Raw genomic sequence first — 1,040,680 nt, 5'->3', positions numbered from 1 at the left:
CTGGCATGTGCTGGGCCCAGGGCAGCAGAAGCGGGGACTCTTTCTCCAGTTTGTGTCAGAGATCAGCCTAGGCTGCATTTTAGACTTAAATCTGCTTTTGAAACCCATGGTAATTTATAGATTACAATAGCTACATTACTCTCACCACTGGAAGTCAAGAGTGTTTGGATGTCTGTGCTGAAAGCCACTTTACAATAATTCCTCCATGAAGAGGAAGAAGCTATAGTTTATTTAAGAAGCCTTCCATCACCAAGATAGATATTTATGTTGCTGTGCCACACTCAGACCTGAATCTGAAGTTGTTTGATTGTGATTGCCAGCAACTGTGGAGCCTAAAAGGACTGAGATTAAAGATGGAAAAAATCATGGGACCATATGTTATAAATATTTAACTAATTCCTTGAGTTTTCAGTTTAACTCCTGTTAACTCACTATCGAGTTTAAAGAGAAATTATATGTTGAGTCTCCATTTGTTAGTTCATTGTGCATAATTGGGAGTAACCTTTATGTTGTTCCCTGTGGGAGGTGGGGAGGGATAGGGAGGAAGGAAGGACTATAACAGATTGAAAGTAGTGTTGAACTAGCTAGTATATACTACTATATCAATGTCTCAGGGAGGCACTAGAGACATTTGCATCTGTCTTGTTGCTAACACATTTTCTAACTGTTACTAACAGAATACAATTAAAGAAAATCAGTATGCAGTATGCCCTAAACTATTATGTTTACCAATGTGGAATATGATTTATCCGAAAAGAATGCTCATGCATTCAAACAAATTAAGTTTTGTAAAACTACCTTTTACAAAACACTTATAGAAATAGCATTTTTAAATGTCAATGAAAAATTTTATTACATTTAAATATGCCACTATTGTGTTTAAAAACTCAAACACAATAGTGTAGTGCTAGTTCATGAGAACCAAGATGTCATACTCACTCTCCAGTTTACTTTCACTGCCTAAAATGAGTGAAATGCAAAAGAAGTGTATAAAAATTGTGATTTGTTATACTTAAGGTTCACACACAAAAACATACACAATCCTAGTAAACCAGCCAAAGGAGAGGGGGGAGAAAAATACAGAGCTATAGGCATATGTGGGTTAAAAAAATAAATTCAGAATGAAGTTAGAAAGAGTGGAAAGGAAAAAAAAGGAGTGGGGAAAAACTATCACTGTCTGGAGTTCCTCTCTTTTAATTCCATTTTAGATCCTCTAGTCTAGCTTCTGTCCCTTGCATTCCACTGAAAAACACTCTTGCCAAAAGCTCTCATGACTTCTAACTAAAGCTAAGAACCTGTACTCCATCCTTGTTTCTCCTGACCTGTCAGTTGCCTTTCACACAATCAATCTTCTTGAAATCTTGTCCTCCCTTGGCTTCTCTGAGTCTGTCTCACCAGTAATTGCTCCTTCAGTGTGTCCTTAAGACTACCTTTCTCATCTGCCCTCCAATTTTCTGTGGGGGTTCCACAGGACTCTTGTCTTGGCCCCCTTCTCGTCTCCCTTTATACCTTATCTCCAGGTGATCTCATCCACAAACACAAATTCAGCTACCATTTCTCTGTATGTAGACTGTTCACAGATCTACTGCTCTGCTCCAACTCTGTCTTTGAATCCCTCCGCGGACTCCTCTATGTTGCATCAAACACAAGCCACATGTCTTCACTTTCAAGGCCCTTCACAGTCAATCCCCACCCTACCTATCATCTCTTTAACTACTGTGCTGCTAGTGTTTGCCTCCAGTTGGACCATGATGCCACTTCCATTGCCCACTTGTTAAATTTTCAAACACTTTTGTGATTTCTCCCAGGCTGCCCATATCCTTGGGAGCTGCTCCCCATGAACACTGCAAAGCTATCTCATCATCCACCTTCAAATCCCTCTTCAAAATTCTCCTTTGCCATGATGCCTGCAAAAAGCTTGACAATAGCTGCTGGTGTGCCTAGACCAGGGGTAGGCAACCTATGGCACGTGTGCCGTCTTCGGCACGTGAGCTGATTTTCACTGGCACTCACGCTGCCCGGGTCCTGGCCGGGTCTGGTCTGGGGGGCTCTGCATTTTAATTTAATTTTAAATGAAGCTTCTTAAACGTTTTTAAAAACCTTATTTACTTTACATACAACAATAGTTTAGTTATATATTATAGACATTATAGAAAGAGACCTTCTAAAAATCTTAAAATGTATTACTGGCACGCGAAACCTTAAATTAGGGTGAATAAACGAAGATTCGGCACGGCACTTCTGAAAGGTTGCTGACCCCTGGCTTAGACCATGGCCTGCAATGCTGACCAATATATTGCCTCATTATTTCTTTCCAGCATACTGCCTCGTTGTACTCCCTCCATCTGTTATCTCTTGTCTTAGGGCTTGTTTACACTTAAAATGGTGCAACGGTGCAGCTGTGCCGCTGTAGTGCTTCAGTGAAGACGTTTCCTATGCCAATGGGAGGGGTTCTCTAGTCAGTGTAGGTACTCCACCTCCCTGAGAGGTGGTAGCTATGTCGACGGGAGAATTCTCCCATCGACATAGCGCTGTCTATGCTGGGGGCTCGGTCGGTTTAACTGCATTGCTCAGGGGTTCGGAAAAATCCACACCCCTGAGTGACATAGTTATAACAACCTAAAATTCCTAGTATAGACATAGGTGCTGACTCCGTAGGTGCTCCAGGGCTGGAGCACCCATGGGGAAAAATTGGGTGCGCTGCACCCACCAGCAGCCAAGCTCCTCTCCCTGCCCCTGCCTCACCTCCACCTCCTCCCCAAGCATGCCGCGTCCCTGCTTCTCCCCCTAGCTCCCAGTATTTGCCACCGTGAAAGGGCTGTTTCGTGGAGGAAAGCTGTAGGAGGGAGGGGGAGGAGCAGCAATGTGCCTTGCTCAGGGGAAGAGGCGGGGCCGGGGGGGATCTGGGGAAGGAGTCCTATAGGGGCAGGGAGGGGGCGGAGTTGTGGCAGGGACTTTGGGGAAGGGGTTGGAATGGGGGCGGGGCAGGGCCAGGAGGGGGTGGGGCAGGGGTGGATTTGGGGAGGGGGCAGAGGCAGGTCGAGCACCCACCAGCGCCAGCAGAAGTTGGTGCCTATGAGTATAGACCAGGCCTTATACTTAGATTGTAAGCCCCTTAAGGCAAGGACTGTCTTTTTCTATCTGTACAGCACCTAGCACAATGGGTTCCTGGTCCATTACTAGGGTTCCTAGGCACTGCAGTAATACAAGTAATAAATAAAAGGAGCCAGTAGTGGGCAGCATAGAGCTGATTACAAGTCACCCAGGGATTCTCCTATAGGACTGCATTCTGGTTACTTACAAAAAATAGCATTTTTTATTTTTTTTTAATGTTTTCTACATTTGCAAATATATTGATTTCAATTATAACAGAATACAAAGTGCACAGTGCTCACTTTATTTTTTGATTACAAGTATTAGCACTGTAAATAAACAACAGAAATAGTATTTTTGAATTTACCCAATACAAGTACTGTAGCGCAATCTCTTTTTCATGAGAGTTGAACTTACAATTGTAGAATTATGTACAAAAAAACTACATTGAAAAATAAAACAATGTAAAATTTTAGAGCCTGCAAGTCCAGTCAGTCCTACTTCTTGTTAAGCCAATCGCTCAGACAAACAAGTTTGTTTACATTTGCAGGAGATAATACTGCCTGGTTCTTGTTTACAATGTCACCTGGCAGTAAGAACAGGCGTTCTCATCTTAGGGATTTGTAGTTGGAATCGCAAGATTTTTATGTGCCAGATGCACTAAAGATTCAACTATCCCTTCCTTCTTCAACCACCATTCGAGGGGACATGCGTCCATGCTGATGACAGGTTCTGCTCGATAAGAATCCAAAGCAGTGTGGACCAACGCATGTTCCTTTTCATTATCTGAGTCAGATATCACCAGCACAGGGTTGATTTTCTTTTTTGGTGGTTCGGGTTCTGTAGTTTCTGCATTGGAGTGTTGCTCTTTTAAGACTTCTGAACGCATGCTCCACTCCTTGTCCATCTCAGATTTTGAAAGGCACTTCAGATTCTTAAACCTTGGGTCAAGTGCCGTAGCTATCTTTAGAAATCTCACATTGGTACCTTCTTTGTGTTTTGTCAAATCTGCAGTGAAAATGTTCTTAAAACAAACAACATGCTGGGTCATCATCCGAGACTGCTATAACATGAAATATATGGCAGAATGCAGGTAAAACACAGAGCAGGAGACATACAATTCTCCCCCAAGGAGTTCAGTCACAAATTTCATTAACGCATAATATTTTTAATGAGCGTCATCAGCATGGAAGCATGTCCTCTGGAATGGTGGCTAAAGCATGAACGGGAATATGAATGTTTAGCATATCTGGCACGTAAATACCTTGCAGTGATGACTACAAAAGTGCCATGCAAACATCTGTTCTCACTTTCAGGTGACACTGTAAATAAGAAGTGGGCAGCATTATCTCCCATTAATGTAAACAAACTTGTTTGTCTTAGAGATTGGTTGCACAAGAAGTAGGACTGAGTGGACTTGTAAGCTCTAAAGTTTTACATTGTTTTGTTTTTGAGTTCAGTTATGTAACAAAAAAATCTACATTTGTAAGTTGCGCTTTCATGATAAAGAGATTGCACTACAGTACTTGTATGAGGTGAATTGAAAAATACTATTTCTTTTATCATTTTTACAGTGCAAATATTTGTAATAAAAATAATATAAAGTGAGCACTGTACACTTTGTATTCTGTGTTGTAATTGAAATCAATATATTTGAAAATGTAGAAAAACATCCAAAATATTTAATAAATTTCAATTGGTATTCTATTGTTTAACAGTGCAGTTAAAACTGCGATTAATTAATTGCGCGAGTTAACTGTGATTAATCGACAGCCCTAGTCACTATGAATTACCTGAAAGAGAAAGATTGGATCTTTAGCAATTGTTCACAAGAGAACTTAGTTTTAATTTGAATGTTGAATGAGCTAATTTCAGTCTTTGCACTTACACTGTCCCATCCTCCAGGCAGGGCGAATCTTTATTTCTTCATGTCTTTGTTTATGATGGAATAGCCCCTAAAAGGGGCTTGATTGGACTGACAGGATGGACAACACCAACACTAGCTATATTCTTTCATCAGAAAAATGTGGATTTAGAGGAAAAGTATTGAGCAAATGTTAGTCAACCTTAGCTGAGATGACTTTTCCTCTTCTCCATCTGCAGGTAAGCTATTGTTTGGCTCCATGGATTTCTCTCACCCATATCTGCACCAAAATTGCTGATCGAAATGAAATATCTAGAATTCAAGAACATTTTATGAATTTTGGAGGATTTGAGTCATAAACCAGTGACTAGATTACAAATGAGACAAAGATAGCATTTTCATCTGTAAAGGATCTTGCTCTACCATTGCTTCTGTTTCATTTTGTCTTGTATCAGAATTTCAAGAGACAGAGTACCTCTAAGCATGAATAAGACACAAACTAGATGAACATTTAATTTGGCATCATCATTTGAAAAATCTTCCTTTTGTAATTGCTTTACCAAACCACCATGTGTGAGTCTCGAACTCCACATTCTACAGACCATTATCCTCTGATCCCACTGAGGATTACCAAAAGAAACTACACCATCTGCTCAAGAAACTCTCTGAAAAAGCACAGGAACAGATCTGTACAGACACATGCCTAGAAGCCCGACCAGGGGTATTCTATTTGCTACCCAAGATCCATAAACCTGGAAATCCTGGATGCCCCATCGTCTCAGGCATTGGCACGCTAATAGCAGGATTGTCTGGCTATGTGGACTCTCTCCTCAGGCCCTATGCTACCAGCACTCTCAGCTATCTTGGAGACACCACTGACTTCCTGAGGAAACTATAATCCATCGGTGATCTTCCAGGAAACACCATCCTGGCCACTATGGATATAGAAGCCCTCTACACCAACATTCCACACAAAGATGGACTACAAGCTATCAGAAACAGAATCCCCGATAATGTCACAGCAAACCTGGTGAATGAACTTTGTGACTTTGTCCTCACCCACAACTATTTCACATTTGGGGACAATATATACCTTCAAGTCAGCGGCACTGCTATGGGTACCCGCATAGCCCCACAGTATGCCAACATCTTTATGGCTGACTTAGAACAACGCTTCCTTAGCTCTCGTCCCCTAACACCGCTACTCTACTTGCGCTACATTGATGACATCTTCATCATCTGGACCCATGGAAAAGAAGCCCTTGAGGAATTCCACCATGATTTCAACAATTTCCATCCCACCATCAACCTCAGCCTGGACCAATCCACACAAGCGATCCATTTTCTGGACACTACTGTGCTAATAAGTAATGGTCACATAAACACCACCCTATACCAGAAACCTACTGACCGCTATACTTACCTACGTGCCTCTAGCTTCCATCCAGGACACACCACACGATCCATTGTCTTCAGCCAAGCTCTAAGATACAGCCGCATTTGCTCCAATCCCTCAGACAGAGACAAACACCTACAAGGTCTCTATCAAGTATTCTTAAAGCTGAAGTGAAAAAACAGATTGACAGAGCCAGAAGAGTACCCAAAAGTCACCTACTACAGGACAGGCCCAACAAAGAAAATAACAACGCCACTAGCCTTCACCTTCAGCCCCCAACTAAAACCGCTCCAGTGCATCATCAAAGATCTACAACCTATCCTGAAAGACGATCCCTCACTCTCACAAATCTTGGGAGACAGACCAGTCCTCACTTACAGACAGCCCCCCAACCTGAAGGAAATACTCTCCAGCAACCACACAACAAAAACACTAACCCAGAAACCTATCATTGCAACAAAGCCTGATGCCAGCTCTGTCCACATATCTATTCAAGTGACACCATCATAGGACCTAATCACATCAGCCATGCCATTGGGCTCGTTCACCTGTACATCTACCAGTGTGATATATGCCATTGTGTGCCAGCAATGCCCCTCTGCCATGTACATTGGCCAAACTGGACAGTCTCTACACAAAAGAATAAATGGACACAAATCTGACATCAGGAATCATTACATTAGAAAACCAATAGGAGAACACATCAGCCTTTCTAATCACTCAGTGACAGACGTTAAGGCGGCAATTTTGCAACAAAGCTTCAAAAACAGACTCCAATGAGAAACTGCTAAACTACATTTAATTTGCAAACTAGATACCATTAACTTGGGCTTGAACAGAGACTGGGAGTGGCTGGGTCATTACACAAATTGAATCTATTTCCCCATGTTAAGTATCCTCACACCTCCTTGTCAACTGTCTGGAATGGGCCATCTTGATTATCACTACAAAAGTTTTTTTCTCCTGCTGATAACAGCTCATCTTAATGAATTAGCCTCTTAAAGTTGGTATGGCAACTTCCACCTTTTAATGTTCTCTGTATATATATATATCTTCTTACTATATGTTCTGTTGTATGCATCTGATGAAGTGGGCTGTAGCCCACGAAAGCTTATGCTCAAATAAATTTGTTAGTCTCTAAGGTGCCACAAGTACTCCTGTTCTTTTTACTGAAAGGAAATCACTTATCCAAAACCTGGCTTACAGTATCTGATGGCATGCATGTCAGTGAAATAGGAGGCATATCACACACATGCTTTAGCTGTAGTGTGTAGTGTAGTGTGTAGCTGTGCTATACCACAGGCTTGCAATGTTTTCGTGGCACAGTTTAGGTGACTATAGCCAAAAAGCATGATTGGTGAATGCTGTTCATGTCACTGACAGAAATTCCTCAGTCTCTACTGCAGAATGCTGCAATGCATAACAAATTGAATTGCTGGGTTACAGGTACAGCCTGTATAATTCAGTGTTTGGCAGCCTCCTAAGTATCTGATGTTGGAAATATTGAAAGGGCAATAGACTACACTGAGGACAAAATATGTGCAATCTTCTTTTAGCCCTAGAGAACAGAGAACAACGGGCTTCCCCTAGTGGCAGACTGGTATAAGCAACCTACCTCCACTTGTCAGATATTTGTGATAACATTTCTGCCTAGGATAACCCAGATTATCAGAGGGGACACTGGTGTTTCTTCGTAAACAGGTGCCTTTCAAAAATGTTGTTCTCAGTTAGAAAGCAATCAGTGTGTTCTTAGTTTAAGCTATTACTTAGGAAGCTTATTATATAGAACAAGGCACCTTGAATTAACAGAAACAAAAAAAACCCAAAACACCAAATGTAGGCCCAGACTGGGAGTTAGTTATTGACTGACCTTGGACCATGTGAATATTTGAAATGCTGATCTGCAGCCACTTGTCATAGGTAACTTGTAGCCAGAAGCATAGAGCTTGGTTCTCAGTTACTTTGATCCTGTGCTTGAGTCAGGAAGTGGGGAACAGGGGCAAAGGTAGCTTTCAGCTACCATTGTGTTCCCTATATTCAGGGGCTGTGCAGGGGCCTGCATAGTCCTTAGCATAAATTAGAGCAGCCTTATGACTACTCTAATTTATGTACTACTTTCCATGGTTCCAGAGAATGTCCTGCCATGTCCAGCCATATCCCGAGCTGCCCCATCCCAGATGTTGACAGCAGGGCTGGCATATACCACCCTTATACCAATTGTACACTAGAAAAGAAGGTTGTCTGCCCAGGAGATATTCCCCAGAGGCCATCTCTGCCCGCTTTAAGGTCCCTTTACATAGCCAGAACAGCGTAAAATGGCCTTAGTGTATTATAATAAGGCCTACAGAGTGGGATCAGCATTTGTGAAGTGCATAATCCAGTGGAAAAATTCTCCTGCCTTTATATTATGCACAGAACTGCTGAAACATTCATCTTAAGCAAATTTTCTTTCATGTGGCAGCATCTGACCTGAGGATTTGGGCTAAAACCCCTTGTGATTCCGTTGCTGTTACATAGTCTCAGTAATCCTGTGTTTAACATCATTCCTATTTTTGTGAGTTTCCAAAAGAATATAAAAGACAAGTCCCAATGCGTTTTTGTCAATATACAGTTGACAAAGTTTTTAATCAGTAAGTAGAAAAGCAGCAAAGCATCTAAACTGCAATATGAAGCAAAACACAAGTCATCACATTTGAGGAGAAACCCTTACTATCAGTTAGACTTCTCAATCTATAAAAAAGCAGATAAATTTTCCCTTGGGTTGATAAACTGCTTACTGAGACTAATAGGAAATCCTATCTGCTACTCAGCTTGATCTGTTCCCTCAGCCTATTTTCTACAGACATGCAACTGTCTCGGTTTTATACCTATATCTCCCTAAAATAATCTTGCATTTAAGGGGAGTGGGTGCGGACAGAGAAAGATTCCATGTTAATGTGTTTTTTTTCTATCTTGATTTTTGATAACACTAAGCAAAGAATTAACCTCCTGTTTGAGGTATAACTGAAGTAATTTATTGGCAAAACCAGAGCAATTTACCAATGAGACTAATATTAATGCAATAACCTCACATTTCTAATTTACTATAGCAATAAAAAGAGTCTATAGGGTAAATGAAAATCAAATAGGGAACTGTAGGATAAATTTAGGTAGCAGGCAGCTCACTGCATTAATTGTTAATGTTACCTAGATGGAGCTACTATAAGGTGGGTGCATAACTGGTTGGAAAACCATTCCCAGAGAGTAGTTATCAGCTTAGTTCCCTGTAAGCTGCGCAGCCGCAAAGCAGCCTATTAAGTGCCACACAGGGGAGCCCATCCCCCGGCCCCAACCCATCCCTGGATCTGCCACGGCCGGGGGGAGGGGCACCTCTCACCCCTCCCCCAGACCAGGTGCTGCAGCAGGGAGAAAGAGCTGGGGGGAGTCCCCACCTTAACTCTGGGACAGCCTGCACCCCAAACCCCTCATCCCCGGCCCCACCCCAGAGCCCGCAACCCCAGCCAGAGCCCTCATCTCCCCCACCTTCTGCCCCTCCTCCCCAGCCCCACCCAACAGCCCGCACCCCCATCCGGAGCCATCACACCCCTGTACTCCAACCCTCTGCCACAGCCCCGAGTCCTCTCCCACACGCCAAACCCCCTCAACCCCACCCCCACCATATGAATTTTGTTATGCGCACCAATATGAAGGTGATGTGTCACAGTTATGAGAAAAGTTCTGTATGTGTTTAACTGTTTGCAGGTGTAGGGCCCAAAAGGGAAGTTATAAGGGGAAATATTTGGGGCTTTTGTTTTTAATTGTTAGCACACACAAACGAATGAACAACCTTTTCCCCTTACAACCTGCCTAGGAGGGAGGGATAGCTCAGTGGTTTGAGCATTAGCCTGCTAAACCCCAGGGTTGAGAGTTCAATCCTTGAGGAGACCACTTAGGGATCTGGGGCAAAAATTGGTCCCACTAGTGAAGGCAGGGGGCTGGACTCAATGATCTTTCAAGGTCCCTTCCAATTCTAGGAGATTGGTATATCTCCAATTTTTATTACATCTGGCTCCAGACAAAAAAGTATGTGTGCGCACACGCACACATGTGTGCATATGATATACAGTTATTAGACAACACCATTTGCTTAAAATATTGGACTGAGGGAGATTGAAAATATGTCACATCAGCTTTCTCTGAAACGACTGCAAGCAAGCAGTATTGAAGCTAATAGATGTGGAAAAGATTATGTAATATCACTTTGAATAGAACAAGTGTCTTTGAAAGAGAAATGATTCAAATACCTTGATTTCAGAAAGATACAATGAGGCAGGTGCTTTTTAAATGAAAAGTATATACTAGAAAGGAAAGAAAAACAATCCAGAAATCTCAGTAAGTGACTGTTCTAGTAAAACAGAAAAATTTAATTCAATCAATGCAAGATTGAAAAACAGTTTGGTAAACTTTTACACAGCAGCAATGACCCAAGATTTATTTTCACCTTGCTGCCTTGAGTTGGTGCTTTTATAAAGTTTTCAAATTGTAGTTCTGGAGGAAAATCAAATGCATGTATTTTCAAATATATTTTAAGGCAGGGGTCAGCAACCTTTTGGAAGTGGTGTGCTGAGTCTTCATTTATTCACTCTAATTTAAGGTTTTGCGTGCCAGTAATACATTTTAACATTTTTAGAAGGTCTCTTTCTATAAGTCTATAATATATAACTAAATTAGTGCTGTATGTAAAGTAAATAAGATTTTTAAAATGTTTAAGAAGATTCATTTAAAACTAAATTAAAATGCAGAGCCCCCCGGACCAGTGGCCAGGACCCGGGCAGTGTGAGTGCCACTGAAAATCAGCTCGCGTGCTGCCTTCGGCACCCGTGCCATAGGTTCCCTACCCCTGTTTTAAGGCATTACAGACTTTGCAGCAACAATGAAAAAGCCAGACCTTTTGCCTCCTGTGAAAGGGACTAGATTTCTTTTGCACTCTGAAGAATTTCACTCCTGATTTGAGCCCAGAAGATCCTGCTGTTACATCAGTGGTAAACTCCATTTTGTTCTGAAATATGCCCAGACTTCTAGGGTTGCCAGGTGTCAGGTTTTTGACCAGAACACCAGTCAAAAAGGGACCCTGGCGGCTCCAGTCAGCACTGCTTACTGGGCCCTTAAAAATCCAGTTGCGGTGCAGCAGGGCTGGCAGCCTCCCCTGCCTGGGTCTGCACAGCTCCTGGAAACAGCGACATGTCAAGCTCCTAGGGGGAAGGGAGGCCACGGGGGGTTCCACGCACTTCCCCTGAGCACAAGCTCTGCAGCTCCCATTGGCTAGGAACTGTGGCCAATGGGAGCTGCAGGGGTGGCACCTGTGGGTGGGGGCAGCATGCAGAGCCTCCCTGGGCTGTGCCCTCCGCCTAGAAGCCAGACATGTTGCCACTTCCAGGAGCTGCCTGAGGTAAGCGCTGCCCAGAGCCTGCACCCCTCACCCCCTCCCACACCCAAATTCCCTCCTGGAGCCTGCACCCCAACCCCCTACCCCAGCCCAGAGTCCCTTCCTGCACCCTGAACCCCTCATTCTCAACCCCACCCCAGAGCCCGCACCCCCAGTCGGAGCCCTCACCCCTTCCTGCACCCTGACCCCCCCCCCAGGCCTCGCCTAGTGAAAATGAGTGAGTGAGGGAGGATGGGGGAGAGTGAGTGATGGAGGGAGGGGGGATGGAGTTAGCAGGGGGCAGGACCTCGGAGAAGGACTGGGGCGGGACCTCGGGGAAGAGGCGGGGCAAGAGTGTTCGGTTTTCTGCAGTTAGAAAGTTGGCAACCCTAGAGCCTGCATGAACACACTGGACATGAAGTTCATGTGAAACCCTTGATGCTCAAATCTATATCTACCTCCAGTTAATCTAGAGACTCCCTAAAATGGGAACGTTTTCTAGAGGAACTCAGTTAGATGCTGTCCGACAAGGTGATGAAGTTCAAGACTTTTACTGCTGCAAGAGATTTTAGCATCTGTGTTGGCAACATCTCTCATATAATGGCTCAAAACAATCTAACCACACTTTCCATTCTCAGTTTCTCACCACAGGTACCTGGGTCAGGAATTACAGAGCTGTCTAGCCCACACAAGAGCACTTTGTACTAAAAGTGGTTATTGGCAAATTGGATTCTGAGTGACTTTCTGTTTGATTGCTTTGAAATATGAAATCTAAGATGTTGAAATCTAAGAGCTTGAGGATACTGAAGGAGGAAGGGAAATACTGTGCTCTGTTTCTGTGGAGCATTTTGAACCAGAAATTTTATAAAGACCTGCTTTTTTCTATAGGAGTAAAAAATGGAGGCAGAGAGTTCTGTCGTGTTAAGCGACAGAAACAACAAGGAAGGCTTCTACACAACCCTTTGCAAGACTTTGGGACTTGTTCTATTGTTCCCAACAGCCACAGGAAGAAAACATCTTCCCTCAACAAATTCTCTAAAACATCGGTGGTGGGTATAATAGGCCTGGGGAGGCTAAGCCTTCCCTGTCGCGCAGCCACCTACCCACCATCTTTCAGAGAGCAGACCGCATGGGTTGTGGTGACCCACCTGCACCTATTCCCATCCCTGCTCTACCCCTCCCCCGCAGGCTCCTACTACCTGCCTCTGGCTGAATCCCTCCTCTCCTCCCACCCCTCCCCTGGGAGGCCCCCACCACTTCCCTCCTCTCCTCCCCTCCACCCCTCTGCTCCTGCAAGGCCCCCCGCTGCTTCCTTCCTCTCCACCCCCTCCTCCACAAGGCCCCACCACTCACCATGTCCCTCCTCCTGGTAAGCAGCAGGCGGGAATCAGGGGTACCTGGAGGCAGCAAATGCTCCCCCACAAGTTTTTATACTTGTTCAAGTTGGGCGGGGAGAGCGTTCAGCTCAGTGGAGGGGCAGAGAGTGCAAACGGCAAGGGTCTTGGGGGAAGGGGTGTGTGGAGGAGAGGTGCGACTCGACCAGCGGCAGGGGTCTCGCAGGGGAGGAGCCGGAGGAGAGGAGGGACTCAACCAGCGGTGGGCCTAGGGGAGGGAGTGGAGCAGGGTTGGAGCATGGGAGGGGCCTCGGGCGAGGAGGCCGGGGGGGGGCCTCAGGGCGGAGCCACGGTCCAGGTGATGGGGGAGCTTCCAGTGCTTGGGCCAGCCTCCTCAAATATGAGAGGCATACACTGCCCATACTCACAGAGCTTTACTGGGAAGGAATAGGGCGCTGCCACAGGAAGGAAGTGAAGAGCGTAGCCTTTTAAAATGATTTCTAGAACTCAGTGGTACAAAGTAATGACACATTCTGCTGGACTGAAAAATATTCATTGATTTTTAAGACTGGAAGGGACCGTTCTGATCATCCAGTCTGACCTCCTGTATAACATAAGCCACAGAACCTCACCCAGGAATTTCTGCATCAAGCCCATAACATCTGTTTAAGCTGCAGCATACCATTTGAAAAGCTCTCCAGTCTTGATTTAAAGATTACAAATGTTGGCAAGCCCACCACATTCCTAGGACGCTTGCACCAATGTTTAATTACCATCACTGTTAAATTTGCACTTTATTTCTGAATATGTCTAGCTGTAATTTCCAGCCACTGGATCTCATCATGTCTTCTTCTTCGAGTCTAAAATGTCATCTATTACAAAAAAACTCTTTCCCATTGTGGTGGGTTGCAGTCGCCACTTAAGCACCCCCTTGCCATTCAGGCATGGTGTTGCCATTGTCTTCAGCTCCCAATGCCCACTACAGGCTGTCAGTCTATCTCTGCAGGTCCTCTGTGGCTCAGTCCTCCAGTCTGGTCACAAAGTTGAATTTGGGTCAATTAGCTGCAAGTTGCTTAACCCTTTCTGGCCATGTGTCACACTTTGTATAAGTTTCGTTGCAATTATATAACTGTGGTAGTAACAATGATTTGTATGGTCATATTTTAATCAGATAACATCACAAGGGTGCAGGTGCAGCAAAGCCGTGGCCCCCTGCTGGAGGCCCCACAAAGACCTGGTACACCCCATCACACCCATCTTGGCACTTTAGACCATGATCAAGTCACCTAAAACCTTCTCTTGGATAAACTAAATAGACTGAGTTTCTTAAGTCCCTCAATATAAGGTATTTTTCCAACACCTTGAATCATTTTTGTAGCTCTTTGCTAAACTCTTACCAGTTTGTCAACATCCTTGTTGAAGTGTGGACACCAGTACTGGACACAGTATTCCAATAATGGCCTCATAATGCCATATACATAGGTAATACCATCTCCCCTGTCCTATTTGATGTTCCTCTACTTATACAGCCTTGGATTGCATCTGCACTCTTACCTACAGCATGACACTACAAGCTCATGTTCAGTCGGGTATTTACCATGATCCACAAGTCCTTTTTACTGTCACTTCATTCAGGATACAGTCTCCCATCTTATGTGACCTACATATTTTATTCTTAGATAGATGTATGTATGCCCTTGCATTTGGCTGTATTAAAATGCAGTTTTCGAATGCGCCTACCTTACCCATTCCCATCATCATTTACCAGTTCACCAATTTTTGTGTCATCTGAAAATTGTACATATTTTTTTCCAGATCATTGATAAAAATATTGAATAGCATTGGACTAAGAACAAATCTCTATAGGACCCCACCGGAAACAGTCCCATTGGATGATGATTCCCATTTACAATTACTTTTTGCAATGTATCAAAAGATGGTTTCCAGGATTCTACTGTTTCTGGGACTACATCAGAACTGCTGTTTAACTTCAGAGGTTGATTACTAAGCTAATAGGATTCAAAGATACTAGCTTTTGTAATAGTGAGCTCTGACTGAATTGCTTTCTGCTGAGAATGAACCCCAGACTGATAGTATTGTTGATAACTGCGATTGTTGATAACTGTCTAGGTGCTTATGTGGTCCCTTCCCATCACCAGAGTCTTTGAGGATTATCAGTTTGATTCCCCATGAATCACCATATTATTATATGAGGGAAGAATTATCACAATTTTACAGATGGCGAATGGAGGCACAAAGTAGTCCTCGGCTGTCAAGAGACAAACAAAAAAAGAAGTCTTCCATTAAAACTGGGGATTATAGTGGGCTATCTCTTGCCCCCTTAACTAACACAGTTAGACTTGCTCCAGCCCTAAGGGACTCAGCAGAAACCATTCAAATTATGTCTTTCACCACACAAGTCACCACACGTCATTTTCTTCTGACATTTTGTTGCTACTTGGGGGTTTAAAGAAATGTGCTTATTGCTATTTATCAAGAAGGATTCACTCAGCTGTAAATACAAAAAAATCAGTTTTCAATATAGGGCATTTGTTCAGGGATGATTTTCTACTTTAGAATACTGTACTTGATTTTTCTGTGAAACTATTAACTCTACCAAAATCTGAGTACATGTCAGTATGCATTCTCCTTATATCTCTGTTTTATTTATTTATTTGGATCAAGGCAGACCGCATGCTTTGAATCACTCTGAAAAGATCAAAGACAAAATTGTGTAACATCCATGTAACTTATTTATTAATCAAGTCATGATATTGAATAAAGCTTGATCAAAATATTATCATTCAAAAGGAAACTGCTGACTGGAAAGCTGCTGTACACCAGTATAATTCAGATGCCAATATGCCAAAGCTGTTCATATTTTTTAAACTGTCAGCTTTCACCAAGACTTTTATAACAAGCAAACCCACAGCTTCAGTGAGCTGGGATTTTTGAGATTCAAACAAGGAATAAATGCCAAACATTACAGACTCCATGTGTGTGCACGATCCTATGTATGTCACATGATCATGTAGGACTACAAAAGACCCATTGTGACAGTCAGGGTTCAGACACTTGAAGAGGAGAACTGGGAAGGAAAACGTCCTTTTAACAATCAAGTTTGAAACTGAGGTCACCATCCAGAATTTGAGGGCATGTCTACACTACAAACGTAAGTCGACCTATGTTAGGTCAACTTACAGCCACCCCGGTAATTACTGCAGGTTTTCATGTCCACACTACCCTCCTTCTGTCGGTGGTGTATCCCTGTGTCATAGGTCTCACCCCCACTTGGAGCTGTTGGGTTCCAATGTGGGGACCTGACTTGGTTTCCCTCTAAACTAAAATCCTAGTTTAGATCTAGTAAGCTGCCACCACTCAATCAGGAAATGTGGATTGAGACACAGTCCTTCCCCAAAATCCTAGGGGATTCCAAGAGCCCCAAATCCATGGAGTTCTTACACCCAGGAGAAATAAACCATTCCCCCTGCTTCCTCCCCCCTCCCTTTTCCTAGGAGGGGTACCGGGATCTAACTACAGAGGGATACCTCCCCCTTCTCTTTCCCTGAGAGTCCACCCAAGGAAAGACCAAACAAGTCCTTAATAGAAAAGAATTTATTAAAGAATAAAAAGAAAGTAACTTGTCTCTGTAATTCAAGATAGAACAATACAGGGTCTAAGCTTATCAATCTCTGGAGAGAATCCCCCCTCCTTTCTTTCTCAGTAAAAGCAAAGTAACAGCAAACAGGAATAAAGAATTTCCTTTAGCAAACACACAATTGCAAATATAGAAAGCAACTCAAAAGACTAATTCGCCTTTCTAATTAATACTCACTTTTAAATAGTAGAAACTACTCCAGGAGAACTTGGAGACATGACTGTCCTCTCTTAGATCCAAAGAGAGCTCTCTAACAAAGAACACAGACAAAGGCTTCCCTCCACAGAGATTTGAAATTATCTCGTCTCTGGTTGGTCCTCTGGTCAGGTGGTCATCAGGTACTGCATGTTAACCCTTTACAGGTAAAAGAGACCTTAACCCTTAACTATCTGTTTATGACACCCTCTCTGTCTGTACCCCTCTCACCAGGAGTGCTTCCACTGACTTAAGAGGGGCAGTGTGGGGGACTGAGAGAGCATCTGTGCACAGGAGAAATTCATTGAAAACATTCATCTGGAGACCTCCAAGGGTTGAGGAAGCAATTCAGGTGGGAGGACTGCAGTAGCACCATCAAGGGAACAGGAAACTTCTCCTTTAAAGGAAGGAACCTGGATGCTGGTTACTTCTGGCAGCAGGCAGTGTTCCATTCTTGTTCACAACCCACCATCCATAGACATAAAAAACATGTATGCTGCATGGGCAATGAGGGATGAGGAATCTCTCTCAAAGGTGAAGGAGGAGAAGCCATGTATCCCCAAGCCTAGGTGGATAGTAGCCACCACTCCAAAAAGGAAATGAAGGGTGACACTAGTTAATGACTCCCTTCTAAGGGGGATGGAAGCATCAATCAGCAAGCCTGATCTGGCATCATAGGAAGTGTGCTGACTGCCAGGGGCCTGTATCTGAGATATTTTGGAAGGACTGCTGATGATCATCCTGCCCTCTAACTACTACCTCATGCTGGTCATCCATGTGGACACTAATGATTATGTAAGGTATGACCCTGAATAGCTCAGAAGTGATTACAGGGCTCTGGGAGTGAGGATGAAGGAGTTTGGGGCACAGATGATGTTCTCATTGATCCTTCTAATCAAGGGTAGGGGTCTGGGCAGAGATAGACATAACCTGGAGGTAAATACATGGCTGTGCAGATGGTGTTGCCAGGAGAACTTTGGCTTCCTCAACCATGGGATCCTTTTCCAAGAAGGACTGTTGAGCAAAGATGTGGTCTCCTTATCAAGGAAGGGGAAGAATATCTTCATATACAGACTGGTTAGCCTAGTGAGGCAGGCTTTAAACTAGGTTCAATGGGGGCAGGAGACAAAAGCCCACAGGTAAATCCAAAACATGGAAACCTGGGGGAAGGGTCGGAATCCGGAGAAAACATGGGAAATTGCAGCATGGGCAAAGGAGAGACGAGAGGGAATGTAAAGGGGAAATCTATTGACCATCTTAGATATCTGTATACTAGTGAATGATCACAAATAAGATATAACTGGTGTCACAGAAACTTGGGATAATTCACGTGACTAGAATATTGGTTATAAAATGGTGCAGTTTGTTCAGGAAGGTCAGTCAGGGAAAAAAGAGAGGAGGTGTTGCCTTGTATTGTATATCAACAATGTATACACTTGCACGAAGGATGAGATAGAAGTGGAAGGCAGAGCTGTTGAAAGTCTCTGGGTAAGGATAAAAGGGATAAAAACAAGGGTGATGTCATGTAGGGGTCTACTAAGCACCACGTAACCAGGAAGAAGAGCTGAATGAGACCTTTTTTAAACAACTAACAAAATAAACCAAAACACAGGATTTGGCAGCGATGGGGACTTCAACTACTCAGACATCTGTTGGGAAAATAATACAGCAGCGCACAGATTATCCAGCAAGTTCTTGGAATGCACTGCAGACAACTTTTATTACAGAAGGTGGAGAAAGTGACTAGGGGAGAGATTATTCTGGATTTGATTCTGACAAATAGTGAGGAATTAGTTGAGAATCTGAAGGTGGAAGTGATCATGAAATGATCAAGTTCATGATTCCAAGGAATAGTAGGAGGATAAACAATAGAATAAAAGCAATGGACTTGAAGAAGGCAGACTTCAGCAAACTCAGAGAATTGGTAGGTAAGATCCCATGGGCAGCAAGTCTAAGGGAAAGAAGAGTTTAGGAGAATTGGCAGTTTTTTAATGAGACCTTATTAAGAGCACAAGAGCAAACTATACCAATGTGTAGGAGAGATAGAAAGTATGATAAGAGGCTACTCTGGCTTAACCAAGAGATCTTCAATTATCTGAAACTCAAAGAAAGAGTTGTATGAAAAGTGGAAACTAGGCCAAATTACAAAGGATTAATATTGAAAAAAAACAAAGCTACAACACAACCATGTAGGGACAAATTTAGAAAGGCCAAGGCACAGATTGAGATCAAACTTGCTAAGGATATAAAGAGTTAAAACAAAGCATTTTACAAATACATGGGAAGCAAGAGTAAGATCAGGGACAGGATAGGTCCATTACTCAATGAGAAGGGAAAGACAATAACAGAAAATGCAGGAATGCGAGAAGTGTTAAATGCCTTTTTTGTTTCAGTTTTAACCAAAAAATTAACAGTGATCAGACAACTAACATAGAGAACATCAGTGTAAATGGAGTAGGATCTGAGGGTAAAATAGGAAAAAAACAAGTTAAATGTCTTTTAGTCAGCAGAGCCTCATGAAATACACCCTAGCCTAGAATACTTAAGGAACTGGCTTGAGAGACCTGAACCATTAGTTTTTATCTTTGAGAACTAGTGGAGGATGGAAGAGACCCCCAGGGGGCTGGAAAAGTGCAAATATAGTACCTATTTATAAAAAGAGGGATCAGGACAACCTCAGGAATTATAGACCAGTCAGCTTTACTTCAGTACCCAGAAAGATAATGGAGCAAATAATCAATCCATCAATTTGTAAGCACCTAGAAGAAAATAAAGTACACCTCTACTCCGATATAACGAGGTCCTTGGGAGCCGAAAAATCTCACCGTGTTATAGGTGAGACCGTGTTACATCAGGGTAGGGAGAGGAACCGCTCCCCGCCCCAGTTTACCTCCTCTCTGCCTCCTCCCAGAGCGCACTGCTGCTGCTCTGCTTCTCCCTCCCTTCCAGGCTTGCCATGCCAATCAGCTGTTTGGCCGGCAAGCCTGGAAGGGGGAGAGGGGAGAAGCAGAGCGGTGGCGGCACACTCAGGGGAGGAGGCGGAGATGAGCTGGAAGCAGTTCCTCTGTGCCCCTTCATTACTTGCTGCGGCCCTTCCTGCCCACCCCCGCCCCAGCTCACCTCCGTTTCCGCCTCCTCCCAAGAGTGCTCCGCAGCTCTGCTTCTCCCCCCTCCCTCCCAGGCTTGCCGCACCAATCAGCTGTTTGGCACGGCAAGCCTGGGAGGGAGGAGAAGCGGAGCTGAGCGGCGTGCTCATGGGAGGAGGCGGAGCGGAGGTGAGCTGGGGGCCTTGGGGAGGGCCGCAGCAAGTAACAGGGGAACAGAGGAACTGCTTGTGGTAACACGAATTTGGATATAACGAGGTAAAGCAGCCCCGTCCCCCAGAGCACTGCTTTACTGCGTTATATCCAAATTTGTGTTATATAGGACCACATCATATTGGGGTAGAGGTATAATAAGTAACAGTCAACATACATTTGTCAAGAACAAGTCATGTCAAACCAACCTAATATCCTTCTTTGATAGGATAACAAGCCTTGTGGATAGAGGGGAAGCAGTAGATGTCATATATCTCAACTTTAGTAAGGCTTTCAAGACTGTCTCACACGACCTAATAAAAAACTAGAGAAATATAGCCTAGACGAACATACTGTAAGGTGGGTGCACAACTGCCTGGAAAAATTGTGAGAGTAGCTCACAATTGAACTGTAAGGTTTTATCAAGTGGAGTCCCACAGGGATCTGTCCTATGTCCAGTTCTATTCAATATCTTCGTAAATTATTTGGATAATGGCACAGAAAGTACACTTATAAAGTTTGTGGATGATACCAAGCACTTTGGAGGGCAGGATTAAAATGAAAAATGATGTTGACAAACTGGAGAAATGGTCTGAATTAAATAGGATGAAATGCAAAGTGCTACACATAGGAAGGAATAATCAATTGCACAAATACAAAACAGGAAATAACTACCTAGGAAGGAGTACTGCAGAAAAGGATCTGGGGTTATAGTGGATCACAAACTAAATATGGGTCCACAATGTAATACTATTGCAAAAATAGCAAACATTCTGGGATATATTAGTGGGAATGTTGTAAGCAAGACTCAAGTAGTAATTCTTCTTCTCTACTCACCAATGATAAGGCCTCAACTGGAGTATTGTGTCCTGTTCTAGGCACCACACTTCTGGAAAAATATGGAGAAATTGGAGAAAGTCCAAAGAAGAGCAACAAAAATGGTTAAAGGTCTAGAAAACATGACTCTTGAGGAAGGATTGAAAAAAATGGGTTTGTTTAGTCTGGAGAAGAAAACACTGAGGGAGGACACGGTAACAGTCTTCAAGTACATAAAAGGTTGTTATAAAGAAGACGGTGATAGATTGTTTTCCTTGGCCACTGAGGACAGGGCAAGAAGTAATGGGTTTAAATTGCAGCAAGGCGGGGTTAGGTTGGACATTAGGAAAAATTTCCTAACTGATGGTAGTTAAGCACTGGAACAAATTATGGTTGTAGAATCGTCACCATTGGAGGTTTTTAAGAACATTGAGTCAGAGACAGTTCCCTTGGGTGCTCCAGTCTATCTTGCCACTTAGTCAAGCTTGCCTTTGTGATAGATGATCACTTACACCAAAAATCACAACCATATTCAGGTTACTCACAGTTCCAAAGGACTGGTCACTAACCCCAGGTCAATTGTACCTTAGATCTCTCAAAGACAATGCTTGTAGCCAATCCAGTAATAAACAAAAGATTTATTAACTAGGAAAAAGAAATGAGAGCTATTTACAAGGTTAAAGCCGGTAAACAAATGAGACAGCCTTAAGTTTTAAAAAATAATAGAAGCTGCTGTAATGTGCAAGCTCTATATGTCCTTTAGGCCAAACCAAGCTAAGCAGCTTGGGGATCCCTTGCTTATGCTTAGAAATATTGCCCTCTACAAATTCCAACCAGCACCGTGATCCAATTCCTTCTGGTCAGGCATTTTTATTTCCTTCCCCCAGAGTTCAAGCTGATGGAACAAGTGTTGGTGCCTGTCTCCTCTTCACAGGTGTGGGGTGGAGGGCATTCAACAAAGCCTTTGTCGTTTGATATTTCACTATGACTTATTTGGTTTCAGTGTGCCTTCTGGTGTGCAGGACCAGCACTTTACATTAACTACTGCTTCTTTCCTGTTTGGTGAATTATATAATTATTGGTGTTTACAATGCAAACATTCAATAAAACTTTATACCATGGGTTACAGATGGTATGAAATAAAAACATACAGCATCCTACAAGCATTCCATTAATCTTAAACAGTAAACACATTCTTATTAACTTAACATCTATTTTAACGAGGCTAACAGATAGGTGAGCCAGACTGTTTTCCAGCTATGCATTTATCAGTGGTCAATCAGGTTAGGGGCCTATGCATGAGCTGGCACCTGGTCTGCCAGCATCACAGCCAAGACATTGAAGAAGAGAAGGAAGAAATATGTGAAAGTGCTGCTTGCAGAGGAACAGGCCAGGATGAAGTACAATGGATCAGTTATTTGTGATAAGACAGATATCAGAGAAGTAAATAGAACATAACCAAACCTGTTACAACAACTGTATAGATTTCAGACAGGCTTTTGATAGCTTGTGGCACAAAAAGTTAAGGAAAATTATCAGAATGTATGGCATCCCTGAAAAATTGATCAAGCTGATAGAAAACATCTACAGCAAGTTGATGAGTATGGCGAGAATGGACAAGAAGCTGATGGAGTGGTTCAGGAGGACCATAGGAGTAAGATAAAGACTCATGCTATCACTAGACTTGTTCAGGTTGGTACTGGAAGCAGTGATGGTGACAGCATGAGAGATGAAATGAGAGGAGTCATGGTATGTGGTAGGACAGTGAATAACCTTAGATTTCCAGATGATACTGACCTCACAGCATTGAACAAGGAGGATTTAAAGAGAATAAATGACAAAGTGGACTGGGAAAGCAGAAACTCAGGTTGAAGATCAGTATGGAGAACACAAAAATTATGGCACTTAGAAGACAAGAGAAAGACATAAAGATCAAACTTGAAGACAAAGAATAAGACAACTAGAACAAGTGGAAAAATGTGTGTACCTTGGAAGCCTACCATTGGAGAATTGGAATTTTGAAGAGGACATAAAAAGAAGAATCAGACCAGCTCCTACTGCATTTGGAAAACTCTGCAAGCGCTGGAAGGCTAAAGAAATTTCAATGAAACTAAAAATTGTCGTATATAAGACAACTGACATGCCAATACTACTATACAGGTTGAAATGTTGGTGTACGAAGAAAGTCTTTGAACAAAAGATGTTGACTGCAGAAATTAACTGGCTAACAGGAGTACTGAGAGTTTCAAGACCGCAGGGAAAAAAATTAAGAAATAAGAAAATGGCTAGGGCAAGAAAGATGACTGTGATCGTTAGGATATGTGTCACAAATGGACCCAAAAAGGACACCACACATGGCAATACATACCAGAGTGCAAGGAACTAGGAATAGAGGATGACCGAGGATGTGTTGGATAGACATGGTGAAGGATGCCATAGAACAATAAGGTTTAAAGATGAACAAAGCCATGAAGCTGGTACAAGACAGAAAGTGGTAGAAACATTTCATTTGGCCCACCACTGCTGTTGAGTTCCTAGTCCTGTAGGCTAGGAGTTTCAACTCTCTGTAGTGAAACATAAGATACAGTCTGAGCAGGGCCGCCCAGAGGATTCCAGGGGCCCAGGGTCTTCGGTGGCAGGGGGCCCCTTCCGTTCCGGGACCCGCCGCCAAAGTGCCCCGAAGATCCGCGGCGGGGTGGTCCCGCCGCGGGCCTTCGGGGCACTTAGGCTGCAGGTCCCGGAACAGAAGGGCCCCCGCCCCCGAAGACCGGGCTGCGCTTCGGCGGCGGCGGCGGCGGCGGCGGCGGCGGCGGCGGCGGGTCCCGCTCCCCGGCCCCCGAAGACCCCGGCGGGTCCTGCTCCCGCCTCCCGCCTCCCGCCCCCGCCCCGGCCCGGCCCGGCTCGGCCCCGCCCGGCGGGCCCGGCCCGACCTCTTACCCGAGCGCGTCTCCAGCGGGGCCTGAGCGTCGTCCTGCTCAGAGCCGCGTGGTGAGGGGGCGGGGCTATGAGCTCCACGCCGAGCGGAGGCAGCTGCCCCGCCCCCTCCCCACGGGGCTGGGATCGGGGCGGGGCTCAGGGGCTCGGCAGGAGACTCGGCGCTTGATGCGCCGAGGCTCCAGGAGAGGGGCGGAGGCGGGAGCCTCCGCTCTTCTCTTGGGGGCCCCTGCCGAGCTCGGGGCCCGGGGCAAATTGCCCCCTTTGCCCCCCCCCTCTGGGCGGCCCTGAGTCTGAGCTGAAGGGTGGTATGAAATGCAAATATGTGTTCTGTCATCTTTTGGCACCATATAATGTGTTTGCTTGTGTGAGTACGGTAACTTTAGGCTGCTGCTACAGCTAAGAAAATGTTTTTCAGACAGAGAGACTCTTAGGCAGAACAGACTTTACTGGCAATGTGCTCAGCATGTAAGATAAGTGCATCACAGCTGCCTATAAGTATTTACTTCCAGAGCTTATTGCTTCTACTTCCAGAACTTGTATCATTCTTTGTAATAATATCATCTGGTAACGCCCAGTAATGTTGGGACCCTTCAACTGGGCTTGGTACTGGTGAGTCATCCAGCAAAGAATCAGCCATCTCATATGAAGCCTGAGTTATGAAGGATAGATTTTTAGGGGCAAATTAAGCATATGTTAGGGTAGATTAAATCTTGACACTGTCTCAATGATTTCTGGGTGTATGACCAAAAGGTGAGATATTCAACATGATTCTGTAACTGAAAAATAAAAGAAAATATCTCATCTGCATGACAGCTCAAATGCTAACACTGCAGCAGCCATCACCTGGAAAAGGTTAATAAAGTCAGAACTGTCAAATAAAAGTACTGAAGCTGTAGCATTTATTCCAGTACACTTGAGGAAACCAGTCTCTGTCAGCCTCACAGAAGCAAACTTTGGTATGCTTCAGTCTGGAAGATGATATAGGTGATACAGTACTAGTCAGTACTGAGAGATGCTGAGTACCTGTAACTCCTGCTGAAGTCCATGAAAGTTGTAAGGGCTCAGCGCATCAAAAGATCAACCCCTCAGTGGGAAGTATTAGCATGCAAAAATGAGCTGAGTCTTTGCACATCAGATAGTTATGCAAAACTAATGTCTATTTCAGTTTGCTAAAACAGATACTTGGCTTTATCAAGCCTTGAGGCCAAAAGGGCATGGAACATATTAGGACCATTTTTGCAGAATCTTTAGTTTTTCAGATTTGGATTAGAGTGAAAATCCATTTTCTGCTTATGAATAAAGCTAGTTTTCTACCTAAGCAACAAGTTAAGAATCTGTAGCTTAATAACCACACAGTCACAATGTTTTATTACCTCACAATTTGTAAAAATCAAAAGTCATCCTCCTATAAAATGTTACTTTAAATCATATTTTCCTCATGAATTATTTTATATTTGAGAAGACACATTCTTGAGACACTTGGTAAACTAAGTTGACAGTTTGATATGACTACATATTGCACTGATAAGCTTAATACTAACAAAGTCATAGACAAATATCCTTTCTTGTCCATAAAGAAACTTGACCACATTGTCAATCATTGGATTTTTTTTAACCTTAACAATTTCCTTTTCATGCATCTCATTACATTTTATTTATAGAGCACCTTTTATCTCCAGCATTCTCTCATATTCCCACAACAGCAACAAATGAAAAATGAAAAAATCCCATGCAGTAGAATGTTTATCCACTTGCTTTGGGTGTCAAGATCATTAGTAACAAACAACAATGAATATATGTTTTTTTATTTTATGATTATTATGATTTTATGATTATTATTAACAACATGCTCCAATAACTAGGATAAAAAATGTCTTTGGTATATAACCGATGTGAAATTTTACTTTCCCCCACTCTATTCCAGGGCCCTCAATGCAAGATCTCAGTCCCTTGATTTTACAGCCATTATGAAACGCTACTGGAGAATGTGGCCCACCATTACATGGTCAGCTAAGTCTTAGTTTTGTACTATAGGGTGTGGTTTTGCTATGTATTTTCATAATAAATTTATGTAACACAATAAAATGAAATGTTGCTCTAGTTTGCTAAGTAGTCTGGCTGCATGCTCCAGCAGTATTACATAGTTTGAGTGAGAAAAGAAACAAATTAAATTATACTGAATCACTGTCTTATCCTGTGCAGTTTGAGATTGTTGGAGGACAAGTACTACAGCCAAGATTTTTCCACAAAAATGATTGATTTGCGGTGCCCAATTGGAGATACCTTATAGGAGCCTGATTTTCAGAAGATGCTGAGCATCAAAGTTGATAGGTATCCACAAAATGAATCACCCCAAATCAATCACTTTTTAAAATCTTGTCCTACAAAGGCAAACTATTAATTATTATTTATTATTTTGTGGACTTTCAGACCATAACCCAATAACTCTTTAATATTTGAAAGGTACCTTTAAAATATTTTACATATCAATAGAGCCACATCTGTGCTTCTTCATTTTTAAAGATGGCTGCCTTGTGTGTTCTTCAGAGGTGAAAACTGCTATGCTGAGTTATTCCAGCCTTCTAATAATGCTTGAGATGATGCTGTTGAGAAGGAAGGAGAGGCAGATGCTTGTTTATTAATATATTGCCAGTCATTGGTTTTTCTATTGATCCTGTTTCACTTGTTTTTATCTAATCTTCAAATAAAGTACAAGCAAAAAAAAAAGACTTACATTTTGTTAAGAAATCAGTACATTAAATATCATGTTTGCAGATTTGATGTAGCCATGTGGGTCCCAGGATATGAGAGAGACGAGGTGGGTGAGGAAATATCTTTTACTGGAGCAACTTCTGTTGATGAAAGAGACAAGCTTTCAAGCTCCACTGAGCTCTTCTTCAGATACTACCTCACCCATCTTGTCTCTATTATTAAACACCATGATCATATAGGCATTTTATTTTAATGTCAACATGTTTGAAACCTCAGCATAAAGAGTTAGACTGATTGTGGCTACACAGCAGTGGATGGGTAAATCCTCTTCTTCCTCCTACCCCCAGCCTCAGTTACGTGGCACAAGGGTGACACACAGGGGCAGCTCTAGGCATTTTGCCGCCCCAAGCACAGCTGCCTTCATGTCACCGTACATGGAAGTGGGCTAGTAAATCAATGTGGGCTTGTGCAGAGGGCACCACACACATGCCATGCTCAAGGAACAGTACTGGAGAGAGTGTGTCTCCTGAGGTAGTGCTTTTCACCACCACTGCATGCAAGGCAGGGGCTTGAAAGCCACAATCTAGCCCATGGCACAGACAAGACAACCAGTCTAATCAAAATAAAGCTAGGATGTTTTCCCTTAGTACAGACTGCAGGACTGATCCCACATTCTGTATTCAAACTTACTGATTACAAGTAAACACATGGTGCAACAAAGCCTCATAAGGATTAAAAAAATAGCTGCAACATGCTCACAGTGCAGAAGAGAGTAGAAAAAGCCTGTATTCCACATGCTGTGACCACTCAGGGTATGTCTACAATTAGACAATTGCAATTAGACATCTGCGTCTGGCCCAAGCCAGCTGACTTGGGCTCACAGGGTTCAGGCTAAGGGGCTGTTTAATTGTGGTGTAGACGTTCAGGCTTGGGCTGAAGCTGGGCTCTGTGAGGTGGAGGGGGCGGGTGTCCCAGAGCTCAGGCTACAACCTGAGCCAGAATGTTTACACTGCAGTTAAACAGACCCTTAGCCCAAACCATGCAAGCCCGAGTCAGCTGGCATGGGCCAGCCACCAGTCTAATTGCAATGTAGACATACCCTCAGAGTACACAATGGTATAGCTCAAGCACTGGCAGTAAGAAGTATAAGCCAGAGGCTGACCCAAAAGAAGTCAGTTTCTGAGATACTTTAAATTCAAAAGTGAATACATTTCAAAAACACCTGGACTGAGAAAATAGTTGAGACTGATCAAAATAACTAGTGATTCTGGCTGTTCAACTGGTGTAAGGGAAAAATTCTGTACGAGTGACCAATCACCCCCTACATAGAGCTATGATCCATATATTCTGGGGTTTGGAACATGTGTTAATAACATCATACGGAGAATCCTATAACTTCTCATACAATGTTGCCACACATATTTTATCAAGACAATACTGACCAGCACATAGTGAGTTTTCAGATGATAACCTTACAAGGCATACCTTGTACACAGATGATTACAATAGTAATCACCATAATAAAATCATATTGTACTAGTAAATATATTTGCAAATCCATTTTTAATAAAATCATATTATCCTTGAGTTATATACATGTAGGGAGAACATCAAATAATCTCTCCATTTATGTGTGGTATTTTCTCATTATACCATTTTCACCCAGATTGTTGAGAGCCCAGTTTGCAAGACTTGGAGTACCAAAAAATTGCCATGTAGCTCCTGTTAACACAGGTGGGCAAACTACAGCCCGCAAGCCGAATCCAGCTCCTCAGGGTTTTGGATCCAGCCTATGGGATTGCCACCCTCGTGGCACTGCAGGCCCCACGCTGCTCCCAGAAGCAGCCGGCACCACGCCCCTGTGGCTCCTGGGGGAGGGGAGGCAGAGGGCTCCGCATGCTGCCCTTGCCTGTGGGTACCTCCCCCAAAGTTCCCATTGGCCGGGACCAGGGAACTGCGGCCAATGGGAGCTTCGGGTGTGGAACCCACAGGCAAGTGCAGTGCACGGAGCTCTCTGCCCTCCCTCCTCCAAGAGTCGCAGGGATATGGTGCTGGCTACTTCCTGGAGTGGTGCGGGGCTGGGGCTGGGGCTGGAGCTGGGGCTGGGGCTGGCAAGGAGCCTGCCCTGGCCCCGGTGCATGCCGCTGCCACCCCAGAGCCGCTCCAGGTAAGCAGCACTGGGTTGGAGCCCAAACCCCTCCTGCACCCCAACCCCTTCCCCCGAGCCCCGTGCCTGCACCTCAGCCCCCTGCCACACTCTGGATGCCTCCCGCACCTCCTGCACCCCGGCCCTGAGTCCCCTTTCCACACTCCATACCCCTCCCTGCACCACTGCCCTAAGCCTCCTCATGTACTGTGCACCCCCTCCTGCACCCTAACCCCTTTCCCTGAACCCCCTCGGACACCCTGAACCCCTCCTCTGCCCCAAACCCTTGCCCTGAGCCCCTTCCTGCACACTGCACCCCCTCCCACATCCTGCACTCCCTCCCACACCCCAACCCTCTGCCCCAGCCCTACATTCATGGCCCTGCAAGCAATTTCCCCACCCAGATGTGGCCCTCGGGCCAAAAAGTTTGCCCATCCCTGTGTTAACATATCTAGGTGTGACAGCAGATAACATGACACAGAATTTAGTGGTGACTAAAGCATTAACCATACTCAGGTCTAGATCAACGGTCTTGTTGAAAAATAGTTCACAACAACTGAGCTAAATACAATACAAGGAATATATGATTCAGCCAGAATTCCTCCAGAGACTCTGAGGCAGTTCATAGGAGTTTTCCTTCCCTTCCACAGAATGCAACATGCGTTCCCCCTTGCACTGGGCCAGCTCTGCTGGTTGTTTCACAAGGTAGTGTCCTCACCACCACCTTTGGGAAGTCTAGTGCTTGCAGTAGTGCTAGACTGATATGGATATGGATACCCACCCCAAACGGGGCTACTGCTTATTTCTGCCCAAGGGAAGAGAAAGCACCCACTCCCCAGGATCCTACACTCTGGCCCTGATCCAGCAAAGCACTTAAAGCAAAGCCACATTGAAATGAGTGGGAATACTCACATTCTTTATATTAAGCACATGATTAAGTGGATCAGGAATTGAATGCTCTGCACTTTGCAGGACTGAACGTCTACACAGAAACAGCCACAACCTGACTCATTATCATCCTTCTTGGAATATTTATCATCCTGTGCTGGATCCACAGCATCTTACAGAGCATTGCCAAACAACAGTGTAATTCCAAATGTGTGATGGGGAGGATCGGCCCTGCACTGGTTCAGAGGGGGTTAATCCTTCCCTCCTAGCAGAGGAAGCCCAACCTCTGAGGCTCTACTGGGCATACTCCACCTGGAAGTCAAGTATAAAAGCCTGCAGAGCTGCTCAGTCAGGGCAGACTGCTGAGGAGGAAGGACACTGGGCAGAGGTGCCAGCCCAGGAGCTGTTACAGCCCTTACAAAAGCCAGAGGCCTGCTGCTGCTATTGGAACCCCAGGGAGTGTCTGGTGCTGAAGAGCCTGGAGACCCCCATACCATATGGACCACAGCTGCAGGAGAACCGATAGGAAGTGACCCAGGGAGGGTGAAGGAGTGGTACCTCCCACCCTTATGAGGTCAGTGTGTTTTGGTTGGATTCCCCGCTGACCCTGTGGCAGACCATTCTGCTCCTGGCAGGGCCCTGGGTTGGGGCCCGGTGGAGTTGGGTGGGCCTGGGCCTCCCTACTGGGGGCTATGACCCCCAGGCACCAGCCACTAGGCCACCTGTTTTGACTCTAAAGGTAGCTGTATTGACTCTGGCTGCTAGGCTGTGCTATCTTACTAGAGGAGGAGAATTAGGTGGACTCTGGCCATTGGGCTGCACTGCCTGGGGACACATTGAATGGATTCTGGCCACTAGGCCGCTTTACCCCACTCAGGAAGAGGCAGTAGATGGACCCTGGCCATTGGGCCACACTGTGCTGACTACTGGGGGGTGGGGTAGAAAATGGACATAGGTGTAGAGAGGCGGGGTGTATAGGCGGCGAGTTATATAGGCCCATGGTGCCCGTGTTCCACCAATATTCAGGAACGTGGGCCCGGCTCCACCAACATTTGGGCATATATTTTCAGAGCCGTTCATAGGGACGGAACAGATCTGCTTGGACCCATTTTGGGCACCACCAAAAATTATACAAACCTGGCACCCATGGCGGGGTTACCTCCCGCCCCCCGATTTAAGGGTCTGACAAGGCATAAAGCCTGCCACACGATGCCTTTATATGTGTTTGATCTAATTAAACTAAAAGTGAAATCCTTAGAAAACCTTTTTTTTATGGAATGTACTCTATTAGCTGCTAAATCCCATGTAAAGTAAACAAGCCTAAAGCACATGTGGCATGAGAAACCATCCATGCCGTCTGTCACATCAATTAGACTGCAGCTGGTGTCAAACACTTTTAGAGTGTAACGATTCCTTCTGACAGAAGTTGATGAAACCTTCAATATTCTCTTGCCGATGGGTGAGTTAACACCAAAGGTAGCCTTAAATCTGGGAAATGGCCAGCTTTCCTTACGTATGTGGGTTTGTACTAGAATGTAAATATTATTTTATTGTAGGATTTGTACTTTCCTTTTGATACATAGAGGCAATGATTTACTTGGGACACTTAGCAGAATGCTGTTCTACTCCACAAGATTCAATACTTGTATTAGCCTTTAATGCTCAATGAAGGGAATGCATTTTTTAAAAATACATTTTCTGGTATGTTTTACAGGGAAAATACATTATAGCAAATAAATTAGAACATTTAAGAATGTCATTAGCAGTTCCTCTTCCTCCATTTACTCAGTACCTTGTAATGCATTCCCCATCTGCTTGTTTGTTTAGGCTGTAAGCTCCTCAGGGCAGAAGTCTTGGGCCTGATTCTGCTTTCATGTATAATGCTATAAAATAGAAATAACTGCACTGACAAAGGTGGTGTTCACTAGTGCAAAATCAGAGTAAATAAAATCAGAATCAAAGTCCTTAGGTTTTCTTTTGTCTGTAAAAATACTTGCACATTCTGGGTGTTGTACAAATCATTAAGAAAAGTAATGTATACCCAAATATGTATCTGTATTTAGCCATATCCACATTAAGCATGCACTGTCTAAGGCACATGTCCAAGAAACTAGAGTGATTAATAATGCAAAGCATCATTGTTTGTTCACTAGCGCTATGACAAAACTCTTGTAATTTCTCCAGCACCTTCGGAATTTCTCTACAACATACACATTCCATCACACTTTCCATGACCACACAATTTGTGCAAATACATTTTACATTTTCATTGTGTATTTTCTTTGTTAGTTCTACAGTTCATTAAAGTGTGCCCATTCCTATCTCTTGGTGAATATACAGTTGCAAACAAAACTAAAATGAACTGAATAGAATCATGCAACCATTAGCTAACACTGGTCATTCCCACTTACAGACTAATGTTTATTACATTCCGAGTCTCTCTCAGCAGCATGTAGGTTTGTTTGCCACATGCATAGTGAAACTGATCTGTATCTCCTTTTTATCCTGTCCTTTAAGATGACTCAATAAAATAGGTAAATTTAAAACCAATAAAAGGATATACGTCTTCAAACAGCACCCAGTCAGCTGGTAAAAATTCACTGGCGTAGACGATCATAGGATTAAATACATTCTTCTGCATCACCTTATGACACTTAGCAGCACTTATAGTTCCACTATGCCTGATAATATGCCTTGTAATCAAATCTCATTCTTCAGGGTGGATTATTTTAGAGATCAGGAATCAACTTGCTGCCCATACAGCATTTGGCTGGGTGCATCATGGGACATAAGGGAGAGTCACTTTCTTCTGGAGTGTCTGGTATAGATTACTGCAAGAGGCAGGATACACGATTTGATGAACCACTGGTCAGATCTAGTATAGGAAATTGTGTTATTTCTAGGTGATCATTTTACAGCATTAGGAAGTATAGTGGGGCAGCTGCCCCACTCCGAGAATTTAGGCTGCAGCAGGCCAGGGCACCTGCGCAGATGGGCAGCCAATCAGAAAAGGGCTTATTGAGAGCCAATCGGGGGCCCAGATTGGAGGGAGCCAATCAGGGCCAGGCTCAGTCCTACATAAAGGCTGCTCAGGGAGAGGAAAGTCTGTCTGTTCCAGTCCTTTGAGAGGGGAAGGGCTGTCCCCAGAGCTGGGAGACTAGCACCAGGGACAGCGCAGTGCTGGGCAGACCCGGGGGAACAGAAGGGAACTCCAGCCCGGTGTCTGCCAGGATGCAGGCCCTGAGGGAAAGGGCCTAGCCGGTGTGAGGGGCTGAAGGGGAAGCGGCCCAGGGACGTGGACAGACGGAGGGAGAGAAGGAGGGCAGAACGGCTGCCACTAGAGGGTCCCTGGGTTGGGACCCAGAGTAGTGGGCAGGCCTGGGTCCCTCCTTCCCCCCCGTGTAGTACACCTAGCCATTGGCCGTAGGGAGCGGCCATTATAGACTACATCAGATCCCTGACAAGGGGGATTAGACTTTGGGGTGTGTGGTTGTACGTGGTGGATGGGGCGCAGAGAGACTGCTGATCACCCCCCCCCCTCCGCCCCCGAAGGGGGTGTGGATGGACTAAGGACCACTGCTGGAGGGCAGTGGTCCAAAAGCGGATGCCACGAGCTGGAGAGTGATGCAGGCTCAGACGCCAACTGAGGGCGAGACAACGGGCAGGACACCACCAGGAGGGGGTGCTCCACTGGACTGAGCTAATTCCTGGAGCGACCAGCGGGAGGCACTGCGGTGGTGAGTCCCAACCTTGTCACAGGAAGTAAACAGTCATAGCAATCAATAGCCAAGTCATGGTCTTTCATAAAACTATGCTGAATTTTCAGGATACCTAAATGAACAGCCTAGGACAACAACACAGACACATCTGACGGATACAAAAATGGTAATATTTTACCTGTCGATAGCATCTTCTTTCCAAGGAACTCAAAGTACAGTGAATTAATCCTCCTCACACTCCTGTGGCATAGTGATCTTTATTTTACAGATCTAGATATTGAGGCACAAAGATGTTATCTGACTTGCACAAGTCACAAAGTTGGTCTCCAATAGGGTCAGGAATAGAGCCCAGATTTCCTAGCTGTCAGCCTCTGCCTTACCCACAAATCCATCTTTTCCTTCTTTATCAATCAAGGGGTTAACTGTGAAATATTCAAAATGCACACTGGGCTGAAAGATCAAAACTAAAATAATCGCAAGACACAACCTGCTCTCACCCCACCCCAGCTGTAGAATCCCTACGGCAACCCACCCAAAGTGAAACCATCCGCACCCACACATCCCACTGTAACTCAGCGGGTGCCCAGAAAACCAATTGAACATGCCAGCAGGTGTTCTTTTGCCTGTCACCACTCGGATCAGGTACATCTCTGTAGTCATTTTTCACAGAGATCATATTTTCTGGATCATCACTATAATAAACACTGACTACTTTCATGTTCATTCTCACATGAAGAATCTTTGCAAAAAATAATGATCAGCAGTATCTAATTCACCAGCCTCTGCAACAGTCATCAAACAGCAATAAATGGATGCACTTAATAGGTCTTCTGCATTGCAGGGGGGAGCAAAAAGCATAAGCATAGGGCAGAACAAGAACAAAACAAAAAATAATGACGATATTTCATTGCTCATTTTGCTAGATCTTTAGTTACCCTAATACTCAGCTCTCTGTTTTAGTTTGGAAATGGCCTCCTGCTGTAAGTTTTCCTCTCTATAACATCATGTTAAGACGAGTCTCTTCCCTTTAGCCTGCAGACTCAGCATCAAATACATTCCCTGCATCAAACCCATTTGAATAGCTGGAGATCTCTGAATACCGTTTTTTAAAGCCTTTGCAAAAAGTGGAAAGAAAGCTGCAGAAATGTCAAATGCTGCTCAAATAATTCAAATACCCCTCTAATAGTACAGAGTGTCTTGAAATCTATGAGAGGATTTATTAACCTTAACTTACCACCCTTAATCACATTTGTGGATGTTCTAACTTTCTGTTTAGTTGTAAAACGTCTGTAAATGAAGTTTCAGTTTGAACCTAGAGAATTACAGGCAGATTCCGAGACTATCCTTTTCTAACTCCTGATACTATTTCTTTCTGTAACAGACTGTGAACAACATCTCACGTTTGCTCCATTCTGTTGAGAAATAAACATAGCAACTCTAATAAGGAGTCTCTAGATTTAATTTTAGAATCGAGAATCTCCAAATTTTCCCTTATCAGCATTAACTCCAGCCACACATCTTTCAGCTTTCCTCCAGCACTGCAAGTAATTATCAACCAGAATTGAGGGAGGGACAACTACTTTTCATGTGCTTCTGCCAAGAGCCCTATGGGTGTCAATACTTTCCTCAGCAGGGATTTTCAGATAGTTAATAATCCTGACTGAGTCATAAGACTCTAAAAGAAAATGTTCATGTTGCCTTTCTGCATCAGAGTGTCAGTCAGGAATGCAGCACGATCTGGTGGATGGGGTATTGGCTAAGCAGTCAGGAGACCTGAGTTCTCCTCTTAGCTCTGCTGTGTTTCTTTAGAAAAGACTGTGCCTTAGTTTTCCCCATCATTATAATGGGAATAATGATGCCTACTTCATGAGGTGCTGTGAGGCTTAGTGTTGGGAAAGGGCTACGGAGGTTATATAAGCACTAAGTAGTAGTATTGTTTCATGGTATTTTGTCCATTCCCCACGTTTTGGAACATGTGTATTGTTAAGATATGTTTTGTGTGCATCTGTTATGATACCATTATTCCAACTACAACACATCTGCAATTCTCTGTTAATGCCTTTGCCAGAAAGGGAGACAATGGATGAAATTATCAATTTTGCACACTAGAACTTCAAACCATATAGTTGGTTGGAAAAATTCTCCAGCTGATTACTTCCACAACTGTCAAACTCATTCTTTGGGGCAGGAACAGTCTTTTTGTTCTGTGTTCATACAACATCTAGCACAATGGGGCCTTGATCCATGACTGGGGTTTCTGAAAACTGCTCCTATGCATACAATAGATAAATAATATTAATACTAAACTGAATGATAAATACATAAAAACAGTAGGTTTTTTATTCAATACAGTTTAAGAACTATAAATATATGTATGTCCCTCAATTCTCCCAGTGGGATATTGTCATCAGTAAAAATACACATAGGCTGGGATATTAGCCCACATAAGAACAGCTTTGTCCATAAGTGAAATATTTTTGAAAATGAGCAAGAAACTCATTTTCAACACATTGAGGATGAAGATCATTTTCTGCCAAAAGGTGTTCACAGAAGCGTGTGGTATGAACATGTGTGAAGTATGAACATGTGTCTTATATTCTGGAATGTTGTGAGGTTGAGATGCCCATTGGTTGAGCGTTAGCCAATCCTTTCTCAAGTTAGAGACTGTGATGTAGAACATTCAAAATAAAAAGAGGTTTCTTTGTCTAGTTGGGAAAGAACATCCTTCCCTGCCTGTTTAGGTATGCCATTACTATGGTGTTGCAAATATGTGTTTTCTCCCAAGAATCTCTTCCCACTGTTTCAGGGCCAGTCTGATAGCTCTTATTCCTAGCTAAGATATCCTCTGAACCAATAGGAGACTATAGTAGGCCTCCCGAGTGTGGAGGCTTGTATTATGTACTATAGCTCTCTAAGATGCTGAGATCTGATGTCCAAGAGACAATTGTACTTTACCTTCCAACACCTCAACAAGAAGAGTATTTTGGTGTAGCTGAATTGGGTTGTTCAGAGTGGAAAGAATAAAAAGCTAGTTTGAGAGGCAGTGTGTCTTAATAGATAAGGGTCTGGTCTAAACAGTAGGACCCCTGGGTTCTATTCCTGGCACCACTACTGAGTTGGTCTTTTTCCTTTCTTGCCTTTTGTCAGTCTTGTCAATTTCAAATGTAAACTTTTCAGTACAAGAATTGCCTCTGATTGTATGTTTCCACAGCACATAAGAACATAAGAAGATAAGAACGGCTGTACCGGGTCAGACCAAAGGTCCACCTAGCCCAGTATCTGTCTACCGACAGTGGCCAATGTCAGGTTCCCCAGAGGGAGTGAACCTAACAGGCAATGATCAAGTGATCTCTCTCCTGCCATCCATCTCCATCCTCTGACGAACAGAGGCTAGGGACACCATTCTTACCCATCCTGGCTAATAGCCATTTATGGACTTAGCCACCATGAATTTATCCAGTTCCCTTTTAAACATTGTTATAGTCCTAGCCTTCACAACATCCTCAGGTAAGGAGTTCCACAAGTTGACTATGCACTGCGTGAAGAAGAACTTCCTTTTATTTGTTTTAAACCTGCTGCCTATTAATTTCATTTGGTGACCCCTAGTTCTTGTATTATGGGAATAAGTAAATAACTTTTCCTTATCCACTTTCTCAACATCACTCATGATTTTATATACCTCTATCATATTCCCCCTTAGTCTTCTCTTTTCCAAGCTGAAGAGTCCTAGCCTCTTTAATCTTTCCTCATATGGGACCCTCTCCAAACCCCTAATCATTTTAGTTGCCCTTTTCTGAACCTTTTCTAGTGCTAGAATATCTTTTTTGAGGTGAGGAGACCACATCTGTACACAGTATTCGAGATGTGGGCATACCATGGATTTATATAAGGGCAATAATATATTCTCAGTCTTATTCTCTATCCCCTTTTTAATGATTCCTAACATCCTGTTTGCTTTTTTGACCGCCTCTGCACACTGCGTGGACATCTTCAGAGAACTATCCACGATGACTCCAAGATCTTTTTCCTGACTCGTTGTAGCTAAATTAGCCCCCATCATATTGAATGTATAGTTGGGGTTATTTTTTCCAATGTGCATTACTTTACATTTATCCACATTAAATTTCATTTGCCATTTTATTGCCCAATCACTTAGTTTTGTGAGATCTTTTTGAAGTTCTTCACAATCTGCTTTGGTCTTAACTATCTTGAGTAACTAACATCCCACAATGGGACCCCGATCTTGTGCCACTGTAGCACAAATTATTAATAACTTAACAAGAACAGTTGTATTAGTCTCTTTTGTAGTCAAACCTGTGTTAAGATCTTGCAGCAGGAAATGAGCATGTCCAGGATGTTCACCAGCATCCTCTGCCAGATAAATTTGGATACATCATACCTTGCTGAATGGTGAAGAGATTTTCAGGTACCTTGCTATGATTATTCCGAGATTCTGCATAATCTGGGATGGTGATGGTCTCTTCTCCTGAATGATTAGAAATCTTTGCTGTCAGAAAATATTTACAGGGGAGTCAGCTCTCTCTTTTCAAAGCACTCATCTCAGTAAGTCATTAAGAAACAGGTACATATGAGGAATTTCTATCTCTCAGCACTGCAATCAACACTAAAATATGAAAGATTTGGTACAGAACCTTGTGAACACAGTTAGACTAGAGGAAGTAATTTATATTGAAAGTGATTATTAGCATACACAGATTTGAGGAATCTGCTGTGGCATTTTCTGACGAGAGTATCTAAATATGCCTTTTTGAAGGCACTGTCACCTATGTCATCAGAGGTGACAGTTTATCATTCCATCTGGAACCATGACACATTTGTTCAGATGTTTGAGATCTAGGCTGGCACAGACCCACTATCACTCCAACAATTCCTCAACTATGCAGCATATTGAATATACACACAGAATTTCTCTTAGGGACTGACTCTTTAGCTTCCCACCCCCATTAGGGTGCAACTGTAAAAGATATATGTCATTGGTGATGACACATTAAATGGTTTCTGGGGCTACTCTGATTTCTGAGATTTGACCAAGGGAAGTGTTACAAGTCTATGGAGTAACCATGTTTTTAAAATAGTCAGAGAAAAGTACCCAGAGTTCAGAGATATTAGCTATTCTTCCCACATAATGTATACCAGAGTTACAGAAGTTTAAGTTTGCCACACACATTCCAGGAAAGAAGAAGGACCAATCTTTCTCCCCACCCCCCTTCCTGCAGATGATCGTTCTTGCTGCTACTAATAGTAGTGTCATGGTTTCTTACACAGGTGACACTCATGTAAACCTAATAATAATGCCTATTTCTCATGGAGTGCTTTTCATCCGTAGATCTCAGAGCACTTCATAAACTTCAAGCTGCTTATCCTTACAACACCCCTGGGAAGTAAGGAAGAATTCTCCCGTGGAGTGAGGCAGAATTGCCTCCTTCTAAGCCTGAGGGGGAGGAACCACTCTCAAACCCTGAGGGATGGAGCCAGGCTGGGCCTGCCCCTCCTGCTGGAAGCAGAGAGGCAGAACAGGAAATATAGGAGGCAGGCCTCCAGATCAGTTGTGGGAGAGCCAGGGAAGGAGTTGGATGCCTCTGGCCCCTGGACCCAGGGCCGGATTAATGCAGGGGCTTTAGGGGCTGCAGCCCAGGGCCTTGCATTCTCCACCAAAAATATGACAGATTTTTGTTACCAATCTGCCTGAGGCGTCAGGTGATCAGGCTGAGGCCACAGGATCATTAGGGGAGGAGATGGAGGAGCACACCAAGTGACTAAATTTTAAAGAAACAGCAAAGAATCCTGTGGCACCTTATAGACTAACAGATGTTTTGCAGCATGAGCTTTCGTGGGTGAATACCCACTTCTTCGGATGCAAGCAGTGGAAATTTCCAGGGGCAGGTGTGTATATATAAGCAAGCAAGAAGCCTGCTTCTTGCTTGCTTATATATACACACCTGCCCCTGGAAATTTCCACTGCTTGCATCCGAAGAAGTGGGTATTCACCCACGAAAGCTCATGCTGCAAAACATCTGTTAGTCTATAAGGTGCCACAGGATTCTTTGCTGCTTCTACAGAACCAGACTAACACGGCTACCCCTCTGATACTTAAATTTTAAAGCTTTATTAATAAAATAACAGCGGTGAGTGCTGGGTGCTCCCCACGTCGCTCAGGGGAAGAAAGAAAGTGTTAGTGCCCGTGCTCTAACCTACTTTCATACTCTCACACCGCACAACCCGAGGCTGACCAAGCCTGGATGTAACATCAGAAGAGAGGAAGGGTGGATGTGAGTTCTGTCCTGTGCACAGGCCATCCAGGGTCCACTGTTGATCTCCGACTGGCTTTAACTCTCGGGAGGCTTTAAGCCCTGGGTTCTTCTGGGGCGTTTCATCCAGGGACCTCTGTCCCCCATGCTCTTTGTACCAGTCCAAACCGGCTTTCTGCAGCTTCCTTAGCTTTTCCAAAACACACCGGTTTCAGGGACGCAAAACTGTTTTTTTCCCCGCCTCACTGGCCTTCACCGTCTCATGAGTTTTTGCAATCCCTTGCAGTCTTGTTCAACTTACTTCTCTTTTCTCATGGTTGGCTGGGGGTTGGGTAAGATACAAATATGGCTGCAGGCTTCTTGGCTGCATAGAGTCTGTTCGAGCGCCATGACCTTGAACTGGAGGCTGCGTCTTATTTTTGGACTGAGCTGAGGCATTGAGTTAACCTGTTCTCTTCTCCCTTCCTCCCCCTTCGGCCTCTCGCAACCTGCAAAGGAATTTTTCATTCCACACTCACACCTTCAGCCCTCCCGAAATCCTTTCCAATGCCTCTTAAAGCATTAGCAATATACAATGCTGGTTCTTACCCAGGGGACCCCCATGGGGGGAGCAATTTTATTGTTACAGGGGGGCCCCGCAGGCCAGATACAACCCACTGCTTCTTTTCATCCAGCCTGCAGCAAGTCTCTGCGCCACGGGCTGGACACAGGTTCCCGAGCCAATGGGAGCTGCAGGGGTGTCGCCTGTGGGCACGGACAGCGTGCACCGTGCAGAGCGGCCTGGCTCTTCTGCTAGGGGATGGACATACCGGCCTCCTTGGGAATCAGAGCAGCGTGGAGCCAGGCCAGGCAGGGATCCTGCCTTAGCCCTGCTGCACCACTGGCCAGGAGCTGCCCTAGGTAAGTGCCTCCCACCCAAAGCCTGCACCCCAAACCTCCTTCTGCACCCCCAACCCCCTGGCCCCACCCCAGAGCCCACCCTCCAAGCTGGAGCTGCACCTCCTCCCACACTCCAATCCTCTGCTCCAGCCCTGAGCCCACTCCAAACCTCCAGGAGCCCCATAAAATCTAATAGCCCTGGATCCACAGGAGAGTTTATCCAGCCATGCCTGGACCAGGAGCTGAACTGCACCAACTCCTGCCCCTGGAGGAGGACCCTGAGGAGCTGCCATCTGACAAGTACCTCAAGGAGCTGCTGGGGCTGCTGTCTGAGTACCCTGAGGAGAGGGAAGGCTCCTGCACTATGGAGCCCGATCCCCAGACTGTGGTAGGAAGTAGCTCAGGGAAACCAGACTTTAGTCTGGTTTTGCTGCCATAGTGCAAATCAGCGTGGTTTGGTGGGATTCCCTCTGTCAGTGAGGGACACTTCCTCTGCTGTTAGGGCCCTGGGCTGGGACCTGGTGGAGTAGGGTGGGCTTGAGTCCCCCTACCCTCTGCTGCCTACCCCCTCCCCACTTTAGTATGAATGACCTGTGTTTGTCTGTGACTGCCCAGCCAGGGAGGTGGGCTATAGACTGTTGCTGCTCTGCCCCACCCAAAGGACTGAGCCTGACTGCAATTGTCTTCTGCCCCAGCAAGAGAGCTGGGCTAAAGATAGCCTATTGCTCTGGCCCACCCAGAGGGCTGAGCCTGACTGTGTTTGCTGTCTGCCCTAGCCACAAGGCTGGGTTAAAAGCTGCTCCTTGCTCTGTCCTGCTCAGAGCACCAGACTGTGTGGGCTGTCCATCCTGGCCAGGAGGCTAAGCTAAAGAAAGATTTGTTGCTAAGCTTCCCCTAAGGGGCTACAGAGAAGTGACTTGCTAATTGACTTTTAAGCCATAGCAGCCTCTCTCTGAGCCTGAGGGATGACTGCTAACCCACTACATTTCCATTTTACAGATGTGAAACTGACACACAGACAGGCTAAGTAGCTTGTCTAAGGTCACACAGGAAGTCCATGGCAGAACAGAGAATTGAACCAGGCTCTGCTAGCTCCCAAACAAGTACCCTAACCACTGGACTATCCTTCCCCTACAATAGGTTACTAGAGAAATCTAGAATGTTTCCACTGTAGCTAGAACATGGCGTTGCATGACCTTTTCAATATAATAAATAGTCAATAGCCAGTAGTGAATCAGCTTGGGCAACTTCAGAGAATTGGAATCAGTGAATAACTGCACAAGAGCAGATTTTTGCTAATTTCATAGTAGTTGGGAAGCACCATGTAACAATTTTGAGAAATTCAAAAATACAGAACAGATAAGCTAATACATGATATTCAGCTATTTATCTCTCCCACATAAATTACTGAGATATTTTTCCTCAATTAGGTACAAAGTCTTTTATTCTGTGAAAATTTGTTAGAGCTCCCCGTATAATCAGCCTGAGAAGGAACCAAATTCCCATTGAGTCAAAGAGAATATCTTCAAAGGGAAGTGACTTTCTAATAAATATTTCTAATAGCTGGCTGGGCAGCAAAACTATGTACCTGTATTTGTAGATACAAGCTCTGTGTATGCTGAACTTTCCTTAACATTTCCTTTTGTTGCACCACTACTGGGGCAACTCCAGGTAATCAGTTCCTGACACTTTTTGAGTGAGGATGATTAGCTGCAAACAAAGTTACTTTCTAATATTTTGTTTTCTTTAAAAATGGAAAAAATATTTAATAGAAATGGCTCAGTTTCTGCTCGGTCGCTGAGTTATGTTATATTGAAGGTGGGAGAACAATTTCTCTGACACTTGTATGCAATTTTCTATTAGCTTTAGCATATTTAATATTTTCTGGGTTTGGGGAAGAGAGAGGGAAGGAATTATCTGTTTTGTTGCCATGCACAAAAATCTTTTTTAAGATGGAGCAAAACTCTGCCTTGGCACTAAACAAGTTATTTGGTGCCTTTAGTAGCATTTTGGCCTTTCCCTTTTGTAAAAGTTCTTTTGAAATGCCTTTTGGTTATTCTCGGTAGCAAATCTTGGACACATGAGAATCTATTCCAGAATTTGTATAATGACAAAGTGACTGAGGAAAAGCAAAGGGAGAATGGGGAAAGGTGTAGCAGCTGGAGCTGTGAGGAAAAACCCAACAGCAATGGATAAACCAAATGTAATGGTCATGGGCTCCCCTGACAGAGTGAACTCACATTAGAATTACAGAAAATAAATTAACACTTTACTCAAAATGGCCACCTGGGCATTAAAGGCTGTACGCCGTAACATAAAACAATAGCCCTTCACTGATCCAAGGAAAATATTGTCAGTCAGGGCCCTGGCCTGGCCAAGTTTCTTGACAGAACAGCTGCCTGTCTCCCTTCCCTCTCTCAACTTCACCCAGAACTGGCCAATGAAAAAAGCAGCCAGCTTTTTTTTATCTTGCCTGATGGGCCCTGATTGGCCTCTGTATGCTCCTGGCCCTTCTCGCCACTGGAGTATCTCAACTTTATAACAGGGACAAACTAAATTTCCTGCCATTGCAACCTTGTTGAGCAACAAGGGAGAAACTGTAAGATGGCAAAACCGTCAAATATACCAGTAAGTGTTTTTTAAGTGAGTAGCAGGACTTTAAAGTTGACATGGAATTTTACAGGAAGCCGGCATAGAGATTTTAAAATGGGAATGTTATGTTGAAATAACCAACTGCCTGAAAGAATATGAGCTGCTGCATTCTGTATAAGCTGCATTCTGCAGATAACCCAGTCGTTAACTCCCGTCCTGCAAACAAAGAATTGCAATAATCCAGCCTTTAAAAGGCAAAGCATTTATCATCCATTCTAAATCCCTCTCCACCAGCAAGCGTCTCAGCCTGGTGATATTTCAGAGATGGTACAAAGATAGCTTGGTGACAGACTTAAGACACTATCTATTGATCAGTCCCATGACAATATAACAGCCAAGCTCTTAAGCTTCAAAGGTGGATGTCAGAGCTCAATATCAGGTGTGATCACCAGGATGGAAGCCTCACTCAGCAAATGCTTCCTAACCTTTCTCTGCTAGAGCCCTTCTCCCCTACTTGTGATTGATATTTTGGAGGATAGGCGCTCTCTGTCCATGTCTCTTTCCACTATGTTCCAGCACAGCTGGTACAGTCTCTCTCTCCCTGCCTTCTCTTTCCTATTCTTTTCTGCCTCTGTTCTTGTTTCCTTTTCTGTTGGTTTGGGGTGGGGGGTTGCTTGTTATTTGGCTCCTCCCTCATCAGCAGGGTGCATGCTGCTTTGGGCTGATGGCATCCATTGATGGCTTCATGAATGTTGCTAAGGCAGAGAAGTTAAATAGATATGAGCAATATCAGCATAGCAATGAAAATCAATTACAATTCCCAGTGATGGCCCCTAATTGCAGCTTATAAATGCAAAGGAGTGGTCCAAGCAAAGAACTCTTATAGACGCCACATTGAAAAAACCCTGGCTATGACGACAATTGCGCCACAGCAACCATCCCCAGCCTTGGTGATGAATATAATTCGAAACAGATAATTCAGCTACTGACTGCAATCATGCTAAAAAGACAAGCCTAAACAGTAGCATCAAATGCTGCCACCAGGCTCAAAGACCTTAAGAATCTGAGTCACCACTGCCTTACTCCAGTTTGACATCAGTGAAATTACAACAGTGCACAATGGGAATAAGGCAGCAGGGACTCGGGCCCAGGAACTCGAGGAAAGCTTGTATCAGCTGCAATCTTAGAAAAGGTTCAGAAAAGGGCAACATGTGAGGAGAGCTTAATAAGAGTGTGGCTTTTCAGCTTGGAAAAGAGACAACTAAGGGGGATGTGATAGAAGTCTATAAAATCATGACTAGGAGGGAGAAAGTAAATAAGGAAGTGTTATTTACTCCTTCTCATAAAAGAATTAGGGGTCACCAAAGGAAATTAATAGGAAACAAGTTTAAAACAAACAAAAGGAAGTATTTCTTCACACAATGCACAGTCAACCTGTGGAACTCTTTGCCAGAGGATGTTGTGAAGGCCAAGACTATAACAGGTTTAAAAAAATAACTAGATAAATTCATGGAGGATAGGTCTATCAATGGCTATTAGCCAGGGTGGGCAGGGATGGTGTCCCTCGCCTCTGTTTGCCAGAAGTTGAGAATGGGTGACAGGGGCTGGATCACTTGGTGATTATCTGTTTTGTTCATTCCCTCTGAAGCACCTGGCTTTGGCCACTGTCAGAAGACAGGATACTGGGCTAGATGGACCTTTGGTCTGACCCAGTATGGCCATTCTTATGTTCTAACTGGCAAGCCATCATACATTTTAAGAAAGGAGCTGTCTGTGCCACCTTGTGCTCTGATCAACATTTTCAAATACATCACATGACCAAGCAGGCCTCAGATGTTTTTGGGGGCCCAGAGCAAAATCTGAAACCAAGCACTCCCCCCTCCCCTCAGCCTCCAAAAAACCCAGGGTGAAAAAACACTGAAGGGAAGCCCTGGGGGAATGAGGGAGGTGGTGTTCGGAGAGTGAACCTGCCCAGCACGCACCCCACAGCAGTGGCTCCTGTCCTACAGAGCTGCTCCTGTCTCCCCACTCTCCACTCTGAGCATTGTGACCTGGCACACAGGATCACAGCAGCAAACCTGAGTTGTGCTATGATCCCATGCACCAGGTGTCAATGCTAATCAATCAAATTTGGCCTGGCTTCCCCTCCATCATGTTGGAGGAGTGGCCAGGCCAAACCTCACCGGCACTGCAACCCTGTGCACCACCTTGTAATGGCACTCTGTTTCGGGGCCCTCTCAAATGGGGTCTTACCCCTGCTCCTGGGAGACCCTTTGACCAAGATGAGTTTGCAACTGAATATAACTATCTTTTTCAAGCACTTTTCATACAAAACATAAATGGAAATTAGACACATCTTTGGCTGATGAGAAAATTCGACCCAAAGAGTTATTAATGCCTGTTTAAAATTTGATGTAATAAATTAATTTCACTAAACTCTTAATTGTTGTTGTCAAAACGGATAAATATTTCCTCCACAATTGTCAAGTCCTGCAGGGATCACAATCATATGTTGTGAATCCTAAATACTGTCACATCAGCAAAATCAGACTCCGACACCTGAGAAAAGATGCTCAATATCCCTAAGCCATTGATGAAGGAGAGCAGTCATAGAATCATGGTAATTTGAAATCAGCCTTCAAGACTGAGTTTATGCACAAACAGCTAAGCACTAAGAAATGATGAATGCCTACAATTCTCAGTGAAGTAAAGTGCTCAGTTCAGGTGCTTGGTGTTCCAACCTGGCCCAGTAACCCTAGGACACACTCCCAGGCTCAGATCTCTTGGCTGATGCCCCACCTTGGCACATGGGGTGTTGCGCTAATCCCCCAAATCAGTGTCTGAAACCTCTTAAGTCCCCCCAGTCACTGACATGCACTTCCTCAGAACTCCAGCTAGGCTTTGGGCTCTCTCTTAGCCTGGGGGGGAAATATGGCAGAAAGCAAGGAACCCAGCCTTAGCAAAGGAATTTCTTAACCATAGTCAGTTTTCTCTTCAGAGCACTAAAGAGTTACAGATCTTTGAAAAACAACAATAGTCCTGAGATGCCCCTTTCACGCCTGAGATGCCCCCATGATGTCTAATGGGGATGGGTCAATAGTTGAGACAGTCAATATCCCTTGATTGCCTTCTTGATGGTTTCTCAGTGATAGTCCTTCAACGATGTGTTAAGCACCTTTCCTGGGCAGGACCACTGTCTGGAATGCAATGCAATGAGCTGCCTTGGGCAACTGTAGACATGTGGTTAGCACATAATACAAAATGGAGTTCACCATTTGCAGACATATCCCAATCTGCCACCCTCAACACCTCATAGGTTGTATTCTGAAGTAATTGCAAAACTGGTACAGACATTGTCAAGAGGCCAATAAATTATTGAGGGATTGGGGGAGGTGGGGTAGGAGCCTGCCTATGAAATTATAAAGGGTTGTTGGTAGTTCCTTCCCCTAGGTATAGTATTCTGAAAAGAGATTGCCTTAGCACTAACATGAGTATACTAGTGCTCAATCATATGCAATTTCCATGCAAAAAAAGACATGCACTCTCATTAAGCCCCATTAACTTTGAGGTATCTTCCTTTCACATTCAATATTCTTAATATCAGACTGTACGAATGGGGAGAGCAAGGAATATAGTCCACTATAGGCAACAGTGGAGCTGTTTCCTCTAAAACCATACAGCTATATCTGAGGGGTAGCCGTGTTAGTCTGGTTCTGTAGAAGCAGCAAAGAATCCTGTGGCACCTTATAGACTAACAGATGTTTTGCAGCATGAGCTTTCGTGGGTGAATACCCACTTCACCCCTCCATCAACCTCAGCCTGGACCTATCTACACGGGAGGTCCACTTCCTAGACACCACGGTGCAAATAAGTGGTGGTCACATTAACACCACCCTATACCGAAAACCTACAGACCGCTATGCCTACCTTCATGCCTCCAGCTTCCATCCCGGGCACACCACAAGATCCATTGTCTACAGCCAAGCACTGAGGTACAACCGTATCTGCTCTAACCCCGCAGACAGAGACCAACACTTAGAAAATCTCCACCAAGCATTCTCAAGACTACAGTACCCACATGAGGAAATAAGGAAACAGATCAACAGAGCCAGATGTGTACCCAGAAGCCTCCTACTGCAAGACAAGCCCAAGAAAGAAACCAACAGGACTCCACTGGCCATCACATACAGTCCCCAGCTCAAACCCCTCCACCGCATCATCAGGGATCTACAACCCATCCTGGACAATGATCCCACACTTTCACAGGCCTTGGGTGGCAGGCCAGTCCTCGCCCACAGACAACCTGCCAACCTGAAGCATATTCTCACCAGCAACTGCACACCGCACCATAGTAACTCTAGCTCAGGAACCAACCCATGCAACAAACCTCGATGCCAACTCTGCCCACATATCTACACCAGCAACACCATCACAGGACCTAACCAGATCAGCCACACCATCACCGGTTCATTCACCTGCACGTCCACCAATGTAATATATGCCATCATATGCCAGCAATGCCCCTCTGCTATGTACATCGGCCAAACTGGACAGTCTCTAAGGAAAAGGATAAATGGACACAAATCAGACATTAGGAATGGCAATATACAAAAACCTGTAGGAGAACACTTCAACCTCCCTGGCCACACAATAGCAGATTTTAAGGTGGCCATCCTCCAGCAAAAAAACTTTAGGACCAGACTCCAGAGAGAAACTGCTGAGCTCCAATTCATTTGCAAATTTAACACCATCAGTTTAGGACTAAACAAAGACTGTGAATGGCTTGCCAATTACAGAACCAGTTTCTCCTCCCTTGGTTTTCACACCTCAGCCCCATCCTCCCTGATTGATCTAACCTCGTTATCTCTAGCCTGCTTCTTGCTGGCTTATATATACACACCTGCCCCTGGAAATTTCCACTGCTTGCATCCGAAGAAGTGGGTATTCACCCACGAAAGCTCATGCTGCAAAACATCTGTTAGTCTATAAGGTGCCACAGGATTCTTTGCTGCTTCTACAGCTATATCTGTCAGGAATTCTTGAAACAACTTCAACAGATCTTGAATGTTTGATAAGATTCCTGAGTTCAGAGACAGAAATCAATGTGCTCAAACAGTTGGTATCCCAATATATCCAGGATGTCAGGTTACAGAGACTGCTGTAAAATGAAACAAAAAAGACAACTACATTTAAAAAAAGAGTGATAAAAAAAATGGTCCGAAAACAAAGAATGGCTGCTGAAAAGTAGAAAAAGGCAGGTCAGCAGATAGTAATCAGTGCTAGAGCCTGCTTCTTCATTCCACCCCATGCTCTGGCAGCATAAAGGGGACAGAAATGCCCACAGAGAATACCCCTGCTGTAAAGTAGCTTCCCAGCTGGAGCTAATGAATGTCACTACAACAACCCTCTTGGCCCCAGCACAGAGGGCATACCTGCAGCAGTGGGGAACATAGCTGAGTGCACAGCACTTTGGCTCTTCTCAACTGCTGCTGAACCTGAGTGGCTCTTGGAGCTGACTAAAAGTTACAGCGTACAGCTTCAAAACCAGTCAGCTGATGAGTTACATGCAGGAAAACATGGACCTAGCCCACGTTAAAGAAAACACGTGCTATATAGATTCTGCACTATATGCTACACACATAGAGACTTGTCAAGAGGAGGCCATCTACACTATGTGTAAATATACTGACAATCCAGGACTTCCTGCACATCTCACTTGTCCGCACACAAATCAATCCTCACACTTTTCCTACAAACAGTTCACATCCACCACAGTAATGACACAGGACCTGTGGCATCAGCAGCACATAGGAAACAGAGGCACCTGGAGTACCCCAGTCAGCTGGACAAAGTAAAAATGAGGGGACGTGGTATATGGAATCCATTAGCAGTACTAAGACATATGACAGTTGCAATTTTGTTTTCTTTTTGGAGGTAGCTGTTTATCCAAATAACAGTAATATACAAAACATGTAATACTAAGCAAATGGTACATTGATCCCACATGCCCACAAAAATCAAGGGATTCTATTAAAACAACAAGTTCTCAATAGTGAGCAGGGGATTCTAAACTTAGGGCTGGCATTGTTTAGGCTGATAGCCACCTGTGACTACTCTGACCATTGAGGCTACTAAATTGCAAACAGCTTTACCTTGGCCACCACTAAATCCTTGTGTATCTGTTGCATCTTGTCCTAATGCTAAGTTGTGAGCTACTGGAGCAGAGACTGTCTTTGTTGTATTAGTTTCTACAGTGCCTGCCACAGTGGTGTGCTGTTCCCTGACTGGAGCCTCTTGGCAATACTGCAACAAATAAGCATAGGTGCTATTGATATGACTTGTAATGGCAACAGCCCACTAAGCACGAACATACCCTGCACATATCTCCCAAACCAGCATATTATTTTGCCTTCATTTATGTCAGCTTAAGGTGAAGCATGTATAGTAACCCTGGCCTCAGCACTAGCACCTGCTGTAGTTTTGAGTTATTGAAATGCTGGTAGTGCCTGCAGTTTTGATGGAGCAGCATGGAATGCTGTCCTGGGAAGGGAATAGGCAGTGGGAAGTTGCTCGAGCCAAGGGAGTGGGGGTCGAGTGACATTGGAAGGAGAAGCAATTCGAAAAAAAAAACTGTTGGAGAAGACAGAGGGAAACAGGAGGATCTCGAGATGATGAGTCGTGGCTCAACTGGAACTGGGGTAAGAGGTGTGGTGATAAAATGAAAGAAGAACGGGGGAATGCAAGTAGGGGACTGGGAAGTGAGAGGGAGGAAAAAGAAGGAAAATAGGAGATGTTTCCAGTCAGAAGCAGAATAACATAAAACTGGGAATGCGAGAAGACACTATCAGAGAAGGGAAGAAGAGGGAAATAAAATGTACACATGTACTAGAGAGAGAGTATCAAGGGGAAATATAATTGGTGAAAGGAAATATAATTGGTGAAAAGGGAATTGATTGAAAAGCTACTTTGGAGGAAAACAGATCCTGAAACAATAAATGAGAAGCCCAACCACAAAGGACCTAAAGTATATGAACAGAGAGAATGACTGTTAGAGTATCTTTTGAAGGAGTACAGTTCAAAGGCGTCTAATGGACAAGTGAGGGCCACTAAGTGAAGAAACCCTGCTTGAAAAGAGATACAACCATCAAATCTAAGGAGCACGACATGCCAAAAAGAAGCAAAGGATGTCAGCAAGAGTGGAACTGGACTTACAACCAAGGAGGGGAAATGTTGATTCTTCTCTGAAGCAGCACAGTATACCGTTGAGGAATTTCTTTTTTTGTTGTTAATAATGATGCATTTGATATTAATGGCACAAAGTAAGAAAGAGCAGAGTGTACAGGCTTGCAAAAGTCAATGTGCTGGTAACATACAGTTTATTATAAGGAATAAATACTTGGTAATAGTCTATATTATTGTCATAAACAGTTAGTTAAGGGTTAAGGTTTTTGTCTACCTGTAAAGGGTTAACAAGCAGTACCTGTGGACACCTGACCAGAGGACCAATGAGGGACAAGATATTTTCAAATCCCTGTGGAGGGAAGTTTTTTTTCCTGTTCTTTTTTTTTTTTTTTTTTTTTAGAGAGTCTCTCTTGGGAGTTGAGGGAGTCCAGACATCTTAATCAAGTCCTCCCTGGTTTCTGCAATAAATTCTTCTATTCAAGCTAGTGAGTATTAGCAAGGAACTAGTATTCTTATACTTTTATTTCTGTATTTGCAATTCTGTGTTTTGCTATAGAATTTCTTTAATTCTGTACTGTTACTGCTTTTACTGAGAAAGAAAGGAGGGGGAATTCTCTCCAGAGATTGATAAGTTTAGACCCTGTGTATTGTTCCATCTTGGTTACAGAGACAGTTACTTTCTTTTTATTCTTTAATAAATCTTTTCTGTAAAGGACTTGGTTGATCTTTCCTTGGGTGGATTCTCAGGGAAAGGGGAGGAGGGAGGTATCCCTCTGTAGTTGGATTCCGGTATCTCTCCTAGGAAAAGGGAGGGGGGAGAAAGCAGGGGGGAATGGTTTATTTCTCCTAGGTGTAAGAACTCCATGGATTTGGGGCTCTTGGGATCCCCAAGGATTTTGGGGAAGGACTGTGTCCCAATACACGTACATTATTGGGTGGTGGCAGCTTTTACCAGATCTAAACTAGGATTTTAGTTTAGGGGAACCACTGCAGGTCCCCATTTTGGAACCCAACAGCTCTAAGTGGGGGTGAGACCTATAACAATTATTTTTATGCTTCTGCTACAACTTTGGGTTTTCCCTTATTAAGCGGTAAAAAATCAAAATTATGCCTTTTGTCTTGGTTTGCTGCTGCCTCGCCTCACAGTTAGCCTAGCTTAGCCTAGCCTGGGTCAGCATACATGCATATAATGATAACCTTCAAATCCACTCATTTGCAAGTCATGTAGCAAGCCCATGGGTCATCATGATCCACCACACTCTGTTAATGCCACAAGCTTTTGAGCACCATGAAGTATTTGCAATATCTTGCCAACAATTACACAGCACCTGTTTTTAGACTAAAGCACTAAAAGTGAAAGAATTATAAAAATCCAGAGTAATAGATGAATATGTTTTGTGCATTGGAAACTGTCTGCACCCTTCTAGCTATGAAAATGCTTTCAGTTCATAAACATCTACTGACATCCACTGGGGGCTAGAGGCCACATGAGTATAATCTATAATGGTCTCTGTTTAGAAATTGTGCTATTCTGTAAAAATCCCTCTTCACTTTCTGTTCTTGACATGCAGTGATTGGGAATTTAGTCAGTTTTCCCCTGTACAGGAGCAGTTCTTTCATAATATTAGCTAGACCTGGGAAGATAATTAAAGATTGTGCAATTAATGAGCTAAGCAGGCAACTACCACTCCCAGCAACCTCCTCCTCACTGATCTGTGACCCTTGGAGTTGGCCATGTATGCACATCCTCTTCCCCTGGCCAGTAGCAAGCCAGGAGCAGCAGGGAAGGTGGGTGCAGTGGAAACGGCCAGTGAACTGTGTGCAAAGCATGCTTCAGCAGGAACTGGGGAAATGCATATGGAACAGGACATGACTGTGAGACATTGCAGCCAGGTTCAGGTCTGTGTGGAACTTGTGTGGAAGCTGCAGAGGGACCTACCATAAGAGACACCACTAGCTGATCCTAGCCTGGAAACCTGCAAGTTCCTATTTGCTTTTAATAGTCTGGAGTTGGCACCCCAGTCAAAGAGGCTAACCCTTGGTTGGACTGCCCCCAAGGGCCTAAACAAGAACTCCTACTGTTTCACTTTGAAGTTGCAGTTCATCCTGACCAGGCTGGAGCCTCAGAGGATCGAGTCATTTTCTGACTTGACCCCAACCCTTTCCCCCCAAATCTGAGTCAATATCACTGCCACCACCTCCTGCACATGGGGTTGGCTCTCCTCCTCCTGCTCGTGGGGTTGGTGTGGTGGAAGCTGCATGCGGCAGCAGCTGTGTGCCCTGCTCCTGCCCTCTGCTGCCCTGTGTGTGTGTGCTGCAGAGCGAGAGGCACTGTGACTCAGTGGCACACACACTCCACACCACACACAGTGCAGCAAGGTGGCAGTGTGCAGCAGGAGTAGGGCGCGCAGCTGCCACCATGCTGACCCCACGGGCAGGAGGAGCAGAGCCAACCTGACCCTGCCTGGACCCAAAAGGGTCTGGTTGTTTCCTCACCCAGACCCAACACTTGTAGTTGGGTCCCATCAAGTTTGAGTCAGGTTGCAGGACTCTAAGCCATACTTACTTTCACCCACTAAAGTGATGTTGTGGCAATATTTGATAAAGCAGCTACTACTTTTTGATTGCACAATGACCCCAAGGGCCTGATCATCCTGCCAGAACTTCTATGCTTGAAAATAAATGTTGCTTGGTACTGATTTGTTGAGTCCCAACAGTGTGCTCTGCACTGAACAAATGAAAGCTGCACAAGAGTTTTCATTTGCTTATTGTCCTTCATTCATTTGACAAAGAGTGACTGTACTCTTTTTCTGATGGAACAGAAATTAATTCAGATACCTTTGGTCTGAATGGCTGTCCATTGTCATCAGCAGGAACATGCACATCGCTGGAAACACTGTTACCATGATAGTCTTTGGTTTTTTTGGTAGGCCTCATAAAAACTATGCTGCCTTTAAGAATTTCCTGGCAGGGTAGATTTTCCTTTTTAAATATGTACAGGTTTTATATCTACAACTATTCCTAATTAGAAATCTTTCAGGTAAAATATTAGGCCTTTGTAGACCTATCTCAACAGTGACCTGGTAAAGGGTGCCCAAAAACTAGAATTGTCATTACTGACAACAACAAACAACCAAATTGGAAAACTGACTTATTTTTCCTTTTAAGACCATTTGTATCAGGCAGCTAAACTGACTTGTTTTTCTCTCAGTGAAAACACTAAGCATTTCTCCTACAGATATGAAAGGAAGAAAGAAAAAGGATTGTTATATTTTTTTCTATTTTTTTATACTTGGGGGGTGGGTGCTCAGATACTATGGTGATATGGGTCACCCAACAGTTCCGAAAGAACTCAAATGTGAAGTTGCAGAACTATTAACTATGGTTTGTAACCTGTCCTTTAAATCGGCTTCTGTACCCAATGACTGGAAGATAGCTAATGTAATGCCAATAATTAAAAAGGGCTCTACAGGCGATTCCAGCAATTACAGACTGGTAAGTCTAACGTCAGTACTGGGCAAATTAGTTGAAACAATAGTAAAGAATAAAATTGTCAGACACATAAAAGAACAAATTGTTGGGCAAAAGTCAACATGATTTCTGTAAAGGGAAATCGTGTCTTACTAATCCATTAGAGTTCTTTGAAGGGGTCAAAAAACATGTGGACAAGGGGGATCCACCAGACATAGTGTACTTAGATTTCCAGAAAGCCTTTGAACAGGCCCCTCACCAAAGGCTCTTATGTAAATTAAGTTGTCATGGTATAAAAGGGAAGGTCCTTTCATGGATTGAGAACTGGTTAAAAGACAGGGAACAAATGGTAAATTTTCAGAATGGAGAGGGGTAACTAGTGGTGTTCCCCAAGGGTCAGTCCTACGACCAATCCTATTCAACTTATTCATATATGATCTAGAAAAAGGGGTAAAAAGTGAGGTGGCAAAGTTTGCAGATGATAGTAAACTGCTCAAGATAGTTAAGACCAACGCAGACTGTGAAGAACTTCAAAAAGATCTCACAAAACTAAGTGATTGGGAACAAAATGGCAAATTAAATTTAATGTGGATTAATGTAAAGTAATGCACATTGGAAAAAATAACCCCAACTATACATACAATATGTTGGGGGCTAATTTAGCTACAACAAATGAGGAAAAAGATCTTGGAGTCATTGTGAATAGTTCTCTGAAGATGTTCACGTAGTGTGCAGAGGCGGTCAAAAAAGCAAACAGGATGCTAGGAATCATTAAAAAGGGGATAGCGAATAAGATGGAGAATATATTATTGCCCTTATATAAATCCCTGGTACACCCACATCTCGAATACTGCATCCAGATGTGGTCTCCTCATCTCAAAAAAGATATACTAGCATTAGAAAAGGTTCCTAGAAGAGCAACTAAAATGATTAGGGGTTTGGAACGGGTCCCATATGAGGAGAGATTAAAGAGGCTAGGACTTTTCAGCTTGGAAAAGAGGAGACTAAGGGGGGATATGATAGAGGTATATAAAATCATGAGTGATGTGGAGAAAGTAGATAAGGAAAAGTTATTTACTTATTCCCATAATACAAGAACTAGGGGCCACCAAATGAAATTAATAGGCAGCAGGTTTAAAACAAATAAAAGGAAGTTCTTCACACAGTGCACAGTCAACTTGTGGAACTTCTTGCCTGAAGAGGGTGTGAAGGCTAGGACTATAACAGTGTTTAAAAGAGAACTGGATAAATTCATGGTGGTGAAGTCCATTAATGACTATTAGCCAGGATGGGTAAGGAATGGTGTCCCTAGCCTTTGTTTGTCAGAGGCTGGAGATGGATGGCAGGAGAGAGATCACGTGATCATTACTTGTTAGGTTCACTCTCTCTGGGGCACCTGGCATTGACCACTGACCACTTTATGTGAATGCCTTTTCACTATCTTAATAGCTTATTTTACTATCATATCACTCCTGGTACAATAGTTATTATTGTAAGCAGTACTAAGGCTTGCATTAGTATATAGGTACTATTTCATACATTTCAAAAGGACAGCTGCCTTCTTCTCCATACTTTGAAGCCACTATATGAGTAGTTGGAGGCTGGCGGAATGGAAGGAAGAGGGGAAACTATTAAGAGAAATAGATGGGAGAAGAAAAACTATGGAGAAAAAGACATGAAAGGTCAAGTTGCCAGTTTTGGAGAGGAATAAATACAGGAGAAAGGAAGCGTTAAGGAAAAAACAGAGGTCCTTGAAGAGAAAAGACAGCGAGGTTGGTCGGAGGCGCTTGGGCAGACATGGGTGCTCCTGGCCGGCCTCGGTAAGGTCGGTTGGGGGTGCCTGGAAAAAAAAGGGAATAACTTCAGGTCATTCTCTCTTTAAGTTCTGTGTAATGGAGATTCAGTCCTGCCTGGAATATCAGGTGAGCTGGAGGCTTCTGCCTCAGGCTGCTCTCCCAGTCGGCAGCACCGCACAGTCGCGCCTACCCCTTGCTCCATGGCTCATGAACAGGGCCGGCTCCAGGCACCAGCCCAGCAAGCAGGTGCTTGGGGCGGCCAAGGGGAAGGGGTGGCAAGTTGGGCTCTTCGGCGGCAATTCAGTGGCGAGTCCCTCGGTCCCTCTCGGAGGGAAGGAACTGCCGCCGGATTGCTGCTGAAGAAGAAAGCGGCGCGGTGGAGCTTGGGGCGGCAAACACCCTGGAGCCGGCCCTGCTCTTGAAGCCTGAACAGTAGTAAGGAGCAGTCCAAGTATAGGCTGAGCGAGTGCAGAATGGTGGTTCACTCAATGGTGCTGCAAGCACTGGTGGATCAAAAGGAACGTTTCACCAACATCAACGTGGGATGGCCGGGAAAGGTTCATGACGCTCGCATCTTCAGGAACTCTGGTCTGTTTAAATAGCTGCAGGAAAGAATTTACTTCCCAGACCAGAAAATAACTGTTGGGGATGTTGAAATGCCTATCCTTGGGGACCCAGCCTAGCCCTTAATGCCCTGGCTCATGAAGCCATACACAGGCACCCTGGACAGTAGTAAGGAGCTTGTCAACTATAGGCTGAGCAAGTGCAGAATGGTGGTAGAGTGTGCATTTGGATGTTTGAAGGGTCACTGGCACAGTTTACTGACTCACTCAGACCTCAGCAAAACCAATATCCCCATTGTTATTGCTGCTTGCTGTGTGCTCCACAATCTTTGTGAGAGTAAAGGGGAGACATTTATGGTGGGGTGGGAAGTTGAGGCAAATCGCCCGGTGACCAATTATACGCAGCCAGACACCAGGGTGATTAGAAGAGCACATCAGGAAGCGCTGCGCATCAGAGAAGCTTTGAAAGCCAGTTTCATGACTGGCCAGGGTACCGTGGCTAGCAAACACCGGGACCATACACTGAAGTTCTATTTGTTTCTCCTTGATGAAAACCCACCCCATTGGTTGACTCTAAAATTCCCTGTAAGCAAACCGCCCTCCCTCCTTCTATCACAGATTGGAAATAAAGTCACTATCATTTAAAAACCATGTATTTTTTATTAATTGATTATAAAAATAGGGAGATGACTGACAAGGTCGACCAGGTGGGATGGGAGAGGAGGGGAAGAAGAGGCCACTTCAATACTTGTTGAATGACAGCCTTCTATCCACTGGGGTGGAGCGGTTGGGTGCCTGGAGCCTATCCCCCCAACCCGCGTTCTTGGGCGTCTGAGTGAGGAGCCGGCTATGGAACATGGGGAGGAGGGAGGGTGGTTACACAGGGGCTGCAGTGGCAGTCTCTCCAGCTGACGTTCCTGAACCTCCACCAGATGCCAGATCATGTCCATTTGTTCACACAGTAGCCCCAACGTTGCTTCATGCCTCCTCTGATCTTCCTGCCACCACCTCTTCTCACATTCACTGACCACTTTCCTGTCCTGTGCTATTGTGTCCCTCCACCCTTTCTGCTGAGCTCTTTCAGTGCGGGTGGCCTGCATGAGCTCAGAGAACATTTCATCGCGCATGCGTTTTTTTCGCTACCTTATCTGAGATAGCCTCCCTTCTCCGTCCCAAAGGCTTGAAACATTTGCAGCTGCAGGAGGAAAAAAAAGGAGAGAAGTATTTTAAAAGATACAGTTTACAGAACAATGGGTATACTCTTTCACGGTGAACAACACACATACATTACATAGCACATGTGATTTTGGTACAAACTAACTCCCCCCGCCTCCTTTTCTCTGGGATGACCGGTTTAACCCTACCCCCACCGCACCGCGTGGCTGGTATCAGGGAAGATCCCTGCTAGCCAAACTCGAACAGCTCAGCGTGAAGCACCCCCCCATTCTTTTCTCTGCGATAATTGGTTTAACCCTTCCCCAACTGCGTGGCTGGTATCAGGGAAGATCCCTGACAGCCAAACACGAGCAGCTCAGTGCCAATGCCCGCCCCTCGCCGCCCACCGCTTGGCTAACTGCAGGGAGGATTTCTTTTCAGCCACAGGCAAACAGCCCAGTAGGAACAGCCACCTATGAATGTCCCCATAATTAAATTCACCTATTTCAACCAGGTTACCAGGAATGATATCACTCTCCTGAGGATAACACAGAGAGATAAAGAACAGATGTTGCTTGAATGCTAGCAAACACCGGGACCATACGCTGCCAGGCTTTATCATGCAATGATACCAGAGCACTTGCTACTAGCATGGCATAGTAAAGTGTCCTACCATGGAGGACGGAATAAGGCTGCCCTCCCCAGAAACCTTCTGTAAAGGCTTTTGGAGTACCTCCAGGAGAGCTTCATGAAGGATTTCCGCTTCATCCCCAGACATGTTAACACAATTTTCCAGTAGCTGTACTGGCCACGAAAGCATCCCAAGTCCTCAGGGCAAATTAATAATTAAAAAATGCTTGCTTTTAAACCATGTTTTATATTTACAAAGGTACACTCACCAGAGGTCCCTTCTCCAGCTTCATGGTCCGGGATACCACCTTGGGAGGGTTGGGAGGGTATTTCAGGCTGAGAAAAAGATCCTGGCTGTTGGGGACAACCGTGTGCTGTGTGGTCTCCTCAACCTCGTCCTCCTCCTCCTCATTTTCCCCGTCCGCAAAATCCTCAGGCATGGTGACTGAGAGTACCCCATCATCGGAGTCCACAGACAGGGGTGGGGTAGTGGTGGCAGCCCCCCCTAGAATTGCCTGCAGCTCAGCGTAGAAGCAGCATGTAGGCAGCTCTGTCCTGGAGCGTCCATTTGATTCTTTGGCTTTCTGGTAGGCTTGTCTCAGCTCCTTAAGTTTCACACAGCACTGTGTTGAGTCCCTGTTGTGGCCTCTGTCCATTATGGCCTTGGAGATTTTTTCAAATGTTTTGGCATTCCGTTTTTTGGAACGGAGTTCTGATAGCACGATTCGTCTCCCCATACAGCGATCAGATCCAGTACTTCCTGTACGGTCCATGCTGGAGCTCTTTTTTGATTCTGGGACTGCATGGTCACCTATGCTGATGAGCCCTGCATGGTCAACTGTGCTGATCAGCTCTTCACGCTGGGCAAACAGGAAATGAAATTCAAAAGTTCACAGGGCTTTTCTTGTCTACCTGGCCAATACATCCAAGTTCAGATTGCTGTCCAGAGCGGTCACAATGGTGCACTGTGGGATAGCTCCCAGAGGCCAATACCGTCGAATTGCGTCCACACTAACCCTATTTCAAACCGGCAATGTCGATTTCAGCGCTACTCCCCTCGTCGGGGAGGAATACAGAAATCGATTTTAAGAGCCCTTTATGTAGACAAAAATGGCTTCGTTGTGTGGACGGGTGCAGGGTTAATTCAATTTAATGCTGCTAAATTCAACCTAAACTCACAGTGTAGACCAGGCCTGAGACTCACATGGACAATCTATTATAGAAATGAGACGAGAATGATGAAATGATGGAAAAATCAAGAGCAATTTAGAAGTTTTTAGAAACGGTACAGAGAAAAAAGCCTTCAGTCCCATCTGGTTCTTGATGCTCCATATCTCCTCTGTGACCCTCTATAGTTCCCACTCACCCACAGTAGTCTGGCAGATTGACATTATCTCACTGCTTAGATCTGGATGTCTATAGAAAGGTAAATTGGCAGCCTGGTATGAAGGTGAGAGAAGCATTTTAGGACATGTATCTGGGTCAGCTAATAGCATGTGCTGGTTATTGAAATAAGCAAGTTCATCTAATCCAATTGTATTACTGACATCAACAATGTAATCCAGCTGGAGTTTGGAGTCACACTCATCTGAATATCAACTGTAGCAGTCTGGATGACAGTGAATCCTCAGGGAGGAATAACGGTGCCTTTTAAATTCTATACTAGCATCACTCAAATGGGTTAGAGCTTTTGTGCCTCCTAATTCAAAATAAACACATGAATTTTAAATGATCGTGTCTCACTAAATTAATAATCCAAGCCCCTTAACAAAAATACACTCATTGTGTACAGACAGGAATGCACACTCAAAATAAAAATCAAGGTCAGCAGCAGTGCAAGTTGTTTCCTAAACTGAGTTAAAATGACCAACCAACACTACAGCATTGCCGCTGGTTAACAAAAATATTGGTGACTCAGAGTTAGGAAAAGTGAGTCTCCACACCACAACCAGAGCTGCAGCCTGTGGTTAGTGAGCCTGACAGGCTCTTCAGTGAGGCCTGTGGATCCAGCAAAGACATGGTTTGTGGTCATTTGCCTGAGACACGTGGAGAGGTTTTCCGGTTTGTTGGTCACGGCATTCTCCTAAGTGCTGAGCTGCACCTCTGCTTCCCTGATGTGAATGATGGGATGAAATCGCCAAAGACACGTGCCAAGACATTTAGGATAACTGGGGATATAAATGCCAGCGCTCACCTGAACAGCTCAGCCAGATGAATAAGTTACTACAATTTTTTTGGCTCCATGGGGTCCTCTGCCAGAGGAGCAGCTGCTATCTGCTGATGGGAGAATCACAAACCAGAGCAAGCACTTCGTTTGCATAAACACACCCACATTTATTCAAATGCGCTCCTTATTTACACACCTGCATTTTCTCCACTTTCTCCAGAGCAGCAAGGGAATAATGGCTAATGTGCCCATTTCTATGTGGTCACAGTCAGCTGCATCACAGAAATGGAGAGGAACATGCTTTACTACTGACTTGTGAGCAAAACACTCCGGCAAGACAAGCAAACGGGCACATTATCTAACTCTTAGCAACTGTTTTGTCAAACCTAACTTACCCTTGCACAGCAAAGTAACGGAGAAAGTCCTCCTCTCGCATCCCTCGTGAGACTTACCACAATTCCTAAGCCACTCCAGTCTGGGTACTAGCTCCTCCACAGCACTCACACTGCTTTCCTGAAGGCCAGTGGTCTCCTCCACTCTATTACCAGGCCTTCCTCATACTGTGTATTTTTCTTGGCCTAAGACAGAGGTGGGCAAACTACAGCCCGCGGGCCACATCCGGCCCACAGGACCCTCCCGCCCGGTCCCTGAGCTCCTGGCCCGGGAGGCTACCCCTGGCCCCTCCCCGCAGCCTCAGCTTGCTCCACTGCCGGCACAATGCTCTGGGCGGCAGGGCTGCAAGCTCCTGGGGCAGCGCAGCAGCAGAGCTGCGGCCTGACCAGTGCTCTGTGCTGCATGGTGGGGTGGCTGGCTCCAGCCGGGTGGCACAGCTGTAGCACCGCCAGCCACTGGTGCTCCAGGCAGCGCGGTAAGGGGGTAGGGAGGGTTGGATAGAGGGCAGGGGAGTTCGGGGTGGTGGTCAGGGGGCGGGGGTGTGGATGGGGGCGGGAACCATGGGGACAGGGGTTCTGGGGGCAGTCAGGAAGGGGGTTGGATGGGGCAGCAGGGGGCAGTCAGGGGCAGGTGTTCCGGGAAGGGTGACCAGATGTCCTGATTTTATAGGGACAGTCCCAATTTTTGAGTCTTTTTCTTATATAGGCTCCTGTTATCCCCTACCTCCGGTCCTGATTTTTCACATTTGTTGTCTGGTCATCCTAGGGGGCGGTGAGGGAGAAGAGGTGGTTGGATGGGGCAGAGGTCCTGGGGGGAAGTCATGAATGAGAGGAGAGGTTGGATGGGGTGGCAGGGGGCAGTCAGGGGACAGGGAGCAGGGGCGGGGTGGATGGGGCAGGATACCCAGAGGACCGTCAGGGGACAGGGAGGGTTGGATGGGGCAGGAGTCCAGGGGGGCCTTTCAGGGGGCAAGAAGCGGGGAGGGGGGGTCATATAGGGGCATTGGCCGGGCCACGCCTGGCTATTTGGGGAGGCACAGCCTCCCCTAACGGGCCCTCCATACAATTTTGGAAACCTGATGTGGCCCTCTGGCCAAAAAGTTTGCCCGCCCCTGGCCTAAGAGAAGTATTATACATTGTTTACCACAGCACACAGCTATTACTCTGAACTCTACCTTCCTGTCTCTAGTTCCCTCCTCACCTGCTTTTGCTTCTATCTCCCTAACCATATTTTCTTAATCTCTAAGGGTGATTGTTTTCCATATATTATAGGCTTGATTCCTCTACTCCACTGAGCTCACAAAGCACAAAGTGCCTAGCAGACCAAAGAATCCAGCCATAAACCTATGGGGTGACTCAAATGCTCTGTTTCCAGACCCCCTTTTTTCTCTCTACCTCCTCCCACTTGAGCAAATCATATAACAACTCCACTACTACTTCCATGCTCATACTAACCGGCTCTAGCTTTCTGTATCTAAGCAACACCAAGGGCTTGTCTACACTTCCAGCACTGCAGTGGCACAGCATCATTGGAGAAGCTTTTTGGCTTCTGCACTTAATAAAGACGCTACCTAAGCTCACGGGAGACATTCTCCCATCGGCAAAGATACTCCTCTTCTCTGGGAGGCGGTACTTATGTTGATGGGAGAAGCCCTCCCATTGGCATAGTGCTGTCTACACCAGGGTTTAGGTCGGAATAACTGAGTCGCTCAGAGGTGTGGATTTTCCATGCTTCTGAGCAAAAGTAGTTATACTGATGTAAGTTGTTAGTGTAGGCCAAGCCCAAGAAGAACACCCTTATACTTAGCAGGAGAAATCCTCTCAATCACACCATTAGCTCATCCCTCTCATTTCTAACCTATGACTTCCCATTTCCTCTATCAGGTCTGTAATTTTGGAGCCACTCTCATCCTGAGGCTCACCTTTGCACTGTTAAGTACTACATTCTGCAAGGCTCCCTAACTAAAACTTCCCTTAATATAAACAACCTCTACCACTTCCTACCAACTCTACTGAACTGATCATTCATGCATGATTTCGCTTCATACTCTGATTATTGAACTCCCTCTTGAACGGTCTCATACCTACATTTCTCAATTGCCTCTCCCTAGACAGACCTGTTCTGGCTTTCCATCAGCTGCAAAAATCACTCTACTCATCCTGAAGTCCCTTAATGGATATGGCTCTTATCTCTTCATATAACTACATTTACTCACTCTGCCCTAGAGATTCTGGCCTCCTCTTAGTCCCCCACTACTTCCATTCCCATTTGAGGGGTCAATGCTGCAATCACATCAGCTGTGAGGAATATTCTATATTCTCATTGACTCACCATCCATTTAGAAAATGCAACTCAAATTGCACCTCTTCTATACTGGCTACAACCAAGTGGGCCGTGCTCCACATTATTGCTTATTGTTACCAAATCTTCACACTGCTTCCTAGTTTACAGTCCTTCATCTCATCTAATTCCTTAAGGTAACTGTAGGAGGAAGAGGGCCTGAAACATAAGCCCTTGTATCAGAGGCCTTGTCATAGGTCTTCTCCCCCACTTGGAGCTGGTTTTCTCCCCCACTTGGAGCTGTTGGGTTCCAAGATGGGGACCTGCATGGACTCCTCTAAACTAAAATCCTAGTTTAGATCTGGTTTTCGCTGCCACCAGTTACGTTTAAAGTGGATAACACACTGCCTGTCCCCCAAGCTTCCCCTGGGGAACCCAGATTCAAACCCCTTGAATCTCACCAGAGAGAGAGAAACAGCCAGTTCCCCTCCCCCCACTTCCCTCTCTCCAGCCTGCTCCAGAGAGATTACACACCGAGTCAAATCCTTGACTCAACACAAAGAGGGACTCACCTCCCCCTCCCCTTCCCTAGTCCTGGAGAGAGATACCTTGATTCAAACTCCTTGAATCAAACAAAGAGGGACTCACTTTTTCCCCCTCCCCTTCCCCTGAAAATCCAAACAAGGGAAGAAATCAATCAAGTTCTAAAAAAGAAAAGATTTTATTAAAGAAAGAAAAAAAAGTACACTCTCTCTGTATTACCAGGATGCAAAAATACAGGGTCTAACTTATAAAAACTGGAGAGACTTTCCCCTCCCTCCTCCTCAGAATAATCAGTAACAGCAAACAGAAATAAAGAATTTCCTTCAGCAAACACACAATTGCAAATGTAGAAATCAAATTATAAGACTAATTTGCCTTTCTAATACTCACTATACTGGATAGTAGGAAATACTCCAGGAGAACTTGGAGACATGTCTGGCCTCTCTTAGATCCAAAGAGAGCACACAGAGCAAACAAGGAACACAGACAAAGCCTTCCCTCCACAGAGATTTGAAATTATCCTGTCCCTTGATTGGTCCTCTGGTCAGGTGTTCCTCAGGTTACTGAGCTTGTTAACCCTTTACAGGTAAAAGAGACTTTAACCCTTAACTATCTGTTTATTACAGGCCTGATATGAGGCCTGAAGCCTGGGCTAAAGTAGCAGTCAAAACTTTGCTGATACAAAGCAAAATCAGGCTGTAAGCTAGAGGCAGGTGCTGCTCACAGAATCTGGCAAGAACAGGGCTGATATTGCAAAACCACACATTCTTAAGTAGTGTTAGGTACAAGAATATACAAGCAAACACATTCTAAAAAGATGGTACCAGAACAACCCGATACCAACACATTCCCCTGTAACGGTGTGGGACTCACCCCTGAGGCACCTTCTCATGGTGTCTTGGGAATTAGCTCGTTTCCAGCCTTGGAGTGCCCCCTGCAGGCCAGTGTCCTAGGCCACTAGGCCCCCGCGTCCCTCCCTGGACTCCGGTGCCCTGTTATCTGGGGTGCTGCTCCCTTGCAGTAACCCCTCACTCTCGGGGGTCTCACCTCCCCAGGGAACCCCCTTCTCCCATCCCCACCTTGCCTCAGTCGTAGGCTACTGCCAGTCACCAACTAGCCCCTGCTCCCTGGGGCAGACTGCAGTATAAGCCACTCATCACAGGCAAGGTTGGGTTTGAACCTGCGGCGTCTGACTAGCCTTGGGCTGTCCCCGGCAACCCCAGTACCTGTTTGGCCTTCTAGTAGGCCGCAGCCTGGGGGGTTTCCAGGCCGAAGCTCCCCAGCTCCTTTGGCCTTCCCTCAGCCCTGCTCCACTCCAGGTACCTTCTCTAGCTCCCTGCAGCCAGGCCTGTCTCCCTCTACAGCTAAAGGAGACTGTGTCAGCTCCTGGCTCATTGTCCTTTTTATACAGGCCAGCTGTGGCCTTACTGGGATGCGGCCGCAGCTGTGGCTGTTTCCACAATCAGCTTTCCTAGCAGCAGCCCTCTCGCAGTCTCAGCCCTCTCCCAGGGCTGATTTCAAGCTCTTCAGGGCAGGAGAGGGTGACCACCCCACTACATCCCCAAAGATAATGGGAACATACTGACCCATTTTAAAGATAAGATCAGGATGACAGCATGATGGATAGAGATGTTTTGATCAAACCAATTAGTACAAGGAAATAGGTCATGGTTAGCTACGTCAGAGGGGGCAGTAACTAACCACATCAGAGGGTGGCACCTAACTTTGTCAGAGGGGTAGTATGTAACTTGTTTGTATTGGGGCATAAAGATGTGTCTCAGAGGAAATATCTTTGGCCAGCCTATGGGGCAGAGGAACATCCCACCACCTACTGAGCTGTGTACATTGTCACAGACATACATGTGCTAGTGTAACTGTATACATTGATCCAGGAAGCTAGGACCAAGCTTTGTCGGCAATAAACCTGGCTGGGTGCCTTCGTACCTTAACTCATCTTGTGGTCATTGGGCAGTTCGCTCAAGATCTGCTGTGCCAGCTGTCTGCACAAAGCTGGAACAGAACATAGGAAAAACACACACACTCAGCCAAACATCAATCAACACTGGTGACCCTGACTACTGATATGGTAAATAAGCGAGCTGTCCTTTGTATGAATCATGATCTAACATGACAGAAAACCACAAGCCATCCCCTGTTATAAATATTTGTGGTCAAGAATGGGGACACAAATAAAAAAAAGTGGCCTTAGCAAAATTAAAAGATGAAACTGGATCCACTGCATTGCAACCCCCACCATATAATAAAAGCCAGGTTCAGGTTACACCTAAACCGGGACCTAGACTGGTGACTGTCAGAATGGGACAAGTGCACAGAAGGAAAAAGTAGCAAACGATACTTTCACTACATTGGTACATCAGATGAAGGAAAAAATGGAACAGTTCACAAAGCACATTAGAAGAGAGGAGCTGCAACTCAATAGCAGGAAAGTAAATAAATAAAACTTCAAAGTAAAAAGCTAAAATTAAGCATGTTAACATTTAAAATTCATGCATTAACATATGGAGTAGCCCCAAAGCAGTTAGCTGCATAAGTAAGAGCACTCCTGCAATCCATTTGGTATGCACAGAAAAGCAACATACATTGGGAAAACAAATTCAGGTTTTACAAAAGCAGGTAACTACCCCCACTCTCCTCTCAGAGCCAGGATAAAAAAACTGGGGTGTGGGTTCCCAACTGCTTTAACTCACAGATCCACACTCTGTGGTCAAAGCTAAAAATATAACCTTTTTTCTCAAATATTTTTACATGCCAGTTAAGTTTTCTTTTATATCCTTTCTCAGTTTGCTAAACTTGCTGCTGGTGCCTGTACTTTAAAATACCTTGATAAAGTTAATCTGTCTTGACTCAGATCTCCCTACCTTCCTAGGTTGTTCTTCTCCCACCTACCTCCTACCCCCGCCCCCACTTCTGCTCTCTCTCTGTTTTAAAAGTTAAAAGTTATAGTTTTTACAAAAACTTCCAAAAGATAGAGCAATTAAAAACAGAACAAAAACAAACAAAAAACAGGGTAAAAACTTTACTGTAAATAAATCCAGTAAATTAATTATTTTAAACACACGCATGCAGCCAAACATCTATCAACAGTAACATTTGACATTATCCATTGCTGCAATTGTTGGACATTGTGAGGTTTTATATGATTGATGCTTTATAAAAATAAATTGAACCTGTATTGTATTTACTGCTTTCTAACCACAGGGAAGAATCATAATTCATTTGTTCAAGGAACTGGGTGTGGAGAAGAGCGCCAACATCAGGCCAGGACAATTCAAGCACAAAACAAATTGTACCTTGCCAGAAGCAGGGGTGGCTCTAGCGATTTCGCCGCCCCAAGCATGGCGGCACGCCACGGGGGGCGCTCTGCCTGTCGCCGGTCCCGCGGCTCTGGTGGACCTCCCGGAGACGTGCCTGCGGAGGGTCCGCTGGTCCCGCGGCTCCGGTGGACCTCCCGCAGGCACGCCTGCGGATGCTCCACCGAAGCCACAGAACCAGCGGACCCTCCGCAGGCATGCCTGCGGGAGGTCCACCAGAGCCGCCTGCCACCCTCCCGGCGACTGACAGAGCACCCCCCGTGGCATGCCGCCCCAAGCACGCACTTGGCGTGCTGGGGCCTGGAGCCGCCCCTGGCCAGAAGGCAGACAGATCAAAATGAATTAGCTTTTCCAAACACTGTTTTAGCCATATAAAGATTTACATTAGAAAGAAAATTATTTTTATATATTTTTTCCTTTAACCAGTCATGTTATCAAAAGCAGTCACCTCACAAAAATGTCATTGCCTAATAAATAAAAAATAAAAATTTGGAAAGAGCCAACGAATCTGCACTTATTTTTCCAGAGATAGTCTTACTTAATAATGTGGCATGGATATACATGAACTTTTTTGATATGCTATTTATTATTGTTTCAGCTGCCTTGAAATGGGAATTACAGGTGCTTTGATAAATTGACTGAAATGTCAGCAACTTTCACTACAACTCCACTAATAAGTGATTTTTCAGTCTCCACTCAAAAGTTAGTTTTGAAACTTCCCAGAGCAATTACTCCTGAGTGAATCACCACAAAGAGCTTGGGGTTCTTACAGAAAAAGTGCTCTAAGGGCACTATTTTCCCTCTGTCTCTTGAAGCAGATCACCTGAAGCACACAAGTCTGTGCTGTGTCAGAACTCTAGTACCCTGCATTGTGCATAGTGGTATGAAGAAACACTGCATTTAAAGTGCAGACCTCAAAACCTGACAAAGAAACATTTCTAGGGACAGATTTCAGAGTAGCAGCCGTGTTAGTCTGTATCTGCAAAAAGAACAGGAGTACTTGTGGCACCTTAGAAACTAACACATTTATTTGAGCATAAGATTTCGTGGGCTACAGCCCACTTCTAGGGACATTTCTGTGCAAGTGTAAAAATTGTTAACAATAAAAACTTCATAAAATTTTAGTCTGAATTTTAAAGCGTTATATTCCGTGCAGAATACATTATTTAAAGTGGATTTTTTCCACTCCTTTTCCTCATAATCTAATCTACTGCTTCTGGTAGGCATGGTTTTATTATTGATCTCCATCCTTAAATTGGGAACAAGAGCATTGCTTGCAGTTTATATCTAATACAGCAGATGGCAGCAGTAAAAGTAATTATAAAATATGGATTACCTGCCATTTACTTCCAATCTAATCAAGGTCTTGTGTACTCTGTGGCACACTGAAGCTAAATCATGCACCAAGGCCTTCACGTTTCTATGGCAGAGAGATACTAACTTCCATGGCATATTGAGGTTTCTATGGCAGCTTCAGATGAATTCCAAAAATAGAGGTTTTGACTTAATTAACCATGGAAAGGAAGAATCTTGTCATCACATAATTTCTCATATTATTTATGTGGCTATTAAATTCAATAGAAATTTCAGTTCTCGAATATTTTCAGTTTACTACAGTCCCAAATTTTCAGCATGCTGCAGGATTTTGTATTTACTATACATCATTTTGGAAGCTGTCAGGAGAAAGTTGTATTAGGGAGCAGCTTGGGCTCTTGACAACCTGAAAGGGGTGCAGGGCAGTCAAGGTTTCTGGATCCACTTTCATTTGAGGATTTTCATCCTGGAGAGGTAATACACCTCCTCTTTCCCTCACTTTTCTGGGCAGGGGTAGAGAGGACATGAAATTTGGAAGCAGGGTTGGATGCCTTCTACCCAGCACCAGCATCCTTGCTACCCAGCACCAGCACCAATAACTATCTGCCTCACTGTGCCTCCAATATCTGCCTCCATATCCAACAATGATGGACAGGCAGTTCAACTGTAAAATGGTTATGTATCAACATTTAAATGGTCATCATTATGATTCAAAGTAAGCATTCCACATGGGAGGAATGGGATTCATCACTAGTTCATGCCCTTCTTACAGTGATTATTTCAGCTGCTGTCTGCAGACTTAGGAAGAGAACACTATATCCATTTATGTTTAGTTCACACACTGGCGATTTTTCTTCATAACCATGAGAGCTAGAATTTTTATAAAAATGATTGTCTCTATTTTGGAGCGAAATTCTGCTCCAGGGAGGGAATCCTGCAGCCACATCTGTGAGTGGAAAAAATAAGACTTTGAATATAGTAGATGCCACTAAATAAAATTATTCATAGTTTTGCTCTTGTAATTAATAGTTTTCCTAATACTAAATTCAGGTAAATAGTAAGAGAACCTTCATTACAGGAAGAGATTTTGGTTAATATATTCTCTGAATAAAAAAGTAACCCTTGAGATTTTTAATTAATTTAAAATTTATTTGTGGGCAACTGCATCATAATCTCAAAAAGTCAAGTTGCTATACATATTTTATTTCAAACTTTTAAAGCACAGAATTCTTATTAAAATTAATATGAATTGTGCAAAACTATGGAGAGAATAGAACCATCATAATCAGTGGTTAGAACTTAACTATTTAAATTATCCATTATTAAATGACCAGGCAGTAGAACAAAGAAGAATTGCAACTGTGTGCATTATTTCATCATTATTTTTCATCTGTTGCGTGGAGATCACATTCTGAGAGAGAAAGGGAAAAAATTATTCCTATAAAAATGCAGACATAAGTGGGTACTATTCCCACTAACTTCTAAAGGAACTGGGTTTGCTTTCATTTAGTCTATATAATATAAAATGAAATATGCTTAGGCAAAACAAAATATATAAGAGTCTCAAAGGATTAAATCACACAGTTATGAAATCTACAAAGGAGGGAAAACCTGAACATGAAGTCTGAGAAATTCAGAACTCTGCCATCACAAGATTTCACTGATTATTTTAAGTGTGTTGAAAACGATTTGTTCCTGTATGCAAGTTGTTTCTGTACCTAAGCATTCCTAGTCTCCAGAGATAAGACTGCTGCAAATAGCACAAGTGAGGATGTGACGATAATGTTAAAAGATGCTGCATAAATGGAAAGGATTTGCCTTTTAACAGCCTCCAAGTTTTCCATTTTCTATTTACATTTGGGGGTAATATTCTATTTATTAAATATATCTTCAGTTAAAACCAAAAAGAAAATGAAGAGAGCAAACAATAACTTTAAAAAATAATTAAATGAGAAAACATACTTTGCATTACAGTGTGAATTGGAAGAGGCAAATGATAAAAAGAAGAAATCTTGGAACCTCATTTACATATACATATTACACATATGCTGATCTTTAGGAAAATTAGTATTTATGTATCCATTTACCTTTGACTCTATTTAGAAAGTACCAGAGTCCAAAAATGAATATTATAAGAAACATGTCAGGGGTGGGCACCAGCAGTTTTTCCCAATGGTTAGATCCAGTCAGAAGGGGCCAGGAACCAGAGCTGGGGGTTAGGGGTTGGAGCTGAAGTTGGAAACAAGAGCCAAGGGTTGAAGCCAGAGTCAGGAGCCAGGAACAAGAGCCAGGAAAGGAACACAGGGCCGGAGCAGAACAAAAACAAAGCAGAGGCAGGACATGAGAAGGCAGAGGAACCTTGGCTCATGGCTGGAGGTTGATGAGGGAATCATAGTGATGGTAGGATATTGGTCTTCTTATCAGACATATGTTCCAAATCCCTGTACTCTGCCGGTACAGCCAGGGCTACTGCAGGAGTTGCAGGTACTGGGCTATTCCCTCTATACCAGAATCCTGGGTTTCCTCAGGTTTAAACGATTGATGGCCTCTGGCACAGAACTGAGTTTGGGGAGACAAGACTATTGGCAAAACATTGAGCAAAAACTGACCATGCTCACTTCCCCAGTGAATATACAGATTGTGTGCTGTGAGCTAGGAGACGACAAGAATGACTGGGAAATGTGGGGAGTGAACCAGATGAACTTATCCTGAGCCCCACCAGTCTGAGTCAGCTGGTATGGGCGAACCATGGGTGTCTAATTGCAGTGTAGACATACCCTCTCTATATATTGTGGACAACCTGGGCATTTTGCTTTGTCTTGCCCATGGAAGACCAATCCTTGAGGAACTCCACTAACAACCTTCCTCTAGTCTGGCAGTTCACCTTTCAGCAAGATGTATTGTAATCTCCCCTTTAACCAGTTCCTTACCCACCTTTCAATTCTCATATTAATCCCTCATATTAATTCTCCAATTTAACTAATTATTTTCCATTTGGAACTGAATCAAATATTCTACTGAAATCGATGTAGATTAAATTTATTGCATTTCCTTTGTCTAGAAAATTGATTATCTTCTCAAAGAAAGAGATCAGGTTAGTCTGGCAGAATTTACCTTGTATTTTGTCCCAATTACCATTTACCTCTATGTCCTTAACTACTCTCTCTTTCAAGATCTGTCCTAAAACCTTGCATACAATTGAGGTCAACCTAACAGGCCTGTAGTTTCCCAGATCACATTTTTCCCTTTCTTCAATATAGGTATTATTTTTGCAATGCTGCAGTCCTAGGGTATGACCCCCAAGTTTATGGATTCATTAAAAATTCTTACTATTGGTCTTGTAATTTCATGGTCCAGTTCCCTTAACATTCTTGGGTAGAGATTATCTGGGCCCCCAAATTTGGTCCCATTGAGCTTGGAGTTTGGCTTTCACGTCACATGTGGGAATTTCTACTTCCATATCCTTGTTCCCATTAGCCATCCTGCCACTTCCCCCAAGCTCCTCATTACCCTTATAAAACTGAGTCAAAGTATTCATTTAAGAGTTGGGCCATACCCAGATTATCTTTAATGTCCGTCTATCCTCAGTGCTTAGAAATTCCATTTATTTTTTCCTTGTTTTCTTTTTATTTATATAATTAAAGAATCTTATAAGTTTTGGTTTCTTTTGCAAGGTCCAATTTTCCTTGGCTTTTGGCAGTTGTCACTTTTTCCCTACTCTTTCTGACCTCTAAGAGGTAGCTTTCCTTGCTGATCCATTCCTTCTTCCATTCCTTGTAGGCTTTCCGCTTTCTCTTAATAACCTGTTTTGAGATGCTTGTTCATCTAATTTGGTCTCCAACCCTACCCTATGAATTTTCCCCCTTTTCTTGGGATGCAAACTTCAGCTAGTTTATGGAACTTTGACTTAAAGTAATTCCAAGCCTCCTCCACATTCAGATCCTTGAGTTCTTCAGTCCAATCACTTCCCTAATTCCCTTCATTTTTTCAAGTTTGCCCTTTTGAAATCAAAGACCCTATTTGCAGACCTATTTTTGTTTATCCTTCCATTTAATTTATACTGAATTAATTCATGATCACTTGAACCAAGGTTGTCCTCTACAACCAGTTCTTCTATGATGTCCTCACTACTGACCAATACTAAATCTAAAATGGTATCACCTCTTGTTGGTTCAATTACTATTTGTTGACGAAATCTGTCAGCTGTCACATCCAGGAATATCATCTATTTATCTATTTCCAAAGGCGGGTAAAGAAATGGCGAAGTTGAGCTGCTGAGAATTTAATTTCCTAAGGTCATTCATTTAGTAAATGGCAAATCAGAAATAGGCCGTCAGGTCTTCTGATTCCCAGTCCTCTGCTCTAAATCTATGATTTAGATCCTTTAGGATTAATGGTGCCACATCAGTTAGTAGTAGGTGTAGTTATTAGAGGGGCTTTTGGGCGTGTGGACATTCAGTGGTATTTGGGGCAGAAAAAGAGATCAGTGCTATATTATTAATAAACAACTCAGTATTCATCAAAAAGGTCAAGATGTGTTGGGAACAGAAAACAGAGATACAGTATGATGAACACCATCTAGTTTGGCTTATCTGCTGCTTGGGTGTAGGGAGCCAGGCACAATGATTATCTATTTGGGATAGATTTCTCTAACAGCCCAGACTGCTAATTACACATTAATTAGATTTGGTGGTGTTATAATTCATGTCCAAAACCTGGATAATCTGGTCACATATTTTGTGTGACCCTTTTGGAGGAGACCATACATAAAATTAACACAGCTGTCAAGTTTATGCTTTTTGCCCAGTTGATTAGTGGATATCATAGTCATGCCAGTGTAAATGTGATTGTGTATCTGGGCACTGAAATATGAGGCCAGATGTTTCTGACTTACATACAGACACATGAAATTTGAAATTTAACTTCACCTGACATGCCAGTCATTTAAAAATGAATCTTAATTCTAGCTACTTACATTTTAACACGATCCCTCAATATTCCTTCCTTTGAAATAAGTTTAAGAATATCCTTTGAACCCATTTGTACTCCTTGTTTCAATCACCATCTCTAGTAATTAATTCCATATATTACCTTTGTGACAATGACTTTCCTATTTCACTCCTAATTTTTTTCATTTTTAGACTATTTTAATGCCTTACTAGTGTAGAAAGATTATCTATATTGACTGCACTGCTCTATTTCAGAACTTTGAAAATTTCTATTATGTCTCCTTGAAATCTCCTCTTTCCCAATAAGAATAAACCAAACTCCCTTGCCTTTACTTTATAACTTGTATCTAGCAAACTTGGTGTAATTGTTGTTGACCTAGACTGTTACCCTCTTCAAGGTAATAACATTTCTGTGAATGGTGATTAATATTGCACACATTATTTTAAATAGTGTGTGACACATGCCTTACAGAGGAACAGCATCATTTTTTTGTAGTCTATCCTTCTGCTAATACAGTCTTGTATCTCATTTACTTTTTTTGCTGCAGCTGTAAGGCGGGTTGATAGTTTCAATTATTTATTTCACAAGAGCTCCCATATCCTTTACCTGATTCTAGTGCTGTCTGATTGTTCCATTTAGCATCTATTTTTTGGGCTGGTTCCTTGATCCTGGACTAATTATTTTACATAATTCTACACTGAATTGCCTTTGCCATCTGCTGGTCTAATCAGCTTAATGATCCATATCCTTTGGAATAGGATTGTATTATTCCTCATTATTGACTCTGCCTCCAACTTTAGCATCCTTTGCTAACATGGAGAATCTGGCCCCAATTCTTTGCTGCAGTCAAGGAGCGTACAGCACAACTCAGGCAGAAGGTGTTAAGAAAGCCACCTTCACCTACTTCCATCTGAGGCCAGTGTGTACCAATCTGATCCCCTGGCATAAGTCAAAGCAGCCTTTAGGCTGCTCTAAAGTACACCAGCTGTCATTGGTCTCAAGAGGCCATTATAGCAGCCAGAATCACTGTGGCTCAGTGAAGTCCTGAGAATCTCGCCTTTTCCTTGTTATGCCTCCTGTGCAAACTGATAGGAGGGAATAAGACAGGAGCCTCTATGCTGGCTATACACTACTGAAGGATCCCCTACATTGGATGATCATCCTGTGGCTGACTTTAGGAACACTTTGCACCATCAGCAAAGTAAGGCAGTTGCAAGGCAGCCAGATTGGAGCCATTGTTTTAAAATAATTGGTATAATAATTTTGATATTCTATTCTCTTACATTCTGTGAATCAGAGGCCCTAAAACGGACCCCTGGGCTACTCCAGTTGTAATGACTGTAAAGCACTATAAGTGCTAAGTAATATCTTATCAATATTTTCTCCAGTTTTAAAAATATACATCTCTACAATAAACTGAAACAGTAATAGATGGCAACAGAGTTGTTATTTAAGATTTCTTGTAGAGTCATAACTGTTGATGCTGTTTGAAGAATCTTTATTACTTTTTCTGATGAGTCAGTCTGAGAGCACAGATTGACTTTCAGATCCCTGGTTGTGTTTGCAAATCTAACAAATAGAAAAAGTATCATTGTCTTTGCAAACTGAACATTACTCAGGTATGGGAATCACAGACAGACAATAAATATACAACCCCACAGCAGTATTTTTAAAGAGTAAAATTCCATATTAATCAAATTGTGCTTTTTTGTTGTGTTATCTTGCTACAACTCTTAAGATAGGTTTTTCAGAAATGAAAGGGAGTTCCTGCAGATCGGAAACGATGGATACAGATGCTGAGTTCTGCTGCAGTGCTGAATATTAAATATGTATTTGACGCATGGGAGAATGCATATGCTGAAGACTTCTTTTAATCTCCTGTAGGGGTAGTTTGGTGAGGACACCTCAGCTGGTCAAGTCTGGGGGCAGTCTGCTGGCTCGTAGAACCCTGGCCAGCCATACCTTGTCAGGAAAATGTGTCACCTTGCTGTTCCACCTCTGTGACATTTTCTTCTTTTAGCAAATCTGCTTTATTTGGTTCTTAGCCTTTTTCTGAGCCCTTACTAGGATGGCTCATTGGAACTAGATATAAAATTTTACATGTGGCATTATATTATTTTAATATATAGATTAGCTATTGATCTATGAGGCTACAATTACACTACGTACCACTAGCAGCATGTTGTGTACATATTTCAGTGAAAAGCACACCACGTCCATGCTGCAATGCGTAGCTACACTTGTCAGTGAAAGGCTCTGGCAGAGAGGAGGCAGCGGGGAAGGCTTCAGCAGCTCCCTGCTGCTGGTGCCTTTCATTGCGGTGAGAAAAAGCCCTGGGCAGGGGAGAGGAGCAGGGAAGGGATCAGCCCTTCAGATCCATAGGAACACCCACTTGGATTTCTGGGAAATCTATCTGAAGAATTGTAGCGAGATAACATCACACAACGCTGAGCCTTTCCCTGCTGCCTCCCTCCTGCTAGAGTCTTTCCCAATTGCTGGAGTCTTTCCCTATGGCAGAGAAGGGATCCAGCAAGGGGAGCTGTTGGAGCATTTCCCCTCTGCCAGAGTCTTTCCCAACTGTTGGAATCTTTCACTGCAGTGGGGAAAGGATCCAGCTATGGGGAACTGCTGGAGCCTTTCCCCGCTGCATCCCCCTGCCAGAGCCTTTCCCCACTGCTGGAGTCTTTTCCTGGAGTGAGGCCTGGTCTACACTAGGCGTTTAAATCGGTTTTAGGAGCGTAAAACCGATTTAACGCCAAAACCGTCCACACTAGGAGGCACCTTATATCGATTTTAATGGCTCTTTAAACCGGTTTCTGTACTCCTCCCTAACGAGAGGAGTAACGCTAGTATCGGTATTAACATATCGGATTAGGGTTAGTGTGGACGCTGATCGACGGTATTGGCCTCCGGGAGCTATCCCACAGTGCACCAGTGACCGCTCTGGACCGCAATCTGAACTCGGATGCAGTGGTCAGGTAAACAGGAAAAGCCCCGCGAACTTTTGAATATTTCCTGTTTGCCCAGCAAACATCCTTGCTCCCCCCCCCCGCCATGGGCGGCTGATGGTACAATATGATGGAAATCCATCCTCATCATCAGCCTCAGCTGATGGTACAATAAGCTGGAAATCCATCCTCATCATCAGCACGGGTGGAGATGCAGTCTGAAATCAAAATAAAAAAAGAGCTCCCGCATGGACCATGCGGATGTGATCGCTGTAAGGGCAGGCAAATCCGTTCTATCAGCGCTCCGTTACAGAAGATGAAATTCAGAATCCTTTTTTAAAAATCTCCAGACAGACGCCATAGCAGGGACTCAGCGCACTGCAGCGTGACAAGCGTAACGGAAAGCCAAAGAATCAAATGGATGCTCATGGACTGGAGGACTGAAGCTATCCCACAGTTCCTGCAGCCTCCGAAAAGTATTTGCATTCTTGGCTGAGCTCCAAATGCTTCTAGGGTCAAACACAGTGTCCGCGGGTCAGGGCATAGCTTGGCAATCTACTCACCCACCCCCCACCCACCCCCAGAAGCGAAAGGTAAAACAATCCTCTGACTCTTTTACATGTCACCCTATCTTTACTGAATGCTGCAGATAGACGCGATAGTGCAGCACTCAACACCAACATCCTTGCTCCCCGCCATGGGCGGCTGATGGTACAATATGATGGAAATCCATCCTCATCATCAGCCTCAGCTGATGGTACAATAAGCTGGAAATCCATCCTCATCATCAGCCTATTGGCCCTAATTTTTTCTGGTGGATGGATGGTGCAATATGGCTGGTAACCATCCTCATCATAGCAACAGGGGGCTGAGCTCCATCAGCCCCCACCCTTCATGTGTAAAGAAAAGATTCAGTTGCCCCTGGACTAGCAGTGGGATGCTGGGCTTCTCTCCTACACACTGCTTAATGTCCTGTCTGGACTATCATAGCAGCTGGAGGCTGCCTTCCACTCATTTCTCACTAACAAGTCAGTGTGTCTTATTCCTGCATTCTTTATTAATTCATCACACAAGTGGGGACAATGCTACGGTAGCCAAGAAAGGCTGGGGGAAGAACGGAATCAACAGGTGGGGTTGTTACAGGAGCACCCCCTGTGAATAGCATACAGATCATAATTTCTGCAGGCTCTGACACAGAGCAGCTGTGCTCTCTGGTTCTATGATACGGTGGTTCTCTAGTACACTTGCCTATATTAGGCAGCACTGATTCTATTTTTAGATACCAAAAGGAGGGATTGACTCAGGAGTCATTCCCAATTTTGCTTTTGCACCCTGGCTGATCGGCCAGGGGCACTTATGACAGCAGCTAATGGTACAAAACGATGGAAGGTGCAATATGGCTAGTAACCAATCTTGGCTTTTGCGCGCCGGCTGATCGGCCAGGGGCACTAGCAGCAAATGGTACAAAAGGACTGGTAGCCATGATCATCCTCAGTTCCAATTTATGGAAGGGTTTGGATGGTGCAATATGGCTAGTAACCATCTCTGCTGTCATGCAAAAGCAAAAGCATGCTTCTGTGTAGCGCTGCTGAATCGCCTCTGTGAGCGGCATCTAGTACACATACGGTGAGAGTCACAAACGGCAAAACAAGCTCCATGATTGCCATGCTATGGCATCTGCCAGGGCAATCCAGGGGAAAAAGGCACAAAATGCTTGTCTGCCGTTGCTTTCCCAGACGAAGGAGTGACTGACGACATTTACCCAGAACCACCCGCGACAATGATTTTTGCCCCATCAGGCACTGGGATCTCAACCCGGAATTTCCAAGGGGCGGGGGAGGCTGCGGGAACTATGGGATAGCTAGGGAATAGCTACCCACAGTGCAACACTCCAGAAATCGACGCTAGCCACGGACCATGGACGCACACCACCGATTTAATGTGCTTAGTATGGCCGCGCTCCACCCGATTTTATAAATTCTGTTTTACAAAACCGGTTTATGCAAATTCGGAATAATCCCGTAGTGTAGACGTACCCTGAGAAAAGTTTTTGGTGGGGGGAGGTAGTGGGGAAAGGCTGATCCCCACAAAGGGGAAATGTTCCAGCAGTGGGGACCGGGCAGAGCCTTTTCTTGCCCCTCCCCGCCAGAGCATTTCCTCAGTGGGGGACTCTTTTCCTGCAGGGGAAAGGTTCCAACCACAGGGAGGCAGGGGGACACTACACTGCTAAAAACAGCAGTGTGGATGGGGAGGCACCACTTGGACATGTATGATTTGTACTTACATACATACCCACCCCCTTCAGGTGTGTCTTTCCTCTACTTCCCTAAGCCGTGCTGCACTGTCTATGTTGCTCCTTATAGCCATGCTAGAGGGGCTATGTGGTTATGTACACTGCATCACTGGTTCGCAATCAGGGCTCCGGGGCCCCCTGTGGGGCCGTGAGCACATTTCACGGGGTCCGCCAAAATAAACCAGAGAGCAGGGCCGGCGTTAGATTTGCTGGGGCCCAGGGCAGAAAGCTGAGGCCAAAGCCCCACAACCCGGGGCTGAAGCTGAAGTCCGAGCAACGTAGCTTCGTGGGGCCCCCTGTGACACGGGGCCCCAGGCAATTGCCCTGCTTGCTACCACGTAACACCAGCCCTGGTTTTTAGTCTACTGGATACGCAGAAAAACAGTTTTGTTGTGGCACAGGTGGACAGTGGAGCTTTTTTATAGCATGTTGGGGGAGGGGGAGGCTCAAAAAGAAAAAGGTTGAGAAGCCCTGCGCTACACGCTGCTGAAAGGAGAGTGTAGTGCAGACATACCCAGAATGGATTTCTTTTTTATTTTGGCCACTCCCCCTTACCCACCCCATGTCATCCATTGCTGTAGCATTGTTCTGTAAGACAGCAATAACTGTGATTTAAACAGTTTCTTATATTATACTTTAAGAAGCTATTTAGGCCCCTATTCATCCCCGCATTGATGCAGAGTCCAGTGCAAAGAGTAACAGGGGCTTGTGTCCCCCTCCCCCATCCTGGATCTATTGGGGGCCATTTCAGACCCCAGCACTGGTTATGCACAACTAACAACACACACACACACCCCCAGCCCCCCCCCATGGCCCACAAAGCCAGTGTGAAAAGCTGGGGCTGTTATGCTGTTTTTGTCTCTGTGTGTGTTGTCTGCAAGTAAAAAAAAAAGGTAAGGTGGCAAAGCTAAAAATAAAAAAAAATAAAATAAACCAAATTTGGAAGCAATCAAAATGGTAGAAACTGGACAATGTTTAAACAAAACAAAAAACTATGATTAAGGGTTTCACAGTTTCTGGGGATGTCATAAAACAATTGTAGCAACAGGCAAACATGTTAGGGTAACAAGAATGGAATTACTGGGTGTTTCTTTTAACTGGTTAATTTCAATTCAACGAGTTTGCCCCTCCTTGGTGAATACTGATTTTCTGTGGGTCAGTAGACAACTTCCTTAAGCTTACAAGAAGGAAAGAATAGGAAAGAAGAAAAAAGATGTGTCTCCATTCTGGGTACCACCACATATTGTTCCCCCAAAATTGCCATCGAATCCTTGGGCTTCCATCTTCCTGATCTTGGATGATGTTGTAAGCAAACACAGAGAGGGAACCTGATGACATCGCCTCAACTGGTGAGGTACCTTGATTGGGGCAGGGGGTTGGGGTGTGGGGGGGGTGCGGGGGTTGGGCTCTGGGAGGGAGTTTGGGTGCTGGGTGCAGGCTCTCGGCTGGGGCAGGGGGTTGGGGTGTGGGAGGGGGTGATTGTTCTGTAATGGTGTCCTGTCCTCTTCAGTATTTAACACTCCTCCAATCTTTATGTAACCTGCAAAATTTATCAGTAATGATTTTGTTTTCTTCTAGTCATTGATAAAAGTGTTAAATAGCATAGGGAACCCCCAGTAGAAACACACCCATTCAATGATGGTTCACCATTTACAACTACATTTTGAGACCTATCAGTTAGTCAGTTATTAATCTATTTAATGTGGGCCATGTTGATTATATATTATTATAGTTTCTTAATCAAAAAGTTGTGCAGTACCATGTCAAATGCCTTACAGAAATCTAAGTATATTACATCAACACTATTATGTTTATCAACCAAACTTGTAATTTCATTAAGAAAAATAAATATCAAGTTAATGTGACAAGATCTATTTTCCATAAACTCACGTTGATTGGGATTAATTATATTACCCTCCTTCAACTCTTTATTAATTGAGTCCTATATCAGCAATTCCATCATATTGTCTGGGATTAGAGTCAGACTGACAGGCCTGGAACTTTACCTAAACCATCCAGTTTACCCTTTTTACATATTGGCATGACATTAGCTTTCTTCCAGTCATCTGGAACTTCACCAGCATTCCAAGAATTATTAAAAATCAACATTAATGGTCCAGAGATCTCCCACGTCCATTCTTTTAAGACTCTTGGATGCAAATTATCCAAACCTTCTGATTTAAAATGTCTAAGTTTAGTAGCTGCTGTTTAACATCTCCCTTATTTACTATTGGAATGGAAAAAATATATCATCATCATCATCATGATATGAGTACATCATGTGGCTCTTTCCCATAGAACAGAAATATTTGCTAAACACTTCTGCCTTTTCTGCATAATTATTGACACTTAACTGTTTAATGTTATAACAAGGATTTTAGAATTCCTTAGCCCTTTTCGGGCTGAGGCCTATCCTACCTCCATTTATCAGTAGAACAGGTGATTGGAGAGAGAACAGCTGTGGCGGTCCTAACATCTAGCAGGCCCTCTGCTCTCAGCTTTCCCCCTGTGACAGCTTATTCCCTGGCAGAAGGGATTAGGGTGACCAGATGTCCCGATTTTATACGGACAGTCCTGATTTTGGGGGCTTTTTCTTATATAGGCACCTATTATCCCCCATCCCCTGTCCCAATTTTTCACACTTGCCCTCTGGTCACCCTAGAAGGGATGCAGGGCAACTGTATACACTGGGCCCATAGTGTTCAGTGAGAGTGTTACATACAGTTTTATTGTTGTTTCTCCTTACTTCTGAGTTTTACTGTTAAAGTGTCATTACTGTAATCCCATTTTCTTTACAGAAGGGAATTATATTTACTGCTTTTCAGACCTCTTCAGTGTCACAAATCTAGTGAGCTTTTTCAAATGGCCATTAAAAGCTAACTCATTTCCCTGGACCTGGTGCTTTGTCTACTTTAAGTGCATCTAACCATTTTCTAACCATTCCTGTTGTTAGATGTATAATACCTAGAGAAGCTTTGTCTGTTGTCCCTGCAAAATTGATCCCTTGAAGCGATTCCTGAAACACTGATTTGCAGTACTATTTCGTTTACTGCAGAAATGCAATTGGTATTATTAGCCCTACAAATCATCACATACTTACTAATGTAGTGATGTTTCATTCCACCATTTTCCACCTCTACCAATGAACGCTGCACATTTTTTTAAATGAAGGGCTTTTATTTAATTTTATCCCAATATACAGGATTAAACTTTGTGTTAGTAATAAATTGGACTCCAGTAGGTGGTACTATTTTCCACCTTCCAAGACATTCTTGGTATTTTTGTTGGCTTTGTGGGAGGGAGACATCTGCTAGTATTTAATTTGTTTGTCTTTTATATTACTGTGTTGTGACTACAATAGATACAGAGCCAGATCCTCAGCTGGTATGGAAACCATGTTGACACCAGCTGAGAATCTGGCCAATACTGTCTGATTTTCACATTTCTTTGTCACATTCACAATGCAAAATAAAAAAACACTTAGGTGTTTGTAGGGATAGAGAGACCACCTCTTGAGAGCAAAGGTGAGACACTGCACCCCGTATTCTTCATAATGATATTATTCTGATATATTATGACATAGTTGTGATGTATCCTATGCAAGATAAGACATGTGAGATGTCATTGGAAAGGTTATGATTTGCTTAATATGATTATCCTATTTGTATGCATGTATCACTTTTGTATCTGAAGTTATGAATATTGACTGTGTAGCTGTATTTCACATGTACTTATGCCTGGGTAACACCCACTAGACAAGATGTTTTCATTCTAGACAGCTGGGTGAGGAAGGGCCTATTCAGGGCAATGAGCCATTAGGAGAACAATAGGCCTTAGGAGAAGCTTATCTCCCACCTGGGGAGCCTTCCTGTGAACGCTCCAAACAGCCAGTGAGTGATGCTGCTATGACTCTACAAGGATATGTGATAGGACCACATGTCTCTAGACTCCATATTGGGATGTCAGTAATTTTCCAGATCGGTCTGCGAACTAAGCTTTGAAACAAAGGGTTCCCACCATATGCAAAAGCTATATAAGGCAGGGAGTGACATCATTTGGGGTTCTTCACTGACTCCCCACCCAAGAAGACTCCTGGAAACACCTGAGGAACAAAGACTGAACTGGGGGAAATGATGGACCCAGGCTAAAGGGATTTTTAGCCTGTGAATGGAATACCTGGGGATACCAAGTGCAGCCTGCCCTTATGAATCTGCAGCCTGCTTGTATCATCACTTAGGGTGAGAATCTGCTATTCATATCTAATCTATTTGGTATATTAGGCTTAGTTTGTATTTTTTGTTTATTTGCTAGGTAATGTGCTTTGATATGTTTACTATCCCTTATAATCACTTAAAATCTATCTTTTGTAGTTAATAAATTTGTTTTTGCTTTATCTAAACCAGTGTGCAGGTGATCATAACTTGGGGCAAAAGATTATTGTATATTCCTCTCCACACAGAAGGAGGGGGAGAATTTTATGAGCTTGCGCTGTTCAGTTTTCTGTGCAGAGCAAGATGGTATAATTTTGGGTTTACACTCCAGAGGGGGTGCATGCCTGAGGAGCTGGGAGGTGCCCTAGCTGAAGGCTTCCCAGGCAGAGACTGGTCAGAGAGCCTACCTGCATGTAACTGCAGCTGGGTGTGTCCCTACCTGTATGTATGCTGATGAAAATGCAGGCTAGAGAGAGGGTTTTGCAGCTTGTCACAGCAGTATAGTGTAAAAGGGAGCCCAGGCTGGTGGGTCAGGAAGTCTCAGTGGTACCCCAGTTCTAGCTAGCACCCCAGAGGGAATCCGTCACAAAAGGATAGTTTATTCTCCATGGCAATTCAATCCTTGTCCTCTCTGCTGATGCTGGCCAGATGATACCAATTAGTGCCTCCTTTCAAGTTTTTTTTCTTTTTCCCTTTACACATTTGGAACAGAGCTCTGACCAGTGAAAAGATATCAAATGATAACTTTTGGAATCTAGAGACATGGGGTAGATATTAAACAGAAACCTAGGAGTTAAAAATAATTATATCCCATTACTAATCATCAGAACAACCCATTCCTGGTTAATCTTTAGACATTTTAAAACCACACTAAAGCACTCCAGAGCAAACATTATCCTTATGATCCTGAAAATACCCAACTTTAAATCTGATCTAGCAAATGAATTAAATGTATAACATTATCACACTACGACTCTTCCTTACATGTCTTAGTAATTAAGATCTTTCAAGTTCTTTTGCTAGAATGGTTACACTAAAGTAAATATTTATTCAGTACATAAAATGCTATTAGGTTACACAGACAGACAGCAAAAAAAAATCATGACATAGTCTTCAAAAGATGCTGAAAGTTGGAAAATAACTATATCTAGATTGTGATGACATTTCTCAGGACATGCTCAGCATTACTCAAGGCCATTGATATAACATATAGTTCATTTGACTGGCAGAAGTCCAAATAGCAAAACCAGAATTTGCAGACGTCTTGGTTCTCAACATAATGTGGAACCTGCACCACATTTTAAAGTTCATTTTGTATGCGAATGTGGCTGAACTAACGACTGGCGTTATTCCTCTGAATTTAGGAGAAATGATTCATCAATGAATTTGGTACACTTAGTAGAAAAATATAAATCAGATTATAATTACCAACTTGGAAAAAATTTCTTTCCTTTTGTTTTAGGAAGTGGGAATTTATGAAATAAATGAATGCATGTGAATTCCTTTTAGCCCCAAATACACAGAGCCAACAAGCCTTCTATTTATACCCAAAAAAAGCAATTCCTTATTTCTGATAAAAATAGTAAATATCTTGGTTTCTAAAATCTGTGTTTTCACTAATGTTGAAATGTGCAGGCAAGCACAAGCCTGAATTCTACAACCTTCTCTGCATTAGCTGCAGGAATTGTATCCTGATCTCTTTCCCAATACAAAATATTAACCTTTGCCAAGCACATTATACAGTAATTAAAAAGAGGTCTAGATCCTTTATCAGTCAAGATTTCAAAGACATTATAACGGAGAGATGCTACTTCAAGCTCAGATGAAAGCTTCACATTATCATGATCTCAATTTATGCACTATATGGTTCTATAACCACAGCTAAACTCAGGGAAGATTTAAAAATTGTGGCTTTGTTTGAAAAAGGAGAACTAGTTCCCTGTTTGCAATTACTAGGTGAAAAGCAAGCAAAAGAATTTTACTGATACATGTCTCTTTGAAAAGGAATCTTACATGTGTACTTGATAGGCTGAAAGTGAACCAAGGAGTCTCCAGAGAAAATTAATGAATAGTGGTCGTAGCTGAAAAATGATAATTATATCTCTAGCGAATGAATCATTCCAAAATACAATTTCAGAGTAGCATGACCAATAGGTTACAGCAGCCAGGACTACAGATTTTTTAAAACTTGGGCTCTCTGACCTTTTAATTTAAACCACAAATAAGGAAAAGATGGAGAGTGCTCTTCAACTCCGGAAAGCAACATAAACAAACTATAGTGAATGCAGCTCAGTAGGTTTATATTAAGTCATTTTAAGTGAATAAATTTCTGATGATTGTGATTATAAATAATGCATCTAAATGCTAGCATTACAGCCAAAGCTAATTCACTCATGATACATTCATTTAATTATCAGATCTTCTTATGATTTGACTTACTGGTGAGAACCCTCAGCTTTCTGCCCCTCAGAGTCTCAACGCTGATTGGCTGAGCCAGGGGCTAAAGCTGGCCCCTTTCTACTCCATCATTTTACCTGACAACTTAGAGAGTTTAACAGGCTGTAGCTCTCCTTCTCCTACAGCAACAGAGAGCTCCTGCCCCCAAGAGCATCTCCTTGTAACTGAGTCCTGATGGCCTTTGATCAGGGCCAGATGCTTGATAGATAATCAACTGCCCACATGGTCTCTTTCCTTTTAAATTAGCTTCCCATATGTAACCCTTCTGCCATTTGGAGTGGGCAGCAAGAAGGGCCGGGTTCAATATCTAGGGGTTCCTTTTAAACAATATAACACAGAACCAGCTCAAGCCTCCACCCAGTAACCTGGTAAAATTATACACAACCCTATGGGCACCGCTAAGAGGTAATACCCCCCTCTCACAAGCACAGAGGCTGAGTGTAGTAAGTTACCTTTTAAATAAAATTAACTTAGCAATAATTTGGGAAAACAGCATAATCAGGATTCATAAACACAAAAGCAAAACATGAGCAAAGCACCCACCCCAGAGTACGGTGGGCAGTGTCCTTTGGTTCAGGTTCTTGACTCCAACACCAAAGTTCCTGTAGTATGCCCCCACCTTAACACCCCACTCACAGTTGTTGTACCTGGTCAGTCCGCCTGCTTGCCTCTTCGCTGGCTGCTCCCACCAGTCAGCTTCTGCTGCCACCTGCCTCTCTGCTGTGACCTCTCCAGGTCAGTCTCTTGAGGTTCCACGCAACTCTTGGTGATTGTCAACTCTTAGCAGGTTGGGCAGAAATGCTGTTCCCACCACAAGTGATTTCAGCTCTTTAGTGAACATTTAACAAAACAAAAGACTCATAATGGGGCCTATTTAGCTCTATTTTTGAACAGTGGGGAGTAACAGGTTAAACCAGAGTGGAGACCCTTAGGTAGAATCCACACTTCCTGGCAGGGACACCTGTCCGTAACTCCTCTTATTTTCACAGAGGTCTGGCATTTGAGCCCCTGGCTTAGTGAGTTCCTTTCACCGCAAGGGGACCTCCTCAACTGAGACAGGTTAATCACAGTTCTGCTCCCTTTTACTCATACAATAAAGAGAACAATATTGATAACATTTCATTACCCTTGCATTCAGTACTAAAGTGATTTGTAACCCAACACCAGGCAAAGTTGATCACTTTGAGCAACACAGCTTCTGTCTGCTGGATACCAACGCAGAGTCAGCGTGTTCATGTAGATACAGTTTGCTCCTGAAGTCTCTCCCTGTCCAAAAATAGCTGTCAGGAGAAAGCTCATTCAGACCCTGCTTACACATATGTAGCCTGGGCCCAGACCACCTTAAAGGGACCAGCAACCACACAACACTTCTGCACTGACATTCATTAGTCTGCATGGAATATGGGAGCTATTTATCTAGGTTTTTCAGTTGGTGCCTATCACCGTAGTATCTGAGGGCCAAGTATCAGAGTGTCATTTTCCTGTGGGGAGGCAATCTCCCTTCCCTCTTAACAAGAGCCTGACTTTTTTGTTTTAATTCAGTATAAAGGAGCATGAGTACTGAGGAGTGTAGGGCTTGTTTACACTAGAAGGTTGTACTGGTTGAGCTCTACCAGTATAGTTAAACCAGTACAATCCCTCTAGTATGGACACAGTCATGTCAGTATAAAGCTATTTTATATCAGTATAACTATTCCAGTACAGGGAGGGGAATAAGCCATATCGGTGTAGGGCACTTTTATAAAGTTATAACTGTGTCCACACTAGAAGATGTTGCAGGACAACTATTTAGGTGAAAATAAATAAATAAATGCATCCCTAACCAAAATTGTTATATCGGTACAAAACACTTTGTTTGGACCAGGCCTGTAAACACTAGCAAACACCAGAATGAAGGTTGCTTGCACTACATTAGTGCATTCTATTGTGCATATGCATTATGATACTGACTCACAAGTGTGGCCTGGGGGTCAATTCCCCTCCCCTCTTTGCGTCAATTTCCTCCAAACTACCAAGGAAAGTGGTGGTTTCTCCATCTCTTGATGTCTTCTAATGAAGACTAGATGCCTTTCTGGAGTGTGCTTTGGTCCAAAACTAGCTACTGTGCTATACAGGAGGCCTGGGGGGGAGGCAGATTAGATGATCTAATGGTCTCTTCTGGCCCTAGAGTCAAGAAATCTGTGCAAAAACTGAGTGTGACACATTAAGCAGCCTCTGATGTTTTCATATATAACCTGCTTGATGCCCAAAACTAATGAGTGAGTGGCGTGATACAGGAGGAGCAGCTCAAACATCAAAAGGGGCTGGCCAGGGGCAGGACATTAGCCCTGCAGGGCAGGGGTGGGTGTAGCAGTGACATCACTGCCTGTTGCAGGACCTCAGCTTATTGCTCAAAGGAGGTTGGGAAGCGGTGACCTCACAGAAGGACCCTGACAATGGCCAGGCAGGAAAAGGCTGCAGAGCAGGGGCACTCTCAGAGACCCCCAGGGCTTTGCTGCAGCGAGTCTCTTCTCAAGGTCTCTTCTTTAGGACTGAAAGAGAACTCAGGTTCCCGTATGTGAGGGTGAGGAGGAGCCTCTTTGGATTTTTCCCATTTCCCAGTACTAATTTTGCTGGAAAACCAATATCCCTGTTGGGAAGGCAAGAGTCTCAGAGAGGTTTGGTACTTATTCAGCCTGATCCATCTGGTGACGTAAGACAAGTCCCTTCACCTTTCTCAGCCTTAGTTTCTCCTTCTGCCAATTAGGGATAACAATCCTCTCATACCTAACTCATGGTGGATGGAGATTGGGGAGCCATGAAGATCCGTTTGAGAATGTCACTAGTAGCTTTGTATAATATGAGGTGTCCTATCATGTTGAATCATGGCAGACTATGATGTAATGCAGTAGAACTCTGTTTATCCAACCCTCTATTGTCTGGCTCTCAACGTTAACTGAACAATCAGCGCACACAGGTCCAGAGGCAGGTGATTTCTCCTGTGGCCCCTAGGTGGTGCTGCAGCCTCGCATCTTCCTATTCTCCGGATTATCCAAATTTTTGATTATCCGATTTGGCCCCAGTCCCTATTAAATTTGATAAATGGGGTTCTGTTGTATAATAGTTGAAATATTCTATTTTATTTGTATTTTATTAATTTTAAATCATTAAGAGGAGCAACTACTTTGCCCAGACTGAAGCAACTTATCTAGTTTTCCAGATCAAAGTATATCCTCTTTGTGTGTAATGAGATAATTTAACAGTATATTTCGGACCCTACCAAATTCATGGTCAATTTTGGTCAATTTCACGGTCATAGGATTTTAAAAATTGTAAATTTTATGATTTCAGCTATTTAAATCTGAAATTTCACGGGGTTGTAATTGTAGGGGTCCTGACCCAAAAAGGAGTTGTGGGTGGGGGGCAAGGTTATTTTGAGTGGGTTTGTGATACTGCTACCCTTACTTCTGTGCTGCTGCTGGCGGGTGCTGCCTTCAGAGCTGGGTGCCTGGCCAACAGCAGCCGCTCGCCAGTTGCCCAGCTCTAAAGGCAGCACAGAAATAAGGGTGGCAATACTGTGACCCCACCTTAAATAACCTTGCAACCCCCCTGAAACTCCCTTTTGGGTCAGGACCCCCAATTTGAGAAACAGTGGTATCTCCTGTGAAATCTGTATAGTAGAGGGTAAAAGACTAGAATTCATGGGGGAAGACCAGATTTCATGGTCCGTGATGCATTTTTGATGGCTGCGAATTTGGTAGAGCCCAAGTATATGACAAACAAGAGGAGATGCTTTTATTTTGCAAAAACATATTTTTGCAAAGAATTTTCATCCAAATCGATTTATGATTTAGAAAAAAACAAAAAAAAACCCTTGTTTAATCTTAATGGGATTTTCCAACAGAAAATTGTTTCAATGAAATTTTTCCCACCATCTCAATTCCTGGGCTCTATCCCTGCCTCTTGGGGGGGGGTTGTTGTCTGTTGGTTAGAGCAAGAGTGAGACCTGTTAGCTTTTCTCTCTAGCTTTACCATCGCATTGCTGTGTCACCTGGGGTAGGTCATTTCCCTTCTCTGTATCTCAGGGTCCCAATCTGTTCAATGGGAAGAGGGACACTTCTCTAACTCCTGGTACTAGTGAGTCTAGGTGAGATAATGGGCATTAAAACACTTAGTGGAGGAGAAAGGGTTGTTTCAAGGTGTTGATCACTAAGGCATTCTAAAATTTGCTAAAATGTCTAGTCTAGAGAAACAAGAAATGGTCGGAGACAAATTTTAACCATTGGTTCCTGACTCAGCTTTCTGGCCTTAACAAACCAGGTGCTGTACATCAGTTCTCTTCTGAGATCCTAGAGAAAGAATATCTTCGCATCCATTAACAAGATAGTACCAATGTTTAAAAAGGGGAACAAAGAGGCCCTGGGGACTTACAGACTAGTCAGTCTCACTTTGATACCTGGAAAGATACTGGAACAAATTATTAAACAATCAACTTGTAAGCACCTAGGGTTACAAGGACAAGTGTGCATGGATTTGTCAAGAACAAATCATTCCAACACCATTTCCTTCCTTGTCAGGGTTACTGGCCTGGTGGATGCGGGAAGCAATAGACATGCTATATCTTGGTGTTAATAAGGCTTTTGACCCAGTCCCGCATGACAGTCTCATAAGCAAACTGGGGAAATGTGGCCAGGACAAAATTACTATAATGTGGGTGCAGAACTGGTTGAAAGACCATACTCCAAGAGTAGTTACCAACGTTTGACTGTCAACGTGAGAGAGTGTATCTAGCTCATAGACTTCCTCGTTCAGCCCAATGGGAGAGGATGGCATTAAAGGAGCCTGGCAAATGATCATGGTTTTGTGTATTCCATGGATCCTTTGCTATGCAGGGCCGGTGTAACCACTAGGTGAACTAGGCAGCCGCCTAGGGTGCCAAAAAGTGGCAGCCACTCACCTCTCACCCCCGCCCGCTGCCTCTTCTGCTCCGCTCGGCGCTTAGCATACGGGGCAGGGGGAGGAGACAGCGAGTTCCTCCCCCCACGGCCAGGCGAGCCAGGCTGGCTGGACTCGGGAGACTAGAGGCGACTTGTCCTGCTGGGGGATTCTCGGTCCACGCCCAGGCCAAGTCAGGGTGGGGCGCTCGCTCGTGTGTCAGGAGTCAAAGCGTGGAGCGCTGGGGGCCGGGGCTGGGTCTCGGCAGGGAGCCAGAGGGAATGGGGGCTGGGGCTTTGGCATGGGGAGATGGAAAGACGCTGCGGGGTGTGGGGTCCCTGCCCCACGGAGCCAGAGGGGGCTGGCTGAGCTCCAACAGCTCGGGTCGGACTTCACACGTGTGGGGGGGGGGGCACTGGTGGCATGTCTGGCTCCCCAGCCTGGCCCTTCTTACAGAAAAGATTCTGTAGGGCTCCCTCGGGAGCTCTGCACCTCCATCGCCCTGGCACTGGCTGTCCCCTGGGGTGCTCCTGTTCTGCTGTTTAATTCTCAATATACGGACGAGCCACTAAAACCCTGATCCTGCAAAAGCTTGAGCGCCTGCTTTACTTTAGACAGGAGAGTAAATTTCCTGTCCTTGCCATCCATCATGGCACTGTTTGGGCTTTAAGTTAAGCATTAACATGTTTGCAGCATCAGGGACCAGGTGAGGTGTGGAGAAATCACATTGTTCTAAGGTGTTAAAGGAGGGTGGACTTCTTCAGAGGAACCAAATTAACTGATTGTGTAACCTCATAGTCTCGTAGTGTTGTACAATACAGTTTCTCACCTCAAAATCTTTTCTCCTTCTCCCCCTGTTTTGTTTTATTTTATTTCTGTTCTTTTTTGATTATTTCCTTGGATGCTGCTCCCCCACTCCTCGGGAAAAAAGTACATTAATGAAATTGCTAACTGAAATAAAAGTCCAGAAAAATTACTAGTAAATTTCCCATTGTGAGATGGTCACTTACTCATATGTGGTATTTTGGATCACTCTTTGGGCAATTAATTATTTAACTTCTTGTTTATAAGATTGGTACAATCTGGAACTATCATTTGCTGTTCAGGTTGGTTTTTTTTTCCCAGGAAAAAACAAAACTGATTTTTTTCCTTCTCACTAAAAAGTAATTTAAAATGAGATGAATTATTTTTTTCTGAAACCGTATGTTATTAATTTCATGGTCTTTGTATATTTTAAGCTTGCAACATTAATATTGCATTAAATATGATTTTGCATGTTAATTTATGCTCCGGGGAGAAGGGAAAGGGGAAGTGGGGGGCTCAAGTTGGAAGTTTTGCCTAGGGGGCAAAATATCCCTGCACCGACCCTGGCTACGTGGCATGAAAATCATCCCTGGGTGTGTGAGTTACTGCAGGATTGTGTCTCTGGGGATCCAGTTCCTGTCTCTGTCTCCCTGGTTGACAAATGAGTGTCAGAGAGGAGAGCCACTGGGTTGGTGAGTGGGCAGGACACTCCCAGCTATTGCCTGACCAGATCCTTGTTGGATGCCCAGAAAGGGAGTGGGGTTTGCCCAGTGCCATCACAAGCCAGGAACCAGAACACCTCTCCCTCCCCAGGGAATTACTGTCTGTGTGGTAAGGTCACATTGTCCTTGTCATACTGCAGTTTGGATTTGCCTTGGAACAAACCCATGTGCTACAGCCGCCAGACCTAGTTACTAGAGAAATCACTAAGGGGTGGGGAACAGACCTTTGGTCTGTCAGCTCCAAAAGCCCCAGGCCCCAAGCAACTAGTTCCAGGAAGTATCTCACTAAGTATTGTCACTAAGAGCTGCATTCCAGGGCATGCCTGCTCACCCACACAGATACATTCCCAGCACGTCTTGGCCCCTGCTGTGAATCCCTCTCCAGAAAGAGCCACTAGGCTTTTAAACCCTCAGCGTCTGCAACTGAGCCACTAGACAGCAATACCATTCCAGCCCCAGGATTTGGAGCCTGGTTCTGGGCAGTCATCTAAAGATCCACCTTCTGCTGGTTTCAGGTCTTCGGAAATATCTTCTTGGAGGGGCAGAGAAGGTCATTCCTCCAAACAGCAACACTGGCTATCTACGACTCCTGCTCCAGATCAGTCAGGCTTGGCTGGTCCTAGCATACTCCATTCTGGGGGAAGCCAACCAGCTAATAGGCGATGAGGTAAGTAGCTGGATTATGCTCAGGAATTTGGGGGTGGGACCCGTGGCCTTTCCCCTCTCAGCCATGGAAAGTCATGCCCACTGGATTGCCATTTGGTGGTTGGGCAGCAACAAGCCTGGCGGGGAATGAGTGTCAGAGCTGGTGCTATTGGGATGGGAGATGAATTCACCTCCACAAGCAGGATAGAGCCAGCTTGTCCCTGAGCAGTTCAGAACCAGCTCTTTAGCTAGGCTATTTAATTACAAGTGTTACATCACCAGAATAAGCTGCCATTGCTCATGGCAAAGGCAGGAGAATCCCCTAGTGATGTTGTTAGCCTTTCCTGCCCCGCAGGGCCTCAGACCAGTTCCCAGTGTTCTAGTGTCCATGTCACCAGAGGCACCATTTAGAGTTGCCCCTATCACTGGCAGCTTGGAGGGGCGAGGCACATGGGCTGGGGGAAGATTGCTTTGCTGCTGCCCAGGCTGGACCTGCTCTGGGGAGAACTGGATGATTCGATCAGCCTCATTCACTAGGGCTGCCATCCTGCAGCTTCACCATTAGTCACTGGGAGTCAGTTAGGGAAAGGGCTCAACCTCCCCCATCCCCCATTATTGCTGCTAGAAATCCTCTGACCCCCTCTGCTAGAGCCCCCTCCCTGTCCTAACTGGGTGGAGTGGGTGGTGGAGGAGAGATTCTGAGAACTTGAGCTGTGTCCCCAGGGGGGTGTGGAGGTGGAACACCTATCAGAGGGAGGCTGAGGGAATGGAGGCCAGAGCTCACCCTACAATGGGGGCGGGTATTTAACACTGGAGGTCACTAGAGAGGAAGACAAGAGTCCATCCCAGGGGTCAGGACAGTAAATCTGTCCCTGAGACATGGGCAGGTGCAGGGGGGAAATGCTGCTGGTTTCTGTTGCTATTAATCACCCCTGATCCCTAGCGGCATCCAAGTCTCTGACAGGTTCTTGTTCACTTGCAGCAGGAGGACATCTTGGCCAAGGTAATGCACCAGTTCCACACCATCAGTTCCTTTTGCTAGCTGCCTGAGGTAGTGCAGGGGCTGTGCTTCTTGGTACGCCTGTGATGGGGTGTATGAGAAATTAGATCGCAGTCCTGGGCCACTGTGATCCCACCCCACTGAAACTGTAGAACCTGCTCCAGATGGAGGAGAAGTGTGGTGAAGCAGAGAAACCACCCACCAGCACAGAAGGGGTTAAGGAGAGCCTTTGGACCCAACCAGCCCTGCATCATTATACTTGCAGCTAATGCCAGGCGAGTAGGGGAGAGAAAAGGAGAGAACCTGACTCAGTTTGGGGCTGACTGGTGAAGAGACAGGAGCTAGCTGCCTCCCGAACTGAGGGAAGGATCACTAGCCTGCCAACCAAGGCAGCCACCAGGAACCCAGCACTGTCTTCTGGATCAAAGGAGATGGAGAAAGAGTCCTAGGAGCACCCAGCCTTAGAGGAACCTGGGTGACAGAAGTACAGAGTCCTTGTGGGGGTTCTGACCCCGCCAAACTTATAGCTACCCCACCTGGAGGAACCTGGGACCTCAGCAGGATCGCCACCACAGGCACTTGGATTATAGGGCCATGCCCCAAACTGAAGGGGCAACAGTAGGAAGTAGCTCAGGACACCAAATGTAGACTTCCCCTAGGGAGATCTCCTACTCCGGGGTTAATTTACACAGGGCTCTAGGCCGGGACCTGGTGGAGTGGGAGGTCCTGGGTTCCCCTACTGCCCTGTGCCTTAAAGACTGAGGCACCTCAACCACAGAAGCAGGAGGCAGGAAGCCAAGTACTGCAACCACTAGACCAACTGACCCTCCAAATCCCCTGTTTACAAGGCGTTTAGAGGACAGCTCAGAAGTGAGAGAGATAGCAGAGAACAAGAGACTTATCTCGGGAGCGCCTGAACAAGGGTGCTGCAGGAGTCTTGGCTGCAGGAACGGTTTTGCTAGCAGCAGCTACCCCAGGCCTGAGAGAAGGAGCTAGCCCTTCGCTAAGACTAGGCTCTAACTTCTGGAGGATCACTGGTATGGCATTTAACTATATGCCAAGAGGGAGGGCCCGGGCTCCCATATGAACCACCCTTTTCGTGGACTGGGAATAAACCCCCTTTCCCTCCCTTGGAGAAGAAGAGAGGATGGAGATATTTTAACTCTCAGTCAATAGTGTGCCACTCACAGGCAACATGTGGGTTCAAGACCCTTTCTTTTGTGAGGATGTTGGACTGTATGCATTGTATTGGACTCTGGTGAATTGGCCTTGTGGGTCAAGTCGCTAGCTACCAAAAGGTGGACTGCCACAGCATTGGAGTGATTGCTGGAGTGAGACCAGAGACAGGGGAGAGTTGACACCCAGGGACATGACCATTAGGTGGCAACCACACATAGGCCTATCCCCCATCACAATTTGGCAGAGAAAGCAGGCAGCAGGTCTGGGATGTTGCCATGAGGCCCCCAAAAGAGGAAAAGGATAGAACTGAATGAATGAAGTGGCTATTAGACAGCGAACAACAACAGGCAGCCCCCACTGTAGCAACAACAATAGCATGTGGTACAACAAATGGCTACCCAGGAGCAACAACAGGTGACACAACAGCAGCAGCTCATTCAGGAGTTGGCAGTGCAGCAATAAGAACAGCAGCAATGCATTGTCCAACAAATAGTTACCCTCTGTGATGGCGTGTACTTGCCCCACACTGAACAGGGAAGGGTTAACTCCACACTGTGGGCTGAGGAAGCCATGCCCCCTCAACTCTGCTGGGCATGCTCCAGCTGGAGCACCAGTATAAAAAGGAGCAGCTCAGCTCAGTCAGGGCTGACCGCTGAGGATTGAGGACACACATGGCCAGCTCCAGCCCAGGAGCTGGAAGCCCCAGATACTAGAAGCCAGGCCTACTGAGGCCTGGGCAGATACCTGCTACCTGAAGACACCCAAGGGAGGACAGAGATGCTGAGAGCTGCACAGACTGAGAAACCGTAGACTCTGGAAACACCCACTCCAATTCTTTAGGATCTGAGGGAATTAAGGACAGTCTCACATACACCTCCACCTCGATATAACACTGTCCTCGGGAGCCAAAAAATCTTAACGCGTTATAGGTGAAACCGCGTTATATCATACTTGCTTTGATCCGCGGGAGCATGACACTCCACCCCCCTGGAGTGCTGCTTTCTCGCGTTATATCCAAATTCATGTTATATTGGGTTGCGTTATATCAGGGTAGAGGTGTATTTTTAAAATGCAGTGCTTTTTTCCTGTTTACCCAGCTACGGCAGATACTTTTCCCTCTTATGCAATCTTGCAAGTAAGCTTTTATTTGGGGTGGATAAGGGTGTTAAGAAAAGACATAGCAATTTAATAGATGGAGGTTCAATAACCTACAAGATGAAAAATTTAAGTATCATGTCATTCAGGAAACAAAGACATGCATTGAACTCCACAAAGGAGAAGATATATCCCCTTCATTCCTCTGGAAGGCATTTAAACCTGTGCTAGAGAGCCAAATAATATCACACTCTGCCCATAAAACAACAAGGAACAGTCAGTTAACAAAAGATTTAGAGTTAAAGGTAATATCGCTCTAGAGGCGATGCACTGAATCGCCTACTACAAACCAGCTCAGCAGAGCTACACACTCTTAAAGCACAAATTCGGTGTGGGTGCCAATAAGCCTAGTAAACAACTTATCCTTTGTCTGACCCTTCCTTTTTCTGTCGTGTCTATTGAAGCCCCAGTCCTGCAACTGACAGTACTCAGGGCAGACTGCTGCTCCATAGAAGTCAATATTATTGGGCTTTGCCTGAGTGCAGCAGTCTGTCTGCATGCTATTAATGGCAGAACAGGGCCTAGAATGTAAGTTCTTCCGGGTAGTCACACTCTCTTACTATGTGTATGTGCAGCACACAGAACTGTGGAGCCCTGATCTTGGCCAGGGCCTCTAGGTGTTACTGCAATACAAACAGTAGATAAATAATAAACAAATGACTAGAGCTGTCAAGTGATTAAAAAAATTAATCGTGATTAATAGCTCAATTAAAAATATTAATTGTGATTAATTGCACTGTTAAGCCATAATAGAATACCATTTATTTAAATAATTTTGGATATTTTCTACATTTTCAAATATATCAATTTTAATTACAATGGAGAATACAAAGTGCACAGTGCTCACTTTATATTTATTTTTATTACAAATATTTGCACTATAAAAAACAAAATAATATTTTTCTATTCACCTAATACAAGTACTGTAGTGCAATTGCTATCATAAAAGTTGAACTTACAAACGCAGAATTATGTCCAAAAAATAACTGCATTCAAAAATAAAATAATGTAAAACTTTAGAGCCTACAAGTCTACTCAGTCCTACTTCTTTTTCAGCCAATCGCTCAGACAAACAAGTTTGTTTACATTTACAGGAGATAATGCTGTCAGCTTCTTGTTTACAATATCACTTGAAAGTGAGAATAGGCGTATGCATGACATTTTTGTAGTTGGCATTGCAAGATATTTATGTGCCAGATGCACTAAAGATTCATATGTCCGTCCCTTCATGCTTCAACCATCATTCCAGAGGACATGTGTCCATGCTGACAACAGGTTCTGCTCAATAACCATCCAAAGCAGTGTGGACCGATGCATGTTCATTTTCATCATCTGAGTCAGATGCCACCAGCAGATGGTTGATTTTCTCTTTTGGTGGTTTGGGTTCTGTAGTTTCCGCATTGGAATGTTGCTCTTTTAAAACTTCTGAAAGCATGCTCTACACCTCATCCCTCTCAGATTTTGGAAGGCACTTCAGATTCTTAAACCTTGGGTTGAGTGCTGTAGCTATCTTTAGAAATCTCACATTGGTACCTTCTTTGCGTTTTGTCAAATCTGCAGTGCAAGTGTTCTTAAAATGACACTTGGTCATCATCCAAGACTGCTATAACATGAAATATATGGCAGAATGTGGGTAAAACAGAGTAGGAGACATACAATTCTCCCCCAAGGAGTTCTGTCACAAATTTAATTAATGCATTTTTTTTACAAGCATTAGCAGCATGGAAGCATGTCCTGTGGAATGGTGGCTGAAGTATGAAGGGACATACTAATGTTTAGCATATCTGGCATGTAAATACCTTGCAATACCTGCTACAAAAATGCCATGTGAATGCCTGTTCTCACTTTCAGGTGACATTGTAAATAAGAAGCGGGTAGCATTATCTCCTGTAAACGTAAACAAACTTGTTTGTCTTAGCGATTGGCTGAACAAGAAGTAGGACTGAGTGAACTTGTAGGCTCTAAAGTTTTACATTGTTTTGTTTTAGAGTGCAGTTCTGTAACAAAAAAAAATCCACATTTGTAAGTTGCACTTTCACCATAAAGAGATTGCACTACAGTACTTGTATGAGGTGAATTGAAAAATGCTATTTCTTTTGGTTGCCATTTTTACAGTGCAAATATTTGTAATACAAAATAATACTATAAAGTGAGCACTCTCTACTTTGTATACTATGTTGTAATTAAAATTAATATATTTGAAAATGTAGAAAAACATCCAAAATATTTAATAAATTTCAGTTGGTATCCTGTTGTTTAACAGTGTGATTAAAACTGCAATTAAGCAAGATTAATTTTTTATTGCGATTATTTTTTTTAGTTAATTGCATGAGTTAACTGTGATTAATCGACAGCCCTACAGATAACTAATTATTATGAGGCTAGAGGCCACCAACACAAATCCCTGAGGTAAAACAATTTGCAGAGAAACAAATGACAGAGCAAGTGAAACCCTTGAGGAAGTAGAATCACTAGCTGTCCGTGTCCTTACAAGAATGGATGCACATGGTTAGATAAAGCTAATAGAGTGTGGTAACTTCTGGAAGATAAAAGATGCCTGGTTCTGATCTCACACTAGTTTTGCATTAGCACTGTTTAACCTGAGTTACCACTATTTCCCACCTATATAAGTGAGATCCGAATCAGACCTAAGAAGCAAGCTATTTCTTTTTTATGGTACCTAGTCCCAACTTAATCACGACCACTTTCCTAGTCTAGACAAGTCCTTTGAGGCCCTGTATGTGGTTCCAGTTTTATTAAAGTGCCCCTCACTCTGCCTGTTCTCCTGCAGAACTAGTGGAATGATCCTCCCAAAAGCACTCCCCACACTAACTGACATACGATATAGCACAGGTAGCAATAAGTAAATGAGTAGGTTCCTATGGGATAGTTCAAGCTGCTTCTTAACACTAGATCCCACAACAGTCTGGTCTCCCCACCTTTTCTGGATGCTGTTTCACAGGATGGCACCTTCCTTTAGTTATTGGTTACCATAGAGACAGAACAGCATGCACTACAGGGAGTTTTGTGCAGCGGAGCTAGGGAGATGGGAGCAGGGACGTCATCAAGGGTAGAGCTGGGCACCTGGTGAGAGGCAGTCTGGGCAGTGGTGAGGAGACTGTCTATTTGGGGAAATCATTTTGGTGAGCAGGGAGAGGAGTAGGAGGGTGCTTGGAAACAGGAAAAGATTTGGGGCAGGAAGGGGAGAGTATGGAGGTTTCAGAGACAGGAAGGACTGGAAAAGATTACAAGATACTACTAGAGAAGAGGAAGAGTACACTGGCCGTAATGAAAGCACACATTCCCTAGCTTACCTTTATTACTTTCCTTCTGTACACCAGGACTGACTCGGGCTAAACCTATGATGAGCAATACACAAATAGGGAAGAGAGGACATAAGTGCAGGATAAAGTGAAAGGTGTCCGCCAGGTCAACGTTGCCAAACAGACAGAACCAGCCGTTGCCTAGAGCAATAAGTCATTCAGTAACTGTTTATGGATGACTGCACATTGCTAGGTGCAGACATTTGACAGTTTTCTTAAGGCAGTGGCCAATTCAGGTTATCAATTCTGGAGGGCAATCTGCTATTGCCAGTGAAACTCATCAGTCCGATATATAAGGAAAGGCCTAGAGCATTGCAGAGACATTGTAAGAGAATCAGCATTTCTACCACTCAAGACAATCCAGAGGCACCAGTGCATATTACAGAAACATCTTTAATACAATCAAACAAAACAATTTCTCTACAAACATCTCATAAGGGAAGAAGGTGCATAACCTGTTTATCCATTAGAATATATCTCTGATAGCTACATGCAGTACAACTTGCATAGGATTTGTATGTGTTTGTGATGAGACTCTAAAACAACTAAACAATCTTTCATAGCCATACAGAAGAGCAGCAAAATGATTTAGATCTAGACCAGTGATACTCAGACTGAGGCTCTCGAGCCACAAGTGTCTCTTTAATGTGTCTCCTGCAGCTCTTTACAACACATGATATTAAAAATCTGTGTGACTGAATACATGGTACTATAGAAAATGAAATAATTGGGGAATGCTGCTCACTCATTTGGCTCCTTAACCACTGAGGTCTGAGTATCACTTGTCTAGACCCTGGAAAGAAGATAGAGATAGGTATACTGCCATGGCTATTTATTTGCTGTTAACGGTAACATAACATTTATAATGATACAGAATTTATTGCAGAAGGGTCAACAACATTTTCAGTGAAACAGTTTTCCATCAGCAAATGCAGTTGCACTTAAATCAAAATGTTCTGTGGGAGTGAGTTGATCTCAAAAAAAAATCAGAGAAAACTTTCAAAACTGAAATGGAGTATTTAGTTCTGAGTTTCACATTTTATTTCAATTTTATTATCAATATAATTTATATTTATTTGTATGACATCTAATATTTTATAATATTTCAACTTTATCAAAGCTGTTTCCTAAGGTCATTTAGAGGTTTCCAAATCAAAATATTTTGGAATTTCCATTCCACAAATATTTCAAGACTTCGACTTTTCATTCCAGTTCAGGAGAAAAACAAATTTTGAAGAGTAAGAATTTCCCAAGGGACAGAAATTCTGTTTTTTCAGCCAGCTCCTAGGTATAAGCCAAATCCTACATTCCAAAGAATGGTTGCAGAAACGGTGCACTTTCACTATACAGGTGATCCAGTCACACAAGGGCCATACAGTAGGATTTCACAACCCTGCTGGTTGTGCAGCTATACTTTGCAATGGCTCCATGCCAAAAATCCTTGGAATTTTGGGTGCTACGCTGATGGGGAGCACAATGCTATTGCAGCAGCTCTGCAAGTGATCAATAGGCTGGGAGTGAGGGAAGAATTCTCTCCCTTAACTCCAGGTTTACACAGGCTATGCAGAAGGACCTGGATTTGATTATAATTTTTTCCCAAACTTGTACAAACACTATTCAGAATACTGAGACATATTCAAAGTACTGAGTTCTTCAAATCTCTAATTTCAATTTTTAGTAAATCTTGGAAAATTGGAGATCTTCCATAAAACTGGAAAGAAACCTGTCACTACTTGAAGAGAGTAAATGGGTAATTATAGCCAGATAGCCTAACATTGATCCCAGATAAAATAATAGAATGGCTAATACAGGACTTAGTCAATAAAAGAGTAAAGTATGTAAACATAATTAATGGCAATCAGCATAGTTTTATGGACACAGGTCTCAAACAAATTCAGTATTGTTCTCTGAGATCACAAGTTTGGTTGACAAAGGGAATTGTGATATAATACTTAGATTTCCGTGAAGCATTTGACTTACTGCATGATATTCTGATTAAAAAGTTAGCGCTATGAAAATCAATATTGAAATAGTATATGAATTAAAATCTTTCTATACTTCATATGTAGTTCTTAAAGAGACCGATCAATGAGTAGGGGTGTTTCTAGTCAGATCTCGCAACCATCAGTTCATGGCCCAATTCTATTCAATATTTTTAACAATGATCTAAAAGAAAATACAATATTGTTGCTGATAAAGTTTGCAGATAATCTAAAGATTGCCGGAGTGGTAAATAACAAGGAAAGTTTATTTATACAGAGTAATCGGGACCTGTTAGTAATCTGAGCACAAACTCCATAGGTGAAATCTTAGCTCCATTTAAGTCAACGGCAAAACTCCCATAGACTTCAATGGAGCCAGGATTTCACTTGATTTGTTTTAAAATAGGCAGACACAACACAACATACGGGGGGCAGAGGGAAGCATGTATGTGTTACTCATAGGCTGAAGCACTGCATCAGGAAGAGCCTTCCCTGGTCTAACTGCAGGGCCCAGCCCTTATACTTCCTGCCCCAACCCCACACTTCTTGTGAGAGGGAAGGGGTGGGGCTAACTGCATCCAACAGGGTGAATTAATCCCTCTACACCGGAATGAGGCCACTCTGCTTCATTACACCCCCTTAGTTGTCTCTTTTCCAAGATGAACAGTCCCAGTCTTTGTAATCTCTCCTCCTATGGAAGCTGTTCCATACCCTTTATCATTTTTGTTGCCCCTCTCTGTACCTTTTCCATTTCTCATCTCTCTCTTTTGAGATGGGGCAGCCAGAACTGCATGTAGTATTTAAGGTGTGGGTGTACCATGGATTTATACCGTGGTATTATAATATTTTCTGTCATATTATCTATCCCTTTCCTAATGGTTCCTAACATTCTGTTCGCTTTTTTGACTACTGTTGCACATTGAGCAGATGTTTTCAGGGAACTATCCACAATGGCTCCAAGATCTCTTTCTTGAGTGGTAACAGCTAATTTAGACCCCATTATTTTGCACATATAGTTGGGATTATGTTTTCCAATATGCATTACTTTGCATTTATCAACACTGAATTTCATCTGCCATTTTTTTTAAATGTCACCCAGTCACCCAGTTTTGTGAGCTCTCTTTGTAACAGTCTGTTATGGACTTAACTATCTTGAGTAATTTTGTATCATCTGCAGACTGTCAGTTCACTGTTTACCTCTTTTTGCAGATCATTTTTTACTGATTTGAGGTCTGCAAGACAAACCATATAATGAGAGACTTAGGGAGTGCAATCTATTTAGCTTATTGAAGAGAATGTGAAGAGGTGACTTGATCACAGTCTATAAATACCTATGTGGGAAGATATTTGATACTTCACAGTTCTTTAACTGAGCAGAAAACAGCATGACAAGATCCAATATCTGGAAGCTGAAACTACAAAAATTCAAACTGGGCATGAGGCAAAAAATTAACAGTGAGGGTAATTAATCATTTGAATTATCTTCATCAACAGAAGTCTTTAAATCAAGATTACATGATGTCACAACCTTTGCCCTGACCCTTCTTCTGGACAGGCACCAGGTTGCTGTAAATAGATCCATTTCCTGGGTCCATGTGCTTCTAAGTACGTCTGGGCCTGGGCAGGGATTGGCCACTGTTCTGAACTCCGGGTTTCTCATGCACTCTCCCAGGTACAGACTCCTATCTGATTCCCTTTTTCTGCACTGGGACACACGGTTTGGCCACCTTGAGCCCAGAACCAGAACCACAATCCTGCCGAGCCCCCAGTGCTTAGAGGTATTTCCCTCCAAAGTCCAGCTGGCTGTGGGAGCTCTGGTTTCCTTATTGTGTCCTTCATGGAAAACATGGCAGCAAAGCAAAGAAGATAAACTTAGCCCTAGTCTACACTTAAAGTTTAGGTTGACATAGTTTGACACTCAGGGGTGTCAAAAGTCACATCTTTGAGTTTCACAGCTATGCCAACATAACTGCCAGTGTAGATGAAGCTAGGCCAATAGAAGAATGCTTTCATTGATTTAGCTACCATTCGTCAGGGAAGTGGTATTTCTACAGTGATGGAAAACCACTTCTGTTGATGTAGGCTGTCTATACTATTGGGTTATGCTGGTTTAGGGCGACTATACGCCTCATAGTGTAGACATGGCCTTAACACAGGATTTTCTTCACAACAAATACTTTTATTCTTTACCAGGACTAGGGTTACAGACGGGGGTGAAAGTAGTTTAAAGGACTTACCGGTATGCCGGAGACGTGTGCGGGGTGTGGCCTCAACCAGAAGAGGTGTGGCTTCAACCAGAAGAGGTGGGGCCTTTCAAGACTGAAAGTCCCTGGGGTTCCGGCTGTGGCTGGGAGCCCCAGGGCCTTTAAATCACCCCAAAGCTGCCAGCTGCTGAGGCGGCTGGGAGCCCCGGGTCAAATTAAAGGGCCCAGGGCTCTGGCCGCTGCGGAGCTCTGGGCTCTTTAAATCACCGCGAGAGCCCCGCTGCCACTACCTGAGCAATCTGAGCTCCCCCCCGCCCCAATTAATTAATTTATTTAAAGTGTGGCTAATGTTGCCAATTTCCCACAATGACATTTTTGTTACTTTTTTGCTCAGAGCTATTAGAATGTTGGTTCTACTCAGACCTCAGCAGCATCATTAAATTAAAACTATAGTTTAGACTCACCCCTGAGTTAAGGATTATTTGAGCAGCACACTAAAGGTATACATTTATTCTAGTGGCATCTTAAAGCTAAAAACTGATCTTAGTGGCAGCTTTAAACTACAAGTATAGCAGAGTTCTTAAGATAAAAGCTTAGGCCCCAGTTCAGCAGTTACTTAAGGACATCCCTAACTTTAAGCACATGAGAAGCTTCATTGACTTCAATAGGACTATGGGCCTGCTTAAAGTTAGGCATATGCCTATGTTGAGTCAGGGCCTGACTTTGGCAGCACCATTAAAATTGAAGCTATTTTAGTAGTTCAGGAACAATCTTAACTTTTAAAATGTTCTGACTTCAGACTAATTCCTTTTATCATCCTTAATCTTTCATTACCACTAGTTTTTAATGTTATATATTATATATATTACACACAAATAACTACATTAAAAGAACATTAAGATTGCAAAGTCAAGCACTCAAGAGTTAGGACATTCTTGTGTGTATACTTTTACGATAAAGTCTTCAATTACACCATCACTTACAATTTTTTTTCCACATGGCCACTACCTCATTCAGTGCATAGGATGGAAGGTGCTGAGTTAATGAGCAACTGTTCAATATTCTGTTTTCACATCATTGATAAAGTGGTCCTATACTTATGTACTACATATCATTCAAACTCTGCTCTGCATGCAGAGTTATTAATTTCCTCATGAGCTTTTCTATGGGCTCATCATTATAATTAGGCTTGGAAAGATTAGATTTTTATTGGCAAATGTTGGTAAACGTCAATTTCACCATTCATACACAAAATGATGAAAAAATATTTCCATTGATAACAATCAAAATGTACAGAGAGGCAGAATAAGAAAAGTGCTATTTGAGAACTTATTAAAGTTAGATTCAGGGATATTTACTTCGTATATTTTGACATACGACATTGGCAATTTGTGTTTTAATGGTTATAAAGCTTTAACTTTTTGAATCACAAATCTACTGTCATTAAATAATTATTGTCCAACCCCCTGACTGTCTAAGTCCCCCAGATAATTTCCCATAACTGTGAAAATTTAAATGGATAAAATTTAGAAAATGCTTAAAAACAAACATTGATTGATATTATCTGTCAAATTATAAAAAAATAAAAATCGAATTCTTCCAAGCTCAGTTATAGCACCTGAGTGCTTCACAAACATTAATCAATTTATTTGCACAACGCTCCCCTGAGGTGTGTGGGTGATGGTATTATCCCCATTTTACAGATGGAGAACTAAAGCCTGGAAAGATTAGGGTCAAAAGTGCCTACTAATCTTGGGTGCCTGTTATGAGACACCTAGCACTTGATTTTTCAGAGTACTTAGCATTATAGCACTGTATATATTCAAGCAAAGCTCCTGTTGGCTTTCAGTTGCAGTGGTGAGAGCTCAGCACTTCTGCAAATCAGAGCACAGGGTCTGAGGTTGGGCAGTCAGAAAATGAGAAAATGCTTTATATGACAGCCGCCAATTTGTCTGACACCAAGGATAGAACCAGGGACCACCAGAGTTAAACATATGGGGCTTGCTACAACTTGAGCCAAGCTCTCAAGATAAAAGCTGTAATAGACTCATATTCTCTATGGCTCAAGCACAGAGAGAGAGAGACAACCTACATTGACCAACAGATTACAGTTGCACAGACAGAAACTGAGTCCTTATATTTAACCACTGCAAGAGAAGTTTCTCCTCGACTCAAGAACTATAGGTCTGTGTTTTGGGGGCTAATGGAGCAGGGTTTTTGCTGTACCTTTGCAGGTCTGAGTGACTTATCTAGTAATTGTAGTATTTGTTTGTAGCAACAGGGTCCTTAAAGAATTCCAGCCAACTCGTTTATTTCTGCAAAGCACGAAGAAAATTTGTCAAGCTGTTTTTGAGTCACAGGTCATTAAATATCATCCTGAATACAGAACCAATCAATTTCAGCTACAGTTAAAGTTAATGGCCACACATCAGGCCAGATCTGCACACCAAGAGAACCCTCCACATGTGTCAGAGTAGTGGCTGTGTTAGTCTGTATCCGCAAAAAGAACAGGAGTACTTGTGGCACCTTAGAAACTAACAAATTTATTTGAGCATAAGCTTTCGTGGGCTACAGCCCACTTCATTGGACGCATAGAATGGAACATATCATGAGGAGATATATTCCACATGTGGTTTCTCCTCCTTTTGCATGGAAAGAGGGATCAGTCACGACTGAGACACAGTTCCCCTTCTCCCCCAGGATCCTGAAGAGGACTCTCTATAAGGTTGGAGGGAGAGGGCAAGGAATTTTATAAGCATACTCTCCACTCCATTATCCAACTCATTATTGAAACTATTGAATAGTACCAGACCCAGGACAGACTCCTGTGGGACCGCACAAGATACACCCCCCTACTCTGATGGCAAATCATTGATGACTACACTTTGAGTATGATCTTCCAACCAGTTTTGCATCCACCTTATAGTAGTTTCATCTAGACCACATTTCCCTACTTTGCTTATGAGAATGTCATGTTGGACTTTGTCAAAAGCCCTACTAAATCAAGATATATCACGTTTACTGCTTCCCCGTCCCCCATCCTCTCCACTAGGCTAGTAACCATATAAAGAAGGAAATTAGGTTGATCGGGCATGATTTGTTCTAGACAAATCCATGCTGGCTATACTTCACAATCGTATTATCTTCTAGGTGCTTAGCCCAAACACCTAGCCTACCCACCCAACCCTCTAGGCTTAAGAGCCCAAGTTGCAGCCCAAGCCACAACATCCACACTGCTATTTTAGCATGCCAGCCTGAGCCCGACTAGAGTGAGTCTATGTACCCATGCTGGGAGGCTCATTCTCAGCTGCAGTGTAGATATACACTAAGTGTCAAAGTTCTCGATAGAAAAAAATATCTCTCTATAATCTGAAATTCAACAATTAGGAAACTAATTAGAGAAACAAATACCAACATCCGCTTTAGCAATTTAAGGCTATACAATGGGAAGAAATAACAACATGCAAATAAAAAAATCTGATTTAATTTTCAAAAATAAATTTCCATGAGTTAAATAAAAGATTTTTTTTAAAACTAAAAACAAAAACCACTTGTGATTAGTATCCACCCTAGCAGCAACTGAGGGAGGGCACAGGGCTTTTTCATGAATGCCCTGGTCTCCTGACAGGTTTCAGAGTAGCAGCCGTGTTAGTCTGTATCCGCAAAAAAAACAGGAGTACTTGTGGCACCTTAAAGACTAACAAATTTATTTAAGCATGAGCTTTCGTGAGCTAAAGCTCACTTCTTCGGATGCATAGAATGGAACACACAGACAGGAGATAGATGAGCTATCGTTAGCAGGAGGAAAAGAGTATTTTAGTTCAAATCGATCTCTCTCTCTTCTTACTGTTTTTTCCGTGTTTTTGAATCTTATAGCTCTGCATATCTGTCGTGTTATTATTATTGTTGTCATGTCAGTTGGAACTGGTTTTATGTCTTCTTCTAGCTGAATTGTGTGCACAACATTTGTCATTCTTCATTGTTAGATGCATTTGTCACGCCATTGTGATGGTTTCTGATGTGGCCTTGTCCAGTGATGGCATATATCACGTTGGTAATGGTGCAGGCTGGCATCGGGCTTGATTGTGTGTCTGATGTGATTAGGTCAATTGATGCCAGCTCTGTCCACATATCCATTCAAGTGACACCATCACAGGACCTAATCACATCAGACACACCATCAGGGCTCTACACCTGCACATCTACCAACGTGATATATGCCATCATGTGCCAGCAATGCCCTCTGCCATGTACATTGGCCAAACAGTCTCTACGCAAAAGAATAAATGGACACAAATCTGACATCAGGAATCATAACATTCAAAACCAGGGAGAACACTTCAACCTTTCTAACCACTCAGTGACAGACTTGAAGGTGGCAATTTTGCAACAAAAAAACTTCAAAAACAGACTCCAAAGAGAGACTGCTGAACTTGAATTAATATGCAAACTAGATACAATTAACTGTGGTTTAAACAAAGACTGGGAATGGTTGGGTCATTACACCAATTGAATCTATTTCATGTTAAGTTCTCTCACACCTTCTATGGGCCATCTTAATTATCACTTCTAAAAGTTTTTTCCTCCTGCTAACGATAGCTCATCTCAATTGATTAGACTCTGCCTGTTGGTATGCATACTTCCACCTTTCATGTTCTCTGTATAAATATCTCCTGTCTGTGTGTTCCATTCTATGCATCCGAAGAAGTGAGCTTTAGCTCACGAAAGCTCATGCTTAAATAAATTTGTTAGTCTTTAAGGTGCCACAAGTACTCCTGTTTTTTTTGCTGGTCTCCTGAGAATCCCCCAGGGTCCATTCAGAACCCAGGGTTTCATAGGGATGGGGATAGGCCCCACAACTCATTTGTAGGAGTGGAGTCAAGCCCTGACCCTAATGGATCAATCAGAGAGAAAACCCAGAAGCACACCCTCTCTGAACTTTCCTTTCCTTTAGCCTCCTCCCATGAGCTTGCCCATGGTCAGGAAGTTGATTTACAGGCAAAATTTTCAAAAGTGCCAAAGTGTGTTAGGCTTATAATTCACTCAGGCACTTAAATTCTTTTTTACCCTGTATCTTATTTGAGTCACAGTATCCTCAGCAGCATAATGCTATCTAATACAAATAATTAATAATAATGATGCCTACAAATTATTATTATTAATAATAATGTCATGCTAAGCATTGGTGCCATGCTGGAACAACGAATGAATGCTCACTTAGAGGCAACACAGACACTTTCTGAATCATTAAAACCACTTCTGCAGCACCTGGGTTTTCTTTACAAATTCCTCTATCTGCGTATTGACCAGGCCTGAATGTTAGTGAGGTTTGTAATGTGCCTAATATCTGTATTAGAACAGTTGTAATTTTTTTTCTATCTTTGTAAAAGATATTAAGTTGCATGAGTACTGAGATCCTAGCAAATCAACCACAGCCTCACTACTGATCAATTCATTTCACTTACTTTTGCCTCACTCTTACACAGTTCTAAAATTAGAAACAAGCAGAAGCCTACTGGAAACACTATGCAGCATCTTAATTGGGCTGTCACTAGGGTAAAGTTCTACTCCTGTCAGCAACTAGCCACCTTGTTAGCATCATGCAACCTACTGGTTTTTAAAAGATGGAAATAAAAATGTCCTTCTGTTGCTACATACCAGGTAGTCTCTTCTTTTATAACTGGGAAGAGTGAACATTTGGAATATACATAGGATAATCTTGAAATAGACTAAAATATTGTAAAAAAAGGCATTTGGTTCCACTTTTGATTAAAGTCTGTATTTAGTCACTTCCACGATCTAAAACACAACCACCAGAAACCAAAAATAATCATGTATTAAATCCTGACTTCAGGAAGAGCATTGCTTCACTAAGAACTGAGTAAGTACTTTAGAATTGAGCCATATAATTTATCAATGCCTCTGTAACAACTCTCTGAGCTCTTCAGCCTCACACATCCTGTAGACCAGTGGTAGGCAACCTGCGGCCCATGGGCTGCACGTGGCCCATCAGGGTAATCCGCTGGCGAGCTATGAGACAGTTTGTTTATATTGACTGTCTTCAGCCATGGCCACCTGCAGCCATGGCCACCCACAGCTCCCAGTGGCTGCGATTCGCTGTTGCCTGAGGACAGTCAATGTAAACAAACTGTCTCCCATGGGCCACAGGTTGCCCACCACTGCTGTAGACATATGGTTGAAAGTAGTATGATTGTAGACTAACGCATAACTCTCAGGCTCTGGAAAGATGAGAATGCACCTTCATATGCAGAAGAGTTAAAATGAGTGTCAGCCTCTGAAAGAATTCACATACCAACCTTAAACTCAACACAGTCAGAGAAACCTAAGCCCCTTTCCACATGTTAAAATCCAGCCTAGGAGACAACCTGACCTAAACCACACTTTCACTGCACCAAATACATATCTAGGCACCAACCTATGTATGCACATATACCTGAAGAGGTAGTACAAATACACAAGAACAACATAGGGAATATTTCCCATATTCACCTTGGTACTGAAGCCACTGGACCAGATCCTAATATCCTGGCTCCATTCCTTTTGCACCACTGGAGCAATGCAAAGGGGACAGATTCCCGTGGTGTAGGAAGAATCTCTGAATGGTTTAAAGCCAGTATAACTGGCCCTATGGTACTCACTGATGTAGGCATGGGGGCATTCCTGGACTGGCCAGGGTCTGGAGGGGATGGTCTCAGACTGCAAAGTGGTCCTTAAAGAAGTAGTCTATCTGGTGTAATTTAAAGCAGCTCTTAGGCTGCTTTATGTTATATTTGGGGCTAGATTGTCTATCTGGTGGGCCATTGGATCAAGGGAGCATAAATGTGTTTTAGAGCCACCTTTTCTTTTCTGCCTACCCACCCTTGGTCCCAGGCTGAGTGCAGCATGAATGGTACTGGGTACCTGGTCTATTTCATCCACTGTCTCATGTACACTTGTGTAATTGCTACTACCATTTCTTTGGGAAAAGCCTTCACTCCTCAGCTTTCGGGCCACTAACCACCCCACACCGGTTTAGTGGGCATTCCCTGCCTTCCTCTTCATCCTTTTCCACAGACTTCATATTTGTAATTACAAATAAAGTATAAATTATTAGCTTTTTATGGTACCTATTTTGTAGCAAATTTTCAAGAGATTGCTATTGAAAACTGGGTTTGTTCTTTGTTTTTCTTTGTAACATTTTCCTTCCCTTCACTCCACTTTTAATTTTTTCCCTGTTTTCACTCCACTCTGAAAATCTCATGGTATATCTGTTGTGTATTTGGTTGTCATGGGTTTTGTTACTATGGCAACTGAGTTAGACTATTAAGGGATAGCTCAGCCGGTTTCAACCGGCTGAGTGAGCTCTCTGTCTCTGTAAATAAAATGGAGGTTTTGGTTAGCTGTCTGCTCTCTGGCCTCAAGTGATTGCTTCCTACACCGGCTGCCCCAAGGATACAACAATATCTTTTCCAGTTCCTGTTTTCCCTCAATCTAAATGTTTTTAAATGATTTATATCCTTCACATATTTTCCCATCTCAAAGACCATTTACCTTTCATCTCTCAGCTCCCATCAAAATCTCCCCCAGGGTATTCTTCAGCATGCTCCCTATTCATCCCTCTCCCCCGCACCACCACCACCCCAGGAAACTGGTAGAGTCTGCAGGAAGTGAGGAAAACTTGGCTCTGGGCAGGGAGGGCTGGAAAAGAACCTGTCCAAGCTGAGGAGAGACTGCAAATGCCCTGTGATGGGGTGCCTGCCCCACACTGGACTCTAAGGGATTAATAGAGCCCTAGAGGCTGTGCAGGAGGCAGCCAATCAGAGAAGGGCTGAAGGGAACAGCCAATCAGGGCCAGGCAGGCCTACACAAAAAAGAAGCCGCAGGACAGAGGAGTGCAGTTCTCTTCTGGGAGCCCAGGGAGGAAGGATGGATTGTGTCTCTGGAGGGCTGTGAGACCTGATAACACCCTGGACAGAGCAGTGTGTTAGCAGGGACTGGGGGAATGAAAGACAGCTCCTGGCTGGCTGCTGGGATTTGCAGGCTGAGACTCTGAGGCAAGGGCAAAGAGATTGCTGAGGCCACAAGAAAGTGGCCAGACAATTTGCTGTAGTAGCCACTAAGGGAAATAGCTGAACAGTGGATTACAGGTCCCCTGGAAGAGGGGAGTACCGTGTGTGGCAGGGACGGAGGGCTGTGTTGCTGAAGTGGATGCTTTGGTCTTTGGAAAGATGTGGGTCCTAAAGCAGGAGTGATGGTGGTGAGGCTCCAGCTGAAAAGGGTGCACTAACATGCTGAGCTAATTCCCAAGACAGCCAGCAGGAGGTGCCAGTGGTGAGTGAACCCTGTTACAGGCCCCAGGCAGGAAAGCCCGGGAGGAGGAAGAGAAACCTTGGGTTGTGTGGACTTCTGGGGGATTCTGAGTTCTAATTACTGTTTGTTTTGTATTAATAAACCCACTTTACAAGGAGGGGTATTTTTTCCATCAAGAAAAAGCTTAGTGATGTTTATTTGAACTGTTCAAGGAGAGAAACTGAGGCAAGCTGCCTGCAGTGTGGCCCTAGGCCATAAGGGAGCACACCAGAGGCAGTTGGCCTGGTTACAGACCCATATTGGGATATTACTGATACTAAACAGTAATGCCAACAGCACTTTACACAGGCATTGAAGATACTGATTCTAGTCATCTCTTAGGTGTTCTTCATGTTCATGTTACAGAAACAGAGCAAGATGCTGTTTCCCATTCCCCAAAATGGAAATCTCACCAGTACAGCCCTGCCACGGGGGCAAGTTGGCTAAAAATTCTGCAGAAATTATAATAAAAAAGCAGAAGGTAAAAGTTAATGCTTTTTGATGGACAGCAATAACTCATCAGTGAAGAGCCCCTGGGTTGCCATGGCAACAGTAATACTGAACACTGGGGCTGCTGTCTTTCTCACTGTTATTTTTCTCTGCAATAGTTTGTTGGTTCTGGGGTTTAAAGGGAAACACGGCTCATTTTGTGTAAACAGCCTATTATAATATTTACACCTTAGCTCTAATAACACAAATTACAATTTAGGGTTAGAAAAAAATTCTAATTTGGACTTGTAAGAGTTTTAAAATTCCAGCAATGTTGTTGCCCCACTGAGCTGTTGCCAAGCCCAAAATGGGCTCGGAGAAATAGGGATAGAGTCAAGGAGCTCAATCTATAAGGTGTTTTCTAATCCTTTAATTATTCTCGTGGCTTTTCTCTGAACCCGCCCCAGTTTATCAACATCTTTCTTGAATTGTTGGCACTGGAAATGGACACAGCATTCCAGCAGTGGTCACACCAGTGCCAACTATAAATGTAAAATAACATCTCTACTCCTACTTGAGATTCCCCTGTTTATTTATCCCAGGACGGCATTAGCCTTACGCCATAGAGGCTATGTCTACACAGGGATAACAAACCCTGGCACAAGTCAGCTAACTCAGGGTCATGGAGGTTGGGTTCCAGGGCTGAAAAATCACTGTCTTGACCTCTGGGACCCTCAGAGGGTGAAGCCAACTGACCTGGGCCAGCCACGGCTGTGCTGCAGGTCTTTTATCCCTGTGTAGACGTGCCCAGAGTCAGCCGGGGAACTCATGTTCAGCTGATTAACCACCAGGACCCCCTGATCTTTTTCAGAGTCACTGCTTCCCAGGATAGAAATGTTGGGAATCAAATGTTGCAAACAGAATGTTGGGAATAATCAAGAAAGGGATAGATAATAAGACTGAAAATATCATATTGCCTCTATATAAATCCATGGTGCACCCACATCTTGAATGCTGCATGCAGATGTGGTCACTCCATCTCAAAAAAGATATTTTGGAATTGGAAAAGTTTCAGAAAAGGGCAACAAAAATGATTAGGTTATTGAACGGCCTCCGTATGAGGAGAGATTAATCAGACTGGGACTTTTCAGCTTGGAAAAAGGCGACTAAGGGGGGATATGATAGAGGTCTATAAAATCATGAGTGACATAGAGAAAGTAAATAAAGCAGTGTTATTTACTCCTTCTCATAATACAAGAACAAGGGGCCACCAAATGAAATTAATAGATAGCAGGTTTAAAACAAACACAAGAAAGTATTTTTTCAAGCAACGTACTGTCAACCTCTGGAACTCCTTGCCAGAGGGTGTTGTGAAGGCCAATACTATAATGGGGTTCAAAAGGGAGCTAGATAGCCATTGATGGACCTATCTTCCATGAATCTATTAGCCAGGATTGGTAGGAATGGTGTCCTTAGCCTCTGTTTACCAGAAGCTGGGATTGGGTGACAGGGCATGGATCACTTGATAACCTGTGTTCATTCCCTTTGGGGCACCTGCCATTGGCCACGGTCAGAGGACAGGATACTTGGCTTGATGGACCTTTGGTCTGACCCAGTATGGCCATTCTTATGTTCTTGTGATTTCCCCATCCTGTAAGTAGGACCTACATTCTTTGTTCCTAGGTATAAACATTTACATTTAGCCATGTTAAAACATATATTATTTGCTTGGTCCCAGCTAACTAAGTGATCCAAATTGCTCTGTATCAATGACCTGTCCCCTTAATTATTTACCACCCCTAATTTTTGTGTCGCCTGCAAACTTTATCAGTTATTTTATTTTCTACTAGGTCACAAATAAAAATTAATTAAATAGCATAAAGCCAAAAGCCAATCCCTGCAGGATTCCATTTGAATCACACCCATTTGATGATTACCTGTTTAAAATTACATTTTGAGACCTACCAGTTAGCCATTTTTTAATCCATTTAATGTGTGCCATGTTAATTTTATATCTTTCCAGTTTTTTTAATCAAAATGTCATGCAATGCCTAGTCAAATACCTCACTGAAGTCAAAGTCTATTGCACAACACTACTACCTTTATCAACTAAACTTGTAATCTCATCAAAAAAGATATCAAGCTAGTTTGACAGGTTCTATTTTTCATAAACCCATGTTGATTGGCTTTAAATAAATTACCCTTCTTTAAAACTTAATTAATCAAGTACCATATCAGCCACTCCATTATTTAGCCCAAGATTGGTGTCATCTCATTTACACTTTTAAAATATTGGCACAATATTAGCTTTCTTCCCATCTTCTGGAACTTCCCCAGTGTTCCAAGATTTATTGAAAATCAACATTAACAGTCCAGCAAATTTTCAGCCAGCTGTTTCAAAACTTTTCCCAGATGACTTAAAAATTTCTGACTTTAGTAGCTTTTGTTTAACATCCTCCTGAGATACTCGTAGAATGAAAAGAGTGTTATCATATTATATGACTACATCATCTGTTTTTTCACAAATATGGAACAGAAATATTTATTGAACACTTCTTTCTTCTTTGTATTGATAATTCCACCATTTCCATTCCTTATAGATTTTCTACAGTTCCTAGTTTCTGATTTATATCCATTACTATTACCTTCCCCTTTCTTCCATTTGTTTAATATATTTATATATTTTTGTAGCTGCCTTCACTTCCCCTCTAAACCAGGTTGCCTTCCTCCTCGATTATTGGATGACCCAAAAACCATAAAATATTCTTAAACAATTCCCAATTGTCATTTACATTTTTCTGATTACATTCTTCCGCCCACCCCACCAATCAACCACAAAGGACTTTGAAGTTGTGTTTTAATAATACTTTAATAACATCCATTTTTTTAACAAGAGAACTTTTCTCTCTTCCCTCTCCCCACCCCCAAGAATGCTTTAAAAAAACCAAGAGCACCAAATTTATGGTTAGCAAGCACAGGGGCCTTACCTCTCTCACACCATGTACTCACTTTCCTGATGATTGCCACCAATGTCTACCTCCAATACTCCTGATTCCTGAAAGTAACCAACAGAATTAGTTAATGGATATACATACACACACATCCCTGCATATATCTCCATGATGCTCCAGCTCCCACTCATCACCCTCACCGCAAGGTTAGGTAACATGGTGGTAAAAGTACTTGTGTGTGGCCTGCACACCATTGCTGAAAACCATGTAGGATGTACCTCAGGTGACACTCCCATGACCTTCATGATGATTCCCTGAATGGAGTTCCTTCATGACGTCAGGTACCTCACATATCATTGGCAGAGCAACCCTTCAACCAGGAGATGGGAATCTGACCTTTAAATTAATCTCTTCAGAGTTTAGAAACAACCACTAACTAGGCTACTAAGTATAAGACCTACTAAGTTGCTGAGAGCTTGAGTGAAACAGATATGCTACACTTTGAAAACTAAACTTACTGATAATAGAGATGTGACATTAAAAGCTTTCAGCTAAGTAGTTCCAGACCTTAAGCATATTTCCAAACCGTTGTCTTTGGTTTTGAGGTACAGTGTTTCTCCAGTTACAATGGACAGAATGTACTGAATATTAAGGCTATTGGCTATTGTTTAATAACTTAGTCCCTAACTCTGTTTCTACATTCTTTCTGACATCAGGATGCTGACATGAATGCTGGAAGTTTGGCAGTGGAGCTTTTTATTTACTTTGTCTTACCCCATCACTAACAGACCTTAAAACAATAAGTCTTCTTTTCCTAAAATCCTCTGGTTGCTCAGCTGTACCTCAGGTTTCTTTCCCTCCTCCAGCAACATAACAGGTAGTTGTGCAAGTTCCCGCTTCATATATAACTGTCAGAGTGTAACTTTAAGCATCTAGGACATTGTGAACTATGTTAGTCTTTCAACATAATTGACATAAGATAACCTCTTTAATACATCTCAGTAAGATCAGACTAACATCCAGTATTCAGGGGGCTGGGAGAGGGATTTAGAAAATAAACAACAGGAATTAGAAGTAAAAGACCTAAGTTTAAAAGTACAAGAAATTGGAGAAATTCTGGAAATTCAGGAAAAAAGATTTGTTCTCTTATTGTCGATTATACTCTCTTTTGTTCTCCATCCCCATTAAGAAGTAAAGCTCCACTAAGAAATCTTAGTACCACAAAGTACCACTCCTGCTTGTCAGCCTGAAATATGCCTACGGGAGGCAAGAAACACTATTAAACTTTAACATTAAACAGCCATGTTTTTTAACTCTCATCTGGTCCAAAGTGAAGTTTGTATTCCTCAAAAGAACCAGAAGCTCAGCTCTATTGATATGTGTAATAGATCTCCACACTGATCCCTTTTCATATTGTCCTGCCTGCCAGCACTAGAGTTACATTTGGACATTCTCCAATTTATGATCATTTAGTACTTTGTTTGAAAAATAAAAACAAAACAGAAGTTAATAAAAATAACATTTTATATGACCCATTTGATACATCTGACGCTTAGAGAAAGCCATGAGATGTCTGAAGCTAGCAAGCAGGGCTTAATAGCCTAGCCTTGATTTTTTTTCAAATATCTAGGACTCTCTGGCTTACAAGTTCAAATTCTCCCATGACAATGCTTCTATGATAGATAAAATGTGTAGTTCACTGTGTGTGTGGGTCTTTCATTTGAAACCTTGAAAACCAGGGTCTTATTTGCTCTGTGTAGACATTAAATGCCTCTAGATATGTGCCTTCTTTTCGCCGCCCCCTCAAATGATGCCTATTTTCAAAAGCCTCCTGGATTAAGAAAGCTGAAAATTAGACCTGACAAGAGTATGTTCTGGGAGTTTGGAGGATCTTGAAAAAGAACTGAGTGCCAAGCAGCTTTGTTACTGCTGCCTCTGCACATGTAGGCACCCTCTCTGCCCTCCCTTTACCTGGCCCATGCAGCCAAAGGCATCACTCATCTATTCTCTATCAAATTCCTGCTGGACCTTTCTGCCTTCCCAGTCCCTGCAGACATGAAATGTCACTGACCTGGTGTCATATCAGTTGCTCCGGTAGTATCATCAATGTCAATAAATTCTAGAAAATGCTCTCTGACAGTCACCATTGCAGGGACATTTTCACTAGGTTCTGTCGTTGTTACAAAACACATCATTAAAGTCATTTGTTCCATATGGCTGATGTCAGGTGTGCAGTCCAGAATAACAGAGTAATATCTTGCTGATTTCAGATCTGCCACAATCTTCTATTTGACTTTTGTTGCCAGTAACTGTCTGATCTCATTTTGAATTGTTTTTCCAAGGTAGTGGTGTGTGTACATTTCTTGGGTGGTGACTCTTCTTAGTTGCTCCTGGAGTACAGCATCAAACTCAGTCATCAGCTCCACAGTTTTAAGGAGGTTTCAATTGTTTGGCACATACAGCTGATCTGAAGTGCCACGCAGTGCTAGGTTTTGGGTAACAAGCATTCTCACAATGGCAATGAGCCTTTTCAGAACATTTTGCCAGTAAAGAGACTCTGATGCAATCTTCTCTTGATGCTGATCATTTATGGTGGCCTGTAACCTTAGTCTCATCTCAAGCTCTTTCCACCTATGAAATGCTCTCTGGTGATTTGCTGCCTTCTCATGGCATGCCAGATTTCTAGCCAGATTTTTTCAGTCCTTTGTTCCTGTAGAACCCAATGTGCCTGGAGCATTAGACTGGAAGAGTTTGCAACAAAAATAGTACAGGTCTGTCGCATCTTACGCTGGGGTTACATTCCGCAGTCAGCGCGTAAAGTGAAAATCATATATAGTCAAAATTACATTGAGTGTAATGGCGGGCGGAATCGCCCGCATTACAGGTACAGTATTAAAATTGTTATTTTTCTCTTTTTTTGTTTTTGCCGACCACGTAAAGCTGAAATTGCGCATGTTACATGCGCGTAAGATATGACAGACCTGTATGCAGCATTCTGGGTTTTTGAGTACATAAGCCAGGGCCTCTCCACTTTGTCACCATTGGGGATTTCACACCAGTAATGTGTTGGATGGAAACTTCTATTTTCATTATCTTTGGGGAATATGAAGTTTTTCACTTGCTGTGGCCCATGCAGTACAAGGAAGTCCCTCAGGCTACTGCTCAAGTGGGTCCACAGTCCTGGATCATCTAGACTTAAGGAACTAAACTCAGCAGCAGCTGTTTCTTGTGCCTCCACCACACTCTTCTCTGATCTACACTTTTCTCCAGGAATGTGCATGGTTACATCCATTTGAGATGGAGATATGGATGCTGCAGTAGCTGCCAGGTCATCTGCACCGTGACTAACTAGAAGATCAGGCATCTCCTCACCACTCACATCCTCACTGGGGCCGGAAGGCTCACCGTGAACATTTGTGTCTATTTATCTCAAGAGAGATCCTTCCTGCTTAGATAGAAAAGCTTCCTTTGCTTTCTTTCTTTTTCTGAATGCTGCCCCAGAGGGGCGTTTTCTTCTTTCACTCATGACTGCTGTTCTATGCCAGCTATAGTGGCTCTCAACACTCAGTTGAAGGGGACAAATAAGCAGGCTGGTAGCAGGGCCTGAGTGAGGGAAGGTATCAGCATCTTAAGGGCCTAACTGGCTCCTACTACTTCAGTTGACTTTCTGTTCTCCTCAAGTGGGTTCAGGGAAGCTTCAGGAAACAGGAAGCTTCCTGAGAAGCTGGTGTTAATCAGTCCAGGCTCCTGGGGGTGCTAGAGAGTTAAATAAAAGGCTCCTCCTCCTCTCTTTCCCTGCAGCTCCTGCTGCTTTCTGTTATTCCCTCTCACCTTTTCTCCTGCCTGCCTGTTATGTCTCTTGTGCCCACCTTCCTCCAGCACAGTACTCCACCATCTCTGTGCATCTAGAGCAGAGAGAATGCATATGCACCAGCAGCAGACACAATTTTCCCCACTCTGGGTCCTAGTGGTGCCCCCACAGTCTGGCACCTGAGGAGGCCACCTCAGTTCGCCTCATGCTAAGGCCAGCCCTGTGCTGCCTCTTTTGCACAAGAATAGGAGGCTCAGCAGCCAATGTAGGACTAATGAGGACCACCTTGAACTTTACATTTTGGCATGCACCTGCGTGTACCATGACTAACTTACTCAGCTATGTGGGCCTGTCCAATTCTGAATATAGACTGCACTGTGACAGACTGACAATATCCTGTATGAACTTTATTGAATTAAACAGGGCCGCCCAGAGGATTCCGGGGGCCTGGGGTCTTCGGCAGCGGGGGGCCCTTCCGTTCCGAGACCCGCCGCCGAAGTGCCCCGAAGACCCGCGGCGGGGCCCCCCCCCCACCGCCAAATTACTGCCGAAGCGGGACCCGCCGCCGACGTGCAGCCCGGGTCTTCGGCGGTAATTCGGCGGCAGGTCCCGGAACTGAAGGGACCCCTGCCGCCAAAGACCCAGCTGAACTTCGGCGGCGGGTCCCGCTTCAGTGGTAATTCGCCAGTGGGGGGTCCTTCCGCTCCAGAGCGCAAAGACCCCCCGCCGGTGAAGACCAGGAGCGGAAGAAGCTCCTGGACCCGGCCCCGCAAGAGCTTTCCGGCCCCCCCGGAGCGAGTGAAGGACCCCGCTCCAGGAGCCCCGAAAAACTCTCGTGGGGGCCCCTGTGGGGCCCGGGGCAAATTGTCCCTCTTGCCCCCCCCCGGGTGGCCCTGGAATTAAATTAAACCTTATTGAATTGGTTTTAATACCTTTAGGATCTATTCTATTAAAAATGCAGTTGTGTATGTGGTATTGTCGGCATGTCCCTTTTCTAAGAGAGTGACTAATGCATTCTCTTGCAAGGTATTAGGAACTTTAAAGGGGCTTTTGGAACAATACTCCCAGTACTTCCTAGGAAATCCACTTCACAGGTAAGGGGAATGCAAATGGCCCATTTGAAATTCACCCTTTTGAAGCTACACCCTGGACAGGAAAACACATTGTTTACCAGGGCTGCCCAGATGATTCAGGGGGCCAGGGTGGAAGGACCCCCCACCGCGGGTCTTCGGGGCACTTCAGTGGGTCCTGGAGCGGAAGGACCCCCCCGCCACTAAATTGCCGCCGAAGACCCGGCACTTTGGCGGCGGGTCCCGGAGCGGAAGGACCCCCCGCCGCGGGTCTTCAGGGCACTTCAGCGGCGGGTCCCGGAGCAGAAGGACTCCCCACCACGGGTCTTTGGGCACTTTGGCGGCAGATCTCGGAGCAGAAGGACCCCCCGCCACCGAAGACCTGGAGTGGAAGAAGCTCTGGGGGCCCGGGCCCCGCGAGAGTTTTCTGGGGCCCTTGGAGCGAGTGAAGGACCCCGCTCCAGGGGCCCTGAAAAACTCTTGTGGGGGCTTCTGCGGGGCCTGGGGCAAATGCCCCACTCCCCCCCCCCCCCGGCAGCCCTGTTGTTTACTAATTATTTGCTCCTGGAACCTTCAGCTCTAAGGCCCCAGAACTGTATAAAGGGTGGACTAAACGTGGTATGAATGTGCTTGTTCTGAGCTGAAGCTGTGATGAACTTGTGACCACAAAGGAAATCCCTGGGTGGGCTGATGGACTGCTCCTGCCAGAGCCCACATTAGGCTTATCAGATATCTCCCAAAGTCTATGAGCATGCATGTATATTCTTCTGTTGTTTTGTAATGTTTTCTCTGCAGTGCTTTTACCTTAAGAATAAAATAGAACTGTCTGGTAATTTATAACTGTTGACAATCACTCTGTTACCAGTCTGTGAAGAAAAAGCAAGCAGTTTTGCTTGGGCAACCTATCTCTGCTGGGAATAATACAATGTAGATAGGGAACTGTGCAGCCTGGAGATATGCCAGTCAGAAGAGACTGAGACACAGGTTTCCACCCCAAGACAGGCAATGGTAGGGAGCTGGACCATTAAGGGAAGATACAGGTGCAGTTGCCCTAAACTGTTGCACACATCTATTCCTGAGACCACTTCCATAACCAAGCCCTTTTGTGTGAACCCATCCTCAAGCATCCACTTGCTGTATGTGTGCATAACCACCACACAATGAAAACCCTGTTTGTGCCTATCTCATGCTTGACTCCAGAATTTGTGAGTTCAGGTGGTTTGATGCACATGGAAGCTGTTATCATTTTAACCCTAAATATTCCATAGCAATGGAGAATCCCACCTAAAGTCAGATCCTCTTGGAACCTGGCCACCACTGCTGCAAGTGGCAGGTAGCTCAACTTTATGCAGACAGCTACTGACCAGGGCCGGCTCCAGACCCCAGCGCGCCAAGCGTGCGCTTGGGGCGGCGTGCTGCGGGAGGGCAGCAGGCGGCTCCGGTGGACCTCCCACAGACGTGCCTGCGGATGCTCCACTGGAGCCGCGGGACCAGCGGACCCTCCGCAGGCACGTCTGCGGGAGGTCCACTGGAGCTGCAGGACTGGCGACTGCCAGAGCGCCCCCCGCGGCATGCTGCCCTGCTTGGGGCGGCGCAATTCCTAGAGCCGCCCCTGCTACTGACCCTGCCTAGGGACTGGTGTCCAACCTTCTGATCACCTCCCCTGATGTGGGTGAGAGAGTCCATGTGCCAGCAAGAGTGAGGGAAGTTAGGCAGTTGCCGCAGGCTGTTCCAGTGGCTATTCCAGTCCTCAGAGATGGCTGCCAGAGGCCTGTGGTCTTTACTTTACAACACTCAGTGATTAGCCTCTAAGCCTGGTGCTCTGTTGGGAGCCCTTGTGTTTCCAAGGCCAGGTGCTCAAGGAGAAGGAGTAGAAACCCAATTGGAAAACCCAGGAAGCCCACATTGTGGCTGAGTTAGGGGAGACTGGAGGTTTCGCAACCCCTCAAAGGCAAGTCCCCTTTAGATCTCCCCCGTGCCGGGTGCCCCTGCCTGCAGATACTCCCGCTCCCAACTTCTGCGAGCCCTGCCCTGGCGCGCACGTTCAGGGCCTCACCGCAGCCTGTCCGGAGGCTGCTCCCCGGCCTCCCGCTCCCGGCCCCTCCCCTTTGCGTGGGGGCAGAGCGCAGCTGCCCCCTGCCCCCACGCCCAGGGCAGCTGCCCACCTGAGCGCGCGCCTCCCCTCCGGCCCAGCGGCGCCGGGACGCAGTTGCGCAGCAGCAGCCGGCGGGGCAGCAGCGCGCCTCGCCGCGCGGGGGGCTTTGCACTCGCCGCCGCAGCGCCGGCGACGGCAGCAGGGCGGGCTCTCGCCCGGGCCAGCGCCTGCCGGCTGGGGATGCTCGCCCCCTAGGCGGCGGCGGGGGATGCCGCGAAGCGTGTGACGCTGGGCGGAGGGTCTGGCTGTCGCAGCGCCGGGGCGGGCAGTGCACCGCGCGGGGCTCTCTCGGGGAGGATGCCCGGAGCGGCGGCGGGGGCGGCGGCGGCGGCAGCAGCCTCGGCAGCGGCGGGGATGCTGCCGGCTCAGGAGGCGGCCAAGCTCTACCACACCAACTACGTGCGGAACTCGCGGGCCATCGGGGTGCTCTGGGCCATCTTCACCATCTGCTTTGCCATCGTCAACGTGGTGTGCTTCATCCAGCCCTACTGGATCGGCGACGGCGTGGACACCCCGCAGGCGGGCTACTTCGGGCTCTTCCACTACTGCATCGGCAACGGCTTCTCCCGGGAGCTCACCTGCCGGGGCAGCTTCACGGACTTCTCCAGCCTGCCCGCGGGAGCCTTCAAAGCCGCCTCCTTCTTCATCGGGCTCTCCATGACGCTCATCATCGCCTGCATCGTCTGCTTCACCCTCTTCTTCTTCTGCAACACGGCCACCGTCTACAAGATCTGCGCCTGGATGCAGCTGACCTCGGGTGAGTCAGGGGTGCAGGCAGCACTGCGGGCGCGGGGAATAAACTTGCGCCTGCTGCGGGCACCCGACTCTCACGGGTTAATAGCAGTGTTTGTGTGTGTGTGTGGGGGGGGGGGGGTTGTCGTGCAACTCCCATTCACCAGCACCTGCCGCCAAGGGTTAATCAACAGTCTCCTTGCAGGGAGCGGGGGGCTGGAGAAACTTACATGCACTGGTAATCGTTTAGACCGGGTTAATATCTCGCATGCAGTGAAGGGGCTAGGGGGCTCATAGAGAAACGCAGACTAACACTGACTGTCAAGGGGTAATATCCTCCTGCAGAGATGGGGCTGGGGTGTTTGTATGTGTATGTGTAGGGGTGTCAAATCAAAACTTCCATGCAGTAACTGTGCCCGGAGTTAAAGTCACCCCGTGGAAGGAGAGAAGTTGGGAGATCATGCTAATATATGAAAAAGCTTAACTACATTAACAACTTAGATTACCTGTCTATATCAGACCTTGTCTACACTGTGACTGCCTATAATGTACTGAAGCATATGCTAGAGTAACATATGACTGCTGTCCCTTACCCTTGCATCCTCATAAAGACAGATGTGTGTCTTAGAAAGCAGCCTCAGTGAGCAGAAATTGTTAAATAAAACAGAGAGGAATCTAGAAACTAAACCATACAGGGCTGGCATATTAAGAAATATAGTGAAACCACCAGCAAAAATCTGTCCTCTAGTAGATCAAAGGTCATAACAAAATGGTAGGGGAAACCTGGGGATGCTTTAAAGTGGTCACACAGAACATGAAAGATTGACTGCTGGAGGTTATTTGCAGTCGTATTGTAACCTGTTGAAGGTTAGTCCTTAGTGCGAATTTCCATATAGTTACCAGGAAACCTTCCTCCTTTCAGTAACATCACAGGATGAAGTCTTGTTATTTTTGCCAGGCTGGAGGGCAGCTGAGGTCGTTGGATTCTTTGTGTGTGTTTTTAACAAGATTTATTTTCTCCCCCCCACCCATGGCAGAAAGATGGAAATCCCATTGTAGTTATTATTTTCAATGTAGAGGTATGCAGACTTCATCTGAAATTTCCCATCACAGGCATATAGTGCCTTCCTCAGGAAAGTGCCTGGGGGAAGAAAGAGGTACACAGAGAGAGAAATCCTGGGCTCTCCTAGTATTCCCTCCCTAGGTTTCCAAACAAGCTATAGTTTGGGTTAGGAGAGAGGAGCAGGATGGGGAAGGGTATCAACTAAGCTTTGAAGAGCCTGTGGAAAATGTTAGGTTTTTGGCAGCAGGAAGTAGAGGAGAGAGGAATGAGATCCAGAGTTAAGATGGTAATAAAAGCAATTTTAACAAGAAAAAAAATAATTCTGTAACAATCTGGGGAGAACCTGAGTATGACGTCTATGCACAAATCTCACCTGCCCTCCTGCAGAAACCATTGAAGTGGAGGTTTTTGCTTTGCAGAAATAAGCTGTTTGGAAGCACAGGGAAATGTCTCCAGAATGGATATTAAAGTTACTTATCCAGTCTTCTTAATACAGCTAAATTCATTTAATTTTCACAGCTCTGATTCTTCCAAGTTGTTTGTTCACTATTATTTAATTTGCCGTTTACAGTTACTGGGTTGCTGTAGGAATTTCTTGTCTGTTCAGAATGGGTTTTCAAGTTCTTCACATTTCTTATGTATTGTTTGTTTATGTATTCTAGGTATACTTGCTGGTTGTTTTGTTTAGAGTGTTTAAGTTTCTGCACAGAACAATGGCTTCCTTTATCACTTTGGGCCTGATCCTGAAGTCAGTTGAAGTCAATGATAGCTTTGCCACTGACTTCAGTGGGAATAGGAATTGACCCATTATATTTGCACTGGGAATCCTGTGTGATATTAGCCACTTCTTTTTCTCGTCTATAAAATATCTTCAAATATGCTGTTAATTTTATGGATCCTCACTGTTGAAGGGAGGTGCAAGCTGCATCTATTTGCATCAGTAAGGTCCCGGGGCTCTACTGGGGATTTGCTGTCTACCAAAGACAGGTGGAGCTTTGACCTGTGGCCAGGCCTCCACAGAAACCTAGCTGGTAGATAGTGCTGTGACTATGCACTAAACCGGTGCATCCCCAACCTGCTTTGGTCATGAACCTTACACGGTCAGTGCAGTTAACTTTCTAGATCACTGGTATACTCTCCAAGACCAGAGATTCGGGGCCCCGCTTTACACAAACAGAAGCCAGTGTAAGCCAGGAATGAATTTTGGCTTTGTGACTTTATTCCTGTGCAGTTGAGAAAAAAATGTTTAGAAATCACAGCACGAATTTGGCAGTTTGAAAAAAGAGTTTGTTGGATTCGTACCAAGCTGCACACACACAAGGGTGGCACTGATGACTCGTGTTCCCATTTTTCAAGCAAATCTGAAGTGTGAGATTTTCAAAAGCTCCAAAGTTGGTCTAACCGCTCCCATTGAAGTCAACAATGGGAGTTTAACCATCATCTTCAATGGGAGCATAATTTAGCCAGTATAGAGTTCTATTGAAAATCATATCTGATTTTTTTTCATTCCAAAATGAAAATCTCATGGAAATGAACTTATAATTATAACACTGGTTGGTTGTCTTTCATTGTCAGCTGTTTGTGAAAGCCTTGGGAGAACAAGGACTAGAAAGATACAGGATACTGAGAGGGTCGGACACTGCTGCTTGCTTAAATATTATATCTTAATTTAGCTATTATCTGATCATTCCATTTAAAATCAGATTTCAAAAATCTGCCTCAAAGATAAAGAAATCTGACTGAAAAGCCGCAATTGTAGATCCTTGCAGGTTGCATGCTTTTAAGATTTTATAACAGAAGAAGGCATGTAATTGCTGTGGAATAGAGGTATAACTAGAAAAGAAAATCAGCATTACTCGGTTTCGACAAGCACTGGCAATTTTCCTACAAGTTCTATCACTTTGTTTTTGTTGTCATTTCATTGTTTTAAGAGTGTAGGTCATTCAGCATAATAAGCATGCAATGTTGTTCTCATAAGTAGATGTTATAATAATAAATAAAGTTAGCTAAATATACATATAGTCTATTTAGTGCAAGAACCAACCATCTTTGAAGTAGTAAAATATGCATATTTCTACTAAAGTGTGGGTGCATATTTTAATTTGGTCTTTATTTTGATCCATCCTATAATGGAAGAACACAATGTAGTACTTTTATTAAATCTGGCAATAGTAGAGGGGCTGCGTTTACATGTGAAGGATCAAACACAGAGGTTGACATCTTTTGATAATACCACATTCAGTTCTCATTCAGCCTGGGGGATTTCACTTGAGGTAGGGCGGCAGGAATGGGTTAGGATTTTGGTTTTAAAAAACCTTCAGGACATAGTCTGTCCTACATGAGTTATTATAAACTAACAGGATGATATGGCCCTTATTTGGAAAAAGAATTTTTATTTGAATAAAAGGTAAGTGATATCTGAAACACATATACTTTAATCTCTCTTTCAGGGTATGTAATGCTTGATTAGCCAGAAGAATATGAGAAAAATTACACTTCAGTCTCTCAGTTGTGTAGCTATAGAAAGCGTATATTAAATTCCGTAATGATTTTTTTTTCAGTGTTCACACTTTTTTTGTTGTCACATGTGTAATGATATAAATAAGCAATTTCATATACTGAGAGCCAACTATAAGGGCCCAAATTTCAGTCAATGACCTCCACTCTTGCACCTGCAAAACTGTACATTCAAATATTTATACATGCACTTCAAAAAATTTAAACACCTGCATGCACACAAATGTTGGACTCTACACCAATTTTCTATGTTAGAATCTGTATAGACCAAGACCAGGAGCAGGCACGGGTATGTGCATGTGCAACTTTTCCCCATCACATGTAAAAACTGGGTATTTTGCTCTTTGTTATTTATCAAGCATCCAAAGTGTTCTAGGTACCTTACAGATGAAGTCATGTCTCAATCTTCTTTTTCATAAACTAAAGAAACTGAGCTCATTAAGTCTCTCACTGTAAGGCATTTTTCCACTGTAAGGCATTTGTGGTTGCTTTTGGTGTTTGTTTTTGGTTTTCTTGGGTCACTGTAAGATTGTAAGTTCCAGATAAGGAAAAAGTAGACGAAACGCAAGGAAAGTGCAGAAACATCTATTAAACCATGCTGGTGTGGAATGCATTGCAATATACAAGCTTTTAAATAGAATCTTAGTTTTGTGCAGTGATTAAGATGGCAAGTGGGGTTGCGTCAAAATTAAGGGGCCTGATTATCCACTATCTTGCATCTCTTGTTGTCATTTACACTTGGGTTAAGTCTGCAGGACCAGATAAAATTCTTGCATGAAAACTAAAAGAGCTGGCTATGGAAGTCTCTAAGTTATTGACAGGGATATTTAACAAATCTTATAATACTAGGTAAATGCCAGAAGACTGGAAAGAAGCCAAAGTTCTGCCAATATTTTAAAAGGATAGACTGGATAACCCAGGTAATTATAGGCGAGTTATCTTGACATTGATTCTTGGCAAGATTACAGAACGGTTGATCTAGGATGCAATCAGTAAAGATTTAATTATGGAAATATAACTAATGCCAATCAACATGGTTTTATGGAAAACAAGTCTTGTGAAACAAGGGTGATATAGTTGATGAGATCACAGATTTGGTTAATAAATATGGCTGCATTGACATACTATAAAATGCATGGACTTCTTTAAGGCATGTGACCAAGTCTCCCATGATATTCAGATTTAAAAAAATAGCACTATACAAAATAAATACAACCCATATTAAATGGATTAAAAACTGCCTTGCTGATAGATCTCAAAAATTAATTGTAAATGGGGAATAATCATTCAGTGGAGATGTTTCTAGTGGTGTCCCATAGGGATCTATTCTCATCCCACTGCTATTCAATATCTTTATCAGTGATCTGGGAAAAAATATAAAATCATTGCTGGTAACGTTTGCAGATAACACAAAAAAATGGTGAATAGTAAATATAGTAAGGAAAGCTCAGTTTTACAGAGTGATCTAAATCATATGGTAAGCTGGACATACTTGAACAACATGTGTTTTGATACAGTCAAATGCAAGTTCCTACCTCTAGGAACCAAGAATGAAAGATGGGATTTATAGATGGGAGATTATACTATGGAAAGCAGTAATTCAGAAGGGGAATCAGAGTCATGGTGGATAACAAACTGAACATGCCCGCAGTGTGATGCTGTAGCTAAGAGAGTTGATGTGATCCTTTGGATGTGTGAGCCAGTGAGTATCAAGTAAAAGTAAGGAGGTGGTATTACCACTCTGTATGGCATAAGTGAGACCATTGCTGACATAATGTGTCCAGTTCTAGTATCTATGCTTTGAAAAGGATATTGACAAATTAGAAATGGTTCATAAAAGGGCTACAAGAATGATCTGAGGTCTGGAATAGACTTTCAATGAGAGCCTCAGAAGCTGAATCTATTTAGTGCTTCCAAGAGAAGGTTAAGAGGTGACTTGATTGCAGTCTACAAGTATTGACATGGGGAAGAGATTTCTGGTAGTAGAGGGAGTTTTAATCTAGCGAAGACATAACAAGAACCTGTGGATAGAAGCTGAAGCTAGAAAAATGTGGACTAGAAATAGAGTGCACATTTTTCACAATGCGGGTAATAAACCATTAGAGCACCTTACCTAGGGGGTTGGTGGATTCTCTGTGGTTTGGAGTCGTTTTAAAACAAGATTGGATGTCGCTTTCTAAAACATATGCTGTAGCTTATCCAGAGATTATGGGGTTGATGCAGGAAACACTTGGTGAAACTCTATGGCCTTTGCTATGCAGGAGGCCAGACTAGGTGATCATAATGATTCTTTTTGGTCTTAAAATCTATAACTGAATGGTTGTATAATGGTACAAAGGAGAATTCTTCACTCAAACCTTTGGTAGCATTTTGCACTCACTTTGCACTCCTTCTGTATAAATGCAGTGAGACCTAAGACAGTAAAAAGTCAGGCCCAGAACAACCATAGGGATTTATATAGTTTCAACAGTGATACCAACTCTAGTTAAATTAAATATTTCCTCACCAGATTGAGCTAACTGAGCTTTTTAGTTCCTGTTGGGAAAGTGGGCTGTGGATCTATTAGGAAACAATTCTGACAAAAGGCACAGAGGCCCCTAACGGCAGCCAAAGCATTGCAGACTCAGGCCTGGTCTACACTACGCATTTAAACCGAATTTAGCAGCGTTAAACCGATTTAACCCTGCACCCGTCCACACAATGAGGCCCTTTATATCGATATACAGGGCTCTTTAAACCGGTTTCTGTACTCCTCCCCGACGAGAGGAGTAGCGCTGAAATCGGTATTGCCATGTCGGATTAGGGTTAGTGTGGCCGCAAATCAACAGTATTGGCCTCCAGGCGGTATCCCACAGTGTACCATTGTGACCGCTCTGGAAAGCAATCTGAACTCGGATGCGCTGGCCAGGTAGACAGGAAAAGCCCCGTGAACTTTTGACTTTTATTTCCTGTTTGCCCAGCGTGGAGCTCTGATCAGCACGGGTGACGATGCAGTCCCAAATCCAAAAAGAGCTCCAGCATGGACCGTACGGGAGATACTGGATCTGATTGCTGTATGGGGAGACAAATCTGTTGTATCAGAGCTCCGTTACAGAAGATGAAATGACAAAGCATTTGAAAAAAATCTCCAGGCTATGATAGACAGAGGCCACAGCAGGGACTCAGCACAGTGCTGCGTGAGAAGCGTAATGGAAAGCCAAAGAATCAAATGGACGCTCATGGAGGGAGGGAGGGGGTACTGAGGACTCCAGCTATCCCACAGTCCCCGCAGTCTCCGAAAAGCATTTGCATTCTTGGCTGGGCTCCAAATGCCTGAAGGGTCAAAAACATTTTCCCGGGTGTTTCAGGGTGTATGTCGTCAATTTACACCCTTCCTCCCCCGAAAGAAAAGGGAAAAAATCGTTTCTCGCCTTTTTTCAATGTCACCCTATGACTACTGCATGCTGCTGGTAGACGGGGTGCTGCAGCACTAAACAGCAGCATCCTCTCCCCTCCCCTCCCCGGTGGCAGACGGTACGGTACAAAAGGACTGGTATCCGTCCTCATCATCATCCTGTGAGTGCCCCTGGCTGGCCTTGGTGAGGTCTGCCGGGGGGGCCTGGGTAAAAATAGGAATGACTCCTGGTCATTCCCAGCAGATGGTGCAGAACGGCTGGTAACCATCTTCATCATAGCAACTGGGGGCTGAGCTCCATCCGCGCCCCCCCCCCCCCGGTCATGTCTAAAGAAAAGATTCTGTACTGCCTGGACTATCATAGCAGCGGAAGGCTGGTCTCCTCTCCTCCCCACCCTTTAATGTCCTGCCTGGACTATCATAGCAGCTGGAGGCTTCCTCCCCCTCATTTTATCTCACTAAAAAGTCTGTGTTTCTTATTCCTGCATTCTTTATTACTTCATCACACAAATGGGGGGACACTGCCACGGTAGCCCAGGAGGGTTGGGGGAGGAGGGAAGCAACGGGTGGGGTTGTTGCAGGGGCACCCCCTAGAATGGCATGCAGCTCATCATTTCTGCGGGATCTCTGGGGCTCTGACACGGAGCGGCTGTGCTCTCTGGTTCTCTAGTAGACTTGCCCCATATTCTAGGCTGGACTGACTCTCTATTTTTAGACAAAACATAGTAAGGGAATGACCCGGGGAGTCATTCTCATTTTTGCCTATGCGCTCTCGGCCGACCTCAGCGAGGCCAGCCAGGAGCACCCATGATAGCAGCAGACGGTACAGAACGACTGATAACCGTCATCTCATCGCCAATTTACAACGGCAGATGGTGCAATATGACTGGTAACCGTCTCTGCTATCTTGCAAAGGCAAATGATTGCTGCTGTGTAGCAGTGCAGTACCGCGTCTGTCAGCAGCATCCAGTACACATACGGTGACAGTGACAAAAGGCAAAATGGGCTCCATGATTGCCATGCTATGGTGTCTGCCAGGGCAATCCAGGGAAAAAGGGCGCGAAATGATTGTCTGCCGTTGCTTTCCCGGAGGAAAAGTGACGACATTTACCCAGAATCACCCGTGACACTGTTTTTGCATTGGGATCTCAACCCAGAATTCCAATGGGCAGGGGAGACTGCGGGAACTATGGGATAGCTACGGGATAGCTATCCACAGTGCAACACTCCGGAAATCGACGCTAGCCTCGGTACATGGACACACACCGCCGAATTAATGTGCTTAGTGTGGCCGTGTGCACTCGACTTTATACAATCTGTTTTACAAAACCGGTTTATGTAAAATCGGAATAATCCTGTAGTGTAGACATACCCTCAGTGTCTTGTGGGGGCAGGATACCAAATCCCTGCACAAAGAAGAGCAAGCTGTGCATTGTGTGGGCTCCCTGCATAGAGGGAAATTAGGAGCTGGCCCATAAGAGAAGTGAGGGTGGGGCTGCTACACCACCGATTATCTTCAGTGGGGGGACAGTGCAAGAACTGAAGGGGCTGCTGGAAACTTGAGGCTGCTTTAATGGCCATCATATGTCCTCACTATTACTTTGTTGTCATCAGTACACAGTCCATGTCTACTGGTTGTGGACTGGGGTAAGGCTCCAACACACTTAGTGTCATTTTATTGACATTGCATTAATTCAGATGGTTATTGGTGTATTTGTTTGTAAATTATTAATAGTACATGACCTAGAGGGATGTGATAGATGCAACATATAGATTAAAAAGATACATCGCTATAGGTTATTATTTAGGAAGGTCAAGGTGAAGTTAGTGTTGAGAGCATGTGGTGTTTCTTGTCTTTACAAGTTGGCAACTCCTTATTTGAAGTCAACCCCTATAATTTACTATAAAAGTAAGACTAAAAGAATTGCATCAATGCTAACAGTGATAAACCTATATAATTTATTTGTGTGTGTTTCAAGAGGTTGACAGAGGATACTTGACCCTGAAGGGTAAGAGTATACAGGGAGTGGTGGAGCAAGATTTTCTTTGCTTTAGATTGTAATAAAATTTTCCATATCCTGGAACCCCCTCCTCCGCCGTGCCCCTGATTGCCTTTCATGAACCCAGTGGGGGTTGTGACCCCTCAGTTGGGAATCATTGAGATAGTGGATCAGTGGGGGAAAAATATGCATGAAGTGTCCAATCAATGTGAGGAAGAATTCCATTTATCTGAGAAAAAAAAATGATTATATGAGAGGCAAAAAGAAACCCGAGAGAGGGCATGAAAAAAGGAAAGTATCAAGCATGGAACATTGGCCGACCAGGTACTTGTTCATGAGTGGTAGGGTTTCAAATGCACTCAGCATTGGCCTATCTCCCAGATCTGGGGGAGGTGTACTATTGACTTCATTGGGAGCAGAGTTAGGCCATTGCTGAGTATTTTTGAAAATCCCCCACAGAAGATTTAATGAAGAAAGTTTCTGTATAAGAAAATGAAACAAGGATGTGGAGCAGCATGGCACGACTAGATATAGTAGAATATATTTTATGAAACAAGGTCAGGTGAGTTTCAAACATGGAGATATCTATACCTTTTTAGAAGTGTAATGTACTGTGGTATAGACCTCCTAACTTTGATCCTACAAAGATTAAAAACACCAGACATATCAGGACCAAAAATCTGTAGCATGATCAGACAGACAGTCTGGACTCAGTATTTGAAAACCAACAAGATCTGGCTTTGAAGAATGACAAGGTCACAGTAATGAAACGTCACAAAGAAATAAAATTAAAAACATATGTTCACTCAGAAATGGTGAAATGGAAAAAGAAAGACATGAAATCTAAAGATGAAAAAGTCTGCAGAATTTGATAACATCAGTTACAAGCGGCATTGTTTAAAAAAATGGAGTGGCAGCATGACAGAGTGGATAGCTAGAATATGCATCATTGTGTGGAACAGTGTGAAAATCCCAATTACTAGGAAGGAGAAAATTACAGCCAGAATCCTTAAGAAGGAGAATATAATATACTCTAAGATCTATCTATTCTAAGAAAGATATTATCCATCTTCATTGCTGGCAGATTGAGAGATGCGGAAGACTTGAAGCAAGTTGCCCTTAGAATGAGAAGGTCATATATAACATGGGGAAAGGGCTGCTTTATTTTCTCTCTGAGAAGCCAGATGCAAATTTCTGAATTTCATTTATTATAAAAAGTAGCCGATAGCCTCCATCGAGAGTCTCTTTGACACAAGCATATCATGTGCTATTTCAGAAAAGATAATTCAGTCCAATAACTGAGACTATATCAGAAAGAAAGGGCTGAAGAATATATGGTTTATGATAAATAGTTGATGAGATGTCATATTTCATCCTCCTCCTTTTTCTGGTTATAGTTTAGATGCTATAAATACGTGGGAGAGTAAGATAGACACAGACCTTACAAGGTCAAATTAAAATTAACTGAGTTATGATGTTTAGAAAATACCACTTGTGAAACCTTGTTTTTTGTTGCCATATTTGCCTTATTTGCAGGAATAACCTATTGAATGAGACAAGTAGCCTCATGTAAGTAACGTGAGCAGAATTTGACTCATAAGTGTGTGCCCTCAATCTGCATGTGGAAGTGATCTTAATTTCAGTTCAATAATACTTTCTTGACATGAGGAGATATTAATGTTTCAAAAAATATAACCAAAATAGGAACAGATCCCTCAGGGTCAGGGATATGAGGTGGGGAGGGATGCATATTATTATTATTCCTCCCAACAACAACATCCCTGTAGGGAATATGCAAAAAGTTATTGCATCCTACTATCCCTCTGCATCATGGAACATCTCCTGATTCTCTACCTCCTGAGAGTGAGTGGGCAAGAGAAGCCCTGGCAGCAGTTACATTGGAAGGGCTTGAATAACAGTGTGATGGCACAAGGTCTCTGCATGCGTGACCATGATTCCTGGAGATCAGCTGTGCACGTATTGAGAGAGAGGAATATTTCTCAGCCTGCCAAGGACCAGAGCTGGGACACAGTGTGTGGCAAAGACCCAAAATGAGAGGCACAAAAAAATTAACTGTGCAGGAAACTTAAAATGATGTGGTATTCATTGCTTTAGTTTAAATGACTCTATAATCTCAATTTAATGAGTCACTTTGTGATGTGATTTTCAGTTATATATGTAAGGGGAGGCCAAATGTGTTTGGAATGTGGGTAGTTTTGGGACTACAATGAGCAATGTCCCTAAAAATGAGGCACACTTGAGACCTGTGCTAGGAGGTTTGGGTCTGTGTGCAAAATGTATCCACCAATTTTGTACAAAGTTGTTACGCTTTTTGGCATACAGAGATAAGAAAATATGGCCCATGGTTATCAAAAACAGAGATGAATCTACTAACTGATTAGGACAGTGTGTTTCAGGATAAGATTTCCCCCAGGAATTCATCTACTCTAAGATTTAGTAGCTGAGTTTATTATGTCCCCAAACATGGCAATGGATCTTCACTAGGCAAGCTTAAAGTGTAGTGTCCCAAAGAGTTAATTCAAGGTTCTTAGATTAATTCCCTGAGAGAGAAATTATGGTCTCTGTCTTTCAGCAAAATAAGAATTTCTCATTCTTATTGCTTTTTCTCCTCTAAAGAAAGTTAATTACTACTTGGCTGCTGCTGCGTAATATTTCTCTTCCAGATTACTCTGTAAAATTATATCGCCAAATTAGTAAAAGAATGACACTTAACTGCAAGTATAAGCATTATACCACAATAATATCATTTCTTAAATTAGATATCTAAGGTTTGCTGCAGGTATTTCTTTCCCTGTGCAGGGGTGGAGGGTTCAAATTGGAAGAGATACCTAAACAAGTCTCTTCATTGATAATCTGTTGATTAATGTTGGATGAGCTTGCTTGGCAATTCCTTGCTCGTTTTGAATAAACTGTGTAACTTGGGCAAATTTAAAGAAGGATTGGATGCCTGTAGTCTTGTGAACAACCTGATTTATCAGCAGATTGCATCTTTGGTAAACCGAGTTCTTTCTGGCTAAAGCTCTCTTTTATTACTTTTCTAGGAAGTGGCATCCATCAGCACAGCAGTGCTATGGTAGAGAGCATCCTTCACATAGGACCAGATTTTCATAAGTGCTCAGCTCCCAATTTAGGTGTCTAAATGGGAACTGAACTCTTTACAAAATAGCCATTAGTGACTATCTTTGCTTCAAAATGTCATGTTTTGCCTTCTTGAATTCTTCTTCCTCTTATCAAATTCAAAGCACTATTGGCTTGCCAGCCATGCATATTTTAATTTAAGATGAGTGAGATGGTTTGAATCTTTTTGAAGAAAATGGCGCTCCTTTTTGACCTGAGCAGCCAGTCAGAATTTGGGACTCTGGGGATGTTCCAGTTGGAAGTAGAAATTGATGGAGTCTGGCATTTTCTTTGATGCAGTTTTGTTTATTTACAAGGAACACGGGAGGAACCAGGAACAAAAGGAGCATTTTTTAGTTTACACCCCCAAGCCTCTTTAGCCAACACACCCAAAAGCTCTTTCTCCATAGCTTTCTCCAGAATCACACTGTGCTTACAGGTTGCTGCTTGGTGCATACACATGTGCTTCCCACTTGTCCCCCATCCACTACTGAAACCCTCTTAGGGCTGGTCTACACTGAGGGGGTGGGGGGTTGATGTAAGATACGCAACTTCAGCTATGAGAATAGCGTAGCTGAAGTCGATGTATCTTATTTCGACTTACCTCCCGTCCTCATGGTGTGGGATCGACGGCTGCATCTCCCCTGTTGACTCCGCTTCCGCCTCTCACTCTGGTGGAGTTCTGGAGTCGACAGGGAGCGCGGCGTGGAACTATTTATCGTGTCTAGACGAGACATGATAAATCGATCCCTGATAGATCGATCACTACCCGCCGATCCGGTGGGTAGTGTGGATGTACCCATAGTGCAATCTCTTGGGCAGGATCACAACCGTTGTTTGTCTTGGTGGGTGGGAGGGCTTTTTGTTAACTCAACCTGACAGCTATGCTAATTGAAGGGTGCAATCACATCCAATCTCAAAGAAGTTTGTGGTCCAAATAGTCGCCTTGCAGCAGAACACAAATATACAGCAGCTGGCACATCACCTGTTGTCAGGCAGATGGCCTGCTGGTTGCATCAGCTTTAATTTCAGAATCCATTTATGAGGAATTGCAAGTCTAGATGAATGCTCTTCTCTATTCTATTTCATTTATGTGCTCATCGCCACACTATGCTTACTTTCTGCAGTTAAAAATAAACAAAGTGACCAACATCTGTCAGTCAAGCAAGTGAGCTTTCTTTCTGCCCCCCTCCCCACCCTTAGTTTCCATTTCTGTCTTGCATTCTGACCAAAAAACAGCCATTATTCTTCTTCCCCAGAGAGACAATCTAATGGGATCACAGGAGACAACTGCTGAATTAAGATCCATTATAGCAGCTTTTTGCACTCACAATATGCATGTAAACTGGGATGTTTATAAGAGAGATTAGTCTTTATGAGAGAGAAATCTACTGTTTGATTGTATAGGACTAAAGGGAATTATAACATTAATCTCAAAACCTGTTTTAAAAAAATCAGGGCTTCAAAAAAGATTCTGTTTACAAACTGCAAATTCTACAAAATATTTGGTATAGTATTGCTAAGCATGTTACTTTGGGAAGGTGCTCCTTGTCATTGACATAGCGTAATTATTTTGTGATGTCAGGCTGCTATGGAAACTATTTTACGAAAGATCAGAGTAAAGATGCAACTAAAATCCTTCTTGCTTGTTGACATTCAATTTACCACTGGGCTCTATTTTGTGTGTAAGTAGGTTTGTATTGCACATATCTAATGCAGAAGGTGTGCGCTTGATCCTGCACTCCTCACTCAGGCAAAATAGAAGGCTTGCATGAGGAAGGACTGCAGCATCAAGTTCTATGTCTATATTTTTTTATTGTTTCTTTCCCCCCTCCTTATCTCTGAGATATCTTATTCCCTGGGTGTTTATGAGAGAGAAGAGGGATCTTTTGTCAGCAAGGGCAGAAAGGGAATTTAATGGATCAAAGAACCATGTATAATATGTGTTAGCATGAAAAAAAGCACTTACTGAATCACAAAATTAAGTACATTCTAGACTCCTAAAAAGTCTTTACAATCTAGTGCATACGATGAACATATGTGAACCTGGACAATGAATATTTAAAACCCTGAGAGGTAGCTCTGGTGATCTAGGTATCTGGGGGAATTCCTGGCCCCATTGAAGTAAATACCAATACTCCCATTGATTTCTTTGGGTCTAGGATGTGACCCCTGGTATATAAAATAGTCAGATTCAACCATATAACAAGGAATTGGCTGATGTTATTGCAGAGTCATTGGCCATTATCTCTGAAAACTCGTGGCGATCAGGGGAGGTCCCGGATGACTGGAAAAAGGCAAATATAGTGCCCATCTTTAAAAAAGGGAAGAAGGAGAACCCGGGAAACTACATACAGGTCAGCCTCACCTCAGTCCCTGGAAAAATCATGGAGCAGGTCCTCAGGTAAAGCATTTTGAAGCACTTGGAGGAGAGGAAGGTGATCAGGAACAATCAACATGGATTCCACCAAGGGCAAGTCATGCCTGACCAACCTGATTGCCTTCTATGATGAGATAATTGGCTCTGTGGATATGGAGAAAGCAGTGGACCTGATATAGCTTGACGTTAGCAAAGCTTTTGATATGGTCTCCCACAGTATTCTTGCCAGCAAGTTTAAAAAAAAAGTATGGATTGGATGAATGGACTATAAAGTGGATAGAAAGCTGGCTAGATTGTTGGGCTCAATGGGTAGTGATCAATAGCTTGATGTCTAGTTGACAGCTGGTATCAAGTGGAGTGCCCCAGGGATCGGTCCTGGAGCCAGTTTTGTTCAACATCTTTATTAATGATCCTGATGATGGGATGGATTGCACCCTCAGCAGGTTTGCAGATTACACTAAGATGGGGGAGAGGTAGATATGCTGGAGGGTAGGGATAGAGTCCAGAATAACCTAGACAAATTGGAGGATTGGACCAAAAGAAATCTGATGAGGTTCAACAAGGACAAGTGCAGAGTCCTGCATTTAGGATGGAAGAATCCCATGCACCGCTACAGGCTGGGGACTGACTGGCTAAGCAGCAGTTCTGCAGAAAAGGACCTGGGGATTACAGTGGATGAGAATCTGGATATGAGTCAGCAGTGTGCCCTTGTTGCCAAGAAGGCTAACCGCATATTGGGCTGCATTAGTAGTAGAAGTGCCAGCAGATCAAAGGAAGTGATTATTCCCCTCTATTCAGCACTGGTGAGGCCACAGTGGGAGTATTGCATCCAGTTTTGGGTCCCCCACTACAGAAAGGATGTGGAGAAATTGGAGAGTCCAGCGGAGGGCAACGAAAATGATCAGGGGGCTGGGGCACATGATTTATGAGGAGAGGCTGAGAGACCTGGGCTTGTCTAGTCTGCAGAAGAGATAGCAGCCTTCAACTACCTGAACGGGGGGTTCCAAAGACGACAGAGCTCGGCTGTTCCCAGTGGTAGCAGATGACAGAACAAGGAGCAATGGTCTCAAGTTGCAGTGGGGGAAGTCTAGGTTGGCTATTAGGAAACACTATTTCACTAGGAGGGTGGTGAGGCACGGGAATGGGTTACCTAGGGAGGTGGTGGAATCTCCTTCCTTAGAGGTTTTTAAGGCCCAGTTTGACAAAGCCCTGTTTGGGATGACTTAGTTGGGGATTGGTCCTGCTTTGAACAGGGGATTGGACTATATGACCTCCTGAGGTCTCTTCCAACCCAAATCTTCTATGATTTCAGTGAGTTTTAAGTATATGGGAAGTTTGAAGAGTCTATGACAGGGCAGAGTTAAGGATTGTGCCCTAATTTAAATTTAAACTTCTCAATTTCCTGGATTTAAAATGCTTAATTTGGGGGTAATTACACCATCCCTGTAATGTATTTTATTCTTAATTACTAATATGTAGTTCCAAGTTTAACTCCCTCTTAACATAGTTTTTGTCTGGGATTAAAATAAAGACACAGTCTTATAAATTTTCGGAGACATGACTTTATAAACAAGCATTGGTGTCTGTACCATACAACATTGTAGCCACTATTAATTCCCATATTTCATGTCATTCTATCCACATCTCACTACACAATTCAAATGTACTAACCTACTGTATAACCAAAGGAATTAAAGCACTACTCTATGGTTAATACAGTATGATGAGAGAAAATTCATCTTTATGATGCAAACATAAAGCTATCATTGCACAGTCAATTTTATACACAGTGCACTCTCTTTAAAGAAGGATGTCAGTTAATTTGGTATATAAGACGTTGCCAGTGTGTAGCCAAATTAGGATATAATGACATACAATATGGTGGGAGTTAATAGATACTGTAGCACTGTAGATTACAATAAAAGTATAGTGTCAGTAAAATGATTTGATTAGTCTGTAGCCAGTACGCCAGATTGTTACATGCTATAAAATGCATAGCCAGGTATTGTATAACAAGATCTATGGCAGGAACTGCACTCTGCAGCAAATTACAGAGGGAGCCCAGACTGTAAAATTGAGTACAATATCACTCTTTAGACAGTACAGTGTAATACAAGTCTGTAACTAGAATAGTACAGTGTGAGTCAGTTCCCAGAAAAATATACATCAGTGCCCAGTTGTCCCATGTCTGTAGCCATAGGCGCCGACTCCGTGGGTGCTCTGGGACTGGAGCGCCCACGGGGAAAAATTGGTGGATGCTCAGCACCCACTGGCAGCTCCCTGCCCCCCCCCCCCGTCCAGCTCACCTCTGCCTTCTCCCCTGAGCGCACTGCGTGTCCGCTTCCCCCTCCTAGCTCCCAGTGCTTGCACCATGAAACAGCTGTTTCGTGCAGCTGGGAGGATATGGGGGAGGAGGGAGAATGTGACGTGCTTGGGAAAGAGGCGGAACCGGGACGGGGATTTGGGGAAGGGGTCCAATAGGGGCAGGGAGGGGGCGGAGTTGGGGCAGGGACTTTGGGGAAGGGGTTGGAATGGGGGCGGGGCAGGAGTGGGGAAAGGGTGGAGTCAGGGCCAGGGGCGGGGGGGGGGGGCGTGAGCACCCACCGACACTGGGGAAAGTTGGTGCCTATGTCTGTGACTCTGTCTACACTACAAAGTAGGGTGTGATTCCCCTACTTATGTAGACGTACTCTCATTGAGCTAGTGTGAGTGTAAATAGCAATGTTGCTGTGGTAGCATGGATAGCAGCAGCAGATGCATGGCTGACCCGTGCCTTGTACAGTAACTCCTCACTTAACGTTGTAGTTATGTTCCTGAAAAATGCTGCTTTAAGCGAAATGATGATAAGCGAATCCAATTTCCCCATAAGAATTAATGTAAATGGGGGGGTTAGGTTCCGGGGAAATTTTTTTCGCCAGACAAAAGACATTACATACATACACAGTATAAGTTTTAAATAATTTTAAACAAACTATTTAATACTGTATTCACCAATGATGATTGTGAAGCTTGGTTGAGGCGGGGCATAGTGGGGTCAGGGCGTGGGGGCTTGCCCCACTCTGCCCATCCTGTGCTCCTGCTGGGGAGTGGGGTCGGGGGCTTGCATGCTCCCCAGCTGAAATGCCAGGCAGGCGGAGTTGGATAAGCCCCCGCACCCTGACCCTGTTCCCCAGCTGGAATGCCAGGTGGGCGGAACAGGGCAAGCTCCCACTCCCTGACCCTGCTCCTCGGCTAGAACGCCAGGTGGGCGGAGCGGGGCAAGCCCCTGCGCCCCAACCCCGCTCCCTGGCAGGAGCACCTGGTGGGTAGAATGGGGCAAGCCCATGTACCCTGACCCCGCTCCCCAGCAGGAGCGCCGGGCGGGTGGAATGGGGCAAGCCCCCGTTCCCCGACCCCGTTCCCTGGCAGGAGCACCGGGTGTGTGGAATGGGGCAAGCCCATGCACCCTGACCCCGCTCCCCAGCAGGAGCGCCGGGCGGGTGGAATGGGGCAAGCCCATGCACCCCCACCCCACTCCCCAGCAGGAGCGCTGGGCGGGTGGAGTGGGGCGAGCCAAACAACTTTATAAGGAACATGGCGTGACTTTAAACCAGTATATTGTCTTATAGATCAGCAACTTAATATCTAAACAATGTTAACCGGGATGACTTTAAGTGAGGAGTTACTGTACACACCCACACTGTTTTCAGCCAGGTTTGTACTTGGTGTGGCTCAGCCAGGCCTCCGCTGCTGCTACAAATGCTACACTTCTAGTTTTACTTGCGGTAGCTCGATGAGAGGTAACGTGAGCCTGCGTATGTGAGCAGGAGACTCAGTAGCGTAGACAGTCTGAGTGATTGAAGTCCAGATAAAGGAAAGTGTGGTATGTGCAAATCTACTGTGAAGCCCTGATAAACTGCTTAATTATAGTGACTAAGCAAATGCCCTATTAGTGCTTTACTAATCCCTTGCCCACTTACCTTATTAAAAATCCCCAACCTGCTGAAGCCTCCAAACTGTGCACTTGTGTGAGACTACGTGAATCCTAGCATTCCCATTATTGTCACCCTCTTCTGCCTTTCCATCCCCGTCTCCCCCACCCCCTGGTTGAATGCTCTCTCTATCTAGACTCTAAGCTCTTTGGGGCAGGAACTATCATTTATTGTATGTTTGTACAGAGCCCAGCACAGTGGCTCCTTGATCCTGATTGTGACCTCCAGTCTCTATTGCAGTACAAATTATAGTAATAACAGTAAGCTATTTTTATGTTAGTGGTGTCTCAATGGTCCTTTGCATACACAGTAACTGATGAACAATGGCAATAACTGTGTGTGCAATAGTAGGCCTACTGTATGACTTGTGGGCATGCGTGACTGGATGAATAAACCCCACACCAGTAATGAAAGGGTTAAAGAGCTGCCGTGGGCAAAGCTGGTCCTGCCCCTCTGGTGCTGTCAGTCATGTCAGAGATGAAATAAAAGCTTAAAAGCAGGAAGTTCTGAACACTTGAGAAGTTCTGGGAGAGAGCAGACAGTGGCTTTGCAGCCCCCAGGAGAGACTCCTGGAAACATTCAGGGGAACTACATTCAGGAAGGCCATTCATCAATTCCCCTGTGTCTACAAGGAGAAAATTGATTCTGGTGTCCAGCCAGGTAGGATAGAGTCATAGACTTTAAGGTCAGATGGGACCATTATGATCATCTAGTCTGACCTCCTACACATTGAAGGCCACAGAATCTCACCCACCCACTCCTGTAATAAACCCCTAACCTATGTCTGTGCTATTGAAATCCTCAAATCATGGTTTAAAAACTACAAGGTGCAGAGAATCCTCCAGCAAGAGACCCGTGCCCCACGCTGCAGGGGAAGGTGAAAACCCCCCAGGGCCCCTTCCAATCTGCCCTGGAGGAAAATTCCTTCCCAACTCCAAATATGGCGATTAGCTAAACCCTGAGCATGTGGGCAAGACTCACCAGCCAGCACCCAGGAAAGAATTCTCTGTAGTAACTCAGATCCCACCCCATCTAACATCCCATCACAGGCCATTGGGCATATTTACGGCTAATAGTCAAAGATCAATTAATTGCCAAAATTAGGCTATCCCATCATACCATCCCCTCCATGAATTTATCAAGCTTAGTCTTGAAGCCAGATATGTCTTTTGCCCCCACTACTCCCCTTGGAAGGCTGTTTCAGAACTTCGCTCCTCTGAAGGTTAGAAACCTTCATCTAATTTCAAGTCTGAACTTCCTGATGGCCAGTTTATATCCATTTGTTCTTGTGTCCACATTGGTACTGAGCTTAAATAGTTCCTCTCCCTCCCTGGTATTTATCCCTCTGATATATTTATAAAGAGCAATCATATCTCCCCTCAGCCTTCTTTTGGTTAGGCTAAACAAACCAAACTCTTGAGTCTCCTTTCATAAGACAGGTTTTCCATTCCTCGGATCATCCTAGTACCCCTTCTCTGTACCTGTTCCAGTTTGAATTCATCCTTCTTAAACATGGGAGACCAGAACTGCACACAATATTCCAGATGAGGTCTCACCAGTGCCTTGTATAACAGTACTAACACCTCCTTGTCTCTACTGGAAATACCTCGCCTGATAAATCCCAAGACCGCATTAGCTTTTTGCATGGCCATATCACATTGGCGGCTCATAGCCATCCTGTGATCAACCAATACTCCGAGGTCCTTCTCCTCCTCTGTTACTTCCAACTGATGCATCCCCAGCTTATAACAAAAATTATTGTTATTAATCCCTTAATGCATGACCTTGCACTTTTCACTATTACATTTCATCCTATTACTATTACTCCAGTTTACAAGGTCATCCAGATCTTCCTGTATGATATCCTGGTCCTTCTCTGTATTGGCAATACCTCCCAGCTTTGTGTCATCAACAAACTTTATTAGCACACTCCCACTTCTTGTGCCAAGGTCAGTAATAAAAAGATTAAATAAGATTGGTCCCAAAACTGATCCCCGAGGAACTCCACTAGTAACCTCCTTCCAGCCTGACAGTTCACCTTTCAGTATGACTCGTTGTAGTCTCCCCTTTAACCAGTTCCTTATCCGCCTTTCAATTTTCATATTGATCCCCATCTTTTCCAGTTTAACTAATAATTCCCTATGTGGAACCTTATCAAATGCCTTACTCAAATCGAGATAAATTAGATCCACTGCGTTTCCTTTGTCTAAAAAATCTGTTACCTTATCAGGTTAGTTTGGCACGAGCTACCTTTTGTAAAACCATGTTGTAGTTTGTCCCAATTACCATTGACCTCAATGTCCTTAACTACTTTTGTCTTCAAATTTTTTTCCAAGACCTTGCATACAACAGATGTAAAGCTAACAGACCTGTAGTTACCCGGATCACTTTTTTCCCCTTTCTTAAAAATAGGAACTATGTTAGCAATTCTCCAATGATACGGTACAACCCCTGAGTTTACAGATTCATTAAAAATGGGCTTGCAGTTCCTTTAATATTCTTGGATGAAGATTATCTGGGCCCCCGATTTAGTCCCATCAAGCTGTTCGAGTTTGGCTTCTACCTCAGACGTGGTACTATCTACCTCCATATCCTCATTCCATTTGTCATCCTGCCATTATCCCTAAGCTCCTCATTAAAGACTGAGGCAAAATATTTGTTTAGATATTGGGCCATGCCTAGATTATCCTTAACCTCCACTCCATCCTCAGTGTTTAGTGGTCTCACTTCTTCTTTTTGTTTTCTTCTTATTTATATGGCTATAAAACCTTTTACTATTGCTTTTAATTCCCTTTGCAAGGTCCAACTCTACATGGCTTTTGGCCTTTCTCACTTTATCCCTACATGTTCTGACCTCAATAAGGTAGCTTTCTTTGCTGATCCCTCCCATCTTCCACTCCTTGTAGGCTTTCTGCTTTTTCTTAATCACCTCTCTGAGATGCTTTCTCATCCAGCTTGGTCTACAACTCCTGCCTATGATTTTTTTCCCCCTTTCTTGGGATGCAGGCTTATGATAGTTTGTGCAACTTGGACTTGAAGTAATTCCAGGCCTCCTCTGCCTTTAGATCCACAAGTTCTTCAGTCCAATCCACTTCCCTAACTAATTTCCTTAATTTTTTTAAAGTTAGCCCTTTTGAAATCAAAAACCCTAGTCACAAATCTATTTTTGTTTATCCTTCCATTTAGTTTGAACTGAATAAGCTCATGGTCGCTCAAACCAAGGTTGTCCCCTACAACCATTTCTTCTATGAGGTCTTCACTACTCACCAAAACCAAATCTAAAATGGCACCCCCTCTTGTTGGTTCAGCAACTTATTGGTGAAGGAATCCATCAACTATCGCATCCAGGAAAATCTGAGCCCTATTATTATTATTAGCACTTGTCCTCCAGTCTGTATCTGGGAAGTTAGTCTCCCATGATCACACAATTCCCATTAGTATTTACTTCATTAAAAACATTAAATAGGTCTCTATCCATATCCGAATCAGATCCCGGAGGTCTGTAGCACACCCCAAGCACTCTCCCAGGGGAGGCTCTAGTAGCTTTCTTCCCCAATGTGATTTTTGCCCAGACAGACTCTGTCTTATCCATTCCATCCCTTCTTATTTCTTTACAGTCTACCTCATCATTGATATACAATGCTGCTCCGCCACCTTTGCCTTTATTTCTCTCTTTCCTAAACAGCACATACCCTTCAATACCTGTACTCCGGTCATGACTACTATTCCACCATGTTTCTGTTATCTCTATAATATTGGGTTTCACTTCCTGCACCGGTAACTCTAGTTCCTCCATTTTGTTACCTAGGCGCCTCACACTGGTGTACAAACATCTTAATTTTTGCTGTTTGGCTTCACTGACATTTTTTACCTGATTAGGCCCAGACATTCTACCGCCAGTATCACTTATTAGACTGGTATCTACGCTACCCTTCCTCCTTATGTCCATTCTCCTACCCACGGCTGTATCCTTTCTTACTTCGTTTTCTTCCCTCTCAATGTTAAAATCTGGCGTGGAGATTACCTGGACATCTCTCAACCATCTCCCTCAAATTCCTAGTTTAAAGCTCTCTTAATCAGTTGTGCCAGCCTCCAGCCTAAAAGTCTATTTCCCTCCCTACTCAGGTGAAGTCCATCCCGAGAGGACAGTCCTCTGTCCATGAATGCCTCCCAGTGGTCATATATCTCAAAGCCCTCCTTATAGCACCACTGCCTGAGCCATCTGTTGATCATCATAATCTTGTCACACCTTTGTTGCCCTTCTCTGGGAACAGGCAGAATCCCATTGAAGATCACCTGAGCCTCGATTTCCTTAAGCATCTTCCCCAGACTTGCATAGTCTCCCTTGATATGTTCCAGTGAGAATCTAGCTGTCTCATTTGTTCCCACATGAAGTATACTCAGTGGATTCTTTCCCACTCCCATTAGGATCCTCTTCAGCCTCAGGTCCACATCCTGTATCTTAGCACCCGGCAGACAGCACACCCTTCTGTTCTCCGGATCAACTCTGGCTACATGCCTGTCTATCCTTCTCAGTAAGGAGTCTCCAGTCATGTAGACCTGTCTTTTCCTGGTGATGGTGTGATTCTCCCATCTATCCCCTGTTCCCTCTGGCTGCAAGTCCTCTTGATTCTTATTCTCCCTTGCAATCCTCCGCAACCCATCCCGTATCCTCCTGGGGCTCATATTTGGTGTTATCTCCATTGACTCTTCCCTTCTTCCTATAGAACTAGCTGCTCTTCTCTTCTTCCTTGCCCTCCCACCTTCAGTGACCACCTGCTGTGCCCCTTCTTCATTTTCCAACTCTGTAAACCTGTTCCTGAGCTCTGTTTCTCTTTCCCTAGCTTGTCTTTTTTCCTCTACCTGGTTCTCTTATTCACATGCTTCCACTGTCCACTTTCCTCACCCAGCAGTTTCCCTTCAGAGTTCTTTGGTCCTGATTCCATCTGCAAGTCTGAGATTTTCCCTTCAGCCTCTTCATGTCTTTGCTCCATCATCTGCTCAACCCCCCTTCTGAACTCAACCAGAGTTTCCACCTGCATCTCCAATCCTCGGATCTTTTCTTCCATCAGCTCCATCAGGCGACATCATGCAGATGAAACTCTTTTCAGGTACCACCTCCAGGATCATGTACATACTGCAGCTTCCACATCCAGTCATCTTCATTGTGCCTTCCACTGCTTGAGTCACTACCACTGCTGCCTCTGTATCTGTCATAGCCTTCCCACCTAAGTCCTGTTAGTCTGGGAAACAAAAACCAAACCAAAACACCCCCCCCGAGCAAAACAAACCCCCAACGAGTACCACAAGACTGCCAGAACACCACACATTCCCTTCACTAGTCTGCCTAGGTTTGGCAAGTCCCAAGGCGAGCCATTAGGCTGTTGGTACCATTACACTCTACCCTGTAATAGAGACCTTGGTGGGTCAGGTGGCCTACTGGTTAGCATCCTTAGCACCAGCTCCCTGGGTTTGCAGTCCAGTTTCTCTCTTAATTAGGGGTGCAATGAGGTGGGCAGGAGGCTTATGGCCCTCCTGTAGTAGGGGCACTTGGTAGGGGAGCCTGGCCTCCCCCACTCCACTAGGTTCTGACCTAGGGCCCCAGGAGGGTCAACAGTGTCTGGCTCCCAAAGGTGCCTTCCGAGTTCCCCTCCCTGGGTCACTTCCTACAATCTGCCTTTCTCCACCTGCCTCCAGTCCAATATAAGGCAAAAAGAAAAAGCAACCAAATTGTCCGCCCGGACTCAACATGCAGTCTTCCTCCCTTGGGCACACTTCTCCAGTACCCTTGTCTGGAGCCTTCAGGGAAGGTTTGTCCTGCTCCCCAGCCTTCCCTCTCCTGAGCTGGGTTGCTCCCTTTTCAACCCTTTCCCCAGTTGGCGCATGCTCTGAGGGTTGGGGCTGTCTGAGCCCAGTACTCTCCTTTAACCCCTTCAAGCCCAGCGTGGGGTCTGTACATCCCATTGCATACCCCTTTCGGGGTTACTAAATTAAAGGGACTATCCTAAAGGGACAAGGAGAGTGGGAGCCAGGCCCAGAAGCCCTATCCCTTCAAACACAGTCAGGCTATTTGACTCAATTTTGTGTTTTAGAGACTCCTGCTTAGTTAGACAGGGAAACTCTTAGGATTTTTAAGTGTCCAGAAAGTAGTAGGTGCCCGTCACCAGCCCAAGAACTGTGACAAGTCATGTCGCCTTTCTCTGCCTCAGTTTTCTTGTCTGTAAAATGAGAATAATGATATTACCTCTTATGAAAAGTGTCATAGAAGAGTCATGATATTATTTATTTATTTATTTATTATTTTATTTTATTTTATTACTTGAATGCAAAGTTTTGCGTGCAAACTTCGGGCCTCCTTTGTAGAATGTGGTCTCTTAAGCTTATAAAAACTCAGAGATCCCTAGGCAACATTTGACAAGTTAACACAGCATGAGAATAGTAAATGCATGAAATATGTCAAATATCATTGTGTGGTATGTGTGGGAAAACACTGAATTTTCCATGGCAGGCAGTGTTGCTTAAAAATAAGGAGCCACTGAATGTTTTGTGCATTCTTCAAGAATATAGTTGATTGTTTATCAGACGTTATGTTGACTTCTAAATAGAAGAATGCAGAAACACTGATTCAATATTTTTGTTACATCTTAAATGCTCTAAAATTGTTTGCTATGCTGCAAGATATACGATGGTGTAGAAGTGTAGCAAAATTGGCCCATTCTGTAAAAAGGCTGTTCCTGTTGTTCTATCCATAGTAATCAATGTAACAAATGAAAAAACTCTATAATTTCCATTAATGGAAAGTATAAGCGGGGTCTGAATGAGCTCTCCCCTGACATCCAGACTACGTCTTCACTACCCGCCGTATCGGCGGGTAGCGATCGATTTTTCAGGGATCGATATATCGCGTCTCATCTAGACGCGATATATCGATCCCCGAACGCGCTCCTATCGATTCCGGAACTCCACCACCACGAACGGCGGTGGCGGAGTCGACATGGAGAGCCCCGGACATCGATCCCGCGCCGTGAGGACGGGTAAGTGATCGATATAAGATACTTCGACTTCAGCTACGTATCTTATATCGATTTTCCCCCTTAGTGTAGACCAGCCCCCAGAGTTGAGCCAGGGGAACACACTTCAGGAGCAGACTGTGTTTGCATAGACACACCTACTCTGCCTAGGTGCGAAGCAGATGGAGCTGCTTTGCTCAAATGATCAATTTTGGCTGGTTTGGGGTTGCAAATTACCCTAGTATTTGAATGAAGGGAGTAATTAAACATTGTTACCCTTAGTATATGAGTAAAGGGCAGGAGAACTGTCCTTAGCATGCCCTGATTGAGAGTGGCACCCTAAACTGAACCTCACTTGCTAAGCAAGGGTAAGGATGCCAAATCCCAACAAAAATCAGAGGGTGGGAATAGGTGTTATTAATTGGTGTTGTGGACTGTGCTGAAAATAGTCCTGGACACCATGTACTCTGCTCCTCTGCAGTGTTTAATGATAGAGCTGATTAGACTCAATTGAGAGTCCTTGTGTGTAGTTTGGGTTGCTTAGAGAGCTGATATCACTGCTGAACAGGTCTAGGGGCTAAGCCTTAGACCTTGTGTGGGGATAGCTAAAGACAACTCAGAGACTTCACTGGCGGTGAGGTTCTGCACTAGCTGCTGAAATCAGCGAGAGCTGAAATCTGTAAGAGTTGGGTTAGGTAGCAGAATGTGATGACGCAGGAACAGCAAGCAATGGTGGCCAGTGGTGGCAGAAAGTGGCAGCAGTCAGCAATGGCAGAGAGACATTGTCAGCTGTGAGCCAATTGCAGAGGCAGAAGCAACAGAAGCATTGCTCAGTACCTGCTGGGTCCCCCCTTGTTGGGGAGGTGAACCTCTGTGAATGTACCGCTGAACTCCAGGTCTTAGCTAACCAAGGACTGCCAGCTGTGAATGGAGTGCAGCAGAAGGAGAAGGGAGTGGTGTGTTAAGAGATGTATGTTTGTCGGACTTTCATACTGCAAGGTGAGAAACTGAGGTGAAGCACGCTGGCTGTGGGTGGGTCTTTGCCTATGGTCACATGGTTTAGAATTGTGGTTGTGGTGTTTTTCCAAATTAATGTTGGGTCCCTTTTTTATCTTTTATTAAGTTTTATTTTGTTGTACACACAAAGAAGTATTGCCTCTTTGAGGTGCCCAAGGATGGTGGTTAGTTTTTCCAGATTACTGAATGGAGACTCGAGTTGGTTCTATTTTGTGGTGTTAAGAGAAACCCCTAGACATTGAATCTTGCCTGTGTTGCTGCCAGCTCTATCTGGTAGAAGGGTTACAGAAGACAAACAAAATCAAACATATTTATGATGGTACAGCATTATGTGCAACCAGCTGTAGCATGACAAGCAATGGCATACGTATACCAACATACTGGATTGCTATTCAAGACAATATATTCTGTATGTTTATCTCTGCATTAATGAGGGACTCAGTTCTGTTTTGACATCATTCACATTGCAGTCATGCCATTGCAGTTACAAATTTGAGAACAAAATTCATGGACATTATTTCAACCTCTTGCTCTGTACACAGAGTATGATGTGTGTGTGATACTACAAATTCAGTCCAGCCAGCCTTTTCCCACTGATGATAGGACTTGAATGACCTGGTAACATTTTAAGGTTTAATGATCACAAAACAGATCACATAACTTGAAACGCATCAGTTCAGAGGCCCTGGTTGTCAGTGGGGCTGGCTCCAGGGGAGAGCCTCGACACATTGAAGAGTGATTGACAGACACTTGAGGTTGGTCTCCATTTTCTTGGTCACTAGGGCACTATGAGGAGTGTTGTACTTTCTTTTTTGACTGTCTTTCTTACAAAAAAGCTACCACAATGGCAGCTTATTCAGGTATATAACACGTGCCTTATTTACTCACAGTAGCAGTGAACATCAGCACAGTAACCCTCCTCTGAGTCCACATGGAGAGGGATTATTCAAACATTGTTTTTCATCATCCCCTTCGTATCATCGCATTGTAGATTTTCTGTCAGTGAAAGTTGCTGCAGAAGGCAGAGGTTCAGTTGAGACCTGGGGAGAAGATGAGGCTATTCAAGCACATTTTGGGGCCATTCAGTTGCAGACATCAGCTTGAAGGCCCAAGAAGATTCAGCTTGTGACTTTCTTCTATTTTCCCCTACTGCCAAAATGGCTCTGCCGTGCCAGCTGAGGGGGTGAGTGGTAACATTGGGGACAGTGGTTGGCCTCCAGGGAAAGTGATGATGATAATGTCATAACTGGGCCAGGGCAGTAGGAGTGTTTACAGACCGAGTTAGAGGAATAGCAAAGGGTGCTTTCCTGCAAATAGATGGAGAGAGGGAACCTGCAGTGTGCCGTCTATGATCAGTTATGGAGCTTCTCCTTGGCTGGGCAGGCCAGATCTTTGAGATTTTCAGTACACTCCGGTATGCCTTGAACTAAGCCAGAGTGAAGAGCTTTTCGCTTTGTTCACTACTGGCCCTAGTTAATCAAATATCATCTTCACTTTTTGATGTGTATCTGCTCTTTCTGAGAACAATCTGGTACAGATGAGCTAATTCTCCACTTAAGGGAGAACACAGATGCCCATGAGGAAGTGCAGGTAGTTTAGCACTAAGGGAATTTGAAAGTAAACATCCTTTTAAAGTCTACTACAGTTGTGGCTGTTGGCTGCCAGAGGGGACCTCAAGGGATTCCACCTTACACCTTTGACAGCAACTGTGCACTCACTTGAGATGCAGTGCTATATATCAGGACCTGGGTATTCTGGGATCAGAGGGCAGCCTGGAATGAGTTCCTGTGAATTCTCAAGGGCTTTATATTTACAGATAGCACCTTGTCCTAACCAGGGCTATGCTTAGGGTTTTGTTTTGTTTGTATTTTTGCTAGAAAGGTTGATATGAGACTGTGACTAAAGAGATCAGAAGGAAACTCCTGTGAAATAGCCCTCCTTTACAGTACTGAAAGTACCCAAATATCTTGCTCTTACAGTGACACACATCTGATGGAAATTTCCTACCCTTCTCTCTGAGAAAAGGAGAGACAGGAAGTGATGAAGCAATGGAGTTTTTGCCCTTATTAGACTTGTTGAAATCATGACCTGAGGGTGCTGATCTGGGAAAGGACTGGCTATTACTCTTGAGCTTTGATTGCCAGTGCTTCATAGGGGGATTGTGAGTGGAGACTTCAACCACAAGTATCTTGAGGAATCCACTCTGATGCTCTTGTGCCAGCAGGCTGATCCAGGAAGAACAGTTTTATAGTCTGATGAATCGCTGAGAGGAGCCATCCAGACTGCTCTTTATGAGCTGAGAGCCTTTGAAGGGGACTTTCTTGACCTTCATTTTGTCAACACAGCTTCTACTCCATGGCCAGAGCTAGAGAGCCCTTCTGGCAAGAAGCAAAGTATACAGAGTGTTGGCAGCCAAATTTATGGCATATTGAGTGATGTCATTAAGGGAACTGATAGCAATCTGTTATGTAAAGAGCAGCTTCTGCTGTTCTAACATATGGGAAGAGATTTAAATCCTTACCTTCTCAGATGTCTGCTATCTGTTCAGTGGCAGTCTGGGAGTGTTAGGAGGCACGGAGTGATCCTTCCTGATTATTTTGCTGCCAGCTAAATTTTTCTCCAGAGAGCATGCCTCCAATTTATGGCCCAGAATGTCTGATAGAGAAGCATTTATATGCAGGGGAATAGTTGAGAGCTTGGTGCAGGGTGCAGTTACTATATTTAATTTAGACCTGGAGATCCAGGCTTCCAGGCAGAGGGTGTACCCTTCAGTGTGAGTTACTGGAGTAACTTCGGTGTCTGGGATGGATCAGGCAATGTATTCTAATGTACTGAAAAATGACAGGAAAGGAAGGGCGCTTTCTTTCTGGAATTCCCCACATAACTAGCATAAGTACAAGTACTCTTCCTGATTAAATTTAGTCTGGATTTCCAGCCTTTTAGCAACATGCTAATCAGGTAATTTCAGTCTTCAGAAGATATTTGCTCTGATGACTTGCAGTCTCTTGTCAGCCTTTGTTTCATCTGAAGGTGAATTAATTTCACCCTCTGTAGTCTCCCTGTGAGTGTTAGAGAAAGGGGATAGATCTATGGCTAGGGGCCTCAAAGAGAACAGCTCACTAGAAGCAGAGAGAGGAGAGGCAGCTGTTTTGCTTGCTGGAAAACAGCTCAGCTTTTTTGGTGAAGTTCAAGGTTGGTTGGCCTCTGCACTCCAGGTCACAGAAAATAATTACTGGGTAGGATATCCCCTAAAAGTGTGGCGTGGAGCTGCTGTGTCTCTTTGCAGTACTTCCAGTATTGGCTTCGTTTTACTATAAGAAGCAGAAATCTGTCTCAAAGTTGCTGCAAGCAAGGCCCAGAGCATGGGGGCTAGAGAAGAGCTCTGCCCTTCCTCTCTCCTGCAGATGGGACAGTGATGTGAGGTGGTCGTAGACCGATGATGTAAGATGATAGCTCCAATTATTCCTAGAAGGGGAGGCTGACATAGGCTCTTCCTTCCTCCTGTGGGAACAGTGGCCAGGCCCTGCAGAATTCCAGTGTGATATGCTGGCCCGTATCAGAATAGCTTATAGTGGCTCAGTTTGAGCCCTGACAATGTTCAGAGATGTTTCTCCCACTATCAATTAATTCATAGAGTTTAAGGCCAGGAAGGACCATTAGATCATATTCTAGTCTGACCTCCTGTATAATAGGGGTCATAGAACTTCATCCAGTTACTCCTGTTTTGAGTCTAAATATGGTGGTAATTGTTCAATTATTTTCCAAGGCATTGCAGTTAGATGTAGTGGCTGCTGTTTGCCAGAATCAGAATCACTCTTTCCCTTTCCCTAGGAATTTTACTAAGTTTGGTTCCCTCCAGACTTTCCCTAGTTCTCTGATTTGAAAAATAATTGTGTGTTGTTCCATAAGTGCTGTGGGTATAATTTTTATAGGTGAGAGGATTATTTACCCTGTAAATGATGGTTTAATAATGCTTAGCATTCAGACAGTTTTTCACCCATAGATCTCAAAAATGCGTTACAGAGGGGGATAGGCATTGTTATAATTATTTCAGTGGTTTTACAGTCTGGAAACTGAGAAACAAAATGGTTTGGTAACTGACCACTGTCACATTGTGTGCTGATACCAGAGCCAGCAATAGAACCAAGGTACCCTGTCTCTCACTCTGCTGTCCTATCCAATGGGCATAACCAACCTGGTGTAGCCTCAAAGATCAGTCCTGCAAAGTGATGAGCATCTCCACAAGGTGCTGAGCAAAGGCAGTTGAGAAATAGCTGTTCAGTTTGTAATGACTCATGCTGCCATATGGAAATGCTCATTTCTGGGTAGCTCTATGAGCTTCCTGTGATGGACTCCTAGGAAAATGCTTGGGGTGTTACTCTCAATATAAGTGGCCAGAGGAAAGAGTAGAGCCTGCTGTATGCAAGTACACTAAACAGATATACCGGTAATATGAAAAGAGGAGGAATTGATAGCAATATAAACTAAAATGCAACGTGCATCTGCCGAAGTGGGTATTCACCCACGAAAGCTTATGCTCCAAGACTTCTGTTAGTCTGTAAGGTGCCACAGGACTCTTTGTTGCTAAAATGCAACAGTTGATGAAAATTTGAATTCTAAAACCAACCCAGTATTGATAACCGCAAGCATTCAAACATAATGAGAAGGATCCCCCAAAACAGAAGATTGGCTTACAAATAAGAATATTTTAAAAATACTAATACATTTAATAGAATCATAGAATATTAGGGTTGGAAGAAACCTCAGGAGGTCATCTAGTCCAATCCCCTGCTCAAAGCAGGACCAACACCAACTAAATCATCCTAGCCAGAGTTTTGTCAAGCCAGGCCTTGAAAACCTCTAAGGATGAAGATTCCACCACCTCCCTAGGTAACCCATTCCATTTGTTTTTTAATTTTCCTTTTTGGTGTTTGAGCCTTTAAAATTCACACTGTCAAACTTTCCTCCACAACCATGAAGGTTAGAAAGGTACTTAAAAAACAAACAAACAACCAAACAGACAAAAAAAACCAAAAACCCAAAAAACCCAGCTGAAATTATCACATAATCATGGAACTCCAGGAGCTGGAACTCCTGGAAGTCGCATGCTGGGCTCCCACTTCCCCCTGTGATTCCGCTATCCAATTTCTTCTCCATCCCCCTCTCCTCACTTCCACGTTCCCCTCCTCCTGCCCTATTCCACCCCCATCCTTTCCCACTGCCTCTTCCCCCACTCTCTCACCCCCCCCCCTCATTTTTCCCACCCCGCCTTACCCAGCCCCACCACGGGCACTCACTGTTGCACAGAACAGAAAACAGGAAGGCTCCCAGCTCACAGAAGGGTAGACTGACTGGCACTAGGACCTAAGAGATGGCATTCAACTGCAGAGACAGCTGAGCTGAGAGACAGCTCCTTCAGCTGGGCAGCTCTGCACTTGCAGAATGGGGGGGGGGGGGCAGTGGCATGTAACCCTGTGTGCCCCCACCGTTGCCTCTGTTTGGAGGGGGGCAATCCCCCTAAAAAAACTGCACTCATGGTCACCCCCTGCCCTCTCTTCCTCCCCTCCCCCCGGCATGGCTTCCCTTTGCTTCCTTGCCCTGTTTTCTGCAGGGAATAGGGTGACCAGATGTCCCGATTTTATAGGGACAGTCCCGATATTTGGGGCTTTTTCTTATATAGGCTCCTATTACCCCCACCCCCATCCCGATTTTTGACATTTGCTGTCTGGTCACCCTAGCAGGGAAACACAGGAAATATGCGAGGGGTGGTAGAATAAGAGGGAAGGTCCTTTCATGGATCAGTAACTGGTTAAAAGACAGGAAACAAAGGGTGGAAATAAATAGTTTTCACAGAGGAGGGAGGCAAATAGCAGCAGAGCTTTAGAGCAGAGCCCGGAGATGGCTAATGGGGGATATGATAGAGGCCTATAAAATCTAGACTGGTGTGGAGAGAGTGAATAAGGAAATGCTGTTTACTCCTTCTCATAATACAGGAACTAGGGGTCACCCAATGAAATTTAAAACAAACCTGTTACCTGTTAACAAAAGGAAGTACTTTTTCACACAGCGTACAGTCAATCTGTGGAACTCTTTGCCAGGGGATGTTGTGAATGTTAGAACTATAACAGGGTTCAAAAAAGAACTAGGTAAATTCCTGGAGGATAGGTCCATCAATGGCTATTAGCCAGGATGGGCAGGGATGCAACACCATCCTCTGAAGTGTCCCTAGCCTCTGTTTGCCAGAAGCTGGGAGTGGACAACAGGGGATGGATCACTTAATGATTGCCTGCTCTGTTCATTCCCTCTGAAGCACCTGGCATTTGCCACTGTTGGAAGACAGGATAGATAGACTATTAGTCTGACCCAGTATGGCTGTTCTTATGATGGTAGGTCCTATAAAAATGCAAAGTGTCATTATTACTACTATTATAACTACTTTTAAAACTTGTCACGCTGGCTTTAAATCTGTATCTCTGCTACTCCCACTGAAAATCAATCTACGATCTGTACTGGTCAGGTTGAGTTCAGAAATCCTGTGCAATAGCATTCACATCTCCAGCATGTAGGGTTTCCAATGCGCAAAGAATTTCTTGAGATTTTAAAGAACAGAAAAACCAATGTAAAAATGACATGAAGACTGTAGCACAAAGCAAAAACCTAAGGAAATTCTGATTTTAGCTTGGTTTTTTTTTCACTGCTCCCTTGATTTATATCATTGTACCCTTGACAGGTATAAGTTTTATGATTATGCCTTTCTCAGACACCTCAGACCTACTGTCTAAATCTTAGGCATATGTTAAGGATGGAGTGAAAGCCTGATTTAGAATTGTGTTAGTCTGTGTCTCTGCTGCACCTTGGTACAGTTCAGCTCTTGGACCAGTTAATCCGTGGATCATGGGCATGACACCATGTGCATACTAAATAATGCTGAAGCTCACTAAAAACTCTTATGACAAATACTGTGCATGTATAGCAGCAGCGCTTCTAATGTTAACTCCATGCTTTTTCATTGTTTTACTATAAAAATAACAGGTCCTAGTGCCATTATGGACTAATGGCTATGAAATAAATGCCTTTTGTGAAAAGGAGCATTTTAAGAATTTAGCTTACAATCATGTTCTTAAACGCATTTATTCTATTCATCTGACATAAGTATAGATAAAATAATTCAAGTGGGAAGGAAAAAATTCTTGCTTGTGGGGTTTTGGCTCTAACTGGAAGGCAGTGTGATCTCAGTGTAGGAGACAGGATTTCCTAGATTCTAATCACAGTTTTGACACTGACTTTGTGTGACCTTGGGCAAGTCACCCAACATCTCTGCCTCATTTTCCCCCATCTGTAAAACATGGCTGTGAATTACCTCTTCCTGGGAATGTGGAGATCCCTTAGTTAATATTTTCAGAGTGCTTTGTAAATCAAGACCTAATACTGTGTGTATCTGTAGAGCCTTTGATCTGAGAATCTCAAAATGTTTCGCAAACATTCATGAGCTAAGCCTCCAAACATGCCCAGGAAGAAGGTCAGTAGTGTTCCTATTTAATAGATGAGGAGACTGAGGCACAGAGAAATTAAGATCAACATTTTAAATTCCCAGGACTAAATTAAGAATCTTAATAAGTAACCTGATTTTCAGAGGTGCTGAGTACCTGCAGTCCACACTGAAATCTATAGGTTCCCAGAAAATCAGGCCAGTTATTTAGGGTGGCTAAATATGTAGTTAGGTGTATAATTTTAGTCACCTAAGTTTAAAAATTTTGAGCACGGTTCCACTGAAAAGATGTGGGACGCCCAGGAATAGAACCCAAGTCCTCTGACTCTCACATTTGTATCTTAACAACGAGATCTCTCTTCTAGGAATGCTCAGTTGTTGTTAACTCTCTTTCACTACAGAGTTATAAATCTCTCAAAAGAAAGGCTTATGCTGGAAATCTAGACATCAGTCTAACTAGAGCAGTACAAATGGCTCCAGTATAAAAAAAAAAATAACACAGGTTAACCTAGTATCCAGTGAACTGCTTTTGATGAGGTGTTATTTAGCACTGAATGACCTTTTTCATCACTTTCTTTCTATGAATTATAAATAGAAATGAATCCAAGATTATCTAAAGTCACAATATTCTGGTGCCACTGACATTGACCTTGCAGTAAAAATATATAACGCAATGCGTGTCATTCAGAAATCTTTAAATTACAAATCCTGCCTCCTTCCCTGTGCAGAGGACAGGGGACCTAAAAGTAGTAGAGCCAGAGAGGCTCTGCTTCATGAGGGTAGAGGCAGGGCTTTGGGAGCTGTGTAAATCCCTTGCATGCTGTGAAGGACAGCTCTGCAGATGCTCCTCACCCTCAAGCATTATAGGTATGAGGTAAGGCAGAAGAGGATTAGGAGTGGTGCCAGTGGATTTGTGACTACCTAAATCCATGACCACATTCTTCCCATGGAGGAAGAGTGCAGAGGCCATGGGGCCATTGCAGCTGCAAAGCTGTAGTAGTAGCCAGGAAGTGGCTCTACTACAGCACCACAGCCTGGGTGAGCGGCTTCCTGTCCCCAGCCCAGTTAGTTGACTTGTGTGAATTTGGCCTTATTAAAGGTCAGCTTTTCTTTTCCCCTCAAACTCCTTATTCTTAGATTTTAATCTGTATCCCATTGTCGTAGCAGCTATTTCTAATGCACTGGAATGTCAAAACTTCTCTTACTGTACCAATGGGATCTTAGGTTTTATTTTTCTCTCAATCTCTAGATTGCGAAGGTGCATTCATGTAAAATACCTTCTGTAGGCCAGTGGAGAGGACTGTGGGGACATTGGAAGATAAAAGGTGGGGGGGGAGGACTAGAGCTGATGCCCCAGTGCCACCAAGCAGTAATGATGCCTCAGTGGCATCAAGCAGCAATAAAAAGCCGATAGGACAAAGAGGGACAGAGTCCCAGAGCCATCCTGTAAGGAAGGAGCTGAGAGACGGGAACAATGTGGTGATCTGGAATTCCTGTAAGTGAGCTGGAACTGAAAGAGAGAAAAGCTGTGTAAGCAGTAGTGTTACAAGTGTAAGCTGCCTCTGTAGCTTGCCAGTCTATATTTATTAAGGTTAGCTGTCATAAACATTAGACATGAAGCCAAACTCTGCCCTCACTCTCGAGTAACACCACCGAATGCACCAGTGGGTGGTAGGAGTGTGAAGACAGAATGAGGCTGCTAGGTGTGAGATGCCAGCCCATTAACTGTGTGACATTACTACTACTTGAGCTCCTTTTTCCACACTAGAGTAGAAAACGTGATGCTTTCTGGGGTTCCCTAAGGTGTCTGGGGAGAATCACTATCACCTGCACGAGCCCCACTCTTTCCTGCTGTAGGTTAGAAATCTACATACCCCACTTCATTGCATTTGACTGCATAGTCCCTTGTTTTCTGGACGCCCACAGTGTACTCTGATCGGTTGCTTCTGTGGAAACAGTGTGCACCCCAGTTCACTGGTTTCACCTCGGCTCAACACTCTCCTTAGCACAAGGCACTTAGACATGTCTATAGTAAAACCAAATTAAAGTTCATTTAACAGCGCTTGAGATAGAGATTCAAATAAAAGCAAGTACAAGGATGGGAAACATATGCTGACAAGAGAAGAAAAACAAAGTGCAATGAATAGCCTATACTTATTACCTTATTAGAAAGCAAAGTAATTTATTTCTCACCCAATGGTCGGTCTTTGCAGCGCTTGTCCAGTTCAGAAAGCTGGGATCCACCTTTCAAGAGAGAGCCCTGCTGGCAGAGTTTCTTCTCTGTAATGGATAACAACTTGTCATTTTTTTCTGCTCTAATACATTTACAGGGAATTGTCTCTTAGCCCAGGGGGGCCCTCTTCAGAAAGTTCTCCTGGGGTTCGTTTGTTGTAAATGCTAAAGTCTCCACCTGATCCAGAAAATGTGTGTGTTTTTTAAAAAAAAAAAAAAAGGCTGTCTCCACAGATGTCCATTGTTCTTAATGCTGATTGAGTTAGCTCTGAGACCTTGCCTTGCCTCTGTTGGCAAGTCTAACTTCAACTTTTTTGCAACCTAATAGTCCACATTTTGCATATCTCTTAAACTATTTCCCTCTACAAACATCTTGCAATAACCGTGATGATCAGCTAGTTCTTAGCTTTCAGCAGAAGCCACACATGACCCCCTTTGGTGAAATATTGAGAAGTTGGTTGGGCACAGGGGTGATATACTTGTCTAGGTATGTTTGTGTCACAACATGGCAAGTGGGAGAGCAAATGAACTGGCTGGAGTGGAGACCAGGCATCGTGTCCTGCTTGCCTGGCTGCCGATTGAAAGTCTACAACAGCTTAAAAAACTTGATATCCCAACATGAGGCCAAATGCTCCCCTCCACTGTGTGACACCATGGAACTGGGTGACTGCAAGGGGGGTAAGAGACCTTCCAGCTCCTGGAAGGAGTGAGAGCTGTGCAGTGTGCTCCCTCTCCCCAGGTGATCATGGGAGGCCTTCTGCGTTGGACACTGCATAGTTGGGGCTACACATGGGGCAGGAGAGGAGCAGAGCCAGGGAGCTATCTCTGTGTGCAGCTATCTCTATGTGCAGGAAAACCATGGGAGATAACCGTGGTCTAGCCCAGCATTAACTCTGCTTCTGGGGCTTCTGCCCTGTCCTTTTGCAGGGATGAAAGGGGGAGTGAGCCAATGGCAGCCTGGCTGTGTGAGGTTTATGGGTTCTGTGCAGCTTTTCAAACCCCTTGCTGCCGAGGGGAGCATGAGTCAGCAGCTCCCCATGATTTAGCTCACTGAGTAGCTTTTCCCCTCCCACGGGTTTCTCAGCCGGAAGAGATAATGGGTCCAAAGGGATTTTTTTTCTTGGTCTATAGAGCACCATGAACACCAGTGATGCGGTGGAAGAATCTTCTGATTTATACATCTCCGAATTCACCAGGCCACTACAAACCCTGATTCCATGCCAGTCCAAGCTGTCATCTCCCTTGTTTCCATTCCTTCTTAGTGATGTTCTCTTCCCCTAGCTGTCCAAACCCTCCTGCATCCCGCTGACATTTTACAGTGCTGCCAGCTTGACCTGCCTGGCTATCTGATTCTCCCCACTTCCAATGCGCAATGCGGTGTCAGATGCCCCTACTCCTTAGGTCCTCCTTGTCACAGGGCCACACGAAAGCTAGGGCCAGCCTGACTAATGACTGAAGAATGTGTACAAGTGCGAGTGGTTTCAAAGTGCCTTAATGTCTAGCAACTAAGATTTGTATTTGGCTCCTAAATTGGCACCAGTACAGGACAGTCATGGGAGAGGATCTTCAGTAGATCCGCTAAATTGATCCCCGCTGCATTGATCACAGCAACGTCAATTCCTGGTAAGTGTAGACATGGCCTTAGAAGTGGCTCTTGCATCTCATTAATGGAGGTACAGCATGTGCTCCATCAGTGCTGTGCAGCCAGTGCACTGAGGTGAAGGGCAGAGTTCTGACCACATTTCCCTATGTCCTGTTCACATACTTTGTCTGGAATATCATGCCTCTGGCTGGTCTATCGCTCCCCCTGCATTGCATTTAAGGAGCACGTGCACCGCAATCCTTTCTGCCAAGCCTCAGATGAGCAATAAGGAGACAGAAGGACTTCCTTCACATTCTCTACTCCTTGTGCAGTCTGAAAGAGATAGAATCTGGATTTTAGGATACTGCCTTACTTTACAACTCACATATATTGACAAAATGTTAGGCCACAGATTTCCTGCCAGTTGTTATCCTCGATAATAAGTACCCCCTCTAACCACACACCTCTAGTTGTTGCCAGCCACCTCACACTGAAACCCATATGGGATATCATCAAACAATTACAACCACATCCTGAAAGTTTTTCTGAACCCCCTCTTCTGACCTTCAAACAACCCCCCAGCCTCTCCAAGCCCATCATCAGAAGCAAGCTCCCCACAGACCAGGACACACCAACTCAGTGGCCCCAGACCCTGCTAGAACAATAGATGCAAAACCTGCAGACATATCTCCACTGCTGCAGTGATCAACACTCTCCACAACGCACCTTTCAAAATCCAAGGGTCCTACACATGCCTATCACATGTGGTGTACCTCATCCCCAATAATAGTGTAAAACCCGACAATCACTGTGCTCTCAAGTGAACTCTCACAGAAAGATAATAAAAGACAAAAACACCACATCACCTCTGGGTGAACATTTTTCACAAAACAACCACTCTGTAGCTTACCTCTCAGCCCTCATCCACCTGCACAACACCTTCAAAAATTGAGCCTGGGGAACTAAAATTCATAATTTAGCTAGATAATAAAAAACAGGGACTGAATGGAGATACTGGATTTATGGCTTGTTAAAACAATCAATAACCCACTTAACCACCCCCCTCTAGCTTTCTCCCCTCTCCACCTCATGACTAGAGAGATGTTAAGGGGCTACTTCATCTTGAATGTCCCCTTGAAATATGTGTTAACCCCTTATGCTACATAGTCTGTTCCACCTTGTATTTAGCTGTGACACTGAGTCCCTTTCCCAGAACTGAAGAGCTGTGTGTAAGCTCAAAAGTCTCTTTCTTACCAACAGAAGCTGATCCAATAAAAGATATTACCTCACCCACTTTATCCTCGATAATAATATTCAGATTGTTTTCCCACCTTCACTGTAATTTGCAGGAAGCAACCTAGTGCTGACCTTCATTAATAAACTATTGTGCGTATATTTGAGTGTGTATGTTCCCAATCACTTTTTCCAGTTAGGATTTTATTCTCTCTTGTCTGTAGGAGTTTAGAATGTCCTTGGAAATAATACTGTACTGTACAGTATTGCCTATTGCTATGTGATATAGATGAGGGCCTGTTGTCCATGTTTCCCTGACCTGAAATCACATCGCTGTCTCATTGTAGAAAAAAATTCTTATGATTCTTGTATTCTGATTAGTTTCTGTCATAAAAATTCATGTGCCTGAGCACTGTGTAATACAAACCTGGGTGGTCCCTGTGATGGTTCTTGGGGTACCCAGGACTGTGAGTCACCTTGTTATCCTCTGCTTCTACCATGAGAGTCTTGCTTGTGCTAAACTAAGTGTCAGCTCCCTGACCACTCTAGTTTATTAGCCACCCAAGCTCTCTGCTCTGGGCTATGCCAGTCCTTCCTTTGTGTTGCATGTTAACAATAGGTGTTCCCTAGTCACAGAGCTCCTTTGAAGCATTCCCCTATAATGTTCAGCCCCTTAGCCACTAAAAACCTGGTCTGCTGTCTCGAAAGGAGTAGCATACACACCAGCTTGTATGAGTCAACTTGGAATCAGAACCGTGCTTAATATCACATCACTTAGATATATTTCTAGTGAAAACAAGAGTAAATGTATTATCAAAGATTCAAGTGATATGAATAAGGATATTGGAACCAACGGTTACATATAAAACAACATAACATGCTTTCTAGAGACTAAATTTAACTAACAGGTTTACCTTCTGTCTAAAGAAGTTTTATCTCACTCAAAGTCATCTGCAGATTTTCAATCAAGATTGGCTGAGAATATCCCATTTTCATGAATGTAAACATTCATCCTGCACCCAGGAAGTAGGGGATGTTTTCTTTGCCTTCTACTTACACCTCCCAAACTTCAGGGCCTGTATTCAGACCAGGATAACCATCTGGGGCTTATTTTTCCTATTATGCTGTTTCCTTGCTGATGTCACATCTCTTCATTAACTTGATACCCATTTACATATGAACTATGTTAGCTTACAACACTTAATTTACATCCCGACAGAGCGATGGGTAAATACATCTCTCTTGTCTGACAAAACCTGTATTTTCAACTCTTCTGGTGACTCATAACTTGATACAGACTCTAAGAACATATTTTCAGTGTATATATACATAACTCTTCACATAGAATCTGTATATACATTTCACAACATTATTAATGACCAATGTGACCCTGGCTTTCATTTAAACCTCACATGACATTCTTTGGTGAACCAGAATGTATATACTAGTGTGACACGCCCAACGGTGATGCAAGAGCGTGAGTAGCAACGTCAGGGCAGACTGTTAAAAACCCGGGTACAAATCCCAAATTGATTGAGCGTTCTAAACTTAGATTTCACCAACCAACTGCACCAAATGCAAGGTCCTCAGGCACTTTTACAGCCTTAACACGGAGTCACAGACAGTCCCCTTGGGTACTCTGGTCTGTCTTGCCACCTAGATGAGCATATTTCTGTGATGGCCCCTCACATCAAGAAACACAGCAATTGTCAGGTTACTCCTAATCCCAAAGGACCAGTTGTGTTTTAGGTCTCACACCAAAGATAACCCTTGTAGTGAATCCTATTGTGAACTATATGAAAACTAATTAAACAGGAAAAGGAAATTAGGAAGTTATTTATAAGGTTAAAATAAGCAACCATAGACACATGAATGAGTTAGTCTTAGGTTTCAAGAAGGCAATACGGGCTTCTATAATCAGCAAGCTCAATTTGTCCTTTAGGGATCATAGAATCATAGAATATCAGGGTTGGAAGGGACCTCAGGAGGTCATCTAGTCCAACCCCCTGCTCAAAGCAGGACCAATCCCCAACTAAATCATCCCAGCCAGGGCTTTGTCAAGCCTAACCTTAAAAACCTCTAAGGAAGGAGATTCCACCACCTCCCTAGGTAACCCGTTCCAGTGCTTTACCACCCTCCTAGTGAAAAAGATTTTCCTAATATCCAACGTAAACCTCCCCCACTGAAATTTGAGACCATTACTCCTTGTTCTGTCATCTGGTACCACTGAAAACAGTCTAGATCCATCCTCTTTGGAACCACCTTTCAGGTAGTTGAAAGCAGCTATCAAATCTCCCCTCATTCTTCTGTTCTGCAGACTAAACAATCCCAGTTCTCTCAGCCTCTCCTCATAAGTCATGGGCTCCAGCCCCCTAATCATTTTTGTGACTGTGTAGCATAAGGGGTTAATGTCCCTCTCCTGTATGGCAATTCATACAGTTACAAAGGTTCTCAATAGAATCGCTCAAATACTGCTTTACAGTATGGAACACAGATATTACCAGTAAGATTAGTGCATTCAGCAACTCCGAAGTATTCAATAGAGTCTAAACACTAAACACTTTCTTATCATTCTAATATTTATTTTATCAATATTAATCCACAAGTGAGCCAGGCAGATTCCTGCTGTCTATCTCTCAATGTCCAGTTGAGACATGGGGACCTTGGCATGAGCTGGCACCTGGCCTGCCAGCATCCCATTAGCTTTCAAGAGACGTAGTTGGGACTTCATTTTCCCCTTTCTTGACTGTTGAGTCTGTATACCAGCTTACACTCTGTTAATTAGTATGTTTGGTTCCGTGATTTGGAGTATGATGATCCAGTCCTTAGAGAGATGCATTGTTTGGACAATATTTCTGGGCTGAGGAACTGCTTTTTCAAATGTGGTATGTGTTATTAATACCTCTGTTTTGTTCCACATAGCCTATACATGTTTCAGTTCAGAACTGACACTCCTCCTTTTGGGGTAATGCTGTGCTGCATAAGTAGAACCAAATTTTTATTCTTGGAACTTTTCTGTCCCATATTAACATATTTAGTAGTGCATGTGCATTGGTAAATAAATCAATTGGGAGGCTTTAGAAGATGTATAGGCATCTATGAAGCATTATTATTTTAGACCCTCCTATTCTGCTGAGTGTGGATATTGGAAATTTTGTTAGAGTACCTTCCCTTCCTTCCCCCCACCCTGTGCCTATGTTCATATAGATGCTTGGCTGATCTATAAATAATAATGTGCACATGTTTAATCTATTCTTGCACCCATTTAAAAGGTAAGTATGATACTTCATCATCTGTTTTATGAATGGAGGTGGTACTCTGACTGAGTGTAAGTCATAGATATGCCTTATTGACCAAACAGTTGGGTTGTACTCAGTCAGCCTGGCATGGTTTGACCTGGATTTGTGATGTAAAACAATGGTGTGACTGATTATTATCTGTATTGTGGCGGTGCCTACAATGTGCTATGTGTTGTACAAACATATAGGGAGACGCAGTCCCTGCCCTGAAGATTTTACAAGGTAAGATGACAAGCAACAGAATGAAGGATGAGGGAGTGTGATAAAATGTAGACTCAAAGGTGGCCTTTTTTCTTTTTCATACCTACTATTGCCAACTGCCCCTTTACTCAGCCATTATTAGTGTACAATTTCTTATTGGGATCACAGTGGAAGCGAGTCTTAGAGGAATTTGAAGGAGGAAATAGTAACCTCACAGACTAGTTCAGGGACGGTATCCCATGTGCCAGGGATGGTGGCATCAGGTGGCTGAACTATTTTAACCTGTTTTAATAACTTATGACATTGGCTCTCTCAAGAATTTTTACTTGCCTTGGAAAAGGCTAGAAGTAGCATTCATAATTCTATTGTGAAAATGAATCATGGGATAGCATTTTCCTTTTGTCCACTTCCTTACCCTTTGTGGTCTAGATCTAATAATCCACCATCTAATTGAATCAAAGTGCTGCACTAAGTGTATGAAATGACTTTTGTAAAGCTCTTCCTCTTCCCCAAGGGTCTTCATCCCTGGCAGCCTATAGAGACCAATTCTCTTGCTTCTCTTATTCAGTATCTGTTGGCGGCTAATGGTAAAGACCATGAGATGCTATGGGATCTGATACCATTGGTATGCAGATAGTATCCAACTCCATGTATCCTCCACAAATGCAAGAAATGTGATTCTTGGATGAAGCAAAGGACTGACTGACTGATAACTCATCATCCCAGCACTCTGAATGCTAGTCATATTCTGGGTCCATTTCAAGGTCATTGTCCTTATGCTTAAGTCTCTGACTGGGTTTGGGCCTGGCTGTCACAGTGACTGCCTCTCCTTCCAATACCCACTACATCTGCTATGATCATCAAGGACGTGCAGGCTCATGAAGCCCAGGCTTACATTTGTGACAGTTGGAGCCAGGCATGGTATCAGCGGAAGGCCCATGGTTATGATACTCTCTTTTGCAGATCAGTCGCTGAGTAAATGTCACCATCATCTTTAGGGTGTGCTGCACAATGCACCTGTTTAAGCTGGCATTCCACAAATGCCCATGTAGACTGACACTCAAGGTAGCTGAAAACAAACACCAATAGGTGATCACTACTGTAAGGCAGCGTGATCCAGCAGAGAGGACACTGGTGTGGGACCCTATTCCTGGCTCTGCCATTGACCTACTGTTGACCAGAGGCAAGTAACATCACCTCTGCATGCCTCTGTTTTCCCTCTAAATCTTTGTCTGTCTTGTCTGTTTGGACGGCAGGCTCTCTTGGGCAGGGATTGCCTCGTTCTGTGTGTTTGTACAACATCTAACACAGTGGGACCCTGATTTGAGTTGGGGCTTTTAAGCTCTTGTATAAAACAAATCAGAAGAGTAAAGACAGTAAGTAATCATTTTAAGGGGATAGGGAAAGAGAGTGGCTCCTTGCAGAGATAACTGATGCATATTATGTAGAGGTGCTGCTAATATGGTGATGAGGAACTGTTAACCGTGCCTCAGTGGATCACAACTGAGGATGCCAAATTCAGGATGAACTGCTGAGAAATAGGGCAAACCCCACCTCAAAATGGTGGTTATTCTTTCATAAGATATACCAGACCAGCAACAAAAGTAAACTCCTGTTTCACCACACTGGCTAACAAGAAGTCATAAAAACAGTTTCCTTGGGCATTCCAATTCTTATATCACCACCAAAAACACTGGATTCAGAGATGAGTGGTTGTTTAAAACTAGTCTCATCAAATAAAAGGTTCTTCTGATCCCAGAGGACCAGCCACACACCCAGATCAATTTATAATTTAGATCTTACCGAAAAATCACGCTGATGCCAATCCTTTAGTATCTAAAAACTAAAGGTTTGTTCATAAAAAGAAAGAAAGGTGAGAGTTAAAATTGGTTAAAGGACTCAGTTACATACAGTAATTGCAAAATTTTTAGTTCAGGCTTGTAGCAGTCATGGAATAAACTGCTGGCTTAATAAGTCTCTGGTTGCTTCCAAGTCATTGGAAGGACCTCAGTCCCTTGGTTAGAATGCTCCCGTTAGTATAAGTCCACAGCCCAGAGATTTGAGCAGGACAGAGGCAAAACGGAGAGGTTTCCAGGGCCATTTGTATCCTCTGCAGTATGGAGAGAAACCCATTGTTTCAAACAAAAACCTCAGCACAGGAAGTGGAGAATCACAGGTGACCACATAGTGTTTGGAGTCACATGGGCAAGTCACATGTTCATGCCCAATTTCGCTCAGTCATTGCAGGAAGCCATTACCTATATTCCAGACAGCACATTTATAGGACAGTCCATTCAGTGTAGATAGGCGTCTCCCATGGTCCATTGTGAGTTAAGTGTCCTTTTGATGGGCCACTCAATTTGAATAGTCCCTCCAAGATGTGCTGGCTAACTACTTCGTGGTCATTACCCCAGGAGCAAACATTTGAAATCCAGGTATAAAGCCAATATTCATTACTTCCAATACAAAAATGATACATGCATACAGATAGAATAATTATAACCAGCAAATCATAACCTTTTCATAGATACCTTACATGCCACATTTTGTGCAAGATTTGTTGCAAATATATAATAATGGTTGCAACTATGATCTATATAGTCATATTTTAATCGGAGAATGTCACAAGGATATAGAAAAAAAATGATAAAATAATAGAAATGCATAATAATTTTATTATAATGCTAAAGCTCTGCACTGTACCATGTCTGTTATTGTCTGTCTTCTTTCTTCCACTTATTTTTCTTCTGTTTATTTGTATAAATGATTTGAAGCAGCAAAATTTAACAAGCTACAAAGAGTGAAGTTAGGCACGTACTAGTTCTTTGCTGTACAGCTGACGTGAGCTGCAGAAGGCATGTATCAACAGCCTAGTCGCTTTGTTCTTCTCTGAGAAGATCATGCTACTTCCAGACTAGCATCAGCATCAAGGTTAAATAACTGACTTCCAAATGGGACAATGAAGCTTCCAGTACTCACTGTCAATCCCTGAAGCTTATTTTTCTCCTAACCTGTGCCCAGAGACTATATCTGAAGTAGGTAAGATTACCAGAACCAGGGTGAGATGTGAGAGAGACTACAGAGAAGTTAGATGGCTGAAATAACATCGATTGCGTTTACCTGGCTTTCTCTCTGTTGCTTACAGGGGGAAGGGAGAAAACGACTAGTGCCAAAGGACTGCTGACTGCATGAGTACTTCTCCTATGCTGGGATTTAGGGAGAACGGTGTAATTGTGGTAGGCAGCTGAGGCTGTGCTTAGTTAGGGAGCTAGAAGCCAAAGAGAACTACAGGATTTATTTACAGTAAGATGAATATAAACCCCAACACTTCTTTGTGTTCATTACAGCTGATTTCTGTCTCTTCTCTACCATAAGAGACATTTTATGCATTTTACAATTTAATGTTGACTAAGAAGGTTCCTCTTGTATTCAAGTTTCTTTGTGTGCAGGACCCGCATGTAATCAGTTAATTTTATTAGCAATTCAGATGTGACCAGTGGGTTTGTTCTATATTATGCTGGCTGATATGCTGCCAGTCTTGTGGCAAATAAACATTTTTACAAACAGCAAGGAGTCTGGAAAGTGCATGTGGTGGATGTTTATTACTCCTCTAGATTCATCTTTCCCACCTGTAAATGGTTCTGAGTGGGAGACCTGGAAATGAAAGCAGAACCGTTCAGCAAAATAAATAAGTGAGAGGTGACAGTGAAATTAATGGTTTTAAAAGTAAAGTGCAGTATCAGAAAACCCAGCAAACAGTACTTAGAACAGAATGTCTGGGAATGAGGCAAGTGAAAGGGAAGCAGCTATGGTGACAAATACATTGAAAGATGTAAAGAAGCAGCAACAGAAGTTGAGATGTACAGGTGAGGGGGGAAAAAAAGATTGAGGATTCGGGAAGGTATGGGGAGCAAAATAGGGGAAAACCCCTATTGCCTAGAAACCCAGGGCATGAAGCAGTGCTGTTTGGGCAAGTAAGTGTGTCAGAGTTCATGCTTGCAGTGAAAGAACAAGAAGGGGTTCTGGGAATGGACCAAGTAACATCAGGCCCTGAGCTGCCATTCAGAGGAGCTGAGCGACAGGGAAGCAAAGAGAATTGAGCTGCTACTCAGAGGGGAAGGGAATGAGCCTAGCTGCTGTCAGCCAAATAAACAAACTTCGGAGGAGTGTGGGTGCGGGGTCGAGGGGTGGGGTGGGGAGGTGGTAATAGGGGAAAAATGCATTCCTTAACATGCCTGAGGGTGAATTTCAGTTGGAGCGCGTAGTATGTTAGGGCTCTGAGCAGAGATCCGGGGGGACTGGGAAGGGCAGAGACTGGGTCTGGGTTTTCAACTACAGTCAGGTAGTTCAAACATAGTTACCTCTGCCAAAAGGGTAAGCAACAGTTTAAATTTTCCAGCCAAGCTCAGAATAGGCCGTGTGACAACTTCTAGAGCCTTGCAAACTTAGTAGCATCTCCTAATGCATGACAGTTTGATTTGATTTTCAGAAGGAGAATAAAGCTTACAAGCTATAGGGCCACACTGAGCGGGCCAAAAGACACTTATTTTTGCCAGGGATAGTGAAGGGAAGTGATAGTTTAATTTGCTGACCATGTCAGAATAGGCTTTCTAGAAAAAGAACAAGAAGCTACAATTGAATTACTTGCTGCTACTGCAATACACAATTGGATTTGATCTGATTTTAGGAGGGAGATGCCCCTCTCTTTTATACTTTGTTAAAGCCTTTTACAATTATAAACATAACTTGCTGCCAAGGCTGCACTAACTTAGTTTGCAAATCGATCCTTGACTTAAACACATTTGTATAAAAACCATATACACAGACTTCTTTGAATTTTTTAAAAACTGAAAAATATCTGTAACACAACAAACTAGATTCTTCAGCATCTTAGGTAATAAAGTTTCCCATATTAGTTTGAACCAACAGAGGATAATGCTAAAGGGCCTGGACCAAGTAAGCTTTAAAAATATGTGTCACAGAATAATGTGCTTAGGCATATGAGAAACTTAGACATCAGTGCCCTTTCCCAGAGTTCATGGAAAACTAAATATCCTTGGGTTTCATGTCTGTAAAATTAGATGTTTTGTATAATTTGTATATCTGATGACAGTTTTCTTGTAACTAAATGAAAGGCCTTAAGAATTGATGCCCTACGTGTACATGATCACTCTGCTGCTCATGTGAAATGCGTGGAAGCAGAAATGGTGTCTCTGTCCTAAGAAGTTCATATTGTTGTTTTGCTCGATAAAACACACCATGAAGACATCATAAATTTGTCACCTGTAAACTCCATTTACAGTCAAATATAATTTCAATTTTAGAGTTTTTGAAATACTCTACAATTTTCAGGCCAAAAGGCCCCTTAATTTTGAATTAAACTGTATTAATAATCCTGGAATGAAACACTTTATAGAGGAAATTGCAGTGTCTCTTACAACAGTGTCCCAAAAATACCTAGAGAAGGCTAGGTCTATTGCTGGGCTTACTGGTTGATATACTAACAGTTGTGGAGGATGGGAAAGCAGTCTGTTTGCTATCTCTGCTGACATAGTAGACTTAGAGTCTGGAGCACCTGGTCATATTAAACAAGAAGTTAAAATATTTTCAGGGGTTGTGGGTATTAAGACAGGAGAGTTCAAATCAAAATTGTTTGAGCAGTGACACAGACAGCTCAAATAGTATGCAGGCCAAGTTTAGATGGGATACTCTCCATGTTGTGAACTGTATCAAACACTACCTTCAGTGTGCTACTCTGGATCCCCAAATAATTATCTGTGTCGTAAAAAGTTGAAATTGATATTTTCAAATTATATTTGGATTCCAAAAGACTATTGCAACTTCAAGTTCTTGCTGATGCCTTTGGAGACAGCTGTAGATGTTTCAGAGGTGGCCACCCTGTATACTGCGTTGCTAGTCAAGCCAAATCATTGATCAAAAATGATCATTTGGTTGTCACCCATTTGGAACATAGGGCTGAAACTGACTGGGTGCTGATATAGCTTGAGTTAGGGAACATTCTTTAGGAGATCACAACAGTCAAATTTGTGTACATGCATTTCGTGGTGGACTTAATCACCAATGTGAATTATGTCTCTCTTTTCAAGAAGAGTATCTCTTCTTGTTTGAGGCTTTGCAAAAACTGGACAGTGCTATGCTTGAACTCACAGCATCGAAAGACAATCCTGGCCCTTATGTCTGAAAACTTATCCGTAGGGATGGCAAATTCAGAAGAATAAAGATTTCTGGGCAGAAATGGGAGTAGTACTGTCCTCATTGTCCTACAGCATTGGAACGGCAGAACGTGGGTTTTCCCCCAAAAAAGCCCACGCAGGTACATGCAGCAAAGCACATCCCAAGTTTTAATAAAGATCCATGTGAATTGCAAGGTATAGATGTTTTCAACAGCTAGAGGGCTATTCTCTACTTTCTTAAAGGGAAGCCAGGAACAACACCCATTCATGGATATAGTGAACACATGGCAGCAACACCAGAGCGCATGAGTGGAGGACTAGATTAGTGCAATTCTGTATAACCACGCCTAGGTTTCCAACCAGATGGATGTAAACCATACTGTTTAGGAATTTGAATTTTTACTTAAATTTGAACTAAATTATTGCGTACTCTCAGTTCTGATGCTCACACTCACATTGGTGATGGGAATTTAGCTTTGTCCTTATTTTAATGTAAAATCAAACATGTAAGAGACTAAGTGAAAGATGGACATACTAAAAGAGAATAAAAATTATATTCTGTGGTTGTCCAAAACAAAACAAGCAAGATTCAGAGAAATTCCTTTACAGTCAAATCAGCAACAATATCTTCTCTGAATTTTCGTAAGAGAATCATAGCACAGCCTGAAGATTTAGTACAATCACATTTTCTTGTTTGACAACCAGATATGAAGCTTTAGCTGCCTGTTGACAGGTGATCAAAACATTCTTTCCCAGAGCCTGATAGGGGGGAGTGTTCTACATTAAAACATACAGTGAAAAGAAAAGAGTACCTAAAAGGTGGATGAAGGAGAGAGGTAAAGGTGTCTGGAGACAGTGTGGTAGACTTTATAGCAAAAACAAGGTAATGACTTGTCTGATACGTCAAAGATGATGAACATAAAGAAATGGGTGGATAGATTTGTTTTAAATGCAGAGGAAAAGTCAGTTGTACATTAGGAAATAAATGAAAAGGTTTGAATATAAAGGAGGTTGCACTGTAAATGATGAAGTGAGAAGAGAAAGCTTTTTGCAGATGAATTTAATGTATTTTGTTCTTCCAGTCTGGAAACTTCGGAGACTGAAAGAACAAACATATAAACGAGTGCTTTGGGGTTAGTCACTGGTACAAGCTCTGGGCTTGCTTCTCCTCTCACTGATGCTGGTGTAATACTGGAGTAACTCCTCAGAAGTGAAAGGAGCTACACTAATGTAAAATGTCTGGTGAAAGTCTGTCTACACTAGCGACTGTATATGTGTTCATGCATGTGGTGTGCCGTAACCCTCTTGTCCACACCTAAACCCCAGAAGCATGGGTCTGAAGGTGAGTACAGGTTGAGTAAGCTAGCATGCCTCAGGGGTATATGTACATGCCTCGTCTGTAGCATGGCCCTGTTCTGTGCAGTGTGGACAGGGGTAGAGTGTGTGTACGGGCTTCGAGTTTCAATAGTACTCTGCCCCCCTTCCCACAATACACTGAACCCTTTTTTCCCGACTCTTTAAAGTCCATGTCCCCCTGTTTTCACCGTAGTAGCATGCTGCACTGACCACATCAGAACAGCTTTCCACTGCACTATTTACAGATCAATATAGGTGGCAATGGATCCAACTCCGAGAGGAGCCACCTGGCCTGCTGACCATACCTGGGAGCTGATCAATGTGTAGCTGGAGCAGGCGGGCATCCCGTGGACTCTGGCCCAGTTCCAGAAATTCATCAAGCACTTGAAGCTCCTGTACAGGAAAGTCAAAAACTCAAACAGTTGCTCCAGGAGGGCTTCTCATACATGCCCCTTCCACAAAGAGCTCGACTGGGTGCTGTCAAGGGCTCCCAATACAGAGCCTGAAGAGGCTCACAATCCCCTCCTCAACCCCACTGACCTCATTGTCTGATGAGATGCTGATGAGGGCCAGGGCAAGGAGGCAGCGAGGACCATGGAAGATGCCCCCGAAGACCCAGGGGACAAGGATCATGTGATTCTGCACCTCTTCCCAGCAGAGCCAGCCCATCCCCCAACGAACCCCAGGGGGATTCCGAGCCATGGCAGAAACCAGAACCTGAGGCCGGTAAGTTACAATTACCCCCCCAACCCTCCCCACTAATATCCTCTCTTGCTCTGGTGCTAAATTCTTAGTTTTAATATCCAGGGCATTTGAAGTACTGTGCACTGATGTTTCCTCCCTAGATAATAGGCTGTGCATTGTTATGTCTCTGGGCGTTTGAACTGCGGTGCTGAAGCCACAGCATTGTCATACCTCATCCCCTTACTGCACTCATCCAACTCTTCCCCTTCCTTCCAGCCCCCACTCCACACCACCCCAAAATGATCCCCAGTCAAGACAGTTATAAATCAATGATTTAATTGATTTCTGATTAATCACTATTGTGCATTTGGCTAAAGCTATTTCTTAAAAACAGATTATTAAGGAAAAATCATTGTGCCCCTGTGTCTGTACATTTATTAGCCAGTTGTCTGGCAGTGATGGTCCTGGGGCCATGCGGACCGGGGGAAGGGAGAGGACAGATTGGAAAAATCTTTTGGGTCTGGGAAAGTTGTAGGAAACTTTTTAGTTGGTTGACTAAAGTTAGTAACAGCTGTCTCTGTTCCTTGGAAGGTTACACAGTTTCAGTGCTTTTTCCACCCCCTGGATCTTACCATCTGTTTACAAATGAGTTACACGGAACAGGGGTAGGTGTGTGGTGGTAAGGTCTGGGAAGAGGAAGGGAACAGAGCACTGTTATAGAATCCGTTGTTTGTCTAAGGAAATATTAGTCACAGCAGTCCTTTCTCTCTTCAAGAATAAAAAATTTAACATCCCTGTCCCTGGTGTCTCACCTCTCCCTGCACTGAGCCATGCCGCACAAGCTGCGGGATATGGGGGTAGGAGAAGGATCTGGTCTGGTGGTTGGATAAACATAGTGTGATGTCCCTTTGCAGTGGAGAGGCAGGGAGCTTGTGATGCTGATCTAAAACCTTAGGGAACAAAAGTTGCAGTGTTATCTCTCTTTCCCTGTCCATTTCACTGTTGTTAGGCAGGCACAGGGGCAGGATTTTCTGGTGATGCAGGGGGTGGAGTGAGTGGTATTCATAGTTCACATCTCTCATTGCATGGAAACACTGTATGTTAGCTAAGAATACAGATAATATCCAGTTGAATTGCCTCCCAGTCTTGTAAGCGTATTTCAGCAAATTTCTGGAGCAGCAGAAACCCTAGCTGGATCTTGAGGTTCAGCATTGGTAGAAATCTTCCTGTCCACCTTCACAGTGGACCAAACCCCTCCATTAAGCAATATATAGAGGGTTGACCATTAGCAGAAACATCTCTCTGGCATAAATTGTCAGATTTCCTCCACAAGACTGGAAAGCCACGTCTCTTCTACAGTCTGGTACCCTGAAAACAGCTATGTTCTTCAAATGTGAGCCAATCTTTAAAGAAGAAATTGTAAACTGGTAACATAGCCCCTGGAAGGAACTACCCACTCCCATCCTTGAAACACTATGAACATTTTAAGTTTTTTTAAAACATTAGTACAACTTCTTACCATTAGTATCCCCAGCTGCTTACTCAGGGGCTGCAGAAATTGTCTAACAGTCGCATTCCTGGAATACTGAATAGTATCAAAATTGTGGCCTTCCACAGCAAAGTTATTTTCTGGGGGGAGGGGGTTCCTCAGCTTCTTCCAAAGGGAAAAAAAGTATAATGCTATCCTTGCCTTTGAATTGGCAGAACGTTTGGTTCCTGAAGGCAAAGCTGTGCCACCAGGAGAGCAGGAGCAGCCTCCTAGAAACAGGAGGGGCAGACTGAGAAGGACCCTGGAAAAGCTGCTCGTGGGGACGAACAGGAGAAATAAAAGACGTCTGAATTCCTCAGAGGCAGGGAGGAGTGGGCTCTTCAGCAGCAAGAGACACTGATGAACCAGTTCATGGAGTAGGAGGCATGCCATAGAGAACAGGAGCATTCCCTAATGGAGAGGCTCATAGATCTGATGGCCATACAAGTTCAGGGTCTGCCTGTTGTTGAAGCCACAGAACGAAGTCTGTCATCAGCAACCACCATCTCTTCCTCATCTGGCTGCTGTCCAGGGTGCTGCTGAGCCGGAGGATCCTGTTTCAAGGACATCTCTCCCCCCACCCATCCCCCATGCAGAGACATTGACATTTGGATGGTGTTCCAGGTTGTGTTTACTTAACTTTTTTGAAATTTTTTGTTGAACTTTTAAAAAAAATTTAGAATAATTTTTAGAATAATAGAATCACAGAGTATTTGTTGTATCTAAATGTTCAAAGTCTGGGGGGAGCAGCCCCAAACCAGTTCCCAGAGACAAAAGGCTAGTCAATGCCTCAGCCAGGTGTCAGCAAAATCAAATGAATCATCCCCTGCTTAAGTGGCCATTCTTTGGCAGGAAAGAGGATGTGGGCAAAAATGTACATCTTGACAAAGAAACAGCTGGGGGTCTCGATCCACACAGACTTTGTCTCCTGAACCTCAGCTGGCAATGACTCTCAAAGAAAAGAAAGGATTATAAAAGGAGAGAGGAGATTTGCCAAATTATTCCTCCGTTCTCTCTATCCATGGCATCCACAACACCTGAATAACAAAGAAAACAGCTGTGGACTGAGGGAGGTATCCTTACTGAAAGATTCAGCCAATAAAACTGCTAAAACGTGGTGCTTTGAATTCCTTCTAGCTTGTTAAGTTAAGCATTAATTGTGATTTACTTTTATTTTCTTGTAACCAACTGTGACTTTTATGCTTCATTACTTGTAATAACTGTAGTTAATAAACATGTTTTATTGTTTTATCTAGATCAGTGTGTTTGGACTGAAGTGTTTGGAAAGCTTCATTTGAGATAACAGGGTTTTTGCATTTCATTTTCTATTAATAAAAGGCTGGACTTTATATGAGCTTGTATTGTTCAGGAGACAGCTGGGCAGTACAAGGTGCACATTCCTGGAGGAAAGTCTGGGACTGGGAATGTGTTGCTGTTTCCCTGCAATGTAATTCAAGGATGGCTGGCTGTAGCACTCTTGCAGTGTAACCGGGAGTAATTTATATGCTGGAGGCTGTGTGAGAGCAGACCAGGACTGGTTGCTGTCATAGCAAAACAGTGTAAAAGGCACCCCAGGTTGGAAAACTGAGGAGACAGCTGTTCATTGGTCCAGATTGTATTCTGCGTAACATCACAGTGTCCTCTCCCTACAATAGTGAGAGGTAGGTAGCAATGATCATTTTTGCATTCTCCCAAGGATGCCTATGGGAGCATATAGGTCCTGCTGCTTTTTTAGAAGTTTCCACTCCAGAGGTGAGAGCAAAATGATCCTTATAAAATCTCGTCTACCCTGTTTTAATTCTTTGTCCTTCTGTCACTCCCAGAGTCGCCCCTTGAATACTAAGGGGAGGAAGTATAATCTTGCATTTAAGACACAGGGTTTGGAATCAGGAGATCAGACCCATTTTCAGCTCGATCACAAATGGGGACAAGTCTATGATCTTGGGCAAGTCATTCTGTGCCTCAATGGCCTCATCTTTAAATGGGGATGTTAATACTCCCACACCTTGCAGGGCTGCTCTGAGGCTTTGCTCATTGTTTGAAGTATTTAGAGATTCTCCGATAGAAAGTGCAAAGTATTTATAACTGATTAGCACCCATCCACATTGTTACCATAACATGTACTGTAATAGGGCCAAGGAGAAAGGAGCACCAGCAGTAAGAGCACAAAGGGTGATGTGGGCCTCCTTCATTTTTTCCCCCTGTTCACCAAGATTATCCTGCATTAGCCTGCCGTGCCTGAACTTCCCTGGTCTGTGATAGCATAATCTGCAAGCCTAGAAATTTGCTTCTAGTCCAGGTTTCGAGTCTACTGGAGTGTGGATTGGTGAGGTTTTATTGTATGCACAGATAATTGACTTCATATTTCAGAGAACATCAAGATTTATTGCACCTCAAGTTAAATATTGACCTTAAGTACACCTCAGTAAATATTTACCTCGGGGTCAATATATCTTGATATTCATCCCAGCAGAAGTCAATATCTTTATTTTTTTGTAAATGGAAGATCATTGAAAGGAATACAAAAAAGCCAAGTAAGAGTCAGCTGATAACAGCATGAAGTTGTTAACTCTGAAAGAAATGATTGTGAGGTGTGGAGAGGCAAAGTATGAAAACCAAAGGAAAATTTTAGTACTTTAAAAGTATAAATAAAAATATGTGGTAGGCACATTCTTTGTAGAGAAAGCACACAGAACATAGCTGCAGACCCTGGATCATGTGTGTTCAAAAACACAGGGAATAACTCAGATACAATATGTAATCAAGTTAGAAAATTTATATAGATTCTATTTGGAAATAGATTTGAAAAAATAATACATTGAGTAGCTCAAGAGGGAAGTGTAGCTGGGGGAAAGCCTTCATAGGACATATAGAGAATGATTTGCAGGGAGCACAAAAATTCATTTGACAATGGAATTTGTGGACAAGTTCCATCCTATAATTCATTGGAAATGTACATCCACGTCTTCTGTGGTACTCATATATGCTGCCTGTTCTCTACTTCTAATAATGGAACCGTCACTTCTACAGTGGATAGAGTCACAAGGAGCCACAAAAGCATTAAACACATTTAGATTGCAATACAACACCTATTTTATGAACTAATTGGGGACTGAGAAGTTAATAAAATAAAAAATTGCACATCTCATAATTATGGTTCATACATTAATTCAGTTATAATGTACATAATGAATACTAATCAATGTATATGTGTACCTGATTTTTCTTTAAGAAAATGGCATCTCTTCTTTGCCACCTAATCTGTCTCTTTTTCAAACCTGTACACACCTTTGAATGTTAGCCGAAGGATTGAAGTCATGTTCAACTGTGGAAAGATGGTTCATATAACCAATCATTCATAAGATTGACATTCATAAAATTGGTGTCCTACTGTATAAATCAGGGGTAGGCAACCTATGACACGGGTGTCGAAGGCAGCACGCGAGCTGATTTTCAGTGGCGCTCACACTGGCCAGGTCCTGGCCACCAGTCCAGGGGGCTCTGCATTTTAATTTAATTTTAAATGAAGCTTCTTAAACATTTTAAAAGCCTTATTTACTTTACATACAACAATAGTTTAGTTATATATTATAGACTTCTAGAAAGAGACCTTCTAAAATCGTTAAAATGTATTACTGGCACGCGAAACCTTAAATTAGAATGAATAAATGAAGACTCGGTACATCACGTCTGAAAGGTTGCCGACCCCTGGTATAAATACATGCTGTTTTCCTCCTTCATGTGGCAGCTGCTGCATCATCAGGACATTGCACAATGTCTGTCTTGGATCCAAAAGAGAGAGCCACTTACCAGACTGTAAAAGAGATGTGCAACTCAAGAATTACTGAGTAATGAAAAGTGATGTATGCAGTTTGACTACCACCACAGATGTCAAATGGCAGTTGATATTAAATAGTTCCAGTCCTTTTACATAGGCTTTGTGTAGACATGTGAGGTTAATTAATAGATCTCTGAAGGGGGGGATATAGCAAATTAAAACAAGCAAACAAAAACAAAGAGAGAGGCTAGTCATATAACCCTACAGTCTATATCCCTGAAAAAAAAGAAATTAGGCAGATTTTACCCACTTTACTGAGGTTGTCTAAGACATATCCAAAGGGTGCTTTTCATATTTACTGCACTTTACTCCCATATTTGACTTTTTTTCCTCTCTCCATTGATAAAACACTTGGTTTGATGAAGTTACAAACTCCATCTTCCTCTCTCATATCTGAAAATTGCAGGAAATAAGGCATTGTTTTATTTGAAGAGCTCTCTCTTTTTCCTAATTCTAGGACAGAATGGAGACTAACACTACTTACAAAAGTTGTATGCAGTGGTGGTGTAGCCTTGTTGGTCCCAGGATATTAGAGAGACAAGGTGGGTGGATATTAGAGATACTGAAGTATGAACATCAGCTATTGTCTATCTGTTACAGTTGTAGATCTGCATAAGGGTATAAAGTTGACATTGACAATATTACTTGATCAGGTCATATCCCTGTGTGGGCTATTGTGCAAGCCATAGAGGAGGAAAAATAAGGGAAGCATTGGATTTCAAGCAGTATTATGGTATTCCAAAACCTCAAGGTGATTATATAAAACTGAATGATACAGAGGATATTGGTGATATTACCTTATGGGAAGGAGCCAGAGAAGTAATTGAAGGAAACTGCTTGATATAATTAGTAATTTTAAAAAATGGAAATAATTACTTTAAAAAAAGACATGCAAAGATTGAAAATTCTTCATAAGAGTACAGGAAATCAAAAGCAAATACAGAGCACTTAAAAACGCAAGAGGAGAACTTAATGTGCTACTAAGCAAAAAGGCAAGGTCACAAATAAAATTAGCTAAAAGAACCATATATGAAGCGGGCAACAAAGCTGACAGAATTCTGGTTTATCTCCTTTGAAGGAAAGCTCTCAAGAAAGCAATTTGCCAAATAAAAACTGAAAGGGGTATGATAAGAGATCCTAGATCTATTAAAATCTGCCTTTCAGGATTTCTGTTCCAATTTTTATACATCACAATGTGCCTATTCTATAGTTCAGATAAAACAATATTATTTTAAAAAATAAAGATGGCAGTTCTGTCAGAAAATGATGTAATTGGATTAGAGGAGCCAGTATCTAAATGGAGATTGAAAAGGCTGTAGACAGTTTAAAATTTGGGAAAAGCCAGGACCAGATTTCTATACAGCCAAAATCTGTGAAGTTTTAGGCAAGAATTTATTATATAAAATGTCTTTGCTGAAATTCTAAAAAAGAAATTAATGCAGAAAAGATGCAGCAAGCTACTATTGGATTGATTCACAGGGAAGATAAACTCAAAAATGACTATGGTTCTTAACAATCAAGCTGTTTTAAATGTATGCTAATAAGAATGACAGTAATATGAGACTATAATCAAACAATTGATACTTTAAAGACCAAATGGGCTTTATTATAGGGAGGTACTCGTCAGATAATCTATAACATACATTGAACTGCATTCATTCATCCTGGTTGAAGAAACAAGAACTTCCTTTATCTCTTGATGCAGAGGGGGCTTTTGATTGAGTTGAGTGGCCATTGTTAACAGACTGTCTTTCAACTCCTATTGATTTGGGATCAAATTTAGAAAACAATGAATGTCTTATGTTTCACCCAAGAGCTAGTATTCTGGTAATTGGCTCTTGTAGTAAAGATTTTACCATTGAAGAGAGATGAACTAAGGATGATCTTTATCAACACTTACTTGTTCTAGCAGTAAAGCTGTTAGCTGGAAAAATTAGAGCTCATGTGACAACTAAAGGACTCAAAACTAAAACATAACACACAGCCTTTTATTCAGATGATATATTAATGTATTTTATGTAAGTCATACCTTCAGTATTTTCAGTTCTTCAGGAGAATGTTAGCGTTAGCCAACCGACAGGCTTTACAGTAAAATATTTTGTAAAGGTGTTACTGCCTATAGTGATGTCATATCATTTTACATGGGACTTTACAAAAATAAATTATTTAGATGGTGTGTTTTATCAGTTACATATCTGTCTGTTAAGCAGGCTGCCCTTCTCTTCAGCAATAATTCCAGGAGGAGAAGCTAGAGTCGAATTTTACACACGCTAGGTAAGATGATGTCCTATATAGAAAATCTGGATGCCTCATATTTTTTACCTTTTCTGTATGCTCCCAATAAAAATATCCAAGATTTCTTTGGAGAATTAGAAAACAGCTACTAGATCCTTGTGAAATACCCTTGAGTTAAAAAATAAAATTCTAGTTACCCTCATAACTAGGAGGCACTGGGCTCCCAACTTCAAGTAACATTATTGGGCAGCTAACTTGAGAATGATGGCAGCTGTGAATAATGGAAAATAGAATTCTTACTGGATTCAGGTAGAAAAAGAATTAATTTTATTTAAGGCCCTGATTCAGCAAGGTACTTAAGCACATGTCTAACTTTAAGTACATTGAACTTGTTGAATCATGGTCTAAATCTTATGTCACTTGGAACACTACCATGAAAAACTGAGAGAATTGAATGTTCAAAGATTCACTCTGCTTTTCCCCAGACCTTCTTCAATTGTTATGATTCACAGAGTTTTCCTAGCATGCTTAGAAATGCTAAGAAGCTGACTGCTGGCTCTGAGTTCTTCACTGCTGTACTCTTTGTTCAGTCTCCATCAGGGTTTTTCACTGCATTTTATTTTATCCCCTGGTCAGTCTGTCATGTCTCTTAAAGAGGTAATTGCAGTTTTGTTCCCAGTGCCTCCTTTGCTCTTTATAGCCACTAGAACTGGTTGAAGACTGCATAAACATGTCAGTTTATCCGATGAAAAATGGCAAACTTTGGGGAGTAACACCCATTGTTTCATGTTTCATATTCTGTGTGTGTGTGTGTGTGTGTGTGTCTTCCTACTGTATTTTCCACTGCATGCATCTGATTAAGTGGGCTGTAGCCCATGAAAGCTTATGCTCAAATAAATTTGTTAGTCTCTAAGGTGCCACAAGTACTCCTGTTCTTTTTGCGGATACAGACTAGCATGGCTGCTACTCTGAAATTTGGGGAGTAATGTGTGCCATATTATTTGGCTAGCGCTGTCTCCACTCCAGATCAGCCACAGCCTAAAACTGAAAGATCTTCTTAAATCTGATTCTTTCTGCAATTCTGTACTTTGTTCTAGTATTGTAATTATCATCCCACGTGGAGACATTTTTTCTATATAATTTAGCAACACTTGTGCACATCCATGGTTGACACGATTGTGATTATATCCAGTTCTGGAAGAGTATGTGTACTCTTTTTCCATTCTGTCTTTAAGGGCCCCGTGTTGTAAGATACTGAGTAATATCAACTCCTATTGACTTCAATGGGAGTTGAGGGTGATGAGCACCTTGCAGGTTTAGATCCTATAGGAACACAGTTTGATAACAACCACTCACATCCAGGTGTGCAGACACATGAATGTAAGTGACTATATGATGCTATTGATTGATGTTTATTATTGCTTTACTGTTGTTTATTATTTGTATAAAAGTTGTACATAGAGACTCCAAACAAAGGTTGGCCGGGCAACCTTAATTCTGGCATTTCCTAAATTTTGAGTTCTTGACTTTGCAACCTTAATAAATGTCTTTTAATTTAGTTTTTATATGTAATATCTATATTAAAGGATAAATAACATTAAAATATCTGAAAAGACTGCACCAGAAACAAGGATTTAACAAACATCAAAATCTTTATTTAAAATAAATAAGAACTTGAGGCCTAAAACAACTTGACAACAACCCTTTAACTAACCCAACTCTTCCCACAGCTGTGCTGGCATTGATGATGCTGGTGCACAAAAATATTTTAGCATCATAGTCTTATACATGTTAAAGTTGTTGTTAAACAAAAATAGCCAAGTCAATTTCAGCTCTTTACTAACTGCACTATAATAATTAGTGTTTGATTAAAGGGAAAAGGACAAAAATCAATAGAGAAGAAAAATATTTTTACTCTTTCAGGAGGAATGGAAATTTTAAATAACTATCCTAGAAAAGTGTAGTTAAAAGTTTCCTTTCAAGAAAATGAAGTAGAAACAAAGTAAACAGGCATCAGTTGTTCAGAAACTCAGTGTGGCAAAGTGAAAATCTTTAGGAACAAATAGGCTGGATAACCTCTCTACATTCATTGTAAGAGGTAAAACAAATCTTTACTAACAGCAGCAGTCAAGTTTGATAAGCAAATCAGTAATAATATCACAAATAAAACTACCATAGGCATGTGACCCTGCTGTTATGGCACAGGCATAACTCCCATAATTTTCACTGGGAATTTTGTCTGCACAGGGACTGCTGGATTCTAATGAACATTTAAAGCTCCCCAGGATAGGTAATATAGGGCCATATTGTACAAACACAAAAATAAAATAAAAATCAGTGACAAGGTATTCCTTATAATTTTATTCCTTTCCCAGGGAATTGTTTTTTCCACTGCACTGGTCAGTTTTGCACAAATCCTGGTTCTGTTTAAATCAGTGGGAGTTTTTTGCTAAACTTTATGAATAGCTAAAAATTATAAAAGGGGAAAAAAAAAGAGGGCATATTGGGTAACAATTGTTCCATCCCAAATGTAATGCACATGGTACAGGGATTAAGTTTCAAAGAAAATCCATTCAAGCAAGGAGCATCAAAGAATTCAAGTGAGACCTTGAATGAGTTATTAAACAGTAAATGGTCTGGGGATGAAAGTAGAAAAACAGATATGAAAGGGATCAGATGTGATAAGCCTTATTCTGTAGCTGTTTTGCCTTGCCTATAATTTGGGTTGGAATTCATTTTTCACAGCACATACTATTCATAGGTTTTCTCACCACCATTTTTTCTGATGATTTCTGGCTCCTATTGACTTAAACAGGAGCAAGAAACAAGGGTATTGTAAAATAAGGGCCTGATCCTCGGAGGCATAGCTTCGCCTGAAGTGAACCATAGTTCTAGGGTTCTAGGGGCTGAGCACTTCTTAGGATCACGCCCTAAGAGTCATTTGTATGCTGTTAAAATATCAATACTTTAAATGAAGATAGTGACATTTTTCTCCAGTTAAGCATTTCGTTTTTAACCATTAATTGAGGAGGCAGAACTGTAAGTCATCTGTTTTGCTGATCAGTTTCTCCAGATTATGTAGTAGAGTGATTTTTCCCCCCCAGTTCACTGATTTCTTTAGTGATTTAATATTTGGAAGGAATTAATCAGCTTCTAAGAGGTAATTTAAAGTATGGCTTCATTGTAAATATAAACACTCACAAATAAGGTTTGCTCAATTAGCCAGGGTGCTGGTTATTATAAGTTGTTGTAGCCTGAAGTTGTTAACATATGATGGAAGACATTGTAAAATTATTTTGGATTATATGAAAAAATATCCTGTTCCTAATTAATAAGTGTCCCCATTGCAAAACCTAGCACCATATTTGAGATTAATCCACCTCACTGACAAAAGAAGACAGTGAGTAAATGGTCATGGGTATTGAACTACCCTCTCACCCCAGAAAGTGGTCCCTGTAATTATATTTTTATATAATTATATCATCCTCCTTTAAATTATATATTAATCAAGCCCCTTATCAGCCATACCATTATTTTGCCTAGGCTGGCAGGCCTGTAATTACTCAAATCATCCAGTTTACCCTTTTAAAATATTGGCATAACATTTGCTTTCTTCCGAGTGTTCCAAGAGTTACTGAAAGTCAACATTAATGGTCCAGAGAGCTCCTCGACCTGCCCTTTTAAACTCTTGGATGCAAATTTATCCAGGCCTGGTGATTTAAAAATGTATAACTTCAGTAGCTGCTGTTCAACATCTTCCCTGAATTTCCCAGGTGTCTGGAATGGATTAGGGGCTCTGAATTTAGGAATCTGAATCACCAGATAAGAATTTTCATTCAGGCAGTTGGTGTCCTCATGCTTTGGTAACTATTTCAGCAAGGAATTATGACAGGAACAACAAGAATAAAAATTGTATCAGAAACAACATGCAGTGTAAAAAAAGATCAGTCTTTGCTAAGTTTCTTTTTACTACTTTTTACTGCCACAGTGTTGGTTATACCAGTGTATATCAACATAATATAAACAGTAATAATAGCAATACTAGAAAACTGCCCTGTTACTAAAACTTACGTAGTGCAAATATTAGGGGAAAATATTTAATTAGCCATATATGTGTGGAAGAGAATTATTACATAGTTTGCTCTGGGAAATAATCCAGCCAAAGGGACAAGAAAACTTTGTTCTACTTCTTTATCTTTTGTCATTCACAAAGTTTTGTCATTTAGAGGGAGAAACTTAAAGGAACATGGAAAGAAATATAGTAGAGTTCTCTTTTGATGTACAAGTAAGAATAATTAGAATATCAGGGTTGGAAGGGACCTCAGGAGGTCATCTAGTCCAACCCCCTATTCAAAGCAGGACCAATCCCCAGACAGATTTTTGCCCCTGATTCCTAAATGGCTCCCTCAAGGATTGAACTCACAACCCTGGGTTTAGATGCTCAAACCACTGAGCTATCCCTCTCCCCCCTCTCTTTAGGAGACATAAGCTAGTATTAGGAGCACGTTACAGATGTGCAGAAGGATACAATATGTAAGTAAAACAATTTTCTGATTGTGGATGATTTAAACAGCAGTTTATTTGGGAAATTTATGAACTTTTGTAGGTGAGAAAATAAATAGCATTTATAAATTGTTACTTTCTGAAGGTTTCTCCATTTATCTGTGGGCCTGTCAGTCAATATTTTTTCTTATTCAGTGATCAAAAGTATGAGCAAATTAGAAATATTACAGAAGATTTCTGTTGGAGAAATTCTCCCAAAATAGACACGACTGTTTATTAGATGTCACCACTATATCAAAGTCTTACTCCAGATTAGAAGCTTTTTTTGCTTCAGAATCTCAGACTGAAATCAAAACATGCAGTTTTAGTTGTGTTTTCTCATAATTAATATATATATAGTTTCACAAACAATGTCATCAAAGAGATATCTAATCTCTCTTCCTTTCCCATGCCGCTAAATACTGGATGTCCTCATTAGCAATTCAATGTTAGCTGGAGATGCAAAATGTCTCGCAAGTGTATCAGTCAGAAAATGTCAAAGATTTGTAAAATTCCACATAATGTTCCTAGGGTTAAAATCATCATTCTCAAGACTGACCTATTTTGATAGTGGTTTCCTCTGACAGTTACCCTGTTTAGTAGTCAGTCTTTAGTCCAGTAAAGCATTTAAGTGTGTGCATAACTTTGATTAGTCCCAATGGGACTAATTGTTTGCTTAAAGCTAAGCTTTTGCCCAAATGCATTACTGGATCGGGGTCTTAGACCCCACTATTCAGGAGGCTGATCACCCCCCCTTTCTCCCCTGCCCCACAGATCTGCATGCAGAGGCAATCCTCTATGTGAGGATTTCCCCTTTTTACTGCAAAAGTCACCTCTATGGGACCATTCCTCTCCATACAGTTTGTAGCCTGCTGGGGTCAGTGGTGCTTGAGGGAAACTAGATATGCAGGGAGCAGGGCCAGAGGGATAGACATTGTTCCTACTCCAGCCTCACAGAAATTAGGTGGAAAACATAATACAATGCCAGGCCCCATATAGCCCTGTTTGCCATCTCTGGGTACTGGTGGCAGCCCTGATAGCGTGAGTTCAATGTCTGAGGGGGTGCACTGTGGGGCCAGAGTTAGTATGGGATCACTGGACTTACATACAGGTTGGCCATGGTCTCCTGTGAATCCGGGGTGGGGGCTGTCAGTGTGGGGCTGGAAGCTATTATGTGAGAGAAAACCCTGCTTCCCTGATGGGATGAAGTGAGGGTAGACCTCTACAAGGCGATTCTTATGGAGGTTTTGTGCCGCCTCACATTAGTTTTTCCAAACAGAGGGGTGACCTTGACCTTGGTTTTCTTCAAAGAATGTTGAACATTGATGCCATATTCTTATTCATTTTTAAAAATTTCAATAAAAGAGCTTTTTCAGAGGGTCAATGCTGGCACCCCAGACACTACTGCATCGTGCCCGTGCAGCAGAAGGGTGAAACTGGTCAGCCCTAGGGTCACTGTACTGACAGTGAAGAGCAAAAAGCAAACTGAACAAATGGTGTCAAAGAAATTTCTGAAACACTTTTTCATCTTTAATGGTCCAAATGGTTCTGAGTGATACAGGTTTCAGATGATACTTTAATGGTCGCCTTATACGGTTTTAGTTTCTGAAGTTCATCTTTGGGGTTTTATTTGTTTCTCTTTTTTAAACTGCTTGTTCTGTTTACTAACAATGGGACAAATCCTGCTCATTTCACTCTTGTGAGAAGTCCTACTGAAGCCAATGGGGGCACTAGTGCATGAGCAAGGCAAGAGGTATTGGCAAAGTGTATAGCTGTCAGAAGTTATGACAGAGATACAGTGATGGGGCTCAGATTAGCCCTTCCTATAATAAAACCTTCCATGGGGAGGAAGAGCTTTGGGAAGGTCTCCTGTTGGAATTCCAACCCTGTTACTCCATTGGCTGAGGCAGGATTTGTCCCCCCCACATGGAAGGTGTCACAGGGACAGCTCAAAAGCTGGTGGATCCCCAAGGACCTGCATGAATCCCAGGGATCTGTGAAAGGCCAGGGCCAGCTGTGCAGAAGCCCTATGCCTCACTGCACTAGCTGTGCCCTCCCTGGAATCTCCACCCTGGCTTCTGGCAGCACAGCTTCATTGAAGCCACACTATGGAGCTAGCCAGGTGGGTGGGTTTCCATGAAAAGGTAACACAGACCCAGTGTCCTTTTCTGCCTAAGATCCATGAGGCAAGAGACTCAAAGATGTGCCTCTCCCTGGGCTTGTGTCAGCTTGCACGCATCACCGTAGCCTGCACGGTCTCTTCCAGCCTCTCCCTGCACAGGCTCCCAGAGCTACAGATCACCCTCTGCTGGGTCTAGAGTAGGGGAAGGCGGTGTTATGGAGCAACACTGGGAGTGGGTTGATCATGTGGAAGGATCCCCTCTGTACGCAGATCAAGAGGAGTGGTCTGGACCAGAAGAGTATAGCGTTGTTGAGGACATGGTAGCCCCATTTTAAACTCCTACTTTCAGTGGCTTGCAGTTTACACAATTGCCCGTTGTGTTTCTCAACTCTGGGTGATTTTCGTTTTAAAGCCTGAAGGCAATTTGTTGAACTACTTTACACTTAGGGGTTGATTTTTGCCACCTTTATTTATGCTGATAGATATCTTTTTGTCTCAAGAAGTCATATTGATTCAATGGGTCTGCCTGAGGATTAAGGTATTTCTCAGCCTAAGTCTGGGTGGGCAGATTCTGGCCATTAATTAAGGAATGTATTTTGATTTCTATGAGAAAGGACCTATGCAGTGCTCGGGGCACATCTACAAAAATTGTGCAAGCATTAAAACCAATGTTTCACATTTTTTTAAACGTGCCCATTTTTATATTCTCTTTGTTTGAAAATATCAGACTTGCACCCTGATCCTGAAGTTGATCTCATGCAAGCAGACTGCTGTGCTTAGCCTGAAACAAACAGTGCCATGTCTTGTGTTAGCTATTGTGTGAATAAAATAATCATCTGAAACCAGAGAAGAAAACTCTTGATGACATATTTTTAAAAAATCCTGTAATCTTTGCTCTAAGGCAGTCGGTAACTCTTGTGGTAGATGATCTTTTTGCCATCTCCTGGCTTTATCTGTGTGAGTCATTTAAATTTCTAAAGCAACTATTACTTACCCGTGCCATTTGAGGAATTCCCTTTTCTCCGGAGAAGGACTTGCCTAGGTGATGCTAATTTACAATACAAGATTGTCATGCTTTCCCTTACACTAAACACTGAAAAGCATATGTCTTTAGACATACTTTAATTGGAATTTTTTCACTCCTATAAAGTAAATAAGCTTTAATTGTTGATGATTTGTTGGGCTTTCTTAAACTTTTTACATAATATTAATTATTTTATTTGATAACTAAAATATGACTCATGGACAGACTTGTACACAGATGGTGTATCCTAGCAGCTTTCACGCCAGCATTATATTCCTGTTCCCCACACTGGCTAAATTGTGGTACTGAAAAGCATAAGACGAAGTAAAATTTTACAACTATCTGTCTGATAATGGAATACTATAATGTTTGCTGCCCGTTTTTAATGAGACATATTGATCCTGTTATACCGTATTTTTTGTTGTTTGTGTTTCAACTTTATTTGCATATAACATCTGATTTATTTATGATTAATCTATTTATATTACAATAGAGCCCAATATGTGCTAACCTGTGGATGGACAGATGTGAAGACACAGCTCTTTTTTCTTAAGTGAATTTAGTATTTAGGCAATTTACTAAACTGAGGATGAGACTCAACATCTATGGAACTCTTTGTGTACCCCTGTTTTACCTCTCCCTCTTTCTTTCCCCTTGTTGTTTTTCTCCATTCATCCTCTGAATAAATATTTCCCTTTCCTATATTCATTGTACTCTTCCAGAGTGTGTGTGTGTGTGTGTGTGTGTGTGTTCACTCTGGGAGGGTTGGAACAGGCGCCCCTAGAGTAGAAGAGATTTTCCCTGATGCGTTCCTGCGCGCGCCTTTTCTTGGCCAGAGCCGCCTGTAGAGCAGACTCCATCTTGGCCATGAGGGCACTAACATTACAGATAAATAATGAGTGTAGGGCCTGGAGTTAAATAAGTATTTGCAGGATTGATCCATTAGGGCCAGATTCTGACATCCTTGCTTTGTGTGATACCTTACTCAGTGAATTGTTCCTCTGAAAGCAATTACATATAACTCAGCAGCTTAGTAATTACGTATCACTGTGTTGCGCTGTTGCTTATGCTGTAGAAGCAGTCAGGATTGCAGCCCCATTGTGTTAAGTACTGTACACACATACAAACTGATGAACAGTTACCCACATTGATTTCAGTGAGACTACTCGTGTGAGTAATTGCTTACCCATGTGAATAAGGGCTTCACAGTGTGGCTGATTGAAGATGCCGTCCCTGCCCTGAGGAGCCAGACTGTGTCACCCTTACTCCTGTTGAGTGGGACTTTACTCAGTGAGTAATTCCATTGCACTGTAAAAAAGATAAACAAAAGAAATAGTATTTTTCAATTCACCTCATACAAGTACTGTAGTACAATCTCTTTATTGTGAAAGTACAACTTACAAATGTAGAATTATTATTTTTTACATAACTGCACTCAAAAACAAAATAATGTAAAACTTTAGATCCTACAAGTCCACTCAGTCCTACTTCTTGTTCAGCCAATCACAATTTATGGGGGATAATGCTGCCCGCTGCTTATTTACAATGTCACCTGAAAGTGAGAACAGATGTTTGCATGGCACTGTTGTTGCAAGGTATTTACATGCCAGATATGCTAAACACTCATATACCCTTCATGCTTCGACTTGTAGATTGCACTCTCTTTTGTTTATCTTTTACAGAGCAAATAGTTGTAATGAAAAAAAAATATAAAGTGCACAGTTTACACTTTGTATTCAGCGTTGTAATTGAAAGCAGTATATTTGAAAATGTAGAAAAACATCCAAAAATATTTATAATTAATTTAAATTGGTATTCTATTATTGTTTGTGTGTGATTAAATGGTGATTAATCACAATTATTTTTTAATCATTTGACAGCCCTAATATAAAGTGACACACACCACTGATTTCTCATAGTAAAAAAAAATATTCTCAAAACTCCAAAATAAAACAAGGTTACAATTCAGCAGCTCTTCAATCTGATTCAAAGATGACTGTTCCCAGGTCACTCACTCAAGAGTCATTAACCACCATGTCCTATTTCCTTTAACCCCTGTTCCAGGACCCCACTTTCCAGGCCTCCTTTCTGAGAGTTTCAAACCCGCTTCTCTCCCATGAGTGAATTTCTTCTGTAGTCCCAAGTCAGGTCTCCTGCAAGAGGGCTCCCTGCATTGTATCAATCCCCCTGGCTTCCTTGCCTGTCAGTCCTATCCCTGTTCAGTGGAACTTCCCTTCAGGACCAAACCCTTGTCCCTGGGATTTTCCCACAGCAGCCCTCTGCTCAGGTCTTTTGCCAGAGGGCTCCCTGCAGTGTTACACTCCCCAGATCTCCTTGCCTACCAGTCCTACTCCTGCTCCTCCGGACCTCCCTCCAGAGTCAACCTCTTGCTTATGAACCCAGCTTACACTGACCATGCTGGTTCTTCCCCTCTTCCTAGGGGCCACCCTGCAACTTGGTAAGGTTCCCCAGCTCTAGCCAGACCTCCCAACAGTTTTCCTCGGAACTTGTTACTTGCAGCTCACAAGCTCTCCTTGTGGTTTCCTGCAGCTCCTTCTCTGAGGTCAGGTCTACACTTAAAAGTTAGGTTGACATAGCTGTGGTGCTTAGGGGTGTGGAAAATCCTGCAGCCTGGCACAATCCCTTGTGTAAATGTGGATAGGTCAATGGAAGAATGTTTCTGTTGACCTAGCTATTGTCGCTTGGGGAGGTGGAGTTTCTACAGCGACAGAAAAAACCCTCCTTTCACTGTAGGAAATATCTACACTATGGTGCTTAGCTGCAGCTCCGTAGCTGTGCCACTGTAGCACCTGTAGTGTGGACATGGATTTAGGTAATTCTCTGTTGTCCCTTCTGTGTCGTCTTTTGTCTCAATCTGCTCTCACCTGTCCTTCCCTACCCTTTCAGCCAGCTCTCACTTCCTGTTTTCTGTCTTCCTTCCCAGACCTCCTCCACATGCCCTCTTTTAAACTAATTGGGGTCAGATAACAAGTCACAGCTGCACTGGCGTCTTCCCTCTTAAAGGGCCAGTGTCACACTGTGACAGTGTCATTGTTGATCTGGCTGGATTGAAACCCCCAACCTTTCACTGACAGGATATGACAATGTGTTTGAACATGAGGCTTGGAATGAGTTAGGCCATTTACAATCCTGTCTAATAAACTTGATCTCCATTGTATCTCTTTATTGAAATTAATTTTGTAGTCCTAGAATACTGTGAAAGGAAACTGCTTCTAATCAGAGGCCTGGTTGTAATAAAGGTGTGACACGCAGGAATTTCAGTAAGAGCCTGATTTCTTTTACGGTGGTTTTTGGGGGGAGGGGGAGGTGTCTTTGCCCAGTATGTGACATAACTCAGGGTTTACAAAAAGGTTGTACCCATTTTAGGGATCAATACCCACTGTCTCTAGTAACCACTATTGCCTGATGCTTAATTTCATGACATAAGAAGTATGGTTGCATAGACAAGTTCTGCATTGGGCAGCTTGATCCTGTGTCTGATCAGGCCTGCAATGTCATGAAGAAAGGGTTCCACATCTTCTCCATAGTCGGGTGATGCTGAGTGGCTGGGATGGAAACAGGGAACTCATGCAGGGATGATATTTTGTTTCAAGTCCTAATCCCTGGTTGGATGGATCTTGGCAAAGAGTGGATTTTCATGCCTTGTATCCCATTCACATTAAAAAGCAGGAGGATGTGGCTCCTTATCTTTGAAATTATTAGTCTAGTTATAAAAATTTACATATCTTATAGAGTCCTCTTTTATCAGAAATTTCCTCTGCTTAATTCCCTATCTAGTTTCTATCATCAAATCTTCTCACCAGCTACATCATAATGGCCATGAAATCCTATATGGGGTCTGCTATAACCATAGTTGTAGAGAAATATAGGAGATGTATTATGTTTGATATCAGGATTGATCACTTTATTTCAATTAAATGAAATCAAACAATTTTATGTTTTCTTTTAATTGCATGTGAAGTTGATTTGTCTAATTCTATAATATACTCTATAGAACCAAATCCTGCTCCTCTTACCCAAGTGAGTCTTGCCAATGAGATTACTCATATGATTCAGGTGGCACAATTTGGCCCTAAATATTGCCAAGAACTGCTGTTTTGGGCATTCTGGAAGAACTTGTACCTGTGGGCTCACTTTTATTTATCTTATTTCAGTCTTAACACCTCCAAACATATCACCTGTGTTGATCAGCATAAAATATATCAGTCTCTCCCTTCCTACCTATGTGTTACAGCATTAGTTTTCCTTGGGAATAAATGATTTAATACTGGGGAATTTCCAGTTGATGTCAGACTGGAAACAGAATCTGTCCAACAAGGCATATCCTCCAGACTCTGACACCTGTCCCTCCCCCACAGCAGCTGCTTGCACAAATAGCCTCATTGAAGTCACTGGGACTACTCATGTGAGTCACTGCTCGCCAGTGTTATTCTGAGGTTGACAATCTAGCCTAACTATCCATTTTAAGAAAAACCACAATTCTATTGATGAGATATATAAAAATAAATCATTTGCAAATGTAGCAGCTGTTAACTTGCTCCCACAGAACTCCCATTGACTTTACTGGGGACAGGATTGGTCTCCTTGCTCCCAGAGCTGGATGTATTTCTGTTGACGTTCTGCATGATGTTGGTGCACAGGAAAGGAAAAAAGGGATCTATGCTGGCATTGGCTTTATTAGAAGTATGGATCAATATTTCTCAAATGGAGAGGAACAACAGTGGTAGGGAAAATACATTTGATTTTCAAGCTTCTTCAAAGAACAGAAAAATTGAATTAGAGACTAGAAAAGAAATTGGCAGCAGCCTGTTACAATAATCCCATGTAGAACAACAGTGACTATTGACACGTGTTAATTCTGCTGGGAAAGCAGGATTTCATGGATAGGGAGCATTATGGCTGGCCCTCTGCAGGCACACAATAAACCTGTCCCCCACCCCTTGTGTCCTTGCATGGTAGCTACCCATTTGGTGGCTGGAAAGTATAGCCACTGTTCCTTGCTAGCGGAGCTCCTCTCACCAAAGGTAGCAGGAAGGATCATAGCTGAAGATGGGGCCATGGGCCTGACCCCAATCCCCTGTGCACAGGCCAGTGGAACTGACAGGGCAGAAAGGGAAGTGGAACTGTACACATTTAAAGGATGGCAAAGCTGCTACTGCTGTGTGTTATCCCTGGAGTCACAGGTGGAATCCTGGGAGAATCTGTAGTCTGCTCCTCCCACTCCCAAGACTTCCCAATGCCTTTAAGGCAAAATCCAGAGCCTGGCCTGAGTTCAGGGCTAGACACTAGGCAGGTGAGTGGGTGGCTGGGATGAAGGAATTCTGCCCTAGGTCATGAAGCTCCTCCTTGCAGCATGCTTGGGTATAGGGGTCATTTCTTCAACCATGCCCCTTCCCACCCCCTATGCAATGCCAGGTAGAGAGCTTACATACAATGGAGCTTACACCCCTGCACAGCTCCTCCTCCAGAGCCCTGCCTTGTGCAGTGGAATCACATTGGCCCTGACTTCCACAGCCAAGGATGAGAGGGTTGGATTTAGCTTCAAGGCACAATCTAGCCCATAACAATTGTGTGCTATGCTTTTTCACTTGCATTGGATATTTGAAGCTGTACGTGTCATCAGGTTTCATTGTTCTTTGTTCTAATTAGATTCTCTTCTCTCTTTTCCCTTTATTTTCTCTCTCATTGGCCACACCTTATGGGATGTCAACTAAAATACTTCCCGGATTTGTCTGCTCCATTAAGTGTTCATTTACTCAGTGATCCCCTTGGCTTGAAGAGAGATTTTATTTTTTGTCCTGCTGATGAGGTTCTGCCAAGAGGTTTCTTTCAGTTTTTCGATGAATTTCTGTCTGATCTTGTATTTCCACCTGATTTTGAGTTAGGGTTTTTTGTTTTTGTATATTTAAACTTTGTTCTTTGGCTGATCCTGAATTTCTGCATGGGGGTGAAATCTTGTTAGCCTTCCTCAGATGTGTAATTCACTGAAGTTCATTTGGATTGATTGCATGAGTAAAGTGAGCAGGTTTTAGCTCTCAGCTTGTCCCATCAATGTATGTTGTAATTACTAAAAATAACATGGAGTTAACAGAGAAATGGGTCTTAACTTCAAAGCTGAATGTTAAAATGCTATGTTTGTTCAGAAAAATAATTATTTAAATGACTTTACTGTGGAGCCGTTAAGTAAATTGAAAGAGTTTCTTTCAAGTTTACAGAAATTGGGAAAAAAGGTCAGACTCACTCTTCCTAGTGTAAAATCCCAGAGAGGTTCTGGGCCAAAATCTGCTTCCTCCCAGGCAGAGAAGTGAATTTTAGTTACACCCACGGGCCCATTCTTCCCTGATCTAATGCCATTGACTTTAGGGCCTTCATGGTAGGTTGAAAAGACTGACATTTTCACAGGGATTATAACATTTTTCCCAGTTCTTGTAACACTGCAGTCTCAAAAGTCACAACTCACAATTTCACCAAAGGCATCAGACTATAGAAAAGCCCAGCCTGGGAAGGAAACATACAACTCATTTATTTTTTCACCCCAGAGGCCAATGGAGCACTGAATCTTTGCAGAGAACTGCCTTACTGACGCTGCTGCTCAGCCCAGCTCTCAAACAGCACCCAGGTCCCATCCCATAAACTGTTCTGGTGTAGTCTGCACAACCTTCCTGCTAGTTATTTTGAGAAGCAGATGGGGTTTGGGAAGCAGGAGGGAGAGAAGAATAAAATCCAGCTTTTGGCAGATTGGCCATATGGGGCAGAGTTCATGATAATACCCTGAGTCCCATCACGGGTGGGAGGGATAGCTCAGTGGTTTGAGCATTGGCTTGCTAAACCCCGGATTGTGAGTTCAACCCTTGAGGGGGCCATTTGGGGATTTAGTTGGGGATTGGTCCTGTGTTGAGCTGGGGGTTGGACTAGATGACGTCCTGAGGTCCCTTCCAACCATGACAGTCTATGATGGTTGCTACTGTTAACTTCCTGTCCAGCCCCCATTACTTTGTCTCACCATGAGCCATTGATTCTTCAGGAGGCACAAAATCAGGAAAGTGATGGGGCCTCTGCTGGCTCTAGACCTGGAGAGACTGGAACTGCCAAGTCACTTGGGCCATGAGCTCTGCCTGTTACTCAGCAAGTGCATTTGTGGTTTTGCTGTTGAAAGCAGCCAGCTGAGGGGTAAAGGAGGAGGTGTTTATAAGGTCTTTTATGTTGTATAAAGAAGGCCTGCGAGGGGGGCTTTGTTATTGGTATTACGATAGCACCTAGAGGCCCCACCTGAGATCAGGATGACATTGTGCTGGGTGTGGTACCGACACATAATGAGAGACAGCCGTGGCTTCAGTGAGCTTCCAGTCTCAATAGATAAGGCAGGCAACACGTGGGTGGGGAAATGGCGACACACAGCAAAGAAGTGACTTGGCCAAGGTTGCACAACAGGTCAGTGGCAGAGCCAGGAACAGAAGCCAGGGCCCTCGCTGGTGCCCTGGGCATGAGACTCTGCTGCTTCTTGCTGCTTGTTTCTTCACTTAAACCTCAAATGCCAAGTCTTGAGTTTTTCTGAGTGGCATCTTGTTTTTCAGAGGCCTTTGTGGGTGACTTGGGGATGAGCACTGGAACTCTCTCCCGCCTTCGTTGCAGCGGCTGTGTTGATGCTTTACTTTGGGGTGACAGTGGAACTGGCGAAAACAAGCAAACAGACCCCAAGCATTTTAAGCAGTTTGATTCAAAATCTCCTCCCCGTCACTGAATGGGGTTTCACCTCCATGGCATGTGTGGTGTCCTCATTCCACCGGTTCTTGCCTGAGATCCTTCCAGGGATGGGCCAATCTGAACTTATAGAGTATGTCTGCACTGTAAACCTGGGCTCAGACTCAGGTTTGAGCCCCAAACCCCCCTCTGTCCACACAGAAACCAGTGACTCAGGCCAGGAACTCCTATGGACTTGGGCCCACAGACCCTACTGGGAGGGTGGGTCAGAGCCCAAGTCTTGCTTAGATCTGGTCCAAGCCCTGTCGTTTTGCAGTGTGGACGCAGGTCATGCTGCAGACCTGTGTCAGAAGGTCTGCTTACTGCTGTATGGACTTTAGCATAGTTGTGAGTGCTGGGTTCAGCAATTGTAAACCCAGGTTTACAATGCAGTGTGGCCAACAGACCATGGGTTGGAAACATCTGAGACCACAAACTGGGTCCCCCAGACCTGTGTTTACAATGCAGTGGCGACATACCCCTAATGTCAAGAAAACAAGCAGAAAAAATACTTTCTTTTGCACATGTCGTGGGAAATGTACAGATGCCGAGCAGCATACTGTACTCCTTGGGATGCAGGCCCCACAGAGCCTCATATAGAGAACCCAGGCCCAAACGACAATCCCATATTGCCTGGTCTGTTACTGAGAATAGTACCCAACTATTGCGAAGCAGAGCTTCAAAAATCAAACCTCTGGTAGAAACCAGGACCAGGAATGTTCTGCTCAGGTAACCTCTGACCCTTGGCATATGCCAGGCCTTTTAAGGTGAGCGTGGGCAGGCTCCTTGAGTACAGGGCCCTATCCAGTCTGCAGCATGCCCTGGAGGCAGCACTGAAGGAGTGAAGAGGTTTCTATATACCCCTGGAATGCCCATCCACCAGCTGAAATGTGAAACCCTTTAGGTAACACTTTTCTCAGTGCCCCTTCCCTACCGCCACCCACCGCCAGAGCTTTTGGCAAACTTGTTAATCAAACGGGAACTTGAGTGAGCCTTTCACAGGGGATTTTTGCAGCAGCCAGGTAAGCGAAAGCCTCACACTGCTGGGAAGGTTCCCCTGCTTGGTGCTTGGCAGAACCCTGCATCTGCATCCCAAGGAGTACAGTGATTTGTCGGTAAACAGGAGGGACTACTTGGAGACTCTCCTCCCCCCTCAACCAGCTCTGTTGAAAGCTGTTTCTCCTCCATGGACATGAGAAAGGGGCATGAACAATTATTGTTGCTGCCCCGCTGCTTCCCTGCCTCTTCTGCTGAGATCCGACTTCCAAGAATCCATGGGAACAGCTGAGCATGGTAAACAAGAGGAGAATTAATTCTCTGGTACCTTGATGGTTTGCTGAGCACTAGAGGGAGAAAATATATTTTTCAAGCTTCCCAGCTTCAACAGTGACTTTCCTCTAAACTGCCACTGTACTTCGAGTGTTGCACAGTACCTCCGAAATGGCATTCTCAGGGTTTGGGAATAGCCCCCATTCAGCAGTGTGAGGGTTTGCACCAGCTGAGATCATCAGGAGTTTACCAATGCATGAAGCAGGAGTAAGTCCTGATTAGTTCAGTTGGTGCCAACTCTGGCTTACCCTTTTCTGTGCTGAGAGGAAGGCTTACCCAGCGGTTAGAGTGCTAGCTTGGGACTTGGGAGACCTGAGTTCAGTTCCCTTCTCCATCATAGACTTTCTGTTTGGCCTTGGGCAAGTCACTTACACTCTCTGGGCCCTAGCTCCCCATCTGTACAATGGGGATAACAGCCCTCCCTTGCCTTCCAGGGGTGTTGTGAGGACAAATTTATTAACGATGGTGAAACAGTCAGATACCCGGGGCTATATAAGTATCTAAAATAAGCAGTCAGCATAGGGATAGCTGCACCAAGGGCTGACCATTACTTGCTGAATTGAAGCTATTGCTTAGCACAGACAAAGCCTCAGAGAATAAATAGTACATCATTCCCATCAGCCTTGATGTTTTTCCTGCTGAGGCTGCTCTGGCTGCCTAACTTCCTATATCTGGTATAAGCAAAAGTTGTAACTAATCTTTTAAATCTCTTGGTTGCCAGTTTGAATCCGCCCTGGTGTTGGTAGTGGCAGAAAGTCATTCTGTATGACAGAGGCCTAAGTGAAATGAGTTGCCTGTCAGTCCAGTTCCTCAGATGAAGCATGACACTAGTTGGCAGCCTTGTCAAAAGAGTCAAGGACTGCTTTGGGCCACGGAGGCTGGATTATCCTGTCCCCTCTGGAGGGGTTCTCACTGGGGCAGAGGTCAGAGATTCATCAGGAGGGCACAGCATGGGGAAAGCTGGCTCTCGAGCTGCAGGGCTGGTTTAATTCTGGAGATGAGTTGAGGATGTCAGGTCAGCACTTTGCACCATCACAAAATTCACTTTAGAAAAGACTAAAATGCCATTGGGGGCAAAGTGTTCAGTCTTGGGTTTGATGTTAGCGAAAATCTTCCACGATCTTGGCAGTGCTTTAGAGGATGCAGTAGAGAGATTTTTGATTCGTACAACGACTACTGTTTACTCAGTGCTCCTTAACAAAAGCTTTTGATATATTGGAATGGAAACCTGCTTGGCACATGACTCCCTGAATCCCAGGCACACGCCAATTTGTTGTTGCAGGGTCCTCATGAGGGCTGGATGGCCAATGCCGATTCTTCTTTAGAAGAGAGCATTGAAGCAGGCATGTGTGTACATGTATGTAACTTGTATATGTGTTAAGTTATCGGTCAGATGAACATTGGACTTTGCAAACAGACTTGTGTATAAGATAAAAAAGGTAAAATGTTTAGGCCTGCTCAATGTGCCCATGCCAACTTGGAATTGTTCTGCACCAGGCTATAGCAATAATGGCATGCTGTTGGAGGAGACAATGCATCCTGTGTTCATGTTATGGTTCAAACTGGCATTGGGTCTGACGCATGCTTACTGTCTCAAAGTGGATGCTTCTCTTCAAAGTCTTCAAAACCACTATATGAAATAAGGTGTAACAAAATGGTGCTGAATTTGCAGTGTGATTGACATCTCTGCTTGCAAGATGATAACTCAGCAAAGGGGGATGCACTTCTGCTTTCCTCATTGTGGGCCCAGTCATGCACTGTCGAATGCAGTGAGAGTTTTGTCGTTGTAAGATCAGCCCCTGTAAGGTCTTTGTGTGATGGCTGCCATCTTGGCTGACACACTGCGGATTGAACTGGGGATCTCCAGAGCTAAAAGCATGGGCTGCAGCAGCTTGAGCTAGAAAGTCAAGGCGCTCAGCCTGGAGTATAACGCACTCACCAGTGGGTTACGCAGCATATTTAGGGACACTGTAAAAGTAATTGTTACCCATCACACTAATTCTCTGACAATCCAGGAGGTTGTAACTGGGAGCAATGGGATGAGCCTGAACAAAGGAAAACATAGGTTGAATATGAATATGACCTTCCTGATGGTAAGACCTATTGATCTGTGGAACAGTCTCTGAAGGGAAGGGGTTGGATTCTCCACTTCAGATCTGTGAATGCTGGTTGGAATGACATACAAGTGGGAAGTCAGGAGTCAGTGGGTGCCTGCGATTCTTGTATGGATTAAAGTGCTGCTGACTGCTACATTTTTTGCATGGAGAATTTGATCAGTCTGGTTTAATTATGCAGAAAATAATCCAAGTAAAATAAATCCATTCAGTAAATAGGAAACCAATTTAATGAATAAACTCAGGGGAGGGAATGGGCATCTAAATGTTTATCCAAAGTGGCAGGAACATGTACAATTTCTTCTTGCAGGAAGTTTGGGTTGAAGGAGATCTTTTTAATATCTGCTCATTCTGATGGCCATGGAACCTCAATGCTGAATTCCAGACAGTGTGCGGTAGCCCTACAGTGGCCTGTAGCTCTGTTCTTTAGCATAGTTGTGAGTGCTATTAAGGCAACCATATCGCTAAGGCTTTGTGTTGTTTGCAACTGTGCAACTAATTAGGTGTAGCTACCCTTGTGGCTAACAGCCCCAGTGCAGACAATGCTTAAGGTAGTATGGGTGCATGATGAATATGAATGGCAAAGATGAATCGACCCACATGTCTGAGATGAGTAACCATGTGCAAATGCAAAGCAGACAAGCTGTTGATAATGTTAGGAGAACTCAACAGAGATGATACTGGCCAGAGAACAGAATTCACGTGTGATTCAGAGATTTGTGGTCTGGGAAGCAGCTGCATTAAATGAAATAGAAGGCTGGAGGCAGTAGAGATGAGAGTTCTTTGAAAGACATCATGTGTCAGAATGATTTTAAGACAAATGAAGACGTTGGGATGACAGTAGGATGCGAAATCCAGGGTACGGGATTGGCTACAATTGAGAAGATTACAGCATGGGATGCTGTAGAAGGCAAACAGGTGATAGGATGCCAAAGAAAATAATGCAGACACGACCAAGGTCAGTCCAACGTAGAAACCAACCACTGACTGGATGGTTGGACATTGTATGGAGGGTGTGACCAGGTTGGGCTTAATGGAGAAACAAGTGTGCAACCTATCTCCTTGGCTTACTAGTTCTCCAGTACTGTCTGCATCCTATTTTGCCCATCTGCAACACTTGCAGCCTATCTTCCTAACTTCCTCTATGCCTCTCATCCATGCCCTGACCCTCAGATGTTTTAAGGTTTATATAAGCTATGGCAGCAGGAGTCCGAATCCAAACAGACCTAGTGAGGTTAATGTGACTGGGTCTCCCTTTTGAAAACCTCCCATCTGAGGTTTACTGAATGGTGACTAACCCTCCATAGCAGAGAACCAAGCTTCACTTCTTAGCCAAGTTTATAGGAAAACTTCTCCCTCCAGTGCCCCCTGCTGCCATGTTGCAACCCTTAACAATAGTGGGCATGGAAATGGTGGGGAGAGGGAGAGGCTTGCAGGCAAAGTCATTCTGTCCTCCACTTTTTTTAGGTAGAAATAACACACTATACAATTTTACAGTAACTGTGTAAGAGACCTTCATTTTACTCAGTCTGGCATTACAGCTGTGAGACTGAATGAGTTTTCCAGGAATTGGATGAGTGCATTGTGGGTAGTTGTACATAGAAATGAACAAGAGTTAGTTTTAGAGGTTTGTGGCCTGATTCCTTGCCACCTTGCAAGTCAGAATGGTGGTGTTTGACATCTGCTTGGCATAAGTGGAAATAACCACAGAGGAGCAAGACAGTAGGGAACCAGACCTAAGGGAGTAAGTTTGGGTGTTATGTTGTTTGCAGATAGCTGGTAGGCAAGTGACTTGGGGTTGGCGTGGATGTTAATATTGCCTTAGCTGGTGATTACTTTTATTTTCGTTAACTGTGTTGGAAGGAATTACACTTGAGCCATCTTGATTTAAATTAATGAAGGACAAAAGTCTGTGAGAGGGAAGTGCTAACCAAAAACTTCAATTTATAAGGTCCAGGTATAGATACTGCAGTGCTGGAAAATACTGCATTCACAATTAGTATTATTTTTAACCTCTGTTTCACTTCCTCCATCATAGTCCATAAGTCTTGCTGCCAATAGAGCTAACTGAATAGAAATCTGGGTTAGAAATTAAACATTCAAAACACATGCTTGCCACCACAAAAGAACCATTATCCTTAATGGGAATTATATGTGCATATTGAGTGAAGAATTCATCCTTTTGCTTTTAATTCCATATCATTTAGAAGTACCAAATCAAGTCGTAGGAGTGTGTGTTTTGTTTTCATCATCCTAAAGCAGAAAACAATCAAATCATAATTAAGAATAAATAATTATCAGTCTATCCTTCTTGCTTTTCTTCTCCTTTTGGTATTCCAGTAAATGGTTATGCACACAGAGTCACAGAGCCAGAGTCAGTGATAAGCAGTATATTGTGGCCAAACTCCAGTATTTAATCTTGCAGCAGTTCCATCTAGATCTCTGGCAAGCTCACAAAATAGTTGATATGATGACTCTATAATTACCTCATTTTGTAAACATGCACTATTTAGCCGATAGCGCAAAATGCTCCTTCAGAGCTGTTACAGTTCATCAAGTAAATACTTATTTGGGCACATCATCTGAAAAATGTGTATTATTTACCTAATAGACTGAGATCTCATGTCAGTCCTCAGTATGGAGCTAATTCATTGTTATTACGGGGCTAGATTGTGGCTTCAAGCCAATGCCTGAATTGACTGGAGAAATCCGATGCATCATGCCAATGGGACCTTTGAGAAGAGCATATGCAATAGCAACATCTGTGATAATCTTTAATAGGGTACAGCATATGGTCTTTACACCAGCCCTGTTCCACTTTCTGATGGAGAGGGCCATGGTCCTACTCATCACTGAACCTGTGGTATTTCTAATGCCACAGTTGGCACTAGAATTCTCTTGGATCTTGTGTGCAGAGAATCCGGTTCTTCTTCGAGTGCTGTACCTGTGGGTGCTCCACTTCAGGTGTCGGTGTGTCCCTGCGCCGCTGATCGGAGAGTTTCGGTAGCAGCAACTGGTCAAGACATGCATGCGCAGTAGCTGTCTTGCAGTACCATTGGTGCTTCATCTAGCGCTCACGCGGCCTGACCCCCTCAGTTCCTTTTCAACTGTCCTCAGCTGCAGGCAGAACTCCAACGGCAGTGTCAGAAAATAACACAGAATAGATTTTAAAATAGTTAAGTTTTAGTTCTACTAGTTAGATAGGTCATCGCTAGTCTTAAATTTCCATTTAACCAATTAGACTTTCCCTGTTAAAAAACCCAAAACTCGGAGAATCCCCTCCGTTTCTCTGTTTAGTTGTACAAAAGTTGACAATGAAAATGCCAGGCTCCCCTGGATTTAAAAGATGCGCTTTGTGCAAGGATTCTATGCCTGTCTCTGTTGGACACTCGCAGTGCTTCCGTTGCTTAGGGGAGGCACACATTCTTCAAAAATGTGCCCATTGCAGCAACCTCAAAACCAAAGCGAGGAGGGATAGGGATCTCAGACTTAAAATGATCCTTATGGAAAAATCCCTAATGCCATTGTTTGACTCTGGAAAAACCCCAATGTGGGACTCTCTGGGTGCCTCCTCCCTGGACAGAGCGAGTATCCTTTTCTCCAGAAAAATCAAGGAAGAGGGAAATATCTCCTGCACATGGGGAACTGGTAAAGAGAAAATGGTCTCTGGTGAGATCGCTACTCTTGGTGCTGACGGCCAGCAGGGTGAGCACATTCGATAATCTGGGCACCTCCATCACTGTCCATACTGGGACCGTGGCTGGCTTGGACAAGGAGTTGAGTAGCAGGCACAAATCAGCCTCCTCCTCCGTGGCACCGAATACTCCCAGGAAGGACATGGTGCTGACAGCATCACTGACCGCGATGCCACCTCTATCGGTGCTGACTTCTATGGAGTAGTTGCCCGAACAAGCTAAAACAGCGACACTGGCACCAACCAAGGCTATTCACAAAAGAGTAACACCGACCGGACTGAGCACCCAGGCATCTGCACGTAAAAGCATGGCACCGACGTCCGCAGTATTGCGCTCCTTCACTCAACCATCAGACATGGCAGTATATTCCACAGCGTGGTCTCCTGTAGTCGGCACTGATGGTTCCCTAGTGCCAACAGCACCGAGACAGCAGGACTCACCATCTGCTCCTCAGTTTTTCCCTGATAAGGAAGATGACCTGGAGGAGGGAGTCTTCTACTCCAGACACTCATCCCCCTCAGGCACCAAACCACCGATGTTGCATGCAAATGCCAGGATTTTTCTTCGTAGAGACATGCTCCCATGGCTAGCTAACCCATGGATGTGCTTCTGCCATGCCATTCCCGATGCAGTGGGAACATTGGGACCCAAAGGTGGCCTACAGATCTCAATTCCAAAGGCCTCACACCCTGCAAAGAAGACAGATATGTCCCCCTGAGGAGATGACCACAGAACCCTCAGATGCATCTGAGGATACAGCAGAGGAACTGGATGATTCCAATACCCAGGACTTCTCACCAGCCCACAATTCAGTATCTCCAGATGAGGTGGTAATGCCCCCTTCACCCACAATCACAGATGATTCAAAACAATTTCAAGACTTATTCAAGCAGGTGTCACAGAGCCAGAACATCCCTCTTGAAGAGGTGGCTGAAAACCAACACCAGCTCTGGTTGGGGAAAGGGTTCTACTCCCACTACTTCTTGACTCAACCCTCCCCCACAAAAAATCCCCAAACAAACCAACAACGGAGGATGAAGCCCTATTTTAGATCTCAGGAGACTCAACAAATGTGTATGTACCCACAAATTCAGAATGGTCATGCTGATGTCAATAATTCTGGGACTGGAAGAAGGGGACTGATTTCCAGCCCTTGACCTACAGATGCATTTTCATAACACTATACACCCCAAACATAGCCAATTCCTGTGGCTCACAGTAGAGAGAGACCACTTCCAATACAGGGTGTTACCATTCGGATTCTTGATGGCTCCAAGAGTCTTCATCAAAACCCTGGCCTTAGTAGCAGCACACCTATGCAGACAGGGAATTATGATATTCCCATACTTGGACAATTGTCTACTGAAGGGTTGCACTCAAGCAGAAGCAATAAACATCACACAGAAGACTATGACACTTCCATACCCTAGGGTTGCAAATAAATGAGAAGAAATCTGTTCTAGTTCTGGTTCAACAACTAGAATTCATTGGAGCTTATCTAGACTTGATAGAAGCCAAAGTTTCATTACCAATGGCCAGATTCTCCACAATGACCATTCTCATATCAGTAGACACAAACAGCCCCATGGTCTCTGCACACACTTGCCTACAACTATTAGGAAACATGGCAGCCTCTACCTTTGTGGTCAAACACACACAACTATTCATGCGCAGTCTCCAGGGTTCGCTGAGCACAGTCTACATACCACGCAAGCACAATCTAAACAGATTCCTGTCACTGCAACCAAAAGTTGTACAATCACTACAATGGTGGATAAGCCCACGCTATGTGTGTGAAGGGGTCCCGTTTCACCAAGATCCAGCATCCATTCTGATCACTACAGATGCCTCACTGATCAGATGGGGTGCACACTTGAACCAACACACAATCCAAGGGAAATGGTCTCCTGTGGAGTCTTTTATTACATATCAATCTACTTGAACTACGAGCAGTTCGAAATGCGTGCCAACATTTCCTACCGATGATAAGAAACAAATTGGTAAGAATAATGACAGACTATGTAGCCTATATGTTCTACATAAACAGGCAGGGAGGAGATTGATATCATTCCCTATGCACAGAAGCTGTAAAATTATGGAACTGGTGCATTATCCACATTTTTACCATTACTGTGTCATATCGGGCCAAGAGAACACGATGACAGACATGTTGAGCAGACACTTTTCCCAAGAACATAAATGGGAACTGAACAACAACATAGCACAGCTCATATTCTGCATGTGGGGGGTCACCGCACATCGATCTGTTCGCAGCATCACAAAACCGCAAATGTCCAAGGTTTTGCTCATGAGTAGGACTAGGACCGCAATCCCTAGGAAATGCCTTTGTCATCCGATGGAACGCGCCCCTCCTGTACGGGTTCCCACCGATACTGTTAATATCCAGAGTGATACACAAGATACAGAACAACAGAGCCAGGATCATACTGATAGCTCCAACGTGGCCCAGACAGACGTGGTTTCCATACCTGAACCACCTGGCGCTTTGCACCCTGTACACCCTTCCTCTCCGTCGGGATTTTCTCACTCAGGACGAGGGTCAAGTTCATCACCTGAATCTGGGAAAACTCCACCTGAAGGCATGGCTCCTGTACGGCTCCATCATGACGAACTAACCTGTTTGGAAGAGATTAAAAAGGTGTTGCTAACAAGCAGGAAACTTACCACACGTACCACTTACCTCCATAAATGGAAGAGGTTCTCCTTGTGGTGTCACGACAGCCATATACCAGCACTTACAGCACTGATACATTCGATTTTGGAGTACATACTACATTTGAAACACTTGGGTTTATCTATTAGTTCACTTAGAGTATACCTCACAGCCATAGCTACTTTCTGCCACAAGGTAGATGGTTTTTCAGCCTTCGTGCACCTGATTATGAAATGCTTCCTTGCAGGCATTCAGAACATGTACCCTGAAGTCCGCAACCCTACACAAGCACAGGACCTAAACCTAGTCCCCAGAGGCCTTACCAGAGCCCCTTTCGAACACTTGCTACCTGTTCTCTACTACATTTATCAATTAAGGTAGCATTCCTGGTCGCTATCACCTCAGCATGTAGAGTGGGTGAAATTGGGGCCCTCATGGCCCATCCTCCATACACCATATTCTTTAAAAACAAAGTGACTATGCGACCGCACCCGAAATTAGTACCGAAGGTACCTTCATCATTCCATCTCAATCAACCTATCCATCTACCTGCATTTTACCCTACATCACACGGGTCTACACAGGAATCTATCCTGCACACTCTAGATGTTAGAAGAGCACCAGCATTCTAACTAGATTGAACAAAACCTTTCCGTAAGTCACCAAGACTCTTCATTTCCACCACTGAATGATCAAAGGGGGCAGCCATTTTGAAACAAAGACTATCAAAATAGATTTCAAATTGCATCTATTTATGTTACCAGCATCAAAATATAGGACCCTCGACAGGGATCAGAGCCCATTCAATGAGATCAGTTTCTCCCTCGACTGCATTCTTATACAACGTTCCAATCAGAGAAATATGCCAAGCTGCCACTTAGGCTTCCGTTCACATGTTCACAAACCACTATGCAATAAATCAGAGATCAGAGGCTGATACGATACTTGGCCTTATGGTACTAGCCTCAATTGTACAGCCAACTCTGAAACCCACCCTTCCATAATGGGGTACTGCTCTACAGTCACCTGAAGTGGAGCACCCACAGGGACAGCACTCGAAGAGGAAGAGAAGGTTACTCACCTTGTGCAGTAGCTGAAGTTCTTTAAGATGTGTGTCCCTGTGGGTGCTCTACTACCTGTCCTCCTCCCCTCTACTTTGGAGTTCGCAGAAAGGACTCTACGGTAGAGAAGGAACCAAGAGGGTTGGGACGCACGGGCATTAGATGAAGCGCCAGTGGTACCATGAGACCCCTACTGTGCATGTGTGTCCCAACCAGGCATTGCTACCGAAAATCTCCCATCGGTGGCACAGGGATTCACCAATACCTGAAGTGGAGCACCCACAGGGACACACATCTCAAAGAACCTCAGTTACTCCACAAGGTGAGTAACCTTCTCTTCAGCCGTGAAGAGAGGAAGTCTCCTTGGGTGCTTCCTTTCCCTGGCTCTATGTGACCCACAAGACTAAGCACAGTCTAGCCCATGATGTATATATTAAACCATTAGGAAAACCATCCCTGCACCTGATTCTGCCCTTCCTTACACCTGTCCAGCTGCATTGACCTCAGAGGGGGTTGCATGGGTCTCACTGAGGGTGTGTGTGTGTGTGTGTGTGAGAGAGAGAGAGAGAAACGTGCTTGAAGTAGTGATGATTTACAGCAGCTGTTTTATTTTTCACAGCTCTGAGAGGATTTGTTTATTATTAGGGATTATAGCACCCTTCAGGATTTCATTTGAGCAAACACTGATTTTGAGTAATAGTGCAAAAAATGTCTGAACCTATTAGCTTCTATTGTCTTGCAGTCATGGTACTGAAAAATGTCCAAATTATTTTGAAAACTAGTAACAAATTAGACCTGCAATGAGAGTGTTTATGGACATTTTAAACCTGGACACATTTCTATGACTGAGTTGTAAAGGATTTGTAAGGAGATGTGTATAATAAAAACACTGAAAGGCTTTTAATGCAGCTGCACTAGTTTGGGTGCTATTTAATACAGCAGGGATGCAAGTATGACTCCTTTCCAGTCTGGAATAAAAGTGACTACAGGAGCACAAATAACTGATTTGTTTCGTTTGGTCACCAAACCAAAAAAAAAAAAAAATTGTGTTGGGTCAACCAGAAATGACAATTTTGGTTTTTTCCTTGACAAAATGAACCCCCGCCCCCCCCCAAATAATTTTGGATTGAATGAAAAAAATTGTTTGACCTAGGATGAAATGTTTAATTTGGGGGTATTTTTAATCTTTGTTCTAGTTAAATCTTTCTAAGTTTCATAACAAAGCATATTTCAAAACAAAAAGTCAAAATACTAAATTTAGAAAATGTTGAACCAAAACATTTTGAATATTTAGAATTCCCCCTTTTGTTTTTCCAGCCAAAATTATTTACCAATTTCAACCCGAATTCACAGTTTCAGTCGACTCCAAACTGCATTTTTTGGCGCACAAACTATTTGCTAAAGATATTTCACCCAGTTCTAACAGTTCTAAGAGGGGGATTTTTAAATTTTTTTAAAAGAAATGCTTATCTGGAGTTCTATGATCATAGAATCATTAGACTGGAAGGCACCTTGAGACCAGGGGCGGCTCTAGGCACCAGCAAAGCAAGCATGTGCTTGGGGCAGCCCATTTGCAGGGGCGGCAGGGATCTAGCATGGGAGCTGAGAACCAACAGGGGGCTCTGGGAGCTGTAGTTCCTTGGTTAGCTCCCTGCCTATAGAGCCAGCCCTGGAGCAGGAAAAGCACTACATTTCCCAGCATTCCCTTGGCCACTATCAACTGGAAAGGAAGGAGGGGGACCTCATGTGGCAGTGTGCTGTGAGTGCTTTGAATGGTAGGGATACCATATTTTAACATTCAAAAAACAGGACACTCCACGGAGAGGGAAGCCCCACCCTGCCAACATCCACTCCCTCTGACTGCCCCCCACAGAAACCCCAACCCATCCAACTCCCCCCCGCTCCCTGTCCCCTGATTGCCCCCTCCCGGGATCTCTGCCTCTCACTGCCCCCCAGGACCTCACCCCCTGTCTAAGCGCCTCTGGTCCTTGTCCCCTGATCGCCCCCTCCAGGACCCCTGCCACTAACTGCCCCTTGGGACCCCAGCCCCTATCTAAACCTCCCTTCTCCTTGTCCTCAACTGCCCCCTCCTGAGACCCCCCCAACTTCCCCCTTAGGACTCCACCCCCTACCTGTCCCCTGACAAACCCCTGGGACTCCCATGCCTATCCAACCGCTGCCTGTCCCCTGACTGCCCTCCCAAACCTCCGCCCCATCCAACCCCCCCTGCTCCCTGTCCCTTGACTGCCCCCCCCCCGGAACTCCCTACCCCTTCTCCAACCCCCCAGCCCCCTTACCGTGCCACTCAGACCAGCACGTCTGGCTCCGTGCAGCGCCAGACACTCTGCTGCATACATGCTGCCATGCTCCCCCGCGGAGCCCACAGCCCCTCCCCCTCCCACAGCCAGCACCTGCCTTCCAGATTTGAACGCCTCAAAATTCAGGAGTGCTCAAGCTCAGTTTGGGCAGCTGTTACTTCATTTCTCCCAAATCAAATATACTGATCCACTGTAACTTGCTGTAGAAAAAGTAGGATAAAATTGAGCAAGAAATGCTTCCCAGTGGTTAAGACTGGAATTGCTATTTTCAACAGCCATTGCCTTTGTTTGTTTGTTTAAAAGGAAGACAGTGATATTGCATTGGCAAATTCCCCAAAGAAAGAAAGAAAGAGTGGAACAAAAGAATAATAAAGGCACCTCAACTTTTCCTCATTTATGGAGGACAGTCTTATAATATGCATCCAGATATCCTCCAATCACACAACCTGAAAATTGTTCCACTTTATTGCAGCTCTGTAACCATATGGGAACCAATCCTGTCTGTGTTTTGTGCACATCCAAAATTCCTGCTGAATGACCTGCCCTGGGAGCAAGTTACCAGTGATCCAGGGCTGTGGTGGAAGGAGGGTGCAGGCGGGGGGGGGGGGAAGGCAGCAGGAGGTGTGTGTGGGGAGCACTGGTGGGGGGAAAAGGGGGAGCCCAGGGCTGGGATGGGGGGGAAGCCCAGGGCTGGGGCAGAAGGAGGGTGCGATGGGGAGCCCAGGGCTGGGACGGGGGGCAGCCAAAAATTTTTTTGCTTGGGGCGGCAAAAAACCTAGAGCCGGCCCTGCTTGAGATGTCCTCTAGTCCAGTCCCCTGAACTGAAGGCGTGACTAAGTATTATCTTGGCCATCCCTGACAGGTGTTTGTCTAACCTGCTCTTAAAAATCTCCAATGATGGAGATTCCACTGCCTCTCATGGCAATTTATTCCAGTGCTTAACCACCCTGACAGGAAGTTTTTCCTAATGTCCAACATAAACTGCACTTGCTGCAGTTTAAGCCCATTGCTTCTTGTCCTAAGAAGAACATTTTTTCTTCCTCCTCCTTGGAACAACTTTTTATATACTTGAAAACTATTATCCTGTCCCCCCTCAGTCTTCTCTTCTCCAGACTAAACAAACCAATTTTTTAATCTTCCCTTATAGGTCATGTTTTCTTGATCATTTTTGTTTCTCTTCTCTTGACTTTCTCCAGTTTGTCCACATCTTTCCTGAAATGTGGCACCCAGAACTGGACACAATACTCCAGTTGAGGTGTAATCAGCATGGAGTAGTGTGGAAGAATTACTTCATGTGTCTTGCTTAAAACACTTCTGCTAATACATCCCAGAATGTGTTTGCTTTTTTTGCAACAGCGTTACACTGTTGACTTATATTTAGCTTGTGATCCATCATGACCCCCAGATCCCTTTCTGCAGAACTCCTTCCTAGGCAGTCATTTCCCATTTTGTATGTGTGAAACTGATTGTTCCTTCCTAAATGGAGTACTTTGCATTTGTCCTTATTGAATCCCATTTTATTTACTTCAGACCATTTCTCCAGTTTGTCCAGATCATTTTGAATTTTAATCCTATTCTCTAGAGCACTTGCAACCCCTCCCAGCTTGGTATCCTTCACAAACTTTCTAAGTGTACTCTCTATGCTATTATCTAAATAATTGATGAAGATATTGAACAGAATTGGCCCAGAACTGACCCCTGCAGGACTCCACTTGATATGCCCTGCCAGCTTGACTTCACTGATAACTAATGTCTGGAATGAAGAATGAATGGCAAGAGGTAGAATTCAGAACATATACGGGAATGTTATCTCATTGAGGCATGGTAACAAATTGTTGTTTTTTTCCAGACATGCATCATATAAGGATATCAAATACACTCAAAATACATTGTAAGAGTCCACAATGACCCTGAGGATGGCTATTCCATGAGAAGTGGAGGGAATAAGGGATTCATACTGCTGCTTAAAGGGTTCAGGGTGGTGATGCATGAGAGGGAAAAAATCCAGATTAACTTTCAGGTGCCAGTTTGTTTGCCTGTCTGGTTGTCATAAAAAGCTATTTCATTAGTTGGAAAATGAGCATGTTTGATATGGAAATTATTGAATGACAGTAAACCTGAAACCCCACAATAGGGAATGTGAAGGGTACTACACAGCAAGACAACTTCTTGCTATAGCATTCCCCAGAGGAGAAAACTCAGCACTATGTTCAAAGATAGAAGCCAGTTTTGGGCCCCCCACTACAGAAAGGATGTGGACAAATTGGAGAGAGTCCAGCAGAGCGCAACAAAAATGATTAGGGGGCTGGAGAACATGACTTATGAGGAGAGGCTGAGAGAACTGGGCTTGTCTAGTCTGCAGAAGAGGAGGCAGGGGATTTGATTAGCAGACTTCAACTACCTGAAGGGGGGGTTCCAAAGTGGATGGAGCTTGGCTGTTCTCAGTGGTGGCAGATGACAGAACAAGGAGCAATGGTCTCAATGTTGCAGTGGGGGAGGTCTAGATTGGCTATTAGGAAAAACTGTTTCACTAGGAGGGTGGTGGAACACTGGAATAGGTTACCTATGGAGGTGGTGGAATCTCCATCCTTAGAGGTTTTTAAGGCCCAGCTTGACAAAGCCCTGGCTGGGATGATTTAATATCAGGGTTGGAAGGGATCTCAGGAGGTCATCTAGTCCTCCAACCCCCTGCTCAAAGCAGGACCAATCCCCAACTTTTTTTTTTGTTTGTTTTGCTTGCCCTAGATCCTTAAATGGCCCCTTCAAGGATTGAACTCACAATCTTGGGTTTAGCAGGCCAATACTCAAACCACTGAGCTAATTGGGGTTGGTCCTACTTTGAGCAAGGGGTGGACTAGATGACCTCCTGAGGTCTCTTCCAACCCTAATCTTCTATGATTCTATGATAGAAGCCCATGACTTAAACTAAAGAGATATAACTGTCCCTCCTGGATAGTTCTCATTGTTTTTGAAAGTCTAACTGTTACAGTGATAATCACTTAAGAAATTCTATCTAATACTCCTTTTACAGTAGTATGCGAGCACCTCTCAATTTTTATTTGCACTACACCTCTATAAAATAGGGCAGTGCTATTCTCATTTGACAGATGGGGAACTGAGGCACAGAAAAACTAAGTGACTTGCCCAGGGTCACACAGGGAATCTATAGTATAGGAACAAATTGAACCCCCCCCCCCCCCCCCCCCGAGTCCTAGGGTAGCACTTTAACCACTGGACAATCCTGCCTCTGTAGTTTGGGTAGATTAGTGAGGCAAGAATAAACAGACATTTCTCTGAAAACTATAGAAGGTTCAGATGATGAGTTGTAAAGAAATAGGGTTTAGTTCAGAGGCCTCGATGCCAAAATGTTGGGCTCAGTGTGATTATATTTCTGCTTCTAACTCACATGATGGTGACCGAAAAGTGGAGTATCAGAGATGCAGATGGTGAGGAAAGATTCTTATTTTCAAGCCTTGCATAATTTCATCTAAATGAAGGCAAGGACTGAAGGAGTTATCAGAATTCCTATCCTATGTCACTTATAACTGAGAATAGAATGAATGATGTGCATTTGACAAACAGCCCTAGTATCTTCTTGTAAATTACATTGTGTAGCAACTCTCATAGCAATACAAGATGTTGTTGATACATTTTAATAGGATGATTTAATGCTCATTAGGTTGTTTCATTTCTTAATCTGGTGGTACGGTAGTATGGAAAGGAAGATGTACATGTGATATAATACTGAACTTAAAGTTGGGAGGTTGATTTTATACAAATCATATGAAAAGTCATTTGGAATATTTGTTTATAATAATAATAATAATATATTTATTAGCTACTCTCTTCCCATGCCAGGATTGCCCAACCTCAGACTGGCATCTGGTGCTGTCACCATTTGTATTGTCTACTTCCATACACTGAGGACCTTGCAGGCAGGAAATACTTGTTCTGAGTATTAAACTCTGACCTTGGAAATCTAGGGTCTGAGCCATAGTTTTGTCCCCTTGAAGGTCTCCATAAACTCTCCAATCTCTGATTCCCTTGCTTCAAGTCATCTCCAGCAGGGACGGCTAAATACCCTCTATTCATAGTTCATAATGATACTCCTGATTGACCAGCTGGGATCACTGTAGCATGAGTTGGGACTAACCCAAATCGTTCTAGTTGGTATAAGGAGCAAAAGATGAAGTCCAGGGGAAAAAAACTCAGAGATTTCCTTTAAATTATTTCATCGGGGAGGCGGGGGTGTCAGGATTTGCCCTCCCATAGGAGAGGCTGAGGGTTCCACCCACTAAAATCATTGTGCAGTGTCGATATCGTTGTGGTGTAAAAATTTGGAATGTGGCTGCAGAGGTTAAAGGGGTCACACTGCATATTAGAAACCTGAATTGCAGGGTCCATGTTTGCTGCAGGTTGCAGTGATCAGCTGTGTAGCGAGGCGACAACTCACCCATGCGGTGCCTCCTGCTGGTTGTCCAGGGAATTAGCTCGCCAGCCTCCAGAGGGCCCTCTGCAGGCCAGTGTCTCGCCTTGCTGCTGGCCCCTCGTGTCCCTTGCGGACCCCAGTGCCCCTTCTCTCAGGGTTCTGCCCCCTGCAGTACCCCACAGTCTTGCTGGATCTCCCCTCCCCGGGGAACCCCCAAACCCCTATCTCCACCTCGCCTCAGTCTTTGGCTACTGCCAGTCACCATCTAGCCCCTGCTCACTGGGGCAGACTGCAGTATAATTGCCACTCATCATCGGCAAGGAGGGTTTGGACCTGCTGCCTTTGCCTGCCCTAGGCTGCACCACTGCAACCCCAATACCTTTTCCGGCCTTTACCAAGACCTGCAGCCTGGGGGTTTTCCAGGCTGGAGCTCCCCCAGCTCCTCTAGCCTTCCCCTAGCCCTGCTCCACTTTAGGTACCTTGCTCCGCTCCCAAGCAGCAAGGCCCATCCCTCTCAACATCTAGAGAGAGACTCCCTGAGCTCCTGGCTCCCAACCTTTTATAGGGCCAGCTATGGCCTGATTGGGGTGTGGCCTCAACTGTGGCTGCCTTCCCCAATCAGCCTAGGCTTTTCCTTCAGCCCCAGCCCTCTCCCAGGGCTGGCCTTAACCCTATCAGGGCCAGAGCGGGTGACCACCCTGTTACAAGCTGGCTCTGGTTTCTGTTGTATTAGTTATGTAATTTTAAAATAAGAATAATGTAGTTACTTTATACAATCAATTGTTGCTTTCATGTGAAGAATGCCACACCCATAGATCTCTGCAGAACTGGAGGGAAGGGGATTCCACATGAAGGCCCTCTCCCTTAGCAACTCTGCCCACCTTCTCCACCCTCAGCTTTCTGTAGCCCTACCAGGGGCTTCTCTGATTTCAGCTGGGCCCATAGTGTTTCCCCTACCCCCAATGGGCAGGAGGTATTTCCGTACCTCCAAAGGGAAACTGCACACGTTACTGGAGCCTCTGTCTGTCACAACTGAACCTTATGACTTTGCCGTTCCAGTTTATAGGAGAATGCCTGATGGAGACCCCAGGTGCCCCTGCCTTATCTCCCCTGTCCCACCTTCTTATAGTCCAAAGAGTCATGGAGATCCAGGTGAGGCAGCATTCTCCAGCCATATCTGTGCATCCCCATTACAGGATTTGCAAGTACCGGCTTCCCTCACATATTTTCTCCTTTAGTCAGTGTGCCCATAATTCATTATTCATTTGGATCAATATATTTGGGTTGTTTTTTTTTTAAATTTTAATGCACTGGAAATATCAAGATTGACTTCAAGGCAGCACATAAATCGAATGTATTTTGAAACAAGTGTGCAATTTAATTTTTTTCTAGTTATTGGCTGTTGCCCAAATTTACTTTAGTCCCAATATGCATTATTATTTAGGATGGTACCCAGTAAATTAGTGATGTGACAATTAATTGAAAATGTTAAAATGTCAAAATTTTGGCAATGTACAACTATCTTCTTAGAGAAGGGATTGAGTTGTACTGCTGTCAATTAAAAAAGTTGTTTATTTAGGACAGCTTTTTGTATGATCGCAGTCTCTAATCTAGATTTGGTCTCATCCTCAGTAGTAAGAATCTTCCACTTTGGTGCTTCTGTCCATTCGAAATGGGGAGCAAACCATGCATCTATTGGATGAGCTGCTTTCAGACATGGATACATTAGATGACCTGCTCCTACTTGGGAGTGAATTGCTTATGCCGTGGAGTAGGTGTTTGGCAAGAGGCTGGATGGCATTTCAGAGCATTTTCTGAAGCATGGGCAGCAACACTACTCTGAGAACAAGGACAGTTCATTCATGGCAGACTGGACAGACATGAATGCTGCTATTGCCTTGCTTGTGCACTGTTCCAACTTTACCCAGGACACAGTGCAATGAACTATCCCTCTCCCCTTCCCAGTAATGCATTTAGTGAAAGTCACAAGTTTTAGTTCATGAGCTTTCTTCCCCATGCAATCTGGTTTGCTCACAGTGGCTTGAATGTGCCCATTAAACTCTGTGAATGAAGGAGGAGCCTGAAGCAAGAGGCTGAATTTGATGAACGTCTAAGCCAGCAGGAAATGTAAAGTTTTGTGACAGCATGATCCAGCTGTGGTGCAGCATGAGTTCATTCCAAATGTGATTCGTTTTGGGAGAAGAAGGGCCGTAGCAAGCCAGAAGCTCTATTGAGAGTTAGACTAGAGAGAGGAGGAGAAAGGAGAGCGGAGGGATAGGAATGAATCAGGACAGCTGCAACACAGTGCTTTTGAGAGGTTTTCAGGGAGGTCAGAAAGTGTCTGAAAGAGCAGGGGAAAGGAGAACCCAGAAACAAAGCATAACATTTGAGATGTTTTTCCTTCCTGTCCACACAAAATGATTCTGAGATGGAGAGAGATGGGAGAGCGTGGCCACTAGTTTATTGTGACAAATGATGCATTGCTGTTTGTTTTTCCCAGAGAACTAATCGGATATAGATTTCTGCCCAGAATTCTGTAGACTTCCTTTCTAGGTGGGTTTACCATCCCATCACATGTTGTTCAGATAGGATCATATGACCTTGTGGAAAAACAGCCTCACTCTGTGGCTGTAGTCACAGACATGTTCTGTTTCACACACGAGGACTGTCTGCACCTGTATAAAGCACCCGCTGGGCCAAGTGAAATAGGCAAACTTTCCAACTTTCAGTGTTGTGCTTGGATCTTTCTGTGAGGAAAAGATTTTAATGTTCGGAATTCTCCCACATGCCTTCTCCCAGAAGCCACTGCCTTTCAGATTTCACCTTCATCTCTGAGCATATAAAAAAAAGAAGTGATGATAATTAAACGCATGCTAGCTTGAGTTATAAATATTGCTGGGGCAGAAAGTATGATATGTATTTTGAGCTCTGAGCTTGCTGATTTGGAGGGGAGTATCCAAGTGTAACTTTAGCACCTTTGTGGCCAAGATGGAGTCTGCTCTGGTCAAGAAAAGGCGCATGCAGGAACGCAACAGGGAAAGTCCCTTCCGCCCCAGGGTCACCTGTTCCAAACCTCCCAGAGGGAACACACACAGACCGGAAAAGTACAATGAATATAGGAAAGGGAAATGTTTATTTACAGAGGGGTGAAAGGAGAAAAACAACAGAGGGAAATATAGGGGGATTGGTAAAACAGGGTTGTATTCAACTTAATGCCCCACAGGCCTAGTGGTACCCGAGTCTGAAAGGACAGACACCGAGCAATGTGTCTGCACATTGAGTTCAGGAGTCCTGGGCAGAGTTCTAGTCCAGTGGTGAATTTTGGGTGCTCCTGATCATCTTCAGCACCAGTAAACTTTCCCCAACAAACCTCTCTGGTGCCCTCGTCTGCCGCTCTCTGCAAAGCCACACAGAGCAACAACCTCCCCACTTAACTAGCTAACAGCCTCCCTCCTGATTCCCAATGCAAAGTCACCAGCCCCAGTACTCACAGCCCCATGTAGATCTGGGCAGCAGTGATACTGGGTCTAGCTCCGGCCTGTCCTTCTCGGGCGATTCCTCCCTGGCACAGTGCTCCTCCTGGCTCCTGTCCTGGGCTGTCCCCAGTCAGCTGCTCTGTCCCTCCCAGGCTTCAGGCAGGTCTTGACTGCTTCACTCTGAGGGCCTGCTTGCTGCAGCCCTTCTGTCTGGAGCTCCAGACACACACACCCTGTCGCTCTCCCCTCTCTCTCTGCTCCCCCTCCCACCAATAGCACTTCCTTCTTCTGTAACAATCAGCACTTCCCCCCCCCTCAGGAAAAAGAGTTAAAAGGGCCATGTTCTCTAAACCCCAAAGGGGTTACACAAGGAATGTTATACATGGGCACATTCCCCCTATTTTCCTTCATTCTCCACCTCTCCTGCATGGGTAGTGTCATACAGCTGGCTACCAGACATATTTCCTCCTCTTTCTGCCTGCAGATCATAATCCGCTGGCCTCCAGCAGCCTCTGGAGTTTGAGGGCCTTCAACAGGTTTAGGATTCTGACGTCTGTGCTGCCCCCTCAGATGCAGAAAGAGAAATGTTCCCTTACTCCATATAGGAAGTCAGATATTACCTGTCTGTTCTCTGGGCATGCTTTGATATCTTGTCCTGGACAACATGACCAGAGAAGAGCTCACCCAGCCCTTACCCTGACAACGAACTGGAGGAAGGGGTTGGCAATTACAAATATACTACTTATAAAGGTCCTTAAAATGCCGAACACATTTAATTGGTATTTTATTGTAAGTGCTACTTAAATCAGAGCAATGCAGTTGTGGGAATATGTCATTCTGAGACCTGTGGTATATTGCACCATATAGTGTGTATGTGGATTAGAAATCCTTTGAAAACAGTGGGCCAAACGGAATGTGGATGGATATTGCACATGCACTGTAGCTGCATTTCAGAATTCTATACTTCAGGGTGTTGCATTATTTTATAAATCTGTTACCAATTACATTCTTTTAAATCACAGCTGACTTGAAAGTAGAAAATGATGTCCCAAAGGCCCAGACTCTCTCAGTTATTCCTCTGTAAATTCAGAGTAACTTCGCTGAAGTCCACAGTTAGCACTAGTTTCATGCAGTCTCTATGCGCTATAGGCCTGACTCCACTGATGCCAGTTTTACCCTGGAATAAATCCACTGACTTTACTAAAGTTACTCCTGATGTGTATATGTGGTGCAAGTAAAAACAGAATCCAAATTTCTGAGCACAGTGATGAAAATTGTGAGTGGGCCCTATGCTGAGAGTGTACCATCACATAACCAGGCCTAATGTGGCCCAGGGGAGAGGAATCTTATTATTAAGACACTGGACTGGGACTCAGGAGCTCTGGCTTCAATTCTCAGCTTTGCTACAAGCTTCTTGTGTCACCATGGTCCAGTCACTTAATCTCTCAGTTTCTTACTTGTTTAATATGGATACTAATACTTCCTTTTTCCTGCCTTTTGTCTATCTATTTAAATTTAGAATATACATTCTTTCAGACAAGGACTGTCTCTTATTATGCATATGTACAGCACCTAGCACAATGGGGCTCTTATCTTATTTGGAGCCTATATACTCTAATAACAAAACAAAAAACCCACCACATCCACAATAGTTTTCTCTATTTCATTTAACTCCCTTCTTTGTAGAGCTTGATGTTATGGTAATACGTTCAGTATGGGCTGATGATATATTGTACATTTGGATTACCTCAATGAGTACATAGTAGTCTTTATGAATGAAGAAGTTAGTACTTTAATGTTTAGCAAATGTTTTAGCCTAATGTACTGTCATAGTCCCTTTTAAATTAGCTAACATGTTATACATTAAATATTGAAATGATCTAGTCTGAGCAAGACAATATGTCAATGTTACACAACAGCTGAATGCTAGATGCATTTTAGAGGCCCAATGAAGGAGGAGAGATGCTACATCTTTGGGAACTCAGCCTGACTTTCAATCAAATAGCTGATCTGAAATGCCGAACACAAACTGCATTTCATTTAACAATGCTGCTAGCTAGTCCTTGATTGAACACTTTGAACCTGATCAGAATATAATTTGTTTTGGTATTAAAAGAATCACTTATATTAGCATTTCCAGGAGATCAATAATAGATTTTAATGCATACTAATAAAAGAGCTCCTAAGTCCAAATACAGCCTTAATTTTCACAAGAGAAGCACGGTTCTTGCTAATAAAATATCTTTGTTGAACAGGAAGGAGTGAAATGGAGTAGTGTTTTCACACCAATGGCTCAGAATTATGCTAACAACACAGGCACTCATTAGCCCTGTAATTTGTGTGGCCGGAAGCTGTAGAGGTAGGGTATGCTTCAGGAGGATAGGTGCTCTCTGCTTCCATCTGTTGGTGAGCAAGGGGAAGCTACTGAATGGGCCAGGCCTCATTTGCATTTCAGTTTGTGGCAGCTGTTGACATTTTAGTGAAAGGACAGTTACATTTTAAATTTGGGATGAATAAAACACTGTTATCCCTGTCAGGAAATGAAAGGACAAGAGAATAGCACCAAATATATCCGTGGTAAGTGGTCACTCTGATCAAACTGTAGTCTGGCACAGTGGGTAGTAGAGAGTGGTCAAAGCCCCAGATCTAGAGAGAAAGAGACTCCTGGTTTTTGGTGGGAGTGCCTCAGGGGTACGTGCTCTGTTCTGGGGCCTAGATGCCATAGATCTCTCTCTGAAGAGGCAGCACTGGATGCCATGGAAGATACAGCATTGGCTTTGAGGAAGCTTTTATTGAAGCTGCAAAGGGCAGCAACGTAGTTGAGGAGCTCTGGTGAGGGCCCTCTGCCCAGCAGTTGAAGTTGTAATCACTTCAGCTGGGCCAGGTGGTAGAGCCCCTGGAGCAGACCAGGCAGCACTTCCCTTAGGGGCTGGAGATGGACCTGCCCAAACTGTGGACTCTGGCAACTCCAGACTGCAAGCAGTGAGTGGGGATACAGTGGAGGAGGGCGGGAGGAAAATGGCTATTGCAGGAACCCATTCCCTTGTTGGACATTCACGCTGTGTGAGGAGGATTGAGTATGAGCCTATTCCAGAAAATCCAGGGGCAGTGTGAAGGAGGAGGGACATGTCAGTTTAGAGAAAGATAAAGCTATTGTTTGTTTATTATTGCTGTCTCTCCCAGGTTTATTCTGTGTCCTCTTTTTCCCCTAAGAATGTTCTCATTATTTTATACCTGTTGTTACTCAGAGATTGCAAGGGGCCAAATATTGCCTTTAAGGTTTCCTCAGGGAGGGTTTTTAGTTTCCTAGGTTTCTGAGTGGGGGGGCTCAAGCCAGTAAAGCTCAAGCTTTCAGAAGAAACCCCAAAATTTTTGAACCTGGTCCTTTTCCCTGCCGGTAACACTGGCAGAAGGGTTACAATTCCCACTGTATTATAGGGAAAATGAGGCACAAAGTGATTAAGTGGTTTTTTTCCAAGGTCCCACAGCAAGTCAAGAGTAGAGATAGAACTGGATCTGGATCTAAATCCTATGCCCTCACAACTGGACATTACCACCTTCCCTATTTGCATAACACTAATAGAAACAGTGTTAGTATTGTTTTCAGACGGACTCGGTCTGTTTTTCAGTCATTTGTTCAGTTTTACATGCAAGGCTTGACTGGGATCTGAAATTCTCTTTGCAGATGAAGGCACTAAAACAAATAAAGGAACACTGTGTATTCCAGGGATAGGCAACCTATGGCATGCGAGCTGATTTTCAGTGGCACTCACACTGCCCGGGTCCTGGCCACTGGTCTGGGGGGCTCTGCATTTTAATTTAATTTTAAATGAAGCTTCTTAAACATTTAAAAAACCTTATTTACTTTACATACAACAATAGTTTAGTTATATATTATAGACTTATAGAAAGAGACCTTCTAAAAACATTTAAAATGTATTACTGGCACACTAAACCTTAAATCAGAGTGAATAAATGAAGACTCGGCACAGCACTTCTGAAAGGTTGCCGACCCCTGGTGTAGTCATTCTGCACAGAGGGCAATATTAGTGTAAGCTCCTTATCACTAAAAAAAGAAAAGGTGGCTGGAAATAGTCCCTGCAGAGTTAGTTTCTCAGTGCTGTCTGCCACTTTCAGCCTCTCACCTGCACCTGTCCTGAGTCGACACGCTGGCTGTAATCCACTCAGTGGTGGGGAGGGATTTTCTTCTCTAATTCTAATGTCCCCATTAGAATTTCACGACACTGCAACTGAAAAATATATACACACACACATTTTATCTTCATAGGGATAAGGACAGCATCATTGACATGCCATTACAGTTACTGAGACTGACAGTACAATTCACAATACATATTCCAACTAGTCCCTTTGAGGGCAGGAGCAGCACAGAGCTGGTGCTGTGTCAGCTCTTCTCCTGAGCAGCCTCTGCTGGCAAAGCTCCTTGGAAGAATCCTGAACCTCTGCCTTCCATGGGGATTAATCTGTGTTCCGAGTACAGCTGCCCCTATGAATGCAGGGGCTTTCAAGCTGTAACTGTTACGTTATACACAAGTTGAATGCATGACTTTAACTCAGGGGTGTGCAAACTTTTTGGCCTGAGGGCCACATTTGGGTATGGAAATTGTATGGCGGGCCATGAATGCTCATGAAATTGGGGGTTGGGGTGGGGGAGGGCTCCAGCTGGAGGTGTGGGCTCTGAGGTGGGGCCAGAAATGAGGAGCTCAGGGGACTCCAGGCTGGGTTAGGGGTGGGGTGAGGGCTCCGGCTGGGGGTGTGGGCTCGGGGGTGGGGCTGGGGAGGAGGGGGTGGGGTTGCAGGAGGGTGCTCCAGGTTGGGACCAAGGGATTCAGAGGGTGGGAGGGGGATCAGGGGTGGGGCAGGGGGTTGGGGCATGGGACGGGGTCAGGGGTGCAGGGTCTGGGGGGTGCTTACCTCAAGCAGCTCCTAGAAGCAGCAGTATGTCCCCCCTCCAGCTCCTACGTGGAGGTGCAGCCAGGCGGCTCTGCGCACCACCACTTCCACAGGCGCCACCCCTGCAGCTGGGAACTACAGCCAATGGGAGCTGCGGGGGCAGCGCTTGGGGTGAGGGCAGCATCTGGAGCCCCCTGGCTGCCCATATTTGATGGAGCCGGATAGGGAACATGCTGCTGTTTCTGGGAGCCCCGCAGAACAGGGCAAGCCCCTGACCCCACTCCCCAGCTGGAGCGGGGCAAACCCTGGACCCCACTCCCTGGTGGGAGCCCGAGGGCCGGACTAAAATGTCTGGAGGGCCAGATGCGGCCCCTGGGCCGTAGTTTTCCCACCCCTGCTTTAACTCTTCCCCATCACACACAGCAACAGGAAATACCAGTAAGTATTTGTTGCCTGGCTGACTCATAGACATATGCACATTTCACTGTTGTAAATCAGTAGTTCTTAAGCAGAGGTATGTGTACCCCTGGGGGTATGCAGAGGTCTTCCAGGGAGTACATTCACTCATCTAGATATTTGCGTCATTTTACAACAGGCTACATAAAAAGCGCTAGTGAAGTCAGTACAAACTACGATTTCATACAGACAATGACTTTTTGATACTGCTCTATATACTATACACTAAATGTAAGTGCAATATTTATATTCCAGTTGATTTATTTTATAATTTATATGGTAAAATTGATAAAGTCAGCAATTCTTCAGTAATAGTGTGCTGTGACCCTTTTCTATTTTTATGTCTGATTTTGTAAGCAAGTAGTTTTTAAGTGAGGTGAAACTTGGGGATACACAAGACAAATCAGACTCCTGAAAGGGTTTAGGCTTTGGCTACACTTACACTTCAAAGCGCTGCTGCGGCAGCGCTGCCACGGCAGCACTTTGAAGCGCTAAGTGTAGTCAAAGCGCCAGCACTGGGAGAGAGCTCTCCCAGCGCTGTCCGTACTCCACCTCCCTGTGGGGAATAACGTACAGCGCTGGGAGACGCGCTCCCAGCGCTGGGGCTTTGACCACACTGGCATTTTGCAGCGCTGCAATTTGCAGCGCTGGAGAGGGTGTGTTTTCACACCCTGCTGCAGCACTGCAAATTTGCAAGTGTAGCCAAGGCCACAGTCTGGAAAAGTTGAGAGCCACTGTTCTAAAGCATTATTTATCTCAGGTCTGGCATAGCTGAAATGTGGTCTGCTTTTTGTAACTAACTACATAAGATAAGCAGATGTAGGAACAGGTTTCCCTTGAACTCTGGCGTTTGTTATTAGTGTTTGATCCAACTGCCGCTGAAGTCAATGGGAGTCTTTACCCCAGTGGTTCTCAATCTGCGGCCCACTTGCCGCTTGTGGCCCAATGAGCACACATTTGTAGCCCATGTGACATCCGCTGGGCCATACAGGTAGTGTATAGATTGTGTGGATGTGGTGCACATAAAGAGCTGCATATGCGGCCAATGGTAAATAGGTTGAAAACCACTGCTTTACCCTAAAGAAGAGCTCTGTGTAGTTTGAAAGTTTGTCTCTTTCACCAACAGAAGTTGGTCCAATAAAAGGTATTACCTCACCCACCTCAATGTCAGTTTACTTGATGAGTCTTAAACAGCACATGGTATTAGGCAGTAGAGCCCTGTGTGGGACTATTTTTTTTAAATCCTGCTCCCGTCCTGCCCCCCCCTCCCAGTCCCACATTTTCTTGCATTTTTATCCCACTCCCACTCATAAAAACCTTAGATCCTGTAAATCCCGCATGAGAGACAGATTCCCCCAGGCTACTACAGAACAAAAAACAAACAAACAAATGGTCGGTTAATATATACACCTCTACCTCGATATAATGCTGTCCTTGGGAGCCAAACAATCTTACTGTGTTATAGGTGAAACCACGTTATATCGAACTTGCTTTGATCCACCTGAGTGCGCAGCGCTCCCCCCCCCCAGCACTACTTTACCGCGTTATATCCGAATTCGTGTTATATGAGGTCGCGTTATATCGGGATAGAGGTGTATTATATATAAACAGAATTCAGACACAATTTTTACCACTAAAAGAATAAAACAAAACTTGCTTAAACCATGTAAAAAAATACTTAAACTCCTTTTTAATACAAATCAAATCTCTTTCCATCTCTCGCTTAAATGTAAGTATTAAAACCTTTATTTAAAAAAAAGAAAAACTTGTTTTACATTGCAGAAATTCTATTTCTGACCAACTGTTGAGAGATTTAGTGTTTTCTCACAAATTACCACAGTCTGATTTTTTTTACCCACCCAATCCCGCCCACAATAAAGTACCCTCTCCCAGCATTATGGCTGCGGGTCCTCTGGGATCCCAGTCCGCACCAGAGCTTTAGTAGGCAGTATATCACAGGTTCTTTACACAGGCTCCTTCAACTCTTTGTCCGTATACCTCTATAATTTCTTTTAAAACCAGTGAAATTCAATTCAATAAACTACATTAATGCAATATAATAGCTAAAATTTTGCACACACGGAAAGCTGTAAAATAAAAGTTGACAGTTGTCACAGCAAGTCATCACCAGGTATTGAAGGGTGTGTGCCATTCAGAAAAGACAGAAATATAAGTTAAGGTGGTGGGCTAGCTTGTATGTTAATGAGGAGGTAGACTGTAAAGAAATTAGAAGTGATGCAATGGATAAAACAGAGTCTATTTGCATCAACATCACTTTGGAGAAGAAAGGTACAAGAGGCTCCCCTGGGATAGTGCTTGGGGTGTTACGGACCCCCAGAATCTGATTTGGATATTGTCATAAACAGATAGTTAAGGGTTATGGTCTCTTTTACCTGTAAAGGGTTAACATGCAGGACCTGATGACCACCTGACCAGAGGACCAATCAGAGACAAGATAATTTCAAATCTCTGTGGAGGGAAGCCTTTCTCTGTATTCTTTGTTAGAGTGTTCTCTTTTTGGATCTAAGAGAGGCCAGTCATGTCTCCAAGTTCTCCTGGAGTAGTTTCTACTATTCAATAGTGAGTATTAATTAGAAAGGCGGATTAGTCTTATAATTTGAGTTCTACATTTGCAATTGTGTGTTTGCTGAAGGAAATTCTTTATTTCTGTTTGCTGTTACTTTGCTTTTTCTGAGAAAGAAAGGAGGAGGGATTCTCTCCAAAAATTAATAAGTTTAGACCCTGTGTATTGTTCCATCTTAGTATCACAGAGACAAGTTACTTTCTTTTTATTCTTTAATAAATCTTTTCTGTTAAGAACTTGGTTAATCTTTCTTTGGGTGAATTCTCAGGGAAAGGGGAGGGGGAGGCATCCCTCTGTAATTAAATCCCGGTATCTCTCCTAGGAAAAGGGAGGGGGGAGGAAGCAGGGGGGGAATGGGTTATTTCTCCTGGGTGTAAGAACTCCATAGATTTGGGGCTCTTGGGATCCCCAAGGATTTTGGGGAAGGACTGTGTCCCAATCCACGTACCTGATTGGGTGGTGGCAGCTTTTACCAGATCTAAACTAGGATTTTTAGTTTAGAGGGAAACCAGCGCAGGTCCCCATTTTGGAACCCAACAGCTCCAAGTGGGGGTGAGACCTATGACAGATATGGATAGAGGCCTCTTTTAATATTTTTTAATGAAATAAATGCTACTGGGAATTGTGTGATTATGGGAGACTTTAACTTCCCAGATATAGATTGGAGGACAAGCCCTACTAATAATAGTAGGGCCCAGATTTTCCTCAGTGTGATAGCTGACAGATTTCTTCACCAAATAGTCACTGAACCTACAAGAGGTAATGTCCTTTTAGATATGGTATTCGTGAGAAGTGAGGACCTCATAGAAGAACTGGTTGTAGGGGACAACCTTGGTTCAAGTGATCATGAGCTAATTCAGTTTAGACTAAATGGAAGGATAAACCAAAATAGATCTGTAAGTAGGGCCCTTGATTTCAAAAGGGCAAACCTGAAAAAAATTAAGGGAATGAGTTAGGGAGTAGCTTGTACTGAAGAATTCAACAATCTGAATGTGGATGAAGCTAGCAATTAATTTAAGTCAAAGTTGCAGAAACTGTGCCTGCATCCCAAGCAAGCAGAAAAATGTGTAGGTAAGGGTTGCAGACCAGGCTGGATGAGCAAGCATCTCAAATAGGTTATTAAGAGAGAGCAGAAAGCCTCCAAGGAATGGAAGATGGGATGGATCAGCAAGGAAAGCTATCTCTTAGAGGTCAGAAAGTGTATGGATAAAGTGCGAACTGTCAAAAGCCAGGCAGAGTTGGAGCTTGAAAAGGAAATTAAAACCAGTAGTAAAAGGTTCTATAACCATATAAATGAAAAGAAAACAAGGAAGGAAAAAGTGGGACCGCTAAGGACTGTGGGATTGAGGATGGGGTGGAGATTAAAGGTAATCTAGGCATGGCTCAACACCTAAATCAATACTTATCCTCAATACCCTTATTAAAAACTGAGGCAATTTGAGGTTGTGGCAGGGTGGCTAATGGAAATGAGGATATGGAAGTAGAAATTACCATGTCTGAGGTGGAAATCAAACTCAAACAGCTTAATGGGACTAAATTGAGGGGCCTGGATAATCTCCATCCAGGACTATTAAAGGAACTGGCACATGAAATTGCAAGACCAATAGCAAGGATTTTTAATGAACCTGTAAACTCAGGGGTTGTACCCTATGACCGGAGAATTGCTAATATAGTACCTATTTTTAAGAAAGAGAAGAAAAGTGATCCAGAAAACTACAGGCCTGTTAGTTTGACTTCAATTGTATGCAAGATTTTAGAAGAAATTTTGAAAAGAGAAAGTAGTTAAGGACATAGAGGTAAACGATAGTTGGGATAAAATACATGGTTTTACAAAAGGTAAACCGTGCTAGAAACTAACCTGATCTCTTTCTTTGAGAAGATAACTGATTTTTTCAGACAAAGGAAATACAGTAGATCTAATCTATGTGTATTTCAGTAAGGCATTTGATACAGTTCCAAATGGGAAGTTATTAATTAAATTGGAGAAGATGAGGATTAATATGAGAATTGAAAGTTGGATAAGGAACTGGTTAAAGAGGAGACTACAATGGGTCATGCTGAAAGATGAACCCTTAGGCTGGAGGGAGGTTATTAATGGAGTTCCTCAGGGATCAGTCTTAGGGCTAATCTTATTTAACATTTTTATTAATGACCTTGCCACAAAAAGTGATCACAGGGATGACTATGAGTTGTAAATGTAATGTGCCCCTGAAAAAGGCTAATGCAGTCCTATGATGCATCAGGCAAGGTGTTTCCACTAGAGATAGGAAGTGTTATTGCCATTATACAAGGCATCTGGAATACTGTGTACAATTCTGGTCTCCCACATTTAAGAAAGATGAATTCAAACTGGAACAGGTGCAGAGAAGGGCTACTAGGATGATCCGAGGAATGGAAACCCTACCTTATGAGATGAGACTCAAAGAGCATGGCTTGTTTAGCCTAACCAAACAAAGGCTGAGAGGAGGTTCGATTGTTCTCTATAGAGGGTTAATTGCTCTCATCAGAGGGTTAAGTACCAGAGAGGGAGGGCTGTTATTTAAGTTAAGCACCAATGTTGACACAAAAACAAATGGATGTAAACTGGCCATCAATAAATTTAGGCTTGAAATTAAACTATCAGAAGAGTGAAGTTCTGGAACAGTCTTCCCAGGGGAGAAATGGGGGCAAAAAACCTAACTGGCTTTAAGACTGAGCTTGATAAGTTTACGGAGGGGATGGTATGAGGAAACTGCCTACATTGACATGTAGCCTGTCTGTGACTGCTGTTAGCAAATATCCCCAATGGACTGTGATGGGACACTATACAGGGAGGGCTCTAAATTACCATAGAGAATTCTTTCCCAGGTGTCTGGCTGGTGGATCTTGCCAAAATGCTCAGGGTCCAACTGACCACCATATTTGGGATTGGGGAGGAATTTTCCCCCAGGGCAGATTGGCAGAGACCCCGAGGTTTTTTTGCCTTCCGCTGCAGCATGGGATATTGGTCACTTTCAGGTTTAAACTAGTGTAAATGGTGGATTCTCTGTAACTTGAAGTCTTTAAATCATGATTTGAGGATAGGTTATGGGTCGATTACAGGAGTGGCTGGATGAGGTTCTGTGGCCTGCAATGTGCAGGAGGTCAGACTAGATGATCATGATGGTCCCTTCTAGCCTTAAAGCCTGTGAATCTGAGTCCATACACAGTAAATGAAATATTACCAGGGCTGTCAAGCGATTAAAAAAATTAATCACGCTGTTAAACAATAATAGAATACCATTTATTTAAATATTGTTGGTGTTTTATACATTTTCAAATATATTGATTTCAGCTACAACACAGAATACAAAGTGTACAGTGCTCACTTCATATTTATTTTTTATTACAAAGATTTGCACTGTAAAAAAGAAACTTCAGTTTACCTCATTGAGGTACTGTAGTGCAATCTCTTTATCATGAAAGTTGATTTACACATGTAGAATTGTGTAAAAAAAGAATAACTGCACTTAATAAAACAATGTAAAACTTTAGAGCCTACAAGTCCACTCAGTCCTACTTCTTGTTCAATCACTCAGACAAACAAGCATTCAGTGTTAGGAGAGGACAGGGAAGGGGGGAAGTAAGCAATGACTTGTGCAGGAAGCAGGTCTGGGAGGACGAGGGGTGACAATGGGTAGGAGCAAGCAATAACTTGTGCAGGAGGAGGGTGAGGAAGGTGTCTTGCTGCTGCTTCTGGAAGGGTGGTTTCTGTACTGGGCTCGCCAGGCTTGCCTCCTTTTACTGAGCTAGGTGGGCTTCCTTCAGCTGAGTGAGCCTTTGTTTGCAAGGGAGGGTGGATTTTACCTCAGGGATTCATCATACTGCAGGGGAGGAGAGGCTGGTGCAGGGAGGATGAGCTTGCCAGGCCCATCTTCTTTATGGACTGCCCCAGAGCAAGTGGCCAGCTAGGGGCAATGGGGCACGACGCAGGGGGGTTGGTCCCAGGAGCGAGGAGCTGGCTGGGAACAATAGGGCACGGGCTGGCTAGGGTGATGATACGTCCCATTTTGGCTAGGACAGTCCTCTTTTTCAGCTCTGTCTTGGCCATCCCTACTACTTCGCCAAAACTGGGCATTTGTCCCAGCTGCAAGGCAGAGCAGAGAGCGGCGGCTGCTGCCCGGGGCTCAGCTGAAGGCAGTACTGCCTGCCAGCAGGAAAGTAGAGAAATTTGCTGCTGGCAGGCAGTGCTGGCTTCAGAGCTGACTCCTGGGCGGCACAGAGTTGGGGGTGGGAGGAAGGCGTGGAGCTCGCGGGGGAGGATCAGCCTCAGCTGGGGGAGGTGCAGAGCTTGGAGGGGGGGGGATCAGTCTCTGCTGGGGGAGATGTGGAGATCAGGGGTGGGAGGGAGATCAGCCTCAGCTGGGGAAAGCGCAGGGGGGTCAGCCCCAGCCATGGGCAGCACAGAACTGGGGTGGGGGAAGCTGCGGGTGGCACAGAGCTTGTGGGGGGAGGCATAGGAAGGGTGAGTCTTGCAAAGTGGGCACAGCTCAGGTGAGCCCCTGGCCATCCTGGTTTTACTTGAAGAAACATGTTCACCTGGGTGGGGTTGGGGCTGGTGTCAAGATCTCTTCTCTGCTGGAGCCAGGATGAGAACCATGTCTTTCTCTAGCCTCGTCTCTTCCCGCCCTCTGGTGGCAGCTTGCGTTACTGCGCCTGACCAGACATAGGTTCTCTGCAGCAGCTGATGCTGCCCTCCTGCCCAGAGAGTCTGCAATTAACACACGTTAAAAAAAGAATGCATTAATTGTGCTGTGCATTAATCGCATGCATTAACAGCGATTAATTGACAGCCCTAAATATTACCACTGTTCAGGAGGACCAAATACAATTGGTAGGGAAACCATAACTTTGAATGTCTTGACGTTCATATATGTAAAATCTTTCTCATGTCTAATGTGAAGTTTTTCCTTATGTTCTGGTCAAGAGTTCAGTTTCTTTCTTTGCTTATGTATTTCTTATTAATTGGAGCTTCTCGTTGCCCTATTGTTTCCCTCACTGTCATTTGGCCATGTTGGAATCTAGAATTATAAAGTTTTTCCCTCTTGTTCTTTATCTGCAAGAACAAACTTACTAATGCAAAAAGCAATTTAGATGCCATCCAAAAGTTTGCCAAGAAATTGTTCTATTTGCTGATGACTTCAAATCTAGAAAGGTTATATCAAGTTGAAACTACATTAGCATGTGTATGGAGCACCAACCATTCGCTAATGCTTTAAGAATTACAGTTTACTGTCCCTGAATGCTTCATCTTCTTTAATAGCTTTTAAAATGCTACTAATAAGAAAAAAAATCATTAAAATTGCATACAGTATTGGCTTATTACATGGTGGAGATTTTGCAAAAATATACTTAAACCTAACAGTGTTATTTGGAGTTGATTTAGGATTCAAAGGATACACTTGGTTTACATATAGTACTATCTCGGGAGTATAAATAATTCTAAATAAAATGTAGCTAAATACAAACCATATTAGCTCAGAGGGATTAAGTTATATCTCATTGTTTTTCCGACATACCAGACATGTAAAATAGGTTTCAAATTCAGCATTATTATTAATAACAATACTGGCATATATATGGTCCCCAGGACCAGGGAATCTAGGTAGCCTACACGACACCGTTTTGAGATTTTCAAGATATGATTTAGAAAGACAGTTCATGGTGAGCCATTTTTTATCCTCCGCTACAGGGAAAGCCATGCTACCGGGGAAGATGGGGATCCAATGCCCCAGTGGACGGAATGGCTCTTTGTGGATCCTGCTGAGTTTTACTAGATTCTCCCTTTCATCTCAGATCAGGCTTGCCACAAGAGGAAGAGATGCCTTTCGCTATGAGAGAATAAGTCATGGACCTTGGGGTACATTTTCCACTTCCTGCAGATTTGTCCTCAGAAAAGCAGCATGTAGCAACATTTTAGTTTATCTGTAATTCATGCGTTTATATTAAATTTTAAAAGTTGTTTACATCTTTATTTGCCTTCCTAGGGGCTTCTGAAGTGCTTTTCATTATAACGAACCAAAGTCTTAGGATCTCTTGAGCTTAGGATCTCTTGATTTTAGGATCTCAGAAATTGAACAATTTAAAAACTTTTCTTTTATTACCAACCCCTTCACCAAAAAACCCTACTTGCAATGTTTGTCAGCTGATTAGAAATTATACACATTATATAATGTTAAACACCTATCTAATTTTATCACTATTTATTATGCAAAATCTTTTCTAAGATAGGACTTGTAATCCTCTGAGGATATAGCAGAGAAAGTGTGAGGAATCAAACTGCTGCTTCACACAATTATTATATGCTATTCCCCTACATCTTCCCCCACCCCTTCCTCCATCATTTGCTAACCAAGCAGCTAGACAAGTGATCTGAAGCTTCTAGAACTTTCCTTATCACAATTTACTCTTGATGTTCCACTTTACATCTCGGCTGAGTACCGTAGGGTCAAATCACCCTTCAGATATTATTTAAACTTTCCAGCTACTTTTGAAAAATCACATACAAAGGTGTTGCTGAAATGTTATTTCCTGGCATTGTGATTTTAAACTGCCAAATGTAAAAAGAAAAACAATCTTGTTCCTTTTTCATATTACTAGACAATAGTCGTATTGTATTGTATTTGATTTGCATTTTTGCTGTGGAAACACTGAAAATTAATTATACAGTAATACTGGTGCACAAAGAAGAAAGCATAAGGTTAATGATAACCTTTCATTATATTCAAGAGATGCTTTTTAGATTTGGGATGAACTTGGTTGTTCATGGAAGGTTCCTGGATTGATAGTCATTCAGATTGGATTTTTGGTACAGCAGAAATGCAGTCTCTCTCACACTTCCTTGCCAGTATTCCTCAACAACAATGTGGCACAGGTTCTGAAACCCGCAGTGAAGTTCACTAGTTCAGTGAGAACTAACTTGGACTGTGACATTCTGACACCATGCACTACGCAGCACTGGTGTACTTTCTGTTGTCCTGACACTTCTAACCGCCAGGGGATAAATCAGTGCTACGTGCATTTTAGCTTGTTCTGAAATTTGTGGAGTTCAGGCACCGTTTAATAATTTCCCCCCAAATTCAAAGTTCTCTGCCAAATGTTTCTATAAAATTATATTATCATGGGTTATTTTATTCCGCTGTCCTTCTGTAATCTTGCTGGCATTGCAATGGAGGCTGTTTTCTGGCTACTTATTTTTCAGGGCTGGATGGTTACATCCATCTGGTCTCAGTATTATCTTTTGATCAATAATTTATAGAAGATGCACAGAGTGAGGTGTTAGGGGGATAGAGGTGGTGGTTAAGGTGGTTCAGGACTTGTGACTTTCCCTGATTTTGAATTTTTAAGGTTAGCTTAGATTTTCCTGGCTGTCTAATAATTGAGTATTTAAAATGATGGTGTTCCATTACATGTTCTCCCTTTAACTTCCTGATGCTTTCTCTGTCTTAATTTTAAATTACTGGTGTCTTTGTCTAGGAATGTTCTATAAATTTTGCTGCTACATGTTACGATACCCCCCCCCCACGCCCAAATGTATGACTGTTTGTTATAGACATTTTGTGGCATTGTAAATGTCCATTCATGCTCTTGCCAACTAAGGTAGATGCTGTTTTTAAATTTTTTATTTCTGTGTAACCAGGGAACGCCTTAACTCTCAGCACCTCCTAAGATTTAAAACACACTAAGAAAGTTTAACATTTTCAGTGCATGTTGGTTTATCAGTTTGCCAGTTACAAATATTCCAGCTAAAACATTCTACCCAGCTATGTCAGAATATCGCACCCAAACCATGCTTCTGTCTCCAGCCCTTCTCTAATATACCCCAACCTCCCTAAATGCTTGTAAGGAAAAAATGGCCTTTGCAGCATCCCCAGAAGAATAGCAAATCTGAACTCTAGCAGAACAAGAGGGAGAGCCTATTCCAGAGAATGCTTCTGCCAGCCGTTCCCTCTTTTATATCAAGAAAGCTCCCACACCACAGCTACTTGTATCTGGGGGAATGGTGATTAGGATGCTCACTTGGGAAACCTGGGTTCAATTCCCTGCTCTGTCACACATTTCCTGTATGACCTGAACAAGTCACTTAGTCTTTTGCTACCTCTCAGTTCCCCATTTGTAAATGGGGATAATAGAACTTCCCTACTCAGAGTTATTGTGAGGCTAAATACATTAAACATTGTGAGGTGCTACAGTAATAGCAAACAAAAGGGGTAACAAAGACCATCAACAGGAATTCATCATTTGACTTAAAACATTTTGGGAATACTTTTTTGTAGTATTCTCCTAGCTCTAGTAGGGACATATATATGGGTTAAGGTATAAAGCAACAATCAACAGGTTAATTAAAAATACCATGGCCAAGTTCTTTGCTCATTTGCCATTGTAGAGTAAGATGTAACTCCCAGATATTCCCCCATTTGTACTTCATCTTCACGGTAGGTCAGTATTCTTATTTTGGTTTAACATGCACATTTATTTTTGTGCTGTTTCTTTTAGTGGCGCATACCGGGATTCTGTAGGATGGTAACCATAGTAACAGCAGAACAAGGGAGATCAGCTTTCACCCCCAAAATGCATATCACAGGGTTTATGTTTGCTGGTTCTTGGGTCTGCTGGTTCTTGACTATTAGGAAGGGGTAAAGTGAATTTGTTTATTTCACAATGATTAAAAGAGAAATGCATAGATTGGAATCACAGTACAAGAGAAACGTTTGTAATAGGGAATATTCGAACATGTCTAGGAGAAGCCAGGTCTAGACAGGTATAAAGCAAATAGAAAATTATATTATGATTTCCTATTAAAGAAGAGTAACAATAGGATAATTTTCTAGCCTGAGGTTTTCTCATCGGCATTAGACATTTTATCAGGTTAATGAATGCCATCAAATGATTTCAAGGGTCTATTGAAAGAAATACAGACAATGGAATCCTAAACCAAATAAGCACATAACAAATAAGACTGCACACTTGTACCATAATAAATGCCATAGTGACAGGCACTAATGTACTGTGCAGGGAGCGTGGCATTTTCAAACAGGGCATCTAATTTTGGGTGCCCAACTTGAGACATCTAAATAGCAAGCAGCCACAGTTCTTTTTGGTTTCATTGGGAAGTTTGTGTGCTCAGCACCTCAGAAAATCAGGACTAAAATTGTGTCCCCAAAATAGAGGCAGCCTGATTTTTTTTCACGTTTAAAATGGAATTGTTGTTGTTGTTATTTATTTACTACTTACCAGATATAAAATAATCTGGCTAGCTAAACATGATTCCAATTTGTACTGGGACATGCATGAGATAATATAGCAAAAAAGACTTTTGGACCTTTGGAAAAGTCTGGATGCTGATTTGGCTTTAACAATTCTTCCAGCAAATTGACCTGTTCTGTGGTTGTAATGATACCAACATTCCTCTTGTGATCCTTGTCAGTGCAGTTACACTTGCTACAGGTCATAATTTGACACATAATATATTGTAAAAAGAACAGGAGTACTTGTGGCACCTTAGAGACTAACACATTTATTTGAGCATAATTTGTTAGTCTCTAAGGTGCCACAAGTACTCCTGTTCTTTTTGCGGATACAGACTAACACGGCTGCTACTCTGAAACCTGCAATATATTGTATTCCTGCAGAATTTATAACAACTAGGCTTGGTGCTTTTTTTCCCTCTTTCCCTCTACATAAGGAGATCTGTTCCTTTCTGTGGACTAGTTGTAACGATGCTGCCTCTGGCGGGACACAACTGAGAGTATCAATTCAGGACAACTGCTTGAAAACCACAGATATAAAATTAGACTCACGGTCAGACAATATTTCCTTGGGAAAACCCACCCTGCTAAAAATAGAGAACAAGATCGTTGCCACTGTGTCTGTCTCAATATTAGACACTGCTACAGCCTCAGGCTATCTGGTAGTAAAATCTACCAACACAAGGATGTATTTTTCCCATTCCTTGAAGTTTTGGGAGTGGTACCACAATATCCACAGACACTCTGGCAAAAACCTCCCCATTAATGGGAAGAGGCTGGAAGGGCACCCTGCTAGGCCCCCTTAATCCCTTTCACTTCTGGCACAGTTCACAGCTCCTGCAATACTCTCTCACGGACCTAAAGAGGTGAGGCCCATAGAAATTTTGCTCTAGCCTGTCACACGTTTTGCCTATACCCAGATGTCCTGCAAATGGACCATCATGAGCCAACTTCAATAAATCATTGTGATAACTCTCAGGTACCATAAGCTGCTGCTTGGGAAGGCTTCCTTCCCCTAGGAGGCTCCCTATATAACAGCCCATCATGCATGAAAAACCTGCCTCTCTCCTCATTAGTTGGGAGCTGACTCTGAACATCATTCCTGGCTCTCTTTAGTGACACATCACTCTGCTGGGCCATAATGAATTCCTTCTGGGTTTCATTCGAATTCAAAACCATCTCTGATACCTCAGACAAATCCTTGCCTGACCCAGCCTGAGAGACACTCTGCGTTTATAGTTCCCTTCACTGCCATCAGTTAGGGTAGCTGCCACAGACCCAAACTCTCTCTGTGACCTGGTTACCACTTTAACGTGGCCAGGCACCCCCAGTATGTTATTTCCTACCAAAACATCAGCCGGAATTAAATCCTGTACAGCAGCCTTCACATCCCCTTTAAAGCCATCCCACTCAAGGTTGATTTTAGCCATTGGCAGATTCACAGAGTACTCAGATAGTGCCACTACTGTCACATACTCCCTTGTGTCAGGGACTCAAACCCAGACGGCGAGGTTTTGAGTCCTTCCCTCCTCTTGAACTGGGGAGAATGGTGATTAATTTTCCCCTGGGGTTTACACCTTTCTCAAGCTCTATTTTGGGTGTGCGCATCTGCAATTTTGCAGCCTGTAGGACTGACTCAGGGTCCCTATCTCACACAGCTGCTCTCACATGGTCAGGAACAATATCTGAGAACTGTTCCAAAGTTATTAAATCCAGCAATTTTTCAAAACTCCCATGCGCCTTTGCTCCCACAACCCACTTTTTAACAAAACCCATCAGTTTATCAGCACATTCTACAAAAGTACAGTCATTAGACATTTTAAACTTTCTAAACTTAACCCTGTAAGACTCAGGAGTGACCTTGAATCATCTTAACACAGAATTTTAACAGCACATAATCTAAGGCTTCTTGTTCCCTTAATTCATTAAATACTTCCCTGGCTTTTCCAGTCAATCTGGTCAACAGGACAGGCATTCGCTGCTCATCTGGGATCCCATGCAGAGTGCATAGACGTTCGAAGGTAGACAAAAACTCCTCTATATCTTCAGTATCTTTATAATTGGGACTTTCTCTGCTCTTCCAATACTTGGAGCTGAAGTTGGTCAGCAGCTATATGCTCCATGTGCCTTTTATGAGCCCTTTCCTCTCTTTCATCAGCTTACTTCTTTCTTTCAGCAGCTTCTCTTTCTAATTCAGCATTCCTTTCCTTAGCTTCTCTGTCTTGGCTATCTTTTACTTGTCCAGCAATCGAATGTCTGCTGTTCATGCTCAAGTTGCAGTTGCTCAAGTTGCAGATTACTTGCTGTCTTTTGCATTCTAATTGCTTCTGCAGCTTCTGTAGTATCTAGGTTGACCAGACAGCAAGTGTGAAAAATTGGGACAAGGGGTGGGGCGTAATAGGCGCCTATAGAAGAAAAAGCCCCAAATAGCCCAGACAATATCTGGATTGTCCCTATAAAATAGGGACATCTGGTCATCCTAGTTGTATCAGGTAAGGGCTGTGCTCCTGCCTTCTGATCACTGGCCATTAACAGATCTTTCAGTTCTTCATTTGTAGTTTTCTTTTTAAAGCTTATCCCCTTTTCTGAACACAAATCTTCCAGGGCTGTTTTGTCAAGGCCTCATCTGCTCTTTGCTCACCCATTGCAACTGCTCTTTAACCAACCAAAATCTCAATACCAAAATTCAAATTTGGATAACATGGGGTTCTGATCCAAAGCTTAATTGACCTGGTTCTATGGATCCTAGCACGACTATGCCACTGTAACAATGCAGCCTCTAGTGGGACACAACTGAGAGTATCAATTCAGGACAAATTGCTTAGAGCAGGGCAGTCACAACCCAAAGCTGGGTGTCCTTTATTACTAATACCAAACCACCCAAACAGAGAAGACTTTGGTTTTACCCCACTGGCTAGCCAGAAGTAATACAGGCAATTCCCTCAGATACTCCAGATCCCTTGTATTGCCATCAGCACTGCTCCTTATGGGGCGACTGGTTATGAAAACCAATACCCCAGTAAAACAAGAAAAGTTCTCCCGATCCCAAAGAATCAAGCTCCAGACCCAGGTCAATATACCCGTCAGATCTTACCCACAAATCACGCTGTTGCCAATCCTTTAGAATCTAAAATCTAAAGGTTTATTCATAAAGAGAAAGAAATATAGATGAGTGTTAAAACTGGTTAAATGGAATCAATTAGATATAGTAATGGCCAAGTTCTTGGTTCAGGCTTGTAGCAGTGATGGAATAAGCTGCAGGTTCAAATCAAGTCTCTGAAGTACATCCACAGCTTGGATGGGTCATTCAGTCCTTTGTTTAGAGCTTCAGTGTAGCAAAGTGGCCTGCATTGTGCAGGAGGTCAGACTAGATGATCATAATGGTCCCTTCTGACCTTAAAGTCTATGAGTCTATTAAAGTTCCGCCAGAGGTAAGAAGCAGGATTGAAGACAAAATGGAGGGGTTTCCAGGGCCTTCTTTCTTTTGTGGGCAGAAACCCCTTTGTTCTCCTGTGCAAAATCACAGCAACAAGATGGAGTTTGTAGCCACCTGGGCAAGTCACATGTTCATGCATGACTTAGTTTGCAGGCAGCAGCCATTGCTCACATGCTACCTTGAATGTCCCAGGAAGACTTCTCATATGTGGATTGGAGTCTCACAAGGCCCATTGTCAGTTAAGTGTTTCTTGATTGGGCACTTAGTCTGCAAATTCCTTTCTCAAGAAGCTGACCAAATGCTTCACTAATGCTAGTTAGAATTAAACACATTGACATACAAGTACATAGCCAATATTCATAACTTGGACTACAAAATGATACACATATACACATAGAATAATCATAACCAGCAAATCATAACCTTTCTATAGTCACCTCACATGACAACCTTTGTACAATATTTGCTGCAAATATATAACAGTGGTTGCAACCATGATCTATACGGTCACAGTTTATGTCAATAACATCACACTAGTCTCCCAAAGGAAACAGTGGAAACTTCAGTGCTAGATTCATTTAAAATTAGACTGGGGAAAATAGTTGAGCAAGGACTGATCCTGAATTAGCCAGATGGATGGAAGGAATGACAGGAGCCTTTTCCATTTCTAATTTCCATGCCTGTGCCATCTTGATGACATTCAGATGAATCACTGCATTTACAGTTGAATAAAAACTGAAGCCTTCAATGTACAGTATGTGGAACCATCCTATAGTACACTAGGGGCATATATAAGAAAAGAAAATATTCTGATGTTGTTTGAATGAGGTAACATTGCAAAACATAATCCCAATTATACCTATAAAATGAGGGGGTCTAAATTAGCTGTTACCGCTCAAGAAAGAGATCCTCGAGTCATTGTGGATAGTTCTCTGAAAACATCCACTCAATGTGCAGCGGCAGTCAAAAAAGCTAACAATGTTGAAAAGGATAGATAATAAGACAGAAAATATAATTTTTCCTCTTTATAAATACATTGTACATCCACATCTTGAATACTTCATACAGATGTGGTTGCCCCATCTCATATGGGTCTGCGGGGGGCTTTAGCGGGGGGAGGGTGCTAGGCATACGGGTCTGTGTGTGGGGGTGTCTCTGGGCAGGGGACCGTTGGGTATAGGGAGTTGGGGGGGCCACTGGGCAGGGGTCGGTGTGGCGTGTGGTGCGGGTCTGCTCCCGAGGGGAAGGGGCAGGCTGGCAGCTTAGGGCTGGGTGGGCCAGTGTGTGTGTGGCGCAATGATTCTCAACCTGCGGCCCACAGTGGCAAATAGGTTGAGAACCACTGCTCTGTATAAATCCAAGGTAGACTCACATCTTGAATACTGCGTGCAGATCTGGTCACCCCATCTCAAAAAAGATATACTGGAATTGGAAAAGGTACAGACAAGGGCAACAAAAATGATTAGGGGTATGGAACAGCTTCCATATGAGGCAAGATTAGTAAGACTGTGACGTTTCAGCTTGGAAAAGAAATGACTAAATGGGGATATGATAGAGGTCTATAAAATCATGATTGGTGTGATTAAAGTAAATAAGGAAGTGTTATTTACTCCTTCTCGTAACACAAGAACTAGGGATCACCAAATGAAATGAATAGTCAGCAAGTTTAAAACAAACAAAAGTATTTCTTCACACAACACACAGTCAACCTGTGGAACTCTTTGCCAGAGGATGTTGTAAAGGCCAAGACTATAATAGGGTTAAGAAAAGAACTAGATAAGTTCATGGAGGATAGGTCCATCAATGGCTATTAGCCAGGATGGGCAGGGATGGTGTTCCTAGCCTGTTTGCCAGAAGCTGGGAATGGCCAACAGGGAATGGATGGATCATTTAATGATTATCTGTTCTGTTTATTATCAATGCCCTCTGGAGCACCTGGCATTGGCCACTGTTGGAAGACAGGATACTGGGCTAGATGGACCTTTGGTCTGACCAGTATGGCCATTCTTATGTAACAACAACATGGTGGTATGTAAAATACAGGAACAGGCCCTTTCTCTCAGAGTACTTTGTAATATAGGATTGCCAGCCTCAAGGATTCAGAAATTATGAGTCAGGCCCCAACAGTCATGAGACTGGCTTTAGAATAATGAGACTTTCTTTAAAATAGTAAATTTTAAATAGTTAAATTAAAAATAATAAAATTACCTTCTGGTTTTTGAGCCTTTGTATGGCTTTTTGCCATAATTTTAAGAGCCAGAAACTTAATTTTTAAAAAATGATAGCTATGTTTCTCATTTAATCATATGACTCCAGGAGATAGGGCTTTAAGAAAAACACCAATTATGGTGACGCTTGTGGTAAAATAAAAAATGGGTAATATTGCTTTTATAATAGCTTGATCTTTAATAGTCTTCTTGACTATACATTTGCATTTTTATAGGAACGTTCTCCCAGCATACCTTTCAGGAGACTGGCCTTTTAGATCTGGCACCATCACACCACTGGAGGCCTCAGGTGGCTATACTATAACTGGCTGCTGTTTGCTGACTCTCTTTCTATCTCTTCCCACTGGCGAGTTTTCATTCTTAACACCTGTTATGCTTTTACTTATTTGTCCCTGAGGAGACAGTACTGTGATGGGTTCCCCCAGGGTGTCACCTGGAACTGGGGTACCACTGAGCCCCCCATATCCACCAGCCTGGGCTCCCTTTACACTGTACTGCTGTGACCCCTGCCAAGCCCTCTCCCGGGCTCCAGCACACATACAGGTAGGGACACGCCCAGCTGCAGTACATACAGAGCTGTGATCAGCTCTGTATGGGGAGGCTACGCTTAAGGAACTGCCCGGCTGCTCAAGGGCACACCTCCCTCTGGAGTATAAACCCCAAATTATACCGTTTTGTGCCACACAGAGATCTGTACAGAATAAGCTCATTAAATTCACCCCCTCCCTCAATGGGAAGAAGGATATGCAACAGCCCTTTGCCCCAAGTTTTGACTCCCACACACTGGTTTTAAACAAAGCAAAAATAAGTTTATTAACTACAAAAGATAGATTTTAAGTGATTATAAGGGACAGCAAACAGATCAAAGCAGATTACCTAGCAAACAAACAAAAAACGTGCAAACTAATCCACTAATTAAGTGGGTGGCCCTTCATTCTGTTGTGTGCAGCTGCCCAGGCGCGCACTTTAGAGGGAAATATCCACAGACCACCTGAATGGAGCTCATGGACCACGGTTTGAGAACCTCTGTTGTAGACAGAAATATTTGTTTCCACTGGTTCAAAATATTTTTTAAAGCAGTCACAGATGGGTATGTGTTTACAACAGTGGGGTTAAAGAGCACATTCAGAGCAAATAACGTATAAAGACAGTCAAAAGTCAAGCTGTATCTTTCTTTGCCACCCCCTCCATCGCCTGCCTTATGGACAAGACAGGCCTATACAAACAGTGGCTCACAAACTCCCATGGGCAACAGAGTACCACTTTGGGCTGGCTCTTCCTGCACCAGCTAGAAAGAATGTTGGGAAGGGACAGAAGAAAGGTAAGAGGAGAGGCTCCACTGGCCAAAACTCCCAGATAGAGGACATTCAATGAGCAACATCCCAGTGGCTGTGGGACAGCTCTATATGCTGGATCCTATCTTTGTCTTGAGCTCCTGCATAGCTTCCCCAAGCAAAACCCTGTGTTTGCTCAAGCTTTGCTTGCTGGCACAAGAATTTGACCTAAAGACATTGAGAGAGTGCTCTCTTATCCAGAGTTAGGACCACAGGAGAGGGAGGATGTCATAGCTTACGCCAAAATTGTAAAACAATAATAATTAATAATGGAATGCTTGTTTATTATTTAATGAAAAGATTTCAATGACAGCAGAAGCCTGAGCTATGTGGTTTGGGAGAAAAATTAAGCCTCTTTAGGGAACATGCAATGTACAGTGCAAGGTGGAATTGCTAAATGTATATTTAAGGGAGAAAAGCAAGAGGGGATGAATGAATGATTTAATAGAAGAAAGAAATCATGCTTTAAAAGATTCATGAATAAATGCAGTTAACGGAATCAGTCACTGTCACAATTAGTAAACTATGTCAATGTGAAAAAAGTTCTTATTGCCCATTAAATGTATTGAAAGTGAAATCTGTAAAAGGAACTGTCTTTTGTACAAAATGCAAAGATGATTAATTGATATTTTTAACAGAATGAAAGGATTTACTTTTTTCACTGGAAGAGTTTGCTTCCCAGCCTCCTAGTTTTACTGTTATAATGCTCTTAAAGAGCGTGGAAATATCCTTTCATCAAGAAAAGGTATATTTCCCTCCCTTTGCATAGCTCAAAAATATCAGAAATGTTTTAAGTTCAGACTTTACAGAAATATTCACCTTAAGGCTGAGACCAAACATAGAAAGTTTAGCTTGAAAAGATGTTTTCCCCATGAATGTTAAAAACAATGAAAAGGGTTGTATGAAGATTAATGGGTAGATGCCATACACTGTTATGCTGACTGCCAGCTAGTTTCCAAGGAAACTCACAGAATGCAGATTCTGTGAGTTACCTTTTTAGGGGAAGAGGAACATCAGTTAAACCAGTCTTGGAATTGAGTGCTGTAAATATTGGAGAGGAAGTAAAGCCCACAGCTCTTTTGGTGAGAGGACTTCATTTATAGGTTCAGATGCCCTTCCTAATGGGAAATTAAGAGGTTGGGCTACAGATTTGACTGGTGGGTCACCAACTGGTAGATTCTCCAATTTTAAAAGCGAGATCTGGGGTTTGAGGACCCTAGTTAAAGAATGTAGGTTATTGTTTATGATACCACAGAACTTTGGTTAACTGATCCTATACATATCCCTGTAAGTACCCATTGGGTTCCAGTGGATTTGTACTTAGGGTGGCTAGCCCATGCTGCCACAGCTACTGCAGCTATATTACTATTTTTAGCATGCTCGCTTGGATGAGAGCTAGTGCATACACAAGCTGGGAATCATATCCCTAGGTCCTAGCGTGTACATAGCCTGGGCAGTGGGGCACTCAATTTATTTTTTGTTCTAACTCTGTTCAGTTCCCTCTTACTATCCATCTATATTTGGACATAGTCCATTATCAGTATTAGCCTTTGTAAAAAAATAATGTTATCTCTTCTGTTTTCTCCTCGTAGAAACTTCTATTGAAAGCAGAAATAATAAGAAACCACAAAGGGTTGGAAAGTCTGAGTTCACATTCAGAGCACTCTTCTAAATACTATTATCCATATCCCCAACTGTTGTAAATCAGCATAGCTCCACTGAAGTCAATGGAGCTCAACCAATTTATATCAGCTGAGGATCTGGCCCCTTATCTGTAGAGGAGTCTGCAGAGATGATCTTTATCCCCTGGTAAACTGCAACACATAAACTAACCAGGGTTAAATTCCTAGCGGTAAAACCTAAACTGTGTTTTGCCTCAGTTGAGGTGTCCCCCATATTGCATTTAGCTGCATTCTGTTCACATAGAGATTGAAGGTAGCCATGGAAAGTTGGGATGGAACCTCCTGATCAATCCTAACAGCAATGCTATATGTGCAAAACACAATGGCCCAAATTCTGCAATTTACACCCTGCGGGGCCCCATTGACTTCAGTGGCACAGTGTGAAAGTCAGGGAAGAAGTTGGCCCAGCACTTGCAGCGTAGTGAAGACACGGGGGTAAGTCAGCCTAAGCGATGTCTACTCCATATGTGAACAACGTAGGTGGAGTAGTGTAATTTAGGTCGGCTTACCCCAGTAGTGAAGACAAGCCCTCAGTGTAACTCACAAACAGCAGGACCAGTCCTGGATTTCAGATTTTTGAGGGGACAACAGAACAATGGGGTGACCAGTCAAGTCAGTTGGTTCATTGAGACCATGTGCCCCAAATCAATGGTGTTTACCTCTTAGTATGGGGGTTGCTATTGGCCAGGTGCAGCTGGAAGGCTGCAGCTAGTTTGCACTTGTATTGGTTACATTTAGTTCTTACCATACATACACATTAGGGATGAGACAAAACACATAATGAGTCACTATATCATTAGCTACGTAATACTTTATTATAGAAACATTAACACGGAAACTCCTTGCTTTTGTAGGCTTTTAAATCTCACACTTCATGTTATTTTTATAGACTTGGTGTTTGCGTTAGGGTTTTTTTGTTTCGGTTTGTTTTGGTTTTTGGGATTTTCTCGCAGTGGTATAATTTGTGCTGACATTGTTTCACTTGGTTTTGACATTGTATTATTGTCTCCACAGATTTGCAACAACAGCTGCATGAGATTGTGAGATCACACTAAGTGGCATTCAAGTAAATAGGGAGTTATAGTTGGTACAAACACATGAAATATAACCAATGTGCACAGTATGTAGCTAATTTCCATGCCTAAATACATCAGCTATTTTCCAAACCTCCATTTCTAAACCTAAATATATGTTGTTTCCTCAAAATACCTAACAAGGTTAGTCCACATAACTCCATGGAAAATTTTACTTTAATGTCTTGCTTTGTGGCCAGTGCTTGGCACACACAAATCAGTAGAACCCTGCAAATCCGCAGACACCCGCTTTATATCCACGGACCATTTTCGCAGATGGCGGATTGGATGCAGATACAAATTCTGTATGTGCACAGGGCTCTAAATATAGCCTCTGGAAGGCGGAGAGGCAGCTGGCTGCAGCTCATAACCTATTAGGCTGCTTCCTCACCTTCCGGAGCCTGTTTTCTCTTCCCCCCATATACAGAGAAAGGGGAGGTGATAGATCAAGACAGGCAGCAAAATCCCCCATGCTTCTATTGCTGAAGTTTAAGCAGCCAAGCAATTCAGGAAACCTCTCCTGACTTCCTTGCTGTATCAAATCAGTTGAAGAGGGCTTACTTTTCAGAAGCAGCTGCCTCCCTCTCCAACTGATCTGATATGGCACAAATGAATCACTGGCTGAGCAACTGGAGAGCACCTTCACGCCCTCCTGCACCCCTAACCCCTGCACCCCTCTCTGTGGCCCCCCCCTACTCCTACACCCCCCTACTGCGCCCATGTGGGGAAACTGACTTGGAGACATGGAGCTCCTGTCTTTGCTCTTCGCTCCCCCACAGATTCCCACTAGGAAGATGACCTGCCAAGCTGAGAGGTGCCCTGGTAAAAATTAAACACTGTGGCCCTGCAATAGTATTCCCCTTGCGTGCTGCCACAGGGAGAACAGTGGCTGGTGCAAAGAAACTGGGATAGCTGAGCTCTAAGTGTGATGACTTATAAATCACAAGCTAAATAGGCTGCAGACTTTCTTATTTTATAGTTCAATTTGTGACTTTGAGCTTTATTGACTTGAGACATTTATTTTATTATTTTTAATGTAAAAGGCCATTTTTTCTGATGCCTATTGTATAATAAGATTGATGTTTAAAATAACAATAATAATAATAGCGTGCGCATGTATTAAACCATATAGCTTTGTTATACAATGCACAGCATGCACACAGACACTCCTCTTGAGAGGCACTGCGAGATAGCATGCTGCTGGGGGTGTGGTGTGGATGCGGATACAGATAAAAGGCAGAGTGTGGATTGGGGGGTTGGATACAAGCTGATTCTTGTGGATGCAGATTGGATGTGGATCCACATTTTTGTATCCAGTCAGGGTTCTAAAGATGAGGAGCAGTATTTACTTAAGCTGGCTATTTGTCTGGTATTTGCATCAGGTTGCCAGAGGACCATGCTGTGTAGAGTGTCTGCTCCCTAACACCACCTCTCCAGCCACCACCAAACTTGAAGATTCCCAACTGCAGGGTGAGGGAGAACACATTGTGGTGGCGGCTGCTGTTTTCCTTCCTTTCACTGAATTCTTGGTCTTTCCACCCAACTTTCTTCTCTTCTGCCCCTTTCCACACCAAGCAGTGGAGAGGAGAATTTGGCTGTTATCCTGGAGAGTGCAGATTGTTCAGACTACTCTGCCAGGAATGTGTATAGTTTGGTGGCAAGTTGGTAGGCAAGTTTCACGTAGTCTCCAAGATACTAACTAGAACTATATACCACAGTATGTCTTCACACACTAGCTGTATTCTTGGAATTGATGGAGTTCGGCCAAATGTACTAATAAAACATAACAGATCAAGTTGTATTTGACATTAAAAAGATGCACCTGTTAAGAGAACTAGAGACAGATTTAGAACAGAGCAACCTCAACTGTTAAATCAACTGTCAACTTGCAGAAGGCTAAAGCGTCATCTTTTTTGTAATGTGCAAAACCACCACTAAAAATCCTGATAAAGCTGCCATGCTGTAATCACCGAATCCCTCTTCTTCCTTTTTCCTCCTCTTTCCTATTAAGCTCACATCTCTGGTCATTTTCCTCTCTACCATTCATCCTAAACTGTCTGCCTGAAATATCGCAGGCTGTGCAGAAACAGACTGACACATCGATTTGAGGCAAACAAGACAGTTGATTGAGACAAATAACATTGATTAACTATCAATTGCTTATCACTCAGTGAGCCATTTTAGATGAAGAATGTATGGTGAAGGGATAAGAAGACTCAACATAAAGAACAATTTCATGTTGATAAAAGACAAACTGGAGAATGGTTAGAGAGAAAACAGACGGATCAGAGATCAGGCAGATGGGAAACAAAAATTAAAAAGGACAAAAGAACAAGGGAATAAGGCCAGAAATGAAGAAATAATTAAAGGTAATGAAAAGAAAAAAGGCAAAATTATTATAAAGCTAGCCTGAAAAACACAAAGAAAAGGACAAGTTCTAACCAAATACTGAGGGGAAGAGAGAAACTACAGGTAGTACCATGAACCCAGATGTAACAGCAGTAAACTCAGGCTTTAGTCAAAGTACCACCCTTTGGACACCCTTAAGTTGATCCAACCCAATCAGTTGCCTCCATGCAGAGATTTGCATCAGTTTAACTAAATACCGGTAATTTAAAAAAACACACCATTAGTAAAACTGTTTAAATATAGGCAAGGCGCATGAGATAGTAAAGCAATGGAAGTTGTCTTTAAACCAACACTTGTGTTTTACGACATGATACTGAACCAGTTCATGCTACTCAGAAGTGCAATGGGTCTGGGAGTTCATAGCATTAAGGCAGCTCCCCCAACAAATGTGAATTTTAATATTTTAATTTGAAATATCTTAAAATCTTCACTTTGTTTATATGTGGTTCAATTCCTACTTGGTGCAATAAATAATATAGAATAAGAGAGCTTCTTAGGAAAACCCTAGAAGAGCTGAGTTCAGAGACAGAATTTTTTCCCTCAAATTATCCAGTCCCTCATGGGAAATTATAGTAGTAATAACTTTGGATATGTTAAGCATTATCTATATCAAAGAAATTTAGTTTAATACTAAAATAGACATTTGGTAAAATGGTTACCTTGAATAATAAAATCTAAAACACAATGGAAATAATGCTAATCTTTGTTTTGCAAATATTCCTTAGGGGCCTTTTCAGTAATGAAGCTAAATGCTCTTCAGCAAATATCAGGCCTCCTTTTATTTTTTCCTTGTTTTTTTTTCTTGGCTTTTGTAACTACAATCTACTTTTCCTTTCTAGCAAGATGCTTATACCAGCAGTATTAGTTTATATTCTATTTTTTTCATAGATTCATAGATTCTAAGGCTGGAAGGGACCTCAAGAGGTCATCAAGTCCAGTCCCCTGCCCTCATGGCAGGACCAAATATTGTCTAGACCGTCCCTGATAGACATTTATCTAACCTACTCTTAAATATCTCCAGAGATGGAGATTCCACAACAAATTTATTCCAGTGTTTAACCACCCCGACAGTTAGGAACTTTTTCCTAATGTCCAACCTAAACCTCCCTTGCTGCAGTTTAAGTCCATTGCTTCTTGTTCTATCCTTAGAGGCTAAGATGAACAAGTTTTCTCCCTCCTCCTTATGACACCCTTTTAGATACCTGAAAACTGCTATCATGTCCCCTCTCAGTCTTCTCTTTTCCAAACTAAACAAACCCAATTATTTCAGCCTTCCTTCATAGGTCGTGTTCTCTAGACCTTTAATCATTCTTGTTGCTCTTCTCTGTACCCTCTCTAATTTCTCCACATCTTTCTTGAAATGCGGTGCCCAGAACTGGACACAATACTCCAGCGGAGGCCTAACCAGCGCAGACTAGAGCGGAAGAATGACTTCTCGGTCTTGCTCACAACACACCTGTTAATGCATCCCAGAATCACGTTTGCTTTTTTTGCAACAGCATCACACTGTTGACTCATGTTTAGCTTGTGGTCCACTATAACCCCTAGATCCCTTTCTGCCGTACTCCTTCCTAGGCAGTCTCTTCCCATTCTATATGCGTGAAACGGATTGTTCCTTCCTAAGTGGAGCACTTTGCATTTGTCTTCATCCTGCTTACCTCAGACCATTTCTCCAATTTGTTCAGATCATTTTGAATTAATGACCCTATCCTCCAAAGCTGTTGCAATCCCTCCCAGTTTGGTATTATCTGCAAACTTAATAAGCATACTTTCTATGCCAATATCTAAGTCGTTGATGAAGATATTGAACAGAGCCGGTCCCAAAACAGACCCCGTGGAACCCTACTTGTTATACCTTTCCAGCAGGATTGAGAACCATTAATAACTACTCTCTGAGTACGTTATCCAGCCAGTTATGCACCCACCTTATAGTAGCCCCATCTAAGTTGTTTCCTAGTTTATTGATAAGAATATCATGCAAGACTTTTATCCTCGTAGACTCAGGCTCATAGACTTTAAGGCCAGAAGGGACCATCATGACTATCTAGTCTGACTTCCTGGATTTACTGGGTTAAATTCAGCCCAGCCCACTGAAGTCAGTTAAGTTGCAGGGGTGTAAGCTGAAAACAGTTTTGTTGCCAATTTTGTCTGAAGAATCCAGTAGAATTTTTTAGGAAGGAAAAGCATTGCCTGTCTACCCAGCAACTCACTGATTAATTGAAAAATACTAAAGGTCACAGTCTGGCTCTTATGTGGGTGCAACCTAGCTTCATCCCTACTCCCTGGGGGCATATAAAGTGCCCCACAGAGGTCAGGGAAGAGCTAGGACCATGTGCCCACCTCCTTTCTGAACCAATGCAGAACAACACTGGAGTAATGGAACTAAGCTGCACCCAATAAAGGGGTGCTAGTGTGTATACTTTCCTGTGTGCTGAGAAATAAAGCAGGGCAGTGTGCCTCCCTGGGATTGTGTGACTTTGTCCATACCAGACATGATCCAGCCCCAAGAGACTTTTCAGCAGGCCAGTAACCAGAAGCAGTACATTAGAACATTGTGTGAGAATATATCTACTGCTAAAAAATAAGTATTGAATATTATAATCCGGAGAAGGAGGCATCATATTTTTGGTATTGCAATTAGTATTTGGATGGGATAGAACTTCTTACTTTCTCATAAAGTCATAAATCAAAGTTTATGCATGGTTGCCTTTTGGGATATCGATCTGCATCCATACAGACAGCCTAGCAAAGCCTTTTTTAAATTAATACAGCTCTCAAGAGTGACTGAGCAAAGGATTAGTGTAGAAGACTGTTAATCAAATTAAGTGTTTCCTAAAATTCTGTAATACATTTTCTCCACAAAGGAAGCATTGGTAAGAACTGGTTATTATAATACAAATTATTTATTCTATTATATTCATAATTCCAAATTGAAATATGTTCTCGTCAATGAAATGTGGTATTTGAATATTATAGCATGAAACTTGAAGGCAAGCTTGACTGAGGGGACTCTCAGAGAGAAAAGGGGATAAAGAGTAGGACAGGAAGGTCTGATAAAAACTCAGATCCTGCTCACTTCAGTCAATTAAAAGTCCCATGGAGAAACTCATGGTCATCTCTCTATTTAGTATCTTATAAAGATGCCCATCACCATAATATCTCAGCACCTGGATTAACTTCAGTGGGAGTTTTGTATGAGTAAGGCAAGTAGGATTTGGTCCAAATCACAGAATCAGGAATGTTAACGTGAAGGGATATAGGTCCTGATCCTGCAGCCCTTATTCACTTGAATAAGGACTTCCTGTATGAGTAAGGACTGCAAGCCTGAGCCCTTTGTCTTTTCTGTGATTGCAAATTCCCTGCCCTTTGCCTGGCCTCAGTAGCTTGGACGAGCAGCTGTGCAGAGATACATAATGTGGGATCCTCCTGCCAGGCTGTGGAGAAGCTGCAAAACCACTCCAGAAAGCCTCCATCAGCCTTACCTGCCTCAGGGGTGAGTGGGAAATGGTAGATCCTTGCAGTGGCAAATCGTCTAGCTCCAGCCAAATCATGCCCCACCCAACCCCCCATGCTACTATGTGGGAAATTGTGCAGAATGGGCTTAAGCACAGTAAGGGAGGGTGCACACCTAATAGATTCCCTACCCCCTTTTGTAGAGGGGAACCCTATCAAAAGGCAAAGGGGTTTTTCCATAGCCACAGAGGCCAGGATCCTTGATACATGTGATCAGGGGAGGAAATGTATGCACCTAGAACACTGTTGTTGCTTTCTTATTTCTTATTGTATTTATTATCAGTGGTAATGGGTGAGGTGTATAAGTCCTTACATGTTGCAAGCAAAGACTAGGCCCCTTCCCCCCACAAACAAGATAAATAATCTCTTAAATGAAGAAGTACATGTATTTACAAATATTTTTAAACCAGCATTGAGAATTAAAAAGGGCAAATGGCTATTTCCCAAGTAGATTGTATTATATAAGCACATATTACTGTGCAATTAGAAATCCTTTTTTTACTACAGACAATTACAGGTCATCCTGTAAAGGTAGGAATAAATGGTAAATTCTCAGAATGGAGAGGGATAACAATTGGTGTCCCCCAAGGGTCAGTCCTAGGACCAATCCTATTCAACTTATTCATAAATGATCTGGAGAAAGGGGTAAAAAGTGAGGTGGCAAAGTTTGCAGATGATACTAAATTGCTCAGGATAGTTAAGACCAAAGCAGACTGTGAAGACTTCAAAAAGATCTCACAAAACTGATTGGGAACAAAATGGCAAATTAAGTTTAATGTGGATAAATGTAAAGTAATGCACATTGGAAGAAATAACCCCAACCATACATACAATATGATGGGGGGCTAATTTAGCTACAGCAAATCAGGAAAAAGATCTTGGAGTCATAGTGGATAGTTCTCTGAAGACGTCCACGCAGTGTGCGGCAGCATTAAAAAGGGGATAGAGAATAAGACTGAGAATATCTTATTGCCCTTATATAAATCCATGGTACGCGCACATCTCGAATACTGCATACAGATGTGGTCTCCTCATCTCGAAAAAGATATATTGGCATTAGAAAAGGTTCCGAGAAGGGCAACTAAAATGATTAGGGGTTTGGAACCCATATGAGGAGAGATTAAAGAGGCTAGGACTTTTCAGCTTGGAAAAGAGGAGACTAAGGGGGGATATGATAGAGGTATATAAAATTCATTAGTGATGTAGAGAAAGTGAATAAGGAAAAGTTATTTACTTGTTCCCAGAATACAAGAACTAGGGGCCACCAAATGAAATTAATGGGCAGCAGGTTTAAAACAAACAACAGGAAGTTCTTCACACAGCGCACAGTCAACTTGTGGAACTCCTTGCCTGAGGAGGTTGTGAAGGCTAGGACTATAACAGGGTTTAAAAGAACTGGATAAATTCATGAAGGTTAAGTCCGTTAATGGCTATTAGCCAGGATGGGTAAGGAATGGTGTCCCTAGCCTCTGTTTGTCGGAGGATGGAGATGGACGGCAGGAGAGAGATCACTTGATCATTGCCTGTTGGGTTCACCCCCTCTGGGGCACTTGGCATTGGCCACTGTCAGTAAACAGGATACTGGGCTAGATGGATCTTTGGTCTGACCCAGTATAGCTGTTCTTACATTCTTATCCTAATAGTGCTTTGTAATGCACAGAGGTGATCCATATGGAGAACATAACAGTTCTTAAAAAAAGAAGAAAAGAAACAGTTTACACATGGCAAGGGCCATAAAGGCGATAAGAACATGTTATTTAAATACATTAGGAGCAAGAAAAAGATGAGACAGTGTAGATCCACTACTTAGTAGGTTAGTAGACTTAATAACTGATGACATCAAGAAGACTGCTTAATGCCTATTTTGCTTCAGTCTTCATTAAAAAGGTTAATTCTGGCCAGATACGCAACACAATTAATGTTAACAACAATGGGAAAACAGCGTAATCCAAAATAGGGGGGAAAACAGGTTAAAGAATATTTAGATAAGTTAGATGTATTCTAGTCAGAAGGACCTGATGAAATTCACCATAGGGTACTTAAGGAACTAGTTGGAGCAATCTCGGAACCATTAGCAGTTATCTTTCAGAATTCCTGGAGGGCAGGTGAGGTCCAAGAAGACTGGAGAAGGAAAATTTATTACCTATCTGTTAAAAGGAAAATCAAGAGGACCTGGGGAAATTATAAGTCATCAATACCTGGAAAGATACCTGGGACAAATTATTGAACAGTTTGTAAGTACCTGGAGGATAACTGGTTTATAAGGAATAGCTAGCATGGGTCTGTCAAGAACAAATTTTGCCAAATCAATTTAATTTCTTTCTTTGGCAGGGTTAGTGGTTTAGTGGATGGGGGAAAGCAGTAGATGTGAAATATCTTGATTTAAGTAAGTCTTTAGTTACTGTCTTACATTACATTCTCATAAACAAACTAAGGAAATGTGGTCTAGATAAAATTACTATAATGTGGATGCAAAATTGGTTGAAAGACCATACTCAAAGAATAGTTATCAGTAGTTTGCTGTCAAACTGGGAGGCCATATCTAGTGGGGTCCTGCAGGGGTCAGTTCTGGTCCATCACTATTCAATATTTGATTAATTACTTGAATAATGGAGTGGAGAGTATGTTATTAAATTTGCTGATGACACCAGGCTGGGATGGATTTTAAGCACTTTGGAGGATTGGATTATAATTCAAAATGACCTGGACAAATTATGGAATTGGTCTCAAACCAACACAATGAAATTCAATAGAGGCAAATGCAAAGTACTTCTCCTTGGAAGGAAAAATCAAATGCACAACTGTGAAATGGGGAATAAATGGCTAGGTGTAGTACAGATTAAAAGGATCTGGGGGTTAGAGTGAATCAAAAATTGAATATGAGTCGTCAACATTGATTCTGATAACTGAAAAGAGTCTTCAAATATTTTAAGGGCTGTTATAAAGAAGACTGTGATCAATTGTTCTCCATGTCCACTGAAGGTAGGACAAGAATTAATGGGCTTAATCTGCAGCAAGGAAAATTTAGGTTAGCTATTAGGAGAAACTTTCTAGCTATAAGAATAGTTAAGCTCTGGAATAGTCTTCCAAGGGAGATTGTGGAATCCCCATCATTGGCGGTTTTTAAGACCAGGGTGGACAAACACCTGTTAGAGATGGTGTAGGTTTACTCGGTCCTTCCTCAGAGCAGGGGGCTGGACTTGATGGCCTCCCTAAGTCCCTTCAAGCCCAACATTTCTATAATTCTAGGAATGGGGAACTAATTCAGATTAGAGAAACTATTAGAAAACTGTGTAGAACTTTTATATTAGGCTTTTGAATGGACTTTTATATATTTCAAAGACTGATAATGCATATGTTGAGATATATATTAAAGATTGTGTATATGTAAAATATACTAGACACGTATGTGGAGCTATGTGATAGATTGCAGTGCCAGGCTGTAAATTCCTTTTATCATGTACCTTTCCCCACCTCGTCTGCATTTTGCCCATCTATCTATTTTCCCCAAGACTTAAATTAACATTCATAATCTTCATCTTCAAATTGCTGCATTTTTATAAAATCAACCACCAGAAAAATGTTCCTTATTTTCTTCCAAATCTATGCTGACCTGAGATCTCAGATGAACAATATAGTTTCTTGGAACAATGACAAGTGTAAGATCAATATAATGAGTTCCTGCAAATCCTAGGAGCTTTCTATAAATTGGAAGGGGAGATTACTTTCTAATCTTGAGATACAAGACTTTAAAACCATGACATTTTCGAAGTACAGAAAAGCTGTTTTAGATAATTTTTAGAGATGCTTCAAATTAGTTAAATAAGAATTTAAGAATGGCCATATTGGATCAGACCCATGGTCCATATAGTCCAATATCCTGTCTTCTGATAGTTGCCAGTATTGGATGCTTCAGAGGAAATGAACAGAATGGGGCAATTATTGAGTTATCCATCCGCTGTCATTCAGTCCCATCCTCTGACAGTCAGAGGTTTAAGGATACTGGAAGCACAGGGTTGTGTCCCTGACCATCTTGGCTAATAGCCATTGGATGGACCTATCCTCCATGAACTTATCTAATTCTTTTTTTAACCCAATTATATGTTTGGCCTTCACAACATCCACTGGCAATGAGCTCCGCAGGTTGTGCGTTGTGTGAAGAAGTACTTCCTTATGTTTCTTTTAAACCTGCTGCCTATTAATGTCATTGGGTGTCCCCTGGTTCCTGTGTTATATGAAGGGGGAAATAACACTTCCTTATTCACTTTCTCCACACAATTCATGTTCTTACAGACAGCAATAGTCTCTTTTCTAAGATGAACAGTCCCAGTCTTTTTAATCTCTCTGCATATAGAAGCTGTTCCATAACCCTAATCATTTTTGTTTCCCCTTCTCTGTACCTTTTCCAATTCTAGTGCATCTTTTTTGAGGTGGGGCGACCAAAACTGCACAGTATTCAAGGTGAGGGCATACCATGGATTTATATAGTGGCATTATGATTTTTTCTGTTTTAGTATCTATAATTTTCCTAATGGTTCCTGACATTCTGTTAAATTCTTTTGACTGTTGCTGCACATTGAGCAGAGGTTTTCAGATGTATTTATTTCCCCTAATGCTTGTATATTTGAATTCAGGATAACTAAGGCACCTTGTCTTACAAACAGAGGGATAAAAACCCTGTCCCTATATACACCTCTACCCTGATATAATGTGAGCCAATATAACACAAATTCGGATATAATGCAGTAAAGCAGTGCTCCGGGGGGGGGCTGCACACTCCAGTGGATCAAAGCAAGTTCAATATAACGCGGTTTCACCTATAATGCAGTAAGATTTTTTGGCTCCCGAGGACAGCGTTCTATCGAGGTAAAGGTGTATACATATCTGTCAAAAACATTTCTAAAGTACCTTTGCACTTAGGTGAAATATGCAAAATAAGGCCCTGATCCTGCAAGTTATTTGACATGGGCAGATATGTGAAGCTCCATTGACTTCATAATGCTAAAATGTTTCATGCTATACATTGATAGCTCATATGGTGCACAGGATGATTTTAATTTATGAAGTTGACACTGTCAACCTCATTGATCTTCAGGGCAGCTTTCTATAGGTTCAAGGGTCTGCCCAAACAAAAACAACTTGCAGGATCTAAATGATGGCGTGATATAAAGTACTGATTGACACTTATTTGGGATAACTTTCATAACTCATTCATAGCTTCACTGCTGATGAATAATCCAGTCATTCCTATCTGTGTACCATGCCGTCATGTATCCTATGTGTAAACTTTTAAATGATTCTGTTGCATTATATTTTAATATTCTTTTTCCTAAAGGCCTCACCACTGATTTAGGTGTTATAAGCATTATGAATCATTCATATAATCATATTTTTTCATACCATATCTGGAGAGCCAGTGTGGTTCCCATGCACTGTTCCAGAGTTCTCAGATCTGGAAGAATCATCTTTTTTCCATGTTTTTGAGAAAGTTTTGCTTTTTCATATAAAGTACATGTTGATGGGGGACAGGTGCTCTCTAGTGGGTCAAGCAAATGATTAGAGGCCAGTGTCTGATAATCTTAGTCACAGAATAGTCTCTTTCTTCTCTGGCAGTCTCATTGATTTCAGTGGGGCTAGCCAAGGGATGCAGTATTATTCAACATGGGGTGTTAGAATAGTGCCTGGGTGGTTATAAAGTCCCATTTGTTATTCCAGGTACCTATTTGCATAATCTCCTAGTACTTTGTTATCTTGACCTTTTGCCTACATTTTTTCAAATGTTTTTGGGAGGCAGTGTTAAGTCTGAGTGAGTGGCATCAGATGAGTTGGGTGACAGTGACTGAGGGATTATATGGCAGCATGGAACTTGCTGGACCCTATAACCGTTTGTAACCAAGGCTAATGCAGCATGTTTTTTTCCTCCCTCAGTGGCTAGACCACATATAGAGATTTATGAGTCTGTTATTGTGTCTGAGCTAAGGAACCCTTGGCTTTAATGGTCACTTAGCTCAAGCTATAGCGGCTCATGTGTTCAGAACCAGAGGACCCGAGTTCAATTTTCATATGGGGCCCAATAATAATACCTAGTGCTTTACAAAGGAAAGTCTCATAATCCTAAGGTCATCCACCATACCAGTGGCAGAGCCAGGAGTAGAACCCAGGTCTCCTGAGTCCAATGCACCAATGCAATATTCCCTAGGCAATGGTAGCGTCCTCCCCCGCTCCTTAAAATGATATCCCTGGTTGAGTGACCTATGAGGACTGGCCACAGGCCCGTTAGATCTAAAAGCATTTGTTTTGAAGCTGGACTCCATTGAAATACACTTTCAGCCTTGTCTCTTGTTTAACAACATGGGGTTTTTTTTTGGTTTACAGTTTATAATTAATGCATATAATTATTCCCTATGGTTGATGGGGCTAATAATGCTCATCAAGTCTGGTGTGTTGATTAATTAGATAAGGTCTATAAAGAGCTTTGAACATGAAAGTACTGTTTCAGTACTAAACAGTATTATTAATGGTATCTTCTTTTTGAGATTCTTATAGGAGTACTGGATTGCATTCGACTTGTGTGCATGCAAGGAGATTGTGTGCATTGGCCAAAGAGGGCTGGTGATTCAACCCAATGATTTCACTGGAAGTTGTGGATGTGCAATGAATGTGTGACTAGGCTCTTAATAAGTGTGGCTTGACATGTCACAAAAAGTTACATCCATTCTCTTATTCTTTCCTCTCCTAATTTACAAATGCCAGGCCCAATTTGCTCACCCCTACTCCCAGATATTGAAAGAATACTTAATACAGCACATTACATTACAAGAGAAAATTCAGAAACACAAAATAAATCCATACATTAAGGAAAATGCTTGCTCATTTTCAAGTAATCTCTTCAGTTTACATAGCGTTCACAATACACATGCAGTTTACATAATTTAACAATTACATACCTCTGAATCTATAACTGACAAGCCTAACTTAGTCGGACTGATAAATTACAGGCTGCATTAAGTAATGGGAATGATTTAAGAGTGTTCTGTATGAATGCAGCTGAATAACTACAATGTGTCTCTTTACTTTTTAAAGGATTTATTTTAAGACCTTGGATTGCTATCATAAACACTCTGTTAAAGTTTAACAATGCAAGCAAGTCCATTTTAAAAGACAGTCATTTATTTGTCTAGCAATAAACAATAATTTATGATACCCAATATTGGTTTACCCTTACTCTCCAACTCTTTGGCAGTGACATAATGGTGTTTAGTTGCTTTTGCTGACAAGACTATGTAATTATCATCTGTATTATTATGTGAGACAAAAATACTCCCTGTGTTTAAGAAAATAATGGTTTGAAAGTTGGAGTGGGGCCTGGAATTTATTTTGATTTGAAAGTCTGTATCAGTGTTAGATCAGAGACATCTGTTCTCCCTTCTCATGAAAAAAAAACTTCCGGAAGAAAACTTGTCAGACTTTTTTCCTGGGAAGAGTCTAGTGCAGGGGTGGCTGCCAGAAGCGGTGGCATGGCCCCCCTCTGGCTCCTATGCGCTGCAGTGGCCCCGCTCAATCAATAATTATTTCAAGGACAAGAGACACCTTCTGATATGATTAAGAATCCTGGCTTCAAGTTTCAGTACAAGTTACATTGTTTGCCAGGATCTGCCAAGAATACCACTAAATATATGATTACATTAAGCAAGTCCTAAAGTGTCCAAACCATTAATTATCATTAAGGCTGCGAGTTTGTCACAGAGGTCACAAAAGTCACGGATTCCATGACTTTCTGTGACCTCCGTGACTTCTGCAGCAGCCAGTGTGCCTGGCTCACGGGTAGCTCAGGCAGCCCCTGTGCCAGGAGCATCGGGCCCCCAGGCCCTCCCCCAGCAGCAGAGTTTGGGTGTTGGAGGGGGCAGGGGGTTGGGGCACTGGACAGGGTCAGGAGGGCTCTGTTCGGCATGTATCTGGGGGACTCCCCGGAAGCAGCTACATCCCCTCACTCAGCTGCTAGGTGAAGGTGTGGCCAGGCAGCTCCTATTGGCTGGGAACCTGCCAAGGAGCACCAGCACCGTGTGCCATCACGCCCCCCCCCCAGCACCAGCAGGGGCCCTGGGCCATACACCGCTGCCCGCGCCACCCCAGCACCTGCGGGGGTCCCAGGTCATGCGTCACCGGCCACCCCGCCAAGCAGCTGGGCTGCCCTCCCCCAGCACCCGCGGGGCCCCCGAGCAGCCCTCCCAAGTTTTATTCACTGGTATTTTTAGTAAAAGTCATGGACAGGTCACGGGCCGTGAACTTTTGTTTACTGCCTGTGGCCTGTCCATGACTTGCATGTTAAATCTGTCCTCCAGAAATCAATGCATAATCTGTTGTTTGCTAAAACTACTTTTTTAGGTGCTTGGGTGGATTTTCAAAGGAGCTTTGATGTGGGGAAGGTTGGGTTAGCTACAAGACTTCTGATAATTCTGGAAGAAAAACCTCATTCAACATTTGTAAAAGGTTCCTTCCATATTTTTGTGTGACAATGTTAGGCCTCACAAATTAAAGCAGACCAGTTTTCTTAACTTGTGAAGAAAGTTAACACAGTGAAGTCATGCAGGGAATAACTCTGTAAATCCTATAAACATTGAGGATAAAAAAAGATGCAAAGTTAATTATGCATTAGTGCATATATATTATTCTGAATGGTGTGTAGATTACTTTGGAAAGTAGGTGAAAAATATTGAATTAATCCATTATTTTGTTTATAAAGCATTCAGAGGTGCACTAGGAAGGGACATGTCAGAAGACAGGTCACTGCCCAAATAACTTGTATTCTCAGTGTTGCAAACTCTCATGATTTGAATGTAAGTCTTGTCATATTTAGTGTTTATCTTGAAGCCCCAGCTCCTGGAGTCATGTTATTATGTGGAGAATCTCAGCTTTCACTTTTAAGAAAGTAAGGTTTTGTCACTTATGATTGCAGAGTAAAACTTGAAAATGTAAACCTTAAAGGCATGATAACTAAGGGGCAAATAAAAAGATAAAAAAATTTTTTTTAATCACATGATTTTTAAGCTAACCTCATGTTTTGGGGAGTTTGTGAGATGGGGGGTGGGGTGAGGGAAGGGCAGTCTGATTAATTTTGAACTTTTGGATTTGGAAATACTGCAATCTAGATAGGAGCTTGATGCTACATAGTCACATGAATAGCCCTTACTAAATTGACTAACCCCACTGAATTTAATAGGCTCAATCCAGTACTAGCAAAATCAGTGGCAGCTGCCCCTGACTTCAGAGGGAATCAAGCCACACTGATTAAAGACCACTTGTGTGACTAAAACTTTGCATGATCAAGCCCATGCTTTGCAAATACATAATAACCTTTTTCCAAGGATCCCAAAGTACTTTACAAACAATGTTAAGTGAAAATCCACTTGACATTGGCCTTTGCTGACTTTAAATGGCTTTGGTGATGTGATGTTTCACGTAGAATTTTCCACAGTGGTGAACAACATTGGTGTTGGGAAGGAAAGTGTTTGCAGTATCTGGATTGCCATGGAAATTTCAAGGCAGATTTTCATGACGGATTTAGAATTAGTTTCAAACTGGAATTGGTGATCATATGCTGGGAATTGCATAGACAAAGCCATGCATTTCCTTTTGTTTCCCAACTAACTGAAGCTGTCCTATGTGTCAGCAATGCCATTTTGTATGCTCTTCCAGAAAAAAAAACAATGTAGTGACTGTTGTTTTCCCTTGGGTAGGAACCCTGGAGTTTCCCTAATAACTGCTCACCGGGATTTATACAGCACGTCTCTCCTCAACATATCTGGCAGTTAGTGGCACAACACAGAGTAGTTTTGTGCATTTCCCTTTTGCACTATTGGTGGGGGATGAATTCTTACCTCCCCAAGACCCTCCTGGATTGGCACACCCTGCCCTGCAATCTTCCCCAATCCCTGTCACAGGACACCAGAGGAGGGAACAGGCCTGTCATCCCCTAGAGCTGGTGAAATAATTCAATGAAATGTATGTAACCCACTCAGTGTGATGCTCCATCCCTCTCTAGAGGTAGATGAGCCACAGATAGAGGTTGCTGAACATGCTATATCTACCTTGGGTAATTTACTTTAATGTTTTAGCTCAGGTAGTAGAGGCTCATGTGTTTAGATCCACAGGTTTCAAGTATGATCCCCATTGCCAACACCACCCAGGGGCATAGTGTTACAAGTTGGTAACAGAGGATAGTTTCAACCCATCAGCCTCTGGAGTCATGGACCCAGCACAATTCCATGTGGTTTATGTTCATAATCCAACTTATTGAATGAATTATTTGCCCAGCTCTGCCATCCACCATAGATGCTGACTGCCTCTGGTCCTCCATACAATTAGACAGCACCAGATAGAGGTAATGGGAATTTGTCAGGAAAGGGTCAGTCACAGGCACGGAAACTGGAACAGGACAGAAGGTCACAGGCACTTCTGGTTCCCCCTTTAGATTCAAACTTTGAGGTGCTTTTTCTGAATTGAACTCCAAACCTTGTAAGGTTTCTCCATCACTAGCTTTGTGTAATTTAAATGTTCAGCTGGCTTGTTCCATGCTGTCACAGTTCAGCTCAACTGCACCTGTCTTCCCCATCTGTGGTCCACCAGGGGTACCCTCTTCTAGGCTTCTGGCTCTCAGACATCAACTCTCTTGGGCAGAGAGACACATCTCTCTCCCTCCTGAGTGAGGTTTTTCCAGGCTGCACTGTTGCCTGCCTACACTGTGATATTCCCAGCAAGACAAATTGCCTAAAAGGTCAACATCTGCACTTTGCTTTCTCTCCAGAGGCTATGTCCAGTGTAATGTCCACAATTACAAGTTACCATACAGCTCTTTCTAAGCAAGCACATTTATTCTTAAGGTGAGAGAATTACAGAGAAAACATTTAAAACAATAGAAGAACCTACATCCATGCTAAAATGCTTACCAGAGAAACTGCAACTCCAACCTCGGGCTCTGGTAGGCGTCAGTCCTTCAAAACTTGCTATTGGGTTTTTCCTGTGGTTATGAGTTCATAATTGTCTGAGATTTAGGAACAGAACAACCATGAATAGTTCAGTCTCTCCTTTATACAGCTTGGGCCCTTGAACCCATGTAACAGGTGATCAGCAGATGACCCACTCCTCAGGGCACAGCTTCAAAAGGCTGGGTTTTTGCATAACTGGAGGTGGGGAATTTGCATTCACCTCCTCCTAGATATTCCCCAGGAAAACCACTTAACACTTTTTGTTCCAAAATCCATTCTTAGTGTCTGGCACATTGTTCACTAGAGTTCTTTGAATCACCAGGTCTCACATCTTATCACATCTCCTCTCTCAAGAGGTTATATACAGTCCTGGTCCGCTATAATAAATAAACCATTCACTAAATACAATGGACCCCAGAGTTTCTTAAACTTTAATCAGTAAGGTCTCTCAAGGATATTGCCATAGTATAGAATATTAGTGCTGGAAGGGACTAGTCCAACCTCAGGAGGTCATCTAGTCCAACCCCTTGCTCAAAGCAGGACCAATCCCCAGACAGATTTGTACCCCAGTTCCCTAAATAGCCCCCTCAACGATTGAACACACAACCATGGGTTTAGCAGGCCAATGCTCAAACCACTGAGCTATATATCTGTCACATATGCTTTTATATAAAATGGTTTACTGTGTGCTTTTGCAGTGGAGAGGCTGAGGTTTGTGTGTTTTGTTTTTTATTCTGTTTCTCTCATGGTCTTAGCAGCAGGGCAAGAATTATTTAAAGGGGCAAAGGTTATTTCTGTTTGGTGTTCACAACTAAGTGGGGTTCACTAGCACAAAATTGTAAAGTATGTAAGCTGAGTGTGTCACAGGCATTTACTTGGAATGTAGGATCAGTGCAGTGCATACAGTTGTGATGTAAACCAAGTATAATTGAGATCCAAATCATCCCCAGAAAGAACAGCACTTTAGTCATTAAGTGGATTAAATGCTACCAAAAAAAGAAACAGGAAGAACTGGGGCACTTGAAAGTAGAAGTGGAAGAGAAAAGAGTGTTCTTCTAAGATATACTAGCATCATTTGGAATATGATTATGTGAAAAAAAATGCACATAATGTGATTCTGTGAAGCAGAAACAGGAAGCCTGAGTGAAGAAGCAGAAAGAGGCTCCTACAAGACTTCAAGGTGAAGACTGAAAAGAAGGTATTTGAAAAAACTCAGGAAGACACAGGCAAAACATGAAGCGTTTACAAAAGAGAAGAGTGCAAATGTGTTAAAACATGCATAGACAAACAAAGGTGCCACAGAAAACTGGATGTGCTCTGGTAGTGAAAAGACCGAACCAGGAGGGCAAATACACCTTGCCTTCAATTCAGGCTTATTCAAAATAGCTGATAATAAAATAAGTAAGTTCTTTAAGGAATAAAATATTGCACTAAACTACTCCCAAAATCCTGGAAAATTTCAGCAGACCCAGGATTTGAACACCTGGTCCTCTCACCCACTGGGTGGCTCCAAAATGGAATTGTCAACTGGGAGATCCATTTAAGGATTCATAGATTTCAAAACCCAAAGGAACCACTGTGATCATTTAGTCTGACCTCCTGTGTAGAACAGACCATAGAATTTCCCCAAAATAATTACTAGAGCATATCTTCTAGAACAGTGGTTCTGAACCTATTTAACATTGTGGGCCACATATACTGCTCTCTATGTGTTGTGTGGGCCGATACACACAATATATATACTACCTGTATGGACCGAAGGATGTCACATGGGCTGCAGGTGTGTGCTGATTGGGCCATGGATTGAGAACCACTGCTCTAGAAAAACATCCAATCTTGATTTAAAAATTGTCAGTGATGGAGAATCCACCACGACCCTTGTTTCAGTGGTTAATTATTCTCACTGTTAAAAATTTACACACTTCTTAGATGCCATTCTAGAACCTCACAGGCATTTTAAGGATTCTTCTGGCTGACAGTCAAGTATGTTTAGTTCCTTTCCTGACATTGTGTATTGCATTCAGGTTGAGTGGAGTTTGTGACTCCTGGAATGCTGGAGAAATTGGAAGGTCCTGAATGAACTCTGGCTATCTCAAAGGGGTGGATCCAACTTGATGATGTGAAGAAACCACTGCAAGCTGCAGATCCTATTCATATCAAAGTGTGGCAAACACTTGTAGGCCCAGGATTTAGTCCATAAAAAGCTTGAGTTTATCTTAAACCAATTCATTTTCTTAAAATATATTGCTGCTTCACTGATTTTAACTGCTTTATTTCTGCAAACACTCCCTCAGTTCAGTTAAATATTAAAAACATGTCATGCAATAGTAAGATTAGTGATCCTTTCAAATGCTCAGGAGTTTTACATCTTAACTAAGATGTTGACTCAAAAAGGAGAATGCAAAGAAAGAAAAATACAAAAATGAATTTGTAAAGTTGAAAAGTAACTATGAGATTTACCGAAAACAGAAGGAATTGTGCAAGGCTAGGAAAAAAACCATGTTTGAGTAGCATTCCAACTAATACATTAGAATGTTTTTCAGCAGTGTTGGCTTCACCAACATAACAGGCCAAACTATGTACAGAAACAGTTTAAGGGAAGCCATAGCTGAAATCGTGTTTCAATCTGGTTTTCAAACACAGCTCAGAATTATAGTACAGACCAAGCAAATGTTTCTTAGGAAATCTCCTTTGATCTTTTTTGCAACATCTACAGTAAATGTTGAAGTGGAATGTTTGATACTGATTCCTGTGAAAGACTTATTTCTCCCCAGTCACTACAATATGCATATTTCAGCTAATTTTATGAATTAGAATGCTCTTAATTTGTAAATTGATTAAGTTTAGGGCCAGTTATCTGGGGCTCTGTTAATACAAACTATGTCCCATGGAGAGGACCATGACATTTGCTTTAACATCTCATTTATTTTAGACATTTAATTATATATATTTTAGCACAGTGGAAATACACTAGTCAGGGATAGCAGAAAATTGAATCTAGCACCTTTTGCACATAAGAATAATTAATCTCTGAAATTTTGTAGCTTGCTTGCCAAAACTCTTTGCCCGCCACTTATTATTTACATTAATTTCATAAAAGAAGAACACATGGCATTAGGGTTATAAACATTTTGACTCTATGAAGGCTAATTTTTTTTACAAGACATAAATTTTAATATTGGAAGAAACTCTTACAAAAACAACAAAACAGAATTTATCCTTAATTGCATTATCAGATTCCTTAACAAGTTACTGCGAGTTTTTAGTTGTGGTTTACTTTGGAAATGGTACAGAATGCATACAGAAAGTCCAGTTTATGCATAAATGCTGTTTTATTCAAGGCAAGGATGTTGCTATGGCTAAAGTGGAGAAGTGGGAGGTGGAGATCTGGATTATCTTACTGGTTCTGACACAATATTGTTGGGCGACCTTGGCCAAGTTACGTCAAGTTTTTTAGAAGTGCCTCCATTGTTGGGTATTCAATTTGAGACACCTTGGACCTAAATTTTTTCAAAAGTACCAAGTATCAGTTTCTCCCATTAACTTCAACTGTGGTTATGGAAGGGTAACACCTAGAGCCAAAATCAAGGCACAGGTCATCCAAATCAGTGGCCACTTTTGAAAGTGTGGGCCATAAGTAATATTTTGGAAGATTTGAGTAATGGAATGCTGTGGCCAAGCAGATTCTCCATTCAGCTCAGGAGAGGACTGTGGATAATGGGTTGGGACCATCTGATAAAAGTCCAACTCCAAAAGTCTGCCTTATATGGTGAACGTGGGCAGGATTCAAGGACCAGGCTAGAAAAGAGTTACAGGTCTGGAGATCAAGGCATTTGGAGTGACTCCTGCAACTGGTCCCAAACTGCTCTATTTTCCTATTTAAGAAGAAGAAGCCAATGGCCAGACTGAAGAAAATGAGGTTATAAATTAGAAACTCAGAATGAGAAAGTCTTTCTCTATTTTGAGATTGTGTTTGTACCCTACAAGGAAGAACTCATACTGGGACTGTTAGTTCCTGAAAGAAGAAGCCGGGAGGATGGAATGTGCAATTGGAAGAACTCGCCCTGTGGCAGTCTCAGATCAGGAAAATAAGAAATTACTTACTGTAACAGCACTGATTCACCTTACGTGAGTGCCCCTTCTGGTAGGGTGTGTCTGTGATCTTTAAACAGTGCCAGCCCTGATATTGGGCTGTACCCTCAGGGCTTCCTCCCTGGATGCAATGGTTTTGCCCTGTCTGGTCTGTTTTGCCCCAGCAGGGGGCCTCTTGGCCTAGTCCACCCCATCACACTTCACCTTCAATTTTATTTTTTCTTTCATCTTGTTAACAACTATGTTATTTAGGGAGCTGGTTGAAACCTGGGGTTTCTGTTTCACAGGAAATGTTGACATTTTGAAAGTTGTTTTCATTCCGGCTGGGAAGGAAATCACATTTTTAAAATTTCCCACAAACAGGAAATTCTGAAAAAAAAATCCATTTTGAAAACTTATTTTCAGAAAAAAAAATTGTTCCAAAATGAAATGTTTTTAATTTTTTCCATTTTTATATTTTTACACTATTTTGTCATATACAATATAATAATATAATAGACAAAATATTCTGCTTTAATTTTTATATTTTTTAAAAAGTCAGTAAGGGCAGTTGCTACTTAGTACTAATTAAAACATTTTATTTTCTAGATCAAAGTGTATTTCCTGTTTGTGTTGTAAAGAAACAGTTTGATACTTTGATGTAGAGTATAAGCACTCAGTGTACTAAGCATAAGAGCAGCTGTTTTCAATATCCTAGAAAAAATTATTCCAGGATAACACAAAGTTAATGAAAACAGCTACTCTACTTCTTTTTGCGCAGTGCTTATCTAGATTTTCTATCTCAAAACGTCAGACTGTTTCATTACAACCATAAAAGGAGACACTTTGATCTAGAAAATGTTTCAATCAATGCTGAGTAGCGGCTGCCCTTAATGATTTTAAATAAAATCAATTAATAGAACATTTTACTATTATATTATGTAATAATGACCTGTTATTATGTACTACTACCACTGACATGACATGAAATGTAAAACTAAAATTACAACAAATTTCAAAACAAAAATTGTTTCAAAACAAAATTTCTAAACTTTTCTGAAATGAAAATGTGATGGGAAATTAATCAAAAATGATATGATATACAATGAAAAATGTGTTTAATCAAAACAGACTTTTCCCATGGAAAACTGTATTGATGAAAATTTTCTGAGCAACTGTAATTGTTGACATGTGCTATGGTAGTGCCTCAGGACCCAATCATAGATCAGGGCCCCACTGTGCTAGATGCTGTACAAACACAGAACAAAACTATAGTCCCAGGCCCACGGAGTTTACAATCTAAAATATAAGACAAACACAACAGGTGGATACAGGAAGCAGGTGGGTAGCACAAGACAATGAGACAAAATTGATGGAAATAATGCAGTGCTGCTATATCATCACAAACTGAGTTAGTGCTTGAAATTAGTGCTTCATTAATTACCAGAATATTCAGAGTGGGGTCAGAGTGGGTTGAAGGTGAGCAGGTGGTGTGTCTGTTTAAATTTACAATAAGGATGAGGGTTAAAAAAAGGTTTTGATGTGAACAGGGCCGGCCTTACGGGTGGGCAACATGGGCGACTGTCCAGGTCACTGTGATTAGGGGGGTGCCGTGGTCAACCCACCCACCCACACAGCTAGTCCAACACCCATTTGCCCCCTATGTGCTGGGTCTGGAGCTGGGACTCCTACCATGTGCCGGGCTCCAGCTGCTAATCCCAGCCGGGCTAGAGATGATGGGACTTTCCACTTGCACAGTATGGGCCATTTCTGAGACTGGGTCAGACCCTCCTCTGGGAATCTCCCCTGGCTGCAGGAAACTCTGCACCCCACTGCCCCCCCTCCAACACACTTCCTGCGCCCATCACTCCCCAGCCGCAGGGGAGAGGTCCCTGTACAGGGAGCTGCCCCCGCCTCCCCATTTGCCCAGGGCACCATTTTCTCTGTACTGCATTCAATCTCCTCATTCTCAACTCTTATTTTTTGCAAGGATAACGTGGTGTTTATGTAGTTATTATGAACAATTCTGTTTTAAGAAATGAATTGTACAGAATTTTATATGTGTGTGTTCATTCCTCACTGAAAGTACATGATAAAAATATATTGGCAAAAAAATTGGGTTTGAGAGGTTTTGAGCCAAATCTTTAACACCCCATGCAACTCAGTTGCAATCGGCTAAATTTAAGAGGGTAGAAGCGAGAACAGAATTTGATCTTTTAGCGTTTTTCTATATATATTTATTACTCATTCCTAGTGATCTGTGTTCATATCGTGTTGTGTGAAAGTTTTGAGGCACCTACCCCTTCCCTGAATCCAATCTCACTCTTCTTTAAGTTGGGTTTTGGTGGGTGGGTTTTGGGTGATTCCTAAATCTATGACTAATTATGCACCAGAAGTTTACTTTTCAGAAAAACTTATCTGTTATTGGTTTTAATTTCTCAGTTGTAATTCATAATATGCATTTTTTAAAGTAAAACCAGGCAATGAATTACAGATGTTGGCCATGTCTAAGCAACTGTCCAAGAATCAGGATCCTTTAGAGCTGTTCTTAGTACACTTACAAGTAACATTCAGCACTCTAATATATACAGAATCAATGTGCTAAATACTACTAACCCTAACCCTAATGTAATGCCAATATTTAAAAAGGGCTCTAGAGGTGACCCCAGCAATTACAGACTGGTAAGTCTAACGTCAGTTCTGGGTAAATTACTTGAAACAACAGTAAAGAATAAAATTCTCATACACATAGAAGAACATAAATTGTTGGGCAAAAGTCAACATGGTTTTTATAGAGGGAAATCATGTCTTACTAATCCATTAGAGATCTTTGAAGCGGTCAGTGAACATGTGGACCTGGGGGATCCAGTGGACATGGTGTATTTAGATTTCCAGAAAGCCTTTGACAAGTTCCCTCACCAAAGGCTCTTACGTAAATTAAGTTGTCATGGGATAAGAGGGAAGATCCTTTCATGGATTGAGAACTGGTTAAAAGACCGGGAACAAAGGTTAGGAATAAATGGTAAATTTTCAGAATGGAGAGGGGAAACTTGTGGTGTTCCCCAAGGGTCAGTCCTCAGACTAATCTTATTCAACTTATTCATAACTGATCTGGAGAAAGGGGCAAACAGTGAGGTGGCCAAGTTTGCAGATGATACTAAACTGCTCAAGATAGTTAAGACCAAAGCAGACTGTGAAGAACTTCAAAAAGATCTCACAAAACTAAGTGATTGGGCAACAAAATGGCAAATGAAATTTAATGTGGATAAATGTAAAGTAATGCACATTGGAAAAAATAACCCCAACTATATATTCAATATGATGGGGGCTAATTTAGCTACAACAAATGAGGAAAGAGATCTTGGAGTCATCGTGGATAGTTCTCCGAAGACGTCCACGCAGTGTGCAGCGGCAGTCAAAAAAGCAAACAGGATGTTAGAAATCATTAAAAGGGATAGAGATTGAGACGGAGAATATTTTATTGCCCTTGTATAAATCGATGGTACGCCCACATCTTGAATACTGCGTCCAGATGTGGTCTCCTCATCTCAAAAAAGATATACTGGCATTAGAAAAGGTTCCGAGAAGGGCAACTAAAATGATTAGGGGTTTGGAATGGGTCCCATATGAGGAGAGATTAAAGAGGCTAGGACTTTTCAGCTTGGAAGAGCGGAGACTAAGGGTGGATATGTAGAGGTATATAAAATCATGAGCGTTGTGGAGAAAGTAAATAAGGAAAAGTTATTTACTTATTCCCATAATATAAGACCTAGGGGCCACCAAATGAAATTAATGGGCAGCAGGTTTAAAACAAATAAAAGGAAGTTCTTCACACAGCGCACAGTCAACCTGTGGAACTCTGTGCCTGTGGAGGTTGTGAAGGCTAAGACTTTAACAGGGTTTAAAAGAGAACTAGATAAATTCATGGAGGTTAAGTTCATTAATGGCTATTAGCCAGGATGGGTAAGGAATGGTGTCCCTAGGCAGGAGAGAGATCACTTGATCATTACCTGTTAGGTTCACTCCCTCTGGGACACTTGGCATTGGCCACTGTCAGTAGACAGGATACTGGGCTGGATGGACCTTTGATCTGACCCAGTATGGCCATTCTTATGTTCTTATGTCCTTATTGAGTTTTAAGGTCAGAAGGGACCATTGTGATCATCTCCTCTGACCTCCTGCAAATTGCAGGCCACAGAACCTCACCCACTCACACCTGTAATAGACCCCTAACTTCTGGCTGAGTTACTGAAATCCTCAAATCATGGTTTAAAGACTTTAAGTCACAGAGCATTCACCATGACTGAAAAAGTTAAATATTTATGAAGGGAGTCAAAAATTGAAATTGTCTAGAAAACTGAATAACATAGCTAAGACCTAATGATATATGCTGGACTAGTGAAAAGCAGACTTGAAAGCAATAATTTCTCATTAATGGAAAACAGTTTGATATAATACAATAATAAGTTTTTAGCTTCCAGTATATTTTAGAAATGTACAGATAAGTTTCATAGCTTCAGAGAAGTTGCATAAGCCAGGATGGTGAGAAGTATATTAAAATGTCTTAAATCATGTGAAAAGCTTTAGGCTGTCCAGAGACTCATAAATGTGTAGAAACAAATTAAATCTCTAAGGAGAATTATTAAAATATCACTCCTTCCTTGGAGGTTTTGTTTGGCTCTTGAGCGGTGTTCCACTGCTGTATGTACATTCAGAAAGGCTGAAAGTGAAACGGGTTGGCTGGAGAACAGTTCTTTTTGGGCAGCACACAATTCTGAGAGGTACTGAACTCTCCACTGCTGTTGAAGTCAGTAGGAGTTGAGGGAGCAAAACACTTTGAAGGAGGCGTTTAACTTCCAGAATAAGATTTTTAGGCTGTTGTGAGAGATATGGCAATTTCATGCAATATCCTGGACAAACCTTATTGAATTCAGTTGAACCTCATTGAATTAAGATTCTATATTTTAGGAGTTCATTGTATTAAAATGCAAATGTGTTTGTATTATTGTGGGAGTGTATGGAATGTCTCTAGGGAGGAGACATGGCTCATGTAAACACTGGGAAGTGTTATGAGCTTCAGAGATAGGGTTACCATATTTCAGGCTCCTAAAAAGAGGACACGGTAGGGAAGAGAGGGAGGAGCTGGACGGGGGGGTACAGTTGCGGGAGTTGGAGAGGGTACCTGCAGCAGGGGTACTCACTGGAGGGTGGGGAGTGTTGCTTCCTGGCATGGTGGCAGGCGCAAGCCTAGGACGCAGTGACAGCCCTCAGTCAGCACCCCACTTAGGGACTCCCTCCCCAGGTCTGGGAGCTAGGGCCTGGGTGGGTGGAATCTGGGAACTGTGGATGCAGGGGAATGGACCAATAAGCTGCCAATGCAGGGGAGGGACCAGTCGGGAAGCGGACCAATCGGGGCTGTTTCTGAGCTGCAATGTCTGCTCTGAAAAAATCTCTGATGTTTCCTGTTGTTTGAAAAATTTGCCCAGACAGAGGATGGAGGCTCAAAAAAGAGGCAATGTCTGGGAATATTTTGAAACAATGTGCTAGACAAAGTTATGATGGAAAGGCAACTTTTCACCTCTGGATCCAGCCTTTTGAAGCTGTGTCCTGAGGAGAAACCCATTGCCTACTGATCACCTGTTAAATGAGAACAAGATCAGAGGTCCCAAAATGGATTAAAGAGTGACTCCCGGATTCATAGGGATTCTTGTTCTGAGATAACAGCTATTATGAACTTGTGACCGCAGAAAAACCTAATTATGCTGTTTATAGCCTCTGAGGAGAAGACAAAGCAGGCCATGCTAATGCAGTCTGTCTTGCTGGGGAATTCACAGTATAGGCAACTGTGCAGCCTAGAAGTACCCTGGTTAAGAGAGAGAGATGCAAGTCTTTGCCCAAGAGAGGTGACAGCTGGGGAGCCAGAAGCCTGAAACCACAGAGGAGGAGTACAGATTCAATCACCCTGAACTGTTACAGCTGTGTCTTCATTAGTGAACTGAACTGTTTGGTAATTGAGCTGATGGGATAGCAGTGATATAAGAACTGTGTGTCCACACTATTCATGCTGTTTGGTTCTAAGGGCTGGTCTACACTGGGGTGGGGGAGGGAATCGATCTAAGATACGCAACTTCAGCTACGCTATTCGTGTAGCTGAAGTCGAAGTATCTTAGTTCGACTTACCTGGCCGTCCTCACGGCGGTGAATCGACTGCCGTGGCTCCCCCGTCTACACTGCTTACTCCTCCTGCCGAGGTGGAGTACGGGCGTCGATTTGTGGATTGATTTATTGCATCTAGATGAGACGCGATAAATCGATCCCCGATAGATCGATTACTACCCACCGATCCGGTGGATAGTATAGGTATACCCTAAGTTTTGCCCCGCTTCCACATGTGTTTTATTATACCATTGCCGTTTCAGTGTCCTCTGGGTTACCTATCCTGCAGTTCTTGGCACAGCTCCCTTAAATAGTGGCTTCTGTGAGATTTCAAAGAGCTGTCAGGGAGCACTGGGAGTTGTGGGGAAAGCAGTTAGACCCCCATAACCCCATTGGAAACTTCCATAAACTCTGAGAGCCAACAATTTTTCCTAAGCCTTCTCTCAAGCTGGTGACCAAAATGAACATTCAGCTCTTCTTGCTCAGCAAGAAAGTTTTCTCCTGGAGCTTTTGAAAAGCAGTTTTGAGGCATCTGTGGTGGCTGCAGTGAATGGTTAGGCAGTGCCCGTGAAGAGCCGGAGCCAGAAGTGGGTAGAGTTTATGCTACAGTGGTGGTGCACCCCCCCCCACTCCTGGAGAAGTCAGCTCCATGGGGTACTTGAGGATGTTTACTGGGAGAATTTGTTCCAAGCATGACAGGCAGTGTTTCCACCCTAGCCCTCCTTCAGAGGTTATGTTAGGGGAGGACAGCTCTCAGTTTTTGCAAGGGCGACTCCATTGGAGCATTGCCAGCTGTGGGAATAATGGGAATGCACTGATTCAGTGTATCCTCGGGCACAGGGGGATATTATCACTTAAGAAGTGGGTAGGGTGCCCTGCTCATGTCTTCTGCCTGGCTAACACCATCCACTTTTTGGTCCATGGTATCTTTTTATGAGCCCCCAAGAGAGCAGAGATTGCAGTCACTATGTCTCACTGCACCCTTTCCCTGGCCCTGGTTTATGCTAACAGAACCTAGTCCATTAAAAAAAGTGATTTTAGATAAACATTTGGAGTCTAAAATTTTAAAAGTTAGGTGTGCAATTAAACTACTAACAAACTACTAATTTATGGATGCATCTACCATGATTATCAGGTATTTGTACACACAGATGAACTGTTACAAAACAGGTTGGCCATGAATGTGTTCATAAAGCTTGTTTTCTTTTTTGTAATCACAAGTGTAGCTTAGACATGCAATTGCACAGGCAAAGAAGAGCAAAAAATATTTGAAAGTCAGTCTCCTAAATGGTTCCTTTCTGATGCAATCTGCCTGCTTTGACTTCCCACTCTCCCTCTCACAATGATCACCTTCTGCATCCCCCACACCATACAGTGCATCACCTTCATTCACTCTTGATACATTACCTGACCACACTAAGTAACTTTACTTGATAGTGCTACTCACAGACTTCCACCCGGTCACCTTCTGTATTCACTGGGCAATGCGGTACATCATTCCATGACAAATTTGATAGCTGACTCAGATGCAGAACTCTCAGAACAACTTAGATTCCTTTTACCACTTGACTATATAGCAAGTGTGCTGCAAGCCAGGATGTGAATCTTCAACACACTAGCCTGCTGCCTACTAATTTGCCTTCTGGACAAGGCTGCTGTGCTGGAAAAGTCCCTGTGTGCAGCTTAACATTAAGCTGCACTCAGGGACTTTTATTGCACCGTAACAGTGTTCACAGAGCAAGTCAGTAAGTGTAAGCTAGTACACTGTAGATTCACACTCTTGCTAGCTGTTCAGTAATTCACTATGTAGACAAGTACTTAAGGCTCTTTTTCAACATAAATATATCATATTTACTGTGGCCTAAATGACAAATATCCATCTTGAAAAACAATTGTGTAAGCGCCAAAGCAGTTCAGTTATTATGTGTCGTGTATTACTATGTGGCTATGTTACTGTGCGTTTATTGTAATATTATGGCAATAACCTCATATACTACATAGTAACTATTCCAGAATGTGCTGTAAGAATTATGATACACCACTACCCCGATATAACATGGTCATGGGGAGCCAAAAATCCCTACTACGTTATAAGTGAAGAAGCCCAAAGCCCTTTAAATCGCCGGTGGAGCCCCACTGCCGCAGCCCTAGGTTGGGGCGGCAGGGCTCCAGCAGTGATTTAAAGAGCTCCGGGCTCCGGCCACTGTGGGGAGCCCGGGCCCTTTAAATCTCCAGCCCAGCCCCACTGCTGCAGCCCCGGGGTAGCAGCAGCAGGGCTTCGGCGGTGATTTAAAGGGCCCTGGGCTCCCCACAACAGCCGGAGCCCTGGACTCTTTAAAGCGCCGCCGGAGCCCCACTGTTACCATGCTATATGCGAACCCGTGTTATATCGGGTCGCGTTATAGTGGGATAGTGGTGTATTATATTAGTGTAACCCTTCTGCCCATCTGAGTTGGCAGCAACAAGGGCCGGGTTCAGTATCTAGGGGTTCTGTTTCAATAACACAATGCAAAACCAGCTCAAGCCCCCACCCAGTGACCTGGGACAATTACATAGCACCCCCAGGCGCCTCTAAGAGACAATACTTCCCCCTCTGAGTGTAGCAAAATTCTTTTAATAAAGGAGGGAAACAATGCAGCATTATGTTGGGGAAACACCACAAACAGGATTCATAACACAAACCATGAGCAAAAGACCCACCCCCAAGTAAGTTTTTGGCAGTATCCTTTTCCCCTCATGGTCTTAAGTCCAACAACCCAAAAGATCACCCCAAAGCCCCAAAAGTCTCTTGCGTCCAGCAACCCAAAAATCACCCAAAAGTCCAAAAACCCCAAAGTCTCTGTCCCTGGTCAGTGCAGCCCCAGAGTTCAAAAGTTTATCTGCAGAGTTTTACCCCCCCCAGCCTGAGTGGAAAATGGGGGGGAAGGGGCATGCAGGGTGTTAAGGGGCACCTTACGTGGTCCGAGGCCGACTATCCCGCCTCTCCATGGGGTTCTGCTGCAGCCTTCATGAGGCGCTCCACTCCACCAGCCATCCCGTGAGCCGCTCCAGCCATCCCATGAACTGCTCCACTCTGCCCCGCTTCACTCCACTGGCCGTCCTGTGGGCTGCTCCAACCATCCCACAAACTGCTCTGCTCTGCCAGCCACTTAGCAATATATCTTCAGGCTCCCCCACTAGTTAACACAGCACTCAGTGATCTCAGCTCTTTCGTAACTTCAGCTTGTAGTAGGGGAGCCCCAGTGCTGGTGCACCATTGGCCCAAAGTGAATTCAGCACAGCAGCCTGTAACTAGACGCTTAATGGCATCAAAATTAGCGCTGCTGTTCAACAGTGGCGGGAGAAGGAGGTGCAATTGGTGTTTCAAGCCCTCAAAGGGAGTCCATACCATCAGGTACAACTACCTGTCCCCAGCCTCTCTCAATGTCCCTTGTCTAGTGAGTGCTACTTAGTTGATGGTGAGTCCCTCTGTCATAAAACAATTCCACTGCCCTTGATTCACATAATCAGGGTAACAACACTTTATTCTTCTTGCCCCAATAACAGAGAAACTGGGAATCCCACATCAGCCAAAGTGATCATTTGGGCAGCTGTGGGCTCATGCTACGTGGGGTAGGTGTGTCTATGCAAACAAGACCAGCCCCTGAAGTTCTTTTCCACAATTCGCCAGAATTCGCCGCCAGATGTCAGGGTAGAGCTCATCCTGACTCTGCTTACAGTAGAGTCCTGACATAATAGGTATTGGTACCATCATAAAAAGGAAAAAAATCTATATTTATCCTCTAGTAGCGTGCAATTCAAAGATTGCAATTTTGTCCTGTCTAGCCCATATTTTATACCTTTACCTTGCTTTTATCCTTCAATGATCACTCAAGAGAAATGCAAAGATCCCATGTTATCATTGTTGCTGCTTTATCTTGGCAAATGGTGCACAATATTTCCTGCAGACTTGCTAATGTTGCCATTTCTAATTACTCCCACTCTTACCACATTTACAGTACTAACTTGCTGTCTATTGATATGCATTATGCAATTTTCCTTTAATAGAAAGCTATTCTTGAGAGCCAAAAAAGTCTTGTGCATAGTACATAAGGTGGGAGTCTAGAATAGCCTGTTTCAAGAATGAAACAGCGGGAAAGCCCAGCCATTATTCCACAGTAAATCTAGAGCTGTGAGAATAACTGATTGTTTGGTTTGATGGCTGAATTGAAAAAAGGGGGAGGGCCAGATAGTTTTGGGTCAATCCAAAATGAAATAAAAAAAAAAATTGATGAAACAAAAAAGTCCAAAATTGTTTCAGGTTGAATGAAATATTTTGTTTGAAGGGTTTTGTTTCTTTATTTTTGTTTTGTTCTTTATATAAAATTGAAGCAATTTCAGATTCACTAAGGTGCCATCTCAGGAGTGTTTTATTTTCACCTTGTGTGTGTGTGCATGTGCGCATGTGCGTGACACTGTGAAGGAGGTCGCTATCTTGCTAGTGTGGGCTGAGTGGAATAAAGATGGAATGGTTGGTCAGGAATGAGTCTAAAAACAAAGAATGGGATAAAGGAAGTAAGTTCTTTGTGGCAGGGATTGTATTTCACCATGTGCTTGTACAGCATTTAGTACCACAGGGCTCCAGGCTTAATTGAGGGTCTTCAGAGGCCTCCACTATACAAATAAAAATGGTAGACAGAGGTGTCCTTTGTTCTGATCCCTTGGGGTAAGTTTTCAAAGCTGTGCTAAGTGACTTAGCAGGGTGGCTCTCACTGAGATGAAAGTGTGTATTTCATGCTATAACTGGGATTCAAACAATGGACTGCATGACTAAGCAGGATGCTTGTCTTAGAAAAGCAGTGTCACATCATATTAGAGCATGGTGTAGCAGTTTCATGCCAAGGTCCAGTCACACAGTCTTTTTGCATTCAAGACCAATCACATAATCTTTTTGCACTCCAGACTCCTATAGGCTTCAGTGACAGCTGTTCGTGCAAAAACAATTGTAGGGTTAAGCTCTAGACATCTGTTTGTAGTGCTTATAGTTTTCTGAAAATATTGTCATTTGGGCTTGAGAGCCAGCGGTTCTCTCACCAGCCCAGCAAGGTTCAGCAAATGATTGACCAAGTTCATCACAGCTGCCTGGCTCTGGGCACTCTATTGTTTAAACAACAGCCTTTTCCCTCCAGTGCCCTCAGCCTTCCTAGAGGATGATCTCTAGGTCAGGTCACTGGCTCTGGCTAAGCCCCAAGAATCCACCTCTTCTAGGGTAGTTAAAGTCCAATAGAGAGTCTTCTGTCCCATGTCAGGCACACAACAGTCCCTTCTTCTTCACCTTCATATGAGAGGTCACCTCACCAGGGGGCAATATAGGGAGAACACGCCCTCTTCTATGGGTTCCTAGTTTGTAGGGTGACCAGATGTCCCGTTTTTAAAGGGACAGTCCCGTTTTTTGGGAATTTTTCTTATATAGGCACCTATTACCCCCTACCCCCATCCTGTTTTTTCACAGTTGCTATCTGGTAACTCTACCTAGTTTGGGATCCCTAAAGAGTTGGACAGTCTGCCTCATAAGCAAGCCAAAAAACCTCACTCTTTTCCAGATAATCTTCTTATGCTTCCAGCCTACCTGGCTGGCCTCCTGCACTTTGAAGAGCACTGACTCATAGGGCTCTTCTACTCACTCTGATTGACTATTCCTCCTTAAGGACTCTCCGAGCATCCACCAGGATCTCCAGCAGCAGCACACCATTCCTGGTGTTGTCTTTTGTCCCTGCGACAGCACACCCTTCTTTGACCTCAACTCTTTTTAAGAATAGGAACAGTGTTTGCCTTTCTTTGGTCTTTTTTGACCTCACCTGTCCTCCAGGAATTCTCAAAGATAATTGTGAATGGTTCTAATATTGCTGCAGCTAGTGCATTAAGTACCCTACAATGAATTTCATGAGGCCTCGAATACAACTAACTTATCTAAATATTCTTTAACCTGTTCTTTCCTTATTTTTTGTTGTTGTTAATATTAATTGTGTTGAGTATCTGGTAACCACTAACCTTTTTAGTGAAAAGTGAAGAAAAATAGGCATTAAACACCTCAATTTTCTTGATGTCATCAGTTATCAGCTCTCTTTCCTCGCAAAGTCAAGGACCTATACTTCCCTTCATCTTTCTCTCGCTCCTAATGTATTTTAAGACCTCTTCTTATTGCCTTTTATGTCCCTTGCCAGGTATATCTCATTTTGTGACTTTGCCTTTCTGATTTCGTTCTTACATGCTTGTGCTATTTTTTGTACTCCTCCTTAATAATTTGTCCAGGCTTCCACTTTTTGTTGGATTCCTTTTTTTATTCTCTGGTCATTAAAGAGCTCCTGATGCAATCATATTCCCTCTTACTATTCTTCTTATCTTTGCTTTGCATCTGGATGGTTTGCAGTTATGCCTTTAATATTGTGTCCTTGAGAAACTGCCAGCTTTCCTGAACTTCTTTTTTCCCTTATATTTTCTTCCCATGGGACCTTATCTGCCAATTCTCTGAGTTTGTTAAAGTCTGCTTTTTTTGAAGTCCATTGTCCTTATTCTGCTGTTTTCAGTCCCTCCTTTCCTTAGAATCATGAAATGGATCATTGCCCTCAGATTTGTTACTAATTCTTGTCTGTTGATAAGAATTGGGGTGTGTGTGTGTGTGTGAGAAAACATGTCAGGTGGTCTTTGCAGTTTTCAACATATTATTGGGCATGGAGTCCATAATTAAGAAAATTATAAGATTTTTTTTGTTTTGTATTGTTTTTCTATTGGATAACTCTTAAATGACTTGGATATCAAGCTTGGCATACATGTAAACCTCCTATGGATCTATAAACAGGGGTGCTGGAACAATTTTTATACTGGGGGTGCTGAGAGCCATTGAACCAAACTGTAAACCCTGTCTATAATGGAAACCACTTCAAGCCAGGGGGTGCTGCAGCATCCTCTGCACCCCTACTTCCAGCACCTATGTCTATAAACTTACTTAACACATCCATTAGAGTTCTTTAAAGGGGTCGACAAACATGTGGATAAGGGGGATCCAGTGGACATAGTGTACTTAGATTTCCAGAAAGCCTTTGACAAGTTCCCTCACCAAAGGCTTTTACGTAAACTAAGTTGTCATGGGATAAGAGGGAAGATCCTTTCATGGATTTAGAACTGGTTAAAAGACAGGGAACAAAGGATAGGAATAAATGGTAAGTTTTCAGAATGGAGAGGGGTAACTAGTGGTGTTCCCCAAGGGTCAGTCCTCGGACCAATCCTATTCAACTTATTCATAACTGATCTGGAGAAAGGGGTAAACAGTGAGGTGGCAAAGTTTGCAGATGATACTAAACTGCTTAAGATAGTTAAGACCAAAGCAGACTGTGAAGAACTTCAAAAAGATCTCACAAAACTAAGTGATTGGGCAACAAAATGGCAAATGAAATTTAATGTGGATAAATGTAAAGTCATGCACATTGGAAGAAATAACCCCAACTATACGTACAATATGATGGGGGCTAATTTAGCTACAACTAATCAGGAGAAAGATCTTGGAGTCATTATGGATAGTTCTCTGAAGACATCCATGCAGTGTGCAGCGGCAGTCAAAAAAGCAAACAGGATGTTAGGTATCATTAAAAAGAGGAAAGAAAATAAGACAGAGAATATCTTATTGCCCTTATATAAATCCATGGTATGCCCACATCTTGAATACTGCATCCAGATGTGGTCTCCTCTTCTGAAAAAAGATATACGAGCATTAGAAAAGGTTCCGAGAAGGGCAACTAAAATGATATAGGGGTTTGGAACAGGTCCCATATGAGGAGAGATTAAAGAAGCCAGGACTTTTCAGCTTGGAAAAGTGGAGACTAAGTGGGGAATATGATAGAGGTACATACAATCATGAGTGATGTAGAGAAAGTGAATAAGGAAAAGTTATTTACTTGTTCCCATATTATAAGACCTAGGGGGCACCAAATGAAATTAATGGGCAGCAGGTTTAAAACAAATAAAAGGAAGTAGTTCTTCACACAGCGCACAGTCAACCTGTGGAACTCTTTGCCTAAGGAGGTTGTGAAGGCTAGGACTATAACAGGGTTTAAAAGAACTGGATAAATTCATGGAGGATAAGTCCATTAATGGCTATTAGCCAGGGTGGGTAAGGAATGGTGTCCCTAGCCTCTGTTTGTCAGAGGGTGGAGATGGATGGCAGGAGAGAGATCACTTGTTAGGTTTGCTCCGTCTGGGACACCTGGCATTGGCCACTGTCGGTAGACAGAATACTGGGCTGGATGGACCTTTGGTCTGACCCAGTAAGGCCATTCTTATGTACTTATGTTATGTTCATTGGCTATGGTACCTGAGTGCCAATCAGGAATAAATGTTTTGTCTTGTGCAAAGAAACAAAAATAAAAAAGTTCTGGATGTTTGAAAATGATGCATGAAGAATGTGCATTGTATTTTTTTCAATAACTTCAGAAAAGGTGAGGAAGGTACAATCCATCAAATGTTCAGAGGTGTGTGTTTGATAGGTAATACCTGTATATGTCTGAGTGCTATAGACATGGGGTAAGGAAACCTTTCTAAAGAATCATATATACACTGCCATCCATTTGCTCACAGACAACAGTGGTTTGTATATTCTCAGACTGAGAGCAGCACATGGCACTAAGCAGGGCCGGCTCTAGGTTTTTTTGCTGCCCCAAGCAAAAAAAAAATGTTGGCTGCACCCGCCCCCACTTTTTTTTTGTCTTTTACACATTTTCACTTTGCAATTTTTTTTGTTTTGTTTTGTTTTTTGACTGTTTAAAATAAAAAAAATGAAAACAGATAATTTGTAGTTAGTGAAATAAAACAATTGTCTCCTAGTATACTCATTTAATTTTAACAAAATCACAATTACAAATTATTTGGGTTCAGCTATACACTGTAATGAAAAACGTTAGTGTCTTCCGGTGCACTCAGTTTCTCATAAATTAAAAAAAATTGTATGAACTGAATTTTTCTGGGTTTTATACTTGCGTAGTCTTTTAATAATTCAGTTAAATCTAAATTTTTTGCAATGGTACTTTCAATTGAAATTAATGCGAGTCCTGACAAACGATTTTGAGACATGGTGGACCTCAAATAATTTTTTAGTTATTTCAGTTTTTGAGAAACTGCGCTCACCAGAAGCCACTGATACGGGTAACGTTAAAAGAATGCATAATGCTATAGCAGTGTTTGGAGTGAAAAAATCATTTCTTGCTATAAATTCTAATACTATTAGAGGAGAAGTTTTAGGACTTATTAGCTCAGATAAAGCTATTAATTCATCATACAGTTCTACTCCATCAATGTCAGCAGCGTTATCAGTACTGAGGGCTAAATGTGGGTCCTGGCAGTGCTTCATGAGGTCGTCTTTGGAAAACTGATTTTTAATATTTCCAAAATCGTATAAAAATACAAAAGTTTCACAATGACCATGCAACTGATAAAACCTTTCTTCAATGGACGTTATAGCTACATCCAAAATACAATAGAAACATTCAACTTTAAACCTTTTTTTTTGGATCAAGAATAGGATCATCATGAGCCTCAACAAAACTGTCTTGTTTTTTTCGAGGACAGATGAATTGTTGAGGTCCAAACGTCGGTTCAAAATCAAGATCCTCTGCTATTGTTGTTGCTTCTTTGACAGTTTCTTCAAATCCTTCATCAGAATGGTATTTTTTTAAATATTCCAGCATTTTATTCAAAATCATCTTTGCCTCGGATATGTCTATAGTTATGTTCTGCATAACTTTGCTGGTCAAAATAATTTGATTTAGAATATTATGCCAAATGACTGTGCAACATGAACATTGAAACTGCATCATTTTCTGAGCCAATGTTTCGGCTTCATGTCGTAATGAAGGATCATATGACAAGTCCTGGCTTATTTCGAATAGCAAATATGCATGATAAGGAATGAAAAAAGCTTTATTATTCTTTGCTGCACACCTGTGTGTTGTAGCTGTTATCACAGAATATCAGGGTTGGAAGGGACCTCAGGAGGTCATCTAGTCCAACCTGCTGTTCAAAGCAGGACCAATCCCCAGACAGATTTTTGCCCCAGATCTGTAAATGGCCCACTCAAGGATTGAACTTACAACTCTGGGTTTAGGAGGCCAATGCTCAAACCACTGAGCTATCCCTCCCCCCATTGTACCTTTGGCCATGCATATTTTCTAAAGGTATTCCATAGTGTTCCAATCTCTGTAGAATTACATCTGTGAGGGCTTTCCCAGTAGTTTCGTTCACTGGTATAAATTCTAGAAAGTGTTCATAAATTATTTGATTATGAGATAATTTTTCTAATTCTTTTTGCTGTTTCTCTCTTTGTTGCCGGTAGGCAGCACTGGAAAGTTGTTTTTGTTTTTGTCCCGGCATTTTAGCCCTATAACCACTGGCACCGATGCGACATGGAAATTGGCACGAATGGCGCCAATAAGGCAGCACAGTACACACAAGTAATCGTGATTCCTGATTTAATTAATCAATAACCATTAACGTTTACACATTGATGCATGTTCGCATTATGAGTGACCGTGTCACGACGGGACACGATATTTTTCACATCATGCTCCTATCGCACTACTGGAGATTTTTTTGATCTTCATGTATTTTTTTTTTCATAGATTGGTGGATTTTTCCGGGGGAAAAAAAGAAAAGGATGGCCAGAATGCCGCCCGTGGAAATGTGCCGCCCCAAGCATGTGCTTGCTTTGCTGGTGCCTAGAGCCAGTCCTGGCACTAAGTGGCTTGCAGCAAGTTTATATACCCTCTGAATCAGGGGTCTCAAACTCCCAGCCCGCGGGCCATCTGCGGCCTGAGAACCTCCCCACTGTGGCCTGCAGAGGAGAGATGGGAGGAGAGATGCAGGCAGATGCTGCCAGCAATGTCCACCGTAAGCATCACCCCCTGTAGCTCCCATTGGCTGGGATAGAGATATCATCATTAGTTGCCAGGCAGAATCAGCCATGGAGGCAGCATCATTAGTTGCCAGGCAGAGTCAGGCATGGAGGCAGCATCACTTTTTTCCACAATGACTATAAACAAGTCAAAATACCGAACACAACTATCTGATGCACACCTTGCTGCAATCCTGAAGGTTTCATCTGCTCAGTTACGGAGGCCAAACAGCAGCAAACTGACAGAACTGAAGCGTTGCCAGGTGTCTGGTAAACACTAAAAACTCTCTGGCAGGCAAAGAATTGTATAAAGTTGTATGACAGCTTTATTATTTCTAAGAAATTCGAAATAAAAAATACAATATAAACTTTTTGTTTTCTGAACACCACCTTCAGTGACATTATTGGCCCGCTGGGAGGATTTGAGGACTGGCACTGGCCCTAAGACAAATTGAGTTTGAGACTCCTGCTCTAAATTGTTCAGATCTTTTACTCAGCAAGTGTTATTTGACAAGCCCCTTTTGTTGCAAAGATAATCCTGCTTAACTTTCCAATTTGTCAATTTGTGAAATTCTTTTTAAAAAGGATGGCTGTATCAGCATTAATTAATCTAATTTAATTTGATTTTAAAAGTTAAACAGGTTTGTCCTTGTTACATCAGTGCATGGCTGTCTAGATTACCCAGTGTTGTTGAGTTGTTACTGTTCTTTGTCCTTCAACACCTCTTTTCTTCTGATTTTAATACCTCTTTTCTTTGTTTTATTTGTCACTATTGTTCTACTCAGCTGGAACCCTAAACTCTTAGCTTTTTTCCCCCTCTCAAGTTCGGGGCTAATGTTGTTTTTGAAAGTTTCAGCCTCTAGCCAAAACCTTGGCTTCAAAGGGATGGCTCCTAGCAGGAAGTGGAAATTGTCCTTCTACTTGCTAAATAGCCCTGCTAGTTCTGGATGGAAAAGATGATTAGTTTCTTGTTGGGAATAATTCCTCACAAGTAAAGATAATCCTTCATTTGATATTTACCTTCCTGCATTCTCCATTGTCCCCAGGAGCTTTGTATATATTCTTGCCAGACTGCATTTATGATGGAACAGAAAATATATTTATTTGTATTTAGTGCTTACACATTGAACTGTAATACAATTGGTAAGATGAACAGCTGGAGCTCTTTCTTGGTGATCAAGGATGGTGAAAACTGTACCCCAGCAAAAAATACTGGTATTAATCATTTAGGTAGTGTTGTCAGTTGACAGGGTGATTTCAGCAATATCCTAAACTCCATCAATTGTACAGATTTCTGTGGCAGTGTTGAAAGTGGATGATCCTTTATACCTCTTTCCCTCCATTCCTTTCTCCATTTTTAAAAGATTATTTACACCTGTATTTTTGTTCATTTTAAAAAGAACACAAATAATTTAGGGCAAAAAGTTACATTTTGTAATTCTGAGGTTAAGATTTTAACCCACTGTGAGGGGTTCGGTTACAAAGACCTCCTTGGGACTGTTACCTGATGTGCTGAAACTACCTCTGAGCCTGTTTTCCCTGCCAGCTTGGGACTCCAGAACCCTGCCTTGTTGAGCCAGATGTGCAAGCCTGCTGCAACACAGACCCAGGGTCGCAATCACACCCCCAAAGCTGCAGACTTAACTGAAAACAGCTTAGCAAGTGCTCCTGTCTCCAGCACCCAGACACCCAGCTCCCAATGGGATCCAAAACCCAAATAAATCTGTTTTACTCTCTATAAAGCTTATACAGGGTAAACTCATAAATTGTCCGCCCTCTATCACACTGATAGAAAGATATGCACAGCTGTTTGCTCCCCACATATTAATCACTCTGGGTTTATCAATAAACAAAAGTGATTTTATTAAGTATAAAAAGTAGGATTTAAGTGGTTCCAAGTAATAACAGACAGAACAAAGTAAGTAAAATAAAGCAAAAACACGCAAATCTAAGCCTAATACATTAAGAAACTGAATACAGGTAAATCTCACCATCAGATATGTTCCAATAAGCTTCTTTCACAGACTAGACTTCTTCTTAGTCTGGGCCCAATCCTTTCCCCGGTACAGTTCTTGTTAGTTCCAACTTAGGTGGTAACTAGGGGATTTCTCATGACTGCAGCCCCCTTTGTTCTGTTCCACCCCCTTTTATAGCTTTGGCGCAAGACAGGAATCCTTTGTCTCTCTGGGTTCCCACCCCTCCTTCTAAATGGAAAAGCACCAGGTTTAAGATGGTTTCCGGTATCAGGTGACATGGTCACATGTCACTGTAAGACCTCATTCTTCATTACCCATGGGTTGGCCCCCACGTCCACAAGAAGGCTTGCAGGTAAATAAACCATCTACAGCCAATTGTCCTAGTCAATGGGAGCCATCAAGATTCTAAACCACCATTAATGGCCCCACACTTCGCATAATTACATTAGGACCTCAGAGTTAACTTCATATTTCTAGTTTTAGATACAAGAATGATACATACTGTGACAAAGTTCCTCCTCTACCTTGGTGGGACCTGCGCTTATTTGGCAGATTTGCTCACCTCAGTGATCTTCCCCACAGTCTGGGTCAACTTCTCCTGTGTCTGATCAGGAGTTGGGAGGTTTGGGGGGAACCCAGGCCCACCCTCTACTCTGGGTTCCAGCCCAGGGCCCTGTGGATTGCAGCTGTCTATAGTGCCTCCTGTAACAGCTGCATGACAGCTATAACTCCCTGGGCTACTTCCCCATGGCCTCTTCCAAACACCTTCTTTATCCTCACCACTGGACCTTCCTCCTGGTGTCTGATAACGCTTGTACTCCTTAGTCCTCCAGCAGCACACCCTCTCACTCTGAGCTCCTTGCGCCTCTTGTTCCCAGCTCCTCACACGCACTTCCTCTCCTCTGGCTCCTCCCCACCTGACTGGAGTGAGCTCCTTTTTAAACCCAGGTGCCCTGATTAGCCTGCCTTGATTGGCTGCAGGTGATCTAATCAGCCTGTCTGCCTTAATTGGTTCTAGCAGGTTCCTGATTACTCTAGTGCAGCTCCTGCTCTGGTCACTCAGGGAACAGAAAACTACTCATCCAGTGACCAGTATATTTGCCCTCTACAGACTCCTGTACCCACTGGCCTGGGTCTGTCACAGTGCAGACAAATAGGATGAACACATTCAGTAGATTATAAGCTTTGTAATGATACCTTAAAAGAGACCTTTTGCATAAAGCATATTCCAGTTACATTATATTCACATTCCAAGCATATTGTCATAAAGCATATGGAGTGCAACGTCAGACCCACGTGTCATGAAATCCAACCACTTTGAGCTGCTCATATATATGCATTGCAATAGTGCTACCAGTGATGGGACAACATGCTATGCTGACCCTGCGGAATAAAAATCTTGCCATATCAGATCAGAATTTCATGCCCAACATGCTGTACAATGGATTGAGGTTCACCTCTATCTTTATGTATTGAGATTTTTAATATGCATCTCTAATGTCCTGTAGGAACATATGCAATTAGTGAAGAATTTTATTTGCATGTAATATTTTACTCAACCTCAGTTAAAGACGTCAACTGGCTCTGGATAATATCCTTTCCCCACCTCCCAAAAAAGAACCAAGAATCAGCCTAAATCATCACTTAAGCAGGATCCGGCTCTCTGAAGCCATTGAAGAAGGAGGGGATGTGCTGAAATAAGTGTGTTGAAGTGTAATTAAAATCTGTAAACTGCTTTTAAAAATGACCTTATGGGATTCTATGTTTGTTTGTGTCTTGATGATTCTGTATTAAATTTGATCATTGTGCAATTAAAAACATTTTTTCTTGATTGCCATTGCCACAAACTCATACTGGGTTGTGAATCACGCTGACTTTCTGACTCAGTCATCATCAGTTTTGAGTTGATTGATGTGCAAGCCACAATAGATCCAGCTCATTCTCCAATACAATAAGAACTGGGTCAGGCCAATGGTCAATTTAGCCCAGGATCCTAACTTCTGACACTGTCCAGTGCCAGATGCTTCAGAAGGAATGAACAAAACAGGGCAATCTCATGTGATCCATCCCCTGTCATCCTGTCCCAGCTTCTGGCATTGAGAGATTTAAGGACAACCAGAGCATGGGGTTGCATCCCTGACCATTTTTCCTAATAGCCATTGAGGATCAATCCTTTATGAACTTATTTCATTCATTTTTAACTCAGTTATACTTTTGGCCTTCACAACATCCCATGGCAACAAGTTCCACAGGTTGACTGCATTTTGTGAAGAAGTGCTTCCTTACGTTTATTTCAAACCAGCTGCCTATTAATGTCATTGGCTGATCCCTGATTTGTGTGTTATGTGAAGGGGTAAATAACACTTCTCTATTCACTTTCTCCTTACTATTCATGACCTCTATCATATGCTCCCCCTTAGCTGTCTCTTTTCTAAGCTGTACTGCCTGTGACGGAATGCACCACTGTATTCACACCATACATTCTGTTGTAATAACTGTTGTACAAAATATGCCTTGTCATATGAAAAATAATAATTTGGTTGTCAATAATATCAACATTATATATAAAGTTATGAACATAAGCTGAAATCATGACTGAAGTGTGTTTGCCAGACAAGTCTCGGGAATGGGTATACCTGTTTCTCCAAGACAAAGGACAAGTTGATGCCTCATCCAGGTTTCATCAAAGCTGACGGGCCCTCACCTATCAAGTGGTCGTTCTTTGTCAAGGAAGAGGGGCAGAAACAACCAGATTTGGTCTTAGCAAAGAGCAGCATGAAACTTTTCCCCCATCAGGCTCCATGTGTCCTTGCTCTCAGCTGGGAAGAACTTTATCTAGGAGGAAAATGTATTTCAAAGGGTGACTGAACTATAAAAGTAGGGGGGCAAAACACCCCAAGTTATCTCTCCCTATCCATCTCTTTTCACCTAAGAAGCCAAAAAGAAACAGCCATTGGACGTTTGGAGCAGATCCTGGCCTGAGAGTTCAGTCAGCAATGTACTGAAAACGTGTGGTAAGGGACTTCATTTTGAACCAAGTCTAGTTTATTAAGTTTAGAAAGTGTTTTATCTTTATTTTTCTTGTAACTGTTTCTGACTTTAATGCCTCATTACTTGTACTCACTTAATATCTATCTCTTTGTAATTAAATAAGCTTGTTTTATTCTTTAATTAAAACTAATCCAATGTTGTGAATTGTTGGAGTAACTCCATTTAAGGCAGCAGACTGTTGTATGTTGATCCCCTTAGAGGGGCAATGGACCTAATATATCTGGACTGTCGAGTAGGCGGCTGGACAGAGCAATACACATTTTTGGGGAAAATCTGGGATTGGGAATGTGTTGGGGTCATCCTGCAAGTAGTAACCAAGATTGCTGGAAGCCAGAGTGTGGCTGGCATTTGCTGACAGGTTGCTGAGGTCAGAGCTGCTGGACCAGGGTTGTGGCTATACACTGAGACTCAGGGTGGGACCTACATACTGTTTGGCTGTTTGTGAGGAGCCCAAGTTGGGAGCTACAGCAGCAAAGCATTGTGAGGGCAGGGCAAGTGGTGACACAGCCCCTCACTGGTCTGGATTGCCCCTTGGAATGTCACACAGTCTAGTCTTTTTAAGCTCTCCTCGCATGGAAGCTGTTCATTTTCACTGCCCTTCTCTGCACCTTTTCTAATTCTAATATATCTTTTGTAACTTAGGGCAACCAGAACTGCATGAACTATTCAAGGTATGGGCATACCATGGATTCATAGAGTGGCATTATGATATTTTCTGTTTTATTATCTATCCCTTTCCTAATGGTTCCTAATATTCTGTTACATTTTTTGAGTGCTGCTGCACACTGAGCAGAGGTTTTCAGAGAACTATCCACACTGACTCCAAGATCTCTTTCTTGAGTGGTAACAGCTAATTTAGATCCCATCATTTTGCATGTGTAGTTGGGATTATATTTTCCAATGTGCATTACTTTGTATTTATCAGCTTTGAATTTCATCTGCCATTTTGTTGCCCAGTCACCTAGTTTCAGGAGATCCCTCTGTATCTTCTCAATCAGCTTTGGACATAACTATCTGGAGTAATTTTGCATCATCTGCAGATTTTTCCACTTCACTGTTTACCCCCTTTTCCAGATAATTTATAAATATGTGGAACAGCACAGGTCCCAGTACAAATCTTTGGCTGACCTGTTCTGATAGTTGGGCCTACAAATTTACCCAAACTGTGATCTCAACTGTAAAAACTATGAATCCTGAACAACATCTGGGAAGTCTGTTAATACCACCATTGATACTATCCAAGAGGCTATCAAACAAGGGGCTTTTCCTTCTAAGACTGGACTCTAATAACAACAACAGCAGTGACATCTCCAGCCCATCTGAACTAACTTCTTTTCTTTTCCCCAAAAGGACAGTTATTACTATCTTTGATACCATCTAATAGACTGTCAGATAACAGGGGCTGTTTTCCTTTCTTCTCTCCAGCGAAAAGGAAGGGGACAGAACAAGAGATGTTAAAATGAAATCCTTATTTAATAATTTACATTTAAAATACTTTAACTGTTTGTTTTTCCTTCTTTTCTGTACCTAATAAAAGGTTAAAAGGATTTTTAATGGTGTGTTTGCCAGGGTGCTAAGCAAGCAGATGTCTCTGTATACCAAGTCCTGGACCATGTTTAATGTTAGACATTGATTGAGTTATGTTAACACCGTTAGCCCATTTATTTAATCAAAATTAATACAACAGACTCTGCTGTTTACCTCTCTCCATTGTGAAAACTGACCATTTATTCCTACCTTTTGTTTCCTATCTTTTAACCAGTTACTGATCAATGAGAGGACATTCCCTCTTATCCTTTGCCTGCTTACTTTCTTTAAGAGCCTTTGTTGAGGGAACTTATCAAAGGCTTTCTGAAAGTCCAAGTGCACTATATGAACTGGATCACTCTTGTCCACATGTCTGTTGACACCCTCAAAGAATTCTAATAGGTTGGTGAGGCATGATTGCCCTTTACAAAAACCCTGTTGATTCTTCCTCAACATATTGTGTCCACCTTTGTGTCTGATAATTCTGTTCTTTACTGTAGTTTCAACCAATTTGCCTGGTACTGAAGTTAGGCTTACCAACCAGTAATTACTAGGATTGCTTCTGGAGCCTTTTTTTTGTTTTAAATTGGTGTTACATTAGCTATCCTTCAGTCATCTGGTACAGAAGCTTATTTAAGCAATAGGTTACTTACTACAGTTAATAGTTGTTCAGTTTTATATTTGAGTTTCTTCAGATCTCTCGGGTGAAAACCATCTGGTCCTGAAGACCTACTACAGTTTAATTTATCAATTTTTTCCTAACCCTTCTCTACTGAATCTTCACTCTGGGACAGTTCTTCAGATTTGTCACCTACAAAAGAATGGCTCAGGTCTGGGGATTTCCTCCACATTATCTACAGTGAAGACTCATGCAAAGAATTCATTTCACGTCTCTGCAATGGCTTTGTCTTCCTTGAGTGCTCCTTTAGCACCTTGATCATTCAGTTGCCCCATGGATTGTTTGGCAGACTTCCTGCTTCTGATGTACTTAAAAAAAATTGCTGTTAGCTTTTGTGTCTTTAGATAGTTGTGCTGTGACTCTGTCTACGGAGGCAATTGGAGTAGAAAGCAGTAAAACTTAATTTAATCTGCTAAAGTCAGCAGAGATTAATCTGCATGTGCAAAGAGCAGATATGAGTAAGAAGATGCTATTTTTAATTGGACAGCCTACTTGTATATGTACATTTCCCACCCAGTTATATTATTTCAGCCTAAATTGTTAAATTTCATTAAGATAAAATAGATGTTACTCTAATGCGTCTCTACTACCTTTCACTTCCTGGGTGCCATAGTGAAAATCTGCCCAATTGAGTGTCAGTGGCATCTCATTTTGGCATTGCAAGTGTGCAGAGCTTATTTTGTAGGTGGAGCTAGAAGAATACCACTACCATTTTTTTTCCAATTCAACCCCTGATGTCACTGTCTTTGTTTCATGGGAATAATTAAGGTAGTGGCCTCTCTCTTGGATGGCTGTAGTCACACCGCCGATGGTGCTGAGTACCATGAGAAGAAGCTTTTCAAAATGCAAAGAGATGAGCCAAATTCTGAAACTTTAGTCATTTTTTTACTCACTAATTACCCAGGAAAAGTCCCTTTAACTCGAGTGAGCACGTATCTAAGTAAGAGCCTCGGGATTTGGCTCAAGGGAGTTGAAAGGACTCTGCACCCTGCAAGTAGCTCTGAGCACTTTGTGGGATCAGTTCCACATTCAGGAGGTGCTATTGTAGAGTTCTTACTAAACTTAGCCCTTATGGGCCAGATTTTTATAGGCATTTAGGTGTGTAAATCTCTTTGAAATCGATGAGAGAGAGGTGCCTAATACTTCCTAAGATACCTGGAGCTGTCGCCTGCTGAATGTAGTATTCCCTCTTCTACAGAGCTTGATCTTGCTCCTCTGAAGTCCATGGGAGTTAGGGTTACTACAAGCAACAGTTCCAGATATCTTTTTGCTATTCAGAGCTAGGTTTAATAAGAACACTGTTTCCCTGATGTCAAAGACCATGTATTGTGCTGGAGCTTACCATGGTGGAGCTTACCATTTCCTGGTGCAGAAGGCAGACAACATCTCTTCAAACTGATCTTAAAACTAGGTATGTTTAAACTTGTGCTTGCCTTTTGCAAAAAGCAGGATAACTAAGACTAAATTATTTTAAAGCCATTATTCTCAGTGTCTCTAGCTCTATTACACTTTGCCAGTGAAGAAAGCATTTTTGACTAACATAAATCATCATTGGCCTGAGGAAATGGCTGTTCCCTGCATTGTTTTCCTATACACAAGTTCATTGAACAATTCCCACGTGCAAGATGGGTTGAAAACAAAAATGACAGAGGTAAATACAAAGGTCTATACATTAATCAGAAAGCTTTTAAAAAGTATTAAAAGTTTCTGCGCTCCCAGTTAACTTACAAAAATTGTTTTAGAGGTACAGAACATACAGATTAGGTATGTATTTAAATTAGAGCATAATTTTGTTATTTATTGTATTCATTTACAAGTTCCTTGATATTGAAATGTATTTTTTATTCTAAAATCTTGAATTGCTTTTTCTTTGCTGTAAATATTTTATTATGTTCGTAATTATGTGCATTCAGGGCTCTCAAATGTGTATATAGATGATGTAATAAAGATGTAACCAATAAAAATATGAGTTTGCTGTTTTCATTTATTGTCTGGAGACAATATAAAATGTGACAGTCTCCTGTGTTTTTCCTAATACTGAATGCTGATTTCTGTTGCGGCAAAAACTTCATTAGTGAAAATAGATCAGTGTCATTGTACTGGGAAATCTGGCAAAACATTGACATGGTGAAATACACTTCTCTTTGCTCAGGCCTTTAACCCAACAACGAAGTTACGGAATAGCCATTTGCAGGCCTCTTGAAATCAACCCTCAAAAGGATCACAATCAGGACCATTGCTTAATTAAAGGAGTAGAAGAGAGTCTAGGTCCTATTTTAGTATACAGTGTCTAAGTCCTAACATTGAACAGAATGCAATTAATTAGATTTATGCATATGGCACCTAAATACCACCAAGATTGGTGCATTAGAAATACATGGATAGAATGTATAAGTAATTTAAATAATATTACCATCCTCTGAGGCCCATGGATTTGGAATCAGAGAAACGTATCTTTGCTGGAAGTTGTTAAAACAAGTGTCACGTCATTAGGAATGGGCAACTGTTAATGAAAACAGACTAGCATCATGTCTCAGTGCATCTTTCTATACAGCAGCAAAGATACAGGCTATAAAATGATTTGTTTGGTGCTGTACCTAGAAAGGGTAATGTCCTCATTGGTAACCACAACAGAAAAAGAAGATGGCAAGGCAGAGAACAAAAATAAAGGTGACTTCTCACAAGAAACTCCCTCAGCAGGTTCCCACTGTGGTGGTCAGTTGCCCTGTTCTGTGAACCATAGACTCATTCACAGTAGCAAAAACATTAGGGGATGCATGTGAACCCACATGTGAAGGATGGGTTCAAATGTTCTCAACTTGATTATAAAAGGCCCCATCCATCATCTTCATCTCCTCTCTTTCCATCCGCTGAATCTCTCTGGGAACCAACTCTCCCCTTGGTCATCCTCTTTTTCAGATTTTTACATGATTGTGTGTGTGTTAAGTGAAGATAGATTTGGTGTAATTCTAATAGTATCGTTTAAGGGTTTCCTGTAGATTAACTGTTAGTCATTAAACGTGATCATTGGAAGAGCTTCAAAATATCAGACTCCAGAGTCCTCTGGGTTCAAGAAGTGTTTGCCATGTCACAGTGAGATGTTGTCAATAGGCCAATGTATGCTGCACTTGAAGTGCACTTTCCTTGGGGTTGGTTGGCCTGTGCATTTTTTTACCTCAATTTTTGGCTGAATGTGTGCACAGGTTGAAAGTAATCCTGCCAAAGTAGGTCCTGTTCACTAGTATTCCATTTCCTCCAACACCCAGCTCTCCTTTACCAAAGTTGAATAGGGATCCAAACCCCAAAGAACTGAAGTCCTTGAACCCAGCTTCACAATGGCAGGATCATTCTCCTTATCATGGATCTGGTTGCCAGGTGTCCTCGGTACCTCTGTGCTTACTGTGAAAAAGCTCACCAAATCTATTCAAGTGCTGAGGTGAAGAAGTACTCATCCAGGCCAAGACAAATGGAATCAGTTTTGGTTTTGTATAGTATGATGTCTAAATCCAGACATGTCCCACTGCTGTCCAGCTCTTCATATATGAGGGAAGAGTCAGTAAAAATTTTCAAGAGATTTCAGATATGAAGTTAGGTCAAGGTTCAGCAATGTCATTGGGTCTAATCAGTCCCAGCTATTACCTTGATAAGATCTCTCTCCCCAGAGCTGATTTGAGCATCTTCCTTTGTCTATGTCTAATGCTTAATTTATTTGCATCCATACATTGTTTCTACTTGCACTTGCAATAGAGTCTGACAAATGAAATCCCTGCTGCTCGCAGTGCTAGGATTTGGAGAATCAAACTCCTACAATGCCAATGTGTAGAGGCAATATATTCTGAAAATTCCAGTTACTGGTAAGTAATCTTCCTAATTTTAAACATGGATGAAGATAATTTGTCAACTAATACTTGCTCTTCTCGGGGAAAATAGTGCATACACTGTACATTACAAATGCTGCTCTCATTTTCCTGCATTCTGCTCTCTCAGAAGCTACATGTATCTCCTTTACATTCAACCCCACTTAAAACTCCTTAGATACTTGAGATGAGATTGCTTCCACTTTATGGGAGATTAGGGAGATTATTTTGTTTTGGAAACCTGGTTTGTTTTCCTTTCCCAGCTGGTCATGAATTTCTAAATAGATTTTTATCGTTGGTTTTGCATCTCTTAAGTATGTGTTAGTTTTGGTTTTGTTGTTGCTGTGAAGTAATCACAAAACACATTAAGAACATTATGGCTCTATTGTATTAAAGTTGTCCAAGCCTTACCATATATGTAATTGACACAAGTTATTAAAATCAGATCATGCTATCTTCTTTTACAAAGCGCCATCTGTTGCGCATTTCTCCAAGTCCAAATTTTGTTAAAGTACCATGAATGCAGCATGATAACACCAATAACTCATAAGACAATAATATAGTAACTAATCTCCAAAATGATTTTTAAGGGAAGGATTTACTTATGGCAGGTGCCAATGAATGTGGATGGAATTCCAAGCTGTTCTTTGTAACTAACGTTGGGTGGTGACTGCCATGAGTCTGATAAATCTAATTTATGAAATGCGCACTCAGATACTCCAATGAGTGCTTTAGAAATGTGTATAATAATAACAGCTCAATGGAAAATGCCTCAGATTCATAGCATTTAAAGCCAGAAGGGACCATTAGCTCATCTAGTCTGATTTCCTCTATATCACTGGCCAACATTAATTTTCACCAAATACCAATGTATTAAACCCAAAGATTTTAGTTAGACCAAAGCATTTCAGTCCTAAAAGACTAAACTGTTGTTCGCCACACGGAGAGAATTGAGGTATCCCAATGTGTGAGGCCCCTGTAATGGCAGGGAATTGATCAGGTGAGATATGTGCAGATGATCCTAGCAGGCAAACCATGCCCCCTGCTGCAGAGGAAGGCAAAAAAAACCCTCAAGGTCCTAGACAAACTAGGGGAAAATTCCTTCCCAACCCCAAATCTAGTGAGCAGTTTGACCCTGAGCATGAGAGCAAGAAACACCAGCTGGTTCTGACTTAATACAAAGATGAAGGGTGATTATGCATGTATGGCGATTTCATACGATTAGCCTCAGACTTGGGCAATGAAATCCCTTGATACACATGAAGGCCTTACTGCATTCGTTGAATCTTATCTCCCCTTTGTCATTAGCAAGTTACTTCCTTGTATTTTCTACAGATCTCACAATCTTGACTATCCATAAAATAAACTTTAATGTAAGGTATGTTGCACCCTACATTTTGCTGTTTCATTTTCAAAGGAAATCATTGTTTCGCTATAATTTTGATGTCATTGTAGTTGAAACCCATTGAAAAAGGGATACATATGCATTTGAACTGGTAGATCATGGAATGATTGGCACTGGAAATAAGAGCTTATTATGTCATATCTTGAATATATTTACTGATAAATCTGATCTCACAAATTCCACCCAAAACTATACAAGAGAACTTAAGAGCTTCATATCTCAGTTTGAGCTATTTATTAACAGGGAGTTCCACTAAATCCCTCAACATATACATTTTTTAAGAATTAAAAATGCTAAACAATATGGATGCTTAATCCTGGGTAGAGTTGTTTGGGGCTTGTCTGCACTGTGACAGACCCAGGCCAGTGGGGTACAGGAGTCTGGTAGAGGGCAAATATACTGGTCACTGGATGAGTAGTTTTCTGTTCCCTGAGTGACCAGAGCAGGGGCTGCACTAGAGTAATCAGGAACCTGCTAGAACCAATTAAGGCAGACAGGCTAATTAGAACACCTGCAGCCAATCAAGGCAGGCAAATCAGGGCACCTGGGTTTAAAAAGGAGCTCACTTCAGTTTGTGGTGGGCGTGTGAGAAGCTGGGAGCAAGAGGTGCAAGGAGCTGAGACTGAGTGCGTGTGCGTGCTGCTGGAGGACTAAGGAGTACAAGCGTTATCAGACACCAGGAGGAAGGTCCTGTGGTGAGGATAAAGAAGGTGTTTGGAGGAGGCCATGGGGAAGTAGCCCAGGGAGTTGTAGCTGTCATGCAGCTGTTACAGGAGGCACTATAGACAGCTGCAATCCATAGGGCCCTGGGCTGGAACCTGGAGTAGAGGGCAGGCCCGGGTTCCCCCCAAACCTCCCAACTCCTGATCAGACACAGGAGGAGTTGAGTTAAGACTGTGGGTTCCACCAGAGGGGAAGATCACTGAGGTGTGCAAATCTGCCAATAAGTGCAGAACCCACCAAGGTAGAGGAGGAACTTTGTCACAGCACTTAAAACACTGCACTGGCACACCTGTAGTGCTTCAATGAATACACCACCTATGCCAATGGAGAGAGGTTCTCCCATCAGCATAGGAAGCCACTTCCCCAAGATGCAGTAGCTAGGTCGATGAGAGAATTCTCCCACTGACCTAGCACTGTCTACACCATATGTTAAGTTGGTTTAACTGCATAGCTCAAGGGTGTGGATTTTTCATACCCCTGAGCAACGTAGTTATACCGACCTAGTTTCCTAGTGTAGACCAAGTCTGAGTTAGTGAAAACCTGATTTACATATTTTTGTGGATCCAAGCCTCAGTTTGATATGCTACTGTTCATGGGCCTACAGCCAACTATTCATGAGTATTTGGACAACTTCGGTATTCAGGAACGTGTTCCTGAACCCTGATGTTTTCACAAAATTCGCAAAAATGATCTTCACCAAAAAATTCATACCTGAAGTTAGTTATTTGTTTTTCAGTATTCTCCATCTCTCATATCCCATCCATCCAATCATGGAACAGAAACAATGCCATGTGATTTAGATGACCAACCCCACAATATGAATAACAGAGAACAAATATCCATTGCAAACAGTTTAAAAGTTGTTTGTGAATAACCCACAGTCTGAAAACTATCTAGCCAAACTATTCATGATGTGACAATTTAGGATATGTTAGGATATGTCAGTGTTAATTTGCATTAAACTACAAACTCCATTTTGTTGGGGAGCACCATTGTGATTGTAAGATTGGACTGTGTCTTCTCTGTTGTCTTTTTGTCTCCATCTTGGACTTAAAGTACAAGAGTATTGACAGCAAACAATTCTGAGCAATTAAAGGTCATTAATATTCAATGACTTTGCCTTAGCAATATACTGAGTATGCTAAAGAGTGGGGTCAAAGCTTCAAAAAAACCCGTTTTCCAGTCTGGTCTTGCAGTGGTCTTAACCAAGCAACAGATCACTTGACAAATCTCTAAAACCTTGATTATCTGATGGGAGCTTTGAGTCTGGCAAGGAAGGTCACATAACAGAGTGGCTTGGAAGTGATAAAAGGACACACTATGCTCTTAGTAGCTTGCTCTCCAAGCAAAGCAAGACTGAGCAGAAAGGAGGAGTGGGGACTAAGAGAGGGGACCTGGGACCCCTGAAAGCACAGATCAAAACCAGAATAATGTTCAAGAGTGGTGAGGACTCCAAAGGAGGGAATTGCCTACAGGTGTTTATTATTTTGCCTAGGTTTTATGATTTTCCTATGAATAAAGTGTGGGGTTGTTTTTTTTTAGAAATTAATCTGCAAAGTCCATGCCTTTTTTGCTTCAACAATCACGTGTCCCTCATGGTTAAACTATAAACTGGAGTGCCCTTGAAGGTGGAGCTCTGGTCAGGGTGTGTTTAAGATACTGGGGAGATTTGGGGGCTCATCCTGGGGCCCAGGGCAACTGGCCCATGGGAGTCCCATTCCCTAGCAGTGGTACAAGACAGATGGTCTGTGCCTGGGAAGGGTGCCTGAGAGGCCAGACCTGGAGACTGTGACTGGAGCCTGCATGAACCCACGGGAGCTAAGAAGCATATGGATTCAGTGTGTAGATGCAAACACAGCTGCCTGGTGAGGATCCATAACTGGGATCTTAGCTGGGACTATGACAATTCACAAATAATAATTAAGGCGATGTTTTAGTCACGGGTATTTTTAGTAAAAGTCATGGACAGGTCAGGGGCAGTAAACAAAAATTCATGGCCCATGACCTGTCCATGACTTTTACTATATACCTCTGACTAAAACTTGGGGGGGTGCTGCAGGTGCTGGGGTGGCTCAGGGGGTGCTGCAGGTACTTGGGGGGCACAGCCCAGTGGGGGGGCTGTGGGTGCTTGCAGGGGGGTGGTGGTGTGGCCTGGGGTGGCACCACAGGTGCTTGGGGGGAGGTTGTAGCCCTGGGGGGGGGTGCTGCAGGTGCTGGGGGGTGGGAGGGTTGGTGGGCTGAGGCAGGTTCCCTACCTGGCTCTTGGGAAGCGGTGACCAGCTCCTAGCTCCACATGCTGCCTACACTCCGCATCCATGGGGCAGAGGGCAAGTCAGCACCTATAGAAGGGACTACATACCAATATTAAACCCAGTTATAGGCACAAGGGAGAATTCTCTGACAACATCCCCCAGTCATGGAAGTTAGAAAACTAGGATCTTATCAAAAAATAATCTCTGCCCTGACTGTTATATTAAATGAATATGGAAAAGTTAATGGGAGGTCAAAACTAACAGAAGAAGCACATGGGCTGGAGGAAACATGTGCAGAGAAATAAGGATGGGTTACAGAAGAAAAGGTGACAGGTTAAACTGCTGTATCCCTGTCCCCGTTCCATAGTGAAAACCACCTTTTCAGCAGAGATTGGCATACCCTAATCACTTTTAATTCACTTTCTGTTATAAAAATATAATTATTAGTTTTTACAACAGGTGAGAGTAAGTTGAAAGTGGTTTTTGGACCATAAACTATTGCTAAAAATACAGTTGGGCTTTCGGGAGATAGGAGAAGAGGTTCAAATAAAACTTCCATTAATCATTTTGAGTTGAAATTAGTAAGAATGTGTTTATTTTACTCTATTAGAGTAAGGGTTTCTCTTCCCTGGCCGATGACATGGTGCCTTGGCATATGTAGTCCAAACTTGCATTTATTTTTTTTCCCGAGCTGTATTTCTAATTAGCTCCCCACTACTGCACCTGGGTCTGTTTTGGGATTATTGTTTCCTGAGTATTTTTCACCCACTAAATATTTGTGTTTTGGATTATTTTTCCTCTGGATGGATTAGCTGCTTCTTCCCCAGAGATTCTTGCTGTGCGCACATCTTTAATTTTTATTTTTATTTTGGCATGGGGATGTACCGGTATTTGTCTTCAAGTGACTTGTTATTGTTTGCTTGTTTTGGTGTGTTTTAAATGCTTTTTAAACAATTACAGTATGCTAAAGCTGTTAAAATGTAAAGTTAAATTTTTCTTATAGATTAGAGATGGCACAGTTGTCATCCAACCATTCCAGACATGAGGGGAGGGCTAGGAAGGATGGTCTGTCCTTGTCAGGGAAGGAACTATCTGAGTAATTTTTGGCAAATCACTTACTCCTAAATTTCTTAATCTTTAAATTGAGTTTAATATGTACTACCAAATTGGGATGTTGAGGCTAAAATAATTAATGTTTGTAAAGTAGTCTGAACATCTCAGATAGGTTTCTTAGAATGCATCACTTCATTATGTTAGGCCCATAGCCTGCTTCTGCTAAATAACTCTTTTGGGAACATCTTGGAGAATGTAGATTCTTCTTTGGAATGCGGAAGAACAAATAATATTCTATCGCCTCTCGATTTAAAACCAAAGGCAAACTGACCCACTTAAAAAAATTATGGCATACTTCAGTAGATTAGTTTCTCTAGATAAAACTAAAAATAGGCCTTATTAATGGACAGTTAATTGGTTCTATGAATTGAAGAGATAGTAACTTAAAAGGCAGCTTCAGCATGCACAGAAGAGTAACTAATAGAATTGAAACTGTTTAGTGGCAGGAAAGGGAGTTCACAGAAAGCTCTCTGAATATTATTAAAATTTCATCTTCAAAGCAGTTTGTGCAGGTCCCATTTTTACTTGAGTGGAAATTACACAGCTCATCCCCCACATACCACTTAGAAAAGGGCAAACATCCAAGCCATTAACGAGACCTTTTGTGTAGCAACTCCAGTAGGTGCTCAGTAGTAACTCCTACCGGCACTTAAGCCTGGACAAAACCACTGCAACAGGCAATGCAATTTCTGAGAGAGCATAATTTGGGGAGACAAATTATTCTCTGCATCAAAAGGCTTGGAGCCAATTACTGCCCTTTGGTAATCATGCCTGACTCCTGTTGACTTCAAAAACAGTCTTGCACGCATGTGAGGACCAGATTTTGTCCTAAATTTTGTTCCCTACTCAGTAGTTGAGGGAAAAGAGTGCCTATATTTGAGCAGATTCCTTTTTCTGAGCATTACATAAGCAATTTATCCCAACTGCTATTGTATACACCCTTGATGGCAGTCTCAGTAAAGAGGGCAAGAACTGACTAATAGGCTTGGAGAATGAACTGCCTTAGAACATAAAAACGGCCATACTGGGTTAGATCAAAGGTCCATCCAGCCCAGTATCCTGTCTTCCAACAGTGGCCAATGCCAGGTGCCCCAGAGGGAGTGAACCTAACAGGTAATGATAAAGTGATCTCTCTCCTGCCATCCATCTCCACCCTCTGACAAACAGAGGCTAGGGACACCATTCTTACCCATCCTGGCTAATAGCCATTAATGGACTTAACCTCCATGAATTTATCCAGTTCTCTTTTAAACCCTGTTATAGTCCTAGCCTTCACAACCTCCTCAGGTAAGGAGTTCCACAGGTTGACTGTGCGCTGTGTGAAGAACAACTTCCTTTTATTTGTTTTAAACCTGCTGCCCATTAATTTCATTTGGTGGCCCCTAGGTCTTATATTATGGGAACAAGTAAATAACTGTTCCTTATTCACTTTCTCCACATCACTCATGATTTTATATACCTCTAGCATATCCTCCCTTAGTCTCCTCTTTTCCAAGCTGAAGAGTCCTAGCCTCTTTAATCTTTCCTCATATGGGACCCGTTCCAAACCCCTAATCATTTTAGTTGCCTTTCTCTGTACCTTTTCTAATGCCAGTATATCCTTTTTGAGATGAGGAGACCACATCTGGATGCAATATTCAAGATGTGGGCGTACCATGGATTTATATAAGGGCAATAAGATATTCTCTGTCTTATTCTCTATCCCCTTTTTAATGATTCCAAACATCTTGTTTGCTTTTTTGACTGCCGCTACACATTACGTGGACATCTTCAGAGAACTATCCATGATGACTCCAAGATGTTTTTCCTGATTAGTTGTAGCTAAATTAGCCCCCATCATATTGTATGTATAGTTGGGGTTATTTCTTCCAATGTGCATTACTTTACATTTATCCATATTCAATTTCATTTGCCATTTTGTTGCCCAATCAGTTAGTTTTGTGAGATCTTTTTGAAGTTCTTCACAGTCTGCTTTGGTCTTAACTATCTTGAGCAGTTTAGTATCATCTGCAAACTTTGCCACCTCAGTGTTTACCCCTTTCTCCAGATTATTTATGAATAAATTGAATAGGATTGGTCCGAGGACTGACCCTTGGGGAACACCACTAGTTACCCCTCTCCATTCTGAAAATTTACCATTTATTCCTACCCTTTGTTTTAACCAGTTCTCAGTCCATGAAAAGATCTTCCCTCTTATCCCATGACAACTTAATTTATGTAAGAGCCTTTGGTGAGAGGCCTTGTCAAAGGCTTTTTGGAAATCTAAGTACACTATGTCCACCTGATCCCCCTTGTCCACATGTTTGTTGACCCCTCCAAAGAACTCTAATAGATTAGTAAGACACAATTTCCCTTTACAGAAACCATGTTGACTTTTGCCCAACAATTTATGTTCATCTATGTGTCTAACAATTTTATTCTTTACTATTGTTTCAACTAATTTGCCCAATACTGATGTTAGACTTACCAGTCTGTAATTGCCGGGATCAGCTCTAGAGCCCTTTTTAAATATCGGCGTTACATTAGCTAACTTCCAGTCATTGGGTACCGAAGCCGATTTAAAGGACAGGTTACAAACCATAGTTAATAGTTTTGCAATTTCACATGTTCTTCCAGAACTCTTGGGTGAATGCCATCTGGTCCCGGTGACTTGTTACTGTTCAGTTTATCAAATAATTCCAAACCCTCCTCTAGTGACACTTCAATCTGTGACAATTCCTCAGATTTGTCACCTACAAAGGATGGCTCAGGTTTGGGAATTTCCCTAACATCCTCAGCCGTGAAGACTGAAGCAAAGAATTCATTTAGTTTCTCCACAAAGACTATCGTCTTTAAGCGCTCCTTTTGTATCTCGATCGTCCAGGGGCCCCACTGGTTGTTTAGCAGGCTTCCTGCTTCTCGTGTATTTAAAAAACATTCTGTTATTACGTTTGGAGTTTTTGGGTAGCTGTTTTTCAAACTCCTTTTTGGCTTTTCTTACTACATTTTTACACTTAATTTGGCAGTGTTTATGCTCCTTTCTATTTACCTCACTAGGATTTGACTTCCACTTTTTCAAAGATGCCTTTTTATCTGTCACTGCTTCTTTTACATGGTTGTTAAGCCATGGTTGTTCCTTTTTAGTTCTTTTACTGTGTTTTTTAATTTGGGGTATACATTGAAGTTGGGCCTCTATTACGGTGTCTTTTAAAAGTGTCCCTGCAGCTTGCAGGGATTTCACTCTAGTCATTGTACCTTTTAATTTCTGTTTAACTAACCCCCTCATTTTTGCATAGTTTCCCTTTTTGAAATTAAATGCCACAGTGCTGGGCTGCTGAGGTGTTCTTCCCACCACATGAATGTTAAATGTTGTTATATTATGGTCATTATTTCCAAGCGGTCCTGTTATAGTTACCTCTTGGACCAGATCCGGCGCTCCACTCAGGACTATATCAAGAATTGCCACTCCCTTTGTGGGTTCCTGTACCAGCTGCTCCAAGAAGCAGTCATTTAAAGTATTGAGAAATTTTGTCTCTGCATTTCATCCTGAGGTGACATGTACCCAGTCAATATGGGAATAATTGAAATCCCCCACTATTATTGAGTTCTTTATTTTGATAGCCTCTCTAATCTCCCTTAGCATTTCATCGTCACTATCACTGTCCTGGTCAGGTGGTCAATAATAGATCCCTACTGTTATATTCTTATTAGAGCATGGAATTACTATCCATAGAGCTTCTATGGAACATATGGATTCATTTAAGTTTTTTACTTCATTTGATTCTACATTTTCTTTCACGTATAGTGCCACTCCCCACACTCCGCACAACATGTTCTGTCCTTCCAATATATTTTGTACCTCATAATGATTGTGTCCCATTGATTATCCTCACTCCACCAGGTTTCTGTGATGCCTATTATATCAATATCCTCCTTTAACACGAGGCACTCTAGTTCACCCATCTTATTATTTAGTCGTCTAGGATTTGTGTACTAGCACTTTAAAAACTTGTCACTGTTTACTTGTCTGTGCTTTTCTGATGTGTCAGATTCTTTTTTATGTGAATGTTTCTCGTCTGATCTGGCCCTTACATTATCCTCTTCCATCCTCTGCTCCTGACTAAAACCTAGAGAATCTCTATCAATAGACTCTCCTCTAAGAGAAGTCTCTGTCCGATCCACGTGCTCCTCTGTAGCAGTCAGCTTTCCCCCATCTCTTAGTTTAAAAACTGCTCTGCAACCTTTTTAATGTTAAGTGCCAGCAGGCTGGTTCCACTTTGGTTTAGGTGGAGCCCATCCTTCCTGTATAGGCTCCCCCTATCCCAAAAGTTTCCCCAGTTCCTAATAAATCTAAACCCCTCCTCTCTATGCCATCGTCTTATCCATGCATTGAACTCTGAAGCTCTGCCTGCCTACCTGGCCCTGCGCATGGAACTGGAAGCATTTCTGAGAATGCCACCATAGAGGTCCTGGATTTCAGTCTCTTACCTAGCTGCATAAATTTGGCCTCCAGGACATCTCTCCTACCCTTCCCTATGTCTTTGGTACCTACATGTACCACAACCACTGGCTTCTCCCCAGCACTACACATTAAGTCTATCTAGATGCCGCAAGAGAACTGCAACCTTCGCACCAGGCAGGCAAGTCACCATACAGTTCTCCCAGTCACCACAAACCCAGCTAAACTATGTTTCTAATGTTTGAATCTCCCATTATTAACACCTGCCTTTTCCTAATGACTGGAGTTCCCTCCCCCGGAGAGGTAACCTCAGTGCGAGAGGATACCCGAACATCATCTGGAAGGAGGGTTCCCAACTATGGGAAGGTTTCCCTCTGCTCTTGTTAACTGCTATCCTTCCCTGAGGTCTGAGTAACAGTAGGGAGAATTAGTTTAAGAAATTCTTCAACAAAAAAACTTCAAAAACAGACTCCAATGAGAAACTGCAGAACTGGAATTAATTTTCAAACTGGACACCATCAAATTAGGCAGAACTTTTGAATGTGCAAAGCCACCTTCCTTGAACCATGTGCAGTGCTCACTCCTGCCCTGCGGCACAAGGACACCAGAATGAGAGCTGCTGTAAGAGTGGAAAAGCAAGTAGCGATTGCTGTGTGGAAGCTGGCAACTCCAGACTACTACCGGTCAGTCATGAATCAGTTTGTAGTTGGGAAGTCCACCGTGGGGGTTGCAGTGATGCAAGTGTGCAGGGCCATTAATTGCCTTCTGCTATGAAGGACTGTAACTCTGGGTAACGTGCAGAAAATAGTGGATGGCTTGTGGCAATGGGATTTCCTAACTGGCGGGGCTATAGCAGGCGCACACATCCCAATTTTGGTCCCAGACCATCTTACAACTGAGTACATCAATAGAAAGGGTTAATTCCCTATGCTATTGCAAGTGCTGGTAGATTACCAGGGTCATTTCACTGACATCAATGCAGGGTGGTCAGGGAAGGTGCATGACACATGCATCTTCAGGAACACTAGCCTGTATAGAAAACTGCATTCAGGGACTTTCTTTCCAGACCAGAAGATTCCAGTAGGGGATGTGGAAATGCCCATAGTGATCCTGGAAGATACAGCCTACCCCTTACTCCCATGGCTCATGGGGCCATATACTGGAAACTTTAACAGCAGCAAGGAGTGCTGCAACAACAGGCTCAGTGGACACAGAATGCCATAAAATGTGTTTGGCAGATTACACAGTTGCTGGTGCTGCCTTTTCACAGGTTAGACCTCAGTAAGGAAAATACTCCCATGGTCATAGCAGCCTGCTGTGCACTGCATAACATCTGTGAAGCCAAGGGGTAAAAGTTTTCCCAGGGATGGAGTATTGAGGTGGATTGCCTGGCAGTTGATTATGAGCATCCAGACACCAGGGCTATTAGAGGAGTTCAACAAGGGACTGTTTGAATCAGGGAGGCTTTGAAGCAGCATTTTGATAATGAGCTGCAGTAATGTGTCTTTCTATAATGAATTGAGCCAGGCATTGTTTACTTCCCATCTTGAATGACCTGTAATGATTCCTGCCTGCGCACTAATTGTAGTCTGCAAATGTGGCAGTTGCCACTATGTTTGAATTTCTGTTGCAACCACGCTGTGTAGGTCACAGATGAAGAATCCCTGTTGTTGTAAGACTCAATTTTTGTTAAACAGCAGTACACAGATTAACATTTCTTACAAGGGACATGACAGTGGGCAGCACTTACTGACGAGAGGATCTCACAGCTGCGTGTAAGTCCAGCTGTCATTATGGAAAATGTTCCTACAGGTGGAGTGCAAGGGTACTGCGACAGGCCAGGAAAGTGAGAGGAATGTGTGGGGAGTTTGGGGAGGGCAAGGAATGCAGTTCTGTATGTGCTGCAGGGGGAGGGAGCATGCATGTGTTCTGCTTGCAGTGCAATCAGGGGATGCAGTGCATCTTTGTTTCATCCAGGGGAAGAAGTCTCATGCAGAGGTCTAACCCTTTCCAGGGATAAGTCTGTTACTACACCCAGGCCAATTGACATAGATGGAAATTGGGCCCTTGGTGATGAGGTCAGCAGTGGCACTGAGCATGTTTCTTGCCTCCCATTTCTACCATCTAATTTATACTCAGCTCAGAGAAACCATAAAAATGGCCTGTGAGGCCCAAAATCGAGATCTGAGCTGACAGCCAGGAAGAAGAGGCAAGGGCTCATTTGACTGCAAATCAGACCCCAGGAAACATGCTGCCTCTCCCCTGGAATTGTTTTAAAGTTTAAGAATCTTGGTCTCCCTCTCTCCTCTGCCCCCAGTGGGGAGACACAGAACTTACTGCAGCCCTAGGATTGCATCAGAAGAGGTGAGAGGCGGTTAGGATAGATGTCAGGCTGTTCGGGGGGAGTATGTAGTTCATTTACAAGTTCCTCACCCTCAGTTCAGCTTTGCAGCTCTCAGCTGTGGTGCAGATACCCTTCTCCCTATCCTTTGTGCACTGGGCATCCTTCCCCGGGTTAGGTCAGCTTGGTGCACAGCCACTTTGTCAAGTGCTACTGAGGTGTAAATTGGGCTCAGATTATGGTCTTTAGTAATGGATCCTATTCTAAGTGAGTTACTTACACGCAGTATTCCTACTGTATCTCTCCTTTATATTCCATTGGGTACCAGTATAAATTCTGTTCCTTTATTTTGACACTCTCTTGAAATCAGTCCATTCTTTTATTAATATTATTATTTAATGTGGCATGGTCCTTACCCCAGGAAGTTTACAATCTTTTTCAAACACAGAATTTGCCGTTCAGATATGTGTAATACACACGGTGATTGTGCAAGCTTGAAGCACAAGGGACATCTAGGTGAGATCTCTGAAAGGTTTCCAGAAAAAGTGTGTTTCAAGGAGGGATTTAAATAAAGTGAGGGAGTTTTAACACTGAGAGTAGTAGTGTGGTCCAGTGACTAGGACATTGGCCTGGGACTCATGAGATCTGCATTCTGGTTCTTCCATTAACTGGCTATACGACTTTGGACAAGTCATTTAATCTGTCTTTGTCTTTTCTCCCCCGCAACTTTTCTGTCTTATCTATTTAGATTGTAAATGCTTCAGGCCACAGATTGTCTCTCACTAAGTGTTTGTTCAGTGCCTAGCACTTGGTTGCGGCCTCTAGTTGCTACAATAATACATATAATGTTATTTCTAGTAATAATAGCACGTTCATAGCACTTTTCATCTTCAAAGCCCTTTACAGTGTAACTGCAGCACAGCCAATTCACTTAGACCAGGAAGCACATTTTTTGGAGGAAAGTAATGGTATTCTCCAAGGTCAGTCCATAAACCAGTCTCCAGCCACTCATGACACCAAAATGAGAGGCTGGTTGGAAAAATCTTCCTAATTTGATCAGCCTTCCTAGTGTGATTGTGCTTTGTTTGCTCTGATCATCACAGCAAAATCATGTGTTGTCAAATCTATTTCTCACATTAATGGGATATAGCGTATATGTTAAAAAGTTCTACAGTGAAATTGTTAATGTCAACATTTAAATTGTCATATAATTAGGCTTCGAAGTCAACATTCCATATAAATGATAAATGGGAACAGTCCAGACCTCTCGGAACTATTGTATTTTAAGCTGTGTGCAGACTCAGGCAGACATCACTAGATTGGTTAAACGTGGTTCAAGTTACGAAGAGTATCTTTGCAACCATAAGATTTAGAAACTTACCTTTTCTTAACGAAATCTTAAATTCTGAAGAATAAGATTGCATACACACACACACACACGAGCTCACTGAGCCAGCACAATTCAACTTCTGCTTTGGCCCCATCCTCCACTACACAACTGAAAAGATCCATAGCCTTTTACCATTTCATGCTCAGCTGTGTCCCTTGCAACTGGAGACAAGGATGATGACAAAGTGGAATGCCCAAGGTGGAGGGTGACTGCCAGTTCTTGCAAAAATCCTCCTCCTTCCAAGATCATAGGGCTATTTCTGATGACTGGCAAGACATTTGCACTTCTCCCAGGAGCCCTGCTGCACCAACAGCCATTGGCTGACATCTGCCAACCATGTTCATATGACCCTTTCCAATGTGCAAATGTCAGTGAGGACTGCTGCTCACTATTTTGCAATGTAAGTTGGGGTAGGTTCACACGTGCAAGGTAGAGCAGCTGTTTCCCAAACTTCTCCATGCTCCAACAACCATGCCCCCTTGCTGCATAGTAGCTCTTCAGTGGAAGTGGTGCAGAGTGGCTTGGGGCAGGAGGAATGTACCATGTCCAATGCCACCTTTCCCTTTCACACCCTCTTCCTGCACCATTTTCAGTTTTGGTCTTCTCTGCCATGTGCAGTGGAAGGGTGCATATTGCATTAATTCCTCACTCCACTCTCTAATTTGAGCCTTTATTACCTGTTATGACATTTTAATGAATATTGTTCTCTGCTATAATTCTGCCAGTGCACTAACACATGCAGAAAAGAGCTGGATACTGGCATAGTAATAAAACACACTTGGGGTGGGGAGGGGGGAGAGAATGTAGGGATTTTCCATTAGAGAATATCATTTGAAATTGCCTGTACTGAGCTTTCAATATTAAGCAGTCATACTCAATAACACTATTCACTGTCTTCTACACCAGTTCCATCCCCAAGCACTCTTTATTTAAACATGATAGCTTATGATACAAGTGGCACCAGTCATTGAAAACTGCATTAACATGCCTCGTTGGTCTCCAATAAGTTTTGAAGTCAGGTGAAGTCTTTACATGTTGAATATTTTGGCAGGCTATATTGTTCTACAGTTTATCAGTTGATAACTTTTGCTGCCTCAGAGTCATTGTGTTTTCCCAAGTGAAGAACCTCTGGCTATGCTCTGGAAATATATGCGTTCAACAGAAATGAAAAGTTATTAAATCAGTACTGCAGGGGAATGCAGAGGAATGATCTGTTTGTAATTCTGGGGAAAACAATTTAGAACACTGTTTCTAAAGCTTAACAAAATTACTTAAAATCTTTCAGAGAAAGAACCAACCTTTTTCATCTGGTCTCCAAGGATTTTGTTTATCTTTCAGATCTAGTTGCTGCAAAATACTGATAATGCACAAATTCCATGAAGCGTTAAATCTCTATCTACCAGTGGCTTGCAGAAATTAATCAAATTACCTTTTAAAGTTAATGCAGTCAGTGAGAAGAGTTTAATGATATTCAAAACCTTCATGGTAATAATTACAGTTGAAGAGGGTCAGTCAGTTGAGAATTAATGCAAAAAGTGCACAGAATGATAATTTGAATTAATGTATCAGACCTTGCATAAAGCATTCGGAAAGGGAGCCATGACAATAAAATTCATTCACTTCCATTCGATGGGATGAAATAAACTAAAATTTGTTAGGATTTGAACTAAAGGATGAATTTGAGGTTTGAGCTGTAGTAGATAGAAGGGAGGGACTAGAATGCAGAGAAAAGAAGATGGAGAAAAGAAGAGAAGAAAGATGGAGAGGGAAGTTATTAATGAATGTCCCTCACTGTTTAAACTCATCTGAATCTCTAAAGTGACATGGAAGTGAACAGCTTTATTCCAGCCTCTGCCACCCACAAGTTTCCTCTTGCCCAAATGTTCTTTCTCTTTATTTGTTTTTCACCAATATAGCAGCTTATGTACATTTTCCAGGATTTTAAAGAAAGGCGAAAGATGAATCCCTGTATTTTAATACATATTTCATCGTTCCCTTGTTTACTGAACAATGGAGCAACCGTAAAATATTTCAGGTTGCAGAAGTTCAGAGAGCCCTCACATCTTGCCCTTCCTTTTTCTTTTTCACAAAAACAGTTCTGTACGTCGGGTAAGCTTGTACTGAGTTGGCAGTTGTAAATATGTTCTATGGCCTTCTGCGCCTGTACTTGTTCCAGTGATTAGACTGAAAAGACTGTTGGCCAAGATCTTCAAAAGTGACTAGTGATTTTGGGTGCCTCGTTGGGTGCCAAATTTGAAACACCATTAAGTGGCTTCACTGTCAGAGGGTGGTGCTCAGCACTTTCTGATAAGCAGGCCCCTATAGCTGTTTCAGCTTAAGCACCCCAAACTGAGGCACTACTCGCTTTTGAAAATCTTGTCCTACAGCAATAGCCTAATCTGCCTAAAGAAATCATCATTTCTCAGCACACATTTATTTCTCAGTTTTCATTTTGTCATGTATGTGTGACTAAAATATTCCTATTTTTGTTCCATTCCTCTGAGAATAACTTTTGTCAGTTGTTGCCTTTTACACACAATTAAATCAGTTCAGACATCATATTGTAAATGTTCATAAAAATTGAGACAATGTTTCTTTTATGGTTAATTGTAGATTGAACTTTCCATGTGCCATTTTCACATTTCAAGTTTCAGTGCAGATTAGCAGTTCAAATTCTTATTTTGCATTTGTGAAGGGATTATCAAATATACCAAATGAACCCCCTATAGAAAGTCTGTTTACATAGCACAGTGATTATGCAATTGGACCATGAGGATATGAATTATCCTTGCAAATAAATATATCCTGTGCTGTTTATATCAGTGGTACTCTGGCTGTTACAGACTGAGTACCAGCCAATTTAACCTCAACTTGACTTCGGAGACACAACATAATCATGTTCAATTGGTTCATTGCAATCTTTGTTATTGTGTCAACTTGTGATGATACTACACCATTGAGATGCAATGTCATGACCTGAGGATGCATTATCATCATCCTACCTCCACCAGGGGGCCTGCCTGAACTGTTTTCCCCCTCCTACTGCAGCTCGCTGGGTGGGAAGGGACATTCCAATTTTATTTATGGGGGCAACCCCAACAGCTTGCTTCCTCTCTTCATTGGTTCTCATGGTGCAGGCATATGTGCTTTGTATTGTTCATACTGCCTTATAAAACAAATGGAGTACAAATTGGATCTATATCCTCCAATATCCTCGTGTATTGGCACAAAGAGGTTTGTATCTGCAGAATCACAGGTTGAATGTTACTGATTTAGAGGAGTTGATGTGACATGCTGCACTTTAGAAACAAGCATCACTCTTCCCAGGATTTGTAAATACAAGACCTTGTAATAACACACCAAGGACACCTAGCATCCCACATAGTTAAAGGCTTATATCCAGGTAAGTTAGAAACCCATTTATTGCAACCCTCGCTTTCAGTTGCACTAGAATAAAACTTGGCACTAATTTAGCTTTGATGCAAATATTTTTGTTTGCAAGTTTATTGTTACAGAATTTTAGGCTAATTGGTTTGGCTGTGTTTGATTTATAAATCTGGCAAAAATATGTAGAATTCCTGTGGCGTGAAGGGTTTTTCTGAATAGCTGAAAAGTAAAAATGGTATCAGTATAAAATGTTGCAGTTGATCTCTTTGTGATTTTGGCATTTTCAAAAGAAGAAATATGTGAACACCCCAGGAAATACTGTGACTGCTAAACATATTCATGCTGTCTGTGTGTGAATCCTTCTTTTAAAACTAAGCTTCAAATTTCATGTGACATAAAAGAGTAGAGTTTAACTCTCACTTCTGTATTTATTTCAGTTGGAGTCTGTGGTGATATTGCACATGTAACACTTTTCATGATGGATCAAGTATATAGAATCTAAGGATTCACCCATTTGGCTGGTGAAACATTTTCTTTCAAAACCTTTGTTTTATGTATATACAGAAAATTGGTTTTTTCCATGGAAAAATTTGACTTTTTGGTCAAATGATTTTTTGTGAAAATTGTCTGCATAAAATTTACAAATTTTGTTGAAAACCCAAACATCCAAAAAACCTAAATGCTTTAGCTGAAAGGAAAAAAAAATATTGAGAAATGCCACCATAGTGCTTCATGGACATTATAGTTCAGAACACATGCCCTAGTTCTCCTCTGTGGTCTAGGCTTCCCAGCCAGACTAATCTCCCAGGGTGCATCATAACCTTGTAGCTCCAAATGCAGCAGTTCAGCAAGGGGAGAGACAGTATGCATCATGGGAGATGCAGTCTGGCCAGGGAACCTGGCCCGTAAAGGGTAGTGGGGACAGAGATATCCAAACTTCCAGGAGGCACCACAGTGGCATTTCCTAATCAATATTTTTCAATTTTTGACCCCAAAAAAATCAGTTTTTGATTTTTCACCAAAAAGTCAACATTTTTCATGGAAATTTTTTTTGTATGACTAACCGTACCCAACAACGTCAGTAGAAGAAACTTGTGGGAAGGAATCCTGGTACCTGCATTTAGTTGATAGACTTTAACATAGTTCTTAGAAAACATTCATCCTCACCACAAAACCAAAGAGCTTTAAATTAAGTGTTAACACTATTTGGTGAATGTTTTTAACAAACTCCATTTCATTCTACACAATTTCTGATATATTAATGTGTTAAAATCAGCCTTGCAAATATGTTAGGGAAACTTATCAGCCCAGGCTCAAATTCTGCTTGGCAGCACTTTACACTGCTGATGGGGAAAAAACCTAATGATACTTTACTTGAGTATCAAAAAAGTTACTTGCTTGAGCAAATAGTGAAAAGAGTTTTGGAAGGACCGCATTAAGGTATTAACTAATGACATAGGGTGGTATTTTCAAAAGCGTCTAAGTGTCTTAGGAGCACATGTTCCATTAACTGCCAATGGTACTTGTGCTCCAAAATCAATTAGGTGCTTTTGAAAATCCCATCTATTCAGCCATAGGACATTGGTTAATCCTGAAGTATTACACACCACAAGGACTGGCCACTTCCCAAGGTCTGTAAGGCCATTTTGGGAGTCTTGCCTAGAGAGATGTGCAGCTGGCTGTGTCTCTCTCGTTTTTTATTACAGCCCCATCTCTGAGGTAAGGATACATGTACATGAAGAGGGCAAGTATGTGGTGGAGAGAATCCAGAGCAGTTCCATACAAACAGGTCAGCTGTAAGCTCAAAAGAAGTGGTCAAGAAGTGCTAGGATTATTCCCCACTCCAAGTGGGCAAAGAGTCTTCTTCTGATTGTTGAGGAGGGAATGTGGGGGTAGAAGGGGGAACATACTTGTCCTGGGGAACCTTAGGAATAACACCGTTTTTCAGTGAATTTGGATATAAAATGAGTTATCTGTTGTGCCTTATAGAGTAATTGGTATAGTTGTAAACTAAGTTCCACAGTTCAGCTGCACTGGAAAACTCTGCTCAGAGGGAAATCTAAGGCTAAAATAGCAAGGTTATAAAGTTCTGAATTCACATACTTTGGCAGAGCCCCGAAGGGAAATTTGAACAGTGCCTGCAGACACTGTGCAGGTGTCATCAAGCCTATCAGTCTCTTGCTTTCATGTTCAAATTTTATATAGCCATGACAGCAGACAGGTTCTTTTAACAGTTACCAGTGCAAGACAACATTGTTCAGGGCTGGGTGTATAATAAAGGCAAAGCACAAGAGTTTAATATTTTGAGCTTGTATTTGTTCCTTTCCCTAAAGGTAATAATTGGAGATATACCAATCTCCTAGAACTGGAAGGGACCTTGAAAGGTCATTGAGTCCAGCCCCCTGCCTTCACTAGCAGGACCAGTTTTTGCCCCAGATACCTAAGTGGGCCCCTCAAGGATTGAACTCATAACCCTGTGATTAGCAGGCCAATGCTCAAACCACTGAGCTATCCCTCCCTTCCCTACTCTACCCAGTGCTGTTTGCAGCCCACATGCTGACACAGTCTCTCACTTTCTGTGTTTTGTTTTCTGAATCCCAGAAAGCCTTCTGTTATTTCTGTAAATTCAACTTAGAGCTATAGGATATTTTGGCCCACTGGCATCAATTATCCTTAAAAAAAATACAAAATACAAAAAATACTACAGCAGGGCACAGATTATCCAGTAAGTTCTTGGACTGCATTGGAGACAACTTTTTATTTCAGAAGGTGGAGAAAGTGACTATTCTTGATTAGATTCTGATAAACAGGGAGCAACTGGTTGAGAATTTGAAGGTGGAAGGCAGCTTGGGTGAAAGAGATAATGAAATGATTGAGTTCATGATTCTAAGGAATGTTAGGAGGGAAAACGTAAGAATAAAGACAATGGACTTCAAGAAGGCAGACTTTAGCAAACTCAGAGAAACGGCAGGTAAGATTCCATGGAAAGCAAGTCTAAGGGGAAAAAAGAGGTCAAGAGAGTTGGCAGTGTTTTAGAGAGGCATTATGAAGGGCCCAAAAGTAAACTATGTCAATGTATTATAAGAGACCACCCTGGCTTATCCAGGAGATCTTCAACAACCTGAAACTCAAAAAAGAGACATACAAAAAGTGGAAAGTAGTCAAATTACAAAAAAAAAACAAAAAAAAAACACAAGCATACAACACAAAATTAGAAAGGCCAAGGCAGAAAATGAGATTAAACTATGGACATAAAGGGTAACAAGAAAATATTTTACAAATATATGAGAAGCAAGAGGAAGAGATAGACCAAGGCCAAGATAGGCCCAGTAATCAGTGGGGAGACAAAGACAATAATAGAAAATGCAGCAATGGCCAAAGTGTTAATAAACACCTTTTTTTGTTTCAGTTTTCACCAAAATCAGCAGTGATTGGATGACTAACATAGTGAGCATCAGTGTAAATTGAATACGATCTGAGGCTAAAATAGGGAAAGAACAAGTTAAGAATTAGACAAGTTAGATGTCTTCAGGTAAGCAGAGTCTGATGAACTACATCGTAGAATACTTAAGGAGCTGGCTGAAGAAATCTCTGAGCCATTAGTGATTATCTTGGAGGACTTGTAGAGGACAAGATAGATATTCAAGGACTGGAAAAGGGAAAATATAGTACGTATCTATAAAAAGGGGGAATAAGGACAACTCAGGGACTTATTGACCAATGAGCTTTACTTCAGTACCTGGAAAAATAATGGAGCAAATAATTGAGCAATCAATTTGTAAGCACTTAGAAGAAAATAAGGTAATAAGCAACAGTCAACATGGATTTGTCAAGAATAAATCATGTCAAACTGACCTAATATCCTTCTTTGATAGGGTAACAAGTCTTTTGGATAGGGGAAGCAGTAGATGTGACATATCTCGACTTTAGTAAGTCTTTTGATATTGTCTCACATGACCTTCTTATAAACAAACTAGAGAAGTATAGCCTAGATGAACCTACTATACAGGGGTGCACAACTGGTTCGAAAACACATCCAGAGAAAAAGTTATCTATGGTTCACAATCAAGCTGGAAGGGCATATTGAGTGCGGTCCTGCAGGGATCTGTCCTGGGTCCAGTTCTAGTCAATATCTTCATAAATTATTTGGATAATGGCATAGAAAGTACACTTATGAAGTCTGTGGATGATACCAAGCTGGGAGGGGTTGCAAGCACTTTGGATGACAGGATTAGAATTCAAAATGATCTTGACAAACTGGAGAAATGGTCTGATATAAATAGGGTGAAATTCAATAAGAACAAATGCAAAGTACTCCTGTTAGGAAGAAATAATCAATTGCACAATTACAAAAAGGGAAATAACTGCTTAGGAAGGAGTACTGCAGAAAACAATCTGGGGGTTATAGTGGATCACAAACTAAATGAGAGTCAAAGTAATAGTGTTGCAAAAAAGGGAAACTTCATTCTGGGAATGAATGAACTGCTGTGTGAAGAGTGACCCTTTGAACTCTCCAGCCACACCCAACAGCCTTACCATCTCCCTTACACCAGTGTTAGGGTTTGTCTGCACATGGAGGCTATGGCTACACGGCAGCGCTTTGAAGCGCTAAGTGTAGTCAAAGCGCCAGCGCTGGGAGAGAGCTCTCCCAGCGCTGTCCATACTCCACCTCCCTGTGGGGAATAACGTACAGCGCTGGGGCTTTGACCACACTGGCGCTTCGCAGCGCCGCAATTTGCAGCGCTGGAGAGGGTGTGTTTTCACACCCTGCTGCAGCGCTGCAAATTTGCAAGTGTAGCCATGGCCGGAGTCTATAAACAGCTATTCCTGAATAACTCCCTGTGTGGACAAGCCCTTTTACTGTTGTTACTCCATTGGCTTCAGTGAAGTTGCATCTGATTTGCACTGCTGTGAGAGCAGAATAGGGCCCCCATCTGTAAAACAGGGATAATGCCCTCAGGCTTATCTGTGCACTCCTTTGGCCCCCTTCACTGTTGTACCTGCCTCCCAAGTATTTAACAGTCCTTTGCCTCTCTTCCACGCTTCCAAGCCTGTTGGTAGGAATCGGTTGATTAGATTATAGGCTTTTGTTATTGGTACATGTTATTAGATTGGAACACAGTGACCCTATCTGCACTAGGAAAAAAGGTGTGTTTGGACAATGTAATAGTTAACATGTTGTAAAATCCTAGTGTAGACAGGGCAAGTTGTATTTCTACCTCAGTTTAGCTGATCGAGGTGAGCCAAGGCTCCCTCCTGGTTCAGGACCTGAAACATTGCTGTTCCCCCCTGTAGCTTCTTAGAAATGGGGCAGGAGTTGTTAACTATCCCATGCAGTGGAGAAGTCTAGTAGGAGAAGTATGGATAAACTTTTCTTGTCCATAGACAGAGATTATCCATTAGAACAGCAACTGCTGCATCTATACTGTGCCCTGTCCTGAAGCCTGCCAGAGGATCCAGAATACTGACATCTGACAGGTAGCACAGGAGACCCTTTTTAAAAAAAAAGCTTCTTGATTAGCTTGCTTCAGAAAAGCAAGTTAGACACTGGATAGTAGTTTAGAAGGTCTCAGGTGTGAAACAATGTTTTCTTTTTAACTAGAGATCTTATTACATGGTTGGACAATTGCATCTCACCAGGGTGTGATGAGGATTAATTAGTTTTACAAAACATTTTTTTAAGATATAAAGTACTCTACAAACGATGAGGATTAATATAGAACAAAGTTATTATGATAAAATACCAGACAATTTTAGCACAGTAACACATTAGTAAACAGCTAGCTGGTGGCACTGATAGTTGTAGAAAATGGTGACATATTTTGGAAAGCATTAAAATTAAGTCAAGAACGTGGGCCCAAATGTTTACATATTATTGAGTAAATCAAAAGCAATTTAGCTCTGTTTTGAGTATTCTACAAAAATCAGTATTATAAATAGTGCACCCTTGCATAATATTGAGCATTTATCCGCATATATTCTTATTGCAAATCATGGAATAGCTAATTCACAGCAGTCGATTTTTTATTTATGTGTAGTGTGCAATTTATTGCTCTGGAGACTGAAGCCTGTTTTAAAACCACATAATGGGCACTGTACTGGCATCAACCTTGCAGGCTCCCCCACCCTTCCCTGCCAATGTGACTGATCCCAGAGCAGAAAGTACCAGTCCTTTAGGCGAGCAGTACCCATTCAATCCTTGGCTTCTTTGCTGAGACTGCCAACAGAGGTGCCAGTTAACTTCAATTATGATGGTGATTTTGAGATGAACAATGTGTTCTTAGATGTAGACTGTATAATGTAGTTATATCATGAAGCGTATATGGCCATAAATTCTCAAATTAAGTGGGTACCTATAATGCTTGCTAACACAACACAGTATAATTTATTGCAAATAATGGAAAAAATACTCATTTTGGTTCTTGAAAAATACAGAAATTCAGCCACATTCAGAGGTGGACTCTGAATTCTATGCTTGTCTCTGGTGGAGTAGAGGTGAATGTCATAATGTCTGAAAGGAGAAACACTCCTACTGTACATCGCTGAGCCTCTTCCCACCATTTGCAGTGCTGATAACCTGAAAGCCACAAAATCACTTTCTTGGTGGCAGGGAGTATGTCTGCACAGCAATTAAGCACCCGCAGGTGGCCTGAGTTAGCTGGCTCGGGCTCACAGGGCTCGGGCTGCAGAGCTGTAAAAGTTCACCTGTGTAAATGACACTTCCTGAGGTAACTGCACCTTTGACCTCTTTTGTGGCCTCCTTGAAGACACCCCTCTTTGTTTTCAGGCCTCTAGCCATCACCTTTCTTGGGGTGGAATCCCGTGACCCTCTCCCTCCGAATGGGAACTTAGGCTGCAGGCACCTGCTACTCACTATCTCAGCAGGTCTGACTGTAGTTCAGCACCTGTAGTCCTGATCTTTCAGTGGCAGTAACAGAGTTAACCAGTTGACCAGCCTGCTTTCATAAAGCAAAGTACTGCTTATTCAGAACAAAAGCTTTGCCAAGAAAACAGATCATAAAACCAATGAGCAGCTTATAGGTGTAGTTTACTAGGTAGTTACCTTTCTATCTTGCACATGGAGACCCTTATAGGATTAAAGTACTTCAGGCCCTTTCCACAGGGCCTGATTCTCTTGATCACAATTTCATCTCATTTTTAGATTGAGTGGAAATGATCCTTCTCCCAGATCAGAACTGTCTCTTTATTTCTACTGTTTATTATTAGCGGTGTCATAGAACCTAGGAGTTTCAATCATGGACCGGACCCCCTTGTGCTGTACAAATACAGAACAAAATACAATCCCTGCCCTAAAAATATTACAATCTAAGAATAAGACAAGTGACAGCAGAAGGATACAGACAGACTTGATGAGGGAGTACAAGGAAATAATGAGCCATTATTGGTCAGAATGATACGTAGTGGTCTCAGCAGCCTAACCATTATCAAGTGTTTTGTAGGCATCACAGCAAAGGAGAGTTAAGAAGGAATTCCAAAGAGGAGGATGAATTAGTTTTGTGGATGTTTATGGGGAACGCCTCCCAAGAGTTAGAGGGAGCTTGGGAGAAAGTAGCAAGGTGCTTATTGGAAAATTTAACAAGTGAATGATGGAGGCTGACATCAAGGGCAAATTGGAGGCACAAGCTGAGGTTTCAATCCTGGATGAGAGATGGTAGGTAGGGTGGGCATAGGCCGTGAGGGGCCTTGAAAGTAGAGACAGGTAACTTAAGTTTGATACGATAGAGAAGAGGGAACCAGTGGAGGACTGAAAAGAGAGGGTTGACATGATCAAAGCAACAGTCTATGGAAATGATCTTTGCTGCAGCATTCTGAATGATTATTAGTGGGGGAGGATTGCATTTGTCAAGGCCAGAAAATAGGATGTTGCAGTAATCAAGATGTGAGATGATGAGAGCCTGGTCAAGAATTTTAGCTATGTGACTAGCTAGGAAACACCATATCTTAGAGATGTTATGCAGAAAGAATCTGCAAAACTTAAGGTACAGCCACACTGCAAAACTGGGGTGGGGGGGGGGGAACTAAACTGAGAGGGTGGGGGGGGGACTTTTCATGAAAAATCTCCTATAAATCATATATTTTGTCACTTAAATAATGGATATGACAAACATACAACCTTATAATGTGTTTTTGTGTGCGTCTCTCTCTTTCTCTCTCTCTCTCTTTCTCATTTTATATAGCTTCTTTTACCATAGTATCTAAGCCCCTGGTTCAGGAAAACATCATCATTCAGGACGGCACTTAAGTATTATTCTAAGTGTTGTTCCAAGTAAGGATGGACTTAAACACTTGTGTATAAACGCATTCCTTAAGGATACATCTACACAGGGGGATAAAACAACCGTGGCAGACCTGGGTCAGCTGACTCTGGTTCACAGGGCTTGGGCTCTGGAATTGAAAAATCACTATGTAGATGTTCAGGCTCTGGATGGAGCCTGAGCTCTGGGACCCTGCAATTTTTAGCCCTGCAGCCTGAGCCCTGTGAGCCTGAGTTAGCTGACCCAGGCCAGCCACAGCCATGCCGTGGGTCTTTTATCCCTGTATAGCTGTTGTGATGGGTTGGATCACAGAAACCTCCTTGGGGCTGCCAACTGATGTGCCAAGACTACTACTGCCCCTGCTTTCCTGCCCTGGCAGCTTGGGACTTCAGTGCCCTGCCTGTTTTGAGCCAGACCCGCTAGCCTGCTGCAAACCCAGACCCAGGTCTGAATCACGTCCCCTAACAGCTGTAGGCTTACCTGAAAGCAGCTTAAGAAGTGTTCCTGTCGTTGACACTCAGATGCCCAACTCCCAATGGAGTCCAAACCCCAAATAAATCCGTTTTACCCTGTATAAAGCTTATACAGGGTAAACTCATAAATTGTTCACCCTCTATAACACTGATAGAGAGATATGCACAGCTGTCGTCCCCCCGGTATTAATACATATTCTGGGTTAATTAATAAGTAAATTTTATTAAATGCAAAAAGTAGGATTTAAGTGGTTCCAAGTAATAGCAGACAGAACAAAGTGAATTACCAAGCAAAATAAAATAAACCACACAAGTCTAAACCTAATACAGTAAGAAAACTGAATACAGATAGTATCAGAGGGGTAGCCGTGTTAGTCTGGATCTGTAAAAGCAGCAAAGAGTCTTGTGGCACCTTATAGACTAACAGACGTTTTGGAGCATGAGCTTTCGTGGGTGAATACCCACTGCGTCGGATGCATCTGACGAAGTGGGTATTCACCCACGAAAGCTCATGCTCCAAAACGTCTGTTAGTCTGTAAGGTGCCACAAGACTCTTTGCTGCTGAATACAGATAAAATCTCACCCTCAGAGATGTTTCAATAAGCTTCTATCACAGACTGGACACCTTCCTAGTTTGGGCCCAATCCTTTCCCCGGTACAGCCCTTGTTCCAGCTCAGGTGGTAGCTAGGGGATTTCTCGTGTTTGAAGCCCCCTTTGTTCTGTTCCACCCCCTTATATGGCTTTGGCACAAGGTGGGAATCTTTTGTCTCTCTGGGTTTCCCCCCACCCCCTTCTAAATGGAAAAGCATCAGGTTAAAGATGGATTCCAGTTCAGGTGACATGATCACATTTCACTGTAAGACTTCATTACCTACTTCCAGCACACATGTATACAGGAAGACTTACAAGTAAAACAGAGCCATCTACAGACAATTGTTCTGGTTAATGGGAGCCATCAAGATTCCAAACCACCATTAATGGTCCACACTTTGCATAATTACAGTAAGCCCTCAGAGTTATATTTCATATTTCTAGTTTCAAATACAAGAATGATACATTCATACAAATAGGATGAACACAGTAGACTATAAGCTTTGTAATGATACCTTACAAGAGACCTTTTGCATGAAGCATATTCCAGTTACATTATATTCACACTCATTAGCATATTTTTATAAAATCATATAGAGTAAAACGTCACAGATGGACCCGCAGTGACAAATCAAAGATGGTATCCGTACTACTTTTGCATGGAATTTCAAATGCCCAAAAGTTCAAAAGCTCAAACTTTTAGGCTAGACTCTCCCTTTTGCAGGCTGATTTGTAAATAATATCCAAGCCCTGAAAAATTCACTTTTCATGCATATATTGCATTTATTTAAATCTATGCACATTCAAATAAACAATCATTGAAATAAATTGTTTATTTAATAGCATGGCACTCCAAATATATACACACAAATGCACAAGTAGGGCCATTGCCTGGGTATCATAACTAATTGCTCATAAGCCACCGGGCAAATCCATCTCCCACTTGAATGCAGGAAGCCACATTCTTCAATATAATTAGTCCTACCTCTTTCATACAAATAGATCAAATAATTTCTTACTGTCTTGGTTCAAATTCAGGCATCTCTTCTGCCAGGAGAATGTTGATACAATATATACTGTTGAATGATATATTGATTTCTTATTTTTTTTCTAGCTGAGATCTTGTCATATGATTCATGTCAATAAATCATGTGTTTAAAGTCACGTTATATTTTTACATTTTATTGTTTGATTGTTTCTGAACATTAGCTATACCTATTCGCCATCCTCAGCACTGATTTAAAAGTAGTAGTTGTCACAAAATAAACACAGCAAGAAAATAAAATTCTCTGTTTATACCAAAAGAAGACAGTGTAATGAAGGAATCAGTAGAAAACTGTCTTTTTCAAATACCACATACCTGCATTTATGTGTTTTTATAAAAACCTCATGTTTAGCCTAGTTGTGTGAAATAGCCTATTTCCCTGGTAAGAAACCCCAAAACCAGGCAACACAACCTCTGACTCAAATTAAAATACCAGCACCAAAGTTAATCCAACTTTCTGGGGAAATATGATGTAGTCATATCAAACAATTTAATGTTGTCATGCCAAACTCTACATATAGGCTGATTCACCTGGAATCTGCCTGTTACTTGGTAATAAACTGATTTATTGCACCAAATATTGGCTAATTTCCTACTAGCAGTGTTACAATGGACTGTAAATATTCTTGTGTTACTTCTGGTTTATATCTTTTGTTTGTATAACATCATGTATGTTCTGTCTACAAGGTCAGATAATTTACATGGGATCATAAGAACTGCCATACTAGATAAGACCAGTGGTCCATCTAGTCCAGTGGCCTGTCTCGACTGTGGTTGTTCCACATGCTTCAAAGGAAGGTGCAGAAATTTCCGTAGTGGATAGTTATGGTGTTATCTTCCCCTAAGGGAAGTTTTTTTTTTTACTAATTACACAGGCTTGGTGGTTGGACTGATAACTGAAGCATAAAGGTTTCTACAGCTTATTATAATTCTATATAATATACAAGTGGATTTTCCTGAATATCATTAGGTATGTTCTCTGTGCCTTCTTTTACTTTTAAATGGTTAAGGAAAAAGCAATCTAAATAACTTACCAACAGGCAAGTTGGTCATCAATTGACCAGTCTGAAAAATCAAAAGTATTCTTGACATTTACAGATCATGAAGATTTGGGTTTTTCTGTGGCTTGTCAATTTCTGTGGACAACCACATAGGTAAGAAGGACAGTTGGTAATAAAAAATGGTTTTTTTTTAGCTGTCTGCTCTCTGGCCTCAAGTGATTTCTTCCTAAACTGGCTGCCCCCAAGGATATAACAGACAGTTTTGTGTTAAAGACATTAGAATGGAACTCAGAACACTGGGGTTCAATTCCTGGATCTGCTACACACTTCCTGTGTGATCTTGAGCAAATCACTTAATCTCTCAGTGCCTCCATTTCTCATCCATAAAAGCTGAATAATACTTCCCTATCTCATAAGGATGTTGTGAGGCACTGAGATACTACAGTGACAGGAGCTGTATTAGTCCCTAGAATGATGGATGCGAACTTTATACGGATTTTAACCTTTTATTTGGAAGACTAAGAGCCAGATTCTCCACTGTTTTATGCTGGTGTAACTGCATCAAAGTCAATGAAGTTTCACCCTTGTAGTGGAGTGTAGAATCAGGGCCTACGGTTTTAGATCTCTTATTATCTTACATGCATTGTCTAAGATCGAATGCTGTAATTATCAGTGAAGACCCCTTGGGGCTGATTCCGATCTCACTCAACACCAGTTTTTACACATAACATAAGAACGACCATACTCGGTCAGACCAAAGGTCCATCTAGCCCAATATCTTGTTTTCCAACAGTGTCCAGAGACGGATACATGAGAGGGAATGAACAGAATAGGGCAATTATCACATGATCCATCCCTTGTCATCCAGTCCCAGTTGTGTCCCTGCAGAGCATGAAGTTGTGTCCCTGACCATTTTGGCTAATAGCCATTATGGACCTATCCTCCATGACCTTATCTAATTCTTTTTTGGACCCAGTTGTACTTTCAACAGCTGTAACTCCATTGGCTTCAATGGAGAGACACCTATTTACATGAGTGCAACTGAAAAGCATCAGGCCATCCATGTCCAGAGAGTAACCTTCCACTTCCTTTTTGCCAGTACACCTGTCTCATTCTTCATAGGTCTATCCATAGGGCATCAAGAGAGTTCAGAACCAGTCTATGTTGTTCATCATAGTTCCCTTTTCCAAGCTTGATAAATTATGTTTTTCTGTTGTGTGTAATATACATCTGTCAGCTCTCACATTTATGACTGAAAGGCACGATTGGAGTCTTTAACCCAGCAGTGAGTACACAAAGAATTGTGTGCGTGTGTGTGTGTGTGTATGCTACCTTCACTTTCCCTTTAAGCCAGGTCATTTGTTTAGCCAATATGACCTTGTTCTTCAGTTGTGTGATTGTGGCTTTTTGGACATCTAGTAAAGTGTTTTTAAACAATTCCCATTTATCAGTCACATTTTTGTGTTTAAATTCTTTCTCCCAGCTGATTTGGCTCATAATTGTTTTCAACTTTTGTGGAAAGTTGCTCCTTCTCAAGCACTGAGGGTGTGTGTGTTTGTGTGTGTATAATGTGTATATATATGTGTGTGTGTGTGTATGTATATATACATATTACTGGTCTGGACTTTATTTTATTCACACATTGTAATTGTGATCAAGTCATGATCTCTTGTACCTAAGTTACATTCATTTTTAATTCTATAATCAGTTTCTCATTATTGTCAAGAGGAGGCCTAGTATAGAATTCCCGCATGTTAAAGGCAACTCTTTTAGAATTAGGAAATTGTCATCTATAATATTTAGAAATTCCAAGGATGTTTTAGTGCTGGCAGCATGACACCGCCAGCACATGTCACTCGGATTGAAGTTCCCTATGATCATGTTATAGATAGTTGTGTAAGGAGCCACTCATCCTGTTCCCTACTGTGATTTGGTGATCTGTAGCAGACACCGACTAATACTCCATCTTTTGCTCTATCTGTTCGCAAAAACATTCAAGATCACTTTCTTCCAAATTATCAGTGACTCAGAAGCAGGTAATGCCATTTTTGCCTTTTAAAAAGGTAGAGCATAGTTTTCTGAAATGCAATGAAATACTGTGGAATCTCTGACCATCAGGTAGAGCAACCTGTAGTTTTGAGAGTTACAATAATCCATAATATAAAATTTTGTACCGGAACCTAGAGCAATTCTTACTATGCCAAGGAAAATTCTTTCATGCTACTTTCAGCAGGTCATATTCTGATAATGTAATGTTTCAGTGGCAGATTGCTCCAAATTCCTAACAAAATCATAGGGAATCTAAGAATTATAAAGTATTTTAATTGGGGGAGGGAGTGGAGGGGGAGTGATGGCAAGAATCTAAATGATATTGTCTTTAATGGAAGTAAGGTCATCCCCCAAACACATGTTTTAAAGGGCAAGTAACTGCATGTTCTGTCAAATATTTCATGTGTTTGGTCCTCAACAAACAGTTCTGGGAGAGAAGGGAAGATTTCTAAGTAGGCTGAGAGATCTTCAGTGGGCAAGGAGGATGAGAAAATCAAGGGATATGATTTTTAGGGCAGATTGAAAGAGGGGAAGATTTGTGTAAAAATAAACAAAACTGAGTAGAATTGCATTACATTTCTTTAAAAACACTCAGTAATGTTACAAATAATGTAGTAAACAGCTTAAAGCCACATTGTGGTATCCTTTGGGTAGAAGCTTATTCCATAAGTGATCCCACTGACCTCAATTGGAGTAATCATAGAGTAAGATCTATTCAATGTGAGTAACAGTATCTCAATCCACCCATTAGTGTTGAGTGAGTGTATGTAAAAAATCCTAGAAACACGCCTCCATGGCCAAATCTCTAGACTCTGAGGTGGAAACCCAACAAAACTTACTGTAGATTTCCAATGGCCCTAATCACGGTCCAGCCAAATGTAATTGAATGCCAAGGGTAGATTCATTTTTTCACCATGGTTACAACAAAATCAGATCAAGTATTAAAACGTTAATCTGAAAACACTTTACAAAAAGGTAGTTAATGTGCATATCATGTATCTTTTAAAAATAATTTACATTTTGAAATAACCACAGAAATACACAAACTAAGTTTCTTATAATGGGAATTTTGCCAGAGACTTCAATGGGAGCAGTGCTGGGCCTTAAGTATTGTGACATGACTTTTAAATAACATTAGTCATGTTTGGCCAAAGATCAGTAGCAAAATCATTAAAAGTATTGACATTCAAGTACTGGTAGTTTAAAATGTTGACTGACTTAAGTCAGTGGGAATTTTGCCTGAATTAAGACTTAAGGATTTGGCCTCATTTTAGTAGAAACATCCAGCTAATGTGCTTTATCCAGTGTAGGATGTTCTTTCAAATGAGTCCAAACTCCCTGGATAGAACATATTAGCTGGATGTTTCTACTGAAAACAAGCCAAATCCTTAAGTCCTAATTCAGGCAGAACTCCCACTAACTTCAATAAATCAGCATTCTTTTTTAACTATTTAAATGCCAACTTTTCTAGGTGCTGTGATTGAGTAGTGCAGCCCTATTTAGCAAAACTCAACACACGCATAACTTTAAGTACGTGCTGAATAGGATGGACTTAAGAACATGCTTAAATGTTTTTCTGAATTGCAGCCCTAATGATTTTCCTGCTGATCATGCATCAAGTTGCAGTGTCCTTACAGACATTAAGCTCCCATATAAGTCAACGAGGGAGGAGAATGAAGTCTGTGGGAAATCTGAGTAGAGCCTTCATGATCAGCAGTGCAAAAGTTTAAAATGCTGACATTGTCACCTTATTGTGATAATTTAGGTGGTGACATCACTGTTGTGTTATTGTTTTGGTTTGCAGACTCAGCAGAAAATACAGCATCGGTCCACATACAGAATATTAATAGTGCAACTGGAAGGACTAGAAATGTAATTTGTTAAAAATTAAAGTTTAAATTCTGCTGAATGCATTGGAATCATGAAGTATCTGCCTGAAGATCCTAAATCTGAACTGGAGAATCGTACTTCCAGGGGTCAGAGTCACAGTCAGTATTGCTAGTTACAGGCTCTACCTTGATATTAATCTCCTTTGCATCACAGTGGAGTATTATTTTTGATTGGACCATGTCACACCTCACTAGGCTACTGATGGAGGAGATATGGCTTTGTGCACCTGAATATTTTCTCTGTCACTGTGCAGTCATGGTCTCTTTCTATCGGAATCATTTTCTCCTCTTTGGGAAGATGACTGAGTTGTCCCATGATATGAAAAATTTTGAATCAAGACTATAACAGGGTTCAAAAAAGAACTAAATGAATTCATGGAGGATAGGTTCACCACACAGGGATGGTGTCCCTAGTCTCTGTTTGTCAGAAGCTGTTCTGTTCATTCCCTCTGAAGCACCTGGCATTGGCCACTGTCAGAAGACAGGATACTGAGCTAGATGGTCTGACTCAGTATGGCTGTTCTTATGTAAACATTACAAAACAATATTTAAGTGTATTTTCAGTGTGAGCTTTAGATTTTCTTCAAGATCCTTGCTGCAGTTAACCAAGAATTTTAATAGCAATATGGATTTTAATTTACTTCACTGCATCCATCAGTCATGTCACAGGTGTCACTGTTAGGAGGGTTTCAGATTTATGTCTGCCATTACTTTAGGGTTGTCTCTGGCACTAAATCATACAATGTACACATAATTATGAACCTGATCTCTATGTTGCATCTTTAAGGCTCTCTTTACAACTCTGTTTCATTTGTTATGTTACCTCATTGAAGACTGGTGCCTGTAATCATTTTAGAGCGAGTTTGGTGGGTTACTTTTGGACTTAGATACTCCAGGGAAAGTACTTTATAAATGCCAGTCAAGGATGTGGAATTTTTGGAACCTGTAAGGATTCCTGGTGTTTCAGAATTTCTTCGTGTTTCAGAGATTTTGCATCAAGATAGGGTGTGTGTATATAATTTTCCAACATAAATGTAGAAAGCCAATTGGTCAACTATTGTTTTATTAACGAATGGGAGTCCCATGGAATCCAAATTGCTTAGATGACAGAAGTTGTTCCCATAAAATTGCCAGTACTGTGCAATCTATTTCATTCCTAGTAGTTCAGGCTCTTCAACAGTGTTCCACCATTTTGGTTTGCTGAGGTGAAGGTCATGTTGACCCAGGCTGGTGCTTCAAGTATAGGCAAACCAGACCATCAGGGGTCCCAGGCCAGGTAAAAGAATCGAGACATTTACTTGCATATTAATTTTAGATAACAATAAAACATTCTGTTGACTGAAGGAATATCCATCATCTAACTACCACATCAAATAAGTGTGACACAGCCTTGATTTCTTCCAGGAAAGCTCTAAAGTGGGTGTATGATGAGAGTATCCAAGAAAAAAGGATTAAGTCTCTGTACTATAACATTCACAGAATTTTCATAAAAAGGAAGCTTTTTCCAAACCCCAACATTTAATTCTTGCTTACGGCAACTTCCCTGATTCCAGACTCTGGCAGGGTAAATGTCTCAATACATGCTTAAGCACATTTGTCACATGTGGTTGTAGATGGGCTGGTGATTACACAGGTCATCTTTAAACTGTACTTAAGCACAGGAATTAAACGTAATTGTTTGTTCCATGTAGACTGGACTATATTCTGGAAAGACAGGATTCTCACCCCTCTCACACATTACATATGCAGTCAGAAATAGAGAAAGACTAATGCTTTCCAACTAAGACTTTAAAGGAAAACCATGATCTCTACAGAGCTAGACAAGAGAAGGCAGCAGCACTTAATTGATTAAGCCTAAAATAATCCATTTTAGTTAAGCGGAAAAAGGACCTGGGTTTACCAGTGATTCAGTGAAGGGTTGTTACATCCTTGATCTCCTAAGAATAAATCCTTAAAGTTACTTTTATGCAGTTCTGAAATGTGCAGACCTAGCCCTCTCCTTTTCTGTATTCAAGAGAAACTCTAACTTGGTAGCAATTGAATTTATTTTATACCAGTATATTTGCAACATGTTATAAAAACTGATTTCTTCTTCAGAAATAGGAACCTTTCCAACTCCCAGCCTGATTTTTTGCACTTTATCAAAGACTCTGTAATACCAGGGATTCTCAAAATTCCCCATCAGACAGTAAAGCAGTGCCAGCAGAATCCTTTTGGGGGTGAATTTTTTTTTATTTTTATTTTTTTTTTAGTTATGGGCATCCTAACATTCATCCAGCTGAGGGAGCCCTCAAAAACCTAAGTTTGGTTTCTAACTCAGAGGTGTTCATCTGAATTCCTGTCCATTGAAAATAAAGCTAGATTTTTGCTTACTATATTTTTTATGGTGAGCTCAACTGTTCATCTAAAAAGCTGAATACTCTAATTCAGAGCATTCAAGGTTTACTAACGTTACTCTCAAATTGTAAGGCAGGTAACAATGCCACTCTGTGAAGACATTCAAATTGGGGATAAAGTAGAAGAAGACTATATTCTGTATTTCAGTATTAATATAGTTCACATCAACATTAGTGCAACTCTTCCTTTGGTGCCAATGGCCAACTGCAAACACCAGAAAAGGGGGGAATTACAGTATAAAAAGTAAAAACTTTAATAGAAAGTGTAAGTTTAACAAAAATATTAATATGTATTGCACATATATATCATATAGTTTCATAACTTCTTATTAAATTACTTTTTTCTTTCCATTCTCCCCTCCACTGGAATAATATAAATGCAAATTAATTTAACTGGCAACATTTGTGTGGATCTGATTGATATACTTGGGAAAAGTGAGATGTGTTAGTATACAGCTAGTCAAATAAAATATATAGTTAATTAAGCGCATTAACTTCCATACATTCTATTGAGGAGTAAATCTAGACTGGGGTTTGTTTTGTTGTGGTTAAGTTAACAATAAAGGCAAACCCTAAGGAGGGGAGAAGTTTGGACACTAAACCTCAGTGTAACTCTAAATTTTTGGTTTCCAAGTAATTTTATTTTAAAAATTACTAAAAATATTTAGTTCAGAGAAACAAGGAATGTTAGACTAGCTCTTGCTAACTGTTTGGCCACTGTCGGTAGACAGGATACTGGGCTAGATGGACCTTTAGTCTTACTGCCAAATCAGGGAAAACCAAATCAAAAGATGGAACTACTGATACAAACTATTCATGAGACTCTCAGGATTTGTGACTCCCCCTATTTATTCACGAAATCTTTTACATACCAGGGGATGCCATGATCAAGACCAAGCAAATTAATGATAATTATTAACCAGTGCTTTTTATTATTAAAGAAAGAAAAAAGAAAATATTAAAGAAAACACAAATGATACACTCAGTACTTCTGTTACAATCTCTTCTAGCTGTCTCTCTGTGGAAGGCCTCTAATATAGGTTGCATCTTTAAGAGTGGACTGAATCCATGGCAATCTTCATTTGGTAAATTAAGAAGAAAGTATATTGTTTCCCAAAATTATTGTGTATTCAGTTTCAATATCTTATTAGATGCTTGATAACTGTTTGATTGGGCAAAATAATTTTGTTTAATGGCAGGTGAATCCTATTGATTATTAATAAATAACCATACAGTTTATAATTGGGCAAAGTAAGACAATCTTAATTAAATCTATGAAACTGAAGAAAATATTCAAATTGGTTTCTTATAAGAAATCCTTTAGGGGGCTGTCTTGAGACAGGCCAATTACAAATATTAAGGATCTTAATTCCAATTAAATCCCACTAATTTCTTGGTTTACCAATGTTTAGCCCCTTCCTTTTCTCCAGGAAAACATAGTCTAACCACCTTGGGATTAACAGGAGAAACTGTTCATATTTCAAGTTGCAACAAAATTTCAAAATCTCAGTAAAATCCTCACAAGAGTTTTAAATCTAATTCCTTGCAGAGTCTTAGTTAACTTTCCTCTCAGCAATCTATGTTGAAGTCTTGGGGACAGTATCCTTGGGTTGGTTTCTTCTTGAATCTTCTCTTGCTTGCTTGTAGAGATGGACAGGATGAGTTGTGGTATGCTTGTTGTTTGAGCAGGCTAGCAGAAGTTGTGTGTGAGATCTGAGATGAGTGCTCACTTAAGAGATTTTTATACCCTTTTCATTCCAATTTCCATTAAATTAGGGAAGTACACTTCTTTCAGGCTTGTTCAGATTCAAAGTTGGTTGCTGTCATCCTTTCATTTGCTTCATGCCTTTGGGGTTGTCTTAGGTGATACCTTCAGCTCATGAATATGCAATCTACCTAATAAATATGCAACATTTCTTTAATTGTCTTTGTTCTTCTTATGCCGGAAACGCATCAGATAACTTTGAAATTTAGTTTTAACTCTTTCTTTTTTATTCAGTCCATTTTGAGATATTCTCTCAGTTTTATTAGAATTTGATAGGCAATGAAATTCTCTTTTTGAAAAATCCAAACACTCCTGTTCTTCATATAAAAGTTTTAGTTCTCAATACAGTCCTTTAAAATTAAATAACAATTATAAAGTCTTTGGCTTAAATAATTAAAAAGTTGATGATTCTTACAACAATTTTTTGGAGAGCTGATCCTTGTCTTCCAGAGTTGGATGAGGTTTGCTTGTGCACTGCAATAATTAATTCCCCATTAGTATAAATATTCTATACTTCAATGGCTTCTTACATTGCTAAGTAGTTTAGCAAGGTCATTAGACTCCACTTTGGAATCATTTTACCATTTACATAGCAATGATATCAGGAGCTACCTTAGGAGTGTTGCAGTTAGCTAACATATTTGCAAGTCTGCGTTTCACAAAGGTGTTTATTTCCTAAATGTTGAAATGGCAAACAAAAGTTTAAAACACCTCCAGCTACATTTGTTTTTTTTCTAAAGATTTTAAGAGCACAAGAAGGTGGTGATTGGTAGAGCTCACTTTACCCAGATTTATTGCTCTCAGAATACATCCTACATTCCTTTCACGGTCAAGCCTCTTCATAAACCTGGTTTGTCTTCTTGAGGTTTGCTTATCCTGGGAAGATAGAAGCAGAAATCTTTTGGAATTTCTTTGATTAGCATTAAAATTTTGTAACATATGTTAAACATATGTACTGTTATATTTCCAAGCATCCTGGCTATAACAAACTTGTAGCTATGTCTTAATATTCAGTAAAGATGCAACTAGTTCGTAACAACCTAAAAAAAGTTAGTTATTAATATTGCTTTTGTATCAATATTGAGGTCAATTCACTGCCCTTTCACAGCAAGTCTGTGGGTGAGAGGGTTGTTTAATCTCCATGTCCACTCAGTCTTTATCTTCTCTGATGAGAGCGAGGTTGTTGGTTAGTGCCGTTTGCTGTGAAGGCTTTGTGATGTAGATATCTATCTGTTAGGACCAGGACTTAACCAGTAGTAACTCCCTCCATATATTGATATTAAACACAACAAAAAACTAGGTTATTTAGATTGCAAAGTCAAACCCTCCAAAGTTAGGAAATGCCAGATCTATGATTGCCTGTGCAGCCTTCTATATATCTAAGGTACTTATATGCTCCCCCTCCCCCCTATTGCATCTGACATCTCAGAATCTATTTATCCTCACAACATTTATGTAAGATTGAGCAGGGCTGTCATCCCCATTTTATAGTTGGGAGTCTGAGACACGGAGACTAAGTGACTTGCCTAAGGCCATACAGGAAGTTTGTAGCAGAGTAGAGTCAATTGACTCTACATCTCTTAACTAGAGGCTAGAGCCTTAGCCATTGAACCATCCATCCTTAAATTGTCCCCCTTTTGAATCTATCTTGTGCACTGAATGAGGCAGCGAGTCCAGTAGGAATAATAGTAAGTGATCATGTAAATAAAGATTGTATCATAATACATTTGCACTTAAAACCCAATGATGATACTTTAATATTAATACTAACATCTTCATTACTGATCATTTTAGCCAATGGAATGAGAAAGAGGTTGGGTGTGAATCCAAAAGCAAGAAGGAGGAAGTGAGAGCTGCTTCAGGGAAGGGAACAGAGGAGGGATATGCAGAAAGGGAAGGGAGAGAGAAACAATAAGCAAGGAAGTGACACAAAGGGCAGAAAGAGAGGTGGTCCCAAGGGGCAGCATGCACAGGTGCCAGCTTTCAGCTTTCCTGGGCAGAGCCATCACTTGAGTATGGCAAATCAGGGTGACTGCTCTGGGACCCGCACTTTGGGGGGCCCACATGGGCTGGTGTGACTGGCTGGCGCGGTCGGTTCCGGAAGTAATAGGTCGGTCCCAAGAGTGATGGATTCGTCATGTGTGCGCCAGCCCAGGAGCACCCACAGAGTCGGCGCTTGTGGCAGCATGAGTGATAATCCCTATGACAATAGGTTTCTGAATGAATAAGAATGACAATGACACAAAGTTTAGGTAATACGTAAAGGCCAGTTCTAACCTTGCACCTAGTGCAAACTTCCTTCCTTCCCCCTCCCCCGCAAGATCAGTGGGAGTTCCGCAGTGCTGTGGATAAAGAGGATGATGCCATCCTAAATCTGTGGTGCCTACAAGAAGTGAGCCACAGCAAACAATAAATTCAGCTACACTTCTTTGTTAAAGTGAAAGCCCTTCAAGGCAGTGACTTAACTGTGTTGTATTTTGTGCAGCTCGATGCACATTGTTGGTAGTTAAATAATAATGGCCCTGATGCAGCAAAGTGCTTAAGCATGTACTTAACTTCAAGCACATCTTTAACCCCATTGATTTCGATGGAACTTCTCCCAGGTTTACTGTTATGCTAGATCACGCTACACAGATTGGTTGACGCAAGTCAGCTTATGTTGACCTAGCTGTGGATTTGTCTACACGTAAATTTCACTCCTGCCGATGTAACTGCCCTGCTATGATGACTTAATAACACCACCTCCCAAGCAGTGTAGGCTCAGGGTCAATGTAGCTGGTTGACTCAGTTTCAGTGTAGTCACAGCATTACTTACATCCAGGGCCGGTGCAACCATTTAGGCGACCTAGGCGGTCGCCTAGGGCACTGGCATTTGGGGGGCGCCATTTTCTTCGGCAGCGACCGTGTCAGCCAGATCTTTGGTCGCCCCAGTCGCCGCCGGCATTTAGGCAGAGGGAGCTGGGCAGGGGAGCGCAGGGAGGGCTGCCTGCAGCAAGTAAGGGGGGTGGCAGCACGGGGAACTCCCTGCCCCAGCTCACCCCTGCCCCGCCTCCTCCCCGAGCACGGCATGGCCGCTTCACTTTTCCCGCCTCCCAGGCTTGCATCACCTAAGCTGATTGGCGCCGCAAGCCTGGGAGGCGGGAGAAGTGAAGCGGCCACGGCGTGCTGGGGGAGGAGGCGGGGCAGGGGTGAGCTGCTTCACTTCTCCCACTTCCTAGGCTTGCGGCGCCAATCAGCTTATGTGCCGCAAGCCTGGGAGGCGGGAGAAATGAAGCAGCGACAGCGTGCTCGGGGTGCTCGTGCTTGTGTGCAGAGCAGGGGTGAGCTGGGGCGGGGGGGGTCCCTCAGGGCGGAGGGTGGGGGTGGGGAGCTGCCACAAGGGGGGCACCTCAGGGCGGAGGGGGAGAGCTGCCACGGGGGGGTACCTCAGGGCGGGGGCACAGGGGAGGGAAGGGCACAAGGTGGAAGTTTTGTTTAGGGCGCGAAACATCCTTGCACTGGCCCTGCTTACATCCACTGTTACTGACCTCTAGGAGCTGCCCAGGGGTCAGGTACACAGAAAGCCGCCCCTCCTCTTTAAAGCCCTGTGAAGTTTTGAAATTCCTTTTCCTGGTTGCCCGGCTTGGCGAGCACACCTAGCAGCTCTGCATTATTGAGTGCAACTGCCCAGCTGACCATGCTGGCTACACGCTGCAGACATGCTCCTGCCTGGAGTACCCAGGAGGTGGTGGATCTCCTGGGCCGGTGGGGAGAAGAGGCTGTGCAGACACAGCTCCAATCCAGCCACAGAAATGTGGACATCTATGAGTAGGTTTCTCAGGAGATGCCGAAGAAGGGCTACCACAGGGACCAGCAGCAGTGCCACGTGAAAGCCAAGGAGCTGCGGCCGGTGTACCAGAACCAGGGAGCCCAACAATCGATCTGCTGCAGAGCTGCAGACCTGCCACTTTTACAAAGAGCTGCATGCCATCCTCAGTGGAGCCCCCCACCACCCCGCCCAAGCATAGACGCCAACTCCGTGGGTGCTCCGGGGCTGGAGCATCCATTGAAAAAAAAATAGGGGCTGCTCAGCACCCACCGGCACCAATCAGCTGTTTACGAGGTCCTGGAGGCTGTGGGCCCCATCAGCTGTTTCAGCAGGGTCATGGGGGGGGGGTGATCAGCTGTTTTGGCGGGCCCAGGAGCTGCTGATCAGCTGTTTCCAGCCGCGTGGCCAAAACAGCTGTTTCTGGCCATGCTGATCAGTTGTTTTGGCCACCAGCCAATCAGCTGTTTCAGCAACCCGGACCCTGCTCCTGCGGCAGGGGCTGACTGACCCCACGAACCAGCACTGGTGCCGCCCCGCCTCCTCCTCCTACCTGCTTCTTGTGGGCAGGCGTGTTTTGTGTGGCTGCAACTCCCAGCCTGGCTTCAACCTCACCTGACTAAAGGCAGCAGCAGCAACAGCCGGTAAGTGTGTTTCAAAGAAAAGGGGGTCTACTCTGGGAGTGGGGGCAGCTGGGGGGACTGAAACCCCTCCCTGTGTGGCTGTGCTGTGAGCTGGCGCCTGGCTGCTGGCGTGGGTGGCCGTCTGCAGGGTGCAGGGGGGCCACCGGCTGCCCAGCTCTCTGCATCTGGCAGGGGGCTCAGAGGCATCCCCAAAAACATCCCCCACAGCACAGAGAGATTGTGAGTACCAGCCCCCGCCGGGCATGGGAGTGGGGCGACGTCTCCTGGGCTCCTGCGGGGTGCAGTGCCCCCGCTCGCCCTCCCTACCCTGACAGAGACATCTGCCTCTCGAGGACAGTGACCATGCAGCGCGCACAGTCCCCCTGGGGCAGCCCTGTGCTGAGGGGCGGGGGCGCCTGAGGGGCTTGTTCTTTTGTAGCACCCCCCTCTAGTTTGGTGGCATTGCCCCCCCAAATGGAGATAAGGGCTAGTATGTGAGGGGATGCATGTGGAGTCACTGCCTCGCTCAGTGCCCCTCCCTGGCATCTGGGTCGCTACCTCTTCAGGGGTGGGGGGGAAGGAATAGGGTGGGGGAGGCGGGGGAAGGGGTGGAGCAGAGGTGGGGCCTCAGGAGGGGTGGGGCAGGGCCTCAGGAGGGCACCCACTGGCAAAACCAATAGTCAGCACCTATGCCCCCCAGAGTGCTGTGGGTGCTTCGGAGGTGTCCGAGTCACAGGCCCCTGCTGTGCACAGTGAGGAGGAGCAGTGGACGAGGAGGAGTATGGGGGACAGGCAACTGGGGGGATCCAGCTGTGCAGCAAGCCAGAAGATGTTTTTGACTCCACCGCAGTACAGCCAGTTCTGACCGTTGAGCACGGGCAAGCCTGGTGCAGGGAAGGAACCTCTAGTAAGTATGCAGTTTGCTTTGAAATTACAGGGATGGAAGCCCCAAACTAGTGGGACACATCTGTTGATTTACTCATTTTTACTTGTGCTAGAAGAGCTAGTCAAACAACCAAGAGAGGTAGAGTTGCTATCTGCTTTTCATTCCCCTCTGGTGTTAGGCAGAGGGGGCCACATGGAGAAGTTTGTTTATGTGCATTGGGATGTCCTGGGAATCCTTCGTAGAGATTTCAATGAGACTTTCCTGGAGGTACTCTGCAATCCTCTGCTGGGAGTTTCTGGGAAGGCTGCCTTGTTTATTCCACCACAGTAAGACACATTCCTGTGCCACTCAGTGATTACTTCAGCGGGCACCATTGCAGTACACAGGGTAGCAGCTTATGGGCCCGGGTGGCAGCTGTGCTCTCTCTGCCTCTGTTACCCTCAGGAGTGAGCTATCAGCTAAAATCACCACCACCCATGGAAAACGGTGCCAGTATTCAGTTCCATTGCCCTCTACCAGCGGTTCTCAAACTGTAGGTCGGGACCCCGAAGTGAGTCACAGCCCCGTTTTAATGGAGTTGCCAGGGCTGGCTTAGATTTGCTGGGGCCTGGGACCAAGATCGAGCCCCACCAACCGGGCTGAAGTTGAAGCCCGAGGGCTTCAGCCCTGGGCATTGGGGCTCAGATTACAGGCCCCTGCCTCGGACTGAAGCCCAAGGGGTTTGACTTTTGCCCCCCACCACCAAGGGGGCGAGACTTGGGTGGGCTCAGGCTTCAGTCCCCCCTCTTGGGGTCATGTAATAATTTTTGTTGTCAGAAGGAGGTTTGAGAACCCCTGCCCTGTACAAATATACTCATGTCTGTGAGCTATTGCCTCCTCATTTCCCCAACCTCCCCTGCCCACCCCCAAGGGCCATACTCACTATGGCTGATACGCTGACTAGCGCCATGCACAAGCAATCCCAAGCGGAAGTGAGAATGCAGTGCTTACAACTTTGGGGGATCAAGGGGAGTGAGTTCAGTATCCTACGTTTCGATTTCTATTGTGAATACAATTCACGTAGAACTGTGTGTTGTATCTGCAGCTGCTGCCATTACCCCTTCAGGGTCTCCCCATCCACACCTATAGAATGACTCAGCCAGACATGGAGGAGAAAGCCAGGAAGAGTGTGTGTACCTGAAATGGAAATGTATGTTAGTTCCCTGTCATTTTTTCTGTTCCCTTCATTTATTAACTTCTAAAGAGTTTTTTAAATGCCTGGTTCATGTTACAGAATAAAATTATATTTTTAGAACAAAATTCATCTTTATTAGTTCACAACATATGTTGCCTGGTGCCGAGCAGGTCTGACACTCACCAATTTCCTGTTACTTCATTTTCTCACAGAACCCATAACATCATTCAGAGACAATATTAATAGGTGCATTAACAACATTATATTCCTACAGACACAGCAATCACTACAAGATTCATACTGGACCACAAAAGAGCAAGGCTGGGTAGAACACATGATAGCAACACATGCTGCTCTGGCTCATTGTTAAAATAGTCATTCAGAATCTCCCGGAGCCATAAAGCTCCACTCTGAGCTCTTCTTATAGCCCTGGTATCTGGCTATTCAGATTCAGCAGACATCTGCTCCACCTCCACCCCAGTGGAAACTTTCCCCCTTCGCTCCACAGATATTATGAAGGACACAGCAGGCAGCTATAACCATTGGGATATTTTTCTCACTGAGGTCCAATCTTCTGAGTAAACACCACCAGCATCCCTTCAAACAACCAAAAGCACATTCAGTTGTCATTCTGCACTTGCTGAGCCTGTAACTGAAGCAGTCATTGGTGCTGTCCACATGTCCAGTGTCCAGCTTCATGAGTCGGGGTAGGACCACTATCGGCATTTTAACATTTCCAATGGTAATCTGATGGTCAGGAAAGAAAATCCCCACTTGCAGCTTTCTGAACAGTCCTGTGTTCTTAAAGATGTGTGTGCCATGCACCTTCCCTGACCAGCCCACATTGATGTCAGTGAAGCATCCCCAGTGATCCACCAGTGCTTGCATTACCATAGAAAATTAGCCCTTTCTATTGATGTGGCAAGGTGATCTGGTGCTAAAACAGGGATATGCATGCCATCTGTTGCCCTACCGCAGTTCAGGAACTATTGCTGAAAAACCATCCACTATGTCCTGCGCATTGCCCAGAGTCACAGTCCTGTGTAGCAGGAGGTGATTAATGGCCCTGCACACTTGCATAGCAACAGCCCCTGCAGTGGATTTCCTGACTCCAAATTGATTTCCAACTGACTGGTAGCAATCAAGCATTGCAAGTTTCAGCAGTGCTATCGAACTCGCTTCTCCACTGTCAGTGTAGCTCTCATTTTGGTGTCTGTGTGTTGGAGAGCTGGGGTGAGTTCAACACACGGATCCAGGAATGTGGCCTTGTGCATCTGAAAGTTCTGCAATTGCTGTTAGTCATCCCAAACCTGCATGATGATACGATACCACCAGCCAGTGCTTGTTTCTCGGGCCTAGAAGGGTGCTCCACCATCTGCAGCTGCTGCATGAATGCCACCAGCCTTGAATTGTTTTTCTATGTCCCACAGCAATCTAGCCTTTAAGAAATCATGGAGGCTCCTCTTGTAGCTCTGCAAATACTGAAGGATCAGGCGCCCCATGCTTGCAACATTTATGACAATAGTGCAGAGCTGTGTAGTATCCATGCTTCTATTAGAAGTGGCAGATAGAAAGGGTCCAACTGCTTAGTTACATTTCCCCTATTTTGTATCTTTGCTGTCTTTAATGTCCTCTAGGGTGGAGTGGTAAGGGTAGTGCACTGACATCTGATGCCACATGGAATGTTGAGGGGGGATATAGGGGGGTCCCGATTTTGAGTTTCTCTTGGCTATAGAGAGAGGCAAGTAAGGGATTGTTGAAACTGCAGGTCTACCAGAATCTGCAGCATCTGTTTGCTGTCTGGGAAGTGCAATTATCTCTTGCTGTACATCCCTCCCCTTTTCCTGTGCCTGTCTCCTGTCCGCTCTATCCTCCATGCTGTCTGCAAGGATGATCCTCTAGACCCCGGTATCGTTTTTCTGATGCAGCTCTGGCTTGCAGAAGGGATGCGTGAATCTACAGGGATTTTAAAGAGAGGTGTGAAATATTATGGAATGCAGATGAAATGATGGGATGGAGAACATGGGAAGTCGACCCCATGCTCCCAGTCACCCTGGCACAACTCATTTTGGCCCTGACAGGCATTGCAAAAACTTCCCCAGAAAAGTGCTGATATCTACCTACTGTGTACTGCACTCTGGATTGATACCAGAGATTTACTTGGATAAATAGCATTAGTGTTTTGAATCAGGAACAGTGGAGGCTTTCACATATGCACATTGCAGAGACTAACTACTATGGATGGATGAACGGTCTGAATAGAAGAACCTGGGATACCTTGCACTAAGATTTCCCATGTTAGATTCTTTTTGAATGTTATTCATTTTACCTTTTAATATGAATGAGCTAGTGTTTTAGAATTCATATGACTCATGTACCTGGAAAACAGAAACAGATGCATACTTGTACTTTAGCATACCCAAAATGGATTCCCTTTAATATTACAATTGTATTATTGGTGTAAAGTATGTTTTAATAAGTCTAGTCTTCTCCATTTCAGGTAACCATTTCTCTAATGTATTTAAAGGACGATTTTCAATCAAATTTATTTTAGACTAAAAGATAGATTACAGTACCCAGTTCTGAAAGCATATCTATTATTACTATAACCCAGTGGTTCTCACTGGTGGTCCAGACGGCATTTCCAGGTAGTCCACAAAGCTGTATCTGTCAAAATGATAAAACCTCTGTCAGTCTTCAACATCTGTGCACCTTCAAGCAATGATGTTTCTTGCTAGTTGTAGCCCAATTTTATTAGCCTTTGAGGCTTTCCAGATACATTACTGGATTCTGCAGTCTGCAGCTGCTTTGTGTGCTTCATTGGTGTAAATTTAATTGTGATTTGCCAAGGGCATCAAATTTGAAAGCTAGCATACAGGAGGACAGAAAAAAATTGCAAAATGGTCTGGATGCATTAGAGTGGGGACTACAGGCAAGGAGGAGAGATTCAATGTTAATAAACATAAAGCTTTTCAATTAGGGAGGGAAAATAAACAGCAAAGATACAAAATAGAGGAAATATAACTAAGGAGTTGGACCCTTTTTTATTTCCTTTGTTTTCATTTAATTTGTTTCCTGTATACTGTCTTATATTACTTTTTCCCTTTATTCAAAGCTATAGTCACTCCATTAATGGTGTTGAATCATTATTGAGAGGATAGGAAACAGCATATCAGATCAAACTGGTGGTCCATCTAGTCCAGTATTCTGTCCCTGACAATTACTATTACCAGCTGCATCAAGGGAAGGTGCAAAACAACTCTGTAGTGGACAATTAAGTAATAACCCCCCCAGAAAAAGATTATTCCTAGCCCTGCCAGCTTATGACATAAAGATCCAGACCTCTTCTGAAAATGTGTTTGTTCTGTATAATGTATCTGTAAATATTCTTATCTGTGTAAATGGCTAATCCTTTTATTAATCCTATTATGCTCTTGGCTCCACTATCTAGTAGCAATGAGTTCCAGAGATTACTTGTACATTTTTTAAAGTATTTCATTGTATCAGTTTTAAATTTGCTACCATTCAAATTAATGACGTTTCCTTGTTCTTGTATTATAGATGGGGGTAAATAGGAGCACCTGATTTAAGTGCGCTATACAATCCATTAGTTATCTCTCTGTACATATACCATGTTATGAATTTACTCTCTAAACAGTCCAGTCTTTTCAATCTCTCCTGATATGGATTTCTTTTGATACCTCTTAACATTTTCATTACCCATTCTGAATCCCTTCTGCTGGTGCGATATCTTTTTTTGGGATAGCTTGACCAGAACTGAACACACTGTTCCAGATGAGGGTGAACTATTCATTTATATAAGGATATTATCATTTCAGTATTTTCTATCCCATTCCTTATACAGCCTACCATTTTGGTTACTTTTTTGACCACTGCTTTAAACTGACTAGAGGTTTTCATTAAGAGTCCACAGTGACATCCAGCTGTTTTCCCTTTGTAGTTACGAGCAATTTAGAACCTAGAAATGTGAAGTAATTGTTCAAATGATTCCTTCCTATGTACATTACCTTGCATTTGTCAATGCTGAATATCATCTGTCGTCATGCTGCCCATCTATATAACTTTGCTAGGGCCCTTTGAAATTCCTCACAGTCTTCTCAAGTTTTGAATATCCTAAATGATTGTGTCATCTACAATTTTTGCCATCTCACTGTTTGTTCTTTTCCAAATCATGAATAAATATGTTCAACCCCACTAGTCTTAGGGGCTTTATGTGATAACCTTTTGCCTTGTTGAAAACTGACCATATAATTTACCTCTCACCCAGTGACTATTAAATGTATTTAGCCTTTTGTGCAGAATTTTGTCAAAGTCTTTTTGAAAGTCCACCTAAATTGTGTCAGCTTGTTCTCTTTTCAACCACTATCTTGTTTGGATGATTAAGAAGGGAGTTGTCCATCAGGTGCCTCCTATCTTAATAAGTGTTCCACATTATAAAAAGTTAAAAGAATCACTGCTGCAAACAGTCATTTGCCTTCTGTCCCTGTCATCTGAGAAGGGCAGGAGAGGAAACCTTCCCAGCTGTAAGATTTGACCGTTTGCAACTTTTGCCTTTTTTTTTTTCTTGTCTGTCAATTTTGCAAGCCTGGCTTTCCCTCACTTCACCTAATATTCATCTACATTATATACCATAGAGGCAGGGCAGCTTTTAAATGTCAGTGATAATGTAGGCGGGCAGGAGGCATTAGAACAGCAGCTATCAAAACACAAGGGACTGCCTTGAGAGGGAACCTCTGAGAAAGGAGGATCCCAAGTTTACATGTTCTGTTTTTTTTATATTCTTCATGAAAAGAAAAATATATTGTATCATTCTGAGCACTGAAGACTACAACAAATGAAAAAGGTGAAAATATAGAGTTTTTGTCCTTATAATAGAAAAATATTTTATTCACTCCCATCAGATAGTATCTGTGTGACCTTCAAAATAATATTTATCAGTTTATCCTTTAAAAGGAAGAACCTTTCTTCTCTCCCCCAATTCAAGCCCCTTTCTTACAGTGATCAAATCCTGATACTTGACTACTCTCAATAGAGCATTGTCAGGGAGACATTTGACTAGACAGCTATTTAGGAAACATCCGCCTAGATCAATGAATCTTGCAACACTCTAAAATTGACAAGACTCTGGCCTAGCGTGAGTACTAGTGTGAACTTCATAAGAAGTATGGAACACCACAGAGAAGTCCTTGCCTCTTTACCCCACTGAGTTTGAACCTGAGTTTGTCAGTCAGTTTCCTCTCAGAGCATAGCTGACCTTGTGGTGAAAGGGGGCTGAAGAAAGAGATTCTGAGATAGCAGAGCTTTGCCTTATTTAGGGCTTTCACTGTGCTATGCCCAATGCATCCCTGGTGTATCACAAACAATATCAATGGAATTATAGCAGGGGTTCATTTAGCACACACTGTTTTATTACCCGAGGCTCATAGGAAAGTTGTTACTTTTCCTATTTTCTGAGGATTATTATTGTAATTTCTGGAGGAAAAAGCTAAGTTAGCATTATTCCATCAAAAACATGATTATAGGAAAATATGCTGGACAGCATTTATATAAACACATTCATTAATGTCACTAACTATAATATAAATATTAAAATAATCCCACTTTGATGTTCGTGCCCATGTATTACCATCCTGGACAAAATTGTGTGGAGGAAGACATGGTAGTACAAAATATTCCACAGCTGAATGAAAGATGGGGATGGCACATTGTCTCCCAATCCAGCAGCCCATCAGGTACGTGGAGCAGGCAGGTATGTGGGCAGCAAAAGTAGTGGCGGCAGTTACTTGATGCCCCAATCCTGCAGTTCTCCAACCAGTTTTGTGGACAGACTTTTCCTCTGCATGCTCCTTCTCTTCCCCTATTCCCAGAGTGGCCAGTCTAGTGGTTATGCTGATGGCAGTGTCTGGCCCGTGGTTCTCTCAGGCTCTTCTGATGCAAGATCACAGAGCACACAGCAGGAATAAGGCTGCTCCAATCATAGTTGTATTTCTACTACTTTTACTGTAGTTTTCCCAATACAGTAACTCCTCGCTTAACATTGTAGTTATGTTCCTGAAAAATGCAACTTTAAGCAAAACAATGTTAAGCAAATCCAATTTCCCCATCAGAATTAATGTAAATTAATCAGTTTATCCTTTAAAAGGTTAGGTTCCAAGGAAATTTTTTTCACCAGATTATATATATATATATATATATATATATATATATATATATATATATATATATACACACACACACAGACAGACAGTATAAGTTAAACAATTTAATACCGTACAAAGCAATGATGATTGTGAAGCTTGGTTGAGGTGGTGAAGTCAGAGCGTGGAAGAGGATGGGATATTTCCCAGGGATTGCCTTACTGCTAAATGATGAACTAGGCTGAGCCCTCAAGGGTTAACACGTTGTGAATGTAGCCTCACACTCTACAAGGCAGCACGAATGGAGAGAGGGGAGACAGCATGGCAGACAGAGACACACACCCTGTGTGTATGAGAGAGAGATGTGCATTACTCCTTTAAGTACGCTGACCCCACTCTAAATACATTGCCTTTAAAAAGATCAGGAAGATCAGACAGCAGCTGCGGCCAGCAAGCTCCCTCCGTTCTGAGCTCTGTCCTGTCCCCAGCCTGCTCTATATGGAGAAGGGGTAAGCAGGGGGCAGGAGGACACCCTGACATTATCCCCCTTCTTTCCCCCTCCCCAGCACAACAAGCAGGAGGCTCCTGGGAGCAGCTCCAATGCAGAGGGCAGAAGCAGCACATGGCAGTGGCGGGAGGGACAGCTGAACTGCTGGCAATTGAAAGCCTGCTGTGCAGCTGCTGCACAGGGAACTTAGGGGAGCGGGGCACTGATAGGGGGGCTGCCGGTCCACCCTGGTTCCAAGCCCCCACCAGCTAGCTGCAACAGGCTGCTCTTCCTGCAAGCAGTGGACAAAGTAGGCGGCTGCCAAACAACATTATAAGAGATCATTGCACAACTTTAAACGAGCATGTTCTCTAATTGATCAGCAATGTAACAATGTTAACCGGGGCAACTTTAAGTGAGGAGTTACTGTATTCCGGTAGAGGTGTCTGTTACTTAGTATGCCTCTTTCCTTCTTGCTTACATGTCCATGGTGCCACTTCCTTTTTTATGGATGGAAGCAAGGCAGCCACAAACTGGGGCTGGGAGGAATTTTTATAGCTTTTTACCCCTTTGCACAGCCCTGCCACCACAATTTGTCCCTATGCACAGAACAGAGAGCAGAGACCAAAGTTATTAGGCAGTCATTTCATCTTTGACTCTTGATTGGGCTCCCTAAAAGTGCAGCCATTGGATGATATCAATATTGTTGATGTTGTTTTGTGAGGTTCTTTACTATCGAATATGTAAGCGGTCTACAATTTCTTTGCACAGTGCCATCCTTAATAATCTATTATGGCTAAAATGGGTTGCAGTAAAACACACAGACTTTTTTTACCTCCTGCCAATTAAAATGGATTGATTAGAAGGATGTGTGATACTCTGATGCTGAATGCTCTTAATGAGCTACTTTAATGGATGTGTGTGTATTCCCTTTTAGACTCTTGCAACTAAGCATTCTCAGCATTTATACTTGCTAATGCAAATCAATCCTTTCTTGTAGATTATTTATAAGGCTAACCCATTTCATACTCACATGTTAGAAATCCATGGTTACTTATATACAAGATTTAATTAACTATGACCTAAAGTGTATGACCTTTTCAGTAACCAGAAGGGGAAGGGTCAGAATGAGATGGAGGTAATTGAAGGGTCATTAATGTCAAATGATAGATTCTTAAGCAAGGGCTTAACCACTGATTAGTTAAGGCTGATCAGTATCTTGAAACTTCCTTGATGAAGATGGCACACGGGTCTCCTGTTTTGATACTATTTCTATGGAAATAGAAAAGTACAAATCCAATGTATCTTATCCAAGGCATCTGGATCTCTATGTAGATCCCACATTTTGCTGTTTTGCGCACACAGCTGCATCCTAGCTGGAGTGGAGCAGTGACTCACTTTCTGTACTCTCAGGAATTCTCCTTAATGGAAGCAGCCAGAGAAATATATTTCTTAACCTTTGTATTTATCAACTCTGTATTAAAAGAACCGGAGCTTAAAATTTTACACCGATTTAACACCTGGTTAAACACCTCTTAACAACTTGGCAGTAGCTAAATTCATCTTTATTAAGTGGAATTTATGCCAAGTTAAGCAGCAGTCATTGCCATTCATTATCATCAGGCTTAATAGATCTTGAGGAGGCCCCATTAAATAGGCTGTCCTGATTCAGTGTCTTCCAGTGAAGTAGAGAATATGGTAATATTTATCTTTTATAACTCATTTTTCATCCTGAAGCACTTTAGAAATGTTATCATTCTTCAGTACCTTGGTGATAAGCCTCTTAGCAATACTTAAATTAGATAGAGACAGCATCACTGAACTGCAGCAGCCATTGGGCTGGAAGGCAATGATCAGCTGGTGTACGGAATGATGTGCCATGTTGAGGAGAAGGAGAAATTTTGTACAAAACACCAGGGCAAACCCTTGTTCTTACAGATGCAGCATGAGCTCTTTAATATCCACAGAGAACTGACAGGGAGTTCAGCTTATTAGGTCTTATCTGAAAAATCTACACATTAAACTGCTTCGAACTCCACTTACCTACCTTGAGGATTAAAGGTTCAGCCAACCCTGCCTAGATTTGAACTAGTTCTTCCTGGTGGGGGAAATACAGTAGTTCTGCAACATCCCCTCCAGCGCAGTCTTAAAAAGCTTCATTGCCTCTGTATACCTTCTCCATCATTTGCTGTGTAAATGTATTTGTCACATGATCTTGAATCCTTGTCAGAAAATATATATCCTGAGACTTCCCCCATTTAACAAGCTCTTTGGGAGATTGTAGAGTCTTGGATATAGGGGAGAATAAACATTCCTCCCTGTGCAGTGCTATCTCCTGCTTCCCAAGTCACCAGAGTACCTAATGCTACTACTTAGACAGGTGACACCATTTTGAAAATTGGTTCAGTTTTTGGGTGCCCAACATGCGACACCTTGGGACATATTTTCAGAGGTGCTGAGTACTGCAATTCCTAATGACTTAATTTGGAATTGTGGATGAGGAGCCTTCCTGAAAGCCCTGAGCATGAAGTACAGTATACTGTATATAAGCACTTTTGCTATGGAGGGGGCTTCTTCTGTCTGTCCGGTGCATGTACATACGAGGGGGTTGTTGTATCCCCATGACATGGGTTTGTGGTATGAGCAGAACTCCAGGAGTTTAAGAAATTCTGCATGGTTAACTAACAGCCCCCCCCACCCCTTTTTTAAACAAGTTTTCCTTGTTCATCAGGCTTGCGAGCTTAGGGCAAGAGTAATTAAAATCAATGGAGCAAAGCAAATTAAGCACTTAGAAGTTCTCTTTGGGGGCTATCAAAACTTAAATAAATCAAAATAAATATTCAAATATGTGGATGTGGGGCTTGTTATGTGACTTTTATCACTAAGCCCATTCATTCCCCCCCCCCACTTTATCTGCTCTTCTCAAGGCCCAGTAGATGCTCATTCCTCAAAGTATTTCTCACTGAGGTACCTCTGTGTACTCCAGGACTCTAGTCACATACACCAAAAATAGAATCATGTTCAGTACACAGGACCCAGTCTTGCAACACTTAGTCACGGTTGTAGTCCTGTTCAAGGCACTGAACCTATTCACCTGGGTAAACTTTGCAGCACTGGGCTCATAATTCCGATACAGTGATCATGGTCTGAACATTTGTATTTTGTTGCATAGGTTTCACTACTTTGCATTTTCCACCAGAACACGCATGATGTTCTCCTGTGTGGAGAAAGTTGGAAACTCATGAGTTCTGAGGGATGTGATGGGGTGTACAAACCTTGCACCAGGCAAGAGGGGGTTAAAGTGCAGCTTTGGGCTCAGGCAGACCCTGCCTCTGTCCTCACCCCACTGCAACGGCAAGACATGCCAATATTGAGGAGGAGCCTTAAAGTAGGAGCAGCTCACTTCAGAAGGTCCCTGCCTGGGGAGGTGGCAGGCTTCTGACTCTGAGCTCCCAGAAAGGAGCACAGCCAAGCTACCTTTGGCTTACAAAGCAGTAGTAGAAATGGCTGGAGGATCCTGGTAGGACAGAGAAGTTGGTACTGCTCTTTATTGCTGTTAATTTAGTTTCCTTTCCTTTGTTGCCTTGAGAAATGAAACTGGGGACTTGACCTCAGGGCAAACCCCATGCCATGTCCCCTCCTGCTGAGAATATGAGCCCCCTGGGGAGAAGGTGGGCTGACGTAGGAAATAGCCCAGGGGAAGAAACAAGAAGTCTGACTAGACAGACCTTAACCATTTGCTACAAGGTTCCCTGGCCTGGAACCCAGGGCACAGAGAGGGACTGAGTTCTCCTGCAGCCTCACTGGGGGCATTAGCAAGAAGACCCCCAAAACAAGGGGCCAGATGGACTCTAAGGCTTTGGCCAGAGCTGTCAAGCTGGTGGCAGGTCCTGGGACTAGTGGGTGAAAACCTTGGCTTACCCTGAAAGGGGTGAGGGCTGAATCACAAGGCAAAAAGAGACCATCAACAGACCTGGTCAGTAGGACTACAGATAAAAAACCTGCAATGCCACCCCTACCCACAAGGCAGTGCACCAGCTGGTGAGTCACTTTGCCACAAGGGACGGGATAGACATCCACTGATATAACTAGACTGTGTTGGGGATTAGGAAGCTGGCTGTAGCAATCACCAGCAAAAATAGTCGCTGTCTACTTGGGCTGTGCTCAAAGTGCATACTCAGTGCTGCTGGAGACATAGTTGCAGACATATGAAACCTTTTTAGCACCGACTGTTGAACATCTCACTTTTTAAAAAAAGGAATCTGGAACACCTCCAAATTATACATCTGCCCCCTCTAAATTGCATGTGACAGGAAGAACAGTCTGATTCTCCAGAGCGCTAGCTGTTCTGTTAGCAAGTAAATCTGCACTATCTGGCACACAGGTGTTTCACACGTATCTGAAAGTGAGTCACTGTGCTTTTCTCACCATCCTATAGCGTTGGTGCTGAGGCACTGTTTCCTCCAGCACCAATCATTCTTATCATTTATGTACATACCATACAGCCATTCAACACACTTTTTCGGCTACCAAAATAGGTGAGGTATTTCAAACCTAAAATTAACTCTAGAAATTGGACATCTAAATTACCTATTTATTGGATGAGAACAATGGTGAAGTACATTGCATCCATGACAGCCAGTATGCCCAGAAATAAGACCAAAGATTTGTCTCAGCCCTGGTCAGTGAGCATATATAGAGACTCTTCCCATGGAGTTGTGGGTTCTTCATGGGAACTATTAAGATTGTTAATTGTTGGTTGTGGGAGATTAATAGGTACTAGACTAGTTTCAGGAGTCCATAATAAGCATTGTTCTTCAATGGACTGGGGATCAGGCCCAGGAAGTCAATGGAAAGACTCCCATAGAATTCAGTGGGCTTTAGGTCTCGCTTCAGTTGACTGATTTAGAAAATGCCTATTCAGGGGTAGAAGGCATGGCTACTGCTTTAAACATTTCTTGCTAGGCAAATGACTGACTTGGACAGCAAGGTGGGAATTCGCAGTCTTAGAGTGGCTGGACTACCAAAGAATACTGAATATGGGTCTCCAGAGGCCTTTTTCCTCTAATTACCTTAAGAAATTATTTCCTGGGGAGTTGCTAGCAGAGAATATCCTCCAGTTAACTGTCCATAGACCTCCACCTTGGAGAAAAAAACTTTCTACCTCTCCCAGGACTCCCCTTATTGCTTGTGAAACATAAAATTAGGAACAAGATCATGAATTCAGCCAGATCCCTTGGTACCTTATTACTTTCAGGGAAAGCCAATTGGGGTTTATCCAGATTATCTCTCTACATTGGTGTCTATCAGATGACCATTTCTTATTCCTAAACAGCAGCTTCATGCTTTGGGACTGAGGTTTGCCCTTTTATACTTTTGCTAAGCTTCAGTTGGACTGGAAAGGAAGTTGTCACAACTCTGGCTGAACTCCCCCTGCCAGACAGCCACCAGGCTACTGGGTCTACGTGCTTTAAGATGCCCTGGGCCTGAGTACACTTCAGGCGCAATCTCTTTAGCCTTTACACTGCCCCTGGGCATAGACGCCTTGTCGGGCACCCCTTCTCAGAAGTGCCACCCTATGGTCTAGCTACCCTAGGCTTTAAGATCAGTGCTGAACTCCTGCCCACCCCAAGACTCCTCACTCTAATAGGTACTCTGGTTTACAGTTTAACCCTTTGGGGACACATGATAGTTGAAGCCAATAAACTGCAGACTTTGCAGATGGATTTCTAAACCAATCGCTCTTTACTCTTTGCACAACAGATATATAGATCCATGCAAAATAAGAAACACCTGCACATGATTCCCTATCTCAGTTTCCTCATCACTCTTGAGTGTTCTTTGGGATTCAGTTCGAGTCCTTGCAAGGTTCCTGGACTTCACTTCTCCATTGCAGTCTTCTCTTCCTATTCTCATTGGGGTGAGAGACAGCTGGTCTGAACAGACCTGGTCCTCTACAACTTCTAGCCCCTCTACCATGTAACCCGCAAGGTCAGCCTCAAATTCCTGATCAGGTGATCAAGATCACCCATCAGGTGGTGTAGTGAGGCGGCCTGGCTCCCAGCCGCACCTGAGAGGGCCGAGCCGGAACAGCCACCTCAGTGGGCGGAGTCACCGCCGTCTGTCCCCGCCCCTCCCAGGAAATCAAGGGGCGGGACAGGAAGTATAAAGGCCCGGCCCCAGCGCTCAGTTGCTGCCTGGCTGCTGGAGAGGACAGACTCTGATTCCTGAGCTCCTGTTGGGCTGAGCCTTCCCCGAGCAGGACTGGCTGAGCCTTCCGTGAGCCTGGTACCCCGAGGAGCTGCCTGAGCATCCCCTTGCCCCGTGTACTGAGGAGCAGCCCGACCTATCCAGCGCTCAGTACCCCGAGGAGCCCATGGTGTGGGATCTGGCAGAGGACGCTAGGGATGGACAGGTACCAATGGAGGGGGAGAATGGAAGTAGCCCGGGGGTAGCTGACCCCAGTCTGGCTGCAGCAGACCTCGAGCTGATGTTGGTATGTTGCGGTCAGGACGCCACCAACACATCAGCAGACTGACTGCTGCTGTTAGGGCCCCGGGCTGGGACACAGTGGAGTGGGTGGGCCTATGTCCCCCCTGCCACCCCTCTCATGGGTGGCAGTCTCCCCCTTCACCCCAACGCTCAGGTGTAGAAGCCTGGACTTACCAGTTGTTGCTCTGCTCAGCCCTGCCTGAGGGTCTGAGCCCCTGAACTGCTGTGGATTTGCTCAGCCCCCACCTGAGGGTCTGAGCCCAGAACTGCTGTTTGTTGCCCCGCCCTGACTAAGGGCTGGGGCTTAAATTACTGTTTATTTGCTCAGCCCCTGCTGGAGGGTCTGAGCCCAGGACTACTGCCTGTTGCCCCGCCCTGATCTAGGGCTTGGACTTGAGATACTGAACTGTTCGCCCAGCCTCGTGTAGTGAGGCGGCCTGGCTCCCAGCCGCACCTGAGAGGGCCGAGCCCCCACACCGGACCCTTACAGGTGGTCTGTTGCTTGGTTATCACCCACCTGACAACCAAACTTGAAATAACTAGCTTTACCTAGTTAAAAGGTAAATCATATAGGAGTATGTTTATCCTTGACTGGATGAGTGTGAAAACACTTCTGGCACAAACACTCAGATGACACATTTTAAATACATACATCTGCAAATACTCACACATTCCACTTTGAGAAGATAATAAAGAGGAAGAATTGTCTGTGATTAAGGCACTGGTCTGAGGCCATGGCTACACTTGCAAATTTGCAGCTCTGCAGCAGGGTGTGAAAACACACCCTCTCCAGTGCTGCAAATTGCGGCGCTGCAAAGCGCCAGTGTGGTCAAAGCCCTAGTGCTGGGAGCGCGGCTCCCAATGCTGTACGTTATTCCCCACAGGGAGGTGGAGTACGGACAGCGCTGGGAGAGCTCTTTCCCAGCGCTGGCGCTTTGACTACACTTAGCGCTTGAAAGCGCTGCTGTGGAGGCGCTTTGAAGTGCAAGTGTAGCCATAGCCTGAGACTTGGATACCTGGATACAATTCCTGGCCTTTCCACAAACTTATTGTGTGACAATGGGCAAAGTCACGCTTTGTTCTGCTAGGATAGGGTTCATTCAGTTGTTGATGGCCTTTAACATTTCATTCAAAGGTAAACCCCCAGGCACCATTTCCTGTCTATTTAACATAAGACATGTGATACAAGACTACAGCAAAAGACAGCCATAAGTTATAAATGTACATAGTTCCTAAAAGGAAACTGAAATTCAGATCCCCCAAACGATCACAGATAGTTTTCTTTCCATTAAGGAAGCTTCAGTTTTCCTAGTTAACAGAAGCTAGTCAAACATTACCACAAAGAAAAGAAAAGTCCACTAGCATTTGCTTAAATACAACTAATTCACTTCAGCCTTGTTTGCATCCATCTTGTTTCCTTTCCACAAACATTTGACTGATGGAGTTTGATTGGCATGAAGCACACAGAAAGAGAATTTATTATTGATTATTTGCATTACAGTAGTGCTCAGAGACCCCAACTGTGACTGGATCCCCAGTGTGTTAGGCTTTATACAAACATATGGTAAGAGACAGTCCCTGCCTTGAAGAGTTTTAAAATTAAGACCAGATGGGCAATATGTGGAAAAAAGGAAGCATTATTCTTCCCATTTTAGATATGGCCAGTTGAAGCACAGAGATATTAAGGCGCCCAGCAAAGTACTTCAGTGCATGCTTAATTTTAAGCCTGTCAGCATGACCACTGAAGTACTTTGCTGGATTGGCACCAGTGTGACTTTGCCCATTGTCACATAATAAGTTTGTGGAAAGGCCAGGAATTGTATCCAGGTATCCAAGTCTCAGACCAGTGCCTTAATCACAGACAATTCTTCCTCTTTATTATCTTCTCAAAATGGAATGTGTGAGTATTTGCAGAAGTATGTATTTAAAATGTGTCATCTGAGTGTTTGTGCCAGAAGTGTTTTCACACTCATCCAGTCAAGGATAAACATAATCCTATATGATTTATCTGACCAATCACAGTTAGCTGGCAAAGCTCAGATAGGAAGTTTTGAGTAGAGAATAGTCAAAAAGGACCGATTTTAATCAATCCAGGGCTTTAAAAAAAAAAAGTCAAAATGTAGATGAATACATCTGAGAAAATCATGTGGATATTGTGAGAGAAGAAAAGTTGATGAAATACTTCACATAAAAATAGTTGAAATTCTTCCGATAAATTATTCATTGCAAATTATTTGCTCATGTCTTATAAACCCCAATCCAGCAAAGCACATAAGCTTATATTTAACTCTGAGCATATGACATAGTCCAATTGAACTCAACAGAGTTGTGAGATAACTGTTACAAAAGGTAAGGGTACTAAGACAGTGTAAGCAAAATGCGGTTTAAGAAAACCTTTGGCAGCCTTTAACTTATAGTAGATTAAAAATGCATATAGATGCACACATAATGAAACTGGAAGATTGTTTAATGTTGTATAGAAAAGTAGTGAATCAATAATTTTTATCCACATAGCTATCCATACCTGTAAGAGGCCCCCAGCTTTGGGCATTGATTTGGTAGAGGCCACTGCACAACGCTGAAATCCTTGTGCTCACAGACTCTCACAGGGGATGTAGGTTCTAGCCAGCAGTTCATATGCAGGGCTGATGTAGGACACGCCTATAGAACTGATATCCATATTCATAAATTGGGATACAGTTGTAATTCAGAAATACCCAAATAAAATAATAACTGCTGGTGGACAGTTACGACAAAAGTTTTTTTTGTTGGGATCCATCTCTGGGTTACTCTCCTCTCTACTGCGTTTTCTTCTGTTGGCAAATGGTTCTGTGACGGAACACCACCATCCCTGCACAATTGTTAAACTGAGAATTTATCTGTTATACATTCTGAGGAGCAGGATTTTCACTGCTAGCAAGTCTGATCTATTTAGAAATTCTGTATTGGACATGCCCAATGTACCTCATTATTAAATACATGGCCTGTACAAAGAATTGACTTGTTACTAGAAATAAATAAAAATACATTTTAAAAGTATTTTCAAAAAGCTGTGTGACAAACTGTGTCACTAAGAACATCAGTATATCTCCCCTGATCTCAGCCTAAATGAAACTCTAGCTACACCACTGTTTGGTTTCCTTGGTTACCAGTGACTTCTGGTGTTAAATTGTCTTCTTGCTTTTGTGCTGCTGCATTGACAAAGGTTACAGGTTATGGTTGTGCTTTTGCATGAATAAAAGCAGTGAATTTTTATTTATTTACATAAAATACTAATGCACTATGTATGTCATTGTATTAGTTAAAACAAGTTACAAATATATATATTTTTAAAAAAACATTTTTGAATTTAGGTACTGAAGACATTATTTCTTATACTTTTCACATTTGAATTTTGATGGAATACCTTCCTTTATAATTTTTGTAATTATGAAAAAAGGCCACTGGATAGATAGAATACATAACAACAAAAGTTGTACTTTATAGGTGGCCAAAAGATACAACTTTTAGATAATGTTTTCACCTCTTAGCTCAGAGAGCCGAGAAGTTCATTCAGCTTATCCTCCCATATCATCAAATGCCAGGGAGCTGATCTTTCTCACATAGAAATCAGCAGCAAAACTACCACTGAGTCCAGTTAGAGTCAGCTTTGTCTCTATGGGTCGAAGTTAAAGAAAAGTGACAGGAATATGAAAGGTTACAGCACCCCTGCAAGTAAGTGATATTCTCTGATAGTTGTTCCTACCACACTATCTAATTCAGCCGTTTGAATCTGAAGCTACAACATAATTATTATAAAATATCATTGAATGTGTTGATATCATAACTTAAATCAACAATTCATTAATCCTTTCGCAAGAAAATGCCAGCATTATAACCCATCAAAGTTAGGAAAAGGAAACAATTGGGATAAAAATAATTAAATCCAACAAGTTTAGTTAATTTTATTACTAATATTTTAGATCACTGCAGCTGAAATTTTTTAAAATCTTACTTCTCACCATTTGCGGAGTCTTTTTAACATTGCCTTTCACACCATTTGGACAATGAAAATAGATTAGACCCAACATTTTGCTTTGATAAGATTTCTAAAATGTAGGAAACACTGTACTCCTGTCAAGATCTGACTGTGGGATAATGATTCTTTGATGAATGATTGTTAATATTTTTAGCCTTAAAGGAAGAGCCCTTGCCCCGAAGTCAGTTAGCTTTTCTGTATCATACAGGAGCTTCATCAATGCATTATTCTGGATTGCTCCTTTTTGCTTTACAAATAATGGGCCAAATTCACTGCAGTTGGCACAGCGAAGTGTAAATTGCACCTGCCTGTTCCCACTAATTCTCCTGCATGCCATAGAAATCTTGCTTTGAGGGAGGTCAGGCCATGCTACTGCCATTCGGAGTTTCCTACCTACCAGTGGAGTGCAGCTTTGTTTCCTGCCCTGGCCTCCATCGTGTAAGTTGCTAAGGGGATATACAGCATCCCTGGCCACAACTTCTTCAGAGCACACACCACCCGCATTCTGTAGCCAGCTTCCACAGTTGCCATCCCCTCCGCTAGTGTGCTTTACACAGTAGGCCTTGGCACTTGGGTTTATGCCAGGTCCGTAGGAGCTGAACCTGCCTCAAGGTTCAGTGTTCGGTTTAGATGGCTTCCATGGGGGTGAGTATACTTGTCTGCATTTCTTATTCTAATATTTCCACATCATAGATTTTAAGAATGTTAATCTTTGACTGCAGAATCTCTGCCTTATAATATTCCTGGAGAGATAATAACGCTATCACAATGCATTTTCTCCTTTCAGTTATGCGTATTCTTATCAGCCTCACATTTTCATTCAATAGAAATGTATTTAGTTAGTATAAATTCAGTTTTACCACTTCTCACCTATCCATGTAGCTAAACTTATTTCCCATTTCAGTATGGGGGGAAAAAAGGCTTATGAGTTTAAAAAAAAAAATCAGAGAAAAGAAATGAAAAAATATTTCGGGTCATCTAGTCCATCTCCCTACCAGTGCACGATTGAGGTATCAAGATTACTTAAATTCCTCCAGATAAATTTTTGTGACTATGCACCTCTTTAAAAGCAGTGCTGTTTAGAAGTTGGAAAATGTATGCAATGGGCCAAGTTCTGCACTGCCTGAAGTCAATGGGACTGAATGTTTAGACCGTACAGAGTTTGGACCAATATCGAATGTCCCAAACCTGCAATCTTTTGTGCATGTGTGTACTGTTGTGTCTATGTGGGATGCAGCAGAAGTCAGTGGGGACTGCTGTGTTCACAAGGAGGGCCACTGGGGCCGTGTATGATTACAACAGTCAACCCACTTGCAAGAAGTTGCAAGACTGGAGCCTAATCATGTACAGTAACACATGCTCCTGATATTGAACGCTACATTTTTATTCACAGTCTAGATAGATGCAGAGCTGAGTGTCAAATATTATCTATCTGGGAATAAGACTTTCACTGTTTCCTTGACTCATGCTTCTCGCCTCCCCAGGTGATCACACAACTCCATTGAGTGACTGCATTGCCAGGTGACCTCTCCTTTGACAGACCAATTCTCCAGAAGTCACCTGGCAGAGCTGTGGAATGTTATAAAAGGGCAGGAAGTGCTCTATTCAGAGCCTTAGGCCATTTTCACCAGCTCAAAAAGAGGGAAAATGCTGCAGGAGCCTGAAGAAGCAGGAGGAACCTGCCTACATTAACTCAATCCCCCAAGAACCTCCCAGAGAAAGATGAACTAGTATGAGGGGCATTTCATTCAGGATGCTTGGGGTTTTTTTCTACATATCTGTACTTTCTTGTGCTATTAGGTAGATGGGAATGTTTTTTTAGAATCCTGTGCAAAACCTGTCTCTGTGTTACGTGTTACACCGATCATGTGCCCTTGAAGAGTTAACCTATGGACCCAGAATGCCCTCACTGCTTGAGTTCTGGGAGACGGTGTTTAAGCTATGAGGGAGTCTGGGAAAGTAGCACCGGTCTAAGTAGCTGGGCAATTAGACTCTAACATCTCAGCTCTTAGTAGGGGGCGCTAGAGACATTCTCTGCACCCTCAGTGAGTGTCTAGACCCCAACTGTCAATAACAGGACATGGGCAGTCATGCCCAGTGGTTAGAGCAGGTGTCAGCAGCCAGATGCCACCTCCAAGTGCAAGAGCCAAAGTCAGGAATCAGAGCCGAGGGTCAGAACCATGTTACCGGGAGTGAGGCAACACAGGAGCAAAGCAGGGGCAGGACTGTGACCAAGGTAGGAGCTATCACAGCCATGAGTGGATGGTTTGAGTAGTTGCTAAGCTGCTGCTGGGTTTAAGAGACGGTCTGCTGACTCTTTCAACCAATCAGGCAGGGTAGCCAATCAGACAGCCTGCTACAGTCCAGTTGTTCTCATTAGGTTGCCTGGAGACGGGCTCTGCTGCAGACCCTAATTCCTGACACCAGCCAAAGTAGTGCCTGGGCTCTCATCAGATTCTGGAGGCTTAAAGCACGTGGGATCCAGCAGTTGGATCCCTCACAGCAGACTGGTAATTGTCCAGGAGGGGAAGCCTAACTAGAGCTATGATAGTCAGTCAAAATAACAAATTACAATAGAGCATTGAAAATGGCTCCCTTAAATAGCAAATTGGATTTTATAATTAGTAGTTTCTTATTTTAACCTGTGCATTTATTGTTCTGCCTTCCCACAATGCCCCCATTCTAATGTTTCCAGAGGGGATTTTAAATGTTTTTTATATATTTATTTTATTTTATTTTATTTCAAATAAAACTGAAGGAAATTTTGAAACATTCATTTGGAACTAAAACATTTCTAATCAAAATATTAAGATTGTTTTTGGTTGGTTGGTTTGTTAGCACAAACAATTTGGCAAAAGTGACATGAATTCACAAAATGTTTTGGTTTTGCTGACTCTGCATTTTTTGGTGAAAAAAGTTTTGGCTGCAGATTTTCACCCAGATCAATTACTGATCTCCTCACACTCCACTTTTCCAGGTTCCTGACCTGAGATCATTTCTCTCTTCTCTCCTACCACGGTCCTTGCCATGTGTTGGAACCAAGCCAATATATATTTATAGACATTTTAAAATAATGTTAACCCTTGCTCGGTATACACGTGAAAACAGCTTTATACATCTCGGCATAGCCACAGGCAAGAAACAAGAAGAAAAAAAATACAGCATTCTTCCATTTTAAACATTAGCTTAAGTGCTTATCAGTTAGGCCCTGATCCTGCAAAGAAAACAGCTGGAAAATAAACACAGCTAATAATTGACTCAAAGAATCATGTTGTACATATTTGATACCAATCATTCCTAACACTTATCCAGCTTTTAATCCTAAAAGCTTTTTCCAAATATTAAACTAATAAAATTAAATCATAGGCGTCCTCTGATCATAATTACATGTTATAACTTTGAAGTACATCAAATTTTAGAAATTAGGGCAGGGAATGTGTTTTTCTCTCCATTTTGTACAGAGTTAAAGACACTGTCAGCACTTTAAAAAAAATACTGATAACAGGAGATTCTAGGAATTGATAATGGTACTGTATATAGAGCCTTTTGCTTCCAGGTCAGTAGTTCAAATCCACTTTGGGTTGGTAGTGATTGAAAGCCATTACAATCTACGTAGTGGCTTATATGAAATGAGACAATGGTTTTTGTCCAGTTCCTAATAGACAATTTCTGCCATTACTGTAATTGGCACCCGTGTTCGCATTCTCAACAGGAAGACCTAGGCCTACACAAATATGGAGAATGAAACCAGTGGCATAGCCAGGTTTTCAGTGTAGGGGGAGCAAACATAAAAAAGGCGCCCCCCCCCTTGGCTCCTCCTCTGGCCATGCCCCCCTTGGCTCCTCCTCTGGCCACTCCCCCCGACCGGACCCCCCACCCCCGCCGCTCACCTTCCCTCCTGCGCTGCTGCCTGTCCCCGACCTGCTCCCAGTGCTCTGTGCGCGCCACGTGGGGCTCGCCAGCCAGGCAGCCTTAAAGGCACAGCGGCCCTTTCGCTTCCCCCCGCCCGCCGCATTAGCAAGGGGCGGGGGGACCGGGGAGTGCTTGGCCACCAAGCCTTGAGCTGAGGAGCCAGCCCCCTCACTCCTCCAGCCGTGTCTGCCACCCCTGCATGGTTCCTCCAGCTGTGCTGGTGGCAGCGCCGGCCAGCAGGCGCCGCTTCCACGCCCGCCGCCCTGAGGGGAAGCGGCTGCTTCCACTGAACCCCGCTAGCTATGCTAATGAATGAAACACTGTATTGCGCCAATAGATGATCCTTCTAGGCCAAGGTTCAGACCCTTAGAGTGGAGCTGTGAGGCAGCTTGCACTGCCACTGCCCAATGTCATATGTTTTGTAGATACAAAACTTTGCTCTTCATGACTGTCAGATGCATGCTTCAGCTTTGTGATCCTGATTATGTACCCTTTCTGATGCTGGTGAGCTCTTGCTCACCTCCTACTGAAGTTGCTTTTTTTGACAACAGCTGTAACTTTGACTTGGGTGTCACTAGAACAGAGCATCTAAGTTGTCTCATTCTGCTTTCCACCATCAAGCAGGCATCTGCTATTTTTCACATCATATCCAATTAGGCATGCAGTATAAAGCCAGAGGTGAAAAGAGCTTTGGTTTAGAAACATGATGATATTAAACAAGAATACCATACAGAATTTGCTGTATAACTAGCGTTGTTCTCCTTTGCCTTAATGTCAGCTACTCGTCACCTGATTAAATATAAACTTAACTGAAGTGTTACAAGGTAAAAAATTAAAACTGTCAAAAATAAATACATATCTACACAATTATTTTTTTAAATTACTAATTCGTCTCATCTGAAATCTTTCTACATACTACTTCACATTCAATTTAATTTGCCTATAAAATAGCACGTCAGTAAAACCTTATTTTTAATTGTGATAACATTTTTAAAAGTTTGAAATGACTGAAGGTGAAAATTTTACAAAATGTATTGTTTTCTTTATAACTTGTGCAAAATAGTTATTGTTTTAGGACTGCAATGGTGGTTGTGAAAAGAGCAAGACACTGAGGAAAAGTAAATCACAAAAAGTATTCATGGAAAAGAATGGTAATATGTGGCTTAGACATAGATTAGGAAGGCAGATTTTCTAGTAATTCTCTAGAAGATTTTCAAGTAATTTGATGATTATCATGGAGAATAATGTCTATGGGCCATTTTGTGCCTTGCAGTATTAAGCAGAACTTCTCCCATTGGCTTAAAAATGAACCCCTGATTTGGCCTTATGTAGTTTTTCTTCTGGCTGACGTCTCAAAGTCTGTACTGCCTCCCCATCCTCCATGGTCCTTGTTACTGTTTGATATCATGGGTTCTCTTGGGCTCTGTGACTCTGTCCTCTCATGATTCTCGTACCCCTCTGGCTCTTCTTTCAGTGTCTCTTTTACCAGCTTTTCCTCTTTTCCATTCTGCCTCCCTGATGGAGTCTCTCAGGGCTCCATTGTTGGCTCCCTCCTCTTCTCCCAGTTCATCAAATCCTGTCACTACTTCTTCTGCAAAAATTCAAGAATCCAGCCCTTCCTTTCTGTCCCAAAGGTCATATGGCTTGTCCACACTCTAATCACCTCCAGCCTTGACCTCCTTACAATCTCCTCCTCCCTACTGTTCTAGATATTAACCTTGTCTTTCTCCAGTCTATTCAGAATACTGCCACCTGACTCATCTTCCTAACCTGTTTCTCTGACTGGTACAGCTCACTCTTTGGATCTCTCCACTGCTTTCCTCGCTGCACTGCATAACAAAGTCAGGCAACTTGCCATTATCTTCAAGGCTCTACACTTACTCATCCTTAATCTATACCTTTGGCCTTGTGCTCTTTTGCATTCCTTCCCAGACTCCTTCATTCCACCAGTGATGTCAGCCTCGATGTCCCCTTTGTTTTTATTTTTTTATTCCCACTCCAAACTGGATGCCTTCTTCCATACTGTCTGTAGGTATGCCTCCCCAAAGAAATTAACCATATCATCTTGCTTGCCTCATAGAATATTAGGATTGGAAAGGACCTCAGGAGATCATCTAGTCCAATCCCCTGCACAAAGCAGGACCAATCCCCAACTAAATCATCTCAGCCAGGGCTTTGTCAAGCCTGACCTTAAAAACCTCTAAGGAAGGAGATTCCACCACCTCCCTAGGTAAACCATTCCAGTGCTTCACCACCCGCCTAGTGAAAAGGTTTTGCCTAATAGCCAATCTAAACCTCCCCCACTGCAACTTGAGACCACTACTCCTTGTTCTGTCATCTGGTACCACTGAGAACCGTCTAGATCCGTCCTCTTCGGACCCCCTTTCAAGTAGTTGAAAGCAGCTATCAAATCCCCCACCCCATTCTTCTCTTCTGCAGACTAAACAATCCCAGTTCCCTCAGCCTCTCCTCATAAGTGATGTTCTCCAGCCCCCTAATCATTTCTGTTGCCCTCTGCTGGTCTCTTTCCATTTTTTCTACATCCTTCTTGTAGTGTGGGGCCCAAAAGTGGACACAGTACTCCGGATGAGGCCTCACCAATGTCGAATAGAGGGGAATGATCACGTCCCTCAATCTGCTGGCAATGCCCCTACTTATACAGCCCAAATGCCGTTAGCCTTCTTGGCAACAAGGTCACACTGTTGGCTCATATCCAGCTTCTCATCCACTGTAACCCCTAGGTCCTTTTCTGCAAAACTGCTTCCTAGCAACTCGGTCCCTAGTCTGTAGCAGTGCATGGGATCCTTCCGTCCTAAGTGCAGGACTCTGCGCTTGTCCTTGTTGAACCTCATCAGATTTCTTTTTGGCCCAATCCTCTAATTTGTCTAGGTCCCTCTGTATCCTATGCCTACCTTCCAGCGTATCTACCACTCATCCCAGTTTAGTGTCATCTGCAAACTTGCTGAGGGTGCAATCCATGCCATCCTCCAGATCATTCATGAAGATATTGAACAAAACCGCCCCCAGGACTGACCCTTGGGGCACTCTGCTTGATACCAGCTGCCAACTAGACATGGAGCCATTGATCACTACCCATTCAGCCCGATGATTTAGCCAGCTTTCTATCCACTTTATAGTCCATTCATCCAGCCCATACTTCTTTAATTTGCTGTCAAGAATACTCCCGCAGATCTCTCCTAAATACTTACTTCCATCATCTTCGCTATGAAAAGTGATGGAGAAAAAGTTAAAATGAGCGAGAGAGAGAATCTTAAGTTAACAATTATCAAGATGTGTATATGCCTCCCTGAATTGCTACATGATATTATTGTCACCCTTATTTCCTCAGTTTCCCCTGTCCCACCTTTGTTATCTGTTGATGACTCTCACTAATTGTCTAGTCATCTGTATGTCAGATTTAGACTGTAAGTTCTTTGGGGGAGGAAATATGCCTTTACATTTTTGAGTGCTCCAAAATAAGGACTCCCTATTACTGAGAATTAGGCTTTGAGGCTAATGAATCATCACTGAAGAGAGACAGTTTTCCAATCACTAGGACACTATTTAGATTTTGGAAAATGTATAGTTTAATCAAGTATCAGAGGGGTAGCCGTGTTAGTCTGGATCTGTAAAAAGCGACAAAGAGTCCTGTGGCACCTTATAGACTAACAGACTTATTGGAGCATAAGCTTTCGTGGATGAATACTCACTTCGTCAGATGCATGTAGTGGAAATTTCCAGAGGCAGGTATAAATATGCAGTCAAGAATCAGTCTAGAGATAACAAGGTTAGTTCAATCAGGGAGGATGAGGCCCTCTTCTAGCAGCTGAGGTGTGATCACCCGGGGAGGACAAACTGCTTTTGTAGTTGGCTAGCCATTCACAGTCTTTGTTTAATCCTGAGCTGATGGTGTCAAATTTGCAAATGAACTGAAGCTCAGCAGTTTCTCTTTGAAGTCTGGTCCTGAAGGTTTTTTTTGCTGCAGGATGGCTACCTTTAAATCTGCTATTGTGTGGCCAGGGAGGTTGAAGTGTTCTCCTACAGGTTTTTGTATATTGCCATTCCTAATATCTGACTTGTGTCCATTTATCCTTTTATGTAGGGACTGTCCAGTTTGGCCGATGTACATAGCAGAGGGGCATTGCTGGCACATGATGGCGTATATTACATTGGTAGACATGCAAGTGAATGAACTAGTGATATTGTGGCTGATCTGGTTAGGTCCTGTGATGGTGTCGCTGGTGTAGATATGTGGGCAGAGTTGGCATCAAGTTGTGTTGCATGGATTGGTTCCTGAGTTAGAGTTACTATGGTGCGGTGTGTGGTTGCTGGTGAGACTATGCTTAAGGTTGGCAGGTTGTCTGTGGGCGAGGACTGGCCTGCCTCCCAAGGTCTGTGAAAGCGAGGGATCATTGTCCAGGATGGGTTGTAGATCACTGATGATGCGTTGGAGAGGTTTAAGCTGAGGACTGTAAGTGATGGCCAGTGGAGTTTTGTTGGTTTCTTTCTTGGGCTTGTCTTGTAGCAGGAGGCTTCTGGGTACACTTCTGGCTCTATTGATTTGTTTCCTTATTTCCTCATGCGAGTATTGTAGTTTTGAGAATGCTTGATGAAGATCTTATAGGTGTTGGTCTCTGTCTGAGGGGTTGGCACAAATGCGATTGTACCTCAGCGCTTGGCTGTAGACGGTGGATCATGTGGTGTGTCCAGGATGGAAGCTGGAGGCATGAAGGTAGGCATAGCGGTCGATGGGTTTTCGGTATAGGGTGGTGTTAATGTGACTGTCACTTATTTGTACCATTGTGTTTAGGAAGTGGACCTCCCGTATAGATTGGTCCAGGTTGAAGTTGATGGTGGGGTGGAAGCTGTTGAAATTGTGGTGGAATTCTTCCAGAGTCTCCTTCCCATGGGTCCAGATGATGAAGATGTCATCAATGTAGTGTATGTAGAGAAGGGGCATGAGTGGACAGGAGCTGAGGAAGCGTTGGTCCAGGTCAGCCATAAAAATGTTGGCATAGTGCGTGGCCATGCGGGTGCCCATAGCGGTGCCACCAGTCTGGAGGTATATATTGTCACCAAATTTGAAATAATTGTGTGTGAGGATAAAGGCACAGAGCTCAGCAGCCAGTTGTGCTGTGGCATCATCGGGGATACTGTTCCTGACAGCTTGTATTCCATCTGTGTGTGGCATGTTTGTGGAGAGAGCCTCCACATCCATGGTGGCTAGGATGGTGTTTTCTGGGAGATCACCAATACATTGTAGTTTTCTCAGGAAATCAGTTGTGTCATGGAGATAGCTGGGAGTGCTGGTGGCATAGGATCTGAGTAGAGAGTCCACATATCCAGACAGTCCTTCAGTGAGAGTGCCAATTCCAGAGATGATGGGGCGTCCAGGATTTCCAGGTCCGTGGATCTTGGGTAGTAGATAGAATAACCCCGGTCGGGGTTCTAAGGGTATGTTGATTACCCTTAGAGGTTTAATCAAGTTTAATCAAGTGATTCTTAAATCATTTGAAACTGATTTGTGTAACTTTTTCACTTCTCAACTTGTGTATTCTAGTTAACAAGCTTATCAATATACGTAAGTAGTCATCTCAACACCTCTTACCTGCAGAGGCCACTCCAGGCCATCTGCCGCCTGCGGTAAAACTTCAGTGTGCTGCTCCCCTCCTCATAGGCCTAAGGCAGCAGAGTCAGCCCAGATGCTTTTTCATCATGACAGAGAGGTAGCTGGGCCAAATGGAATGCTGCTGTCCTTGGCAGTGCCTAGTTTGCCTATAGCTAGAGCAGGGGTTGGCAACCTTTCAGAAGTGGTGTGCCGAGTCTTCATTTATTCACTCTCATTTAAGGTTTCGCGTGCCAGTAATACATTTTAATGTTTTTAGAAGGTCTCTTTCTATAAGTCTATAATATATAACTAAACTATTGTTGTATATAAAGTAAATAAGGATTTTAAAATGTTTAAGAAGCTTAATTTAAAATTAAATTAAAATGCAGAGCCCCCCAGACTGGTAGCCAGGACCTGGGCAGTGTGAGTGCCACTGAAAATCACCTCGCGTGCCACCTTGGGCACCCGTGCCATAGGTTGCCTACCCGAGCTAGAGCATACCATGCGTACCAGCATACTAAACCTGACTTAGACATCTTGAATTCAAGGACAAAACTTCTTGCTAATCAGTTCTTGTTGGGTGGGAGATTGATTTGTCTTCCAAGGCTATATCGGCAGGGAAAAAGGTTACTCATGCAGTGAAGTAGATGTGCAAATTGGTTTCTAATTCGTCAGTCCAAAAGCAAATTTGGCACTGGTGCATAATTTCTGTGAAGAAAACAATACCTGTAGGTAATTAAACTGAAGTCTGAGAGGATCTGTAATTCAGTAAATATTATGTGCTATGAAATGTTTGTGATGAGGGGAGTTATGAAAGTACTAATATGAATAACTTTAACCCAACATAGGAAGTTGTTCTTATCTAGTACCAGTGTTAAATCCCATCATTAGGAAAAATGCGCCATTCCCCTGAAAACATGGTAGTTGATTGTTCCTTTTAATTACAACATTTACTTAAATGTCCACAAATCATTTTTTTAAATGACTGAAAGGTGCACACTGCTCACTTAAATTGATTCAAAATCCCCTTAGCTCTTATTATCTGCCTCTGATGTCATTAAAAATAAATGAATGAAATTAGTAATATAATACATATGCCAGGATATGCATTTATAAGTTAAATTCTAAGGTCCTTGATTCTGCAATTAAACTCCCAGAGACATTTTTTTAAAAATTAAAATTTCACCTTAAACTTACAGGACTAAATTCACCACTGTTATAAACGGGCAATACACACCCACACATATACATATACATATACATATACATATACATATACATATACATATACATATACATATACATATACATATACATATACATATACATATACATGTATATGTATATGTGTGTGTGTGTATATATATATGTATATAAACGGGCAATACACACCCACACACACACATGTATATGTATATGTGTGTGTGTGTATATATATATGTATATAAAATGTTGAAATTTTATTATATACACATGTAAAATCACCAAATTCAGTAATAGAAATGCCTATATACATACATAAGGTGCCTGAGATATAGTTGCTGTGGAAATCATTTTTTTTCAATGTCTTAACTTTGAGTTTCAAATGGCAACCATAAAGTTGCAGTTAATAACTTACAAAAAGTTCTCATGCCAGTTGACAAATTAGAAGTTGTGAAGGGTTGCTCAGGTGAATAATTTCTTCTATGCTGGAAAAAAGAACATCTGTTTGTAATCTAAAAAACTGTTGCATTTTCAAAATGTACCCCTTAGTAGAAGGGTAGCATTTATGTAATGACTGTATAATTACATTTTTTTAAAAAATGATTTCCCTCACTCTGCTCCGTAGGAGATGACATCTGTGCAGCTTATCATTTTCATTGCATTCTTTGTTTAGATTTTGTTCTTGAAGCTTAACAATGCATTGTTCACAGACAAAAATCTCTCCCTACTTATAATACTTCATTCAGTGAAAACAAAACCTGTATTGGTGGAATGTTTTAGACTTTTAGAATTTAAATGCAAAAGTGCTAGGAAATTTAGCTGTGGTTCCTACTTAAACTCTGACTCCCTTGCAGATGCATTGTATTTTGCTTTTGAATATACTGTTTAACTTTATATCATAACATTTGCATGTGATGTGGGCAAATTGATGTTTATATGGTAGTGCTAACTGCAGATAAATCTCAATTACGTGAATGACTTTCAGGATGCAGTATATAGAAATGAAATAATCGAAAGTTTGCAAAATTGGAATTCCAATTTTGAAAGCCATTTCCAACTAATCAGACTTAATATAGTCAGAATTTGTCTATATACTGCATGTTCTGCAATAAGTTGTTTTAGGAAATTTTGTAATTGGTGGACTTCATTCAGCTTTCTAACAGGAGAAAAAGATCTGAGGACAGATTCTGCACTGACATACACCCTGTATAATTCCAGCAGAACCAAAGAGGTTGCAGAGAGTGTGAGGCAGAACAGAAGCTGGCCCAGTTTTTCATTGTCAGACACTATAAAATAAAACAGTTTACAAAACGTTAACATAGAATATGTAATGCAACAAATTGTGTTATACTGTGCAACCACAAGGTGGCATTGTGTGTAAAGTACCCGTACCTTATTTAAGCTAACCTCAGCCAGACCTGGTAGTATGTTGAATGATCTTATAGAGAATATATCTGGTGTGTATCTCTCTGGGAAGGAAGCTCTGTGGCCAGTCCATATCTGGTACAGAAGCCTGACCTGCAACCTACTGTGTACAAGATGTTCATGACATGGTGTCAGAAGTAAACTAGTGCCAGAGGAGAATAGCAACAAAAGGAACAAAGCAAGAAATGTTGCAAACAGAAGGGAAAAAAGCAACAAAGATTGCAGAATCTCTTCAACATTCCACTCTTCGATGCCTTTAAAATTGACTGAGGAGCAGACATGAGCATCATCTGAGAAGGGACTTACAATTATCTTCTCCCCGTCCCAGAGCTGAAATCACCTGACATAGCCCTGAATAGCCCTGCTGGTTTTCTGAAGTGCATAGGCCAGTTCATCACATAAACAACTTAAAAGGACAAAATATAAGGCCCAGCAAGTCTCGAATCTGGGCCTGCAGAGTTGCCAAGCAGCAAACACCTCCATGCCACGACCCAGCGGCAATAGTAGCTAGCTCATGACCTGCTGTGGACACAGACCCCACAGGAAGCTCCACCTCAAGGGGTCTAACAGGCAGTATCCTCATGGCTCCTGATAGAATCCCTGCCCTTTATAAACCTAAGGGGCATTTCAGGAATTGGCCAGGCAACAGTGTGAATCTTCTGTAGCTGCTACTACCATTCCTGCTCTCTTTCTTGAACTCCTGGCTTTGACCTCGACTTGTTTTGGACATCATCTCTTGACCTGGACCCTGAAACCCCACTCAGACTCTGATCCTTGGTATTGACCCTGGCCTTGACCTTGACTATGAACTCCTCCACTACTCTCAGCCTCAGGTTTGACCCTAGTCGACCATGGATCCTGACTGCCCATGTCAGGATCTTGACACAAAAGCTATACATTCCGCATGCATGTGATTGAAGGATCAAAGACCAACAACCTTCTCAGCCACAGCATGGCAGCCATAGGTGGACCCTAATGAGAAGGATGGAAGAACCTGACAGAGTATTTGATGATACTGGACTTTTGAGAGGAGATCCAATACAAATAAACTTAAGAGACAATGCTGAGCCATACCATGTGCAAACACATCTACCAGACAGACCTTCGAAGAGACTAGATGCAGATTTATGCAAATTCCAAGGACATCATTGCCTGGTTGTTGACTATTTTTTCAGGTGTTCAGAAATAATATACTTGAAAAACATAACATGGCATAGTGTTATCAAGAAACTGAAGTGCATTTTTGTTCACTTTGGTATTTCAGAACAATTAGTGAAGACAACAGACCACAATTCACTGCAGCAGAATTTAAGTTATCCTAAACAAAACATGATTTTGATCATTACCCACAAGTGACTGGAGAGGCTGAGAGAGCTGTCCAGACAGCCAAGGAAGTCCTTCAGCAGGAAGTTTCATTCCTCGCTCATTTGAGCTACAGATCAACACCAACAGTAGCTACTCAGTAATTCCAGCATAGCTTCTGATGGGAAGACAACTCAGAACAACTGTTCCAACTTTGCAAAAGAGTCCATCTCCCAAGTGACCAGACATGAAAAGAGTAGCCAAATTGGATAAAAAGGCAAAAAACGCTTATGAACACTTTTATAACAGATATCAATCAGAAAACTGGGTCTAGAACCTGGTTACTGTGTTTGTGCCAAACTGAATTGAGAAAAAAGATGGAGAATTCCAGCTCTGATAAAGAAAAAGAATTCAGCACCCAGATCATATGTGATCAAGACAAACAGTGGAGAGGTCTGTTGGAACTGTCGATAACTATAGTTTGTTCTGTCTGAGGAACAATCAACAGAGCAAACTCTACACATGGTGGATGCAAAACAAAAAGAAGACTCAAAGATTCCAAACCAACCACACAGCCAGTCATTGCAACTAATGGACAGCCAGATAACCACGCTGTTATGCATTTGGGTCATAAGAAAACCAGTATGATTCAGAAATCTTAACAGACTGGTCCATACTGAACTTAAAAGATATTGTAAATTTTGTAAAGGGTAGAAATCTTAAAGGGAGAGATGGAATGGAATGCTAAACTGTACTATACTATTCAGCCACTAGATGGCATTGTGTGTAAAATACCTTATTTAAGCTGACCTTACCAGGATCTGGCAGTGTATTAAAATATCTTATAGTGCAGTGTTTCCCAAACTTGGGATGCCACTTGTTTAGGGAAAGCCCCTGGTGGGCCGAGCCGGTTTGTTTACCTGCCCCGTCTGCAGGTTCGGCCAATCACAGCTCCCACTGGCTGCTCCAGTTCTCTCCAGGCCAATGGGAGCCGCTGGAAGCGGCTGCCAGTACATCCCTCGGCCCACGCCACTTCCAGCAGTTCCCATTGGCCTGGAGCAGCGAACCTCGGCCAGTGGGAGCCATGATCAGCCAGAACTGCGGATGGGACAGGTAAACAAACCGACCCAGCCCGCCAGGGGCTTTCCCTACACAAGCGGCGTCCCAAGTTTGGGAAACACTGTTATAGTGAATACATCTAGTGTGTGACTGGGTAGAAAGCTGTGTGGCCGGTCCATATCTGAAATAGAATCCTGCTAGTAGCACCCCTGCAACCTACCATGCGCACAAGGTATACATGACAGACTGAGGCCTCTCTACTAGAAAAGTGCAAATCAAATTTAAAAATCAATCTAGTTTAAACTGGTGCAACTCCCCAATATAAACACACTTAGGGTATGGCTACACTTACAGCTGTACAGCGCTGGGAGTTACAGCTGTCTTCGTACAGCTGTGTAGGGAAAGCGCTGGTGTGTGGCCACACTCACAACTACCAGCGCTGCAGTGTGGCCACATTTGCAGCGCTGTTGAGTGGTGCATTATGGGCAGCTATCCCAGCGTTCAAGTGGCAGCAACGTGCTTTTCAAAAGAGGGGGGTGGGGTGGAGTGTGACAGGGAGTGGGGGAGAGAGAGTGGATTTTTGGAGCCGACACTGTGTGTCAGATTTTGCAAGGCAGGGAGCTGAACATTTCCTCGACCCCTCATTCACTCTTAACTGCAAACAGCCTGCAGACCAGATAAGCAACTGTTGGAGCAGCTGCTTTCTCTCCCCGCTGTTTCTCTCCTCAAGCAAACATTCATCCCCCTGCCTGCCTCATTCACAGCAAAGTAGTGGGTTATCTCAATTGATTGTTCACAGTCAGTTACAGATTGATCATGGCAAACAAGAGCTGTGTTTGTTTTTTAGATAAGCAGCTCCCGGAGCCCCGAGTTCACAACAAAACAAAGAGGCATCATAGCAAAACAAAGAAAGTAATTTAGTTAAGCATTCTGGGATATCTCCTAATACCCTGGAGGCCAATAACAGCGCTGGTGTGTGGCCACACTTGATGAGCAGCGCTGCACTCGTTGTACCCCAAGCAGACCAGGTGTACAGCCAGCGCTGCAGGCAGGGAGTTGCAGCGCTGGATGTGCCTTGCAGGTGTGGACAGTTACTAAGTTGCAGTGCTGTAAAGCCTCCACCAGCGCTGCAACTCTCCAGTGTAGCCAAGCCCTTAGTGTACGTCTACACTGCAATCAGGAGGTGTGAGACTGCAGCTGATATAGGCACATCTGAGCTAGTTTTGATCTAATCTAGCTTGAATAACAATAGCAGTTAAGCCTGGCAGTATGGGCAGGGGCACAGGCTAGCCACTTGAGTACATACCTACAGTCCTGGACAGGCTGTACACAGGAGGCTAGTCCTGTGCCACTGCCCTGTTGCCATGGCTTCACTGCTACAGTATTTGGGTATTTCTACATGTGCTGCAATCCAGGGCTCTAGTAAGAGGTGCCAGAACACACTTCCAGTAAGTGATAGTATTGAAGTACCAGAACATTCTTACAGTTCCCCAAAAACGTACTGGAATGGAATTCCAGTGTGATCAATCATGACTCAAGTCCTGCTGCAATCACACCTCCCAACTGCAGGGTAGACATACCTTACACTGGTTTAATTCTTACTTATAGCTGTTTAGTTTGGGTTGGTAAACAACTGGCTTAAGCTAAATTAATATAAACAAGGCTCAAACTGGTTTAAGTGCATCTACATTAAAGAATCGCATCAATTTAACTAGCTCTATTTTGAAATTTCTTCAAGTTTTGTCAACATACAAACTTGCACTGGTTTAATTAATGGTGTATTTTTAAAACAATTTAGCTAAACCGGTGTAAGATTTGTCTGTAGACAAGGTCTTAGCTAAACCATACCTTTTTAGGGTGTGGCTACACTTGCAGCTGTAGAGCACTTTGAGTTAAACCAGCCTTCGTAGAGCGCAGTAGGGAAAGCGCTGGAGTCTGTCCACACTGACAGCTGCCAGCGCACTGGCGTGGCCACATTAATCAGCTCTTGCAGCAGCCACAGAGAGCAGTGCATTGTGGTAGCTATCCCAGCATGCAAGTGGCTGCAATGTGCTTTTCAAATGGGGAGTGTGGAGTGTGACAGGGAGTGTGTTGTGTGTATGTGGGAGGAGAGAGAGTGGGTTTTTGGGTAGCTGAGAGCATGTCAGCATGCTGTCTTGTAAGTTCAAACAGCAGCAGACCTTCCCCTCCCCACCCCCGCCTCTCTTTCTCACACACAGTATTCCACAGTAATGGTTGCTTTGTCTCGGAGCAGATAAGCATGCCGGCTGTCAAACGGAGCTTTCAAAGGGCATATCCAAAACAATGACAAGAGTGGCTGCTTGACTTAAGGGGATTATGGGACATTTCCAGAGGCTGATCAGAGCACAGTAATGCCACACCTCATTCACACTGACGCTGGGGCACATCAAACATTATTCCACTCACCGAGGTGGAGTACCAGGAGCACTCTAGCTGTGGAGTCAGAGCGCTCTACGTGCTTTGCCAGTGTGGACGGGTAGTGAGCTAGTGCACCCAGGGCTCCTTTAATGCGCTGTAACTCGCAAGTGTAGCCAAGCCCTTAACAAGGCCTAAGCCTAATTATGCTTACAGCAACAATAGCTCTTCTGTGTGTTACCCTGGTTTCCCCACACTCAAAGAGTAAACACAATAGATTTTCATTGTTGCTCTACAGAGAGGCTGGCTAGCCCTTCCTCAGCAAATCATTAGCAGGCTGTCATGGAATCCTGAACAAGGTTCCAACAGCTTGAAACAACACCTCTTTCCCCTCCAAGGCATCTGTAATTGTCAAACACTTTGACCAGAAAAAGAAACCCACCTTTTGAGTAAAAGTGACTGGAAACATCCTTTGGATGAATAAAATATGAAGAGTTGCCATCTTCTATCTATATCCTTATGATTCATCTCTGCCAAATAGCCTCTCCGTGGCCCTGATTCTCATCCCATATACACTATAAAGACAAGGTGGATGAGATAATATCTTGTATTGGACTAACTTCTGTTTGTTAGTGAAAGAGACAAACTTTCAAGCTTACACAGAGCTCTTCTTCAGGTCTGGGAAAGGTACTCGGAGTGTCACAGCTAAATACAAGGTGGAACAGATTGTTTAGCACGAGGAGTTAACATGTTGTAAGAGGCATTGAAGGTGAAGTGGGCAGTTAACACCTCTGCAGAACAAAGGAGGATTAGTGGGTTATAGATTGTTGTAATGAGCCGTAAATCCAGTGCCTTTGTTAGACATTGAGAATCATGGGCTTAATAAAGTTAAGAATTTAAGCTCCAAGTCTCATCTTTTGAAGGTATTGTACAGGTTTCCTTTGAGGACAAGGACTGAGAGGTCAGGTACAGAGCAATCATTTTGTGAAAAGTGCTCATCCACAGGTAATACTGTGGTTTTGTCTTATCATTTTTCTGTGTGCACTCATTCAAGAGCATAGTGATTGTCTTCTTTCACCCACATAATAGTTGTTAAGGAATTTTTAGTGCTCTGGATAAGGTACATCATATCTTGTGACTGGCATGTGCAGGACCCAGGGATCTTGAAAGATGAGTTGCAGGTGGGGTATTAATCCTCATGGCAGTGGAGATATGTCTACAGGTTCTGTATCTCTTGTGATGGCGGGGTCTGGTGTGGCTTAGAGTGGGTGGGTCCTGGTCTGTGGGGAGCTCTCTTTTGATTGTGAAGTTGGGGGGTTGTCTGAAAGCCAGAAGAAGGGGTTCAGGAAAAATTTCTTTCAGAATGTAGTTCCCATTGCGTATGGGTTGTAATTGTTTAATAATAACCCATATGGATTGCAGTGTGGGATGGTAGGAGACAACGAGGCCAGAGGGTTGTTTGGTCAGAGGGATTTTTCATTTAAATTCTATTAATTGGGCATCACGCCATTGAAAACAAAGGAACTAACTCAGATGTAAAACCTGTATGAGATCAGAATCTAACCCAGGGTTTGCAAATGCAAATTCACTTACATATGAAACATATATTTCCAGAGAAGTGCAGATTCTATACATATAAAGATGTATTTAGGAAGGTTTAATATTAATCTTAAATAAATGCACTGGACAATTATGCACTAAGAAAAGGGAACTGTCAAAATGACAATACTCTATGGTAAGAGCTACAAATGGAATAAAGCCAAAAGCCTTTCTAACATGATTATAATTACACCTTAGGATATTCAAGATTTATCATGAGCATAACAGCATTCAAATGCCTGGATCATCTATATATATTCTCTTTGATAGAGCAATGGGAGGATTATATTTAGCACAGTCGGAACTAAAGTGTCTGCTTTCTTTTACAATTCTAAATGTCAGCACTTGCTGCTGGTTTGTTGTTGTAGCAGGGGAAGGGAAATCCCTAGATGCAGAAGGGGAGAGAGAAAAGAAGAAATGACAGGATCCCTTTGGATGATAAGCCAGTGGGTTACCATGCACTTAATAGTGAACATTCTGCATGGGGGGGGAAAAAAGCTCCAAGCCCTCCTCCATAAAGGGCTGTGGGGTTCCCAGGAGCCTCAATATGTCTGGCAGGCTCCCAGGGAGGGTTGGCAGGAAATCACCCCAGGATCACAGCAGAGGGAGGCAGGGCAGCAGTGGAGAACAGCCCAGGTAGCAGCTACACACCAGGGCCTGGAGGTTTTTCCAGATGGAAATGGGAGAATGCCTGGGTTACATGTGGCTGTGTCTATTCCCTACCCCAGTGGGGCTGAGGTTTTCCCAGCAGCATCAGGGAGGCAGTGAGGTCTGACAGCATGTGTGGCTTTGGAGTAGGCAGCCCTGGGGCAGTGGTGGCAGCAGCAGGAATCAAAAAAGGATGATACTCTCCCTCTCCTCTCTCCCGCATTTCTTCCCCACACCCCATTGTGAGATGGGTGAGTTGAGGTCTTTAAATCTCTTAGTTGTGGTGAGGCCAGAAACTCTCTTCTCAAGAAACTTGGGGGAGAGGGTAGGTTGGCCTCAAAGCCGTGGTGGCCAGAAAATTTCCCTTGGGCAGGGAGCTGAGGACACAAGGAACAAGCATGTACTGCAGGCTTGGCTGTCAGATACTAGTGCCCAGAAAATAAGTATCAGAGGGGTAGCCGTGTTAGTCTGGATCTAGCAACAAGACTAACAGCTTTTGTGGGTGAATACCACTTGCATGTGGGGAAAATAAGTGGTAGGCAAGCAACCCCTGTAAGTGTGCAGGCAGCCGGCGAGTAGTGGCAGCAGCCAACAGAACATGGGTCTTCCTACCAGGCAGAATGTTACAGACCAAACACCTTTAATCCAACATAGGGCAGAAATGTAGTGACAGGGGCCAAGGCTTCTTTGCAGGTTGGCTGGTAGGTTAGGAATACAGCCAGCAAAAGAAGCACAGAGTGCTACCTCCAGCCCCGCTAGGCTGGCTTGTATGGAGACTGAATTAGAGATAGAGATGGCTAGAAGTGCTGGGGCATCCAAGAAAATTACTTTGTATGAACTACAGTGTTGGCAATCATCACTTTCACAGCCCGGGTAGGGTCTTTGAGATGGGTAATTTGCATTTGGCAATCAGCTGCCTCCTCAGTCATGGCCAGAGCCAATTTATTATTAGGACCAAATCAAGAGATGGAGGATTTATTGAGTGCTGGACAATCTCTGAATCAGTGCCCTAGGGTTTCCTTGAAGGGAGGATTGGATGCCAGAGTTAGACCTGATTTGGAGGAATGGGGGGAGGGGGGGATTAAATCTGGGGTTTTCACCGGGGCAAATGGTCGTTCTTGGAAGTTGTAAAAGACAACCCTATAGGAGCTGTTTCCCATCTTAGAGGCAGTGACTACCAGCAGGGGAGACATCAGGAGTAAGAGGCCATTTTGAAGTCAGAAACAGGCAGTGATCCATGCTGGTATCTGCCAGTTCTTCAGGTCACTCATAGGTGGGCTGAACCTGAGAACTGGTACTGGGAGCCACCAGGGAACCCATTCTGGCGCAGCTAAACCTCTAGGTCCAATCTGTGGTGTCATGGATACACCAGGGGCTGGCATCATAGGCTAATTGAGTTTCTTATTCAGACGCACACTTTGCTGGAGAATATTGGGTTAGCAGAATGCTGGTAGTGGGTTTTAGTTAGGCTACTGGAGGGCTGGTCTCAGATGCCACAGCAGAGGGTCTAGTGGGGAAAGCCACCTGGCCTTCACAGGTGGACAAGGCCGGGAGAGGAGTAAATTTGGTAGTGGCTAAAGTATGTGAGTGGAAAAGGTTTGTAATTGTCCATTATGAAATTGCATATTCGAGACATGAGTTATTCATAGAAGTAATGGCACAGTTATCTGATGTGAGTGGATTTGATTCTGGCCACTAGTAGGGAAGAAACGATTACCAATCTGGGAATGTGGCAGGAGCTGTGGGAGGGGTGGGGTTGTGGCATAGCTAGGAGTGAAAATTTAGGTGGGCCCCCAATTTATCATGGCTGGGCTGTGACAGGGTCTCTCAGGCCTTCTCTGTGCCCTGCTGGAGGCATCGGTGCCTTACAGTCCCTGCCATAGGAAAATCCACTCAGATCAGGCGACCAAGAGGCCTAGTAGGGCCAGTAGGAAATATTGATCAATCAAGAACCAGCAGCCCCGTTAAGGTTTGCCTGGTGTGCTCAGGGGTAGACCTAGGTGAGACTGGGACAGAGGAAGAGTGCCTCAGGGCCAACCTAGGCCCAGGTCAGGGCCTTGCCTTAAGTGCTTACATTTGAAGGGTTTTTCCCCTCTGTTTTAAAGGAACAGACAGACAAATCCTGAATTGTTATTTTGTTACTTGATTATTTAAAGAGTGATGCCAAGGTTAAGGCTACGCTGCCCCAAGCAGGTGGTCAAACCTTGCAGATTAAGATGGGGAGCATCTGCAGTACCAAGTATGGCCATGAAGGGTGCACTACAGAGCAGCACCACGTCCCACATGGGCATTGACCAAAGTGCTGAGCTCACTGTAGTAAAGATTCCCTGTCACACTGCTCGGTCTGTAGCACAGGCAATTCGCCTGCGCCTTACTGCTCTCAGCAGCAGAGCTGAGCCTGCCAGCACGTTTGCAGTCACATTCCAGCAGGACAGGAGACCCCAGGCCATGGACACCGTGCACACTCAGGCTACTTTGGAGCTAGATCCACTCCATATGGTGCTGACTTTGTGAGTGGCCCAACCCTGGCTTGCCGCAATGTTGCGGGGAGAGGGGGGCTTGTCTGCAATATAATGATCTTCCAGGGGGAGCAGAGCCTGCCTCTGCAGGCTGGCACGGCTAATGCGGATGTTCCTCGAGGGACCGCGACACAAGGTGCCAGGGTATCCCTTGGCTGACTCCTGCACTTGCATCCTCTGTGCTGCCGAGCCAAGCCCAGCTGCAACAAGACTGTCTTCTCCCCTTTGCCTTTGTCTACCCTACCCTCTGCCCTGCCTCTTCGCCACCCATAACAGTCCCCTCCTCCCTGACCTACCACCCCACCTCCTCTCCTACCCCTGCCTGCCCCTATTGCTTAGCCCCCTGACTTTTGCTGCCACTGACCCCCCTCATCCCCACCCTTTCACCCTTAGGTGGGGAAGGGTGTTTGGGTCTCAGCAATGGTGCTGGGACACGATTAAGGGAGAGCAGGGACTGACTGCAGCCCTTCACCCGGCTAGAATGGATTACAAAGGAGGGATGACCTGCACTGTATGAATTATTGCTGGATAGTTCCTAGATGTAGAATCATAGAATCTCAGGGTTGGAAGGGACCTCAGGAGGTCATCTAGTCCAACCCCCTGCTCAAAGCAGGACCAAACCCAACTAAATCATCCCAGCCAGGGCTTTGTCAAGCCTGACCTTAAAAACCTCTAAGGAAGGAGATTCCACCACCTCCCTAGGTAACCCATTCCAGTTCTTCACCACCCTACTAATGAAAGTTTTTCCTAATATCCAACCTAAACCTCCCCCTCTGCAACTTGAGACCATTACTCCTTGTTCTGTCATCTTCTACCACTGAGAACAGTCTAGATTCATCCTCTTTGGAACCCCCTTTCAGGTAGTTGAAAGCAGCTATCAAATCCCCCCTCATTCTTCTCTTCTGCAGACTAAACCTTGTATTACTAAATAAAGCTGCAGCCTAGTTAAACCACATTCTAGGGGCTTATCCATCTATTTATGGTGTCTTGGGCAATGCATTTTAATCCTCTTCTGCAACTTTACAGTAATTTCAGCCTTGGACCTGAAAGGTGCAGAGGCTGCCAATCATGCCAGATCTTGTGATATGCACAGATGGGGTCCAGTATTGCCAACCCCAAACAGAGATTAGTTTACAAATCATGAGATTTTACTAAAAGTAATACATTTGGGATACTCTTTATTTACCTTCTTTTTTAACCCCTACAGTACACTTGTGTCCCATTTTCGAGCTTTTCTCTGCAACTGCATGGGCTAGAAGTTTACTTTCTTTTCTTTTCTTTTTTTTCACTTAAAACTGAGATTCTCATGTATTCACATGAATCCAGGAGCTGGGACTTTTAAAAAAAAAGTGAAAATCATAATAAACTCATAATAGTTGGCCACACTGAAGATCTATAATAATGCCAAAATTCATTTTAAATGTAGATTGGGCCCAAATCCTAAATTCCTAACCACAACATTCCCAAACTTCACAGGTGATCAGATCTGGGGAAAACAGATTTTCTCTAGGAGGAGCAAAACACAAATAGCTGTCCTTGTTTTTTAGATAAACATTTCACTTAACTAGTGCAGATCACAAAATTGATGACTGTGAGATTGGCAGAGATTAAGTATAGTAGTCATTGTTTAAATATTACATCATCTGTAACAAAGTGTTGGAATAGCAAATGTATTTGTATTGTCTTCTTTTAGTAGGTCTTCAAATGCTTAACTACATTTTATCCTGGCAACCTTTATCGTCACTTCAATGGGATTATTTGCATGAATAAGGATGACTCACAAGAGTACAGGATTGAGGATAGAACCTTTAGCTGGTTGACACTGATTCCTTATAACTATCAGGAACACTGTAGCTAGACATACAGAATGAAATCTTGGCCCCACTGAAGTCCATAGGGGTTTTGCCATTGACTTCAACGGGCGCAGGATTTCACCCACTGGTCTCCACTGTGAGACAACTTTTGTAGTCATTTCCACCTATCCAAAAAGGGCTATCCTATCAGACTGGTAGCATTGAATACCCACTGTACTCTCATTTTGCACAGGCGCTGGGTAACAGTGAATCAGGCTCTTAGTAGTCCAATAAAGGAAAGTAGCTTGTCCCGGTATGGCATGGTTTGACTATAGCTGTGATAGCAGCAAAGAGTCCTGTGGCACCTTATAGACTAACAGACGTTTTGGAGCATGAGCTTTCGTGGGTGAATACCCACTTCGTCGGATGCATGTGATGAAATCCCTGCCCCACTAAAGCCAATGGCAGAACTCCCATTGACTTCAACAGGGCTAAGATTTCACCTATAGAGAGGTAAGGAAAGACGTGCAGCAATGATATAGGGGCCCCTTTCCCCTCTTGTCTCAAGTGCATCTACGCAGGAGGGAGCCAGACTGTGGCCCCTTAAATTCTATGGCCTGTGTTATATAGGAGGATGGACTAGCTGGTTACAGTGGTCCCTTCTGGTTTTATAATCAACAGACACCCTCCTCCCCCCCACCCGGGTTACGCAAATCCACATTTATGGAAAAAGTTCTGTAAGTTAGAAATAGTTGGGGGGGGGGGTTGTTTTTGTATTTTGTGCATAATGGTTGGGTATACATTTCCGACTATGCAAAATTCATGTTACGCAAGGAGTTCTGGAACGAATCACTTTTGTAAGTCGGGGAGAGTCTGTATTAAACTTTCTCTTTTCACTTTCATTGGGTTTACACTGATGTAACTCCTTTGACTTCAGTGAAACTACTCCTGCCTAGCAGTGTAAATAGAGGAGAATGACGTCCCTTGAGTGAAAAGGGAAATACTAGCATGGTCCACAACAGTAAACAGCCCAAGATAGACTGGATGGGTACTTTGTGCTCATGGCCAGTGACTGCCTCCTGTTTCCTTCTTACACCTGCTAGTGCTCAGAGGCCGGCACTGGTGAGATGTAAGAGGAGTAGGTGTTGCTTCCACTGAATGTGCTCTCCCCAGCATCCCTAGAGGCATTCTTCCTGCCTCTGCAAGTACAATGCTTCCTGTCATCTCTTTTTGAGTGCTGTGTCTAAACACAGACACTTGTGCATGCCCAGAGAATTCAATCCTTTGTGGACTGTGTGGCAAAGTACCTGCTTCTCCTCGGCTGGCTCAGTCCCTTTTTGCCTTGGAGACGCAGGCTTGGGCAAAGCAAAGACCTTCCTGGCCACGCAGGGTCTGGCTGATCCTTTTCTCAGTCAGTCCCTTGCTGCTTTTTTCTCCCCTTCTGGGGACAGAGTGCAGTCTTCCTTGTTGAAAGAGTTCAGAGTCTTGCTGCGCCTGCTCACTGACAGTTTCTCTCTCCCCCGCCAGAGAAGGTTTAAAAAGGTATCCAGCAATTGGGGCCAGCTGATCCTAATTAGTTCCCTGGTAACCCCTGTTCCAGCTTAACCTAATTTCTCCATGGCTATCTCCCCTCCATGGATAGGGAGAGGCCTTTTAACCCCTCTGGGACTAATTACTACCCCTCCCTTGGTAGCTATTTGTCTTGGGTTTGCCACAACTGTTACACTATTCTTCCCCTTTAATAGATTTGTCCCCAAAGTATATGCACATAAAATCCTTTAGGAGATATTGTGTTCTACTTATTCACACAAAATGCAAAACTCCCACTGGTTTATTTTTGCCTAAGAAAGGGGAGCTGGATCACTAGACCCCTGGGTTACTAGTATGATCTGCAACCTCTTACTGACCAAGCAAATTCTTCTTTTGTTTAAAAACACAGTATAGACATTGGCATTCCATCAAACTGAGATTTACAGACCTTATCTCCAAATAATACATTCTTGTAGAGCAGGGGTAGGTAACCTATGGCTGCCGACAACACGCTGTTCACACTGGCACTTGTCACCTCAAAACTTTTGTCTTTTTTTAACACCTCTGAAAGACAAAAGTTTTGTTGTTCAATTGCCAGTGTAGACAATACATAAGATACCCATGTGCTCAGAAAAGGGAAAGACATGTCATGTCCCCTTGTCTAGGCCCCGATGCTAAAGGATGTGCCTGATGGGCTTTTCCCAGGTGTCTTAGTTCAGTATATTGGATCCTCCTTAGTTCCCTGATATTCAAGTAGAAGCAGCAGCCAAGAGTGTTTGTTTCCATCTGTGCCATACAAGGAGGTACAGCCCTTATTTTTGTGGGTGCAGATCATGCTTCAGTCATCCATGCCTGTGTCACCTCCAGAGTGGAGGATTGCAAAGTGCTGTTCCTGGAGTTACCCCTCCAAATAGCTAGGCATCTTCAACTAGTGAATGCAGCTACCTATTTAATTAAGCATAAGGAGTACATTGTTTCTGTGTTCCATGTCCTTCACTACCTTCTAATTAATTTCTGGGTGAAAATTAAGGTACTGGTTTTAACCTGTAAAGCGCTAAATGTCTTAAGAAGTTGCTACCTTAGGCACTGCAACTGTCTTGGCATCATATAAAGAGAGAGGCAATCAGGTGGAGTGCTTGAGTTGCAGGCCTCGGTTCAAGAAGAGGGTGCAGGTAACCAGTACATTTACAGTTGAAGAAATCTCTACTCTGAACCCTTCGGGATAAGAGGATCCAGAATTGCTGATTCTGTTTCTCAGGTTTTCCCACTTGGGTGGCATGATTGAGGTATGAACAGGCCAGGAGTTTAGTGGACATTGATCCATACTGGAAGGCTATATGGATTGGTTTTTCTTTGTAAATAACATACAGGCAGCTAGAGCTTGGGGTAGGAACTTTAAACATAGCTAAAAATCTCAGAGACAGTTCTCCCCCCCCTTTCTCAGGCCAGAGAAATAAAAATAAATGGGAAGATGTTTAATGTCAGAGATAAATCAGTCTGTGGTTTTGTGAACATAGTATAAAACTCCTCCTTTGTGCAGTGTGTGAAAGAATAAATGGCAGGTGGAAAAAGTTCTGACTTGTATCTGAGCAACATATAGTCGGTGGCATGACTGGAGAGAGGGCAACTGTTTGAGAAATAGTAACCCTAATCTAATTAGTTTCTTAATCAAGATTAAGAACACACCAAAAGGGAAGGGTTGGAATCAAGAAGGCTGCCTTTCCATAGCATAAACTTTGGAAGACTAAGGACATGCTGAGTGGAATCCAATGTGATAAGGCAATGAGACACAGAAGGAAAATGTTGCAAGAAAAATTACTCTACGTTCCAGTGTTATATACACCATGTAGTAAAAGTTCAATGCAGACAACCAAAGGGCAAAAAAGCAATCAAAGATAAGAAAAATGAGAGGTTTCTTTAAAAAATGATGTCAGGTATACAATGAATGGGAAATTTAAAGAATGAAGCGAAGGTAAAGGAAATAACAAAAGTGAGAGAAGGAAATTAAGATTTCATAAGAAGTAAAGGGCAGATGATGTATTTTTAAAGTTTAAAAAGGAGTCTGAGGTCACACATGGTGTCAGCTGTGCCTCTGACAAATGGTAGAGTTAACGTAGCAAAAGAAATAGGCATTGAAGAAAATGTAAATGAATTATTTACCTCAGTGTTCACAGGGGAGGCTAGAAAACTAATGCCAGAGATAGAGATTTCTATGGGAATGAAAAGACATTCTGAAATGAATGCTGATGCATCAGAACAAATAAATGAAATTGGAGTGCCTGAGGATTGAGAAGGCACTGCGATTAGATGAGCTATTACAGAGTTCTAAACGAAGCAAGACAGATGGGACAGGAACTTTGAACAGAGGCATCCAATAGCAAATTGAAAATGAGATACAAGTGCCTAAGAACACTAGACTCTTAGACTGTCCATACAACTTTTACTCGGGGTAACATTTTTAAAGGCACCTCAGTGATTTAGGAGACTAAGTACCATTTTCAAAAGCCATTGGGATTCTTAATACCCTAAATCCCATAGACTGAGGGCTTGGCTACACTGGAGAGTTGCAGCGCTGGTGGTGGGTTTACAGCACTGCAACTTAGTAACTGTCCACACCTGCAAGGCACATCCAGCGCTGCATCTCCCTGGCTGCAGCGCTGGCCATACACCTGATCTGCCTGAGGTATAACGAGTGCAGCGCTGGTAATGCAGCACTGGGGAGCAAGTGTAAACAGTGATTAATCTTACTACGCTGTAACTGACCTCCGGAACCTTCCCAAAATGCTTTAAGTACCAGATAACACTCTTTGTTTTGTTGTGATGCCTCTCTTTGTTTTGTTGTGAACTCCAGGCTCCCGGAGCTGCTTATCTAAAAAACAAACACAGCTCCTGTTTCCTGGAGCAGAGGCAGGCAGGGGAATTCCTTTGGAATGTGCACAGCTAGTGTTTGCTAGTGTTTGCTTGAGGAAAGAGATAAATTGCTTGAGGAGAGAAGCGGGGGGAGGGAGGGTCTGTTTTGAAACAGCTGCTTATGTGGTCTGAAGGCTATTTGCATTTAGTGAATAAGAGAGGGGTGGGGGAAGGGGTCAAAAGTTTTAAAATGATTGAAGGTTGGTGCTGTGTATCTCTTAGAACTTGCAAGGCAGGGAGCTGACACACAGTGTCAGCTCCATAAATCCACTCTCTCTGTCTCCCCCACGCTCCCTGTCACACTCCACCCCACCCCCCTCTTTTGAAAAGCACGTTGCAGCCACTTGAACGCTGGGATAGCTGCCCATAATGCACCACTCCCAGCAGCGCTGCAAATGCTGTAAATGTGGCCACACTGCAGCGCTGGTAGCTGTCAGTGTGGCCACACTGCAGCGCTTTCCGTACACAGCTGTACGAAGACAGCTGTAACTCCCAGCGCTGCACACCTGCAAGTGTAGCCATGGCCTAAGTAGAGCCTGCATGGACTGCCCAGCAGTGACTGTGGCCTGGTGTATGTAGTGTCCTTATGTTCTCTAGATCCCTTCTTAAATCTGGTTTTTGTCTGTACCAGAGCTGGATTAACGTAGGCACTCTAGGTCTGTATGTAGGACCCTAGCTCCTGAAGCCACAGGATGAGATCAGAATTTCAGGTTTCAGGGTTTTTTTAAGTTTCTAGTTCTAGTTTCAAAGTAAACCTTAAACTTGAGCCCAAGTGAAACTAATGCAATAATATCTGCCTGAATGTGCAGAGAGCCTCAAACAGCAGCTTTGAGAGGTGTCAACTGCCACGTTCATCTTAACTGTGAAATCTGCTGTTTTGTGGAGGTCCACAGCATAGGGCTCCCTATGCGTCAGAGAGCCTATCCTGCTGCCATCTCATCGTAGGTGGGGTGATGGCACTGGGAAGGGGCCATGAAGTTGCCCAATGAGGCATGTACCTAGTTCCCATGTTGCCTTAATCAGCCCTGGTCCACACAGCACCCAATTTAAGAACTGATTAATCTTAACCAGGTACCACTTCTGTTAGTGGCCCTACCCTCCAGACACTTTGGTTTCTTTAAGTGGTTACGTACATGGCTATCTTTTTGTATATTATCCATTCGAGCACCAGCAATTGGGGCTGTCTACAGCCATTGCCTTTGGGGTCCTACAGAACAAAGTTAACGAAGACTGATTTAATCTTTTGTTCCCTTTTAGCCAGCAAAAAATAATCACTAAACCCACAGATAAATATCTAATGTTCCTAAAATCAGTATAGATGTCTCCCATGCTCTTCACAGAGGCTTAATGCTCTCTCAACTGTCAATTGTCAAAGTAATTGGGAATAGAGCATCTCACTAGTTTGGGACACTGGAAAGAAAGTGTAGTCTCAACTTCAGATGGAAAAAGGGAAAGAGAGACAGAGGAGGACATAATCCCTATTATTGGTCCCTTTCCCCCAGGCTGTCTAACAATATACAAAACTCAGATGCTCAGTTAGAGGGACTGACTGTTGCTGATAGTTTTTCTGCAGCTAAGTTCAGCAAGACATCAGTTCTTGAAGGGCAGTAAAGTGTCACTGCTGAATGTCAACCTGAATAAAGAAGTGATACAGCTGAACAACCTCAAGGGCCTATTGTCCATTTCTCTTCTCTTTCACTGAGCAAAACTGTTAAAAGGTCAGGAAGAGCTATAACAGAGATAAGTGAAGAACAGCAAATGACAAGCTGTGCAGCCATAAAGACATACACGTGCTTCAGGTGCATTATGAGGGATGATGCAGAAGTCAATGGCTTTATCATCCTTTGCTCTATTTGTCTGTTTGAGAGACAGATTACCTTAGATTAGCAGGTAATTATCCTTCATATGTCACAGTAAGACTATTTGTCATTATGTTTATTAAACTTTATTATTTCAAGGTAAAAGACAAGAGACAGTTGTCCCCTTCTGCTTCCACTTCCTCCATTTTTCAGGTGAAGCCCTCCTCCTTTTCTCTATACTAATTGTCTCCTCCCAGCAGGCTGATGGCATTGCATTGTCATCTGACTTCCACTTAGCCCCTGCACTTGTCCTCAGCATGTAGCCACTCTGAACTCCGTTCCATCTCCTTCCCACCCCACGGGTATCCATTGATTTCCCCATGTAAGGCAGTTGTGGGACCCATAAGCAGCAAGAGAAGAGGAGCAGAGAACGGAGGGAGGAGGGGAGGAACAGGGGAGAGCTGTTGGTTTTGTAAGGGGAAAGCTGAGTTATTTTGGAACTGGCTCTTCCTATGAGTAGCAACCTGGTACTATTTCCAGCAGACAGAACCTCCTCTCTGCCACAGGTCTGCCAAGGAGACTCCCAAAAGCCTTTAAGAAACTGACAAATCCTGAAGATGTTTTAACACCTTGGGATTAGTCTAGTGGATGATTTTTCATTTGCCAGCAAAACAGTAATTTTCACAGTAGAAAAGCAAAGACAAAGAAAACCCCACCCCTGTTTGAATGCTGATCACAAAGTTGCTTCTTCCTTCCTCCACTGGCGTTTGCTCTTGGAAGAGACTCCATTGCCTCATGCACCATGTGACTTCCCTCTTGTCCTTCAGGACCTTCTCAAAGAGGTAATTAGCTTAGGTATGGAACACACTGACCATCACCATTTCATGAATCTGATGATCAGTTACCCCTTTTTCCATGAGGCAGTTATTATTTTGATTGTCATATACCTGTAAGTTATGCTGCCGGGGAAATTGTGAATGCAGTTAGTGTCTCTCTCTCTCTTACCAGGTGTTTCACTGTATTGACAATCTATATGGAATGTTTCCTTGTTGGGCTGTTACTGGTCTTTTGGTGCAGCCTACTGCCACTGCATGCCATCTCTGAGTTGTCCCCAAGGGTAGGGGAAACCCCCTGGGGTTTCAAGGTTTAATTCCCAGCCACAGTTCAATGGCCGCCCAGGAAAGCACTACCAGCTGGGACTGTGCTTCCAGCTGGGGTTGACAGAGGAGTACTAGTTCAAGCAAAGCAAGTGCACTAAAAAGAGCAGTGTAGCTGAGGATAGCATAGGTAGGAAGTTCAAGCTAGCAGCCTGAGTAAAAACCCTGCCCAGAGCTCTTAAGTATTTACTTATATATAGCCTGAGCCACCACCCATGCTGAAATAAATTTGTTAGTCTCTAAGGTGCCACCAGTACTCCTGTTCTTTTCACCCGTGCTATGTTGCTCTTTTCAGCATGCTAGCTGGAAAAGTGCTAGTATGAGTCTGTCTACCCAAGCTGGGAAGCACTCTCCCGCTGCAATGTAGATGTCTCTAAAAGGGGTGGGGGTTTGCTGACCACAAGACAAGGCAAGGAGCTGCCTTGTATGGCCTGCAGGTTTTTTATGTATGTATTTATTTTAGTTTACTGCTTGTAAAACAGTGTGGCAAGATTGCATCTTGAGGCTTTTGCCAAACTGGAGTAAATTTGGATTAAATATGAACCCGAACTTTCCTCTCTTCCCTGTCCTGCCCCAGGACTGCAACAGCTTCCCTTTCACTGGTTTGTCAGTGCTGTTGGCATCCATTTCTTCAATGACCGTAAGCTTGAATAATTGATAGAGGTAACTAAATGCAGGTTTCTGTTTTTAATAAAATTAATCTTGAGCACACCAACACCAGAAGGCACCATATCCTGCTTTCTGTGCACTAGCGTGTGGGCTTTTTAAAGACTGAATTTAGACTCTCTTTATTTTCAGCATGTAAGCAGTTGCTGGCTATAAAGCTGTCAGAGTCCCGGAGGTCTGAATGATTGAAATAGTGACACGTACTATAGAATCTGTTACAGACTTTGATTATATCAGTCCCTTTTGTGTGTGTGGTTTTCCCCCATCTTGTTTTTTAATTAAAATATCTTTAAAACTTATACATGTTTACACTGAAAATGATGGTCATTGCCTTCCTTGCGTGTGTTTAACTTTGCTTGTGGTGTTGGTTGTGTAGAGTCAGACCAGGGGTGAGTTGGAGCTGGTTCGCACCGGTTCCCACAAACCGGTTGTTACATTTAGAAGCGGTTTTAGAACCGCTTGTTAACTGGCTTCCCTGTGAGGGAAGTGTTGATGGGCTCTGGACACTCCAGGATGGGGTAAATGGTGGCAGTGTAAATGCCAGTTAAGTAAGTGTCATTTATTGCTGTATACTATATTTGTTAATTGATTTTATTCAACTGCCCCCTGTGGATTTAAATTAGTAGTCACATTTGATCTTGGGCTAGGTCTACACTGGGGGTGCGTGGGGGTCAACCTAAGATAGACAACTTCAGCTACATGAATAGCATGGCTGAAGTTGGCGTATCTTAGGTCAATTTACTTGGCCGTGAGGACGGCGGCGACTCGACTACTGCTGCTCCCCCATTGACTCCGCTTCCGCCTCTCGCCACAGTGGAGTTCCGGAGTCGACGGCAGAGCGATTGGGGATCGATTTTATCACGTCTACACTAGACACGATAAATCAATCCTCAATAGATCGATCACTACCCGCCGATCCGGCGGGTAGTGTAGATGTACCCTTGGTCTATTATACCCTGTTTCTTTCAGTTGTTAAGTAAAGGTGTGTTAACTCCAATTTACGTATATTGGATATATATTATTTATAATTGGCATTTTTGAGTTAGACCCATGCCACAGATTATTATTAGAATAGGTTTATTTCTGGAGGTTCCCAAGGCACACCATTGAGTGTGTACAGGGGCCAGCCAGGTGCAGGCACCGCCAATTTAAAATTCCTTTAGGAGTAAAGGGACTGCAGCTGAGGGGTGGATAGAAGATTCTCACGTATCCAACATCACCACTGGGATACTCAGGAGCTCCTTTAATGTCAACAACATCAGGCACTCAGGCGAGTATTGCCTGCTCCTGAGTAACCCAGGGAGGAAAGGGAGGGATGGGTTAGACTGTTGTTTATATTGTGGTAGAAGCTTCTGTGACATCTGCTCCTGCACTTCACCCACTCACACCCTTACCTCTCCACTTCCCAGTGCCTGCTCCCTATTCTCTTTACAATGTCTGTCTATTGTCTATTCCCCCTCCTCAGCCAGGTGTCAGCTCATTGGACGCATCCCCATGGTCTCCCTGCAAAGGCTCTAATGCAGTAGTTTTCAACCTATTTACCATTGTGGGCCACGTATGCAGCTCTCTGTATAATGTGGACTGCATCCACACACTATATATACTACCTGTATGGCACTGAGGATGTCACATAAGCCACAGCTGTGTGCTGATTGGTCCACAAGCGGCCCACAGGCCACAGGTTGAGAACCACTGCTCTAATGAGTCTCTCCACCACTAACCCTATGAATCTACGTATTTCCTTCCAGTCCACTCAGCACTGTGGGACTGGCAAGGGGAAGAGAAGCACAGCAGCTGCTCATGGCTGAGTGAGTTGTAGCCTGCGTGCTGATATGCAGAGGCACCATAGAGGACTCCTCCGGAGAGGACACCTCCCACCCCCATGACAGGCACCAGACCTTGTGCTGTGATTGGGTTTATAATCCTGCAAGTGCTGAACTTCCAGACTCTCTGACACCAACTAGCTTGCACGGTTGCTGGCACTCACCACCAGTCAGTTGCTGGCTCGCTCAACCCTGTACATTATCTCCTGCCCCCTCCATTCTGTCTGTCTAACTAGATATTTGTACCACGCTCATCACTGTGCTGTCTGAGAGCCCTGCAGAAAATGCAAACCAAGTTGTCCAAATCTGACCACAATTTGACTTGTCTTTTGTTATCACCCTTCTCTCCTGTGCATATATGTGAGGATCTTCTCTCTCCTGTCCTTTCCTCTAGCATCATCTAGTGCCCTAACAATTTGGGGTTTTTGTTTTTTTTAAAGATTTTCTCTTTCTCTCTTCTTTCTCCTTTCCTTTCTTCCCCAGGACCCTCCTCCCACCAAGAGGTTGGTGATTATTGTGCAAGGGGCACAGATTTTGCAGTTACTAACTCCTTGAACCCAGGCATTGGGCTCTCTTCCATCCACGTTTCCCATTGAGCTGGCTCCTTCAACCCAGACCTCACCTGAATGCTTAGTGTAGCAATACATTGGATGAAATCCTGGCCCCATTGAAGTCAATGGCAAAACTCCCATTTACTTCAATAGCGTGAGGCGTTCACCCACTATCTTTGTAAACCACCTGTAAAGAACAGGACAGGTTCTGAAAACCAAGAATCTCTCTGGGTTTTAGGGACATGAAGTCTTCTGTGTGTGTATAGTAGTGGACAACGATGTGTCAGCTTTTGCTCTTACTCCATTCTTTCTCTCTCCTACCAAGCAGCATGCCTCCATTGAATCTCACGTGCAAATAAATTGTTCATGAGGCCAGGAAAAGATGGAAGAGCCCTGCATATTGTAATATGTTGAGAAAGTGAGAACTGGTCAATACCAGTTATTTCTATAGAGAGTAATTAACCATTGGAACAATTACCAAGGGTTGTGGTGGATTCACCATCACTGGAAATTTTAAAATCAAGATTGGGTGTTTTTATAAACGACCAATCAGGAACTACTTTGGGGGATTCCTATGACCCTAGGAAGTCAGACAAGATGATAAGAATGGTCCCTCTAGCCTTATAATCTATGGTATTTTCCATGAAAATATGTCATCTGTATTTGAGGAAAGTATCTGACCACGAACTTTAGTTACTCACTATTTCAACCTGAGCATGTACAGTACTACAGCGGACTCTGATAATATTTGATTGATCTGAGTGGCAAGTCAGTCAATGCCATAAATAACTCAATCTGTTTTTCCAGTCTCTCTGAAAGTGTCATTTCTGAACCATTCCTAGTGTCTTCCATTTCCAGGAGCTGAAATTTTAGACTCTGCCACCAATTTCAGTGATTTGTCTAGTCACTCACAGCCCTGAAGAAACTGACAACTCACGGCAGACATTTGTTTGAGAAAAAGCTATTAAGAAAATGTATATCTGGCATGTTTGAGTTATATTTACTAATTATTACAGAGCTTGAAAGATTTACCAAATGCCTACTATTATTAGCCAGAGGGATAAACCTATTAGCCTAAGGCTGATGTGAAAGATGGGGAAAGATCTACCAGTGACGTTCAGAGGCAACAACTCCATTGCCTTGACTGTTGCTCCTAAGCAAAAACAGTGTAAAACGGACATGATTCTTATTGGTTTCACTGCTCCCCCTCAAAGGGTTCTAAGTAGTGGCAGTGAGGTTATTCAGCACCTTGTCAATATCACTCTGCTGAGGATCTGGGAAGCTATAATGAGCAGCAGAGATGCTGGAATAAACTATCTGCAGACTCAGGAAGACTGCTAATAGGTTACATTCATTTTGCATTTGCAATTAGGCTAACATAAATCTAACTGCTTTTTGTTGTTATGGTTGTTAATGGAGCCTAAGTTTTGTAGAAATTGATGGTTCGTTCAATAGAGACAGCTTCAGTCACTGAAAGCTTCTGGGATTTTAAAAATATCCGCTGTTAAAGAATTTCTGCTCAATCAAGTGGGGTTATTGTTTACATATTTTAGTTGCAAACAATGGGCCATATCCTGCAGGCTTTATTACATACCTTTTTTAGGCTATGCTCCCATTGAAATCAATGGAAGTTTAAACTAAATAAGACCTGCAGGATCAGGCTCTGCATCTGTATTACCAAGAGATTTCTCTGCAGTTCAATTGTAATTGCAACATAATTTTATCTTTTTTTAAATGGTTTCTATTTTTAAAAGATATCTATGAATCCAAAAGCTGCTTCCTTACAGAGAATATTTCCTAATCCTCTTTAGAAGGATTAAAATGTAAAACATTCTAGCAATACAAAAGAGAATCTGTAGGTGGATTTTATACCTGTCTTTTCTCTGTTTAAAAATTTTATATTCTTGCAGCTGAGAAATGAAAAGTTCCTGGAGTTATAGTATCAAACATGCATATATCTTTTTAGGAATTAATTGCAGAAAGCTTTCCTAAGTTATTTTATTTATGTTAACCTCTAAAGTTGTGACATGATTCCTGCATCTGAAGATGACAACTAAGGCCTCAATCCTCCAAGGTATTTGGGAACTTGGGAGTTAGGTGCCCAAATAACTTTGAATGTCTGGACCTACTTTCTTCATCCAATAGAAAACATCTGAACTGTACAGAGAACTGGGAGAGGAAATATTCCACTTGCACTGCATCCTGGAATTACAGGATCAGCTTCACCTTTGTTTAAAATTTTACATTAAGGCTTTTGTCCTGCAAAAACTTACACATTGGCTTAATTTTACAACTGCGAGTAGTCCCCCTGATTTCAATAGTAAAGTTAAGCATGTGCATAACTGCTTGCAGGAACCAGACGTAAAAGAGTTTATTTTCAGCTATATTTTCTAGCTTAATTGGAAACGTGAGAATCTTATTTAAGAAGCTCTGTACAGTATTGCTTAGCTCAGGGCATGTATTCCTAATAACCTAGATAAAGAGGCACAAAGTCTAAATAATTTCCAGGAAATACTTAGGGCCTATGTTTGATGTGGCATACATTAAAAAACATTCAAATTTCAATATTTTCCAGTTGTCCCTACACAGCACAGAAATCCCTGTTTCTGTTTATTGGGGGATAACTGTTCAAAACTGTTGACTAATGTTGTCATTTTGGTGGTGACTACTGTATACAGTATGTAAACTGTTCTTTGTGTGCAGTGGTTGCTAGTATGTAGCAAATATTTACCTACAGTTATTTCAATTCTAAGTACTGTAGGTAAATATTGACTTTTTCATGGAGAGTAGTTCAAAGGAACTGTAGAATTTAGTGTGTTTCAACAAAGCCCACCACACACATGAGAGTGATGCTTATGTTTCAAAGGGGAGAAGTAATTTTTAAAAATATAAATAACTGGTTCAAGCAAGAAAATTATTGTATAATTTGTCTATTAATTCTTTGGCGATATGAGGAAATTGAGTAAATAAATTAAGGAAGTCAAAAGGCATTTTAATTTGCTCAACCAGCATGTACTCAGCAAATCACTGTAGGTCTAATTGTGCTAGAAAGTATTACAGGAAGATATATTTGCACACAAATGAGCTCTTCAGTAAGAATTTGTAAAATGCATTAGGTGCAAACAGGTTTTATTAATCAAACAAACATATATTGAAAACATTCTTTTTCCAGCTTCCTTCAATAACTTACTTTTGTGATGATCCTAAGAAAAACGCCATTCCTAGTTGATGTTTGCACTGTCTCTTTCATACTATCTCATCATAGCAACTGAGGGAATCTTAATACCCATTTCTATTTATATTCCAAGACATGAGTGTCACTGAGCAACAAGTATTTTGGGTTTTGGGGTGGGGTAATTTTTGTTCTTTTGCAAAAGAAGTTGGTTTTGTTTGGGTGTGAGGAAAGGGAACATGTGTGAACTGGTAGGTTTAACTCTGTCTTGAAATGGAAAACTTGTACCACCTCCTAAAAGTTCACTGTAGCACCAGCAACCATAGAGTAGATACAGGTTAACATTCTGCTCCTAATTGCACAAGTTATAACATATGTACGTCACTGTAATTAGATCAGAATTTGTCCAACAACCTGATAGAGGGCCTGAAGTTACTTATATGTACATTTTTCATGAATCCAGCTAGTTCCTTGACTATCCATTGATGCAGGCGGCTTATCGCAGAATATTATATACTATGCATTAAGAGTCACAAAAAAATTCAGTGCCCATATTTGAAATGCATTCAACTTCAGTGACATTATAGGCCATTGAAAGTTTGGATATACTTTTAGAAGAATAGTGTGCCCCAGTATACCAAACAGCCAGATTGAAGAGGCAGAGGTTTGCACTGGAGATAAGACATGCCTCCAAGCTAGAAAAGCCAGAACAGAGACACTAAAATGGATAATTTAAAGCACATGGATTTGCTGATTTTCATTTAGACAGTATATACTAATACATTAACTAATTTAACACCATTTTTATCTTTAGATTCTTCTTCCTTTTGTATTGTTTTTTAAAAATGATATTAATTACATTCATTAAGTCCTGGGCTACACTAGTGGGGGGGTTCGAACTAAGATACGCAACTTCAGCTATGCTATTCGTGTAGCTGAAGTCGAAGTATATTAGTTCGACTTACCTGGCCGTCCTCACAGCAGCAAGTCGACTGCTGCAGCTCCCCCGTCGACTCTGCTTACTCTTCCTGCCAAGATGGAGTACAGGCGTTGATTAGCAGATCGATTTATCTTGTCCAGACAAGACTCAATAGATCGATCCTCGATACATCGAACACTACCCATCTTTCCGGCAGGTAGTATAGATGTACCCTTAATCATGATGGGCCTGACTCCACAACCTTTACACCAAGTGCTACTGACATAGATAGACCTGTTAGCTGCAGTGAAGTTATCTGTGTGAGCAAGAGTTCTACCATTGGACCCCATAACATGATTGAATTGTATGCCTGCCTCGATATGAAATGTGTCTTCAATACCTAATTGTGCAGTTCGCTAATCCAAACGTCCCCTCTCTCCTCTAAGGTGAATGTCAATGCAGAATGATTAAAAATCGCCTGTCCTTACTGCATAGATGATGGGCCTGATTTTTCACTGCATTACATCAGTCACACATCAGTGTAATGCCTTTGAAACTACTGGCTTGGTGCAGTTATTTCTGTTGAGCACTCCAGTCAAATAGTTTATCTTTTAATTTCCCATGAGATGTCAAGTACATATTTTCCCAACCAATAATGCAGATTTAGTCAAGTAATAACTCAGTGGAGGGACTCCACATATGCTCATATCAGTAAGGTTTGGGAATTTGTCCTTATGCTGTTTTCTCATCCTAGCAATTGAGGGAAGCCAGATAACCACCATATTTGCGAATGCACTCACACAGGAACAGGATAAAAGACAAAAACACCACCTCACCTATGGGTGGACACTGTTCACAGAGAGATCAGATATAGCGTGATCAATCACTCCACATCCTCAAAGGAAACCCGGACAACGCTTTCAAAAGACAAGCCTGGGAGCTTAAATTTGTAACTTTGCTTGACACTAAAAATCACGGACTATACCAGAGACACTGGATTTATGGCTTATTACAACAATCTGTACCTCCCTAACCGTCTCTTTTTGTCATAATGGGCCGCTCTATCTTGAATGGTCCCTCACGTTATGTGCTAACTACTTACACTGAACAGTCTGTTCCACCTTGCATTTTGCTGTGATGCTGAGAGCCTTTCCCAGACCTGAAGAAAAGATCTGTGTGGTTTGAAAGCTTGTCTGGTCCAGTAAAAGATATCACCTCACTCACCTTGTCTCTCTAATATCTTGGGACCAACAGAGCTACAACTACACTGCATATAGCTGAGATTCCTATAATTTATGGAGTATTTCTCTGTTTTTTCCATTTGTTTACTTTTGGCATTTGACAGCACTTTATGCATATTCAGTGTCACTGTTTTCCCTGTATATCAGCTAGTTAATCAGTTTTGTCCTTTTTTGTGTGTGAGAGTCTTTCATGCAACAACAAAGAAGAGAAAAACGTTCTGAGCAATAGGAAAATGAGATTTTAAAACCAGAAAAATTGGCTGGGAGTTTCAGGGACAGGACTTTAATTGGTTTATTTAGTTTAGTGGGTTTCAAGTTGGTGGTGTGTCTAACTTTTATACATTTAATATTTAACTAGATTTCATAATTGTGTGACATATTTGTGTTTTAAGGAACCTATTTTTGAAGTTCTGGATAAAAAGGTCGTATTTTAATAATAAAGTATGTAGCTGTGCAAAAAATGAAAGTTTGGTCACATCATCCCATTATTCTCCCTTTGTTTTTGTTTTTTTCCAAGCTGCCTGTCTCGTCCTGGGCTGTATGATTTTTCCTGATGGCTGGGATTCAGATGAGGTAAAACGGATGTGTGGTGAAAAGACAGACAAGTACACACTTGGGGCTTGTTCAGTCCGCTGGGCATATATCCTGGCTATTATTGGAATCTTGGATGCCCTGATCCTCTCGTTTCTGGCATTTGTGCTTGGCAACAGACAAGACAGCTTGCTAGCAGAGGAACTCAAGTTGGAAAACAAAGGTAGGATTGCCTATGGGAACGATACTACTCTGTGCTGCCTTCAGGGCAAATACTTAAAAAAAAAAAACACAATTCTCTCTCTTTTTAGCAGAATATAGCACACTTTCTTATGTTGTAATTTGCTGGGTGATTTTAATAATTTTTTAGTTCCCAAATCGAAGACCTCCTTAAGTTACAATAATTTCTACTCTGTTAAAGAACTTGCTGATTTGTACTTAACATTCTGGAAGGAGTAGATAAAATATTTTTTTCATATCGTTTTGTATTTCATTAGCATTGAAACTTTGCCATCTTCATCCTTGTCCATACGCCTCTCTACATTTGTTCTTATTTTGGTTCCTTTAGGATTTTGGGTTGTAATATAAATACCTGCAGTATACTAATGTTGCTGTGCAATAGAAAGTAACAAAGGGAATGGATGGCTTGGGAGACTGGTAATGAGCTATGTAATGGGATAGCCCGGGGTAGTAAATAGGCAGACCGCGGGCCAAATCCAGACCACCAGATGCTTTTGAACGGACTTTGAAATCTTTTTATTTACTTATTATCATTATTGTTGTTGTTTTCTCTGGAGTCTGGACCTTGACTATACATCGACCAAGAAACTTGGACCTTGACAAAAAATAATTGACTACCCCTGAGATAGTCTATGTAATGAGGTGCCATGGTCTAGTGGATTGACAACAGAGCTCCAAGCCACAACATGAAAGTTCTAACCCTTGTCCTGATTTAACGCACTGTGTTGCCATGGATGTGGGGTAGGTTAATAATTGAATGTTTATACAGTGATTTGGGAATGTGGCATTCTCCACCCCTCAGAAGCCAGTGGAAGCTAAAAGCTGTTTGTTTGGTAGCCTACATTGTGTATAGCAGTTCATTTCAGTCCTGTTCCTAATGCACAGTTGTCCACATCTCTGAAAGCACCTACACAACTGTGCCAGCTAGCACCAATTGTAATCAGGCAGCACACGGAGGCCAAAGACTGATTTGACTTGAAGACTGAACTACCCACACAACTCTAGGACTCGCTACTGCCCTATTAATGTTAAGGTGCCTAGGAAGGCTTGTATTGCCATTGCCTTTAATCTGCATGTTCTGTGGATAAACCGAGGGCTTCATTTTCCAGGTCTGTCAGTGTGGCATCTTTCCACAAGAATGACATTCACTTATCATTTTAAAAGGAAATTATGATAGGAAAATTCATCTCTGTGTCTTCTAAGTATGGCAAAAGCACATTTAGCATTTTACTCAGTATACAATTGAAACTAAAAGTGCACAGGGTCAGAATTTTGGCTTGCTTATCTGAATTCCACCTACCAGAATTTCAGATATACTTTTTTTTAATGTATTGAACTATGTCTTTAATGAACATATTAATTCAAGGTATACAGCTAGATGATAAAACACTTTCCCCCTTAAATTTGTTAATGTTTGTGTGTATCTTAATTTGTTTCCCAAAATTTGCCTTTGCTCCAATAGAATTATATGATTGTACCACTTTTATACCAACTTATCCTGGGGGCGTACATTACGAAAGACTCGGGTCTGCTCTAACCAATGCCAGCTGCAATGGCCCCTTAAGAGCGCTTCAAAAATTACTGGAGTGGAAGACATCCTGGCCACTCTTAGCATGCCCTGTACACCAGGGAGGCCAGATAGCATGGCATACAGCCGGCTGTACTGGCTCTACATCAGCCAGAGATTCCCCTATGGAAAAGGAATGCCCAGCTGTCCACTTATGTCATCTTCTACCACAAAAGGGCCAGGCTATGGACCAGAGATCTGTCTCCACATTTTCTGATATTGTTATGGAGTAGCCAGGCATGAAAGAATGCAATAACGTATAAGCATAGAAACATTAGCTGATACAGAAAAATCACAGTGCACAGGGTCATTATTCGAGATTGTCGATGGTTATAATTGTAAGATTAATCTGGGGCCCAATCTTGCAGTCCTAACTCAAGCAAAACTCCCAGTGACTTTAATGACAGTTTGTTTGAGTAAGCCCTTTGTACCAGAATTATTTCTGGAAACTGGAACAAGGAAGTGTATACAAAACAAGATGGTAAAGTAAAGTGACAAAATCAGAGAAAAGAACAGTCTGTACTCTTCTGTGTTTTTGACATTCAGAATAGCTAAATGTTAATAAGTTAATGAATGCTCAAAAATAAGAAACATGTCTTAAAATTCTGAATGGGAGAGGACTGAGACAAGTGTTCCGTATGCAAGACAGCTATATTTTTTCACCATTTCTTACTCATCTCTAATTTACTCAGGTTTGAGAGTAAATCTAACACACTGGCCAACATGTGTTCTAGATTTGATTACTATAACAGAGTCTGGAATGTAGTTTTCAATGTATAGTCTATATGCACGTTTGCTGATATGTAAGTTCTGTGTTAGAATCTGTATATTTTTCACACAAAATCAACTAACCTGAAGGAAAGAGGCATCTTTAAAAAGACTTTCACATAGTACTTATGCCATTAATGAAAAGAGAGAACCAAATAGCTGTGCATATTTTGCTTTTTGTTACAGGAACCAACAGTAATGGCTTAAAGCACTGTACATTATCAAAATTAGTGGCAATCAGAGTGATAGTACACAGGATAGGAATTTATCTTGGTTTTAGGCTTCATCAATACCTGGAAAAAGACTGTTATGGCAGAATGTTCTCGTTTCACGCATGTTATGAGGCATCAATGTATAAGGATTCAGGATGAAACTCTCCTCTTCCTCAGGAAGAGTTAGTTACCCCATGCAGTAGACTCCACACAGAGAGACGTCAGTGGGATTGTGTAAGTTAAAGCACTCTCCTTTGACTGGTTGGGCTGTCAAACCAACTTTTCTGAGGTTCCTTGGAAGGACAGAACAGCTACAAGAAAGGAGGGTTGACACTTCAGGCTCACCTTTTGAGACCAGATGGTCTCAGGTGAGCAGTTTGAACTAGGGGTTTCCCAGCCTAAAAAGCCCCAGGGTTGAGACAGGGAAAGGGAATAGTGTGCTAGGCAGGAGAGCCAAAGACAGAGACAAGAGCGAGTTGCTTCTTGGTGATGGGGCAGTGGTGTCTTAGTTGAAGTTTCTGTAAGAAGGAATTTCCTGTGTGCAGTTTTCACCATCTCTGTTGCAGGTGGACGGGACTTGTGTACATTTGGTAAATAAATAAATGACACTAGAATGTCCCTTGCTGATTTCTGCTCCAATGGAAAACTGAGTTTAAAAATCCAAAAATCTGCTGCTGCTTAGCAAAGAAGCAACAGTGCACTTCCTAGAGATCCTGTACGATGAAGTACTCTTCAGCTGTCATGTCATGCCTAAGAAAGATAGCTTGCTCACATACACGTATGGCTTATAATAAATGTGCATTAAATACAACAAAAACCCTTACGTTTCCATCAGGCAGATACAGAAACATACAAGTCTGTGTTTTCAAACTTGGGTGCTTAACTATGGATTTGGATGCCCAATTTTAGGCATCCAAGTTGGAAAATTATGGCCACAATGTCTACAAACAATCAAATGGTCATAATCTAACTGAAGCAGGCATGCTGGGCTCCCTTGTCCTCCAGGTATTCACAATAAGCTCAGCTGTTCCCCTTCATTCTACAGAATCAAATAATAGAATATCAGGGTTGGAAGGGACCTCAGGAGGTCATCTAGTCCAACCCCCTGTTCAAAGCAGGACCACTCCCCAACTAAATCATCCCAGACAGGGCTTTGTCAAGCCTGACCGTAAAAACCTCTAAGGAAGAAGATTCCACCACCTCCCTAGGTAACCCATTCCAGTGCTTCACCACCCTCCTAGTAAAAAAGTTTTTCCTAATATCCAACCTAACCTCCCCCACTGCAACTCGAGACCATTACTCCTTGTTCTGTCATCTGGTACCACTGAGAACAGTCTAGACCCATCCTCTTTGGAACCCTATTTCGGGTAGTTGAAAGCAGCTATCAAATCCCCCCTCATTCTTCTCTTCTGCAGACTACATAATTCCAGTTCCTTCAGCCTCTCCTCATAAATCGTGCTCCAGCCCCCAAATCATTTTTGTTGCCCTCCACTGGACTCTTTCCAATTTTTCCACATCCTTCTTGTAGTGTGGGGCACAAAACTGGACGCAGTACTCCAGATGAGGCCTCACCAATGCCGAATAGAGGGGAATGATCTGCTGGCAATGCCCCTACTTATACAGCCCAAAATGTCATTAGCCTTCTTGGCAACACGGACACACTGTTGACTCATATCCAGCTTCTCGTCCACTGTAACCCCTAGGTCCTTTTCTGCAGAACTGCTGCCTAGCCGCTCAGTCCCTAGTCTGTAGAAGTAAATGGGATTCTTCCATTCTAAGTGCAGGACTCTGCACTTGGCCTTGTTGAACCTCATCAGATTTCTTTTGGCCCAATCCTCTAATTTGTCTAGGTCCTTATATATCCTATCCCTACCCTCCGGCGTATCTACCACTTCTTCCAGTTTAGTGTCATTGGCAAACTTGCTGAGGGTGCAATCCACGCCATCCTCCAGATCATCAATGAAGATATTGAACAAAACCAGCCCCAGGACTGACCCTTGGGGCACTCCTCTTGATACCGGCTGCCAACTCCCCTGAGGTCTCCTGAGATATAAAAATCTAATATTTAAAATTTTGCTTTAAAAATTGGCACTTAATTTTCTGTAAAATAACTCCTAAAATTTAACTATTTTTGTTCTAGTCTCTTTCCTTAATTGACATTTTCCTTTCCTTGCCATGGTTACCCACCTCTCTTCCATCCTTCATTTGTACAAGCTTAGGAGTGATCCACATGTTTCCTCTAGTTCCACGCTCAGGGTGCTTTTTAATGCTTGTAACACAAAACCAGCTTGACCAGTTGTATTCTTACTTTACAAGGAAGAGGGAAACTACCTGGGTCCTATTCTTTAGTGAATCCATTGCTGCAGCCAAACACCACATTTACCAGATAAGCCAGGCAGACTTGCAGAGCTGGGACTAAGATCCTAAGACAAATGTTTATTCTTAGGTGCCTAAAAGGAAGAGTCATATAACTACTTCCAGGGCCGGTGCAAGGATGTTTCGCGCCCTAGGTGAAACTTCCACCTTGTGCCCTCCCACACACCCACCCCCGCCCTGAGGTGCTCCCCCCCTCTGCCCTGAGGCGCCCCCCCCTGGCAGCAGCTCCCCACCCTCCGCCCTGAGGCACCCCATGCCCCAGCTCACCCCTGCTCCGTCTCCACCCCGAGCACACCATCGCTGCTTCACTTCTCCTGCCTCCCAGGCTTGCAGCACCAATCAGCTTAGGCGCCGCAAGCCTGGGAGGCAGGAGAAGTGAAGCAGCTCACCCCTGCCCCGCCTCCTCCCCGAGCACACCGTCGCCGCTTCACTTCTCTTGCCTCCCAGGCTTGCAGCGCCAATCAGCTTAGGCACTGCAAGCCTGGGAGGCGGGAGAAGTGAAGCAGCCACGGCGTGCTCGGGGAGGAGGCGGGGCAGGGGTGAGCTGGGGCTGGGAGTTCCCCTGCGTGCCGCCCTTCCCCCCCCCCGTAGTTGCTGCAGGTAGCCCTCCCCGCGCTCCTCTGCCACAGTTCCCTCCACCTAAATGCCGGTGGCGACCGGGGCGGCCGAAGATCCGGCCACCGCGGTTGTTGCTGAAGAAAATGCCATCCCCCAAATCCTAGCGCCCTAGGCAACTGCCTAGGTTGCCTAAATGGTTGCACCGGCCCTGACTACTCCACTTTTCATAGGTGCTGAATAAAAATTGAATCATTCATTTCAGTGCCTAATTTTAGACAGAGAAACTTGGAAATCCTTGCCCGAGTTGATAGTTCCCAAACACAATTCTCTGCCATTTGAACTAAGGCAAAAAGCTCTGTTAAAGTGGTAAAAGACTCAGATGTTCTCTTTCAGCTGCAACCAGCTACAAAAAAGTCAAGCTGCTCATACGTACACTATAATCATTACAATTAGATGCAATTGCTAATTACTTTGTTTAATTACAATCCGTTTTCTTCAAATACAGCCTACAACATAGGCCCTACACAATGAATTTACAAGGCTTTTTAAACATAAGGGAAGTTTGAACGGTTAGTACCAAGACATTTTTGATCCGGAGGTTCACAAGAAAATCTTAAATGCAAATCCAAAAAAATGTAATGACTTATAACCAAAAGGCAGTTTAACTGAGTCTCTTAAAACTGTATCTGAAAAAATCTCCACCTCCAGTGTAAACCTGGCTATTTACAGGTTATACCAACTTTGCCACCCAGAAGTATATGGGAGATAAAAATAAGGCTGCTTATGATTGCAGCCTTAACTGTGGTGAGAACATCACCTCTCCATAATAAGGAACCTGCCTACACACAGCACTGTATGTGAGGTCTAACTAGGGCCAGTGCTTCCATTAGGCGACCCTAGGCGGTCGCCTAGGGCACCAGGATTCGGGGGGCGGCATTTTGTGCGCTCCCCACAGGGCGCACAGGAGCTTCCGGTTCCGCTGCCATTGCGCTGCTGAAGGACCTTCTGCCAATGTGCCACGGAAAACAGCGGCAGGCAATTGAGCAGCTCAATGACTGCCGCTGTCACCTGCGGCATTTCGGCGGCGCAACGGGAATGGAACCGGAAGCTCTCGCATGCCCCATGGGGAGCGCATAAAATGCTGCCCCCTGAATTCTGCCTAGGGCGCCAGAAATCCTAGTGCCACTCCTGGGTCTAACCACAGCTTCATAAAGACAAATTATAACCTCTCTGTTCCTACATGTGATACTTGTAGTAGAGCATTCAGTCCCCCCACCCCCACCCCCACCAGTCTGCTGAGGTATTAAATATATTGTCTGTGTCTAAACTGAAGTGGTCATCTGTTTCAAGTAATATAACTCAACACATCCATAGTATGTATGGACTACATTTTGACCTCAGATATGTGCAGATAGATCCTATTGATTTCAATGAAAGAGGTGTGTATGTATTAGAGGAATTAATAGGATCCCATACTTTCTGTGCATTCCTATGTCTCAACCTGCATTAGGATCTGCTAACATGATCTCAACACCTGTGCAAAGTCACGTGGTCAGTACAACTCCACACAAGCATAGGAGTTTTTGTGACAGTTCTTGGGGTACCCAGGATTGGAAGTCACCTTGTTACGCTCACACTGGCAGCTGGGGGTGTCTTGCCTGTGCTTAACTGGGTGTCAGCTCCCTGACACTGCCAGGTTGTTAGCCCAGAGAAATGTGTGTGAGCAGCTACACCAGGACTGACTTTGCCTTGCAAATTAACAGTAGATGCACCTGAGTCCCTAAGCCCCTTTGAAGTGTTTCACTGTAGTATCCAGACCCTTCTCCACTGAACACTCATAGAAATACCAGGTCAGCTGTCCCCAAGGGAACTATGTGCACACCAGCTTGGATGATTCAGCTCAGGATCAGCACCTAGCTTAATATCACAGCACTTAGATATAAACATGGTGAAAACAAGGATAAGTTTATTATCACATATTCAAATAATAGTGAGTAATGATATTGGAAACAAAAGGTTACATATACAACATAATTATTACATGCTTTCTGGAGACTAAACTTGACTTAACAGGTTAACCTCTTATCTAAAGTTTTATCTTAGCTAGTGTCTTCAGAGGCGGATTAAGGGTGTGGGGGGCCTGGGCCACAGCAAGTGAGGGCCCCTCCCCACCTCTTGCACCTGCAGTCCCCCCCTCTTCCCCGGAAGAAGCACCAGGCGGGGGGAGCAGGGCAAGCCCCCAAGCCCTGACCCCGTTCCCCAGCAGGAGCACCGGGTGGATGGTTGGGTGCCTATTTTTCCAGGGCATCAATTGGCCAGGACCCTGGGAACAGGCCCCGTTGGCCCAGTGGCTACTCCACCACTGAGTGTGTTTCAACCAAAGTTGGCTGAGATCCTGTTTTCATGAATGTAAATGCACTGCCCATTTAATCCCTGGGTGCAGAATAAGGGGGTGTCTTCTTTGCCTTCTACTTTTAGTCCCCAAAGTTCATTGTCTGTACTCAGAGATAGTATAACTCGCTGTGGCTTGTTTTTCCTGTGAGCTGCTTCTCTATTGACTTTGCATCTTTTCATTGACTTTGTATGTAAGAGGGTATCCACTGTGTTAACTTACAATGCTTAATTAACATCCTGAGGGGGAGAGAGAGGTGAATAAACATCCTTTGGCTGGCAGAAAATCTTTCTCCACCTCTGCTGATACCTTTATACAGACTCTAAGAACATATTTTCAGTATATATGCATAAATCCTTATATAGCGCCTTTACATAAATTTCACAACAATATTGACCAGTGTGACCCCAATTGTCATTGCAGACCTCACATGACATTCTTTAATGAACCAGCATGTACATACCAGAATCAGGATATTCCTGTAGCTCCCTTGCCAGTTGGCATTAAGGGATTTTTGGGTCACTGTCCTCACTAGTGGGGTCCAATGGAGAAATGGGTCCAGGATAGTAAACAATATAACCTAAAATTATCAGGAAGAGACTGCTGTGGTGCTAAAGACAGACTCTTAACTTTTGCTACTGAATCTACATAGTTAAACCCCACCTATTCAGATCCTATGGCAGAATCAAGGGCTTTGTTTAGAAACTGTAGAGAACAGTCATTAAGATAACAGAGGAGTTAGAAGAAATAAACTATGGCGAAAGATTACATACATTAAATATGCACCACCTTGCAAAACAGTCTGCTTATACAGTAGTATGTGAATTCATAAAGAAACTTACCAACAAAAGGAGGAGAAATTGTTCTAATTTGCTGGCAACAGTAAGACTAGAATAAATAAAATATACTGTATAATGGGATTTAGAAAATATGCATATATTTACCAGTGAGATTAAAATAGAGGCTTTCAACAGTAAATTAAAGTAACTAATAAAGTAAAGGACTATCCTGCACTAGTGCAGGGTGATGTATTGGATAATCCAGGAGTTTCTTTCCAGCCTGACTTTCTGTGATAAGATGAAATCCTCTCTCCCCCAAACATATGCATGCATTAGTCTCCGTAAAAATATGAAAAACCATGAAGTAAGGGTGCCCGCTCCCCAATGATTAATGAAGGAGGAGTATGAAGAATGGCATTCTGCTTCATGGAAGGAGGGCTCTCATGCTGCTAAACTCTGTGGGGAGCCTCATTCAATAGCAATATTAGAGAAAAAAATTGTCGTCCTAATGAATGAGGCACACAATGCTGCCACTTCAAGGCATTACTGGTAGAAGATTTTTTCCCTAATTAGATTTAATAATGCCTAAAATTAAAAATAATTTTGACTGCCTGTATTATATGTAAAAAAACAAAAAAAAACAGAAAATCCTTTTAGTGAATTGAGATCCAGGGATAAGCTGAAGTAATACAGGGCACTTGGCTCATAACGGATTTTTCCCTTGATCTACATCTCTATTCTCTACGTCCAGGCCTAACTTGAACCCCTCTTATGACAAAACACTGTTCACATTAGCTGTACATCTTTGTAACAAATGCAGCACAGAAGAGGCAGAATACACAATACTGGGCCAAATAAATAGAGTTGCAGGTACTTGAGCCAGGGCTGAATTTGTTCCACTATATCCAGAGGAACAAAGCATTGATTGGTTGAAGGTGTATATTTTAAATCCACAGTTATTGAGGTAGTTTATATAAGCAGGGGGAGTAGTGAGTGGCATAAATGTAACGTGTGAGTGCCAGGGTGAGGAATGAGTCCCAGTAAACTGCAGGATAAAGAACATGCAGTAAAATCTCATACCAATACTAGAAGTTGCATTAGAAGTGATGTTGTAGTCTTATGATGTTATGTCCAAGACTGAATAAAAGTCAGAAAATGTTTGCCTGCAATGCCTGAGCATAGCCTGTAGGCCCCCTCCAAAATTTTAGGGATTGCATTAATAAATAAAGAAAACAGAGTTTGAAACAGAAACTCATTTATCTTACTTTATTTAGTCATCATCTCTTCTCGTGTTTTTCCACCACAATCATAGTATTTTCCAGTGTTGGGCACATAATATGGCCCAGGCAAGATCGTCTATGGTGCACAATTCCTCCAGGAGACAGCAGACCAATAGATGTTCCATGGTTTATGTTTCACCACAGTCATGTGTGTCTGTATCATTGGAATAGTCCCACTTTTGTATATTGACTTTTGACCTACTGATTCTTGTTTAGACGTGATTTAAATATCTCCAGGTCAACCATTCCTTCTCCACACCCACAGGAAGGCGTTTGGCAATGTCACATATGCATTTGGTTTGTCCTCTTAGAGTAATTCAAGCCATGTGCACCATAATTTCCAGTCATGTAGACGTCGGTGATTTTTGAAGTGGTTTCATTGCAGCTAGGAAGCTTTTCTGTGGTGGGGCCATGTGGTGAATGTCTGGTATCTTCAACCTGTCATAATCATTCCATTTTGCTTGTGACTGCTCTCCTGATATCCGGTGGAGCAATTCCAGCAAGCACATAAAGGCTGTTCACATTTGTTGATTTTAGACATCCCATGATATAGTGGCAGCTGTCATTCAGCACAGGGTCCAACTTCTTTGAGTGAGCAGCTCTTTCCCACACCAGACATACATATTCGGCTGTTGAATAGCGAAGTGCAGATGCAGTGGCTCTTCGTGTTGCTGGGTTGGTTCCCCATTTTCAATTTGCAAGCTTCCGGAGTATGTTCTGGGCACTCACTTTGCCTCTTACTGTAGGATTAACTGCTTTTCAACAAGTTGTGATAGGCACTTATCCAACAAGTTAGGATAAGACACCTATACAGTCAGAGGAGAAAGTAACATAAAAGTCTTACCGGTATGGGGGCCTGGCTCCGGCAGAAGGGGCGGGGCCTCATGCTTTAAGGATCCTATCAGCAGGGCTGCCAACGGGGTGGGAGGGCAAAAGGGGCAGTGATGTTAAAGCCATGGCAGTGCTTTAACGTCAGCTGTGTACAGGCCCGTACCGGCAGCCACTTCTTACCGGCATGCTGTACTGGCCCACTTTCACCTCTGCATACAGTTTAAAGAGGTGACATAGTAGTGATATAGGCCTGGAGTTCTTTGGCTCCATTGTGTCCTTTCCCACCCTCAGGAGTGCCACAACACATGCACATAGTCAGAACCTGAGTACTTTGTATATGGCTGAGCATGTGGCTCCAATGGTGTTTAGTTGTGATACAAAACTACACATTAAAGCAATACTTTTTAAAACATGAGTCAAAAGAATGACTTACAAATCTGAAAAGGCTCCAACCAATGATGTTCACCTAGGGTTTCTTGAAATGAATTCTTCTGCAACACCTGTAAGCTGTCAATCGTCAGATTTGTCCTTCTGTACCAGTAAAATCATACCCCACTTGAGCCATGATTGTTTCTGAACTGACTTTAATGATCTTTCTGAAAGCTGACAGTTGGCTTCCAGCAGATGAAGCTGAGCTATCAGTCAATCCTGATTGAAATCGTTATTATACATTTGAAGCATGCCTTGAACTTGTGTTTCTGTTACATTTTGGAGTTATGAGAGTTTCAAGATTTGAATCATTTTGTTGTTTAAATCTTGATTGAATACTGGACGCTGTAAAATCAATTACTTCAAAATAGCTGTAGTTCTAAAATTCTTTTGACAAATTTGGGAAGTTGGATTCACCTGTATTTATCTGCATTTTCTTGCGAATTTTTCTCTTTCTGAAGCTTAGGCATTTCAATTATCTCCAGCTTTAAACTGTTCTGGTAGATTTGTTACCAGAACACAAGTGATAAGAGACAGGAACTTAAGGCAACAGGAATAAGTGCACTAGCCGCTCGCAAGAGCTGGAGTAGGCATGCGCTGTGCATTGCACAGACGCGACACGGAGCCGGGACAGAGGCGAGTTACTGTCTCAAGAATTACAGCTTCTATTTGATCAGATGGCCTGAAGTAAATTAAGGGTCATTTTCATTCTGAAAAAATTGACCTTCTGTTGCTGAGATGCCAGCCCCTTTTAGTGAGAGCAAATGAATATGGTTATTGGCTCCCATTTGTGTACAGGAGATCTGGATGTTGTCCAACTCTGTCTCCTTCTGCTCCTCACTGGAAGGAGAAGAAGAAGGATGGAGAAAGGACCCATACAGTTCTCCCCACAGAACGGAGAGCCAACCACCACCTTTGTTCTCTTCTATATTTGCATTAAGTTCAGCCACAGAAGCACCTCAAAATAAACACTGCTGTTTGGACCTAAATGTGCTGTGAGTACTCTTTGCCTCCTGATATCCTTGCAAGTTTTCCTCCCCGACTCCCTGAACTTGCTGTGCAAGCCTGTAACAATGTCTGGTCTCAGGTGTTAAGCACATCTCAAGCTCTGGATCAATACAAATAAAGATTTACAATCCAAAGAACATTCTCCACCTCTTTGCAATTTTAAGGCTTTCTAGTCAAAAGCAGGGCCTAATGGGTAGACAGCATTCTTCAGCTACTTAATAAATCCAGCAGTATTGCTACCTGCAATAAAGAGTAAAGGTAAATAATTTGTTGTTTCCTGAACACATCAGCAATAGTCCAGATGCATTTTATTACATTTCTACCTTAGTGATCTATAAGATGAGAATGATGAGCGCACATTAGATATGAACTGTGAAAAACAGCAGCATTATGCAAATACCTGATACCTTGGATGCATCTTTAATCTATAATATATGTAGTACGATAGTTTCCTATTTGATGACTTTTAAAAACATATGCTTAAAATAGAAAGCTAGTTTAGCATAATTGAAAGTAATTAATTTTATACTAAATATTTAGTAATGATACTTTTTGTTTTAAGTAACTAATTGATCCAAAATATGAATCTTTGGGACAGGTTAGACCTGATCCTGCAGTTCTCTCTCAGGGAGCAAAATGTGCAGGAGTTTTGCCCAAGTAAATTGAGTCCATTATTGCAAGTCACCAAAGTTTTAAATGGCCCTGAGAGTCTTATTTAAATTATTGACAGAATTCTTTGAGTGCAGTATTTCAGGTACCATTTCACAAGTGTTTTAGGAGCTAATATTTGGTATGGTATCCAATAGTGGCATGCTTCCTTTGAAGATCTAATATAACACTGCACAATAATGCCTTGCTAATACACCTGCAAATAAAACTCTGGTAAAGTGCAAAAGATCAGTCAGTAGTTATACCAAAGAGCATACACATCCCTCAGAGTAACTGAAATATATCAGGTATGATTGAATGTACTCAAATATTAAAGAGAAGATATAAATGTCAAAGACCTAGCTGGAATTGTGCCATAGGAGTCACACTGTAAAAGTGTGAAAGCATCATCTTTGTGATGAGGACAGCCGTGAAAGCACAAGACTAGCATCCTTAACAAAAACACAGCATTTGGCAGCATGGCAAGAAGTGATGCCAAATGGTTAAGGAGAAAATAAAAATCTGTAGCAGCCTTTTAACTGCTGGCTTTATGTACCCTTTCAGAATTCGCCTTCAGAATCTAATTGCTGAATTTAGAATGATAATTGAGAACCCACTGAGAATTAATTGGCATGTGGCCTTTACACTTTCAGCAGCATCACTTGCTATCTAAAGAGCAAAACTAACCTCCTTTATTCCATCTCATTTTATAGGTAGTCTCCCTGCTGTTCTGCAATTGTTAACTTTTATTCTGTATTGGCAAAGCTGACACGTTAAGAACAATAAATCTGCCAGTCAAACACCATAGCTGCCCTGTTTTCCTGAAGATGGATGAGAAGCTTTTCTTAATGTATCCTTCCAGGTCTTTGTGACATGATTAGCACTTGTAAGTTTACAATAGCCCTCAAAATCCATCTAGCTTTGAGGCACCAAAATCCATATAGTTTTAAATCCCATGGCCACCAATTAGTCTATAAATCAGTGAGGTTTCCGAAAAAATATTTCTGACTGGAGTACATCGGAGTATTTCTCTCATGAAGAGAGGGACTTAATTGAGGGAGGGAATCAATCCTGTCTACACTCAAACCAGTAGCGAAGCAGCTAGCATCTGTGGAAATTTTCTGAGCAAATATTTTTTCTTGCCCATCAACTGGATGTCACAAGTGTTAGGTACAATAAAACTCACTCAAAACCTGGATCTACAAGTGGATTAAAATAAGGTAAAAAATGCTAAGGATTGTGAATTAACACACTAACACATGAGCTTTAGGGCCATGTTGTTTCTTTTGATGCCACAAGCAGAGGGCATGGAGATGAACAAGATCTGGTCCCAGGGGCATGGAAGAGGGGAATGCCTCCTCTGAGATGTCAGCAGATGTGAACCTCTGATGTGTTGATAAAGATCTAGAGAAGACAGAGTGGGGTTGAGAATAAAGATGAAACAAAGGGCCTCTGTGCAGATCCCCTTAGAGCTGCTGGTTTGGGGGACCAACCTTTCGTCCTTCTGAGTGCAGGCTCGACCACCATCCAGGGAAGAATGTGTAGGAATCTCTGTGAGGGCAGACTTTTTGGGCCCTCTGTGCCTGTCAGGGAAGTGTGATAATATAACCTTTCATGTGGTAAAGCTGCTGAAAGCATGGTGATCTCTTCATATGTTCCCCCTCTACACCCACGTCTTTATTTTACAAGGCTGGATATGAGAGCACATAAGATGCCACCTTCTCAGCTGCTACCTGCACAGAGCACATATTTCACAGTAACCATACAGTTCTGTAAATATCCCTTTTACTAATACTGGGCACATAGGACCTAAAGAAACATGAATCACACTATATTGCCCAACACACTGACGGCTGCTATTCCAAGAGTCTACACCACATAGATACGCTAAACTGTGAGAAGAAAGATCAGGCTTAGTTTTGCTTCCACTAAATGGTATCAGTGGCATGCAGGAATCCTTGGGAGCATTTAAAATATAACAGAAGTTATCACTTTAATCATGGGCATATGGGGAAAAGTGGAGTTTATTAAGGGCAGTTTAAATATTATGCAGAATTAACATTTAAAAAATCTTAAAAAAATAAAATCCCTGCAGTCTCTTGAAGGAGAAATCATGCAAGCTTTTAAGAGTATTGGCACATACAATCATAATAATACTTCCCCAGTGTAGCATCTTTCATCTGATTCTCTCAAAGCAACCTCACAGAAATTAAATTAATTAATCCTCACAACACCCCCGTGAGGTAGGCAGGTATTATATCCTTTTTTTCAAATGGATAAAAGGTTAAGCATCCAGCCCTCTCATTTAACCACTAAGCCCCCTAAGTTTCTGTAACCCCACTGAGCCAAGCTCATAGCTGAGACCAAAAGAAAGAAAGCATAGACAACTTTGGAGGCTGACTGCAAATGTCAATGTTTTTAAAAGGTGAACTGAAAAGCAAAAATTAAAGCTGCGCTAAACAGATTTCTGTTATTAAAAACTTCTGCTTAGCAGGCTTTGTGAGAGGAATTCATCACAAAAATAAGTTTTACATCATTTTAAATTTAATTCTTTTTTTTTCCTGCTGTGATGTACTAATTATGCTCTCTGGTCCATTGAACACATTACAAAACGCAACATCATATGTACTAGAAATCTGATTGCTTGATGCGTGGTGAAGTCTGAGATATTTTCAGTGAACCAGGCAGCACCACGGAAGGTATTTTTAAAAAGCAAGATACAGATTTAAAAGAGATATAACCCCTCCAGCTTCAGGACATAAGACAGACAATCACTACACCTGCCTGCTGTTAGGAAGATACTTCCTATCTGGGCGCATTGCTGTGTGGCTTTTCATCCCTTTCTGTAGAATCAGGTTAGAGATAGGTTCTAGTATGCAAATTGCTTTGTTCTTCTGTTCCTGTTTTTTAGTTCAGTTCCCCACCCCCTGCCACCCATTCAGTCTTGTTAGTGGTGGGCAGGGTTTAGCATAGATCTATCTTTCATTCTATTATTTTTTTCCTTTTCACTTGACTTTTAATAGCACTAAGATTCCAGTTGTCTCCAGTTCCTATAGGCTTAATTCTTCACTCTCTGGGACTGAGGTTTTACTGGTTCCTAATATTTGAAAAACTAACTCATGAAAGAAACAAAGGTTAAAAATAAGAATTAAACTGATGTGAAGAGAAGAGTAACAGGTCAGTACTGAATAGTGGAAATAATGTGTAATCAGAAAACAGTAAATTAATAGTCTGAACTGTTGATAAAAACTTACTTAAAACTCTCAGTGAAATGTACTATAGGAAATATAAAGCATATCTTTCAAATTATGTATTTATAATTAATTTTAAATATTAGATTCATCCCTCCTGTCTAACCTGATGTTCCTGTGTCAGATTCCTCAGTTACTCCATAACCATGACACCTCTGTCCCTCCCTTCCTTTTTCTTCCATTCCTCTCTGCCTCTGCCTGTCTCTCTCTCTTATATAAACACAGCCATCCTATTTATATCTCTTCTGATCTGTAGGAATTTTCTCTCTCTCACTGTTTCAGATTTTTTGGTTTCCTTAGGGTCATGTCTTTCCTCTTCTTAACTTTTCCCGGTTATAGAGAAAAGATTATATCCGTGTTCAGTCATGTCCAGGAATAAAAATAAGAGGGATTCTCCCAGTGATTTTTTTTTCCAAATATATTTCTGGTGTTGCTTTTTGAGTTCTAAAAATAAATGCATTATAAATAGTCCTGTCATTCTTAACCTGCCTAGAAAGAAGAAGCTTAATGTTATCAGATAATAAGTACATTGAGGCCCGTTAGTGTTATCACTCAAGTCGAAGCCCTCTGCTTTCAGCAATTCTGCTTTTTAATCACAGAGAGTGTAGCAATGTAATCATCCAATATAGTTAATATTTTAAACCTTGTTTCTTAGAATGGAGCATTGTGCTCTGCCTAGCTCTGATGCCTCGTAATGGCACACTGTGCCTTTCATTTCTAGGTCACTGGTTCAAACCTAGCCCACGTCTGATGAAAAATTACTGAAAATTGCAACCACAAGATGGCTGATGGCTAAAATATGTAAAACAAATTGCTTAATCTCAGTTTAGTTGCCGGTGGACAGATGTCCATATGACAAAAAGACCATCACAACCAGCACTCTTACTAGCAATCTCATCAGGAACAAATGGACATAGAGATTAAAATCCAAAATGGCATGTAATTTTGAGTACCTAAGATTTTGGGTGACCAACTTTAGACATCAGTGACCTGATTTTCAGAAGTGCTGAGCATCTGCACTGCCCATTCTGTTCAGTTGCAGTTGTCACACAGCACCTCTGAAAACTAGGTCCCAGCTGTCTCAAATTGGACACAAATTACCTGAGGCTCTTATGAAGAATTTAGCCTTAACTGCTCTCTCTCCCTTTGAGGTTGTCCCTACAGATCAGGTTCACAACAGTGATGAGCAGTGCAAATATAGTGATAGTCCTGACAATATGCATTAACTCTGTGCAGAGCCAGAAGGTAACTTAAAATGACTTGATGTATCTGCCTTATAAAGTACCACTATCTCTTTTCATTCCCCCTCCTCCTCAGCAGTAGAATCCTGTTGAATTAGCAGAGTGATTTAATCCAATAGCTGGCTGTTCTTTTTGGGGGGGTTCCAAGAAATCCAGTCTCCTGGGATAATGGTTGTGCTTTGTCTGCCACTTCCCAGTGACAGATTTCACCCCAACTCTCAATGAACATATTGATTTACTTAAGACAAAAATAGCCCTCCCTTCATCTTCTACTCTCCTTGTTGCATAGTTTGATTCCAATTCGTACTTTCTCTTCCAGTTAAAGAAAGTAGTTTATCAAACAGTTGCAAAAAATATGTCCTCCCACCTTTCAGTGGGCTACTTCTGGTCAGTGCTAAGATTATAGCACCTGGAAAGGCAATGAATGTCACCAGCCCCAATGTGAGACTAACAGGTGGACTGTATTGGTCTTGGAGACTTAGAGACCTTTCTGTAGTCAGGGCAGAATACAATTAGATCCTTAGGGTACGTCCATACTACCCGCCAGATCGGCGGGTAGCAATCGACTTCTCGGAGTTCGATATATCGCGTCTCATCTAGACGCGATATATCGAACTCCGAACGCGCTCCCATCGACTCCGGAACTCCACCACCGCGAACGGCAGTGGCAGAGTCAACGGGGGAGCCGCAGACTTCAATCCCGCGTCGTGAGGACGGGTAAGTAGTTTGAACTAAGGTAGTTCGACTTCAGTTACGCTATTCGCGTAGCTGAAGTTGCGTACCTTAGTTCGATCCCCCCACCCTAGTGTAGACCAGGCCTTAGAATCTGAAATGGGCCTGGATGCAGCAGTAAGTCAGAGGAAGCGAGAGATGGGGCCTCTTCCATCTGGCCCATGGGGAGATAGAGGAACAATAAGAAATCTGTCAGGATTAGGGGAGATGGACTAGGCTGCCTTAGTGAGAAAAATCAAGAAGTACATTTGGAGGCGCCTATAGGAAGAATCTAGTGAGATCCAGATTAGTGTGAAAAGAAAGACCAGGGGAGTTCATGGGCCTGGAAGAGAAGAAAGAGAGAAGCCTGTCATAGGGTCATCAAAGTTTTTGGAGGTGTGGGCAAACTTTTGGTGGATCTGGGTTCTGTTCAACTCTTGTCTATAGCTCTCCTGAACATAGCTGATACTATACATCGTAGGGCATAGACATCTTACATTCTTCTATCTAGAATCCAATAGTCAGTGTCAGGATGGGAAACCAGATGGAGATATGGGTAGAGAGATTCTAAATTTTAATTTATCTTCTTGCAGAACTTTCTAGTTGTGACCACTAGACCAACCAAGAGGAGGATTATGACTTTTCAACACTCTACTCAAGTATCAAATATCAAGGCACCCAGCACAACCCTGTAGCCAGAATAATGCAGGAGAGACCCACCCACATGCATGTACAGTCAGGGGCACTAGGACTCAGAAGGTCCCTTCCTCCTCTTCTCCCCCTCTCCTCCTCCCTTCCTACCATGTGGCTTCAGGGGAAATCTGCAGAGAGGAGCTAGCCAGAGACTCAAACCAATAGGAGCAGAAGCAGCCAAAGCAGGGACCTTTGGATCACTGGACATTCAAAGAACTTTCTACAGTTTTGGCTGGGCTTTGTCTGCTTGCTTCAAACCTTCCCCCTGTCCCCTCTATTCACCTCAGTTTCACTCCACACCCGCTTCCTTATCCTCTTCTCCCCTGCCCTGTCCTTCTCACCTCCCTTCCCTTCAGTGTCTCGTCTCCCTTCCCTTTTCTTTCCACTTAGCTTACCCCCTCTTAAGTAACCCCCTCCCCCCAAAAAACCTGAGGCCTGAACATGACATTTGCCACCATTGCATTGTTCACTCTGCTTGTGTGTTCTACCCTTTTCCCCATCCTGTGTCTGTCTTGTCCACTTAGATTGTAAGCTCTGGGGTCAGGGACCATCTAGTCCTCTGTGTTGGATCAGCAGTTCTTGGTTGATTGTTAGGCACTACCATAATAAACATAATGAATAATAATAAAAATTAAAGGTTCTGCTGACAGGTGCTGCTGAAATTGTTATTCTAATGGGAATAACTCAGAGTGAAAGGGGAGGGCTACAGGAGAGACAATATCAGAGAGAAGGTGACTAGCACAGTGTCTGCCTTGGGGGAACATGAAAACAGTTGTACTAAAAGATGTTTTGGTCTTTACACATGTATTTTAGACACTTGTGAGGATTGAGATCAGAGAAATGGTGAATCTCCCTGTAGCTGTTCCTTGATGATGTAGCTAGTTCTTGTATAACATTTTTCATCTAGCTATCTTCAAGTGCTTTACAAAGGTAGTTTGTATTATTATCCCAACTATCCCAATTATTATTATTTACAGATAGGGAAATTGAGGCACAAAGATGTAAAATGACTCACCCAGGTCACCCAGCAGAGTAGGACAGAGCAAGGTATTGAACTCAGTTCTTCTGAATCCCAATCCAGTGGAGAAATGTTTTTGGATATCCAGTGAATTAGTGTCACCTCGGTTTTTCCTCTGATGTTGTGAAGGCCAAGACTGTAACAGGGTTAAAAAAAGAACTAGATAAGTTCATGGATGACAGGTCGATCAATGGCTATTAGCCAGGATGAGTAGGGATAGTGTCCCTAGCCTCTGTTTGCCAGATGCTGGGAATGGACGACCGGGGATTGATGATTACCTGTTCTGTTCATTCCCTCTGGGGCACCTGGCATTGGCCACTGTCAGAAGACTGGATACTGGGCTAGATGGACCATTGCGCTGACCTAATATGGTCTTTCTTCTGTTTTCTCTTTTTACACATTGCACCTGAAAAAAAACACATTCTTCCAAGCGGACCACCCTTGAGATATCTCTACTGAAACTTACATAGCCACTGGATATTGTTCTTCTGGGTATTGTCAGACTAGATCCCCACTCTGGAGAGAGCATGTTCCATTAGCGCTGTTGGGTACGTTCTCACTTTACCAAACATTCAAAGTGAGGTAATACAAAGGATGCAGTGACCCAAGATTCATTAGCTAGGGCTACACCAGTGTCCGTATTATTGTGCTATATCAGCATTCTTCAAAAGCAATATAAGGGAGTTTCTATTCCCAGGATTTCCTTATTCTCAAGAAAACAGGCAAACTTTGTCCTTAAAAGATTCAAGAACTTTTTAGAAGATTCAAGTTTAAACTAGTGACCTTAGCCTCTATAATGCCCAGTTAAGTCCTCAGAACTGATTTTTAGCTCTTGACCTCAAGCATACATATATCTAGCTATACCTCAGATCAGTACTAAGAAATAGTTACCATTAAAGACAGTGGTGTTCCCCACATGCTTAGCTGCCTGTGGAGGAGGGGGAGCTCATCTAAGATGCCAAGAGATCCATATTTATCCCTACTTAGACTGGCTGATTGATCTTATTCACCTCAGAAAGTGCACTCTGCCCCTGGACAATTTGTTCCCCGTTTCAATTGAAGATTAACAAAGTAAAATTAACCTTCATACTATCTCAGGTGATAATCTTCATAGGAGCTACTATCAGTTCAACTGGCATGGCACATCTGCTACAGGATAAACTTCTGCAGATGGGTGTACACCATTAAAATAATCAGATCTCAGCTGCAAATTACAATTGGGACCTACCTGAGATTACAGGGGTTCATAGCTTCCTACATTTCTTCACCCTGTTTTCTGGGTTCAGTAGAAGAAGTCTACAATAAGTAGAGCCCTGAAAATCTGCAGATATCCGTGAACCATCTTTGTGGATCGTGGATGGATGAGGATTCAAATTTTATATCTAGAGCCCTGAAAATCTGTGAATATTCACAGACCATGGTTGCGAATCGCAGATTGGATGTGGATACAAATTTGGTATCCACGCAGGGCTCTAACAGTAAGTTTACCTTGCTTGGTCAAACTTGATTGACCACTATCCATCCCTCTAGAGGTCACAGATTCTTCTATGTGGTTTGATCATCCAGAGAAAGCATGCATGTTAAATAATCTTAGTAGACATTAGATCAAGGATTATGTAGAATAAGAATGTAAATTTGTCCCTAAAGTTAAAGATGTCTGTATCAGAACAGACTTGAGGCACACTGGTAGCAGGAGTGGGGGGAATCTTACACTGCAAGTGGCCGTGCTATAACTCTTCTATGGATAAATAGAGGATGTGAGTCTCTGCTGCTGTCAACCCAAAACCTTTCAACAGCACATAAAGTAATTTCCTTTTAAAAGAGAAATAAAAATTCTTTTAGTTTCTTAAGTGGAAATCTCATTCTCAGAGCTATCATCATCTCAGAGAAATGGTATAAAAATATCAATTCCAGGAAGTTCAGCATTCTGGCATTGCAACATTCCTTTTGTTACAATTGAAGAAAAATTGGTATAAAAGCAAGGGCTGTTAGTGTTCGTACAAGCAAGCTTATGCTGTGAAGCTGTGGACAAGTTCTGCCATACAGCTCTGCAAATGCACCTTAGCAGAGCCTGCAAAGCTTTTTTACATTCTAATCTTTCCCCCAACCCACTCTGGCAGGCAGACTCTGATGCTGAATTGTTTGGTAGGTTTTTTTTAACTGAACGAATGTCTGGGTTGGTATAAGTAAAGCCCTGTAGACTCATTTTACTTGTGACTGGAACAAAATGCCAAATGCCTGCCTTTTGAATAGAAACCCACCACTCCACCTAGCCTCTAGAATATTTCTTTTCTTTAGGAATTGTGTTCTACTCACAAAACATAAACTGTGTGTACCGGACTCTAATCTAGCACTGCTTTTATACAATGTAACTTTTTTAATTTCAGTGATATTAATTCCTATATTGGTGAAGTGAGATCAGAATCAAGCCCAATAACCTTTGCTTTAATTAACACTTGAACAGATTCCTTTTTCTGTTAATGTAAAAAGCTAATTCCGCTCAGATTGTGCAATTGAATAAACTTACAATTCTTACACCAGACAGTTATCTAACTATGTAAGTCAAAAGCTACTAAAAGTAGAGTAGAGGAGTGTAAGGGTGTGTGACCGGGGCTCGACCCTCTCCGAGGGTCAGAGGGGAGCCACACCGACTCACTACACCCCGTCTGGTCCGGGCAGGTCCCCAGTGTTCCTGGGCAACAAACACAAAATCCCAAGGTGCGGGCCCTCTGGCTCGGGGCTGAGCAAAGCACCAAGTTCAGGGAGCTCAGGCCCTCTGGTTCAGGGCCGAGCAGCAGTACAGTGTAAAGGGGCCCAGCCCTAGGTTCAGGCGGGGCACCAAACACAGAGTCACAACGCTCAGACCCTTTTGGCTCAGGGCTGAGCAAACAATAATACCTAAGCTCGGGCTCTTACGCCTGAACGTTGGGTGAGGGGGAGTCTGCCACCCGTGAGTGAGGTGGCAGGGGGGACGCAGGCCCACCCACTCCACTGCGTCCCAGCCCGGGGCCCTAGCAGCGGCTATCACCGCTGACGGTCAGTGGGGATCCTGACCGAAACACACTGATATAGGTTCGGGTGTGTCTGCAGCCTTACTGGGGTCGGCTACCCCCGGGCTACTTCCGGTCTCCCCCTCAGGGCCTACCTGGTCTGTGGCGTCGGTCCCCGGCCAGTCCATCAGCATGGGCTCCTCTCGGCCAGGGCTTGGTGGCAGGTCCGGCAGTTCCTCGGGGAAGTCCAGCCAGGCGTGCTCCGGCGGCTCCTCCGGGTAGCAGCAGGGGCGAAGAGGCTCCGGTGGCTCCTCCGGATAGAAGGCATGGGGAAGCTCTGGGAGCTCCTCCAGGTAACGGGCGCGGGGAAGCTCCGGCCAGTCTGGGCGGCTGCCCTGGGTCCTGGAGGTTTCCCAGTCGCAAGCTGTGGCACGTCTGCTCCCTGCGGCGGCTTGCCCCCGACTGAACTCTGGCTGCCAGCTTTTATCCTTCCAGGTCGCCGCCTGACCCTTGGAGGGGCGGGCTCAATGCTCCTTGGCCCCGCCCCCTCAGGCTTCTGGCTAGGGGCTCCCTCTGCTGGGCAGGAGGGGAGCCACACCGACTCACTACAAGGAGTGTCACTGTTCTAATCCTGCGAAAGAGTCAACTTCAATTCTTACAGCTGGTACCCCTCTTCTTGGGTTTGCAGGGACTTGGCCCTGATCAGAAAGGAATATCTTGTTTCTCTGTGTATGTGCCTCTTTGACTTTCTGCAGCGCCCCTCTGTCTGATATGCTCCCTGGAGAGTTTCATCCAGCCCTCTGCCACCAAAAGAAAGATATTGCAAGGTGGGGAATCAATGGAAGAGAGTAAGAGAAGGGATTAGCAGGATCCTCCGTAGAAGGCCACTGAAAGACATACTGAGAATGGAAGCATATGTTTGTATTTAATCTTAAAATGCATCTCTTTTGTTCAGTGCTGAAATAGTAGTAAACATCAGCGGAGCAAAGGTGAGCAGTATGTACTGTTGCTATTTTGCTCACCAGCCAAGAAGCAGCACAATCGCAGTTTGGAATCTTACTTGTACTTTTGAATAGCTAGTTTTCATGCAGTGGAAGCATGGCCTTGTGGTCAGACCAGAGGATTGGGAGTCAGGAGACCTGAATTCTATTTCCAGTTCTGCTACCTTGCTGTATGACCTTGGACTGGGCACTTAACTGCGTGATGTCTCAGTTTTCCCATCCATAAAATGGAGATACTAATGGATGACAGGGTAGGGATCACTCAATGATTATGTGTTCTGTACATTCCCTCTGAAGCAGCTGGCATTGGCCACTGTTGGAAGATTGGATACTGGGTTTGATGGACCGTTAGTCGGACCCATTTTGGCTGGTTTTATGATACATGCCTGTCTTAGGCATGTGTGAGGATTGTTTCATTAACATTTTTAATACTTTGAAATCCTTGGCTGGAAGGTGTAATAAAAGCACATATAAAAACAACCATCATAATGTAGTCCTGTGGACAGACTTGAAAGAAATTGCTGTCTGCATAATGCAAGGAACGATGGGTAACTGTGTGACTTTGATCCTATAACACCTGTAGTCCAAAGCAGGGATCAAAAGGTTGTTGTACCTGCAGCAGTGGATATTGCTAGGCATCCACTTCTGCACTGAGCAGTAGTGAGTCTCAAGACCTCATGTACCTCTTCTGTCTTGTAAATATGCATAGTGAAAAGGGGGCAGGACGTGTGGGGAGAATGACAGAGTCTGGGGAGACATCCGCACTCTGATGAGCTGCTTCACTGCATATTCTAGTCTAGCCTGCTGCTGGGCAGGAGTTACTTGGCAGTGCATAACAGGTCTCTCATTAATGCAGGATTGGGTTCCTCTGCGCACAGTTCTGCTTGTCACTTTTTACTTATGCAGGCAACATTCCCCGCGTGGGCACTGTGTAGGACCAAACACTATCTCTTGCCCGTTGAAGAGAAAAGTACAGCCTACAGTGCCAAATTGTTGCCATGAGAAACTTTAGCCTGTGTGGCACTGTTGTTGGCAGAGCTGGGTGAATACTGCAAAATTAGAGTTCACAAGCATTTGTCCAAATAAAAACCATGAATACACACTGGTATTGAAAATCTTTTTTGTTTTCTGTGAACGTTCATGGGAGTGATGATCTCACTCCCAGTAATGTCAAGAAAGTGAAAATCTCTCAAAAACGTGTGCAAATATCTGTTTACAAGGAGTTTTGCAGATGGCCATTCTGAGATCTTTGAAACTTTTATAAACAGACAACAAAGAGAGAAATCAGACGTTCAAGTCAGGAAGCAGAAACACCACCATGTGAATGAAGGAACCATTTGTACATCACAAATAGAAGCTAACAGAAGATAGTCAATGTGAATAGCATGTGCAGAACCAATGGGCTGGGTTGCAAATAACAAACAAATGTGCCAAACTCAAGTCCTGTTAGCAGATAATTCACAAAGAGAAGAAAGGGCAAAATTTCCACTGAGTTCATTCAGATATGATTTCTGCTATCAGTCAAAGAGCGAGAGAGGTCAATTGGTAGGGCAGATAAGTAGTTTTCTCTCAAAGTGGCAGCCATTTCTGCCTCTAGATTGTTCAGAATTGGAGCCTGAAATGAACAGTTGTGCCTTCATTTCCAAGGTGCTGTGCGTATCATTTTGTCCTGAGCCAGGAAAATCTTCATCATATTCAGTATATAGGTCTCAGTTATTAGCAGAGGGTCACGATCGAGGAGGTGTATCACCAGCTTTACAGTACTGTGATGGGATGTACGAACCCCTTGCTGGAGAAAAACAGGTTGAGGATCAGCTCTGGGTGAAGATGGCCCTGCCCTGCCACACCTGCAAACCCTGCACAAGCCTGAGCCAGATCTCCGAAAGGGAAGCTGAGCAGCTCCGAGGGAGGCAGACAGTGGAAGGGAGCAGACCTGAGCTCTGAGGAAGAAGTCCTGCAGGAGCCCTTGTTGCCAGAGGCCTGGCAATAGTGACCTGACCAAGTCTGCAAAGGAGTGACTGGTGTTTGTTTAAAAGGTCAGAAACTTTATTTTGTGTTCTTCAGTTAGATAAAGGGGGCTCTGGTAGGAAGTGACCCAGGGAGGCAGCTGCTTATCACCCCAAGGTGCAGAATTTAGCTGCCCACCACTGAGCCCTGGATTGGAGCCTGGTGTAGAGGATGGGCCAGGGCTCCACTAACAACTCATTAAGGAGGGAACAGATTTAGGAGCTTATCCGTTGGTGGGAAACTCACATCTAGACCCCAAGACCCTGACCGAAGGAGAAAGCCCTAAAGCCCTTGTAGGCATCTGAAGACTGCTCTATTACTGGAGTTTTGTGTGCCCCATAAGGGGAAGGCTGGAACGTAGGACGCAGCTAGAAGCTGAGTTGCAAGGTGAGGCCACTCCAGGGCGTAGCTATAGTGAGAAAGGAGGATGTCCAGGAGGAAGACAACATGCCCCACCCCTGCCTGGCCACAATGTGGCATTGACGGTGAGCATTCCGCATTACAGGTACATTCCAAATAAAACACAGACGGATCAATTTAAAGATGTTTGAAACCTTTGATAGTTATGATGCTTCAGTGGTAAATGGATAGGCATTGTGCACTAATAGAATTCCATCCGACTTTATTTACCTAGTAGCATGTTTTAAGAGGTGGGGAAAGCACTTCAAGACATATTTTCAGCCTCTAACATTTTCTTATGTAACAAAAAAAAATAGCATACATTGGGTTGCAGTCAAGCATTGCTAGTGCCTGGAAGTACTTGTCTTCATCTGACCCATTATCATTTCAATCTAGTGAGGTTACAGGGGGATTTCTTAAGTCTGGTAAATAATAAATGTAGGGATTCAGTTTGCTGAGTGAATTAAAATAAGCACACTGGATTATAACTATATTTATAGTTTTTACACACATCGCTGTAGTGTCTGGACAAGAGGGAATACTCAGTCACAGCAAACTCCATCACATCCTAGCTGATGGCCAATAACAGAGCTCCTCGTTGTGACAAAGCTTTCAGCCATGCAGTTAAAATGGTGGCAGCTGAGAGATGGCAGGGTCTGCGTAGACCCACAAACCGGATTGCTGCATTCACTGATCAAGAGCTTGATGTGGCTATACAGAAATTGCAGCCTAACAAGGTTCCTGGACCAGATAATATCCACAATGACAACAAGGAGTCCAGTGGCACCTTAAAGACTAACAGATTTATTTGAGCATAAGCTTTCATGAGTAAAAAAAAAAAACCCACCTCTTCAGCTGCATGGAGTGAAAATTACAGATGCAGGCATTATATAATGACACATGAAGATAAGGGAGTACATCACAAGTGGAGAACCAGTGCTGACAGGGCCAATTCGATCAGGGTGGATGAAGTTCACTCCCAATAATAGATGAGGAGGTGTCAATTCCAGGAGAGGCAAAGCTGCTTTTGTAGTGAGCCAGCCACTCCCAGTCCCTATCCAAGCCCAAATTAATGGTGTTAAATTTGCAAATGAATTTTAGTTCTGCTGCTTCTCTTTGAAGTCTGTTTCTGAAGGTTTTTTGTTCAAGAATAGCTACTTTAAAATCTGTTATAGAGTGTCCATGGCGATTGAAGTGTTCTCCTACTGGCTTTGTATGTTACCATTCCTGATGTCCGATTTATGTCCATTTATTCTTTTATGTAGGGACTGTCTGGTTTGGCCAATGTACATGGCAGAGGGGCATTGCTGGCACATGATGGCATATATAACATCAGTAGATGTGCAAGTGAATGAGCCCTTGATGGTGTGGCTGATGTGGCTGGGTCCTCTGATGGTGTCGCTACAGTAGATATGGGGACAGAGTAGGCAACGGGGTTTGTTACAGGAATTGGTTCCTGGGTTAGTGTTTCTGTGGTGTGGTGTGTAGTTGCAGGTGAGTATTTGCTTCAGGTTGGGAGGCTGTCTGTAAGCGAGGGCTGGCCTGCCTCCCAAGGTCTGTGAGAGTGAGGGATCGTTTTCCAGGATAGGTTGTAGATCCACAATGAGTTCATCTCTCAGTTTGGACCAATCACCAAAGGTTTGCTGCTTTGATTTCTGAATCTTTGTACCCAGGGCTGCAGTATCTCAAAAGCATGGCACAGAGCTAAGTTCATAGCTGTTCCCAAGGCAAGGAAAACATTGACAGACCCAAAGAGCTACTAACCCATTTCTGTGCTCTGTGTTACCTATAGATTGATGGAAAGACTAATCCTGATGCAGATTAATAAGGTAATTCATCTTCAACTGCCTCACATTCTGGCTGGATTCAGGAGTGGATGATGCACCCAAGACCAGGTGCTTCATCTCACTCATGACATAGAAGACACATTAGCGTCAGGAAAGAAAGCTGGTACAGTCCTTATTGATCCGTCTACAACACTGTGTGGCACAAAGGTCTGACTGCCACGTTACTGCAAGTTATTCCTTCTAGGCCAATGATGCAGTTCATCCAAGATATAATTAGCACCAAAGCTTCATTCTGCAAGTCTGGAAGAAAATCCGTTTCCTTAAACATTTCCACAAGGGTCAGTTTTAGCTCCCTTTTGTTCATTATGTACATATACAACTTCCTGAAATGCAGGCCAAGGGGTGTGTATATACTGATAACATCTGTATTGCTGACACTGGAAATGACTTCCAATGGACTGAAGGGAATCTCAGCCAAGATATGAATGCTTTGATCACTTACTTCCAGCAATGGAGCTAGTAGCAACTACTTTCCATCTAAACAATCATCTTGCCTATTGACCCATCTGATCTATGTCCAAGACCAGCCACTGACCTCCAGTTGTCACATACTTGAGAGTAGCCTGACATACCAGCCTCACCTGGAACACCTGAAAATGAAGATCTCTTCCTGTACCATCTTGCACAAAAAACATCTGGGGAGCAGACCCTTTGGTCTGTCTGGGATGAAGCCAGAGGTGAAAGTAAGCCGATATGGTCCAGTGTGCCGTGTCAGACTGGACCAGCTTCCCCGGTGGTGATTTAAAGGGCCCAGGGTTCCAGCCACTGTGGGGAGCCCCGGGCCTTTTAAAGCGCCAGCAGAGCTCCAGCAGCAGGGCTCCGGCGGCGCTTTAAAGAGCCCGGGGCTCCTCTCAGCAGCTGGAGCTCCGGGCCCTTTAAATCACTGCGGGAGCCCTGCCGCCCCGGGGTAGTGGCGGCAGGGCTCTCGCAGTGATTTAAAGGGCCCAGAGCTCCGCGGTGGCCGGAGCCCCAGGCCCTTTATTTTGCCCCGGGGCTCGCAGGCACCTCTGCAGCTGGTAGCTCTGGGGTGATTTGAAGGCCCTGTGGCTCCCAGCCACAGCCCCAGGGCCTTTAAATATCGAAAGGCCACGCCTCTTCCGGTTGAGGCCACACCCCCGCTCAGGACTCCGGCATACCGGTAAGTCCTTTAAGTTACTTTCACCCCTGGATGAAGCAGAGTACTTCATCCCAGTTCACACTGAATCAGTTAGAGGAGAGACTTGAACCTGTGTTTTCTACACCCCAGGGCATTGCCTGAACCATTAGGCTACAAACTGGATGTGAGAGAAAATGTATATGTGTTTGTCAAAAAAAAATCTTTGCAATGAAAATGTCAAAACTAATAGTCTCTGTGAAATGTTTCAATTTCGACAAAACAGCATATTTTGATTAAATAAAATTTAATTGAAAATGTTCCAACCAGCTGTACTTTCAACCCATCTGTCTAAGGAAACACCAACTTAAACAGGCGCATCTTGAAGTATAGTAACATTCATCTGTAGAACAGGGTTCTGGAGTCACAGGCTCTCCACTGGGAATACTCTGCCCTCAGCTGTTATGAGGTCAGCTTTCGTCATGGTGAGCCAAAGTATCCCCTCAGATCATACCAGACAACATGGCAAAAGGAGAGGCCATCACCCAGACAGCCAGGCCTAAGTACACGCATAGTCTTTTAATATAAAGGCAAGGACCTGAAATTGACCTGGAATGTGATAGGCAGCCAACACAGAATGCACTGGGATAATGAGCTCACAAAAGTTGCTTAGAAGGAGACATTTGGTAAGTGAAAATGACAGAAGGTGTTTCTGACCACTCCTGCAAGCTGAGCATCTCAGAACAGTGAAGCTTTGAGTCAGACCCAAAGATTGCACATCACTAGGGGACAGATACCTTCAGTGAAAGAGCAACGGTCATAATTTCAGGTAGTTCAAAAAAATGTTTCCCTGTGTCTTGTCTGGATGAAGGTTTCATGCACTTAATCTTCTTCCAGGTCCCTGCTTCACTCAGGCACTGCATGTCACTAAGGTGAATTGCTGTGTCTGCATTTACTGAGATGCAGGTGTAGTGTTTAGTGCTATCTGTGCATTGATAGCATCTCAACCCATAGTCTTCATGGCCTAGTGAGTTTATGTCCAGGAGATGTTGACTAGGAAAGGTGGTTGGATTGCTCATCCCCGACTGTATGCAATGAGGGCCACTCGTCACCATTCTCCAGGAACTTTCCTGAAGGACCCAGCAGAGCCAGTTTAAAGTTTAGTGCCTTCCAGGTCCCATAGATAGGTGAAGAGCAGCTCATCATCCATGGTCTTGAAGACCACTGGGAGGCCCTGAAGATTAGCATGGTTGTTGGGTCACTGTTTATTGCAATGATGGAATTAACCAACCATGTTACCCACTTTTGAAATATGACCGAAAGGGATCCAAACTTTGTGGGCATCAGATATTGCTGGTGATAACCTTTTTAGTGACATTAATCAAAAGAAAGTTTTGACACCAGTCAGCTCCTATTGAGATTACTCAAGAGTGTTGGTTTCTTGAGCACAGGCTGGACTATTGTATACTGCAGGACTGCTTTTTCTTGGGAAGGCACTGACAATCTCTGAAAGTAATCAGCCCCTATCTGTCATCACTCCTTCAACAGCCAAGCAGGAAATGGTTCCATTTTGCATATGGTTTCATGGACTTCATTGCCTTCCCTCTTACTTGCCTTGAGCAGCACTTCCTGTGGGAGTGCATCTTCCTTTCCACTCTGGCCCAGCTTTCATAGGACCAGAGAGGCTGCTACAAATTTGCTTGAACTTTTCTGTGAAGACAAAGGAGAGATACTCCAAGCATCTGACAGTTGTGAAAGAGGGTGCAGAAAACCAGGTTAATATCAGAGTGTGTCTAATCCGCTGTATATGGTGGTTTGATTTCTATAATGCACTAACATGTTGCACAATAATTGGTCCATGTAGACCATGCTGGTGCGCTTTAATGCAATACTGTTTGAAACAGTTTGAAAGCTAACTAGAGAACTGTTAGTGCGCACCAACAGGGTCTATATGGACCAATTAATGAGCAACAGGTTAGTGCATTTTAAAAATAACACTCCCTAGAGCACACTGCCCCATCATATACACAAGATCTTAGTCAATTTATTGAAACAAGCTTAGAATTTAGGGATTTGCTAGTCCTGTTAGAATTGTTTTTGAACTGTACTTATGAACTGGAAAAATTAGAGAATTGGTCTGAAATCAACATGATGAGATTCAATAAAGAAAATGCAAAGAAATACACTTAAGAAGGAAAAATCAAATGCACAACTACAAAATATGGAATAACTGGCTAGGTGGTGGTAGTTATATTTCTGGAGCCAGCAGAGAAGGGAGATCGATGCACAGAAGCAGAGGGAGTTGATGGAAACACAGCTGTCTGCTGTCCTGGCTTTATTGTTCTGGCTGCAAAACTGAAACTAACATAAAAGTGAGGCTTTGCACTTGGGTGTGTAGAGAGTATAGAGTCCCCTGAACATTTAAAGGGACAGGACATCACATTCCTCTACCCTACTTTAATTTTTTTTCCAACAGGATGGATTTGATTTAAATCAAATTAATTTAAATCATGATTTAAATCACTAGTCAGGAAGACTCAATCTAATCATGTATTTCTACATAAAAGTGCATTCTTGTTGGTTGTTATAACCTTAATACATATTCTTCACAACTTAGAGATAGATGTAGGTTTCATTTTTAGAAGTGATTTATTTTGAAAACTTTTCAGATTAGTTTTATAGCTATATCAGAAAATGAATGATTGTTTGGTTATTTCATTTACCAAAAGTAATTGAAGCAGATATTTATAAAGTCATTGGGAGGTGAACTATCTCCAATTCAACAAGTTAATCATTAATATTTGGAGGATTTTCTTGCTATGCTGTATTAGGAGGAGACCATCACAGACAGACATTTAAATGGTTTTATTTAACTAAAACAACAATGTTATGTATTCTGGATTTTTTTCTTCAACAGCAAACATATGCTTGTTTTGTTAAAATGTTATATGATTTTTTTAATTTTGTTAAACATTCAAGTTTTTTTAAAATCAGGTTTGTTTTTGTTTAAATTGTTTTTAACTAAAATAGTTACATGAAATATTTAAAAAAAATTAAATCAATTATGTCAGCCAGGTCAACATGAGAAACTTAAAATATTGGCTTCTGCAGCTAACTCAGTTGTCTCCACCTTCATTTTACTGCCCCCACTTCCCCTTTTGGTGAGAAGAGCTGTTCTCCTCCCCAGCTGCTCCTCGCTCTTCCTCTGCCCCTTGCACGTCTCCCCTGCTCTCCCCAAGTGTTTCCCTCTCTCGGTGCATGGCTGAGAGCCCCCGCTGCTGGAGCAGGCTGACAGCTGGGAGAGATGCTACAGAAACAGTCACATGAACTCTGCTCTGAATATCAGCAACTCCTTAGTGTCAAACACCGCAATCGGCTTTCCGGATGGAGGGGAGTCGGCTGAGCGCCAGATCTCTCGAGAGCCGCTCCAGCCCCAGTCTGTCAGGTCCCAAAACTCTGGTTTTCAAAGTCCAAACTCAGCCATTCTCAGGCTGGTTCTGGCTCGTTTAATAGGTTGATTAGCTTTTGCTGTCGCTAATTATTGCTACAGCCTTTCAGTTACCCGTTATAGGCAGTTCGCAAATGCAAATCATTTTCTGCCCAAGAGAAATTGACCGGCTTGAAATGGTAAATTTTCGTAACCCCACTATAACGCAACCCTGCATTTATCGCGATCAAATTTTTTGGACCCCAATTATCACATTGTAGCGGGGTTTCACTGTAATTTAACTCTGCCATTGCTAATTTCTCTTTTTAAGATCTCACTCAGTTCCTCCCAAATTTCAACAGCATCAGCAATAAAAAAGTTATTTCCCTGCATTTTGTTCAAGGCTACAGAAATAGGCTTCAGGGTACTCAGCATGTGTTCAATATTTCTCTTAAGCCCAATGTTGAGAACTTTGGCTGTGACAGTGCCATCTATTTTTTCACAATTTTGTTTGCAAACTGTCATCAGATTAGGCCAATCCTTGATATAGTGCTCAAAACACTCCACTACTGAGTTTCATTGCACATCTTGTGGGAGAGTTAGCTTGTTTCCTCCCACTTTTTTCAGAGCAGCTGCTGCAAAGTGGTTGTTACAGAAGTATTTTGAAATTTCAACAACATTAGTCTTTATTTTTTGGAACACTGAAGCCTTTGGCTAGAAGGTGCATCAAATAAGCACTGCAACCGTATGTTATTAGCTTGGAACTCTCTTCTAAATTTCTTCTCATCTTGGATACATTTGCAGCCTTGTCTGTGACCAAGCCTTGTCTGTGACCAAGACATTTGAATTTTTTTCACAGTTTGTTATAGCTTTTACTCAGGGCCGGCTCCAGACCCCAGCGCGCCAAGTGCGCGCTTGGGGCGGCGTCCCAGCAGGAGGGCGGCAGGTGGCTCCGGCGGACCTCCCGCAGGCATGCCTGCGGAAGGTCCGCTGGGACCGTGGCTCCGGTAGACCTCCCGCAGACGTGCTTGCGGAGGGGGCGTTGGTCCCGCGGCTCCGGTGGAGCATCCACAGGCATGCCCGAGGGAGGTCCACCAGAGCCGCGGGGCCAGCGGACCCTCCACAGGCACGTCTGCGGGAGGTCCACCACAGACGCGGGACCGGCGACCGCTAGAGCGCCTCCCGCGGCGTGCCGCCGTGCTTGGGGCGGTGGAAATGCTAGAGCCGCCCCTGCTTTTACTGCTACTTCTTGTAAGTATGCTGCTGGGTGTGCATTTCCTGATGTATCAGTTATTTCTGTAAGGAAGACATTCCCTTCTGTTGTCACATAAGCACGTACAACAGGATCATTGTGGACATTGCTCCACCGACCAAGACTCAGGTTAACAATTTCACCCTCTATACCTTTTGCACACTGCTCAATTTCTCTTTCAGACACTTTATCCAGCAATTTGCCTGCGACATCTGCTCTGTTCTGTGGACTGTATCCTGATCTTAATAACTGAACTATGTTAATGGAGTGTGCGTTCTCAATCATACAGAAAGGAGAATTTGTTTCATAAACAAACTGGGCAATTTTTTCATCAATTATCTCTTTTTGTAATCTGCTGGTTCTTATCACAAACTTATCTATGGTTGTTTCTGGATAATGGAGATTTTTTTTCTTTTTGCTATAGGTGATATACTGTGGCTATGTGACATACGTGATGTGACTGAAACACTATCGTTGGCAAATAACGCTGAAACTATAGAAAATGATGGTGATCTTGAAGGTGGATAGTCTTCAGAATCCTGTATGTTGAGGATGGATTCTCCTAAACAAAATACGTCAATGCGATTATTTAATTATTATTACCACACTGCTCATTTAGTATTACTCATTGCATTCACTGACACTCAGTACTACTTTAAAGTGAAATTGTAAAAGGAAGATCTGTCTTTCAGCTATTTATTTTTTATCACAACTGCATCTAAAATGATAGTACCATAGAGTAACAACTATATTTTTTGCTCAAACATGAGAATTCAAGAATAGTCCATAAGGAAGACAGTCAGTCTTAAGAAAGAAATATTACATAAAAAAGTTTGCCAGCCTGAAGATCCTGCATGTTCAGACATGTTCCTTTCATCATCTTCAATGCAGCTTCCTCCTGAGAAGAAACACTTATCATGATGTTGCTTCATTCGGGCAACCAGGCCTTGCATTTCTTTGTTGCACTGTTTGCATTTTGCACGCATGCCTGTCTTACCCACAGGTAGAGGAACTTCATTAAAATATTCCCAAATTGGGTCTCTTTTACAGCTTGCTGCCATTATAGGTTTTCCCTTCTCGTGAGAGGATGGTATGGTAGATCTCAAATCAATGAAGGATACACTCAGAAAGACCTCAAGACTTCTGGAGTATGCTGCTCAAACAGTTTCATTTTTGTTTTTACTGTCTGTCCCTCCCTTCTCACATTTATCTCCAAACTTCTTCTACTTGTCCAGATCTAGTCTGCCCCAACAATCTTCTATTCATTGAATTTTTTTGAAACTTTGCACTTTTAGAGAGAGGTAAGGGATTGACTGTTTACACAGATTTGCAGAGGGACAATAGGGTTGAGGTCTGATATTTCTCACCTCTACATATTATTTATTTATTTTAAAACATTTTTGCTGTTAACAAGCATGTTATCTCTGGAAACACAAATCCACAGTTTGAGAACTGCAAAACTAAGTATCTCCAATGGTATCTTCTAGACTGAGCACTGAGTCCCATTGGGTAGATAGAAAGATTAACCTGAATAATCTATACAGAAGCCCCTGAAACCCCATAAGATTGGGTCCTTAATCTATGAACTATTGGAACTCATTTACAAAACTTTTCTTAAACATTACATTAATATATTGTCTCATACTATAGAATTAGAGTTTATAATCCCTATTCCATGATGAGATATCTTTGAGCTATAATGTATCTTAATTAAAACTATCTTTAGACAGGTTTTTTCCTCAAAATCATTTTATCAAAAAAATCTAATTTAACTTAAAAAATCCAATTTTTTTTATTTTTTTTAAATAATTGATTTTTATCCACCCTGCTTTCCAAGCGTATATACATTATCATTTATATGGTGAACATGAAACACTATATAACCTAGCTAAAAGTTGCGGGTGGACTACCACGGACTGTTAAATTGTGAAGGATTATTCTACCCTGGAATAGCAATTGACTACTAATAAATTCAGGCATACATGACTGTTTTTTGCACTTTTGGGGGATAACTTGGTAAGTGTGGTGCAGCAGTGTCCTGAAAAATAGAAACAGATGGTGGTAAGGAAGTTGTCAAAATTAGGAGTTGTAATGGAAGGAGTCTTGACTGGAGGAACAGAAAGTTCTACTAGAACATCCTTGGACTTTGGTACTAGTCGAGTCTGCAACTGGTCCATATGTCGTGTCCATAAAATACTATCGGATGCTTTTACCACAGATGAAACAGGTCCCATGCCTTTTACAAGCTCACCAGGTACCCGTTTCACAAAGTCTCCAACTTGGAAAGAATGATGATGAGTCTCACGTTGTCAATCAATTTGCATAGCTTGGGATTTGGCTACACATGAGGCAATATCAAGATGTAGCAGGTGCCAACAGGTACGCAGTGATTGCCTCAAAAAAAGAGGTTCTGCTGACTCCTGGGTAAGTAGTATGTGGTGTGTTCCTGTAGATAAGCAAGAAAATGTCCAATTTCTGCTGGTGATGCAGAATAGACTTGTTAGCTTTTAAGGCATGCTTAAGTGTTTGTACAAAGCATTCCACTAGTCTGTTTGTAGCAGGGTGGCAAGGAGTTCTGCATATGTGATTAATTCTATATGAGGCTAGGAAAGTCTGAAATTCTTCAGAATAGAACTGAGGTCCATTGTCACTCATCAACTGTAACAGTAAACCAAATTGGCTAAACAAGGCATGAAGATATCCAGTGGTGTTAGTAACTGTAGTAGAAATCATTCTGAAAACTTCTGGCCATTTTGGGTGTTGACTATGACCAAAAACATAACCTTCTAGAGGTCCAGTAAAATCCACATGAATACATATCCAAGGAGTCTGAGACCAAGACCAAGAGTGTTGTTGTTGAGCTGAGCCAGGATCATGCTGAATTTTTTGACATGTAGTACAGCATTTTGCCTTCCTCTCAATGCCTTTGTTGATCCTCCACCACCAGACATTACGCCAGGCTATGGACTTCATTCATACAATGTCCAAAATGACCTTTGTGAAGAACTCCCAAAACCTGATATTGAAGCGATTTCAAAATGATCACTTGCATTCCTCATAACATTCAACAATGATTCCCAGATAATTCACATTGATGTGACACAAATTATGTAAAATGAGGATTCTTTTGATCCAATACTGTACCCTGTAGTACCATCTCCATCACAAGAGAAAGCACATAATCCTTAGTGGTTTCTTTGTTGATGTCTGTGCTAGTGATGGGTAACCTACCCATCAAATTGAGAGAGAATACTTCATCTGAAGTTCCTTTGGGTTGACGAGAACATGGGCATGCCCATCGGCATTGCCATGCTCAATCTCAATCTCTTTACGGAATTGAATAGTCTAGGAATGAGCTGAAAGTAGCAGTGCCCATTGTTGCATACATGTAATAACCAATGATCGAATTCCATGTTCCAGTCCAAAAATTGAAAGTAATGATTGATGAGCCATCAGCAAGCTAAAAAGTCTACCATACAGATAGGTATAGAACTTCCAAATTCTGAAGATAATGCTGAGAGCTTCTCGCTCTATTGGTGCATAGTTCTTTGCAGGAGTAGTGAGTATTCGGGATGCAAAGGCAGTTGGTTTTTCCATGCTATTAGGAAAAACATGGGAAAGAACTGCTCCCAATCCATATTGTGATGCATCACAAGCCAAATTCAATGGTAGCAAAGCATCAAAATGCATTCGAACTTCAGCTGATGTCAACAGTTTCTTTGCTTCTTTAAATACACAGTCACACTCTTTAAGCCATTTCCATTTTTTCTTCACTTGTAACAGTTCATGTAAAGTGCCATTACTATCACAAATTTAGGCAGAAATTTACCATAGTAGCTAAGCAGTCCTAAGAATGAATGTAATCGTGATACATTCTCTAGCAATGGCGCTTGAAAAACTGCCTTTTCTTATCTGGAAGTTTCCTTAAGCCTGTGGCATCAATTACAGGTCCACGATATTCAACTGAAGATTTGAAAAACTCACATTTGTCCCAATGTACTGTCAGTCTATGATCTTCCAAACGTTTCAATACAGCATCCAAATTTTTGAAGATGAGCCTCTTGATCCTTTCTTGTAACAAGGATGTCGTCCAAATAGACTTGAACTCTGTTCAGTCCCTTCAGAATCTCATCCATGGCTTTCTGGAAACAGAGCAGGTGCCAATGTGATATCGAAATGCAACCTGTTCTAACAAAAGAAGCATTTTTTTGTGTGTTGACTGTGAGATATTTGCAAGAGGCCACATCAATCTCCATTTGTAGGTATGCATTGAACAAATCCAATTTACTGAAACACTGTCCACCACTAACAGTAGCAAACAAATCTTCAGTGCAAGATAGTGGATACTGATCTGCACATAAAACTGGATTCAGTATCACTTTGAAATCTCCACAAATTCTCAATGAGCCATCTTTCTTGATCACTGGTATGGGTGTAGCCTTCTCACTGTATGAAACCATTGACAAGACTCTGATGTTCATGAAAGGGTCCAAATCAGCTTTTAGCAGAGGCTTCAGAACATAAGGCATAATTCCGGAGTTGCAATATTTTGGCTGACTCCCAGACTTAACAAGGAGCTTCACTGATACGTTGGTCATCTGTCTAAGCTCTTTTTCAAAAACTTTGAAGTGTCTGTCCTGTATTTCTTGAACATTTTGAGGTGCTTTCAGGATCAACTTAATGTTGGTCCAGTTCACATTCAGCTTCTCAAGATCTGCCAGATAATGGTGGATACTTTCCTTCAGTCACATACAAGGATAAAACAACTTACTGTCCATCTAGTTGAACTTTCAGCTGGCATATCCCTTTGGGACTAACTGTTCTCTGGTATAAGTCTTCAAAATCATGGAGGTTTCTTCCAGGGGAACTTTAACAAAGTCTGTTTATAGGTAGATGCAAAAATCAGTGAAACAGCAGCTCCCGGTATCAAGCTCCATTCTTGCAGGAACTCCTTCATCTCTGACTCCAGCTTCTGATAACATATGTTGTCTTAGGTCCTGGTCAATGTCACTAGAACTCTTGTCTTAATTCTCGACTTCAATCCTTTCTTAGGTTCAGTCTTCATAGGCATCTTCTTGAATGTACAGTTACTTTATGTTGCTGGTCACTGAACGGTGCAACAGGTCGCAGCGGTGTGTCCTTTTTCCTCGCACTTTGTGCAAATAACCTGACAAGCCCAGCAATCCTTTTAAAAGTGTGTTGTTTGTGCACAATGGCCACACGGAAATTCCTTGTGTTCCCATGGTCTTCTGTCTCACCAATTCAGGAGATGAACTTCTCTGTTCACACTAAATACCAGAAAATCCTTCTCTTTAGTGTCCATTGCAACAGCCACTTCAACAGCCTTCTTGAATGTAAGTGTTGATACCGTCAATTACTTCTTCCAGACCTGGTCATTGTGTAACCCTGAACCTAACTGGCCACACAGGGACTCACTTAATGTTTGTCCAAACTGAAAATGCTCTGACAGCTTCATTAAAGCAGCAACCAACTGTGCTACTGACACTGATGTCACTGGTGGAACCGATATTGTTCTGCTATCATTGAGGGGATAGGAGAAAAATGTCCCTGCATTGCTGCAATAATTGCAGCATGCGTGGCAGTTCCAGGCACAGTGGAGATAGTATGCATATGCATTTGGACCCATCACTGTCAGCAGGGCCGGCTCCAGCTGTTTTGCCACCCTAAGCGACAGGAAAAAAAAACCGATTGAGCTGCCGCCGAAGTGGAAGAGAGGGACTGAAGGACCTGCCGCCGAATTGCCACTGAAACGGACATGCCGCCCCAATAACGGACGGACGTGCCGCCCCTTTCTATTGGCCACCCCAGGCACCTGCTTCCTTCGCCCTGACTGTCAACAGGGTTGAAATTTGTTGTCCATCTGGAATAGTGTTGCAGGTTACAAATTGCTCAAAATGTTCACAGTACACCGCCCATGATTTGCAGTTTTCATCAAAATTCTCAACATTGCCTACAAAAGGTGCCATTTTTCTGCCTTCCTGTTGGACTTCATGCCTCCTAGATGCCTTTTCCACAGGGAAATACTCCCCCCGGGCAGCATCTGCATCTTATTGCCCTCTGCTGGCTGCACACTTACACACTCCTTTGGTTGCACTTGAGGTCCCTCTGTTGGCTACAGATCCTCAGTGCAGGCTAAGGCTGTTTCCCTCTCTGCCTGTTTGCACATGATCTGCAAAGATAGCTGCTTACTTCCCCATCACTTCTTTATTTGAACTGTTCCATCCGTAAATGCAGAACTCTTATCCTTTGTTCCATCTTTGACTACTTCCCCCTCTTTAGCTGGCTGGTCCATGCTGTCCCAGGAGCAAAACAGCAGTGTGTAACCTGGTGCTTCTAGCTGAACTTAACCTCTTTTTATGGTATTATCTTAACCCTTATAGTATTATCCGGTTACTTCTTTTTTCTCTTGTTCAGGCAATGGGAACACTGGATACTCATGGGATTGCCCATCCTTGTCACTAAATGTTATATTTCTGGAGCTAGCAGAGAAGGAGATGGACACACAGAGAGACCTGATGGAAACTCAGCTGTCTGCTGTGGTGGCTTTACTGCTCTGGATGAAAAACTGAAACTAACATAAAAATGATACTTTGCACTGGGAGGGAGGACACAGTACATTAAAAGGGCAGAACATCACAATAGTGCTGCTGAAAAGGATCTGGGGGTTATAGTGGATCACAGATTGAATGAGTCAACAATGTAATGCAGTTGCAAAGAAGGTTAATATCATTCTGGGATCTGTTAACAGAATGGTCATATGGAGGACATGAGAGATGATTGTTCCACTCTATTCGGCACTAGTGAGGCCTCAGCTGGAGAACTGTGTCCAATTCTGGGCATCACACTTTAGGAAAGATGTGGACAAATTGGAGAGAATCCTGAGGAGAGCAACAAAACTGAAAAAAGGTTTAGAAAACCTGACCTGTGAGGAAAGATTAAAAAAACTGGGCATGTTTAGTCTTGAGAAAAGAAAACTATGGGTGGACCTGATAAAAGTCTTCAATATGTTAAAGTCTGTTAGAAAGAGGATGGTGATCAATTGTTCTCCATGTCCACTGCAGGGAAGACAAGAAGTACTGGGCTTAATCTGCAGCTAGAGTATTAGGAAAAGCTTTCTAACTATAAGGGTAGTTAAGGTCTGGAATAGGCTACCAAGGGAGGTTTTGGAATTGCCAGCATGGAGATTTTTAAGAACAGGTTAGACAAACAGGTGTCAGGGATGATCTAGGTATACTTGGTCCTGCTTCAGTTCAGGCGACTGCAATAGATGACCTCTTGAGGTCCCATCCAGCCAAACATTTCTATTATTCTGTGATATTATTCCTTATAAAGTGACAGGGCAAAATGGACTAGATTCAGTGTTGCCCTGCACCCTGTGTGGGCATTTACACCTGTGCAACGTGAGTATAAAGCACAATCAGATCAGAACAATACCATTTTACATCTATTTGGTGGTGGTGAAAATGGATACACAAGGGGTAAATCAATAGTGCTTAAAAAATTAATCAGACTTTCTTTCAAGTTACTACACTGAGAATCCTTCCAATATTTAGTCTTTGTATTAAAAGGCATGTTCACTGTGGTTAATATGCTATTGAATCTATGGAAGATTTGAAGTGGGAATGAAACTGGGTCATGCCTCTGCAAAATCTAAATAAGGTATAATTAACATGCCCATCAACGATCAAAGATGTGATAATAGTTTGCAAACTGTTCATTAATTATGTACAATAACAGTAACAGGTACAATGCCATCTCCACAGCTGAAAGCAAGGAATGCTTCGCATGCAAACCTGCAGTATCTTTATGTTGTCAGAATTAACCATTTCTTTTTTAAATGAGTAAAATGTAAATGAGGGTTAGAAACAATGGCCTGGATTCTTTAAGGCGTCAGTAATTACTGACTCCCAGTCCCTTTTTTGTTTAATTTTGTGAATTATGAAACAGTGTTTTAAATTATGAAAAGTGTTTCATCAGTCATTTGGGAGCTGGCAAAACAGAATAGCAATGAGCTCCTTTCAATAGAAACACCAGCCTGGCTGCTGAAAATGTATGAGACTGAGTGCCCAATCTGGTATTCACCACACACCCCAAACTGCTATTCTGTGCGGTAGAGGCTTTGGATGTGTAAAGAATGTAGAATAAGGCCCTGACTTTCAACTGGCAGAAGGGATCCTGAAGCCATTGTTCTTCCTCACAGAGAACTTGATCCTGCATTACTAGAGTCAATGGGAGTTTTGCCATTGACTTTAATGAGAGTGGGATCAGGATCAGAGTATGGTTCTACTCTAATGGCGTGTCTACATGGGGACACTCAGGAAGGTTAAGCTGAATTAACTAAAGGTGTCTTTGAAAGTGCATTAAAACCCTGTGTGGATGCTCTCATCCAGAAGAGTTCACTTTAGGTCATTTTAATTAGTGTCCACACAGGGGTTTAAGTGTGCTTTAAATTCATACCTTTAGTTAATTCAGTTTAACTTTCCTAGATGTCCCCACATAGATATACTCTTGGGGTACGTCCACACTACCCGCCGGATCGGCGGGTAATAATCAATCTATTGGGGATCGATTTATTACGTCTCGTCTAGATGCGATAAATCGATCCCCGAACACGCTCCCCGTCAACTCTGGAACTCCACCAGGGCGAGAGGCGGAAGCGGAGTCAACGCGGGAGCCGCGGCTGTCGATCCTGCGCTGTGAGGATGGGAGGTAAGTCGATCTAAGATACGTCGACTTCAGCTACGCTATTCTCGTAACTGAAGTTGCGTAATTTAGATCGATTCCCCCCGTCCCCCCAGTGTAGACCAGGCCTTAGTGAGTACAGGCATTTAAGGTTGGCACCATCTAGCTCAGTGGATCTGCTCCTTGAGCGTTTTCAGAGTCAAAGCTGCTGACTTCAGTAGCATATACAAATTATTTCCAAAGTTTGTTTGGCAGTAAAAACTGGATATGTACTACAAATATATGTAGATATATTTACACACTTTCTGGCTCTCACAGATTTATAATGTTAAAGCCACATGCCTGTTTTTCTCAGTGTTTCGAAAGGATTTGTACAACAGTGTAATATTATTACACATTGTAATTACACAGCCTAATTACATGATTATGTGTCTTTACACTAATTGCACAATTAAATGCCATTACAGAAATTGTGAATACATTTGAATCAATTAAAAGTTATTTCAAAAAAACACCCTGGGAATTAACACAACAAAAGTACATGAAAGGTATGTAGCAAAGCTACAAAATATATAGTACAGTGTCCCACTGTATCTTTTTTGTAGTGCTTCCATCCTTAAGTTCCGTTACCTTATTTTGTGTATTGTCTTTAACTTAGTTTTGTTGTATAAACATACACTACAATAGTAATTACAGAGCTAAATATAGAAATTATGAGTAAACCTAAGAAGGAGTCAACTTGTGCTATATGTACTAGAACTACAGGACACAATTTCATAAGTGCTTTCAATGCGACTCTTGTGGGATGAAACATAACAAGAGCAGGATGACTTTATGGTTTAAGAGGATTGGTAATGAAATATAGTAAGAGCATTTTACTGACTGGCTATTGGTTGAAATACAGCCCAAGCTATTAATGACTGAAAGTTATCATGTCATAGCTATTCTGTGGCTGAGTGACATGAGTTTGATTGTCCAGATCCAGTTTCCAGTGGACATAGGTCCACATCACAGATTGCTAATTAGTTCTAATTGTACTATCTTGTTGGCAGTCTCTGTAAAGAAACCAATGAGTGAATGGACATGAAAACCACACTCTAGCTCCTGGAGGATGATTGTGCCATCCTTACTCACATCAAGTGGTACCTTTCTCCAGGATTAGCCCCACTGATTTCAACAGAACTACGTACTGAGTAAGATATTATTCAGTGTGAGTAAGGACAGCAAATCAGGCCCTTTGAGCTGGTCTCTCCAGGTGAGCAATGAAGCCCATTGATGGGACACTGCTAATGAGTGCACTTTGCCTGTTCTTTGGAGACAAGGTGGTGATATTCAGGACTGTCAACCCAACACTTTCTATAAGCACAGCAGGAGCATGGAAAAGTTCTAAAACCCAGAAAGTTTTCAGTGTGAAAGGGAACTTGATTGACCCATTCATTCCCCCTCTTTTCTAAGGGAATAGCCTTACTAATGTCAGTATAGAGAATGAGTGGAAACAACACCTTTATGATTTTTATTTTCCTTTTCAATCCCCCTTACAACATTAATTTTTAAACAGTGATATTAACACATCCCCGGCAATTTTTGTATACGTTGATTACAGTGCTGCAGCACAAGGGGTACACAAACAGCTCCTCTCCATTCACACTGCTAGCCCACCTTGACGGAGCAGGGATTTCGCTAAAGGGGAGTTTCCACTGGGGATTCTCTCCAGAATTTTATGATTCCTCTTTGCACATGGAATTGGGAACGCTATTCGGCCTTGATAAGCAGACTTCCATCTGGAGTATAACCATTAGAAACTCAGCAAACATTTCTCAGGAGACATTATATCCTTTGCAAGAAGCTCCTTTTTTCTTGCAGGCATCAATAAAAGCTTCACTCAGGATAAAGATACTGAATACAGCTTCCCTAGTTTTGTTCAGTTTCATGTAATTTGTTCTGTTTACAGTTCATTTAGCAGTTACAGCCTCCATTTTATATGGCAGGGTTGGCCAAACTTACCGATCCTCCCCGCTGCATATGAGAGTCTTCAAAAGTTCAAGAGCCAGGGCACACCTGCCGGGGTCAGGGCTTCAGCCCCGTGGGAGGCACCTGCTGGGGCTCAGGGCTTCAGCCCTGCTCCTGTTGAAGCCTTGAGCCCCGGCAGGTGCACCCCATGGGGCTGAAGCCCCAAGATCCCTGTCCCCGCTGGGCAGAAGCCCCTCCCCACCACCCCACTGCAAGGCAGAGGTCCAAATTTCCCCCACCCCCAGTCTGGTTGGTGGAGAAAAAGCAGGTCGGGGGGGCACTGTGAGCCACACTTTAACAGTTAAAGAACTGCATGTGGCTTGCAAGCCACAGTTTGGTCACCCCTGTCTTATGGTTATTGTAATGGGGGGGACAGTTCCATTTACACTTCCCCCACACAGGGGCGGCTCTATGTTTTTTGCCGCCCCAAGCACGGCAGTCAGGCAGCCTTCGGTGGCATGCCTGTGGGACGTCCGGATTCGGCGGCAGTTCTGCAGGTGATCTGCCGGTCCCGCGCCTTCGGCGTATTCGCTGCCAAAAACGCAGGACCAGCGGACCTCCTGGAGAAACGCCGCTGAAGGCTGCCTGACTGCTGCCCTCAAAGCTACCGGCAGGCTGCCCCCCGCGGCTTGCCGCCTCAGACATGCACTTGCTGCGCTGGTGCCTGGAGCCACCCCTGCCCCCACACACTCAAAGGCAGAGCTGTCACTTACCCAGTAGGGCAGGATTAATCTGCTAAAGATGGTTCCTCTCCTACACTCCTCTACCTTTTCCAACGTATTTGTTTCTTATAATTCACTCACCTTATTCATATACTAGATAAGATGTTCCTAGATTTTGTTTGCACTGACAGACCCCATAAATCTGGGCATACATTTGTAGCTCTTTCACTCATTCCCTTTTCCTGACATTATGCAATAGTATTGCATAACGATGATGGTGGGCTTCAAATGCTGGTTTCAGGCAGATCCTACTGATGATTGGACTGCTAATTAATAATGCTGCTTTCCTGGACTACACCTCCCAAATGCATTTGGCCAGTACAGGTAGTGGATTTAATTCCATTCTCTCACCAGTTTGACTTCAGTGGAATTATTCCTGATTTACACTGTAGTAAAATCAGAATCGGACTCCGCGTCCCCTACTCAAACCTATTTAGTGATTTATTTATTTTCCTATACACTTGAGTCTTTCTTTTTTGAAATGGCATGGGCCACTCCCAGTAAAATCACTGGCTGGGCCTGAATCACCCCTGAACTACTCTGGTTTTACCTTCTTATAACTCTGTTGATTTCATTGGAGTTACACCAGATCCACAGTGGAATAATGCACTGGTGAAACAGTTCCACATATTACAAAACTGTTAGCTCTTTCAAGCCTTCTGTGACCAGTTTACTTCTATTGGAATTAAACTTTCCTGCAGAAAAAGTCAATTCTGCACTGGCTTCTATGTGAGCCCACTGATTTCAAACATCAATGCACAGCTTATGCCTCACTCATCAGAAGAGGGCCAAGCAGATGCCAAATTCCTTTTCCACTGAGCTGTAGTATTTTCCAGCTCCCAGGCACCAATGAGAGCCTCCAGGGAATCTTCTGCTCTCAGCTGAGATAGGGAAGGGCTTGGACTCTCTGGGTAGTGTGAGTGGCTTAAAGAACCACTGTAGCAGTTGCTGGAATGGTTGCTGGCGGTTGTGCTGCTCCTTCATGAACTGCAGCAAAGTCTGCTGCTGTCTTTAGATTGCAGCTGGGACTTATTGCTGTTGTCTCTGCTGCTCCATCATTCATTCCAAGATCATTTTGATTAACCCTCATCCCATCCCCTTGTGCAAATGATATTAAATCTCTCCTGGCAACACACACAAAAAGGCTACCATCCAAGTCTGTTCCTAACACAGTAAACCCACACTGGATATGGTCCAAACTTACCCCTTTTCTTGAGATTTGCCTTTTACTGTTAACTCATACAGTAATGCAATGTAACCTGAGCCTCAGCTTTCTCTTGAACTTGGCTGTTTTCAAGGTGTTTGGTTTGGTTTGTTTCTCCCCATGCAGGATCCCACCGAATTCAAAAATATTGTTTGTTGGACAAAGGCAATGGGCCTCAGCCACTATAAATTATTAAGCATGTTTATCAGGCTGGGAGTTTAGAGAAAGAGAAATACAGAGTAGTTGTAAAACAAGCCAAGGACCAAGGTTTGCTGGCTGCATCTGATCTGTTGACAAATAGACACAAATGTAGTGTTGTCTAAGATAAAGTTCAAGTATGCATCAGATGCTTCGGAAATATTACAGTTAAAAGGAAAATTATAATTCTGTAACAATGTAGCACTGTCATATTTCCAAAGCTACTTGCAGACCCTTTTTAATTATTTGATGACATGATCCTGCACTTCTTCCACAAGCAAACCTCTCTTTGACTGTAGTGAGATTTTCTTGATTAAAGAGAGCAGAATCACTCCCTCAGTGTTTGTTTCTTCAAAGGGTTATCTGTTGGGTCATAGGTGCTAGAGCAGGAGTAGGCAACCTATGGCATGCGTGCCGAAAGCGGCACCCGAGCTGATTTTCAGTGGCACTCACACTGCCCGGGTCCTGGCCACCGGTCAGGGGGCTCTGCATTTTAATTTAATTTTAAATGAAGCTTCTTAAACATTTTAAAAACTTTATTTACTTTACATACAACAATAGTTTAGTTCTATATTATAGACTTATAGAAAGAGCCCTTCTAAAAATGTTAAAATGTATTACTGGCATGCGAAACCTTAAATCAAAGTGAATAAATGAAGACTCGGCACACAACTTCTGAAAGGTTACCGACTCCTGGGCTAGAGGATGTGTTCCTCTATCCGCTCACATGTATCAAGCCATGCAAACTTCTCTCTCGCTGCCCTGTTAATGTCTGTGGCAGTCTATTCATTCTGTCTATGAAATATTAATTCTGGCTTTTTTCCAATTTTATATTAACCTTACATTAACTTTATCAAACCAGCCTGGGAGTTCATTAAGTTGTGCTACCAAGGAAAAGTCTTCAGGGCCCATTTCTCCACGGTCTGACACCTTAGAGTCATTTTCCCCTGTGCAAAGTGGATCTATGATCATACCAAACCAGAGGCATGCTATTTTACACTCTCACTTTTAGAGATGTAAACAGCTACACAAGGAGCAAGCGGAATTTAGGCCAAATTATTCTGTGGTTTCTTAGAGCTACTCTCATATACACTGGTGTTATTGAGAGATGAATTTGGCCCTTTATTTCTTCAGCACCATAAAACAGACGTTACTGAGGCACAACTTTTGTGAACAGGTGAAACAAGCAACTGAATAGTGGACTCTTGTTTTTAAATGTAGTGTGCCAAATTAATCCCTGGAATAACTCCAGTGATGTCGATGGAGTTACACCAAGGATGTATTTGGCCTATTGGCCCAGATTGATAAATCCCTGACTGATTATTAGTATATAAGGTGATCTCCAAATGAATTTAATTTTCCCACTTTTTGAATAATCTGTAAGTAGGTTAGGGATATTTCTACCATACATTGACATCTTGAAAGCAATTTTCTAAAACCGAACTCTGGTGTATGAGTTGCTACGTGTTGTTTTGACAGGTTGCCTGAAAACAAGATACAGTGTCATTCTACTGCATGTGATTTAATTTCTCAGTGTGTAACTTTTATAGAAATCTCAGAATGCTTCGGAGCAAAGGTGGTACTTGAACAAGTAAATCATTAAAACACAAAGCACATGTTATAGATCAGGTGATCCAGCTGACACATAAGAGGGACTGCTCCACTGACCTTTTTGCTTTTTACAGCATTTCACTATTCATGCTATACGAGTTTCAGCAAACATGTCAGGAGCATATAGTGTACAGTAGCATCACTTTTATACAAGGCTAAACATGCAGGAGAAATGTAAAACGATAGGAGGAAACATTTTATTCCCCACTGGGGTTCCTGCCAACCTTGATCTAACTATTCCTTACTATTCCTTTTTTTTTTTTTTCAAATATTGTTTCAATTTTTCCAGAGGAAATTTAAAAAAACAATTTTTTTTCTCTTTTTCAATAGCCTTAATCCTAAAGCCAAGACATTTTGCTTGGTACATATAAAATACAATCAAACTTTACTTTCTATAAGATTTAGGAAAACAAATTATTTATTTAAGATTCAGGGGAGTAGGGGAAAGACTTGCAACGTTAGAACCAATCTGAATCTTATCAAATATGTGAGGTCAGAAATGTTTTCCTGCCAGGTAGAAAGATGATTTTAGATGGTAAAAACCAAAGACCGGTTTGAAATCAATTATCTTTCCTTTTTGACAAAGGATTTACATTTAAATTTGACTTACAATATTTTGTTTTTCTTGTTTTTAATCCCTTCACAGTCAAAGCTATCCACTTTCAACAAAAATATGCATAAAACAGTAGACCCTCAAGGTTATCTTCATGTGTATGTTCTAGTACTATTGTACGTAATCCTTTTTGTTTTTGTTTTCTAATCTAAAAGCATTTGGAAAATGCACAAAAGGTACAAGTTCTGAACAATTTGCTAGAACCAACAAAGAAATAAAAATATTTTGTTGACTTCTGTTTGGGGGGGAAGGTGTGACAAAGCCTTCCTAGATACTTTTCCTGTAACCAAAGGACCAGTGCTTATTTTGATTCACTGTAGTCCCCAAGACTGAAGAAGCCCCAGGTACCATATTCCTGATATAATAGCTTGCATCCTAGTAGAAATAAGATGGTGTTTTGTTTGTTGGTTTCTAAATAAAACTCTTTAAGAAGCAGAGAATGATACAACTTTGTTCTGATCCAGGTTAACTTTAACTAACTCCCATCCAAGGCGTGCACATCTGTGAGCTTTTAGGTAGGGACTTGGGAGCACTGGTCCTCTCTCCTCCCATGCTTCTACCCTACCAGCCAACATAAATTAAATATTTCCTTCTTTGCCTCGGAAAGGAAAGTTTGCCAAGAAGCCAGGCCAGCCCTTGAATATTGTCAGCATGGAAGATTTGCTGGGGGCGGGGAAGGGATATATACAGATATTTTACAAATTCAAATTAGGGACCAAATCTACTGCAGGAAGAGGTGCAACATTACTTGCTATTAAATCTGATTAGCTAATAGAAAAATGTCAGTTGATCTGATCCATGTGCAAAGCTGGCATCTGCACAGAAAACTGGACTCCAGGTGTGGTCTAATGTTACACTTTCAAGCTGCAGTGCCCTCTCTTACCTCAGATAAGCTTAATAGTTCATAGTTTGTTCCTGATAGTGTTAGCTTAGTTGTAGTTAGCTACCCTATCCCCTTGCCCTTTATATTTTATATTTTACTTAATTTTTCTTCTAAAAAAAATAGAGAAAGAGAGAGAGAGAGAAACTTGGTGACAAACTTGAGTACTCCGTCCTCTGCAAGATAAGAAGACTAAAGGAGGACTTTGAGAAGTACCAAAATGAAAGACTCTTAAAAACAGCTGAAGATCACAGACACCTCAAAAAATGCAAAAGGGAATTGACACTGTTCAGGTCAACAATAGTGATGCTGAAGAACGGGTACGGAAAACCAGTAATTGACAGAACAGGGATGGAAGTGGTCTGCAAAGATTTCTACATTGAACTGTTTGCATCTCAGATAAATGTCCCAATACCAACACTTCAAGAGACCAATGAGCATGTACTCCCAGTCCTTGTCAGCGAATTTCGACATGCAGTTCACCAAATGAAGGAAGGAAGAGCCGCAGATCCTCATTTTACAGGCTGACACCTGAGGCTGAGAGAAATTATGTGACTTATGCTAGGTCACACAGGAAGTCTGGTGCAGAGTCATGAATTAAACTAATATTTTCTGAATCCCAACCCACTGCCTTAACTGCAAGACCAACTTTCCTCTCCCTCTGTTGCTTTCATGCAGAAGGTTGTGGTGATTGCAAGGAAGATACCCTCCAATGAGCTCTGGGAAAAAGATATCCTCCATTTCCATATTGCAGAAGTGTTGGCAAAAGTATAAGTGACAGCCAATATCATAGAACCCTAGGTGTGTAAGACTATAAAATCATGACTGGTGTAGGGAAAGTAGATAAGGAAGTATTGTTCATTACTTCTCATAACACAAGAACTAGGGGGTCACCAAATAAAATTAATAGGCAGCAGGTTTAAAACAAATAAAAGGAAATATTTATTCGCACGATACACAGTCAACCTGTGGAACTCCTTGCCAGAGGATGTTGTGAAGGCTAAGACCATAACAGGGTTCAAAAAAGAACTAGATAAATACATGGAGGATAGGGCCATCAATGGCTACTAACCAGGATGGGCAGGAATGGTGTCCCTTGCCTCTCTTTGCCTGAAGCTGGGATTGAGTGTCAGGGGATGAATCACTTGATGATTACCTGTTTTGTTCATTCCCTCTGGGGCACCTGGCACTGCCCACTGTCGGAAGATAGGATGCTGGGCTAGATGGACCTTTGGCCTCACCCAGTATGGCCATTCTTATGTTCTTATGACTGGAAGGGACCTCAATAGGTCATCTAGTCCAATGCCCTGCACTCAAGGCAGGACTAAGTAATAATTAGACTATTCCTGACAGGTGTTTGTCTAACCTGTTCTTAAGAGCTCCAATGACAGAGATTCAACAACCTCCCTCGCAATTTGTTGCAGTGCTTAACCACCCTGACAGCTAAGAAGTTTTTCCTAATATCCAATCAAACCTCCCTTTCTGCAACTTAAAGCCCATTGCATCTTGTCCTATCCTCAGAGGTTAAGGAGAACAATTTTTCACCTTTCTCTGTGTAATAACCTTTTATGTACCTGAAAACTGTTATCATGTCCCCCTCAGTCTTCTCTTCCCCAACTTTTCCAATGTTTCCTCATAGATCATGTTTTTTAGCCCTTTAATCATTTTTGTTGCTGTCCTCTGGACTTTCTCCAATTTGTCCACATCATTCCTGAAATATGGTGCCCATACACGATACTCCAGTTCAGGCCTTATCAGCACAGAGTAGAGTGAAAGAATTACTTGTCTTGCTTACAACCCTCCTACTGATACATGCCAGAGTGATATTGGCTTTTTTTTTGCAACAGTGTTACACCATTGACTCATATTTAGCTTGTGATCCACTAAAACTAAGGCTAAGATTATGTCATGGAAGTTACAGATTTTCCACTTCAGCCCCAGAGCAGTGGGGCTGGATCTGTCACCCAGCAGGGACCCCGGAGCTCTCAGTCTCTGTGGGCAGGAGGGGGACCTGGAGCTCCAAGCTGCTGGAGGTGGCAGGGGGTCCCCGCAGCTCCCAACCACCACCAGTAGTGGGTGATGGACCCTCCCCCCCTTCCTCTCCCACAGCAGGATTTGGGCTTTCATCCCCCCATCAGTCCCATCTTGTCAGTTATTTTTAGTAAAAGTCAAGGACAGGTTACAGGCTTCCATGGATTTTGGTTTATTGTCCATGCCTTGTCCATTACTTTTACTAAAAATAACCGTTAAAAAGTCTTAACCTTAACTATAACCTCCAGATTCCTTTTCTTGGTACTCCTTCCTAGGCAGTCATTTTCCATTGTGTATGTGCACAATTGATTGTTCCCTCCTATGTGGAGTACTTTGCATTTGTCCTTATTGAATTTTATCCTCTTTACATCTATTTCTCTAGTTTGTCCCAATCATTATGAACTTTAATCCTATCTTCCAAAGCACTTGCAACCCCTCCCAGCTTAGTATCATCCGCAACCTTTATAAGTGTACTCTCTATGCCATTACTAAATCACTGATGAAGATATTGAACAAAACTGGACCCAGAACCGATCCCTGCGGGACCCCACTCATTATGCCCTTCCAGCATGACTGTGAACCACTGATAACTACTCTCTGGGAACGATTTTCCAACCAGTTATGCACCCACCTTATAGTAGCTCCATCTAGGTTGTATTTCCCTAGTTTGTTTATGAGAAGGTCATGCACGACAGTATCAAAAGCCTTACTAAAGTCAAGATATATCACATCTACCACTTCCCCCCTACCCACAAAGCTTGTTACCCTGTCAAAGAAAGCTATTAGGTTGGTTTGCATGATTTGTTCTTGGGAAATCCATGCTGACTGTTATCACCTTGTTATCTTCTTGGTTTTTGCAAATCGATTGCTTGATTATTTGCTCCATTATCTTTCCAAGTAGTGAAGTTAGCTGACTGGTCTGTAATTCCCCAGTTTGTCCTTTTTTATATTTGCTATCTTCCAGTCCTCTGGAATCTGTCCCATCTTCCTTGAGTTTTTCAAGATAATCGGTAATGGCTCAGATATCTCCTCAGTCAGCTCCTTGAGTAGTCTAGGGTGTATTTCAACAGGCCCTGCTGACTTGAAGATATTTCACTTGTCTAAATTATTTTAAACTTATTCTTTCCCTATTTTAGCCTTAGAGACCCTACCTTATTTTCACTGGTGTTCACTATATTAGAATCCAATTGCTGCTAACCTTTTTCGGTGAAAACTGAAACAAAAAAGTCATTTAGCACGTCCGCCATTTCATATGGCCCTTTCTCTGCAAGAAGTAGACTCTGTAAAAGGTTACTATGAAAGCCTTAGTGTTGAAAATCCACCTTAATATTTTACTCTGAAAACTAAATATATGGGGTTTGTTCAATATCCAACATTCTGGGGATTGGCTGTCTCAGGATAAACTAATGGGTTACCTAGATTTCATCTCTAGGGTTCTGGTTCAAATGGGCCCAGGGCAATAGTGATCATAAAATCATTGTTGTACTGGATTGGAGGAGGGGGTAAAATGGGACCCAGCCAGGCCAATCTTCCTCCCCCACCCCCAAGCACCGCTGGTACTCAGCACTTTGCTGGGGTAGTCCACTCCATTGTGGGTATTAGGAGCCATCCACCGCTCCCTCCCTCAGCCATATGGGCTTTGGAAAAGAAATTTCGGGGAGGGGGCCAGCCAAAGATTTGAAGCCAGCAGAGTATTTGCAAAGAGTGTCAAGCAAGGACACAAATGTCATCAGCATTTTTATTCTGAATGTTCTTCCCAGTGCTAATTGTCTGTTTGCGCCAACCCCTTCCAACTCCCTCTCTTCCATTGCCTTTCCATGTAGCTAATTCCCTCCAAACATAAACAACTGAGAAGATTTTAAATAAACCTTAATTGCAGCACTAACATGACATTTGCCACCACCACATTGCTCAGTGATCTTGTGTGTGCTATTCGTTTCCCTACACTGTTTGTCTGACTTCACTATTTAGATTATAAATGCTTTGTATCTAGGGACTGTCTATGACTCTGTGTCCATACTGTGCCCAGAACAATGTGGCCTCTATGCTCTTATTAGAGCTATATGGGAATCAGATTTCTCATTTGGGGAGAATTTTTTTTATTCGGATATTTCTTCCATTCTGGAATAGAATGAAAACAAAAAATTCTCACAAACCAAAATTCCTATTAAAAAAAATTGCATTTTGGGGTGATCAGAGCATTTCGTTTTCACAACACTCAAACACTTTGTTCCAATTTCAACTTTTTCATTTTGGGGACATTTCAACTTTATCAAGTCCTTTTTAAAATTTTCATCAAAGGCAGCACGTTTTTTTCAGAACATTTAACCTTTAACAAATCAACATTTTCCAATGGAAAAATGCCATGGCAGAAAATTTCCAACCAGTTCTAGTTATTTTTATTTATTATTTGTATTACCATAACACTTAGGGACCCTAGTATTAGACCATGACCCCATTGTGTTGCACAAACACAGTGGTCCCTGTCCCAAAGAGCTTACAAACTAAGTATACGACAAGAGACAACAAGTGGATATAGTCAGACAGGGGATTACAAAGAAACAGTGAGGTAGTATTGGTCAGCATGATAGGCAGTATCTCAGCACACCAACAGTCTAACCTTTGTCAAGTTTATTGTAGGCATCATGGCAAAGAAGAGTTTGGAAGAAGAGGATAAGTTCGTTTTGTAGATGTTGATGGGGAGCTTCTCCCAAGTGTGAGGTGCAGCATGAGAGAAACACGAAGGTGCTTGTTTGAAAATTTAACAAGTAGGCGCTAGAGGCTGGCATCATGGGCCAGTCAGAGAAAGGAATTGACATTTCAGTAATGAATGAAAGTTTATATGGGGAGGGGGAATAGGCCACGAAGGGCCTTGAAAATGAAGGCATGTCACTTATGTTTGATGCACTCGAGAAGAGGGAGCCAATGAAAGGATTCAAAGAGAGAAGTGACATGGTCAAAGCAATGGGCTATGGAAATGATCTTTGCATCTGCATTCTGAATGGATATGAGTGGGACAAGATTTAATCTATCAAGGCCAGAGAAAAGGACGTTTCTCTAATCAAGACACAAGATGATGAGACCCTAGACAAGTGTTTTAGCTGTGTGAGTAGATAAGGAAGGCCATAGCTTAGAGATGTTATCCTGAAAGAATCTGTAAGATATAGGCATAGAATGGATGTGAGGACCTATAGGAAGGTCCGAGTCGAAGATGACAGCGAGGCTTTGGGCCTATGTCACAGACAGGAGGGTGGTGATCAAGAAAAGAAGTAGTAGGGAGGGCTTGTGAGGAAAAAATTAAGAGCTCTGTTTTAGCCTTGTTGAGCTTGAGCTCATAAGTTGATATCCACAAGTAGATGTCAGAGAGATACGCTGAGGTTTTAGTTTGGGCCAACGGAAACAAGTCTGGAGTAGAGAGGTCTATCTGTGAATCATCAGCATAAAGATGATTTGTTGAATTTGTAATTACAGATGAGATTACACAGAGATAAAGAAGAGATAGAGGCCAAAGACAGGGCCCTATGGAAACCACAGGGAAAGGTGAAGTGCAGATGAGGACACATTGAAGGAGCAATTAGGAGGGAAGAGGAGAACCAGGGGAGGACAGTCATGGAAGACAAGGGAGGAAAAAATTTCAAGAAGAGGACAGTCAATTGTGTCCAATGTGACTGACAGATTAAGGAGGATGAGGAGGGATTACTGGTTCTGAGATTTGGCTAGGAGGTCCTTAGAAATTTTGGTGAGTATGGTTTCAGTGGAGTGTAGGAGATAGAAGCTGGATTGGAGAGGGTCTAGCATGGCATTGGAAGAGCACTAAGATGGCAATTGTAGACAGCATGTTCAATTAGTTTAGAGATAAAAAGTGTTTTTTTATGGTTGGAGAGACTAAAGCATGCTTGTATTTTATGGGGAAAGAGCCAGAGGAAAGCAAGAGATTAAGGAGAAGAGTAAGGGAGGGGATGAGAGTGAGCACAAGGGAGATCAGAAGATGGTATGGGGTCACTGGAGCAAGCAAATGGGTTAGAAATGAAGAGCAGACAAGAACTTCTGCATCTGTGATCATGGAGAGGAGAGAGAGAGAGAGAGAGAGTTGTAGTGGGGAAGAGGAAAAGGAAGGGAAGGCAAGCCAAAGGGTGGGGAAGGTCATGACGTGTTTTCTCGGTTTTCTATTGAAAGAAATTGGCAAAATCCTGTACAGGCAGAAGTGGGGGAGAGTTTGAGGAGTCAGTCAAAAGTGGCAAAAAAGCAGCTGGTATTGCAGGTGTGGGATTCAGTTAAATTGGAGAAGTAGAGCTGTTTGGCTAGGTTGGTGGAAGAACTGAAGAAGGAGCAGACGAATTTGTAATGGAGGAAGTCAGCCAGGTTACAAGATTTCCACCAGGGACATGGGAGCAGGCGTGCAAGAAGCAGATTTAGGATATGAGCCAGGGCTGGGGGTTGGCAGGATGGACATTGTGATGGGAGAGTGATGGGCCAAAGAGTCGAGGCTGGAGGAGAGGGAAGCATGGAGAGAATCAACAATCATATCAGGGGAGGAAAGGGAAGGGAAGGCAGGGAGGAGAGGGCTGAGAGCAGACAAGAGATCATCAACGCTGATGGACTGGAAGCCACAGAGAGAAAGGGTGAGTGACAGGGCGTGTGGAGGAGTGTGTGGAGGTGTTGCTGAAAGAGACCAGGTGATAGTTAGAGAGCCCAGAGAGAGAGCAATGCTGGGTGAAAAGCATGTCAAATGAACAGCCCTTTTGGTGAGTGGGAGAGTTGAACCAGGGTTGTAAGTCAAATGAGGTGAGGGCAAGGAAATGTGCAGCTCAGGGATTGGATGGACATAGAAATTGAAGATGGACAATATTGATCCTTAGGCGCTATCATAATAAACATAAAGATGATTGTCATCTAAGTACTGTTCAGAGGCCTATGTGAATTAAAATGTCTAAAACTTTACACCTCAGAATAGAATTATGAAGAGCTTGATTTTTATGTAAAACCCAGTGAAATCAATGGAAATCATTCCATTGATATCAATGGCCCTGAGATCAGGCTATAAATTACTACTTGTTCATGTGAAATGCTGGGTGTAGTACGTAATAGTGTTTTGTGGGTTTTGTTTGTTTTTTTTTTTGTTTAGCAGTCATGCTTTTTGGGATGAGGAGTTTCTACATTATGATGTTCAAACACATTTTGTTTCCCTGATTAGGGATTCTGTTAAAAATGTTAACTTCATCTCTTAGTATAGCTATTTCTTCTACCTTAGACAGCTTTCACAGATAAAGAGGACGGTGTTATTTCTTACAACAATGAAGTCTTTAGTAGAACTGGAGTTATCCAAAAGGAAACCTTCAGTTGCAAATATAATTAACATGTATAGGTTGAGCATTATAACTTGCCCAATTGCTGCAGTAACCAGATTCTCTCTGATCCAATTTTTAACATTGTGGGATTTAGCTATAATAATCCTTCCCACTTCTTGGTGAAGTCTCTTTTACTGTCCTATACACGTATTTCCTATGTGACAGCTGGTTCAGTTTTAATAAAGCCCAAAGCAGTGGCTTAAATGGTCTTCCTATTCCCTCTTTTGTTTGCAAATCTAAGTTATAAGATACCTGATCACTTCAGTGAACAACCTCTTAACCCTGGACTCTATTTTTTTATACTGTATCACCATGATGAATTCACAGACAGGAATTTCCAGGTGGACAGTCAATCATTTAATAAGCCTGTCTTCTTGCATATGGTTCGTTGATTTCCCTTTTAGCAATACAAATGGCTGCATTGTCAGAATAGGTGTTCTGCAGTTCCTGTGTTCATTTCCACATGTAGCCTTAGTTTTATTTCCCGCCTTATGATTTCCATCAACCTTTACTGCTGTAGATGCACTTCCTGCAGCCTTTGTGTCCTGAAGCATCTCATTTTCTTTTTACTTGTACCTTGATTAATGTCCTTCAGAAAGCTTTCTTTGTGTCACTGGATTACACCCTGCCCTACAAAACACTTTGCTGTGGTGACCTCACTTATGGAAACTTCTTTTGATATTTGTCAATAACTTTCCAGTCACAATTCCTGTTTTGTAATAACAGCCATTTTATCCTGATCTTTCAATTGAATTTATCATTCAAATTCTCATGGTTTTATTTAATTGTTAAATCACCTACAAGAGTATGAGGGTTTCATTCTACAAACATGTGAAATTGGGGCATGATTTGCTCCTCACATATATTTGTGTAAATCAGGAGTGATTCCACTAAAGTCAGCGAAATAAAAGGTGTGACTAACTGGTGATGGTCAGTTAGTGAAAGTAGAATTGGGCCTTATTCATTTGTTTTCCTCTCTGATCTGTTTCCTTACACTTGTCTCTACCTTCAAGAAAAGTCAGGAAAAGTTTGTGTCCGGATTGCCTCATGGACACCACTTCTCTTCACAATTGTACAGACCACCTCCCCTTCCATTTGCGATGGCACAGTGTCCCTAGGGCCGCTCCAGCAGTTGCTTTCAAAGAAAATTAATATGAGGAAAGTTATGTGATATATTTTTAGCTTCTTTTCATGTGATTTAGGACCAGGAAACAAGGTGGAGAGCCAGCATCATGAGATAGACAAAGTGGACCTCCAGCAAGTGCTCTCTGCACGCCACTGATGGACTACAAACCATAGTTTGAAAGCCTCTGATGTGCTAGAACAGTGTTTCTCAAACAGTCAATTGCAATCCCCAAAGGAGTCATAAAAGGCAATCAGAGGGTCACAAGGCATTGAAAATGTTATTACCATCAAAAGCAAAGAAAATGTTGCTCCCCTGCTCCCCACATACCTTTACCCTTTAAGGGCAGGTGTTCTCCAACAACCTCTTGAAGCATGCACACAAATTATGAGGTTTATCATTGTTAGTGTTGATACATTTTTATAGCAAGTTGTTTCAATCTAATTTTCTTTTTATTATTTGTCTCTTACCAAGGGTAAATGTATTAAAATCTGAAATGCAGTTCCATGATGCAATCACTTTTCCATTGGAGAGGCCAAGTGTAGGAGTCAATCTCTGCAAGCATTTTACAATGAGATTGACAATTTAAAGGAATTAGAAATAGACACAGCCAGTTTCAAAGAAGGTGGAGATTATTGTCTTGCTGCAGTTGACATCATAGGCACTTTCTTTTAAGCCTTTGCACTCCTTAAAGTAAGTTGCTGTAGGTTGAAAAATTTAAAAATATACTAGAGAGCATGTGTCAGATGCTACAGCACCACAATAAATGTACCAATTAAAAGGCTGGAAGGATTGACTCATGGAGAAAGATTACAAGAAGTTGCATAGCTTTGCTAAACAATGACTAAGTGAGGATATAACTCCTGAATTTACTTGAAGGTCATTAACACCACAAGGAAAAATAATTGTTTATGGGTGGCCACAGGAAGATAAATAGGAACAACAGAGTGCAATTAAAGGCTAGGCTTGCCGGCAATGGTGAGACTGGTTAGTTTGCAAAATAGCTTCTCAAGGGAAACTGTTTAAGGCCCATTGTTGGAATCATTTAAAACTGGCTTAAACAAAGCTTTAGAACTTTACTGTAGGAAACACTGCTACATTGGCTGGGGTAGAGGACCTGCTGGATGCCTCCTCCATCTCAAATTTCTGGGGTTGCATGATTTAGTTTAGTATTTTATCCATAAAATACAATGACTCTGATTCTCCTCTCACATAAAAGTAGTTTGGAGTAGCTACACTGAAGTCAGTCAGGTAATACTTGTGAAGACCAGAGAGCATGTATCAGTTGCTAAGGCACAACCAAAACACAATGTAGCAATTAAGAGGCTGGAGTGATTGCCTCATGGAGAAAGATTACAAGAAGTTGCCTGACTGAGGATGTAATTCTTGTATGCACTTGAACAGCATTAACACCAAGAGGAATACATTCAAAAATGTTTCACAATCGAAGAAATAGAACACAACAGATTGTGCTTTTTGGAACCAAATCCTGGCACTGGTTCCACAGCTAGATAAGCTTCCCCAGGTGTCTCTGCTGCACAAGGGGCCAGCCAAGGACAGGATTACAGGGGGATGTGCTCAGGGTACACACCCCTGCATGGTGAGTTCTAGAGAGAACTCCTGAATGGCAACATAGATTCACAGAGTTTAAGGCCAGAAGGAACCATCAGATCATCTTGTCTAACCTTTTGTATATCACAGGCCACTGAATTTCACCCCTTACCCCTGTATTGAGCCCAGTGACTTTTGTTTAGCTGAAGCATATCTTCCAGAAAAAGCAACAAAGAATCCTGTGGCACCTTATAGACTAACAGACGTTCTGCAGCATGAGCTTTCGTGGGTGAATACCCACTTCTTCAGATGCAAGTGGTGGAAATTACCAGGGGCAGGTTTATATATGCAAGCAAGAAGCAAGCTAGAGATAACGAGGTTAGTTCAATCAGGGAGGATGAGGCCCTGTTCTAGCAGTTGAGGTGTGAAAACCAAGGGAGGAGAAACTGGTTCTGTAATTGGCAAGCCATTCACAGTCTTTGTTTAATCCTGAGCTGATGGTGTCAAATTTGCAGATGAACTGGAGCTCAGCAGTTTCTCTTTGAAGTCTGGTCCTGAAGTTTTTTTGCTGCAGGATGGCCACCTTAAGATCTGCTATTGTGTGGCCAGGGAGGTTGAAGTGTTCTCCTACAGGTTTTTGTATATTGCCATTCCTAATATCTGATTTGTGTCCATTTATCCTTTTCCTTAGAGACTGTCCAGTTTGGCCGATGTACATAGCAGAGGGGCATTGCTGGCATATGATGGCATATATTACATTGGTGGACGTGCAGGTGAATGAACCGGTGATGGTGTGGCTGATCTGGTTAGGTCCTGTGATGGTGTTGCTGGTGTAGATATGTGGGCAGAGTTGGCATCGAGGTTTGTTGCATGGGTTGGTTCCTGAGCTAGAGTTACTATGGTGCGGTGTGCAGTTACTGGTGAACTGCATATAGTTACTATGGTGCGGTGGCAGAGCTGGGTCGGGGTGGAGCAGGGGCCTGAGTGGAGCTGTGGCTGGGGACAGAGCAAGGCTGGGGACAGAGCAGGGGCAGAGCCAATTCTTTTAGGAGTGGTGGTGCTTTGAGAGAGTACAAAGAATGCTCTTCCTTAGATGCCTGGCTGCTTTGTCTTGTTCACATGCTCAGGGTCAAACTGGTCACTAGATTTAGGGTTGGAAAGATATTATCCCCCAGGTCTGCTTGGCAGGGACCTTGAGGGATGCTCACTTTCCTCAGTTGCATGGGGCATGGTTCGCCTGCTGGTATCATCTAAGCATATTCTATCTAATCCAGAGGTTCTCCAATTGTGGTCCGCAGACCACACACTCCATTCAGGTAGTCCGCAGATAGTTCCCTCTAAGCTGCATGCCTGGGTGGTTGCGCACGAGAGAATGAAGGGCCACCCACCTAATTAGTGAAGCCATGTAGGTGTGGCACCACTAATTAGGTGCCTGGACCCTGAAGAAGATGCACATGTAAGGTGAGGTGGTGGCCTTGGGGGGAATAGGGGGTAGGTGGGAGGAGGCAGTGGGGTGAGAAGAGGGGGTGGGGGGAATTTGGGATGTGCAGGGCTGTGGCGGCCAGAGAAAGAGGTGACGTTCCCCAGCTCCAGGGCTGCGGCTGCTGGGGAGACGGCCTCCTTCCCAGCCTCAGCTCTGTGGCTGCTGTGGCGGGGGAGAGACCTTCCTTCCTTCCCAGCCCCAGCTTGGGAACTGGCACAGGGGGGAGACAGGGAGAGACCCCCCTCCTTCCCAGCCCCAGCTCAGGGGCTGTTGTGGTGGGGGAAAGAGGGCACATCCATCGCATTAGAAAGGTAAGACTAGTGATATTAAAATATGAGTTGTGTGCTTTTATTTGTAGAACAAAGAAACCTTAATTATTATTAAGGTGTTTTTTTTAGATATAGTGTTTTTATCCAAAGCACTTTACAATAGTTTAGCTAACTGTATAAACAACGTTTGGAAAAATCATTAAGTGGTTGCCGAGACCCTCAGCAATTTTCAAGTGGTCTGCGGGGAAAAAAAGTTTGAGAACCATTGATCTTGGGCATTGGTAGCACCTCAGTCTTTCCTGTTCTCTCCCTATGGCACGCAACAGTTTGGTCTCCAGTGGTCAAACTAAAGTCATTGGGGTTAATATAGGGCTATCTGGGTGAAATTGAATGGCCTGTGATATGCAGGAGGTGAGACTGGGTGATCTAATGGTCTCTTCTGGCATTAAATTCTATGAAACTAAGGTGCAAGTTAGCCTGGTCTACTGATTTAAAATGTTTCTCTCTAGTAGATGTTGTCTAACATCCTCCTCATTTACTAATGGACTGGAAAGAACTTTATCATCTTCATGTAACAGAAGATCATCATCTTGCTTCTTTCTAAACGCAGAACAGAAATATTTATTGAACACTTCTACCTTTTCTGCATCATTAACAATTTTACCATTTATTGCTAGGATTTCTTTTGTTCCTAATATACTTAAAAAACTAGTCATTGTCCTTAGCCCCACCAGCTATGGATTTTTCCTTTATATCTTTAGCTTCTCTTATGAGTTTTCTACATTTAATAACTTCTAATTTATATTGATTATTTCATTTTCCCTTTTTCAATTTGTTATTATAGTGCTTTTTTGCTTCTAACTTCTGCCTTCACTTCACCACTGAATGAGGATGAACCAAAGTTATCCTCTCTTGTTTGTGAAATTGTAGCTTTGTCACTCTGAACAAAGAGCTGGAGCACTGCAGAAGCTCTGCCAGCTCTTTGGTTGCAAAGGGTTTCCAGTTACCAGTTGCCAACCAGGCTGCCCGCAGGATTCACCGAGTCACAGTCAGAACTAAAAGATCCCATATCTCCTGACTCAGTCTTGTGTTTCAGAGTGGATATTCTTCAATGGGATCAGATTTACCTTGTATAGAGCTGAATGTTCATTTTCACTTTCACTATCCACCTATAGGAAAGCTGCCAGTATGAAATGTATTTAGGTGTTGATGACCACCAAACTGATATAGTTAAACAAAAATCATTGAGTAGATATGTTAAGATTGCCAGATAGGCAATAAGGCTAGCTTCTTAACAGTCTGTTCCACCCTTGTATTGAGCTGTGACACTCTGAGTTTGTTTCCCAGAGCTGAAGAAGAGCTCTAGTGTAAGCTTGAAAACTTGTCTCTCTCACCACCAGAAGTTGCTCCAATAAAAGATATGACCTCAACCACCTTGTCTCTCTAATACTGAATGACTATAAGTTACATTATTTGGTCTGCAAGTGTTGGCTGTTACTAAGAATGAAATTTCTCTTTAGTCCGTAGACACTACTTTGCTTATCATTGCTCAAAATACTTTATGTTGCAATTTTGTCTTTGAAATCTGGACCTTTTAGAGGTTGACCACATTTAATTAAGTCTATATTTTTCCTGCGGAGATGAAGGAATGCACTATCTGCATCTGAATTACATTACCAGCTATACAGATATAAATCACAAACCAAGCTAGGTGAATGAGGGAGCATGGTAGCTACTTCACCCTCAAGTGTGTATTTATACCTTCTACAAGTAGCATGTTAAATTGCTGCTAGTACAGATGGCATAAGTGCCCCTAAACAGATTCAGGCAGAAGAATGCCTGGGGGAATATGAGTAACTACATACTTTAGTTTGCTATCAACATGCTAAACTCGGCTCTCACTTACACCCACATGGCCCTGCTGAATTCACTGGGAGTTGTGGCCCTATGCCAGGACTGAATTTGGTTCAGTTATTTACCTTTAAGTTTTTTTAAATAATTTCTTACTGTGTTTACTAATTATAAATGCTCAGCATGTGGAGAATTTTGTGGAAGCACTAGTGTGGCAGGTGGGAGTTAAGGCTTGCCTGGGAAAAGGAGTAGGTGTGACACTCAAGCTACCCTTTTTCAAAAGTTGTAGCAAGGTTTGCTGGTGAGCACACTCACTACAGCATCCCTGCAAGCATTATGCCTGCTCTTACCCTACTCAGCCACAGAGCCTGATCCTGTGAGGTGTTGTCATTGGGGGGAGGGATAGCTCAGTGGTTTGAGCATTGGCCTGCTAAACCCAGGGTTGTCAGTTCAATCCTTGAGGGGGCCACTTACAGATCTGGGGCAAAAATCAGTATTTGGTCCTGCTAGTGAAGGCAGGGGGCTGGACTCAATGACCTTTCAAGGTCCCTTCCAGTTCTAGGAGATTGGTATATCTCCTATTATTATTATTATTTATTTTAGTTGCTGGCATTCATCAGCTCAAAGGTGGCACCTAGCATCTCCCATGGTCAGTCCTCTCTGCCTCTGGCAGCCAGGTGGCACAAGGAACATACTGGCTTAATGTGTGAGTAAGAGACTGATGGTGCCCGCCAGTGACTAGTCCACACAGAGGATAAGGAGCCTACCAGTAGTGCTAGCTAAGGGCATGCTTCTTTAGCTTAACTGGCTTTTGTGTGGTTTTTAAACTAATGTCATCCCTGGCTCTCCAGCTGTATGTGGGATTTATCTAGTATTGGTGGGCCTGTGTCTAATAGCACTTACACTGGGTTTAAACCAGTGTAACTCCTGATTTATACCAGTGTGAGATCCAAATCCATCCCCAAGTCTATAGCAGTCTATAGCACACTGATTTACTGTGGTGTGTCTCTGGTTCTAGGAACCTTAAGTTGACTGTAAATGATCTTTTTTCCCTTAGGTGAGACCTCTTTTATACAACAATTTTGTTTTAAAACTGATTAGTCATGATTCCCTTCAGGTCTGAATTATAGATAATGTGGAGAAGTGTAATGCTAAAATCCTTTTAGATTAAAAATGCCATATTATCTGTTCCACAGCAGCTCTTTTCTAATTATGCTATATTATGCTATAAATTACTCTATAGATTTGTAAAGCATGACTTGGAAACATTATATATCCTGTAAGTGCTTTAAAATTAATTTGTTCTTGAATGTGTCCATGTATGAATGAGTTTGGCATAAGCCTTTCAATTTTATGCTCCACTACAGAAAGTGTACAAAGTACAAACTGTAAATCACCCTCTACATTTACTGAGATGGCTGCTCAGCTATGAAAAGAGTCTATCCAACTATTTTAAAGAAGATTTAGATGCAAAAATAATAATGTGTGTAGTGGAGTTAACATGCAGCTCTGGGACATTCCAGCCTAAAACACTGCGACTAGTGAAGTCCCAGCAGGGTGAAGCTTCCCACGTATTTTGACTAGGTTACAAAATGACAGGTAGAAATGATGTAGAGGAAGAATTAGACCCCAGTCCTGCCATGAGCTCCATGTTAGTGGAGTCCAGCATTCACATGGAGCCCAGCTAAAGTCAGTGGGCGCATGTGAAACACATTGTAGGGCTGGGCCTTAGTTTGGAGCGAGGTGATATATGTCGGCTGAGTCTAAGTGCCTGTTGCGGAGAGGTGGTGAGCAGTAAGCACCCTCCACTCCCATTGAGGTCAGCGACCGCAATGTGTCGTTGAAGTAGATGGGAGTCAAGGGACCTCAGCATCTCTCCAGATGGGACCCTAAGAGACATCTGGGGGAACAGCATTAAAAGGAAATAAACGACTCCCTGCCTGATCCAGCTCCTATGGAAGGAAATGGTAGAGTTCCTATTGACTTCAGTGGTGCCATAAAGGGCCCTTTGCCTCTTATGTTGTTGGTCAGATTAATAGTTAAAATCTGAGTCTGAAATGTATGTCCTATAAGCAAACAATGAGTCTTCTGTTGTGAGGGGAAGAACTGTTGGGGAACAGATTAAAAAATATTGTATGTTGGCTATAATGACCTGAATGGCTTTTAAAAAATTAAAGAAAATGGAAGGATTAAATAAAAGAAACCTCTTCTGATTGATTCTGCTAGAAGATCTTGAAGAGACAGGAATAAGAGCAGTTGGGAGAGGAAATAAGAAACTTTTTTTTTTTAAATTGAGTCCTTATGTTAGCAGTCATAATATACTTGTACTAGTCCATATATTAAGAAATGGTGATGGATGTTTCCACATCCATTAATCAAATGAGTTATATAAGGCTCATAAATTGTTTGGAAATGAAGAAAGATATGTAAAGTAAGTATTATTAAAGCTATTTTTTCAAAATAAGTAGAAGCTCTTTTTTCCAAACTCTTTATAATAAAAGTATAACAAGAATATGCATATACATTTTTTTCAAAAGTAGGTAAATATTATTCAAAACATTACAGCAACATTTTGTACCATTCTTAATTTTAAAAGGGTTCTAATTACAAATTCATTCCTATCTATTATGTATGTGCCCATTTCAAAACACAGCAAACCTAGTAAATTATATAATCTAAAACTTGAAACTTAGGGAATGTCTACACTGCCTCGCAGTTCGGACTAAGCGGGGTTAAATAGTGCTGCCTACCAAAGTGCTGTGCTGTAATTCCTCTGTATGTATGTTTATGCAAACTAGGAACCTTCTAGTTCAATGCCCACAGTGTCCAGTACTCTAGGAGAGTTACAGTACAGCACTTTGAGGCACATTGCTATTCACACCCCTGTAGTGTTGACCTGCAGGGCAGTGTACACATGGCCTTAGATTTGGTATGTTTCTCGGTCAGGACTTGACGTGTGTGCTCAGTGTTAGGATTCCTAATTGAATACTGTGGACTGGACTCTTTTAATCCAGCCTGAGGAAGGGGTACGTACTGCATAGCTGCTGTGCCCCGGGAGTAGGGCAGGAATGCTAAGCATCACAGTCTGGTCCCTGCTTCCCCTATGCTCTAGAGAGGCAGTTGTGGTGTGGATTACTTCAACCCTCGGTGCTGCCTCCAGTGTGTTGACTGGTATATTGGGGCGGGGGCAGTTAGTCAGTATCCCGTGCTTTAGAATGTAAGCTCCCAATCTTGCAAAGCATTTAAATACATGCTTCAATCCATCCCTAGTCAGCAAAGTGTTTGAACACAAGTTTTTAAGTTCCATTGACTTAAGAATGTGTTTAAGTGAAGCCTGTGCTGAAAGTGCTTTGCTGAACATGGATGGACGGTTGAATTGGGAGCCTCAGAAGGGTAATGGGAAATGCTGTGTACTCCCAGCCACATTAAATCAATTAATAACATTTTTGGTGAAATTACCAGGTCTCTCTGGTAATTTTTCATGGGATCTTTAGAAGTCCACAAGCCATATGTAGCACCAAATTCTGCCTTTTGGGATGCACATAGGGCTTCCATTGATTCCATTCAACTCTGTGCACATACAGGGTCAGAATTTGGCCCATAACATCAGGAGGATGGCAGTAGCTATGGGTTAGGTCTGAGATGCCCAGATTTCTCGACCACAATATGTATGAGTAGCCCCACAAAGCCCAAAAATCCACAGATGCAGGAGGTACTTAGGGATGCCATTCATTACTATTTATTTTTGTAATGCTGTATCCACAATGAAGTGATTCCCAGAGTTCTGCCTGTCAAAGTGGTATTTGGGAAACTGACATTACCACGTCTTCCCATTGGCAATCCACATGGCAGCGTCCCTCTTGGAAGCGCCAGTTTCAAATGAGACAAATCTGCACATGACATTACAGAAATGTGCAGCCTACTGCTTCTGTTTAGGGATAGCTCCAGTAACAGGACTATAGTGATGGATGAGTGCCTTTATGTTTGGGGATTATTCAAAATGTCTTGAATCAGATCAACCCAATTGTATGTGTCTTCATGATTTACTTTAAAACCAAAGTAAAGCTAAATTCAGTTATTAGGTTGTGTGAATCTTTAATGCTGACCTGAGCAGCGAAGCCTACGTGTGCAAACAGAACTTGGTCCTGTGCTCCTCATTCAGCCAGAACTTTCATTGATTGCAATAGACGTGCTGGACTGAGCCCATATAATTTGCTTTATAGTTTATTTTGGAATATAATTTACAGTCAACCATAGAGAAGAGCAAATAAGATAGCCTTCAGGCCAAAATTCAAGAAAGGAAATCACTGAGTCGTTTGGAGGGAGGATGAGATTTCCGTATAGACGAGGAATCCTTAGAAGCACAAATGAGAGAACGATTTCCAACTGTGGAAAGTCTATAAGATGGGGAAAAGGAGGAGAAGAGAGGAAGTCAGTACTGGAGCAGTGATATTAACAGAGAGGGAAGAAGATAGATCTAAGGATAGAAAGGTGGGGTGGCCTGTTTCATGGGGAGTTTGGAAAACCAGGTGGTAGTTTTGAATTGGATTTGAGATAGATAGGATGCCAGTGAAAGTGAGAGAAGGGTGACATGGTTCTGTTTCATGCAATTGGAGAGTACTCTGGCCACAGCATTCTGGACACTGTGAATTTAAGGGATGGGGATCTAGGGAGATTAAAGAGTCACCTTAACTGAGCAGTCAAGATGGGAAGTGAATAAGTATACAAATAAGGCTTCCAACAGAACATCAAGGTAAGAACAAATAATATTATTCTATTAGTCTAATAGGCAGATCCTAATGCTGGGTGCCCTCAATTCCGTTGGAATTGGAAGTTGAAAATGCCCAGCACCTTGCTGGAGGCATCCAGCGCCTCACAAGATCAATCCCTAACACAGCAGAATAATATTTATATATTGCTGAAGTACATCACTGATGTCAAAGTAGCCTTTCACCATAACTGCTACTCATTTGAGAATCTGTGGGTCATTCATTCACTGGTAGTTTGAAGGACAAGATGAAAGTGTCTCTGATGACCTGCTGTTGAAAATCTTCAAAAACATTTCAAAGGCAGGCTTCATTTTAGGCGATGTTCATGTCTGAAAAATACTAAAGAGGGTATTGTTCAAGAGAAATGTGCTAACAGCTCTACTCTAAAATAGATAAATTGTATAGTCTGATGTACTGTTGAAACTCTCTGGATATTACAAAAATAGCCCCTTAAAATTTTGTTCTATAAACGTTCATCTGACAGATCTAGCCTCTACAGAAGTTTCCAAAGATTCAGATGATGTACTGCTGAGTTATCATCATCATCTACTGACGCAGAACTCTCAGCCTCTTCATCTAAATATATGCATCTATTAATTGGTACAATATGTAAGAGAGGATGCAAGGACTAGATTAATTTACAGGGGCTGTGCAGTGATGTATAATTTTAAGCAACTGCATCTCATTCTAAACATAGCAAAGATTTTTTTCAGTTAGTGATCTGGCACCATTTCATATGTCTTGTAGGAGCATTTGCACTTTGCAGAAGTGTCAATTGCCGTATTTCCATTAACTCTCCACTGTCCCCTTACAGATGGAACTATTTCTTAAGATTAATAATAGTGCTTATAATAAAAATGTTTATCCAAATCCCCTCTTCCTTTAATTTTGTAAATCATAGATAAATTAGAGTGATATGATGGGTTAAGTGCAAATGAATCACACATGATCCTGGGAATTTAGCAACTGAATCAATTATTTTCCTTTTGGTTATGCTGTGGTTATTATAAATAACCTCCATGCTTAATCAGTGGAGACTTAGTGTATTAATTAAGAAGACAACAGGGCATATTTTATTGTAGTATTAAATCCTGCAAGTTCCCATAGGCAGGGTGCCATCAGTACTTCTAGAAGGGTATTATTACTCTGATATACATGGTGGAGCATTTTATTGGCGTCACTAATGGATGTTTTGTTGTTGCTTAAAAACAACAACGAACAGATTTACACTAATTTAGCACAGAACAGAGTTAGACCCTCTATATCTTATTTTAGAGACAAGAGCTTCTAATAAATGTAATTAATTTCCCCTGTGGTCCTAAGCAAAGGGGTCCTTCAAATCAATGATCACTCCAAAACTAGACTAAATTTTTGTTTCGTTCTATTGCCTCTTTTTGACCTGAGCAGCTAGTCACATTTCAGGGTCTGGGGGATGTTCCATTTTGGAGCAGAAATTGGAAGGCTGGTATTTTCTTTGATGCAACTTTGTTTATTGACAGGGAATGTACAAAGTCCTGCTTTTCCAAATGCAGGAGGAACCAAGAAGAAAAGGAGCAGTTTCTTAGCTTCCAGCCCCTGAGCCTCTTTGCGTCTGACGAAGTGGGTATTCACCCACGAGAGCTCATGCTCCAATACGTCTGTTAGTCTATAAGGTGCCACAGGACTTTTTGTTGCTTTTTACTGAGCCTCTTGAGTTAACACCAGATCCAAAAGCTCTTTTCTAGCTTTTTTCAGAGTCACACTGAGCTCACGGGCTCTGCTTGGCTGTATTGCTTTCTCTGCCTCTCTCTGTGTTCCTGTCTGTTCTCAGTTTCTCGGTGTTCTCCCTTCCCTCACGCACACACACCGCTCCTGATTGCAATACTTAGTGGAACCCCACCACCACCCTCATGATGCTAGTTCTTGGGCAGACTTATTAGGCTTTGTTTTAGGGGTGGTCCCTTAACTGTCTCTTACAACTATCTTAAATGAAGGGCTTGTTTACAGATCAGTTTGAAGGAGATTTTAATTCAACCAGAACACAGTTTCATCCAGCTCATATATATAAACACAAAGGGCCAAATGCTGATATCGGTTACTCCAGTATCAATATTCACTAACTCCACTGACTTCAGCAGAATTATTCCAGATCTATCCTGGTGACATGGCAGCTGGGAGAGTGCTGTCCACACAGGTACACAGACACATGCTAGCTCGGCTCAAGCTAGTGAGCTAAAAATAGCAATGTGGCTGCAGCAGCGACCCAGGCTAGCCACCCAAGCACAAACCCAGGGACTTAGGCAGGTGTGGACTTGGGTGGCTAACCCTAGCCGCCACCCAACCCACTTGGCCACACTGCTAATTTTAGCATATTAGCTTGAGCAAAGCTAGCATGTGTCTGTCTACTTGTACTGGGAAACACCCTCTCCCCTACACCCTGAGAGCAACATTTGGCCCAAAGTATCTGCTTTAGTGTTCAACATATCACACAGAAGATGTCACTTAGGGCCAGATCCTGCTCACTTTACCCACATGAGTAGTTGGGTCAGTCTAGTGAACAGGGTTCAGCCCTAGGCCCCAATCCTGCAAACACTTTATGCATGAAAATAACTTTTAAACTTATGAGGAGCCCCGTTCTGCTCAGTGTGGGAGTACCCATATGCATGAGTGCATTTAAAGGATTGGAGCCTTTGTCAGAGTGTACTTGAATAGGATAGGAATTTATTGGGTTGTCTCTCAAGTATACTACTTTAGTGCAATGAGAGTGAGTTGTAATGACTGCTGCTTAATCAGAACAGAATCAGCATAAATCCCATTAAACACGAATGAATTCAAAAAGAGAGTCAAGGGACTAACTAGTATTAAATAGGTGTAAAATTCTAAACTCCAGTCTTACAATGCAGAAGCAGAGAAATAAATATTGAAGAAGAAACATGAAATGCTGGTTATTATCATTTATTCAGTACAGTATTATATTTCCATTTTTTTTCAGCCTCTTAATCAAGACAGCTGCTTTGCCTTGTATCTCACTACACAACCAATGTATGCACTAATCAACAGCATCACAGAGTGTTTTATGTTTCATTGCCTAAATAATGTGCATATAGGAGGCAAGCCAATAAATCATTTTACGGAGGTTACACCAGTAGCAATATAAGCAGAGTCAAAGCTTCCAAGAAAATAGAAATCCAGCTATGTCCTAAAAAAAAACCCAAATTAATGCATTTCTTACCATCTGCTATTAATCTTTAGGAACATAAGAACATAAGAAAGGCCGTACCGGGTCAGACCAAAGGTCCATCTAGCCCAGTATCTGTCTACCGACAGTGGCCAATGCCAGGTGCCCCTGAGGGAGTGAACCTAACAGGCAATGATCAAGTGATCTCTCTCCTGCCATCCATCTCCATCCTCTGACGAACAGAGGCTAGGGACACCATTCTTACCCATCCTGGCTAATAGCCATTTATGGACTTAGCCACCATGAATTTATCCAGTCCCCTTTTAAACATTGTTATAGTCCTAGCCTTCACAACCTCCTCAGGTAAGGAGTTCCACAAGTTGACTGTGCGCTGCGTGAAGAAGAACTTCCTTTTATTTGTTTTAAACCTGCTGCCTATTAATTTCATTTGGTGACCCCTAGTTCTTGTATTATGGGAATAAGTAAATAACTTTTCCTTATCCACTTTCTCAACATCACTCATGATTTTATATACCTCTATCATGTCCCCCCTTAGTCTCCTCTTTTCCAAACTGAAGAGTCCTAGCCTCTTTAATCTTTCCTCATATGGGACCCTCTCTAAACCCCTAATCATTTTAGTTGCTCTTTTCTGAACCTTTTCTAGTGCTAGAATATCTTTTTTGAGGTGAGGAGACCACATCTGTACACAGTATTCGAGATGTGGGCGTACCATGGATTTATATAAGGGCAATAATATATTCTCAGTCTTATTCTCTATCCCCTTTTAATGATTCCTAACATCCTGTTTGCTTTTTTGACCGCCTCTGCACACTGCGTGACATCTTCAGAGAACTATCCACGATAACTCCAAGATCTTTTTCCTGACTCGTTGTAGCTAAATTAGCCCCCATCATGTTGTATGTATAGTTGGGGTTATTTTTTCCAATTTGCATTACTTTACATTTATCCACATTAAATTTCATTTGCTATTTTGTTGCCCAATCACTTAGTTTTGTGAGATCTTTTTGAAGTTCTTCACAATCTGCTTTGGTCTTAACTATCTTGAGTAGTTTAGTATCATCTGCAAACTTTGCCACCTCACTGTTTACCCCTTTCTCCAGATCATTTATGAATAAATTGAATAGGATTGGTCCTAGGACTGACCCTTGGGGAACACCACTAGTTACCCCTCTCCATTCTGAGAATTTACCATTAATTCCTACCCTTTGTTCCCTGTCCTTTAACCAGTTCTCAATCCATGAAAGGACCTTTCCTTTTATCCCATGACAGCTTAATTTACGTAAGAGCCTTTGGTGAGGGACCTTGTCAAAGGCTTTCTGGAAATCTAAGTACACTATGGAAGGTTAATATATTATTTTTACTAGAAGCATATCTATCATTCAATCAATGCATTTAGATGTTTTCTGGTGTATCTTTGACTTGTTTGAAACGGTAACTGATACATCAAATTGACTCTTCAGTCCTTTTGGAAACAAAGCATAGTTTGTCAATGTGATACTGGTACTTGGTCTATATTCTTGGTTAAGAAATAATTGTCTTGGTCTAGTCCGTCAAACAGTATCTATTCCAACTTTTTCTTCTAGGTTTCTTCTTGAATACTACAAATTAAGGCCACTGGTTTACTGTCAGAGTCTACCCTCACTTGAAACTGGGGGGTTTCAAAGTGAGGACCCGCATGTCTTCCCCCCACCCCAAAATCCTAGGGTAGGTCTCCCCTTTGCTGCCACCACCTCGGTCAATTACGTGGGCCGGGACACCCCTGTTTTCCCCCTGTCTCCCTGGGAACACAGATCAACTCACAGAGGAGGAACCTTCCCCCTCCCCTCTCTTTTCTCTCTCCAGCCTGCTCCGGAGAGAGAGATACCTTGATTCAAACTCCTTGAATCTCTACACACAGGGAAGCAGCCCACTTCCCCCCTCCCTCTCTCCTAGCCACTGTGGAGAGATACACACCGATTCAACTCTGTGAATCACTGAGAGAGAATGTCTTAGCCCCTTCCCCTATATTCACAGTAGAAGGGATTTAATCAAATCTTTATAGAAAGAATTTATTAAAAGAAAAACAAGAAAATACAGAATCTCTATGAGTCCAAGCTGGACACTCATAGGGTATAACCTTGCTAAGTTCTGGAGAGAATTTTCTCTCTTCTCAGTACAACCAGTACAGGCAGAATTAAGAATAATCAATAACAAACACACAGAATTGCAAACATAGGATTATTAGATAATGACACAAAGTATCTTTCTAATACTCACTATCTTGACTAGAAGAAATTAGTTCAGAAGGTAGAAACTTGTAGACTTGATTAAAACATCTGGACTCTTGTAACTCCAGACGGCTAAAAAAAAAAACCACACAGGATCAGAGGGAAAAAGTTCCCTCCTAGAAATTTCAAATTCTCTTCCCTGATTGGTCCTCAGGTCAGGTGCCTACCAGGTACTATTTTTAACCCTTTACTAACTATTCATGACATCTACTCAGTTTGAAATTCCTGTGTGAAAACTTCTTTCTCTTCCATCCTTATTACAGAGGTTAATTGTTTAATTATGTTGAATAAACATCTGCATTCACATTTTTCCTCATGAAAATTGTGTGCTTGTGGGTAACTTTTAGTGTCTCCATCATATGCACAAAATAGGGAAACTGAGGACTTGATACTTTGAGATGTTGCGTATCCTCAGGTCCCACTGACCTTCATGAGAGTTGAGGGAGCTTAAAACCTCACAATCACAGGACCTCCATGTGTGCATAATTAATAACACAAAAGATTTATACAATTAAAACCTAATGCACTCTGACTACTTGCATAAGTAAGGATTTGGCAGTCTTGGGTTCTTTAAAATGGTACATGTTGTTTTGAAAATACAGCTAACAGCAATGAGCAGTGTACCTGCAAGACCAAAATATGTCTTTTTAATTTAATGCTGTAGCATGTCATTCAAAAGCATGAAAGATTTACATAGATCAGTGTATACTTAGGAACGTATCTCAGGTGTGGTTTTATCATTGATCCAACTAATTACTCTGGCTTGTGGTAAGGTGTTTTTTGTTTTGGTTTCGTTTGGGTTTTTTACTGTTACATTTTTCTTCAAATATTTTTTAAACCACTCAGGCAGACTCAACATTTAAAATTGCTCACTGCTGGAAAGATGTTCCAAAGAATCTTACTTCTGTCACAGTGAAACAAGATGCAGTATTGCTCAAGACTGTTTATTTTGATTTTTTTTAAGTCTTCATCATGTTTTCCTCTGTAAATTTTAGTTTTTCATCTGGTTCCTTGGTACATCACTGAATCATCCTCACCACTTGATTTTAAAAAAGCTCTATTTCTATGGTTAGCAAAATAGACATGTAAGCACATCACTAGATAATTTCCTTCATCCCCTCCACACTGTTAGCACTAAATAAAATAATTAGATCATTTACCAGCTAAACAATGTGTAAGATTTCATTTTATTTTACCTTAACCACTCTATTTTTCCCTCCCTCCCTCACAGATGATGGAAATGCTTAAAACAAACTAAGGTAGTATGAAACTGACTAATGTAAGTGTAAGCATGGCACCCACTGGGCGAGCTGTAAAATGTTTGTGTGCTTCTTGCCAAAATATGTTGCATGGCTTTCTGCTATTGTCTTGTGTTTCTGATGTTAGGCAGCATGTTTCAGTAACTTGTAAGCATTTCATTTTATATTTATATTCCTAATGTTGGATTTGTATTTTTAGATACCCCCTTTTTAAAATAGTCCTTGGCAAATGATCATAACATAGCTGCGAGCACTGTAAAAATGATTTGTTACAATAGTGTCCAGAAGCTCCAATCAGGACCTCAGCCCATTGGGCTAGGTTTTGTAGAAACACATCATAAGAGAGTATAAATTTGGTATGCACATGAGTTAGGAGCAATGGGCCAGATTTTTAAAGGTATCTAGGTGCCTAGTGGGATTTTCAAAAGCCACCAAGGCACTTCAACCTCATTTATTTCAATAGATGTTAGGCGCTTAGATGTTTGTGAAAATCCTACTAGGCATCCTAGTAACTTGAAAAATCTGGCCAAGTGTCAATAATCCTGTGCACTCTTCTGTGGTTGTCCCATGAAAATAACCCTCCAGATTGGCCACTGTAGAATTCAAGCCATGTTAGTGTGGTAGTCTTCTACCCTAAAATGCGTAACTTTTGTGTTACTTTATATAATGGTTGATGTGTAGAAATCAAACATATTGTACTTTCACAGTAATATGTCCAAAAGATCATTCTCACCCAAAGAGATTATATTGTCCTTTTTTTAAAAAATAACTTTTATAAAACTTGAGTGAAGATAATGCTCATGATGCTGAGACTAATAGCACTACCCTGAAACAGGCAAGCTTCCCTACACAGTTCCTCCAGTGCTTCCCATTAATGATCTGCAACACCTTCGCTGTTCCCATCCTGGGTTTATCTTGAGCAGAGACAGACACTTATATTAAACTGTGTCATGGTTTTGTGGTGTGCACAAGCGGGGGGTTGAATGAAACCACCAAACTCATTTTCATGTGCCCTAAGCTATCATTTGAAACCAGATCACCAGAGGTGACAGGTCAATGCACTAGCCCAGTGTGCCACTTAGCTCCGTGTTTCTTTTCTTTTTGGACACTAGAAGCAGTGAAAAGCAGTTAGTTGTGCTGAGTACGCTCAGTTCAACTCCTCACAGTTGAACTACTTGTCCCTTCCAACCCTGATATTCTATTATTCTATGATTGTACACGCTCTGGGTTTCATAGTTATATTTTATCATTAAATGAAAGTACAACTTCACCACAACATACACATTGGTAAAGTGCATGGAATTAACAATACACATTGTGTGATGATAGAATAACTTACCAGAACTATGTCTACCTTCTAAATTATTGAGGTTATAACAACTAGAAATTTGACAGCCATCTACATGACATTTTTACAGCTCTTCTCAGTTATCCAGTTTGAAAGCTACTGCTCTCTTCCTTAAGGCACTAATGATTAGAACTAAAAGAGCTTGAAAAATCCCACCTGGTGAGCAAGGTCACCGTTTTATTCCCTAACAAAACAGATCACTGAGCTAACAAGGCTAGGGAAGCCTTAATTAATGTCAACAGAGCATTTTAAAAGCAAAGGGAAAATAGGGCAGTAAAAATAGTACTCTACAGAAGTAAGGAAGATTATTTTGTGAAACCATCCCAAGAGAAGCCAGGGAGCCTTAGCGTCAGATATTTCTAATGCTGGGGGTGGATTACAGAAAAGTGTGGGAATAACTAACACTGTCTTGTGACATCGCAATTTTCTTCTTTGTGGGTTAGCCCCAGGGGTGAAAGTAAAATTGAGCCAGCTCTGCCCCCCCCCCCCCGGAAAGGGCGGGGCCTCGGGTGGAAGGGGCAGGGCTGGGGTCAGTGTCCCACATCCAGCCCATCTGCTCTGCCCAGCCTGCACCGCCCAGGGCTCCAGGGGCGATTTAAATCGTGGCCCTGGAACAGCTATTTCTTTTGCTCCCCTTTCCCCATGTTGGCCGCTGGGGGTGGAGGCAAAGGGGCAACGACATTAAAGCATTGCCGCGGCAGCGTTCTAAGGACCCTGCTCAAAGCCCTGCCACAGCAGCGCTTCGACGTCGCTGCCCCTTTTGCGCCCCCCATTGGCCGCCCTGCTGGGACAGCGACAAAAGGGACAGCGCTTTAAAGTCAGCGGTACGGGCCGGTACTGGCAGCTACTTTTTACTGGTATGCCATACTGGCCCGTACCGCCTTACATTCACTCCTGGTTAGCCCAAGCAGGTAGAGTCCCTGTAATGAAGACACAGGCATGAACTCAGAAAACAGAACATGTATTTATTTCCGCAAGAGGGTAGTGAGGCAGCTCCCCTCCTCCTGCTCGTGCTGCTGACTCCTAAAAACACTTTTGCTTTTCCTCCAGGCAGGAAGTGCACCCCCACTCTCCACTTCCTCAGAGCAGTGTCCTTTCCCTCTGCACCACAGAGATGACGCAGACAGCACAGTAATCCTGTTACAATTCTATTCATTTCTGTAGTACCAAGGATCTCAAAGCACTTTACATACCTAAATTGTCACATTACATCCCTGTGGTCGAGAGAGATTATCCCTTATTTATAAAGTGGAAAAAGAAGGAGAGACTGGCCACAGTCCAGCAAAGCATGCTCTTAACTTTAAGCATGTAACTAATCCTACTGATTTAATAAAGATAAGCACAAGCTTAAGTGGTTTACTGAATCAGAGCTATAGAGAGGGCTAACTGACTTGCCCCAGATCACCCAGAGAGTATGCTTCATGCTTCAGACTCTGGCCATTCATTATGATGATTAGTTTCCTCTTGGCATTGGCATGGTAGAGGTGGAATATGCTAGAGACTATCTTGCTGGTGGAACAACTTGCAGTAGTTGGCTAGCTCTGCAGCATCGTCACTCAGGGTCTTCTCCAGATCAGAAAAAGTCAGAGCCTGTAGCCCACAGCAGATGTCGTCTGTGTAGATGAAATTCCATGACTGGGCTGGTGGCAGGTTATTTCTGTACAGATTGAACAAGGTTGGGCCTAGAACAGACCCTGGGAGTAACCTGTTCATCTGTTTTTTCCAAGCACTTGTTTTTTCACACACATGCACCTTCAACCGTCTGTCTCGGAGTAGCAGTTCGATGGCATCAGTAAGCCATGGTGGGAGGACTCTTGATATTTTAACAAGTAGACTCAGGTGCCACACCATATCATACGCTGCAGTGAGGTCAAGGAAAATAGCACCTGTTTTCAAGTTTCTCTGAAAACCATTTTTGATAAATAGGTGATTAGCACAAGTACTTGGTCACATGTGCTTCAACCTTGTCAAAAGCCTACTTGCTCAACATTCAAGATGTACTCCACCTCTAGTGCTGTTCACTGTAAAATTAGGCATTCTGAAACCTTGAGACACACAGAAAACAGTGATATCGGGTGGTAGCTTGATGCCTGGTTTGGGTCTTTACTAGGTTTTGGGAGGCTGATGACTTTTGACATGCACCAGATTTTCAGCCACAGGCTGAAGCCTACCCAGTTTACTTAGGTCTGACCCTCAACTGAACATTGACATACAAAAGCCACCTGAGCAAGATAGCAACGAAGGTCAAGACACGCAACAACCTTCTCAGCAAACTGGCACGTTCTTCATGGGAAGTGGATGCTCCAACCCTAAAGGACTTCAGCCCTTGCCATATCATACTCAACTGCAGAGTACTGTGCACAGGGGCGGCTCTAGGCATTTTGCTGCCCCAAGCACGGCAGGCAGGCTGCCTTCGGCGGCTTGCCAGCTGACCCTCTGCAGGCAAGCCGCCGAAGGCAGCCTGCCTGCCGCCCTTGCGGTGACCGGCAGAGCGCCCCCAATGGCTTGCCGCCCCAAGCACGCGCTTGGTGTGCTGGTGCCTGGAGCCGCCCCTGACTGTGTGCTACTATGTAATCAGTTGGCACAAACCAACCTTGCTGATGTGCAACTCAGTTCAACAATGGTCATCATCACATGAATTCTCCGACCGACTCATCTTTCATGGCTTTCAGTTCTGAACCACATTGCTCCCCCTTACATCAGGAGGGAGATTGCAGCTGGCAAACTGCTTGAGAAGAGATGCGCCAACCCAAATTGGCCCCCGTTCAATGACTTTTTAGTCCACCAGCTACACGTCTTTCATCACGACATCCACAGTGGTCGAGGTTGCCACACCAGAATGTGACAGCAGAGTCCTTGTAGTGGAAAGACTGGTACTTAATGTCAATCACCAGTCAGTTCCTTGTCACAGACCCTACTGCTCATTTGCCCAGTTTCGACCTGCCACGTTGTCAGTGGGCCCTTCTTAACCGATTCCAGACTGGGCAAGGCCTCTGTGCAGTCAAACAGCTCTGTTGAGGTCTTCAAGACAATCCAAACTGCAGCACAGATCAAACTATGATACACATTGTCGAGGGGTGCCCACTAACCAAATTCAGGGGTGGGCTCCGAAATAGCCATTAAGAATGCTATTGCTTTCAGGGGTGCCGGAATAATTTTTATAGTGAGAGTGCTGAGAGTAATTGAACCAAACTGTAAACCTTGTATATAATGGAATCCACTTCAAGCCAGGGGGTGCAGCAGTACCCCCAGCACCCTTAGTTCCAGCACCTATGATTGCTTGGCTCAATGAATATGCAAACACTACATAAATAAATACCCAGGGAGTCTGTGGAAGAGAATTCCCAGTGTTGGTCCCCCACCACAAGACCATACTTCCATTGTGTGAGAGCTGTAGTGACATCTCTAATGACAATGGAAAGTGGGATGATCTACCTAGCCTCTGTGAGCACAGCATAATAATAATGTGTTGCATTTGCTACATGTGGCTGCTGCCAGGAAAGGTAGGCCAAAAATATAGCCCTTTCTTTGTTATGGTACCACATGGTGTCCCTCTCTACTCTGTTAATCAGCATTCAGTCTGTCAACATAACCCAATGGGAGGAGGGAAAAGAAACCTAGGAAAACCAATAGCATTTTATCACCCTGTCAATAAATTAAGCTAGCAATTTATTGCTATACCTGGGTAAGCACACAGCACTGGTGTACATACAGCTGTACACAAATGGTTGATTTAGGATTTTCTAGCTACCCAGCAGTCTGATTTTTAGGGGCATGTTCTCATGGGATGTATCTTTAAATATATTTCCTTTTTATATTCCTATTAATGATAATTGCTGTCATGATTGCACCTCTCGTGATCAACTTCATTACCGCAGTGCTTTCAGGGGGAAATGGTGCTCTGAAAAATATTTAAGACGAAAAGACCATTTACCTGTTCCTATGGAACATGGATGTACCTGTACTGTACCAGGTTTATGTTTCAAATCAAAATTCTTAACGGAAACTTAAATAGCCTGTACTGTAGGGAATGATCCTTGACTGTCTGGGAGAGAAAAAGGTGCTATAATAGTATTATTCCATCTCTAACTTATATGATGCTATTGTATTAAAAAATGCAAGAATGTTCCCCTTCTGGTACTGGAATGAAAAAGCTGGCAGATATGTTTTTAGATTTCACAAGAGGAAAAAAAGGATGGATGATGCGGGAGGGAAGCGTACCACCTTAGCGTCAAACTTTCTTTCTCAGTGCTAGCCAAGAAGAAGAAGCAGTGGGTTTTGTCACCTTAGTCTTGATCCTGAAATGCAGAGGGAGCCACCATCAGGAAGTCCACAAAATGTGAGAAAACAGTTGTGTTGAAATTAAGACATAAAGCTATCTTCACTCTGCAGCACATTAGGGGGTTTTGCAATAGGCTTCCTGGACACCTAAACCCAGCTCTGAAAGCAGTGCTCATATATTCTCTGAGGTGCTCAAATTCAGCTTATCTATAAGGGGAAGACAATATTGCTTCCATCTAGTTTGTACTTGAGGATATCTCAAGAAGTAAATCAAAGTATGCTAGGGATAAATCTTTGGAAAAGAGTATATGAAAACTTTGTTTAATTTGTTTCCACAGCTGTTGTAAAACTAACTCACTGGAGGGAACATAATCTGAAAGTGGAATCTGTTACTAAAGTGGGAAATGACTTACCAGAAGAGCAAAGTCTTTGTCTCTCCCTTAGCATGGCTTTGTGGGTGGCATGCTTACCTCTGGGCCAGAAGCTCCCAAACTTCATACTGCTACCTACTGCATCACTTGGGGGAGTGGGATTTCAGTTTGGAGATCACATCCTTTGGGTGAAATGTTACGTTGAGTTCCCTGCTTCCTGTTTCTAGTGACTGTCCAGGTTGAAGACAGAGAGAAAACCCTGGCATGTTGGCCAAGATTTCCTCTCAATAACGCTACTTCTGAAGTTCAGTGCTGTGTATTAGCTGCACTGAAGCACACAGTGGCTGCTACAATTGGCTACAGACACTCTCACTACACTACTAGTATCTGATGGGTTTATAAAGCTATCTGAGCTAACTTAAATACCAGAGGCATTTTATACCACCAAGCTCCATTCTGGAAACACACAATTTGATGACCTCCATATCTGAATCTGGAAACTTGTGGTGGAATCAAATGTCTGATAAACTAAGCCACTTGGAAACAAACAGCCTGAATGTTGTCCTGACTGCACAAGTGTGGATACCTGTGGAAAGAGAACCGTGTAGCTCAGAATTCCACGAGGCGTTTTCTCTGAATGTTTTTATCAGGGCATGGGACTTGCTCCCACCAAGAACTGTCAGAGGGTTCTGTCCCCTAAACAGCAGATGAGGGGCAGAAACAACTGTGGAAACAAATTAAACAAAGTTTTGATATGCTCTTTTCCAAAGAGTTATCCCTAACATCCGCTGATTTACTTCTTGAGATATCCTCAAGTACAAACTTGAGCACATCAAAGAATATATGAGCACTGCTTTCAGAGCTGGGTTTAGGTGTCCAGGAAACCTATTGCAAATCCCCCTTCACTCCATCCCTGTCACCAGGGGCCATCCCCTTCGACATGGCAGCACAACTCCATGGGTTGCTGTGAACCCCACCAGCAGTGAGAACAAATCACACACACACACACACAAAGAAGGAGAGGTTGCAGATGTGCAGAGGCGTTAATACTGGCTAAACAAGCAGTAATTTGTTGGAGGGACAGTACCCCAGATACATCAACCCTTTTCTCACTGCTTCTAAACAGCATCCCCTGCAAGTGCGTCAAATACTGAGGGGCTGTCATTGGATGGTTTCAATAGCCTTCCATCTGCATTGCATTTTAAAATTGTAGGAAGTCCAATTCTCAAAAGAAGATGCCTGAGCATAGGACCCTGCATGCCTGTTTTAGTGACCTAAGAGCTAATTTAGGTACTCATCAGTAAGCACCCAAGTTTGACAATTAGGCCCTGGATGAGGGATAACTTTTTTTTTTTTTTAAACATTAGGGTTGGAAGGGACCTCAGGAGGTCAGCTAGTCCAACCTGCTGCTTGAGGCAGGACCAATCCCCAAACAGATTTTTAGCCAAGTTCCCTAAAGGGGCCCCTAAAGGATTGAACTCACACAGCTGGGTTTAGGAGACCAATGCTCAAACCACTGAGCTATTCCTCCTCCTTATAAACATGTGAATTACAAAGATTCCATTACTGGCAGCAACTATTATTATTGGTTCTAATTAATAAGTGAGTCCTTGGACTTCTTAAAGGCAACATTCATAATGGATTAGATAGATGGGAAATGTCATAAAATCTAATGAAGGTTAATTGTGATAAAATAGATTTTTGTATATTGGAGAGCAGGCTTTGATTATGTGTCAAAATTCATAAACAAAAATAAGCACATCTATTTTATACTGATGGGGGTAGTAGTTGCATCCAAGAATTATGCATTTAAAATTGCGAGCCATAATTTTCATAAGAGACTAGTGATTTTGGGTGCCCAACTTAAGACATCTTAAAGAGGTTTGAGACCTTTCTGAAAACCAAGTTTCTCTAAGATACCCCAAGTTGGGCACCCAAAAATAAGGGCACCAATATATCTAGTCACTTTTGAAAATTTTGGCCACAATGCACATCTATAGTCTCACTGCAAGGAAAGAGTTTGTGTGAGTTGTGAAATTGTTATTTATTATAGTTTTTGTATAACTTTGCAGAATATAGGTAAGTCTGATGCATAAATTTAACTGCATTGTTTGCACATTTTGTCTAATTAATATCAGTTTGTGTAAAATATTATGAAGCCCTGTCCACATGCTTAGAATTCCTTAGTGATTTGCATTTGTATTGTTTTTCAAAAATGTTCCAGAAGAAGAGATTTTACCGATTCCTACTTTTGTTGTTTGCTATGTACCTAGTATTAAATCTCATCCCACCATTCTGGCCTAGAGATTGATAAAAGTTTGCAGTTTGCAGTCAGCAGGCCTGCTACTGATGGTGGCAAAGTTTATCAAGTGCTGCAAAGCAGTTTCCTTCATGTACTATTTGACGAGTCTATAGCAATGGTGCCCAAACTTTTCCTGTTGTGCCCCCCCTTACCAGTAATGGAATGTGTCCGCACACACCCCCATTACTGCACAGTTTGCTAAGCAGAGGAGTTGGGGCTAGAGGCTGAGCTGGCCTGGGAGCAGAGGGGGAGTGAGGGCAGAGCTGGGCGGGGTGGAGTGGAGCTGTGGCTGTGGCTGGAACTGGGCAGAGGGCAGAGCAGGGCTGCAGCTGGGGCCAGAGCTGCACTGGGAGCAAAGCAGGGCTGGGTGGCACTCTCTCCCCGCCATCCATGGGGGCTTGCCTGGGCCCCACCGTGCACCCCTCAAATGTTCCTCTGTGCCCCTCTATAGGGGGACATGCCACACAGTTTGGGAACCACTGGTCTATAGCGAGAGTGGCAATAGAAGGTACGTACAGAATTTACCACAAAAGTGAGAATTATACAATGACTCCCTTGAAAAGCATAGCAGCTATGCAGTAATACATGGCAATGCAAATGTGTTAATTCATAGTAATGTAGTAAATAACCCATATCATTTCTTATATGGAAAGTACACGTTTCTAGTGCTTGTCACTGAGACACCTGCACTCTCTTATCCACCAATAAGGAGGTGCAAACATAATTAATGTAAAAATTTCTTTAGAGGAACTAGATTTAGTCTCTCTGGTGTTTGAACAGGGCATATTTCTCTGACCTTTCACTAATACTGACTCAGCAGAACAACAATAGAGCAATTTCCACAGCTTAACAGATTCATCCAGGTCACTCTGCTTCCAACACCACATCAGTTTTCATGTTCTCAGCTCTCAGTTATGTTAACATACACAACACCTAGATTTATTTCTGTTATCTGCCAGTTGCACAAAATATACGAGCAACATGCACTTTCAACTGGTACGACAAACAGCTGCTACATAAGGCTACATGAAGAAAAGGTCTACATTTCCACCAAATCCACAGCTCCGTGACCCATCAGACACCTTGGTGCTTTGCATAGAGGGAACCTTGCACACACATACTGTGTAGAAACAATCTTGGTGCACTGGAGAAAGTAAGTAGAACAGACAGATGTAGTTATTTCGGAATGACAGTTCTGCCCTCAGAGTGGAGCATAAAATAATTAGCAAATGCATGCTGTAGTTAGTAATTTGAGGTTATTTTTAATTTTGTTTATTGGGGGGGTGAAATTTCTAAGACACTAGAAGTCTTTATTAAGTTGGACTTATTAATTGTGAATCCAAATTTCAACTGTGAGAAAGGCTCACAATGGAAGTAAAGGAGCAAAGTTCCAAGTCTCATATGTCTGGGTCAAGGTCATTCTCTGAGGCCTTGTTCCCAGCCGATATTCCAGTCCCATTCAGTTAGAGACAAATGCCTTAAGCGGCTGCTGCTCCCCCAGAGTGATCTGGCACCATGTTTTTGGATTATTTCCTGGCCCATAATGGCTTAGTGCTTGGATAGGATGCGTTCCAAGGTCTGTGGTATCTATATTACAGCCTTTACTTCCTGTGTTGAGCTTGAGGCTGAGGAAACCCACGAGACGGAGCAGTGATTTGTAGAATTTAAGATCAGAACAGACCACTGTGATCCTGTAACGTGACCTGCATAACACAGGCCATGGAACTTCGCTCACTAATTCTTGTATCAAGTCCAGTAAGTTGTGGTAGAGTTGGAAGATATCGTTTAGAGAGACATCCAGTGATCGGGTGACCAGATATCCTGTTTTTAAAGGGACAGTCCCATATTTAAGCCCTCCTGCAGGTGTCCTGACTTTTTCTTTAAAATGGACAAATTGTCCCGCATTTTCTGTCTCCCTCTGCTGCTGGCCGGATCCCTGCTCACCAGCCACCCAACCACCATGGGTGCGTGGGGGTGGTGGTCCAGTGGCCAATGATGGGGGTGGGGGTGCAAGGCTGGTGGCTGGAAACAGGATGGGGGGTGGGCCCTGCAGGCCGAGAGCTAGCATGCAGCAGGGCTGGCCACTCCCCCTGCCAGCCCATCTGTGCAGCCCCTGCTGCATGCTAGCTCTCGGCCAGCAGGGCCCCCCCCTCCCTGTTTCCAGCAGGCACTGGCTGCACACTGCAAGCTGCGGTGGCTGGTGAGTGCTGGCAGGTGCCAGGTGGCAGCCGGTTACGTGTCACCTCTTCTGCCCACCCATCGGCCCTTTACATGCTCCCCCTCTCACTGTCCTCTCCCTGCTTTGGCCCTTCATCCCCCAACCCCACTGCTCCTCCATATCTCCCCCCAGTGGGGCACATCCCACTCCCAGCGCTGTGCAGAGAACCAGCCTCTGGGCAGAGCACTCAGCTCACCAGCAGCCTGGCCAGCAGGTGTCTTCCTCCCCACTGCCTCTGGCTGGGCTAGTGCCCCGGGAAAGCCCAAGACCCTCCAGCCCAGGGCGCTGGCCAGGAGGAGCCGAGCCTGCATGTGCCAAAGCCCCGCACAGCACTGGCACAGGGAAGCCCCTTCGCCCCTCGGCTAAGCTCTGGAGTGGCGGGAGGGAAGCAATTTCCAGCCTGTTCTTGCCCCGGCCTTGCAGGCTCCACAGCTGCCCCCGGTCAGGGGCTTAGCAGCCTCTTCACCTGCTTCCCCACCCCAGCCCTGGGTCCTGCCTCCAGGGAGTGCGGGGCTGCTCCGTCCCCTAGGCACCGTCTCCTGCTGAGCCACCTCTCTGGCCAGTTCACTGAAGCCCCTGCAGTCAGGTTCCCTGGGCCCTGGTGCACAATGCAGCCTTAGGGCTTAACCCCTTCCTGCCTGTGCTGTAGCCAGGGGGCTGGAGGCAGCTGGGTTATGTCAGTGGCCAGCAGCAGCCTAGAGGTGTTAGCTGCCTTTCGACACTGTGCAGGCAGAAAGGGACAAGATGCTTCCGGTGGGGGATGTGGGAGAGATGATCTCTGCAATGACATGGGCTAAGTCACCCCTTCCCCCCTCTTCTTCCTCCGCTGCGACTGGAAGCAACTCCCGTCCCTTCCCTCCCGTCCCACACACTGCCAAAAGGCTGCTGCTGGCCATGTTCTGGTGTGACTCACTCACTCATGCCCGTCACCCCAATCGGGGTATGGGCTGCCAACCACAGATCTCCACTGGTGTGAACCCTGGCAGAAATCTAGGAAGGGAGGCATGTGACCCTGCATGTCCCCCCCCCCCCAAGTGTTGCCTCGTGAAGACATGGTGCCAGGTACCAGGAGAGGTGGGTCCATTCTGGGGGCCCAGCCAGGCATGGAGGGCAGAGAGCGCTGGGCAGGGAGGGTCAGCTTGGTCAGTCACTCTCCCTGTGTGAGAGAGGTGTACAGGAGTGTATGTGCAGCAAAGAATCTTGTGGCACCTTATAGACTAACAGATGTTTTGCAGCATGAGCTTTCGTGGGTGAATACCCACTTCTTCGGATGCAAGCAGTGGAAATTTCCAGGGGCAGGTATATATAAGCAAGCAAGAAGCAAGCTAGAGATAACGAGGTTAGATCAATCAGGGAGGATGAGGCCCTGTTCCAGCAGTTGAGGTGTGAAAACCAAGGGAGGAGAAACTGGTTCTGTAGTTGGCTAGCCATTCACAGTCTTTGTTTAATCCTGAGCTGATGGTGTCAAATTTGCAGATGAACTGGAGCTCAGCAGTTTCTCTTTGAAGTCTGGTTCTAAAGTTTTTTTGCTGCAGGATGGCCACCTTAAGATCTGCTATTGTGTGGCCAGGGAGGTTAAAGTGTTCTCCTACAGGTTTTTGTATATTGCCATTCCTAATGTCTGATTTGTGTCCATTTATCCTTTTCCTTAGAGACTGTCCAGTTTGGCCAATGTACATAGCAGAGGGGCATTGCTGGCATATGATGGCATATATTACATTGGTGGACGTGCAGGTGAATGAACCGGTGATGGTGTGGCTGATCTGGTTAGGTCCTGTGATGGTGTTGCTGGTGTAGATATGTGGGCAGAGTTGGCATCGAGGTTTGTTGCATGGGTTGGTTCCTGAGCTAGAGTTACTATGGTGTGGTGTGCAGTTGCTGGTGAGAATATGCTTCAGGTTGGCAGGTTGTCTGTGGGCGAGGACTGGCCTGCCACCCAAGGCCTGTGAAAGTGAAGGATCATTGTCCAGGATGGGTTGTAGATCCCTGATGATGCGTTGGAGGGGTTTTAGCTGGGGACTGTGTGTGATGGCCAGTGGAGTCCTGTTGGTTTCTTTCTTGGGTTTGTCTTGTGTGTGTATGTGTGTGTGTGTGTCTCACCCCTCCCCGTGTGAACCCTAAAGCCTTAAAGATAAAAAGGTAAATAAAAAGAATCCAACTACGCAGTTTTTCTTTTTAACAGGGGCTCAGTCAACTTGATGTTAATTTGAACTTTTGTACTGCCTAGTTCTGATTGATTGCTCTTGAACTCACTTGAATATGAGTAATTTTACCAGGTGTCCCATATTCAGCATAGGGAAATATGGTCATCCTATCCCATGATGGAGAATCTGTTACATCCCTTGGTTAGTTGTTGCAGTGGTTAATTATGAATTAATTATCCTCACTGTTAAAAAATGTGCTTTATTTTGAATTTGAATTTTTCTAGATTCAAATTCCAGCCATTGGATCTTGTAATAGTTCTGGCCTTCTTCATTTGTTATTTATCAGAGGGGTAGCCGTTTTAGTCTGGATCTGTAAAAGCAGCAAAGAGTCCTGTGGCACCTTATAGACTAACAGAAGTTTTGGAGCATGAGCTTTCGTGGGTGAATACCCACTTCGTCAGATGCATCAGGACTCTTTGCTGCTTCATTTGTTATGTTAATATCTGCCCTACAGTCCAAGGGTCAGAGTCTGGTTCTGGAGCATAGTGCTTGGCTAGTTTCCCTGTTGGTACTAGCTGCTAGTGGGCAGGGTCATGGCCCCTCGCTTGCCCTTTCTGACATAGCCATCCAGGTACAGCGAGGGCAGCATGTTACACTCTCTGACAAAGTGGCAAAGAATACCACCCTGGTGCGTGCTCCCTGGGAGCCTTCAGGTAGGGTGACCAGACAGCAAGTGTGAAAAATCAGGACAGGGGGTGGGGGGTAATAGGAGCTATATAAGAAAAAAGATCCAAAAATCGGGACTGTCCCTATAAAACCGGGACATCTGGTCACCCTACCTTCAGGAGGAGTTGCAGCAGAACCAGCCCAAGTTCCTCCGGGGTGCTCCCACTGTAATGCCGCTCCTACATACAAGTTCCCCTGAGGCTGCCAATGGCAGAGTCTAACCCCAGATTAGGCCTCTTATAGGATGAGTGTAGAACTGTAGATTGTATCTTGGATGTAAAGTCCAAATTAGATAGCAGGTTTTGTCAGAGTAACAGCTGGAGCTACAAATCTGGCAGCTCCATCAGATGCATCTAAAGCAGCTCTAAGGGAGTGCTTAGAAAGATCTTGTTGAATAATGCCTTTGAATAACTGTCTATAAGACTCATGCAAAAGGTTTAATGAAGGCAGCATCCTGATTCACAAATCGTATCTGGAAAACAAAGCTTGGTAATTAGCTCTCCTCATGAAAAGTGCCGCTGAGGAATAAACTTTCCTTTTCCAACCGTCATGCTTGCTCGACTCTTTATCAGGAGAAGCAGTGAAACCTCCTCAGAGACTTAAAACTGTCCTTAGCCACAGCTAGAAGTCTGGAGAAGGATGGGTGAAAAATTAACTAAAGTCTTGTTTACATAATTGATAGAATCATTCTGGTTTCTTGGCAACAGGAAGAAAAGAAGCTGCTTGAGATCTGAGCTGTTTGGTCAAATGCAACAGGCCATCACTTTTCATAAAGGTCACTTTATTTTTATCCTGTAGCAGCTAAAGTTTTATGTTCCTTCTTAGGCATGGAGGACTGAAGCAACTCTGCTTCTATTGCCAAATAATTTATGAACTCCTGAAAAGCTCTTATACTACCAGGAAAGGAAGCATCATCATCAGACACACACAGTCTACTGAGGATCATTGCACCAGCTAGAGTGATCCCGGCTGATGGCATTGCACCAGGCATTGTGTAATTAAGCTCCCAGATCTCACTCAATCCCGTGAATCCACAAATCTCTAGGGTGGCCCCACAGGTGGTGCCAGATGGGGTGAGAGCATGCATCTCTTCAGATGTCGATAGAGAATTTGAGAGCACGGTGTGCTGGAGTGTTTTTGCCCATCTTGGTGACATGACTGAAGAGCATGCAATGCTACTTTGGAATATAATGAGCTACTGAAGGAAGGCCAGGTCTCTGTGAGATTATGACATTTCACACACAAAGTGAAACCACTTTATGCTAAGGGTCTGGTGCTGACAGCACATATGGATCACCTCAAAGTGCTCCAAGACTGCTTGTAAGAAGGTCCAGGGTTCTGACCCATATAGCAATGCAGGTAGTACACAGGTTTGATAACTATTAAACTCAAGACGAAGACATTTTTGTGTCCATAAGTGACACGTGGACTTCATGCAAGAGGTGATGAGACCTATTTGTCAAAGAACGTCTGATCTGTTGTGACCACTTGAACTCTGCTTGCATCCCAGGCAGATGATCTCATCAATGCTTTCTATGGTACTCGAACCCACCTGCACCAGGGGTTGTGTTGGCCCAGCTCCAAGATTCTGGACCTCGGTCTTCACCATGAGACATTGAACCCCATAGAGCAGGCAACGTCTTGGAGACCTTGAAGGACAAGGTTGAAATTCTCTGACTTCTCCACAAGCCAGGCAGCACTGTCAGTGTAGTCTTGATCAGTGAACACTTCTTGACTATCCTTGATTCCAATGTGTGGAGTGGCAAGTCCTAATAGCCAGGCCATAGTTTGACAGAATAGTGCCAGGATAAGAATGCATCCCTGCTGCACCCCAGAGGTTGTATAGAAATGCAACTACAGCCATGATCTAATGAGCACTCTCATACCAGTACTGGTGTGAAGACTGTGCATCAGATTTAGCAGAACATCTGGAATGCCAATTCGTTTCGGTGCGAGCCAAAGCACTGACCTGTCAACTGACTCAAAAGCCATTTTGATGTCAAAATATGTCATGTGAAGTGGGCAGTTAAGTTCTTGGTACAGCTCAGCTAGAAGCTGGAAGATAAGACCATAGTCCATTGTCAACCACCCAACTCTGAAACTTGATTGATGTGGACAACAATATCTATTAAGCAGTGGCTACATCCTGCCAAGCAGAATATGAGCTAAGACCTTTGCAGGGACCAATAACAATGAGATTGGCCTGTAGTTGCCACACATGGTGTGAGATCCTTTGCCCTTGTACAGGAACACTATGATGACATCTTTCCATTCTGCTGGTACTTTGCCTGATGCTCATGCTTTTCAGAACAGTTGCTGCAGGCTGATGTTCACTGGTTCCAAGGTGTCTTTGAGCAGTTCAGGAGGAATTCCATCAGGTCCAGCAGCATGCTCATTCCATAATTTTTGGATGGCCTTTCATACTTCCTTCAGTGACAGAGGGCCAGTGTTCATCCCTCGGTCTGAAGCCATGCCATTTGCCAGGTTATGTAGCTCTGGCCAATTGTTAGCAGGTATGTGGTTCAGTAAACTTTCATAGTGTGTTTTCTATCTGTCCAGAACCTCATCCATTGATGAGCAGAAAAAGCTATCTGGTTTCATGATGGGAATATTAGAAGGCTGTTTATAGCCAACAGCCAGGCATTTTATGGCTCTGTATGCAGGGTGGAGACTGCTATATTTTAAGCCATCCTCTACTTCATCAGCCAGGGAGTTAATGTAGATCTGGTCACGTTTTGCCATGGCCCATAAAATGCCTTTCAGCCATTTATGTTCATGGACAACTCCCTGCTTGCATTCATCTGCTTTTTTTCATTAATATATTACAGGCCTCTTAGGAGAGCCAAAGTTTTTTGCATGACCATCTGAAGGAAATTGTTTCAGCAGTGGCATGTGATATAGTGTTATGTATACCATTCCAGGCAATCTTCATGTTGTCTAAGGGGGCACCCAGGTTATGTATGTGATCCTTCATGGCCTGTGTACATTTCACAGCTTCAACGGGATCCTCAGATAGACAGTCCAGACATTGGACTATTGATGGACGTCTGGATTGTGAGGAGATGGAAAATGCAACGAGAGCTGAGTAACAGCTAGTCTATGGTCTGAGTTTGCTGGTGCTTCTGCACCGCTGAAGACCCAGTGAGATTTCACTATGGAGCGATTTCTGACAAGGTTATGGTCAGTTTCTTTCATGGTACATCCACTGTCTGAAATCTAGGACCAGTGATAGTTGTTAAGGTTCCTAAAGCAGAAGCCCATAATAGACAAGCCCTCAGTGGCACATAATGTCAAAAGCTGGGTGGTGGTGTCATTTGGGGAACCCAACCCAAAGCGACCTGTCATGGTTTCATACTCAGTTCAGTCTCAGCCAGTCATGGCATTGAAATCTCCAATCCATATGTCATGTGGAAGAATTGACTGGATTTTTGCTGTTAGCTGGTGGCAGAATCCATCCTTTTCTACAGGGGATGTGTCTTCTGTTGGTGCATAGGCCACAGTGACAGATAAGTGTCCACAATGATGCTGGAGCTGAGCATAGAGTAAATGTGGAGTGATGTGTTTCTATGTGGTTAAAATCTGTGCTGGGGTTGTCTAATAAGTGCCACACCCTGAGTTCCGTGTGACTCACCGGAGTGGAGGAAGGTTGTTCCTTCACAGTGACTTGATTGCTTTTGGCAGACAGGCTTCTGTGATGCCAGGAATTATGATCATGTAGCAGGTGAGTTCTTTGACAAGAGTTGTCTTGCACATGTAATGTGTAACTGAACTTTTATTTTACTGACCCGGTGGTGCTCCGGGTCTTTAGCGGCACTTCGGCGGCCAGACCTTCACTCGCTCTGCAGGTCTTTAGTGGCATTCCGTCGGCGGGTCCTTCAGTGCTGCCGAAGCCACCCAGAGCGAGTGAAGGGCCCGCCACCGAAGACCGAGAGCGCCACTGGGTGAGTAAAAGCGCCGCAGCGGATGGCGCCTTTTTTTTTTATCACTCCCCTGTTCCCTCCACCTGGCTACGCCACTGCTTGCACCCAGTACTGTCAGGGCTGGTGCAAGGATGTTTCGCGCCCTAGGCGAAACTTCCACCTTGCGCCCTCCCCTATCCCCGAGCCCTGCAGCGACTCCCTGCCCCCTCCCCGCCCTGAGGTGCCCTCCCCCGCGGCAGCACCCCCCCTCCGCCTGGAGGCACCCCCCCACACCATGGCAGCTCCCCCCACCTCGGCCCAGGGAGCCATGTGGCAGCTGCCTGCCCCAACTCACCCCTGCTCCGCCTCCTCCCCAAGCACACCGTTGCTGCTTCACTTCTCCCGCCTCCCAGGCTTGCGGCACCAATCAGCTTAGGCGCCGCAAGCCTGGGAGGCGGGAGAAGTGAAGCAGCGACGGCGTGCTCGGGGAGGAGGTGGAGCAGGGGTGAGCTGGGGCAGGGAGTTCCCTTGCATGACGCCTCCCCACCTTCCTTGCTGCAGGCGGCCCTCCCCGCATCCCCCTGCCCCAGCTCCCTCCGCCTAAATGCCGGCGGTGACCGGGGCAGCCGAAGATCTGGTCGCCGCCAAAGAAAATGCCGCCCCCAAATCCTAGTGCCCTAGGGGACCGCCTAGGTCACCTAATAGGTTGCACCAGCCCTGAGTACTGTTCAGTTACACCAGGGGTCCCCAACGCAGTGCTCTAAATGTGCCTGCATCCTGGCCAGCCGTCGAGCATCCACCGAAATGCTGCCGAATTTCTGCGGCATTTTGACAGCGACGCCTCTCAATGACACCGCTTGTCGGCAGCAAGTGGCATCGTCGAGAGGCATCGCCGCCGAAACACCACAGAAATTTTGCGGCGACGCCTCTCGATGACGTTGCTTGTCGACGGCAAGTGGCGTCATCGAGAGGCGTCGCTGCCGAAATGCCGCTGAAATTCGGCGGCGACGCCTCTCGATGACGTTGCTTGTCGACGGCCAGTGGCGTCATCGAGAGGAGTCGCTGCCGAAATGCCGCTGAAATTTGGCGGCGACGCCTCTCGATGACGCCACTTGCCACCGACAAGCAATGTCATCAAGAGGCGTCGCCGCCGAAACGTCGCAGAAATTCAGCAGCATTTTGGTGGATGCTCCACCGCCACTACTGTTCTTCGTCTGGCGCCTGCCAGATGAAAAGGTTGGGGACCACTGAGTTACACATTACATGTGGTGACACAGAACGTGCTTCTAAGGTCCAGTTTGGACTTCCAGGAAGTTGTGGTCATTGGGTCTATGCCTTCCCTAAGTGGATTTGGCCCATGCATGCAGAACACTCCCCTCCTCTTGGAATCGGTAACATCAGGTCTTTATCCCTGGTGCTGTTGTTGTGGTCTGTCATGGCTGGTTGCCCCTTCATTTCACTCTGCTTTCTTGGGACTGGGGACACATAGAAAGGTTTTATTTTGTGGACAACACTTCCCTTCCCAGGAACTCATCCACCAAATGCCATTGATCCTGATTCTGAAGACAATTGTTTCAGCAGTGGTATGTGATATAGAGTTCTGTATAAAGAACAGGAGTACTTGTTTCAGCAGTGGTATGTGATATAGAGTTATGTATAAAGAACAGGAGGACTAACAAATTTATTTGAGCATAAGCTTTCGTTTGTTAGTCTCTAAGGTGCCACAAGTACTCCTGTTCTTATTGCAGATACAGACTAACACGGCTGCTACTCTGAAACCAGTATTATGAATACCACTCCAAGCAATCTTCATGTTGTCTGAGGGGGTACCCAGGTTATGTATGTGATCCTCAACAGCCTATATATATGTCACAGGATTCTCAGATAGACACTGTACATTGTACTGTGGATGAACATTATGAAGAGCTGGCTCTTACTTCCACCTTATGTGGTCCACACATCCACAGTCATCATTCATCCACCTTCACCACCATTGGGGAACTTGGCCATCATCCACTGAGTCCATCATTGGCCCTCTCTCATTACCTGAGCAGGGACCCTTATCAGGTACTACCAGCGGGAGCCAAGTAGACCCAATGCTTGAGTGGGCTGGGACAATGGCACCCTGAAGTAGAGCAGTTTGTGACACACAACTACCCACGAGCCTTGAAGGGGGCACCCAGGAGGAGATGGCAAATAGGCAAATGTTACTTTACCAAAGGAGATGGAAACAACCTACCTGATCAGATTCTTATTTAGTAGGTCTTGGAAGTGTGATTACTTCACATGTGGGTAGGTTCTTTAGTATTAAATGCCAATATGGAGGGTTTACTCTATAATCTTTCATTTGAACACTTTTAACAAGAATGAAAAAGAATGAGCATGAGAAATTCCTGCACCAACATTCATGGTACTCTAAGCCACAAGACGCTGAATTCAGGGGAGATTTTAACCATCCTAGTATCAGTTGGGTAACAGATACAACCAAATATGCATTATCGAAAAGGTTCCTAAATTAGATAGAAGATTACAATAGGTAAGAAACCACAACCAAAGAAGTCGTCAACTTGGATCTACTTCTGAATGAAAGGGAGTAATTAAGTGACAGTGACAGAATGGTGGGGAAGTTCAGACCAGTGATGATGAGCTACTTTGAATTCTGAATGCTAAGGAACAGATTCATTTCTTGATGCAAATGTAACTGGCTGCTCTTCCTGCGTAAGGCATGCTCCTAGTCTGTTGGGAGATGCATTGGCTGACAATACAGCAGAGATAACGAACTCATAAGATTTTCAGTCTCGTTGCTTTGTGATCAGTGATTTTAACTCCTCAGATACTGGTTTAAGCCTGTCTTCCTTGTGACCAGCAATTTTATTCTGCAGCAATTCCCTTAAGAAAAACCACAGAGATTTGGGGGGAATTTTCCCAAATAATTTCATATCCTCATCTCTGTAGACCTACTTTATGTCTTGGAGAAGATATTTCAACTATATATTTTATCTGGATTAGTGTTTAAATCATATTTGCTGTATTTATGTCCAAAGCAGACACACTAGTTGTGCTCTCACCCATACTATCAATCTCATTAGCATATAGATAGTCACTCTGATACTGGTACCATGATATGTATCCATATTCAGTTCTTATTAGTCCCTGTCTTTTAAAAAAAATACCATCATCTACAAAATACTACCAGAAATATGTCTTGAGGCTAGAACACATTCTGCAGGTTTCATTCATCAGGCTCAGACTGAATTAGGAGAACATAGTCTCTCAGACCTAACCTGGCCCACTTGAAATACATCATACTCTGGTGAGATACAATAATGGGTCTCTGGCCATGTATTTCTGCATTTCACAATAAAGCCTTTGTGCCACACCCCCTTTCCCTATGAGCCCTCTTGTTTCTCACTGCTTGGTCACTAATGATGTCTGTACCTTTTCATAGGAGTCTTTCCTAATCTTATCCTGTCGCAGCTGCTCCTTTCAATCTGCAGGAGACAATCAGATCAGTCCTAAGGTAGTCATGTTGCATCTCATTGCAGGCTGCATCTACTTCCATCCAGCTAATAAAAATTTAGCTCCTTCTCATGGTGTTTTCTCCTGGCTTTCTCTTTCTCTCTCCTCTGTCAGGCTGTGGCACATCTTTATAAGTATATCAGCCACAGATAACTGCTGCAGATATTTATCTATGCTTAATTGTATGTATTCTTCAAATATTGACCATATTCTGGTTATAAAATTAATGTGGGTACATCAGAAATTGATGCAAAATAATTGTGACTGAAGTGTGTTAACAGTTAATACTACAGTTTGCAATCATAATTACAATATATTTGCTTTTTAATTACTATCTGGCTTATTTAGCTCCATGAGAGAGACTTCCCAAGAGTGTCTTTCTCACTATAATGTTTTATTTTTGCAGAAAAATGCAGCCATTGAGCAAGACGGAAATTACTTCATTATTATAGCAAATGAATTCGGCCTGTCAAAATGAGCTCATTGCCATGCACAATGTTTCCTTCTTAATTCAATCTCAGCCTTTCTAGCAATTGAAATTCTGTACTGAGATGATGTACACAGTAGGCTTTTTTTTATACACATTAAACCTTGTTTTAGGAAGATTAAGGATGTATATATATTTTTGAATAGGGCACATAGTTATAGAATAAGTTTTGAGGCAGAGTAAAAAGAATGTCAGTCTTCCATAGGACTTGTAAACTGCTTTGCTAGCTCAGAATCAAGCTGTGAAGATGTCTAAGGGGAACAGAGGATTCTGCTGTCCGACCCTGCAGGTCTTCAGATTTTGCTAGCTCAGGATAAAACTAGAAAGAAATATTTACATATAAATAATTGGAATGCTAGCTATTGCTGCTCTTTTTTTCTTAGAATAAGAAAGAAAAAAGTGAAAAGCAGAGGAGGAAAGAGTTGCTTGAAGAAGATATTGAAGGATATGGGAAGATGAAAGCTTAATGATGAGAGGGAAGTGCCTTGCCACCTGAGGAAAGAATAAAGAAAATAGGGGAGGTTCAGGGAGGAGAGAGATCCAGCTGAACAGGAGTCTGAAAGCATTGTGGTGTGTCCATTTGGAGGGAAAAGAAAGGAAGGAAGAGCCAGTAAAATGGACTTTCAAACTTGCCAGATCTGTGATTCCAGCAGAGTTAAACAGTAAGGGCCATCTCCTAGGGCCCTTACTTGGAGCTCGGTGGTATCTTTAGAGCACTTTGGAGCAGTATGGAAACTGAATACACCCTCTAAGGTGGTTTAGCACACCCTTCCCTCAGGGGGCCAGGAGGAAGGGCAGAGCCTCTTTAGGAGCATCCTTTCACTCAGGTGAATACAAGTTCTGCTGCTGAGGGTGTAAGGTTCCTTGTTCAGTCTGTCCCTTGCACAAGCATGCAGGAATCTGGCCCTCAGTTTTTGTCTTAGCCAATGTTAATTTTGTCTGTAAGGACTTTTTGGTTTGGACATGAACAGTTTCTTCAGGATCTAGAATCTGGGGGTGGGTGGGGGGAAAGAAAGTTAAAAAGTTCTTCCAGTTTGAAATTGAATTTCTCAGAACTTCATTTAGGTTTGTCTGTAATTGGTCATTGATTTGTATGTGCAGAACCTTAGCAAGTGAGTATTAGTGTGATGGGAGCGTTGTTGTGGAATCAACTGAATGTTTTAGAAACTAATTGGTGGTTTGCCTTCCCTTCTGGTCACTCTACCTGAAGAGTGCAGCAGAAAAGGAAGGGGTTGAGTGACAAGTCATTGAAAAAACTTCTATTGAGGGCAGGGCCGGCTCCAGGCACCAGCCGAGCAAGCTTGTGCTTGGGGCGGCAGATTCTACAGGGCGGCATTCCGCCCAACCCTAGGGCGGCAAAGACGCTTTTTTTTCTTTTTTTTCGGTTCGCTGCTCCGGCCGCCCTGTAGGGGGTGGCGGCGCGGAGGAGGGGAGCGCTCTGCAGCAAACTCGGCAGGGCAGCCTGCATCCTTCCCTCCCTGGCGACTGGAGTGGCGCGGAGCCCTCCTGGCAGGCGGCGCGGTGGTCGGGGCTGCGGGGCGAGCACCCCGCTGAAGCCCTGGCCGCTCCCCTTCTCTCTCTCACCCCTGCTCCCTTCCCTTCCCCCCCGCTAGACCAGGCACGCACTCCGCTGCACGTCTGCAGCGCAGGGAGTCCCCCTGCACCCTGGCTCTGGTTTTTTTTGTTGTTTTTTTTGTTGTTTTGCTGCCCGGCAGGGTTTTTTTTGTTGTTTTTTCTCCCTTGCTTTGCTGCTCCAGCCGCGCCATTTTTCCCCCCCCTGCTTTGCCACTCTGGCCATGCCCCTGGTTTTTGTTTTGTTTTGTTTTGTTTTCTTTCCCTGCTTTGCTGCTCCGGCCACGCCGCAGGGTTTTTGGGTTTGTTTGTTTTTTTTTCCCTCCTGCTTTGCCACTCCGGCTGTGCCACAGGTTTTTTTGTTTTTTTTTTTCCCCCGCTTTGCCGCTCCGGCTGCCCTCCCCCTCCTGTTTTTTTTTTTTTTTTGCTTGGGGCAGCAAAAAAGCCAGAGCCGGCCCTGATTGAGGGAGACTGAAAAGATTTATCTCTTTTTTAAAATGAACAGTAAGGAAGATGATAGGATAAAGGCATACAGAATAATGAATGATATGGAAAAGGTAAATCAGACTCTCTCTCTCTCTCTCTCTCTGTCACACACACACACACACACACACACACACACACACACACACACACACACACACACGTAATGCAAGAACAACTGCAAAGTCAAAACTAAGAGTATGAAATACTTTTTCACACACAAAATTTGCCTGTGGACTCACTGACATAGGGTATCATTGTAGCCAAGAGCTTAGCACAGGGGCAGGCTACTTTTTGGCCGGAGGGCCGCATCAGGTTTCGTAAATTCTATGAAGGGCTGGTTAGGGGAGGGGGTCATGGCCCGGCCCCCACCTCCTATCTGCCCCCCAGGACTCCTGCCCCATCCAACCCCCCCATTCCCTGACGGCCCCTCTGGGATCCCTGCCCCATCCACACATCCCGGCTCCCTGTCCCCTGACTGCCCCCAGACCCCCGCCGCCCCATCCAACCCCTCCTCTCATTCCTGATAGCCTCCCCTGGGACCCCTGCCCCATTCAACCACCCGTTCTCCCTGTCCCCTGACTTCCCTCTGCCGCCCCATCCAACCCCCCCTCCTTCCTGACTGCCCCCGGAACCTCTGCCCCCATTCAACCCCGTTTCCCTACTACCATTCACATCCCCACCCCCAACCACCACCCCAAACTCCCCTGCCCTCTATCCAACCCCCCCCCCCCGCTCCCTGCCCCCTTACCGCACTGCCTGGAGCACCGGTGGGTGGCAGCACTACAGCCACGCCGCCCGGCTGGAGCCGGGCAATGATGCCGCCACCGCACAGCTCAGAGCACCGGGTCAGGCCAGGCCGTAGAGCTGCCCTGCCCCAGGAGCTCACAGTCCTGCCACCCAGAGCTTTGCGTCGGTGGCAGAGTGAACGAGCTGAGGCTGGGGGTGGGGGGCAGCAGGGGAGAGACCAGGGGCTAGCCTCCTGGGCCAGCCCCTTAACCTGAGCCCTGCGGGCCTGAGTCAGCTGACAAAGGCCAGCCACTGTTGTTTAAGAGCAGTGGAGACATATCCATAAAGCCCATACTGCTGACCTGACTCAAGCAAATAGTCTCATGTAAGTCAGTGGTATGGATTTTGTTGTTGTTATTTACTGTGCAAGTGTAACTGAGGACAGAGGTTGTTCTTATTTCTCATATTTTAATTTTTTATAATATATGAGTGCTACCCTCCACTTAAAATACCTTCTGTGGGGGAACTGGACAATACAGTAGAACCTCAGAGTTACAAACACCTCGGTAATGGAGGTTGTTCGTAACTCTGAACAAAAGTTTACAACTGAACATTGAATTAATGCAGCTTTGAAACTGTACTATGCAGAAGAAAAATGCTGCTTTTTAACCATCTTAATTTAAACGAAACAAACACGGAAATAGTTTCCTTACCTTGTCAAATCTTTTTTTTAAACTTTACCTTTATTTTGTTAGTAGTTTACATTTAACACAGTACTGTACAGTATTTACTTTTTTATTTTGTCTCTGCTGCTGCCTGACTGCGTACTTCCAGTTCCAAATGAGGTGTACAGTTGGCCAGTAATTTGTAATTCTGGTGTTCGTAATTCTGGTGTTCGTAACTCTGAGGTTCTACTGTATTTCATATTTCGTATTTACAAACATTCTATATTTCTCAGTAAAAGTTGATGATTGATACATTTTGGATTTTTTTCATAAAGTCAAGGAGCAGTGAGAAGGAAAATTCTGTGTAATTCAAGTGCCTCTGGTAGTCCAGGACAGGTGTAGATGGATAACTTTGTGCAAGCTGTCAATCCCCCTGCCAAGGAGATATATCAGTCTTGTGGCATCATCTGTCCAGTCCTGCGATGAAGATGTGGCTTTAAATACAGAGTCAAAAGAACTACTGGAGCTAATGCACAATGTGGGGAAAGAATACAGGAAACTTTCTTTCTCTCCCTTGAATGTCTGGGCACAGAACAGTCACAAACCCATTGCTGGTAAACCTCTACCTCGATATAATGCTGTCCTCGGGAGCCAAAAAATCTTACCGTGTTAGAGGTGAAACCGCGTTATATCAAACTTGCTTTGATCCTCCAGAGCACACAGCCCCCCCTTCCCCCACCCCCAGAGCACTGCTTTACCGCGTTATATCTGAATTCGTGTTATATCGGGTCGCATTATATTGAGGTAGAGGTGTATTCCCTAACAAGCACAAGGTGGTGCAAAGTGCTCACTGCACTAAACATGCTGAAGGAGGGTGTGCAGACCAGAGCCAGCTTTGGGTTGAACATGTGTTACATTCAGTTCCAGGGGTAGCACTTCCCATGCCTCTGGGAACACTGGGGTCACCATCTGCTTCTTCCCTGCAAATGCAATACTTCCTACAACTACATAAATTTTTTAGTCTCTAAGGTGCCACAAGTACTCCTGTTCTTTTTGTGGATACAGACTAACATGGCTGCTACTCTGAATATTGCTGTAGTGTATTTCAGTGCCCCCCTTCAAGCAACCGTGATTTTAAATACCACAGCCTGACTCAATGTATGACAATCTATTCCTGTTACGTTAGAATCTTTCCATCTCTTTTGCTGATGCATATTATTCAGAAAATAGATTCTATATTGAGCACTGTAGGGTTTGTGGGCAGAAGAATACAAGATCTGGAGAAGAAATATTACTTTGCTATAAGAAAAATATACTGATAGGTCTAATAAATTGATCTTGCAGAAGCTTATCACTTACTTGAAAAAGAATGGACCAGATCCTTGGCCGTGTTCTGGTTACTTTCACCTCTCAAATAATGCATAGCAACCACAAGCCAGTTCATCCCGCACCCCATGTTGGAAGAGGGTGTGGCTGAGGCAAAGGGATGTGACCAGAAAGCCATTTTGCTAAAGTATTCCCTGTCTACCAGAATGTCCCCCCCTGTAAGGAACTATAAGAAGTCAGACATCATTCAGAGAAATCCTGAGGTTCTTCAATGTTATATCAAGAACCAATCCAAGTCCTGGCCAGCACTAGGATCTGAGAACCACGAAGGTGACCTAAACCCACCCAGCCCATCTCCTCCTCCACTATCAGCATCATCACCACCTATATCAGGCATCTCTCAGCCCCAGCTGTGGATCAGGACTAATACATTTTGGGGGCATACAGCCTAAAACTTTGGGAATCAAAACTTTTGTTTTTTAATTTGTGGGCTTTCTGGGGGTGAGATGAAAAACAAGGACTATCTAGACTTGTTTAAACTGTATTTAGAAGAGGGTTTGGATATTTGTGAAGATTCTTTTCCTTTTGTGGTTAGAGCAGGGGTTGGCAACCTTTGGCATGCGGCCCAATAGGGTAATCCGTTGGCGGGCCGCAAGACATTTTGTTTACGTTGACCATCCGCAGGCACGGCCCCCCGCAGCTCCCAGTGGCCAGGAATGGCAAACCATGACCACTGGGACCTGTGGGGGGGCCGTGCCTGCAAATGATCAATGTAAACAAAATGTCTTGCAGCCCACCAGCAGATTACCCTGATGGGCCGCATGCCAAAGGTTGCCGACCCCCTGGGGTAGAGCTTTCTTCATCCCTACCTAGCAACCTCTTTTTACTACTCAATCATCTTTGACTTCTGTTTCAGGAGCAATGACTCATTTTAGACTTTTGAAACTCACCTGGATTGTTACTTTCATACTTACATCTGTCAGGGTGTGGATTTTAAGGTTTGCTTAGCAACTTGCTGATAAATTATTTTGGGAGAGCAAAGTGTTGGCTTTTCCAAATTTAACACAAGTAACAATGAATCATCAAGAACATTTTATATATGATATCTGAGGTTAAACAAATTAGGGCTGGATTTTAAATGTTTTATCTGTGTCAGCATCAAATTATATATAAAAATATTTTTCAAATCAACTGGTGGATTTGTTTTTGCAGAATAAACTTACTCTTCTAGCAGTACCAAACTATTGTTTAATGAAGAATCAAAATTTGAGAAATTATTATTGTTGGATTTTGAAAGTATAAAAAATATTTCTTGAATTGTCTAATTTTATACTTGTTTGAAATTAAATTGCATGTACAGTTAGTTCTTAATACCACTTATTTTGAAATTAGATGGTATTTGTATCGGAATGAAATGATTAGTGTGTGAGTACCATTGCCCTCTAGTGGTTGGAACCAGGACTTCCCAATTGTCTATGTCCAGGATACACTAACAGCTGCTAATGGATCTTCACCTTGAGCTCGAGCATTTGAGGGCCTGTGCTTTGGGATCAGGATGATCAAAGTTTTATGCTCACTGCCGCAGTGAAATATGGAGTGTCCATGAAGCTCAGGTTGGCCACAGATTCATAATTCTGTTGTTAACAGTATTTCTTAATGGTGTCATGAATGCACATTTTCTCTTTTTAAAAATAATATTTTATGTAATTGTCATAATTTTAATTATGTTAAAATAATGTGTTGCCATGAGATCCTCGGCAACTTCCTGAATTCAGCAATCTGCTGAAACCAGAACACCAGCTCCGTAACTACCATATGCACTTAATACAAAGAAGGGGTATTTGCTTAAAACAATTTCTCTTAAAAATATTTCTTCCTGACTGAAGCATGATAATGCACTATGTGATGAACTGCATTAGAAATATACTTATGTTTAGCAAACAAATGCTAATGGCAGCCTGCTGTTAAAAAATAGAAGATAATGTTGCTACAGAAACAGAAGCCTTGGGCGTCTTTCTCTTGGTAATTAATGGAAATAAAACCCTCATGCCCCATGCCTAGATCCTAGTGAGAGAAAGTGCAAGTCCCCATGTGCAAGTTCCAAGGCTTAAGACCTGCAGTTTGTACAATTATGTACATCAGTGAATCATAGCTCGTCTTCTAAGGCTTTAATACCAATATAACTATTGCAATTAGGGAGTGTGAGATAGAGGCAGAGCTATTATACCGGTTATACCGGTACAACCATTCCCCTCTCGTCCCTCCACACGCTCCCCATGTGCCATTCTCCTATTCCCTTCTCTTTCAGGGACTTGCAATCTCTTCACCCTCTGCCTCATGCCAGGGGCTCTGTGTCTCCTCCCATTGGCCCCTCCCCTTATAGCAGGCTCCTGCATTCTCCCCCGTGCCGGGAGTTCTGTGGGCCAGTCCACTTGCCCCTTCCCCTCCATGCCGGGCTCTCCAGTCTTGGGGCACAATCAGAAACTCAGGCTCTCCCACCCTTGCAAAAAAATTAGCACTGAGGGGAAGCCTGGGGGCTGGCGAGTGGGGTTTGGAGTTGGCAGGTCACTCATCCAATATTAAACCAGACTGTCCGGCTTTTCTAGGCTTTATCCCTTGGCCAGTACTCAAGACAACACCGGATAGTTTTTCCCAGTATAGGACAGGGGATGCCGTTTTCAAGAGCACACCACTCTGCCCCTGCCCCCATTATCTAGCATGCAAGGTCACGCCAACGAGGCAGGGGGAGCAGCGTGCTCTCCAAAATGGCACCCACTTGTGTGGCATGACCTTGCGTGCACACACATCACATCGGTGGGGGTGAGGTCAGGTCTACAGAGGTGCCATTCCTGGAAGTACCAGAATATTCGGTATTCCAGGAATGTGTGAGTGGCCACCTTAATTTGGAGAGTGAGCCCACCCTGCTCCCCCCACAGCAACAGCTCCTGCCTCATGGGGCTGAGCTTACCTCCCCGCTCCAAGAGTTGTGACCTCAAATTTGCCATTCACCCACATTTGGCCTGGCTGCCCTCCCTCCTTCCCCCATGCCCTTGTCATGATGGAGGGGAAGCCGGGCCAAACCTGAATGGCACGGTGACCTGACAAACAGGTCACAATGCCATCTGGTTGGGCGTGGGGGAGGCCCAAGACAACTTCCCCTTTTTCCCCCTCTCTGGGCAGCCCTGACTTCATACCAGGGGTTCTGGGTGCCCCCCCTTCCTCCCTCTGCCACATGCCAGGGCTCTGGGTGCCCCTCATTCTCCCATTCTCCCCATTTTCCCCTTTCACCCATGCCCCCCATACCAGGATCTTCCATTCTTCCCCCACCAGGGATCTGCATTTGTCCCTCATTTCTCCAAATTGAGGGACTCTGTATATGCCCCTTTCCCTCCCATCCCCCTTCCCCCATGTCTCCAAACCAGTTCCCATTATCCTCCCAGCTAGGGGTTCTATTTGTCCTCTAGTCTCCCCTGCATGCTAGGGGCTCTGTGTGTCTCCCTTACTACCACTACTATTTTTGTCTTTTCTTTCTCTTTCAGGGTGTCCCCCATTTTCCCCTTTCATTTGTTCTGATTTTCACCAAAATCAGTAGGGTTCTGGCCATTAACACCTAGCACATTCCCTGACATTTTGGAATGGATCAGTTACAGAGTTTAAAGGTATTGCTACAGACAATAGTACATCGCTTATGTGCACGCATACTTGGCTCCTTGTGTCAGCAGTGTGCGTACTCACCAGGAGCGAATGTATCGACTGTGGTGCACCATGGGTAGGTATCCGACTATGCAACTCGCCACTGTCCAGCTCACTCTCTTTTGGGAAGTTTTGGCAATGCATGATAGGGCTGAAACAAGTCGTGCAGGGGTGACTGGGAGCATGGGGTCAACTTCCCAGTTTGCAACTGTCTCCATCCCATAATGTCATCTATAGCCCATAATTTTTGCACCTTTTTTTCAAAATTCCATAAACCCATGTAGCCCTCCTTGCTGTCCCTGACATTTCTGACCAAAACATGGAGCCTACACAGCTCTCCATTATTGTCATGAGCATTACAAACACAGGGCACATGAACCTGCAGTATTTGCAGAATCACAAAATGAGCCGTGGGGAGCTCTTCTAATTGGTTCCTAGGAGGACTGATTGCTGTGGGACACAGCAAGATCCAATTCAAGGTTGTTGGTGGCATTCATAGAGCAGCTACAGAGGGTGGAGTGCCACTTCGGGCCAAAGAAACAAGCACTGACTGGTGGGATCGTAATGCAGGTTTGGAAAGATGAGCCATGGCTGCAGAACTTTCCAGTGTGCAAGGCCACATTCCTGGATCTCTGTGCCAAGCTTGTCCTAGCCCTCCAGTGCAGGGACACAAAAATGAGAGCTGCACTGACAGTGGAGAAATGAATGGCAATCGCACTGTGGAAAAGTGCAACACCAGATTGCTACTCGACAGTCGGGAATCAATTTGGAGTCGGGAAATGCACCGCAGGGGCCACTGCTATGCAAGTCTGCAGGGCCATTAATTGCCTCCTGCTACGCAGGACTGTGACTCTCGCAAAGTGCAGGACATAGTGGATGGTTTTGTAGCTGTGGAGTTCCCTAACTGCAGTGTAGCAATAGATGGCATGCATATCCCTATTTTAGCACCAGATCACCTACCCACAGAGTACATCAACAGAAAGGGCTACTTTTCTATGGTAATGCAAGCGCTAGTGGATCACTAAGGATGCTTCACCAACATCAATGTGGGCAGACCAGGGAAAGTGCATGATGCTCACATCTTTAAGAACCCAAAGCTATTCAGAAAGCCGCAAACAGGGACTTCCTTTCCCGACCAGCAAATTACCATTGGCAATGTTGAAATGCCAGTAGTGATCCTGGGCAACCCAGCTTTCCCTTTGATCCCCTAGCTCATGAAGCTGAACACAGGCCACATCAAGAGCACCACGGAACAATTCAACTACCCGCTAGGCAGGTGCAGGATGACAGTTGAATGTGCCTTTGGGGACGCTGTCATTGTTTACTCACAAGATTGGACCTCAGTGTAAAAAATATCCAATGGTTATAGCTGCCTGCTGTGTGCTGCATAATATCTGTGAAGCAAAAGGGGTAAGTTTCTGCTGGGGCAGAGGGTGAATCTGCTGAATTTGAGCAGCCAGATACAAGGGATATTAGAAGAGCTCAATGTGGAGCTATAAGTTTCAGGGAGGCTTTGAAAGACCATTTTAATAGTGAGCCAGCATAGTGTGTGTTGTAGTAATGTGCTCTACCTGGCCTGCTCTTCTGAGGCCTGGTATGAGTCATATGATGATTGCTGTATATGTAGGACTACAGCTATAGCATTGTTAATGCACCTATTAATTTTGTTTGTGAATGATCTTACGAGTTGTATGATATTCTGGGCTAACAGGTAACTGGTCACTTTCAGAACTGCTGAGCACAAGCCAGCTTATGTTGTGAACTAATAAAGATGAATTATGTTCCAAATAATATAATTTTATTCTGTGACAAAATCTATGCAAAAAACAAACAAACAAACAAAAAACCAGGCAATTAAAAAACAAAACCATTTAAAACTTAATAAAACTTTATAAATTAAGAGAACAGAACTTATGAAGGGGAAAGAACATTCTTGTCCATTTCAGTTCCTCATACACCAATGGTGGCTTCCACAGGTCAGTGTATGTAAAGCTATGATTGTCTTTAATGTCTTCTGGGATGGAGTAGTAGAAATAGTGCACTGACCTCTGATGCCATGTGGAATGTTGGGGGGCTATAGGGAGATCCGGATATTGTTGTCTCAGTGGGCTGCAAAGCAGGTGAGTCCTGCAGAATCTCTGTTTGTTGCCCGAGAAGCCCCATTATGTCCTGGTGCATCTCCCTCTCTTTTTCCTGCTTGGACTGCTGAACCTTTCTCCTCTCCATTCTGCTCTTCTCCAGCATACCTGCAGTGTTCATCCTGCAGGCCCCATGCTCACTACCTGATGCAGCACTGGCTTGCAGGATCTCCTTGAACATGTCATCCTGTATCCTCGTCTTTCTCCTCCTTATCTGGCTCAGGCATTTCATGATTTCAGGAGCTGCAGATAAAACATGCAGAGGTACCATTGTCAGTGTATTTACTATGGAAAGCAAAATTTAATATGCTGAACTCACTCCACTTGCTCCCCAAAAATGTTAAGGACTATGTTCTCACTTCTCAGTTGCATGATTCTAGTCGTATAGGGCAATGGAACTGAATACTGGCACTGTTTTCCACAGGCCATGGTGATTTTAGCTGCTATCTATTCCGGAGGGTAACAAAGGCAGAAAGAGCACAGCTGCTTCTGGTGTCCCGTACTCACTCAGCTCCATATGCTGCTAGCCTGTGTACTGCAATGGTGCCCGCTGAAGTTATCGCTGAGTGGTGTAGGAAAGTGTCCTACCGTGGTGGAAGAAGCAAGGCAACCTTCCCAGAAACCTCCAGCAGAGGATTTCAGAGTACCTCCAGGAAAGTTTCATCGAGATCTCTCCGGAGAATTCATGGAACATCCCTGTGTACATAAACAAACTGTTCTGCATGCCCCACCCCACCTCACCCTCCAAACCACATACCTCTAGAGGGGAAGGAAAAGCAGATAGCAACTCTACCTCTCTTGGTTGTACCACTCTCTCTTCTAGCATGAATAAATTAATGATTAGCAGAAGATGTGTCCTGCTAACAGGAGGCATCGCTGTTATTTAAAATTTAACTACATGCTCATCTGAGATTCCTTCCCCTGCATCTGGCTCACCCATGCTTGACTGGCAGGACTGTGATGAAGCTGAGAACAGGTCATGGCTCGCTGCACAACTGGATCCCCATCGCCTATCCCCCATACCACACTCCTCCTCCTCTTCCTTGTCCACAACCACCTCCTCCTCACTGTTCATGGCAGGGGCCTGTGACTTGGACTCAGGGCATGCACAAGGGGGGGAAAGCAGGGGCACAGACCTTCCCAGTAATCAGTGGGAGCACAGAGCTCCACCAGCCCAAGGCCGCGGTGGGGGCATGGAACGTGCCCTCCAAAAGCAGTTAAATGTAAATTCCTGTGCATGCCCCTACTTGGACTCCTCGGAAGTATCCACAGTGCTCTTGGGGGTAGTGGTGGAGGCTCCAGTGAAGATGGCATGCAGCTCTTCGTACAAGTGGCAGGTTTGTGGCTCAGCACCAGATCGATTATTGCCTTCCCTGGCTTTCGGGTACTCCTGCCGCAGCTCCTTGGCTCTCACATGGCACTGCTGCTGGTCCCTGTTGTAGCCCTTCTCCAGCATCCGCCAAGCCATCTACTCATAAATGTCCATGTTTCTGTGGCTGGATTGGAGCTGTGCCTGCACAGCCTCTTCTCCCCATAGGCCCCGGAGATCCACCACCTCCTGGGTACTCCAGGCAGGAGCACATCTGGAGCGTGTAGCCAGCATGGTCAGCTGGGCAGTTGCACTGAACAATGGAGAGCTGCTAGGTGTGCTCGCCAAGCCAGGAAAAGGAATTTCAAAATTTTGCAGGACTTTAAAGGGGGAATGGGGTCTTCTGGTCTCCTTGACCCTTGAGCAGCGGAGTTCACAATGGTGACCAAAGCAGTCAGTGTGGGGCATTGTGGGACAGCTGTTGGAGGACAGTAACAGTCAATGTAAGTAACACAGTGTCTACACTTGCACTCGTCAACCTAAGTACATGGACTGTGGCTCTATGCCACTTGGGGCAGTGGTGTTATTATCAGCATAATAGGGCACTTACAGTGGTGGGAGCCAAATTTAAGTGAAGACACGTGCACAACTAGGTCAATGGAAGCTGCCTTGTGTCGACCTAACGTTGTAGTGTAGATCACGCCTTAGATGCATGTCTATTGTGCCCCAAACCCATAATCTCTGGGGCTTGGGTCTCAGACTGTTCCCCTTAACAACCTCCGTCCCTGTCTTTTTATATTGAGCCAGAGTTTTTTGTTCTCTCAGCCCACAGGTTTGGATTGGCTGCCCAAAGCCAGTCTGGAAAGCTTCACAGGGGGTTGGAGCCAGAGCATCAAAGTGAATGTTTCCTGCATTGTCTTCTCAAGTGTTTGGGGAAAAGTGTATATCAGGAGCCTTTCCCCTTCAGGAGTGCATCTCCTGACAACCCTGCTAGTGAATTAACTCACACAATTACTGTCAATCATTTTAATTATAAACATATTTTTAAAAGTCACCTGGTGCTTTTAAGAAGCCTGACCATCCAGACAAGCCACAACATGTTCTTCCTGCGTAACTCTGCTCCTCTCGTCCATTCCCCACTCCCCGTCCATGCATTGTCTCTGCTGTGATGGTATGTGTTGGGCGATAGGTTGTAAACTCTTCGTAACAAGGGCTGCGTTGTTTTTAATCTGCATCTAAAGTATCTAGCACACTTGGGTGAGGTATAAATAAATAATGAGTCTTTCAAATATTTGTTAATTATTTTCAATTGGTTTTTTTTCAGTTCCACAGGGGATCCACTTACAGGGCTGAAATAATGCAAGATCTGATTTCTCACTCTGCTTTAATTCCTGGGTGACAGAAATACTACGAAAAGACCAGATCCTACTTTACTTTGGCCCCATAAATGATTCCGTGAGGCTAAAAACACCAACACACTCACAGATACTGAGCCATTCAGGGTATTTGGATTCTCAGAGCCCTAGGGAGTTCTTTCTTTCCTTTCCTTTCTAAATGCCCGTACACCATGGTGATAGGTGCTTTGGAAATGCAGCTAGTACTTTAGAAGTGCTGATAAGAATTCATGTCAGGTGCAATTTGTCTGAAGTTTACACCTAGGATAATTTGGCCTAGTAAAATTTAAATTATTTTTAGCACCCAAAATTATGCTAGGCACGCCACAGGAGACAGATACAGCCAATCCCTGCCAAAAAGAATTTACAATCTCAATTTTACGTATTTTTCTCCAACCTTTTGTAAGAAAGGTAGGACATTGTTCTTTCTTCCTGCCAAAAGATTTTACAAGCTGTGCTCTAGCCCACAAAATGGAGCCATAAAAGTTCAGCTAGTCTTTATTCTGCCTAAACCTGCTTTGTGTTCAGTGAGGACTACAAAAGATAACCCAGGGTGAGTCTGTGCTTATGGAGAGTGACCTCATAAGACTAGAACTTATACGACTGATCACAGAAATTTCAAAAACACTAAAGAAATTTCTAATAAATGTGTTCAAATTGAAGTTTTTCTTATATAAGCATGAGCTTGTTCTCATCTGTGCAAAAAAAAAATCCCACTGAAAGTACCTGGTTAGATTCATAGCAGTTTTTGGTTTTATGAGTGGTGCTGACTCTGCTGATTTTCATAACAACCCCGAACAGTTTCTCAAGCGAAACAGATCATACAGGAAAATGTGGCTGGCAGCAGGTTTTGCTTGGAGGTTTTCAAAATACCAGACTAAAAAAACTAAAATTAACTCTTGATTTACTGGAGTTAGCATTTCCTGGTGCCAGACTTCAGCACTGACAAGGGTTAGGATGCTCAGGACCTAGGAATCACAGCTGAAAAGATCTTCCCATTTGTCATAAACAGTTAGTTAAGGGTTAAGGTCTCTTTTACCTGTAAAGGGTTAACAAGCAGTACCTGATGAACACCTGACCAGAGGACCAATCAGGGACAAGATAATTTCAAATCTCTGTGGAGGGAATTTTTTTTTCTGTGTTTTTTTTGTTTGAGTTGAGTCTCTCTTGGGAGCTAAGGGAGTCCAGACATCTTAATCAAGTCCTCCCAGGTTTCTGCAGTATTTTCATCTATTCAGTCTAGTGAGTATTAGAAAGGCGTAATAGTATTATAAGTTTATTTCTACATTTGCAATTGTGTGTTTTGCTGAATATAAATCTTTATTTCTGTTGCTGTTACTTTGCTTTTACTGAGAAAGAAAGGGGGAGGGGGAATTCTCTCCAGGTTATAAATTAGACCCTGTGTATTGTTCCATCCTGGTATTACAGAGATAGTGTACTTTCTTTTTGTTCTTTTAATAAACTCTTTTCTTTTTAGGACTTGATTGATTCTTCTCTTGTTTGCATTTTCAAGGGAAGGGGAGGGGGAGGTGAGTCCCTCTTTGTGTTGAGTCAAGGATTTGACTCGGTGTGTAATCTCTCCAGAGCAGGCTGGAGAGAGGGAAGGTGGGGAGGGGAACTGGCTGTTTCTCTCTCTCTGGTGAGATTCAAGGGGTTTGAATCTGGGTTCCCCAGGGGAAGTTTGGGGGACAGGCAGTGTGTTACCCACTTTAAACTTAACTGGTGGCAGCAGAACCGGATCTAGACTAGGATTAGTTTAGAGGAGCCCATGCAGGTCCCCAACTTGGAACCCAAAAGCTCCAAGTAGGGGAGAAGACCTATGACACCATTGCTGCTTGTTTTGTTAAAATAACATTAAGAATCAATAGTTTATGCTCTGTCATGTATTTGAGTCATTTGTCATGTTTCCACTTTAAATGAATGTATCTGTGAATTCTGAAATAGCATAATAAGGAAGTGCTCTGTTGTTAAATTTTTCAGTTTAATTTAATTGCTAATTCATCTGCAGCAAATAATTAAAATATATTATTATATTAGTCCCAAGCAAATTTTACCCAATGAACCCAGAGGGAAATCCATCCATTGTAATGTTTGCCATTTTTGAGTAAATAAATCGACAAATTACAGCCCACCTACATGGAAACTCCAGAGCTGGTATTATATGATGCCTTAGATGTGCATTGTTATTTGTGCTTTACGAAATGGATTAAGAGTAAGATCCATCCCCAAATCCATGGTCCCAGTCCTCTACGGGATCCATGCAATCAAACCCTTGCACCCATACAGAGTCCTACTGGGGTCATGGGTATGTCTACACAGGCCAGTAAAGGAAGTTTCCCAGCCTGAGTTCATGGACTTGGGCTTGCAGGGCTTGCGCTAGCACTTCAAAAATAGCTATGTAGACAGCAATTTGACATTACAGCTCAGGCTGGAGCTCAGATTTTCAAGCCAACGCCGGCACACACAGTTCCCTAAGCTTCAGAGCCCAAGTTTCTGCACAAGCCACAACTTCAAAGCGCTGTCTACACAACTATTTTAGAGCACTAGTGAATCTGTCACCTTGGGCTGGGAGGTTTGTGTCCACAGGCTGTGTACTATACTCAGTGGGACTGTGTACATGTGAAGGGATATGCCCATATGGATCCAGTTATAGGTTTGCAACCTAAGCTAAGAGAAGAACTATGGAAGGAGATGAAAACACATGGAGAAAAGGGAGGGAAGGATGGGGCTGAAGACAAAATGATTGATTATTAAAAAGATTAGGCGTGTAGTCAACTCTCATTATATTTTTTCAAAGCCCTAGCTCCTGGAGTTATGTGATTGTGTGAGACCCTTAGCTCTGTTTTTTAAAGTAAATTTCTAGCCCTCATGGCTACAGAAAAAACCTTGAAAAACATGAGTCTTAAAGGCTCAAACACCATGAGGCAAATACAAAGATCCCAACATTTAGTTTTAGAATCTCATAATTTGTAAGTCACTCGTGATTTTGGGTGCCTGATTCATGAGTTTTGAATGGTTGGGGTAGGCATAATGAGTTACTGGCATACATCTACATGGTTGCACTTTTCTCCATCACTAGATATATACAGTGGTGAGCTGGAGCCGGTTCTCACCAGTTCGCAGGAACCGGTTGTCAAATTTAAAAGCCGTTTTAGAACCGGTTGCCCCAGGACAACCGGTTCTAAAAGGGTCGCCCTGCCCCCAGCCCCAGCTCACCTCTGCTTCCTGGGCTCCTCCCCTGAAGGCTCTGCCCCTCCCTTCTTCTCCCCCTCCCCTGCTTCCCGCGAATCAGATGTTCACGCGGGAAGCCTGGGACTGGGAGGGCTCAGAAACAAGAAGCAGCTTGGCAAGGTAAGTTGGGGCGGGGAAGTGAGGAGGGCTCCAAGTGGCCCGGCCCAGCCCAGTCCTGCTCCAGCTGAGCAGCCCCGGGCCCAGCCGAGTGGCCCCGGCCCCGCCGAGCGCCCCGGCTCCGGCCCCGCAGCTCTGGCTTGGGACGAGCGCACTGGCTCCGGCTCCGCGGCTCTGTGCCCGGGCCCGTCCAAGCACCCCGGCTCCGGCCCCGTGGCTCCAGGCCCGGGCCCAGCTGAGCGCCCCGGCTCCGGCCCCAGCCAAGAGGCTCTGGCCCCGGGGCCAGAGCCACTCAGCTGGGGCCGGGGCCAGAGCTGCTCAGCCAGGGAGCCGCGCCATGCCTCCCTGGAGCCCTCCTCGCTCCCCTGCCCCAGCTTACCTTGCCAAGCCTGGCTCCGGCCAAGTGGCTCCCTCCCGGGCCCGGGCCCTGCCAAGCGGCTCCAGCTCAGCCCCGGCCTGGTCCAGCGCCCCTGGCCCGGCCTCCAGTGCGGTAAGGGGGCAGGGAGCAGGGAGGGGGTGTTGGAAGAGGGCAGGGGAGTTTGGGGGGGGGATAGGGGTTGGAGTGGTCAGAGGGCAGGGAACAGGGGGATTGAATGAGGGCAAGGGACCCGGGGGGCAGTCAGGAAGGATCAGAGGTTGGATGGGGCGGTGGGGGGCAGTCAGGGGTAGGGATTCCACTTCCAGGGGCAGTCAGGGACAGAGAGAAGGGGTGGTTGAATGGGGCAGGGGTCCCCAGGGGCCATCAGGAATGAGAGGAGGGGTTGGATGGGGCGTCAGGGGGCAGTCAGGGGACAGGGAAGGGGGGTGGATTGGTTAGGGATCCCGGGGGCGGTGGCGGGCATCAAAGAATGTGGGGGGTTGGATGGGGCACCAAGATTATGTTTTTAATTTTATTGGGTTTGAAGTAGTATGCCTATTTGTCCTTCCTGAAAGAGAGTGTGAATACCCTAGTCCAGTTGGCCTGGCCCACAACCCAAATATTCACAGTGTAAGCTCCATATATACACTCATTCTTCTCAAAGACTGTACTGGTCTTTGAAAGTGTGACCATTCACTTTTCTAAGTAAAGATGCTCAATCATAATAAATTTCAGTGTCTGAGGTAATGAACTATTTAATCCCCCTCTCCCCCCTCGCTAGGATATTTGTGATCACAGAGTTACTCATATGCCATTCACTAACAGAAGCAATTGACAAGGATTGTGACAACTGGCATATATTAACCTAGCTGAAGAACACAAGCCCCCAGTCCAGAGAAGACGTGTATTATTATTATGTAATTATTTCAACACCAACAATATGTCCAGCCCTGTACAAGACACAAAATGAAGTAACTTGCTCTGAAGAGTTTGCATTCTAGAAGATAGATACAGAGAAGACCAGATGCACTGGGCAGCACACAGGAAAGAATAAGCTGGAAAGAGGGAGGAAGGGAGGGAGGTAGTTCGGGCATCATGCATCGCTACTCTACCCAGCACTGCTGAGGAGGCCTCAGCTGGAAGGCTGTGCCCAATTGTCATCACCACACTGTAGGAAAGATATGGACAAATTGGAGAGCAACAAAAATGACAAAAGGTTTAGAAAACCTGACCTATGAACAGAGGTTAAAAAATCTGAGCATGTTTAGTTTTGAGAAAAGAAAACTGAAGGGGCGACCTGATAGAGTCTTCAAATACCTTAAGGGCTGTTAAAAGGAGGACTGAGATCAGCTGGTCTACATGTCCACTGATGGTAGGACAAGAAGTAATTATCTTTATCTGCAGCAAATGCAATTTAAGTTAGATATTAAGAAAAAAATTCTAACTGTAAAGGTAGTTAAGCTCTGGAATAGGCTTCTAGGTGAGGTTGTGGAAGCACCAGCATTGGAGATTTTCAAGAACAGGTTGGACAAACATCTGTCGGGGTGATCTAGGTTAATTTGGTCCTGTGTTAGCACAGGAGGCTTTCTGACTTCTTGAGGTCCCTTCTAGCTCCACATTTCTATGAATCTGTGATCACAGCCGAAGGAGAGAGAGCTCTCTCTCAAACAGGTTTGTGACTGGATGTGTAGAAGAACAGGTCATACTTACCCAATGCTCCAAAATCATCCAGTATTGAAGTTGGTTGAAAAAAATGAGAAAATGTCACACAAAAATTCAGAGTTGTTTCTGTTTTGCAGAGGATCCATTCTTCCATTCACTGAATTTAATCACTCCATTTTCTGAGATTTTTACTGACATTATTTTAAAAAATCTTCAGGAAGACGAAAATGCAGTTTTCAGTAAACTAAACATCTCTATAAAATATTGAGAACATTTCACAAAAACCAGACATTTTGATAATCCAACAATTTTTCACAATTTTTTAAAAGGCCATTTTAAATTAAATGTCTCCTCATCCAAAAAATTGACCAGTTCTATTAATAATTTAACAACCTGAACTACACAGGATCACTATGGGAAGTCTGTGTCTGATAGTATTGCCATTAAATCTGATCAATGTCATCAAAGAAGGGGGAAAGCAAGAACTATTTCCTTACAATACACACTCCTGTACTATTATCAGGGATCATGGTCTTTAACTCTGGTGCACGGGGCTCTTAGGGGCCAGAAAGTGCCAAACCACCAACGGTCACCAGCAATAGAAGCTGAACTGCGTGCTGGGTAGTTTCCATTAGAAGGAGAAATTGATTATAAGATTCAGGTATTCTTGAATGCAATCCTGTTTATTTACAAATAATGTACACAATACCCTGTTTCCCTGAACACATTAAGAACAAACAGGAGGCAGTTCACTTCTTCAGATTCCAACCCTGTTTTTCAGCGAACACTGCCCAAAAGAATCTCTCTCTCTCAGCTTTCTCCCAGGGTCACACGCACTGTGCTGCTCTGGCTGTCTCCTACCGTTCTCACACTAACAACAGTGAGAATCAATGTAATGCCCCACCCTGTGCATTTGCAATCAGTTGTAGGGAAACTTCTCTTATTCTTCCTGAGTTTGTTCTTGCTCAGGCCTTCCCATGTGGCCCAGTATGTTGGCCAGCGGGTTTATTATTTCAGCTATCTTACTCCATAATGGACCTTAATCACTTCGCTCATTTAGCCTGAAGGAACAGGGGCTAGCATGCCCATCAGCACAACAATACAGGGGAAAAAAGTGGAAACTTATCTTTAAAACTCACTGCATCTTACTAGATATTAAGATACAGTCTTGCTGTAATCAAGAACGAAGCGAACAGAGAACAGGTGACAACTATTGCTGTTTTCAAACCTGATGCCTAATGTTAGGCACCTAAGTCTATATTTAGGCACCTAAGACTACATCTACACTACAGACCTCACAGTGGCTCAGCTGTACTGCTGTAAGGTCTCCCATGTAACCGCTGTATGACGATGGAAGAGAGTTCTCCCACCGGCATAATTAAATCACCCCCAATGAACGGTGGTAGCTGTGTTGGTGGGAAAGCATCTCCAGCCAACATAGCACTGTCCGCACCGGTGCTTTTGTCAGTTAAACTTATGTCGGATGGGCAGGGGGGGTTCACACCTCTGACTGCTAGTGTAGACAAAGCTTTAGTGAAATGGGTCTGATACTCAGAGTGGCTCTCATTCAACCACTATGGACTGAAGGTCATAACAAATTTGAAAATCTTAGATTTTTTGGCACTGGAGGTCACAGGAAGTCAGACAACAAATACTAAGCAGGAGCTATTGGGTGAGCAGAGTTCAAACAGCTTAAAAAGCAGTTGGAACAAAATAACCCTCAGAATTCTCTGGGTTTCAGAACAGAGATTTTCTTGAATTTGTAGAACTTGTCGAAAATAAAGAACTTTCCTAGAAAAACAGTTAAGGGACACTTAGGAATCACAAGAATAGTAGTTTCTCTGGATGTCCAGGATAGATAGGGAAAGACTGCAGCAAAGCAGAACGAAGGAATAAAAATAGATGAATAAAAAAACCTGATTTTTGCCTGATTTGTGTCCTACAACTCACTAGAGGAGAAAGCTGCTTAATAACATAAAAGCCTTTATTGGTGAAGGCATTTCTATCACCCTCCGGTTCTTAGCAAAACTCCATATCATCCATGCCAGCAAAACCTCTTTTGAGACGTGATTCCCTTCTCAAAGCTCCCCAAAAAGATCACAGAGTACTATTTAAGGGACAAAGGCAAATCGATGAGGATTCCGAAAAGGAACTATCAGAAGATGAGCTTGTGTGATGGCACCTGACTTTCTGCTCTCTGTTAAACACAAATTCTTTTGCGGGGGGGGGAGAATGAGGGGGCTGTGTGTTGTATTTGTTCATGATGCTAAAAATGTCTCTCTCTCTCTCTCTATCCCTCCCTGCGCCCACTATAACGTATAGTCGATCTGCTCATATCAGTGCGGACTCTCATATAGTAACCGATTGCAGGTTTTGGCTTCTTATTGGTGGTCTCTGTCAGCAGTGAGTACTGAATAGGTACAGACACTTGACTGTTGGTCTCACCAGGTCAGAGATGAGACAAGCCAGCAAGCTAGTGAGGGGAAGCTGGACTATTGTTGCTGCCTGCCTTGTAGGCAGCAGACACTCAAGATTTCAGAACATGTGACTGTCATCTCCCTGCATTTAGGTAAGTTTAGAAGAACTAGCTGGCTGTGAGCAGTTGCCTTTCCCAATCTGCTCTAAAAGACAGTCCACACACTGCAGAATCAAAACTCACCCTCTTCCCATGGGATGTGGCACTTGTTAACAGAGAAATGAACTGGAAGATAATATGAAGTCCATCCCATGCCTTCTTACTAGGTTTGGTTACTTCTAGGGTTCCTACCTCAAAGCTGTTCAGCCAAGACCCTAGTTCATCCATCAGATCCACAGACTCTCTTAGGGTAGAAGGCTATTCCTATCCTCTTTCTATCCATAAACCTCACCTGGTAAGGGAGTCTTGCTGACTCACTGTTTCAGGCCCCGGCAGGATCCAAAACACCAGCTACCAGGGAGTGTTCACAGAAGAATGCTTCCAGACTGTTACACGTGCCATAGTGCATAATAATCTAAACATTGCTACCATTTGGAAAATAGTTTAAAATATAACAATTTTAGGTTAAAAATAATCTGTTATGCTTGAAGAGTAGATTCTCTCCTGGCATTCCCATGTCGATTGTTATATCACACTATTCTGTGTTTCTATCCATAGTAATTGCATATCACATAAGTACAAAGCCCAAATAACACATAGAATGACATTTACTAATGCATACTCCCCCCTCCTCCCAAAAAAACCCTTAAAATCTGCCACACATCAAAAGAATATGAAACTAATAACAAATGTGAAAGGAAACAAGGAAGATTGACCTCCACACATTAAGAGGCCTTCTCATCTCATTCCCTAATGTGCCTGGTCTGTTGTACTTTGGTATTTGGTGGTCCTAGTTAATTATGTATCCCCTTGTTTTAATTCATTGGACTATTTAAGGGACACCAGATTAAAAATTACACTTCTCTCTGGAGTTGCTTTATCTACCAGTGTTACAAATAGCACCTAAAATTATGCCAACTGAAAGAGAATAGAAAATAATGTTTCTCTGTTTTGTCACTTTGTTCACCCTGTGCACTTGACAGAATTTTGTGTACAATTACTTTAAAATGTTCTCCCTGCAGTCAATCACTTCCTCCTGTGCAGGGTGGGTCTTTCACAAACACAAAAAGGGGAGAAAAAAATAAAAATAAGAAAATGGATTGAAAAGCCACAAAAATTAGCCAGGGGCTCAAGGAAACTGAACTCAGTGGGAGTTTCAGGTATGCAAGGAGTGCCGGTTTGGGACCTTGATGTTCCTTAGGTGTATTTTGCTGTTGTTCATGAATAATAATCAGAATGACATGAATTATTCATGTCTGTGGTAGTGTTACTAGACAGAGCACTATACCCACTCACAAGATGAATTGCCAACAGAAAACAGTGCTATCAGTAATATGACAAAAATGTTCTTTTTGGATCCTCTAGCCATTTTTCTGTTCCTCCTTTGTATAAGAAAAAGTGGCAAGCCATTCAGTGGTTAATAACAACCATTATCTGCCTCATCTGCCTTGAAATCAGCCTGTCAGATTTTAAGAGTTTTATTATGTAGCCAGGAACTGAGCTTTCTGCAAACAGAAATGGCAAGATTTCTCTTTTCATGTGAGCATTTGGAAAATTCTTGAATGCTTCTGAAAACATTCATAAACTACTGTCCCTAACAGAACAACAAGTAATATAATCGTAGCAGGTCTAATGAGCAATAGCCTTCCATTCAGAGTTCTGGTCCCCTATTCCATGAAGTCTGAATACAGAATCTGTTAAAATCCTTTCTTTTTTTCTATTGCTTTGCAAGAAAATGCTGCAAACAAAGAAGCCAGGTCATGTCTCAATCAATATAAACTGCTGTAATTCTTCACTGGAAAAGGCACATAGAATCTTACTTCTTGGGTTTTTTAAAACTTTTATAACCATTTGATATTTCTTGCATACTCTACACAGTCTCTGACCCTCAGCATTCCCTGCTGGCAGTCGGGCTTCGAAATCCATGGATGACTGTGTAAAAGATAACTGCCAGATCCTGCTTGCTAGTCTACAAATAAAAGGAGGAAGTGCTGTGTTTACCTTAGGCATTGGCTAAACAAGAGGCTATTCATGATGTTCTATCAAAAAGGTGCTGGAACAACCCTACAAGCCAGCCCCAAACCAAACAAGTTTGGCTAGGAAGTGTCTGACCTCTTGATTCTTCCATTCAGCAGGACAGCCTGGCTCCTGCCATGCATAGCTGTGGGCAGCTTTACATCTGTCGTGTGCCCCAGAATCTTGTACAGGTGCTGCCAGAGCCCCTTCTTTGCAGCACTGCTGCAGCCCAGGCAAAGGATGCTTGCTGGACACACTGGGAAAAGAAAAGGCACTTTCTGCAGATGAGTGAGTGGAAGCAGATACCACATGTAGCCCTCCAAAAGTCTTCTCTCCTTCCCATCACCGGGGAAAGCAATGACAGCCTATTATCCAGGAATATTTTTCATTATAAGAATTTAGGGGAAGATTTTCGAAGACATGAAGAGCAGTTAGGCACCCAATGTCCACTTGGGTTTGGGTGCCTAACTGCCCTTCATGCCTTTCCCCTTAATCACAGGAACATATTTAACCTTTGGGTGGGCTAGAGTTCACTTCATTACCCCTCTCCAGTGCCTACAAAACCCCCAGCTCTCATAGAAGAGTAGCTGGAGACCCAGAGTTCAGTCTCTAAGGATTTTCAGCAAGGATTGCACAGGGTCAACCTCCCCACATTCAAGTCCCACAAGGAACTAAAAAAATGAATTTAATTAAATAACTTCATAAATCTTATGATAAAGAAACAAATAATCTAATTTTTACAACATGACATGGCTATAATCCTTTACCTTCATAGTTATACATAAACATAAATAAAGAAAACAAATTAAAATCTGAACAGTTCAGTCCTCACAGAAATACGGTGAGAAGAAACTGAAACTTCCCAAAAGCTTAGGTTTTGTTCACCTAAGTCTCAGCTCAGCTTCTCCCAACTCACACAGGGCACATGGCCTTCTGCAAAGCAGCTGCCCTGACTGCTTGCCCTCATGGAGTCTGACCCAAGCAACAGGGAACTTATTGGAGCAGACCCAAAACTACCACACCCTATTCCAGAAGCTTCTGGATGTGGAGCGCCTAGCAACAATGACCCAGACACAGCTCACCCCTACCTCCCCCCAATAGATCTCTTAAAGAGATATCTCCCTATTAGGCTTATACACATGTATGGATGCTGCCTGTATACTGATGCACATTAGTTTCTGATTTCTGTGGTGCAGCAGCTTAGCATGGATTTTTCAGGTCATTTTGCTGTTGTCTTGATGTATGTCAAAGGGTTATTCTCGGTTTTTAGAGTGAACTTGGCCCCATAGAGGTAGTCATGGAACTGCTCTGTGATGGCCCATTTCAATGCCAGGAACTCCACTTGATGAGCAGGGTAGTTTCTCTCAAGTGGTGTGAGACCTCGACTTGCTAACCAGGGCCGGCTCCAGACCCCAGCGTGCCAAGCGCGCGCGTGGGGCAGCATTTTAACTGGAGGGCGGCAGGCAGGTCCGGCGGACCTTCCGCAGTCATGCCTGTGGGAGGGCCAACGGAGCCGCGGGACGACCGGACCTCCCGCAGGCATGACTGTGGCGGGTGCGCTGGTCCTGCAGCTCGTGTGGACCTCCTGCAGGCATGCCTGCGGAAGCTCCACCGTAGGCGCGGGACCAGCGCACAGGTCCGCAGCTCGTGTGGACCTCCTGCAGGCATGCCTGCGGAAGCTCCACCGTAGGCGCGGGACCAGCAGCACGTCTGCGGGAGGTCCTGCGGAGGCGCGGGACCGGCGCCCGGCAGCACGAGCGGCGCAGCGCACCGCCCTGCTTGGGGCGGCAGAATTCGTAGAGCCGCCCCTGTTGCTAACGCTACCAGTCGGAGTTTGCCCTCACGCTCTTGATAAAGGACAGCGCCTAAATCGGTGTAGCTTGCGTTGACATGAAGTTCATATGGCTGGGTGGGATCAGCGTACACCACAACAGGTGCTTGAATGAGCTGTTGAATGATTTTATGGAAAGCTTCTTCACACTCAGCAGTCCACTACTTTCCAAAAGGTGCACCCACATTAAAGTATTGATGGGAGGTGGGTTCCCCTTCTTCTTATTTGTGGGGGGCTATCCCTTGGTGAGCTCTGTGAGTGCATGTATGATGTGCAAAAAATTCTTTATGAACCTGCGGTAATAGCCACAGAATCCCAGAAACAACTGTAATTCCTTGAGAGTCGCAGTCCTCGGCCAGGTGGTTACCGCCTTCACCTTCTCTGGGTCTGTAGCTATACCATCTGCAGACACTATGTGTCCCATGTACCGCACGGATGTCTGGCAGAAGATGCACTTGTCTAAGGATAACTTGAGGCCAGCCTGTTCCAAACGATTCAGAACTTTGCACAGCTGAGTCTCGTGTTCTTCTAAAATGTGCCCGAACACTACAATGTCATCCAAGTACACCATAGCCTCCAATGAAGTGGGTATTCACCCACGAAAGGTCATGCTCCAAAACGTCTGTTAGTCTATAAGGTGCCACAGGATTCTTTGCTGCAAGTACAGCAGACACTCTAACAGGTGCATGTCCCCTACCACTCGCTCCATGAGTCACTGAAACATGGGTGGAGCTCCAGATACTCCCTGGGGCATGCAATTAAATTGGTAAAACCCTAAGGAGGATATGAATGCTGTCTTCTCTGGGTCCTCTAGTGCCATAGGCATTTGATAGTATCCACTGCAGAGGTCAAGGACAGAGAACCAGCAGCTACCATTCAGGCTATCCAAGGCGTCATCCACCCGGGAACGACCCTGATGTTCACCCAGTGTTTTATGTATCCAAACTGCATTGCATGTCTATTTTAGATTGTAAGCCCCTGGGAGCAGTGACCATAGCTTCCTTTCTCTCCTGTAGTACACAAAATATATTGCCAGCATTCAGTAAATAATCATAAATAATGGGTCAGTGGAGCACTTTGGGTCTATGGTGAGACGAGGAGGAAATTTTACCAGTCACTTATTACTCAAGCAACTCCTAGCAGCTGATCTGATTTTGGAATAGCATTGGTCTTGACCTCATCAAGAAAGTCATTTGCTTCCCCTCTCTAATTTAGTAAGACACTTGTAATCACAAGTGTTTGGAGAGAACAGCAAAGTAATAACCCCTAGAAGGTTGGCATTTTTCAAACTACCAACTAAAAGAATGGCTAAGAGGTTGTATAAATATGTCTGCAGAGAATTAACCAGGTAAGTGCTGAAACTGTTGCAAAGGCAATGTATTCAGCCTTTGAAGGATGAAGACTCTTGCATTATTCTCTGTAAGTGCTGTTTATCTGACTGTCCTTGCCATAAAAGCATGTTGTGGACTATCTGAAACTTCAGTCTGTGTTTTTATACTTTGGCAAGGAGCAGCCTGCAATGCTCTCTACTATTCATCTTCACACCAAAGAAATATTGATGAGCTCCCTCAGAAAATGTGCATAAACATTGGAATGCTGTAAATCCCTCAAGTAGACACTGCATACCAACTCTATCATCAACAATCGGCACATACCCTAATTGAATGGGTCAGGTAGGAACAATAATATCACCAGGATGTGAAGCCTTTCCAAATCTCCAAATAGACTGAGCCCTGGTCTACACTATGAGTTTAGCTCGAATTTAGCAGCGTTAGATCGATTTGACCCTGCACCCGTCCACATGATAAAGCCGTTATTTTCGACTTAAACGACTGTTAAAATTTATTTTGGTACTCCTCCCCCGATGAGGGCATTAGTGCTGAAATTGACCTTGCCGGGTTGAATTTGGGGTAGTGTAGTCACAATTTGATCGTATTGGCCTCTGGGGGCTATCCCAGAGTGCTCCATTGTGACCACTCTGGACAATGCTCTCAACGCCAATGCACTGGCCAGGTAGACAGGAAAAGGCCCGCAAACTTTTGAATCTCATTTCCTGTTTGGCCAGCGTGGCAATCTGCAGGTGAGTGCAGATCTCATCAGCAGAGGCGACCATGATGGAGTCCCAGAATCGCAAAAGAGCTCCAGCATGGACCGAACAGGAGGTACGGGATCTGATCGCTGTATGGGGAGACAAATCTGTGCTATCAGAACTCCGTTCCAAAAGACGAAATGTCCAAACATTTGAAAAAATCTCAAAGGGCATGAAGGACAGAGGCTATAACAGGGACCTGCAGCAGTGCCACGTGAAACTTAAGGAGATGAGGCAAGCCTACCAAAAAACCAGAGAGGCAAACGGCTGCTCCGGGTCAGAGCCCCAAACATGCCGCTTCTATGATGAGCTGCATGCCATCCTAGGTGGTGCAGCCACCACTACCCTACCCGTGTGCTTTGACTCCATCAGTGGAGTAGCACGCAACATGGATGTGGGTTTGGGGGACAAGGAGGATGATGAGGAGGAGGTTGAAGATAGCTTACAGCAAGGAAGCGGAGAAACCATTTTCCCCGATAGCCAGGAACTGTTTCTCACCCTGGACCTGGAGTCAGTACCCCCAAAACCCACCTAAGGCTGCCTCCCAGACCTGCCAGGTGGAGAAGGGACCTCTGGTGAGTGTACCTTTGTAAATATTATACATGGTTTAAAAGCAAGTGTGTTTAATGATTAATTTGCCCTGGCATTTGTGGACGTATTTTAGCATGCGCGCCTATAATACGGTGCCCTATATATATATGGGTTAGTAGAAGAAGAGATCGAATTGATGAGACCGCCTAATATAATCCTGCGCTTATAGTGCGGAAAATACGGTAATTTGCCCTGGCATTCGTGGCAGTACAGCTACTGGAAAAGTCTGTTAACGTGTCTGGGGATGGAGCGGAAATCCTCCAGGGACATCTCCATAAAGATCTCCTGTATGTATTCCCAAAGCCTTTGCAAAAGGTTTCTGGGGAGGGCAGCCTTATTCCATCCTCCATGGTAGGACACTTTACCACGCCAGGCCAGTAGCACATTGTCTGGAATCATTGCATAACAAAGTATGGCAGCGTATGGTTCCAGTGTTTGCTGGCATTCAAACAGCAAACGTTCTTTATCTCTCTGTGTGATCCTCAGGACAGTAATAGCATTCCTGGTCACCTGGTTGAAGTAGGGTGATTTTATTAAGGGGATATTCAGAGGTGCCCATTCCTGCTAGGCTGTTTGCCTGTGGCTGAACAGAAATGTTCCCCGCTGTTAGCCACCCAGTGAGGGAGGGGTGAAGCGATCATCCCAGAGAATTGGGTGTGAGTGGGGGGAGGTTAGTTGGGTTTGTGCTGCACATTAACCCAAAAACTGCAGCCTCTCCTTTTAAATGGCCGACCCATTTTAAATGGCCAACCCAATGGCTGCTTGGTATGGGAAATGAGGGCACTGCTGTTTGAAACGATTCCCACATGTTATGAAGGTTAAAGATAGGGTGACCAGACAGCAAATCTGGGACAGGGGGTGGAGAGTAATAAAAGCCTATATTAGAAAAAGACCCAAAAATTGGGACTGTCCCTATAAAATCGGGACATCTGGTCACCCTAGTTAAAGAAGACAAAAGACTGTGTCTTACCATGGCTGCCTGCAAGCCAAATTCTGTTGCCCGGCCCTGTGTGAAAGATCTCTCACACCAAACCGGCATACCCTCAATAAGAGGCAAATGTGACCTTGTACCGAAAGCACATGTGCTATGTAATGTTAAGAGCAAGCTTTACCGTGAAAGAGTCTACCCATTGTTCTCTAAAATGTGTCTTTTTAACTACCACTCTCCCATTTTTTTTCTCCACCAGCTGCAAATGTTTGAACACTCACATTATCTTCTCCTTCACAGAGACTAGCGAAGATTAGAAGGCAAAAAAAACACACTTGCGATGCAATGTTCTCTGAGTTCATGCAGTCCTCCCACACTGAAAGAGCCTAGCAGAATGTGTGGAGGCAGACAGTGTTGGAGTCCAGGAAAGCACAATATGAACACGAGGACAGGTGGTGGACTGAAGATAATAAGTGGAGGCTGAAGATGATAGGTGGCGTCAGCTTGGTGACAGAAGGCAAGAGGCAATTCTGAGGCTACTAGAGGAACAAACTGATATGCTCTGGCGTATGGTTGAGGTTCAGGAAAGGCAGTTTGAGCACAGACCGCCGCTACAGCCCCTGTGTAACCAACCGCCCTCCTCCCCAAGTTTCATAGCCTCCTCACCCAGATGCCCAAGAATGCGGTGGGGGAGTCTCTGGGCACCCAACCACTCCACCCCAGAGGACTGCCCAAGCAACAGAAAGCTGGCATTCAATAAGTTTTAAAGTGTGGTGTGGCCTTGTCCTTCCCTCCTCCCCCACCCCACCTGGTGCTTCCCTCCTCCCCCACCCTTTCCGGGCTACCTTGGCAGTTATCCCCCTGTTTGTGTGATAAATTAATAAAGAATGCATGAATGTGAAGCAACAATGACTTTATTGCCTCTGCAAGTGGTGATTGAAGTGGGGAGGGGAGGGTGGTTAGCTTACAGGGAAGTAGAGTGAAACGAGGTGGGGAGGGGGTCATCAAGTAGAAACAAACAGAACCTTCACCCCGTAGCCTGGTCAGTCATTAAACTGATTTTCAAAGCTTCTCTGATGTGCACCACGCCCTCCTGTACTCTAACTGCCCTGGTGTCTGGCTGCGCGTAATCAGAGGCCAGGCGATTTGCCTCAACCTCCCACCCCTCCATAAACGTCTCCCCCTTACTCTCACAGATATTGTGGAGTGCACAGCAAGCAGTAATAACAATGGGAATATTGGTTTTGCTGAGGTCTGAGCGAGTCAGTAAACTGCACCAGCGCGCTTTTAAACATCCAAATGCACATTCTACCACTATTCTGCACTTGCTCAGCCTGTAATTGAACAGATCCTGACTACTGTCCAGGCTGCCTGTGTACGGCTTCATGAGCCATGGCATTAAGAGGAAGGCTGGGTCCCCAAGGATAACTATAGGCATTTCAACATCCCCAACGGTGATTTTCTGGTCTGGAAAGAAAGTCCCTTGCTGCAGCTTTTGAAACAGACCAGAGTTCCTGAAGATGCGAGCATCATGTACCTTTCCCAGCCATCCCACGTTGATGTTGGTGAAACGTCCCTTGTGATCCACCAGTGCTTGCAGCACCATTAAAAAGTACCCCTTTCATTTTATGTACTCGCTGGCTTGGTGCTCCGGTGCCAAGATAGGGATATGGGTTCCATCTATCACCCCACCACAGTTAGGGAATCCCATTGCAGCAAAGCCATCCACTACGACCTGCACATTTCCAAGAGTCACTACCCTTGATAGCAGCAGCTCTTTGATTGCGTTGGCTACTTGGATCACAGCAGCCCCCACAGTAGAGTTGCCCATTCCAAATTGATTCCCGACTGACCGGTAACTGTCTGGCATTGCAAGCTTCCACAGGGCTATTGCCACTTGCTTGTGAACTGTGAGGGCTGCTCTCATCTTGGTATTCTTGTGCTTCAGGGCAGGAGAAAGCAAGTCACAAAATTCCATAGAAGTGCCCTTATGCATGCAAAAGTTTCACAGCCACTGGGAATCATCCCAGACATGCAACACTATGTGGTCCCACCAGTCTGTGCTTGTTTCCTGAGCCCAGAATTGGCATTCCACAACATGAACCTGCCCCATTAACACCATGATGTCCACATTGCCAGGGCCCGTACTTTGAGAGAAGTCTGTGTCCATGTCCTCATCACTCTTGTCACTGTCGCCTCCTCGCCTGGCTTTGCTTTTGCAGGTTCTGCATATACTGCAGGATAATGCGCGTGGTCTTCACAGTGCTCATAATTGCAGCGATTTGATTGTCTGCTGTTGCTCTGACGGAGGGAGGGGCAACTGATGACATGGCTTAGAGGGTTGGCTTACACGGTTGTCACACAGAATGGTCCCCTCAAGGATTGAACTTACAACCTTGGGCCAATGATCAAGCCACTGAGCTATCCCTCCCCCCACTATTCACGGAGGGAAGGAGTGGGGAGCAAATGAATACAAAACAAATCTGGTCTCTTTATTGTTTTGATCCACTCCATCTTTCTTATACATCTTAGGCTGGCAGCAGACATGCCATTGGTGCAGTACGACTGCTGGCCATCGTCGTCTCCTGGCTGCTCGGCAGAAGACAGTGCAGTACGATTGCTAGCCATCGTCGTCTCCTAGCTGCTCACCAGAAGATGGTGCAGTACGACTGCTGGCCATCATCGTCTCCCATTTATGTCCAGGCGCCCCTGGCTGACCTCACTGAGACCAGCCAGGAGCACACATATCTGCCCAGGGGCCCCCGACCTACCTCACCGAGGTCGACTAAAAGAGCACCTAGGAGACAACGACGATGGCTACCAATTGTAGTGCACCGTCTGCTGCCAAAAGGCAATGAGCTGCTGCTGTGTAGCAATGCAGTACCATGTCTGGCAGCACCCAGGAGACATATGGTGACGGTGAGCTGAGCGGGCTCCATGCTTGCCGTGGTATGTCGTCTGCACAGGTAACCAAGGAAAAAAGGCGAGAAATGATTTATTGCCATTGCTTTCACGGAGGGAGGAGGGGGGGCCTGATGACATTTACCCAGACCCACCCGCGACAATGTTTTTGCCACATTGGGAGCTCAACCCAGAATTCCAATGGGCAGCAGAGATGCGGGAACTGTGGGATAGCTACCCACAGTGCAATGCTCCGGAAGTCTACGCTAGCCTCGGTACTGTGGACACACTCCGCCGAGTTAATGCTCTTAATGGTCTTAAGTGGGGACATACACAATCAACTGTATAAAATCAATTTCTAAAAAATCAATTTCTATAAATTCGACCTAATTTCGTAGTGTAGACATACCCTGAGAATCTAACAGCATTGCATTTCGGTAGTTTGGACAATATAGCCTTCACAGAGACTGCTTTCATTAATTTTGGTTCACCTGACAGCTCTAAAAAGGATTTGTAGGTAACTCCGATGCAAAGAAATGTCAAAACGTCAAAAGCATGTGATATGTTACAAGGTCAACACAATGAACAAAATGAATGACTTATTTATGCAGCTTCTTCTTTGCACAGCACTAACTAGGCATCTGTGACATTTATAAAATTTATTATTAAATTTATTATTAAATTTCCTCTTTCCTCTGTATAACACCTGTGTTTAAAATTTTGCAGAAGAACTAATCAAGATGTTAATATGTTGCAACCCTAATGCTGAATTTCAAATGTTGCTGGAAATCCAATAATTGTCATGCCAAATCTTGTCATGCCTTTGAATAGCAAATACAATAACTTGAGATTAAAACCCTTTTTATAAATGCTCCATTTAATCCTACAAACCTGAAATTTTTCATGGAGGTGCCACAGTATATTATTAAGGCCTGTACATTTGGTGTTCCTTGTTATAATTGTCCCATATCAAATAACTTCTCTGTGATGCCATCTATTTGTATTTGTCCACATATATTTTCTATCAAAGCCTTCCCATAGCTATTAGATGTAGTAGAGGCAGGGGGATGAGTGGGCCGACCAGGGGACTTGGAGTAAAAAAAAACCTGGTTTTATTCCTGATTCTGCCACTGACTCACGCTTTGGCTGTGGGAAAGTGATTTAGCTCGCTCAGCATCAGTATTTCTATTTGTGAGAGGAGGCTAATTTTAACAGTAAATTAGACCACATGCTTGCCTAGGTACTGTGGGGAACAATACTTCACTGACAAGGAAATAGATGAGATGATGAAACAGATCTTTATATTTTTTATCGTCTATGACTACATAATGATACTTACCCGTCTTTATAAAATGCATTAGGATCCTTGGGGCACAAATTAATAATTATTTAAATCAGAAATGTGTGTTTCTTGTCTACTACTTGTCCTTCACTATTGGCACATTCTTTTCATGGGGACAAGAGGAAGCTCTGCTCAGAGAAGTGTAACTGATCATTTTCATTTGTAAAAGGCAAATCATTAGACCCACTGTACACTAATTCATTAAAGTATTGTTCCCTCAGAGATCACTCTACATTGTGTAGTAGTTTTCTGACAAAAGCAGAATAGTCCGAGTCATCATCACCATTGCTCTCCTTATGCACAGATATAGATAATCTTCTTGTGCCATTTGTTTTCAATTCCAGTTTTCTATTCTTGTCTAGTTCCAGCAATAGCCGTTGTAAGTGTCCCCTTTATAAAACACATCTAAACATAGCATGTGAATTGAGCATGATTTCTGGTGGAGACCACACTCCACTTGGTGCAGGACTAGGGGAAGTGGCAAAGGTGGCTTTCCTCAATCTTATTCTCAGTGCCTGGAATAGGTTTGAGCAGCCTCAGGGCTGCTCTGACTTGTGCCTTGTTGCCTAATGGCCCCAAGATGCCATTCCAGCAGCTCAGAATAGTTAGAGGGCAGTGATGCCCCAGTCACACCCCATTTCTTCCATCATACCGAGCTGTGATGCGGATAGCATAGGGGCATTATGCTGGCTCCAACACCAAGAGAATTCTCATCTCCAGTGCTCCATTGGCTTTACAGACCTTTGTGCCAGCGCAGCTGGCATAAAGGGGTCAGAGTGTAATGATGAATCAGTCCCATTGGCTCTGTTCTCCAGCCCCATGGATGTGTAACTGAGCACAGAGCCCCTTCAGTCAGGCTGTGTGCTCATTTCCAGAATTCCATCCTAAATACTTTCTCAGGCAAAACTCCTGCCACTGAAGATGTTGCTGGAGTAGAGACTTCAAGGTTCAGCCTAAATAGTCCAGTTATCTGGGAAATTTTAGCTAGTGATCCATCTGCAGAGCTCCACTTGTACAATAACTTTTTATTCAAACTTAGGGACAAATATTGACCTACTTTCCACATACACACATATCAGGAGCACAACACACAAGCCTGTATGGCTGGAGGAGGATCTTGCAGAAGATGGCTGTCCTACATCTGGGTGCCCTGAAAGGAAGCAGAATGTGCCCTCCACAGGGCCTTCTCAACAGCAGCAATGGAGAGACATACCAGTCCATGGCTTAAGGTCATGTGACACACCAGCTATGCCATGGTTTCTGTGCACAGTACCCTGGGTTTTTTCCTAATTTAAATGCAATAGATTGCATAAAGGGAGGGGAGGAGGCTTTCTGGAGCAGCAACCTATTCACAGTATCAGAGGGGTAGCCATGTCAGTCTGGATCTGTAAAAGCAGCAAAGAGTCCTGTGGCACCTTATAGACCAGGGGTAGGCAACCTATGGCACGTGTGCCGAAGGCAGCACACGAGCTGATTTTCAGTGGCACTCGAACTGCCCGGGTCCTGCCCACCAGTCCAGGGGGCTCTGCATTTTAATTTAATTTTAAATGAAGCTTCTTAAACATTTTAAAAACCTTATTTACTTTACATACAACAATAGTTTAGTTATACATTATAGACTTATAGAAAGAGACCTTTTAAAAACGTTAAATAATAAATGAAGACTCGGCACGGCACTTCTGAAAGGTTGCCGATCCCTGTTATAGACTAACAGACATATTAGATGCATCCGACGAAGTGGGTATTCACCCACGAAAGCTCATGCTCCAATGCGTCTGTTAGTCTATAAGGTGCCACAGGACTCTTTGCTGAACCTATTCACAGTATGAATTCAGTCATTCCTTTTTTGCCCTGAACATGAATTTATGTTTATGTGATTGTGGCGAAGTGGGAAGGTTCTCAATGTGTTCTTTGAATGCCAAGTGGGGAGTATTGACCTGGGAAGGTTGCAGGGGAGTTTTGCTGGGACTGTCTGCATTGGGGGATGGGAGACTTTCCTTGTGGGAGGATACTTGAGCACGTAACAATGAGAACCCAGGATGGGGGTTGGAGGCCAGGTAACACCTCTGCCCAGGAAACAGGACACAGGCTGGGGGAGGAGCCGGGGGGGCAGGCTGAGTGAGATGGCTGGAGGGAGTTTCAGTTTGGAGCTGGTTGGGACAATGGAGGGGAGCCCTGATGGGCTCTGGCCTCCCAACAGGGCTCTGGCCTCCCTTTCCCCGCTCTCTCCCCAGATGGACCTAACTGAGGGGGTCCTGTTGTCTGTACCTGCAAGACCTGTCTTGGACTGTGTTCCTGTCATCTAAATAAACCTTCTGTTTTACGGGCTGGCTGAGAGTCATGGTGAACCACAGGAAGCCGGGGGTGTAGGGCCTTGTCTCCCCCCACACTCCATGACAACACTGAAAATGATGGTGAGGGAGGGAGGGGCATACCAGTGCATCATGGATGATGGTATGTGTTGAAAACACCTCTATTATCTTTGGGGACTGTCCCTCTGAAATCTACCAGACTAACTTTATTTTTTTTTTTTAATGAGGTTTGTGTATGCCGGCATTTGAAGGAAATCATAAATACTGAACAGAAACCTCAGGACCTTGATTTGATTCCTGATATTAGTCAAAGAAATGTGACTCTCACCCAGTACATGCTGCAGCTTTGTGCTCCCACTGTTCAGACTTCAGATGAAACAATCCCTTTATTTTGACTTTCCTTGTTGATTAATAGATCAAAACTGATTTTTCAAAGATTCCACCCTATAAATCACTGTGATAGTTGGAGATTAAAGTTGATGACCAATGTTATCTTTTATAATGAATGGAAATAAAAATAGTGAAATGTATTTAGAATATTGATCAGAAGATAGCACTGTGCCAAACACAGTAGCAATGACTGTCTGCTGGCAATAAACTGACTTCTCTCTTCTCTCTGTTTTGCACAGTCCTGCTAAGCCAATCCTCACTAGAATGAGCACAAAACAAAATGAGTAACTGCTTTTGTACATCAACATTAAATGGAAAGAAGCTTGGGAAGGAGCCTTCAATGGAGAAGAATGTTGACAAGTGTGAAAATGCCCGATTGGTAAGAGCTGCCTTCTAAACATAGATCAGCCAGGCATGGAAGTGATTTTCTGAAGAGAGATGCAATCATGGATTACACACCAGCTCATTAGAAACTGTCACTGAATACAGCCTTCAGAAGACATGCATGAAAAGTCACATTTAGGGAATAAATTAAAAGGGATGTAGTTGTTGCTAGACAAAACTTATGTAATATATGCATTGAAAAGGTTTGTAAACTCATTTTTTTTATTCAACTGAAAAGCAAAAAGCTTTAAAACCTTTCACAGTAGAGAGAGACAGTTAACTCAAGACTATTTCTGTTCCAGTAGCCAGGAAACTGATAGGACATCACTCTTAAATAAGCATTTATAAATAGACTCTCTGAATGTTTCCATCTCCTAGAGGAAAAAGTATAACTTTTACTGCAGCATTTCTGCACTTTGTTTATTTCACTGTATAATAAATTGGTTAAAAATGTAAAGCTTCTCAATTTTTACTGCATATGTCCTCTGTTTAATTTATGTCTGTAACAAACTTATAACTGAAGAATTATTTCTGACGTATATTGTAGTTCTGTGAAGGCATATATACAATAAGTTTCATCTTTCTGAATGTCATAATGCTGTTGATTCCCATGCAACATAGACTTGCTCCTATTTAAGGTGGCAAAATAAAACCACTTATTTACAAAAAGAAAAGGGAGGGGGAGAAATTACTTGACACCTGAAATGTAACACACAGCTGCAGTTAAGCACTTTTGTATTTTTTCCTGTTCTATGTCATATAACCACTTAATGAAATCCAGTGGCCTGTGTTATACAGGAGGTCAGAGAAGATGATCTAATGGTCCCATCTGGCCTTACAATCTATGAATCTGACTAGTAAACAGGTACATTTTACAAAACACTATGTAAAAGCTCTGGGCCAGAGTCACTGCTATGCTCTGGCTGCTATGTGTGGTGTGAAGCAGCTGGAGCACAGCAGTGGCTGTGGCCCTTCACATTTTATTTTGCTTATGTGGCGTGAGAGGCATATTACCACCAAGTTATTCTGACTTTGGTGCAACATTTTGTTGCTGTTCATAAGGTTCCTTGCCAAGCAAACTCATTCTGGAAAGCAATAGAATAGTAAGAGCAGTCTGAAGCCTGGAATGTGAGCAGATAATTATTCTAGAGAGGAGTATTTTAGAAGTGAGCAGCCTTTGTATTATTTCCTGATGCAATTCTAAGTTCAAAAGATTTGAAAGGCCACTATGATACTTGCTGGCATTCAGAAAAAGTATCTAGAATAACAATTGATTATTATTACAGGCCCCAAATAACAAATAGCTCTGGAAGAGGTACAGAGATAAAACAGGCTTTTAACTTCTGGCTGTAAATGAGTCACTGCAAAACAAAACTCTTCTGCATCTAAGTGCATGAATCTCAGTTATGCTCCTTTGGCTGAAGACAATGTCTGTGACCAAATTGTCAGTAAATAATGACTAGTTATTAAATAGCAATGTTAGCTGTTTGTCAAGGCACCTATATGGCCCTGATCACCATAGTAACTGCACACCTAACATATATGCTTGCCAAATAAGTTTACAGATAAATTTGGGTGGGATTTTCAAACACTCTGTCCCTTAGCCCAAGTCTGAATAAGTTGTAACCAATAGGAGTTTTGATTGACTTCAGTGGATGCTGAGCACCAATGCTGAGCGCTTTTGAAAGTCACACCCAAAAGTTGTCATCCAACATAAATCTATTCCTAGTCTCTGTCACCAAAATAAAGAGGAAGGATATAACATAAGTGATTTACATGAGTGGGTTTGGAAACTCATTAAGGCCCCAATTCAGCAAGGTATTTAAGCATGTGAGTAACCCCCCTGAAATCAATGGGACAACTCACATGCTCAAAGTTAGGCACATTTAGGCCTACTTTGCTAAATGGGGTCTTACTAAAGCTTGTCGTCATTTACCAGTGTTGGTATATCATAGGCACACTTTATCTCAGAAGTTTGTAAAGAGGTTTACCTGAATGTGCTACAGTATCATTGTAATCATTTGCTCCAGGGGTTACATTGTATTCTCGGTTTATTGCAGTCATGATATTTTTTCCTGCAATAGAAACTACATTAATTGGGTTTCTCTGTGCCATGCAATTTTGTTACTGCCTACTGAGTTTTGCATCATAGTGATTGTATAACTAAAAAGCCCACTTTAGACATACAAATGTTGCAAAAATGTGTCATCACGAGACCTTGTGGCTCTACTATTTCAATTAAAATGTACCATATGTACATAAATAAAGCAAAAAGTTACAAGGATGTACATCACTAAATGTTAATTAAGTATAAGTAGTATGTTTTTATCTTTTTAAAGGTGAACGCTTTCCCATTCCATTCCATTGTAATGTCAAAAATGTGTGTAATTTTTTTTAAAGTCAACAAACTGTAAAGAAAATTGTTGGAATACCTGACTTTCTGTAAAAAACTAAAATAAAATAAAATGACTACAATAATTTTTGTTACTTTAATATATGCTTAGTATTAAAGTACCTAATAAATGTCAATGATTAATTTTTGTAGCATACTGAAATAGAGTATGCTCATGCTTTTCTCCAGTTCACGTGTGGTAATGACTGCTCGTACTGCAATCAGTGTTCCCCCTTTCTAGATCCTACCCAAGCTCCACCCCTGCAATGTGATGCATAGGGACAGACCCCTGTGCTCATGTGGAGCCCCAGTAAAGAAAGTGGTCTCTGGATGGGCACAGGACTGTCCACACCCATCATATTTGCAGGATTGGGCCTTATTTGTTAAATGGTCTTCATTCTCTAATGGTAAACTTGGTTTCAAAAGATGCAAAATAATCAGGAGTTGAATACAGTAAAGCCATCTACAAAGCCACCCAGAGGAGCTGGATGCCAAGTGCCCACTAATTTTAATAGATTGATTACTCCTAGGCAGGTTTGTAAAGCTCAACTTAAATATTTTTGTGGAACTGAATAAAGCTCAGAGAGCTTTTTTCAATTCCAGTTTATACTTCTGTCACAAATGGCTATTCTGTTACCAGAAACCAAGTAATAGCTTAATTTCAGAAAGTATCTTATACCATCTCCTTTACATTGACATTAAATCAGTGGTGAGCTGGAGCCGGTTCGCACTGGTTCGCAAGAACCAGTTGTTAAATTTAGAAGCTGGTGTAGAACCAGTTGTTAAAGGGGCCGGCGGGTGGGCAAACTCCAGTCCACGGGCCACATCCGGCCCATGGGACCGTCCTGTCCAGCCCACCTGAGCTCCCAGCTAGGGAGGCTCCCCCAGCTCCTCCCCTGCTTTTCCCCCCTCGCAGAGCCCCAGTGTGCCAAGCCGCCGGCGCCAGCACTCTGGGCAGCTCTACAGCTCCTGCCGCTTTGAGCAGCATGGTAAGGGGGCAGGGCCGGGGCTGGGGTTGGATAAGGGGCAGGGAGGGGGTGGAGGTTCTGGGGGGGCAGTCAGGAGATGGGGAACGGGGGGGGGGGGGGTTGGGTAGGTGTGGGAGTTCCGGGGGCCTTTCAGGGTGGTGGTGGATAGGGTCAGGGAAGTCAGGTGACAGGAAGTGGGGCAAGTTGCGTAGGGGGGTGGGCTCCCGCAGCTATTTAAAGGACCGGGGTGGTAGAAGCAGGGGAGCCACGGGCCCTTTAAATAGCCCCCAGAGCCTAGGGGTAGCGGGGGGGGCTCCAGGGGCTATTTAAAGGGCCCGAAGCTCCAGCTGCCTCTGCCGCCCTAGTCCTTTAAATAGCCGTGGGACCCCCACTGCTTCCCCAGGGCTCCCGCAGCTATTTACAGGGCTGGGGCAGTAAAAGCAGGGAAGCCCCCGGCCCTTTAAATAGTCCCTGGAGCCCCGGGCTGCTGCTGTTATCCCGGTGGGGGGCACTTACATTACAGGGTGGGCTGGGGCTGGCTCTCACTCCCTCAGCCACGCCCCTTCCGCACCAGGCCCCACCCCTTCCAGGGGCCAGAGCTGGCCCCAGTGTACCAGTATGTCACTGGACTTACTTTCACCCCTGGTCTCGGGAGGGGGTGGTCAGGGGACAAGGAGCAGGGGGGTTGATAGGATGCAGGTTCTGAGGGGGGCAGTCAGGGGCAGGATGTGGGTTGGAGTCCAGGTGAAGGACCTGCCACCGAAATGCCGCCGAAAACTCGGAGTGAGTGAAGACACCCCCCACCACCACCACTGAAGTGCCGCCGAGGACACGGTAGGGAACTGGTTATTTGGATTTTGGGAGCTTATCACTGCTTTAAATAATTGAGGCCCCCCCCATTGTGATAGGTGCTGTACAAATATATCAAAAGTCATGGTCAAAGAGCTTACCATCTGATTGTTAATGTTGTGCAAAATCCTTATTGTGAAATATTTTTTCTGGATGAGATTAAACCTAGCTCCCTTCTCTCCATCTCTAATTGGCTGCCCAGGTCAAATTTACTCCTGCAACCCCATTAACTTCAGTGTATTTTTGCCTGGCTACAAGGTCAGGATTTGGACCTTCAGGTCTGTTTGGAAGTACTCGAAGATAACGTCTGTCTTCGGCAAGATCTCCCCATGGTAAAACTGGTTCTAAAGTCTAAGGGCGCAAATCTTCACTTACAACTGTTGCATAACTCCTAAAGTCAACTGGGGTTGTAGCAGATGCAAACCATTGCAGACTTTAGCCCCAAGAAGCTTTGTGAGCTTTATTGCTAAGTGCACAATCGCTGGTGCATCCACTACCATACCCCAGTCCCCACATGACCTCATGCGTGATTGTAAATTCATTTGGAATATAAAGACAAGCTCTTTGGCTTTGGTCTTGAATTATTCATCACAGTGAGCTTACCTTCACTACCAGGGTAAATTGACTTGTTACGCTACTCCCGCTACATGAATAACATGGCTGGAGTTGACGTAGCTTAGGTCAACTTACCCCAGCATCTTCACTGTGCTGTGTCAACAGGAGATGCTCTCTGGTTGACTTACCTTGCTCTTCTCAGAGAACTGGAGTACCAGGATCAACTGGAGAGGGTTCTGCTGTCGATTTAACAGGTCTTCACTAGACCCACTAAATTGACCCCTGCTGCATCAGTTGCAGCAGAGTCGATCTCCCAGTAGTGAAGACAAGCCTAGTGGCTTAAGTCTGTACTTTCAAACTCTGAGCACCTGCCAAATTTTGGTGGGACCATAACTTCAGAACCCCTCTTGAAGTTTCATGAAAGTAGGTGGGGAAATTCTACCTTGGGCATAGAAGCAGTCTACCTGTTTTCACTCTGCTAAACCTTTGTTTGCAGATTTTAGAGAGGGGTAAAAAATAGAGTTTATCATGGAAACTGAATTGCAACCTTAACTGTGGCGTATCTGCTACTGTTCCATAATATATAGCTTCTGAGGATAGTCCCAACCATATTATTATAATATCTTTAAGGCTGGTCAAAGTTTGTGCCTAAACAATAGGCCGACGTCTTTCATATATTATGAAAGTGTCATTAGTTTCAGCTGGGAAACAGATTGTCAGTGATTTGAAATGAAAGAAACTGTCCAATTAAAAAGTAAAGCAGGATTCAATTTGTACAGTTTTATATGTATATGTCTATGGTGAATAGTTTCTGAGCTAGTCCTCAGAATGGACCATGCATCAATTTTCCGCTCCACCAAAGTGTATGGGGTTTTAAACATGTTTCTCCTTTCCAGGTATTTTTGTACAGAAGGGACGGTCTGGCCCAGGGTTGTTATATTAGCTGTCAAAACCTGCACAGGCTAATGGTTAAAATGCACATGCAGCCATTCCCCCTGGTGTGGTGCAACTCTGTATTCTCACAAGCTAGGCCTCATTGTCTAGGCCGCATTGTCTCACTCCAAGTCTAGTTAGTACTTGGAGTGAGACCTCAATGGAAAACAAAGTGCCGCAGAAAGTGGCATTTGTGGTTTGGAAGGTGATACTTGTCCCTTAAAATCAGTACTGAACAAATGCCTCAGCACTGACTACTGACTTCCAATGGAAATTAGGTCCCTTCCTGCTATTTATGCCTTGGAAAATCTCCCCCTATATGGCTTTATCCTGCACCCACTGAAGTCAATGGCAAAGGCCACATTGACTCCAATGGAGCAGGAGCAGCCCCCTAGTTTGTATATCATTTTGTTACATTTGTAAAACACTTTGGGATGGAAGATGTTAAACACATTTATGGACTCATTCTGCTCTTATACAAACTGGTTTTACACCAGCATAACTGAACTCATAGGTATTCCTGGTTTGCACAGGTAAAAATTAGCCCAGAACCAGGCCCTTAATATTTATTAGTAATCAAACCATGAAACAAAAATTGTCAAAACCCTATCTCCTGGGTTATATTCCGATTCCATCTGCATGAAAAATATTTCCACTGTGAACATTTTCAGTTTCAACAACTGACGATGAGCTAGAAGTATATAAATGCCATTAACAGATGTAATCAATTTTCTATTATAAGGCTTCCCAAATTCAGGCTTTAGGACAGATGTACAGGAACTTTTCTGTTGTTCCAACCCACATTCAGAAGTGAAGCCTGACAAAGGAGGAACTCAAAACTAGATTTCTGGAGGCCTGAATTGTATGCTCAGCTCCAAACCAGAGATTTCCTTAGTGACTGCAGGTAAACCACTAGATCAAAATTTTCAAACTTGGAAACCTAAAGTAAGGCCCTGAATCTATTTAATATGGATCCAATTACTCTATAATAAGCCAATCCAATTAATACTGAGTTAAGTGCCTGTGATGAGATGTACAAACCCCACACTGGAGAAGAAGGGGTTAAGGAGCTGCTCTGGGCCTAAGCAGCCCTGCCCCATCACTCCTGCACAAGCTGGAGGCAGAGCTTAAAAAGGGGGAAGCGGAGTAGCTCAGAGGCAGGCAGACAGGGGTCAAGTCACACCACCTCACTGCTGTTCCTCTCCTGCTGCCTGGTGATACTGACCTGAATCAGAGGGGCTGTAAAGGAGGGGCTGCTGACTTTTGAAGGTCAGAAACTTTATTTTGATATTCAGTTCTTTACCTGTGAGAAAAGGGGACACTGGTAGGAAGTGGTCCAGGGGGGCAGCTGCATAGCACCCCAAGGTACAGGACTTAGCTGCCTCCCACCAGGCCCTAGATTGGAACCTGGTGGAGAGGGTGGGCCCGGGCTTCCCTAACAGACCCTAAATAGGGGACAATGACAGAAGTCTATCTGCCAGCAGTTGGGGAAGACCCTGAAGATACAAGGGTCCAACCCCTGACCCAAGGCGGGGGGCTGAATCCCTTGCTGATTTATGATGAATTCCACATTATTGGACTCTGTGTGTACCCTGAAAGGGGTGGATCTGCATGTGTGACTCGGCCAGAGATCTGAGCTGCTAAAAGGACAGACCACCACAGGGTGGAGGTATAGTGAGAAAGGGGAATGCCTGGGTGAAAGACAACCTGCTACATCCCCAGCCTGACCAGTAGGCAGCATCCATGCTTAGTATTCCTCTTCAGAGGGCCTGAGTGAAGTCATCCAGACTGGAGAAGATTGGTCCTGATTGCCCTCTGCCTCCGCTCCCTCATAAGAAATGGGAAAATACATAGGCACATCACAGGCTGTGCTAGGAAGCTAAATAAATGACTGCAATGATAGTGCACTGTACATTAAGATTCTCAAATGGAAGGTGCTACAGAAAGCAAAGGATTATTATCATGTGGCAGAGTTAAATAGGGTTAGATGGCTGGGTTGCTCTGAGGGCAGATGTTAGAAGAGTTATCAGGCTTTGTTCTAGGGTAAATACCATCAGAAAAAGAGCCATTTTATTCAGTTTAACTGAATACTCGCCCATGTTTCAGAGTGAGTGCACATGGAGGATAAGGAATCAAAAATACATAAAGTTGTTAATGGTTTTAAAGGGCTTGTTCTGGTTTTTAATTTTATCAGTTAGGCATAGTGTGAAAATTCCCTCATTTTTAAGTATTTAAATCCATTTTGAATTAAATACAGTTACAATGGAATCTAGGGCACTAGAAAATTCTTCAGAGGCAAGATAATTTAGGCATATGGAAAGCATTCATGGTATGTGAGATATTTACTGTTTTGTGTGTGTTTATGCTGCCATCTAGTGGCAGATGTTTTAATAGGTTTTGTTAATTCAAAATGGTTTCCAGTCCCTATTTTTCTATCTCCTTTTATAAAAAGATCAGATCAATAAACATAATACTTATGTAAGATTACATGCTGTTATATCCTTGGGGGGGCAGCCGGTTTAGGAAGAAATCACTTGAGGCCAGACAGAAGACAGCTAACAAAACTACCATTTTATTTACAGACACAGAGCTCACCCAACCGGCCGAAACCGGCTGGGCTATCCCCTAATAATCTAACTCAGTTGCCATAGCAACAAAAACCATGACAACCAAATACACAACATATTCCTCCCCCCCCCTAATAAGAACATCCCCTAAATAAAACACACACTAGACTAGAGAAGGAGGGTAGACTGCCTCCATTCCCGGCTAAACCCTGGGGATTATTTTGCCCCATAACCGTGGGTTTGCCCTAGCTAAAGATCCAGCCGATGAGGAGGCCTTCTGTCTCTAGGTGGATGACAGCGAACTTCTGGTGGTGTTGCACCCGAAAGTACCATGGGCTCTGGGTCCGCAGCACGAACAGGTGAGGAGGTGGTATCAGCTTGTGCTGGGCAAAGGGGTATCTCAGCCGCCGGCAGTAATGGAGGAGAACAGTCAGAAACAGGTGATTTGTGATTCGGTGTCTCACCAGAAGTGGTGAAGTCAGACCCCTCAACTGCAGATGTGTCCCGAGGACCGGCATGACCTGGCAACAGCTGATCTACATGTCGCCGCCAGGTAAGATTCTCTGCAGTCCGGACTGTGTAGGAAACAGGTCCTGTTTGAGTGATGATTGTGGCAGGGACCCATTTAGCTCTGGAAGTATAATTCCGAGCCAAAACTGGCTGTCCCGAGCTAAAGGTTCAGTCTTTTGCGCTGGGTGCCCGTCTGATGACTTGATATTGCTGCTGATGTTGCACTATTTGTCGGGGTTCAGAAGGTTTCAGCAGATCAAAGCAAGTGCGCAGCTGTCGTCCCATCATTAGAAAGGCCAGAGATGCGTGGGTCGTAGCATGACGTGTGTTTCTGTAGGAAAGTAAGAAGGTATCCAGACGCTTTTGAATGGAGTGTTGTCCCCTTGCTGATTTCAAAGCGTGTTTCATTGTCTGCACAAATCTTTCAGCTAATCCGTTGGTGGACGGATGATATGGTGCTGACGTGATGTGGTGTATCCCGTTTGCCTTCATAAAATTTTGAAACTCCTGAGAGACGAACTGCGGTCCGTTGTCGCTCACAAGTTGTTCTGGCAGACCAAAACGACTAAAGAGTCCTCGTAGTTTTTGGATAGTACTCTCTGCAGTAGTGGACTGCATTATAGAGACTTCTGGCCATTTAGAATGGGCATCTATTGCCACCAAGAACATGCTTCCTTCAAGGGGGCCAGCGAAGTCAATGTGAATACATTGCCACGGGTTTTCAGGCCAGTCCCATGGGTGTAGGGGTGCCCACTGGGGTGCATTCCTCACACCCTGACATGACATACAAGTTTTTGCCTTCTCTTCAATAGCACTGTCCAATCCAGGCCACCAAAAATAGCTTTGTGCAATTTCCTTCATGCGCACTATTCCACAGTGACCAGAAGGTAGCTGTTCTAACATCTGTGATCTCAGTGGTGGTGGAATAATGACACGTCTCCCCCACAACAAACAACCAGATTGGACCGATAACTCCGTCCTCCTGGACATGTAGGGAACAAGGTCGGATGAGACCGGAGAGGTTTGTCGAGATTTTCCATGCATCACCAGGTCCATAACTTGGGACAATACTGGGTCAACACGGGTTGCCTTCTTTATCTGAGTAGCAGTGATGGGTGTATTCTCTACTTGTTCAAAGTAGAAGATTTCCTTTTGGGCACTATCTTGATGTTTGACCGGCAAGGCAACCTTGAGAGGCCATCTGCATTGCCGTGCAGAGTGGATTTTTGATATTTGATTTCATATGTGTGTGCTGAAAGTAACAATGCCCAACGTTGCATACGACTAGCAGCTAATGGGGGAATGCCTGTGTAGGGTCCAAAAATTGACGTCAGAGGTCGATGGTCTGTGAGAAGAGTAAACTTTCGCCCAAACAGGTACTGATGAAACTTCCGAATTCCAAAAACAATTCCTAATGCCTCACGTTCGATTTGGGCGTAGTTAGTTTCTGCTTTGCTTAGAGTGCATGAAGCAAAAGCAATAGGTCTCTCTTCTCCCGAGGGCATAATGTGTGACACGCCTGCTCCCACTCCATAAGGGGAGGCATCGCAGGCCAGTTGTAGGGGTAAGGATGGATCAAAGTGAGTGAGAACTTCAGAATTTAGCAACACATCCTTAGCTTTGTTAAATGCAACATCACAGGCTTCAGTCCACTTCCAGGCCTTGTTCTGCCCAAGGAGCTCATGAAGTGGTTTTAGCAGTGTGGCTAACTGTGAGATGAACTTTCCATAATAGTTCAGTAGTCCTAGAAACAAGCGCAGCTGGCTTACATTTCGAGGTGGGGGAGCCTCCACAATAGTTTTAACTTTTGCAGGGGCCTTATGAAGACCTGCAGAATCAATGATGTGTCCCAAATATTCAACAGAGGGCTTGAAGAATTCACACTTGTCTTTGCGAACTCGTAGGCCATACTCTTCCAGTCTTTGTAGGGTAGCCTCTAAATTCTTTAAGTGATCCTCTTCATTTCTTCCAGTGACCAGGATATCATCCAGATAGCACTGAACTCCTGACAAGCCACACAAGATCTGGTCCATAGCCCTCTGGAACAGGGCGGGAGCAGACGTTATTCCGAAGGGTAGGCGACAGTATCAATAAAGCCCCTTATGAGTCACAATAGTCAACAGCTCTTGGGACTTTTCATCGACGTGCATCTGTAAATATGCTTGACTCAGATCAATCTTACTGAACTTTTGTCCCCCAGCCAGGCCTGCGAAGAGGTCATCAATGCGGGGAAGCGGGTATTACTCTGCACACAACACTGGGTTGACAGTGACTTTAAAATCACCGCAAATCCAGAGAGAGCCATCTTTCTTCACTATTGGAACGATAGGAGTGGCCCATGAGCTATGGGTAACTGGCATTAGGACTCCACTGGTGACCAGGCGCTCCAGGTCCGCTTCGGCTTTCGGCCTGATGGCATATGGCACAGTTCAGGCTTTCAGATATTTTGGTGGAGTGTCAGGTTTAATGTTCAATGTCACAGTGATTCCCTTCATACTTCCCAAATCATCTCCAAAAACAGCAGCATATTTCCTTAGTATAGGGGTTAGACTGGTTTCTTCTTTAGTCATCCGGTGCACTTCTGCCCAGTTCAGTTGAATCTTCCCAAGCCAAGACCTACCCATTAAGGCTGGGTAGTTACCTCTCACCACAAACAGTGGCAATTGAGCAGCCTGTCCATTGAGCTCCACCTTAACATCAATAGTGCCCAACATGGGCACAGCTTCTCCCGTATACGTCTTCAGAACAGTTTTTGTTGCCTTAAGTGGAAGATGCTGTAGCTTTTCTTTATACACAGTCTCGGAGACCAGCGAGACGGCTGCACTGGTGTCCAGTTCCATGCGTATAGGTTTGCCATCCAACAACGGGGTTACCCAGTATTCATGTGAGCCCATTGCCAAAGACAAAACATGCAGTGGCACTTCCTCTTGTGATGAGGTGTCACTTTGATCATCCTGGGTCTGCTCTAGGGTATGCAGGGTTCCTCTTTTTGTCGGCCAGACCACAGGCCTCTTTCTTTTGTTTACAGGCACACTCAATGTGTCCCTTTTTGCCACAGTGTCGACACACCAGGTCCTTACACCAGCATTCTGATGCCTGGTGACCCGGCTTACCACAGCGGTAACATTCTTGACTCTGCACAGTTTTGTGGGTCGGTTCTTGTGACACTTTTTGCACCCTAGGGGATGCACCGATGTATTGCGCCTCCCTTGTAGCCACTTCCATGGAGAGAGCAATATCAACAGCCTTCTGTAAGGTAAGCTGAGCCTCTGTCAGTAGGCACTTCCGTATAGCTTCACTGTAGAGGCCACACACTAACCTATCACGCAGGGCATCATTTAACATTTCTTTAACACATTCACAGTGTTCTGCTAGCTTTTTTTAAATGGCTACAAATTGTACAACTGTTTCATCTTCCTTTTGGTCTCTTTTGTGGAACCTATATCTTTCAGCAATTACCAGTGGTTTGGGGGAAAAATGGGACCCCAGGATTTCCACAATGTCACTGTAAGATTTAGTCTTAGGCTTAACAGGGTGTAGTAAGCTGCGTAGCAGGGAGTAGGTTTTAGCCCCTACAACACTTAAGAATATTGGCACCTTCTTCGCTTCTGTAATGTCATTTGCAATTTAAAAAAGCTCAAAACGCTCAGTATACACATGCCACTGCTCTATATTCTCATCAAAAGGTTCCAGTGGCCTGGTCAGAGTAGCCATGATTTTAGTTTCACTTTCACAGTCAGTGCAAACAAGCAGCTTTTTTGTTTGTTTGTTCTTTACCTTGACTTCTACTTACTTCTGTTACTGGAGCAGCACTGGAATCTCACCCTCGTCGCCACTTGTTATATCCTTGCGGGGGCAGCCGGTTTAGGAAGAAATCACTTGAGGCCAGACAGCAGACAGCTAACAAAACTACCATTTTATTTACAGACACAGAGCTCACCCAACCGGCCGAAACCGGCTGGGCTATCCCCTAATAATATAACTCAGTTGCCATAGGAACAAAAACCATGACAACCAAATAACACAACACATGCCTCCCATAATATGGATAAACCCCTTGACTAAACTGGCAGTATATTCATTTGTACGGCTCGTTTACCATAAAAACCATTTTGAGATGGGAAGAAATTAAACTTAATTTTTATTTGCATTCCTGTAGTGAGTAGAGGCCAAGCCTTAAACTGGTGTGGATGAAAGCGTTGTCCACTCAACCATTGGCCAACACAGTTTAGGTTCATTCACTCAAGAACGGCTCTTCAGAGACAGTTTTTTTGCAGCAGTGATATTGATTCAGGCAGCAGTGATATTGATTCAGCTTTTCCCCCATCTGACTCTGCACTCTTTCCTGAACCTTATGTTCTATGATTTAGTTGGGAATTGGTCCTGCTTTGAGCAGGGGGTTGGACTAGATGACCTCCTGAGGTCCCTTCCAACCCTGATATTCTATGATTCTTTGTTGAACACCAGCCAGCTTCAGATTTGAATTCACAAACTTAGGGTAAAGGCACATCTCCAGGTTCACATTGCTGTCTGGTAACCCTAACAGACACTCCAGAGAGATGCCTGTTATTTCTTCTACACCTTTCTCTCTTCCCCACCCATGCAGCTTCTCCCCTCTAAGCCTCTCTGCAGCCAGATGTTCAGTCCAGTGTACTGAATCTGCAGGTTCACTGCTGAGGCCCTTTCCCCTACGCAAATGATCTGAGGCGCCACCGGTCAGTAATTGGGTTCAAGAGAAAATGAAAGTCTATATCAATCACCTCGGCCAATAAAGAGTCACAGGTGGAAGGACACTGGACCATCTTAAAAAGCCGGTATCAGGGACCCTCTGCCCTCTTAAAGCTCAGCCAGGAAGCAAGAAAGATCTTCTGTCCATATGCACCCAACATACCAAAAGGCCTAACACCTCTGCAAAGCAGAAGAAAATGGCTGTGACTGGCTGGAGAGAACCAGTACATAGTGAGCATAAAGCCAAGGCACGGACAGAGCTCTAGACCACTGGAGGAAGCCAGCAATAAGTAGCCTAGGGAGGAAGAGCTGGGAAACAGCCCAGGCCATGTTGCACTGTGAACTTACAAAAAGACCTTCCAGGCCTTCAGAAGATTCATGGCTGGGAGCAGCAGTTCAGTGGTCAGAAGAGGAGTAAGGACTGGGAAGAACCAAATGAGAGCTGCCATTTAAAGAACTGCAGAGGAACTGCATGAGACAATGATGCTAAAATGTAGAGTCCTAAAGGGACTGGAGGTGAGCTGAAGGAGCCCATCTGCTACATTCAGGCTGATGGAGTGCAAAAGAAACTGGAGAGCAGGCCAGTTATTGAGGCTCTGAGTGAACAGGGGACATGAGAGGCAACAGGGATAGGGGGAAGAAGACCCTCAGGCACTGTGAAGAAAACTGAAGAGGGCTGAAAGGAGCAGCTAGCTAAAACCAAACTACTATACCAGGAAGTGCCCATAGCTGGTCAGCACATCTCAATACCTTCCTTGAGGAAGCAGCAGTGGTTAATGGGGTTGCTGCATTAAGAGGGCCCAGACACTAAGATAGTATGGATAAGATTGATGAAGAAGGGTCAGATGGTAGGCCAAAGGATGTAGGCGTTCAAGCATCTTTGAAAGGGTCAAAATGTGGCAACTAGATGGCCTTGAGAGGAGCAGGACATTGGATTTAGACACTACTTCAAAGGAGAATAGCTCTGAAATGAGCTAAAGGTAAATGTATACATCTAGGAACAAAGGATGTAGGCCATGCTTACTGGGCAAGGAATAGTGACTCTGAAAAAGATTTGGAGGTTGTGGCGGATAATCAGCTGAACACAGATGCATAAACGGGAATATCAAGTAACAGTAGAAAGGTTATTTTACCTTCGTCGCTGGTGTGACTGCTGCTGGAATGCTGTGTCCAGTTCTGGTGTCCACAATTCAAGGATGTTCAAAAACTCGAGAGGGTTCAGGAGAGGAGAGCCACAAGAATGATTTAAAGGATTGGAAAACATGCCCTACAGTGATATATTCAAGGAGCTCAATCTATTTAGCTTAACAAGAGAATGTTGAGGATTTGACTATACAATAGAAGTACCTACATGGGGAACAAATATTTGATAATAGGTTCTTCAATGTAGCAGAGAAAGATATAATATGATCCGAAGGCTGGAAGTTGAAGCTAAACAAATTCAGACTGGAAATAAGGTGTAATTTTAACAATGAGGGTAATTAATTGAAACAATTTACCAAGAGCTCTGGTGGATTCTTCATCCACTGGCAATTTTAAAATTAAGATTGGATATTTTGCTAAAAGATGTTCTCTGGTAATTACTTTGTGGAAGTTCTATGGCCTGTATTATATAGGCTTTCAGACTAGATGATCACAATGGTCCCTTCTGGACTTGGAACCTATGAGCTTAGGGAGCAGCATACACTCGCAATGCAGGGCCTGAGGAATTGTGATTAGGGATGGTTAATCACATTAGGGGCTGGCAGAGGCCTGAGCCCTAACTGTCATCCTACAGGAAGAACACACCAAGCAACAATCCTGGAGACCACTGACATAACTAATGACAAAGAAGGTTATGTAGCAAGTCTCCAGTGGGACCATCTGATTCTGTCAGGAATGACAGGTGCAGTCAACCCTATCCTGTATGGTCAAAGACAAAAAGCTTCATAACTGTCTTCAAGGAGGGATGAACTGGAAGGGATGCTCCCAGGTACAAGGCCATACGAACTCACAGGGTAGTGGCAATTTATTACCACTATAAATCAAACTCAATCAGTTGCTTACAAATTTTGGTCCATGCGCTCCTTCCCGCTGCTCTGCAGAATGAACTGTTCTGAGAACCAAGCAGTGGTAAGGTAAGGTATTGGGTCAGGAGGCTATCACAGTTCATGGCAGCTGCACCTATATTCCGTCTCCATGGTTCCATCAAGGGCATCTCCTCTTAGGCTTCTGGTTCCTCTGCCATCAGCTCTCTTGGGTGCAGACACACATCTTTCTGCTACCTGACTGGGATATTTCCAGGCTGCAGAGTTCCCTGCCTACGCTGTGAATTTCCCAACAAGTCAGACTGCCTCAGCAGGCCTGCTTTGCCTTCCTTTCTCAAAGGCTATAAACAGTGTACTTGTTCACAGTCAAGTTACCACACAGCTGTTTCTAAGCCAGCACATGTATCCTTAAGGTGAAAGCACTGTAGAGAAAACATATTAAAAACAATAATAGCATCTGCATGCATGCTAATAAGCTTACCAGAGATCACCTGGGCTCCAGCAAGGGCTTGGGCAGGTGAATAGTCCTTCAAACCCGATCTTGAGATTTTCTGTGGTCACAAATTCACTAGAGTTGTTAGCTCAGAACAAGCACATCCATATATCTGATTTTTCTCTCCTATACAGTTTGTGTCTTTGATCACTACAGACATGAATAGGTAATCAGTCAGACAATGGCTTTCTCCTCAAGCCATAGCTTCAAAAGATTGGGGCTGGAAATGGGGAATTTGCATTCCACCCCCACCCCCCCCCATGTTTCCTAGGAAACCCATTTAACTTTAAAAGTTCACATTGTTTCAAATAGTCCTTTTGAAGTTCATAACACTTCCCAGAGACTTAACAGTTCCCTAGAGACATTACATACAATTCCCACTATAATACATAAATGTTTCCATTTTTAATACAATGAACTCCTAAAATATTTAAACTTAATGCAATGAGGTTTAACTTAATTCAATCAAGTTTATACAGGAAATTGCTATATCTGTCACAGAGGCATTTCCATAACAGGAGCTCGCTTAAAGTGCTCCACAGAATGAAAAAGGGTGAGAATCACCACTCCTAAATCTTAGCACATATAGCGCTTGGGTAATATTCTGTACAGGAATTGCATACTATCTAGGTATGACTGCAACAAAGCAATAAGAACCATAGAATTACTTCTGAATTAGCAGGTGCCTCTGTAATGTATGTGGAGAATGTTGTAAAATATGCTGTTCTCTTTTACACGGAGCCGGAACACTTTCACACAGGTGCTCATAGAGGTCCAGAGTTGTTAACGAGCAGGACAAATTGACCAGTTCTAGGAGTTCACAGAAGCTGTTGTAATGTATGTGGTCACACATTCTAAGACATACTGTTCCTTTCACATCAGTCGTGTGAATTTTTCACAGAGGCGTGCTCAGAGGTCTAGTGTTAATATATTTACTGGTGATAATTTGAGTTCTCTTCCTTCACTTCATATGAGGGTGTGTTTAGTCTGTTCTGGCAAAATCTTCTTGTGGTTCTTCTGTAAACTTTATTACAGAGTTGGGGCGGGGGGGATATAGACTGTGGTAGATATAGATTTATTTTATTTGAGAATTCAGCACTGCTTTTTTCCCATTACTGGCCTGTGGCTGTACATTCATCAGTGCTGAAGCTGATGATGAACCAAGCAGAGTCAGGCCAGGCTAGAATTTGGATTGGAGACCTCTCAGAATAGTCCAAATGGTACATTAAGTGGTGCTGGCAGTTTAAGATGTGGACTTTTTCCATGGAATCATATTGTTTTAAAATGCATGATTTTTAAAAAATCCTAGTTTTGCTTAGTTAAATTGGATGAATCAGAACATAAGAATAGCCATATTGGGTCCCCATCTAGCCCAGTATTCTGTCTTCTGACAGTGACCAGTGCAAGGTGCCCAGAGGGAATGAACAGAACTGGTAAGTGATCCATCCCGTCACCCATTCCCAGCTGCTGGTAAACTGAGGTTAGGGACACCTGTGAATGGACACTGTACGTCAGTTTGAACTGTAATATGTTATGTAAAATTGTTGAAAGGACAAATGAAGTCAAAGAAGTTGTGTTAATTTAGAATCATAGAAGATTAGGGTTGGAAGAGGCCTCAGGAAGTCATCTAGTCCAACCCCCTACTCAGAGCAGGACGACCCCATCTAAATCATCCCATTGTCAAGCCGGGCCTTAAAAACCTTCAAGGATGGAGAGTACACCACCTCCCTAGGTAACTCATTCCAGTGCTTCACCACCATCCTAGTGAAATAGTTTTTCCTTATATCCAACCTAGATCTTCCCCAATGCAACTTGAGATGATTGCTCCTTGTTCTGTCATCTGCCACCACTGAGAACAGCCGAACTCCATCCTCTTTGGAACCCTCCTTCAGGTAGTTGAAGGCTGCTATCAAATCTCCCCGCCCCCCCCCCCCACACACACACTCTTCTCTTCTGCAGACTAAATAAGCCCAGTTCCCTCAGCCTCTCCTCATAAGTCATGTGCCCCAGCCCCCTAATCATTTTTGTTGCCCTCCGCTGGAATCTCTCCAATCTGTCCACCTCCTTTCTGTAGTGGGGCGGGGAGGCAAAACTGGATGTAATACTCCAGATGTGGCCTAATAGAGGGGAATAATCACTTCCTTCAATCTGCTGGCAATGCTCCTACTAATGCAGCCCAATATGCCATTAGCCTTCTTGGTAACAAAGGCACACTGCTGACTCGTATCCAGTTTCTCATCCACTGTAATCCCCAGGCCCTTTTCTGCAGAACTGCCGCTTAGCCAGTCAGTCCCCAGCCTGTAGCAGTACATGGGATTCTTCCATCCTAAGTGCAGGACTCTGCACTTGTCCCTGTTGAACCTCATCAGGTTTCTTTTGGCCCAATCCTCCAACTTGTCTAGGTCACTCTTGGCCCTATCCCTACTCTCCAGCATATCTACTTCTCCCCCGAGCTTAGTGTCATCTGCGAACTTGCTGAGGGTGTAATCCATCCCATCATCCAGATCATTAATGAAGATGTTGAACAAAACCGGCCCCAGGACCGACCCCTGGGGCACTCCGCTTTATGCCAGCTGCCAACTAGACATCGAGCCATTGATCACTACCTGTTGAGTTTAGTATGAATTTAGTATGTTTGCACTCAAATGTGATGGTTAGATGATCTGCAAGCACTTGTATGAACTCACAGTTTGGCATGATGGACTAGGATACCTGAAATCATTTTGATGTGCTACTTTGAGGCAGTGATGATTGATCATCCCTTCTAGATACTTGTGGGGCATTCCTCATCCAGTGCCCTTTGAGGAATTCTTTCAGGCCTCAGATGGACCCACTCAGAAGCCAGACAGAGATTAGTGTGGCTGTCAGGTTACTAGAGGTAGGCAAAAAAATTCCAGGCAAAACTTGTTTTCACTGAATAATGCAGATTTGGGTTAACTGAAACAATTTGTGTCAATTTTGATGAACTGTTTTGGCCAAAAAAAAGCTTTTGGAAATGTCAAGACAGTCAATTTCAGCATTGTCAAAATTAAACTTTTTTTTTTAAGGCAGCATCCCAAGGGGATTTATATGCTATTCTCAGTACTAGGATTGGGGTGGTATTTCCCCCCTAGCAGCCCAATGGTTGGGGCACACATCTGAGATGTAGGAGACTCAGGTTCAAATTCCCACTCTAGAGTAGGGACTTGAACCCAGGTTTCCATATCCCAGGTGAGTGCCCTAATCACCAGGCTTTGGGATATTCTGAGGAGGGGGCTCTGTCTCTCAGTCTCTCCTGTTGAAGCTCTTCTGGTTTGTATAAATTAAATATTCATTGAGACAGCATCAGAGAGAATGACTCTATAGCCCAGTGATTAGGGCCCAAATCAGGGGAGAAACCAAAGATCCACTCCACCTGCTCCCATGAATATTTAATTAGCTATAGAAAGTAGAACAGCTTCAACAGCAAAGCTTGAGAGCTATCCTCTATAGCCCTGTGGCAAGGGCATTCAAAAGGGATATAGGAGATCTGGGTTCAAGTTCCTGCTCCACAGTGGGGATTTGAACCTGGGTCTCCTCCCTTCATCTCTCTCTCTCAAGAATGGTGCCTATGTCCCTTGTGAATCTAGCCTTTTGTTTCCAAATTTCCTTCACTTTTATTTATTTTTTTAAAAGGTTAAAGATGCCCAAAATCAAAATGTTTCACTGGGGGCCAAAGCATTACATGTGACCCAAAAATCCATTATTTTCCAAGCTCTTGTCATGGCTACCAGATCTGCTGTAGCTTAAACAACCTCTTGAAGGTACGATTTAAGATTCCTGCTACCTCTTTCCTGGTATATTACTTCATTCAGTCTAATTTTGCTACTTTTCTGTCCCCTTTTCTCCTGTCTACTTGACTCCAAGCTGGACCACTTAGGAGCTGGCAACTCCTTTTTGCAATCGCCAGTGTTGCCAATTCTCAAGGTTTGAGACTGAGTCTCACGATAACTGATGTTTTTCTTGGAGCCCCAGCTCCTGGAATCATGAAAATATGTGGGGTTCTCAGATTTCTTTCTTTTCTTTTCTTTTCTTTTCTTTTTCTTTTTTTTTTAACAAAACTTCTAGCCCTTAGTCCTGGAGAAAAGAATGAAAATGTGACACCAGCGCAGCCAAAAGGCTCAAAACCAAGAAGGCAGATAAAGAGAATGCAAAATGGATTGTTTAAATCTCATGGGTTTTTCAACCCCTCACATGCTACTCTGGGGTCTGACTCAAAATCTTTAAAGGTTTGGGGGCAACAAACACAGTAATTAATGTGAAAAGCTACAAAAGCCATTAGTGGCTTTGCCTTGGTATGAGACCATGTCAGCCAGGTACCATCCCAGACCATAAAGGAACACAGGGTGCAGAAGTGAAAGTAATTTGTGTGTGTCCCTGACTCTCACTGTACAAGGGAGGATTGGCAGTGTGTCAGGGGAAAGGAGAGCCTCAGACAGAAGATTCACTATTTCTTCCTTACCTTTTTTTTTCTCTTGCGCACTTTTATTATGTTTGTTCTATAAGGTTGAACTTACAAACATGACTGTTACAAAATCCAACATTTAACTGACTGTCCTTCCTTTATTTCCCCCCCCCCCCGAGACAGACACGTGATATTATAAGCATCTTTTTAAACAAAGGAGTTTATTGATTGTAACAGGAAACAAAGGGAACCTTTCCAAAATGAATGATTGTTTAAGTTGTGTAAAGTTTCTGTTTTGTTTCTTTTTGTCACTTGTGGAGTGGTTGTGACAGTGGAGTCCAGCGTCCCCTTACAAAAACTCACAAACCAAAATTAACTATTTTAATGTTGGGACAGTAGAAAGAGCGGTCCAGGAACACCTCCAAGCCCCAAAAGCTAATCAGCACTGAGCCAATGCCCAGCATGATGCTAGAAGACACTGAGCTGTGGCAGCAGTGTAATGCCTCTGTACCCACTTGGGACTTCCTGGTCATTAGGTATGCTTCACACCACTACTGTGGAGACTGTCAGTTGGGACAGAGAACAGAAACAGGCCTTCACCACTTCAATGAAAGGAGACGATATAGTAGCTACAGCCTTAAGATTTATTTTCTTTATGTATTAAAGCTATTAGAGTTCAACATAATCCTATAAAGGGAGCAGGTAGTAATTCCATCCAGTAGCTAGCAGGAACAAATATACAGTAATTGCACTGGTTTGGGTTTATACTAGGGTCACCACTTCTGAGGTACAGAAAAACCAGCTGGTCGGTGGCCACATTCGCTAGTGCCTGCCCCTGGCAGAGAGGGACCCAGATGCCAGCTGGGCATGGGGCAGCACATTCCCAGCTGCTATGTGCACAGACAGTAGTTAAGATAGCTGCGCATACTGCCACACTACACACAGCAAAAAAAACCAACCTGCTATACCACTTTTTCTGACCAGCAACTTGCAAGGCACTAGAAAAAACACCCAGACTGGTCAAATGAGCCAGATGATATAGGTCCAACAGTGTGGCCACACAGGGCCCACATGGTTTTTGTAAAGGGAAATCACGCCTCACCAATCTACTAGAATTATTTGAGAGTGTCAACAAGCATGTGGACAGGGGGAATCCAGTAGATATAGTGTACTTAGATTTTCAGAAAGCCTTTGACAAGGTCCCTCACCAAAGGCGCTTAAGCAAAGTAAGCTGCCATGGAATAAGAGGGAAGGCCCTCTCATGGATTGGTAACTGGTTAAAAGATAAGAAACAAAGAGTAGGAATAAATGGTCAGTTTTCACAATGGAGAGCAGTAAATAGTGGTGTCCCCCAGGGGTCTGTACTGGGCCCAGTCCTATTGAACGTATTCATAAATGATCTGGATAAAGGGGTAAACAGTGAGATGGCAAAATTTGCAGACGATACAAAACTACTCAATAGTTAAGTCCCAAGCAGTCTGCGAAGAGCTACAAAAGGATCTCACAAAACTAGGTGACTGGGCAACAAAATGGCAGAAGAAATTCAATGTTGATAAATGGAAAGTAATGCACATTGGAAAACATAATCTCAACTATACATATAAAATGATGGGGTCTAAATTAGCTGTTACCACTCAAGAAAGAGCTCTTGCAGTCATTGTGGATAGTTCTCTGAAAACATCCGTTCAATGTGCAGAAGCAGTCAAAAAGGCGAATAGAAAGTTGGGAATCATTAAGAAAGGGATAAATAATAAGACAGAAAATATCATATTGCCTCTATATAAATCCACGGTACGCCCACATCTTGAATACTACATGCAGATGTGGTCGCCCAATCTCAAAAAAGATGTATTGGAATTGGAAAAGGTTCAGAAAAGGGCAACAAAAATGATTAGGGGTATGGAACAGCTGTCATATGAGGAGCAATTAATAAGACTGGGACTTTTCAGCTTGGAAAAGAGACAACTAAGGGGGGGATATGATACAGGTCTATAAAATCATGACTGATGTGGAGAAAGTAAATAAGAATGTGTTATTTACTCCTCATAACAGAAGAACTAAGGGTCACCAAATGAAATTAATAGGCAGCAGGTTTAAAACAAACAAAAGGAAGTATTTTTTCACACAACACACAGTCAACCTATGGAACTCCTTGCCAGAGGATGTTGTGAAGGCCAAGCTTATAACAGGGTTCAAAAAAGAACTAGATAAGTTCATGGAGGATAGGTCCATCAATGGCTATTAACCAGGACAGGCAGGGATGGTGTCCCTATCCCCTCCAAAAACTGGAAATGGGTGACAGGGGATGGATCACTTGCTGATTACCTGTTCTGTTCATTCCCTCTGGGGCATTTGGCATTGGCTATTGTTGAAAGACAGGATACTGGGCTATATGGACCTTTGGTCTGATCCAGTATGGCTGTTCTTATGTTCTTATGCCACAGCATTTGTGCAGGGACCAGTGTACTCTACTTTCCTCCCCAAAACGGGGGCAAGGAGAAGGTGGGATCATGGCCTTGTCCCTTCTTTTGCATTAGCCTATGGAGCAGGGCCTTTGCATCAGGGGCACAATCTGCTCCATCCTAATGGATGCAGCAGATAGACTGCACCTTTCAGTCTGCATATTCTTAGCGCTGCTTCTTGTGCACAATCTCTCTAGTGCTCGTCCCAGGGCTGTGCCTTAAAAGCAAAACTCCAGCATGTCATGTATGCAAGTAGCTAATACAGAAAGACTTGAGGACGTTAATGGATGACTAGCTCAAGGTCTGAGAACAGATGGTCAATACTAGGGAGCTCTTTACTCTAGCAGACAAAGACTTAACAAGTTCCAGTAGTTGGAAGTTGAAGCAAGACAAATAAGGCAAAAAAATGTTCAATAGTGAGGCTAATCCACCATTGGACAATTTTACCAAGGATTCTCTATCACTTGGAGTTTTAAATCAAAACTGGATATCTTTGTAAAAGAGATTTTCTTTCTCAGCCACAAGTTTTGGGACTTGATGCAGAAATCAATTAGTAAAATTCCCTGGAATAGGAGGACAGACTAGATGATCCAGCTTGAAATCTAGGGATGGTTTGCAAAGCATTTTGTTTTCCAGCTTGATGAAAGTTTCTATGTAAACATAAGATCATTATTACTTAACTGCAAATTGTTTCCAGATTAAACAGTTTTATATGGAAATAAACACTGGTTTTGTGAATTCTTCATATGAGGAAAAAATAGTTGTGGGTTTAATGCACATGTTTGTCAAACAAAGTTATCTATTGTATTTGTGCTAGTGAGATTACTTGTGTATCTTGCAACAAGCATTCTTTAGTTGGGAAGGATAAAGTGAACTGCAGCATAATACTGTTTATCCTTGAGGGAACCGATTCTGCCTTTCTTATGTATCCTGAACTTTGATTTAATGGGTCCTCTAACTTCAAGATATGGAAATGTGCAGATGCACAAGGAATGCAAGATTGGGTCCCAGTCACAAACTATTTTCCCCAGGTTTTCCTATTTAATGCAAGAGGAAAAGATTAAAACAATAGAAAGCGTCCTTAAAGCCAACCTGCACCCTTTTTCTTGAAACTTTTCCTGTGCTATATAAACTGAATTGTACCGGAAAATAAAGTTCACAATTAAAAGTGGCATTTTGTTAGTTCTTTTGCAGTGCTAGATGCCATGTTCACACACCAGTTTGGTTTTTAGGATGAATTACCAAGAGTGATACATGGGGATATAATTGTGGATGAGGGAAAGCAGTGGACATGTTATTCCTTGACTTTAGCAAAGCTTTTGATATGGTCTCCCACAGTATTCTTGCCAGCAAGTTAAAGAAGTATGGGCTAGATGATTGGACTATAAGGTGTATAGAAAGCTGTCTAGATCGTCGGGCTCAACGGGTAGTGATCAATGGCTCCATGTCTAGTTGGCATCTGGTATCGAACAGAGTGCCCCAAGGGTTGGTCCGGGGCCGGTTTTGTTCAATATCTTTATTAATGATCTGGAGGATGGCATGGATTGCACCCTCAGCAAGTTTGCAGATGACACTAAACTGGGAGAAGTGGTAGATACGCTGGAGGGTAGGGATAGGATACAGAGGGGCCTAGACAAATTAGAGGATTGGGCCAAAAGAAACCTGATGAGGATCAATAAGGACAAGTGCAGAGTCTTGCACTTAGGAAAGAAGAATCCGATGCACTGCTACAGACTAGGGACCGAGTGGCTAGGCAGCAGTTCTGCAGAAAAAAATGGGGTTACAATGCACGAGAAGCTGGATATGAGTCAACAGTGTGCCCTTGTTGCCAAGAAGGCTAATGGCATTTTGGGCTGTATGAGTAGGGGCACTGCCAGCAGATCATTCCCCTCTATTCGGCATTGGTGAGGCCTCATCTGGAGTAGTGTGTCCAGTTTTGGGCCCCACCCTACAAGAAGGATGTGGAGAAATTGGAAAGAGTCCAGCGGAGAGCAACAAAAATGATTAGGGGGCTGGAGCACATGATTTATGAGGAGAGGCTGAGGGAACTGGGATTATTTAGTCTGCAGAAGAGAAGAATGAGGCAGGATTTGATAGTTGCTTTCAACTACCTGAAAGGGGGTTCCAAAGAGGATGGATCTAGACAGGTCTCAGTGGTAGCAGATGACAGAACAAGGATTAATGGTCTTGAGTTGCAGTTGGGGAGGTTTAGGTTGGACATTAGGAAAAACTTTTTCACTAGGAGGGTGGTGAAGCACTGGAATGGGTTACCTAGGGAGGTGGTGGAATCTCCTTCCTTGGAGGTTTTTAAGGTCAGGCTTGACAAAGCCCTGGATGGGATGATTTAGTTGGGTTTGGTCCTGCTTTGAGCAGGGGATTGGACTAGATGCCCTCCTGAGGTCCCTTCCAACCCTGATATTCTATGATTAAGGGGAAATTTAAACAAATTTCACAATATCTTCCTGACAGTGAGAGATATTAAACTGAGCAATAATCTCCTTTGGGAAGTGATTTAGAAGTCCCAACATATGGGGATTTTAAATCTAGGCAAGACATCAACCACTAAAAAAGGCACTGAGAACACCCTGCATTGACTGGGATTTAGACTGAATGATCTCTGAAGCTTTTTCTGTTGCTGAGCCTGAATCTGATCCCACTCATGCCAGGGTTACACAGTGGATGTCACTGGAGTTTATTATTTATTAGCATGTCTATTGGGCTAAGGGCCCCAACCAGCTTCACCACCCATTGTGAAGTCCATAGTGACGGTCCCTGCCTCGAAGGGTTTACAAGCTAAAAGGAATTTGCCTGATTTATGCAGCCAGCAGAGTCAGATCCTGTAACTTCTTTCTTTCTGTGACTTCTTCCATGCCTGGCCACAGAAGCTCCAGAAAGACAGACTCAGTGCTTCTACAGCCTCCTAGCACAGGCTGGGTAGGCTTTCTGTACTTTCTTTGAAGTCAGACACAGCAGGCTTTTCACCTACTCCAGTAAGTTAGCTCTGAGTAGTTCCCCTTATTTGGTCAGTTTTGCCTGTTGATTTTCAGCTATCACCAGCTTCTGCTGTAAACTAGCACAGTAGCTAGTTTTTGACCAAAGCACACGCCAGAAAGGCATCTAGTCTTCATTAGAAACATCAAGAGATGGAGAAATCATCACTTCCCTTGGTAGTTTGGAGGAAACTGATGCAGTGAGGGAAAGGGAATTGATCCCAAGGCCCTTTCCCTCACTGCATCAGTTTCCTCCACCACCCGTTTCAATTCTATGCCGGGGACACTGGCCAGGGGGCGACGCAGTGGGAGAAGGACAGAGCCCCTTCTCCCCCTGCAGGTAATATGGGGCGGGGAGAGCGCGGTGGCCCCAGGGCTGGACACAGGGTGGGGGGATCGCTGGGCAGAGGAGATATGTGGGGCAGTCATATGTCCTCACCTTTAGGTTGTGCCCCCCCAGTATTGGGAGGCAAAAGTCATCTATGCCAGGTTCTCTGCCCCCACCATGGCCCCTGGGGCACATTCTGTTGGAGTATATTGCTGTCTGCCATGCAATCATCATGTCAGTAAAAACCAGTGCTTTTACTGATATGATGTAGCATTATTTCTAAAATGCCTAGGACAGTGCCCTAAAGAAATTAAAGGAAAAAGATCAGAGAGGGTAAATGATGCTGAGCATCAAGACAGTGGTGTAGTTCTGAATTATCCAGAGAGGCTTCTTTTCAGATCTCCTCAGGTTCTAATTTCATCTCCAATGTTACAACAAAAAGAGCAAGAGCTACTTCCAGAATGCCCCTTCATTTACCTAAACACAAGTATTGGATGATAACTTGTGATGTATGTGTTTAAGAAGCTAGCCCTCAGTTTAAAGTTCTATCTATGTACCCCCTTGTAAAACGGCTTGCTTCTGCCCCTCCACACACACTCCCATGAAAGGGTTCTGTTGTGGATGATCTCCATACAGATGGACTTTTTTCCATAGTTAATTCATTGCAGTTGGTCCTACTCAAGGGTCTAGTGTTACTGGGAGGCAATGTTGGTTGAATCTTTACAGAAGTTTTACAAAGAAACATCATCAAGTAAATTCTAGTAATTACGTGCACTTTAATACTTAAGTAAATTGTGCTAAGTGAATTCTTCAATAGAATGTGCCCTATCTGTAGCACAGTTTCCAATCTAAATTGCAACTAACAAACACAAGGGGGCAAATTCTGCTCTCCTTAGCGCTGCTCTAAATCTGGAGTAATTGCAAGGGCTTCAACCATTATTCTGAATTAGGAGTTGTGTAAATAAGAACAGAATATGGTCCATCTTATTTTATTTTTAGTTTTGACCTTACTGATAAAGATTTTGAACAATATATTTTAACCTCCTTAATATAAACCTAAGGTTCACTGAAATTCTACTAAATTTAGAATTTCAATCAATCATTTGTGCTTTGGAAAAGTGATGTGCAGGAGGGTCAGATTAGATGATCTAACAGTCTCTTCTGGCCTTAAAAGTGAACAATTCTATGAAAAACTGAGTGTGGTACGTTGAGCAGCCACTGATATTTTCTTCATGTGTAGCCTGCTTGATCCCCAAAACAAACAATGAGTGATTGGGGATTATACAGGGGGAGCAGCTCAAACATCCTTAGGGGCTGACCAGAGCCAGGACATTAGCCCTGCAGGGCAGGCCTGGGTGTGGCAGTGATATCACAAGGGCCTTTTGCAGGGCTTCAGCTTATTGGTCAAAGGAGGTCGGGAGGCGGTGACCTCACAGTGAGCCTCTGACAACGGCCAGGTAGGAAAGGGCTGCAGGGCAGAGGCAATCTCAGAGACCCCCATGGCTTTCTTGCAGCAAGGCTCCTTCTCAAGGTCTCTCCTGGAGCACTGAGAGAGAATTCAGGTTCACATACATGAGTGTGAGGAGCTGTCTCTTTGGAGTTTTCTCCTTTCCCACTACTGATATTGCTAGAAAACAGACATCCCTGTTGAGAAGGTAAGAGCCTCAGAGAAGTTTGGTACCTCTTCAGCCTGAGCCATCTAGTGCCAGCCAAATTCTAGGCACGGAAAACCCTAGATTAAGGTGGGAGGGTTTTTTCAGTTGTCTTTTTCAGTTGGTGGCCATCACTATAATATCTGAGGGCCAAGTATCACATTTTTTCCTGTGGGCAGGCAATCTCTCTTCCCCCTTAACAAGAGCCTGACTTTTTTGTTTGAATTCAGTTTAAAGGAGCATGAGTATTGGGGAGCATAGGGCGTGTTTACACTAAAAAGTTGTACTGCTTGAGCTCTACTAATAGCACTCAAGCAGTACAATCCCCCTAGTATGGACACAGTCATATCAGTATAAATATATACTGATATGACTGTGTTCATTCTAGGGGGATTGTACTGCTTTATATCAGTATTGCTATTCCAGTACAGGGAGGGGAATAAATCATATCAGTGTAGGGCCCTTTTATAAAGATATAACTGTGTCCACACGAGAAGTTGTGTCGGGACAACTATTTAGGTAAAAATAAATAAACAAATGCATCTCTACCCAAAGTAGTTATATAAGTACAAAGAACTGTGTGTAGACTAGGCCTTTAAATGTTAGAAAACACCAGAATGAAGGTTGCTTGTACAACTTAGTGCAGTTCCATTGTGCATATGTATTCTGAAACAGACTCACAAGTGTGGCCTTGGGATCAATTCCCTTTCCCTCACTGCATCAGTTTCCTCCAAACTACCAAGGGAAGTGATGATTTCTCCATCTCTTGATGTTTCTAATGAAGACTAGATGCCTTTCTGGAGTGTGATTTGGTCAAAAACTTGCTACTGTGCTAGTGATTGTGGGGTACTATGAAACAATCTTTGAGTTTGGGTGTGATTAAAATATTGTTCATGTGCATCATTCTAATTGTTGCAGTACCACAAGGTTTAAAGTAGTTAGCCTGAAGGGCAGTGGTGGTGTTTGGTTATTTTTTAAATCTACTTGTCTGTAGTCTAGCCTCTGGAATCATGGTTAAAGTTGTTTCCCCCCTACACACAGACACACACCCCGCCCAACCACCAAAATCTGAAATGGTGCCCCTGCTTTGAAATTCCCAGGTAGGAGCATATGTGCAGACAGATTAACAGCTGCAGAAACTGCACATGGAGAGCAATAGTGCAGCCTGCTGGCCTGTTGCTCTTCAGTAGCTGCAGAAGGACTGAGCACCGTTAGCTAATGTACAACAGGAAAATAAAACAGACTAAGGGAGAAGGGAGGGTCTTGCTCACTAACCTATGAAAAGATTGTGGCATACATAAACAATACCTGAATGCAGCTAGGAAGAAGTGATAGGGAGGGATGGGAAACTGCCTAACGTGTCTGGCACTTTCCTTATTTTCTGCTTATGCATTTTGGCCCTTTACAAAACTAGCAAATCAGAGCAGGATTCGCTTCACATGATAACAAGAATCATCTCATTCCAAACTACCTGCAATTCCATATTTAACATAAAATCAAACACAACCACCCCGCCTTCCTGATAAAAGGGTGAGAAATCATTAGTGTAAATCTAATCCTTAGACAGTACAAAGAGGGGAATTGGGGCAGCACAACTGGAAATTGTTTAATGGAAAGCAACATATTCCAAAGACCTACAAATGGCTTATGACCTACCTGATCAGCTCTTCCCTCATTAGAACATGTTACATTTCTGTTCATTGAACTTGCTCTTAAATGTGCGTTAGCTAAACCACATTAGAAGCATAAAAGAGTCCAGGTCAGATTTAGAGTTAATGTATAACTTTACTGAAACCAAGGGAGTTACCCCCAATCATGTCACCTCTGATCTTGAGCCCTACACTTCCTTATCTTTACAGAAAAGTTAGCAAATAAACCACATGCTAAAAAGTAATAAACAGCACTGGGAATAGTTCAGTAAGTATTCTACCATGATTCTGGTGATGGACTGTAGCAAGGGAGTAGGAGGAGATCAATGAAAGTCTTCAGGCTCCTAGGAACATAAATATCTGTGTGGATCAGGGAGTAGTTCCTTAACATAACTAACACTGCAAATTTCCAGACTTAACACTTTAGTATCCAGCTCAGGATCCATCATATTCGGAAGGCTCAGGAGATATTCATTTATTTACAACTTCTCCAGTCATCCAGTCAACTCCCAAAAGAGAGAATTTCCCATGCTAAGATTTGGCAGGTTGCTGGATTGTTACTTCTGCAGTCTTCTCCACAGGCTGGGCTGCAGGGCCACCCAGGGCGGGGGGCAAGTGGGGCAATTTGCCCCAGGCCCCGGGCCCCACAGGGGCCCTGCGAGCCCTGGGCTGGAGGCGGTTTGGGTCTTTGGCGGCATTTCAGCTGTGAGGGGCCCTTCAGTGCTGCCAAAGAAGCAGAGCGACTGAAGGGCCCCCTGCTGCCAAAATGCTGCTGAAGACCCAGACCGCCGCCAGATGAGTACAAGCGCCACAGCTCCCCCGCTTTGCCCCAGGCCCCCTGACTCCTCTGGGTGGCCCTGCTGGGCTGGGCCCTTAAGGGGACCTAGGGTTCAGGCTCAAACCGAGCCTCCACCTATACCTGGTTTTCTTTCTGGATCATGAAAATTGTAATTTCCAGAGGGTCATGTAACTACAGGCTGGAAGCAAGGCCTGCAAGGAGAAGCACAAGAGGCTAAACTGGAGCTTGATACATTTCAGAACAAGATTATATGATGGGGTTGCCTGTGATGGCAGGGGACTAGTTTTGGCGACTCAGGAAGTCCCCGTGAATGAACAGTCTGTGGTATGGAACAAAGATCTATGGAAGAGGCCTGTGGCAGGGGCCTAGGGAACGCAGTGTGTCAGCTGAGCTCTTGAGAGACCAGGAGTCTGACATAAGACTGCCAATGAGTTCTTGAACAGAGGGAAGCAGCAACAGAACCTGGGAGGGCCTTGATGGAGGACTGCTAGGGACAAGGCCTTAAAGAGAGACAAGCATTGTAAGAAGCATTCCCACAACTAGGGCTTCACAGAGGTTGCTGGGGCCCTGAAACTGAGCCCTCTGCCCTTCCAAACAATTGCTGGGGTGATAAGAAGCCCTGGGGTGAGGATGGAGAGCAAACCTGCACTGCACTTACCCCACAGTAGCGGCTCCTGTCCCATGGGGCTGGGCTCAGCTCCCCGCTCCAGGTGTTGTGACTGGGCATGCTGGTTCACAGAGCCACTCGGGTAAATGAAGGATTGTCCAGGCCAAATCTGTGTGGCACATGTGTAGCCCTGTGCACCAGGTTGCAACGCCATGCACTCAAATTCCATGGGTTTAGGGGCCCCTCAAATGAGGGCTTTGTGGCAAACTACCCCTTTAGCCCTCACCTCTTCCCCATCTCTGCCTGTGAAGCAAGACTGATCGTTTGAGAGGGAAGCTATAGGGTTGCCAGTGTCTGGTTTTCGACACCCAAAAAGCACCGCTGACTGTTAAAAGTCCAGTTGGATTGGGGCTGACAGGCTCCTTACCCAGCTCCTGCAAGCAGCGACGTGTCCCTCCGGCTCTTTGACAGAGGCGTGGCCGGGGGGGCTCTGTGCACTGCCCCCACCCCAAGTGCCGGCTCTGCAATTCCCTTTAGCCAGGAACCACGGCCAATGGGAGCTGCAGGGGCAGTGCCTGCGGCATGGGTAGCAGGTGAACCACCGCTTTGAGGATGCTAGCCTGCTGGCGCTGCCCCTTCCACCTGACGCCCACACACACACACCTGAGCCCCAAAAACCCCTCCTGCCCCATAAAAGGAGAAGCCCTGACTCTGAGGGGCACCCGCAATGGGAGGAGCCCTGGCCCACCCACCCCAGCCACACTGGGCTGAGCCGCTGCTGCTGTCAGCCCCCTTGACTTGCCAGCCCCCTAGCACTATCTCCTTCTGCCCCTGGAGACCCTGTCCCTCCTCCCCCCGCCGAGCTGCCAGCCCCAGTTCCTGGCCAAGCCTCCACAGTCCGCTGGCTGTCCACATCCTTCCTCATTTCCCGCATCCTGAGGAGGAGGGATGCAGCAAGCAGTGGGGACCTGGGGGGGCGGCGGGTGGAGTGGAGGAGGTGGTGGGGGTTTGGGGAAGGGCCGGGGCCAGAGGCAGGTCAGTGGCAGCACCAGGGAAGCCTTCCCTGGCCTATTATATTGTTGCCCATGGCCTGTGGGCAGAGGCAGCACACAGAGCTGAAGGATGTATCACTGCTTGTGGTGAGTCGTCCGAGGTGAGCGCAGTATGGAGCCCACACCCCTTACCCCCTCCTGCAGCCCAACCTCCTTCCCCAGCCTTGTGCCCCCTCCTGCACCCAAACTCCCTCCCACAGTCTGCACCCCACACCTCCTCCTGAGCCCCCTCCTGCACCCAAACTCCCTCCCAGAGCCCACACCTTGCACCCCCTCCTGCACCCCAACTCCCTGCCTCAGCCCTGAGGCCCCCTCCTGCACTCCAAAACCCTCATCCCTGGCCCACCCCAGAGCCTGCACCCCAATCACTTGCCCCAGCCCAGTGCCGCCTCCCACACCCTGAGCTCCTCATTTCTGGCCCCACCCCAGAGCCCACACCCCCAGCTGGAGCCCTCACCCTCTTCTGCACCCCAACCTCCTGCCCCAGCCCAGTGAAAATGAGCGAGGGAGTAAGGGTTGGGGAGAGTGAGCAACAGAGGGAAGGGGGATCAAGGCATGGGGTCTCGGAGAAGGGGCAGGGCAGGGGATGGGGCAATGGTGTTCAGTTTTGTGCGATTAGAAAGTTGGCAACCCTAGACAGCTACTGTTCAGGAGGGTCCCAGAGCCAGACCCTGGAGTAGAGGGAGGGCCTGGGCTCATTTGTGGTGTCACCTAGACTGGTGTGGAAAAAGTGACGCTGTGGCCTGGAGAATGTGAAGGTTTGATCCATGTTCCAAGGCGACAAGAAGAACCTCTCTCCTGAGATAGGAGAGACTACTGAGGCCCTTCAAATGAGGAACGAAGGGCATGTTTGTGGAAGGCCTGTTTTTGATTGGCTTTTGTGCCAGAAGAGAAGGACTTCTGTTTCGTGTGAAGGGCCAACGCACAAGTCACCCTACTAGCCTACAGCAGCCACAGCAAGAGAACCGAGGCAGCCATTACATTCTCAATAAACTACAGTGGAAATGCTCAGGGTGACGAATGGCTTGATGGAACCTTGCTGCTTGTATGCTTTAGCAGAGTCCACTTTATCTCGCCACAGTTTACTGTGGGGAATAAGATCACCCAGCCCTAGACTAGGCTTTCAGTGTGTCTGTGTCTTGGAGGAGACAAATGTGAGATCTTCTCTGTTTGAGTTTTGGCCTCCTTTTATGCAGTGGAGTTTTGGAGAGGCTTGTGCATCTTAGGATACTACATGCAAATTAGACCCATGTTCCACCTGGCTGATAAAATCTAGTGGAGATAATTCCTAGGTTTCATATAACTCTAACCCCACATTTCCTGCCCCCTGCTAGGCTCTTAGGTGAAAGAGGGTGTGACTGGGGTAGCCCCATGTCCCCCCAATACTATCAGCTGCAAGAATGGTCTCTTGAGGCAGCTAGCACTCTGGACCAGACCAGGCCCCAGGATTAGGGAGTAGATATAAAAGTGGCTTACCTAGCCTCTGACCCTAATTGTCTCTGGCCCTGCACTGAACACAGCTCAGCTGGACTGGCAGATCTAGCTCTAGGGGTCAGAAGGAGTTGTTGATACTGCCCTTTGGGAAGCAATGGTTATGCCTTGAACAGCTATAGGCGTTTTGATGTTGTAAATATCAACCTGCATAAAAATGTCACCTGCATAAAAAAGACAAACTCTGAAACAGTCCCAGCTTTCGGCAGGATAGAAATTGCCCTTCTCAACTGTCCCAGAAGAAGAGACCTGACCTTTCCCACTGTTGTGGACAATAGCGCTTCTTTACTGTCCCCATAGGATGTACTTGATTCCACACCCTTTTCCCAATATCAGCTGGGCTGCAGAAAAATTGTCACTCAGCCCCCCACCCCTCCAAACCAGGAGGAAACTTGGGAGAGTTTCTGACCACAGGCTTCACACCTCACTGTGGTACCGAAAAGCCTGGTCTTTTAGCCGATGCTCTCACCAATGTCTGGCTTGTCCCTAGGTAAATGATGAGAATATAGGGGTGCTGGACAAGAGTGGGAGGGTCTCACTGTTGTCACACTTGTGACCTTTGTTCACCAAGAATCTCAGTATCTATCTATCTGTCTGGCCTCATATTTTGAATTTGGCTGCACCCCTTGCATCAAGTACAGGAAATAACAGTTCCTTCCCTTGCAGAGCCCCACCTTCTTTAACTGGAAACTTTTGCTTTTCCAAGTGCTTTTTTGAGTCCAGGCCAATATAAACACTGAGTGGCATTCAAAAACTCTCCTTCTGAACTCAATATTACTAACCTTCAGCGGTAATGTTTAGAACGCACTCAGGAGTCAGATCACCTGAACAGAAGGCACAGCACTTTTTCTTAACACCACAAGTTCACAGAGTCTACTTGAAGCTTCAGGAAGCACTTGATTCAAAGCCCATTGAAATCAATGAGGGTGTTTCCATTGACCTCAGTGGACTTTGGACTGAGTCCTTAGTTTATAATTGACATAAGCAGAGTCACTCCCATGTTGACATTATACCGTCTAGTCTGTATAATCACTCCCATGCTAGTAACGTGATACCTATTCTTACATCCCCATGTTAGATATTTTAACTCCTCCAAGGCGGCACATCCAACTTTGAAATAACATGGATTTTGAAAAACTTTTAAAACTATTAGTCAATTGCTTTTTCTCTCAATCCTGTGCTTACCTGGCTTATTTTCCTCAAGACGCTGCCACTAACATGATGGACTCTGGGGCAAGGCTGATTCGGTGGTGGCGCCAGCCAAGTGCTGCTTGTGATTGGCAGCTCTGATGATGCTGGTGTTTGTAACAGTTCTGAAGTTGATTTTTAGCGCTGACGGTGTCTGTAGCAGTCTTGTCTGTAACGGCACAGGTCCTTTCAGTCCCTTATCTGCAGAGCCACACAGGTTTTTGGGGGCTCCAAGCAAATTCTGAAACTGAGGCATCTCAGCCCTCAAGGGAGCCTCCCTCACCCCACTCCTTACTTTACCTCGCCTCCCTGCTGGCCTCACGTGGGGGATGAGTCCACATTGCTTCCTGGCTGGGCCCCAGTGCTGAGTTGCTGCCAGTTTTGGCAGCTGGCAGATGAGGGCCTGGCACATACCCCGCTGCAGGCAGGGGTCTCTCAAGCTTTAGTGGCACCATGACCCCATGCACCAAGTTGCAATGCCACTCACTCAAATTTAGCCTGCCTCTCCCTCTATCATATTGTCCCATGAATTTGGGGACCCTCTCAAACAGGGGTCCTGGAACAAATTGCCCCCTCCTCACCCCCTGGGCAGTCCCAACCACAGGATTGGGGTTATTTCTTGAGGTATCCAGTTTTCACCTTTTTCTCCTGAATCTACTGGCATCTGTTGGGTTTTTCAAGTAAATCTCCAGTTATCTGAGATTGTCAACTTCCACCACATAGGATCAGGGCTGTTCTTTGAAGGTAACAAGTTTCAAGCTGCTGTTGCTCATTCTCAGCTTGACCATTTGCCCAGCTGTCAATCTGAATAGGATTTTGTATAATACATTTTTTTTAGTTAATTTACCTTGCTTCCAGGCTGTATTTATAAATCAGGTGTTCACTTAGCGCTTGTCTACAAAGGGGTTTTAAACTTGATCAAATCAAGTTAATTCAGTTTGAAAACACTTGATGCAATCCATCACTGTGCCCTAATTCCACATTTAGCATGAACTTTGGAGCCCTCTTGCAAAGTGGACTAGGTTTGCTTCTAATTAAATTAGTTTGGTATATTGTTTGTGTGGATGCAATTGCTGCACACCACTTTTTTGCATGCTTCCAATGGCTATTCCACACAGTGCTTTGCAGGTCGGCCATTACTGACCTGTGCATTTACCTGTGTGTCCTCCCATGCCTTTGTGTCAAATTCCCAAGATGACACCTTCCTCCTTTAAAAGGTAGCACAGAGCCAGCTTTTGCTCCTAGATCCCAGTTGTGACATTACACTCAATATGATTATGGAAATATGCTTATGAGTGTGAATATAATGTAACTGGAATATACTTTATGCAAAAGGTCTCTTGTAAGGTATCATTACAAAGCTTATAATCTACTGAGTGTGTTCATCCTATTTGTATGAATGTGTCATTCTTGTATCTGAAGCTAGAAATATTAAGTATTACTCTGAAGTCCTATTGTAATTATGCAAAGTGTGGGCCATTAATGGTTGTTTAGAATCTTGATGGCTCCCATTGACCAGGACGATTGGTTGCAAATGGCTCTGTTTACTTGTAAGCCTTCCTGTGTTCATGTGAGTCAGGCTGGAAAGAATGGAAGCTTGGGGTCTCACAAGACGTGACCGTGTCACCTGGTACTGGAATCCATCTTAAACCTGGTGCTTTTCCATTTAGAAGGAGGGGTAGGGACCCAGAGAGACAAAAGATTCCCACCTTGTGCCAAAGCCATAAAAGGGAGTGTAACAGGACAAAGGGGACTGTAGCCATGAGAAGTCCCCTAGTTACCACCTGAGCTGGAACTAACAAGAACTGTACTGGGGAAAGGATTGGACCCAGACTAGGAAGGAGTCTAGTCTGTGAAAGAAGTTTATTGGAACATCTCTGAGGGTGAGATTTACCTTTATTCAGTTTCTTAATGTATTGGGCTTAGACTTGCGTGTTTATTTTATTTTGCTTGGTAACTTACTATGTTCTGTCTGTTATTACTTGAAACCACTTGAATCCTACTTTTTATACTTAATAAAATCACTTTTGTTTATTAATTAACCCAGAGTAAGTGATTAATACTTGGGGGAGCAAACAGCTGTGCATAGCTCTCTATCAGTGTTATAGAGGGCGGACAATTTATGAGTTTACCCTGTATACGCTTTATACAGAGTAAAATGGATTTATTTGGGGTTTGGATCCCATTGGGAGTTGGGTGTCTGGGTGCTGGAGAGAGGTGACCTGCTGAGAAGTTTTTGGATAAAGTCTGCAGCTTTGAGGGCATGGACCAGATCTGGGTCTGTGTTGCAGCCGGCTAGCATGTCTGGCTCAACAAGGCAGGGTTCTGGAGTCCCAAGATGGCAGGGAGGCTCAGAGGTAATCTCAGTACATCAGGTGACAGTCCCAAGGGGGTCTCTGTGACCGAACCCATCACACCAGTGTATCATTATTCTGGCAGCATAACCACGGTAGCTCCCGAGAAGCCCCACAGCATGTCTCTCCCAGATGCTTAGAGCTGTACTGAGACCTTAGAAGCAGCAAAGAATCCTGTGGCACCTTATAGACTAACAGATGTTTTGCAGTCTATAAGGTGCCACAGGATTCTTTGCTGCTTCTACAGAACCAGACTAACACGGCTACCCCTCTGATACTGAGACCTTGGATCTCATTGCCATCGGGGGAGTGAGAAATGTCCTTGCATGAAGCTTCTCGGGCCAGCCACTGGAATAAAGACCTTTTTATGGACACTGCAAAGCAGATGTCTGGGAGGAGTCATTACCAGGATGCTGAGCAGTGCTAGACAAAGAGCAAGCAGCTCATAAGAAGGGGGACTTAATGAGGGACACAAGGAGACAATCTGGCAGCAGACATATGACCTGTCCATTTTTTGATGAGGTGATCAGGATTTTGCATAATAATAGTACAACCCATCAAAGACACCATTCAAAGCCTGCTGCCTGTGCTCTCCCTGCCACTGAGGATGACCAGCCAGACCCATGGGAGGATGAGCAAGAGGATGCTGGAGAGAAGCTGTCCTTGAGAGCCAGGATCTTTTTGAGATGTGGGACCCTGACACCGGCCAGCTGGTAAGCCAGCCCCAGTCCTGCCCTGCTGCAACAGATCATAAATGCTGCCCTGCATTGGCTGAGCCTGGATCCCAGCCAGAAACCCAGACTGGGATCAAAGAGACCGATCCCATGGCGGGAACTTCAGCATGTAAGTACCTATCTTTTCAATTTATTATTATTGAGCTATACTGTGGTTCTGGCTTTGGTTCTGGGTGCCCCATGGCTGGTGCCATTGTAGACAGATGTGAGCTAGGGGCCCTTCTGAGTATCCTTCCTCTACCTTCCTCCTTCCCATGCTGTCCACTTGCCCCCCACCCATGTGTTTCCAAAATGGCGGCTGCCCACCAAGGAAATCAACCTGTCTTTACCCCGTCCTCCCGCAGCAGATTTGAATAACTAAAGCATTCATTTATGCAAAATTTAACAGTTTATTGAGACAGCACTTACAGGAAAAGAAATCTGGTTATTGTTCATAGTTTCCATGAAGAATAAATGGACATTGCAAGCCCAGAAAAGGCACAAACTCCCCCCGAGGTACGAATGCCCTCACACATGCATTCTACATGACAATCACTGCAGGACCCTATCTATTTTTCTCTGCATTTTCTACATGTCTGCATGGGAAATATAGCAGAACTAAAGAGTGAGAAATTACTCAGTTTTGCATTATTAGGGAACAACTGCATGCCCGTGTCCCCCAGTATAGCTTGCAAGCCCTTTCCACTCCTGCAGCACTTTTAGGGGGACCATCCTGGTGAATAACTTCACAGCATAGCTTGGGGGTCTACCCTTTTGAATAAGTTCATTCTCTGGTTACCTGCCTCAGTGTAACATCAAGAGTCAAAAGAGTCAGCTTAACTTCAGTATCTGGAAAGATAACAGAGCAAATAATTACGCAGAAGCAGCATTAGGTTTATGTGGACAACCCCTGTAACACACTGCGAGTTCAATCTGTTCTTCAGTCAATTTGCAAACATCTAGAAGATAATAAGGTGATAAGTAACAGTCAGCATGGATTTCTCAAGAACAAATCATGTCAAACCAACCTGATAGCTTTCTTTGACAGGGTAATAAGCCTTGTGGATGCGGTAGATGTGGTATATTTTGACTTTAGTAATGCTTTTGATACTGTCTCGCATGACCTTCTCATAAACAAACTAGGGAAATACAACCTAGATCTGTGGTTTTCAAACTGCGGGCTGCGACCCAGTACCAGGTCGTGGAATGTCAGGCACTGGGTTGTGGCAGCTCTGGTCAGCACTGCCGACTGGGCTGTTAAAAGTCCCATCGGTGGTGCTGCCCAGCTAAGGCAGGCTAGTCCCTACCTGTTCTGACCAGGGGCGGCTCTAGGCATTTTGCCGCCCCAAGCACGGCAGGCAGGCTGCCTTTGGCTTGCCTGCAGGAGGCCCTCGGTCCTGCGGATTCGGCGGCAGCCTGTGGGAGGTCCGCCGAAGCCATGGGACCAGCGGACCCTCTGCTGGCATGCCGCCAAAGGCAACCTGCCTGCCGCTCTCACGGCGACCGGCAGAGCGCCCCTCGTGGCTTGCCGCCCCAGGCACACGCTTGGCATGCTGGTGCCTGGAGCTGCCCCTGGTTCTGACACCGCACTGCGCCCCAGAAGCAGCCAGCTGCAGGTCCAGCTTCTAGGTGCGGGGGCCACTGGGATCCATGCACTGCCCCCACCCTGAGAACCGGCCAATAGGAGCTGGGCCGGGGGCGGTGCCTGCGGGTGAGAGCCGCACAGAGTCGCTTGTGTGCCCCTGCCTAGTAGCCAGACATGCTGCTGGCCACTTCCAGGGCACAGCACGGTCCGCGGTGCCAAGACAGGCAGGAAGCCTGCCTTAGCACCCCGCTGCACTGCTGACCAGGAGCCGCCAGGTAAGCCTGCGCCCCGATCCCCTGCTCAGCCCTGAGCCCCCCCAAACCCTTCATCCCCGGCCCCACTCTAGAGCCTGCATTCCCAGCCCAGAGCCCTGACCCCCGTCATACCCCAACCCCTTGCCCAACTCTGAGCCCCCCCCAAACCTGGAGCCCCCTCCTGCACCCCAAACCCTTCATCCCCGGCCCCACCCCAGAGCCTGCAACCCCAGCCCAAAGTCCTGACCCCCTCCTACCCCCACAACTCTCTGCCCCAGCCCTGAGCCCCTCCCACACCCCAAACCCCTCATCCCCAGCTCTGTTGGGTCACAGGCATCAACAATTTTCTTCAACTGGGTGGCCAGAAAAAAAGTTTGAAAACCACTGGACTAGACGACCTCTCAAGGTCCCTTCCAGTCCTATGATTCTATGAAAACAGCCTCAAAGGGATGTAGAGGGGATTACTATCCTGCTTCCCCTGGACCCCCTCCCCCGTGCTCCCATAACCAACCTGCACCATAACATAATTCCACCCCACCTCAAACCTCCCTAATAGCATATGCAGCAGTCAGAAATCACAATGCTGTCAGTACTCTCCTCACCCAAAGACCACTTACTATCTCTGAGGTTCCCCCAAGACTAAGAAGAGTTTCAGGAGGAAAAGTAACATTTATATATTATAAAAATACTATCACAACCTGTCTGGAACATGAACAATAAGTGACCTCCCACCCACCCCCCTTCTCCCACAGCCACAGCACCTGCAGCGGCCAGACTGTCGTGGACAGGGCCCCTTTGTACTGCTGAGAGGCTGGCCAAACTGAGGGGGAAGAAAGGAAGACTTGGGATGAGATGTTTGTAGAGCTCATGACAGGTTCCCAGAGGCAGACCAGCCTGGTTGAGAGGTGAAGGCTGTACATGAAAACCCAGAGAAATGCAGAAATGCAGCTCTCTCAGGTGAGCATTGGCAGACGGAAAGGAAGCGGCAATTCATGGATGCCAGAGTACCCTCCTGCAAAACATGCTCCTGAGTCCTGCTAGGCCAACAGGTCTTGCAATCCCATAATCTAGGACCCAGGCATGTCCTTCTGTCCCTGGACAAAACTGGCTAATGGGGCCAGCAACAATTCCTCTCTGCCATCCCCACACAACCATCCTACCGGCAGCCATTCCTCTCTCAGAACCAGCCTCTAGGCCCTGAGAATGCTGGCTCTTGGGAACTCAGCACTTTTGAGTCTAGCAGTGCCTCTGACAATTTTGAACCACGGCACTCAACCCCAGACCCATTTTGGATAAGAAGAGGCAGAGGGAAGGTGTATATTTACCTGTGACTTTAAGGCCACTGCCCGCTCTACACACACACACACTTTATTCTGTTTGCACTGTTAGTATTGTTACATTTCCAGTTTTGTTTGCACTGTTGCTTTTATTGAAAGCTTGTTTATAGTTGGTTAGTTAGTAGATTTTTCAGTTAAATGTATTTTCAAATATAAAAACCTAGTTATTTTTCCACTGATTCAATTAACACTTTATTTTTGGTTTTGTTGTTGTTCATTCTTAATAAAAACCATTTACAATCCATCCACTATGAGTCATTATTGCATTTAACTCAGAAAATCCTATAAATCTGAAATAATTCATAGGGTTTTACAAAAGTACATAGAGAAAGTTCCACTTCCACCACTTATGCCTAGTACCCCAATGTTTGAAATGTATCTGCCCTAACCCCTCCCTCCATGGGCTAGCAGCTGCACATGTTCAGGCATGAGATTCAAACTATGAACAATAGGTATCCCTGACGATACTCACCTGAGTGTTAAAGTTTTCTGCAGGATGCTTTGCTGATTGCTTAACTGCAAGTCTCTGAACTTCACCTTCCCACCCATCATTAAGGCTTTCCCCCTGGCTCTCACAAATATGTGCAGAACACAACATGCAGTAGTGGTGTGAATATTTTTTCTGCTGCTTATAACCTAGTCCACAAACAGCGCCATCTACCTATCAGATGGTCAAATGCACACTCGACTGCAACTACAGTACTCAGATGATAGTTAATATGTTCCTGACTTCTGTCCAACTGGCCTGTGTATGGCTTCCTTAGCCAGGGCATCAGAGGATAAGCCAGATCTCCCAGAATAATTGGGCCAACATCCACATCATTAATATCCAGAGTGCTCCTAGGGGCGAGGAGTCCTTTCTCCATTAATTTAAATAGAACTGACTTCCGAAAAATCCTAGCGTCATGGACCCTTACAGACCATGCTGCATTTGTTTGTAAACCTGCCACAGTGGCCCACCAGTCCTTAGAGCACCCTGGATAAACACCCCTTTCTGTTTATCAATTCTGCACCCTGGCTGTGGGGAAGGAGAATGATAGGTACATGGGTTCCATCAGTTTTCCTAATACAATTTGGGAGCCCCATGCATACAACTCCAACAATAATCTTCAGAGTATTACCCAGCTTGAGGTCCCCATCAGACAGCACCTTATCAGTGGCACAGCAGACCTGAATGAGAATGGCCCCAGTGGCTGATCTCCTGATGCCACATTGGTTGAATACAGACTAGTAACATTCCAGCCTGGCCAGCTTCCAGGCAGCAATGGCGACCTGCTTCTCCACAGGTATGGACACCACATGTGGATACTCTGTTGCTAAAGCTCTAGGATCTGTTCTGTGCAGATCTCAAAAGAGGTAGCTCTCCCCACCCTGAAGTTCTCTCGCCAGTGCTTGTCATCCCAGGTTTGCAGAACAATCCTCTCCCACCAATCCAGGCTGGTTTCCTGGGCCCAGAAATGGTGCTGAATGCTGTGAACCTGCTCCTCTAGTTTAAATAGCTCAGCATTGTCCTCTTCCTGCTGCCAGAAGAGTTGCTGCTGCCGCCATAGAATAGTCTGCTCCTGCATCATCTGCTTGGTGATGTGACAGGTGATGTCCAATGCCAAATTCATCCAACTTTGCCTGCTGTAATACAACCCAAGCAACCTCTACATATTCACACTTGGCACCATGGAGCGTTGTTGCTGTCCTGCTGGCAGACTGTAATTTGAATATGGCATGAGCCCACCCAGAAAGGCAGTATGTGGTGGAGACAGCAGAAACATGGGATTAAAAAAATGTGTTTGAACCCACCTGGCTGCCCACAATTCAGTGAAAACAATCTCAGGCTGCACACAGCTCGAAAGCAAAGCAAAGGATCATGGGATACCCCCTGAGAATGCTATGCCCGCCATTCACAGCAGACTGCTTCATGAAAATGGAACAGGCATTCCGTGTGCGCACACTATAAGTGTGATGTGTACTACTGGGAGTTAGCTGAGGCATATCAAAGAACTTCTGATTAAATCCCCTGTGTAGCACACCCATTTCACTGAGATCCTGTAGAAAGTAAATTTCTTGTCCCTCTGCTCATTAGAATTTTATCTTGGTGTATTTCTAAGGGCTTGTCTACACTGGCACTTTACAGTGCTGCAACTGTCTCGCTAAGGGGTGTGAAAAAACACCCCCTGAGCGCAAGTTTCAGCGCTGTAAAGTGCCAGTGTAGACAGTGCACCAGCGCTGGGAGCCTTGCTCCCAGCACTGGTAGCTGTGCCCCTTTTGGAGGTGGGTTTTTTAGAGCTCTGGAAGCTTTAACATTGCCAGTGTAGCCTAGCCCTAAGGTCTAAAATAGTGGCGGCAGAACCAAATGTGTCAGAGCCTAGCCAGGAGTAAGTGTCAGTGTTATGACTGGGGTGATGTATTTTGACCAGCCCACTTTGCACCCACTTTGTCTGGCACTGATAATATCTCTGAACTTCCAAAGCAGTGAGCAATGTTGGAGCAATGGTCAAAACATGGAACACTCCCTCTTCTATGGACACAGTGTTTCAGTCCCTCTTTGCAGGGGTGTTAACCTCATATCTTAGCCAATTTCCAACTTGGTGATAACATTCTAAAAAAAGAACAGGAGTACTTGTGGCACCTTAGAGACTAACAAATTTATTTGAGCATAAGCTTTCGTGGGCTACAGCCCACATTCTAATGACCTCAAATCAACTTTGGTCATTGCAATTGAATAACAGTCTGGACTACTATCTATCCTAACTTTACAGTGTGCTGCTAAACAGTTCCCATATTTCTCTCAGAGGTGGTTGCATTTTAATGGTGGTTCAATTATATTTTAAGATAAAAGACTAGAATCACACTGCCTGGCATAAGTCGATGCAAATTGATCCCCTCTGCTCTGATGAGGACCTAGGTACTGGAAGAGGAATTCCTTCCTGAGGGAAGGCAGATGGAACAGTTGGTGTTTTTTCTGCGAAGGACCACTTCAGTTTCTGCCATTGTGCTCCATAGAAACCTCCAACAGCAGAGGCTGCTACTGGGGTTAATACACTACATCAGCTTGCAATTTGGCCACCCAGCCCCCACTCCATCTCAGTGAGCCCTACCCATTCTTGCGGCTCTGCCACAGTACTGCAGGGCCCTTGACTGACCCACTGCAGCCTTCTCTTGGCAGACTTTCCCCCATGAGGGCCTACCTGTGCCTCAGTTTATGCTGGAAGAAGCTGGTATGAATCTGGTCTAAAGGCTTTTAAAGCTTGATTAAGCACTTTAGTGCCTTGCATTTAATCCAAGACTATGTCAAGATCATCATCACTGTTACTCTTGCAGAGTACAAAGAAGCCATAACCACAATATGAGATCCTTTGTGGCTTCTTTTTTACAGGAACTAAATAATGACATAATTACTCAGTATGGCATCATAATAGGTTTGGATAATTATTGTCACCCACTGTGTTGCCGTAAGTACTGACAGAATGGACTTAAGTATAAATATCAAGTAGACGGTTCCAGAAGTACTTATAAGTACAACTGTACATATTTTCAGTACTATTTCCATGTATACGAAGTAAAAATACAGCTATAAGCGCAAGTGCTTTTAGCTCCCGTATTCCCTGCAAGTGTCTGTCTGGTCAATATATGGATAACTGCTGAAATAATAAGCACACAGTGGAAGAGAAAGAAAGAGCTGCAGCTACTGTGTTTGTTTGCTCAATCCAGGGCACTGAGAGATATGTGTCTGCCTGCTCTGCCCTGGCGCAACTCACCCCTTCGCTGGGCCAGGCAGTTTCCCTGCTGCTGAGCTGGGCCAAGGAGCGACTCATGAGTCTCCCCACTGCAGGTTGCATGACCAATCAGGAATAAAGGGGGCAGAACTGCCACCCTCGCTGGTGCAACTGTGGGGCCAACAGAAAAGAGCCCTGGCAGCCAGAACTCAGGGCCTGGAGCTCCCAAGCCAGGACAGTGGTTCTGGGGGACAACCAGAATCCAGGACAGTTGGAGAGATGTGATGTGGTTTTGAAACAATTTTGGGAAAGTACTTACAGATTTAAAAAATTACTTGTGCTCTAAGTACCTTTAAAATGTAAATACAAATACAGGATATATGAAGTACTTAAGTACAGGTGTATACAGTACTTCAGAATACTTAAGTACAAATGGGAACCTTGCTTTCACCAAAACTCTAGATTTCCTTATCAAACCTGCCATAGAGATCTCTGCAAATTCAGTCAGTACATTGGTACAAGGCTTTGATAATCTCAGCCTTGAATCTCTTGGCATTGATTTTATCCACGCTGCTGAGTCACCAGAAATACGCATTCAAATAGGAATTTACAGGACTGGCCTAGAGCAAACATATACAAATGCCAAATGAATTCTCCCCAGAAATTATATTTTTATCAACTTCACACCTTTGAGATGAGCAGTGATTTGATTTAAAACAGAGTATTAGCTGGAGACAGAACTAGTATTTTACCTTTGGCAGCAGCACAGACTGATGAATTAGCATTTACCACAATGCTAAAGTGTCACTTATGTTGCTATAGTAACTACAGGTTCAGAACAATCACAGAACCAAGTAAATCTCAGTGTGGAATGGGTTAAACAGAGTTACAGCTAAAGCTGTTTCTGCCTGAAGGCTTGTAAAGCATTAAACTACAAATGGTGTGGTACAGAAGTTCTGAGGCTGTGGAAGAGCTAGATTTGGAAAGTGGCAATTGTTGAAACCTACTATCTGAGGCCTGGTCTATCCTACAAAGTTAGGTTGACATATGTCGCCTTGCACCGACCTATTTGTGCGTATGTCTATACTCTCATTTGTCATTGGCTAATGTAAGTGCACAATTACAGCGATGCAGTAAAACCACCTCCCCCAATGGCTTGGAGCCACGGTAGACCTACTGAGATCAATGCAGTGCAAGTGTAGACACTGCATGATCTATGTTGACCCTAACACGCCCCATTCCCTGTGACAGGGACTGCTCTGGTGACAGTTAGTGCTGCTGCCCAGAGGTCATGGAGACTGGAAGCCACTACCCCTTTCCTCCCCCTCAAAACTCCCACCCAGCATATTTTTAAATGACTTTTCTTGATTGCCCAGCTTGGTGAGCACACCTAGCAACTCTCCCTTGTGTGTGACTTCCCAACCAACCACAACTGCTCCACCCAGTAGATGCCTGGAGCAGGCTCAGAAGATCCAATACCTCCTGTCTATGGAGAGAAGAGGCAGCCATAGAAACATGGACATCGACGAGCAGATTGTGCAAGGGATCCAGGCAAAGAGGAGTGACAGAGATCAGCAGCGCTGCATGAAAGTGAAGAGACTGTGGCAGGCATACTAAAAGGCCAGGGAGGCTGACAATAGATCTTGTGCTGCCGCACAGCCTGCCGCTTTTACAATGAACTGCATGCCATACTTGGCGAAGACACCACCAGCACCCTGCAGACCATTGTGGATACCTCAGTGGACCCTAAGACAGAGACTCCTGCTGTGAATGGCTTTTGGGGGCGGGTGGGGAGACATGGCACAGGCTTATGAGCCAGGACCTGTTTGAGACTCCCCCACTGTCTAGCCAGTCCTACCAGGCAAGCACTGATGTGCCTGATGGGAAGGAAGGAAACACACATGAGTATGTGCAGGAATTTTTCCTTATAGTGTTTAAATTTAAATATGGCACCTGGCCCATCCCCAAGTTAACAAGACAAAGGTATTGACTTTTCATTGTTTTACTCATACAAGAAGAGGTAGAGATATATGTGACAGAATATACCCGTGTTAACACCCGACACATTATTGTACTAGTTTTTGTACAAGGCATGTCTTGTGAGGTATCATTTAAAAACTCATAATTTTCTGATCAATAATATCATGGCAAAATGCACATAGCAGCATAATATGTGAAGTTAGAAACAAACCGAAATCATGACTAAAAGTATATTTTCCAGTCTGGGAAGTGGCTAAACCAGTTCCTTGGAGACAAAGGGAAAGCTGACACCTCAGTCAGGTGTAAAAAAGGAGGGAATGCTTCTCAAAAGGAGGACAGGGCTATAGAAAGCAGGGGAAGACAACCCCTCCCTCTCTTCCTGCCCAACGCATTCACTGCACCTGAAGAGCCAAAGGAAGCTACCGTTGGACTATTGGGGAGGGGTCCTGACCGAAAGAGTTTGCTCAGTAAGGCTGCTGCTGCAAGCATGGGGTGAGAAAACTTTGCTTTGAATCTAATATAGTTTGTTAGGCACCAGTAAGCATTTTATCTTTATTTTTCTTTTATTAATCATTTCTGACTTTTCTGCCTCATTACTGGTACTCACTTAAAATCTCTCTTTGTAGTTAATAAACTTGTTTTATTGTTTTATCTAATACAATGTGTTCAAGCTGAAGTGTCTGGATAACCCCATTTGGGTTAACAAGGTATGTGCATATTATTCCCTTAAAGGAATAATGGACTCAGTATATTTGTACTGTCCAAGAGAGGGCTGGGTAGTACAGGACACACATTTCTGGGGGGAAATCTGGGACTGGGAGTGTGTATGATAATCTTTAAGGCTGGTAGGAGCCAAGGTGTGGCTGGTTGGCTGCAGCACACACAGACATATAGTTGGGAGTAACTACATGCTGGAGGCTGTGAGCAGTCCAGGTTGGAGGCTACAGCAGCAAGACCAGAGGCAAATTAGGGCTTTGTGGGGCCCTGGGCCAAAGCAAGTGGGGGCCCCTCCCCACACTTTCCACCTGAAGTCCCCCAGGCCCCCCCCAGCGCTCCTGCCAGGGAAATGGGGTTGGGAGAGGGGCTTCCCCCACTCTCCCAGTGCTCCTGCTGGAGAGTGGAAGGAGGGGAGAAAGCCCCCACACCCTGACTCTGCTCCCCAGCAAGAGGGCTGGGCAGGCAGAACAAGTCAGGGTGCAAGGGTGCCCATTTTTCTGGAGGCCCAATTGGCTGGTTCATGGTTCATGCAGTGACTGGTCAGAGAGCCTGCATGTAACTGCAGCTGGGTGTGTCCCTGCCTGTGTGAATGCTGGTGGAAGTATAGGACCAGGAGTGGGTCTGCAGCTTGTCACAGCAGCACAGTGTGAGAAGGAGCCTAGGCTGGTGAGTCAGAGGGCTCAGTGGTATCCCACTTCCAGGTGGCATCCCGGGGGCAAACCATCCCATAGGGACCAAAATTTTATAGCTTCATGCAAGAGAAAAGCCTCCCCCATCATCACCCCCCAGCCGCCCATAGAGAGCCACACTCACCATGGCTGGGAAATGCACCAGGACATAACAGGTCTTCTCGGGTGGGAGAACCAAATGCTGCAGACCTGGTTGATTACAGTCCAAAAATCCTGGACTCTCCACCCTTTGTAGTCCTTGGAGAACTTCATGGTTGCTGCTCGCTAACCTCCTCCCGCCCCAGGGCATCATGGGCCACATCCTTACCCTTACCATTCCATGCCAAGGGACAGCAAGGAAACCCACAGCTTCACATAGACTAAACTGTGAGAACCACGGCTGGTGTACGTGTAGCCACAACAGACTACCTTTGTGCACTCAATTGTACAGCAATGTTTACTCCTTTTCCAATTTTAAAGTTCCACTGTTAACTTATGTTAAAAATTTGTATTATATTGAATTGACTGTTATTTTTTGCACATTGTTTTTCTGTCCTGTATTTCTCACTCAATAAAGTTCTATTTTTGGAGAATCAAATTACCTTTATTAGTTCACAACAAATGTTGCAAAGCAAACTGTACTTGTAAATGTACACTGAGCACTACATAAATGTATTGCAAGCACTACACAATGTTTATCAGTGCTCAGAACCCCAGAGAACACTACGGAGGTTGACCCTTAAGGTACTCTATCAAAGCCTCCCTCAACCAATAGCTCCATGTTGTATCTTCTAAGGGCCCTTGTGTCTGGCTGTTCAAAGTCAGCAGGTCCACTTCTGCCCTCCACACTGGCAACAGCTTTCCTGCTTTGCCTCACAGATTGTGAGGGACCATGAGTCTTGAACACTGCTCCACAGGGCACTTCAGAGCTAGTAAGCTCTAACCTGCCACCCAGTGACCTGCTAACCAGTATCAGAATAGGAGCTGAACTCAGACCAAGGACTCCAGTCCTAGAATCCAACTGACAGTCCTGATTGGTTCACGGCTTCTATATAAACCCACCACAGGAATAGGAAGTTCTTCATGCAACTGGATTTTCCCTGCTTTGGACTGCTTCCCCTGTGCTATCTGCTCCTACTGCCTGCTGCTGATCTCATAACCTGACCCAGCTTGCCTCCTGACACCTGATTCTTAGATTGCCCTCTGGCCTGGCTCAGACTCTGACCTCCCAATATTAGACATGGTCTGACTCCTGCTCTGACCACTAGGGTCAGACCACCCACATTGTCCCCGTTGTGACAAAGATGTTATGCAGGACACAACAGGCAGCTATAACCACTGGGACATTTTTCTCACTGAGATCCAGTCTAGTGTGTAAACGCCAGTACCCTCCCTCCAATCTAACAAAAGCACATTCAACTGTCAGTCTGACCTGCTGACCTGGTAGTTGAATCTTTTCTTGGTGCTGTCCAGGTGGCCGGTGTACAGCCTCCTGAGCCAGGGGAACAAAGGGTAGGCAGGTTCCCCCAGAATCACTATTGACATTTCAGTACCACCAGGGGTAATCCACTAGTTGGGAGAAAGTGTCCAACTCCAGAATGATTTTCCAGAGTGTAATCCCTACTCACTCCTCCATCGTCACCTAGGTGTCCCTGCACTGGACGGCTGGGGCCAACTTGGCACACAGATCCAGGAATGTAGCCTCTCTCCTCTGAAAGTCCTGCAGCCACTGCTCGTTTCTCGGACACACAAGCTTTGCTCCACCATCCACAGCTGTTCTGTTTGAATTGTTTTTCTCTATGTCCCTTAGAAATTGTCATGTCCCCCCCCTTGTTGCAGCACTTCCAATCTTTTGGAGTCCCCAGTGGCCAGTGTGCTTCTCCCTCTGCAGCCATCAGCACACAGGAAGGGAGTGGTCAGAACACGTTCTCTGGCTAGTCCCAGTTGCAAATAGTCCCTGAAGGACGGCTGTCAGCTGGTGCAAGTTATAGCAACCCCAGGCTAGAGCAGGGAGCCAAAACTGGATGTTGGTTCTCTGCTTCTCTCTTGCCCCATCTTCTGGGCTGCTCTGGGTAGCTCTGTGGGGGAGGTGAGACATCATGTGCTTGGCGCTCTCCTGGACACGGGTAGAGCTGACTGAGCCCCTGCCCTGCTTTCTGTGGCTTCCTCAGCTCAGTGGGGAAGCAGGCAATGGAGTAGCCACAGCCATTCTCCCCCTTTTCCTGTAATGCACCAGGGAGCCTGTGGGGGAGCCATTGAACAGCTGCAGCTGGGAAGCAACAGCAGTGGCTTGGAATGAGCCAAACTCAGACCTGGAGCTGGCTTGTTGGCAATGCATCCTGCCACCTCCCTGAAGCAACAGGGCTGGTTCAAACACATTAGTTTAAATTTTTCAGGGGAAGGTTTCAGAAACACTTTCAATTAACAAACAAATGCAAAGTTTCTTAACAAGGTTGCCCTGAAGGATGCACAAGGATGGACATCACGAAAATAGACCCTGCATACAAAGCATAGCAACATTACGCGTCAGTCTTATCTGCACAAGGGAGCATTCAGAACATTGCTTGTACAAAACCAACAAAGTGCATGAAGACTGTTTATGAAATGGAGAGGGTTTCAACTGTAGTAATAATGGGACACTTTGTAAATAGTTGCGCAAATGCTCTATGTCATGGGACCCTCTGATCTGACAGAACCAGGCTGACCTTCAAGGCATGCTACAAGTCTCATCTCTTTGGTCAGGCTTTTTGCTGAAGGGGATAATTAGGCAGGGTCTGCAGTTTCCTTTTTGTGGGAGGGCATTTACCTTTCAATCGGGCAGTTTGTAAAGCTGTTATTTATAGTATGTGGGGGTTTATGGCACATGGCCTTGGAGAACTACTGATCAGCAGAGTTTATGAACGAAATAAATGAAGGGTAATCCACATGCCATTGTCAATGAGCAGAGAAAATAATGGTGGTCACTAATAAAATGGTAAATCATTCTGTGCAAGATGCTAGAGTAAGGAGGGTCTGGAGGGTCTATGCTTTGCTGGAGCCCCTAGGAGGAATTCTGGCATGACTCCATACTTCCTGCTCTGCAACCAGCCAGTACCTGTTGTTGGGCCCTGCTTTTAGCCATTGCCATCCCTGTCTCATTTCAGATAGCTATCATCCTAGGGAGTGCTAGTGGGGAGTAGGTACTAGGCTCCCTAATGGGATTCTTACCAGCCCCTTGGCAGGGAAGCAGAAGGGAGAGGGAGCTCTTTGCACCCTAACGTCTTACTCCTGCATGTAAGAGTTGGCCAGAAACTGGCCCTGTACAATAAACTAATGTTGGCACTTTGCTGACTGGTAGCAGATTTTGGGAAGCAGACAGTGTCACGTAATTTCTTCATGTAGCTCAGTTACAAAATGTGGATGTATCCGTTAGGGTTGCCAGGTGTCTGGTTTTTTAATGGGAAAGTCCAGTCAAAAAGGCGACCAGGCAATGTCCAGTCAGATGTACTGACCAGACACTAAAAGTCCAGTTACTGCAGGCGAGGTAGAGGGAGAGAGTGGCAGTCTGTTGCTTGGCCCTGAAGCTGCGGCTCCCATGGCAGTACATATTGCCACGGCTCAGGTGGCCCCTTTGAGGAGCATGGCTTGTAGCAGAGGACTATGTGTAGAGGCAATAGCGAGTGGCTAAGGGGTTCCCAGTGGGCATGAACCATTCCCCTGAAGGGAAGGGAAGCACCTCCCCTGGTAGTGCTCTCAGGCAGCTTTGGGGCATGGAGGGCTCGAGCGGGTGGGGAAGGGGGCTGCTGGGCAGGCAGCACAGAGGGAGGCAGGAGGCTGCCATGCAGGAAGCAGGACCCTACCTCTACAGCGGGGCTGCCTGGCTGCTCCCATGCAGCTGCCGCACTCTTCTGACTAACAGACGTTCTGCAGCATGAGCTTTCGTGGGTGAATACCCACTTCTTCAGCATACGGTAGACCGTTGTTTTGGGCTAGGGAAACAAGCACTGAATGGTGGAATCGCATTGTCATGCAGGTGCGAGATGATGACCAGTGGGTACAGAACTTTAGGATGCGTAAAGCAACCTTCATTGAGCTATGTGCTGAGCAGCGCAAGGACACCAGATTGAGAGCTACCCTTCCAGTAGAGAAGCATGTTGCTATCGCTGTGTGGAAGCTGGCGAATCCAGACTGCTACCAGTCAGTCGCAAATCAATTTGGAGTAGGAAAGTCCACTGTTGGGGTTGTATTACTCCAATTGTGCAGGACACTCAATTGCATCCTGCTGCATAGGACCATGACTCTGGGAAATGTGCATGAAATAGTGGATGGCTTTGCAAAGATGGGTTTCCCTAACTGTGGCTGGGCGATTGATGGCACACACATTCCAATTTTAGCACCAGACCACCTTGCCTCTGAATACATCAATAGGAAGGGATACTTCTCCATGGTGTTGCAGGCGCTTGTGGATCACCATGGGCCTTTCATGGACATCAATCCAGGCTGGTCTGGAAAGGTGCATGATGCATGCATCTTCAGGAACAGTGGCCTGTATAGAAAGCTGCAGGCAGGGACTTTCTTTCCAGACCACAAGTTCACAGTGGGGAATGTGGAAATGCCCATAGTAATCCTGGGAGACCCGGCTTACCCCTTACAGCCCTGGCTCATGCCAGCCAGGGCACCTGGACAGCAGCAAGGAGCATTTTAACAACAGGCTGAGCAGGTGCTGCATGGCAGTTGAATGTGCCTTTGGCCGTTTGAAAGTTCTCTGGAGGTGTTTAAATGCTGGCTAGACCTTACCGAGGATAATATTCCTGTGGTCATAGCCACGTGCTGCACTTTGCATAATCTGTGTGAATCTAAGTGAAATGTTTGCTCAGGTGTGGAGCACTGAGGCAGAGCACTTGATTGCACAGTTTGAACAGCCAGATGCTAGGGCTGTCAGAGGAGCCCAGAGGGCTGCTATTAACATCAGAGAGGCTTTGAGGAACCACTTTGACAGTGAGGGGAAGTAACACATCTGCTTTGGAGTTACTTCCCTGTTGTATCCATGTACAATTTTGGGGCCCAAGATCTGTGCAACACAATGCTCTAGGACAGGGGTAGGCAACCTGCAGCTCACGAGCTGATTTTCAGTGACACTCACACTGCCTGGGTCCTGGCCATCGGTCCGGGGGGCTCTGCATTTTAACTTAATTTTAAATTAAGCTTGTTAAACATTTTTAAAACCTTATTTACTTTACATGCAACAATAGTTTAGTTATATATTATAGACTTATAGAAAGAGACCTTCTAAAATGTTAAATGTATTACTGGCACGTGAAACCTTAAATTAGAGTGAATAAATGAAGACTCGGTCCACCACTTCTGAAAGGTTGCCGACCCCTGCTCTAGGAACCTGTTCCTGAGAGTGAATTGATTGCTATACGCTTTTGTAGAACACAGAATAAAAACGCTGTACTATTATTTATTTATTGTTAAAAAGAGTAAAACCTCACAACTGTGTGTAGCTCCAGCTATCATTGTGCAAGCTGTGAGAGGGGGTGGAGTGGTGGGGAAACTCAGGAGTGCTGTGAAGTGAAAAGGAATGTGTGAGCATAGAGGGGGGTGAGGTTGGCAAAGAATTGTGCATCTGCTGCAGTGGCGCTCGAACTCAGATCTGCTCAGTCTGCAGCTGTATCAGAGACTTGAGCCTCTTTGTCTGATCCTCCATAACTTTCATCATCCGCTCTGTCGCTTGCCTAGCAAAAGCAGCATTCTCTTTTCTGTCCTGCCTTTTGGCTTCCCAGTACTCTTTCTGTTCCCCTGTCTGTCTCTCATCGCGCTGTAGAACCTCGCGGAACATGTCTTCTTTGCTGCGCCTAGGTTTTTTTCTTATCTGCCGCAGCTGGTCCACGGGGGTGTCTTGTGTTCTTCAAGGTCTGTGCTGAACAGAAGAGGGATTGTTACATTCCAGCAAACAAATGAAACATTTTAGTAAAAAGGGCATTTTGCTAGTAGAAATCACTTTCTCTCTGAGACCCTAGGCAGGCACACAGCTCCGCGAGCACCCCAATCATGGTGAGTTTTGGGAGTGGGGGGAAGGCAGTAGTGCTTACCCACAAAAAGGCCATAGCTTGCAGGGTACCTTTGCAGGGATCGCATTCTAAAATTGTCCCACACTTTTTCACAGGCAGCCAAGCTGATGGCTGACATCTTGCTGCTGAGGGTGGCCAGAGAAACCAGGGGTCAGCTGCTAAATGCTTGCGGCTTTCCCCCCGGTCTATATACAGCTCAGCTATGTGCTGCTTTGGTCCCAGCTCCAGTGATTGCTAAATGGCATGGTACAGTTTCCTACAATAAGGGAACTAACAAGGCTGCAATCCCTTGAATCTGCGGCAGAGGATTAACAAGTACCACTTGGAAACTTTCCAGAGCCTCTCTCTGGAGGATTCCCTGCAGGTCTCGATGTCCATTGACACCCTGCTTGGCCATGCAGATTAGCTACACGGGGCAATGTCAAGATCACAGTAAACACTACCTGCCTTCAACTTTTCGATTCCCTACACAAGCCACAGCAACTTATCCAGAGTCTCATCTGCTTCCTGCTCCCCACTGAGCACTTCTGGAGTGGAGAAAAGTCCTGGCTGCCTGCCCCACTGGGCGGCCCCGCTGGGAACACCACATCCTCTTCTAGCTCGACTTCTTCATCCACAATGTCAGCCTCCGGGTTACCCCCCTTTCAGCTGCATGTGAAGTATCCATGGGGCAATCAGCGTTGGAGGTGGGGTCACCACTGAGGATAGCATTCAGCTCCTTATAGAAGCACCAGGTTTTAGGTGCACCACCAGAGCGATGGTTCGCCTCCTGCGCCTTATGGTACACCTGCCTCAGCTCCTTTATCTTCGCTCTGCACTGTTGCGTGTCCCGATCATAGCCCTTTTTGCACAAGCCCCGAGGAATTTGCCCATATGTGTCCCAATTCCTATGGGTCACTTGCAGCTGCGACTGAACAGACTCCTCTCCCCATATACTGATCAGATCCAATAACTCAGCAGTGGTCCAAGCAGGAGCACGTTTGGTGCGATAGCCAGTCATGGTCACCTACGAAGCCACCTGGGAAGCTCCTCTGAGAAGCCAGCAAACAGGAAATGAGATTTAAAATTCCCAGGGCTTGCAAGAGGGAGGGGCAGGTTGGCTGCAGGGCTGCAGAGTTCAAACCACTGACCAGAGTGGCAGCGTGGGAATTGTGGTATACTTTCTGGAAGCCAATAAAATCAGGGGGGGAAAAAACGTGGTGTCTACACTGGCTGTTTATTGACAATAAAGGGCAGGGAAAAGACAAAAGTCTCTCGCAGGAGTGGAAGCTTTTGGTTGCCAAATCTAGGTAGGTTTTTTTTTTCTGAAAAAAGTGACTTTGCAGTGTGTACGCGATCGCTGTTTTCTAGCCAAAAGCCAGTTTTTGGTGACAAAACTTGCAAGTGTAGACAAGCCATAAGGTTGCTTAACAATTTTCTCTTCCTACCCCAGTCCCTGAGCCTGACACCCAGAAAGTCTTAGGTTAGGGGTTTGTTATAGAAGTGGATGGGTGAGATTCTGTGGCCTGCATTGTGCAGGAGGTCAGACTAGATTATCATAATGGTCCCTTCTGACCTTAAAGTCTGAGTCTATGAGCTCAAAGGACCACATGGACTTTCAGGGTGGGCCTGGGTATCAACTCTCCTTTTGAGCAGCTGCTTTGCAGTACAGAAGAGCCTTGCAGCTTTGACTTCCAGACAGAGTGCTTTAACTTTCAAAATTTTCTTAACTAGGGTTTGGGTGTTTATCCAGCAACAAACCCACCTCTTCTAAGCCCCAGGCTAGTGTCCTGACCATGTTCCTCTCTAGCTGAGCTAGTGTAACTATGGTCTGCGGAATTGTTTACATACACAGGAAACTTTGGTCTGCTACCTCAAGACTAAAATTTTAGCTACCATGCAAAAAGATGTCCTACAGGCTGAATGCCATGCTTTTCAAGATCTCCTTGTCGGTTCTGTCGTGGCTATTTATGTTACTTTATGCAGTGTAATTGTACTCATGTTGGTGCTAGGATATTAGAGAGACAAGGTGGGTGAGGCAATATCTTTTATGGGATTAACTTCTGTTGGTGAGAGAGAAGCTTTTGAGTCACACAGAGTTCTTCTTCAGGTCTGGGAATGGAACTCCCAGCATCACAGCAAAATGCAAGGTGGAACAGATTGTCTAGTATTAGTAATTAACACATATTGTAAGGGACCATGCAAGGTAGAGTGGCACGTTAATACCACTACAGACTAAGGACAAAAAGAGGGGGCTAGTGGGTTACAGATCGTTGTAATAAGCCACAAATCCAGTTTGTCTGTTCCGTCCATAATGTTTAGTGTCTAGCACAGTGATCTCCAAAGTGGGGTGCACGCACCCCAGGGGGTGCACAAGAGGATCCTTCAGGGTGCACGGCAGGAGGAGCGCCGCCGGAGCAGCGCTGCTTTTTTTTTCCCCCTCCCTTGGCAATTTTACTGATGGAGTGCATGATCAAAAAAGTTTGGAGACCACTGGTCTAGCAGACAGGGGCAGCTCCAGGCACCAGCGCAGCAGGCACGTGCTTGGGGTGGCAAGCCTTGAGGGGTGCCCTGCCGGTCGCAGTGAGGGTGGCAGGCAGGCGGCTTTTGGCGGTGTGCCTGTGGGAGGTCCGCCAGTCCCGCAGTTTTGGTGGCAATTCTGGCGCGGCACCAGCAGACCTCCCGCAGGCATGCTGTCGAATCCACGTGACCAGCGGACCACCCACAGGCGCACTGCCAAAAGCCGCCTGCCTGCTGCGCTTGGGGTGGCAAAAAACATAGAGCCGCCCCTGCTAGCAGAGTAATGAATTTGAACTCGCAGGCACATCCTTTGAAAGAGTTGTGCAGGTTTCCTTTGAGGCTGAGGACTGATAGGTCAGATATAGAGTGATCGCTTTGTGAAAAGTGTTCACCCACAGTATATGTAATTCATCCCAGAGGGTGGCATTTCTCTGGAATTGTTTACCAGAGTCCCAGGATCTGCAGTAATCCACTGGTTTCAGCTCTTGGGGAAAACTCAGTAACCTTCCCACATAGGACTAGAATATAGTCCCTAGCTCACAAAGATACATATAACCATAGGCTCCGACTCTGTGAGTGCTCTGGGACTGGAGCACCCATTGGAAAAAATTAGTGGGTGCTCTGCATCCACTGCTAGCCAAGCTCCCCACCCAGCCTCCCCATCCCACCTCACCTCCTCCTTCACCTCCTCCCCTGAGTGTGCTGTTTCCCAGCTCCTCTACCTACCCCCCAGTGCTTGCCACTGCCAAACAGCTGTAGCAAGTTCCGGGAGGGAAGGGGGAGGAGCAGGAACAGGGCACACTCAGGGGAGGAGGCAGGGAAGAGGTGGGGCCAGGGTGGGGATTTGGGGAACAAGTTGAAGAGGGGCAGGGAGGGGGCGGATTTGGGGTGGGGACTTTGGGGAAGGGGTTAGAATGGGGGCCAGAGGGGGCAGGGCAGGGCCGGGGGCAGAGGGGGGTCGAGCACCCACCGGCACCATTAGAAGTCGGCACCTATGCATATAACATGTATAGAGACAACATTTATGGCTAATCTCTTGGCACATCTCGCTATAGCAGTCTTTTGAAGTTCTCATGCCTCCAAAGTCTCACATCTGTCACACCCCCCATTAGTTAAAACTTGGTTTATGTTCTGGTGCCCCCCTCTTGGTGATTGGGTCTGCTCCCAAACCCTTCTACAGAAACTATTTTACTTATGGATATTTCTGATTATAACAGATGCCTCCAATGCAGTTTATGAGAGAGCACTAGTGCACTGCGCTGTATCTTCATATTTTTCATAGTTATCTACAAACTTATAATGACTGTTGAGCCAAGTAATCAAAAAGTGACTTCATTTTGAGCACTAATTATAGACACCAGTGGCTAAGTTTGAATAATGGACAAAAGGTACCCTAGTATTAGAGGGGTAGCCGTATTAGTCTGGATCTGTAAAAGCAGCAGAGAGTCCTGTGGCACCTTATAGAGTAACAGACGTATTGGAGCATGAGCTTTCGTGGGTGAATACCCACTTCCTTGGATGCATGGTACCCTAAGCTTCCATGTTAAGACCAGTGATGTTTAATATTTTAATCAATGATCTGGAAAAGTTGAGTGAACAGTGAGGTGGCAAAATTGGCAGGTTAGACAGAATTATTTAGGATAGTCAAGACTAGAACACTCTGAAGAACTTCAGAGTAATCTAACCAAGCTAGGAGAACAGGTTGCATGAAGGCAGAGTAAGCCATTATTGACAAATATGTAGGGTAAGGTACATAGGAAGGAATCATTTGAACTGCTCAGACACCTTACTTGGTCCTAAATTAATTGTAACTCCTCAGGAAAAAAGACCTGGGTGTCAGTGTGGATGCTCAATGAAAACTTCTGTTCAATATGCAGCAGTGGTCAAAAAAGCAAACAGTGTTTGAATGAATAAGGAATGAAATGGAGAATAATATGGAAAAATATTATAATGCCATTATATAAACTGATGGTATTCTCTCACCTGGAATGTTAGGATTATTTTATCTCAGAGGATATACTAGAAACAGAGAAGGTTCAAATATGCATTGAGTTATCAGAAGCCCCTATGGGCTAGTCTACACTGGCAGCACTTTAACGTGCCCTGTGTGGTTGCAGTAGAGCACTGGGAGAGCTCTACTGCAAGTAAGGTGTCTGAGCAGTGTTTTAAAAGAACCCACCTCCACCAGGGGTGTGGCTCCCAGCACTTGTGCACTGTCTACACTGGCGCTTTACAGCACTGAAACTTGCTGCGCTCAGGGGGCTGTTTTTTCACACCCCTGAGTGAGACAGTTGCAGCGCTGTAAATTGCCAGTATAGAAGGATTTCCATGTGAAGAAACTGTAAAGACTGGAGCTAGTTAGGTTAGAGGAGACACAAATAAGAGGGGACAAGGCACAAGTATACAAAGTAATTAATTATACAGAGAAATACATATAGAAACTATACAGAGAAAGTAAACTGGGTGCTCCCTCTCATTCATTCTTACAGTGGAAGACTGAGGGGACACTCAATGAAATTGAAAGGCAACACATTTCAGATTGATGAGTTTGCTGTAAGGGGGAAGAACACCTTTAAATAACCCTGGAACTCACTGCCATAAAGTATCATTGAGACCAAGAGCTAAGCAGGATTCTAAAAAGGACATCTATAAGGATAATAAGAAAATTATCGATTACATTAGATAGGATAAAATATTTTTAGAAGAGGTATAAACCCTCATGCTTCAGGGTATAATCCACTGATGGATCATAGGAAGGAAATTCTCCTAATAACAGTTTATTCCATAATTGTCCGCTAAGCAGTTTCTTCCACTTTCCTTTGAAACATCTGGTACTGGCTACTATTGAAGATAGGATACTGCACTAGATGGACCACTGGTCTAATCCAGTCTGGCAACTCCTATGCTTTTGGGTCTCAGGTTGTCACATAAACTAAATTCCATTTAAGAGATTAGCAGGAACTCCTATCAAAAGAATAAGCAAATTTCCTGGCCAAATATTTGAGGTAAACTATATTCTGGATCAAAATACAGACAGCTCAGTCTATATTTTCTGATAAACAGTGGTGGATTAAGGCATGATGAGACAGATCATCTGATGCCAGCCTCATCATCCCCACCAGATAATGATCTGGTGGAGGGGCTTGTGTTCTTTATCTGTCTATAACACATTCAGCCTTAATCCATCCTTGAATTAAGTGGCCCATGATGGCCAACATTTTCATAGCTGCAGAGGGGACAAACAGGATTGATCGAATTAAGCATCATGCTTTCAAATGGGTATTTTTCTATATTTGGAATATCAAAGCCAAGCAGGTCATTCAGCCGCTGGCAATGTCTTCTGTGAAAGATAGACTTCAGCCTGAGAGCAAGGGAAGCAAAATCGGTCTCCATGGCAATAGGTGAATCAGACAAAGATTGGCACTGTGTGAGCTGAACACAGAGGAGAGAGAGGTAGAAATCCTAAGCCTGCAGCATCTGTTCTCATCTTCCCAGCATGACCCCTTACACCAGGGCTTGCAGGTGGGCAATGTAGAGCCCACTAGAGCAGCCAAAAAGTGTCTGGACCAGAGAAAGTCTCCCAGAACCTTGCAGGCTGTTTGAGTGGGTAGACAGAATACCATCCCTGGTCGTCATGGAGCTGTAACACAATTCTGCTATGTTACTATGTGCCAGGTTTTTCACAAAAGAGAATGGATAGGTGATTGGTACCAGACCTGTAACAAATAAAATCTAAATGATGGAACTCATCACTGTGGATCAGTGGAACTAACAGCCAGTGCCATATACCAGGGAAAGGGAGTGGAGGAAAAAGAACAAACCTTATAACAAGGTTTGCTCCTGGATATACAGGCAAGTCCAAATCATGTCCTGATATATGCAGGGCACTATTGTTATCAGATATACAAAGGGACTGTTTCAGGAGCTTGTGTAGATGGATCCTTATTTGCTCAAGGTCACAAAACAAATCAGAGGAAAGATCAGGAGCAAATGCTGACAATAAGATGTGTCTGACTTGTCATGGGCAATTCCAGCTAAGTCATTTGTGTAGTAGAGGAAGCAATTCCCTGTCATTGTGAAAAACAATCCCAAAATAGACACTTTAGAATTGTTTTAAGGCTGCCTAGCACTGGAAAGGGATGCTATCTTGCCCATTTTGTTACACCAGCCTTCCAATTAGGGTGACCGGACAGCAAGTGTAAAAAATCGGGACGGGGGTTGGGGGTAATAGGAGCCTATATAAGAAAAAGACCCAAAAATCAGGACTGTCCCTATAAAATCGGGACATCTGGTCACCCTACTTCCAATTGTGAAGTCAGTGTTGTCTTCCAGTGGTGTAGACTTGGAATTAAGCCTTAAGGTTTTTAGTTCATCCTTAAATTTTCCTCTCTTTGGGATTCTCATGGAAGGTTTTCTGATTGATTGTAGTATAGCATTACATGGAAACGATCCCTAAATCTCTGGGATAAATTAGAGCATTTCCAAGTCTCCGCACACAGCTGTATTCCTACTAAGGTTTCTGAATTTATTTCCTTTGACTCCTCTTAATTCTACTGTTTTCTGAGTGCCCAGAAGAGACAATCTGAGAGCTAAGTCCTCAACTGGTGTAAATCATCATTGTTTTATTGTAGTTTAATTTTACATTAGCTGAGGATCTAGCCCTACCTATTATTGACTATAAATCTTTCCATAGTTTAGCTCTCCATTATAGCACTGATCTTATTAAACAATTTTTCTTGTTTACATTCTACTGGAGCACAGTTCTAATGGGAGGTCTTTCTAACTCAATTGTCTGTCAGAGGAGATTCATTTAGTAGTACTGCTCCTGATCGTGGAAACAGGCTCCCTACATCAATTAAATCTACCTGTATCCTAATGAAATTATAACAAATGTATGGCTTGAGTGGTTTCTCTCATTTTCTTTTTAACATTAAATGCCACAGAACAGTCACAGTCGGGAAACCGCTTTTCCTCACAGTTAACGTCTTCGTGTAAAAGAGAAAAAAATAGCTTAGTAAAGACAAATTGTCATGACTCATTGGATTTTTTTTTGTTTAGTTTGAAAGTGATTCTCTTTATCTGTGATACAGTGATTCTCTGTAATCCACTATAAAGATATCTAAAGTGAATTCTAAACCCTCCCTAAGTCAAATATTGCAAGATGGAAGTGAGATTTGAAAAGATATGGTTTGTGATATCTGCATATAACCTTGTTAGGTTTTGTTTCCCTAAGAGCCTAATTAACAAATGCAATGTTCTTAGAATGTTATATCTGGGGCAGCGAAGACTAAGCGTCTACAAAGAAGGAAATAGAATTTAAATTCATTTTTGGCAATGCATAAATTTGTAGTTAATTATATATTAATGAAGTGTTCTTTGTGGCCAGTTACTCTAAATGTCATATTTCCGCCCCTTAAATTTTACATTTAAATTACGCTAAAAGGAATTTTTTTTAGTCTATGGAATAATCTGCAGAAGATGAGGGCAAGTGGGGAAGAGATGGAAGTGTAACTAACAAACTGAATTTGTTTCATGTGATTTTCTGCTCTCTTTCTATTCTGGGAATTTACTTCTAATAAATAATGTCTTGCATCCAAATGATCCCAAAACATTTAAAAAAAAATCATGGGCTGAATTTTCAAAGCTAGGCATATGCAGCTGTCTATCTACATCTGTGTGCACCTAACTAATATACGCTTATAGTACACATGTAAATCAAGTATTTGTGTATGGTCTGTTAGATACACCCATTTCAATCAAAAGATTTAAACACACACATTAATGTGGTAGGTACACTTGTTTGTTATTTTCCTCTAAATGTTATAATAAAGCTTCTAAGATTCTGGAAACTAATAGCATTATTCATTGAACTAATTCAGATGCAGTTGATAACCTAAGGAAGGTGATTTGCTTTCAAGCTGCTGGGCTTTTTCTGCTCTTACTTTTCTTGTTTTGGTTTTATACTTTAGAGCTAAATTCATGAATGATTTTTCACAAGCAGCCAGAGCAGGACTTGGCAACGTCAGGGCTTCCAGCAGTGAGGTTAAGACCTACAACCATAAGGAGCCTTTTGTGGATAGTTGAAAGTAAGTTGATTTCAAGAAGGAACAAGAGACCACACACTTAGCTCAAATTATTAATGATAACATCCTACACTTGGAAATGACAGATTTTGCTTAGAGGAATTATATCTCTTTCTCCAATTATTTACCTTTGCTGGTTCTGCTGTGCAAACAGCACAAGTCACTTCAGGGTAGGGTGACCAGATAGCAAGTGTGAAAAATCAGGAGCGGGGGTGAGAGGTAATAGACGCCTATATAAGAAAAAAGTCCCAAATATTCGGACTGTCCCTATAAAATTGGGACATCTGGTCACCCTACTTCAGGGCATTTATTATATACATTGTGACGGCCCAAGCCATTATGGGATAAATCATCCCATATTCACCACTGTGTTGAACCTCAGCTACAGTCTCTTCATGGTGGAAGAAAGCAGGCACTGGGACTCCAGTGGTCCTAGAAAGGGAATCTGCTGCTTTTCCCTCCTCCCCTGAGAGTTCCCCATGAACTGCTTATGTATTACACAGCATTAGATGTGAACACAAAGCATTCTCTTGTACTGAACAAAGAAGCTAAGAATCTCACAATATAAACAATCTCATGAGCAGAGTGATAATATAACTTCAAAAGGTTTGACTGATCTGCTGGGAACCACCCTTTCCTCTGAACTTGCTGCTGTTTCAAGGTGGGAGGCCTAGGAACTGGTGCAACTAAGGCCTAGGAAAATAGTACCTATAGACCAAGGGAGCCAGGAACTGCCACTGGGCCAATTCTAGCCTGTCCTCCGGCATGTGTATATAACTCCTACTGACTTCAATGGGAATTGTGCAAAAATAGCTAAAGTCAGAATTAGACCCTTAGGGCTAAATGGTGTTGCAATGCTCAGTGGAAGTCACATCCCTGAGTTAGGTGCCTAGCTCCCTGTACAAAGCATGGGGAGAGTTAGGTGCCTAAGCATGCAATTCACAAAGGCCAGCATGCTGAGCAGGGAGCCACCTAAGCTAGCCAGTAGGAAATGCTGAGAAGGATCTGTCCTAAACCTCATCCCCCTCACGGAGATAGGTACCTATGACAAGGTTGGAGGGAGGCCCCTGGCTCCACTCAGGATTCACAGCCATAAACCCTCTCATGCAGTTAGGCACCTAAGCCTGATCAGCTCTTTTTGAAAAAAAGTCAAGGAGCAGGATGATGTGGTGATGCTACCCGTCCATAACTTTTAGCCTAATGATTAGGGCACTTACCCAGGATGTGGAAGACTTTTTCAGTTTCCTCCTCTGCCTGATGTGAAAAAGGGATTTCAGCTTAGGTTTCCCAGGTCCCTACCCACCAGGTTATGGAATATTCCAGGGCTGTTTTCTCTTAATCTCTCCTGTGGAAGCTGTTCCACTGTATATAAATAATTAAAAATGGAGCAGGGGGAGTGAAACATGGTTCTCCCATCTCCTCCTGCCCCTTCTCTAAGCCATTTTGTATGGGTTTAGATGTGCTCTGAGCATGCCTACTGGCTCGGATCCCAAATGTAAGAGAAATGGGAATGCCCAGTTTAAGAATCCTGCTGAAGCTTAGACATGAGTTAGGTGCCAAGCTACTGGGTCATGTCAGGACTTTCACAGCTGTGCACATGGTCAGTTATTGAAATTTAGGTGCCATGGTGTACGGGAAGACTTTGGCAAACCAGTAAAGTGCCTGAAACCACTACTGCTTATTGCTAAAAGTAGCCAAGTCAGCAGGCCGTAAATTGGCCATATGATGGCCTTAGCTTTACCAAGGCAGGAGGGGAGGGGGTTTTGGGTGCCACAGAAAGGACAGCTTGATCCCACGTCCTTCCTGCTAAGAATGTTGAAATTGCTGATATATATATTTTAGAAAAACAGGAAGTTTGTCTATAATGTGCCCTTAGGAATGTGTCTGTCAGGGTCCCAAGGCATGTACACTCTGGAAAAAAAACCATCTGGTTAATTGACAATCATAAAAAAAAAACCCTTTTGCTTGACCTTTAAAAACTCCTTGCTTAGCACATTTTCTTTAAGTGATATGTCATTGTATTACTAACGTATAAATAAGGAAAAAATGTTGAGGTAGGTGGACTCTTCAGGAGGCTTTCTTCAGGGACATGCCCTCTGGACGCATCTTGGGGTCTCCACCGGCAGACAGAAGTTTTGCCAACTTGGAAGCCTGTCACTGTGCCACTAGAAAGCCACACTCAGCTCTGATAATTATCAAGGGTTGGGAGTGTTTTACTAACCTGTTGCGGACGTGTGTAAATGCTTGAGACTAAGTAAAGTTTAGCTTTAAGTAAAAGCACTCTTGTGTTGTCCTGTTTGTGCCAGCCATCTATTGGTTGGACGACCGTGTCTCCCTTGATTTATTTCCTGACACCACCTCGCACAGAGTAAAAGTTACCAAGAGCTTTGGGCTAAAAAAACACCCAGGTAACAATGGGTACTTTAAGAGGGGAAACTTTAACAGGGAAACATAGGTACTTAGAGAACTTTAGGCACCTACAGGGTTAGGTGGCAGCTGAGCAGGGACTTTGTGAATAGCTGTGGTGCCTACATGTTGGACTTAGGCATCTCAAGTACAGCTAGGTGCCCAAGTCCGTTTTTTAATCCTATCCTTAGTGTGCTTAATGACTACTGCTATTAGAACTGTAATAAATATTCTTATCATACTCTGCACTTCTGTAGCATTTTCTAATTGAAAGCATCTCATGTTACTTAATCTTTACAAAACCCCATGAAATGGTATGTATAACCATTTTTATAAAGGGGAAACCAAGGCACAAAGCAGTCACATAGTCATTGGCAGAGCCTGGACTTCCAGTGCTGTGCTTTAGACCAGATTCCCTATCCTAATACCACATTGAACAATTTTAGCACTTGTATTTTTATTGTAAACGTACCAAGGATAATCTATTTAAACAGCTGCTAGGCTTTTGCTTTACCATGTAATCTTTACCCTCAATGAGTCACTGACTGTGACATCATCTTAAAGGTATCGTATCAAATCAACTTAAACCCTGACAGAGTCCATGTGATACAGAAAGCAAGAGAGGCACTTGCATGGAACAACATACAAGACTCATGATGCGATCCTGTAAGCCATTGTTTACTTGCAATTGCTACTATTTGAAACGAAGCAAGACACAAGAGACATTCTCAGGAGCTCTTCAATCTGAAAGTTACATTCACAAAACCAGCTGCAGAGTAACTGCCATTTGCCAATCACCACATGGCCATAAGTGGCACCACATAATGTCAGGATGCCTGAGACTGCGCTGGGTCTGATCAACCCCTGCAGAGGAGTAAGAGGCTCAGTCTAAGGTAACAGGCACACTTAAATCCCTGAAGGAAGTCCAAGAAGACAAAATAATGCCAGCAGGAGCAACAACATACATTTTATATGTTCAAATTGTCTCTTCACCTTATCATGCCTGTCACCATGACAGTGAAAAGTTATTATCATAAAGAAACAGCCTTAAGAGCTATGAGTGTGTGGGGATACAGCACTATAAAGATCAATACAAACTATTGCAGTAGGCAATAAGCCACTGAAAGGCCCAATAGTCTGGTTATTTCATTTTAACTGAAAAGAGTTTGCCTTGTGTGTTTGTCTTCTGCTCTATTGTTAACTCTGTAAATAAACTTATCTCGTTGCTCTGGAGTGCTGCACCTTTATTTAGTAAGAATGTACCTGTAGAAATGATGCATTCTGGGCCTTCAACTATGAACCTATAATAGACAGACTGAATGTAACCTATAACAAATGTTTTAAATTTAGTTTACACTTATTTATCAGACTGAATGCCTCTCCCAGTGTGTTAAGTTGGAGCATACAGCACATATATCTGATAATGGAATCTGTGTGTATGTCTTAAGGGTTAATGTGAAGTCTAAATTTTTTGTTATATTCTTAACATTAAATTGATGTTGTGAATCCTGATTTCAGTGCACCACTAAAATCGGATATTAAACAATGACTGCTACTGTTGAGTAGACTTCCAATCTTATTTTCTCTATTTGTGAGACAAGACATTTGTGTGTGTCCAAGATAACTGAACTGCATTTGGATGGTGTGTATAATATATTTGAAATAGCTTACATTTTATGTATGGGGAAAAATAATTCCTACATATGTCAAAAATTAAACAAGAATAATGTGCACAATAGTGAGATAAAAGTCAAAGCATATGTCATTATTCTACACGCAAACTAAAAATGGCTCTGAAACTGACAGCCATATTGTAATATGTACAGTCCTCTGTGGAAAGAGTTTGTGTTTCAAATGTTCAAAGGAAAAAGTACACCAGGGGGCGCCTGATGTCTCAAAGATCAAAACATTGCCTGGTGTAAAGCACTGCATTTTCTGCAGTACTATGTCATATTTCTAGTGCCAGCTACAGGTCAAAAAAGGATTACTGACAGGAGAGGGATACAGTTGGGGATAATTCCTGAGCCTCATATGCCTTAGCCTTCACCTCACCACTGTATCATATTTTAGAGTAATTTCCATTTATTATTGGAAATTTTGATTCTCTGAGGCCTTGTCTTTTTTTTTTTTAAATTTAAAAGGTAGATTATTGAAGCTCAAAAGTCTTGACATTTGTAGGTAGTTTTAAAATGTCGGAGAGACGCAGCAATAATTTAAAAATCTGTTAAGAGGAGAGCTAAAAAGGAAACAAACTTTTAGTATGATTTAGCCTGGCACCTCTCCAAACCCTGGGCTTTGGCAGATTGCTGTTTGGTTATAACAGAAGCCACTTCCTTAGTAGCAACAGGCATATCAATACTATTGTGCATTTCCTGGGGATGGGCTTTTTGGTATTTCAGTCTTGTGGGTAGAAGTTTGAAGCTGCACAATGTTGCCTGTATAGATCTGTGTGATTTAAAAACAAAACACCACTGGCACACTAGGGAATTCTCCCATGAATATCTAACTCAGAAGAAATGAATCAGGGTATTTTTCTTCCTCCCCTGTCTCTGGGAACTCTGACAGCTCCATTCAGTTTCAAGGGAGAAGGCAAGCTTTAGTGGAAGTTTGCCTCTGAGGGTTCCTCTACAGCTGCAGATGACTCACTCTAGGAGAGCCCTTTCAATTAGCTTTAAAGAGACATGGTCACCTGCATTTTTTGTTTGTTTGTTAATAATTACTTGCAAAACACTTTAAGCTTTTGATATAATATCCTTTAAATAGCACAGCTTGTTCTCTCTCTTTCTTTCTTTCTACCCCATTTTTACAATATGGTAGGAGGAGCAGGCCTGTGAGTAACACCAACAAATGTGTCGGGGCCGCTCGCCTACCGTTCCATCAAGATGATATTCTTGCCTCTTTGGTAGCAGCAGCACTCTTAAGACAAAGCTTCTCAGATTCCAAACTCCTTCCTGAAACCTGTAGAGGAATCATGGGGGTGAAGAACCCAGGGGTGAAAGTAACTTACAGGACTTACCAGTAGTGCCAGAGTCCTGAGGGGGGCGTGGCCTCATCCAGAAGAGGTGTGGCCTCTCAAGATTTAAAGGCCCTGGGGCACCAGCTGTGGCTAGGAGCCCCAGGGCCTTTAAATCAACCCGAGGCTCTCAGCTGCACAGGTGATTGGGAGCCCCCAGGGCTCACGGGCAAATTAAAGGGCCCGGGGCTCTGGCCACTGTGGAGCTCCAACTGGGATTTAAAGGGCTCTGGGCTCTCCGCAGCGGCAGGGAGCTCCGAACTCTTTAAATCCCGGCCCCAGCCCTGGTACGCTGTACCGGACAGGACCGGCTTACTTTCACCTCTGGAAGAACCTCTCCTTCTCTGCTGCCTTACTGCCCTGCTCCCATTGTTTCCCCACTCCATGGAGAGATATGAGGAGGGACAAAGGGGTGCTTTCTAGCTGTCCTTCCCAAGCTCCCATTGCTGCCTGGTTCTGTACAGTTCTCTAAGGCAGTGTTTCCCAAACTTGGGACGCCGCTTGTGTAGGGAAAGCCCCTGGCGGGCTGGGCCAGTTTGTTTACCTGCCGCATCCGCAGGTCTGGCCGATCATGGCTAGGGTGACCAGATGTCCTGATTTTATAGGGACAGTCACGATTTTTGGGTCTTTTTCTTATATAGGCTCCTATTACCCCCCACATCCATCCCAATTTTTCACACTTGCTGTCTGGTCACCCTAATTGCGGCTCCCACTGGCCACGGTTCATTGCTCCATGCCAATGGGAGCCACTGGAAGTGGCGGCCAGTACATCCCTCGGCCCGCACTGTGTCCAGCAGCTCCCGTTGGCCTGGAGCAGCGAACCATGGCCAGTGGGAGCTGCGATCGGCCGAATCTGCGGATGCGGCAGGTAAACAAACCGGCCTGGCCCGCCAGGGGCTTTCCCTACACAAGCGGCAACCCCTGTTTGGGAAACACTGCTCTAAGGGAAGCTGAGGGCTCCCTGCCCCAGGCTTCCATTGCTTTCTAGCTCTGTGCAGGGGTGTGGGGCTCCACGATCCTGCTTCAGTTTCCATTGCCCCACAGATCCATATAGGGACTGTGGAGTAACAAACAGGTTCCAGTTGCTCCTTGGCCTTGTGTAGCGATCCAAGGAGTGAGGGGGAGCTATTTGCTCCCCAGGCTTACACAGGTTTGTGAATGAAAAAAGGGATTTCCCTCAGCTGGCCCCTTACTCTTGCTGCTCCCTAGCTCTGTGCCTGAAAAAGAGACTCTTTATGGACCCAAGACTCATACAGCAGGAAGCCTGCTGCTGGGGTGGAGGTAAAGGCCTCCTGCCATGATTTGGGATGAGCATAGCTCCCCCCGAGCAGTGCATGAGACAGGATGTGCAACCATACATCCACAAAACAGTGAAACTTACTACTCAAAGTGCTGTCAGACATACAAAATAAATGAACACAAAAGAATGAGAACAAAATAACTTGCTTCACTTATGTCTTCCAGTTTAAGTAAACTCTGGTAAGACTCTTTTTAGAACTATGGTAGCAGACTGTCTACAGTTTCAGGCAGACATCAATGCTTTGACTACACTTGGTCCATGTTTTCAAGGTTTTCTTTGTAATCATTTTGTTGTAATCTATCTTTTTTTAAATTAAAACTGATATTCTCACATCACTCCAGGAGCTGTGACCCTAGATATTTGCTTATGCCTTGATCTGGCACTGAATATAAAAATGTATATGTTGAATGTCTAAACAAATTACATATGAATTTCTAAAAGAAAAATTTCTTTACTGTAGGATTTTTTTTTATAATGCGTCAGATATAAATCAAATACAAAGAAATGAAAATTAGGTAATAACATGCATCCAACTGTTGCTGTTATTAACTGCAACAGACTCTCAATCTATTAATTTAATATCTCCTACCTAATGTTTGGAAAATACAGTAATTACATTTATCTTGTAAAAATGCAAGTCATTATTTCCACTTCAAATTCAGCATAACAATCAGATATTTAAATCCCAGATGATGAAAATTAAAAAACAAAATGAAATTAAACTACATTAAATGTAGGAAACCTGATACAGCAAGTATCTAATTTTTTTAAGTTCGGGTATGGGTGGAGTATGGTGAAAAGATATTTTAGGAAGCAAATATAATTAATTATGAATTCAGGGTGAAGTTTTAAATAGCTTTTCATGTGAAATGAATTTTGGAATCAGTACCCTTCAAAACAGGCTTCAGCATCAAATGGCATGAAATAATCATAGAGAATTTTATTGAATGTTCTGAAATCCCAGTTAGAAGGTCTGATTCTCCTTTCACTTACTGCTGATTTATACAAACATAAGGGGGTGGGGAGGGAGATCAGACTCACTGAATGCAAAACCTGCTTAAAAATATGACAGTTATGCCTGATATATTAGCAATTACTGCTGGCCTGTACTATTAGCCGAGAATTGAGTTTTTGTAAGTTTCCTCCAAATTCTACATTCTCACACACCCACACACACACACCCACCCCTCCCCATCTACTGACCAAATGAGAATAACTTATCTTAGAATGTGAACAATGCTGTGCTTCAGCTCCTGCAGAAGGTGCACGTTTAACTAATCAAGTCCAAAATCCCATGATCTTGGCTTGTACTCCTGGGTAAACTTTATATAAATACTTGGCACTTACTGATAGATATCTTCAAAGCATGGTAAAAACAAAGACTAATTAAAATTTGTTATAACACTTGTTGTTCTGAAGCACCTGTAAAGAGAAATAAATAAAATAATGTATAAGGCTGTATTGTGCCTTAATGGCACTGGTCTGGATCCTATTCAATGTAGTTTCTTATACCATGCTCATGACCTGAATAATGCCTGAACTCCAGCAGACTGGTGGCCATCCACAAAGGGGACTCAACCAGGGCTGTAACAATGTGTTTGTTTTCTCATCCTCTTCCCAGGAAGAGATGACTGTGCAAAGGAATATTTTGGTTTTGAATTTTCAATAATATATATTATATACATACATATGTTGCTATATGTTATAGTAGTTAAAGTAAAAGAAATACACCTTGTACTTAGAGCGGAAGGTATTGAGGTTTACAACAGTCCCTGGTTCCTGTGAGAGTTCATTTCAATCTTGCCCAGCTGCATACTGCATTGCTTTAGTCCAGCCTAGCAGTGACAAAGGCTTGAATGACTAAGGCCAGGTCATTGGTTACCAAGATGGGATGAAGTATCCTAGTCAACCAGGGATGGTAGAAAGTGATACTTGTGAATGTTGCTATGTGACAGCTTAGCATCAGTATGGAATCCAGGAGTACATCTAAGCTACAGATAGAATTGACGAATTGTGGGTATCTGCCTTCAACCAAAGGAGATTGTACTGTGGCTGTAAACTTCAAAATGCCTTCCTTTGCCCATCAGCATCACCTGTGTCTTACTCAGTTTCTGCTTCAACCAACTGTTCTTCATCCATGAGTTGAACTTACCAAGTTCTGGGCCACCTAGGTAGTAAAGGTGTGGTCATATGTAAGGCTACGATTTGGTCACAGAAGTCACGGAATCTGTGACTTTCACAGACCTCCGTGACTTCAGCCCACAGCAGGTGGGAGTTGCAGGCTACCCCCTCTCCCATGGTGGCTGGGTGCTTTGGGGTACCCCTGCCATCTGGAGTGGCAGAGGTCCCTGGCTGCTCCCCAGCCACCACGGGTGGTGGTGGTGAATCCCCTGCAGCTCCCCAGTCCCTGGGCGACAGGGGCGATAGGAGCATGGGTCGCAGCTCCCAGCCACAGCAGGGCAGGGTGCTGGACCCTCCTCTCTCCCTTTTAGTCATGGACATTTTTAGTAAAAGTCTCAGGCAATTAACAAAAATTAACAGAAGCCATGATTAATGGAAGCCGTGACCTGTCTGTGACTTTTACAAAAAATGTCCATGACAAAACCGGAGCCTTAGTCATATGTAGTGAAAGATAAGCAGAGCTGTGTGTCATCTGCCTACTGCTGGCATTTGAGTCCACATTATCTGATCAGTTCACCTAGTTGCTGCATGTATATGTTGAATAGGACCACAGAGAGAAATGGTCCCTTTTGGATTCTACGAATGAAAGGTCTAGTAGTGGAGATGCAGTTTCTCATCACTACTCAGAATTTTCCTACACATGGGTTGTACTGGTGCTGTTGCAGCCTTTAAAATGTGCAGTATATGCTCCTATCCATGAACAGCCATCTCTGCTTAGTACAAGGGAGGAGCAGGGTTGTTTGAGGTAGCTAGTGTTGCTTGTCCCATAGTGTTTGAGCTCAGGTAAGCACTAGGAGTACAGTTGTCCCTGGGCCCTGTGAAGAGTGTACCTTGGGCCCCCTTCCTCACTTCAGTACCTGTGCAGAAGTCAGGTACATTATGGCTTTTGGAGTGCATGTGTGTGTATTCATTTTCAAAACTCTAACATGAGAAAGAACTTCTTACAGTAAAAGTTTGTGAAGGGTTATTATAAACATTAATGCTCTATATTCAGAGATGCTTAAAAGAAACAGCAACCTGGGCCAGCTGATGTATGGAAACTCATTTTGTTTAATAAATTTTAAGGCCATAAAGGGCCATTATGGTCATCTAATCTGGCCAACTGCATAACACGGCATACACACACAAACTTCTGTATCAAAGCTGTTACTTCTGTTTGAGCTACAGCAACTCTTATAGACAGTCAATCTTCATTTAAACACTTGAAGTAATGGAGAATCCACCAAGTCCTTAGGTAAGTTGTTCCAATCATTAATTATCTTCACTGTTAAAAAATAAAATGCCCTATTTTGTTTCAAATTGGTCAAGCTTTAAGCTTTGAACCATTGGATCTTGTACCTTTCTCTGCTACATTAAAGAGCCTGAGCATCACTATCAGATCTTAGCTATCTAAGTACTTGTAAATCATGATCAAATCACCTCTTAACCTTCCCTTAGGTAAACTAAATAGATTGAGCTTACTGAACCTCTCCCTCTGAGGCAGTTTTCCAGATCTTGAATCATTTTTGTAGCTCTTTGCTGAATCCTTTCCAATTTTTTCAACATCCCTTTTGAAGTGCAGACACCAGACTTGGACACAGGAAGTTTAGTTACAAAACTAAAAATGTAGTCCACATTAATTGAAAGGCTTGCTAAGGTACACTCACGTACCTGCCAAGCAAACCTGGGGTCAGTTTCCAGTAAACCTAGGCCAATATATAGTTTTCCATTGAAATTGCATGGAGCTTGCAAATTGCAACATTTTTTTAAATAAAACCAGGTTAAAACTCAGTGGGTATACATTTGGTTTTAGATTTTTGTTTGAGTGGATTTGTTTAATTGCAAAACTGAAAGCAGAAATTTGGGGGACAGCATTTTGTGCAAACTCATGGACTCAAACTAAAAACTGAAACTATTTGCAGGAACCTCTGAAGTCCCTGGTTTTCACAAAGATCTGTCTAAAACATTGTTTTAAGATAATTTTGTATGCAAAGAGATGAGGGGGAAGAAGGAACGGGATGTGAGTGAAGCATTTAGTTGGAAACATACAACTAAAGATTTAAAAAGTAAATCTTATCTTGTTCACTTGAAGACCTGCCATCATGTGTGCCCTGTCAGATGCATGGTTGGACAGACGCTCAGGAGAGATTCAAGTGGTGCGCAGTTGATGAGCAGAGCCACGCACACCCACTCAGCTGAGTGTGTTCAGGTGCCCCTCCACCCCACCCCGGGCAGCGAGTTCCATACCCCCGTGGTGCTCGGGCACCAGCAATATTTAGAGCCCAGGGGCCCAGCTCCACCAATATTTGGGGCCGGGTGTCCTCCCCAGCCCCACCTGCCCCTGTCCCCCTCTTGCCTTTTCTGGGCTCCAGAGCATGGCTGCTACTCTGAAAACTGACACACTGTCTCTTCCGTGCAGCTCCATGTTGCCTCCCTGCAGCAACTGCTGCCTCAGGGTCCTAGTGCCCCCTCTCCATCTCCACTGCCATGGCAGACTGACTCTGAGACTGCCCTTTCCCCTCAAATGCTTCCCTTTTCCGGCAGGACCCTCCAGCAGCACAGGTGTCCTGTCCCTCCTTGCCCGCAGTCACCACTCCTGCCCCATGCTGGGCAAGGAGGCAGCCCCCAGTGAAGCTACAGTCAAGGGCAACAGCAGGGGAGAAGGCGTACGCAGCACCCCCATGGGGGAGGCAAGGGACATTCCTGGACCTGAAAGGGGCCCTAGGAGCACATGCAGTGAACGTGTGCTGCTGCGGGGGGCAGGAAAGGGGGGGCTCCTCGTCCCCCAGAGCTTGCTGCTGCCAGCAGGGAAAGGGCTGGGGGGAATTCTCCTTTCTGGCCCCTCTCCCGGAGCAGCCTGCCTGCACCCCAAACTCATCCCAAGCCCTGCCCCACCCCAGAGTCCACACCCCCTGTCAGAGCTTTCACCCCCGACACCCTCAACCCTCTGCCCAAGCCCCTCCAGCACCCCAAACACCTTATCCCCAGTGTCAGCCAGAGCCCACATCCCCCTGCATCCCAACCCTCTGCCTGAGCCCCTCCAGCAACCCAAACACCTTATCCCCAGTCCCAGGCAGAGCCCTCACCCTGCACACCCTAACCCTCTGCCCTAGCCCTGAGCCCTTCCCACACCCCAAACACCTTATCCCCAGTGTCAGCCAGAGCCCTCATCCCCCTGCACCCCAACCCCCTGCCTGAACGCTGAGCCCCTTCCACACCCCAAACCCATCATCTGCAGCCACACCCCACACCTCTGCACCCCATCCCATCCCCAAACTTCCTCCCAGAGCCTCCACCCCAGACCTCCTCCCCCACCCAAACTCCCTCCCAGAGCCTTGGGCAGGTGGGGGGCAGAGCTTGGGCAGGGGTGGGTTCTGGGCACCACCAAAATTTCTGCAAACCTGCCACCCCTGCACCCCACTGCTTTGCAGCCATGTTGCGCCTGCAGCTGCTCCCAGGACCCTCCTGGGGGCTGTGCAGAGTAGGGGAAGGAAGGAACTAATGTCAGAATGTCCCTCGGCCCCTGTACCCCATCTCCACAGAGCAGGGTAGAAGGGACAGGGCTCATGACTCGTAGCAGCTCCCAGGTCTGAACAAGCCTTCTGATGAGTGAGTGCCTTAAAGAGACAGACTTCCCCAGCAGCCAGCACACACAATCTCTGTCAGTCTGACACACACACACTCTCTCTGTCCGTCTCTCCCACTCCACATATACCACATCTCCGTACAGCAGGGGGGGGGGGGGGGACAAATGGTTCAGAAGGAAAGCTTTCAGTGAGTGCCTTAAAAAGACAGCAGATGGGCATCTCTCAGAAACTTCCCCAGCAGCCAGCATGCGTGCGCACACAGTGCGTCACACACCTCCCAACACTGTTGTTACTTCTTGGTACTTCCTGTAATGCATTTTATTCTTTCAAAGTGTGTCATTTTAGTTTTTTGACTGGTCTATGCATTTCATAATTCTTTCTTTCTTACACTTAAACTTAATTCTTTGAGTAGTGAGTTCTAAAATGCCTAACTTGTCCTGGCTGGAGTAATTATCCCTATGGGTAACTTGAAAAAAAAAATCTATATTTTTTTTGTCTCCCCTGGTGGCACACATCCTCACATTACTTTAGTGCCCATAATTTATTCCACACATGGGTGGAAAAAATTAGAGGGAACATTGCTGCTATCTAATCCTATGTTATGTGCAATAAACTCTGGGATTTCTGAACAGTCAGATTGGCACTAAAGGATTAGTCCTTTCAGATGATTGCTGGAAGAGAACACAGATTAAAAATTATTTTGGCAATCTTGAGCTCTCAATATGTTAAAACTGCTTGAATCAGTTTGACCAACAAAGACAGACAAATAAGCCAAGCAGGTAACAAACTGCACTATACAAGTTGTGACTTTTTTTTCCCATGTAAACCAGGGGAAACTGTGCTATTGCTACTTCTTACCCACACTAAAATTGATTTTTCTTTTTCAGTTTTAACAAAATTAAAAGCAATACCTCATTCCTAAAACGTATTGTCCAAAAAAGACAAAATAGGTGGGGTGGGCGGGGGGCGGGGGGAAGAGAGAAGAAAAAACCAAAAAACAACTCGTGAATAATCTCTTGGATATTACTGCTTGTTTTGGGCTGGAGAACAACTTATTCTGTGAGTAGGCATATTAATTTCAATGGGACTGCTTACTAAGTAAGATACTTCTTGGCATAAGTAAGAGTGGCAGAATCAGATCCACTGATATCCAATGTAGTTTTTTTTTTTTTTTTTTAAAATACACACAGTGCCTGATATTCTCTAGATCCCCAACCTGCTTTACACTGTAATAACTGAGCAGCAACAGTGCAGTAATTATATGAGTAGGAGCAGTCAATTATTTTATTTGGGAATTTCATGAATAAAAAGCTCTGTTTTTCCTACTGACACTGTTGCGTACATGTAATTGTCACACTCCAAGTATATATACAGTTAACACCACTGCTGAATTACCAATAGCATCAAATATTTTAAAGGTACTTTTACTGGAAGCACAGTTATGCTGTATTCTATTCAAAAGGCCCACTTCAGTGTTGTGCTGAGTTTCCTTCAACTTCCATGAACCTCCATAGGTTCAGCACCTTACAGGAGTGAGCATTATTTGAGCTGCTAAAGTTCCTTTGCATTAGTATTTTCCATATTCCACACTTTCCCATACTTAAGATCAGAGTGCATGCAGAAACCAAAAAGAACAATGGACAGGCCTGTGAACTGCTTCTCTGTACAGGATGTAGGGTGGAGGCCTAGTGAGCTTGTGTAATCCATCTGTAAGTCCAAAACCACACTCTAAAAACAAGCTTTTTCTTAATGAATACTCACACAATAAGGAGGCCATTATGTTTGTTTAGTGAAATACAGCCTTATAAACTATCAAGAACAATGTATGTTTTAAAATACTTTTATTTATTGTTTAAGATCTTAAATCATTAGACTGTACATGTTGTGCCCTAAATTACAAGAAATTAACTTTAATAGTAACTGGAATTTTTTTTTTTTTTTTTTTTTTTTAAAAACCCTCTAAGACCTGTGTTCAGTGTCTTTTTAATACATCCATTGCTCACATACCTAAAGCAGACCAGGGAGCTGCTATTCCTGATGGTGCTTAGGTATTGGGAGTTATTCCTTTTTTAGTAAAAACACTAAACCCCAATTACATGTTCTGGCTGGTAAAGAGGACATGGTTTTCAAACACCCTGTTTTAAGATGTACTTTTATGTCATTTTAAAAGCAACCTGAATATTTTGCAAGGGGCAAATCCTGCCCCCAGCTCTGAGAGTGTGGAGGACCCTCTTGCACTAGAATGAGTTTGGTTGGCAACCTCCAGGATTGGCCTGGAGTCTCCTGCTGACTACTGAAAACAAGCCAAGAGGTTTTAACAGAATATGTTAAGAAAATGACATGTCACTGAGAAAAAAAAAAAATCTCCTTGAATAGATTCAGTCAGAGTTGGCAACCCTATTTGCAACATGTGGAGCAAGACTTAGGGAGGCTATGAAGGGGTGTAGAGTCCTGTGCAATGTGAATCCAGCACTACAAATCTGACCATTGCTCCCAATGAAGCAGAGGAGAGGGTAGTGCAGCACCTTCATAAGAGGCAGCATACAGCCCATTCCTCCATTTCACAGCATTCCATCCTCAGACACTGAAGCAGATTTTTGTTGTTTTATTTCAAAAACATTTCATTCATCTTTAAAATGTTGTCTTTGCTGATTTGGGGGAAAGAGGAAGTTTTACTGAGCTATGGAAAATGATCAAAAGGCATATATTATATTTAGGGCCCTACCAAATTCTCAGTCATGAAAAATGGATCATGGACTGTGAAATCTGGTCTCCCCTGGTGAAATCTGGTCTTGTGTGTGCTTTTACCCTGTACTATACAGATTTCATGGGGGAGACCAGTGTTTCTTAAACTAGGGGTCCTGACCCAAAAGGGAGTTATACAGGGCATTGAAGATTGAAACACTTACTTCTACATTTCCTTCAGTGGAAGCAGGAGAGCAGCACCTGGTAGCTTGGCGCCCAGGTCTGAAGGCAGCACCTCTGCCAGCAGCAGCACAGAAGTAAGAGGGGCAATACCATACCATCCTTACTTTTGCAGCCGCCACTCTCTAACTGCCCAGCTCTGAAAGCAGTGCCACCACCAGCAGCAGCGCAGAAGGAAGGGTAGCAGTACCACAACCCCTCCTACAATAATCATGTAACCCCCATGACTCCTTTTTGGGTCAGGACCCCTACGGTTATACCACCATGAAATTTCAGATTTAAAGAGCTGAAATCATGAAATTTACTATTTTTAAAATTCTGTGACTATGAAATTGACCAAAAAGGACTATGAATGTGGTAGGGCCATAATTATATTGTACAGGTAATGTTTCCAGGGGCTGAACCAAGTATAAATGAAGTTAATGAAAATGCTTGCATTCACGTCAGTGGGCTCTGAATCAAGTCCCAAATGAACATATTTCCTTGTGAAGAGAAAGGTCATCCCTGGAGTGGTCTGAGGGTTTGTCTCATTACATTCTGACAGAGACAGAGAGTGTGTGTATATTGGGGGGGAGGAGAGGGAGGGGAAAGTAAAACTAGTCCAAGCAACCACTCAAGCAACAAAATATCAGTTTAAACATTTAAAAAGAAAAGAAACACAAGTCTATTGCTAGCATCATTTGTATGAAAACATGACTTTAGGAATGCACCTGCTTCTCCTGCATATTTTTATTGAAGTTTTAATTGCCTGTTTGTGTGATCACAATTAGTTGCTGCAGAGAAGCTTCTGGTATTTAAGGACTTCTCTGTTATAATCTGTCCCTAGCTGTGTGTGGTACAAGTACAAAATATAGAACTAATAAATATACAGTTAGAATATAGTACTGTTACAGAAACTGTAAGATTATTTCTTCTAAATTAAAAAAATACAGTCAACAACAGAGCTCAGGTTGTACTAAAGCACACTGTTAATTTAAAAATTGATACTAGATATTCCATCAATGCAGCCAATCACCAAACGGACTGCTTTTGTAATAATAAGGATTTGTAACGCATTATCTTCACTATCATTTTCACTGGTAGGCGAGTTTAATGTTAAGGCTTTCATTATAATGGTATTTTCCCGTGCTCACAACTTTCTGAAGAATTCTGCTTTGGAGCTGAAAACTTTGTTCTGTTCCAAGAAGTGATTTTTTTTTTTTTAAAGATTGGAGAGGAAATCCTTTCAGGCATTGGGCAGTTGGGGGAAAAACAACAACAAAAAAAACTTTTCTAGCACACTCAAGTCTATTTTTTTCCTCACTAATAAAAACTTCTAAGATGGATGAGGAACCTCTCAGTGTTTGTGATCCTTTCCAGTTTTGTATTATTGAGTCTGATTAGCATATGCTCTATTCCATTATCCCAGATATGAATTAAAGTACTCCGTAATATTAGAGGCAGAAGAGAGCCCTGCTATAGTCTTCATTCAGCATCACCTCACAATCTGGCAATTAGAAAGTATTACAAAACAAGCTAAACAATGTAGAATGTATGTTTCAACTTAACTATGAACTTGTCAGAAATCCTATGCAGTGCAGGGTTGGGTCTTATGTGTATGTGGATAGGAAAGCTGCAAGGAAAACCCAAAGGCTTTCTGATGAGATGCAAAATCTAAGGCCCCATACACAGGCACAGGGAGGCAGAGGACAGATCACTGGATTGGGACTCAAGAGACCTGGGCTCTCTATTTCCAGCTCAGCCACTGACCTGCTGGGTGACACTGGACAAGTCACTTCATCTCCCAGTGTATCAGTTACTCTATCTGTAAAATGGGGAGAATGATCCTTACCTCCTTCATAAAGGGCTTTGAAATCTACAGATTAAAAGCACTATACAAGAACTAGGTTTTATTCCATAAGCTACTTAATAAATAAAAAAAAGTTGTCCTGGCCAAATTCCAACTTACAGTCTATCTACTAAAGTCTCCCTGCACTTTCATTTAGACATAATTCTTTTCTAAACTATGTGCTGTTAAACAGCTGCAACATTTCACCCCAGAGGTGGCTGTACTGCAGTGACTGGTGAAATGATTCCTCTCTATGGACTGAGTCAGTTTGTGATCATTATGCATGAAAGGAATATTGTTAACCCAAATCACTTTCAGACACATTCGCAGGAGTGAAGCAGTTAACAATAAAGCAGAACTTTTCAGTGTGCATGTGACTCCACCCAAGATTTATGGGAGTTACCTTGGCACACAGAGCAAAGACTGTACATAACAATGACTGGACTAGAATGAGATACAGAGTAACTCCCAGCCAAAAGGAACAATGAAAAACAGTTCTGTTGACATCATAAACCACAAAGAATTAACTCCATGCAGCTTACTTCTATTTTTGTTTGAATACGGTGTTCAAACTTCTCTAAAAAACTTCAGAATTTAATTTAAAAAAAAACAAAAAAAACCCCACTGCTAGCATTATTGCTAACTTAAAAAAAATACTGGAATTACAATAAAAATTTGCTATAAAAGTAAAGCTAACTCCATCAGTAAGTTCATTGTTTTAACTGATTAAACAAGATCATTCTGGAAAGCATCCATGGTGTCTTGTGTTTAAAAAGTGCATATGCAAAGTCAAATTTTACTCATCTCTACATATATTACACTCAAAAAAAATAAAAACAAACAACCCCTATGTTAAGATTGCAAAGTCAAGCACTCAAATCATTAGGAAGTGCCAGAATTAATGTTGCCTGTATAACCTTAACATGGTCCCTTTGTACATACACGATCACCATATTATTTTTCCCCACAGGACCCATGCCTTATTCAGTGCACAAGATGGATTGTATTCACTTATTGAGTAGCTATTTAATATTTTGTTTTATCCTCACTGAACAATGTATGGCCCTAGATCTTATTTACTGCACACTATTCTAACCCTGCTCCGAGATTGAATTAATTTACTCAGTGCCTTTTCTATGCACCTCATCAGAACGGTATCCAAGTACATCACAAACATATCTTCTCAAAACCTGTGAGGTGAGGCAGTTTTATCCCTGTCTGACAGGATGGGGAGTCAAGGGTCAAAAAGATTAAGGTCAAAAGTATCCACTAATTTTGGGTGCCCAATTTGAGACACTCAGAACCTGATCAGAATACTTAACATATATAGCACTTCAGTGGGAGCTGTGCTTGAATATATGAAGTTGGTGGGAGTGTGATTTTACAGTACTTCTGCAAATCCTGCCCCAGGGTCTCAAGCTGGGCACCAAGAAAATGAAGAACAGTTTGTGACTTGTTTAACATTACACAGGAACTCTGTGGCAAAGGCAGAAAAAAATCCAGCTCTCCAAACCAGCATTCAAAAACCTTAACCATGGGACCCTCTTTTCTGTTCCTGCCATCCTTTGTCACATTACATACCTTCCAGGTTCTGCAACAAATGAGGCAGGGGTCCTACAGATAGCCTCCTTTACTATGCAACTCAGATTGATCCCCAATGCAAGTCCACCCTTTCCACTGAATGAGACAGGGGCCTTAGGGAAAACACAGTATGGCATCACGCAATTAAAAATTGTGTGTGGGGGGCAGGGGGAGGGGGAGGAGGGAAGAAGAGGGACACGGACTCAAATTAAGGTTCCACAGGTAATCTTCATTCTGGCATTTCCTAACTTTTGAGTGCTTGACTTTGCAACCTTCAGTGTTCTTTTATTTCACATAGTTTGGTGTGTGTAATATCCTAGGTTTTTTAAAAAACAGACTAAAAATAGAAATTCCATCATGGGGCTTTATATTGACACCTATATGGTTCACCAACAGGACTGGAACCTTAAGATCCACTGCACAGACCCCTGACTCTTGAGCTGAGTAACTAATAGCAGAAGGTGGTTGCCATCCTCCATGTGGACCAGCATTAGCAGGAGATGAGACATACACTTAGCAACTCTATCTCAAACCCACTAGCAGACAGCAGGAGAATGGCGAGACTCAATACTAATAAGCAGCTCTTATAGAACACTTTTCCATGAGTAGATCTTAAAGTTCTTTACAAAGAAGATAATTTTGAGTTCTATTTCAGACTATCGAGAGTATGTTCTTGCAGTCACAGCCTCTTCTCCTAGTTCCCCCAGGCTTGAGCCCTTCTGCCCCATCCTCTCCAACTTGTCCCTGACACAGTCCTGTCTCCTTTTTTCTGTTGCAGTCTATAGTTAGGGCCCTACAAAAATGCATCATGGGCCATAAAATAAGCCCTTCCCCATGAAATCTCATCTACCCCTAGCTGCTGGGAGCGTCCCAGAAAGGGGGCTCCTAGCTGCAAGTCCCCATCAGGCTGGGGAGGGCCAGGACTTGTCCCCCCCCATTTCATGGCAGCTCCAGGGTAAGGGAGAGATCAGACCCACCTCTGAGTGCCTCCCCCTGCTGTAGGAAGCTCTGGTGCTGGCAGCAGCCCTGAAGGTTCCTGCAGCTAGAGGTGGCTTGTGGATGTGGGTCCAATCTCCCGCTGCTGCTAGTAGCGCTCCCGCCCGAGTCCTCGCTGTCAGAAAAGATATACCAATGGTTATAATGTGTAAACATCTGAAAACATGAAATTGATCAATTTTAAAATCCTCTGGCAGTTAAATTGATCAAAGTGGACTGTGAATTTGGTAAGGCCTGATAATTGGTCCAACGAAATATGTTACCTCGCCTACCTTGTCTCTGGATTCTTAACGCAATTTCTGTCTGTACCCCTCCCCTCCCCCCAGCTCTTTGTCCAATCAGTCCCAATTATCCCCCTGCATGCCACCTCCCTATCAGGTATGTCTCTGCTACCCCATGACCATTTTCTTCACCTATTGCCTCCTACTCCCACTCGCTTTGTCCAGCTAGTTCCAGTTTCCCTCAGCTCCTTGTCCAATCTGTGTTCTCCCCCATCCTAGCAAACTGGCCCACTCTCTCCTTGCCCATCTATGAGGGGACCAAAGGCCTACACCTGACACAAAGGCTGACAAATTTCTCATCCCTGCTCCAAAGCACAGGGACACTAGAGCATTTCAAATAAAAGGTCTCAAATGTTTTAACATGTACAAAACATTTTTCCCTAGCCTTATTCTTGGAAATGGCTAAACCATTTTGGCTGAAATTAAGAACTAACCAAAACAAAACCCAAACCCACCCAGGAAGGAAAATTTCAGCCCAAATGCCTATAACTTTGCAAAAAAGTTTAACCAACTGAAAACAGTTTCATGATGGGAGGAATCAGGCAACGTAAATAGGTGGGCCTACCAGACAACTATAATCAAATCCTTTAGGAAAAAAACCAAACATATGGCCATTACAGACATGTGAGCGTACAGTAAAACCTCAATCTTGGAAATACTTATAGATGTGATTAAATTGATTTGAAAACAGGTCTCCCATATCAGCAGATATTCTGGGATACTGCGTACCCCACAGGTCCTGTAGGTGAGGTATATAGGGGCATTCCTAGTTTGAGAATCCTACCAGGGCTTAGGCATGAGCTAGAGTGCTGAGCAGCTCAGTGGCTTCAGAAAAGACCGTTACTAAACTTCCGTGACTGTTATTCTTCAAGATGTGTTGCTCATGTCCATTCCGTGTCAGGTGCGCACGTGCCATGTGCACTATTGCTGGAGATTTTTTTCTCCCAGTGATATCCGTAGAGCCAGCTCTATTGACCCCAGAGGCCTGTGCTCATGCACCAGTCTAAGAGGCACTGCTGGCTCTGTGCCCTCAGTTCCTTCTTGCCATCAACTTTGACAGCAGGGAAGGAGGGCTGGTCATGAAATGGACGTGCGCAACACATCTCAAAGAACAACAGTTATGGTAGGTTAATAATGGTCTTTTCTTCAAGTGCTTGCTTATGGCTATTCCATGTCAGGTGACTCTCACAGTGAGTGTCCTTGGCGGTGGGCTAGGAGTTCACAGGCATGTTGATTGCCATACAGCTCTCCCAAAACTGGTGTCATCCCTGGGTTATGTGTATACAGGCCAGGGACTGCAATGTGGCTCTGGAGTCTTTTAAGCGCATGCAGCTGTGTGTCTGTCTGGTCCAAAAATAGCGAGGACCTTTCAAACAGAAGGTCCTGCACTAGTTGCTGCACCTCCTGCGACAGCCCTGACAACTGCAGCCATGAGCCTCTCCTCATGGGGACCGCTGACGCCATTGACCTAGCAGCTGAGTCCACCACATCCAAGGCAGCTTGGAGGGAGGTTCTAGCTACTGTCTTTCCTTCCTCCACAATGGATGAGAATTCCTGCTGCACACCTTGGGGCAGTGAATCCTTAAATCAAGCCATGGAGTCCCAGCCACTGAAATTGTATTGCCCCAGCAGCACATGCTGGTTTGCAATATGTAATTGGAGGCTCCCAGTAGAATAAGCCTTTCTACCAAAAACGTCCAAGCATTTTGCCTCCTTGTTTTTTTGGGTAGCACTGGCCTGGTCCTGCCTATTGTGCTTGTTGGCTGTGGTGACCACTAATGAACCCGGGGGTGAGTGGGGGAGTACATGCATTCATATCCCCTTGTGGGCATGTGATACTTTTCTGCCCTTTTAGAAGTTGGGGGCAGAGATGTGGGAGTTTGCCATAGCGCCTTCACCATTTTGAGCACCCCTTGGTGCATAGGCAGAGCCACCTTCACAGGAGCTACAGCTGCCAAAAATGTCAAGAGATGGGGTCCGCGAGCTCCTCCATCTTGAGGCCCAGATTGGAGCGATGCTTTTGAGGCACTCCTGGTGGGCTCCAAGATTATCGTCAGGTACAGGGTTAATGGGCCACATGAGTGTCTCATCTGGAGAAGGCAAGGAAGAAGCAACTGGTGGGGGAGGGGCTGGATCCACAGTCTCTTCCGAGGCCCCTTCAATTAGGAGTACCATGGGGTTCTCAATGCCACGGTCCAAGTCCAATGCAGGTTCCAGTACTGGCTGAGATAGGACCACAGACATCTGCTCAGAGGTCAACACCAACGAGAGGTTGCAAACAAACAACACACACCCCACACACTGTCCAGGTACCACTGGGAACCCCCCATGTACTCCAGTACTGCCAATGCACTGGCCATTGTCCTGAGGCCCATGGATGGACTGGCACCAACATCGATCTGGTAAGCTGGGCAATGATGCCTCTTTGGAGGCGGTGCTGACTCTCTTGAAGTCTGATGAGGATTCCTCGTTTGAAGGCCATGGCAGTACTGTTGAGCCTTCTAGCCAACTACAATGGGACTCCAGGAAGCGAGGCTTCAATACCAGGGAATGACTGCGGAGGCTCGAGTGAGTGGTGCCTGGGCTTGCATGAGCAGTGCCACAGCCAGAAAACAGAGAGATCTCTGGCAATCAGTGCCTGGGATCCAGTGAATGGCATTGAGGGGATGGAGAGCAGAGCTAGCCTGCTATGCCAAAGCAAGAGAGAAGACTGTTCCAGCAACCGTCATCGGTGGTAAGAAGGAACTGAGAGGGCACAGGGCTGGCGGTGCTCCTTATACCGACACATGAGCATGGGAGTCCAGGGGCAATAGAGCTAGTCCTACAGATATCACTGAGAGGAAAAAGAAAACTCCTGCAATGGTGCACACAGCATGCAAACATGTAACATTGAGTGCTTGCTCACGTCCATTCTAAGAACTTGAGTGGTTCTGTGCATGTGAACCAGCAGACACTTGGGTGTCTATAGAGTTAGGGAGTATAAATGGAGGTTTTGAGGATCTCAATGGTGAGATTAAGTGCCTAAAATGACAGTGAGGCACCTAAGTCTCTTTGTGGATCTAGCTCTAATCCCCTTTTAAGCACTAAAATTAGTAGTCTAGTTTAAAAAAAACCAAAAAAAAACCACCCACACACAAACCACCCCAAAGCAAACACTAACTCAAGCGTTGGATGCTCAACACTTTTGAAAATGTAGCCCTTCATTCAAGCACCAAAATACAGGTTTGGGAGCCTAATTTAAAAACTCACTTGTTAAATCTTAGCTTATAAATTTAGTATATTTTTTTGTAAGTGTACAGAAGTACACATATACAGACAATACACAAGGATTAATAAACAGCTTTAAAGATAGTGGAGTACACATAAGACATCTAATGAGAATGAAGATGCCACTAGCACTATTTCTGTGTAGTTGCAGAGACAGCTTTCTAGAAGGAACAGGATAAGACAAGACCAATACTTGGCATCTTCAGCTCCTCCCTTAGAGGCACTTCTGCATGCTAATGCAAGTGTTAGTCTGCCTTTTGCTGTAGCAATTCCAAGGCCAACTCTGCACACACCTGCACTGCCAAGGCCTGTTCTGCACACACCTCGCAATTCAGATTGTCACAGAGATTGGTAAATCAATACAAGGAGGTTATGTACTCCTGTGATACCTGAACAATGACTCAAGTGCAATGTGAAAGATAAATAGCTCACATAGCCTTCTTTTAGAGATTTTTCTTATGGCTTTCGAATGCCTACAGTTTACTAACTAATGCAAGTTAGTTCATATGAGAAGCATGTGATGATCAAAGACATTTTGTAGTAGAAATAATTATAACCACTCATGTCCCCCCATGACTTTATAAAGCAAAACATTCTGTATGCCACCTGCCCCCTGCAGATCAAACTACCAAATTATTTAAGTCTAAATTTAAAATCTGTTAAATTCTGCTTTCAAACTCTGATGTTCACTCATGGACTACACCTAATTTTATTAATTTTCTGCTCCTAGTAATTGTTTTCCAATTATAAATTAATTGTCATTCCTTCAGAAGGTGCATTGGGATATGCTACTTTAGCTTTATAAAATGGGCAAGCACTAATGTCTGAAAATATGAAGGGCATGTGACTACTGTCAGCAAGAGGAAAGGAGCAGCTGATGTGAAGACAGAAAATGGCTATTACACATGCAGTCATTATGAACAAGCTTATATTCAGGGGAAGCTGGAGTATACAGTTCCATTATAATTTCTAGTATGAGCAATGCCTGTGACTAGCATCAGAACCAATTCCTGAAAACTGTCAATTAAAAAAAGTTAGAGACTTGGTCAACTTTTAATGGGGATTTGTTTTAGAGGTTTCCATGTGTGCATGACTGAAACCAGAAGTAAAACATTGTAATTGTAGTGGCCATGGTACATTCTTAGCTTCTCTTTGTATTATTTGAAACCAAACTTAATCATGCTGTGATTGCACTTGCTATGATGTATCCACAGAAAATGTCAGCATGATAGATACAAAAAGACAAACTTTGTTTTCTGAGGCAGGAATTATTTGTCAAATTAGTTGCTTGGCAGTGCCTCTCCCCCCTCCCCTTTATAAATTAAACTATGCCCCAGCTCTTTGTGGGTTAAGATGGCGTTGGGGTTACAGATAACCTGAAAAAACTAAATAATTACTGGAGCATGTAGTGAATATTATGTAAAATGTTTTTTCTCCCCACACAAGATTTTATATAGATAAAAAACAGGCACTTTCTAGAAAGTATACAGTATTCTTCCCTAAATGCTATATAGGAGTGGTTATATGATTTTCACTATAAACATTGTGACTACAAGAAAAAAAAAAATGAAGGAAATCTAGCATAAAGATGTCACTTAAAGATAATCGCTTTTCAAATGTAAAAGCATATGATTTAAATGTACTTTGAGTAATGAAGACTGACAAAATGTAATATAGATGTTTCTGCTCAGATTTGAAGTCAAGCTGAATAGGCAGCCTCTGTTACTCACTACAAAATTAGGAAACTGCTCTGACTGACAAATAGGAGGCCTGGTTTTCCCTCTCACATATACATACTTGTCTCACACCAGTGTAAATCCGTTGAATTCACTGAAGTTATTCCTTATTTACACCAGAGCAGGTGAGAAGGGAATGCAGTCCAGGGCATTTTAGAATGAAAGGAATATATCCAATTGAAACAATTTTAAATCACCTTTTAATTTTAGGATTTGTTACTAATATGACTCTAAAGATTAAAAAAGCCACATGACTTCTGGGAAAAAGTAAATCAAAGCATTTATATTTTGCAATTATTTTTCCCCTCAGACAATGGTTGCATATGTACAGCTAGCTGGTACTTGACAGGTCTTGCGTGCTAATATGTGATCATGCTCATGTGAATAGAAAAGAATGTACATTTATCTGTACCACTTATAACTATGGCAGCTAGGCTCCTAGTATAGTTATAGCTATAAAGAGCCAGATTATATCTTAGGCACAAACTTGCAATGATGATGGTGCAGACCTGCCATACCCCATGGGACCTCCAGAAAGGATTGTCAGAGAGCACAATCCCCCAGAGCTCAACAGAGCACACAGACTGCAAGCTGCACTATCCCCTTTCTCTGCACCTAAGTGTGTGGCAGGGGAAGGGGGGGGGGCATGCCCTCTCCCTTCTCCATAGCTTTAGGTGCACTAAGAGAGCAGTTTCTTCACTCCTCTGAACATAGGACCAAAATACAGTCAGTGTACACAGATTATGAATAGATAGGCAGTGTACTTGCACAAAGGAGGAAGGATGGTCATCTGGTTAAGGCACAAGCATTGGAGTCAGGAAACCTGGGTACTGTTTGCAGCCTTGCCACAGTTGTCCAGTTTCTTAATGTTTGTGCCCCAATTTCCTCATCTGTAAATTGGGGATAATACCACCTACCTCACAGCACGCTGTGTGGAGACACTCATTATGAATGTCTATAAAAAGTGGTTTGATATCCTTGAATAGGAGGTGCTATAGAAATTCAAAATACCAGTATATTATCTGAAAAGGGGTAAACAGCTGTTTTGTATTTAGACACAATGATGCATTATTATGTCACTATCATAACAGCGAGCCTGATCATCAGATTGGGTGGGGTTGGAGAAGAGAGGGGAAGAGAAACTAAAATGGCTGTCTTCCTATTTGTTTTCTCAAAGAGGGAGGGAGTGGAGTTTCCCACCCCACTGCATTGAACAGACCGGAAGGACTACCAAAGACCAGGGCTCCCAAGGGATCAATAGGAGACCAAAACCTTCTACATGGTTCTGCAGCCTGCAGTGGTTCCAACCCTGTTCCTTGGCAGCATGGTTCAAATGGAGCCACCCTGTCAGGAAGTACTATGGTCATGACTTCCCTCAGGATCCCTCTTAAACAGGAATGTAGCAAAGTAATACAAGCCCATGCTGTTATTTTTCATCCCTGAACTCCAGAGAAATAAGAGGGGAGGCAATAATTTGTATGCCCCAGACCATCTATTTCCTCCCCACACAGATCATTTTGACTGACATTCACATCTGAGTAAAAGAAATGACATTTTTGCAAATTAAATGACACTTCATCATGGGGGGGGGGGAGAAGAGAATATTTGTGCACAGGAGTCCCTCCACATATGGCTCTCAATGACATAACCAATACAATGCTACTCCATTTTCATGCTTCCTAAATTTCTGCCTACATTTACATCCACCTTGCTTTCCACCTCAACCAGCCGTTGCTTCCCTCCCAAACACCAGGAGGTCAATTAAATGTCTGATCTCCCCCCCCCGGAAAGAGTTGTTCTAATTTGCAGCCCATCTTCCAACAGCGATCAAAATTCTTGCAGAGTTCTACCCACACAAGTAACTCCATAGTGTCCTATTAACCTTACTTCTTGTGTCTTCACCTGTTTGCCTATTAAATCCCTAGCAAACTAATCCTAAGCCTTTTAGTTTTACACCTTCTTCCTCTTTCTTTATACTTGGGCTTCTCTGTATTGTAAAACTTCATTGTTACATGTTTGTTGAATGTTTATCATGTTAACAAGTGTTAGCCATGACAATTTTAAACACCACAGTCCTTGTTTACAGTGAGAGGCTGTTCTATTACACTACACTGATATTTGCCAGAGCAGACAAACCACTGTTGCCACACACACACACCCCTGCACCATTTTACCTCTTGGAGGGAGGGGCAAGGCGAGTTGCACTTAATCCGTGAACTTCCCGAGAACAGAAAACACCGGGCTGGCTCAGTAAGAGTGATCGTTGAAGCAGGGTCTCTTCCCTGCATGCATGGACTTGGAACATGAGGAAGTTTTGAAGCTCTTGATGATGTTGTGAAGAGTTATATTAATATTACCAATTCCAACACTGTCTTGGCATACTTGTATAGGGAAAAGACTCTGCCAAGGTAATTTATTTAGCCTCCCAGAAGGAGCAGAACAGTACATTCTTTTTTATTCCTCAGTAATATTCTGATATATGAACAGCAATGCAGCCATGGGTAGGCCATGACCTTCGCTATTTGCAAGTTCATTTTTCCAGTGCAGTAAATATTTTAAGTGACTAGCCAATGTTTTTAAAAATCAGTCAGCTTTGTAACTTGGCAGTTGTCTGATTATGCAAATAGCTAACATGTTTCAGCATTAGACAGAATGCATGATTTATGGTGCTGTATAATATAGCAGAGTTTCCCAGATTGCAAAGCTCAAAAAGGAAGTCCACAGGTAAGTTTATCCAAGTTTTTCCTCTTTGGAGAAACTGAAGTCATGCCACACAGCTCCACTGCAACTGGAATATATTATATAGGAATGTGACAGTTGCTAGGCAGACTTACTGGACTGCTGAGCAAGTACATGGCTGGCACTTCATTACTATACTGATTGGGCCCTATACTTTAGGTAGGTAGATGTTTAAGTAAATGATACACTTATTTTAGGGCAATACTTCCTTCTGTCTTTGACATCCCACTTATGCATTCTGGGGTATCACTACAAAGCTGGCCAGCACTACCTTGAATAAATTAAATTCTTCACATCAGGGAAAATAATTTTCAGTGAGAGCTAGATTTTTCTAAAGAGCTCAGCTCACTTCAGACATCTATATAAAAGGCCAAATTTTCAAAACTGCTCAGCATCCACAAGCTCCTATTGACACTTACATGCAGGTTTTCAAGAACTTACTATGTTAGGCATAAGTTATACTGAAAATCCATTCCTGATTATGAGAATTGAGCCTTTTGGAAAAATCTACCCTTAAATGCGGTCTCATTCTTGATATTTAGGACATTCAGCATTTAACTGGGTGAAATTATTTTAGGGAGTGAAGTGTAAAATACATACTTTAATGGAAGCATTTCCCTTAATATTAGGAATTAAATCCCCATCCCCACAAATTTGGGGGCCTAAAAAGTTGAAAGTGTTCCATCAACTCTTGGCAGCTTAATATTAAGGGAAAAAACACAAAAGTGGTTGTCAACTGTCTCTTCAAAAAAATATGTATACCACTTTGAAAACTAAATTGGTTCATAATATCAGGAGTTCCTTTTATAAAGGCAGCACTATATCACAATATGCACTGGTGAGCAAAGTCTACACCTGATCAGTTCAAGAACCACAGAGGCATAAATCATCAGACTTGAGGCCCCGTGTCTTCACGCCAGCTCCCAGATCTAGCAATAGGGCTCCTGAAGAAGCTACTGAGAGGAGCTACCAACCAGCTGCCACACCCAGCATTCTACCTCAGCACAACTACAAAATGTTTTGAGGGAGGGAAGGAAAATGGTATTTTTTGCATCACTCCCCTTCATCTACACTTTATTTTAGCCTGGATCACAAAAGGAGTTTCTGTGGAGTAAGGTGGAACAACCCTACTAAAATGACTCAGGCCAAGTCTATACTAGGATGGGCAAAGCAGTCCTAGTGTGTACACAGCTTATAACAGCAAAATTGCACTTTATCCCAGTCCCACTCCAGCAAAATAAGCTATACCAGAAAAATTGCATTTTGCCAGTATCACTATATCTGAACTAGGGATGTTTGCTGGCAGAACTATGTAGATCACCCCTGACCAAAACCTCTACACTTTGTAGTGTAGATGGGGCCACAAACCACCCCTCCCCCCAATCCTTACCCTTAGGGTCAGGATTCTCTGGTTAACTGTATCATGCACCCCAACAACAGATGGTACAATGTGGCCCAAAGTAATTTTGTTAATGACTGACAGCATGCTTACCCCTATCCTGAGGGGATTGCAATCAGATACTCTATTGTAATAAAATTAAAGTGATCTGCATAGCCAAAGAACTTCAGAGAGTTTTTGTTTAGATAAGATTTTTCAATTAATAGTATGAGAGTATATAGACCCTAATGGTTTCTTTGAAGCCTTTCTGGTCTACAGGTATTATTTAAAATACAGATGACTGACCCCCACTGTAATAGCTACATTACAAGCACTAGTCGGTCATTCAAGTCCTTTTTAGTGTGTAGCTCATTGATACAGAGGACAACGTGGCCAAGAGGGCAAAAGTTAGTGCATATGACAGCTAAATGACTTGTCTAAATGTGAGACTAATATTGTTGGAAAAACTTAATACACAAAAGTAGAAGATTTAATTAAGAGATCAAACACTGAGTTGTTTTGCTATGGCCCTTCAGACCCTGAGCCTGACTGCAATCTTTACTCTGATAAAATTTCCACTGAGGCCAAGGTGAATTTTGCTGGACCAAGGACTGCTGGACTATACTCTCAGGATTTGAGAAGAGCACCCAAAAGGGAATAAACTAAAAGGAGAATCAGAAATCTACTTTGATATAGGGACATATTTTCTGCTACCATTACCAATCGACAAGATTAGCAGTTTTTGTATGATCTGTTTTTTTTGGTTTTATTCTATTGTAGGTTAGTGTTGAATGCAGTATAATAAATACCATATCTACAGTTCTCTTTAGAGAACCATGTTTAAAGAGCACTCGCATATTACTTGAAGGAATATTACCAAAGAACATCATTTCCAAGTAGGTCCTATTTCCCTCATGCCCATGTACAAACTAGAGGCATTTAGTTGCAAGCGCCACCAAATTTTTTACTGGTGTTGTGAATCTTGCCATCCTTTACAGGTTTCAGATTGTACAGTAAGGGCAAACACTGAACAGATGTGACATTAAAATATCTGAAAAGTTTTTAGAAATAGCTAGTTGCAAACATGTGGCAGATGTTCACTGAACAGGTTTAGATGTACTTGCTATTGTAAACAGGATGCAACTTTCCTTGCAGTAGCTACCTCTGCATAATTGGTGCTTAACATTTCACTGTAGGAAAAAAAAAACCCACCATACAAGAAGCCACATGTTTCCTGTTATTTAAGTAGATAGTAACCTACTAAGTATCAGAGGGGTAGCCGTGTTAGTCTGGTTCTGTAGAAGCAGCAAAGAATCCTGTGGCACCTTATAGACTAACAGATGTTTTGCAGCATGAGCTTTCGTGGGTGAATACCCACTTCTTCGGATGCAAGCAGAAGTTAAGAATCCCATACATTCGGATGCAATGTATAAAGTTAAGGATACTAAAAATCCTTAACTTTATACATTGGAACATGTGATAGCAGGTCTGAAAAAAGTAGACTTGTTCGCATCTTAAGTCTCTCTCCCTACTTCTTTTGCGCAAGTTAAATATTTAAGAAATATAGATGGCAATTTGGAAAAAAAAAAAAGGTACTTTTGTAATCACTAACAGAAGCAATCCATTCAAAATTACAAAGTCATGAACATTTCAGCTTTGATTGTCTCCATTAGAGAAGCTAGAGAGAAGACAAAAGGAACTCATTCATAAAATGTTTAAAATACCAAATATATTGTTTGCATAACCTGCCACATTGATGGAGTTCAATGTACCTTGTCTATACTTTTAAAATGGAAATTTATGAATTGTCTAGAAGGCTTTATATATAGTCCATACAAATACTTTGATTTTCCCCAAATCCCCTGCTCTCATTTTAGATTGCCCACAACAGCTACAGCAGGCCCAATAGCAAGTTTCCCTGTGTAAGCACTAACATTTGGCTTACATGAGTTAGTTAGCAGCTGCTCATCTGTACCAGTAGCTAAGAGTTGTGCAATTGAAATGGAAGTAGAAGCAAGCTCTATCCATATTTGTACAGCCCCTAACAAACAGGGCACTGTTCCATGACTAGGGCATCTTCAGGACTATGGTAACACACCCTACACTGGAATAGAGCACATGGAGGCTAAATATTCTCCAGGCTGGACCTTCAATTTTATGATTTATTCCTCTTATAACTCAAGCTTTGCTGTAGTGATGTCTTAGGTGTAGTTAAAAAATGAAGCTTTTCTTTTCATTGAGATTTTAAAATCTGAATAAGGGGATGGATAGGTTCACTTGAGAATTGTCAGCATGTTAATTTTTTATTCTATATATTGTATTCAGATCCAGCAGTTTCAGAATTACCTTATAAAAAGAAGGTAAGCAGACCTAAACAACTTCACATTTAAGTGGCCCGGCTATCAGTCATTTTTTCTGCTCACTTTATAGAAGCCTAACAGAAACCTCTTACCACAAACTCTCCAGAACACATTATCTAGAGATCTGACACCAACTCCCCTTGTGATGACATTCAGTCAGATCTCAGCAGTTAGGCATAGGGCAAGGTTGAACAGTACATCCATAGAAGTCTTTCTACTTTGAAGTAATGGTGATAGAGGTTACATTACTCTAGGGTCCATATTCAGATTTGACACTAAATCAAAGTCTTAACCATCCACATAGATCCTACGCATTTGTTTTTTAAACCACAAAAAAAAAAGTTTTATCAGGACAGGAATCAGTATGTATATTTACATTCTGTCCACTTAGCCTCCCACTGAAGTTTCAATTAGGTAGCCTTCATTAAGTCTTCAGTTTGTTGTGCAATCATGCCATGCATTAATAGTTACTGCATTTTAGTATCTGGGTTAGGGAGTAAATGGAGTGCTTTAAGGTTCATTAGGATGGAAAGATACCATTTTCAATAAAGCTCAGATCCACAACACCAGTATCAGTGGATTATAAAAGAAATGAGCATGCATGCTAAACTGGTGACAGTAACACTAACAAAGGAATTCCCTTGCTTTTAGAACAAAGCTACTTATATCTAAATGCAAGATTTGGCACTCTGCACAGAGCAGAGTTTGATGTGTGTTTAAGAATAAAGTTTTAATCACTCGACTGGTAAGAGTGAACAGTATCTGTTCAGTCATTCTCCCCTTCTATATCAGAAATCAACATGGCTCTTCTAGTTGCTGTCTTTGAGGACAAGGATCAGTAATCCCAGCACTATAGGTTAAGGAAATGGAGCAGATAGCTAGCTGAATCCAGACACTGTGGCTCCTTCATGAAGTGTGTTTTTTCCCTTCAACCAACAGGATTGTGGAATAGAACTTGTTAAACATTGCTCAACCTATTAGAACAAGTTTAAAAATAGAGCCTAAAAAACAACTGTAGGCTATGCCTTTATATGCATGTGAATTTGTTCCAGCATGTCATCCTGGAATGGTAGTCATTGAGAAGTAGTTTTAAAGTTGAACTACAAATGCAAACTGTATGCATTAGTGAAACAAAGTGATCTTTTGGAAGTGAAAAACACTTTCACTAAAATAACTGATTTGAAATTTAATGAGATTTTTAAAGCAGTAAATGCCACTATTTAACTAGGTTTAAGTTATCACTTTAAGGCTGTGTCTATACTACAGACCTTAGAGGCACTGCTGTACTGGTACAGCTGTGCCTCTGTAAGGTCTCCCATGTAGCTGTGCTATACTGACTGAGAGAGCTCTCCTGCTGGCATAATTAAATCACCTCCAACAAGAAGTGGTAGCTATGTCTCCTGCTGACATAGTGCTGTTCACACTGGCACTTTTGTCAGTGAAATGTATGTTGATCGGGGGGGTTCTCTCTACACCCCTACTGACAAAAGTGCTAGTGTAGACAAAGTCTAAGGCCCTATCTACTGAAGGTATGAAGTTAATGCACATACATTAAGGTGTTAAACCCTCGAGTGGATCTCTCACTCAGGAATAAAGTAGTTTTAGTTCAGGACACTTTACTCCTGAGAGCATACACAGCTTTGACATTTTAATTTATGTGCTGACTTCACACCTTCAGGAAAGTTAATGTAAATCAATTGAATGTCCCCCTACAGATAAACCTTAGCACCTGAGCAGTTTTGTCTGGTAAAGTCCTAGTTACAGTGTGCCAGGAATTGTTTAGAACAGTGCTTATGTAGACACTGGGGTAAAAATAGGTCTGGCTCAGAATACAAGTCGGCATGGCTCCTATAGTTCAGTGTAACTATTTAACCCACTATAGTTCTCTAGTTTAAGACAGGGCCTAGAAGCTTGGCTCTTTGCCTTTAGATGATATGTGAGTGTGAAAGTGTCTTGCCTAGACACCACTTGCTAAACAAAATGAAAGCTGCACAGCTGTCCTTAATTTGGGCCACAGCTCCTTTTTTTGTGAAATAGGCAAGAGGCTCTGACTTGAGAGCCCAAAATTAGACTGCAGCCCTGTAGTAAGGTGGAAGGGAAAACAAAATTGTCTCAAAGTGAGCTAGTTTTAAGGGGGAGGAGGAAGAGAAGAGGACTATCAGTCAAATGAATGAGAGGCCATGTTTAGGATCAAAAATGCTAAACACCATAGCTACAAATTGACACACTGGAATGCATCAGGATTTTGATCTGCTGCTCTGCCATCCTAGTTCAGAGACAGCATTCAGCACCCAGGGCTGGAGAACGCAAAAGTTTGCATTTAATACTTGAATAGCCACTTACATTTCTCTCAACACAAAAATATGAAGCCAGGCCCCTTTCAAGAGGTGATGCATTAGATCCACACAATTTGACAAATGTTATCCCCTGTTGGAATAACTAAGTTTCTTTTACTGAAGTTTCTAAAATAAAATTTTATTGAAATATTCCTAAAACACCATAAATTATGGTATGTTCACATTATAACTTAAGCACTGACAGCTGGCAAAATGCTTCCAAACTGGGCAAATGTTTGGATTTTCTACCAATATTGGTCTTGGTCATACAGATACTGTAAAGGAAAGAGGTTCAAAAGCTTTAGTAGGTCAGAGAAGCTCTGCCATTACCTTATGCAAGCCTCCCAAGCACACACACACAAAAAAAAAAAAACTGAACCCCCTACACACCAGTTGCTGATTATCTCCTGCAGAGCACTAGAGCTAGCTGAGATCTGGGAGCAGTTTACAACCTCTTGCTCAAGTGTCTCCTCACTTAGCCTTCAGACAAGTATGTGGAGGAGTGTCTTGCAGTGTCACAGTTCATAGTGTCTTTATTCTGGAAGGGTCTCCCTCTGTTAAGTGTAGCAGCAGCATGGAAACAGGCACAAGAAATTCACTGAACTCCCTTTGTGGAAGAGTCAAAAAAGCAGGAGGGGAGGAAGTGTCAAGTAGAGATGTGCAAGAGCAGGAGGCAGCAATTTTTGTTTTATGTAGCAAGCTAACAATAGGCAGATTTCTTACACATAAACTTAATCACTATACCTGGAGCCCTGGTGTAAACTTATCAAGCATTAAGAAATAAACCATGCTGAAGAAGAGTTATTTGATCATGTCAGACTGCTTAAAACTACAGTAAAATAGATTAAGTTTTCCTAGTCTCTTCTGCAGCTGTTAACAGGTTGAAGCTGCTAAACTGCATCACTTCTAAGATGTGATACAACACGGAAGATGTTTTGCTGTCAAAACAAGGAAAAAAAAACCACACACACTAAAAGCCATCTATTGCAATTAGATTAGGCTCAAGCATACTCCAAAAACCTTCCTGAGGCCCAGTGTATCCTGAGTGTCAATCACATGAGTCAAAAACTCAACAGTATGTCTTTGAACTCAGGCAAAATGCTCCTATCAACATAAGTGACATCTTTCTAACCCAATCCCCAAACACCTCCAACGGAACATTCTAGTATCTTGCCTAATGGCAGAAACACACAAGAACAATTAGTTAAGTGGTACTTCAACTTTGGACAGAGGGTTCACAAATCCAGCTGCAGCTATTTGTGGAACAGGTCACCTATACCCACCATGTCTTTAAGACACCCGATCTGATCCAGAGATGTGAGAAAACACACAAAGTATCAGATTGTCTTTCCCCTCCAAAAGTTTTTACTATCCATTCTTCTTTCAGTTGTGAGGAGTTGAGCAGCTATAGCTGCACCTCACCTCAACAGGTGCAGGTAATCACCAAGATTCTATTTTATTCACTACTGGCTTGCAGTGTAACCATCCAGTTTCAAACCAAGATACTACCACAGTTAAGTCAACAGCCCATTCTTCCATTAGCCTCGTTCTTCCTTTGTTGGTGGAAGGAGTTGTATTCATTTTAGCCTACAGTTAAACAAATCGACTGAAGGTTTCTATAATACAGTGGGTCTCAAACTTTTTTTTTTTTAAATTGGCAACCCCTTTCACACAGCAAGCCTCTGAGTGCGAGCCCCCCCCCCCCAATAAATTAAAAACATTATAAATGCTGAAGGCAAGCAGGGTTTGTGTGGAGGTTGACAGCTCACGAACCCCCCCCCCTACAATGTAATGATCTCACTACCCCTGAGGGGTCCCAACCCCCAGTTTGAGAACCACTGCTATAATATGAAGTCACACTACAAAATTGCTATTTTTAATAAGGCTACTACATCCAAGCTATGACTTATATTAAACTAAAAATGTTAATGCTCAACTCCAGAATACTATTGAGTTTGAGCATTTAAGGCTTCATTTCCTACTTCTACAACTCCCCCTCCCCCCTCCCCCCCACTCTCTTAAATTCTAGAGACCACTCCATCCAGGTCTCCATTACTCCAGAGGAGCTGTATCACTAAAGTTTCCCCAGCCAACAGTGGCCCCAGGACTCTTCATGCAATACAGTACAGAAAAGTTAGTGGACCCTTGTATCCATGGGGGGGAGGGATAGCTCAGTGTTTGAGCACTGGCCTGCTAAACCCAGGGTTGTGAGTTCATCCTTGAAGGGGCTGCTTAGGGATCTGGGGCAAAAATCAGTACTTGTCCAGCTGACCTTTCAGGGTCCCTTCCAGTTCTATGAGAAAATATATGGAGACAGACCTATCTGTCATACCCTCATCTTTCCCCATTCATCTACTCCAACTATCCCTCTACAAGGGCTGGATAGAGGGGGAAGAAAAAAAAAAAAGTAGTGCTGTGCAGGCAACACTAGTTATCAAAGGAACGGGATAAGTCTACATGCAGCAGAACCCTCAGCTCCAGCATGAAACCCAAGGGGCACCAGCTAGTCCCAAGTGCACCTCATTCACCAAATAGAGTTTTATTTAGTGTGAAATGACTAAATAAAAGAGGTACAATTAGAATTTAAGGGGACTGAGGGCAAGTCTACACTACACTGATGCAGCGCACCACTGCAGCATGTCTGGTAAAGACATGCTATGCTGACAGGAGAGTGCTCTCCTGTTGGCACAATTACTCCACCTCAGCAAGAAGTGGAAGCTGCAATAGCACCAGTATGGACAGTGCAAAAGTCACATTTCTGGGGGCGGGAAGCAAAGAGCTTTTCACCCTCCTGAGCAATGCAAGCAGTAGGAGGCATGCCCTGAGTTTAGTCTAAAGGGATAGTCTCTACTGCGAGAGAGTGAGCAAATTCCTTTATCTGGCCCTCTTTTCCCCTGTCCTGTTGCCCTTTTCGTAAGGCTCTGCTTGTGCCTTACTACTTTTCTGCCCCCCCCCCCCCCAATAGCTTGTGCCAAGGTTGTTCATATGGGCTCTACACAGCTCTTATGGTGTACATAGCAAAGCACCACAATCAAATAGATGTAAATATATTTGTTTTCACTGTGCTCCTATGACAATGCAAGATATGAACCATGGGTAAGAACAGCACAGGCATTCTCTGGTATTGTGGTGGCACGGACAGGGAGAGAGGAATAGTAAAGTTGCTGGGATTCTGGAACAAATCTTTGTAGATACAAATAGATCAACAACTCCACTAGCTTCAAGCATCTAAATTAAACAAGTATGTTTTTGTAAATGTAATCAAAAGTTTCTAGAACAAAATATTTTAGATATGTATATAATCATTTCCTTCAATCAGTGTCATTGCCAGACATTCAACTGACATGCTCCTTAAAAAAGCCTCAAACTTACTGCATCTTTTCATAAAAGACCAAACAATACAGAAGTTAAAACAGCATCTCCGGGATTAACAATAAATTAAGCTTGATAGTCCAAGTTCTTAAACCTTTGAGCCTCAAATCATTAAATTAGCCATCTATATTTCAGTGTCTAACCTCTGCATGTGTCTTAAAATTACCTTCACGTAATTCAAGGAAAAAAAACCTATTTGATGTTGGATATAAAGGAGGCCCTTCTGCCTTACTGAAGTTATTTGCAGCTATGCAAAACCACTCAAGTACCTCTCGAAGTGGCACAGATGCCAGTCACTCCAGGGTAAAATGTCAGGCTAAGAGGCTGTAACTGGGACCACATTTAGTTATGTAACTAGACTCCAACTCACCCATGTGACTTACAGATCAGATAAGCATTGATTTGTGCAAGTTGGTAGCAAATAAATATTTGCAATACTATTTTTAAATTGAACAGTACACAACCTCCAGGATAAGAGGTCAGACAATGCATTTAAGCTCCCCTTCCTCACTATTTGTCTGGAAAGACAGGTAGAAGCAAACAGAATACAAATGAAAAATTTAAGAAGGATAACATTAGTCTCTCTATGGAGAAACCATGGAGTCGTTTAGTTTTAAAATGAGATGGAACAAAGAATTAGGAAATTTTAAGTATGGCATCTTTAAAAGACTACCAGGATTACATAACTTTCCAGGGACAATTTATATTATTTCTATATAGGGTGACCAGACATCCTGATAAAATTGGAACTGTCCCAATTTTGAGGAGTTTGTCCTGCTTCCCAACCAGAGTATGGTTGGGATGCCATTTGTCCCAATATTTTGTTTCCTGGTCTTCAGCAGCAATTTGGCAGAGTCCTTCAGTCACAGACAGTCTTTGGCAGCAAGTGCTTCTGTCTTTGGCAGCAAGGTTTATTACCCGCTGCTGAAATATCGCTGAAGACCGTCCATGACCAAAGGGCTCACTGCAGAATTGCTGCCAAACTCCCTGACTGGTGAAGTGTAACAAAAAAAAACCCAACAACATACCACACACCCCCTGCAGCGATCTCAATAGTCTCCCCTTAACATCTGGTCACTCTAGTCATATAGATAAGCAAATCCAAGAGTTAAATACATTTGAAGTATTGCAATACTTCAAATCATAGATTTGTTCTTTATATCTATGGTCTGAACTACCGGTTATTTAACTGTGTCATGTTCTCTGAGTGAGAGGCTGTTTCACTGGAAAAGTGGGTATCACTCCAAAAAATATTAGTCAACTTCCATGACTGGTCAATCCTATGAAGCACCTTCAGCATTTTTCCTTAGTAAGCCACCTCTGCAAATGGGTCCAATGTTGGGAAGGAGCACAGAGCAGCACACAAAAAATGAGCATATTTGCAAGCTGTGCAGAGGTGGACTAGGATAGTTAAGTGCCTCACTAAGACGGAGGCTCCAACAAACACTACCACAGGAAACCTAACCAACAAAGGAGTTGCTCTTACAAGTGAAATGAGGAGTCAGACATTTTAGTCACCCAAACTGGATCACAAATATGACCTAATTTAGATCGCAGCAATCAGACACCTTACAACCTTGTCCGGGAGTTGTGGAAAACATTACTCTCCGCCCCCATACTCTCCCGGAAAGAGGGGGCTGGGGAGGGAGAGGAAGAACGAGAACTTTCTTCTGAAACAGCTAAGCTCAATGCAGAGAGGAGGGGGAAGAGGAATGAACTTTCCCCAGAAGGAGCTGCCACAGTCTGGGGGTGGGGAATAGGACGAGAAGCGAGAACCTTCCTCAGCAGTACCAGCTACACCCTTCTGCAGGCGGATAATAGGGAAGGGAAATAAAAAAAAAAATCCACCCAGACTCTCCAGCTGGGGCGGGGACGATGGGGCGGGGAAGGAAGCGCGGACTCTCCCCAGCACCAGGCACCGTCTCCGCCAGCTTGGTCTGCAGCCAAACAACCCCACAAGAATGCAACGCGGTCACATGACCTCCGGCGGACGTGCAGCTCCCGTCCCTCTCCAGGGAGACCCTGCGCCATCTTGTACTGACGCAGTTACAAATACAGGCACAGGCTGGCCCGCTCCCCCCCGCTTAGCTCCTCTGTCTCGGCACCGCTTGGGTGATGGTTGTCAAGGCCTTCTCGTTTCCTTCCCATGAGCTTGCCTCACTCTCCGTGCCCTCACAGACTCCCCAGCGCCGGGATCATGGCGCCTGTTTTCTCCCTTTGCACCAGCCTCCCCCGACAGCTCCTCAGCCCTGCCCAGCTGCGGCTGCCCCTGCTGCAAGATGATGTCAGCAGCAGCCAATCCGGGCGCGCCTGGGCAGCCCAGCCAGCCTGGCGATTGGCTTCAATGCGGTCCGCTCCCCCTCCTCTTCCTCCTGACTCAGTCCTCACCGCGGTTCGCTGCGGAGAAGTGGCCACGGCAGAGGTGGGGGAGGGGAAAGAAGAAAAAAACAACACCAAACCCACCAAGATAGCAGCCGCCATTTCGCGCAACAGGCAGAACCCGAGCGAGCAGCCCAACCAAGCGCCCTATGGAGAGAGAAAGAGAGAGACAGAGACACACACACGAGTTAGAGAGGAAAAAATACCCTCAGACTCCGCCATGGCCACAAGACGTTTAATCACTCCCTCCCCCCATACTCGATGCCTCGTTACAGCCGCCGCCTCTGCATCCAGATCCCTTCATCCCGACTCCTTCCTGCCGCAGCAGCAGTTCTCTACAGCCCCTCTGTGCCCAAGGTACGGGAAAGCCTAGGCTATGGCGCCGCTGCTAACGGCTTCTCCGATCACCCGCTTGTGGCGGCTCCATCGAGGCAGAGTAAAGAGCTGCCAGCCCAGCTTTTATGTGGTGCCCCGAGTTTGCGCACTGAAGGAGGCTCGCTCAGCCCCTGGTGGGCGTCGAATGAAACCCCAGCCGCCGCCTCCCCTCCCTCACTCAGCCATCGCCGGAGGGGCTGAAGCCAGGCGGGGAATGCGGGGCGGCGTGTGGGGGAAGGGAAGGAACTCACCATAAACAGAGGGCTGCGCCTGTCTCACACACACTTACCTCTTGCTCTGCCCGTGACTCGTCCAGCTCAGGGCAGCCCCAGACCTTCCTGCCCCCCTCCCCCCCACGTCTCATTCGGTAAAGGGGAGCCTCGCAGGCAGAGCTGGCCCTAGTGCCTCAGTCTCGTTCCTTGGAAGAGGTTCCCCTAGAGAGGCCTGCGCTAAACCTCGGTCACTTGTAGCGAGACTTCCTCAGCCAGACCCGCCTCGGGTCTCCACTAACTGCAGAGAGGGACATCCCCCTCAGCGAGCAACCCTCCATAGTTCACCGAACGGACTTCGGTCCCTTATCCCCCGTCTCACTGTGCGTGGGGGCGATTGCCTCGGTCTGGCAGCCTCCCCCAAAGCCCGTGTGTGCCAGTGCGGCTGGCCCAGGCTCACAAGAGGTCAGGGAGGAGGCTGGCGCAGGGGCTCGCTTGCTTGGGACTAGGCTGAAGACAGGTTTCGATGTCTGCGTCCCTGCGGAAGACAGGCTCTCACTACGCGCTTTAGGTCACCCGCAGCATCATTTTGGGCCCAGCCCCCCCGCCTGTGCACTTAGCTGCACGATCGCCCCGAGTCTCCACCCAGACACAGTCCTCTCGCCCCTGCCGTTCTGGCTGCCCCTTTTTTTTTAGCATTTTTCGATCGGGGGGCGCGCTCTCTGGCCCCGGCCCTCGAACAATTTAATATCGTGAGGAAACCCCCTTTGTAAAATGGACATGGCACGAGGGAGGACTTAACGGACACAGACTGCGCTCCAGCCCACAAGCAAAATGGCGGCTGTTTGGCTTCGCCCTGGTAACCTTGCCCCTGCAGGGCGGGACCGGTGAGCCCCGTGTAGTGGGAGGGAGGGGAGAGCGGAGGACGCCATTTTCCCAGAGAGAGGCAGTGACATAGAGGTAGCGTAGGAGTCTGAGAGGAGGGAGACGGGAGCAGCAGCGGCAGCGGGGTTTGTACTTAGGTCCCAAGGCAAAGGCGCTTCCCAGCTGGTCCCTGCAGGGTTCTGAGTGCCAAGCCGGTCTGGGGGACCCCTCTGCTCACTCCTCTTTCCCAGAGTCAGCTGAGGGCTACGTCCTGCCCAGGCTAGGGACATCCGCAGTGGGGCCGTTGCATTGTTTTGGTTGGGATAGGAAAGGGGCTCAGCTAAGGGGGAGCTGCTGCCTGGCCTGTGATCATTACAGGTGAGTCTCCTGTTATGATTGTCATTCCTGCCGAGGGGGGAGGGGGGTTCTGGTAAGGGTTAAAACGTTAGGGAGGCATCCCTTTACATCTGGGAGGGGTGGGGTGTGAGGTCCCCTCCCCTCTAAACCGTGCATGAGTCTGTATAAATTGCTTTGGCTTGTGTTTCGTATTTTATGGGTTGGTTTGAAAATGAAAGGGAGTCGTTATATCTTGTGAATATGGCGGGTTACTGTAACTGGAGGCGCCGAGGGGATTTTTTTGGCATTATGATTAAAACCAAACAAACCCAAGAGAGGATATTATGTGACATACAACATAAATTTCTGTAGATCCAGAGGCTAAGAGCAGGCATGTGTAATAGTATGATTACTATTGGGTTGTATGCATGAAGCCTAGAAAATAGTCTCCCTTATCCTGTATATTTTTGTTTTGTGAAACTAAAATGGCTCGTTATAGGCCTAATCTCTCTCCTTTCCACACCCCCACCTCCCTCTCTCCCTCCCTCCCTTTTAACATCTCTTCTGTGGTGTAACCTGGACAAACGGAAAACAGTTCTAAAGAGTTTCTGTGTCAATTTAAAAGGGGATGGGTCTCCCCACCCCCTTTGTATAGACGGTATGGAGCCTAAGGTATATTTAAAATACTCATCTTTGCCGCCTTGTTTTATTTTTTATATTTAGCATTCGTATTTCCTTGTGTGGCACATCTAAATCTTTTTTTATGGAAAGGCATTAGTGGAGTAGACCCTGCTGCTGCAGACGTAGGGGAGGAGAAACAAACGGTCCACTGTGTTACTAAATAGATAGGGGAGAAGAAATGTAATGTAGTCTGATTATAAAGGTCCTGTATTCCCCTATGTTCAGTCATTTAGGAATGTGCGGTAGCTAAAAGCCCTGAGGTCCCTAAAATTGTATACACTACATTTGATTAAAGTCGAAACTTAAGAATGTTTAGCCTTAGTTTATTTACATCATCCTAAAGGGATTAGTAACGAAAAGGCTTTTTTTTGTTTTTTGAGACCTACCTCAGTGAACTGAAAGAGAGGGCTATGACCATAAGTAGGATACGTAAATGCTTCACCATAAACATTGTACTTTTTAAGTTACTTATGGTAAATGTGGAGTAAAAATTGTAATTTCCCTCTTTTGTCCTTTAGAGATTCTAAAAATGGCGGCCCCAGGCTGATGTTGTGGTAATCTAATCAGCTCGGGTCCTCCACACCCCATGCAGTGCGTTTGTCTGCAGCACATTACTGGCTTGTTATGTTTAAATGAAAAAGCTGTTTTCTTCAAATCATGTACAAAACATGTCTTGACTTTACTATGAATAAAATGCTATATTCCAGCTGATTAATTTTATTGGTTATGTGTGTGAAAGGCAAATGAACGAGACCACTCTTACCGGTGGGGGTGGGGGAGATGATAGACTCAAGTAGCTTCTGGGGGGTGTGTGTTTGTATCTTTGTGTGATGTGATATGCATGCCATATTAATCGCTTCACTTTTGTTTTTAATAACGTTTTGGAATAATTCCTATCTCTATGCTAGTTAACCTAGATATGTTTCACAATACATCTGTTACTAACACAAGGACCAGTAATACTTATAAAAAAAAAGACAAAAGCTTAAAACAATCCTAACTAAATTCTTAGTCATTGCCTTTGTGAATGTCAGGTTAATCTTTGACAAAATACTTTCTTTACTGGAGATGGTGGTGTTAATCTAACATGAATAGTTTGGGAATACTAGTTTAACATTTTGATGTTACTGTTTAAGGAAATATCTAGACAAAATTAAAACCTGTTACTTTGCTTCTTCAGGTGTAAAGCTTTCTTGCCCATGTGTAATTTTTCAGCATGAGAATCTTTTTTTTGTTAACTCATTAAATATATATTGTACAGTGTAAAAACTGTCTGATAATGTACATAAATGTTTAAATGAAACTACAGTACTTAGTCTTTCTTTCTTCCTGTCCCAAATGACATATGAACCTTTTAGTATCATCATAAAGAAGATGGTGTGAGGCTGTGTGGGATGGAGAAGCAATGAAGCATTCTTTTAGTAGTTGATATATTGAATGCAATTGAGAGCAACAAATCTCAGGAAACTTGTCATGTTTTTAGTATGTTAAACTAAAATTACAAAAGGTAAATAGAAATTTGTAAATTCAAAATCCTGCTCTCTCTACTTTAATGAGATGCAAGTTCCCATTTTAGTATATTATTGGAACCTTCTGGATTTTAAGAGCCAAATGTGAAATACTATTCCAGTAGCATACCATTTTTCAGTGCATGAATAATTTTAACTTTACAAATATTACCTTGCACTGCTATGGAAGAATAGATAATTTGTTCTTTATATCTGTATCAGCTAAGCAATAAGACTTTGAAAGTATGCATTAACAGCCCCGTAAGGCATACCTTGTGTTGGTGAGGCCGAAGGCTTGAGTGACTTAACCCAAACAAGTAGTGCATTAATAGGACAGGGCATGTATTACTGGACCAACATATTGCTATAATATGAATTTTTAAAATTTAAATCCATATATTATTTCACTCAGTTATATATTTTTAATAATTTGAGGAATGCCTAATTCCTAGAGGGTCTGTGGTAAACTTATGGGGTCTTCTTGATTAGAATTCTGATAATTTCCATAGGTTTCTATTTTTGATTCTGTTGTCTAAGTTTCTAATGCTAATAAGATTTGTGTGCAAATATCAAGAAGCAGAAGGGTATATCTTGCCCCTTTAGGTGCTAGTTTCAATATGACTAGGGTCACATAAGCAGAATCTGAGGTATACTCTGCAACACTTGGTTTAAAACAAACAATATCCTATACCTTAAAGGTGATCTGAAAAGCATCAGTAGTCTAAGTAACATCTTTACCACTAGACTTCCTTGGGAATCAGAAGGTCTTTCTTGGTGACCTTGTATGATCACTTTACCTCTCTCTGTTTCTCCATCTGTAAAATGGGGATAGTAATACTTTACTTCACAAGGGTGTTTTCAGGCTAAATTCATTAATGTTTTTGAGGCGCTTGGATAGTATGAGGATGAATACCACAGTAAAATCTATAACTAAATTAAATGCAGCAAATTTTTAAATTTAAAAAATAGATGAGACTTGGTTTGAAATTTCAAAATTTCTGACACTCTGTTTTAAACTCCATATGTACCAATTTATTTCCAGGTGTCAGACTTAATATATGAGTAGGCCATCAGTAATCTGGACTCCATGTACTAAGGCCATCTATATCTTTTTTGATCATCTGCATTTGGAATGACTTTAGGATATCAGAGAAAAATATTGGGGATGGTGTATACTTTTTAGCGTATTTGCATGACAGTACTAGGACTCAGATTATTTCTCTGGATTAGATTTCTGTGGTTCATTTTTCTTGTGTGTATAATTGGTTTAATATTTTGTTGAGGATTGATATTTATTAAGTACTTTGAGATCCTCTTATTTGTTAAACTAAACTTTCATTGGACTCTTACTGGCAATTTTTTTAATTTAAAGGTACGTTATTTTTAGTTGGGACTTTGAGAAACAGCAAGAATATAGAAATTGATTTCAAAATTTTAGATTCCTTAAAGGTCTGCAGGATTATCCTTAGCACCCCACTCCCCAAGGATTTAAGCACATGCTTAACTTTGTCTAATATGACTTCAGTAGGATTAATTGAAGAGCATAAAGCAGTGGTGGGCAACCTGCGGCCCACGGCTGGTCAGGGTAATCACCTGGCAGGTCGCGAGAAAGTTTGTTTACATTGACCTTCCGCAGGCATGGCCACTCGCAGCTCCCAGTGGCTGCTGTTCACCATTCCGGGCCAGTGGGAGCTGCGGGAAGCGACGTGGGCCCTCAGGGTGCTGTGGGGTGCCTGCGGACTGTCAATGTAAACAAACCGCTCTTGCGGCCCGCCAGCAGATTACCCTGATGGACTGCAGGTTGCCCACCACTCGCATAGACCTTTGGACAAAGTGTGGGGAAATCAATTTGTTATTAAATTGGTTCCTGATATTTGTGACGACAATATATTTATTTACATTTGTTAATTCTGTGGGACTGTGACCCAGGAACAGGTAGTGCATTTAAACAAACCAGGATACAGATACAGTAAGTCAGAACTGATAGTAAGATTGAAAGTATATCTTCAGTCTTATAGGGATGCCCCTACCTATGTGGACTTCAGTTGAATTCTGAATACATCTCTTGAGAATCTGTATTTTAGCTTTCAAACTATGGAAAACATAAACTTTAACTTAATTGAGAAGCAGGTTTCTCTCAAAGTACAATTATTTATGTATTATTTTGTTTCTGTTCTTATCAGCCACAAACTGAACATTTAAACAAAAGTTAATCCTGCTTCCTAAAATAACACTAGATTGTCTCTTGCACAAAATTTTGGATCCCCTTCACACTACAAAGGAAGAAATTGTAATTTTGCTGTAATTTCTCAAGATGGAACTCTACTAATGCTGTCTTCATAGTCTTGTTAAAATGGAGTATAGCAACAATTTCTAAAAAACCTATATATAAATGCTGCTGGGCTTTCAGATATTAGCCACTAGAAATTTGTGAGATCACTGAGATTTTTCTCTTTCAAATTTCATAAAGCTTGTTGTGCTGGTAGACAATTACTTAGATAAATTTATAAAACTGTCCTTTAACATTTTATTATATAATAGTAAAAGTTCATCTTTATGATCACTGTGAGCCTTAAGTAGAGACATCATTTAGTAGAATAAACTGCAACTTATTATTTGTCAGATACCTGGTTACTTTACTGTTTCACTTCCTTTAATTAATCACTGACAAAATATCAATGCCTTGGATCCCTCTATTCAAAGGACTATGAGTATTTTTAAATAGCTTAAGTTTGTAAGGTGTTCCAACATATTGATTTTTTTCCCTTAAATTTTTCTAACTTAAGTTTTAGAAATATTATGCTGGATATAATTAACAATTTTGTTAACTTCCATTATGTCTTGACTAGTCAGTGGAAGATTACTCCTCAACTAGTAGGTGTGGTTATAATCGGGCAATGTTTAGAGCCATCTGGCTGTTACATCAGGCAACTGATATTCTATGCCTAGACAGCTGATCATGTCTTAACAGTTGGTTTGAGAGACTCTTTAAATGCTGTGAAAATACTTTTCACTGTAGATATATTTATTTTGAAGTTGAGGATCCAGAGGACTTACAATAGAGAAGTGTTATGAGGTTTTTCACATATTTCAGTATTTGGGGAAAATAAAGTGGGATCACTTTTTTTTTTTTATCATGGCTATCTGTTTTCTCAGAATACCGTTTTAGAATGAGACTGTATGAATGTATAAGAAATCTGAAAAACTAAGCATTCTTATAATCAACTTTTGACTTTAAAGTACAGTAATTTCAATGTATATTAGGGCAGAGTTCCATCTTTAATAGCAGAACATTTAGTTATCTGTGGTATGTGTGTCAATTTTCAGTATAAACTTTAAGCAACTGATAAAAACCCCACTTCTGACATTTTAATAATTATGCATATTTTAAAAAATAAATTAAAAATAGAAACTGGAAATGTTTCCTCAAGGGATTTTTTTAAGTCATTCTCTTCCTGTCCCTGCTGTTTTTCTTTTATTCACTCCAAGTCGCACACAACAGCTGCTTAGGAAGTTTTCTGCATGTTTATGTGTTTGCATCGAACAAAGATACCGAGTGGTCAAAAGTCACAACTCCTGTCTGTGTCATTTGGAAACGAATGTTAAAACCATCATGGGCTAATGATACAACAGATGCCAGCTCAGAATTATGCTGTCACAATTTAAAAAACAAAAACCAACCCTATAAAAATCAACTTTTCTTCTCTAAGAAGAGAAAGCACCAAGCTACCAAAATAAATAGAAACTAGAATCCCTAAATATAACATAATTGCAAATGGAGTAATTGAGTTTTGGATGGACATTGCAACTGAAAATGTTAGTGATCAGTGCAGTGTCTTGAAAATGGGAACTGTAGTTTGAAGGGGATTGAAAATGCTTAAATTCTGTGTGCTGTGACTTTCCTGAACATGACTAAAAGAACTTGTAGGAATATGTATAATTATATTATAACCAAGAAATCTAGCCCAGATTGGGCTTGTGGTAAAACAGTATTTTTTGTATTTAATGTAGTTGCTCAATATAGAGAGGAAACTCCCAACACTGAGGAGAAATTAAAAATTCCTATTTGAAGGATTAAAACTTCCAGTATTCCTGGGTTTGGATTCCCAGACTGAAGCATAAGGAAATCAAACCTTCTTCCAATTCCGGCAAGTTTGCCCAAGACACAAGTGGAAGCTCTAATCCAGCATCCATTCAGACCAAATGCAACATATGGAAGTGGGGGAAAACTACATGTGTGGGAATCCTACATCGGTGAAAAAATTTAGAATAAAATAGAGTTTAGCTGAAAGGTCAGTCTTCGACTCAAATGAAATAATTTATCCTCTGTGTATTATAAATTTGTAATACCAAGTGGAACAAAAACTGCACCAGAATCTCCCACTACCCGAGTGTTTTTTCTATGCTGTTTATCAACTGATAGTTGTAATAGTATCTGGTGAACGCAGTAAAACATTTGGTATGCCTTTGTCACAGTTATAGGAAATAAATGTTTAACGTTTATTACTTTCTTCTGCCTATAATAGAAAAATGCAAAAAAAAACCCACCACTGAATTAAATATTGCATTCAGAACAGAGATTCAGAATGTTTCTTAAGTCTTGATTATAACAAATCTTTTTTCAGTGGATGAACTAGCGATAAGTAAACTGTCACATATCAAAGAAAATAAATCCATACCTGGCCACCCCACTAGATGAGATGTAATCTATTGAGCATGCTTATTGAATATTGATTACAAACAAATGCAGAAATACTCCTACTTATTTGAAATGCTCTTTGTGAATTTTACCGGTGTTATATGCTAATGAATGTTGAGATCTACGGAAGTTTTGACTCTAGTACACTTTCATAGACAGTCGTTTCATGAACATCTTTTAAATATCCCACTGTAATCTGTTCAATGAGTATGTCAGATCACATGTTTGGAAGGAAACAACTGGTAGGAAGAATATTTTAGGGAAGATCTCATAGGACACATCAAACTAACAGAATTAGTAAAGGAGTGTCACAGTAGAACAAAACTTGTTTTCCTAAATCAGTTTTTCATGTAACAGTAATAGTTCTGATACAGAATTAATGTGAATGAGGTGAGACACTGTTTAATACAAACCAACCAGTATTTCTTGTCAGCTAGTAAAGAACAGAATGTTTCAATGCCCATGCCAAAAGAATAAACTTTTCTACCATGCTTGTTGGTTTCCCCCCCATTTTACCTTCTTGTTCCTGACTCTTTCCAAATGTCTGGTGTGACATGGATATAGATAGACCCTCCTCTAAGTAGCATTTTTCTCCTCTCTCAAGACAGGCAACAAATTATTTTCTTCCCATTTTGTGTGGCCTTAGTAGTTACAGCTCGAGACTAGGTATTTGAGCATCATGTTCCCTGTCTCTTCTCTCTTCCCCCCCGCTTATGTAGTATAAGCGACTGTCAGAGCTCTGTCTCATTCCTCAACCTGTTTACCCTTTTATTAATTGTTTCCCTGTCATTTAACTCACATTAATTCCAAAATCCACATTAATTTTTATCTCCTCGCTACCATTCTTCACTCTCTTCCTCTTGTATCTTTTCTCTTCCTAGCCTCCATGCTCTCTCACTTTCACTCAGAAGGAAAAAAAGAGGGGAGGGGGAGAGAAAAGGGGAAGCCCAGAGGGCTCTCTAGTGGACTTGCAGAAGTCTCTGGGAAAAGGGGGACACTGATCCCCTTATACCACTCTGACCCCCTCTAGAAGGAAGTCAGGGGGGCCTCTGGAGCACTCTCTGACCCTTCACCAGCAGGGTGAGGCCCAGTGGAGAGTAGCTTCCTTTTGTGTCAGGATTTAAGTTAATAGACAAAATGACTCCTGGATGGTACTGATACCAGGAGTCTTCTTTTCTTAACTACTTGGGTTGGCATAATCTATGTAATGAGCTCTTTGAGAGCTCCAGAGACCATCTTCAGATTGGACATTTGAGAGATGGAGACCTTACTATTAGTTTTCCTTGCACAAGAGTCTTGAATTCTCTGAAGGTGCCACTGAAATTGTGGCTTGCTGGTCCTCCATTCCAAACTTATTATTGCAGCTGCTAGTGGATCAGTGGTTTTTCCAAGCCTGATGGAAACTCATCTCAAGTGTGGAGTTTAGTGTTGTTAATATTACAACCTACTGATAATGTTGCTCTTGCATCTTCAAACCTCCATGTAAACAGTGGTGAAATAGCTTCTGAATATAGGGACTCAGTTAATGGGAAAACCAAGAAGAGCTTTTTTTTTTTTAATACTTAACAAAATATTTTAAAGATCAGGAATGAGAGTATAATATGATGGTGCTGCCACTACTATGGCTTTGAAGGAGGCCATGATAAAAATTGTTTTTGCTAATGGATATGAAACTATTTATTAAAGTGGTTAATGTGGAGGAAAATTAGGAAAATGTTTGTTCACGTTACCTATGTTCTTGTATGTTTAAAAAGTTTACCCAAAGAGAGAATTTTTAAATATTTGTGCTTAATGTATGGTTTCTTTCCCCTTTGTGTAGGTGCCCTGATCCCTCTCCTCACTTACTTATTTTAGTATAAGGCATGGTTGGGTCTTTTTTCCGTCTTTTTGTAATGATTTGTGGCTTTTGGCTAAGTTGTGTTACGCTGAGCACCAGCACTAACGTAGTATAGAATGGATTTCTTTTTTGCTAAATTTCATACCAACCTATTGAAAATAATTATAAATAAATTGGGGGAGGGGTAACTTTCTGCATTGGAAGCTTGTTTGTTCATGCTCGGGAGTGGGAGTAAGAACTGGATAACATGGAAAGAAATACACATCTCTTCCAGTGAAATTCATCTTATTTCTTTTGATTTGTTCGCATTCCCTAAAAATGAGTGCATGTCCTTTTTTGTTTGTGCTCTTTGACAATTATACAAATAGACTACCTCCAGGAAATTACCACTCTAGTTACCCTAAAATTAACATAACTTTGGCAGTAGTTTTACCCATGGTTTCAGTTGTACATGTTAATTTCTTCGGAGCACATGTACAGAGGAAGAAGTATAACATTCAAACATTCCATAAACAGTTTGCTTCTCCATAGTGATCACAAAACGCATAATGTAGCATAACAAAATTTTAGGAGCAAATATTATTCTCAGCTGGAAAGACTTAAAATGTCTACTCAGCCTACCAAGTATGAGTAGATTAATTACAATAAACACATTAACTCTTATCTTATAAAATATTTTTCTTATAAAATGCTTCTAGAAACTGCAGTCGCGAGGTGCTGGGGGTGTGTGTGTGTTTCCACGGGGTTTCGGCCCTCAGCTGTTTTCTTGGAGGAGTGTGGCCCTCGCTGCTTTACGAGTTGTGCAGGCCTGACCTAGACCATCCTGGAAAAGTGTTAGTCTAGCCCAGGGGTCTCAAACTCAGTTTACCTTGGGGCCAGGGCTAGTCTCAAATCCTCCTAGCAGGCCAATAATGTCACTGAAGATGGTGTTCAGAAAGGAAAATTTTCCTAATAGCTAGCCTAAATCTCCCTTACTGCAGTCAGTGGACCTGGAGAACAGTTTGCTCACCATCGTCTTTATAACAGCCATTAGTATATTTGAAGTCTGTTGTCAGGTTCCCCCTTACCTCCCTCAGTCTTTTTTCCTTAAGACTAAACATACTCTGTTTTTTTTAACTTTTCCTCATAGGTCAGGTTTTCTAACCCTTTTATCATTTTTATTGCTCTCCTGTGGATTCTCTCCACTTTGTCTACATTGTTCTTAAAGTATGGTGTCCAAAACTTGATATTACTCCAGGTGACAACTCACTAGTGCCGAGTAGAGTGGGATAGTTACCTCCTGTGTCTTCCATGCCACACTGCTGTTAATACACCCCAGAATATTAGCCTTTTTCACAGCTACATCAGATTGTTGGATTGTTTTCAATTTTTGATCCACTATAACCCCCAGATCCTTTTCAGCAGTACTATCACCTAGCCAGTCATTCCCTTGTTTGTAGTTATGCTTTTGCTTTTTTTTTTCCATCCTAAATGTAGTGCTTTGCACTTTTCTTTATTGAATTTCATCTTGATTTCTGACCCGTTTTCAATTTGTCAAGGTTGTTTTGAATTCTAATCCTGTCCTCCAAGGTACTAGCAACCCCTCCCAGCTTGGTGTCATGCACAGACTTTATAAGCATAATCTCCACTGTATTCTCCAGGTGATTAATGAAACTATTGAATAGTACCATACCCAGGATAGACTCTGCAGGACTCCCTAGATACATCCCTCCAGTTTAACAGAAAACCATTGATTATAATTCTTTCAGTATGGTTTTTCAACTACTTATGCACACACATTATAATAATTTCAGCTAGGCAACATTTCCCTACTTTGTTTCTGAGCACGTCATGTGGGGTTGTGTTAAAAGCCTAACTGAAATCAAGATGTATCACATTTACTGATTCCCTCTCCATCCACTAGACTAGAAACCCTATCAAAGAAGAAATAAGGTTGGATTGGCGTGATTTGTTGTTGACACATCCATGTTGGCTATTACTTATCACTCTGGTATTCTTTAGGGGCTTACAAATTGATTGGTTGGTAATTTGTTCGAGTATTTTTCTTGGAATTAAAGTTAGGCTGACAGGTCTGTAGTTTCCCAGGTCCTTTTTGTTCCACTTTTTAAGGACTGATGCTAAGTTTGCCCATCTCTAGTCTGGTCCTCCATGAGCTCTCAAAGATAATCACTAATAGTTCCAAGATTGCTTCAGCCAGTTCCTTAAGTACCCAATGGTGAATTTTGTCAGTTCCTGCTGACTTGTATACATCTAACTTATCTAAATGTTGTCTAGCCTGCTCCTGCTATATTATGTTGTGTGTTCCTTCCCCCTTGCTGTTAATATTAATTGTGGTCACAACCTTTTAGAACCTTTTAATGTGACCTTTTTTATTACATGTAGTTCCACCATTTGGAACATAACAGGTGCAAGTCATTTTTATTTTATTTATTTATTTTTTATTATGGCAAAATAGCCTCAGATTTTTTTGGACATGGGTTACATAATCACAGTATCTATTTGTGGTGATTTACAAACAGTCTGGTAGCAGTTGCATGTGATTTCAGTTAAGTTTGCCAAGAATGCAGTTTCTTCCAACCCAAGGCCAACCACGTTCTTCTGCAACTCAAGTCTTTACCAGCTCTGAGTTTTAGAAGCCCAGTGTGGGAAGTCCAGTCTTCAATCTACATGACAAATGAAAATGCTACCAACTTGCTATTTAAAATGACCTGCAAAGGAGAAAATAATTTGGCTTTTCCCCTCTTTTTTATGATGTATGAATAAGCAGAAGGTTTGAAAGCTTTTCTGTTTCTGCTTCATTTTTACATTAGATATTCAGGTCTTGCAAACTATTCTTGAAAACTGGTTGAATAGCGAACTACTAATTTTATGATATGCTAAAGATGTGAAACATGGATTTTATTCAGGCTATTTAAAGCTGTAAACTTCTATTTAAGACGTATGATGCAAAAATCCTTAAGTATTCCAGCCCCTTTAAGTACTAGAAGAATCAATAACTGGAAGTTAAAACTGGGCAAATTGAAATGACACTTTTTTTAAAAGAGTGAAGGTGATTAACTAATGGAACAAACTACTGAGGGAAGGTGGTGCTTTCTCCATTTCTTGAAGCCTTCAGATCAAGACTGGATGTCTTTCTGGAAGATATGGTTTAGTCAGATACAAGTTATTGGGCTCAACATGGGAGTAAATGGTTGAAATTTGATGGCATATGTTGTATGAGAAGTCAGGTTGGATCATCTAGTAGTCCCTTCTGGCCTTAAAATCTATGAAAAGAGAGAGTTGAAAAGTTCCCAGTGTATATCTGTGTCATTGAGTCCTCCAACAAAAACATGGAAGGAGAAGACTTAACATTCCTGTTTTTAAGGTCTTGCTTACATGAGAAAATTGTAGTAATTTAGAAACTGATATAGTTAAACTAGTTCAACTTCCTTCTGTGGAAACTTATTTAGAGTTGAGTGCCTTACGTCATCTATAAATAGGTAGGATATACCTCATTATACACTTAGAGGAACATCAACTTTTTTTTTTTAAACAAAGAATAATAGTTTGAGGTATTGAGTCCCCCTCTGAAGTTTGACTATGTCGGGGGCGGGAGGAAACGGTGAAACGGCCTATACAAAGTGCTGTTAAATGCACTAAGTAAAATGTAAAAACAGACTTCGTTAATTTTTTCAGTTTTAGTTTTGTGTTTGAGGTGATTGTGCTGTTTACTTCCTTTTAAGGTCTCCATACACTAGACAAAAAATAAATAAATCACTGGTACTACCAACACCTATCACTGTCATCTCTAAAAAGCCTTATATTCTTATATACAAATGAAAGTCCAGGTATTGCAACATACAGAGTGCACTAACTTGAGCAAGCTTTTACACCACTTGTACTAGTACATCCTACAGAGGTAAATTGGAAACCTCACAGGTTGCAATCTCACCAGTATAGCAGGTTCTCCTTGACTACTTTTGAAATACTATGCATAATAAATATGACACAACAAAATAAAAATATTCAATTTTTTATTAGAAAAAGAGTAACAATATAAATCTAGTGAACATCAAAACAGACCTGTCTTCTGCTACTATACAACAAAATCCAAGTAAAGTTAGAACACTAACTACATTACCATTTAAAAAAATCTTGCATTGAAAATCTATAGATGATAGAGATGCATTTCCCATGCATTGGACACCTTAAAGATGGCTGGTGGGAGGGGAATTAAGGAACATTATTGAAATGCCATAAGAACACAAACCAGAAAATGCCCTCCCTCCACCCACCCCCAAAAAGAAAATCTTGTATCTCAGACTTGCTACCCCATAGATGTTCCTCCCACCACTTGCCTTCTGAGGGGCAGGAACATATCTCTTTTAATGGTCCTGAGAGGAACACATGAGGAAGAAAAAAACTATTAGCCCAACTGAAAAAGCAGGCCTGCAGTCCCTGCTCAGCCAAAGTCCCATCAAAGCAAATGGGACATTTGAATTGGGTCCTAAACAGTGGCAGTTTTTAAAAGAAAAGTTAATGCAATTTCAGAAGATATGACCAGTTTGCTTGCTGCCTCAAGCACTTACAGTAGTGCCAAGTTAAAAGATAGTGGGAGAAGAGGGTTCAGATTACTTTTTGCTATCACTTCATTACATCAGTAATATAAGGACATAGCATCACACCATCTCCCCACACTTTTTAAAAAAACAATGCATGATGACTCTTATGGATAACTCATAGAACCTATTGTTCTAAGATGCTAAAGTTGAGATCCTACTAGGGTTCAAAGCAAATTAAACACTCAATAGATGAGAATATTCACAATGTTGAGAACAGTCACTGTGACTCTAGGTAACTTTTTTTTTTTTTAAATAAAGAAAAAAAAAGCCGCCTTACTTCAGGGAATAAGCCAGCCACTAACTGACAGGAGTTAGGAAAAAGCTTTCCCTAGGGGTAGGTTATTCATTATCCTCTGCATGGTTTCTTTCTCCTTTATCTGAAACATCCACTGGACTACTAGCTTGATCCTGTATGTTAGTTCCTGTAGTCCAAGCATCTACTCTGGAGAGATGCATAAAGAATCATCAGGTTGGTATATCAGGAATATCACAGTGTAACAGATGAAGAAATTTTTAAATCTGGACATAGTGTAAGTAATTTCTCCTTCTGCTTCTCCAGGATTCCCTTACTAGTCTGAAATGACTGTGTTTGACATGTGATGTGACAAAATGTGCAACCATACCTGCACTAGTTCAGTTGCCTGGTATAGATGAGCGCCTACCTTCCCCGCCCCTCGTCCCTCCCCCATGCTGAGTATCTACCCAGAGTAAGGGCAGAAGTGTCAATCCGTGGCTGTTACTCAAGGAATTCTTCATGTTGTATTGTTCAGAAGCAACACAGGTTTTGCTCCTGAGCTAGCTGGGGATATGCAGATGTTGCAATGGCAGTGCATTCAGCTCCTGGTGATGGAATGCCACACTTCTGGAGGAGTAGTTGAACGTACCACACTCAAATACTACTACAGCTTTCTTTGCTGAAATAAGGAAGGTTGCTATGTCCTGTAATTTTAAATGGTGGTGATAAATAATGATAATGAAGGAGTCTTGAAGAATCTCTTTGTGGAAAGTATAACATAAGAGTTTTAGATCAGTTATACAAAGTGGATAAGTAGATCTGTCTTCCTCTCAAAAGGAAAGTTCTTTGGCTGTTATATAATCAGTGAAATTTATTGAAGTTCATCAGTTTTCTGGTTTTGTTCAAAGTGGTTGAAATTGGGCCAAGAATTTAAATGACTAGTTTGCCACTGAAAGACCTATAAATAAGTGGGGTGTGTGTGTGTGTGTGTGTGTGTGTAATGTCGCCTGACCTGTGTCGTTCCCCCCCACCCCCACCCCGTTACAGCAATTTTGAACTTAATGGTTTTGAACCACTGCCTTTTCTGTTTACATCAGTGCTGAATATTCCTCCTGCAACCCTCCCAATTACTTTTCTGCACTATTTGGGCACCTCTTGAATTAATGCCACAATCACAGCAAAAATCAGCCTAGGTCATTAGTCACTAGTAATCACATTTGTGACTTTGGGACACACATTGGCATAACTCCTGTAGGTTTGTACATCTTCAGAAAACTAATCTGTTATCTACCTGCTTTATTGAACATTTTATGGGTAGTAGTTTTTATTTTCTTAAGTCTCAGTTTTGCCACCCACATCTTATACTTCCTCGTAAAACCATTGTCCAGACATGGGTCACTTAGTCCAATCCAAATATCTTGTGTACACGATGAGCTTATTGTTGGATAATCTTAGTTGCTTTGTGCAAGAAAATAGACATGAGAGCACGTGAGTCAGGTGGCATAGTTCTTCTCCACATCCTTTGCACCCCCTCTTTGTTTCAGCCTCTGCTGACATGTGGCTTTCCAAATCTTTACAGTTTATTTTTTGACTGGCTGGCTCAACAACGCTGACAATGACAGTCAAGGCAGAGTCACATCCAGGCTATAATAACTCTAAAATGTTACCACTGAACCTCTCTGTCCCAAACTGTTTTTCAGGATAGGTTTTCCTAGTTACATTCTGATGTTAATTTATCAGTATTGCTGCCTGGGGGCAGACTGGTTCAGGGCATAGGTAATGTGAAGCCTTTCATTTTGTAGTTGCTAGTTCAGATCAAGCTGAGATTGACAGAGACCCAACCCAATGTTGTTACCATTTGATGGCTGTCTAATTTAAATGAGCAGATCATTGTGTCAGGGTATGGCTACACTTACAGCTGTACAGCGCTGGGAGTTACAGCTGTCTTCGTACAGCTGTGTAGGTAAAGCGCTGGTGTTTGGCCACGCTCACAGCTACCAGCGCTGCAGGGTGGCCACATTTGCAGCATTTGCAGCGCTGTTGAGAGTGGTGCATTATGGGCAGCTATCCCAGCGTTCAAGTGGCAGCAACGTGCTTTTCAAAAGAGGCGGGTGGGGTGGGGTGTGACAGGGAGCGGGGGAGAGAGAGAGAGTGGATTTTTGGAGCCGACGCTGTGTGTCAGATTTTGCAAGGCAGGGAGCTGAACATTTCCTCGACCCCTCATTCACTCTTAACTGCAAATAGCCTGCAGACCAGATAAGCAGCTGCTCCAACGACTCCCTTCCCCCTCCCCCTCCCCCCCCCCTTCTCTCCTCAAGCAAACATTCATCCCCCTGCCTGCCTCATTCACAGCAAGGTAGTGGGTTATCTCAGTTGATTGTTCACAGTCAGGTACAGATTGATCACAGCAAACAAGAGCTGTGTTTGTTTTTTAGATAAGCAGCTCCCGCCCCGAGTTCACAACAAAACAAAGAGAGGCATCATAGCAAAACAAAGAGAGTAATTTAGTTAAAAGCATTCTGGGATATCTCCTAATACCCTGGAGGCCAATAACAGCGCTGGTGTGTGGCCACACTTGACGAGCAGTGCTGCATCACCAGCGCTGCACTCATTATACCCCAAGCAGACCAGGTGTACAGCCAGCGCTGCAGGCAGGGAGTTGCAGTGCTGGATGTGCCTTGCAGGTGTGGACAGTTACTAAGTTGCAGCGCTGTAAAGCCTCCACCAGCGCTGCAACTCTCCAGTGTAGCCAAGCCCTCAGTCGAGTTTGGTATGAATTGGCACTGTTTTTGAGAGTCTCATAAGGGAGGTAAGTAAGTGGAAATTGAACTTCATTCAATTGGAGAGGTGGTCCTTCCAGTTTAATGTTCTAGCATAAAGGTAGGATAGTGTGAGAATTTGCTGCTGCTGCCTGTTATCTGTCTATCTTACGTATTTGCAGTGCATCCATCACTGTAAAGTTTGATGTACTTTTTCTTTGGTTAGAGGACTTCATTTTCTTCATCTCTCAGGAACAATAAATTCATTTTAATAAAGTAAAAATTCTTACTGTTCCTAAGGTGTTGTCTCTGCATAAAGTACAGTTTGGTGTCGATGGCATCTGACAAAACATAACTTACTATACTTCTATACTAGGAATTATCTCCATGAAGTAGGTGACCTGACTTCTCTACAGTTAGTATATTTGGTAATTTGTCTAATGCGCTAAAAAAGACATCATCTTCTCCAACAAGAACATGAGAATTGGGAATGCTAAAATATCCAGAGGCCTTACTCATCTCATAAGGAAGTTTAATATGATCTACTCTAGACTTTTTCTTCTTGTTTATTAAATGTGTCCTCCTAATGTTCCAAGCATGTGCACTTTTAAAAATACAAAATATTCTAATTAGATCAACATCAATGTGAAGTCCTTCCCAATCCACCTCAGGGAAATTCTTTGGAAACTATCCTTGTCAATAAATTAAGATTTCGATTGAGTTGAAAATGCCTGGTCACTAGTACACTCCCTTCAAATCAAAGGGCAGTTATTTTAAGTACCGCAGTTGAGCTTAACTGTTGTGGTATCCCATGAGGAGAAAAGTGGTTTTAAAAATAGCCAGAGCCCCAAACCTTTATGACTTTATGGGTCAAAACCAACAGCTCAAACCACTCTTAAACAAACTGGAAGCAAATGTAATTTACTGGGCAAAGGAATTATATGCTTCATCCAGAAGCACTGCTCAGCAATCTGCATTCTGCACAGTCAAATTTTTGAGGCTAGTCTACAGGTGCATTGCAGTAGTTCAGTGTGGAAGTAAGGAAGACATGGGTAGCTGTGCTGAAGTATATAGCTAAAAATAAAGACAGATAAATGGAGAAGTGCCATCAATTTGAGTTTAAGATCTCACCTCACTTGGTTAATCACTGCTGGATAAGTTACTGCTGACTCAGTACATATTAACTTACTACTTTGTACTGTTCCTACTCCACAGAACTAGTGATATAATTCTGTTCACCCCTTCTTTTGCTCATACTCTGTAATTTTGTGGCACCCCTGTAGAGGGGAAGAAGAGAAGGTTCGAAGTGCAGTGTCATGGAGGTCAGACTTTGAGTTATGTATGAGTCAAAATAGATTCTCTCTCTCTCTCTCTCTCTCGTTAGCCATATTGACTCTTCAGTGCTTGCCAGAGTAAAATGTAGCAAACTTATTTTAATTAGAACCCATAGGAAGATTTGTGCAATATATACTATTCAGAGTTGTACTTGAATAACAAGGAGACATTTTGTTAAATAGTCAAAAACTCTTGTCTAACTCATCACCTGAAGAAACTGATCTTTGTTCCTTAAGCATTCATGAGTTACTTCACCTCCCTTCTTCCTCATTAAAATTGAGTGGCTTCACTTTTTCAGTTTAGCATTATTTGCTTATAAACCAAGAGTACAGTAGTAACATTGAGCCTAAAGGTTCAGCAGTCATTTTAATACATGTTAACATTTTATTATTCCATCTGAAATGTTACATAACTATGTCTATAATCAGACTATATGAAGTAACAGAGTCCTGTGGCACCTTATAGACTAACAGATGTGCCAGTCTGTAAAGTGCCTTACAGATCCAGACTAACATGGCTACCCCTCTGATACTTGAGACTATATGAAAGCTCTTCAATGAAAATAATTAAAAATAATATTGTCCTGTTTTTAAGGATCTCTCTGAGTCTTAAATTATCACATAGGCTCCTAACTCTTCCAAATTCTATCAGATATCCACCACATAATAACATTCTTCTTCCTTAGTTTGGTTATTTTGTTGAAAATTGAGTGGGTAAGATGAGATTTGTGGCCACATTAAGTTATCTGGTGATGTACTCAGTCTGTTCTAATAATGGCCAATTTTGAGTGTTTGTGGTGGTACGTATAATTGTACACCTCTACCCCGATACAACGTGACCCTGTATAACATGAATTCGGATATAACGTGATAAAGCAGCGTCCCGGGGGTGGGGTGGGCTGGGCTGGGTTGCGCACTCCGGAGGATCAAAGCAAGTTCGATGTAACGCGGTTTCACCTATAATGCAGTGAGATTTTTTTTGGCTCCTGAGGACAGTGTTATATCGGGGTAAAGATGTTTATATGAACAGAATGATTTTATTTTTAACAATAACAGTTATTCAAACAGGGTGGTGATAGTTTTGTTCATTTATATAATCTGTTTTGTATGCAGTCTTTTGCTTTTTAATTCTAAAACTTTGAGGTTTGATCCTATACTCTCCGTGTTCATGTTTTTAGATTTTTGCCTCAGATTTTTTGATTGAAAGTATGGGAAAAAAGCTTCCTTCAGAAGTATTTTAAGTTATATGAGAGCTCTCCTACTGAAGATGTTTGTTTGTTTGTTTGTTTATTTAAAAAAGTCCGTGCTGATAGGGTAATATACTAAACTAAAGCAAATTTTAAAGCTTTATAATGTTTGCCATAATCTGAATATTTTTTGTCTTCATGCTGATAACAAAATGAAATTATTATAAGATGTCTTAGCACAGGGTGCCATTTTAAAACACAATATGGAGCTACCCGTTTAAAATGATTTGTCTTAATTGTTTTTCGTATTTTTATACAGGGTTTGTGGATGCACTTAGATGTTTGCAATGAGCACTGTGGCTGGCATGCCCCAGTGTTTTGGATACCAATGCACAGGACTCCGTAGTAATCGAATTTATCAGAAACGAACGTCATGAGCATAGTGATCCCGTTTGGGGTTGACACAGCAGAAACTTCTTATTTGGAAATGGCTGCAGGCTCAGAGTAAGTATTTTTAACAAAACTGCTAACTTTGTTGTTTTTTCTTTTTGCGGTGGGCATTTTTGAATAGAGCTAAGCAGACTTCCAAAATGTTTTTACTTAATTGTTTGAATTTTTAATAGCTATTTTTATTTACCTACTGTAGCTTTATTTTTTCTTCACATCAGTACTCCTTTCTTTAAAAAAAAAAAAGCAAAAAAAAAGCAGTATTTGTCATCAGTTCAGTTTATCAAAGGGGATAGTTTTTAAATAAAATGTGCTTTACTGCTTTAATTTTTTTTCTCATGTTGATCATTTTGGCTTCTTTAAAGAATGCAATAAAACCTATTTGGTTGTGTTTAGAGTCACAAATGTCTCCTTTGGTGCATGGAATTACGTACATGAAATACTGATAGTCCAGAAGGGTGTTTTAAAAAATACATTTTCATAGTTAATATTTTTAATTTTGTTATAACGCATCCGATTACATTTATTTCTCTCCCAATATTTTAGTCTTTCTATTTGGTAATCCATTGTTTTTGCTTTTTATAGCTGAAGTGGTTAGCTTAAAGGTTTAGGTATATGTGTGAAATAACTAGACAGACGCCTAGGAATCACAGGTTCAACTCGGCCCTTCATCTTTCTGAGGTAGATAAACTGCTCAAAAATCCATTTGCTTTATTGGGTGTCAATCAGATGATACCTAAAGTCTGGCCCAGTCTGTCTTTTGTAGACATTGAAGACCTCATTGCACTCCTCTTAAGAGTCCTATGATTCATAGAATCATAGGATTGGAAGGGACCTCGAGAGATCATCTAGTCCAGTCCCCCGCACTGATGGCAGGACTAAGTATTATCTAGAGCAGTGGTTCTCAAACTTTTGTTATGGTGACCCCTTTCACATAGCAAGCCTCTGAGTGCAACCCCCTTTATAAATTAAAAACACGTTTTAATATATTTAACACCATTATAAATGCTGGAGGAAAAGCGGTGTTTAGGGTGGAGGCTGACAGCTCATGACTCCCACCCCCATATAATAACCTTGCAATCCCCTGAAGGGTCCCAGCCCCCAGTTTGAGAACCCCGATCTTGACTGTCCCTAACACGTGTTTGTCTAACCTGCTCTTAAAAGTCTCCAATGATGGAGATTCCTCAACCTCCCTAGGCAAGTTATTCCAGTACTTAACCACCCTGACATAAAATTTTTCCTAATGTCCAACCTAAACTGCCCTTGCTGCAATTTAAGCCCATTGCTTCTTGTCTTATCCTCAGAAGTTGAGACACATTTTTTTCTCTTTCCTCCTTGTAACAACTTTTTCCAAGTACATCAAAGGTTATCATGTCCCTTCTTAGTCTTTTCTTCTCCATACTAAACAAACCCAGTTTTTTCAATCTTCCCTCATAGGTCAGGTTGTCTTGACCTTTAATCATTTTGTTGCTCTCTGATTGGTTCACATCTTTCCTGAAATGAGGCGCCCAGAACTGGACACACTACTTCAGTTAAGGACTAATCAGCATGGAGTAGAGTGGAAGAATTTCTTCTTGTGTTTGCTTACAACACTCCTGCTAATACATCCCAGAATGGTTTTTGCAACAGTGTTACACTGTTGACTCATATTTAGCTTGTGATCCACTATGACCCCCAGATCCCTTTCCACAGTACTTCCTAGGCTGTCATTTCCCATTTTGTATGTGTGCAGCTAATTGTTCTTCCTAAGTAGAGTACTTTTCATTTGTCCTTATTGAATTTCATCCTGTTTACTTCAGACCATTTCTTCAGTTTGTCCAGATCATTTGAATTATAATCCTATCTTCCAAGTATCAGAGGGGTAGCCGTGTTAGTCTGGTTCTGTAGAAGCAGCAAAGAATCCTGTGGCACCTTATAGACTAACAGACGTTTTGCAGCATGAGCTTTCGTGGGTGAATACCCACATCCAAAGAAGTGGGTATTCACCCACGAAAGCTCATGCTGCAAAATGTCTGTTTGCCTATAAGGTGCCACAGGATTCTTTGCTGCTCCTATTCTCCAAAGCACTTGCCACCCCTCCCAACTTGATATCGTCCGCAAACTTTAGAAGTGTACTCTATGCCTTTAGCTAAGTCATTGATGAAGATATTAAACAGAACCAGACCTAGAACTGATCCTTGTTGGACCCCTCACAATATGCCCTTCCAGCTTGACTGTGAACAACTGATGATTACTCTCTGGGAAAAATTTTTCCATAGTTATGTGTCCATCTTATAGTAGCTCCAGCTAGGTTGTATTTCCCTAGTTTGTTTGAGACTGTTGTGTAGGACAGTATCAAAAGCCTTACTAAAATCAAGATATATCACATCCACCACTTCTCCCCCATCCGCAAGGCTTGTTACCCTGTCAAAGAAAGCTATAGATTGATTTTGACAAGATTTGTTCTTGACAAGTTCATGCTGATTGTCACTTTATATCTTGTCTTCTAGGTGCTTGCAAATTGATTGCTTAATTATTTGCTCTATTTGCTTTCCGGGTACTGAAGTTAAGCTGATTGGTCTGTAAGTCCCCGGGTTGTCCTTTCCCCTCCCTTTTTATAGACTGGCACTACATTTGACCCTTTTCAAGTCCTCTGGAATCTCCCCCATCTTCCATGACTTTTTGAAGATAATTGCTGATGGTTCAGATATCTCCACAGTCAGCTCCTTGAGTATTCTAGGGTGTGTTTCATCAGGCCCTGCTGACGTGAAGACATCTAACTTTTTGTATTCTTGCCAGTCTGATTAAAAAGATGTCCCTGTTGTGTGGTGTGCTGACCACCTGGTTGCCACTCTCCACACCAAAGGTAGCTGCATATCCATGATGTTTGTGGATTCTTTTGGGATGAAATACAGTACAAAATATTTTCCATGGAGTAAAAATGACTGTTTTGTTTTGTTTTTTTTTCTTTCATTTACACAAAGTAGTAGTATCAGGACCATCCCAATAATCTCAACATGTCTAAGAACAGGATTTGTTGATTTTTGTGTTTCCTTTTTTCTCTTTGCATTAGCAGAGTATGTAGCAATGCAACGGGTTTTGATTTTGGTTTTGGCAGGAGGTGAGAGAAGTAACCCAAAAAAATAAAATCTTGCCTTTAAAGAGAGAGACGGTCTCTGTAATGCACAGTATAATATATGTGCTTATAAATCTTAGCCATGATTATTTTTAAAAAATGAAGTCAATGGGAGATGCTAGTTATTCAGCATTTTTGACCGTCAGACTGTTCATTTCAAAGCCGAACTTTAGTCACTTAGTTTTTAAAAAATATTAGGTCATATGTAAATTATATTTAGAATCCAATAGGAAAGTAAAATTTGTAACTTACAAATTTACAAGTTGCAAATTTATAACTGGTAAATTATAACTTGTTAGTTGTTTTATCTTTCTAGTCTTTTGAAAGAGCTTGCATTTTGAAACTTGCCAATAGACTGTCAGTCACGATGAATATAGATTAAATGTTCTTAATCTCTTTCCTTAGGAGTCTTGCCCCCACCCTCCTACACACATAGTTTTAATTTTGTCCTGTTGAAACCATACAGCTTTCATGTTTTTGGACAGTTTAAGAACATATTTGCATGATTTAAGTGTTGGAAAAATAGCCTAGAATTTGTTTTTACATATTTTCTTTTGTGCTTCAGGTCTCCTGAAGAACTTCCAAAGTAATAAGTTATTAAATAAAGGCAGTGGAGTTAGGTTTTATCAAGATGGATGAATTGGCCATTGTAAACTTGAAAAATGGCTCGCATGTGTCCTTTAACATTAAAACCTCTTGAATCAAGGGGGGAATTTTCCCTAAAACACAAGCGTTGGTCGTAATTTCTATGAAGAGTGAAATGAGTTTTCTAGCTTTCACTTGGAAAGCTTTTACAGACTGGGCCTAAGAAGACATCTGTTAGTGTGCCTTTCTTGAAGGGTATCTCCTTATGTTGCGTAATCTATTCTTTTATACTTAAGACCATGTGATGGGAATAAGTGGCAAGAGATGCACAAGCATATGCAGTCAGTATTGTCGGCTGGTTGACTTGTCACTGTTTGTCGGGAAAACCAAAGGATTCTACACTGATGTTTTAGTGACAACAGGGAATCCAAGACTTGCTTCAGCCAGAGTTCAAAACAGAGAGGCTTCCAATAGCCAGAGCGCAGAAAAAGAGTGCTAGGTTTTCCTGGTTTTGAAAAAGCAAAGAGCCAAAGAAAACAGCTGTCTGTCTGTGTTTTTATTTGTTTGGTTTTTGTGTTTGTGCTCTGCAAACTCTAGAGGCATTAGGTGTCTGTTTTTAGTTGGGCTGATGAGTTCTCATGTGTTCATTGGTGATAATCTTGATGAACTTAACTGCTATCACGGTTGCAACGGCTTCTGGGGGTCAGGGACAAGATTTTAAGCTCCTGATTTGCTGGCTGCCTTGTGGGGCATCTGAAATAACTTAAAATTTGCCATTCTTGAATTTGAACTTCAAAATTCATTTAGTTTTGTGGATTTGTCCAGGATCATGCACAAAAAAGTTCTGTTTTTAAAATAAAATGTAGGAACAGTCTTCCCCATCACTGTCTGAAGAGGACTGCTAAGAAGCATGAGGCAGGTAACATCTAGTGGATTTCCATCCTATAAGGGCAGTATGTATGCCCCTTATTGAAAGAAGCAAATGTAAAAACTGATTAGCTCTGACTAGCAATTGCTGAGCTCTTAAATAGGGTTCAACAGATGGAAAATAAGTAGCCAAGAAAGAAGAAGCTATAGAATATATAGAAATAGAAAGCAGTTTTATTTAGTGTTCTTTGATCATACTGGGTGAAAGCTTGTGCGCATCGTAATTAATTTGTATTATGTCAACTTACAATCAAGGGGAAAAACAGAATTCGTGATAGTTGGTACACAAGAACGGGTTTAACTGTTGACTATTCTAGTATTGTAATAAGGACCACTAGGAAATTTTAGATTGACATAACCACCTTTTTTTCAAACACAGCTTTTTTTTAGAGACTGACACTTTGGACATTGATTGCATCAATAACAAAGATAGATCCTTACTGAATATACCTTGGGCTTATTCCTAAGTGAAAGGAGTCAAACCAGTTCCTTGTAACTTGACAGGCTTGTTTCTGCTTCCTAAGATGCCGAAACATGGGGGAAAACAAGGGGTGGCAAACTTGACTATGTAGGAGAAAAATCTTCATTAAAAAAGGAGACCTGGAAATTTAATCATCCTTTCTCCTACCCTGCCAAATAGAGGGCTGAGGCCTGTAAAAAGAACACTATTGTAGTTAGTTACTAGAACAGTATGCATAAAGTTGAATATAATTATTATACTATTCACTTTGAACCTATTAAATGTTAGGGTTGTGGTTTTTTTTTTCTTTTCTTCAAATTAAGAGGGAATCACAGTTCATGGTGAAATAAACTGCATGTCCTCCTGTACTCAGAGTTAGTTAAGCACTGTAAAGGTACTGCCTCGTTAGGCCATACTAATGGAGAATCCATATAACAAAAGGCATTATCTGTGCTGTGGGTATATATGAGTTCCTCTGGGTGCCTCTACAAAATCTGACACACAAAATTGTGCAAATACAAGACAACATGCTTTAATATCTGGAGTACAATAGACATTGTAAACAGTTTTCAATTTGATATGAAGAACACTAGATGGACTGAAAGAGAAGAGGAGAAGAGAATTTTTAAAGTATGTGCCTTTAGTGGAAAAGGATCTTGGGATAGTAAGACTCTGTCCCTTCAGAGCAAGAAAAATTAGGCTAGAGAGCAGTTGATTAGAGTGGCCATATTAAGGGCCTGAAAGGTCTTGCTGACTTACAGGAAGTCAGTGTAGTTCCAAGTATCAGTGTTGAATATTCATGGTCAAGTGCTTGGGAAGTTACTACCATGTTCCACACTCTGTAGATGGCTTTCAGAGTTAACCCCAAATAAAAGGCTTTACTATAGTTTAGCCTAATGGTCACTACATGGGTCACTGTAGCAAGTTCTACATCTAGAAGAAAAGGGAACTTTGACGCTTTAGGCTATGGCTACACTTAAACTTCAAAGCGCTGCCGCGGCAGCGCTTTGAAGTGCTAAGTGTAGTCAAAGCGCCAGCGCTGGGAGAAAACTCTCCCAGCGCTGTCCGTACTCCACCTCCGTGTGGGGAATAACGGACAGCGCTGGGAGCGCGGCTCCCAGCGCTGGGGCTTTGACTACACTGGCGCTTTGTAGCGCCGCAATTTGCAGCGCTGCAGAGGGTGTGTTTTCACACCCTGCTGCAGCGCTGCAAATTTGTAAGTGTAGCCAAGCCCTTAGATGACTTTCTTTTTTATTTTAAACTCATTCATAACTACTGTGGAAATCTGGTCTTTCAGGTGCAGGTTATGATAAAAAGTAGTATACCTACCTTGCAAACTGTGTGAGAAATCAGTAAACAATTGCCAAAGATCAGGCAATGTTCTCTACCTAGTTTTGCCCATCCAATACCAGCTGCTTTGTATTTTTTAACTAAAGTCTTGCAATACATTTTGTGTGAAACACAATACGTTGTTATACATCATATTTTCTTATCTGGGTTGAATTTTAGCCAACCAATGTTTATATGAATTGTAGTACAAAAACCTGTCAAATTGTTGTACATCTATAATAAAAACTTGTTTTTCCAGAAATTTGCAAAGCTTCTGAGGCACACTAGGAACAAGTGGTTTTCAAATAATCCACCCCCCCTTCCCTTTTAATAAGTAAATGCTGCTTTTGAGTTTATAAGGCTATGATAAATGACCTTAAACTTTTGGGCTGGGACTTTCAAAGGAGCCTAAAAGAGTTGAGCTCCTAATTACCCTAGGCTCCTTTGAAAATCTGTCTTAATGAGTGTCACAGTATTTTGACATCCACAATTTAAAAAAAAACAAAAAAAAAACCTGTTGAGCCCCCAGCTTTCATATAAACTTTATTTTTGGTGTTAAGGGTGAGAACCACTCAGATTAACTTTTTATAATGAATAGTCAAAACACTCGTGGAAAGAAACTGTCCACTTAACCCCCTTTTCAAACCGCTTAGAAGAAAACGATTATCTTTAGTTAAAACTTTTTAACCATGATTCATATTGTAGATCATTTTGAGCCATAAGCCCATAAAACAGAGTTTATGGAAATCTTTACTGATAACTTTAACAGCCTTGTGGTATGTTGGTTTATTTCTTATTTAATCATTTTTATTTAATTTCACTAGGGCCATCTGCTGATAGAATGGGGTAGTTTAAGGCTGTATAATTGTATTAATTTCTCAAGTGATCTAGTTCTAGATATGCAAGTTGTCTGACCCAACACCAGAACTGAGACTCTTAAATGTGGCTTAATTTTTTTTTAGTGTAGCTGAGAAAATCTAGTACTGTTTTCTAATAGGAGAAAATCCTTTAACCCATTGGAAGATTGGGTTTTGGTGACCATGTTTTCTAGCCTGAACACTTCTGAATGTTTAACAGTTTCTAACCACTTAGCAGTCTGTCAACTGATACAGTGGAGTTGCATCATAGGCGCATTTAACTTACGCGCTCGGCAATACAAAAAAAAAAGGGGGGGGGAAATAACAGTTTAAATACTCAGAGGGATAGCTGTGTTAGTCTGGATCTGGCACCTTATAGACTAACAGACGTATTGGAGCATGAGCTTTCGTGAGTGAATACCCACTTCGTCGGATGCATATAGTGGAAATTTCTGGGGGGGGGGGGGGGGGAAGAGAGATATACAAGTAAGAAGCAGGCTAGAGAGATACAGTTTAAATACTGTACATGTAGTGAGGGCGATTCCGCCCGCCATTCCACTCAATAAGCATTTGACTATATGCAATTTTTGCCTTACGTGCTGACTTCAGAACCTAACCGCCGCGTAAGATGTGACTCTCCTGTAGACCACTTACATGTACATGACCTCACCCAAGGGGTTTTGTGTACATCATGGAGAAGAATAATTTGGTCAGAATCCCACTCAAATCATTAAAAACCTATGAATTAGGCCATAATACTGAGTGCTAATTTGTTGGGTTTTTTTGGTTGGTTTGATTGTTGTTAAAGTCTGTGTAGGCTGCTGGCCTATTTCCACATCCCAGGAAGGTCACAATCTTTTCAAACCCTTCCTTCGAGGTACAGTTTATTCAGCAAATACAATAAATCAGTTCAACATAGGGTTTCACACACAAACCCAACCTTCTGCAAGCCCCTTTTCCTTGAATCTTTCCCTTTGCTCTAGGGCCTTCCCCAGGAGACCATTTGCTTTATCTAGCTCTCCTTTCCAGCTGAGCTACTTGACCATCTCAGTTGGGAGGTTGCTTATGAGAAACTTGAGGCTGAGCCCAACTCTCCTTAAAGGGCCAACCACCCTGTGACATTGTGTCTCATGCTGTGCGGGTGTATAGACAAACAACATTACAACACGTTTCAGTTGTGAAGTTTGAATGTCCCTAAGTACTAGGGAAGTAAACAGTAAAAATAAGATGATTCCATTGTTTATAGTTTATAAACACCAGGAGTATGCTGTGTGTAGTGGGTTTTTTTGTTTGTTTTTAAGTATTGCCTTGGTGGGTCAGGACAGATGTATGGTACTGTGAAGCTACAGAATGGGGCCTGTTCAAAAGATTTCTAAATACAGTGCCTCAAGTGCATATCTTTGATATCAAGAACACAAGTGAGGAATGCCAAGTCATATATTCTTGACCCTTTTCCTCTTGAAAACTCAAATTTTTGCAAGATACCCACAATAAGAGTCCTTGAAATCCAGTATTTTTTAAAAAATTAACTGAACCTTCACAAAGTACATACACACTCCTTCCTCACTTCTTCATTGATGTTATTCTTGACTTTGCACATTGAATCCACTCCCTACTCCTATATCACCCTCTCTTGTTCTGTCCCACACAAAACTTAGTCCCTTATCCTCCAGTCACTTATATACATGCTGAACTTTAAACCTGAGTTATCCAACTTAAATCCATAGGAATAGTCACAGCCTGAACCTGGGTTACTAGTATTAAAATGGGTAACAATAACCCTTGGATTTCTTTGTTTTCTTTGGTTTTTAACTTTTTCATGTTTTTATTTTGGTAGTTGCTGCTTTCCACTGTTTTATGTGATTATATGGATGCTTTTTATCAGGACAGTCTCATTATGGGAGCCAAGTCCACCAATTATCCCCAAAGAACTACGATAAATAACCAACACTTACAGAAAGTGGGATTTGGGATTTATTGTCTGAATTAAAAAAGAGCACTTCAAATCCCTTGCGAAGCCCAGTTACTCTTTGGACTCCAAATTGATTGTGTGGAATGCACAGACTGCCACCTTCAGGGTATATATTGTAAGGTAGAGCAGGAAATTTTGGTGATTAGGCTCTTAAGGACTTTTGATTAAGTATCTCACATTTAAGAACTTGACATTTTTGTTTTTGTGGCTCACAATGATGGTATCTAACAAAGAAAAGCTTCTGTAATAAACTTTAGCATTGCTGAAATGTAGACTGCATATTACAATCTTTTTTTTCCAGGGAGTTTTGGTATTCAGATTGCCTATTAGATCAAATAGTTCTCCAGTTACTAAGGAAAACAAACAAGATCCAAATAATCCCTGGGAAAAAATGCACTATTTAGTGGAAAACAGGATAGACATGCGACCTCCTTTCACTTTCCAAAAGTATTAAAAAATATTCTGCTAGGAAACAAAGCAGGGGTAGGCAACCTATGGCGAGCTAATTTTCAGTGGCACTCATACTGCCTGGGTCCTGGCCACCGTTCTGGGGGGCTCTGTATTTTAATTTAATTTTAAATTAATCTTTTTAAACATTTAAAAAACCTTATTTACTTTACATACAACAATAGTTTAGTTATATATTATAGAATTATAGAGACACTTTCTAAAAATGTTCAAATGTATTACTGGTACGTGAAACCTTAAATCAGAGTGAATAAATGAAGACTCAGCACACCACTTCTGAAAGGTTGCCAACTCCTGCCTTAAAGGATGGACCGCAGTCTCTTGAATTGGGAGAGAAGGATATAAAAGTGACTAGAATTCTGGAAACGTAGCTGGGCTGTACTGGGCAAATATCCACTCCTTGTGAGAGTTTTGAGTATACAGATCTTCAGGATTAGTTTTAGTTCCATTGCAGTAGGACCCCAACCAGAAAATATTGTACCTTCAACATGGGATTATGAGAGTAGTGGAGAATCTGACATACCTTTTCAAATTTTTCTTTCTAGAACATAGGTTCATAAACCTAGGGACGATGGGAGATTACAATTCCCCAGATGGGGGAGGGATGCCCCAAAATGTGTGTTACATTGTATTGAAAAGGTTGAGGACCACTGCTGCCCCCCTCTGGTTTCTTTACTGAACAACCTCTTTCATCACTCCCTTTCCAAAATGAAAAGGCAATGAGTGACTAGAAAGTTATTGTAGTAGAAGGTATGTCAGAGAGTAAATATCTTCCGCCTAGGAAATGTTTGTGTTCTTCCTTAACACATCTTTTCCATTCTCAGCATTTATTTAGTAGCAAGAGTCCATTAGTCTGTGAAAAATATTCTGTTCAATTGTCATTACTTTTAAAGGAAAATTGTGGTGTAGTTGAGGAGATATAGTATTCATGTGTTTTAAAGATAAATGTTGAAGTTCTGAAAGAACCTTGATCTAAGTATTTTCAAATATTTACATGGTTCCTGTGTGATTGATTGTGTATTGGACTTGGTTCTGTGGAATATCCAAAGCAGTAGACAGTCCTGAACTGAAGAATTTACAGTCTATGAAAGCTCTACAGTATTCTAATCTCCCTTTATTCTAAAGTCGCCTTCTAATTTTTTGTGGCTGTACAAACTTTAATGTTTAATTGTTTTTCTTTTCTCTGTTACTGTGTGGGAAAACCTGCTTGCATAAAGGGAAACTGATTAACCAAATAACTATACATAAGATGAAAAGTTCTCTCATATTCATGAAGTAAACAAATTAATACAGTCATAGATACTAAGGCCAGAAGGGACGACTGTGATCATCTAGCCTGACCAGTATAACACAGGCTATAGAACATCCCCAACATGATTCCTAGAGTATATCTTTTAGAAAAAACATAAAGCTGAGAGAGTGTGACTGTTTTATAACAAAAAAAACCAAAAGGTTAAAATAATACAGAAGTATGATTTAAGTAGTCAGTGTTCCTCTACCAAAACTAACTTTGTAGAACTCTTCTTTTCATGGCACAGGGCAAAAAGAGTGTGTGTATATACACTATTATTTTGTTGGTACTTTGTAATTACAAAGTAAACCAGAGAAAAAAATATGCACAATATGAATGTTTGTTTAAAACAAAAACACAACCCCCTAAACTAGCTTTAAGTGCCCTGAATCCATAGAATCATAGAATATCAGGGTTGGAAGGGACCTCAGGAGGTCATCTAGTCCAATCCCCTGCTCAAAGCAGGACTAATCCCCAACTAAATCATCCCAAACAGGGCTTTGTCAAGCCTGACCGTAAAAACCTCTAAGGAAGGAGATTCCACCACCTCCCTAGGTAACTCATTCTAGTGCTTCACCACCTTCCTAGTGAAAAAGGTTTTCCTAATATCCAACCTTATCAGATTTCTTTTGGCCCAATCCTCTAATTTGTCTAGGTCATTCTGGATTCTATCCCTCTCCTCCATCTTATCTACCACTCCTCCCAGTTTAGTGTCATCTGCAAATTTGCTGAGTTGCCACCCTCCAGATCATTAATAAAGATATTGAACAAAACCGGCCCCAGGACCAACTGTTAGGGCACTCTGCTTGATACTGGCTGCCAACTAGACATGGAGCCATTAAATCACTACCCGTTGAGCCTGGGGATCTAGCCAGCTTTCTGTCCACCTTATAGTCCATTCATCCAATACATACTACTTTAACTTGCTGGCAAGAATACTGTGGGAGACCGTATCAAAAGCATTGCTAAAGTCAAGGAATAACACATCCACTGCTTTCCCCTCATCCACAGAGCCAGTTATCTCATCATAGAAGGCAATTAGGTTAGTCAGGCACGACTTGCCCTTGGTGAATCCGTGCTGACTGTTCCTGATCACTTTCCTCTCTTCTAAGTGCTTCAGAATTGATTCCTTGAGGACCTGCTCCATGAATTTTCCAGGTACTGAGTGGAGGCTGACTGGCCTGTAGTTCCCCGGGACCTCCCCCGATTGCCATGAGTTTTCAAAGATAATGGCCAATGGCTCTGTAATCACATCTGCCAACTCCTTTAGCACCCTTGGATGCAGTGCATCTGGCCCTATGGACTTGTGCTCGTCGAGCTTTTCTAAATAGTCCTGAACCACTTCTTTCTCCACAGAGGGCTGGTAACCTTCTCCCCATACTGTGCTGCCCAGTGCAGTAGTCTAGGAGCTGACCTTGTTTGTGAAGACAGAGGGGAAAAAAAGCATTGAGTACATTAGCTTTTTCCACATCCTCTGTCACTAGGTTGCCCATTCAGTAAGGGGCCCACACTTTCATTGGCCACATTCTTGTTGCCAACATACTGGTAGAAACCCTTCTTGTTACTCTTAACATCCCTTGCTAGCTGGAACTCAAGTGTAATTTGGCCTTCCTGATTTCACTCCTGCATGCCTGAGCAATATTTTTATAGTCCTCCCTTTTGATTTGTCCAATCTTCCGCTTCTTGTAAGCTTCTTTTTTGTGTTTAAGATCAGCAAGGATTTCACTGTTAAGCCAAACTGGTCGCCTACCATATTTACTATTCTTTCTACTATTCTTCCATGTTTTGTTAAATAATTTTTTAAACACATATATCACTAAACTCCTTTTGAATGATCAGTATATTAGAGTTCATTGATTTTTTCATTTTAATTGTTTGGAATAAGAAAAACTTTTGTGAACTTCTTAGAGAATAGTAGGAGACTAAGATTGCTATTTGTTAGTTAAGAGTCGGCATCTTGCCTTGGCTGGCCCTGGCAGTGATTTGCTATCATGTAGAGAGCTTTCATTTGTGAGCTCCAAGATCCTTTGAAATTTGCCCAAGTGATATGTAGCCCCTAGATGAAATGATGAATAAATAATAAGTTACTGCCAATATGTAATAAGGTCAGAATTAATGTGTTGGGCAATTCCAGAAGCAGGGCCAAAAATTCTAGCTCTCATACTCAAGTGTGTCTATAAATATTATAAAACTTCTAGGAAAAAGCAATAAAATATCCTTTTTCCTTTCACACTGTCCCTCTTTCTACATTATTTTCTCCTTTTTTGCAATTTTTTCTTCAGTAGTATCTTTTAATTTTTCTTCCAATTTTGTTTTGAATATCAAAAGCCTTAGTTTTTGATTCACGGTGTGCATGTTCTTTCCTTCCCAATCAAAAACCATGTTATAGAACCTGATTGGCACCACAGAGCTCTATAGGAGGTTATTGGCACTGCACTGACGTTCTCCCTAGATGTCATTGTGGAACTTAATGAAGTTGCGGGTAGTGATATGAATATATTGATAGACTTCTGTAGTTTCATATGTATTGTCCCTTGTTGCTTCTGTCATTATTAATGATGCTAATGTGCCTCTTCTTGCAGTCACTTTATACCAGGGGTTGGCAACCTACGGCGTGTGTGCCAAAGGTGGCACACGAGCCAATTTTTGATGGCACGCAGTGCGGGCTGAGCCGTTTGGCACGCAGTGCGAGCTGGAGCTTTTTGCCGCTGGCTCCTGCCAGCTGGGGTCCTAACGCCAGTCCCACTCAGCGCCCGCTGCTGACCTGGGTGAAGGAACCCCAGGCTGGCAGTGGGCTGAGACCCTGGCTGGCAGGAGCCAGCGGCCGAAACCCCAGAGCGGCGGCAGGCTAAGCCACTCAGTCGCTGCTCTGGGGTTCGGCTGCTGGCCCTTGCCAGCCGGGCCCCCTCCCCAACAGCCCCACTCACCTTGCTTCTGGTTGGAGTTCCAGCACAGGCCCTGCTCAGCCCTACCAGCCACCAGCTCCACTCACCTCAGCTGCCGATCTGGGGTTCCAGACAGTTAACAACTGATCACTCAGAAGCCTGTGTGCAGCTTAAAGTATCTAAATACGTGCCAGACATTAAACTGATAAGAGCGTCATTTTAAATTTAATTTTAAATAAAGCTTCTGAAACATTTTGAAAACTTTGTTTACTTTAATATATAACCAAACTACTGTTATACGTATAGACTTATAGAGAGACCTTCTAAAAAACGTTAAAATTAGAGTGTATACATGTTGCTGACCCCTGCTTTATACAATTACAGTAACTCCCCACTTAACGTCCTCTCGCTTAACGTTGTTTTGATCTTGCGTCCCTGCTCAGTTATAGAACATGCTCCATTTAAAGTTGTGCAGTGCTTCGCTGTAACGTCCTTTGGCTGCCTGCTTTGTCCACAGCTGGCAGCCCCCCTATCAGCTCCCCTACACCCCCTCTTCCCCCCGTGCAGACCATGCGGATCAGCGCCTTCCACCACCTCCTCCCCATGCCTCCTTCCTGCGGCAGTCAGCTGGCTTGCAGCATTCAGGAGGGAGGGGAGAGGAGTGAGGACTCAGCGCACAGGCTCCCCCTGCCTCCCGAATGCCTCACACCAGCTGATTGCTGTGGGCAGGATGAGGGGGGGAGCGGGGGAGAGCCTTTGCGAGGAGTTCTCACTCCTCCCCCCTCCCTCTTGCCCCCTGAACTTGAACGTCACAAGCTAGCTGATTGCTGTGAGCAGGAGGGAGGGGGGAGAAGTGAGGATGCGGTGTGCAGAGTAAAGGGGGCAGGGGGGAGAAGAGGCGGGTTAAGGGTGGGCGCTTGGGGGAAGGGGGGCATGGGTGGGCTGAGGGTTGAGCCCCTCGCCCCTGGTACTTGCAGAGTAGGGGAAGCTGCTGCTGTGCACCGTGCTGCTACCAGCCTACAGCACCTTCAGCCTCCTTGCCTGACTAATTGTTTCCAGTGCCAGTGGGCTGTGTCCGTGTGGGGTAAGGCGGGGGCACCTCCCAACTATTTTATTGTATTGCATGGCAAAAAAATTTCCCCTGAGATCTTAACACCCCCTCCCCCCATTTACATTCATTCTTATGGGGAAATTGGATTCACTTAACATCGTTTCATTTAGTCGCATTTTTCAGGAACGTAACTACAGTGGTAAGTGAGGAGTTACTGTATGTGGTATTTCACAGCCTTATCTAATGATAAACCAAGTTTTAAGTTCAGGGTGTCTGAACTGCTGCAGATTTACTTGGGGCTAATGCCTATAACAAGATCTCGTATGTCAAAGATCCATTTCAGCTATATGTCTGATGTTCTAGAAACTTCTTTCTTGGTGATACATATTTTATGTTTCCTTTGAGGCCACTTCTTATGAAAATGTGTTTTTTTTTGTTTTGTTTTTTGTTTTTGTTTTTACTTTTCTCACAGGAACAAAATCTAAATACTTGTATTTTTTTCATTTTATAAATTATAAGTAAAAGCAAATAAATATGAAATATTGTATGTAATGGTGTACATCTTGCTTTTCAGACCAGAATCTGTAGAAGCTAGCCCTGTGGTAGTCGAAAAATCAAACAGTTATCCACACCAGTTATATACCAGCAGTTCTCATCACTCTCACAGTTACATTGGTTTGCCTTATGCGGTAAGTTTAGAACTTTGAGTATTTGTGTGAGGTTCCAACTTTTTTAATCAAATCGTTTTGAGGCACATTTAAAGTTCCATATTGTATGTGGACAGGGAAGAGGGGGTCACTTAAAAGTCAGATATACAAAAAGACAAGCATAGTTTTTAGAGTTCTGTTTAATGCTCTTTTACTGTTCGTAATGCTCAGAATCTTAAACTTTCCATTCCAGTTTTGTTCTTTTCTATTGAATAAACATTTGCTTTGCTCAAATGAGCTTCTGAGTGGATGTATATAGAGCCTGTATAGGCAATGTTCAATACTGCTGCTGATGCAGTAGTAGTAAAATCTAGTGTTTGCAACTAGTGCTTCCAGAATGATTTGATATTGGTACATAAACAGACACTTACTTTTCAAGCTGCTTTATCTCCCTTTTCTTGTTTGTGTAAAGTTAAATGTGGATTTAGATATCTAGGCACCTACATAACTGGTCTTAGTTTAAAAAGTTTAATGGGAGCTGCTGGAATCACAGCATTTTTGAAGTGTAGGGCATTATGTAGGTGTTTAAATGTGAATTTAGGAGCATAACTTTGGGCTTCTGTTTTTTGAATGTTTTCATTCTGGCTATGGATTTAGAAACCCGACTTTCAAACAAAAGTGGGTATAGGAATCCTTCTGAGGAGTTTGAAAATGAATATTGGTTACTGTGTAGAGCCATGTCAAGATAACTGTGGGTTTTTCAAAAAATCATCCAGGACCATAACTATGGTGCTCGTCCTCCTCCAACGCCTCCAGCATCTCCTCCTCCATCAGTTCTTATCAGCAAGAATGAAGTAGGCATATTTACCACTCCCAATTTTGATGAAACTTCCAGTGCTACTACCATCAGCACATCAGAGGATGGAAGCTATGGAACTGATATTACCAGGTGCATTTGTGGTTTTACCCATGATGATGGATACATGATTTGTTGTGACAAATGCAGGTAAAATATTTTATATGAATTAAGATGTTAATACATATGTACATGTTTTTATTTTTTAATCAAACTGTAGTACTAAGCAGTTTTGAAATAACTAATTACTTTAGATTATATTCAATTTTAGGGTAGGGGAACCGCCATCAAAACAGAGGCTCTTCCAAGTGTATTATAGGCCATGTAACTGTCTTAATCGGCAAAATAGAAGTTCAAGGAGGGAAAGAGTTTCACACTTTGTTCCAGTCTGCTGTTTTGTGTCTGGTTGCTCCATTGTAAATATTTAGGAGTCTACTCTTCTGTCAGTAGTGGGGCTTTTTTGCAGGCCATTCACATTATCCATTAAATTCAATCTAGTCCAGCGTTTCTCAAATGCGGACACCGTGGCTGGAGTCAGAGTTCTGTGTGGTTTTCATCCCACAGTCCCTCTATTTATTGACTTTTCTAGTTGTATATAGTTAATTAGTATCCTTAGTATAGTATAGTGTTAGTTAAATTTTGTGTGTGTTAGCTGTAATTTAAGTATTTCCCTGGTGATGCTCACCAGGGTTTAAACATTGTCTGTCATATGGGGGAGTGATCCCCAGCAGTGATCGCAATGTGGTGCTTGCTGTGCCTAAGTGAAGCCTACATCAAGGAGCGATGTTCGATTTGCAGATATTCACAGAAAAGACTCAGTGAATGGTCGTTGTGATGGTGTATCTTAGGAAGAAAGGAATCGATATCTTCCTATATCTGGATGCCTTGTTACTGAGGGGCAGGTCCAGAGAGGAAGCTTTGTCATATCAACACTATACTGTGCTTGCTCGGCCATCTGGTTCTTATCCTAAACACTGGGAAGTCAATTTTGGTTCCCACTCAGAAAATCGAGTTCATTGGGCCCTAATAGACTTAACAAGTTCAAGAGCTTTTCTGCTGACTGACTGTTTTCAAGTGATTTGCCACTTTTTGCCTCAGTCTGCAGTCTCAGCCTTCCATGAAAGTTCAGATGTGCTTGGGGCTCTTGGGCCACATGTCCATTTGCACACAGGTGGTCCAGTTCACAGGGTTGCACCTTTGCCCCCTCCAAATGTGGCTCAGGATGGTTTACCATCCAACTATTTACCCCTTGGTCAGATTGGTCTGCCTTCCTCAACTGTTCATGGACTCCCTGCAGTGGTGGACATGGTCTAGAGATCATTTGCCAGTGTGTTCTCTTCATCTGGTCCTTGTCAACTAGGTTTGCTGTTGCCGATGCCTCCCTAAAGGGTTGGGGAGTACACCTGCGGTCACTGAAAGTTCAAAGTCTGTGGTTAGAGCTGAAGTCCTCACTGTATATCAACATAGTGGAGCTTCGGGCCAACTACAATTCATGTCCTGCTTTTCTGGACTATTTCAGGGTCTCCGTGGTTTACATACTTACTGATAATATCACTGCATTCTATTATGTGAATTAGCAAGGGGGAGCACACTCCAGGATGCTCTGCCAAGAGGCAATCAGGTTGTGGCAGTTTTGCATTGAGGAGAGCATTTCACTGATAGCCAACTACCTGAATTCCAGAGTCATTTTGAAGACCATCTCAGCAGGAATTTCTTCCTGAGTCACAAGTGGTCTGAAGACAAGTGTCTTTTAGGCCATCTTTGCAAATTGGGGCATTCTGATCATCGACTCGTTTGCGGTGAGGTACAACAAGAAATGTCACCTGTTCTGCTCTCAAGGAGTCCTTAGTCTGGGCTCCTGTCCAACCCTTTCTATCTCAGCTGGCACTTGGCTCTCCTGTACATTTTTCCCCAATCCCAATCATCCCACTGGTCAGTCTCAAGCTGAAGGCAGATCAGGCCAAGCTCATTCTTGTTTCCCCAGTGTGACTGAGGCAGTGCTGGTTCTCTGACTTGTGCTGTCAATTCAACCTCCCATGCCCTTTACTCTCCACCCCAAAGTACTCGCACAGAATTACGGTCACACATTGCGTCCCGTTCTCAGCTCTGTGCATCTCATGGTGTGGCTACTTTGTGGCTAAATTAAGAGGAAGAGCAGTATTTGGTAGCTGTTTAGCAGGCTCTACTCAAAAGTAGAAAGATCTCTATCAGAATGGCCTAGTCAGTGAAATGGAAGCTGGTTTTGGTATGTCATTTGCCCATGGAATTCAGCCGACACTGGCTTCTATCCAGAATATCTTGGAGTACCTGCTATGCTTTCAAGTTGTTGGGACTTGTGCTTAATTCATTGAAAGCGAATCTGGCAGCAATATTTTTTTCATTCTCCTCTTCAGGGAAGTTTTGTCTTCTCCAATAATATGGTAGCAAGATTCTTAAAAGGACTAATTTTGTCTCCATTCTCCAATCTGGAGAGCTGGTTCTTCTGTGGGAAGTTAATATGGTACTAATGGCTTTAATAGGACCTCCTTTCAAACCCATGGCATCTTGTCTGTGTCCACTTTTGTGGCTGAAAACTGCATTCCTGGTAGCAATAGCATCCAGAAGAAGGTTGTGTGAGTTGCAGGCTCTGATGTCAGGGCCTCCTTATACACAGTTCTCTAAGGGCAAAGTGACTTTAGACAATGTTGTCAGAAGTGTTACCGGTGTGGTGCTCTGCTCTCTCCAATGTTGATATCACTCGGCTGCGTGCGTGTGTTCCCTCTGTGTGCTGTCCCAGCTCTGCGCAGATAGCTGACACAGCAGACCCGACGAGAACCCCCAATAACCACAGAGTCCAGTAAGATGCAAAGTCACGTCGACTAGGTTTATTGCGACCTCGGACACGATTGCAGTTCCCTGTAGGTTTCTTAGCCTAACTCAGGGCATACTACGAGAAAGTGCCTCTTGGCAATGGACCCGGCTCAGTCAGTGGCGGGACTTTCCACTGCCCCCTAGGCCGGACAAAGACACCGCCCTAGGAATGCATTCTTATACACAGATACAAACAAGTTACACATCACACCTGACATATTGAGGTGCAACCTTTCTACGTAGCAAGGTACAACCCCTCTACGTAGCAAGGTGCCGCCTCTCACCTTGTACATGTTGGTTCGATCAAAACAACTCTATCCATCATATTACCCTTTTGTCCCTGTCATTGGGATGGGCCAGCCTGTTCTTTGTTATCTGTGTGGAATGTGCAAGTATGTGAATGTTCTGATATCTAGTGTTCTGTACCTTTTAGGTACGTATCTTCTTGCAGCATCAGCCCTTTCTTTGCTTCTGTGAGCAGGGCCTGCCTCTGGCTCACAGCTTAACTTTGCTTTATGTTAGCAAAGTCTTGACCATTACTTTAGGCCTCAGGCCTCATACCAGGCCTCTGATACCAAGGTTTATATCTTAGGGCCACCTCTTACTACAGACGAAAATTTTGGGTGTGATTGTGAAGTGGTTTCTCAGTTTCATTTGAACCAGGCAGTGTATTTACCTGTGTTTTTCTCAAAAGTGACATTCATCTCCGGAGCAACAGTGTCTCCATACATTAGATTGTAGGCGACGTCTAGCCTTCTGTCTGGACAGGACTAAACCATTTCGTGCTTTGCTTTGCCTCGCCTCTGTCATATGCAGATTGTATGAAGGGTCAAGTGGTCCTTTCACAGACTGTCTCTAAATGAATAACATCCTGTATCAAAACTCTATATGAAATAGCTTCAGCTATGCCTCCTCAGCAGGTGCGAGCTCATTGTATAAGAGCTAAAAAAACATCAGTAGTGTTCCTTAATGACATCTCAGTACTGGACATTTTCAGGGTGCTACATGGTCATCCATCCATACATTTATGAACCATTATTCCTTTACTGCATTTTTCAAGGCAGATGCAAGTTTTGATAAGGCAGTCCTGCACTTGTTGTTTTGGTAGACTCCAAGCCCTGCTTCCCAGGATGAGTACTGCTTGTGAGTCACCTAAGTGGAATACATGGCTGCATCTAGTCGAAGAAGAAATGGTCACTTACTGTAACTGTGGTTGTTTGAGATGTGATGTAGATGTATATTCCATGACCCACTATCTATCCTCTTTGCATTGTAGTTTAGTTTTTGGGCATTTGGTGTGAAGGAACTAGGAGAGTGGGGGAGGAAATTGGGGCAGCGCCACCTCATATAGCCAGGGGAGAGACTATGGTCACGAGGCGCGAGTGTCGACCCTCTATTGATATGTCTAGGCAAAATTATCTGGCTCCAATGGGCTGAGCGTGCACACATCTAAGTGGAATACATGTCTACATCACATCTTGAAGAACCAAAGTTACATTAAGTAACCGTTTCTTTTGACCGAACATGTCCAGTGTGCCACGGTCACTAAAAAAGTGTCAATCTTAAATGCATTAATTTCAGAAGACTATACACATGGAATATATATTTTTTTTCAGTGTTTGGCAGCACATTGACTGCATGGGGATTGACAGGCAGCATATTCCTGATATCTATCTGTGTGAACGTTGTCAACCTAGGTGAGTAGCATATGGCTAATAATGGTGTGTGCATGCAATTTTAAACTCTAACTAGAATATTAGAGACTATAAAATGAATAAAAGTTGCCTTTTAAATATGTTGATTTTATTGAAAATGAGTCTATCACAAAGTAGCAAGCAGGTTCTGTGTTATAAAGAAGCATACCAAACATGTTAACAAATAAAATTCTTGAAGTGTTAAGCCGAAAACTTGAAAGAGAATTGCTTCTGTTGCTAGGTCATCTGGCAGTAAAACAACTAATTAGATACCTCATCCACTGTTATTTCTTTGTTTGTCTTCACTACAGAGAGTGTAGTGGGAAACTACCTTCTCTTTTCAGGTGATAAAGATCAGACATTGTCAAATTGAGGTTTTAAGAGGAGATGCTGGAAAAGCTGTTAAATCAAAGGACAACAAGTCACTAGGACTAAATGGCATAAACCTAACAATGGGTAACAAATATGAAATTGTATTAGTTAGTTGGAGGATAGGAAATGTTAGAACTACCTTTACTGAGGGTGATCCAGGAGTATAATAGGAGCCTACCTGATATGATTCTGGACCTGTTAGCTGTCGTGGTTCTCTCACCACGGTTTGGCTGCTAAGGTGATTTAGCCCTCCAGCCAAGTCATGAAAAGTCCACCCTTTCTAGGTATCAAGTGCAAACAACAGAAAGTGTCTTTTACCCACATCTTAAGCTGAGCACCATGGCAAGTATCTATGGCACAGGTACAGCTGACCAACCTTCTTTAAGTGCCAACTCACCCTGTGACAGAGATTAAAGAACAGTGAGTCCTGTTTCAGTCCAAGTATGTTGGTTGAGGGAATAATGAAAGAAATGTGCTATGATAGGCACACACTGCACAGCTTTTGTAAAAAAGTAAATCATGTCACCCCAAAATGGTGGCCAAGAGGAGGAGAAATGATAAATCTAATTTATTTGGACTTGCAAAGGGTTTTTCAAAGTTTCTCACTAAAGGCTCTGAAGGGAGTGGGGGAAGAAATTAGGCTTTTTTTCTTCTTTTCTGTATTAAATAGATCTGAGGGGTTTTTTTTTGTTTTTTAAAGGAGGGGATGGAGTTTGTGCCTGTAAATGGGATATGGGTTTTTGTTGTGTGTGTTTTTTTTTTTTTTTTTTTTATTTTTTTATTTTATTACATTGGAAATTCAAATCCTTTCCAGGCTGGAAGGGCGAGATTCAAAAGGGGAATTTAGGTGCGGCAATGGTTAGCATTGGAGCACTGAACTTTTTGGTGACCTGCTGCCTAGTTGAATTCACAAACCCAAGTTACACACCCATATTCCCTATATAATGCCTAGGGAGAGTTAGGTGCCGAAGAAGGGGATTCACAAAAGCCATTATGCTGAGCAGAGAGCTGCCTAAGTTAGCAGTAGGAAATACAGAGGAGACGGTTAAGTAGGGACTTAAACCCAGGTCTCTCGCTTCCAGATGAGTGCCCTAACCTCTGGGTTATGGGGTATTCTGGGTTGGGGGTCTTAATCTCTCCTGCTGGAGCTGTTCCACTGTGACTAAATAATTAAATATTCACTGAGCCAGAGAGAAAATGAGTGACTCTATAGCTCATTGGTTAGGGCCCTTATGTGGGAGTTGGGAAACCCAGGTTCCAGTCCCCTTTCTCCAGTGAGTGTTCAAGTATTTTCTATAAAGAGGAACAACTTCAGCAGGCAGATTGAGATATCTACCCCAGAATACCCCTTAGCCAAGTGGTTAGGGCAGTCATCTAGGGTTCAGATCCCTGCTCCACATCAGGTAGAGTAGGGATTTGAACCTGGGTCTCATACATCCTGGGTGAATACTGGGCTATAGTGGGGCACCAGCACCACCTGTCTTGTGTTTGGGTTAGGCTTGCTCTGAGAGCGCCTAGTGGATTGGTCCCTGAAGGTTAGATAGGCAAGGGAACACCAAGTTTGTGAATACCACTATAGCATAGGCATGAATTAAGCATTGAGCTGCTGGGTGGTGTCAGGACTTAGCAGCTGGGCCTGCACAAAGCTGCCTGAAGTTTTGGCATCTTGAGGATTTTTACTGTTGGTAACGTATCCACCTAGGACTTTAGGCTCCTACAGCAGGGGTGGGCAAACTTTTTGTCCTGAGGACCACATTGGGTTTTGGAAATTGTATGGAGGGCCAGTTAGGGGAGGCTGTGCCTCCTCAAACAGTCAGGTGTGGCCTGGCCTTGCCCCCTATCTGACACACACCCCCTCGCTTCTCAGTCTCTGACGGTTCTCCTCACCCCCGGCCTGCTGCCCCATCCAACCCCTCCTGTTCCCTGATGGCCCCCCTGGGATCCTTGCCCCATCCACCCCACCTTCCTGTTCCCTGACAGCCCCCAGAACCCCCCCACCCCTGACTGCCCCCTGCTGCCCCATCCAACTCCTCCTCTCATTCCTGACTGCCCCCCCCAGGAGCCCTGCCCCATGCAACCACGTCTTCTCCCTGTCCCTGACTGCCCCCCTTCGCCCCATCCAACCCCCCCCCTCCTTCCTGACTGCCCACCCCGGACCCCTGCCCCCATTCAGCCCCTGTTCCCTGCCCTCTGACCACCCCCACCCCTGACCCCTACCCCTGACCGCCACCCCGAACTCCCCTTCCTTCTATCCAACCCCCCCACTCCCTGCCCCCTTATCACGTTTTCTGGAGTGCTGGTGATGCTACAGCTGTGCTGCCCAGCTGGAGCAAGCCATACCACCGCACAGCACAGACCACCAGGTCAGGCCAGGCTCTGCAGCTGCGCTGCCCCAGGAGCTCGCAGCCCTGGGCACAGTGAGCTGAGGCTGTGGGGAAGGGGGAGGAACTGGAGGCTAGCCTCCCGGGCCAGGAGCTCAAGGGCCGGGCAGGAGGGTCCCGCAGGCTGTAGTTTGCCCACCTCTGTCCTACAGGATTGGGCAGCAGCCAAGCAGTGGTTTTGTGAATGCCATTGGCATCTAAATGTTGGACGTAGGTATCTAAGTCCCTTGTGAATCTAGCCTGAAGTGTCCATGGTAGCTGGAGAACTAGAGAAGCTGTATCACAAAAGTCAAGATGATAAAAACAGAACAATTGAGATAGGGAAGAATTTTTTACAGTTCAAAACTGTGTTTTGTTAACACCTATTCAACTTTCATGACTGACGAAACTTTTGAATAAAGTATGTCTTAAAAATTCAACACCTCCACCCCATCAGATAAATGATAGAGCTTATAATAAACATGCAGTTAGACCTGGTGGTTCTTCAGCAAAACCATGGAAAACCAGATTTGGCATTTCTGAAATGTTTAAGAATTTTTGCTTCCTTTTTATCTTGAACTCTTTTGACCCCCTTTACATCTTAATTTCTTCAAGTTTCTTTTGAGGGATCTTGTCAAAAGCCTTTTGAAAGTCTAAATAAATTATGTCAAGTGGTTCTGCTTTCTCCACTATTTTATTGATACTTCCAAAGAATTCTGGTTAGTGAGTCATGATTTTCCTTTGCCAGAACTGATTGAACCCTATCACATCATGGTCTTCCAGGTGTTTTAGTTATTCCATTTTTAATCATTGTTTTGACCAATTTACCATTTAAAGATGGGAATTCTGTAATTCCATGGATCAGCTTAAGAGGTTCTAAATATGGATACAACATTTGCTACCTTGTCAAATGAGTTAGATGAGACTGGCACTTTTGGGTACTATTATGCACTGATCATACTGTTGCATAATGAAACAGTGAACCAACTACATTTTTATGCATTACAGCATCCACCTACTGACTGATCATTACAGAATAAATAAGTAGTGTGTGTACTGATTACTGTAATTGTTTCATGTTTGGCTCCATTTCGTACCTAGGTTCAACCACTTAGAAATGTTCTGACGTGTTGACTAAACTGTTCTGAAAATTTTGTTTTTTATGCAGAAGTTTAGATAAAGAAAGGGCAGTGCTGCTGCAGCGAAGAAAAAGGGAAAACATGTCAGGTGGGTACAAAGAAAATGTAATACACTTATTAAAATGTCATATAATATACTGAATGTTTCAAGGAACTGTAAAGACCCTGAGAATATTTTTATAGTTCTCCAGTTTGCTGCCTTGCAGGTGCTTTGTAACTAGCATTCTTGCATATAAAATCTGGAATAGAATGAAATATTTTAACCATATTTTATCTTATCAAACAAAGCACATCTTGATTTTATATATGTACTAGTCAGTTATGAAACTCTGTAAGAAATGAGTTTCTTCTTTGAGGGATGATTTCCATGTTTGTTCCACACGTGGGTCTGCACGCACACCATCCGCCTGAGTTTGGAGATTTTTAGTAAGCGGTGTCCCTTGGCCTGCATGTGCACAGTTGTTCTCCTTGTGCTCCAAACAGAGAGTATAAGAGGCAGTGTGGACTGACACTTCTCCAGGTCCTTCTTACTAGTGCATGGTCTCATTCAATCTTCTGTGTCCGCAGCTTCTCTTATTGTTGCTTCTAATTAGTATTTTAGAATTTCACTCTTAGATTTATAACTTTTAGTATTTAGTAAAGTGTAGCTTTAATTCTCTCCCCGCTGTGGGGAAGCTCTCCCCTGAGGGCAAGGACTATGCCTACAGTCCCAGGTTTAAGAATTGAATATCTTGCCTCTGCTCCTTTCCAGTGAGTGACAAACACCAACACTGCCTTTAGTGTCTTGGTAAGGCTCACTTCTCCACTGAGTGCAGCATTTGCTACTCCTTCCCTCCCTGACTGTGTGAGGGTTGGGAGGGAACAGTGAATGGAGAAAGCCATTAGCCCACAGTTGGATCACAACATCAGCCTCAATCAAGAGGTAGCACCTCTGTGAGTGCGGCCTCAGGAGCTGAGGCTGCAACTTCCAAGCTTAAAGTCCAAGGCGTCTTATGACAATAAGTGACACACTCACAAGCACAGAGACAGATCCTACTCTAAATCTATCCTGAAGAGAAAAGATCCCTTTCCCAAGTCAGACAAGTCCTCACATATGGTCCTAAGGACTTAAGTCTTGGTAAACCTCCCCAGCAGGAAAATGCAACATGCAGGAGTAAGGATCCATCGGTTCCAATCTTTGATCAAGCGTATAAATCAGAAAAAAGACCCCCACTGCCATTATCTTCAACATCCAGATGAGACTCTGCACTGGTACCAACAAGGCCCCAGAGGGATTTGACATCTGCTGTGACCAGGGAAGTGTCTGATCCGACTGCTCTGACCACCAGTTCACCCTACATCACAGAGTGGTCTGAGACCTGCATCTTTCCAAAGGATGTTTTTGTTCTGTTACCTTCAATCCCCTCTTCTCTCAGGTCTAGTCTTATTTATTCCAGAGCAGCGGTTCTCAGCCTGTGGGCCGCATGCAGCCCAATTGGAACTCAGCTCACCTGTGTGCTAAAGGCTGGCCTCCAAGGCGGGGTCCAGGTTCTTGGCTGCCCAGCACGGGGGAGATAAGATGCAGGTAGACCCCTGTAGGGTCCGGGGTTGAGGCAGCCGGCAGGCCCTGCGAGCTCCAGGGGGCTGCTGCCCTGCCACCTGGCCCCTGCGGCCCAGGTAACACATTGTGGGCCGCATATTCGGCCCATGATTATAAATAAGTTGACAACCACTGCACCAGAGTAAGATAATTTTCCATCTGCAGACCTGAGTACCCATACTTTGGTACCAATGGTCAGTTGAGAACCAACCTTCTCACTGAATGAGTTGGAGGCCCCAGATGAGCCTCTGCTCCTGCATGAGGAGCAAGTCTGGATGGAAGCTCCAGGCGATTGGGATTCTGTTGTCCACCCAGGTATGACTTTCCAAGGGACAGATGGTTCCCAATGCCCCAACCAGTTGAACCCTTGTACTGGTACCCTTTCTCCTACACAAGTCTACAATTCAGAATTGCTAATTACGAGGCCCTGTTAGCAAAATACAATTTCACCAATTATGTGAAGTTGTTAGAATTCAAAGACAAACTCCCTTAGAGTAGAATCCAATTCCAGAACTTAATTGATTAGGGTAAATCGCTAGCCAGAACAAATCTTCAGGCTGTTGATGCTTCTGATACTGCTTCCAGAGCGATGGCTATTGCGGCTATGAGGAGATGATCCTGATTGCAGTCCTCAATTTTTCTGGAGAGGTATAAAGTACCATTGAAGACCTGACCTCTGATTCAGTTAACTATTTTAATGAAAAGACTGATTGGTTTCTTCATTCTTGTAAAGGCTTGATAACATTTGTCTTTGAGTGTCTATACATCTGTCCCAAAGAGAGAATATCACAAACAGGGGTACAGAAAAAGGCCACGTCCTCAACTGTTTTATCATCAGTGCTCTCACAAACCACTGTGCAAATGACAGAGGGTACAGAGATCGAGGTATGTAGTTTCCTCAACATCTATTGATACACCTCACCCCAACCCACACCTGAAGGTTTTCTTTTGATAGGACTTTTGAGATCTGTGTTCCTGAATTGATACCTTAGAATCATAGAATATTAGGGTTGGAAGAGACCTCAGGAGGTCATCTATTCCAATCCCCTGATCAAAGCAGGACCAACACCAACTAAATCATCCCAGCCAGGGCTTTGTCAAGCCGAGCCTTAAAAACCTCTAAGGATGGAGATTCCACCATCTCCCTAGGTAACCCATTCCAGTGCTTCATCACTCTCCTAGTGAAATAGTGTTTCCTAGTATCCAACCTAAACCTCCACGACTGCAGCTTGAGACCATTGCTTCTTGTTCTGTCATCTGCCACCACTGAGAACAGCCTAGCTCCATCCTCTTTGGAACCCCTCTTCAGGTAGCTGAAGGCTGCTATCAAATCCCCCCTCACTCTTCTCTTCTGCAGACTAAATAAGATCAGTTCCCTCAGCCTCTCCTCATAAATCATGTGCCCCAGCCCCCTAATCGTTTTTGTTGCCTTCCGCTGGACTCTCTCCAATTTGTCCACATCCCTTCTGTAGTGGGGGAACCAAAACTGGACACCATACTCACGCTGTGGCCTCACCAGTGCAGAATAGAGAGGAATAATCACTTCCCTTGATCTACTGGGAATGCTCCTACTAATACAGCCCAATATGCCGTTAGCCTTCTTGGCAACAAGGGCACACTGCAATTGAGAGGCAATAACAGACAAGTGAGTGCTGAAAATTATTCACTCTGGCTCTTTGATCAAGTTTCTGTTACCTCTTACCACCAACCCCATTCCCAGTCCCTTTTCACGGACTAATCTCATAAGGAAATCCTACATCAAGAGGTGCACCTTTTGCCACTTCACCGTCAGGGGAAGGGATTCTTCTCCCCATATTTCCTAGTCCCCAGAAAGAATGAAGGTGGGGAGACTGATTCTTGACCAATGCCAATTAAATGTATTAATCCAAAAATTAAAATTCTGTGTGGTCACACTGGGATCAAAAATTTCCCCTCTCTGGAAGGAGGACATAAAATATATATATATAGTTTGTGGCATATAGTTTGTGGCTTTTGACATGAAAGAGGCTTAGTTTCATATAGACATGCACCCATCCTACAGAAGGTTCTTCAGGTTCTTCTTCGAGAGATGTCCCTGTGGGTGCTCCACTCCAGGTGTTGATGCGTCTCTGCACCTTCACTCAGAGATTTTTGCAGCAGTACTCATACCGGCCACGCATGCGCAGAGCCTCTCTTACCTCTCTCCTCCCTCCCTCCCCCCCGTGGCCGGTCTCCTCAGTTCCTTCTCTGGCGTCCCCGGCTTGAGATGGAGCTCAGCAGACTCGCTAAGAACTTTCTTCCTCTTGTTAAAATTACCCTTCTGGTTAGTTAGTTTGTTGTTAGTCATAGTTAGTTACCTTTTTCTCTTAAACCTTCCCCCCCCCCCCCCCTTTGTTCCTGTCAGCCATAGCCGCTTCTGACATGCCTGGCTCCCCAGGCTTTAAGTGCTGCTCTACCTGCAAGGAGCCTATCCCCCTGTCAGATGGTCACTCAAAATGTATAAAATGTTTGAAGGAGACCCACATCCCCCAAAAATGTGCCCACTGCAGTAAATTTATCTCCAAGGCACGGAAGGACAGGGAGCTTAGACTAAACTGCTCCTCCTTCAGAGATCCCTAGGGTCAGCTTCAGACCCAGGCGCTGACTCTGGCTCTGCTGCCCATCACAGCCCCCCCCCCCCCCCCACCTCAAAGAAGCACCAAAAAAAAAAGGGCACCTTCAGTCATCCACAAAGGAAACCCTACGGGATAAGATTTCTCTGGACAGGTCTACTGCTTCCCTCCCGCTGTTTTCCCGCTTGAGCACGTTTGAGATGCCAGGCTCCTCCGGCACCGCGTGAAACCCGCTTGCGGCTGTGGTGGCAGTGCAAAGTTCCGGTGCCGAGGCTTCAGGCTTCCAGTTGCCTGCCTCTCTTCTGGTACCATTCGGCACCGCGACGGACACGGTGCCGACATATCAGGACCTGCCTGACCCCCGTAGGCTGATATTGATCTTCCGGCTCCAGCACCGACACCCACTGAGCTGACCAGCAGTGAGTTAAGGCTCAAAACACCAGTGCAGAGGAAATTTTCCTGACAGCAGATTCCTCCTGCACAGCCTTCACCTCACACAGAAGCCTCAGCACTGCAATTTACTCAGTCAAGGGACCTCTTTGTATCACCTACCCTGCAGTCACCCCTAGTGAATGCCTACTTCTCTACAATGGCTGACTCAGGGTCTGGACAGCCTTCTTCCAGTGATTAGGAAGCTGGACTGCAAGGGGATTTTTCACCGTATCAAGATTCCCATCCTCAGACCCCTGTCAACAGAGGTCACAGAACAATTACCTCATCCTACTCTCAAGATCCTGCCCCATGGTGTGTGAACCCCTGAATGGTACCACCTATGCCCTTCCCACCCTTCCCGCCGTGGCAATATTGGGCCCCATGGGCATCGTATCCTCGAGAACACACTCACTACTCCACCTCCACCAGGCGCAACACCAGCTGATGTACCTGCTACTGATGCAAGATACAGGCAGCATTGTCACAACTGTAGGATCAATCACATCCTGCTCCTATTCCAGTAGACCCGGAGGTACCACCTGAAGAAGCCTTACTTCCCCCTCCCACAACATCTTTGGATGACTTCTCACAATTTCAAGACCTTTTTAAAAGAGTTGCCAGTGAGTTGAGAATTAATTTGGAGGAGGTCCCTGAACAACAGCATGAGTTAACGGACATCCTACAGCCCTCTTCTTCCTCTAGGGTTGCATTACCAATCAACTCAGCCCTTTTAGAACCTGCTAAGGCCATCTGGCAGACCCCCGCTACAAGCCTACCTACCTGTAAACGAGTGGATCGCAAGTACTTCATTCCTTCTAAGGGCTCTGAATTCCTTTTTACCTATCCAGCGCCAAACTCCTTGGTAGTAGACGCAGCCATCCAAAGGGCCAAACAGCAGTATTCCCGCTCCACCCCATCCAACAAAGACAGTAAACACTTGGACCTCCTTGAACATAAAGTATATGCATCTTCAATGCTACAATTTCATATTGCTAATTATACTGCAGTTCTTGCAAATTATGACCACAAAAACTATAACAAATTCACGGACTTCATTGTTGCTTCTTTTTCTTATGGAATGTCATCAATTTACAGCTCTAGTCTCTGAGGGACAAATCATATCACATACCGCTCTTCAAGTGGCCCTCGATGCAGCCACTGCTGCAGCAAGATCCACCACCACAGCAGTGGTCATGCGCCGTGGTTCATGGCTCTCCTCTTCCTTTCCATGAGAGGTCCAGAGTACCATTGAAGATCTTCCCTTTGATGGTGACAAATTCTTTGCCTCCACCACGAACGACATACTTCATTCAATGAAGGACTCAAGGGCAACCCTCTGGTCCTTAGGAATCCAAACCCCTACGACCAGAAGGTGACAATATAGCTTTCAACCTTACCATCGTCCACGCTACCCCACATATACACAGCACTTCCATAGATCACAGAAGCGACAACAGCAACGCCAGAGACCTAGATACCAGTGTCGTCATCTCAATTCTTCGGTAATGCCTCAAGCCCCTCCAACTAATAAGCAGATTTGAAGTTTTGGTCAAGGACCTAGAAAACAACGTTCCCACTTCAGCGCTTACACCCCATGTCCCTATTTTTGGACACCGCCTATGGCCATTCTCCCACGAGTGACAGAGCATTACCACCGACAAGTGAGTTATAGAGCTCGTCACAATTGGCTACTCTATTCCCTTCCTCTCCTTGCCTCCCACTCACCCACCCTCCCCATCTCTCTTCAGGGACCCCTCTCACGAGCCACTGCTCTTCCAAGAAGTACAACATCTCCTTCAGTTGGGAGCAGTGGAACTTGTGCCTGAACAACAGGGAGGGAAGGGCTTTTATTCCCATTATTTCTTAACAGAAAAGAAAACAAATCCACATTACATCCTACCCAGCACCTGGAGTTCATAGGAGTGGACCTCCATTCCCGAAAGGGGTTGGCATCTCTCCCACCGGACCGATTCAACACCATAAAACTTCTGGCCACAAAACTTGGCAACAGTCCCCAGGTCATTGCCCGAGACTGCCTATAACTACTAGGTCACATGGCCTTGTGCACTTTCGTGGTCCAAAATGCACGCCTGTACATGAGGTGTTTCCAAGCTTGGTTGGCCACAAACCAAATGTGCATGCGCCAAACAAGCCTCTCTCCATACCCTTCCGAGTCAAAGACTCTCTACTATAGTGGACAGTTCCCTCCAACCTCTGCTCTGGAGTCGGCTTTCTTCAGGACGATCCATCCCTCATAATGACTACCGATGCATCCCTCACAGGGTGGGGCACGCACATGTCTCACCACGCAGTCCAGGGGCTGTGGTCTTCAACTGAAACCTCCCTGTACATAAATGTCCTAGAACTTCGATCCATATGCAATGCCTGCCATCACTTCCTCCCACTAATCAGGAATCAACATGTACACACAATGACAGACAACATTGCCTGCATGTTCTATGTAAACAGGCAGGGAGGAGCTTGCTCTCACTCGCTTTGCACAGAGGCTCTGAAGCTCTGGAATTGGTGCCTTGCGAACAACATCCGGATATCAGCCACCTATCTTCCCAGAGTTACGAATATGATAGCAGACGAATTAAGCAGATGCTTTCCCTGGAATCATGAATGGGAGATAAACAAGACAATCATCCGCAACATATTCCGCATTTGGGGTCACCCAACCATAGACCTTTTTGCAACTGCAAAAAACACGAAATGTCCCGAATTTTGCTCCAGAGCAGGACTCGACAAACGTTCCCTGGGAGACCCATTCATGGTCCCATGGCACCGGAACTTACTCTACGCTTCTCCCCCCCCCCCCCCCCCCTCCATTACCGGTTCTCCACAGAGTTCTGACAAAGACACAAACAGATTGTGCCACGGTGATCTTGGTTGCCCCGTTGTGGCCCAGGCAACCGTGGTTTCCATTCCTCACCAGAATGTCAATTTGACCACGGATATTGTTGCCCCTCACTCCGAACCTCTTATCATAGCAACGCTACCCTTTCTTCACCCCAACCTGTCCATGCTTCACCTCAAAGCCTGGTTCCTACATGGCTCTCCCAAAACGAACTAGCTTGCTCTGACCAAGTTCAAAGAGTGCTACTACACAGCAGCACTCAATCTACTCACACCACCTGTCTGCAAAAGTGGAAACGATTCACGCAATGGTGTTCACCTAAACAACTTTCTCCCACGTTGGTACCTCTCCTGCTCATACTTGATTACCTACTGGACATTAAGCAATCTGGCCTTTCTTTCAGCTCCATCAGAGTCCATTTAGCTGCTATTACAAACTTTCATGACAGAATCGACAGTACCTCTCTCTTTGCTCATCTGATCACCAAGTGTTTCCTCAAGGGACTCCAAACCCTATTCCCAGACATTAAACCGCCTACCCCTCCGTGGGACCTTCATTTAATATTAACCTGCCTAATTCAACAACCATTTGATCCCCTAGCCACTTGCTCCCTTTTATACCTCTCTATGAAAACAGCATTTTTATTGGCAATTACCTCCACCAGACAGGCAGGAGAAATAGCAGCTCTTATGGCAGAGTCACCATGTACGCTATTTTTCAAGAACAAGGTTACCCTTAGATTACACCCCAAATTTCTTCCAAAGGTTCATTCCTCTTTCCACATTAATGAGCCAATACACCTATCAAACTTCTTTCTGAAATCACATGCAAACTCTTTCGAAGCCACAATGCATACGTTAGATGTATGCAGGGCCTTGTCCTTCTATTTGGATAGAACCAAACCTTTTAGAAACTCTTCTAGATTTTTCGTCTCCATCGCGGAGCGTTCCAAAGGGACACCTATTTCTACCCAGAGACTTTCAAACTGGTTTTCTGACTGCATCCAATTGTGCTATCAGATAAAGAAAGTTACACCTCCAGCCTGCATCATTCCACTAGATCTGTGACTACCTCTGTAGCTTTCTTATGGAAAGTTCCCCTGGCTGACATCTGTAAAGCAGCCACTTGGTCTTCTGAACACACATTTGTTAAATACTATGCCCTTGCTCAAGGCCCTCTCTCTGATACACGATTGGGCAGAGCCGGTACTGGTCCATGGCCTGTTAGGAACTGGGCCGCGAACCGAGCGCACAGCAGGACATGAGCGGTGAGTGCACAGCAGGACATGAGCAGCTAGGACATGAGCGGTGAGTGAGCTAGCAAAGCTTCATCTGTGTTTAGAGCCGCTCCCCGTCGCTCGCGTTACTGCCTGAGCTCCGCCTTCTGTCAGATGTTAGATTCTCATAGGAGCGCGAACCCTACTGTAAACTGCGCATGCGATGGAGGGAGTTTTGCACTCCTTATGAGAATCTAATGCCTGATGATCTGAGGTGGAGCTGAGGCCATGATGCTAGCACTGGGGAGCGGCTGCAAAAACAAATTACATTAGCAGAGGTTTCACTGCACAGAGACCATAATAAATCAGTCGCTTGCAGACTAATATCAGAACCCTATCAGTGAGTGGCAAGTGACAATTAAGCTGCATCTGATGGCAGGCTTTATAGTGGCAAGTGAGTTGATGTACTTCAATTGTACAGCTGCATCTGGTGGCAGGCTTTAAGTCAGAATCAGACACTTATATTAGTCCGCACGTGGCCCGCCCATTATTTTATTTACCACTTCCGTCCGTGCCTCTTTCCCGCACAGTTTTGGTAAGCCCACAAGCTAACCCTGGCCAAAATGAGTAAAAAACAAACGTCGCTGCAAAGCTTCTTTGAAAAGGGGGAAAGACCCAATGAGGAGACAGCAGAAGACTCTAAGACGGCCAACAAAAAGAAAGCTGCATTTAAAAGAGAATACCAAGAGTCCTACTTGAATTTCAGGTTCATTGCAACAGGTGACTCACATTCTCCACGCTCGCTTTGTATAATATGTGGCGACCGGCTATCCAACGAAGCCATGAAACCTTCAAAACTGCTTCGCCGCATGGAGACCAAGCACCCTGCATTAAAAGACAAGCCTTTGGAGTTTTTCAAAAGAAAAAAATGTGAACACGAAGAACAGAAGCAATTACTGAAGGCCACCACTTCATCAAATGTGTCTGCACTGAAAGCATCGTTCTTAGTGGCTAACCGCATTGCTAAAGCTAAGAAGCCCTTTACTATTGGTGAAGAGTTGATCCTGCCTGCTGCTAAGGACATTTGTCGTGAACTTTTAGGAGAGGCTGTAGTTCAAAAGGTGGCACGTGTTCCTCTTTCGGCTAGCACCATAACTAGACGAATTGATGAAATAGCAGAGGATATTGAGGCACAATTGTTGGAGACGGTGAATGAGTCACCGTGGTACGCAATCCAGGTTGACGAGTCTACCGATGTTGACAACAAGGCAACAATGCTTGTTTTTGTGCGATATATTTTTCAGGAGGATGTGCATGAGGATATGTTTTATGTGCACTTTTGCTGCCAACCAACACCACAGCTGCAGAACTATTCAAGTCTTTGAATGATTACATGTCAGGAAAACTGAATTGGTCATTTTGTGTCTCTATATGCACGGACGGAGCAGCTGCCATGACTGGACGGCTTTCTGGTTTCACTACTCGGGTCAAGGAGGTCGCTTCTGAATGTGAGTCTGCGCACTGTGTCATCCATAGAGAAATGCTAGCTAGCCGAAAAATGTCATCTGAACTTAACAGAGTTTTGCAGGATGTGATTAAAATTATCAACCACATTAAAGTACATGCCCTTAACTCACGTCTGTTCGCGCAGCTCTGTGAGGAGATGGACGCAGAGTACACACGTCTTCTCTTATACATAGAAGTGAGATGGCTTTCTAAAGGTAGATCACTGGCCAGAGTTTTTAAGTTACGAGAGCCGCTCCAGAGATTTCTTTTAGAAAAACAGTCACCACGGGCAGCACATTTCAGTGACACAGAATGGGTCATAAAACTTGCTTACTTGTGTGACATATTCAACCTGCTCAACGAACTCAATCTGTCACTTCAGGGGAGAACGACAACTGTGTTCAAGTCGGCAGATAAAGTGGCTGCATTCAAAGCCAAACTAGAATTATGGGGGTGACGAGTGAACATTGGGATTTTTGACATGTTTCAAACATTAGCAGAGATTTTGAAAGAGACTGAGCCAGGGCCTTCTTTTTCCCAGCTGGTGCATGATCACCTATCTCAGCTTTCAAAAGAGTTTGAGCATTACTTCCCAACCACAAAAGACCCCCGAACTGGGAAGGAATGGATCCGCGACCCATTTGTGAATAAGCCAGGTGAATCGACTTTATCCGTGCTAGAAGAGGATCAACTGCTTGAGATCACAAATGATGGTGGCCTTAAAAGTATGTTTGAGACGACTTCAAATCTCCATACGTTCTGGATTAAAGTCAAGGCGGAATATCCTGAGATTTCCACAGAAGCACTGAAAAGCTTACTTCCATTTTCAACATCCTATCTTTGTGAAGCAGGGTTTTCTGCAGTGACAGCAACCAAAACTAGATTACGGAGTAGACTGGACATAAGCAACACACTTCGGGTGTCACTGTCTCCCATCACCCCCAGATGGGACCGTCTAGTTGCAGGAAAACAAGCTCAGGGCTCCCACTAATTCTGCATTATGGTCAGTTTAATTATTTCATTATATATTACAATAATAATAGAAATAAAAGTACAAAAATAAATGTAATGCGCTTGAATCGTCCCAAAACCATCCCACAGGTCCGCGGAAATTTTTTTTTCTACGAAACCGGTCCCTGGTGCCAAAAAGGTTTGGGACCGCTGATCTAGTGCATTCCTATCAGATCCAATGTCCCTACCTCCTTGAGAGACACTGCTTTTAAGCCACCTGGAGTGGAGCACCAACAGCGATATCTCTTGAAGAAGAGGAGGAGGTTACTCACTCTGTGCAATAACTGATGTTCTTCGAGATGAGTGTCCCTGTGTGTGCTCCACTACCCACGCTCCTCCCCTCTACTTCGGAGTTGGGGTAGCCTCTGTTGTAGAGAAGGAACTGAGACCACCAGCCACGCATGCGTACTATTAAGGTATACTCAGAGCAGGGGGGCAGGCTCTGCGCATGCATAGCCTGTATGAGTACTGCTGCAAAAATCTCTGAGCGAAGGTGCAGGGACACACCAACACCTGGAGTGGAGCACCCACAGAAACAGTCATCTCAAAGAACGTCAGTTACAGCACAGGGTGAGTAACCTCCTCTTCTTTCTTTGGCAAGACTGTTACCAATTCAGAATCCTCTCATTTGAGCTAGCTATGACACCCAGGGTCTTTTACAGAAGTCTTTTTCAGTGGTTGCAGCTTGGATGAGAAGAAGCGGCTTTTACTATTTTTCCATACGTTGATGACTGGCTCCTGGTGGGGAGACCAGCAGAGAAGTCCGGTTGGCAACCATATTCCTACTCTGCCTATTGTCTTCCTTGAGAATCTGTGTCTGCCACAAAAAATCCACTTTTACTCCCACAAGGACTAGAGATTTTATAGGTGTGATCTTGGACTCGACTGCAGCAAGAGCCTGTCTACTGATGGAGAGATTCTACACCTCAAGTGATTTGATAAAACAGGTCACCCTCAGACTTCAGACAGGGTTTCCTTTTCCCTTCTAGGCCATGTGGCCTCATGCATCTAGTTACACCATTTGCTAGGCTCCATTTCTGTTGCCTATAAGCCTGGCTTCAGTCTGTCTACTCATCAGACAAAGACAACATCAGTTCCAGAGTAACAGGTTACAATTAAGGGCAGGGGGGAAATAGCTCAGTGGTTTGAGCGTTGGCCTGCTAAACCCAGGGTTGTGAGTTCAATCCTTGAGGGGTCATTTAGGGATCTTGGGCAAAAATCTGTCTGGGGATTGGTCCTGCTCTGAGCAGCAGGTTGGACTAGATGACCTCCTGAAGTCCTTTCCAACTCTGATATTCTTTATTTAAAAAAAAAAAAAAAAGTTAGTCTCTCTTGCAAACCCAGAAAATATTCAGGTTGGAGTTCCTTCCCTCACACCAACACCCAAAGTGAGCATCATTACAGATGCTTCCCTCTTAGTTTGGGGAGCCCATATGGTTAAGCACACTGCACAAGGAACTTGGTCCCCTCTGGAGGCCAGAATGCATATCACTTTACTGGAATTAAGAGCAGTGTATTGAGCATGCAATACATTCCTTCCACTCATCCAGTCCCAATATTTCCAGATGATGTTGGACAATATGATGACTATCTTCTTCGTAAACAAACAGAGAATGAGATCCCTTTCCCTGTGTGTAGAGACAGTCAACCTCTGGAATTGATGTAACAGTAACCACATAACTCTCCCAGCAGCATGCCTACCAAGTGCACAGAACTCCCTACATGTTTTTTAAACGTGTAATTTCCTAGGTTTTTGGGCTCCTTGACCCAATCTGAGCGAATGGCCCAGGATAGAAGACTATGGAGATCTGTTGTTGGCGGCCCATACCCCGGTTGGGGTGACGGGCATGAATGAATGATGAATGAATGACCCAATCTCCTTTCCCTTTCAGTCTCTGGCAACTTCCTCCTGGTGACTGCAGGGGGCAGGTCATTGGGAATATAAGAGAGAGAGTTCAGGTGCCTAGACCCCATATGGCTGCAGCAGCCCAGAGTTGCCCTTGGAGTGAAAGTCCTGCTCAGCTGTGGTGTGAAGCATGCTCATTTCAGACAATCTTCAAGGACTCTAGCTGCTAAATTTTTAAGTCTCTACTGAGCATGTGTGAACTCAGATTTTTCAAAGTCTTTTAACTTTGCTATATTGCGATAGATTTTCATGGGGACACCAAAAGACTCATTCCTGTCATGCCACCTTGCTGAATTCTGCATGTGAATACTTGCAGCAGCTTATAGGTTGGGACAGCACTTATTTTAATTTTGGAAACCCAGTATTATAGGTTAAACACTTACTGAATACCTGATTCTTTTTACAGTGTTTGTTTTATTTTGTTTTTATAGATGGGGATACAAGTGCAACAGAAAGTGGTGATGAAGTTCCTGTGGAACTGTATACTGCTTTTCAACACACACCAACTACAATTACTCTAACTGCTACAAGGGTTACTAAGGTTAATGACAAGAAAAGGAAAAAAAGTGGGGAGAAAGAGCAGAACATTGCAAAATGTAAAAAGGTAAGTTTAATTTAATTGGTCTTTACTTTTCATAGCTTTCGGGTAATGGAATGAATGACTGGTATGTGACATTTTTAACATTTGCCTCGTGTTGCTGTAGAGATTTTTACTTTCTGAATTTAGATTGGTATGCAGGACTCACATCACTTTCCATGGGTTATCAGACTTTTTTTTTTTTCTGGTTATCCAGTATTCTTTACAATGGAATCCCTTTAGAAATGGATTGATAGTAACTTTTTAAACGTATAACACATTTGCATACAATATGTACAGGCTTATACGGTGTCCTGTGAGGAGTCTATTATTTATAAATACATTTGGGCATTTTTTTGCCACATGCTGTTATAGCTACACTATTTCTCCCTCATTTTTTTCTCCCCACTGCTGCTAATAAAGGGCAAATCTTTTTATAGTGCTCTTTAGCTATTAAAATTCAGAAATGATTGATTGATGGTGTTGTCAGTTCTCCCTGACATGACTTGCCATTCCATTCAGTTGAAGTGGCAGTTCTGTAGAAAACTGTTGTCAGAAAGTAATCTCTTCAACACAATTTAGTAAGTGAAGTGTGATTATTCCAAAATCCTTCTTGAAAATACAATTTTTAACCAAGGAAATAGCAATGTGTTGCATTTAGAAAATTAAAAAAAAGCTTAAAAGTAACTGTATGGAGGAACCACAATAGAATTATAATACACTGGCATTGTGAAATAGGACACCTTGATTTTCTAGATTCATACAAAAATCAAACACTTACTGGATACTAGCAAAATGGAGAAATGAAATCATTCCATGATTTAAAAAAAATGCTCTGTTTGTGATCAGGTTAAAATAAAGAACTGCTACAGTCAAGCAAAAATATTAAAAGAAACTGGAGCTGGAAACCAGAATTTTAATAGTTAGGCAGTGTTTTGGCATTTGAAAGAAATGTTTAAGGTCATTAATTAAATTTATTTTTTAAAACCAGTTTCAAATGCAGTTGTAGAAATATCTGATCAGTTGTTAAAATATCACTTGAATGACAGTTCTTAATATAAAGTGCTGATACTCAGTGGTTACCTCCTAATATAGTGCAAGGGGATGTTGTAAAAGACAAACTTAATGGAAAATACTGTGTTTTCAGAAAATTTCCATAATTTTACAGGATATACAATGTACATCCATAGGCTGTCCAATGTGTGCGCCGTTTAATGGGTTTACTTTGTATGCCCACAGAGCACTCTAGGTTAATGTTGACTCACTGGCACAGTGAGTGAGGCATAAAGGTGAGGTTGTAATGCTGGAAAATGCAAATTTCATGCCACCAAGTGCCATTGGACTACTAGCTTTGAAACCTTGGATTTCATTTTATTGGCAACCTTTATATAATGCTCTCAAGAATATGAAAATACAAGTGGCCTTCCTTCTTTTTATTGGTCTTTTAATGTCATTCTCTTCCCTTCCTGTTACTGCTTTTAATGAGAACAGTTGTATTAAGAATTTAACCTTTTTTAAAAAAGCATAGAATCATTTTCCTTCAGAAAAACTTTGTAAATCTTAAATATTTTTTAAGGACAACTGCATTTTTTTTTTATTTTATTTTTTTTAGGCTTTTCGCGAAGGATCTAGGAAATCTTCAAGAGTTAAGGTAAGTGTAAATATATGATAATTCTAGATAAATATAGGTGTTACTTCAGTTACATTCTGAACTTTCTGCTAACTAATCTTATTTTTGTTTATATGAGAACATGTGTTTGTATATTTAGAATATCACCTTATATATTGGTGTTTATATTTATCCAGAATACACCTGCATAACATATGTCGGTGCTAAAATACCTTTTTTAGCAGAATAACTACTGCATAAATATTTTCTGGTGGTGTTTAAATAAAGCACATTAGAAAATGACCAATTTATCTTTCAGTTGGCACCGGCTCTGCAAGTGCAGGCAATACAGTTTGTCTAGAATTTTCTTTCCTTTGAAAAACATGAGATTTCAAAAGATGGATGAGAATTTAGAAGAGGCAGCCTGAGGAAGAGTTTCCCATGCCTCTAGCAAGTCACAGTGATCAGGGATGTTAGCTGTAAGAGTGTTTTGACAGTTTTAACTTAAAACCTAATTGGTCTTAGCGGATGTCAAAAGATCTATGTTGTGTAAATTAGAACTACAGAATTCTTCCCCTATTTCGTTCTTTAGTTATTTGATCCTAACTATTCGTCCTGTTCAGTATAAACATACAAAAAAGCATCACAGCCAACCTAAAAATCATTTGTCTGAAAATGTTTTACTTACCATTGTGACAAGTAATATTGCAAATGAATAAAATTGGAAAAGCAGTTTTACTGATGGGAAGTTTCACTTCCTAGTTCTATGCACTGCATTATGGTATCACTCTTATGCGTTTCTTAGAAGGAGCTCTCATGCACGATCTGTTAACACCTGTGTTAAGCAGTATCATGGATAAACTCAACTACCAGGAATTCAGATGCTACTAATTTATTAGCTTCCATCAGTTGCGGTGCCAGGTCAGGTAGAAGAGAGGAGCAACAGCACATAGAGCAACAAGGACCTCTGAAATCGTTTTGGGGGAAGGAAAAAGTCTTTCATGTAGGGATGGTGGGGGAGTGGCAGAAAACACCTGTCACCTCAGGCCCCTCTATGGAGTTGTGGTGTGGAGGTGGAGAGTGACACTGGGACTGTAATGATCCTGAGGCATCCGTGGTTCCACTGTGGAGCCAAGCAAGGAAGGACCATAGGATCTGGGCAGGAAAAGCAGAGCTGGGACTAGGGTGACCAGATAGCAAGTGTGAAAAATCAGGACAGGAGATGGGGGGTAATAAGAGCCTATATAAGAAAAAGATCCCAAAATCAGTACTGTCCCTATAAAATCGGGACATCTGGTCACCCTAGCTGAGACTAAGAGGGAAGAGGGCAGGTGGGAACTCTCTGCATTTGACCCCTTTCATAAGAGTTTAAAATGAAGGGGGAATTAACTTCCAACACCTGCCCTCTTGGGGCCAGGAAGCAACAGTAAGAGTTTCCTGCATGCTCAGTATATCTTCTCTAGAAGCCAACCACAAGCTTGGGCCAGGAATTTACTTCTAGATGTTTTTCCATGAGACCACGTGCACAGCGGGGATGGGGGTGGGGTGTTTCATTGCTCTGATTCACATTTCCCGACACCCCCTGCTCTGCACATGCACTCTTGCTTGTTTGTATTGGTCACGTATATTAGTAGTGAGAAACGAAAATGGAGGGGTTTTATGTCTAAATAAGTCACTTTCAAAGCATTTTCAGAAGCAGATGCACTTTTTAGCAAAAATGCTCTTGGTGCAGTATTCAGTAAAATCAGATAATTTTAAGTTGACTTATGCCCCTTTTAAAACAACATTAACATAAATTCCTAGCTCTTCCTTAATGTGAATACAGTACTTATTTTTGTTTTGGCTTAATTTTTTTTAAACTTGTTGACAGTTATATTAATTTTTCCTCAAGAATAATATCTGTTTCTGAACTATACTGAGCTTGGTGATTTTTATGAAGTGGTATTATTTTGTAAGAGAATAGTTTGATTAATCAAATGGTCTTAAGGTACTGCAGAATTTAAAAATGGAATATTCTGTAAGTAAATTGTTGAGTGGATTAATGTAAAATATATGAATGAGATATAACGATGACAAGATCCAGAGGTGTTGGTTGCCTCCTCCACCTCACCTCCTTCCACCCCCCCCCCCCCGCCACAACCCTCCTTTGTATACTTTTTAACTGATTGTACTGAATTGGTAGAAAATGTTTGCCTTTCCTTTTATCCTGTGCCAGCTATTTTATATTTGGCTTTTGAACTTGTAACTTATTAAAGGTTACCCTATTACAAACAAGATACATGATTTTTAATTTCTGGTTATTGTGATTTGTAGGGTTCAGCTCCAGAGATTGATCCTTCTGACAGTTCAAACTTTGGATGGGAAACTAAAATCAAGGCATGGATGGATCGTTATGAAGAAGCAAATAATAACCAGTACAGCGAGGGTGTTCAGAGAGAGGCACAAAGAATAGCTCTGAGACTAGGCAATGGAAATGACAAAAACGAAATTAGCACCAGCAATCTGATCTTCAAGCCTCCAGTAGAGGTAAATAAGTGAAGAGGGACCCGTGTAAAAAGGGAAAGAAATGCATAACTCATTAAAGTAGCACTAAAATTAGTATGCTTTTATGAGATACAGTTCCCAGTGTTGTAGTCAGCGTTCTTCTCTTCTCTTAGGTTTATTTTTTAATCTCTAGCTCATTGGGAACATGTTAGCAGTAATAGTTTTAACAAATTATAACTTTCTTATATAAGTGTTATATATAACTTCTTTAAATAATGAATCACAGTTGATATTCATACATTTGTGTGCTTCATAACATTCCAATTTTCTTTATTTTTAAAAACTGCTAGGTGAATGTTAGTGTTCATAAAAATTGCCAGATTGACAGCATGGAGACTGAATTACTCTGTTTATCCACAGAATAGTTTCCACACAGACTGTAATGAAGTAAACTTCCCCATTGTGCCCCGCTAACGTTCCTCATCTCTGACCTGGGGGAATACTTGTAGAAGTGAGACTAGATAATTCTCTAGCTCTGCTGGTTGTTTTTCTGCCAGGATTGTCAACGGGTCCAAATTAAGTGTTGAGCTTTTTTTTTTTTTTCAGTTCTTTAAGATAACATTCAGAATTTCCCAGTAATACACAGTATATTTTTCTGTAATTATAATTTTTTACAAATACACTGCTAGCAAATGGTGATATTGTCAGCCCCAGAAACATAATTCCTCTGCTTACGGAGAAAAAGTTCAACACCTATATTTTTACCAAAAAGTGGTTGGCCTAACCCACTTCTGGAAGGAACACCTCTGCTGATGAGAAGGTAGTTGCATCTCTGTTGCTAGTCTGTTCTTGATCAATGAACTGAAGACTGGTTTATGGCTCCAGTTGGATCTCTATGTATATGCAAAGGCAGAATTTGTCCCAGTCACTAATGACTTGTGCCTAATTTTGAACTTGAAGTGAGAGGTAAATATTCTTCTACTTTATATCTGCCTTACCTCATATGCTACAATTTTAAAAAGGCTTATAAAACAAATTTTTTCCACTAAAACTTCCATATTGGTGTGAGGTGTGTGGTAAGAACTAGAAAATTCACAGCTGTAAACTAAGGCAGATTACCTGTATACAGTTCAAGTTCTGTACTATTAGAAAATTCATATAGTAAACTTCATCATAAAAGCATATTTAGAACACAGTAAATCAAAATGGTTTCTTTAACTTTATATTTGGATAAGTGAGTCTCATTAATATTAACATACAGTACTCTCAAAAATACAATCCACAGCCTATTTTGTGTAACATAGCTTCAGGTTTCCTCCTGAGGACTGTTTTTGTTTGTCTTTCAATGAAACTTAGGTTTTCTAAGTGCCTAACGTCTCTGAAAATGGGACTTAGGCACTTCTGAATTTTTTTATCCCTAATCATTCAATCAAATTCAAATCATTCAAGTATATTAAAAAAACAAACAAAACCCCAAGTTTGAGCTCCCTAAACACCTCTTCCCCTCTCTTACAAAAAGTAAAAGCTTTCAGACCTTTATATATCATAAGGAAGCCAAAAGGGATACAAAGCCCATCCTTTTGGGTTACATTTAAGAATTTTAGTGAGACACCGATAGGACTACTAATCTTTAAGGTTCTCATTGATACCCATATCAAATGTGTTAAAAATATTATGGTATGTGTTGCATTCTAAAAGATTTTAACTGTAGGAATTCTATTAATTGATTCATCAAATGGAATGTTGCTGATGCATCAGACTGGTGGGAAGCTCTATATCGTATGGAATAGCATTCTACTGGGAACATTATTCTTTTTAATATTATCTGTGTATGTTCTGTCTTAATCTTTAGAAGAAATCAACTTAAGGCCAGTCCCACAGTTCTTACTCCAACACAACCCATAGAAAACAAAGGGTATTTTCAGTTTTATGTTAACAAGTCCCAAAACCTAGGACTCAAACAAAAAACACTTAGTTAAAAAAGACTCAAGATGGAAAATGTAGACTACCTAATACCAGCAGAATCCAGCTAGCACTTAAATAAAATATATGTTGACAAAATTTTTGCACCTTTCATAAACACACATGTGAATGGCTAGATCACTCTAGCTGTGTAATCCTGGATCCCCCACAAGACTTTCCCACTACTACATTCATATTTATTTAAGTTTATGAAAAAGATTTGGATGGTGTTACAGTATTTATTAATTTTTCAATTGTTTCACTCGTGTACTTGTGATTTCCTAATGTTTCTTCTTATGAACTGGTTACACAGTTCTCTCATTAAGCCTCATTCCAGGTCAGAGCATAAGGTCAGCGGTATCTTCACAGATGTCCTACAGTTTTTTTTTCCAGAATAAACTACCAGTGACAATCAAATTAGATAATAGAAGTAATGTCATTATCACCTAAATTACAAAAGAGAAAACATATAGAAAATACTATATGAGAAACATCAGCTGCCTTACATGAGTTCTGTGGAAGGAATCTGCAAGCTATTGATAGGGAAAGGCTAATCTTAAGGAAAACGTACCTTATCAGATTTTATAGTAGAAGCATCTTAGTCTCTCTCTCTCTAGCACCAGCACGGCACACATGACACATTCCTTGGAGGAAAGTCACTGCTTGCAGAGACCTTTGCCTGGATATAGGCCAATCTAGTTTTGATCAGAGATGACATAATTACAAGAGGTGTGAGTTCTTTAGTTGTTGTGTCCAAGTATTTATTAGATTTTTATTAACGGGCATTCTCCCATCTGAAGTTATAGAAATACATAAAAAAATTTACAATTTCCTTTTTCCTGTTCTCAAAAGTTTTGTTTTAAAATGCATCCTTTCTGTTTGTGTCTTTATTTGATCAAGGACAGTGATACCTTGGAAATGTTCTACTGTGTAGATGAACCACTTTGGTCTTTGATTCTGGGGAGTTCATAGGAACAATGAAAGGCATAGTTACTAGTTAAAACTTAAAAAGACTAACACGTCAGATGTCCATTATTAAACATAGTATCTGAATTATAAGGGCATTGCTGCATTGATTCTCAATCCTGTTTTAGGGAATTGTAGTTATAACTTCCTTATAATTTTACATCTGTAGATAAGTGCATTGATAGGAGGAAAAGGCTTATAAGATCAAATAGCTTTTTTTTTTTTTTTTTAATTCCAGGAAGGAAATGGCTTCAAGTTGCTGCTTGAAGGGTTGCAGCCATATAATCTGTTGTTTAATTACACTAATACAATGAGTTTAATTATGCTTCTTAAATTCATTTTGTCTTTTGTAGAGCTATGTGCAAAAAAACAAGAAAATTCTAAAAGCTGCCAAAGACTTGCCTCCAGATGCGCTTATTATTGAATATAGAGGAAAGTTCATGCTGAGAGAACAATTTGAAGCTAATGGGTATTTCTTTAAAAGGTATATTTATTTTAAGAACTCTCTTTTTTTAATAAGTTAACTTTCTTAAATGTGCTATTTTATCAATGAACTTTTTTTCCTTTTCTGCAATTATCTTGTTCTTTTTGTGCCAACTACTGGCATATGTTACTTCTAGTACACCAAGAAAATAATACAACTACTTTTGAACTTGTATAACAGCTTCCACCTTGGGTATCAATTAAATTTATAAAGCACCTAGTAAGTGTAAGTAAATATTCCCATTTTACAAATTGAGACTCCAAGACTAAATGACTTGCTCAAGGTTATATAGAGAGCCAGGTATAGACACTTGACTTTCTGACTTCCAATCTTGAGATTTAGCCATGAGACTATCATTCCTTTCCTGCTCTTCTTATTTACACAACTTGGCCTCCATAACTAAGAAAAGTTTTGTGTTAGACATGTTTATTGTCTTATAAATCTCAATAGATTTGGATTGAGAGTTCTTCATTGCCGACGTGCAAGAATTGCAATATAAAATCAATACTATGTTATGCAGCATAGTGATACAAAACCAGTAAATGAACACTTAATGCTTTTAAAGGGGAAAAACATCCTGTCTGCAGTATTAAGAAATTTTAAACTAGGGTTTTCCTTCTTTTTCTTTCTAGGCCATACCCTTTTGTTTTGTTCTATTCCAAATTCCATGGACTAGAAATGTGTGTTGATGCAAGAACCTTTGGAAATGAAGCTCGATTCATTAGACGGTCTTGTACACCCAATGCGGAGGTAAGCTTATAAATGTAGGAAATAATTCTTTAGTTAACCTAGATATTTATTTCTTTTGCTTGGCTTGCAGGATATGATGTACAGCCCATCTGTTCCCATAGTTCTTGGACTGAGGGGCTTTAATATGGAGGTGATATATAGTATAATGGTGGATTAATCTTTCAGTATTGTTTCTGGTCAACAAGTTTATATATGCTGGTTTTTTAGTATTCTTTCTTTGTAAAGTGCCTAAACACTCAGGCTCAGTACTGCGTGAAGCGCTGAGCACCTTCACCTCTCGTTGTCTCTAATGGATGAAAAGGATGGGATACGCTTTTGGAAATGAAAATAAAATAAACGTATTTTCACATTTAGCATGTTACTCTAGCATGTTACATACTAATAAAATATTTTCACCAGGACATTGACTCTGTGCAAAGAATAAGGGGAAATGTATATAAAGAATTAATAGTAGATCATGTTTTGGTATCATTAAGGCATTTTGAAAGAATAATTTCTTTATGAACCTGTGCAGGGCAGCATCAAAAATATATATACATTTTTGCTTATTACTAAAAACATAATCATTTTTTTCTACTGGTTTTATCAGTCTCTGCCAATTGATGGTATTGGTGGAGGTAACATCCTGTAGAAAGTGGTCAAGCATATCTGGGTTTTTAAGAATGAGTGTGCATTTTAATGCATTATAAACTAATGTATAGCTTTTCTCCTGGATTTAGGTGAGACATGTAATTGAAGATGGAACAATTCATCTTTATATTTACTCCATCCAAAACATTCCAAAGGGAACAGAAATTACTATCGCATTTGATTTTGATTATGGAAATTGGTAAGTATCTATCTCTAAATTGTATGAAACATCCTGTATTATAGGACAATATACACCTCTACCTCAATATAACACTGTCCTTGGTAGCCAAAAAATCTTACTGCTCTATAGGTGAAACTGTGTTATATGAAACTTGCTTTGATCCACCAGAGTGCGCAGTCCCGCCCCCCCGGAGCACTGCTTTACCGGATTATATCTGAATTCGTGTTATATCAGGTCACGTTATATTGAGGTAGAGGTGTACTTCTAAAATGTTAGTAATATATTAATTGGAGCTATCATGTTATCACAGATATTCCTATTTTATTTTACTCTTTTCATACACTTTAATAGCATGGTGCCCTTAAAGTCCTCAATGATAAGAGTGTATGCCATTGCGGGGTTTTTCTTTAAGGGATGTTTTATTATTGTTGCGATTAGTGATAGATCATTTCAATGTAAATTTAAGTGAATTTTATATCTCCATAAGACTACATATGTGGACTTACAGTGAAAATTCTTCAAACATTCATTAATTTTGTGGATTGATACGATTTGATATTTAGTGTAAACTAATGTAGAGCTATTCAGTAATCTGCTATTCTTTTTAATCCACTCTTCTTACAATTTTACATACCATAGTTAATAGCTGGCATAATTTAGAAGGAATAAAATCAGACCTAAGGTAAATCTCTGTAGAAATGAGAATAAATTATGTTCATGCTATAACCCATCATTAAAGAAGGATGTTCAGCTCTAGAAGTTCTTCCTTAAAATAATATCTTAAATTCTATAAGCTATCGATCCACATGTTCTCCTGGGTACAGCTTATTTTTCCTTTTGTGAATTGTGAAATACTCTGGTAGATAGATGCCATTGTTTTGAAATGGTAAAGTAATTAGGTAAGTGCTGCTCCCAGATATGCATGAACAATTTCCATTGACTACAGAGCGCAAAATTTTGTCTTTAGGCAATATAGCTAATGCCTTCCTCAGTCATTACTCTTAAAATGAGGTTCCCCTGAAAATTGACTGTTCTTACTGTTTTTTTAAAAACAAGAAGTAGTTGGATTCAGTGCTTCCAGTGATCTAGTGAGTTCATATGAAATGTGCTCAATTTACCAGAAAACTTGTTCAATATATTCTACCTGTGACCTCTACAGACACACTACATCATCTCTGAAAGACATGAGGAGTACTTTTCCTTTTGTCATGTCATTACTATAAATAAATATTCTGCAGACAAAACTAAGCTCTGTTAAATAGATTTCCCCATTAGACCTTAATCTAGTTTCACAAGTGTAATTTAGGGCTTAATTTGGAGGTAGGAATGTATTACAGATTTAGTTGACAGCAGAGTTTGACCCATAACATCTTATCACTTGGTGATTGTGCAAACCAGAAAGAAAACAGCTTGCTTTCCATATCCCAGATTGAGTATAGAAGGCTGGTAATTGGGGGGGGGGTTGTTTACTGGCAAGTAAATATAAGCTGAAAATCCATGAAAGCTGATTAACGAACCACTTAGTACCATTCAAGACTCAGGGCAAACTCTCTGCAGGAGCAAATGGGCAAAACTCTATTGACAAGAGATTGAATTGTACTTTGGTGCAAAAAAGCTCTCCATCTGGATATTCTGCTTATTTATAAATGCTACTAGAGAAAGTTTTATATTACTGAAACTTGTATAACTTGCAAGATCCCTTTTAGACATCATAGATTCATAGTCTTAATGTCATAAGGGACCATTATGGTCATCTAGTCTGACCCCCTGCACAATGCAGGCCACAGAACCTCACCCACCCACTCCTGGAACAAACCCCTAACCTATGTCTGAGTTACTGAAGTCCTCAAATCGTGGTTTAAAGATCTCAAGGTGTAGAGAATCCTCCAGCAGGTGACCCGTGCCCCATGCTGCAGAGGAAGGCGAAAAACCTCTGCCAATCTTCCCTGGAGGAAAATTCCTTCCCGACCCCAAATATAGCAGTCAGTTAAACCCTGAGCATGTGGGCAAGACTCACCAGTGAGCACCCAGGAAGAATTCTCTGTAGTAACTCAGATCCCACCCCATCTAACATCCCATCACAGACCACTGGGCATATTTACTTGCTAATAATCAAAGATGAATTAATTGCCAAAATTAGGCTATCCCATCATACTATCCCCTCCATAAACTTATCAAGCTTAGTCTTGAAGCCAGATATGTCTTTTGCCCCTACTACTCCCCTTGGAAGGCTGTTCCAGAACTTCACTCCTCTAATGGTTAGAAACCTTCGTCTAATTTCAAGTCTAAACTTCCTAGTGTCCAGTTTATATCCATTTGTTCTTGTGTCCACATCGGTACTAAGCTTAAATCATTCCTCTCCCTCTCTGATATTTATCCCTCGGATATATTTATAAAGAGCAATCATATCTCCCCTCAGCCTTCTTTTGGTTAGGCTAAACAGTCAAGCTCTTTCAGTCTCCTTTCATAAGACAAGCTTTCCATTCCTCGGATCATCCTAGTGGCCCTTCTCTGTACCTGTTCCAGTTTGAATTCATCCTTCTTAAACATGGGAGACCAGAACTGCACACAATATTCCAGATGAGGTCTCACCAGTGCCTTGTGTAACGGTACCAACACCTCCTTATCTTTACTGGAAATACCTCGCCTGATGCATCCTAAAACCGCATTAGCTTTAACAGCCATATCACATTTGGCAGCTTGTAGTCATCCTGTGATCAACCAATACTTGAAGTCGTCCTCCTCCTCCCTCCTCCTCTTCTGTTACTTCCAACTGATGCGTCTCCAATTTATAACCAAAATTCTAGTTGTTAATCCCTAGATGCATGACCTTGCACTTTTCGCTATTCAGTTTCATCCTATTACTATTACTCCAGTTTACAAGTTCATCCAGATCTTCCTGTATGATATCCCTGTCCATCTCTGTGTTAGCAATACCTCCCAGCTTTGTGTCATCCACAAACTTTATTAGCACATTCACACTTTTTGTGCCAAGATCAGTAATAAAAAGATTAAATAAGATTGGTTTAAAAACTTATCCCTGAGGAACTCCACTAGTAACCTCCTTCCAGCCTGACAGTTCACCTTTCAGTATGACCCGTTGTAGTCTCCCCTTTAACCAGTTCCTTATCCACCTTTCAATTTTCCTATTGATCCCCATCTTTTCCAATAACGAATAATTCCCCATGTGGAACTGTATCAACTGCCTTACTGAAATCGAGGTAAATTAGATCCACTGCATAAAAGTAACTCAATTAACTTATAAATATCTGTTGGGTTGTGTTTCCCAATGTCCTATCCAGACAGACATAAGATTTTTACAAATTATTATTTTACAAATTTACAAAAAACCAAATTGCTCTAATTTTTTCTGTTCATTTTTGCACCAGAGTATGTTTCTTTTTTTGCTTTTTTATTTTATTTGGCTTTTTTTATTATAATAGATTTTTATTTGTTTTAATGGGGTTCCAAACTGTAAACTGGGGAACAGGTTTAAGAACCTGTGGCTGAGAGTAATAAAATGTAACATTGCACAGCTTGGTAAAAGTTTAAATTAACCCTTTTCAAATATGCTACAGTACTGGATCTTTATCATGGCAGATGTTCATTTCACTGTAAATTAATGAGTGGTTTAACTTTCAAAAATCATATTGCTGTAGCATTCAGTTCAATATTTTTACACCATATTTTTTTATATTGACTGTTTTAGTAAATACAAAGTGGATTGCGCTTGCCTCAAAGAAAATCCTGAATGTCCAGTTCTTAAACATGGTTCCGAACCTACAGAAAACATAAATACTGGATATGAGACCAGAAGGAAAAAGGGAAAGAGAGAGAAGGACCTTTCAAGAGAAAAGGAAACACAAAATCAGAACATCACACTGGATTGTGAAGGAGCAGCCACCAAAATGAAGATTCCTGATAATAAGCAGAGGAGACTTTCTCCCCTCAGGCTATCCATTTCCAATAATCAGGTATTAAAACAAAAATCACTAGATGGTCAGATTTACAAACCAGAAGATTTCCTGCTTTAGAGTAATTTTTAATCTTACAAGTTATTGGAAAGAGTTGTTCTTTGTGAATGTTAGTGTTGGATTAGCTACTTGAAGTATGTATACTATTCCTAGTTTTCTTGAAATGACTAGTTTTTTAAAGATATTTTGGTTTTCTTTAACCAGCTGTTTCTCACTGAAATGTCTCAACATAAACCAGAAATCCTGCCTCCTAAAATTCTTTGCAGATCTGTGGTGTAAAAACTGCATGCCATGCCCCAAGATCCCAAAACCATCCTGAAGCAGTGTTAGTCACACGTATGTTGTCCCCACAGTTCTGATGTTTTTAGCCACAATTATAAATAGGCTTGCTTCCATAACAATTTCTGCTACCAAGATTTCAACCCAAAAAAGATGTTCCGGTCTCTCACTAATAGCCTCCCTATACCTGTTGTATGTTTTTGTGTAGATGGAACACTGGCATAAAGATGGTAAGTTGAGAGGGTAATGATAAACATGTATTTATTGAGTATGGGTGGAGATGGGTGTTCTAGTTAGGTACCAGGGGTCTTGGTTATAGGTTTGGTCTTCTTAATTTATTGGCATAGAAGAGCAGGTAAATGAGAAAGTAATGAATTTCACAGATCCTAATTTGGGAGGAGCCGCGAACAGCAATTAGTAAAGAGAAATTATTCAAATAAATCAAGAGATACCGTAACGATGGATTGATTTTGTTGTTGTTGTTGTTGTTTTTTTGAGGGAGGAGAGAATTGATTGAGTCTGAGGGTTAAATACTTGATGGGATTATGAGGGTAGTTTGAAGGATGAACGAGTGGTGTAAGGTGTGGGGTTACTTGGTGGGAGCCATTTTCAAAATTCTCTCCATCCTCCTAGACTGTTATAAAGGGAAACATCATGGAGGAAAGGATGAGAGATGGAGATCAGGGAATTGGTGATGAATATGCAATTGATTATGAAATTTTTTTGCATAAAGTTTACATTAGGTTTGTGGTCTTTTTCATGGGACATAGTAGACTGACCTACCCAAACAGCTAACTTGCTTTAGAATGTTTCTGGGTTCATAAGGGCTGGCAAGTGATTTCTACAGGAGTAGAGCTACAAAGGCAGTATATTCAAACTACAGTTTTACAGGTAAGTTACTTTTTTTTTTTTCCAGCCAGGTTGCCACTAGCAATAACTGGTATTTGGAACCCATTCCTGGGCACACAGAATCCTATGTAATTTTTATAAGAATTGTCACAGCTGAGCTAAAAGTTTTTCAACCTAGAAGAGGCTCAGTAAAATAACATCTGATCTTTAAAAAAGCAGTTCAGTCATCCAAAATAACACTTATGTATGTACTTTGTCTAATTGTTTTAGTGCCATGCTCAAGAACTGTACTGTTAATTTCCACTTTATAGCAGTTTTATTAAGGAACGAATGTAATAATTTCAACTTTATTTTTAAGGTAACCACATCTAAGAACAAATGGTAGAACACTGGTAACAGATCAATTATTATTGACTCTGCTGTAACTTTTTTAATTTTTGAATGTTATCCTTCTATTGTAAGAGATCTGAAAAACCCAGAAGCATTTCCATATCAAGCATTTTTCAGTGTTTATTAATCAGATACCTTTTGTGTTCCCTATGGTAAGTCACTAATGATAGATTATAGTGGAGATTTATACAGCATCAGTAGAAAGGGTTATGTTAACATTTACATAGGTTTGAGTTGACTGCAAATTTATATAATATGATAACCTATCTTGTTTGACATGACAATATACATTCGATTTTATGAAGAAATTAGGTTTAAGATTTTCAAAATGCGTGTCCAAAGTTAAGGTCAAAATTCCTTATTTAGCTGCATAAATAAGTGGCCTGATGTTCATAAGTGTTGTGTGCCCTGTAGTGCCCATTGGTTTGGAAGCTTAATTCTTATTTGGTTGAAAAAACTCGCGTGAGATTACAATTAAAGAAAATGATGTGGATGTTTCTGTTTGGATCGGAGAAGGTACTTGAGTCAGGCTATATTTCTAGAGTCATAAAAGAGTCCAAGCGGATGATATGTAGTTTTTACATGTTGCATTGGTTAATTGGCTGGTAGCTTTTGAAATAGTGATTTGAGGATACTTTGCTCTGTGTAGCCTTTAGATTTCCCTAGTTTGAAAGAGTAGTAGTAGAGCTTCTGTAAAGCAGTCATTTCCATCTTTCAGGAGCCAGATTTTATTGAGGATATAGAAGAAAAAACTCCTATTAGCAATGAAGTAGAAATGGAATCAGAGGAGCAGATTGCAGAAAGGAAAAGGAAGATGGTAAGTTGGGAAGCAAGTAGCTACTTAAAGCTGTCACTAGGACTTAGTGATGGCTGCTCTTCCCATGCTAATTTGCTGCCTTTTTATGGGCTTTTAGAATCTGAGAATATATGAAGCCAGCACCTTATATACACTTTAACTTCAAATCCAAGGCTTGCTTGTTGAGTGAGAGCATTTCCGTTTGGCTTGATCATCACCTCCTGACAAACACGCAAATCTGCTTTTGTTTTTAAATGTGAATAATTTTCTATTGCTTCTGCACAGGTGCCATCACTCGTAGGAAATGAGTAGCTGTGACTTTAAGATTTCCTTTTTATTATTGTGCACTACAGTGGTTGGTTATTTGTAAGATACAATCAGGGGCCAAGATTTTCATAACTGACTAGTGATTTTGGGTGCCAAACTTCAGATACCTTTTAAAGAGGCCTAATTTTCAGAGGCTAGTTGCTCAATAATTTCTGAAAAGTAGGCCTTTTTTAGACATGCTGTCTGTTGGACACTCAAATTTAGATGCCTAAAGTCACTACTCACTTTTGAAATCTCAGCCAGGACATACTTAATCTATTTAAATAATAGTATGAAAAGTTCCTTATTTATCCTTGCTGTACAGAAATCTTATTTTAAAGGCAAAAGTAATCTTCAAAACTTTGGCTGCTGTCTTTTACAGACAAGCTTGAGTGACCATTATCTAAGTTTTTTTTGCCTGCACAAAAAGCATTGATGTGTATCTAAAATGAATTTGCTAGATAGAGGCTTAACCATTTGATTTTTGTATTGAAAATGTGTTGTGTGTGTGTATATATATATATATATATAAAATATGTGTATATATATATATGTGTATATAATATGCACAATTCTTGTGCCTGCAAAAATTTGGTGATGGAGGGGTGGGGGAAATGTTCACTCAAACATATGGTTAGATGTCTACCAGTTTTGTTCATAAATACAGATGGTATGCATAAAGGCTTATTTATTGTTCAGGCACAATCTTAGTCACAAGACAATGTGCTACTAAAAATATGTACCTACCGTTTAAGTGGTTGGGGACTTTATGAAAACTTGACCCTTTAAGAAATGGAATTACATTGGTTGAATTTGAATACTATTTCAAATGCTAATGACACAGATTTGTTTACAGAACTAGGTCGTCTTTGCTTTAAGATTAGTAATCAAACATTTAATTTGAGATACTAGAATTGCCATAACTTAAGCCTTCCAATTACACATTATAGTGAAGTGTACCTGTAGTGATATTTATTAGTTGTACAGCAGCAGAGGTCTAGGGTTTGTGTTTTACAGATGAATGTAACGGGCAGGTCCCTGCTCCAAGGAACTGACAACCTAACTCAAATTTAATACTGCAGACCGCAACAACAAAAAATAGGTTGTAAATGGGATATTGCCAGCCTAACCATTTGGAAACAATACAGACGTTTTGGTGCAAATTTGTGACAGTAAAATAAAAGCAAAAGCAAAATAAAGCTGGGATTGATACTAAAACTAGTACTGATAATAAAATAGAAAGGCACATGTTCAAAATTCTTGTTTGTTTGAGTCTTAATATACAGTTAAAATGTTAATGCATTATTAAAGTTGAAAACATCAATTAAAATAGTTCCTATTGCAATATTGACCCGGTTGCATTGCATATATGGTATATCTAGTACCTTTGGGTTGCTATAAGAGTCTTAGCGTGTGTGTATTGAAACTAATACATAGACATATAGTTTATTGTGGAATTTAGGTACACAATCACATGTTTAGTCTTTATTTCATGTTTTAATGTTTGTGTCATAAAACCACTCAGCCTCGAGAGGAGGTAGGGATTGGCAGGCACATTGGAGAGATAATAGGGGCAGGAATTGGCAGGTTTGTCACTCAGGATATTTGTATGAATTTGCAATTATAATTTCACACCACTGGGAATACAAAACCCTAAAGGCGGGATTCCACACGTCACATCTCCTCTGAGCCAAAGTTGAATAGCCGATGGTGGCATAGTGTTAGGAGTGCAACAGTTCTCCATAAACGGGGCATATTTTTGGAGTTTAATGTACCCACCCTACACACCTCTATGTAGTATATAATTTGAAAGCTTATTTTATGTGCATTTAGATGAGGTATGATGTAGATCTGTCAAGTGGTGCTGTAAACCTGTAGGAGAAGTGAAACAGTGCTACTACAAATGAGAATGTGTCGCTCTTTGAGTGATTGCAAGGAGATGTGCATGCTGCATGTGTGATCGCCAGAAGGTTTTTCCCTGGCGGTACCCATCGGGTTGGCTGTGTAGCCCCCTGGAGTGGCGCTTTCATGGCCGTGTATTTAGATCCCTGACGACCCACTGCCTCTTCAGTTCTTCTGACCACTAGTGACAGTCGTTGCAGCAGCTCCTCTCTTGCATTAGCAAGCAATTCCCTAGTGGACTCTCCTTTTTTTCCCTGTAAATAGTTTATAACTTTATCACTAACTAAAGCTTTCAGTTAAGTTATAGTTAGACTCATAGACTTTAAGGTCAGAAGGGACCATTATGATCATCTAGTCTGACCTCCTGCACAATGCAGGCCACAGAATCCCACCCATCCACTTCTATAACAAACCCCTAGCCTATGTCTGAGTTATCGAAGTCCCCAAATTGTGGTTTGAAGACCTCAAGCTGCAGAGAATCCTCCAGAAAGTTGGGGGTTTTCCCCCCTCCCCACTTTGTTCCCTATCCCGGGGACCGACATGTGCCTTGGTCTCAGGGCTGCGTCCTGCATTGGAACACCCAGCTTTGGGTCTGCCTATGTTGGTGCCATCGACTCTGGCTTCTCTGGGAGGTCTGAGTCCGGCCACAGTGAACCCCCTGGTGCGGGAAGATTTGGAGGAGAACTTGGATGCTCCCTCCATGCCGGACACATTTGAGGTGACCAAGGAGTTGATTGCCATGACGATGCAGTTCCCCACCCCACCAGCTCACGCTCTGGCACCGCAACATCATCAGGACCAACTCCTATCCGGCATGGGGCAAGCCCGCTGTGATGTGACGCCGATTGCCTTTGCCACGGCACCAGTCCCTGGCACTGTCTCGATCTGCATGGCCTTCATCAGATTTGGACTTCTTCTTGGAGTCGGAGGCAAAGTTCTGTGCTTCCAGGTGGAGACAGCACCGTTCCTGGAGTAGGGATGCACAAGCCTAGACTGATGACATCAGAACTGGCACAGGCACTGAAACAGCTGCGGCACTGGATGCTACTGCCATTTCCTGTACACCTCAAGCAGCGCAAGGAGATCCCCCGCGAGCCAGAGGGGCATGAGGACCCTGTGCCTCCAAGGGTGTCATCCTCCTTGAATGAGGCAGTAGCGGGGACCTCCACCACTCTGCCTGCTATGGACACCAGGACTCATCAAATTCTGCTCATGAGGGTGGCCAGGACCTGAACTTGCAGGCAGAGGAGGTTTCTGAGGATATGGATCCCATGGTGGATATTCTGGTCCCCGACAGGCCTCGGTTGGCTCTGCCCCTCATGAGAACCATACAGATTACCACCAACGCACTGTGGCACATGCTCGCCTCTATTCCGCTGACAGCCAAGGGTGTAGAGTGCAAATACTTTGTGCCTTCCAAGGGGTACAAGCACCTCTTCACCCACCCCCAACCCGGGACCCTGGTGATAGAGGTGGTGAACCATAAAGAGCGCCAGGGGCAACCGGGGCCTACCCCCAAATCCAAGGATGCTAAGAAGCTGGACTTCTTCGGTCGGAAAGTCTACTCCACTGGGGGGGCTCCAGCTTCGCATAGCGAATCAACAAGCAGGCCTCAGACCACACTATGCTTTTAATTCCTGGAGTTCTCTGGCCAAATTCCAGGAATTGCTCTGACTCCCACTCGGAGTTTGGAATGGTTCTGGAGGAGGGAAAGGTGGTCGCCAGGACCTCTCTTCAGGCTGCCCTGGACTCAGCTGACTCAGCCATGCGCACTATGGGCATGGCCATAACTGAGATGCAGCTCTTGGCTACAGGTCTCAGGGCATCTGCATGACTCCAGAACAGAATTCAGGACCTGCCCTTCGACTGCTCTGGCCTCTTTGCAGAACAGACAGATTCAAGGCTGCATAGCCTTAAGGACTCGTGGGTGACCCTCAAGTCTTTGGGGCTGCACACACCAGCTGCACAAAGAAAGGCATGTAAACCCCAGGCCGCCCAATGATTCTACCCGGCCCCTTCCAGACAGGACTACAGTAAGAAGTGGGGCAGAAGTAATAGGAGGTGCTCATCTCAGGCCTCCTCTTGACAAGGGCAGGGCTTGGCTAAGCAGCCCTTGGGCTCAAAGCCAAACTTGAAAGTGAGCCTGAGGATGGAGCACCAGTTCCTCAATCTCGGTCTTATCCTCAACGTGGCGAATTTGACTCTGGCTCCCTCTCAAAGAATAGAAATCATCGGGGTTCTCCTGGATTCCACCCTGGCCAGGGCATTCCTGCCAGAGTCTCGTTTTCTAGCCATGAGCGCCATCATACAAGGTCTCGACCATTTCCCCACCACAATAGCCAGAAACTGCCTAAAATTACTCTAACATATGGCAGCGTGGACTTATGTGGTGCAGCATGCAAGGCTGTGCCTCTATCCCCTCCAGGCATGGCTGGCGCAAATGTACAGACCAAACCAGGACCATCTGGACAGTCTGGTCATTCTTTCTCCTCGGGCTCTTGAGTCCCTCCAGTGGTGGTTCAATCCACAGACGGTCCGTGTGGGAGTACCTTTTTCCAAACCTCATCTGTTGCTAATCATGGATGTATTAGTGCTGGGGTGGAGAGCACACCTGGGCAACCTCAGAACTCAAGGCCTATGGTCCCAAGCGGAATTATCGCTACACATCAACGTCAGGGAGCTTGCCAGACATTTCATGCTCCATTTTCAGAGCAAATTTGTATCGGTGTTGACAGACAACACCACAATGATGTTATCTAAACAAACAGGGTGGTACTTGCTTCTCTCCCCTATGCCAGGAAGCCGCAGGTTGTGGAACTTTTGCATCACCCAGTCGATACAGTTGGAGGTGTCGTATCTGCCAGGAGCACAAATGAACAGGCCGATTGCCTCAGCAGATCTTTCCAATGCCATGGATGGTCTCTCCAACCGGACACTGTCAGCAATATCTTCCTGAGGTGGGGATCTCCCCAGGTAGCCCTGTTTGCAACACGAGGCAATGGGAAGTGCCAGCAGTTCTGCTCCTTCCTGAATCACAGCCCTGGTTTGATTACGGACGCCTTTCTCCTCTTGTGGACAGGACCCGTGCTGTATGCATTTCTGCTGTTCCCTCTCATCCTCAAGGTCCAGTGGGACAAGGCTTTGCTGATTCTTGTAGTGCTGGCATGGCCCTGCCAACATTGGTTCTCCACGCTGTTGAACCTTTTGGTGGACACATCGATGACTTTGTCTATGATTCCAGACCTCATCACGCAGGACCACTGCCTTCAGCATCCCAACCCTGAGTCTCCACCTCACTGAGTGGAAAATCCATGGCTAAATCTATTATAGCTCCAGTGCTCTAGTTTGGTTGGGGAGATTCTCCTTGGCAGTGGAAAGTCCTCCACTCATGCCACTTATCTAGCCAAGTGGGAAAGGTTCTCTATTTGGTCTGCACAGAAGGGCACCCCTCCATTGCAGTCCTCAGTCCCTTTTATAGTGGGCTGTTAACTCTATTTAAAGTGGCAAGAGCAGGCAGTCTTGTCAATCAAGGTGCACCTAGTAGCTATTTTCACTTTTCCACCCAGGCCCAGTGGGGCAGATGGTATTTGCTAACCCCATGGTTGGACGCTTCCTTAAAGGGCTAGACAGACTATATCCCCAGATACCGCAATCGGCCCTCTCATGGGACATTAACCTGGTCCTCTCAAGGCTCATGGTGCCCTGCTTTACGTCTCTTGGAAAGTGGTATTTTTCGTGGCTATAACATTAGCCAGAAGAGTGTCTGAGCTCAAAGCTTTAACGTCTGAGCCCCCTTATACAGTGTTTTGTAAGGGCAAGGTACAATTGCGGCCTTTCCCAGCTTTTCTCCCTAAGGTTGTTTCACAATTTCATGCAAATCAGGACATCTTTTTACCAGTGTTCTTCCCGAAGCCACATGCTAATGACAGGGAACACAGGCTCCATTCCTTAGATGTTAGGCGCTGGCTTTTTACATTGAGCTGACACAGCCGTTTAAGAAGTCGACGCCACTCTTCATTGCCATTGCTTAGAGAATGAAAGGACGCCAGTCTCATCCCAACAAATTTCTTCTTGGATCACAGCCTTTATCAGGATATGCTATGACCTGGCAAAGATACCAGCCCCAGCATTGACTCTGCAGTCCACGCGAGTGCAAGCTTTGTCTGCAGCGTTCCTGGCGCCAGGCCCCTTTCAGGACATCTGCAGGGTGATGACATGGTCATCTGTTCATATCTTTACTTCACACTGCAGGCTAGAGATGATGTCACGTTTGGTAGAGCAGTGCTTCAGTCTGCAACTCGGTGAACTCCGACTCCTCCTTCGGGGGAACTCCTTGGGAGTCACCTACTTGGAATTGAAATGAGCCAGCACTCGAAGAAAAAACTGGTACCTACCTTTTGTAACTGTTGCTCTTTGAGATGTGTTGCTCCTGTCCATTCCCGTCTCCCCTCTGTTGGAGTATCCGGCAAGAAAGAACTGAAGAGGCAGCAGGTCGGCAGGGACCTATATACGTGGCCATGAAGGTGCCACTCCAGGAGGCTCCATAGCTGACCTGACGGTTACTGCTAGGGAAAAACCTTCCGAAGGTGTGTGCTCTGCGTACACAATCGACTTGGAATGTACATGAGCAGTCCATCTCAAAGAACAACAGTTATGAAAGCCAGGTAACTTTTGTTGTTGTTGCACGGTTCCAGAAATACTCTAACATGACTATGACTACAGTTCAAGTTAATTTCAGCACCTTAATATGGTGTTTATTGGTCAAAGCTACCAAACAACAATGTGTTGAAATTAGGGCTGTCAAGCAATAAAAAAAATTAAGTGGAATTAATCATGCTGTTAAACTATAATAGAATACCATTCATTCAAAAATGTTTTCTACATTTTCAAATACATTGATTTCAATTACAATACAGAATACAAAATGTACAGTGCTCACTTCATATTTATTATAAATATTTGCACTGTAAAAAATAAAAAATATTTTTCAGTTCACCTAGTACAAGTACTGTAGTGCAATCTCTTTACCATGAACGTTGAATTTACAAATGTAGAATTATGTACCAAAAAAACTGCATTCAAAAACAAAACAATGTAAAACTTCAGAGCCCTACAAGTCCACTCAGTCCTACTTCAGCCAATCACTCAGACAAACAAGTTTGGTTACAATTTGCAGGAGATAATGTTGCCCGCTTCTTGTTTACAATGTCATCTGAAAGTGAGAACAGGCGTTCGCATGGCACTGTTGTAGACAGCGTTGCACGATATTTACGGACGGATGCGCTAAAGATTCATATGTCCCTTCATGCGTCAACTGCCATTACCGAGGACATGCGTCCATGCTGATGATGGGTTCTGCTCGATAACAATCCAAAACAGAGCGGACTGATGCATGTTTATTTTCATCACCTGAGTTGGATGCCACCAGCAGAAGGTTGATTTTCTTTTTTGGTGGTTCAGGTTCTGTAGTTTCTGCATCAGAGTGTTGCTCTTTTAAGACTTCTGAAAGCATGCTCCACACCTTGTCCCCCTCAGATTTTGGATGGCACTTCAGATTCTTAAACCTTGGGTCAGGTGTTGTAGCTATTTTTAGAAACATCACATTGGTACCTTCTTTGCGTTTTGTCAAATCTGCTGTGAAAATGTTCTTAAAACGAACATGTGCTGGGTCATCATCCGAGACTGCTATAACATGAAATATATGGCAGAATGTAGCTAAAACAGAACAGGAGACCTACAGTTCTCCCCCAAGGAGTTCAGGACACATTTAATTAACACTTTTTTTTACGGGCATCATCAGCATGGAAGCATGTCCTCTGGAATGGTGGCCGAAGCACGAAGGGCATACGAGTCTTTAGCATATCTGGCACGTAAATACCTTGCAACGCTGGCTACAAAAGTGCCATGCAGATGCCTGTTCTCACTTTCAGGCGACATTTGTAAATAAGTAGCAGGAGCATTATCTCCTGCAAATGTAAACAAATTTGTTTGTCTTAGCGATTGGCTGAACAAGAAGTAGGACTGAGTGGACTTGTAGGCTCTGAAGTTTTACATTGTTTTGGTTTTGAGTGCAGTTATGTAACACAATTTATTCGTTTGTAAGTTACACTTTCACCATAAAAATATTGCACTACATTACTTGTCTAAGGTGAACTAAAATACCGTTTCTTTTGTTTCTTTATTTGTAGTAATAAATAATATAAAGTGAGCACGGTACACTTTGTATTCTGTGTTACAATAGAAATCAATATATTTGAAAATGTAGAAAAACATACAAAATATTTAATAAATTTCAGTTGGTATTCTATTGCTTAACAGGTGCAATTAATTGCAATTAATTTTTTTATCACAATTTTTTGAGTTAACTGTGATTAATCAACAGCCGTAATTAAATATTTTTATTGGTTTTGCACGAGCAAGTATTTTTTCAGAAACAATGAAGCTGTTTAGCCTGTGACAAAAATGGCAAATATCAATTTTTTGCAGTATATTAACATAAAATGTTTTCACATCTTATTCTCAATTTTCAGAGTATTTTACCATTGATTATAATAGAAAATATAGAAAACTATTGAAGTTTACTGACCAGATCAGTTTCACGCTAAAATTGTGCACCAGTAGTAGTAGATTACATGCTCATATTTTGTACTGCATAGTGAGTAGATACAAATTTACATCAAATCCTAATGTAATGCTTCTCCACTTGTAAGCTTTTGTACATACAATGTAGCACCTCATCTGACCGGTAGAAGGTTTTAATTTGTAATTGCCAATGTATGCAGTACTAGCCTTTGAAATATTCTAGAAACTAGTTTTTTAATTCAGTGACACTTACGCACAAGTCAGTAATAGTGACAATACATAGCTTTGTATTATGAATATGCAAAAGCTATGAAAGAAAGAAGTAGCCTAACAAGAAGTAGTGGAGACAAAGTCCACAAACAAACAAGTTCTTGCCTCTGTACTGAAGACGGATGGAGACCATGATACAGCTCTTACCAGCCATGTCATGAAAAGTATGACTAACCTATTTGGGTGCAAATCACATCCAGTGGATTTTTATCCAGCTACATACTTGATTGCATGTAACATCAAATGTACAAGAGTTTACGGAAAATAGCAGATGTTGGTGAAAAACAAATGGAGACATTTGTGAGAGGTTCATCAGCCCAGTCAAGAAATCTGGCATCAGAACATTTGCTGACATAGCCAAGAAGACCAAATTTAAGACTGGAAAGGGAAGGATAATCATAGCATCCATAGCTCAGTGGTTTGAGCATTGGCCTGCTAAACCCAGGGTTGTGAGTTCAATCCTTGAGGGGGTTAAGGGCAAAAATCTCTCTGGGGATTGGTCCTGCTTTGAGCAGGGGGGTGGACTAGATGACCTCCAACCCTGATATTCTATGAAAGTCCTGAAATTGTTTTCCACTGAGCCCTGTCCTTAGCAAGATGCAGAGATGATGCTTCAGTGACAGCTGTTCACCCAATAAGACCTATGCCTGTGTTCTTCCATGCTGATGGAACAATGAGAAGAACAGACACAGCTGGAATAGAGCATCAGATGGAATATCAAACTGAACGACTCCATGAGCCAAGACCATGCAGTAAAGAAACCACAGCATACTCCTGGGGGAATTCTGCGCACAAATTTTCCGGTCTTTATTCACCCTTCATTTTGAAGTAATAAGTTGATTACTGTTCTATCCTGAAGTGACTGTAAAAACAGCATTTTTGAGGCTCTGTTTGTTTTGTTTCATTACTTTCTGAATTAAATTTTCTTGGTCTGCAAGGACTAAACAATTATTTTTAGCTGCCAGCACAGTAAATTCTGCCAAAGATCTAAAAAGAAGACTGTTTTTCTGGCTCATCTACTCAATCAATATTGTATGTAGTAAAGATCTTTTGGTTTGAATTCTGCCATCAGGTATACCTGTGCAACTCAGGTTTTTTATAAGGCTATATGAGTAGGGCCCTACCAAATTCACGGCCATGAAAAACTCATCATGGACCGTGAAATCTCGTCTCTCTCTGTGAAATCAGGTCTTTTGTGTGCTTTTACCCTATACTATACAGATTTCATGGGGAAGACCAGTGTTTCTTAAATTGAGGGTCCTGACCCAAAAAGTAGTTGCATGGGGGTCACAAAGTTATTTTAGGGGGCTGTAGTTTTGCCACCCTTACTTCTGCGCTGCCTTCAATGGAGCTAGTGGCCAGGCACCCAGCTCTGAAGGCAGCGCCCTGCCAGCAGCAACACAGAAGTAAGGGTGGCAATACCATACCATGCCATCCTTACTTCTGCGCTGGTGATGGCAGCGGCTCTGCCTTCAGAGCTGGACTCCTGGCCAGCAGCTGCTGCTCTTCAGTTGCCCACCTCCAGTTGCCTAGCACCACCGCCAGCAGCAGTGCAGAAGTAAGGGTAGAAGTACCACAACCCTCCTACAATAACCTTGCAAATCCCCCCCCCCCCCCCCACAAGCCACTCCTTTTTGCGTCAGGACCCCTTCAGTTACACCACCATGAAATTTGAGATTTAAATAGCTGAAATCATGAAATTTACTATTTTTAAAAATCCTATAATTGTGAAATTGACCAAAATGGACTGTTAATTTGGTAGGGCCCTACGTATGAGTATAACTGAGATCAGAATTTGTCCCTACAGTTAGCATCTACTTAAGTTCTGTGGATTTATGAGCAAGAATAGACTTCTGTTGTCACTCAAAGCTGTATCTGCTCTTCAATGCTAATAAGTCAATCTTGGTATTTAAACAAATTTTATCCGGAACATCTACAGGGAACAGATCTAATGTGTAAAGAGGTGCCATGTTTACACTCTCTCTGTGGGAGCTACCAATGTGAAGTGGACTCCTCATCTCCTTAGTACTTTTAGTGTCATAGAATTGTGTGGCAGGGTGCATTATCTTTTGACCTGCATAATCTCCTTTAACTGTTCTGTTGGGTTTATGATCTTCTCAAGTGTAATATAAGCTTTTGAATGCCAAATTGTTAAGAAACTATATTATAGTTTTGGCTTTAATTACGTTGAGCCTGAATGTTTTGTCTGCTTCAAAACTGGGTATCTTGGTGCATTAATGCAGATGCTATGGGCCTGAGTTTCTAACATGAAAAAGACTGAGCCCTCAAAGTTTCATATGTAGTTTAACTATATCTGTCAGAGGGTCCTTTGTTAATTATTAGTAGTAGCAGTGTTACTGTAGCACCTGTGGGCCCCAATCATGGACCCAGGACCCCATTGTGCTAGGTGTGATACAATCACAGAACAAAGACTATCTCTGCTCCAGAGAACTTGGTCTAAATATAAGGTAGAGACCACAGATGAATGCAATACAAATGGCTGGGGAGTACAAGGAAACAGTGAAACATTTTTAGTCATCCATGAAAAGCAATGATCTCAGCATGCCACAGCCTAATTGTTATCCAGTTTTTTTTAGGCATCATGGAAGAGGAGGATAATGAGGTAGCTTTGCAGATGTTTTACAGAGAGCTCCTCCCAAGCATGGGGGGCAGCCTGGCAGAAAGCACCAAAGAGCATGTTTGAAAATGTAAGAAGTAGAGACGAGATGAGGTAGTTTAAAAATTAGTATTACACTTGTCAATTACAGTCAGTCTGTCTCTTGCCACTGACATCAGGAACTTGGGTTTATCTCCCACCTCACTCACGTTAATTTCTCTACTGCTTGTGGACTTACTCCCCTTTTATTTAGCTAACGTGTCTTTGTGTATGGGCCCTTCACTAGGTTTTTTGCATCATTTTCTCCATGTGAACTGTTCTCTTCCTGCAGATTCAGTTTTGGCACCTTCAGTGATATGAGACTGGTTGATCCCCCTAAGGCCAATTTTTGTGGTTTTAAAATCATATTTTGTTTTCATAATACTTTTTCTCTGCTATGTTGCTGTGCAGAAGACTCATGTAAATGGAACACAATGAAATGGACTGTATGCCAAGTAGTATAAATGTGCAAAGTAAATAATACCAGATTTTCACTAATATTTAAAGAAACTTCAGCTTTAACATATGACAGTAATAGGTAAATATTCAGATGAAAGCTGACCCTGTCCTTAACAACACTGACATTTAAAATGGTCTTTGTTAGGGGTCAGTCAGCACCTCACTAATGTTTTTGGAGGCTCTTCATACCTCTGAACTCTTTCAGGCTGTCCGTAGACAAAACTGTTACACTCTGATCATGTTTTCAAGGTTAATCTTCACCACCATAGTAGCTAGAAATTTTTTCATTTAAAAAAAAAAAAGGCTTAGAAACTGGAACATAATTCTGCAGCAAGGAGTGGATGCCACAGAATTACAGAATACACATACAGTTGCTTATGAGGAAAGACTCAATTAATTCATGTGTATCTTAGTTAAATGCTGTGGAGTGACGGGGTGAAACAACTCTGTCCAAAATATTTTAATGAAAACACATAAGAGTACAAATATGAAAAGAAAAATACCCCGAACATCAGGAAATGATTCCTAAACACATCTGTAAACATGAGCAGTAGGCTTTGAGGGAAAATTATAGTGGCCCATTGCTTTAAGACATTTACCTATATTGGACAAAACACTAGAAAATGTACTATGGAGAGTAATTCTACATTAGCATGGGCATAGTGGACAAATTGATCATATAGGTCTCTTTCTATCACTAACTTCTGCCATTACCTGTTAGGGGTAAATTTGAAGAAATGGAGACTTCATACCTCATCACTTCCCTCAGCCAGACTTTTTTTTTTTTTAAGTCCCTGAAATCCAAATTTAAATGACTGATCCACCTCCCACAACTTGAAATACCTACTTAAATTAGATGCATTAGTATCCTACCAGATTTTTACTAACATAGCAATGCAAAGTTAGAATATGCATCTGAAAGTATTATATAATGTTTAATTTTCAGTGTTGCATTATGACATTTGTTAGTAGTTAGCCTTTTGATTTTTCTAGTCATGTTTGCCAAAATGAGGATTATATGAGTTACGCGGTTTAGTCTCAAACTGTTGCTGTTTTAGCTGGGGAGAAGTAAATATCTTCAGTGCAATTGAAGATTTTTATTATAGAGGAAAAAAAATGTCCTTCATAAACTTCTAGTGAGTGCCATGATGTTACCTTGCCTTTGGGTAGGGTCATGAGACAAGTGACATCCTACAAAGGTAATTTTGCTCTGTAGATCGAATACCAGATATTTTAAGAGAGGATGAGAGCATCTCTCTTAAATTCTTTCAGATTAAAAGAAGGAAGAGATAAAAGGCAATTAAGTCAGTCTAACTCTAAATTAATGAGGAGAAGACTTGTGGTGGCCAGTTTATGGATTATGTTCTATACTGCCTAAATGTAACTTTGTGTTAACAAGTATTTATTGTGCTGGAAAACCACTTCCTTAGGGTATGACAGAATAGGAACGGTTTAATGTTACATATCTTTGCCTTGCCCAAAAAATCTAAGTGATTATGTAGTATTCATATTTGATCTATCATTTCTTCTTAAAAACATTAAATTTCTCTCAGTCTCAGATTTTGAAATGTGTATTCTTTTTCTAAAATACACATTATACCATCAGGTGCTCAATCTTTGCATGGTGAGTTTTATGCAAGTGAACACCATTTGACACTGAATTCTGTTTAAATAGCAACCAAAGCGCTATGTTTAGTGGTGTTTCAGGTTGCAGCAGGATATGCTCCATCCTCCCATAATCTTAAACAAATTTTAAGATGGTGAGGGAAAAGATGTTTGCATTTCTTTCCACCTTCATATTGCCTGCAAAGCTATGGATGAGGTACTACAACACTCCATTAGGTTTTCATTTAATCCCCAATTGATATAAAAAAGCAATATGTAACCCAACTTTATTGAACTTGCATTTTAATGTGTTATACCAATATAATAAAAACCAGCAGGATCTTAAGAGGGACAAGGCAAAAATGCCAAATTTATTGTAAATAACATCATAAAACAAAAGATAACAGTAAACAACGTTGTTTTACTACTTATTTCTATCACTACTTATTCCTTACACACACACACTCTCTCTCTCTCTCTCTCTCATATATTCACACAATCATTCATTCAGGTTCTGTATAGATGTTATAGTTACCAGCCTAGACGTTGCTCATGCCAAGTTACTGGCCAGGTATCTTGGTCATGAGGATGGAGCCGAGTCTGTGTCAGATGCATCTGATGCTCCTGGAGGCTGGCAGCAGAACCATAGACTCAAAATCCTCAGTCTTCAGAGTCCAGTTTTATAGGAATTTATTCCTATGTCAGTCCATGAGAGTTGCTTCATTCTGCTGTTGCTAAATCAATCAGCAGGTGGCTGGCTCCATGTTATCAGATGTTTGTTTTTCCTTCCTTTGAGGTGTGGTGGGGTGGATTCCAGTTTGCCCTCTGGGGGTCATCTGGTTGATCCCACTTGACACCTTCTTCAGCGCACTGAATTCTTCAGGCTGGTAACTCCCTAACCATTCATTCATTATTTAAACTAGGCACTCATTCACATACATTCTCTATCTTAATCACATCTATTTCACTGTCTCTTTACTTTTCGGAGTGTTACCAATTTAGAGAACAGGCACTTAGAGTCAATTGACGTTTAACAAGTTTTATACAAAGTATTTCTTTGAGCAGGCTTCGCACAGCTGGTGGCTTGCAGGTTAGAGGCTAAATGTTGGGAATCACATTTACTTCTAATATAAACCTTCAGTTATAGTATCATTTAACAATAAATCATTTCTAACAATAAATCATTTTTCATATAAACCATGTCTAATATAAACCTTCTTTAATATCCCTACAAATGCAAAACTTTTAAGATCTCATATGCTTTATATCAACAGATCAGCACATCTGACTGTCTCATATCCCATGCATTTGGGAATTTATTCTGCCTTAATGCTGCTGAGGCAACTGTTAAAGTTTTATGTCAGAGTGCAAACTTGAAGTTGCAGTACACAGTGGTATATGGTGAAGGATTCTTTCTTTCTTTTTTTTTTTTTTTAATTTTTGTCAAGATTGATGTAGTGGCAGATTTGTCATCAAATGAAATATAGCACATTTGCCTTAGCATACATTTTCCATTATAGTTAAAAAGTTCTGAAATATAGACCACCAAAAGGGGTTAATTTTGAACTGTATTCTATGTCAGTTCATTATTCATCAAACCACCATGAAAAAAATGCAAGTAGTAACCAAGTTTATATTTATTTTGGTTTTGCCATTTCAATTAGATGTATGCAGAATAAAAGTTTATTCACTCTGTATAGCAACTTTAACTATGCTGCAGATAGGGCTGCATAATAAGAATAGAATTAAGTCTAACTACAGCTCCATCACCATAATTGCAAATATAATAATAAATGGATATATCTATCTCATAGAACTCCTTTACTAGCAGGACCAAGTACTGATTTTCCCACAGATCCCTAAATGGTCCCCCTCAAGGATTGAACTCACAACCCTGGGTTTAGCAGGCCAATGCTCAAACCACTGAGCCATCTCTCTCTCTTTACCTTCAGATACAGTAACTCCTCACTTAACATTGTCCCGGTTAACATTGTTTCGTTGCTGATGAATTAGCGAACACACTCATTTAAAGTTGCGCAGTGCTCCCTTATATCGTTGTTTGGCAGCTGCTTGCTTTGTCCACTGCTTGCAGAAAGAGCAGCCCATTGGAGCTAGCTGGTGGGGACTTGGAACCAAGGTGGACCGGCAGCCCTCATATCAGCTCCTCACTTCCCTAAGTTCTTCTTCGAGTGATTGCTCCTATGCATTCCAGTTAGGTGTGCGCGCCGTGCGTGCACGGCTCTTCGGAAGATTTTTACCCTAGCAACTCCGGCGCGCAGGATATATACCCCAGCCGGCCCGTCCGCTCCTCAGTTCCTTCTTTCCGCCCGTGACGGCCGTTGGAACAGTGGAGCACAGCTTAGCTGACCTCCACTTCCCTAGCTACTCGTAGTTTTCTCTCGTTCTGTTTATAGTGGTAGTTAAATCTGTTTGTTTGTAGAATAGTATAGTGTATTTATTTTACAGGGGTTGGGGTTTATCCCCTTCCCCTCACCCGGGGCCGGGTCCGGTGCCCGGTCCACAGGGTTTTCTACTGCTCGGCCGGCCACAAGCCGCTGCCGACAAGAGATCTTCTCCTAAGTGCCTCGAGGGATCTTACCTCACAGATAAGTGCCGCGTTTGTGAGGCCCTTAATCCATGAACAAAGGGGAGCGGGGCTTTCGTTTGAACAGCTCCTGAGGGAGGCAGCTCTTGCTCCTCCGCTCTCGGCGCCGACCGCTAGTTCGTTTTCACGGCGCGCTCCCTCGGCACCGGACCGCCGGTGCCGCCAAGGCCTCCTGGCACCACCGTCGCTGACTCCGACGTACCCTCGGCATGGACCTCTCTCCTGGAGGGTGAAGAGTTACTCCGGCCAGGCAAGAGCCGTTGAGTCCGGTGCTGGAAAGCTCCCCGGTATGCACCGTGGTCGAGCTCGCCCGGACGCTGCGTCCGAGCCGCCTGCTCCGCAGCCGAGCGCTACGCTCAGTCGGATCGCCCGACACCGATGTCTGCCGCGGCACCGGCAGTATCCGCACCGTTAGCTCCGGCCAGGCAAGAGCCGTCGAGTCCGGTGCTGGTAAGCTCCCCGGTACGGACCGTGGTCGAGCTCGCTCTGATGCTGCGTCTGAGCCGCCTGCTCCGCAGCTGAGCGCTACGCTCAGTCGGAGCGCCCGGCACCGATGTCTGCCGCGGCACCAACGATATCCGCACCGTTCACTCCGGCCAGGCAAGAGCCGTCGAGTCCGGTGTGGGAAAGCTCCCCGGTGCGGACCGTGGTCGAGCTCGCCCGGAAGCTGTGTCCGAGCCGCCTGCTCCGCAGTCGAGCGCGATGTTCAGTCGGATCGCCCGACACCGATGTCTACCGCAGCACCGACAATGCCCGCACCATTAACTCTGGCCAGGCAAAGGCCGTCGAGTCTGGTGCTGGAACACTCCCCGGTACGGACCGTGGTCGAGCTCGCTATGAAGCTGCATCCAGGGTGCCAGCTATGGTCGAGCTCACTGTTCCCTCCACGCCGGAGACAGTGTCCACGGCAAGGGGGCTGATTGCAACGACAGCATCTACGCTGCCTCAACCCCCGGCACCGCCGGTGGGGGTTGCATAGTCGATGGGCAAGCCTGCCTTGATCAGGCCACCCTACCTCGGCACCGCACAGCGGCACCGTTCAGGGTCGCGGTCCCGCAGATGTTCTCGGTCCCGTCACCGATCTAGGTCTCGGCACCGTTCTCCATGTTGGTACCAGTAGTGCTCGCAGCACCGGTCAGCATCCCGTTCGCCGGTCCGGGACACTCAGCACCGATCAAGCCCCAGGCACCGGGACACTCGTAGCCACTCCTGATCATCGAGCCTCGCACCCTCGGTCGACCGCCCGGCACAGCTTCGGTGGCAGGTCCCGTTCTCGGTACCGGTCGGTCTACCGGTACCGATCCCCGGTGCCGCATCGAGCGACGTCAGTTACAGACGGAGACTCTACCAAGAGCTTGCTGCTCCTCCAGGGCCATCCAGCCACGCAGCAGTGTCGTCCCGTGCGGACACTTCATATGCGTAGCACTCTGTTTTCCGATGTGCCCTCCAGGGTCTTCCAGGAGACCTATCAGTGGTCATTCTGGACGCCGTGGGTGTACTACCACGCCAGAGGCGTACCGGTGATCCCATCTCGCTCCATTCCCTCCGAGCTCTGGGGGCCAGAGGTGACAATTAGTCGTCCCCGTCCGACCGGTACAGAGCAACCCCCGGTTCGGCACCAGGCTCCCAGATCCCACCGGATCAGGAGGTTGTCCAGGAGCTCGAGCCCACACAGGACCCGCTTGTCCCGGGCCGCCGCCTTCCTCCTCCCCAGATGAGGCGGGGGCAGGAACATACCCCTCCGGCCCTCCTCTGATCGAAATGCGACCAGCCCCTAAATCCAAAGAGGCTGGGCATGTGGTCTTACTGGGCCATACGATGTACCCGGAGGGGGCCCTGCACCTTCGTGTAGCGCACCAGCAAGCCCTGCTTATCCGCTACTGTGGGTGGCGGTGGGCAAATTTTCAGAGTCGGTTCTTCGGAACTCCCGAGGCCCTCCTGCAGCAAAAGACGGAGCTGGAGAGAGCTTCCCTCCAGGCCTCGTTGGACGCAGCTGACTCCGCTGCCATGACTCTGGCCTCGGGTGTTGCCACGCGGCGCGTTTCAGGGCTCCAGTTATCGAGCCTTCTCTCGCAGCTGCAGCACGCTATACAGATCTTGCCCTTCAATGGCACAGGCCTGTTCTCTGACAACGCTGGCCCTAGGCTGCAGAACCTAAAGGGCAGCAGGGTCACTTTGCTCTCTCTCGGCATGCACACGCCGGTAATTCAGCGCCGACGTTTCCGTCCCCAACCTCCGCTCTTACCCTACGCCTTGACAAGGTCGGGACATGGCCAGCGGGCGTGGCTTACACGGTCGTGGCCATCAATCCGCACCCCAAAGGAGCCAGAATTAGGGTCCTTTTGACCACCAATGGGGCAAAAGCCTTCCCATCCTCCCCCCTCCTAAGGACCCCTCTCACGAGCGATTCCTCTGGCAAGAGGTGCGGACGCTCCTCCTCATCGGAGCTATACAGGAGGTACCTAAGGGCGAAACCTATTCCCCTAAGCGAAGGGAGGTCTCAGACCTATCCTAGGCCTGCAGGAACTCAACAAGTCACGATGCAGATGAGTTCCGCATGGTACCCAGGGCGACCGTCATCCCATCCTGGGATCCCGGAGGCTGGTACGCCGCCCTCGATATGAAGGGCACGTGTTTTTCACATTGCCTTTTCTCTTCCACACAGAAGGTACCCTCGGTTTGGGGCCTACCATCGTTATTCCCAGTATACGGCCCTCCCGGTTGGCCTCTATGCAGCCCAGGGGTATTCAAGGGGCATGGCTGTAGTCGCCACCTTTCTTCACCACCGTCTGATACACGTTCCCCGTGTCTAGATGAGTGGCTCATTCGAAGAACCCCCAGGCCCAAAGTACCAGTCATATGGGCATCGACACGAACCTATTCCTGTGTCTAGGCCTGATGATCAATAGTAAAATCCACTCTGATTCCCATACAGGGAAAGGAATTCATTGGGACCGCCCCGGACTCCAGACTCGCCAGAGCCTGCTTTCATCAGCCTTGGTTTCAGGCGAGGGTAACAATTGTACAAGGTCTACGGACCTTCCCGCCAACTTGGGCTCGCTCTTGCCTCGGTTTCCTGAGTCACATGGCTGTCTACACGTTTGCAGCCAATCGTACCAGGCTTCGCCTCTGTTCACTTCAATCGTGGCTCACCTGGGTGTGCCACCCGGGCAGAGGTGGCATACTCGTGGTCGTCTTGTTCCCCCCGAGCGGCCTAGGCTCCCTCAACCGGGAGTCGGCGGGAGTTGCTGTTTCATTCACCCTTCGGGGTCCCTCATGTCAGACAGCCCATCTCTCGGCTGGGTGCGCACCTGGTGTAGTTTTGCACTCACGGCCTTCGGTCAGCGCAAGACCTGGCCTTCCACATCAATGTCCGAGAGCTGAGAGCAGTCTGCCTTGTGTACCAGGCGATTCAGCTGGCGGATCGTCTCAGCAGATCCTTCCTGTCTCACAAGTGGTGGTTTCCTCCCGTCTTTATCTATTCCGTTTTCCATAAGTGGGTCTTCTCCCGCATAGCCCTCCTCGCTCTCGCGAGAACGGAAAGAGAGAGAGAAACTCTCCTCGTTCCAAGGCCTCTGCCCAGGCTCGGTCTTGGAGGATTTTCCTGAGGCCGTGGATCAGCCATCTGCTGTACGCTGTCCACTGTCCCCGCTGGTTCACGAGGTCCTGCTCAAACTCCACAGGGACAGAGCGCCCCTGATCGGGATCGCTCCAGTGTAACCTGGGCAGCACTGGCACACCATGTTGCTACACCTGTCGGTAGCAACCCTCTTGGCACAGACCCCATGATGCGGAATCACGACAACCTTCACCACCCGGTCTTGTAATCCCGGCACCTCACAGCAGGGCTCCTGCGTGGCTAAACCGATCCGAGTTACGTTGTTTGGCCTCGGTTCTGCGAGATTCTCCGGGGTGGTAGACAATCGTCCATTCGGTTCAAGTATCTGGCCGAGTGGAAGCGTTTCTCATGCTGCTCCGAAACGCGCAATGTTTCTCCCGCCGAGATCCTGCTCCATTCCATCTGGTTCCTCAGGGCTTGGAGCGTTTATACACCCCCCCCCAGTGGGGCCCCGCCATAAACCTGGCTCTTCATTCTGGTTCTACCCAGTTTTATTACTGCCCTATTCGAGCCAATGTCAACATGCTCCTTGATATACCTGTCCTGCAAGGCAGTTTTCCTCTAACCTTTCCTGCGGCCAGATGAGTCTCCGAGCTTCAGACTCTCACAATAGGCCCAAGGTATACTGTGTTCCTCAAGGACAAGGGCAGTTATTACCACGTCCGACCTGCCTCCCTACGGAGGTGTCTGCCTTTTATATCTACCAGGATATCTTCCTTCCGGTGGAGAGCAACAATTGCCCTCCTTTGACATCCGTAGGGCGTCTGCAATCTATATCTAGCGGACAGAGCCCTCTCGTAACGCCCCCAAAACCTTCATCGTACCGGCATACCGGACGAAGGGCATACCTGTCTCCTCCTAGAGGATTTCATCTTCAATGATGTTGTGCATACGCACCTCCTGTGTTTTGGCCCATGTTCCATAGCGCCACCTTACTGCACATTCCACCAGGGCTCAGGCTTCTCTGCTGCCTTCCTGGCTCACATACCCTTCCAGGGGATGTGTCGTGCTACTACCTGGTCCTCTATCCAGACCATTGCCTCTTTGGTCCAACAGTCCAGAGCTGATGCAGCCTTTGGCTTAGCAGTTTGCATTCTGCGACATCTACCTCCGACCCCACCGCCTAGGTAAGGCTTGGGAATCACCTAACTGGAATGCATAGGAGCAATCACTCGAAGAAGAAAAGACGGTTACTCACCTGTAGTAACTGTTGTTCTTCGAGATGTGTTGCTCCTATCCATTCCAGACCCGCCCTCCTTCCCCACTGTTGGAGTAGCCGGCAAGAAGGAACTGAGGAGCGGACGGGCCGGCTGGGGTATATATCCTGCGCTATAGCGGCGCCACTCCAGGGGGCGCCAGCCGGCCCGCCGGAGTTGCTAGGGTAAAAATCTTCCGAAGAGCCGTGCACGCGCGGCGTGCACACCTAACTGGGATGGATAGGAGCAACACATCTCGAAGAACAACAGTTACTACAGGTGAGTAACCGTCTTTTCCCTGTGCAGCAGCCGCCCAGCAGGCTATCAGTTGCCGGTCAGTTCAGCTGTCCCTCCCCCCACTGCCTTGTGCTGCTCCTGCTCTCTGCCTTGGAGCTGTTCCTGGGAACCTCCTGCTTGCTGTGCGGGGCTGGGGGTAGGGTGACCAGATAGCAAGTGTGAAAAATCGGGACAGGGGGTGGTGGGTAATAGGAGCCCATATTTAAAAAAAAACAAAAAAAACCCCCAAATATTGGGACTGTCCCTATAAAATCAGGACATCTGGTCACCCTAGCTGGGGGTGGGGGAGAGGTGCTAATGTCAGGGTGTCCCCCTCCCCTCCATTCCTCAGCCCCATCTCCACAGAGCAGGGAGACATGACAGGGCTCAGGAGGGCGTTTGCTGGCAGCAGCTGCTGTCTCAACTTGTTGATCTACTTAAAAAGGCAGTGTACTTAAGAGTAGGGTCAGCGTACTTAAAAGGGCAATGCCTGTGTGTGTGTATGTGTGTGCATGTGTGTGTGTCTCTCACACACAGTCTGCCATACTGTGTCTCCTGCCTCCATTCGTGCTGCCTTGTAGAGTGTGAGACTACATTAACAATAATGTGTTAACCCTTGAGGGCTCAGCTGAGTGCTAGTTCATCATTTAGCAGTAAGGCATTCCCTGGGAAATATCCCACCCTCTGACACCACCACCTCAGCCAAACTTCACAGTCATAATTGCTGTGTACAGTATTAAATTGTTTGTTTAAAATTTATACTGTGGGAGGGATAGCTCAGTGGTTTTGAGTATTGGCCTGCTAAACCGAGGGTTGTGAGTTTAATACTTGATGGGGCCATTTAGGGATCTGGGGCAAAAATCTGTCAGGGACAGTACTTGGTCCTGCTGTGAAGGCAGGGGACTGGACTCCATGACCTTTCAAGGTCCCTTCTAGTTCTATGAGATAGGTATATATCTATATAATTGTGTGTGTGGTCTTTTTTGTCTGGCGAAAAAAAATTCCCTGGATCCTAACACCCCCCCCACACACACACACACTTACATTAATTCTTATGGGGAAATTGGAATTGCTTAATATTTCGCTTAAAGTAGCATTTTTTCAGGAGCATCACTACAACATGAAGCGAGGAGTTACTGTATTAGTAAAATAGGTGCAGAGCTGGAGCTTTATTTTGCCCCTTTGTTTCACTGTTAGGAACAGCACAGTTATTTGTAAGTTTCCCCTTTCTTTAACATAAAATGTATTTCTTTATTGTGCCCAGTCTTTACTGGAGCAAGATTAATGTTAGTAGTAGTAATAAAAATACCTTGCCATAGGTATGTATGGCCCTTCACAGAAAATGAAAAGACAGGTCCTTGACTCAGAGCTTTTAATCAAAGCATCTGATCCTGTAACTTGTGCATTTACATAAATGGAGCTCTCTGTGGGTACAAGAGGTCTGTCTATGCACAAGGATCAGGACCTAAACTACTCATGCATTCATACTGAGAATCTAGTTTCTCTGTATGGAAATGTTGGTATATTAACCTAAGGGAACCTATTTTGACATATATATTGTTTTAAATTAAAAAAATAAAATACTGCTTTGGCATATGTAATGTTGAAAAACTCTGTGTTTATTTGTATTGTTCCTGATAAGTAATGTTCATTTTCCTCTGGCCAGCAGTTTTGCAGTATTCCTATTGTGAAATTGACTTGGAGCAACATACAAATACTAGCCAGACAAATAATAGCCAGAGGGCTTGAGACCTGGAGCAACATGCTATTTTTACATTTCTAGTGTAACTGATTACTGGTAAAGGCTTATTTTTAAATGCTATTGGTTCTAGTCCAAAACAGGAAACCCTACTTTATGTGTGTGATGGAGCTGGTAAGAATTCTCATGATATACCTCTACTTTGATATAACGTGACCCGATATAACACGAATTCGGATATAACGCAGTAAAGCAGTGCTCTAGGAGGGCAGGGCTGCACAGTCAGAAGGATCAAAGAAAGTTCGATATAACGTGGTTTCACCTATAACGCAGTAAGATTTTTTTGGCTCCCGAGGACAGCGTTATATCGAGGTAGAGGTGTACTAACAGTCATTGTCTCTGAGCTTTGGCTGAATATGACCCGCACATGAACACATTATGTATATCATTGTATGTTTTTTTTTAAGCACCTTTTAAAAATCAAAATGTGTGCATTTTGTATATGAAACTGATGTCTGATATCTGATAAATCCTTACTATATCCTTCAGACAAGAGAAGAACGGAAAATGGAAGCTATTCTGCAAGCTTTTGCCAGACTAGAGAAAAGAGAAAAAAGAAGAGAACAGGCTTTGGAAAGAATCAGCACAGCTAAAACGGAGGTTAAATCAGAATGCAAGGAATCGCAGATTATCAGTGACACAGAGTTTATTCAGGTAGCTATCTGTAACTTAAACCAAGTATTAAATATTACCTTCTTAAAAATTAAGTTTGGAATTTAAAATACATTTTTAGTCTAAAACTTTTGAAATCTTAATTGCATATTTTGTTTTTTGGATTTGACTTCAAATTTTGACATGACATGATATTTTTTTAATCTTTCAAGAATAGATAAATTAGTATAGCCATAGTTGAAGAACAGCAGCTAAATTAAGAGTTTTATGTATGCACAAGGGTTACATGGAGACTGCATTGGCTAGTATTTAGAGTTCAAGACAGAGTCAGACTGCACTCTAATCCTAACTCCAAGCGTTTTGTATGGCTTAGTTTGTTATGTCTGATACACATGGTGGTCTTCAAAGAGAAAGTACTATAATATATTAAATATTATGCATGCCATTGTAATTGCTTAGATTTTAAGTAATAACTTTGTCAGGTATATGTAAAATAAAAATTCAGTAAATTATAACTGTGCTGTTTGTAACAGCCATGGTTAAAAGCATTAATCACCAGTGGGAAATACTTTCCTTGCTGTATAGTACTGCATTCTCTGTATTAAATATTTTGCCTTTCTTTACTATGCAGATATTATAACAGAGACAAGGAAAAGTCCAAAATATTCACAGTTAACATATTTAAGAGCATTATTTATGTAGCACCAAAGGTGTGCTGCGGCATTTCAGACAAACAAGGGAACAAGGTCCTTGCCCTGAAAGAGATTTATGAGATAAATAGATTCACTATAGACCAATGTAGTTAGAAACTATCATAGTTCAGCAGAGGAATTACCAAGTCAATTAGACCAGTTGTTTTTCCACTCCAGATTCCTGTTTGACAGTAGCTAGTGCCTGATATTTCATATAAACATACAGGAAACCCCATGCACATGTTTGTGTCTTGAAAGGGTATTGGCATTAAATATTTCCATTTTAAAGCCAGAAACTGTGTTAGTCTTTTAAACCTCTAAGAATGAGGGAAATCAGTCTTGTTTTATTTTTAGTCATGTATGTAACTCCTTTAGCTGCTATATCTTGCACCAGGAATCAGCAAAAGAGGAAACTGCCACCAAGCCAACCCCTGCCAAAGTTAATAGAGCTAAACAAAGAAAAAGCTTCTCTCGGAGCAGAACACATATTGGACAGCAGCGTAGACGACACAGAACTGTCAGCACGTGTTCAGATATCCAGCCATCTTCTCCAGATGTGGAAGTTGCTTCACAACAGAATGAACCTGAGAACACTGCACTTGCAGCTGAGCCTGAAACAGAAACTACTATTGCAGAAATAGTCACTGAAACCGAAGTTCCAGCACTTAATAAATGCCCTGCTAAGTATCCTAAAACAAAGAAGGTATGTCTGTCTATAAAAAGGAACATCTATAAAAAGAGGAATGTTAAGGAAAAACAAACAAAAAAAATTTAAACTTCATAGAAAGATACATACTACACCAAAATTTGTGCTTAATGTGATGTATGTTATGCAACTCCTTGACTTCACTGATATGAACATCATTATAGATTTTTGGCATGTCACTGTTGGTAATCTAAGGGGCTAAAATAATTAATGGAATTCTACAACAATTTGATTACAGCTGATAAAATACATTCTTCTTCGAATGCTTGCTCATGTCAGTTCCATTCTAGGGGTGCACGTGCCCACATGCACAGTCATCTGAGATTTTTGCCTTAGCGGTATCCACAGGGTTGGCAGTGGCACCCCCTCAAGTTCTGCGCTCTTGTGTCTGTAAATCAGGTGCCACTGTCACTATGTCCTCTTAATTCCTTCTTACTGCCTGTAGTGGTTAGTGGGAGCACCTTCCCTTGCATTCCAAGGGCTAGCAGTTTTCGTCTATTATCTTTAAGCCGTAGGGCCATGTAAATAGTTTTGCTCATAGTAGTTAGTGTTAAGTAGTTAAATGTAGTTAATAGTTAGCAGTTAAGGTTCCAGCAGGGACTTTGCTGCAAGTGGGGTATGTCCCGGTCTCCTGGGTTTGTTTCCCCATAGCAGCTGCCTCAAGTGCTTAGTAGGAGAGTCGTACATTAGAGACAAGTGCCGAAGAACTTTCGGCCCCGCACACAGAAGGAGTGGGATGTTCGAATTCGGGCTCTCCTTATGGAGTCCACCCTGCATCCAGCCTCCATGTAGCCCCACCAGGACTCGCTGAGTACCTCGGCCTCAGTGCGCAGTGCATTCCCAGAACCAGGCTCTGTTTGGCACCATTCCCCGTTGCCCAAAAAGAAGTCTAAAACCCTGGCATTGAGCAAAAAAGACCATGGGCCATCAGACAAAGGACTGCTTCAGGCCACCCAGCCACTCTGGAACCGCACGCTCGCACCCCTCCAGCTGGGGTTCTTAGTCCCGTGAAATGTCCACCACCAACTCCCGGGAGTGGCCTGGGTAACAAAACCCTGCCAGCACTGATGCCTTCACAGGCTCTCCCAGCACCAAGAGAACATAAGCCTATGCTGCCAATGCAGCATGTGCCTCAGGAACCGGCAAAGGCTCCCCACGAGGGCAAGCCAGCCGCTAAGACTCCTCGGGGCAGTGGAGTGCCACTGATTCACCAAGACAAAGCAGTGCTTTCCACCTCCATGCTGCAGGTCACCAGAACCGCAGCCTGGACGCCATGGGGTTCCTCCTCGGTCACCAAAGCTTCGACGTGGATTGTCTAGAGCAAGATGCCAGTCGCCGTATTACCGATGCCACTCACCCTCCCACAGATAATCTTTTATAGGTGCAGGTCCTGATCGCCCGAATCATGGAAGTTCTCCCTATTGTGTCTCCAGTCTCCCCAGCACCGGTCCCCTCGATACCGGCACCGATCATCTCACTCCAGACACTGGTCCCTGTCAGCAATGCCCAGCAAGCAGACCCAGCTGTCAACGGCCCCACCGTGGTCACATGGAAGCCTATTTCAGCCCCTCGCCTAGGCTGCATCAGTGCGAATGGTCACTCGAGGCTGCGTCAACATTGACTGCACCAACTTAGCAGCATGGCCAGTGGCAGGTGGAGTGGCCTTATTGGGGCACATGGGGAATGCCGGTTGTGGTGATGCCCCCTTCTACCAGTCATTGGCCACCACCTCAGAGCAGCAGCTGGTGCCACTGATGGCATGCTCATTGGTTGGAGCAGAGGGAATAGTGCCCCCACCCCTCCAAACCTCCTTTCCCCATGGGGGAAGATGACCCTGGCACTGCAATCATCATCCTCGTCCTTTGAGCTGGTTGTGGGACTCTCGAGGGCAAGCCCGCCAGATGATTTCAAAGAACATCAGGCCCTGCTGCGTCGGGTGGCCAAGAACTTGTGCCTGGAGGCAGAGGAAATAGCTGAGCAGATGGATGCCTTGTTTAACATCTTGTCAGCCTCCACCCCTACCCATCTTGCACTACTGGTGCACGACGGTGTCCTTAAGATTGCCAAGGGTCTCTGGTAAACTCTGTCCTTCCTCCCTCCCACTTCAAAGAGGGCTGAAAAGTATTTTGTCCCAGCCAAGGGGTTTGAGTACCTCTATACCCACCCTCCCTAGGCTCGCTGGTGGTCTCTGCGGCCAATGAGAGAGACTAACAGGGGCATACCAGTTTGACTCCCAAAAATAAAGAGGTCAAACAGTTGGATCTATTTGGGAGAAAGATTTATTCGATGGCCAGTTTGCGGTTCTGGGTGGCGAACCATCAGGCTGTTACAAATTTAACTTATGGGACTCCCTTCATAAGTTCAATGAGTCCCTTCCACAGGAGCTGGCCCAAGAATTTGGCACCCTGGTGGAGGAGGGCACTGCATCTGCCAGGAGCTCCCTCCCGTTGGCATAGGACATGGTAGACTTGGCAGCCAGGGTGGTTGCATCAGCGACGGTGATTGGCGCAGCTCCTGGCTTCAGACTGCAGGTCTCTTCCAGGAAATGCAAACCTCCATCCAAGCCCTCCCGTTTGATGTGAACAGTCTCTTTTCAAATCAGATTGCAAGGCTGCTTGGGCTGAAGGACACCAGGGCCACCCTTGGCTTGCTGAGAATGCACACACCACAGTCTGCGAGGAAGCAGTTCTGGTCGCCCCTGCCGCCTAAGTCTTGGCAGTCTTGCCAGGGGCCTGCAAGAAGAAGGGACAGTTTCAGCTGCTGTCACCCCTCTTCCTCCTGCTCACCTGTGCAGCCCAGCCAGGCAAAACACTGTGGGAGCCAGATGTGCTTGTTTTGAGGGTGTGGTCGAGAGCAATGTCCCAATCACCATCCATCCCGCTCTTTCCTCAAGCGCCTGCATTCCTTCCGTTCGGCCTGGTCCCAAGTCAACTCGCGCTGTTGGGTGCTGTACATAGTGTCTCACGTACATAGTCCACCTTGTGCTGTACATAGTGTCTCCTGCAATTTTCGGTGTAACTGTGACACCTCAACAGGGCTTTCAAAAGTTGAGGTTTTGCATGGTCTCCCTGGCCTCCATGATCCCCTCCCTGGAACTGGGAGACTGGTACACTGCCCTTGACTTGGACACCTATTTCCACATCTCCATATTCCAAGGTCACGGGCGTTTCCTCTGGTTTATAGTGGGTGAACGCCATTTCCAATTTACGGTGCTCCCCTTTGGCATCTCATCAGCCCTAAGGGATTTTACCAAATATATGGGTCTGGTGACTGCTTACCTCAGACATCGAGGGGTCCAAGTCTTCCCACATGTTGACAGCTGGCTCATCAAAGGCAGGTCCTGGAACCAAGTGCAGAGACGCCTCGATCTGGTGCGTTCCAGTTGCCACAACCTGGTCCTGATGATAAACGAGAAAAAAAATCCACCTTAAGGCCGGTCCAATGCATAGAGTTCATTGAAGTGGTTGTCGACTCCGTGGAAGCCCAGAGCCTTCCTCCCAGAGTCACATTTTCAGGCCATGTCTGATCTGATCTCCCATGTGAGTAGCTGCCCGCTCACTACAGTTCACACCTGTCTGCGGTTGTTGGGTCACATGGCCGCTGGTATCGATATGGTCAGTCTTGCTCAGCTCCACCTCCATCCTCTGCAAGCATGTCTGGTGTCAGCCTACACCCCCAACTGAAACGATCTAGACTGGGTGGTCAGGGTGCCAGATCAAATCCTGTCGTCCCTGGATTGTTGCTTGGATGCTGGGTCGATGTTGCAGGGAGTACCCTTTGTGACCCTGGCACCGTTGTTGACCCTGGTCTCTGCTTCAGACCAGGGTTGGGGAGCCCACCTGGGCAAGCTGAGCACCCAGGGCTGATGGGTGTGGGACAGTCTGGCCCTCCACATCGCCAGGGAGTTCAGAGTGGTTTGCATGGCCTGCCAGCCCTTCTTGCCCCACCTGAGAGGCAAGGTCGTGCAAGTCTTCACGGACCGTACCGCTGTGATATAGTAAATCAACAGATAGGGAGGAGCCCTCTGCCAAGAAGGTCTCAACCTTTTGGCACTTCTGTGTGTGGCATGCCATTCATCTGGTAGCCGCACACCTGCCTGGCACCAAGAATGTGCTAGCAGATCGCCTCGGCAGAACCTTCTTGTCTCGCTATGAGTGGTCGCTCCATCTAGAGGCGGCCAGTATGATTTGAAAGTGGGGAACTCTCCAGATGGACTTGTTCGCGTCCCACCAGAACAGAAAATGCCATGTGTTCTGTTCGCTCGAGGGGGTAGACAGGGGTTCCCTGTCAGATGCTTTCCTACTTCTGTGGTCGGGGCCCTGATGTACGCTTTCTCACCAGTGTCGTTGATCCACAGAGTCCTAGTGGAAGTCAAGCGGGACAGGGCGAGGGTTATCCTGATAGCTCCCGAGTGGTGTTGCCAGCACTGTTTCGGCATGCTGCTGGACCTTTCAGTAGCTGAGCCACTGCAACTCCCTCTCTGGCCGGACCTGCTGTCTTAGAATCACAGCAGTCTCCTGCAGCAGAACCTGAAGGCGCTGTATTTGACAGTATGGCTGCTGCTAATTGCGGATGAGTGGGCATACTCGACCCAAATGCAACTGATCTTGCTGAGTAGCAGAAAGCCCTCCACCAGAGCAACCTATCAGGCAAAGTAGAAAAGGTTTATGTGCTGGGCCTTGGATCAGTGTGTCCGGGTCGAACAGGCCTCTCTGCAGGTGATCCTGGACTATCTCCTGCACCTCAAACTCCAAGGCTTGTCACTGTTGTTAACCAGGGTCCACCTGGCTGCTATTTCGGCTTTCCAGCCTCCATTCCAAGGCAGGTCAATCTTCACTCATGACGCGAAGGCCCGATTTCTGAAAGGTCTGGAGTGTCGTCTTTACCTGCACCTCCGGGATCCAGTCCCTCCCTGGGATTTGAACCTTGTGCTGTTGAGGCTCATGGGACCTCCATTTGAGCCTCTGGCTTCCTGGTCTCTTCTCCTTCTCTCCTGAAAGGTGGCATTCCTGATGGCAATTACATCCACCCGCAGAGTGTCTGAGCTCAGGGCGCTTATGTCGGAGCCGCTCTATACTGTGTCCTACAAGGATAAGGTCCAGTTGCAGCCGCAGCCAGCATTCCTGCACAAGATAGTTTCCCAGTTTCATACCAGCGAGGACATTTTCTTATTGGTCTTCTTTCTGAAGCCCCATAGTTCTAAAGAGGCTTGCAGGTTATACGCCCTGGATGTCAGGAGGGCACTGGCCTTCTATATTGACAGGACATGGCCTTTCCGTAAGTCAACGCTACTGTTCGTTGCTGTAGCAGACAGGAAGAAAGGTCGTCCAGTGTCTGCTCAGAGGATTTAGACCTGGATCACAGCCTGCATCCGATACTACTACGAGTTCCCGAGTGTGCTTCCACCGATGATAGTCAAGGTGCACTCGACTAGAGCGCAAGCGTCATCAGTGGCCTTCTTGGCTCGGGTGGTGATCCAAGAGATCTGTAGAGCTGCTACCTGGTCATCTGTCCACACGTTTACATCCCATTATGTGCCGACCCAGCAGGCCTGGGATGATGCTGGCTTCAGCAGAACAGTGCTGCAAGTTGCAAAACCATGAACTCCAAGCCCACCTCCATTGGCACTGCTTGTGAGTCACTTAGAATGGAATTGACATGAGCAAGCACGTGAAGAAGAAAAAACGGTTACCTACCTTTTGTAATTGTTGTTCTTCGAGATGTGTTGCTCATGTCCATTCCATTACCTGCCCTCTTGCCCCTCTGGAGTTGCTCGAAAGAGGGAACCAAGAGGGCGTAGAGTTGGCGGTGCCTGATATACCAACACATGAGCGTGGCTCTCGAGGGCGCCACTGCTGACCCTGCAGATATCGCTGAGGCTAAAATCTCTGACTACTGTGCACATGGGTGCATGCACACCTTGAATGGAATGGACATGAGCAACACATCATGAGAACACATCTTACAAAAGGTAAGTAACCATTTTTTCTTTGGATTTACAAAATTTCTGAAGTACATTTTGCAGAATAATTCTGGAGTTCATATTTGCTAATCAAATTTCTTTGTGCATGCATCTAAATATTGCATATAAGAAATCCGTTAAAAGAAAATTACTTAGATTGCAAAGTCAAGCGGTCAAAGTGTAATAAATAAAAAGGAGACTTATTTTATGTTCTGCTTTGTTATAAGATTTAATTTGTTTTTAACTTTAACTGTTTGTGCCAGGATGTTTTGATTTATTTGTTCTCTTTTGCTGAGAAGACTGGCTAAATGTAAAAGATCAAGAAAAATTAAACACTTGAAAATATTAGGAATACTGTTCAAAGGAACTTCCATTTTTTTATATAAGCATGTTGCATATAACCTGTAAAGATATCCTATAGCACTAATTAAAACAGCTTTCAAAATAACTTGCACTGTGAAAGATAAGCATTCTCTCAACAACTTGTGTAGCATGTTCAAAATTTAAAGAAGATACTCTTTATAATTAAGCCCCTTCGTTTTCAGTTTAAACCAATTTTTACTGAAAATTTTCTCGGATATTCAGAAAGTATTATTTAGGTTTTTTTTCTGATTTTCACCCTACTTTTATATCATTCAAATATATAAAAATAACTTGTTTTATTAAGAAAATGCAATACATATTACATATATGTACATATTACAATAAGACATTACTCTGTGTATATATGCCAAGCTGCCTGTTGAAATAAGGATATGCATTAATCTAGAAGATACATACCATAAACAAACAGGCACACACCCGAGCTCTGAAGTACATGCGCATCTGAATGTACTGATGAATCTCACACCCACCACATATACATTTCAAGCTGTTAGCAGATAACAGTTTAAAGATTTGACACACTAAAATGGGAAGAAAATGAAAATCTGTATCCAAATACATTTGAGAACAAGGAAGTATTCGAAAGGGGTTTTTTTTGTTTGTTTGTTTTTTTAAGGGAGAAAAGGATGACGTTGATATTATGCGCTGCAAATGGTGTGGCCTAATTATTAAATGTAAATATTTATAGGCTAATAGCTTGAAGTCTACAAAAGTAAACTGTTTGTTCAAATGTAAAGTTTTATTTGGGGATTAGAGATATATTGTTTTCTTAAACTCAGAGGTGGCATTATGTTTTGAGTTCTGTTTAGTTTTGCAGCAGACCACACTGATGAACGGAATTCAAAGCATTAATCTACTGAATACTTTTTTTCCCCCATGTCTTTCCGTCCACCAAAATAAACCCCAATATTTACCCAGAATAATTAATAGTTTTTGCACTGATTTTCACCGGTTTTTGTTGTTGTGGTAATGAAGACTGATAAATTCCTGTGAAAAGTTAAATAAAATAAAAATGAAGAGCTCTATTTATAATATAAAAGTGGAAGAAAATAATGCTAGGCTAGTTTCAGTATTTTGACACCATTAGTAAACAACTCCAAAAATTCAGTTAATTTGCATTATTTAATAATGCATCTTTTTACCCTTCTACACATCACAAAACTAAAGCATAGCAATGAAGCGGTATATCCTAAACCCCCAAGGATATTTTTGCTCTGCTTACCTCAGATGCCTACCTGTAAAATCACTTTTTAGCTCCTATTCTGAGGGAAAGCTAGAAGCTATTCGTTATCTTCTCTGTTTGTGACCCAAAGCTTAAAGGAGTAAAAAGACACCCAAGAAGTCTTAAGAAAAATCAATGACTGAAACTAGAGCCTCCATTCGCCACTCCATAATATTCTAGATGTCCTTTCTCAAACTCCTTTACTGTCTCATTGTGGGAAGGGTGGATACAAATTTTGGATTTTTCTTATTTAAATTGTGTTTTTATTTAAATTAAATACTTACCTGTTTTAAAAAATAACTGTTTAAATAAATTTAAAATTGACAACCTATGGTAAACCCTAAATGTAGTATAATTTGCTAAAATCCTTTAAATAAAACATATGCCACAAAAATGAGCCCTCCTCAAATTTTAGTGAGTTAAAGGGTACTTTTAAAATTTTATATATATATAAAAATTAGGGAGAAAACACATCTTTAACTTTTGAGGTCAACTCAAGCATTATAAATATGTTTCCTTGTCCTGTAATGCATTAAGTACTTCTCTTTTCAGTCTTAAACATGGAGATAATGCTGGGTATTTACATTTTTCCAAATGTGAGTACTTCCAAGTTTCTGTTGTTCAAAGAAGTTTTTGCCCTAATTACTTTTGGTTTCAGTTTAGCTAACAGATGAAGAACAAATATTTTCTTCATGTGGATGGAGTAGTTCATTCAAAATTGAAAAATAGATTGGAAGTTGAAAAAGCAGGAAAGCTTATTTTCCTTTTCCAATAAGTGAATAAAAACCAGGTGGGAGAAGATAAGATCTACTAATTCTAAAATTTGAAGAACATGGGTCCAAATTTTCAAAGCAACTTAGGTGGCTAAAGATGCAGCAGATAGGTGCCATGTAGGATTTTCTAATGTGCCCCAGTGGGCACCGCAGTGGTGACCAGAGACAATTAATACTCCCGTGATTTAATAAATCAGTTAGTTCATCAAAACTTGTTTTGTAATTAGAACTTTTTTCTAATGCATTCAGTACATTTAAGTATTAGGGGGTAGCCATGTTAATCTGTATCCACAAAAACAACGAGGAGTCCAGTGGTACCTTAAAAACCAACAGATTTATTTGGGCATAAGCTTTCATGGGTAAATAAACCTGTTAGTCTTTAAGGTACACTGGTCTCCTCAGGTTTTTTTAGTACATTTAAGGAATTTTCAACTAATAAAAACAATTTTTAAATGCTGTTTTGTACACTTTTTTAATGGAATTCCAGTTTCTGTCTGGATGCAATTTGACATAAATCCTGAGTAAAAGATTATCATCTAGTAAATAAGAAATGTGCCATTTGTCATGTTCCAATATAAAAATATGTAAATATTAAGAATCTGAATAATGCATGTTAAATTATGTAATTGCTTATTTCAACACATGTAGATATAGTGTATCTTGGTTACCAAAAAGGAATACCAAATTTAGTGCAACATCTATATTTGTTTGCAAAGCAACATGTTTTAGTGGTTATCCCATCCGATGAGAAGGAACCTTTCTTTAGCAAAATAACAAAGTACAAATGCAAAACAAGATTAAAATCCGTTATTTAAATTTAAGGTTTTCTACTTGCTGATTTAAATCACGATTAAAATAGGCGAGTTGATTCTTGGGGGATCAGAGACTTTGATTTTATTAAAAAAGGCATTTTGGTGTAAGTCTCAATGACATGATAGCTAAAATGCTGGTGGGTGGTCTACACTAGCATTTCACCCCATTTCAACAGTTCTGCTATATAATTAGCAGTAGAAAATTTTAGGTGAAAAAGTGTAGTTTAGGCATAGCCCACTGAGGGCTGTAACAGTGACCTATCGTGCCTTACTGGGGAGTGAGAACCAAAAATCCTACATGACTGAACATAAGAATGGCCATACTAGGTCAGACCAAAAGTCCATCTAGCCCAGTATCTTATCTTCTGACACTGGCGAATGCCAGGTGCCCCAGAGGGAAGGAACAGAACAGGTAATTATCAAGTGATCCATCCCTGTTGCCCATTCCCAGCTTCTGACAAACAGAGGCTTGGGACACCATCCCTACCCATCCTGGCTAATAGCCATTGATGGATGTATCCTCTATGAATTTATCTAGTTATTTTTTGAAAACAGCTTTTATTGCAAGCATATACTTAAGCATTCTGATTAGTTGTTGGGCCACCCAGTGATTAAAGTGAGTTGAAATTTTTTTTTTTAAATTTAAAAATGACCTTTCAATTAAATGGACATGTTTAAACATATTTTTCAAGTATTGACTTTCTGACTTTTTTTTTTTTTTTTGGCAAAGTGAAAGTTTGGTTTTGTCAGGTTTTTGGGGGTCGGATAATTTCCCAACCAGCTCTATCAATACTTTTTCACTAATACATTTCAAGCTTGGTGTAACAGCTTGTGCAGATACTGCTTTCAAGCAGTATTTTGAGATAAATAGATTTTGCCATCTTTTTGGAGGGAATAGCTTTCTTTACTATGGTTTACCACTTTACAGACTTAGAGATACAGGTTGGCGTACAAGATGCAACACTTTTGGAAGTTATTGAAAAGAGTGACGTACATATTGGAATTCAGCCTTCTTGCTTCCTGTTTCCTGTGATTGGAGCTAAATCCCCTTGTAGGGACTTAGTGTCTTTTGCAGTTCTATATATGTGGAGAAGCCACTTTGGAGAAAGTGCCATTAGTGGTGTATTTTGACTTTTTGAGTACATTGGGGGGGGGGGGTTGGGAGGAGGGGAGTATATTCAAAGCAGAACAGTGAAAATAATTAAGCTGAAGACAGGATACTAACGAAATCTGATAATGAAGATCTGTACACGTTAAAGTATTATACTGATTTAAATAAAAGCATTTCCCCATGCTTAGTGGCTTAGAGTGCCAGGGGTTAGTTTTGAAATATACTCTGGAATCAAAATATTTACGGTCCTAAGAACATTCAACCTATACAACTTCACAGCAGATACTATTATTTATATTATTGTTGTGCCTATGGGCCCAAGTCATGGACCATGACCTCATTATACCAGATGCTGTACAAATGGGGGGGAAAAGTACAATTTGAATTTAACAAAGTATCTGGCATAATATTAATAAAAGAACCAGCACCATGGTCCTAGTTCAAAATCATGTAAATAATTCCACTGTTAGTTTAGCAGTATTTAACATCTAGATCTTTTTGTATTGAATTATTTCACCAGTTATCAAAACTATTCATTTTATTATGATAATCTTTGGCCTTTTAGGTGGCCTCATGAATTTGCACATGTATATAATTGTGCTGATGTTGTAATTGAATACAAACTCAGTGTTATTAGATGGGATGGGAGGATAATAGAGTAAATGAAGAACCAATTTCCAGATTTTGATGAAATGTAAATTGAACATTTGAAGTTACCATCAGTAGAAAGGGTTCAGAGTGGTAGCTGTGTTAGTCTGAATCAGCAAAAACAACGAGGAGTCCTTGTGGCACCTTAGAGACTAACAAGTTTATTTGGGCATAAGCTAAAACGCACTTCATTAGATGCATGGTGTGGAAAATAAGGTAGGCAAGTATAAATACACAGCACATGAAAAGATGGGAGTTGTCTTGCCATCAGTAGAAAGACAGCTTTATGATTAGCCTAAAATAACGATGTGATTTAGTCTCATTCCAGACTATCCGTTTGCTGGATGATAAATTAATGAAGCTTTATATACTATTAACAGAATCTGCTGAAAAAGCAAACCACACCCAACACTTTAACATGTAAAAAGCCTTATGTAAATGAAAACTCATTTCATTCATACTCACTACGAAAAAGACACTCCAACATAAACTGATAATGTGGCTTATAAAAAAGAACCATCTCAAGGATGGTAAGAAACATACAAGCTAGCTAGAATTTTAGGGAGTGTGAAGAAAATTATCAATGAGAAATTGCAAGCTGATCTATATGTTAGATGTTAAAGATTTGTAAGTTTATAGTCCAGAAAACTAGATATCCATATATTGTATGAGCCAAAAAGCATATATGATTTATCAAATGCAGAAGGGTTGAGATACTAAACCATTTTGTAAGCAGCATTTAGCAATTTCTTATGTACAACTTTATAAGCACTGACATTTTCCCCTTTTTCTCTAGCACTTGGTCAGTGAATGGTTAAGTGAGAAGAATGAGAAGACAGGAAAGCCTACAGACAGCATTTCTGAAAGGCCTCTGCGTATAACTACAGATCCTGAAGTTCTGGCTACGCAACTGAATTCTTTACCAGGTCTCACTTACAGTCCACATGTATATTCTACTCCTAAGCACTATATTCGTTTTACTTCACCATTCCTTTCAGAAAAAAGGAGGAGAAAAGAACCCATGGAAAACATTACTGGCTCTTGCAAGAAGGTAATGAATCCTTTGACTTAACCTGGCTTTAAAACAAAAGGCAAATTGCTTGTTTCTGTGGGTTTTCTTTTTTTCCCCAACTCCCTCTTATTTAATCTCAATTCTTCTTTGTAAGCATGAATCCTGTGTTGGAACTTGAAGTGTTTGGAACTGCTCTACCATCAGTAACATGTTCAGAACTAGTTTCAATTAGAAATGAAATTACATCTAATTTTTGAAAGTTTTCTTTTTATGAACAGCGTTGGTTGAAGCAAGCTTTGGAAGAAGAAAACTCAGCAGTGCTAGACAAATTTAATTCTCCATCTCAAGAAAGATCTAGAAGTCCTGTGATCAATGGTGAAAATAAAAGTCCATTATTATTGAATGACAGCTGTTCCTTACCAGGTGAAGTTTTTAACACCTAAATATTATAAGATTTCTTAATCTTTTGAAGTGGCTTAATATTTTTTAAATTACTGAGGAAATGGTTTTCAAACTATAAACGCCCCATATAAACAACAAATATTCTAGTGGACAGTGTAGGAAAATCCTACTTAATATGGAGTATTATGCACTCTTTTCTTTGTTCTTGTCATATTAGAACACTTGAAATATGGGATGAAAATAATTGTGGTATACTATGGTTTGTTATTCCAGCTAGTGTAAATTGACACATATATATGAATATCTTCTAATCTTTGGAATTTTAAGGGTTTCACTGAGAGAAAATATGGTTCAGAGAAAGTATTTCCTGCAGTCCTTGTATTATCCAAAATTCCTATTTAATTTAAATTGAAGTTGCTTGAACAAAAAATTAACAGAAAAATTACCTAGTCTTAAAATTATTTATTTAATATAAAATGAGAATGTGGTGAAACTAAGCAATCTTGGCATATGAAGTCTGTGAAATGTTTCCTATCCAAAGTTATAAACATGTTGATAGTTTTCATTTTTGAGCTGAAGAATTTTCATGATGTAATAACTGATGTGTTTTTGTATCTTTGGTAATTTATAATATTTTTTCCATCATTTTAGTTAACATTGACAATTTTAGTTCTTAAAGTCTATGCTGCCTTCAGTAATTTGTTGGGATTGTAGCTGATTTTTCACATTTAAGACTTTTCATGAGAGGCATTTCTTTAATTTGACTGCCTGACTGATTTAATGTGTTATATTTATAACTTTATTGCATGCCCAAGTCTTTACAAAATGAGGAAGAATGACTATAAGATCAGCAAAATATTGTTTCCTAGTCTTTCTTTTTTCTATTTAACATATAGATCTAACAACACCACTAAAAAAACGAAGATTCTATCAGTTGTTGGATTCTGCTTATTCAGAAACCTCCACACCTACTCCTTCTCCATATGCCACGCCAACACATGCTGATACCACTGCCACAGACCCATCATTGTTTGCTACTCCTCCTAGGATAAAAGCAGAAGATGAAACTTGTAGGAATGGTTATAAACCCATATATTCACCAGTTACCCCCGTGACTCCATGTATACATGGAAATGCCATGCACTTTGAGGTGAGATTTTCAGATGAACATGAATATGTACTCTCCCCTCGCCCCCATCTTTATAAATAAGACATTTTCTGATTTTATATAATATATATATATAAAAAAATTACTGTCTTGTTTTGCACTTAAAACTCATTAGCCAGTTGCTTTAAGCACCAAAATTATCAGACTTGGTTTCTATTCGTGGAACATAGTCTTGTTTACATGGAACAGCAAAGTGCGCTGGGGGGTGTGATTTTGTAAAGCTCTCTAACATGTTGCGCTCTGACTGCCCCATGTGGTTCCTGCTGGCATGCTCTAAAAGGTACCTAGTTTGGGTTTTTAGAGTGTGCCAGCAGAGTCTACAAGGGGCAGTTAGAGTGCAACACATTACCTTTATAAGACCTTTATAAATCACACCCCTCTGGCATGATTTACCAGTGCCATGTAGATAAACCCCAAATTGCTCATGAAGACTACATGGTAAGTTACTATTAAAGGTCCTGGTTCAACAATCAGAACCATCTGGGTGAATTCTTATGCTTGTATTGAGCCCCATTGACTTCAGTGGGTCTTCTCTGGGCACATCCACTTGCACAAATCTTATTGGAAAATCAGGGCCTAAAAATTGTACTATTACCAACAAGATCTAGATATTATTAGTTTACTTTCAAAATCTGAAAAGAATGAAGGGTCAACAGTATTGAAGCAGAGATGTGCTTTTCCTTGTGTTTCATTGTAATATATAATTAATAGCCTGTTAACTTTCGTATGTTGTGGTTACTGTCAACAAGAGTTACTGAACAGTTGCTTTTATGCCATTAAATTGAAACAGAACCACTTCTTACACATTTGAAGACTGGAAACTTAAGTTGTTCCATTCTTATTTCTCATATTTCCTTGTCACCCTATGTTAGGATTGAACTTGAATCTTACTAATTTTCTTATTTGTGCAGAATATTTCCTCACCTGACAGTTCCCCAGAAATTAAGAGGCGAGCGTACAGTCAAGAGGTAAGAATTTTTGTGAGAAACTGTAGAAAAGTCTGCTGATTCATCTCTACGTATTCATTAGCAGAAAAATCTCGTTTTGCAAGACTAATAGTAAACAAACCAAAAATTGGTCAATTGGTGAAAATGTGGCAAATAATTTTTCTTTGAGCTCAGTTTGTCTACTTCTGCACTACACATTCCCCATTTTTCTCTTTATGTATCCCTTCCCCATCCCTGTTATCTGCTCCCCCTTCTTCATCCTTTTCCCATCCTTCCATATTCTCCCACTTACCTTCCGTTTGTTCCTCCTTTCTTTGTCCCACTTAGAGCTTAGATTCTCTGTAGACTAGAGGCACTAGAGGGCAACATGATCCATACATTTGAGAACACACAAATGAAATTTTCTTCCAGAAGAAGACAATCATAAACAGTGCATTATTCTGTAGCTTACCAGCAACAAATTTTAAGAGTTGAAGTTGGTGAAATAATTAGCTACAGTATTAATATTAAAAAAAAATTCCAAACCCCTAAGCACTGAAATGTCTAGAAATGATCAGTAAAGGTTATTTATACATACTTCTAATACTGTTATGTCTTACACATTCAGCTAAAGGTAGTTCTTGAGAAATTCACCTTGTATATTCTAATCGGAGTCTTAAGAATGACTTAAAATGTACCTCTGAACGTGTGGAAAAAATTATTCACTGATGCATGTTGTTGTTAAGAACATCTTGTAGGTTAGAATTAACATGGTTGTCGAATTTTCATGTCAGTTGAATATATGAACTGTAAAGCTCATTTAAATGAGTACTTCATATTTTAACTGATTATTTTTAGACACAGGGCTTGTATAGTTTTTCACATAAGGTGGTATTATGTGTCTGACTTAAGGTTTCATTTACTAGCCTTCTGTGATGCCTAGAAAGGTATTTCTCTCCTGAAAAAATTTAGAATGTCAGTGGTAGTAGGCAGGCCCGCCGATACCAATTCCAGGCCCCAGGGCAGAACACTCAGTGGCCTCTCTAGAAAGGGATGGCTGGGGTTTATGACACTAATTTTTATCCTATTGCTAACACATTAGAACCCCCTATGCATAAGTTGTGGCATTGCTTGAACTTTTTTTTTTCCAGTTACAGTATCAGTATTAAACAAATCGTGAGCCTAAATATAAGATGTAGAATTTGTTATTTTGAATTATATATTTAAATTAAACAAATACATTATGGAATGAAATTAATTAATATATAAAACATTTAAAGAAGCACAAAGAAAGAAAACACCTAAAGTATCAAGTAGGCTAATTAAACACCTAATTGTGATTCATGTGTTAAAGACAAGGAAAAAACTGATATACAAGATGTAACTGAATATGACCAACAAAGTTAAAATATACAATACAATACTTGGGACATCATCACCCAGAGCAATGAGGAGATAGCAGGCATGGTGTGCCAAATCCACTGGGAGATCTCCGAGGAGGCAACCAGGGGTGAAGGCTGAGGGAAAACCTGCACCTTGTTCCCTGGCTGAGCAGTAGAGGTTGCCCCTCATCCTGCACTCTTGATAGCAGTTCATGAGCCAGTGCTAGCAGCAGCGAAGGGGGAAACTTAGGATGGCTTGACTGGGTGGCTGAACTGGCTGGTTTGTGTTTGGCAAGGAGCTGCAGCCCTGGGGGAGGAAATCTGGTAGTACAGAGGGACCTTGTTCCTCTTCAGAGTCTCCCTGTCCAGATGAGCAGGGTGCAGCAGCGCTCTGGCAAACTGTTACTGTCACAATGAGGGATGGCACTCTGTACGGAGTAGCAGCAGCAGAAAAAACAGATTTATTTATTTATTTATTTATTTAAAATCTTACGTATGTTTTAATAAAAATTATCTATCCCATCTACTTGGGCCCTTTTAAATCACTGGGCCCCGGTGCAGTGGACCCCCACCTCTCTGTTGGCAGGCCTGGTAGTAGGGAACACTCTTGCACTTGTTAGGTGAAGCACTATTTAGAAAGGAGCCTGCCATATGTGATTTAAGCTCTTTAGGACCAGGAACCCTGCTTCTGTTAAGATTTCTTTCTATCATAAGAGCTGACATCTAAAATTTAACACCAGTATTTTAACGTTGCAAACAAATTCAGAAATCTTTATTTGATTAAAATGTTATATCTGTCAACATATGTAGCAAAAGTAGAAACAGGATGATTTAAAAAAACAAAAACAAAACCTAGCCTGTCCATGAGATTGTTTCTTTCTTTTCCGAAATGTTCATGCGTTAAGATGGTGGTAAGAAAGGCATTTAAAAAAAAGGGGGGGGGGAGAAGGAGGATGGGTAATTTTGAACGTGGCTCTTAAATGTGCCTTCTGAGAGTAAATGGTCTAATTCTGATTAAAAACATTTGTTTCCATAACTAAAAGGGATTTAATTCTGCTTTAAGGATGCAGTCACTAGTGAAGCTTCAATTATATTACATGTAATAGTATAAGAAGGAAAGTTACCGTGTGGAAAAAATAGTCAATATCTACTATATACTCTTTTATTTTTATTTTTTCATGCAGGGATATGACAGATCATCCACAATTCTAGCACTAAATTCGTTCAGAAATTCCAGTCTGACAGAAATGGGCCTGCAAGAAATAAAGACTATTGGATATTCTAGTCCAAGGAATAGGACTGATGTCACCAGGCAGTGCACTGGAGAAAAGGAATCTGTATCAGACCTTCAGCTGGGACTCGAAGTAATTGAGCAAAGTACACTGCATAAAAACTTGGAAGCCCCCTCACATGATAGGACTGATTCTAACAGCCAACTAGAAACTGCTCAGTGTGGTCGGGGTACAATTTATTCTACATGGGTAAAAAGCCCAGACAGGACAGGTATAAATTTTTCAATGAATTCTAATTTGAGGGACTTGACACCTTCACATCAGTTGGAAGTAGGAGGTGGATTCAGAATAAGTGAGTCAAAGTGCCTGATTCAAGATGATGCAAGAGGCATGTTTATGGAAGCATCTGTTTTTTGTACTTCAGAAGATGGAATTGCATCTGGCTTTGGAAGGACTGTCAATAACGACATCTTGTTGGATGGAAATTGCACACCCCAGAATCCTCCACAAAAGAAAAAGGTTACAACTTTAAGCATCATTCATGATTTATTTTATATAGTCCAGTACATGCATAACTGTTATGAGAATAAATAACCACATTAATAAAAACAAATTTATTATCGATCAGTTTTTACAGGTATTACAATGCAGATATTATTTTCATTATATGATTAACAGATTACCTTTTTAAAAAGGAACCTCTAATTTTCATACCTGAAAATCAGTATACCTGCTTATATCCCAAAATATCACAATACTGTAGTTGACGGGATTCTGTCAGCTTAAAAATCCTATGTAGCAAGCAAACAAACAAACTCACAGTATTAGTTTATTAAAACAGACTTTTAAAAATCCAGTTTACATTTCACTACTTAATTTGTTGGTTCTCAGCTTGGACAGTGAAAATCAATTGACACCAATCAGTTTTACTTTAAGGCTTTTAGTGCTGCAGTTACTTCAGGGAAAACTTCATGGAAACCGTTCTGTTGGTTTTAGATTTTGTAAAAAATGTACATTTTAGAAAATTCAGCTTTAGAGCTAAATTTTAAATTGACATTAACCAAAACTACTCCTTTTAGTAGATAAAAGAATATAGAATAAAGAATATTTAAATGAAATAGTTAAAGTACATTTAGGGTATGTATGGCTATAGGGCCATTTATAACTGTCAGCCATTACCAGCACTAAAAGTTCTCCTGCATAATGTCTTCGGTAGATGTTACTGTGTTGAGTTATACTCCTTCTCTCTCCTTACAGAATGGGGAACAGGAACACTGGGGATGATGGTGTCTCTCACCTGGCAACCTGCCAGAAGTTCTGCCCCCATAGTCAGTAGCTGTTCTAGATTTCCTCTTCCTTTTTTTCAAACCCTGCTTTTCTCTGTTCCTCTTCTTTTACCCCCTCCAACATGGCAGATCAGCTCAGGAAAAGGAAATTCGAGTCCAGGCTGTGCTCAGATTGCGAGATACATCTGCAGCTAGATACTGAAGGCGAGCTGTGTTACTCTGACATTGATAGGCATGGTTGTTCCCAGTCATGTCACTACAGCCCTTTTTCTTTCCAAGGCACCTTGAAGATGAAGGGAAGGAACCTGATCTCAGTTGAAGCCAAATAGCTATAAACTCCTGCAACTACTTTGCCATTCATCCTCATCTGATGCTTAAGTGAGCCTCATTGTCTTAAGGGATTTCTCTACTCTATCCACAGTCCTAAAATCAGTGTTTACAACTTTAAAAAAGTATGCTGATTTCCTACCCCCTCCTTTCACTGATGAGGAATGTTCTCAAAAGTACTGTAGTGTAAGGTTTATGTCTACCATACCAGTTACTCATGTTCTGATGAAAAAGAAAATGTAGTTTCACAGAAGAGAAATTTCCAAAAAAGGCAGACAAAATTGCAACCCCCGTTTCTCTCCCACCAAAGCTAAGAAATCAAAGGAGGGCTAAAAAGTCCAAAGAGCACAAAAAGAAATCAAAGAAACATCAGATTTCTTTATTCCTCCTTCTGTATCAAAAAAGAGATAAATTCATAAAAACTGAGGAAGAGCGTCCTGAGAGAATATTGCAGGAAAATCTTTTCCTGTCATGAGGAGAAAAGTCATTACCAAACTGGAATCAAGGCATCTAAGACCATTTTGTAGAAGCACACTAATAGGGGTCAAGTTAAGTACCTTACTTCTAAGATCAAAGTAGTTATAGGTGTGTACTTGTTCAATATTATTGTGGCAGCCTAAGAGTTTCTAGACATGGGCAAGATGCTCATTGTGCAGACTCCAAAATTTTATCAAATGCAGGAACCCAAGGATAGTACATACTGAGGTGGCATCAGCGAAATACATGGTTTATCCCCTCCGTAGGGGAACTTCTTCCCAAAGGAAAATTTAAAAAAACTAAGACAAGATGTCAAGTCTTAAAGCAGCCAGTTTACAGTGGTTTTATCCATGTGTTTTTCATGATATGGTACAATGACCTCCAGACCACAGATTGCACCAGTCTAGAACAAGAAAATGCTTAGATGTTTATCTGGTATCTTTAATGGCCACGGTTTCTGTGGATACAGTGCATTTTGTTGCAAAACCTTTGGCTTTCAACACATTGCCAAATGCAATATTTAGCTATACCCTTGAACTGCAAATGACTATACCAAATGTACAGGTTTCCTAATACCTACCTGGCTTATTGATTGCTGACATGAAGAGTAGAGGTTAGGAGAGATTCTGGCCAATCCAGGAAATGACTTCTACGTGGATGATGGAGCTTCTCATCTATTAATTGGTATACGATACTGCTGTCATGTTAGTCAACTGTATCACAACATGGGAGTTCAAGGCTTCCTTTTGATAGGTCAAGAGAGCTAGATTGCCCTCAACTCTAGAAAAATGTATGCTTAATTTCAGCTTCAACACCAGTTGAAAGAGAACTCTCAGACTAGAAGACTTGCATGAATTTTGAGGACTCTTCTCTAGAGAGGATGACCGATCAGACTTCACCTCTGACATCATAACTGATGGGATTACAGAATCTGCACTTTACTGCCCAAGGAATACAAGCATATCCCATTCTGTGAATAGCAATCTCTGAATCTTCCTCATGTGTAGATGAAACTACCCCTAAACAAAACATTCAGTTCCAAATAATGGAAACAGATCCTAATAATGATGTGTATATATAGGAGATCTTGGTAAGTCTTTCCTTACTGGTATCTCTCTCTCCTCCCAAGTTGTTATATGTACATCTCAGATCAGGGCATGTCAACAAGAGTTATTCTGGAGAAATCCATATGTAGACACTCATTCCAAAATAAGTTATTTCAGAACAACTATTCTGCTTTAAATTCAAACCATACCTTATTGCATAGTAAGGGTCATGTGTAGACAAGCTCTCAGATCTCTAAATTCACGAGCATCTTCAGAGTAGAGAACTGCTTTGCTGAACAAAGTCTGGATTTATATATTACCTAGGCAAGAGTACGTGTATGCTAGGGGACCCTTAAGACTGGCTACTATCATTAATAGAATGTCTGTGAAAGCTCTGGAGGCAGATAGAAGACCAAGAGGCCATGTATTGATAGTGTTCATGACCATAGTAGAACCTGAAGAAACAGCTACCATATTCTGGACCGATGTATTAAATTACACTTCTGTTAGACATATGGAGGGTTCAGTAGTTTGGGTGCTAGAGTGGGATTCACAAGGCCACACTTCAATTCCATGCTCCACTACAGACTTCCTGTATGACTGCGGGCAAGTCACTTAGTCTGTGCTCAGTTCCCAATCTGTAAACTGGGAATATGATTTCCCTATCACACAGGAGTGCTGTGAGGAGAAGCATGTTAAAGATTGAGACACTCATATACTATGGTAATGGAGATGCTGCAACATTATGATGAGTGGTAAGCATAGGGTCTCTTTCCAGAAAAGCAGTTTTCTTGTACATGTTGCAATTCCATCAGCTCTAGAACATAATATATTTCTGACTTTTTCTTCCTGATGAAGAATATGGAGTATACCCTTAAGAACTGTTCTTGTTCTGGCACAAGTTATACTGCTCTTACATCAAGGATCTGGGATCTCGTCTGAAGAATCAAATATTTGTTAAATGAAGTATGAAAATGAGAGATGGTGAAAAATTACTTTGGAAAGCAGATGAACTTTGGGGAAGATCACTGGTGCACTACCTACAGGAATCCTCTGGCTGTGGTGGAATTGTGACATATGGGGAGAAAATACTAAGCCCAGTTATGGATAGAGACCATTCCTTTTGTTATCATGCAGAGGATGTTGATGGCCTCAAGCTTCTCTACTGCATAATTAGATTCTTCAAAAGTTGAACCATATCTGTTTAAAGGACTGCTTTAAGCAAAATGAGTATCTGGATTCTGTTTAGTTATTTTATGAGTTTGGGGAGGGAGTCTTGCCCTGTCTCCCTCCCTCCCTCCCCAGGTAGAATGCATCCTAAGTCTTCATATCCTAATGGAAAAAATACGAGGCCTTTCACCATTGGAACCATTTGCAAGTCAACTAAATGCTCCATCTTTTTCAAAATAAGTGACCTTAATTTCCTTGGATGAATCATATCACTGGTCACAGTCTTTTCTAATTTCCCACCATTTCTCTTAATTTACAAAACAGTAAACACATGAAGAAGGATAAGGCAACACTTACACTATAGGGTAGACATAGCGTATGTCACTCAGGGGTGTGACTAAACCACCCCACCAAGCAACATAAGTTACACCAAAATAAGCGCCAGTATGGACAGCGCTAGGTCAGCGGGAGAGCTTCTGCTGCCAACATAGCTGCTGCTGCTTGCGGAGGTGGTTTTATTATGCCGATGGGAGAGCAGTCTCCCATTGGCATAGAGCGTCTTCACCAGATGCAGTGTAGGTGCACCACTGCAGCGCTCTATGTAGACAAACCCCAATTCTTTGTCAAACTTAATGGAAATGTCCATAGTTCAACTACTTCCTCCTCTCTCACAATGACTTAAGTGGGAGCTGTTGGTGCTCAGTATTTTTGAAAATCAGTTGTGCCCAAATATGGATTCGGGATACTAATTTTAAGCTTCTGGGTTTTTTTTAAATCGTGTGTGTGTGGTTGGTCAGAATCTCAACAGTTGTAAATCTGTGTAGCTTCAGTAATATTATTTTCTTTAGTGGCACTATGCCAATTTATACCAGCTGAGAATTTGCCCCAGTATCTCATGCATTTTCTTTTGTGGCACTTTTGTTCCCTGGGTTTGGGTTTTATGAAGATAAGGCTCAGCGCAGGTTGCCTTAATAGACATGAAAGCATAAAGGGGTTAAACCTAACTTGCACAGAAGGCTGATTTCTTAATGGAAAAAAATACTGTCCAGGCCTTAATATCAGTATTTCAGCTTTTTGTTTCAAACCCAACGGTGCACACTAAGAGCAGCTTTGCACAGATTTTCCTCCTGGAGAGGAGGAAGCATAAAAAGCACTGTCTGTTTAAAAATTTATTGGTTGCTATTATATTTTAAGGAGACTTTCGAAAGTTGCAAATATACATAAAAACTTTTAAATTTTCTTTAATGTACATCATGTTCTTCAGTAATGAAATAAAACCAATTTTGACAAATAATTTTGTGTAATAATGTATGCTAAAGCTTTACCTGTATTATATAATAAAGGGTTAATTGAAAATAAAATGCATGAATTGGAAATAATTCAGATTTCCATAACTTTTTCTTTTAAATAATGACAATCAAATACGGGTGTTACAAATCAAAAATTTGCAACACCTGTATTTCAGAACAAACCATCAGCCTGCTGTTTTGTTTTAAATGCAAATGCATTGGGGGTAAAACCATAAAAATAAAATAGTTTAAAATGGCCACCACTATCACATGGTAACTTGAAGTCCCAGTATTTACAATGCAGTCCACAACAGTACAGCTTCTGCATAGCGGGACCTTCCCACACTCACTGCCCCAGATCCATTCTCCTCATTTTCCTAGGGTAAGAAATACATGCTTCCTCTCCCCGTACTCCTGTTCTACTCACTAGAAACCAAAGTAAATAATTCTGTAAATCTCCAGAAAAGAATATCATTAGCCCTACTAACTTACCTCCTCTTATATTTTAGAGACAATGCAAGTGGTATATCCATTTGAAGTTATTTAAGAGAACTGCTCTGTAGATTTTATTTTAGTTTAATTTTATCAGCAATCAGAAGTTAACTGTTGTAAAGAAAAATGAGTAAACTTTTCCTCTTATGTTTTTTCCACAGGTGTCTTTATTAGAATACCGAAAGAGACAACGAGAAGCTAGAAAAAGTGGTTCCAAGACCGAGAGCTTTTCTCTGGTTACCGTATCTCCTCATGCTTCTGGTGGAGGAAGTATAAGCAGTAACAATGGTGCTAATGATGGGTATAACAGTGGTGAAAATGGGGAGCAAATTGATAACACTGCTAACCTACCTTTACCATTGCCAGCTACTGTTTATAATACAACTCCAGAAGAAACTGGCAACAACTGTCCAATTAAAGAAGCTTCTTCCAGTGAGAAGAATGAACCAGAAGTTCAATGGTAAGCCATTTAGCACAGGTTGCAAGTTCAGAAAATGTTTGTGTAGCAATCTGCTACATTTTCACTCTAAATTTATAGTGTGTCTAGGAAATACTACATATGCATTATGTAAAATTGTAAGTGCCATGAATTCCTGATAGCAACAGTTTATTTTAGTAACAGATATGGGGGTATTTTATAGAATCTAATTTTGTCAAACATGTATTTTGATATTTTGTATTTCGTTAGTGTGCTGCGGTTGGATAACTTAGGAGCTAAGGCAATGGGATACAATTTATAAATACATAAATTATACATGTTTGAACAGAATATCTAATCTACATTTACTTCATATAAAATAAGTTTTGGCCAGAAGCGTTGCTTTCAAATGACTGAACAAATATTTTAATTCCGTTTTCCTTACAATCACAGAGAATAGATTCCTCAGGGAAGTGATTGGAATAATGTATACACATTCGGTCCTGTCACTGAAAATTTGCATGTGGATTATTCAGTACTTAAATATTTTAAAATGCAGTATGGTGAGGAGGTGTGTTAGTAAATAGTCATATTTAGCTGAGGTGAAACAAATCAGTATTTCTTGTTTCTGTGTTTATAAAAGCCTAGATAGGATGGCAGGAGGAAACGTCAAGATTGTAACTTTCCACATAAAATAGAGTATTTTTAAACTACACTTTTTGGACAGAGCAGCATCCCATCTACAGTAGGGTTCCCAATGTTGCTAGCACAGGTAATGGTGATCTTGTGTTAGCAACAATGGAGAACTTTCATCACATGTCCCTACTGTAGAGAAGTTCCTCCAAAGCTTCAGCTGACCATGGGCTGAGAAGCTGAGCAGGAAGATCCACCTCTGCTCAGAAGGTACTCAGGCTGCCTCTATTGAGCAGCAGAATTCTCACAGCTGGACTTCACAAAACTTTAGGCAGGTTTTTAAAGGAGTTGTTAAAAATTAACTTAGCGATGGGGGATCATGCATAAATTAGTGTATTAGGATGTAAAGGGAGGCACCTGAAGAACCGCAAAGATAAAGCAATCAACCAGCAAAAACTGAAGATACAGGGGGAATGGAAAACTTTTTACCAATAATTTCCTTTCTGCTAGTCCCACAATTCTGGGGTGCTCTCCTCTCTCTACAGCTCATGGAGGCGGATTGACATTTTGACACCATCCAGTCTGGCCCTGCCCTCTCTGCTCCTGCTTGCTGCCAAATGAGTTATTCCCAAGCTATAAAACTTGTATAACATCATTAATAAATATTCCAGAGATGATGAAATAACTATATACATTAGACCAAGGAAGATGGTCATATAGTAACAATTCCACATAATATCTGACTCTTGACTCCTGAACCATCCAGGGTGGGTAAAATAATGGGATATGCTGATAGCAGAAAGGAAATTATTGGTAAGACATTTTTTGTTCTGCAGCCTAGTATCTTCCACAATTCAGGACATCTGGGAAATAGCAAGCAATGAAAAGATGTAGGGAGGGTTATGAAAAAAAAGTTTGGTAGGAAAGAAGTACCATCCTTTTTGAGAGTTCACTTGAAAGTCTCTGATTTCCAAGCCACTGTATGGAGCACTTTCCTGCTAAAGTAGGCCTCTGCAGAAGATGATAGGTCCACCTTGTAGTGCTTGCTTAATGAAAGTGCTAGCTATAGACCATGTGGCTGCTTCATATATTTCCAGTGGACATGCTCGCTTGTTCCAATCATGAGGTTGCTATGGCTCTCATGGAGCGTGCCATTATGCCTTCTGACACAGGAACCGAACCGATGATGATTTGTAGGCTTCCACAATACATTGTCTAAGCCACCTAGTGATGAAGGACTTGGAAGCTCTGAGTCCCTGGCATTTTGGGTAGAAGGGCACAAATAGGGAGTCTAAGGTTTATGTGGAATCTGTGTGCTTGAGGGATTTTCAACACTCTTCTGACATCTAAGGTGTGCCACATCTTTTCATTTGGATCTTATGGTTTTGGACAGAATGAAGAAGCAACCTCTTGGGAAGTGCAGAAGGAGGAATTTACTTAGGAGAAGAAGGGATTCTGGTGTCCTGAACATCACCCTGTCCTTATGTAATATGCAGTGAGGTTCCTGTATAGATAAGGCTGGCAGCTCTGACATTCTCCTGGTGGATGTGACAGCTACTAAGAAACAAGTTGCAATGGATAAATAAAAGGCCGTCTCTAACATCAGATGCTCAAAAAGATGGCTTGTCAAGGCGCTCAGAACTAGCGAAAGGTCCCATTTTGGGAAGAGTGGCCTGACCACACGTCTGGCTAATCGGACTGCTCAATCTTCCGGGGAGTCTGAGGCTCCTGCAAATAGCAGACTCCTGAGGCACAATGGTACTGGGCTGAAGGCCTTGGTCTATGCCACCTTAGAGGAAATCCTGAATGGTTAGTATTCTTGGAATTCTGGGATTTTGCACTGTGCTCTTGGCTTTTGTTGACTGTGGACAAGATAGAGAAGTACACTTTTAGCATTTCTACTCTTCTAGATAAAGCAATGTCTTAATGACTCGGGAGGACAGACCTCTCAGTACCCAGGCTGTTAGCTGAAGCTGTTTTGGGTCCAGGTGAAGAAGAGGACATTGTGAGATGATGTCCAATCTCTGCGGAAGCTGGAGTGGGGGCTCCAGTGTCTGCTCTATCAGGTCTGAGAACCCAGGTCTCCTTGGCCAAAAAGGAGTTATCAGTATTACCATTGTCTGTTCTCATTTTCTTTTCTGGACCACCCTCCCCAGTAGTGGAAAGGGTAGAAATGCATACAGTAGGCCCTGGAGCCAGCTGTGCGATAAGGCATCTGTCCCCATGGCTCTGCAGTCTGCCTCCACTGTGAAGTATTTTGGCCTCTTTGTGTTTGTATGATCCATGAACAGCTCGGTTGAAGGGGGGCTGAACATCTGGTTCAGACACCAGTCAAAGTTGTTGACCCTGCACCCGCTGACCCTGTCTACCTGCTGGTTCAGGTCCCCTTTAATGTGGAGTGCTCTGAGGGAAAGGAGGAACTGTTCTACCCATCTCATTATTTCCATTGCTTCCATGTGTAGTTCCCTTGTGGTTTTTTAAAATATGCGATGGTAGTAGTGTTGCCTGATTGAACCAGGATGTGGTTCACCCTTAGGTTGAGCAGGAACCTTAGGAAAGCTAGCTTGACTGCTCTCAGTTCTAGGTTTATGCTAAGAGCCATTTCTTCCTTGCTCCAGGTTTCCTGGGGTGTCTGGATCTCTAAATGAGCTCCCCAATCCTCCAGAGTGGTCTCAATTGCAAGGACTAAAGGATCTGGAAGACAGATGGGCATACCTTTGCAGACATTGCTTTGTTCTGACCACCATTGTAAGGAGTTGATCACCTGTGTCAGAACGTGTACATGATCTCTCTTGTTCTGGGGAGTGGTCCTACACCTCTTAATATGAAGACTAGAAGACTTCTGATGCATGATTGTGACCATGGAATGATCCCTATCCAGGACACCAGGAGTCCTAGAAGTTGGGAACATAGTATCTGCAGCTCTAGAGCAAGAAAATTAATTCCTGGATGGAACCAGAGAACTTTCCTTAGCACGGATGATGAAGCCATGGGCCTTAAGAAGATTCATTGTCCGAGACGTGGCCCCGTGCACTGCTTACTGCACTGGAGCTCTGGTCAGGAGGGAAAAGGGGAGTTCCTTCAATCTGAGTCTCACTATTCTCACCACCAACATTTTTGTAAAAACCCTGGGGTCTGAGGACAGGCCAAATGGGAGTGTTCGGTACCAATGTTGTATCCTGCCATAGGCAAACCTCAGAAGACTGCAGTGACACTTTATGATGGGAGTATGGAGATATGCTTCTGCTAGATCTACTGAAGTTAAGAATTCCCCCTAGGACAGGGATAGGTTTTCTATCCAAAACTTGTTTTCTTATCCACTAGTTTTGAGCCTTTTGAAATGGAGAACAGCTCTGATTCCACCCCCCTTGCGCTTCTGTACAATGACAAGGATGGAGTAAGAACCAAGAGCACCTTTCTTGTGAGGGAACACTTTCTGTCACTTCCATATGTAGATGAGATATTTTGTTCTGGATCAGATTGTTTTAACGTGGTCATTGAACTGGGTGAGTGGATGAAGAATGGATGTGGTAGAACTTAATATTTCCAGATTCTGATTAATTGTACATTTTAGTATGTTAGAAAATGGTGAATGATACTGGTTATTTACTAGATAATTAACTTTTTGCTCTTTATTTGTGTCAAGCTATATTTGGATTGTAACCAGAATTTAATTAAACACACAAAAGAGCTTATAAAATTTATTTTTATTAAACAAAACAACCTTAAATGGTTGGGGTACATCAACTTCATTGTTATTCCATGAGCTGGAGAGTCAGTTTCCATGGTGTATGGAGTCATAAATATTCATAATATGAGAACTAAGCCAATGTGAGCTCAGGTAAAAAATAGGAATATGAAACCATTCAGGTGAGCTCAGTGGATGATTTTGATGAGAGATATGATGGTGTCTCTGGGACTCAGAGGTCGGATCCCAACGCCTGTGATGACTTTGCTAGTCTCTCTTACCTAGTAGGACAGCCTCTGGGTCCCCCCAGGGTCAAGCCCTTAATGCAGCACATGACATTTTATGCCATATTTATAAAACTTGACCTCAAAAGTCAGACTTTTCACCCCAGATTCATTCTTTATACAGAAAAAAGTTGTCAAAGTTTTTGATAGCCTCATGGAGTCAGTATATTTTTATTTAAATGTTTTAAGAGATTATAAGTAGTTTAGGACTTAACATATTTTGTATTTAAATTCATATTTCATTTAAAACAGGTTTATTTTTTAAAAGAAAAACTTATAATTTAAATATTTTTTAAAAATCACTGATTTTTATCCACCCTGGTCGAAGCCATAGGTGGCACCTGGCTAATGAGCTGGAAGCCATGGCGTGAGTTGCGAACCGTATTGAATCCACTGAGGTATCAGCTATAAATGCTTTTGCTAGGGAGACTCTTTAAATTTGAGCCAAACTCAGGGTGATCTCTGTCCTTAAGGGCTTTGAGATCTTCCAGCCAGGAAGGAGATGCTCTTGCAAAGCAAGTAGCTGCCAGGGACACTCAGATGGTGACAGAAGAGGCTTCAAAGCCCATCTTTCTATCCACGAGTTCCTTAGGATCAAATTCCCCCACTAGGGAGGATGCTATAGCGCATCCTTTGGTTCTTGAACATTATAGAGCCCGAGGTTGCTCTTGTTAACATGCTTGCGCTTATCAGGCTTGTTCCATTAATTCTCCTTCACTTCATTGAAGGAGTGAAGGGCTATTGAAGCCTTAGGAGGATTTTGAAAGATGAGGTTTATTCTCAGGAGTCTGCCCAGGTTTCAGATCCAGACAGCTCACCTTCCTCAGTGGGGAAGGAGGAGAAGGCAGAAGACTTTATCTCGTGAATTTTTTGTGCTTTTTTCTCTTTTTAAAAAAAATCTTTTTAGTGTCTTCTGTAAGTGTAAAAGCTCTGCTGCAGCTTTGGTGAGGCCTTTTGTAACTTACCTTTCTTAGGGCTTGGAGCCCTCTCGAGAGGTCAGTCTCAGAATCCTCTCCTATTGGTCCCATTCCCCCTTGGAGGGGGGAATTTTTTGTCAGATTCCACCTGGTTGGCTCAGGAAGGAGTGTTCTGTACAATCCCCTGAGTCGAGTGGGCAGAGTTCTCTTTTTGCTTTTGGAGCTTCTTCCTGCTCTGCACTCTGGTGTTCCTGGTCCATTTTCCCCCCGTTGGAGTCGCAGTTGCCTTGATGGGTAGAGGACCTCACTTGCCTGTCCAGCTTGTAGCCCTGGGACCTAACGCAGTTAGGGACAGAAGTCTGGGTGCAACTCACCATCTGCCTGGGAAGCCTACCTTACATATAGAGCACTACTTGGATTTGACCGAGTGCTTTCTTGGCTGCTGAGCCGGCAAGGAGAGTCTGCAGTGGAGGCTCAGGGAGGGTTAACCGACCCAGGGAGCAGGACAAGAATGAACAGGAGGGAGAACACTGCCTCCACTGCCTAAGAAAACTGGACAGAAAAGTTAAAATAGGAGAATGAGTGGGAGTAAAAGAAAGCACTATTGTCTGCGGCTGTGGAGGCAGAGTCTGGCAGCAAGTAGGAACAGAGGGAGTGTTTACCAGATCATGTGGTGCTAAAACACTAATCCACCTCCAAGAGCTGCAGAGATAGCAGAGCAGCTGAGACATCCAGAACTCTGGGAGATGCTAGGCTGCAGAAATAGAGTGATGGGGGGAAAAGAAAACAGGATAGAAAGAAGTACTAGTCTGAACACTGGATGTTGCTTAATTTTCTCCCCATTAAGCATTATTAGAGACCTTACAGTATATTTTCAGGACTACCAGCCAGGCCTTACAAACCTAGCAAAGCAGACAAATACTGCTTGGTGATGGCAGAAAAAAACACTGCTGACTCCGGAGTTCAGAGCCAAGGAACAGGTTTATTTCAGCATAGGTACAAAGTGCCACACCCTAGTGATCAGTTGAGGTATGTTTGGTCAATGATCTCGCTGAGTATATATAGACAAGGCTATACACAGACAAAGGCAAAAACGTAAGTCTGCGTACACCTTTTTATAGCCTGCTTTCTAGCAACACCCCTCTTCTTTGATTCATTATATAATAATGATTAACAATATTTATGACCAAATGTAAGATTCCACAATACACACTAGGTTATATAACGTGTTTATCTATTTTATCAATAACATAACTATCAATCTTAAATATTTGACAAGGACTTTCTTTGTTTATCCTGATTATATTTGGTGGGGACATTGTGACCCCTCATTGATAATTCATCCTTGTTCTGCACTCAAATATCAGGGATGTTTCATGAAGAGAAATAAGAAGGGATACTTAGTAAGTCAAAAATGGTATTTTGCACTCCTTCTCAGAAAATGGTTATTCAAAAGTTTGATGAACCATACTAAACTAAGTTTAAATTTATATTGATTATGCATTTGCTTATATGTATTAATAATTAGTATGTGATATATAGATAGATAGATAGATATAGATATACGATCCATTAAATACACTTAGGCCCTTTCATGTATGTGAGATAGATATATATAATCCATTAAATACACTTAGGCCCTTTCATGTGGTACCTAATGATTAATTCATCTCCTTACAAGACTTAAGAAACCAAATGTTTTTCAGAAGCCAACAAGACCACCGTAGAGTAATGCCATATATTAATCACTGGTAACTAATCAAAACATTTTAGAATGCAGAGGAAGAGTTTGTGTCGTCCACTGCCCCTACCAGTGCTTGGCACTGCTCTCAACTCTAGCCCATATGGCTTGGACACTGCCCAAAAAAAAGACCTAAGCTCATGTAGCACCTTCCAGAACTGCTTTACAAATGACAATGAACTAGTCATTACATCACTCTGTGTGATATTATCTTCTCTATTTGTAAAACGGAGAAACTGAATCACAGAGCACGAGGCCTAAATTTTCAGAAATGTCCACCAACTTTGGATGCCCAATTTATGTCAGTGGCAGAGCATCCTTCCCTTTCTCATCCATGTAGTTTCTATCGTAAGAAAAAAAGATACCAATCTCTATTCTCTTCATATTAACAGGAATTCTGTTAGCTCTAACTTCCTTTTCTGTTAAGATGAACATGTTGCAGAAATTGTTGAACTTATTCCATATTTGAAGTGAGAGAATCTACTAAAATGAACAGCCTAATTAACTGATTACATTGATGTAGATAGGAACATCCTTTGTCTGTTGTGTATACTGTCTATACAAGAGCAGGTGAGTTTGCTACACAGTATTCTTGCTCAAACAGCTGCTCTCTTGCCCTATATTTGAGTGTAAATTATATACATCCTGACATATGAAGTGTGGAATTAGACCTCTTTAATGTAAAGAATATTTTGTTTGTTTTTTAAAGGACTGCTTCAACTTCAGTGGAACAAGTGAGGGAGCGAAGTTATCAAAGAGCTTTACTTCTCAGTGATCATAGGAAAGACAAGGACAGTGGTAAGTTGGCTTACTATCAGTCCAGAAAATGGATTCATTGAATTAATCCACATAATAGTTCTTAGCCATTTTAATATTACGTTTGGATCTGCTTCATCTGTAGGGTGAGAATCACTTTGTAGTCCATACTCACCATCTCATTCAAATATCATTCCTCAGTTGCAACTTAAGGTCCTTTATTTCACTGAAAAATGGAAGATCAGTAAGCAGATGATCTCGTATCATGCTTGCAGTGTTGAATCGTATCACTTAGAACTTGAAAAATAGTTCTTTAGAGTTGAACATAAACTGTTTAGTAGTAGTCTTGTTTATCCAATTGCTACATTTTACTGTGTGTTTGTTTGTAGACCCTGATCCTGAAAATCCAGAGTCCACAACTGAATGTCCGTCCCCAGATACTTCTCAAAAGACTTGCAAGAGTCCTTCAAAAGCAAGCAAGGTAATACTGTGTGTGTGTGTGTGTGTGTGTGTGTGTGTGTGTGTGTGCACGTGCAAATAAGATGCACGCAGCACTAATGTGTAGTTTGATTACATTAGAATGTATAGGTATGTAGTACATTTGGGAATGCCTTTCTTGATTGTTTGAAGTGCTTTTTACTTAGGTAGTTGTCAAGAACTTCTTTCTTTTACCTAATATACATCTGTGTTGAATATGAGCGGCAGTAACTCTAGCCAAATCTCAACCATGTAATATGCCACATAAGACATTTTTCATCTAATCCAAATAAAAAGTTACAACTGCTTTCATTCATGATAGGAATTCTCAATTGCAAAAGACTTGCCAACACTAACAAGCACATTTAGGATCCTTATACCTTAGCATAGTACAAGTGGTATTGTTTATCAAGATTTTCCGATAATGCCAAAGAATAACCAGACTGATTCATCTGTTTTTTATCCTAATTCTCTGGAGTATGAACAGATAAAATCGATTCAATTATTATAGATCACAGACTCACTGGAATATTTTGGCTTTGTCTCAGTTCAATTAAAATTTGGTATGTGTTAGGGTAGTGACCAAAGTCACAATTGCAGTGATTTTGGAGACAAATTGTTTCAATGGTTTTGCATTTCTATTTAAAAAACAAAATAGATCACTATATAATTTTACAAGGAATCTGAACTCTAATCTGCATGCTCAAATTCATCCTGAAAATAAATTGTCAGATTTTTAACAGTGAGGGTAATTAACACTGATAGGAAGAAAGCTGTGTAGTAGCTACAGGCATAACATTAAATGGAGGAATTCAGGTTGTAATGTTTAGTCCATTTGTTCACATTATCCCAGTTTTAAGATTTGAAGTTTGATATGAAACCTGTAAATTATTTTGTATAGAACTTGAAGGAAATCCCGTAGTATCAGCAGTCCAGGGCTTTTATAAATAACGTAGATAGTAAGATATTTCAAGTAGTGACGTCTTCTCGGGTGTTTTTGTTTTTTAAAACCTGGGACACTTTGTATGCTGTATAAATAATAAGCTTCAATGCATTTTGGTAACACTTCATTATGAGGATAATGCTACCATTAAGAGAGCTTAGATTTCCAACTGTATCTATTCCTCCCTCCCCCCCCAATAATGAACATACATCCTGTGCACCTGCCAAAGGAAAACAAAATCTTTTTGATTTCTAAAACACTTACTTGGTGAAAGTTATTTTTAAGAAACAGTGGTTTTTAATACACCTCTACCTCAATCTAACGCTGTCCTCAGGAGCCAAAAAATCTTACCGCGTTATAGGTGAAACCATGTTATATTGAACTTGCTTGATCCACCGGAGTGCACAGCCCTGCCCTCCCCGGAGCACTGCTTTACCGCATTATATCGAGGTAGAGGTGTATTTTAAAATGTTTTGAAGTAAAGTTACACTGACTTTGTTCTTTCTCTTCATCTATCTAGCCTTCTTCACCTGGTCCTGTAGTTTCAGCGCCGTCAACTGGGAGAACACCCACAAAACCAGATTCTCACTGGGAAACTGCAGTTACTACTCCAGAGGCTGAGAATGTGAATCATCCAAAATCTGAGCTGCAACAAAAACAACTGACAAATAATGTCCAAGTACTTTCAAAAACTCACTCATCTCAGTCACATTTGCGTAGTTCAACAGAGCAACTTTCCCATTCACAAAAGCTGCCTTCTGCACCTTTGAAACTGCACTGTCCCCCTTCACCTCATGTAGAAAATCCTCCAAAGTCATCTACTCCTCACACACCTGTACAGCATGGTTATCCTTCACCAAAGCCTCACTCACAACAGTTAGGATCTCCGTACAGACCTCATCATCCACAGTCACCTCAAGTTGGAACACCTCAGAGAGAAACACACAGAAGTTTTTATCCAGCAGCACAGAACCTTCAGCCTGGTAGTCAGCAGCAGGCTAGTGGACAGTTGTTCACCCAGGCACCTTCAGGACAATCTTCAGCAACTTATAGTCAGTTTAACCAACAAAATTTGAACAGCAGTGCACCGCCCCCACCTCCTCCCCCACCCCCTTCTTCTTCTACTTACTATCAAAACCAGCAGCCCTCTGGAAACTTTCAGAGTTATAGTCAGTTAAAGGGTAGCATACCCCAACAAACTGTTTTCTCCTCCGGACCAAATCAAGCACTTCCTGGTACTACAGGCCAGCAAGCAGTTCCAGGACACCATGTAACTGCAGGGCATTTTTTGCCATCTCAGAACCCCAGTATTCATCATCAGGCTTCAGCATCTGCTGTTCCTCCTCCTCCTCCACCACCACCTGCTCCAGGACCTCATCTTGTACAGCAGCAAAGTTCCCATCAGCAGCATTCTGTAGCACACGTAGTAGGTCCAGTTCATGCTGTGGCAGTAGCCCCTGGATCACACATTCATTCTCAAGCTGCTGGTCACCATTTGCCACCACCACCTCCACCCCCAGGTCCTCTACCCCACCATCAACCTCCTCATTCCACAACAGGACATCAAAGTCTGCAAGCACAACACCAGCATGTAGTAAATTCAGTTCCTCCACCCCCACCACCTCCACCTTCCAATGTTTTAGGCTCTGGGCATCACCCAGCATCAGCACAAGGGTTACACCATCCATCACATCAAGGACCCCCACATTTTCCTTCAAGTGCATCTTCGTATTCATCACAAGCCCCACATCATACAACTTTGGGACCTGGACCTCAACATCAGCCTGCTGGAACAGGACCTCACTGTCCACTACCGGGTCAAGGTCCTCATATCCAACCTCAAGGACCAAACAGTATTCCAACACCTACAGCTTCAGGATTCTGTCCTCATCCTGGCTCTGTAACCCTTCCTCATGGGGTGCAAGGACCTCAGCAGGCATCTCCAGTGCCTGGACAAATTCCTATTCACAGAGCACAGGTGCCACCAACTTTTCAAAATAATTACCATGGTTCAGGGTGGCATTAAAATTGGACCCTTGCTCCTAAACATTTTAAAAATGTTTCTGTAAGATAAACTGTGTATATTTCATATGTACCTGTTCAAGGTACTTTTTAAAGCTTGTACATGATACTTTGTATAAAAGCAAACACCAGTGCTCTTTCATTGTATTCTTTCCATTGTTTTGCTTTTTTAAAATTCCTGAAAATGTGCTGTTCAGCCAGTATTAGGTATTTCTTTTTATTTTGTAAGTGAACATTCCAGCAGTTTTTTCTGGCAGTAGATTTGATGCTGCATAATCTTTAAATTTTATTGTTGCAGTTAAATTCATTTAGTGAATGTTTTCTATATTACTTTTTATACATATGTAATTAAATAAGTACACTGATAGAGATGGCACGAATAGGTTTTTCATTTTCTCCTGTCAACAGTTCTTTGTGTGCATATAGCTAGAAAACAATGCAATACAGATTTTTATAGTTTGGCGTGGACATGACTTTTGTTCCATCAGTTATTTGCAGAAATGTAATTTAATGTATAGATTGTTTCTAATATCTCTGACAACTGCTGTAAATAGTGTATTTCTTTTGCGTGTAAAATTGCTTAAGGCTTCTTTCATTTGATATAGTACTGTACATAATGACAAGTCTCTTTTGCAAAAATGTGTGATCTTTGTGGAAGTAGTACAGTATATGATCTTTAATTTTTTAATATACTGTCACATTGCAGCACTGGTTGGGCATTTTAATTCATGTTAATAAATCACAATTATGTCAGTTTTAACACTCTGTCCTGAGGGTTGTGTATTTAAGGAAAAATAAGGTTATAAGTGACTGTGTCTAGCGATTTAAAAATCTGCCAGGATTGTGAGTGCTCTAATTAGAAGTGATGGTAGTAATTTATTTCCTCTTCAAAAATAATCTGTGTTCGCATTTTGTGGATATTTTATTCCTCCTGCATGAAAAACTGACTGAGGAAAGCTGACCAATTGCCTATTCCATCTGTGAATCTGTCCATTAAAGCAGAGGTTCTCAAACTGGGGGGACATGAAAAGCTTTAGGGGGCAGGTGGGGAACTTGCTGTGCACATTCAGAGCTGGATGGGCACGCAGCAACACTGCCAGCAGCAGCGCAGAAGTAAGGGTGACAATACATGCCACTCTTAATTCTGTGCTGCCTTCACAGCTACCAGGTGCCAGCCAGCAACTGCTCTCTGGCTGCCCAGCTCTGAAGGTGGGGGATGTAAACTACTACAGACACAAAGAAGAGGGGGCAATGATGAAATAAGTCTGAGAACCACTGCATCAAAGGTTAGTGTGTTCTTTTCCTGCTAGTCTTAGTGATTAGAGATGAGGAAAAACTACTTGGAATATCAGTGTACTGTCAGTTTACTGAAACGTGTTACATTATACAAAACTAATCCACACAGTTTATGCATTGTACATGATAAATATTCATACATTGGTACAGTTACAGACCAGATCCATACCAAACATGTTTCAAATATTGGTTATTCTGATCTTGAAGATAGACCACAGTAACATTTGCACATATTTTAGTACCTATCTAGGTATGTTTCCTATTCTAAAAGTTCAAAATAGAACTCCAAAATGTATGGCTTGTCAGATTTTGTAAAATAATTCCTGAAATGCACTAAGTCATTGTTATAGTGTAGTACTTACAATAAATAACCTACCTACATTGTGAAGAGAAGACATTTCAACATAAAAATGCAAGATTTATGAACTTTATTACCAAAAGAGAGGAGATGGGTATGTTTTTGTGGCTAAAGAGTAACATGGAGGTAATAGACTTAACAAAAATGAATAAAATGCAAATTCAGTGTTTTAATTTGACTATATAGCTAGGATAAGATATCTGTATAGTAGCTAAGATATGGCCACTATGCTTGAATACAGAATAAATGTGTGCACCAATTTTTATGCTATAGAACACAAAGACAAGCCTTTAATCATCTTATTAAATACCAGTCTGGTAGTAGGACCAATTATTTCAGATCTTAAAACGAATTCAATTGGCTATATGTAATTTTAAAGAAACAGTACAAGTTTAATTAGCCCTGTGAAACTAACTGATGTCATGTGGGTGTCAAGTAACTTTTCTACTGTAGCTGATTGTGGATGTTAAGTTTATTTAACATTAAATTTTTTAAGAATCAGGAACATCCACCAGTTTATAAAAAGCTAGTATATCAGACTGAGTAAAGAGGAACTGTTGCTTTGTCTTTATGTGCAACTGCTACTGGTGAAAGAAGGCATTGGACTGGTAACAGCATTAGAATTTTATTTTCTTACTACTCCAGGAAAGATAATTCAGTTTCATATCACATCCTTGTTTTTTCTCCTGAGTCTAGCAACCACAGTCTACTAGGAATTGGCCAAGACCATCAACTAATTAAACAATCAGATAGCTTACAGTCAACGCCAATGACCAGAGCTTTGTACATATAACCTCCTTATCCCAACCCTATAGATCCACAATTTATTACTTTACTGTGGTGTTCAAAGCCATTGCATTCATAAAATAAGTGAGTGGATCATTAGCTAGCTTGGAAGCAAGAATTTATATTTTGTACAAGCCAGTCAAAAATATTTTGTCAGTTTAAACTGAGTAGCTACAGCTTTTGAAAGAAATGGGTAAAAGAGATAATAAATGTCTGAATTGGTACTTTTTAAGTTACCACTATTGACTGAATGTTAGGATACCAGTAACTTTTGTAAAAATAGCTACAGTAGTGCAAAGAGCTGTAATATACTGGAATATCTGGTTTGGTGCCTAGAAAGTGACATATGTTTTAAACTAATATTTCAATTCTTAAGTTTTACTTTCCTTCCTGTATTGAAATTTTTTCACTTGTTGCAGCAGGATGAACCTAAAGGCAACTCCACAGTGAAGCAGAAAATTTTACCTCCTGTCTTCTCTTGCTTTCATTGCAGCATTTTGTCTTCACGCTAGCAATATTATTCTTGCTGCCTTTTAAAAAAAAAAGCTTTCCAATACGAAGTCCTTAAGTAGGTGGCTGCCAGTGCTCTGAAACCCAAATGTTAGCAGTGACAAATGTGGCTGAAAGTCTCTTGAACAGCATATTGTGTTGTACTCTAGCAATAGGTTTTAAATAATCCTCATTTTTAATTATTGGAGGTATACACAGAAGGGCAAAAAGCAAGCAAAGGTTACTTTAACTTAAACAAATTCTGTGGCATACCATTTCTGAGTCTGAACAAGCAATGAGTTAACGGTTGCAGGTGCAATTTTAGCTCTAATGTATTAAATAAAATATTTTCAGCAAGTATACAGAAATTTTACAAAAGAATTGTCAAATGGCATTTCCAGTATTCTAGGCTGAAAAACCTACTGTGAAATGTGACTATCGAACAGTTGGATTTACCATTATCAAGCATTTGAATGACCAGCACAATGTCTGAAAAAACAAAACACTTTTAATTAGACAACTGCAAGCACCTCAAACAATTGGTTATTGTTACAACACAGAGCTATCTTCTCACAATCTAGTTATTGCAAAGGCATGTGAATAAACTTAAAACGGACAGTCAAAAAAGTGGCACCATAATTATGTAAAACCAGAAATAAACTTACATTCATCCCACTGACTTCTAAAAGAGGGCAAAATACACCTCCATATTTTACATTCTAAAATCTGTATTGCCTATGACTTTGAGTCTATTTAGCTTATTCACCCCCTCCAAACATTTACAATTTTGAGTGCAACTTACAAAGGGCAAACTAATTGCTATATATGTCAATTCATGAGGGGGAAAAGCCAGTGCAATTTGTTTTAGGAGCATGTAAAGCTATGAATGGAATGAACATGAGCTGTTTCAGAAGTTTGATTATTTTGTCCTCTAAATTATATTTGCTTTTTGGTTGATCCTTTTTGTATCCCAAGCACATATCAGTAATCCTAGACAGAATATTTCCCATGCTCACTTTTAATCTTTTGGGTATAGTACAAATTACAGTGCTTATAAAAAGGCAACACCATATGGTACCATGTCTTCACTATCACATTGTAAGGGAAATTGCTATTTTCTCTTTAAAAGTACTTAAAATAGGCAAAAATTCTAAAAGGGAGTGCTAAATGATAATGCATACTTTATCATTAGAAAGAAGTCTAGCCTTCCTTTAAAGTGCCATTTGTGGAATGAAGTCTTGTAAACCAGAGCCACTTTGTTTATAATCTAATGTACAGGAACTTCTACAAAATGGAAAGTTTACACAAATCCTTAAAGCAGCTTGAAGTCCGCTACATGCAATTTGTATGCTACAAAGCTCTTTAAACTTAGTAGCTTTACTCTGAAATCCGAGTCCCCATCCCATATTTAAATGGAAATAAACATTTACAGGGTGCATTTACATACACTATAATACAAGAATGATGTCCCTTTGTCAGAAAATAAAATTGTACAATTCCTTGCCATTTCTCAGTTCTGACTTGATAATGTCAAACTTGCAAATTATATAATACTTAGCTAAAATATTTCATCATAAATAGTTACAAAACCTGCCAAAACACAGAGGGGTGGGGGGGTTAGTTTGTTCAAAAGTTTGACATTTGAATGCCACACAACACAAGAAATGATGCTTAAAGACACGTTAAGTGTTTTCTGAAGAGAGTGGGTCAGTAAACTACCAGCTGAAGACAAGACTACCCTTCCCCAAGAATACAGTGCACAAAAAGCAAAATGTCAAACAGTACCTCAAAGCAAAATAAAGGTCTGAGGATGAAGCCAGCTCACTTGTGATCCTGTTAAAGAATTTGTGACAGTCACCATTTAGGTCCGATGCACTGGAAGTGGTTGCTGGTTCAATGTTACGTTTGAAGATTCTGCTAAGAATTCAACCATGGATGCCTAAGGCATTCTCCAGCTGAAGCTCGTTTTTCTGGAACCATTTCTAGCATGGGGATCAGGAAATCTGTGAACTGTGCAGCATCTTCATGAGGCCAACCATATTTTTCCACAAGCACATCAAAGAGGCTCCAAGGTTTTAGCTTGGTAATGTGCCGGAGTTCTCCTGCATATAAAAATGTTCTGTTAGAAAGCTCTCATTATCCTTGATTATTGTTCAGTCTCTCTTCCCGCTGCCTGCCTAGTTTAGGCAGGCAGGCTAGTGTAGTATGTTACTACGGTTCTCCCTGAAAATAAACCCATCTGGTGTTTTATTCAGTTGACAAAAATGAAAAAAACCTTAAAGCACATTCTGAAGGCATTATTTCCTTTGAAATTAGTATACTAGACCTGAAAACCATTGTAAACATACTTCTATTATATTCCTACCGTCATGCATTCTGCCTTCCTTTTATAAGAAAGCATGTACTTACAATATACTTAGTGATACTGGCTTTAAAAAAAACTAACCTCTCAAAGAAAAGCTAAATAAAATTAAAGTGAATACTAATAAAATCATCTGCAACAGTGGAGGTTTCTAGTATCAAACACAATGAAATGCACTTTAGTTTGGTATCAATAGGTACAGTATGTCCTATTGCTAACACTGTATGCAAAGACTATCTGAAAGAGTCATTTATCATTCATGACACTGAAGCAAATTAAGACAACACTTTTCCAGTTTATACTGGTGAGTTCCCTGAGTATTGCTATGAATATTACTATTTACAAAACGAGAATACCTTGTCTTTACATAAAATAGAGTTTTCATTTACTCTATTTTGTCAACTGACAATTGTATCTCATCAAAAAAACAAAACAAAAATTAGAAAGCCCAAATTAAGAATTGACTTCACACACACATTTTTTTGGAACATTAGCAATTGCAGATGTGGTCACGCAAACAACTTTAGCTCTGTCCCTTCTCATACTATCCCAATACAGCTTCTTATTCTTATTTATCCATTACTCAGATACATCACCAGTGACAAAATACACAAAATTTCTCTCAATAAATTTGTGTGATGGCAGGATAAGGTTTCTGATTGTTCCCATGGTCTCACTATGGAGGCTGAGCAAAGGCTGTTTGCCTACTCCCAACATTTGGATGTTTTTGTAAAATGGAGCCTGAATTTGACATGACAAGTCTCAGGGTTAGTGCATTCTGCGGCAACTATAACATTCTCTACGGGTCTTTGGCTGAGGGGTAGATACGGTGATCACACTCTAGGTAAAAGTTTTCTGCAAGAAATTCCACTAGGACTTTTTAAATGTTTTAACAATTGCTCAATGACAAGTATCCATCCCTTCTGCTGTTCCAAGTTCTGACATGACTGGCAGAGCTTGCAAGCTAATCAGGAATGGACCCCATTTTTTCCTAAACTGTCTTGCTTCCTCATTTCTATTCTCCATACTAACTCCTTTTCCCTTCGCTTCTCCTTCCAGAAAAAACCTACCTGCACCCCCCTAGGGTTTCCTGCCAACTGCGCCCAGCCTCACGTCCTTTCGCACATGGACCATGCACACTTTTCAAAGTGTGTATCAAACTGATGTGCATGTAGTATGCATGCATCAAACTGGTATGTATTATCTAACTCGTGTGTATTATATACACTTCCAAACACATACAGGTATCTATGTACGTGCTTTTGTATTCTCACAAGAATACCATTAAATAGCTACATGTTCTCTTGCAAAACCTAGGGCAAGCGCTTCTACTCGTTAGGGATGCCCGGGGGGTTGAAATTTGAAGTTTTTATGTGAATGTTTCAGAGATATGACAAGTCAAGTAGTAGTAGAAAATCTATGAAAAGTGAATAATTAGGACATTTTAAAGCATCCCTCAAATGCCTTGTGATGGGCCCTAAACTTGCCAGAAATATTCTGCCCTAAAACGAGCTGTGGCCCAGGATTATTTTAGTTTTGATGAAGTTAGGGAAGAAAAAATGATATTGAAAACTGGGTTTGTAACAGGATTGGCTTCAACTTTAACTACACCCAGACCATCACCCCTCCAATAATTTAACGGAAACTTCTTCCCCTTCCCCTTCAATTGAGTCAGGCGTCAGCAACCTTTCAGAAGTGGTGTGCTGAGTCTTCTTTTATTCACTCAGATTTAAGGTTTTGTGCGCCAGTAATACATTTAAATGTTTTTAGAAGGTCTCTTTCTATAAGTCTGTAATATATAACTAAACTATTGTTGCATGTAAAGTAAATAAGGTTTTAAAAATGTTTAAGAAGCTTCATTTAAAATTAAATTAAAATGCAGAGCCTCCCCCCACCCCCACCCGGACCGGTGGCCAGGACCTAGGCAGTGTGAGTGCCACTGAAAATCAGCTCCTGTGCCGCCTTCGGCACTCGTGCCATAGGTTGCCTCCCCCTGAATTAAGTAGTGCTGAATGTCCAATTTAAACCCACAAAAAGTATGTTCATAATTAAAGCTGAAAAAAGAATTCCTAGAAATGCAATCCATAACTGTAAAAGGCACGACAAATCAGCAGCAATAAAACAGGGGTTTTATGTAACCATCTCACTGAAATTTCTTTGATCATGCACTTTTTCTTGAAAACACATACACTCCTAAAAACAGACTTGTTCAAAAGCTTTATGATTAATTCTGGCAGAGCCATGTGCAGACACACCTGCTAGAAAACTCCTGTGTCACGCATCCCTAGCTGTACATAAGTTTTTTCACAGCCTCGGCTCCCCCAAACGTCTGAAGAGCTTTCTGCAATGGGAGTAAGGGAGGATGTTCTGGGGGCAAGGGTCCACCTGTTTTTGCATTATTCCTTTCCCTCCACTCTGTCAAATAGCTAGTGGTATTTTTTTCACTAACAACCTCCAAAGGCATACTTAACAGTTATGCTAGCCTAGCCAGCATTTTATGAAATAGATTTAACTCATGAGGAAATGTAGCCTTAGTAAATACCAGTTCATCCATAGAGTTTGTGGTGGGGGAGTGGGGGGAAGAAACTCAGATCTTGAACAACACAAGGCTTTTTTCACGTTCTATCCCAAATACCCAGTCATCTTTAGGAAAAAAATATCTACCCAAACTGTGAATGGAAAAGGAGTTTAATGGAGAGGGTACTGACCTCTTAGGAGGAGGATGAGTGGGATGCCTGGCACTAAGTGGTGACCATACTGAGACCATTTAATATGGGCCATGATGAATAAAATCAATTTCATTAAAGTGTTTGTAGAACCCTAAAGGACAGGGGGCAATCAATGGGGATTGTCAAACATGTAATCAGATTTGACTGAAGATCTGATGCCTGCAGCACAAGAAGAATCTCACTTATAAATAAATTAAATTAATTAATGGAGATATCCTATCTCCTAGAACTGGAAGGGACCTTGAAAAGTCATCAAATCCAGCCCCCTGCCATCACTAGCAGGACCAAGTACTGATTTTGCCCCAGATCCTTAAGTGGCCCTCTCAAGGATTGAACTCACAACCCTGGGTTTAGCAGGCCAATGCTCAAACCATTGAGCTATCCCTCCCGCCCCCCTGTCCTCAGGTCCAAAAGATGGCTAGTGGAAGCAACAACCCCCAGGCTAAGTCAATGGATCCATCCCAACTGAATCAAAGCCTGACCAAGAAGGTTCCCAGATCCATGCACTAGCAATTGAAGTAAGAAGAGTCAGGGGGAGAAATGTAACTGCTGGGGCATGAAGATTCTAAAGATGATGACCTGCAAAGCCTAAGAGGTCAACACTCTCCAGAACTTCAGCTGAAACCAAAACAGGAGCTCGATAACAGTCTATCATCAGTACTGTGGGCAGAAGAACCAAGAATAAATCTCCTTCCAGACCCAGAGGACTCTAAGTCAGAGATAGAACTTCTCCACTTCTCATAGACAAACAGAAACTTAGCACTCAAGTCACTCAAGATCCATATGTAGGAATGGTTATGAAATTAAAACAATTAGTTTGGTTAAGAAAATAATGGCTGCTTTATGGTTTGTGGCTAGAAAGGAAAATGCCCCAATCAGCAAATAAAAGAAAGCCTTGACAATCATAAGAGGAAGTTACTCACCTTGTGCAGTAACGATGGTTCTTCGAGATGTGTCCCCCTATGGGTGCTCCACATAGGCATGTCTGCGCCCCTCTACTATTGATTGGAGATATTTGGTAGCAGTGTCTGTTCAGCCCGCACATGCTCTTTCCCTCCTTTGTGTTGTGCCTTGAGGCTAGTTAGCGTTGCATAGGCAAACCACTTCTCTACCACAAAGCCTCCACTGAGAACTCCAAAGTAGAGGGGGGATGGGTGGGTTGGGGAGCACCAAGAGGGGGACATATCTCAAACCATCTTTACTGCACACAGTGAGTAACTTCCTCCTCTTCTTCGAGTAATGTCCTTGTGGGTGCTGCACTGTAGGTGACTCCCGAGCAGGATCCCCAGTGGGATCCCCAGTGGGAGATTGGGGCTTTGGAGTCGAGTCTGTTATGGATGAGAACAGTGTGCAGCTGAAGACAGCGTTGGAAGCAGAGTCTCCAGTAATCGCATAAGTGTTCTGCAAAGGTATGAGCAGATTCCCAAGTCACTGCCCTTCAGATTTCCAAGATGGGAACATTCTTGAGGAATACGAGAGAGGTGGAAACCAACCTCATCAAATGTGTGCAGATTATGGATGGAAGTAACACTGTGCAACTATGATAGCAGTGGTTAGTACAATTAATACCGTGTTCAGATGTAGTCACCCCATCTTGGAAAAGGTTCAGAAAAGGGCAACAAAAATTATTAGGGGTAAGGAATGGCTTCCGTATGAGGAGAGATTAATACGACTGGGACTTTTCAGCTTGGAAAAGAAACAACTAAGCAGGGATATGATAGAGGTCTATAAAATCATAACTGGTGAGGAGAAAGTAAATAAGGAAGTGTTATTTACTCCTCATAACACAATAACTAGGGATCTTCAAATGAAATTAATAGGCAGCAAGTTTAAAACAAACAAAAGGAAGTATTTCTTCACACAATGCACGGTCAACCTGTGGAACTCCCTGCCAGAGGACGTTGTGCAGGCCAAGACTATAACAGGGTTCACTAAAGAACTAGATAAATTCATAGAGGATAGGTCCATCAATGGCTATTAGCCAGGATGTACTGGGATGGTGTCCCTAGCCTCTGTTTGCCAGAAGCTGGGAATGGGCAACGGTATGGATCACTTGATGATTACCTGCTCTGTTAATTCCCTCGGGGGTACCTGGCATTGGCCACTGTCAGAAGACTGGATACTGGGCTAGGGGACCATTGGTCTGTCCCAGTAGGGCCATTCTTACGTATGAGACCCATTTGGAGAATCTTTAGGCCGATATTACTGCGCCTTTTGACTTTTCCACAATGAAGAGAAAAAGATTAGAAAAAGGCCTTTTTCCTGTCCAGATAAAAGGCTACGGCTCTCCTAATGTCTAGTGTAGGCAGTATAACTGCCCGGGTATCACGATGAAGCTTTGGATAAAAGGTTAGGAGATGAATCAGCTGGTTTATGTGAAAAGACAACATCACCTTGGGGATGAACTTCAGATGTGGCCTAAGAGTAGCCTCATCTTTAAAGAATACTGGGGGTGGGGGGGGGAAATGCCATTAGTGCTGCTATCTCCCCTATTCTCCTCGTCAAGGTGAGGGCCACCGGAAATGCCATCTTCATTGACGGGTATGTAAGTGAAGAAGTGACCATAGGTTCAAAGGGCAGTCTAGTCAGGCTCTTTAAAACTAGACTTAGGTCCCATGTTGGGGTGAGGTGTCCGGGTTGGAGATTGACCTCTTCAGATCCAGTATATAGTACAATACCACAGGGAGGGTGGAAGACGTTGGGTAATTTGTCTGGAATTGCACCAAACCTGAAACCTAATCCACTTTGCAGGTAAGTGTGTCGGGTAGCCATTTTCTACTGTGTAGTCGCACTTCCTGCACCTCCTTGGAACAGCAGCTCTCTATGTGCTGGAACCATGAAGGAGCCAAGCCTTGAGCCGAAGGATCCGCAGGTTGGGATGGAGAGTTTGTCCTTCGTTCTGAGAGAGGAAGTAAGGGGGGAAGGGGATTGGTGGACATATCGCCAGCAGTGTCAGGTACGGGTACCACGTCTGTCTCGGCCAGGTGGGAGCGATCAGTATGACTTTTGCTTTTTCTCTTTTTATTTTTATCAGGACCTTCAGCAGCAGGGGGAATGGGGGAAGGGCGTGTAGGACACCCTTGTCTCATGAGGGAAGGAGAACATTCTCTAATGAGCATTTCCCGGTGCTGGCCCTGGAGCAATAGAGTGGACATTTCCTGTTCAGGTAAGTAGCAAACAAGTCTATCCTCGGGGTCCCCCATTGATAGAATATACTGTGGAGCACTGTTGGGTTCGTTTCCCACTTGTGATCATGTGACTGACACTGTCTACTGTTATGTTCTGCAATTCTCGTAGGTAGGCTGCTGCTAAGAAAACACTGTGGCAAACACACCATTTCCATAGCTTTAGTGCTTCTGTGCACAGGAGGATGATCTGGCTCCCCCTTGACAATTTCTGTAACACATGAACACTACGTTGTCTGTCAGAATTTTTGTGTGTACTTCTGATCAGTGAAAGAAAGTGAGCACAAGCATTTCTAACTGCTCTGAGTTCAAGGCGCTTGATGTGGAGAGTTGTCTCTGTGGGCAATCACTTGCCCTAAGTCTTGATGTTGTTGAGATGCACTCCTCAGCCAATTAGGGATGCATCCGTAATCAGAAGTAATGTTGGGGGAGTTGTGTAAACAGGACCCCTGTACAGACATTTGTTGGATCTTTCCACCAATCCAGGGAGCGTCTAACCTGGTAGGGCATCAAGAGAGGTTTGTCTAACCTGTCTTTCTTTGGTCTGTAAACAGATCTGAGCTATGCCTGTAGACATCTAATGTGTAGTCTGGCATGAGATATTAGAAATTTGTCTGCCTCTGCGTGTCCCAGAAACTGGAGGCAGCATCTACCTGATGTTTGTGGGCTGGCTTGCATTGTGGGAAGGATGTATGGTTACAGCTACAGTAACAAGACAAAAAAAACTGACTTAAAATAAACAAACCAAACCTTCCCACTATTCTGTTGGTTGGCAAGAAGGAAGGGAAGAGATAGAGAGGAAAGGCCTTGGAAAGAAAGGAGGTTGTACATTTTATCTGGGTTAGGACTGAAAATAAGGGTCAGTTGTCTCAAACTGGTTTCTAGCTGAAATCAGTAATTGGCAATGACATCACTTGTTTGTTAAAGGGTATAAAAAGTAAACTCTAGAAAAAGGGTTAGTTGCTAATACCTGCCTGACCACACTGGAGCCAACCAATATGGGTCTAAGCACCCTAGGTTTATCCCGGTTGTAAGTATCTTGATTAAGTACCTATAAATGTTTGGTTACCGTTTGGATGTAGTAAATTGCTTATTATTTAGGCTTTTGGGAAATGTTTAGAGCAACTGTATAAATCGTTAGGATTTAATAAAGGATTTAATAATTTCAAATATTAATTATTCCAGCATTTTGGAGACCCACAAAGGGACGCCAGACATTGATTTCAGTTGCTCTGAATCCCCAGAGTGAAGGGGTAGCGACCTATCCTCTGGGGCAAATACAGAAGTTTCTTCTAAAGAGAAATTCAGTAACAGAAGGGGACTAGAGGGAGGTACTTTGGATCGCTATGTAAAGCAATGCCTGGCAGAGCACAGCAAAGGTCTGTTGAATGTCATAAATAGATACATTATTGGCAAAGCATGGCAGATATCTGTTGAATGCCACTGAAATCTTAAAAATCTTAAAATATCCGAGGGTGACCAGGGCGACAAATATTAATACCGCCTTCTTAAACAATCGCAAGGTAAAGAAAGCACAGACTGGGGCAGCTATGTTACAGGGACTGTACTCGGTGGCTAACTCTTTGCAGGCAAAGTGCACCACCTTGAAGAATGAGTTCAAAAAAGCACAAAGAGAAGCTCAGTGCAGACAAGAGAAATTGGCTGATAAATGGGTCATTTTGGGAGATAAGTAAGTGATTTAAGGAAAGAGAGAGAGGGGTTAAAAGGAGCTTTTGCACAAATTAACAATGCAGAGTTTGGAGGGAATTAAACAGTCAGAGGTTGTGGAAACCTTAAAGAGTGGAAGTGTTGTAAGTAGAGAGTGCTTGATTTGATAATAAAACTCCGTTATGGCAGTACAGCTTGGTATAGTTATGTTCGGTGGAACCCTGGTAGTCAAACAAATTATACAGTGGGGTCGGGTGGTGGCTACTACCACCACTGTTTTTGGCCCCAGAAGCCTTTTCAGCCATTCTGAAGGAAAATGGGCCCTTTTCCCAAAGGAATGGTCTATAAATAATCAATTATAAATGATTGCTGCAGGCACAGAGACACTCTGATTTAAATAATTTGACTATGGACGATTTTTTGTCAAACACAGGTAGCTAGTGTTATTTGGCTTTGTTATTTAGCGTTTAACTCTTAGGGTACCTCAATGGTTTTAGAAGGTTCAATACCATGTAAATAAAGACTAGAGTGGCTGTGGCGGCCAGAACCTGGATAGTGGGAAGAGACCCTGATCCTTTTTCAGTAATCAAACAGCAACTAAAAGAGCTGTGTGAGAAGAATGAAAAATTAATAAGACAGTGCACCTTTGGAGCAACAGCAGGTGTGAGGTGCACAAGAGAAGAAATGTTAGGAACACTGAGCCTTAAGGTGGCCCTGAGTAAGCAGACATTCACTTTGATAAGAATTCATGGGAACTTTTAAGCACAAAACCAAAGATTACACTTCATGTGAAAACTGACACAGCTAATATAATGTGATAGCAAATAAAAGTGGAAGTTAAACAATGGAAAGAACATGCATTTCCCCCCATGGAATATGCAGTGTATGCTGTAAAAGGGGTAAAAGTAACATAAGCAAAACATGCTAATTAATTAAGATCCTATAAAGGCAACGAAGAGGAGCCATGTTAGTTTGTGTTTTCTTCTTCAAGATGGCTGTGTGCTTTGGAGGCAGAAATCAACCCAGCACCAAGAAAGATCAGTGAATATAAGAAATGGAGCTTAACCATTAATAATCTTAACCAAAAGTTATGATTAATTGTGATGTAAAGTAAATGTTATTAAGGAACAAAAATCTATTTGGTGATGTTTTGTAAATGGAAAAAAAATAACTGTATTAAAACTAAGTAATTGTATAATAGATTGAAATGCCCAAGGTTGCAAACAAATACAACTAATGGCTTTGGGTAAAACCTATTCAGAAAATGTTACGTAGATCAGTGGTTCTCAAACTTGTGTGACCCCTTTCACATAGCAAGCCGCTGAGTGCAACACCTCTCCCCGCCCCGTTAAATATATTAAAAAGTGTTTTTAATTTATGACACCACTATAAATGCTGGAGGCAAAGCGGGGCTTGGGGTGGAGGCTGACAGTTTGCGACCCCCCCCATGAAATAACCTCATGACCCCGAGGGGTCCTGACCCCCAGTTTGAGAACCTCTGACGTAGATGATATTCTGATGCATACTGCTGACAGGGAAAGCCATTTAAAAGCACTGTAAACTCTGTTTGCAGGTGGTTTCCTTTCTGGGACTAAGCCTGCAACCTGGCCAGCAAGCTCCAGACAAATAAAAAGTTAAGTGATTTTTGGAGCTACCCGTCTCTACCTCAGAAACAGCACTGCTATCCCCTGGTGGGCATGACAGGATTTTGTCAAGGCTTCATGTCTGACTACAAAGCAATCACTGCACCCCTGTACCAGCTCCTGAAAAGGGAGGTGGGAATTGACACATCCCAGCATACCCAAGCAGTGTAAAGAGGTTTTAACACAAACTCCAGTTCTTCACACCAGATTATACAAAACCTTCTGCATTGTTTGTAGCAACCAGGGACACAGTCATTTCAGCTGTGTTAACTCAGAACTATCATGACAGGAAAAAAAAAAGTATTGCTTATGTTTACAAGGTACTGAATTGAGTTGAAAATTAGGATACCCCCCTGTGAAAAACATGTTTTGACACATTTTAGATATCTGATAGGGTTAGGACACACAAAACTGTTCACTGCTCAGACTCCCTTAAAGTATCTTTTTGTCTGGTAAAATCAAAGATGGTACAGTGTCTAGTCCTAGATTGACACAGTGGTCCTTGCCACTGGAAGAGCACCAAATTGAAGTCTGTCCTCTGAAACAACCTTCACCTTTGCCTGCAGGACTGTTAATTGTGGTACTCCACATGAGTGTCCTGGAAAAGTGGCCCTCACCCCTATTATAACGTGCAGTGTGGCACAGCAACTGGTTATGGTAACACATAAAACAAGTTTATTAACTACAGAAAATATAGGTTTTAAGAGATTATAACTGATAGCAAACAGATCAAAGCAGATTACCTAGCAAATAAACAAAAACACAAACTAAGCCTAACATACTAGATAGATTGGACATGAATTAGCAATTTCTCACCCTGATTGATGATATAAGCAGTCCACGAAGTTCCCATACACAGGCTAGAAATCCCCAGGCACCTCCCCCAGTTCATTCTTTGTTCCTCAGGTGTTTTCAGGAGTTTTCTTGTGTAGGGAGTGAGGCCTGCCCAGCAAGGGGGGCTTTGGGGCACAGCAGTTCCCACGGCTCCCAGACTGCACCCCGGGCTGACAACCCATCACATGCAGTACTTAATTTAAATTCTGAAGGGCTGCACCTCAAGGTTCTGACAATATATGTTGATGGGTCATCTGAAAAAGGGACCCCAGTCACAGAATTTGCAATTTGGGCTCCCTTGGTTTAGGCTGAAACTGTGCAGTGCAGATGCAGTACACACTCAGCGCTGTATGTGGAATTGGCTGCTGGCGTGGGAGGCATTATCACTCTGTAAAAAAGAACAAGTACGGGCTGGTGAAATATGCTCAGACTCTCAAAGGATCTGTAATGCCTTAATAACATTCCTCCTTGGTGGAGTATGAATTTATTTTGCAGTGCAGATCACAAGCTTTTACGCTATCGAGCCCTTTTGTGCTATGTATGAAAACAAGCAACTAAACTGGGTAATTCAGCGGTATATGTGGTTAAAGTAAAAGCTCGTTCCAGACACGAGGAAGCGAGCAAGAAAATAGCAGAGTCATGGAGCATTTAATCCCAGAAAAAACCCTGTTTCCAGCATCATGATGGGAAAGCCCTTACTACGTAATACAAATCGCCAGTGCTGCAATTGATCTAGTACGAATAGAATCAGGACCTAAAAGCAAGGGCTACGTGCTACTCAGTTAAAACTGTTTAGGGGTTCCCAATACGAGAGCATCAGAACTTGTGCTTTGCTTTTCAGGATGTTGGTAGTGTACAGAGGCAGGTGTGATTGTGCTTGGAGAACGTGACTCAATAAAATGCAGAAACAACAATCCCAATCTGAGTATGTATTGAAATGACAGCTGAAAGTCCAATTCAGTTACGATGTGAAATAAACAATGCTACTGGATATCACATATAATTCTGCAAGTGACCTGAGGACAAGCAAAAACAGGGTGATTGTGTAAGAACTGACCATCTAGGGAATAGTACCTTGAACTTTCCATATGTGTATACTAGGTATAATGCATGTTTTGTGTTTCCTGTAAAATGTAATCAAACAAGGGCTTATTGATATATACCCTTTTGAGAATCAGGGAAGGTAGAACTAAGAGTGGCACAAATACCATACATTGAAAAGAAATAAACCCAGAATGCCCCAAGCTGGAGGCAGGATCCAGTGATGAATTGCTATTAAGGCTCCTTAAAGAAGTGCTGTACAATATGTTCATTTTATACATGTAACTGTGTTTAATTTGATTTAACTGCATTTGCCAAAAGGAATATGCCTGCAACAGGTTGGCCAATTTTATGGCAAAATGATAAAGGATTATGGGAAAGATCTTGTTAATAAAAATGCAGAGGTAAAGGCACCTGAATCAATTCAAAGTGAAGCCAGTGGGGCCTATCCGCCAGTGATGTACCAGGGTCATTTGAAGCCAGAGCATCAATCTCAAACCAGGCAGATGCAGAGACCTGGTGGGAACACGACTGAGCATTGCAGCACAAGCTAGCTGCAGCTGTACTGAGCCCAATGAATGAGCAAAGCAAAGAACTCATTAATTAAGAACTTTTGAATGTATATAATATGCATATATACATCGTTAATTTGCTTCCGGAAGTACAGCATAAAGTAAAAGAAATAGTTAACCAAACCAATGAATATCATCAAAGCAGCACAATAGCCAGGGCCACAACATGTTCTGTGTATGGAGGGTATGCACTACACAAAGTCAAGGCACCCTCACAGATATAGAGAAAGGTAAATTTCCCACTTTTATCACCACAAGTATGACAGAGATCATACTGATTGGTGTAAAACAAAACAAAAACCTCACACAGGTCCAATACCATCATGTTAATTGTGGAAAAGACACATGGGTCCTTATGCCACTTATGCTATCCATCCCAGTAAACTGCAGAACACCAGGTCATTGAAACCATTGTTAAGAGTATTACCAGTAGCAGTACTGGAAGACATAAGATTTTAAAAGAGTTTGTTTCTCCTCCTCAAATACTGTTGCAAGATAATGACACAGTATGGAAAGCTCCAGACTTGTCCTGTTGCTTGCATTTGGGGGACACCAAAAGCAATCTCCAAACAGTACAGTATAGATACTGAGGAACCAGGGAAGTCAAAACTGCTTATGCTGGCAAAGATAAATGTTGGGTTGTGGCTGGAAGTAACCACTTTTGATATGGACCCAAAAACTGTTATTTTCATTGGCCAAAATTCACTGCGGTGATAAATGGAAAGACCTTACTTCCCAAACCCATTTTTCATAATATAACTAAATTACAGGCTGAGTTTAGATTACAGGAGTATGCTTTAAAAGCAGGTATCCAAGTCTTGGCATTGTATTCCTCCTTTGAGCCTGGATTTTAAAAGCTTAATAGCCAAGAACAGGGAATTCAGGAGTTAACTAACTTTTCCTGGTGGGAAAAAGCACACAAAGAAGGATTACACCCATGGTGAGGACTGTCATTCAAAAGTTTGTTAGTTCTCTATGTGATTGTGGTAACTGTAATTTTGAGTTTGTATTTGATGTTGCAAAATTGTAGAAGAATGTTTGAAATGCTTAATGTAAAACCCATATAGTATGCAGGGTTTTAAGGTGGAGAATGTAGAGATGGCTATGAAATTAAAAGAATTAACGTTATTTTAAGCTTGGTTAAGAAAATAATGTCTGCTTTATGGTTTGTGGCTAGTAAGGAAAAGGCCCAATCAGCAAGTAAAAGAAGGCCGTGAGAATAATAAGCAATATTGCTGTTACTTGCAGTGTCGGAAAGATGTATAGTTAGAGCTGCAGCAGCAAGACTAAGAAAATAACAAACAAGTAATAGCAATAGGGGATTCAATCATTAGAAACTACACAGCTGGATTTGCGATGACCAGGAGAACCACATGGTGACTTGCCTGCCAGGTGCTAAGATGTGGATCTCTCAAGACATCTACAAAGACTTGTGTAGTGCTGGGGAGGAGCCAGTAGTCATGGTACATGTAGGTACAAATGACAAAGGGAAGATAGGAGAGAGGTCCTGGAGGCCAAATTTAGACTGCTAGGTAAGAGATTGAAGTCCAGGACCTCTATGGTAGCATTCTCTGAAATGCTTCCAGTTCCACCTGCAGGGCCAGTTAGACAGGCAGAACTGCAGAGTCTCAGTGCATGGATGAGACAATGGGGTACAGAGGAGGGGTTAAGATTTATTAGGAACGGAGGAACCTTTGCATGGCCAGGTGCAGCTCTGCTCCCAGCATTGCTCCCAGCTTCGGGAATGGAGCCATAGCCAGCAACCGAGGCTGGGGACAGGGCCAGGCATGCGGACCGGAGCAGGGCTGGGGGTGGAGAGGACCTGGTGGGCAGACGCTCCCTCCCAGCCCCCATGGGGGCTGGCCCAAGCACCACCGCACCCCCCCTCTGGAGGTTCCTCCATACCCCCCTAGGGGATGCGCAACACACTCTGGGGACCTCTGCTATACAGGAAGGATGGGCTCCGCCTAAATCAAAATGGAACTGGATTGCGGGCAAGTAAAATTAAAAAGGTCATAGAGCAGTTTTTAAACTTAAGGGCTGGGGGAAAGCCAATGGGTGCAGAGTAGCACATGGTTCTGACAGAGACATCCCTTAGGGGAGTATCTATTAATGGACTTTCTCTATATCCTAGTGAGGAGGGGAGGATGGCATATGATAAAATATGGGTAGGATCTGACAAGAAATAGTCAAATGAAAAAGAGACCCATTCAAGTACATCACATAATGGCAGACAGCTAAAAAGTGATTATACCCAAATGCTAGAAGTCTAAATACTAAGATGGGTAAATTTAAGTGCCTCAAATTAAATGAGGATATTGATATAATAGGCATCACAGAAACTTGGTAGAATGAGGATAATGAATGGGACACAGTAATACCAGGGTACAAAATATATCAGAAGGCCAGAATAGGTCATACTGGTGCGGGAGTAGCAATATATGTGAAGGAAAGCGTAGAGTCAAATGAAGTAAAAATGTTAAATGAACCAAACTGTACCACAGAATCTCTATGGACATAATGCTATGCTTGAATAATAGGAATAGACCAGTAGGATGTACGACTGACCACCTGACCAGGATGGCGATAGTGACTGTGAAATGCTCTGGGAGATTAGAGAGGCTATAAAAAAAAAAGAAAATCAATAATAAAGAGGGATTTCAACTATCTCCATATTCATAGATTCATAGACTCTAGGACTGGAAGGGACCTCGAGAGGTCATTGAGTCCAGTCCCCTGCCCTCATGGCAGGACCAAATACTGTCTAGACCATCCCTGATAGACATTTATCTAACCTACTCTTAAATATCAACAGAGATGGAGATTCCACAACCTCCCTAGGCAATTTATTCCAGTGTTTAGCCACCCTGACAGTTAGGAACTTTTTCCTAATGTCCAACCTAAACCTCCCTTGCTGCAGTTTAAGACCATTGCTTCTTGTTCTATCCTTAGAGGCTAAGGTAAACAAGTTTTCTCCCTCCTCCTGATGACACCCTTTTAGATACCTGAAAACTGCTATCATGTCCCCTCTCAGTCTTCTCTTTTTCCAAACTAAACAAACCCAATTCTTTCAGCCTTCCTTCATAGGTCATATTCTCAAGACCTTTAATCATTCTTGTTGCTCTTCTCTGGACTCTCTCTAATTTCTCCACATCTTTCTTGAAATGTGGTGCCCAGAACTGGACACAATACTCCAGTTGAGGCCTAACCAGCGCAGAGTAGAGCGGAAGAATGACTTCTCGTGTCTTGCTCACAACACACCTGTTAATGCATCCCAGAATCACATTTGCTTTTTTTGCAACAGCATCACACTGTTGACTCATATTTAGCTTGTGGTCCACTATAACCCCTAGATCCCTTTCTGCCGTACTCCTTCCTAGACAGTCTCTTCCCATTCTGTATGTGTGAAACTGATTGTTTCTTCCTACGTGGAGCACTTTGCATTTGTCTTTATTAAACTTCATCCTGTTTACCTCAGATCATTTCTCCAATTTATCCAGATCATTTTGAATTATGACCCTGTCCTCCAAAGCAGTTGCAATCCCTCCCAGTTTGGTGTCATCTGCAAACTTAATAAGCATACTTTCTATGCCAACATCTAAGTTATTGATGAAGATATTGAACAGAGCCGGTCCCAAAACAGACCCCTGCGGAACCCCACTTGTTATACCTTTCCAGCAGGGTTGAGAACCATTAAGAACTACTCTCTGAGTACGGTTATCCAGCCAGTTATGCACCCACCTTATAATAGCCCCATCTAAATTGTATTTGCCTAGTTTATCGATCAGAATATCATGCAAGACCGTATCAAATGCCTTACTAAAGTCTAGGTATACCACATCCACTGCTTCTCCCTTATCCACAAGACTCGTTATCCTATCAAAGAAAGCTATCAGATTGGTTTGACAGGACTTGTTCTTTACAAATCCATGCTGGCTATTCCCTATCACCTTACCACCTTCCAGGTGTTTGCAGATGATTTCCTTAATTACTTGCTCCATTATCTTCCCTGGCACAGAAGTTAAACTAACTGGTCTGTAGTTTCCTGGGTTGTTTTTATTTCCCTTTTTATAGATGGGCACTGTATTTGCCCTTTTCCAGTCTTCTAGAATCTCTCCCATCTCTCATGATTTTCCAAAGATAATAGCTAGAGGCTCAGATACCTCCTCTATTAGCTCCTTGAGTATTCTAGGATGCATTTCATCAGGTCCTGGTGACTTGCAGGCATCTAACTTTGCTAAGTGATTTTTAACTTGTTCTTTTTTTTATTTTATCTTCTAAACCTACCCCCTTCCCATTAGCATTCACTGTGTTAGGCATTCCTTCAGAGTTCTCGGTGAAGACCGAAACAAAGAAGTCATTAAGCATCTCTGCCATTTCCAAGTTTCCTGTTACTGTTTCTCCCGCCTCACTGAGCAGTGGGCCTACCCTGTCCTTGGTCTTCCTCTTGCTTCTAATGTATTGATAAAAAGTCTTCTTGTTTCCCTTTATTCCTGTAGCTAGTTTGAGCTCATTTTGTGCCTTTGCCTTTCTAATCTTGCCCCTGCATTCCTGTGTTGTTTGCCTATATTCATCCTTTGCAATTTGTCCTAGTTTCCATTTTTTATATGACTCCTTTTTATTTTTTAGATCATGCAAGATCTCGTGGTTAAGCCAAGCTGGTCTTTTGCCACATTTTCTATCTTTCCTACCCAGCGGAATAGCCTGCTTTTGGGCCCTTAATAGCGTCCCTTTGAAAAACTGCCAACTCTCCTCAGCTGTTTTTCCCCTCAGTCTTGATTCCCCTGGGACTTTACCTATCAGCTCGCTGAGCTTACCAATATCCGCCTTCCTGAAATCCATTGTCTCTATTTTGCTGTACTCCCTTCTACCCTTCCTTAGAATTGTGAACTCTATGATTTCATGATCACTTTCACCCAAGCTGCCTTCTACTTTCAAATTCTCATTGACTGGGTACATGTCACCTCAGGACAGGATGCAAAGATAAACTTTCTTGACACCTTAAATCACGGTTCTCAAACTTCATTGCACCGCGACCCCCTTCTGACAACAAAAATTACTATACGACATCAGGAGGGGGGACTGAAGCCTGAGTCCCACTGCCCAGGGGAGGGGGAACAAAGCAGAAGCCCAAAGGCTTCAGCCCCAGACAGGGAGCCTGTAACCCAAGTCCTGTCATCCCAGGCTGAAGCCCTTGGGCTTCGGCACCGGGTGGTGGGTCTCAGGCTTTGGCCTCAGGCCCCTGCAAGTCTAAGCCAGCCTTGGTGACCCCATTAAAATGGGGTCACGGCCCACTCTGGGGTCCCAACCCACAGTCTGAGAACCGCTGCCTTAAATGACTGCTTCTTGGAGCATACCTTCTTGGAGGATACCTAATCTGACACCTGTTTTTAAAAAAGGCTCCAGAGGTGATCCCAGCAATTACAGACTGGTAAGCCTAACTTCAGTACCAGGCAAACTGGTTGAAACTACAGGAAAGAACAGAATTATCAGACACATGGATGAACATGATTTGTTGGGGAAGAATCAACATGTTTTTTGTAAAGGGAAATCATGTCTCACCAATCTACTAGAATTCTTTGAGGGGGTCAACAAGCATGTGGACAAGTGGGATCCAGTGGATATAGTACTTAGATTTTCAGAAAGCCTTTGACAAGGTCCCTCACCAAAGGCTCTTAAGCCACATAAGTTGTCCTGGGATAAGAGGGAAGGTCCTCTCATGGATCAGTAACTGGTTAAAAGATAGGAAACAAAGGGTAGGAATAAATGGTCAGTTTTCAGAATGGAGAGAGGTAAATGGTGTCCACCAGGGGCCTATACTCGGATCAGTACTGTTCAACATATTCATAAATTATCTGGAAAAATGGGTAAACAGTGAGGTGGCAAAATTTGCAGATGATACAAAACTACTCAACACAGTTAAGTCCAAAGCAGACTGTGAAGAGTTACAAAGGGACCTTGCAAAACTGGGTGACTGGGCAACAAAATGGCAGATGAAATTCAAAGTAATGCACATTGGAAAACATAATCCCAACTATACATATAAAACGATGGGGTCTAAATTAGCTGTTACCACTCAAGAAAGAGATTTTGGAGTCATTGTGCATAGTTCTCTGAAAATGTCCATTCCCTCTGAAGCACCTGGCACTGGCCATTGTTGAAAGACAAGATATTGGGACAGATGGACCATTGGTCTATCCTAGTATGGCTGTTCTTATGTTCCAAAAACTGACTTTAAAGAAACAAGCTCAAACCTTTCCACTGTACTGTTGGTCAGCAGGGAGAAAAGGCCTTGGGAAGCAAGGAGGCTGTAAATCTTATCTGGATGAAGACTGAAAATAGGAGTGAATTTTCTCAAACTAGATTTTAGCTGAAGTCAGTAACTGGCAATGACACTATTTGTTTTTTAAAGGGTTCATTGCTAATACCTACCTGACCACACTGGAGCCAACCAATATGGGTCTAAACACCCCTGGGTTTAGCCCGGTTTGTAAGTATCTTGATCAAATGCTTAAAAATGTTTTGTTGCTGTTTGGATGTAGTAAATTACTTACTATGTAGGCTTTTAAAGCATGTTTATGGCAATTATATAAGTACCATTTGGCCTCTGGCTTTAATAACATAATTTATGGTTAATTAATGTTTGTGGTTTCCCATATTAATAATTTCAAATATTATTAAAAATTCCAACCCTCTAGCTCCTCTGATGTTTTCTGGCCAGTGTCAGACAGTTTGTAAGCATGTTTTCTCTTCTTCAGTCTAGCTGACAGTTGAAACAAAAGACCCCTTTAAACTCAATCCTTAAATGCAGCTCTTCTCCCCAAACCTTCTTCATAGCCTTCTGCTGTGAATGACTTTCCAACCAGTGTGTGCTTCAACAGCGCCCTCTGATCTAATTGACTGGCTAGACTTATTCACAGCATTTAGATGTGAGGCAGTCCCAGTCTAGGGGGATCAGTTCTACCACAGTATTTGACATGGAGAAGGCAACAGACATTCTGGGCTTTCAATGCCTCCTCCATAACAAGCAGCTTGGACCTTCCTTGAGTGGTAAAGGACACAAATAGCACTCGAGGGAGTCAGTATTCAGACTGGGGCCACAGCTGCAGAGGAGAGTGATTTAAATCATTGCTTTACATCACTTGATTTTTGTTAATCGATTTAAATCCAGTTGAGGCTTTGTAAACCTAAATTTGATTTGGGCTATTGGGACTTCAACTGACAATGAACCAAATTATAAATGCTGGGTTTTTAGGGTTTTTTTTTTAAATTCTACTAATGCAAAGGTCTTGTATGAATTTTACAAAACTATAAAAAATCGAAATATAGAAAATTAAGGCCTTGAGCCTGAAAACACAAAGTAATAAATTTTACTCACATGAATAGTGCCATTGACTTCAATGAGACTACTCCAGTACTTAAAGTTAAATATGTGAATAATTATTTGCAGCAACAGAGGCTAGAGTTGTATTTTTTGGTACACAGAGGATATTTGTAAAAACAGGAGGCTAAAATTGGACTTCTAAGCCCACATTTAGATAAGTGTGAAATTTTCACAAGCATCTAAGTGACTCAGGTGTACAAGCCCCACTGACTGCTCATCCATTATAATTTGCAGTTTCTATGGTCTGGCTATTTATCAGTCTTGTTTATGGGTTCATGTTATTTTCACAGTAAGGATGTTCATGAAGCCTGGGACTTGTATTTTTCAGCCTGAGCATTTTAAGTGTGAAAACGTCTTAGTGGAAAAAAAATCTATGTAAAATCCTAAATTCTTATTTGAAAATTAATTAAAGTAACAAGTGCATACATCCAGTCTAGCACTGGGAAGAATGTAAAGACTTAACATGTAAATAAAAATTCTGATTTAAACTTAAATTGATTTAAATTAAAAAAATAAAAGTAAATCATTACTTTTATCTACTTTACACAGCTGGAGCAGTGTTTGAAGCCCAGTTTCCTGCCAGGATCAGCCATGACCATGAACAATATTAATTGATATAATCAGAATCATCAATTGGTAATGAACAGCTTATTTAATAAAGAAGAACAAATCACAATTAAATGGTTCCTACAAAAAGGCCACCAGAACTACTCCTCTATAGGACTAAGGGTTCTTTTTAGTTTTATCATCAATCTAAAAAAAAAAAAAATACCAAGCCAATTAACTATTAGAAAGGAGAATGAGTTAGACAGAATTTTGACACAGCTGACTGTATTACTTTTACAAACTGCCCAAAAGGATTAAGATGTCCTTAATAGTAAAGTTTCCTCTTCTGTACAGCACAGACAACTGCAATTAATGACTTAATTTCTAGGTAATTTTAAGGTTTTAATTCCTTCACAACAAAAAGATGGTCAATCTGTGCTAAACTGGTATTTCAGCCAACATGACCTTCATCACAATCCTTATGAAGAGAATAATAACTGAAACGGCAGTTTATGTGTGCATTAAACTCACCACCACAATGAATCAGTGCTGGATTTGGGAATAGAACTCAGCAGTCCCTATTGCTGCTTAACCACCAAACATCACCACTTATCACCATGAATTTAATTATGAGGTCTTTTTTTAATTTTTTAATTAATTTTTTAAAATTAGATTTTTTAATGCTCTGCCATTATAAGTGCTATTCTAAGCTGGTGTTTTCCATGGCCTGCTGAAGAGAGCTTCTGAAAATATCTATTAGTATTAACTTAATTTTAGACAAGTAGATTATCCATTATTTTTTTTCACAAATAATTAAAAGAATATGGTCAACTGAATGAGAAGAGAAACTAGCAAGAGACACAGGAGATACTGCAACTTGACAACAGAATGATTCCCCCATATTACCACAAATTTTAAAAAAGGAACTTATATTAGTTTAATTCTACTAACCTAATCAAAGACAAAAAGGCAATGGAATCAAGGGAACGACATATTACATTAAAAACATTTTTGTCCTGTGCCACACCATACACAGGGCAAAAATTTGTTTTAAATGTACTGTGATACTTAACGTGAAACAGTGCTATCCAGACAGAGGATAGAAGCTGTACCCACCCTTGTGACACAAAACTATCCTTTCTGCACTCAGTCTAAACACAAATGGTAAGATAATGGCAGGATATATGATCTCTGTGTTGAGTGCTCACTTATCCGATCCCTCAGTTTGACCCATATAAAGAGGGTTTGCTTGAACACTAAATAAGATGAAAACCAGATAACTGATATTTTCCAGAAAGTATTTTAACTCCTTTCCATGGTACCAGAAAGTGCATATTCCCTGACAGTTATTTCGTATAAAACATCAACTGAAATGGGTTAAACATTAGGGCATATTTGATACACTGCACATATTTAAGCAGTTCACTAGGGTTTCATAGATATTTTACTTAATATCCATAACTTTGTTGAGTACACCATGTAATATAAATGATACAGGGAAACGGTTTTTATTCTGCAACTTCCTGCTCTTCAAAGAATCGTGATTTCACATTTATCAGGACTCTTCTTTAACATGGTGTCCTCACTTAAATTGATATATTTCTTCAGTAATCATAAATGAACGTACAATTTCTCCTTTTGGATAGTACTATGCTTTAAATTAGTGTTGCATAAATACCGTTACCTTTTTTGGTGAAAAACTCCTTGGAATATTTCCCCAACATAGCGTATTTTCGAGGGATTTTTCCCAGCAGTTCAATGATCAATGCTATGTGATCTGCATTGGAGAACATTGCCAGCAAAACAGAAACATACAACAGTTTAATCAGTACATTGCATGCACACACTAACACTGGCCCGGTACAGACAGAAATAGATTGATCCTGGTCAAAAAATGTAAGAAAACTAATGTGTGTGTGGACAAGACACTTTTAATGGCTAATTTGGAAAGGCACTTCCAGGAAAACGTCTTCATCCAAAATCACTGAAGCGCAGCCTTTAAAGATAAGATTTTACCAATAAGGTGATTTAAAAGATGTCATCAATTGTTCCCTTTAAATTAGTGCAACTAAAAAAAATGAGTTCTTCATAGCTTTTTGTTTTTAATTTGTTAATGTTTATATAGAGCAGGGATAGATTTTTGTTATATGACTTGAGAAAATGCTCCTTATTGGTATGCGTTACAACCAGCAACTGCTATTCCACTTCTGTCTGCATCACGGCGCCTTTCAAAAAGAAGAGGTACTACCTCTGCGATTGAAGAATTCCCGAGAATATTTTCCAGATAGAGCAAAGTGCCTTGGGATATTGCCTAGCAGCTCTATGATGTGTGCTATGTGGTCTATGAAGGAGAGAAAAAAAGGGCACAGGAGTGGGAAGGGCAGGGAAAGGATGGGATAAAAAGAAGAGGAAAGAAACTGGAATTAGTAAAAAATCAGAAATTGTTTCAAATCAACAATGTTTGCAGCAAACCCATGCACAGGTTTCCAGGATCAGCAGAACTCTGGCATCATTAGTAGCATTTAGGAACAATGAATGATGCCCATGTTACCGCTGCAAGGGGCATTACAAGCACACAAGCATGGAAATGGACAGGTATACAGATGGAAGCAGGAGTTAATTCTGTTGTTTTTTTTTAATTAGTAACCAGCTACTTCAAACAATATATACACAAATGTAAACATCTATTCTAATAAACAGAAGATACATTAAAATTCAATTGTGTTGCTTTTTGTAACTAAAATGCTCTATTATTTCACAATCAGGTTTTCACACATATGCAAATCTTACAAGAAAGTAGGCTAATTCCTTCAGGCTGCTGTTAAGCAAGATGAATGTGTCTGCTGAAGGGCGTTTGCCCACCTAATGCTACCGATGGGACTTAAAAAGAAAAAATCTGAATTTACAATCTGATACCAAAACACGTTTATCAACAGTTTACTCAAATACACAGATAAACACTACTGTAAGCTGTTCAAACATCTCAGAAGATACATACCCTCATCCCTGGAATAGTCTTCACCAGAATGTGGTTCAAACAAATAATCTCCAGTTGCAAGCTCAAATGCCTAGGAAATAACAGACACATTCATAGGTATTTCAGAAATAACCAATCTTAGAATTTTGACAATGAAATGTCAAATGTTAAAACAGAGAGAATTACTTTCAAAGCAAGTGTTTCCAAAGGACGTATAACTAAACTTAAATCTCATAAAGGTTACTTACCTGGTAACAGAAGTTCCTTGAGTACAGTCTTGGGAGAAAGTGCACCTGCTCTTGGAGTCATGGTCAGAACTCTCTAGAGCAGGGGTTCTCAATCTTTTTCTTTCTGAGGCCTCCCATAAAAATTCCACAGCCCACCTCTGCCACAACAACAGTTTTTCTGTATATCCAGTAGATTAAAAGCCAAGGCCAGCATTACAGGATATCAAGCAGGGCAATTGCCCAGGGCCTCAAACCACAGGGGGCTCTGTGAAGCCAAGTTGCTTGGGCTTCGGCTTTCAGCCCTCGGCCCCAGTGAGTCTAACGCCAGCCCTGCTTTCTGGTTTATTTTGGCGGACCCCCTGAAATCTGTCCGTGGCCCCCAGGAGGCCCCAGACCTATGTTCCCTCTAAGCTGCGCTGCTGCCTATTAAGCCCCGCGCTCATGGCTGCAGCGGGGAGAGGCGCCCTTCCCTGCCAGCCCCAGCGCGGACCTGCCTTGGCCAGGGGAGGAGCTGCTGCAGCTGGGGAGTGGTGCCTCTGCCCCAGCCCTGAGCTGCTGCAGCGAGAGAGGGCTGGGGGGAGTCATCTCTCCCCACCACGGTCCTGGGGCAGCCTGCATCCCAAACCCCTTACCCCTGGCCCCACCCCAGAGCCCACACCCGCTGCACCCCAACCCTCTGCTCCAGCCCTGAGCCCCCCCCGCACCCCCAAACCCCTCATCCCCAGACTCACCCCAGAGCCCGCACCCCCAGCCAGAGCCCTCATCCCCCCACACCCCAACCCTCTGCCCCAGCCATGAGCCCCCTCCCACATGCCGAACCCCTCGGCCCCACCCCCACCACATGAATTTCGTTATGTGCACCAATAACACATCACCTCCATATTGGTACACATAACAAAATTAATTCCACACATGGATGCAAAAAATTAGCGGGAACACTACCCCAGACCCCTCGTTGAGAACCGCAACTCTAGAGAGAATGCTCCCTTGCAGCACTGACGATTCATATCCAAGGCTTCAAAAGGAGCAGCAAGCCTTAACCCCAGTCCATTTTTTTGTACTTAATCAGAATCTATGCCTTAGATTGAAGAACTGGAGAAACAGATAGGGAGTGTGGATCTACGCTATCAATCTATCTGGTAATTCCCGGAGATTGAATTTACTCGGTAAGAAATCTGTCACCTGTGAGTATCATCAACACAGATCCTTCCTGTTGGGAAGTTAATTAACAGCATCAACCCTTAAAGGAGGTGATTCTGAAGAAAACCAGTTAAATAAAGATTGCTGAGTGCTCACCTTAATTGGACACAAGATTCTGAAGCCAAACCAAGACAGTAATGCTGTCAAAAAGACCGTTACCTGTTCCGTAACTGGGGTTCTTCGAGATGTGTTGCTCATGTCTATTCCACAGTAGTATTCCACTGTAGGTGTGCGTGCTCGCCACGTGCACCGGTGCTGGAAGTTTTTCTTTTAGCAGTACCCGTACTGGGGGAGCACTTCTGCGACCCCTGGAGTGGCGCCTCTATATCGCGCTATAAGGGGAGCTGCGCGCTCCCCCCACCCTCAGTTCCTTCTTGCAACTCTGACAGAGGGGAAGGAGGACGGGATGTGGAATAGACATGAGCAACACATCTCGAAGAACACCAGTTACGGAACAGGTATCTGTCTTTTCTTCTTCGAGTGCTTGCTCATATGTATTCCACAGTAGGTGATTCCAAGCTATATGTGTTGGAGGTGGGTAGGATTTACAAATTCCCAGGATGCAGTACTGCCATGCTGAACCCGGTGTCATCCCTAGTTTGGGAGACAATCGCATAATGCGAAGTAAACATGTGATCTGAGGCCCAAGTGGCCACCCTACAGATGTCCAGGATAGGGACATGAGCTACATAGGCAGCCGATGAGGCCTGAGCCCTCGTTGAGTGTGCCCTGACGATCAGAGGCGGGGAAACCCCTGTCAGATCATAGCACGTGCGTATGCACAAGGTAATCCAGCTGGAAAGACTCTGGGTGGAGATAGGCTACCCTTCCCATGCTCGGCCGAAGCAACAAAAAGTTGCGAGGATTTCCAGAACAGCTTGGTTCGATCCAGACAAAAAGCTAGCGCCCTACGCACATAGAGCGTGTGAAGGCCGCGTTCCTCGTTGGAGGAATAGGGCTTAGGACAGAGCACGGGAAGAAAGATGTCTTGTTCCATATGGAACGTGGAGACTACCTTCGGGAGAAATGCCGGATGTGGGCGAAGCTGGACTTTATCCCTATGGAAGACCATATATGAGGGTCCCGAGGTCAGGGCCCTGAGTTCAGAAACATGGCGGGCCAAGGTGATTGCTACCTTCCATGAGAGGTGAGACCAGGAACACATGGCCAAGGGTTCAAAGGGAGGCCCCGTGAGGCGGGACAACACCAGGTTTAGGTCCCATTGCTGCACAGGGGGTCTAGCACAGGGGAATGAACGGTCAAGGCCTCTCAGGAAGCGGGAGGTCATAGTATGGGAGAAGACCAAGTGCCCCTGCACCGGCGGGTGGAAGGACGATATGGCCGCCAGGTGTACCCTGATAGAGGCAGGTGCCATCCCTTGGGTCCTAAGGGACAGGAAATACACAAGGATAAGCTAGAGTGGTGCGGTCAATGGGGAGGTTCCCCTCTCCCCGGCCCACCTGGAGAATCTGGACCACTTTGCCAAGTACGTGCGGCGTGTGGACGGCTTCCTACTTTTGAGGAGGACCTGCCTGACTTCCTCAGAACACCTCCTCTCCTCCTCGTCTAGCCACTGAGCAGCCATGCTGTCAGGTGGAGAGCAGTCAGATTGGGATGAAGGAGGCGGCCCCCATCCTGGGAGAGGTGGTCCAGGCGTAGCGATAGCCTCCTTGGAGGGGCCACCAGAAGGTCCAGTAGGGTCCCGTACCAGTGTTGATGGGGCCAAGGTCGGGCTATGAGGATGACGTGCACTCTGTCTTCTTTTACTTTTTGCAGGACTCTGCCACTAAGGGGGAACGGTGGGAAACCATAGAAAAGCTGGCCCGACCGCTGCAGGAGTAAGGCATCAGAGATTGTGCTCCTTCCCACTCCCCTCCGGAGCAGAACCAGGGGCAACACCAGTTCTGGCGGGTTGTGAAGAGGTTGACCTGGGGAACTCCCCAGTCTCGGAAAAGCCAGTGAGTGACCTCTGAGTCGAGCGACCACTCGTACTGGGGGGAGAAAACCCTGCTGAGGCGATCGGCTTGCGTATTGTGGACGCCTGGTAAGTGGAACACCCTCAGGGAGAAATTGTGGGCTATACACAACTCCCATCGGCTCAGGGCTTCCCGACAGAGGGCTGAGGAACGAGTCCCGCCTTGCCTGTTGATGTAATACATCGCGGCGGTGTTGTCCGTCAGGACTCTGACCACTTTGCCGCGAAGGTGCGTGTTGAAGGCAACACATGCCAACCATATCGCCCTGAGCTCGTTGACATTTATGTGGAGTGACAAGTCCGAGGTCGACCACAACCCCTGGGTTTGCATGTTCCCTGTGTGAGCTCTCCAGCCAAAGTACGACGCATCGGACACGAGGTCTAAAGACGGGGTCACCTTCCGAAAAGGAACCCCTTGCAGCATGTCGCTCGGGTAAGACCACCATTGCAGGGAGCAAGTATCGGGGACGGCACCATGAGAACCTTGCCTAGCCCGTTCCAGGCCTGGGAGAACTGGGAGGCTAGCCAGAGCTGGAGGGGCCTCATTCGGAGCTTGGCGTGGTGGACCACGTACATGCACACCGCCATGTGCCCCAGGATCCGAAGGCACGCTCTCGCCATTGTCACCGGAAAGGCCGTGACCAAGGAGATGAGATCTTTCAGGGCCTCAAACCTGCTCCGTGGGAGAGAGGCTGTGGCCCTTGAGGAGTCCAGCAGTGCCCCAATGAACTCTATGCGCTGCACTGGAACTCGTGTTGATTTGGTCTTGTTCACCACTAGGCCGAGATCGGTGCACATGGACAGGAGCAGCTCTACGTGGGCCCTTACCTGGGACTGAGAGCTGCCCTTGAGAAGTCGATCGTCCAGGTATAGGAAGATCTGGACCCCTTTCCATCTGAGGTAGGACGCTACTACAGCCATGCACTTTGTGAAGACCCTAGGTGCTGTGGAAAGGCCAAAGGGAGGACCGTGAACTGGTAGTGGTCTAGCCCCGCTAGGAGGTGGAGGAAGCGTCTGTGCCCCTCGAAAATATGGATGTGAAAATATGCATCCTGAAGGTCCAGGGCCACATACCAATCCCCCAGGTCCAGGAAGGGGATAATAGAGGCCAGGGATACCATGCGGAACTTGGAGCAGACCAGAAAATGGTTGAGATCCCGTAGGTCCAGGATGGGCTTGAGACCCCCTTTTGCCTTTGGGATCAGGAAATAACGGGAGTAGAAACCCTTGCTCTGGAATTCTACTGGAACTCTTTCCACCGCCCCCAGGTATAGTAGTCGCTCCATCTCCTGCCCTAGGACGTGGGCATGCTCCAGGTCCCCCGGGCCCATCAGGGAGGGGGGGTGGTTGGGCGGGGGTGAGCTGGACTGCAACATGTAGCCCCTGGAAACGGTGTTGAGGACCCATTGGTCTGAAGTTATATGGGACCACATCCTGCAGAAGGCAGACAAATGGTTGCAGAACAGAAACTTTATTAATAGGGGGGGTCTCCCTGGTAACTGCCCTGGTACCCCCTTGCAAATAGTCAAAACTGCCTTTTTCCCTGCCTTTTGTCCTTAGAGGGCCCTGGTTGCGGGGCAGAGCGGGACTGCCACTGAGACCGGCGCTTCTGGTCTCTCGGCCTCTTGTACAGGGGCCCGTATCTGCTTCCTGCAGGTTAAACCAATGGCTACGGAGGGATGTAGAGGCCCAAGGTTTTAGCTGGAGGGATGTAGAGGCCCAAGGTTTTCAGAATGGTATGGGAATTTTTCATCCCGTGCAGTCTGACGTCTGTCTGATCTGCAAACAGAGCCTTCCCATCAAACGGTAGGTCCTGCATGAGGGACTGGGCCTCCGCCGATAGCCCGGACAGGAGGAGCCATGATGCCCTGCGCATAGATATCATGGATGCCATCAAACGGGCTGCTGTGTTGGTTGCGTCCGATGCTGCCTGAAGGGCCGCTTTGGCCACCGCCACCCCCTCATCCACCAGAGCCTTAAAGTCCTTTCTGTCTCACTCCGGGAGGAGAGGTTCGAACTTTGGCAGGGACTCCCATAGGCTGAAGTCATACCGGCTCAGCAAGGCCTGATGATTGGCCACCCGGAGTTGGAAACTCGCAGAGGAATAAAATTTCCTACCGAAGGAGTCCAGTCTTCTGGCATCTTTGTTCTTGGGGCTGGCCCTGTTGCTCTCGGTGGTTTACCAATTCCACCACTAGCGAGTTAGGTGCCGGGTGGGAATAGAGGTACTCATGGTCCTTGACCAGCACGAAGTACTTCCTCTCAGACTTCTTGGGGATCGGGGCCAAGGAGGCAGGAGTTTGCCATAAGGTGTTAGAGATGTTGGCCACCCCCTGGTGGAGGGGTAGCACCAAACGGCCCGGTGCCGAGGAAGACAGTACATTAAAAGGGAGTCAGATGGGCCCTCCATCTCCTCGGCCTGCAGCTGGAGGTTGGACGTCACCCGCTTTAGCAGGTCTTGATGTGTCTTAAAATCCTCCTGCAGGATAGAGGGTGGGGGTGTTGTTATGGTGTCCTCCAGCATCGATGAGAGAGCCAGCATGGAGCCACGGGCCTTGGTCGGTACCAGGGAAATCGATCCCAGGTCGGAGTCCGGGCGCGGAGCTGCCGACTCATGGCCTGCCGATCTGCTCCTCAGCTGAGATGGGGAGGCCGAGGGAGCCTGGGATGCCCCGGCCACCAAGTGTGTTCCCGTCTGGGTGGGCACCGGTGGCCATGGTGCCCACTGGCACTACTGTCCCTGCCATGGGGCCCCTTGCCACTGCCCAATCTGAGGGCCCAGTTGTGCTGGTTGGTCCAGTGGAGCCGCGCAGCCAAGAGGTGGGCAGCTGGGTGCCAAAGCTAAGGTCGCCGTCGGGCACGTGGTCCCATAGGAGCGGTAGGAGCGGCGGTGCCTGTGACACCGTCTTCCGTGGGACTGGGACCTGTCAGAAGTGCTGCTCCGGTACTCTCCTCGGTGCCGGGAGCTTCGGTGCTCCGGTGCTGGAGAATCATGAGGGGAGTCCCATGTGTAACGTCTGGCAACGTGGGAACCCGAGCGGGAGCATCGACATCAATCGTGTCGGGACCGGCTACGGTAACTGCACTGCGAGGAGGAGCGTCTCCAGCGTCTTTCTTGGTGCCTGCGCCCCCCACCACGTGGCCTGGAGGGACCTCGAGGGTGGGCGTAAACTGTGAGTTGACCAGCCACTGTGTGTTAAATGAGGCAGGGAGCGGTCCTCGGAGTGAGAGCTGTGCCGTGCTGGGGGGGACTGACGAGTACCCAGCGGCAGCTTTCCATGGGACCAAGGGCCCGTCACCGGCGGCGCCCCGGATATCGGTAGGCTCAGAATGTCCCGTGCAGCCTGTAGAGCCTCCAGCATCGATGGCATCCTGACTGCAGGAGACGCGTGCGGATGGCGCTGGGCTGCTCCGCTCAGCATGAGTCAGAGGTTTTGAGCCCGAGGGCTGCCCGACGCAGGACCAGCCCCCCCCCTTTCCTTTTCCTGGTGCCGCTGTGAGGTGGAGCCCTTCCCTTGCTTCTTGGACGGGGAGTGGTGCCGGCTGGTGGAGCAGGGCCTAGCTGCGCACCAATGACGTGGTGCCGGGCGCCGAGTCCACTCGGCGCGCCGGAGTTGAGGCCAGCGCAATTCCATAAGGAGCGCTTGAAGCCTGATGTCCCTCTCCTTCTTAGTCCGCTGCTTGAATGACCTGATCTTGCAGTGCTCACTCACGTGAGTTTCACCCAAGCAGCAGAGACACTCAGCATGTGGATCACTCCTTGGCATGGAACGGCGACAGGAGTCGCACGACTTGAAACCTGGGGCACGGGGCATGCCCCAAGCCCACTCTAACAACTGAAACTACTAACTCTAGCAACGGTACCACTAAGGTCATTAGAAAGGCTGCAGCAGAGCTGGAGCACGAAGTTCCGACCATCTTCACTGGAGGCAAGAAGGAACTGAGGGTGGGGGGGGAGCACGCAGCTCCCCTTATAGCGCGATACAGAGGCACCACTCCAGGGGTCGTAGCGGTGCTCCCCCAGTACAGGTACTGCTAAAGGAAAAACTTCTGGCACTGGTGCATGTGGCAAGCACGCACACCTACTGTGGAATACTACTGTGGAATACACATGAGCAACACATCTCGAAGAAGAAGTGTGTATCAAATTGCAGTTAGCAGATTTATGCTTCTCAGAGACAATCACTTCTGAGACACGCAGTTTCATCTGGAGGACTGTAGCTTTCCAAGATCCGGCGGCTGAAAGCTGAACTCTGTAAAGTTCAAACTGGAAATAAGATGCACATTTTGAACAATGATAGTAATTCACCACTTGAACAAATTATCCAGGGATGTAATAAATTCTTCATCGCTTGGGCTCTCTAAATCCAGTTGAATGTATTTCTACAAATATGCTCTAGTTCAATTAGAAGTTATTCATCTAGATACAGGAATCACTGAGTGAAATTCTATGTCTTATGGTACGAATGAAGGAGGTCAGACTAGAATCAGGGGTTCTCAAACTGAGGGTCGTGACCTCTCAGAGGGTCGCGAGGTTATTCCGTGGAGGTAACGAGCTGTCAGCCTCCACCCCAAATCTCGCTTTGCCTCCAGCATTCATCATAGTGTTAAATATAAAAAAATGTGTTTTTAATTTATTGGGGGGGGGGGTCGCACTCAGATGCTTGCTGTGTGAGAGGAGTCACCAATACAAAAGTTTGAGAACTACTGGACTAGATGATTGTAATAGTCCCTCAAGGCCTTAAAATCTATGGATGAAGGACCCCCTTTTGAAGTCAGTGGCAAAATTCCTCATAATATCTACAAGGCCAAGATTTCATGCCATGAATCTATAATATAATGTATCCTAAAACTTTCAAGGCACAGAAACACCTGCAAGGGCATACATGTTTGTATACCAAGTTGGATCCATTTAGACAATCCCTGGGCAAAAACTGTATCTCCCCCCTGAATTTATCCTAACAGTCTACAAGTAACCTATGCGATTTACAGAAAAATTTAATTCTTTCTAAGTAGGGAAACATCAGCCACATTTTACTGATGGGAAAACTGAGGCAATAAAAACATTAAACTGCACTGCACAAGATCAGTAAACTGAATTTCACAGTAGGTCAGTGATTCACACTTGTCCAGCAACATGCTGTATTCCAAGCTACAAAATTCAGAGGTTTCAGATCTGGATAAATAATCTGGCCCTGAGTTTGTGAAGGGAGATCCAGAAGAGCTGTAAAATGAACTGGAAGTTCCAAAGTCAAGGTAGGAACTCTGAGAACCAGAAATGGCAAGCTCAAGTTGGAGCTATATCACCTCAACTCTGTCATGCCTGACTGTCCTGAAGACTCTTGGTAACAGATATAAAGAGCCATACAAGAATTCTTGACTCCAGCCTAAGAAGTCAACTGCTTGAATCCTCATCCTGAGGGAGGGAAACCATGGGTATGTCATATTTTCCCTTATTGAAAGCAAGTCTATTTAAAGAGAACCCAAACTTCTGAATACTACAATTACTTGAATGATCACTTGTGCTGAGCACTGTATCTCCAATTTAAGTTAAGTTATCTTCTAAGATGTTACTTTTTCTGGGTAGATGAAGGGCAAGAGGAGGGATACATCAAGAGCCTGACAACTTTTTGATATAGTTCTGAGAGCGAGATCCACTCTGTCAGTTCACTTTACTCCATGGTTGCAATGGTGTCTGCAAAATACTGTTCTGCCTCTAATTCACAGATTCAAAGGCCGGAATGTGATCATTGAGTCTCACCTGTATAATACATGCCATACATTCAGAACTTCCCCAAAATAATTCATGGACTGTAAGATTTGATTATAGATGAATTACCTATAACTCTAACCTATTTATAGGTCCTTGACTTCCACAGGCCTTGAATTCCATGGTGATCCAAAGAGCCCTTCAAATCTGCGGCTATCCGCTTTATATCCGCGGACCATTTTTTAAGATCGTGGATCGGATACGGATACAAATTCTGTATCTGCACAGGGATCTAGTGATCCAAATGAGCCCATACCAGAATAATCTGTCCCCTGCAGACATTTTTGTCCATCATGCCAGGGAGATAGTTATTTTCAAAGGCATAGTCACTAATGGCTGAAAATGGTCTCAAATGGTTCCAATATCTATTAAACTGGACTGCTACCCAGCCCTGCTGAAGGAACTCTAAAAAGTGAAACCACTGCGATTCACAGATTTGTGTATTTATACACAGACCCTGGAAAGTTCAAGATCTAGAGCTCCCATCATATATGCAAAGAAATCTCAGCAGCTCCAGAAGTTATGTGGGGGTGAAATCAAAGAGAATACCACACTGGCATCATAGGGAAAATATAATGGGTTGAAATTCCTCCTTACTAGGATCCTTCAGAAAATCATTATCCAAATCAGATGAGAGTGAGAAGCCATCAATGGCCACTTGGACCCGAGGAGGAGATGTCTTTACTGATGCAATAGCTGGGGCCAGATTTCTTGAGAGAATGTGTGTGCAAGGTAGCTGGTCTTTGCAGATTTCAAAAGATTAGTATCTTATTAAAAACTGATCCTCAGATAGAGTCCATATAGGAAGGGATTATGTAGTTTGCTAAAATTAATCTCTTGGAGCAGAATAAACCTGGGTGGGATTAAAAAACTGACTTGCAGAAACTATTTACAGAAGTGGGGGACAGAGACCTAAGATACTGAAGTGTCAGGCAGAGGGGTTTTGGACGTGCGAATACTCAGTATGAGCCTCAAGTCTCATCAGATCCATGGTACCTGTTCTACTTCAGTGCTGAGCAGAAACTTGATGACACCTCAGAACTGATTCAGCTTCTCCCTTTGTCTGCTTGTGTAGCTTTGACTCCATGCTTTGAACCATGCAGGTTTCTATTTGTTTGTAGAGCATACTGACTGGATAACACAAAGTGAATGGCGTTGACCAAGCCAAACCGTGGTGCTGAGCCTAACACTAAAATACATTTTTAAACATCCAACAAGAAACAACCAGAATAACAATTAAAAACAAGCTAATTGTATTAGCAAAGAAACAAGTGGCCACAAAAAGGAGGAGGATTCGAAGTTTTTGGTCTGTAGCAGACAAAAGGCTCTGGAGTTGGGTCACACTTACTTCTCCTTATATAACTGCTCATCCAAATGGTTGGTGTCCCAGAAACCATGTGCAGAGCCACAATAGCTTAGTGCCAAGACAGCATGTGCTCCCAAGTGTGGGGAACTGTGCTATCAATACTTAAAATAAGGCAATGTCTACTCTACAAGATAGGGAGTAATTCCCCTACTTCCATACAGATACGCACTTTAACCTGAAACAGGTGGATCCATAGGGCTTGGCTACACTTGTGAGTTACAGCGCATTAAAGGAGCCTCAGGTGCACTAGCTCACTACCCATCCACACTGGCAAGGCACGTAGAGCGCTCTGACTCCACCTCGGCAAGTAGAATAATGTTTGATGCGCCCTCGCTGGAGCGCCCCAGAGTCAGTGTGAATGAGATGTTGCATTACTATGCTCTGATCAGCATCTGGAAACATCCCATAATCCCCTTAAGTCAAGTGGCCACTCTTGTCATTGTTTTGGATATGCCCTTTGAAAGCTCCGTTTGACAGCTGGCATGCTTATCTGCTCTGAGGCAAAGCAACCATTACTGTGGAATGCTGTGGGGGGGAGGTCTGCTGCTGTCTGAACATACAAGACAGCACGCTGACATGCTCTCAGCCCCCCAAAAAACCACTCTCTCTCCCCCCACATACACACAACACACTCCCTGTCACACTCCACCCCTCCCCCCATTTGAAAAGCACGTTGCAGCCACTTGCATGCTGGGATAGCTACCACAATGCACTGCTCTCTGTGGCCATTGCAAGAGCTGCTAACGTGGCCACGCCAGTGCTCTGTCAGTGTGGAGAGACTGCAGCGCTTTTCCTACTGCGCTCTACGAAGGCTGGTTTAACTCAAAGCGCTCTACATCTGCAAGTGTAGCCATGCCCATAGTCAGCACAGCCAAACTGTGCCTCCACTGCTGCTACCCATGCTACTGTGGCTGCACAGCTATTTACACCTGTGCTAGCTTGAGGAGAGTTAGCACAAGTATGTGTATATAAGCAGGGGAATCTCACCCTTAACTCATAGCATAGAGCGAGAGCCTATGATAGGGTGTCTGCTCCACACTGGCCCACAAGGGGTTAATAGAGCCCTAGGGAGGCTGTGGAGGAGGCAGCCAATTAAGAAAGGGGTTGCAAGGAGCAGCCAATCAGGGTCAGGCTGGCCCATATAAGAAGGGCTGCAGAGCAGATCAGCTTGGTTACTCCCTGGAGTTTGAGGAGGGAGGAGGGCTGGCTGCCTTGCAGGCTGAAGGCAGCAAGCATCATGGACAGAGCAGTGCTGCAGGCAGAGACCCGGGGAGCTAAAGGCAGCTCCTGGCAGGCTGCAGGGATCTGCAGGCTGAGGCCCTGAGGCAAGGCAAAGAGAGTGCTGGGGCCACAGGGAAGTGGCCGAGGGAAATCTACTGAAGAGTCAGAGGGGACGCAGCAAGTGGCGGCCATCTACACATCTACAGGGTCCCTGGGCCGGGATGCAGAGAAGTGGGCGGGCCTAGATTTCACACACATCCACTCGCCAGTGAGGAAATAGCCAGACACTGGGCTGCAGTTGCCACTGAGGGAAGTGGCTGGACAGTGGACTGCAATTCCCCTGGAAGGGGGGGAGCACCGAGTGTGGCACAGCTGGAGTGCTGTGTCCTGAAGAGGACGCCGTGGTCCTTGGAGCAGATGTGACGACAGGTGAGACACCACTGGGAGTCAGCGTACTGACCTGTGGAGCTGATCTGCAAGATGATCAGCAGGGGGTGCTAGCATGGTGAGTCCCACCCCATCACAGAGCCTAAGATTACATTGTTCCTTGAAAAAAGCGACAAAGAGGCCTGTGGCACCTTATAGCCTAACAGACGTATTGGAGCATAAGCTTTCGTGGGTGAATACCCACTTCGTCAGATGCATGAATAATGTTTGAAAAATGTTCCTTGAAGTAAATATAGACCTTGAGTTTACCTTGATCGATGTTTATCTCTTGGATCAATACATCTTGATGTTCACTTTAGTAGAAGTTAATGTCTATTTATGTCTAGTTAATGTCATTTTACACAAGTTAGCTGAGACATAGGAAAGTTCAGTGAGTTCCCAAAGGCTAGTTATCTTCACTGATTCCCAAAAGCTAGTTATCTTCACTGACTTTCTAGATGGAATTATCTGTTGGCAATTTCCCAAAGGTATCACAAGAGGAGTCAGTCTAGTTGTAAGGGTTTGAAGGAGCTAGTGGTTTTAGTAGCAGGACTTGCTCAGAGAAGGCATTCCATGTGTGAGGGGAGGGTGGAAGAAAGGGCAAAATGGCTTATGACGGAAGTGCACTATGACAGTTTGTTCCGTGTAAAACTCTCTCTACAAAGTCAGGCAACAAAAAGGACAAACACGCAAAAGGTATTTTGCCTTATCTGAGCTTGATAAGTAAGGCCTGATACACAAAACACAGGCAATCAGAGAGGAAACTAGGGTTCTATTATTCCCTACAGCCTACTCTCAAAGACACACTAATGCCACGAGTGGTTGTTCATTAGGCATCTTTTTCTGTTCTGCTCTATTTTGGTTCTTATACTGTATCTACCATTATGATACCTTTGGAAGGTAATTTTCTTTAGTATATTTCAGCATGTGTACTGCATTTTTCAAAGCAAAGCAGCAGTTAGTAGTTAATAAAAGCAATAAATACTGTCCATCCCAGGGGTCGGCAACCTTTCAGAAGCGGTGTGCCGAGTCTTCATTTATTCACTCTAATTTATGGTTTCGGGTGCCGGTAATACATTTTAATGTTTTTTAGAAGGTCTCTCTCTATAAGTCTATACATTATATAACTAAACTAGTGTTGTATTGTAAAATAAACAAGGTTTTCAAAATGTTTAAGAAGCTTCATTTAAAATGAAATTAAAATATTGATCTTACGCTGCCGGCCCGCTCAGCCTGCTGCTGGTCTGGGGTTCTGTTCACCTAGGCCGGCAGCGGGCTGAGCGGGGCCTGCGGCCGGGACCCTGGCTGGCAAGGGTCCGTCAGCCAGAACCCAAGACCAGCAGCAGGCTGTGTGGGGCCGGGACCCAGAGGGCTGGGGGCAGAGGGCTGGAGGCTGGGTATCTGGGGGGGGGGTGTAGGTGGCAGGGCAGAGGGGGGCCTGGGTATGGGTGGGGGTGCTGGGGTCAAGGCTAGGGTTGGGGGGGGATGAAGGAGTCAAGCAGAGGGCTGGGTGTGTATGAGGGAGGTACAGGGCTCAGGGCAGGGGCCTGAGGGGTTTGCAGGGCTCAGGGCAGAGGGTGTGGTGTATGTGTGGGGGTCAGGGCTCAGGGGAGAGGGCTGGGTGACTGCCCCCCTAAGAACTCCCAACCCCGCTGCTCCTTGTCCCCTGACTACCCCGTCCTGGGACCCCTGCCCCCAACTGCCCCCCAGGACCCCACCCCCTATCTAAGCCTCCCTGTTCCTTGTCCTCGGACTGGACCCTATCCCCTACCTGTCCCCTGACTGCCCCGACCCTTATCCACACCCCAGTCCCCAACCAGACCCCCGGGACTCCCATGCCCCATCCAACCACTCCCGCCCCTGACAGGACCCCAGAACTCCCGACCCATCCAACCCCGACTCCCTGCCTGCGCCAACCCCTCTCCACACCCCTGCCTCCTGACGGGACCCCCAGAACTCCCAACTCATACAACCCCCACCAGCTCCTTGTCCCCTGACCCCCCCTTCCAGAGACCTACCACCCTAACAGCCCCCCCCGGACCCGCCGTGCTCCCGGTCCCCTGACTGCCCTGACCCTTATCCACCCCCTGCCCCCTCACAAACCCCAGGACTCCCATGCCCCATCCAACCCTCCTGCTCCCTGACTGCCCCCTCCAGAGACCCCGGGGGGAGCAGAGGGCAGAGGAGAGTGGGTGAGGCTGGGCAGGATTTTTAATGGCATGCTGGAGTCTGGACAGGCTCCAGCGTGCCTTTAAAAATTGCCTCGCGTGCCGTCTTTGGCATGCGTGCCATAGGTTGCCGACCCCTGGTCCATCCCTACTGATGGAAAAATGTGCACATGGGTATTTTAATTTGTGAAAAGCATCTCTTACTGGAATCTAAATAGTGTCTTCACTTAATTGCTTTCTAAACTGTTTACCAAAATGTGCCTTGGTTCTGTGACATTAAGCTTGCCGCTTCTTTCCTCCATTTCAAAATGCAAGGCAAGCTGCTTTCTCTGATCCCAATATCCTTCTATATCTGCCCTCTTCCTACAGAAGAATATTAACTCTGCCATTTTTATATTTGTTAAATATATTTTTCTCCTTAGTGATGTTACTACCACTACCTGAGAAACCATGAGGGTCACATTTGTTTTCCAACCATACATGTAATTCTCCAGTGTTTTTAAGATGCTAATTCCTGTGCAGAGTAAGATGATTTGTTACACATCCTGGTATGTGCTTCTTACATGCACCAGCACCATGGTATCATGTTCATACAGTGCCTTTGGGGACACATTCACTCTCTGTAAAACACTGGATAGGAAGAATATGAGAGGAGAACTATTACTGCAATCTGTTAGAGGAGAGAATGTGAGTAAATATATTCGGTCCTGAACCTGCATACACTTACACATGTTTAACTTTAGTAATGTGAGTAATCCCATTAATTTCAATGGGACTGCTTGCAGTAGAAAGTTAATCACCTGTATAAGTGTTTGCAGAATTGGTACCTTAGACTGTAATACCACTATTTATTTAATAGAATTCTCTTCTCATTTTAGAAGGGTGTCCAATCCACAAAAACACTCCCACTCCCCACCCAGGTTCTCTCTGGGGAAGCAAAAAGCCAAGTTGAGGGCTTCCAACTATTAAGCAAGAGCTGCCAGACCGCCACTGAACATCATTCCTTTTCCTCATCTAATCATGCAGCACCCACAAAGAGATGCAGGGAGATGAGTGCTGGATGCAAAACTTGACTGCAATGCTGCAATGCTGAGTCAGGAGGTCAGGATGAAGAGGAAGGAATATCGGAGGCTGAAACGATAGTGAGGAGGTCGGAGAATCAGCATTGTCTTGGCCACACTGGAGCAATAAGATTGAGTTTGGCATGGTCCAATTTCAGCTTGAAAATGATCTGTGGGATGTCCGGAATTAGAGGAAAGGCACATACGAGTGCCGATTCCCAGCTCAGGTGAAAAGCATTGGTCAAGAAGTCCAGACTGAGACGACTTCAGGAACAGAACAGATGTCATTTCTTGTTTTCTCTTGTGCCAAACAAGTTGATCATCAGGATACCCCAAAGACAGACTGCAGGATGCGGGGCTTCAGAGACAGCTTGTGAATCAACAAGAAATTCCTGCTGAGGTTATTCACCAATTGATTCTGGAACCCAGGTAAGTGATTAGCCATGGGGGATGTTTTGCCAGATGAAAAATGCCAGAGACTGATTGCTTCCTGACAAAACATTTTCGAATGTGCTACCCTCACCTGTTAACGTAATACATCATGGTGGTATTACCAGAGAGTATGAGAAATGCTGCACCCTTGATGTGAACCTGACAGGTCTGACAGGCATTGTAGATGGCATGAAGCTCCAGAACACTGATATACAGAGAAGCTTCTCACTCTGACCACAGATCTTGAACTTTCAATGAGTGGAAATGTGCTCCCCAAACTATTAAGGAGGCATCGGTGACTACAGTCCTGGTCAATGGTGGCCAAGTGAGAGGAACACCCTGGCACACTGTATCAAGAATTGTCCACCACTGTAGAAACCCAGGATTGGTGGGAGGAGTCAGATCAGAGTGCCCAAGGGACAGCGATTTGGACAACAGATCAACTTCAGCTACATCTGAAGAGGACACAGGTGCAGCCTGGCATATTGGAATACCTGGGTAAATGTGGCCACATGGCCTAGCAACATCAGGCATACTCGGGCTGTGGTTGAGGGTTAAGACTGCAGCTTAAGACATAGGTGGTAGATCACCTGGAATTGCTCAGTCGGTAGAAATGTTCCTGACCTTGTAGAGTCTATCTATGAACTTGATTCTTCGAGTTGGAAGCAATACTGCCTTCCCGCTGTTTAGGACCAGACCTAGATGATTGAGTAGGCGTAGCATGAAGTGAACATAAGAGAGGACTTCTTTGCTGGACTTGCCCCTCAGTAACCAATTGTTCAGATACAGGAAGTTATGAATTCCCTTCTTCCTGAGATATGCTGTTACCACAATCACACACTTGATGAAAAGCAGGGAAATGGAAGAGAGGCCGAAAGGTAGCATGATGTACTGGTAGGGCAGCCAGCCACGATGAATCTGAGAAACTTCCTGTGGCTCAGGAGGACTGCTATGTGGAAATGAGTGTCCTGCAGGTCCAGGGCTGAAAACCAGTCATTGTGATTCAAGGATAGGAGGCTAGTTATTAGAGTGACCATACGGAATCTCACATATCTGGTGTATTTCTTGAGATCACGGAGGCTGACAATAGGTTTCATCTCTCCCTTGGACTTGGGTTGAAGCAGCACCTTTTGAAGCAGGAAATACTGGGTGTAGAACCCCTGCCCTCAATGTTGCAGGGGGACCACTTCTGTGCCCCCTAAAACCAGTAAATAATGAACCGCTCAAGGAGCAGTATCTCATGAGAGGGGGTCCCTGAAAAGGGACTGGGTAGGGAGGTGGAGAGGAACTATATGTCATAACCTGATCTGAAGGTGCTTAGGACCCGGTTGACCATTGTAACCGAGTCCCAAACACTATGAATAGCAGGCCAGACTATCCCTGAATGGAGGGCGGGGAGGGAACGGGACAGAGAGGGAGAGGTTACCACTGGATCACTGTCCTTGACACAAGCCAGAATGGGCACTTGTTAGATGCTGCAGAGGGGGAGGGTGCGGCTGGTTAAACCAACAACCAGAAGGCCTTCTTCTTTGGGATCTATGACTCTTTCTGGAGTAGACCCGCTGCAGCAATATTACAAGTGGTATTGCTGCTCCTGATTCCCGGGAGGCCACTGGGCATTCAGGTAAGGCTCTGATGGCTGCTAGGCACCGGGCCAAAAGCCCTCTTCCAACTGCGGGACAGATGCCAATCTCAGTACTGTGAAAGTAGAATGAATTATATTGTAAAAATAAAAATGGATTAAAGAAATTCTGTATGTACCTTTAAGCAGAAATAAATGTTGAAATACAGGTGTCAGGAAAAGAAACATTAAGGCATAAACAATAAGCCCACTTAAGCTAATGGTGAAACATTAACCGGAGATTGGCAAAAGTTAGTAAGGAAATTAACTATGCATGTCTAGCCCAGATAAACTTATCAGATTCTGCTTCCTTTGTTATCTTGTTAAGTTCACGCCCTTTTATCTGTATAAATAAGATAGTTTGTGTCTTGCATGGTGCTCACATTATCTGGGTGTTATTAGCAGAGCACTGTGCTAATAAAACAGAGTGGTCTGACAAACTGTGAGTCCTGAGTCTAACTTAGACAGTACCAACAGTGATCCGAGGGCGATCTCTGGCACCTATCTGACAAGGATGGGGAGGATGACCTCGACCTGGATCTTGAGGAATCCCAGAGGTGTTGTGGTAACAATGCAGGAGCCAGCCCCAAGGGGAAAAACCACCACTCAGAATCGTCTAAAGCCCAATAAGGAGACAGCATTGGTGTCAAAGGCGAATGGGGAATCGGCACCAGATGCACCAAATGTGAGACACTCCGTACGATACTAAGAGACGCACTGGCAACAAGGCTGGTAACAATATCAATGATGGGATTTGACACCAAGACAATGATGCTGCCAAAGGCTGCACCAGAGTTGTGGGAGCCTTTGGTCCAGGGCCTGGCCTTGACTCCATAGTCTGTGGCCGAGACAGTATAAGCTGCAGTGTTGATGGACCCAGCAGCTCTTTGACACGGCCAGAAGGTGCCAAGGGCAGAACAGAGGACACGCTGGTAGAAGCCATAGCACCAGAGAACTCCTGAACCAGTGGAGAGTCTGGAATCGAGAGGCAAAGCAGGTCTGATGTCACCTGGTATGCTGCTGGCATGGAGATGGTCGGTAATGTTGCCAGTGTTGTTGGTACTGGACTCAACAGATGCCCCATGACCAGAACTGGAGTCGACGGGACAGGCCCTCGCTGTTCTTAGCATGGTACTGGGTAGCAACTGGACAGACCTGCTCCATCCCACCTGCCAGAGTGAGTACAGCTCTCATCAGCATTCCTCCTAGAAGTGGAGGAGTTGTTCCCATGAGACCTGTAATGGTCCCAACTCATTTTATGGGACCTTTTCCTTGCTGCATCAGAGGAGGGTAAATGACCTTTTCCTCTTGAGAGAAACAATAGAGCCCGAGCGTGGGGTGGCATCACTTGTCACATCCAAAGGCAGCCGCTGATCAGATGAAGGTCTTGGTGCCAAAGGGGGCCTCCTGGCCTGCTTCAAAAGGTGCTGCTTCAACCACAAGTCTCTTGCCACCTGCGTCCTCTTTGTGAACGACTTGCAGATGGAGCACCTCTCTCTATGTTTCTCACCAAGAAATAACAAGCACCTTGTTGTCACTGTTGGGGATGGCCCCGCTACATAATGGATAATGCTTAAACCCTCGTTAGGACATCAAACGGCGTTAGCCAACTTATCTACTAAAAATAAACTAATACTTAAAAGTTCTCAGAAAACTGAAAACGAAAGTGTGAGGTCAAGACAACACACAGAGCTCCGACTCTAGCAATGGGCAGTGACAAGAAACTGAGGGAGTCAGGGCAGTGCCACCTTTATATGGCACGAGGAGGGGCTATGGCCACAGAACATCAGTGCCGCCCCTACGGATACTGCTAGAGGCTAAGTTCTCTGGTTCCAGTATGCAAGGCACACACACCAGCATAGAATACACAACTGCATCTACTCAAACAAGAATTAAACTTTCCCCAAAACATTCCTCTGTGCCAAAAGACCATGCATGGACAATTACTGCAGGCTACTATTTTGAGAATGTTGGAGAAGTTAAGGTGGGAAAAAATATCAAACTTATAGTGAAAATATGTTTATTATCTCAGCTATAGCATTGCTCCTGTGATTACATAATTTGTAATAAGAACCATTATAGCCAGGTCCCCACTGTAAATAAGCAATTTTTCTCAGTGGATTTTATTTAGTAAAATAAAGTTTGAGTGACATAATAAAATAATAGCATATTCTTGTTCTTACCATACAGGCTGTACTCCAGATATCAGCAGGTGTACTGTAACCTGCTCCTATTAAAACTTCTATGGATCTATACTGTCTTGTCTGGATGTCTTCAGTGAAGTGTTTATGCTAAAATGGAAAGAATGGCATTAATGGAAAAAAAACGAACAATAAAAAGGTTTGTTCTCAACAATGAAGGCTAACTACTTAAAATAAGATTTTTATACTTACCACCCAGCAAGCATTTCCCAGATCAGCAATTTTAACTCTAATTTTATCTGCATTTCTTGGATCCAGGGGATTCACCAATAAGTCCGCAGCACGGGTTTTTGCTAGTACAAACAAGAAGTAGAACAGTTAGTACCATGGCATGCTTTTTATTGTCTATAAACAACATTGGTTTGACACGTCATCCAGTTTCTTAAAAACTTGGAGGCATCAAAATCATTTTAGCTGACAGTTATGAGAATTTAAAGTGACACTCAGGTTTCCTTACCTTACATTAGATTCTTAAAAGTTTTACAGCCTGCATAATTTTGCAAGTTGAAAATTCACCAATTCCCATCCTGTACCACCAGTGAAACATTTTACTTATGATTTTAATCTTTTCCTAATATTTCACTCAAGATAGAAGATATCTAATATGTAACAGATACTTTATTAAGATACTGCTAACTTAAGCATCCATTCACAAGTACAACTCCCTTTCCACAATAATAATTTTGCTACTTGCAAATTAAAGAAAATAGTTTAGAAATAGAAGATGTAAAATTTACAAGAAAGATTCTCATACAGATTATAAGTTGCTAGGTTCTATGTGCTAAGAACAAAATTATTAACTCTGTGGTCTATCAGTAGCTCAGATGTACTAGCATGTGGGGACTGGAGCTTGGAATTCATGTTTGGTGTTGCATTCTGGACCAACAAGAACTGAGATTTCTGTGAAGGAATTGTGCTTAGCCTTGGAAGGAACTGAGGAAAAAGTGCCTCACATCTCTGCAGTCAATCATTTGTTCAAATCATTAGCACTAGCAGGTTCCAGCAGGAGCCTCAAGATGCCCTCCTGAGAAGACAGTCAGCACCCAGAACTTAGAGGGTGAGAAGGTAAAGACAATTACAGGGATCTTCTTTGAGAGGCAAAAATGACAAATCATAACTTGTACCTGTTATGGAAAAAATCATCAATCAAAATGTGTATATGGTTTTCATCTACTGCAAACAAATTACAACCCTTCAGGGGTCAGGTAGTGATTCCCCCCTCCCCCCAAGTATTCTGTAAGGGTGGTGGGTTTTTTTGTTTTTGTTTTTTTAAATCTCCTTCCTCTGAACCATCAGCGATGGCCACACCAGGAGATGGGATATTGGACAGGGAGGGCCAGAGCTCTTAGCATTCTCTCTCTCAGGTACTTGGATGGCTGGTTCTTGCTTATATGATCAGGGTCTAACTAATCGCCATATATGAATACTTAAGGAACTGACTGAAGAGATCTGTGAGACAGCCATTAGCGATTATCTTTGAGAACTTGTAGAGGATGGGACAGATCCCTGAGGACTGGAAAAGGGCAAATACAGTACCTAGCTATAAAAAGGGGAATAGGGACAACCCAGGGAATTTTAGACCAGTCAGCTTAACTTCAATATCCGGAAAGATAATGGAGAAAATACTCAATTTGTAACACCTAAAAGACAATAAGGCGATAAGTAACAGTCAACATGGATTTGTCAAGAACAAATCATGTCAAATGAACCTAAACATCCTTCTTGGAAAGGGTGACAAGCCTTGTGGATGGGGAAAGCAGTAGATATGATGTATCTCAATTTTAGTAAGGTTTGTGACACTGTATCAGATGACCTCATAAACTAACTAGAGAAATATAGCCTAGAAGAAGCTACTATAAGTTGGGTGCACAACTGGCTGTAAAAGCATACCAGGAGATTAGTTATCAGTGGTTCACAATCAAGCTGGAAGGGCATATCAAGTGGGGTCCTGCAGGGATATATCCTGGGTCCAGTTCTATTCAATATCTTCATAAATGATTTGGATAATGGCATAGATCACACTTATAAAGTTTGTGGATGATACCCAACTGGGAGGGGCTAGAAGCATTTTGGAGGATGGAATTAGAATTCAAAATTATCTTGACAAACTGGAGAAATGGTCTAGAATAAATAGGATGAAATTCAATAAGGGCAAATGCAAATTATTATACTTAGGAAGGAATAATCAATTGCATAAATACAAAATGGGAAATGACTGCCTAGGAAGGAGTATTCCAAAAAGGGACCTGGGGATTATAGCTGATCACAAACTAAATATGAATCAACAATGTAATATGTTTGCAAAAAAAAGTAAACATTATTCGGGAATATATTAACCGGAGTTTTGTCAGCAAGAGATCAGAAGTAAATCTTCCACTCTACTCAGCACTGATAAAGCCTCAATTGGAGTACTGTGTCCAGTTCTAGGCACCACACTTTCGGAAAGATGTGGACAAATTGGTAAAAGGCCAGAAGACAGCAATTAAAATTATTAAAGGTCAGAAAACATGACCTATGAGAAAAGACTGAAAAAATTGGGTTTGTGTAGTCTGGAGAAGAGAAGATGGGGAGTGGGGGACATAACAGTCTTCGACTATGTACAAGGTTTTTATAATGATATGGGTGATAAATTGTTCTCCTTAACCACTGAGGACAGGATAAGAAGTAATGGGCTTAAATTGTAGCAAGGGAGATTTAGGTTAGAAATTAGGAAAAACTTCCTAACTGTAAGGGTAGTTAAGCACTGGAACAAATTACTTAGGGGGGTTGTAGAATCTTTGTCATTGGAGGTTTTTAAGAACAGGTTAGCCAAACACCTATCAGAGATGGTCTAGCTAATACTTAATCCTGACTCAGTACAAAGGACTGGACTAGATGACCTAGCAAGGTCCCTTCAGTCCTACATTTCTATGATTATCTTGACAATTCCTAACAGGTGTCTGACTAACCTGTTCAGTTTATTACACCCTTCATTCTGAATCCATTTTGTAGTATACAGAATGAATTAAGGCCGTCAAGCGATTTAAAAAATTAAGCGTGATTCATCGCACTGTTAAACAATAACAGAATATAATTTATTTAAATATTTTTGGATATTTTCTACATTTTCAAATATATTGATTTTAATTAGAACACAGAATATAAAGTGTACAGTGCTCACTTCATATTATTTTGGATTACAAATATTTGCACTATAAAAAACAAAATAAATAGTATTTTTTAATTCACTTAATACAAGTAATTAAGTGCAGTATCTTTATCATGAAAGCTGAACTTACAAATGTAGAATTATGTACAAAAAATAACTGCACTCAAAAATTTAAAAAAAGTAAAACTTTAGAGCCTACAAGTCCATTCAGTCCTACTTCTTGTTCAGCCAATTGCTCAAATAAGTTTGTTTACATTTGCAGTAAATAATGCTGCCTGCTTCTTTCTTTACAGTGTCACCTGAAAGTAAGAACAGGTGATCGCATGGCAGTCTTGTAGCTGGCGTCACAAGATATTTATGTGCCAGATGCACTAAAGATTGATATTTCCCTTCATGCTTCAAACACCATTCCAGAGGATATGTGTTCATACCAATGACTGGTTCTGCTCGATAACTATCAAAAGCGATGCAGACCATCACATGTTCATTTTCATTATCTGGGCCAGATGCCACCGGCAGAAGGTTGATTTTCTTTTTTGATGGTTTGGGTTGTGTAGTTTCTGCACTGGAGTGCTGCTCTTACGACTTCTGAAAGTGTGTTCCACACCTCCACCTCCTCAGATTTTGGAAGGTACTTCATATTCTTAAACCTTGGGTCGAGTGTTGTAGCTCTTTTTAGAAATCTCACATTGTGTTTTGTCAAATCTGCTGTGAAAGTGTTCTTAAAATGAACAACATGTGCTAGGTCATTATCCGAGACTGCTATAACATGGCAGAATGCAGGTAAAACAGAGCACAAGACATGCATTTCTCCCCCCAAAGGAGTTCAGTCACAAATTTCATTAACGCATTATTTTTTTAAAGGAGCATCACCAGCATGGAAGCATGTCCTTTGGAATGGTGGCCGAAGCATGAATGGACATACAAATGTTAAGCATATCTGGCACATAAATACCTTGCAACGCCAGCTACAAAAGTGCCATGTGAACGCCTGTTCTCACTTTCAGGTGACACTGTAAATAAGAAGAGGGCATTATCTCCTGTAAATGTAAACAAACTTGTTTGTCTTAGCGATTGGCTGAACAAGAAGTAGGACTGAGTGGACTTGTAGGCTCTAAAGCAGTGGTTCTTAACCTGGGGTGCACGCACCCCCTGGGGGTGCGAGATGCCCTTTCTGGGGGTCCGAGACATGCCAGATTTTTTTAGAAGGTAAATAATTGAAAACACAAATTAAGCACAGGCACGTAAGTACAACTACTTTGTTTCATCAAACCTATGTATTTATTAACATTATACATTTTTAACGATTACTGTAATATACAAACAAAAATATATCTAAGAATAAAGAACTGACCTACTTCGATTTTTTATAAGGGGTGCGAGAACATATTTTGAGAACCAAAGGGGTGCAGGCTGCAGTAAAGGTTAAGAACCACTGCTCTACAGGTTTACATTGTTTTGTTTTTGAGTGCAGCTATGTAACAAACAAAAAAATCTACATTTGCAAGTTGCACTCACTATAAAGAGATTGCACTACAGTACTTGAATGAGGTGAATTGAAAAAAATACTATTTCTTTTGTTTATCAGTTTTACAATGCAAATATTTGTAATCAAAATAATAATACAAAGTGAGCATTGTACACTTTGTATTCTGTGTTCTAATTGAAATCAATATATTTGAAAATGTAGAAAATCATCCAAAAATATTTAATACATTTCAATTGGTATTCTATTGTTTAACAGTGCGTTTAATCGCAATTAATTTTTTTGAGTTAATCGCGTGAGTTAACTGCGATTAATCGACCGCCCTAGAATGAACGTATTCATACAGAGAGAAAAGAAAGCTAAAAAGTCCACAAAATATCTAAAGATAAAGTGCTCCCAAAGGACCCATCTTCTTTCACTTTTCTAATAGATATCAGGGTAGTATTCTTCAAAAGCTCACATCAGGATACACACATAGGCACTCATAGTATCCAGGTTACAATTTTCAAAACTATTTAATCTATATGCCAAATTTGTGATACCGTCAAGTGGCACGATACTTAAAAGTCCAGAGAACTCCCCTTTTGTCCCAAGAGCATTCAAATAATGAAGCCCCCAAAATCACAAGTTAATTCAGAAATCCTTGGCAGAAGCGTTTAATTTTAAACTTCCAATTTAAGGGCCAAAAATTTAACAGAGCCTTTATCCATCTTTCAGTTTGGTAGAAATCCTCATACTGTATTCCAAATTGGGGCTTGGATATCATAGGAAGCTTCCAATTAACCTCACTCTAAGGCAGGCCTGCACAACATACGGCCCGCGGATCGCATGTGACCTGCGGAGGCTCACTGTGCGGCCCGCGGGGGGATTCTAAATCCTCCGCACACGGGAAACACCGCGCTCTGCGGGCAGCCCTGAGCCCTTTAAATCACGGCCGCTGCTCCCGCGACCAGGCTGGTGCTGGGATTTAAAGAGCTCAGAGCTCCCCGCGGCTGCAGGCAGCCCAAAGCCCTTTGAATCCCGGCCGCCGCTCCCGCAGCCAGGCTGGGGCTGGGATTTAAAGGGCTCAGAGCTCCCCGCGGCAGCAGGAGCTCTGGACCCTTTAAATCTCTGCCCCAGCCCCGCAAAGCTCCCGGTTCCCCCGGCCCTTTAATTTGCCCCTGAGGGCTCCCAGCCACCTCTTCAGCTGGGAGCCCCTGGTTGATTTAAAATAAAGTATCACCTCCCCACCCCCAACCTTCCTTTTTGGCCCACAGCTGTTTTGGTGGGGCGGCGCTGGGAAAGGAGGGTTCGCTTCGCAGGGCTGGGTGTCGCTGGGGCGGGGGGCCGGGAGATGCTGGGGGGGGGTGGTGTTTCCACGGGGCTGGGGAGTTTCGACCCTCAGCTGTTTTCTTTGGAGTAATGTGGCCCTCGCCACTTTACGAGTTGTGCAGGCCTGCTCTAAGGCACTTTCTGACAAATTAAGGCTCAAGTACTGACTGCTGTACCACACTTCAGCAATGTGCCTTTTGCTGTCTCAGTGAAAAAGCACCAAAACCTGGCCAACTCATAACCCTCTGAAAAATCTTAGTTCACATCTCCTCAGTACAGGGTTTACTTTGGTAGCTAAATTTTTTGACAATTTTCCATTTGCACTAAGCATGATACCTCCCAGGAATGCAGGAGCTGAGCAGAAGCTTATCATGCAATTGCTGCTCCTAGCTACTGTAGCAGCAGAATAGAGGATAGGGAGATTATATCTTCTGTGTCTTAATGCATGCCCCCCACCTCCCGGCTCCTGGACAGCATAGAAAAAATTGCAGCATGACTCCAGAGCAGAGGGGATAAGACTCCAACGTGGGGGTTGTGGAAGAGGGAAATGATTGGGACAAGCAGACAGTGGGATGCAGGGGAGACTGGGAATGAACGAGTGGGAGAAGAAGGGGCAACAATGACTAGGAGCCAGATCAGATGAGGAGCTGGGGTGCGGGGAGAGGGATTACACTTGGACTGGCTAAGCATTGAGGAATAAGGAACCTGGGTGGGAGGACTGGAAGCAGTGAGATGGGGAGACTGAGATCAGAGAAGGATCCTAGGAGAAAGAGACTGGAATTCCCAGCAGGGTCCCTAGGAAGGAAAGTGGGATGAGGACCCTGGGAGCTAGAGAACGGAGACTGGGACTCACCAGGTAGCTCTCAGGAGGGAATTAGGACTGGCTGAGCAAGGAGACTGGGACTAGGGGAGAGATATGACTGGCAGAAGGACAGACTGAAGGGGATGGGTAGAAGGGTCACTGACAAGCCAAGATTCCTGAGTTATAAGAACATAAGAATGGCCATACTGAGTCAGACCAAAGGTCTATCTAGCCCAGTATCCTGTCTCTCACCATGGCCAGAGCCAGATGCTTCAGACGGAACCAACACAACAGGGCAATTTCAAGTGATCCATCTCCTCCATGATGTTCTGGACCTCCCTGGGAAACCCCAAAGAATGAAGCCATGATTCACGGCACATCACAAAGGCTGCTGCCATTGACCTTGAAGATGTATCTGCTGCATCAACCACTGATTGAAAAGTGGTCCTGGCAATCAACTTGCCATCCTCAATGAGAACCTGGAATTGTGCTCTATCTTAGTGCAGAAGCTTGTCAATGAAGTCCAGGAATTTGGAACAGTTCAAATAATCATATTTAGCCAACAGCACTTGGTAATTAGCTAAACTGAACTAAAGGCTAGGAACATAAGAAGGGCCATACTGGGTCAGATCAGTGGTCCATCTAGCCCAGTATCCTGCCTTGTGCCAGTGGCTGGTGCCATATGCTTCGGAGGGAATTAACAGAACAGAGCAATATATCAAGTGATCCATCCCCCGTTGTCCAATTCCAGCTTCTGGCAATCACAGGCTTACAGTCTTGAGTGGTAACAGCTAATTTAGAAACCTTTATTTTGTATGTATAGTTGGGATTATTTTTTCTCAATGTGCATTACTTTGCCTATAACAATACTGAATTTCATCTGCCATTTTGTTGCCCATGCAGTGTAGTTGTAGCCATGTCAGTCTCAGGATATTAGAGAGGCAAGGTGGGTGAAGTAATATCTTTTATTGGATCAACTACTTTTGGAGAGAGAAACAAGCTTTCGAGCCACACAGAGTTCTACAGGTCTGGGAAAGGAACTTCCAGCATCACAACAAAATGCAAGGTGGAACAAATTGTTTAGCTGCAGAATACGTACTTAGCACATATTGTACAGGACCATTCAAGACAGAGAGGTCTGTTAACACCTCTGAAGTCATAGGACAAAATGAGGACATTAGTGGGTTACAGTTTGTTGTCCTCTCCATGGATCACCACCTTGTAGTGGTGGAGAGGCTTGCGTGTCTCAATGACCCTGTAGCGGGGTGGTCACCCGCTCCTGCCCTGAAGTGCTTGAAATCAGCCCTGGGAGAGGGCTGAGACAGCAAGAGTGCTGCTGTGAGGAAAGCAGCAAGCCTCGGCAGATTGGGGAAAAAGCCACAGCTGCAGCCACGCCCCAATCGGGCCACAGCTGGCCCTATAAAAGGCCAGTAAGCCAGGAGCTGGCACAGTCTCTCTCTAGCTGTAGAGGGAGACGGACCTGGCTGCAAGGAACTGAGCAGAGTACCTGAGTGGAGCAGGTCTGGGGAAAGGCAGAGGAGCTGGGGAGGCTCCAGCCTGGAAAGCCCCAGACTGCGGCCTAGCAGAAGGCAAACGGGTACTGGGGGTCGCAGAGGGCAGCCCAGGGGTAGGCAAAGGCAGCAGGTCCAAACCCAACCTCGCCAGTGATGAGTAGGCTGATACTGCAGTCTGCCCCAGGGCGCGGGGGTTAGACAATGACTGGCAGTAGCCTTATACTGAGGCAAGGTGGGGATAGTGGGTGGGGGCTCCCCAGGAAGGGGAGACCCTGAGAGAAAGGGGTTACTGCCATGGGGCAGCACCCCAGATAATGGGGCACTGGGTCCGGGAGGGACACGGGGGACAAGCGGCAGCGGGACACCAGCCTGCAGAGGGCACTCCGGAGGCTGGACGAGCTAATTCCCAGAGACAACCAGCAGGAGGTGCCACAGGAGTGAGTCCCACCCCATTACAGACCCCAAGAGCGATGCTGCCTGGAGTCATGTACTCCCTTAGGGTCACCCACGGCAGAATGGTCAAGGGATTTACACATGTCTTAGTCTCACTCTTAATATCAAGAAGACTAAAGTATTCTATCAGCCCTCTCCAAATGAGGTATTACATGCCCCATCTATCAAAATCAATGGAGTGGCACTAGAAAATGTCAATAATTTCCTCTACCTTGGAAGTCATCTTTCATCCAAGGCAGATATTGATGCAGAAATTCAACATCGCCTGATCTATGCCAGTGTAGCTTTTTCTTGTTTACAGCACAGGGTCTTTGAAGATCATGACATTTGAACAGACACCAAGCTTCTTGTTTATCGAGCCATTATTCTCTCAACACTGTTGTATGAGTCCAAAACTTGGACAACCTATAGCCACCACTTGAACATCCTTGAGGGGCACCATCTACGCTACCTTCGTAAGATTCTGAAGATCAAATGGGAAGACAGGCACACCAATATTAGAGTTCTGGAAGAGGCAAAGCCCACCAGTATCGAGGCAATGATCATACATCAGCAATTCCGCTGGACTGGTCACGTTGTCCGGATGGCAAACCATCGCCTCCCAAAACAGGTCCTGTTCTCTCAGCTGAAAGAAGGGTATCGTAACGTGGGGGGACAATGGAAGCATTATAAGGACTTGCTGAATGACAACCTAAAAAAATGTAATACTGACATTAATACCTGGGAGACACTTGCCCAGGATCGCTTAAAATGGAGTGAAGTCCTACGTGATGGTCCCCTGCATTTTGAACTTGCTCACCGAAAAGCCGAAGAGGACAAGAGGCGCAGGAGGCAGGAGAGACTGTTCTCCGGTCATGGCCAACAACCTCCTCCTGACCTGAAAACATCTGCCCTCATTGTAATAGAACTTGTGGTTCAAGGACTGGCCTTATTAGCCACCTGAGGACCCATAACTCCCAAGGAAGATCATACATGGTAACAAGTGATCGCCCATCATCATCGCCCATCACAGTTTGTTGTAATAAGCCATAAATCCAGTGTCTCTGTTCAGTTCATGATTTTTAGCGTCCAGCAGAGTAATGAATTTAAATTCCCAGGCTCATCTTTTGAAAGTGTTGTGCAGGTTTCCTTTGAAGCTGAGGACTGGTAGGACAGATATAGAGTGATTGTTTTGTGAAACGTGTTCACTCATGGGTGATGTTGTCATTTTTCCGTGAGAGTTCATTTGGGAGCGTAGTGATTGTCTGGTTTCACCCACATAGTTCTTATTGGGGCATTTAGTGCACTGGATGAGGTAGTCCACATGTTATAGTCATGTTTAGAATCCATGGCGCTTGTTTGTTGTGTTGTGGAGGGTGTTGAACATTGTAGTAGTGGAGATAATGTCACAGGTTTTGAATCTGTTGTTCTGGCAGGGTCTGGTGACGCTTTGAGTTGGTGTGTCCTGGTCTGCAGATAGCTTGCTTCTGATGATGATGAGCTTGGAGAGACCTGCTCCTGTATCTTTTACTTCATACATCTGATTAAGTGGGTTCTAGCCTACGAAAGCTTATGCCCAAATAAATTTGCTAGTCTCTAAGGTGCCACACGGACTCCTCGTTTTTTTTTTTGCTGATACAGACTAACACGGCTACCACTGAAACCTATGGAAGAAGGGCACTCCAACATTAGTAGGATGAGGAAATACAAACAAGGAAAAGGGGAGAAATCTCCTGGTGGTCAGGTTGCCAACATTCTAATTGCACAAAACCGAACACCCTTGACCTGCCTCCTGTCCCAGCCACGCCCTGGCTCCACCCTTTCTCAGAGACCCTGCCCCCACTGACCCCATCCCCTCACTCTCCACCACCCTCCCTCAATAGCTCATTTTCACCAGGCGGGGGCAGTGGGTTGGGGTGCAGGAGGGGGTGAGGGCTTCAGCTGGTGGTGTGGGCTCTAGGTTGGGGCCAGGGATGAGGATTTGGTGTGCAGGGGGGGACTTGGGGTTCGGTGTGTGGGAGGGGGCTCCAGCCTGAGGCAGGGGATTGGGGGTGGGAAGGGGTATAGGCTCTGGGCTGGGGATATGGATGAGGGGTTTGGGCACAAGAGGAGGCTCTGGGCTGGGGCCAAGAGGTTCAGCGTGTGGGAATTAATATCTACCGTACTGTAGTCTCTTAATCCACTAATTTTTAAATTAATGAACCTTTTTTTTATTTTCCCTTACAGATTTCTTCTTCTCTTCTCTCTTTATCTTTTTTTTTTTTTATTGATTACCAGTAGATTTACCATTAGGTAACTGAAACAGATCAAAACATCCACAGGTAAAATCCTGGTGTCATTGAAGCCAGTGGCAAAACTCCCAATGAATGGAATGGTCTAGAGACTTTCTGGTTTGGGGTCTGGACTCCTTTGCCAATTCAATCTTATCCAAAATGTTTTGCTGTTATAGTCGCTGAATTATAAAATTGTGCCTCACCTTTTTGTAAAAATTTTTTGTCATCCACTTCACTGCAGAGGATGTCAAGAAGATTCCCAAACCTGAGCCATTCTTTTTAGGTGACAAATCTGAGGAACTGTCCCAGATTGAGGTGTCATTAAAGAGGACTTTTTACTAATGTAAACCTATCAATTAAATCAAACTCTGTACCAGATGACTGGAGGATAGCTAATGTATTGCTCATATCTATAAAAAGGTTTCAAAGGCGATACTGGCAATTACAGGCAGACCTTCAGTACCATGCAAATTGGTTAAAACTATAGTAAAGAACAAAATTATCAGTCACATAAATATATAAAATAAATTAAATATAAAAATAAACAAACACAATATTTAACCAGTCATTGGATAAAGAGGAAGAAGATGCTCCTAAACTACTAAAATGTTGTTAAAAACAAAAAAAAAGAATAAATGGTCAGTTTTCACAATGGAAAGAGGTAAATAGGGAAGTAAATGGTGGGGTTCCCCAGAGAGGTATACTGGAGCCAGTGCTGTTCAACATATTTATAAATGACCTGGAAAAAGGTGTGTAAACAATTCTTCAGCAAGGGAATTTCAAATATGGTGAAAAAGACAGGAGAGGGCATGCAGGGTGGAATAACTGCACACCCACCCCAGATGTACAGCTGATATGATATCCTGTATTATAACAAGGCAAAACCATGGAATCAACAGAGCCATTCTTTAGCAAACAACTGTTAACAATCACTTCTAAAGAATGGCTTACTACCTATGAGCACTTGTAAAGCACCTATACTTTATGATGTACTACCAAACTTTTAATGAGATCTCCCACAAAAACGTTCTATCACAGGGGACAATTCATGAGACAATCCCTCAGTAATATACTTCCCCCCAAAATAATCATTTCTATATCCTTCCCCCCAAAAATCTAACTTCTTTCACTTCCATCCCAGCCCAATAATGCTCCCAACCATGGTTCCTCAGAATCCCATGAATGGAACACTAGGTGGCTCCTGCAGTATTGGCAACTGTATATCCCCGTGGCTCAAGGATCTTGGGAAGGATTAATGACATGATTCTTAAATTTAATTGACTCCATCTTTATAAACTGTGGTGAGGGATAGGGACAGAGAGTGCCCCAAGCCTACTGAAGTGAAAGTAGAGCCACAGGGTTTCGCCACCACCACCTTTCAGCCCTAGTGAGTGGTTTACTTTTGGAGGGGTAATCTTCACAACTCAAAAGAAGCAGAAACATAATTTATTATTAATTATTATAACTATTATTAATTTTATTTTTGTTGTTTTAAAAAATGAAAGCTAGTTCATGGAACCAGAGGCTGGCTCAGTTAACAAGGCGATCCTACAAGCTCCCTCCATCTCAGTGCAAAGCACATACCATACTGACTTTAGTAACATGCATTACAATAAGGTAAACATTGAAAAATATAGAAATATCTATGCATGTGTCTGCTTAATTTACATGGCACATCTATCTAGGTACTTATATGATTCCCCATCCTATATGTCTGAAAACCTATACAACAGTTTAACCTATTCTTAAAAATACAATAAATATGCAGGAGTTAAAGTGAAGAGAGTTTCCTATTCTGGCTTCTGGCTTTATAGTTAAGACATATGACAACTTAAACCAGCCAAATGGATGAAATATTAAACTTAAAATAATTATAATTGAGATTTACTATTAACATAATATATGGAGTAAATAAGCAAAAGAGGCTAGTTTAAAATAATTTCGTCAGTATCTAAATAAAAAGTAAGCTCTCAATGCACACGTCACTGAATAGAATTATGGCACAACATACAACATTTAAACCCATCATTCCATTCCAAAATAGGATTTCATCTACAATTCTGAGAAACACAGAAGCATTTACAAGAGGAGGCAAGTACTTACTTTTTGGCAAATCTCCAGTACTAGATGCTGAAACTGTTCTGCTCCTATCCTGAGATGGGCTGCTCTCGTCTCTTTCAGTTACAGATGATCCCTCAGAAACAGCTGAACCACAAGCTACAGATTCTAAAGCTCCAGAGAACATTGAAGCTGAAAATTCAGAGAACTGTGACTCAGGAATTTTATGACGTCCATTTGGCAATTCACCATTAAATTGTTCATAGGAGCTACTATAAGAATAATCACTTTTTGCATTTGGCTCATTGAAGTTATACTCCTCAGGGTTTGGGCAGTCTTCCTCTTCCTCATCTTCATCTTCAATCTGTTGTTCCAGTAAGAATGGGCCATTTACAATATGGCCATTTGTTTTGGGGGATTCTATCCACGTACAGTCTGTGTTGACAAGTTCCTGTTCAACATCATCATCTTTCTCAGTGTTTTCTTTTTCTGTGTCTTCTTTTTCCTCCTGATCTTCTGCTTCACCTTAAGAATGTAATGAACAACATATTAGATAATACATCAATATATCTTTTTGAAATGATGATTTTTCATGATCTTTAACTCCTCAATAACTACTGGACTTCAGTGTAAAGAAACAATGAATATTACTTGAATCCACAAAGATTTCCAACTTTAACTTAAAGTCTTTTCATTTATTAGGCATCGCATTTCACTTTTTATTTGGAAATGCTTGTCTTTTACAACTCTGATTATTTTCCAATTTCATCTTCATGTTTAAAAAAAATATTTTTCAGCAAAGCTAACACGTTATTATTATTATTCCCAATTTGTATTATGGTAATGCCCAAAGGTCACAATATGCTAGGTGCTGCACTAACACTCTGGAGAGATGGTCCACCTCCAAAGAGCTCACAGTCTGCAGCCCTGATCCTGCAGGCTGTTACATATGTGTGGACAGCTGTACTTGTGTGGAGCCCCATTGAATGCAAAGGAACTCTGCATGGGCATAATTAGAACCCTACCAAATTCACGGTCCATTTTGGTCAATTTCATGGTCATAGGATTTTTAAAATCATAAATTTTGGGTCAGGACTCCCAATTTGAGAAATGCTGGTCTCCCCCGTGAAATCTGTATAGTATAGGGTAAAAGCACACAAAAGACCAGATTTCATGGTGGGAGACCAGTTTTCACGGTCTGTGATGCATTTTTCATGGCTGTGAATTTGATAGGACCCTAGGCATAAAAGTCTGCCCACTCAGGACAGCTTGCAGGATCAGAGTCTACACTGAAACAAGACACATGTGGACATAGCAAACAGCAGGAGAGAATGAGGGAGGAAGGACAAGGATAATCATAAATAAGATCATAAAGTTACATAGTTATGTGTACAACTTAGTGGCTCCTAATCTCTATTTGTTGATATAAACAAATAAAGCATCATATAAAGACCAGCAGAAATATGACTCAGGAAGGGATCTGAAGAAGAGGGCAATGGCCTTACTGATTAGTTCAAGGGGAACATTCTATGTGTAGGGGGCAAGGTAAGAGAAAGCCATAGTAAAGCTGAGGGAGAAGGGGCCAAATAGGCATTCAAGGCTAGCATCACTGCCAGAATGAAGGGAGTGGTGGCAATGAGTAAAGAATGGATAAGCAGGGAAGGGCAGAGTTACGGAGGTCCTTGAAGGTAAGAACAAGAACCCTGAATCTCATACAGTGGCAAACAGGGAGCCAGTAGAGGGACTCAAAGAAATGCAAGATATGGCCAGACCAAGGGACAAGAAAGGTGATCCTACAAGCAGCATTTATCTGGAATGGAGAGGGGCAATGTGAAGGTCGGGGAGACCAGAGAGAAGTTGGTTACAGGAGTGATTTTCAACCTTTTTTTCTTTGCGGACCCCTGTAGGAATGTAGGTGGGGATCCCTTTAGAAATCTTAAACAAAGTCTGTGAACCCCCATAGGTCCACAGACAGCAGGTTGAAAACCACTGGGTTACAGTAATCAAGACATAATGAGGGCCTGAAAGAGAGTTTTTAGCAACATGGGAAGAAAAACAAAAGTAATGTTATGGAAGAAGCAGCAGGATTTGCAGATAACTATAATAGTAATAAATTACTTAGATGTGCACAGAAAGGAAGAGGTGGAATCAGAAATGACTCTATAGCTACATTAATTTTATGTAATAAAGATGCAACTTGTTGTCCTGTTACTTCCTCAGGATGTTTAGTTATGTCAGCACTAGTAGTAATAGATTTTCAGGACCTAACCCAAACGATTTATTAATATTTAATTAAAGTCTCTTTAATTAAGGTTGTTTTTACCTCATCGCCATTTAATCAGAGAAAACTAGGGCTGCCAAGCGATTAAAAAAATTAATTGTGATTAATCGTGCTGTTAAACAATAATAGAATACCATTTATTTAAATATTTTTGGGTGTTTTCTACATTTTCAAACATAGTCATTTCAATTACAACACAGAATACCAAGTGTACAATGCTCACTTTATATTATTTTTATTACAAATATTTGCACAGTAAAAAACAAAAATAGTATTTTTTAATTCACCTAATACAAGTACTGTAGTGCAATATCTTTTGTCATTAAAGTTAAACTCACAAACATAGAATTATGTACAAAAAATAACTTCACTCAAAAATAAAAATATAAAACTTTAGAGCCTACAAGTCCATTCAGTCCTACTTCTTGTCCAGCCAATAGCTCAGACTAACAAGTTTGTTTACATGTGCAGAAGATAATGCTGCCCACTTCTTGTTTACATTGTCCACCTGAAAGTGAAAACAGGTGTCCACCTGGCACTGTTGTAGCTGGTGGTATAAGATGTTTACATGCCAGATTCACTACAGATTCATATGTCCCTTCATGCTTAAACCAGCATTCCAGAGGACATGTGTTCATGCTGATGATGGGTTCTGCTCAACAACAATCCAAAGCAGTGTGGACCAATGCATGTTCATTTTCATTATCTGAGTCAGATGCCACCAGCAGATAGTTGATTTTTTTTGGCGGTTCGGGTTCTGTACTTTCCACCTCAGAGTGTTGCTCTTTTAAGACTTCTGAAGACATGCTTCACAACTCGTCCCTCTCAGATTTTGGAAGGCACTTCAGATTCTTAAACCTTGGAACAAGTGCTGTAGCTATCTTTAGAAATCTCACATTGGTACCTTTTTTGCATTTTGTCAAATCTGCAGTGAAAGTGTTCTTGAAATGAACAACATGTGCTGGGTCATCATCTGAGACTGCTATAACATGAAATAGATGGCAGAATGCGGGTAAAACAGAGCCGGCGACATACAGTTCTCCCCCAAGGAGTTCATTCACAAATTTCATTAACACATGATTTTTTTAACGAGCGTCATCAGCATGGAACATGTCCTCGGGAATGGGTAGTTGAAGGGGCATATGAATATTTAGCATATCTGGCATATAAATACCTACAATGCCTGCTACAAAAGTGCCATGCGAACGCCTGTTCTCACTTTCAGGTGACATTGTAAATAAGTGGGCAGCATTATTTCCCGTAAATGTAAATAAACTTGTTTGTCTTAGCAACTGGCTGAATGAGAAGTAGGACTGAGTGGATTTGTAGGCTCTAAAGTTTTACATTGTTTTGTTTTTGAGAGCAGTTAGGTAACAAAAAAAATCTATATTTGGAAGGTACATTTTCACAATAAAGAGATCGCACTACAGTACTTGTATTAGGTGAATTGAAAAATACTTATTGTATACAATTGATCATAAGCCGGTTCATTTATAAGCCGACCCCCCGCCAAGATGGATAAGTAAAAATGGAACATTTTTATGATCCGTTCATAAGCCAACCCTATAATTCAGGGGTCAGCAAACTTCGGCTCCCAGGCCATCAGGATAAGCCACTGGTGGGCCAAGATGGTTTGTTTACTTCGAGCGTCCACAGGCACAGAGGTAAACCTAAGTAAACAAAGTGTCTCAGTACACCAGCTGCTTACCCTGACGCGTTGGGACAGCAACTGGTGGGGAAATTTTTTTGGGGGGGGAAGAAGCTGGGGCTCAGGGAAGTAACCCTTGTGACCACCCCCCACATGACCCTACCCCTAGCCCGGAACCCTCACACTCTCCCTATCCCATCCCTTCCCACCTTATCTAGGGAGGGCTGAGGGTAGGATGTCTCTGGTCTGGCTGGAGCTGCTTTGGCAGGCTGGGCAGTGAGGCCACAGCCTACTCCAGCGGGCCAGACCGGGCGGCGCGGCTGCAGCATCTTCCAGTGGGCTGGGCCGGGCAACACAGATGCAGCGTGCTCTGGCAGGCTGGGTGGCGCGGCCACAGCCTGCTCTGGGGGGCGGGGTCGAGCAGCACAGTTGCAGCCTACCGAGAAGTGGAGAGATACTGGCCCTGCCTCTTCCCTTCTGGCTCTGCTGCCTCTCCTTGCTCCCTCTGTTGGAGGCAGGGGCTGTGTCCCACCTCTCCCTCTCTATACCCGTTCATAAGCCGACCCCCTTCTCTGGTGCTTCCCTTTTTTACTAAAAAAAATCGGCTTATGAACGAGTATTTAAGTATCATTTTCACAGTGCAAATATTTGGAATAAAAAATAATATAAAGTGAGCACTGTACACTTTGTATTCTGTGTTGTAATTGAAATCAATTATTAAATGGCTTATTTAGTCACACACTGACTCCCCACCCCCGACCCACACCCTGCAAAATGGCTAAGACAAGTCTTTTCTGGCAGGCATCTCTGCATCTGTTAAGGAAACAAAAAGAAGCAAAGTTATTCAGTAAAAGAAAAAGGATCTGCTCTTCTGTCTCAGATACTGTCATGCAGTGGGTATTATCCGCTGACCAACTGGCTGGTCTGCAATGTCTTTGACTCCACTTTCTTTGGGAGGGGAAGTAGAAGTATCTGGTTGTTGTGGCGGTGACCTCAGGAGGAGCATACTTCTTCCTTGTTTATCTGGTCCTTTGGGGTTGAAATTCAAGCTGATAATTTCCTGAAGGGCAGACCACCTCAGTAATCTTTGGATCAAATTGGGGATCACAGGTTTTGCATCCCAACTTTACTGTCCAGCCAACCCTGGTCGAGTGAGGTTAATCTAAACACTCTTGGGGCCGTCCTTCCGGGGATCTGATTCTTTGTCACATCCACAGCTCCTCATATTGTGTGCCGAATGCATGGCAATGTAAAAACAAGCATCCTGGAGGTTGAAAGCTGCAACCAATCCAATGAAGGTGTTGAGCATTCTGAGGACCAGGATCTTCTTTGGCATAAGGAAAAACTTAGAACAGAAGCCTGACCCTCCTCTATTGCTTTGAGAGCTAGGAGAGAATCCTATTCTAAAAACAGCTTATTATGAGAGGGTCTCTGAAAAAGGAGATGGAAGGAGGGTGAATGGTAGGTGTAAGTATGGAAATGAATCCCATAGCCAAATGATATCATGCTAGGACCCATTTGTTCAATTTTAGTCAGTTCCATCATGCTCTCCGATACAACCCATATTGGCCAGGAAGGGGTTAATAAGAATCTGTGGGCTCAGTAATCCAAACCCCATTACACCTGCGAGAAGTGTCAAGCCTAGAGGGAGGCATTAAAAGAGGAAAAAGCCCAGCTCAGTAGGGGCTGACTGGCAGGAGTGGGAGGGCCTGGCTGGGACCACAGCAAACATATTGACAGCCTGGAGCAAGGCCAGGCTAGGCCAGAGGCTATCCTGAAACTGCTAGATGCCAGAGCTTCCTTGGGGTAGGTAGATCTGGTGCAGGACCTTTATATTTGCCTTTTTCACCGTAATTAATCTACTTTCCTTTGGGGATCTGTAGAGGATTGAGCCCAAGAAGGCCCTGTAAGAAAGGGACTAGAGACAGGTTGAGGGAGGATTTAATAGCCAGAATTTACCTGCTTACTACAGGATCCCCAACTGGAACCCAGCAATAGAGGGTGGGCCTAGGTTCCCCTATCAGCCCACTGAGGATAGTGACATGAAGATCCCTGGAAGCAAGGATCCAGGCCTGCGACTAAACTACTGTTGTGCTGGACTTGGTTTATCCTGGAAGGAGTGGGGCTATACGTGACCTGGCTGAAGTGCCAAGACATGAGAGGAAGTAGATGACTGCAGGGCCACAGTGGTTGTAGGCAGGGAAGACCCTGCTATGTTGGGGACACGCTGGCAGTGAGTTACCGATTTATACTCCCAAAATAGGAAAATACAGTTCCCAAATAGTAGGCAAGAAGAGAGAAGGGAGATTTGGTAGAATGATCAATTCGCAGCTCCTAACTGGACTGTCAAAAGGAAAACTCACTAGTTGCAGACAGATACAACAAAGAGGCAGGGCAGTAGAAGACTGACTCTTCTGAAACTTTTGTCACGTCCTTTGGGGCTCAGAAGGCCTCTAGTGCTATTAATAATCCTCTCTCTAGGGAAGGACTGAGATCTATTATATCTCCTCTTTATTGTATGGATAAAAATACCAAGGGATCATAGTATCAATAGGAAATCCTTGAGCATGTGCAGGGACTCATCAGTCTTCTCGCTGAAGAGGTTGAGCCATCAAAAGGAAGATCCTCCACTATGGCTTGGACTTCCCTCTGGATTCCAAATGACTGAATCCACAAAGTTTGAAGCATCACTACTGATGTTGCTATCCAATGGGAAGCTGTATCGGCAGCATACAACACTGTCTGCAACAAGGACCTCAGCTGACCTCCAGTGATTAAAGACTAGAACTGCTCTCTGTATTCCTATGGCAATTGATCAATAAAGTCTGTGAATTTATTATAATTAAAATCATTTTCGGCCTTGGGAACCTGACAGTTCAAAATCCTGAGTTGTAGGTTTGCAGATGAATAATTTTTTCATCCAAGCATTTCAGTTCCTTTTCATATGGTGTCATCCAAGGGCTTGTCTAGAGTGTGGGGTAACATGCTACACAGAGGTCAGATTTCAAAAGTACACTAATGTGTTGCATATTAATTGGTCCATGTTGACCCTGCTGGTGTGCATTAAAAGTTCCCTAGTATGCTTTAACATAGTACTGTTTCAAATAGCATCACATGTTAGTATTCTTTAGAAATCACCCCCCCACACACACACACACATAGAGCACGTTCCCCCACTGCGTACACAAGACCTTAAAGTGATGCTGCTTACTCCATTCATTTGTGGCCACCAAAACTAGTAAATCTTGGACCAGGTGGGAAAAGAGGTATCCTACCCCCTTAAGATGGCACATAATACTTTCTGTTCATTCTCTTGGACACTGGAGAAATAATTACTGGAGTCTGCCAGACAGATGTAGTAGGCTCTAATAGCACCTCATTAACAGGCAGAGCACTTCACCCTAGTATGGTAGTATGTAAGATGTCAAAATGTTTATGAGGTGCTTCCTGAATAAACTTCAGAGCAATCTGGAAAGTCTCAGCTACTCGTTTCATTAGGTCCTGAAAAATCCTATAATTGTTCGGACATGGTAGTGGTGAAAGAATCATTGCCTCATGTGAAGAGGAGGTGGCAGTGGCAATGGCTTGTGGAACTTACATGTCTTCCTCTGTGGGATGTTCTTCCTCCGCTGACTGCTCCTCTAATTGTTGGGTTTGCACTGGTCGTTCCTGAGACTGAGTGGGCTGACATCTCTGAGTCACCCACCCCCACCAAGAACATGAGGATGTATGAGGTAATGCTTCCTATAAATAGCCCAGGGATTTGAAAAAGGCTACTAGGGGGTACTATATGAAAAGAGATGGGGCCCAAGCAGGTGGGTACCATTGCACTTGGTAAGGCAGAAAACTCCACCCACAGAATGGTGCTACATCCTAGATCCTCTTTCAAACAGAATATCAATGGATGGCTCCCAAAGGGAGAAATTAGGCAAATCTAAAACCACCTTGATGTCAGTCTGATGAAAACTATGAGACCGCAGACTCAAAAGGAGGAGAAGCAGTGGCAGGAATGGTAAGGAGTAGAGTCTGACTTACAATCAGTACCAGACAGTCAGTTGGTAGTGGTGAAAGTCTTGTAACTTGTAGCTGGGATAAATGTATACCTTGTGACAAAATGGGGTTCAGGTTCACCAGATACCTGCAAATCACTCAGTACCAGTGCTGGCGAAGATGTGTGGCCCCTGAAATGAAGTGCTCAGTACCAGTGTACATGGTGCTGAAAGTCTATCAGTGCCAAGTATTTCCCCAGAGCCAAGGGCATTATTGGTGCAGAATGTTTACCCAGTGTCGGTGACTTTGCCAGAACCAATGGTTTACCTAGTGGAGAAGGTTTTCCCGATGACAACAGAACAGATGCAGTCAGCATCAACTTCTTCAGGGAGGGAGGCGCTTGCCAAGGGACAATAAGTAGCTCCTCCCATGGGAATCTCTGGCACCCTTTGGACAGCTGGAGGAGAGGGTTGCTGATTGGCCCAGATCCAAGAATGTAACCCAGTGCAGGGGCCATGTGGAGCCTTTTCTGGCTCCATTCCAGCAGCCCACCCTACCCATTTGAACTAGGAATGGGAACCCTGCCTGACAGATGCTGTGGGTCAAGCCGAGCACCTGTTTAGGGGGTCAGGAAGGATTTTTTCTCCCATGGGCCAACTGGCAGAGAACCAGGGATTTTTTTTGTCTTCCTCACAGTGCCTGCATGCCACAGTGGGTTAAGTAGAAATGTGCATGGTACCTAACTAAGGTACTGGGGTGGTGATGCTTACTCATTGCAACTCGCGGACAGTTTCCGGTGCAGTCAAGAGACTAAAATAAATGTTTCCCAGAGGTAAAAGACCTGGAATTTAGGTGATGGGCCTTGAGCTCACCTGATAAGGTGAGATCTTGTGGTCTTTGTGGGCCAAGGTCAGACCTTGTAGCCCTTGCAAGCTGAGGTCTTGTGGGGGGAAGGGTGCTAGGACTCACAGAGCTGACTCCTGGGGGGTAGGCTGAGGAGAGTCTACCTCATGTTAGGGGTTACATGATAAGAAGCTCTGTAACCCAGACACCACTTACAGGTTATATGGTGAGGAGCCCTGTAATCCCCACAATGGAACCAATTAAATGTCTGATATAGGAGACTATGGGTAATGGGTGGGTAGTGCCCCTCCTTTGTGTTAAAAGTTTAATAAAAGTTGTGGCCTGCCACTTAATTCCATGCATGTGTCTGTCCTCATTTTGCCACTGTGTCCACATCAATGAGAAAGCCAAAGCTAAGGAATGTAGACACAGAAGGGTTCCATCTCAGGCCAGTGGGGATGAGAAGGAACAGAAGTAGCAGTTGGGGTCCTCCATATCCCCAGTAGAGTGATGAGATTAGTCCGGGTGCACGCATAGATCAAGAGGACACTCCTAACAAAATATATATCTGTGATCTCACATGCATGGGCATATGTGCAGCAATGTTCCCACTATTTTCTATTCATGTGCGGAATGAATTTTATGTGAACCAATATCGAGGTAACGTGCGGATGTGCACCACTAGTAGACACAAAAAAACCTAGATATAATATATATATTTTTAATAAGTTACCATAGGGATAATTACTCCAGCCAGGACATGTTAGGCATTTTAGAACTCAGCATTCAAAGAATTAAATTTAAGCATAAGAGAGAAATAAAAATTATTAAATGCATAGACCAGTCAAAAAACCCAAATAACAGCACTTTGAAAGAATAAAATTACAAAGAATATATGTGCATTGCAGGAAGTATCAAGATGTAACAACAACAATAATACAAGTATGTGTTGGGACGTGAGTGTGAAAGAGAGAGAGAGAGAGTGTGTGTGTGTGTGTGTGAGAAAGACATGCACTGCCCCTTTAAGTAGATCAGCACTCACCAATCTGAAGCCTACTTCAGACACAGCAGCAGCCACCACCAGCACATCCCACTCCTGAGCCCTATCGTGTATTCTCCCCTCCCCCCCACCGCCTTCAGAGATGGGGTACAGGAGCCAGGGGAGGAGGGACATCCTGACATCAGCGAACCCCACCTCCACCCCACTCTGCACAGCAAGGAGGAGACTCCTGGGAGCCGTTGGCCAGGGGCTCCAAGGCAGAGGGAAGGAGTAGCGCAGCAGTGAGGACAGGGGCAGCTGAAGTGCGTGGCACTTGATAGACTGCTGGCCAGCTGCGCGGCTGGACAGCTTAGAAGGAATTTAGATGTGTAGTTACAACCGAATACACATATGGACAAGCACCTGAAGAACAGCAAAGTAAAAATGTTAAATTTCTCTCTCTCACCAACAGAAGTTGGTCCAGTAAAAGATATTATCTCACCCACCATGTGTCTTTAATACCCTGGGACTGACATGGTTACAACTACACTGTGTATAATAGAAAACCTATTCGTTTTAGAGATTTTGTGGGATTAATTCATAATTAAGATAAACCAGTCTCAGAAAGTACAGTTCAAGCTCCATCTCAGACTACAAATTAGTTTCCGTATCAATAAAATAGAAGTTACTAACCATCATCATTCCCAGGCTCTTCATCTGCTACCTCTTCTAAATCAGCTGTTTTTAGCTTGACCTCTGGGTGGTACTCATCTTCTTGCTCATTTGATGGTACAGCTGAGGTTACATTTTCTTCTATTTTTTTCCTTTCAGCTTCTCGCTCCAGTTCTTCTATTTCCTGCAGGCGTTTCTCTAGTAGCTCAGCTTGCCTCTTCTGTTTTTTTTTCAGTTTTTTCTTTTTGTTTTTAGATATTTTCCCAACCTACATTTAACGAAGATAAATAACGTCAACTGATTATTCTTCCAAGCATCTCACATCAAAGTTTAAATAATTTTTTATAGCTCTCTATTTGCAAATTCTGGATACCATATGTACCATATGAAAGTATTTATGTTCTCCATTTAATCTTCATCTCAAAAAGCACTTAACGTTATGTAAAGCAAAAAAAAAAAGTACATAACCTCAGGCCAGGAGTACTCTGCTAATGAAACTAAAAAGCAAATTATATGGAAAATGGTACAGTAAAATTGACTTGATTCATTTAACCTTACTCAACTGCAACATCCTTAACCTTTAGACTACTGTTGATCATGTTCATGCATATGGAAGGTACTCTGCTAACAACGTACAAATGTTTTAATTATTCTTCTGGTATTCCAACTCAGTGAAAAAATAGCTGCTAACAATCAAAAAATGGATGTAAAAAGGTGAAGAAATACCGTATATACTCATTTATAAGCTGAATTTTTTTAGTAAAAAAGAGAAGCACCAGAGAAGGGGGTTGGCGTATGAACGGGTATAGAGAGGGAGGGGTGGGACACAGCCCCCAGCCCCAACAGAAGGAGCAAGGAGAGGCAGCAGAGCCAGAAGGAAAGAGGCGGGACCAGAGTCTCTCCGCTTCTGGCCACGCTGCTCTCCCCCCAGCCTCCAAAGCAGCTGCAGCTCCGGGGCTGGCAGGCTGCAGCTGTGCCACTTGACCCCACCCCCCAAGAGCAGGCTGTGGCCGCGCTGCCCGGCCCGGCCCAGCCCGCTGGAACATGCTGCGGCCGTGCTGCCCAGCCTGCCAGGGCAGCATCAGCCAGGCCAGAGAGTTCCTCCCCTGGTCCTCCCCAGATAAGGTGGGAAGGGATGGGATGGGGAGAGTGTGGGGGTCCCGGGCTAGGTGTGGGGTCATGTGGGATGGTCACAGGGATTACTCCCCTGAGCCCCAGCTTCTCCCCCCCAAAAATTTTCCCCACCAGTTGCTGTCCTGGCCCATCAGGGTAAGCAGCTGGTGCGCCGGGACACTTTGTCTACTTAGGTTTACCTCCGTGCCTGTGGATGCTCGAGATAAACAAACCATCTTGGCCCACCAGCAGCTTATCCTGATGGCCCGGAAGCCAAAGTTTGCTGATCCCTGAATTATAGGGTTGGCTTATGAACGGATCATAAAAATTTTCCATTTTTCTTATCCATCTTGGAAGGATCAGCTTATAAACGAATCGGCTTATGATCGAGTATATGCAGTATTTTAAATCATTTATGTGCTGTTTAGTTACAATTCCATAAATATGAAAAGCAGTTTTATTACCCACTTCATGTCAAAAACATATGCATCACTAATGGCAGAAGGAAGTGATAAAAGCTCTAATTTTATATACACTAAGGAATGAAAAAAGGAACTTCCAGGTACAGTAACAGCAAGCAGAAGAAAAATTAACAGGTTGGAGATAGCAGACTGATGTAGTTTTACTGTGACATTTTGACTCCATTTTCAATTTTAATATGGCATCTTTTGGATTTTGAGTTTTCTAATATCTATATGGAAGTTTTCTTCTTGTGGTCATTCAAAATAATTGATTTAAGTGTACGAAATGAAGGGCAAATTTCTGCTCTGAAAGGTTCATGAATAGACCCCATAATCTTCAAGCAACTGTGCAGCACAGTCAGAAATAGATCACTGAAGTCAATCGGACTGCTCACAGTGCATAACAGTAAGCATGCAAGATCAGGATTATTCCATAAAAAAGATGAAAAATGGCAATTCCTCAACTTCATTCCACATGAAGCTACTATTATAGCTTTGGAGACTGCTAAAAAATGCATCAACAGTCATGATAGGGTAAATATTGTGCTTAAAAATTGCAATTATATATTTTTGTCTATAATTCATATTTCTTTTTTAAAATAAATGTATCATTACTATGAAAGAAAAAAATGTATCTTAGAAAAGAACTCTTAGACCACTCTTGATATAACTTGCTACAAAATCATGAAAAATGAACAAAGACTGCAGAACTGCACAAAATGTGCTCATTTAAGGACAAAAGCTATAGTTAGAGGCGCTTCTGTATAGAATGTAAAATGTCAGTAGTCTAACAGTTAATAACAACTAAAGGACAGCAAGATGCTTTAGATATGAGTTATACAGATATACTTACAGGCTTTTGTTGTGGGGCAGTACTCACTAAAAAAGAAAAAATAAAGTCAAACTCACAGGATGATGTAAGTACATTTTTACAAAAGGATTCTGAAATAAAATATAAAATAGAATATATTGCCTTTTTTATTTATCGGTACAGTAGTATTTTGTCTCCTTAAAAGTATCCACAAACCTAAAACAATTAGTTGTCTTCATTGGAACAGAGGTGATATTCAGTGGATTCTCTATTACAGGCAATTTTTAAAGCAAGATTGGATGTTTTTCTAAAAGATCTGCTGTAGTTCAAACAGGAATTAATTCAGGGAAATCCTGTGGCCTATACAGGCAGTCAGACAAGATGAATACAGTGATTCTTTCTGGTCTTAGCCATGAATCTATGAACCTACAGACAATTCCCCAACTCATACTGTCTTACTGTTACCAGCCTACTCATTTTCCCACTTTAAAAGCAATTAGTTTTAAAATTTGTCCCTCTAAATATAGTGATCAATATAATATGAGAATAAAGCAAAAGTCTCTTATTCAGAATACCACAGTTTAAACAAAATTATTCCACTAGCTGGGTTAGGTCAGGACTCTTTAGCAAGTCCTGTCTAGCCTCCCTGCTGCCAGAAACTTGCATGGATCCCAGCTAATCCTATGCAACTCAACTCCCCATGACCAGTTCCTGACCTTTCCACCAGGCTGGGAACCAGCAGCTAGGAGGAGGAGGCAGTGAACTGGCAGAAATGTGTGCTCACTGGGGCTTTGAACGAAAGTGGACTAAAGCCAGAACACGAAGAGTGACCAATCAGCAGTAGGGAGGGCAGTACAGAGAAAAAGAGAACTAGCCATGGAAAGTGCCACTGCTCATTTCCAAAAAAATACTGACAAATCTGCAGTAGTTCAGGGAAGAGCAACAAAATTGAATAAGGTGTTGGACTGAACAGAAAAAAAATCAATTCCTGCTTGGGAGTAGGCTTTCACAGAGACAAGGTATGAGGCCCCCTTGAAGTCAATGAAGAGGGGCTCAAAGCTAGGGCCAGTCTCCATCCCAGCACTGACCGAGCTGTGACCAGAGGGCTGGGTGTGTGTGTGGGGGGGTCAGGGCAGAGGGCTGAGTGTGTGGGCTGGGGTCGTGGGGTGCTCACGGCAGGGGGCTGGTGGGGATATGCCCCGATTACCCCCCCCTTCCCCAAGGCCCTGTCCCTGCCTGGAGCAGCGAGCACACTGACTCCGCTCCTCCCCCACCCCCTCCCTCAGCTGATTGGCCGGCAGGGAGGGAGGGAGGGACGGAAAGGAGGAGGAAGAGGGGCAGGAACCCAGCACACTGCGGGAAGAGGCAGGGGAGCCAACAGGACCAAGCTTCTGTCCCCTGTCCCTTGCCCCCATGGTAGGGGGCGGCGGAGGGCAGAGAAGAGTGGGCCGGGCAAGGCTGGGCAGGATTTTTAATGGCTCCCGTGCCGTCTTTGGCATGCGTGCCATAGGTTGCCGACCCCTGTTCTAGTCAGTTTCACAGCTGCTATTATTTCACATTTCATCTTGGGCTCTGGCTGTCAGCCCCAGGGCAGGGGGGCTCAGCTGGGAGCCCCCATTCAGCTATCAGTACCTCACTTCAGATGGTGCAAGCGCTCCTGGTGAGGACACACATCATGGGTAGAAGGCAGGCAATGTAGATACAACAGCCGATTTAATTGCTGTGGTGGCTGTAGGTTGACTTGACTAAAGTCGACCTAATTTTGTGGTGTAGGCATCTCAGAAGGCCGGTGGTGTAAAGGATCCAACTATTAGCAGAGGGAATGAGCTTCCCCAAGACAAATTAATCTATGTGAACATCTGACTTTATGAACACAGAGAGGACACACAAAACACATCACAAACTCTTCCCAGGGGTCTTTGAGAGCCAGATTAACCACGTGTAGGGCCCTACAAAATTCAAGGCCATGAAAAATGCATCACAGACCATGAAATCTGGCTTTTACCCTATACTACACAGATTTCACGGGGGGAGATCACCATTTCTCAAATTGGAGGTCCTGACCCAAAAGGGAGTTGCAGGGGGAGTTGCCAAGTTATTTTAGGGAGGGTTGCAGTATTGCCACCCTTACTTCTGCACTGCCTTCAGAGCTGAACAGCCAGATTGGTGGCAGATGATTAAGGGCCCAGCTCTGCAGTCAGCAGCACAGAAGTAAGGGTGGCAACACCATACCATGCCATCCTTACTTCTGTGCTGATGCTGGTGGCGGTCTGCCTTCAGAGCTGGGCTTCCAGCCAGCAGTCACCGCTCTCCAGCTGCCCAGCTCTGGAGGCAGAGCCACCGCCAGCAGCAGCGCAGAAGTAAGGGTAGCAGTACCGCAAACCCCACCCTCCAATAACTTTGTGACCATCCCACAACTCCTTTTTGGGTCAGAATCCCTACAATTACACCACCACAAAATTTCAGATTTAAATAACTAAAATCATGAAATTTATTATTTTTAAAATCCTATGACCATTATATTGACCAAAATGGACTGTGAAGTTGGTAGGGCCCAAGTCCACTTTGAGCCTGGAAGTAACTATGCAATGGCACAGAAGAAAAAGAAAAGTCTAAAAACTCCTGAAAACACAAAGTATCTACTGGGGGGGAAATGGAAAAAAATAAGAAAAGCTCTCTGGACATGAGCAAAGGTCGCAGTATTGTAGCTAACTAAGCAAAGAAAAGAACTGAGGCAGATGGAGACTGCAAAGCCCTTTTACAACTTCAGTTCTGAACAGTTGGTTAAGTCAGAGCATAGGCACCGACTCCATGGGTGCTCCAGGGCTGGAGCACCTACGGGGAAAAATTGGTGGGTGCGGAGCAGCTCCCCGACCCGCTTCCCCCCCCCCCCGCCCCAGCTCACCTCCGCCTTCTCCCCTGAGCGGGCTGCCGCATCCTGCTTCTCCCCTCTCCCTCCCAGTGCTTGCGCAGTGAGACAGCTGTTTTGTGCAAGCCTGGGAGGGTGGGGGGGGGGAAGAGGAATGCAGCACGCTTGAGGAAGAGGCGGGGCCAAGGCGGGGATTTGGGGAAGGATCCAATGGGGCAAGGAGGGGGCGGAGTCAGGATAGGGCCAGGGGGTGTGGGGCCAGGGCGGGGATTTGGGAAGGGATCCAATGGGGCAGGGAGGGGGCGCGAGCACCCACCGGGGCCAACAAAAGTTGGCACCTGTGAGTCAGAGTGCTCCTCTGGATCTAACAGGAGCTCTGTTTTTTTAGCAGGTTCTCAAAATTCAACACCATCACACCATGTAGCTCAGGATGGAACTATGCAAAGAGCTAAATACTGCACTCATCTTCAGTTAGTTCTGGGGAAGTGTTATAAGTAACAATTACCATTGGCTAAGAACCAACTATATAAATAATTAAATCAAATATCTTCATTGAAGAGAATGTTAAGGTTGCACAGTAAGTCACTTAAAAGTCAGGAAACAACATCAAGGTTGCAAGCACAATCTTTATTGCCTCCCTGTGCAATTACTATACAGCCTTTAGTTACATGATTACACATTATTTCAAAACTAACACATTTTAAAAAAAAACTTTACGCATGTCTAAAATCAAGCATATAATATGCCAGATGGCTGACCCACTCTTGCTCAAACTTAAAAACAAATCATCTTCAGGCAAAGACTAAGCCTGAAAAGTTTCAGTCTAAATGGTGAGTATTTCGGAAAATTGTGAAGACCTGAAAACAACGTGCTTGATTGTGGAAACATTTATGGAACCTTAACCGCAAAGGTTGCTAGATTCCTCCTGTAACAGACTACATTTATTAAAATACAACTCAACTATTGTTCCCTATACATTTTTCCATAGTGCTATATAATAACAGTCTTAAATATTATCTTTTCCCCATTCCTGTGGCTAATACCGTGGATTGATAAATGACCAGGAGCCACAAGACTGATGACCATTAGAAAGCCACATTTTCTCTAAGTATCCCTTTACTGTTTCATTGTGAACTCTTCTAGCCATCCACACTGTGCAAATCCTTATCAGGAAAAAAAGGTACAGTCCAATCTGAACCCTAGGCAAATTTCACAAGCTATTTTATATGTGAGTGGGAAGTATACCTAAAAGAGGACACTGATGTATGTACAATACATTCACTTTTCAAAGGTCAAAGATCAGGGATTCCAAGACTTTTGTGACATCACTAGATCTAACTATAATGCCTAGATTAGAAGTCAGACTAATTGAAATTTAAGGTAATGAATTTGGGACAGAATTGGAAAACAATTTAAAGTTACTAACTATTGTGACTATTGCAGTATAGCAGGGCTCCAGTGCAGCTAAAAGTTGTCATTTGAGTTCCCAACTTGAAAAATATGAAAGATTGTTTAGGCACATCATTTCCCTATATTACAGTACTCTGAATACTGGGAGCATACCAACCTGAGAAACAGAAAATATCCCTCAGATGGCTTTCCTGTGGTCTAAATTAATACTTACATTAAACTAGGAATACATTCAAGTAATTAACATTCACATATTTAATTCAGTCATTTAAAATATATAATATTCACTAATTAGAACAAGTTAAATATGATTATCATCTGTTTTCCAATGCAGTTTTACTTACAGCAAGTTTAACTCTATTACTGTACCTGCTGAGCCAGAAGGAGGAGGAGCACCAGCTTTCTGCCACTCTGTAGCTTCAGCAGCCATTCTACGCACATAAGCATCATCCACACACATCAAGATATTTTCTGGTTTAATATCTGTATGGATGATCTTGCATTTGCTATGTAGATAATCTAAACCCTGAAGGACCTGTATACAACAAAATCAGTTGAAAAATAATTTCATAATCTGACCAAGATAAGTACATACATTGTTTTACTGTTTAAATAATTATTCTAATTAAAATGCAGTAAAATATGAAAACTTGACTTCAATGTAGTATATAAGTATTTTATAAGATGTTAATATTCTGAATGTTCAAACAGTCAAATATCTTTTATGCATTGTTTTAAACAAAAGGTAATTTTCCTTAGATTTATGATATTATCTTAGCTTCCAACGTGACCAACATGTTATGATGATTTGTCCACTTTTATCTATTTCACCTTTGGCATTCCAAGTTTATTTGTTATAAAATCTTGGTCGTCACAGATTATTTAGCCCAGGGCACATTTTTTACATTATATGCAGGAAGCACCCTGTAAATTATCACACAAATCTACATAAATGCTGGTGTAAAATTGGTAATAAGGAAAAAATGACACCCTCATAATATTAATCGGCATTTTTACAGCACTGTCCATCAAAAAATCTTAAAGCACTTTACAATCACAAATGAACTAGGCCTCACAACACCATTAAGAACAGACAGATTAAGTGAATTATCTGATGTCGCTGAAGAAGTCTATGGCAGTGTGGAAAATAGAATCTCTGTGCTTTATCCACAAGAACCCTGTGCCCCTCTAAACATTTTATCAAGACATTACACAGCACATTCTTAATCCAACCCTTCTCAGAATCATTCAAGATATGATGAATTTTAAAAGTTAAAGGTGTGGGTTCAAAACCCTAATACTGGAATCGCTAATCTGGATTTGTGCGTGCAAATCTGGTCCACTAAATTCCAAAACTTGCTTGTTTATTTGAAAAATCAACTGAAAGAGCAGGGATTTTTCTCTTAAAGGATAGAAACCCCAGTTTATCCTCAAAGGATATATGATGACAACAAGTCCAAGTTTTAGAGAAAGGACACTAAAAGTAACATCCACATCAACAAAGTGCTCATGATTAGAGCTCGTTGAGAAATGGTTTTCCCATCTTGCAAAAATTTTTGAGATTTAAAAAACTCGCCTGCTCTGCACTGGAATGAAACTGAGAACTTTCAAAAAATTTTCACAAAAAACAGGAGAGAGATTGTCCACCCCAGAACTGTCAATAGCCTTATCATTCAGGCACTCACCTAGGATGCGAGAGACCCCCAGATTTGAGTCTCTGCTCCACATCAGGCAGAGCGGGGACTTGAACCCATCTATCTCACATCCCAGGTATGCCCTAACAACTTGGCTATAGAGTCAATCCTTTCTCTTTCTCTCCCACACCATTCTAGTTTTCACCAGAAATTCTATCCTTGACCTGACAAACTTTCCCAATGAAAAGTTTTGGTTTTGACTAATCAGCATTTTCCAGTTAAAAACATTTAAATGAAAAATTCCTGATCAGCTTTACTCACAATTCATCTACTCCATCTACCACAGCAGCTCCTCATTTTAACAATCCCTATATAACACAGAGACCAAGACAAAGATTCTCAGAATACATTAAAGGCCCTAAGTTCCCTCCCCCCCAAAAAAAAATCTGCTTTAATGCTAGAAAGATAAGGAATTCAGTGAAGCTTAAGTAACTGATTCTCAGACATAGGGCTAAAATTTGCAATTGCACACTTGATAAAGTTAAGGATTTTTGCCCAGTTTTGGAAGTAGAGGACAAAACCAAAAGGCTCAAATTTTTATGGGACCTTTGTGTTGTTAAGATTTAATTTTGGTTGGGGTTTCTTTTAAAATAAATACATATTTTGAATCACATCTTTTGATAATTATTAAACTATTATTATTTTATTTATTTGGTTCCTGTTCTCTACTAATCCAGCTAAGAAACATTTTTGACGAGGAATTTGAAAGTCTCAAGTGATAGAAAATTATTATAGAATATTTGATGGTAAAAACCATGAACAATACAAAAATTTTATCTTGTTGCATTAGCAGGGTATATACATTACACAGAAAATAGTTCTCACACACCCGCAAAGAGTCTTAAAAGCTTTAATTAAATCAAATGTATTTAAGAGGCTTGCTGGTACAGTGATCCTTTCTATTATTGTGACATAATTTCAAATTATTATTTATGATATAAATAACAGTGAATTTCATGATCTGTGACAAAGAATTATACTAATGTTAGGATTTATAGATAAGAATGTTCTTAGCCCCAACTTTAATCAGATAGCTATAATCTAAAAATAGAAGATATGATGCTGCACTAAACCTGTGTGAGAAAAATATCAAATTCTATAAGTATCTGTGAGGGACTGAGACCAAGACTGGACATAATCCCTGGCTTTTATTTACATCATCTGGCAAGGGAAAGATTGAAATGGATAAGAAAAGCTACTTTTTTCCCGGGTGTCAAAAAAATGCAGACAGGAAATATTCCGTTAATATCCCTATATATGTCGTTTAGGGGGATCCAAACTGTGGTACATTTTATCACTTGGAAAGGTCATGTATATAAAAATTTTACTGCTCCACATCAAGAGATACTTTGCACCACTTATCAGATTCTCTCTCATTGATAACTAACCTTCCCTCCATCCACAGGGCCAGGATTGCAGACCATTATGCCTCTGAGAGTTGACTACTTACTACACATGGTTCGTTTAAACAAAAATCAAGAATGTTCACACATAGAATACAAGATGCTAATTTTGGATCATTTCAATTTCAGAGCATGTTCCCTGTCAGATAGGCTAGTGCAGGGATTGGCAACCTTTGGCACGCGGCTTGCCAGGGTAAGCCCCCTGGCAGGCCGGGCCAGTTTGTTTACCTACCACGTCCACAGGTTCAGCCGACTGCGGCTCCCACTGGCCGCGGTTCACCATCCCAGGCCAATGAGAGCGGCAGGAAGCAGCACGGGCCGAGTGATGTGCTGGCTGCCGCTTCCCACAGTCCCCATTGGCCAGGAGCGGCGAACCGCGGCCAGTGGGAGCCGCGATCAGCTGAACCTGAGGACACGGCAGGTAAACAAACAGGCCCGGCCCGCCAGGGTGCTTACCCTGGCAGGCCGTGTGCTAAAGGTTGCCGATCTCTGGGCTAGTGCTTTAATTTTTACTGCCAAAAGGCAGACTCCTTCAACATTAGTAAATCTGCACTTCCAATCATTCCCACTGGAACAACAGTACTTTCCCTCTGACAACAGACCATTTTGCAGCTCTACAGAATCGGCTCTTGTATAACATTTCATACAGTTCTGATCTGGGGGAAGAAAATAGATCAAATGCTGCTCAACATTGAAACTGAGTTTCCTATTAAACAACTCAAACAGCAGTTACTGATTAGAACTAGGCCTGAATTATGCAGCTGAATAAGATTATAACCAAATTTTCAACCAGTGTTCTAAATCTGACAAAGCATTTTGTAAAGTACAGATTTATATGTTTTTTTAGACTGTCCTCCAAGATGTCTCTATTATAACAAATAGCAAAATAATTTGTTTTAAATACAAATGTTTATTGTCCAGCAAACAATGCAACCCCTAGACTGTTTCATGACAAAATTAAACTTTCAGTATATCTACTGCACAAGTTCTATTTATCTATGCCAAACCACAGAAGAGAGGATGAAAAGCTGCATACCTTATGAGATAAACCACCTGGCAGCATTGTGGTTCGCTAGTCATACCATCCGTACAATTCCACATATTCCATTCATCCCAATTCCACTATATGTAACTCTCTCCTGCATTTTATAACTGATTGTTCACCTACTCTTTCTTTTTTTTTAAGACGTGTGTGTGGATTGTTTCAGCTTCTTTGTCGGAACTTAGCTTTAAACTGTATATTTTTAGTAGGGGTTCATTTAATTTATTTGTATTATTTCTGAATTTAATTTTTAGTAACTTCATTTTGGAAGTATTTTGGCTTTTGACTTTTTTGCTCATACTTTGTCATATTTCAAAGTCTAGGGATTTGCCTTCTTTTCTGACAAAATTTGGATTAAACTAGTTTTAGACCTATTTAATATTGAAAGATTGTTCTCAAAAATTACTTGGATCTATATTACCAGAACCAGTTCAATCATCTCTAGATAAACCTATTAAGGAAATCAAGATTAACAATGATCATGCACAAAAATGTATGTGTTGATTCATCAATTTATGCAAGCAACCTCACAAGGCCAATGGGAAATTATCCTAGGAAAAAATACACATTGATCTCATCTGGTTGAGATTATAGATGGACATCCTAAAACAAGAACATGTCAATTAACTGAAATGGATACAATTAGCTGTATCCAGTATGTTCCATGCAAAGTGTGCAGGCCATCTGTTTTGGCAATGCCTTACTCTGAAAAAGATATTGGGAATATATGCTTGAGAAAACAAACCATAATACTAGTCATACACTGCCAGTTATTCCTGAATTATGTCTATTACATAATAGGGATAAAAAGCAAAACTCAACAAAAGAATGTCTAAAATGGATCAAAGTAAGTAATCCATATCTGTACAAATCCAACTCAAAACCTAGATGTAAAGGATAGATCACATCACTATCTGAAATAACTTTGTATGAGAGTACAAAATAAAGTTTACATTGTAAAGGAGAAATATTTAATTCCCTATGGAGATTATTCCTATAATGTTAATAAGGAAAGGATACTTACCTTCATTCTGCTTTTCTGAATCTTAAAATTTTTTCACTCCTTGATCTCAGCTTCCTAGTGAGACACATGTGGAAAACCACAAGCTCTGGAAGTTTTTGGCCCCAAAGAGCAGCAGTTGTGGCGAAGTGCATCTGTCAACTGCCTCCCATCTTGGTGGCCCCAAATTCCCCTGAACTACCACCAACTACGACCAATTTCACTTTAACATTTCAGTCCGATACTAATTCAGCAGGAAATGAAGACCCTGCATAAAGCCAAGCTGATCTCACACACACACACATTTCTTCCAAGGCAGAAAAAAACACATAGATGTAAATACATCACGACTGGTTAAAGAAAACTCCTCTGAACTCCCAGGGCAAAGGTGTGTGTGTGTAAGAATCCTGCAAGATGATATCTTCAGAGAAGAAGAATTACACAAGTAATTTTCCCTTCTCTAAAAATACCATCTTTGAAGGAATCTTGGTGATAAGAATCTTGCCACATCTTGTTACAAACCTAGATCCTGAGCTCTCAGGAACAGGGATTGTTTTCATGAACCACTACTCTGAAATAAACAATCACACATGATTGGAAGGCAAGGACATTCTTTAAAGGCTACCTAAAGCACTGCAAAAATGCAATGGGATAAAGAGTTGGAGAGGCATCTGAAATGGTAGAGCTCACATAAGGAGCTACTTTGCTGTCTATGGTCAAGAAGGAACTGAGTAGAAAGTTCAAGGCCAAAACACCTTGAGAAGCGTGGGGAATATATGCATCATTTGAAGAAACTGAGACCAAGTAGTGAGAATCCTGCACAGGTGGTATCTTTGCAGAAAGCATTTTTATACAGATTCCTACATCTCTCCTTGTATTCAGTTTTCTTTTGTTTTGTTCTTCACTTCTTTTCTCTTCATATTCAATTATAATTTAATTATACTTTGCATTGTTTATATGTACAATACCTTATTGTATTACACTTGTCTTAATTGAAATTTCATGTACCTTTTCCTTATTCAAATCATATAAGGATAAAAGTTATAAAAAAGCATTGTGATATTTGAATCACTAGATTTAATTTCTTTTAGAAATATGTATATATCAAATACTGCATTACTGATTTTAAAAAGATTAAAGCGGATCACTCCTTACACTGACCCATCTTAGGCTGCTGTTTAGCAAATAATTTTGGCTCTCATTCTACAACCGACTTTATATGAGCATAAGGTTCACGCTTATACAAGAAGATGCAGCATCAGGGCCTCTGTTTCACTCAGGCTATTTAATTAAATGTTGAGATATGTCAGTTAAAATATGGCAAGAAATTTGGGGAAAATAATCTGGAAGAATTATTTCAAAAGATTATTATTTAAAAATAATACAATAAAAAAACCAATGTTGATATTAGCAATTTACATAAGTACAAAACTGCAAAAAAGTACTTGGCATCACAGACTTTGGTTGTCCTGGAAATCATCCAGGTCTGGACCATCACTAGGTTTGATATAATGATCTACCAAATACACGGCTATGAAAAACGCGCCACAGATCGTGAAAACTAGTCTTATGTACTTTTATCCTATACTATACAGATTTCACTGGGGAGACCAGAGTTTCTCAAATTGGGGGTCCTGTCCCAAAAGGGAGTTGCAGGAGGGTCACAAGGTTGTTTTAGGGGGATCGCAGTATTGCCACCCTTACTTCTACGCTACCTTCAGAGCTGGGTGGCTGAAGAGGTGGCTGTTGGTCGGGCACCCAGCTCTGAAAGCAGTGCCCTGCCAGCAGCAGTGCAGAAGGATGGCAATACTATACCATGTCATGCCATGCCATCCTTTTTTTTGCTCTGCTGCCTTCAGAGCTCAGCGGCTGGAGAGTGGCAGCTGCTGATTGAGGGCCCAGCTCTGCAAGCAGCAGCAGCGCAGAAATAAGAGTGGCAATACCATACCATGGCAATACCATACCATGGCATCCTTACTTCTGCGCTGCTGGCAGCAGCTCTGCCTTCAAAGCTGGGATCCCAGCCAGCAGCCACCGCTTTCCAGCTGTCCAGCTCTGAAGGCAGTGCCGCTGCCTGCAGCAGCACGGAAGGGTAGCAGTACCGCAGCTCCCCCTACAAAAACTCTGTGACCACCCACAACTCCTTTTTGGGTCAGGACCTCTATAATTACAACATCGTGGAATTTCAGATTTAAACAGCTGAAATCATGAAATTTATGATTTTTAAAACCCCATGACCGTGAAATTTGCCAAAATGGATCATGAATTTGGTAGGGTCCTAACAATAAGATAATATGTCTGATCTTTTCCCTCTCTGGCACATCACTTCTGTAAGATCATCTCCCCAGCAATTTGGTTTGTATGGTGCAATGTAGGAATGCACATATAAGAGAGAACTTCTAATAGTGGGAATTTCAAAAGTGCCTAATCATCTTTAGATCTGTGCTCCTAAATTATTTGGATACATTTGAAAATCCTATCCTTGGTTTTTTAATGTATATCTCCTGAGGATCTGTTTTTCAGAGAGAGATGCAATTGGTATTAATTTGTTAAATATTATGTTTATATTCTTTTCCATTGATCTGACGTTGTATATTCTGAAGGTGGCTCAGTAGGAAAGATGAAATTGTGGTTGATTTATCAATCAAGAAAACTGATTTCCTTATTTTCACAAATACTCTTAAATTTGTAAGAAACAGATTCACTTAAAAATGTAAGCATATTTTTTGTGAAAGAGCTCAGTAGCCAATGGAGTATCTACACAAACAAAGCAAGCAATGTGCACAAATCTATGTTATAGGAAAAGATACTCTCAACACCTATGAAATGAATACCTACTGTATATTTCCTGGTATGATCTGCAGTTGAAGTATCAACACATTAACATTAAAGTAAAGCAACACTGTAGAAAAAAACATTAGCAAATCTTACCTGTCGAATTATACTTTTTACGCAACGGATAGGAAGGCCTTGATAGTTGGACTTGATTATCCATTTTAAGAGATGATGTCCAAGAACTTCAAAGACCATACAGACATCTGGGATTTAAATAAGGATAATTTGCAAAGTAACTTCTTATTTAGCTCAACCATAATACTTTTATGCACTTTAGCTAAAGTGCCCATCGTCCCTCTAAAAAAATAGTCCTCATGAACAGAATGAAAATCATAGCATCATAGAAATGCAGGGCTGGCAGTGACCTTGAAAGATCATCTAGTCTGTCCACCCAAGCTGAGGCAGGATTATGTATACTTAGATCACCTCTGACAGGTGTTTGTCTAACTTGTTCTTAAAAAACTCCAGTGACAGGGATTCCACAACTTCCCTCAGTAACTATTCCAGTACTTAACTATCCTTATAGAAAGAAAGTTTTCCTAATATCTAACCTAAATCTCCCTTGCTGCAGTTTAAGTCCATTACTTCTTGTCCTATCCTCATGGGTATGGAGAACAACTGGTCACTATCCTCTTTCTAACAGCCCTTAACATATTTGAAGACTTATCAGGTTCCTGTTCAGACTTCTTTTCTTAAGACTAAACATGGCCATTTTTAACATTTCATCACAGATTACGTTTTCTAAACCTTTTATTGCTCCATCCTGGACTCTCCCCAGTTTGTCCACATCTTTCTTAAATTGTGGTCCTCAAAACTGGGCACAATTCTCTGGATGAGGCCTCACCAATTCCACTCTACTGTGCACAATTACCTCCTATGTCTGACGTATGACATTCTTGATAATATACCCCAGAATTATATCAGTCTTTTGCAAAGGTGTCATATTGCTGGCTCATATTCAGTTTGTGAAATCCCTAGATCCTATTCTGCAGTACTACCATCTAGCCAGTTATTTCCCATTTTTTTAGTTGTGCATTTGATTTTCCTTTCTATGGATAGTCTTTGCTCTTGTCATTACTGAATTTCATCTAATTGATTTCAGACAATTCTCCAATTTATCAAGGTCATTTTCAATTCTACTCTTGTCCTTTGAAGTCCTCCCAGCTTGGTGTCATTTGCAAATGTTATAAGTGAACTCTCCACTACATCATCCAAGTTATTATATTTGAATAGTACTAGATTCAGGACCCCACTAGATATGTCCTCCCAGTTTGACTGCAAACCATCAGTAACTACTCTTGGAATATGTTTTTTCAACGACACTAGTTGTGCACCCTTCTTTTAGTAACTGCAGCTAGACCACATTTGCCTAGTTTGCTTATGAGAACGTCATGTGGGACTGTCAAAAGTCTTGCTAAAATCAAGATTTATTGTGTTGATTATTTCCCCCCATCCACTAGGCCAGAAACCCTGTCAAAGAAGGGAATTAGGTTGGTTTAGCATGATTTGTTGTTGACAAATCCATGTTGGCTAATACTTATCACTCTATGATCCTTTAGGATACCACTTAGCAAGAGTACAGGTCCCTTGGGACCGGAATCTTGTGCTGTCCAGGCTCATGGGTCTGCCCTTCGAACCCTTGGCTTCCTGTTCTCTCCTGCTTCCCTCCTGGAAAGTTTATTTCTTGGTCTCCATAGCATCGACCCGCAGAGCCGCCCTATACAGCCTTCTACAAGGACAAGGTCCAGCTGTGCCTGCACTCGGTGTTTCTGCCCAAAGTAGTTTCCCAGTTTCATATTGGTCAGGACATATACTTACCAGTTTTCTGTCCCAACCATCATGCAACAGATGAGGAATGCAGGCTGCACTCCCTGGACGTCAGATGGGTGCTGGCCTTCTACACACATAGAACAAAGCCCTTCCATAAGTCAATGCAGTTGTTCGTTGCAGTTGAAGATAGGATGAAAGGTTGCCCAATGTCTGCCCAGAGAATCTCGTCCTGGATCACAGCCCGCATCCACTATGCTATGAGCTGGCAAAGGTGCCTCTGCCGGTGATTGTGACAGCACACTCGACTAGGGCACAGGCGTAATTGGCAGCCTTCCTGGAACAGGTACCGATCCAAGAGATCTATCGGGCTGCTACCTGACGGAGACCTGTGCTCTCTCAGCGCCAGGGGAGTCTGGGAGGACAATGGTGCTGGCAGGGGTTTGGATCCCATACCACTCCCGAGAGTCAAAGGCAGACCTTTTAAGAGGCTAGTGGTTCCAACCGGAGAGGCATGAACACATGGCTCAGGAGTGGCCTGGCCCGGATCCTTTACTAGACGACCCCAGGCCTTCTTCCTCGGTGCCGGGGAGTTGTGCTTTTTCATTTTCTTCTTAAACACCAGTGATGGGGAGTGGAGCCGGATACCGCCCAGTGCCAGCGACACGGTGCACACAGAGGCCGAGGCGCTCAGTGCGACCTGACGGGACGGCTCATAAGCCGGGTGAAGGGCAGATTCCATCAGGAGAGCCGTCAAACAAATGTCATGCTCTCTCTGGGTTCTGGGACAAAAGTTCTACAGATCCGGTACCGATCCATGACGTGCAATTCCCACAAGCACTTCAGACAACTGCTATGGGGGTCACTCACAGGAATAGGCCTGTTGCAGTCCACGCAGGGCTTAAACCCAGGAGACCGGGGCATACCCCGCCTTGGGTGAAGTCCCCGTTGGGACTCTAACTTCTAACTATCAACTATACTTAACAACTACATAACTAATTACTGTAAATGAACTATTTACAAAGGCCCTAAGACTTGAAGTCAGTAAAACAAGAAAAACCGCTAGCCCCTGATAAGCAAGGAAAGGCGCTCCGACTAACCACCCCAGGTGGTAAGAACGAACTGAGAGGGCATAGGGCTGGCAGTGCCTCATACACCGCCACATGAGCGCAGCACTCCAGAAGGCGCCACAGCTGACCCTACGGATACTGCTAAGGCAAAAATCTCTGACGACCGCGCATGTGGGTGCGCACACATGTAGCATGGAATGGACATGAGCAACACATCTCGAAGAACAACAGTTACGAAAGGTAGGTAACAGTTTTTTTGGCTACTACTTATCACCCTATTATCCTCTAGGTGCTTTCAAACTGATTCTTTAACTGATAAAAATATAATGCAAGTCTCATTATTGTAAACATAACTTTATGCTCAATGTTAAGCACATGAGTAATCTGATTTCAATGGGATTACTCGGATGCTTAAAGTTAACATGGACATAAATATCTGCAAAATCAGGCCCTAAATGATTAACCAGATAATCAACATTTTAATGATGCAATTTTTGTCAATTACCTTTAAAGTAACTACAATACCACCATTCCACTGGAAATGGTATGTTCTACCAGTAAAAGATTAACTAGTAGCTATGTTTAAAAAAAGAAAATGAAGGAAATTCTTTTTTGTTTTCATTTTCACTGTAGAACAGTAAAAATAAAATTTCTAAATGTATCCCTTATTTATAGTGTATTTTAAATTATTTAGAATCATAGAATCATAGGGTTAGAAGGGACCACATAGGGTAATCGGCTCTAACCCCCTGCCAAGATGCAGGATTTGTTGTGTCTAAACCATCCAAGACAGATGGCTATCCAGCTGCCTCTTGAAAACCTCCAGTGAAGGAGCTTCCACAACCTCCCTAGGCAGTCTGCTCCATTGTCCCAGGGTTCTTATAATTAGGAAGTTTTTCCTGAGATTTAACCTAAATCTGCTATGTTGTAGTTTGAACCCACTGCCTCTTGTCCTGTCCTCCATGACAAGAGAACTTTTCTCGATCTTTTTTATGGCAGCCTTTCAAATATTTGAAGAAGGCTATCATGTCCCCCCTTAATCTCCTCTTTTCCAAACTAAACACACTCAGTGCCTTCAGCCTTTGCTCATATCACTTGCATTCCATCCCTTTGATCATCTTTGTCACTTGCCTCTGAATCCTCTCTAGTTTCTCTACATCCTTTCTTTACATTGTTGACCAAAACCGGACACAGTACTCCAGCTGAGGCCTAACCAGTGTCAATCACATAAAAATAAATGTGTCTCCCTGCCAACCACCACTTTAGGAAACACTTTTTTGCTTAAAACTCTCTCGGAACATCCAAAGCAGAGAACTATATTAATGCAGCCTTATGGTTGAGAATACCAACCCATAAAAACCATAATTCAGCCACTTTAAAATGTATAAGTACACCTCTACCTCAATATAATGCTGTCCTTCGGAGCCAAAAAATCTTACCACATTATAGGTGAAACCGCATTATATCAAACTTGCTTTGATCCGCCGGAGTGCACAGCCCCACCCCCCCGGAGCGCCGCTTTACTGCAGTATATCCAAATTTGTGTTTTATCGGGTCGCGTTATATTGGGGTAGAGGTGTAGTAACAAAAATACTACCCAGAAGTAACAAACAAATTTTGGCAACACATTTTATATAAACATTTATCACAACTCTTAGAAAAACTATTATTTTATTCAGACACATTAATGACATTGACCCTGATACTGCAACCCACCCCGCACATACAGAGCCATAAGCACACTGACTTTGATGTGGGTCCGTATGGGCACTGGGGTCTGCCATATCAAGCTAGTTGCTGGATCAGGACCATAGATAATTATATTGGCTCTTTTATATCACTTTATCTTTTCAAAACGCTTCATAAACAATAATTAATTAACCTTCAAAATAGTCCTTTGAAGTAGATAAGTATATTTTACCTTAATTTTATAGATTAAGAATTTAGCTATAGATGTTAAGTGACTCATCCAAGGCCACAGAATGGGCCAACAACAGAGTCAGTATCAGAACTCTAAAGTTCTTGTCTTTCACCACCATGCTTGCTTAATCTACTAAACAATGCTGAGTCCATGGTACTATTACTGCTATTTATTTTCAAAAATAAGAACAAATAGTAGGAAAATATGCATTATCAAATACAATAGGAATCACACCAAAATATTTTTGGAGGGATGGAGAGAAGTTGATGCCTTATCAAAATAATGTTCATCAAAATTATATGTAATATATGTTAACTACTGCTCACAGATTCCCATTTATAAAAGAATACAGTACTGTTTCCTAATAAGGATGTCTTAGGACATTATATCTAGTTATCTCAAAATGTCTTTTCTAACACACATTACTCTTAAAGTTTATAAAGGCACACAGTGAATTTTTATAAAATTTGCTTCTCTTGAAACAGTTTCATTCTATTGTCACTATCTTGTATGTCTTATGTAACGGTGATACACAATATTATGAGCGCTTCTAAATGCAAATATTTGAAGTGACAATGTTTAAGATATCTTAGAGATGAAGACCTCACTAAATATTAATAAAAACTAGGTCTGTCAATAATAGAATACCATTCATTTAAATATTTTTGATGTTTTCTACATTTTCAAATATATTGATTTCAATTACAACACAAAATATAAAGTGTACAGTGCTCACTTTATATTTATTTTTTATTACAAATACTTGCATTGTAAAAAGCAAAAGAAATAATATTTTTCAATTCACCTGATAAAGAGATTGTACTACAGCACTTGTATCATGAAAATTGAACTTACAAATGTAGAATTATGTACAAAAAAACCCTGCATTCAAAAATTAAAAAATGTAAAATTTTAGAGCCTACAAATCCACTCAGTCTTACTTCAGCCAATCACTCAGACAAACAAGTTTGGTTAAATCTGCAGGAGATAATGCTGCCCACTTCTTGTTTACAATATCATCTGAAAGTGAAAATAGGCATTCACATGGCACCGTTGTAGCCGGCATTGCAAGATATTTACGTGCCAGATGCACTAAAGATTCATATGTCCCTTCATGCTTCAACCACCATTCCAGAGGACATGCGTCCATGTTGATGTTAGGTTCTGCTCAATAACGATCCAAAGCAGAGCAAACAGATGCATGTTCATTTTCATCATCTGAGTCAGTAGCCACCAGCTGATTTTCTTTTTTGTTGGTTCATGTTTTGTAGTTTTCACATCACAGTGTTGCTCTTTTAAGACTTCAGAAAGCATTCTCCACACCTCATCCCTCTCAGGTTTTGGACGGCACTTCAGATTCTTATACCTTGGGTTGAGTGCTGTAGCTATTTTTAGAAATATCACATTGGTACCTTCTTTGCATTTTCTCAAATCTCCTGTGAAAGTGTTCTTAAAATGAATGTATGCTGGGTCATCATCCGAGACTGCTATAACACAAAATATATGGCAGAATGTGGGTAAAACAGAACAGGAGACATACATTTCTCCCCCCAAGGAGTTCAGTCATAAATTTAAATTTTTTTTTTAACGTGCATCATCAGCATGGAAGACTGTCCTCTGGAATGGTGGCCAAAGCATGAAGCGGCATACGAATGTTTAGCATATCCGCACGTAAATATCTTGCAACGCCAGCTACAAAAGTGCCATGCCAACGTCTGTTCTCGCTTTCAGGTGACACTGTAAATAAGAGGCAGGCAGCAATATCTCCTGTAAATGTAAACAAACTTCTTTGGGTTAGCGATTGGCTGAACAAGAAGTAGGACTGAGTGGACTTGTAGGCTCTAAAGGTTTACATTGTTTTAATTTTGAGTGCAGTAATATAACAAAAAAATCTACATTTGTAAATTACCCTCTCACTGTAAAGAGATTGCACTACAGTACTTGTATGAGGTGAATTGAAAAATACTATTTATTTTGTTTATCATTTTTACAGGGCAAATATTTGTAATAAAAATAATAATATAAAGTGAGCACTATACACTTTGTATTCTGCGTTGTAATAGAAATTAATATATTTGAAAATGTAGAAAAACATCCACAAATACTTAATACATTTCAATTGGTATCCTACTGTTTAACAGTGCAATTAATCGTGATTAATTTTTTTAACGCGGTTAATTTTTTTTAGTTAATCACGTGAGTTATCTGCAATTGACAGCCCTACTAAAAACCTCTCGTGACTGCACAAAAATAAGCAAAAGCCTCTAGTGACAGTGCAAGAATCTTACTACACCATTTTCACTGAAAGTTAATGTTCTTTATTTTAATGTACTGTTTCAATGACTTCAGACTAACAGTTAGCTTTTGTGAAAGGTACACTGTAAGTAGTACTCTGGCTTTGCCAGCTCAAAGTGTTTTTGTTTTTTGTTTGTTTTGTGGGGGAGGGGAACCAAACATACCACGCCAAGTCTGGACATAGTATAAAATTAGTATGATTAATAAAACAGATATTTAACACATTAAAAGAGCTTTTCATCTATAAAGTAAATTTACATATACCTGAAAATTATTAATAGTGTAAAAAACATTGGGAAAATCCTTTCCTATACAGTAAACAAAGGAAATACTCATACTCATCTTTTAAATCAATTTGTCTTTTCTATTTTCTGTTCTTAAGGCAAAACTTATTTAAAAATCTAATCTGAGCAACAAGAACAATAAGTAAGTCAAAGACTCTTATTAAAGATAATTTAAATGAACCTGCACGTAGTACAGTTGTCAGCTCTAGGCAGCACTTTACCATCCTCTTGAAAGCCAACAATAGCAATTGCAAGCTAAAGCCAAAGTGTCTTATGCTTCAGTCATACTATTGTTTATTTAATAGCTTTATAAAGCTACTTCTAAATAGACATCTATGCACCATGCAATAAAGCCAATACATAATGTTATGATAATTTATTTTTATTACAATAGCATCTGAAGCCCTGATCAGTGACCAGAGCCCACTGTTTTAAGCACTGTGCAGACATTCAAGCAAAATGACAGTTTCTGCCTTAAAGAGATTGCAATCTTATGTCAAGACACAACAGCAGGACAAACAAGATAAATTCCCAATTAATACACATAATAAGAATGAAATAGGTTAGAAAATGTAAACATCCAGAAACAAAGGAAGAGACAAAAAGGCAGCCTACCAAAACAATGCCCTTAAGACAGTCAAAAAGGAACTCCTGCATACCAACTCCATATAAAAGTTCCACACCCAAAGACCCTTCCACAAAGAAGTCCTGAGCCAAACTGAAGTAGAGTTTGGCTCATAGTAAACTTGCATAGCCCATTGTAACTCCCAGGAAAGGACACAGAGCCAAGAAGTGACTGCTTAGGTACTGCTTTGACATCTCAGAATCTAGTGCAGAATACAGTGGGAAGACAAGTACCCCGCTCACTCCTATCAAACAGAATAGATTGTGCAACTGCTGAAGCCTCCAAATCAATTTGAAGTACAAGCTCATTAGGAGCATGTTACCATACTTTAGCCTGGATGGACAAAGAAATGGATAACTGACAAGTAGCATGTGACCTTACAGAAATAGGCAGTATTTCCAGATGTAAAAGCCACTCTTGACCAATGCTAAAAAAGAGTCAATGGTGACACCCACAATTCCATACTTACTTCCTGAACAAGCATGCATAAGCCACTATTAAACACTTGGTGGTGCTTCTCCAACCCACACATACCACCTCTATCTTACCTGGTCTGAGTTTTAACTATCTCTCTATCATCCAAACAATGCTGGCTGGACAGTCCAACAGTCAAGAAACCGTTCAAAATGGGTCAACAGGAAAGGAGGCAAGAGGTACCTAATTAGCATACTGTTACTACATCCTCCGTCTCCCTGTGACTGCCTCAGCAAGCAACATGAAAAGCAAGTGGGATGGGATGAAATCTGTACACATACCTCTCTCTAGGGAAGATTTTAGGTAAAGACAGATGTGTTCACAGCCACTTTCTGAATCCTCTCCTCAAGAACAAATACAGAAAATCAAGAGCAGATCCATCTGACACATGCCAGGAACTGCAGCCTCATCACCAACACCTACTTAAACTGTAAGTTCTCAGGGACAGACACTGTTTCTTTGTTCTGTGTTTGTTCAGAACTGACCACAACGGGGTCCTGATCCACGACTATAGTTCTTAGGCGCTATGGTAATACACACGACAAGAACAACAGAAGGTCAATGACATCTGAGACTGCTGAAAGATGAGAAGATTACTTGCCCTGTGCAGTAACAAAGATTCTTTGAGATGTGTGCGCCTATGGGTGCTCCACTGTAGGTGCGACCCCCTGTGCCTGGGATTGGAGATCTTCAATACCAGTGCCCGTTGCGACACACGTGCCCTTTTCCCCATCTTGTGTTGTGAAAAGCATCTATATAGCGCTGTGCGCTCCAACCGCCCTCAGTTCCTTCTCTACAACAAAATCTACGTTTGAATTCCAAAGCAAAGGAGAAGAGGACGGGTAGTGGAGCACCCACAAGGACAAGCATCTCGAAGAACCTCAGTTACTGCACAGGGTGAGTAACCTTCTCTTCTTCAAGTAGTTTCCCTATGGGTGCTCAACTGTAGGTTACTGGCAAGCAATGCCCTTAGATGGAAGGCTGGGGCTTCAGAATGACTTCTACCAAAGATGATAGGACAGCACGTCCTAGCAGGGCATTTGATGCTGCGCTCTGAGTAATAGCATATTGTTGGCTAAAAGTCTCCGTGGATGTCCAGGTGGCCACTTTGCAAATGTCAGTAATCCGCATGATGTTTATAAAGGCAATCGATGTGGACAGCAAGCAAGTGGAATGAGTTTGAGTTCTAGATGGGGTTGCAGTTTGCGTTGTTGGTTGCAAAGATGGATGCACTCCAAGATCCATTTGGAAAGACATTGTTTGGATATAGTTGATCCCTTTGATCTTTCAGTAACAGAGAGGAAAAAGCTAGATTGATTGAAAGATTTAGTTCTGTCAAGATAAAAGGCTAATGCTCCTCTGGCATCCAAGATATGTAGCGTGGCTTCATGTTGGTTGCCATGTGGCTTTGAGAAGAAGGAAGGAAGGTACATACATTGGGGACCCCTGATCTAAACCAAACTGTGGGGCACCCCCTTAGGGGGTCACAGAGGAACATTCAGGGGGTCACATGGCAGAGCCCAAGCCAGCCCCCATGGGGTGGTGGGGAGTGAGCGCTACCAAGCCCCGCTCTGCCCCCAGCCCAGTTCTGCTCCATCTCCAGAACATCTCCGGCCCAATATACAGCTCCACTCTACTCCCTACTCTGCCCCCAGTCCAGTTCTACCTTCATTCCCTCTCTGCCCCAGGCCAGCTCTGCCTCTAGCCCAATCTCCTCCCACATTCCCAGTTCTGCCCCCAGTTCCACCGTCCGCCCAAGCTCCCCTGCTGAAGAAGCCTTGGCTGTACAGTAATGGAGTGGGGGCATGGACAGTTTACATTACTGCTAACGGGGGGCAAAACAGGAAGTTTGGGCAACCACTGGTTTAGATGGAAAGAGGATGGCACCTTGGGTAAGAATTTTGGGCACGGTTGTAACATGACCCTCTTTGTGAAAGATTGTGTGCAGTGGGTATGCCATGAGAGCGCTTATTTCTCCTACCGATTACAGGGATGTGATGGTGATGAGAAATGCTGTTTTCTTTGATAGGTGTATGTAGAAGCATGTTGCCCCGAACTCAAACGGGGGACTGGTGTGACAGTGCAAAACTAGGCTGGCATCCCAAGGTGGGATTCATAGATTCATAGACTCTAAGACTGGAAGGGACCTTGAGAGGTCATCGAGTCCAGTCCCCTGTCCTCATGGCAGGACCAAATACTGTCTAGACCATCCCTGATAGACCTTTATCTAACCTACTGTTAAATATCTCCAGAGATGGAGATTCCACAACCTCCCTAGGCAGTTTATTCCAATGTTTAACCACCCTGACAGTTAGGAACTTTTTCCTAATATCCAACCTAAACCTCCCTTGCTGCAGTTTAAGACCATTGCTTCTTGTTCTATCCTTAGAGGCTAAGATGAACAAGTTTTCTCCCACCTCCTTATGACACCCTTTTAGATACCTGAAAACTGCTATCATGTCCCCTCTCAGTCTTCTCTTTTCCAAGCTAAACAAACCCAATTCTTTCAGCCTTCCTTCATAGGTCTTGTTCTCTAGACTTTTAATCATTCTTGTCGCTCTTCTCTGGACCCTCTCTAATTTCTCCACATCTTTCTTGAAATGCGGTCCCCAGAACTGGACACAATACTCCAGCTGAGGCCTGACCAGCGCAGAGTAGAGCGGAAGAATGACTTCTCATGTCTTGCTCACAACACGCCTGTTAATGCAGCCCATAATCACATTTGCTTTTTTTGCAACAGCATCACACTGTTGACTCATATTTAGCTTGTGGTCCACTATAACCCCTACATCCCTTTCTGCCATACTCCTTCCTAGAGAGTCTCTTCCCATTCTGTATGTGTGAAACTAATTGTTCCTTCCTACGTGGAACACTTTGTATTTGTCTTTATTAAACTTCATCCGGTTTACCTCAGACCATTTCTCCAATTTGTCCAGATCATTTTGAATTTTGACACTATCCTCCAAAGCAGTTGCAATCCCTCCCAGTTTGGTATCATCTGCAAACTTAATAAGCATACTTTCTTTGCCAATATCTAAGTCATTGATGAAGATATTGAACAGAGCCAGTCCCAAAACAGACCCCTATGAAACCCCACTTATTATACCTTTCCAGCAGGATTGGGAACCATTAAGAACTACTCTCTGAGTACGGTTATCCAGCCAGTTATGCATCCACCTTATAGTAGCCCCATCTAAGTTGTATTTGCCTAGTTTATCGATAAGACTATCATGTGAGACCGTATCAAAATGCCTTACTAAAGTCTAGGTATACCACATCCACCGCTTCTCCCTTATCCACAAGACTTGTTATCCTATCAAAGAAAGCTATCAGATTAGTTTGACAGGATTTGTTCTTTACAAATCCATGCTGGCTATTCCCTATCACCTTACCACCTTCCAAGTGTTTGCAGATGATTTTCTTAATTACTTGCTCCATTATCTTCCCTGGCACGGAAGTTAAACTAACTGGTCTGTAGTTTCCTGGGTTGTTTTTATTTCCCTTTTTGTAGATGGGCACTATGTTTGCCCTTTTCCAGTCTTCTGGAATCTCTCCTATCTCCCATGATTTTCCAAAAGTAATAGCTAGAGGCTCAGATACCTCCTCTATTAGCTCCTTGAGTATTCTAGGATGCATTTCATCAGGCCCTGGTGATGTCTTATGTTTGAGGGTATAGGTTTTGAAGGCCCATTACAAATCTTTTTGTTAGTGAGCTGGTAAACATGGAATGACCTTCTATCTTGGAGTGGAATGCAGTGATTGCAGGTGTATGCGAATGGAGCTTGTGGACAATCCTGATCTTTTAAGTTCTAGAATGTAGTCTAGAATGAGTAATAAAGGAGTCTTTATTGTGGGGATATGTTTGGTATCGCACCAAGTCTGGAATTTTTCCATTTATAGAGATAAGTCTAGCGAGTTGTATCACACCTGCTATTTAAAAGAATCTCTTTTACCTATTCTGAACAGGTCATCTCCAAATCCCGGAACCATGAAGGAGCCATGCCTTCAGATGGAGGATTTCTAGACTGGGATGGAGGATTTGACCTGTAAGAAGAGATATGAAGCCAACTCTAATGTGACTGGTGGACAAGCCACCAAGACACATGAGGTAAGGATACCAAACCTGTCATGGCCACGTTAGGGCTATGAGAATGACTGTGGCTTATTCCACCCTGTAGCTTGTGAAGTACTTTGAACAGAGTGAAGAGTGGAAAGACATAGAGTAGGGTTGTATACCATGTAAGGAGGAAGGTGTCCCCAGAGACCAATGACCCAGACCTGCTCTTGAGCAGAATTGTGGACATTTGGCATTTTTGGATGTGGCAAAGAGATCTATGCCTGGGAATCCCCAGCAGTTGAATAATGTGCTGCAGGACTCTTGTGTCTAACTCCCACTTGTGGTCTTCTGAGACTCTCATGCTCAGTGAGTCTGCTGTGGTGTACTGGTGTCCAGGTAGGTATGAGGCTGAGATGTTGATGTCACATTGGATACACTAGTTCCACAATTGTAGTGCTTCTGTGCACACAGATTCTGACCTTGCTCCCCTTTGTCTGTTGACATAGAATATGCAAGCGATGTTGTCCATCATTACTCTTATGGTCCTTTGTCTGATCAACGGTAGAAAGTGTTGGCATGCATTGCAAACTGCACGTACTTCTAGGAGATTGACATGCAACGTACATTCTGAGGGGGACCACCTGCCCGGCACTGTATAGGTCTGTAGATGTGCTCCTTAACCGATAAGGCAGGCATCCATTGTCAGTATCAAGGATGGTGTGGACTGAAGAAAGAGGACCCCCATGCAGGCATTTTGAGGTTCTGTCCACCAGTCTCATGAGTCCTTGATCTTGACTGGTATCAATAGGAGAAGGTTTAGCCTGTGTCTGTGGGGTACATACACCATCTATGGCCATGCCTGGAGACAGCACATGTGTAATCTGTCGTGTTTTACCATGAATGTGGCCGCTGCCATAGGCCAAACAGCTGTAGGCACATCCTGGCAGAAGATCTGTGAGCTGGTTCTCATGTTGGAGACGATACTGCCTATTGCTGAAAATCTGTGAGTTGGAAGGAAGACTGTGGCTTGTATCGCATCCAGCTGGGCCCCAAATAAATGTTAGATGATGTACTGGCATCAGTATAAACTTTTGTATGTTTATCTGAGGCCAAAATTCGAGAAAAGGTCCATCGTTTTTCTTATAGCTTTGACCTCGTCGACTCTGGACAGGAGGTTTGAGGAGGCAGTCATGTATTATTGCAGGGAATATTACAATCCCTTGTTTGCATAGGTGCGCCACCACCACGAGGACTTTGGAAAATACTCTGGGCATTGTAGGAAAGTCAAAGGGTAGTAATGGTCGGACCCCCAGATGAATCTGAGGAATTGCTGTGGGAACGGTGTATGGTGATATGGAAGTACGCGTCTTGGAGATTGTGGGCCTGTTCCAATGCCAGGATAACTGTTGATAGTGTGACCATCTTGAAATGTTGTAGTTTGATGAACTTGTTGAGGTTCCTCAAGTCTAGCATATGTCTCCAACTGCTGGATTTATTTTGGAATAGAAAATAGTGAGATTAAAAACCTTTCCTTCTGTGTTGGAATGGGACCAATTCTACGTCTCCCAGTCACAGAAGGTAGTTTATTTCTTTTCATAGAAAGGTCCCTGAAGTGGAATGGGGAGGTGGGATGGGTGGATGGGAGAGAGGAACAGAATGGAGTATCCTTTGTTGATGATTTCCAAGACCCATTAGACTGAGGTGATTTGTCGCCATGCTGGGTAGAAGGGAACCAAGCGGCCACTAAACTGATGGGCAAGTAAAGATGGCTGCAGCAACTGCATCAGCCAGAGGCATCTCGGGGCCTCGACCAAAGCTTCAAAATTGTTATTTGGAGGTGGAAGTGTGAGGCATAACCCCTTGTGCTGGTGTCTGCCTGTGCTTAGGAGGAGGCCTCTGTCATCTGCATTGCATATCATACTGCTGCAGAGGGGTGAAATGTGGAGATCGAGGCCTTGGGGTAGGCTGGTATCTACCCTGTCTTCTCTTCGGCAGTAGTTTATATATTATGCTGAATGAACAAAGTGTCACTTTAGAGTCTTTTAAAGAATGTAACGACTCATCTATGCACTCTGCAAAGTGTTTAGAGCCTTCAAAGGGTAGATCCTTGACAGTTGTTGGCACCTCTCTGGGGAACCTGGAGAGCTGCACAGCTGTGTCTGCAGAATCCAGAGAGGCTTGTAGCACCGTATAGGCCAGAAGTTGTCCTTCCATCACCAGTGCCTGGAACTGTTCCTTCTTCTTATCTGGTAGGTGTTGACAGAATTCCTGGAATTTGGAGTAATTTATGTGATTATATTTGGCCAGAAGTGCCTCATATTTAGCAATACGGAACTAGAGTGTAGCTGAAGAGTATGCTTTACGACCAAAGATGTCTTGCCTCTTTCAGTCCCTGTCATAGGGGGCTGTCCTAAAGTGGTGTTGTTGCCACTTCTCTTGTATTGCATTAACAATCCAGGGAATTCAGAGTAAGATGGAAAAAGAGAAATTCCCCAACCTTACCAAGGACATAGTATTTCTTGTCTGCTCACTTGCAGGTGGATGGTATTGACTCTGGGGTCTACCAGATCACCTTGGCGGGATCCAAGAAGGCATCACTGCTTGGGAGTGCAATCTTTGCCAATGTAGAGGCCTGTAAGATATTGAGCCACTTGTGCTGTTGCTCTCTGACTTCCTCCAGAAGGATCTGGAGAGAATCTGCAATCCTGCAGAACAGTTCTTGGAACTGTTTAAAATCATCCTCCCATGTTGGTAGTGGTGGCATTATGGCTTCATCAGGGAAGATGAGGAGAAGTTGGAGAATCTCTTCCTCCATTTCTTCCTCCTGCTCCTCTAGTGCTTCTGGTTCAGTGTCAGGCGGTCTAGACACTGATGAAGATGGAAAGCATATTTGTCTCTGTCTCTATTCCGTGGATGATTTGGGAAAGTACACCCTATACGCACATAGCCCCTGGGTCCGAACAGGGCCAATGTGGAGGAACTGGCATGTGGGGTTGCATCCATGGGGGTCTGTACCAGAGACCTGGATTCCTTCTGGTCTCTGGGTACTGAGGACGAGAAGATAATTCTCTGTGTAGCTGCCTTTGATATGAGGGTGGAGTGCACAGTGCAATGCAGTACTCCTCTTCCGCCTCTTCTTCCTCATTAGAAAAGGGTGGTGCAGTCCTCAGTGATGAAGGGGCGTGGTGTTGTGTCTCCAGGGAAGAGGCATGAACCTTACATTTGAAACAGTGGGTGCACTTTTGTGTGACGTGTTCCTCACTGAGACAGCATATGCGCTGTGAGTGCCTATCACTCACAATGATGGCCTCATGGCAGGACAGGCACCTCTTGAACCCAGGGGATCTGGGCATAACCCCAAGAAAGGGAGGACTTCCCAATTGGGAAGGGTGCAGAAAAAAAGGAAACCTACAGTAAGGTAAAGAATAACAGGGAGGGAAGACAAATGGAAAACAATATTTTTTTTTCCAGAGGAGAGAGAAAAATAAAGGAAATTCCTAATATCTAGAAAATTATAACAGAAACACTACTATTACTGAAGGCTACAGATGTATGGGAGGGCTCTGCTCAGGATTCCATCCCAGACCAAAGGTGGTTGAGAAGGAACTGAGGGTGGTTGGAACGCACGCACTATATAGGCACATATGCAGCCCAACAGGCACTGCTACCAAAGATCACCAATTCCAGGTGCAGTGGAGCACCCACAGGTGCACTACTTGAAGAAGAACTAATATGATCAACAAAGATAGCTCAGCAGCAGCAGGGAATCACCAAGCATATTAATGAGGACTGTTTCATTTTAGTGTCTCATTGAAATATGTCAGAAAAATCTATCAAGTCCAGGTGTGCTGGCAGATACTTTTTCAATAACATTTCTCAAACAAAACAAAACAAAAAAAGAGGTTAACGTCTAGTCAGTAACTCGTTAAGAGGATCACATAAGCAACAGGAGAAACTCCAGGTACTTATACCTCTCAGTAGGAGACACATACCACTTTCTTCAGGAGCCAACTTGGGATCTCCCCACTGGCCTCCATCAGACAGGAGGAACATAAACTCACTACCGCTCTGGGCTGGATTTCAACCAATGATTTAGAGGTTAAAGGCTCCAGACTCTATTACCAATCCTCTAATCTATCCAGTCTTCCACATTTATTGTTTTCTATCCTTACTATATTTTACTATATGGCTTTTCATCAGAATGGTTACAGATTATAATTCTAGAAAGCATCATAAAGATTCAGTTACCAAGTGTTTTTTATTTGTCACTCAGAATCCATCCTCTAGACCGTTACAGGAATTAAAGAACACTCCAGCCAATCACATATCTACATTTTATATCAATAAACAATTTAAAGGATAGAAACAAAATAACTGATTAGTTGATGATTCTTCCTTATCTAAAACGAGTGATTACCCCTTCTTTTTTAAGTTTCTCTATATATATTATTACAGTAACACGCATTGGAATCTAATCTAATAATGTTTCAACATAAATTGCTTGTTTGTTTTTAGAAAAAATATTTTTCTACCTACACTAATTGAATGTACTGCAGTATTTATTATAATAATAATAATAATAATGAAGCACAGTACACTAACTAATGCACAACATGTTCCTTAACTATGTTATTTGGAAAGGTTAGAGAAACCATAAACAACGTTCACTGTAAATAAAATTTCAATTTTTTAAAAAGATCCCTGTCTTCTGATGGTCTAGTGGGCAAGCCTGTTCATCAAGGAACAAATTTAAAATGTTTATCTATCTTTTATTCTTCATTATATTTAGAACTATTACGTTATTTTCACTAGGGAAAGCGAATTACACATTGTAATACAGTGCATGACTAAATGTCATTGTGATGGTCTTAAATTTTACTTTAAAAAAAATTAAAGAAAGCAGATTATTTTGGAAAATTACTTCACTCTGCATACACTAAGACATTAATGTATAAAAACTAAATACTCATTTATCCCCTTCATTTTAATCTTAATGTAGGAAGAACAGCCAAAAAAGGATACGTATTCCATTCATCCCTGAAATTTTGAAGTCATCAATTAACTGTACAACCATGTCTTTGTTTGGATCGTTAGGATCACTTTCACGAACCTAAGCAAAGAAAGAAGATACTGGAAATAATTCATCTTTTTAGAAGGGTAATGCATTTTTTCTAAAAATTTAAACAAGATTATAGAGCCTTACAAATAATGACAACGAAGTAATGGCATATATTTAGAAAACAGATTTAGGGAAAATAATGATGTTCGAAAGCATTTACTTCCATTGTACCTATACATAATTTACCATTATTAGCACTGAGCACTCAGTATAATACTCACACATCTGAGCAACTTAATTTCATCCAAGGCTGTCTCTGTATAATGCTGGGCACTTTTTACAACTTTCATTGCAACAAACCTCTTCCCCCTTGAAAATAATAAAAACTTATTCAACAAATGACCAGAGCTGAAAGATGTTATGAAGCATACTTCAGAGGACTATATCTGGAAAATTTTGGTAATTTTATCTTAAAATTAAGGGGAAACACCTAAATTCTCAATAATATAGTAGTAAAAATATTTAACATAATTTAGTGCATTCTGACAGAGAATAACAATACCTTTAGAACTATATTTTATGCATTGTTTCTACAATATTGAAATCACAGAACTATTAATATTTTAAATGGTAATGGCTTTAAAAGAGGAATTTCAATTCTATTTTACCATTTAATAGGTTTACTATTAAGGATACAGGAGGAATAAAAACATTAGCTTGCTCTCCAGCTCAAGAAAACATGTGAATTCAATAAGCACTGATAATTTGTTAAGCAAAATAAAACATAGACTTCAACTTCTGACAAGTTTTATAAAATACATCCTTAACCAAAAGGCGAAAAACACTGCGGACATCTCTATATACAGTTGTTTACCAAACAACAACAAAGACACAACAAAACACGTGGGTAGCTTCTGCCTGTATCTAAAACAAAAGTTACTGCACATATAACAAATCAGCATTTACTTGATTAGAAATGGGAAAAAAATGTTTAAAGGCAAATATATATATATATGTAGAACTCTTACTGCATATCCCAGCATAGCCAAACTGTAGAGAAGTGTCCCCATCCTAGCTTCCTAATTACATGATACCGGCCATTGAAAAGATCTCCAATTTTCACTGGATGATAGCCACCTTTCAAAAAAAATAAAATAAAGAAAGAAGTACATTCAGAAAAATAAGCAGATACTTCTACTTACCTGTTTATTCCTTTAATACCAAACACCTTTTAAAGATGTCCTCCTAAACTATAAATCAGGAAATTGCGATAAGTTTTTTCTACAATTACAATATTTTGCCTCAAAAATGTTCTACATCTTCTAAGCACATTCTTTACACCCTCCCTTGTGGAAAACGTGGAGATTTCTGTATTTCTATGAAAATTATATGCCTTAGTTTATCAGCTTGATATTATTCTATATGACTGCCCAGAGTTAAATCAAAGGAAGCTGTTGGGGAAAACAAGTAGGAGACAAAACCTCCCAAGAGATTACCAAGGGTACTCAAGAGAACTATGGGGCCATTATTATTGGAAAATGCCCTCCTGCAAGGCTTGCAGTTTTATTTTTCCCAGCCCCATGCCTAACATCAAAGGGCACTAAACTCTTAAAGACTCCAGCCTAGAAAGTTAGGAGGGTGAGCAGGCAGCACTGATTGGAAGGGAGTATCTGACAGAGAAGCACTGAGGCTACATCTATACTACAAGTGTTGTAGCTATGCCGCTATAGCAGAGCAGTGCAGGTGCTTCCTACATCGACAAAAAGGGGTTTCCCATCAATTCAGGCAATCCACTTCTCTGATTGATGGTAATTCTTCCATTGACTTAGTTGTGTCTGCACCAGGGGTTAGGTTGGCTTAACTATGGCATTCAGAAACATAGCTAGGTCAATCTAAATTGTAAGTGTAGACCAGGCCTGAGAGAATGCTGCAGTGGCTGTCTGTCTCTCCAAGGCCAGGAGCAGGGGTGTCTAGGCTGAGTGGAACTTACCCAAAACTTGTAAGGAAAGAATAAAGTTTAGGTAATATTCATGTGCGTAGGCCTTATTCATTATCTTAATACAAGACTCTGACTAGTTCGTTCCTGTTGACTATTAAACAATACTTTGTTTTTAAAAGGCTGCAGTGTGTCACTGATATATTTTCTGGTCACAAAGCTCCCAATTCAAATTGGCCCTGCTAAAGTAGCCACAGCGAGAAAGAAGGGTTCTGAAGCCTAGTGGTTCAGTCTAAGAATGGCAGAATCTTGGGACACCTCCTAAAGTGAGGTAGAGGCCCAGGGCCTATCACTAGGAGGGATGCACTGAACAGTGATACAAGGTAGAGCTCACCTTGTGGTCCATGACACTCCATAACTGGGAACACAATGTCTTGATTTTAAAAATGCACTGTGGTAACTAATAAAAGATGTGTCTCATTCCCAAACCTTAGATTCTTAACTCTCAAGCAACAACAGATTTTTTTTTTAAATAGCACTCCAAATCTGGATCAGACCAGATTTCTTCAAGAGAAAACCTAGAGCATATTTACTCAAAGGAAATACTGAAACATTGCTATCCACTTCATATTCAAAGGTAGCAGATACCTTAGGCTTCTTAAGATGGGAAGCCCTGATCCTGCACATGCCTATGCATAGTCCAAAGGTTTTGTCTGTAGCAGTTACCTATATTATTCATTTTATCCTAAACATCTGGTCAACACACACCACACAAATACACTGCAAGACCACACACTGATGAAGAAATCATCTTACAAACAAAACCAAAGAACTAGCTTGACCATTTAACTAACAGACCTAACTGTATAGCTTTAAGGCTAGAAACTGAAGATCTGGATAAATATTAACTTGCTTCCTAACAACTACAGAACTGGATTACAATCAAAGGATTCATACCAGTTCTCCATAAATCTAGGTTTAAACTACTAATTAGATAAAATAAAGAAAGATAGATCTCAAGAGACATATGCAGGATAGTGGAAAAGGGAGGAAACAGCAATACCACTTCCTATTCCTAAAAGGATTTCCATTTCTGAGAATTAAATCTTTTGACCTGACAGCCAAGATTACGTACATCACTAACACACAACTTACTAAATCATTTCTTTTCTTATGCACACTCCATCTGTTGCATAAAAAATATGAGAAGTATAAAACATTATTCCCTGCGCAATCATTCTCTTGGCAAAAGATACAATTTTCCTCACTGAAGTTTTAGAAGCTGCAAATATTTAAGACTCAGTTTTAGCACCTTTAAGTTACACAGCAAATCTTTGTAATTAAACAGGACAAAATGAAAAATGTCTGAAATATCTTACACCTTCCCTAATAGTCATCAAACATACCAATGAACACAAATGGGTGCCAATTTTAATGTTTCTTTACACTACTAAAGTGGTATAAATGGGTCCTACTGTGATTATATGATTCAAAATTATTCTTCTCCCTAAATAAGATATGTGGTACACAGTATTTTAGACCTTCTGAGGCACCAACAGGTGTGTCTCATGGACAGATAAACTGCCAGAGTCTCATTCAATTCAGGACTGTTCTCTTTTAGTAAAGTATCACAATATTAGAATAGTGCCAGTTTCGTGTCAAAATTTATTTATTTTACCATTACATCACCCCCAAAACTACTGCTGTAATAGATTTCCAAATACTCTGTTTCTCTGTGTGCATTTTTCACAGCACCTTTTTCTGTTGCCCCAGGCCCCAATCCTGCAGACTTGCACAGGGGTAACTTTACTCATGAGAGTAGTCAATGACACCACCCACATATGCAAAGTTATTCCTGTTCATGTTTGAAGCACTGGGGTGCTAATTTGCAGATCTGAAGCACCAGGTAACACCAGTACTAGGAAAAAGGCATTTTAAATATTGGTGTCTCCTTTGCCGTGATTAGTGGGATGTATTTCAATGTTTGATAGCACAAAAAAAGGTTATTTAGAAAGCAATAGGCAAGTGAGTTATAAATAAACATTCATATGGAATTAGGAGGTATGATTGGGCTGTTCACCCCACGCTCGCCCAGAAGGGGTTAATGGAGGCCAGATGGCCAAATAACCTATTAGGCTGAAGTCTGAGAGGAAAGCCCTAAGTAGGGGAAGCTCATCTGTGCGGGTACAGATGGGGCTTCCATAAAGCCAGGGAGCTGAGAGCAGGAAGGTAGTCTGCAGTCACTTCCTGAGAGAAGGGGGTGTGTTTGGTGGCTACAGAGACAAGTAGCCCACATTTGCTCCCTGGGAGGAGGCAGTAGAGAGGCTGACTTCCTGGGGGATAGGAAGCAGCTCAGGGTATAAGCAGCAAGGTTGGCAACTGAAGACCTTGGCTGCATGTTGTAGGGTTCCTGGGCTGGAACCCTGGCATAGAGAGTGGGCCTGGATTCCCCTTCCTGCCACTGGGAAAGTGACATCAGCAGGACAGTGAACTGCCTGGGTCACTGCAGGACTGACAGAGACTCTGAAGCCTATGCTCTGGAAGGGGGTAATGCTGAGTGACCTAGCCAGAGGGCCGAGTCACAAAAAGCATACTGCAATTCTTGGAGCGAGAGCGGGCCTACAGACCAGAGGGAAAGACAGAGTGACAGTGTGCAATCCCAGGAAGGGGCGTCGATCTCGTGAGCTAATCCCAAGAGCAGCCAGAAGGAGGTGCCAGCATAGCAGTGAGTGGGGCACCCCATCAAGGGGGGGGAGGTTAATGAAATTGTGTACTTTTGGGTGGTACAAACACCAGGATTTGTAAATATTCAGTGTTTAAGTAGTACTGCTCTGATCATAACAAAAGGTCTGTTGTGCTTTTCAGTTCTCCACAGAAAATAATGATGTTTCTGATGCAACTGCTGAACGCATGAGAGAGAGAAAGAGAAAATAAGAGAGATCATTATTCCTTAATGTCTCTTGAATGTATTGGTAATCGTAGCTGATGAATTCCACTGCTGTGTAGGAAATTATCCCCTTTGTGAACTGAATGAATGGGAGACATCTCTGGAGGAGAAACCAGAAAATCAGAGAGGCAAAGTATTCCAACTGATGATAGTCTCTTGAGAGTAATCTCCAAATGTTTAAGGTTTTTCAGAAATAGGAGAACAATAGCATCATGGTTCATATATGCCTTCACAAATCAAGTAGTTGGAATTTTGAGATTTAATTACATTTCTAGACAAGTGGACATTTAAAACAGGCCTGATCTAAAACCCACTGAAGTCAAGGGAAGTCTTTCCACTGATTTGACTGGGCTTTGAATCAAGTCTTCGGGGAACAGTGCCTGATCTAATTAAATCAATTTCTTGCACACAAAAGACGTTCCCCCCTTTAATGATATTACATCAACTAATGACCATGACCTCATAGAAAAATGTAAAAGGCCTAACTTAACTATACATATATATTAGGAACAAGTAAGCTAGTCATGCTATTCTATGAACTATGTGCGTGCTATTAGATACTTTCATATTTTGTCTACTTCTTTAATTTCCATCAGTAGATACTTTTAGAAATGCTTTTCTGCCTCTTATGTTATTTAATCAGAGAAGATAATCAGCCCCAATTCTATACTGATGGCCTAGGAGTACAGTAAGGCTCGTCAGGTTGATAACTGCGCTCTTTCACTTTAGGTTGCTAGTTCAAATCAATCCTAGCCTAGAGACTGAAAAAATCATTACCTCCTGAGAGATGTTTGCTGGCCAATGTGAAATGAGCTAGAGACCCAAGTAAAGTTCTTAGAAGCATTAAAAATAAAATCAATTAGGCACTGACTACGCACATTTGTTGGCACAGTTAATAGAGGTTCAAGTGTTTAATGTGTATGGAAGTCGAATTACCTGCTCAATCCTCAAAGCAGCCCACCTTGGGATTTCAGATCAAGGTTGATTTACTGGCAAAGTATGGTAATGTTTCACTGAAAAATTAATGAGGAGTCTCAGATGGTTTTGAGGATGGAGTTAAGAGAAGAGGAGACACACTAATGGAACACAGTAAGTTCCAATTTTTATATTCCATCCCATTAATATAAGGTATGGGAAGATTAACAGAAACAGAAAAGGTAGCAAAAGGTGAATATGTGATGCTTGCAGACCAGGTCATGTCAGAGACTATTCTCTCTTGTGTATTAGTATAGATCAAAGCAATTAGTGTTTTGGGTGTTTAAACTTCATAAAACTAATGGGATGTTACATGCATTGTTTTCACTTATCTGTTCCTGTTATAATGTAATAGCAAATATTTAGATTATGTATACCCCTGTAACTAAATAACTCATCAGACATCAAAGAAGCCTTGGGGAATGCTAATGAAGGACTATCAGAAAAGTTGCTAATTCCAAAGCAAATGGCCACTGTGGTGATGACTGAGGTCAGAGATTCAAAGTGCATTCCTCACCCATTGTCATCAAAGGAAAAGCCCATGTGGGTAGAGACCCTATCAGCTTGTCTTCTGACAGAAGAAGATATAAAAATGGATTCCAAGAAAGATCCTTCATCTCCGAACTGCTTAGACTTTTACAGGGAAGCGTGCCAGATGCAAACTGGAAATTCAAAAGACAATCTGGGTACCTTGAAAGACTTTTGGGGAACTGGCAGTTTATTACATCACTGCCACCATTTGGAGTTACAAACTGTGACTCACCTGTGCACATATTTTACCTGCTTTAATCTCTCAATAACTCTCATTCTTCTTTCTTAGCTAATAAACCCTTAGTTAGTTTATTACAGAATTGGCTGTCAGCATTGTCTTTGGTGTAAGATCCAGAGTACCAACTGATCTGGGGTAAGTGACTGGTCTCTTGGGATTGAGAGAAACCTGACGTGTGATTTTTGCTTTAAGTGACTATTATCACAAAATAGGCTAGAGAGTCTAAGGGGACTGTCTGTGATTCCATGGTAGGACTGGTATAGTGATCCAGGCAGTGCCGTAACGAGGGCGAGGCGAGTGAGGCACTTGCCTCGGGCATGGAAAGCCGAGGGGCACAGAAAAAGCCTTCAATGCCGGAAGGAAAGCTGCGGCTCTCCCAGCTGCTGCTGCCTCTATGGCAACAAGCGACGCTGGCCGGCAGAGGGCTGAGGGCGAGCAGCCAGCTACAGCACGTCTCGACGGAGAGGGGGAGGAGGGAGGCACACATGTGCTTCGCAGCCCTCCCCTCTCCCGGCACCAACCTGGAGGAGATGCCAAGGGGGCTTCCGGTGGGAGACAGGATCATCGGCAGTGGGCCTCACTCACCTGAGCAGCTGCTGGGGCTTCCAGTGAGTGTTTGACCCTGTGATCCGCGCCCCACCCCAGCCACCACTCCTGCAAACTGGACAAGGGGCAGCCCCATCCCCCACTCCCAGTGAGGTTATGGCAAGGGGCAGCAGGGGAGGAAGGAAGCCACATGTGATGGCAGCCCCAGAGCCTGCACCCAGCCCTCCACACTCCCTCCCAGAGCCTGCGCCCCGCCACCCATCCTGCACCCCACCCTGTGCGCACAGGTCCGGTGCAAGGATATTGCACCCTAGGCGAAACTTCCACCTTGCGCTCCCCACCCCTACCCCTTCCCCTTCCCCCAGAGCATCGCTTATTATAAACTTTCAAAAATGAATACTGCATAATGTGGCATTGTTCACTAGAATTAATTCACATTCGACTTGAAAATTTATTAATTTCATTATTTAGTCTACATATTTAATGAAAATAAATGAATAACCTGACAGGGTGTGGGGCTGGCTGACTTCAGGCAGGAGGTTGAGGCAGGGGCTGGCTGGAGATGGGCTGTGGGGCTGGCTGCAGGCAGGGCAGGGGGTGCAGCAGGGGCTGGCTGGAGACAGGTTGTTGGGCCAGCTGGCTTCGGGCAGGGGTGTGTGGCAGGGGCTGGCTGGAGACAGAGGAGTGCGGGACTGGCTGGCTTTGGGCAGGGGGGTGTGGCAGAGGCTGGCTGGAAACAGCGGGTGTGAGGCTGGCTTCCAGCACGGGAGTGTGGCAGGGGTTGGCTGGAGACAGGGGAAGTGAGGCTGGCTGGAGACAGGGCAGGGGGGTGCGGCAGGGGTTGGCTGAAGACAGGGGGTGTGGGGCTGGCTGGAGGCAGGGCAGGGGGTGTGGGGCTAGCTGGCTTTGGGCAGGGGGTGCAGCAGGGGCTGGCTGGAGACAGGGGGTGTGGGGCTGGCATGGGAGTTTCTGGCAGGGGAGGGTGAAGGTGAAAGGAGGCAAGTGGTGGGTGGGGGACTGACTAGGAGGGACGCAGTAAGCCAGCGGGGGGCTAGGGGGTGAAGAGAGGTGTGATGGTGGGGCCGAGCGGGGAGGGGGCAGGGCCTATTGCTTTCTAAATAACCTTTTTATGTGCTATTTTACTGCTGTGATCTGGTCACCCTATGCATGCCGTTTCTCCCCCCTCCACTCCCAAACCTTCCTTTTCGGCCCACAGCTGTTTCGGGGGGGGGGCGGCGCTGGGGAAGGAGGGTTTGTTTCCACGGGGTGGATGGCGCTGGCGAGGGGGGGATTGTTTCCGCAGGGCCGGGCGGTGCTGGATGTGTGTATGTGTGTTTCAGGGGGGCCAGGCGGCGCTGGGTGGGGGGGCAATTTTATATTCTTGCCTCAGGCGCAAAAATAGCTAGTTATGGCTCTGGATCCAGGAGTTCACATTTGTTACTGGCGTGGTAAAATCTAATTATAAAATAAACCACTAGTTAGGGATGTCTGCCCTTGTTTTATGACAGTCTGCCTTAAGGTAGGCACTCACAGTTGTGAGCAACTCCAGACAACATGACAGAATACATACTCTCAAACTAATAAAATTACTTACAAACAAGTTAGGAATCAATATAAGCAAAAGCAGACTTTGAGGTTCCTCAGCAAAATTACCTCCTCCAGGCTGGGTTCCCTGTGCAGAGACATATTCTCCTCAATCTCCAAACACAGAGTGAGTGGATAACAAAAGAGAAATTTATTTTTATAGGGCTCCATGTCACACCACCCAGTCCATTCTGTCAGGTTCTTGTACATAAGATGTTTTAAAGGTGTTGTTCCTTGCGATTGAGTCCCAACACACTAAAAGAAAAGTTACTTGTAACTAAGGCTATGATTTAATCACAGGTATTTTTAGCAAAAGTCATGGACAGGTCACGGGCAAGAAACAAAAAATCATGGCCCATGACCTGTCCATGACTTATACTATAAATCCCCCTGATTGAATCTTGGGGAGAGGTGGTGAGCCTGGGGGCCCATGGCACCAGCTGCGATGGGGGGAGCCCCAAGGGCCCCACCGCTGCCCCACCTGTCCCGGGACTGCTACTCAGGCAGCCAGCTGCACCAGCCACCGCTTGGGCGATCCCCAGGGCCAGCTGCTTTGGGCGGTTCTGGGGTCAGCCACACCGGCCACTGCAGAAGTCAGGAAGGTTGCAGGAAGTCACAGAATCCGTGACTTCCACAACCTCCCCGTGACAAACATGAAGCCCTACTTATAACTAATACTTCAAAGATATTGGTGTGATTGAGCCACACTGTCGCGGTGCTGGCACTGTCAGCTGGTCCAAAACTTTTGGGAAATCTGGATCTATTGGAGCCAGGTAAGCACCATCATCACTGAACCAAACATTTGGGACCAAAGCCTTGCCACCTTCAATGTCATTCCACAAAATCAGAGTTCTAAAACTAAGTTGGCCATGGAAGCTGCCTTAAGGATGTGGAAAGAGCCTTTAATCTTTCAGGAACACCTATAAGAAGTTTTAATACGATGTCTAATCCATTTTAAATGTGTGGCTGAGACAAACAACACTATTGATTTTTTACCACAGGTCACAAAATATCGACTGATAGGTGACTTCTGGAAGACTTTTGTCTTAACTAGATATTTAGGAACTTATGTGATCTAGTGTCCCCAGATAGATTATGACATTTTGGAAAGAAAACTGGAAACAGAGAAAAATATAATGTTTCCGATTAAACTGAGTTACTATGTCAGGAAGGAATTTTGGGCCAGGACACGAGATCACTTTGTTTCTATGAAATACTGTTAAAAAAAATTAAAACTACAAAACCTGGAGCTCATTCACTTATGTCTGATATTATGGAAAAAGTCATCTTAAGTAGGTTCTTAACTGTTAGGAACTGTATTAGCACAGGATCAAATGTTATATGATGTATATGTATTGACATGGCTGCATTGTCATGACATGCTGTTAAAATATACTTTTTTATTATAAAACAAAAATCAATAAAATGCTAGCTAAAATATGAAGTTTACCTGAAAAAGAAAGCTAATAACATGGAAGGGAGATACTAAAAATGAGAACTCAGTCTAAGACAGCATGTGAAAAGATGCATGTATTTTGTAGCCAAAAGTTAAAATAGCAAGCAAAGATTTGCACATTCATATGCCATTGTGAATAGATAACAGGACAAATAAGTGGATCATCGACAGGTTTACAGTTGTCAGGCTATACCATTACGAAGTAAGCAAACAATGTGGAAGTCAAATATCCTTGAAAAGCATTTTAAGTACAGCATATTTAAGCTAGGTACATTTAAATTATGTTAAGTGCTTGAATACAAATGCTAGAAGTCTAAATACTAAGATGGGTGAATGGGAGTGCCTAGTATTCAATGAAGATATTGAATATAATAGTGATCACAGAAACTCCGTGGAACAATGATAATCAATGGGGCACGGTAATACCAAGGCACAAACTATATAGGAATAATAGAATAGGTCATACTGGTGAGGGAGTAGCACAGCATGTGAAAGAAAGCATAACGTCAAATATAGTACAAATCTTAAATGAATCAAACTGTACCACAGATTCTCTATGGATAGAAAGTCCATGCTTGAATAATGAGGATAGCAGTAGGAATATACTACTGACCACTTGACCAGGATGGTGATGGTGATTATGAAATGCTCAGGGAGATTAGAGAGGCTACAAAAACAGAAAACCTAGTAATAATGGGGGATTTCAACTATCCCCAAATTGACTGGGTACATATCACCTCAAGATTGGATGCAGATATAAAATGTATAGACACCATTGACGACTGCTTCATGGAGCAACTAGTCCTGGAACCCACAAAGAGCATTCTTGATAAAGTCCTAAGTGGCGCACAAGATCTGATCCAAGAGGTGACTATAACTGAACTGCTCAGTAATAGCACATAATGTAATTAAATTTAACATTCCTGTGGGGGGCAAAAATACCACAGAAACCCAACAGAGTAGCATTTAACTTCAAAAAGGGGAACTACACAAAAATGAGGAAGCTAGTTAAACAGAAATTAAGACGAACAGTCATAAAAGTGAAATGCCTGCAAAGTGCATGGAAAATTAACACACCATAATAGAAGCTCAAACTACATTATAACCCAAGAAAGAAAAAACAGCAAGAGAACCAAAAAAGTGCCATCATGGCTAAACAACAATGTAAAAGAGATGGTTAGAGACAAAAAGACATCCTTTAAAAACTGGAAGTTGAATCCTTCTGAGGAAAGTAGAAGGGAGCATAAACTCTGGCAAGACAAATGTAAAAATAAAATCAGGCAAGCCAAAAAAGAATGTGAAGAGCAACTAGTAAAAGACACAAAAATTAAACAGGAAAAAAATTTTTTTTAAAGTACATAAGAAGTAGGAAGCCTGCCAAACAATCAGTGGGGCCACTGGATGATCTAGGTGCTAAAAGGGCACTCAAGGATAACAAGGCCATTGTGGAGAAGCTAAATTAAGTCTTTGCATTGGTCTTCACTGCAGAGGATGTGACGGAGAGTCCCAAACCCGAGCCATTTTTTTAGGTGACAAATCTGAGGAACTTTCCCAGATTGAGATGTCAGTAGAGGTGGTTTTGGAACAAACTGAAAAAAGTAAAGAGTTATAAGTCCCCAGGACCAGATGGAATTCACCCAGGAGTTCTCTGAAGGAACTCAAATATGAAATTGCAGTGTTCCTAACTGAGGTCTGTAACCTGTCACTTCAATCACTTCTGTACCAAATGACTGGAGGATAGCTAATATAACACTGGTTTTTAAAAATAACTCCAGAGACAATCCTCGCAATTACAGGCAGGTAAGCCTAACTTTAGTGCCAGGCAAATGGTTGAAACTATAATAAAGAACAAATTATAAGGCATATGAACATGTCATGTTGGGGAAGAGTCAACACGGCTTTTGTAAAGGGAAATCATTCCTATTAGCCATGATGGACAGGGATGCAACCCCATGCTCTGGGTGTCCCTAAACCTCTGACTACCAGATGCTGGGACTGAAAGACAGGGGATGGATCACTCATTTATTGCCCTGTTCTGTTAATTCCCTCTGAAGCATCTGGCATCAGCTACTACCAGAAGACAGGATTCTGGGCTAGAAGGACCATTTGTCTGACTCAGCATGGCCATTCTTATGTTTTGGAAGCCTATAAATCAGGGGTCCCCAACGCGGTGCCCGCGGGGGCATCTAAATGCGCCCACGTCCTGGCCAGAGGTCGAGCATCCGCCAAAATGCCACCGAATTTCTGCAGTGTTTCGGCAGCTACGCCTCTCGATGACATCACTCGTTGGAGGCAATTGGCATCATCGAGAGACATCGCCGCCGAAACGCCGTAGAAATTCGGTGGCGACACCTCTCGATGACACCACTTGCCGCCAACGAGCGACGTCATCAAGAGGTGTCGCCGCCGAAACGCCGCAGAAATTCGGCAGCATTTCGGCAGATGCTCCACCGCTGCCATGGTCCTTCGTCTGGCACCCGCCAGATGAAAAGGTTGGGGACCACTGCTATAAATAGATGGGCTGGCAGTTTACTGACAGCACAGTAAGTGACCAGATGTATGATCAGATCAAGAATTGAACGTGGTCCTCTTTTGCTTGACTGGAAGCAGATGTACAAACTGGCAAGTCACTGCACTCAGCCCTTAGGAGAAGGGTGTATGAATTCTGTTGCTTTCCAGTAGTCCTCCTGGCTGATTTGGAGATAGTAGTGACAGTTTCAGACGGAACAGCATCCAATTCTTCTAAACAGGAATGGTGGTCATCAAAATGTAGAGCATTAAGGTTTGAAGTGAAATAAAGTTGGTTAAAAAAAATGGTATCTTTGGAGCTTAAAGAACTCCTCCATCCCATGAAAAGCCTGGTATTTGGAATATTTTTGTAAGAATAATTAGTGTGGCATTTACTAAGCTACACAAAAACTGGTTTGGGTTTTTAAATAAAACTTCATAATTTTACTGTACAACTGGTAGAATTAGAGCAAGATTGACAGCAACCAAAACACACCTTCAACAATTACAAGACTTTACTCTGGCCTTATCCAAATTCAAAGAATATTTTTTAGAAATTCTTTGGTGTATGGAATGCTTTGACAAAATTATGCAGCTATGTGATGTAACATGCATAACGCTAAGAACAGGAGTTCTCATGGGGCAATAGATCTGCACTTTTTTGATTGATCCCTGTTCACATTAATGTTTTTTGTTCAACATTTACTTGTCTTTCACTTGTCTTGAGTTTATCTGCATTCTCCACTAAAATAATATTTTATACTTTACCAGATTCCCAGTGATGTGGGACTTAGAGAAAAAATGCCCCAAGATATAATGCCAAGACTCCCTGCAGAAGTTGGGGCAATTGGACTAGCTGATGGGATCTAATTAGCCCATGCACATCATAAATCAGGAAGAATAGCAGAAAAATAATGGCATGAGTAAAGTTTCCATATAGTGTACAAGGACAGAATCAGAAGATTTTCAGTGAGTGAATGTGAGTCTCAATGGTGCAGAGAAGTTAGAGTGAAGAATCAGAGAAATAAATTCTATTCTAAGTATAGGTTATTATATCATCCCAATTACCAAAGTATTTGAAAGCCTTGCAGAGTTAAAAAATAATGTGTCTAATGTTGGTCCAAAAATGTCCTCTCCATTCCTTTGCCTAGGGGAAAGTAATAAAAATAAAAGTGATAAGCATTGCACAGACAGATAATAGTGACTTTTGTGGCCATTCTTATGCTTGGGCTACACTTAAAAATTAGATCAACATAATTACGTTGGTCAGGTGTGTGGAAAAAAAGCACTCCCTGCCCGACACAGTTAAGCCAAACTAACTCCCTGTATAGATGAAGCTATGTCAACAGAAGAACACTTCCATCAACTTATGGCTACCACCAATCAGGGAGGTGGTGCTCATACACCAACATATAAGCAGCATTTATACTACAGGGTTATGCCAACATAGCTACAGCAACATAGCAATGCCTGTATAGTCTCTCTAGTGTAGACATACCCTTGGTTCTTGCAGGAGTGAATTCCATAATCTAGGACCAGCACTAAGAACTCTGTCTCTACCACACAAAAGCATAAGCTTCACTCTAAAAGAAGACCGTTCAAGTGGCTCCTGAGGACCAAAGTTGTCAAGGGCTATGTAGATGTTTACTATTTAACATTCAACTTTTTATACAGTGCTTAATTACACAAACCTTTGCAATAATCTGCAGGGTCTTCTTGTTCCTCATCATCAGATCCCAGAATCTCCTCCTCTGGTTCTGGTGGTGCTGGCTCTGGCAGAGGCGGAGGTGGGGGTGGAGGTGGAGGTGGTGGTACCGATGGAGCTTTCTGTTGAGGCTCTGGCCTGAAAATGAAAAGAAAGTACATTTACTGAGAAGCTTGGTCAGGATGCTAATTGAGAGTTTAGCCACAAAATCCATCTTTCGAATTTTAGTGAAATACATCTCATTTATTTTCCCACAGTTATTCTTTATGTTATCTGGTAATGCCCCAGGTATTTCCAAAACTGTATGTAGGTAAAGCTGGCAAGACGAGATATAGCTTTCACATGAAGACAGACCATTACACTGAAACAGCTCATAAAAGGTTTACAGTATCAGGAATAATTATATATATAAAAACATTACAAATTCCTAACCAATACATGAAATACTGCACATATGCTTTTAGAGTCTGAAGTACTTGGAATCAAGAAAGAATATTTCTCAAAGATGACCAACGTGGATAAGTTATACCAAGTCTCCTCTGTGACAGCAAACAAAGAAGTTTCAAGAACATATTGCAGGGACCAATCCTCCAACGGCTATTGAAATAAACTAGATGACTCAATAGGCTTTTTTCATATCTAATTTCTATCAGTAATGTAGAAAATCACCTCAATATGGAAGGAGCGAGTAGTAGTAAATAGGAAGAAACGACTAAGCTTCTTAGCTAGTCTTTGCTCAAAATATGCAATGGAATCAATCAATGGAAACCCACAGATTTTTACCAAATATGTTTTTTGAAATAGTGAATTGTTAAAGACATTTTGTACACTGATAAATGTTCTGGCTTCTGAAGATAAGAGGTATCCTACAAGTGAGATGTCTTCTTGGTTTAGCTATTTAGAATACATTTCATATACGATAATTAGAATCATTACAATTAGTATTTTGAAGCTCAGAGTTTTGTCAGATTTTCACATCTTGGTTGTCACCAGTTATACATGTAAGAAAAAGGACATTTAGATACCTATCTGCTAAACGTTTTTTTCCTCTCTCTCAAATAGGTTGATGTTGTGGAGGCGGGGGTGTAGTCATACAAATTTACAGAAAATTTTATTTGCAGAAAACGAGATCAGTAATATATCGTAGTGCTGTAGGTAAGGTTGATCTGAGCCTTCCATCATCAGCTATAACTATGCTTATTTTCACATCCATTGCAAATCCCAGCTCTCTGAAAGATCTCATTTAAGTTACCAGTGTCTTTCCATTAAAACCACAAGAATTGAGGACAGGAAAATACATTGGTGTAATATGTTAACTTTTCAACTCTGGAAATCTAAATTCAAATACTGCTCCTTGATCATAACAAAAAATTATTTAGGTGGATGTACCTCAGTCCTACATATATTCATATCACAACACATACCCCTCCACTTTTTTGCACAACATACAGTCTGTTTGGGAAAATACAACATTTGGAATAGCAAGGTACAGTTGGTCAGAAATAAGTTTCCTTCGCAATATGGGGCAGCTTGCACACCAGCTACTATGCCTTTGCTCTAAGCAATATTAGAACCTGCATGAGTATCAAATTTATCCCCCCTCCACCTCCTCCAGAAACAAATGGAAGAAGTGTAATTATGTTCTGAGTAAATTCTGAGATTTAGAAAGACAATTTTGAATATCTTTCAGCATCTTTTTTGCTAAGCTTTAGGCAGGAATTATCAATTTAAAAAAATTAAAGATTTGAATAGGAGAGAATAGAAACAGGGGAAGGAAAAATGCATGCATAAGTCATATAGCTAGAGTCCTGAGTGGATATAAAATTTGTATCTGTATCCAATCCATGATCTTCAAACATGGTCCGAGGACATAAAGCAGATATCCGCAGATTTGCAAGGCTCTACATATAGCAATTGTGTTTCTAAATATTTCTTTCAAGGAATTGGATTAATTTTTATTCCTTTTATTCTTCCTTTTTTGTTAGTGTCATTCATCTCTGTACTGCGATTTTTGACTGAAAGTAAAACTGAATTTGGTCTCACAAAAACATCCTCAGCCCAATCACCATCAATCTTACTACAAGATCAATTAATGCACCTGAAATCTACCATCTCCAAAAACCTGGATTTATTACATAAATGAACAGATAGCATTCAAGCCCAGCTGGATGTTGACAAAAAGCTCTAATCCATTTTTAAAAAGAATTCACAGTGTAAAGCTCCATGTCACAAACCTTGAAACTTCATCTTCTGGACATGAGGCCATTTTGGATACCGTGGTCAAGGACTGTAAACAGTTCAACATTAAGACTGATGAGCTAGAAAACAAATGCACAATCATGAACTTGCATTTGGTTGGCATACCTGAAAACAGTGAGTCAGGTAACAAGGGCATATTTCTGAATGTCTGGAATCATCATATTGGATTACATGACTTTAGAAACTATACTAACTAACTTCAGCCATGAGATTCTACATTGGATAATGTTTCAGAGAGTATGGCAATAATATCCAGGTCGAATATACTCCCTCACCCCTCCACCACCACCAAAGAATATTTTCACCAGACACCTGTGCCAAGGGGCAAGTAGAGCAGAGTGTTGGGTGCAGAGGTAAAGTGTGTTTGGGGAAGGCGATAGGTGAGAGAAGGAGGAGAGAGGAGGAAGAGGGAAAGGGGGGAGGTATGAAGTGGGCAGTAGAGTGGAAAGGGTGTGTGGAGGAGAGACGGATCGGGGGCAGCTGTGAGGTCAGGAGTGGAGGACAGGGTACTGGCACTATAAAATTTAGCAATACATTACTCACTAAACCCTCTCTCTGAGGGAGAGAACTGTGCAAGATGCTAAAGCTACAATAAATCTACAGTGATTTAGTAGCAAGGAACTACTGTTCTATTTCTGCACCAGATATTGACAGTACTTAAGGGAGAACTGGGAGTTATCTCAGAAATAGGACTCTAACTTTTCATTACTCATCTTGAAGTAAACACCAAGGGATATCAAGAACCTCTCTCCAAAGGCCAAAAGTAGTCCATACTTTTAGAATTTGAAAAAGCAGATATTTCTGGAGAAATAGTCTAACAAAATGAAGCTTCATTTGAGACTTTTACAATTTACTATATTTGATTTGTTTTAAGAAGAGATTTTTTTTTCTGTTGAAATCCTTGTTATATTTGCTAGCTGGGAATTCAAGGATAGGTTGTTCTTATTGACCTTTGTGTATGTTATATTAGCAATCGTTGGAACAAGGAAGGATGGAAGGAGGATTCTTGAAATAGTTTCTTGTCTGGCTATTTAGTATTTTACTTACAAGGTATAAAGTGTTGATTTAAAATTAGAGAGTTCTGTTTTGTCTATGGAGTCTGTGAGACTTGCATCTCTGGAAAGGTTAAATTTATTTGCTGCCTGAGAAGGGGATGGGGAAGGACAACACCGGGGTGATTAGTTATGAAAGCCCTTCTCCACTTTTGTGGGGTTTTTTAAACTAAACACATGCTATAGATCACATAAAAACGGTGACTATATCTAACACTTCATTTGGCTGCCTGAATTTTGGTCAAATAGTTTAATAAAAACTAGTTATGATACTTTACCAATGTTAAATTTTGTTCTCCCTCTACTACAATATTTCACAGTACTCAGCTGTGCCAGTGCTTATGAAGGAGCACTTACAGGGTTACTTTACATGTCCTCTTATTGAACAATCAGATACTATGAAAGCTACTCTTGTATCCTTCTTTGAGATATATGAAATAAATATAAAATTAGTTATTGTTGAGATTTTATTTATAACTATAAAGACTACCAAAATGCCAATTTTTAAAAATGTTGTATTTACATTTGTTAAGTGGACTTCAAAACACCTTTGGCATTAAAGAGTCAAAATGCTAAAGTTTTAATTATAGCAAAAAGCACATATACGAACTTCAATTAATATTTTTAAAAGCAGCATTATCAAATTTTCTATGTAATGCAGTAAGATTTCTAACTAAAGATTATTTACATTATTGCGCTTTTATAACAACATCTCAAATATGACTCTAACACACACACACACACTAAAACGTACTCACTCGTAATTTTTTCTTTCTACACGGGGCACCCTGCGCTCCATTATAACTGGATTATTCCTCCTCAACTTTCAAAGCCTGGAGGCTCCTCTTTTTAAAAACAAAAAACAAAAAAACACTCTAGCTTTAGAATGTTCTGCCAGCAGGTGGAGCTCTTCGGAGAAATGACTCCCTTTCACTCCCCTGTCAATTGCCCAAGCTAAGATAACAAACTATCAATTCTAATTTATATAATTACAACAGATTAAAGTATCCTGCCTGGAGATATCTATCTTATTTGTTTATTATACAAAAAATGGAAATGAAGAATTACAGCAAAGTCAGATCCCAAGCTCTCAATCTCTCTGTAGGAATGCTCCAAAAGAGAAAAAGGAAACACTGAGGTATTTCCCCTGCAGCTTGAATGTAATGCAACATTTGGTGATAGCCTGCATGTGGTCTTGTAGAGCACCAGGTGCCCACTTCAGAGAAGGAAAAATTATGGATGGGTAAGTAAAATTTTCTGTCCTCTCTTGTGGGCAACTGGTGTTCCAAGATCCCTTACAACTGGGAAGTAGCCAGCAGGAAAACCAATCTTCACAAATGAGAGAGAAATTTAAAACACCAGGAAAATTTAACCAAAAGAATAAATAGCTTTTGTTTGAGAGGATTTTTTGTTTGCTAATTTTTTGCTTTTCTTCTTTCTTCCCACACCACATTAAGAGTTTTAATAAAGGCAAAAAAGACGCCAGAACCCTTTGTCCAAAAGTCAGACAAAGACAACACAGCTACTTTAAAGTGATGGATAAGAATACACTGAACACCAGGTAACCATACAGCGAAGTTATTTGAAGGAAACATTGTTCTGCATGGGGAATGGCCACGTGTCTGAATGAGTGAGCCCTCACAGAGGGAGGGCAATCTTGTATGCACAATCTGTGGATTTGATAAGTTATTGAATTTATCCATCTGAAAATAGTGGACGTGGATGCCTTTGTACCCTTTATGTCCCTCAACTAATCCTGAAATTGCATCCAATTTTATTTAGTTTTATGTAAACAAAATTTGAATGACCTGATCACATCTAAAGCACGTATATGATTCTCCTAGTTGTAGAAGGGCTTGGTACACACAGAATGAAAACAGACTGGCTGAAGTATAAAGAATTTTGGGGGACAGAAAATTCTGGTGCAGGCCTGAGAATCACCACTTCTGGGAACAACTGCATATAAGGATTCCAGATGAATAAATCCCCTGAATTTACTAACTCTCCTGACCAATGTAACTGCTAACAGGAAAAACATTGAATAGAAAGTTACAGGAATACTCCTCCATACATTTATTAAAAGAAAGTTCAGGGATTACTTGAAGTACATGATTCTACTAGTCTCTTGACAGCATCTCTATAGACACACATCTTTAAGGAATGAAATATGAGGCTGCTGCAAAAGAAGGACTACCAGTAGAAATACATTTTATGTTTAAAAATGTAGGTCTGAATCTCTTCCATTCAGAAAGATAGGAGGAATAATACACCAACTGATCACAGTACAGTATTTGCACTTCTTGCAGTACTTCATAATGTTGCCATGGCAACTGGCTATGAATTCTACTGCCATCACCAGCTGCCAGTATACATTGTATGTAAGTGGAAAAATCATTTAAATAATAACACAAGAATAGCCATATTGGGTCAGACCAAGGGTACATCTAGCCGAGTATCCTGTCTTCCAACAGTGGCCAATGCCAGGTGCTTCAGAGGGAATGAACAGAACAGGTAATCATCAAGTGACCCATCCCGCCACCCATCCCCAGTTTCTGGGAAACAGAGACTAGGGACATTTATATAATATGTAATAGAAAAAACTTACTAGGCTTATGATCATTAAACTTTATTGGAGACCTGAGGCCTCATTAAACTTGCACAAAGTTTGACAGCTTGTTTCTGTCAAACCTCTAAATTAGCTTAACATTATTAACCTCAAAAACCATAGCATTGGAAATATATATATATTTATGGACCTTATTATAATCTTGTCTGTTTTATTCTGAGTCACAGAAATGAACAAGCCTTGCACTCCACTAGGGCAAAACTGAACTATTTTATCATTAGAGAGCGAGACTACCTCTAAGCTTTATCTCAGATAAAAGCCATGAGAAGCTAAAAATATTCTTGGAATAGGAAAGATCTCCCACCCCAACACACAGCACTTGCCTTATCTGGAATCTCAGTGAATTAACTGGATGACATCTTTTTTTTTTTTGTTTGTTTCTTTTTCTCTCTCTTTTTTTTAAATGAATTGACTGCAGAAATCACTGCAATTAAAACAAACAAAAATGTACCTGTAATTCTTGTTCTCTGAATATACTATGAATAATGGATTGGCGCACCTAGGCTTCAGTCTCAGGACTGAGGGCTAGAAGCAAAATCAACTCAAACTTCCAAAAAGGAGGGTTAGAATGGCGTTTTTCATCATTGTCTAAAGCACTTGTGGACAGTGAATGCTGTTGTAAAACTTTATATAGATACATAGATGTAATCTTGTCTCTATCAAATCTAACCATTAGAGCTCGTCAAAACATTTTAGTCAATGCTGAAACATCTCATGGACATATACTGGTTTAAAAAACATTTGCATTGTGAAGTTTTGTTGAGAAAGACTCATATTCTGATAGCCTGGTGCCTAGGTCAATGCCCTGGGAGACTCAGGTTCGAGTCCCTGCTCCGCCTGATTCAGAGTGATGTGGGATGAAGTATTCTACTCTGAATCAAGGAGAGAAGAGACTGGAATCTGCATTCCAGGCCAGTGCCCTAATTACCAGGCTATGGAGTGCAAAAGTCTCAGTCTCTTCCTCTCACCCACCCACCCAAAGGTTGCTATGAAGCAGCAGAGGAGATTACTTACTAGGGATGTAAAATCTTAAATGCATAACTGGTACATATTAGTCTTACCGGTTACATATTAGTCAAACCGGTACATATTAGTCTAACCCGCCTTAACTGTTAACCCCTGGGCACTCCAACCAACCCAGAGCAGCCCCAGCCCCACCAGCCCGAGCAGCCCCAGTCCCAGCCGCACTGGCTGGATTGGCTCCAGCCATGCCGGCTGGCCAGCCCTTTAATCGGTTAACTGTTTAAATGAAATATTTTTAATCGTTTAAACAGTAAAATTTTTAAATGGTATTTACATCCCTATTACTTACCTGTAACTAGAAGTTCTTCGAGATGTGTGATCCCTATTTATATTCCAAAAGTGGGTGCACATACATGCGGGGGGGGGGGGTCGTGGAGCTCCCTCTCATGGTAGAGGTGCCAGGTCCAGCTGAGCGCTTCTCCCAAGGAGTTCTGCGTCCCCAGAAGGTACACTGCATAGGGCATGACATTGTGGGAAAGATACCAGTTCCAGAGGCAGATGGCCCCTGGGGCAGAGCAACAGAGACATGATGCCTCCCTGTCTGTTAATGTATGCCACAGAGGTGGTACTGTCCGAGAATATCTGGATGTGCCAATCGCGGAGAAGAGGCAGGGACACATGGCAAGCTAGGCAGACCACGTGGAGATCCAAGTCGTTGATATGCATGTGCACCTCATTGGGAGCCCATGTCCCTTCTGGCCATGTAGATATGCACCACATCCAGTTAGGGTGGTATCCATGGTAAGGATGGCTATAGGGACAGTAGTGGGGAATGGGAGGCTGCATAGCACGTTGCCGGGATCGATCCACCAGGTGAGGGAGGTGCAGACCGAAAGCAGGAGAGTCAGGGCCGAGTCCCGGTGGTTGATTTGGGAACTGCAGACCAAGAGGAGCCACAGTTGTAGACAGTGCATGTGGAAGCAGGTATGAGTGTCACATGGGTGCAGGGCACCATGTGGCCAAGGAGGAAGAGACAGCAGTGTACTGTCATGCACAAGTTGTGGCACAGGGTCGCCATGAGGGCAGCAAAGCAATCCGCTGGGAGGGCCCAAGTTGCTTCAGAATCCAGGAACACCCCAATGAAATGGATCGTCTGCATCGGGAGAAGCATGGATTTTTCCTTGTTGACACAGATGCCGAGGGAGGCAAGGAGCAAGTGGAGACCAGCAACAGCTGATGTTGTTTTGGCGAGGTTGGTGCCACAGGAGCCAGTCATCCATGTAAGGGAACACAGAGAGTCCCAGACAGCAAAAGTGGGCTGCAACAATCATGAAGACCTTGGTGAAGAGCCTTGAGGCCATGGCAATGCTCAAGGGGAGTACTCTGAACTGATAATGGTTGTCTCCCAGACAGATGTGGAGGAACTTGCAGTGGGCTGGGTGGGTGTCGAAATGGAAGTATATGTCTTTCTTGCCAAGGGCTTTGAACCACATCTCCTGGAGAAGGGAGGGAATGATCGATGTGAGCGTCACCATATAGAACTTGGTTGGTGTCATGACGTGATGGAGGAGGTGATGGTGGCTGATGGGCACAGAAGCTAGGATCTGGGGCACCATCAAGCAGGCTCCTGGAACCAGGTGTAGGTGGGCTGGTATGGGGGATAGAGGGATGGACAGAATGGCAGCTTATTGTGCCGGCAGCAGGGGGCTAGGTTATAAATCCCCAGAGACCAGAGGATCACCCTAGAGTCCTTCAGGAAGTGAAGGGCCTCATCCATTTTAGCAGAGAACAGTTTGTCCTCGTCTAAGAGGAGGTCCTGGATGGTGGACTGGACTTCCCTGGGAAAGCCTGAAGATTCCAGGAAGGCCTCTCAGGGTATAACAACACCTGTGGCCAACAAGCAGGAGGATGTATCTGCCATACTCACTGCTGCCTGGAGACTGATCTTGTCATTAAAGCGGTCTTCCTCCACCAGGGCTTGGAGCCTGTGTTATTCATTCTGTGGGATATCCTCCAAGAATTCTGACAGCTTGGCATAATTATTGAAATCATACTTTGCCAGCAGAGCCTGGTAGTTCGAAATGCGAAACTGCAGGGCCGTGGATGAGTAAAGTTTGCATTTGAGCAGATCCAGGCACTTTGCTACCCTATCTGGAGGGGTGAAGGTAGAGCAGTGCTGACTTGCCCATTCCGTTGCTGTGTGCACCACCAGCAAAGCCGGGGCAGGGTGAGAAAAAAAAGGAAATCAGCCCCTTTGGATGTCACAAAGTAGCGATGTTCTACCCTCTTAGCTATTGGGGCACAGGACACTGGGTTGTGCCAGACCGCTCGAGGGGGTGGAGGATGGCCTCACTGATGGGCCGAGCCATGTGTGCTGGTCCTTGAAGCTGAAGGTATCCAGCAGCTGATGGGGTTGGCCCTGGACTTCCTCCAAGGGGATACCCAAAACAATGGCCACCCTCTGCAGCAGCCCCAGTATAGGCGGTGATAATCAGGAGGCAAGAGGGTTGGGGGAAATCAGGGCTTCGTCCTGATAGGAGGATGCTGCCATCAGGCCAGCTGCACCGGGTCACTTCTGGGTCCAAGTTGGATGGTTCCAGCAGAAGGGCTCAGATGAAAGGGTGCGAGGCCTATGAAGGTGGGTACGGCCAGTGATACAGATCCTATGTGGGCCATTGCTGCCATGGGGTCAGGTCCAGTGGGTACTATGGGCCCCAAGAATAGGGATACCACCGTGGTGGGACCGGGGGTAGCCCATCTGGTATGGCGGATGTGTCCAGGAGTCTGAGCTGCACCAGGATACTGGGAAGAATCTCTTCCTCTGAAAAGCCCTCTGAGTCTGAAGAGGCCTGCGGCAGGGCCATCAATGCGGGCAGTCCCGCGACCGTTGGGTGTGAATCCCAGCCCAGGAGGAGTGGCACATCTGCTGATGTAGGTGGCTATGGAGCCAAGAGGAGCAGGGATAATGGATACAGCAGGTTGAGGTGCACCTTTGGGAGCAGCGGTTCAACCCGTCCAGGTGTCCAGGACACATCCCACTGACTGCCAAAGTGTGGGAAGGGGATGCACAGAGTAGAGCATGGGGATTCCCGTTGAGGTGAAGAAGCATGCCTCGGAAGGCTGTCATGCTGCACAGCCAGCACGGAAGCCAACTGTACCAGTGCCTCTTTCTTCCTCTTTGCCTTTTTTCCTGCCGCATGTGTAGTCGTAGGGAGTGACATTGTGGGTTCTGCATGTGACATCTCACCCAACCGGGCACAGCTTGGGTAGGAAACGCGGTGCATCAAAGCAGTCCAGGATGGGGACCTGCTGCGATGTCCATGGGATAACTTGCAGCTCTCCTTCTTGGCCTTCTCGTGCTTTGGGCAGGAGGGACAAAGAGGGTGGGGCGCTCACCACCGGTTCCACCAGTCCAGAACTGGAACACTGCACGAGGCTGGAGTGCTTCCTCCATGAGAAATCTGCAGAGAAGCAGGAGACAAGCCTTGCAGATCCACAATAGAAAGGACCTGCAGATATCACAACACGCTGTGAGATGCGCTCCCTCTAGGAAATAGAGGCAGCGGTTCTTAAATCCCAGGACATGAGGGCACAGTAACCTGATGACATCAGGGTGGGCCCTGAACAGGGCAACTATTGATACTAACTACAAGTTATGTACACAACTAAGAGAAACAACTGAACTAACTATATACAGTGCATGATTCTTCTCATGGAGGCTACAAGTGTGGAGAGAGAAGATTCTGACTACGATCATGCGGCAGTAAGAGGGACTAAGAGTGTATCTCCCCGTGCAGCCTCTTATAATCTCATCTTGAGCATGAAACAATGAAAGACACTCATGCATGTCAACGGACACTGCTGCTGAAAACTTCCAGCTCTGGCGCATGCTCACCCCATTTGTAATACATATAGGGATCATCACTCAAAGAAGAATCCTCATCCTCCAGATAGTTCTACTAACAGTGAGAAAGGAGACTATGGTGGGTATGCTCACCATATTCACATGAATAATCCCACCAGCTTCAGTGCATTACTCACATGAGTTTGGTGAAAAGGATTTGGCCCTATGGCTAATAAAGGCTATGCTAAGTATGAAAATATCAAATTGAATGTATTTAAGATATAGCTGCATAACCATGCTCTTCTCATCTCCATGGAGAACAAGGAGCTGACCACTGGAGGCTATGATGCTCTATCTGTATGATTATGACTCTCCTGAGAGTTCTAATTCATGTGCATCTGACGAAGTGGGTATTCATCCATGAAAGCTTATGCTCCAATACATTTTTTAGTCTTTACGGTGCCACAGACCCAGACCCAGACTAACACAGCTACCCCTCTGATACTTGACAGGTTAATCAAGACACCTGGGGCCAATTAAGATCCTTCTAGAAGGCAGTGGAGACAGCTAAATTGACTGGGACACCTGAAGCCAATCAAAGGCTGGCTAGAACTAGTTAAAAGCCTCCCAGCTAGTCAGTGAGGTGTCTGTGTGTGTGTGTCAGGAGCTATAGGAGGAAGCTGTGCTGCTGGAGGAATGAAGCAGCACAAATCCATACCAGGTGCAAGGAAGGAGGCACTGAGGTAACAGTGAAGGGGATATTGAGTGGGGGCTGCTGTGGGGAAGTGGCCCAGGGAATTGTACGTGTCCTATTTCCAAAAAGTCGGCTACCATAATTGCTAATTTTAGGGTCCCTGGGCTGGAGCCTTGAGTAGAGGGTGGGCCTGGGCTCCCACCTCCCCTCTCTGATTAATCACTGAGACTGGGAGACAACAGAGACTGTGCGAGGGAGGGTTGCTTCTCCTCACCTTCCTTGTTGGCTTATGATGAAAATGGCTCAGTAAGCTGTGACCCTTGCCTCTAGAGAGAGAAGGACTATACAGATGGTCACAGTGAGCCTCTGAGGCTAGCAAAATCCGCCAGGAAACGCAGGACCCATGGAGTCAAGGACAGAGCTTTGTTACATAGGGTGTCATTGCCAAATGTGGTAATCTAGAAAGCATCAAATTGAAAATAGGCAGAGAGACTACAGAAAAAATTGAAACAGGACAAAAGTAATCATCAGTACAGCCCAGAAGCCTTAAAATTCCACCTGTGCTGAAAGAAAGTAGTGGTGGTTTGTTTGCCTGTTTGTTTACATTTTAAACAAGAACTTTTTTTGTTGATGGTGCTTACCCTGCAGGGCATGAAATGCCTTGAAGAACAAAAAGCAGTCACGAGATGGTTCATTAGTTGAAAAAGATTCAGGAAGACCAAGTAATTTATCTTCAAAATGCAATAGTTAAACTATTACTTTTCCATATAGTAGACATCTAATTTCACTCGTAGAACCACTTATTATAAACAAACATATTTGGCTCTCTCCGTTGTCAGGGTATGGACAAAATAAACTAATTAGACTTTTCTTTCTATGATCACTACATGTATGTATTCATATATCATGAAGGAAGTGGGTTGAACACATGACTGAAAGTCTATTCAGCACAGAATCGTACTTTAAATGGCCACACCTAACAAACTGCCAGGGTGAATTAACAAAAACTAATTTCTGCGGTGAATCCACTGACTGCATATAATTATGTATATGGAGCAGCCTTCAATCTCTTGAACCAATATAGTACATGTTGCTCAGGACTTAAAACTGACATTTGCTGATTCAACAAATTACTTTTAAACCAGTAGAAATCATTCTATAATACATGGTGTGTACAGTGAATATGAATTTTAAAATGTGACTGCAAGGCCAATGTAAAATATTAAATTCCATAATCCAACATGCTTCGGTTTCATTTCTTATGACTATGTGGAAAACATGACTTTTGTCATTTTTTACTTTTGTATTTTTTATTTTTCAGTTGGTAATGATTTATGCAAGTAAGGACTCCAGTAAAACAGCAGCAGCGTGAAACTATCCATTGATTTAAAACACATGCCTTTATAAGTTTCTCTATGGAGAAGAGACTGTTTTCAAAATAGTATATAGTTTACAAATGAATAGTATATAGTTTACAAATGAATTCAATTAGGGAAATAAATGTATCTTGATGAAATGTGGATGCCTGGAAAATGTGTACTGAAATAATTCAAATTTTGAAAATAGATCAGTTTAGTAAGAAGTGGTAGCTTTACATACTATGTTAACTGTTCTGTCTAGTTCTCTACAAAGATACTGTAATATTCATAAAGAAATGCACAAAATAGCATCTTTATATAATTGACAAAATATATCTTTTTCCAGTCATATGTATTTTTCCAGGATCCTCTGGTAAAGCACCAAGACTGCTGCAATGTTGCACATCATCGCAACTCAAACAGGTCATGGCATGTTAAATGAAAACAATGTGGCTTTTGTGACTTTATATCTCAAATTTAAAATGTTGGTTTGCATTTAAATTTCCTTACAAAGTTTAGACAGGATAACTTGCACTGACTTTGCTTTGCAATCATCCCCTCATCCCCAGAGCCCACACCCCCAGGCAGAGCCTTCACCCCCTCCCACACCCCAACTCCCTGCCCCAGCCCCCTCCCGCACCCTGAACCCATTTCTGACCCCTAGATAGAGCCATCACCCCCTCCCAACCCCCTGCCCCAGCTCAGTGAAAGTGAGTGATAGTGGGGGAGAGCAAGCCACCGAGGGACGGGGAATGTAGTGACTGGGGGCGGGGCCTCAGGGAAAGGGCAGGGCCTTGGGGAAGGGACAAGGCTAGGATGTTCAGTTTTGTGCTGTTAGAAAGTTGGCAATTCTAGCTGTACCATCTTATCAACCGACTTGCACTGACTCCATCTTATCACCACAACAACCTCTAATTGTTAGATGGTAAGGCTGAAGAAAACACAGTGATGTCCAATTTCAAGCCTTGTTTATTCTGATTTCACTGTCTCCACCAGCCTAGCAGTGATCTCTCTAGGTTGGAGCAGAAGCATATTGATGTGGCAGTGTAGGGAAGCATAATTATACAATGACAACATGCTTCATTCTCTAACATTGTCTGGAGTAAAAGTTATTAAACTTTTAAAATAGGGACTTCCTTCATTAATATGACTATTTGTACTATGGTTGCACACAAAGTTCACAAATAAAAGTGGGAGCCCATAGTGCTAGAAGCTGCACAAATATAATAGTATTATTGAGCAGTTAATCTTTGGAATAATATTTTTGAAGAACCACAAAAGAAGTAGAGTATCTTCTAAAAAACAAACCATGTTCTTTTGTGTCCTGAACAGCTTCTGACTGCTAACAAACAGAAAAGTATTTAGGGCAGTTAAAAAAAAAAAAAGACGCACTGGAAATTAAATTTAACCCATTTTTTTTCTTGCCAGGTTTAGGATTATAATTAGCAATCACAGCTTTCATCATCTCCACCCAAGGTTTTTGGACCAAAAAAGAATGAGTTAGTAATGAATCAGAAGAGCTTGGCTCAGTTATTAGTTATTTCAGACACATGAAAGCTGTCTAGAAAACTTTTTTCTCACCCTTAAGTACTTGTTCAACAGGAATAATTTTAAATTTTTAGGCTTTTTTCCTCCTCATTTCCTGCATTTCCCACCCAAAGTTTTTAAATATTTGGCCATACAATTAGTACTATTGAGAATCCTGGGAAACCTTCTGTGGCAGTGTTAAAGTTATACTTGCACAAATAGCAATGTAGAAGTTAGTCATGTTAAAAAACTTTAGTAGGAATATCTAACATTTAAATTGCATGTAAGTTACTATTTTTGCAGTATATGAATTAATATTTAATTCACTGCTCCATCTACCAGGTCCTGGTCACTCATCTAGAATTCAATGTCTCTGCCATTACATATATATCTGGATTGTGAATGGGAGCAGATTGGAGCTTACAGTTAAACTCATGAGGATGAGAGCTGCAAGAAAGCACAGATGATATTGTTCACCAAGTATCTATCAATCAGAAGCACTGTCCTCAAAGCAATGCTTTGCTCTGTCACATCCAAAGAGCCTGCATTCCAGCCATGGTATGGAAGCAGGCAAACTGCAACAATCCGACATTACCCTCACCAGAGAATATGGGTTGGACCAAACACAGTAGAGAACTGGTACCCAAGCTAATGTCACTATAGCCAATCCCCAGCAGCTGTGCAGAAATGTGTTACCTGTGGATATGTCAAAAGGAGCATATCAAAATGCTGTAGCTGCAGAAATGCCACTGCAGCATGCACTGGGGCCTGTAAATGCAAGGGATGTGTTGGCACATAAAAACGTAGGAATGGCCATACTGGGTCAGACTAAAGGTTCATCTAGCCCCATATCCTGTCTTTCGACAGTGGCCAATGCCAGGTGCCCCAGAGGGAATTAACAGAACTGGTAATCATCAAGTGATCCATCCCCTGTCACCCATTCCCAGCTTCTGGCAAACAGAGACTAGGGACATCATCCCTTCCCATCCTGGCTAATAGCCATGGATGGACCTATACTCCATGAATTTATCTAGTTATTTTTGAACCCTGTCATAGTCTTGGCCTTCAGAACATCTTCTGGCAAGGAGTTCCACAGGTTGACTGTGCATTGTGTGAAAAAATACTACTTTTTGTTTGTTTTAAATCTGCTGCCTATTTTACTTGGTGGCCCCTAGTTCTTGTGTTATGAGGAGGAATAAATAACACTTCCTTCTTTACTTTCTCCACACCAGTTATGATTTTATAGACCTCTATCATATCCCCCCTTAGTCGTCCCTTTTCAAAGCTGAAAAGTCCCAGTCTTATTAATCTCTCCTCATACGGCAGCCGGTCCATACTCCTAATCATTTTTGTTGCCCTTTTCTAAACCTTTTTCAATTCCAATATATCTTTTTTGAGATGGGGCGACCACAACTGCATGCAGTATTAACTGTATTAACCACTGCTATCATGGTCACACGGTGTTACTTCCATCCATAATCTGCACACATTTGATGAGGTTGGTTTTCATCTCTGTCACCTTCCTCAAGAATGGAATTAAATCCCAATTAAATCTCATGGAATAGTTATCTCTTGTGTCTACTATTTAGAGTTTTAATATTTTATGGGACCATGGGCTAAGGTGTTGTATCCTTTTTCCTTTGTTCACTATTAAAATGTTGTTTTCATACCTAAAGTACACAGAATATCTTTTTATATGTGATAACTGTGGTTGATATTTAGTTCTTCTATGTGTTAATTTTCTTTCTCCTTCCTAATATGAATACTGAAACTATTTATTTATATTACTCTTCTGAGAGAACTTTCATTTGGTATATAATATATAACTAGTATTGCTCTGATTACCAAGGAAAACAGGGCAGAGTGCAGGGGTGGCATATAATTGTTGGTGACACTATTCAGCTATAAAGTAATCGGGAACATAACTGAATATTTTTAATGGAATTCTTGTATTTGTATGAAATTGCTAACAACATGTACTGCATATATTTAAAAAAATACACTAAAGTAAAAAGTAAGTTAGAAAAGAATATCTGAGAGCATTATAACTAAGGGTCTCTTTATAGCGTGATTTTTTTTAATTTCCTTTTTATTTCTTAATTTTTTTCAATTCACTTTTCTGACTGTCCTTTGCCTGCTGTATTTATCATCTTCTCTTTGCTTTCAAATACCTGCACAAATCTCCCCCAGCCTACATCTCACATCTCATTTTGTAACTGGTCCCCCCTTCTCCTTTTCACTTTATCAACAATGGAAGTGTTGATGCCCCTTCATGTCCTTTTCCTCCCAACTTTACAACATTTTCCTCCTTGCCCCTATGCATTTCTCTTGCAAGACTCCCAGGGGGTGTCTCTCCTTTGTTCAGGTTTAAGACCTCTAAGGCAGGGATTGCCTTTATAAATCTAAAGGCAACACGAAAGCAGTGGACATGTTATTCCTTGACTTTAGCAAAGCTTTTGATACGGTCTCCCACAGTATTCTTGCCGGCAAGTTAAAGTAGTATGGGCTAGATGAATGGACTATAAGGTGGAGAGAAAGCTGGCTAGATCGTCGGGATCAATGGGTAGTGATCAATGGCTCCATGTCTAGTTGGCAGCCGGTATCAAGCAGACTGCCCCAAGGGTCGGTCCTGGGGCCTGTTTTGTTCAATATCGTCATTAATGATCTGGAGGATGGCGTGGACTGCACCCTCAACAAGTTTGCAGATGACACTAAACTGGGAGGAGTGGTAGATACGCTGGAAGGTAGGGATAGCATACAGAGGGACCTAGACAAATTAGAGGATTGGGCCAAAAGAAATCTGATGAGGTACAACAAGGACACATGCAGAGTCCTGCACTTAGGAAGGAAGAATCCCATGCACTGCTGCAGACTAGGCACTGAATGGCTAGGCAGCAGTTCTGCAGAAAAGGACCTAGGGATTACAGTGGACGAGAAGCTGGATATGAGTCGACAGTGTGCCCTTGCTGCCAAGAAGGCTAACAGAATTTTGGGCTGTATAAGTAGGGGCATTGCCAGCAGATTGAGGAACGTTCCCCTCTATTTGACATTGGTGAGGCCTCATCTGGAGTACTGTGTCCAGTTTGGGGCCCCACACAAGAAGGATATGGAAAAACTGGAAAGAGTCCAGCAGAGGGCAACAAAAATGATTAGGGGGCTGGAGCACATGACTTATGAGGAAAGGCTGAGGGAACTGGGATTGTTTAGTCTGCAGAAGAGAAAAATGAGGGGAATTTGATAGCTGCTTTCAACTGAAAGGGGGTTCCAAAGAGGATGGATCTATACTATTCTCAGTGGTAGCAGATGACAGAACAAGGAGTAATGGTCTCAAGTTGCAGTGGGGGAGGTTTAGGGTGGATATTAGGAAAATCTTTTTCACTAGGAGAGTGGTGAAGCACTGGAATGGGTTACCGAGGGAGGTGATGGAATCTCCTTCCTTAGAGGTGTTTAAGGTCAAGCTTGACAAAGCCCTGGCTGGGATGATTTAGTTGGGGATTGGTCCTGCTTTGAGCAGGGAGTTGGACTAGATAACCTCCTGACGTCCCTTCCAACCCTGATATTCTATGATCTATTTTGTACTACACACCACATTATCTGTTCTTAATAATAATTTGAAATACACAAGTGATTTTCATGCACATTAGAATGGACTACTTTACAATTTTGTTCACTTTTTTTAACGTAGTCTCAAAAGGCAACCCACATGCCTTCAATCTAAGAAAACTGATATAAAGATGGCCCTTAAAACTAATATTCCATGCTATGAGGATGAAGTTACCCCAGAGGAAAAGCACATCCTGATGATTTTTAGAAATGTTTGTTTTTGCAATACATACTTGAAAAGAAGGGAAGTTATTTAAGTCATGTTTTCCTATTTATACCCTTAGACACCTGGAGATGTCAAATTAGGTATAATATTCATAAATGAGCCGATGCCAGGAAGCTCTAGGCAGCATAACTCTTTAGAACCTACCTAGTTTTCCAGAGCTGGAGGATACTGGAAAGGATACTTCCATATATTCCTGGCTGGTTTCATATGACCCTCTCTATTTGAGTATTTATGCCTTCTGTCCTGAGCACCTAAGTCCTGTCAATAAATGGAATAACCAATGCAGAGGCCATGAGAAGAAAGAAGCCTCAATACCATGGATACAGCATTTAAAAACTCTATATAGATTTTATTCAGAAAACTTAACATAATTTAAAAGCTAGAATACAAAAAGGAAATAAAATATCATTACCTTTGTATATGAAACCAATGCATGTTTTTGAGCAGATAACTAAAGCGATTCTACCTGAAGAATTGCTTTTGATTTATACACAAAAAATAACGTATAGATAAGATCTGTAGTTTCTACATAATCAAGCATATAATGTTTGTTTTATTCATGATTTATGAGCTTTTCTCCGTTGTTTCATTCGCTAGACAGATTTTTTTTTTAAAGAATTAAACAGATGGTCAAACTGAAAAGTAATGTGAACTTTCAAAACCCTGACATCCCTAGCAAATAATTAGGCTGGAATAAAGCACATTATGAAAATATACATGCAAACAACTAGCTCTATGAAGTAATGCAACGCGCATTAAAATGAAGCCTGCAGCTAAATCAAGCCAATGGAGAACACCAAGCACTGGACGGTATAGTGTAGGCCAGGGGTGGCCAACCTGAGCTGAGAAGAAGCCAGAGTTTACCAATGTACATTGCCAAAAAGCCACAGTAATACATCAGGAGTCCCTCATCAGCTCCCCGTCCCAGCGCCTCCTGCCCACCAGCAGCCCTGCCGATCAGCGCCTCCCCATCAGCTGTTTTGTGGCGTGCAAGAGTCTCTGGGGGAGGAGTGAATGCATGGCAGGCTCGGCGAGGGGGTGGGAAGGGGTGAAGTGGGGGCAGGGTCTGTGGCAGAGCCAGGGATTGAGCAGTGAGCACCCCCCGGCACATTGGAAAGTTGGCGCCTATAGCTCCAGTCCCGGAGTCAGTGACTATAGAAGGAGCCGCATATTAACTTCTGAAAAGCTGCATGTGCTTCCAGAACCACAGGTTGGCCACCTGGTGTAGGCCAAGGCCTTTCTGCAGTAAAACGCAACAGCCATAGTAGGACAGCAGCAGCCATGAGCTAAGAAGCAGGGAGTCACAATACAATATTGGGTAGTTAAGAAGCATTTCTGCCCTACTAGCACCAACAGTGACCAATCAAACAGAAAAATCTTGAGATGTGTAAACAGAACTTTGAAAGATAACACTGTCTAGCAAAACCATTTACCAGCAATTTCGGTTGAAAAGACACCGTTGATTGCTTTTGTCTGTTCTTTAATTTGTAATACTTCATTTGTTTTCCTATAGTTATCACTGTATTCTTTAATTTATTTTTGTCAAAATTTAACTCAACTAAGGTGGTGGGGTATGATTGTTTAAAGAATTGTTACATAATGGGCTAAGATTGGTAAAAAATTGGTGTAATGCTTTAGTTTAAATGATTGGTTAAGTAAAATACAAGTTTTAACTATATGAACCAGGGTACAAAAGGAAATTCTTTGGCACCTAACTCCAGGACACGGCCCAAGATCAGAGCTGCCAGACCTCAACACCCTGCAAACAATACTGTGCAGAAGCCGGAGTCCCCACATGATTTAATCTTGACTGGCCATCAAGAAAAGTTTGTCTGCCTTATTGGGAGTGGCGAGCACTGTATGTTTAGCATGTGTATTCTGATGATCAATTATTAATAAATATAGGTTAAGGATATTACTGTGTAAGGCTCTTTCACTGGGAAAAGGTCCCGCAAACCCGCAAAGTTATGCCCTGAGCCCAGGATGGGTATTTAAATTGACCACGTTTTGCATCAAGCCCAGGACAAATTAACTGGGTTACACCTTGAGCCCATGGTATGGTACAGGTGGGGTGCCCTAGATAGTGTGTGGGTCCCAGAAAAATAACTTGATGCAGATTTTCAAAAGCAGAACACTGGTATGCAAAAGAACAGTTATTTACTAAATACTTCTACTTCTGGCCAATACCTAACAGAGAGAAACAGCCTAGCAAGCAAACATGCTCTTTATAGCTGGTTGTCAACTTTCTTTATCGATTGCACCTTCCTTGCTATGACAACTAGAAGCACAAAATCTTTATTAGGAATGTGAAATTAACAGGTCTTAGAAAACTTGAGATTCAGGAAATCAAAAAGCACATATTTTCCCTGAACACTAAGTTCACTGTGTGGCCTTAGACTTCCAAGGGACTGAAAAAATAGATCAGACTGATCAATATGCAGTCACTAAATGCACAACAATCAACCCTGAATCAGCCAATTAACATGTAACACACTCATTAAGTACATCTCAGATAGAAACATGGTACTAACTGAAACATGGAACCACACAATGCGGGGGAGGGAGGCTTTACTACCCTTGCTCCCCATCTTTCTCTCTCTGTCTCACACCCACCCACACCCCTGAAAAAAGTTACATTAGCCAAAAGAAAGCCAAAGTAAGACAAAGCTTTAAAATTTTTCAACCTGTTTGTTACTCATGTGAATGCATCCTGGCCTCATGGATGCTATTATTATTCATTAAAACTACCACATAATGTTCTTGCAGTGTATTGGATTGTATATAAATGGATCTCTTATGAGCCCTGTAAAACTGTGTCCAGAGACTTTAGATGGTTATTCCATTTTGCCCCTTTACAGGCTGTAATTATTGTAATTCTGCAAACTACCACTCATCAACTCACCTGAGGTGACTGAAAATTGGCCCTTTGATCTGATAACACTGTGACTGTCACATGGAACCACCTCTGACTGCAGACAGCTCTGTCTCTTTAGAGACCAGGAGGTGACCTTCTACTGGTGTTTCACTATCACCAGGGGTGTAGAGGGCAGGATGGAAAGATGCAAGCCCTTCCAATTTCCCAAAGCCAACAGCCACGCATTTCTCCTCCCCCTGTCCCCCTCAAAAAAAATAAATTAGCAGCATATGCAAGAGGAGTGTCCAGATATTTTTCCAAAGCTGGTAAAACCTGAGACACTTTTGTAAGGCTGAATTACTGAACCTATGATTCCATGACAGAAAACATGGATTGAAGATCTTTTTTCAAATTTGCCAGAAAATAGTTTTATGGGCACAGATTTTAAAATCTGAAATAATCAGATGTTTGTCTATCTAGACAACCTCTTGGTCAATCTCTCAAGAAATTATTTCAGTTAAATTACTTTCAATCTTTTTCAGGATAATTAATGAGATGGAAAATCTTCCTCTTTTCTTTCATGGGAAGGATCAGCTCTATAAACATGGATATACTGCCTAAGCTGTCATAAGTCTTACAAATGGTCAGATGTGATTTCCCAACTATACTATTCAAAAAGCTTAGAATCCTGTGGCACCTTATAGACTAACAGACATTTTGCCATGGCTTGCATCTGAAGAAGTGGGTATTCACCCACGAAAGCTCATGCTGCAAAACATCTGTTAGTCTATAAGGTGCCACAGGATTCTTTGCTATTTCTACAGAACCAGACTAACACGGCTACCCCTCTGATACTATTCAAAAAGCTTGCGTGCAAGAACAACATTAATCCTAGACTAAGGTTGCCAATAAAGTTACAGAAAGGAGCTCATGCTCTTATATCAAAACCATCCAGTACCCCATCTTAAAGATTGAGAGTTATAGCTAGATCACTCAAGGAGACCTAAAAAAGTTTATGAAGGCTTCATAAAGATTTTATTGCAAATCATTTATGTTATTCTTTACAGAAGCTCCCCGACTTACGCAAGCATTCCGTTCCGGAATGCCTTGTGTAAGTCGAGTTTTGCATAAATTGGGAACATATCTCCAACAATTACGCAAAAAAAAATTTTTTTTTAAAAGATTCTTACGGAACTTTTTTCGCAAGTCCAGATTTCCGTAAGTCGGGTTTGTGCAACCTGGAAAGTGCCTGTATTTCATAAATGCTCCACTGAGGTTAATTTAAACAAATAATCTCAACTGATTCATCCACAACATTAACACAATGGAAAAGGAAAAGTTACCTACTTTAAACTATGCTTTTAGAGAGAGTAGTATCTCTGAAGATCTGCACTGTGAAACTGAACCACTGCTGATCTAGAATCTTCTGGAAAAGTGACCACTGGGTGTGGATGAGTGCTCCCTTATGGAGCTGAATGTTTGGGGTCAAAGATATAAAATGTATCATTGATCAAATCAATTCTGATTCCTTTCCCTCTAATTTAAAATGTGAATAAGGACTCCTAAGAAGTAGGGAAAGGTGGGGTTGGGAGAGTAGAGTGTAGATTTATGGAGATGATATACTTGAAAATACAGAGAATGACAAATCTTTCTTTTTACAAAAACTGCTCCTGCAGACCCCATTTTGACAAATTAATCAGCTGTCCAATTCACAAAAAGAACACATTTTGCATAATGGCTCTCACAAAACAAGAATTAAAATGGAATGCCAGATTAAAAAAATATATTCTGCTGCAGGAATTTATGATTAGAACATTAGTGACAGATTTGCAAGTCTACTTTCAATCAAGTAGAATGTGTCCTCAATCTTTCCTGAATAAGGACAGTAGTCAAATCATAACATGTGAATGCAGTCTAGTTCACTTAGCCTTTAGATACACTCCCCTACTGACTTACTTCAAAAGGCCAGAGAAAAGTCGATTTTTCAAAATGATTTTTTCCTAACTCAAATGGCTCGTCTTATCTATATAACTGAACACCCCTAGCTAATTTATGAAAATTTTGAAAAGTGACAGATTTAAATGACAGTTCATGACAACCTCACTGGTACGTAGAAATTTTGGGTGATGATGGAAGAACCACTTGATGAAAAATTGTAAATGGAGGACCTGCTCTCAAAATGTGTAGCTGAGTCTCTGAGCAGATGTTATGGCAGCTAGAAATGCAGTCTTTAATGCCAGATATATGGTATATAGTTCAATAAATGAATGATGCACTTTCAGTGAAAATGACTAAAGGCCATCTTGACTAAGAAACAGCACACACATTTGATCAAGATGATCAAGTAAAGGAATCTCTGCTATTGTTATTGAATGACAAAATAAAAAGCCTCCTTCATATTAGTACATAAGCCTTTGTTGTTGAAGGCTGACATTACTGCAAAGTAACTTCTTGTTCTTCAGAACATACCCTTGTCAAGTCCTAACAGATTCTGTAGTCCATGCAAACAAATGTAAAAATTCTGGTTCAAAATGAGTATCTAGCCATGATTCTAAGATAAAGTCTCATCCTACCAGTAAGTAAAATGGAAGTTCCCACATCAGAGCTGGGATATCTGAGAACAAAAAACTGATTAAAATGGAGCTTTCTGAAATATATGGATTTTTTTCCTTCTTAACTTGTTTATGATATGATGGCAAAGTAGTTACAGCTGGAAGGCATCCGGAAAATTGACTCAAATTCAACATGGAGGCATCCAACAAAGAGGCTAGATCTCTTCTTGTACTTCTTGTACACTGTTTTCTTTTGTGGAAAACAGGTCGATCTATTTGCTGAATATGGATTGAGCCACTGAATATATCAGAGAGCACTTATGCTGATCCTGAAATCTGAAACTCAAGTTATCTGTCCAATAAGTTCTACTCTCACCAGTGTCAAGAACTGTTGGAAAAAGCATGCCTCATTCACACAGTCTAACTGATTCCTGGCAAAATCTTTGAGGTGTATGCTCCTCCTTACCTATTCATAAAATACACTGCTGTGGTGCTATCTGTAAAAAGAAAAAAAAAAAGAAAAAACACTTTGGATAAATAGCTAAAAGATCCTTGAGTTTTGTCAGAAAGGATTTTAATACCAGACACACCACTGAATTGTAGTATATTCATTTGGAGATTTTTTCCCTTTGGGTGAGCACAATCCATGTATAGTTAGAAAACTCGTGTGAGCCCCTAAGCCCAGACTTAAGTCATTTGTCACCTCCTCTCCAGATGGGGATAGTTGAGTACCAGAACACCCTTTAGCATAGTCTCTGAAAGAGCTTGCCAGAGAAGAGACTTAGAATATTTTTCAAGACTGATACTTCTGAGTAGATGGCCGTACAAAAAGAAAGGACGGTTACTCACCATTGTAACTGTTGTTCTTCGAGATGTGTTGCTCATATCCATTCCAATTAGGTGTGTGCGCGCCGCGTGCACGTTCGTTGGAAGATTTTTACCCTAGCAACATTCGGTGGGTCGGCTGGGTCGCCCCCTGGAGTGGCGCCACTAGAGCGCCGAATATATACTCCTGCCGACCCAACAGCTCTTCAGTTCCTTCTTGCCGGCTACTCCGACAGAGGGGAAGGAGGGAGGGTTTGGAATGGATATGAGCAACACATCTCGAAGAACAACAGTTACAAAGGTGAGTAACCATCCTTTCTTCTTCGAGTGCTTGCTCATATCGATTCCAATTAGGTGATTCCCAAGCCTTACCTAGGCGGTGGGGTTGGAGTGAGATGTTGCAGAATGCAAAACTGCTGAGCCAAAGGCTGCATCATCTCTGGACTGTTGGACCAGTGCATAATGTGAGGCAAAGGTGTGGACCGAGGACCAGGTAGCTGCACGACAGATCTTCTGGATGGGTACGTGGGCCAGGAAGACAGCAGAAGAAGCCTGAGCCCTGGTAGAATGTGCAGTGAGGTGGCTCGATGGAACATGGGCCAAGTCATAGCAGGTGCGGATGAACGACGTCACCCAAGATGAAATCCTCTGGGAGGAGACAGGTAGGCCCTTGATTCAGTCTGCCACTGCGACGAAGAGTTGGGGCGTTTTACGAAAGGGCTTTGTCCGCTCGATATAAAATGCAAGCGCCCTATGACGTCTAGGGAGTGCAATTGTTGCTCCCTTCGCGATGAGTGTGGCTTCGGAAAGAAGACCGGAAGGAAGATATCCTGGTGATATGAAAGGCCGACACCACCTTAGGGAGGAAGGCCGGATGTGGTCATAACTGCACCTTGTCCTTGTGAAACACAGTATACGGTGGGTCCACCGTGAGAGCCCGAAGCTCGGAGACTTGTCTGGCCGATGTAATGGCTACGAGGAAAACTGTCTTCCAGAACAGGTATAGCAGCGAGCAGGTTGCCAGCGGCTCGAATGGGGCAGTCATAAGTCTGGTTAGAACCAGGTTGAGGTCCCAGGTTTGGGCGGGGCGGCGAACTTGGGGGTATAAGTGCTCCAAGCCCATGAGGAACCTAGACACCATAGGGTCTGAGAATACGGAGCGGCCACTCTACCCTGGGTGGAAGGTAGAGATGGCTGCCAAGTGTACCCTCAGTGATGACACCGCCAGGCCCTGCTGTTTGAGAGACCAGAGGTAGTCCAAGATGGAATGGATCGGGACCTCGGTGGGAGCAACATTGTGCGTTTCGCACCAGCAGGAGAAACGCTTCCACTTGGCCAGATATGTTAACCGAGTGGAAGGTTTCCTACTACCCAGGAGTACCTGTTGTACTGAGGCAGAGCAACGTAACTCAGATCGGTTTAACCACGCAGCAGCCATGCTGTGAGGTGCAGGGAATGCAGGTCTGGGTGGTGAAGTCTGCCGTGATCCTGCATTATGAGGTCTGGGCGAAGAGGCAGGGGAATCGGGTTGGCTATCGACAGGTCTAGCAACATGGTGTACCAGTGCTGTCTGGGCCACGCTGGAGCGATCATGATCTGGTGCGCTCTGTCCCTGCGGAGTTTTAGCAGGACCCTGTGAACCAGCGGGAACGGTGGAAAAGCGTACAGCAGATGGTTCGTCCACTGCATCAGAAAAGCGTCCGAGATCGAGCCCGGGGAGAGGCTGTGGAATGAGCAGAACGTCTGGCACTTCCTGTTCTCACGAGAAGCGAAGATGTCTATGCGGGGAAAGCCCCACTTCCGGAAAACAGAATGGATAACGTCCAGACGAATCGACCACTCGTGAGACAGGAAGGATCTGCTGAGGCGATCCGCCAGAGTGTTCCAGACCCCTGGGAGAAAGGACGCTACCAGGTCTATCGATTGGGCTATGCAGAAGTCCCAGAGCTGGATGGCTTCCTGACAAAGAGGGGAGGACCATGCTCCTCCCTGCTTGTTTATATAATACATGGCCATTGTGTTGTCTGTGAACACTGAGACACAACGGCCTCGTAGGTGCTGCTGAAACGCCTGGCACGCAAGGTGGACTGCTCTGAGCTCTCGGACATTGATGTGCAAGGCCAGCTCTTGAGCTGACCAAAGGCCTTGAGTGCGAAACTGAGCAAAGTGAGCACCCCAGCCGAAAGATGAGGCGTCTGTCGTCAGGGACACTGAGGGGTGAGGCGGATGGAATGGCATTCCTGCACACACCAGGGAGGGCGTCGACCACCAGTCGAGGGAGCCTAGGATGCTCGGGGGGATCGTGATGATCATGTCTATGCTGTCTCTGCTCGGGTGGTATACCGAGGTGAGCCACAATTGGAGTGGACGGAGGCGAAGCCTGGCTTGTTTGGTCACGAATGTGCAGGCAGCCATGTGACCCAGGAAACCTAGGCAAGTGTGAGCCACAGTTGTCGGGAAGTTCCGTAGACCTTGTATAATTGTTACCATCGCCTGAAACCGAGGCTGAGGTAAGCAGGCTCTGGCGAAATTGGAGTCCAGGATGGCCCCAATGAATTCTATTCTCTGTGTGGGAATCAGAGTGGATTTCTCTATATTGATCATCAGGCCTAGACGCAGGAATAGGTCCTTGACGATGCCCACATGACGGGTAACTTGGGCCTTGGAGGTCCCTCGAAGGAGCCAATCGTCTAGATACGGAAAAACGTGTATCCAGCGGCAGAGGGAGGCAGCAACTACAGCCATGCACTTTGTAAATACTCTTGGGGCTGTAGAGAGGCCAAACAGAAGGACCGTAAACTGGAAATGTTGACGGTTGGCCACAAATCGGAGATACCTTCTGTGTGGAGGATAAATGGCGACGTGAAATTACGCGTCCTTCATATTGAGGGCAGCATACCAGTCTCCAGGATCCAAGGATGGGATGATGGTCCCCAGGGATACCATGCGGAACTTCAGCTTTATCATGAACTTGTTGAGTTCTCGCAGGTCTAGGATAGGTCTGAGACCTCCCTTCGCCTTGGGGATTAGGAAATAGCGGGAGTAGAACCCTTTGCCCCTTTCGTCCTTTGGTACCTCCTCTATAGCTCAGATGGCGAGGAGCGTCCGCACCTCTTGCAAGAGGAATTGCTCATGAGAGGGGTCCCTGAAGAGGGACGAGGATGGAGGGTGGGAGGTGGGGGGCAAAATAAACTGGAGGCGGTACCCAAGTTCCACCATGCATAGGACCCAACGATCTGAAGTTAGATGGGACCACGCAGGGAGGAAAAAGGAAAGGCGGTTGTAAAAGGGAGGGAACGGATCCTGGGTTAAAAACTGGTACGCTGTCCTCGGGCGTGCCTTCAAAAGTTTGGCTTTGGCCCCACTGGTGGTTTAGAGGGACCCTGATTTTGGCCCCCTTGGGACCCTGACTGTCGCCTACGACTGCCTCGGCCACACCTTCTGCCAAAGTCCTGTCTTTGTCTAGGCGCAGGGTAAGGGCGGTGAGGCTGGGGACGGAAAGGCCGGCGCTGAGTCACCGGTGTGTGCATGCCGAGAGAGCGCATAGTGACCCTGCTGTCCTTTAGGCTTTGCAGCCTTAGGGTCAGTTTTTTCAGAGAACAGGCCTTTGCCATCGAAGGGCAAGTCCTGTATAGTATGCTGCAACTCCGGGGGAAGGCCCGACACCTGGAGCCATGAAATGCGCCTCATGGCAACACCCGAGGCCAGAGTCCTGGCAGCGGAGTCAGCTGCATCAAACGAGGCCTGGAGGGAAGTTCTCGCCACTTTCTTCCCTTCTTCCAGGAGGGCAGCAAACTTTTGACGGGAGTCCTGAGGGACCAACTCCGTAAATTTGCCCACCACCGCCCAGGTGTAGTAATTGTAGTGGCTAAGCAGGGCTTGCTGGTTTGCTACGCGGAGTTGCAGGACCCCTGCCAAGTACACCTTACTGCCCAGTAAGTCCATTCGCCTAGCCTCCTTCGATTTAGGGGCTGGTGCCTGCTGGCCATGGGGTTCCCTCTCATTGACAGACTGGACGACAAGGGAGCAAGGGGGAGGATGTACATATAGGTACTCGTACCCCCTAGAGGGCACCATGTACTTGCGTGCAACTCCCCTGACCGCGGGCGGGATAGAGGCTGGAGACTGCCAGATGGTATCAGCATTGGCCTGGATCGTCCGAATGAACGGTAGGACCACTATAGTGGGGGCGTCAGCCGACAGAATGTCTACGACCGGATCCTCTATCTCCGAGACTTCCTCCACTTGGAGGTTCATATTGAGTGCCACCCGTCTCAGGAGGTCCTGATGGGCCCTCAAGTCGATTGGAGGAGGGCCCGAGGAGGATGTTCCTGCCACCGCCTCATCTGGGGAGGAGGAAGAAGAAAGGCCGGGGACAAGTGGGTCCTGCATGGGCTCATGCTCCTGGACAACCTCCTGTTCCAGTGAGATCTGGGAGTCCGGTGGCTGAACTGGGGCTTCCTCCATACCGGTCGGAGGGGGACAGCTAACTGTCACCTCTGGCACCCGGTGCTCTGACGGAACAGAGCGAGATGGGATCACAGGTGTGCCTGGGGCCTGGTGGTACGGCCAAGGTGTCCAGAATGACCACTGATGGGGGCCAGGGTCCTGGGCCTGGGGCTCCTGGAAGACTCTGGTGGGCACATCAGAATCACGGTCCTGTGCGTATGAACTGCTCATGTGGGACGACACTGATGTATGTCTGGATGGCCATGGAGGAGCTGAAAAGCCCTGGGCAGAGTCTCCCTCTCTAACTGATGTCGCTCAACATGGCATCGGGGATCGGTACCGGGAGGCATACCAGTACCGGGAGCAAGATCGGGACCTGCGACCGGAACGATGCCGGGAGGTCGACTGAGATCTCGAGGCTCGATGTCGGGAGTGGCTACGAGAGTCACGGTGCCTGGAGCGGTGCCGGAAGCTGGAGCGGTGCCGAGTGTACCAGGCCGGCGAACGGGCGCTGACCGGTGCTGTGAGTGCGACCGGTACCGGGATGGAGAACGGTGCAGGGACTGCGAGCGGCGTCGGAACCTGGATCGGCGACGGGACCGAGAACGTCTGTGGGACCGCGATCGTGAACAGTGCCGTTCTGCGGTGCCGATGGAGGATGGTCTGATCAAGGCAGGCTTGCCGATTGACTGTATAACCCGCACCGGCGGTGCCGGGGGTTGAGGCAGCGCAGACTCTGTCATTGCAATCAACTCCCTCGTCATGGAAAATGTCTCCGGCGTGGAGGGAATAGTGAGCTCAACCACAGCTCGTACCAGGGAGCTTTCAGGCACCGGACTCGACGGCTCTTGCGTGGCCGGAATCGACAGTGCCCTGACGTTGTCGGTGCCATGGCAGTTGTCGGTGCCGGGCGGTCCGACTTAGTAGAGCACTCAGGCTGCGGAGCAGGCGGACGCAGCAGGAGTCTTGTGCCTCTTCGCCCTCGGGGAGAGGGATCGGTGCCGAGAGGATGTCGGTGCCGGCAACGGCCGGTGCTGAGAGGCCTTAGCGGTACCAGTGCGATCTGGTGCCGAGGGAGCGCTTCTAGTTGAAGACTGTCCAGCGCTCGGTGCCGAGGGCGGAGGAGTAAGACCTGCCTCCATCAGGAGCTGCTTGAGACGAAAGTCCTGCTCCTTTTTTGTTCTCGGCTTAAAGGCCTTACAAATGCGGCACTTATCTGTTAGGTGAGATTCCCCAAGGCAGTTAAGACAGGAGTCGTGGGGATCTCCTGTTGGCATCGGCCTGTGGTAGGCCGAGCACGGTTTGAAACCCGGTGAACCGGGCATAGGCCCCGGCACCGGGTGCGGGGAAGGGGATAATCCCCGAATCTCTCTGAACTATATACACTAACTATACTATAAACGAATAAAGTTAACTGCAACTATATAAATTTGAACTATATACACAAGAATTAACGAAAGAACTACGAGTAGCTAGGGAGTGGCTACGAGAGTCACTAAGCCATGCTCCACTGTTCCAACGACCGACACGGGCGGTAAGAAGGAACTGAAGGGCCGTTGGGTCGGCAGGGGTATATATTTGGCGCTCTAGCAGCGCCACTCCAGGGGGCGACCCAGCCGACCCACCGAGTGTTGCTAGGGTAAAAATCTTCCGACGAACGTGCACGCGGCGCGCACACACCTAATTGGAATCGATATGAGCAATCACTCGAAGAAGTTGCACTTAAGTATTAGTCCTCTTCACCACTACCTAGCGGAGTAAAAGGAATCACAAATATGAAGAATACCGCAAAACCGAAATAACTGAGGAAAAATAGAAATGATCTGCTCGGATTTTGATCCAGTAGACATCTAACAACTCTAGGTCTGGAAATCTCCCTCATGAAAAGAGAGCTATTGTGAGTCAAAGACTGCCCCAATTAATATTCATTTCTAGGTTCAAATAAGAACAGATTTTTGTGCATTTTTTCAAAATCCAAAATTTCCAAACTAGAAAGCACATATCTAAAGTGAATTTGAGACCTCTTCAGCAGATTGATTTTCTATTTGCCTGTTATCCAGGTTTGGTTACCTGTGAATATCCAACCTAATGAACATGTGCAGCTACCACAAGCAGGTATTTGTAGAATCCTAGGAGTCATGTGAAGGCCAAACAGCAGAATTCTGCATTGCTGCTTGTTTTCCACATAGACCAGAAATTACCTTCTCTGAGTTCGCTTGATTAAAACGTGAAAATATACATCTTTTTAGTCAAGAGTCACAAATAAATCCTGGGTTCAAAGAATTTGATTCTAGTTATGGAATCTGAAACTCCTGATGTAGTGGTTTAGCTTTCACAGAAACCAAATGGGATGTATTCCTACTATATTTTTTGGAATAAGGAAGTAAAAAAAAGTAGAAACTTTTCCTTCTATACTTAAAAGGAACCTCTTCTATTACCTTCAATCCTACAGTGTCAAATCCATTTTGTAGCAAGTTTACATTAAATGGGTAAAAGGGTGAGTGGAAATGGACTGCAAAATCTTTAATGGTGTTATGCAATTAGATTGCCATAGACATCAGTGGAGCCAGGAGTTCACCCATGATATTGCCAAAGTGCCTCACCACAACCCTCTCAATCTTGCTCCGAAAAAGCGAGATGCATAACACCCACATTTAAAAAAATAATTGTTTTCAGTATTTTAAAAGATTGTTTAGCTCTGACAGAGGGGTGTTATAAAGTAAAAACATGTAAGCTCCTAGCACTATTTATCCAAATTATTTTTCTTTTTCTTACTTTTTCTTTTTACTTCTTAATATGATATTTTACATTTGTAAACAAGCATAGTGCAAAAACTTGATACAAAAACAAGAAAATTGTGCCTCATTTAAAAATCTAATTTCAACAATAAAGTTGTCAGAATTAACCCAGACCTGTAGCAAACAAAATAAATTTGAGACAGAATCATAGAACCACAGGGTTACAAGGGACCACAAGGGTCATCTAGTCTAACCCCCTTCCAAGATGCAGGATTTGTTGTGTCTAAACCATCCAAGACAGATGGCTGTCTAGCCTCCTTTAAAAAACCTCAATGAACAACCTTCCACGACATCTCTAGGCAGCCTGTTCCATTCCTGATGTTCTTACACTTAGGAAGTTTTTCCTGAGATTTAATCTAAAATGGCTATGTTGTAGTTTGAACCCATCAATTAATCTCATACAAATACAGAAACTACAGAATCCGAACCACCAAAAAAGAAAATCAACCTTCTGCTGGTGGCATGTGACTCTCATAATGAAAATGAACATGCTTCGGTCTGTACTGCTTTGGACTGTTATTGAACAGAACCGGTGATCAGCAAGGATGTATGTCCTCTGGAATGGTGGTTAAAGCATGAAGGGACATATGAATCTTTAGCGCATCTTGCATGCAAATATCTTGCGATGCCGGCTACAACAGTGCCATGAGAACACCTGTTCTCACTTCAGGTGAGATTGTAAACAAAAATGGGCAGCATTATCTCCTGCAAATGTAAACAAACTTGTTTGTCTGAGCGATTGGCTGAACAAGTAGGACTGAATGGACTTGCAGGCTCTACAATGTTACTTTTTTTTTTTCGAATGGAGGGTATTTTTGTACATAATTCTACATTTGTAAGTTCAACTTTCATGAAAAAGTGATTGACAGTACTTGTATTAGGTGAATTGAAAAAAACCATTTCTTTTGTTTTTTTACAGTGCAAATATTTATAATAAAAAATAAATATAAAGTTTTCACTATACACTTTGTATTCTGTCTTGTAAATGAAATCAATATATTTGAAAATGTAGAAAACATCCAAACATATTTAAATAAATGGTATTCTATTATTAACAGTGCAATTAATTGTAATTTTTTTTAATTGCGCGATTAATCATGTTTTTTTTGACATTTCGAATAGAGAGCAGTTAAAAAGTCCAAAGACAAATGGTGGAAACATATCTTAGCAATAAGTATGTTATTAGTACAATGATAATAGCAAGACTGGTGAAACGTGGCTTGATAACAAGTAAGCTTCACACTGATTTCAAAACAGACGTGTCAGATATTCAAGGATTCAAGCATATGTCTGCCACAAAATGAAAATGGTTATACGCTTTCAACATTAATAAAATGTATGGGTCAACATTTTGTGAAAATATGGAGAAATATCCTAAGTAATTTAACAAACAACGGGAGCATTTTCGAGTTAGGTGATATGAGCCAAAATTGTCACCTGTGCAATTTGACAATTTTGTTTAGCATTTATATTCTTTCTACGTTTGTTGCCTAATATTTTCATCCAGCAACCACTATCACTTCAAAAGACTTTATGAAATACACCCACGCAATAGTACAGGCTTGCGGCTAGTAACACAATAAAAGAGTTTCAAAGGTTGACTGTGTGTTGTGTGAAAAAAAATATTTCCATTTGTTTGTTTTAAATCTGCTGCCTATTAATTTCATTTGATGACCCCCTAGTTCTTGTGTTATGAGAAGGCGTAAATAACACTTCCTTATTTACTTTCTCCACACCAATCATGATTTTATAGACCACTATTATATCCCCTCTTAGTCGTCTCTTTCCAAGCTGAAAAGTCCCAGTCTTATTAATCTCTCCTCATATGGCAGCCATTCCACACCCCTAATCATTGTCACCTTTTTCTGAACCTTTTCCAATTCCAATACAACTTTTTTGAGATTGCGCGATCACATCTGCATGCAGTAGTCAAGATGAATTTATATAGAGGCAATATGATATTTTCTGTCTTATTATCTATCCCTTTCTTAATGATTCCCAACATTCTGTTTACTTGTTTGACTGCTGCTGCACACTGAGTGGATGTTGTCACAGAACTATCCACAATGACTCAAAGATCGCTGTGTCTCCCGATCTGACTCAGATGCTGGTTGAAGTAAGTAAGCACTCCACCATTAACTGTCTGAACTTAATCTCCCTGTTCTTCCTTGCCCTAGATTTGAGGGGTTCACAGAAATTGCACTTCTGGGAGATGTGAGACTCCACCAAACAAGAGCCACATTTAGAGTGGCTGTCGTTCACAGGTATAGCCTCTCAGCAGGAGAAGCAGCATTCGAAGCTGGCGAGGCAAGCATCCCCTGCCAGGAAGACAAGGCTCCCCAGGGCCGACCCACAACATTTTGGCACCTGAGATGGGGAGCTTAAATGACGTCCCCATACCCCCTCGCTTGAGCCAAAACTCTGAAAGGTCTCAATTCTGCCTTCTTCCTGTTCTACTTCTCTCACGGTACTGCCCTGCTACCTAACCCAATAACGGAGAACTAACAACTTAAAATGCGTTGTTCAAAAATTTTAAGTAACACTTAACTTTCAAATGCCTGAAGCAAATGTAACTTTTCTTGTCTGCATAGTAAACACTGGCATTTTTATCTCTCTGAATAATAGAAGTGGTGCTTTCCGTGCCTTCTTGGTTGCAAAGATTTGAACTGCTTCCTGCTGAAGGTCCACCGTCTGGGCCAGCTCATGCTCTATTAAGATGGCTGCAAGGCCGACCAGCCTCTCTTGTGTCATTGTGGAGTGTAGATTTGTTTTTATTAACTTCAGCTTGAACAAGCTGCCTTACAACATTTATTTCAAACAGTATGTCATGCCGCAACACTAAGCCACACAGAAATTTGAAGTTATGTATGTTTCTGGTGATTCCATTTCCCTCTGCTACTGTTCTCCCATGAACAGTTCCTGTCATTGCCATTATGAAGGATAATGCTACTATGGCATCATTTATCTTCCCAATTTGGTGTTTTATCGCCTCCACTCAACTTTCCCATTGTGTGGCACTCAGTGGTTTCCCAGATGTTGCTTCAAAATTTGCCATTGATGAGTTGATGCAGAGAAAAATACATAGATGCTTTGAATTACATTAAAAAATACAACAGCCTCACTAGAAACTGATGCTGCATCACTGACCACCAAGTTCAATGAATGAGAACTGCCTGGGACAAAAAAAGCTCGAGGGTTTAACTCTCGGATCCGTGTCTGCACTCCTCTGTTCTTTCCTCTCATGTTGATACCATTATCGTAGCCCTGACCTCTCATGTCAGCTATCGCAATTCCCCTATCTTCCAGCTTTTTAAGAAGCACATTTGTCATACCAGCTCCTGTAGTATCATCAATGTCAATACATTCTAGAAAATGCTCTCTGATAGTCACCATTGCAGGGACATTTTCACTAGGTTCTGTTGTTGTTACAAAACGTACCATTAAAGTCATTTGTTCTGTATGGCTAATGTCAGGTGTGCAGTCCAGAATAACAGAGTAATATCTTGCTGACTTCAGATCTGTCACAATCTTCTGTTTGACTTTTGTTGCCAGTAACTGTATGATCTCATTTTGAATTGTTTTTCCAAGGTAGTGGTGTGTGTACATTTCTTGGGTGGTGACTCTTCTTAGATGCTCCTGGAGTACAGCATCAAACTCAGCCATCAGCTCCACAATTTTAAGCAATTTTCCATTGTTTGGCACATACAGATGATCTGAAGTGCCACACAGTGCTAGGTTTTGGGTAGCAAGGATTCTCACAATGGCAATGAGCCTTTTCAGAACATTTTGCCAGTAAAGAGACTCTGATGCAATCTTCTCTTGATGCTGATCATCTATGGTGGCCTTTAACCTTAGTCTCATCTCAAGCTCTTTCCACCTATGAAATGCTCTCTGGTGATTTGCTGCCTTCTCATGGCATGCCAGATTTCTAGCCAGATTTTTCCAGTCCTTTGTTCCTGTAGAACCCAATGTGGCTGGAAGATTAGACTGGAAGAGTTTGCAACAAAAACAGTATGCACCATTCTGGGTTTTTGAGTACATAAGCCATGGCCTCTCCACTTTGTCACCATTGGGGATTTAACATCAGTAACATATTGGATGGAAACTTCTATTTTCATTGTCTTTGGGGAACATGAAGTTTTCACTTCCTGTGGGCCATGCAGTACAAAGAAGTCCCTCAGGCTACTGCTCAAGTGGGTCCACAGTCCTGGATCATCTAGACCAGGGGTCCCCAACGCGGTGCCCGCGGGTGCCATGGCGCCCACGGGGGCATCTTAATGCGCCCGCGTCCTGGCCTCCGGGAGAGCACCTGCTGAAATGCCACAGCAGCATATTGGCGGGGACGCCTCTCAATGACGACGCTTGTCGCTGACAAGCGACGTCATAGAGAGGCGTCGCTCCCGAATGTCAGCTGGGACGCCTCTCGCTGGCGCCACTTGCCGTCAACAAGTGACGTCATCGAGAGGCGTCACTCCCGAATTTTGGCGGGGACGCCTCTCGCTGGCGCCACTTGCCGTCAACAAGTGACGTCATCAAGAGGCGTCACTCCCGAATTTTGGCGGGGACGCCTCTCGATGATGTCACTTGTCGACGGCAAGTGACGTCATTGAGAGGCGTCGCGGCCGAAATGCCGCCGAAATTCGGTGGAATTTCGGCGGGTGCTCCACCGCCGCAGTGGTCCTTCGGCTGGCGCCCACCACCCAAAAAGGTTGGGGACCACTGATCTAGACTTAAGGAACTAAACTCAGCAGCAGCTGTTTCTTGCACCTCCACCACACTCTTCTCTGATCTACACTTTTCTTCAGGAATGTGCATGGTTACATCCATTTGAGATGGAGATATAGATGCTGCAGTAGCTGCCAGGTCACCTGCACTCTGACTAACTGGAAGATCAGGCATCTCCTCACCAATCACATCCTCACTGGGGCCAGAAGACTCACTGAACATTTGTGTCTATGTATCTCAGGAAAGCTCCTTCCTGCTTAGATAGAAAAGCTTCCTTTGCTTGCTTGTTTTTTCTGAATGCTGCCCCAGAGGGGCGTTTTCGTCTTTCACTCATGACTGCTGTTCTGTGCCAGCTATAGTGCCTTTCAACACTCAATTGAATGGGACAAATAAGCAGGGCCTGAGTGAGGGAAGTATCAGCGTCTTAAGGGCCTAACTGGCTCCTAAAATATATATAATATATAATTGTAGATATACCTATCTCCTAGAACTGGAAGGGACCTTGAAAGGTCATCAAGTCCAACCCCCTGCCTTCACTAGCAGGACCAAGTACTGATTTTTGCCCCAGATCCCTAAGTGGCCCCCTCAAGGATTGAATTCACAACCCTGGGTTTAGCAGGCCAATGCTCAAACCACTGAGCTATCCCTCCTACTACTTCAGTTGACTGCCTGTTCTCCTCAACTGGGTTCAGGGAAGCAGCTGGAAACAGGAAACTCCCTGAGAAGCTGGTGTTAATCAGTTCAGGCTCCTGGGGGTGCTAAGGAGATACATAAGAGGCTGCTCCTCCTCTCTCTCCCTGCAGCTCCTGCTGCTTTCTGTTATTCCCTCTCACCTTTTCTCCTGCCTGCCTGTTATGTCTCTTGTGCCCTCCTCCCTCCAGCACAGTACTCCACCATCTCTGTGCATCTAGAGCAGAGAGAAGACATATGCACCAGCAGCAGACACAATTTTCTACACTCTGGGTCCTAGTAGTGCCCCCGCTCACAGTCTGGCACCTGAGGCGGCTGCCTCAGTTCGCCTCATGGTAAGGCCAGTCCTGAGGCTCCCCAAGGATAAAGAGAGGAGGAAAAACTACTAACGACTAACTATACTAACTAATCTTAACAAACAACTATAAAAATAATATCAAATAGCCAAGGCAAGCTCAAGGCCAGTACAGTAGAGAAGGAACGTAGGGTGGTTTGTCCACACATCCCTATATAGTCTCAGTGTCCAGCACAAAGAGGCATTGGATGCATGTGTGGGCCGAACTGGCACTGCTAGCAGAAAAATCTCCAATCAAGAGCTTGAGAAGCGCAGGCACACCTGAAGTGGAGCACCCATAGTAACATGACTCAAAGAAGACCTGTGCCTCTGCTTTGCCCATAACTTTGCCAAGCAGAAGCACACTGAAATTAACAGGAAAAAAAAAAACCATGGGAAGCAGTTAAACAATCTCAAACCATGTCCATTAGGTGGTGTTCGGCGGCATCATTTCAGAAAAATGTATGGGGAGGAGTTGTTGCAGCACATACAACATTCCATGTGATTATATTATATCCTGCAAAGCTGGGGGAGGAGGGACGTGGATGACATAATGGAGAACATAGAACTATAAAAAATCTGGCCAACTGTCCCCATTGTCCTATAGCAAACGATGCTCTTATTAGTGTTGCTGCTCTTTGAGCTGAGGAGGCTGGCACTGGAATTATTAATGGCAGAGAAGGACCTCTGGAAGACTAGAGTAAGAGATCTGTCAGTTTAGAGTCATTTCCTCCACCTCTAACACCACATATGGGGAGATGTGACACAAAATTCCTTCTCTCTTCCTGAATGGGATAAGCTGGGGTGGTCAAACCCCTGCAGGTCTTTTACAGTTAAAGTGCAGCTCACAGAGTTCTCCTTGTCCCCCCCCATTCTCCAGCCTACCAGACTGGGTGGGGGAAGCTCAGGACTTCTGCCCTACTATGGGGTGGTGGGATTAGGGGCTTCTGTCCAGCAGGGAGGGGGGTCTCAGAGCTTCAGCTCTGCAGGGAGTGTCTGCCAGGGCTCAAGGCTTCAGCAGGAGCGGGGCATGCCTGCTGGGGCTTGAGGCTTCAGCAGGAGTGGGGCAAGCACCTCCCATGAGGGGCAGAAGCCCTGAGCCCTGGCAGGTGCCTTCCGAGTGGGGCAGAAGCCCTAAACCCCTGCAGGCACCTCCTGCATGCGGCAGACACCCCGAGCCCCAACAGGCACACCCAGCTTTCGAACTCCTGAAGATTATCGTATGCAGCTTAGAGGGTCACTACATTTGGCCACCCCTGGGATAGAGCTTCATCTGTCTTAGACAACTACAGGCCAGAAAATAATATGTAATTATGGAAACTCTCAAATCTCACCAGTCTCCTCGCCTATTCTTAGAACAGGATATAGCTGATGGGCTGGTTTTCTCACCAGGATACTGCCCTGTATCTCATTGGTAGAGCCTACCTCCATCCTCCTCTTTCATATTTACCTCTGAGTAGTAGATGCCTCAGTAACTTTTTTCAAGCCTTGTAGTTATACATCCAAGGAGATTTGATCACAGTATTTCTCACTAGGCTTTTTTCAGATAAACACACAATAAACTCATCACTCAAATCCCCTAAACAATTAAAAAACCTCATTATCGTTAAGGCAATAGAATGATCTGTCTATGAAAGAAGTTGAGGACCTGTTGCTACAAGTGTTTAAGAGAAAATAACTGAAGAATTACCAGCAAAGAAAATTTATGGTCCATGCTAGAGTTTGGACTAAATTGCCAAGGAGGTCTCTGTCAGCCCTATTATTTATTATTCAATGATTAAATATGTTCAGTAAGTGACAGGATTTAGACGTGCATATAAAATTAAACAAGCATTAACCAAAGACACTAATTAATTAACACATTCCTTTTTTGCCAATTATTTTCTGCTATGTGCTAAAATTTGATTCACAAGATTAGCTCAGAGAAAATGTTTTAATGTTTGCAAACAGTAATCATAACAACAATGGGGGAGTATAATAATAAAAAGCCCACAAAACAATGATAAAGCATTATTAAGTTTGAGGTAAACAAATGCAAGGGAATTCTTAATTAAGTTTTTTTTTTAAATCCAAACACTCATGCTGTTGCCAATAAAAAAAAGAAAAGGAACTGGATAACTCACGGAATATGGACTAGCGACCTAATGTTATCGTCTGAGAGCCTGTTGATCCCCTATGCAATCTAAACTGGTAGTATCAGTCAACTTTCTAGAGGAAACACATCTTCCTCAGAAAAGGCACCTACATAACTGGTACCCTTAACACAGAGGAACAAGCAACTGAATGGACATGGAAACTGAGCTACTTGTTTATACCTTCGTGTTAGATGGGAGGCACATGGATAGAGTGGTTTAGATCCTAAATCTTTTTCTTTCTGAGGACCCCCAACATGCTATAAAAACTCCACGGCCCACCTGTGCCACAACAACTGTTTTTCTACATATAAAAGCCAAGTCCAGTATTACGGGGTAGCAAGTAGGGCAACTTCACCGAGGGGCCCCACAAAGCTAAACTGCTCCAGCTTAAGTTTGCCCCAGAGGGCTTGGGCTCGGGCTCAGGCTCAGGCTTCAGCCCCGTCAGGACAGGGCTCCATCTTCAGCTTTCTGTCCTGGGCCCCAGTGAGTCTAACACCGGCCCTGCTTCACAAACCCCCTGAAACCTGCTGGTTTGAGAACCATTGGTTAAGATAAGCTTGCAATGCCACTACCCCGGATGTACTGCTCCTATACTCAGGGGATTTTAATTTCTATCTAGTGCAGTCATTCAGCACTTTTCAACAGCACCAAAATTCACTTATAAAAATTTACCAATTTAAAAACATCATAGGTAAGAAGAAAGATGTAGTTGTGGCACTGGGCTGGAACTCAGGAAATGTGAGTTCAGTCCCTAGCTCTGCCACAGACTTCCAGTATGACTTTGAGCAAATCATTTAATCTTGTTTACTTTTTATCTCGCAGCTTTTGTCTTGACTATTAAAACTGTAACATCTTCATGGCAGGGATCTTTTGCTAAGTTTTTATTCAGGACTTGGCATAATGGGGTCCAGTCTCAGCTGGGGCCTCTGGGGCACTACTATAAAAGAATTCTGTTTTTAAATCCACACACACAGAAGACTGAAAGTATGTACGGAATATAATCCTTACTCCTAAAACCACCTTAGTTTTGCGCATTTTAGTCAATTTCTGTGCTTTTAAGTAATTAACTCTAACAGAGGTTGTGACACTACACCCCATATGCTTCATATTTATATTATTATATTATATGATTATGGCATAATTATGATGCATTTTGTATAAGATGGGTCATGTAAGGTGTCATTGGAAAAGTTATGATTTGCTGAATATGATTATCCTATTTGTATGCATGTATCATTTTTGTATGCGAAGTTATGAATATTGACTATGTAGCTATATTTCGCATGTAATCACACCTTGTTGACACCCACTACAGCTTGCTCAGGAAGGACAGACAGGGGAAAAAGGGAGGAGGAGTTGCCTTATAGATTAAAAATGTGCACACTTGGACTGAGGTGGAGATGGACATAGGAGACGGAAGTGTTGAGTGTCTCTGGGTTAGGCTAAAAGGGGTAAAAAACAAGGGTGATGTCATGCTAGGAGTCTACTACAGGCCACCTAACCATGTGGAAGAGGTAGACGAGGCTTTTTTTAAACAACTAACAAAATCATCCAAAGCCCAAGATTTGGTGTTGATGGGGTACTTCAACTATCCATATATATGTTGGGAAAATAACACAGCGGGACACAGACTATCCAATAAGTTCTTGCCCTGCATTGCAGCAACTTTTTATTTCAGAAGGTTGAAAAAGCTACTGGGGGGAAGCTGTTCTAGACTTGATTTTAACAAATAGGGAGGAACTCATTGACAGTTTGAAAGTAGAAGGCAGCTTGGGTGAAAGTGATCATGAAATCATAGAGTTTGCAATTCTAAGGAAAGGTAGAAGGGAGTACAGCAAAATGGATTTCAGGAAGGCGGATTTTCGTAAGCTCAGAGAGCTGATAGGGTAACATCCCATGAGAATCAAGACTGAGGGGAAAAACTGAGGAGAGTTTTTAAGGGACACTATTAACAGCCCAAAAGCAAGCTATTCCGCTGGGTAGGAAAGATAGAAAATGTGGCAAAAGACCACCTTGGCTTAACCACGAGATCTTGCATGATCTAAAAAATTAAAAGGAGTCTCATAAAAAATGGAAACTAGGACAGATTACAAAGGATGAATATAGGCAAACAACACAAGAATGCAGGGGCAAGATTAGAAAGGGTAAGGCACAAAATGAGCTCAAACTAGCTACAGGAATAAAGGGAAACAAGAAGACTTTTTATCAATACATTAGAAGCAAGAGGAAGACCAAGGACAGGGTAGGCCCACTGCTCAGTGAGGAGGGAGAAACAGTAACAGGAAACTTGGAAATGGCAGAGATGCTCAATGATTTCTTTGTTACGGTCTTCACCGAGAAGTCTGAAGGAATGCCTAACATAATGAATGCTAACGGGAAGGAGGTAGGTTTAAAAAAGAACAAGTTAAAAATCACTTAGAAAAGTTAGATGCCTGCAAGTCACCAGGACCTGATGAAATGCATCCTAGAATACTCAAGGAGCTAATAGAGGAGGTATCTGAGCCTCTAGCTATTATCTTTGGAAAATCATGGGAGATGGGAGTGATTCCAGAAGACTGGAAAAGGGCAAATATAGTGCCCATCTATAAAAAGGGAAATAAAAACAACCCAGGAAACTACAGACCAGTTAGTTTAACTTCTGTGCCAGGGAAGATAATGGAGCAAGTAATTAAGGAAAGCATTTGCAAACACCTGGAAGGTGGTAAGGTGATAGGGAATAGCCAGCATGGATTTGTAAAGAACAAATCGCGTCAAACTAATCTGATAGCTTTCTTTGATAGGATAACGAGTCTTGTGGATAAGGGAGAAACGGTGGATGTGGTATACCTAGACTTTAGTACGGCATTTGATACGGTCTTGCATGATATTCTTATCGATAAACTAGGCAAATACAATTTAGATGGGGCTACTATAAAGTGGGTGCATAACTGGCTGGATAACCGTACTCAGAAAGTAGTTCTTAATGGTTCCCAATCCTGCTGGAAAGGTATAACGAGTGGGGTTCCGCAGGGGTCTGCTTTGGGACCGGCTCTGTTCAATATCCTCATCAATAACTTAGATATTGGCATAGAAAGTACGCTTATTAAGTTTGCAGATGATACCAAACTGGGAGGGATTGCAACTGCTTTGGAGGACAGGGTCATAATTCAAAATAATCTGGACAAATTGGAGAAATGGTCTGAGGTAAACAGGATGAAGTTTAACAAAGACAAATGCAAAGTGCTCCACTTAGGAAGGAAAAATCAGTTTCACACATATAAAATGGGAAGAAACTGTCTAGGAAGGAGTACGGCAGAAAGGGACCTAGGGGTTATAGTGGACCACAAGCTAAATATGAGTCAACAGTGTGATGCTGTTGCAAAAAAAGCAAACGTGATTCTGGGATGCATTAAAAGGTGTGTTGTGAGCAAGTCATTCTTCCGCTCTACTCTGCGCTGGTTAGGCCTCAGCTGGAGTATTGTGTCCAGTTCTGGGCACCGCATTTCAAGAAAGATGTGGAGAAATTGGAGAGGGTCCAGAGAAGAGCAACAAGAATGATTAAAGGTCTTGAGAACATGACCTATGAAGGAAGGCTGAAAGAACTGGGTTTGTTTAGTTTGGAAAAGAGAAGACTGAGAGGGGACATGATAGCAGTTTTCGGGTATCTAAAAGGGTGTCATAAGGAGGAGGGAGAAAATTTGTTCACCTTAGTCTCCAAGGATAGAACAAGAAGCAATGGGCTTAAACTGCAGCAAGGGAGGTTTAGTTTGGACATTAGGAAAAAAGTGCTGGCTCGAGAGTTGCACGTGCTTGCAAAGACACAGGGTCCTTGTCACAAGGGGGGTCTTCAGGTGCTGTGGGAGTATGGCGCAGCTGAAGGAGGAGACAGGGTGCAGACACAATGGATGCAGCCCTGGAGCCCTGCCCTTGAGCCTGATGGTAGGCCCAAGAAGTCAAAAGGACCACTGTACCGGCCTCTGCCATTGTGGGGGCCAGGATACCACCGGAGCTGGCACATCCCGCGATCTGAGGTGCTGGGACCAGTACCGACTATGTCTGAAGATCAATGACTCATTATTGGAGTCTGAATAGTCTGAGCCAGACCATGGAGGGGCGGAGCCCGACGGAGCCAGGCAACGGCACTGCAGTGATGGGGAGCGGTGCCGTAGCATCGTTGGCTTGTCCCATCGGTGCCACAAAGGGTGCCATAGAATGCACCGTCGCCTTGTGCCGCTGCTTGGACCAGTGCCGGGGACTGTGCCATCATGGCAATAAGGTCCCACGCGGCCTCAAAAGTATCGGGCGTGGAGGGAAGATCAATCTTGTCCTCCAATTCCTCTCGAGTCAGGGAGTCCACAAGCACCGTGCTCGATGGAGCCCTCGCAGGGCCGGAGTTGACAGTGCCGGGATTTGAGGGCCAGGCCATGAGTGCCCTGACGTAAGACACACTCCATTGGGATCCTTGTGCTGTTTCCTGACGGGAGACGACCCCTGTCCACCTTCTTCTTCTTATGCAGCACTGGCGACTGAGTGGTGCCACATGCTCAAACCCCCTTTTTGAGCAGGGGAGCGGTGTCAATGCTCCCTGAAGGAGTCTTTTTTCGGTGCCGAGGCATCCCACACCGAAGCTGCACTGTGCACCAATGTTGCCGGTGCTGCTTCCAGTGCCAGCTGAGGGCAAAGAGCAGCCTCCATTAAAAAGGAGCTTGAGGCGATAGTCCCACTCCCTCTTCGTGCTGGGTCTAAAGCTCCTGCAAATGAAGCACTTATCTATTTGATGGCCCTCACCCAGGCACTTCAGGCACGACGCGTGCAGATCCCTCTTGGGCAAGGGCTTCCCGCAGTGTTCGCAGGATTTAAACCCCTGAGATTGAGGCATAACCTGGTCAGGGGAGTTAGGGAGGGAGGAGCCCGGGGGGGTAACCACTAGGTAGGCCCTTGTGAAGCAAGAGACTGAAGGAAGCTCCAACAACCGTCACTGGGGGTAAGAAGGAACTGAGTAGGCAGCAGGTCGGCAGTGTCCTATATACACCGCCATGAGGGTACCACTCCAGGGGCTCCACAGCCGACCCAACGGGTACTGCTACGGGAAAAACCTTCCAACGATTGTGCATGCGGCGCACACACCTATTGGAATGGACATGAGCAAGCACTCGAAGAAGAACCTGTGGATCCCAAGCTGCAAAGCAAGTCTGCAAGCCTGCTTGTATCATCAGCCAGGGTGAGAATTTGCTAATTCATACGCTATCTTCCTAGTATTTTAGGCTTAGTTTGCGTTTTTATTGATTTACTAGGTAATCTGCTTTGATCTGTTTTCTATCACTTTTTTAAAAAGTCTATCTTTTTGTAATTAAGAAACTTATTTTATGTTTTAATCCAGGGGTCGGCAACCTTTCAGATGTGGTATGCCGAGTCTTCATTTATTCACTCTAATTTAAGGTTTTGCATGCCAGTAATACATTTTAACATTTTTAGAAGATCTCTTTCTATAAGTCTATAATATATAACTAAACTATTGTTGTATGTAAAGTAAATAAGGTTTTTAAAATGTTTAAGAAACTTCATTTAAAATTAAATTAAAATTCAGAGACCCCCAGACCGATGGCCAGGACCCGGGCAGTGTGAGTGCCACTGAAAATCAGCTTGCGTGCCGCCTTTGGCACGCGTGCCATAGGTTGCCTACCCCTGTTTTAATCTAAACCAGTAAGTTTGGAGTGAAGTGCTTAGGAATCTTAGCTCGGGCAGGGGCTGTTGCATTTCTTCTCCACATTGAGGGAGGGGCGAACTCTATGAGCTTACACTGTACAGTTCTCTGTACAGTGCAAGACAATACAATTTTGGGTTTATACTCCAGTGGGGGTGCATGCCTGGGGAGCTGGGGGTTATCTTGGCTGTAGCCTCTCTATTGTTGGTTCATGCAGTGGCTGGTCAGAGAGTCAGCATGTAACTGCAGCTGGGTGTGTCCCACCTGTGTGAATGCTGGTGGAAGTGTAAGACCGGGAGCGGGTCTGCAGCTTGTCACAGCAGCACAGCGTGAGAGGGAGCCCAGGCTGGTAAGTCAGAGGGCTCAGTGGTACCCCAGTTCCACATGGCACCCCACAGGGAACCCATCACACAGGTAACACTTTAGACATCTTTGTTTTGGGATTGTCAGGGGCTATGAACATTTCAGAGATAGCACAATCAGGCCCTGAGGGAAGATGATGTCTCGTGTTGTTCTGCAGAATGCCCTCAGGACAATTCAAATAAAGCACTAATGAGTTCTAGAGAAAGCTACATCATGCTTTCCTTGGTTAGACATTATCATGATCCAGTACCGTGAGGGTAGTAACATGGAAATACATATCTTAATCTGGCACTTTTGCTTCAAACAAAGGTAGTAACAAACTAATGCACCTTATTTAATTCAGAACATTACACAGCTTATTCTCCAGGTCTTAATAAAAGAAATATTCAACAGCTAAATTTGAAATTAATACATTACATTCACATAATCCATTATATTTGCATTTTATAGCAAGGGAAAAGGGTGCATTTTCCTCAAAACTTATATTATTCTTCAAACATTCTTTTAATACAGAAAGACTGAACATGTAAAAGACTCTTATTTTTAGAAATTACATATGCAATATATCTTTTCACTAATCATATGAAAAAACACAAGGTATATTGTATGTTCCACATGGAAAAAAATATTACAAACAACTTGTCCTTAAGAAAAGCTAAATCTTTAGAAAATCTTTTAACAAAACAACATTAGCATCTCTTGTGTGTAGTATATTCCCCTCTCCATGTTTACATTATTACTGAACCTAATTACATCATAACATCACATCATCTTAATTATTTACAAATTCCATTTAAAATGTTACATTCATGTGCATTATGTTCTTAAATATACCAATATATCAACACTCAATTAAGTACAGTTTTAAAAATCTACAACAAAAATTGCAGTAGAAATTTCACATTAATTTCCAATATTTATAAGTCAACTTAAATTAATTTCAAAATAAAAACCTGCTTACAAACTCAAATTAATAGAGGCTACATAGTGTGATAATTACATAATATTTATATGAGCATATTGTATATCTCTATATATGCACACTGAAGAAAAAAGCAATTAAGTTTTAAAACAAAAAAAAAGAGAAGATTTGGTTTCTCCTAGAGTTATGTAAAGGATGCAGATCTTACTGTTTTAGGCCCCAATGGAATGGCACAAGGGCATCCAACACTGAGGTCTTAACAAGCCTTTCAGTTCACATTTAAGTACAAAGTACAACTTGCTGCAATCTTTACATTGCCTTTCTGGGTCCACCAGTAGCTAAGTCTATGAGTTTAAACCTTAAATATTAGTTTTGTTTGGGTTATGAGTTTGTCTCATCATCAGGCCATTTTTCATTTTGTTTTTCTTTTTAGTTTTGTTTTAAACATGGTTTGTTATGTAAAATTAATATAAGAATGTACTCTTTTTTTTAAATTTCACTTTCTCAATCTTCAGACTAGAAAATCATCCCAGATAAACAAGACAATTTTAAATACAAACTTGACTATTAAGCTTTTTTGTTAAAATTAACTATATCTGCCAGATATATCAGAGCAGCAGTAACCAAAATCTAGTTTAAAGCTACATTTGCATCAACTTTATAGGCATAATGTTCATAGTCGCCAAGGGAAAAGAGTCAGTTACAAAGATATTTATCACTGTTATTATTATTTTTTTAAAACCTAACATATACACACACACTCTTGCTCACTTAATGGTAACATTCTTTGTTATAGTTAGAAAATGGTGTATTGAATAATATCTATAATTTCTGCTAAAAGTTGTACCCCTTGCATCTTTGCTTAGGGCATGTCTACACTACAAAATTGGGTTATAGCCCACAAAAGCTTATGTCCAAATAAATTTGTTAGTCTCTAGGTGCCACAAGGACTTCTCATTGTTTTAATTTTGACAGTTGCTTTTATCTAATTATGAAAATGACTCTGTTACACTTTGCCTGTTACCTCACAACAGCAGTTTCTATAGAAATCAACACTACAGAATTATTTAAACCCAACACTTACCAGTGAATGAAGATGGAGAATGCCTAGAAAAGGCATAAATTCTGTTTAGCTTGGCTGGCATATGCTAGGTAATAGAATCATGGGGGGAGGGACAGCTCAGTGGTTTGAGAATTGGCCTGCTAAACCCAGAGTTGTGAGTTCAATCGTCGAGGGGGCCACTTAGGGATCTGGGGCAAAATCAGTACTTGGTCCTGCTAGTGAAGGCAGGGGGCTGGACTCCATGACCTTTCAGGGTCCCTTCCATTTCTAGGAGATAGGAATAATTTGAGATATACCTTTCTTACATCACCACAATATAATAGTTTTATAATTTTGCAAAAAAGTCTTCCTGTAACAATTAAAGACATGGATTTACAACAGAAAGGAAAGAAAAAAATATTTTTTTAAAAATCAGTGAGCAAAGCTGCTGAACCTACGACAAATGAAGAACAGAAACCACTAGGGAGATCTCTGTTTTTCTTAATTGTTCCTTATGGTACATTGATGGTGGATGTCATTGAAATATCAAGGTAGATGATAATAATCTAGTGACCCTTTTCTTAAATTGATTTGGTAAAGACCTCCTAGTGTTCTGATAGCAATGCTCAAGTTAGTTGAAAAACTAAAACACTAGGTCCTTTCAATTGCCTAAGAAATTAGAATATAAACCATACTTTAATAAGCTTACATAGTTACTGTGTTTTTAAATTTAAGAAGAAGGGTAGTGGTATAGGCAGAGCATAGGCCTGAGAATCAGAAGGCCCATGGTCTATTCCCAGCTCTTCCATACATGTACTAGGTGATCTTAGATATAAATTACATCTCTGTATCCGTTTCCCATACATAAAATGATGATACTACTACTTACCTACATCACAAGGGTGGTATAGAGATAAACATGTTAATGTTTATGAGCCACTGAAATGTCTGCATAGAAAGGTGCACTAGAACGTATGCACATATATGCACACATATACATATAAAACAAGATAGTGAAATGTACTGTGATATAAAGGTTTTATAGGCAAATATTTGAGATGGCCATTTTAATCACAAGCAGCAAAGCCAATTCCAAAAGCTGTGTTTCCTACTACAGTTTAGGACATATGACCAGAATTCTCAGTAACAGCAAATTGGGCTTGGCTCTGCCCAGCTGGGAAAACCTCCCCATGAGACAGCTTCCAAAGCTGAAATATACAATACTTCAAAAACTTAATACGTTACAATACTTGGTTCCCAAAACACAATCCCCAAGATATATTTCAACAGGGCATAAGAAGCCCAAAAAAGCCTGATTAAGAAATGAACTGATTCTCACCAAGGGAGCAACAGAATGGCAAACCTGGCCATTCAGAGCATAGAAATCATTAAGTAGAAAGAGAAACCCCAAAGGCTGCAAGTCTGTTTGGAAAATTAGATTTATTTATTTTGACTGCATCCACTGAGGCCTGAACTTCTAACACGGTGTCTGGAGACTGTGTGTAGGGATGACCACGTGGCCACTTTACAAAATTTTTCAAAGAAAGCAAAGGATTTTTGTACTCATAGAATGAAGATGACTCTAGTTTAATGAGCTGTGACTGACTTAGCATAAAGCCCTTGGCTTTGCAAGCCTCTTTCATATACAATTAAAACACCTAGAGATCAAGGATTTTGATGCTTTGTTTGCCCTTAGTGCTGGACGGTACAAAATAAAGAGAGCTTTCTAATGTTTCTTTCATGATTAAGTATTTTTAATCACCCTGCACACATTGAATAAATACCATTCTTCTTCCCTGAGATATAGTGGCTTGAGACAGGAGGAGGGAAGGACTGTTACTTGCAAATGTACGAACATAGTTTTTTATTTTGGGGATAAAGGCTTTCCACCATCACAAAATGGAAAGTGCAAAACCGGGATTCCATGTCAGAGCGCCCAGTTTGGAGATTTATTGGTTTTAACTGCTCCTGAAAATTAAATTCCTACTGATGAAAGGGAAATACTGATGAAAGGGTTCCCAAACTGAGATTTTAACACATCTAAAACATGGTTGAGCTTCCACTGTCCTGTTTCATGAGCTTCTTTGAGATTTAGCAGAAAAAATACTTTTAATTTGAGGGTTAAAAGAAATGTGTGATTGTTTACTTTTATAATAATGGAGATGGCCAAGACACTCTTACATTAGATGTTTATTTTGAGCATGACACAAAAATCCTTAAAGAAATCTAAAATATATGGAATTTTAGCTGATCTGGAGGCATCAAGCACCTAATTTACTCAATCTTTACTACGTTAGAATCATAGAAATGTAGTACTGGAAGGAACCTCAGTGGGTCATCTAGTCCAGTCCCCTACACTGAGGCAGGACTAAGTAAGTATTATTGGCGTCAACCTTCTGAGCCACTCATTTTTTCCCCTGTTAGTATATGAATATACTGTTTCTGAATCAGAATAACATCTCTCTGCCAACTGTCTCCTTCTATCATCCTGGCTGCTAGTCAGAGATTCCCTGGATCTGAATGAGTCAGTGGTCCTTATGTTAGAAGATATTAATGCAGAAGCAAATGAAGATGTGGTTGTGTGGCTAGAATTACTAAGTCTGAAAATTAAAGTTTATGGAACTAGGAGAGAGCCCCCATGATCACAGAAACCTTTTGACACAGGGTCTGCCCCGCCTATCTCCAGCCCTGGCTCCCCCACAACATCTGCTTCCTCCACTCCTGCTCTCATGCTGTGAAGCCCTGTAACTAGGCTGACTTCCTTCACTACTAATTCATTCTCCTCTTCAGTTCTGCCTTTCTCTTTGATAAACAACTCTACTTCTCCAACTTAATCGAAGCCCATGCCCACAATCCCAGCTGCCTTTTCACCATTGTTTACTCACTCCTCAAACCCTCTGCGCTCCTTCTGCCTCCACCTCTCTCTCTGCACAGAAACATACCAATTTCTTCCAAGAGAAGATAGTCTGTCACAGATTTGATCAGGCTCCCACTGAGGATAGCTCATCAGATTGCTGGGAGGGGATCCAGACACTGAATCCCCATGTGCTTTAAGGTTCCCTGGGGCTCAGACTGCAGCACTGTTTCCTCCCTTGGCATCTCTGGCACAATTCCTGGGCACTGACTCTCAGACCTGGTTTACACTAAGGGCTCTTAAAATCGACTACTGTACTCCTTCCCAGCAAGGGGAGTAGTGCAAAATTCAACCTTGCTGGGTCAAATTTGGGATACTGCAGACGCAATTCGACAACATTGGCCTCCGGGAGCTATCCCAGACTGCTCCAATCTGCCCACTCTGGACAGCACTTTGAACTCCGATGCACAAGCCAGGTACACAGGAAAAGCCCCGGGAAATTCTGAATTTCATTTCCTGTTTGGTCAGCGTGGTGAGCTCAGCAGCACAGGTGACCATGCAGTCCCCCCAGAATTGCAAATAAGCTCCAGCATGGACTGAAAGGGAGACACTGGATCTGACTGCTGTATGGGGAGAAGAACCTGTGCAGGCTGAACTCCAATCAAAAAGAAGAAATGCTTATATATATATATATATGTATATATATATTATAGATCATAGAAGTGGCACGTATGGGGCTCTGACCCGAAGTGATCGTTTGCCTCCTTTGTCTTTTGGTAGGCTTGCCTGAGCTCCTTAACTTTCACGCAGCATTGCTGTGTGTCCCTGTTGTAGCCTCTGTCCACTATGCCCTGTGCGATTTTGGCAGGGCATAGTGGACAGAGGCTACAACAGGGACACACAGCAATGCTGTGTGAAAGTTAAGGAGCTCAGGCAAGCCTACCAAAAGACAAAGGAGGCAAACGATCACTTCGGGTCAGAGCCCCATACGTGCCACTTCTATGATCAGCTACATGGCATTCTAGGGGGGGACCCTACCACTACCCCACCACTGTCCGTGGACACCTGCAAGGGGGGAGTCTCATGCAACAGGGAGGAGGATTTTGTGGATGAGGAAGAGGAGGAGGAGGAGGAGAATGCGCAGCAGGCAAGCGGTGAATCTGTTCTCCCCGGCAGCCAGGACCTTTTCTTCAGCCTGGAGACAATACCCTTTCAAGGCGGAATCCCCGACCCTGAGGCCGGAGAAGGCACCTCTGGTGAGTGCATATTTGTAATTACAGTACAGGGTTTAAAAGTAATAGTGTCTAATATTTGATTTGCTCTGAAGAATTGGGATGCATTCGCGACCAGTACAGCTACCGGAAAAGTCTGTTAACATGTCTGGGGATGGAGCGGGAATCCTCCAGGGACATCTCCATGAAGCTCTCCTGGAGGTACTCTGAAAGCCTTTGCAGAAGGTTTCTGGGGAGGGCTGCCTTATTTCATCCTCCATGGTAGGACACTTTACCATGCCAAGCCAATAGCAATTAGTCTGGAATCACTGCAGCACAAAGCATGGCAGCGAATGGTCCTGGGTTTTGGTTGCATTAAAGCAACATTTGGTTTGTATCTTTTTGTGTTAGCTTGAGGAGGGTGATATCATTCATGGTCACCTGGTTGAAATAGGGGAATTTTTGTAAGGGAACAGTAAAAGGACCCTGTTCATGCTGGGCTGTTTGCGCTTCAGCAGGTGAGTACTGTAGTTTAAGAACGCTTGATAGAGATCTGCCAGTGGTTAGGATGGTGTTTTCAGGAAGATCACCTTCCTATTAGGTTGGAATATGAACAAGAGGCTGCTAGGCAGCTCTCCAAGACCACATTCTACAAGCCATTACCCTCTGATCCCACTGAGGGTTACCAAAAGAAACTACACCATCTGCTCAAGAAACTTCCTGAAAAAGCATAAGAGCAAACCTGCACAGACACACCCCTAGAACTCCAAGCAGGGGTATTCTATCTGCTACCCAAGATCCATAAATCTGGAAATCCTGGTCACCCCATCATCTCAGGCATTGGCACCCTGACAGCAGGATTGTCTGGCTATGTAGACTCCCTCCTCAGGCCCTATACTACCAGCACTGCTAGCTATCTTCAAGACACCACTGACTTCCTGAGGAAACTACATTCCATTGGTGATCTTCCAGAAAACACCATCCTGGCCACTATGGATGCAGAAGCCCTCTACACCAACATTCCACACAAAGATGGACTACAAGCCATCGGGAACAGTATCCCCGATAATGTCACGGCAAACCTGGTGGCAGAACTTTGTGACTTTGTCCTCACCCATAACTATTTCACATTTGGGGACAACGTACACCTTCAAATCAGCCGCACTGCTATGGGTACCCGCATGGCCCCACAGTATGCCAACATTTTTATGGCTGACTTAGAACAATGCTTCTTCAGCTCTCGTCCCCTAACGCCCCTGCTCTACTTGCACTACACTGATGACATCTTCATCATCTGGACCCATGGAAAAGAAGCCCTTGAGGAATTCTACCATGATTTCAACAATTTCCAACCCACCATCAACCTCAGCCTGGACTAGTCCACACAAGAGATCCACTTCCTGGACACTACAGTGCTAATAAGCGATGGTCACATAAACACCACCCTATACCGGAAACCTACTGACCGCTATACTTACCTACATGCCCAGCTTTCATCCAGACCACACCACACAATTCATTGTCTACAGCCAAGTTCTACGATACAATTGCATTTGCTCCAACCCCTCAGACAGAGACAAACACCTACAAGATCTCTATCCAGCGTTCTTACAACTGCAATACCCACCTGCTGAAGTGAAGAAACAGATTGACAGAGCCAGAAAAGTACCCAGAAGTCACCTACTACAAGACAGACCCAACAAAGAAAGTAACAGAACGCCACTAGCCTTCACCTACAGCCCTCAACTAAAATCTCTCCAGCGCATCATCAAGGATCTACAACCTATCCTGAAGGACGATCCATCACTCTCACAGATCTTGGGAGACAGGCCAGTCCTTGCTTACAGACAGCCCCCGCAACCTGAAGCAAATACTCACCAGCAACCACAGACCATACAACAAAAACAGGAACTTATCTTTGCAACAAAGCCCGTTGCCAACTCTGTCCACATATCTATTCAGGGGACACCATCATAGGACCTAATCACATCAGCCACACTATCAGAGGCTCGTTCACCTGCACATCTACCAATGTGATATATGCCATCATGTGCTAGCAATGTCCCTCTGCCATGTACATTGGCCAAACCGGACAGTCTCTATGTAAAAGAATAAATGAACACAAATCAGACGTCAAGAATTATAACATTCAAAAACCAGTCAGAGAACACTTCAATCTCCCTGGTCACTCGATTACAGACCTAAAAGTGGCAATATTACAACAAAAAAACTTCAAAAACAGACTCCAACGAGAGACTGCTGAATTGGAATTAATTTGCAAAATGGACACCATTAAATTAGGCTGGAATAAAGACTGGGAGTGGATGGGTCATTACACAAAGTAAAACTATTTCCCCATGTTTATTCCCCCCCACACACACACTGTTCCTCACACCTTCTTGTCAACTGCTGCAAATGGACCATTTTGATTACCACTACAAAAAGTTTTTTTCTCTCCTGCTGGTAATAGCTCACCTTAATTGATCACTCTCATTAGAGTGTGTATGGCAATACCCATTGTTTCATGTTCTCTGTGTACATATATATCTTCCTACTGTATTTTCCACTGCATGCATCCGATGAAGTGGGCTGTAGCCCACGAAAGCTTATGCTCAAATAAATGTGTTAGCCTCTAAGGTGCCACAAGTACTCCTGTTCTTTTTGTGGATACAGACTAACAAGGCTGCTACTCTGAAACTTGTACTCTCCTGTTTGCCTCCATCTGTTGTATCTAGTCTATACTTAGATTGCAAGCTGCATGAGGAGGAACTGTTTTTGTTGTGTGTCTGTACAGCACCCAGCACAATGGGGTCCTGGCCCATGACTGGGGCTCCAAAGCAATATAATAATACAAAAAAAATAATAATAGGGTGACATGGCCCATGTACCTAGTTGCCTAGTCCTAGGTGATGGATTTGGATTTATGCTAGTGGTTGGATAGATGACCAGGCATCACATTATAGCAGCCCACGGAAAGTCCTCCTATAAGAGGGAGCCTCTTTTGTCAGACAGAGGAAGACCATGGACTAGGAAAGACCTAGAGGAAGTTTCTCTAAAGAACCCCAGAGTGGGCCTGCCCAAGCTTGGCCCTAAAACCTAAAGGGGAGTAGAAACTCTACCAGTCAGAGGGAAAGGCCTAACTAGAGCTACATGTAGTGAGGGAGAGGAGCCTGAGGAGGAAAAGTCTTCAGGAAACAAGAGTCAGCAGAACCTGGGTTTTGGGAAAGAAGTGTTAAGCCCAGCAAGGAGATGAAGAAACTGTGGCATTAGGGAAAGATTTGTTTTGATTTAAGATATCTGAACTGTGTTGTTGTTATGCTGGAAGGTGTTAAGGACTTCCATCAAATGGGTCTTTTGATCTATAGACAATAGCTGAATGGGCATGCTATCCACTCTTCTTTTCAGGCTAAATGGGAGGAACAATTACATGCTTCTCTATGCAGTAGTGATAGCTGGAAACAATAGGAAGCCACTGCCCCAGGCAACAGGCCACATAGCAAGACAGCTTTGTGTAGGCAGAGGAATTTCAATAGGACTGACTGTAAAACACAGAAGCTAAGGGATTTGTTGATTGCATCTGTGTGTGTGAGAGGCAGAAAACTGAAGAAAGCAAGAGAGACGGCCATAAGTCTGGTCCTGGGAAGAAGAGGAGAGACAGCTTATTTTTAACAGAGGCCTTGCTGAAAAACCAGGCTTGGAAACTGAGAGACAGGACACTACATTCTGCTGTTTATACTGCATTCAGAGAAACAGGACTTTGGGAACGTTCTTTCCAAATAAACAGGACTACGGCAAAGAAATTCCTACTATACATTTAGTTTCTGTTTCCATTAGAAAGAATCTGGCAAGGATGTGAATATTGGCTAACTAGCTGGGCCAAAAAAAAAAGGAACATCCTTTTTACATACCAGAGTACAGAAAGGGATGCTTGACTTACACAAGTGTCACAAGGCATTTTTTTGAGAACTCTAACAAGGGAAAACTGAGGCAGCACCACATTCTGATGCTGGGTTGGGTAAGCCCCAACAATACCTTTTAACAGCCCTAGAAAATAGCATTATTGGTAGAAATGAATACAGCAGTTTTGGCTAGGGTTGATAATCTGCATCCAGGGCAACTGCTCCTTGTTTCTGGTGTCTAGAGAAAAATTCAACAGCTTTAAGTTTATCTTATATGCTTTTTGCATTCATTCATCAACTCCGTACACTTTGCATGCAAGGCTTGATCTGGGCTTTCTTTGCCTTGTGTACCAGAGATACCATATTCTCCATGGCTACCCAGGGATTCTTATTCTTTAAAATCTCAGCAGCGCTTAGTGGACTGCCACCATGCTGAGCTAAAAATTCCACCACCCCGGTATTTACCGCACCAACCACTTCTCTTATGTTACTGTGTTTCCCTTTAATTTCAAAGCCCTACAGAGGCCACAGAGACCTTTCTGGTAGCTATCTTGTATGTTTCCAAGAATTCAGAGCAACTGAAATTAGTATCTGTCGGGTCCCCTCATGGTCACCATTCTGTTGGAATTATTATTCATGAACATTAAAAACATAGGGCATCACCAGACATTAACTTAATCAGAAATTCCTTTCTTTAATCCGAAAGCCAAATGATACCTACACAATTGCTCTACACATGTCTAAAGTCTAATAATAAGCATTACTACATCCAATACAATAATACAATATTTATAAGTATCTGATCAGTTTCATACTTACAAATGGACCAGACCAGAGAAGAGTCATTTCATAATGGCCCCAGCATGACTGGACCCAATCTGATAAAAACCCTCAGATTCATGGCTCTCTTTATACATTTTAAATACATAATTGTTACCTTCAACTAAAACCCAATTGCTCCCTTCAGCTAAATCTCAATCTGAGACAGTTTACCCTTGTTACTTTTCTTCTTTCAAGACCTTCTCTTATAATCTCCTCTCTCCTCTTTTCTTTACCCACTGTTTTTTATTTCCATTGCCATTGGTTTGACATAGGCCTCATTTTCAAGATAACACTGGTATGGGGGAAGGTATGTGCTTGTTTCTTACAAGGCAGTTTTTCTTTGCCTTGTTACAGCAGTCCCCTATTGTTGAGAGAAAACTTTCCTTTATTTTATTAGTTACTTTTTAATACATTCATCCTTGCCACTAAATGCTGGTCTTACAACTTACTATTCTCACGGCCTTCCTTTACTTGCTGATTAGGGCTTTTTTCTACTTACCTGCCACAAACTATAAAGCAAATCCAGTAAAAGCTGTGTTATCCAGCACTTTACCAACCGGAAAGCTCTATAAACCAGCATTTCTGATCTTCATTGAAACTTCAGTTTATAGTCTGGATGGCGTGGGGCCAGCAGGCTCTCTACCTGGCTCTGCATGGCTCCCCGACAGCAGCGACATGTCCCTGCTGCTCCTAGGCAGAGGAACAGCCACAGGGGCTCTGTGTGCTGTCCCCGCCCCACCCCGAGCACTGGCTCCACAGCTCCCATTGGCCGGGAACCGTGGCCAATGGGCACTGTGGGGGTGGCGCCTGTGGGCAGAAGCAGCGTGCAGAGCCGCCTAGCCGCACCTCTGCCTAGGAGCAGCAGGGACATGTCACCGCTTGTGGGGAGCTACCCAAGGTGAGCGCCACCCAGATCCAGCACCCCAAAACTCCTCCCACCCCCAAACTCCCTCCCAGAGTCCAGGCCCCCATGCCTCCCATGCCCCAACCCCCAGCCCTGAGCCCCCTCCCATACCGAAACTTCCTCCCTCTTAGTTAACTGGAATTTTTGACTTACTAGCACCCCCCATTCCGCCCAACGTGCCAGATGACAAAGCTGTTACAATATATTATTTTCGTAACCAAACTTAAACTAACTTTAATTCTATAATTTCATAACTATCCTATAGTTCCCCTATGAAATTAAGAGATCCATGCCTGGAACTCCAAACATAAATGGAGCTGAGTTTTCCCTTGACAATCAAACTTCAGACTGAGGTCAGGCTCTTTCAGTCCAGCTTAGCAAAGACATTGCTTTCTTTCAAAGAAGGGATATTTGAATCTTTAGCGCCTCTGACATGTAAAAATCTTGTGACGCCATCTACAACAGTACCATCTGAACACCTGTTCTCGCTTTCAGGTGACATTGCAAATGAGAAGCGGGCAGCATGCAACATTGCATGAAGGGCTGCAATACTACATTATCTCCTGCAACTTTAAACAAACTTGTTTTGAGAGACTGGCTGAACAAAAAGTAGGACTGAGTGGATTTGTGGGCTCTAAAGTTTTACGTTGTTTTATTTTTGAATACAGTTATTCCTGTTTTTTCCCCCGCTTTTATCTATGGGGCTTGAAGGACTAAACTGATTGCCTTTAACTCCAGCCAATTTATGCTCCAGGATGCCTGCCACACATATCACACATATCAATGTCTCTGTATTGTATGTTGAGTTGAACAGGTTTTGCATCAGAAGTGTGTGACATCTGTTACTTTGACATCTGATTCCAAGATGGGGTATTCTAGCTTGACTCAAACCTTGGAAGAAACTACTCTAGAAATAAGATCACCGCTTGATAAACAGAAATTTTGTGACAAGTGCAGGAGCAGGTGTTTGGAGAACTAGATAGCAGTAATGGCTATGGGTGCTGTGTATTGGGCCTTGCCCAAGACAGTAAATATAAATGTGAGCTGAACATCCACAACAGGCTTGAGAGTGTCTAGAATGTGGAGGAAGGTTGAGTATGCATAGAGTGGATTAGTGAAAGAATCTTGAGTCTTCCTTTCCAAAGACACATCTCTCTATAAATTTAGTTGGGGTAATGATTAAATCAAACTGTACAACACTTCAAAATAAACTGGCTCTTCTGGGAATTTATAAGGAGATCATAAACTTGGAGTAAGAGATTCATGGATTTTGTATCCTGAGTTAATTGTAGATCTTTAGAAGTTCAAATCAGGACACTGTCAAGAAAGGAACTGATGTGAATCCTCTTCTGACAGCTGCTGCTGTCATTAACACATTGGCAAAGATCACTGGGAATATGACAAGGCAGAAAAACAGAAAAATGTCTATATTAATAATGGTCTTGGAAAAAGGAAAAGATTTCTTCTGGTCAGAAACTTTCAGGATCTGATACACATATATCTTCCAATCACTATTTTTGTTGCTATTTGCCTGGAGGCAAAGCAGAGGGAGCTAGGTAGGAGTATTTTCTCCAGGGCTGTCTTTAGCAACTTACTTCTATCAGAGGGAGGGCTTTAAACAGTACTATCATAACATAAGCAATGCATTTGTAGCTGTGTTGGTCCCAGGTTATTAGAGAGACATGGTGGGTGAGGTAATGTATTTTATTGGACCAACTTCCATTGGTGAGAGTCACAAGCTTTCTAGCCACACAGAGCTCTTCTTCAGGTCTGGGAAAGGAGCTCCCAGCATCACAGCAAAATGCAAGGTGGAACAAATTCTTTAGGATAAGTACTTAGCATATAATGTAAGGGATCATGCAAGGTAGAGTAGCCCATTAAATTCATTACTCTGCTAGACACTAAAAATCACAGACTGAATAAAGACACTGGATTTATGTCTAATTACAATAATCTGTAACCCACTAACCCCCTCTTTTTATTCTATGACTACAAAAGTATTAACGGGCCACACAACCTTGAATGGTCCCTTACAATATGTGCTAAGAACTTATGCCAAACAATCTTTTCCACCTTGCATTTTGCTGTGATGCTGCGAGTTCCTTTCCCAGGCCTGAAGAAGAGCTCTGTGGGTATGTCTACATAGCAAAGAAAATCCCGCAGCTGGCCCTTGCCAGCCAATTTGGGCTCATGACGCTCAGGCTGTGGTGCTGTTTCACTGCTGTGTAGACTTCCAGGCTCGAGCTGGAGCTCAGGCTCTAGCACCCTGCGGAATAGTAGGGTCTCAGAGCTCGGGCTCCAGGCAAGCCCAGAAGTCTACACAGCAATGTAATAGACCCACAGCCATTGGCGCCGACTCCGTGGATGCTCCGGAGCTGGAGTACCCATGGGGAAAAATTGGTGGGTGCCTCGCCCCCCTACCCCAGCTCACCTCCACTCCGCCTCCGCCTGCTCCCCTGAGCACACCGCGTCCCCACTTCTCCCCCTAGCTCCCAACTCTTGCTGCCGCAAAACAGCTGTTTCGTGGCGGAAAGCATTGGGAGGGAGGGGGAGGAGGGGGAATGTGGAAAGAAGTGGGGATGGGGCAGGGATTTGGGGAAGGGGCTGGAATGGGGGGGCAGGGCAGGGGTGGAGTCGGGGTGGGGCTGAGGGCAAGCACCCACCGGTGCCAGGAAAAGTTGGCGCCTATGCCCACAGCCTGAGCTTCGCAAGCCCGAGTCGGCTAGCACGGGCCTGTCATGGGTTTCTCTTTGCTGTGTAGTCATTCCTTTTGTGGCTCAAAAGCTTGTCTCTCTCACCAACAGAAGTTGGTTCAATAAAAGATATTACCTCACCCACCTTGTCTCTCTAACAACACCGGCATAGCAAGAGAAGGCCATGCTTGAGAGCAGTAGATGCTGCTTCATCCTTCTCTCTATCATCCCTTGAGGAAGGAATCTTCCTTCCAAACACAAAAACACAATTAACCAGATTCACTGTATTCTTCACGTCCACTACCTCACAATTTGGAAGCGTCAATCTGCTTTCTGTTTGGATACATTATAAAATTTCTGTCCTCTTTGAGCCATTTGTGTTTGCAGGAACACTCTGACCAGACCAGAATTACATTCTCAAAGACAGAATGTAAAAGAGTGCTAAGCCTTTTTTGGTGATGATACAGAACACCATACGGCTGTCTTATCCTTGTCTCTTGCTTTGAGTCTATGTCTTCAGCAAATTTGGCCAGATGTCAAGGGCTTTTACAGCCATGTGCAGTATAGTGTCATACACATTTGGAGAGGAGTTTTTTCTGGATCTTTTCTATGTTCTCCTCGACTTTGGAATTCTAATGATAAAGAGAAATACAAGGATTTGCTTCTTGAGCATAGAGGATTTCTTTCTGTGGGACTTTCATTTCTTTTACTTCTGGAAGAAACCAGAGTAAACCAAGAATAATGATAGATTCCTTTTCTTTGACATGGTTTTCTAAACCACTAAGGTCCTGAAATAATCCTTACGTGAAAAGCAGTTAGATAAAATTTGAGACTAACCATATGGGGACAGCATTTGGACTCTCTCATATTAGAATGTGAAATATTTTAATGTACTAAAATCCCAGAAGGCAGGGGGTGGAGGTGTGTGAGGGGAGGAGGGAATGTTTACCTTAGAGGCACCAGGGGATGGATGAATTCCTGAGTAATTAAAGTCCTTGTTGCTTGTGACCTAAGGAACTGAATAGGTTAATAGCAATCAAGAGATGGATCTGCTGTGCTTAGTCACACAGAAGATGGTAGAGTACTTACTCTGAATAAAGGGCCCTGAGTGAAAAAAATGTGTTTTTGTAGAAGAGTCACATATGAGAATAAAGACACAGGAATTTTTCTGAATTTTATCCCTGAGAGAAACTGGGTGCTGGGCTAGAATAAATGAAGGCTGTTTTACCTCTGACTGATATGCAGTGTTGGCAGCAACTGGGGGCTCCCTGTGCTGAATGTCTATCATGGATGAGGCAGGGCCAAGAAGAATGTGAAGGGTTGTCATTGGATGGTGACTATTGAAACAAGCTAATAAAAAATTAGTTATAGAAAAGGTTCCAGAGAAATGTTTCCATATTTTGTTGGGTTTTATTTTTTAATGCACTGCAGGTTAAGGTGGCAAGAAGTTTGAATATCATCCATGCAGCTGCTAGGAGGCAGAACAAATTTAGGAAGAGAGGACCTGCGAAAAATGTTTTTTTTCTTACCTCTCAAAATTACACTATTCCAAACCCTAGGTTAGGCAATATTCAGTCCTGAACTAGTTACAGGTTTCACAATCTAGATATCTTACCAGCTTTCAGAACTAGCAATACTAGAAAGTAGCTATCCCCAACTTTCCAATGGCTTACTTTTACCCTTGGAAGACTGCAAAATAAAGGATTTTAAGATAGATATTTATATGCATAGAAATGTTACTTTAAGTCCTTTTTAGAAGCCCTTTACACATACTGCCCAAAATATTCACACTCAGTGAGAGTTCTAAGTAGGATTTGCAGTCCACTGTGCTGAACGCTGTACAAACACAGAAAAGAGACGATCACTATCCTAAAGAGTTTACTCTCTATAACAAGGGTTGGCAAACTTTTTGGCCTAAGGGCCACATCAAGGAATAGAAATTGTATGGCAGGCCATGAATGCTCACAAAATAGAGGTTGGGGTGTGGGGGTCGGGGGGGCGGGCTCTGGGTGGGGCAGGGATGAGGAGTTTGGAGTGTAGGAGAGTGCTCTGGGCTGGGACCGAGGGGTTCGGAGGACGGGAGGGGGATCAAGGCTGGGGCAGGGGTGCAGGAAGGGGTGCAAGTTCCAGCTGGGGGTGAGGGATCTGGGGTGGGGCTGCGGATCAGGAGTTTGGGGTGCACGAGGGTGCTCCGAGCTGGGATTGAGGGGTTTGGAGAGTGGGAGGGGGATCGCGGCTGGAGGAGGGGGTTGGGGTGTGGGGAGAGGCTCAGGGGGTACATGCGCCAAGTGGCGCTTACCTGAAGTGGCTCCTGGAAGCAGTCGCATGTCTCTTCTCCAACTCCTAAGGGGAGGCACGGCCAGGGAGCTCTGCACGGTGACCCATCTGTAGGCACCGTCCCTGCAGCTCTCATTGGAGTGCATAGGAGCCGGAGTGGGGCCATGCCGCAGCTTCCAGGAGCCGCGTGGTATGGCCCCCACCCTGTGCCCCGACTGAAGTGAGGCCGAGCTGCATGGTGTGGCCCCACCCCTGCACCCTAGACAGAGTGGGGCCAAGCCGCATGGTCCTGCCTCTGACCCAGCGCCCCAGCCAGAGTGGGGCCCAGCTAAAAATGGCTTGCGGGCCGCATCCGGCCCACAAGCTGTAGTTTGCCCACCCCTGCTCTAAAGACACAACTAGATGAAGGGGTGGGAATGCAGATGAATATGGTGAAGAATTGGCACAACTTTGTTATTGTATTGTAGATGTGGTTTCGGTTTGGTTTAGGCCAGGTTGTTTTTTGTTGGGAGTAAGAGGAAGGAATTAGGAAAGGAGAAGAGAAATAGTTGCAGCTCATGACCTGTCTAGCCATAATCATCACGCTGGGTATCGTAGGCATCAGGACTGAGAAGAATCTCATGGACTTGAAAGAAGAGGAGCTAGTGGCTGTTTGGATTTTATCAGGGAGCTTTCCCAAGCATAAGGCGTTGCATAGGAGAAAGTACAGAAGTATTTAAGGGAGAAGCTGAGGGTACGTCCAGACTACCCGACAGATCAGCAGGTAGCGGTCTATCTATCGGGGATTGATATATCACGTCCCCAAACGCACTCCCGTCAACTCCAGAACTCCACCAGGGCGAGCAGCGGAAACGGAGTCAACGGGGGAGCTGCGGCCATCGATTCCGTGCCGTGAGGATGGGAGGTAAGTCGAAATAAGACATGTCGACTTCAGCTACGCTGTTCCCGTAGCTGAAGTTGCTTATATTACATCGACTTTCCCCTCCCCTCCAGTGTAGACCAGGCCTGACTGATGGTTAGTAAAACTCCCAGAGACCTCAAGATAATAAAACTTTAAGGTCACACTATTTTTACCTACAAAAAAAGCTATTTAAAGTCAAATTTAGAGGTTTTTATAGCTTCTACTGAACCTACAGTAAGATTCAAGGCAAATAAGACACCTGGGCTTCACAGGTGGAGAGATACCACAGTATATTTTCTCTAAGACAGTACAGTACTTTCATAATATATAATATAAAGAGAATATATGATGGTATGCATCAGTGTAAGAGTTTTATCAGCACTTATTTAGAAGACTTGATTAGCTTACTTGTGGCTTCACTACTCATTAGTAATGTACTGCAAACTTACACCAGTAAAAGCTTTACACCACATTACTTCACTGAGGTCTGTGTAATAATATAGATATGTGTACCCAAACATACTTGTGTGTATTTGTTTTTAAATAGTTTGATAGTGCTCAGATACACAAGAGCTCAGCATTAGTTATCCTGTAATATTAGCAACTGCATACAGCCTGCACACGGAAATGCAACGATTTCACAGGTCACACAACAATGCACACCTATGTGCAGGAGAGTACTTCCCTAAACTTTGTTTGGAAGTTTATATTTAGAGATTTAAGTGAAGTCATGATTAAGTCACTTATTAGGCTAAGAGTTTCAATTCATTAAAACAGGCTATATATACAGTATATTTATGTGCTGGAGTCCTCAACTACCAACCACATTTTTCCCCCTTAGTGTAACAAAATAAATCAGATACAAATCTAACTTGAATTGGGAAAAAAAAGATGCACCATTCAAATCATTCCATCCAACCTATTTATACAAATGTCTTTCAATCATTAATTGCCTCCACACAATCACCATTCTGCTCAGCATTAACTCCTAGTGAAGAATAATATTTATGAAGGACAGTCTTGTACAAGCCCCCAACGTCTCCCCCAAGATAATTTGTCATCTTGGTTCCAATTATACATACAAATAAGCATCCTATCTGTGCTTTGTATTTCTCTGAAAGTAGAAACTGTGCTCCCCTGTAATGAAACTACTTCATGAACAAAGTTATGTTGACGGCCCTTTCAAGAAGAAAACAATTCCAAATCAAAAGGAAAAAATAATGCCAAAGTGGTTCACAAACAAGCATCTCAATATCATAGGTTCCATTCTATGCATCCGAAGAAGTGAGCTGTAGCTCACGAAAGCTCATGCTTAAATAAATTTGTTAGTCTTTAAGGTGCCACAAGTACTCCTGTTTTTTTTTTTGCGGATACAGACTAACATAGCTGCTACTCTGAAATATCAAAGATGTTAATGAAAACATTCCTTACATAGTTACAGCAAAAATATTAAAATTATAAGTTTTGATGTTAAAGTCATAGCTGAAAGATTCCAGTAAGAACCAGGAATTAAGTGAAATTCTGTCAATGAGGACAAAAATACACATAGGAAAACAAGACCTTAGTGGAAAAAATAAAATCTCTAAATGTTTACCTTTTGAAACACGATACACAGTGCATTTTGGTCTATGTCCTGAAGTGATTGGCAGCTTTATGAAGTTACAACTAATGGATGTTGTGACACTATGCTCCATATTCTTCATAGAGATATGCTTATGATATGAATATGGCATAACTAAGATATGTTTTATGCAAGATGGGTCATGTGAGGTATCAATGGAAATGTTATGATTTACTGAATGAGATTATCTAATTTGTATGCACGTATCATTTCTGTATCTGAAGTTAGGAATATAGATTATGTAACAATTAAAACTGTGTTTTCACCTGGGGAATGCCCACCAGACAGTATGCAATCAGCCTGGAATGGGCCATTAGGGAGAAAAATAGAATTCTGAAAATACTAATCTCCCTCCTTCCTGAGAAGTTTCCTGGGATGATGCTTTGACACTGGAAAGTCATGTGATCATGTCACATCATACTGGACACCATCTTGGACAGTGGTATTTTTCCACTAGGAGGGGATGGGAGTCAAACTTGGAAACAAAGGATTCCCGCCATATGCAAATCCTATTGAAGGCTAGAGAGTGAGTTAATCTAGGTTCTTCTCCACAGCCTCCCTGCCCAAGAAGGAAGGCTGTTGAAAAAAACATCAAGAGACAAAGGAAATAAGCTGGGGGGGGCAGGGACTGAGCCCATGCGAGAAAGCTCTAGCCTGTGAAAGGAATACCTGGAGATTTAAACTTCAAGCAGGTCAGTTTACCTTCAAGAAACTCTGCAAGCTGCACAAAACAACAATTAGGGTGAGACTGGGCTACCATTCGCCAGTTAATTTAGTGTACTAAGTTTAGGTTGCGGGTTTTGTTTTATTTGCTCAGTAATCTGCTTTGATCTGTTTGCTATCTCTTATAATCACTTAAAATCTATCTTTTGTAGTTAATAAACTTGTTTTTTGTTTATTCTAAAACCCAGTTTGTGCAATTCATAACGGGGGGTGGAGGGAAACTGTGCATATGTTCCTCCATATTGAAGGAGGGGGTGGATTTCATGAGCTTACGCTGTACAGATCTCTATACAGTGCAAGACAACATAATTTGGGGTTTATATTTCACAGGGTGTGTGCACCTGAGTGCTGGGCAATTCCCTAGCAGAAAGCCTTCCCATGCAGCACCGATTTCAGTATCAGTGTCATTCTGCAGCTGGCTGTGTCCTTACCTGTGTGTGTGCACGCAGCAGGACAGGGTGAGGGAGCCCAGGCTGGTAGGACGGGTGGATTCAGTGGAACCCCAGTACATCAGGTGGCACCCCAGGGGCCAGGGGGAGACCCATCACAGATGTGATGTCTAAGAAAGTTTTTAATTCATGGGTGGAACACCTTATCTATAAATTACTATTTTTTACCAAGCAAACATGCAATTTCCACTGCTTTTTCACATCAGCACAATTGCTAATTGCAACAGAACTGCTCATGCCTGTACTCCTTTCATATTTCGCTTAAAATAAACATTAAAAATCTGGCACATTAACGGTATCACAGGCTGATTGTTTTAATGTGAAAAATACACTAAATGTCAAGCAACCCAACATGAAGTGCTATTAAAAGCAGTGTCAGTTCACTATTTTTAAAAAGGAAAAGTGAAATATAATGTATAATCACAGTGGACACAAAATGCCAACATCATATATTGGGCATAAAGCAGAATGACTTCATTTGTAATGCAGATGTTTACAGCCGCACCGGCCTACAGACTACTGGGGCCACTGTCCACAGATGGCATCTTACACTTTTCAGACACGTCATGAGAATGCCACAACATGTTCCAGCGAATGCCATTCTCCCGGTGGCTTGTAACATCCGGGATAAAATTCCACCAACCAAGGGAGGGAGGTGGCCCAGAGGCAGATGCCCTATTAAAATGGGTTCATCAAGTCTGTTCCAATGTTGGACTCTCTGGCCATCAAGCCCTTGTGGCTGCACAGGAATGGACCAAAGAGTGAACAATCGCTAAAGCCAACCGTTTGGCTAAGCGTTGAAGAGGACATCTACGAAGTTATTTTTTATTAAAAACTGAAAGTTAAAAGCAGCACAGCAAAGACCAAAGTGCTCTTAAAACAAATTGGAATGGTTCTGAATTAGAAACTAAACCAATCAGAAACTTACTTTTGTTTATTACTCTAGTTAAAAATATGGAACAACCACCATGGAAGAAGTATAAAGACCAAAGGATAAAAGGGGGCAAGAGGAAAAGTGAACACTGTCTATTTAATATGTATATATCACATTAAATAAAATTAGAGAAAGTCAAAATAAAGCAAACACATAATTCCAGGAAAATGATATATCATTCTGGCTTCAATCTTATTATGATGTCAGAAAACTCCAATATAGTTATAACCATGAAATGCACCATTATCTAGCACTTATTCCAAAACATATTTATATCACATTAACACTGATGCCATGTCATATTAAAGATAGTAAGCTGAATATTGCAGAAATTTACTTATCCACTTGTGAAAATGTCATAGCCCTACTATTTGTTATCAGCAAATGACACTACTCTACATCAATACTGTATAAGAGAGGAAATGTGTACTTTCATACAACACACAACTCACTTTATGGACCCTTAAAACCTTGGTTGCTATTCGTGAAAGAACGCTACAATATCGTCACCCCTTTTCACAACACGATCTTGCAACAACTAGCATAAGTTATTTTCTTAAGTAAAGAGAATAGAGACAGTACTAGGCCTCCACCTTCTTTTTCATTATTTTAGATTTCCTCTTCACTTCTCTGTCTTCCTGACAAAATTCTTGGAGATGGACCAATCTAGGGAGAATGTAAATGCATCAAGAGCATACATTTCATTTGCTCTGAATAGATCAATTATAAAAAGAGAGAGTAGTGAAAAAGGCCTCAAGGCTACAAAAAGAATGGACATAAAATACAAGTAGGAACCAGTTGCTGTCCCTACACAATCCCCATCAATAATCCTGCACATTTGGATTTTTAAAAAAAGGCATTGTCAAGATATTTTATGATCTGAAAATATTTTCCTCTCGCTGCTATTTATAAAACACCTTGGAACCTGAACACTATTTTTCCATTATACGTATACACTGGTTTGCTATTGTAAGACTGCTCATGATTGCAGGCCTAATATTGATCTTTTTTAAAAAAACAAAAATAAGAGCATTGAAGTGTGAGTTCATTTAAAGTAAAATACACATATAGGGTCTGCAAAAGATATAAGGAAAAAAGTAGGTTAAATATTTTAGAACTATTAACCTTGTCAGTGACCTTTAGCTACACAACAACACCCTTTGTCAAACTACAGCAGGGGCAGGCAACCTATGGCACGGGTGCCGAAGGCAGCACGCAAGCTGATTTTCAGTGGCACTCTCACTGCCCGGGTCCTGGCCACCAGTCCGGGGGGGGCTCTGCATTTTAATTTAATTTTAAATTAAGTTTCTTAAACATTTTAAAAGCCTTATTTACTTTACATATAACAATAGTTTAATTATATATTATAGACTTATAGAAAGAGACCTCCTAAAAATGTTAAAATGTATTACTGGCACGTGAAACCTTAAAGTAGAGTGAATAAATGAAGACTTGGCACACCACTTCTGAAAGGCTGCTGACCTCTGAACTACATCAATGAGAAGACAGATCACAAATTCCAGATCCAGAAATCACAGCGGTAAATATAGTTTACTGAGCACTTTATTCTAATTTACAAGAAAGATTAATATACTGTGTGTTAAATTTATTATGGAATGTTCAGTGATTGTAAAGTGACACAAGTGGATGAAGTGACTCTTCTATCTTTAAAATGCAAAGTCCGCAGGCATCCTCTCAAAGGAGTTCTACAAAATAGGTTCATATAGAGATATACAGGCACACACACAAGCATGCGCACATCCACACTTCTAAAAGTGCAGCTGTAGCTTAAAGTGCTGAATGTACCAAATAAATGCAAAAGGGGGACAGGAATTTGCGATGTAAATATGACGTTTTTCCTTCTTTTACAGGTTCTTGAAAAGCAGACTCCCTCCCCATGACTGCTGGTCCCAGCTCTCTAATGGCTGCAGTCAGAACTCTGCTGGCAACTTCATGTATCCACTACTGAATAGCCAAAGAACATGCAGGCTTAGGCTACCTGCAGAGAGGGGATACAGCAAGAGGTACAGTAAGTGAGCGTATTCCCAATATTATATGATTTTGTAATATGTTTTCTCATGAATGTTATCATCTCTTAAAGGAAGACTGTCCTTCAAAATCATGCAAAATAAAAAACATACATGTTAACACAGAGGATATGCTGAAACTTCCCTTTATTTAGGGCAGTTATCACCCTACCCTACATTTCTAAATTTATATCTAAGTGAATCTACTAAATGAAATGTTTAATAAGATCATACAGAAAAAAATATTTTAATGCTGATGTAGTAGCCCCCCAATCCCAACTACGTAATTCCAATCATAGGGGAAAAGTGTCTCGTATCTGTATTACTTTCCTTTTTGAGGTTGTTGCCCTTCTAATCAACTTGAGGCATCCTTGTCCTAAAGCCTCCATCATCACACTTCCTTGTTAGTTTCGCTTCATATCAGGGCCTCTTAAAAAGAAGGAAACCTGAGAGATAGTAACTAACCCAAGATCATAAAGCAGGATTTTAAGAATTTGAGCCTTCTTAAAAAAAACAGCATTTTTTTTTCATTTTTATTCCCACCTTCTTCCTGCTAAGGATTACTCCTGCCTGACAGGACGGTGTATATTGATCTTGAAAAAAGAACATTCCTTTTCCTCAGGTAGAATCTGCGAACACCAAAGCACCTTTTTCAAAGAGAAGAGAGGCAGAGGGTCAATCTTTCCCTCATCCCTTCCACTCACACTGGGTACAGTTTATGTCAATGCACAAATTCTAACCTCTCCTCTCCTTCCCCTCCTCCCCCCGCCCCTCAGGGTGCAAGCATCCTCTATTAACCCTTCCTGGCCTGGAAAACATGGGACCAAACCAGAGACTCTAATTTAGATCTTTCACCAGGCAGCTCAATGTACCAGAGGAGTCCCATATTCATAGGTGAAAATGGAAACAAAATACAACATGAGACTGAATGTGTGCCCAAACAGTAACTTTACATATAAACATTATGTATATACCATATACAGACTCAATACCTGTGCACAGTAGGTTAAGGATAGAGTTTCACAAACACTTTACCAGTGGTTCTCAAACTTTTTTACTGGTGATCCCTTTCACATAGCAAGCCTTTGAGTGCGACCCCCCCCCTTATAAATTAAAAACACTTTTTTTATATATTTAACACCATTATAAATGCTGAAGGCAAAGAGGGGTTGTGGTGGAGGTTGACAGCTCACGACCCCCCATGTAATAACCTCACACCCTCTGAGGGGTCCTGACCCCCAGTTTGAGAACCCATGCTTTAAATGCTCTTACTTTTATTGTTTAATGTCACCCATTTGTTAGTATAGATTTCTTTTACAAAACAGCTTTTTAAACTGTAATTTTTAAAGGTCATAGAACAGAGGCGGGCAAACTTTTTGGCCTGAGGGCCACATCGAGTTTCCAAAATTGTATGGAGGATCAGTTAGGGGAGGCTGTGCCTTCCGAAACAGCGAGGCGTGGCCCGGCCCCCACCCCCTATCTGACCCCCCCCTGCTTCTCACCCCCTGACGGCCCCCAGGACTCCTGCCCCAGCCAACCCCCCATCCCCTAATGGTCCCCTGGGACTCCTGACCCATCCACACCCCGCTCCCTACCCCTGACTGCCCCCGCCACCCCATCCAACCCCTCTCCTTCCTGACTGCCCCCCCGGGCCCCCGGCCCCCATTCAACCCCCGTTCCCTTCCCTCTGACTGCCCTGACTCCTAGCCACACCCCCGTCCCCTGACCACCACCCCGAACTCCCCTGCCCTCTATCCAACGCCCCCCTTCTCCCTGTCCCCTTACCGCACTGCCTGGAGCACCGGGGCTGGCGGCGCTACAGTTGCGCCGCCCAGAGCACCAGGACAGGCAGCCGCGCCACCCGGCTGGAGCCAACCACGCCACTGCACAGCACAGAGCACCGGGTCAGCCCACATCTCTGCAGCTGCACTGCCACCCAGAGCATTGCGCCGGCGGCGCAGTGAGCTGAGGCTGCAGGGGAGGGGGAATGGCAGGGGAGGGGTCGGGGGCTAGCCTCCCTGGCCAGGAGCTCAGGGGCCAGGCAGGAGGGTCCCGTGGGCCGGACATAGCCCACGGGCCATAGTTTGCCCACCTCTGTCATAGAAGGAAAGTTGATAGATAGATAGATAATATTGTTTCCTACTGTGTAGTGAATAAATTCAGTATATTTTTAGGTTCAGGGAAAAGAAGGTGGATATTTTATAGTAATAATGAAAAACTGTATCTGACAGACTGTGTGAAAGTCTTTATTTGCTGATTTCTGACCCTATAAACTGCGTAACTAATGAATGTCAACTCAAATCACTAAAATAGTAGTATCTCACAATGCTCAAAAATCTCTGAATATTGTAGAAAGTTTACTGTGCATGCACAATATCCAATTCTTAATCTTTATCTTGACCTTTTCAGATTTACCTTTTCCCTTCAAAATACTTAAAACCATGAAGCAACTTATGAACTATGCATTTGCCAAATTTAACTTTTTTTTTTAATCAAGGGCATTTTTAATGGATCATGAGCATAAAATGCATCTTTAAAATCCTTTCCTCCTTTTCTAATTATATATAACAATACTTTAGAGACATAGGTTCATGTTGGTCAGCCATCAGTTTCTTCCCAGAGTTCATACTGTATTTTGACACACATTTTGAGCAACAATATATTTTGATCAGCCACCAGTTTTGTCATAGCATTTGAGCTCCTAAAAATATATTCTAATAGGATTCACCATTTCATCGCCGTACCCTTCACAGAAGCTCTAAAAATCACAGTTAACACCTGTTTCCTGTACTACTTTCACCCCATCATCCTCTCTCCTATCACCACCACCATTTATTTGGCCTAACATTTACAGTTTATATGATATCAAGGTGCGGGGGGATGGATAAATAAAACATCTTATACATCTTAGGCCTTTTCTTCATGACTTTCAATTTATACTCGCAAGAATAACCCAAAGCTTTTCTTACATTTCTCCATTTTGGAAAGGTGACTTAAACAACCCACTCCCCCCACCATTTTCTGTATCTCTCATTGCTCTGATATTTTGTCATGCTAGAACTAGTGAAAAGCAATATCATGGTTTAGTTCTCGTCTTCCCTCACTGTCTCATAAATCCAATTAAACTGCTCATATTATTTTTAAAGCCATGTTTGCCCCACAGCACTTTCTCATTTTTAATTATTTGTCTTTTATCCTATGTTCCCTTAACTTAGATTTCCAGTGCACTGCCATTATGCTTTATTATGTTTACACATTCATTCAAATACATTTTAGATAACATCATTTCAGCTAAAACGCCTGCTTAGGTGTACTAAATTACTAATTACAATTCTGGCAACTCATTTCCAAAATATATAATACTCAGCTGCACACAGATTAAATGATTTAATTCAAATAATATTTTGATTTGAATTGATCTTATGTTGCCCTCAGATGAAATAATTGTATTAACACAAGTTTCTGTTAAAATTAAATCTCAAGCAAAACAGGAGTGAACAGGTTTGGTTATTAAAAGGACCAAAATAGTCACTAAGAGGACATTACATGTCAAAAATCTGAATGTCAAAAATAAAAAAATATTATTTAAAAATATCTATGTAAAACGATACAGCTACTTATAATTATAATAATCTGATTGACAGATAAAATAATTGCTTTAAAAACACTTGAGTCATTTTGTCCTTACCTGCAGGCATGAACCATTATTACTGCATGCAGTGACTGTTCCATTTCCTAGCACAGACTTGAAGAAGCATCACATCTATCTTACAGAATGTGACTAATTTGTGTGTTTGCAATTCCTAAGCTATTTGCAAAGGCCACTCCCTTTCAACATAACAGGATATTTAATGGTTAACCAAATTATAATTTTCTACTAACCTAAATTTAACAGCAACCTTGGTAACTGTAAAATGATTTCCTCTAATACAAAACAAAAAAAATCTAATTTTTGAAACTGAATTTAGAAATCAAGATGCTTTTTGGGTGAAAACAAAAATTAGAACACAGACTGCAACAAGACTATATATAAACCAGTAGTCTGCTGTATTATGATTTGCATGCTGCTGATGATTAGACTTCATTAAAAACAAAAATCAATAACCCTTTGCAAAAGGACACAAAGCTTAACCAAAAACACAGATTCAATCAATACATTACAATAACCAGCATGCAATACATCAACAATATTAGCAAACTGACAACAAAAAAATGCCCTATGCTGCTTCTTTGCAATGCTACACCATTAATTGTCCATGCAAGAGATGTAGCTGTACCTTTCTGAAGAGGACGACTTCTCAGAGTTAACTGACATCAGCAGCTCAATCTTCTGCTTGATTTCTGGAAAAATCAAAAAATATTCACAACCAAGATTGCCTGCCCTTGCTTTCCAAAGTCTTATTATCAAAGGATTTTTTCCTAATCCCTTTTGTTCAGAATGAGGCCACAAGATTCACAGTACTTTTGTAAGGACTGATTCAATGGTGATCAAAACGAAAAAGCTCCAGAGGCATCAGGCCTTGCTAAACTATGCACATGACTGTTTATGAAAGCAGGAAGTACCATTTCTTTTAAGCAGAGGGGTGGTTACTCTTTTGAGGTTGAGCTAACATATTTACTAGATGATTCTTATCATAACAAATTACAAACAGATGCACAAATTCCAGCTTCTACAAAAAATCAAACAAATAGTTTGGGGAGTAAATTATTCTGCAGCTTTGCTACCTAAACATATTTACTACCCTTCTGAATCTTCATTCCAAAAGCCCTGAAAAATATGGCTCTTTGAATTATTTTTGTCACAAAGAATGAAGTATTTAATCACTACTTTAATATATGGATCAGAAATCATAAACAGCATATACTAATATCTGAATTTCTTAAATTAAGATTACAGGGTGCTCTTTCAAATACACTTTGAAGGCCAAATTTAAATTTACCTTCAATTTTTTATTCCTAATACCTTAATTGCCCCTCCTAATGCTCACAACCAATGACCTGCAACACCCATTAGCCAAGCAGGGCTGATACCTAATACTTGTTCTAAAAGAAATGTCTTAACAATGCCATTTAGAACAGAAATATTGAGAGCCAGATCAATTTTACTAACAGACTACGGGGGGTATCCCCATACCATCTGTGATTTCTATTTCATGAGATCTCAAAACCAAATACACATGGACGGTTTTAAAAATAATTTAAGATTATTATGTAGCCAGAAGGTCTATTATTTAAATGCAGCAAAGAGTCCTGTGGCACCTTATAGACTAACAGACGTATTGGAGCATGAGCTTTCGTGGGTGAATACCCACTTCGTTTAAATGTTTCAGATGAAAACCAAAGGGTACTATCATAAAATAAAGTTGACTGATTATAATCTTAAAATCCTATTATAGCAGAGCTAGAAGCACTACCTATATTTAATGTTGACTGACACTTCCCATTCTAAGACCCTGTTTTCAATTGCTTATAACTTTTCTAAACTTTAACTATTCAGGCTGAAATTTTCCATGTCAGGGATCTGCCTCAGGGTACTGCATTTATGTTTCAGCTGAAAAAAAGTTCAGCCATTTCTGAGCACGAGATTAAGAAAAAGCATGTTTTTCCCATGTTAAAATAAAAACGTACAACCAATTCATTAAGAAGCTCTAGCATTACCATGCTTTGGACCAAGGGCTTGAAATTTAGCAAGAAATAGGGTGGGGGTCACCTTGCTGTCTGGGATGTGTCTTTGGCTTTCCCCAAACTGCACAAATTTGGCTAAGTTATAAGCCTCCAAAAAGTCTCAGTTTACACATGCTCAGTAGATTAGAATTTGGTAGATAAATTTTCCAAAGTCCCTCTCTGCACTGACCATACTCCATCATGGGACAGAAGTGATGAAGGGGGGGGGCAGGCAGTGTGGGAAGGGAAGAAGCAGCAGCTGGGATACACAGGAGCAGAGAAGGACAAGAACTGGGACCTGTGCAGGAGATAGAGAGGAACAGAGATGGAAGAGGGCAGAAGTCAAGGTGTGGGAGTATGGATAGGAGCAGAGGGAGGAGGGACAGGATCCAACAGGGACAGGGACAGGAGTGTTGGGATGGGGCATATTGGAGCAGAGACAGGCTGAGGAGGGGAAGAGGGAAAGCAGGGGCAGAAGGATCTAGAACCATTAGAGAACCCTTCCGGACAGAACCTGGAATGAACCCAGGTTCTAAGTCTCTACACCCCTCTGCTGTCAGCAAACAGAAGTGAAATCCACTGGTAGAGCATGTGTCTCAATCCCCTCTAGTGGCTGGTCCACATAGAGGACAGGACAACAGCCAATTACTTCTACCACTCTGTTAGCTCAAGTGGTAGAGGTCTCTCTGCACTATGGATCTGAAGGTCCAAAATCTGCTGATGACTCAAGCTGGGAATTAGTATGGTTCCATATTGCAGAATTTCTGTTTTTCCAGTTTGTTTAAAAACAAAATAAAAATACACACCTGAGGAGATGACAGCCAAAAATCTATGTTAAAAGAACATCAGATTACAAACTTAAGCGCTCAAGCTAGAAAATGCCAGAATTCAGGTTGCCTGTGCAATATTAATTTGGTCCCCACTCATTATATGCATATTCATTATGATACAGACTCATGTCACATATTTTGCCACCCCCCCCCACCCCGAATGGATAGTGCTCTAGGAATGAATCATGCTAGTGTAATGAAGGAGGCAGTTATCTATAGGACTGCTGACTCATTTGTTGCAGAAGTTGGAAGGTAGGTAGTGACTGAGGCAGGGGACCGCAGGAAGAGAAAGGATGGTTTTATGGTTAAGGAAGTTGAATGCCACCCTGGATAATTAGATTTTACCCCTGTCTCTGCCACACAGTCCCTATGTGATGCTGAATAATTCTCTTAAACTAAAATGTTCACAGCTGTCTACTAATTCCGTGTTCCCCATTTTGTGGGTGCCCAACGTGAGACACCTGGGATCAGCTTTGCAGAAATGCCAATTACTAAAACTGAAGTCAACCGGAGCTGTGCTTTGAATATGTAAAGTTCTATTAAAAAAAAAAGGATAAGTATTCCGAAAAAAATAGACTATAAGTATTTCAAGTTGAACACCCAAATTTAGTGGACATGGGTCAGTTTTGCCCCTACTATCTCTGTGGCTCAGTTCCCCAGCTGTAAAATGGGGATAATACTATTGTTTAATCTTACAGAGGTGTTGTTAAGATAAATTCATTAGTATTTTCTAAATCACTCAGACAGGAGGGTTACAGCACCATAAAACACCCAAACAAAAGTAAGACTTGGGGCCACAAACTGAATGAGGACGACAAAAAGACATATTGAGTAACTACCCATTAACTGAATGAGGCAGGAGTCCTGCAAGGGAAACAAATAGTAAATGATCGAGTAATTAAAGACTATACAATAACTTCTCACTTAACATTGTCCCAGTTAACGTTGTTTCATTGCTGATCAATTAGAGAACATGTTCGTTTAAAGTTGCACAATGCTCCCTTATAATGTTGTCTGGCAGCCGCCTGCTTTGTCCACTGCTTGCAGAAAGAGCAGTCTGTTGGAGCTAGCTGGGGGGGGCTTGAACCAGGGTGGACCAGCAGCCCCCCATCAGCTCCCCTAAGTTCCCTGTGGGCAGCCTCGCCGCACTGCCATGTGCTGCTCCTGCCCTCTTCCTTGGAGCTGCTCCTGGGAGCCTCCTGATTGCTTTGCGCGGGGGATGTGGGGGTGCTAATGTCAGGGTGTCCCACTCCTGCTGACCCCCACTTCTTTACCCCTTCTCCACAGGGGGGAGGGGAGACAAGACGGGGCTCAGAACCGAGGGATCTGGCTGGCAGCAGTTGCTGTCTCAACTTGCTGATCTACTTCAAAAGCCAGTGTATTTAGAGTGGGGTCAGCATAATTAAAGGAGCAATGCACGTCTCTCTCTCTCTCACACACATACACACACAGTGTGTGTCTCTCTGGCTCTCTCACACACACATGGTGTGTGTCTCTGGCTCACTCACACACACATGGTGTGTGTCTCTGGCTCTCTCTACCATGCTGTGTCTTCTCCCTACATTAATAACAACGTGTTAACCCTTGAGGGCTCAACCGAGTGCTAGTTCATCATTTAGCAGTAAGGCATTCCCTGGGAAATATCCCATCCTCTGACTCCACCACCTCAACCAAGCTTCACAATCATAATTGCTGTGTACAATATTAAATTGTTTTAAACCTTCAACTGTGTGTGTGTATATATATATATATAGTCTTTTGTCTGGCAAAAAAAAATTCCCTGGAACCTAACCCCCCACTATTTACATTAATTCTTATGGGGAAATTGGATTCGCTTAATATCACTTAGCTTAAAGTAGCCTTTTTCAGGAACATAACTACAATGTTAAGCGAGGAGTTACCACAAGTCAATATAATTTGGGGTTTACACACAAAAGGATGTGTGCACGAGTGCTGAGTACATTCCCAAGCTGAGTCCTCCCATACATACTGATTTCAGTCTGTGTCTGCAGCTGGGGGTGGCCTTACCTGTGTGTGTGCTAGAGAAGTCTGGTGGAATGGGCGGTCTCAGTGGGACCCCAATATATCAGGTGGCATCCTGGATGCGGGGTCCAACTCATCACACTCTTTAGATAGACCTTAATATATTTGAAGACTGATATCAGGTCTGACTTCTTTTCTCAAGACTAAATATTGCCAGCTTTTTAACCTTTCCTCATAGGCCGGGTTTTCTAAACCTTTTATCACTTTTTGCTCTCCTCTGGATTCTCTCCAATTTGCTCACATTTGTCAAACTGTGACACCTAAAATTGGACACAGTACTCCAGCTTTGTCCTCACTAGTATCGAACAGAGCAAAACAGTTACCTCCAGTGTCTTACGTATCACACTCCTGGTCATACACCCCAAAATTATATTAGCCCTTTTCATAACTGCACCACTTGTTGACTCATATGCAATTTGTGATCTACTACAACCCCCAGATCCCTTTCTGCTGTACTACAAAATAGCCAGTTACACCCCATTTTGCATTTGTGCATTTGATTCCCACCCCCCCAACTGGTCATGCTTTGCAGTTATCTTTACTTAATTTCATCTTGTTGATTTTGATCAAGTCTCCTATTTATCAAGGTTATTTTGAGTTCTATTCCCATTCTCCAAAGTGCTAGCTACCCCTCCCAGGTTGGTGTCATCCACAAATTTCATAAATATATGCTCTACTCCATTATCCAAGTGATTAATGAAAATATTGAAAAGTACTGGACCCAGGACACCCCACTAGATACAGCCTCATAGTTTGACAGGGAACCATTGAAAACTACTCTTTGAACATGGTTTTTCAACCAGTTGTGCCTCAACCTTAAACCTTACAATAATTTAATCTAGTACACATTTTCCTTGTTTAATTTGGATATCAAATTAACTTTATTTTATGCTGTCTGTATTGAAAATTAATAACCATTGTAAAAATTATTGGGAGGAGAAGGAAGCTGGAGATTTTGACAGCTGAGTAGGAGACCGTTGGCGCTTTAGCAGCAAGTAAGAATGAGCAGTGATTTTTGTATGCAGGAGACAGTGGAGTCTTAGGGCTAGTCTGCACTGAAAAGTTATATCAACATAGCTACATCTCTCAGGGGTGTGAAAATTCTACTACCCGACAGACACCGTTAAGTCAACGTAACTCCCCGTATAAACATCACTAAGTTGACAGAAGAATTCTTCCATTAACCTAGCTACCACCTCCTTGGGAGGTAGATTACCTACAGCAGGGGTTGGCAACCTACGGCAGGCGTGCCAAAGGTGGCATGCGAGCCGATTTTTGATGGCATGCCGGGCGGGCTGAGGTTCCCGCTGCTGGCCTCTTACCAGCTGGGGTCCCGCCACCGGTCCCACTCAGCACCCGCTGCTGGCCTGGGGGAAGGAACCCCAGGCTGGCAGCGGGCTAAGACCCCAGCTGGCAAGGAGCTGGCAGCCGAAACCCCAGAGCGGCAGCGAGCTAAGCTGCTGAGTCCGCCGCCCCTCTGGGATTCCACCGCCAGCTCCTGCCAGCCAGGGTCCCGCCGCCGGTCCCACTCAGCACCAGCTGCTGGCCTGGGGGATGGAACCCCAAGCTGGCAGTGGGCTGAGACCCCAGCTAGCAGGAACCCGTGGTGGAAACCCCAGAGCGGTGGCGGGTGTCACTGTAGCGATTCAACTGTAGACATAGCCTTACTGGGGAAGAACATATAAACTCCCCCTTTTGGATAAAGGTGAAAGTGATGAATCTGGAAGAGGAGGCAGAATTAATATACCACCCTCAAACCTCTGACAACTAAGTATCTCAATATCTGCCATTGCATGCAATGACACGTAAGCAGAAATCACGTTTTGTTCCTGCTAACATGGTTAAATAATTCATTATTGATTAAGTTAAAACTTAAACATCATTGAGTTTCAGAGTCAACTCTCTTTGGGATAAATGAAAGCAGTTCATGCTTCTCTCACAGCTATTGTCTCAAGTTGTCTCCAGATTTAGGCACACATCACTGTGTTGTTTCACATGTGGTTCACATTCTGAAGATTAACACTGTGGAAGAATTTTCTTTTTAAATGAAAGCTTAGGCCTGGTCTACACTAGGAGTTTATGTCAAATTTAGCAGCGTTAATTCGACTTAACCGTGCACCCGTCCACACCAGGAAGCTAATTAGTTCGACCTAGAGGGCTCTTTAGTTCGAATTCTGTACTCCTCCCCGACGAGGGGAGTAGCCCTAAATTCGACATGGCTATGTCGAATTAGCCTATGTGTGGACGGAAATTGACCTTAGTAGCTCCGGGAGCTATCCCACAGTGCACCACTCTGTTGACGCTCTGGACAGCAGTCCAAGCTTGGATGTTCTGACCAGCCACACAGGAAAAGCCCCGGGAAAATTTGAATTCCTTTTCCTGTCTGGCCAGTTTGAATCTCATTTCCTGTTTGGACATCGTGGCGAGCTCAGCAGCACCAGCAACGATGCAGAGCTCTCCAGCAGAGGAGTCCATGCAATCTCAGAGTAGAAAGAGGGCCCCAGCATGGACTGACTGGGAAGTCTTGGATCTGATCGCTGTGTGGGGCGAGGAGTCTGTGCTTTCGGAACTGCGCTCCAAAAAACGGAATGCAAAGACCTACGAGAAGGTCTCCAAAGCCATGGCAGACAGAGGATACAGCCGGGATACAATGCAGTGCCGCGTGAAAATCAAGGACCTGAGACAAGGCTACCAAAAAATCAAAGCGGCCAACGGACGCTCCGGAGCCCAGCCCCAGGCATGCCGCTTCTACGAGGCACTGCATGCCATTCTCGGTGGGTCTGCCACCACTGTCCCACCAGTGACCGTGGACTCTGACGATGGGATAGTGTCGACGGGCAGTTCCTCGGCGATGTTCGCAGACGGGGAAGATGACGAAGGGTTTGAGGAGGACGAGGCAGGCGACAGCGCTTACAATGCTGATTTCCCCGACAGCCAGGATCTCTTCATCACCCTCACAGAGATCCTCTACCAACCCTCCCCGGACGTTAACCCGGACCCTGAATCAGGGGAAGGATCAGTCGGTAAGTGCTATAAACATGTAAACATTTATTTTTGAAAGAACAGGAATGTTAACTATGTGAAAAGAAGGTCAATGTATATGGGGATACAACAGAAATCCTCTTGGGAGATCTCCACGAAGCTCTCCTGGAGGTAATCAAAAAGCCTACGCAAGAGGTTCCTGGGGAGAGCTGCCTTATTGGGTGCTCCATGGTAGCACACTTTTCCGCGCCAGGCTGTCATCAGGTATTCTAACAGACGTTTTGCAGCATGAGCTTTCGTGGGTGAATACCCACTTCTTCGGATGCAAGCAGTGGAAATTTCCACTGCTTGCATCCGAAGAAGTGGGTATTCACCCACGAAAGCTCATGCTGCAAAACGTCTGTTAGTCTATAAGGTGCCACAGGACTCTTTGCTGCTTCTACAGAACCAGACTAACACGGCTACCCCTCTGATACTTGACATCAGGTATTCTGGGAGCATTGCCTCCATGAGCATGGCAGCATAGGCCCCTGGTTTGTGCTGGCTTTCACGCAGCATGCGCTCTCTATCTGTCTCAGTGACCGTCCTCAGGGTGATCTCGCTCGGCGACTCCTGCATTTAATTAGGGGAATTAGTGTTATGTTAGTATTGGGAATGCTTCACTTTTCCTTTGCATAACAATAAGCGTCGGTTTACAGCCATGTGGTGGAGGCTGCAGAGGGGCAGCATACAGGGACAGCCACGAGGGGGTAGAACAGGGGCAGAGTTTATGCTTTCTGGATTGCCTGCAGCAGGAGGGCACTGCTATACATTAAGTTTTAAGCAGCCTAAAGTCTACGGCTTACCATGCCTGGCTGCTCCACGGATTCTGCTGTCCTGAACCGCTTGTCTGATCTCTAGTGCAAGACCCCAGGCAATGAAAGCGAAGGCCGAAAATTCGAACTTGTCCTGAGTGCGCATGAGATAGGTGCTGTGCATGGTCTTGTTCACAGAGACAGACTAGACTGTGTTCATTGTTTGCAAAAATGTATCTTTGTAAGGAATTCACTCCCTTTTTCCCATCACACAGCTGCGACTGTCTCCCGACCTGCCCCAGCATCCCCCTCCCAGAGGCTGGCAAAGATTAGGCGGCGAAAGAAAAAGACACGGGACGAGATGTTCGCTGAACTTATGGGCTGCTCCCGAGCCGAGGCGGCCCAGCACAGCCAGTGGAGGGAGAACCTCTCTCAGCAGTAGCGATCACACAGCGAACGGGAGGAGAGGTGGCGTGAGGAAGACAAGCAGGCGACTCAAACGCTGCTTGGACTAATGAGGGAGCAAATGGACACGCTCCGGCGCCTTGTCGATGTTCTGCAGGACCGCAGGCAGGAGGACAGAGCCCCCCTGTAGTGTATCTGCAACCGCCCTCCCCCGCCACAAAGTCCCATACCCCCCTCACCCAAAATAACAAGAAGGAGGGGCGCCAGGGGCCGTGAAAACTGTCACTCCACCCCAGCAGAGTGCTCAATTACCCAAAAGCTCTCATTCCCTAAATTTTGAGAAGTCCTTCCCTTCCTGACTCACCCAAGCCCCAATACCAGTTTCATCCCCTAACTGTCTAGTTGATTATTAAAAATACTTTGCTGTTAATTACTGTTTCCGTCATGTTTTTGTACAGAAGACTGTGTTTTTTGGGGGGAAGGGGGTTGGTAATTGCATAGGACAGTCACCTTTACCAGGGTACAGACACGGGGGCAGGATCAGCAGCAGGTCACACACACAGTGCAGTCAGTAGGCACCCTGGTCGGTATGGGAGGTGGTTTCCATGTTCTGTGTGGGTGGGGAGTACGTGACTTTGTAGCGGGGGAGGGCGGTTACAGATCTTATGCTGCAGTCCTTGTCCTGGACCACAGAGCCACGCAGCAGGGGAATCTGTAACCGTCCTCCCCCGCCACAAGGTCACATAGCCCCCGCACACAGAGTCCCAAAAAGGAGGGATGGCAGGCTCCGTTGAAACAACCAGTCCGGCACTGCGGACCGCTCTAGGAGCAGGAGCCTGTCATTCCTCGAGTTTAGAAGCGGTCTTTACATCACTACACACCCTACCCAGCACAGTCTGCATCCCAGTTTCAACCCTTTAACGCAAAGTCATTAATAAAGAAAACATAGTTAAGTAATAATGAAACATGGATTTTATTTTTACACGTGTGTTGGAAGGGGGGAAACGGGATGAACAGGGTATGTAACTGCAGAGGATAGTCAACAGTAACTGGGTAAAGAAACAGGGGCAGGTTCAGCTTCTCTGTAAAGAAACTGAATAGTCACAGGTCACGCTGCTCGCTGAGGAACCTAGCTTTCAAAGCCTCCCAGATGCACAGCGCTTCCCGCTGGGCTCTTCTAATTGCACGGCTGTCTGGCTGAGCATAATCAGCAGCCAGGCAATTTGCCTCAACCTTCCAACCCGCCATAAAGGTCTCCCCCTTGCTCTCACAGAGATTGTGGAGCACACAGCAAGTTGCAATAACAATGGGGATATTGGTTTCGCTGAGATCCGAGCGAGTCAGTAAGCTCCTCCATCTCCCCTTGAGACGTCCGAAAGCACACTCCACCACCATTCTGCACTTGCTCAGCCGGTAGTTGAAGAGTTCCTTCTCACTGTCCAAGGTGCCTGTATAGGGCTTCATGAGGCAGGGCATTAGCGGGTAGACTGGGTCCCCGAGGATCACTGTAGGCATCTGCACATCCCCAACAGTTATTTTGTGGTCTGGGAAGAAACTACCTTCCTGCAGGTGTCTAAACAGACCAGAGTTCCTAAAAACACGCACGTCATGAACCTTGCCCGGCCACCCGACGTTGATGTTGGTAAAACGTCCCCTGTGGTCCACAAGTGCTTGCAGCACCATTGAAAAGTAGCCCTTTCGGTTAATATACTGGCTGGCCTGGTGGGCCGGTCCCAGGATAGGGATGTGAGTTCCATCTATAGCCCCACCGCAGTTTGGGAATCCCATCGCGGCGAAGCCATCTATGACGACCTGGACGTTTCCAAGGGTCACTACCTTTGAGAGCAGTAGCTCAACGATTGCGTAGGCTACTTGCATCACAGCAACCCCCACGGTAGATTTGCCCAAGCCAAAGTGGTTCGCTACTGACCGGTAGCTGTCTGGCGTTGCAAGTTTCCAGAGGGCTATGGCCACTCGCTTCTGCACACTCAGGGCTGCTCGCATCCGGGTGTCCTTGTGCTTCAGGGCAGGGGACAACAAGTCACACAGTTCAAGGAAAGTGCCCTTACGCATGCGAAAGTTTCGCAGCCACTGTGATTCATCCCAGACCTGCAGCACTATGCGGTCCCACCAGTCCGTGCTTGTTTCCCGGGCCCAGAATCGCCGTTCCACAGCATGAACATGACCCATTGCCACCATGATCTCCACGGCGCGGGATCCCGTGCTTTCTGAGAGGTCTGTACCACTCTGACACTTCATGTCCTCACCGTGCTGCCGGAGCCTCCTCGCCCAATTTCTCAGCAGCTGACTGTGGAAGAGGTGGACGATAAGGTGCGAGGAGTTGACAACGGCCATAAGTGCAGCGATGATCGCAGCGGGCTCCATGCTCGCAGTGCTGTGGCGTCCGCGCTGTCACTCACCAGAAAAGTGCGCGAACTGATTGCCCGCCGGCGGGAGTGACGGTTGAATGACGACAGTTACCCAAGACCACCCTCGACACATTTTCCCCCCCAGCATGCATTGTGGGGAAATCCCAGAATTCAAATGGGCAGCGGGGACTGAGGGAACTGTGGGATAGCTTCCCACAGTGCACCGCTTCCAATGTCAACGCTTGCCCCGTTAGTGTGGACTCACAAAGTTGAATTAGTGTCCTTAGTGTGGATACACAAATTCGACTTTGTAAGGTCGATTCCACAAATTCGAGTTAAGTTGAATCGAACTACTCTTGTAGTGTAGACATACCCTTAGATTCTAAACCACAGTGATGCCACCAATTTTTAAACATTATGCACATCTGCTATGCTATCAAACCTTCTGAACCCAGAACTCCCCCACCACTTACCTAGCCATCATTCTAAGATAAACCTTAGGAGAACAAACAAGCTTTCCAATGCAAGTCAAAGGACAAAAAAATAGAGAGACAATTAAACACAGCAGCCAACATAAATATAGTACTAACAGGTAGGGCTGGTAAGCCAGTCTACTGAGCTGTCAAATAATGTCAAATGATCAATCAACTGATCGCCTATTCTTTAACCAGTCAAATATTGTCAAATATTCCAGCAAGAATGCCCTGGTGTAGGTGGCAGCATACCTTATGATTCTATCATGGTGCTATCTGTTAGCAAGCCTACTTAAATGTCTTGATCACTCATTTTACTACCATCTGTTGGGAAAGAGACAAACTAATTGAAAGCTGAGCATCTTGACTGGCAGGAGTATTCTCGATCAAAGTGTATGCATATATGTGTATATATATCTTTATTTGTATGCTAGACCATCAATGTAAATGGCAGTTCACAAAACAAATTAAACGACATGGCTCTAAACTGTAACTAGAAGAAATTAACTCAGAAGGGTGTGGGGGCAGGAGGGAGATGAACCGCCACTAAGTCTTTCCCTTAACAAACAGAAGTTTCACAGCTATTAAACTCCCTCTAACAACTCCCCAACTCTCCACAGAGCAAACAACACACATTAAATGCCCATGTAAACAAACCCCCACTCCTCCCCTCTCAACAAAAATCCCATTCACAATACAGCCACAGAGCCAAACCTTGCTGAGAATATAAAAAGTTCCATGCTAATGAGGGAGTGTGACATAACATTTTTATTGCGGTCCCTCCTTTCCTGATGCTGCTTATGTTTGCTGCAAAGAGGAAGGGGCATCTGCTGCCTGCCCCATGCCCCTCCACATGATCTAATAGTCTGTAATGGTCCTGGGAGGGAGAGGGCAGCATACCCAAAAACATTTTGACTGGTGGAATCTTCTGTAGCAGCAGCACTTAGAAACAGAACTGAATTTCTACTGACTGGTTAGAATACAAGAGATACTTCATTATATCTTTTTATTTTTGTAATGCTCTCTAGATTAACGACATAATAAATTAGGTAGAGTCAGGGAAAACAAAAATAATTTATATTAATTTTTTTTGCTAGACATGAACATGGAAAAACTGTTAAAGCTAAGTACAAGCTCTGTTCTTCCACATACATAACACACGGAGAAAGAATGGAGAAGCACTCGTTGAATTCTTGTGACATATGTCTACTGCTGTCAGATTTAGATTATTGCAATCAATAGTAAGAAAGGGAAAACTGGAGGGTGATTTGGCAGTCACACTGGGCGGCTGTCCACGTCACCCACCCTTAAGGCTGGCCCCGCGGAGCAGCGACCGGCCGGCAGAGTGGAGCAGCGAGTGGCTGGCAGGGCAGCCGATGCCAGAGCAAGTGCAAGGATAGCAGAACAAGCAAGGTGCCTTTCCCCCCCGTGCCAACGTGGGAGGTGAACTCAAGCAGATGCACCTCTGAACTCTGGGTCTTTACTGATCCAAGACAACAATTGTGAGAGGAGTATGATGAAGGGAGGTGCGCGTTAAAAGAACTTTTGGTTGTTGGACTCAAAAACCTGAGGCAACGTACTCTGGGATGAATGTTTTGCTGATGGTTTTATGTTTAATAATCCTACTTACAATGTTTTCCTAAATTAATGACAGGTTATTTCCCTCCTTCTATTTAAAGTTTCTTTTCTACACTCAGACTCTGTGCTTGTGAGAAGAGAAGTATTGCCTCTTAGAGGCACCCAGGAGATGGTGTGTAATTTTCCCAGATTACTGGGTGGGGGCTCAATCTGGTTCCGTATTGTATTATTAAAATGGACCCCTGAATACTGAACCCATCTCTTATTGCTGCTGACACCACCTGGCAGAAGGGTTACAGTCGCATTTGAAAAGTTTTAGATTTAAGTGTTAACTCTACGTTAATTTCATGGATGACAATGACATCTTTAAAATGTAAGAAATGCAAGTATGAAGAAGAAAACCAAAGTTTTAAACCAGAACGGGAGAAAGATTTTGCATTCACTATTAAAGGTGGCAAATCCCTATGCCTTACCTGCAATGCATCACTCATTCATTACAAAGCGAGCAACTTGAAACGTCACTATGAAACGAATCACAATAACTTTTTGTCTAAATAGCCTCCTGAATCAAAATTAAGGAAAAACAAGCTAACCGCATTAAAATTACCCCTAAACAGTCAACAGACACTATTTTTGGTGTTCAGTAAGAAAGATGACACAATAACCAGAGCTAGTTTTATGTCATCAAATATTGCTCATGCTAAATTGCCACACTGCGATGGAGAATTTGTTAAGAAGAATATTGCAGAAGTGGTTGCAATTTTAGATCCAAGTAACACAAAACTTCAACGACTACTGAAGTAAATTCCAATTTCTCACCACACTACAGAGAGGCATATCTCCCAAATCAGTGCTGATGTTGCAAACAAGATGCAAAACAACCTAAAGAATTCTCTAGCATTCAGCCTCGTTGTCAACAAGTCCACAGATATACAAGATAAACCACAACTAGCAGTATTTGTTTGCTATGTTTCCGCAGATGTAATTGTGAAAGAAGAAATGTTGGTCTCAGTGGCGCTAAAAGAAAAAAAACCATCATGTTGACATAAAGAATGTGTGACAGGTTAGATCACCGAACCCCCCTTGTGAACTGCTACCTGATGTGCCAAGACTACTTCTGCCCCTGCTTTCCCTCTGCCAGCCTGGGAATCCAGCACCCTGTTTTGCTGAGCCAGACACTCCCGTCTGCTCCAACACAGACCCAGGGTCTGAACCAAGTGCCCAAAAGCTACAGACTTAACTGAAAACAGCTTACAGAAGTGTGCTTGTCTTTAACACTCAGATGCCCAACTCCCAATGGGGTCTAAACCCAAATAAATCCATTTTACCCTGTATAAAGCTTATGCAGGGTAAACTCATAAATTGTTTGCCCTCTATAACACTGATAGAGAGATATGCACAGTTGTTTGCTCCCCCAGGTATTAATACGTACTCTGAGTTAATTAATAAGTAAAAAGTGATTTTATTAAATACAGACAGTAGGATTTAAGTGGTTCCAAGTAGTAACAGACAGAACAAAGTAAGTCACCAAGCAAAATAAAATAAAACGCACAAATCTATGTCTAATCAAACTGAATACAGATAATCTCACCCTCAGAGATGCTTCAGTAAGTTTTTTCCTCAGACTGAACACCTTCCAGGCCTGGGCACAATTCTTTCCCCAGGTACAGCTCTTGTTCCAGCTCAGGCGGCAGCTAGGGGATTTTTCATGATGGCTCCTCCTCCTTTTGTTCTGTTCCACCCATTTATATATCTTTTGCATAAGGCAGGAATCCTTTGTCTCTCTCTGGGGTCCCACCCCCTCCTTCTCAATGGAAAGACACCAGGTTAAAGATGGATTCCAGTTCAGGTGACATGATCACATGTCACTGCAAGACTTTGTTACTCACTTGCCAGCACACACGTATACAGGAAGACGTACAGGTAAAACAGCCATCTGCAGCCAATTGTCCTGGTTGATGGGAGTCATCAAGATTCCAAACCACCATTAATGGCCCACACTTTGCATAATTACAATAGGCTCTCAGAGTTATATTTCATATTTCTAGTTTCAGATACAAGAGTGGTACATACAAATAGGATGATCACACTCAATAGATAATAAGCTTTGTCATGATACCTTACAAGAGATCTTTTGCATGAAACATATTCCAGTTACTTTATATTCACTCATTAGCATATTTTTATAAAATCATATAGACTGGGATGTCACAGAATGCACTTGACGAAGATTGACAAATGCCAATGTACCACTGGATAAATTTGTCAGTGATGCAATGGATGGAGCACCTGTAATGGTTGGGGGTGGGGGGCGAACCTTGCCGGATTCTTGAAAAGTGATCCCAAATTTCCAGAGTTTCTCCCTGTTCATTGCATCATCCATCGTGAACATCTTGCAAGCAGATACTTCAATTATGAAAATGTTATGAAGACGGTCCTAAAAATTGTCAGTTTACCCTCTCACATGGGAAGACTCATCAACAGTTCAAAAATTTCATCAAAGAGCTGTGTCTTGAAGACAAACCTAATGATGTCTCTTTCTGCTGTATTGTAAGGTGGTTATCAATCAGCAATGTCTTAAATAGGTTTGTGTTGGAGCCTATCAATGCTTTCCTTGAAGAAAAAGAAAAGTCCTATCCACAACTGGAAGATGAGCAATGGATGTAAGATCTGATGTTTTTCACTGATATTATGCAGCATCTGCAAACTCTCAAAGTGGCACTCCAAGGGAAGGATAAGATTATTTCTGACCTTACTCAGACTGTCTTCAGCTTCCAGAACAAGTTAAAGTTTCTGCAAAGAGACATAGTGTCAAGGGACTTCAACTACTTTCCCCATCTCCAGGGTAGGGAAACACTTTCCCTGAAATTGAAGTAGAAGAAGATCACAAACTCAAGGAATACAGAGGCAAATTACAAGGACTGCTTGATGACTTTCAGACCAGGCTTGAACACTTGCACAAGTTGAGATCCTGCTCTGGCTTTCTTTTAAGCCCATTCATGGTTAATATGATCAATGACAGCAGTCTGATTCCCAAAATTGTGATTAGGGAAACATCTACTCTAGAAATGTAACTACTGGAACTCCAGGAGGACCAGTCTCTAAAGATGCTACATAAAACACAGTCTACAATTGAGTTCCGGAAACAAGTACCGAAGTATCCTCAGCTCAAGAGGACTAGTGTGTGACTCATTTAAATTTTTGGCACAATTTACTTCTGTGAATCACTGTACCCAGTGATAACGTTTGTAAAACCGAAACATCGTGCAGTCCTTACAAATCAACATCTAATCAAGCTCCTCCGTACCTCCTTGACAACATATCAACCAGATTTCCAAAAACTTACGACCAGGATGGAGACCCACAAGGCCTCTAGCTCTAGCAGTAATTAGCCACGATACAGTAAGTAGGATGTTAATATTTTTTAAAATGCATGTGTAAAGGCTATGTGTGACTTGTGGCTCTCGAAATTCTGAAGAGTACTGTATGCAGCTGGGAGGGTAAGTTTGGCCACCTCTGGCATAGGGCATCGCAAACATGCGTATTGAACTCCAGGTGGCCGCTCTGCAGATGTCCTGCAGTGGAATGTCTGTTAGAGATGCCATGGAAGCAGCTTGTAGAGTGAGCTGTGATACTCCCAGGGGAAGGAATGTTCGCTACCTGGTATCGCTGTAAGATGCATCCCGAGACCCACTTAGGAATCTTCTGGGAGGATATGGTTTGCCCAAGCAATTTCTCTGTTATGGCAATAGAGTGTCGCGGTGATTTCCTAATGGACTTGATTCTTTACAGGTAGAATGTCAGGACATGCCAGACATCGAGGGAGTGAAGTATCCTGTCTTCAGAGGAAGTGTGAGGTTTCGGGAAAAATACATGTGTATTATTTGATTGAAGTTAAACTTAGAAACAATCTTGGGAAGAAACCCAGGATATAGTCATGCCCAGCCAAAAACATGTCCACTGGGCCTGACAGCAGGTTCTAGTAGTCTCTTTTCTACTCTTAAGGACCACCTGAATGGGGCCAAACACAAGTGTTCTATTTCTGACGCCAATGCAAAAACCAGGCCATGAGGTGGAGTGAGCCTGGATTGGGATGCTTAGTCTTCCCCCTGTCCTGGGTTAGGAGATCTGGGAATGGGCGGATCCTGATTGGTGAGCAGACAGACATCGTTAGAAGTTCCATGAACCAGAACTGTCTGGGACAGAGAAGTTCAAGGAGAATGTTGACTTGTTTGCAGCATACCTTCCCTACGACCTGAGGAAGCAGGGGAATGGGAGGAAAGGCATATCTGAGTCTGTTCATCCCAGATATCAGCAAAGCATCGCCATGGGAATTACAACCCATGGCTTCGACGGAACAATATAGGTGAGCTTTCCATTCATTTGGATGCAGAGAGGTCCCATTGCACAGTACCCCACGGTGTAAATATTTTGCTTAGGACTGTGTCATGAATTTCCCACTCATGGTCTGTCAAGAAGCTTCTGCTTAATTTCTCTGCCAGAGAGTTGTGAATACTGGGAAGATACACTGCCTGTATTGTGATGCGGTGCCTGATACACCAGTTCCAAATCTGACAGCTTCCTGACAGATGAGACAAGATTTCATTCCTCCATGTTTGTTTATATAGACCACCATGTGATATCTTCCGACATTACCTATATATGGAGTGAGTGTATAAGCAGAAGGAAGGCCTTGTACACAAGGCAGACGGCCCTCAGTTCCAGTAAGTTTACATGTAGTCTGGCCTTTCATGGGATCCAGGTACCCTGAGCAGTGTGGTTGTCCAGGTGAGCACTGCACGCAAGGAGGGAGGCATCCGTCACATTGGTGGCCCTGGGGTAAAAAGGCTGAAACCTTTTGTGCCCCAAAACTCCCACCATGATCTTTTCCAGGTTCAACCACCAAGTTAAGGAGGTGACTACTCTGTCAAACACAACCACCCTGGAGTTGATGTGGTACTTGCATGGTTGACAGATCAAGTGGAGCCAACCCTGCAAGTACCACAAGTGGAGTTTGGCGAAAGGAGTCACGTAGGTGCATGCCTAACAGTGAGAGGCACTGGTGCACTGTGGTTCATGGTTTGTGGGTGACGTGTGAAATCTGGTTGCTCATTGCAGGATACCCTTCTGAGGAGGGGATCGCTCTCACGGAAACCGAATCCAGCTTTGCCCCTATAAAGTTTATTGACATTGTGGGTAATAAAACAGATTTTTCTTCATTTATGCAAACACCTACGGCTGTTAAAAGTTGTATGAGAAATCCTGTTACCAACCTGACCTACTGATGAGATCAGTCTACCAGGAGCCAATCATCCAGGTATGGGAATACTGTAGAGCCCTGGCATCTTATCTGGGCTGCTACCACAGAGAAAAACTTTTGTAAATACTCTGGGTGCTGAAGCCAGCCCAAAGAGGAAGACTCAAAAACTGGAAGTGTTCCTGGCATACCATGAAATGCAGGAACTTCCTGTAGGATGGGCAAATGTCCACATGGAAATACGTGTCCTTCATGTCAAGACCCATGAACCACATTCCTCCCTGAAGGGAGGGGTTATAGATACCGGTGTAATCATCCGGAATATTAGCTTCTGAATTAAAATGTTGAGTTGCCAAAGGTCCAAGATGGGTCTCCACCCTCCATCTCTTTTGGGGATGAGGAAATACGGGGAGTAGAACTCTCGCACATGAGAAACTCTATGGAGTATCCCTGGTGGATAATCTCCAGAACCCAGCTGTCTGTGCTGATCTTGTTCCAATTGCAGGCGAAGCGTGTAAGAAGCCCTGCAAAGAGGATAGGGAATGGGGTGGTTAGCATCAGTGGATCTCAACCAACATGTCAAAAATGGCTTTTGGACACTGGTTAAGAGTGAGCAGAGGCGGTAACTGTAGAAGGGACTTAGAAGCAAGGCCTCTGAATCTTTTGGCATTTGCACAGAGGCTTGCTGTGACCTGGTAATAAGATGCATGAGGAGGCGGTGGTCTTGGTCTACAGGATTGCCTCTGGTGTTTCCGCCTGCGGCTGGAGTATAAATCCCCAAGGAACGCAGTCGATCTCAAGTCTTTTAGTGAATGCAGGGACTCATGTATTTTCTTATTGAAGAGATTCAACTCATCAAAAGGGAGGTTCTGGATGATGTTTTGCACCTCCGTACAAAGTCTGATGATTGCAGAAAGAATCCCTCCTCATGACTGGACCAGCGGAAGTCATGTCCACCATATCCACTGCATCCTGGAGGGCTACTTTTGCCACTGGCTTCCCTGCATCTAAATGAGACCAAAATTGGGCCCTCTCTTTGTGGGAAGCTTATCTGTGAAGTCTGCAAGCCTGGAATAGGTATTAAAATTATATTTTGCTAACAACGCTTGGTAGTTAACGACATGAAATTGCAAACCTGTGGAGAAGACCTTTCCCACCCCAGGAGGTCCAGTCTCTTAAAGCCTTTATCTGCTAGGGTGGTCCTTTGATAGTATGACCAAGCCCTTTCAGAAGCCGCCTGAACCACCAGCAAGTTTGGGGCAGGATAGAAGAATAAGAACTCAGCCCCTTTAGCAGGAACAAAATAACATAGAATCATAGGGTTAGAAGGGACCACAAGGGTCATCTAGTCTAACTCCCTGACAAGATACAGGATTTGTTGTTTCTAAACCACCTCTCAGTCCTTTTCGGTGCAGGGACAGAGGATGCCAGAGTGTGCAATACTGCTCTTGGTGGTTCTAGTATAGCTTCATTGATGGGCAGGGCCACTTTACTCGGTCCCTGCGGCTGCAAGATGTCCAGAAGCTGGTGTTGAGGGTCTTGGACCTCCTTTAACAGGATCTAGAGGTCACTGGAAACTCTTTATAACAACTCCTGGTGTTAGCAGTGGTCATCCGGTGGAGAAGGCAAAGGAGGAGTGACTGACTCATGCAGGAATGAGGAAACTGCATCCATTCATACTCGTGGCTCTGGTTCCACCTCTTCCTCCTCATACACCGATGGAACCAGCTGATGAGAGGAAGAGAAGCGGTACGAGTCTCCAGAGGGCCTTGATGCCTATCATAAGGATCCCATGAACCCCAATAAGGTCAGAAAGAGGAATCAATTGGTTGCAGGCTCTCCAAGGAAATCAGTACCAGCAGTCCTGGAGGGGGGAGGGTTGTATCCAGCGGAACGGCAAGCACAACCCCTTGACCGCCGGCTCCCCCCACCCTCAGTTCCTTCTTTACAGAAACTCCAACAGTGGGGAAGGAGGGTGGGTTGTGGAATGGACATGAGCAACACATATTGAAGAACACCAGTTACAGAAAAAGGTAACTGTCTTTTCTTCTTCGAGTGCTTGCTCATGTCCATTCAACTTAGGTGTCTCCCAAGCAGTACCCCTCAGAGATGGGTAGGAGTTCATGGACATGTAATTTGCAACACAGTTCTGCTGAACCCAGTGTCATCCCTGGCCTGCTGAGCGATGGCATAGTGAGTCATGAACGTGTGCGCCGAGGACCAAGTCATGGCTCAAGAGATATCCTGGATCGGGAAGTGTGCCAAGAAGGCCGCCGAAGATGCCTGAGCTCTGGTCGAGTGGGCTCTGATGATCAGCAGCGGAGGGACTCCTACCAGCTCATAGCAGGTCCAAATGCAAGAGGTGATCCAGTTAGAAATCCTCTGACTGGACACTGGGAGACCCTTCAGCTGTAGAGGTGAAAAGCTGAATCGACTTATGGAAAAGTTTTGTCCAATCTAGGTAGAAAGCCAGGGCCCTTCTTATGTCCAAAGCATGAAGGCGCCTCTCTTCACCAGTTTCAGGCACCTTGGGGCAGAAGACCGGAATGAAGATGTCCTGGCGCATGTGGAAAGTAGACACCACCTTGGAAAGTAAGGCCGGATGGGGTCAGAGCTGAACTTTGTTCTTACAGAAGACCATGTACAGCGGTTCTGAGGCCAAGACTTGCAGCTCGGAGAATCGCCCCCGACATCACCACCACCAGGAAAGCTATCTTCCACAATCGGTGAGACAGGGAGTATGAGGCCAAAGGCTCAAAGGGCGGGGGACCAAACTTGTGGGAAAAGTCTCTCAAGACCTCTGAGGAATCTGACCATCATGAAAGGCGCAAATGGCCACCAGATGCACTCTGACAGAAGAGTATGCCAGGCCCTGGTTCCTCAAATGAAACAGGTAGTCTAAAACTGACTAAACCAAAGAATGTGAAGAAGAGATGCCCCATTCGGCCACCCAGCAGGAGAATCTCGTCCACTTTGCCAGGTAAGTCTGTCTAGTCGAGGGCTTTCTACTCTCGAGGAGGACCTTCTCGACCCCTTCCAAACAGGCCTGTTCCTCAGGGTTCAGCCATGCAACATCCATGCCGTGAAGTGGAGGGATGCGAGGTTGGGGTGCAAGAGTTGACTGTGATCCTGTGACAGCAAGTCCAGTCGGTTCGTCAGGCTCTCTGCCAGCCTCAATAACGTCCCAAACCAGTGCTGGTGAAGCCACGCCGGGACAATCATGATCACCTGAGCCTTGTCTCTCTTGATTTTCGCTAGGACCTTACTGACGAGTGGAATCAGAGGGAACACGTACATCAGGCTTCCTGCCCACGACAGGAGGAAGGCGTCGGAGGAGGAGCTCTTGCCCAGACCCCATGTGGAGCAGAACCTGTGGCACCTCCTGTTCTGCCTGGTGGCAAACAAATCCACTTGGGGAGTTCCCCACCTCTGGCCAATCATGCCTGCTACCTCTGGGTGGAGCATCCACTTGCGGTGAGAGGATAAGTCCCTGCTTATGTGATCCACTAGCATGTTCTTGGCACTCAGGAGGTGACACACTTCTAGGTGGATTCCATGGTCAATGCAGAAGTCCCAGAGACGGAGTCCCTCATGGCAGAGGATCACGCTCCCACTTGTCTGCTGTTGTAGAACATTGAGGCTGTGTTATCCATCAAGACTGACTACTCTGCCTGACAAGTGAGGCAGGAAGACCATGCATGCCCTATGTACCATCCTGAGCTCTTTGATGTTTATATGTAGCGTCATTTCCTCAAGAACTCACTGAATGTGGCTTCGAGAAGAAGACTGGAAGGCAAATGATTGGTTTAGATGGAATTTTAAGACTACCTTAGGGATGAACTTGGGACTCTCTGTGTACCTTATTTTGAAGATTAACTGTTTTTAAAACACATAGAAGAGGAAAAGCACTGTATATTTCTAAATACCACCACTGTTCTGATTTTTGTTCCTGCTAGAAGTTGCTGTCCTATTAGAGTGCAAAGTTGTTTTTCTTAAATGTCTTGTAACTGCTAAGTGATAGAATTTATATGTGAAAGTTTATTCCTACTTTCTCTTTCTACTTCTCAAAAAAGTGAAGGAAATATGGCTAACTATGCTAAAACAAATTACAATTGCCTCACAAAGTTTATATGATTATCCCTCAGTCCTCCATATTGTTCTGACTGTAACCAATTGCCTTTATTACTAACAAAAGTCATTTTACATGGCCTTTACTTTTGGGGCCTACAGATTTAATCATTGGCTAAAGAAGATCATAAGATGAATATCTGCAATAAATGTTCAGTTATACAACCATTATCATGTGGTATGATTCTGCTGGCTATTACATTCCCCTTCAGTTTTGTAATGCACCTAAATGCTAATAAGAGTTAAGCATTTAAAAATACCATGAAGTTTTTTCACCTCATTTTCTAAGACTGCACTGTGTTATTTTCTCAAAGCTCAGGCACAAACTCAGATTATTATATACTGTAAAACAGGGATCTCCAACACACAACCCACAGGGTTATTTCCTGTGGCCTGCCAAGCCCCCCGCCCTCTCGAGTTATTTCTTGCAGCCACCAAGCTCCCCTCCCCACCGCGCGCCGCATCCCCGCTCCTCTGCCTACCTCCAGGTGCTTCCCATTGTTTGGCGGCACTTAGCGCTTTCCAGAAGGGAAGGGGGAGGAGCGGGGAGCCGCACGTTCAGGGGAGGAAGCAGGGATTTGGGGAAGGGGTTGGAATAGGGTCAGGGAGGGGGTGGAGTTGGGGTGGGGACTTTGGGGAAGGGGTTGGAATGGGGGCGGGGAAGGGGTGGGAAGAGGTGGTGCATGGGCGGGGCCTCATGGAAGGGGTGGAGTGGGGGTGGGGCCAAGGGCAGGGACTTTTGTACCTTTATATGAAAAGGTGTCAGTGATGCGGCCCTCGGGCCAATGTACTAGTCCTCATGTGGCCCTTGTGGTGATTTGAGTTTGAGATCCCTGCTGTAGAATGATAAATTTAATCACAGCTTTTGAAAAAAATGTAGATTTGATTCAGTCAAACTAACTCAGCCAGACACATGCCAACTCCAAGGATTAATGGACTGGCTATGAAAAAAAAACTTGTATATGCTCTGATTCTGTCTCTCCCAGTAGATGATGCTACATGATTAACCCAAAAAGACTAAACTGGGGCAAGGTTTCTTAGATAAATGTTATAACTCTAAACCTCAAGAGATCAGAATTTCCCTTTAATCAATTTTTTCACAAATACAATACAGATTTCTTTTTAAAAAATCATGAGATTAAAAATTCTCATAGTAAAACATTTTATTTTAGACTTTTCCCCCCCCTTAGATTCATCACAGACTGCTAATCTGTCCTATTCAGATTTTTTTTAATTGTGCCCATCACCATAGTATCTATATGCCTGCCTTTGGTAAATGAATCTATGTTAGGCTTCCATATTGCATCTACCACAGGGATATTTTTATGTTGCACAAAATTAAGGGATATAAAAGCCTACAACAAAAAGGTGCTTTTCATTCTCCCTTCCTCGAAGGCAGAGAAGCATGACTAGATTTGTCAATTTTTTGTTTTGTTTTGAAGAGGATCAAATCTGGGAAAACACTTTATCAAAAAGGTATTTTATAGCTCAGTCTGAACACTGCCAGACCTTGATTCAGTCTGTATATTTTGGCAAGGAGTTCATAGCAAGCGTTACCACTGCAAATTCTTTGTTCACAGTGCCAATAGTAGGAACCTGGGTCTATCCAGCTGCATCATCTTTTGTGAAATGTAGTTGTGCTGGGAGACCATGAAGGAGGTTAAGAGCATCTCCGAGGTAACTAAATCTCAATAAGCCCCCCTATATACAACCCGCGCCTAAACACCTATACCGCTATTTTTTGTCCCACGGTGCGAGCCCAAGTCAGCTAACCAGGGCTCTGAGACTCACTGCCGCGGGTCTTTTTTTGCTGCATAGATGTACTTTCTGTGGCAGCTGCATCCAACCCTAGATTCTGCCATTTGTTCTATATAAATTCTCATACCATGCTCATCACTGTAGTAGTTGTGCACTGGTACGCTACTCTTTGTTGGATCCGAATTGTTTTATTTCCTTTCCTAAAAAAAATTCAGTGGTTTGAGCATTGGCCTGCTAAACCCAGGGTTGTGAGTTCAATCGTCAAGGGGGCCACTTAGGGATCGGGGCAAAATCAGTACTTGGTCCTGCTAGTGAAGGCAGGGGGCTGGACTGGATGACCTTTCAGGGTCCCTTCCAGTTCTATGAGATAGGTATAGGTATATCAATAAGCAGAATATTTTTAAACTATAAGAAGCTGAATTTTATAGTAAAAAGTATATTAGTGCAAGATAGTTAAAAAGTGAAAATTACTAATTGCCCCAGTAGCAAATTTTAAATAATGCACAGAGTGCTACAGGAACAAGAAACTAGCAATTTTCTAACCAAGTTTCTTGGTGTTTACAGTTTTTAAGATGTAAGAGTCTTAGTTTTACATACCATATCAGAAATCACTACAGGCTTTTTTCTACATGCTAAGCTAATATGTACATTGACATTGGAAGTTATGGTGTAAAAGGAGGCGAGATTTTCATACTTTACTGTATCAAAGAGTTTGGCTAAATGCCTTCCTCGCATTAAAAATGGCATTTAGCCAAAAATCTTTGTCCACAGAATTTCTTTTCTTTCATTCTAATTTTAACTGAATATTTAAAAGTGAAGTTATTTCTGTTTCTCATGGAAATAGAAAAGTATTGTGTAGTATCATTAAAAGGAATACATTGTGAAAGAAACTTACTATACTGGAGTCAATGAAAATAGAAAATATAAATATAATGAAATGCTTCAAATTAGTTAAGAGGATACAGTAAAGCTTTCAGATCTACAATGAGAGCCATAGATTATATTCTGAATTGCAGGCATACACAAGCATGTGATACGAACAGGCAAACACATGTCACAACACCGCTCAGTTACCTCTACTCTGTTCTTTTGAATAAACAGGAAATCGACTTCTGAGAAAAGTTATGTATAGGCTGGCTAAGAGATAGGGTGGAGGTGCATCTGAGAACAATCTATAAATTTGCTGACCATAAAATATCAGTTTGTGGAATAATCTCCTGGAGTGGCATGATAGAAACAATAACAATAACAATAGTCTGGACTAAGCATGGGAAGACATGCTGTGAGGATCGTGCTTGCAGTAACAAGGAGATGGACTTCTACATCTCTAATTTTTATAATATATTTCTATGACTTAACTGATACATAATATAACTAACTTTTACCTATGAACATTTCACAGTGTACTTTGCTGTCTTGTAAGTGTGGCATTCTGAGATTCATGACTGCTCCCATGTCTCTTGTCCATGTCCATGCGTCTCCTTCTCCCCAACCCTTCCTTCCTTCTCTCTTTCTCTCCCTCTCCATCTATCTTCCCACTGACTTGTTCAGCAACTGTATGAGCAGCTCCTTATTGCACCTGTCTGAACAGTTGCCTACAAACAGCTCCTTGTTCAGTGTAGACATTGTGACATGAGAGATAAGTAATCATCCCACCTTCTCGTATTGTGCAGTGGTGGCAGGGTGACTTAGGTAGTAAACCACTCCTCCTCTTCTTCACCTCGTTTCTTCTACTACTTTACAAGTATTTTGTTGAGGCTTCGTCTACACTTAAAAGTTAGATTGACTTAGCTATGTTGCTCAGGGCTATGAAAAATTTCACACTCTGAGCTCCGTAGTTATGTCGACCTAACCCCAGTGTGGACATGGCTAGGCTGATAGAAGAATTCTTCCACAGACCTAACTACTGCCTCTCAGGGAGGTGGACCAACTGTATAGACAGAAAAATCATTTCTGTGGATGCTGGAAGCATCCAATCACTACAGCAACATAACTGCAGCACCATAGCTGTGTCACTGTACCAGCTGCAGTGAGACATGGCCTCAGCGATAGTACTGAGACACACATATCCTTTGCTCTGCTCTCCCAGCCCTCACTGCTCTACTCCATTTCCACCTTGTGATCTTCCTCAATTCATAACACTAACTGTTAAACTGAAGCGAGTCAATAAATTATGTCAAATGTGCATGTCTGTACATATATATCCCTTCGTCTCTAAACAGACCAAAGGATATTTAGCACCTAGAATTTTTTTTTTGGCAGGATGTCTCAAAAAAAAAAAAAGGTTTTTAACAATGTTGTAGTCATGGTTTTGGAAGCTGGTAAGATTTATCAAGATCAAGGGTTTTTCTTAGAAACTTGCTTAAAACAATATGAAAGGTTGTATAGACTGTCAACAGTTACAACTGAAGAAGGAATTATTAAAAACTTAATTTTTTTTGTCTGGTTTGTTTAATATTAAAAACAAAGATATTCCAACAGACATCAAAAGCAAGAAAATACAAAGTTACAGCTGCTTCCCCCTCTGATGATGTTGGTATTTCAAGGATCTCAGTGCATTAAGTGATCTTTCATGCTATATCTCAGGGGTAGGCAACCTATGGCACGGGTGCCGAAGGCGGCACGCGAGCTGATTTTCAGTGGCACACACCGGGTCCTGGCCACTGGTCCGGGGGGGTCTGCATTTTAATTTAGTTTTAAATTAATCTTCTAAAACATTTTAAAAATCTTATTTACTTTACATACAACAATAGTTTAATTATATATTATAGACTTATAGAAAGAGACCTTCTAAAAATGTTAAAATGTATTACTGGCACGCAAAACCTTAAATTAGAGTGAATAAATGAAGACTCGGCACACCACTTCTGAAAGGTTGCTGACACCTGCTATATCTACAGTATGTCATTTTATAAGTGTAGCAGACTTTCATTTACAGAAACAAAATTAAGTAAAATCAAAGACACTGTAACAAATAAAAATGCCATCTTCTGAACTATTCCCAGCTAGTCCCATTATCTTCAACCCATAACACGTATCTGCATTTTCAGTCAAAAATGCTGTGTTGGCAATCAGTAATCTCAAGTTACAACAGCACCAGAAAGTCTTGTCTAGGCAAGGCCTAAGGGTAGTTCCCCTGGCTCCTGCTACTCTGAAGGTTGCATGCTCCAAAGGCAGTCACATAAAACTGTATTTACATGTGGTTTTTTAATACTACTACTTTTATTTTAACTAAGTCAGTTTCCTCTAAGGAGGCTAGACATATAAATAAAATTAACTAGCTACAGCATTTAGCACCAGTAATGGATTATACGTATATGTTACCAACAAAGGGAAAGAAGAAATGAAGCAGGAATATTGGAATAACCAATATGTACATACATACAAGAATAACAAGGTAATATTATTTGGAATTACAAACATTACCCCTAATACCCATCTACAATTTCTAATAATAAATAGAATAATCTAATAATTTCCTCATAAAAAACAGATTCCTCTTACATCTAACATTTATCTTGAGAATCAGGGTAGAGAAGATAAAGGGAGACAACGGCGTCCAGAGAACAACAGGAAAGTGAAGTGGAATCCATGTGGCATACATGGAGGGACAAAAGAGAACTCGCAGGAGTGGTTAAGGGAGAAAGGAAAAGTGAGTGGGAAGAGAGAGAATAAGATGCTGTTGTTGGGGTGGAGAGAAAGAGTAGATGGGACGTGCTGGGGGAGAAAAGATGCATTGGTGAAGTGCGAGTGGATCTTTTCAAAGGACACAGAAAGAGAGAGAAAAAAGGTAGGGAGTATGGGGTATTGAGAAAGGGGGACTAGGATAGGAAGATAAAAGATAGAAACTTTTAAGGAAAGAAGCAAAAGCATGGGATGTTTGTTGAGGACTGGTAATAGAGAGCAGCAAGCAAGTGGGGTTAAGAAGGCAGGAAAGAAAGGGGCCTTTGAAAAGTCTTTCAAAAGTTAAGGTGGCCAGTCTCTCTCATCATGTCTCCCAAATCCTCATGTTCTAGAGCAGTGGCTCTCAACCTTTCAGGAGTCTCATTTGTCTTGCATACCCCCAAGTTTCACCTCACTTAAAAACTACTTGCTGACACAATCAGACACAAAAGTGACACAGCACTCTATTACTGAAAAACTGCTGACTTTCTCATTTTACCACATAATTATAAACTAAATCAACTGGAATATAAATATTGTACTTTCATTTCAGTGTATAATATATAGAGCAGTATCAACAAGTCATTGTCTGTATGACCTTTTGTTTGTTCTATGTAGCCTGTTGTAAAACTAGGCAAATATCTAGATGAGCTGATGTGTTCCCTGGAAGACCTCTGCATACCCCCAGGGGTACACATACCCCTGGTTAAGAACCACTGTTCTAGAGGTCTTATAAAAAAGCATACAAAAGAATTCAAGCTTTGAGCTCTTTTGTGCATCCTGACAATGTAAAATATGTTTTGAAGTGTCCCTTCCCCCCCGCCCGCCAAAATCTGATTACTTTATTACATCTGAAATTTAGATTTTTGTCTACCCTGGAATATTCTATAGAAGACTAGCAAATGGAGCAGCAGAATGACATCATAAATACCAAGCAAGCAAAACCTTAGGGCTTTTTATTCTGACAGTTTAAAACCTTGTTTGGTAGTTGTTGTTTTGCTAATACCTATTTAAATATAACACTTGGAAGAAAAACTTGCTTTGTTTGTTAAGGATTCAACGCTTCCACCCCTTCAATTAACAGCTGGAAAAGCTCTCAATGCATGTCTGAGTAATCAAACCAGCCCTCCAACAACAAGAAAAGGAAGATAAGACTTGACAGTCCTGATATTTCGAAGGGGGGAAGAACAGCAACAGAGAAATGTCTGAGGGCAGGCCAGGCAGCGCCAGCGCAGCGCTGGCTGCTACCAGCGCTGCAGCTCACAGTTGCAGCACAGCATTGTGCTGTGGCTTGGGAAGGCTTGGCACCTCCATCCATTCAGCGCTGATATTGTGGCTGCGCGCTGGTGCATTGTGTCATTGCAAGGCCTGTTTCACATTTTCCAGCTCCATGCGCTTTTGGCGCCATTCATTCTGGGATCTTTCTGCAGCTGTCCTCTGCTGTTGTTTCTGTGGCACTGCTGCCATCTCTGCTCAGGACTCTTGCTCCAGCATTCACCAGCTGGGCAGCCGATGAGTGTCTCCAGCGCCTTCAGCACAGTGAGTCGTTCTGCGCTGAGCTCTCTATGGATGAGTCACCAGCACAACTGCCGTGTCACAGTGCTTGAGTGCATTCGCGTGGATGCTCAACACCGCGCTGAGTTCGCATGAAAGCTCCGGCGCTGATATCAGCACAGTTTTGCACAACGCCGCTGGAACACAGTGGTGGGAGCACACACGGATGCAGAAGTCTTGGATGGAAGCAAGGGGCTTGGATGTGACTGTGAGCTGAGCTCGCGATGATGGACTGTGTGGGAGTCTAGCATGATGAGCAAAGGCACGGTGGCTGGGTGGAGAGTGAGAGAAGATTCTGGAAGCAAGGAGCGGTGGGAATGAGGGCTCCAGTCTGAGTGGTGGCAGAGACCGGCCGGCGTGGGAATCGGTTTGTGGGAAAGTTTTAATGGGAATCGCAAGTTTGAAAAGTTTGGACTCTGGGGCATGGCTGGATTGTGGGATGTGGATTTGTTTGTGGCGTTGGGGCAATCCTGGATGGCGCATGATGGGATGGGGCGTAATGGTGAACCTGCTATGGACCTGGCATGGGATGGGCATTGGAGTGAGGTATATCCACCTGGTTCTCCAGGCGCTCTGGGATGCATCATGTATTTTGATTGTCAATCAGCGCTATCTGTTCATCTACAGAGGCAGGCGGAACAGTGGCCTGTTCAGGAAGATGCAGCAACAGGTTCAGGCATTGACAGATCACAGCAAGGAGACAGGAACAGTAGGCAGAATTCAGCAGAGGAGTTTCCAGACCCATTGATGAGACTGGTGGACCTTGCCAGACCTGCCTGGCTCTGATGACCCCCCAGAGGAAGCCTTGCAGGAGCAAGGACCGGTTCGAGCTGCAGGCTGAGCGACTGCAAGATGTGCAGGGAGTGCTTTTGTGGCTGGGAAATGAGGGTTGGAGATGACAAGGAAGCGGAAGGAGAAAGCAGTATAAGCTGTACTTATGCTGGATAATGTTTTTGTGGCAAGCTGAAGTGAAGATAGTGAAGGGGGCCTGGAGCATGCCAAGTCCAAGAGGAAAGTGGGGTGAAGCATGATACATCCTGAGGCTGGAGGCTGAGGGAGAGGAGGAGCAGGGGGCTGAGGAGGAGGAGAGGGGGGAGAGAAGAGAGGCCCAGCAGAGAAAGCCAAGGGGAATGCCTTTGCCAAGGATGAGAGTGAGCTGCAATAAGGATTTGTGTTTGAACAATAAATAATAATGCTATGCCTGCTTACTTATTCTCTCTTATCCATAATATCTTTCACTATCTGCTATAATAACTCTTTCTGTTAATCAAGAATTGTTTTAAAAAATGAAAAAAAAAAAACTTCCTTGACAGACAGACTTTACAGAACATTTCATTAACACAGAAGACACAACACAAGAGACGCAATCATTCACACACAGACAATATATGTTATGTTCATGTCTGGCATAATGAACTCACATGTGGGTGATTGTCATAGATGGTGTCTGGATTGGCATGCAATGGGGGATGGGGGGGGGAGGTGATGGGGTTGGGGGCAGGGGTGGGAGGGGTGCTGGGTGGGGTTGGACAGGGTGGGGAGGGGGGGGTGTGGTGGGCTGGGCTGAGCTGACATTGGGGGTGGGTGGAGGCAGCTGGTGGTGGGGACATAGGGTGGGGGGGGGGCGGGTGGGGGGCTAGCACGGTAGTGCTCTGAGACTCTATAGACTTGGGTGTAGCAGACCTGGCTGCAGCTCTCTTTAGCACTGCTTCTCTCTGCTCTGTGCTTTCTCTTTCTCTCCTGCTCTCTTTCTCTTCTCTTTTCTCTCTCTCTTTCTCTGCCTTCTTCTCCTTTTTCTCTTTTCTCCTTTCTCTCTTTCCTCTCTTTTCTTCTTTTCTGAAGAACAGTTTTTTCTTTTCTCTCTTTTCTGCTCTTTAACAGTTTTTTCTTTTTTCTTTTTTTCTCTCTCTTTTTTTTTTTTCTCTTTTGTCTTGACTCAAGGTCACTGTACACACAGAAGGTCACACATTTCACAACACGGCACAACAGTGCACATCAGACACACATTTACACAGACAGCATGGAGTTCACACTCTCTCACAGCAAATTCTTACACTCACTCTGTATTCAAAACACAAAAAAGGAAAACAGCCAATGACCAGTGAAGGAAATTTAGTTAGAGAGGAGAGGGGAGAAGAGAGAGAGAGGAGAGAGGGAGGAGAGGAGTGAGAGAGGGTTGAGAGAGGTGAGTGTGGAGAGTGAGAGAGTCTGAGGATATCTGCAGATGCATCTCTTATCCTCTATTTCTCACATCTCTTTCCTCTCTCCAACTTTTTCACAGGACTCCAGCCATTTTCACTACTAATAGGAACAGTGGGGGCTCGCCAGGGGGGCGCCTTTTTGTGATTCTGCGACCCCAGAAATGGCGGCGTGCTGCGGTCAGATGGTCCCCCCACTGGCCGAGAAGGGGCACTGGGACACGGACGCCAGGCACAGGGACTGCCACAGTGCTCTGGCTTGCCCCCGCGCTTGCATTGGCGCTCTGGATGAAGCTTTGCTGACTGAACTGAAGCAGATATAGTGAACTGGATAGGCCACACACATCTCCACCCACATACAGGCTGCCGCCATCATTTCCCCCCTTCCAACTCTCCTCTCACATTTTCCAGAAAAAAACCCACAGAATAACGCCGCTGCCTCCTCTCCCCCTCCTGCCTGCTCTGGCTGCTTGCTGCTGCCTGGCTGCACTCCTTGAGCTCCTGGGCTCCTGGCTCCTCCATGCCTCCAGGAATCTCTTCCCCCCCCCCCCTTCCCATCCCAGGAGCTTTCCTCTCCTCCCCTCTCTCTCCCTCCTCCCTCCCCCCCTCCCCCCAGCAAGTGCGCTCCTCCACCCTTGGATTGGGATTGGGGTCACCCCCACCCCCAAAATCATTGTCCAAACGGCAGTAAAGGAGCAGCAGGGATCGGCGTCTCCACCTCGCGGCTTTGCGGGCTGGGCTCCGCAGCTCTTTAACTCACCCCCTGCATTTCCTGGCCATTGTATGGCCCCCCCCATCATGGCCCCTGATGATATCTCAAGATATATCAAAATTCAAAGATATTGCGCCAGCTGTGCCTGGAACAGATGCCTCACCCCAACCACTGACATGATCTGCAATTCACCTGTGCTCCATCCATACTGGGGCTTGCTTGTCACAGGTGGCGTGGTGCACTGTAAACTACTTAAACTGACTGACTAACTGCACCACACTCCTGGCTGGCAGCACAGGAGATTTTTTTTTATTTTATTTTTAGCGGGCGGGGCATTTAGAGGCAAGAGCAGTAGAGTGCAGAGTGAGTGCAACTGATGTGCAGCTGAACAGGGAGGGGATTCTGGCTCCCAGATTGGAGGAGGACAGGTGAGTGTGAGTGTCCACACTGAGAGCAGCGCTGCGCTGGTGTCACCAGCGCTGCCTGCCCCTGCCGGGATGGGTTTTTTTGCAGCAACAGCGCTGCAGAGTTGCAGCGCTGGCCCTTGCCTGCAGGACGTGGTGACGGTGTTTGTGCAGCGCTGGAAAGCCTCCACCAGCGCTGCAACTTGTAAGTGTAGCCAAGCCCTGAGAGTGAATAAACCTTCAAGCTTCCTTTATACCCAGGGCTTCTGATTTTCTGTTGTACCTGATAAACACAATAAAACATCTCCAATACAAAAAAAAATTAAATTCATGTTTATCCAATACTGGAAAAACACCAGAAATAGTTACTTGTAGCTAAGGGCTCGTCTATCCCCAGCAGAAATACAGATTATGGCTTATTGGAGAACATTACAAAGACGTTGCTTATTACAGTATGTATTACTGTAATGAGTAATGTATATAATATACATTACTCATTACAGTATATTCAAAGAAAAAGCCCCCAAACCCCCAGATTTTTGGACATCTACATACAACTCAAAAATTGCTAAAAATAATCTCCCCAAAAATTATATTAATAACCTCCCCCAAAAAAAGAAGTCCTATTTATATCTCAAAGAAGCAAAAAGAAAAATAATGGCCCTAAAGAAACAGTAGTAGAATCACTATAGCAAAATTTAATAGAAGAAAAACAAACAGGAAATTTTTCAAAAAAGGACTACAAATGTATACAAGTAAAGAAAAGTGAATGGAAGGAAGAGAAAAGGAAAGGAGAAAAAAGCACAAGGATGCAAGTGTAAATTATTTAAAAAATATTTAAAATATAAGGAAAAATGTTATGCTAAAATACACATAGCTGATTTTGCTTAACAGCATGGGACAAATTCATTACTGGTGTAACTTCAATAAGTCTGTTAAACTACACGGGGTAAGTTTGGCCCAAGAGATTGTTTAAGAAAATATGGAAGCACATACACACACAAAGAGAGAGAGATAAACCCTGACTAACCGACCTCTTAATAAACAGAAATTTCAGATTAATGATACATCAGTTAGGTCCCCTGTGATTGCACAGACTTCAGCTCTGTAAAACTCTGACGGCCACGCATCAGCTCTGAAGCTCCAAGCATCTGAAATTTCTGGATATCCAAACCGCTAATTATTCCAAGATTTGAGATGCATTGGAGACCTTTGCAAAACATTAGTTCATGTTCCCTGCCCTCAAGAGCTTACATTTTCAACAAGGATAATCCTGTTGCTATAATCAACATAACAGGAGGTCAACAAATGCAGTCATTGTGCTGTTCTGTTCTTAAATAGTGAGCATTTCAGGGCAGGTACTGAGTCTACATTTCTGCACAGCACCTAGCACAGCGGGACCCTGATTTTGACTGGAGGATCTGGGCACAACCACAATACAAATAAATATTAGTAACAGTTCCAAACTCATTATTTTGAAATTGTTTTGAATTTTGAAGCAAATGCTATATGCAGAGCAGGTAATTATGACCCCTGTCTCATGTCATATAAATACACTAATTCTACCTAAAAGGAAAGTATGTTAAAAAGCATCTTGACTTTGCATCCCTAAAGCAGGATGAAGAAATGGAGCCTGAGATGGCTGGAGTATGCCTCTACCATAAATACACTTATGTCCTTCATCTTGGCAGCAATCTGACATAATAAGGAAAATGACAGAACAGAACAGTTATTTTTATTGAGGGCCAAAGTGTAAAGAATAGAACAGCCTGTGATGCAAACATTCACTAATGAAACAAGGCTTGAATTAGCAAATTTAATCAGGAGGTGATTGTTTGACAGAAGAGATAATTTTAAATGAATCTACCACTGGAGACTGCCCAAATGACAGGCGGAGGAAAAATAACCCGATGAATATGAATTGGTGTGTTGCACTGAAACAAAAACTTTTCCCCCAAACTACTGACACTGAGCTTCCTTCAGTTTTGATTTCTCTCTTTTGTATACCACTATAAACATTCATAATGAAGTAAAATATGCAAATAATGTAAAATACATGTAACATACAAGTTTTTTAAATCGGGGCCAAATTTATGCTTGCTGAATTTGTTAAAAAGATCATAAGAATGGCCGTACTGGGTCCGACCAAAAGTCCATCCAGCCCAGTATCCTGTCTACCGACAGTGGCCAATGCCAGGTGCCCCAGAGGGAGTGAACCTAACAGGTAATGATCAAGTGATCTCTCTCCTGCTGTCCATCACCACCCTCTGACAAACAGAGGCTAGGGATACCATTCCTTACCCATCTTGGCTAATAGCCATTAATGGACTTAACCTCCATGAATTTATCCAGTTCTCTTTTAAACCCTGTTATAGTCCTAGCCTTCACAATCTCCTCACGCAAGGAGTTCCACAAGTTGACTGTGCGCTGTGTGAAGAAAAACTTCCTTTTATTGTTTTAAACTTGCTGCCCATTAATTTCATTTGGCGCTTCCTAGTTCTTATATTATGGGAACAAGTAAATAACTTTTCCTTATTCACTTTCTCCACATCATTCATAATTTTATATACCTCTATCATATCCCCCCTTAGTCTCTTTTCCAAGCTGAAAAGTCCTAGCCTCTTTAATCTCGCCTCATATGGGACCTGTTCCAAACCCCTAATCATTTTAGTTGCCCTTCTCTGAACCTTTTCTAATGCCGGTATATCTTTTTTGAGATGAGGAGACCACATCTGGACGCAGTATTCAAGATGTGGGCGTACTATGGATTTATATAAGGGCAATAAGATATTCTCCGTCTTATCCTCTATCCCCTTTTTAATGATTCCTAACATCCTGTTTGCTTTTTCGACTGCAGCTGCACACTGCGTGGACGACTTCGGAGAACTATCCACGATAACTCCAAGATCTTTCTCCTGATTAGTTGTAGCTAAATTAGCCCCCATATTGTATGTATAGTTGGGGTTATTATTCCCAATGTGCTTTACTTTACATTTATCCACATTAAATTTCATTTGTCATTTTGTTGCCCAATCACTTAGTTTTGTAAGATCTTTTTGAAGTTCTTCACAGTCACCATTTATTCTTACCCTTTGTTCCCTGTCTTTTAACCAGTTCTCAATCCATGAAAGGATCTTCCCTCTTATCCCATGACAACTTAATTTACGTAAGAGCCTTTGCTGAGAGACCTTGTCAAAGGCTTTCTGGAAATCAATTTTTCGCTCCTAGTCAGCAAGCATCATTAAACAGTGTCACAAGTGTGACAAATGGAAGTCTAAGCAAACACAGTTCTACATGCTAATAAGTATAATACTTGAAATGCCAACATCATACTATTTACTACTCTGACTTTTTTTTATTAAAAGCATAGAGTCTGCAAGACCTACCTGTTCTCACATACAGTCTGTGTCATGGTATCTTTCCAGTCCACAAATATTAGGATTTCTGCCCCTTCTCCAATATAATTTTGTGCTTTTTTAACAATAGGGTCATATTAATAAGTGAACAGATAAACTGATTTTTCCTCCTAGTGTCCATCTCTCCAGCTTATAAATAATCTTTTCATTTTGAAAGGGCTACATGTTTGGAGGTAGTGGTAAGGCCCAGGCCCAAACACCAACTTAGGAACCCTTAACAGGTTCAATCATGAATTTGAGTGAAGTCCATGACCCCCCACAATAGAGCCCCTTTCCCCTCCAGATGTTGCGGCCTAGCCCACATGGCCACTCAGACATATCCATCTCTCCCTCCATAGATGGAGGCAGAGGGTCATGGGCCAAATTTGATTGGCATTGCGACCTGATCCATACGGTGACAGACCCACTGCACTAGGTCGCAATGCAAATCAAATACGGCCCTCAACCCCTCCATCCCTTTGACTATATGTCTCCACATTAAATACATTGTCTTGGTACTACATTGATAAAAGCTGGTATAACAGGCCTACTCTAGTACCACCATTAGGACAATCTTCAGGGATATTCCAAAATTATGATGTAGGCAAAACAAGCCTTTATTTTTTTATGCCCAAGATTCATATTCTGAGTGGGCTTGTTTCTCAATTACCTTTGTTGCCATTGCAAGCACAAAGACGCAACTGTTTAAACAAATGACGACCCTCAGCGCAAAAGGTCTGTTACACTTCCCCCTCCCTTGTCTCCTCTCCCTCTCTGAATACCTGTGAAGTGGCTTTCCCCCACCCCTCCCTCCTGGAATGCTTGTGGGATGAATGGGATGGTTGAACAGCTGGAAGATCAGAAGAACTCCCAGATAGACAAGGTGTCTGGGACTCTAATTAGGCAGCGCTCACACCCCCCAGTGCATGGACACTGCATGGACACTGGCTGAGGTGGAGTGTGACCAACCAAACATGGCCAAGTCACCTCTAGTCGCAGGCCATGAGGAGCAGGTCCTTAAAAGTGGAAGGGGCCATGTGCTCAAGTGTGCACTCACAAGCTTGTACCTCAGGTGAAGGCCTGACCAGTGGTTCGCTGTGTTGCATTTCATCGTGCCTCAGGAAGACTTACCTTCATCACACCGTCCATCACTGTGCTGTGGGAAACTTACCTTAAAGAATCCTGACATCTCCAGTGCCATGTCTGTCCTGGGAGTGTGAGTATGCGAGTGTGAATGTGACCCCCCCTACGCCCTTTTGAGCTTAGCTATCAGTATAATAAACATGCTGCTTTCTGCCAAACTCTGGTGGGTCATTAGTCCTCCCTAAGCTTACTAGCTGGCCCTATTTCGGGTAACATTAATGGTGGAGAATGTGGACAGCTTAGTGGAGGATTTGACCCAAGAGTAGGGGTCCCCTGGTGCCCCCGGTAGTCTCTTGGTTGGGTCAGGCTCGAGCCTGTGTGAAAAAGTGGTAGGCTAGCAACACACTGTAGGGAGAAAAGGACACCACTGTTGAGTGCTGGTGTGGGGCAAGGGAGAGAAATAGGTGTAAATCCCCTGGTGCCGCTTAATAGCTTCTTGAGCGGGTACAGCTCGAGCCTATGTAAAATGTGGTGGGCTAGCAATCCACTGCAGGGAGAAAAGGATGCCGCTGCTAAGTATGCCACTGTGGGGCAAGGGAAAGAAAAAGGCGAAGCAGCCCGAGTGAGAATACACCCCACCTTGGGGAACAGCGCCGCCGCCCGGGGTGTTGTTAGAATGGCTCCAAAAGAAAGGGGCAGATCCCTGGATGCCAGGGGCGGTTGCACCTGAGAGTACAATTCCTGAACTAGAGCTCATGTTGGATAAATATGTACTTATATACAGTCCCAATAAGGTGGGACTGGATCATGCAGCCGCCTGGCTGCTTTGGCAAGCAGGCTGGCAATAGCAGGCAGCAAAGAGTCAGCTCGCCACTGAAATAGATTCAATCAAGGACCGATGTAATGAGTTGGAGAAGGAACGAGATACGTTGAAGGCACAGGCTCTGACTGCTAGCGCCCAGGTATCTTCCCTCTCTGTAGCCACAGTACAGGTGGCAGCAGCGGAGGAGGAGCGGGAGCGGGAAGAAGTAGAGAATGCTACTCTGAGCCAGGCAGTTACCTGCCTGAAGGATCTGGTCCTGGAGGGGTCTGCCCGGGAGAACAGGGCCGGGGGGGGGGGGGGGGGGTTATTCAGCCCGGGTCACCACTGTTGGGGTGAAAACCCAGGGTGATGTGGGATCATATGATGATTGGGACGGGGATATCTGGTGTGATCCGGATCCCCCAGATCCAGACCCCAGATGGTCGGACCCCAGACACCGTGTTGCGGCAGTCCGGAGGGTGGTCTGAAACTATGGGCTTGCACTCACAGGGGGCACGGTAGCCCCAAGTACCGGGCACACTATGGCAGAGAGCAGGTGGGCCCAGGACATGGTGACCCTGTGTTTGGATCAGGGACTGAACCTAGCTGAGACCGACAGGTGTTAAAAGCCACGTCCGGGTTGGGAGGAGATTTAGCAGGGGCAGCTCGGCAGCAAGCTGGTCATGCCGCACACAATAGTATCTTTGATATGTTCGCAAGGATGGCGCCTGCGGTGGGGCCACGCGCATTGTTGGCAGAGTTTGTCTCGGCAGCTGCTGCGCTTGGGGAAGACCCCATCCGGTTCGTAGAGAGAATGGTTTTCCTGGCATGTTTGTGCGGCCGGGGTGTGGCTGCCACAGGGGGAGGGCTGGTACCCCCAACCGTAGCTCAAATAGCCCTGCCTCCGGAGGAATTGAGGCTGATCGCCCAGGTTCTCCCAGTCCACATACAGCAGGCGATCAGGAGGAGGAGATCCGGGGAACCCACGGATGTGGAAGCCCTGCTGGATGCAGTCCGGCAGGCTGCTCTTATCGCCCTGCCTATGCCACAACCACCGGGGGGCAAGTCTTCTAAGGTGGCGGCAGTAGACCGCAGAAACCTTGGGAGACCTGACCCTTGATCTGGAAACTGCCTGTGGAATAACCTCTGGCGGGTTTTGCTGGAACAGGGGGAGGATATGGACAATTGGCATGGGAAACCCACAGGGGAGCTGATGCTCCGGTGTGTGCAGTTGGGGATTCCCCTTCCTGCAGGGAAGCAAAGGGGCATCCCGGTCCCGTCAGGAGCAGCACCAGCTGGCTTGGATCGGCCAGTGCAAGTCCCCTAGGGGAGCCCTCAGGAGGACGGATGCCTGGAGGACAGGTGGTGATGGGTAGCCACCTTGTCCCCCGATCGGGGGGCCATCTAGTAGCCCAAATGAGGGTAGAAATGACACGTACCCCCTGTGTGGCACTGGTGGATACTGGTGCAGCAGTTTCGCTTTTACCCATTTTCCCCCTTGAATGTGTGCGAGTTTGGTCAGTTGTGCTGGCTGCTTATGGGGGCCAGGAGGAGAAAGGAACCTTGTTGTCAGCAATTAGGTGGGAATTGGCAGATTTGGTGGCTAACCTCCCCTGGGTTCATTTGCGGATGGCAGGCGAAGTTATTCTGGGGATTGATCAGCTCAGAGAGCTCTGTTTGGTGGTAGATTGTGCCAATCGCTGCATGTGGCAGGTCCCCACAGTAGATTGGGGAGAAGATCTACAAGGAGGGGTCTCTGGAGTGCTAACCCGCTCTATGCTGGGGGTGGCAGCTGTGGAGGTTCCAGAGACAGAAGCATGGAAAAAGTAGATTCCCAGGGTCTGGGCTAAGGATAAATACAATTGTGGTCTCTGGAAGGGGGAGCCCATTGTCATTCAGGGTCCCCTGGTGCCGCCCCAGAAACAATACAAGTATCCTCCTGAGGCAGAGCAAGCTGTGGATGAGATATTGGATGCCCTGATAGACCAGAGAGTGGTTCATTTAACTCCTCTCCTTTCAATTCCCCCGCCTGGACAGTCCGCAAGGCAGATGGGAAGACCTGGAGACTAACTATAGATTACCTCCCAATCAATGCTTGCACCCCACAGCAGGCTCCAGTGGTGGCAGACATGACCACATTGTTGGAAAGTATTCCGCCCGAGGCAAAGTGGTTTTCAGTGATTGATCTAGCAAACTGCTTCTTATAAGTGTGGATTCCAGCACACGTTGAGATAGTGGGCAATGAAATGGCAGAGAAAGCAGAAAAAAATGCCTTAGAAATGTGGAGATTAACCTAAAGGTCTCTTTTAAGAAACAGGACTTCATACATTTGGTTAAGACGACTTAAGAAGGAATGGCAAGAACTATGGACATAAGAGAAAAAAGGACAAAGATTCTATTAAACATGTCCTAAACTTGAGGATAATAGTATACGTCATAGCTATGACAAAAGAAGTGAAGCCACTATATTTAGAGTGCTAAAAGGTCACTGTGACCTGATGTGAGGCAAACCCGCAGCCAAACCAGGGCTGCTCGCTTAGCTGCCCTTCCAACAGTGAGTCGTCACTCAAGATATGTGGCAACAACTCAGCTGTACTGAGTTACTTCCCACAGAGCTTGCAGTGACTCAGCCTTGTTGCCAGACTCCTGACCACCTAGCTTTGACCCTGACTTGCACCTGGACTGCAGCTATGGTATGGATTTGGCTTGTCCCTGAACTGACCACTTGGACTTTGGCTACAGCGCTTATTCTGACTTGACTAAGGACTCTGATCTCAATTCTGACCCAGGCCTGTCCGCAGATCTCAGTTCCAGTGCCATCCTTGTCCTAGTCCTGACCCAACATCTGGCTTCAACTTCCATCCCAATCAGTACGCCTGAATACCAGGAAGCAGCCCTGACACCTGAATAGTAATTTATATTTACTAAACAAAAACGCAAAGTCCAAAAAAATAGTTGAGCATCTTCTGTGACAATGCTGGGAGAATTACACAGAAAGAAAGATTATTTATGAAGGATTGAAAGACTACAGTCTGAAAGGATTGGTGAGAGTACCAGGAAAGAGGGTAGCAGAGTACTTTGCTTTTTTAAGGATACAAGACTGGATGAAAGAATATAGATTTTTGCTTACAAGAAAACTGCGGTTGGTGGTGGTCATAGCCTCATGCTTAGACTGCTGTGCCATAGAACGACAGGAAAAGAAAAGAAAAGGCTACAGGGAGGAACTCTGCAATCATTCCCTAGAGAGGAGGGGAAGTGGCAACAGACCAGGAGGAGTTCTAGGGGGGATTAAGCTCTGAGATCCTGCCTTGGAATACAGACTCTGGCAAAAACCCGAGAGAGGGTGAAATAGCCCCAGGGAACAGAGGATGCTCCAAGGATAACCCAGAGTAGGGCCAGAAGGAAAAGTAGGAAGGAGCCCAGGGAAACAGCAACCAGGTCAGAGCTTGAGCTCTGGGCATAGGGTCTCTGGACTGGAACCTGGAGTAGTAGGTATGCCTGGGTTCCCCTACCAGACACTGGAGAAGTGCCACAGACTGGGCAAAAGACTGCCTGCGACAGTTTGTCCAGCAGGATTTTGATACCCCAGAAGGGGAGGACTACAGTGACCTGGCCGGAGGGCCAAGCCATGAAGACGGAATACCATGAGTGATGAAGAGGGAGTAACCTGACTCCAGAGAGAGAGCGTGAGACCAGGGAGTGAGAAACCAAGGGAGGGGGGTGTCAAACTGGTCATGAGCTAATTCCCCAGATGGGCCACAAACAGGCACCACAGCAGTGAGAAGTGAACCCTGTGGTAGTGTCTCACACAGAAAATTAATACTTACTACAGAGCAACAGCACACAGATCTGTCTCATGTCTGAGAAAGATCTGACCCACCATTTTCCAGTCCAAGGCATCCTCACAAGAATCGTTTGTATATCAGCTTGGCTTGTCCAGTCATGTGTTCTTTTCCTGACGAGTGATAATTAGAAACGTCTGCTGGACACTGATCACTCCCACTTATGCAGGGTTTCCTGACTCAAAAGAACTGAGAGACTTTTTCATTTCTTTATGAAGGTTGTTTTGCTTTTATCTCCAAAAAGTTATTTGCAATAGGGTTTAAAAAAGATTTTTTTAAAATCAGGATCATCAAGCCTTTTGTCTTCCTCTACAAATGAGATTCCTGTTCTGCTAGGGATCATACTGTATAGCAACTTCAACTGCACAAGAGAGCATCCTAGGATTCATTTTACACCTTTGTCAAACTTCACAAACAGGACGTGTAAATGTAAGAAAAAATACTTTATTGTTCTACGAGAGCCCTACTAGCTTATGTTTGTGTTAGACTCATACAGAAATGTATATTTTGTTCCTGAGAGTTGGTTTTCTGATGGTTACTTTTGGCATGTCACTTAACCACTCTGCACATTAGTTTCCTACCTGCTAAATGGAAATTATGACACTTACTGACCTTTCTAAAGGATTTTGAGATCTACAGATGAACACGTGCTATATAAAATGCAAACTTTACTATACAAATTCTAGATATTAATATAGATTACTTATTACAGGAAACAAAAAACAAACAATTTAAAGTGTCTGAATTAAAATTTAATGTCGGTGTCACACAATTAAACACTGTCTCGATTGAAACCTTAAGGAGAAAAAGTATAACCATTCAAACTCAAAGTCAAATAAATTTGCTAGCTATAGTACCTCAAAATTAGTACAATAACATCCAGATTATAAAACACAATCTAATCATATCGGTTATCATGAACTGAATCTGCTAGGTTATCAGAAGCCTTGATTTTGGTTCTATCTTAGCAATACCACAATCAAATAATGAAATAGCTAAACCAGAACTAGGCTTGTGCTGGAATAATCCATTGTGATTTCACATTTTAGACATACATGCAATGTTTTAGCTGCTTGTAAACTGCCGATAAGAGTTTTTCTTTATAAATATAGACAACCCAGGACTTGGTTTTTCTGATCATTCCCACAATGGTGAAAAACTAGGAGTTCTTAGTCCCTTAATTTTATGTCCCCACTTCCCAAAGTGACAAGTGTTAGAAATCAGAGCTCACATTCAAATTATGTACTGTTTTAAAACTTCCTTTCCTAATCTGACCCCAAAAAATTTAATATGCCATTTTCTATCATTAACTTGATAGACAATATTTTAAATAATCCCCAAGTAATCCCTTCAGTAATCTAATTTATTGCAATTAAAATTAGTTTCCTCTCATTATTCTTCTGTTATTAAAATTAAGCAGTGTCCTATTGTACCATTTGGAGCTGTCATACTATATTGTAAACCTGTCACTTTGAATGCTCTAAGAGACACTAGGGCAAAATCACACGGGCTTCAAGTACGATCCTTTGAAATATTCCTACCTCACTTAGCACTTCCCACCTCTATGTTGAATGGAGTCCACTTTCAGAGGATGGCTTTTTCAAAATTACATTAAAAAATGTGAAAGTTTGAATAACGAACTGACAAATTTCTATGTCCAACCCTATACTAACAACATTTCATAATACTCATTTCTATAAACCCTATCACATAGTTATACCACCCAAAATAAAGAACTATGGAAAATTAGTAATTACTACACTCCCTGACTGAAGAGTAAAATTATCCCAGTAAACAAACAATGGCAAACTCAGCCCTGGAATACCAATCCAACAAAGCCTGAGCCAGCCATGCTGGCTAGCCAGCACAAATGAGATACCCAAGACAGAAAACTCAAATCTCTAAAACTCAAGAACCAAAATTATTCAATATTAAATTAACAGTCAAACAACAGTTTATATGACCATATCCAATGCTTGCTTTAAGTTCTAGATATAAAAATAGAGCAATGACAGTTTCTATAGATTTTTTGTTTTCCTAGCCACAGCCCTGGAATGATCTCCACAGCAACGCCATTCCCTCTCATACACAAGTTCCAGATACAAAGATAGTGTAATGAAAGTTCTATAGATTTTTTTTATTTTCCCAGGCAGCACATCTCAACTATAGCCCTAGGGTAATCTCCACAACAATCAAATGTAAGGCAAGAGTTGGCTCAAAGCCCTGATGCAGCCAGACAGCAAACTGCAGGTCATAAATTGCTGAACACGTGCTTTTACAAAAGCTCCACCTTTACTCATCTAAGGCAACTAATTTTCCAGTTATTGTATTAAAAGCCAAAATCAAATTCCATTTAACAAAACTACAAACTAAGATAACCATGCTACTAAAAGATTTTTTCAACAATACAGTAAAATACTAAAGGTGAAACCAGTATGTTCCTGCTATCCTGCATATCTGCAAGTGATATCTGATAAATCTCCTCTTATCTCAGCAAAAGTCAAACAGTCAAATATAGTCCTCAATTCTCTTCATACTGAGGGCTCAAAAATAAGGTCTGAGATTTTTTCAAACTGATATCCCCTATTATTCAAATAATATTTAAGCAAAAACAATCTTTAGAAACAAAATCCCAATGCAATCCTGTCCCCTGCTTTCTATAGAAAATGAAACCCATTAGCAATATATAGCAATGTCAGGCAAACATAGATAGCACTGAAGCTACTACAGCATTTCATAATTTACTAGATTCCCAATTTCATCAATAAAATGTGAAAACTTAAGAATAAAAAGAAAACAGTAAAAGGAAGCACTTACTCTTGAGATAAAAGGCCATTCCAATATTTTCATCATCTTCTCAGGAGTACAAGGCAGCCTGCACAATGCGCACTTTCAGTATGAAATGTGATGACAACTTCAACCGTGGTTTTTTTAGTCTGTTTCTATACAGTAGGGGGTTAAAAAATGTTTTTTGCTCAACTGTGAAAGTGCTTTTTAATCACTTGTACTTTTTGTCCAGCTGTCACCTTATTTGGCGGTGAATTTATTCATACAAATAGCGAACAAGGGACAATATCTCTGCATTCTTTCCTATTTCCCAAAATATTACATGGGAAGATTTCCCTTGAAGACAATTCTACTTGCCTACTACCAGTCCTGGGGTTAGGCTCCCATCTACTTCGGATTTCATCATACCCACTATGCAAGCAAAGGGCTGAAATGCTCATCTTCTTTCACCTTACCAAATCATTTCTCATAATTAAGTTTAATTTAGTATTTTTAATTTAGTTTTTTAAATATTAGCATAACAGTTTTTCAAAAATGTGACCAAAATATATTTATGTACATGAAGATTAGAACAAAGGGGAAAAAAAACAATTTAAATTAGAATGAACATAGTTATTTGGTTCACCAAAAACAAAGGGGAAAAAATACTGGCAACAGAATTCCAATTGCAAAATATAAACTTGAGCCATGTAATCAATATGTACAAATCTTTCTACTGACATATGGGAAGGTAAGAGGTTTTCAGTCTGATCTAAGTAGTCCTGAAACTCTTCTGATGCTGAAGCATTTGGAATCTTGGATCACAAATAGTTACACACCTCACCAAACTCAGTAACAACCTACTTCCTGTCTTCAAGGACTGTATGCAATCCAGGGATTGGCAACCTTTGGCACACAGCCCACCAGGGTAAACCTCCTGGCGAGCCGAGCCAGTTTGTTTGCCTGACGCATCTGCAGGGTCGGCCGATCGTGGCTCCCACTGGCCGCGGTTCACCATTCCAGGCCAAAGGGGGCTGCGGGAAGCAACACGGGCCAAGGAATGTGCTGGCCACCTAAGTTTGGGCCTACTCAATTTTCCTTTACAGGTGCTTACCCTGGCGGGCCGCAGGCCAAAGGTTGCCGATCCCTGATGTAAACTAACAAGAAAGATTAAAGCAAAAGTAGCTTCAAACTGAATGAATTCTCCTCTCTGAGAAATCCAGAAAGTGTTCGAGATACCATAGTGCTGAGTGTTCTGTAAGAACCTAAACAGAGTGGAACATCTTAGTCCCTGACCTTGCAAAAAATTATGCACATGAAAGCTGATGTGATTACTCTCATGCTTCAAATTAAGCACATACACAAATCTTTGCAGGATCAGGATCTTAGCCTAGCTTGTGTTTTAGCAGTGTAAACATGGAAGGCACTGTTTGGGAATGTGGAGTGCCATATAGGGTATATAACCTAAGGGGCTGGCGTATCTGTTCTCTACTCACCTAAGTAGTACTACACTGTCTCCACTGCTATTTATAACCATGTAATTGGGCATGCAGTGTCAGTACTCTCCATGTCATCACAAGTGTAGACATACCTTATGATTTTAATCAGTTTATATAGATTATGAAATTGGACTCCTTTCTCCAAATCATTTGAATTAAATGCAACTGGAAGGCTAGATCTTCATGAGGTGCTAACAATGACGCAGACTAAACTTGATTCTATAGAAACCCCATGGTGCTAGTGGCATGTCTAATAAACTGTTCTATTTACTCCCCTCGCATCGACTTCTCAGATAACCCCTTCTTCCTAGGTCTCAGTATAAGAAATCAAATGGCAAAAAGCTTCATTAACACAGAGTTAACGTAGCCTGCTGTGTCCTTCCAGAACGTCAAGTTCAGCAAAACTCAAACTTACTAAACCCAGGAAATACAGAGTTATGGTAAAACCTTAACTCTGCCCCTCAGAGCTAGCAATAGCCACTGGGAATTATCTGCATGCACTCCAGCTGCATTTAATGTTAGGTGCAGCTGTATTGATTGGTGGAGAAATAAGTTGGAGCAGCTTGGAAGAGCTGTGATTATGATATGAGGAGATTGGGTCTGAGTTCCACCTCGCGTGTTATCAAAGGAAAGAAGTGCACGTGTACTTTGAGGTTCCAGTCTGCATCATTTCAATACAGAATCATGTAGGTTGTGTCTGTAGCAGGGCACTGTGGTACTCTTGACATGGGAAGGGTTAGCGGTGACACGGGATATGAGAGCAGACTGTGGATTTAATTATAAGTAGGGGAAAGTATAGTTTTAGATGGTATCCTGTGTCCAACTGTGAAAGAGCTGTAAAAGGATGGGAAGTGTTTGGTAAATTTTCCAAATGTATTATCCTGTTGGAGGAGCAGGCTCAAAGTTTGAGCACAGGGCATGTGTTGGTAGCATTTGTCCATTAGACTGAAAAGGTAGAGTGGGAATGTGTGCAGGGCCAGTGCAACCACTAGGCGAACTAGGCGGTTGCCTAGGGCGCAAAGTGGTTGGGTGGGGGAGGCAAAAAGCCGTGCCCTGGCTCAACAGGGAGGAGCCGCCTTCCAGAGGCATCAGAGAGCCAGAGCGTTGGCTTGTGGGGGCAGCGAGCCCCAACCATGGAGGAGACGGCACAGCGCAGGGGGGCAGCAGCCCTGCAAAGGCAGCGGCACCGCTAGTGGGGAGAGTTGGATGGGTCAGGAGTTCTGGGTGGGGCCTGTCAGGGGGTGGGGAGAGATATCAGAGCAGTCAGGGGAGAGGGAGTAAAAGGGGTTGGATGGGTCAGGAGTTCTGGAGTTCTTCTCAGGGGCGGGAGTGGGAGTCCTGGGAGTCTGTCTGGGGGTGGGGGTGTGGATAAGGGTTGGGGCAGTCAGGGGACAGGTAGGGGATAGGATCCTAGGGGGGGCAGTTAAGGGAGGGGGAAGTCAGGGGACAAGGAACAGGGAGGCTTGGGTGGGGTTCTGGGGGGCAGTTAGGGGCAAGGATGCCAGGAGGGGGCAGTCAGGGGACAAGGAGCAGGGGGTTTGGGAGTTCTGAGGGGGGCAGTCAGGGGGTGAGAAGTGGAAGGGAGTGGATGGGGGCGGGGCTGGGGCAGGCTCCCCTCCATCCTCTTTTTTGATTGTTGAAATATGGTAATCCTAGGCGAGGGAAGAGCCAGAGGGCACATGGGAGCCAGCGCCCGCATGCATCCACTGCAGCCTGCAGGAGCCCCCGGGAGGGGCACCGGGCCGCAGCCTGGGAAGGAGGGGCAGGGGGCGTGGCTACTCCCCACTAGCAGTGCCACCGCCTTTGCAGGGCTGCTGCCTCCCTGCGCCGCACCAGCTCCTCCATGGCTGGGGCTCACCGCTGCCGCAAGCAGGACGCTCTGGCTCTCCGGTGCCTTCGGAAGGCGGCTTCTCCCTGCCGAGCTGCTGCAGCAGCCCAAGCCCAGCAAAGCCACTGAGTGGACTCAGGGCGGGGGCCGCCAGGGTGGGGAGGGCTCGCAGGGAGCTGTGCACCCTCCAGGGGAGTTCAGGGAGGCAGGAGGGGGGAACCAGGTCTGGGGAGCAGCCCCTGGGCACAGCTGGCTCCTGGGCAGGCTGGCCCCTGGGGTCTATAAAGGCTCACTGGGATTTGCCCTGCAATGAACCAATGTGCGGGGGAGAGGGGGCAAGGTGGAAGTTTCACCTAGGGCGCAAAATATCCTTGCACTGGCCCTGAACATGTGTGTTCTGGATGTATTCGGGTATCACTCAAACAGGGCAGAGGCATTTACTTTAATTCTGTATTTCCTGGTTTTCAAAAGTTTGAGTTTTGCTGAACTCAACCTTCTGGAAGGGCACTAGTTATCACCAGACAATGTTAACTCTATGTTAAAGCTTTGTGACATTTAAAATCCTAGTTTCTTTGAATAGAAATATTTGTTGGTAGGAGGTGGTAGTCATTTAAACAGTTGTAATCCTCACCTAGGTTTGTAGTAAATATGCTGCTGTGGCTAGGTAATAAGTAAAAGACCTAGCTTTTATATAGCGCTTTCCACCAGTAAATCTCAAGGAAATTTACATCATCCCTATTGTACAGATGGGAAATTGAGTGCACAGAGAGGTGAGATGACTTGCCCAATGTCACTCAGCAGGCTAGAGGCAAGCTAGTAACAGTCCCAGTCAGTGTTCTTTCCACTAGGACACAGAATTGTCATGTGATTCCTAAGTACTCCTCCCCATTTTGTTATAGCTGACTGGGGCTCATGGTTGTCCTTTGAAAAGTTTGCAATGTGTAGCTGCTAACAGGGTCAGTGAGAGAAAGTCCCAAAATGTTGACAGCTTTATTACATGGTGATTACGGTAACTTTGTGTGTGAGAGAAAACTGGTGTATGTCTCCCCTGCCTCACCATCCCATTAAGCCATTAGCTGGCACTGTAGAAGCCATTACCATGTAAGGAATTGCTCCTTGATGTCTCCTTTCCTATGCTGCTGTATACAGGTCAGAAGCAACAGCTATATGGCCCAAGGTGCACACTGAGCTGGGGCCCTCATTCCCACTACCAACCCCTAGCTAGGACTCCTACCCCTGCTTCAGGTCAGCCTTCCCCAGACATATCCCAGGTATACCCAAGTCCATCCTTCCTCAAACCCAGGCCAGTCCCCCCACACGCTCTGGCCAGCCCACACCCCACATCCAGGGGTGATGTGTTCCCTAAATATTCATTTTCTGGATTTCAAATGTTTAAATGTGTTATCTTCAGTCCCCCGACCCTACATCCCAGCCCACATGGAGGGGCAGAGGAGCTCACACACTCTAAGAGGAGCAGGGTTCCCCAGATCTCAAAACACACAGCAGGCAGGAAGTGGGATTGAGACCCTTGCAGAGGGGTAGGACCTGCCCCCCCCCAGATCACAGTACAGACATAAGGGGAAAATTCCAGGCTGACAAGGCTGCCCACCCCTGAATACCCAACTTCCTCTGCTACTCCTCCCATTCTCCAACCTCTCCCTTCCCACTCCCCCAGCCTCTCCCCCTTACCTCAACTCCTAACTCCTCTTCCTGCTGCTACCACATATTCCCATGTATCCCCCTTGCCATAAGATCCCTATTGGTTGCTGCAGACTCAAACCCTTCTCCTCCTCTCCTGCCCCCAATCACTCTACTCCTCCCAGGGAACATTCACATGTGTAATTTTCTTTTTTAAAACAGTTTCAGAACCGTCTGAATATTCGGCAGCACTCAGATTGTTTCTCCAATTAACACACACACCCCCCTGACAAAGTCAGATTTTTCCCAAATGTTCAATTTATTCTCAAATTTTTGCCAGAATGTGCCAACTTCATGAAATGCTCTTGTTTCGGGGGGCTGTAGGAATACATTGCTCAGTAACCCCACATTTGGATATCTAACCCTACCACATACAATCCATAAGGCATACATTTCAAAACAATCTGTTTAAGCACATGGAAATAAACTAAGTGCCCTATAATTCTTCAAAAATCTAAAGATGCCACAATATAATGTAGGCTTTAATTAGGTGACCATATACTGTTTCTCAGATACAATTTTCTACAACTATAGAGCACTTTGTAACTTGTCATTCTTTTCTGCTAATTTTCTTTGTCCTATGAGCCCTGTATATCTTTATTTACATTTTATATAATATACTCTGTTATTTTAATAGTCTTGCAGTATATAAATACCATACATTTTCTTTTCAACTATCAGCCTTTTCAGCATAGCATTCTTAGATATAATTCAAAAAATGAGACAAAGTATAAGACTAGTTTATTTTGGGTACACATATGCTGGCATATATAGGTCATGTAAATTTGCAACAAATTAGCTTAATAGTTAATGTCCCATCACCTGAAGTACCTATCACACTATAGCCCATTTATAGTTAAAATATTCTTCCAAAGATTCCTGGTTTATTTTTTATTTTGCTAATGACAATCATATGTCTGATCTATTATAACTTGGTTTTCAAGCCACAGTTTACCCTATGATGCTAGCAACATGAAAAAGCATAGATACAGTAGATTTACAATTTCTGCTCCATCATAGCCCATAGCAGATATCTTTACCTAAGTATCAAAGTATCCAAGTACCTTATAAAATAAGTTTAGCTTTTGTTCTCTTAAGAAGACTGCAAGAAGAGGTTGAGTACTGGAAGTATATATAATCTGCATGCTTGCAGGGTGAAGAAGATTGGCCCAAATACAGTAGCTTATGATCTGACGTGAACTGCAGGAGGCGGTCAGATATTTTAAACTTAAAATCTGTATTAATTGAGGACAAATGACGGATTCAGATATTTTATGTTTAAAGGTCTGTACTAAGAGGGATCGGAAGGAAGTTTATAGAAAATTACTATGATGGGAACAACAAGAGGTGGTAAGTACTATATATAAAAAAGGGCAATAGTCTAGCAAAATAGCATGAAAAGTGTTCAAATACTGCTCATTTAATGTCTGTTCTTACAACATTATTCATTCATTCATTATTCAAGGTCTCACTAAAAGATGGCTACCTGTTTTGCATCATCTGTTCTAGAAGACAGGTGGAGAGATTCTAATGTTCTAGATTAAACTTCTTCCTAATTATTGCCATCTTGGTTTCAACAGTAATGATGTAAGAACATATAAGTGATTCTACACATTTTATCAGATGCCAGCATTTTCCTTGTCTTTTTAATTACTCTTGCAATATTAGGACCAAATGCAGAAACAACATCAAAAATCAAAAGCAACTATTGGAAATTAAGAGGAAACTGAGATAGAGGCATTAAGGCCTTGCCTATAATTAAAAATCGGAGTTGCCTAGCTACATCATTCAGATGTATGAAAAATTCACATCCCAGAGCATTGTAATTAACTCAACCTAACCCCAGTACAAACACTAGAGAAAGCATCTATATGGCCTTAGGCCACGTCTGCACTACAGCCACTGTAGCTGGGTCACTGTAGTTAATCTGTCTCTCTTAGGGCTTGGCTACACTTGCAGATGTGCAGCGCTGGGAGTTACAGCTGTCTTCGTACAGCTGTGTAGGGAATGTGCTGGAGTGTGGCCACACTGACAGCTACCAGCGCTGCAGTGTGGCCACATTTGCAGCATTTGCAGCGCTGCTGGGAGTGGTGCATTATGGGCAGCTATCCCACAGAGCACCTTGTCCCATTTTGGCACCGTGGATTGTGGGAAGGGGGCGGAGGGTGCGGGTCATTCTGCTTCCTGTCCCAATGCCCCGCGATGCATCGCTTTACATCCCAGCAGTCACTGTTTTTCCGTCCACGTTTGGCGCCATTGTGATTCTCCCAACGGTTTCTGTGCAGTGCGATTTCTGTGGGAAATGGAGCCCGAGCTGCTGAGGAATATGCTGATGAGTCTTGCCAGCACATCATGTTTGGCAGTTGAGCTATTCCTTCAGCTCCAAAGTGTCAGTGAGGAGTCCGACAATGATGATATCGAGTCACCTGACGCACATGACACTAAATTGCTTGTGGCATTCATGGAAATGCTCAGCACTGTGGAACACCGCTTTTGGGCTCGGGAAACAAGCACTGAGTGGTGGGATCACATCGTCATGGAAGTCTGGGATGATGAGCAGTGGCTGCAGAACTTTCGGATGAGAAAAGCCACTTTCATGGGACTGTGTGCTGAGCTCGCCCCCACCCTGCGGCGCAAAGACACAAGATTGAGAGCTGCCCTGCCAGTGGAGAAGCTATGGCTATTGCAATCTGGAAGCTGGCAACTCCAGACAGCTACCGATTGGTCGGGAACCAGTTTGGAGTGGGAAAGTCGACCGTTGGAATTGTGTTGATGCAAGTTTGCAGGGCCATTAATCGCATCCTGCTAACAAGAACCGTGACTCTGGGGAACATGCAGGACATTGTGGATGGCTTTGCACAAATGGGTTTCCCTAACTGTGGAGGGGCGATAGATGGGACACATATTCCTTTTCTGGCACCACCCCACCTAGCATCCGAGTACGTTAATCGGAAGGGGTACTTCTCTATGGTTCTCCAGGTGCTTGTGGATCACCGTGGGCGTTTCATTGACATTAACACAGGCTGGCCTGGAAAGGTGCATGATGCACGCATCTTTCGGAACACTGGCCTGTTCAGGAAGATGCAGGCCGGGACTTTTTTCCCAGACCGGAAGATCACAGTAGGGGACGTCGAAATGCCCATTGTGATCCTTGGAGACCCCGCTTACCCGTTAATGCCTTGGCTCATGAAACCATATACAGGGAAGCTTGACAGGAGCAAGGACCGGTTCAACTACAGGCTGAGCCGGTGCCGAATGACTGTGGAGTGTGCTTTTGGCCGTTTAAAAGGACACTGGCGATCTCTGTATGGGAAGCTAGACTTGGGGGAAAGCAGCGTCCCTGCGGTTATATCCGCGTGCTGTACCCTCCATAATATTTTTGAAGGGAAGGGTGAAACATTCAGTCAGGCATGGACCGCCAAGGTTCAACGCCTGGAGGCTGAATTTGCACAGCCAGAAAGCAGAGCTACTAGAGAGGCCCAGCACAGGGCCACAAGGATTAGGGATGCCTTGAGGGAGGAATTTGAGGCTGAAAGCCAACAGTAATGTTTGTTGCCTTGCACGGGAGTGAAGTGCAGTGGTTACAATGTTAGTAGGAATCTGTTTTTCCTAAAATGATTTGCAGTGCCAGTTTCTTTCCTGGGCTACGATATCTTTCAATTTTTGCAATAATAAAGACTGTTTTCAAGGCCAAGAATTCATTTATTGAAAAGAAAATAACTTTCTTGACAGACACACAACATTTTGGGAACCTAAAAGGGCAGGGGGGTGGGGTGGTGAACTGTACAGTCACAGGTTTGAATATGTCCAGTCTGGAGGTGCTGTGCAATGAGTGCTGCACTTCAGGATGAAAATACTGCATGGTGATGGGGGTTGAGCGCAGAGGGTAAGGGTCGTAGTTCTCAGGGCTGGTTGGTGAACGTACAGGTGTTGGGGTCAGCTGGTGGTGGTAAGAACCTGGATGCTGGGGAAGGGGGTTTGGAGCTGACATTGGGGCACAAGGGAAAGAGCTTTGGGACGGGGGGGGCTGGCACGGTAGTGCTCTGCCTGCATGGCTACGAGTGACTGGATAGAGTCCGCTTGGCGCGCCAGATTGCTTATCAGCTGCTTTGTGCTTTTCTTCTTAGCCGCTGCGTTTCTCTAGTGGATCCTGCTTTCCTTTTCCCTCCAGTCCTGCAGTTTTTTCCTCCAGTCCTGCAGTTTTTTACTCTCTCTGGCAGACTGATCCATAACTGCTTTCAGCATGTCTTCTTTGCTTTTTCACGGCTTCTTCCTGAGGTTTTGTAGCCTCTGAGCAGTCAATGATACAGGCAGTCCAGTAGTCAAGGACACTTTTCGAAAGACAAAAATGGCAACAGTTAACAGAGGCAGCATTGTTTATAATCTCATCCAGACAGTTATTCCCACACAGTGAAGGAGTTTACAGTCTTTACTTTAGCATACTTTTCCCATACCAAACAGAGCGCACATAACCCACAGGAGCCACGAAATGGTGAGTAAGGGGGGCTGATTGTTTCAGGGCTGTGCAGGGGTTTCTGTGCATTGGGGACAGCAAACAGCTACAGGGGGCATCTGCACTGAACACTCTCCCAACATTTTCCACAGGAGTTAATCCTAGAAGATATCTCGCTGCTGCGGGTCGCCTGGGAAGAGCGGGAGGGTCTTCTACAGCAATGCGGATTCCGCCCTGGCCCCTATGCACCTTGCCTGTGTGCAGCAATGGTCCCCCCACCCCTCGCGGCACAGTGGCGCGGACGCATTAGCCTGACTGGGACAAGGACCACAGTGGCTCTCCCTATAAACTTGCACAAGCGCATTGCCCATGCTCTGGCTGAAACTTTTGAAGAGATTACCAAGGCTGATTACCGCGACGTGATAGACCACATCAATGGGCTATTCCACATCTAGGCATGCATGCAGCCCTAAAACCCCCTCCTCTCCCGAAACATTTCCATCCTGAAAATAAAAGCCGCTTACCGGTAACCCGCTCCTCTGCTTGTCCTTCACCAAGTACCGGCTGCTGCGACTGGCTACCTTCCTCCTGGCTTGAAAAGAGCTCCTGGCTGCATGCCTCCTGGGACTCCGGGGTGTCTCCCCCCACCCCAGTACCCTCACTCTCGGTTTCCTCCTCCTCCTCTCCCCCATCCTCCCCCCCCCTGCTCTGAAGTGTCCATCGTGGTCGTCGGATTGGCAGTGGGGTCACCCCCAAGTATCGCGTCCAGCTCCTTGTAAAAACGGCAGGTCATGGGGGCAGCGCCAGAGTGGCGGTTTCCCTCGCGGGCTTTGCAATAGGCACTCCGCAGCTCCTTCACTTTAACCCTGCACTGCACCGCGTCCCGGTCATGGCCTCTTTCCAGCATGGCTCTTGATATCTGCCCATAGGTATTGTAATTCCTACGGCTGGAGCGCAGCTGTGACTGCACAGCTTCCTCACCCCAAACACTGATGAGGTCCAGCAACTCGCCATTGCTCCATGCTGGGGCTCGTTTGGCGCGTGGAGGCATGGTCACCTGGAAAGATTCACTGATTGCACTCCACACCTGGCTGAGCAAACAAGAAGGGGATTTTTAAAATTCCCGGGGCATTTAAAGGGCGGGTCACCTGAGGCCAGGGCAGTAGAGTGCGAATTGATGAGCAGAGTGGCTGAACAGGCATTCTGGGATACCTCCGAATATCTCTGGAGGCCAATTACAGCGCTTTTGGTGGCCACACTGGCGGAGCAGCGCTGCATCACCAGCGCTGCAATAGTTACACCCGAGGCAGAGCAGGAGTACAGCCAGCGCTGCAGCCAGGGAGACGCAGCGCTGTATGTGCCTTGCAAGTGTGGACGGTGAGTAAGTTGCAGCGCTGTAAACCCACCACCAGCGCTGCCTCTCTCCAGTGTAGCCAAGCCCTTAGTGGCGGTAGCCAGATCAAATTCTTCCAGATTAGGGTGTCTTAACTATAGCACTCAGGAGTGTGAATTTTTCACACCCCTGAGCAACTCACCTAGGTTGTGTAACTTACTAAAGATCACACAGTGATAAAGTGGCAGAGTAGGAAATTGAAAAAATACCTCCAGACTTCCAATTTTGAACCAGATTTTTAAAAATAAATAAAGGTGATCTGTAAAGGAAAAAATTGGGCTTGTCCTTATTTGCTTCCTTATGATGCATAATAAAAGCCTGAGTAGATTTCTCTGATGGGAAGAAAAAGGAGGAAGTTGGGAAGGGGCCTGACTGCATGTTTTATACAGTAGAAATTCAGGTCATGTCTACATTAGAAAACTAATGGGTAGAGATGTGGTGAAACTATGACATCTCAAGTACCAAGGCAGTGAAAATTGAGCAACGGAGAACAAATTTTTAGTCAGACAGTTTTAAACTTTTTCTGTTTACACCTGTTTAGCTTAATGAAGTTGTAGCTTTTTTAAACAAATCTTTAGTAACAATTTAACACCCTCATTCCTCCAATTAAGGGGTTAAGAGATCACAATAAACATCCCTAGAAATCCAAAACCAAAACAAAGGAAGACCAAATTTGGCATTCCTGATACTTTATATATAATAAAGAAGCAAAAGAGGGCTCAAGCCCCCTTCCTTTTTTTGGCACATCACCTTTAAGATGAAGTTAACTGCATATTACACCAGATCATTAAGTTATATTGATTTAATTAAAAGAAAATGTTAGTGTGTTGACCACACATCTATCTGCCTTTCTGATTTCTCAGGAGAGATCTGCTTTCCATCTGAAAGCTAAGACTGTAATAAGGCCCTATCCAGGAAGAAAAATATTGCCTGCAAGGCGGCTGGTCCAGTGGAAGTTTTTCAAGCTCTCTTAACTATGCAACCACAGAGACTGCTCCCTCTTCTGAAGAGACAAGTACTCCTCTCTAGTAGTTACAAAATGTACCTGTAGCAGACATTCTGTAGTTAAAAACCATCCTTGACCCATATATGGCTACTATCAAGATTGACAGGAAGTCCAGGGTCATAAAGAGTTAACCCTACTTCTTTAGCATGTTAAGGTGAAGGTGGATTCTTTCTTTGCTAACTATCTGGGAGCAAATTAGTAAAGAATTTTAAATAAGCCATGGCCTGAAGATACAAGAACTTCCCAACTTGACAGCACCATCTCAGATGACAGAGAAGAGCTATGCACTCTAGTCTAAAGAATCCTCTCTCTGCTCCTATCCCAACCAAAAAAAGAAAAAGAAATATATAGGGTCAGGAAGGAGGAGTGTAGCCAAAACACAACACACTTTATGGGGAAAAAAAAAAGGCTGCCTAGCTAGTACAGAAGGGGCTGGAGCAGGAGTGGGAAAACTACAGCCCGCAGGCTGGATCCGACCGGCCAGGGCTTTGGATATGGCCCACGGGATTGCCACCCCCATGGCGTCGCGGTCCCCCATGCCGCTCCCGGAAGTAGCCAAAGCCACGTCCCTCTGGCCCCTGGGGGAGGCGGGGGCAGAGGTCTCCGCGTGCTGCCTTCGCCTGCAGGCACCGCCCCCTGCAGCTCCCATTGGCCGGGAACAGGGAACCACGGCCAATGGGAGCTTCAGGGGAAGTAAGCGGCGCCTGCACCCCAAACCCCTCCTGCACCCCTTGCCCCAACCCCCTGCCATGAGCCCCCTCATGCACCCCTCCTACATCCCAACCCCTTGCCCTGAGCCCCCTCCCACTCCCCTCCTGCACCCCAACACCCTACCCTGAGCCTCCACCGCACCCCGCACTCCTCCTGCACCCCACATGACTGATGTATACAGCTCTATATACTATACAATGAAATGTAAGTACGTTTATATTCCAATTGGTTTATTTTATAATTATATGGCAAAAATGTGTAAGAAAGAAATTTTTCAGTAATAGTGGGTTGTGACACACTTGTATTTTTATGTCTGATTTTGTAAGCAAGTAGTTTTTAAGTGAGGTGAAACCTGTGGGTATGCAAGACAAATCAGACTCATGAAAGGGATACAGTAGTCTGGACAGGCTGAGAGCCACTGGCCTAAACTACTTGTCAATGTCTTTATTAAAAAAAAATCTGAACTAAAACACATGCAACAGAAATGTTCAGTACATAAAAAAATTACTCGTTTATATTCAATATGAGCTAAATGAGTCGTAATTCCCTGCATCCAAACTGCATCCTCCGTTCTTTGTCTAAGAAAAACAAAAATATATCACACAAAGGAATGTCTTGTCACTGCAGTCACCAAACATAGAATCTGACTTTCCTGATCTTGCTTCTCAGGTGTGCTGTATATTAAGTAAGCTGCCAATGATAGTTAAGGCCTCATCCTGCCACAACCACCATGGGGGAGCACTTACTACTTGAGCAGTCCCACAGACTTCAATGACAGAACACATGGTAGTAAGAATTACATTCCATAATAAATATTCGTAGCATCAGGCACATGTTTCTAAATAGCTATGGATAACTTACTTAAAGATATTTAAATACAGTGTTTTTACGATATCTGGTTCTTCAAACATCTAATTATAAAGTGTTTACATTTTTATTAACATTTACATTTCCTGTTATAAAAAGTGTTTGTCCTTAAGCCATTGCTTACCTGTGTGTTGTTTAACACTTTCCTAATTGGAATGCTAAAACAAATACCATCATACAAGAAAGCTATGTTAAAACCCATTAAATGTTTGCACACATATTCCAGAGCATAAATCCAAAATACTCTTGTCCAGTCAATGAATAGAAATACATATAGCGAGTTTGAAGTTTCCCCTGCATCACTTTTTAGAGAGTCTGCTTCCTCGATCACAATAAAAAAAACAGACGCAAAGCGGTCTATTTCTGTTTTCATCAAAACTTTGTTCTACTGTCACATTTTATTCAATAGAGTTTTAGTTCCTTTTGAAATAATTTTTAAAAATTTATATGTTGCCACCTGGTGGTTTATTTCAATATTATTAAGCATTCTAATAACCAAAAATGCTAACATCATTGACTTTACAGAGGAGCATCTTAAGGGAGGCAAACATTTTTTGTAATGTTCTTTTCTGATCTGAACAACGTAACTAACAAAAGGTACTTTAGCAGGAAATGCTGAAGTATTTAAACCTAAAGAAGTATGCTCCACTTCCCAAGTAAAAAAACTTCTTCCTGTGGGCAAGCAGAATAAGGACATAATGTGATAAAATTATTTTGAAGAAAATCATTAAGGCTAGGCAGTAACCTAGTCTTGAATGGGTTTCCAGAACTACAGTATGTTCAACACATTACCAGACATACCAACTCTCACAAATGTATCGCAAGAGATGCGATTTCTAAGTAAAATTAAGCCTCACTCGTGATCTTGTGCTACAACTCAAAAAAACCCCAAACCCTTACATTTAACAGTTCTATCACGAGAATTTTACTTTTAATTTTACTTAGAAATCACTGGCCGCCCCAGGTGGCCAGGGCTCCCACTGTCAGCCTCCCCTGTCCCCGCTGCTGGGGGCTGACAGCCAGAGCCCGGCCACCCGGGGCTCTGGCTGACAGCTCCAACCAGGTGCTCTCCCACCAGCCTAAGAAGTGGGAGAGGGACCCCACTGAAGCCCCCTCCTGCAGGCCTTAGGAGAGTGAAGAACCCTAAGGCCTGGTCTACACGAGGGGGGGTTCGAACTAAGGTACGGAAGTTCAGCTACGCGAATAGCGTAGCTGAACTCGAAGTACCTTAGTTCGAAGTACTTACCCATCCTCACGGCGCGGGATCGAAGTCCGCGGCTCCCCCGTCAACTCTGCCACCGCCGTTCGTGGTGGTGGAGTTCCAGAGTCAACGGGAGCGCGTTCGGAGTTCGATAGATCGCGTCTAGATGAGACGCGATCTATCGAACTCCGAGAAGTCGATCACTACCCGTCGATCCGGGCGGGTAGTATGGACGTACCCTAAGAGGAGCAGAGGTAAGGCTGGGGGTGTGCAGGGGGGCTGAACTGGGTGGAGTGAGTGCAGGGAGGATGAACTGAGGGCAGTGGGGGTTGATGGAGTAGGGGGGCTGAACTGATGGGGTAGTGATGATATGGGCTAGCAGACTGAACTGAGGGGAGAGTCTGAATTGAGGGGGGTTGGGTGGGGACAGAACTGATGAGGGACTGGAGGACAGGCTTAATTGCTGGCTAGGAGATGGACTGATGTGGGGGGTGAGCACCAATATCACCTTATATAATACATATGGGAGGGTGGCCAACACTAATTGTTACATGCACATACCTTGGGGATGGGCAACGGGAGTTCAAATATTAAGAGACTGACCTAAAAAACACAATATACCCTTTTTTTTTTAAATCTCATGGTTTTGGGGGATCCGACTCATGATTTTTTATCACTTGAAGTTGGCAATAATACAGTAACTCCTCACTTAAAGTCGTCCCAGTTAAAGTTGTTTCATTGTTACATTGCTGATCAATTAGGGAACATGCTCGTTTAAAGTTGTGCAATGCTCCCTTCTAATGTCGTTTGGCAGCCGCTGCTTTGTCCACTGTTTGCAGGAAGAGCAGCCTGTTGCAGCTAGCTGGTGGGGGCTTGGAACCAGAGTGGACCTGCAGCCCCCCTATCAGCTCCCCACTCCCCTAAGTTTCCTGTGCAGCAGCTGCCAGCAGGCTAGCAATTGCAGCTATCCCTCCCCCTCTGCCTTGGAGCTGCTCCCCGAGCCTCCTGCTTGCTGTGCAGGGGGGAGGAAGGGGGGCTAATGTCAGGGTGTCCCCCGCCCCCCTACTCCTACACCCCACTTACCCCTTCTTCTCCATATAGAGCAGGGGGGGGACATGGAGGGAGAGAGACAGAGAGAGCCTGGGGCAGCAGCTGCTTTCTCAACTTCCTGATCCTCTTAAAAAGACAATGCACTTAAGAGTGGGTCAGTTTACTTAAAGGGGCAGGGTGCATCTCTCTCTCTCTCCCCCACACAGAAGGTGTATGTCTGTCTCCGTCTCCTATGCTATCTCCCCTCCCCTCCATTCCTGCTGCCTTGTGGAATGGGAGGCTACATTAACAATAATATATTAACCCTTGAGGGCTCAGCCGAGTGCTAGTTCACCATTTAGCACAGGGGTTCTCAAACTGGGGGTTGGGACCCTTCAGGGGGTCATGAGGTTATTACATGGGGGTTCGTGAGCTGTCAGCCTCCACCCCAAACCCTGCTTTGCCTCCAGCATTTATAATGGTGTTAAATATATAAAAAAGTATTTTTAATTTCTATAGGGGGTCGCACTCAGAGGCTTCCTATGTGAAAGACATGCGGGGCCCGATTCGAAAGAGCTGCTGCTGAAATGCTGCCGAAGACAGTGGCAACGATTGAGCTGCCGCCGAAAACAGCAGCGGCAATTCGGCGGCAGCTCAATCGGTTGCTGCTGTTTCCGGCAGCACTTCGGCGGAGGGTGCGGGGCCCCTCTTCTGGATGCCGCAGGCCCCTCTTAGGTGCGGGGCCCGATTCCCGGGAATCGGGAGAATAGCCCTAAAGCCTGCCCTGGTGAAAGGGATCACCAGTACAAAAGTTTGACAACCACTGATTTAGCAGTAAAGCATTCCCTGGGAAATATCCCACCCTCTTCCACCTTCTAACTTCACCACCTCAACCAAGCTTCGCAATCATTATAGCTGTGAACAGTATTAAATTGTTTGTTTAAAACATATAGTGTGTGTGTGTGTGTGTGTGTGTGTGTGTGTGTGTGTGTTTTTTTGGTCTGGTGAAAAACATTTCCCTGGAACCTAACACCCCCATATTTACATTAATTCTTATGGGGAAATTGGAGTCGCTTAACACTGTTTCACTTAAAGTCGCATTTTTCAGGCACATAACTACAACGTTAAGTGAGGAGTTACTGTACCTTACCCTCTGACCAGGCTGGGGGCAAAAATTGTATTAGGTGAAAAAGTTATTACAATTGTATTTATTTTATTTTTTAGAACATCCTTTCTTGTAGTGTAGGCCGGGCATGTGTGCATCTGAGGAGTCTGTACTCAACAGCAAACCCTGCAAGGCTGGTTCTGTAGTGGACTCCTTAGCAGCCTAGGGCTAAGATCCATAGATAATCCGCCTTGACCAATCCCTGCCCTGAAAAATTTACACTCCGCTCCAAAAAAAACAAGATAGAATATGGAGATATATATCTTATGCAATGCAAATGAGGAACAAATGTAAAGATAGTTTTACTAGCAATTTTGGTTAGATAACTGAAGAGTAAAAATAAATTAGAAAATGATTTCTTAATATTTATGAGGTTTTAAAATTGCCTTGTGTCTGCTCCTACAAACAGTCCTTTTCATTCTGATCCACGTCACACACAATTATAGCTAAAGAGTATTGTTTCTGTTGACTTCATTGTTTGCTCTCTAGTTGAAGTTACCTCTGCTTTTGGTATCTCTTGGTAACCAAGAAAATTATGTGGTATTTAAAGGTACACAGCTGATTGCATAGACTGGGTGGCATTCTCCATTACCATTATCCTTTTTAATGTCCCTTTGTGTAGGGATTGGCTGACAGAACAGATATTTTAGTTATATTTTGTTCATCAAAAAATAAGAAATCCTATTTTCCATGTTTGTTTCCACAAAGAAATAAACAATTTACAGGTTCCATCACTACCACACTTAAATAAAATCATGCAAGTAGAAAACCAGACACAAATACATCCACAATAAACAAACCCACAACCAGCATATTTCATCCAGTAGTTCTGGTATTAAACAGTGTTTCTTCTAGTGCTCAAATATAATTCTCATAATTTTTGAATATTTGGGGATTTACAGTATCTTGTAATTTGTGCATTATTTATTATCATCTCTTTGGCATTGTCATAGCAGGTTTCTTATCTGGTAAGTATGTTCTAGGGAATTCAACATACATTATGCAAAATGTACAAATTGGTAATACCACAAACCAGGTGAGTGACTGAATAAATTATACACAAAGGTAGAGGAAATACTGATATAAATATTTAAATCAAAATATTCTAAATAATCCATCACATACTTGTTATCTTTAAAAATGAATGCTACACTGAGACCTAACTGGATATGAATAATCAATCACAAGGAAAATTTTTTAAAAAAAATTTTTCACTGCTCTGTAAACAGATGTATGGATCATACTGTCTATAGTTTAAGCAATCTTTGTATAAAATGCCTGAAAATAGTGTTATAAAAGGTATATACTATTTCCGGCTGCTTCTTTGACCAACTTTACAGAATTTATTTCTAGAATGAAAATAAAGTATTTTAAACCATACAGTTAACTTGCTATTTAAATACAATTTCAATTCTCTTCTAGAGAAAGATTACTATTCAGTATGCAATGCAACATAGCTTTGTCCACTCTGAATATAAACGCGTCTCGTGCTTTGTATACTAAGGCAGATTCAAACAAAGAATGTTTTCTTATGAGAATGAACACAAATTTTCTAATCGAGTTCTATATAACTACTTTATGTGTGAAAATAAATCCAAAAGCCATTGCACAGACTATCAGCACTTTAACAAAGACTTTCAATCTACAAAGGACTTGACAAGACTAATTTACATCATATCTGAATGTCTTGTATTTTCCTACTCTATAGCATTGTAGGTGCCATCTGTGAACTCATTTTTTAAAAGTGAATATCAAAGTTAAGATCAAATAGTTTTGTTTATCTTTTAAAAATTTTATATTTTCACATGAACTCATAAGTTGGCCTCCTGAAATTTCTTCTTTCCTTTCTAGTTGCAGAAAGAAATTCCATTCCCCTTGGCACCATTTCTGATTATGCTGTCATCCACTAGGCAGAAACAGCATTTACTATGGAGGAAAGTTCGGTTTGCAGTTAGATCAGCAAAGTGTGCCATTCAAAATTATACCGATGGCATAGGCTTAGATAGTTGGAGTCTTGCAAGGGAGAAGGGGAGTGTTTAATCTCTTCTCCCCACCCCCCAAAAAAGTGTAGGCACTGCATTAATAAAGAAAACACTGAGTTTGGAATAGAAGCTTGTTTATCTCACTTTATTAAAAGCGTTCAAATTTAGTCATGGTAAAAGTACTCATTAAAGCAATATTCAGCTACTATTAATTATTTTTAAGTCTAGCCCCCACCCCAAATGAAAAAAGGTTATCTGTATCTCTGCTACAGTCAGCCTACTGGAAACTGGAAATCAGCTCCCTGTGGCCCCCAGAGGAAGTCAGACTGCAGTCTGGGCCAGGAGCAAGCTTTTCTGGGCCACTTAAGGGAATCCAATTCAGTTGGCTGGAGGGGAAAAGCAGCCTGCTTTAAGCTCCCAAGTGCTTATGTCCCTGCTTGCTGGTGTTTTATAACAGAAAAAGATGAATTAAAGGAGCTAGCAGATAAGGACTGGAGGCACTAACAAGAATGCTCTCTTCATCTCACCAGTTTCTGCAGGCTTCTCAGGGCTAGTCTACACTATCATGCAGATGAGCTGCTGTAGTACGTCTGGTGAAGACGCACTATGCCAACAGGAGCGCACTCTCCCATCGGCATAATTACTCCACTTCAACAAGAGGCAGAAGCTATGTCAATGGGAGAATGTCTCCCACCAACATTGCATGGTGTAGACACCACTTTAAGTCAATGTAACTTCTGTTGTTCAAGGGGGTGGCTTTTTCATACTCCTGAGCGACACGACTTACATTGTCTTAAGCGGTAGTGTAGACAAGCCCAAGATTCTCTTGGAAGTGCCAGGGGTCTGGTTCACACCTAGCACCCCAGCAGCAGACTGGCTGGCTGATTTTTTTATTTATTTATTTTTGCGTGGAGCTAGAAGGAAAGCTTGTTTACACTACACACATCCCTCTTATAGGGAGCAAAAAGTCCCATATATACCAGTCTTTCTGGTCTTCTAACTGTAGAAGACTTCTACTGCAAGTGCTGCTGCTGCTGCCTCCCCTTGCTGCTAATACAAGTTGAAATTTACAAGAAAATTATACCTGTCATCAGCAGAAGAGAACAGGGTGGTGGGAAAGGAAAGTTTTGGTTTTTTTTCCTCAAATACTGACTGAATGGTTCCCAACAACTTTTACATTTTTTAAAAAGGAGGTTTCTCCATCACATCATCATCCACCTTCATAACTGGATCAACCTGTCTGTTTATCTGTGCACCCTCTACCACTCTGGGGTCATGCTGACCGGATGTCACCTTCTCCATTTAAATGCTGATCCAAAGCCAAGTGCACCCCATTTGTGAGTAAACACTCCTGGAGTCACATACACTTCTCAGCATTATAGCAGCCAAGCCTCGTGTTTCTGCATCAATCCACACAGTGAGCATGGATTTCCTTAAGACCTGGTGAGAGAAGCCTATTCAGTCCTGCCTTAAAAGTTGCCACTAGAATGCATATAAGAGCATATATCAAACAAAAAACAAACAGAAAGTTCCAGTACTGCAACAAACAAAAGGCGCTCAAGCAGAATTAAAAAAAAAACAAAACAAAAAAACCACCACCAAGACCTCCAGTAATGCTTCCAGTGCCTGCCCCTACTATCACAAGCTGGATTAGATTTCTGTAAAAGAAGCCACCCTAAACCCTGGTATTTTGTAGACAACGCCAAAGGTACCCAAGAGACCAAGTAACCCGACCTCCAGCAAGGAGGAAATTTCCTTGGAAAGCCAGGATCTCACCCCACACCAAGAGCCCAAGGCAGACCCAAAGACAGAGACCGCATCAGATATGGTTCCCAAAACCCACATAGACACTTGGCAGGACAGTGCTGGGGATAGCATCTCTTCCAATAAATATTATGTGCTATAATACAACTGTATCGGAGGGTTAAACAGCTTTTGTTCTGAGTATTTGATGGCCACTATCATCTTGGGAGGATGTGTCAGGAGATTGGGTCATGGGTGGTCATGCCTAGTGGTCAAAGTCCAAATGCCAGAGCCAAGGGTCAAGGTACACTCTGAACCAGGTCCAAGGATCAGACCTGTAGTCAGTCCAGATGCCAGAGCCAAGGGTCAAGACAGAGTCAGAGTCTCGAATCAGACTCAGATTACCTAGAGTCAGGGAAGGCAGAAGCAGGACTGATCCCAAGACACAAGCAAGGCTGGGTGCAGGGCAGGGTCTAGGCTTGAGCAAGGCTTGGAGTAAAGTGAGCACAAGGAAGCAGAAAATCCATAGACACATGCATTGAGCAGCTGCTATCAACTGCAGCTGCTGGGCTTAATAGCAAGCCACCTGACAGCCTTACCCAATCAGGTGGTTTTGCAGTGTTCCAGCAGTGCTCATTGGCTGCCTGACAACTGGACAGGCACAGCTGCAGGCCCTCATTCTTGACAGCATGTGAACTGTTATTCCACTTACCCCACCCCAATGCTCAAAATGGCATCCATGCCAGGGAGAATTTAAGATCTACCATGTTTATTTCTCTGATACATCAAATCCCTAACCATTGGCAAATCTGGCACCTCCCCCGCCCCATGTTCCTCTCCCTCCTGCTTGACTGCCACTCCACTCTTTCCCTCTCATTCAAACTGGCAGCACGACAGGAGTTAAAAATCAAACACACTGGCATGCAGGCATGTTTACTGAAATGGAAAATGCTTTTGCTCTTACTGTATATAAAAAAGTACTTTGCTTTAGTTTGAGCTATGTCCTGAGTCTTTAGCTACCATATCATTTTATGAGGTATAATAAATTTGTTAGTCTCTAAGGTGCCACAAGATTCCTCATTGTTTTTCCCAACACAGAGTTTACAAGGCATTCATAATTATTTTTAATCAGACTCTCATTACTGTTACCCACTGGATTCAGAACAAGTACTACAAAAGTCTGTATTTTGCAGTGCATTTTTGGCTGATCAAAAAATGATAGAATAGAATTTAAGTTAAAGATAGTGCTCTATTTTGGCACAAACAATGAAAGGCAATGTAGCCTGCTCGGGGCCACCTATATAGGTAGTGTTGCCCTTCCACTCCTCCACCGGTTCCAGGAGGGAGGGGAAGACAACATCCTAGTGAACAACTTAATTACACATATTGCCGGTTTGCCCATTAGTCTTTTGAACAAGACCCTTCTCTAAATCTTGGTAACATGCTTCAAGGTAACATCCTTTAAAGTAAAGACAGGATGCACATGCAATTACTAACTTGTCTCCACCACCACCACCACCCTTCCAGATTCCCAACCCTCCAGTCCAGTCGACCAGTGACCCACGGAGCTGCACACTATTATTAACCAGCCCTCTCCTTCCCCCTCAAATGCCACAGTGCACCACCAAACCAGGATTAGTACAGGGGCCCTATCCCTGTGCAGATACAAAATTTGTATCCGCATCCAATCCGCAAAAATGGTCTGCAGATATAAAGCAGATATCCACAGATTTGCAGGGCTCTATCTGTAAAAGGGAGACCCAAGGTGGAAAATGTCTCAACTTCACACTCACCCCAGATTAGAAAGAGACTATGGGCATGGTATTCCAAAATTCAGGAAGAAGCAAAATGTCATCATTGCTGCCAGGGAGACTATGATTAGTACAATGACTACCCATGCTGCTTCTCAGCTCCTACACCTGAAGTGCCACAGCCTCCATGGACAGGTGTGTTATCCTCTGAATGCCTGACAAATCTCCAGGGAAGAAAAAAAGAAGAAATGTCTGGGGAGCTCATGTCTGCACCCCAAAAGATGGATTTGAAGACAGAAGGTTGGAGAAAAGGTTTTCTTACAAAAAGAGAAAAGGACAGAGAATTGACAACAAAGAGCGTGGGAAAAGATATGGACATGCAGAAAAAGCTTCTGGAATTGATAGAGAAGCAGAAAGTCCTGCTGAAGAACTTTTTGGTGCAATGTTCCCACCCACCCACCTACTCCAACCCAGTCATATCCTGCAGTCCTTTGAGACCAATGCATACTAGTCTTCCCCAATTCCCAGCCCCAGGCACTTCCCGCCCCACTTCACCCCACAAGACAATGAGATCAGTCAATGAAAAAATAAACACTAGTTAAAGGATTTAAAAAAAATACAACAATCTGTGGAACTCTCTGCTACATATCATTGAGTTCAAGATCATAGCAGGATTCAAAAAGGATTAGATATCTGTATGGATAATGAGAATTAGTTACAGTAGATAGAATAAAATAAATGTTAGTAAGGGATATATACTAATATTCTTTAGGTTATGAATTGATCATTAACCTGATTTCTTCATGCAAAAACACATCCATCTACCCACAAACAAGGAAGAAAGAAAATTCTTATAATTCACTGAAGCTATTTCTCCTACAAGCTGAGAAAAAAAAACTGGCATTGCTATTTCTATTTTAAAATATTTAGGAAGTGCTGAGATACTGTGGTGACAGAGACCATACAAGTATAGACAGATATAACTGATGGAAAGTATGAAAAAACTTTCCCATAGATTGGTTATTTCATAATTGTTAACTACAGGATTTCTTGCATCTTCCAGTAAAGCATCTGGTATTGGCCATTATCAGAGACAGGATCCTGGACTATGTGGACCAGTGGTTTGATCTGGAATGGAATGCCTATGTTCCTATGTATAAGTTATTAGTGACTGACATTTCAAGCTTGAGCTGAAATGTGTACTACAAGAACTTTAACCATAATTTAATAGAATACCCAATTACAGCATTTAAGCAAGAACATTAATTACCGCATTGATTATCCACGCCCCATCCACCATCCCCCGCGCTCCCTGTCCCCTGACCGCCCCCGGAACCCTTTCCCCTGACTGCCCCCTCGCTGCCCCATCCAACCCCCCTCCCCTCCTTCCTGATTGCCCCCCGGGACCTCTGCACCCATTCAACCCCCCCTTCCCTAGTCTCTGACTGCCCCGACCCCTATCTACACCCCCGCCCCCTGATCACCACCCCAAACTCCCCTGCCCTCTATCCAACCCTACCTGCTCCCTACCCCCTTACTGCGCTGCCTGCAGCACCAGTGGCTGGCGGCGCTAGAGCCGCACAGCCTGGCTGGAGCCAGCCACCCCACCATGCAGCACAGAGCACCGGTCAGGCTGCGGCTCTGCAGCTGTGCTGCCCCTTGCCCAGAGTATTGCACCAGCGGCACAGCACACTGAGGCTGCGGAGGAGGGGGAACAGCAGGGGAGGGGCCGGGGGCTAGCCTCTGAGCCAGGAACTCAGGGGCCGGGCAAGAGGGTCCTGCGGGCCGGATGTGGCCTGCGGGCCATAGTTTGCCTACCTCTGGCATAGACAAACTGACAAAAAAGGAACATATTTTTTGCTAACTTTTGTCAGTCACGTTAGGTGCTACTGACGTTATCAGCAGATGCAACTTTTTTTCATAAGAAAATTTGGTTTTCAAGTTGACTAGGTGCCTAAATAATATTTTGCTGTGGCACATTTTTATGTCCATGTGAGCCAGAAGGTGATACTAAGGCAAATATTTGAAATTTCACCAAGGAAGGTGGATTTTGGTTAAGATATAGGGCATCTGTAATCCTGGCATTCCCAAATAGTTCCTGTGTGACCTCAGTCAAGTTACTTAACCTCTCTGTGCCTCAATTTCCTCACTAGTACTATGAGGATGATAATATTTACTCTAACTCACAAAGATGTTGAGAGGCTTAATGTATTAATATTTCTAAACCACTTCAACATCCTCACAATGAAGGCTATATAAACACAAAGTAATATTAGTTTATTTAATCCAAAATGACTGAAATGCAAAAAGTAAACAGTCAGCAATAAAGGTGAAAAATAAATTAGATTTGTAAAATGTTCAGTTTTCTATCGTGTTTTAGGGATATAGCTGCTGTAGAAGTTCAAGTTATTACAGTTAAATAATGCTAAAATTAAATTTTTGCAAAAACCACAATCTATAATCATGCCATTTTAGATTTATAGCAGCTTGACTTGGAATTCAAATAGTATCAGAAAATTAAGTTAAGATTCTCATAGTAACATGAATAATTCTCTTACAGATCATCACAATAGTGGTTTACTAGAGAAAAACAACTTGTTCATTTCCTGACCACAAATTTAAATTCACAACCTAAAAACTGCATTAGTGTAGGTTTATTTAATTTCCTTGATCTATATTTTCAGAAAGGAAATAGCCTCACTTAATTTTAGCAATTAAGCATCCCAAATAGAATTTGTTTAGGTTAGGAAAAGCAGCTGAGGTTAGGTCAGGGTTAGCTAATGCACTGCTAGCCCACCCCAAACTTTTCCCTAATGTTAACACTTTTTAACCTAGATTTAGCAGTTGAGGTCCACCCTAGGGTCAAATTCAACCAGCTACATTGAGGTTAAATACATTAACATGTCAATACTAGGGGAAAAGTTCATGTAGGAGTTTAAGACCTGTCTCCTTTTGTCCACTGTCAGTTCAAGTACCTTGGGTGACTAAATACAGAGAGCTGTTGTATGGAAAACGCCACTTCAGGAATATCATTTCCCAACCCGCCCTACTCTGAGAGGCATTATGGAACATTGCAGGCGGGGGAGGGGCCGAATCTAGAACTAGGACGCTAGGATGCCAATGCTTTATTGAAGGGAACTATAGCCAAGATGTTATTTTTTATCTCTGAACTAAGATTCTCATTTTCTCTCATATGAACCCTTCAGAAAGATGGAACTCTCCGCATTGGGATGGATTTCTTGAGTGACGAAGGTACCCCCTGCACAATATAAGGGAGCAATACCCAAGTCTCATGGCAATATTTAGGGAGCCAACACAATGTCCTTAGGGAAAGGTGGTCAAGTATCAAGCTTTTTCCCAGGATTCCATGATGCTCTCCAGTATATCAACAATGACAGAAAGAGAGCCCTGGTTTATCTCTGGATTTGAGATGGTACTACATGGTGGTAGCTTCATAAAAACATAAGAAAGATCATACTGGATCAGACCAATGGTCCATCTAGCCCTGTACCCTGTCTTCCAAAAGTGGTCAGTGCCAGATGCTTCAGAGGGAATTAACAGATAGGACAATTTATCAAGTGATCCATCCCTTGTCATAATGGCCCACCGTCTGGCAGTCAGAGATTTAGGGACACCTGCAACATGATGTTGAGTCCCTGACCATATTAGCTAATAGCCATTGATAGACCTATCCTGCATGAACATATCTAATTTTTTAACCCAGTTTTAGCCTTCACAACATCTGCTGGCAATGAGTTCCACAAGTTGATATGCATTGTCTCAAGCAGTACTTCCTTGTTTGTTTTAAACCTATCGCCTATTAATTTAATTGAGCAACCCGGGTTCTTGTGCTATGTGAAGGAGTAAATATCACTTCCTTATTCACTTTCTCCACACCATTCATGATTTTATAGACCTCTGTCATATCCCCCTCAGTCATCCCTTTTCCAAGCTGAAAAGTCCCAGTCTTTTTAATCTCTCCTCATACACCTAATCATTTTTGTTGCCCTTCTCTGTACTTTTTCCATTTCTAATGTATCTTTCTTGATATGAGGCAACCGGAATTGCACACAGTAGTCAAGGTATGGGCATACCATGGATTTATATAGTGTCACTATGATATTTTGTCTTATTATTTATCCCTCTCAGAATGGTTCCTAACATTGTTAGTTTTTTTTACTGCGGCTGCACATTAAGCAGATGTTTTCAGAGAACTATCCACCACAACTCAAAAATCTCTTTCTCAAGTGGTAACAGCAAATTTAGACCCCATCCTTTTGTATGTATAGTTGGGATTATGTTTATTTTGCATTTATAAACATTGAATTTCAGCTGCCATTTTCTTGCCCAGTCAGCCAATTTTGTAAGATTCCTTTGTAACTCTTCACAGTCAGCTTTGGAACTATCTTGAATAATTTTGAATCATTTGCAAACTGTCATCTCACTGTTTACTCACTTCTCAAGATCATTTATGAATATGTTGAACTGCACCAGTCCCAAGACAGATCTGTGAGGGACCCCGATATTTACCTCTCTCCACTGTAAAAACTGTGTTCCTCGTGTCTGATAAGTCTGTTCTTTACTACAGTTTCAACCAATTTGCCTGGTACTGAAGTCAGGCTTACCAGCAGTTATTGTCAGGATCACCTGTGGAACCTTTTTTAATGATCAGCATTACATGGTACAGAGGCTGATTTAAGAGATAAGTTACAGACCATAGTTAGTATTTCTGCAGTTCATATCTGAGTTGCTCATTTAGGGACTTGTTACTGTTTAATTTATCAATTTCTTCCAAATCCTCCTCTACTGACACCTCTATCTGGGACAGTTCCTCACATTTGTCAACTAAAAGGAATGGCTCAGGTGTGGAAATTGCCCTCACATCCTCTTCAGTGAAGACCGATGCAAAGAATTCATTTAGATTCTCCACATTGGCCTTGTCTTCCTTGAGCGCTCCTTCAGCACCTTGATCATCCAGTGGCCCCACTGATTGTTTGGCAGGCTTCCTGCTTCTGATATATTTAAAAAAATTGCTGTTAGTTTTTGTGTCTTTTGCTAGTGGTTCTTTAAATTATTTTTTGGCCTGCCTCTTTCAGCTTCTCCACTCAACTTTTGTTTTTAAAGAGACTGATGAGACTTTGAAGCCCTTTGATGTGAACTGTCTTGCTATTTCTCTCTTTAGTATTTCAAATGCACCTCTCGCCATGGTATCTAAGTGCCATCTGCTTGACAGCCAGATCCCTCTGAGGAGCATTCTTCTTCAGAAAAGCAGGGGGAAAAAGACTAGTTCTGCACACATATCCTTCAGGACTAATGAGAGAGCCAGGGCTTAGCAGTAAGGAAGACATGCCCTGATATCTTAAGTGGAAATAATGCAATTTTGGAAGTAGAACCAGAATGGGCAGAGGGACTGGAACAGAACCATTGCAGACTGTGAGGACAGGAGAGAAGGAGACCATGAGACTGAGTGGCCACTTGAAGCAGCAGCAACTTGGAAGGGAGAGAGGAGGAACTACAGTGAAACCCCACTATAACGCGATGTTTGGGGTCCAAAAAAATCCATCGTGACAAATGCGGGGTCGCAGTATAGCGGGGTTTCAAGCCAGTCAGTTTAAGTCAGTGGTCCCCAACACGGTGAATTGATGTACGCCGCCTAGTGCCCCTAGTGCCCAGCAGAGGAGAGAAGCCGCAGGCCCACACTTGCCAGGGACAGAGAACTCCAAGGCTGCGGGCACCGGTGTTCTCTATCCCCGGCAGGCGCAGGGCCGCGGCTTCTCTCCGGCTTCAAGAGGAGCGGTGGCCCCGCACCTGCCGGGGACAGAGAACTCCAAGGCTGCGGGCGCTGGTGCTCTCTGTCCCCGGCAGGTGCAGGGCCGCGGCTTATCTCCAGCTTGGAGAGAAGCTGTGGCCCCGCACCTGCCAGAGACAGAGAACTCTAGGACTGCGGGCGCCGGTGCTCACTGTCCCCGGCAGGCGCGGGGCCGCGGCTTCTCTCCAAGCCAGAGAGGAACCGTGGCCCCGCGCCTGCCGGGGACAGTGAGCACTGGCGCCCACAGCCTCAGAGTTCTCTGTCCCCGGCAGGTGCGGCACCGCAGCTTCTCTCCCCTCCTGGGCACTAGGCAGGGCACATCAATGTCCCGGCGGGCGTCATGGCGTTGGGGACCACTGGTATTAGGCCTTAAAAGGGAGCCAACTTATGATCACGTTATATGTGATTTCGCGTTATGGCAGGGCATGTTATTGCGAGGTTTGACTGTACTTTCACGTAGCAGGCCTGCAGGAAGGCTGAATTAAAAAGGTACACCAAAGCAGCAGCTCAGGAAAAGGGATTCTGACACCTCTTTACCATCACATGGTGCCTGTGTGTAGTTTCAGCCACAAGTCTCCATTCAGCACCTGCCCAGTAACCACGCAGTGAAGAAGTATGTTGCAGACTTTCCTTCCCAGGCACTAGTTCAGGAAACAGAAGGAGTGGAAGCAGACAGCCAACTGAGATCATGCCTGCTCCATAAATAGGACATCCCACACTTAGGAACAGTTGCCATCTTGACAACAGTAACTTGCTTAGGGCATATATATGCTATGCCCACTACAGTGGCAGAGTTGAAGCACTGCAGCTATGCAAGTGTAATGCCATAGTATAGATGCTAGTGGCAAACTTTTTGGTGCAAGGGCTACATCACCATTGCGAAACAGTATGGAGGGCCGGGTAGGGAAGGCTGTGCCCCCCCCAAACAGCCTGCCCCCTGCCCCTTCTCACTTCCTGCCCCCTCCAAACCCCCAATCGATCCAACCCCCCCGCTCCTTGTCCCCTATCCGCCCCCCAGAACTCCACCCCCTATCAATCCCCCCACATCCCCTGATCGCCTCATCCCGGGACCCCCTGCCCCTAACTACTCCCAGCTGCCCCCCTGGAATCCCATCCCCTATCCACGCCCCCCAGCCCCTTTCGGAATGTGGCCCTGTGAACGCAGGCGGAGGACACAGGAGGAGTAGAGGCAGCCAGAGAGAAGGGGTGGTTTCCCCTTCAAAGCACCACTTCTCTCCGGCCGGCTGTGCGGTCACCTAGTGCTCCTTCAAAATCCTCTGGCCATGTTCCCTGCGCTTTCACCACTCACCCCACCCACTCCCTTGCCCCCACAATGCAGCCCCTCCCCCACACGGGGGGCGCGCCGGTGCTGAGCTGCCCAAGTGCCCGGCCCTGTTGTTGGGGGGCCCATGCCAGGGCACCCTGTGTTCACTTGTAAATCTGCCAGAGCCTCGCCACCCGGCCAGAGCCAGCCATGCCACCGCGCTGCCGGCACGGCAAGCTGAGGCTGCAGGGGAAGGGGGACAGCAGCGGAGGAGCCAGGGGCCAGCCAGGAGCTCAGAGGCCGGGCAGAACAGCCCCGCGGGCATGATGTGGCCCACAGGCCGTAGTTTGCCCACCTCTGGTATAGATGCTTCCTACCTCAATGGACAGGATTTTCCTATCAGTGTAGATCCACCTCCCTGAGCTGAATTCTTCTGTTGACCTAGACGTATCTACACCAGGGGTTAGGTCTGCTTAACTATGGTGCTACAGGGTGTGAATTTTTCATAGCCCTGCACAATGTACCAAGGTCAATCTAAATTTTAAGTGTCAGCCAGAGCTCTGTATTTTCTGGTTCTGTAAAAGAGAACAGATTTGTGAGCCAGAGGGAGGGATATTGCTGAGGGAGGGAGGTAACAAAAAATTCTTCATGCTGACTGGAGCTTTATCCGAGGCCAAAAGAAGGAAGGGCAGTGTATAAATCCATCTTATGGGAGCCCTGTGTGTATATGCAAAGCCGCATGTTGAAGTAAGGTTATTGGTCTAAAAAAAATACACACAAACAAACAGGCACACATGCAAGCTCTGAAGTGCATGTACATCTGAACATACTGATGAATCTCAGACCCATCACACAGACATTTCAAGCTGTTAGCAGATTACGGTTTAAAGATCTGACATACTAAAATGGGAAGAAAACGAAAATCTGTATCAGAATACGTTTCAGAACACAAGGAAGTATTTGAAAGTTTAAAAAAAAAAGGAGAAAAGGATGAAGTTGAGTGTATGCACTGAAAATGGTGTAGCCCAATTATTAAATGTAAATATTTATAGACTAATAGTTCTAAGTCTACAACAGTAAACTGTTTATACAAATGAGAAGTTTTATTTGGGTATTAGAGATGTATTGTTTTCTTAAACTCAGAGGTGGCATTGTATTTTGAGTTCTGTTTTATTTCTACAGCAAACCACACTGAATTCCATTCATCAAAGCATAATCTACTGAATACTTTTTTCCCTATCCTTCGATCCACCAAAATAAACCCCAATATTTACCCCATAAAAATATTAAGTTTTTTCCACCAATTTTCACCTATTTTTGTTGTAGTAATAAACACGGATAAATTCCCAGGAAAAAATAAATAAAATAGAAACCAAAAACAAAGGGCCCTATACATGTGATAGAGTGGAATAGTGGTGAAGGTCTGGTGACATGCATAGTCTGTTAGTTGAAGTCTGATTTTGGCCCTTAATTAACAGCATGAGCTCCAGAGGAGGAGAAATTGAAATGTGCATACCCATAACTCCAAAGAGCCACAGAGAGGTCAAACTACTTTGGAAGAAACCCTATTTGAAGGTCTGAGTAATTGGCAAAATGTCAAAGCTCCTAAAGACAAGCAGATCTGTGATTTGAGAATAAAATTTTCTCTATCATATTTAGAGAATATTTAAATACACTATGAAAATTTTACTTTATCTGATACTATTTCCTGAATTTGCATATGTTTGCTCCCTTATTATGGGTTGTATATTCTTTTGTAAGAAAAAAAAATAGAAAAAGAGCTTACATGCGTGTTATACAGCAAGTGTTGATGTAATTAAAGGTAAGCAAGTAATTTAGACTACTTTGGTCTGTCCTCAATACATCTTACCTAAAGAGAAACAAGAGGCCATTCAGAGGGACACTGTCATAAATAACAAAAATAGATATCAGCTATGAAATAACACACACATAAAACTAAGAAATCTGCCTAAGTACAAAATTTTCCAAAAAACACTTACTTTGGACAGTTCCAGTAGTGACATTCATACTTCCCTATACATGAGCCTAAACTTTGCTAAAGCAAAACACTACCAAATTATGTCCATGTGAGCTTCTCTCTCACCCTTTTCTGGAGCATTTAACAGAAAATTACACATTAGCTGTGAAAATATTTCTGAATATGCAAAGTAGAAAAAAAGCATACTGATGAGCCATTGATACACTGGTCTAAAGAAAGAGGACAGGACCTTATTATATTTATGATCTGAAACTGCATAACTTAACACTCTATTCTGCTCAAAGTTTCATAACAAAACTCTCACAGGATTAGTCCATTCTGAAGTTTTACAAAGATGTTTACTGCATACTGCAAGATTTGTTCCCGGATTAATATTTTTCTACAGATTTTACCTTAAGAATTTACCAGTCTGCTCCTATATTATGAAGTACATAATTAGTAATGGGGATAATGAAAGCATTCTTAAGTGCGTAGTGTGGCTCATAGGTCAGTCTATTTTTGAAATGTGTCAGCTGAAATTTTACATCAGTATTTTAACTCACTGATGTATAAATTGTGTGGAATATTCATGCCTCATCTTAAAGGTTTTCAGTTAATTATGTAGTGCATGTGTCAGGGTTAGATCACCTTAGCCAATTTAAATATAATTTTTTGTGCCAGAATAAAGTAAGTTATATACAAAGACTATGTTAAAGCAATAATTAGGTTGAGATTTTAATGAAGTAAAAAGTCAGGAAATTCAGAATTAAGGATCCCACAGCAACTTTAACTCTGCTCCACTATATAAATGCATACAATAAGGCATGGTTTCCCTACTGAACAGTCTGGAAGAGGAAGAGCCACAGTGCAGAGAACAGAAGGAATAGAGAAAAATACATCACGCTGGATTTGTCCTATAAACTCCTCTGTTAATATGCTTCCAGCACTTGTAGCAACCTTTAAGGGAGGCACAGTACACAAAAGGCGAACCTCAAGCACATAGGGCTGCAAGATCAGCTCACGGCCTAACATTCTCTTCTCTACTCCTGTTGCACTTAGCCACAAAAACATACAGCCCACAAGGGGCCACTAGTAGCATCCCCATGTAGCATGTCACCTTCAGGTGAGTGACGGGGGAAACAAAAAACAAGCAAAGATGACAAACGGGGGGGAAATATATGAACAAAAGATGAGACGAGAAGGCAGAAAAGGAAAATAGGACTGGAAAGGACCTCTCAGGTAATCAAGTCCAGTCCCCTGCTATCGCAGTCATATAATCCTGTTTATAAATTCATCAAATTCCATTGTAAAACTAGTTAGGTCAAGGCCAAAGGAGAAAGAGAAAAGCGAAAATGGCAACTGTTTCAAGAAATGGCACAAAGGAGATGCAACTCTTTTGAACAATTAACAGAATATACAGACAATATGGTACAATTTTTATTAAGGTTTCTGTTTGCTAGTTTTCATATAAGTGATTCCAATATTACAAATTAAGAAGCAGATTTTGTAAATGTACAAATTCTGGCTTTTATCACTGCAGCAACTACAACAGAAAGATTACAAAAAACAAACAAAAACAAAACCAAGGACTTCAACAACCCTGGGCTATAGTCAGTGCAAGGTTTGCCTACTGTTTGCCAGAATTCTAAAATGATAACGAGACACTCAATACCATAGTTTAAAGTCAATGTTATTTTCCTATCCCTGAGGACAAAGAAAAACTCAGTCTCCCGTATCTTAGAAAAGTTAGTGTTTTTACTGATAGCTTTTTGGATGAGAAAAACTGTGAAACAACTACACCATCAATAAGCAGTTTTATTTCTCAAGAGTTAGAGATTTCTTCAAGATTGCTTTTTACAGGCACCCTCCTAAAAAGATCATCTCAGAAGTGACACTAAACATGACATTTTAGTGAAACACATTTGTTCTTTATCCAGAATTCCTATACCAAATCAAAAGTTGCCAATTTATTTGCTGAAAAGGGACAAGCATGACATGAGCAAAACCTGGGGTACATTTCTAATGAACACACTGAGTTTCAGCAACCTGACTCCCCACTATTATCAAGAACAGCTATTGGCTAAAAGTCTATGAAACATTTAGAAAATATACAGTGCAGTAACAAGATGCTATTTGTACAGAGTACCTTTTACTAACTTAAGTACACATTTAGTCTGAAAATCTCAGTCTTCCCAAACAAACACTGCTAGACAAAAATTTGTCAGATGGCAATTTTGCCATGTTACAGTACATATAGGTTGTTGTAATGTAATAATGTTACAATAAGTTATGTAATATGTTAGCCCATTCTTGCCCTTCTACCTTACCTTCCATACACCATTTGGACAGTAACTCCCAAGGGTGGGGCTCAGACGCCGGGGGCACCTTTGCAGTTTAGACAGTGGCAAGCACAATTGTTCACAACGCCAGTGCTCCAGAAACATTAACAAAGCCACGCCTCTTTGAACTTTTTAGAGGGATGATGGTTCGCAGAGCCATAAGGAGGAACCAGAGAGTGAAGTTAGGGATTGTGTGGAAAAACAACAGGGGAGAACAGGAGGCTGGGTAAGTCAGTTGAAATGGACAGAAGCTGACACCAATTGTAAAATAAAGAATTAAATTTAGGAATGGATAGAACACTGAGTACACAGACTAAAGTCAGGGGGAGAGGGCAGAGAAATGTATAATTTTTTTTTAATTGTTTAGCACAGTGTTGCCTGAATCCTGAGTGTGGCCTCTAGAGATTACTGCAATACAAGTAATTATTGAATGATAGTATAGGGGGGAAAAAGTAAAAGATGAGAGCTAGGCAGGATTAGAACCGGGATACAGGGATGCAAAAATAAGTGATGCATCTTTTTCTCCAATCCTTCATTTACATTTGGTTATTTTTGTGAGGTCCTCTGAGCTGTCCTGCCTTTGAAGATCTCAGCACACTTTTGAGTGTTATTACCCCTAATATTCTCAGGGGAAATATTATGACAGATGTGTATAAAGAGGAAATGAATGCTGAGTTAATTTCTATTTTCCATGGCTGGTATTATGTTTCCATCTTTTAACAACAAAGTCCCCAACAGCTGTCCCATTCTTTTGCAAGAGATCAGTGTTAGGCTGACCAACCTATAATTACCCTGATCATCCCATAAGTCCTTTTTAAATACTGACATAACATTGGCTTCCTTCCTCCCCAGTTTTTCACAATTCATTAAAAATTAACATTAGCTTTCCAGAGAGCGCCTCAGTCAATTTCTATAAGACTAAAACAGCTAAACTGCTCCTTCTGATAGGCCGGGGCTACTTTACTTTATGCTGAACCCATTGTCTGTATCTTTTTAGATGACAAGCCTTTCAGAACAAGAAATATCCCTTCTTTTACATTTGCACAGTATCTAGTACACAGTAGGCAGTCCAGGAGATGTAAATAATAGTGGAAGTAGGGCAATTTATATTGGACACCTCTTATCTCCAGAACCTCTCTATTTGATCTAACAGATCATGAAAGATCATCTTTGGAGCATGGTGTAAGGACCATCTCTTCTGGCTGAAGGGAAGGTAGGGCAAACCTTATTTGACATTGGTCAGTATGATGTGGTATTTTTCAGTACATACGGGTTCAGAAAACTTGGTATTATCCATTCTTCTATTGTTCTGATTGGTTTACTTTATTTCAGGGGTAGGCAACCTCTGGCACGCATGCCAAAGGCAGCACACGAGCTGATTTTCAGTGGCACTCACACTGCCCAGGTCCTGGCCACCGGTCCGGGGGGCTCTGCATTTTAATTTAACTTTAAATGAAGCTTCTTAAATATTTTTAAAACCTTATTTACTTTACATACAACAATAGTTTAGTTATATATTATAGACTTATAGAAAGAGACCTAAAAACATTAAAATGTATTACTGCATGCAAAACCTTAAATTAGAGTGAATAAATGAAAACTCGGCACACCACTTCTGAAAGGTTGCTGACCCCTGCTTTATGTGTTTCTCCAGTGTGGATCAGTTGAGAGTACAGGATCTGTTGCATGAGGCATGAAACATCCTCTGCTGTGCTGGGGAACATTAGTTGAGGGTAAAAGAAATCAATCCATCTTGTGCGCAATTGACTGCCTCAAACAACGTAGACCAAACCCAAAAATAGTAGTCATGCAAAAAGTTAAGGGTATTTTTAACTAAGATAAACAGGTTTTTAAACCAATGCAAAAAGCCACCTCTGTTTACAAACAGACCAGTCAACAATGGTCTCAAGTTTATTGCTCCTCAATTGGAGAAGCAGGTTGCCACTAGAAGAGAAAATGGAGAAGTCATTAGCATAAAAAGATATCGTGGATCTTTTCGTTCAACCCGATAGTAACAGAATGGTGAAACAATCCACTTCTCTAGTTATGCCTCTGACTTAACTAGGCAGCCTAAACTTTGTGACTAACAGCCTCTCTACCACACCAGAATATCAGCAGACACAACATGTCTGAAATTTGGACTGAAACTTTTATCTGAGACAAGCATAATCATGCAGACGAGCAACTAACATGCAGAGTATGGAATATTTTTCGTTGGAAGTGGGAGCACTTTCAGAATCCAGTATTCACACTTTGTCTTGATAATCTATGTAAGGCCATTGACAGTTCTGCTCCCCATTCAAACTACAATCCAAGGCAAATTTTACTGAAGTGATCAAAATGTATATTTTCATATTGTAATAAGCAAATTGGCATGTGGCCAGATATAAAGGTCTTATCTATTAGAAAATTTAAGAATTCATGAAAGATACATTGTCAGATACATTGTCTGACCACCTTAATTTATCTACTGCACATTCCATAGCTTGTAGTTCTTGAGTATCCAATGGTTAATACTTGCCATTGCTATCCACCCGAATTACTTTGTTTGAACAGAGGTTGTGAGATACTCTCCCCCATTCCATGATACTTTGCTGTAGCTGAAAAAAAATAAATAAATTAGAAGGGAAATAGCTTCCACTCCAGCTGTCCTCTTCTGGAAGGGAAAGGCAGAAGAAGGCATTACAGATGGATGGGAGAAGCTTTCAAAATCCACAGTCAGACAGACCCTGGCCATCATGCAGTTTACATTATTCTATAGACTTTTTTAGAAAACAGCATAGGAAAATAAAATAGAGAAATCAGAACAAAATAGGGGACACACCACTGCAGCACACTAATGCCTCCTGCCCTTCACCATGATGGATTCACCCTCCAGTCCAACTGCATGTGAAAAGGAGTGCCTCTGCCTGAAAAGGCAGATTCAGGCCTCTGCCTGAAAAGGCAAATTGAAATAATGCATTTTTAGTGGACCTATGCTGAACCAGCCTATAGTTGTAAAAGCAACATATTTAGTTCCAACACACCTACCTCATAGTGGCCCTATATGAAATGTTACAGTTTCTGGAGCATTTCCTATTTCAGAAAGCCAATTGTTGCATCCTAGAATGATTTCCTAGGATGAGACATTGCAACAAGAAGAAAGTCAAGGAAAGTGTGGGCCCCTTACTGAATGAGGGAGGCAACCCAGTGACAGAGGATGTGGAAAAAGCTAATGCACTCAATGCTTTTTCTGCCTCTGTCTTCATGATCAAGGTCAGCTCCCAGACTGCTGCACTGGGCAGCACAATATGGGGAGGAGATGGCAAGCCCTCTGTGGAGAAAGAAGTGGTTCAGGACTATTTAGAAAAGGTGGACAAGCACAAGTCCATGGGGCCGGATGCACTGCATCCAAGGGTGCTAAAGGAGTTGGCGCATGTGATTGCAGAGCCATTGGCCATTATCTTTGAAAATTCATGGCGATCTGGGGAGGTCCCAGATGACTGGAAAAAGGCTAATGTAGTGCCCATCTTTAAAAAAGGAAAGGAGGAGGATCCAAGGAACTACAGGCCAGTCAGCCTCACCTCAGTCCCTGGAAAAATCATGGAGCAGGTCCTCAAGGAATCAATTCTGAAGCACTTAGAGGAGAGGAAAGTGATCAGGAACAGTCAGCATGGATTCACCAAGGGCAAGTCATGCCTGACTAACCTAATTGCCTTCTAGGACGAGACAACTGGTTCTGTGGATGAGGGGAAAGCAGTGATGTGTTATTCCTTGATTTTAGCAAAGCTTTTGATACAGTCTCCCACAGTATTCTTGCCAGCAAGTTAAAGAAGTATGGGCTGGATGAATGGACTATACAGTGGATAAAAAGCTGGCTAGATCGTCGGGCTCAACGGGTAGTGATCAATGTCTCCATGTCTAGGTGGCAGCCAATATCAAGCGGAGTGCCCCAAGGGTTGGTCCTGGGTCCAGTTTTGTTCAATATCTTCATTAATGATCTGGAGGATGGCGTGGACTGCACTCTCAGCAAGTCTGCAGATGACACTAAACTGGAAGGAGTGGTAGATACGCTGGAGGGTAGGGATAGCATACAGAGGGACCTAGACAGATTAGACGATTAGGCCAAAAGAAATCTAATGAGGTTCAACAAGGACAAGTGGCGAGTCCCACACTTAGGACGGAAGAATCCCATGCACTGCTACAGACTAGGGACCGAATGGCTAGGCAGCAGTTCTGCAGAAAAGGACCTAGGGGTGACAGTGGACAAGAAGCTGGATATGAATTGACAGTGTGCCCTTGTTGCCAAGAAGCTACCGGCATTTTTGGGCTGTATAAGTAGGGGCATTGCCAGCAGATCTAGGGATGTGATCATTCCCCTCTATTCGACATTGGTGAGGCTTCATCTGGAGTACTGTGTCCAGTTTTGGGCCCCACACTACAGGAAGGATGTGGAGAAATTGGAAAGAGCCCAGCGGAGGGCAACAAAAATGATTAGGGGGCTGGAGCACATGATTTACGAGGAGAGGCTGAGGGAACTGGGATTGTTTAAGTCTGCAGAAGAGAAGAATGAGGGGGGATTTGATAGCTGCTTTCAACTACCTGAAAGGAGGTTCCAAAGAGGATGGATCAAGACTGTTCTCAGTGGCAGTAGATGACAGAACAAGGAGTAATGGTCTCAAGCTGCAGTGCGGGAGGGTTAGGTTGGATATTAGGAAAAACTTTTTCACTAGGAGGGTGGTGAAGCATTGGAATGGGTTACCTAGGGAGGTGGTGGAATCTCCTTCCTTGGAGGTTTTTAAGGTCAGGCTTGACAAAGCCCTAGCTGGGATGATTTAGTTGGGGATTGGTCCTGCTTTGATCAGGGGGTTGGACTAGATGACCTCCTGAGGTCCCTTCCAACCCTGATGTTCTATGATTCTAAGTCTCAGCAAACAGAACAATGCACTGCAACAGACATGTGCTGCTTTTTACTATGAGGTTTACTGTACATTGCATGGATTCCACAAACAACCTTTGTATCCATGTGCTAAATTTAAACACCCAAGTTTGAAAGTTTTGTCCTTAGTATATTGCAGGACTACAGCAGGATTACAAGGCCTTACAATTCAGTTGAATTTGAGAGACAAACAGAACCCAGCTCTCTCTCCCACAGTTATGCTGGCTCTGTAATGCTGAGAAATAAAGAACACTAAACAAGTACGTTTACTACAAAGCATACAGGGAGAAAATCTGTTGAAGGTATCATTTCACAGTCCCTTTGCAAAGTAAGACCTGCAGTTCAACACAAAAACTGTTTCACACAAAGTTCTATCAACAGCTTTGACGACTCCCTTGCCTCACACACTGGGATTTACAAATGCAATTTGTATGTTGTGCATACCAAATCCACCCATTGAGATCCCAATACTCTAGTGTTTGGGTTAAAAACAAGCCAAGGGAATGTGAAAATCCACACAGTGTATTATTATTATTTCCCGAAATCAAGTTGAATATTAGCGTTAACAAAATTTTGGGACAAAACTACACAATAGTGTTCAAAAGAGTGACACATCTTTCAGAATTTTATGCTAAGATGTTATATTGTTACCCAAAAGAGTAAGCCAGAAAAAAAGGTCTAGATAATGTAAAAGGTTAAGGGACAAGAAATTATACACAGTAGAAAAGAAATGAAAACTGTTTGCTGTAGCAAAGCCACTGTTTCCCAAGGCAACAGAATAGATTGGGGCATTGCATCTGGAAATGCCAACTTGGTATGGCAAGTGGCCAGGAACGGACTGTGCCATCAACTGACTGGACACTCATACTTACCAGCACCCAGTTTGCCCCGTGGTTTAACATTAAAAAAATATTCTAGTTCTGTGCTCAGTAAAAGTATGTTTTAACATAATGTCATTTAATTAATTCATTCACTAAAACAAAGTCACAAGGCAGCACTCACCAAAAGCATACTAACCATTGTAATTTTTACTGAAGCATCAGTTAAAGTTATCCACTTTGTAGTTATCACATCTAAACAGATATTGACTCATGAAAATTGTAAAAACCCAAAGTACAAAATCTAGAAGTAACAAAGTTTCTACACAATGTCAAATCATTTCTGAGAAATACGTGTTTCTGAAGTGATAAACAAAAGCATACAAACTCTGTACAAGATGATCACAAACTTTCCTTCCAAAATGTTTTTTTGGAAATAATGGAACCAACCACATAGTACAACTGTGCCACAAAACTTTGTTTCTTACATTAAAAAATGTTTAATATGACTGAAAGCACAATGCTTTGGAAACATACAGCAGAAGCAAAACAGGATGAGGATGCACAGCTACTATCCACATCTAAAGAACAACACAGCAAAAGTTTTAAACCTCTGCTGCTTTTTACCCATCCCTGAAGAGGCAGGAAAAGACTGCACCAGAATGATTGAATCTGTTTCTTTATAACTTTCTACATAAATCCAGAAGAAAAAAATGGGGATGAGAGGGATGTCCTGGGAGGAGACCCATAGGAATATGGTGCACCGGGAGGAGGGTGGGGGCCAGAAAAAGAACATGGCAAAAAGTAATCTAATAAAGACATGTGATGTCTGATGGGATTTTATGGAGAAGGCTGTGGGTTATATGAGGGTGATATGAAGAGCTGGATGGGGGATGCCCATAAGCATGGAGAAGCATATATTCTAGTGGGTCCCAAGGGTAAAAAGGGCTATTGGGAGAGTAGGTATCCTAGTTGGTCTGGTCCTCTGGGAAGGTATAGGGAAGTATGGGGCGGGCTGGTATCCCAGTGGGAGTACTATGGCCAGCGCTGGGAGGGGCCATCTCTCCTTGTGTCCCCTACAGGGAATGGGGGGTGGAGAGAGGTTGTGTCTATCCAGGCAGATCTGAGAGGTATGGGAGGGATGTGCCCTGCAAAGATGAAAGAGTGTCCAAGGGTGTCCTGTCCCAGCAGGATGAGGGATAGGTGCACGGGAAGAGATACCCTGTCCCAATGGGCTATATAGGCAGGGTACCCCCTGTTCCAGCTGGATGGGGCAAAGGAGAGGATCTCTCTCAGTAGGATATTAGGGGTACTGTTGGGTGCCCCAGCAGGGGTATGTTCTGGTGGGAAGGGTGGCACCCAAGTCAGGAGGGATTCCCCTACAGGACATGGGAGGGGTGCCCGGTCAGGGAGAAGTGTGCCCAGGGGGGATATGGGAGGGCCCCGGTGTGGCTGTTCTGGAGAAATATTGGGGGAGGGGGGGTGAATCTTGGGAGAACTCTCCTCACAGGATACTAGGGGTTCCTGGGGGGCTGTCCCAGAAAGACAGAGGTCTGTCCCAGCAGGATATGGAAGAGCCCACCCCAGTAGGATATGGGGGGTTCCAGGGCCCCGTGGTGGGGGGCTATCCTGGCAGGATATAGGGGTAACAAGAGGAGTTATCATAGAGGGATATGGGGTGGCTCGGAGACAGCTGTCTGGAGGAATATGGAGGAGATGGAGTCGGGGGGGGGGGGAGTGTCCCAGTAGGATCTGGGGAGACTGGGGGCTGTCTGGAGGGATATGGGGGTCCCATGGGAGGTCCATCTGAGCAGGATATGGGGAGTCCTGGGTGGGGAGGCTGTCCCAGAGGGATGTTGAGGGTTCCTTGGGGACCCAATGCCGGTGGGATATGAGGAGTCGCATGGGAGTGAGGGTTTCTGGGGGATCGGATGACAGCAGAATGGGGGGGGTCTTCTGGGGGGTAGTCTGTCCCAAAGGGATGTCAACGGGTCCTGGGGGAGCCCCATGCTGGAAGAATATGGGGAGTCCCAGGGGGGAGGCTGCCCCAGAGAAATAGGGGGGAGTCCGTGAGGGGGCGGTACCCAAAGGATAGAGTCCGGATGTCCCAACCCGGTGGGATATGGGGAGTCGCATGGGGCGGCATCCCGGCAGACTATGGGGGTCCCGCGGGGGGAGGCTGTCCCGAAGGGATGGGGGAGACTGACACAGAGGGATGTGGGGGATCCCATGGGAGGCTGTCCCGGAAGGATGGGGGGGATCCGGATGTCTCGTCGGGATATGGGGCGTCCCGGCGCAATATAGGGGGCCGCCCTAGAGGAATGGGGGGCCCGGCGGGTTATGGGGGAGGCGAGGCGCCGCACTCACTTTTTGTGCTTGTCCCTCCTGCCGGCCGCCGCGGGCTGCTTGGGCCGCCGCCTCCGGGCCTGCAGGGCCAGCACTGGGGAGAGACGGGCACAGGTTAGTGGGCGCGCGGCGACTTTCCTCAGCCCCGCTCCGAGGAGCCGGTACCGCTGCCGGGCTCCCGCAGCCGCCCGGGACGGTACCTTTCCGGGAGCTCATCGCTCTGCCCCGCCGCCGGCCCCTCACCCGCCGCCCGCCAGCCAGCCGGGTCCGAGCGCCGGGCACGGAGCAGCAGCAGCCCCTCCAGCGAGCGCGCAGGCGCAGCCCCCCCGGCAGGGCCGGCGAGGGACAGAAGGGGCGGGACGGTGAGAGGGCGGGCAGGTGCCGCCCAGGCCGCGGGTCTCCAGCGCCCTCCCTTCCCTACTGGCTCCGTTAGTGCCGCCAAGCCTTCCTCAGGCTCCCGAGAGCGACACCTCGCGTCCCCAGGGAGACCGGGGGCCTTTGCGCTGGGCACTGTACACACAGTACTAAGAGGCAGGTCCTGCCCCAGGCACCTTACACACAAGGAGGCAGAGGAAAGAAGACCAGGCTGCTGGGGGGAAGCTACTTGTCCCGCCTG

At 43.1% G+C, this 1,040,680-nt stretch overlaps 3 protein-coding genes and 7 long non-coding RNA genes across 35 annotated transcripts; 6 read left to right on the top strand and 4 right to left on the bottom strand.

The window, feature by feature from the left end:
- The first annotated feature begins 24,259 nt into the window (after window positions 1-24,259).
- LOC120392775 lies at window positions 24,260-26,545 on the top strand. The gene is made up of 3 exons (XR_005591791.1): window positions 24,260-24,357; window positions 25,918-25,998; window positions 26,517-26,545. It is a non-coding gene; the product is annotated as an uncharacterized LOC120392775 (long non-coding RNA).
- An 8,719-nt stretch (window positions 26,546-35,264) lies between these two features.
- LOC120392759 lies at window positions 35,265-45,225 on the bottom strand. Its single transcript, XR_005591778.1, has 3 exons — window positions 45,181-45,225; window positions 37,773-37,944; window positions 35,265-35,728 (listed from the first exon to the last, which is right to left on the bottom strand). It is a non-coding gene; the product is annotated as an uncharacterized LOC120392759 (long non-coding RNA).
- Window positions 45,226-87,312: 42,087 nt separating this feature from the next.
- On the top strand, window positions 87,313-95,734 carry LOC120392751. Its single transcript, XR_005591776.1, has 3 exons — window positions 87,313-87,446; window positions 91,839-91,990; window positions 92,951-95,734. It is a non-coding gene; the product is annotated as an uncharacterized LOC120392751 (long non-coding RNA).
- Window positions 92,666-110,044, bottom strand: LOC120392782. The gene is made up of 3 exons (XR_005591793.1): window positions 109,939-110,044; window positions 98,617-98,661; window positions 92,666-93,049 (listed from the first exon to the last, which is right to left on the bottom strand). It is a non-coding gene; the product is annotated as an uncharacterized LOC120392782 (long non-coding RNA).
- An 11,771-nt stretch (window positions 110,045-121,815) lies between these two features.
- On the top strand, window positions 121,816-528,100 carry LHFPL3 (LHFPL tetraspan subfamily member 3). Of its 10 annotated transcripts, XR_005591758.1 has the most exons (5): window positions 121,816-122,333; window positions 393,237-393,473; window positions 394,048-394,231; window positions 407,052-407,188; window positions 409,362-409,493. XR_005591758.1 is itself a non-coding variant. In XM_039517478.1 (4 exons), exons 1-3 carry the CDS (start codon window positions 121,874-121,876, stop codon window positions 468,325-468,327), a joined length of 714 nt encoding a protein of 237 aa, XP_039373412.1. In that variant the 5' UTR covers window positions 121,816-121,873; the 3' UTR covers window positions 468,328-468,338; window positions 525,525-528,100. The 10 variants fall into 10 exon arrangements, 7 of the variants coding, with proteins under 7 accessions (XP_039373412.1, XP_039373402.1, XP_039373386.1 ...); XR_005591757.1 differs by lacking the exon at window positions 394,048-394,231; XM_039517478.1 differs by lacking the exons at window positions 394,048-394,231; window positions 407,052-407,188; window positions 409,362-409,493 and adding exons at window positions 468,311-468,338; window positions 525,525-528,100.
- Window positions 512,788-513,866, bottom strand: LOC120392765. 2 transcript variants are annotated; one of them, XR_005591780.1, is made up of 3 exons: window positions 513,669-513,866; window positions 512,998-513,157; window positions 512,788-512,854 (listed from the first exon to the last, which is right to left on the bottom strand). It is a non-coding gene; the product is annotated as an uncharacterized LOC120392765 (long non-coding RNA). The 2 variants fall into 2 exon arrangements; XR_005591784.1 differs by having other exon boundaries at window positions 512,998-513,179; window positions 513,734-513,828.
- Window positions 528,101-553,364: 25,264 nt separating the features above from the next.
- On the top strand, window positions 553,365-558,670 carry LOC120392607. 2 transcript variants are annotated; one of them, XR_005591741.1, is made up of 3 exons: window positions 553,365-553,549; window positions 556,234-556,514; window positions 558,369-558,670. It is a non-coding gene; the product is annotated as an uncharacterized LOC120392607 (long non-coding RNA). The 2 variants fall into 2 exon arrangements; XR_005591740.1 differs by lacking the exon at window positions 558,369-558,670 and having other exon boundaries at window positions 556,234-556,769.
- Window positions 558,671-629,148: 70,478 nt separating this feature from the next.
- Window positions 629,149-763,901, top strand: KMT2E (lysine methyltransferase 2E (inactive)). 3 transcript variants are annotated; one of them, XM_039517246.1, is made up of 26 exons: window positions 629,149-629,755; window positions 648,874-649,058; window positions 664,516-664,630; window positions 665,365-665,594; window positions 669,911-669,991; window positions 673,889-673,947; window positions 687,392-687,564; window positions 689,150-689,188; window positions 691,460-691,672; window positions 694,912-695,042; window positions 695,675-695,792; window positions 696,512-696,621; window positions 700,313-700,577; window positions 702,814-702,912; window positions 726,616-726,780; window positions 727,825-728,133; window positions 739,845-740,099; window positions 740,339-740,483; window positions 741,359-741,612; window positions 742,542-742,598; window positions 745,123-745,441; window positions 745,595-745,689; window positions 751,419-751,717; window positions 759,648-759,736; window positions 760,084-760,175; window positions 761,635-763,901. In XM_039517246.1, exons 2-26 carry the CDS (start codon window positions 648,988-648,990, stop codon window positions 763,138-763,140), a joined length of 5,289 nt encoding a protein of 1,762 aa, XP_039373180.1. In that variant the 5' UTR covers window positions 629,149-629,755; window positions 648,874-648,987; the 3' UTR covers window positions 763,141-763,901. The 3 variants fall into 3 exon arrangements, with proteins under 3 accessions (XP_039373180.1, XP_039373169.1, XP_039373175.1); XM_039517235.1 differs by having other exon boundaries at window positions 745,123-745,689; XM_039517241.1 differs by lacking the exon at window positions 702,814-702,912 and having other exon boundaries at window positions 745,123-745,689.
- Window positions 763,902-766,553: 2,652 nt separating this feature from the next.
- Window positions 766,554-1,040,399, bottom strand: SRPK2 (SRSF protein kinase 2). 13 transcript variants are annotated; one of them, XM_039517259.1, is made up of 20 exons: window positions 1,040,265-1,040,310; window positions 1,040,086-1,040,158; window positions 1,034,504-1,034,582; window positions 953,844-953,907; window positions 882,962-883,045; window positions 880,714-880,865; window positions 867,330-867,438; window positions 866,583-866,670; window positions 866,265-866,352; window positions 848,846-848,952; window positions 841,145-841,310; window positions 836,539-836,564; window positions 834,133-834,379; window positions 823,744-824,223; window positions 810,867-810,967; window positions 810,657-810,764; window positions 791,028-791,097; window positions 790,278-790,370; window positions 789,714-789,806; window positions 766,554-768,167 (listed from the first exon to the last, which is right to left on the bottom strand). In XM_039517259.1, exons 3-20 carry the CDS (start codon window positions 1,034,565-1,034,567, stop codon window positions 767,983-767,985), a joined length of 2,325 nt encoding a protein of 774 aa, XP_039373193.1. In that variant the 5' UTR covers window positions 1,034,568-1,034,582; window positions 1,040,086-1,040,158; window positions 1,040,265-1,040,310; the 3' UTR covers window positions 766,554-767,982. The 13 variants fall into 13 exon arrangements, with proteins under 13 accessions (XP_039373193.1, XP_039373257.1, XP_039373248.1 ...); XM_039517323.1 differs by lacking the exon at window positions 789,714-789,806; XM_039517314.1 differs by lacking the exon at window positions 790,278-790,370.
- Window positions 861,042-872,972, top strand: LOC120392622. Its single transcript, XR_005591742.1, has 3 exons — window positions 861,042-861,293; window positions 866,242-866,399; window positions 871,103-872,972. It is a non-coding gene; the product is annotated as an uncharacterized LOC120392622 (long non-coding RNA).
- Window positions 1,040,400-1,040,680: the final 281 nt, after the last annotated feature.

Source organism: Mauremys reevesii, linkage group 1, assembly GCF_016161935.1.
Source record: "Mauremys reevesii isolate NIE-2019 linkage group 1, ASM1616193v1, whole genome shotgun sequence".
NCBI classification, from domain to species: Eukaryota; Metazoa; Chordata; order Testudines; family Geoemydidae; genus Mauremys; species Mauremys reevesii.
The sequence above is the reverse complement of the archived record's forward strand: the minus strand, read 5'-3'. Positions and strand labels throughout refer to the sequence as shown.

What these genes read in the sequence shown, in the direction of transcription:
- KMT2E (XM_039517235.1), top strand. Translation starts at nt 648,988, where the DNA reads ATGAGCATAGTGATCCCGTTTGGGGTTGACACAGCAGAAACTTCTTAT. An exon ending in CAGAAAGGAAAAGGAAGATG is followed by an intron (nt 702,913 to 726,615) that starts GTAAGTTGGGAA and finishes TATATCCTTCAG; the next exon opens with ACAAGAGAAGAACGGAAAAT. An exon ending in GAAATGCCATGCACTTTGAG is followed by an intron (nt 741,613 to 742,541) that starts GTGAGATTTTCA and finishes TTATTTGTGCAG; the next exon opens with AATATTTCCTCACCTGACAG.
- SRPK2 (XM_039517259.1), bottom strand. Translation starts at nt 1,034,567, where the DNA reads ATGGAATGGGGGAGAGTATCTCACAACCTCTGTTCAAACAAAGTAATT. An exon ending in AAGTCGTCCTCTTCAGAAAG is followed by an intron (nt 883,046 to 953,843) that starts GTACAGCTACAT and finishes TTTGTTTTCTAG; the next exon opens with CTCATCAGTCTTAATGTTGA. An exon ending in TGGCTATGCTGGGATATGCA is followed by an intron (nt 866,671 to 867,329) that starts GTAAGAGTTCTA and finishes ATTATTTTCAAG; the next exon opens with GGGGAAGAGGTTTGTTGCAA.
- LHFPL3 (XM_039517429.1), top strand. Translation starts at nt 121,874, where the DNA reads ATGCCCGGAGCGGCGGCGGGGGCGGCGGCGGCGGCAGCAGCCTCGGCA. An exon ending in CTGGATGCAGCTGACCTCGG is followed by an intron (nt 122,334 to 393,236) that starts GTGAGTCAGGGG and finishes TTTTTTTCCAAG; the next exon opens with CTGCCTGTCTCGTCCTGGGC. An exon ending in ACTCAAGTTGGAAAACAAAG is followed by an intron (nt 393,474 to 407,051) that starts GTAGGATTGCCT and finishes CTCATTTTATAG; the next exon opens with GTAGTCTCCCTGCTGTTCTG.